The sequence below is a fragment of the Rana temporaria genome, chromosome 4 (genome assembly GCF_905171775.1).
Source record: "Rana temporaria chromosome 4, aRanTem1.1, whole genome shotgun sequence".
Classification (NCBI taxonomy): Eukaryota; Metazoa; Chordata; class Amphibia; order Anura; family Ranidae; genus Rana; species Rana temporaria.
In genome coordinates, this window is record NC_053492.1 from 313,501,327 (window position 1) to 314,614,122 (window position 1,112,796).

Below are 1,112,796 nucleotides of genomic sequence, written 5' to 3' on the forward strand. Positions count from 1 at the left end.
ATGACCTGGGGACATGTATCAATGCAAAAAAAGTTTTAAAAACGTCATTTTTTTTCGGGAGCAGTGATTTTAATAATGCTTAAAGTAAAACAAAAAAAGTCAAATATTCATTTAAATTTTGTACCTGGGCAGTGTCTATAGTATGCCTGTAAAGTAGCACATTTTCCCGTGTTTAAAAGTCCCTGCATTTCTAAAGGAAAAAAGTCATTTAAAACTACTCATGGCTATAATGAATTGTCGGTTCCCGGCAATACAGATAGAATTCATTGAAAGTCATTTGAAAAAAAAAAATGCGTGGGGGTCCCCGGAAATTCCATTACCGGGCCCTTCAGGTCTGGTATGGATATTAAGGGGAACCCTGCGCAAAATTAAAAAAAATATTTAGCGTAGGGTTCCCCAAAAGAATCCATACCAGACCCTTATCCGAGCATGCAACCTGGCAGGCAGCAGGAAAAGAGGGGGGACGAGAAAGCACCCCCCCTTCTAGAACCGTACCAAGCCACATGCCCTCAACATGGGGAGGATGTCCCCATGTTGATGGGGACAAGGGCCTCATTCCCACAACCCTTGCCCAGTGGTTGTGGGGGTCTGTGGGCGGGGAGCTTATTGGGATCTGGAAGACCCCTTTAATAAAAGGGGACCCCCATATTTCAGCCCCCCCTATGTGAATTGGTACCGGGGGAACATTGTACCCCTACCATTTCACATAAAAAAGTGTCAAAACACACACATCAAGTTGGGACAAGTCCTTGTAGTAGAAGATGGTGAAGATGAAATTGCAACAAGGGAACAGTTGCTTAAATGTAAAATTGATTGAAGAAAAAGACGTTCAAAGAACTTTCCTGACAGAAGGCAGAAAAAAGTCCTGTATGTTTGTTATTCGGACTATGTCCCTATGATTACCAGGGGGAAAAAGGTGGGGGGGGGGGGTTGACTATACAAAAACTCAAGGACACCTTGTGTTTTTTTAAGAACTCAGAACAGACTCATCAATTATGTCATAACCTGGATAGCAGTCCTTTTTAACCAGTGTGTCGCAGTAACAGGTCAGGGTACTAGGCTTCTATAGTTTCTCTATACCAAGCACAATACAAGCAGTTTTTAGAGTAGACCAGCCATACGACAGCCTTCCTGAGATGGTGTTTTCCCCGATGGGTCAGCTTTTCAAAAGATTTATGTGTATTATCCAAAGAATTTGCAGCTTTCCCTTTTGTGCAGGCACTTAGCAGCACATGGATTTCTTCCAGTGTCTCACGGTCTCCACGCTGTACATCAGCTGTCTGGCTCTCCAATCTCCAGTCTCCCCAGCTCACCGTGGGCTTACTTCCAGGACACAACAAAGAAGCGGCCTCACGTGACGCTGGTGACGTCACCGCGTTTCGCAATGTGGATCATGTAGCTTCGTCTGGACATACGGGCGGGCTTCCGACTGTTCCTTATTGCAGCTTTTCACCACAGAAGGTAACCGCCACATTTAAATCATTAAAGGAACATTGTATGTTATATTTATTGTCTTGTAGTGATCTTCACTTAGCTCCAACTTGCGGCATTCGTTATATAGTGTTGGGGAGAGAGAGAAAAAGATGGAAAGGGTGAGGATGGAACAAGAGGGAATTATTAGATAAGATCCAATAAAATAAAGTGTAAAATAAACCATTACTGACAGAACAAAATGTATGTTATCAGGTCATAACACTGAACCTGATTATGTTGCATATCGCAACAAAAAGGAGTAGCATGACATGGCATAAAAATAAATGACTTTCAGGTGCATGTTCCGCTCGTGTAAATAGTTACATAGTTAACTGTATGGATATATATTAAGTCAATGTCTTGGTTTACTTAGATCAACCTGTATTTACTTTGAATATATCATTGGGGCCAAGTGATCTGCTAAGTAAAACCTAAGATTTTCAAATCGAAAATTATTTTTAAAAATCAGAAGTTTTGTTTATACTTTTTACATGTACTGTGTGTATGCCACAAATTTCATGTGCTCTGTTCCCATTTAAACAATTAGGGCCAGATCCACAAAGAACTGCCTATCTTTAGGCAGGCGTAGCGTATCTCAGATACACTACGCTGCCGTGACTTAGAGCATAGTTTCCTTATCCAGAAACAATTTGCGCCGTAAGTTACGGCGGCGTATCGTAAATGTGCCGGCGTAAGCGTAAATCAAATGAGGAACAGGGGGCGTGTTTTATGTAAACTAAGCATGACCCCACGTAAATGACGCTTTTTTCTAACAGCGCATGCACGCGCATGCTCAGTATCACGTCGAATTTTCAAATTAAATTAAGCCCGCTCAATGCCTAGACGACGTGAACGTAATTTACGCAAAGCCCTATTCGCGAACGATTTACGGAAACAACGTAAACGATGGAAAATTTTACGCTGTCCTGACGTCCATACCCAACATTACGTACACCTCATAGAGGCAGGGGTAACGTTACGCCGAAAAAAGCCTTACGTAAACTACGTAAAAAAAATGCGCCGAGGCGGACGTACATTTGAGAATTGGCGTATTTAGCTAATTTGCATACTCTACGCGGAAATCAACGGAAGCGCCACCTAGCGTCCAGCGTAAATATGCACCTAAGATCCGACGGCGTACTAAGACGTACGTCAGTCGGATCGAGCCCACATTCAGTCGTATCTTGTTTTGTGGATACAAAACAAAGCTACGACGGCGCATCGTAGAACTTACGCGGTGTATCAATAGATACGCCGGCGTAAGTTCTTTGTGGATCTGGCCCCTAATGTTTTTATTGTTGTTATTAAAACAGGAACACGACAGTGCAATACCCAGTAGCTACTAGGGGCTACTTAGTAGAAATCATGATATTTTCTAAGTCTCAAAAAAAAAATGAATATTTTAAATGATAGATCCACCGTTTTTCTTTTTGCATTTAAAATCGCCTCTTCTTGGGGGCAATTTCAGTGTATAGATTCCTTTCACTGTCATACCCTCCAGATTCCTATAATGGTATTGGGTAAAATGTTTAGAACCCCAGATTAGCAGCAGGGCAGAACCAACAGCAAGCATCAGGATACCATTTAAAATAAGAAAACAGATCATTGGGAAGTCCAGAGTCATCAGTGGATAGAGAGTGAGGTTCTAAATTTGAGACAACCGCAGGGTCACAGGACAGGTCAGAGTTCTTAATGTGCAGAGAACATGTCACCAAATTATAGCCAGGATCAAGATGAAACCAAGATCAGTTACAAAAAGGCAAGGTCCAGGCATGATAACAGAAAAAAAGATTCAGGAACAATTCAGGCCAGCAATAGCAGATTGTCAGAACTGTTATAGAAAGAAATATTCATATTTTTATAAAAATTAATCGTTGGACTCTAGAAATTGTCTTACTAGACCAGAGACAAAGTCATATTAACATTTACCCAGCACAAGAAGCTGGAAGCTTAGATAAACAAGCTTGCTTACAGAACTTGTGATAAGAACAGTGGGTTTCTAGTATACTCAACACCTGGGACCAAAAACAAACTGACCAGTATTTACAAGGATCTCCAGGTCCCCTAAATATGAAATGTGAAAATACCTTGTATGTGTGTTCAGGTAGACTTGTGGACACAACAGATTACCTGGCCTGTTTATCCAACCATTGTCTCAGCTCTGAGAAAGACAAACACAGAACAAGACCCCAGATTTTAGAAACTGTACATATATGGTATGTAATCTATTGTTAAAGACAATCTTGGAATTTTTATGTAATTATCTTAGGGTCTGTCTGCCTATTAATCAAACTATTTATGGTGTGTATGTGACTTATTGAATAAATATTAATTTATTGTCAATAGCCCAGTCCCTATTCACTTTATTCTCATTTGTGTTCTTAACCACTTCCAGCCCAAGGACGTCATATGACATCTTTGAGTTTCAGTGGGAATATCTGAATGATGCCTGCAGCTACAGCTGTTTTCAGCCGGCGATTCTGTGCACCATAAGAATGATCATAGCGGCAGTTCCACAGCTTGATCATTCTTACATTCTTCCGTCATTCGGTGCTTCTCCGGGCTCTCCTGTGCCATCTGGGAACCGGTGAAAGAATCGTCTGCTGCCGGATGACAAAAATAGAGATTTATGGATTTTCCGCAATTGTAAACAAAGCTAGCACTAGACCTCCTCTGTAACTCTAAACTGGTAACCTGTAAAAAAAATGTAAGCGTCACTTATGGAGATTTTGAAGTACCTACGTTTGGCGCCATTCCATGAGTGTGCGCAATTTTAAAGCATGACATGTTGGGTATCTATTCACTCAGTGTAACATTATCTTTCACATACAAAAAAATGGGCTAACTTTACGGTTTTGTATTTTTTTTACATCATGAAACATTGTTTTCCCCAAAAAAACACGTTTGAATAATCGTTGTGGAAATACCGTGCAAGATAAAAAGTTGCAACGACCGCCATTTTGTTCCCTAGGGTGTCTGTTAAAAATATATATATAATGTTTGGGGGTTCCGAGTAATTTTCTAGCAAACAAATGATGATTTTTACATGTAAGAGAGGAGTGCCAGAATAGGTCCAGTATGGAAGTGGTAAAGAATTCTGCATTTGCTAAAATTAACTCAAATGAATTAATCATTCAGGCATTCCCTGACACAACATAACACGATTATACATATATACAAGACATGCCAGGTAACATAAAAATATTCAGAGTCGCACCATGCCTTAAATAGCCTATTTGGCAGGAGCGCTGGCCAGCTATGCAGCAAGCATTTGTTCACAGGCATGTGCCTGGTCACAACCCACAATTTCATGACTCCATGCCAGAGGATAACGTCAGTTTACCGAGAGGACCCTCTGGCTTGTAATCTGACATATACTTCAGAGGAGTGTATTGATAAACGAATGAATGATAAAGGATAAATGAACTGCTTTTTTCAAGCCTTGACAAAAGTGGATGTAATGCACCTGTTCTGAAGAAGTAGCGCATAGCCATAAAAACACTTTATATATTGTTTTAATGCAACAAATTAAAATTTTCTGAAGACACAAAATCTCTCCTACATGCTAACTTTATGGTTGCATCTGCAAAACAAAGACTTCTGTGATTTTTCAGACACTTGCTTTATTCCTGTCAACTAGTCACAAGTCTTCTCCAATTAAAATGCTCTCACCACCTTTTCAGGGAGTGTGACCATAATTGATTGGAGAACAATAGGTGTGACTGTGCATGAGATGTGCAAGATAGACCACAGCCCTCGAGATAGATTGCTGCCCTCACACAGATAACAGCGGTACTGATTTACAGTATGCTGTCAAGGAAGGTGAAATGAGGATATGGCTGGATCACTAAAAGAAAAAAAATAGACATTACGATATTACAATACTTTTTTTTCTATGCAGCCTTATTTAAAAATCATTTAAAATAGAAAATAGAGAGCCACAATTGAGTTTTAAGACTGTTTTCAACAGTGTAGTGAACCAATCACGCAGGATTGCAGCCATTTCATTATGTGTTTTCCAAAATGTTCTACTAATATTTAGATTGCAACGAAATATGCACATCCATACAGTAGAATAATGGTAGTTGATTTTTAAACAAAACACTATTGATTTATTCTCATTGGAGGCTTGGGCACAATCGGCTAGATTCACGTACGGCGGCGTATCTTTCTGCCGGCGTAGCGCATCCCATTTGCACTACGCCGACGTAAGATAGTGAGGCAAGTACTGTATTCACAAAGCACTTGCCTCCTAAGTTACGTCGGCGTAGCGCAAATGGCCCGGCGTAACCCCGCCTATTTCAAAATAGGCAGGTAGGGGGCATGTTGTATGGTAATGAATTCATGATTCATTACCATACATGTAAATGAAGCGCCGATCGTACGGCGCATGCGCGCGCATGCTATGTATCACGTCGCAAATGCTCCTTGCTTTCGACGTGAACGTAACCTACACCCAGCCCCATTCTGAATCGGCTTACGCAAACAACGTAAACGACGTGAAATTTGACGGCTGTCCGACGTCCATACTTAACATTGGCCGCGCCATCTTTTTGGTGGTTTATCTTTACGCCTGAAAACGGCTTACGTAAACGGCGTATCTTACATGCGACGGGCGAGCGTACGTTCGTGAATAGGCGTATCTACGTAATTTACATATTCTCTGCGTAAGTCGACGTACACGCCCCTAGCGGCCAGCGTAAATATGCAACTAAGATACGACGGCGTAGGAGACTTACGCCGGTCGTATCTTAGCAACATTTAAGCGTATCTCAATTTGAGCATACCGCTTAAAGATACGACGGTGCAGATTCGGACTTACGACGGCGTATCTACTGATACGCCGTCGTAAGTCTTTATGAACCTAGCCCATAATTTTTAAATAAAAAATAAATAAAAATTGTCAGTATAAAAAAAAAATAGGGGCGCATTGATAAATGTCACAGTTATGACTTCATTTAAGGCTCCACTTATTTTGGTTACAGAAAATCTGCATTCTCACCTTACATTTTGAACCCTTGGTAGTCATGCTAGTTGCCAACTAGCAAATAATTTTCAACAAATCCTGGGACTAAACACAACTTAAAGTGATTCTAAAAGGCAGAAGGTTTTTTATCTTAATGCATTATGCAGATATACAGAGCAGTGGCTTGGGTGCCCCCATAGCAAGCTGTTAGCTGTGCAGGCACTCGGCATGAGGGAGGGGCCAGGAGCGCCGACGAGGGACCCAAGAAGAGGATCTGGGCTGCTCAGTGCAAAACCACTGCACAGAGCAGGTAAATATGACATTTTTGTTATTTAAAAAAAATAAATCAAAATAAGACTTTAATATCACTTTAACTCTCGGTTCCTCTGTGTTTGCAAAGAATATCCTTTAAAGAGCTAACTTTAAATAATGTAAAGGAGAAAGTGTACAATATTTCAAAAATATAATTAGGTGATACATTTTGAGAAAACTAACCCACACAATTAAAGTTGTTACTTAAACCCATTTGTCTTTTTTTATTTTGACTTTTAGAGTGGTGGAGGATTAAATCAGCTGTCTTTTTGTTTTTTTCCTGCCATTTACTCATTGGAGAGATTTCCAATGGAGATAGAGACAGCAACAAAAGCATTTTTAGAGTAGGGAATGGTTAAACGCGCTGTGAGGATTTTAATGCTGTCTGTGTCTTCCCATTCCAGAGACCCCTGTTCCCATCAAGTCAAAGAGATAAAAAGTGATTGGAAATCTGCCCAGCAGAGTTACAAAGGACAGTAAAAATCTGGCAGAAGTCATAAACCTTACCCATGTTATTAAAAAAAAAATGTTAGAGTTGGGTTTATTTAATTTTGAGCCCATTTTTTTTTTTAAGAATAGTAAAAGAAGAAATATCAATGTTTACCATTTTTCGAGAAGAGCATCAAACTTTATAAAGCGCATGACTAGAGTAAGCTTCCATTGCAATCAACTCTGCAGCGAATCCATTTGTGTTCTCTGATTGAAAAGCAAAGATAGGAGAAAAAGCACACAGGGACATCCTTGTAATATGGCCTTGCACAAAACTAACATTCCTTGTGCCACATTGCCAAATGTGAAAAATCTAAAGTATATCAGTAAATTACAATCATGTCTGGTCATCATGGAAAGCACATATAAAAAATGATTTGGAAAGACATCCTGAGGGAGTTAAGTCTAGAGGTTTAGGAAGCTGACATTTCATGAAGTGCACACTAATCTCAAGAAGAATAAAAAGTTGGAATCTCCTGCAGCAAGCAGAATCTGGACAATGAAAGCCATCTTTCTTTAAAGTATTGACTGCCCTGGTCTATTAATTTTGTGTTTGTTCTCTTATCACACCCAACCAGACAACTTTTGTCAATAAAAGTGGAAATCTCTGGCGTACCAGATGTAGAATGAGCTAAAGTATTTAATTTATTTCCGGCCAGGTTGCCCATATAGTTTTTTATTTACTGTTTGTATAGTCTGTGCTATGTAAGCAACATTGCAATTACATTTTCTCTTCCTGTACACAAAATACCTAAATATCAGTCACTTTATATTTCATTTCTTAATGCATTTCATTATATATCTCCCTTTCTCGCAACATAAGTACAGCATACGAGCAAACAAGACAAAATCTGTATTTTTAAATTATATTAAAAAAAAAGCCACTTAAAATGTTATACAATATTAATTTGATCACAGTTTTTTTTTTTTTTTTATTATTTTTAATTATTTTTATTTTTTTTCCAGAGCTTATATTTAACTCCTGGGGCAAGATTCAGATAGGTCAGCGGATCTTTAGATCCGCGTAACCTATCTGATTTACGTTACGCCGGCGCAAGTTTTTGAGGCAAGTGCTTTATTCAGAAAGCACTTGCCTCTAAAGTTGCGGCGGCGTATCGTAAATCCCCCGGCGGAATTCAAATTCCGCGGCTAGGGGGTGTGTAACATTTAAATCAGGCGCGTCCCCGCGCCGAACGAACTGCGCATGCGCCGTCCGCTAAATTCCCCAGCGTGCATTGCTCCAAATGACGTCATTGGTTTCGACGTGAACGTAAATTACGTCCATCCGTATTCGCGAACGGCTTACGCAAACTACGTAAAAAATTCAAAATTCGACCTGGGAACGACGGCCATACTTAACATAGGATACGCCGCATATAGCAGGGGTAACTATACGCTGGAAAAAGCCGAACGCAAACGACGTAAAAAAAAAGCGCCGGGCGGTCGTTCGTCTCTGAATCGGCGTAACTCCTCATTTGCATATTCCTTGCGTATACAAACGGAAGCGCCACCGAGCGGCCAGCGTGAGATTGCAGCCTAAGATCCGACGGTGTAAGTCACTTACACCTGTCGAATCTTAGGGAGATCTATGCGGAACCTGATTCTATGAATCAGGCGCATAGATACGACGGCCGGACTCAGAGATACGACGGCATATCAGGAGATAAGCCGTCGTATCTTCTTTCTGAATCAGGGCCCCGGTAGATATGTAGGAAGTTGCCATTATCAGCATTTAGGAAAGTAGATCCAATGTTGGATTGAATTACATTTTAAACAAGCAATATGTGCCCAATGTGGTTTGCTTATTAAAGATGGTTTCGCAGAAAGGCCTTTGAAGCTGCATAGGTTCAACAGAGCAGCCAGGAACAGAAAGTTAAACTAAAAGGTTACATTATATTATTTTTCATAATCCTAATAAATCAAACTTCTCACAGAAGAAGTAGTCAGAATAACAGTACAACACAATCCCTGACAAAGGAAGAGCATTCCATATTTACACCAAAATTATAATGAAGTAGCACTTTTCACTTTAACCGCCTGCCGACGGTATACTGTAGATATATGGTGGCAAGGCGGCTCTCCTGCGCTAGATCATGTACCCGCACTTCCGGGTTTGGGGCATGGCGGCCTGCTCCCACTGTGATTACACACAGCAGGAGCTGATTGGTGGGTATGACGGACTCGATGTCCGCTGGCTCCCTGCTAATTCTTCAGTACACTGACAGAACAGCAGTTTGTCTATGTACAGTGCCTTGAAAAAGTATTCATACCCCTTGCAATTTTCCACATTTTGTCACGTTACAACCAAAAACATAAATGTGTTAATAGACCAACACAAAGTGGCACATAATTGTGAAGTGAAAGGAACATAAGTGGTTTTCCAATTTTTTTACAAATAATTATCTGAAAAGTGTGGTGTGCATTTGTATTAAGCCCCTGATACCGCTTACTAAAATCTAGTAGAACCAATTGCCTTCAGAAGTCACCTAATTAGTATATTGAGTCCACCTGTGTGTAATTTAATCTCAGCATAAATACAGTACAGCTGTTCTGTGAAGCCCTCAGAGGTTTGTTAGAGAACCTTAGTGAACAAACACTCCCTAGATGTACAAAGCTGGTAGAGACATACTCAAAAAGACTTGCAGCTGTAGTTGCAGTGAAAGGTGTTTCTACAAAGTATTGACTCAGGGGGGCTGAATACAAATGCACACCACACTTTTCACATATTTATTTTGTAAAAAAAAATTGAAAACCATTTATCATTTTCCTTTCACTTCACAATTATGTGCCACTTTGTGTTGGTCTATCACATAAAATCTCAATAAAATAAATTTACTTTTTTGGCTGTAACATACTTTTTCAAGGCACTGTAATTAAGGCAGATCATCGTTCTGTCACTACAGAAGCCATGGATCCTGTGTCTCTACTAAGCAAACACCTCCCCTACAGTGGTAAAGCACATGTCAGGCACACATTTAACACTTTGATCACCCTTGATGTTCACCCCTTCCTGGCCAGTGTCATTAGTACAGTGACAGTGCATATTTGTTAGCACTAATTACTGTATTGGTGTCACTGGTCCTCAAAAAGTGTCAGTTATGCCTCGTCCAATGGGAAAACTGCCATGTTTGCTTTTGGTCAGAAAAACTGGCTGTGTGTATGCTCCATAGCAGTTTTCCCGACAGTGCTCGGCAGTTTTCCTATGGGAAACACTGCAGTGGAGCATACACACGGCCGGTTTTCCCGACCAAAGCTGTCATGGCAGTTTTCCTGTCGGGAAAATCGTCCGAGTGTACACGGGGAAAAGCAACCGAGCAGGTTCTCGGTTTTCCCGGCGGACTTTTGACCGCTGGGAAAACCGATCGTGTGTACTAGGCATTATTCTGTGGACTGTCCACTGCACTATCGCAGTACCACTATAAGTCACTGAGCGCTGCCATTGCTAGTAAAAAAAAAAAAATATTCCATAGTTTTTTATGAGCTAAAACATTTGCGCTAACCAGTCAATATACACTTATTGGGATTTTTTTAGTACATATGTTTTTATAGCAGAAAAGTAAAATTTGTACTTATTTTTTACAAAATTGCCAGTATTTTTTTGTATAACCACAGTGGTAAATAAATATCACCAAAAAAATGCTAAAATTTTTTGAAAAAAAGAAAACAAGTTATCAGGTAAAGTAACGCAGTGCCGTATCGCAAAAAATAGCCTGGTCACAAAGGGGGCAAACCTTCCAGAACTAAAATGGTTAACCACTTTCCATCCAGCCGCTGTACTTATACTGCGACAGGTTGGCTCTCCTGCGTGAACCGACGTTCCTGTACATCAGTCCGTTCACGTGAGATTGCGGGTGCTGATTGTTGTCCGCTGGCTGCCCGCGATCGCTGTATACAGAGGCAGAACAGGGATCTGGCATTGTAAATAAGGCAGAACCCAATTCTGACAGGCGACATCTCAGAGATCTGCTGTTCCCAGTGATCGGGAACAGCCATCTCTGTCATGTCCCAGACAGGCAATATTGTCACTGGTCCCCAAAAAAGTGTAATTTGGGGTCAGATTTGTCCGCCCCAGTGTCACAGTCCCACTAAAAATCGCAGATCGCTGCCATTACCAGTAAAAACAATAAAACAGGAAAAGTCCCTATATCTATCCCATAGTTTGTAGACGCGATAAATTTTGCGCAAACCAATCAATATATGCCTATTGCGATTTTGTTTACCAAAAATATGTAGAAGAATACATATTGGTCTAAACTGATGAATACATTGTTTTTTTTTTTAATTTTCTTTGTTTATAGCGCAAAAAATAAAAACCGCAGAGGTGATCAAATGCCACCAAAAGAAAGCTCTGTTTGTGGGGGGAAAAAAGGAAATAAATTTTGTTTGGGTACAACGTTGCATGACCGCATAATTGTCAGTTAAAACGACACAGTGGCCCAGATTCAGAAAGCAATTGCGCCCGTGTAACCATAGGTTACACGGCGCAATTGCTGACTTGCTCCGGTGTAACGAGTGCTCCTGATTCAGGAACCTCATTACACCGGCTGCAGCCTAAAATCTGCGCGGCATAAGGCTCTTATGCCTCGCAGATTTTAGGCTGCATTCTTGCGGGGGCCGCTAGGGGGCGCTCCCATTGTGTATCAGCGTGTAGTATGCAAATTGCATACTACCACTGATTCACAAGCTTGCGCGGGCGCCGCGCAAGCCAGGTACGGAGTTTCCGTACGGCTACTTTAGCGCAAGGCTGCCCCTTCTAATAGTAGGGGCAGCCAATGCTAAAGTATAGCCGCCGCTCCCGCGCCGTGAAATTTGAATTTCACGGCGTTTGCGTAAGTGATTCGTGAATGGCGCTGGACGCCATTCACGTTCACTTTGAAGCAAATGACGTCCTTGCGTCGTCATTTGCCGCAATGCATGTCGGGAAAGTTTCCCGACGGAGCATGCTCTGTACGCTCGGCGCGGGAGCGCGCCTAATTTAAATTATTCCCGCCCCCGACGGGATCATTTAACTTGCGCGCGCTTACGCCTGGCAAATTTGCCGGCACGCCCTCGCAGTTCACAGAGTTCACGTGAATCGAGGGCAGCGCAAAATATTTGCGTGGGCACAGGGCAAATCGTTGCCCTGTGCCGGCGCAAATAAAGCGCAAGCTATGCTGAATCTGGGCCACTGTTGTATTGCAAAAAATGGCCTGGTCATTAAGGGGGCAAATCCTTCCAGGGCGGAAGTGGTTAAAGAAGAGCTCCAGCCTAAAAAAAAGTTGTAATATATTCTGATGTCTAACAAATAGTTAAATTTCAGGAGGTGTATGCCACCCCCTGGATTACTGCTGTCTCTTCATTTGTATTACTGTATTCATTAATTACATTTGTATTGCTGTTGGACCAGCACTCACAGGGGACTCATGGCTTTTCTATATATTAGACATTTTATCTGTCCCTCCTCCCCTGTTCATTGACCAAATTCTAAGGGGAGATTTACTAAAATTGGAGAGTGCAAAATATGGTGCTGCTCTGCATAGAAACAAAGTTAGAAGGTGAGTGGCTACCATGCACAGTTGCACCAGATTTGGAATGGTCCAGTTTTAGTAAATCTCCACCTATCTCATAGGCGTGCGGCTCCAGTGTGTGAGACTCGAGAGAGCCGTTGGGCGGCTCAGCGTCTTACACCAGAAAATGTGTGTGGCAGCGCGGCAGTGGACAGCAATCAGCAGCACCCCTGGGGAGATGTGGACGGCTGGGCATCCATTGCTAGCGCCGAGACTCGGGCACAGCCTCCTCCTTGACCTCGTCCCCTGACCTAGGGTGAGCACATTTCCAAACTACCATTTAGGGACACCCCCTTACCAAAAATCAGCTTGTGGTGTAATGAATCACAGCACAGTGATTGGACACAAGAGGCAGGCTTTATGATTTCTCCAATCACAAGCAGGGGGCGGGGACTGTGCTCTTTTAGGCATTCTCGGCCAGGACAAGTACTGTCAGTGAGTAAAGCAGTGATGTGGCGGCCTTTTTTGTGGGCATTAGTTTGGCTTGGGGGGTGGACGTGTCAGTTTCATTCCGGGACACTGTATTGTCCTGGAATGAAGGTGCCCGGGACAGACCTGGAAAATGCGGGACTGTCCCGGGCAATCCGGGACATGTGGTCCCCCTACCCTGACCCCGCCTCCCCTAGGAGGCAAGCGGCCGCAGCGTACCCCATGCTTCCAGAGCATGAACTACGCTCTGATGTGAGGTCCGGAGCTGGAGGACAGCCGCTCACTGGGGGAACAGAGCTGTCACCGAGGACGGGCAGGAGGCGCAGGCTGCTGCGGGAGGCTGGAATTGGACGGATCGAAGCAGGGAGACTGGCATCATGGTATGGAAGGTACCGTCCATCATACACACCTGCAGACAGAGACTGGGACAGAGGTGGGACTGCAGGAACAGGGCTAGGGACCCTTATCTCCCCCCACCTCCCCCCTCCCTCTCTCCAAGCCCCCTCCCCCTCTCTCAGCCACCCTCCCTTCTCTCTAAGCCCCCCTCTCTTCTCTCTAAGCCCCCCTCCCTTCTCTCTCAGCCCCCTCCCTTCTCTTCAAGCCCCCCTCCCCCTCACTCAGCCACCCTCCCTTCTCTCCAAGCCCACCTCACTTCTCCCTCAGCCCCGCTCTCTCCAAGCCCCCTCCCTGCTCTCTCAGACCCCCTCTCTCTAAGCCCCCCTCCCTTCTCTCTAAGCCCCCCTCCCTTCTCTCTAAGCCCCCCTCTCTTCTCTCTAAGCCCCCCTCCCTTCTCTCTCAGCCCCCTCCCTTCTCTTCAAGCCCCCCTCCCCCCTCTCTCAGCCACCCTCCCTTCTTTCTAAGCCCCCTCTCTTTTCTCTAAGCACCCCTCTCTTCTCTCTCAGCCCCCCTCTCTTCTCTCTCAGCCCCCCTACCTTCTCTTCAAGCCACCCTCCCCCCTCTCTCAGCCACCCTCCCTTCTCTTTAAGCCACCCTCTCTTCTCTCTAAGCCCCCCTCTCTTCTCTCTCAGCCCCCCTCTCTTCTCTCTCAGCCCCCCTCCCTTCTCTCTCAGCCCCCATCCCTTCTCTTCAAGCCTCCCTCCCCCTCTCTCAGCCACCCTCCCTTCTCTCTAAGCCCCCTCCCCCATCTCTCAGACACCCTCCCTTCTCTCTCAGCCCCCTCTCTCCAAGCCCCCCTCTTCTCTCTAAGCCCCCTCACTTTTCTCTCAGCCCCCTCCCTTCTCTCCAAGCCCACTTCACTTCTCCCTCAGCCCCGCTCTCTTCAAGCCCCCCTCCCTTCTCACTTAGCCCTTCCCTCTCGCTTAGCCCCCTCCCTTCTCTCTTAGCCCTTCCCTCTCTCTTAGCCCCCTCCCTTCTCTCTCAGCTCAGCCCCCCTCTCTCTAAGCCCCCCTCCCTGCTCTCTCAGCCCCCTCTCTCTAAGCCCCCCTCCCTTCTTTCTCAGCCCCCTCTCTCTAAGTCCCCGCCCCTCCTCTCAGCCCTCCCCTTTCAATCAGACCGCTCCCTTCTCTCTCAGCCATCCCCCCCTCTTAGCCATCCCTATACTCTCAGCCACCACCCCTCTCTCTAAGCTCCCCTCCTTTCTCTCTCAGCCCCCCGTCTCTCAGCCATCCCCCCTCTCTCAACCCTCCCTATTCTGTCAGCCCCCCCTCTCTCAGCCAACCCGTCTCTATGAGCCCACCCTATTCTCTCAACCCCCCTCTCTCTAAGCCCCCACCCTTCTCTCTCAGCCCACCAGTCTCTTTCAGCCCCCCTCTCTTAGCCCTCCCTCCATTCTTAGCCCTCCCTCTCTCAACCCCCTCTCTCTCAGCCCCCCCTCTCTCAGCCCCTCCTCTCTTTCAGCCCTCCCTCTCTTTCAGCCCCCCCTACACCTCTCTCTCAGCCCTCCCTCCTACACCTCTCTCTTTCAACCCTCCCGCCTACACCTCTCTCTCCTTCAGCCCTCCCTCCTACACCTCTCTCTTTCAGCCCTCCCTCCTACACCTCTCTCTCCCAGCCCTCCCGCCTCTCTCTCTCAGCCCTCCCTCCTACCTCTCTCTCTCAGCCCTCCCTCCTACCTCTCTCTCTCAGCCCTCCCTCCTACAACTCTCTCTCTCAGCCCTCCCTCCTACAACTCTCTCTCTCAGCCCTCCCTCCTACAACTCTCTCTCTCTCTCTCTCTCTCTCTCTCAGCCCTCTCTCCTACACCTCTCTCTCTCTCTCTCTCTCTCAGCCCTCCCTCCAACCAGCAAACTGAACAAAAAAACCTGTGCACATGTACAAATGTATTTATAAAAGCGCGCATGTGTGTGTGTGTGTGTGTATATATATATATATATATATATATATATATATATATATATATATATATATATATATATATATATATATATATACACACACACACACACACACACATACATGCATGCATGTTTGAGCTTTGGGGTGCACACCCTAATGTAATAGGCTGCGCACGCCTATGACCTATCTGTTTTATGAATGGGTTAAAAGAATACAAAGCATTCTCTGACTGGATAAGAGGCAAGGAGGGGAGGGCAAACAACAGTGCAGCTGCTGTGTAGGTGAATATGTCTCCTGTCAGAGTTCCAGAAGTATAGCAAAAGCTACATTTTCCAGCAGCAATAAAAACATAAATACTGAAGTAATGACAGCAATCATGGAGGTTTCATACTGTGCGGGGGTCTCCAAACTATAGCTCTCCAGTTGTTCAGGAACTACAATTCCCATCATACCTAGTCATGTCTTTAAATGTCAGTTTTACAATGCCTCATGGGATGTGTAGTTCCGCAATAGGGATGAGCTTTGTGTTCGATTAGAACGTATGTTCGACTCGAACATTGTCTGTTCGTACGTTCGACGAATTTAGAGCAAAACGCGCCAGATTCGAGTGACGCGCAACGGCCTATAATTCACTGCGGCATTGCGCGCTGATGATTGGTCAAGCATGCACCATGAACCTGCATGCTTGGCCAATCACAGCGCGCAAAAAACGAAGAACCATAATTGGCCAAATCCAGGGTGGCTTTGGCCAATTATGGCTCAGGGGGTTTAGTACACGCCCCACACTGTATAAGGCAGCCTGCAAGGCGGCCGCGTGTAGTGTGTTGCGGGATAGATAGATAGATAGATAGATAGATAGATAGATAGATAGATAGATAGATAGATAGATAGATAGATCAGGCAGGCTAGCCAGTTTAGGTAAATTTACAGTGTGTAGAGGATATATATACATCCTAGCATTGTACATATATTTATACACTGTATAGCTTAGCTAGATCAGCTATTCCTATTTGTTAGGCAGTAGTTTGTGCTAGCTGCAGTGCTCTAACATGTTGTATTGCCTGCATGCTGTTTAGTTTACACCTAAACACAGTACTTAGTGTTAGGGGACGTGTGATATTTAATTGCACATAAACACAGTTGCTGTTACTGCACGTGTGCTATTTAATTGTACATAAACGCATTAGCTGTTACTGCACATGTTCTATTTAATTGCACATAAACGCAGTTGCTGTTAGTGCATGTGTGCTATTTAATTGCACATACACGCAGTTGCTGTTACTGCACGTGTGCTATTTAATTGCACATAAACGCAGTTCCTGTTACTGCACGTGTGCTATTTAATTGCACATAAACACATTAGCTGTTACTGCACGTGTGCTATTTATTTGCACATAAACGCAGTTGCTGTTACTGCACGTGGGCTATTTAATTGCACATAAACGCAGTCGCTCTTACTGCACGTGTGCTGTTTTTTTGCCCATAAACGCAGTCGCTCTTACTGCACGTGTGCTGTTTTTTGCCCATAAACACAGTCACTCTTACTGCACGTGTGCTGTTTTTTTGCCCATAAACGCAGTCGCTCTTACTGCACGTTTGCTGTTTTTTTGCCCATAAACGCAGTCGCTCTTACTGCACGTGTGCTGTTTTTTTGCCCATAAACGCAGTCGCTCTTACTGCACGTGTGCTATTTAATTGCACATAAACGCAGTTGCTGTTACTGCACGTGGGCTATTTAATTGCACATAAACGCAGTTGCTGTTACTGCACGTGGGCTATTTAATTGCACATAAACGCATTAGCTGTTACTGCACGTGTGCTATTTATTTGCACATGAACGCAATTGCTGTTAGTGCACATGTGTTATTTAATTGCACATAAACGCAGTTGCTCTTACTGCACGTGTGCTGTTTTTTTGCCCCAGGAAGGTCAGGATCAGCCTGGGTCTTGTAATGACCTGGGGGGAGTGGTGGCGGGGAAACTCATGCTATTTTTTTCAATGATTTTTATCCATATTGCAGGGACCAAACATTACATTAAAGCTGCAAGCAGTATTAAATTACTTTTTTCTGAGAGTAATCTCATGTTGTGCAGGGACATTTCTAAACACGTGCCACTACTATAGACACCCAGCAGGTACGATATTTAAAGGAATTTTAGATTTTTTTTTTTCACTTTAAGCATCATTAAAATCACTGCTCCAGAAAAAACTACAGTTTTTAAAACTTTTTTTTCCATCGATACATGTTCCCTGGGGCAAGACCCGGGTTCTCAAAGTTTTCCAACAATAACTTTAATATTGGTCTTTAAAATGAGCACTTTTGAATTCGAACGTTCGAGTCCCTCAGACTTCAATGGGGTTCTGAATGTTCGCGTGAACGATCGGTCCGTTCGAAAGTTCTGGTGCGAACCGAACGCGGGTATGTTCGGCTCATCCCTATTCCGCAACTGCTGGTGGGCCGTAGTTTGGAGATCCCTGCTGTAAGGGATGCAGGTATCCAGCGGTAGGAGGAATGACCATATTAGTGGGCTACAGTTTAAAAAAGCAGGAATCTCAATAAAAAATTTAGGTCAAAATGTATTCTACATGTCTTTGGTGCAAGAAAATCCCAATAAGTGTATATTAATTAGTTTGTGCAAAAGTTATAGCATCTATCAACTGTGGTATGTATACTGATACTTATGCAGCTATAGACGCTATACTGTAATGGCAGTGATCAGGGACTTATAGTGGGACTGTGATAGGGTGGCAGGCAATCTGGTGGTAACAGACACTATCTGGCAGGGTGATGCTAATACAGTGATCAGTGATAATACTGTACACTGTACTAATGATGCTTGCTTAGAGGGGTTAATATCTAGGGACAATAAAGGGGTTAACTGTGTGCCTAACAATGTGTAACGTGTGCTGTTTTTACTGGCTGTTTTTTCTCCCTGCTTTTCAGGTCAATGTTCCTATGCACTGTTCCATGTGTTTGTAAACACATAACTCTGTGTGTGATTGGACACAGCTGATCAGCTGACTTCAGCCAAAATTATTGGCTGAAATCAGCTGCCAAACTCGTGCTGTGTCCAATCACAGCACAGGTTGGCAGGGGACGTGCACCCCTAAATCCATAAGAAAGAGACGACGTACAGGTACATGATCGTGCCTGCACCTACTATCTGCTCAGCAGCAGGTGGTAATATAGACAACACCCATCCAACACCAATAGACCATAAACAAAGCAAAAGTGGAAAATAAATATGATAGTGCAGCAACACCAAACCTATAAAGTAACTATAATACACTATATACATTTAAAGGGAAGTTTAAATAAACAGGGCATGATCAGGACTGGGACTGTGAACAGGGTACTGGATACAACATACCAGTATGCAAGGGGCAGGATCAGGCAGGGAAGCAGCTCACAGCCAGAATTGAGGCACAGATAAGTGAGGGATTAAATACCTTCCCAGCAGTCAGTATCAGGTGGAGCCCAATTACTGGGATCAACAGGCTGATGGAGACACCCGGTGATGGCCATCAGAACTATGCCCTTTTCTCTGGGAACCACAATGCAACCAGTAGATGCTCAAAGTCCTGACATATACACCTCTTGGGATTTAACTATTTGTTACCCACCACATTTTAATAAAGGTTTTTATTATCATTATTAAAAAGAAAAGGTGCTGCACTATTCCCCTAAATTAAAATACTAGTAAACATACCACACGGTGAATAAACATGGTGAATGAACAAAAAAACTTGAATAAAAACTTACAACTTTTAATTAACTATTATGTGCCAATGAAAATGAATCTCCACATAATCACAAAAAAAGTGTGCCAATGAAAAATCCACAAATCCTCTTCATTTGATATAATCCTCCAGGAAATTCCACACCACTTCAGAACCACACGTGCGTGCTTACTAGCAGGGAAGTGGTCCTATACAGCAGGGGTCTCCAAACGTTTTACTTCGAGGGCCACATTGTATATTTTACAGATATTCGCGGGCCGAAAAAAAAAGAAGCTATTTAAAAATGACTCCTCAGCTATGGAATAGAGTAGAATTAAAAAAAGGATCCCCCTCACACATGTGTCCCTCATTAGAGCCCCTCACACATGTGTCCCTCATCATAGCCCCTCACACATGTGTCCCTCAGCAGAGCCCTCACACATGTGTCCCTCAGCAGAGCCCCTCACACATGTGTCCCTCAGCAGAGCCCCTCACACATGTGTCCCTCAGCAGAGCCCCTCACACATGTGTCCCTCATCAGAGCCCCCTCCACACTTGTGTCCCTCATCAGAACCCCCTCACACTTGTGTCCCTCATCAGAGCCCCCTCACACTTGTGTCCCTCATCAGAGCCCCCTCACACTTGTGTCCCTCATCAGAGCCCCCTCACACTTGTGTCCCTCATCAGAGCCCCCTCACACTTGTGTCCCTCATCAGAGCCCCCTCACACTTGTGTCCCTCATCAGAGCCCCCTCACACTTGTGTCCCTCATCAGAACCCCCTCACACTTGTGTGCCTCATCAGAACCCCCTCACACTTGTGTCCCTCATCAGAACCCCCTCACACTTGTGTCCCTCATCAGAGCCCCCTCCACACTTGTGCCCCTCATCAGAACCCCTTCCACACTTGTGTCCCTCATCAGAGCCCCTCACACTTGTGTCCCTCATCAGAGTCCCTGCACACATGTGTCCCCCCATCAGAGTCCCTGCACACATGTGTCCCCCCATCAGAGTCCCTGCACACATGTGTCCCCCCATCAGAGTCCCTGCACACATGTGTCCCCCCATCAGAGTCCCTGCACACATGTGTCCCCCCATCAGAGTCCCTGCACACATGTGTCCCCCCATCAGAGTCCCTGCACACATGTGTCCCCCCCATCAGAGTCCCTGCACACATGTGTCCCCCCATCAGAGTCCCTGCACACATGTGTCCCCCCATCAGAGTCCCTGCACACATGTGTCCCCCCCATCAGAGGCCCTGCACACATGTGTCCCCCCCATCAGAGTCCCTGCACACATGTGTCCCCCCCATCAGAGTCCCTGCACACATGTGTCCCCCCATCAGAAACCCTGCACACATGTGTCCCCCCATCAGAGTCCCTGCACACATGTGTCCCCCCATCAGAGTCCCTGCACACATGTGTCCCCCCATCAGAGTCCCTGCACACATGTGTCCCCCCATCAGAGTCCCTGCACACACGTGTCCCCCCCCATCAGAGCCCCTCCACACCCCCCTGAACATCTACATCCCCATCAGAGCCCCCCTCTTAACTTGTGTGAAGCCCAGCCTCCTCCAGCACATTTTTCTCCCTATCACCTTCTGCTATTCCCCCGTATATCAGTGTGTTCTGTGCTGCTTCTCTGAAGAGCTGGTTTAGAGCAGACACACACTGCACTTGCCGGGTCCCGCCCCTCTTACACGGACAAGCTGTTACAGCAAAAACGAAACTTAATCTAACTCCGGGGGAGGAGCTGGGAGGAGCAGCAGGTCTGCACTGAAACACAGGCTTTGTTGGGACACTCCCTCAATGCCTGTCAGAAGGCAAAGCAAGCCCCGCAATTCGAGCAGACTCCGTTCCTGCAGTGAGTCTGGTGACTGAAGCTGCGGGCCGGACAAAACCTCCTAGCGGGCCGGATGTGGCCCGCGGGCCGTACTTTGGAGACCCCTGCTATACAGCATAAATGTAAAGGCATGCCCCACTTTTAAGTACACAATGGGGTTTATTTATTATTGCTGTAAAGTGCAAAATCAGGCTCACTTCTGCATAGAAACCAATGAGCTTCTAACCCCAGCTTGTTCAATTAAGCTTTTGTAATAAAACCTGGAAGCTCATTGGTTTCTATGCAGAAGGGAGCTTGATTTTGCACTCTCCAGCGATAGTAAACGAACCCCATTGTGTACTTAAAAGTGGGGTATGCCAGTAATATATTACAGCTGGGAATGAAGATGGCCAAAAAGTTAGAGGGGTTTTTAAACTAAGCAATGTGGGGGAGGGGGGAGGAAGAAGGAAGAAGGAGGGCGCACCGACTTTGTGCATTACCAATGGTATAATTTTATTAAATGCATAAAAACAATGTTTATACTCACAAACGTGCATGTAAAAGAGGCTTGTCAATTGGTCAGACTGCGTCTCTAGACACCTGTAAACTGGACCTGATGTTGAGGGGATCAGACAATATCCCTAATGGCTGACGCGTTTTAAGGGCGTACCCTTTTCTTCAGAGCCTAGACCAGGGGTCCTCAAACTACGGCCCACCAGTGTGATTTACCTGGCCCGCGGACTGCCCCTTTAATATTGCAGAAACCCCCCTCCCCTCTGCTACCTTTTTATCGCACAAGATGAGAAACACGACAGGTCTGGACAAAAGGCGGGTCTTTTGAGCTAAGCAGCGGGGCGGTTTCAGCAATCAAACATCTGCCTTTCACTAGCAAAGTCCCGCCTTTTGTCCGGACCTGCCATGCTTCGCGTCTTGTGTGATTGAGGTAGCAGAGAGGCGGAGTGCTGGGATGTTATAGAAGGGGCGGCAGTGTAACATTAATGGGGGGACCTGTGATGGGGGGGAGATCTGTGATGGGGGGCCTGTTATGGGGGGCTATGTGAGGAGAGGAGTTTGTGTTGGGTGGGCTTCATGAGAGGGGGAGTCTGTGATGGGCATCTGCTATGGGGGGGACATGATATGATATGAAAAAACGGCATTGGGGTTCCCCCAAAATCCATTCCAGACCCTTATCCGAGCACGCCGCCCGGGCAGTCAGGAAAGGAGTGGAGACGAACGAGCCCCCCCTCCTGAGCCGTACCAGGCCGCATGCCCTCAACATGGGGGGGTGGGTGCTTTGGAGCAGGGGGCGCCCCACCCCAAAGCACCCTGTCCCCATGTTGATGGGCGCAAGGACCTCTTCCCGACAACCCTGGCCGTTAGTTGTCGGGGTCTGTGGGCGGGGGGCTTATCCGAACCCAGGAGCCCCCTTTAATAAGAGAGCCCCCAGATCCGGCCCCCCACCCTAAGTGAATGAGTATAGGGTAAATCGTACCCGTACCCGGTCACCTGGAGGAAAAGTGTCAAAAAATAAACACACTACACAGGTTTTTAAAGTAATTTATTAGTCAGCTCCGGGGGTCTTCTTCCGACTTCTCCACTCTCTGGGGGTCTTCTTCTGACTTCGAGGGTCTTCTTTCATCTTCTCTGCTCTCTTCTTCTGCTCTCCGGTGTCATCTCCGTGCTCCATGGTTCTTTTCCCGCTCTCCAGTGCCTTCTTCCTTCTGCCAGGCTGCTCCGCTATCTACTTGGAGCTCTTTTACCAGCGGCGGCCCGGTCTTTCTCTGTCATCTTCTTCCCTTTACTTTGCTTCCGATTTTGCCACGACACTCCCTCCCACTGTAATGCCGGGTGTGCGGTGTGCAACGATTTATATAGGCCTCTTATGACGTCACAGTCCCAGCATGCTTCGGGTGGTGATGACATAAGGGGGCGGAGTAATTATGTCATCACCACCCGTGACAAATTCTGTCTGGAATTGGCGGGAATCCAAGTCGGATCCCCGTTCATTCTAAGTCGGATGTATGTCGGCTTTTTCCCTTCCCGGCGAGCCAGCTCAGCGCTGGCTCCCGCGACAGGGCACTCTGTCAGGACCATTAAGGTAAGTACTCACCGAGGCCGAGATGCTGAGGGCGGCTCACCTTTGCGACCCTGTGCAGACCACTCCCTGGAGTTAGAACAGAGGAGGGACGGCACAAGGAGGCACCTGTGCCGGGAACTGGTAGGCATGCAGCTGACGAAAACAGGGCAGGTGCAGAGGACTGGAGACAGTCGTTGATCAGGCAGGAACAGGCAGGTAAGTCCAGAAGGGACCAACAGGAAACAAAGGCAAATCCGGGTCACAGGCCGTGGGTCAGGAGTTGGAGAGATCAGAGGAAGTCCGTGAGAGCAAGCCAAGGTCAAGGGGCAGGAGACAACAGCAAATCCGATAAGCAGGCAGGGGTCAAGTGTAGGAGATGGCAGAGAATCGTCAAGGTCCAATCCGGGTCAAGCAGGTCTGGGTATACAGGTTTCCAAGGTTCTCTCACAGGGTAAAGCTGACAACGAACCAGCCATTAGCAAAGGGGAAGGGGCTGGCTTAAATAGGCCGCACTGGCCACTGATTGGTCCAAAGTAACATGGGTTCAGAACCAGGCTCCAAGGGACAGCAAGCAATGTAATACTTGAGCAGTGGCTCAGAGGCAAAGAGCTGGACTCACAATGGACAGGTCCCAGGTTCAATTCCACCCAGAGCCAACTGGGGAAATGTGACCGTAAAGGGCAGTGCCCTGACAGTGCCCCCCCCCTAGGGGCGGACGCCCAAACTGTCCACTAGTTCCGGATGCTCCTGATGGATCAAACAGGGAGCATGTAGATCTTTACTTTTTCTTTTTGGGCTTTTTTGATCCTGAAGTTCTGGTAGGGGGCGCCCTCCTTGCTTGTAAGGCCTGTTCAAATATTACCAGATCCTGTTTACGGACCATAGTACCATCCGAGGCATATGTGCAGTCTGGAGGGAGAACTTCAACTGGGGACATAGGAACTGAAGACACAGGAACTGGAACTGGGGACACAGAAACTGAGGACATAAGAACTGGAACTGGGGACACTGGAACTGAAGAAACTGAGGACATAAGAACTGGAACTGGGGACACTGGAACTGAAGACACTGGGACTGAAGACACTGGGACTGAAGACACTGGGACTGAAGACACTGGGACTGAAGACACTGGGACTGAAGACACTGGAAAGGTAGGCACAGATTCTGAGGCATAGAAAAAACTTCCAATAGTACCCACTTGAAGAAGCTTTGGCCGAGGTGGGCGAGTTGGGCAAAGTGATATAAGGTGCCCGCTAGCACCACAATAAAAGCAAAGTCCATGGGCTCTTCTCCGCTCTCTTTCTGCCATAGATAGGCTGGACCGGATGACCCCGATCTGCATAGGTTCTTCCTCCTCCAAGGTAGGCGTGTGAGCATCCACAGAGATATCAAGACCTTATGATGGGGAAGCTTCCTGGCTGGGCACATACAGGGTTTCATAATCTGGCACACACTGGGCTGGCTGGGTGTCATGACCGCACTGGGGCTTCCTATCCCTGGGTACCCGTAGGCCCCGTGAATTAAGAGCAGACCTGGGAGCGCTGGTCTTCTTGGAAACAGAAATATATGAGTCCAGCGCAGACATGAACGTCTCCCAGCTGTCCAAGACTGGACTCTTTTCCTGCAACAGCAGATGAGCCCACGATTTGATCTGCCCTGTTAGCAAATTGATGGAGGCTCGAACCTTAATATAATCCGTGGCATAGGTCCTAGGTCTGAGGGTGAACAACAGCTCACAATCGGTTTGAAAGCACAGGAAGGATGCACGGTTCCCATCGAATTTTTCTGGCATAAGAACAAATGGCTCATAATATACAGGTTCCGGGGCTGGGCGTGTTGTCTCTTTAAATTTTTGGACCTCCTGTTGTAATTCCTGAATAGTATGGTTCAGGCTGGAGACTTGCAGAGCCAGGGAGGAGAGCATCTTGTATAAGTCTGCGGACTCCATAACATTAGTTAGTCCATTATGCAAGGGTTTACCTTCTTGCAAGTTTTGAACGGCAACCGTCAAAACAGACACCTGTTGACACAGGTTTTCAAGGGGTGAGCATGCCCTGTCGGCCTCAGACATAAGGGCTGGTTCGTACTGTCAGGACCATTAAGGTAAGTACTCACCGAGGCCGAGATGCTGAGGGCGGCTCACCTTTGCGACCCTGTGCAGACCACTCCCTGGAGTTAGAACAGAGGAGGGACGGCACAAGGAGGCACCTGTGCCGGGAACTGGTAGGCAGACTTGGTGCAGCTGACGAAAACAGGGCAGGTGCAGAGGACTGGAGACAGTCGTTGATCAGGCAGGAACAGGCAGGTAAGTCCAGAAGGGACCAACAGGAAACAAAGGCAAATCCGGGTCACAGGCCGTGGGTCAGGAGTTGGAGAGATCAGAGGAAGTCCGTGAGAGCAAGCCAAGGTCAAGGGGCAGGAGACAACAGCAAATCCGATAAGCAGGCAGGGGTCAAGTGTAGGAGATGGCAGAGAATCGTCAAGGTCCAATCCGGGTCAAGCAGGTCTGGGTATACAGGTTTTCAAGGTTCTCTCACAGGGTAAAGCTGACAACGAACCAGCCATTAGCAAAGGGGAAGGGGCTGGCTTAAATAGGCCGCACTGGCCACTGATTGGTCCAAAGTAACATGGGTTCAGAACCAGGCTCCAAGGGACAGCAAGCAATGTAATACTTGAGCAGTGGCTCAGAGGCAAAGAGCTGGACTCACAATGGACAGGTCCCAGGTTCAATTCCACCCAGAGCCAACTGGGGAAATGTGACCCTAAAGGGCAGTGCCCTGACACACTCGTAGGTTGTCAGTCTCGCTGAGAAAAGGAGCAAGATTGACACAATATCGCGTTCACCTTTTGTAGTGTAGGTGCGCGCACATGTGAGTGTGCGCGTGCATACACAACTGTAGGGCCGGTGGAACGCAAACACAACTGCACTTCCTGGCCACGCCTCCTACGTGCACGGCATTGGTAGGATGTGCAAGTAGGAGTGGAAGTGATGCCAAGGAAGGCCGAAAGTGGTGGGTGGAACGCAGATGCACCCACACTTCCTGGATAATGGACGGCGTGCAGTTCACCTGGCGGTCTCTGGTCCTTGTATCATACTGTGCAGCACCCATCACCCAGCGAAAATCTCCCCATACCCTTCCTCCTATTGATCTACAGGGATTGTGATGTAGAGGTAAGATTTTGCTGACCAAAGGGAGGACAGACCATATTGGCCCCATAATAAATGAGGAAGAACATCTGGTTACAAAGGATGGGGAGATGGCAAATGTATGGAATTTATTCTTCTCCTCAGTCTTCATGAGGGAATCGGGGGACTTCAGTAGCCGAAACTGCAGTGTTTATCCTCATGACACATCACAGGAAGCACCTCCATGGTTATCAGAGGACAGAATTAAAATTAGACTTGGGGAAACTTAACATTAATAAATCACCGGGACCAGATGGCTTGCTCCGAGGGTACTTCGGGAACTCAGTCAAGTTATTTCCAGACCATTGTTCCTAATTTTTAATGACATTCTACTGACTGGAATGGTACCAGCTGATTGGAGAAAAGCCAATGTAGCACCAATATTTAAAAAGGGACCAAAACAAATCCCTGGGAATTACAGACCAGTTAGCCTAACATTAATAGTACGTAAGCTCTTGGAGGGGATAATAAGGGGGCTATAAACAAGATTTTAGTAATGAGAACGGTATCAGCAGTAATTAGCAAAGATTTATGAAGAATAGTTCTTTCCAAACCAATCTATTAACCTTCTATAAGGAGGTGAGTTGCCATCTAGATAAAGGAAGGCCCGTAGACTTGGTGTATCTGGATTTTGCAAAAGCATTTGACACAGTTCCCTATAAACGTTTACTGTACAAAATAAGGGTGAGTACATGGATTGAAAACTGGCTACAAGAGCGAGTTCAGAGGGTGGGGATAAATGGGGAGTACTCAGAATGGTCAGGGGTGGGTAGTGGGGTCCCCCAGGGTTCTGTGCTGGGACCAATCCTATTTAATTTGCTCATAAACAACCTGGAGGATGGGGTAAACAGTTCAATCTCTGTATTTGCGGACAATACTAACCTAAGCAGGGCAATAACTTCTCCGCAGGATGTGGAAACCTTGCAAAAAGATCTGAACAAATTAATAGGGTGGTCAACTAGGGAAAATGAGGTTTAATGTAGAAAAACGTAAAATAATGCATTTGGGTGGTAAAAATATGAATGCAATCTATACACTGAGGGGAGAACCTCTGGAGGAATCTAGGATGGAAAAGAACCTGGGGGTCTTATGTAGTTGATAGAAAAGAAGAGAAAATACTGCGCTCCCTAATGGTGACTAAACACAATACAAATAAGTGAAATACTGAAAATGCGACAACACAAATGATTAAGCAAAAGAAAATACGGAAACTGCGCTGTAAACCAACATGAACATAAAAACTGTGGAACTTATCTTAAATACAGTATTTATCGGCCTATTGCGCGCACCGGCGTATAGCGCGCACCCCTGATCTGGACGTGAAATTCCTGAAAAACATTTTTTTATTACTTACAGTTTTGGTGTCTTGCCCGGTGTCCATCGGCGGCCTTGTCCAGTCCGGCGTCCGTCTGCGGCCTTCGTGGTGTCTTCCCCGCTTGTCCTGCGCTGTCTCTGAGCCGATCCCCGCTTCCCGCGCTGTGTTTGAACGCTGCCGCCGCCGACATATACCGAGCGCAGTACACTCGGGCACACTCGGCCATGCTCGGCTCCTCTCGGCTTCTCTCGCATAACCGCGAGGAGAGCCGAGCATGGCCGAGTGTACCCGAGTGTACTCTGCTCGGTATATGTCGGCGGCCGCGTTCAAACACAGCGAGGGAAGCGAGTATCGGCGTATATCGCGCACCCACGATTTTGCCCTGATTTTAAGGGCAAAAAAGTGCGCGGTATACGCCGATAAATACAGTATAAACAATATAAATACCACACTAAGTGCATAAGTGTAAATGTACCCATATGATTTTATATTAGATAGTATAAAAGTCCAATTGCCAACAACTAAATGGTAGCAAAAAGGAAAAAGAAAGTCCTGATATGCTTCAAACAAAAGTGATTCCCCAATAACAGGAACGTGAAGAAAAGCCTATGATGGCACCAATATCACACGTGTCCCTTCACCAGAAGTACAAGCCTGCTTACCAGAACACAGGCTAAATAAGCCTGGAAGTCAAACACACTCTGGACTGGAATAGGTCGTTAGGAAGATGGACACGGGAAATCCAAACGGATCCAAAATCGATCTCCTCAATTTTGACAGCTGGAGGGTGCATGGAAGTAATCCGAACGAGTGGAAACGATCACCTTACTCACAGCAGGTATCTGCTCTCCTGCCGGTGACGTGTGCTGCTGCTGAGGACGATTTCAAACACAAGCCTGTGTTCTGGTAAGCAGGCTTGTACTTCTGGTGAAGGGACACGTGTGATATTGGTGTCATCATAGGCTTTTCTTCACGTTTCTGTTATTGTGGGATCACTTTTGTTTGAAGCATATCAGGACTTTCTTTTTCCTTTTTGCTACCATTTAGTTGGTTTACAGCGCAGTTTCCGTATATTCTTCTGCTATGTAGATGATAGGCTCAGCAATGGCATGCAATGCCAAGCTGCTGCTAACAAAGCAAACAGAATATTGGCATGCATTAAAAAAGGGATTATCTCTAGAGATAAAATAATAATTTTCCTACTCTACAAGGCTCTAGTTCGGCTGCACCTAGAGCAGGGCTCAAAATTTCAAGTCCTGAGCTACTAGCCAGGCCTCAAGAGTTACTCGCCACCAGTTGCCCCACCTAATTCATATACAGCCCTGCACCTAATTGCACCTGTAAACACGCCCTCGTAGATTATCTCATGGAATGACAGTTTTATGCAGAATCAAGTTACAAAATTAAATATTACCAACAACAACTTTAACAGAATGGGACAGGGCACTGGGGGCAGACCAGAGGGACAGGGCACCGGGGGCAGACCAGAGGGACAGGGCACTGGGGGCAGACCAGAGGGACAGGGCACTGGGGGCAGACCAACTCCCATCTTCTCTCTCTCTCCCATTCATCTCATCATCAGGAGCCTGTGTGTGCGGCTCCATGCTTGCATGTCCCCACTTCCCCCTTTTATTCAGGCTGGCAGAGAGGAGAGGAGCTGCAGCACAGCGGGAGGGAGTACAATCCAGCGCTGAGATCCACACAACTGCACAGCCATTGACACCATAGCACAGCGCACACTGACAGCGCACAGCACACATTGAGACCAGTCTGTTCACAGTGCTCAGGCTAAACTGTTGGACACATACATAGAGCACAAGGAGAAGAAAACTGCACAAACTAGAAGGCTGCCGCTCTCATGTCAGGGCAACTTTCAGTGAGCGCTGCACCGGAGTGGTAATTTTTGCAATCCTCCACCTCACTCATTACTTTCTGCTCTCCAGCTACATTGGTCGGGGCCCGGGGGAGAGGGGCAGGCTCAGAGAGGTCATACTGTTGGGTCCCATGGCTTAATGAGAATTGTAAGGAGAGCACCTGTGTACTGCTCTGCCTGTGCGCACCTCACCAGACTACTTTTCCCGAGCATGCACCTTTCCTCTTCGGCCGCCAATCTCATCGGGACTCTAAGTGTAGGCACAGATTGGAGGGAGATTGGTCATGCAGCCCTGTCATCACTCGCCCCCAGCTTAAATCCACTCACCAAATGCTAGTAGGCGAGTGGAAATTTTGAGGGCTGACCTAGAGTATGCTGTCCAGTTCTGGGCATCAGAAGGATGTACTGGAAATAGAGCAAATACAAAGAAGGGCAACAAAGCTAATAAAGGGTTTGGAGGATATTAGTTATAGGGTAAGGTTGCGAGCACTGAACTTATTCTCTCTGGAGAAGAGACGCTTGAGAGGAAATATGATTTCAATTTACAAATACCATACTGGTGACAAGGGATGAGCCGAACACCCCCCGGTTGGGTTCACAGCAGAACATGCAAACAGGCAAAAAATGCTAATTATAAAAGTTAAAGCGGAGTTCCAACCACAATTAGCATTTTTTAAATGCATGTCCTTTCATCCTGCGTTTTTATAATATAAATCCGGTCACTTACTTTTTTACAATCCGCCGCCGATCCGCATAGATTTCCATCCACATGGACTATATATTCGTATCTATTGAATTTTTTTTCACTTTATAATTTTTTCACCATTAACACTTTTTTGGACTTTATTTCAATGTGCTGTCCATTTATAACACAGTAGTCTCATTTCATCGCTGTTTATTTGCTTTCGGCACTACAAACTTTTTCTTAAAGTTGGAATACTAATGACCCCTCAGACTTGTATTTTTTGAAGGCCTTCTCCTTTGCTTTTATATGCATTTTTATGTTGGTGTTAAGCCACCCAGGTCTTTTGTTAGCACTTTTAAATCTATTTCCCATTGGGATTCACTGGTCAATACCTTTATTTAATATACTGTAAAAGCACTCCCATTTTTCCTCTGTGTTCTTTATACCCAGAATTTTATCCCATCTAATATCTTCTAGCAAGTAGTGCGGCTTAGGGAAGTTGGCTCTTTTGAAATTCAGTGTCTTTGTATTACCCTTGTGTAATAGTTTCAGCATAAATCACACAAATATTTGTGTGATTTATACTGAAACTAATTGACCTGTGGTTGCTGTTTTCTAATTGTTCCGTATTTCCACATCTGTGATCAGGTCTGTATTGTTAATAATCACCATCTGACCCATGAAATTGTCCTGCAAGACATTTAGGACATGGCGAGCCTTGGTCGAATGCCCAGTTCCTTCCTCCCAGTCTATGTCTGAATAATTAAAATCCCCCATTATAATGACACATCCCATCCTTGCTGCCATTCCATACTGTGATAGGAAGTGGTACGCAAGCCATTGCGAATGACAACCTTGTTTACTACTGTGATTGGTCACAGCGATCATATGGTACCAGGGATGCCAACAGCGACCTGTCACCGCGATCAGTGATCTGCTGTGTCCAGTGGATACAGTGATAACAGATCATGCCGCTGTCAAATTATTAATTACTTAGCAATTCCTGGTTTCGGTTCTTTTAAATTTAGAATAATCTTAACCAATGAATGCACTCAAAGGACCCAGGAGTTTAATTATCCAGTAGGTTTAATTTATCCTAAATATGTCAATATTTAAAATAATAAAAAAACTTCTGTATGTGTACTATGTGCAGGTATATTTATAAATGCCAATAGAAGTATACACTGTTCACAACTCACAGCCTGGTTGCTGCACAGACATAGATAAGAAAACTATATTATGAAGAGGAGTACACACCAGGATTTCTCAAAGTGATTTAATACTTGTTATTTGGCTGTTGACATTTCAATCATAACAGTAATTTTCTTCAGGGCAAATACACACTCATATGCATTTTGCATTTTTTATATATGAAATGCAGGTGTTTCAAACACATACACACACACACTGTATATATACACTGTATTTATATATAGTGTATGCCATAAAGAGATTGATGCACTTAAAATGTATTAAAACATACAAAAAAAGTTCATTACAACGGTTTTGGGCTATATTGTGATCGCCTTTCTTCATGTAGGAACACATCTGAATAATTTTCCCACAGTTCACAATAACAATATACCAAACATTTCATCTGGAACCAATTAATCAATTCTCTGACAATTAAAAAGCTATATCACTAAGTACCATCATATACACAAATGGCATGGATCTGACAAACAAATTAAGATCAATCCCCAACACCATATAAAAAACCTTTGAATAAATACCTAATCTTAAAAATATAACCAATTAATATAATCTCAAAAAAAGGAAAAGAAAAAAATTGTCAAACACAGAACAAGTAATTATCGGAATAACCATATTATAAAAGAGAAAAGATCTATACGAAAAGATGCAAATCAAAATCAGAGTTAAGACTTCTGGGTTGCAATGTATCAAAACAAAGAATCAACTGCACCTTTTGTTTCTTTAGCTCCATCTCCTCCCCTCCTATTCCTATTTATCCCATTGATCACCATGAATTTAAAGCGGAGCTCCATCAAGGAAAAAAAAAATGCTGCAAAAAATAAATAAAAACATTTTTATTTTTTATTTTTTATACATACCGGAAGTGCCTGTTGCTAGGCAGATCGTCCTAATCTGCCACTTCCTGATCCGCGGTCCATCTTCTTTCTTCTCCTCCTTGGCTGCCTCCTGGGGAATGGGGGAGCGGTGTCTTCTGGGACCTTGTGTGTGTACCAGGAGACATCACCCATTCACGTTGCGCCACGCGGCTCGCGCACACGCAGTAGGGAATCGGGCGGTGAATCCGCAAGGCTTCACTACCTGATTCCCTCACCGAGGATAGCGGCGGGGCAGCCGAGACCCGAGCGTTTGCTCAGCTTCGGCTGACGTCATCGCAGGCACCCTGGACAGGTAAGTCTCCTTATTAAAAGTCAGCAGCTACAGTGTTAGTAGCTGCTGACTTTTATTTATTTATTTATTTTAAATTGAACCTCCTCTTTAAGTTCTGAAATTGTATGTCCTTTGTTAATAAAGTATCTTGTAACATCGTGTCCAAAAACAACATTTCAGTTCTACTAATTTCCATTAAAAAATTGTATACCTGGTATAAGATAATCATGAAAAAGAGATAAGGTTCCAATGTTGCTTGCCCATACTGCAAACGCATCATCAATGAATCTAAGCCAGCACTGGCAGTTCTCCAAAAACAAACTATTATTGTAAACAAAAGCATTCCCCACCATATCCATTAAACGTTAGCATATAGGATAAGCACCAAATTTGAATTAAATGTGAAAAAATCTCTTGTGCTGCTCAATCCCCTTCCAAATTTCTTTTAAGCAGCCCACCAACATTAATATTTGATCCACACACTTTATAAAAATTTGCTAGGCATGCTGGTCATTATTATTTGCATTACTAGGGGATTTTTGTTCAAACAACCAATATTCCCGTATGCACCGGTTATAGTGCACAGTAAGTTTAATTTGAAATAAAAAAAGTGGATAAATTGATGGAAAGTTTGGTCCTCCCAGGTACATTACCACCCTCAAGCTTAATAAGGGGTGTTGGCAGATTCCCCTAACAGACAGGGCAGATGAGCTGTACCAGTATGTGGTCATCCTCTTTGACTTACAAGGGAACCTGACTTTATTCTAGGGTATAGCCTTTTTAGGGATTGGAGGACAATAGAAAACGTTTATGCCTAACTGCTATGATAACAGCTCCACTTGTTGATCTCACAAAGGGGAACAGCTCCACATTGCTAAAATTGAATGAAGGCAGATATATATAATTCCAAGAGATAAAAGCAGTATTATGTAATGGAGAAATGTTAACCAACCCCAACTTGAAGTTGAGAATTTCTTGTGCAATTAGAAGCCTCTGATATTGGCCTGGGAGCAGTCTTGTTTCATAATTACATAGTAGGTGAGGTTGAAAAAAGACACAAGTCCATCAAGTTCAACATACAGTATGTGTGTGATTATATGTCAGTATTACCTTGTATATGCCTGTATGTTGTGGTTGTTCAGGTGCTTATCTATTCGTTTCTTGAAACCATTGATGCCCCGTGCTGAGACCACCACCAATGAAGGGAATTCCATATCCTTTGTCAGGAAAGGTTCCAGGCTGGTGTTTTGTCATCTTTGTGCCGCAGTACTGGCTTCAACCAGCGGATGGATCCTGGCAGTGTGGTGAAGATTTTACCTTCTGCAGTCTGGGGTCATCTGAGCTTGTTAGCAGGTAATAGTATAAATACCCAGCAAGTGCAAACTCTCCTTGCCCTGGTATTGTCCTTTTGCCCTGACCTGCAGCCTGTTTACCTGAACCTGAACCCTGAATCCTGTAACCTGAACCTGTTGTGTCTGTTCCTGTATCCCTGGATCCTTGCCCTGCAGCCTGATTCCTTCCATCTTGTCCCTGTCTGTTTACCCCTGGCCCCCCATCTACTGATCTCCTGTTTATGATCCTGGCCTGACTACGACTCTGGAATTCCCTTTTGCTATATACACTGGTTGGTTTGCTATCACTGTTTTGGTTGTTCACTCTGTTTGTATTGGTGGTGTTTTCACATTTATTTACCTTAATAAACTTACCATAGGTGTGCGCAGCCAATTGCATTAGGGTGTGCACCCCAAAGCTCAAACACAGACTACCGATCGCTCACTGTGTGCATTCGGAAAAGGAAGGGGTCAGTAAATTACATATTTACCGGCCCCTTCCCTTGTTCATCCTAAACCATCCCTGCAGCATCATCCTGGGCAGTAGGGGGAATCTATGCTTAACAGGGTGATTAGGGTGTGCCTGGGCCCACCTGGCACACCCTGTGCGCACGCCTATGAAACTTACTTACTTTCACCTATTTATGTTTGGGTTTCCTCTGTTGCAGTCCACACAGTTCTGGTCTTATCTGATACATGACATCCTTGCCACTCTTATAGTAAAGAACCCTCTACGTAGTTTAAGGTTAGACCCTTTTCTTCTAATTGTAATAAGTGGCCACGTGTCTTGTTAAAATCCCTCTCCTCAAAAAAGTTTTATTTCTATTGTGGGGTCATCAGTATGGTATTTGTAAATTGAAATCATATCCCCTCTCAAGTATCTCTTCTCCAGAGAGAATAAGTTCAGTGCTCGCAACCTTTCATCATAACTAGGGATGAGCTGGGGGCGTGGCTTGGCGCGCGGCGAGAATGGTCGCACATTGAAGGAGCTCCTCAGCACGCACAGCCTCTGGCAGCTTTTCACCCGACCACCAGCTTCCAGATGCCGGGCAAAAAACTCCACACCACCCCACACTCTCGCCCACGCCGCGGCTCCGTGTCCTATTCGGCCAAGAACATAGAAGAACTCTTCTAACCAAGGGCGACTAGCCGCGGCGCCATGCCTGGGCCCAAGATGGCGCCGAGCCGCCACGAGGAGGAATACAGCGACGACTCCCAATCGGCCTCGGAGAGCTTGGCCAACCACAGATCCAGAGCAGACCGTCCCCTCACAGCCGCAGACATGTCCGTCATTGCGGCAGATATTAAAGCTGCATTTTCAGCGGCCATAACAGATCTTAAGACCAGCATGCTTGTGCTGAACGAAAAGATGGCCGCCACGGAGACGGCCGGGAAACGTAGAGACAGAGCTATCCAGAAAATGGAAAAGACAGCGACGGTCCATGCACACCACTTCATTGACATGAATCGCCATCTGGAGGACCTCGACAATAGAGGTAGGAGGTGTAATATACGGGTACGGGGGATACCAGAGTCGGTGGACTCGGCCCAAATTGTCACTACCCTGCGCAGTGTCTTCAATACCCTTCTAGAACGGCAGGAAGATACAGAGATTATCTTTGTGAGGGCACACAGGGCTCTCAGGCCTAGAGGCCCCGATACAGCCCCGCCGAGGGATATAATATGTTGCCTTGAAAGTTTTGGGCTCAAGGAGGACATTATGCGCAAGGCCCGGAGGAATGACCACCTCGTTTTCAATGGAGCCAACATCCTGCTCTTCCAGGACCTATCCCCCATCACCTTGCGGAATAGGAGAGCTCTAAGGCCCCTGTTGGACAAACTGAGGGATAAGGACATCAGGTACACCTGGCGCTTTCCTTTCGCCCTGAACGTGACCCTCAACGGCCACCAACACACCCTCCGAGTGCCTGCGGACCTGCCTGAGTTCTGTGAAGCTCTGGGCCTCGGCCCGACTGCTCTGCCTGATTGGTACTCTGAGTTCCTGCACCCCCTCCCTGATCGTAGCCCTCCTGAATCCCCGCAATCCACACCGGACAAGAGGCTCGCAAAGAAGGCTAAACATGGCCGAGGAGGAGGATCAAAAGCTGGCACTCCGAATCGCCACGCAGAGGCCCTAAGAGAATTCGGGGGTGAGTGACTTTATTTCTTAAACCCCATGAGTACTGAGTGAGCCCGTTCCCTCATCCCCTTCCCCGGTTACCAAGCCCCACTGACACTCCCCCATGGATTGCAGGCTGTCTCACTCGAGAATCGCCAAACCTGACCCGATGCTTCCCTGCAGACGTGTCCCAGCTTTTGTCACCTTGCCTGATGCCATAAGCCGACTCACAGAATGCCTACAGCTCCATAACGATAAAACTTGGTCGGCGAACTTTGTATACACCCGGAGGTTGACCCCCCCCTTCTTTTTTCATCACCAGCTTAACCTCTGCCCTGGACGTGGCTCATTGCTCCTGCTTATGAACGTAGTTTATTACGGCCTCGCTGAGTGACACGCAGCAGACACTGATCCGAGGATCATCTTATTAATCACCACTTGATGACTTTACACTTATTCTCTCCCTTTAGGAGTCGAAAGATCCTCTCTAATGGACCATCATACTGGCAAGGTCAAGTATACTAGCATATGGGCAGTTCATCTGACATGTATTTCGATACCTCACTTTGGGGGGAGGAGGCTTGTGGAAGGGGATATATAGTATATATTATATATAGTATATAGCATATAGCATACAGCTTAAAGCATACAGTTTGGAGTTTGCTGTCTGCTTGTACGTTCTCACTCTAAATGGGCCCTTTAATTACTTTAATTACCTTAATTACACTAGTTGCCCGCTACCTTATTTTTTGTTGTTTTTATCCTGGTCGGGTGTAAAACTTTAATTTAGCTTCCTTTTATCATACAGCCAGTAGGGCTGTGCGTGTACTCTACCCTGTTGGTTATATTATATTTTGTGTTACTGATTTTGCATTAAACAGAGGTACTGAGGGGCTGTGGCTTAGCTGCCGCCGCCTCCCTTCTACCCCACAAGGCACTCCGTGTCCTCTGAGATGCCGGGTGCACTACATTGTGCAGGTGAGGCTCTCCGTTGTGGGCATCCATTTTTGCCCCTGGGGGAGATCCACCTCCTATATTCCTATTGCTCCGTTCTCTTCCTTGTTTTCCTTTCTTCTCTTCCGCTAATTTTCTTACCCCCTTCCTTCCTAACTGATTCCCCAACCCTGTCCCCTCCCCTACCAACCCCCCTTGACTTGGTGCTAACGCCCGCTTAACCCCTGTCATCTTACTGATTGCTACGGTCACGTTGCTGAATAACTACCTTTATTGTGTTCTCACAGGTCGAATCCCAGGTCCCCGCCACCTCCTACGTTTGAACTCTCCGCCATGGCTTACTCCTCATTGGGTAGCACCCCCCTCGTGATCTCCCACAACGTGAGGGGTCTCAACATCCCCGAACGCCGCACCTCCTTATTAAGGGAACTTAAAAAAGGTAGGCCCCATTTTGTTTTTTTTCAAGAGACCCACTTCAAGACTCATCATATTCCCAGGCTCTCCAGTACATATTTCCCTAAGGCATTTCACGCAACAAACAATGACTCCAGGTCAAAAGGGGTGACGATCTTAGTAAGTAAGGAGGCTCCGTTTGAGGTCTTAGAACAGCTGAGTGACCCAGGAGGTAGATTCCTCTTTATAAGAGGAATGTATGGGGATACCCCACTGACTCTTGCAAACGTGTACTTCCCTAACAGGGCACATAAGTCGTTCTGTCAGACTGTGGTCCGTGAGCTCCGTGGCTTCGCCAAGGGTTGTTTAATCCTAGGGGGTGACTTCAACGTACCACTGAATCCCCTAGCGGACACCTCCAACGGGAAGACATGTATTTCCTATAGAATACTCAAAGCCATTAAACTACTACTCCAGTCCCTACAACTAACTGATACGTGGCGTTTCCTCCACCCGGACGGTAGGGACTTTACGCATTTCTCCACCCCACACTCTAGATACGCGAGACTAGACTATATCCTTGTGTCTCAGAGAGACCTTGGGAGGGTGACAGGGGCTCACATAGGCATCCAGTCCTTTTCGGACCACGCGCCCACAGCAATTTCCATGGACCTAGCGAACCCTACACGAAGACAGCCATCCTGGAGGCTTAACGCCTCTCTCCTGACAGACCCAGCGGCACTACCTACCCTGACTGACAGCCTGACAGAGTTCTTCAGACTCAATGCGACCCCGGGTTCGGACCCACTTTCTGTGTGGGAGGCCCATAAATGCTCCATGAGGGGAATTCTGATGGGACTGGGCTCACGCCGGAAGCGGGAAAGAGAGGCTGTAATTCAAAAGCTAACTAACCAGATTAACACATTAGAAACGTTACATAAACAATCCCTCTCCGCTGATTCCGCATCACGGTTACTTGAAGCGCGACGGGAACTGCAACATTTGCTGGACTCCACGGCCAAGCGCATGCTATTCTTTTTTTTTTTTTTTTGTTTTTTTTATTTCCACTTCAGACTCTACCTCATAGAGTGCGGATATATGCTCATGTTCTACGTACCAGCCCATTGCATCTCTATTTGGGTTTTGCATCATTAGTGTCGCTTTTCTTTATAAGGGTTTCTCTTTTTTTTTTTTTTTTTTTTTTTTTATTTTGTTTTTTTTTTTTTTTTTTTTATTTTTTTTTTTTTATTTTTTTTTTTTTTTTTTATTAATTAATATATTATTTATTTATTTATTTGTTTCCTTTTTGTTGTGATTTTTTTTTTTTTTTTAGATATGCTATTATAACATGCGCATATACAATAAACCCATATGAAACCCATATATACCTCCTCTTGCGAAAGAGCAAATAAAAATACCAAAAGGTTGACCATTTCAAATTTTTACCCCCCCTTACCTCTACCCCTCCCCCCCCCCTCCCCTGTCTCACCTTGGACAGTTTCTTCAGACCTGTAGATCTTTCTAATATTCTTCTAGGAGAGCGTTTAAAATTCTTCCCTTAGCTTTTCTGCGTAGCTCCAAGTTTTCTTGAAGATCCTCCAGTTTTCCCATTTTGTGCTTAATAGAATATTATTGCCCTCTAAACCCTCTTTCAGTTCTTCCATTTTGTATGTTTCTTCGACTGCGTCGATCCATTCCCAAATCAGAGGGGGGTCTGGATCTTGCCACCTTCTAGGGATTAATCTCTTGGCGGCGTTCAGGAGGTGCGGTATCAGTGATTCCCTGTACCTTTTAATACCTTCTTCTCCCCCATGAAATAAAACAACCCATGGGTCCATCTTTATCTTTTTCTTTGTGATCTCCTCAACGCATCCCAATATTTTTTCCCAGTACTCTTTTATCTTAGGGCATCCCCACCAAAGGTGTGCCATATTTCCTAGTGTGCTACACCCCCTCCAGCAGTTCCCTGTCTGCCCCTCTTTAAATTGTTTTAATTTATCCGGTGTCATATACCAACCGGCAAAGCATTTAAAGCACATTTCCGCCGTGCGGCTATCCACCGCGGAGGAGTGGGTCAGAATCAACATTCTCTCTATTGTAGTCCTATCCCGCTTTGTGCCCAATTCCCTTTCCCATTTTTCAATGAATGGGGGTATACCCGGCTCCTCCATCTTCATTAAGATCCTATAGAGTTTTGAAACAATACCTTTGGATCTTTCCGTGGTACAGATTTTTTCCAAGTCTGACAGCTGGTCTCCTGACCTCAACGGGTGTGGGAGACCTTGGATAAAATGATTAAGCTGCTGATACCTCCACTCATTGATTTCCATTAAATTTTTATTAAGATTTAACTCCTGCAGTGTTCTAATGTGACCCTCACTCATTATGTCTCTTAATTGTGCCGTATCTTTTTTAATCCAATGCCCCCCCACTTGTGTCTTACCCGGTGCAAAAAAATCGTTGTTTTTCAGTGCTATGAGAGGTGAGTTATATTCTTTCTCAATTTTTTTATATACTATATCCCATGTTTTCAGTGCCTTTTTTGTTATCTCGTGTAGGTTTATATCCAGTGTCCTAAATTTGGGGGGGTTCCAAATTATCTTATCTAGCCTAGCCTGTGATAATTCATTTTCTAAACTTACCCATCTTTTTTCTTTATTGAGTCTGGCCCACTCCACCACCCTTGTCAAAATAACCGCATCGTAGTATCTCTTAACATCCGGAACGGCGAGTCCTCCCTTTTTTTTTGGTTGCATTAATGTTTGAGAAGATATCCTGTGTTTCTTGTTCTTCCATATAAAGTTCATAATTAATTTATTAAGGGCTGAGAGTAGAGTTCTCGGGAGGGCTATGGGGATCATCTGGAATTTATATAGGACCTTTGGCATGATGACCATTTTGCAATAATTGATTCGTCCTATCCATGATATTGCTCTATTTTCCACCCTTTTTGTCTCTTTCTTAATTTCGTTTAGCAATGGGATAAAATTTATCTCGTACATTTTTTTAATTGATTTGGCTAACATAATCCCAAGGTATTTAAGTTCACTGACCCAGTCGAAACGATGTTTTTTTTTCAGGGATTTTTCTTCTATCTTACTAACATTTATGCTCATGATCTTCGTTTTGGTAATATTTAATTTAAAATTTGAAATTTCTCCGTATTCATAGCAAAGGCTTAATAGGTTTGGAATTGATGTTTTGGGTTCAGTTAAATAGAAGAGGACGTCGTCTGCAAACGCTGCAAGTTTATGTTCCTCCTCCCCTATTTTGATCCCTTTTATTTTTTGGCTATTACGAATCTTGGCTAGCAGGGGTTCCATTGACAACACAAACAGCAGTGGTGACAATGGACACCCCTGCCGTGTTCCATTTTTCATTTGGAATGTTTGCGAGAAGCTGCCGTTTATTTTAATTTTGGCCATAGGGGACTGATATAGGGCAGCCACCCAATTCATCATCCTCCGGCCAAACCCCATTTCCTTTAAAGTAGAGAGCATGAGTCCCCAGTCAACCCTGTCGAACGCTTTTTCTGCGTCTATTGACATGAGTAGACCTGGGGACCCCATTGTCCTCATTTTCCTGATAATCAAAAGTGTTCTGACGCCATTGTCTCTCCCCTCTCGCCCCTGGATGAACCCCGTCTGGTCTGGATGCACCAATTTATTCATTTCCTGCTTAACTCTCCCGGCCAAAATCTTTGCGAACAGTTTTATATCCGTGTTTAGCAAGGATATTGGCCGGTACCCCGAGCATCCTTTCAGGTCTTTGCCTTCCTTCGGGATGACAGTGATAATCGCTTCTGAGGCCTCCTTACTTAATTTGTACCCCTTCCCAAGGCCGTTGAAGTACTTACATAACCTTGGTAGTAGTATCTCTTTACATTTTTTGTAGTACATTACTGTAAAGCCATCTGGGCCTGGGCTTTTACCTGAGGCTGAGTTTGTTAATGCTAACTTAATTTCATTCTCCGTGATTGGCCTGTCCATCCCCTCTGCGTCGAATTGACTAATTTTTGGGAGTCTTGCTTCTTTTAAAAAGGTTGTGATCTTATTTTCTTTCTCTCCTATCTGCCAAATTTTTTGTTCAACTGAGTATAATTTTTCATAGTATAGTCTAAATGTTTCGGCGATTTCTTTTGTTGTATGGGCAACCTCTCCTTTATCATTTTTGATTTTGTCAATGTAATTCCTTGATTTTTTTTTTTTCACCAACCGAGCCAGATGTTTGCTTGTTTTATTTCCCCACCTATACCTTTCCCCTGCTATTAAGTTGAATTCTTTTCTTGTATCCTGATCCATGAGATCTTTAAGTTTATTTCGTTTGTTAACAAGGGTTAGGTATACATCTCGTTGCTTACTATCTTTTTTGTGTGTTTGTTCTAGGCTGAAAATCTCGTCCATTAATTTAACTTTTTTGCTGATCGCTTCCTTTTTTCTCCTTGCTCCTTCGGAGATCAGGACCCCTCTTATTACTGCCTTATGGGCGTCCCATAGGGTAGCTGCCGAGATTTCCTCCGTTTCATTGATCTTAAAATATTCTTCTAGTTCTTTTTTGACCCTTGTTACGCTTCTCTCCTCAATCAGTAGTTCCTCATTTAATCTCCAGCTTTGGTAGGGCCTTTGATTGCCCGAGATTTTTATAGAAATACTAATGGGCGCGTGGTCAGAGATCGTCATGGGCTCTATTCTCGTCTCGACCACACCCTCCAGCATTCTATGATCAATGAAGATGTGGTCGATCCGAGAGTAGCTACCATGCACCTGGGAGTAAAAAGTATAATCACGTTGACTAGGATTGAAAATCCTCCATGTATCTACTAGCTGACTTCTGTATAAGCTAGCTTTAGCCTTTCTTAATTGTGTGTCCTGAGTTTCTAATGTCCGGTGTGATTTATCCACTTTTGGATCCATACAGAAGTTTAGGTCTCCTCCTAGTATTATCTTTCCCCTACTGAAATCTTTTAATTTCCCCAAAATTCCCACAATGTATTTCATTGGGGAAATGTTAGGTGCATATACGTTTACAAGGGTATAGTCTTCCTCCTCAAGTTTTCCTCTCAAAAAGAGGAATCTCCCTTCTGGGTCAGTTAGTCTATCTGTAAGCACAAACCTTGTACCCTTGGCTACCCCAATTGCGACCCCTCTAGCCCTCTTGGAGATGGTATCTCCATAATACCAAGTGGGGAAGTCTGGCGAGTGCATCCTAACGTTTGATCCTATTGTCAGATGGGTCTCTTGTAGGAATGCGATATCTGCCTTATAATATTTTAGTTCCTTCAACACCTTATGTCTCTTGTATGGGCTATTTAGTCCCTTAACATTGTATGATAGGCATTTAATTACTGGCATCCTCGTTTTTTTGTTTTTTAATCCTCGATCTAGATCTACATTTTTCCTTTCTATGGTTCATGCTCACATCTAATTGTCCAGGTGAGACAGGGCATCCCCCCCCCCCCTCCATCCCTCCCCCCCCTTCCCCCCTCCCCCCTCCCTCCCTCCAGCCCATCTCCTCCAACCCATCCCTCCCTCCTTCCCATCCCCTCCCCCCTCCCTCCCCCCCCCTATTTGGCCTATTAAAGGCCTCTGAACCATCTTCCATGTCTTGGTCCAGATTGCTCTGGGTGGGGGTCTGAGATTGCCTCCCCCCCCTCCCGGTTTTCCACCCGGAAGGGGGGGGGGAGGGGACAGAGCCCCATCCTGAAGTCAGAGAAAAGCCCAAGCAAAGGCCAAAAGAGAATAAAGGGGAAAAGACAGAAAAGAAGACACAAAAAACAAAAAAGGGCAACTAGGGAAAACAAGGAAGGGAGGAGAGGGGGGGAATTTCCGTTCCTCCCCCTCTCTCTCCCGTCCCCGCCCCTCCCCCTATCCCCAGCCTGGTAGGTCAGGGACCTGGATATCCAATTTCCTACAAAATTCCCTTAAGTCCTCGGGGAATCTTAGTGTCGCAGATCTCCCTTCCTTTGTTCCAATTAGGCAAGCAGGGAACCCCCAGTTATATTTAATGTTCAAATCTGTCATCTGTTTTAAGAGCGGTTTTAACAACCATCTCCTTGCCAGAGTTTCTGGGGCCACATCCGTAAATATCTGCAGTTCCGTCCCTTCAAACACTATCGGGGGTTGTCCCCTCAGCTTCTTCCAAATTGCTTCTTTATCTTCATAGAATCTGAACCTTATTATGACGTCTCTTGTTCGCTCGGGGGTCGCTCTTTTCGGATTTCCCACTCGATGGACCCTTTCAATTCCAATTGGGTTGTCTATTGTTCTTTCCAGTGTTGGATTAAATATCCTCTGCGCTATTAGCCTGAGGTCCTCGTCCCTCTTCTCTGGTATAAATCTTATCCTTAAGTTTTGTCTCCGGCTTCTATTTTCCTGATCCTCCAATTTGTAGAGAATATGCCTCTGTTGTAATTGAATCTGATCCATCTGGGCTTTTAGTGCGTTTGATTCCTGTTCCTGTTTCTCTATTTGTTCTTCTGCTGTTTCGATTCTAGAGAGCATGTGAACAAAATCTGTCCGTAAATTCTGTATTTCCCCCTTTATCACGTTTTCCAGCCTTAACAGCATCTCTGCCATTTCTCCTTTTGAGGGGGACTGAGTGTCTGCGCTTCGTTCATCCATCCTGCTACTTTCCAGTCTGCATCCTGTAGGCCCCTCCTCTCTTGATTCTATGGATGCTTCTCTGGAGATATCACTCTGGGTTTTCTTATTTTCAGCTTTTTTGACCTTGTTCGCTTGTTGTTGCTTTATTGCCCCCTGGGCCTCAGGGACGCGCGGACTTTCCCCTCTGGTCACGAATGGTCTTATTGAACTTGTTGCTGTTGTATTGCTTGGAGTAGTTGGGGGTCCCCCCCTTGTTGATCTACTCGTCATTCTGCTCATCTTAGTCTCCTTCCTTCTAATTCTCTTCCCCAGCTTGGCCTCCTATTTCCAGTGGGTTAATAGAGAATCCAGTGTCAGGGAGTACCCCAGTATGAAGTGCCAAAAATGGGTTAGGCTAGATGTTTATTTTATAGGGATTTGTTATTTACTCCTTTAACTCTGTCCTTCCCCCCTCCACCCCTCTCCTGGCTTCTATCCTACCCGTATTTTCTCGGTTTTCAGGGTTTCTGATAGTTTATGCCGCATATATCAGTTTATCCATATACCGCTAAACCAAGTAAATATGTGCATCCAGGACTAGAAAAGAGAGGCAAAAGAAAAACCCCTTCTAGATATTTGTTACCGGGGTTTGTAGGGGAGAGAGGGAAAAAAAAAAAAAAAAAAAAAGAGGAAAAAGGGAGAAAAGAGGAAAGAGAGAGGATCCTTGAGCTCTGGCTTTCCTCACCGTTTTCTTCCTCCTCTCTATCCCCCACTCCCTTCTCCTTTAAACCAGTGCAGGTATTCAGAGATTCAGACCTTCAAATAGTCTGATTATCTGGTTAATTAGGTCCAGAAAGTACTTTCAGGGTGAGCGTAGCCCTAGCCCCTTTTCGTAGTACGAGGGAGCAAGGGAGGTCTCCAGGTAATTGGACTCCTCAGTGAAGTAAGAAAAAATCGTAAGCAGTGAGGGGGTCCGTCATTCACCCAATATGCTGCAGTGAGGATTTTATATCATGTGCATATGTGTCAGTTTGAGCTATTTAATTTATTTTGTAACGAGTGTAGGTGGGTCCGTTTCTCCCCCCCTCCGCTCAACTGGTTATCATTCACTCGTCATTTGTCATTGTTAGCTCACAATATTAATTCCAATGTCCATGCTTTTGAATTGCTTAGGTCATATCCTACCAATATAGCTCCACTTGACCCGTATCAACAATCCTAGGGGCCTACGTTCCACCCCTAAATCCTCAGCACCGCAGGCCCATCCTATGGATGCACACAAAGAGGCCGCTTTTAATGCACTGTCTGTATTATACGTCAGGGGGAGGGAGGGATGTTCTGCTTTTTAGATACTTATTATTATTTAGTTAATGGTCACCTTTTACTCCCCCCTTTTTTTTTTTTTTTTATTTTATTCCCAGACCGCACTCCGGATCTTCTCACCTCTCGCCTCTGTTCCACGTATATTGTTCAGCGCACATAGCACAGAACTTATAGGCCCAGGTATCTGTTTGGAAGCACCGTTTTGAGGTCCTTTAAGGGTTTATACTTTGTAGCCAAAATTCTTTTTTCATTTAATTCTCACATAGTATATCTCTGGCTTTATAGACTTTATAGGCTTTGTAGGGTCAATATCCAAGTGCAGTCCCCCTTCAGTTTTATAGCAAACAAAGACGAGTAATAGTAGTATTATATTTTTCAGTGGCAGTAAGTCCACGTACCTTAGGACTTCATTTAGGTTTCTATTTTATCCAACACATATAGGGGAATAGTAAATAATGCGTAACAGACCTGTTCCAGCCCTTTATCAGGTTAGCAGTCCTTTCCAATCCTCCTTCAGGAGTTTCCCCTGCCTTACCTCCGTGCTTCCTGTCTGTGTGGGTGATTTCCCACTGCTGGTTCCACGGTTTGTAGCATGCTGTTGTCTGTGCATTGGTGTGCTGCTCGTCTATCGGAATTCGGTCCTCCCGCCGCGCGTCCCGCCTCCTCTCCGCCGCTCTCCTGTCCTCGCTACTCACCGAGTGTTCACCGAGTTTTCCCGAGTCTCCCCCGTCCGCACAGCGTAGCCTGCGATATTAGGTGCTAGGCTCTGGACCTCCGCCACCATACGTTGGTATCCGTGCGGGTCCTCCACTGTGCAGCGCGGTTGTCGGCGTGTAGCGTGCAGCGTAGGGGCGTCCGTCAGCCGTCTCCTCCCTTCAGATGGTGCGGTCCGTCATTCCCCTCGAGCAATCCCATCGCTCCTCATTCCCCCCACCCACAAGCGCGCCACGTCCTCACGTGCACGCCATCCCCCGCATGCTATTCTTTAAGAAGAAACTATATTACGAATCGGGGAATAAAGCAGGCAGGTTTCTGGCCAGGGCCTTACGCGAGATTTCGTCGACTAACCACATCAAGGGGATCAAAAGAGCAGATGGGGGCCTCGACGTGACGACGGACGCGATCGTGGATCATTTCCACAGCTTTTATTCCAAGCTCTATGCCCTCCCCCCGCAACACAGACAACAACACATGACCGGAGACAGGACGCAGATCATTCATGATTACATCACAAACAGTGGCCTTCCTGTCCTCTCAAACACTGATATGTCCCTACTCGAGGAGCCGATCACGGCCCTGGAAATCACTCAGGCCATCAAACAGCTGAAATCCGGGAAAAGCCCAGGTCCGGATGGATACTCGGCTATATACTTTAAGACTTTTTCTAATCAACTCACTGGACCACTTAGAGACGCCTTGAACTCGTTGTCCTCACGTAGACAGGTCACCCCAGATTTTTTATCCGCGCACATCACGGTTATCCCAAAGTCAGGCAAGGACCCCGCAGACTGTGCGAGTTATCGCCCTATTTCCTTGCTGAATTTGGACGTAAAATTATTTGCGAAAATCCTGGCCACAAGACTGAGACCACTCCTTCCAGGGCTGATAGGAATGGAGCAGGTGGGCTTCATGCCTGGTCGAGAGGCCAAGGATAATGTCACCAAGGCACTTCTGCTCATACAGGTGGCGAGGGATCGGAAAATCGAGGGCCTTCTCCTGTCCACTGATGCGGAGAAGGCCTTTGATCGGGTGGCCTGGGATTTTATGATGGCGGTATGCGCAAGGGTGGGCCTGGGACCACACATGCTATAATGGATAGCAGCACTGTACCAGGACCCATCGGCACAACTGCGGATTAACGGCACCCTCTCAAAAAAAGTAAAGATAGAGAACGGCACGAGACAAGGATGTCCGTTGTCGCCTTTGCTGTTCATCCTGTCGCTCGAACCCTTTATTAGGACAGTGAAACTTAACGACGCGGTGACGGGGTTCAGGATTGGGGAGAACGAGTTTAAGGTAGCGGCGTACGCCGATGACCTCCTTTTTTTCTTAACAGGCCCACACATTGCACTTCCCAATCTACTGAAAGACTTCACACTATGGCTATGTGTCAAACCTGAAAATCAACTATACAAAATCAGAGGCACTAAATATCTCATTACCAGACAGACTGTTAGAGATGACCAAAGCCCACTCCTCCTTCCGCTGGGACCCAGGGGCCCTTAAATATCTGGGAACCTGGCTTACACCTCGACTTTCAAACACTTTTGAAAAAAACTTCCCACCTCTCCTTAAAAACTGTGAACAGGACCTTACCCAGTGGGACAAAGGAAACTTTTCCTGGTTTGGCCGGGCATCCATTATTAAAATGGTTATACTCCCGCGGTTTCTCTACCTAATGCGTACCCTACCGGTTCAGATTCCTCGCCGATTCTTTACTTCCCTGAATGCACTCCTACTAAGATTTCTGTGGAACCGTAAGAAGCCCAGAATTAAATTGTCCACCCTGATGAAACCTAAAGAGTTGGGCGGGTTGGGTCTCCCTGATTTTAAAAACTACCACGCTGCGACACACCTTGCCAGGATCATTGACTGGCACTGCCATGGGACTACGAAGGATTGGGTGGCTCTGGAAACGGAGCTCTGTCCGATCCCTCTTAAATTTTCCCCGTGGATTCCAAGACACGCTTACCCCCGCTCCCTACGTAGACACCCTGTAACAGGTGCCACATTAGAAGTTTTTCACACTCTCGCAGGACGGAGGGGGATCTCCACCTCACCTGGCCCCCTTACGCCCTTGGCGGACAGCCCCGACTTTGTCCCGGGCATGTGTAACCCGACTCTCAGGAGGGTTCCCACGCATACCCCTCTGCTAGCAGGCGAGTGTTTTGTAGGGGACAAACTCAGAGACTGGTCAGCTCTTAAGTCTGAACACAACCTCCCCAATATGAAATTATGGACCTACTTTCAACTCCGCAGTTACCTAGGCAAACTCGGGGACACACGAGACCTCATTAGACCACTGACCTACCTGGAGTCTGTTTGCAGCTCGCAGTCCCCCCTAGACAAGACTACCTCAGTGACATACTACTGGCTACAGCATACTGGTGGCACGGAGACGGCCGGACACAGGGAGAAGTGGTCGGAGGACCTCGGGATGGAAATCTCTGGGAAACAATGGAGGTATGCCTGCACCCTTGCACACAAATGCTCGATCAGCACTAAACTCCAAGAAAAGAGTTACAAGCTCCTAACGCGTTGGTATCACACCCCTGACAGGCTCCATAAATGGAATCCTCAGAGGCCGGACACATGCTGGAGGTGCCAGACGGAGAGGGGCACATTGCTCCACATTTGGTGGAGCTGCCCCTCGATCTCTGCCTTCTGGGAGAAGACACATCGCCTAATTAAACAAATCACAGAAACCAAACTAGTCTTGAATGCCGCTTGCAGCTTATTACACTTGTCCTCCTTCTCGCTGACACGATATAAGAGGTCCTTGACCATGCACCTCTTAAACGCAGCCAAATCCCTAATACCCCTACACTGGAACTCTGTAAAGGTTCCGACCATCTCCGACTGGCTCCATAGAGTTGCTGAGGTCTGTGAGATGGAAGATACCTTGGCTCAGGACAGGGGTTCGGTCGAGAGCTTTCACGATACCTGGCAGCACTGGTTCTCTTTTAGGTACTCACGGGAATACGAGATGGCGCTGACAGGGTAATTCCCTGGGAGGACCTCTTCAGCAGCGCGGCCGTATATCAAGTACCACTGAGTCTCCCCCCCCCCATCCTTCCCCCTCCCTTTCCCTTTGTATTTCTTCTTCTTCATTACTACACCTAATTTCTAACCTTTCTCATGAATGTCCGGATGTAGTGGTTGCAGCTAACTGTTCCTGTTTACACCTGATCCACAGCAGAATCTGTTGATGCAATCGTAGTTGCAATGTTATATGAAGTCAAGTTGCCACTCACTGCATACAATACCGCAAAGTTTGCTTGCTATTTCAGAACGTATAGCACCCTGTTGGCTCTGTTGCTCCCAGGGAGCTAGGCTTGTTAGAAAACGTATTGTTTCTATTCGAATGTATAACCTGATTTTTGGCAATCCCTTAGGTGTTTTTATCCAGCTGCGTCTGCGATGAAAAGTTCATTGTATGTATGATCTTTTTGTTATTATCTTTAAATCTTTCAATAAAAGACTTTGAATGTAAAAAAAAACTAGGGATGAGCTTTGTGTTCGAGTCTAACTCATGTTTAAAACGAACACCGTAAGTTCGACCGTTCGTCGAATTACGAACGTTATGGGCCGTTCGGCCCAAAATTCACTGCGGCATCACAGTGCATTGCTGGCTGATGATTGGCCAAGCATGCACTATGACCCACATGCTTGGCCAATTACAGCTTGCAAAAAACAGAGAGCCATAATTGGCCAAAGCCAGGGTGGGTTTGGCCAATTTTGGCTCAGGGGGTTTAGTACACGCCCTGGAAGTCGGCCTTGTGTAGTGTGTTTCGGTGGTTTAAAGAGAGAGAGTGTCATTTTTTGGAGCTAGATAGAGCAGGCAGGCAGGTCAGTTAGAGTTACAGTGTGTAGAGGATATATATGCATCCCAGGTGTTGTATATATATTTATACACTGTATTGAGTTTAGCTAGATCCGCTCTTCCTAATATACTGACAGGCAGGCAGGTGATTGTGCTAGCTGCAGTATTTTCACGTGGTGTACTGTCTGTGTCCTCTGCACAGTGTGCACCTAAAGCTACGTCAATAGATTTGCTGGTGTTTCTCATATTAATTCCTACAGGCAGGGATCTGCTCATATTAATACCACATGCAGGGGATCATTCTGCAAGTATTTTCATGTGGTGTACTGTCTGTGTCCTCTGCACAGTGTGCACCTAAAGCTACGTGGTGTGTGTACTGTCTGTGTCCTCTGCACAGTGTGCACCTAAAGCTACGTAAAGCTGGTGTTCTCATATTAATTCCTACAGGCAGAGATCTGCTCATATTAATACCACAGGCAGGGGATCATTCTGCAAGTATTTTCACACAGTAGCAGTAGCTCCAGTAGGAGTCGGCCTGTCTCCTACATTGTACAGAGGCCAAGGTGATCAGCTCTCTCAACCAACATGTTGAGTTCAGAATAAAACAAATCAAGAATAGACTTTACACATATGCTTGGAGATATTGTGGAAAAATATTACTGTCCCATTTTAAGTAATCCGAGCCATATTTTTTCAGTCACACTGTGCCCCTATTGGACACAGAGTAACTTAGACATAAGAGGTCCAAGGGATTCTGGGTTCCACAGGCCCTCCTATCACAGACACCATTACTAATAAAAATGCGATAAATCTATTCCCTGTTTTGTAGACACTATAATTTTTATGCTTATTGGGATTTTTTTTACCAAAAATATGTAGAAAAATACATATAAGCCTAAACTGAGGAAAAAACATACTTAAAAAAATAAAAATAAATGTTGATATTTATTATAGCAAAAACTACAAAATATTGTTTTTTTCAAAATTGACACTTTTTTTATAGCGCAAAAAATAAAAACCGCAGAGGTGATCAAATACCACCAAACTAAAGCTCTATTTGTGAGAAAAAAATTATGTCAATTTTGTTTGGGTACAGCGTCGCACAACGGCACAATTGTCAGTTAAAGCGACACAGTGCCTATTGCAAAAAATAGCCTGGTCATTGAGAAGCCAAATCTTTCGGGGCTGAAGTGGTTAAATGATATACATCAACTAGAACATACATGGAATTTTCATGGTGCTGAAGCAATATATTTCCTTAAAAGGTTTTCTTTATTGACTATCCATTTAAAATCACATTAAAAAAAGATCTACAGTTTTACTTTAAATATACAGCAGAAAATATTGATGTTTCTCTTCTCCATAAAGGTTACACTGTTGTTTTCTTCTACATGTTTTGGCATCGACGGCTTCATCAGGAGGTATTAATAAGCTGTACAGTATACATATATAAATATACTGGGATGTATATAAAAATCATGCTTATTTAGAATTACTTAACTTTTTAATTTTTCCACCAGCAAAATGAAATCATCAAGTTATGCTTACCCACATTTTTAATATTTCAAAAGATATCTAGTCCCAACATTCGTCAGTGACAAAAGGGTCTCTATCCCCAAATCAAAGCTACACAAATACAAGAAACACACACATATATATATATATATATATATATATATATATATATATATATATATATATATATATATACTGTATTTATTGGTGTATAACACTCACTTTTTTACCCTGAAAATAGAGGGTAAACTGTGCCTGCGTGTTAAAGTTTTTTTCCTGAAACGTACCTGTGCGTGTTATAAATAAATACGGTATATATATATATATATATATATATATATATATATATATATATATATATATATGAGATAGGAAGGGGAAGAGATGGGTTCAAATAGAAAAAGCACAAGCTAAGGCACAATTAAGTAAAATAATTTAAGTACCTGCACAATTTAGAGATTTAAATAATAAAGTTTTTGATCTAACACGAAACACTTTGAGAGTGTGGGACAGGATAACGGCACAACTAGATATGAAATTTAATTCTCCACTAATTAATTTAAAGGATAACGCATACTTCGCAGCAGGGGAAAAAAAATTGGGGGGAATTGGATTTAAAAAAAGGAGGTACACTTGGGGGACAAAATAAAAAATGGTGAAATTAGGTCATACGAAGAGCTGAAATTACGCACCGACTTTTGGCATCTGGACAGGTGGCGGTACTCTCAGCTATATCACTTCGTGCGACATCTCCCCCGCCCATTACGGACGGGGGCTGACTTAACCCCATTAACCCCATTAGAGAAATTATGCAGAACAGAGAATTCGAGGGCCACGGTTTCAAAATTATATAAATTACTCATAAGAAAAGATGCACAGGGGGAACCCTATTTTGTTCAGAAATGGGAGAGGGAGTTGGGCACAGTTAGAGGGAAAATACGTTTGAAAGGCTGATGCACCTAACCCATTCATCTGCGATCGACATGCGAACCGCCGAGACTAATTATAAATGTATCTCTGGGTGGTACACCACCCCGGATAAAATCAGTAAGTTCAGAACGGATCAGCTTGCCGAGTGTTGGCGAGGCTGCCCAGAAAGGGGAACGATGGCTCATCTGTGGTGGACCTGCCCAAAAATACAAAAGTATTGGGATCTCATTCTAAGGCAAATAAAGGAGATTAAAGGAAACGTATTAAAAAACATCATTGGGTTGTCCTCTTCCATGGTACTCACAAGGGAATTAAAAGTTACAAGCAATCACTTACACCCCATCTGCTTAATGCGGCGAAAAGGCTCATACCAAGAAAGTGGCAGGAGGTGGGACGTCCGCAGGTATGGGAATGGATTGATGCAGTCGAGGAAACCTATAGGATGGAAGAACTAAAGGAGAGGGTGGTCGAGATGAATAGGGATTGTAGGGAAAAATTGGCGTGAGTACAAAAAAACATGGAGCTCTGCGGAAAAATTGAGAATATGATGTGGAAACATGCGGAGAATGTAGTGATCTACATTTAACGAATTAAGCCTCCTTGACGAAAGGAGACTATAGTTTGTAATCTTACAACAAAGAATAACAAATGCGAAAATAATGGGAGGGTGTGGGGAAAATATTCAACTTAGAGGTGAGGGTTAGATTTTAGTAATGACCTCTGTTAAGCGAAGGCTCTATTGAATCCCTCTGAAGGCAAAAATACTTTGATATAAAAAAAAAAGGCTAAAATAAACACAAACGCATAACACCACAAATGATGCAAAACTGCAAACGAGACAAAGGCAAGCATCAAACCATGAGCTGGTCTCTAGTGCTTGGTTAAAAGCTGATGTGGAGAGAAAAAAAATGTTTTTCTTATTTATTTTTATTTATTTTATTATTTTTTACACTGAAAAAAAAATTGATCACTTTTATTCCTATTACAAGGAATGCAAAAAAAAAATGTAAATTTTGTCATTTGAAAAAATGACAACAAAAAAATGTCTTTTTAAGACGCTGGGCGTGACTGACGTTTTGACGTCACTTTCGCCCAGCAATGCTATGGGGACGGGTGGGGCATCTTGCCCTTACTCGTATCCCCACACAGCAGGCTAAAGCACCCGATCGCCTCCTCCGCGGAGGGCACGGGAGAGCGGCGGGAGGGAGGGGGCCCCCTCTCGCCGCCGATAACGGTGATCTCGCAGCGAATCCGCCGCGGAGACCACCGTTATCTTTTACAGGACCGCTCACACTAAAGATGGATATCTCGGTTGTGGCAGTAGCTGCTGCCGTTACCGAGATGTCCATCTTTAAAGTGCCGCCGTATATAGTCGTAAGGCGGTCGGGAAGTGGTTAAAGAGCAAGGTTTCTGGTGTGTTTTGTTTTGACTTGGCATAAGCCTTTTTCAGAACTTTTTTGCTGTACCTTCTCTGTAGTAGGCGCAAATATAAGGCATGTGCTTCCTGTTCAAAATCATCTTCCCTTGTGCAGTTTCGACGCAGCCTGAGATATTGGCTGAAAGGAATGCTCCGCACAAGGGAACGTGGATGTGAACTTGAATAATGGAGAATGGTATTCTTCGCGGTCTCCTTCCTATATAGCTTACTAAACAGTGTACCATCATCATTTAGGAAGAGGCAAAGGTCAAGAAATGGAATGCTCCTAGCGTCTGACTCAATAGTAAATTTCCAGTTGAAATCATTAATAGAGAGATATTGCATTCCGCGCGTGCTCCGTGCGTCCCGCACACGTCTGTGCGTCGTGCGCTTCATGTGTGCGTTCCACCTATACGCATGTGCTGTGCGGTGGATGCGATGTGCGCGCGTACACTACCAGGGGCGTGCGGACCGGAGGTGAAGTCAGAGGTCATAGCAACCTTTTTACTTCCGGTGAGAGCGTTGGCTCCTAAGACAGCGCTGACAGTGTCCATGTCAGACGCTGCCTTGAGAGAAGGAGGCATAAGTTCTCAGCTGCCTGGTAGCATATACATTGTGTGCTGTATAGGATGGACTATCCTCCCCTTTGGAAACCTAATACCAGCTTTACTATTCCCAGGTAATTATCCCTCTTTCCATTATACCTTCACAGCTTTGTAACGCAACTTGGAATTTATATCCATGAGTGTATGCGGGCTAAAATCTTTTGCCATCTCATTAATACCCTGTTATATTGAAATCCTGCTGTGCCATTTTCAGTATAATTAAAGTTCACGTATTAGTATCTGTCCAGTGGAGAGGGAGATTATAAATAATGGGTTAACATTAGAGGTTGTTATGTGGAGCAGTGTATTGAGTGAATATCTGGTATATGATATATATATATATATATATATATATATATATATATATATATATATATATATATATATATATATACAGGGCTTTTTTTCAGGGGGAACTTGGGGGAACTCAGTTCCACCACCTTTGGCTCAGACCCTTTGGCGCCTGCTCACCACAATCACTTGTAAACACAGAAGTCTGGTTTCTGTGTTTACAAGTGACAGCTCTGCACTCTGTGTGTAACCCCCTGAGCTCTGCACTCTGTATGTAATGCAATCCTGGTGTTTAATGCCCCTTTAACACCCTTCTACTGTTTGTGCAATCTGAACGGGTCGTGGTTGAGTTCCTGCACCTATTTTCTGAGAAAAAAAGCTCTGTATATATATATATATATATATATATATATATATATATATATATTATATATCTTTTTATACCTTATATATCTTTGATTGATTACATGGTAATTATCCTATCTGTTATCCATTCATTTACTGTTCCAGTCCAGTTCTCTCTTTATTTCCTTTCCTTATTTATTTACTTACCTTACCTTATCCCAGCGGACTTAAATATACCCAAATATGGGAACTGGGTTATGTACCATATTCGTCTACCTGTGGCTAAAAAGGTCCCTGGCCATCTATACATCTGCATGTAAGCCAAACTAATTTAGGTGTATGTGTCTTACTATGGTTATCATGTGAAGACATATACACTTTACCTTATTATCTTGTATTTTAATAATTCACAGACTCTAGTCTTGTTGCCGGGGTCTCCAAACGCTCTAATATCTGCACATCTTCTGACCTAGTGGATCTGACTACCACTGATCAGTGCCTTAGCAGTTTTGTTCCTCTCGCCAGTGGGATCTCTGGGCTGCGTTCTGGTACATATCACTCAGTAATTAGCAGAATTGGTGAGCACACAGTAATTTCTCTTTTTTACTGATATAAATATGTAATGTGCTATGTTATATTATCTGTTGTGTATTAATGGCGTATTTTTATGTCATACACAGACTACACTATTCAAAAGAAAAGTTGCAAGGCCCTGACGAAGCACCTCTGTGCGAAACTTGTTGGCTACCTGCATACTGTCATATATCCTGCTTTTGTAACTACTGTGGTCTATATTAATCGTTGGAAATAGTTTTTAACAATTAGTATTACATTTTGATATATTTTCATAAAACAATCTGTGTTTAGCGTGTTTGCCTTTTTACAGCAATTGACACCTCTCACATTAAAATCCCTTAAATTGGGGGAGTGTCCTTCTCTCCCAAATTGTTCTTTCTTCTTTTTATTATACACTGAATTTATATATGCATCTTGTTGGGTGATAAGCTAGGGATCATTACAAGACTGCCCTTTATTTATATACGATTATTCCTTCCGGTGCCGTGAAGCCCCGGAAGGAAGTGGGATCTGGATGTCTCTAAAAAGATGATATCCACTTCCCCCCCCAAAAAAAATACATGTCAGGGGGGGTCACCATCACTTAAAGCGGAAGTTTCATTTTTGGGTGGAACTCTGCTTTAATCCTGGGTGGACGTTTTGTGAATCCTTTGTCAAAACATTTATAAACAGACCACCTGTGTATGTATGTAAATAGTTATAAATAAAATGTAACTATACTTTTAGCTGACATTTTATTTCCATTACATAAAAGTTTTATCTCAGAAATACACTTTCTATGATATACAGTATATATAAACGTCTGTTACAGAAAGGAAGTAAACCAGGGGCTAGTAACAAGTTGATCGTAATCTATATTCCCCATCAGATCTGAGTGGCAATGTAAATGCACTCATCACCATCCACCACATTAACGGAGCACTAACTCCTGACCACTAAAATCTGCAAGCTCTTTTGTGTAATACATAGTCCTGACCACTTCACTCTTACAGCTGCATGACATTTCCTATGCTAAATGATTTGAGGGGCATTTTAGAGCCTCAAGAAATATGATTCATGATTTTTTAATGTTTGGTCGTTTTCATTTTATATAGTAAAAATAAGAAGACCAGTTGTTATAAAAAAAATACCATAAAAAGCTATATATGTCTCAAAAACTTGAATTAAATTAACTAAGGTATGGTGTATGTCCAAGTAATGTCAATCAAACTAAACAAAATGACAACTGTCCTGCTAACAAATGGACATATACAGGGGAGTATTCAAATGGTTAAATATAAATCAAATCTATTACACAAATCTTCTAGTTGACTTGAAATTCAGAAAAAAAAATCACACCAATCACTTTTTAGTAATCTTGGCAGATCTGTTTTAAGACTTAATAAACAGCAAATGTGCACACATATGGTGTAAACATACTTGTGACTCACACACAAAATGCATTTGTTATTTACCTAAAAACCTAGCTACTGGCAGATTTATTGAAGCAAAGAGCAATGTGGCAATTCTGTAACTCATAGAGCACTTCAACCATGCAGTGTTTGTTGTTCCTTTTGCTAGAAGTGTTTAAAAGAGAACTCGTATTGCTATAGGCTAATGCACATTGAACTGCCATTTTAAATAAGTGTAGACATTATAATAAGAAATAAGCAAAAATATTTTATCAAAGTGACCATCTAGCAGGCTATACTGTGCAGATTGTATATATCATTAAGATGAAAGTGGTATTTACCTATTGTACTGCGAATAAGTTCTCTTCCACCTCTGAACTTCCAGGAGTGTTGGACCCTTTGGATCTGGTATGAGTTTTAAGGGAAACCCCATTCCAAATGAAAACAAAATGGAGTGGGGCCCCCCAAATCCATACCAGGCCCTTATCGGGTCATGCAGGAAGGGGGAAGAGACCAGTGAGCACACCCCTACTGAACCACATCAGGCCACATGGCCTCCACATCATGGGGGGGGGTGCTTTGGGGTGGAAGGCCTCCCCAAAGCACCTTGTCCCCATGTTGATGGGGACAAGGACTTCTTCCCCACAACCCTGGCCTGGTGGGGGTGGGGGTGTGGGGGCTGACTTATCAAAATCTTGAAGCAAGGGGGCCCCAGAATCCACCCCCATGGTAATGAGTAGAGAGTACATAGTACCCCTACTCATTCACCCCCAAAAAAAGTTAAAGTCAATAAAAACACACCAGATTTTGACACGTCCTTTATTAAAGGGTCACTAAAGGTTTTTTTTTTTTTTTTTTAAATAACAAACATGTTATACTTACCTCCACTGTGAAGTTCGTTTTGCACAGAGTGCCCCCGATCCATGTCTTCTGGGGTCCCTCGGCGGCTGTCTCTGGTCCTCCCCGCAATAAGTAACCACAGTCATGCGAGAGCTCGCATGGTGGTCACTAATTGCGGGCGCGCTCCCGTGATACAGCGAGCGGCCATAGCCGCTCACTGTATCACTCGGACCCGCCCCTCAGTGCGCCTCGTCACTGAATGTGATTGACAGCAGCGCCAGCCAATTCGCTCTAGCCAATCAGCGGCCAGGCTGAGCGGCAAAGAGGATATCTGGACCGCGCGGGACTTTCAAGGGGTCAGGTAAGTATAACGGGGGCTCGGGGCCGGCAGCAGCAGATGTTTTTTCACCTTAATGCATAGATTGCATTAAGGTGAAAAAACATTTTCCTTTACAACTCCATTAACCACTTAAGGACCGAGCCTCTTTCTGTGATTTTCTGTTTACAAGTTATTTATTTTTTTTGCTAGAAAATTACTTAGAACCCCCACACATTATATTTTTTTTCTAACACCCTAGAGAATAAAATTACTGTCATTGCAATACTTTTTGTCACACCGTATTTGCGCAGCGGTCTTACAAGCGCACTTTTTTGGGGAAAAAACACTTTTTTTAATTAAAAAATAAAACAACCGTAAAATTAGCCCAATTATTTTTTATATCGTGAAAGATAATGTTACAGTGAGTAAATTGATACCCAACATGTCACGCTTCAAAGTGGCACCCGCTCTTGGAATGGCGACAAACTTTTACCATTAAAAATCTCCATAGGTGACATTTAACCACTTAACCCCCAGACCATATTGCTGGTCAAAGACCAGGCCACTTTTTGCGATTCGGCACTGCGTCGCTTTAACTGAAAATTGCGCGGTCTTGCGACGTGGCTCCCAAACAAAATTGGGGTCCTTTTTTCCACAAATAGAGCTTTCTTTTGGTGGTATTTGATCACCTCTGCGGTTTTTAGTTTTTGTGCTATAAACAATAAAAGAGCGACAATTTTGAAACAAAAAATTCCTCAGTTTAGGCCGATACCTATTCGTCTACATATTTTTCGTAAAAAAAAAAATCGATCGCGTGCCAGGATCAGGGACGAGCGGGGGGCCCGCGTGCGTACCTCCGGTGGCGTGCGCGCACCCCTATTGGCTGCTGGGAGAGACGACGTATAGCTAAGTGATCTCGCCCAGCAGAGCCAACCGGCCGCCGTTATATGGCGGCTGGTCGGCAAGCAGTTAAAATAGGGGACAGGGTGCTTTTTTGGGGGGTTTTTACTTGTTTATTTTACTTAAAAGAAAAATGTAGGTCACTTTTATTCCTATTTAAAGGAATGTAAACATCCCAGGTCCTCGTAAATATATTAAACAAAATGGCCCTTTAAGAGCATTGAGCGGAAGTGAAGTTTTGACGTCGCTTCCGTCCTGCAGTTGTATGGAGATGGCGGGGGGCCAACTTCCCCTCACCCGTCTCCAAGCCACTGACGTGAGAGGATCCGGTTTTTTTATTTGCATACAATTCTGTTTACTGTTTATTGTTGGTAGCATTGGTTGTTAAGGACGCAGCGGCTGGCTTCTTGGCTTTCTCCTTAACCACTTAAGGATCGAGCCTCTAAGATTTGGTGTTTACAAGTTAAAAATAGTCTTTTTTTTTGCTATAAAATTACTTAAAAAATCTATTTTTTTTTCACACCATATTTGCGCAGTGGTCTTAAAAGCGCACTTTTTTGGGGAAAAAAATAAATTTTTTTATTACAATTTCTTAAAAATTAGATCTGGGGTCAAAAAGACCTTAGATCTCATATTTACACTAAAATGCAATAAAACAATGTTTTAATTAAATGTCATTTGAGAGTTATGGGTGGAAGTGACGTTTTGATGTCGCTTCCACCCTGCAATGATATGGAGATGGGGGGGGGGGGGGGCATCTTCCCCTCACTCGTCTCCATGCCAAGCCTGCCACAGAGACCACTTTTATCTTGAAGTGGACCATTTACTGAAGAAGAGGATACTGGGGTTATGGCAGCTATCTGCCATAACAATGATAACCCTCTTCAAAGTACAGACGTAAAACGATGGCGGGCTGTCCGTAAGTGGTCAACAACCAGCTATTCTATACAAGCAATTCGAATTGGTCGATTCTTTAACAAATCTAAATTTGAATCATTCAGAACATTTTTAATTAGTTAGAAAACTAGTAAACAAAACAAAACCAAACAAAACCAAAAGAATTCTGAAACAAATCAATGAAACTAAATTAGTAACGTCAGTATGTTAGGTTAGGGCATATGTAAACGCTGCTTTTTTTTTTTTTGATGATGATGATGATTAAATAAAATAAATAATAAAGCATATTTTTAAAGTGCCCCCTGTCCCCCAATGCTCGCACGCAGAAGCAAAAGCATATGTATGTAGCACATATGTTAATGGTGTTCGCACCACACGTGAGGAATTACAGCGAACATTTTAGTGAGACCAATAATTCTAGCACTAAAGCTCCTCTGTAACTCTAAATTGGTAACCTGTAAACATTTTTTAATAAAATTCTTAAGTATTGTAGTTTGTCACCATTCCATGAGTGTGCGTAATTTTAAAGCAAGCCTTGTTAGGTATCTATTTACTCAGCGTAACATCATCTTTTATGTTTTACCAAAAATTGGGTTATATACTGTGGGGGGTTTCTTGCATTAACATTCTTTAAAGTGTATTTTTTTCAACATAATTGTGTATGAAAAACCACTGCACAAATTTAGTGTGATATAAAAAATTTCAATGACCACCATTTTGCTACTAGGGGCACTTGGCAGGGGGAGGTGCCAGGACCACCATTGGGGGACCCAAAAAGAAAAGGATCGGGGCTCCTCTGTGCAAAACCACTGAAAGGAGCAGGTAAGTATAACATGTTTGTTGACAAGCTTTAGAATCACTTTAATTGGGTAATTTCCACACAGGGAGGAGTCTAGGGATGACGTGGTTTGAGCGCTGAGGCGGCTAGACGGGGGAGCCAGGTCTTCAGGTCATCGGTGGAACAATGCGCCCTCTCTTCCCCGCCGCCCCTGACCTCCTTCGTCTGTGAGGTCCACTCTTCCCCCGCCCGTCCGTCCCTGGCTTACCCTGCAGACAGCGCCGGAGAGCGTCGGCTCGAGGTCCCGCAAACCCAGAGAGATCCCCGCAATAAGCAGCTCCGGGTAAGGAGAACGCTGCACATGTACACCAAAGTCGGTGGCAGCTGGGGGAGAGGAGTGCCTGTGACTATGAGCAGCAGGGTCGCGGAGGAATAAAACACTGAGTTTGGCAGGGTGATCTCAGGAGGCGATCTCAGGATACGGACGGTGACCACTGGCCCCCCGGGTTTACCGCTCCCCCGTTACACATTACATCAGTAAGGTTAAAAGAGAAGATACGTAAGTAACCAATATCTCAGTCATTTGGCACGCAGTGATCGCGGACTTGAGATGCAACAAAATGTGAGTAACAAATGGCTGCTGGTGACACAGTTGTATTACCTACTTGAAAAAAAAAAAGGTTACTTTTGTGATAATGTTATCCTGCTGTGAATGAACATAGAAGTGTTGCATTAGCATTTCATTATTACTACATGAACATATAGAAGATGTTTCTCTTCTCTCCACCGGCTTGTCTTTTTATCACACTGTCTCTTACCCAAGCCTGCAATTAATAGCTGAAATTGAAACCAACAGGCAGAAAGCTACTACCGTTTTGGTGTGAATAGCTCCCAAAACTGTTTAATATTGCGTTCTTGAATGCCCACGCTCCTTTCTTAATTTCCAAAAAATTGTTGGACTGTGTTATTTGCTCTTGTAAAAGAAGCGAACATAGCAAAGCGCTTACAACACCGTATAGGCTCTCCGAGATCCCTGAGATCCTTGAGATCCCTGAGAAGTCTTCCAGAGACCACAAAACTCGAGCCTAAACGGAATGAACTTTACTTCTTCTTTTTTTTTTTCCTATTGTACGCTGGGGCTCTGATAATTGGAACGGTGTATTGAATTACGAACTGAGTATTGAGATCGAGATACAGAGACTCTCGGCGAAAACATAGTATCAAATTAAATCACTGAAAATCTCGTGGGTCCCACATCTCTACACATCTCTACACAAAGGGAAAAAAAAGACACACACTGGCTGTACCAGGTGTGGATGGAGAAAAGGGGTAAGGATCAAAGCAAGACCTGTAAATGGGTTGTGATCTTTACACTTAAATCTCAGAGTCCAAGAATCCCAGAGGCAATAAAGGCAACAAATTGCCAGCACTATATGTCCGCCCACAGGCTACGTGGTTATATGGGTTATTTGGGAAAGGATAAACCATTGGGATAAAGTAGCAAATTTAACAGGGAAAGAACATAGAGCATAAAAACGTGGATAAAGCTCTGTATGAGCTCTCAGGAACGTTTATTTTTTTTGTGTGCTCCTCTCCTCCCCTGGTTTTTGCATAATCTAGCAACCATAGACTTTAACTTTGACTTTAATTGAATCCCATTCAAATAGACAAAGCTAATAGCTCTCCTAGCTTGCAAAGTTTATAGAACTGCTAAATATTGTGCACTGAACATTCCACTACTAGAGAGAGCCCTTCTTTTGGCTCAGGGGTTTTTATTAAAGCGCCCTGGGCCTCCCTACACCCCTTCCTTCTCTCTTCCCTCCCTGACCCCCCTAACTTCTTAGGCAAGCTAGTATTCATGCTGGACGGTCTAAAACACTAAGAACTAGGGTAGAGTCAATGGGAACGAGCCCTTTGGGCTAAAAATGAGCACAAGGGCTAGAGGAGCGAGAGGGGGGGCTTCATCAACTTCATCAAACTCCTCGATTAAGTCAAAGCCCAGGCCCCATGAACAAATTTGTAACCCACAAGAGCAACGGAGAAAAGCAACAGGGAGTTAAGAACACCCAGACGGAGAAGGAGAAAAAAAAGATAAGACAAAAATAGCTCCTAAAAACCCAGTAGAACAGGACACACTGTCCGAGACGAGGATAGACCCAGAGATGGAAACGGTCCTTGAACAAAGAACGGAGGGGGAACAACAAGACTGGGCGCTACTACCTACAAAAATTGAAATACAAGGTATGTTTGCAGCGTTAGAAAAATCACTTAAATCACAAATGGAGAGAAATATGGGACATATGCTGGAAAGATTGGAAGACGCAGAAAAAAAAGATCTGAATAAAAATACTATCAGAAAATTAGAGGAAGAAATGATAGCTATAAAAAAAGGACAACAGGAACAAGCGTACAAACTAGAAGATCAAGAAAACAGAGACAGAAGGAAGAATATTAGAATACATGGAGTCCCAGACTCTTCTCAACCAGAAAATCTACCAGAAATAATAAGGAAAATCTGTAACCCATTATTGGACAGAGAAATAACTTCCCCACTAAAAATAGAACGGGCACACGGGATAAGAAGGCCAAGAGAAATACCACAAGAGAGCCCTAGAGACATTATCATAAGATTTGAAAGCTGGGAAGAGAAAAATCAACTCTGGAGAAATCTGAGAAGAAAGTCTCCAATAAAATTCGAAGAGCACAACATTCAAATATATCAGGATCTATCACAAGAGACGCTTAGAAGAAGAAGAAATTTAAGACCATTACTAAAGGTTCTGCAAAAGTTAGGAATACAGTATAATTGGGGATTCCCAGCATGCCTGATTGGCAGGAAAAATGGGGTCACGGCAAGACTAAAATTTATTGAAGAAACGCCGGAATTTTGTCAAAAAATGGATATTCCAATACCTACTAATTGATGAAATGGAAATATAGGTTGGGGGGGTGAGAGGGGGCGGGGGGGAGTGAGTATAATGGGGATAGGAAGATATAGAAAGAAAGAGACCTGGGGACCGGAGATCCCGCGATTGCCCCGGCGCTAATCCCCTAGAAATAGGGGATAGGAGACCGCTGCGAATAGTTCTCCACCTACAGCAAGGAGCATAAGAGCGCCAAAGGGGGCGCAAGAGGAGATGCTCCACATCAAGACCATAGGTTCAAGGTTCCATCTAGGGAGGGGGGTGGGTGGGGGGTGGAAGGAGGGGGTGGGTAGGAGAGGGAGGGACTGGGGGGATGGATGGGAGGGGGGGTGGGGGGAGGGGTGGACGGGGGGAAGGAGAGTAGGTTCGGTTATCTGTCTGGGAAAAAAAATAAGCCAAAACCCTGTAAAAAAAAAAGTCTAATATAAAGTTTATTACATACAACGTAAGAGGCCTCTGTTCCTCAGAAAAAAGACACATGGTCCTAAAAGAAATTGAAAGGTACTCTGCAGAAATAGTCTTTTTACAAGAGACACATATAACAGTAGACTCCAGTGTCAGACTATTCTCGGGCAGTCCCAACCTGGTACTATGGAGACTCCCCACAGAAAAGATCCAAGGGGGTCGCCATAGGGATAGGGAAAAACATTAGCTTCAAGGTTGAAGAAAGAAGAGTCGACCCAGAGGGTCGCTACCTGTTTTTAAGAGGGGCCCTACAAGGGAAAAAATATACGTTGGCAAACATATACTGCCACAATAAACACCCCCAAAAATATCTTGGGGGGATTCTAAATGCACTTATGGATTTTAAACAAGGTTATGTAATTCTAGCAGGTGACTTTAATTTTACATTAGAACATCAACTTGATAGTGCGTCTGGCGTACAGAAGCGAGATTCTAAGCAACTGCGATTATTGAAAAAAAAATTGTTTAACCATCAATTAATAGACCCGTGGAGAATTGCATATCCCAATAAAAGGGACTATACATATCACTCAGCTGTGCACGACACATACTCAAGATTAGATTATCTAACGGTAGATCACGGGGTATTGGAATATGTAAATAAAACCTCAATAGGTATTATCTCAATCTCTGACCACGCCCCGGTAATAGTTAGAATACGTTTCAATGATATAGAACAAAGAAAAGGGATGTGGAATTTAAACAAAGATCTGATAGACGACATAGAGGTAAGTGACATAGTAAAAAAAGAGATATATAATATTTCTTGACAAACAATACACCGGACGTTAGTTCTGCGACAATATGGGAAGCCCATAAGGCTTGCATTAGGGGTAAGTTAATTTCTATAGGGGCAGGGAAAAAAATGGCAAGAGAAGCAAGCAGAAAAAATATAATAAGGGAGTTACAAGACCTCGAAAAAAAGCATAAAAACCTAGGAGAAAGTGAAATACATCAGAAAATAGTGATAAAAAGGGCCCAACTTAGAGATATGATGGAACTTGAAGCCAGAAACATATTCAAGAACGTAGCAAAAGAAAGATACAAATAGGGAAATAAACCGGGGAAATACCTTGCTAGACTATCTAAGGAAAACATAAACTATATTGAAAAAATAAAAAACCAAGTAGGGCAGATAAAATACAAGACCTCTGAAATTGCAGAGGCCTTTCAAAAATTAAGGAATACTTAGAGGAAGTTAATTTACCAAAACTGTCACAAGATAATGTCGAATTAATGTCGACCCAATAACGCATGGGGAAATCTACAAAGCCATCCAAGAAACATCTGGAGGTAAGAGTCCAGGCCCGGACGGGTTGCCGATTAAGTACTATAAAAAAACTTAAAGAACTCTTGGTCCCAGAGCTATGCAACTATTTCAATAGATTGGGAGAAATGGAAGAAATAATGAAAGAATCTCTCCTCGCCAATATTTCAATTATTCCTAAAAAGGGAAAAGATGGCACTCTTTGTTCCAATTATCGTCCAATAGCATTATTAAATGCTGACATTAAGGTTTATGCAAAAATACTGGCAACGAGGATAAAGGTACTTATGCCGGACTTAATAAACACAGATCAGACGGGATTTTTAATAGGGAGAGAAGGGAGGGATAATAGCCTAAGAACTCTACTGCTCTTACAGGAGGATGGAAAAAAGAAACCCCCAGTTGTACTCATGTCAATAGATGCTGAAAAAGCTTTTGACAGAGTCGACTGGGGGTTTATGATGGAAACTTTGCGAACTATAGGATTGGGACCTAGATACATGAAATGGGTGGAAAACCTATATAATTACCCGACGGCAAGGGTGAAGGTCAATGGGAGTGTGTTGTGCAGACGACATACTCCTATACGTGACCAAGCCTCGACTCTCTCTTCCCAATGTAATGACAGAAATAAAAAAATATGGGGAACTTTCTAATTTTAAAATCAATCCTATAAAAACGGTAATTCTGAACTTGGGAATAGATGCAAAAGAAGAAAAAGACTTACAGCAAGAATTTCCCTTTATCTGGGAAAAAAAAACACTAACATACTTAGGAATAAAGATTACACCTAGAGTAGAAAAACTATATGTGGCCAATTATATCCCATTAGGCCGAGTACTCACGAGCAGACATGTCCGATGAAACCGGTCCGCGGACCGTTTTCATCGGACATGTCTGCCCGGGGACTGCCCGGGGACTTCTGTTCGATGGCTGTACACACCATCGAACAGAGGTCCGCGCGTAAACAATACGCGGGGCGTGTCCGCGGTGTCGCCGCGTCGATGACGCGGTGTCGCCGCGTCGATGACGCAGTGTCGCCGCGACAATGACGCGGCGACGTGGGCGGCCTGCCTTTAAAATGCTTCCACGCATGCGTCGAAGTCATTCGACGCATGCGAGGGATGGCGGGCAGCAGGACATGTACGGTAGGTCTGTACAGACGACCGTACATGTCCGGGCGGACAGGTGTCCGATCCGCCCGAAAATGGTCCGCTCGGGCATACACACGGCCAAAAAACATGTCTGCTGAAACTGGTCCGCGGACCAGTTTCAGCAGACATGTTTGGTCGTGAGTACGGGGCCTAAGTCAACGAAATAAAGCAGGACCTGAAAAATCTAGCAAAGAGACCGATCTCTTGGGTGGTAGGATCAATGCATTTAAAATGATGATTTTACCAAAAATAATCTACAAGTTCCAAATGCTCCCCATAAGAATTCCACAAAGCTTTTTCAAGATAATAAAAACTATAATCTTGAAATATATTTGGCAGGGCAAAAATGCCAGAGTAAATTTTAGTATCCTAAGTCGTAAAAAAAAAACAGGGGGGTTGGCGCTCCCAGATATAAAAAGATATTACCAGGCTGTAATTTTAGCAAGGTTAGCTGAATGGACAAACATATACACTAAAAAGAAGTGGGCACAGATGGAAGGCACAAAAAGTTTGACACAATTAAGTAAGAATGTTTGGATTCCACCTAAATTTCGAAAAATGGGCACGGATACTCACAGCATAAAAAATAATGTATTTAAAGTATGGGACACATTATATAGGCGGGAACAATGGGAATATAATTCCCCATTAATCCCATTAGCCGGCACAATTTTTATTCCACCCAGTAACAAGACACGAATGGGAAGGCACCTGGGCATTCAAAAATTAGGGGAAGTGGTCACACAAGGGAAAATAAGGTCAAGAAACGATCTTCAAACACAGGCAGGGGTTCAATATATTAGTGATTGGGAATACTTTCAATTAAAACACTTTGTGAGCACCTTATCACAGCCGATAAGAGATGACACAACATTAAATTCAATAGAAAAACTATGCTCCATGGGAAAACCATTTAAACATGGAATTGCGGTACTATATGGGATATTAACTGATTTAGAGACGAAGGGAACATTGACATGCGTAGGAAAGTGGGGACAAGACATTGGGAAAAACGTAGAGGACTCAAAAATGATAGGTGCAGTGTTCAACTACGATACTGACATCACCACAATTGAGACAAATTATAAATGTATGGTTCGTTGGCATTTGACCTCTAAGGCCTTGTACACATGATCAGTCCAAACTGATGAAAATGGACTGAAGGCTGAAGTCTGATGGTCTGATGGACTGATGGTCTGATGGTCTGATGTGCCTACACACCATCAGTTCAAAATCCGATCGAGTCCAACACGGTGACGTAAAACACAATGACGAGCTAAAAAATACGAAGTTCAATGCTTCCAAGCATGCGTCGACTTGATTCTGAGCATGCGCGGGTTTTGAACCAATGCTTTTGCGTACTAACCATCGGTTTTGACCGATCGGTCATCAGTCCATCAGTCCGATTTTAAAGCAAGTTTTAAAACTTTGGTCTGAAGGACAAAAGTCTGATGGGCCATACACACGGTAGGTTTGGACTGATGAAACTGAACTTCAGTCCGTTTTCATCAGTTTGGACTGATCGTGTGTACAGGGCCTCAGAGGATGAACAAAATACATCCAAATAACTCTGCGCTGTGTTGGAGGGAATGCAATCAAGTAGGAACTACTGTGCATGTTTGGTGGGACTGCCCGAGAATACAAGAGTACTGGACAGAGGTCCTAGAATATATAGAAGAAATTACAGGTGAAAAGATCCCACGAAACCCTTTGACCTGTTTGTTCCATGGAACGGATAGGTCAAAAAAACAGTATGGATCGACTCTGGTTCCGGTACTGCTGAATGCAGCAAAGGGTTTAATCCCCAAAAACTGGCTACACCCACAGAGGCCTTCCATAAAAGAATGGATATACCGAGTTAATTATATATCAGAAATGGAATATATGGGACGTGGAGAAATGGGTGGTGAGACTAGAAGCAGAACAGTCTGGGGGAAATGGGAAGCTTTTAAATCGTCAGAAAAATTCACACAGGCAATGATAGAAATAGACAGGTGAGATTTAGATATAAATAGAGAATTTAAACCTAAACAGTGACAGACAGAACCGAAGGGAGGTGGGGGGGGGACAAAAGACGAAAGTAGTAACCCAGGGGTGGGATATTTTCTCTATGTAAAGAGGGTCATAATGAAAAATGTTCATTTAAATGTGATTTATTTTGGTAAAGAAAAGAATACGAACAGAAAAAAGGAAAAAAAATAAATTATTTAAAAATGAGAAAAAAAAAAAGAGGTAAATAAATTGATAAACCACAAGTGATGCAAGACCACAGAGGAGTCGTGAAGAGCGGAGCTACCGTGAGCATGTCCCGCTACCTGGTTGAGTCTGATGTGAAAAAAAAATTGGGCAATTTCCAGAGAGAGAATTACTGAAACTTTGCAGGCACTGATCATAAAAAAGGTAGGTGCATAGTAGTATGTATACAGATAGTCTGATCCATTATGGAAGACCTCAGATTCTGTACCAAAGACCTCATGCACTCACACACAAACACCCTCACCTATTGCTATATTGCTGCTTTACTGATATACCTAGGGCCAGATCCACAAAAACCTGACGTAACTTAAAAAATCCCATTTAAGTTACACTGCCTTAAAGTTTCTACCTAAGTGCCTGATCCACAAAGCACTTATCTAGAAATTTCAGGCTGTGTAACTAAAATTCCGCCGGCGCAAGGCGTTCCTATTCAAATGGGGCGAGTCCCATTTAAATGAGGCGCGCTCCCGCGCCGGCCGTACTGCGCATGCGCGAAGTTACGTTACGCCGAGTTTTGAGGATCGCGACGGCTTAAAAAAGTTGCGTCGGGGAAAAAAAAAAAAAAATGACAGCGTCGCTCGGCATGCATTCCTGAGGGAGAACTCCATGCCAATTTTCAAATAAAAAACCGGCATGGGTTCACCCCCCAGGAGCATACCAGGCCCTTAGGTCTGTTATGGGTTGTAAGGAGACCCCCCTACGCCGAAAAATCGACGTAGGGGGTCCCCCTACAATCCATACCAGACCCGTATCCAAAGCACGCTACCCGGCCGGTCAGGAATGGGGACGAGCGAGCGCCCCCCCCCCCCCCTCCTGAGCCGTGCCAGGCCGCATGCCCTCAACATGGGGGGGTTGGGTGCTCTGGGGCAGGGGGGCGCACTACGGGCCCCCCCACCCCAGAGCACCCTGTCCCCATGTTGATGAGGACAGGACCTCTTCCCGACAACCCTTGCCATTGGTTGTCGGGGTCTGCGGGCGGAGGCTTATCGGAATCTGGGAGTCCCCTTTAATAAGGGGGCCCCCAGATACCGGCCCCCCACCCTAAGTGAATGGATATGGGGTACATCGTACCCCTATCCATTCACCTGTAGGCAAAAAGTAAAAGTTAATAAACACACAACACAAGGCTTTTTAAAATATTTTATTATTCTGCTCCGGATGCCCCCCCTGTCTTCGTTATTAGCTCAATTAGCAGGGGGGGCTTCTTCTTCCGCTCTCCGGGGGTCTTCTCCGCTCTCCGGGGGTCTTCTCCGCTCTCCGGGGGTCTTCTCCGCTCTCCGGGGGGGCTTCTCCGGACTCCGGGGGGCTTCTTCCATCTTCTCCCCTCTTCCGCTCTTGACTCGGCGAACCCCGGTTCTTCTGCAGATGTCCGGTGCCTTCTTCTTCAGCGCTGGCTGCCTGCTATGTTTGTGTGTTAGCTCAATTTCTAACAGGCAGCCGGCGCGGTCTTCTGTGGCGTCAGGGTCTTCTCTTCCTTTCTTCCGATGTTGCCTCGTCGCCTCTTGTCGCTGTAATGATGGAAGCGCGCCTTGCATCACATTTATATAGGCATCACCGTCCCATCATGCTCCGGTAGGTACCCACGTGGTGGGTGCACGTGGGTAGGCACCCACCACGTGGGTACCTGCCGGAGCATGATGGGACGGTGATGCCTATATAAATGGGATGCAAGGCGCGCTTCCATCATTACAGCGACAAGAGGCGACGAGGCAACATCGGAAGAAAGGAAGAGAAGACCCTGACGCCACAGAAGACCGCGCCGGCTGCCTGTTAGAAATTGAGCTAACACACAAACATAGCAGGCAGCCAGCGCTGAAGAAGAAGGCACCGGACATCTGCAGAAGAACCGGGGTTCGCCGAGTCAAGAGCGGAAGAGGGGAGAAGATGGAAGAAGCCCCCCGGAGTCCGGAGAAGCCCCCCCGGAGAGCGGAGAAGACCCCCGGAGAGCGGAGAAGACCCCCGGAGAGCGGAAGAAGAAGCCCCCCCTGCTAATTGAGCTAATAACGAAGACAGGGGGGGGCATCCGGAGCAGAATAATAAAATATTTTAAAAAGCCTTGTGTTGTGTGTTTATTAACTTTTACTTTTTGCCTACAGGTGAATGGATAGGGGTACGATGTACCCCATATCCATTCACTTAGGGTGGGGGGCCGGTATCTGGGGGCCCCCTTATTAAAGGGGACTCCCAGATTCCGATAAGCCTCCGCCCGCAGACCCCGACAACCAATGGCAAGGGTTGTCGGGAAGAGGTCCTGTCCTCATCAACATGGGGACAGGGTGCTCTGGGGTGGGGGGGCCCGTAGTGCGCCCCCCTGCCCCAGAGCACCCAACCCCCCCATGTTGAGGGCATGCGGCCTGGCACGGCTCAGGAGGGGGGGGGGGCGCTCGCTCGTCCCCACTCCCATTCCTGACCGGCCGGGTAGCGTGCTTTGGATACGGGTCTGGTATGGATTGTAGGGGGACCCCCACGTCGATTTTTCGGCGTAGGGGGGGTCCCCTTACAACCCATACCAGACCTAAGGGCCTGGTATGCTCCTGGGGGGGAACCCATGCCAGTTTTGTTTTTACAAATTGCCGTGGAGTTCTCCCTCGGGAAAGCATACCAAATGCCGTCGCTGGAATGGGCTTTTACAAGGTGTGACTAGTTTACACTTTGTAGAACCAGCCCTAATTTTACACTTGCAAAATAACACTTACGGCGCAAAAAGGAAGCTGGAAAGCTTTGTGGATCGCCTTAAGTGCTAATTTGCATACTAGAAACGGCATTTCGACTCGAAATGCCCCCAGCGGCGGATGCGGTACTGCATCCTAAGATTCGGCAGTGTAATTCAATTACACATGCCGGATCTTCTGCCTAACTTTGGAAAAAGCCTTTTGAGGATCGTTTCCAAAGTTACACACAGACTGAACAGCAGTTAAGTTGGAGTATCTCTTTTGTGGATCTGGCCCCTACTGTATATGTGTTTTCTGATTGCTTGATAACATCATTAGGTAGTTCTCTTTTAGCACTGTTTCTTCACTAGTAACAGCTGCTTAGTTTCCTCGTGAGGAACACATGGCCCGGGGTTTGTTTTGAACAGAGACAGAATCTAGCTAGATAATTTTATAAATTAAACTGACTGTTTCTACCATCATCAGGATTTGGATGAAGCCTCTTTTAATATCAGAGTGAGAAGTATCAGGCATACCAGAATTCATGTATATCAATTTTAAAATAAACAGACATACATTTATGCATCCACAAGCAGGCCCAATAAAGCTGACTACATGGTTTTCTAATAAGATGGATTATTTGTTCAGAAAGGATAAAACAGTTATAGAAGAGATGTTTTTAATTAAGAATGAAAAGTCTAGTAGGAATATATTGTTGACCATTGGGCTTTCTTTTGGTAAAATAACTGGCAATCTTTGTTCATCAAATGTAAATTCTTTACTAAGCTGTTCTGAGATTTGTGGAGTGTGGGCATTTTTATACTTGTTTGTAAAGGATTACAATCAATCAACAGGAAGATGATGCATGCTGGCATTGCCACATAAATAAAGGTATACCTTCTCATATCTTATGGGTAAGGATGAGTCACATATACCAGTGCCTGGTCCAAATCCCATTAAATTTAATAGGTACCAAACATTAAAAAAAGAGGAATAGCCATATTCATGGCTGAGTTTGTCAAACAAATGGGCACTACCCTGTGGGACATGTACCAAAGCAAAAAAAAAAATTGAAAGTTTGGCAGGGGACATCATTAAAAATGCAAAATTTCATTAAATAACATGCCTGGTGATGCCTTTAACCAGTTAAGGACCGTTTCATGACTAAATATGTCACCAGAATGGCACGGCTGGGCATATGGACGTACAGGTACGTCCTCTTTAAGAAGCCCAGCCGTGGGTCGTGACCGCCGCTGGCACGCTCGTGACCCGGTCCTGAGCTCCGTGACCGCGCCCACGGGACCCGCGGACCGGATTGCTGCCAGGGGTTCCCGCGATCGGGTCACAGAGATGAAGAATGGGGAGAGGTAAGTGTAAACAAACCTCTAACCCGTGCTTCCTAGAAAACCCCTGTTTTTAACGCATACTGTTAGACAGCTTAATTGGTTGTTCTGCGGGCTGGTCGGTAAGGAGGCTTGGTTTTTCCCTGGGCATTCCCCAGGTTTTGTTGTTATCTGCTTTAGCCTTCCAATGCCACTTACTGCGATTGCCAGCTATAGATGGGGGCGGTATACACGTTTATGTTTCACCTGTGGTGCTTATATTGGTCCAGAAGTGCACCAACACCTTTGCAGCCATTTTGCTACATGCAGGGTGTTTGGTGTGCTCCTGTACCTTTAAGGAGGGGTGGCTCCCCTTCAGTCCACCTGCCCCTATCTATCCATTAGAATGCATGTGCCTCCACTGTGGGGACGCTCATTGTTTAGTGTTAGGACCACAGATTACAGGGTGCCTTGGCGCGGCTCTGTGGCTCACGCATGCGTTTGCAAATGTGTGCGGACAAAACCCCTGTTTTTAACACATACTGTTAGACAGGTTAATTGGTTGTTCTGCAGGCTGGTCAGTAAGGAGGCTTGGTTTTTCCCTGGGTATTCCCCAGGTTTTGTTGTTATTTCCTAGTGAGTCTGTCACTGATCGTCTATTTCCCTGTCATAGGGAATGACGATCAGTGATGTCACACGCACAGCCAAACGTCCCTACAGTAAGAAACACACATTAGGGAACACTTAACCCCTTTAGCGCCCCCTACAGGTTAACCCATTCACTGCCAGTGTCATTTTCACAGTAATCAGTGCAATTTTTATAGAACCGTTTGCTGTAAAAATTACAATGGTCCCAAAATAGTGTCAAAGGTATCCGATGTGTCCGCCATAATGTCACAGTCACGATAAAAATCGCTGCTCGCCGCCATTACTAGTAAAAAATAAATTATTAATAAAAATGCCATAAAACTATCCCCTATTTTGTAGACGCTATGACTTTTGCGCAAACCAACCAATAAATGATTATTGCGTTTTTTTTTACCAAAAATATGTTGAAGAATACGTATCGGCCTAAACTGAGAAAAAAATGTTTTGTTTATATATTTTTGGGGGATATTTATTATAGCAAAAATTAAAAAATATTGTTTTTTTTTAAAAATTGTTGCTCTGTTTTTATTTATAACGCAAGAAATAAAAACCACAACGGTGATCAAATACCACCAAAAGAAAGCTCTATTTGTGGGAAAAAAGGATGTCAATTTTGTTTGGGAGCAATGTCGCACGACCGCGCAATTGTCAGTTAAAGCGATGCAGTGCCAAATCGCAAAAAGGGGCCTGGTTCTTTAGCTGCAAAATGCTCCGGGGCTTAATTGTGTGTGAGGTGGCACATCTGTACAATGTATGAAACCTGCTACAACAACAATGACATTTTCAAATTGTCCAAATTTTGACTGGAATGGTACCAACTGATTGGAGAAAAGTCAATGTAGCACCAATATTTTAAAAAGAGCCAAAATACATCCCTGGGAATTACATACCAGTTAGCCTAACATCAATAGTATGCAAGCTTTTGGAGGGGATGATAAGGGACTACCGTATTATTCGATCCATAAGATGCACCTGACCATAAGACGCACCTAGGTTTTAGAAAAAAAAAGTGCCAAATGGTGTACTAAAATATTTTATATTATACTACTACTATAGGTGGGTGGTAGACACACAGCAATACCACCCCCCCTTCCAAATCAGCTCAGCTACACTATATCTGGTGGTGGTGGTGGACACAGCAACCTCCCCCCCTTCCCAGATCAGCTCAAGGTGGAAGGGCAGACACAAACACCCCTTAAGCCTCTTCTATCACAACAGCTCAGGTGATGGGCAATGGATACCATGCCAGCTCACACCTCCCACCCCCTTATCAACAGCTCACCTCAGGCAGCGGAGGACACTGCCATTTCAATCCCCTCTGGCTGGCTGGCTGGTTGGCTGGCTGGATCTCAGCCTCAGATGTACCCAGGAAGCAGCTAGAAATGAGGACTGAGGACAGGAAGTCAGACTGGACCAGACCACGGCGCCCCCATGTTTTGACACCCAGGGAAAAAATCCTCCCCTCGCTCCCCCTTGGTATGTCCCTGACAGGATGCGCCTCACATCCTATCCTCTCTCCTTCACAGAGAAGCCAAGTGTTGGGATTCTGATGCAGCGGCAGCGACGGGGGGGGCAGTATTCGCTCCATAAGACGCAGGGACATTTCCCACATTTTGGGGGGGGGGAGAAGTGCGTCTTATGGTGCAAAAAAAATATGTTATATATAAGATTTTAGTAATGAAAACATTATCATTAGCAGTAATCAGCATGGATTCATGAAAAAGGAAGGCTTTTTTTCAAAAGCATTTGACACAGATAGGTTGGACTTGATGGACGTCTTTTTTTAACCTCACCTACTATGTAACTATGTACATTAAAAAAATTATGTTTAAATTGCCAGCAAATGACAAATTCTGTTTTTAAACAAATGGTTGAGGACTTCCTTCATCTATTCAAACCCCTTATACTAAATAAGGGGCCCTACATAGCAAGAATAACTTGCCACACATTTGTGGCAGTGTTGAATTGTAAGTCTGTTCACTTGCTGCACATTTTCACTGGTAAATTGTACACTTGCAATGCCCTTGAAGCACAAGTTCTAGTTGACACTTTTCCAATGTGTATCAAATTTGCATGGCAAGTCTCTAGCAAGAGCAAAGTTGCTGTAGTAAGTCTACAGCAAGAGCTCTGCAAGTCAGAGTGACCCATGTGGTGGGATGACTATTGCACAACATAACTGAACCAGAACTTGCAGCAGATTTGCAGAATTTTTGCAAAGAAAGTTGATCTGGAGTCATGAAATGGTGCAACTGTGCAACAAACTTGAGAAGCCTGGCAAGTCTAGAAATAACTTAGCAAGTCATTTTCAACTTGCAACTCAATTGCGTGCTATCTGGGTCTGATACAGATGTCAATGGACCCCCCCACAACACCCACACATAATGAAAACAGCTCATGGTTTTCCCTGAAAACACATGTCAGACCCTTACTTTTGATGAAGGTCTGCTATAGATGTTAAGGGGGCCCATGCAAACCCCCCCTCCCCCTCCCAAAAGTGTGAGGTTCTCCCCAAGTTCTATACCAGACCCACAGGGGGAACCTCAAGCAAAAGAAAAGGAACAAGAAAAAAAAGTGTGGGCACCCCAAAAACAAATTCAGAACCTTTACCAGGCATGCAGCCTGGTAGGTCAATAAAAAGGGGGAATAAAAATGCAGCCCCATCCAGATCCATACCAGGCCAAATGACCTCAACCTGGGGGACATCTTGCCAAGGGGACCCTCATGGCAAAGCAACTTTTCCCCATGTTGATGAGGAAAAGGGTCTTATGCCGCGTACACACGATCATTTTTCGGCATGAAAAAAAACGTTGTTTTTTAGCATGTCCAAAAAACGAAGTTTTTCCAACTTCATCATTAAAAACGACGTTGCCCACACACCATCATTTTTAAAAAGGGGAAGTTCTATTCGCCTTTGGGCTGCTTTAACTGATTCCGTGTTAGTAAAAGACGCTTTTTTGTCTGTTACAGCGTGATGAATGTGCTTACTCCATTATGAACGGTAGTTTTACCAGAACGAGCGCTCCCGTCTCATAACTTGCTTCTGAGCATGCACGGGTTTAAAACGTCGTTTTAGCCCACACACGATCATTTTTTACGACCCGAAAAACAACATTTTTTAAAATGACGTTAAAAAAAGCAGCATGTTCAAATTTTTTTTTTTGTCGTTTTTCAGAAGCCGAAAAATTATATGTAGCCCACACACTATCATTTTAAATTATGTTTTTAAAAGCATCGATTTTTTTCATGCCGAAAAATGATCATGTGTATGCGGCATCATTCTCTCAACCCTGGCCTGTGGGGGCAACTTGTAATTTGAAAGCCATCTTTATCAAAAAGCGGACAACCACATACAGCACCCATGTGAATGTGTAAGGTGTACTTAAAGGGGTTGTAAAGGTTTGTTTTTTTATTTTCTAAATAGGTTACTTTAAGCTAGTGCATTGTTGGTTCACTTACCTTTTCCTTTGATTTCCCTGCTAAAAAAAATGTTTTCTTTGTTTTCTTTTTGATTTTTTCTCTTGCTGTTCCTCCTCAGTAAGGTGTTCAGTAAGCTGTTCTAAATGACATTCCACCGCTCAAATGATGATGGAAAGCTTACTGAGGAGAAACAGGAATTGAGAAATTCAAACAAAGAAAAAAAAACATTTAGAAGGGAAATCGAAGGAAAAGGTAAGTGGACCAACAATACACTAGCTTAAAGGAACCAATTTAGAGAATAAAAGATGAACCTTTACAACCCCTTTAATACCCATACTCATTCACACAGATAAAGGGATTCCTGGCCAGAAAATGAATGAGGCCATGTGAAAGTCACCGTTTATAAGGATGTGGTGGGTGTTAGCACCCACCACTTCCTTAGTAACTATTAACATATAGGAAGCTGCCATACATAGCAGTAGAAATATAACTACTGTATATATACACTGCTCAAAAAATTAAAGGAACATTTTTTAATCAGAGTATAGCATCAAGTCATGTAAACTCCAGGGATATTGATCTGGTCAGTTAAGTAGCAGAGGGGGTTGTTAATAATTTTCAGCTGATTTGGTGTTAATGAAATTAATAACAGGTACACTAGATGGGCAACAATGAGAGGACCTCCAAAACAGGAGGCGACAAACTTAGGGTCAGTGTCACTACTGGTAGCATGGTAGTATGTCTTTGTATATCTTCCATTAGATTGTACAAAGTGCAGCAAATTGCAGTGCCAATCACATGATTAGGCATTTAACGGACATAAAAGGCCTTTTATGCCGCTGTATTTACCTAAGACAGGAACCATGAATTGTTATGGGTGGTGGCGGATATTTGTGGCCTGTCATGAGGAATTTGAATCAAACATTGTCTACTGGTCACATGTGTTGAATTCCTCCGAGATCCATGCCTCATTCATTTTTAGAAATATGAGGTAGTCAACACTGTTGTGAGCAAGGCGAGTGCGCTTATTGGTCACGACCCCCCCTGCTGCGCTGAATGTCCTTTCGGACAGGACACTGGATGAGGGGCAAGCCAACAGTTCCATTGCAAATTGTGCAAGCTCTGGCCAGAGGTCAAGCCTGCCCACCCAGTAGTCCAGGGGTTCATCACTTCTCAGTGGGTCCACATCGGCCGTTAACCCGATGTAGTCGGACACCTGTCGGTCTAGGCGTTCTCTGATGCTGGAATCCGGAGGACAGCTGTCGATGGGTCGGCTGAAAGAATTATCTCATATCATTAGTGACCAACACATCTTTAAAACCGTCCTCTTCTTGCAGGCGCTGTTGGATTGGTACCCGAAACTGTTTCTCTGTGAGTGGAAATTCCTCTGCCAGCACATGCAAAAGCAGAATGCAGCATTTCTCAAAGCAAGGCCTGGAAGTGCTGCATTCTGATAGCCCTCTGTGATGGTGGTAACATTTCCACCATGTTTTGTTTGTACCGGGGGTCTAAGTACGTTGCCACCCAGCACTGGTCCTTGCCCTTTATGCTTTTTATACGGGGGTCCCTCTTAAAACACTGGAGCATGAAGGCCCCCATTTGCACTAAACTGGAAGCGGTGTAGTGGCCTGACTCCTGCTCATCATCCAGGATAATTTTGTCCTCGTTCTCCTCCCACCATCCACGGACAACACCAGGGATCACAGAAAGGTTTAAAGCATACTCTTCTTGCTCCTTGCTCCTTCTCATTCACCCCGGCACCATCCTCCTCTGACTCCTCTTCAGACTCTCGTTGTTGACTTGTCTCAGGTGGAGTAGCCCCCCCCTGGGAATTCATCCAGCATTGCGACTTCCTCATCTTCCTGCTCCTCGACGGCTTGATCAATGACACAAAGCAATGCACGCTCTAGAAAGAAGGCGTAAGGTACGATGTCACTGATGGCGCCCTGGCTGCGACTGACCAGTTTGGTGATCTCATCAAATGGTCGCAGAAGTCTGCATGAGCAGCCACTGGCGCAGTGAAAAAAACAAGCTTCCCAAAACCTGTCCTGTCGCAGGAGTTCATACAGGTAGTCGTTAACTGCATGTTTCTGCTGGAGCAGCCTATCAAGCATACACAATGTTGAGTTCCATCGCATCGGGCAGTCACAAATAAGACGTCTGACGGGCAGGTTGTGTCGCCGCTGAATGTCAGCAAGGCGAGCCATGGCCGTGTAGGATCTTCTGAAATGGCCCGAGATTTTCCTGGCCTGCCGCAAGACGTCCTGGACCCCAGGGTATTTGGCAACCAATCGCTGCACGACCAAGTTCAGGATGTGTGCCATGCATGGCACGTGTGTAATTTTGCTCTGTTTCAGCGTGCTCAGCAGATTGGCACCATTGTCGCACACCACTTTTCCAACTGTCAAATTGAGCGGTGTTAGCCACTGATCTTCATGTGAACGCAAAGCTGAAAGGAGTGCAGGACCAGTGTGGCTCTTGTCTTCCAGGCACAACAGATGCAGCACAGCATGGCGACGTCTCACCTGGCATGTGTCAGGACCATTAAGGTAAGTACTCACCGAGGCCGAGATGCTGAGGGCGGCTCACCTTTGCGACCCTGTGCAGACCACTCCCTGGAGTTAGAACAGAGGAGGGACGGCACAAGGAGGCACCTGTGCCGGGAACTGGTAGGCAGACTTGGTGCAGCTGACGAAAACAGGGCAGGTGCAGAGGACTGGAGACAGTCGTTGATCAGGCAGGAACAGGCAGGTAAGTCCAGAAGGGACCAACAGGAAACAAAGGCAAATCCGGGTCACAGGCCGTGGGTCAGGAGTTGGAGAGATCAGAGGAAGTCCGTGAGAGCAAGCCAAGGTCAAGGGGCAGGAGACAACAGCAAATCCGATAAGCAGGCAGGGGTCAAGTGTAGGAGATGGCAGAGAATCGTCAAGGTCCAATCCGGGTCAAGCAGGTCTGGGTATACAGGTTTCCAAGGTTCTCTCACAGGGTAAAGCTGACAACGAACCAGCAATTAGCAGAGGGGAAGGGGCTGGCTTAAATAGGCCGCACTGGCTACTGATTGGTCCACAGAAAGTACAGGTTCAGCACCAGGCTCAAATGGATAGCAAGCAAAGTAATACTTGAGCAGTGGCTCAGAGGCAAAGAGCTGGACTCACAATGGACAGGTCCCAGGTTCAATTCCACCCAGAGCCAACTGGGAAAATGTGACCGTAAAGGGCAGTGCCCTGACAGTGCCCCCCCCCTAGGGGCGGACTCCGGACGCCCAAACTGTCCACTAGTTCCGGATGCTCCTGATGGATCAAACAGGGAGCATGTAGATCTTTACTTTTTCTTTTTTGGCTTTTTTGATCCTGAAGTTCTGGTAGGGGGCGCCCTCCTTGCTTGTAAGGCCTGTTCAAATATTACCAGATCCTGTTTACGGACCATAGTACCATCCGAGACATACGTGCAGTCTGGAGGGAGAACTTCAACTGGGGACATAGGAACTGAAGACACAGGAACTGTAACTGAGGACATAAGAACTGGGACTGGGGACACAGGAACTGAAGACACAGGAACTGAAGACACTGGAACTGAAGACACTGGAACTGAAGACACTGGGACTGAAGACACTGGAACTGAAGACACTGGAACTGAAGACACTGGAACTGAAGACACAGGAACTGGGGACACTGGAAAGGTAGGTACAGATTCTGAAGCATAGAAAAAACTTCCAATAGTACCCACTTGAAGAAGCTTTGGCCGAGGTGGGCGAGTTGGGCAAAGCGATATAAGGTGCCCGCTAGCACCACAATAAAAGCAAAGTCCATGGGCTCTTCTCCGCTCTCTTTCTGCCATAGATAGGCTGGACCGGATGACCCCGATCTGCATAGGTTCTTCCTCCTCCAAGGTAGGCGTGTGAGCATCCACAGAGATATCAAGACCTTGTGATGGGGAAGCTTCCTGGCTGGGCACATACAGGGTTTCATAATCTGGCACACACTGGGCTGGCTGGAGGTCATAACCGTACTGGGGCTTCCTATCCTTGGGTACCCGTAGGCCTCGTGAACTAAGAGCAGACCTGGGAGTGCTGGTCCTCTTGGAAGCAGGGATATATGAGTCCAGAGCAGACATGAACGTCTCCCAGCTGTCCAAGACTGGACTTTTTTCCTGCAGCAGCAGGTGAGCCCACGATTTGACCTGCCCTGTTAGCAAGTTGACGGAGGCTCTAACCTTAATATAGTCCGTGGCATAGGTCCTAGGTTTAAGGGTGAACAATAGCTCACAGTCGGTTTTAAAGCACAAGAAGGATGCACGGCTACCATCAAATTTTTCTGGCATGACAACAAATGGCTCATAATATACAGGTTCCGGGGCTGGGCGTGTTGTCTCTTTAAATTTTTGGACCTCCTGTTGTAATTCCTGAATAGTATGGTTCAGGCTGGAGACTTGCAGAGCCAGGGAGGAGAGCATCTTGTATAAGTCTGCGGACTCCATAACATTAGTTAGTCCATTATGCAAGGGTTTACCTTCTTGCAAGTTTTGAACGGCAACCGTCAAAACAGACACCTGTTGACACAGGTTTTCAAGGGGTGAGCATGCCCTGTCGGCCTCAGACATAATGGCTGGTTCGTACTGTCAGGACCATTAAGGTAAGTACTCACCGAGGCCGAGATGCTGAGGGCGGCTCACCTTTGCGACCCTGTGCAGACCACTCCCTGGAGTTAGAACAGAGGAGGGACGGCACAAGGAGGCACCTGTGCCGGGAACTGGTAGGCAGACTTGGTGCAGCTGACGAAAACAGGGCAGGTGCAGAGGACTGGAGACAGTCGTTGATCAGGCAGGAACAGGCAGGTAAGTCCAGAAGGGACCAACAGGAAACAAAGGCAAATCCGGGTCACAGGCCGTGGGTCAGGAGTTGGAGAGATCAGAGGAAGTCCGTGAGAGCAAGCCAAGGTCAAGGGGCAGGAGACCACAGCAAATCCGATAAGCAGGCAGGGGTCAAGTGTAGGAGATGGCAGAGAATCGTCAAGGTCCAATCCGGGTCAAGCAGGTCTGGGTATACAGGTTTCCAAGGTTCTCTCACAGGGTAAAGCTGACAACGAACCAGCAATTAGCAGAGGGGAAGGGGCTGGCTTAAATAGGCCGCACTGGCCACTGATTGGTCCACAGAAAGTACAGGTTCAGCACCAGGCTCAAATGGATAGCAAGCAAAGTAATACTTGAGCAGTGGCTCAGAGGCAAAGAGCTGGACTCACAATGGACAGGTCCCAGGTTCAATTCCACCCAGAGCCAACTGGGGAAATGTGACCGTAAAGGGAAGTGCCCTGACAGCATGTCAAATAGGTTCTGGGGATCTTGGGCAGCGCAGCGGAAGAGACGTAGCATCGGAAAGGGAGGAGTCAGCTGAGGAGGAGGGGGAGGATGGAGTAGGAAAAGAGGCAGGAATGCATGCAATCCGTGGCGGTAAAACCAAATCTACATGGGTGCCACGGGTTACATGCTTGACATCCGTCAGAAGGTTCGCCCAGTGGGCAGTAAAAGTTATATACCTTCCCTGCCCATGTTTGCTAGACCACGTGTCTGTGGTCAGGTGTATCTTGGCACCGACACTGTGTGCCATAGATACATTTACTTGCCGCTGAACATGGCCATATAGCTCTGGGATTACCTTCTGTGAGAAATATTTCCTTCCTGGGACCTTCCATTGTGGTGTTCCAATGGCCACAAATTTTTGAAAGGCCTCCAAGTCCACCAGTTTATATGGCAGTAGTTGGCGGACTATCAGTTCCAACAAGCCATCGGTCAACCATTGGGCAGGAGGGTTATCCGGCATCATTATTTTTTTGCGATCGAACATTTGGGCCACGGAAGCCTGCTTTTTTGCAGAAAAACATGAGGACGGCATGATGGAAGGTGGAGTGGAGGACAATTGTGAGTATAGAGGAGAAGGAGAAGAGGCTGGACAGTGAGAGCCTGGAGTGTAGCTTTGTGGGTTCTGATGGCATTGCTCCCACTGGGCTCGGTGATGGGAGGCCAGGTGCCTTCTTAAGGCGGTCATCCCTAGGTTAGTGTTGGGCTTACCGCGACGTATGCGTTGACTGCAAAGGCTGCAGATGGCAACACTACTGTCAGCAGCGGACACGTTAAAAAAAGCCCACACTGTGGAGCCATGGGCTGGCGTCCTGTGACTGTACATGGTTGATGGCTCGCTCCTGATACATTAGCAGTCTGGTTAGTCCCTCCTGTGCAATGTAAGTTCGGCCTGCTTCTCCTCCCACGTGACGTCTGTAGACACGTCATCATCAACGTCACCTTCCCCACCACTAACATTCGAGATCTCGGAGTAGGCAGCAACAGCGGGGACCAACCTCCTTGGGCTGATCTGGGTACTGTCGTCAGACTGCTGAGTGGCGGCTGTTGCTACCTCCTCTTCCTGATCCAATGCCAAGAATGGCTGTGCATCGGAAATGTCTTCTGACTTCTTCGGAAAATAATTCCTGTGACTCAAGCGGTGGGTATATGGTGGTGGTGGTGTTGATGAGCCAGTCAACCAAGTCTGGTGCATCCTTTAAAGTAATCGAACGCACCTTGTTCCACTTCCCACTTTGGCTCTGGCCTGGTGCTCCTGCCCTACCCCTACCACCCCTGCGGAAGGGCCTGCCTCTTCCTCTGCCTATCATTTTTTAAATGACCCTGTGACAAAAGTCTCTAGAGAAGCGCAGTATATGTGGAAGAAGGTATATAACACCCCGCTTCAATCTGTCATTTTAGGGGGCCACTGGTTTATCACACCAGTTATAAAACTTTTTTTCAGGAAATGTTGTCACTGTGTGTAGCAGAGGTAACGCAGCGAAAGAGGCAGAAATTCTGCAGTACCCAAATACACCACCAGTCACAATGTTGCACAATACAAATCCACTATAATATGCTTTCTATATTAGAAAGTATATTATAAGTGTATTACACCCCTATATACTGCACACCAAACAATAGTACACCTATACCAGTCCTTAAAAGGACTTTTGTGGACCTGTTAGGTAATGATTTGTGTCACTACAGTCTGTCCCTGCTCCGCACACAGCAACCTCTACCTACACTGACAAAAAGTATATTATAAGTGTATTTCACCCCTATATACTGCACACCAAACAATAGTACACCTATATCAGTCCTTAAAAGGACTTTTGTGGACCTGTTAGGTAACAATTTGTGTCACTACAGTCTGTCCCTGCTCCGCACACAGCAACATCTACCTACACTGACAAAAAGTATATTATAAGTGTATTACACCCCTATATACTGCACACCAAACAATAGTACACCTATACCAGTCCTTAAAATGACTTTTGTGAACCTGTTAGCTAACGATTTGTGTCCCTACAGTCTGTCCCTGCTCCGCACACAGCAACCTCTCCCTACACTGACAAAAAGTATATTATAAGTGTATTACACCCCTATATACTGCACACTAAACAATAGTACACCTATACCAGTCCTTAAAAAGGACTTTTGTGGACCTGTTAGGTAACAATTTGTGTCACTATAGTCTGTCCCTGCTTCGCACACAGCAACCTCTCCCTACACTGACAAAACGTATATTATAAGTGTATTACACCCCTCTATACTCCACACCAAACAATAGTACACTAGTGATGTCGCAAACCTAAAATTTTGCGTTCGCGAACGGGCGAACCGCCATAGACTTCATTGGGCAGGCACATTTTAAAACCCACAGGGACTCTTTCTGGCCACAATGGTGATGGAAAAGTTGTTTCAAGGGGACTAACACCTGGACTGTGGCATGCCGGAGGGGGATCCATGGCAAAACTCCCATGGAAAATTACGTAGGTGTCGCAGAGTGCGTTTTTAATCCATAAAGGGCATAAATCACCTAACATTCATAAATGGCAGACAAGTGACTACTATTCTCTATTGCAGTCAATTTTTTTTTTTTTTAAATGTTATCTACTATGCCAACACAATATATATGAGATGTGGCACCCGACAAGTGGGCACAGTATACGCTGTGAGCCTGAGACACGCTGGCAGACAAGTGACTACTATTCTCTGGGGTGCAGTTCTGGGAGGATGTACAGGTACGTATTCCTGAAACATTTGTTCATATTTCATGTGACTGTTTAAACACTACACTACCGGCACGCCGTCAATTAACGGCGGCACGATAGTCCTATTGTTCTGACAGAACGTCATATGACATCCTTGTCTTTCACAGCCGCTAGGGGGTGCACGTGTGCACCCGTCGTGTTACTGGGAACACGATGCGTGAGCCCGGCGGCCGCCAGGCTCCCTCGATTTCCCAGTAACTGAGCAGGGACGTGGAGCTCTGTGTGTAAACACAGAGCTTCACGTCCTGTCAGGGAGAGGAGACCGATGCTGTGTCCCTTGTACATAGGGACACAGATCGGTCGCCTCCCCCAGTAAGTCCCCTCCCCCCACAGTAAGAATCACTCCCAGGTTACACATTTAACCCCTTCCTCACCCCCTAGTGTTAACCCCTTCACTGCCAGTCACATTTATACAGTAATTATTGCATATTTATGTTCATCCACTGACACCAGCGATCTTATAGGGACCAATGTATGTCCCTTTTTTTTTTTTATTCTCTATTTTTATTTTTATTTTAAGAAAGAAAGAAATACAAAAGAAGAACATACAAAGTCCAGTAACAATACAGACATCCTATATAGATATTACATTACATCCTCCTCTTTAACTATATTATATTACATATATTACGTCAAAGGAAAATAATATTATACCCATATCGCCTTAAGGTCCAACATAACGGGGGGAAAATGACAAAACAAAGTACTATTCCTTTTTTAACTTAAATCCATTTTTCCCCAGTTATTTCATCGCCCGCCCTAATTCATCCATATATTCCATTCTTTTGAATTTTAACACTGATTCTTTCTTTAACTCCATTTTCCTTCCTTCCCCATTTCTTTTCCCCTATTCCCTCACCCCTTATGCCCTCCTCGAGACCCCCTTCTCCTCTACTTCCCATCTCCGCACTGTGCTGAGCAACGGAGCAGAGAGGAGAGAAAAACAAAAAGGGGGGAGGAGACACCATCCCCTCCTCTGTCCTCTCCGGTGTACAATGTCCAGGAAACCTTCCTTTTTCTCTCTCTCTCCCTGTAAAACTAATTCTTATTCTTACACCCCTAATAACTTTTTACCTTCCTCTGATTGTACAAATAGCTCCCAAGGTGCCCATATCATTTTAATTTGTTCTTTCTTGTCTATCGTCATTGGCAAAAGTTTCTCCATTATTCCTATTTTCCTGACTTTATTAAGCCACATTGAAATTGAAGGTGCTTTAGGATCTTTCCAGTTTATTGCAATACAGCTTTTTGCCGCATTTATCAAATGACATGTCACTGACTTCATATATCTTTTCGGTGGAATTTGTATATAATGTAACAGAAAAAAAGCAGGATCATCTGGAATCTGATATTCCGAAAATAGTTGAGTAATTCTCTGAACTGTTTGCAAGAATTGTCTTATTATTGGACAGCCCCAGAATATATGTATCATTGTCCCTTTCTCCCCACAACCTCTCCAGCATCTATCTGAGACTTCTGAGAAAAATGGGTTTAGAAAGCGATGGCGTGTAATACCAACGTGTTAATATTTTATAGATTAATTCTTGTATTTTCGTACACCTTGAAGATTTTAACGACAGATCTATAATATTCTGGCACTGTACTGGGGAGAAAGTTTGGCCTAAATCTCTCTCCCATTTGGCCAGGCATGACATTTTAAAGTCTTCTGGGGGTGCAGTCAACAATGTATACATTTTGGAAACCACGTGGGGGAGTGGCTCATTCTCCCCACAATATTCCTCAAACTTTGTTAATATCCGATTGTAATTTTTTGCATTACCCAGAGTTTCCAAAAAAATTTGAATCTGCCTCGCTTGCCATACCGGTATTTCACAACGCCCCCCACTTTGTGTTAATTCACCTATTGTTAGCCTGGCTGAAACTCTGGGTTTCCTACAATCGGATAGAGGGGGGAATTTTTAGTAGAGAATTTCGGATCATGACATACTTTGTTGCCAGTCCATAAAGTTGGGCCTATCGTAGGGTGAGTTTGAACTATGTGGGGTAGTGCTGTATAACACCATATTGCCCTATTTAAAGGTACAGGACACAATTGTTGCTCAATAGTAATCCACAATTTATGATCCCCATGTCTACCCCAGTCGACTATCCTTCCCATCTGGGCGGCCTGGTAATACTTTAACATATCAGGTGCTGATATTCCTCCAGCCCCTTTGGGTAAGGTCAATAATTTCCTACCAATCCTTGGCCGTTTACTAGAACAAATACATTTCGTAAATATAGCCTGAACTTGATTGAAGTATGACATGGGGATCTGAATTGGTAGAGCTTGAAAGAGATAGAGAAATGTTGGCACTACACTCATTTTTAAGATATTACATCTCCCAAACCATGAATTCATCCCTCTGCTCCAACCCTCTAGCAATGTCCTGACTGTACCAAGTATTGGTTTGAAATTTAACTCAAAAGTATCCTTTAAATCTGGGGGCATTTGTGTTCCCAAATAGTGCCCTAGTTGTCCATTTAAACTTAAAGTGGAGGTTCACCCGGAAATTACAATTTTTAACCTTAGATGGATGCTCATTTTGTCTAGGGGAATCGGCTAGTCATTTTAAAATCGAAGCTGTACTTACCGTTTTAGAGATGCATCTTCTCCGTCGCTTCCGGGTATGGGCTGCGGGACTGGGCGTTCCTATTTTGATTGACAGTCTTCCGAAAGGCTTCCGACGGTCGCCTCCATCACGTCGCGATTTTCTGAAAGTAGCCGAACGTCGGTGCGCAGGCGCCGTATAGAGTCGCACCGACGTTCGGCTTCTTTCGGCTACTCGTGACGCGATGGATGCGACCGTCGAAAGCCTTTCGGAAGACTGTCAATCAAAGTAGGAACGCCCAGTCCCGAAGACCCATACCTGGAAGCGGCGGAGAAGATCGCTCTCTAAAACGGTAAGTACAGGTTCTATTTTTAAAAAAAATAGCCGATTCCCCTAGACAAAAAAATCATCCATCTAAGGTTAAAAATTTTTTTTACAGTGAACTCCCGCTTTAAAGCTATATTCCAGGCCACTTTTAATAGACTCAGGGAGTGCCACCCCCATCGCCTCCGATTTACTGTAGTTTATTTTTAAGTTCGACATCTTCCCATACAGTTCTACTTCTTTCATTAAATTTGGTAATGAAATTTGTGGTTTTGTTAAGGAGAAAAGCATATCATCTGCATATGCCGACACTTTATACTCCCTTCCCCCTAGTTCAATACCCACAATATCCTTATTCTGTAGAATCTTATTTAACAGTGGTTCTAGTGTGGTTCTAGTAGTGACAAGGGGCAGCCCTGCCTAGTGCCATTTGTAATCGCCAAATGGCACTAGGCAGGGCTGCGCTATCCACTGTACCATCCTCTCTCCCAGACCCATTTGTTTTAAGGTCTCCAGCATAAATTCCTAATTAACTCTATCGAATGCTTTCTCTGCGTCCGTATTCAGGAACACAATCAATATCTTTTTTTTATTTGCTTGGTGTATCAAATTTAACACTTTAATAGTACTATCTCTCGCTTCTCTAGTTGGTATAAACCCTACTTGTTCTAGGTGGACAAGTTTTGATAGCTGGGGCTGTATGCGGGATGCCAAGATATTTGTCATTATTTTTAGGTCAACATTCAATAAAGATATTGGTCTGTAACTACTACATATCCCTGGATCCTTCCCCTCTTTCGGGATGACCGTAATATGCGCCATTACAGCCTCAGGTGGTAGCGACCCTGTTTGTCCAACTGCATTAAATACCTTGGTCATATATGTCCCAAGTTGTGTACTGAAGCTTTTATAATATTGTATAGTGAACCCGTCTGGGCCTGGCGCCTTACCATGTTTTATTGTTTTCATTATTGTTTGCACTTCTTCCAGAGTAATTGGTTCTCCTAGATTTATTCTTTCTTGAGATGTTAGTCTAGTTAGGCATGAAGAAGATAAATATTTCTCCACCAACCCAGGGGGGTTCACTGTCCTTTGAAGATTATATAAAGAGGCATAGTATTCCCTAAATTCTTGCGCTATTTCTTTTGAAACGTAACGTTTTTGGTATGCTTTTGTTTTAATAAATGGTACATACGACCGTGTCTGTAATTTTTTTGCTAATAATTTCCCACATTTATCTCCTGAATTGTACGTCGTCCTTTGCGCATATTGTAAAACCACTTTGGCCTTATATCGAAGGAGATCTGGTACTTGTCTTCTTAGATGTGTTAATTCAATTCCTATACCTATTTCTGTCTTCTTTTTATGCTGTATCTCTAGTCTCTGTATCCTTTCTAACAGTTATTTTATTTGTTCTTCTCTTGCCTTTTTAACTCGGGAGCCGTGTTTAATTAGGACCCTTCGAATTACAGATTTATGGGCTTCCCATATTATTCCTGGGTCACATTCTTCATTATCATTTATCTGTAAATACCACATTATTTCTTTTGTCACATCTTCCATTATTTGGGGGTTCTGTAGTAAGTTCTCATTTAACCTCCATCTCCACTCTGACGACCGAGTTCCCCCCCCACCCCAAGGTTACCTCCATCGTAACTGGTGCATGGTCTGTCCATGTTATGTTCCCTATTGAAATTTCCTGTACTAAATGTAACAACTGATGGGGTATCAAAAAAAGGTCTATTCTTGAATATGTTTGGTGTGGATTCGAATAGTACGTATAATCCTTCTCTCCTGTGTGTAAGATGCGCCACCCATCTACTAGCTGTAATTCATGTAATTTCCGTATAATACGTTTCCTAATTCCACTGGGTACCGATGAAACCCCCCAGAGGTATCTGCTTTTGGATCCAGGAGGATATTTAAATCTCCGCCACATATCAACTTTCCCTCTCTGAAGTTCATCAATTTAGAGAGCATCTTAGCTAAGAAACTGTCTTGATGTACATTCAGTGCATATATAGTAGCTAATGTTACCTTCTCTCTGCCTATTGCACCTTTAATAAAAATAAATCTCCCTCCCGGATCCACATATTTATCCATTAGAGCCCATGGTATTCTGTTTGATATTAAAATAGCCACTCCTTTACCTTTAGCTTCCTGATTTGAGGCCTGATATACATTCGGGAAATGCATATATCCCCTCTTTAAAATGTTGTCCATGGACGGACACAGCTCCCACCCCTCCTTTTTAGGTTTGTACTGATTATTACGAACTGAGGCTGCATGCTGCAGTTTCCTGGATAAATCCTATTTCTGTGTTAAGGAGTTTTAACTCATTTAATAATATCTTATGTTTTTTGGGGATATTAAGCCCTCTCACATTTAAGGAAGTAACCCGTATTTTGTCCATCTATCGCACTTCGGTGGAACAACAGCAGAAAGAAAAAAAAAAAGAAGGAAAAACAAACCCTCCTATACAGGGGTCTCAAGAGGTTATATATAACGGCTCCTACCTGGGAATTCTACTTTCCCGTAGGTGCCAAAAAATTGGGGTACTGGCCTCCAATAGCAAGAGTGGCTGAGCTCCCGCCTCCTCCCCTCCCCACATTTATTTCCCATTTTTAACCATTTATGTCTCATTTACCTGCCAGCTCCCCTTTTCCTCTCCTTCCCTTTCTAATCTCTATCTAAATATTTGACTAATCTTTAATCTACATTATCTTTTCCTTTCCTACCATTCACCCTCCTCTCCCCCTTCTCTCTCAATCCCCTCTCAAAGTCTCAATCCTCCCCCCTCTAAATCTCCTCCTTATACTTATAAATATACACAATTCTACCCTCTTCGTCTCTAAATTCTCTCCATATATATTACGACTTACTCTCTCATTGATGGAAATTCATAATATTCATATATTACTGGATCGATTATTTCAATTATTTTATATAACCCATTTACATTTTATTCCAGTTTAATTCTTCTCCTGTTCCATTCCCCCCTTTAGCTACAGGATCTGCATATGAGCCCTCTTAACCCCAAAAATAACCCCAAATGTGTTACCCTCTTCCTATGTGTGTATAAATATATTTTTCTTCCTATAAACACCATCTCCATTCCCCCCGGAATATCATTTTATTCCTAGTGAATATAGTGTAGAGAGTGTATTCTTTATTTTACTTAAAAAAAAATGTTTTATCTATATTTTATGTGACGTGTTTTATCAAATTGTGGTGAATATATTACATACATTTGACCCCCCCGGGAAAAAAAAGAAAAGACAACCCTGTGATCTCATCACATGTGCAAACTATCCAGTGACCCTTCCCCCATTACCCATTCTAAAAAAAAAAAAAAGGAGGATACATATCCTAACATAGTTTGCCCATATACAGTCCTGTCCTAATTATATTGTATTATATTTTTATTCCATTCCATCTCAAAACAAAAAAAAGGAAGTGGATTCCCTGTATGTCCCACAGATGGATGAAAAAGGATGGATGAAAAAGTGGACATACGGTCCCCAAGTGTGAAAGGGGCCTAAGAAGAAGATCTGTTTGTTTTGAAAAAGATCACACCGTACTTAAGGTAAACAACAAGCTATTCACACGTTACCAAATCTAAAATGTACAAGTATCATTCAATAATTGAAATGTGGTAATTTGTTATGGAGCTTGTATAGGATATGTAAATATTATCTTTATTACCATTTATCTTTAATATGTACTGTAGAAGTATATCCATTTATTTATATCATCACAAAATATACCTGATATTAATTTTCACTGTATTTTTTGTTAATAAATATATACTTTTAATATTAACATTTAATTTGTGTCACTTGTCTTCAAAATAGCACGGATAAATTAACTTGAATTTTTTGATGGCATTGGTGAAAAGTGCAAATCTCCCAAAACTAAGATTTACATAATTTCATAAATACAATACTATTTTATTATTTCAGTATAAGTCATCATTTTCCACGCAAAGGCGTGCAAGAACAACATTGAGTATTTAAGATTTTCTATACGTAGGAGTCTTTTGGCTTCCGAGAAGTTTTGTCTGGGCTTCTGTACTTCAGTGGAAAAGTCAGGGAAGATATATACCTTGACATTGCCAATGGTTATATTACCTTTCACCCATGCCAAGCGCAGTGCGGCTTCTCTTTCTTTGTAATTCAGCAGTTTATCGATAAATGTGCACAGGGGTGCGCCTTGTGGTGGTGGCCTAGAGGGCATGTGGTGCACTCTTTCGACAGCAAACGTCTTTGCCATACGTCGGGGTCAGTAATTGTTCCAGGAATATAGTAGGGTCTTTCCCCTCTGTCCCCTCTGGCAGGCCAATAAAGCGAAGGTTGCACCTACAGAGCCTATTCTCCATGTCATCCTGCTTTGCCAGGAGTTGGTTGATCTGGTATTGCATGCGTTCCCCTCCGCTCTGGATCTTGAGTTGTTCGCAGGTGGCGCCCCGCCCTTCTGCCTTGGCATCTGTGGTAACAATGATCCATGGCTGCAGCCCTAATGAATGATGTCATTTAGCATTTGTTTTGTCTACCACCAGAGACTCTGGTGCCTCCGGCTGGTGATCCTGATTGGCTGGGTTAGACTAACTCTTCCACTGCATCAGGAGGCTTTGTTGGAAAACTCTGAGTTTCCAGTGAGCCCAGGGAGTCATCGGAATACATGAAGCCATCGTCCCAAGAAGAGTCATGTACTGGGATGCTGACATCACTGGTGCAGCCAATGCCTGTAGGATCCTCTCTCTGATTTTGGGGAGTTTCTGAGGTGGCAAAGAAACTGTGGCCATCTGAGTATTGAATTAGGCCTCTAGTAGACAATATTCTGTGTAGGCTCCAGCTGGCTCTGGTAATGCCTGTCCCTCAATACAAATCTGAGGAACTGCTGGTATGACTGAAGGATCGGGACATGCTGGTAGGTATATTGCAAGTCCACTGAAATCCTCCAGTATCCTGGTTGATTAATCTGAATTATGGTATGGGGAGACTCCATCGTGAGTCTATCCGGATAAAGTGATTCAGCCTCTTGAGGTAGTTCTGGAGGCTGCCGTTTTAACAGCCAATAATGGTCTTGCACCACTGTGTACTGAATCCGCTGTTTTTTGGCTGTGGTCTTGCCGAAACTGGGTCACTTTGAGTCACCTGGTTCCAACTGCCTCCTGGGTGGGCCTGGCGTTAAAAAGGCTTCTGGGTATCTGAGGGAGCCGCAGGGGTCTTAGCTCTCTGCGATCTTACGAAGGTTGACTGTGTACCCCTCCAACGCTTCTGAAGTCCTTAGATGGGCAAAAGTCTTTGAAATCCCAGTTCCTGTTTGGCACTTCTCTGGATGGTTGCCCCCTCTGGCGTCTGGACCTTCGATCTTGGGGCAGAAGACCTGACTTTCCTCCTGTAACCCTGGAGATATATTCTCCATTTTTTTTTGGCCAAACAGTGCATTCCCATCAAAAGGCAGTTTACAGCAATTCTGCTTTGAGGATGGGTCAGCCCCCCAGGGTTTTAGCCACAGTGCTCTTTTGGCTGTGACTGAGCTGAGCACGGCTCTGGAGGACCATTGCATGATGTCTATAGCTGCCTCACCATGACTGGATCGTGCGTATGCCCGTGGACATCGAGTCTGCGGGACCCGCGGTTGGAGTCACGGAGCTCACGCCGGGCGCGCGCACGTGCCACCGGCGTCGCGCGTGCCCACACAATGCCGCATCTTAAAGGTGACGTATATATACGTCGATCGGCCCAGCTGTGTCATTCTGCTGACGTATATCGGTGTGAACCGATTGCCAAGCGGTTAAAGTCCAGCTGAGCATGGACTCAACACCTGGCCTGGAACCAAGCCTGCCACAGAGGCCAAAAAAACCCGGGCAGGATTCTGGTTCAGTCTCTCGCACCAGGGGAATTTCCCAAAAATGTTATGAGATAAGACCTTACTTCAGCGAGAAACCAGGTGGATAGTGGCCTTACGGGCTACTGTTGCTCCCGGCTTGAACAGTACTGTCAGCTATCGGCCCTTTCTCGAAGGCTATAAGTCAGGTGTATGGGAAGAGGAGGGTTAATGAGGGGAGGTTATAGGTTAATTAAAGATAAAAAAATTACTTTTGATCCTTTATCTCCCCTGCCCCAATTTCCCCCTCCTTCTTTCCCTCTTTCTCCTTCCTCCCCTACTATCTTGTTGCTGTTCCGGTTTCATTTTTAATTTTAATTTTGCTGACGGTCACCATATGTGACTATGATTGACTGATACTGTTTGTTTAATTAATCAATTGCTTTCCTAAATTGCACAGGGGTTAAAGATTTATCTATGCAGATATCCGCTGCAAAAGGATCCCCAAAATGTTTGTCGAGATGTAACATTTCTGGTAAGATGGAGGTAGGGAGTATCATTTGTGGACCTGGTCTTCTTTCTGGTAAGAAAGGAGAATCCTTTTCTTTGGGTCTGTACTTTGTAGATTTGACCACTAGGGGGTGGGGGAGCGTCCGAGAACTCCTCCCGTTGAAGTATGGCTTCCTTTCACCCAACAGGATGTCAGCTGCACCCCCTTATGGGTGGTGCGTTGCGCACATGTTAGCCGTCAGCAGTACCTCTGTTGATGCAGGGTTTTCTGTTGACGGTGATCCACGCATGCCATTTGCGGCATTCCACGCATGTGTGCCATTTGCGGCGGTTCGCACATTTGCGTGTGCGTACGTGATGACGTCAGTGCGCATGCGACGACGTCAGCGCGCACACGGTGATGACATTTGGTCATCACCATGAGCCACGGTGGGTGAATTATTTCAGGCACCTATTCACTTGGGGCAACGCACCTCCACACTTCACCTTTGGACCTAATACGTAAGAGGGGAACCTCGATACACATGTAGATATGGGTTGACTCATGGGGCAGGTGCTAACTGGGGTTTCCCCCTTTTTTTTTTGTTACTATAGAGCCAGTGGGTCTATTTAGACGCGAACAGGGATTCAGGCAGCGGCGAGTTTTGGAATTGGGCAGGACGTGACCCGGCTAGTCACACACCGGAAGGTCCTGGGCCCCTCTACTTTCCACCCCTCTGGTAACTATCCCCCCCTTTTTCATATTTTTTATAGTTGGTATTTATATCTGGTGATCAGACAGATTTCTTAGTGGTATAACCAACTTGTACACTAATTCCGATAACAACAAAAACCTGGGGAATGCCCAGGGAAAAACCAAGCCTACTTACCGACCAGCTTGCAGAAAACCAATTAACCTGTCTACAGTATGCGTTAAAAACAGGGGTTCGGTCCGTACGCATTTGCAAACGCATGCGTGAGCCACAGAGCCGCGCCAAGGCACCCTGTAATCTGTGGTCCTAACACTAAACAATGAGCGTCCCCACAGTGGAGGCACATGCATTTTAATGGATAGACAGGGGCAGGTGAACTGAAGGGAAGCCACCCCTCCTTTAAAGGTACAAGAGCACACCAAGCACCCAGCATGTAGCACAATGGCTGCAAAGGTGTTGGTGCACTGATGGACCAATATAAACACCACAGGTGAAGCATAAACATGTCCACTGCCCCTATCTATAGCTGGCCATAACAGTAAGTAGCATTGGAAGGCTAAAGCAGATAACAACAAAAACCTGGGGAATGCCCAGGGAAAAACCAAGCCTACTTACCGACCAGCTTGCAGAAAACCAATTAACCTGTCTACAGTATGCGTTAAAAACAGGGGTTCGGTCCGCACGCATTTGCAAACGTATGCGTGAGCCACAGAGCCGCGCCAAGGCACCCTGTAATCTGTGGTCCTAACACTAAACAATGAGCGTCCCCACAGTGGAGGCACATGCATTTTAATGGATAGACAGGGGCAGGTGAACTGAAGGGAAGCCACCCCTCCTTTAAAGGTACAAGAGCACACCAAGCACCCAGCATGTATCACAATGGCTGCAAAAGTGTTGGTGCACTGATGGACCAATATAAACACCACAGGTGAAGCATAAACATGTCCACTGCCCCTATCTATAGCTGGCCATAACAGTAAGTGGCATTGGAAGGCTAAAGCAGATAACAACAAAAACCTGGGGAATGCCCAGGGAAAAACCAAGCCTACTTACCGACCAGCTTGCAGAAAACCAATTAACCTGTCTACAGTATGCGTTAAAACACTAATTCCGATACACTAGTCTTTCGACTTTAGGGGGACCCATTCAGATGTGCTTGCTGCGATCCTCTCGATCGTGGTTACAGTCTCTGCCCCATTCATAGAAGCAACCTTTTGTAGCCAATTTACAGACAACACAGTTTCCTCTTTACTCATCGGACACTGCTATCTAATGTGCAAGCCAGTGATCCTTGATTTGAATATCACTGCATGTCCCCTTATTCCATGGGCCCCTGTATTTTGCCTGGCCCACCTACCTAGGGTCCTGGGTGTAGGGCTCTCCTACTTCCCCCCCCATAGGTCACTAGCCAATGAGAGGCTGATTGTTGGCCCCATCCGCATATTGGTGCCAACAATTTGCTGATTGGCCACTTGGAAACTATGTACACTACATAAGTAACAGTATACAAATATAGATACTATATTACGTTACGTTACTCCATCCCCACACAACTCTATAACAAAACAAAGGGGGTCCACATCCAGTTTATTACGTGGTTTTGTATGCTATCCGTCTACCATATGTTACATCAGTTCAACAAGTCATAGCCTGTTACCCATACTTTATGTACAGTTTTTATGACGTGTCTTTTATCACTTTTTACTGTAAACAGAACTACGATTTGCACTACTCTTCCTCCGAGGCCCCTGATGACGATCGACAACCAGCAACGCGCCGGGCATACACATATCATCCACTAGGAGAGTGCTTTTTTGTCTGCAGTATTTGCCATTGTTTGTGGCATATGAACTGTTTTATTGTTAGGGCCCTTTCACACGCACGGACAAACGGTCCGTTTATTACAAGTCCGTTTATGGACTTGTAATGTATCCCTATGGGATTGCAGACGTTAGCGGATGATGCATCCGCTAACGTCCGCAACCATCCGCGTCCGCAAAGATCCTCTTTTGCGGACGGAAGAAAACCCTATTTTTCTTCCATCCGGCGGAACGGATCGGATGAATACGGACACACAGTCCGTATTCATCCGATTCCCCATAGGGGAGGGCGGAGGAGAGACAGGGCGGTCTCTGCACTGTGTGCGGGGACCGCCCTGTCCGCCGACAGCTCAGCAGGGATTAACGGAGGAATCCCTGCTGAGCCAAACGGGCTAACGGAGCGGATCAATACGGATCCGCTCCGTGTGAAAGAGCCCTTATTGTTTTTTTTATTGTTTTTGTATTTGTACATCTGTTGCTTTTACATGCACGGTGGGTGTGCATTGTGTGCTTCAATATCAAGTGCCAGTTTTGGTACCAATTTCCCATTAAAGATTGTTTTTTACCCTGATTTGGAACTTTGTTTGGCCTTTAAAATTCCACCCAGGGGGGGGGGGACTCTCTTTTTGTTATATGTTGCCTAGGGATGTGGCCAATACAAATGTTATTGAACCAGTGAGTACCTCTTCCTTTTTCTCAGTCTCTTGCAATAGAACACATGCAATGGGAAATATACTGATTATCCATTACCTCACCTTGCATGCCATCACAACAGGTGCACATAAATACTCAGGTACCAACGATCCACACACACTACTCAGATACACACAACACTCAGGTACTCACAATACACGTGTACTCCCAACACTCACAATACTCAGGTACTCCTAACACTCACAATACACAGGTAATCACAACACACAGGTACTCACAGAGTACTTACTTACTTACTTACAGAGTGAAGTAAGCTGGCAAAGTATAACAGAGAGCAGAGAACAATATCCGCTCTCCATGCTAAATCAAACCCTATGTTTTAATGTTGAGAAAATGTATTGTTAAATGTAGCTTTCTGGTAGCACAAGTATTAAACAATTAAACAATTGATAAAAACGTTGTTAGGGTTAAAGGGTATATTCTATTTAGAGATTTCCATCAAAATATGCCAAGCTCATTTTCCTTTTTTTTTTTAAATGTACATTATTGGAGATATGTCAAGAAAATAAGGATTTACATAGCTGAAAAATAAGACGAAAGTGGAATGAGTCAGTATTATAGATTCCACACTCATAAGTAAAACCTTGAATCTGAAATGATTTATGATCCTGGATATATGACATTGGGTTAAAGTGAGTGTAATTGAAAAAGGTATAAGCGCATTATCTACTAGTATATTATCCTGCCTCTCAGGCACTATAGCCACTTAATTCAGTTTTGGCACAGAACCAATACATGTCTAATTTTTAACATATCCGTGTCCCCTCTTTCTATAAACTCTTATAACTTTATTAAATGGCTATTTAAAAATCTTTCAAAAATGTGCCAATTTGTTTCTCTCTTGTCTACTTCATATGACTTCATTTTGTTACAGAGGTCTTTACAGGAATGAGCTAAAGTTAGTAATACTATTTAAAGTGAAATTCCACACAACTATATAAATCCACTCTACTTCAATTCTATTTATAATGAATAATAATATATCTTTTTTATTTTATTTATGTTTTTAAATTGCTCAGATGATTACATAGTGTTTCTATGTATATCCATTTCCCGTAATACACCATAACACTTTAAAATAATCATTACTTCACCTCATAACCACCAATCAGGGTGCGACAATTAAAACTACACAATCTTATTTAAAGGAGAAATACAGCCAAAGCCTAAAATGTGACCCATTTTCAGCAGACAGCAGGCTGAAGTCCGCTGTCTGCAAAAAAAGGAAGCCACTGTCCCACCTATATCTGGCCATTGCAGCAAGTAGTATTGGAAGGCAACATATGTTAGAAAATAAGCAAGGATTAATCCAAGAAAAACTCCAAGCTCACTTACCGACAAGCCCACAGACATGTAAACATCCCTTGTAATAGGAATCACTGTGACAGGTCTTCTTTATGGAGAAATGTGGGGTCAATAAGACCCCACATCTCTCCTCCAGGCTTACAAGCATGAGATTGTGAAAAACAATTCACCAATCTCATGCAGACAGCCGCGATTTGTTTACTTCTGGGTACCGGGAGTGACGTCATAACATCGCGCCCCCGGGCCTCTGACGGTCATAGAGATGACTGGTGACCATCTGGTCACCAGTCATCTCTATGCTTCCCAGCCAGCGCCGGCTGATTAGCTCTCCGGGCCCCCGATGGCATGGGAGAGCCTGGAGAAGCACTGGATGGTGGCGGGAGGGGGAGACGTCCCCTCCCGCTGCCTATAAGAATGATCAAGCGGTGGAACTGCCGCTTTGATCGTTCTTATCGTGCAGAGAATCGGCGGCATCATTCAGATATCACTGCACAAAGTCGAGGACGTCCATGGACATCCTCGGTTGTTAAGTGGTTAAACTATTTATGCTCCCCACTGATACCACCACCTGTGGAAGGGAATTTCACATCCTTGCCGCTCTTACAGTAAAGAACCCTCTACGTAGTTTAAGGTTAAACCTCTTTTCCTCTAAGTTTAATGAGTGGCCATGTGTCTTGTTAAACTCCCTTCTGCAAAAAAAGTTTTACCCCTATTGTATGGTATGGTATTTATAAATTGAAATCATATCCCCTCTCAAGCGTCTCTTCTCCATGTTGCGAATATTCGGCAACATAAAAGGATCGCCTCAGCTTAGCTACTCGGCCCAGGGTCTCTAATCATACCAGCAATGCTTTTAGACGTCGATGGAGATCACTAGGATGTGATCTGTTTTAAAAATAAAATTGAAAAAATACGAATATTCGGAATAGCGAATATTGGCCGCGAAATTCGAGTTATTCGCGAATATTCGAATATGCCATATTCGTAACGAATATTCGCAATGCGAATATTCGTGAGCAACACTAGTAAATAGTCCCCTGCAAATCTCCGCTTGAACTGACAGCCTGCGATCGTGATAGAGGTAACGATTTGTTCTCCGTTTTATTTTTCCACCTCTTAATTTTTAAAAAAAATGTCATAAGCTCCTGAAGAAGTCTCTTGTGAATAAGCGCAACATGGCGAGCTGAGCTGTATTATGACACACCGCCTCTTTCATTTCAATGCTATTACATCAACCATTGGAAAGTGACCTATCGGTCCCCTATTTTAAGTATATTATAGATTTTCTATTAGCTTCAGGTCTGGAGACTAGCTAGGCCACTCCAGGACTTTGAGATGCGTCTTACGGAGCCACTCCTTAGTTGCTTTGGTTGTGTGTTTCGGGTCGTTGTCATGCTGGAAGACCCAGCCACGACCCATCTTCAATGCTCTTACTAAGGAAAGAAGGTTTTTGGCCAATATCTTGCGATACATGGCCCTATCCATCCTCCCCTCAATACGGTGCAGTCGTCCTGTTCCCTTTGCAGAAAAGCATCCCCAAAGAATGATATTTCCACCTCCATGCTTCACGGTTCTTTTTCCTCCTAGTGGAGTGGCGTTTAGGCCAAAAAGCTCTATTTTTGTCTCTTTAGACCACATGACCTTCTCCCATTCCTCCGCTGGATCATCCAGATGGTCATTGGAAAACTTCAGATGGGCCTGGACATGCATTGACTTGAGCAGGGGACCTTGTGTGCGCTGTGGGATTTTAATCCATGACGACGTAGTGTTTTACTAATGTGTTTTTTTTGAGACTGTGGTCCCAGCTCTCTTCAGGTCATTGACCAGGTCCTGCCATGTAGTTTTGGACTGATCCCTCACCTTCCTCATGATCATTGTTGCCCCACGAGGTGAGATCTTGCATTGAGCCCCAGACTGAGGCAGATTTACCGTCATCTTGAACTTCTTCCATTTTCTAATAATTGCACCAACGGTTGTTGCCTTCTCACCAAGCTGCTTGCCTATTGTCTTGTAGCCCATACCAGCCTTGTGCAGGTCTACAATTTTATCCCTGTTGTCCTTACACAGCTCTTTGGTCTTGGCCATTGTGGAGAGATTGGAGTCTGTTTGATTGAGTGTGTGGACAGGTACACTGTCTTTTATACAGGTAACAAGTTCAAACGGGTGCAGTTAATACAGGTAATGAGTGGAGAACAGGAGGGCTTCCTAAAGAAAAAATAACAGGTCTGTGAGAGCCAGAATTCTTACTGGTTGGTAGGTGATCAAATACTTATGTCATGCAATAAAAGACAAATTAATTATTTATAAATCATACAATGTGATTTTCTGGATTTTTGTTTTAGATTCCGTCTCTCACAGTTGAAGAGTACCTATGATAAAAAATTACAGACCTACATGCTTTGTAAGTAGGAAAACCTGCAAAATTGGCAGTGTATCAAATACTTGTTCTCCCCACTGTGTATATATATACACACACATATATACACTCTCCTTCAGTGTACACTATATAGAGAGTGCATTCCGTGGTGTACAGTATATAATACAGTGCAGTCAGTGTTAAAAAAAATAATCCCCATCATGTTCAGAAGGCCACCAAGGAAAGGCAGACACTCACAGGCCACTAAAAGAGGGCAAGCAGCCTCTGTGTCTACAGTGAAAAGTGGGTGTGGCGAACATGGTGCATCCTCTGCAGGTGGGTCACGTTTGTCCTTTTTTTCTGCTGCTGGCCGTGTTACTGATTCACAACATGCAGAATAGTTGATGGAGTGGATAATTAGGCTGTCCTCACCCTACTCATCCTCTGTCACCCAGGCTCATACTAGTTTGCCTTCCAATGCAGCTGCCAAAGCGACCTATTCCCTCGACTCCTTGTCCACAGTTAGTCCTTCCATAACCCCACCATCATGCATTGAGGAGTCACCAGAATTATTTGACCATAGTGTAGGGTACATGCTGATGGAGGATGCCCAGCAATTTGAAGGCTCTGATGTTGGTTTCCGGGTTGAGGAAGGTAATAACGTGAGCCTAGAGATTGGGGGTGCCACAGAAGGACAAGAAACAAGTAGTCATTTTACCCCAGCTGCAGTATACTGCCAAGTTTGCTCCAGTGACGAGGAGGGGGGGGATTATGAGGTCACTGACTGTACTTGGGTGCCTGAGAGAAGACAGGAAGAAATTGAGGAGGAGGAGGCACAACTCCAATGAGGCAGGATGTCCTCCATGGGCCACCACAGAGCTTCACAGGTGCAGGGCGCTGCTTACTACCTGCTGACTTCCAAAAGTTAATTGGTGTGGGCTTTTTTCAACACCTGTGCAGTAGATCGCACCATTGCTGTTTGCATTCTATGTCTGAAGCAGATCAAGGGCGCGCAGAACAGCAGCCGCTTAGTCACCACATGTTTGACAAGACATATGCCATGCAGTCGGTTGGCAACAGCACCTGAAAGACCCACATCATAAAACAAGGCAAACTTCTCCTTGCTCCTCATCTGTGGTCTCAACCCCTACTAAACCTCCAGCCGTCTCAAAAGTCTGCACTGAGAGGAATAAAGGTATATCAATGGGTGCCACAAGTACATGCAGCCAATCTGCTAGCAGTACACCATCAGTTGATTTCAGCAGGCACATTTCCCTACCCCAGTTGCTGAACCATAAAAATGTGGATTGTGCTGTACCACAGTGGCAGGTTCCAAAAATAGATTTATTTTCACGTAAAGCCATTCCATCTCTCTACCGTCATGTGGAAGGCAATGTTTTTGCCTCGTTTGACAGGGCGGTCTGCAGCAGGTTCATATTACCGCTAACTGATGGTACATCAGGCATGGTTAGGGACATAACCTTATCTTCACAGCGCACTGGGTAACTCTGCTGACAGCTGGGAAGGATGCAGGACAGGGATCATTGTTGGAGCTAGTTCCACCACCACACCTGCAAAAATCTGGTGGTGATTCCACCATATTTGCCTGCTCCACCCCCTCCTCCTCTTCTTCCTCTATGGCTTCTTCTGCAGCATTGTCCTCTGAACCAGCAGTGCTCCCTAAGCATTCAAGGGGCTACGAAAGCAGTCAGGCTAAAATATGCTATGCAGTGCTTCAGTTGGTATGTTTAGGGGACAGGAGCCACAGAGATTCTGTCAGCTCTGGGGGGCAGGCTCAGATGTGGTTGACGCCATGGCAGCTTGAGCCAAGAATGGTTGTATGTGACAATGGCACCAACCTTCTCTCTGCCCTCCGAAAGAGACACTTGAAACATGTGCCATGCTTGACACATATCCTGAATTTGGTGGTGCAGTGTTTCTTCACCAGGTACCCAGGCTTACCAGATATTCTGAGGCAGGCCAGAACGGTCTGTGGTCATTTCCGGTGGTCATGCAATGCCAGGGCTCGGCTGGCTGACATAAAACAGGAATTTAACTTGCCCACCAACGGCCTAATTTGTGACACCAGATGGAACTTAACATTAGCAATGCTGCAGCATCTGCACACACAGCAGAGGGCCATCAATTAGTACATGTGTAAGCATGGCACCAGGACAGGCTCAGAGGAGCTTGGCTTATTTTCCCCATGTCAGTGGCTACTGATCAAGGATGCATGCACTGTCCTGTCACCATTGAATCAGGCCACAAAAATGGTGAAAATGGCAGCGACCATGCATGCATCAGTGACACTGTCCCTCTAGTCTTCCTGGCACTTGAGGCAGAACAGCGGGGGAAGAGCAGGACTTCCTTTCCTCTCAAGGCCCCCTTTATGCAGATAGCATTCCTGCGCAGCCGCCAAACACACAGGAAGTAGAGGAGGATTGTGTCAGCATGGATGTAGAGGAGAACACGCAGTAGTCTTCAAGGGATGGTTTTCAGTCCCCAGAAACCCAAAGAGTTGCACGTGGCTGGGAGGAGATTGTCCTGACAATGTCATCCTCGGTTCCTGCGCCCAACAAGAGTAATGCCGCATACACACGATCGGAAATTCCGACAACAAAACTGTGGATTTTTTTCTGACGGAATGTTGGCTCAAACTTGTCTTGCATACACACGGTCACACAAATGTTGTTGGAAATTCCGACCGTCAAGAACGTGGTCACATACAACACTAAGACGAGCTTAAAAATTAAGTTTTTGTGCGTCAAAATTGCATACAGACAATCAAAATTTCCGACAAGCACTTTTGCTATCGGAAAATTTAAGAACCAGCTCTCAAATGTTTTTTTCCCCTTTTTTTAAAAAATATATAAAACATAAGACAGATTACATATAAACATATACCAACACACTGCAGGAGTCCCTACAGAAGGGAGTATAGATAAAACAAAGAAAAGAAGAGAAAGAGAGAAAAAAGGGGGGAGGGAGAAGAGAAGAGGGAAATACCACTGGATGCAATCCACTCATCAATAATTTACAATATTATAAAGAGACACATAATCATACTCTAGACCAGGGGTGCCCAAACAGTGGCCCGGGGGCCACATGTGGCCCGCAGAGCCCTCTGATGTGGCCCGCGACCTCCTGCTCTGGGATGGAATAGAATAGAATACTGTTATTAAAGGTCAGATTACAGTGTATATATGAGCATATCTGCTCTGCAGTGGTTACTGCACTGCTTTCAAACTGATCCGCAGATGCAGAGCAGTGCACCTGCGGGTTATCTGCACTGAGCCATAGACTTCTGTTATTATCTGCAAGTTTAGTGAGCTTTCTGAAAGTGCACCAAACCTGCAGAATATAATAGAAGTCTATTGCAATGTGCAGAAAAGCCAAGGGTACACTGCGTTTCACCCACAGTGTGGGTAAACCACAGCACATCAGTGTGAAAGCAGCCATGGGCCACTTTCACATGGTCAGTCCGACCCAATTGGACCCTCCATTCACCTCTGAGGAGTGGCAGATGTAAACTGACTTGTGTCCTACCTTCAATCCAATCCGCTAAAAAAAAACAGTGTCCGTGTCTGCTCTGCATATGCAGAGTGGACACGGTCCTGCCATCCGCCCACTCTGCTCATTGTGGCCCACAACAAGTTACCAAGTCGCTTAAGTGGCCCTCACACTTCAAAAGGTTGGGCACCCCTGCTCTAGACCATTCAGATTGTTTCCCTCTTCTTTTCCTTTCGCTCCTCTCCCCCTTCTCCTCCACCTGAATCAGAATATCCCTGCCTCATCTTCCTTGTCCAAAATAGATTAAGTACATAATCTCCTATTCCCTATCTTCAACTCCCACAGTGATGTTAGATATATCACATACAACACAGAAAAGACAAAAAAAAGAAAAGAAGAAAAAGATTTTTTAATAAAAAAATGTAATTAATCTACCAGAAATAGCGTCTCAAACCTTTCTCATCCCAATTCTGAATCATTTTTACGTCCTCCCTCTAACCCATATATAGATTCCATAATTCAAGTGATTCCCTTAGTACCTTCCAAGGGCGCCAAATTTGGCAGCATTGTTCATATGTGTCCAACTCCTGTGACAGAAGAATCTCCATCCTCTCAATATTGTCCATCTCTGACACCCACTCAATCAGCGATAGAGCATATACTGACAGCCAATGGCACGGTATAACCGCTCTTGCAGCTGTCAACCACTGTCTCAAAAGGCCTTTTTTAATGCTTTTATACGAGCCGGGTAGAATGGATAGCAAAGTAATTTGTGGTGTGTTGGAAATAGTTATCCCAAGTTGCTCGAGTATGAATCTGAACTATCATATCCCAAAAATTATGCACAGAAGGACATTCAAACCAAATATGCAATAGCGACCCTTTAGCAGAATGACAACGCCAACATAGATCTGAGACATTTGGATATATCCGGTGAAGCAACCATGGGCATCTATACCACCACGAGGGGAGTTTGAAATTTGTCTTATGTGCCTTAGTTGCTAATGACATACTATGTGTAAGGATAAACGCTTTTTCCCATTCCTCCGATTTAATTTGGACCTTCAGGTCCCTATTCCACTTATTTGTAAACTCCGGGAGATATGGATGGAGTCTATGAATAAGAACCCTATACACTGTAGACAAAATGTGTTCTGGTACATTTTCTTGTAATAGAAGGGACGCTCTCAAATTTTTGCTGTCGGAGATTCCGACAGAAAATGTCCAATGGGTCTACACACGGTCGGGATTTGCGACCAAAAGCTCACATCAAACTTTTCTTGTCGGAAATTCCAATTGTGTGTATGCAACATTACTGTGAAGAGGAGTTACAGCGTTCAGGCACCACCCAAAGCCCAATTTGTCTGCACCTGTTTGACTGGGGCATGTAATTAAAATTTTTGAAATATTATTTAACAGCAGGGCCCATTCCTGCACCCAACAAGAGTAACTGTGAGGGGTAACTGTGTGCCCTGAACATGGGGGGGGATGCTTTGGGGACAAGGGCCTCGTCCCCACAACAGATGCCCGGTGGATGTGGCGGACTGCGGGTGGGTGGCTTATCGGAATCTGGAAGCCCCCTTTAACAAGGGGCCTCCAGATCCTGACCCCCATGTGAATATGCATTGTACCCCTACCTATTCACCAAAAAAAGTATATAGGCAATGGCGGGGCCACCCGGTGATGTAACTAAGTGACCCTGCCCCTTCGGACATCATGTGCCGTCAGAGGGAGGCGGGGTCATCCGGTTACGTCAGCGGTGGCCCCGCCCTTGCTTATATATAACCGTTGTCACAGCGAAAAGACAGCGTCAGCGGAAGCCCTCCCATCGGGCGGCGTGATCAACAATGGATGTACATCAGGGGACACTTTTTTTTGTCAAAAACTGTCTTTTATGTTTGTTAGTTTTTTACACTTTTTGGGTGAATAGGTGTACAATGTACCCGATACCCATTCACAAAGGGGGGCGGGATCTGGGCACCCCCTTGTTAAAGGGTGCTTCCAGATTCTGAAAAGCCCCCCACCCACAGACCCCCACAACCACCAGGCCAGGGTTGTGGGGACGAGGTCATTGTCACCAACATCATGGGGACAAGGTGCTTTGGGGGGACCCCAAAGCACCCTCCCCATGTTGAGGGCAAGTGGCCTGGTTTGGTTCAGGAGGGGGGGCACTCACTCATCCCCCCTCTATCTTGCTTAGTCTGGTATGGATTTTGGGGGCCCCACACCATTTGTTTTTTTATTTTTGGTGTGGATTTCCCCTTAAAATCTATGCCAGACCCAAAGGACCTCGTATGAATTTAGGGGGGACCCCATGCTGCTTCTTTTTTACCTTTTGGGCTGGAGTTCCCTTTAAAATCTATACCAGACCAAAAGGGCCTAATATGGACTGAGGGGGGCACCACACTGTTTTATTTTTTTACATTGTGGAGTTCCCCTTAAAATCCATACCAGACCGGAAGGGCCTTGTATGGACGGGGGGGGGGGGGGGGGGGAACCCATGCTGATTGTTCACTTGATTTTTATCTACCGTATATCAATAAATTACAGCCATGACCAATTTTAAATAACATTATTTTTACTTTAGAAATGTAATTTTGCTGCAGAACTGTAAAACATATCACACAGATGTGCCACTTTACAGGCAGATTAAAGGGAAACACCCAGGCACAATATTTTAAAGGAATATTTCCTTTTTATTGTTTCACGTTAAGCATTATTGAAATCACTGCTGCTGACAAAACAGTTGTTTTAAAAACTTCTTTTGCATTATTACATGTCCCCATACACTTTTTATGGCAATAACTTGCATATAAGCCTTTAAAATTAGCACTTTTGATTTTTCATATTTGTGTCCCGTTTAATAGGGTTTGTATGTTCACACAATTTTTTGGCCTGTTTGCATGTTCTGGTGCAAACCAAACTGGGGGGTGTTCGGCCCCCAGTTGAATGGAACAATTATGAGCATGAAGTTATATGCATAAAAAAATGCATACAAACTTTATTTTACATATTTAAAACTGTAAAAAGATAAAAGCAAAGAAACTCATGCGGTTACATGACAGTTGTATACAATTGCATAGAAAAAAACACAGAAATGTCCGCTAGGCCGTACACACGACCGGATCTATCTGCTGGAACTGATCCGCGGATAAATCCCAGCGGACAGATCCGGTCGTGTGTACGGGGCCTCACAGTGCAAGATAGTTGCACTGCTGGGCCCCAGACTGTGCCCAGACTGCTTACACATCAGAGGGCAGTCATTTGGGATGCCAAAACAGAATCAGTAAAAGATATCCCACATGCATGTCTCATTAAAGAGAATACATTTTAATAAGACATTTTTTTTTTTATTGTACAAAATGTAAGTTACACCCGAGCACATAAAATCCCCCCCCCCCCCAAAAAAAAAAAACATTTTGAGGCCCCTATCCCCACATATATGCTCCTACAAACTTAAACGCAGGTGTTAAAGTACACCAACACATGGAGACATGAATTGTGATACACATTTTAGGTATTGTCGCGCACGTTAGAATGAAAGCAATAATTCTAGTACCAGACCTTCTTTGTAGCACTAAACTGATGACCTCTAGGAGGCTTTTAAAACATCACCTATAGAAAAAAAATACTATAAGGTTTTGACGTTTTCCACCATTTCACGGGTGCATGCAAATTTAAAGTTTGACATGTTGGTGATCTATTTGCACGGTACAACCTCAGCTTTTATCAATTACAAAAAAAATGGGTAATTTATTGTGTTTTTGTGCCCTATAAAATTAAGTGTAGTGTGTTTTTTTTACTGTTTTTTTTTATTTCCTTGACCTTTGCAGTAATATCTCGTGACATAAAATATATAAGATTTTTTGATGTGTGAAACACGTTAGTGTGAGCTAGCCACTTTTGTATAAATATCAAATTAGGGAACAGCAGCATAGAAGTTTATTAATGCAATACTTCTATAATCCCACAATCTTTTTTCTTTGTCATAACATTACACCACTTAAAGAGGAAGTAAACCCTGATGGGTTTTATTTCCTCTTTATTCCCCAGCAAAGAAAAAGCATAATGGGCTAGTATGCATCGCATACTAGCCAATTATGTGGCACTTACCTGCAAACAAAGCCCACAATGTTTGTGATTTCCACGCTGGTGGAAGCATCCATCTTCTTCCTTGCGGGTCCGCTTGCGCACGGGAGCTGCCAGTCACGGCACATGCTGGGGAAGAAATGGCATGGAGGGCGGTTTCTTCACTGCGCATGTGCATATGACATCATTGGCGCACTACAAGGTAAATATCTCCTAAATGGTGCAATTTTAAGAGATATTTTTAGTACATATAGGTAAGCCTTATTATAGGGTTACCTATATGTAAAATGTCTCAGGGGGGTTTACAGCCACTTTAATATGTTGTACAAGAAAGAGAACAAATGTAATAGAAGACAAAATGAAAAATATAATATCGCATGTGCTTGTTTAGTGCTTTTTAAATTTATTGTTACAACTTTAACACTGGACATCATTAATATACTGTAGAATGATTTCACAGTTTGTATCCCTATGCTTCTGTCTTGGAAAGTCCTGAGGTTGTTAATCAACTAAATTGCTTCAGTCAATGAGACACCATGCTATAGATTTTGTTTGTAGCAGATGTTATTTTAACATGTTGGTTATTTGGAAAAAACTAAAAAGTATATTTAAAAAATATGCATTACTTAAAGCGGAGTTCCACCCGTTTTTTTTTTAGTTTAATAAAAGTCAGCAGCTACAAAAAGTATAGCTGCTGACTTTTAATAAACAGATACTTACCTGTCCCACGGTCCAGCAATGCTGGCACTCGAAGCCTTGCTCCTCTCCCCCTCCTCTCCACGGCGCCATCATAGCAACTGTGGGCACCCGGCCGTGACAGCTTACAGCTTCACAGCCGGGCGTGAGTTGTGCTGCTCTCTGCTATTGGCCAGGCAATTTTCTTGAACGGTGTTTACATATGTGGGCGGGACCTGCATGCGTGTTCGCTTCTTCGCGCGAGATAACGGGGACAGGGGCGTTTTGAAAATTTATTTTTATTTTACTTAATTTTTTTTATTTTTACACTTTTTTTTACATTTTTTTTATCACTTTTATTCCTATTACAAGGAATGTAAACATCCCTTGTAATAGGAATCAGTGTGACAGGTCCTCTTTATGGAGAGATGTGGGGTCAATAGGACCCCACATCTCTCCTCCAGGCTTACAAGCATGAAATCGGTGAAAAAAAAATCACCGATCACATGCCGACAGCCGCGGTACCAAGCGTGATGTCATAATGTCGCGTCCGGGCCTCCGACGGTCATACAGATGACCAGTCATCTCTATGCTTTCCAGCAGCGCCGACCAATTCGCTCTCCGGGCCCCCGATGGCACGGGAGAGCCCGGAGAAGCACCGGATGGCGGCAGGAGGGGGGGACGTCCCCTCCTGCTGCCTCTAAGAACGATCAAGTGGCGGAACTGCCGCTTTGATCATTCTTATGGTGCAGAGAATCGGCGGCTGAAGACGGCGATATCTGAATGATGCCTGGAGCTGCAGGCATCATTCAGATATCACTGCACAAACCCGAGGACGTCCCAGGAACGTCCTCGGTCGTCAAGAGGTTAAAAAATATATATATATTCATGAGATCACGAGAAATAATAAATAAACAAGTTTGTCAGAACTCTGTGTGAATATCAGCAGCAAAACAAGTTCATTATTGTAGCATTATAAAGAAGAAAAGAATGTGCTGCATTAAATGATGCAATAGTTTGCAGCGTGACGAATGTGATATCTCCATTACGAATGCTAGTTTTACCAGAAAGAGCGCTCCTGTCTCATACTTGATTCTGAGCATGCACGTTTTTTTTCCCGTCGGAAAACCATACAGACTAACAGTTTTCCCGCCAGGATTTTTCCTGACGGGAAAAAAGAGATCCTGCTCTCTTTTTTTCTCCGGCAGTTTTCCCGTCTGAAAAACTGCGATGGAGCATACATGCGGCCGGGATTCCCAATGAAAAGCTCTCATAGCAGTTTTCCCGTCGGTAAAAACGGTTGTGTGTACGAGGCATTAGGCAGGCCCTTTCTTTCCTGCAACCATGGGTTGACAGGGAAATCAGCAATTGTCTTCTTCCAGCAGGAAGGATGGGGGCGGGTGGGGAAAGCCATCCCCATCGGTAGAAGACAGTAATTATCACTAGCTGCTATAGCAGCGACAATCGCAAGAAAAACCGGCAGGCTGTTTGTACTTAAGTTGATCAGTCAACTTAGTATATTCAGCCTGTCCATTAACAGTTTGAATCTCACCCCGTTTTGCACATTGAGCCTGTACATTAACAATTTGAATTGTATATTGCCGGCCTTACTCTTTTCTATAGCAATTTAAGAAAAAGATAACAAAGCCCACCCAGACCCCCAAGTTATACCCAGGCTATTCTCCAAGACAGGCACTCAGTGTAAGCTTTTTAACCCAAAAGATATAGCTAATGCTTTTGGAAACTATTATCAGTCTGTATATGATCTCTGTACAGACAGCTTAACTACCCAACCTACTCCAACTGTCATCACTTATTTTCTCCAAAAAGTGAACCTACCTGCTCTTAATATGGACCAACTTACTTCTATTTCTCAGCCATTTACACTTCAGGAGATCCATAAGGTTATACAAACATTGCCTAATCATAAATCCCCTGGAGTGGATTGCATTTCCAATAAATACTATAAGCAAGTATCTACAGATGTACAGTAACTCCGTATTTACTATTAGGCTGCATTCACACTATAGCGTACTGAATCGCGGTGTTTTATCCCGCGAATTGCGGCGGCAAATATCGGCGTTTTGTACCGCGATTCGCGGCGATTGTGAATGCAGCCTGTGACCCCCTCTATGGAGATGGTTCACATCTCCTAGCCGAACGCCGAAAGACGCCTGAAAAAAAGGTCCGGGACCTTTTTTCAGGCGGCAGGCGTCCGGCGTTCGGCGTGGAGATGTGAACCATCTCCATAGAGGGCAATGCTAAAGCATCCCTCTGGCGTGTCGGGGCGGCAGCGGCGTTCACACTACAGGCGTATATACGCCTAGGTGTGAACGGGGCCTTAGACTTCAATCTAGCAGCCTCCTTAGGCTTTCTTCCTTTCTGAAATGTTACGGTTAGTAATAGTGACAATTTCCAAGCCTAATAAAGGACCTAACTGTACCCGCAAACTACAGACCGGTATCCCTATTCAATACTGATGTAAAAATGTTCGGCAAACTAATTGCACTTAGGTGACAATGGGAGTTATTTATGAAAGGCAAATCCACTTTGCACTACAAGTGTACTTGAAAGTGCAGTCACTGTAAATCTGAGGGGGACATACAAGGAACATAAAAAACAGCATTTTAGCTTGCACATGATTGGATGATAAATTCAGCAGAGCTTCCCCTCATTATAGATCTTCCCCTCACATCTACAGCGACTGCACTTCCAAGTGGATTTGCCTTTCGTAAATAACCCCCAATGTGTCTGATCCAACCTTATTCACCCAGCCCAAGTAGGATTTGTACTAGGTCATCACGCCCCAGACAGCACTAGATGTCTCATTAACTTGATTGCCCATGCTGACCTCTCTCGAACACCTCTCCTCTCTTTGGATGCAGAGAAGTCGTTCAACATGGTCCAATGGGAATTTCTTTGTAAATGTGAAATTACAGGATGGATACAACCTGGATACAATCGACTATTTTGTCTCTCTATTCCTCCCCCTCAGCAACTGTTCTTACCTTGGGCATACTGTTTAAAGGGGTTGTAAAGGTTAGTTTTTTATTTTCTAAAAAGGTTCCTTTAACCTAGTTATTTGTCTGAATTTCTCACTTCCTGTTCCTCCTCAGTAATCTTGCACCCATCATCTGTGCCGTCCTGGCTGGGGGTTAGTCAGCGTGCTCGCCCCCTCCCTACATCCCTGCAGGGAGACTCTGTCACAGGAGGAACAGGAAGTGAGAAATTCAGACAAAAAAAAAATGTAAAAGGGAAATCAAAGTAAAAGGTAAGTGAACCAACAATGCACTAGCTTAAAGGAACCTATTTAGAAAATAAAAAAACAAACCTTTACAACTCCTTTAACCTCCCTAGCGGTATGATTCTTTCTGGTTTTAGGTGCTGGAAACGGTACCATTATTTGCAAGGAAATTTGGTGATTTGTACTGTAGGCCTGTAATTCTTAGGAATAACTCACTTAAATCTGACCAAACAAGAGTCTAGTAGGCATCCCGGGTATGATTTTTTTTTTAAAAACAAAATTATAAATTATAATATAATAAATAATTATAAATAATTATAACAAATAATAATATAATTATAATAAAAATGATTCAATAATGTAATCAACTCAAAATCACTGAAATTAGCTCAGTTGCAGAATTGTCGCTGTCATTACTTTTATTTTTTTATGAGGAACTTCCCCACAAATCGCTTTCGCACAATTCTGCAAGTGATTATAATTTATTATCGCTGTTTTCTAGCTGCTCTCAAACCATTTTTGACATAAAGGGACACTTTTGGTTGCTATGGACAATCTACAGTTTGCAGGCAGAAAGAACAGTTTTTATTTTATAAAAGAACATGTAGGGCACTGGGCAGACCACTAGAGACAAGGGGGGGGGTGTATTTTTTACATACAGTACTGTAATCTATAAGATTACAGTATACTGTATGTAAGGTGTTTGTTTACCTTTTTGAATTTGGCGCCGTTCTCCGCCCCCGTGCGTTGTAACGTCGCAGGGAACGGAGATCGGCGGCACACAGAGGCACTGTGTGAATCGAGCGAGCACCCGCTCGCTCACACAGCGCGGTGGCATCGCTGGATCCAGGGACAAGGTAAGTAAACAATGCCTGTGGATTCAGCGAGGCAAGCCCGAGTCTGACTCGGGGTTACCGATCGCAGCACAAAAATGTAACCCCGAGTCAGACTCGGGAATACCGCCAGGGGGGTTAAGCTGATACACATTTCCAGTGGCACAAGACAAAGCGGTCCTCTTTCACCCATAATATTTACATTGATTATGGAACCCCTAATTCACTTACGTTTCTAAGTTTACAGCTCCCACCATACCTCACAACTTTATCAGTGTAACTTTAAACCATTTCTAGATTTCCTTCCATAAAAAATTTGCCAACCTTTGTGCCCAAAAGTTATCTACGGCAGGCAGAAAAAAATTTCTGCTCCTTAAACTGCTCTACCTTTTTGAACCCTTATGATACCTATTCCAAACACCCTTCTCTCTAATAACCATAGACTTTTCCACGGTAACATTTGGTGCCACAAATCATGCAGATGTTCCCTTAATATCATGATGAGACAAAGAAGGAATGGGGGTTTGGACTTACCCAATGTTGTCACTACAAACCATGTGTTTTACACAAACTCAGATATTGGTGGAATCTGGAGGCCTTGTTTATACCCCATGGTGATGCTAAATTTGCCCTTATTGCACTCAAAGTAGGAGCACCCAGCTTTGCCTCAGCAGTTCTGACATTGACTGCATCCCTGACTTTCTAATCCCTTCCTCTCTGACTACACCATTATTTAACATTTTCAGTGCCTATACCAGTCCTCCACTACTTTATCCCACATATTGACCTGTACTTTTGGCATTCAAAAGGTATTACCTACCTTTCTGATCTATACCTGAATAACCCTTCATACGTTTGAGAGCATTAGCTCCTGATACCATTTTTCCTCTTTATATTACTTCACATACCTGCAGCTATGATCCTTTTTTTACAGAACCACCCACTGCCCATGCCTTTAAAGTGATACTATAGGTTTGAATATTCAAAAAAACAAAATAACAAACATGTTATACTTACCTCCATTGTGCAGCTCGTTTTGCACAGAGTGGCCCTGAACGGTGTCTTCTGGGGTCCCACGGTGGCTGTCTCGGCTCCTCCCCACTTCTGATAATCCCCTCTGAAAAGCGCTCTCCCAAGGGGGTTACCTTGCATGCACTTTCCAAATCCTGTATTCGGCATCCATAGCCGCCAACTACAGGACTTGGCCCCGCCTCCCGGCCCTTGCATCATCGGAGTTGATTGACAGCAGCGCAAGCCAATAGCTGCGCTGCTATCAATCTATCCAATGAAGAGCTGAAAAAGACAGAGCAAAGGAAGAGCGCATTCGCAACGCAGGACTTTCTAAGGCTCAGGTAAGTAAAACGGTGGAGTTGGGGGGCCAGTGATCGTAACATGTTTTTTCACCTTAATGCATTAAGGTGAAAAAACATGAGCCTTTATAACCCCTTTAAGATGTATTTCGCTGTTTTACAACCTTTATAACAACAACGACTTTTTTTTACCAAATGTACTACTATATCTAACTGGGAAGAGATCATGGGCTCCACCTTTACTGAGTCTGCTTGGCAGAAGGCTTTCTCTATCACACACTTTTCCTACTCCCATTGTGTGAACCATTGGGAGCTATTTCAGAAAATGGTCCACCATTGATATCTTGCCCCATATAAACTCTCTAAATGTTACCCTTCTCAAACAGCCCTTTGCTGGAGGAAATGTGGAGAAACTGATTCTCGGTACCATGTACTACAGTATGGCTTTGGAAATCCCTTGGATGCTTCTGAGATAAAATCGTCTCTATATCCTCTGAAGTCTTAAGATATTGTCTACGTCCTGACACTTCTGGCAGCAAAACGCTCAATTACTAAATTGTAGAACTTAGCAAAATACCCACCATAAGCGCCATTCTAACCACTAATGTTAAATGGAAAAATTACTGATGATCAAAGATTTTATATTTTTAAAATTTTGCCAAATCTGGTCTACGTTGTTGTTCCTTGTTCTTGCTTCTTTACATTTCCTCTCTGTTGTTCCCCTTCAGTTATACCTCCTCCATCCCTCCCAATTTACCCCCTCTTTCCTACACTCCCCCATCTCTTACTCCCCTTCCCCATATATACCTCCCCCCCCCTTATTCTGGTGGAAAGATTACCCACCCCTTTTGTTATCACTGTGCTCTATTTAAGAAAATAAAAATCTAGTCTTGGACTCTGAACCAAACCTTCCCAGAACTGGGTCTCTATAAATAATCCTGTAAATCTAGACCAATGCATTATACAAAATCAACCTTAGTGTACACATATCACATAGACAAGTATAAAACCATATATACTATAGTCTCCATAACACGCTGTCAATATTGCACAATTACTTTATATTATTATTATTATTAATTCCTATGTATTTAAAGTGGAAGCTCAAGGTAAATACATTTTGGCCATAAACATTCTGAAAGAGGCATATATAGAAAGTCCTATTGCTAAATCCTTATTGGGAACCAGAAGCAAACATTGCACATCACACTCATAAACTTGAATCAGCAGAAAATAATTATATTTCTCCTAAAAGAACATCATATGCAATGCACATCAATTTTAACTCCAAGGCAGCAAGGTATATTGATTAAGCAGGTATAGCTGAGTGTAGAGTTCTGCTAAGGAACTGAAAGCAGATTTTCTGAATAAAGTCCATTAGTGTCAGGCCTCTATCCTCATCAGACGCTCACGAAGACCTGGCATTCCTGCCAGTATCTTATATGGCCAAATAAGTGCACGCTGGCATGTGCACATGCGGGCTGGTGCACAGGTGTGCGCACTGGCACACAGGTGCTCACACGAATGCACCCTGGCACACAGGTACACTCACAAATGCTTACTGAAACATGGCCAGCCAGAACTGCCAGCTTCTTGGTCTGACCCTGGCCTGTTAAATGGGCTGTCTTATCCTGCTCTTCTGTGTATGACCTTGGCTACCCTCATGACCAAGTTTTCTCTTGTCCACACCCAGTTCCAGACCCTGGCTTTGAACAGGCTTCTCTCCTGACTCCTGCTCTGTTTGAATCCTGCTACTTCCCATGGGTGCCACCTGTCTGCAGATACTATCCTGGTGTCTCATCTGAGTACAGCCATATAGTATGACCAAATTCCCCATTCCCCAATTTTTTTTAATATGGTCAGGTGTTTTAAACAGCCTTGCAGGATTTAATTTAATTTTTGTTTTTGTGCGCTGTAATCTATTGATATTTGTAATTCTATGTTTTGAGTACCTGGACATCTCGTCTGAAAACACTACAGTCAGAGAATTTCTGCAAGCAACTCCAGCAGACGACCCGTGTTTCTTTGAGCCTGAGCCCTCCTGTTTCACCTTCAGGGGAGTCTGGAGCTTACCCATAATGGTAAGCTTTCTCTCCATTGGCCTCCAGTATCAGATATGTGATAACTAGTCTGTTTCTCATAGATATTATGATACACATGAGAGCCCATTTTTCCCTAATTTTCCCTGGAGGGAATTTTATCGGTTTAAAATTGTTATAGTGCTATCTGTATTCAGACCATAGTTATGGATTCTTCCACCCTCAAAAATGAATTAATTGCTAGTTACAACAACAGTGAGAACATTACACTTTTAAAGCTTAAATCCAGATTATTTTACATTATCAGAACAATGTGTTTAATTACAATGACCAATACATTCCATACATGGGAAAGAAGCCACTTTTATATAAACTTTATTTCTACGTTGACTAGGAGACTTTTCAATTCTAATACATAATCCATTTTTTGCATGCACACAGTGAAGGGAAAATTTGAGGGAAGCCAGATTATTAAGATAGTTCAGTGAACTGCAATGCATACAGAAGTAAAACTTTATATAAACTCTAATTTGTAATTCTGAAGGCTGTTTCAGTGATTACAAATGATTTTCAGAAAAGTGTAATTAATTCTATCTACACACTTTAACATTTTACAAGGATAAGAAAGAAAAAAAATACTATATAACTCTGTACTACTTTCATATCAATAGAACATACACTTTTTTTTCTTGTAAAAAGTATTTGCCTTCCTGCTAAATGAGATACACCAAGAATAGGAATGAGGGGCCAAATTCTCAAAAAACCTGCCTAACTTAACTTTCAGCAGTTAAGTTACACAGGCGTTAAATTTCTACCTAAGTGCCCGATCCACAAAGCACTTACCTAGAAATTACACGCCGTGTAACCTAAGTGCCTCCGTCGCAAGGCGGTCGTCTGCTCGAGGGGGCGATTCCTATTCAAATGAGGCGCGCTCCCACGCCGGACGTACTGCGCATGCGTGTGACATAATTTTTCCCGACGGGCAGCGCGCGAACGTAATTTACGTCGGGCTTTATGGATTGCGACGGGACAATAAAGTTGCGACGGGTAAAAAAAAAGTTACGCACCGGAAAAAAAAAATCAAAATTTAAAAAAAAAACGCGGCGATCGAAAAAAAGGTCTGGTTTTACATGGTGTACTAACTTTACACATTGTAAAACCAGCCCTAATTTTGCGCAAGCAAATCGTAACTTACGCAGAAAACACAAAGCTTAAAAGCTTTGTGGATCTGCTTAAGTACTCATTTGCATACGCTAGCCGGCATTTCGACTCGAAATGCCCCCAGCGGCGGATGCGGTACTGCATCCTAAGATCTGACAGTGTAAGTGTCTTACAGATGTCGGATCTTCTGACTATCTTTGGAAAAATCTTTCTGAGGATCGTTTCCAAAGATAGCCACAGGGATACGCAGGCTGAACAGCAGTTCCGCCTGCGTATCTCCTTTGAAGGTTTGGCCCGAGGTTTGGATCTGCCACATGGTAGGTTTGCCGTGCATTCAGGGGGTTCAAGGTTTGGGGGTCTGGTATATGGTGAAGTTTTGTTAAAGAAAAAAACTGCGCTATTTTACCCAAATAAAGTAAGCTGCAACTCAAAAGTGATATACACATCGACAGAAGTAGTAACAAAGAAATCTGCGCTAATGATGAATCAAATGTGTTTACCAATGAGGTAAACAACTGAATAATAATGTAAATAATGAATGTAATGTGATAAACACAACAAGTAAAAAATTGTGAAATAAACCTCTTTCATATATTCAAAGAGGTTAAATGATAAAACACCCTGTTACAGGTTTTCCATAAACCATCATATGTGTTTACAAGTGAAATAAACCAAATAAATAATATATTGGTGTAATAAACAAATAGCAAATAACTGAAAAATCTCTTTCATACTGTAGGTATTCAAGAAGAGTAAACGCTGCAACACCCTGTGACTCTTCAATAGACACGGGACACTGTGAATCCGAAACCACAAAGAATGAAGGCTTACCAGCTACTCAAGCTATAATGGCTTGTCACCCAGCCTGGGTTATTACTATCCTCCACCGCAGTCCGCAGCAAATGGCTCACAAGCCTAGCGTCCCTGGAGCTCCAGCCTGGATCCTCTGGTAGTCCCAATGTGTCAGAACCAGCTAACATGCTAGATGTTGGAGACTACTGCAATTATTCTCCTCTCCAGATCCCCAGACATTTTCCGGCAGAATCTCTTCTCCACCTCTCAGTTGTACGTTCTCTGGTATTCATAAGATACCGAAGCCCCTCTCAATCCAGCGATGTGCATGAAAGCCTTTGATATGGTGAAATTTGACGGATCAAATCTTAAAGTATAGCTAAAGGCAAAACGTTTTCTTAGTTTTGGACAGAGTGGAGTTGGATTAAAACACCTCTCAGGTTTCTATTGCTACGACTGCCCCTTAGAGAGATTTACCCGCTCTATTTGTCCTGTTTATCATTATCATCAAAAGTAAAGGTAGAAGAAAATCCCACATTTTGGATTGTCCCCAGAACAGTAGTAGATGGGAAATGTTCAGTACTGGTGACCTGGGGGGGATTCCCTTAATTTCAGGGATTTCTTCTCACTTCCTGTTTTGGGATAGGAAGTGAAGGTAAATCTCCCTAATGAGACACATATGGCAAAAACAACAGGAGTTACTGTATAACCCTCCCTTCCCTGGACCATAACCCGGCTCAGCTTCTCAGTGAGAGCCAGATGCTCCTGCCCCCTCCACAGCCCAGCTCTCCAGTGACAAAGCATCATCTCTCTGCTCACAGGGCACTGAGAACTGAGTGATCAGAGGTCTTTAATCGCCCAGTTCTCAGTCTTAGGTGTCCGTTTATGAAGCAGTGAACAGCGGTGATCCCAAGGATCACCACTGATCACAGCCCATAAACAGTTTATGAAACAGAGATAATCAGGGGAGAAGTGTTTGAATTTGTTCTCCCGCCGATTATCTCCACACACAGAGAATCCTCATAGACTGACACAGTAACGGCCAGTTTATGAAGCTGTGATCTGAGAGCTTCACTGGCGATCTGTGTCAGAATTCACACTCCCCAATTCACCATCTCAGAGCTGGTGAAGCGGGGAGTGAAGAGGGAATATATATATATATAATGTGTGCGTATATACATGTATATACAATGTGTGTGTGTATACATATATATATTATGTAGGGGGACTCGTTATTTTAATTACATTTACCACACCGTCTGTCAGTGTACTGAGCGGTGATAATTTATCACCGCTCAAAAAACTGACATCTCGGTTTTTCTGTGAATTTCTGGTACTGTAAAGTCTCACGAGATTCCAGTATCAGGGGCCGTTCTCCACTGTTTGAAGAGTTGGTAGATCACTTCACTCCTCCAAGGGTGAAGCGATCTTCTCTGCTTCATAAACAGGCACAGAGAAGAGAAAAATCTCCTCCGTGAATGCCGGAGAATGAAGCAGTGATTAGATTTCGCTGCTTCATAAAAGGACATCTTAGAGACGGCAGGGAAGAACAGATGCTGCATCCACCTAGGCAAGTATGATGTCCAAAAACAAAAAAACCTTACTTCTTTTTTAAATCAATGCACAGGACTGAAAATGTTTAAATGCAATTATTGCTGTCCACCGACTACTAAGAGCAAAGGTTTAGATCCTTTTGCCACACACAAATGTGTGCAGTAACATTAGATCATTTGCATTAGAGTAATTTGTTTACTTGGATTCTCATTATCTAGTTTTGTTTAAAAAACAGATCACAAGTTAAAAATATTCACATAAAAATAATTAATATTCAAAAAGGTTTGCAAACTTTAAAGCAGCACTGTAATTTATTCCTGCACTGATTATTTCATTTGCATGCACTAAATATCTTCTTTGTCTGTATTTCTCGGTGCGTTTATAATTCTGGTTACTACCTTTAAATTATCATACCCTGGGATAATAATGTGAAACAGTGACTGTCCTGGGATTTTAACACAATCCTGCAGTCCCACGTATTAGGGGCTGTCCCAAAGTCTTGTTTCTGCACCCAACTTCTTTCTTATGCAGATTCTGTGTGGTGGAGTGCACTCCTGCTCACCTGCCCAACAGAGTGAAGAAGGAGGAAGTAGCAGCATGGGAAGTAGACTGAAGTGCAAGGCAAGTTTTGTCTTATATTGCAGGGACATTTTTTGTTTTTTTATGTGACTAGCAGAGTCACTTTGAAGACTAGTGTCCTGTGTCTGTGTCAGTCCCATGGTTAATAGATATGGTGTGGAAAATGAGTTGTAGCACAAAAGGTTATTTTTTTAATTTGGTATTATGACAGTTGGAGGCAAGAGAACTTCTTACACAGTAACAGCAGAATTCAATTACATTTTACAAACTGGAGTCAGGGGACTCTGCCCTGTGAGTAATGGGATTTAGTAATGACTGAAACAGTTATTATTAAATTTGGATTTCTGTTAAAGCATTGCCAAATGCTTATAGCTTAAACTGTCATTAGTAGAGGAGCATTGATTAGCACTCCCCATGGTGAGACTCACTAGCTGCAATAGGTAACAATGGTTATCCCCTATAACCAACACTGGGCACTATTGTTCTACCCACCCCCAACTGAGAACTATGGGCCAGATCCACAAAAGGGATACGCCGGCGTATCTACTGATACGCCGTCGTATCCCTGTTTCTATCTATGGAACTGATCCACAGAATCAGTTTCTCATAGATAGGCAGAAGATCCGACATGTGTAAGGGACTTACACTGTCGGACCTTAGGATGCAGTACCTCGGCCGCCGCTGGGGGCATTTCTCGTCGAAATGCCGCATCGGGTATGCAAATTAGCACTTACGGAGATCCACGAAGCGGTTACCCTTCGTGAAGTCTCCGTAAGTTGTTAGTTTGCAAATGCAAAATTAGGGCTGCTTTTACAAAGTGTAAAGTTAGTACACCATGTAAAAGTAGACCCTTCTTTCCCCGGCGCGATTCACAAAACTCGGCGTAACGTAATTTTGCGCAATGCATGTCGGGAAAATCACGTCGGGAGCATGCGCAGTACGTCTGGCGCGGGAGCGCGCCTAATTTAAATGGGACTCGCCCCATTAGATTGGGCCCGCCTTGCGCCGGACGAATTTAAGTTACACCGCTGAAAATTTCTAGGTAAGTGCTTTGTGGATCGGGCACTTAGGTAGAGATTTTGCGGCGGTGTAACTTAAATAGGAAGATTTAAGTTAAGCCCGCTCGTTGTGGATCTGGCCCTTAGTTACTGGACCAAACCTCCCAAATACCCTGGCATGTACCAGTGTTACCATGCTACCGGTAGAGCCCTGGCAGGAAGGTGGTTCACCCACACTTCACACTCAAACCATCCGGAAGCTAAATCAAGATGCGTGGCATACGCTCTTTGCACATAAAAAGAGCTTCTTCGGGCAGTCCCGCAATCCATAGGCTCCTCCTTAATTGGGCACTGTGCCCGGGTATGCCCCCAGGACCGACATCGCCAACACTGTATGTTCCCCATCTTTGGCACAGGAACCGACCTCCATGGTTCTTTGGCAGATGGTGTAGACCTGCAGATTCCAACGTCCGGCAAGGCTTCTCTCCTCGGGGCGGTGGCTGGTCTGGGTGTCCTCGGTGTGGGTTCCCGACGCTTGGCAGGCCCAAGCAGGTCCTCCACCATGGTGTACCATTCGACCAACTCAACCAGCTGGTCAGCGTTTGTAGGGTTTCCATGGCTTACCCAGCGCTGTAGGTCATCTAAAGGCAGAGATGTACCAGTCTATCACCACTCGTTCCACCATTTGTGGACCTGAAATTTTTTCTGGCTGCAGACATTTTTTAACTAACTGTATTAGTTCATGCATTTGGGACCTGGGTGGTTGGTCAGGTTTGTACATAGTCACTGATGTGCTCAGGTGGGAGGTCAAAATAGGCCTTTTGCGGGTCACCAGTGAGAAAAGGGGAGACAATGCCAATCCATTGGTCCCGGGGCCACCCCTCTCTCTCTGCTATCCTTTAAAAGGTGGTGAGAAAGGCTTCTACGTCATCGCTGGGCGTTAGTTTTTGTAAGAAATGGTTGGCTCTCACAAATACTGGGTTGCTAGCGGCAATGACCGCTTGCTCTCGTCCCTGAGCCAGCCGCTGTACTGCCTCCTGCAAGGCAGCCACCTGTGCTTGAGTGGACTCCTGCTGAGCCGTAAACTGGGCGGCTAGCAGCCATGTGTTTTCCTGCTGTGCAGCTATAGCCTGTGCCAGGGCCTGCTGCTGCTGAGCCATCGCTTCCTCATGGCGATGGTTTGCCTCTGCTGAAGCTTGCTGCTGGGTCACGGTGGCTTGTGCCAAAGCCTTGATGACCTCCTCCATGCCTTTGCCTGCTGCTTGCAATGTCTGGGCTGACTTCACCCAAGACATGCCATAAGCACACTGGGCTGGATTCAGGTAGATTTGCGCTGCGCCCCCGCAAATTTACTGCGCTGCCCTTGATTCACGGAGCAGTAGCTCCGTAAATTGCGTGGGCGCGCCGGCAAAATGCCCGGCGTAAGCGCGCGCAATTTAAATGATCCCGTAGGGGGGCGGGAATCATTTAAATTAGGCGCGTTCCCGCGCCGATCGTAGAGCGCATGCCCTGTCGGGAAACTTTCCCGACGTGCATTGCGGCAAATGACGTCGCAAGGACGTAATTTGCTTCAAAGTGAACATGAATGGTGCCCAGCGCCATTCACGAATCACTTACGCAAACTACGTAAATTTGAAATTTCGCGACGCGGGAACGACGGGTATACGTAACATTGGCTGCCCCTGCTAATAGCAGGGGCAGCCTTACGCAAAAAACGCCATACGGAAACGACATAAACTTTGTACGCAGGGCTCGCGTAACGTTGTGAATCGGCGTTAGTATGCAATTTGCATACTATACGCTGAGCACAACGGGAACGCCACCTAGCGGCCATCGCAAGAATGCAGCCTAAGATATGCGGGCATAAGAGCCTTATGCCGCGCATATCTTAGGCTGCAGTCGGCGTAACGAGGTTCCTGAATCAGGAGCATTCGTTACGCCGGGGCAAGTAAGCAATTGCGCTGTGTAACTATGGTTACACAGGCGCAATTGCTTCTTGAATCCAGCCCACTGTCTCTTTAAATGTCAGTTCTTGCTTTTAAACGTTTTTAAACATTTTGCCCGCATTCGACATCAGTTGTGAACTTTGGGGGTTGTTTAGCTCTGCGGGATTAAGTGCGTAAACCGTTAACGTTGAACAAAAAGGATTTTTGTTTGTGACCAAACCAAAAACAACGCTTTATTCAGCATACAGGGAAAAATATTAAAGTAAAAGTCCGCTTGTCTCCAGCATAAACAAAAAGTCTGTTTTTCTTCAGCACAGCAATGAATTAAAGCAAAGGCACATACGGTTTTAGGCAGGTCTTCACCCCCAGAACTTCCAGTCCTTGCTGACCCTTTATCAGCTTCTCAGAGATACACAGCTTCTTCAGACAGGTGCACTCCCATACTCTTCCACACCCTCTATCAGCACGTCCTGTCTTTTAAGCTGTTTTCCTGGAAGTTCTTAAACCCCTGTGTGCTTGACTGCCAGTGGTCAGGAGAGGAGGCTCTTTCCCTCCCGAACGTCACTTTAGAGCCTCCGAAATTCCGGGCCCCAAATGACACTAACAAGGACAAAGAGGACGGTAGGCCCGTCCTCTCTGGATCAACTTTTGCCTGGAATTTCTCACCCCCTCTGGGTGACCTCCTGAACACTATACCATTGCTTTAAAGGGACCACACTCCAAATATTGGTGCAACATAGCGTCCGTCCAAGACCCAACCCTGGCGTCCTGTACACTAGATATTAAAACTTTCCCTAGTTTACCTTACGTTTTCTTTATTCTAACGATATATTTCTTGAATTAAACATGGAATTGTATAGGTTTATGGAAAAAAAAATTCTGTATAAGGTATTGAGAAGACTTGTTTCTCATATTTGTACATTTTATTTCTTTTATACTACAAATATTTGTCTGAGGACTTGTTGTACTGTATTTATTTCAATAAAATGTTTGAAAGGTGAGAGTGTAAACATGGTCTATTTATTCATTACTAGCTTCCAACTTTTTAACCTCATTCCATAGAGATATGTGAACAATACTTGTTTACATGTTTTCTCCTAACTTATGACTAAGTTCACCAGTGATATTTTTTTATTAGTCTATTTTACACCATCCTCTGATACGCCACAAATACTTCCACCCTATGGGGTGAATGTGTACCATGCAAATGTGACATCTGGAGAATATACAAAAAAATCCCCCCAGATAGCGCTACCCCATGCAACAGTGGCACACAATGTTATGTGTTAGGAAAAGTACAAAAAACCTTCCGTGCAGCTGTCAACCACTTAGAGAAATGGGCAATAGTGCAGAAAAAACAAAAGATACAGCGCACAGTGGTTAGTTGATGTCACTTTATAGTCTGAAAATATTAAAAAACGAAAGGATGAACATAGACTGATAAAAATGCAGCAATGATAGCAATGAGTTAAATTAATGGATACAATCTGATTGTAGTCCACAATGCATACACAGAGGTAGTATAGTGATGGTATAGTTGGAACCAAAAAAACACTGTGGGGAGATGACTAAATGTACTTCCAAGCAGTGAGCACACTGTAGTGAAGGGAGATGGTACAATACCTTCACAGCGGCTCTCATGAATCCATGCAGGGAGATGGTACAGGCAATTGAAGAAGCACTTCCACGCTGGAAGCTGTCAGTAGCGCCGTGATATAGTGCGGCTCCGATGCAAGGGGGTGCAGAATCACCCAGATGGTGGTAAAGGGCCAATGGGAGCGGGATCCTCCTCACAGCCGCGGTGTGGAGCGGCGAGGAAGCCTGGACACGACACAGCCGAGCTGATGACGCAGCCGTGTCTGTCAAAGCGATGAAGGGCGGGATCTCCACAACGTCACAGAGAAGGAGAAGGGAAGCGGTGTCCGGACGCCGTCCTTCAATAATCATGTGACACCAGAGGCCAATCGGGAGTGCAGAGCCCAGGCAATGGGGAGACATGCACTGGCGTCACTGTAAGGGTTCCCAAAACGTCAGTGTATGGTAAATAACAACTAGGAACTTCTGTGGGCATCAGAGGACATCAGAGATGGTGGGAATGAGCCGTGACTGACATGTTTCGCGTCCCAGACGCTTTGTCAAAGTCCTTTTTTTTTTAAATATTTTCAGACTATAAAGTGACATCAACTAACCATGTGCGCTGTATCTTTTGTTTTTTCGACATCTGGAAAATAGCTTTGTATCTTTGCTTATCCAGTTTCTGAGCTTGAATTTTTCTCTAACTCTGATCCTGCTAATGATTTGTTACTGCACTACCCGCTCGTTGCTGCCTTCACCTGATCTGTGACTTCACTACTGTCTCTGAATCGGTCCTATGCCACCTTTCAAGTGCCTGCCCTAGGCTGCTCTAAGATCCAACTGAAGACTTCTATGGATGCTCCTGCTTCCTGCCTGATGGTGTCATCGCTAAAACTCTTCTGTCCTGAACTTTCTGCCAAGCCAGAGTTCCTCCTTAACATCTGCTTGTGTTTCCTGTGGTTCTGCTGAAAGCTTGTCTGACCCTCCAGCTTGCTCATCCTGCTGGTTCTTCAATGTCATCAACATCAGTTCAATGATGATTCAACGTCTTCAGGCATTCTTATTCCTCATGTATCTCAGTGTCATCTGTCTCACTTTTGGGGACACTTGGGCTGAAGATACAAGAGAGGATGCCCATGTCATTTCAGTCTCCTGAAATCAGTTACCTGACATAGACATTGGATTTTTCCCAGCACAGTGACAGTTTTATTTGCATGGGGAACTCTGGCAACATGTCCCTCTGGTGTCTGGCGACATTAAATATGACCTACTGTATATGGTTTTGGTATGCATGTGTTTGATACATAGAAATAACAAAACTCCTGATCTGTGTATTAGTTTTAGGTCCAAGGCTCAAAAAGTATTACAGCATATCTAAACCCAAAAACAATAATATTATATACTGTATTACAGCTTACCATTCCTTAGATGAGGTGACGTTTTAGTTTTAGTTTTTTAGGTTCTTTTTCTTTCATTTTCAACTGGTAATCCTGAAAAAAAAAACACACTTCCTGTCCTAGAGTGACTATGCTCACTCATTTTATAATATCTATGGAAGAAGCAATGTTTGTCACTCAGACTGAACTTCAAACACGTCTTCCTCTCTTCATCCCCAATACATGGGGGGTAGGGGGATTCATTATTAACAGAAGGTAGATAAAATTTGTGTGCTTTCAGTTCAGCTCATGTGAAGTGAAAGCGGAACTGCATCTCTGTCAAAATTAATAGTTTTTTTCTGTACTAAAATGCTTTTAGCTTAAAAAATGAAAATGAACACAGCTGCTACATCAAAGAAAAGGGTAAACTACAATATGTTAAGTTTTGTTCATATCTTAAAGTCTTTGGCTCAACATAGGTTTTACAAAACACCAGACTCAAGGCCTACAAACCTTTCATCCCTCCAGAGACAACAGGGACTTTACATACAAAAAACAAAAAAATCTGTTATTAGCCATGGTGTGACCCCGCCCCTTAGTTATTTAAGAAATGTCAGACAGCGGACAGGCAGATGGCGGGAGCTTTCAACAAGGCCTGGAGGGTTTTTTTTGGGGGGGGATCCAGCGGTGCAGCGGGCATTGTGATTGACAATGGATCCACACCAGGGGACTTATTTTGATTTTTGATTTTTTTAATAAAGGAATTGTCAAAAAATTATTTACTCACTTTTTACGTGAATGGGTAGGGGTACTATGTTCCCCATACTAATTCACATGTGGGGGGCTGTATCTGGGGGCCCCTTGTTAAAGGGGGCTTCCAGATTGTGATAAGCCCCCACCCGTAAACCCCCACAACCACTATTCAGGGTTCAGGGTTGTGGGGAAGAGGCACTTGTCCCCATCAGCATGTTAAGGGCATGTGGCCTGGTATGGTTCAGGAGGGAAGGGAAGGGGTGCTTGCTCATCCCCCCGTTCCTGGCCTGCTTGGCTGCATTCTAGGATAAGGGTCTAGGAATGGATTTGGGGGGGGGGGCACAACATTTAAAAAATGTAATTGCCGGCATTCTTTTGTTTACATTTCAGCTATTAGAGGGAAAGCCCACTGACAACTGATGAGTGATCAAGTTTTTAAGGACACGGCAACTGGCTTCCTGGTCCGCTCCTTAACAACCAGCTATTCTTCACACAGAATTTGAATCGGTAGAAAAAAAATTTGACTGATCCAAATGCAAATTGTTCCAAAAATGTTTAATTATTTAGAAAATTAATAAGCTAAACAAAATTAAACAAAACAAAATGAAACTAAGCAAATTACAAAAACAAAATTAGTAACATATCGAATATATCCAAAACTAAACAAAACACATTTTTTCCTTCTGCACATGTCTAGGTTTAATTGTTTTTTACATGATATTGTCCTAGGTCTGAAATAATGAGTCTAATTTTCAATCTTTGTTGTTGCACCATTCTACAAGATCATCGATACTCACAGTTCAGGGTTAATTTACCAAAGGCAAATAGACTGATCACTTTACAAGTGAAGTTGCCCTATGCAAGGTGATTGTCCCCAGAGTTTAGTGAATGAGGTTAAACTCTACTGACTGACTTCCATCATTCAATCATGTGCACCTAAAAAAAATATTTCTTATTTTTCTTACATAGTTAGTCAGGTTGAAAAAAGACACAACTCCATCTCGTTCAACCAATGCTTGCATGTGAGTTGGTGTGCTTTGCAAAGTTAAATTTCACTGCATCCATTACGCTTTGGAGATAATTCTCTTGCCGAGTGAACGACCAAGTAATGCATTGCCCTATAAGGATATTTTCATTTACACATTTTTTGTGACATTTCAGTCCAGGATAGACTTTCTCTGGACTATTATTATTATTATTATTATTATTATTATTATTATAAGATAGAATTTATATAGCACCAACAGTTTGCGCAGCGCTTTACATCAGGGACTAGTATGAAGTGGAATACAATGTACATCCATCTTCACAAGTAACATAAATAATCGTATTTTCCAACTATATAATAAGAAGCTGAACCTATTTGAATCTATTTAAAAGGAAAAATGCATTTACTTTTTTGACTGTACTGGCTGTATGTGATTTATTTTTTTATATATTGTGCAGACGTCCCCACAGATGGACAGAGGAACTATCAGCCCCAAGTGGACCTATTGACAGTAGTTTCTACATAGAGCTCTCATTGTAATTGGAAGGTATTTTGGGTGGGATTTTAATATGGATAGGTAGATAGGTATATCTTGGTGATTTTATACTTTGTACAATTTGAGTGGACATGGCTGATGCTTTGTTTTTTGTTTTGTTTTTGCCTGTATTTAATTATATAGAACACTAATAGTACAGTATTGTATAGAAACTGTCTATTAAAGTCTAATAGTAGTCAACACAAGTGGAAGCATAAGTAAAATCCTGTGTATTTTAAAAATGAAATGTTCGTTAACAGCAGCATAGCTGCTTTTTTTTTGTACAGGTAGTTACAGTAGCCCTATATTTAAATAATTTACAGAGTTGAAAACATGAGTGAATTTATAAAGGCATCTGCAAGGAAAGCTAGCACTCAGTAGGTGTAACAAATTGACTATCTGCCTAATTGTTTGACATCCCCCTCTAGTGGAGTGTTTCCAAATATATGCAATATACAGTAAATACATGTCACAGAATCCAAATGTTAAACAATTCTCTTTGTCAACCACAATGTGGTTCCAATTAGGCTGTAGAATACGAGTGATAATAACTCTGTTGCAATTATGGGGCATACTGCCATACTCGTCCAAATGCTGAAATGGAGTGTAAGAGCCATCCTGAAGACCATTAAATAATTGAGAAACCTTCCAGACTGAAGCAAGTGAGAATGAATGTCTATTTTTATGGGATAAAAGCAAGACAGTAATAGCTCAAAAACTTCACACCCTGCTTTGGCGCTTTACTCTTTTTTCAACTGTTTAATGGCTATTTCTACTTCTTCATATTATGTGCTTCCAATTATACTCCTGGGTCATAAAATATGACTTCTTTTCTGTTTTCTGATTCAACATTCTTTATGTGATAGTTCTTAAACGTACTCTTCCCAGCATTCTAATACTCTCTTCTTTCGAAAATTAGATTTCTGACTTTACCTTTTGACATTGTCATCATTTACTGCTGAAACCCTTTCTTTACTACACTGACCTTTACACTAATTTCTATTTTCTGTGTCTTTAAACAGCTCTTCTTTTCTTCTTCCTGCACAATTTATTTACCATTGTTCTTTTTTCTTACAGTAAAGTTGATTTTATACTTGCTTTTTAGACCTGTCTTTATTCTTTTTCTATTGCCTTTAAATGCTTTATTAAACCAATCTTCATTTCTTTGTTCTCTTTGATAACTAAGATTCTAAAATTACTTCATCCATAATATTGCTGCTTTATACTTTGGACAATCACTATATCTTTTCCATGTTGTCAGTTGATTTGACAGTTCTGTTTTTGTTTTACCATAAGGCAATAGGTTGCTTTGGGTATACCTGTAAATTAAATATATACTGCTGATCAATATACACTTAACATAACCTTGTTCCATTATTGTTGCTTTTGTTTTTTTTTTCAAATATAAGATCCTTTTATTGGTGTCTATGCTTCTTTTACAACTTTAGTGTTATTATATTCTAAATTTGCTTGAACACAAGTTATTATACAATGTTTTCATCATGATAAATACAACCTTAAGTCTTTATCCTTCTTTCTTCTTCCCTCTTTCTCCATATTTTTCTTCCTTCTTTTACCTACTCCTTTTTCCTCTTCCTTCTTATTCTTCTCCTTTCTCTTCCTTCTTCTTTTTCTTTCATAGAGGCATGAGAACTGAAATAAAGGATTCATGGATTGTTAACCGTCACATGTTTTATCTATCTGATACACACTCACATTTAAAGTGTTATTTGTTATTTGTGTTATTTGTGACAGAACTGTCCTGGCTATAAGATGCCATCTACAGTTTATATCTATTCCCCTTTAGGCTAGCAGAAGCAGTCCTAAGGTGTTTCATGGGTGGTACATTCACAAATGTCAACTGAATTTTTTGGGTATCAGGCGGTGACTACAACATAGCACATGAATTTGTATGCCTGTGTTGCTCCTGCCAACAAACCTACTAAACATCCTAACAATTTCTCTACCAGCTTCATGAAGGGCTTGAAGTCATTGTGTGGCATTTATGGGAACTTGGAGACATATAGAGTATGTGATATTTATATCAATGTGGCCACTATTTCTTATTACCATGCAACATGCATTATTGTGATTGGTCTTTTCTCATGCCTTCATAATTTCTTGTCTTCTCTGTTCCAATTTATTTTCATCTGCACCCAGATTAACAGTTTCTTCCTCATACCATGTAACCTATAGGATCCTGATGCAGCCCCCCAGAATTGTCACATATAAATGCAGATTGAGGAGGTTCTGCATGCCTCTAGATTCCCTCACCTCAGTTATCCACCATTTTATGGTAGTTCTCAAATCTTCTGGGGACTTCCCTATAGGTTTATACACAATTTCTGTATCCATGTATTTCTAGCTGATTCTAGATGCATGTTGTTCTGCGTTCCCACTCTGCTGGTGCCAACTAGTTTTTGACAGGTTACTATATTCTTCAATGAAGCAGTGACGAAATGTTCTAAAGATGCAGGTATGCATTTGAACATGGTCAGAACAGGCTGGAGATCAGGGCTGGCCACTGACAAGCATATTTGAAGAATATTCAGTTGCAACAAGAAGCAACTATAATCAGCACATTCTCAGAATGAGCTAGGAGAAAGCTGTCAAGTACAAGTCAAGCCATGAACAGGAAACTAGATCTAAATAAATGAAAACAACCTAGCAGGTTAAAGTGACTGTAAAGGTTAGTTGTTTTTCTTAAAACAACAAACTTGTTATACTTACCCAATCTGTGCAATGGTTTTGCACAGAGCAGCACCTTTTCTGGGGCCCCATCAGTGGTTTTGGCTCCTCCTACCTTCTGAGTGCCCTAAAGCAAGCCACTTGCTACGGGGGCACTCATGCAATCTCAATCCCAGGCTGTGTCTGACTACTGATACACACAGTGCAGCTCGGCCCTGCCCCCACTCCCTCCTCACAGGATCTGATTGACAGCAGCAGGAGCCAATGGCTCCCGCTGCTGCCTCTGAATCCTGTGAGGACAGAAAGAGAGAACAGTACTGCTCTTTTTTTGACACAGTACTGGATCAAAATAGGGCTCAGGTAAGTATTTGGGGGGGGCTGAGGGATAGCTGATCATGGAAGGTTTCTCCTTAAAGGAGAAGTAGGGGAAAGGGTCTTTTTATCCCTACTGCTCGAGTGGCTCACATGAGTGCACTTTTTTCTGCACTCCTGTGACCGGTATTCAACCGACAGCAAGCTAAAGTCCACTGTTGGCTGACGTCACTCAGCCTGTCCAAGATCTGGAGAGATTCTAACTTTAATGTCAGGATCCCCCCAGATCCATGACAGGCAGCTGGCTCAGCTTCTCAGCATGCCACTGAGAGCCTAAGACAGCCACTCCTGCCCCCACATAGCCTGGTGCTCCAGTGAGGGCAGGAGGGGCAGAGCAGAGAGCCAGTGACTGACAATCACTATTCTCACTGAAGACCGAGAACTGAGCGATCAGCTGTCTTTGATCGCTCAGTCTTAGAGGCAGTGTGGGACCAGTGCCGCATGCACCTAGGATGATGGAAGTCAGCAGAGCTTCATCTTTTTCACTGTACTAAATAAAATTCCCTATAAAAGTGAAAATTCCTTTGCTGAGTGAATAGCCTATTTGACTTTAGTAAATCTAATCTAACTTAGAAAAGATAGTGAAGATCTTAAGATACAGTATAGGCAAATTATTAAGCAAAACTTATATGCAAGTACCCATAACCAGATACTTATACCTGTACATTATTATCATAATTATCATTAATCAGTCAGTAAAGGGGAAGGAATTGTCAAGGGTTACTCCAAAAACATTGCCCTACGACGCCAGTGATGTTAGGACTATCTCGGTACCCAGAAATTGTACAAATTATTTTAAAAAAAAGATACACATTTATTGAAGAAATTACATAGAAAACATAAACAACAAGTAGACAGTAGTAAAGTTGTTGTAAATTCTGTTGCATGTGTGCTTAGAAAAGTATAGAGCCCCACTGGTGTATAGGGACACAAAGATGCAGGTTCAGACATAGCCCTCTTTAACGACCAATGTCGCCTCTTCAGGAGGAGTCAACCACAAACATCTATAAAGAGATACAGTACTCATAATTACAGTGTCAGAAACTGTTAAAAACAATATTGTAGCAAAGCTACCTTTATAACATTTATTTTTGGAGTATTAGTAGGTCAGCATGACTCACCAGATGGAGGCCCAAATGGGGCATCAGACGGCAATAGACGGCCTGTGACGAGTGTTCCCCCGGGGGCGAACACGGGAGGCTATGGTTGGTAGACAGACTAAAATGATATAGAAGGAAAATAAAATTAGAATGTGGGTCCAAACATCTAACTAGCACACATGGGGAAGAAAGAGATGCAGGAAAACAGAATGGGAAGGGGAAAAAGAGGAAAGGAAAGAGGGGGGAGAAGGGGTGAGATAAAGGAAGACAGAGGAGAGAAGAGTGGAAGGAAGGTTGGGAAAAGGGGAGGGAAAGAGGGGAAAAAAGGGGGATGGGAGGGAAAAAAGGGAGGGGGCTGGAAAAAATTGGGTGTGGATAGTGTAATATAGGGTGACCCACCCTGTATATCCGTAAAGTAAATTTCCTTACGGATATACAGGGTGGGTCACCCTATATTAAACTATCCACACCCAATTTTTCCCCTCTTTTCCCCCCTCCCTTTTTCCCTCTTTCCCTCCCCTTTTCCCAACCTTCCAGATTTTTGGATAAACAGGCACGCTGATTGCACAGCTGTGTGCTGGGCTATTAGTTGTGACCTGACTATGGCTCAGGGCTCCACCCAACAGACAGGAGGTCTGTGCATGGGAGTCAGGTGGACTTCCAACCTCTCCAGGCATTAGAGAGGCTGCATGTCTGCAGGAGGCAGATTTAGTCTGTGACAGAGCAGCAAGGAGCTGGTCGTGAGTAAACTATGAGAGAGCTTTACTCTAAGGAACTCTTTTGGTCTGAGGAGCAGGCCTAAGACTTAGGCTGAAGGCCTGAAGCAGCCTTGTGACAAGAGAGTAAGCCAGGAGGTTGAGGTATTCTGGTTGTGCAAGTTTCAGTAATGGGGGCACCCCCTGCGTGTTATATGGGACGGGTGTTGCTGGCGCAAATGGAAAAACAAAATTGTTCTATATTAGTTGGTTTGCTGCAATCAAAAAGATGTGCCAGTCACTCTATAGTGACTTGCCCAAAATGGAATTAATATAGTGTATGGATTGCGCTACCCTGGTTGTTGACCTACATCCACTTAATCCTGTGCAACGGTTACAATTATTAACCCCTGTAAATAACACCTATAAATGACAATCCATCAAACATAAATGTGTACCAAGTGTTCATATACAAAAGTTCTTCTCAGAAAGATGTAAAAAAACACACACACATAGAGCACGTTATATCTAAAAAAAGAACATGCATTACCCTATATCAAGTTTACAAATAATTTCTTATCACAAAGACAAACAATCTTTTTAGTGACAAAAGTGTAGAAAAATATATATGTATAAACAAATTAAATAATAGAGAATTTCTAAATGGATCCTCTTCCCTTTAAAAGTCCCAATGTGGTGTTTTTAGGCTATCAATACTCCTCTTGCGGAGTGTTCAAACACAACGTGATTTCACCACTTGCGTGATTATCACATCACCGTTAAAAATGGCCACTCACCAGCTCCCATTCAACAAATGCTTTTGGTTCATTCCCAGGATAACCACTCCTATTTTGCGTCACCACAGCTGCCAGGTATCTTGGATATGTTAATGTAGTATCTTTTCTCTACAAAAGCTCACAGAAAAAGAGTGCCCCTCATAGTGTAGTAGGTAAAATAATTTATTAGTTAAAAAACAGAGCATATATTGCACTCACATTTTGTTGTGCCCGTATGCCGGCACCAAGCTTCTCCAGCCATGTATGCAAACATATGAAGGAAGAAAAAGCCGTTCCTCTCTCGTGTTCCCCCTACGCCTGTCTTACGGTCAGCGTGTTTTCCGGTAGATGTCAGCAGCCTCCACTACCCCCTCCTCCATGCCCTCCTCTGCTGAATTTTCCTATGAACCTCAAGTACCCCCTAAGCATTCAAAGGGCTATTCAATGAGTCAGGCTAAAAGGTGCCATGCAGTGCTTCAGCTGGTGGGTCTAGGGGACAGGAACCACATTGGAGCAAAGATTCTTGCAGCTCTGCAGGGACAGGCCCAGAGGTGGTTCACGCCACACTAGCTGGAGCCAGGAATTAGCGGTGTGTGATAATGGCACAAACCTCCTGTCCGCCCTTAGACAGGGAAAGTTGGCACATGTGCCATGCCTGGCACATTTTCTCAATTAGGTGGTGCCTAAATAGGTACCCGGGGTTGGAAGATCTGCTAAAGCAGACCAGCAGAGTCTGTAGCCATTGTAGGCAGTCATACACAGCCAGTGCTCGGTTGGTTGAAATTCAGCAGGAATTCCACCTGCCCGTAAACCACCTGATTTGTGACATGCCCACCAGCTGGAACTCAACGTGGCAATGCTGCAGCGGCTGCACATGCAGCAGAGGGCCGTCAACAATTACCTGTGTGAGTACGGCACGACGACAGGCTCAGGTTTTGGGCTTTACAGGCTTTATAAATGCAATTATTGCTGCAGCAGCTTCTGTACACAGTACAGATGTGCCGCTTTACAGGTGGACTAAGGGGACCCCCAGACACTATATTGAAAGGAATTTTTCATTTTTATGCTTTTACTGCTCATTTAAAAATGATTTTTTTTTACAGACTTTTTTTTCATTGATACATGTCCCCCAGGGCAGTACCTGGACCCCCATAACCATTGTATGCCCAATTACTTGCATACAGTAAAAGCCTTATAAATGGTCACGTTTGGGTGCCATAGACTTCAATGGGGTTCGTTATTCAGTTCCAAACTTTCCTGATGTTCCAAAGTTCTGGTGCAAACTGAATAGGGGGTTGTTTTGCCCATCCCTAATCAGCAGTACATGAGTTTATCTTTTATATCTTAGAGCTAGCTACACCCTTGAGTATGCTGACATGAAGAGAAGGCCAGAATTTGAAAAGTTATCAAAAATGTTCCTTTTTCTTTGTGTCAGCATATATTTCTGCCCTGTGTTCACTCATGGGATAATGATGGTAATATAGTGGTGCTTGGTTTGCGTTTTTATAGGATAGCTAGGGAGTGGTACTTTGGGGTCAGGGGAGCAGAGCTGACCTGTGAGTATGCTGAAATAAAGAGGCCAGGAAAATATGATTCACAGTTAAAAGGGGTAATAATTACTTCTTGAACATAAAAGTGAACCACTCCAGGTGGTGTACTGAAGAAAACACCCTCCTCAAAGTGGAAGCCAGGTGCAGGCTCAGCACAAGCAACATCAAAGAAATGTATTCTGAACAGCCGAACTTCGATAAAAGCCTTTATTGTAATGAATAGTCAATGTTCATGTGTTAACAGAAGCAGGACAAACAATTGACGCGTTTCACAACATCATTGTTGCTTATTCATAGTATTTCATCTCACAGAGCACGGTTCAATCCAACATCCGAAAATAGAAAGAGTATGGCACAACTGCAAACCTACCAAGATATGGCCGTCCACGTAAACTGACAGGCCAGGCAAGGAGAGCATTAATCAGAGAAGCAGCCAAGAGTCTCATGGTAACTCTGGAAAACCTGCAGAGATCCACAGTTTAGGTGGGAAAATCTGTCCACAGGACAACTATTAGTTGTGCACACCACAAATTTGACCTTTATGGAAGAGTGGCAAAAAGAAAGCCATTATTGAAAGAAAGCTTTAAGAAGTCCCAATTGCAGTTTGCGAGAAGCCATGTGGAGAACACAGCAAACATGTGGAAGAAGGTGCTCTGGTCAGATGAGACCAAAATTCTACTTTTTGGCCTAAAAGCAAAATGCTATGTGTGACAGAAAACTAACACTGCACATCATTCTGAACACACCATCCCCACCGTGAAACATGGTGGTGGCATCATCATGTTGTAGGGATGATTCTCCTCAGCAGTGACAGGAAAGCTGGTCAGAGTTCATGGGACGATGGATGGAGCCAAATACAGGGAAATCTTAGAAGAAAACCTTTTATGCTGCGTACACACGATCAGATTTTCCAATGGAAAAAGTCAGTTTCATCGGAAATTCCGATCGTGTGTGGGCCCCAACTGACTTTTTTCCATCGGAGTAAAAAAATAGAACATGTTTTAAATTCTTCCATTGGGAAAAAATCTGATGGGAAATTCCGATCGTCTGTTGAATTCCATCGGAGAAAAAAACATGCATGCTCAGAATCAAGTCGACACATGCTTGGAAGCATTGAACTTAATTTTTCTCGGCTCATCGTAGTGTTTTACGTCACTGCGTTTTGGACGGTTGAAATTTAGTCTGACAGTGTGTATGCAAGACAGCTTGAACGGAATTTAGACCATTGGATTTTAGACCATTAGATACTCCGATCGTGTGTACGTGGCATTAGAGTCTCCAAAAGACTTGAGACTGGGGGGAAGGTTCACCTTCCAGCAGGACACAGACCCTAAACATATAGTCAGAGCTACAATGAAATGGTTTAGATCAAAGCATATTTATGAGTTAGAATGGCCCAGTCAAAGTCCAGACCTAAATCCAAGATAGAATCTGTGGAAAGACTTGAAAATTGCTGTTCAAAGATGCTCTTCATCCAATCTGACAGAACTTCAGCTATTTCGCAAGGAAGAATGGGCAAAAATGTCTCTAGATGTTCAAAGCTGGTAGAGGCATCAACAAAAAGACTTGCAGCAGTAATTGTATCGAAAGGCTGACTGTAACACCATACTGGGAGAACTGGTGCCAGAAAACTATCGTATTATAACCGAAAACAGAATAGGGCAAAGAGGAGGAGGCTTGGCGTGATCCACAAGAATCACCTTGCGATCATTAAACCGGTCCTTCAAAACCCTCTTCCATTCATGGAAACCCTTACTCTGCAACTGCAAACAAATTCCCAGGAGACCGTCCGTATTCTACTCTGCTACAGACCACCTGGCCCAAAATCGCAGCTTCTACCATCATTGACGGACTTCATCTCCACTTACACCCTTAACAGCAAACACCTTTTGCTGCTCAGGGATTTCAACCTCTGGGCCAATTCCTCACAAGACCCCGTTGCCGATGCCTGCATTGACCACCTCGAAGGTTTAGGGCTACAGCAATTAGTATGTGGGCCCACACATACTTCTGGTCACACGCTTGATCTTATTTTCAGACAAGATCTGGAAATAAACATTTTGGAAAATGAACCATTGCCATGGACAGATCACCATGCAATTAAATTCATAATCTCCAAAATCCCCCCCTTAACAAAAACATCAAAACCAGTGACAACACACTGGACTAGATGTCAGAAGAGGCTCCATTCGGAACTCTTCAAAACCACATTAAGGGAAAAAATAAAAACAATTCAACCTCATCAAACTGCCTTAGAAACACTAGACGCCATAAACACAGCCCTATTACAGTCAGCCGACTTAATAGCGCCGAAACACAAAACCTGCATCCGGAAAAACACTTCCAGTTGGTTCAACAACCAGATTTCGTTACTGAAGCAAGAGCGCAGAAGGGCGGAAGCCGCCTGGAAAAGAAGCTCTTCAGAAGAAAACCTCATCATCTACAAAGCAATAACAAGAAAATACCACAAAGACATCTTCATAGCCAAGAAAAACTATTTTTCCAAGGCTATCAACAGCACCCAAAACCGCCCCCGCGAACTCTTCAGGATGGTCACTCAGACCATGAATCCCGTCTGTCTTGAACCCCCCAATTCAGATACCCAGGAGTTTTGCGATGAATTGTCGGATTACTTCATTAATAAAATTTAGGGAATCCGGGAAAGCATTCAGCAGAACAATAGCCCCGAAACCCACCCCCCGTAATTATTCACATAATACCCACAGAAATTCACCACAATCAGGAAGGTTCACTCTAGAACCCATCTCAATCGATGCCACTAAAAATATCATCGGTTCTCTGCGAAACAGCACAGCGCCAAATTATATCATCCCCACCAAACTGCTGAAGGAATGCGCCGACATCCTGGCACCTCCGATCACGCAGCTCATAAACCAATCTTTCAAGGAAGGCTCAGTGCCGTCCCAGTTGAAAGAAGGCATAATTAAACCCATCTTAAAGAAACCCACCCTAGACCCCAAGGACCCACTTCACCGCCGTCCCATAACAGGCCTAAACGTTCTCTCCAAGGTAATGGAGAAAGTAGTGGTACAACAGTTGCAACAGCATCTAGATACCCATAATCTACTTGATCCATTTCAATCGGGTTTCCGTCCCGGATACGGGACGGAAACAGCATTGCTCAAAATATGGGACGACGCTCTCGAGGCCGCAGACGAAGGAGAATCTTGTCTTCTGGTTCTGTTGGACCTAAGCGCAGCCTTCGACACGGTAGACCACAAACTGTTACTAACTCGGCTGGCTGGCGTAGCCAAAGTCACAGAAGGTGATTTATCTTGGTTCTCCTCTTTTGTGGAAGACCGATCACAAACAGTGAAATTGGGACCTTTCACTTCTGAGAAACGCACGGTATCGTACGGAGTCCCTCAAGGATCGCCTCTGTCGCCGGTGCTGTTTAATATCTATCTTCGTCCTCTTTTTGAAATCATTAGTAGCCAAAAACTACTTTATCACTCTTATGCAGACGACACGCAACTGTACTTCCGCATTTGCAACAAAAAGGATCACCATCTCAATATAGAGACATGCCTCTCTTTGATAGAGAACTGGATGACAAAGAGTTATCTTAAACTCAATGGAGCGAAAACAGAACTTCTCCTGTTTCACGCCAAGCGTTTGAATCAACCCGCAACAACTTGGATACCCCCGTCCATTCTGGGCAAAGTCATCACCCCTAGCGCCAAAGTCAAAAGTCTCGGGGTCATCTTCGACTCTCACATGACATTGGACGCACAAATAGGGTCGGTAGTCAGCGGATCTCACCATCTGCTACGCCTACTTCGCAAACGTACTCCTTTTATTCCCAAAGAAGACATAGCAGTCATGGTGGGAGCAATTGTAAACTCCAGATTGGACTATGCAAACGCCCTTTACCTCGGTCTCCCAAAGTACCAAATCGCTCGTCTGCAAGTCGTTCAAAATATGGCCGCCAGACTAGTGACGGGAAAAAAACCATGGGAATCAATCTCACCTTCACTGAGAACCCTTCATTGGTTGCCAGTAAAAGACAGAATTGCTTTTAAAGCACTCTGTCTAACGCATAGATGTATCCATGGGAACGCTCCCCATTATCTGTGCGAAAAAATAAAAGCTCACAACCCCAATCGCGTTCTGCGATCCACCAACCAAAATTTGCTCCAGATACCGAAAGCCAATTACAAGGCTAAAGGAGAACGAAGATTCACGGTCCAGGGTCCCAGACTATGGAACGCTTTACCAACCAGCATTCGGTTGGAGGAAAACCATTTAGCATTCAGGAGAAAGATCAAGACGCATCTCTTTTGATATCAAAGGAGACAGGAACAACAAGCGCCCAGAGGCGATTCAGTTCGCATGTGCCGCGCTATATAAGTTTTTCATTCATTCAAAGGTGGTTCTATAAAGTATTGACTTAAATGCTTGCCACACTTTTCACTTATTTATTTGTTTAAAGTTTTTGAAAACCATAATTTTCCTTTAATTTCACAATTTTGTGCCACTTTGTGTTGGTCTATCACATAAAATCTCAATAAAATACATTTACCATTTTGGTTGTAACATAACATAATGTGGACAATTTCAAGGAGTAGGAATACTTTTTCAATGCACTGTATAATGATGCACAATTATTGTATTATTTATTTATATTTGTGTACAATGTATTAATTATTTAAAGGGGTTAGGTAATCTTATTTCTAGAAAGGAAATTGCTCCAGGCTGGTGCATATATCTAAAGCCCCTCCACACATCAGCTGGTGCCTGCCACAATGGCAGCAGCAGTGAGAACACACATACCTGTATAATGATTAAACATATGTCTGTGTGAAACGCGTTTACTGTCCTCCATCCATCCAGGGAGCTGTGATGTCTGTTTCCATATGTTTTTGAAGATTTTAATAAATACAAGTTTTATCTGCAACATCGCTGAAGTGTGACCAGCCTATTTGTGTGTTCACCCTGCTGCGGCAATCTTATTTCTAGCATTGTGCTTTGTTGTATATAAAATTATCTATAAGTATCAGTTTGTAGATTACTATGACTAGACATTTCTGAAAGTGCCTTTGGTTGAATTTTCTCTTTATATCATTTCTTAAACTACACTTTTCAAAGGAAAAATCTAATCTTTTTTATATACCTCAATTTTGATGACCTCAAAACAACCTATGTCCTGTACATCAATCCTTGCTCCTATAAGGATACTTTTATAATTTCCCTCATCATAGGTATCTGCGTCCTTTCTGATTCCTGGCTCTGAAAACATCACTGAGCTTTTCCACAAAATTGATCTACTCCCTCCCTTGCTAGAGTTCTCAGATGTCCCAGCACTGTCTTAATTCCAGAATTTAAAATATACAAATCATTTTACTTTTTAGGAGACTTTAAAATTCATAGTTAGGACTGCAGCACACGGAGTGCCTTGATGTTGGCAAACAGCTTACTACTGGTATTTGAAAATACCGTATTTATCGGCGTATACTGCGCACTATTTTGCCCTGAAAATCAGGACAAAATCGTGGGTGCGCGATATACGCCGATACCCGCTTTCCCGCCACGAGTTTGAATACTGCGCCGGCATATACCGAGCGCAGTACACTCGTGTATCTTCGGGCAGTCTCGGCGCCTCTCACGCTGATGTCCTGAGCGTACAGGACGTCAGCGCGAGAGTTGCCGAGCCTGCCCGACGATACACGAGTGTACTGCGCTCGGTATATGTCGGCGCAGTATTCAAACTCGGCGCGGGAAACGAGCGGGGAGGACGCGAGGACGCTGCAGAAGGACGCCGGACCCGACGAAGAGGACACCCGAAGCCGCAGAAGGACGCCGGACCCGACGAAGAGGACACCCGAAGCCGCAGAAGGACGCCGGACCCGACGAAGAGGACACCCGAAGCCGCAGACGGACGCCGGACCCGACGAGGCCGCCGATGGACGCCGCGCAAGACACCAAAACTGTAAGTACAACAAAAACTTTTTTTCCACAGGATTCACGCCAACTTTAGGGGTGCGCGGTATATACGCGGGAGCGCGTTATACCGCGATAAATACGGTACATGCAACTATATATGTATATATATATATATATTTAATCGCATACTGCTAAAAACGCATCTCATTTAAAGTCCCAAAACCTCCCCCCTTTTTATCTATTTACAGGGATGGAGGCCTGTGGTAGTTTCTATCATATGCCTCATCTAATGTCCCAACCCTATCCCTCCCTTTTTTGACATTATCTAATGATGGAGATGCGTTTCAGGAGTAGAATAAAGTGTCTCCACAGATCTACAACCGAGAGTTAATTATGCATTTTCATTTTTTGACTAGCTGGCCCAGTTTGATGTGGTCCGCCTTTAGTTTGGTGGTATTTTGGCATGTTTGGTTCCACTCCTGCATTTTTTTGTTTTTCCAGTGCTCTTTTTTGCCAGACCAACTATAGGTAGGGGCGGGTTTAGGAGATTACCTGCCCCCTATCTATTGATTAGCACGCATGTGCTCCGTTTTAGGAGACTTTAAAATTCATAGTTAGGACTGCAGCACACAAAGTGCCTTGACGTTGGCCTGCAGCTTACTACAGGTCCCTACAGGTCCCTTACTACAGTTGCAAATACATGCAACTTAGGCCGCGTACACACGGTCGGACAAAACCGATGAGAATGGACCGAGGTTCAGTTTCATCGGTCCAAACCGACCGCGTGTATAGCCCATCGGTCTGTTGTCCTTCGGTCCAAAATTTTAAAACATGCTTTAAAATTTAACCGATGGCCCGCTCGGTCCAAACCAATGGTTAGTACAGAAAGCATCGGTTCAAACCCCGCGCATGCTCATAATCAAGTCGACGCATGCTTGGAAGCGTTGAACTTCGTTTTATTATTTAGCACGTCGTGTGTTTGACGTCACCGCGTTCTGACCCGATCGGTTTTTGGAACCATCAGGCCACTTCAGCGGGGAACCGATGAAAATGGCCTCTTCGGACCATTCTCATCGGTTTGGAACAACCGTGTGTACGCGGCCTAAACCTCTGTTTTTTTTTTTTGTGCGTGCACTCGAGAGAGGAGCCGGACTGCAGGAGTTGGGAGTAGGCAGGCCTCCCCCAGAGGCAATCTGCCACCTCCATGCCCCGGGTGGCAATGGCGGGTGTGTGAGGGGGTCCTCCCACACAGCCCGTCCTACCTGCTCCGCTTTGAAGCCCAACGGGGCAGAGGGACTCCCTATAAGGGAGTGAGAGGATCTAGCCCGCTCAACCAGCCCCGTTAGTCCTTCGCCTCTCTTTTTAGAGACCAAGTGGTCAAAGTGTGTGCATGTTAACCCAATTTCGAATGCGTGTAAGTTTGGTGGTTTTTGTGGGAGGGGGGTGGGCATACTAAGCGCAGGCTTACCTCACGCTACCCACCGGGAGCCGGGCTGAGACCACCAAACTCAATTCACATGTAGCCGAGACCGGGATCCGAACCCCTAGCTGCAGAGGTGAATGGCTTGTCAGCGCAGTGACAATCGCGTTGAGCCACCGCAGCTCCCTCTAAACCTCTGTTTTTAATGCATACAGCTAGACAGATTTATTTGGTTTAGTGCTTTTTTGGTTGGTAACTTTGAGCCTGGCTATTATGGAAACATTGTTTATATTCCATATATATATATATATATATATATATATATATATATATATATATATATATATATATATATATATATATATATATATAACCCTATACCCCCCTTTTTTGACAAATCATTTAACTAGTTCCCCTGTGGAAAAATGTTTTTATTTTTTGGCTCGAAAATTACTTAAAACCCCCAAAGATAATATATTTAATAAAAGGAGGTGAATAAAATCATAGTATTTCAAACTTTTATGTTGCAATATATTTGCACGTCTGTTTGTCAAATCTATATTTTGAAGAAAAATACACTAAGTTGACTATTAGTGCACACTAGGACAATATAATCAAAATTTTAAATACAAAATAAAACGTGAAGCTGTGTTGAGTAAATAGATACCAAATATGTCAGGCATCAAAACTATGTGCTCCAGTGAAATGGTGAAAAAATGATGCTACCCAAAATTGTCAATAAATGAAATTTGAAATGCTTTTACAACTAACCAGTTTACAGTTGACGGACCTAGAAATATTTATCTCACTCTGATGTGCAACAATACCCAGTGGCGTAGCGTAGGTTGTCAGCACCCGGGGCAAGTCAAGTAAAGGCAAGTTATTCCCCTAACCCCTATCCCGCTTAACACTACCTGAGTCTTTTCCACTAGAACAATATTAAACCCCTTACCTAAACACTTGTATTGTATATTAAGAAAATACTAATGAAATTAAGGTAATACTAGTATACTCAAATTTATTTTCATTTTTTATTTCACTTTATTGAGAGTAGTGCACATAGTACCTACCTACATGTCAGCCCTGAGGGATGGTGTGTCCCCCCAGGAGGTGCAGGAAGATGGTGGCAGGAAAAGTGAGAGACTCGCTGAGTGGAAGTCCCCTGGGCCCTGCACACATAACCCCAAACCTTTACCTTCCCACCTCAGATCACCACACCTCAGAGCAGCCCTAACTCCTGCACCTTCACACCTCAGATCCCCCCAATTCCTGCACCTTCACATCTCAGATCAGCCCTAATTCCTGCACCTTCACACCTCAGATCAGCCCTAATTCCTGCACCTTCACACCTCAGATCAGCCCTAATTCCTGCACCTTCACACCTCAGATCACCCCAATTCCTGCATCTTCACATCTCAGATCACCCCAGTTCTCGCATCGTTATACCTCAGATCACCCTAAATCCTGCACCTTCACACCTCAGATCAATCCAGTTCTTGATCCTCTGAATTAGTAGTTCCCAATAGCTGGTTAATTAGCAGTCCAAAATGAGAGCAGGCAGCTTGAAGTGTCTGACTCAACATCAGGACCAGATGCAGCCTGTCTGATGTGGGTGTGCATTAAAAAATGTCAGGGGGTACAATATAGGAAGTCAGCAGGGCAGAGGACAGGGGTCAGCAAAGCAGAAGACATGGGTTAGAGGACAGGGGGTCAGCAGTGCAGTGGGCAGGAATTAGTAGAACAGTGTGCAGAGGTCAACAGGGCAGAGGACAGGGGTCACCAGGGCAGAGGACAGGGTCAAGAAGGCAGAGGATGGGTGTCAGCCAGGAAGTAGATGGGCTACAGCAAGGGAGAGGACAGGCTCAGCAGGACAGAGGGCAGGTGACAGTAGGGCATAGGGGGAGGGAACATCAGCAGGGCAGGGCGAGGGAATGTCAGCAGGGCAGAGGGGGAGTAAACGTCGGCAGGGCAGAGGGGGAGTAAACGTCGGCAGGGCAGAGGGGGAGGAAACGTCGGCAGGGCAGAGGGAGTGGAAATGTCAGCAGGGCAGAGGGGGAGGAAACATTGGCAGGGCAGAGGGGGAGGGAATGTCAGCAGGGCAGAGGGGAACGGAACATCAGCATGACAGGGGGGGCATAAGCAAGGCAGAGGGAAGGCGTCAGCAGGACAGAGGGGGGAAACAGCAGTAGAGCAAAGGGGGGAAGTCAGCAGGGCAGAGGAGTTGCTCCTCCCAACACTGCACACATCTAAGATCTGATTCTTTTGCAGACACAACCTGGATTTGCACAGTGTGTAGCTGGCTGTTGCAGGCTGGGGATATCACAGGTCAGAATTGCCAGCGATAAAGGTTCTTTCTGGAAAATAAACAGACTATCTGTGGGCAGGGTGCAGGGGAAGAGCCACTCAGCTGCATGTCCCATGGCAAGCCTGAGTGTAGTCTGAGCATGGGAGAAGGAGCTTACCAGCATTTATGCGGAAATAGGGTGCAGGTGCGGCGCACCACTCCCTAGATCCAGCCATTTACTGCTTCGATGTCAGGTTATGCAAGCCAAGTGAGGAGAGTAGGAATGGAGGCAGGCGGGCAATGAGGTGATCCCAGCTGTGCTCCCTCTTGTGTAGACAGCTTTGCTGCTGCGTGGGTGTTCTTCTAAAGCAGGAATGTCTGGATTTGTATCAGATTTCCATGACCATATATCCAGCATCCATGTTTAGGAACACCTACCCCCAGTGCCCCCTAGCAAACAAGAGGTATGTTTGGATGAACCATTGGAAGCCCACCCTACTCATACTTCAGTGGCTGGTCACTACTCCTCCTCCTATTCCTTCTTCAAAAGAAACTACCAGTTGGGCATAAATGCATTGTGTTTGTCCCTTGTCAACAACCCTGAAATTATGATGCGGAAAGCTGATACAGTTCTGCGTACTGCTTGTTGTTTACTAGATTTCTGAGTCCATGTGACTCAGGAATCTATTAAACAAGCAGTCTGCAGAAATGTAGGAATATAAGGAGAACCAGCAACCAGCCACTGAACTAAGAGTGTGGGAACACATGTTTCCGCCCCATCCCCCCCCCCCCCCCCAGGATTCAATATCCCAATCACTGCTGAGCCTGCTTGTCTCCAGCCAGCTCGGCCCCAGCTCAACCAGCAGTGAGACCTTGACAGCAATGTGAGGAAGTGACGATCACCCGCTAAAGCCGCACCAACACATGACCGAGTGCAGCCAATCACAGAGAGTGCCCAACGCTGAGGGGAAGCTCATGCAGAGCTATCATGAATCATGGAGAGCGGCGGATGTGGGTCACAGACAGTGGCATACTTGGGATGGTGGGATTCGGGACGGTGGGAGTCAGGACTTCTGCGTCCCTCTAGATACCGACCCAAGTCCCCCGCCCCCAAGCTACACCACTAGCAATACCCAGTATGCATTATGCAATCATTGTTTACATACACAGGGCCGCCATCAGGGGGGTACAGGCAGTACACCTGTAAAATTGTTTATATATTTTTTTGTTTTGTTTTTTATGTTTTTAATAAAGGGCCCCGGATGGCTACCCCCCCCCTTTTTTTTAAGGGGCTCAGAGGTCCCCAGGGCAACCCCCCTTTTTTTTTGTTTGTCAACCTCCCCCCCAATTTGAGGTGGCAACACCCCCCTCCCCGGGTTCTCTGCTCCAGGGGGGCCTTGTCTGAAGCTGTGTAACATAATTCCTGATGTTTTTTTATATATATCTCTGTGTAAAAGAAAGAGAAAGGGGAATGGGAATAATTTGCGCTTAGTAAGAAATGTATGTTAATAAAACAATTAAGATAGGGTCCTGAGAAGGACGTCCTGCTGCTAAACACTACAACTTAGATATAAAGTGTAAAGAAAAATGTGCAAAAACAGTGTAATGCTACACTGTTTTTGCACATTATATATATCTCTAAAATTGAAATGCTTAGACTTGAGTGCATCTGGGTTCATACTCTGTGGAAGAAATCAGGAAATGGAAGTTTGCCAGCCATGAGCTTATTTTAACCAGTTCAGGGCATAGACATACCACACAGATCCAAAGAGCTAAATAGTTAAATAACATGCTTGGAGGATACCTTAAAGCTGCAAGTGGTTTTGGGGAACAGTAGCATGTACAGTATACATAAAAAATAAAAAATGTGAAATAAAGTCATGAGGCCTAGACCACTCCACCTAGACCACTATCTGGGCATGCTGCCTGGGTGGCCAAAAAAATTGAGGCTTCATCTCTCTGTTCCTTCACAAAACCAGGCCACATGCCTTTCAACATTAAAGGTGATACCTTGCAGGGGGAGATGGCAAAGCCTCCCACTCCTTGCTTGCATGTTGAGAGCCAAGGACCTCTGCCCCACATCCAATACTCCAAAAAAGAATAAGAGGAGTAAATAGGGGTTTTATAGTGATATTTTCGCCCTCCCAGGAAAATTAGTTCAGAGGTATAATATCATACTTAACCACCTGACCTCCGGAAGATTTTATCTCCTACATGACCAGGGCATTTTTTTGCTATTCAACACTTTGCTATTTTAACTGGTAATTGCTTGTTCATGAAACACTGTACCCAAATCAAATTGATATAATTGTAATATTTTTTTTTTTATGCTATATAAATGAAAAAAAAAAAAAAAAACTTTTCCTTAGTTTCTGTTATAACACTTTGCAAACAATTTTTTGGTAAACATAACCTAAATCAGTGTATATTGTTTAGTATGTGTGAAAGATATAGAGTATAAATAATATGGCATATACAGTATATTTGAAAATTCATCAGTCTGTACTGACTTGCTATGTCATTTCTTGAGACTCTAAAATGCCAGGACAGTACAAATATCCCCCAAATCACCCCTTTTTTGAAAAGTAGACAGTCCAATGTATTTAGTAAGAGGCATGACAAGTAAAAATGTAAAATTTGTCACAATATTTTAGAAACTGAAGAAATTAAATCCAATTTTGTATTTATACACACACTGGGCCTGATTTACTATGCTCTGTGCGCTGCGCTGGTTCATGCGTTAATTAGTACTCCGGGTGGAGGCTTAATTGGGCGCATGAACCAGCGTAGCAGCCGGCGCATTGAAAGTAATATGTAAAGCCGCGCCGAACTCCCTATAGAAGTCTATGGGAGAAATCAAAAGTGTTCATTTTAAAGGCTAATCTGCTAGTTTTGTCCTAAAAAGTGTTTGGGGACCTCAGTCCTGTCCCAGGGAACATGTATCAATGCTTTTTTTATTTTTTAAAACGGCCGTTTTTTCGGGAGCAGTGAAATTAATAATTCTTAAAGTGAAACAATAAAAGTGAAATATTCCTTTAAATTTCGTACCTAGGGGGGGTGTAATGTCAGCATGTGAAATAGCGCATTTTTCCCGCACTTAGAACTCCCCCTGCACAAAATGACATTCAGAAGGAAAAAAAGCCATTTAAAAATTCACACGCGGCTATAATGAATTGTCGGCTCTGACAATTCTAAAGGGATTCATTCATAAAACAAACAAAAAAATGTGTAGGGGTTCCCCCAAATTAAATTACCAGGCCCTTCAGGTCTGGAATGGATATTAAGGGGAACCCCGCCGTAAAAAACAAAAAAAAAAAAAGACGTGCGGTTCCCGGCAAATATCCATTCCAGGCCCTTCAGGTCTGGTGTGGATTTTAAGGGGAACTCCACCCCAAATTGAAAAAAAAATGGCGTGGAGTCCCCCTAAAAATCCACACCAGACCCTTATCCGAGCACGTTGACCTGGCCGGCCGCAGAAAAGAGGGGGGACAGAGTGCGGCCCCCCTCTCTCCTGAACCGCACCAGGCCACATGCCCTCAACATGGGGAGGATGTCCCCATGTTGATGGGGACAAGGGTCTCATCCCCACAACCCTTGCCCGGTGGTTGTGGGGGTATGCGGGCGGGAGGTTTATCAGAATCTGGAAGACCCCTTTAACAAAGGGGACCCCCAGATCCTGACCCCCCCCTGTGTGAAATGGTAATGGGGTACATTGTACCTCTACCATTTCACCCCAAAAAAAATGTCAAAGTGTTAAAAATGACAGTAGCCGGTTTTTGACAAATCTTTTAATAAAATCTTCTTTTCTTCTTTCCTTCGGGTTTCTTCCGCTGCTTCTTTCTTCTCGTCCACATCTTGCCCGACGTCTTCTTCTATCTTCTCCGTCCGTCCTTCAGCCTTCTGGTCCCGCATCTTGCCCGTTGTCTTGTCCTGTCTTCTTCTCCGTCCGTCCGCCAGCCTCCTCGTCCGCATCTTGGGTCTTCTGCGGTCTTCTTCTCGGACCGCCAGCCTTCTCGTCCGCATCTTGTGTCTTCTCCGGACCCATCGTTTGAATGTGAATTGGCCGCCGTGTTCCCGCTCCTGGGACCCGCCCCCTCTGACGCCACAAGTAAACTCCTTAGAAGGTCATGTGCGTCAGAGGGGGGCGGGGTCACAGAGCGTCACACAGCAGGGGAATTCAATTTCAATCGCGCCGCCCGGAGAAGAAGTTCCCGCCGTGTCACACTCATGTGACCCCGCCCCCCTCTGACGCACATGACCTTCTAAGGAGTTTACTTGTGGCGTCAGAGGGGGGCGGGTCCCAGGAGCGGGAACACGGCGGCCAATTCAAATTCAAACGCTGGGTCCGGAGAAGACACAAGATGCGGACGAGAAGGCTGGCGGACCGAGAAGAAGACCGCAGAAGACCCAAGATGCGGACGAGGAGGCTGGCGGACGGACGGAGAAGAAGACAGAACAAGACAACGGGCAAGATGCGGGACCAGAAGGCTGAAGGACGGACGGAGAAGATAGAAGAAGACGTCGGGCAAGATGTGGACGAGAAGAAAGAAGCAGCAGAAGAAACCCGAAGGAAAGAAGAAAAGAAGATTTTATTAAAAGATTTGTCAAAAACCGGCTACTGTCATTTTTAACACTTTGACATTTTTTTTGGGGTGAAATGGTAGAGGTACAATGTACCCCATTACCATTTCACACAGGGGGGGGGTCAGGATCTGGGGGTCCCCTTTGTTAAAGGGGTCTTCCAGATTCTGATAAACCTCCCGCCCGCATACCCCCACAACCACCGGGCAAGGGTTGTGGGGATGAGACCCTTGTCCCCATCAACATGGGGACATCCTCCCCATGTTGAGGGCATGTGGCCTGGTGCGGTTCAGGAGAGGGGGGGGGCCGCACTCTGTCCCCCCTCTTTTCTGCGGCCGGCCAGGTCAACGTGCTCGGATAAGGGTCTGGTGTGGATTTTTAGGGGGACTCCACGCCATTTTTTTTTCTCAATTTGGGGTGGAGTTCCCCTTAAAATCCACACCAGACCTGAAGGGTCTGGTATGGATATTTGGGGGGACCCCACGCCATTTTTTTTTTCAATTTGGGGTGGAGTTCCCCTTAAAATCCACACCAGACCTGAAGGGTCTGGTATGGATATTTGGGGGGACCCCACGCCATTTTTTGGGGGGGTTTTTACGGTGGGGTTCCCCTTAATATCCATTCCAGACCTGAAGGGCCTGGTAATTTAATTTGGAGGGACCCCCTTTTTTTTTTTTTTTTTTTTTTTAATGAGCAATGACTGTATTCTTTATAGCCATGAGTACTTTAAACTTTCTTTTTTTTGTTTCACTTCAGAAATGACATCTTGTACAGGGACAGTTCTAAGCACGGGAAACATGCGTGTACCCCCCCTCCCCCCCTGTATGAAATTTAAAGGAATATTTCACTTTTATTATTTCACTTTAACCACTTCCATAGCGCGCCTATTCTGGCACTTCTCTCCTTCATGTAAAAATTATATTTTGTTCCTGGGAAATTAATCAGGACCCCCAAACATTATATATAATTTTTTAGCAGACACCCTAGGGAATAAAGTTAGCGGTCATTTTTTATTTGATTTCCAACGGTATTTGCGCAATAATTTTTCAAACGACTTTTTTTTGGCCCAAAAAAAAAACACGGTTCATGAATTTAAAAAAAAAAAAAAAGTAAAGTTAGCCCAATTTTTATGGATAATGTTAAAGATGATGTTACACCGAGTAAATAGATACCTAACTTGTCACGCTTTAATATTGTACACACTCATGGAATGGCGCCAAACTTCGGGACATAAAAATATCCATAGGCGATGCTTGTTTTTTTTTTACAGGTGACCAGTTCAGAGTTACAGAGGAGGTCTAGGGCTAGAATTATTGCTCTCGCTCTAACGCACGCGTCAATACCTCACATGTGTGGTTTGAATGGTGTTTACATATGTGGGCGGGACTTACATGCATATTTGCTTCTGAGTGCGAGCTTCTAGGGACAGGGGCGTTATTTTATTTATTTGTTTGTTTTTTTTACCTCATATTTTTATTCTTGCACTTTTTTGACACTTTTTTTGATTTTGGATCACTTTTCTTCCTATTACAAGGAATGTAAACATCCCTTGTAATAGGACTAGTGTGTGACAGGTCCTCTTTATGGAGAGAGGCGGGGTCAATAAGGCTGGAAAGCATGGTATTGAAAAAATAAAAAAAAGTTCTCATGCTTTCAGCTGCAATCATGTTCGTTCAGCACAGTGGTGTAGTGTATAGCACTTTGACCTAGCAGCAAAAGAGTCGTTGGTTCGAATCCCGCCCGTGACAGCATCTGCATAGAGTTTGCATGTTCTCCCTGTGCCTGCGTGGGTTTCCTCCCACAATATAAAAACACGCTGTAAATCGGATCTGGTCTAAATAAGCCCTAATATGCAGTAGTATATTTAGGTTTTGTTCTGCCCTAGGCCTGACTACATATCTGCACCTCCTAATAGAAAAATGACCCACCCCTTCCCGTCAAAGCCACACCCTGTTTTTGTATGACCCGCCCAGTAATTTTCAGGGGACCCACACACTAGTTCTGGGGGGGCACTGGATTCCCTTAACCACTTCCATACCAGGCACTTACGCACCTTCCCGCCCAAGCCAATTTTCAGCTTTCAACACTGTCGCACTTTGAATGGCAATTGCGCGGTCATACAACACTGTACCCAAACAAAATTGGCGTCCTTTTTCCCCCACAAATAGAGCTTTCTTTTTTTGTTATTTGATCACCTCTGCGGTTTTTTTTTTGCGCAACAACTAAAAAAATACTGCAAATTTTAAAACAAAAAAACGTTTTTATTTTTTTAGGTTAATTTTTTTGTAAATAAGTTTTTCTCTTTCAATTACGGGCACTGATATGGCGGCACTGATGGGCACCGATGAGATGGCACTGATGGACATCGATGAGGTAGTACTGACGGGCACAGATGAGGTGGCATTGATTGGCGGCGCTGCTATGCGGCACTGATGGGCACTCATAGGCGGCACTGATGGGCACTCATGGGCGGCACAGATGGGCACTCATGGGCGGCACTTATGGGTGGCACTGATGGATACTTATGGGCGGCACTTATGGGTGGCACTGATGGATACTTATGGGTGGCACAGGTGGGCACAGATAGGTGGGCACTGTGGGGTGGCACTGATGGACACTGTGGGGTGGCACTGATGGACACTGTGGGGTGGCACTGATTTTCCCAGGTTGCCAGTCAGTGCCCATTTGTGGGCACTGATTGGCATCTTTTTTCTTAATGCTTTTTTTTTTTTTTCTATATTTTTTTTTTTTTTTGCACACCCTGGTGGTCCAGGGTGGGCATCCCTGGTGGTCCAGTGTGGTGATCCGAGGGGGGGCTGCGCTGATAAACAATCAGCGCGAACGCCCCCTGTCAGGAGAGCCGCCGATCGGCTCTCCTATACTCGCGTCTGTCTCCGTGAGAGACTCTTTACCGAGATCGGAGATGCAGGGTGTCAGACTGACACCCCGCATCACCGATCGCCGCGCTGCGTGCCCCCACAGGCGCGCGCGGCATGAAATCCTGCAGGACGTCCTGTCAGGATTGTGTAACCACTTCCCGGACGTAAATCGGCCATAGGCTGGGCGGGAAGTGGTTAATTTGCATAGTTTTTCTCTCACTTCCTGTTTGGCTATGGGGCAGGAAGTGAAGGCAAATCTCCCCAATTGGACACAGATAATACAAAATAAACTGACAGGGCCTATAACCCTTCCTCACTATCCAAAATTAAAGAAAATAAAACTTGTTGATTATAGTTCTTGTCAGGGGCGGACTGACCATTGAGTCACTCGTGCACTGCCCGAGGGCCCCATGCCACTAGGGGGCCCCATCCGGGTTGCCAGGCTCAGTAAAACCAGGGACAGTATGTAAAAATCTGTGTTTTTTTTTAGATCTGTCCCTGATATGTCCGAAAATGACATGCTTTTAATGTGAATATCCCAAGATTTTAGCTGCCCGCCTCTGCACTACCTCCTGGCGTGGTGGCCATCTGTAAGCCAGAGGGGCCCCATAATCTTCTATTGCCCAGGGGCCCCATGAGTTGTCAGTCCGCCCCTGGTTCTAGTTTAAGCACAAATTTCATAGAGTTTTATTGAGAGCCCTAAGAAAATATAACCATGCCAATAGGCCAGGATAGAGCGTTGCTAATATGTAGGAATGTGTGTGTTAGAGCACCCCACCCAATGTTAACTAAAAAATTATTAATTTGCAAATAAGTATTATCTGCTAATTTTTTTGGGGATGTCTGCACCCCTGATAGTGACAACATTTGTGAGGTGTCTTCACCCTTTCTAATTCATTCACTTCCTGTCACATAGCCAAACAGGAAGTGAGGGTAAAACCTTACTAATATATTTTCTTGGGGACACAGAGATCAATCTAAATAGTTTCCCATTATGTAAATTGCACTCTAGCATTTTGCTGTGTACACCCCAAATTATTAGGGATCTTGGACTTTGGGGTCCATTTACTAAAGGCAAATCCACTCCTACAAGTGCAAAGCAAGGAAGAAAACAAAACAACTTTGCTTCTACAGGATTGGATGTTAAAACCATCAGTGCTTCCTCTCTGATTTTCAGCAACTATGCTTGTACTGCAGAGTGGCTTTGCCTTTACTAAACCCCAAACTAAATAATCATTTGGGGCAGGGATCCTCAAACTACGGCCCTCCAGCTGTTGTAGAACTACACATCCCATGAGGCCTTGTAATGCACTGACATTCACAGACATGACGGGAATTGTAGTTCCTGAACAACTGGAGGGCCGTAGTTTGAAGACCCATGATTTGGGGTGTACACAACAGTGCTGGAGTGCAATTTGCTTAATGGGGACACTAGTTAGATTGACCTGTGTCCCCAAGAAATGACACTGGTAGGGTTTTAACCTCACTTCCTGTTCAGCTGTGTGACAGGAAGTGAAGCCAATTTTAAGAAAAGGGACACAAAGCTCAACACAAAAATAAAAAAACACAAAGCAGGGGTTCTAACACTCACTTGGCTTCCCTCAAACACCCACAATTTGAATAGGATTGCCTTGCGCTAGATTTAAGCACAGTGCTGTAAATCAGCACGTCAAGCCTGTCCACCAATAGCAAACCCCCCCACAGGCCATGTTTGCAGGTTTTCCTTCATCTTGTACATGTGCTTTAAAATACAGTCTGGACAGCAATTCTTGATAAGAGAAATCCACAAAACATGTCCTGTCGGGGGTACTTGAGGGCTGAGGACCACTGCAGAAAAATAAAATAATTACCAGTTTTCTCTTTAAAGTCATGGAGAATAAACATGGCAAACATTTCATGATTACACACCAGGAAAGAAGCTTAGACACACATAATTTGTTAGGCCCAAACCGATTTCAGCTGCAGCTGTCAACATATGTAGCATGAAAAAGTAACAAAAGACAAACTTAACAATTTTAAAATAATTTTTATTGGTCAACAAAACAAGGAAAGCGAAAAAAGACAAACAAACAAACACAAACAAAAATACATTTCAAAATTCTAACTAACCATAGCTTCACACATTTTTCATAAAATAAGGCCACATAGACAAATACATCAAATTGAACATCATTTAAAAATAAACCAAAACCATTGGCAAAATAAAACAAAACCCATGCAACAAACCACATTTGTGTTTAGCAACAGCATTTCTGCCAGCCTGCCCCTTCTGAGGGCAGCTGAGGACTGATCGATCCAAGCTTTTTATAACAGTGCTAGTAATGAAGCAATTGAAATCACATGAACAAATTGCAGTCTCTAGTTTGGGTGAGCTTGTAATTGGGCACACCTGCAATTAACCCAAACCACGCTCTATGAGCATCCAAGGAGTGTTTTTCACCTTTTAAAAAGAAAGGATATTTTTGTTCTAAGTGTTTGAGCATGCTCAGTTCATCACACATGTAGGAACCAAGCTGCAATGGAATGAGAGCTTTTTTTTTTTGTTTCCCCTGATCTGATGCTTTCCAGCCTGAAGGGGAGGTGTTAAAGACAGAAGTAAACACGCACATTTAATAATCTATTTGTGGGAAAAAAAAGGTTGCCAATTTTGTTTGGGAGCCACGTCGCATGACTGCGCAATTGTCAGTTAAAGCGACGCCGTGCCGAATCACAAAAACTTGCCCGGTCATTGACCAGAAATATGGTCCGGGCTCAAGTGGTTAAAAATTAAGAAAACACAAAAGTGAGCCCAATTTTTGGGGATAATGTGAAAGATGATGTTACACTGAGTAAATAGATACCTTACATGTCACGCTTTACTATTGGAAACACTCCTGCAATGGGGCCAAAATGAATTCCGTGAATATCCCCATAGGCGACCTTTTATTTTTTTTTTCCAGGTTACAAGTTTATAGTTACAAAGAAGGTCTAGTGGTAAAAGTATTGCTCTCGCTCTAACGCACGCGTCAATACCTCACATGTGTGGTTTGAACGATGTGTATATATGTGGGCGGGACTTGCGTAAGTCCCGCCCACATATGTAAAAAATATTTTTACTTTTTGCTATAATAAATATCCCCAAAAATATATATTCTAAAAAATAAAAAAACCCTCAGTTTAGGCCGATACTTATTCTACATCTTTTTGGTTCCAAAAAATCGCAAATAGCGTTTAGTGTTTGGTTTTGGCAAAAGTTATAGCGTCTACAAAATATTTTTTTTTTTGTTTTAACTAGTTATTGGGGCGATCAGCGATTTTTATCAGTACTGCGACATTATGGCGGACACATCGAACACTTTTTTGGAACCATTGGCATTTTTCTATCGATCAGTGCTGTAAAAATGCATTGCTTACTGTAAAAATGCCACTGGCAGGGAAGGGGTTAACACTAGGTGCGAGGGAGGGGTTAAATATGTTCCCTGGGTGTGTTCTAACTGTAGGGGGGGGACTGACATGTGTAAATGACAGATCGCTGTTCATGAAGGGGAACTCCAGACCCCCCCCAAAAAAAAATAAGGTGGGTTCCCTCCAGGTGCATACCAGGCTCTTAGGCTTGGTCTGGAACATAAGGGGTTAAACCCGCGCAAAAAAAAATAGCGTGGGGTCCCCCCCAAGATCCAAACCAAGCCCTTATCCCAGGCACGCAGTCTGGTCAGACAGGAATGGGGGTGGGGACGAGTGAGCGCCCCCCTCCCTCCTGAGCCATACCAGACCACATGCCCTCAACATGGGGGAGTGTGTGCTGTGGGGGAGGGGGGCACTGCCCCCCCACAGCACTCTTGTCCCCATGTCGATAGGGACAAGAGCCTCTTCCCGACAACCCTGGCCGTTGGTTGTTGGGGTATGCGGGCGGAGGGCTTATCAGAATCTGAGAGACCCCTTTAATAAAGGGGTTCCCAGATTCCGGCCCCCCACCCTATGTGAATGAGTATGGGGTACATTGTACCCCTACCCATTCACCTGGGGAAAAAAATGGAAAAAAATAATACACCACACATGAATAAATTAATTTATTAGTCAGCCGGGGGTCTTCTGCCGGGGCCCCCCACCACCACCCCATTAGGCCCCGGGCTTCGCCATCTTCTGCCGGAACCCCCTTCACCAGTGAGGCTCCTGCCTTTGGGGGAGGGTCCCGGGCTACTACGACGGTTTCTGCGGGGGGGTGCACTGGCACCCCTCCCCCGTCTTCAGCGACGTAATTCACCGGGACCCCCTTCACCAGGGAGGCTCCTGCCTTTGGGGGAGGGTCCCGGGCTTCCACGACGGTTTCTGCGGGGGGGGTGCACTGGCACCCCACCCCCGTCTTCAGCGACGTAATTCACCGGGACCCCCTTCACCAGGGAGGCTCCTGCCTTTGGGGGAGGGTCCCGGGCTTGTACGGTGTCTTCCGCCGGAGGGCGCCACTCTCCGGGCTTCTGCGATGCCTTCCGCTTCTGCCTGTCTCCTCCGCGGAGCACAGGGCTTGTCTCCGCTGTCTTCTCCCTTCTCTTCCATTCGATGTTGACACGACGAGGTCCGGCGCTGGAATGCCGTCTGAGCAGTGGGCATGGACTTATATAGGGCAATGCCACCATGTGACCTCAACCCATGTGACATCACATTCCCATCATGCCCAGGGAATGTGATGTCACATGGGTTGAGGTCACATGGTGGCATTACCCTATATAAGTCCATGCCCGTCGCTGACACGGCATGTCAGCGCGGAACCTCGTCGTGTCAACATCCAATGGAAGAGAAGGAAAGAAGGAAGAAGACAGCGGAGACAAGCCCTGTGCTCCCGGAGGAGACAGGCAGAAGAAAGAAGACGGAAGAAAGCCCTGGCTCCGCGGGGGAGCCAGGCAGAAGAGGGAGCAGAGAAAAGACCGGGGAGTTGGCGCACCCCCGGCAGAAGACCAGGAAGACCGGAACCCTGGCGGAAGGCACCGGAAAGACCGGGGGATAGGCGCCATCCCCCGGCAGAAGACCCCGAAGTCCGGATGCCCCTCCCTAATGAAAAAGAGCTTAAATGGGGTGGGGGCATCCGGCGGAAGGCTCCGGAGAGGACCGAGGGATGGCGCCCTCCCCCGGCAGAAATCACCGAAGCCCAGGGTCCCGGCAGAAGATCGGGAGAGAAGAAACCCCCCCTTCTAAGAGAGCTAAAGAAGAAAGGGGGGGCTCCGGAGCAGATTAATAAAATATTTTATTCTGTGTGGTGTTTTATTTTACTTTACATTTCCCCCATGTGAATGGGTAGAGGTACGATGTACCCCATACTCATTCACATAGGGTGGGGGGCCGGCATCTGGGGGCCCCCTTATTAAAGGAGCTCGCAGATTCCGATTAGCCCCGCCCGCATACCCCGACAACCAATGGCAAGGGTTGTCGGGAAGAGGCTCTTGTCCCTATCGACATGGGGGCAAGAGTGCTGTGGGGTGGGGGGGCAGTGCCCCCCTCCCCCACAGCACACACTCCCCCATGTTGAGGGCATGCGGTCTGGTACGGCTCAGGAGGGGGGGCCGCTCGCTCGTCCCCGCCCCCATTCCTGTCCGGGCCAGACTGCATGCTTGGGATGAGGGCTTGGTTTGGATCTGGGGGGGACCCCCGCGCCGAATCGGCGCGGGTTTAACCCCTCACGTTCCGGACCAAGCCTAAGAGCCTAATGTAGCCTTGGAGGGGGACCCGCGCCGATTTCAAGTTTGAAATTTGGCGCGGAGTTCCCCTTCAGGGCTGAAAACAGCTCGGAGATTTCCGTGCGCCGCGTCACGCAGCGCAATCACGGGTACGCCGCTTGGTATTTACCAAGATTTTCACGGCGTACTGACAAGGCGCACGGGAATCCCTGACTTTTCTCTCTGCGCATGCCCAGTATGCAAATGAACCTCCCAAGGTTCAGGCGCACTGTGCAAGCGTACTGGGATCTGTTTTCAAAAAACACTTTCCCTTTCAATTCGGCCCGCCAAACACTTCAAAACACATGTCACTTCACTTCCCCTGCATCCCCCCACCTCCCCCCCTAATAAACTCCCGCCCAAACCCCCGCAATTTACAGTTTAATGTGCCGTGCGCCAGGTCTGTACTGGTGCACAATGCACCCTCTCCTGGGCGCACGGAGCACATTAGTAACTAGGGAAATACACTGCACTAGCAGCGTATTTCTTTAGTAAATGACCAAACGGCTGCTACTCCTGCTTTTACTCCATGAGTCATGGAGTAAAGGCTTGGTAAATCAGCCCCACTGTCACCAGTTCATTATATGACTGGTGATATTTTTTCTGATTTTTTTATATACTCTCATCAGAGTAGTTATTTATTTTTTTACACTGTGGTTGTTTGCTACAGTGATGAGCACTGTAACAGCAATCGTTTGAACTGCCATGAATGGCTTTTATTTTTTACGCATTGTTTACTATTGTGATGCTGTGATTGGCTCACAGCTATCACATGGTACAGGGTGCTGTCATTGGCTCAGGTACCATGTGATCACTGGTGAGCAATCACAGACCACACACAGCAGTAAACAATGATGTCATGAATAGATTCCATTCATGACAATTGTTTACTAGGTGTCATGTGATCAGGCAGCAATCATGTGGTATCCAGGCAGCTCACGGTGGCCCAATACTGAGCACCACAATCCTCTGTGTCCAGTAGACACAGTGAGTCACAGATCATGCTGCTGCATGCCCCAAGGGGTGCGAGAGTGTGCCTGTCTACCGCTACGTACGGGTACATTGTGGTGCCTGGGAGAGCTGAATGTACTGCTGGTGGTCTGCAAATGAACTTTCTTAGCCAAATCTCTTCCTATGCAATTTGACAGCTTTTCCTATCCTTTTCTTACAGCTTTTATAAACTTGACACAAGGACTGCTTTGACTGGCCCCCCTCCCCTTTTAAAGTGAGGGGGCTGACACGTAATAAAATACCTTATTATTGTTGCCCATTATAAGCCAGATGACCAAACTTTAAGCCCAGGTTCACACTGGGCTGCGGGAGTGAAGCCGTGCGAGTTCAGTCCTGATTTCGGCCGCGATTTAAGAGACATCTGTGCAGGTTTCTGCACAGATGTCAATGTAAATCGCGGCCCGAAATCGCAAAAAGTAGTACAGGAACTCCTTTTTGAAATCGGTGCAGCGCCGCAGGATGGTGCCATTGCTAACAATTGCCGGCAAATGCCGCCAATTTGAGATGCGATTTGACATGTGAAATCACATCTCAAATCGTACCAAATCGTACCCAGTGTGAACCTGGGCTAAAGGCTGAAAATAATGGAGGCTGGAGAATTACCTCATTCAGCAGGACACAAACAAGGAACATCTTGGATTCTAATTGAAAACACATTTGACCCAAATCCAGATCTCATTCCTGGTAGAGTGGAAGTTAAAGTCCTACTGCCAGAACACAGCACTATATACTGTATGCAGCTGAGGCTACATACAGTTAATAAAGCATGCCCAGCAAGTGCACCTGTTAGTGCGGTAAATAATTTGTTTGGGCCAGCTTGGCCAAAACTAGTTCCCGTATTTAAAGGGACATTAAATGTGGAGATAGGTTTAAGTGTATATACTTCACATGAAAAAGGAAGAAATAATCCAATAACTCCATGGTTAATATTTTAGCACCTTTGGCTCTGTACAGAAGGGACAACAGTCGCCTCCTAATAAAAAAATATATATTTATTTCACAGAGAAAAAGACAGCATAATATTGTACAGACTCTCGACATATTACTTAAAACCATTCAATTGCCAGCAACAGGAGACACACCAGGCAGCTTGCAATCAAAACAATGACATTAGATTGCAATATTTGGCCAAAATATTTCACAGAATCCATGTACAGTATGTAATAACTTCGCCTACAGTTTATTGTGGAGAATTCAGTTTTAATGGAAAAAAAAATCATTGTTAGACTTCACAATAGCTACAAATATTCTTTGATTTACTGAGCACTGGTTATAAAATAGGATACAAAGAACATGATTTAGCTTACAGCAAATGCTACAAACTGAATAGCAGCTACATTCTGCATTACATGGGACATTGTCAGAGCAGCATAAAGGCTTGTACCCACTATAAGAAAATCTGGAGAACATCTTTGTCCAAAATAATTTTCGTACGATTTTTGTATAGTGTGTACACAACTTTCGACAGCCGATTCAGAATTTTTGTACAAAAATTCCCAAAGGGGCAAACTCCAAAAAAAAGGGATCAGAATGGACTATTTTCGTTTTTAACCACTTGCTTACTGGGAACATATACCCCCTTCCTGCCCAGGCGAAATTTCAGCTTACGGCACTGCATCGCTTTAACTGACAATTGCGCGGTCGTGTGATGTATCTCCCAAACAAAATTGACGTCCTTTTTTCCCCACAAATAGAGCTTTCTTTTGGTGGTATTTAATCACCTCTGCGTTTTTTATTTTTTGTGCTATAAACAAAAAAAGAGCGACAATTTTGAAAAAAACAAAATTTTTTTACTTTTTGCTATAATAAATATCCCAATTTTTTACAAAAAAAAATTTTTTTTTCTCAGTTTAGGCCGATACGTATTCTGCTCATATTTATGGTAAAAAAAAAAAAAAAAATCGCAATAAGCGTATAGTGACTGGTTTGCGCAAAAATAGGGGACATAATTATGATTTTTTTTATTTTACTAGTAATGGCGGTGATCTGCGATTTTTATTGGGACTGCGACATTATGGCGGACACATTGGACACTTTTGACACATTTTTGGGACCATTCACATTTATACAGCGATCAGTGCTATAAATATGCACTGATTACTGTATAAATGTGACTGGCAGGGAAGGGGTTATTACTAGGGGGCGAGGAAGGGGTTAAATGTGTGCCCTGCATAGTGTTTCTAACTATGGGGTAAGGGGACTGACTGGGGGAGGTGACCGATCTGTGTCCCTATATACAAGGGACACAGCATCGGTCTCCTCTCCCTAAGGCCTCGTACACACGACCAGACATGTCCGATGAAAGCGGTCCGCGGACCATTTTCATCGGACATGTCTGCTGGGTGATTTTGGTCTGATGTGTGTACACACCATCAGACCAAATTCCCTGTGGACAGAATACGCGGTGACGTGGCGGTGACGTGGCAGCGACGATGACGCGGCGACGTGCGCGAACCCGGAAGTTCAATGCTTCCACGCATGCGTCGAATCACTTTGACGCATGTGCGGGATTTCTTCGTACTGACCATCGGACATGTCCGACGGACAGGCTTCCAGCGGACAAGTTTCTTAGCATGCTAAGAAACTTTTGTCCGCTGGAAACCTGTCCGCTAGGCCGGAAAACTGTCCGGTAGGCCCTACACACGGTCGGACATGTCCGCGGAAACTGGTCTGGCGGACCAGTTTCAGCAGACATGTTCGGTCGTGTGTACAAGGCCTGACAGGACGTGGATCTCTCTGTTTGCACACAGAGATCCACGGTCCTGCTCAGTTATTCTCGTGAGCATTTTCGTATGAATTTTCGTTCATCTGTTTCCGGTTTGCTGTGAAACATTGAGAAAAATCAGACGAACATTCGCCCAAATTTCTTTTAGTGTGTACCCCACTTAAGGCACAATGCAGGAATGACCCTACAGATAAAAACTATTAAAATGTTGGCAACTGAGAAAACTGCTTAAAAATTAGATGGGAGACCTTGACAGTGATGAAGCTGCATAATGCACCACAAACATTGAGGCACAACAAAGGAATGATCCTGCAGAAAAATATATAACTGGCAACTGTGGAACAACTGTATAAAAATTAGGTGTGGCATCTTGACAGTGCCGAAGAACCATACTAGAACTGTAGAGGCAGCATGAAATGGCAAAGTCTGCAACAGTGCCAGAAGATGGTGTCAGATAGCATGCAAAAATCATGGGGCTCCATACAGCCTACCTGATGGGGCCCCCAACCCCACTCATGACCCCAGCCCTTACCTCAACCCCCTGCTTAAAAAATGCAGCTTTGTCTGTGAAAGCAGAGATCTTATACAAGCACTCATATGGAATGCTATGTAGCCCAAGCTGAAGCTCTGAAAATGGTCGTTTCAGTTTCTGGACTAAGGCTCCATTCACACTAATGCGTTTTTGATGCATTTTGCAGTTTGCAGAAATGCAGGGACATTTTTTAACATGGTTTCCTATGGGAAATGTTCACATAAATGCTTTTTTGTGCCTCTGCGTTTTTGGGAAGGCTCGGGGACTTTTTTCCCCGCAAAAAGCAGCGTTTTTCATGTAATAGAATTCAATGGACCCGCATAAAACCTGTTTATAGCTGGTTGTAAAAGGAAATGTAAAAAAAAAAAAAAAAAATGTCGGCAAAAAAAAAAAAAAATAATAAAAAAAAACGCAAATCGTGGTAAAAACGCAGCAAGCACCGCAAAAAGCACTGCAAAAACGCTCAAAAGCAACATCCATAGGTGTGAATCGAGCCTTATGCCGCGTACACACGGACATTTTTCGGCATGGAAAAAAATGAAATTTTTAAAAACGTCATTTAAAATCATCGTGTGGGGGCTTCACATCGTTTTTTGGCTTCTGAATAACGACAAAAATTCGAACATGCTGCATTTTTTAATGTCGTATTTTAAAATGTCGTTTTTCGGGTTGTAAAAAATTATCGTGTGTGGGCTAAAACAACGTTTTAAACCCGTGCATGCCCAGAAGCGAGTTATGAGACGGGAGCGCTCGTTCAGGTAAAACTACCATTCATAATGGAGTAAGCACATTCATCACGCTGTAACAGACAAAAAAGCGCAAATCATCTTTTACTAACAAGGAATCAGCTAAAAGCAGCCCAAAGGCGAATAGAACTTCCCCTTCAGAGTGCCATTAGTGCTAAATCCAATCACTAGATGTCTGGGAAAACCTGGATCTAGCGTCCAGAGGCTAAAACAACCATTTTCAGGGCTTCTGATCGGGCTACATAGCATTCCATATGAGTGCCTGTAGTAGAGTTGCCAACTTTCAGTACATTTAAGAACAGTTTGTAAAATCTGTAATTTTTGTATCTGTCCATTACGGATAAGTAGCCTACATGTCTATAATGGATATTCACGGACAGAGCAAAATTACAGATTTTACAAACTGTTGGTAAATTTACCTAAAGTCAGGGCTGGACTGGGACAAAAATTTGGCCCTGGATTTCATCAAGACTGGCCCACTTTGACATGTCTCTCCTATGGCGGCTGGACAACTCCCGCACCCCCCCTCTCTCCCTTCACTAGCTGTTCTACTTTATTAGAATAGACTGGTTGGTACTGGTACTCTAATAGGCAGTACCAGTGGGGAAGCTAGACATTATTTCACCCGGCGCAAAGAATCAGTTCGGTGCCCCCCTTATGGGACAAGTTTAGGCAGAAGTGAGAAACCCCCAGGCCATAGCTGTTGAGTCAGCTGTCTGTCCCCTCCCCCATGCTCCTCTGTCGTCGTCCCTGCTCCTCTGGTCCTCCCCCTGATTCTCTGTTCCCCTCAGGTGAGCGCTGCGGGGAGGGAGAGGAGGTGAGCTCTGCGGGGAGGGAGAGACAGAGGAGCGGAGGGGGGCAGCGGTCCGCTGTCACTGAAGCCGGCCCACTGAGCCATCGGCCCACCGGGAAACTCCCTGTAGTCCCAATGGCCAGTCCATCCCTGCCTAAAGTTGGAAACCCTGGCCTGTAGAAGAACGTGTTCACAGACAGCTGGTGATTCCAGTGCTAATTCCAGCAGGAACCACAGAAACTGTTGAAACTAGGCTAGTTGTTTTGAAATTGCACTTGGATGGCTCTGGGAAGAATGGTTCCTTTCCATAGGTGTGCACAGCCTTTGGCATTAGGGTGTGCACCCCAAAGCTCAAACACACTCTACCGATCACTCACAATGTTCATTCAAAAAGGGAAGGGGGCGGTAAATGGCATATTTACTGGCCCCTTCCCCCACTCATCCTAAAACATCCACAGCAACAACTAGTGGGAGAGGAGGGAAGCCGGCAGTGCTGTGGAAGGAGGGGGAGCCAGGTCAGTAGGGGGATCTGTTCTGCACAGGGTGATTAGGGTGTACCTGGGCACACCTAGCACACCCTGTGCACACTCCTATGCTGCTATCCCTACACCATTTAAAAACAATTCCTGGGACTCAAGCCTGAAGCCTCGTACACACGACCGAGGAACTCGACGGGCGAAACACATCGTTTTCCTCGTCGAGTTCCTTGTTAGGCTGTCGAGAAACTCGACAAGCCAATTTTCTCCATTCCTGTCAAGGAAATAGAGAACTTGCTCTCTTTTTGGCTCGTTGAGTTTCTCAACAGTTTCCTCGACGAAAATGTACACACGACCGGTTTCCTCGGCAAAAAAATATCTCCCAGCAAGTTTCTTGCTGGTTTTTGCTGAGAAACTCGGTCGCGTGTACGAGGCTTCATACAGTAGTACACAGAGACTAAAAATGTGCTGGGCATAAAATTCTGTTGTTGTTGGGGGATTTTTAGCTGGGGCAGTGGCATGGCAGGTCCTATTAGACCCCTGATAACTTGCCTGCCTTCCTGAGCAATGGATGTCTGGCAGCAGGGTGAATATGCGTGGATGTTAGTAACTAGTGGCAACACACCGCTACACACAGACTAAATTTGGCCTTCAAATGCCCTGTACACACCATCGGAATTTCCGATCAAATAAAATCCAATGGAATTTTCCGTCGGAATTCCGTTCAAGCTGTCTTGCATACACACTGTCAGACCAAATTCCGACCGCCCAAAACACGGTAACGTACAACACTACGACGACTCGAGAAAAATTAAGTTCAATGCTTTCGAGAATGCGCCGACTTGATTCTGAGCATGCGTGTATTTTTTTCTCTGTCGGAGTTCCACACAGACGATCGGAACATGTTCTATTTCTAAACTCCGACGAAAAAAGTCCGATGGGGCCCACACACGGTCAAAATATCCGATGAAAAAATTCCGTCTGACTTTTTTCTTTGGAAATTCCGATTGTGTGTACAGGGCATAAGTCTCTGATGAAGAGGATAACCCTCGAAACACGTTAGCCAACTATTTATTAATATATATATATATATATATTAATCTACTATTTGTACAAATACATAGGGGCAGATCCACGTACCTCGGCGCTTCTCTCCGCCGGGCGCAGCGTATCTAAGATACACTACGCAGCTGTAACTTATTTTTATTTTTTCAAATCCACAAAGAATTTGCGCTGTAAGTTACGGTGGCGTAGTGTATCTTTGGAGGCGTAATGGCGCGGCATTCAAATCTCTGTGATGGGGCGTGTTTTATGTAAATACGTCATGACCCGACGTAAACGTCATTTTTTTTAACTGCGCATGCGCCGTCTGTGGGGGTATCCCAGTGCGCATGCTTGAAATGAAACCGGAACAAGCCAATGTTTAAGACGGTGACGTCATTCTACGCAAATCACTATCCGCGAATGACTTACGCAAACAACGTAAAAAATTCAAAATGCGAAGCGGGAACGACGGCCATACTTAACATTGAGTACGCCTCATAATAGTAGCTTTAACTATACGCTGTAAAAAGCCAAACGCAAACGACGTAAAAAAATGCGCCGGCTGGACGTACGTTCGTGGATCGCCGTAACTAGCTAATTTGCATACTCGACGTGGAATTCAACGGAAATGCCACCTAGCGGCCGCCGAAAAATTGCATCTTAGATCCGACGGCGTACTAAGACGTACGCCTGTCGGATCGATCCGAGATGCCGTCGTATCTTGTTTTGTAGATACAAAACAAAGATACGACGCGCAAAATTTGAAATTACGCGGCGTATAAAGAATATACGCCGGCGTAATTCTTTTGTGGATCTGCCCCATAGTATTTTTTTGTATACATTCTGGGTGTTTACAATAAACTCTTTGTTTTAACTATTCATGCAACAGGTCACGCGCCTTTCTTTTCCTTTTTCACTATGCATTATAATTATAGCGCATTTTCAGTTTTGCAGAAACACACTATAGTCCATATAACATGGTTTCCTATGATTGTAGTTCACATCTGTGCATTTTATGGAAAGGGCCAGGGACTGGTTTTAGGTGCCATAGACTCCAATGGATTAAAAGCGTGTATTGAAAAAAGTGCGCATGCTTGAAATGAAACCGGAACAACCGGAACACCTGGAATATGCAAACTGCAACCTAAATAGGTGTGAACGAGGCCTTATGCAGTTTGCATAATCCAGGTGTATTTTGCATTTTTCAATACACACTTTTGATCCATAGAAGTCTATGGAACCAAAAAACAGAAAAACGTCCCTGGCCCTTTCCATAAAATGCACAGATGTGAACTACATCCGTAGGAAACCATGTTACATGGACTTTAGTGTGTTTCTGAAAAGTTTAAAAAGCACCAAAAAAATGAATAGGTGTGAAGCAGGCCTTAGAGTACATAATATAACTGGATACTAAGACCCCATTCATACCTGAGCGTTTTCTAGTCTAATCCTGAAGCTACAAAACTGCTGGAGGGGGAAAAAATCCTTATTCTCTATTCACTCAAATGCCTAAAGCCAGAAGCTCCAAAACGCCTCAAGCCCAAACAAGTTCTGGGACCAGGGGCGGACTGACCATTGGGACTCTCGGGCACTGCCCGAGGGCCCCATGCCACTAGGGGGCCCCATCAGGGCTGCCAGCCTCAATAAAACCAGGGACAGTATGTAAAAATCTGTGTTTTTTTTACATCTGCCCCTGATAAGTCCAAAACAGACATGCTTTTGATGTGAAAATCCTGAGATTTTAGCTGCCCTGACTCCTGGCTTGGTGGCTGTCATGGACCTTGGAATGCGGAAGTGTTCCTCCTTGAAAGCTGTTACACAGTGGGGGGTCTTCTGACCTGTCTTAAGGCTCCAGACGGCTCCATTGTTCTGTGTCTGGCTATTGTGTACATTGATTGCCCCCTGGGGCTTCTGTCTCATTACTCATAACAGTCCTTCTATTCAAGCTATCGGACCAATCCCTGCTGACTCATTTTCAAGTCCTCATTTGCATGGCTAAGGAGGACCTGAAGGAGGACTACATGTACTTTACAATTGACCAATAGGAAAGCGGTTGTTGGGGGCAGGATGTTCCAAATTCTGTATAAAAGTGTGTTGTGTACTTCCATACAGCCTGCCTGGTGTTTGTTCTAATGGATCCCGAACGGCACATAGCTGTAGTTCGGATCCCGGAGCCTTGGATGACCGAACCATCAGACGTTGCGATCTGCAAGCTGACTCATTAGTAGCAGAGGAGTGTCGGGAGAGTGGAAGCGAGCGAGCAAGGGTCTCGTTACAGTGGCCATCTGTAAGCCCGGGGGCCCCATAATCTTCTATTTCCCGGGGGCCCCATGAGTTGTCAGTCCACCCCTGTCTGGGACCTTTTTTTTAGGCAGATTTGGGCGTTTTTCTGCTTTTTATATTGGTGACCTTTTGACCTGTACAAAATCGCAGTAAAAAACACTGCAAAAATCGCATCAAAATCACAGTCAAATTGCGCGACTTTCTGCCTGAAAACGCTATGCTCTGGTGTGAATTGGGCCTAAGAGCCCTTTCACATTGAGGCGCAAAAAAAAAAAAGCGCCTGAAAAGTTCACAAAAAAACTATTTCCATTAAAATCAATGAATGCTTTCACACTGCGGCGGTGCGCTGGCGGGGCAATGAAAAAACTCCTGCATGCAGCATCTTTGGAGTGCTAAAAAAAAGGATCTCAAAGGTGTCCTTCTCCATTGAAATGAGTGGGAAGCACCTCAAAATTGGTTCTTGAAGCAGTTTTTGAGTCACACGACCTTCAAAAAAGTGCGCCGCTAACGCCTTAACCACTTCAGCCCCGGACCATTTTGCTGGTCAATGACGAGGACACTTTTTGCAAATCGGCACTGTGACGCTTTAACTGACAATTGCGTGGTCGTGCGACGTGCCTCCCAAACAGAATTGGCGTCCTTTTTTTCCCACAAATAGAGCTTTCTTTTGGTGGTATTTGATCACCTCTGCGTTTTTTTTTTTTTTTGCGCTAAAAACAAAAATAGAGCAACAATTTTGAAAAAAAAAAAAGAATATTTTTTACTTTTGCTATAATAAATATCCCCCAAAAATATTTATAATTTTTTTTTTTTCAGTTTAGGCCGATACGTATTCTACATATTTTTTCTAAAAAAAAATCGCAGTAAGCGTTTATTGATTGGTTTGCTCAAAAGTTTTAACGTCTACAAAATAGGGGATAGATTTATGGCATTTTTATTAATATTTTTTTTTACTAGTAATGGCGGCAATCTGCAATTTATATCGGTACTGCGACCTTATGGCAGACACTTTGGACACTTTTGACACATTTTTGGGACCATTGGCATTTTTATAGCGATCAGTGCGATAAAAATGCATTGATTACTGCAAAAATGCCACTGGTAGGGAAGGGGTTAACACTAGGGGGCGAGGAATGGGTTTATTATGTTTCCTCTGTGTGTTCTAACTGAAGGGGGGTGGGACTGACTAGGGGAAATGACAGATCGCTGTTCATACATTGTATGAACAGACGAACAGTCATTTCTCCCCCTGAAAGGACTCGCTCTGTCACGAGCGATCGCGGGTGACCGGCGGTGATCACGCACGCCAGGCACTCGCATCAGCACCCCTGGCGAGCAGGGGGGGGCGCGCCCCTAGTGGCTGCAATACAAAATCACGTTATATTATATTTTCTTTTATAGGGTGAACTAGATGTACTTTTTTTTTGTGGACTATGTAATAAAAGAGCAGAAAAAAACAACGCAGCTGAAATGTGAAGAGAGCTGAGGTTACACTTTAATCCCCTGCATATTACTGGGTATTTTGATCCCATATTTACTAACCCGCCTGAACTGTCACACTGCAAACTACTCATCTCCTGACCCACACGGCCGCACTTTCTATGTACAATGTAAGATAACATAAGGACACATCCCCGCTGACTGATGTGTGACATTGTAACGCTCGTCCTCTATCCTGACCATGGCGGTCACCTCGCTCCCCAATCTCTAATATTACACCCGTACAAATACACAGCGCATGCGCGGGCCCCGTGCAGTACGGCGGGAAGACGTGGAGAACGGTCATGACTACAGCTGATCGCCGCTTCACTGCGGCGTATCGCGCATGCGCAAACGCTGTTTTAGTCTAGGAAAATCTTAGACTCGGGCGGAGGCGGAGCAAGTTTCTTAATGATATCATCGGCAGCACCGCCTCCAGCCCCGTCCCTAGCACACACACTAGCCTGCTATGGAGAAGGGGGGCGTGCCACTTGCAAATTAGCACTGTAAAGCCTCATCACACATGCTACGTAACAGGCATTGTTGATATGTCGCCTAGCAACGACAGGCAGCGTGTTCTGTTGTTGCTGTGACAACGGATGTAAACATCAGTACCACTGCTCACCTGTATTCCGCTACACTCCATAGAGAATCCTCTCCTCTTAAAAAGATGGTGATTGGGACCAACACCCGGAAGGCTGTCCAGTCCGAGCACACCAAGGGCAAAGCTTCTTCTGAGGGCTTCACCGTTAGAGCCATGATGAAGAATTCAACAGTAAGTGCATAGGTGTGCATTAGGGTGTGCACCCCAAATCTCAAACATACATACCTGTGTCTAAATATAAATAGGGCAGTGTCAGTGGGGCAGAGGTTGGTGTCAGTAGTTTTTTTTTATTACAATTTTATTGTTTTTACAATTTTTTAAATTATTAATTATTATTATTATTATTTTTACATTTTTTTAATTAATATTATTATTTTAATTTGTTTTACATTTTTTTATTATTATTATTATTTTTTAAATGTATTATTATTATTATTATTATTATTATTATTATTATTAATTATTTATTTTTACATTTTATTATTTTTATTTTATTTTTAAATTTTTTATTATTATTTTTTTTTTATGTATTATTATTATTATTATTATTATTATTATTATTATTATTATTATTATTATTATTTATTTTTTATTATTATTATTATTATTATTATTATTATTATTATTATTTTTTACATTTTATTATCATTATTATTATTATTATTATTATTATTATTTCTTTTTGTTTTACATTTTTATTATTATTATTATTATTATTATTATTATTATTATTATAATAATATTTTTTTTACAAAAAAAATTCTGAGCCCCATTGGGGGGGCTTTGGTGAAATACCAGGAGTCTAAACAGGTCCATGATGTCTCACTTTGGAGACAAAGAAAGGGACTGAGGACAGAGTTTCTCCGTTTCCCTTTTCCTTGCAGCCAAGTAGCAGGGGAAATCTGCGCACCACAGGGTGATTAGGGTGTGCCCAGGCACATCTGGCACACCCTGTGCGCACGCCTATAAGTAAGTGGCAATGATGTGTTATGATAAATAGTGAAATGTCACTGGAGTTCAGATGTTGGAGGTCAGAAGAAGCCCTCTACATTTATGTGCTATAATCCACATTGCTGGGAAGGAAGATTTCATTGCATGGAGGCTCATTTTATGAAAGTGTCTCTAAACACTAAGGCTCATTTCACACTGGGGCGGGAGGTGCGGTGGCGGTATAGCGCAGCTCTTTTTAGCGCAATAGCGCCTGCAAACCGCCCCAGTATGAAAGGGGCCTTGGGGCGGCTGAAGGGTGGTAAAACCCCCATGACTGAGCCACCCTTTTACCGCCCCATAACTGTTCCCCCTTAATCTGCAAGTGCAGCAATTACTGTATACCCCCTGTCACTTTTATGCTCGCTGAGCATGACCCTTTCAAGTGAATGGGGCCGCTCTGCAAGCTCCCTGCACCTAGTGCCGGGTTCAATGAGATGCAGCACCCCCTCACCAACATCAGATGACCTGCGCTGGAATCACTCTTCAGTGACCAAAGTAGGTGTGAACAAGCTGTAAAACAAAAATGTAATATGTTGTCGCTTACCAGCTGTCCTCAGGCTACTGTAGGTGCACCTCTGTGTTTTTTTTAATGTGTTTGCAGAAATGCACCACAATCCATCTAACATTAATTGTTATGGGTCTCATTCACATCTAATACAGTTTCCTGCAGTGCGATTTGGAAAAAAGGTGCATATTTCGCTCCATAGAATTCTATGGAACCGCGTTTAAAAATGGATGTACATGCACTTTTGGTACGTTTTTGGTAGAGTTTCGTGTTTAAAGCGGATCTCCGACAAAATTTTCTTTTTTTTAAAAGCCAGCAGCTACAAATACTGCAGCTGCTGACTTTTAATATTAGGACACAATGAACTTCCGATCAGAATACCTGGAAGGTGACAATCTTCTTGTTCCAGGCACTCATAATGGATGAACTAGTCTTTGTCTTCCACCCATACACATTTTTTACAGAGAGGCCTTACAACCAGTTTGACTAAATAATAGTTCAAGCAGGACAAAGGACCTCTAATTCATTGTAGCTTAACCACTTAAGCCCCGGACCAATATGATGCTAAATGCCCAAAGGCGTTTTTACAATTCGGCACTGCGTCGCTTTAACAGACAATTGCGTGCTCGTGCGACGTGGCTCCCAAACAAAATTGGCGTCCTTTTTTCCCCACAAATAGAGCTTTCTTTTGGTGGTATTTGATCACCACTGCTGTTTTTATTTTTTGCGCTATAAACAAAAATAGAGCGACAATTTTGAAAAAAAATTCAATATTTTTTACTTTTTGCTGTAATAAATATCCCCCAAAAACATATATAAAAAAAAAATTTTCCTCAGTTTAGGCCGATACGTATTCTTCTACCTATTTTTGGTAAAAAAAATCGCAATAAGCGTTTATCGATTGGTTTGCGCAAAATTTATAGCGTTTACAAAATAGGGGATAGTTTTATAATTTTTTTTTATTCTACTACTAATGGCGGCGATCAGCAATTTTTTTTCGTGACTGCAGCATTATGGCGGACACTTCAGACAATCTTGACACATTTTTGGGACCATTGTCATTTTCACAGCAAAAAATGCATTTAAATTGCATTGTTTATTGTGAAAATGACAGTTGCAGTTTGGGAGTTAACCACAGGGGGCGCTGTAGGAGTTACGGTTAACCTAGTGTGTGTTTACAACTGTAGGGGGGTGTGGCTGTAAGACTGACGTCATCGATCGAGTCTCCCTTATATAAGGGATCACTCGATCGATGCAGCCGCCACAGTGAAGCACGGGGAAGCCGTGTTTACATACGGCTCTCCCCGTTCTTCAGCTCCGGGGAGCGATCGCGACGGAGCAGCTATAAACGAATAGCCGCGCCGTCGTCCCGGATCGCTCCCCGCGGGAATCCGACCGCCGCATGTAGCGGTGGGGGTCCCGATCGGACCCCCCACCTGCTAGAAGGCAAGGACGTACCTGTACGCCCATTTGCCTGTACGTGCCATTCTGTGGACGTACATATACATGCGGCGGTCGGGAAGTGGTTAAAGGCTCACTAAAAGAAAACATTTTTTCTGTTTAAAATATAGTCTTCAGGCATTTGTGAATGAAAAATGTCATAATTTTTCTTTAAAATATATCGATACCTGTTTAAAACCAACTTCATTGTACGCTTCCGTCCGTCCTGTGTTTCCTTTCCCCTCACTTCCTGGTTTTGCGGTGCGCGTTCTTGGTCTAAACTTCACTGCCTAATGGGAACTACAGTTCCCATTAGGCTTAGCGGCTCGCGCATGCGCAGAAGCGTTTTTTTCTTTTCCAAGGGCGGACGAGAACGAGCAAAGTTCTCATGCACAATTTAGCCACACTCCGCCCCAACCTCCCCAGTATACACCCCTTCCCGCCCCTCTGCCTATACCCATTAGGTTCTCCTCCCTCCTCCCACACATATTCCCGCCTACTCCAGCCCACTAACCTTCGTGCAAATGGTAGCTATATTCTAAATGCAATATGCAATTCCTCTTAGCAAGGGGGCGGGATCCAGGCAGGGCAGTGCTTTCCAAAAATGAAACTTTTAGAAAGAGAGGAGGTGCTGGGGTGTTAGACACACCCACTATGTCACAGCTCCTTCCAGTCTGAAAGATGTAGACAGCGTCCTGACGCAGATCTGTAGGCTACAGCAGAGAGAGCGAGCACGTTTGTGACCACACTGTGAAGTCCTCGCTCTGCTGAAGTTTTCTCACATAGACAACCAGGAAGTGGGGAGAAAGGACAAGAGATAAATCAACTTCAAAGCAAAAACGAACAAGCAGGAAATGAAAACAGCACTGCACTAAGGTAAAGGAAGGTATCTAGCTAATAATATGTTTTCCTTTAGTGACCCTTTAAGAAGGTGAAAGTTCACTAACAGTGTATATGTGTATACATATATTTATTTATGCACACAAAAATTGATGTCTATGAACTACATCACCATTACTAAAGCTGAACTCCAGGAATACAGTTATTTTTGCTAAATTACTGTGGGTTAAATCCAATGAGGTACATGCCACCTCATGGACATATCTGTTTAATTTACAATTTTACTGAGCACCAAGAGCATAGCATACTTATGACACTAGACCTTCTAGTCTTAGCATCTGTAGCTGCAGAATGACATTTAGCTGCTGTGCCGGCCCCTTCTCTCTTCCTGCCCAATCACAGAGCGCTTTGTATTATGTGAACTCATTCAGAAAATGCAAAGCATTCTGTGAATGGACAGCAAAGTGGAGGGGTGGGTGGAGTTGCTGCAGTATGAGAAGACAGCTTATCTCCTGTGACAGTGTCATGAGCGTAGTGATAGCTGTACTCCTGGTGCTCATTAAAACCTTCAGTTTAAAAAAAAAAAAAGATACATCCATGAGGTGGCATACACCTTATAGGGCCTAACACAATTTAAAAAGTTTCTGAATTCCTGATGTTTTGCTTTAAATAGGACAAAATCAATAACCAATAAAAACCTGTAATTTAAAGTCCTATGTACTGTACTTTAATGCTTCAAGATTGTGAAAGAAACCTAGAACTATTGCAGATAGGCATTACCAGAGTAAAATGATGCCATTTCAGTCAGTAGCAGATAAGATGTAGTAAAGAAAGCAAAGCTTGGATCCCGGTAAGACATGCTGTAGGAAATGAAACATTCTGGGTGTTGGAATGTGCTTTAATTCATCATTCTGCATTTGGCTGCAGGCCTTTCTGTGAATGAAGTGCTTGACATTTCTACGAAACAGTAATGGTGGCTTCTAAATAGTAGTTACAGTACTGGTCATACAACATGGTAAATGTCAAAAGAAGTTCACTCAGTTCTAACCACATAAATGATGAATCCTTGTTGAACTGGAAAATATAACTCTTTAAAATACATAAAATCACATGTGTCACAAAAGTATTAATTCAGCTTTATTAAAATTTGCAGTGTTGATAACCCATTTCAGTATGTGAATTAAAGACTAAAGTCGCATTTATTTAAAAAGTAATGAATTCACATTTTTTTGCAGGGTAAAACCCCACGTGCAATGTCATGCCCCGTACACACGACTGGGTTTTCTGACGGGAGAGCTTTTGGCTAGGAATCCCGGCCGTGTGTGTGCTCCATCACACTTTTTCCTGATGGGAAAACTGCCGGAATCGGCAAGCAAAAAAAAAAAAAAAGAGAACCAGCTCTCTTTTTTCCTGTCAGGATTCCCGGCAGGCGGAAAACGGTCCTTTGTGGCCTGCAAGTCCTGCAAGCAGCTTCTTTGCAGCGCTTTAGGAGCGTTGAATACACCGCTCCTAAAGTGCCCCTTCCCATTGAGGGAGCTTTTTTTAACGCCAAAGCGCCTGAAAAAAAAAGCCCAGTGTGAAAGGGGTCTTAGCGGTGCTTTACCAGCGTTTTTCGGGTGCTGGCAGTGTGAAAGGGCTCTGAAAGCACTCGGGCTTTCACATTGGGATTGCAGATAAGGCTTTTTTCAGGTGTTTTTTTTTTAACGCCAAAGCGCCTGAAAAATGCCCCAATGTAAAAGGGGTCTAAAGGTGAACCTAGTCTTTAAAGCTAAACTACTGTAAGCCCAGCTGTTTGTTTTCCAAAACATTTCAATTCAAGGCATGCTGTGAATGATTAATGTCACAGTTGCTTGTGCTCGCAACGGAACTGTCAAGCCATCAAATGTCTGGTGTCACACCGATCACATGTATAACCCCTGCATTAGTTAATCCTACATGCCTATAATGATGTCTTTCTGGTAAGCAGTTTGACTGCACAGGGTGTGGTGTGTTTCCATGTCTGCACACTGAAATCTTGGTGGAGGTCCTTCGTTTCAATACTTTGAAGACCATACTTATTTGGACACTATTTTATTATTTCACTGTAGCGCTGCACTATTGAATTTTTATTTTCGCTTGTTTGATCCACATATTGTGCTAGCGGCTTTTTTTTTCGTATTACTTTTAAGTTAGCGCAGATATTTTCCAATTTTTTTCACATGTATAGCGCCAGATCAAGCAAGATGGAAGCTTCCTTGTCTGTAAAGGATATGATCCATTTTAATCACTAGAGAGCTGCGCTATAGACGAAAGACGTCCACAGCGCGGCTCTCAACTGCCGGGTGGACGTCCCTGGACATCCTTTTATGCTATTCTAAAGAGGTAGAAAACAAGAGAATTTGACCGCAGGTAAACAATTATACCATGATAACTTCCTTTTTTGCCCAGCATTTAAATCTATTTAATGAACGACAAACACATTCCTGGGATAGCGGGAGCTGTAAAAAATAAAATAAAAAAATCAAACCAAACGGGTAATATTGTTTTCCCAAGGTTATCCGAAAAGCAACACTTTTTTTTTTGTGGAAAGGGATTAGAACAACTGTCAGCTTTTTATTGTTGTCCTTGTCTTTGTTAAGGAGATTTACTTTATAGAAAACATTCCCATTCCACTGTCCAAACTGAGAAATAAAAAAAAGTTTTAGCTTTAGTTCTATTTTAAATCGTTTGCACGCCACATACTTGAAGAATGCTACACAACTGCGACACGATTGTATTTGTAATAATATCTCATTGTGTTTGGCTACTGAAAGCTTTTTATCTTCCTTAGTACTGGTTCTTGTTATGTGAGGAGTAATTGTGGGAACAAAGGCTACTTAAAAACCATTTGCTAACCACCCACAGTACATTTACATCATTACTTTGACATTAAATACTGTTGTTATGGCAGCAGCTAGCTGCCATGACCTCGGTCTTATTTTGTACTGTTGGCGATTCTGCGTCTAATGAAAGTGGTCCCAGCTGCGGATTCACCCTCCCAACAATCTAATATAGGAATGATTGACACCTACTAGCAAACATATGTAGGCATAGGACCCGCCTCTTGCCACACCCCCTTAAAAGGAGCATTAACCAAAAAAAAAAATTCTTAAATAGGCTTTTTTTTTACCACTACTATTCCTTTATATTGCCTTTTAAAATTTACAAATGCAGCAATTTAGAAATTGGATGAAAGGTTTTGCACTGGGAAACACTTTTTGAAAAATAAAAAGTTCATTTTATATACAACTATATGGATCAGACCAAAATGAGGGACAAATGAGGAGGAAAGAGGGACAGAGGGACATTGCTCCATATCAGGGACAGTCCCTTAAAATCAGGGACGGTTGGGAGCTATAGATTCACTACGGGATTACTTTTAGAGGCGGCGGGAGAGGTGCCCCCCCCCCGCTGCTTTCAGGACATCTTCAAGCTTTTCCTGTCATCTCTGAGCTTACTGGAGCCGTCGGTAAGCCCAGAGCCAATCCGATTCCTCAGATGCCTGGGCAGGAAGTCGAATGAGGGCATGTCTGACGTCACGTCCGCCTCTCAGACTTAAAGGGCTTTTTTAACTTTTTTAGTTAAAGGCAAAATGTCTTATTTTTTTTGCTTTAAAAGTCTCTTTCACTTTTCTTGTGATAAAAAAAGCCCCAGTCACACGACTTTAGGGAATGCCTGTGTAAACTTGAGGTCTATGGAACTCAACTCGCATCAAAGTCAGACCAAAGTAGCACAGGGACTACTTTGAAGTCAGAAGTTTGAAGTTGCACAGATATGAATGGTTATCATTGGGAATCACAGTGTACAACTTGTCATGCGACTCTGATGTCTAAAGTCGCAGGGAAAGTCACACAAGTGTGAAAGGGGCCTAGGGATAAATGAGAGATCTGAGGTCTTTTTGACCTTAGATGCCTCAATAAATAGGACCTATCATGCTTATTTCTATTGCAAGGGATGTTTACATCCCTTGTACAGGGGGTCCCGACTTACGAACGCCCGAGTTACGAACTTCTCCTACTTACGAACCGAGCCTTCCACTGTGTCCTCTCCAAGATGAGTCCTCCCCTGATTCCTTCAATAACTTGCCTTCTTCCCGCAGGACAGACAGCACAGGACCACCCTCGAACCAGTAGGCCCCAAATAGCTTCTGGGCCTACCTCCAGTAACAAAGCCTCGGGCCAGCAGGCCCCGAGGCAGAAGAGGAGCTGTCACATACCTTTGGCCAGAGTGGCCAGAAGGTGAGAGAGCGAAAAGAATGGCGTCCGCCCTTTAAGTACCCTCTCCCAGCATGCCCAGCAGTAAAAACCTCCCACTAGGTAGCTTCTGGGAAGGAACACCCAATACACTTTGGCTTGTTGTACCTTCCATCACGAACCAGAAGTGACAGCGATACCTGCTGGTGATCGTGGGAAATACACCAACAAAGCTGGAGTAGAGGCCAATTTAGCTATAATCATTGTATCTGAAATGAATACAGTTCAGATATCCTACTAAATTTAGAAAATAGCACCTGGTCAACAGGAGCAGGGCGCTACATACACTACAGCACTGTGGCAACGTTACATGTATTTATGCAATACTATGTCATTCATTCAGAATGACAGAGGACCCCCGTGAATGCGCAAAGAAGGAGTGGGTATGGAAGTGCCATACTTTACTGTGCTTGTGCAGATGGACCTGAAGGCCGGGCAGTGCTCTTCAACACATTTGTGCAATAATCGTGATGACAGCACCAGAAGGGGGATACAAGGCCAAAACAAAAGGGGACTGATGGCCGAATCCCGCCGCAAATCCGACTGTATAGCGGCGCTATACCGCCAACGCGCCTCCCGTCCCAATGTGAAAGGGGCCTCAGTCTTGGATAGTGTGAGTAGAGATTGGAATCTCTATCAAGTTTTCATTGGTGTCTTTATTCCCCTTTAGGAGGTTCCTTACAGATTTTTGATAGATGTCAGACAGAACACTTCCCCAAATGGAACACCGGCAGCAAAAAAAAATAAAAAAACATTTTTTGTATACGTTTTTGGGACGAGGTAGACCCTTTGGCTGGTGTTTAATGCAATTTTGTGTCACAACATAGTACATTGTTGTAAAGACAAAAATAAATAAATGACTCTGCCCATTCCAAATGTGTGCAGTTGATTCTTAAAGCGGTGGTTCCCCCTAAAACAAATTTCTAACAATACATTCGTAAGACCCGTTACACTGCGGGTAGGCTGGCTTTTGTTTTGTTTTTTTAGTACATACCTCGATACCGCCGTATCGTCCCTTGGCGGTGGGCGTTCCTAGTTGATTGACATTCCTCCGACGGGCACATCCGTGACGTCACGACTTTCCGAAAGAAGCCGAACGTTGCTGCGCAGGCTCCGTATAGAGCCGACTCTATACGGCGCCTGCGCAATGACGTTCGGCTTCTGTCGGAAAGTCGTGACGCGCAGTATGCGCCCGTCGGAGGAACGTCAATCAACTAGGAATGCCCACCGCCAAGGGACGAAACGGCGATATAGAGGTATGTACTAAAAAAACAAAACAAAAGCCAGCCTACCCGCAGTGTAACGGGTCTTACGAATGTATTGTTAGAAATTTGTTTTAGGGGGAACCACCGCTTTAAGCTGGCCGTAAACTAATTGAAATTCAGCCAGTCAAGCTGGGAATAGAGGAGTAGTGTGTGCCACCACCAACCCCGCTTGGCAGAAGTCAGTTATTTAGTTGAATTCTGTCAAAGGAGTACACTGGAAAAAAACTTTGAACGATCAGCAACTGCAGCCTCCGATTGGTGTATTCTGTCAGTATGATGTCTTAGCGCATTGTGCGCTCGCTGGCTGAACAAAGAAAATTGACTATCTCTGACCAGCCTTATCCACTAGTCAAATCATTCTTAAAGGGGTTGTAAAGGATTTTTTTCCCTAAATAGCTTCCTTTACCTTAGTGCAGTCCTCCTTCACTTACCTCATCCTTCGATTTTGCTTTTAAATGTCCTTATTTCTTCTGAGAAATTCTCACTTCCTGTTCTTCTGTCTGTAACTCCACACAGTAATGCAAGGCTTTCTCCCTGGTGTGAAGTGTTGTGCTCGACCCCTCCCTTGGACTACAGGAGAGTCAGGACGCCCACTAGCACACAGCTCCTTTCTCTATCTGCAACGTAGAGAGCGTCCTGACTCTCCTGTAGTCCAAGGGAGGGGGCGAGCATGACACTCCACACCAGGGAGAAAGCCTTGCATTACTGTGTGGAGTTACAGACAGAAGAACAGGAAGTGAGGATTTCTCTGAAGAAATAAGGACATTTTAAAGCAAAATGGAAGGATGAGGTAAGTGAAGGAGGACTGCACTAAGGTAAAGGAAGCTATTCGGGGATTTTTTTTTTTTTACCTTTACAACCCCTTTATTAAGGTCCGTACCCACGATCAGATTTTTCAACGGGAATTGTGTGATGACAGGCTGTTGTCGGTAAATCCGACCATTTGTACGCTCCATGGGACAATTGTCAGATTTTCCGCCAACAAATGTTGGACAGCATGCTTTAAAATTTTCTGACAACAAATGTGTCTTGTCGGATTTTCCGATCCTGTGTACACAAGTCCGTCGGACAAAAATCCAAAGTACAAACACGCATGCTCAGAAGCAATGTTAACCATAACACAACATTAGCAGAAGTTGCCTAAGGGGTGGTGCTAAAGAGCTGAAAAAACACGTTGTTTTGTGTTTGTTGGCCGACAATTCTTTGCTGTTTGTATGCAATACAAGTTCATGGCCAACGCCCTTTGGACAAAAGTCCTATTGTGTGTATGAGGCTTTATGCATGATGGCCCGTATAGTTATCAAAGAAGAACGTAGGCAACAATCTGCATTTGGCTACCATTTTAAAGCCTACAGCTGGAAGGGCTAGTGTTAGCCATTGGGTGGGGTTAACCTATGAATTCCAGCCTTTGCATGTGACTGCAGGACGGTTAGAGACAAGCAAGCAATAGTGTTCCCATTTATTCAGATTTAAGATGAAATAGCTACATGAAGATGTGGTCGCCCAGCAATGCTACTTGTGTTTCTGTATGGTTGACAGGCTTTATTCATCTTTATGATGAATGGAGTTGCCATTTACACACAGCAGGGGTAAATACGCTAATGGACCTTTGTGATCATAAAATGCACGGAAATGCTCCATGTGCATGCTGATATCCATTAATGTGCCTGTCAAACATGCAGGACTGCACATAGGAGTGGCAGGCAATGAGTTGCGCCAGAATTAGGCAGCTTTTTACCTATATAAACCATCCAGCTTTAAGGAAACACAATAATGACTGGTTGGAGTTTATTCAAGTATTCTTTAGGCAGGAAAAGTTTAAAATGTTTTATGTGAAAAGAGCATTGATTGTTTTCAAAGATTAGAATTTTTGGTTTATTCTTTTTAAATCTATTTACTATTCTAAAAATAAGCATCAGGCAAAAATAAAGTCTTTCAGTGATTTATATATAAATGCAATCAAAATAATATTTTAGGAAGCCCACTAAAAAGGCGCGTGGTGGTAATCTTTAATAGCACCCCAATGCATCTTGTTAACATTCGCAAAATTGTACACTAAAACAAATGGTAGCAAGGTATCCTGTGTTTTGGAGTGGCCCAATTTTTTTTTTAAAAGTGCTTGCATTACTTTTCTGTGATTTCCATGAGTTAGGCAGCCCAGTCATTTCCTTGTCAAAGTATCTTTTTTGAGTTGATAAAGAATTGTACAAGCATAGTGAAGAGAACAAGTTACAAGGAGAAGAAAACCCAGTCATTTCAAAAGCAATGCACAAAAACACATGAGTACTGTCACACCTGCATAGGTGTGAACGGAGCCTAATGCCTTGTACACACGTCGGGTTTCCCGTCTGACTTTTTTACCGCCAGGAAACCTGAGGTGAAAGCCGAGAACCTGCTTGGCAGCTTTTTTTTCCCCTACACACAGCTGGTTTTCATGGCAGGAAAACTGCCATGAGAGCTTTTGCCAGGAAACCCGGTCGTGTGTATGTTCCATTCCCATAGGAAAACTGCCGGGAAAAAGACAGCCGGGAATCGCGGCAGGAAACAAGAGAACATGTTCTCATTTTTCCCGCCGGGATTCCTGGCTGTTTTCCTGTCAGAAAAACTGCCATGGAGCACACACATGGCCAGTTTTCCCGGCCAAAAGCTGTCATGGCAGTTTTCCTGATGGGAAAACTGGTTGTGTGTACAAGGCATCATAGTGTACTGTATATAAAGACTATTTTTATTTAAACATGCTTTCGAAAATCGAACATTAGCTTGTGAGAGCAAATGATGTCATCATGTAATTTTCGACCAACAAATTGTCATGTGTTTTTTGCATATTAAAAGGAAGTGGCAAAATGTATTTGACCTTTCCACCTGGCCTCCTGTGTGTTCCGTATACAATAATATTATTATTATTATATTATACTATACTATTGCCTTTTGACGTGAACATTCGTTGACACAAATATTTATCTTCCTGGTTAAATTTAATGCAGATAAGGAACCAAGTGAGTTTAATTACCACCTTAATCAGCCACAGAACCTGTGTAGTTCATATGTGTTCAGTTTTTAAGGTATGAGGTGGCAACCCTACTCCAGAGGCTACTGACAGGTGGTGAGAAGGCGATGCGACGCAATGCCGCCTCACTGCCTGTTTTAACTCCATTTTTACTGACAAACACGCTGCAATGCATGTGGTTGCGGATTATTTGTAGCACTTCTCCATTGCTTGGATGTGTAGCGTGCGTTCCGTGTGCTTTACACCCACTGATCGCTACATGTTGGGTCAACTTTTCTGAGGGCGCGAAGAAAAGCATTGTGGCCGCAGCATGTAAACATCCCCATCCACTGCCTATTGCAAATTAGGGTGGGGCGGTTGTCAGGCGAAAAAAATGTGTAGTTGAGCCCAAACACAAGTCTAAACAAGGCCTTAGGCCCCTTTCACACTGGGGTGTCTGCGGCGTCAGCAGTAAAGCGCCGCTATTTTTAGCGGTGCTTTACAGTCGTAATGCGGGGGTATTCGGCCGATAGCGGGGAGCTTTTAACCCCTGCTAGTGGCCAAAAAGGGTTAAAACCACCTGTAAAGCGCTGCTACGGCAGCGCTTTACTGGCGGTATAGCCACGGTGCCCATTGATTTCAATAGGCAGGAGAGGTATACACACCGCTCCAAAGATGCTGCTAGCAGGACTTTTTTTACAGTCCTTTTAGCGCACCGCTCCAGTGTGAAAGCCCTTGGGGCTTTTACACTGGAGAGACAGCAGCGGCTGTTTCAGGGCGCTTTGCAGGTGCTATTTTTAGCGTTATAGTGCCTGCAAAGTGCCTCATTGTGAAAGGGGTCTTAGAATTTCACCAGAGCAAGAGATCGTGGGAAATCCTTTGATGGGATGCCTGTTTCTATGCAATTTTCTAAAATTGTAATTCTGTTCCGAGGACATTTTCTCTCATTCCTTATTGCACCTGGAACACAGGAAGTGAGATGTAATCTCATTAGTGGGGCACTGATACACCCCCAATTCCCAAAAAGTTGCAACACTGTGTACAATCTACATAAAAGCAGAATGCAATGATTTGCAAATCTCATAAACCCATATTTTATTCATAACAGAAAATAGAAAACATAACATATGTTTAAATTGCGAAAATTTACCATTTTAACCATTTTAACAATGGACTGCCCGCCGCAGGAATACTTTGGTACTTTGAAGAGGAGTTTTTTAAACATTGCTTATGAAGATTTTTAAGGGTAAAAGTTTGTCGCCATTCCACGAGCGGGTGCAACTTTGAAGCGTGACATGTTGGGTATGAATTTATTCGGAGTAACATTATCTTTCACAGTATAGAAAAACATGGGCTAACTTTACTGTTGTCTTATTTTTTAATTCACAAATGTGATTTATTCCCCAAAAAAGTGCGCTTGTAAGACCGCTGCGCAAATACGTTGTGACAAAAAGTGTTGCAACGACCGCCATTTTATTCTCTAGGGTGTTAAAAAAAAAATATATATAATGTTTGGGGGTTCTAAGTAATTTTCTAGCAAAAAAATATGTTTTTAACTTGTAAACACCAAATCTCAGAAAGAGGCTCGGTCCTCTTAAGTGGTTAAGAGTTGTGACAGGGCAACAAAAAGCTGGAAAGAGGTACTAACAAGGAAGAGCTGGAAGATCATTTAACAATTAATTAGGTAATTGGCTTTGGGTCAGATTCTGAAAATCTGGAGAAATCTCTGTGAGCAAGGCCGAAGCACATATTGGATGCTCTTTGGGCCCAACAAAGTGTCACAACTTTTGTGAAATGGCGTGGTAGAAAAAAACTGACAGGTGTTTTAACCTTTCCTATGCTATCTAAAACAAAATAAAGTTTTGGCTTACATTTATTTTAAAAAGGCATTCACCGTGTTTTTGGGTGGAAATGTGACTGATTCTAATTTGAGTACAGCAGCTTTCCTCCTTAACCACTTGCTTACTGGGCACATATACCCCCTTCCTGCCCAGGCAAAATTTCTGTGACGATTTGAATGACAATTGCGCAGTCGTGCGACGTGGCTCCCAAACAAAATTGGCGTCTTTTTTTCCCCCACAAATAGAGCTTTATTTTGTTGGATTTTTAATCACGGTGCGTTTTTTTTTTTTTTTGCGCTATAAACAAAAATAGAGCGACACTTTTGAAAAAAACACAATATTTTTTAGTTTTTGCTATAATAAATATCAAAGACGTTCCGAAAAGTAATGCATCTTTGGGGTGGGTTGGGAGCACTGTATTTAGCACTCCTAAAGCACCCTGCCCATTGAAGCGCCGCAACACAGGAGATTTTAACCCCTTCTTTGGGGTTAAAAGCGCCCCACTAGTGACCGGAAAAACAACGGTAAATCGCAGCTAAAAACAACTCACCTTTCCAGCAGATTCATTGTTGTCCTGTAGTAATCCAATGTTCAGGTGTGATAGCTAGTTCCCCTCACCACACACTTGGTTCTCTTCAAACTCTTCTGGGTTCAGGCAGCCTCTTGGTCTCTTTGTGAATGGGCTCTGCCTGCCTCCTGGCATATCCCGGGGCTAAGGATGAGCTTCGGCGTGTTCGCAAAGCCCACGTGCAGAGCCCGCCAGGAAGTCGGAACTGCACTGCGCTAATCACAGGCATTGAGACATTTCCCAATCTCTGTAGCTGCGCATTGGGACAATGTCTCACTGCCTGTGATTAGCGCAGCACCGTGCTGTCTTCCTGGCAGGCTTTGCACATGGGGTTTGTGAACACGTCGGAGCTCATCCTTACTCGGGGCCTACTGGAGCATGGGACGTTATTCTGGACTAGTATGAGATAGGGCTATCTGGGTGTCTAAAAAACAAATTTAAAAAAACAGAACAACCCCCGGAGGTGGCTGTGGACAGGGGGTACAGAGGTGGACAGGGGGGATGCAGAGGTGGCTGTGGACACAAGAGGTACAGATGTGGCTGTGGACTGGGGGGGTACAGTGGTGGCTGTGGACTGGGGGGTACAGTGGTGGCTGTGGACTGACAATTCAGAGGGCGGGGCCGAGAATGACGTCAGTTAGGAGGGGAGGAGAGAGGCGGCGAGTAATCTGAGCGCTGAGTGGTGCTCTTAATGAGGTAATATAGCTGCAGTTTTATCATATAACAGACACTTTTTCAGATAACAGTATGAAACATCCAATCACTTGTCCGTGGGCCTGGTGCCTGTCAATTAATCACAGGCACTAATGGGCTGGAGATTTAGCGGCGGCAGGCCGCGGGTTGCCGACCCCTGCTGTAGATAGTATGGCAGGATGTTGAAAAAGTTGATGAAAATAGGAAACGCAAAAAATAGTTCATTTTCAATTTAAGTATTTATAGAATTTTATATAGTAAATGCAAACAAATGACATTGATAATGGGGAGAAATGCAGATTTATGCATGTCGTTAGAATCACGTGTGTGTGTAATCTACTGAACATTCCTTCAAAGTAAAACTAAATTTTTTTTATCGCTCTGCTCAACCAAAGACATGTTAATAAAAATTAATACACAAATATATTTCTTCTGGTTTACTGCATTGGATGCTTAATTAGTGGTGCACCAGCAGTCAGGATCATTGCCAAATAAACAGAGCTGCAATTGATCATTGATTCTGATAATAAAACCACTGCATGTCTATATGCTATAGAACAAAAAGATAAAAGGAAACCAAAGCAGGATATATGTGGTATATAGTTCATAACTTGCATTTACCATACAAGCGATAATAAATCTTTTCATTGATTGGTTTATATTCTACAATTATATACATGATGCTCAGAATAAGAACCCTAGAATTAATACACTGGGGTTGGAAACCTGCACCAGTTACCTCTAAACTTCACAATACATGTTGCAATCTGATTGTACAATCTCATTTAGATGTTTCAAAAACGATGTGAGGCAAGGACCTTGCTGATTGGATAGAAATCAATTGGATAGTTTATTTAGGGCCTCATATTACTGTATTTCTGAACAAACCTTTGAACATTCCCATGGGGGGTGGGGGGGCACTTTCCCTGGAGTTGGGCTTTAAATGTTGTTTACAATCTGGTTAAAATGCAGTGCCCCCCTTACCTAACCGCATTTTTACCCCCTTCCTGCCCAGACCAATTTTTATTTTTCAGCGCTGTCGCACTTTGAATGACAATTGCGCGGTCATGCAACACTGTACCCAAATGAAATTTCCCCCCCACAATTAGAGCTTCCGTTTAATGGGATTTGATCATCTCTGCGGTTTTTATTTGTTGCGCTATAAACAGAAGAGCGTCAATTTTGAAAAAAAAAAAAAACACAATATTTTTTACTTTTTGATTTAATGAATATCACAATTTAAAAAATAAATAAATAAATTGTCATCAGTTTAGACCGATACGTATTCTTCTACATATATGTGGTAAAAAAAAAAAAATCGCAATAAGCGTTTATTGATTGGCTTGTGCAAAAGTTATAGCATCTATAAAATAATGTATAGTTTTATGGCATTTTTATTGATTTTTATATTTTTACTAGTAATGGCAGCGATCTGCGATTTTTATTGTGACCGTGACATTGCGACGGACAGATCGGACACTTTTGACATGTTTTTGGGACTATTCACATTTATACGGCGATTAGTGCTATACAACTGCACTGATTACTGTGTAAATGTGACCGGCAGGGAAGGGGTTAACATTAGGGGGCGATCAAGGGGTTAAATATGTTCCCTAGTGAGTGATTCTAACTGTAGGGGGAGGGGACTTACAAGGGGAGGAGACCGCTCGGTGTTCCTCTGTACTGGGAACACACCATCGGTCTCCTCACCTCTGACAGGACATGGATCTGTGTGTTTACACACACAGATCCATGGTCCTGCCGTGATTTCTGGCAATCGCGGGTGCCCGGCGGACATCGCGGCTGTCGGGCACGTGTACCGGGTCCCGAGCGATCATATGACGTCTGGAGGGAGGGTTCCTGCCGATGTAATTTTACAATGACTCAGCAAGGAAGGGGTTAAAAGGGAAGCTGAAATCTGGGATCTGCAGTGTTTTTCTATATGGAATCTGCCACATTTCCTCTGTTAATAAGGGAGGTAGGTAGGGTGCTGGTTTCTATTTACAGTAACTCTAAAATGGAAACTGGTGCTGGTGGCTCAAATAGACCTGAAACAGGTCTATCTGCTTCATTAAAATGTATGTTACTCCAAAATGTTTCTAATATGTTTATGTTGTATCATGTACTTGTGTTAAAAAGTATGCTGTTTTTCCTTTGTGTGAAATATCTTGTGATCCTGCCAGTCCCCTTGCTTTCCTATTTCGAACTGACCATGCTAGGTATCCTTCCCCGCATGTTAATTTTTCTGGCTGTGCTAGAAAAGCTCAGCCCGCCTGTCCTACAATGAGCAAAGTGTGCTGACCCACACCTCTGCATAGCTCTTCCCTGGGAAGATTAGAATCAGAGTACTGCCATGTAGTGCAAGGGCCTGCCTGATTCCATGCAAATTACAACTCTAATGCCGCGTACACACGACCGTTTTTCATGTCATGGAAAAAAACGAAATTTTTCTCTACGTGATTCTTGTCAAGGCTGCTCGAGCAAAGAGCGGTGACGTACAAAACGTACGACGGTGCTATAAAGGGGAAGTTCCATTCGAATGGCGCCACCCTTTGGGCTGATTATGCAAATTTGCCTTCTCATAACTTGCTTCTGAGCATGCACGTTTTTTCCCCTTTGTTAAAGCCTACACACGACCGGTTTTCACGACGCGAAAAATGACGACGTGAGAAACAACGAGAAAAAATAGAGCAGGTTCGAAATTTTTAATGCCCATTTTTCTCGTCGAGAAAAATGCTCTGGAGCCTACACACAATGGGGCCATATTCTCAAATACTTTACGCCTGCGTATCAGCAGATACGCCCACGTAAGTCCGATCCTATGTTTAAGTGTATTCTCAAACTGAGATACACTTAAACATGCCTAAGATACGACGGCCTGCGCCGTTGTATCTTAGGCTGCAATATTTATGCTGACCGCTAGGTGGCGGTCAGCGTAGAATATGCAAATGACTAGTCACGCCGATTCTCTAACGTACGCTTGCCCGCCGTAGTGTTTTAACGTCGTTTCCGTAAGCGATACGCGGCGTAAAGATAAAGATGCCCCCTAGGTGGCGTACTCAATGTTAAGTATGGCCGTCGATCCCGCGTCGAAATTTGAAAATTTAACGTCGTTTGCGTAAGTCGTCCGTGAATGGCGCTGGACGCCATTTACGTTACAGTCAAAACAAATGACGTCCGTGAGACATCATTTAGCGCAATGCACGTTGGGTAATTTACCCGACGGAGCATGCCCATTACGATTGGCGCGGGAGCGCGCCTAATTTAAATGATCCACGCCCCCTACCAGGATCATTTGAATTAGGAGGGCTTGCGCGGGTGGACTTTACGCGACGCCGCCGCAAGTTTACAGGTAAGTGGTTTGGGAATCAGGCACTTGCCACTTAAACTTGCGGCGGCGTAACGTAAAGGACATACGTTCCGCCGCCTCAGATATTTAAGAATATGCCCCAATCTTTTTTAATGACCAATTAAAAAAATGGCATTTTTCTCGTCATGAAAAACGGTTGTGTGTATAAGGCCGGGTTCACACCTATGAGAATTGAATGCGGGTTTCTCCCGCATTCAATTCGCATAGCAGGAGAATGTGACTGGCTCTCTATGGAGCCGGTTCACATATCTCCGCAGCAGGTCCGGTGTGGTGTGCCGGAAAAATGCGTGCCTTTTTTGGTGCATTTCAGGTTTAATTTAGCCCAAAATTTGGGCTGAAATCGGACCTGAACCGGTGAACCAGCGCGTACTGGACCCCTGCTGAGCGCCGCATGCGGCGAAAGTGTGAACCCGGCCTTAAGGTTTGACCTCATATTATATGGTTTTGGTAAATCTAAAGGAAACAATTGTATAGTGTTTTCAGGTTTAGGCTCACAGAGCCTAGAGTTCACATTTGTGCGATCACAGACATTGCATGTGATTCACACCGCATTGCTGTGCACATCACATGCAATGTCGGTGTGACGCAAATTCAGCTATACAATTGGTATGGCTGAAATTACATCACATTCCCACCAGAGGGATGCTGTTCACACCAATGCTATCCGATTCTTGCACCATTTGACAGTCCGCACTGCAATATGCGAACCGATCAGGGGGGTGTCATTAACTTTACATTGACAACTAGTAATCACTTGTAAAAAAAAGGTATTACAAATAATATATATATATATATATATATATATATATATATATATATATATGTGTGTATATGTGTATGTATATATATATATATATATATATATATATATATATATATATATATATATATATATATATATATATATGTGTGTGTGTGTGTGTGTGTGTGTGTGTGTGTGTGTGTGTGTGTGTGTGTGTGTGTATATATATATATATAGATTTTACACAAATGTTTTGCCTTGCATTTATGTTTTAAACTGAATGGGTTGTTTTACAGGGTGAGGGTTCACATATAGTTTAATTCCCCAAAATGTGAGCATTTTTGTAAAGCACAAAGTTTTTTTTTAAATAGTGGTATTGCCAGTTTATGAAAAATAAAAAATAGCTGCGTTAAAGTGTCAAATACATAAATAAAGGTCAAATTCTTCAAAGAAGGCTGCACTCACAGCTGTCCCTCTGCATGAAAGGAGGGAGCATAGTGAAAGGACGAGGAAAAAAGGAAAGAGGAGGGGAGAAAGGGAGAGGAAAGAAAAATAGGAGGAAATCCAAAGCATCATCTACCCACCTCTTCCCTACTTATAGACCTGAGTGTCTGATACCAGTTTGCACCACCCCCTCCTTTTCACTCACCCCCCCAACTACTAGGAGCATCTACGTTCTGATTGTTCATAGTGAGCATGGTGCCCGCGAGGTCACAGCCAGGCATTGCTGTCAGTCCACTCTGGGTCCAACCTGACCCCCCCCCCCCAAGTCACCTCATTGCGCAAAGTATTGGGTTGTGATTTACAAAAGCTGGAGAACTTTATGGAAAATTGTGGCTGTTGGTTAGATGAGTTCCGTGTAATATTCTGGGAAGCTGTCACCCATCCATACATCCATTTGGGTTTTCCCCCATAAAGTATAGACCTTCTTTTAAAAGGCCTGAGGATTTTTGGTGCGAAGTTTGTGACTGTGGGTGCACACGAGTGGTGAATAATCTATCCATCTGTTGGAAGATTTGGGTGGCTGTATTTTCTTTTCAGTTTATGAACTTTTGCACACAACACTTTGCAATTATTTGGGTTGTTAATTGAGTTACTTTTTTGATATTTTTCTTTTTACACTTGCACTTTTTATTTGGGTTGCACACTCATCTGAATTTCGTGGATTTCTTATGAATTTTGTATCTTTATTATTTATTGCTTTTTTTGTGATGCACTTACACTTTTTATCTGTTGCACAGTTTAGGAGCGATTCAGTATATGACGTCATCGGCGCATGCGCATTGAAGAAACGAGCCGCTGGTGCTGTGTTTTCAGGAGTTATGCACGGGAGTGATGTCTTTGCGGCTGTTGCCAATCACAGCGCCGGAGCCGCGAACCTTGAAGTAACTGCGCTGATGCACACTAGCTCATTATTTATATTGAGGGGGGGGGGTGGTTTGTTGATTTTTTTGTTTTCCCGACCTCTTTAAGTAATCGCTAGGAAATGCCACTCCTTATTAATAAAAATACAATAACAATAATAACAATAATAACTACTATTATTGTTTATTACAGGTTTTTATACTAAAGAGAAACAGCAAATGTCGAGTAAACTGTTTAATCCTAAATGGAATCTGTTTCTGCATACAAATATAATACACCTTCCTCACAGTATACGCATAAAGATTTCTCCTACAAAGCCAGATTTGTCTAGCTGTGTGATATGTGTTTTGTATTTCTGTGAGAAATTAATTAACAGTATTCAATAAATAAAAAGAGAAGACAAAGTAAGGCTAGTAGGATTTCATATATATGCATATTTAGTCGTTTCTCCTTGAGGCAAGATATCAGTTGTTATTTATGCGTCTGTCTTTTGTAATAAGTTGCTTTACAGTACCAATGTTTCATTTGCAAACAGCTTTTTTTGAACCCAGGTCGCTAAAACTCTTCAATGAATTTTCCCTTCAAGATGTCACTTGCCAAAAGCTGCCATAAATCCACAGTCAGTCAAATTTATCAGAGTGCTTCTATAAATACTGTTACAATGCACCTTGTCTTTCATTAATAAATTTGAGTAAGCTACATTTGACCTTGGTTGATAAATCGTTGTTCCCTTGGATTCTTTTTCATTATTTTTTTTCTTACTGGTTGGTAGAATACTCTTAAACCTCATTAGTGACTTTAGACATTAATCTTTTAAAATACATGAATTTCAAGGAGGAAAACATGTTCAATTACAGTATATCTGATGCATGTGGCATACAGTATGTATAGAAGTTCTGTTGCTATTTTAGTTTGAAGTACATGTATATATTTTTTCTTTGTGTATTTACAGTATCTCAAAAAAGTGAGTACACCCCTCACATTTTTGTAAATATTTTATTATATCTTTTCAGGTTTCAACACTGAAGAAATTACAATGTAAAGTAGTTAGTGTAAAGCCTGTATAACAGTGCTGTCCCCTCAAAATAACTCAACACACAGCAATTAATGTCTAAATCGCTGGCAAAAGTGAGTGCACCCCTAGGTGAAAATGTCCGAATTGAGCCTGATTAGCCATTTTCCCTCCCCGGTGTCATGTGACTTGTCAGTGTTACACGTTCTCTGGAGTGAATAGCTGAGCAGGTGTATTAAATGTGGTGTTATCGCGCCAGGGATGGACTGGCCATTGGGACTACAGGGAATTTCCCGGTGGGCCGATGGCTCAGTGGGCCGGCTTCAGTGACAGCGGCCTGGGAGTTTCTCACTTCTGCCTATTCTTGTCCCATAAGGGGGGGGGGGCACTAAACTGATTCTTTGCCGGGAGAAATAATGTATAGCTTCCCCACTGGTACTGCCTATAAGAGTACCAGTACCAGCCGTTCTACTCTAATAAAGTAAAACGGCTAGTGGCTAGTGAAGGGGGAGAGGGGGCTTGGGTGGCCGGAGGGTGCGGGAGTTGTCCGGCTGTTGTGGGAGAGACCTGTCAAAGTGGGCCCGTCTGGATGAAGTCCAGGGCCAAATTTTTGTCCCAGTCCAGCCCTGTATCGCGCTCACTCTCTCATGACAAAGAACTCTCTAAAGATCTGAAAAAAAGAATTGTTGCCCTATATAAAGTTGGCCTAGGCTATAAGACCCTTAAACTGAGCTAAAGCACGGCGGCCAAGACCATACAGTGGTTTAACAGGACAGGTTCCACTCAGAACAGGCCTTGCCATGGTCGACCAGAGAAGTAGAGTGCACATGCTCAGTGTCATATCCAGAGGTTGTCTTTAGGAAATAGACATGTGAGTGCTGCCAGCATTGCTGCAGAGGTTAAAGGGGTGGGGGGGTCAGCCTGTCATTGCTCAGCCCATACGCCGCACACTGAATCAAATTGGTCTGCATGGCTGTCGTCCCAGAAGGGAAGCCTCTTTTAAAGATAATGCACAAGAAAGCCAGCAAACAGTTTGCTGAAGACAAGCAGAATAAGGACATGGATTACTGGAACCATGTCCTGTGATCTGATGAGACCAAGATAAACTTGGTTCAGATGGTGTCAAGGGTGTGTGGTGGCAACCAGGTGAGGAGTACAAAGACAAGTGTGTCTTGCCTACAGTCAAGCATGGTGGTGGGAGTGTCATGGTCTGGGGCTGCATAAGTGTTGCCAGCAATGGGAAGCTACAGTTCATTGAGGAAACCGTGAATGCCAACATGTACTGTGACATACTAAAGCCGAGCATGATCTCCTCCCTTCGGAGACTGGGCCGCAGGGCAGTATTCCAACATAACAACCTCAAACACACCTCCAAGATGACCAATTCCTTGCTAAAGAAGCTGAGGGTAAAGATTATGGACTGGCCAAGCATGTCTCCAGACCTAAACCCTATTGACCATCTGTGGGGCATCTTCAAACGGAAGGTGGAGGACCGCAAGGTCTCTAACATCCACCAGCTCCTTGATGTCATCATGGAGGAGTGGAAGAGGACTCCAGTGGCAACCTGTAAAGCTCTGGTGAACTCCATGCCCATGAGGGTTAAGACAGTGCTGGAAAATAATAGTGGCCACACAAAATATTGACACCTTTGGCCCAATTTGGACATTTTTCTTTAGGGGTGTACTCACTTTTGTAAACAGCAGTTTTGACATTAATGGCTGTGTTGAGTTATTTTGAGGGGACAGCAAATATACACTGTTATACAAGCTGTACACTCACTACTTTACATTGTAGCAAAGTGTCATTTCTTCTGTGTTGTCACATTAAAAGATAAAAAAATATATACAAAAATGTGAAGGGTGTAGATACTGTGTGTGTGGTGTGTGTGTATATATATGTATGTATGTGTGTGTATATATATATATATATATATATATATATATATATATATATATATATATATATATATATATATATATATATATTTATATATATATATATATATATATAACATAATTTGATTACTTATTTAATGTTAATAATAACAAATAATGCAGTTTTAACATTTATTAAATTATTTATAGGCTGGGTTTAATAACATTATTTACTTTAAAGGGGTTGTAAACCCTTAAGGTTTAATAGAATGCATTAAGGTGAAAAAACTTATTTTGTGTAGCAGCCCCACAGTGTCCCCCTTTTACTTACCTGAACCCTGTCTTTCCCGCATTGGGAACAAGCACACTAGCTCCAGCTGGTGTCGCGTGTCCTGACTGGATAGATTGATAGCAGCGCAATCATTGGCTTTCGCTACTGTCAATCAAATTCAATGATGTGGGTGTCAATAGACGCAACAGCAGGACAGAGGAGCGTGTCTGCATGGGTGCCCTGATGGAGAGCGCTTCTCTGAGGGACCCCAGAAGAGGAGGATCGGGGACACTCTGGCCCAGATTCACAATGGAGATACGACGGCGTATCTCCAGATACGTCGTCGTATCTCCGAGTCTGGGCAGTCGTATCTATGCGCCTGATTCTTAGAATGAGTTACGCATAGATTTCTATTAGATCCGACCAGCGTAAGTCTGTTACGCCGTCGGATCTTAACTGCATATTTACGCTGGCCGCTAGGGGCGTGTACGCTGATTTACGCCTAGAAATATGTAAATCAGCTAGATACGCGAATTCACGAACGTACTCCCGGCCGACGCAGTACAGATACGCCGTTTACGTTAGGCTTTTTCCGGCGTAAAGTTACCCCTGCTATATGGTGGCGTACATGTGGCGTACCAATGTTAAGTATGGACGTCGTTCCCGCATTTTTTTACGTCGTTTGCGTAAGTCTTCCGTGAATGGGGCTGGACGTCATTTACGTTCACGTCGAAACCAATACGTCCTTGCCGCGTACTTTGGAGCAATGCACACTGGGATATTCCCGGCATTCCCGGCATGCGCCGTTTGTGAAAAATGTCAATCATGTCAGGTCACAAGTTATTTACATAAAACACGCCCCCCTGTTCCAAATTTGAATTAGGCCGGCTTATGCCGGCCTATTTACGCTACGCCGCCGCAACTTACGGAGCACGTGCTTTGAGAATACAGCACTCGCCTGTGTAAGTTGCGGAGGCGTAACGTAAATAGGATACGTTACGCCCGCACAAAAATACGCCGATCTACGAGAATCTGGCCCTCTGTGTAAAACCAACTGCACAGAGTTGGTAAGTATGACATGTTTGTTTAAAAAAAAAAAATACCTTTAGATTTCCTTTAAGGATACGTCCAACATTAGGACTGAGAGCAGATAGCCTACCTTAGGTGTGAAAATATCTATCCTGTTTGCGCCCTGACCTCACACTGTCTCTAAAATCCTTACAATGCATACCAGAGTCAACTACCAGTGTCCTCTCATTGGTTATGTTTCCTACCAGACCCTGTGATCCAATCTTCTTTTTATTTTCCCTGATCTCACATTTAGTTGTAAAGAAACATAGGGTTCTAGTTATATAATAAAAAAAACAATCACTATGAAAATGTCAAGCATTTGCATAGCTGTCATGGATAATCTCTGTAATTTGCGTGTATGTTTCTTTCTTATGATTGTCAGCTCCATCTAATGGTCATCATGCTGTATTTTTCCTGATTTAAAGGAGAACTATATTGATCTGAGCACCACAAGCCAAAAATGCTATTTAAAGCGGAGGTTCACACAAAAAGTGGATGGCGGTGGAAGCAGCCGAGGACTGAGCGATTGCTCAGCCTCGTCTGCTGACATCGCGGGCGTGCTGGACAGGTAAGTGTCCATTTTTTAAAAGTCAGCAACTGCAGTTTTTGTAGCTGCTGACTTTTAAAAAAACAGGTGGACCTCCGCTTTAATATTCAAAGCAAACTCACCCATCCATCTACAGTATGTCTCCATGCTTTATTTTGCTGGGAAATCACTTTGAAAAACACATAGTTACATAGTTACATAGTTAGTCAGGTTGAAAAAAGACACATGTCCATCCAGTTCAACCACAAAAAAAATAAACAAACAAAATAAAAAACACAGTACAATCCCATACTCCCAACTCCATACCCACAGTTGATGCAGAGGAAGGCAAAAAAAACCAGCAGAGCATGATCCAATTTGCTACAGCAGGGGAAAAAAAGGCAATCGGATTTACCCTGGATCAACTTTACCTACAAATCTTAGTACTTTATGTACATTTAGGAAAGTATCCAGGTCTTTCTTAAAGCAATCTACTGAGCTGGCAAGAACCACGTCTGGAGGGAGTCTGTTCCACATTTTCACAGCTCTTACTGTGAAAAAACCTTTCCGTATTTGGAGGTGAAATCTCTTTTCCTCTAGACATAAAGAGTGCCCCCTTGTCCTCAGTGTTGACCATAAAGGGAATAACTCAACACCAAGTTCACTATATGGACCTCTTATATATTTGTACATGTTGATCATATCCCCCTTAATCTCCTCTTCTCAAGAGTGAATAAATTCAGTTCTGCTAATCTTTCCTCATAGCTGAGCTCCTCCATGCCTCTTATCAGTTTGGTTGCCCTTCTCTGCACTTTCTCCAGTTCTCCGATATCCTTTTTGAGAACTGGAGCCCGAAACTGAACTGCATATTCCAGATGAGGTCTTACTAATGATTTGTACAGGGGCAAAATTATATCTCTCTCTGGAGTCCATACCTCTCTTAATACAAGAAAGGACTTTGGAAACCGCAGCTTGGCATTGCATGCCATTATTGAGCTTACGATCTACCAATTCCCCCAGATCCTTCTCCACTACAGATCCCCCCAGTTGTACTCCCCCTAGTATGTATGATGCATGCATATTCTTACCCCCCAAGTGCATAACTTTACATTTATCAACATTAAACCTCATCTGCCACTCAGTCGCCCAATTAGACAGAGCATTGAGGTTGGCTTCTAAATTGGCGACATCCTGCAAGGACGTTATTCCACTGCATAGCTTGGTGTCATCTGCAAAGACAGAAATGTTACTTTTGATCTCAGACCCAATATCATTTATAAATATATTGAAAAGTAAGGGTCCCAGCACTGAACCTTGGGGTACACCACTGATAACCTTGGACCATTCAGAGTAAGAATCATTAACCACGACTCTCTGAATTCTGTCTTTCAGCCAGTTTTCTATCCATTTACAAACTGATATATCCAATCCTGTAGACCTTACCTTACACATGAGCCATGTGTGTGGAACTGTATCGAACGCTTTTGCAAAATCCAAGTATACCACGGCCACAGCCACTCCTCTGTCCAGAGTTTTACTTACCTCTTCATAAAAAGAAATCAGGTTTGTCTGACAACTTCTGTCTTTCATGAATCCATGCTGTCTGCTGCTTAAATAGTTTTTTTCCAGCAAGAACTCATCCATATGGTCTTTTATTAAACGTTCCAGTATCTTCCCAACAATAGAAGTTAGACTAACAGGTCTATAGTTACTTGGTAAAGACTTTGTTCCCTTTTTAAATATGGGCACCACATTGGCCCTGCGCCAATCCAGTGGTACTATTCCTGTCATTAATGAGTCCCTAAATATTAGATACAGTGGCTTTGAAATTACAGAGCTCAATTCTTTTAGGACCCGTGGGTGGATACCATCTGGTCCAGGTGCTTTATCCACCTTTATTCTGTCTAAATATTTCTGGACCATATCGCTTTTGAGCCATTGTGTATCATTTGGGGCTATGTCACTCCCACCCCCATTATGGACATGAGCTCCCCCATGCTCCATTGTATACACAGAGCTGAAGAAAGTATTTAATAAATTTGCCTTCTCTTTGTCCCCAGTCACCCACTCTAGATTATTTTGTAAGGGGCCTACATGCTCAGACCTGACCTTTTTACTATTAATATATTTAAAGAATATTTGGGGGTTTGTCCTACTATCTTTTGCAATCTGTCGTTCGTTTTGAATTTTTGCATCCTTGATTTCCTTTTTACATATCCTGTTATATTCTTTGTAACATTTAAACGACACTAGTGTTCCTTCATTTTTATATTTTTTAAAGGCTATTTTCTTTTTGTTTATAGCTTTTTTAACTTTGACCGTAACCACATAGGTTTTATTTTTAGCCTTTTAAACTTATTGCCCATGGGAATATACTTTGCAGTGAGGTCCCAAACAGTCTTTTGGAAGAATTCCCATTTCTGTTCTGTGTTCATCGGTGCCAATATTCCCTCCCAGTCCAAGTCCTGGAGAGCAGCCCTCATCTTTGGAAAATTTGCTCTCTTGGAATTAAGTGTTTTTATTTTTCCTGTATGTATTTCTTGCTTATAGTTAACATTAAACATTAACATTTCTTGCTAACTGACCTGTGTGCCCGATGTAATTCTAGTTCACCCTCCCCCTCAAGTCTAGTTTAAATACTCCTCCAGCATTCCCATAAACCTCTCCCCCAGCACAGCAGACCCCCTTCCATTCAAGTGCAAACCGTCTTTAGCATATAGGTTGCACCCCAATGAAAAGTCAGCCCAGTGCTCTAGAAACCCAAATCTCTCCTTCCTACACCAGGTCTTTAGCCATGCTTTCAGCTCTCTAATCTCCCCCTGCCTTTCCTGTGTTTCGCATGGCACAGGCAATATTTCAGAGAATATCAACTTGGAGATCCTTCCCTTCATCTTGCAGCCTAGTTATTTAAATTGAATCTTAAGGGGCCTCCACCTTCCATGTATACTGTCATTGATTCCAACGTGACTGTCTGGGGGGCGTGATCGGATGTAGGAGAGCGTGAATGTGAGAGTGAGCATGTGAGTCCCTCTGCTCTGCTCTGCTCTCCCCCTTGCCTAGTAGCATAGGCTTTTTTTTTTTCCCTCTCATGGATCCGCATCCTGTGTGAATCTCCCCCCCTTTGTCATCTCACCGTGTCTCTGGTGGGTAGTCGCGTCCGTGACTCGCTTTGTCCTGTGTTTTGCCGCTGGGTGCTGGGCGTACTATCTGACTGGAGCGGGGGAAGCTTCACAGCGCACGGATCCGCCTGCAAAATCTCGCGAGATCTCGCTGTTTCAGCTGTTTGCCAGGCATCAGCGCTCCGGAAAAAGTGCGGGACGGTGGGGGACTCTGTCTCCAGCACGGGACTGTGTCTTTGCTTGGCTAGCTCTGCAGAGTGAGGCCAGTTACTCAGCACAGTATAGTGCCCTGCTTTGCTTTTCACATCCCCCGTTCTAAGAACTCTGCTGCAAGTGCTGCCAGTCAGGATTAGCCCCCCCCTCAGATCCACAGAGGTGCTCAGAGGTACTCACTGGGTGGCTATGTTATTTATACCCTTCTTATGGCTATGCTATAGCTAGGCTACAAATGGACATGTTAATGGCTATGACAGTTTGAGCAGTGTGTAATACGGTGTAATCCTGATATCTGTAGTACCTGTACCTGTAGTACCCAATAGCAGAGGGGTTCAGTGCAGCAAATAGGGCTACCACAAGCTCTGGGGCCAACCTGTGCCCAGTGAAGATCATCAGTGACGTTCCTGAGGTTTCCTAGAGGTTTATTATGTCCAATGCTCCTAAATCGCAGAAAGGAATGTCATCCACAAGATCAGCCAAAAATAGCCAGGCAGCTTCTGCCAAGCTGGAGCGATTCGCACATACCTCGTCTAATTCACCAGCCAAAGGCCAACTACCTACAGTTGCATCCCAGCTCAAGCCGCAGATGGGTCCGCCACTTGATAGAAGGAGCCAGCGCCAAGCAACTAGCACTTTCTGTGCATCAAACGTCAAAAACGTGAGTACTAAAGGGTCAGGGGGCGAGGCATTTGGAACTGTAAATATCTCGGTTATTCCCGCAATGTCTGGTGACCCCGATCCCCCAGCAGCTGGCCCGATACCAGAAGGGGAGCCCACACTGAGAGAGGTACTTTCTGCTGTTAACTCATGTAAGGACTATATGGTCAACTTTGATACTCAGCTAACAAGTCTAAAGGATGAACTGTTATCTAGTCAGGAGCTACATAGGACTGTGGTAAGAACGAATGCTCTGGAAGAGAGATTAAGTGCAGTCGAAGATGTGCTGTTTCCATTACAGGGGGAACTTAAGGGGCTACAGCATCTAACAGACCTTCAAGCGGCCAAGTTGGACGCAATGGAAAATAGGCTCTGTAGAAATAATGTGAGAATGGTAGGCCTCCCAGAGAGATGTGAAGGCACAAACTCTATCATTTTTATGGAAAGCTGGTGCAGGGAAATCTTTGGCTCTGATAGCTTTCACCCTTTTTTTCTATAGAGAGGGCCCATAGGGTTCCCTTTAAAGCACCCCAGCAAGGGAAGTACCCAAGGCCTATGTTACTAAAGCTTCTCAACTACACCGATAAGATGACCATGCTTCAAAAGGCCAGAGAGCTGGGGGACATTACATACAATGGAGCAAGAGTCTCAATATACCCCGATTTTTCATCCGACTTACAGAAACGCAGAGCTGAGTTCATACCAATCAAAAAGTCTTTACAGAAATATAGAATTTCATATGCTCTTTTGTATCCGGCTCGCCTTAGAGTAGTAGCTCTGGGTTGTACCCTCTTCTTCAATGACCCGGTGGAAGTCTTTAATTGGCTGGAAGAAAACAAAGCAGCACTATAGCTCCTCAGTGACAGGGGGGGCTAGCCTTAATGAGGAAGATGAAAACAGGCAAGGCCCCAGTTTCTTCCTAAATTTTTTATTTTTTTTCCCTCTCTTGCATTTTGGCACTTTGGCCCTACCTTGGCATCACTGTCCTTCTGGCTAGGGGGGAGGAAAAGGAGAAGAAAATCAACCCGATGAGTCAACGGTTAACACGGTTCTACAACAAGACACCAGAACTGAGCCTAGAACAGTAGTGGGCCCCGGCCACGGACGGGTGGTTCTATAAAGCGTGGGAGGACTTGTGGTCAGCGGGTTTTTTTCTGCTCCCCCTTAATTTTTTTTTATTTTTATTTTTTTGGGGCACAGAAGGTCTAATAAAGATTTTCACTTTTTTTTTTTTTTTTTTTGCAAGTTTGGCCCGATAGCAGGGCGCTGGCTATGGATGGTTCAATAAAGCATGGGAGGTTTGGCTGCTTTTGAGGTCCTTACTGCCCTTCCCCCCAGGAGGTACCAGGTTATATATGCACATAAGTACCACATATTTAAAGTTATCTTTTCTATTTTAGCACCGTGCACTTTGCACCTTAGCGCTACTCAGCGTTATTAAGCGTTACCAAGTGACACTACGAGATACCCACGTTAAAATTACCTGTAATATTTTTGCACTTTTTTTTTTTTTGCACATGTTCTATTAGGATGATGTGGTGTATAGAGTTGTATGATACTCGGTACGAGGGCTCTAATAGTAATACCAATATTAAGAGAATGACTAAAAGGGGGGGTAAACAATTTTTTATTTTTTTTGCAAGTTTGGCCCGATAGCTGGGCGCCAGCTATAGATGCTTCAATGAAGCATGGGAGGTTTGGCTGCTTTTGAGGTCCTTACTGCCCTTCCCCGCAGGGGGGTTTACTTTTTTTTTTTTTATCGGGGAGGTACCAGGTTATATATGCACATAAGTACCACATATTTAAAGTTTTCTTTTCTATTTTAGCACTTTGCACCTTAGCGCTACTCAGCGTTACCAAGTGACACTACGAGATACCCACGTTAAAATTATCTGTAATATTTTTGCACTTTTTTTTTTTTGCACATGTTCTATTAGGATGATGTGGTGTATAGAGTTTTATGATACTCGGTACGAGTTTTTTTTTTTTTACATTAAGAATAGAAGTATGACCCACTAGCTTTTTTACCGATAGTCGAGCCCGGGGGTTACATTTTTCCGATCCCACCTTATCTGTAGGGAGGTGGGTAAGTGAAGCTATTTATGGGGACCCCCCCCCCCCACCTCCCTTCCTTCTTCTTTTTTTTTTGGGGGGGGGGAAATAATTGGTTATACATAGGTAGCCACTCCAAAAACCGCTGGGGGTTTCTCTAGCAACACTTAAGTAATATTTAGCACTCTTTCTGTCAAGCTTCATAAAGGTTGACACTGTGTATTAATGTGGTTTTCTTAATGGTCTTTTTTATTTTATTTTTTTCTCTCATTATTGCATGTATATTTATGAAATGTGTTTCCATCCCCAAGGCTTTAATACCAGGGGATTCAGCGTAGGTAGGTGGCACCTTATTGTTAAAGGGGGGGGGGGCGACCTGGGACCTGGGAGCGGTTTGGTTATTATTTCCTCTAGACTTTGTGCTTGTTTCGATAGTGCCTTTTGGGGGAGAGAGAGAGAGGGACACGCATTTGCGTGTTTGTGAGATATGTGCTAGTGAGAGTAGTGTGGTCAGTGAACAAGCCCCCAAGGGGAGCCCAGTAGGGCAGGGTAGAAAGGGGGTGGATGGGAGCAGAGGGCGGGTACGGGAGGGGATAAGGGGAGGGGTTAGGGAGCGTACATTACTCATATTAAGAGCTGCTTCATTACAGGAAGTGGGAAGAAGGGAAGCGAGAGAGAGGAGGCCAATTGTTGACCAGGTCCAGATAGGGAAGGGAGAGATGGCTACATATCTATGCTGCTGAGTACTTAAATATTATTTCAGCCCTTTTAGATGCAGGATAGGCTACTGCCCATCACTTCGTGGAATGTACGAGGTATGGGGGATCCAACCAAGAGAATATCAGTTATGTCACTTCTGGAAGATGGTATGCTGGGACTGGTATGTCTACAAGAGACACACTTGACTAAAGACTCAGTGTCACTGTTGAATAGTCGTAAATGTCAATATCAGTTCCACTCGGTTCATTCCTCTTACTCAAGAGGGGTGAGCATAATGGTGGGGAGGTACTGAGTCCCGGATAGATGACCAAGGTCGATATATATTTCTCTTTTGCCTAATTGAAAACAGGCCATATGTCCTGGCCAATATGTACATCCCCCCACCATTTAAGCTAGACGTTTTATATAAGCTTCTTGAGTTTACACTTGACAAAACAGCTGTTCCTGTGATAGCTGTTGGAGACTATAACAAGGTTCTGGATAGAAGCTTGGACAGATTTCCCCCGGGGAATAAACCTAGTGAGAGGCGATTGGCTCGATTCCTGGAGGAAATAGGGATGAGGGATATATGGAGAACTTGTTTCCCACAGGAACGCCAATACTCGTGCTACTCCAGTTCCCATCATACGCTTTCCAGAATAGATTTGGCAGTGGGTAGTGTGGATGTAATGCCCCTGGTAAAGAGGATACACTATGGCCCCAGGGGAGTCTCGGACCACTCCCCTCTGATGCTAATAATAAAGATTGGAGTCAAAGTCTCGCGCAACGAGTGGAAATTTAAACCAGGGTGGCTGGAGTTGATTGGAGATCATGGTCCCTTGGCCTTTAAATTGAAAGAGTTTGTGGATATCAATACAGGCTCTGCACCGACGGGTATGGTTTGGGACTCTCTGAAAGCCTTTATGAGGGGCCTCCTAATCCAACAGGTTGCCAGGGTAAAAAGAGAAGGGAGAGAGCAAGAGGGCAAGTTGGCGCGTGAGACCACTCAAGCAGAACTGAGGTATATCGAGGAGCCCACTCCAGCCAAGCGGGAAGCATGGTTGGCAAAACAGCTAGAATATAGAACAGCCAGTTTGAGAAGGGCGGAGAACAAGCGAACCCTACAAAGACAGTGCCAATTTGGAGAGGGAGAGAGGGTAGGGCGGATGCTATCTCTCCTAAGTAGAACTAACTCCCCCTGTCAAATGTCCTTGCAATAAGGACAGTAGCGGGAGAAATCTCTACTGATGGCCAGGTGGTGCTACAAACATTCTCAGTGTATTATAAAGCATTGTATAAATCGAAAGGGGGGGCTGGGAGAGGAGCCATGGAAACGTTTTTCCAGAAAATAGTAGTCCCCACCTTGCCAGATAAAGATAGACAGGTCCTAGAGGCACCAATCACCCTAAACGAAATCCAGCAAGCAGTAATCGAGATGCCAAACCAGAAATCTCCTGGCCCAGATGGGCTGCCTATTGAGGTATACAAGAAATTTGGCGAGATATTGCTTCCAGAATTGCTGAAGACCTTGGAGGGGGCTGAAAGTGGAGGGACATTCCCCCGTTCAATGTCGGAAGCGACTATCATAGTAATCCACAAGGAGGGAAAAGAAAAACTGATGCCCGCATCCTATCGCCCAATTTCCTTGCTATCTACCGATGTCAAGATCTTGGCTAAAATCCTTGCAACACGACTAAATAGATTTATTAGTAATCTTATCCACCCGGACCAGTCAGGGTTTATACCAGGCAGAGCAACAAGTATCAACATTAGAAGAACCTTTTTAAATATACAAATACCAACGGATAACGAGGGGCCCAGAGCGGTGCTATCTCTTGATGCTGCCAAGGCTTTTGATAGCCTCGAATGGACATACTTATGGAAAGTATTAGAGAGCTTCGGCATCGGACCTCGCTTTATCAGATGGGTTAAATTGCTGTGACCTAACCCGGAAGTGACGCTCCGCCACTTGCGCTCCACGGCTGCGTTCCACCACGCCAGTACACAGCATCACTGCACCTCCCTGCTCCACCAGCGCTGGATAACCATCCAGGGATCCCCACAGACGCTGCACCTTGCACCAGCCCTTGGATCGCTCACCCTGTCTCCCCCCATAGTGAGGTTTGAGCATGTGTTGACACAGCGATATCTACATCAGCAGAGTTCCTGTACCCCGGAAGCCAGCCACAGATGACATTCTATTTTGATTTGCCTATATCCCCTGCAGTCTTGTACCACCCTCATAAGATTTTATGTCGATTTTGTGTTTTTAATAAATTTCATACTACGCTTAGAGGGCGCCGCTTTTTGTTCCTTTGGGTTTAATTGCTGTACAGTGAACCAAGAGCTAAAGTTAGAATAAACAATGAGACGACCGAAGTTTTCCAGTTGGAGCAAGGGACGAGGCAGGGGTGTCCTCTATCCCCCCTTCTGTTCGCTCTCGCTATGGAACCACTTGCAATTACGGTCAGGGCGAGGTCGGACATAATGGGGTTTAGAAGACACCAGGGGGAAAATAAGATTGCACTTTTTGCAGACAACGTTTTGTTTTTCCTAGGCGATGTTGAAACTACACTAGATAAAGTGATGCAACTGGTAGACGAATTCGGCCAGTTCTCAGGACTGACAATCAACTGGGAAAAATCCGCTTTGCTACCATTGGATCCAGTTGATCCTCAGTTTCTGCCAGGTGCCTCCCAACTAAGCGTGGTCAAAAAATGTAAACATTTAGGGATCTGGATAACGAAGGACGCTACCCAATATACTAACTTAAATCTAGATCCGTTGCTACTGAAGTGGAAAAATAAATGCGATATCTGGAAAAGACTTCCTCTTTCCGTAGCAGGAAGATGTAACTTAATAAAAATGCTATGGCAACCGCAACTATTATATCTGCTACATAACTCGCCAATATGGCTAGGACAAAAGTGGTTCCAAAGCATAGAATCGCTTTTTAGAAAACTTATATGGAGGGGAGGCCAAGCCAGGATAAGTCTGCAAACACTTCAACTCCCGGTAAAAGAAGGGGGTATGGCGGTTCCACACCCAAGGCTATATTTTATAGCGTCACAACTGCAACAACTGGTGGGGTGTGGAACCGCTGAGGGAGAGGGAGCCATTAGCCAACTGATGTTAACAGGAAACCCCCATAAATTGCTAGTGGAAGCTTTAGAAGCAGATTTCTTCCCCCATAAATACACGACCATAAAACTAGCTCTTAAAGTATGGCATATTACAAAGGCACTACTGGGGTATGTTGGCCCAACAAAATTTTCCCCCTTATGGAAAAATAACAACCTACAGGAAGTAATAACTATAGAAGAACCGGGAGAGTGGAGGAGACAAGGCATAGACCACCTAAAGCACCTGTTTGAGGGTAATACCTTGAAAACATTCCCAGAATTAGCAAGGGAATTCAATATTCCAAACAAAACATTTTTTAAGTACCTACAGGTTCGTCATGCTATCCAAGCACAATTCAGCTCTCAAACAGTTACATGGGCCCAGATTCCCGTTCTTCTTAAATTAATCAAGGCAAGGACAGCTAAGGGCTTGATATCGGTAATGTATGATAGCTTGGGTGTCAGAGCGATAAGTAGAGCGGGTCCGCTCAAGAGTAAAGTGGCGTGGGAAAGAGACGTGGGAACAATATCTTCCGAACAGTGGGATAGGATCCTTCAACAAGGTGCCTTGGTCTCAATTGCCCCTGCCCAAAGATTGTTCCACCTGTTTTTACTACATAGGGTATACCATACCCCGCATAAAATGGAGAGGTAAGATTATTGGTCAGGAGACCTGGCAGACAGTAGGTTTCTGAGGGTAGGTAAACTAGGAATACATTGAAAATTGACGATTGTCTTGCTGTCTTGTTTCTTCTTGTCTGTACGCTGTAACGAGGTCGCTTGTTCAATCGATTGTTTGTTATTGTAAACTAACCAAAAACCAAATAAAAAACATTTAATTTTTTTAAAAAAAGGAGCCTCCACCTTCCATGTATACTGTCATTGGTTCCAACATGGACCAAGACAGCTGGGTCATGCCCAGCCCCTCCCAGTAATTTATCCACCCGATCCACCACATGCCGAACCCTGGCACCAGGGAGACAGCAAACCATTTGGTTGAGGCGATCCTGGTGACAAATTATTCTATCAGTCCTTCTGATTATAGAATCCCCTATTACCACCAACTGTCTAGGCCTACCTGCACTCCCCTCACCAACTCTACTAGATGGGTTGCTCTCCCGGCTGTTAGGGGTAGCAGTAACATCTAGGGGTGCCATCTCTGTGTTTGCCACCTCCACATCTTCACCCAACTTGGCAAATTTGTTTTGATGCACAAATACAGGATTGGCCTTCCTTTTCTGCAAGCCCCTTCTAGCATTTCTTCCCATGGCCATCTTGAGTAAGGGCAGATGAATCATATAGCTTTTTCTTCCTGGAATCCATTTGCTCGTTGCTCTGGCATGCAGGCAGGAGGGTGTGCTTAACTAAGAAAGCCCCTCATCCACTCCTGAACTCTGGGATGTATGACATCATTTGCCTAGGCCTGGAAACCAGGAAGTAACTGAAGAGATGTAAAATAAAATACAAGGTTAAAACAAGTGCAACGTTGTAAATATTATATACTTTCCTATCTATTTACTAGTGCTAGCAGTATAAGGATTATAAATGTTGATTGAGAGCGTGAAGTTCAGCTTGAAGTATTTCAGGAAACTAGACCCTATAGTTCAATGGTCTACAAACTGGTCTTTGGGGTACTATTCCTCCCACTGATACAAAGCACTTTCCTTTCCTGTAGCATCAATGATGTGGCACAATTCCTTCCAATGACACCAACAATGGGACATAATTCCTCTCAATAACACCAACAATGGGGCACGTTTCCTTCCACTGACACCAAAGATGGGGCACAGTTTCTCCCACTAATACTAATGTTCGGGCACTCTTAGGACTTGTTTCAAAACAAGGCTTCAGACAGGCTTTGTTAAAGCTCTCTAAACGCCAGTCAAAGCCCATGTCACTAAATAAAATGGTTAGCCTGTCCTGTTTACACCTTGCTTAAAAAATTATACCCTATGCCGCTTTAATGGTGCTTTTAAAGCATCTTCAAAGACTCCATAGAGGTCAACGGCAAAGCTGGCTTGAAGTTCCTGCAGCTTTTGAGAGGCTTTAATTCTGTTTTAGCTTTGCTTTGTTTTGGAGAAATTGCAAGTATGAGATAACCACACACACACAGTGCATCTGCCAAGCTTCAACAAAGCTTCATCAAAGCTTCATTGAAGCATCACCGACGCATCAAAAACACATCATAAAAGCATGTTTAAGCGGGAGGGGGTTTAAAGAGGAAGTAAACCCTCTTTTTTCAAAAACACCCTGCAAGGCATAGGCATAATGAGCTAGTATGCATAGCATACTAGCTCATTATGACGTACTCTCCACGAGTGACTTCCGCATATCACGGCTCCAGCACGATATGACGGCCAGATCCGTGATGACGTCACTTCCGCACATGCGCGGGTGCCGCCACTAAAGGCATGATCGCCGTAGACATTGGTGCCTTTCTTTTGCAAATATCTCCTAAACCATGTAGGTTTAGGAGATATTTGTTGCACCTACAGGTAAGCCTTAATCTATGCTTACTTGTAGGTTAAAGTGGTCTGTAAGGGTTTACAGCCACTTTAATGTGTGTTGAAGCCAAAGCAAGAGTAAATGAGCTCTTACTCCTCCTACTGACTGCAAATGTTATGCACATTTTTTTACACCCACTGACCACCAAGCCTGAAGTTTAGTTTTCTACCACTGGTGCTGGGACATTTTTTACTCCCAATGCCCAATGACATTTTTTACTCCCAATGCCCACAGTCTTTCTACAAAAGACTGAAGGACTGTAAACTGGCCCTTTGTTTATAAAGTTTGGAGACCCCTGCCATTGTATACTATTTTTCCAACTCAGCCAACACATACAATATAATGTTGGATTTATTTTTACATTACAGTTTACTAGGTAGATTCAGAGAGATTGGATTAACTTTAGGGCGGCCTAGCCTAGCCTGTTTAGGCTACACCGCCATAAATTAACTAGGCTAGTAGTGATTTTCAATCTACTTACCTGCCAATCTACGGCGGCGTAGCCTCAAACGAGTGGGCGTCAGGGCGCCTAATTCAAATTGGTTGGAGGGGGGCGTGTTGTATGGAAATGAGGCTTGACCTCACGTTTTTTGAATTTTTCTTCTACTGCGCATGCGCCGGGAGCCTACATTTCCCAGTGCGCATTGCGGCTAAGTACGCCGTATGGGCCTATTGATTTCGACATGTACGTAAACGACGTAACTCCCGATTCGCGGACGACTTGCGCAAACTATGTAAAAAATTCAAACCTTGCGGCGGGAACGGCGGCCATACTTTAACATTGTTATTCCACCTCATAGGTGGAATAACTTTAGGCCGCCTAAGGCCTTACGGAAACGACGTACTTCGACTGCGGCAGGCTCGCGTACGTTCGGGAATCGGCGTACACGCTCATTTACATAATCTACGCCGGCCGCTATGGAAGCGCCATCTAGCGGCCAGCTGAAAAATTGCAAGCTAAGATAGAACGGTGCAAGCCGTCCTATCTTAGCTTTGTTTAAGCCAAACAAACGCCGGCGTAGATTCAGAGTTCGGCCGGCTTATCTACTGATAAGCCGGCCTAACTCTTTCTGAATCTACCTATACGTGTGTGTTAAATAAAAAAAAATCTACTTTTCTAGGCAGTCTTCAACAGTATGTAAGACAATACAAGTCTGTCTTTTTATTTATTGACATATGTAACAGCAGTTCGGGGAATTAATAGAATTATACCGGTCTGAAAGAATCTGAAATGACAAAGATAATAAATCAATCTCAATATGGTTCTGCCTGTCAGTGTCAAAAGTGACACATACTTTAACATTTTGAATCTAAGTCACAAATTGATGGATATCATAGAATAAACCATTAGCTCAAATAAATTGATTTAACATCACTGCTGTATACATGCAAATGTCTTTGATCAAAATAGTGCTGTGCGGTGGATACTAAAGAAAATATGTTTATAATATTTCTGACCATGCTAAAACATCAGAAAATCTCACATCTGATTTGTATATTTTCAGATAAAAAGAAATGAAGGGGAAGAATGATCAAAGCAGGGCATTGAATCCTGTATCAATATATACATAAAAGACAATAGGGACTGTATGTAACTCCCAGTTGTATCAAAAAATCCATTGCATTTCATAAGCAGATATAATAGGATGCCTCCATAAACCAGTGACTAATCTCCACTTACAACCACCTTATGTCCAAAGAAAGCATCTTGAGTACTTACTGAGGTTGTCTTTGTGGACAGTAGACTAAAGAAACATCTTGTAGCCCCTGCTGTTAGACAGAATCTTTACTTCGAATAACTAATTGTTTTTATTTATTTATTTTTACTTTTTTTTATTCAACATTTTCCATACAAGAAAGTGTTTAGATACAGAAAAAACCCCCCAAAAAAACATGTATATATATATATATATATATATATATATATATATATATATACCGGTATATATACTGTGAGGATAGTGAGCATGATGCATAATCAACAGTATAAGTCACAACAATATCACACAACAATTAAAGAAAAGTGATTGTGTTATTACAACTATGTATTGATCAAACCAAGGGGCACAGGATAATAATTTGGGAAGAAAATAAAACTTTGAAACCACATAAAGGATAAGACGAAGAATGGAGAGAGAAAAGGGGAGTTTGGGTAGCTGCTGGGGGGTGGCACTTAGGTCAAGAGTGTGTAAAACTTAGTACAGGTGTCAAACTAGTTTCCAGAAATGGTCAGTGCTCTTGTAGTGGGTCAATGAGCACCAGCATGGGACATACTTACCAAATCTATCATGAAGTTTTGCTGTCAGTTCATCCATACGCTGCAGATGGATGAGTTTGGTGACCCAGACCCAGAAATGTAATTGTAAGGAGCAGGAGTCAAGTCCTGGGGAAAAAGTGTGGGAACTCCCACCCAAGATCCACTCCCCCACCAAAAAAATGATACGCTCATATCTATAATTACTAAACTGCATGTTTTTTTTTTTTTTTGATCCACTGTACCTTAGTAATCCTTTATGTTACTGGCCGCAAGTTCTTTCTAAATCCCGCGATAACTCGCGGCAGACCTCCGCAATGTCTCCTGGGAACACTGACAAAGCTCCCAGGAGACATTCTGGCATCGAGGAAGTGACGGAATACCGGCACAGTACCCGATGAATCCATATACAGGAAGCGGGCAGTAACAAAGGATTACTAAGGTTCGCCTGCCCCTGACAGTGACTCGAGCTGGGCATCGCTGCTCTAGTCCTGCAAAGGGAACTGCGTTCCTGCTGTGAAAGAAGTGCAGGAACTTCGTTCCCACGCGTTCCCGCAGGACTTGAGCCCTGGTAAGGAGACATTATCTACATATGACAGTTCTCACCACAGCAAGGAAAAAGTAGAAGAGGCATGTCTTAGCACATGAGGATGACCCCAGTACTATAGAGGGAAAGGCAATTTCTGGCCTTTCTGATCTTGGAACAAAGAGATTGAATAAACCTTAAATCCCCCAATATAGACAGTACAGTTACAGATTTGTCAGATTAGAGAATAAATTGAGACATACAGTATCACACAGAAGCACCCATATTTTTTTTTATGCTCACGTTTTAGATGCTATATGTTTATTTTTAACTCTGTGTCCGTCTTGGGAACATTTCCCCTCATGTTCTGTTAAAACAAAAAGTGATTTAAAAATCTCTTTAAGGGGGACCCATAAAAACATTTTAGCAGAGTTGGGAAGTGAGGTGAAATCTCTCAGTGGAGTTATGCCAAGTACAAAGAAATAGAGAGCAGGTTCTCTATTTTCCCGCCAGGATTCCTGGCAGTTTTCCTGTCGGGAAAACTGCGAGGAAGCATACACACGGCCGGGATTCCCGGCCAAAAGTTTTCCCGACGGGAAACCTGGCGGTGTGTACGGGGCTTAAGTATACCTACGCTCCCATCTGTCTTTGGAGTTACCATTGTATGCCAAGGGTTTATGTGTAGAATCCTAAACTAATCTGTTCCCGCTGCAATTAATGAATATATGAATGTATGTGTTCCTTTTTTTTTTACTGAAAGGTAAATAAAATAGTCTCCCTTGTAAACATGCATATATTCCAGTATTTCCAATAAAACAAGCAGAATGCTTTCCTATATTGTGTCAAAAGGGTACATTTTTAGGCCATATCTTGACTTTGTTTTTCAGTTTTCACCCACAAGCTATAAGTAAAGGTTTCTTTTTATGAAGCAAAGGTTCTGTGTTTTATTGTATGCACAAAAAAGAACAGAAATATTTGAACTTCTTTTTATGACCAAACAATCAGGAAACCATTCAACCGTTCATGTTCAACGGCTGTTCTTCCACTCTATATCTCATGGGAATTCATATCAACTTGTCATGAAATGTGGAATGAGCTGGAACTCAGCAACCACACAACATTTCTACCTTAACAATTCCAAATATGTGTGCTACACACGTTTCTGAGAAAGCTCTTAAAATTTTTTTATCTTAAATAATATGTTTAAAGGATTGCTAAACCTCAAATGGAAAAATTTACACGTTAAGTGGCCAAAACATTCACATGTATGTATTTAGCAGAACTCACACCTGTACATTTAATATTTAAAATGTATTTAATTTGGTGCCAATTGCTTCTTGGTAGGTGTCATATTTGCACCCCGGCCCAAGCTTTTAAGCCTTCTTTTCATTTCTTGATAGAAGCACTCGTATTTCATTGTGTTTCCATAGCTTAGTGACTGGAAAACAGTTTCCTACAATTGGATTATAGAGGAGCCATGTGATTGAAAATTATGCTCCCTATTTTACTACCTTCTTAATAAATACGCCCTGATAATCTCCTGAGACGTTTATATATTAATCTATGAATGCAATTAAAAATGTAAAACAGTTCATGAGCACATGTTTCAAATTCAGGACCAGACTTTCTTTTCTCCCAAGAGAAGCACACTGATTTGTATTTTTATATTTTAGCAATTGGAGAACAGTTTCTTACAATTGGATTACAGAGAAGCCATGTGATTGAATATAATGCTCCCTACTTTATTACCTTCATATTAAATAACCTCTGCCCCTCTAGGCTCCTGAAACCCTTATATATTAGTCTGTGAATGTAATTTAAAATGTAAAACAGTTTATGAACATTACATGTTTCAATTTCAGGGGCCTTTTAGCATACGCAAGGTCTGTACTGCTATATTATATAAAAGTATTCATCAGCACAACTACATACAATGGGAGAAGGTACTAAGGGCCAGATTCACAAAGCACTTACGCCGACTTAACTCGAGATGCGCGGCGTAATTGAAAAATGCGCCACGCGTATCTTTGCGCCGTATCCTCAAAACGAGATACGCCTGAAATCCATTTTTTTCCGTCCTACCTAAAAAAATTACAGCGGCGCTTCTTCGAGCGCAAAATACGCTAGACACACCGCTGTTTTGATAAGCAAAGATGCAAATGAGGGAGATAAGGCGATCCACAAAATTAAGTGTGTGCGGCGTAGATTACGCCCTGTGCGCATCTGCTAGTTTCATGGTGTAAAATTACACTTTATAAAAGCTGCCCTAACTTTACACCTGCCGTGTAAATGTCAGCTAAAGCAACACAATTAAGGAAGAGCTGAGCACACACACTTGCAGGACAACAATCTGTATGCCAACATGCCAGGGGCATCCATGCTCATAACTATACTAGTGACTTTAGTAACCGAGGGTATCCCCTCTTCTGAGGGCACAGCAGTCAGGAGACGCCTCGCAGAATGCATCTTTGCACAGTAAACACAGACATTAATCATGTCACAATGAGAATGCATGCATGCACACCCACTGTGGTCCCTAGCACAGACACATCACATGCACATCTAATTGGATTAGATCCAAGTACCCCCAATGGTACTTGGGAGCAGTAACGCCATGCCACGGCTCCAATTATGTCACTGTGCATTCATACACCTTTCACACGGACCTGGGATCACTTCTCCCTGGTCCTGGGGATCCCTAATCCATCAAAACTGAGGGTGACACCCCTTATTTAATCAGGAATGCCACCCCCACAATCATACATCATTCACACACATAAAACAAATCATAAGTACAGTATAATAAAAAAAAAGTACCCCAAAACTTAACGGCGGCGGCGTGAGCTACGCCTGGGCCAGCCACGGGCACGGCCAACCAGGGGAGACTCCTGGGGGGGGGTTGAAGCAGGGGAAGGAGGAGCCTCCCCTGGTGACTGTCCTCCTGCTGGCCTGCCCTCCAAGGCCACTGCAATTCTGTTCAGACCCAGAGTGAGGGCAGCCGTATTGGCCTGTACAGCCCGGGTGTTGTCCTGGACAGCCTGGGTCAGGGCACTCACCTCCTGGGCCACACCTGTTGTTGCGGTCTGCAGCTCACAAAAGCATGTGATGACTGCCAAGGAGTTTGTGGCCACATCAGTGAGTGGTTCCTTAATTAAACCCAGGCTGTCCTCCATCTGTGTCAAAGTCTGGTTGATCTGACCCAGATGGCGGGTCTGAAGGACAAGGACAACACCCGAAACGGGTGATGGCCCTAGCAAGTATCTGCTTTCCTCTGTTTAAAAAATACAGCTTCCTGCGCTTCGGTGCCATAACACCCAACACTCAGCACCAACAAAAAACAAACACAACAAACAAACACAAATACTCACAGAACAAACACACACAGATACTCACAGAACAAACAGACACAGATACTCACAGAACAAACAGACACAGATACTCACAGAAGAAACACACACAAAAATCAAACCACAAAAGCAGACAGCTAATACAAATTCAAAAACAAACACCGAAAAAACAAACAAAAAAAACACTCAGAAAAAAAACACAGCTACTACACTCTACTACTCCTCCAAATCTTTTATCTAACACTAAACTCACCAACACACACCAACAGACGACAGAGCAAAAGCAACTTGCTTGAGGAAGGGGAAAACAGGGATGTACTTTTGCAAGGGAAGTGTGTTTGTCTGGGGCTATTTATACACAGGGCGATTCTCAAACTAAGTACGCTTGGCCTTTTACCTATCTCACTGATTGCACCGAGCCAAGTTCTGAGCATGCCCAGTGAGGTGCAGATTCGTGCGCGCATGCGCAGTACGGCCGGCCCTTCATTTGCATGGGGTTACGGCTCATTTCAATGGAGCACGCCCACTTCCTTCCCACTTGCAATAACCCCGCCTTACGCCTCGGGATTTAAGTTACGCTGGCGCAAAATCGGGCGCAAATGCGCTGTGGATACGGCACTTACGACACAAAATTAAGGCGCCGTAACTTAAATGACATACGTTTGGAGTAACTTAATTTGCGCCGTTCTACGTGAATCTGGCCCTAAGACTTTTATAACTTAAAGAGTCGTTCCCTGCCAAAAAAAAAATGAAAGTCAGCAGCTACAAATACACTTAGGGCACATGCCTGTCTAGGCATCCAGCGGTGTCCTCAACCAAGCCAAATCTTGAATCGGCCAGGTGCTGATGCCGCCATCTTGCTTTGCAGCTTCACAGATGGTTTCTTGCTGCGAATATGTTTTTTTTATTTTCCTTGAATGACCCCCTCAGATTTACAGCAACTGCACTTGACGGTGCACTTTCAGGTGCAGTTGCAGTGCAGTTGCAGTGCACTTGTAGTGCATAGTGGATTTGCCTTTTGTAAATAACCCCCATTGTCTTTAAATTTATGAGCCATAAAATAGTAATTTCTGGCTTAAGCTAACTACTCTTAAAAATATACTTATCTATTTCAGCCTGCTCTGATCCAGTCACATGATTCCCTGTGTCAGCCAGCAGTGGCCGCAGGGGAGAGAAGAGCGAACTCGACAATGGCTGGGAATGCCTGTGAGTAGAGATGTCACCCACATGCTTCCATGTTCCAGTTGTTGTCAGCACTCCTTCTTCTCTCCTGCAGCTGCCACTGGCTGACACAGGGAAACAGGATTTTGTGACCAGACCAGAGTGGGATAAATTATTTAAGTACTTTCATCTTTCTTACACAGGTTAGTCAGGTGTTAGGAGGGGGAATGGTGCATTTTTCTAGGCTAGTTGAGTTTATCCTGGGATTCTACTAATAATAATTATCCAGTAGGTTAGTTGGTTGTTTTACCTTCATAATGTTTTTATTTTACACAAAAAGCATAGAAAATAAACTCTTTTACAGTTGGTCGTTTTATATTGAGCGTTTGAACCTCGTCAAGCCAGATCTGTTGTATAATCTCTTCATTTGGCACCATGAGATTTTCCACAACCATAAATGTTACTATAATTAAATTTGTACTGGTCTGTCAGTAGCTAATAGAAACAATGAAAGTTCGTTGCTTTGTTATGGTTTAGCATACTTGATCTTTGAACAGCTATAATGTGGCATGTGATGCTCAAACTATTCAACCATAATGCTAAAGAAAACTCATTGGCTGTTTGGGATGTTAAAGGGGATATATGATGGCTTTAAAAAAAAAAAAAAAAAAAAATGGAACATTTTTAAATTTAAAAAAGGCATCTTTATCCTATAAGTAAAGGGAGGTTTAAACAGTGATTGGCTACAATTAATTATAATTGGATCTTAAGGATGCAATTCTAGGCCGGCCGCTAGGTGGCGAGGCCATTGCGGCCAGCGTAGAATATGCAAATGAAGACTTATGGCGATCCCCGAACGTCCCGAACGACCCGTCGATCTAAATCTACGTAGTTTCCGTCGTGTTACGCCACGTAAAACTAGGGCTGAGCCCTAGTTCTCTTAAGCCATGTTAAGTATGGCCGTCGTTCCCGCGTCGAAATTTAAACATCAACGTCGTTTGCGTAAGACGTCTGTGAATGGCGCTGGACGCCATTTACGTTAACGTCTAAGCAAATGACGTCGGATATTTACCTGGTCTGTTCATTTCTCATAAAAACAATTACTTGCCACATTTTGCATGCCCATGAATGCCCATGTTTATGAAGAAAATGTGCTGAGAGTTTATTTAAGTCTGCATATTTTGTGTTTGAAAATATGAATAAAAGACAGAACCAGAGTGAAGTTTTAGAATGCAATTTCAAAAATTCAAGCTTTCAAGCTGTATAAAGGATGTTCTGCAAGAAAATACAATGAAAAAAAATCATTGCTTTAATTAGAATTGTGTATGCATTGCATGCTACCTCATCGATTTATTGCTCAGGACTTTATTGATGTCTGTCATCTTTCATGTGATGCAATTGCAAAATCAAGAACAGTTATATTGCCTCTCATGATATGTTACTTATAGTGCTACTTGGCTCCACAGATTTATACCGAAGATAATAAAGTCTAAAGAGAATTTATAATCAGTACCACAGAACAAATGAAATTATTCTCTTCGTGACCTATAGTGTTATAATTGGGCTCAACCTTGAATTTCACCACCACCCTTCAAATAAATGATCTTTGAGCCGGTGCCATTGCCTGAGGAAGGAAGCTAAGTAGTCATGAAAGCTGGCAGCTAAAAACATTCATTAGCCAATAATAATATGATCTTTATTGAACCTCTGAGTTTTTCTGTCAAGCAATTGTGTTACAAACACAGAAAAGTCTCCAACAGCCTTTTCCTTTAGATTGGAGTAGCAGGGAATATAGTAATCAAATAAGTAGCACACAGTGGCTTGTTTTCACGGTCCAGGCACATTTCATTCATTTTTAACAATATTTTGTTTAATATCTCCTTTTCTACAATTTGCAGGCTTTGCATTATTACCCGGATAGAAAAATGTAAAGGCATTTCTTTTACTGTTCCTATGGTACATTGACATTTTTATAGTGATGAGTAAATATAGTTTTCTTACAAAATGTGTCCATAATGGTAAATATTAGCCAACTGTTTTCATATAGTATTGTATAAACTGATGCAACTGCATGTTAGTTATTTGCAAAAAAATGGCGTACGTTCACCATTTTAGCTAAAAGAAATTGAACATTAAACTGTAAACAATAGTTTAAAGGTTTGTAATAAAAACTTTATGCTGTCACTATGCACTTGAAACTTGAAACAACATGCTGTATCACTTAAAATGTATTGTTCCCTCTGATCTGGTAACGTGATCCACAGCTTCATCTCCACTGCGTCAGTCAGAGGCTGCTACAAGGGAGAGGAGGGAGTGCCAACAACAGCTGGGCTATTGGAGCCTATGCGTAATGTCACCACTCCTCGACTTCTCAACTGTTGAGCACTCCCTCTTCTCCCCTGCAGTAGCTCACTGACACAGGGGACCATGTGACCATGTGTGGAAAATAGGAAAAGAAACTGCGCTAAGAACTATAACACTCTTGAGCAACCACAAGAATGGCTCTGAACATAAATGGAAGCAGAAATCCTTCTGTAAAACACCAATACAGTGAACAAAATAGGGAAAAACATAGGGTCCCGCTAAACCTAAAGTATTACAAAAATGAGTGTAAACACAAAAAAAAAAACACTAGATAAAACATTTGAATGGTTCAAATATCAGTTCCAACCCAAATGAACAAAAAATTGGACTTATTTTCAAAACAGTGACGTTTAAAAAAAAAATGTAAGTTCACAAAATTCAAAACAGTGAAAAATTAAAAATTCATAAAGATTCATAACCATAACCACCGATTAAACTGAATTGCCGCCCACCACTAACTCACAGCAAATCTGCTCCGACAATGAGCTCAGCTCCAAATATTACCCATTCTGGGACAGGAACACATTTCCTACTGATGTGCTAAAGAAGAACTTCAGGGAGTGCTATTAAAATGTGTTTGTTACCCCAACATTTCAGATAGAGCTGGGTGATTTTTTTCCCCTTTTTCTCGAAAAAACTTTATTTTCGATTTGAATCAAGTCTTTTTTTTTTATGGACACGCGCCGGTCCTGGGGAGCTGCGAGCATGTGTTTTTAGGCGAGGCCGCAGCTTAGATTTTTGTAATTATCAATCAATTTGACCTACCAACTCAATTTTTAAATCAAATCGATTTTTTTCCCAGCCCTAATTTCAGATTCCTGATATGTGCCTGCTGTACCATGTTTTTTTATGAAAAAGTATGCTGTTCTGTTTTTATTCCTGCATTTGTGTGAAATCTCTGGTGTTCCTGCTAGTTCCCTTGCTTTCCTATTGAAAACTGACCACACTAAGCATAGGAACACACTGTGGTCAGTTCTCTAGCTGTGCTGGGAACCCAGCCTCCTCCAATGATCAGACTTGTCCTGACATGCCCCTGCTGCACAGCCATTTACTGGGAAGCTCAGTGTGCTGCTGCTTCTCCTCCCCCATCTCTCATGCAGCTGAGTAAAGAGGGAATGCGATCACTTATAAAAAAGGGGAAAAAGGTATTTAGCTTTTTTTTATGTCTATGCAAAAATGTTATGCCTTTCATTTTTATTTTAAATTGAATGGGTTGTTTTACAATGTGAGGGTTTACATACATTTTAAATGTGATGCATTAATTTCACTTCCCTCCATCAAGCACTTTGTGAGATTTAAAAAATTTGCTTTTATTGCTACACTCGCATTTCTGTAAAGTGGGGCTCAATACTACAAAATAAACAAAGTTGTACACAAAATTAGATACACCTACAAAGGCCTAATTTTCAGAACTCTATATCTCACAAAGGACACTTTACTCCCTATACCTCTTCAACACCATTTTAGGCAGTTTTTTGGTAGTAATAACAATTTTCTGTCATTTTTTTTTATCACTTCATCCACTATCAGCATGTTCACTCTGCATTCACTTATATATTATACCTACCATGTCCATGGTTCTGGTATATTTAATAACAACACCAACATGATATTCTGATTTTAGTATCAACAATACCTTCATACTCTACCATATTCTTTTATACATATTTATGCTAAGATCTTGTTAGTACACAATAACTTTATATTCTTATTACAAATACATATTGAATCATTATGGGTGTCGTCTGTTTCTCCTAGTCCCCCCTCCCCCCCTCTCGCAGGTCTACACCCGAGACTCCCTGCAAGCCTCTGTTTGGTTGACTCCCGCCTGGAGTGATGGGGGACGTTCATCATGGGGATATTGGGATCCTTTGTCTGCAACACAGCCATCATCTCTGGTTACATGTCATCTTCTATATGCTTCGAGCGGTAAATATATCCCCACTACCTGTACTATGGGTGCCAGCATGCTTGAATGTTAGTATCCTAACATACTTTTTTTTTACATCTTTCCAGAATACAAATCCCCCTGAAGAAGACCAAATTGTGGTCGAAACGCGTCAGAGTTTTCTTATGGAAGCTACTTCATCAATGGCACTATATATTATTCCATTGTATCATTTAACATTTAATCATTGTTGAGATAGGTCTCCAACTGTCTGTAACCTGAATGTATTTAATATTACAACTATCTGCATCTTCATTACTCGTGATACAGAAACCTAGTAAAGATTTTTTTTTATATATATTTTCATCTCTTTGAATTTATTATACTTTACACAGTATGTTGCTTAAAAGCCGCCGGGGGGGATTTCTCCATTTTTTTTTCTACAACAATTCATGGTACATTTCTATTTTATAGAAGAAAAACTTGCTAGAAAAACAAACCTTCTTACAAACAATAGTTATCCAAAAATGTATTTAATGAATTGTAGGCAGTATGAACTACAGAACAGCTTGGGGTCTATTTCAGTTTAAATGTTTAAACATGCTTAGGACTGCGAGCATCTCAATGAAACACCAGCTTGACATATCAGGTTAGTTAACTATCAGCAGTAGTAGTAAAAGGGGACCGAAAACTAATTTAATAGAGCCAGAGCTATATTCTGTAGCAAATGAAGATCAATAGTAACTGCAAATAAAATTGAAATATTCTTCCTGAGTTCTGAACATTTCTCTTGAGCGTGATGTACAAAGATTGGAGATATTTGCTGACTCTGGATTATGTGCACCATCACTAACTTTTATCAAAACAAGAAACATATACATAATCCTTTTAAAGAGCTTACTCTTTGTAAAACCTCCCAATATTATTGCCTTATCATATTTTGTAGTAATAGCATGCCTTGTGCAGTCATACCTTCATGACTACTAGTGTTGCTCACGAATATTCGTATTGCGAATATTCGGCTCGAATATGGCATATTCGAGTATTCGCGATATATTTCGAATTTCGCGGTGAATATTCGCTATTCCAAATATTCGCATTTTTTCAATTTTATTTTTAAAACAGATCACATCCTATCGACGTCTAAAAGCATTGCTGGTATGATTAGAGACCCTGGGCCGAGTAGCTAAGCTGGAGGCGATCCTTTTATGTTGCCGAATATAAAAAAAAAAAAATTGCGAAATTTCGCTAATGCGAATGCGAAAATGATTGCGAATTTTCGATAACTGTGGTAAGAGAACTCTGATTGTCTCTGATGCAAAAAGGGGGGGGGGCTTTGTGTATGTTTCTGTTATGAATATTTGTATGTTTGATATTATTTTTTTTTGTAAGAAGGAAAAAATTGCGCATACCTTAAAAAAAGGGGAGAATACAGCAGCAACTCAAAAATGTTATACAACATAAATTAATACAAGACAGAAAATGGAGTCGCTCTACAAGAATAAAAAATATGTCTAGTGACAAGACATGTGGGCAAATTATAAAATAAGCAAGCGCAAATAACTTGTGAAATACACAGTGAAACAAATATATAAAGAAATATAGTCCCAATAATAGAAAAATAATCTTTCATAAAAATGTCTTTGATATGTGAAGTGAAAAAAAGTCCAAAGCATGCAGCATGAACGTGTTCAATCTTCAAGGTGTTTGATTGACAAACGGCTGTGACAGATGGATAGAGTAAAGAATCACCACCAATGCAAAACACTTTTTATTTTCTATTGTAAAATATCACGAATATTCTGAGCCAATCAGAGTGCTCCTTCCGCATTTGTCGAAATTTCGCAATTATTTTGTATTGTAAAATATCACGAATATTCTGAGCCAATCAGAGTGCTCCTTCCGAAATTTCGCCATCAATATCGCATTCACATTTTGCGAAATTTCGATACAATATCACGAATATTCTGAGCCAATCAGAGTGCAAATATCACGAATATTCTGAGCCAATCAGAGTGCTCCTTCCGCTGTTGTCGAAATTTCGCAATTATTTTCGCATTCGCAATAGCGAAATTTCGCAAAAATTTCATTTCGATAAAATATCACGAATATTCGAATTTAGCGAATATTTCTCGAATATTCGGCTATATATTCGTGATATATCGCGAAATCGAATATGGCGTATTCTGCTCAACACTAATGACTACTACGTTGTGTTTCATTCAGCTGTCATTTTTACAAGAGTTGTGTTTTACAACAGAACTTCACTAGTTCTGTTTGTATGTCAGCTGAACACAAAGCATAAATCATGTGCAATTTCAGTAAAACAGAAATAAACAGAAATTGTTTGTGTTGATTCCCATGGATTTGTCAGACAGAGATTTGAGAAAGAATTAAAGTGGGGCTCCAGGCAAGGAAAAATAACAAGGTGTCAATTATATGTCCCACGTATGTTCTACCTAATTCTCATGGCTCAGTTTATACTCTCCCCCAACCCCTATGAAATCCAGCTGGAAAAACACAAACAAACTCCAACAACCCCCCCCCTCTGCGGGAGACGGACAGACGGATAGAGGCAGGTGGTCACAAAAACCCACCACCATGGGAGATGGATGGCAACGGTCACCTGAGAGGAGTACTGACTGTCTTAGCTTATGGAGGCAGGAAGAAGGAAGGGCCAGGGCTGCTCCAGCGAGCACACAGGGAGACATTCTTCTCCAGGCCGAACAGAAACGGCAAGTGTGTCCTGAGACACGATTGGCCAATAGGGGCATCTTGATTGGCCGGGAGGAGAATAAAGAAGACAATATCAAATATTCGGTATTGTCACACAAGTGGGTGTGCTCACACCCTTTTTTTAAGTGTATTTTAGAGCCTATGGCTCTAATCACGCGCTTAAAAATTAAAAACGTTGGAATCCATGCGTCCGTGCCCTGCATGTAGATTAGGGGGCCGGACAGCTTTTTCACAAAAATGGAAAGTTAATCATACCTATTTGATTTTGCCTCACCTTTAGGAAATAGCCCTTACTGACACAATTTTTTTTACAGATCTTCACTTGAAAGGTTTAAAGATGTTTCAGCTTTTTGAAATATTTTATTGGACTTATGACTTCACAAGGAAAATTTAAGCTTAAAGTGGTTGGTTTTTTCTTAATGCATTCTATGCATTAAAGTTGTTTCCCAACCATCATTTTTTATAAAAAAAAAAGATAACCAGGATGTTCTTATCACTAAGTTTTTAAAAAGCTAACTAGTCAGTCAGTCAGATCAGTCAGATCAGTCAGTCAGTGTCAGCGGTGGAGTAGGGCGCTTCGGACCTTCCGCATACGAGCCTGCTTCCACCCAGACCTGGCAGTCAGAGGCTAGGCAGCTGCTAGGCTAGACGCTCCATGAAACAAGCTCCCTGGAACCTGGAACCAGCATCTCGCTCTCCACGAGGACTCCTCTCTTCCGCAGGTAAGACCCTGCCTCTCAGGGCCTGACATCCTGGGGATCCACTGACGGCCGTCCTTATCAGGGCAGCCGTCACACAGACCCCACACTGCGGCTTTCCATACTACCTCTCGCCGGCATCTATCGCCCGCACGGCCACCCACTTTGTGGTGGTCCCAAATCACCCCCCCTGGGTGTTTTTCCGGCGTTTCTGGGTGTTCTTTCACCCCCGCGCCGGCCTGCTCCTTCTCGCGGCCGCCGCACCTTAGGAAAGTCCGCGGCTTCAGCCGCGGCCTACCGGCGCGCCGCTCTTTTTCTCTTTACACTTAATTCCTAAGCACAGTTTGCTCTGGTTATTCACCCCCACACCCCCAGAGGCCCCCTGCTCAGCAACTTATCGGTAAATAGCATTTTTACCAAGCTGACAGCCCCCCCCCCAGCCCGGGTCCTGTGCTTTGCCTGGCAGCCATTATTTTGGTACACCCAGCAGCAGTGACACCCAGCTTCCCCCCCCCTTTTTTTTTTCCCCTCCACAAGCCGTTAGTCTTTTGATCCAGGGTTTTGAGCCGATCGCCTTTAGGGATCAGGAAGGAATTTTTTCCCTGCCGCAGCACATTGGCCAGCTTGCCCAGGGTTTTTTGCCTTCCTCTGGACCAAAAAAATAAAATCCCATTTTCCCTTGAGCTAGGATTCTCGAATCCTCTCTCACCCTACGCCCGCACCCCCGCCCTTGGTGACTGGCAACAATGGTTAAGTTGCGTTACTCTGCAGAAACCATTTGGGGTCTGAGACAATTCGCTACTACATTGCCTGCCGCCACCACAATAGCCTTAAAATCAGATCAACTTTTGAGGTTCGATCACCGATCGATCATCAAATATTTCAATCATTCAACACAGCTCAAGCACATATCATGTGCTTTGCTTAACACTAGATCAGCAGTTAAACACCGATCAGAAATCCATGATTTCTTACTACAATACGATCTAGACTGCCTCTTTATTACGGAAAGTTGGCTGTCGGACGATTGCAACACCATTCTCGGAGAACTGGTGCCAGCAAACTATCGCATCTTAACGGAAAATAGAATAGGGCAAAGGGGAGGAGGACTGGCGGTGATTCATAAGTCGCATATTGCAATCACTAAACCGGTCCTTCAAAATCCTCTTCCTTTCATGGAAACCCTTACGCTTCAACTTCAAGCTCATTCTCAGGAGACCGTTCATATTCTCCTCTGCTATAGGCCCCCTGGGCCCAAATCGCAGTTGATATCAGCATTAACGGAGTTCATTTCCACCTACACCCTTAGCGGTAATCATCTTTTGCTGCTCGGGGATTTCAATTTGTGGGCTAACTCCTCACAGGATCCCATCGCGGATGCCTGCATCAACCACCTGGAAGGATTTGGACTTCAACAACTTATACGCGGACCAACGCATGCTTCAGGTCACACACTCGACCTAATTTTCAGACAAAATCTGAAAATTAATATTGTGGGAAATGAACCTTTGCCATGGACAGACCACCATGCAATCAGCTTCATAATCCCCAGAACTCCATTAGTCATGAAAGTACCCAAGCCGGTGACAATACACTGGGCTAGATCTCAGAGGAAGCTCCACTCGGAACTCTTCAGATCTACCCTGGGAAACCGAATTGGGGCTATTCCTCCTCAGCTAGCAGCCTCAGATACTTTGGATGCCATTAATGCAGCTCTGCTACAGTCAGCCGACTTAGCAGCACCAAAGCGCAAACTTCGCAGCCGGGAAAAAAAGTCCAGCTGGTTCAACAACCAACTGTCGCTATTGAAGCAAGAGCGCAGAAGGGCGGAAGCCTCCTGGAAAAGAAGTCCGTCAGAAGACCACCTCAACATCTACAAAGCAGTAACTACGCGCTATCACAAGGAAATTTTCAAAGCCAAAAAACTTCACTTCTCCAGGGTGATTAACAGCGCACTGAATCGCCCTCGCGAACTCTTCAGGATGGTCACCCAGACCATGAATCCGGGATGTCTAGAAGTCCCCACTTCAGACACCCAAGAGTTCTGCAATGAACTATCGGATTTCTTCATCGACAAAATTGAGAAAATTCGGGTAAGTATTCGGCAAAACAATACTCCACTCAGCCCCGTCTTCAATCAAAACAACGACCGAACGCCTCTACAATCAACTAAGTTCACTTTGGAACCCATCTCCATCGATACAACAAAAAAATTCATTGGCCTGCTGCGCGACAGCACAGCACCGAATGACATCATTCCCACCAAGCTACTGAAGGAATGTGCCGACATCCTGGCGCCTCCGATCACGCAGCTTATAAATCAGTCATTTAAGGAAGGCATAGTGCCTTCCCTGCTGAAAGAGGGCACAATCCTGCCGATCTTGAAAAAACCTAATTTGGATCCTATGGACCCAACTCACCGCCGTCCCATAACAGGTCTAAATGCTCTGTCCAAGATAATGGAGAAAGTGGTGATAAATCAGCTGCAACAGCATCTGGACACCCACAACCTACTCGATCCATTTCAATCCGGGTTCCGTCCCGGACACGGGACAGAAACGGCCTTACTGAAAATATGGGACGACGCGCTCGAGGCCGCAGACGAAGGAGAATCATCTCTCCTGGTTCTGCTGGACCTAAGCGCTGCTTTTGACACAGTAGACCATGGATTGCTACTGAGACGACTAACAGAAGTCGCCGGAGTCTCAGAAGATGCCTTACCATGGTTCTCCTCTTTTCTAGGAAACCGATCACAAACAGTGAAACTGGGATCCTTCACGTCAGAAAAACGCACGGTGACATGTGGGGTCCCCCAAGGATCCCCCTTATCACCAGTGCTGTTTAATATCTATCTTCGTCCTCTCTTTGATATTATCAGTAGCCATGAACTACTTTATCACTCTTATGCAGACGACACGCAGTTGTATTTTCGCATCTGCCACAAAAAGGATCATCATCTAAGATTAGAGAATTGTCTCTCTTCAATAGAAAACTGGATGACTAAGAGTTATCTCAAACTCAATAGTGCTAAAACAGAACTCTTTATCTTCGATGCCAGTCGGAAGAAACCACCGACAACAAACTGGACACCATCTCCCATCCTGGGACAAATCATCGCCCCTAGCTCCAAAGTCAAAAGTCTGGGAGTCACGTTTGACACCTTCATGACAATGGACGCACAAATAGGGTCAGTAGTCAGCGGGGCGCACCATTTGATGCGCCTACTACGCAGACTGATTCCATTTATTCCCAAAGAAGACGTAGCAGTCGTGGTGGGTTCTATCGTGAATTCCAGACTGGACTATGCAAATGCCCTTTACCTCGGGCTACCCAAGTACCAAATCGCTCGTCTCCAAGTCGTACAGAATACGGCCGCTAGACTGGTGACTGGGAAAAAATCTTGGGAATCAATCTCACCTTCACTGAGATCCCTTCACTGGCTGCCAGTGAAAGACAGAATTGCATTCAAAGCACTCTGCCTGACACATAAGTGCATCCATGGGAAGGCTCCTAGATATCTATGCGACAAGATCAAACCGCACAATTGCAGCCGCATTCTGCGTTCCACCGACCAAAATCTGGTCAAGGTTCCTATAACCAAATACAAGTCCAAAGGAGAAAGAAGGTTTGCTTTCCAGGGCCCCAGGCTTTGGAATGCTTTACCAACCAGCATTCGGTTGGAGCAAAACCACCTGTCTTTCAGAAGGCAGATCAAAACCCTGCTTTTCTGAAAGGCATGAGACACAAACAACAAGCGCCCAGAGGCGATTCAGTTCGCATGTGCCGCGCTATATAAGTTTTTCATTCATTCATTCATTCATTCATTCATTCATTCATTCATATGCAAAGTCGCTGTAGTATTATATTATTTTTTATAAAACAAACCTTATAATCCATTGGCTGTGCACTCCGATCTCAATTGTGGGCATGTGAAGCCCACTAGTGTAGTATTCCGGGATAAGGTGCTTTTGGTTACCCAGCATGCGCCTACCGATCTCGCGCATGTGCATAAAACCCAAGGGGCGGAGTATCTCTGGTTGCTATCACAACGGCGGCGGAGGAAGGTCCTGCCTCATTGTTGACTTCTGGGAATGATGACACACATCTCCCAGGAGCCAGGGCATCACAGGGTATGACGTACTTTGCTGTGACACCCTGTACAGCAGGGGTGGCAAACTCAAATTCATCGGGGACCGCATCAGCAGTTTGGTTGCCCTCAAAGGGCCGGTTGTATCTGTGCTTACACCAGTGGCGTAGCATGGGTTGTCAGCGCCCAGGGTAATGTGCTCCCCCCCCCCCCCCCGACTCGCAGACTTACCTATTTTCAGCTAGCTCCAGTCTGGTTACATAATCCCCTGTGTGAGCCAGCGGTGGCTGCAGGGGAGAGGAGAGCGTGCTTGTCAATGACGGGAAAAGCCTGGAGTGGTGACATCAAATATAGATTCCTATGTCCCATCTGTTTTTGGCGCTCCCTCCTCTCCCCTGCATACACCACTGGCTCACACAGGGAATAACATGACCAGACAGCCTGAAAATAGGGGTTTACATCTTTTCTACACAGGTTAGCCATCATAGGCATTGGGAGTGGGATTTTATAATATTTCTGTTAATGGAAGCTACACATGTCATGTTCACACTATAATACTTGTTGCAGCACTGTGCAGCTGGGATCAATACCCAGTAGGGTTTTGTATTTAACCTTTTTGAAAATTATATATATATATATATATATATATATATATATATATATATATATATATATATATACCAAAATATATATAGAAAAAAATCAAAAAGGTTAAAAAAATAAATCCTAAAGTGCTGCAACAAGTATTATAGTGTGAACATGACATGTGTAGCTTCCATTAACTGAAATATTATAAAATAACTCTACTGGGTAGTGAGTCCCAATCACCGGTGCTGCAAGAAACCTCAACCTCATTGTGCAAATAAAGTACAGAAAATTTCATTAAAACAGTTCAACAAATACAAGAATTCTAAGATGGCCCCACTGGGTAGTGAATCCAAATCACCAGTGCTGCAAGAACACACAGTTGTGCAAATATATAAGTAAACAAACTAATTCCATATAACAATCAATAAAAACCATCCAAAAACATGGCTATGAATGAACATTTTATTAATAATTATATAAAACTTGTATTTATTTATATATTTGTGCAATTGTGTTTTTTTGCAGCACTGGAGCATTTGGATTCACTGAGACATTGGGATCACAGAGACAGTGGAGCTGAGGGAAAGGGGGAGGAGGGGGAGGCTGAGAGATAACGAGAGAGAATGCTAGCCCTACCTTTCATGCCTGCGTGTTTCCTTTGATCCTTCCAGCAGCTCCCTGGCAGCGTGCCCATCCTCTGGGTCCCCATCAGTCTGTTCCCCGGGCCTCATTTCACTGAAGAGGAAGTTAGAGCAATCTTCGCTCTGGAGGCACAGGAGATGCTGGAGAGGTCAAGGAGGAGGCGGCCGGGGCTCTAAGGCCTATCTGTCCTCGGCTCGGCCCCTCGCTGATTACTGCCAGGAGAGAGATCCCCCTGCTGATGGGGGCCGCTGCGCAGGCCACATGACAGGGCCTGGCGGGCCGGATTCGGCCCGCGGGCCTTGTGTTTGCCACCCCTGCTGTACAGGAAGAAACAAAAACAATATACCCTAAAAAGCTTGAAAAAAAAATGCTAATGTTGTTCTAACTTGCTGATTTGATGAGGATGATGCAAAGTAGAAACTGTGAGTGGGAATCAACTTTGAGATTAATAAAAAACTCTGTGTGCAACAGCTGTTGGTTACCCAGCATGCACCTCCTGATGTCGCGTATGCACATAAACCCCAAGGGGCGGCGCACGATTGTATCTCTGGTTACTACTAAAATGGCGACGCCGGAGGAAGGTCCTGCCCCGTTGTTGACTCCTGGGAATTATAACACACATCTCCCAGGAGCCAGGGCATTGCAGGGCATGCCATACCTTGCCATGGCACCCTGTATGGGAAGAAAATAAAGAATACACCCTCAAAAGAAGGTAAAGAAAGCTTGAAAAAATATGCAAATGCTGTTCTAACTTGCTTGATTGAAGAGGATGATGCAAAGTAGAAAATGTGGGTGGAACTCTGCTTTGAGATAAAAAAAACTCTGTGTGCAGAAGCCACCCCAGCACCCCCTAATACTTACCTGAGCCCCATCTCTGTTTAGCGGTGTCCATGAGTTCCTTGGCCATCTGGGACTCTCCTCCTAATTGGCTGAGACACAGGAGCCACGCCTGAAACAGGGCTTCGTGTCAGAATGGACACGAATCGGGTGCCCCCATAGCAAGCTGCTTGCTGTGGGGACAAACGAAAGAAGGGGCCAGGAGAGCTAAAGGGACCTGAGAAGAGAAGGATCTGGGTTGCTTTGTGCAAAACCACTGCACAGAGCAGGTAAGTTTAATATGTTTGTGTGATGTGTTGTAATAATGCGCTCAAATCAACCCTTACTGCTGTACAGTGAAAAGATGTATAAATAATACAATGGATGTAACCATACAACCTAAATATATATAGTGCTAACAAAGCTAAGTGAATAAACTGTAACAAACGTGCCGATAGGTGATAAAAAGCAACAATATGCAATTCATAGTCCATACAACTGTCTCAGTAATGATGGTCTCCTATGGTGCGATCTGCCTTCCACAATGCTTCAGCCCACCGCCTATGTATGAAACTTCCTCATCCAGAGACAATGGCTCATAAAGAAGAAAACAAAAGACAAAAACAAAAGCTCATAGAGCAATATTTCGCGCCAAAATAGAGGGACGGTACTACAGCGATCCGATCGCATTCACAAATCCCTGGACAGAAACAAGCGTGCAGCCTTGTTCAGTGCAACGATCTCCTCATGCGGTGTCCATCACCGTCGATCGCGTCACTCTGCTCCTCCCCCTACGCGTTACGTCACACATCACGTGACTTAATCGTTACATTGAGCGAGGCTGCGCGTTTGTTTCTGTCCAGAGATTTGTGAGTGCGATCGTATCGCTGTAGTACAGTACCATACATAGGCGGTGGGCTGAAGCATTGTGGAAGGCAGATCGCACCATAGGAGACCATCATTACTGACATGGTTCAGATATATGGACTATGAATTGCAAATTGTTGCTTTTTATCACCTATTGACACGTTTATTAGTTTATTCACTTAGCTTTGTTAGCACTATATATATATATTTAGATTGTATAGTTACAGCCATTGTATTATTTATACATCTTTTCACTGTACAGCAGTAAGGGTTGATTTGAGCGCATTATTACAACACATCACATTTTTATTAGTCTAGTACACTATTTATGTATGCAGCTTTTATTATTTGGTTATCTTTGTTGTTTTTTTTCTTCTGAATTTACCACATTAGCGCTGTAGTATTACTCTTTCACTATTAATATGTTTGTGAAGTCTCGTTTTTTCCCGTGTGTAGGCTCCATCGGACATTTGCTGTCGGAAATTTCCATCAAGAAAAATTTGAGAGCTGGTTCTCATTTTTTTCAACAGAAAAGTTCTTGTCGGAAATTCCGATCGTCTGTATGCAATTCCGATGCACAAAAATCCTACGCATGCTCAGAAATAATTCAACTTCATTTTTCTTGACTCGTCGTAGTGTTGTACATCACTGCATTCTTGACATTCAGAATTTCCGACATTTATGTGACCGTGTGTATGCAATAAAAGTTTGAGCCAAAATTCCACCGAAAAAAAATCCATGGTTTTGTTGTCGGAATTTCCGATTGTGTGTGCTCGGCATTAGAGTGCAAGCTACATTGTAGCAAAAAACAGTGATTAGTCATGCACAGTGCTACAGTTACATGCAAAAAAACACCACTGCATAGCTTATATTATAGAGAGCAATTTGTTTTCCCATCAGTTAATTTCTACTGTTTGAGATTATTTCCAGGTGATATTGGCAGTATGACTGAGCTACTTAAAACACAAAAAAGCAAAAAAGCTACTTAAGCCCTAACCTAGGAGAAAACATTCTTTGTAGGCATCTATTGTGCCTACATAGCTAAAGCAGTGTTTCCATTTCACAGCAATGTTAAAATAATTTTGTAATTTCTTTTTGCTGTTTTGTTAATTTATTTGGGCTAGATGCCAAGGGACTTATACAATAATGGATGTGTAATTAGATCTTAGTCAGATGGCAGACTAAAAGCTTTCAATGAAGTTTCTTTTCTTTGAGACCAGCGTGATTGGTAACAAAGGGAAAATCATGAATCCGCATGAATTCATGTAAGCTAATGTTGTAATAAGATAACTATTCCAGGCTTAAGCGGATAAAAAAAAACAAATGTAAACGTGCTGCCACCAAGCTATTACAAATGAGATTTAAAATAAATAATGTTTTTATTATAAAATAAAAAGTGCATTTCATTGCTTGAATCACTGGCCTATACACATTGTTCTCAATTCCCAAGTGTATGAATTAAGGTACAACATTTTTAGATGATTGAAAGCTGCCTAAATCCCAAATACAATTTTCTGAATTTGATTTTGCAAAGTAAGGTATTCAATTTTGTAAATGTATCTGCTTTGTTCTCTTATGCCGCGTACACACGATCGGTCCATCCTATGAGAATGGTCTGATGAACCGTTTTCATCGGTTAACCGATGAAGCTGACTGATGGTCAGTCGTGCCTACACACCATTGGTTAAAAAAACGATCGTGTCAGAACGCTGTGACGTAAAACACAATGACGTGCTAAAAAAAAACGAAGTTCAATACTTCCAAGCATGCGTCGACTTGATTCTGAGCATGCGTGGATTTTTAACCGATGGTTGTGCCTACTAACGATCTTTTTTTTCTATCGGTTAGGTATCCATCGGTTAACCACTTCCATACCGGGCACTTATACACCTTCCTGCCCAGACCAATTTTTAGCTTTCAGCGTTGTTGCACTTTGAATGACAATTGCGCGGTCATGCTACACTGTACCCAAACTACATTTTTATAATTTTGTACCCACAAATAGAGCTTTCTTTTGGTGGTATTTGATCACCTCTGGGATTTTTTTTGTTTCTGTTATAAAATATTGTAAATAAGTACGTTTTCTCCTTCACTGATGGGCACTGATGGTACTGCACTGACGGGCACTGATAAGGCGGCACTGATGGGCACCGATGAGGTGGCACTGATGTGGTGGCATTGATGGGCACTAATATGCGGCACTGATGGGCGTGGCACGGATGGGTACTGATAGGCGGCATGGATGGGCTTGGATAGGCGGCACGGATGGGCATGGATAGGTGGCACAGATGGGCATGGATAGGCGGCACGGATGGGCACGGATAGGCGGCACGAAAGGGCACTGATAGGCTGCATAGATGGTCACTTATAGGCGGCATGGATGGGCACTGATAGGTGGCATGGATGGGCACTGATAGGTGGCACGGATGGGCATAGATGGGCACTATCGTATGTGTTGTAATAATGGATGCCAATGCCTAGAGCATTGATGAGGGTAGGCCCCGCTCACATCCAGTTTTAAATTCTAACACTGGATTCATAGGTGCACTACTTTCCTTTTTTTCTGTAATTAACTGGTCTAGGAACACATTTTGTTGATGCTGGAACGTCCTTCTTGCTGTGTCAAAGTAAACCTATGTGAAAAAAATAACAGTAGTAAGAAACTTCTCACAGCCACCATTCCAAATCAAGCTTTCCTTGGAAATTCAAAATAAATTGATGATGAAGGAAGCATAAAGAGTGTAAGCTACACACCACAGGCTTTTAGTTCTATACTGCTACCAACCCACTATGAGCTGTGTGTAGTTATTCTTCAGGGGATTACACAGAACTCACATTAAATTAGACTACTGAATTTCCTTAAACAGACACTGTCATTTTACCCATTCAGGGTAAAGTGATAATATTTGTGTAAAGCCCTGCCCACCCACCCACTCTTCAGTAGGACCCATATTTTCTTCCTCTGTCATAGCTGCCACCAAACTACCCAGCCTAGAGGAAGCAGTAATGTCACCCCCTCTGTCATGTGACAATGCTTGGGCCTTACAGTTTCCTAGTTGGCTTGAGCACTTCATCATGGGGGAAGATCACAAGCAATCCCATACGTGCTAGGTATTTTGCATCAACTATGACAGAGGAAAGATCAACAGGGGATTGCTGAAAAGGTAAGCATAAGTAGGTCAGTGTCTATGCAGACATTGTCAGCTTGCCCTGAATGCTCTTTGCTGTGTTTATAGAGGAGCATTTGTAGCTAATTGGATGCTTTCACAGGCCTGGAATTGCTTTTTAAAGTAGAACTAAAGGCAACAGCTCATTGTTCCATTGGGGAGATTTCCCTTTGCTTCCTGACCCATAACCAAAATAGGAGGTGAGAAGTGAGGGAATTCCAGGGTGTTCCTAGGGTCACCAGAACTACTGTCCCCATTGGAAGATTTCCCCTCTCTTACTGTTCTGGTTTCGATTTCAAATTTTGGATTTTCTTTTACTTTAACTTTTGATGATAACAGTAAAGAGGACAAAGAGAGGGGATAATCTCCCTAAAGTGGGCGCGGACAGGTAGAAAAACCGACAGGTTGTCCCATTCCCTCTCCACTCTATTCCACCAGGCCAAAAACAAAGTTTGCCCTTTAGTTCTACGTTAACTGAATTATTTGTGTTGACAAATCAGACTTCACATGCTTTCATATTTGGAGTTCTAAAGCTCTGACATTTGCAGTAGAAATCCATGATTCGTTACTATGTCAAATGTCTACTTGTGGAATAGACCTTGGAGAAAGTGGTTGTACTATCAATCAAAAAGTATAAGTAGCATTCCCTAACTGTAGCCTTGGTAATCCTATTAGCAATCTAGCATGTCATAGTTATGACGGCTCTACCAATATAAAAATATTTGTTTTCTTAAGATTGAAATAAAATTCTACCTTTCTGCTTTTAATGTTCTGGAACATTTTCAGATTCAAAATAAGGTATATTTAGAAAAGTATGTATTGGTTTAACGCAAGAGTTACAATCTGCAAACAAAAAAAGGAAGGCAATTTTAGCATTCAGATGATTTTGAAAGCTCAACAAATGTACAGATGTATTTTGCCAGTTGAACGAAATCCATTACCATTCCCAGATGTCCTTGTGTCGAAAATTATGTTTGTTCTCGTTTCTGAAATACATGAGAAACTTCTGAGATTGTTTCCAAAAAGTGTCAAAAATAATTAGTCCCATTGGCCTTCATTGTGACTGTGCAGATTTATGAAGTCACATAAATGTAACATCAGGCATTTCCTGGACCAAAATTAAGAAGAAAATATATATAGAACAAGCACTGTCTGATAATGTCCCAAAAGATTAATTAATACAGATTTTAAACATGGAGAACACTGTTATTTCCACAATACATAATATGTGTTAAATCAATTCAGTTGTGTGTATAATAAATCTAGAATCACCGAACAGCTGGAGAATATCTAATGGACAGTAACGAGTTGTAACTTTCATCATCACAATACAAGCAGCAGATTAAATTGTTACTTCATTGACTGCACAGAAAATTTAAGCTTGATATAAACCCTACCAACTGTGAAAACATAACTTTAGAAGTTCAAAAGCTGGTTCATCGGCTAAACTAGCATTTTCTTACACGTTTTAGGTACTCTGCTGTTAAGGTCTTGTAGTGGAATTTCAGAATTGCAAGCTTTGCCCCATACTTGAGTTCACTTCCTATGTGGAAGTGGGAGGAGTCTACATCTGACATTTGCATTCTCCATAATGTAAAACAAAAACAAAAAAAACCCATACCTCTTGATCAACTTAGAAGTGGGTTGCTACCCAAGACTGAAATTCATTTTTAGATAGAATTGACCTGTAAAATCTAGTTTCACTTCTGCAATAAAACATCTTGATATAGGTAATAAGGAACTCATGTCATTCTTCTTATGGTCCCATCTAGCAGTGACTGTACATGGAGGCACATTACAGCTCTTCAGCAATCTCTCCATGTTACCTACGTTCATTCACTTTTGCTTCCAACAATCCTTTCTTTCCCCACTGAATAACATTTGTTTTTCGATTGGCTAACTTCAGTCAATAGAACAAAACAAAAAATATATAAGGAAAGGAAGGATAGTTAAAGGGGTTGTAAAGGTAAACATTTTTTTCCCTAAATAGCTTCCTTTACCTTAGTGCAGTCCTCCTTCACTTGCCTCATCCTTCGATTTTGCTTTTAAATGTCCTTATTTCTTCTGAGAAATATTCACTTCCTGTTCTTCTGCCTGTAACTCCACACAGTAATGCAAGGCTTTCTCCCTGGTGTGGAGTGTCATGCTCGACCCCTCCCTGGTTTGCTTCACCCTCCTTTTTTTTGTCCTGTTGACCATTGTTGGGGCTAAAAGTAAGAAAAAAAATTTCAGTGACAAAATGGGATTTCCCTTCCTTGGAAAGATCTGTTGTATTTTGAGAGAGGAAGTTAAGAAGGATCTCTCCAAACAGACACAGACATGCAAACAATTGATACCAGAGACCGATATATAGACTGAATGGTGTGCTCAATACTTTCTCCTAAGTTGCATTAAAAAGCTATTTTAGGAAAATCACCCAGTATAACCAGTCAAACCCTTAATATATACATATTACCTTGTATAGGTTATATTTATAATTCATAAATTATAGTGTACCTTTATGCCATTATCAAAAAAAAAAGTTTATTCAATTAAAATTTTAGGTATCCAGGTAAAAAAAAAACATTTTGACAAGTGCCCTAAAAACTCAGGAGTCAGTGGCAAACTTAATGTAATGCACAAATGTACAATGCACAATGAAACTAGAGAGAGGGATGGGGGGGTGGGGGAGAAATTGGGATAGAGAGGGATAAAAGGGAAATAAAGGAGAACAAAGATAAAGAGTGGTACATCCTAAAATGTACCATAAGGGGTTTTAATACTATACGAGTGGAAGGGACTCAGGGAGCCCTAAATGTTTGTGGCTTAGGGACCACAAATTACTTGTCTTGCCTTGGGTGCTGACAACCCACGCTATGAAAATAATTTTTTAGGGGTCCCCACAACTTGGGAAATTTTATCAAGGGGTCACGGCACTAGAAGGTTGAGAAACACTGATCTATATGATTGTTTAATGCACCACTGGGTAGGAATGAATTGTTTTATCTGTATCAAAAAGCACTACCTAAGTAATATGCAAGAACTATATAAGCACTATTTTTTTTTCATTCAAATTTATGTTTATTTTCAATAAAAGTACATACATTTGTACTAAAACAGCAGTATACAATTTAGTAATACACAGTAAATAATAAATCCAATGCATTGCTTTACATAGAAGATGGTCTTGTCATAGAAACTGACTATCATATACAGCCATATCATATGCTATCACCATACGGTGAGAGTATAACAGATTGTAATAGTTAAAATGAAAAGCTAGGTATAACCAATAATTTATAATTAAATAAATAAAAGGATATTTCCATATACTATATAATTCCTTAGACTTATTGTTGTCACACAATAAAAAAAACCCCATGTGTGTACTGGGTCTAATTTCATGGAACGAACAAAGGGCAGGATTTCTGTATAACAAAGACCTCTCTGACACCCCCACTGGGAACAGTCTGTGTCCAAGAGGTTAAGCAAACCTTTAAATCCCCCTTTCCTCCCTCCAATAATTATCACCAATACCCACCAGTAACTGTAAATATATATTTTCAAAACCCTTAACATACCTAACATCCCCAAAAATTTGGTGGAATCTTTAGATAACCCAAACATAGGCTAATACAAATGTTTATATATATCTTTTTTTTTTTCTAAACATAACACTCTGAGAATGAGAAATAACAAGGATGTTATCCTCGTGTAAAAAACAAAATTATCAAATCAAATAACAATCAATGAAAAGAAGAGAAAAAAAGAGAAGAAAAGAAAGAAAGAGAAAAAAAAAAAAAAAAAAAGAAGATCAGGGGAAAGTAAAAGGAAAAAGAGATGGCAGCCTGCCTGCCAACGAACAACATCGTCCTAAGGATATAAATATCACCACAGCCTTTATGGGATAAAAGATATTCCCATAAATTTCATCCACGGTTCCCATATTTCATGGAAAAGAGTAGACATATCCAACATGGAACAGACCCTCTTTTCTTGTTCCATAATCCATGTAACCTTTTGTTTCATATACCGGATGGAGACAGTAGATTTTTTCCACGCAGCTGCAATTGTGATCCTGGCACCTGTCAGAATGTATAGGATGAGTTTTCTAGTAACCTTGGAGGTTTGGGGTAACATCCCGTGAAGTAAAGCGATAGTGGGGGATTGATGCAAATTACAGCCTGTGACACGTCTTATTATGTTGAACACCTTATTCCAGTATCCACGTATTTTGGGACATTCCCTCCATATATGTACCATAGACCCCAATCCCTGACAACCTCTGAAGCAAAGGGGCGAAGTTGACGGATACATGGAAGCCAGTTTAACGGGAACTAAATACCACCTAGTATAAATTTTTACATTAGCCTCTACAAGGGATATATTCACATATCCTTTAATGGATCTAGTATAATTACTACACCAGTCAGATAAATCCCAGTTGTTATTAAGTTCCCTTTCCCAGGCCAGCATATGAGGTAATTTGGTGCAGTTATTAGCAAGCGATTGATATATGATTGAAATATTCCCCTTCCTGATTAAACCCTGATCACAATTACTTTCATAAGGTGTCAATAGTCCAGATATCGAGCCACTATCCCATAGGCTTTGTGCATAGTCATGTAGTTGAGAAAATCTTAATTTTTCTGAGACAGGAAGACCTAGCTTGTCAATGAAGTGTTGTTCAGGAAGTGGACCCGAGCGCGAAAAAAAACGGCCTATACGATACAACCCTTTGTCATGCCACCATTTGAACGAATCTACTTCAATTTTAGAAACAAAGAGTGGGTCTAGAAAAATACTCGATAAAGGTCTGCCTTTAGAAATTAGAGAGGGATTGTTTTTAATTGAATCCCATAAAACAAAGGTTTGAGAAAGAGTCGGAGATAAAATAGAAGGCCTATTCTTGGTAGGACTCCACATTAACTCCTCTATCGTTAGATTCGGGGTCGCCTGCTCTTCTATATCTAACCAGTCAGGGCGTTCATGTTTAAGAAAAGTTTCCGATAACTGTGCCAATCTTGCTGATTGATAGTACCATAATAAGTTGGGTACTCCCAGACCCCCCTGTTCAGGCAAGTTATAGAGAGTGCGAGATGGAAGGCGTGGACCCTTATTGTTCCAAATAAACTTGATAATCTTTCCTTGAAAGGATTTTAGATGACTTTTGATTATCGGTATGGGTAATGATCTAAAAAGATACAAAAGCCTAGGGAGAAGAGTCATCTTAACCGAGTTAATTCTACCAATCCAACCTATATTCTGAGTCCCCCAATCTCTCAAATCTTTCTCAAGTTTTCTATACATAGGTGGATAATTGGCCAAATACAAGTTTTGGATGTTGGGAGTCAAATAGATACCTAGGTATTTGATATAAGAGGTGTCCCATTTGAATCCATAATTTTCCTTTAGTATAGAAACCGTGGATTCAGAGAGAGAAACATTGAGGGCCCTAGACTTGGCCATATTCACAGTTAGACCTGAAACTATAGAAAATTTGTCTAAAAGAGAATATAATTCCGGTAGGGATGTATCTGGAGCGGTCAAAAACAGTAAAAGGTCATCTGCAAATAAGGCACATTTATGCTCCATTTTGGCACATCTAACTCCCCTGATGTTTGTGTTCCCACGAATAGCTATAGCCAAGGATTCCATAACTATTGCAAACACCAGGGGAGACAGAGGACAACCCTGCCTAGTTCCCCTATGAATCTCAATAGGTTCCGAAAAGATACCCTGAAAGCGTATATTAGCTTTAGGATGAGAGTATTATATATAAGCACTATAAGAAAATAATAAATGTAAAGTATAATCTATGCTTATCATTTCTTTAGCACCAACAAAAAAGGATCAGCAGACATTTATTTTACTTTTAAAGGTCTATTTTAACAATTCTGTTCTTCGAAGCTTTTTTGACCTTAATAATAATAAGCTGTTGAAGGAATTCAATGAAATATTAGGTCACAAAGTGTTTTACAGTGCCTATTTGTTCTGGAAGAAATTTTTAACAAGAAATTAATTTAAACAAAACTGTCTGAATGCTAATTTAATTTCTGAACAGCAAATGCCGTGTTACAAATTTACAGAGAATTTTTTTTCCCAAAACAAGCCTTAATTGTTGCTAGGATGATAAATTATAGCATGTTGGTTGTTTGACTGAATGGCATTAATCCGTTCCTATTTTGGTGACTTCCTGACTTCACCAAGAGATCTGCCATGAAACATGACTGTGCTTGGCAAACGAAGAACGCTTTTAAGCTGTTGTAATGGCTTCCTCGGCTGGCTCCAAGGCATTTAGTTCCACTTGTCTAAAAGGAGAAGACTCAATACATAGTGTTATTTTCTAAAGATTGATCCAGGGAAAAAAAAAAAAAAAAACTGTGTTGAAATTCAGATCCACAGAGTATATCCATTAAATAGCAAGGGCATAGTATTCATATGCAGATTTGTATGGCTTTGCCAGTTGGCCACAGTAAGATACTGAGAAGAGGAAATAATATACAGTAAGCTTCCAGTTCTTTATTTCTGATGATATTTTTTCTATGAAAGGCTGTCATGGTTTATAGTACTTTCATTTATTGAGATGCGCAGAATAGGTCTAAAGGAATCTAAGTTCATTTCATAATAAATCATTTGTGATCTGTCCTTGCCATAAAATATTCAGTTTACGTGCCGTGACTAAAAAGAACAAGCGTTATGTGTTCATAATATATTTAAATGCGAAATTTTAAATGAAAAATGAGTGACCAATATAAAATGAGGAGGATGATTTAAACAAATTGTGACCTTGTGATCGGGTCCTCATTATAACCTGGGCACTTTGAGGGGAGCAGTACTGATGTATCATAAGATGCATCACATTATTTCCTTTTTTTCAACTTTATTGAAATATCACAAAGTGACATTTCATTCATCTTTATTAACCGCAGTAGGATACTGTAACGGAATGACCCGTGACACCCAGAGACTTTTGAAGGATGGGGGGTACTCCTGTGCCAGCGTCACTAATGACTATTGGGTCTAGGGTCACCCTGTGCCCCTTTTGGGCATAGGGTGACTGATAAATGATATTTCATGTTTTTCAGGATATCTTGGAATATTAAAAGTTGTTAAAGTCTGACTCCAAATGGAGTGTTTTCATTCAATGGGGGGACACATGCTTTTGAGGTGTTAATTGCATCTGCTCCTAGACATTCCATTGTGTGATGCTAATACTGTTTTGTGTCCATTGTGCTAATTAGGTCTGCTCCTAAGACCTTTCATTATGTATGCTAATAACACTGTTTTGTGTGAAAAGTATAAATGTGGAATGTGACTTGTCAAGCTGTATGCGGAGACAGGCTGTCTGGATAATGACTAATAATTAACTCAACTGAATGTCATTGTCTAAGAGAAGGTGTATTGAGGCCCCCCCATTGTGTGATATGTGGGTGGAGTGTGTCTTTGTCCCTGTGATTAACTGCAACATGCTTGTACTGTATATAAGAAAGCTAAGATACCATTAAAAGTATTAATTCATACATTTTGAAACCAGTAACAGAGCTTGTCGGTCTCGTTATTCTGGGAAATGGAATGGATCGGGTCCTGACGGCTGGATTGTCGGATAAGCTGTCGTGGGGCGATGGAATGAATATCGTAAACGGTGGTGACCGTTACAGATACAATTTGGTGTATTGTGTTGCAAGATGCTGTGTACAGCACACACTCACTTTTTTCCATGGTGGTATTAACTGAACTATTGGGATATAAGGCAGTATGCCCTGTTTATGCATTGAGACTGCATTAAGTAAGGCTGCCCTGTGCAGTTATATATAGACAGGCAGTCCCTGTGTTACAAACAAAATAGGGTCTGAAGGTTGGAACTTAAAATGGTGTTCCGGCCAAAAAAATAAAAAATGTAAAGCCAGCAGCTACACATACTGCAGCTGCTGGCTTTTAATAATAGGACACTTACCTTTCCTGGAGTCTCTCGATGTTGGCACCGCAGCTGCTGTTTCCATCAGCTGTCGGGTGCTGCCTTCGCAATTGTGGGTAAGGGAACCTGGCAGTGCTGGGAACCCTACTGCGCATGCGCAAGGCCCCACTCCTCTCTCCAATTCACCCGGTGGCCGGGGAAGGAGGAGGGAGGCCCACGGTGATGTTACGGGCCACGGACCGGACTCCCAGAAGTGGGAAAGGATATCCTGTCCCACCTCCCCCCGAAAGGTGCCAATTGTGGCACCAGAGGGGGGGAATCAGATGAGCGAAAGTTCCACTATAGGGAGGAACTCTGCTTTAAGTTGAATTTGTAAGTAAGTCGGAACAGTTAGATTTTGTAGGTGTAGTTCCAACCCAAAAAATATTTTTAAGGTTTTTGGATAGCATAGGGAAGGGGTAACACCCCTGTAATGTTTGTTTCACTGTCTGTGCCCCTGTCCCTAAGACTTCACCTCACTTTGACAATTTTAGAATATTTTGGAGGTTGTGGACCAAGGATTGGTGATAAAACTTCAGTGGAAACTCCTTCTTCCCATGATAACTCCCATGATAATTTCCCTTTCTAGGGGTAGATTTCATCTCTCTTCCTGTTGTCTCCCTCCATTTTTAAAGGGGTTGTCAAGGTTCATTTTTCATTTTCTAAATAGGTTCCTTTGAGCTAGTGCATTGTTAGTTCACTTACCTTTTCCTTCGATTTGCCTTCTAAATGTTTTTCTTTGTCTGAATTTGTCACTTCCTGTTCCTCCTCAGTAAGCTTGCCCCATCATCCGAGCCGTTCTGGCTGGGGGTTAGTCAGCATGTTCACAGCGTCTCCCCGCAGGGATGTAGTCTTAAGGGAGGGAGTGAGCACCCTGACTAACCCCCAGCCAGTGAGAAATTCAGACAAAGAAAAAAAACATTTAGAAGGGAAATCAAAGGAAAAACAAACCTTTACAACCCCTTTAAGGAAACCTGTAATAAGAGAAATATGAAGGCTAATGCATGTTCTCTAGTTGTCTCTAGTCTTGATACTTTTTAAGTCACTGACCTAGAACAGGTATGTATCTAAAGAAGATAGAGGAAATCCAACATTCTAGATATGCATATTTCTTTCAGGTGAATGTTTTAAAACATATGAAAGCCTTTAAATCAGTATGACAGTCAGGCAACTCGTATTGTTTTCATTGTCATTAATGGCATCCTATTTATTTTCTTAGCATTTAGGTTACGTGTTCTTGTATTAATTTGATCCACCTACTGTATGTTTAGTTTCAACTTTTTAGTGTTTGATGACGTGGAGACAGATAGAGATGGGAATCTAAAGACTGTTGATATAATCGAAGAAACATGTTCATGCAATATACTATACATTTCAACATGGCTTATGAACTATACCAATGGAAAGTAAAAGAGTTTCTGTGTTCCTGTATTCAGGCATATAATCAGTTTGTAGCACTAAAACAATATTTTTTATAGCATGCAATATTAAGCATAACTGGACTCTCAATATAGGCAAAATATATTGATTTTGCACTGTTTGATGACTCATGAAGTTGCCTGCTGATTTCTCCTTGGGTTGTCATTGATTGTATAGCTGTTGTGAGCTAGAGCTGTGCATGAAACAGCAAATCAGGAATACCTATCATTCAAACTGTCAGAAGGAGAATCACTCAGCTGCCCATTTAACAGATTGTTTGACTGATGAATTGCCATTAAAACAGTTTCATCAAAGGGATTGCTCGTTGCCTCTGTGCATTCTCTTCCTTGATCTAGACATGGCAGAGTTACCAGTTTAATTCCCTGATGTTAATAAATAAATACATGGCCACTGTTTTGTGGGGAAGCTTTTCTTAGATTATATTTTCTCAAAACTAGAGGATACCCAGAAAAATACAGTTATTTATTCTGTAAATGGCTCAGAAGTTATTGTTCTTTCTCTCCAGTGCTAGCATGCCACAGCTGTAAGAATCTCAGACATAATCTCAGACATACATGGGTTGATTTATTAAAGGCAAATAGACTGTTCACTTTTCAAACTAAGTTTAACTTTGCAAGGAATTTTTCCCCAGAGCTTAACCACTTAACGCCCGCCGCACGCCTATTTACGTCCACAGAATGGCACGTACAGGCAGATGGGCGTATATATATGTCCCTACCTTCTAGCGGGTCGGGGGTCCGATCGGGACCCCCTCCGCTGCGTGCGACGGTCGGATTCCCGCGGGGAGCGATCCGGGACAACGGCGCTGCTATTCGTTTATAGCCGCTCCGTCGCGATCGCTCCCCGGAGCTGAAGAACGGGGAGAGCCGTATGTAAACACGGCTTCCCCGTGCTTCACTGTGGCGGCTGCATCGATCGAGTGATCCCTTTTATAGGGAGACTCGATCGATGACGTCAGTCCTACAGCCACACCCCCCTACAGTTGTAAACACACACTAGGTGAACCCTAACTCCTACAGCGCCCCCTGTGGTTAACTCCCAAACTGCAACTGTCATTTTCACAATAAACAATGCAATTTAAATGCATTTTTTGCTGTGAAAATGACAATGGTCCCAAAAATGTGTCAAAATTGTCCGAAGTGTCCGCCATAATGTCGCAGTCATGAAAAAAATCGATGAGCGCTGCCAATAGTAGTAAAAAAAAAAATTAATAAAAATGCAATAAAACTATCCCCTATTTTGTAAACGCTATAAATTTTGCGCAAACCAATCGATAAACACTTATTGCGATTTTTTTTACCAAAAATATGTAGAAGAATACGTATCGGCCTAAACTGAGGGAAAAAAAATGTTATATGTGTTTTTGGGGGATATTCATTATAGCAAAAAGTAAAAAATATTGAATTTTTTTCAAAATTGTCGCTCTATTTTTGTTTATAGCGCAAAAAATAAAAACCGCAGAGGTGATCAAATACCACAAAAATAAAGCTCTATTTGTGGGGAAAAAAGGATGCTAATTTTGTTTGGGAGCCACGTCGCACGACCGCGCAATTGTCTGTTAAAATGACGCAGTGCCGAATCGCAAAACCTGGCCTGGGCATTTAGCAACACAATGGTCAGGGGCTTAAGTGGTTAAGCTGCATAAATGCTGTTTTTTTTTTTTTTTCTTTGCACGTGATTGAGTATTGTTGCAAAATGAAATTTCACCACATTCACTAAGCTCTGGGGAAAATCACCCTCCAAAGTGCCTATTTACTTTTACTAAATCGGCCCCACAACAAAAACTTGTCCTTTAAAAAATAGAAGCCCAAGGGATCATCGTCGACGTTGCAACATTACAAATAATGCAATAAAAAATGTAAGAGCATGATCAGGGCAGCCAAAATATGTAATGAGAGACACATAACAGGGAAAGGTGAAAAAAATATATTAATATTATAAAGGCGAGGTCAGAGCATAGTTACACGTTGGCTACAAGTGACAAGGAGCCGGCAACTGTATTAAATACACTCTGTTTTTTCAAACGAAAAGGAGGGGTATAATAAACAAGATAATAATGTTAGTAGCACAACATGGAATGTATCACTGGCAAACAGAAGCTAGTGTTAAAAAAAAGTCTTGAAAACTTAATGTGAATAAATCACCAGGGCCAGATGAATTGCACCCGAGAGTCCTCAAAGAACTTAGGCATGCTACAGCCAGACAATTATCCCTAATCTTTAAGGACAGCTTACTTGAATGGAACTAGCGGATAGTGAAATAGCGATCCTGAAAGGCAAAAAAGATAATGTGGTACCAATATTCAAAAAAAGACCAAGATATATACCTGGAAATAATGGACTAGTCAACCTAAAATCAATTGGAAAAGACGAGAAGGAACCAAAATATCCAATAATTTGTTGATGAAAATAGTAGTAACCGGTATGGATTTTTAAATCTTTAAAAATTCTACGAGGATGTGAATTGTAATTTGGATAAAGGAAGGCCTGTGGGTGTGATGTACCTGGATTTCTCCTAAGTATTTGATACAGTACCCCATAAATGTCTAATTTACAAATTAAAGTGGTTGTAAAGGCAGAAGTTTTTTTTTATCTTAATGCATTCTATGTTGCAGAAGCCCCCCCCCCCTCAGTACCCCTAATACTTACCTGAGCCCATCTCGATCCAGAAATGTGGGTGGGGCAGGCCATGGCTCTGTGTCTAAATAGACACAGGGAGCTGTGGCTCAGCTCGAGTGCTGATATAGTAAGCTACTTGCTCTGGGGGCACGCAACAGTAGGGAGGAGCCAGGAGCTCTGAAGAGGGACCCGAGAAAAGGAGGATCTTGCTCTGTCCAAATCCACTGAACAGAGCAGGTAAATATAAAACATTTGTTATTTTTAACAATTTTTTTTTTAATATAAATGCAAATTACTCACTAGAGGGGTAACCTCTGGAGGAATCGGGATGAAGAGGATTTGGGGGTCCTAGTAGATCACAGGCTCAGCAAAAGCATGCAGTGCCAAGCTACAGCAAGCAAAGCTAGCAGACTATTAGCAGGGCATCTTAGCAAATGCAATATACAGGGAAATATATGGGAAATAGTGATGATATACACACACACACACACGTTGAACTGGATGGACTGGTACCTTTATTCAGCCTTCCCAATTATGTAACTTTGAAATGCTAGAGGTGTCTAGCTTCAAAGTAACAATATCTACATTACAGTATGTTCACATTGGTGCAAAACCAAAGCTAATGTGAACTGCTGTGAAAAATGTACATCTAAAGAAAACTTAGCGCTCAATATTTTGACTCTGCTACAGTGCTGCCACTGAAGTGTGAATGAGCACCATTCACACAAATGTGTTTTTTATGATGCAATTCCCATGTATATTCATAAAGCATGGCTCATTAGACTACAGAGACTATTATCTAGTAAGTATATTTTGATGACCAACTTTCACTCATCTGTAACTTGCTGCAGTGTGTTCTACTGTTTCAAATATATATTATCAGTACACACATGCACACCTACACATATATACATACATACATACATGTGCATTCATGCATTTTTATATACAGTATCTTTTTTGATTAATCTGTTTAAACAACCATGACCACTGTAAAGGTAAATATGCTAGAAAAATTTTCCTTGGCAATAACCTTAATCAAACCCTTTCTGTAGCTGCTTATAAGACCTGTGTGGTGGTTTCAGCAGGTTTTGGCTCATTTGTATTAATATTTTAAAAAATTGAATAAACATGCATTTGAATAACTGTAAATAGTTAATATAGGTAATAAAAATATTCAGCATATTCTAGTTTTTTCACATGGCATTTTTATATATTTTCACCACAGTCAGCCAATTTGTTCAGAAAAAAAGTGACAGTGAAAGGGACTGCATTTGCAATCTCGGAACACCCAATAAGAGGACAGTATGTGACTGGTCTAAACTACGTGCATGTTCACCAATGCCAGGAGCCTGGAGGACAAGATGGGAAAACTAGAGATATTGTTGTACGAGGAGGATATAGATTTTGTGAGAATTTCTGAGATTTGGTTCAGCAGCTCTCATGATTGGCTGGCAACCATTCAAGGGTATTCCCTTTATCGCAGGGATAGAGAGGGTAAAAAAGGGGGAGGGGTATACCTGTATATCAAGAATAATGTACAAGTGAATGTGAGAGATGACATCACTAAGTGAACTAGGGAGGAGGTGGAATGCTTATAGGTAGAGCTCCAAAGGGATGAAACTAAGGAGAAAATAATGCCGGGAGTATGCTATAGGCCCCTTAACCTGAGGGAGGAGGGGGAGACGGACCTCCTATCACAATTTGGATTAGCAGCAAGGATGGGAGGTCTCATCATAATGGGGAATTTTAATTATCCAGACATTGGCTGGGCGGAAGAAAGCACGCATTCGTCTAAGGCTCGCCAGTTTCTAAATGTCTTGCAGGACAATTTCATGGGTCAGATGATAGATGCACCAACTAAAAACAAAGCGTTACTAGACCTACTGATTACCAACAATACAGAATAGGTATCCAAAAGTGAGTGCTCAATATATAATATTAATTAGTGAAATCAATAAACAATTTATACCAATGTGCACACTGAAAATACTATGTGCATAAGTACATATATATATGAGGAAAAATAATCATGTGAAAAGCACAAAATCATACAATATCATGGACGCACATGAAAAGTCCAAACATAAAAGGTATATGGAATGGTTTGCACATCCAACCTACTATGGAGCAAGGTAACCTAAGTAACCATTTGTGAGTCCCTGAAATAGTTTAATGTTACATATTCAATCCCATAGATTTGATCACAGGGCATTGGAAATCGTAAAATGCAATGTTGGAGCTGGAATGTGCATGGAATTATTTATACACAGCACCCGGGGATGTGCATCCAACACCAGGGAAGGGGGGGTGAATACTCTTACCCCAAGTTGTGGACAAACACGCCAGCGGCGGTCGGTCAAACAGGCAGAAACTATCCCCACGGGCACACACTCCGGCTAGAACTCTTGTAGAAGGATTGATGTAGGTCTACACTTGCATCCAAAGGGCCAGCGATGACACAGAGATTTGGGCCGTGATGATGAGGTTCCTGGTAAGGTGGTTCTCTTTATCTCCAAAAAGCAGCATGGATCATAGGAAAATAAAAAAAAAGGCCTCCACATAGAGCAGATGAATCCCAGATTTAAACATTTATTTAAATAAAAAAAGTATAAAATCGTACAAACATTGCATCAGGTGTGTACACAAGCTATGTACCCGACATGTTTCGTACAAGTGTACTTCAACTGGGGCATAAACCTGCTACAATATACCACGCAATATATAGTAGTCAATGCAATTTGCAATAATAATCGTTTGAACAGGAACAACTGATAACTGTGGCCAGAAAGAGCCATCACAGTGTCATCACATCACTGGGTCTGCCCCAACACAGCACTGAGTCTATGTGGTAATCGGCCAATCAGCAATCGCTCAAGGAACACATGACCTGCATCATGTGATCAGGAAACATAAACAGTCTCACCATGCAGTGTGACTAGGCAACCATAACAATTACCCAGTAGTTAGGACACTGCTCCCAATATGTTTGTATAGCATATATCGTATTTAAAACACACCAGTGAATCGGAGCATCTTAGTACACAAATATAAAGCATATGACATCACACAATACAAAGTAGAAGAGCTGAGCTATATAAATATTGATGGTACATGGATCAACATAGTAAAATATAATGTCCAAAAACGGTCGTGCCATAGTTATGCTCATAATAGTATAAAAATCGGCCGTGATAATATAGTACCTGACATATTGTTCAATATACTGTATGGTCGGAAGAATATTAATTGTATCTCCACAATCGATTGTGCCAAAAACTAAGAAAATATCAAAATAACCCAAACATTCACATTTGTCCAAAAAAATGTATAAAAAAAAAACTGACAATGCTAATATATGGAATATAAATTGTAGAGAACTAACCTAGAAAGGATCCAGGTAATATAGGGCCTAACACATTATCCTATATGTGATCTATATCTCAACAATCGATCATACTAAAAGATAGAAAAAACAACCAAATAATCCCATTAATCCAAAATCAATCGCTTCCTGATGACGTAATACACGAAACGTACATCGAGGCGCAACCTGGTCACGCACAGTCACGTACTTCCGGTCCAGCTGGTTTCAGGTGGTGGAACGCACGCCAGATCTTCCAGCGATAGTGGCTATCTCTCCTTACTACATGCTCAGCAGCCTCAGTGCCGGGATACAGGCACCGCAAATAGTAAGGAGCCACTTGGCAGTTTTGTTTCTAAATTCATTTAATAAATCAGAATTATACTATTGCGGTCCTTTCTCTCTTTTTCATGCCATATCCCATGGTTTTTCTACTGGATTATGATCGATTGAAAAGGAATCCCTGATTTGCATGGAGCAATACACTTTGTGTAAACAACATAAATGTTTTTTTTTTCTGACACCCTAGAAATTAAATGGTGGTTGTTGCAATACTTTGTCACACCGTATTTGCGCAGTGGTCTTACAAGCGCACTTTTTTTTGGAAAAAATACACTTTTATGACTTAAAAAATATGTCAACAATAAAGTTAGCCCAATTTTTTTATATGGTGAAAGATAACATTACGCTGAGTAAATTGATACCCAACATGTCACACTTTAAAATTTCGCTCATGGAATGGCGGCAAACTTTTACCCTTAAAAATCTCCATAGGCAATGTTAAAACAGGTTACATGTTTAGAGTTACAGTAGAGTTCTAGTGCTAGAATTATTCCTCCTGCTCTAACGATCGTGGCGACACCTCACTAATTTTACTTTTTTTTACACTGTCCTTTAAAAAAAAAATGTGGGTCACTTTTAATCCTATTACAAGGGATGTAAACATCCCTTGTAATAGAAAAAAGCATGACATGACCTCCTTAACCACTTAAGCCCCGGACCAATATGCAGCCTAAAGACCCAAGGTGTTTTTACAGTTCGGGACTGCGTCGCTTTAACAGACAATTGCGCGGTCGTGCGACGTGGCTCCCAAACAAAATTGGCGTCCTTTTTTCCCCACAAATAGAGCTTTCTTTTGGTGGTATTTGATCACATCTGCGGTTTTTAGTTTTTGCGCTATAAACAAAAATAGAGCGACAATTTTGAAAAAAAAGCAATATTTTTTACTTTTTGCTGTAATAAATATCCCCCAAAAACATATATAAAAACATTTTTTTTCCTCAGTTTAGGCCGATACGTATTCTTCTACCTATTTTTAGTAAAAAAAATCGCAATAAGCGTTTATCGATTGGTTTGCGCAAAATTTATAGTGTTTACAAAATAGGGGATAGTTTTATTGCATTTTTATTTTTTATTTTTTTTTTACTACTAATGGCGGCGATCAGCAATTTTTTTCGTGACTGCGACATTATGGCGGACACTTCGGACAATTTTGACACATTTTTGGGACCATTGTCATTTTCACAGCAAAAAATGCATTTAAATTGCATTCTTTATTGTGAAAATGACAGTTGCAGTTTGGGAGTTAACCACAGGTGGCGCTGTAGGAGTTAGGGTGCACCTAGTATGTGTTTACAACTGTTTGGGGGTGTGGCTGTAGGAATGACGTCATCGATCGTGTCTTCCCTATAAAGGGAATGATGCGATCGATGCGCCGCCATAGTGAAGGACGGGGAAGCCGTGTTTACACACGGCTCTCCTCGTTCTTCAGCTCCGGGGAGCGATCGCGACGGAGCGGCTATAAACAAATAGCCGCGCCGTGGTCCCGGATCGCTCCCCGAGCGGACCCGACCTCCGCATGTAGCGGGGGGGGTCCCGATCGGACCCCCCACCCGCTAATAGGCGAGGACGTACGTGTACGCCCATGTGCCTGTACGTGCCATATTGTGGACGTATATGTACATGCGGGGGTCGGGAAGTGGTTAATATGAGATCTGTGGTCTTTTGATCTTCAGATCTCATATTTACACTAAAATGCCCAAAAAAATATTCCCCTTTAACCTCTTGACCACTGGGCACTTAAACCCCCTTCCTAACCAGACCAATTTTCAGCTTTCGATGCTCTCACAATTTGAATGACAAAAACTCAGTCATACAACATTGTGCCCATCAGAAATTTTTGTCCTTTTTTCCCCACAAATAGAGCTTTCTTTTGGTGGTATTTTATCACCTCTGGGTTTTTTATTTTTTGCGCTATTAAAGAAAAAACACTGAAAATTCTGTAAAAGCAAAAAAAAAATCTTGTTTCTGTCATATTAGCAGGTATTGCGGAGTATTGGGGGTATTGCAGAGTATGGGGGGTATTGCAGAGTATTGGTGGTATTGCAGAGTATGGGGGGTATTGCAGAGTATGGGTGGTAATGCAGAGTATGGGTGGTATTGCAGAGTATGGGGGGTATTGCAGAGTATGGGGGGTATTGCAGAGTATGGGGGGTATTGCAGAGTATTGGTGTTATTGCAGAGTATTGGTGTTATTGCAGAGTATTGCGCAGGGTGGGATGGCTGGATCTGTGACTGCATTTGTCACAGATCCAGCCCACAGCAGCTGCTGCTGCTTCCGCTCTCCCCCCTCTCCTCTCACACTGTACCGATCGGTACAGAGAGGAGAGGGAGGAACCGGCGGCATGACATGACGCCGGTTTGTTCACAAGTGATCGCTCCGTCATTTGACAGAGCGGTCACGTGGTAAACGGCCGCTATCAGCGGCAATTTACCGCGATCTGTGATGCGCCGGGTCTTCTAGACCCGGCGCTCACAGATGATTCCGGGAGGGACGTCCTCCCAGAATAACTCCACCGCGCTGTAGACGTCGTTTGTCTATGGCGCGGTGGGGAAGTGGTTAAGAGTATTTGGCAGAAGTGATGTTTGACGTTGCTTCTGCCACCCAATGCTATGGAGCCGAGTGGGGGCCATGTTTCCCTCACTTGGCTTCAGGCTGTGGACATGACAGGACCCGATTATCTCTGCCACTACCGGCGGCGGAGAGGCCCGTAGCATGGCGGGGGGGGGGGGGGTGGTATTTGATCAGCAGTTTTTCTTTTTTTGGGCTATAAACAGTAAATTTAGAAAAACATTTTTTTTTTAACTTTTTGCTATAATAATATCCCCCAAAAGATATATATAAAAAAAATGTCTTCATCAGTTTAGGCCAATATGTATTATTGTAAATATTTTTGGTAAAAAAAATTGCAATAAGCGTATATTGATTGGTTTGAGCAAAGGTTATAGCGTCTACAAAATAGGGAATAGATTTATGGCATTTTTATTATTATTATTTTTTTACTAGTAATGGTGGTGATCAGCGATTTTTATCGGGATTGCGACACTATTTTGGGACAAGTGTCATTTATACAGCAATCAGAGATAAAAATAGCAACTGATTACTGTAGAAATTTCACTAGCAGGGAAGGGGTTAAACACTATGGGGTGATCAAGGGGTTAAGTGTGTTCCCTCAGTGTGTTCTAACTGAAGGGGTGTGGACTCACTAGGACATGACAGAGATCACTGCTCCGGATGATAGGGAGCAGTAGATCCCTGTCATGTCACTAGGCAGAACAGGCATCTTCCTGTTCTTCCTCTCCTTGCCATGATTGCAGGCAATCCTTGATTTGACTGCTGTCAGGATTTTGTCATTCCAAAAAAATGTCTGTTCTGATTTACTCATGCTGTATGACCCAACCTTGTTTGAGTTTTGAATAATAAAAGATGCTGTGACATTCTGTTATAAAATTTCCTGATACAACTTCAATACATTGTGCAGCAAAGCATGTTTTCAACCATGCTACACAGTTGGGATGATGTTTTGGTATATGTTATTTGTTTTCTTCAACCTTTTTAGTACACTGCTTGCTGACGAGATTAGCAATGCTTCATTGGTTGGTATCTGGGCCAATGAAGGCCCAAGTCTTTAGGAACCTATTGCATTTCTGCTAAACACTTTTCCAACAATAAGTGAAACTTACACCTTGATTGTTTGAAAAAAAATGACATTCTTAAAGGGGTTGTAAAGGTACATTTTTTTTCCTAAATAGTTTCCTTTACCTTAGTGTAGTCATTCTTAACTTACCTCATCCTTCCATTTTGCTTTTAAATGTCCTTATTTCTTCTGAGAAATCCTCACTTCCTGTTCTTCTGTCTGTAACTCCACACAGTAATGCAAGGCTTTCTCCCTGGTGTGGAGTGTCGTGCTCGCCCCCTCCCTTGGACTACAGGAGAGTCAGGATGATCTCTACGTTGCAGATAGAGAAAGGAGTTGTGTGTTAGTGCGCGTCCTGACTCTCCTGTGTTCTAAGGGAGGGGGAAAGCACAACACTCTACACCAGGAAGAAAGCCGTGCATTACTGTGTGGAGTTACAGGCAGAAGAACAGGAAGTGAGGATTTCTCAGAAGAAATAAGGACATTTAAAAGCAAAATGGAAGGATGAGGTAAGTGAAGGAGGACTGCACTAAGGTAATGGAAGCTATTTAGGGAAAAAAATGTTTACCTTTACAACCCCTTTAACTATCCTTCCTTTCCTTATATATTTTTTTGGACTGCACTAAGGTAAAGGAAGCTATTTAGGATTTTTTTTTTTTTACTTTTACAACCCCTTTAAATGGAATGCCGCATACACACCATCACTTTATGTGATGAAAAAAAACGACACTTTCTGTGAAGTAAAAAATTACGTTTTTGAAAACTTCAATTTTCAAAGACGAAGTTGCCTACACACCATCGTTTTTCTCACAATGTTCTTGCAAAGTGAGGTTACGTTCCACCACGTTTTACCATTGAAGCTCCCTTCATAAATAGCTTCTGGGCATGCGTGGATGAAAAAACGTCTTAGAAAACAACGTTTTTTGCTACACACGGTCAATTTCTGTGAAGTAAAAAGTGCACTTTTGAAAAACGACACATAAAATTGAAGCATGTTTAAATTTTTTTTGGTCGTTTTTTACAAGACATAAAACGACGTTTTCCCCCACACACAGTCAATTAAAGTGACGTTTTTAAAAACGTCATTTTTTTTCATCACATAAAGTGATGGTGTGTATGCGGCAGAAGAGTTGTTTGCAAATCACTTATATTTTAAGATGTCCTAGAGCTTTGAGGACATTTCCCAATAATGCCCATGATTCTTTGATTCTGTATGTTTAAAAATATAAGTCTATGTGATTTCTTGTGTTAGCCATTCATAGACCCCAAAAATTTCCTTGAGTTTGACAAACTTGTTCTTACTGAATATGAAAAAGCGAGAAGCAGTATGTCCCATAATCCATTGCTTTTGTAACCATCACACATGAAATCTCTAAGTGTTCAATTACAAATCCAGCTGTGCTATATGAAATGGGAAAGAGGAGCCGCACCACAGTCAAGTACTTTATAAAATAAAGAAGAAATCTATTGGTGGAAACCTGTTACCAGTTTACTTAATAAATCCATATAGAAGACAAGCTCCCAACTGAGAATGTTCTCACTGCATAAGACTGGAAATACTGAGAGAAATCAGACATAGAAGGATAAGGGATACAAATAAGAAAACAGTTACATACCATGGGCCAGATCCACGTAACGGATCGTATTTTTATGCAGGCGTAGCGTATCCTAGTAACGCTACGCCGCTGCAACTTTGAGAGGCAAATGCTGTATTCACAAAGCATTTGCCTCTAAAGTTAAGGCGGTGTAGCGTAATTCTCTCGGCGTAAGGGCGCGCAATTCAAATCTATGTCATGGGGGCGTGTTTTATGTTAATAAAATGGCCATACTTAACATGGGATACGCCTCATATAGCAGGGGTAACTATACGCCGGAAAAAGCCGAATGCAAACGACGTAAAAAAATGCACCGTATCTAGCTAATTTGCATACTCAACGCGGAATTCGACGGAAACGCCACCTATCGGCCAGCGTAAATATGCACCTACGATCCGACGGCGTACTAAGACGTACGCCTGTCGGATCGAGCCCAGTTTCCGTCGTATCTTGTTTTGTGGATACAAAACAGAGATACGACGGGGGAACTTTGCAATTACGCGGCGTATCCATAGATACGCCGGCGTAATTTGTTTGAGGATCTGGCCCCATATATTTAAACTTTATTACAATGTGCTGTTTTTTTTTTTTTTTTCTTATATGAAATCATCCTCATAATACTACACATGCACATACATGATACATTCAAGTGCCCTGACATGGTTTTCTGTAGTTTTTTTTTAATATCATTGCATTTGACCCAGAGGATTTTGTATCCTTTTTGTATTCCGTTTATTTATTCCATTTTTAAAATACATGAAAAGCATCTCTTGCTCTCCAGTTGTTATTGGACCACAGCTATCAGCATGTACACGTGAAATAGTCTGCTAGATCATGTTTGTGCAAAGCACATCCTAATCCTTCCATTTCTAAACTTCTGAAAGTAAATAAAAAAGTAAGCAACATTTCATCTGAATACAGTAACTCGGACAGAAGAAGGCTGTGTTCTCTCCATAGCACCTTTTAATTATTAGTTTGTGTAATCAGAATGCATCTGCAAGGCAAAGGAATAGGTTTTGTTAATGTTATTCTCATTCTATTGATGGTAACTTCAAAAAGACCTGTTTGTTCTTCAGAAGTTTTAAGCAAAACTTGTAACGCAAGAATTCTTTAGAAGGCTTATGTTTTATCATTTTTATTTTTTTATTAAACTCATATTACAGTTTCTCCTTGACCATTTTTTTTTTTTTTTTGCTGTTCTCGTTTATCAGATCTTTAAACACTTTTTAGTGTAACCTTATTTAATCAAAATAATTTTATGTTTCCTAACTTAAAATTTCCTACCACTTTCCATATGATGATTATATACCGTTTGTACTGTATGTATGATTATTATTATTATATATTTTTTTACTACTATTACTTGTTTTTATTAAATGTAACATAGTTGCTATCTTTTGGTACAATTAGAATGTTTTCAGTAGGGATTACATTTTTATTCTTTTATAATATTTATATGTTGTAAACACATTATGACATAGGCCCCTTTCACACATGCAGACCATCAGTTGATGGATTAAAAATGGACATCAATGCATCTCTATGGAAAAACGGATGATCATTCGTTTACACCCACATCTGTCAACATCTGTTTTTTGGAACAGATTATTTTTGTTCTGTAGAAAAAAATGGAACAGATGAAAAACATCTGTAAATGGTTCATTTTTAAATTCGTTTTTAAAGTGGTTGTTAGGAGCCAGCACCCGCCAGTGTCCTAACAACCAGTGATTCATCTCTGATTCCCTCTAACAGCACAGACTAAATGCAATGGGGGCAGTCAGGCCCGGATTTACTCCCTTTGCCACCCCAAGGCCAGGTCCTTCAATGCCGTCAGATCAAAAACGCTGCGCAAACTGTTGGCGCTATATAAATCCTGTATAATAATAATAATAATGCCGTCCCCGCCTGCGCAGTACAGGGGGGACATTATCCGCCGGGGGACTTTTTCGTCAGGACTAGGCATGTGCAATTTTTTAAGTTACGAATACGTTTTCCGTCATTTTTCGTTATTTTAGTTGATTCGTTAACATACGAATGAACGAATGGTTTAGAGCAATTAATAACGAATAACGATATTTTCAAAAAAACGAATATGAAAAACAACGAAGATACGAAAGAAGAAAGAAACGAAAACATAGAAACAACGAAAATACCGAACCCAAAAAAAATAAATAATTACGAAAAACAAAATGAACGAAAATGCAAACTTACTAATATTCGAAGACCGAAAAGAAAACGAAATGCCGAACAAAGACTAAAAAACGAAAATCAAAACTAACGAAAAATAAATTACGGATCTTCGGAAAACTGAAATGAAAACAACGAAAATACAAAATAATGTAAATTAGCTTTGGTTAGTACTGAAATATTTCTGGACATTGACCAATAGCCACTGAGCGCTGTCCCTTTCCTCTGAAGAGGTTTGTTCCTTCCCCCAATGAGCTTCTTTCTCATTACCTCCTGGCTCCTTGTGTCTTTTTCTGTGTTAGACTGCAGTGCATCTAATTTCTAGATTTGTATTTGTAATATCTGACATATTTTAGTTTTCTTCTACGTCAGACTTCATTCTAGACAGGGTGTGTGTGCTAACTAAGACAGTGAAGTCAATCACAGTAAAATCCGAATTACAAAATTACGACGAGTAGTGTGTCGAATAAACGTAAAATGTATTCTAACAGAATTACGAATGCAATAAAATCTACAAAAGTACGTTTTTACAATCAAAGGAAATTAGACATGAAAATACGAATGATCATAAAGCAACGAAAATATATTTCTTACGAAAATACGAATGCGGCATGATGGAAAATATAATGTAAATACGAATAACAAAACAACGAAAATTAAACTAACGTAAAAACGAAGGAACGAAAAAATCATTTTAAAAATACGAACGCGGCAGAATACAAAATATAACGAAAATACGAATCTCGATTCAACGAAAAATAAACTAACAGAAAAAAAACGGAAACGGAAAAAAGAGTGTTACGAAAATACTAAAGAGTACGAATACGATAACTAACGTCTTACGAAATTACGACTCGTTACGAATCACGATAAACGAACAGAAATGAAACAGAAATAAACGAAAATTTTTGCTGTGCACATGTCTAGTCAGGACACTGAGAAGCGGGGGGGTGTTGCTGCCAAAAATGACATTGAGCATTGGGGGGGGGGGGTGCTGCTGCCGAAAATGACAAAATTACATTGAGAACCGGGAGGGGGGTTGCTGCTGCCAAGAACTATCTCACCTCCTCTTCCCTCTGTTTTTTCTCCTCTCACCATCTGCATGACAGGGGGGAACTCCCGATATGAAAGTAAAAGTGTCCTCTCCTCTCAGCTGCAGTGCCGCCCCTGCACCCACTGCCACCCCGAGGCCTGGCCTTGTTGGCCTTGTCTGGAATCTGGCCCTGGGGGCAGTGTGTACAACAAACAAGAGAGGGGGTGGGCCGTGTGTGCAAAGAGGAGCAGTGATTACAGAGAGGGGGCAGTATGTAAGTTCAGGCTATGTCATTTGCCAGCTCAGACTGTAAACTCTGGGCCAGATCCACAAAGAAGTTACGCTGGCGTATCATTGATATGCCACGTAACTTCTAGTTTGCTCCGGCGTATCTTTGTTTTGTACCCACAAAACAAGATACGCCTGAAGCTGGGCTAGATCTGACTGGCGTACCTCTTAGTACGCCGTCGGATCTAAGGTGCATATTTACGCTGGCCGCTAGGTGGCGTTTCCGTAGATTTCTGCGTCGAGTATGCAAATTAGCTAGATACGGCGATCCATGGACGTACGTCCGGCCGGCGCATTTTTTTACGTAGTTTCCGTAAGGCTTTTTTCGGCGTATAGTTACCCCTGCTATATGAGGCGCATCCTATGTTAAGTATGGACGTCGTTCCCGCGTCGCATTTTGAAAATTTTACGTCGTTTGCGCAAGTCGTTCGCGAATAGGGCTTTGCGTAGAATGACGTTCACGTCGTAAGCATTGGCTTGTTGCCGGTTAATTTCGAGCATGCGCACTGGGATACCCCCACGGACGGCGCATGCGCCGTTAAAAAAAAAAACGTCATTTACGTCGGGGCAAGTAAAATTAACATAACACATGCCCACATCTTTAACATTTAAATTCCGCGCCCATACGCCGGCAGATTTACGCTACGCCGCCGTAACTTTAGAGGCAAGTGCTTTGTAAATACAGCACTTGCCTCTCAAAGTTGCGGCAGCGTAGCGTTACTACGATACGCTACGCCGGAATAAAATTGCAATCCGCTATGTGGATCTGGCCCTCTTTGTTTACTTTATAGCGTCAGAGAAGGACCTGCCATTCGGCCCCACCACAGAAGTAAAGAAAGGAAAAGGGTCATCCGGTTACATTACTGGGTGACCCCACCCTTTGTTTACATTAATGGCTGGTTGAATGACAGCTTTTTTTCTGGTGCTATAAAGTAAACAAAGAGCCTGCAGTCACATTCAGAGCCTGCAACAACAGTCAGAGTCGGCAAGTGACAAGCCTGTATGTACACCCTGTCCCCTCACTATAAACACTGCTTCTCTCCTCTCCTGCCCCTCTGCTTGTGCATACTAACCCTCCCCCCATTCCATAGCGAGGACCTGTCACCTAATATGCTATAACAGATGGGACTAATAGCTATGTGATAATAAAGTCATGTTTAAAAAAAAACATTTAAAAAGAATCATAAAAAAAAAAAGTTTGGGCCCCCTCCCACCCCCACATATGCACGTATACATACAAACAAAAACACGCGTTGTGGCACTTACGTACACAAAAAGAGATTGCATTATACATGTTATAAATCACTACACACGCCAGAGTGAGACCACTAGAGCTCCAGAGTAACTTTTCAGATTGCTCAAGCACATTATTTAATCTCTTGTAATACTAACCAGTTTAAACAACAATAGTACTCCTGCTCATACCCAAATGGGCCCAATAGTGACGGTTCCACCGTGCGTATATTCATGTGCTACTGTGGCCTTGCTGCCCTCTGGAACTGGGGTTGTCCTTACAGCACTGCAGAAATGAATAGAAGAAAGAAGGCGCACTGGCCTAGTGTATTATCCAACAAATATATATTGAAAAATGGTAAACAATAAAAACTACTCACAAACACAGGTGATAAAAAGCTCTCAACAAACAAAACAGTGTGGCTATACACTTCCATACCGCTTTATTGTTAACCATTTTTTTTATAAATATAATATACTAGGCCAGTGTGCCTTCTTTCTTCTTCTATTAAATACTAACCAGTTAAAGGAAGAGAAAACAAAGATTCGATTATATATATATATATATATATATATATATATATATATATATATATATATATATATATATATATATATATATATATATAATAAGGGTTCGTCTGGACTTTAATAGAAGAGGTATCGTATGTTTCAGTTTGCAGTAGAAAAGCTGATTTGCCCTGCCAAACATTATAATGTTTTTTGGTGTCCTTCAGAAATGCTACTTGCTTTTTCCCTTGAAAATCTCATCATTGACCCAACCTCAGAATTAATCAACACTTGTTTCACAAAGAATAAAAAAATACTTTATCTATTCCATTTAAAGAAAAAAAAAGAAAAAAAAACAACAACTCCTTAGCTGTTGATAAATGATCCCCTTGGTTCTAAACCCACAAAAGGAAGTTTTCATGCATAAAGCTATACTTGGTAATCAATTTAATGAACAAATTAATTTGGCTTCTTGTAATGAAGTGCTTAATTAACATCCATTGTCCTTTAGTGAGATTGGTATTCCTGTAAAGCCTGCCCTATCACATTCAGCAACCACTGTCTATGTATATAACTAACCTATAATATACTGTGCAGTGGAACATTTTAAAATCAAATGTACAATTTTGTGAATAAACAGAAAGAAATATCATTTTATTTTCCTTGGTAGAAAAAAAAATCTAAACAGTTTCTAAATGCCTGATATCAGTTGTAGACTTAAATGCCCTTGATTAATACAAATACATGTGGTAGCAAAGTACAGCTCTGCTTTTAAGCTGTTAAGAAGAACATAAAATGATTATAGCTTGCAGTAATTGTTATTACGGGTTGGAGATGTTTCCTGAGGGATCAAGCAATCTTCTGCACTTTTCTTAAAACTGACCCTCTCACCTTGAGAAAGCAGACATGAAGGAGAGCTGCAAATACAGGACCACTGTCAGGTCAGCCTGTCGTGGCTCTGACAGGTCTCTGATATAAAACCCAATTTACTGTATAAGAAGCACATCCATTATCCTCCTGATTTTAAAATAGAACATACATCAGCAAAATGATAAAAGTGTTTAAGAATTATGAAAGTCAAGGACTATGTCATATTGGAAAGTTTTTTTGCTTATTATAGATTCAAATTACGCTAAACCTTAATAACATTCTCCTTTCTTCATATTTCATGTAAGTGCTTAGCAGCACAGAAAATGAATTGCTCATCCAAATTTATCCTGCAACAGCCATTAGTTTAAATATATTGCTGTTGGTTCCTTCCCGCAGAATGTAAAAACAGTTCACTCATATGTTATAAATATGCTACTTAATTATGTTTTGTTTTATATGGTGTTTTATCTTGGGAGGTTTACTGGATATTCACTTGCCTGGATGTTCTAATAAATTGTGTTTAGATTTATCTACATGTTTATACGTGGCAAGAGGAATCTTTGTGATTTATTTGGGATATTAATATACAGTCATTTTATACAATCTAATGAGATGAAGGTACATTAGATTGCAAAAATAAGGGATTACAGGTATGAATGATGTGACCATATTTGGTCAGTGACGTCACCCAGAATTGCCTTGCACTGTGTTTAGATTACCACAGCACCGGAGATCAGTCATTTATAATGAAAGTAGCACCAGGGCATTATTGGCAGGTTGTCATGACAGTGTGTCAAATCGTCGGGGGCCAGTTCATTGTGATTGATGTGGATTTAAAATGTTGAACCACCTGAGTGAATGATTTACTTTGAAAGATATTGTTTATTTATTTTTTAACTAAAGGATTTTTGGTGTGGGTGTTTTATTTACTCTATCATTTTTTTGTGAATAGTTTTCCAATAAGTCCATTCTGTAGACCTTCACATTCTTTTGATATGAAGATGAGGTCCTTGTCCCCTCAACATTGGCACCTAGGTGCTTTTCAGGGAGACAAATCTTTGCAGCCCCCCTTACAAGGTACACTGATAATATTGAATGCATGTAACTTGTTATCATACAGAAAGAGGAGGGGGCACCTGTTTGCTGCCCCCTCCCTCCCGCACACACACGCACACACACAGACTTTCTGGCCACTCAGGTTGCATGACTGGGTAAGGAGGAGCTCACAAGGTTTTTTGTTATGGTCTATTGGCAGACATTGCTGTCCTGCTGCACCCAAATATATTCACTTTCAGGGATCCTAGGTGATGCCATTGAACAAATATGTTAATGATCATCACCCAGGATATCCAGGCCATTTACATACTTATTTATAAGATTAAACAATACATTTTATAGAAGGAAATATGATGATATTTAGAGCAGAATCACCATTTCAAAAATGGTAGGCAAAGGTTGAGTAAGTTGGAAATAAAATAGTTCAATACATTTCTAGATCTGTATTTTAGGCTAGTCCTGCATAATTAGCAGTAAGGTCCCTTTCACACTCCGGTGGGAGGCGCGGTGGCGGTATAGCGCCGCGGGATTCGGCTGCTAGCGGTGTGGTATTAACCCCCGCTAGCGGCTGATAAAGGGTTAATACCGCTCGCAATGCACCTCTGCAGAGGCGCATTGGGGGCGGTATTACCGCGGTTTCCCATTGTTTTAAATGGGAAGGAGCGGTGAAGGAGCGGTATGCATACCGCTCCTCTCACCGCTCCAAAGATGCTACTTGCAGGAGATTTTTTTCTCTCCTGCCAGCGCATCGCCTCAGGCTTTCACATTGTGAAGGCTGGGCAGGAGTTTTTCAGGCGGTACTTAGGCGCTATTTTTTAGCGCTGTACCGCCTGAAAAACTCCTCAGTGTGAAAGGGGTCTAACTAGGAGTAGGACATGAAAAGGAATGGAAAAAAAGGGGGGGAAGTAGGGGCAGGAGGGGAGGGGGGAAAAGTAATATTACCTTTTCGGGAATTCCTTATCAAAGTTGTCAGATTTAGTGTTAGCTCCTATACAGTAAGTTTCAAGTTTTAAAATGTTCTAAAATGTGGTCAGACTTGTTCTTAAATGTTGTAAGTTGTTCCATTAGTTGAATTTCAGAAACTCTTGCATGCCAAAGTGCTAGGTGGGTGGTGGATCTGTTTTTTTCCAGAGAGCAGGTACACATGCAATAACAAATAAATGTTGCTTTAGAGCTATGGGCGGAAGTTACGTTTGATGCCGCTTTTGCCCTGCAATGATGTGGAGACAGGTGGGGGCCATCTTTCCCTCACTCATCTCCATACCTAGCAGGGGACAAAACATGATCGCCGCCATTAATGAAAGTGATAGAGCACTTTTATCTGAAAGCAAACCACCTGCTAAAGAAGGGGACACTGATTTATGGTAGCTAGCTGCTGCCATAGCAAAGATATCCCTCTTCAAAGAGCCGCTGTAAAATGATTTTATGTAAACTTTCAGAGGCACTATTACCATCTCGTAAGTATTTTATACCCATTGTGACAAGTTGGGGCTTTTGTTGCTCATTGGTAGTGCCAAACAGTGTGTTTACCCCATGCCAGAAGAGTCTTTTTAGGGCTTTTTCTGTCTACTTTTATTTAAACAAAAGAAAAAGTTCACAAATGAACATCTTTGAACCCAGGGGGGGTCTCACTAAAAATGCAATAAAACATACAGTTCAGCCTCCTGACTCTTTATCAACCCTGTGGCTCAGACCTCGTGCCTCAGTCCTCCTGATCGTTCAACACACGCCCCTGTGCTCGTGCACCACAAGCTGTACTTCTGTAAGCTTGGCTTTAATGCAGCTTCCCAGCTACTCTGTCTCTCATAGAATCTCTCTCTCGGGCTCTGGTCTGTCCTGCACTGGACAGCATGGTACAGATGTGCACCTCTCACTGCTCCCTTCACACACTAACTCCGTCGGGAGGGTGGGGACCCTGACCTCTAACTCTGTCTCTAACATAATGGAAAAAATAGGGAAGCAACCGCGCTAATATATTAGGTGATAAAAAGTGACTACTACTGAGTGACAATCAAATGTGATAAAGTGAAGCTGCGTCTTACTGGATATATACAAACAGTGAAAACATATGGAAAAAAACAAGATGCGCTACACATAATACAATGTAAACAAATATCCAAAATCTAATGAAATAAATCATCCGTGAATAATTGTGGAATATGAATGGACAGCAAATATTCAGAAACAGTCCTTAGTGAAAACAAAAAAAGTCCTTTCACCAGTGATTATGAAAAGAAATTTTATTGATAAGTGACAATCCAAAAGAAGAAAAGACCTCCACCAAACGAGTATTGAATCTGCTTACCAGATTCCCGGTGGTCTCTTAGTTAAAAGAAGACCCCAGGTAGCATGAAGATTTAAACTCTGCAGAGTCAAAGCTTTAAGGGCAATCAGGCAAACGATCTCGGTTGCACTCCAGTGTTAGGGGATACGGTGACCATACCACATAGAAGACATAGGAGGCCACAATAGTGTAAATCCGTAAAGAATTACTTTATTTAAAAGTTAGTAACAAAAACACACTTACAATTTAGCAGTGTTTAACAGGCTTATCAAGTAAAGCTCCGGCCGGAAGCAAACCAAACAGCCCATCAAATGGTGTGGAAAATATGCAGACAACGGGGGGTGATACCGATGTGAAAGCACGTTCCGCCCGACCTGGTTTCACGACAAATCGCTTCCTCTGGGGCACAGGCAACACACCGAATCACCCCCCTTAAAATAGCGAACGAACGCCAGTATGGGAGGAGCCAACGTCACCTGCCACGCCTGCGCATGACTGGATGGTCCAAGCCTCATTCTGGGACCAACCAGTGCTAATGCGCATGCGCCGGCGGGACATAACATAAACCCAGAACACACCTGCTTCAATAGTGTGCCGGTTTTCCTGGAAAACCTGTCCCAGACTGCCATATTAAACAGTGCCATACCATTTTCTTGATAATTATTAGCTAGTGACACTTTTTGAGCAAAAAATATAATTTTGTCTTTTAGGGTTTGGGAGAGTATTCTGCATGGGGCTTTCCCCCACTTAATTAAGAAATTCGTATTTTTTTTTAGTTTCCCATAATCTAACATGATTGTGATAATGTCTAATATCGGAAATAGTTTGTACAAGGCAATGATCCTAGGAAAGATGTAAGTCGTTAGCCACAAGTATAATGTAGATCAGGGCTAAAAGAGAATTTAAATGGGCTGTAAACCCTCATGTTTTTTCACCTTAATGCATCCTATGCATCCATTCTGTCTGTCACCGCCCCCCCCCCCGAGCCCCCGTTTTATTTACCTGAGACCTCGAACTTAACCTGGCTTGATTGGATAGATTGATTGCAGCACAGCCATTGGCTCCCGCTGCTGTCAATCAAATCCAATGACGGGGGTCAGGGCCGAGTCATACTTTTGGCAGCTGCAAGGTAACCCCCCTCTCTTCTCTTAGGGGGTTACCTGATGAGAGGAGGAGCCGCAAGAGCTGCCGGAGGACCCCAGAAGTTGTGGATCAGGGCCACAATGTGCAAAACGAACTGCACAGTGGAGGTAAATATGAAATGTTTGTTATTTAAAAAAACTAAAAATTGAAGCTGTACAACCACTTTAATTCTTGCTTCATTTGTTTATTCTGATAGGAAAAGTGGCAAAGTTGAAATATACTTTTGCCAGACAAGGTGTTAAATTGAGACTCTGAAGAATAAAGTGGAAATTGGGGTGAGCCAATAATAGGTTAGGGTGTGGGGAAAGGCAAGTTGTCTTGAAAATTGTTTTAATGACTTTATTAAAGGATAAGTTCACGTTTTGAAACATGTTACATGTTTCATCCACAATTAGGTATAGAACTCAAAAGGAAAATATGGACGGCCGCACACCAAAAAAAACTTTAAAAGGTAGCCTTTAATGGTAAAAAAGGAAAACAGCACTACAAAGCACAGCAAGCAGTGGGGTATATAACTGATGCGTTTCACAATGGAGTTCAGTGCTTAGTCATAGCTCATTTAGGTATAACCACTGCAGCTATTTTCCCTCCCCGCCTCCAGTGACAGCGGGCAGGCATCTTCTCCAGGCTCTCACTGTCACTTTTTGAAACTAACATTGCTGTATATGGCTCCACGCACCTGACCACATCATTCATTTACAGTCCTCTGTGAATGGGAAACTACAAGTACTTACAGCCTTTGCGACAATCAGCTTGTAGTTCTCAATGAACTACCACGGTACTGTTGAGCTCTGTGGCAGTTCATTCATTCATTCAGTCTTCCTGTCAGTGAGTATCTGCTTGTTCGTACACTGACAGGTCTGTGGGAGTCCTGCATGGTACCAGCAACCTGATGATCACTGTTGCAATGCTTTACAGGCTCCCAAAACAAAAAATAGTAAAAGCATGTGCTCTTATTTTTTATTTTTTGTTAAAAGATGAACTTATCCTTTAAAGGGTCACTAAAGGATTTTTTTTTTAGCTAAATAGCTTCCTTTACCTTACTGCAGTCCTGGTTGTCTGTTTCCTGAGGACCACAGTACTGGGAGCTTCTAGTTTCGTTTTTCAAACCATCACTTCTCTATGGCTTTATACAGCACAGAGGCAGGATAACATGCAAAAACGAAACTGAAACTACAGGTACATTATATGATTGATTTTTATCTATTTTTAATCGTTTTTAAAAGGAATCAGTTAAAGCGGAGTTCACCCTAAATTTTAACTTTGGCTGTATTAAACCACCAGCCATCGACAATAACTAATCCTTTTTTTTTTTTATCGCGATCCTTACCGTGGTAATGAAGCTGTTCCTGTCCTGTCAATCACTTTTCTCTGCGGGAGTGGGCGTGTATCACTATTTCCCCCGACCAGCGCTATATCTCCTGGGAGTGAGTGAGGAGAATCCCAGGAGACGCGCTGTGCTGTAATCCTGCGATATCTCGCGGGTCACGTGACTCGGCAAGCGGGTCATGTGACTCGGCAAGCGGGTCATGTGACGTGGGCGGCGAAAAATTCTCCTTTTTATTCACTGTATCCCGGAAGGACAAGCTGCTGGGCTTCACAGTGCCCACAGTAAAGATGGAAACGTCCATCTTTAGATTTTAAAACATCTCCTTTTCGGGACAAGTGCAATGCTGCGGGCAGAAAAACTGGGAGACACGGGTGCTTATTTAAAGCAGGTAAGAGCGGCAGAAGCATTCCAAAAAAAAAAAAAAAACCCGCGGAACCCCCGCTTTAACTACAGGGTGGGCCATTTATATGGATACACCTTAATAAAATGGGAACGGTTGGTGATATTAACTTTCTGTTTGTGGCACATTAGTATATGTGAGGGGGGAAACTTTTCAAGATGGGTGGTGACCATGGCGACCATTTTGAAGTTGGCCATTTTGAATCCAACTTTTGTTTTTTCAATAGGAAGAGGGTCATGTGACACATCAAACTTATTGGGAATTTCACAAGAAAAACAATGATGTGCTTGGTTTTAACGTAACTTTATTCTTTCATTAGTTATTTGCAAGTTTATCTTTGTTTACAGCCATTGACATGTCGCCGAGGTTAACACGTACGGAGCGGATAGAAATTGTGTTGATGTCTGGTGAACGCAGTAACCGGGACATTGCAGCAGATTTCAATGCAAGACAGCCTACGAGACCACCCATCTCCCATGCTACAGTTAGCAAACTGCTTGCTAAGTTTCGTCAAACTGGTTCAGTGTTGGATTTGCCAAAATGTGGACGCATGAAATCTGTCACTAATGAAGAAACATCAGTGGCTGTCCTAGCTTCATTCAGCAAGAGCCCACAGCGTAGCACTCGTCGCATGTCACTGGAGAGCACATTGAACACATTTTATAAGTGGTCAGAAACTTGTAAATAACTCATGAAAGAATAAAGTTACGTTAAAACCAGGCACACCATTGTTTTTTTTTGTGAAATTCCCAATAAGTTTGATGTGTCACATGACCCTCTTCCTATTGAAAAAACAAAAGTTGGATTCAAAATGGCCGACTTCAAAATGGCCGCAATGGTCACCACCCATCTTGAAAAGTTTCCCCTCTCACATATACTAATGTGCCACAAACATAAAGTTAATATCACCAACCATTCCCATTTTATTAAGGTGTATCCATATAAATGGCCCACCCTGTATTATGTCTCTATACCCTGTAAACAGTCATTTGGGCAAAAAAAATGTTTTCCTTTACAACTCCTTTAAGGAATGGGAAGAAATATTTTTTTTTACTGGTTGGTAGTGTTATCCAGGCCAAACCTTCAAGGGGTAGGGAAAGTAAACCCAATACCACCTCTCAATGTTGAAGCTATTGAAAGAAAATCATTAAAAATTGTTCCTGTCACTTTTTTTTATTAGTGGTATTCCTAGTTATTATATTTTGTAGCGCTCTAGCTAATAGCTCACATGGTTTGTTACCATAGTCATAAAAGTTGCGTCAGCATTTGGTTAATTTTGCTTTAGCCCTATCTGAAAGCAGCTCATTAAGTTGGTCTCGTAGTGATTTCAAATTTTCTTTAATATCCTGTGCCGAGGGTCTGCTTGCGAGTACCTAATTTTATTAGAGTGCCCCTTATAAAGCAGTTATGTTTTTCCCAGATCGTGAGAGGGGAGGAGTCCCTGCTAGAGTTGGTAGAGAAAAACAAATTGATGTCTTGGAGAACATGTGATTTATAGATTCCATCTTGAATCAATGATTCATGTAATTGCCATTTCCATTGTTTGGATATATTAGATCGGAGATAGAAAAAGATCCAACCGATGAGGACTTGAGAAATGGGATAGTGGGTAGATCAATAAATATATGATCCATTTGTGAGTAAGTATTATGGGATGTAAAAAAGTTAGTATAATCCAGATCCCGGGGGGTGAATAACTTGCCAGGTATCAATCTATTGGTAGGAATGAAGAGTTTTTTTGATTCTGCACTGAGCAGAAAAGGATAGGTGTGAGGTGCTCTAAGAAATATCAATTAAAGGGTCTAGAGTAGAGGTCTCAAACTGGCGGCCCTCTAGCTGCTGCGAGACTACAAGTCCCATCATGCCTCTGCCTATGGGAATCATGCTTGTAACTGTCAGCCTTACAGCTGGAGGGCCACCAGTTTAAGACTCTTGGTCTAGAGCAGTGGTTCTCAACTCCGGTCCTCGGGACCCACTTACAGGCCAGATTTTAAATAGTACCATGATATCACCTGTATAACTGTATTTAAGTTATTTTGAAAACGTTTCAGTTATTTTGAAAACGTGACCTGTTAGGCCTCGTACACACGACAGAGTTTCTCGGCAGAATTCACCGAGAAACTCGGTCAAAACCCGGATTCTGCCGAGAAACTCTGTCGTCTGTACAGTTTTGGCTCGATGGAGCCGCCGAGGAACTCGACGAGAAAATAGAGAACATGTTCTCTATTTTCTCGTTGTCCTCGTTGTTCTATAGGAGAAGGCGGCCCGCCGAGCTCCTCGGCGGCTTCATCCCAAAACTCGACGAGGAACTCGACGTGCCAAGCACGTCGAGTTCCTCTGTCGTGTGTACGGGGCCTGAGTGGGTCCCGAGGACCGGAGTTGAGAACCACTGGTCTAGAGGCACATTAAGATCACAGCTAATGATAAGGGTACACGCTCTATACTGGGCAGTGTGTTCCAGGAGTGGATCAATTGTTTAAATTGTATTTCTATTTGTAAGGTACATGTTGGCCAAAGTGACCTTGCAAGTATATATAGTGCCTTTTACTATCGTAGGCGTCCTTCCATGTCTAGGAGAATTTGATTAGAGAGGAGTATTGATACTACTTTGGATTTAGAATTCGAGAAGATGCTATGATATACATGAGAACATCTGGGACTGGGCTGGTTAGGAGTTCTGTCTGGGCCAAAATGTGTTTCCTAAAGAAACACTTCTTGGGCTTTAATATGCTGAAGTTCAGATAACAATTTAGAATTTTTTTAGTCCATGAACATTGTAGGTGAACTGTATGGACGGCATATGAGAGATAGGCATTTATCAACTCTAACAAAAAAAAAATCTTCCTGACGAACTGAGAGAGCAATAGAGCAGAGAGGGAAGAGAGGGGAGAGGATAAAAAAAAGGGAAATATTGTAGGGAGAACAGAACCACACTAAGAAAGGTATATCGACGAGGATCAGGAACACACTGGCCTTTTCAATAATGTTTGGAATAAAGATGCCTAAAATTTAACCCACTGGATGGAGTAAATGTCTACGTGGAGGAGGATAAAGCAATGAAGATGGTGTGAGATGTAGGTTGTTGAGGAGATCCAAACCGAAACATCAAAATGCAATCTGACTGACAGCATAGTATGTGATGTGTTTAATGGTATGTTTTAATTTATGAAGAAAGAAGGATGTTTTTAAGGTTTTAGCTAATTTGAATCGGTAATAAAATGCTTTGCTTAGATATAATTTTACTGATGTATGTTCTATTTTAAAATTTGTAAAATACAAAATGGCTTGTTGACAATGTTTTAGTATTAGTTTTAGTAGTTTTATTATGTAGCTGTCCTAGTGGCCAGTGCAGTTCTTGGTGATTTGACAACTTTCATAATTAGTCAACAATACCAAAATGAAAACTTTCCTAAAAAAAAAAAAAACTTTTAGGGGAAGTATGTATGAAACATGCACAAGCTTATTATTGTTCCTAATTTGTGTCATTTATAATACACAATTAAAGTTGAGCAAACTTCTTCAAATGCACTTTTCCAGCTATTTGGTTGATGAGGTAAAATTTGCAGCCACCAATCAACCCTTTTTTAAAGATTATTGTTGCTCTATCAGAAATAAGATAGGGTGCTAATTTATCAGTTCTGCCCCAAGTAATATGTTTGTAGTATACATTGCTAAAGAGTAACACTAGCACAAGGATGTTACAAAGGCAACTTAAACATTATTCTGGTGCATAAAACCTTTTTAATCATTTAGGTACATTAAAATCACTGGTTAGAGTGAAGCACATAAAAAAATCACATATTTAAAATCCAAAACTATAGATAAATGTCAAATTACAATGTCAATTGCATTCACTTTTCTTTTCTTCTGAAAGCAGTTTTTCTTTTCATCTAAGTAATGCTGGCAATGGAGCGAAATCAATATAAGAATGAAGGTAGATTTAATGTATTTGCAATAGTAAAAAGCAAAGGCTTAGTAAATTGAGTCATACAGCACAAGGAGAAATTGCCAACTTTTAAGGACAATAAATAATACTGGTGCTTTTAATTACATTTAGTGCTTTGAGAAGGACCCATGTGAAAGGCAGAAAAAGAAAGCTTAGCTTGTAGTTTAGACAGAAATGTATTTACTTCCGTTGATTCAGTTGTTCTTGTTCCTTGACCTTTATGTTTGTATTTCTGTGCAATAGGAACTGGAGATAAAAACATAGGGCCAGATTCACAGAGCAAGTACGCCGGCGTATCTACTGATACACCGGCGTACTTTCAAATTTGCCGCGTCGTGTCTTTAGTTTGAATCCTCAAACCAAGATACGATGGCTTCTGGCTTCGATCCGACAGGCGTACGGCTTTGTATGCCTTCGGATCGTAGAAGCAATACTTTGGCGCCCGCTAGGTGGAGTTTGCGTCGTTTTCCGCGTCGGGTATGCTAATTAGCTTTTTCCGTCGATCCACGAAGGTACGCGCGGCCGTCGCATTCTCTTACGTCATTGCTAGTCAACTTTTCCCGGCATATAGTTAAAGCTGCTATTTTGTGGCGTATAGATAGACTTGCCATGTTAAAGTATGGCCGTCGTTCCCGCGTCAAATTTTAATTTCTTTTTTGCGTAAGTCGTCCGTGAATAGGAAAGGACGTAACTCACGTTGACGTTCAAAAAATTACGTCGGTGCGACGTCATTTCGCGCAAAGCACGGCGGGAAATTTCAAAACGGAGCATGCGCAGTTCATTCGGCGCAGAGATTCGCTTCATTTAAATGAATCACGCCCCCAACCACGCCCCCAACCCGCCTAAAAAAAAACACCAAGCCGCCGTAACTTACGGCGCTAAATCGCTGAGGATTCGAAATTCCGCCAGGTAAGATACGGCGGCGTGGCGTATCACTGATACGCGGCGCAAGTGCAAATGTCTGTGAATCTGGCCCATATACTTTTTATGGATTTATAGCCATCGTCTACCTATTCTTTGCCATCAACCTCTAGTTCTATCAGTGTCCCCCCACATTGGTTCACCCACTGTGAATGCATAAAATATTAGAATACTAAAGCTGCAGAAAGTAAAATTATCAATAAACGCCTATTAAAAAAAAAGTTGTCATTTATTCCTGCTCCAAAGCCAGTGCTGGTACTCTTAAGCCTCGTACACACGATCAGTCCATCCGATGAGAACAGTTCGAAGGACCGTTCTCATTGGTTAACCGATGAAGCTGACTGATGGTCCGTCGCGCCTACACACCATCAGTTAAAAAAACGATCGTGTCAGAACGCGGTGACGTAAAACACAACCACGTGCTAAAAAAAACGAAGTTCAAAGCTTCCAAGCATGCATCGATTTGATTCTGAGCATGCGCAGGTTTTTAACCAATGCTTTTGCATACTAAAGATCGGTTTTGACCTATCGGTTAGGCGTACATCGGTTACATTTTAAAGCAAGTTCCTATTTTTTTAACCGAAGGTTAAATAACCTATGGGGCCTACACACGATCGGTTTGGACTGATGAAAACGGTCCTTCAGACTGTTGTCCTCTGGCTATCCTATCGTGTGTACAAGGCCTTATTGTTACTTTAGTTTCAAATTGGACTCAGTGAAAAACGAATTACAAGTATTTTGTTTCCACTCGGCTCCCTTGTGTTGACTTTGAGCCTTCTTTACAATTTTTTGATTAGGAAATTTGAATATGAGACATCAATTTTTACTTACAGTAAACTGTCATAAAGGAGACCTGTAGCTTTCTATAAAAAAGCATTTTGGTCCAAGGCCTTTGTCAAGTAACTGATCCCGAACAAGTATGTAACAGATGAAGTCCAGCCTCCTTTAATGCATATTTGTAGTGGCTCATAAAGTATCCCAAGCCATTGGAACAACATGATAGGGAGGTAATTAGCATTACCATGTATGTTTTGTAAACATTGGTACTATTTTATATATTTAGTATATAGATTTAGCTATGTGCCGATACAAACCCTACCTATCAAGTCTACCAAATGTATTATACCTATTAAGTCAATCCTAAAAATGTTTTACTAATTTATTTATGATTTAAAAATAATATAATTTATAAATATTATAATTTAGTGATCAATAATAATGTTACATTATTATTTAAAATAAAAAAAATGTGTAAATCTCATTTCTATATTTTGGATTATAAACAAAGGTTATGATAGATCCATGGTGTAGTTTGTTTCTTACTGTTGTGTTTTTTAAAGTCACTTTTGTTTAGATCATGTTCAATACAGTTGTTGCTGTCAGTGTCCTAATCACATATATGTACATATTCTTTAGATTTTTGACATACATCATTATTAATATAAATAAAAATACAAAGTTATACATAGACACTTGCAAGTCAAGCTAGAATACAGGACATGATATATTCCTTCTGATGGTGTTGTCAACCGCCAGTTGCATCCTGTGGGAAAAGTGAGCACACAATGGATGCTGTGGGTGGTGAGAAAGATTATTGAATTATGACAAGTAAATAGAATGAGAAGATTAATAGAAGGAGACAAGCTTTGGTAAGGTACAAGTGATAGATAGCACAGCTCTTTTATTACAGCCGAACCACACTGCATCTTGCTCTGACGTTCTATAAATCCAATGTACGGTACAATAAATGTGCAGTGAGATGAATGACATTATAAAGCGGTGATTAGAACCTCAGCAAGTACACTTTTGTGTTTGGTTAATGAGCTGCTTCAGTCATATCAGTAGTTTGCTTGCTTAAAATAAAATGCATATGTTTACCTTGTGTTTTAGGTCTTTAGAGCAAGAGATATAGCAACTAAAAGATATATCGTGATGCACAAATCAATTTTATTGATACGTGTATTCAACAGCAGGATTACAACCTCTGGTATACCAGTTTTTTCTAAATCATGATAAGCTGGCTGACCATTTTTAACTACTTCTTTTAAGACCACTGGGAATCATTATTATCCCTTTTTTCCTTTGGTTTCCAAACAAAGGGTTAAAATACTGAGGTAATACCTTCCCACCAATGCTCCTATGTGCAAGTAATATGTGGTTTCACCTCAGTTAGTACCCAGGTTTTTACCTGGTAATCTGAGCTAAATTGTCCCTTCCAAGCAGTGCAACATGTTGGGTCCCAAACAAAAGCGGATCAGCCCCACTCCTTCAGTTTCCACCAGTTTACATTCCAATAATATTACGGGGGATGCAATAAACTGCTCCCACTGAAGGGCCTGGAGCATTATTGCCTGCTTGAGTCTCAGTTCAACCTCATATACTTGCCCACAAGACAAATCCTCTTCAGCTTGAAGGGCTCCCCTGCTTTCTATAGTGGGGGAATGTCTGTTATGTCTGGACAGACAGCAAGTCAGATGCCTGGGTACAGGAGGTGGTTTCCAACAGAGTTCTGCACTCAACCCCCTCCCTACTTCATGTCTTCCATCCTTCCTATGAATTGTGGCACACTAGTGGGACATACTAGAACTCCAATTAGCAACTAAGTTAAAGTTTGCAAACTGTGCAAGGCTGTATTCAGGGACTCATGTGGAACACAGTCACTGTGTTATGGGAAGCAAAGTGACTTTTGGGTCACCTTAAAGGGCTGCCTTCTATTACACTAATGATTATGCTGACATGCAAACAAATCTTTTATATCCACTGAGTTATATCCACTGGGTACTGTGAGGGTGTGCCTGATTGGGGATAATTTCAAAGGTTATAAGGTTAGCCTTTACACTACATAATTGTTAGAACATTTTGTTGATTTGGCAGATCAAAATGTAAATAGCCAGTGGATCTTAAACTGCATCTGGACTTAAATTAAGAAATTGATATCATATAGGGAACATCTAGATATGTTAATTGTGCCCAAGGAGTATCTTGAAAGTCTACTTTTGTACCTTGAATGCCTTTTGAAAAATAGTGCATGACCAAGCATGTGATTGTGCTTAGGCACTTCTGTTTCTAAAGCCTCATAGCAGTTTATCTGCAATGTGATACTACCTAAGGCAGTGCTGCATCCAACTGCTAGTCTGACAGGATTTTAAGTGAGATTTGGTGATGCTACGGCTGCAATGTTTACAGTTTTCTTTTGCTGGAGAGGAGGTAGAACCTGTGGGACCTGTAGCTCAGTGATCTTCCTGTTTTTTGCTACATTCTCTTTCTTCTTGAATATTACCCTACCAGCCATCAGATCATTTATCAGCAGGGGGTAAGTCTGACATGAGGAAGTAAAGTTCCTCTACCAAGATGGTTGCCTCTACACAGAGAAAATGTGGATCAAGGCATGGCAACTCAATAATGGAGGAAAGACCAGCTTCAGGAATTACACAGCGAATGTTGGTGCCCTCTGCATGACTCTTTTGGGCACAGTTTTTATAGTACAGATCCTCTTTAAAGAGTATGGAGACCCAACATTTCATATTCCTGATATTTCCCTGCTGTACCACATACTAAAAGTCTCATGCTCTCTTTGTATTGCTTACTTTGTGTAAAATCCCTGTTGTTCTTGCCAGTCCCTCTGCTTCCCCACTATCTGATCACACTAAGCAGGAGAACACACCATGGTCAGTTCTTTAGCTGTGCTGGGAACTCAGCCTGCAATCATCAGACTTGTTCTAACTGCCCTTCCCTGCACAGCCTTTCACTGGGGAGTTCAGTGTGCTGCTACCTCTCCCCTACCCCAGCTCTTATGCAGATGAGAACAGAGGAAATTATGTGATCACTTTTAAAAAAGAGAAACAAGGGTATTTATTATGTTTTTATATCTAAACACAAATGTTGTGCTTTACATTTTTATTTTAAATTGAATGGGCTGTTTTTTAAGGTGAGGGTTTACAATCACGTTAAGGCCTTAGACAAAGAGTGCATTTGTAATGAGGGATGTCCCGATACCACTTTTTTAAGACCGAGTACAAGTACCGATACTTTTTTTCAAGTACTCGCCGATACCGATTGCCGATACTTTTTTTAATGTCATGAAGTCTATGGGAGAAATCAAAAGTGCTAATTTTAAAGGCTTATATGCAAGTTATTGTCATAAAAAGTGTTTGGGGACCTGGGTCCTGCCCCAGGAGACATGTATCAATGCAAAAAAAGTTTTAAACATTTTTTCGGGATCAGTGATTTTAATAATGCTTAAAGTGAAACAATAAAAGTTAAATATTCCTTTAAATTTTGTACCTGGGGTGTCTATAGTATGCCTTTAAAGTGGCAAATTTTTCCCGCGTTTAGAACAGTCCTTGCGCAAAATGACATTTCTAAAGGAAAAAAAGTAATTGAAAAAAATGGCATGGACCCCCCCCAGTCCATTACCAGGCCCTTTGGGTCTGGTATGGATTTTAAGGGGAACTTAAAAAATGGCGTGGTGTTCCCCACAAAAATCCATACCAGACCCTTATCTGAGCTTGCAACCTGGCAGGCCGCAGGAAAAGAGGGGGGATGAGATAGCGCCCCCCCCCCCTGAACCGTACCAGGCCACATGCCCTCCACATGGGGAGGTTGTCCCCATGTTGATGAAGACAAGGGCCTCATCCCCACAACCCTTTAACAAACATGGGGTGTCCCAGTGTTTGTTTTTTCGAACAATTTTTTTTGCCTGTTCGCATGTTCTGCTTCGAACCGAACCGGGGGGTGTTCAGCTCATCCCTACTCTTGACATGTTAGCAACTTCTGGTTTTAACATTAAATAACAAATGTGATACTTACCTCCACTGTGCAGCTTGTTTTGCACAGAGTGGCCCCGGTCCTCATTTTCTGGGGTCCCTCAGCGGCACTGGTGGCTCCTCCCTATATTGAGTGTCCACATTGGAGAAGGCTCTCCTTGGTGGAAAACCGTGCGGGCAAACTCCTGAGTCCCACATCTGTGTCCATTCACACAGAATGCAGGACTCGGCCCCGCCCCCTGGTGCCACATCATTGGATTTGATTGACAGCAGCGGAAGCCAATGGCTGCACTCAAGATGGTGTGCTCGTTCCTGGACGGAGGATGACAGCGTTCAGATAAGTAAAACGGGGGGGGGGGGGGCTGGGGGGCTGCAGCACTACAGAAGGTTTTTCACCTTAACCTCCCCGGAGGTATGATTATGTCAGATTTTTGATGCTGAAAGCGGTACATTGTTTTACATGGAAATTTGGCGCCACTTGCAGAGAATGGAGCCCAGAATACAGTAAATCGGGCGGAACACACAGCCGCTGCACACAGCAGGAGGACATTGCAGGATCCTGGGGACAAGGTAAGTAATTTTCCCTGGATACTGCGATGCAGCCCCGAGTGTGGCTCGGGGTTACCGCCATTGGTATGGAAAATTCACCCCAAGCCACACTCGGGATTACCCCTAAGAAGGTTAATGCATAGAATGCATTAAGGTGAAAGACCACGAGGGTTTACAACCCATTAAATATAGACCTTAATTGCTTCATTGCTAATTTTTAGATTGAGTTTGATTATATTGTTTCATTTTGGATTTTAGGAGACTATTGGTATATTCAAGTGATGTTTTGAACATTTTGATTTGTATTGTGTGTAAAAATACTTGTGGAATGAGGATTGTACAATATTGTTGCCCACAAACTAGTAGACAATGATCACAGGCATTATGTAAAAGGGATGATGAGGTTTGGTACAAAAAGGATAGTTTCAGTGTGTGGATGACAAAAAATTGATGAACCACTTAACCTCTAGAAGATTTTACCCCCTTCATGATCAGACCATTTTTTGCTATTTTAGCACTGTACTGCTTTAACTGGTAATTGCACAGTCATGCAACACTGTACCAGAACAAAATGTATATTTATACATTTTTTCACACAAATAGAGCTTTCTTTTGGTGGTATATGATCACCACTGGATTTTAAATTTCTGCGATATAAATGAAAAAGACCAAACATTTTGAAAAACACACAATATTTTTTACTTTCCACTTCAAAACATATCCAATTAAAAAATATTTATATATATATTTCTTCATTTATTTGGGTCAAAATATATTCTGCTACATTTGTTTGATAGAAAAATCCCAATAAATGTATATTGATTGGTTTACGTGAAAGTTATAGCGCCTAGAAACTATGGTATACATACTGGATTTTTTTTTTGTTATACTACTAATGACGGCAATCAGAGACTTACAATGGGATTGCGATAGTGGGGCGGTAATTGTGACACTGACATCGCCAGTGACATTAATACGGTGATCAGTGATAATATTATTCACTGTACTAATGCCACTGGCTGGGAAAGGGTTAACATCTAGGGTGATCAAGGGGTTAAATGTGTGCCTAGCTATGTGTAATGTGTGCTGTTTTTACTAATATATCTCTAAGTTTCTCATCCCTGCAGAGCTCTGTGTTGATTGTCAGAACAGAGCTCTGGGCTGCGATTGTATACAGCCGACCAGCAGGTCCCAGCCATGAATCATTGGCCAGGATTTGCTGACAGGCTCCTGCTGTGTACAACACAGAGAGTTTCGGTAGGGGGTACGTCAGCGGCATGCGGGTACGTCGCTTTGCCTGTGTGGGCTGCACATCTGCAGTACTTAGTGGGCAGTTGGTCCGCAAGTGGTTAAAGGCTCTGTTTTAATGTAAAAGTCTGGCAGAATGTTTGCCTAATCACGCTTTATTAAAATTGTATTGGTACAGAGAGAGTTAACAGCTGAAGTACAGGAGTAAGCAGGAGAGATCTTTTCTGTAACGCCTCCTAAAGAAGTCATCACGACAAAATGCATCAGGGCAGAGCTCCAGGTAGTGATGTCATCCCGTTACGTACAACCGGAAGTGACAAGACACACCTGGGAGAAAGAGCATGGCTCACGCCACAGATGGCGGAGCTGATGCCTTGCGTTTAAATATGAGTGGATGTGCTGTATAGTTTTCAGGAAGTCTCTACGGTGTTTTAGACTGCACTGTTATGTAAGATATGAAAATAGAGACGGGGGACACGGGACCACACACTGTCTCTTTTGATAGGAGGAGGGAATAGATGCTGCTTATCTAAATAGGGAAGACTCGCAGCTGGGTCCCCTACAAGCCAACGTAGGATAGCTCATGTAAGCTTATAGTGAAATGTGTGTTGGTATTTTTCTGTTTTGCATATAGCTGCCTATTCCATGTTTTGTTGGGCTGTTGAGCCCTACCTGATGTCTTTCAATATACCACAAGCCTCCTGTAACCACGGCTGTTGTGGACTGTGTTCCCATGTCTCGCTTAATAAACATTTGATTTGAAAAAAATATGAGTGGATGTACATTGTTTTTACACTATGTAAGCTTTTTTCTTTCGTGACACTTTAACCTATGTAAAGAACATATTAAAAGGAGAGATTACGACTGTAGTGCTGGACTCCCCCTGAAGGGCACAAGCGCTTTTTGACCCACTGATAAACAAAGGGGGTCATGGTTATCAGGTGAGTCTTCTGGTGTGGAGGTGTTGCCATATGGGTGATAAGTTCAACAGAGGGAAATATCCACCATGTGGATTATTGCAAGTGAAGAGTTATTTAAGCAAAAGCACTGAGCACTTTATTTAACCACTTGCCGACTGCACTATAGCCAAATGATGGCTTCAGTGCAGCTCGATAACTCTGTGAGGGCATACATTGTTGTACTACCCCTGCGGTGCGCACATGGGAGTATCCATGACAGCAGGGTACAGAGGACCCGGTGCATCACAGGTCACGTTAATTGCCCACTGACTGCGGCCATTTCCACATGACCGAGCGATCAGATGTAAACAAACCGGCGTCATGTCCGGTTCCTCTCTCCTTTCTCCGTACAGTGTAAGCGGAGAGGGGAGAGAACGGTTGAGGCAGCGCTGTGGGCTGGATGTGTATTGTCCACAGCGCTGCTCAGTGACACATGCAGCCATAATGCTCTGCCCTGCCACAATGCTCTGCCCTGTGACAATGCCCTGCCACCATGCCCTACCCTGCCACCATGCCCTGCCACCATGCCCTGCCACAATGCTCTGCCACCCTGCCCTACCACAATGCTCTGCCACCATGCCCTGCCCTGCCACAACACTCTGTCACCATGCCCTGTCCTGCCACATTGCTCTGCCACCATGCCCTGCCCTGCCACACTCTGCCATCCCTCCATGCTTAGCCATCCCTCCATGCTCAGCCATCCATCCCATCCACCCCCAGCCATACTTAGCCATACTCAGCCATACCCGGTAATACTTAGCCATACCTGGACATACTTAGCCATACCTGGACATACTCGGTGATACCCAGCCATACCCAGCCATACTCAGCCATACCCAGCCATACTCAGCAGTACCCAGCCATACTCAGCAGTACCCAGTCATATTTAGCAGTACTCAGCCATACTCGGCAATACTCAGCCATTCCCAGCCGTACTCAACCTCTGTTTGTGGTCAGGCTGTGGAAGTCTCCCACATGTGGTATCACCATACACAGGAGGTGGTATGCATGTGCTATGTGTTAGAAATATTGTATGAATAGACAAATTTGTGTAAAAATTATTGTGTTTTCATTTTCTTTCCACATTTTCCAAAAACGTTTAGAAAAAAATGACATGTTCAAAAGTCTCATTATGCCTCATAGATTATACGTTGTGGTGTTTTCTTTCCAAAATAGGGTAATTTTTGGGGCATTTCCATTGTCCTGGTGCTCCAGGGCCTTCAAAAATGTAGAAAAAAATTTGATGTATAATTTATGCTCCAAAACGCCTCAAGGTGCTCCCTGTATGTTGGGCCGGGAGTAATAGTAGAATTTGTTTTGGGGTGTAATGTGTGGTATACATATGCTGTGTGTGAGAAATAACCTGCTAATATGAAAATTTTGTGAAAAAATAAATAAAAAAAATCTTGATTTTGCAAAGAATTGTGGGAAAAAATACAACTTCAAAAAACTCACCATGCCTCTTACTAAATACCTTGGAATGTCTTCTTTCCAAAAAGGGGTCATTTGGGGGGTATTTGTGTTGTTCTGGCTTGTTAGGTTCTCAAGAAATTAGAAAGGCCGTCAGTACTTCAGGTGTGATCAATTTTCAGAGATTGTCACCATAGCTTGTGGACTCTATAACTTTCACAGAGACCAAATAATATACACCAATTTGGGTTATTTTTTACCAAAAATATGTAGCAGTATACATTTTTCCCCCAAAAAAATTACTAATTTGCAAAATTTTGTAACAGAAACAAAGATTTACAGAACCTTCAGTCTTTTTTCTTTTATAGCGCTAAAAATAAAAAATCCAATGGTGATTAAATACCACCAAAGAAAGCTATATCTGTGTGAAAAAAAGGACAAAAAAATCATATTGGTACAGTGTTGCATGACTGAGTAATTGTCATTCAAAGTGTGAGAGCACCGAAAGCTGAAAATTGGTCTGGTTAGGAAGGGGGGTTTAATTGCCCAGTGGTCAAGTGGTTAAGGAAAGCTGGGCTCTTTATTTATCGATATTTTGATGACAAGAGCACTTTATTTGTTGGTATTTTGGCATATAAATATAAATGTGATGAATGGCGGCGATTTAGCACTGTGATATAGTATGCACATAGAGGTTGTGTTTGGCACAGCAGCTTTGAGATTTTTAAACTGTGGTGCAGGGCTTTGTAATATTTTTTTGCATACTTTTTTCTTGTTAACTTCCATGTGTAGCAGTGAGAATAAGCTGATCAGACCTCTGATTGTCGACTAAGTTCTTATGCTTAAATTTCATTCAAATTCATATTTGTATCCTGGTGTAGAGCTTTTTATTCATCGCTGAGATTAATTAAACTCACGTTTTTTTTTTTACAGAGCTAGGTACTTGACATTCTTTTCCTGATTAGTAAACAAAAAGTATATGTGATCTGACACTATAGAATATAGATGATAAAACTGAAAGTGGCGAGCTATTCATAAATAATTATTTTCTCCTTTTTGTTACTGCACTGTGCTTTGTTTTGAATTTTAGTCCATTGTAATTATTAAGATCATGCTTCTTACCAGCAAAACTATCTTCTTTGTTAAGGAAGAGCTGGTTTATGGGGATTATGATCAGTCTCCTCAGTGCAAGACTGGTCTATGCCTCCTGTTCTCCCCTGTGCTCTGGTGTTCGCAGGTTATCGGACATCATCAAAAGCAATACAGGGTCTAAAGCAGGGGTAGGCAACCTCAGCCCTCCAGCTGTTTTGAAACAACAAGTCCCATGAAACATTGCAAGACCCTGACAATCACAGGCATGACTCCTAGAGGCAGAGGCATAATGGGATTTGTAGTTTCACCACAGCTGGAGTGCCGAGGTTGCCTATCCCTGGTCTATAGCCTTGCACTAAACGTGAGGACACCAAGGAATACTTCACTGCTAGAGTATAGGGGAGCATTCTATGCATTAAGGTAAAAAACCTTCTGTGCTACAGGATCTCCCCCTTCTGCCCTTATACTTACCCAAGTCTGATTTTAATCCAGCATTGTGCCCGAGAGCAGCAGCTCTCTCCCTCCTAACAGGGCAGATTAATAGCAGTGGAAGCCAATCAAATTCTGTGACGAAAGAGTGGTGGGCGGTGCCGAGCTGCACTGTCTGTGTCTATAGACACAGACATAGGCACGAGTGCCCCCTATAGGTAAGCAGCTTTCTATTGGGCACTCTCTGAAGATGAGGAGCCAAGAGCATTTACGGGGACCCCAGAAGAAGAGAATCAGGACTATGCACCCCAAAACCATTGCACAGAGCAGGTGAGTATGACATGTTTATTATTTAAAATAAAAAATAAAATAAAGCTTTACAATCAATTTAAGAGCTAACTCTACAGGTTAGATTAGAATTTATGTGAAATGTTGGGGTTAAACAGTCCAGTTTTAGGAGTTAAGGGTATTAAGCAATAGGTTACAGTATATTTAAAGCGCAAACTTTTTTGTTAGATTCAAACAACTGAAAGTGCAGCACTCACAATATACATACTGTACAACACAGTACTATAAGAATAATATAAACAAATAGTCCATAAATAAAGTCCAATGAATATTAAGTGTTCCTCCGAAGCTGAAGGGAAGACCTTCTATGCACTCACCAGAAATATACTGTGTAAATGCCTATAGTATCAAGTATACTGAAGTTAACAAATTTATTCCATCATGTGAAGATGAGAGCAGGTGATATCAACTTCTCACTTTATGCACTCACCATAAATATAGGGGCAGATCCACAGCGCGAGTACGCCGGCGTACTTTCAAATGACCCGCGTCGTATCTTTGGTTTGAATCCTCAAACCAAGAAACGACAGCATCTAAGATGCAATACTTTGGCGTCCGCTGGGTGGCGTTCACGTCGTTTTCCGCGTCGGGTATGCAAATTAGCTATTTCCGACGATCCACGAACGTACGAGCGGCCGGTGCATTTTTTTCCGGCGTCTCTAGTCGGCTTTTTCCGGCGTATAGTTAAAGCTGGTATTTTGTTGCGTATAGTTAGACCTGCCATGTTAAGTATGGCCGTCGTTCCCGCATTTATTTTGAATTTTTTTTTTTTTTGCGTAAGTCGTCCGTGAATCGGGATGGACGTAATTCACGTCTAAGTTAAAAAAAAATTACGTCGTTGCGACGTCATTTAGCGCAATGCATGGCGGGAAATTTAGAAACGGAGCATGCGCACTTCATTCGGCGCGGGGACGTGCTTCATTTAAATGAAACACGCCCCCTAATCACCGATTTGAATTCCGCCGCCAGAGATATACTATGCCGCCGTAACTTACGGCGCAAATTCATACAGGATTCGATTTTAAGCCAGGTAAGGTACGGCGGCGTAGCATATCTCTGATACGCTGCGCGGGTGCAGATCTCTGTGGATCTGCCCCAGTATGTCTAAATGCATGTAATAAACAATCTCCACCAAAGTGGTCCATGGCACAGGACACCACCAAATGGAGGAAAGCTGTGCATAAAAAGCTCACCACATGGAGCCAGAAAATGCTGAATGTAGTGTATTTATATTATTATTATAGCACTGTGTATATTGTGAGTGCTGCAAATCCAGTTGTTTGTGTTCATTTACAAGGCTTGTATAGTCACCTTGAGGGCTGCCATCTACCTCTAGATGCTCACTAGTTTCTTTATTTTATATGTTAGTTTGGAATTGAATAGAAATAGGTAAAAAAAAATTTGCTATCTATGATCCCTTTCACCGAGAATCCCTACTGTAAGGTGTTACTTCTTTTCTGGTGGCAACTTAATATTTTTTTTTATATTTTTCTTACTTTCAGTTTTCATGACAGGGGTCACCAGGACAAATAAAGAGGGTAGATCTCCCCAGTATTTACACAGACAGCAATAAAAAAACTATACACAAGTGAGCATATACCCCCCTTTCTTTACCATATTAGGCAAAATGCCTTTCAACATTGGGTCCGTACCTTGCAGGGGGGGGGGGGCAAAACCTCACCCCCCCCCTTGCAAAGTACCCTTTGTTCCAATGTTGAGGGAGAAGGGCCTCTTCTTCACCTGCATATTTTCCATAAAGGAAGTGAGGTTAATAGTAAAATGGAGAGGACTATTTTGAAATCTGGATAATAAGGGGGCAACTTCCTTCCAGGGGAATGAGTGCAGGGATACATTGGTACCATGTACCCATTCCCACAAAAGGTTAAAAAAAAATAAGCACGCCAAATTCAAAACTGTTTCATCAAATAAAACACACGAAAATACCTTTTAAAATAAAGTTTAAAAAAACCCTCAAAGTATATCCAGTATCAGCTTTGTGGTTTCTAATGATTTTCGAACTACCGATGAATTGAACATAAGCATATTCGAGCAACCTTATTCATAAATGTATGTGATATTTCTCTCTTGTCTGTCCCGGGTATTGTTCTATTGTATTTTCTAAATGTTTCTGACAGTGATTTCAATTGGAAAACATTTCTAAATAGACTTATAAAGAAGGTCTCATTGCCTAGCAACACTTTGGAACCCTCATTTTTAAGGTAGTTTTTTTATCAATTCTGCTTAGAGAGAAGAGTTCTCATTTTCATGTCTCTTAGAATAAAATAGGATATAAATTACATGCGTGTATATGGAGAGAATACTACGGTTTTCAGCCTTCATGATAACACAACATGTTTGCCATGCTGAATTGCTGTTTAGAAAAGAAACAAGAAAAGATATGTCCGTGATATGAATTATTGGGGCAATTTTTACATAACTGGTTTACATTTTTTTTTAAATAACAAACATACCATACTTACCTCCACTGTGTAGTTAGTTTTGCACAGAGTGGTCCCGATTTTCGTCTCCTGGGGTCCCTCGTGGCTGTCTCGGCTCCTCCCTGCATCATCTAACCCCCCTGGGAAGCGCTTTTCCAAGGGGGTTACCTTGCGGGCGCGCTCTCGGGTCCTGTATTCATCGTCCATAGCCGCCAACTGCAGGACTTGGCCCACCCAGCCCTCTCTTCATTGGAGTTGATTGACAGCTGCACAAGCCAATGGGTGCACTGCTATCAATCTATCCAATGAAGAGCCGAGAAGCCAGCGTGTTCGAGGGCTCAAGTAAGTAAACAGGGGAATGGGGGGGCCTGTAAGTATCGGATGTTTTTTCACCTTAATGCATAGGATGCATTAAGGTGAAAAAACGTGAAGCTTTACAACCCCTTTAAGATTTGGGTTTGGGGGATATTTTTTATTGTTAACCACTAAAATATTAAGGCCTATTCATAATGATGTGTTACAGTACCAGCAGTAGCCAATGCACCCACACTGGAGTGCAACACAATGCTGTTAAAAAAAAAAAGAAATGTTAATTTTTGTGCGTATGAAGGTGCACTGGTAGCAACGCATGTGTACAGGGGTCTTTGGTGTTCAGATTGTAGGGTTAATTTTGCAAATCACTGTAATAGTCACTGCTACTACCATGATAGCAGCAGTCATCCAGGTAGGCGCTCTGTGAATGCCAGAGAGTGGCCCTCTGTGGTTATCATGCAGAAAGGCAGCTGCTCGGCAGTGGACATGGAAGACTGTAGGGTTAAGTAGGGTTAATTTTGCAAATCACTGTAATAGTCACTGCTACTACCATGATAGCAGCAGTCATCCAGGTAGGCGCTCTGTGAATGCCAGAGAGTGGCCCTCTGTGGTTATCATGCAGAAAGGCAGCTGCTCGGCAGTGGACATGGAAGACTGTAGGGTTAAGTAGGGTTAATTTTGCAAATCACTGTAATAGTCACTGCTACTACCATGATAGCAGCAGTCATCCAGGTAGGCGCTCTGTGAATGCCAGAGAGTGGCCCTCTGTGGTTATCATGCAGAAAGGCAGCTGCTCGGCAGTGGACATGGAAGACTGCTGCGATCACTGTAATAGTAACAGCAACTACTGCAGTGATTTGCAGCTTCCAGAAAGATTTCTCAGGCATGAGATTTACATACTTACCAATGGACCAATGTAACTATATAATATAATTCATACTTAAACTTCAGCTTAAAAAAAATACAGTCATTGGTAATACCATAATCTTTTCTATTCGTTTATCCAATGTGCATATTTTTACCTTTATTATAAACTGAAAAATCCTTGTGCGATTACTTATTTGAAAGGTTCTTTACCTGATTCAGAATGTGTTTTATTTACATATTAATTGTATTTCAAATTGCAATCTGGAAAAGTAACTTATCAGCTTGTGCTGACTGATTAAGTATTTTTTATTTAGAAATGTAGTATGGTTATGTATTTGGGTTATTTTTTGTCTATAATATGAAAGTGTTCTAAGAAGATGGGAAAAAAAGTTTCAAGTTAATTATTCAGGACGGGAATACATATATAGGGCTTTAAAGGTCAGGTTCAGCAATAAAGCTAAACATATAAAGACTGTTATATGGCAATCCTACTGGTTATACAGTATTACATACAGCACATATCAATTTTTTTAATGCATTAATCAGTATTCACTGGTATCATGTGCAGCATTTATAATTCAGCAAATGTGTTGTCATTTTCTCCTTAACCCAGTTATTTTCTTTTAGAATTTTCTCGCAAATTTGAGAGAATATGTGTCAGCATATATGCATGGGTTACAGTCCACAGAAGTTAAAAAATAAAATAGAAAATCTTTCTACAGGTCTTTAATTCAGCATTCCCTAAAACACTCCAGGGCAGCAATTATGTGGCTCATGCAAAGCTGTTTTCAGTCCCCATGTCCTTCAGAATTGAGGCTTTGCTTTCAGAAAGCTCCCAAAAAGTGCCAGTGCCTGATGCTGGCTTCTATTGGACCCACAGTGTCCAGGAGGAGGTGGCAGCATGTAAAAGCATATATGTGGGACATACTGCATTCCATTGCGCAAGTATCCTAATAATAATTAGTTCACTTTGCCCTGAGGAATATCAAAAACTCCCTAAAAAATCAAACCATCAAGTGACGATTAAACAGAGATAAAAATTACAATTAAGAAGCTGCTATACCTAAAATAACTAAAATAACTGCAATAAATGAGATTGATACATCTATGAACATTATGAGCGCTTATATCAATCTAATTTTTGCCACCCATCTTAGTGAGCTGAAAAAGGTATCCTCCAAAACCTATACCCATTTACCACTGTGTAAAAGAAGTTAAACTTGATGGCCTTCCATAAAGGCTTGAAAACACTGCTTTTTTCACAAGCCTACGGATAGACACTTGGCCATCCAAGCTCTTGGCAGGACGCTGCCTTAATCCCAGGCTGCGGTCCATGGTCAGGGAGCAGGGATAGGCTCCTTGTGTCCTGCCCCCCCTCCCCTCCCTTCTTTTTATATTTTTGTTTACTTCTTGCTTGTTCCCCTCTTTTACTTAGATGTCCTAGTCTCTTCTCTTTGCTCCGGGGAACTGGATACCCCCAGCTTGCTGGTAAGCGCTTAGATGCGAGTTTCACAACTCGCATTTGGCGCTCTATAAGCATTTATTCCAATCCAATCCAAACATTTGAAAATCCACACATATTTAACATATTATTTAACATTCCAATTTAGATTCAAAAATCATTTCCTGGGTGCCAAATTTGGTATTTTCTTGAGCTGTGACAGTTATTACATACATTGCCATATTATACCAAATATAGAGACAATTATGTCAAAGGGAACCCCATAGATACTTGCCCTCACAGTTTTTAATTTGTTTTTAGTCTACGAAATGTAGAAGAGGGAGCTTTTGCGTCTCACATTTGTGTGTCGCAAAAGTCGTATCAATTTTGTTTGTATAGCCCATTTACAATTAAAAAAAATGAAAAACGTTAGTAATCTTTAAATTACATTTTCTGTGTGTGTGTACCAGTGAATGATCAACAATTTATGGTTTTATTTGTTTAAAGACACTTAAAACAAACAAAAACAAGTGTGCTGCTTATATGGTCACTTTAGGGGCTGGTTCACACTGGTATAGCATGGGAACACGTCTGTTCCTGTGCAATTCCTGTGCGTTCCCCAAAAAAAACACTGGACCATGGAAAAATTGTGCAAGCCCTACTTTTTCAAAATGCACTGCACCAAACCGAAAAGTACTGTAATACCATGCAATTTGGTGCCCAAAAACACATTGTGTTTGCAATCTGTGTTTGGGGTGTCATTAACAGTACATTGGCACCCATATACAGATAGTAAGGGAAGCACATTCACCTGTGGTGTGGGAAACACACACAAAATGCACCTCGTTCTAGTGTGAACCAACTCTTACAAATCCTGACTACAGCAAAGGGAACCCAGCATGGAAAATGTACATTTGTAACTATATCCTTACTTACATAAACTGGTAAAAGGTTAGGGGCTTGGGCTAACTGTTTACCTGGTCACCAAAGAGGGACTGGCACCCTGCTTGCTGGACAGATTTATTAGATGTAAACCTTTAATAAACTAGCTACCCGACCACGGGTTTGCTCAAGAGCTCAGTGTCCATCACTATTGTTTTCTGTGCCCCATTAGAGACATTCACTCTCTCTATTTGCCCTGTTTACCATTATCATCGAGAGTGAAAGTAAAGGAAAATCCTACATTTTGGGTTGGTCCCAGAATAGTAATAGAATAGCGATTTCCTCTCACTTCCTGCTTTGGTCATAGGATAGGTTGTGAAGGGTAATCTCCACCAATGGGACACAGACAGCAAAAAATAAATCAACAGAGGATAGAGGTTACATTCTCTAAAATGCTTTTGGTTTACTTTAAGGTTACCTCTTTTTGTGGTGCTGATTTTGAATTATACCTTAAGTGATGAAGGGCTGAAATTGATTAAGCAAGGGAGGAGGTGTATGGTTGCTTGCCCCCTTCCTATAGGCAAACTAGATATATTGCCTAATATGCTCATTGGGGGGGTACTTTAAGAAAAAAGGGTAGATTTTCTTAACTGGTTCCCAACCAACTCACGTGTATATAGTGCAGCACAATGGCACCACTGGGCAAAACTCTGTACGGGTACGTCTTCCTCTTTAAGAGCGCACCCGCTACACGGTGGGGGACCTGATGCACGTGGGTGTGATCGCCGCTGGCAACGCGCGATCACGTGCAGGAGAGCCAGCATGGGGATTTTTGTGTGTAAACACACAAATTCCTGTTCTGTCAGGGGAGAGGAGACATATTGTTTGTTCCTACTAAGTAGGAACAACAATATGTCGGCTCCCCCAGTCAGTCCTATCCCCATACAGTTAGAACACATCTAGGGAAAACACATTTAACCCCTTGATTGCCCCCCTAGTGTTAACCCCTTTCCTACCAGTGACATTTACCCAGTAATCAGTGCATATTTATAGCACTGCTCGCTGCATAAATGTCAGTGGTCCCAAAAATGTGTCAAAAGTTTTTGATCTTTCTATCACAATGTCGCAGATCACTGCCATTACTAGTAAAAAAAATAATAAATAATAAAAATGCCATAAAAATTACATAAATCTTTCCCCTTTTGTAGACACTACAACTTAAGCGCAAACCAATCAATATACGCTTATTGCGATGTTATTTTATTTTTTTATCAAAAATATGTAGAAGAATATATATTAGCCTAAACTATGAAGAACATAAAAAAAAATTGGGGGATATTTTTATTTATAGTGCAAAAAAAATATCCGCAGAGGTGATCAAATACCACCAAAAGAAAGCTTTATTTGTGGGGGAAAAAGGACGCAAATTTCATTTGGGTACAGCATTGCATGACCGTGCAATTGTCAGTTAAAACAACGCAGTGCCAGATTGTGAAAAGTGCTCTGGTCAGGAAGGGGGTAAAATCTTCTGAGGCTGAAGTGGTTAATGACCTCAAGATCAGCATTATGGGCAACAGGTCTATAACTTAATAAATATGATCTTGAGTAACAGGAAAAAAAAAGGGGGCTCAAATGCCTAGTGCTTTACCTTAGACACCTTAAAAATGTTATTAAGAAAACACCAAAAATATACTCACAAACATAGAAGGATAAAATACATGTCATATGCAATTCCAGTATCGAGGATGACACCTCTCTATGATTGGAAACTGACCCATTTTGGAAGGCAAACTCCCTTCCTTAGGCCTCGTACACACGACCGAGGAACTCGTCGGAAAAGACACATCGTTTTCCTAGACGAGTTCCTTGTTCGGCTTGTCGAGAAACTTGACAAGCTTTTTTGCGTACACACTGTCAAGACCAAATCTCCTCGTTCTCAAACGCGGTGACGTACAACACATACAACGGCAGGGGAAGTTCGATTCCACTGGCACAACCCTTGGGGCTGCTTTTGCTCATCTCATGTTACTGCGTGTTAAGTAAAAGTTTGGTAAAAGAAAATTTGCACTTTTCAGTCTGTTACAGCGTGACAAATGTGCTATCTCCACTACAAACGCTACTTTTACCGAAGGTGCGCTCCCATCTCATACTTTATTCTGAGCATGCGCGGGTTTTTAAGCATACACACAAACGTGTTTCTCGTAGAAAACCAGCCCAACGAGGAACGCGACAAGGAAATTTAGACTCCCGTCGAGCAAAAAGAGTACTCTCTTTTTTCCTCGTCGAGTTCTTTGACAGTTTTCTCGAAGAAAAGCATGCACGCGACCGTTTTCCTCTGGAAAAAAGCTCTGCCACCAAGTTTCTTGATGGATTCTGTTGAGGAAAACGGTCGTGTGTACAAGGCCTCAGAGCTCAGTTTTCCAACCATAGAGATGTGTCATCCTCAATACTGGTATTGCATAGAGCATGTGTTTTATCCTTCTATGTTTGTGAGTATGCTTTTGGCGTTTTTTTCAATAACATTTTTAAGGTATCTAAGGTAATGCACTAGGCGCGTTGTGTTCCCCTTCTTTTTTTTTCTGTTTCTAGTGTTTTGGCGTTTCCTCACCCAAGGAGGGCAGCATCGCTAAATATACCATCTTCAACAGAGTGAGCGCTAAAGCCCTGTACACACGACCGTGATTCCCGGCGTTATAAAGCCGGCCGGGAATCCCGACGGGAAAACTGAGAACCTGCTCGGTGAGTTTCCCCGTGTACACACGGCCGGGTTTCCCGTCGGTAAAACTGCAGGGAGAGCTTTGACCAGGAATCTGTGTGTATTCTCCCTTGCAGTGTTTCTCCATAGGAAAACTGCCAGGTTTAAAACCGCCAGGAATCCCGGCGGGAAAATAGAGAGCAGGTTCTCTATTTTCCCACCGGGATTCCCGGCAGTTTTCCTGTCGGGAAAACTGTGAGGAAGCATACACACGTCCGGTTTTCCCAGCTAAATGTTCTCCCTGCAGTTTTCCTGGCAGGAAAACCGGTCATGTGTAGGGGGCTTAAGTTTTGACAGTCCATGATCTTGAGTAAGTATCTTTTCTTTTTACATTTATTATAATACATCTTTTTAAAAGGTCAAAGGACTGGAATCTGCAAGCACAATGCAGTACCTGTATATATCTGTTTATCACAATGTACCGGTAGTACATGTTTAAGTGTATATACCACAGTGTAGTATATGCGTTACTCCATAGAACATAAAAATTGACCTGCATAAAGCTATATAACATAATGTAGCACCTGCATGTCTCACAATGCAGAACCTGCGCATACAAAAATGCAGTACATTAATATCTATTTACTGTATATCGCAATGCATTACCATCATATGATCATATGTCTACATATAAGCCACAATGAAGTACACAGCGCTCTTTCTCTCTCTCTCTCCCTCTTTCCCTCTTGCCCTCATATGTCTACTTTGCATGATGCAATATCTGTATACCTTCACATACCACAACGTAAAACACTAAAACCTGAATATCTCTATAACACAATGGGGTTGATTTACTAAAACTGGAGAGTGCAAAATCTGGTGCAGCTCTGAATGAAAAACAGCTTTCAATTTGTTTTTGTTTTTTGGGCAAAGCCTAAATGCTTAAATGAACAAGCTGAGGTTAGAAACTAATTGGATACCATGCAGGGTTGCACCAGATTTTGCACTCCCCGGTTTTAGTAAATCAACCCCACTGCCTTACCCAGTGGCGGCCCGTCCATAGGGGGCGTCCGGGCGCCGCCCCCCCCCCCCCCCCTTTTGTCACGGAAAAAAAAAACGGGCCCTTTAAGAATTTTTATTTTACTTCTGTCATTTTACTTTAACTTTTACTGCAGTTGTGGCAGCCGTCTATAGAGGGCGCTGCAGCGCCACCCTCTCTCGCAAATAACATACATTCATGTATTCATGAATGTATGTTATTATTGTTGCCAGCTGCCTCTGGACTCTATTCATATAACCAGAACTTAGGGCGCCGATTACATGAATAACGGCAGCTGGTTGGCTAAGAGGAAGTGCCTATCAGAGCCACTGGCTCTGATTGGCTTTCCAAGTACAGCCCTCCGACTCTCGGAAGTCTATCTAAGGAACGCAGCCCACTTTGTCCCTTAAATAAGACTGATGGCCGTTTCAGCCAATCAGGTTCCCGAATTCTTGTTATTGGTAACCTGATTGGCTGAAGCTACACCAAGGCAGGAGAAGATTGAAGACATCACTTCCTGTTTTCTCTCTGAAGTATGAGGACGGAGCAGACCAGTGGAAGAAGACACAAGGAGCCTGGAGGACAACACACACAGCTGAGCTAAGTGATCTATTTGTCTCTCGTTCGGCAGCACTGGCCCCAACCACCCCCCCCCCCCACCGCTTATTAACTGTAATGTAAGGCTGCATTTGATATGGGACAGGCTGCATTTGATATGGGACAGGCTGCATTTGATATGGGACAGGCTGCATTTGATATGGGACAGGCTGCATTTGATATGGGACAGGCTGCATTTGATATGGGACAGGCTGCATTTGATATGGGACAGGCTGCATTTGATGGGGGACAGGCTGCATTTGATATGGGACAGGCTGCATTTGATGGGGGGGGGGGACAGGCTGCATTTGATGGGCGGGAGAAAGGCTGCATTTGATGTGACACAGGGCTGTATGTAAGGAGGGACTCCGCTGTGGGCACCTGATGGCAGGCGACACGCTCGGGGCTCCCACTGATTCTGCATTATGGTGAGTTGAATGATTTCATTTTTTATTACAATGTAATAATAGAAATAATGTGCTTCAATCATCCTGACACCATAACAACCATGGTGCCGGGATGATTGAAGTATCTTTATCTGCTGAATGTTAAACTTTCTAGAATCTCTCTCTCTCTCTCTTTCTCTTTCTCTTTCTCTTTCTTTCTCCACTATTTTGCTGAACCACGCCTATTTCCACCAGTGGGAGGGGTCAAAATGGAAGAGCGGGGTCTGGCGCCCCCCCATCCTAAAACTTCACCAGCCGCCACTGGCCTTACCTGTATTTCTCTATATAGCAAAATGCAGTATGTGCAAATGCCTATAAACCACAATCCAGCACTTGCATATCTCTACATGTATATATCACAATTTAGGCCCAGATTCACAAAGCACTTACGCCGACGTATCTCCACATACGCCGCGCAAGTGCAAATATGCGCCGTCATATCTATGCACCGTGCCCACAAACTAAGATACGCCTAAAAACAGGCTTCATCCGACCGACGTAACTTGTCTACGCCGGCGTAGAGTGGGCGCATATTTACGCTGGTCGCATTTAGCGCTCCCATTGATTTTCTATTCACATATGCAAATGAGGGAGATACGCCGATTCAAGAACGTACGTGCGCCCGACGCAGTGCGCATAAAGTCATACGTCCGGTGTAAAGTTATGCCCCATAAAGGAGGTGTAACTCAGCAGCATCCATGCAAATGGCTGCACCAGGGAACACAAGCCGACATATTTTACGTAGTTTACGTAGGACGTGAATATGACTAGATGTAGGTTACGTTCACGCTGTAGGCAGTGATCCGGCGTATCTAAGGGAGTAGTTCCGACGTGATTCTGAGCATGCGCACTGGGATGCGTCCACGGGATGTCGCATCATTTGCATGGGGTCACACCTCATTTGCATGGCTCACGCCCACTTCCACATACGCCGGCTTACGCCTAGGAAACCTAGCGCAGTTTTGGCAGCACTGGCTTTGTGAATCCAGTGCTTGCCTCTCTGCACTGCGTCGGCGTAGCGTAAAGGAGATACGCTACGGCGGCATAAATGTGCGCCGCTGTTTGTGAATCCGGGCCTATGTATCTGCATATCCCTATTTATCACAATGCAGTACCTGCTTGTATCTGTAAAGAACAATACAGTAACTTTTTATCCTTCCATATTACCAGGGGTGTTACTATAATTGTGAAACAATTGGGGTACAATTAGACACTCTAAGGAATGGGGAAAGGCAGCACACTTAGCGGCAAATGGTAGGAGCTTTATGCAGCATGGTTTAGACAGAGTATATACAGTATTTCTAGATAAAGAATTTTTCTAATGTTTTCATATGTAATTCACAGCACTAGAAGATAGGACAGTTTTAGGAACATGAATATGACATCAATACATTCTGTCTGCCTCTTCAGTTACAATGACACTTGAAGAGGGAAAGGCTTTGCGCTCAACATTGGATGTCCAAAAACAAATAGATTATGACTCAAGAGATCTGAGCTTATTGGTAAAAGATGTACTCTAACGACAGACCAAACAAGCAAAAATGCATCACTGGATTTTTTTTATTCATTTGTTAAAGATAACTTCCTATTTTTGCCATAAAATGCACCTACTGGGATATATTTTTGCCGACTGTCAGACAAATTTGGCTTATTTTTAAAACACATTCACCATCCACATTTTCATATGGTAACCCACAGTCACCAACATTTTCCCAACATTTAGGTTTCTTGTTCTTCAACATCAAGAGGAAATCTACAGCAGGGTAACATTCACCATATTGAAAATACAGCTGGTATTACATTTGCCATCACTGATCACTTCAAAAAGTTTGCCATTTTCTAATGGAGAATCATTGGTTTTGTTACTTGATTTGATTGAAGTGTTTGTAAAACCAATTGTTTTTAAGTCTTGAGGGAGTAGGGAAGCGTTCGCAACTCGGTTGGGTTTTCATTTCTGTCTGTGTCTTTAATAGGGGTAGATTTAACCTTTTTGGCCTGAGGAACCAATGGAGATATTTGTGTGGTACCAACTGTCTAAAGGTGGACTTTTTTAACAGATAAAAGTGGCTGTAGATATTAGTACAACTAAAAGCCTTTGTGTGGCCATCTAAACAAGTACTAAATCCAGTTACTATGTGGTGCAGAAGCCTCATAAAGTAAACAAAAACGTCCTATGCATTCCCTGACTGAGCAATATCCTCCATATGTGTCTCACATGCTCCCCTCCCAGACACTGCAGCTCACACTTGGAGGGTTTTAGAAACAGAGCCAGTCGTGTCAATTGTGCAATTTAGATAGCAGTGGACAGACTATGGGGGTTATTTACTAAAGGCAAATCCACTTTGCACTACAAGTGCATTAGCTGTAGATCTGAGGGGGACATGCAAGGAAAATTAAAAACAGCATTTTTGCTTGCACATGATTGGATGATAAAATCAGCAGCGCTTACCTTCATTTCAGAGCTTCCTTTAAGATCTACAGTAATCTACAGCGACTGCACTTCCAAGTGTACTTGCACTGCAGAGTAGGTTTGCCTATAGTAAATCAACCCCAATGTGTAGCCATGCCCCCATCCCCTGCAACATCTTCTGACTGTTGTGTAACAGGTACAGCCTACATGAGAGCGGCAGCTCTGCTCTGAATCCAGGAACAGTGCAGCATTCGATCAAAGATTGTGTTGTTCAGAACAGTGGAAAACAAAGTTTTGGAAGTTTGCAGTCAGGGGGCCAGATTCACAAAGAGATACGATGGTGTATCTCCTGATACACCGTCGTATCTCTGACTTACATTGGTCCTATCTATGCGTCTGATTCATAGAATCAGTTACGCATAGATATGGCTAAGATCCGACAGTGTTACACTGTGTTACACTGTCGGATCTTATTTTCAATTTGATTTACGTTGAATAATATGTACAGTAAATCAGCGAGATATGCAAATTCACGAACGTACGCGGACCCGACGCAGTGTTCTTACGTCGTTTCCGTAGCGGCTTTCCCGGCGTATACTTACCCCTGCTTCGATGAGGCGCAGCCAATGTTAAGTATAGCCGGCGTTCCCGCGTCGAATTTGAATTTTTTAACGTCGTTTGCGTAAGTCGTTCTCGGATACGGACGGACGTTTACGTAAGCGTCAAAACCACTGACGTCCTAGCGACGTCAGTGGGAGCAATGCACGCCGGGAAATTTCGCGGACGGCGCATGCGCATTTAAATCGGCGCGGGAACGCGCCTGATTTAAATAGTACACTCCCCCTAGCCGCGGAATTTGAATTCCGCCGGGGGATTTGCGATCCGCTGCCGCAAGTTTGGAGGTAAGTGGTTTGAGAATTACCCACTTGCCTCCCAAACTTGCGGGAGCGGATCTTAAATCAGGTAGACCGAGTGGATCTATAGATCCGCTGATCTACGTGAATCTGGCCCAGGGTGTCCAAGTCGAAGTGTCCTCCCACACACCAATAGACAAACGGTCATCAAGGAAAGGAGCAGCCAGCAACTCCATAACATCAAGCGTATTTATTGTAAACCCTTCACAGTGAGTACAGTCAGCAGCACATGCAGCATTGTTGCCACACCATTACAGGAATCTGCATTAGGTCAACATTGCTAGCAGGTGCAACCAGTACTAAGTGCTGCCAATCAGAATGCTTCTCCTTTCGGCCAATTGGGAAACAGGTCTCACACTATTTTAAAGCCTATTGGAGCCTCTGACTCTAATCACATGCTTCAAACCCCCCATTGGAATTTATGCATCTGGTGTCCTGCATTGGGGCCGGATGCATGAACGGGGGGGGGCAGTGCCCATGCGCCCTTAATGGATGGGCCGCCCCTGCTGCTGAGTAAAAGTAACCATCCTAAGACAGGAGATGTTTTACTGGATGATCACCAGATGAAATAAAGGAGTAAGACCCCTTTCACACGTGTGCGACTTGTGCGACTTGGGACTGCAAAGTTGCATTACAAGTCATTCCCCATGATTTCCAATGACTAACATTCATATTAGTACGACTTCAAGTTGTGCTGACTTCAAAGTTCAAAGTAGTCCCTGCACTACTTCGGTCCAGCCTAGATCCTACTTCAGCCTTTTGAATATCACTGAAGTTGGATCAAAGTCGGAATGCCACCTTAACTGATCTGACTTTGGCATGCGACTTGTGCTCTGATGATCTTGAAGGGGAACTCAACGCTGAAAATACTGCGTGGGGGTCCCCCCAAAATCTATACCAGACCCTTATCCAAGCACACAGCCTGACAGGTCAGGAAAGGGGGTGGGGATGAGCAAGCGGCCACCCCCCATGAACCTTACCAGGCCACATGCCCTCAACATGGGTGGTGGGTTCTTTGGGGCAGGGGGGCCCTGCACCCCCCCCAAAGCACCTTTTCCCCATTTTGATGAAGACAAGGGCCTCTGCCCGACAACCCTAGCTGTTGGTTGTCAGGGTCTGTGGGCGGGGAGCTTATCGGAACATGGAAGCCCCTTTAACAAGGGGGCCCCTAGATCCTGTACACAAGTAAAATGCGCATAAACCAAATTACAACATGAAATTCTCGGTAGTATATTAAATAGGAGTAATAATGTACAGGGAAGTGTACAGTAAATAACATTAAAGAGTCCAAGCTCAAAAGGGTGTGTATAGGAGAGAGTCCAGGGACAAATGGAGGAGAGTTGTTGCAGGGGTCACATATACAGTCTCAGGGCTGCCATCAAGGGGGAAACAGAAACCGTGTTCCAATACTGTGAACAAAAAGCAAGGGAAGAGGCGCCTCTAAGTGTAGACGTTTTCTTAAAAACAATTTAATAGAAAGATAAGTACAGGCAACTCACATTTTGTGGTGTTAAAATAGGCATTGTACATAATCCATAAGGTGAAATCATCAAGCTTGACAAAAGAGCGCTGTAACAGGAGTCACTTTAGGGGCACAGGGTGAATGAGAACCCCACTATGGTCTGTGCTAGGCACATTTAATGCGGTCAGATATTGTATATATTGTATATATATTGTGTGTTGGCTGATGTATACTAGTAAGCTTGCTGTGATGAAAGGGGTGGGGTGTGATTGCATTCCATTGTCTATTGTGGTAATTAAGTCTGCTATGTGGATTGGAGCTTGGTAGACAGTCTGGATACCTATTATGGGATGTTTAAGCGTCTTGCTGTGAGGAAAGGGGGGGGGGAATCACTCCAGAAACCCCCCCCCCTGCTAAGACTGTTTACTGAAGGAGAAGTTTGAACACACCTGACCTGTATCACCATTGTCATTGGACAATTTAACCCACCCTCTTTCCCAAGGGTGGGAGGGATGTATTTTGAAGAGAAATGTGTTACCATGTGCAGATAATAAAGATTCATTCCCTGTTTTGAACCTCAAACAGAGCTGTGTGTCTCGTTTCTGGGGGAATTCTTATGGGTCATGTTTGTTTGCCTGATTGTGGAGTGTCGATAAGCTGTATTGGGTGGAATGAAATATCGTGAACGGATTTAACCCCTGTCCCATTTGGGGTTTCGTTACAAGCGCGACTGCCGCAACACCCGCAGTACGCCCGCTCGGAAACGCGTTGCATGTCAGTGACGTCACTGCCCTTGACTGTTGTGTGTGTGCTTTTCTCCACTCTAAGCCTTGCCTTGAAGTTCCCCCACCGCCGCCAGCCACTACCATCTAATAGCAGTGTATGATACCTTCATGCAACACAAAACCCCAGCAGGAATAGGAGCAGACGGACTCACCTGATGATTTCACCTTATGGATTATGTACAATGCCTATTTTAACATCCCAAAATGTGAGTTGCCTGTACTTATCTTTCTATTAAATTGTTTTTAAGAAAACATCTACTCTTAGGCCGCGTACACACGGGCAAACATGTACGATGAAACCGGTCCGTCGGACCGTTTTCACCGTACATGTCTGCCCGGGGATTTCTGTACGATGGCTGTACTAACCATCGTACAGAAATCCGCGCGTAAACAATACGCGGGGCGTGTCCGCGGCATCGCCGCGTCGATGGCGCGGCGACGTGGGCGGCCCTGCCAGTTAAATGCTTCACGCATGCGAGGGATGGCGGGCGCTCGGACATGTACGGTAGGTCTGTACAGACGACCGAACATGTCCGAGCGGGCAGGATTCCAGCGGACTCTTTTAAAACAAGTCCAGAAATATTTGCCCTCTGGGAAAAGGCCCGGCGGGCAAATGTTTGCTGGAATCCTGCACGCTCGGGCCTACAAACTGGTCCACGGACCAGTTTCAGCAGACATGTTCGGTCGTCTGTACGGCCCATTTGAGGCGCCTCTTCCCTTGTTTTTTGCCCCTAGATCCTGGCCCCCCACCATATGTGAATGGTGAATTGTACCCCTACCAATTCACCAAAAAAAGTCTCAAAAATAAAACACAGTACACAGGTTCTTAAGGTAATTTATTAAGGAGCTCTCTTATTAAGGGGTCTCTTCCGACTTCTTCTCCCCTCCACGGCTCTTCTACCTCTTTCGCTGATGTCTTCTGCCTCTGTCGGTTCTTCTCCCCTGTTCGGGTCTTCTCCGCTCTCCACTGAGGTCATCTAGCCCTCTCCAGTTCTTATCCCTCCATCTGCTGTCTTCTGCCTCTGCCGGGTCTTCGGACACATGTCGCAGGGCAAAGTCATGTCATACAAGTGTGAAAGGGGCCTTATGATTTCCAATGAGTACCATTCATATCTGTGTGACTTCAAAGTAGTCCCTGTACGACTTTGTTCCGACTTTGATGCAAGTTACACAGCCGTTCCCTGAAATTACGTCAAAATCTTGCAACTTTGAAGTTGCGGTAGTGTAAAAGGGGCCTAAAGCTTGAAAAAAGTAAAACGAATGCTGCCACCGCATCCAATGATTGGCAAGCTACACTATTCAATTTTTGTTTTTGGAGAAGGGAGGTTTAGTTAAGCTTGAAATCCACATGGTAAAGGCTTTGGAGTGCGTCTGACACTGTCTTGAATCCCTCCCAATGGAATGTGACCGAAACTTATAAATGATATCATTATGTGTTCTCGCAATGAATTTACTGTATGCATAGTCTTGGGTATGCTGTAGAATCTGGCTTTTTCATGATTTAAGATGCAGTAAATTACAACAAATATGTTGAGATATATTCAGCCTTCATACAATGGCAGCAAAGCAATGATTGATATAAAGTATTCCATTTATGGGAGCTCATCTGTATTTTATCTTTTGATCCTGTCAGGCTGAAAGAAAGTAGCAATTTTATTAGGACTGGAGATGGCCTCCTTGTTTGTTGTTTTATTAGCTGTTTGATAAGTGACAGCATAGTGATACTATTTAATAGGAAGCACTTTGTGATTCAATTTTTTTTGTCAGAAAATTTGCTAGATTAATATCATCAGTGTATCTGATAGAAACCTGATGTGCTTTTATAAGATTGCAGAGCATTAATTTGAAAAGGAGTGTTTTTACATGTGCATATTTGGACAGAATCTCGTTTTCTGTAGTCATGGTAGTTTCTGACATGCTATTAAGAGACAAGACACATAGTATTTGTGTGACTGTGTATGGAGCCACCAAATAACTATCTAGATGAAATACTGTGACAATGCTAATAACTTGGTGCAAGCTGATGAGTGTCACTTATATTCTGGCATAAATATTTCTTCTTCTTACCAATTTTTGTGAAGCCGATAATGACAGCCATTATCTCATAAAGCACACCATAGATTAGGTTGGCCAGCATGCATTGCAGTGGCTTTTAGAGATATTGTGCTCTGTAGAAGCCTATGGACATTTGTTTTTTTAATTCTACAAGAATATATAGTGTCATGCCTAAAAACAAAAACTTGCATATATTGAAACGTGCTAGTCCTTATGCCGCTTACACACGATCGTTTTTCGGCATGAAAAAAAACTACATTTTTAAAAACGTCATTTAAAATGATCGTGTGTGGGCTTCACATCGTTTTTCGGCTTCTGAAAAACGCCAAAAAAAAATTCGAACATGCTGCATTTTTTCACGTAGTTTTTTAAAATGAAGTTTTTTATATTGTTAAAAATTATCGTGTGTGGGCAAAAACAATGTTTTAAACCCGCGCATGCCCAGAAGCAAGTTATGAGACGGGAGCGCTCGTTCTGGTAAAACTACCATTCATAATGGAGTAAGCACATTCATCACGCTGTAACAGACAAAAAAGCGTGAATCGTCTTTTACTAACAAGGAATCGGCTAAAAGCAGTCCAAAGGCGAATAGAACTTCCCCTTTAGAGTGCCGTTGTACGTGTTGTACGTCACAGCACTTTGTTCATCATTTTTCAAAAACGATGGTGTGTGGGCAACATCGTTTTTAATTATGAAGTTGGAAAAAACTCGTTTTTTGGACATGCTGAAAAACTAAGTTTTTTTTAATGCCGAAAAATGATCGTGTGTACACGGCATTAGATGTGGTGGCTGCCTAATTTTAATTTTTTATGTTTTTTTATTTCCTTTTGTTTCACCTGGTAATCCAGCCAGTAACACACTTCCTGTCTTATGCCACGTACACATGATCAGACATTCCGACAACAAAACCGTGGATATTTTTTCCGTTGGAATGTTGGCTCAAACTTGTCTGGCATACACGCGGTCACACAAATGTTGTCGAAAATTCCGATCGCCAGGAGCACGGTCACGTACAACACTACGACGAGCTGTGAAAATTTAAGTTCAATGATTCCGAGCATGCGTCGAATTGATTCCGAGCATGTGTAGGATTTGTGTGTGTCGGAATTGCATACAGAACTTTTGTTGTCGGAAAAATTGAGAACCAGCTCTCAAACATTTGTTGTTGGAAATTCCGACAGCAAATGTCCGATGGAGCATACACAAAGTCGGATTTTCCAACAACAAGCTCAAATCTGTTGTTGGAAATTCCGGACGTGTGTACGTGGAATTAGGGAGTCTCCATTCTGGATGGAGGGGCAACAGAGACACCTTTGGACAGCAGCATTGTCAGTCTGGGGAGAAGGAGAGAGTAAAGCCTCATACATACGGTCGGACTTCAAACAAACTTTTCTGTGGATTTTTGTTTGAAGAGCGTTGGCCGTGAACTTGGTATGCATACACACGACAGAACTTTTTCAGCAAACTTTCACAAAATCACGTGTTTTTTTGGCTCTTTTCTGCTTTTTACCGCCACCCTTTGGTCAACTTCTGCTCTTGTTGGTTGATTTTAACATTGGTTCTGAGCATATGTGTTTGTACTTTGGACAAAAGTCCGATGGACTTCTGTACACACAATAGGACTTTGCACTGTAGGACTTTTGTTGCGGAGCTAACTTTTGTCTGATGAAAACCGAAAAAGTTTGTCCGATGGAGCGTACACAGTTAGTACTGGTTAGTACTAGATGCACTAGTACTAACCAGCTTGGAGGAGTTCATGGACCCAACTTTCTTGATACACCTATAATCTTTTCGTAATGGACTGTTCTACAACTCTTTGAAACAATCCATGCCTCCTTGCTTGGTATTGGGGTATCTGTTGACCCTCTCCAGTTGACAGGTGCCTGTCATATTCTAGTGTCTATTTTCCTGTATGTATTTTTGCACTAAAGATTTCATTCATTCATTCAAGAATTCATTTTTTTATACCCTTTCTGCCTCATGTTGTGTCCACAAAGTCCTTTATTTTTGAGCAAGTTTGTACTGCTTCAATCCTTTTTATATAATTATGGATGTTGGCATGTTGGGAGGGGGTCCCCCCTTCTAGCTGCACTACTAGATTTAGATAGACTTGACTAACAAATTAAAGCTGAACTCCAGCTAACATTATTTTTCCTTTTGGAATAAAGGCTTTACATAAATGAATAAAGGCTGAACATTGTAAGCAACCCTGATGCCTTGTACACACGACCGGTTTTCACGACGAGAAAACTGCCATTTTTTATATTGGTCGTGAAAACCGGTCATGTGTATGCTCCCTAGCAGTTTTCTCGACCAAAAAACTGCCCGCAAAAAAAATGAAACCAGCTCTTTTTTTCATCCTGTTTCCCCCGTCAGTCTTTTTTCTCATTGCGAAAAACGGTGTGTATCCTTTTGCGTGGGGAAAAAAACGAGCATGCTCAGAATCAAGTATGCAGCCCAAAGAGTGGCGCCATTTGAAAGGAACTTCCCCTTTTTAGTCCTGTCGTACGTGTTGTCACCACTATTTGGTTGTACGTTTTTTTGCATGAACGTGTGTCAGGCTGGAGAGGAATCAGGTTGGGAAAAAATATTTTTTTTCTCCTGCCGAGAAAAATGGTTGTGTGTACGAGGCATGACAGTATTAAATGGTTTATCTCAACCAATTTAATATATTACATATTTGTTTTTAGGTTTAACACTACTTTAGGGTGGATTTATTTTTCAAAAATGTTGACAAATTTGATATTGTAAGGCAAGTTAATGAAGTAATCATCAGGGTCAGTTTACTAAAGGAAGGCAGCATGTTCACTTTGCAAATTTAGTGTCCATTTAGCTCAGTGAAGCTAGGCTCACTTAAAGTAGAACTAAATCCTCCTATCCCTTTCCGCTAAGAAAGCTACCAGCTCTGCTTCCTTTTTTATCTGTGGTTGCCATGGTTCTGCACAAGGAATCAACTGCGACACCAACCATTTTATGGTTTGACATTTTGATTAAGAGTAGAAGTAACTGTGACAGCATTCACGGCATGCCTTGAATGTAACTTGTTGGGGAATTGGTTAAAGTGATGGGTTTATTTCCTCTTTAAATCATCCAATCAGGGGCTTGAAACACTTTGAGCACCCCTAAGTGATATGCACACCATAGTAAACAGTAGTGGTCATACTGTGCTGGCTCAAAGGAACAGTGTTAAATAGAACCTAAGCCTTCTCTCTGTATACATGGTGCACATAGGCCACAGTCCTTTAATTATTATGCAGGCAGAAAATATCTCACAAACACCTTAGCAAAATCAATTTTTAAATGTATCTCCAACCAAAGTGTATTGCTTAGTTTTAGATAGAGTGGGGTTTAAGCTCTGTCGTGTTTTTTTCTGCTATCCAGGGCTCTGTTATGCCCCTTACACACGATCGGAATTTCCGATAGAAAAAGTCAGATTTTCCGATCGCGTGTAGCCCTATCGGAATTCCGATGTGATTTGGCCGGGCAAAAGCCCAATCGTGTGTATGCGGCATTAGAGTGATTGACCCTCACTTCCTGTCCTACTGACAACATATTACTAGACAAGAAGTAACGACAATGTGACGATAATTCACCTCCAAACCACTGTTGAATGATTACTTTTGCAACCCTAATCCACCACTCACCTCTACCCCTCGATGTTCAACACTTGCCTCTGTACCCTTTGCACCCTTCATCTTTCAACCCCTCTTCCACCACTGCTCACCTCTGCAATGCCTTTTCCACTACTGATCACCTATACACACCATGCACCCCTATTCCACAATTGCTCACCTATGTCCTCTTATTCCACCACTGGTCACCCCTTCAACCCCTGCATCCCTTGCACTCCTCTTCCATCACTGCAGTCCCATTCCCACCACTAGCTATCTTTGCACCCCTTTCACCCCCTCTTTTATTAGTGTTCACCTATGCTATGCACCCCCATTTTACCAACGACCCCCTCTGCATCCCCATGCACCACCTGACTCCACCAATGTTTGCTTTTGCACCCCTATTCTAAAATTACCCCTCTACATCTTTTACATCCCCCAATATCACTGCTTATCTCTGCACTCCCCTCTTGCATCACTGCTCATATATTTTTTTTAAATATCAGCTTACCTGAATCTCAAGTGTTATGGCAGAATACAAATTATGGTCCTCATAATTTGTATTCTGCCATAATACTTGAGATTCAGGTAAGCTCATATTTAAAAAAATATATATGAGCATTGAGTGTCTGGCACTAGGGATGCTAATGTGTCCAATATTGTTCAAGCAAACATCTTTTTTTTTTTTTTAATTCCCTTGCACATATTTGACAATTCAAATAAACACAGCTTAAGTATTTTTCAATATCTTATTTTTAGATTTGGTAGCCATCATTAAAAAAAATACCGGTGATCCTGCCATGAATGGTCCTTGTTCATGCAATTCCTGTTTTATAGTGACAGTGCTCTCTCCATTTCCCGGTTGTGCTCCTACATTGTCACCCCAGCACATGGGCCTTTATAACACACTCCATATGGCCATTTCTACAGCCAAAAAGTCTGTTGTTTTTCAAAAGAACAAGTTGTCCTACAAATGTATTGGCTAAATGGTTGAGACAAACCATTTACCACTGGCCAGCTTTTATTTATTTATGTAAAACCTTTATCCCAAAACGAGCAAAACTGTTGTAACTGCTTAAAAAGGGTTCATTGGGGTTTGGTTTCAAATTGTTTAGTCTATCTAAATCTACTAGTACATCTGTCACTCCCCTCCCCCCAGACTTACAATGCTGCTGTTCAGAGGTGTCTCTGCTCATTCATTCAGAGTGTAAGCTCCCTTATACAGGAGGTATGTTACTGGCCAGATGACCAGGTAAAAACAGCCTTAACCACATGCCGCAAAATTACGTACCTGTATGTCATTTTGCTAAAGCGGTTGTTAGGTATCTATTTTCTCCGCATACCATCATCTTTCACATTATACAAAATAAAAAATTGGGCTAACTTTACTGTTTCATTTTTTTTAATTTAATTAAAGTGCATTTAAAAAAAAAAATAGTTTGAAAGATCGCTGTGCAAATACATCATGACATAAAATATTGCAATGGCCACCATTTTATTCTCGAGGGTCTCTGCTAAAAAAAATATACCGTATATATTTATAGCATAAAATACTGATTTTCACTTGTAAGCAACACATCTCTGGTCTTGAAGTGGTTTAAAAAAAAATGAAACCACCACATCTATTGACTGGTAACATGTAGTATATACAATTTTTGGTCTTTGGTTTCATACCACTTTAAGCAGGTAGAATTTACAGTTGTTACCATCAGGAAACCCACCCTAAAAAAGCAATGGAGTCAACCCCCCATTTTCTGGGAAAAAAAGGGCAGTGGTTAATAACACAGTGCTGTACCAAACTAAATGGCATTCATGTAAGCTTTACGTCAATTACAATTAACTATGATTTTTTTTTGTGGAAGTTCAATGATAAAGCAGCGTCCTATAACATCATGAATTGACCCATGAGGAGTACTGTTTTGCTTGTTTATACATATCTGAGTTGATGGGAGTTCAGTTTTTATTTAAAATATTTTTATTAGAATATGTTTAAAAGCGTACATAACACAAAAAAAAATGTCAGAGTGGTACCTCATTTACAGTTATGCCGCGTACACACGGTCGTTTTTTGTGATGAAATAAAATGACATTTTGAAAAACGTCATTTAAAATGATCGTGCGTGGGCTTCACATCGTTTTCCGTCTTCTGAAAAACGACCAAAAAAATATTCGAACATGCTTCGATTTTTTATGTCGTTTTTCAAAATGTCGTAAAAAATGATTGTGTGTGGGCAAAAACGACGCTTTAAACCCGCACATGCCCAGAAGCAAGTTATGAGACGGGAGGTAAAACTAGCATTCATAATGGAGTAAGCACATTCATCACGTTGTAACAGACAAAAAAGCGCGAATCGTCTTTTACTAACAAGTAACCAGCAAAAAGCAGCCTCAAGGCGAATAGAACTTCCACTTTAGAGTGCCGTTGCTTTGTTCATCATTTTTCAAAAACGATGGTGTGTTGGCAACATCATTTTAACCACTTGCCGCCCGCTAATGACATATTGATGTCGGCAAAGTGGTTGTAGAATCCTGACTGGACGTCATATGACGTCCTCAGGATTCTGAGCCGCTGCGCGCCCCCGGGGGCATGCATCGCGGCGATCATTGTTGCAGGGTGTCAGTCTGACACCCCGCAACACCGATCTCGGTAAAGAGTCTCTCACGGAGGCTCTTTACCACGTGATCAGGATGAGCCGTCGATGGCTCTTCCTCACTCGCGTCTGACAGACGCGAGTAGAGGAGAGCCGATCGGCGGCTCTCCTGACAAGGGGGGTTTGCGCTGATTGTTTATCAGAGCAGCCCCCCCTCGGATCGCCACACTGGACCACCAGGGAAGCCCACCCTGGACCACCAGGGAAGGGCAAAAAAAAAAAAGGGTAAAAAAAAAAAAAAAAGTCTGAAAAAAAAAGCATAAAAAAACAAACAAATGGGCACTGACTGGCAACATGGGTAAATCAGTGCCGCCCCACAGTGTCCATCAGTGCCACCCCACAGTGTCCATCAGTGCCACCCCACAGTGCCCATCCATGCCCAGTGCCCATCTGTGCCACCCATAAGTATCCATCAGTGCCACCCATAAGTGCCCATCTGTGCCGCCTATGAGTGCCCAGTGCCGCCCATGAGTGCCCATCAGTGCTGCCCATCAGTGCCCATCAGTGCCGCCTATGTGTGCCCATCAGTGCCGCCTATGTGTGACCATCAGTGCCGCCTATGTGTGCCCATCAGTGCCGCATACCAGCGCTGCCAATCAGTGCCACCTTATCTGTGCCCGTCAGTACTACCTCATCTATGTCCATCAGTGCCATCTCATCGGTGCCCATCAGTGCCGCCATATCAGTGCCCGTAATTGAAAGAGAAAACTTACTTATTTACAAAAAATTTACAGAAAAAAATAAAAACGTAATTTTTTTTTCAAAATTTTCAGTCTTTTTTAAGTTGTTGCGCAAAAAAAAAAATCGCAGAGGTGATCAAATACCACCAAAAGAAAGCTCTATTTGTGGGGAACAGTGTAGCATGACCGCGCAATTGCCATTCAAAGTGCGACAGTGCTGAAAGCTGAAAATTGGCTTGGGCGGGAAGGTGCGTAAGTGCCTGGTATGGAAGTGGTTAAATGATGAAGTCGGAAAAATTTCGTTTTTTTTTTCATGATGAAAAATTACATTTTTTTTCATGACAAAAAGTGATCGTTGTGTGGAAGACACAACCCTAAATCAAAGTAACAGAATGAAGAAACCTATATTGGGGAGGAAGGCAAACATGTACATCAAAAAGTAAAAAAATAAAAAAAAGTGGAGAAGGGAGTGGGGAAAGGGTAGAGAAGAGAGAGGGCAGGGAGAAGGGGGATAAGAATGGAAGGGTAAAAAGTATAGGTAAAAGAGGTTTTAAGCATCAGTCAAATACACCCATAGGTATATCTAGATCAGTGGTCCTCAACCTTTCTAGGGCCGTGACGCCTTAATAAAATTTCTCAAGGTGTGGGGACCCCTAACAGTAAAAATTGTAGCGTGGGTTGTCAGCACCCAAGGCAAGACAAGTAATTTGCGCCCCTAACCCACAGGCATTTAGCTTTCCCTGAGTCCCTTCCACTGGTACAGTATTAAAACTCCTTATGGTACATTTTAGGATGTACAACTCTCTCTTTGTTCTCCTTTCATTCCGTTTTCTCTCTCTATCCTAATTTCTTTTTTTTTCCCTCATCCCTCTCTCTAGCTGTCTTTCTTGTTCTTTTTTTTATTATTTATCTCCCTTTTTCTTTGTTCAACCCTCTCTTTTCCTCTCCCTTCCATGTATTCTCTATTTTAATTCCTTCTCTTACTACATGGTGTGGGGTGGGGTGAGTGGCAGTGCTGGGGGGAGTTCTGATCAGCCAAATTAGGTGCTCTTGACCAAGGTCATCTGCTGATCTGAGAACTGTAGTGGGGACTTTTAATGACAACTCCTCCAGCACCTCCCACTTCACATTCCTCACCAGTCAGCTGACCTTTAGTCTCTGCCCCCCAGCCATGCCATGAACTGAATGGGTGGCTACAAACAGGCTCCAGGGACAGCCCTACTAGACGGCCACAAAAGGGCTGGGAGAGCAGTTCGGGCTTCAGGAACAGCCCAGGATTCAGTGACCCCTGGCAAATCATCATTTGACCCCCGAGGGGGTCCTGGCCCCCTGGTTGACAACCACTGATCTATGTAGTGATATATTAAGGGAGTAGGTGTACAACCACAAGTGCTACAAACTATAATTTTTAAGATTATCACAATGTACAAATCAGTCTAGAAACATTATATTAAATTAGGGCACACAACAGAAAACAGAACATAGCCCTAGATTATAAATGATAGAAGCCTAACCCTTTTGCAGACTGGCATTTTCCATCTGGCTCCCCGTTGTTGTTGTTGTTGTGTAGAGATAAGCTAATGCCCTGACTTGCTGCCTACAAGGAGCTTGTAAAACATACGCCGAGTGGTAAAAGTACAGCGCTGTTGACAATGATTTAATGACCGTCTACAAGAAATACGTCTTCATTCTCCTCTCTCTAGGAAAGCCTATGTCTCCCTTGATTGCAAGATAGTTTATGCTACTAGTCATTATTTTTTCTTGAAATAGAATTCATTGTAAAGTCCCTTGGTGTAACAGGCTAATTATTTATAGTGACCATATCCCATTTGTCTGGCTATTACGCTATATGAAGCGCTGTGATTATTATTAGCATTATTGTTATAAATTACAAGAACAGCAACAAAAACAGCAAGGGAGCAATAAGCCATTCAATAGCCTGGCATGCTTCGTGACCTTGTATAAAGGGCTGTGAAAGCCAAACATATTTTTTTCCTCTTTTTTTTTTGACTTTTACTAGAACATGGATTTTTCTTCTAGGCAAGTACATTGTTAAAAATTTGTAATGTATGTGTGTTTTACTTACTGCTACAATCATTCAACTTTTTCCTATTGCTTGACAGCACATTAACCAAGCTGTCTTAGCTATTCAGGCATTTTATCAACTCAACTAAGACAAAATAGCATGGACTAAATTGAATCTTTGATGACTCTCAGGAGATAATGGGCTTCTGGCAAGATGCATGCTGGTGCCATTAGGGGTAAAGCCATTTATTTGTGTTTGGCCTATTGATATCATGGTGGCTTGAAGTATTACACGGATGAACAATTTGGAACATGTTTACCCTGTAATCAGAGGCATACACATGAAATTTCCCTTTTTTTTTAGAAACCTATTTTACACTGAATGGCAAAATATGCTTGGTATCAGTTTTTATGTTCACAATTCTGATGTAAAGCTTTTGATTGCATTGCACAAAACTCTGTCAGATCTCTTTAGTCATAAAATGTGTTTAATCTGTTTTATTATTTTAAAAAAATGTTGCCTTAAAAGTTGCATTTATCTGCCCTGGGTGGAATTTCATAGGGGTTCATTTACTAGATGGGTAGAGCATGTTCACTTGTGCATAGTGAATTTTCACCTACTCAAGTATAAGCCGAGTTTACAGCCCATTTTTTTGGCTGAAAAACTCCCCCTCGGCTTATACTCAAGTGAACCGCACCTTTCATTACTAAAACAGCGTGTGTCTCCCGCTGTGTAATGCAGTCTGTTCGGCCGTCCTTTGTAAGAAAGCCCTGCCTCCTTCTCGTCTGTGATAGGCGGAACACTGATCCAGTTTCCCAGCATCGTATCAGTGTTCCTCTATCACAGACGGACGAGGAGGAGGCGGGGCTTTGTTTCAATGGACGGCCGAACAGATTGCATTACACAGCGGGAGACGCACGCTGTTTTAGTAATGAAATGTATGGCTGAAAATGGGCACAGTGAGAGACAGCAACTGGGCACAGTGAGACAGCAACTGGGCACAGAGAAAGACAGCAACTGGGCACAGAGAAAGACAGCAACTGGGCACAGAGAGAGACAGCACATGGGCACAGAGAGAGACAGCACCTGGGCACAGAGAGAGACAGCACCTGGGCATAGAGAGAGACTGCAACTGGGCATAGAGAGACTGCAAATGGACACGATTAGACTGCAAATGGGCACACTGAGGCTGCAGATGGGTATTGTTTACCCAGTAGCTGCTGCTATTTCCCACCCTAGGCTTATACTTGATTCAATATGTCTTCCCATTTTTTTGTGGTAAAATTAGGTGCCTCGGCTTATGTGCGGGTCGGCTTATACTCGAGTATATATGGTAACTTAGTAAATTAGGTGAAGCTGTGCTGAATTATTTCATCCACTCATGGGTGAAAACATTTTTATTTTTATTATTTTTTTCATTATTATTATTATTATTATTATTATTATTATGATTATTATTATTCTCCTTGCATCTTTCTTTGAATTTTTACTTCGTTTTACCTAATGCACTAAGCTAAATCAAAATTAGCTTTTTGTAAATCAACCCAATGGTCTCCACAAAAATCCATGCTAAATACAGATGAGCAATTTATAAGTCTGCATTTAAATAACTGGCCTAGCTTTTATACTATCCTGTAATATTAATTATCTCAAATCATTGGTGGCCGGTGGTAAGTTTTTTTGGGGGGGCGGCAACCAGTACCCCCCCCCCCATCGGTCGGGGGGTGGTACTGGTTGCCGCAGGTCTGGTGCACTTATCCCATCTATGCAGTGCTTCATCAGCAGCTTCTGTTTCCTCCCTTCGGGCCATATGGGAATTTTCTCTTTTTGGCCAATTGTAAAAGGTGTCTCAGACCTGCTTCTGATTGGCTGGATTGAGGATCAGTGTTACAACAGCGAATATAATTTGCTGTTGTAACACCTGGTTGGGCTCTTAATGCTATGCTCTGAGCCCACCCTATTTTGAAGCCTATTAGAGCCTATACTTAAAAAAAAACATCTCCACCACTGTAACTCAGGCGCACGGCATCCTGAAAGGGGCCAGACACATTTATAGGGGGTGGTCCTGGCAGCTGTACATAGATTCATGCTATGCATGAATCTATCTATTATACATATAGAGGGGGCGTTGCCTGGGCGCTCCTAATAGTCGGGCCGCCACTGTCTCAAATGAATTATATGATATTGTTTTGGCATTTGGCTGTGGGCTTTTTTTTTTATAATGAACGTCCATTTATTCAATCATTGCATCACATTTGATATTACATCTGGCACACTGATACTACTGTATAAATTATTGTTAGTACCTGGCTTGTGTCATCATAAACCCGCTTTATTTATCCATTGTGTTTAGTGAGAAATGTTCAAATATTGTTTTAAAATAGATATATTGACATTTCATTTAAAGTACTTGTTTTCATCCTTTGCCACATACACCAGCAAATCACCAATAATGGTGAAAGCAGTGGACCATATTTGTGTACTTAATGCTGAAATGGCCACTTGTAGTCTCAATTGAAAGCCAATGTCACAGGTTTGAAATACAGAAGCATATTTGGGAGACAGGGAGAGAGTGTTGTCATCCCATAACAGGACATGCCTGGGCATTTTTTTTAATAAAAACTTACAAATAATTAAAATAATTTTTGAAATTACATTTACATGGTAAAGCTTATATGAGGTTTTAGTGATTTGATTTTACCTGTAGTTTAATTCAAGAATTTCTCCTCACTTTTCAACCAATATCAACCTTATGTTTGAACATACACAGCAGGCAGTGTTAATTCACTGTTGGCACACAGTGGTCATTTTAAGATCTAGTAAAATAAGAAATAAAGAAGTAAGACAATTAAATTTATTTTATTGATTATTATTATTATTATTTTTTGATTGCCTTCCTTAAAATATTGAATTTACTGTGAAGTCCAAAGAAATTGATTCTTCTGTGGACTTGCCTGATTATAATGTATTAGCATATTCCTTCACCTGCTCTTGTAAGCTGTTCAACCTGACTTTGCACAAAGAGGGTGTACCCTCAACTGTTAAGCCCTGTACACACGATCGGTGCATCTGATGAAAACGGTCTGATGGACCGTTTTCATCGGTTAACCAATGAAGCTGACTGATGGTCAGTCGTGCCTACACACCATCGGTTAAAAAAACGATTGTGTCAGAACGCGGTGACGTAAAACACAACGTGCTGAAAAAAAACGAAGTTCAATGCTTCCAAGCATGCGTCGACTTGATTCTGAGCATGCATGGATTTTTAACCAATGGACGTGCCTACAAACGATCGTTTTTTTTTCTATCGGTTAGGTATCCATCGGTTACATTTAAAACAAGATTGCTTTTTTTTAACCTATGGATAAATAACCGATGGGGCCCACACACGATTGGTTTGGTCTGTTGAAAATGGTCCATCAGAGCGTTCTTATCGGTTTGACCGATCGTGTGTACGCGGCATTAGACTGTTCATGCTCGAAATATTACTTGTTTTGCCTATTTTACCACTTCACATTGCTACAGACTTTCTGATTGTCATTTTTATTAGTGAGCCGCATGGCTAATTGTTAAACATTTTATTATATTGAATTACAATTCACTTCTCTTTTACAGAATGCATAAAGTGCTTGTCATACTGATTTAATTGCAAAACATTGTTAGATAATGCATTTTAAGTCATGAAGCATCACAACACATCTACATACAGATTATAAAACACTTGAAAAATAATGTTTTTAAATTAAAATAAACACAGAGAAGCACAAAGACATTTGATAAAGTCTAGTAAATTGCATAAATTGTTATTAGGTCAGGACTTTTTCATTCTAGCATTCTTTAATGCCATATAGAAGGTCAGAGCCTTTGGCCCCGTACACACGATAGAATCCATCCGCAGATAAATCCCAGCAAATGGGTTTCTGCGGATAGATCCTATGGTGTGTACACGCCAGCGGATCTGTTTTCGCGGAGAAATCTCCTCTGGGATGGATTCCAGCAGATCGGATATTTGCTGTGTTGCACAACAAATCCATCTGCTGGAATCCATTCCAACGGATGGATCCGCTCGTCTGTACAGACTTACCGGATCCATTCGTCCAAAGGGATTCCCTGCACGCGTCGTAATGATTTGACGCATGCGTGGAATTCCTTATATGACAGCGTCGCGCCCGTCGCCGCGTCATAATAGCGGCGACGGCGCGACACGTCATCGCCAGAGGATTTCCGCGCGGATTTCAATGCGATGGTGTGTACACTCCATCGCATCGAAATCTGCGGAAATCTTTGAGAGGATTTATCCGTGGAAACGGTCCGCTGGACCGTATCTGCGGATAAATCCTCTCGTGTGTATGGGGCCTTAGTGTGATTTATTTGACATATTTGGTCCTATATAGGGGCATTTGAGTGACTTGTGAGCATTATATTTGCATATATATGACATCTCACATTTTGAAACTGTATGGCAATGTAGCAACAAGCTTACCTTTCTTACATTGCCTACGTTGCATACGGGCCCTTAACAGATTGTACCAGAAAACGATGGCTAGATAGATATGTTTACAAAGTTTAGCAATTCTCTGTCTGGGTCTCCAACCTGGTTATTGCAGAATAATAGTAGGTATTTGGTATATTGCTGGGCACATCACATTTATAAATAAGTGTAATTAACATCAATTTCTGTCTGACCTCCTCTTATTAATCTACACTTAGATCTCTTTCTCACTGTGGCATTTTTCAGGTGCTTTTGCGCCTGTAAAGCACCTGAAAATGGCTCCCCTGAGTGTTTTCACACTGAGGCGATGCGCTGACAGGACGTTAAAAAAACTCCTGCCAGCGTTGTATACATCGCTCCTCCACCGCTCCTGCCCATTGAAATGAATGGGCAGCATGGCCGAACCGCTTTGAGGCTGGTTTTTAACCCTTTTTTGGACGCTAGTGGGGGTTAAAAGCGCCTCGGTAGTGGCCGAATACCTCTGCAAAAATTTACCGCCGACGTCGCCCCCACCCCAGTGTGAAAGCAGTCTTAAAGGGATTTTTCACCTTAATGCATTCTGTACATTAAGGTGAAAAACCTTTTGTAGTGCAGCAGCCCCCGCAGAGTCCCTATTTTACTTACCTTAACCCAAACATTCCAGTGACGGGGACGAGCAGAGCAGCTCCAGCCACTGTCTCGGGTCCTCATTGGCTGGATTGATAGCAGCAGGAGCATTGGCTCCCGTTTCTGTCAATCAAAACCAGCGACATTGGAGCCGGGGGCAGGGCTGAGTGCTGCTGTCTGTGTCAATAAATGCAGCAACAGGACTAAAAAAAAGAACCTTTAATATTAGACTTATTTCATTGCCAGCTAAGTTATAAGGGAGTTTATGACTGTTTGTAGGTATTGTAGAGTACTTAGATTTCCTAAAGTCTTTCCGCATGTTACAGCCAGTACTGTACATATGATTCTGGCTTCATGTATTATAAAACATTTAAAAACATTTTGAGAGCCGACATAACTTTATTATTTTAGATCTTTTAACTTCCCTCCTTTCTAAAGTTCTCCACCTTTGTCTAGCATATTAAATTGTAAAAAGGAAAAATTCTGTTTGAATTTGTCCTGATTTGAAACTGCATGCATCAGTGATAGAATTAATAGTTTAGAAAGTCTAACTGCTCTAAAGTTGCTTCCATTGGCAATAAAGTGGTTCTGAAGCCCTGTACACACGACCGGGATTCCCGGAAAATTCCGGGGTGGAAAACCGAGAACCTGCTCGATAACTTTTCCCCTGTACACATCAGAGGTTTTCCCATTGGGAAAACTGCGGTGAGAGCGTGTGTATGCTGCACCGCAGTGTTTCCCATAGGGAAACTGCCAGGGAAAAGACTGCCGGGAATCGCGGCAGGAAAAAAGAGAACATGTTCTAATTTTTCCTGCCAGGATTCCCGGCGGTTTTCCTGTTGGAAAAACTGCCATGGGGCATACACATGGCCAGTTTTCCCGGCCAAAAGCTGTCGTGGCAGTTTACCCAATGGGAAAACTGGTCGTGTGTATAAGGCATAAGGGTTTTTTACCTTAATGCATTCTAAAAGACCTTCTGTGCTGCATGCTAGCTCACCCCCCTTATACTTACCTGAACCCAATCTCCACTCAGCTCTCTCCCTCCTCACTGGACATACTGATGGCAGTCAATCAAATGTTGTGGTGAGCAAGTGGGAGGTGGGGTCGAGCCACACTGTCTGTGTCAATGGACGCAGACAATGCTGCTCGGGAGCGAGCCCGCTTGAGTGCCTCTATAGGAAGCCTATTCCTGTCTCCGAAGAGAAGGAGCCAGGAGCGCCAGATGGGGCCCCAGAAGAGGAGGATTTGGGCTGCTCTGTTCAAAACCATTGTTCAGAGCAAGTAAGTATAACATGTTTGTTATTTTTATGGAAATAAATGTAAGCTTTAATGTTACTTTAAAAAGGTATTTTCTCTTTCGTTCATAGACGGACACAGCATCCTTTGACCTTAGGGTTATGTTCTTCCTACCAGGAGATTTTAGGCAGAATTCTTACAGCACTTAAGGTGTTAAAACTTTCCTTCATGCCGCTCCTCCCAGGGGGCGTGGCTCCCACAGGCATAACCCACACCCTGCTCCAGCAGCTTCAGTTTGTTTCTGCCTAACCGTCAAGAGAGTCAGGCTCTCTCTGGAGTCCTGGACTCTGGAGTTTTTTCTTGCAAATTTTTTTTGCATTTTGCGAGTTTTTTCCTCGCTTTTTTATTTTATTTTTATTTTTGAATCCTGCGATTCTTCTATCAACAGCCGACTGGGTGACAGGCTGGGTCCTCGACCCTTGTAGTCCCCCCAGGTTCGGCCTTCGAGCGTGTGCCGGCCCTCAGCTCCGCTTTGGGATGTCCACGACAGGCCCCATTGCTCCAGGGGCGGCCGGGGAACTTCGGTTCTAGGGCACACATATGACCGGTCTCTATGGCCTTGTCACAGTGTGTCTGGCTGACAACCATGCCGTTCACGGACGTTGGTTCTGTCTGGGATACCTCCAGCCGGGTAGTCGCAGGACAGGTAAGTAGTGGCCCCTTACTCAGGTAAGTGGTCTGGCTGGAATGTTTTCCCTTGGGAGGTCGACTGAGGGTTTTCCCCTGCTTTCCTCTCTCCCTTATTCCTCTCCCTCCTTCCCCCTTTGGGTGACGGCTGTGCAGGGTTTTTTTTTCTCTGGGGCTCATTTTTTCACTCGTGGTATGGCTGGGGCTGTTCTGTGTCACTGCAGGGGACTGTGGTGGACATTCTGGGCATTTTTGTGTGTGCTGTGTGCTGTTTTGGTGTACTGTCATTTTTGGGTACACTGTCTTTTTAAAACTGCGCAACGGCGGCCATTTTGCCGGAGCCACGCTTGTATTATTCGGCGGCCATTTTCTTGTGGCCGGCGCCGTTTTCAGCACTAGTTCGGCCTCTAGTGGCCGTTTCGGCGGGGGAAAAAGACCGCGAATCATCTGAGGGGACAGACGCAGCGCTGCAGCTTCTCCTCAGCACACACTTGTCCTTCACAGACCGCGCTGTACCAGGGGGGTGGTGAGTCTCAGGGGGCCCCAGACTGTGCTCTAGCGGCCGGGAGGTGACCTGTGGGGGACTTTTTTCCTGCCATTGGCAGTGGGGGTGACACGGCAGCTGCAATATGGAGCCTGAATCAGGCCCCTCATTCCTCACAATGCCGGAATTAACCCTTAGCGCCCCTTCCCCTGCCACATCTGTTGAATCGGTGTCGGCTGTCCTGGAATCTTTTCTCACCAGGTTTGAAGCTGCCAGTGCTCGGTTGGGGGGTAAAAAGCGCCCCCCCCAGAGGCTGTTTCTGGGGATATCTCTGATGCAGAATCTGATAACGCTGTTGCTGCTTCTGGTTCTGTCATGTCAGAGGATGCGGGCTTATCCACATGGACAGCGAGGATGACTCTGCTGCGGAGTCTGCTGACAAGGAATTTGTTGGATCTCTTATAACTGCGGTACGTGAGACTCTTCATTTAGAGGATGTGGCGGTGTCAGTCCCTTTTGGATTCCGCAAACCACCGCGTACCGCTAAGGTATTCCCTTGTGTTCCTTATTTGGACAATTTGTTGTATAAGGAATGGGATACACCGCAAAAGGCTTTTACTGTTCCTAAAAGCTTTGCTACCCGTTACCCCCTGGAGGAGGACTTTTTAAAAAAGTGGGTCACTCCTCCGTCGGTGGACCCTCCTGTGTCCAGACTGAGTAAGGCTACTACGTTGCCTGTGGAGGGGGCTCCTGCTTTCAAGGACCCCGCTGATAGGAGAGTGGAGGCCGTGGCCCGCTCCCTGTTCTCGGTGGTGGGTTCGGTGGTAAGGCCGGCTCTGGCCGGCGCCCTGGTTGCTCAGACGCTAACTGAAAGGGCGAAGCTCCTGCTGCAGGACCTGGAGGTCCAGGGTGCTTCCGAGTCCTCTAGGGACCTGGCTGAGCAGTTGATTCAGGGTCAGAAGTTTCTCTGTGAGGCGGCTATGGATTCGATTCCTTTGCTTTCCAGGGCTTCTGTCTACGCAGTGGTTCTGCGCCGCCTTATATGGCTGAAGTGCTGGTCGGCTGACCAGTCCTCGAAAAAGGCCTTGGTGGATTTGCCCTTTAAGGGCGGACGGCTCTTTGGGGCATCCCTGGATGACATCATTAAGGATGCCACTGGAGGTAAGAGCACCTTGCTCCCTCAGTCGGGGAAGGGTAAGGAACCTCGCCGCAAGCAAGGTCCTACTTTTACTACCCCTAAGCGTTTTTTTCGTGCGCCCAGCGCGGCTGGAAAAGGTCCGCAAGGGGCAAAAGCCCCTGCTGCCGGGCGTAAGCGCCCCTGGTTTAACAAACCAAACAAGCCTGCGGACAAGCCTGCTTCCGCATTAAGGTCTGCCCCCGCCCGGGTCTCGGGTGGGGGGACGGCTTCACGACTTTGCGGATCGGTGGAACTCTCTTCTGACCGACCGTTGGGTTTGCGAGGTGGTCGCCTCGGGGTACAAGATAGAGTTCCTCTCTTGTCCCCCAAACAGATTTTTTCCATCCAACCTCCAGCTTCCTCCGGATCGTCGGCTAGCCCTGTCCGGGGCTGTCCAGGATCTTCTGGACAGAGGGGTGGTTGTGCCGGTTCCCTCGCTGGAACGGTTTCGGGGGTTCTACTCCAATCTGTTCGTGGTTCCCAAGAAGGGAGGGGTTCGCCCTGTCCTGGACCTAAAGGCCCTCAACTCCTTTGTCAAGGTGCAGCGATTCAGGATGGAGTCGGTCCGTTCTATCATAGCGGCCCTCCACCTGGGGGACTTCATGGCGTCCTTGGACATCATGGACGCATACCTGCATGTCCCCGTTTGCACAAGCCACCAAAGGTATCTGCGTTTTGCGATCGGGGAGGACCACTATCAATTCGTGGCCCTCCCGTTCGGGCTGGCGTCGGCACCACGGGTGTTCACCAAGGTGCTCGCCCCGATCCTGGCCTTGCTAAGGCAGCGAGGGATCGCTATCGTGGGATACCTGGACGACCTTCTCCTGAGAGCTTCTTCAAGCTCAGAGTTAGAGGAGGACGTGTCCATCACGTGTCGGACTCTGCAGGAGTTCGGCTGGCTTCTGAATCTCAAAAAATCAGTGTTGGTTCCGTCCCAGAGGCTGGAACACCTGGGGCTGGTTTTGGATTCGGGGGAGGCAAAAGTGTTCCTCCCATCGGAAAAACTACGGACCCTGCAATCTGCAGTGAGACAGTTGTCGACCCAGAAGTGGTCGTCTCTTCGCTTCTGCATGCGGGTTCTGGGTCTGATGGTGGCCTCCTTCGAGGCGGTTCCGTATGCCCAATTCCACACCAGGGTACTACAGAAGGAGATTCTGTCACGATGGGACAGGGTCCCATCTTCTCTGGATCGCCAGATTCGGTTAAGCCATCTGGCCAAGTCTTTCCTGGCATGGTGGCTGACGTCTCCGGTGCTTCGGTCCGGGAAGTCTTTTCTTCCGTGCCGCTGGACAGTGGTCACGACGGATGCCAGCCTCTTCGGCTGGGGGGGCGTCTGGGGCACCCAGTCAGCCCAGGGGCGCTGGACTCAGGAGGAGTCCCGCCTGCCGATCAATATCCTGGAGCTCCGAGCGATCAAGCTGTGCCTTGTCAGGTGGTCCCTGGAGCTGCAGGGCCGTCCTGTCAGGATCCAGTCCGACAACGCCATGGCCGTGGCGTACGTCAATCATCAGGGCGGCACAAGGAGCTCGGCCGCGGCGACGGAGGTCGCTCACATACTTCGGTGGGTCGAAAGGTCCGTTCCGGCCCTGTCAGCGGTATACATTCCGGGAGTTCTGAATTGGCAAGCCGACTTCCTAAGTCGCACGACTCTGGATCAAGGGGAGTGGTCTCTCCACCCGGAGGTTTTTCAGATCCTGTGCCAAAAATGGGGCACTCCAGACGTGGACCTTCTTGCGTCCCGTCTCAATCGGAAGGTACCACGGTTTGTGGACAGGTCAAGGGACCCGTGGGCAGACGCGTCAGACGCGTTAGTGGCTCCCTGGGGTCAATATCACCTGATTTACGCCTTCCCTCCTCTAAGGCTCCTACCCCGCCTGCTGCGCAGGGTGGAAGCCGAAGGGATTCCAACGATCCTGATCGCCCCAGATTGGCCGCGTCGCTCTTGGTACGCGAACCTGGTACGTCTGGTAGCAGACGCCCCCTGGCGCCTGCCTCTGAAGGAAGATCTCCTGTCTCAGGGCCCGATCTTCCATCCTGCTTTACGGTCACTGGCTTTAACGGCGTGGCTGTTGAGAACCAGGTACTGAAGGACCGGGGCCTGTCGGGCCGGTAATCTCTACCATGATGCGTGCACGGAAGTCCACTTCTCGAAAAATTTATCATCGTACATGGAAAGCATACATCTCTATGTGTGAGGAGATGAAGTGGCACCCCCGCACTTACGTGGTGTCCCGGATCCTGCTGTTCCTACAGCGGGGAGTGGACCAGGCTCTTGCCTTGAGCACGATCAAGAGTCAGATTTCTGCTCTGGCTGTTTATTTTCAGCGTCCCGTGGCAGTGCACTCTTTGGTTCGCACGTTTGTGCAGGGGGTCCGGCATGTGGCCCCCCCGGTGCGCCCTCCGCTACCTTCTTGGGACTTGAACTTGGTCCTCTCGGCGCTTCAGCGTGCCCCCTTTGAGGACATTCGGGAGATCCCCTTGCTGACTTTGTCGCAGAAGGTGGTCTTTCTGGTAGCTATTACCTCTATCAGACGAGTGTCTGAACTGGCGGCCTTGTCTTGCAAGGCCCCCTACTTGGTCATCCATCAGGATAAGGCGGTGCTGCGCCCGCGACCTTCTTTTCTTCCGAAGGTCGTTTCGGCCTTTCACATTAACGAGGACATTGTTGTTCCATCATTATGTCCTCAGCCGAAGAACCCGAAGGAAGCCGTTTTACATTCTCTGGATGTGGTTCGGGCCCTTCGAGTTTACTTGTCGGCGACAGCTCCGTTCCGGAAGTCGGACTCGCTGTTCGTGTCTGTGTCCGGTCCCAGTAAGGGCCTGGCAGTCTCCTCGGCCACCATTTCCAGGTGGATCCGACAGGTTGTGCTTCAGGCCTACGCCCTGAAGGGGCGGGCGCCTCCCTTTCGGGTCACGGCGCATTCGACCAGGGCGATTGGAGCCTCCTGGGCTTTCCGACACCAAGCCTCTGTGTTACAGGTGTGTAAGGCTGCGACCTGGTCGTCGGTCCACACTTTTTCAAAGTTTTATAAGGTGGATGTGAGTGCATCTTCTGATGCCTCATTCGGCCGCAGGGTGTTACAGGCGGCAGTTTAAGGTTGGAGTTCCTCCGTTGAGTAACTCCGGTTTTGTTTGGGGTGTAACCTGTTGTTTGCTGTGTTCTTTTTCCCACCCCTCGTTTTTTTTACACTGCTTGGGGACGTCCCTAAGGTCAAAGGATGATGTGTCCGAACGAAAGAGAAAAAGGGATTTTTGTACTCACAGTAAAATCCATTTCTCTGAGTTCATAGACGGACACAGCACCCACCCCTCCTTGGTTTGTACTGCTTGTTACGAACTGAAGCTGCTGGAGCAGGGTGTGGGTTATGCCTGGGGGAGCCACGCCCCCTGGGAGGAGCGGCATGAAGGAAAGTTTTAACACCTTAAGTGCTGTAAGAATTCTGCCTAAAATCTCCTGGTAGGAAGAACATAACCCTAAGGTCAAAGGATGCTGTGTCCGTCTATGAACTCAGAGAAATGGATTTTACGGTGAGTACAAAAATCCCTTTATTCTGCATAAGGGAAATATAATTGTTTTACCTAATTTGTATCTAGAACATTTAAAATAACAATAACAAGTTAATCATTTCATTCCATTTTTATTTTCAATTAGAAACAAATCTCTCTATTAGAATGACAAAAGACTTATTATGAAAGTTGGTGCTATTTATGTATTATTTATGTCATGATTTTTTTTTATACTGGAGAATTAAATTGAAAATCTTTGATCCCTGGGGCAGGTCAGGGAAAGCCAATTAAACTTCAGAACTATCAACACCATTTGGATAAAAACTCATCTCTGTGATTGAAGCAATCAACAACATATTTATTTTGAATCTATGAAATTGGATGAAGGAAATAATGCCTAAATTACATATGAGACATTCAGCCTTTATCCTCACTGTAATAGTGTAGCAGCATTCAGTCTTTACTGCAGCTTTAGAAGGGCATGATGTATTTTATACTACAAAGCAACAATAAAATGGTCAGTGCATACTCTTAAGATGTTGTGGTAGGTGATCGAACGCAACCTCTTTTCTTCTTATGGGAAGGACAATCATTTACTAAAATGCTCCTTAACCACTTCAATACCAGACACTTTCACCCCTTCCTACCCAGGACGATTTCCAGATTTTAGCGCTGTCACACTTTGAATGACAATTGCGGAATTATCCAACACCGTACCCAAACTATATTTTTATCATTTTCTTCCCACAAATATAACTTTTTTTTGGTGGTATTTGATGAACTCTGGGGTTTTTATTTTTTCCTAAACAAACTAAAAAAGACCAACATTTTTGATGAAAAATAATGTTTTTCTTAGTTTGTCATTAAATGTTGTTTTCCCCTTCACTGATGGGCACTGATGGGGTGGCACTGATGGGCACTGTTGAGTTGGCACTGATAAGATGGCACTGATGAGGAGGCACTGATATGTAGCACTGATGGGCACCAATAGGCGGCACTGATATGAAGCACTAATGGGCACTGATAGGTGGCACTGAGAGGTGGCACTGATGGGCACTGACAGGCGGCACTGATGGGCACTGACAGGTGGCACTGATAGGTGGCTGTGATGGGAATTGATAGGTGGCTGTGATGGTCACTGACAGGCACTGCTAGGTGGTATTGATTGGCACTGACAGGTAGCACTGATGATGAGGTACTGATTAATTACTGACAGGTGTTATTTCTGGGCACTTATTGGCATTGTAATTAGCACTGATTGGCACTGTGGTGGGCTCTGATTGGCACTGGCAGTATTTATTATTGGGGCACTGCTGGGCACTGATTGCTAGCTAATTGGCATATCTGAGGGGCTGTGCTGATAATCAATGTGCTGATAATTATCAGCACAGACCCCCTCCCTGTCAGTGCGAACCGAGGAATGACGTTTACCGGTACTTCCTGGTTCACGCGATGATCAGCTGAGATTGGTCACAGCTGATCATGTGGTAAGAAGTCTCTGACAGAGGCTCCTTATCACGGTAGGAGATGCGGCATGTTATCCTGCTGGACGTCATATGATGCCCAGTCAGGATAACAGAACCACTTCCTGGCCATCATTCTGCATACGGTGGGCACAAAGTGGTTAAAGCCTTAGCCTTCATGTACACTGCTGCTGGTAAACAGTTGTTTAGGGGCAGTTGGGCGTTTTTTTCAGCTGCTCCTCTATGTATGATTATCAGTTTACAGTCGTTTCTAGGCAGTTAAGTTTAGAAGCATTTTTTGGAAAGCAAAAAAATGCATTTAGGATGGATGTTCAGAGGCTTCTGAAATGCCAAACGCCTGTAAAAGCTTGCAAACGCAGTAACTCGCATTTAGCTGTGTTTCGTTTACAGGTGTTTTTCATTTTTGACTATTTGAGAAAAAATGCTTGATAAAAAACGCGGATAAATGTGCCATGTAAATGCAGCAAAACTGAAGATTTTAACTACTTGCCGATCTGCCGCCGTCGTTTTACGGCGGCAGGTCGGCTCCCCTGCGCGAGAGCCCATAGCTCTACATTGGCTCTCTCCCAGACGCCAGAGGCACGCGCGCGCGCCCCCCGCTCGCCCCGACTCCCGTGCCCGGGCGGGCACGATCGCCGCCGGCCACATGCGATTGCTCGTTACAGAGCGGGGACCCGGAGCTGTGTGTGTAAACACACAGCTCCCGGTCCTGTCAGGGGGGGAAATGCTGATCCTCTGTTCATACAATGTATGAACAGAAGATCAGTGATTTCCCCTAGTGAGGCCACCCCCCCTACAGTTAGTACACGCCCAGGGAACATACTTAACCCCTTCCCCGCCCCCTAGTGTTAACCTCTTCACTGCCAGTGGCATTTTTATAGTAATCCAATGCATTTTTATAGCACTGATCGCTATAAAAATGTCAATGGTCCCAAAAATGTGTCAAAAGTGTCCGAAGTGTCCGCCATTATGTCGCAGTACCGAAAAAAATTGCTGATCGCCGCCATTATTAGTAAAAAAAAATATTAATAAAAATGCCATAAAAATACCCCCTATTTTGTAAACGCTATAACTTTTGCGCAAACCAATCAATAAACACTTATTGCAATTTTTTTTTTTAGAAAAATATGTAGAAGAATACATATCGGCCTAAACTGAGGAATTTTTTGTTATTTTTTTATATATTTTTGGGGGATATGTATTACAGCAAAAAGTAAAAAATATTAATTTTTTTCAAAATTGTTGCTCTATTTTTGTTTATAGCACAAAAACTAAAAACCGCAGAGGTGATCAAATACCATCAAAAGAAAGCTCTATTTGTGGGAAAAAAAGGACGCCAATCTTGTTTGGGAGCCACGTCGCACGACCGCACAATTGTCAGTTAAAGCGACGCAGTGCTGTTTGCAAAAAGTACTCTGGCCTTTGACCAGCAATATGGTCCGGGGGTTAATTTGTTAAACAGTTTGGTCTAAATATATGAAGAAAGATTATTTATTTGCAAAATGTTATAACAGAAACAAAGCAAAATGTTTTTTTTTTTATTATTATTATTTTGTTTAGCAAAAAATTCAAACCCAGTGGTGATTAAATATCACCTAAAGAAAGTTCTATTTGTAAAAAGATGTTGTCATTCAACGTGTGACAGCGCTGAAAGCTGAAAATTGTTCTGGGCAGAAAGGGGGTGAAAGTGCCCGGTATTGAAGTGGTTAATCACCAACAACTGGCTAGAGTGATTAAAGTGGAGGTCCACCCTAAAAAAAAAAAAAGCTAAAAGCTAAAAAAGCTAAAAAAAAGTAAAAAAAAATAAAATTATACTTACCAGAAATTGTTATTAGGCACATCGTCCTAATCTGCCTCTTCCTTTTCCGCTGTGAGGTTCTGTAATCTCCTCCCCACCGTTGCCTCCTGGAAAATGGAGGTACGCTGCCTTTTGGCACACACAAGACAGTGTTCCCATTCACAAATAGATGTGCGACAGTGTTTGTAGCTGCTGACTTGTATTTATTTTTTTGTACTGCCGGACCTTAGCTTTAAGTATACATTACAATACCATACCCTAAGTCAAGTGTAAGGACTAATAGAGTTAATTTCCCCAATGAAAACATAGGCAGCAGTTGAAAGCTCTGTTGAAAAAAGTTCTAACTCTTCCCCACAAAGGAAAAAATGGCTTTACGTATATGTTCTGAGCTTCGATCACAAGTTAATCAGAAAGCATGAAGCGCAATGCTTTTCTGTAATTTATATAACAACCTGATTTAATCACAGAATAAGTGGTCACAACAGTGACAAATTAATTTGGTGCGGTTGTTAGGGATACTGAAAATGTACATTTAATTCTTGTCAAGACATAAAATAAAGAATTGGGAACCTGCATTATACATTTTAATAAATATTTAGCAATTACATAAATTAGATTAACATATATAAATGGGGTTAGTGGGATCAGAACACAGCTATGGATGAGCACTATGGGGATCACACGATTATACGGGGTAAGAACACTAATGTTGTAAAGCACACAGACAAGATGGATAAGAGATGAACAATGGCATTAGGACATCCTACATTGTGAGTTGTGAATATAACTATGGACCATTTCAAGGTTCCCGGTGACTTGGTATATACCGGTACTTGCTATTGATTTAATGCCACACCACCACCTACAAATATAGACATATGCGTTTTTTCCAATAAAGCTTTCAAATGTTTTGATACAACTGATTATGCAAGTGCATGATATAAATGTTTACTCAGGACTCTTGTCTGGAATGAAAAAAATCAAGCTAGCAAGTAAATGAGAGAGTCTTTTGACAGAAGAGACCTATACATTTTCTTCCATCATTAGACCTTTTCAGCTGGCAAATTTAGTTTTTTTTACCAACAGTTTTAGCATTGTGTTTTTTACATCCACTTTATTTAGATTTGAGTTTCATTGGCTATTCTATATGTATTTCAGTCATGAGTGATATGTTCCCGGACATATATATCAATAATTTTTCCACTTCATAGTGTTATATTTTAATCACCACAGGAAATCTGCATTTCTTTAAGTAGAAATGTGATTTTATGTTTTCTTGTTCTTACAGCCTTGCAGAACTCCTACAGACAGAGACAACATAACATTTTAATAAGCCATGTTACAACATAAACACAGCATAAAGCAGTGAATTATTTTGACAGGCTTTTCCCAAGCTTGGTTTATTCTCTCTTTCCTGATGAGTTTCTTTTGGGGACATTGGTTACATGAAATGATTTAACAATTTATGTTGGGGATAAAAGAAGGACACCGCATGTCCAAAGTTATCAACACTGTAGACTACTTACTGGTTTGATGTCTGCTCTACATTACCCTTGTTGCCCATCTTTATCATATACCTTTCGTTATAATAATTTGGCAAATGTCATCAGAAACACTGGCAAGGATTTTCTTTTCCTGTTATTTAAAATGAGATATAGCTTTGCCCATATTAGTCATGTCCTTTTCAGTTCTTGAGACACAGCAAATCGTACATAAACACATAAAATGTGATACTTCTGCTGATAATTATATTTTAATTATGGTACCTATTATTTTCTGTTCAAATTACTTTTTCAAATAGCCAGTTTTTTTAAACCTATTTTTTAGCAGCTATTTAATTAAAATATAAGTAGGTTATTTTCTGTACCTAGAAGCAAATTATAAATGGTGTAATACTAACGTTTCTGCAATTTATGAGAGAACTGTTAGGCCGCGTACACACGGTCGGTCCAAACTGATGAAAACGGACTGAAGGACCTTTTCATCGGTCCAAACCGATCGTGTGTGGGCACCATCGGTCAGTTATCCTTCAGTCAGAAATTTTAGAACTTGCTTTAAAATTGAACCGATGGACGCCTAACCGATAGGTCAAAACCGATGGTTAGTATGCAAAAGCATCGGTTAAAAACCCACGCATGATCAGAATCAAGTCGACGCATTCTTGGAAGCATTGAACTTCATTTTTCTCTGCACGTCATTGTGTTTTACGTCACCGCGTTGGACTCGATCATTTTTTTAACAGGTGGTGTGTAGGCACATCAGACCATCAGTCAGCTTCATCGGTTAACCGATGAGAACGGTCCGAAGGACTGATCGTGTGTACGCGTCCTTAGAAGTATTTATAACTATGAAGGGGAACAAGACAAGTACATTTATATAGTTACATTTTTCACTTTAACCGATTCCCGACGGCCGCATGTATATGTACGTCCACAATATGGCACGTACAGGCAAATGGGCGTACATGTACGTCCTTGCCTTTCCGCGGGCCGGGGGTCCGATCGGGACCCCCCCGCTACATGCGGCGGTCGGGTTCCCTCGGGGAGCGATCCGGGACGACTGCGCGGCTATTTGTTTATAGCCGCTCCGTCGCGATCGCTCCCCGGAGCTGAAGAACGGGGAGAGCCGTGTGTAAACACGGCTTCCCCTTGCTTCACTGTGGCAGCGTATCGATCGAGTGATCCCTTATATAAGGGAGACTCGATTGATGACGTCAGTCCTACAGCCACACCCCCCTACAGTTGTAAACACACACTAGGTGTACCCTAACTCCTACAGCGCCCCCTGTGGTTAACTCCCAAACTGCAACTGTCATTTTCACAATAAACAATGCAATTTAAATGCATTTTTTGCTGTGAAAATGACAATGGTCCCAAAAATGTGTCAAAATTGTCCGAAGTGTCCGCCATAATGTCGCAGTCATGAAAAAAATCACTGATCGCCGCCATTAGTAGTAAAAAAAAAATAATTAATAAAAATGCAATAAAACTATCCCTTATTTTGTAAACGCTATAAATTTTGCGCAAACCAATCGATAAACGCTTATTGCGATTTTTTTTTACTAAAAATAGGTCGAAGAATACGTATCGGCCTAAACTGAGGGAAAATGTATTTTTTATAAATGTTTTTGGGGGATATTTATTATAACAAAAAGTAAAAAATATTGCATTTTTTTCAAAATTGTCGCTTTATTTTTGTTTATAGCGCAAAAAATAAAAACCGCAGAGGTGATCAAATACCACCAAAAGAAAGCTCTATTTGTGGGGAAAAAAGGACGCCAATTTTGTTTGGGAGCCATGTCGCACGACCGCGCAATTGTCTGTTAAAGCGACGCAGTGCCGAATCGCAAAACCTGGCCTGGGCATTAAGCTGCCTAAAGGTCCAGGGCTTAAGTGGTTAAAATAAATTAAGGTGTCATTGCTATCAGTAATCTTGCCATCTAAGTTTTTCAATCTGGAGTTAGGCTTTAGTTGAAGCCTTGGACACACAACAGGTTTTCCCGGCAGGAAAACTGCCAGGAGAGCATTTGGCCGGGAATCCCGGCCGTGTGTGTGCTCCCTAGCAGGAAAACAGCCGGGAATCCCGACAGGAAAATAGAGAACCCTGCTCTCTATTTTCTCGTCGGGATTCCCGGCAGAGTGTTTAGTGCTGAGAAAACTGGTCGTCTGTATGCTTACCTGCCTTGTAAGACTTTGACGCATGCGCGGTAGCATACAAGGTTAGTGTGGGGTGTAGCAAGATGGCGGCGGCGGCATTGAATGTGACGAGCGCTGGCTCGTCATAGTCAATGACGTCACCGTGTTCTTGCCATTCAAAAGAACGGTGGTCTGTATGCACGGCTTTGCAAGAAAAGCTTGCCAGGAATCCCATCAGGAAAACCAACGTTTTTTTCCTGACGAGATTCCCGGCCGTGTGTACAGGGCCTAAGTCAAAAATCCTCTTCATAGCAGATTCACATCACATTTTGGTGGACAACCATCAAGTATAATTAAAACCCTTCAGCTGGATTCTGAATGTCCACAAGTCCCATATAACTGCAACACCTTGACTAGAGTATCTGAGTCTATTTCTGTATGCCAGTCTGGCAAAGCTTCCTCTGCCAGTTTAAAAGCTTTTGTACCATGTCAGGAGATTTATTTGTGGCTACTGGTCAACTCTTTGTTCATACAAGAGAGTCACCACGTTCAAGCAGTTTATTTAGGCAACTCCTGGACTCTTCACTTAGAGGTTTTCCAGCAGCTGTGCGCCAGGTGGGGAACCTTGAATGTGGATCCTTTAGCCTATTGAGAATGTGAGATCTACTTGGTAAAGTGATGTCATGTCTGGTAATGGTGGAATGCACGCTGAAATCGCGGTGAGCCAATGCGTAAATCTGAGACTTATTTTTATATTGTTACAATGCGGTTTACCATTTGGAGCATTGCAAGTGCATTTTTATATTATTTTACTGAATAAATGGAACATACTACACTATATGAGCTCTCTCCCTCTATTTGATCTTTATGAAAGATGAGCGTTACCAGCTGGCAACTACTGTAGATACCATACCACACTGGCCACCTAGGAAGAGATTGAATACTCTTTTTCAACATTACCCTCCTCACCAGTAATAAGTGTATGGACATCAGCTGGGAGTCCACACATTCTGGTGAGTAAGGGATGTTTGGAACACATTCATATATATATGAATTTTGCTGCCACGCGCAACCTTTTATTGATGCCCTTTGTTTTCATCAGAACTGTAAGTGTTTTTAACCGTTAATAAATTTTCATTAATATTACGGTATCACACTATGCGACCTCGTTTTCTTTTATGTACCTTGGATACGGTCTGATCTCTTGTGAGTTACCATCAAGACGTTGTCACTCCCCCTGCTCTGGTTTAAAGTGATGCTTTCAAGCCATCGTTTTCTCTGTGTATCCAGATCCGATTGATGTGGTTCCACCAACTTACATACAGTCTATATTGACACTTTAAGCGTATGCTTACTAGGGTTCAATATTTCCGGTAAGCCTCCCCTCCCGGTGGTGGTTACTCTTTCACACAATTATCCATTTCCATTTCACCGTGGTGTTTACAATCGTCCATCATAGGAGACTATCTACTGGCACCTTTCCAGTGACTCACTGTTTTTTGATCTATTATATATGGACTTTTTTGTTCACATTGTTATACTATTTACTTTGTTATAATATTTTTCATTATCATCATTTTCTAGCGCCACTTAATTGTTTTTGTAGTAATAAGTGTATGGACATCAGCTGGGAGTCCACACATTCTGGTGAGTAAGGGCACAAGAGGGGTGTTTGGAACACATTCATATATATATATGAATTTTTTTTATCACAGGGAACCAATGAACTTTGAATTTGTAATTGATGGATTTTTTGATGGATTTTATTTGGATTGTAATTGATGACTATTCACTGTTATGCACAGTGGCTTACTGCACTATGGATTTTTTGATTGTTGTTATACTTTGAACAGCAGGACCAGGAGTATTAGCACAACAATTTAAATTTTAATTCTGAAGCATGGGTATTTTGTTGATATTTGTAATGACAGGCCTTGGTAGCACTGTGAGATTGATGCAGTTTGATCCATGCGTACCTGCCATAATGACTTCTATTCAGTCTACGTGGCAGGATCTGGTTGGAAAAGATCCCAGTCATACTAATTGCTCCAGCCTGGCACCAAAGGGTGTAGTATGCAAATCTGCATTGTTTTCATGCAGATGTTCCCTATCACTGACCCAATCAACTAGACTTGCTATCCCAAGGCCTAGTCTTTGATCCTGCTTCACAGTCTCTAAAAGCAGTCCCCCTGTCTCTCAGTTTCATTCCATCAGCAATTCATGAAGCTTCACAATTCTCCCCAGTCAGAAGCTTAAAATAATACTAAAAGAAAAATACAGCTTAGTATAAAAAAATACAGCTTTTGCTGCACTACTCAGCTTGCTGCTGTCACTGGTTTTCTGGGTTTATTTATGACCAGTGTTATTTAACCCACTTCAAGTAGGTTATCATGGACATGTATCATCTAACTGGCCTGTGTTCACAACAAGAAAAAAATGTGCGTGTGTGTATATAAGACTACCTTTTACACTTAAAAAAAATGTCCAAAAAGCAGGGGTCGTCTTATACATAGGGTTGCCACCTGTCCAGGATTCACCTGGACAGTTTGGGTTTTGAATCATGTGTCCGGGTTTCAGTCCTCCTGATACCCGGACACAATATTCAGACAGGAATGTGGTTCAGAACAGGGCCTGCCAGGAGGGTGAGGGGGCACTATGCACGCCACATTACTGTTTTCTTTGGAGCCCACAAAGGTGTCCCAGGTCTATTACAATCCCCTAGTTCAGGGATCTCCAAACTACGGCCTTCCAGCTATTGCAGAACTACACGTCCCATGAGGCATTGTAAAACTCATAACATTCACAGACATGACAAGGCATGATGGGAATTGTAGTCCCTGAACAACTGGAGAGCCATAGTTTGGGGACCCATGCTCTAGTCCACAGATGTCAAACACAAGGCCCGCGTGCCGAATCCAGCCCTCCAGGCCATTTCAGGAGAGAGCTCCAGCCCTCCTCTGGTCCTCCTCCAGACCCTTACCTTCTGCTTTCAAGCAATGCATCCAGCTTCTTCCCAGCAGCAGTATAATGAAAGGGGGGGAGCACTGTGATGTGAGGGAGAGTGGGGGACTCCACTTCTGATGGTGGGGTGACTCTTGACATCTAATGTAAGGGGAGGGGATGCGCTGGACATCTAATCTTACAGATACAACCGGCCCTTTTGAGGGCAATCATAATGCTGATGCAGCCCACAATGAAATTGAGATAGACACCCCTGCTCTAGTCACTAGTGTCCCCCCCCTCCCCCCCCAAAAAATACAAATGTAAATGTTCGGGTTTGGCTTGAAGAAAAAGTGGCAACCCTACTTATACACCGGGTCAGCTGCTTGGATACCTGCTGGATGTGCGGTAATACTGTATGTAGCTTTGGCTACATACAGTATATACCACTTAGCCAATCCCGGTGAGCGATGTATTCAAATGAATACAGAGCCTGCTCGGATTGGAGTAACAACCTCTGCCAATCCGAGCAGGCAACATACAGTAGCCTGCTCGGTTTGGCTCTGAGAGTCAGAGAGGCGTGGGCTGATGATGTTACAGCCTCTGCCAATCCAAGCAGGCTTTGTATTCATTAATAGAATACATTGCTCGCTGTGATTGGTTCCAGCTCCTGCAAGAAAGAAGAAATATGAAGCGTCGTAAGCCTCAAAAGGGGGGGGGGGTCATCTTATACGGTGATTACAGGCAAAAGAATCTTAAAAAAATGTAAAATTAGGGGGTCGTCTTATACGCCCAATCGCCTTATACACCGGCAAGTACGGTGTGTGTATGTATATATATATATATATATATATATATATATATATATATATATATACACACATACATTAAAACACTGCGTCTGTAAGGAATAGGGACCATAACAGTGGACCCTAACAGTTTTGCAGTCATGTGCTGTACAAAAACTCTAGTTATTATTCTTACAAAAGCAAGAAAATACAGTTTTTTTTTCCTTATAGACATGCTTTTGTGGTTACTCCTCACCGCCACCAGAATTTTTTTATGTCCATATTTTGTATACTACTTTGTCTTAAAGCATTTTCACAATGCAGCAAATCCAAACAGTTTATACAAGCTATGGGAAAGGCATTTTTTTAAGCTTGGAGGTCAGATAAAACAATATATGTAATTGGTTTTATTGACACTTCAATACCAATAATTTGTTAGACGTAGCCACAAGCCTGCTTTAAGAACGGTCTCAAAATTAATAAATGTGTATGCTCCATAAAAGCTTTATAAATGAAAATATAGTGGTCACAGTATCAGCCCTATCTTTTGCAGAAATCAGCAGTCATGTATGATTTATGATATCAGTCATGACTTAATTCTCTGCGAGGCTAAAGTGCACTAAAACACATTACTAAAGCATGGAGCTTTTGCTTGCCTGTGTTGTTTTCTGAAGACATAAACCTATTTACTGAGTATTTTTCACTTAAGAATGTACAAAGATGTTGTCTATTAGGGCAATAAAGATATTATTTGTAAAGTTAAAGAAATAGTAACCATTAATACTTTGACTCCTAATATATACATGTAAGTCATCACAAAACTTCGATTTTGGTGGAATTTAACATTTGTTGGCCCACTAAATATGTTATACATTTACTGTTGACCAAGACTCCAACAATAAGGTCTGCCATTGTCCCTCCATATCCCCCCCATTTACAGCGACGGCTAGTTCTCTGCTATAAGAAAACCTCTTGATTAATTTTGTGTCCTTGGCCATGTAGTTTTTTTAAGGGACTTGTTCACTAGAAAGTGGGGCCTGAAAGCTCAGCATTAGCAGTGCCAAGGCTACCATGATAAGTCATGCAGTGGAGAGAGATCTTCATGTAAGGTCATATATTAGAAAAATTATTTAGTAGGGTAATAAACCCTTCCCCAACATCAAAAACATGTTTTGAACAGTTATTCTGTGTATTGCTCAAGGCAATAGCCCTTGCAAAAGATGCAAATATATATTTTCTATACTGTATACCTTCCCAAACACATGGGGTCTCAACCAGTAGTAGGTCCATCAGCTATTGGTAACCTGCAAACTCTAATCATCCAGCTGACCCTAAATTACAACAATTTATTATTAATTCATCTACACACAAAAAAAAATAACTTTACTGTTGTGCCCCCATATTATGCATAATTATTATAAGTAGACATACAGTGCCTTGCAAAAGTATTCACCCCCTTGGCTTAGTACCTATTTTGTTACATTACAGCCTTTAGTTCAATGTTTTTTTAATCTAAATTATATGTGATGGATCAGAACACAATAGTCTAAGTTGGTGAAGTAAAATTAGAAAAATAGATACACAAAACTATTTTTCAGAAATAAAAAACTGATAATTGGCATGTGTGTATGTATTCACCCCCATTGTTATAAAGCCCATAACAAGCTCTGGTGCAACCATTTACCTTCAAAAGTCACATCATTTGTGAAATTATGTCCACCTGTGTGCAATCTAAGTGTCACATGATCTCTTATTACATATACACACCTTTTTGAAAGGCCCCAGATGCTGCAACACCTAAGCAAGAGGCACCACTAACCAAACACTGCCATAAAAACCAAGGAACTCTCCAAATGAGTATGTGACAATGTTGTTGAGAAGTACAAGTCAGGGTTAGGTTATAAAAAATATCCAAATCTTTGATGATCCCTAGGAGCACCATCAAATCTATCATAACCAAATGGAAAGAACATGGCACAACAGCAAACCTGCCAAGAGATGGCCTCACACCAAAACTCACGGACCAGGCAAGGAGACTTAGGCCCTGTACACACGGTCGGACAAAACCGATGAGAATGGACCGAGGTTCAGTTTCATCGGTCCAAACCGACCGTGTGTATAGCCCATCGGTCTGTTTTCCTTCGGTCCAAAATTTTAAAACATGCTTCAAAACCGAACCGATGGACCGCTGCCTGATCGGTCCAAACCGCTGGTTAGTACAGAAAAGCATTGGTTCAAAACCCGCGCATGCTCAGAATCAAGTCGACGCATGCTTGGAAGCATTGAACTTTGTTTTATTCAGCACGTCGTGTGTTTGACGTCACCGCGTTCTGACCCAATCGGTTTTTGGAATGATGGTGTGTACACACATCAGACCATCAGGCCACTTCAGCGGTGAACCGATGAAAACGGTCCGTCGGACCATTCTCATCGGTTTGGAACGACCGTGTGTACAAGGCCTAAGATTGAACTTTTTGGCTATTAACCACTTGCCGACCGCGCACCGTCGAAATACGTCCACAAGGTGGCTCTGCTGGGCGAGAGCACGTAATATGACGCCCTCTCTCCCAGCCGCCACTAGGGGCGCGCGCGCGCCCCCCGCTCGCCCCCGACTCCCGTGCGTGTGCCTGGCGGGCGCGATCGCCGCCGGGCACACGCGATCGCTCGGTACAGAGCGGGGACCGGGAGCTGTGTGTGTAAACACACAGCTCCCGGTCCTGTCAGCAGGGGAAATGCTGATCTTTGGTTCATACAATGTATGAACCGAGGATCAGTGTTTCCCCTAGTGAGGCCACCCCCCCCCCACAGTAAGAACACACTCAGGCATACTTAACCCCTTCCCCGCCCCCTAGTGTTAACCCCTTCACTGCCAGTGGCATTTTTATAGTAATCCAATGCATTTTTATAGCACTGATCGCTATAAAAATGCCAATGGTCCCAAAAATGTGTCAAAAGTGTCCGAAGTGTCCGCCATAATGTTGCAGTACCGAAAAAAAAATCGCTGATCGCCGCCATTACTAGTAAAAAAAATATAATAAAAATGACATAAAACGACCCCCTATTTTGTAAACGCTATAACTTTTGCGCAAACCAATCAATAAACGCTTATTGCGATTTTTTTTTACGAAAAATATGTAGAAGAAAACGTATCGGCCTAAACTGAGGAAAAAAAATGTTTTTTTATATATTTTTGGGGGATATTTATTATAGCAAAATGTAAAAAATATTCATTTTTTTCAAAATTGTCGCTTTATTTTTGTTTATAGCGCAAAAACTAAAAACCGCAGAGGTGATCAAATACCACCAAAAGAAAGCTCTATTTGTGGGAAAAAAAGGACGCCAATTTTGTTTGGGAGCCACGTCGCACGACCACGCAATTGTCTGTTAAAGCGACAGAGTCCCGAATCGCAAAAAGTACTCTGGTCTTTGGGCAGCAATATGGTCCGGGGGGTAAGTGGTTAAAGAAAACACTATGGGCCAGATCCACAAAGAACTTATGGCGGCGTATCTATTGATACGTCGCGTAAGTTCTACGATGCGCCGTTGTATCTTTGTTTTGTATCCACAAAACAAGATACGCCTGAATGTGGGCTAGATCAGACTGACGTACGTCTTAGTACGCCGTCGGATCTTAGGTGCATATTTACGCTGGCCGCTAGGTGGCACTTCCGTTGATTTCCGCGCAGAGTATGCAAATTAGCTAGATACGCCGATTCTCAAACGTACGTCCGCCAGGCGCATTTTTTTATGTCGTTTACGTAAGGCTTTTTTCGGCATTACGCTACCCCTGCCTCTATGAGGTGTACGCAATGTTAGGAATGGACGTCAGGACAGCGTCGAATTTTCCGTTGTTTACGTCATTTGCGTAAAACGTTCGCGAATAGGGCTTTGCGTAAACTACGTTCACGTCGAAAGCATTGACTATATGCGACGTGATTTCGAGCTTGCGCACTGGGATACCCCCACAGACGGCGCATGCGCCGTTAAAAAGAACATCATTTACGTGGGGTCAAGATGAATTAACATAAAACACGCCCACATCTTAGTCATTTGAATTTCGCGCCCTTACGCCGACACATTTAAGCTACGCCGCCATAACTTACGGCGCAAATTCTTTCTGGATAAGGAACCTCCGCTCTAAGTTACGGCGGCGTAGTGTATCTGAGATACGCTACGCCTGCCTAAAGATAGGCAGTTCTTTGTGGATCTGGCCCTATGTCTGGCGCAAACCCAACACATCACATCACCCAAAGAACACCATCCACACAGTGAAACATGGTGGTGGCAGCATCATGCTGTAGGGATGTTTTTCAGCAGGCGGGACTTCTGAAACTGGTCAGAGTTGAGGGAAAGATGGATGGTGCTAAATACAGGGATATTCTTGAGCAAAACCTGTACCACTCTGTGTGTGATTTGAGGACAGAGGTTCACCTTCCAGCAGGACAATGACCCCAAACACATTGCTAAAGCAACACTTGAGGGGTTTAAGGGAAAACATGTAAATGTGTTGGAATGGCCTAGTCAAAGCCCAGACCTCAATCCAATAGAAAATCTTTGGTCAGACTTAAAGATTGCTGTTCACAAGCGCAAACCATCCAACTTGAAGGATCTGGAGCAGTTTTGCAAGGAGGAATGGGCAAAAATCCCAGTGGTAAGATGTGGTAAGCTCATAGAGACTTATCCAAAGTGACTTGGACCTGTGATAGCCGCAAAAGGTGGCTCTACAAAGTATTGACTTTTGGAGATAGTGAATACTTATGCACATTGACTTTTTCTGTTATTTTGTCCTATTTGTTGTTTGCTTTACAATAATAATAATAATAAAAAAAACAGCTTCAAAGTTGTGGACATGTTCTGTAAATTAAATGATGCAAATCCTCAAGCAATCCATGTTAATTCCAGGTTGTGAGGCAACAAACAAAAAATGCCAAGGGGGGTGAATACTTTTGCAAGGCACTGTATTTGTAAGTTCCTTACATATTCCTAACAGTAATTCTAACAGGACCAGAGGGTACTTCTGTTTGTAAAACTTATGTCAGAATAACAAATTATACATGGAATATAGAAAAAAATCTGTGTGGATATTTTTGGTTATTTAGATACATAAAAGATATACAGTATGTAAACACTATAAAAGTCCTTGAAATAACAAGAAGCAAAGGGTATTTAACAAAATCTCAGCTTGATTTCATAGCTATACGAACTTTGATAAAAATAAAACACTTTTCCTTTGCATAACTATCCCTTTGAAAATGGTGAATGGAAAGTGGACAGCTCAGTTACTGATTTTTAAAATACATACATAAAAATACATATAATTCATGGTGATTTTGTACTAAATGCCACATGAAAAAAACATATTGTGACAAGCCAGTAAGCAAGCAATGAAAGAATAAAATGTTCTCTTGCATAGTGTATTGTGTGCAGACCTAAATGCTAAGTAAATATGAAAACAGACAATAGCAACCATACGGGGCCAGATTCAGAAAGATCAGCGAATCTTTCTGCTGGCGTAACGTAACTCATTTACGTTACGCCGCCGCAAGTTTTTCAGGCAAGTGCTGTATTCACAAAGCACTTGCTTGTAAAGTTGCGGCGGCGTATCGTAAATCCACCCAGTGGAATTCAAATTCGGCGGGTAGGGGGCGTGTATCATTTAAATGATGCGCGTCCCCTCGCCGAACGAACTGCACATGCGCCGGCTGCGACTGAATCCCAGTGCGCATGCTCCAAATGACGTCGGCAACTCGTCATGCTTTAGTCGAGAACGTAAATTACATCCAGTCGTATTCGCAAAACGACTTACGCAAACGACGTAAAAATTTCAAAACTCGGCGCGGGAACGACGGCCATACTTAACATTAGCTACCCCTCATATAGCAGGGGTAACTATACGCCGGAAAAAGCCGAACACAAACGACGTAAAAAAAAAGCGCCGGGCGGTCGTTTGTTTCTGAATCGGCGTTACTCCTCATTTGCATATTCCTCGCGTAATAATACGGAAGCGCCACCTAGCGGCCGGCCTGGAATTGCAGCCTAAGATACGACAGTGTAAGTCACTTACACCTGTCGAATCTTAGGGATATCTATGCGTAACTGATTCTATGAATCGGGCGCATAGATACGACGGCCGGACTCAGAGATACGACGGCGTATCAGGAGATATGCCGGCGTATCTCTTTTCTGAATCCGGCCCACGGTCCGCACATGTGAAAGGGGCCTAAAGCCCATCTTTAATGTACTGTATATAAATATGAAATTGATCCCTTGTAGTGGACCTTTGCCCCAGACTGCAAGGTTTAACTGCTTGTTTAGACTAGGCTTAAACTTGTGTTTGTGACACACGGTCACACAAATCTTGTCGGAAATTCCGACCGTCAAGAACGCGTTGACGTACAAGACATTCGACGAGCCCAGATCAATGAAGTTCAATAGGCAGTTTGGCTCTTCTGCTTGATTCTAAGCATGCGTGTTTTTTTGCGCGTCGGAATTGCATACAGACGAGCGGATTTTCCGTTAGGAACTTTTTCCGCTGGAAAAATAGAGAACCAGCTCTCAATCTTTTGTTGGTGGAAATTCCGACAGCAAAAGTCCGATGGAGCATACATACGGTCGGAATTTTCGACCAAAAGCTCACATCGGACTTTCCTTGTTGGAATTTCCGATTGTGTGTACACGGTATTAGAATATCATTCCAAATTCATAATTCGCACTTATAGGTGTTATATTATATTCATGGCAACCTTGCAAAATATATTTGCTTTTATGATTAATCATAATATGAAGCTAAGTCAGTAATATGCTAGATATTTCTGGTGTACGTAACTAGCTGGAAGAGAACACATACAAGGTATCTGGTATCTTAGTATAGTATGTCATGGGAAGTCAAGAATAGTCTGGATTTATGCAATTAGAGGAATAATACATATATTTGTTTAACCCCTTCCATACAGGGCACTTATACACCTTCCTGCCCAGACTTATTTTTAGCTTTCAGCGCTGTTGCATTTTGAATAACAATTCCGCTGTCATGCTACACTGTACCTAAACTAAATTTTTATCATTTTGTTCCCACAAATAGAGCTTTCTTTTGGTGGTATTTGATCACCTCTGGGATTTTTATTTTCTGCAAAAAAAATTAAAAAATGACCGAAAATGTAGAAAAAATACGTTTTTTTTTGTTTCAGTTACAAAACATTGTAAATAAGTATGTTTTCTCCTTCACTGATGGGCACTGATGGTACTGCACTGATGGGCACTGATAAGGCGGCACTGATGGGCACCAATGAGGTGGCACTGATAAGGTGGCATTGATGGGCACTAATGATGAGCACTAATATGTGGCACTGATAGGCGGCATTAATGGGCACTGATAGGCGGCATGGATGGGCACTGATAGGCGGCATGGATAGGCACTGATAGGCGGCATGAATGGGCATTGATAGGCAGCATGGATGGGCACTGATAGGTGGCACGAATGGGCATAGATGGCACTAACGTACTGTAGTGTGTGGTACTAATGGATGCCAATCAGTGCCAAACAATAATGCCTGCCAATCAGTGATGCCCATTGTGGGCACTGGTTGGCATCCATTGTGGGCACTGAATGGCATCCATTATTTCTGATTGTCATCCCTGGTGGTCTAGGGTGGCATACCTGTGGTGGGCATCCCTGGTGGTCTAGTGGCATCCCTGGTGGTCCAGTGTGGGCATCCTCGGGGGGGCCTGCGCTGATAATCGATCAGCATAAACCTCCCCTGTCAGAGGAGCAGCTGATCGGCTCTCCTCTACTCGCGTCTGACAGACACGAGTGAGGAAAAGCCGATTACCGGCTTTTCCTGTTTACATCGTGATCAGATGTGATTGAACACGGCTGATCACGTTGTAAAGAATCTCCGTCAGAGACTCTTTACCTATATCGGTGTTACGGGGTGTCAGACTGACACCCTGCAACAACGATTGCCGCAATGCGCGCGCCCGGTCTGATGGACCGTTTTCATCAGACTAACCTATCGTGTGTGGGCCCCATCGTTTTTTTATCCATCAGTCAAAAAACTAGGAACTTGTTTTAAAATTATCTGATGGATAAAAAACCTATAAAAAAAACGATCGTCTGTGGGTACGTCCATCGGTTAAAAATCCACGCATGCGCAGAATCAAGTCGACGCATGCTTGGAAGCATTGAACTTCATTTTTTTTCAGCATGTCGTTGTGTTTTACGTCACAGCGTTCTGACACATTTTTTTAACTGATATATATATATATATATATATATATATATATATATATATACACACACACATTATATATACTGTGCATACTGTATGTATAGTATTCCTGGAACTACTGCTCGTTTGTTGTGGTGTAAAGGAAAACATTTCTACATTACACCAGTTTTAATTTGTTTCAGAATTACAATCAATTACTAATCACCTCAAACCTGCTAGCTTTGTTATGTCTTTTTTAAGGCAGCCGAGGAGAAAATTGTTTCAGGTAGCAGCAAGGCACTTCCAGAACAGCAAATATTGATGTTTAGCGTCCTCCCGCCTTACTCAGCCTGCCAGTTACTTTGTAATCACAGAGCTACAGTTGATTTTACAGGGAAGTACTTTTGAGAATTAAAAAAAAAAAAAACTGTATTCTAATGATAAGAATTGATTTATAAGAAGTTTAATTTACAGGTATTTAAATATTGAAGGGTCTGTTCAGATAAAGGTATACCAATAAATCCCATTGCTTTAAAAATGTGCAAATATCTGGAATTTTTTAAACCAAATTTTTGTTTTTAGGTTTTTGTCTGTGTCTCTTTACTTAGAGACATAATAGGAAGTTAAAGGAAATCTTAACAAAGATACCTTCTTTGACAGTTGTCATCAGAACAAGTGAACAAGTGAAGGTTCACCCATAACTTTTAGTCCTTGTTCACACCATGGTGCAGGGACCTCAGTTTTTCCACACCCATTCTGCAAGGACACAAAAAACAAGCGTTCTCTTTGTACTCTGTTCACATCGCTACACTGGTATCACGTGTAGATTTTTTCTGCACAGTAATGTCTATGCAGTTTTCTGTGTGAGAAAAAAAAACTGACGTGACATCAACACTGGTGTAAACAGGGCGCATAACTGACACGCATGAAATCTGATGTCAGCTTGCATAAAAACCCACTGAAACGCTAGGGGCCAAAATTACACTAGCTAAGGCGTGGAAGCTGCCAAACATTTCAACTAAGGTAGCGGTCAGGAAAGTGTCCTGGATCATGGCCCAGGAAAAGCTAGCCAATATTCTCAATGATTCAATATGTAAATTCGAGATGGTTTTGGAACCGTGAGCTCAGTTCATGGGTATTTCCTTCGTACCAGAAACTCATCCCAATCAAAGCCTGGACCAGAATAGCGAATTATGAACCTCTCCTCCCATCCCCCACCATTAAAAAAAAATTCAATATTTTTTTACTTTTTGCTATAATAAATATCCCCAAAAATATATGGAAAAAAAAATGTTTCCTCAGTTTAGGTCGATACGTATTCTTCTACATATTTTTGGTAAAAAAAAAAAAAACGCAATAAGCGTTTATTGATTGGTTTGCGCAAAAATTATAGGGGCAGATCCACATAGATCGGCGCATATATCCGCCGGGCGTAGCATATCTAAGATGCACTACGCCGCCGTAACTTATTTTTTTTTGAATCCTCAAACAATTTGCGCCGTACGTTACGGTGGCGTAGTGTATCTTTGGCGGCGTAAGGGCGCGGAATTCAAATGGATGTGATTGGGGCGTGTTTTATGTAAATACGCCGTGACCCGACGTAAACAACGTTTTTTTTTTACGGCGCATGTGCCGTCCGTGGGGGTATCCCAGTGCGCATGCTCGAAAATAAACTGGAACAGGCCAATGCTTCCGACGGTGATGTCATTCTACGCAAATCCCTATTCGCGAACGACTTACACAAACAACATAAAAAAAATTAAAATTCGACGCGGGAACGACGGCCATACTTAACATTGAGTACGCCTCATAATAGCAGGGGTAACTATACACCGGAAAAAGCCAAACGCAAACGACGTAAAAAAATGCGCCGGCCGGACGTACGTTTGTGGATCGCCGTAACTAGCTAATTTGCATACTCGCGGAATTCGACGAAAACGCCACCTAGCGGCCGGCGGAAAAATGCATCTACGATCCGACGGCGTACTAAGACATATGCCTGTCGGATCGATCCGAAATGCAGTCATATCTTGTTTTGTAGATACAAAACAAAGATATGACGTGGGAAATTAAAAATTACGCGGCGTATCAATAGATACGCCGGCGTAATTATTTTGTGGATCTGCCCCATAGTGTTTACAAAATAGGGGATAGTTTTATGGCATTTTTATTAATATATTTTTTTTTTACTAGTAATGGCAGTGATCAGCGATTTTTTTCGTGACTGCGACATTATGGCAGACACATAGACACATTTGACACATTTTTGGGGCCATTGTCATTTTTACAGCGAAAAGTGCCCACTAGGGGGCGCTAAAGGGGTTAAGTGTGTGCTATTGTGTGTGTCTTACTATAGGGGGGCGTGGCTGGACGTGTGACATCACTGATCATCGTTCCCTATGACAGGGAACAAACGATCAGTGACAAGCCACAGAGAAGAACGGGGAAGGTTTGTTTACTCTCCTCGTTCTTCAGCTCCTGTGACCCGATCGGCGACGATCACGTCCACGGGCGCGGTCACGGGGCTTCGGACCGGGTCGCGAGAGCGCTGCTGGAGGCGCGCGTGCGACCCACAGCTGGGCACTTAAAGGGCAACGTACCTGTACATGATTGTGCCCAGCTGTGCCATTCTGCCAACGTATATCGGCGTGAGGCGGTCCTTAAGTGGTTAAGGTTGCTTTTAACTTATTGAGAAGTCACTAAAAAGCTTAGGTAATTTTTCAATGTGGTGAAAAAGTTGGTCAAACCACATTATTTACATTTAACTTACACATGATATTGCATAGTCAACATTATTCAGTTTTTTTGTGAACTGCCAAGAAGAGCTTTGAAAATGAGATCTGCAATTGAATGTGATATTGCATTTTGTCCCATTGCTCAGCTTTATTTCAATTATCTAATTAAAATAATCTCCTTGCACCATCTATTCCCGCTAATTAGGTGAAAGTTCCTTTACATTTCATGCCAACTTAGAAGCACTAACGCAAGTAGCCTGATCTACATTGTGATTTATGGCAGATTGCATCATCTAACATTTATTACAGCTACCACTTAACGGAAGACATTTTTAGAGTCTGGAGCACTGTAGCCAGGCAGAAAGATTTAAATCAAAGGACAAGGTTGTGTAGGTTATAGGCAGCACATATTATAGTACATATGCTAAAGTGCTAAAGAAAGGAACCCGTCTACCTGTCTATTTTCCCATCTGTCCATCCATATTCTATCTACAGAGAGAAACTGAATGAATAGTAAAAAGAAGCAAAGTAAACAGAACGGAGAGACAATACAAGCATTGATGTCTGCTGTGTTCGTAACAGCAGTACTCTTCATTCATAATGACCTTTATATGAAAGCTCTACACTTTTCAGTGTGAGAGTGCAATTGGATGCAAAACAATCTGATTTTAAATTGAGTCTGTCAGATCAATAACTCTGTGTACCCTTTACATGCCATCTAGAGTGATATGTAATGCAGCAGATCATGGCGGTGGTTTCCTAAATGCTCTCTTCTCACTGCATGGAGTTATCTTAGTGTGTAATAAGTATCTCACCCCATGCTGGGAATGCATTATGTGTAGTGCTGATGGTTGTTCTGGGGTGACAAAGTAACATGCAGTGAACCAGATATGCATACAGCTTCACTACCTAGATTGGGCATGGACATTGTGCATTCATGTAGAGGAAGTCCTTTCATTTGCACATGGTGCGCGATATATCCTAAACCAGTGGTGATAAACCTTTTACTCAAACAAAAGTATGAGAATGTAAAATATGAATAGGAAATGTACTGAAAGGGAGTAATCAGTCAAAATATGAGTAACTTTATTAAGACAGAATAACAAAAATTATTTAGAATGGTTGTTATAACTGAAGTTTTTTTTTTTTTTTACCTTAATGCATTCTGTATATTAAGGTCAAAAAAACCTTCTGCATGCAGCTCTGCCCCAGATCCCCCTTATACTTACCTGAACAATACCTCATGATCCAGTGCTGTGCAGTAGAGCATAGGCTCTCTTGCATCCCTCCCTACTCCCTTCTCCCAATTGACTCCTGCTGCTGTGAGAAGAGAGCAGGGGGCACAATGTGTGTCTATGAACAGACTGAGCTGGCTTGGGAGAGAGCCCATGCGAGTGCCCCCATAGCAAGCAGCTTGCTATGGTGGACACTCAATGGAGGGGGGGAGGAGCCAGAAGCTCTGGCAGGGGACCCTAGCAGATGTGGATCAGGGTTCTTAAAGCGAAGTTCCACCCAAAAGTGGAACTTCCGCTCACCTTATTCCTCCCCCCTCCGATGCCACAATTGGCACCTTTCGGGGGGAGGGGGGACAGGAGACCTGTCTATGACAGGTATCCTTTCCCACTTCCGGGAGTCCCTGCCACGGAGCTGTGACGTCACTGCGGGGCTCCCTCCTTCTCCCCTGGCCAAGAGAGGAGCGGGGCCTTGCGCATGTGCTGTAGGGTTCCCGGCGTGAAGCCGAAAGGCTACACTGCCGGGTTCCCCTACCCGCAATGGCGGCGGAGCACCCAACAGCTGCGGGTGCCGACATCGCTGGACTCCAGGACAGGCAAGTGTCCATTTATTAAAAGCCAACAGCTGCATTATTTGTAGCTGCTGGCTTTTTTTTTTTTTTCAAGGCCGGAACACCACTTTAATGCAAAACCATTGCACAGAGCAGGTAAGTATTGCATGTTTATAATTTAAAAAATTATAGAATGTGAGTCTTTACAATCACTTTAGGTCTATTTAAACCTTTTTTTTATTATTGCACTGTCCTTTTCTCTTTCTTTCCTCCTCCCTCATCCTCACTCATTTTCTCACTTCTCTCTCCTCAAACTCTCTTTTTGGCTTTCCTTTTAATTAATTTGCTATCTCTTGTTCTCTCTGTTCTTCCCTCTCTCCTATCTTTATTTTCTCTCTCTCTCTCTCTCTCTCTCTCTACTTAGACATACTGTACATGAAGCTGCCAGCTGAACACAAGCTTATTTAATGAACACTGCAAGGAGAAAAATGCAAGCTAAGGTGGGATGGATTGTGATTGGTCATTGTGACTGATGCAATTTGCGGCTTCTGTTACATTGTATAATGTGCAGATATACAAAAATGAACTACAGTAAATGGGCATTTGCATCAATAAAGCAGCATAATACAATTGCTGTTCATTTCCTACATAGAAAAATATGCTGCTCACCCACAGTAACAAATAATCCCAACAATACTAATAGCTAGCAATGAATTTACAAAGTTAGACATTTTCTAGAGATCACAACTGTATAAAGCATATTGGGAAAAAAATGAACTTCTACAGACAATGCAATACAATACAATTGAACTTTCCACACATATAAAGCCATATGACAGGCATGAAAATGCTGTGTTCGGGACTTGCCTCCTCCATACACATGGAAAATTGCACTTCCCAATGCAGATTACCTCTACCTCCTCCTGATAGCTGATCCATGCAGTGCACATTGCACTGCAATAATTCAGTGCTCACCTATCCTCCATACAGTCTGTATTTTCATCCTACAAAATTTGGTTTGAGGATATGAGTCTTGTTTTGTATTGGCTTGAATGAGCAGCCCAACTTCCAGCAGCAACTTGCTCACAACAGGACAGGGTGTACAGGCAAAGTCAAGGGATAACAGGCAAAGATGCTGGCTAAAGCGAATCCATCCCATTGGTTTGCAAGGACAGGTAAAAGTAAATATTTTTATAATAAAAGTAAATTTATGCACTGCAAAATGTTTATGGGCCAGTTAGAGGACATAATACCTCCAAAATGATCTGGGCCAACCTTTGGTCTTCTATTTGTATATGTCACCAGCATGAACCCCTAATAGCCTAATACAAAAGAGATGTACTGTAATTAAAATGCATTGTTATAACTTTCACCTTGTCAAATTGTGAAGCTTTATGAACCAAATAATTATCTTGCTTTCATGTACTGTAATTACACTCTAGTTCTCAATGCCTTTTAATTTTAGCTATATGAATCCCCTGCTGATAGCTGATTTAGCAATGGAAAACAAAAAACATCAGTAGCCCAGCCCAATCATTACAACATTGTTAGGTAAAGGCACCTTATGTGATGGAGGTCACAAGACTCTAGCATGCTTTGAGAGTTCAATAGTTGTTGGAGATGGCATTCCATAATAATATACTATATTCTGGAAAGTGCCAATGAAACATTTAGAAGCCAACATTGACTAAGGGAGAGTGTCTAGGCCAGGGGTGCCCAACCTTTTGAAGAGTGAGGGCCACCTAAGCGTATTGGTAACTGGTCACGGGGCACAATGAGCGGGAGGATGACAGGTCCGTGTCCACGGACACAGCCCACACTACTCTATGGGCCCTCTGATCCAATCCGATTCACCCAGACAGAAGGGGGCAGATACAAGTCTGTTTACATCTGCTGCTCCATAAACGTGAATAATAGGACCCAATCGGTCAGACCAATCATGTGAAAGGGGCCTAAGGCTGCTTTCACACTGATGCATTGCGATTTGCCCAAACTGCAGGTGCAGCGCAGTGCACCCGTGGATTTTCTGCGGGTTAGCTGCACTTTGCCGTAAACTTCTATTATATCCTTCAGGTGTGGCGCACTTTATGAAAGCGCAACAAACTCACACGTAATAACAGACGTTTATGGCTCATTGCTTGTTTCCTCTACCAGCGGCTTCATTCACAAAACTGCTGCTCTGAGATTGCGGAACGGCAACCAGTGAACTGGGCTTGCCAACCTGCCATCCCAGAGCAGAAGGTTGAGGGCCACATCAGAGGGCTCCGCGGGCCACTGGTTGGGCACCCCTGGTCTAGGCTAATTTTCCTGGAGGTGCTTCATGATGACACAGGACTAGTAATTGCGCAGAGTATTCCTGCAAAACAGCTTCAATCACAAGAATGGAGTGCAGAGCAGTGGTTTAGAATTTGAAGGTTAAACTGTAAAGAATAAAGCCATGCTATGTCCTACGTTGAGAGAGCAGCATTGTAGAGATGGTGGGTTGTGACAGGTGCAAGTGATTGTTAGACTTCTGGGCAGAAGTGAATTTTCATTTTAATGATGTCAACAAACAGTGGAGCAGTGATTGTGGTACACAGAGCCCAACCTCTCTTATCAGCAGTAAAGTATGGGTTACACGTAAAACAGCTTGCCAGGTCTTGAAAAAGGTTGTTCTAGACTAGAGATTCAAAAAGGAATCCAGCTGGGCAATCAAAACAGAAAACAAGTGAAGCAAATATTCATGCATGTGTTAGAACTAGCCTTTATTCGTTGCAGAATTCAACATCTGCTTTTCCCCCTTTTTGAAATTGTTTAAGCAATTCAACGATAATAAGAAGTTCTGCTGTTTTAAAAATATCTGAAACCTCTAAATTAATTGCTGATTCTACTTGCTTCCTCATGTGTCTTAAACTATCAAAACTGAGAGAATTCAAATTAGCTTTGACATGGCTTACTTTTACATTGCCAAAGTAGCTTTTACAAGCTGTAATTATTCTCCGTTCAGTAAAATATACATGCTATGCAGCAGCTCTTTGCATCTTGGATTTTTTTTTTATATCATATTGATCTAAACAGAGCAAATCTTCCCTTAGTAAATTATTCCCCAGTCCTACAGAAAGACATGCTCTGAATATTCTCCCTCTAAAAAAAAGCTGTAAAAAAAAACAAAAAATTGCCATGATTGAAATGTGTATCCACTACCAGTACACATATGTGTTACATCTGTGAGGTCATAAGAAGTATTTAAAGAAACAAAAAATTAATTAGGTGTAAACTGGAGCTGTCCAACTAGGTGGCCCTCTGTCTTCCACCAAATGGTGGCTGTCTCCTGCCCAACAGGCATCAGTGGCGTATCTAGGGTATGGCAGCCATGGCAAGTGCCATGGGTGCCATATGAAGGGGGCGCTGTTGAGTGGCTGGGCAGCAAGGCACTTCCCAGGGTCTGAGGGTCTCTTCTTACCTCCTCCTGAGCATAGGCAGGATCTCCTTTTCAGCACCTTTGCTAATAGACAATGGCAGGGCTATCCCTGCTGCATTCAGCCACAGCCCTCCCCTGTTCTCCCAGTCTCTTCCATTCCATCTGGTTGGATTGGCAGCGCACAAAGAAGAAGGAGGAACATCAGTTTCTCCCTCTCCTCTGTGAAAACTGAGGCCTTAAAGTGGAGGTTCACCGGTAAAATGCTGTTTTTACCCTTAGATGTATGCTCATTTAGTCTAGGGGAATCGGCTAGTTGTTTTAAAATCCAAGCATTACTTACCTTTTTAGAGAGCGATCTTCTCCGCCACTTCCGGGTATGGGCTGCGGGACTGGGAGTTCCTTCTTGATTGACAGTCTTCCGACAGGCTTCCGAAAGGCTTCCGACGGTCGCATCCATCGCGTCACGATTTTCCGAAAGTAGCCGAACGTCGGTGCGCAGGCGCAGTATAGAGCCGCACCGACGTTCGGCTTCTTTCGGCTACTCGTGACGCACTGGATGCGACCGTCGGAAGCCTTTCGGAAGCCTGTCGGAAGACTGTCAATCAAGAAGGAACGCCCAGTCCCAAAGACCCATACCCGGAAGTGGCGGAGAAGATCGCCCTCTACAACGGTAAGTAATGCTCGGATTTTAAAACAACTAGCCGATTCCCCTAGACTAAATGAGCAGCCATCTAAGGGTAAAAGAGCAAAAAACAGCATTTATGGGTGAACTCCCGCTTTAAGTGATGAAGATTTCATCACTTCCAGTATTGGTTCTGCATTTACCTGGCCTTGGAGGGCAGAGGAGGGATCAGGGGTCTAATAAATCCCAGATTTTTCCATAAAGAGGATATGTCACTACCCAAGGTATCACAAGGGATGATAAATATCACTAGTTTTGTTAGTTTTTTTTTTGTTAAGGTTATCTGAAAGATGGGTTTCAAATGTTTCGACAGGGGCGCAGTTTTAGTGCTTGCCATAGGCGCTATTTTCACTAGATACGCCTCTGACAGGCATAGTGTAATTCTGACTCGAATAGGAAGCAGTGAGGGAGTATGTTCAGGTTAATTTCCACTAAACACTAACAAAGATGGGATTTGCTCCCACTGTACAGAGACACGTGAAGGGGTATTACCGGTAATTATTTGTTTCCACGAATGTAGGGGAGAAAAGCGAGGAGGCCATGTGTTGCTAATTCATGCGTGTAATGCTGACAAGACAGGGGGCTTCAGGCCTATGGTCCTTCTGTGTAGCTTGCTATCGATTCACTACATTGTTTCGACTCGTACAGAAAGCAAAACAAAATCTGTCAACAGTAAGACATGTCTGCTTAAAGCGGGATTCCAGGCATAGTTTTTTTTTGCAATCCACAATACATTACATTCAATATTCTTTTACAATTATCAAAAAATCATGATCGGTATATAAAACAGTGTAAACACTTACCTGATATCTGCTCAGTGATCTTGTGGCCGTTTCCATGTTAGCTGTGGGCATGAGAAGGCCAGTTCCTATGTCTTCCTGGATTTCCCTAGAGAGGTGCATGCTGGGATTTTTAGATGCAGTAATGCCCAGAGACTCTTGGGAAATGAGTGTCATCATTTCCCAGGAGGCAATGAGGTCTTAGGACAAGAAGTTGAACCACCGCGGACTAGGAATTAGGCTTAAAAAATCTGCCTAGTAACAGCCATATATAGGTGAGTAAAAAAAATGTTTTAAGAATTTTTATTTTTACATTAAAGTCAAGTTGTTAATAAAAAGTTTGTTTTTAGGGTGGAACTCCGCTTTAAGTTTTTGCCTCACTAGTGAATACTTATGTTTAATTTCTGGCAAAGATTGGGGATAAGGATAGAGAATTGGTGCTTGGACTGTAAAGGCACTGAGGTATACAATGTTAAGATTAAAAATGTTTTTTTTTATAAATTGATTAAAAATGAAAACCAATCAGACAAACAATGATTAAAAAGCTGTTCAAAATAAAAGTTGCCTAGATACTGATACCGCACACAACTCATACACCAAGCAGAGGCTCCTGAATAGTAATAACAACATTCTTGTTGCAATAGCAAATGATTGTTCTATCAGTCTTGGTGGTACTTGGTCATATTTTTCAGTAGCCTGAGTTGTGTGCGATATCAGTATCTAGGCAACTTGTACTTTGCAAAGCTTTTTAATCATTGTTTGTCCGATTAGTTTTCTTTTTTAATCAATTTATAATAAAATCATTTTTAATCTTAACATTGTGAACTTCAGTGCCTATAAAGTCCAAGCACCAATTCTCTATCCTTATCTCCAATTTAAAGGACGTGGCACATATTTATTTTGGTATCCACAGTGCCATCCTGTGGTTATACCTTGAACCAAATTTAAAGATTACAGCATATACAGTAAAACCTTGGTTTGAGAGTAACTTGGTTTGAGAGCATTTTGCAAGACAAGCAAAATGTTTTAATATATTTTGCCTTGATATACAAGCAATGTCTTGATATAAGAGTAGAGTCATGTCACAACTGAGTATAAAAAAGAAGAGAGGAGCCTCTAAGTGTAGCAATATGTTTACATTTAATGAAGGTTCAACATTTAGCAATTTATTGCTACACTAAAGCAGGCCATACGGTCGAATTTCGAAGAAATTTTCTTTTCAGAATCAAAAAGTTCTTTCTTTTTGTGATCCGATGATGCCACCATTGATTTTCGAAATTCGGCCGACCAAACCGTCATGTTGCCGGGAATATTCCTTTCTTTCCGGGAATATTCTTTTCTTGCACATGCGCATATTTTTTCTCTATTACATTTCTCGCACGATTCTCCCATCATTGATCAGAAAATCATTTGTTTCTCAAAAAATTTCCAACATGTCGGATTCCTCAAATTTGTTTGCCTCACGAAAATCGGCTGTTGCTGCAGCCCACTAACGGTGCGAAATCCGTAAGAAAATTCTTTGATATGATTTTCGAAAGAAAATTCTTTCGAATTTCAAACCGTGTATGGCCGCCTTTAGAGGTGCCTCTCTTCTATACCCTGTAAAAAAAATCCTTTGTGTTACAAGCATGTTTCTGGAACGAATTATGCTCGCAAACCAAGGTTTTACTGTTTATGTATAGCTATATTCTATATACAGTACTGCAATCGGTTTACTCTATTTATACTTTATAGATTAAAATACAAAATCCACAAATTACTGGTGAGCACTAACCACTGGTACTTCCTTCTGTGTTTTCATACAGAAGACATTAACTCTAAAGATCTATGGCATATGGCTGGACTATTTGTAGTTCTGCATGGAAGATAAGGAAAGCTTAAAGTAACTGTTTGGGATGTGTTCATAGTCAAAATATACACCACTCTCTAGTAGTAGGAATAAGCACAAAAATACCATATATATATGTATTGCAGCAAATTACTTTATAGAGATAAATAGGCAAAATGTCCACACATAAGATGCTGTAGAAGATATGTCAGTATATAAAATATGTATTACGGTAGGGCTCGACAAAATCAGGGCGCCCGGTCGCAATTGCGCCAAGAAATTGTGACCTGGCGCCCGTGCCCGCCGGTAATTGAGGCCGCGACTTTGTGGCCTTCACAGAAGGAAGCTTAGGCCTGCAGAAGGCTGCAAAGCTGCGGCCTCAATTACCGGCCGTCACGGCGGGGGAGGTGGGGGCGCACAGAGACACAGGATCCTGTGTCTCCGTGCGCGCCCCCGGCGGGCCCGCGCCCACCGGTAATTAAGGCCGCGGCTTTGTGGCTTTCTGCAGGACTAAGCTTCCTTATGTGATCTGGCACCATCTTGTGGTGGCCGTTACAAGTAAAACAGCAGTTCTAATGTGCCATCTCCTTCCCTCTAATTAGAACCCCCGAACATTATATATATTTTTTATTCTCACACCCTAGAGAATAAAACGGGGGTCGTTGCAATACTTTCTGTCACACCGTATTTGCGCAGCGGTCTTACAAGCGCACTTTTTTGGGGGAAAAATACACTTTTTTAAATAAAAAAATAAGACAACAGTAATGTTAGCCCAATTTATTTATAATGTGAAAGATAATGTTACGCCGAGTAAATTGATACCCAACATGACACGCTTCAGAATTGCGTCTGCTCGTGGAATGGCGACAAACTTTTACCCTTTAAAATCTCCATAGGCGACGTTTAAAAACTTCTACAGGTTGCATGTTTTGAGTTACAGAGGAGGTCTAGGGCTAGAATTATTGGTCTCGCTCTACCAATCGCAGCGATACCTCACATGTGTGGTTTGAATACCGTTTACATATGTGGGCGCTACTCACGTATGCGTTCGCTTCTGCGCGCGAGCTTGGCGGGATGGGGCGCGTTTTCTAGCTCCTAACTTTTTTAGCTGGCTCCTAGATTCCAAGCAAATTTGTCAAGCCCTGCATTAAAACATGCCCTTTGCTCACATACGTGGCTGATATATAAAAAAATGTATATTGTGCTTGTCTTGTTCAATGCCTCTACTTTGTACACCCAATTTCCATTCTCAGTTATTGCAGTGTGGCAATAAAACTGCACAGGTACATCATATTAACTGTAAAGGATGAGTAGCAAATAGCTTAATTTATGTACTTCATTGATATTCCAGAACAAGTGTCTTCTTTGTATTGTCTGTTATTGGCTTGACCCTGCTGTGGATGTTTTTAGTTACTAAATAGTGCTTCAATTGCAGTCAGACAGTGCTATGCTGACCTGCCTAGATGAGTTGGATAGTAGGATAGCTTAGTTTGCAACACAGTACAACAGATATCTGTCATGGTGAACTTCACATACATCATGCTGTGTAAGAAATAAAGAAACTGCTGTTAAATATTGAAGTGGATGTAAACCCTCCATACACCCAGTGAAGTGAACAGCCTCAGATGATACACAGAGATTAACCAAATCTCCCTACATAGGTTTTATATGTATATCTGCTGTCTTCACATTTATATACTCTTTAGAAAGTTGAGATCATGTTAGGAGATTTTCTCTTCCTGGTTAACTGCTTGCCGACCAGCCGCCGTATAGCAGGTCGGCTCTGCTGGGCGAGATCACGTAGCTATACGTCATCTCGCCGAATAGCCAATAGGGGGCGTGCGCGCGCCGCCGGAGGCACGCACGCGCTCCCCTCCCCCCTGACTCCCACGCGCGTGCCCGGCAGGTTCGATTGCCGTCGGGCACCCGCGATCGCTCGTTACAGAGCGAGGACCGGGAGCTGTGTGTGTAAACTCCCGGTCCTGTCAGGGGAGAAATGCCATAAAACTTTGCCCAACGCTACAACTTTTGCGCAAACCAATCAATAAACGCTTATTGTGATTTTTTTTTACAAAAAATATGTCGAAGAATACGTATCGGCCTAAACTGAGGAAAAACATTTTTTTTTATATATATATATATTTTTGGGGATATTTATTACAGCAAAAAGTAAAAAATATTCATTTTTTTTTCAAAATGGTCGCTCTATTTTTGTTTATCGTGCAAAAAATAAAAACTGCAGAGGTGATCAAATACCACCAAAAGAAAGCTCTATTTGTGGGAAAAAAAGGACGCCAATTTTGTTTGGAAGCCACGTCGCACGACCGCGCAATTGTCAGTGAAATCGATGCAGTGCCGAATCGCAAAAAGGGGCCCGGTCATTGAGCAGCAATATGGCCCGGGGCTGAAGTGGTTAACACAGAGTGTGATTACTGGGCATACAGCCAAGATAGCTAAAATTGCTGATTGGAGGAAAGGCACATACCCCCTCTCATCATAGGCAGAGACTCTCAGAGCTGTTTTGTAATAGGAGCTGCTCTCTGCTACTCTATTTTAGCAACCTCCTCTGACAAAAGATTCAGGCTGCTTTTGTCTAAAAAGTCAGAATTTGTCAGGAGTTCTCAGGCTGATAACAGAGGGACCGTTCAGAAGAGAGCTATAAGACTTAGCTCATTGAAAAGAGATAACAAAATACTGCAGATATATGTGCCCAGCTCAAATTTCATGAATCGGGTTTACATCCACTTTAACCACTTCCCGCTCGGTCCATAGGGGATTTACGTCCGGGAAGTGGTTCTGAAATCCTGACTGGACGTCCATGGACATCCTGCAGGATTTCATGCCGCGCGCGCCCGATCGGTGATGCGGGGTGTCGGTCTGACACCCTGCATCTCCGATCTCGGTAAAGAGCCTCCGGCGGAGACTCTTTACCACGTGATCAGCCATGTCCAATCACGGCTGATCACGATGTAAACAGGAAGAGCCGTTGATGGCTCTTCCTCATTCGCGTCTTACAGACGCGAGTAGAGGAGAGCCGATCGGCGGATCTCCTGACAGGGGGGTTCGCGCTGATTGTTTATCAGCGCAGCCCCCCCTCGGATCGCCACAATGGACCACCAGGAAAGCCCACACTGGACCACCAGGGAAGGGCAAAATAAAATAAAAAGGGGGCAAAAAAAAAGTCAGTGGAAAAAAAAAAAAGCAGTAAAAAATAAAAAAGATGCCAATCAGTGCCCACAAATGGGCACTGACTGGCAACATGGATAAATCAGTGCTGCACCACAGTGTCCATCAGTGCCACCCCACAGTGTCCATCAGTGCCACCCCACAGTGTCCATCAGTGCCACCCCACAGTGTCCATCAGTGCTACCCCACAGTGCCCATCCATGCCCAGTGCCCACCTATCAGTGCCCATCTGTGCCACCCATAAGTATCCATCAGTGCCACCCATAAGTTCTGCCCATGAGTGCCCATCTGTGCCGCTTATGAGTGCCCAGTGCCGCCCATGAGTGCCCATCAGTGCCGCCTATGAGTGCCCATCAGTGCCGCCTATGAGTGCCCATCAGTGCCGCCTATGTGTGCCCATCAGTGCTGCCTATGAGTGCCCATCAGTGCCGCATACCAGCGCCGCCAATCAGTGCCACCTCATCTGTGCCCATCAGTACTACCTCATCGATGTCCATCAGTGCCATCTCATCGGTGCCCATCAGTGCCGCCATATCAGTGCCCGTAATTGAAAGAGAAAAATTACTTATTTATAAAAAAAATACAGAAAAAAATAAAAACATATTTTTCAGTCTTTTTTTAGTTGTTGCGCAAAAAAAAATTGCAGAGGTGATCAAATACCACCAAAAGAAAGCTCTATTTGTGGGGAAAAAAGGGCGCCAATTTTGTTTGGGTACAGAGTAGCATGACCGCGCAATTGCCATTCAAAGTGCGACAGTGCTGAAAGCTGAAAATTGACTTGGGCGGGAAGGTGCGTAAGTGCCTGGTATGGAAGTGGTTAAGCTCTTGAATTCATTTTTCATTTATAGCCAACTGATGTCTTATTTTTTTTCAATTCAGGAACATTATGTAGCTATTTTTATTTAACATATGCAAATGTGTATTTTCGTAAATGTATATAAGATCGATTTAACACATGTGGTTCTCCTTGTTTATCGACTGCACTTAGTAAAACAAATGATCAGTGACCATGCAAGCTTATTTTACTAGTGGGTGCAGCTTGTTTGCTTTTATTATCTGTCTTGGATAGTATTAATTTGGCCTGTATGGTGACATTACTTACTTACAGTACTTGGATTTGTACATAGTTCTATTAATGTAAACTACAACAGAACTCTTAGTTTTCTGTGTTGTGACAGTTTGTTTTAAAATTACTCGGTCATGCAACATTGTGCCCATATAAATGTGTGTGTATATATATATATATATATATATATATATATATATATATATATATATGTATACATACACACTATATTACCAAGTATTGGGACACCCGTCTTTACACGCACATCCCAGTCTTAGTCTGTAGGGTTCAATATTGAGTTGGCCCGCCCTTTGCAGCAGTAACTGCGTCAACTCTTCTGTCCAAAAGGTTTAGGAGTGTGTCTATGGGAATGTTTGACAATTCCTCCAGAAGTGCATTTGTGAGGTCAGACACTGATATGAATGAGAAAGCCTGGCTTGCAGTCCCTGCTCTAATTCATCCCAAAGGTGCCAAAGGTGCCAGTAAAGTTTCACCACCCCAAACTCGCTCATCCAGCTCTTTATCGACCTTGCTTTGTAAACTGGTCCAAATCATTTGGTGGAGGGGGATTATAGTGTGGGATTGGGCTTGGCCCCTTAGTTCCAGTGAAGGGAACTCTTAAGGCATCAGCATACAAAGACATTTTGAAAATTTTCATGCTCCCAACTTTGTGGAAACAGTTTGGGGATGACCCCTTCATGTTCCAACATGACTGCTCACCAGTGCACAAAGCAAGGTAGATATAGACGTGGATGAGCATGTTTGGAGTGGAAGAACATGACTGGCATACACAGAGTCCTGACCTTAACCTGATAGAATACCTTTGGGATGAATTAGAGCGGAGACTGGCCTTCTCATCTACATCAGTGCCTGACCTCACAATGCGCTTCTGGAAGAATGGTCAAACATTCCCATAGACACACTCCTAAACTATGTGGACAGCCTTCCCAGAAGAGTTGGAGCTGTTATAGATGCAAAGGGTGGGCCAATTCAATATTGAACCCTTCAGACTAAGACTGGGATGCCATTAAAGTTCATGTGCATGTAAAGTCATTATAATACTTTTGGTAATATAGTGTATATTTTAGGCTGAAATAACTTTCTGTTTGCGGCATTTATTAACCATAGTGTTTATTTACTTTATAAATGAAAAAAAGATATTTAAAAAAAAAATATTCTTCCATGTCTACAAAGAAAATGCCACAAAATGTTCCCTTTTTGGCAAAGTAGATACCACAGGGTTATATTTTGCCACAGTTTTTTGAAAATAAAATAACATGATGATATTGATGTGTTTAAAACATGGATCTTGGTAACGGTGCACTAGATACCGTGAAACATTAAGGGCGCATTCACGCCTGTGAATGTGCCCAACACTGATTACATGTGAAAACCCCAGTGGGGGTTTGTGGCAATTAGCTGTGGGAGGCAGCCCCATTGAAAGCAAGTATACAGTTCACATACTAAAAAATTATACCACAGTCAACTAAAACCCTTCACCATGAATCTGCTGCTGCCAATTCCTTCATTCGTTCCCCCTTAATTTATAAATTCCTCTCATTTCTCTGTTCTGAAAGAAAGAAGGGATAGGGAGTGCTCAAATGTAAACACTAGAGTGTTTACAATTGTAATTGTTATTGGTCATCATGGTTTGTGAAGGGTACATTTTATAGTAGCTTACCTTCAATCGGGCGTTATCCCCCAAAGAAGGTCTGCTCCTTCATCAGATTGCATTCCTTTTCATGGTTGAATAATGGCTAGTGCCATTCAAGCCACTTCTAGTGAACCCAGGCATGCAAAGAAGGCTCAGGCCCCGTACTCACGACCAAACATGTCTGCTGAAACTGGTCCGCAGACCAGTTTCAGCAGACATGTTTGGCCGTGTGTTGGCCCGAGCGGACCATTTTGGGACGGATCGGACAGGTTTCCAGCGGACAACTGTTTCCCGGACTTGTTTTAAAACAGTCCGCTGGAAACCTGTCCGCCCGGACATGTACGGTCGTCTGTACAGACCTACCGTACATGTCCTGCCGCCCGCATCCCTCGCATGCGTCGAATGACTTCGACGCATGCGTGGAAGCATTTTTAAGGCGGCCCGCCCACGTCGCCGCGTCATTGTCGCGGCGACACCGCGTCATCGACGCGGCGACACCGCGGACACGCCCCGCGTAATGTTTACGCGCGGGCTTCTGTTCGATGGTGTGTATAGCCATCGAACAGAAGTCCCCGGGCAGTCCCCGGCCAGACATGTCCGATGGAAACGGTCTGCAGACCGTTTTCATCGGACATGTCCTGCCGTGAGTACAAGGCCATACAATAAAAAAAAGTTTAACCGCTTCATCCCCGGACCATTTTGTTGGTCAAAGACCATTCCACTTTTTGCGATTCGGCACTGCGTCGCTTTAACTGACAATTGCGCGGCCGTGCGACGTGGCTCCCAAACAAATTTGACGTCTTTTTTTTCACACAAATAGAGCTTTCCTTTGGTGGTATTTTATCACCTTTGTGATTTTTATTTTTGTGCTATAAACAAAAATAGAGCAACAATTTTGAAAAAATTCAATATTTTTTACTTTTTGCTATAATAAATATCCCCCAAATATATATATATATATATATATATATATATATATATATATATATATATATATATATATATATATATATATATATATATATATATATATATATATATAAAAAAAGCCACAGTTTAGGCCGATACATATTCTTCTACATATTTAAAAAAAAAAAATCGCAATAAGTGTTTATTGATTGGTTTGCGCAAAAGTTATAGCTTCTACAAAATAGGGGACTGTTTTATGGCATTTTTATTAATATTTTTTTTTTACTGGTTATGGCGGCGATCAGCGATTTTTGTCATGACTGCGACATTATGGCGGACACAGCGGACACTTTTGACACCATTTTTACAGTGAACAGTGCTATAAAGATGCACTGATTACTGTAAAAATTACACTGGCAGTGAAGGGGTTAACCACTAGGTGGCACTGCAGGGGTTAAGTGTTCCCTAGGGAGTGATTCTTAGGGGGCGTGGCTACACGTGACATGTCACTGATGACCGTTCCTGATCAGAACAGAAAGGGACGTACCTGTACACCGATCTGCCTGCCCGTACCATTCTGTCAATGTACATAGTCGTGCGGTGGTCGGCAAGTGGTTAAATGTTTTCCCTTTTTATGAGGGTATTTATTTTTTATCATGAAACCAATATCATGCAATCTGTATTGAACACAAAATGTTCCAAAGAATAAGTAAAAAAACATAAAGAAACCATTAAAAAACCTGGATTCAGAATTTCCTAAAAACATAATTTTGCCCTCCCTATTGACTCATATAGTCTAAAAAATGTTCATGCTTATTGCTATGCTTTGCTACATTCTGCTTTGGAATATTTACTACCTACTCAGATCGGTTGTTCTACATGAAAGAGTTTTGTTTGCATTATAATTTGGATCTGCCACATAAACATAGGAACTTTTTGGCTTGACCTCTGCCTTGGTTGCATTGATACTTCTGGTTATGATGTAAACCGAATAAAGTGGACTTGAACTAAAATATTTTCTGTGCTATAGGAACCATCTGGAAATCATAATTGTGTCTAAGAAATACCCTAAATATATATCTTTTGACCTTCCCTATGAAAAATTGCAGTGCACTTCATCGCATGTGAGTGTGCCTAGGACTTTCTGTTCTACGTCTTCTAGCTGTATTTCTTTGTGAGAGGCCCTGCTGCTCCTAAGGCCCCTTTCACATGTGCGGACCGTATGTCCGCTTTTTCATCCATCCGTTTGCGGATGAAAAAGGGACATACATTGGTCCCTATGTGATTGCGGGTGTCAGCGGATAAACATCCGCTGACACCCGTAATCACCCGCCTCCGCAAAGATCCGATTTTGCGGACGGAAGAAAACCCTATTTTTTCTTCCGTCTGTGGATCGGATGAACATGGGGAGAACAATGGGGAGAGAGGAGAAAAGACAGGGCGGTCCCTGCACAGTGTGCGGGGACCGCCCTGTCAGCCGCCGGCTCAGCGGGGATATACGGAGCGATCCCCGCTGAGCTTACGGACACACGGAGGCGGATCATTACTGATCCGCCCCATGTGAAAGGGCCCTAACTGCTATTTTTCAGATGTTCGGAGTGAAATTCAAAGATATCACTACTGTACTACTTGCTGGAAAGGAATCTACTTAAAGCGGAGTTCCGGCCACAATTTCACTTTTTAAATATAAATACCCCTGTAATACACAAGCTTAATGTATTCTAGTAAAGTTAGTCTGTAAACTAAGGTCTGTTTTGTTAGGTTGCTACAGCATTTAGACACTTTATAAAATAGAAATTGACTGGGGCCATCTTAAGTGTGGGCATCATGAAGCCAGACTGTATGACTTCCTGGATTTCAGCCTTGCAGATCTCGTACATGCTCAGTGCTGCACAAGCAGTGTCAGATCAGGTTTCAGCACCTGTGCTGTCCAAGTCACATGATTCTTTGAGACTGGGGAGTGCACAGACTCTTGGAAAGTTACACCCACTACATTCCCAGGAGTCTGTGCGGTGTAGGTTAGGAAGCATTAAGCACCTAGGTGCAGGAAGTGGGAAGATTAACTATTCTGCCTAGCAACAACACTTTGAAGGCATCTAAAAAAAAAGATTTTTTTCGTAAAGGACTAATGACATTTTTTTAAAACTACTGATGTAATGTTATATTTATGGGTGGAACTCCACTTTAAAGCGTAACTGCAGTGCATTTTGGTATTTCTTATTTAATACATTTTTAATAGCAAAGCAAACTCACTCATCGTTCCATGTCTCCATGCTCTATTTTGCTGGGAAATCACTTTGCAAAATTTGTCTATGTTGAGTAAGGGCAGATTCACTTGCCCTTAGTTTAGGCATGTAGGCATGCTTTGCTGTTAAACCCCTCCTAATGTATAACATCATTCACCTAGGCCTGGAAACCAGGAAGTAACTGAAGTTCAAAATAAGTAAATATGATATATCTTCTGCGCTATTTATTAATCCTAGCAGCGTAAGGATTAAACATAGTCAATGTTGATTTAGAGAGTAAAGTTCCACTTTAAGGACCTGCATTACAAGTATCTGTTTTTATCCCTTCTGTGGATCTCCTCTCCTGCTGCTTCTTGAATATTCCTCAAACTGTTATTAGAGCTCCTGCCATCTAGGACAGCTGTGAAATGAGCAAGCAAAACTTCGCTTCTCTACCAAAATGGTCATCTGAGGCATAGAGGCATAGTGCAGAACAAGAAATGTTAAATTAAGAAATGTTAAAAGATTAGCTGCAGAGAGCTTACAGGCAATGCTTGTGACTTGTCTTTTGCCCTTTGCTTGTTGTTTTTGCCAAGGCTAAATTTAGGCCTTTAACCACTTCAATACCAGGCAATTTTGCACCTTCCTGCCCAAGCCAATTTTCAGCTTTCAGCGCTGTCACTTTTTAAATGACAATTGCGTGGTCATGCTATTCTGTACCCAAACTAAATTTTTATAATTTTGTTTCCTCAAATAGAGCTTTCTTTTGGTGGTATTTGATCAAATCTGTGGTTTTTAATTTTCGCTAAAGTAAAAAAAGACTTTAAAATGTTGAAAAAAAATGTTTTTTCTTTATTTCTGTTATAATATTTTGTAAATAAGTACGCTTTCAAAGTCATAGGCTTTATACCGAGTTCGGTGTAGCGGTATGTCAGACTGACGCGCCGTACCACTGATCGCCGTGTTGTGCGCGCCGGCAGTTATCTTGCTGGATGACATATGACGCCCAGTCAGGATAACAGAACCACCGCCCGGCCGTCATTCTACTATAAGCTCGGGCAGGAAGTGGTTAAGAAACTGCTAAATATTAATGTAAACTTTTCCTAAGGGAAGTAAAGTGGCTGCCTTTGTTAGCCTTCTCAAAATGGTGGTTTCCTGGCTCTTATGCAGACCACATGCAAACATGCATTTCAGGAAAATCAAACTATGATCAGAAATCAATTCCTCTAGGTCATTTACATAATGGAAATAGCAAACAGCCCATAACTCATGCAAAAAAAAAAACAAGTTACAATTGTTGGGTTAAAAGAAAATTGGCAACAGTGTTCCAACTTGTCACCATGCACAAACAAGTAGTAACAAGGGGGAGGCCGACAATGCATTACACTCTTTATCAACCCTCTTCCCTTTATCAAGCCTGCTTCTTTTGTCACCAGTTGGACCCCACAGAGGTACTGCTGACAGACTGCTGACAGACCAATATCACCAGAAATCTCCAAATGCTTGGAGTGTGCCCTATCTGATGTGTTTCATCTCAACCACACTATTGGCCACAGTATGCACGGTGATAATGACAGGCTCCCTTGAGCCTAATCGGCATGGTGACAAGCTAGAACACTGAGGCCCAGATTCTCAAAGGGCTTACGACGGCACAACGCCATTTGCGCCGTCGTAAGTCCTAATCTGGGCCGTCGTATCTATGCGACTGATTCTTAGAATCAGTTACAGTACGCATAGATATCCCTTAGATCTGACAGGCGTAAGGCTCTTACGCTGTCAGATCTTAAATGCAATTTTTTTCCCCGCCGCTAGGTGTCGCCTCGTCGTTTTCCCCGTCGTCTATGCAAATTAGCTATTTACGCGAGATTCCCGAACGTACGCGCGGACGACGCAGTGAATTTACGACGTTTCCGTAATCGTAAACTTGCCCCTGCTATATGAGGGGTAAGTTTACGAAGGTCCGTCGTATGCCATGTTAAGTATGGCGTTGGGTCAGTGTCAGCTTTTTCCGTCGTTTACGTCGTTTTCCTAAGTCGTCCGCGAATACGACTTTACGTCAATGACGCTCATGTCAGCGTCATTGACGTTTTCCGTCGTGAGCTGGAGCATGCGCACTGGGCTATTTTTCCGCCCGGCGCATGCGCAGTTCGATCGGCGCGGGGGCGCGCTTAATTTAAATACAAGCCGCCCCCTTTGAATTCCGCGGCCTTACGCCAGGCCATTTACACTACGCCGCCGCAAATCACGGAGCAAGTGCTTGGAGAATACGGCACTTGCTCCAGTAATTTGCGGCGGCGTAGTGTAAATGGCTTACGCTACGCCGCCGCGGATTCTACGAGAATCTGGCCCTGAGTGTTGACACATTACTTTAAACCCAATGCATGCAACTTGATTTTATTAGATGAGATCCATGTACTTTTCTTGGTTTGCTATTTTGTAGTTCTGTGTAGACCCTCTATTTCTTTGGAGCAGCATAATCTCATGTACCTTGAACCCATGGGCTGCTTTCCCCCCTCATAAGTGCTGTGGACTGTAATTCTTGCTTGTAGTAGCTACTGCTTATACTAGTACTGTACACTTTAGTTCTACCATTTGTTTTATTGATCAATAAAGCCTCCCCTAAAACCTCCTAACAGTTTTTCAAGCTCTATCTTGTCTTTTGTCTAGGATGGGGCAGTCGCTAGGACCAGTATCCCCTAGAAGTACAGGAGTGAGCACAATACTTCTGCTGAGCCCTACAAATGCACAGTGTGTTACTCCACCGGTCACAGCTAATGATCTCATCTGTGAGTATCAATGCTCATGTGCAGAGCTCAGTAGAAGGATGTTGCTTGCTCCTGTAAGGCTAAGGGGCTGTAAGGTACCTGTAGTAAGTAATGTCCGAAGTGGAGCTTGTGTGCTGAGGATTCAGGCGAAAACTTAGTCAGGCAGGTCAGGTCAGCAACGTATCAGGCAAAGCGGTACACGATCAAAATCTATGGGGGTGGTCAGGCAGGCAGGGGTCATATACAGTATGAGCTGGCGTTGAAGTATAAAATTAGCAGGCTAGAGAGTAGTCGGGAATTCAGGCAGAAGTTCACACATGGCAATGAGGCCTCGTACACACAACCGGACAGATCACACAAGGGGACAGATCCGATCGTGTGTACAGGCTAGCGGACAGATTTCCAGCAGACAAATGTTTCTTAGCATGCTAAGAAACATGTCCGCTGGAAAGCTGTCCGGCGGACATGTCCCCTGGTTAGTACACCTAACCAGCGGACAGATATCTCCCGCATGCGTCGAATGGATTCGACGCATGCGTGGAAGTATTTTACTTCCTGGTTTGGGGATGTGGCTGCGTCAACGTCACCGCCACGTCACCGCGCTGTCTGTCCGCGGGGATTTCGGTTTGATGGTGTGTACAGCCATCAGACCGAAATCTCCGAGCGGACATGTCTGATGAAAATGGTCCGCGGACCGTTTTCATCGGACATGTTCGATGGTCTGTACGAGGCCTCAGAGTCACAAAGCTTATCACAACACCCAGGGAACTATTCCAACAAATGGGCACTGAGAGAGACAGGAAGTGCTGCTATTTATGGGCTGCTTTGATTGTAGATTGTCCACAGCTGGCAGCAGGTGGGGCTAGTGAGTCCAAGGTAATGCTTCAAACTGGGAGGACATTGCCATAACTCCAAATCTCCTCAGTGGCACAAGTAAAACTGCAGGTGTGGGACCAGGAAGATCCCAGTTTGAATACACCCCAGGTACATGACAGGGGCATCTGCCCTAGTGGCTTCTCTGTCCTAGAAAAAAGACAGGGCAGAGTTTGAAAAAACTTTTAATGCATATAGGTATGGAAAAAGCATTAAAGCATATTTGTTAAAGCTGATTGCTTTCGAATTATGCAATGGCATTTAGGTACTGCATACTGTAGGTTATTATTTGATAAAGGTGAACTAACAATTTAATGTGGGCATGTTCACTTTAATACTGTATTAATGTAAAGAATTAGAGAAAAGGCCCTCAAGCAGAAAAGGTAGTTATTAATACACCCTGTAATATAAAGTTCCATTAGTGCCTTGCTTTCTGCTTCACCAAAGTCCCATTGCATTATGATTGAGTGATAAGTGTTAGACAAACCGTTTTCCTTGTCATTGGCTACATTTTTGAAATAGGTTGCATTAATGAACCTGAAGAAGTCAAACAATACGATTACTTTTGACTTGTAGTTTTGCTAATGAAATTAATGCAAGTTAAATTGAAGGTGTCAGCCAGATTGATGGACAGTTCTATAAATCACGTATTAATAGATTGAAAGTTAAACCATTTTAAGTGTTTTTATCCAGTGAGTAGATTTATAATTTGTTTAGATATGAAAGGTCCCTATTAGGATTTGAAGATATCATGCCCTGTGCCCCCAGTTTATATGTGGGCAAATTAATATATATCAATGTAGAGAAGAGGGAAACTTAAAGTGGTTGAAAGTGTAAAATTATTAGAAAAAAAAAACAGTTTATACTTGCCTGCTCTGTGAAATTCCATTGCACAGAGTACCCATGAATCTCCTCTTCACGGGTCCCCCCTGCATTCCTGGCTCCTTCCCTCCATTTAGTGCCCCCATAGAAAGCCTCTTCCTATGGGGGCATTCATGCAGGCTTGCCCCTGAGCCTCGCTGCCTGCGATTGACACAGACAGTGGGACTTGGCCTTTGCCCCCCCCCCGCTCCCTTTATTACTGGCTTTGATTGAGTTTAAAGCAGCAGGAGCCATTGGCTCCCTTAGCAAAGCCAGTAAGACCAAGAAGTGAGGGGAGAGAAGACCTGTAGACAGGCACAGCACTGGAGCGAATGAGGGCTCAGGTAAGTAAAAGGGCGAGGGGTGATACTAATGTCTAAACATTTTTTACCTTAAAGTGATTCTTAACCCCCAAAAAAATGATCCTGTTCCATTAAAGCAGATTAAACAGCACAGTGCTTGTGCTGTTTAATCTGACCCCCTCTAAACTGTAAAACAAAACATCCCTGAACGTGCCACTTCCTGTATCCCCTCTCTGTACTGACTATTAAAATCAGGGCTCCTGAGCCCTAACCACCATGGTCAGAGTGCGTCCCTCCGTCATACAGAGCTGTTTTCTCTGCTCTCCTCTCACCCCCTCATTCCTGCCTGTCAGCTCTCCCTCTGTGTGTGTCTCTCTCTCTCTCTGCTTCCACCCTCCGCTATTAAAAATAAAAAAAACTACAATAGTCACTGCCAGCCCCTCTATTAGGGCCAGATTCACGTAGAATGGCTTTAAACAGCGGCGGCATAACGTATCTCATTTATGTTACGCCGCCGCAAGTTTTACGGGCAAGTGCTTGATTCACAAAGCACTTGCCTGTAAAGTTGCGGCGGCGTAGCGTAAATCCTCCGGCGCAAGCCCGCCTAATTCAAATGATCCGTGTAGGGGGCGTTGATTAATTAAATTAGGCGCGTTACCCGCGACGAACGTACTGCGTATGCGCCGTCCCTAAAATTTCCCGACGTCCATTGCACTAAATGACGTCGCAAGGATGTCATTGGTTTCGACGCTAATGTAAATGGCGTCCAGCGCCATTCACGGACGAGTTACGCAAACAACGTAAATTTTCAAATTTGGATGCGGGAACGATGGCCATACTTAACATTGACTGCGCCTCATAGACCCAGAGGGAACTTTACGTGTCGCAAATCTTACGTAAACGTCATAAAATCACTGCGTTGGTCGGTCGTACATTCTGGAATTCGCGTATTATGCTAATTTGCATACTTGATCGGGAAAACGACGGAGGCGACACCTGGCGGCGAAAAAAAAATTGCATTCAAGATCCAACAACGTAAGAGCCTTACGCCTGTCGGATATTATGGTTATCTATGCGTAACTGATTCTAAGAATCAGGCGCATAGATACGACGGCCCAGATTAGGACTTACGATGGCGTACATGGCGTTGCGCCGTCATAAGCCCTTTCAGAATCTGGGCCTTAGAGCCTGGAATACCACACTATGTAAGTAATTTATAAAAACAAGATTTGTATATACCTATTTATAGCTACAGTATCTTGAGGCCAGTCCCGTGACTGGTGGCCGTTTTACAGCTCCGAGACAGACCATGTGATCTCCCCGGCTGTTGTCAGATGGAGATCTTGGCCACTCCCGCAGAAGCCATCCATCGGAGCTGTAAAGTGGCCGCGAGTCCTGTGACTGGCCTGAAGATAGCTCTAAATAGGTATTCACAATGCTAGTTTTTTTAGAAATGACTAACACAGTGTGGTATGCCTGGCTCTAATAGAGGGGCTGGCAGTGGCCAAGAATTTAGACTTTAATGCAAGGAAAAAAAAGTTTAGCCTAGGTGACAGACAGGATACAGACACACAGAGAATGAATTGTGAAGTTTTTTCCGCTGATGTTTTGCTTTTCCTGGTTCCACCCTCTCCTCCATAAACTAGCTAATCAACGTTTTAAATTAAACCATTCTGTTTCCATTATGTATCTTATTCTATAATCAGTGATGTCATCACTGGGCCCCTAACCTTCTCTGAGCAGGTGCTCAGCCCAGCCAAGAGCCCTCAAGCAGTACGCTGTTTTTTTGCGGAGAGTAAAGCAAATATCAGAATGCCATGATGGGGGAATGTCAGTCTGGAGGAATGGAAGTTCCTAAGCCGAATGCATTTGCATAACCATCATTAAGATTGCCCATATGTGATGTTGAGTCTCTGTGATTGAAAGAAAGTGAATGAAAGGGGTATACCAGGTGCAGTTAAACTGAGGGAGAGGCATATCAGATGATGCTGGATGTCCTCCAGTCAGAATAGGAAGTGGGCTGAATCTGACTCATTGCAGTTTCTAATGCACACTGTGAAACTCTTATGCCTTGTACACACGATCGGGTTTCTCTGCGATCAAAAGACGGGAAAACCGAGAACCGGCTCGGTCAGTTTTACCCGTGTACACACGGCCAGTTTTCCCGACAGGAAAACTGGCTAAAAGCTTTGGTCGGGAAAACCGGCCATGTGTATGCTCCAGAGCAGTGTTTCTCCATAGGAAAACTGTGGGGGAAAAAACACTACGGTTCAAGGCGAGAAAAAAGAGAGCAAGTTCTAATTTTTTCCCCCGCAGTTTTCCCGACAGAAAAACTGCTGGGGAGCATACACATGGCAGGTTTTCTCGACCAAAATAAAACATGACAGTTTTCTCGTCTGGAAAACCGGTCGTGTGTACAAGGCATTACAGTGTGAACTGAAATCAGGGTAAGCAATTTCAGTACAGCAGAGGGGACTTTACAACTGTGCAAGACTGAAGGTGATGCCGGAGTTCAGCTTGAAAAAAATCTTAATGGCAACGTCAAGACAAAACAAGACATGAATATACAGTGATGGGAGCAGCAAAAGTGAGAAAGTAAGAATGGAGGAAACAGAAAAGCAAAACAGGGCATCTAAAAAGGGAGAAATGCACCAAAAAATATGTGCCCTAGTAACTAAATATTTTTCTGAGGAGCAGATATACTTAATCCCTGGTAGTAAAGTTTCCTAGGTGAAGTGACTACACCAGAATTATTGTATAGTCAGGGAGGGGTGCTCTGCAATCAGAGGCTGTTTTTCTTTGACATTCACAAAGGTAATTTTTGGATGTAGAAATTTATTTTGATACATATTTCATTGGTAGAACTAATAAAAGAAAAAAAATATCTTTCATCGATTACTATTGATGAGCAATTTGAAAACAAACTGCAGTAAATCTTTAGCCTTGCAGTAAATGTCTAGCGCCGCACACCCAATCTTTCTTTGGTTAAACGCATAACAAAATCTTCAATGCTTTGCTTACATTAATCAATTTCCTGCATGATTTGAGAACATTTTCTTGGACTGTTTATCTGGATCGATATGTGAAGGACATTGTGAATTTTATTATGGAGACATTCATTTAGAAATTGCTTGCTATGAGAACATTGTTTTTTTAAGAGCATTCCTTCTGAATCACAGTAGGCTAAACCATTACATATATAATTGTTTAGCGTAAAATGTAATTTTCCCCAATGCTCGGTGCTCTAAAAATGTGAATAAATATCATATATAAGCCTGTTGGTGTTTATCGGTGCCCTGATACATGCATTACCTTATCTTTTGCAGGTTAGAGGCCCCCCAGCAGCAGGGGCATTCAAAGAACGACCTGCAAAGCCCACGACTTTTCGCAAGTTTTATGAGCGAGGAGACTTTCCAATCGCCCTTGAGCAGGATGCGAAAGGAAACAAAATAGCCTGGAAGGTAAGTGAGAGCACAGCTGTGACTGCCAGCTGTGCTTATTGAAGTGACATCTTCTATTGCCAAACAAAGTTAGCTTATAAGTAAATAAACCTAAGTAATTCATTGGCAAATGAAAGTGTATGGTGGAAGCTGTTCATAAGCAGGCCCCCCCGGTGTCAGCCAGCCACCTTGGCTAACGATTAAATTATCTTCCATAAGAAAAGAAGATGACAGAGCCTCTTTGCCTCTGAGAATTATCTCATGCATCAATTCATCTTTATTTTTATGAGGACCTGGCAACCCTGGCTGTTTCAGGCAGTCCATCAAGTGATTGCACATTGCTAGCAGTAGCCATTTATCTCCCCCAAATTTCACCTTCCTGCAGGACACTTCCAAATGGAAGCTTTAATTACCTAAATGGATAGGTCAAAATTGGCTGCTCCCTAGGAAATGCAGAGCAGAATATAAACGAAGGCATATTCTCATTCAGAGACGGTGCTTTTAGTCTGCAGCATATGTCAAGCAACGTAATCGCTGTCATACATGCCTCTGTTAGAGGCTGACCTCCACTGCTGAAATCATTACAGCGCCGACATTTCTCTGACAAAAGGTTAATTGGCTTCAAAATAAATGTATTGCCTAATGACTCCATTCCAATACGGCTGGATTTCTGTCTCCGAATGGCCCACTGATGTTATTTGTAAAAACTTGCCAATCTTTTTAACTCACTAGGGCAAGCTTTTAAATTTAATTTGAAAAACGGAATCTTTTTTTCCTGCTCCAGCCATTTAATTACGTGTGTTCTCAGAAGCTTTTCTTTCTCTTTTCTTTCGCTTAGTCAAAAACATAAATTTCTGAGAGCCCAAATAAGTGAGAAATCATTATTTGAGCAGAGTACATTGAAGCAATCCTGAATCAAATAAGCATATTAAACTGAAATGCTTGTTACACAGTCTGTGCTGAGGATTTAAAAAAAAAGACCCTATTTTAATTCAGTCACCTGCTGAGTGCGAAGACAAGCAAGGTCGTATATTTGTGTTTGGTATCTTCAGTGATCAAACTGAACTGTTGAATGCAAATGACAGACAACTAATATTACATATATTTCTATTACTCTGTGGCCTGTTCTCCTGTAAGGGGAAAAAAGAGCATCTATTACAAATGCAGCTGTTCTCATAAATTGCATTTAATAAGATATCTCATATTTTATTGTAAAATGCAGTAGGCAGTGTAGCACATTCTATTTCCATAAATCAGTATTTAATTTAATTTTTCATTTGCATTATACTTGGTAAACTTAGCTGGAGAGAAATTATTTTAAACACAAAAGACCACAAATACCACTTTCCTAAAATATGATATATGTTTTGATCCAAAGCAAGTGTGCTTGGCAAGCAAAGGCAGTCCACTCTGCACCCAACAACACATTTTCATTGGCATTTTTGCTCCTTCTTGAGGCTGGGTTCCCACTGGTGCAATGCTATGCCCCGTACACAAGATTGGAATTCCCGATGGAAAAAGTCAGATGGACTTTTTCCATCTGAAATTCAGACCGTGTGTATGCCCCATCAGATTTTTTCCATCAGAAATTCTGAGGAATTCAGTCAGAGTTTAGATAGAGAATATGTTCTCTTTTACTCGATGGAATTCCGATGTGATTTTGGCCAGACAAAAGTCAGACCGTGTATACGGGACTTTAGACATCAAGTGTGATGCGCACCGCACTGTAATTTCTGTGTGATGCAAATTCAGCCGTACAGATTGTATAGCTGAATTTGGTCCGCACTGGATTCGGATCGCATGGTTGTTCACACCCCTGTGATCTGATTCCTGCACCATTTGACAGTTCACACTGCAATATGCAAACCAATCTGGGGGTGTCATTAACTTTCTATTGACACCCACAGCGGTTTGCATAGGGTAGTGGGAACTGTCTACGAGTCCTATGCGATGCGGGAACTGGCGCTGGAATCACTCTGGTTCTTGCATCGTGGTAGTGTGAGCCAGTACCTATTAAACAAGCCGGAAGTGTGTCCAGGTCCTGCTATACAAATGAATCGTATCCTCCTACATAAATTGTATGGCCCGGATTCACAAAGCACTTGCGCCGACGTATCTCGAGATACGCCGCGTAAGTGCAAATATGCGCCGTCGTATCTGTGCGCCGTGCCCACAAAACTAAGACAATAGTCTTCATCCGACTGACGTAACTTGCCTATGCCGGCGTAGAGTGGGCGCATATTTACGCTGGATGTATTTGGAGCTCCCATTAATTTTCTATTCACATATGCAAATTAGGGAGATACGCTGATTCACAAACGTACGTTCATCCGACGCAGTGCGCGTAAAGTCATACGTCCGGCGTAAAGTTATGCCCCATAAAGGAGGTGTAACTCAGCAGCATCCATGCAAAGGGCTGCACCAGGGAACACAAGCCGACGTATTTTACGTAGGACGTGAATATGACTAGGCGTAGGTTACGTTCACGCCGTAGGCAGTGATCCGACGTATCTTAGGCAGTTGTTCCGACGTGATTGTGAGCATGCGCACTGAGATGTGCCCACGGGACGGCGCATGCGCAGTTTGAGATACGTATCTGTCTGGCGCTCGGCCCATCATTTGCATGGGGTCACGCCTCATTAGCATGGCTCACGCCCACTTCCACTTACGCCGACTTACGCCTTGGAAACCCAGCGCAGATTTGGAAGCACTGGCTTTGTGAATTCAGTGCTTGCCTCTCTGCGATGCGTCGGCGTAGCGTAAAGGAGATACGCTACGGCGGCATAAATATGCGCCAGTGTCTGTGAATTCGGGCCTATATGTTTATTTGCAGTGTTCTCTAAAGCCGTTTTTTTTTTTTTTTTTTTTTTTATCCAAATTTCTTTTTATTAACATAAAAGACTACAAATAACAAAACAGTTAATTGAAAGAGTACATATTAAATTATGTACATCATAACTAGATATCAACACATACAATGTAAGTCACTATCATACAGCGTTACATTGCATATATCTTGCACAGCAGTACAACAACCTAAACAAGCCAAACCTAAGGCAGGCTTGCAGTTGCTTAATAGCAAATGACCAGTATTATATAGTACAACTATGGAACATACATGAGGTAGTATCAGAGGGGAATACTACTAGGAAAGCATTACATTTGTAACAACCTGTCCATGACTAGCTGTGGAGGAGCCAAACTAGGGACATCTAACTATCCTTACCAAACCAAAGCAAATGTTATGGGAGGCATTGCAGTGACGGTAAGTGAGATGTTTACAAAGAATTTACATTTACCACCTATTACTTTCTAATGGGGGAATTGGGGACATCCAGTACCTAGCCACCAGTTTTCTTGCCAGGTATAGGAATTGCAAAACCAGTGATGTAAACCCCAGGGGGGTAAAACTAAGCATCTAGTGCGCTCAGAAGGCATATCAGTGGATCAAGGGGTTTGTCTTGTTGGGCGACGAATGCAATGGTTTGAGTGACATCTGTTTAATATCGGGCTGTTAAAAATCACCCTGTGTATAACACACTTGGTAAAAGTGTTCAAAGTGTACCTTGTTGGAACTTTCAGAAAGTTGGGAGTGGGTAGCTGATAACCTAATTGAGGAAAACGGACACACGCAACCCTTCACATAGCACACAGGAACAGAGCGAAGATTGTCAATCATAGGCTGTGTGCTGGGGCTTCCTCCCCTGTCACCATTTTTATCTCTTAGGCCTTGTACACACGACCGAGGAACTCGTCAGAAAAGACACATCGTTTTCCTCGACGAGTTCCTTGTTAGGCATGTCGAGAAACTCGACAAGCTTTCTTTGCGTACACACGGTCAAGACAAAATCTCCTCGTTCTCAAACGCGGTGACGGTCTTGTGTATGTTTTTCATCGAGGAAACTGTTGAGGAACTGTCGAGGAACTCGACGAGGAAAAAAGAGAACAAGTTCTCTTTATCCTCGACGGGAGTCTCAATTTCCTCGTCGTGTTCCTCGTCGGGCTGGTTTTCGATGAGAAACACGATCGTGTGTATGCTAAGAAACCCACGCATGCTCAGAATAAAGTATGAGACGGGAGCGCACCTTCGGTAAAAGTAGGGTTTGTAATGGAGATAGCACATTTGTCACGCTGTAACAGTCTGAAAAGTGCACATAGTCTCTTACCAAACTTTTACTTAACACGCAGTAACATGAGATTAGCAAAAGCAGCCCCTAGGGTTGTGCCAGTGGAATCGAACTTCCCCTGCCATTGTATGTGTTGTACGTCACTGCGTTTGAGAACGAGGAGATTTGGTCTTGACAGTATGTACGCAAAGCAAGCTTGTCAAGTTCCTCGACAAGCCTAACAAGGAACTCCGACAAGTTCCTCGGTCGTGTGTACGAGGCCTTAGTGTCAGTAAAACCTGTCAGAAATTACTAATGCAGATAGCAGAACAATGAGGTAGCATACACAAATGTGCTTTGGATTAAGACAAGTACACACTATAGAGGGATATGCATTGTTAATGTTTCATTGCAGTGGTTTACAAGCACTTTATTGGAGGTCTCAGACAGTGATGGCTGGATTAATACTGTAGAAAATTACAAATCTTTTAGTCAGTCAAAGGAAGATAAAAATGTCTCCAGTACAGCAGGGACCAGCCAAATTGCATTCAGTGTGTGGCAGTCCCTGCTGAACAAAGTTGATTGTTAAATCAACTTCTGTCAAGCAGACATGTTGGAAAAACATTTGTCAATTAGTAGCTGCAGCCAATCAATACAATCAGTGTCACTGCCAGTATACAATATCATAGCGGGGGGATTCCTCCATCCACCTAATTTTTGTGGATGAAGGAATCTGATTTTTTTTTCTTCAGTCTCCTGGCTGAGCAAAAAAAAAAGGCTACTTATCTATAGACAGCTTTTGGCAGGTAAAGCACTACTCAATTATCTATTGCTTTTGTGTTCTTAGCTGTTGCCTAAGTTTCAGCTTTCAGTTATATTCTTCAACTATAATGTACAGTATTTAATAATGAATGTTCTCTTTTACATGCATCATGAGCAATCAATCAAATATTAACTGACTTTTTTTATACATCAGCTTTGATAATTTTCTATTGGAGACATACTCCCTTTTCCTTGCTCACATTTTATTAAAGCATTTTGCTGAAAGACCTATAAATCCATTGTTAAAAATATTTATTCTCATTCATTTTATTACACTACTTGGCATCTTGGCAGTGTTTCCCAAATATGTCCTCAAATTTTACCACAATTTATGGTTTTGGATAGACACACAAGCAACTATACAATATTGCTGAGACACTAATTATTCCATCTGTGCTTATGTGAAGTTATCTGCAAATCATGGCCTGGTGGTGGAACTTGCAGACAAGATGGGGAAATACTAGTCTAAAGAATAAGAAGGGGCATGCCTACAAAAAGGTGAGGTGAAATTTGACCTTGGGGACACTTCCTACCATTAGCAGAATGGGATGAGAGTATAGGGGATACTTAAATTTAAGGTACAATATCATGCACTGTACAATTACAGTATGTATAAAAATAAGGAAGCAATGTCAATACAAAAAGAAAAATTGGTAAACAATTTTCATGCTGACATTTTTGGAAAGTTATAAGGTGATAGGATAAAATAATATATTCCATTCTAAAGAGTTTCTACCCTTTTTGTATATTGGTATTAAATGGCAGTGGCTTATGAAAGCCAAGACTTTTGCAGGTAACTCCTTCTGGCTTTGGCTCTGCCAATGCCATTATTGTAGTTCAGGCCTAAAACTTCAGCTGCCCAACTCTCCATCATCTCCCTTTCCCTGCCTTTCTTAAAAGGGGTCTGATAGTGTTCAGTAGAGTAATGCTAGGCATACACACATAGATTTCTTGAGGCTGAACTATAGAAACCTAATAGATTTCTTTACAAAAAAACAAATAGAATAAACAACATGGATGGAGGAATCTCTGCCGCCATCTATTTTATTGCGAAAAAGTGGAAAAATAGCATTGGACCTGTAAAGTTATCTTAGTGTAAGTAATGATGTTATAAATAACCTGGTTCCTAGCAGGCAGATTCTACACCCCGAGGTTCTTCACCTTGGCTTGTAGTGTAATGTAACAAAAATGGAAGTTGAAATGGCACACCAATGCTAAAAGGGCCAGATACAACTTTATTCCTTTAAAACTCAGGGGGTCAATCCAAAGAATATACATTTCGGGGGTCCAAAAACACACTCTTCATCAGGACTTGATTGTCATTGAAGTAGCCAGTGAAATTACTAGCATTAGGTGATAGAGATGCCAGGAGGCGGGGCAGAGTTTATGATAATGTGACCACAGGGTGCATTCTCTTGGCACAGCTGCATTGTGCATTTGCACAGCTGTATTTGCACTAATGCAGGCAACTATATGGCTGATTGGCGCCAAGGCCCAACTGCAGAGAGGTCGCATATTTGCTTCCTGGCGGTCTCAAGAGGTTAGGCAACGCAGGTATTCAGCTCAGCATAACCCTCTAAATCATTTATTTCTTGTAACAGCATTAAAAGCAATCCTCTAACCTGTTTCTGCCTCAAATGGCCCTAATTATAGCCAAGTTGTACAAAACACAGACCTCAATATAAATGAAATCGCGTGCTGTGAGTGGGGATAATCCTGACTGCTCACATACTTGCAGCAATCATATAATGAATGATATAATTGTATTTCTTCCAGTGAGATTACAAGCACAGGCCTTGCCAGCTGCTGGTTTGGCAGCTATTGTATTGAAGCAGGTGTGACAGCTTTTTGAATACCCAAACAGTGACTGTAACTGTTCGTATGCGTTCACTGTTTGACTGACAATTTTCCATCCAGCTCAATGAGTCTTTCAATTTCTTGAAGTTTGTTGAACTAGGTGGTGCCAACAGAGACAACCATGGCTGATTCAGAAGAAATTGGCTGAGATTCAGACCATGTCTGGTAAGCTTATTGCAGACCAAAGACTTCAAATGCTACAGAGATGCTAGAATAGATCAAAATGTTGCAGGCTTAACCACCCTGGCGGTATTCCCGAGTCTGGCTCGGGGTAAGATTTTTATACCAAAAGCGGTATCCCCGAGCCAGACTCTGGCTCGCCACGCTGCAGCCAGAGACAAAGTTACTTACCTTGTCCCTGGATCCAGCGATGCCACCGCGCTGTGTGAGCGAGCGGGTGCTCGCTCGATTCACACAGTGTCCTCCTGTGCCGCCGATCTCCGTTCCCTGCGACGTTACGGGGGCGGAGAACGGCACCAAATTCAAAAAGGTAAACAAACACCTTACATACAGTATACTGTAATCTTATAGATTACAGTACTGTATGTAAAAAATACACACACTCCTTGTCCCTAGTGGTCTGCCCTGTGCCCTACATGTACTTTTATATAATAAAAACTTTTCCTTCTGCCTGCAAACTGTAGATTGTCCATAGCAACCAAAAGTGTCCCTTTATGTCAAAAATGGTTTTAGAGCAGCTAGAAAACAGCGATAATAAATTATAATCACTTGCAGAATTGTGCGATAGCGCTTTGTGGGGAAATTTGTCATAAAAAATAAAAGTAATGACAGCGACAATTCTGCAACTGAGCAAATTTCAGTGATTTTGAGTTGATTACATTATTGAATAATTGTTATTATAATTATATTATTACTTGTTATAATTATTTATTATATTATAATTTATAATTTTGTTTTTAAAAAAAATTCATACCCGGGATGCCTACTAGACTCTTGTTTGGTCAGATTTAAGTGAGTCATTCCTAAAAATTACAGGCCTACAGTATAAAACTCCAAATTTCCTTGCAAATAATGGTACCACTTTCAGCACCTTTTTTCTCAAATAATCATACCGCCAGGGAGGTTAATGGGGCATTCACAACCAGGAGCAAGGAGAATCTTGTCCCAAGAACAACAATAGCAGTCAGGGTTCATTCAATTGTTTTTCCCAAGCCACCTTTTGCAGGCACCCTTTAGTGCAGGGATATGCAATTAGCGGACCTCCATCTGTTGCATATCCCTGCTTTAGTGTTTTTTCCTTTTTATAAGCAGCTTTATGTTTACCATTGAGTACAAACATAAGTAAACCCCTATTTTGTTTTCAGTTCAACTATCAAGTTCAGCTATTAGTTAATACATGAAAAAATAGCCATCCAACAAATGGAGGGCACACCAGGAGCTTTGATGCTGTTTTCAGTAGCTTAATGTTTTAATTCTACATATCATGCTTTTATCATATTAGCATCAATTGAATGTATTTACTTGAATATATATATATTGTATGCAATTAAGCTTTTTGCTCTGTGGCTGATTAAACCTGTAAGCACAGCAGAGTTTTGACATTTAATCGTTCTAATTTTATGTTTTTTGTTCATGTCTGTCTTCAATCTCCAGATTACTTGAATTTATAAATATAACTCTTAATCTTCCATCTGCTCATATTAGAGAGCTCAATTTAAATATGATATGTTTACCTTGTACATAAATGGCAATACAATATACAGCCGGGGGGATTGCAGAACACAGTCCATTAGAGCAGTATATCTAGAGAGGAGCCTTTTAGTACCAAGTGTATTTAGCAGTCTAAATACATTCTACTGAAGGGAAACATTTAAAGAATACTGCAGATACTGATACTTTCAATGAAGATGGATTTTTACACATGCATAAGGTGCTAAATTTTGTAACAAACCTCTCAAGCAAAGCTTTAGGAGTTCATTAAGCAACCTACATGGAGAGATGTACTATAGCAGTGAGTAATGAAAAATGTTTTATACAGACATCTTAGATTTAGTCTAAACCCCTCTAGCAAAGTTGAAGGGATGATTATGCAGCTATTTTTCCAAATATCAAACCAAGCTGTATTTTCCATAATTGCTTGGAAGCATATTTCCCTTGATGTACCAATTGCATGAATAAAAACAGAAAACACAGTATGATGCTACAAAAACACTGCATTATGGAATATTTGTGACTTTGTGACAATCAACAGCAGGAAAATGAAGAAAATTATGTATTGAACAAGAGTTTTCTTTCGCTCCCTTCTTTTTTTTGAATTGATCAAGAATATTAGTTGTTTAGCTAAGAAAACATGTTTGTGTACATTTGTAAACCTGGGCGTTTTAATCCTGTGTGGACAGAGATGCCATTGTTGACTTCTTTTAAGGGGGCAAGCTCAGGTGTTTGAACCCTATTCCTAATGCATATCAGGTTTTCTCACACTTCTCTTGCTGCATGCTTGCTTTAGGTCAGAGACTCACTAGGTAATAGACAATGTCAGCAATAGCAGCTGCCATATTTCATCATTTCAAAATACAGCCCACACTTGGAAAAAAAAAAAACAGTCAGCTTATATTGAGGTTCATTGTTGGTGAGAGTATCACAACAAGTAAGGCCCCGTACACACGTCCGAGGAACTCGACGGGCAAAACACATCGTTTTGCCCGTCGAGTACCTTGTGAAGCCGCCGAGGATCTCGGCGAGCCGAAATTTCCCATTGAACAACGAGGAAATAGAGAACATGTTCTCTATTTCCTCGCCGAGATCCTCGTCGGCTTCCTCGGCCGAAAGTGTACACACGGCCGGGTTTCTCGGCAGAATTCAGCTCCGATCGAGTTTCTGGCTGAATTCTGCCGAGAAACTTGGTCGTGTGTACGGGGCCTTACCGTATTTATCGGCGTATAACACGCACCCTAACTTTAAGAGGGAAGTTTCAGGTAAAAACTTTCCATAGCCCCCTGCGTATAACACGCAGGCACAGTTTACCCTCTATTTTCAGGGTAAAAAAGGAGTAAAAATGAGGGCACTGGATAACTAACATGGTCATGCTTCATTGCTGTTGTTCCAGTAGAGTTTTGCAACTGGATTGTATTAATCCAAATCCTGTGGACAGTAGTCTTATTGTTTTTTTTTTTTTTTTATACAGCTAGAATCCACAGAGCTATTGGCTGTCACAGTGGTCATATGATTGGGAGCCAGTCCCACCAATTCCTGATCATTAAAAGAGACCAAGAGCTATCTTTGACAGCTTGTTCACTGAGCTAGCATCCTCTCAGCACAGAAACCTGTGCCACCCATAGACTCATGCAGTATATGTGGATTGTGGGGGTTAAAGTCCACCCTCTTGCTGCCACTCATATGATTTACATGGGTGGCAAGAGGTTTAACAAAAAGGGCAAATAGCACCATGAAATGGTGGCTTTTTTTTTTTTTACAAATGTTTTAGTTGGAAGTTTAAGTTTACAAACATAGAAAGTAATAAAAGTATTCAACAATATACTATATCACAGGAAAATATAGCATCTGGTTACATACAAATTTAGTTAATAAAAAGAGTACAAAACAGAAAAGATGGCTGGCTTTTTTAATACGTTGTGTGCAAGGTGCAGTAACTAAAGTCATTGTACACTATTGTTATCTGTAACTTTATATGTTACTGAGCCTTTTGTTTCCTGTGCGTTTTAAAATTGGATTCTTACCTACATTGTAACAATGCATATTAAAATTAGATTTTTTTTAACACACAGGTAAAGTGCATTGTATTACATTTTCTGCCATTCTGAATGGCGCCCTGTTAGGCTTAGTACACATGATAGGTTAACCAGAGGACAACGGTCTGAAGGACCGTTTTCATCAGTCAAAACCGATCGTGTGTGGGCCCCATAGGTTATTTAACCTTCGGTTAAAAAAAAGACAACTTGCTTTAAGATTAAACCGATGGATTGGTAACCGATAGGTCAAAACCGATCGTTAGTACGCACAACCATCGGTTAAAAATCCATGCATGCTCAGAATCAAGTCGACGCATGCTTGGAAGCATTGAACTTCGTTTTTTTCAGCACATCATTGTGTTTTATGTCACCGCGTTCTGACACGATCGTTTTTTTAACTGATGATGTGTAGGCACGACGGACCATCAGTCAGCTTCATAGGTTAACCTATGACAACGGTCCTTCAGACCGTTGTCCTCTGGTTAACTTGTCGTGTGTACGAGGCTTTAAAGATGACTGCCTACTGTATGCTAACTTAAACATACAGTATATCTAAAAATATTCTACAAACTGTGTGCAAAGAAAGAAGCCACACATTTTTGGAAGCTTTCTCAGTTTTTTCTATGATCAACAAAGACTTTTATGCAGTTAAGAGATGAGGTTAGATCATGTGTCGATCAGCAGAGATGTAACACCTTTTTATGTCTAGCAAGGTCACAGCTGGGAAATTTAGTTCTTAGAAATCAAAAGTTAACAGCAGTGGAGACCCTGCAAAGCATGCAGGGGATCCAGAAACTTATGAAATGAGATGACCAGCTGAGAAAGTAGTACTCACAGCATGAAAGAAGGTTTTTCATGTAACCTTTTAGATTGTCAACAATAACTATTGTTTTTATTAGTTACAATACTTATTTTTATTAATGTAGGTATATGCATAGAACTCCTTAAACAACATGAATATTAATAACAAGCACCCAGGCTGTACACATTTCAAAAGTTTCACAACCACCAATCCATGCAAAGTATTCTGCCATAAAGGTACATTTACAAGACTCTGGTCCGGCCGCACCTGGCGTATGCTGTCCAGTTCTGGGCACCAGTCCTCAGGAAGGATGTACTGGAAATGGAGTGAGTAGAGAAGGCCAACAATGCCAATAAAGGGACTGGAGGATATTAGTTATGAAGAAAGGTTACGAGCACTGAACTTATTCTCTCTGGAGAAGAGACGCTTGAGAGGGGATATGATTTCAATTTACAAATACCATACTGGTGACCCCACAATAGGGATAAAACTTTTCCGCGGAAGGGAGTTTAATAAGACACGTGGCCACTCATTAAAATTAGAGGGAAAGAGGTTTAACCTTAAACTGCGTTGAAGGTTCTTTACTGTAAGAGCAGCAAGGATGTGAAATTCCCTTCCACAGGTGGTGGTCTCAGCGGGGAGCATCAATTGTTTTATAAAACTATTAGATGAGCACCTGAACGACCACAACATACAGAGATATACAATGTAATACTGACTTATAATCACACACATAGGTTGGACTTGTGTCTTTTTTCAACCTTACCTACTATACAATAATGATGAAGCTAATAACTATCAGAATAAGCATTTTTTAAGTGAATATAAAAAATGAGTATCTGGATGTTTGCAGCTATTTAGAAAACAATCATTAATATTAATGAATAAATCAGATACAATAAAAAAATATTCCTGAATTAACAAAACTACCAGTGAAGATTTAAAGGAGTTATAAAGGAAAAAAATGTTTTGCCTAAAATTAATATCTGCAAGGTAGACAGACAGAATAGTGTAATGATTCTGTTAAAAAAACGAGTAAATACCTATTAAATTCCTTCATCTATATCACCTCCGGCGTTCTAGTTTCTGTTCTCTTATTCACTTCCTGGTTTGCGGCTCTCGTTCATGTAAGAACTACATTTCCCAGTATGCATTGCGGCACGCCCAGTAATTCACACCTCCTTGAAGTCTCCAACACGTAGAGAGTGTCCTTCTGCACAGATGTAGTCCCCAGGAGGGGGTGAGCACGTTACTGACCACCACAGTAAAGCCTCCCTTCACGGTGGTGAATAACAATCAGACAAGCAGGAAGTGAACAAAACAGAAAAGAAATAGAGCAACTTCTGAGCAAAAACAAACAATGAGCAAGTGAAAAGAGGAATGTCTGCAGGTAAAGGATGCTTATTATGAAAACATGTTTTTTTCCTTTACAACCCCTTTAATTAATGGGAATATAGCAAATGGAGTAAAAAAGGTTAAACTGACAAATGCACATGACATGCAATGCAGAGATACATAGGGATTCATATAAAGATAACCAAATGTATGTGAAACAAGTATGAAAATGTACATTTATAGATAATACATAAATGTATAGTATGAACCATGATGTTAGAGCAAAGGAAAATTAATTCTAATTTCCAGGAAAGTAGAATAGCCAATTGATAGTTAATGGACAAGAAGTAAAAAAGGCTAGCATGCTACTAAGGTGAACAGGAAATATGTAGCGGGATGACAATTAAATTGCAGTAGATGATGTGGAGTAAAGGAAAGTCAGGTTTGGCTATATAAACAAGGGAATCAGAGAAAAATGAAAATTTACAGGGAATGCAAGAAAGCGAGAGTCATTCAATAATTGAGTAAATTGTGCCAGAAATAAAATGATAATGGACCAGGAAAATAGAAACCCTATTCCCTGGTGCTGTAGTAAGTACTAATTTTCTGTTCAGTTAGACAGAACTATATAAATATAGATATGCAACAGCAGTTCCATATCTTCTCTTGCATTGTAGATTACTGAGAATGGCCGTAAAAGAGGGAGCCTCGAAGTCCTAAAATAAAACAGAAGACAATCACAATGCCCTCCTGCTTGGTGATCATGGAAGACATTGAGTAGAATCAAGCTATGACAGCAAAAAACGAGACCGCAGTACAATAGCATTGATTGCAATACAATTATATGGCACAGTGTAAAAATCTGGACTGTATACGGTAATTGCACTGTTGGCTGTGGGCTTCATTCACAAATCGGTATCTACCGCTTTCGGAAATGCGGTAAAATACTGCATAGTATTGTTCAAGAGAAATGACGGCATTCACAAACAAATCTGTAATTTTTCCGAAATATGTGGTATTTATCTCATGAAGCCATGTGGTATTTTACATCATGCGATATCCAGTGGGATGGATACAGTGGAGAAGAATTAGAACCCCTGTCAGTTTTTTATTGCTAATAAAGAGGTAAAATGGTTTAAACCGTAGAAACATGCCAACTCACTAAAGCCCTGTACACACGATCGGTCCATCCGATGAAAACGGTCTGATGGACCGTTTTCATCGGTTAACCGATGAAGCTGACTGATGGTCAGTCGTGCCTACACACCATCGGTTAAAAGAGCGATCGTGTCAGAACGCAGTGCCGTAAAACACAACGACGTGCTGAAAAAAACGAAGTTCAATGCTTCCAAGCACGCGCCGACTTGATTCTGAGCATGCACGGATTTTTAACCGATGGACGTGAATACAAACAATCGTTTTTTTTTTCTATCGGTTAGGTATCCATCGGTTAAATTTAAAACAAGATTGCTTTTTTTTTACCTATGGATAAATAACCGATGGGGCCCACACACGATCGGTTTGGTCCGATGAAAACGGTCCACCAGACCGTTCTCATCGGTTTGACCGTTCGTGTGTACGCGACATTAATCTGTGCGGTCCCTGAAGCAGATGTATTAATACAAAAGAAAAAAGGTGACTACAATACCAGTCAAAATGAATCTGCTTTCACAGGACACTTGTGGTGTATCAAAAACAACTACGTTCAATTGAGTAAATACAAAATATCTTTATAAATATTGAATAAAAATAGTAGCACAAATCATATACATATATAAATACCTTTCTTCCACCAATTACAAATTCAACGTTGTCTTTTTTATTGGTGGAAGAAGGGTATTTATATATGTGTGACCTTTGATACTATTTTCATTCATTATTTGACATTCACAAAGATATTTTATATTTACTTCAAGTATAACTAAGAGCCGGTTCACACAGGGGCAACGCGACTCTTTGCAAGGCGACCTGGACGCGACCTGAGTGCGCACCTCAGCGCGATTTGGGGCGACTTACAAGGTGACTTCAAGTCGCCTCCAGGACAGGCGACTTTCCAGTGGCCAATCAAAAAACAATCAGCTTTGTGGGAGGGAGGGGTTTGCCTGAGAAAACAATTTCCTCTTCCTGTATTGTTGCTTCAGTTAAGACAGGGATCCGACTTGGAGGCGACTTCCATTGAAATCAATTGGTACAAGTCGCCTAGAAGTCGGATTAAAGTAGTAAAGGAACCTTTTCTGAAGTCGGAGCGACTTTAGTAGTGTACATTAAGATGGCTCCATTCACTTCCATTTATTTTCTGAACCGCGCGACTTGGGGCGACTTCAAGTTGGATCCCAAGTCGCCCCTGTGTGAACCGGCTCTAAAGGTACAATGTTTTCTTTTAGTTTTGGATAGGATGGAGGGGTATTAGAACACATATTATTTATTTATTTTTTATTGCTGTCTCTCTCCCCAATTGAAAAGAAAATCACAAAATTTGAGTTGTCCCCAGAAAAGTAATAGAGGGGAAATCTTCCAATGGCAACACAGTTCTGGTGACCTAGGGGGACACCAAGGCATTCCCTTAATTTGCAGGGATTTCCTCTAATTTCCTGTTTTGGCAATGAGTCAGGAAGTGAAATTAAATCTCCCCAATGAAACACAGATGACAAAAAAATAAAACAAAAACTTACAAAAAAATTCTCTATACAAAATGAAAAATAATGTTTTGCCTTTAGTTACACTTTCAAGCAGCCTTTCTCAACCTTTTCATCACAGAGGAACCCCTGAAATATTTTTCCAGTCTCAGAAAATATGACTTTATTTACAACTCATTCATGATACATTAGTGTGATGGTCAGTGGGAAGAATGCTCCTTAGGCCTCGTACACACGACCGAGTTTCTCGGCAAAAACCAGCAAGAAACTTGCTGGGAGATATTTTTTGCCGAGGAAACCATGTGTACATTTTCGTCGAGGAAACTGTAGAGAAAAAAAGAGCCAAAAAGAGAGCATGTTCTATATTTCCTTGACAGTAATGGAGAAAATTGGCTTGTCGAGTTTCTCGATGGCTTCACAAGGAACTCGACGAGCAAAACGATGTGTTTCGCCCATCGAGTTTCTCGGTCGTGTGTACGAGGCCCTACACTTGTGGTCTCTGAGAAGAATTCCCCCCTTATAGATATATATGGTATCAGTGGGAAATTATCTCTAAAGTCCCTACATATGACATATGTTCTGACAGGACCATTGCGATATGCATGCACATTGTAATATGTTTGGAGAGATTGGAAAAAAAAAGCAAATTATGTATATGCTTGTATATTCACAAAAAGTCTCTAAAAATCTGGCAAAATGAAAGGAGAAAATAAGTGGAGTGGATTTTACTAAATGAAATGGGAATGATTTACTAAAGGCACATAGACTGAGCACTTTGCAAGTGAAGTTCCTTCAGAGCTTAGTAAATGAGGGGGAGCTCTGCTGACTTCTATCATCCGTTATGTGTAAGCAAACATTCTGTTTTGTTTTTTCCTTGCATGTAATTGAGTGTTCTTTGTAAAGTAAAGCTTTACCTTGTGTACTAAGCTATTGTGCAACTTACAAATTGCACAGTCTATTTGTCTTAACCACTTGCCCACCAGCGCACGCACTTTTACGTTGGCAGAATAGCATGGACAGGCAAATGGGCGTACGTGTACGTCCCTTTAAATTTGCCACAAACTCCGTGACCGTGCCCACGGGACCTGCGGACTCGATGTCCGCCGGCGTCCAGCGATTATGTCACAGAGCTGCAGAAGGGGGGATGCCTGTGTAAACAAGGCATCTCCCTGTTCTGCCTGGTGACAGGACACTGATCGTCTGCTCCCTGTCATCGGGAGCAGTGATCAGTGTCGTGTCACAGTAAGCCCAGCCCCCACACAGTTAGAATCACTCCCTAGGGCACATTTAACCCCTTCATAGCCCCCTAGTGGTTAACCCCTTCCCTTCCAGTGTAATTTACACAGTAATCAGTGCATTTTTATAGCACTGATCGCTGTATAAATGGCAATGGTCCCAAAATAGCATAAAAAATGTCTGCTGTGTCCGTCATATTGTCACAGTCATGATAAAAATCGATGATCGCCGCCATTACTAGTAAAAAAAAAAAAAATTATAATAAAAATGCCATAAAATGATCCCCTATTTTGTAGACACTATTAGCTAGATTCACGTACGGCGGCGCTTCTTTAGGTCGGCGTAGCACATCCCATTTGCACTACGCCGACGTAAGATAGTGAGACAAGTACTGTATTCACAAAGCACTTGCCTCCTAAGTTACGTCGGCGTAGCGCAAATGGCCCGGCGTAACCCCGCCTAATTCAAAATAGGCAGGTAGGGGGCGTGTTGTATGGTAATGAATTCACGATTCATTACCATACATGTAAATGAAGCGCCGATTGTACGGCACATGCGCGCGCATGCTCAGAATCACGTCGCAAGTACTCCTTGCTTTTGTGAACGTAACCTACGCCCAGCCCCATTCTGAATCGGCTTACGCAAACAACGTAAACAACGTGAAATTCGACGGCTGTCCCGACGTCCATACTTAACATTGGCTGCGCCATCTTTTTGGTGGTTTACCTTTACGCCTGAAAAACGCCTTACGTAAACAGCGTAGCTTACTGCGACGGGCGTATGTACGTTCGTGAATAGGCGTATCTTGCTCATTTACATATTCTCAGTGTAAATCGACGTACACACCCCTAGCAGCCAGCGTAAATATGCAGCTAAGATACGATGGCGTAGGAGACTTACGCCGGTCGTATCTTAGCAAGATTTAAGCGTATATCAGTTTGAGAATACGCTTAAAGATACGACGGCACGGATTCGGACTTATGAATCTAGCTATATAACTTTTGCTCAAACCAATCATTAAACGCTTATTGCGATTTTTTTTTTACCAAAAATATGTAGAAGAATATTTATCAGCCTAAACTGAGGAAAAAAACTTTTTTATATATATTTTTGGGGGATATTTATTATAGCAAAAAGTAAAAAATATTGCTTTTGTTTCAAAATTGTTGCTCTATTTTTGTTTATAACGCAACAAATAAAAACCACAGAGGCGATCAAATACCACCAAAAGAAAGCTCTATTTGTGGGAAACGAAGGACGTAAATTTTTTTTTGGAGCCACGCAGTGCCGAATCGCAAAAAGTGGCCCGGTCATTTGGCAGCCAAATCCTCCGAGATTGAAGTGGTTAAAGTAGAACTGTAGGCAAAACTTTTTTTTTGTATAGAGTAAGGGGGAGTTATAACCCCTGTAAGTTTGTTTTAAATTGTTTGCCATCTGTGTTCCGTTGGAAGATTTCCCCACTAATAATTTTCTGGGCACAACCCAAAATTTGGGATTTTATTTGACTTTCACTTTCACTTTTAATGATAATGGTAAAGAGGACAAATAGAGAGGGTGACTCTCCCTGATGCGGACACAGACCAATAAAAGCCTAATGTGTTCTAATCCACCTCCACTCTATCCAAAAGTAAAAAAAATTTTTTTTCCTTTAAAGCAGAGGTTCACCTAAAAAATATATATATATTAAAAGACAGCAGCTACAAATACTGCAGCTGCTGACTTTTAATAAATGGCCACTTACCTGTCCAGGGTGCCCGCGATGTCGGCAGCCGAAGCCAAGCAATCGCTCGGCTGCCCCCGCTGCCATCCTTGGTGAGGGAATCAGGAAGTGAAGCATTGTGGCTTCACTTCCCGGTTCCCTACTGTGCATGCGCGTCCTCACTGGTCCCTGCTGTCTTCTGGGACCTGTGTGTTTCCCAGAAGACAGCGGAGGGGGGTGTTTGTAACCCCCGTGGGGGTCTATGCCCGGAAGTGGGTGCAAATACCTGTATTATAAAGGTATCTGCACCGCCTCCCCCCCTGAAAGGTGCCAAATGGCTTTCCGAGTACAGCCCTCGGCTCCCGGAAACTTATCTAAAGGACGTACAGGTTGTGCGTTCCTTAGATAAGACTGACAGGCGTCTCAGCCAATCAGGTTCATCAGTTCTGGTTACCAGTAACCTGATTGGCTGAAGCGTCATCAAGGGCGGGAGAAGACATCGAGGGACGTGGAAGGAGGATGGCTGACCCCCAGAAAGGTAAGTGCCGGGCGGGGGGGGGGCATTATACAGGGCATCACTGTGCCATCAACGATTGATGGCACAGTGGCTGCATTTTATGGCATGGCACAGCGGTGACAATTGACGGCACAGTGACTGCGTTTGATGGCATGGCACAGTGGTGACAATTGATGGCACAGTGGCTGTGTTTTATGGCAGGGCACAGTGGTGACAATTGATGGCACAGTGGCTGCGTTTGATGGAATGGCACAGTGGTGACAATTGATGGCACAGTGGATGCGTTTGATGGCATGGCACAGTGGCTGCGTTTTATGGCATGGCACAGTGGTGACAATTGATGGCACAGTGGCTGCGTTTGATGGCATGGCACAGTGGTGAAAAAACCTTATATAAAATGCGCTAAATCAACGAATTGTGTACAAAATATCAGCACAAAAACTGGAGATAAAGATCCTAATAATGAGCAATATATAATGAACAATAGATTCACCAGTTCATATAGTGATATATTAGTCCCATTCACACTGGGATCATGGATCAGCTCAGCGGCACACTCCCATACCACACATGCACTGTGTATTAGGTGATCCGACTTTATAATTACTAGCAACGATACCACCAGATATCAAAGATCATGTCAGGGTGCGCATTCCACCAGTCTTCAGATGCTCACAAGGTATATGCAGGGAGAAAGAAAAGACCAACATAGCATAATACTGCATAAGTTGAAGAAATGGCATTCACAATGCAGAGATAGCACTCACGAATCCTCAGATAAACAACGACTGCAAACGATGTGTGTGCTGCTCAGTGCATCAGGTTCCTCATTCGGCACATCCGTGCGTCCCGTCACTGAAGCTCCTCCCCCACGCGTTACGTCACTGGTCACGTGACTTACTCATGGGTCAGTGGTGACAATTGATGGCACAGTGGCTGTGTTTGATGGCATTGCACAGTGGTGACAATTGATGGCACAGTGGCTGCATTTGATGGCATGGCACAGTGACTGCATTTGATGACATGGCACGGTGGTGACAATTGATGGCACAGTGGCTGCGTTTGATGGCATGGCACAGTGGCTGCGTTTTATGGCATGGCACAGTGGTGACAATTGATGGCACAGTGGCTGCACTTGATGGGCCCAGTGGCTGCATTTAATGGGCTCAGTGGCTGCATTTGATGGGCACAGCGAGGCTGCAATTGTTTTTTTTTTTTTTTTCGTTTGCGCCCCCCCCCAAATATTTTGAGCACCAGCCGCCACTGTGTCTTTCACTAAACAAAATATGTGTGTGGCTAGACTGTGATAGAAGCCACCATTCTCTGATTTCTATGCCACATTCAAGTTTGGAGGCCGTGAAGCTGTAAGCTCCTACCAGCAGGACCCTCTGATTCCACTTGTATTGAATTGTATTGTAGCTGTACTGTCTCCCTCCATTTTTACCTTCCAGTACTCTACAAACTCTTGGTGCTACAGGATATATAAATCCTGAATAATAATAATAATAGTAATAATAATAATAATAGTAATAAACCATTTCCTGAATAATTTCCTTGGAACTATGTTGCCAATTTCAGATTAGTCCTGTTACTTCAATGACATACAGTGAGAAGTCAGAAGAATCCTACTAAAAGACTTTACAGTCTATTGCTTCCAAATAAGTGAGCAATCATCCAGTTGTGTGTGAGGGACTGAACAGCATTCATTGCAAAGCCTTCTCTTATTTCTTTAACCGCTTCAGCCCCGGAAGATTTTACCTCCTTCCTGACCAGAGCACCTTTGGCACTGCGTCGCTTTAACTGACAATTGCGCGGTCATGCGACACTGCACCCAAACAAAATTTGAGTCCTTTTTTTCCCACAAATAGAGCTTTCTTTTGGTGGTATTTGATCACCTCTGCAGTTTTTATTGCTTGCGCTATAAACAAAAGAACAGAAACAATTTTGAAAAAAACACAATGGGGTTTATTTACTAAAGGCAAATGCACTTTGCACTACAAGTGCAGTCGCTGTAGATCCGAGGGGGACATGTAAGGAAAATAAAAAAACAGCGTTTTAGCTTGCACATGATTGGATGATAAAATTAGCAGAGCTTCCCCTCATTTCAGATCTTCCCCTCAGATTTACAGCAATCTACAGCGACTGAACTTCCAAGTGCACTTGTAGTGCAGAGTGAATTTGCCTTTAGTAAATCAACCCCAATATCTTTTACTTTTTGCTATAATAAATAACCCACATTTTTTTTTTTGCAAAAAAACTTTATTTCCTCAGTTTAGGCCTATATGCATTATTCTACATATTTTTTGGGGGAAAAATCGCAATAGGTGTATATTGATTGCTTTGCGCAAAATGTATAGCGTCTACAAAATAAGGAATATAATTATGGCATTTTTATTATTATTATTTTTTTTACTAGTATTGGCGGCGATCTGCCATTTTTATCACGCGTGCCCCTAGTGACCACAGGGCGAAGCGATGTAACATAAAGTTGTTTTGCCCAGTCGTGCCACGCTGCCGCAGTAAAACTACGGCGGCTGGTCGGCAAGTGGTTAATGTGGGATTTAGTTTAGGCAGCTAAATACAACGTTGAAATACATACGTGTTCCAGTCCATGCACTCCTTCCAGACACTGTAGAAATCCTGTCCAATTATGTTTTTTCACTTTAGTCAGAGAAAACTGCTTTATTATAACAGTGATTAGCTAGTCAAGAGACAACAGATAACTGTCCAGGTGTCTCTCTGCTCTCTCCTTCAATCAATTTGCTCCATTTACTGGATTTATAGCACTGTTTAAATTCTGATTTACAAGGTACTAGAGATGGCTACAACAAGACTGAATGGGGAACTATTTAACCACTTTCATTACTTCAGGTGGATGTCATATGCTGCGGGTGCGATCACTGTACCACCCCACTGCTAGTACCATGTGATCGCTGTGACCAATCGCAGCAGATCACATGGCAGTTGTAAAACAATGGATGGCTTCTTTTCATTTGTGTTGCTAGCTGTAATTGGTCACAATGATTACATGGTACAGACAGGGACAATCACAGCCCAGCTGTACCATGTGATTAGCTGTGGCCAATCGCAGCTAACCACAACAATACTCACTGAATTAATCAGTCTCATTCAGTAAAAATTGTTGCTTATACCAATGAAATTCATCAATAAGCAATCATAATGTTTAAAAAAATCATGATCACTTACCCAGAGTAGTACAGTGTTAATGTTAATATTATCACACTGTATTTCTCTGGTCATAGTGTGTTAAAAAAAAATATATTGAAAAAAAAATCTATTTAATAAAAAAGAAAGAAAAAATGTAAACAAATTATACTTTTTTTTTTTACATAATGTCACCAGTCAGTGTCCCTGATCACTGACACACTGGTTATATGAGCCACACTGGTTACATGATGATGCTGTACTGCACTGGTGACAGTATGTAAAAAAACTAATCGTAAAATTATTTTTTTAAAGATGTTTTAATTTTCCAAAGAATTGTGACAAAATTACAAATTAAAAAAACTAAATACCTTGGACTGTCTACTTTCCAAAAAGGGGGTCATTTGGGGGATATTTGTACTGTCCTGGTGTTTTCAGGCCTCAAGAATTTAGATCAGGTTTTCGGTACATCAGCATTGATCGATTTTCAGATATACACCATAGTTTATGGACTATAACTTTGCTACGGACCAAATATTAAACACCGATTTGGGTTTTTTCACCAAAGAAATGTAGCGAAATAATATTTATTTGCAAAATTTTATAACAGAAACAAAGAAAAAATATTTGCAAAATTTTTGGTCTTTCTTTGTTTATTTAGCAAAACAATAATAAACCTAGTGGTGGTTACATAATACCAAAAATAAGCACTATTTGTGTGAAAAAAATGATAAAAATGTCATATGGGTACAGTGTTGCATAACCGTGCAAGTGTCATTGGCAGGAAGGGGGTGAAAGTGCCCGATATTGAAGCGGTTAATAATTTTTTTTATGAATACATAAGAGCAATACATGGGGTTCTTGTCTACCTACATTTTCACTTTGAGTACTTAGGTATAAGGTATGTGGCCTAATTACCTTAATTACCATACCATAAAACTGGTAGTGCGGTCCCTGCTTTCATACATAAAACGTCTGCATATTTTTCTATATTTTAAGTAAGGAAAATTTAAATTGCTGTTCCTATTCAGTATTTGTGCATTTACTGTATGTATGTGTGTGAATATATGCCAATGTTTTGTCTTTTTTTTATGTATTACAATATCTTGGAGAGATGAGGTATGTATTTTATTTTCTATTCTGTTCACCAATTTTACTATGCCTGCATGCTAGTTTTTTTTTCAATGGAATGAAAATGTATCCTATAGAGAAGATATATTAGTACTGTAGACTTTTCTACAGTTACTTTCATATGAATATCCAGATACATTTCCATACTATTGTAAAAGAAAGCTGCAAAAGACAATGAGAGGCTTACCACCTCCTATACTGTGAAGCTGACACAATAGACTTGCAAATTTCCCTGTCATCAATTAATAGCTATGGCTTATCACAATTTTTTTGAGAAATCTTGAATAGTGCAGCATGTAATTTATTGCTTCCTTTTTTTGGATCCAGACACAATTAAAGACGTCTTTTTCTTTTGATATAAAGTGCAAACTCTCCGAAATATACAGAATGAAAATGCAGTCATATATTAGAAATAACTTTAATTTAAATTTGCTAAATGACCTCCGAAAGCTAGATTGAAAGATGTTCTGCTGAATGGGCTGATGCGCCCTGCCTGTATAATTTATGTGGGAAATCGGTGCGAATGGTTCACTTTTATGGAGAAGTGCTGCTTGTATCAGGCCTGCAGAAACCATTTCTCCCAAGCTTCCATCTGTTCTTCAAACCAGGGCATATGCCATCTCATCGAGCTTGAAAGTCAACTGATTTATAACTCCTGAAAAGTGCATAGATTGAAAAGAAAGGTCGACTGCCGTTATATGACAGTGATTTGTTAGGCACTTGGATAAAGACAATTCACATTACTATGGACCCGAGGGGAAACTGGCAATGCTGTAAGCTTCAAAACTCACTGGATTGACAACAAGAAAAAAAAAAAGCATGGGATTTTTTATTTTATTTTTAAATCTACTGTTAACCATTTTCCTTTTACAGTATGGGGGTTAAGGGTGGGGTGTAGAGCAACAAAGCTACAATTCTATTGTTATCAATTTGTTTCAGGAAGGAGAGTTTTCTTCTTTTTTTTCCCCAAGGCTAAAAAGGTTACCAACCGAAAGTGTCAGAGCTTGTTACACTTTAATCTTTTAATGGTAAGCTGAAACATCAGTCTTAAAAGTGTTGCTTTGCTGCTTGTCCACTCAACATCACAAACAGAGCTCCGATGAGTTTTCTGCAGCTGCCCTGAAGGTGAATCCTCCGTCCTGGTCCAATTAGTCATTTAATGAACGTTTGATGCTCAGTTTCATCACTTACATTTCTTTCTCCTCCTCCTCCTACCCCCCCGATATTACTTCAGGACTAGAAGGCAATGAAACCTTTGGTAGGTGGCAAACCAAATCAAACTGACAACATGACTATATAAAAATCAATGCTCATTCTGATGTTTTCATTTGTAGCTTTGATTCCTTCAACATCTCCGCAAAGAGTAAAACAAAGGACGTTTTTTAGCTCAGTTCATTTATCAAAATACAATGATTTATTAAAAAAATAGGTGAAATAAGGTGAATATTAAACATTAGGAAAATTGTAAACAATGTAATTACCCCCCCCCCCCCCAGTTTTGTGCCAACGATACACAATATCCCAATGTGTATAAATATGCCAGTGTGCATATATGGCTATATCTATATTGTGTTTGCTATAAAAGAGAGGGGGTTGCTGTACGCAGATTTTGGACTTAAGACTGGAGGAAAGAAAATCGTCTGAATTGCCTATGCCAATCACATATGCGTTAGATTTCATGATTAGTCCAGCATATCATAAAATCCTGGACAGACTCTTTATCCCCAGTATTTACTTACAGTACTGTTTTCATCATGCTTTCTCAGTAGTTGGTCTATCCGTCTTAGATTTGATTGCCCTTTTTTTGTCCTACATGACTGAGTGATGTCAGAAGCTTCTTTCTGCTTTAGGCTTTAAAAACACTAGCAGCATTTGTAAGCTGATTAATGTAAATGTTATGTTTTCTTTTTTTAACCTTAGCGTTTAAGGATTTTTTACAAGTTTATGTGTTTTTACATGCATTTATATCATCTACAGCAGACCTTTCAGTGACTATAGGTATGCATATTTAAGACTAGAATTAATTAAATATACTTTAACATTGCAATTATTTATTAACCTGTTTATTAATGGATATGCACTATACTAGAAGGATTGAAATTGAGATATTGCTTTTGTTCATCTGTTTATTTTTTTAATTATACTTGGTAGATCTTGCCATTTCCATGCGTTGTGGCAACATCATCACAGTTGTGTTGCCACTCTTAGTGCATGCTTCACCATTTACCTTTTGGGAAGCCATTGATTTTTCCTTATTTCTTCTCTAATGCCCTGTACGCACGATCGGACCTTTGTCTGACCAAATTCACATCGGAATTCCGACGGAATTCCATCAGAGTAAAATAGAACATGTTCTCTATGTAAACTCCGATGGAATTCATCGGAATTTCCGATGGAATAACACCTATGGGGCATACACACGGTCGGAATTTCCGATGGAAAAAGTCCTTCTGACTTCTTCCATCGGAAATTCCAATCATGTGTACGGGGCTTTAGGCTTCCCTATGTGATTCCTTTTCCTTCCTTCACTTGCAAGGGGGCTCCAGCTGCATGTGACATTAACTCCCTCTCCCCGCTTCTTTGCTTTGCATAATAACTGGGGCTGTCTGTCCATCAGAACAAATTCCCCCTCAGCCATTCAAAATGATTGTTTAATTAATTGTATTACAATTGTTATTTCAGATAACAATAATGGCTTAAATGTTTGTCCTTTAATTGTTTTTCATTAAATTTAGAATAGTTTTATCTCAATTATACCATGTGAGCGCAAGAGTGCCAGTCTGCGCTGGGTGACCACAGGAGAACAAATAAAACTTTCTGCAATCATGGCTGCAGGATAAATCAGAAGTTTACTGCTAGCTCCACCCACCTATTGCACAATAAAGTGCGGTGCAAGTAAATAAAAGTCATGTGACCAGCATATATAGTGGATAAAATAAGGTATTTGGAAACATTTGAATCAGTTCTCATTATATTTGTATATACTGCTAAATTGAAGAGTTAGTTCATCTTTACCAACAACTACCTATGCAGGTAGGGGCCACCTGTATATAAAAACAAAGGGCCAAATCCTCAAAAGGGATACGCAGGCGGATCTGCTGTTCCGCCTGCGTATCCCTGTGCCTATCTTTGGAACTGATCCTCAGAAGCAGTTTTCCAAAGATAGGCAGAAGATCCGACATCTGTAAGAGACTTACACTGTCGGATCTTAGGATGCAGTACCGCATCCGCCGCTGGGGGCATTTTGCGTCGAAATGCCGCTTTGCGTATGCAAATGAGGACTTACGGAGATCCACAAAGCTTTTCAGCTTTTTCTCCGTAAGTTTACGTTTGCATGCGTAAAATTAGGGATGCTTTTACAAGGTGTAAACTGTTTACACCTTGTAAAAACAGACCTTTTTTTCGATCGACGCGATTTTTTTTTTAATTTTTTTTTTTTTTTCCGGCGTATCTTTTTTTAACCCGTCGCAACTTTATTGTCCCGTCACAATCCACAAAGCCCGGCGTAACGTAATTTCGCGCGATGCACGTCGGGAAAATGACATCACGAGCATGCGCAGTACGGCCGGCGCGGGAGAGCGCCTCATTTAAATTGTCATCGCCCCCTGGATAACAGGACCGCCTTGCGCCGGGAGAATTTAGGTTACACTGCGTGAAATTTCTAGGTAAGTGCTTTGTGGATCGGGCACTTAGGTAGAAATTTCCCGCCAGTGTAACTTAAATGGGAAAAATTAAGTTAGGCTACGATTTTGAGGATTTGGCCCAAAGTGTGGAGCTTTGACTTAAGTTGGTTAATGCCCTTGGAATAGGTCTAGGCCATTTACATGCCTCTCGGAAACTTGTTGAAAAACTCCTAAAGATAGCATTCCCCTATCCTACCTTGTTGGTTAGATGTTGTAAGGCAGTGGTCATCAACCCTGTCCTGCAGGGCCCACTAACAGGCCAGGTTTTACGTATTACCTTGGAGAGATGCAGTCTAAAATACTGCAATCACTGAGGAGCAAATGATATCAGCTGTGATGTATTTCAGTTATCTTGCAAACCTGGCCTGTTAGTGGGCCCTGCGGGACAAGGTTGATGACCACTGTTGTAAGGCACTCCCAGTTGTTACTGCTCACCCCCATCATCACATGAGCAAACTCTCACACCTTCACCTATGCACAGTTCACTGTCTTCTCCATTGCTGCATCCCTGAGCACAGAGCTAATGTAAAATAGAAGAAGGAGCACATGTGAGGGGGTTTAAATTAGAGTAAGAGCTTATTGTGATGGTGGGGATGAGCATAGGTGTGTGCATCCTAATGCATTAGGGTGTGCACCCCAAAGCTCAAACGTGTGTGTGTATGAATGCGTAATATAAAGTATATATGTAGTGTACACACACTCTTATAAATAAATGTAAACTTTTTTAAAAATATATTAAAACATGGACGGTGTTAGTAGGGTAGTGAATATGTCAATAGGGCAGAAGTTGGTGTCTGTAGGGCAGTGGACTGTGTTACTAGGTTTTTATCTGTATTATTTAATATTTGTATTATTTAAAAAAAACAATAGGAGCCCCGTTTGGGGGCTTTTGTGAAATATCAGCAGGGGGAACTGCGCCATGCGGTGTGATTAGGGTGTGCCCAGGCACACTCAGCACACTCCCGGGGCATGCCTATGGGGATGAGCAATACTGGCTGGGAGTGTTGTTACTATGTATTAGTAACAAGGCAGGACAGGGGGGTGCCATCTCTGGGAGTTTTTTTGGACAGGCTTTGAGAAGTACATAAATGGCCCACACCTATTGCCAGGGCATTATTCAACTTTAGTCAAAATTACACAGTTTGTTTCCATTTTAATCTATATTACATGTGAAAGGTTGGCTGTGGGTTTTATGAGACTTTGAGGGCCCGTTCGCACTACCTGCACACCAAACTGAGGAGGTCTTGTGTGTGGGCAGCTGCCAGTCATGACTGCAGTAAGGCGGCAGTAGGGAGCAGTGTGGTGTGTGTTTCAGCACTGCTGTTCAGTGAAATGCGATTGCATCCTATATGCAGCATGTCTGCCTTATACCACAGCTCACTGCACTGCACTGCACCTCTGGGCTGCATTCCTAGTGGTAATTCTAGTGCAGAAAAATGTTGTATACATGGACCCTAATTGTTGCAATCACCTATTTCTGTGCTTATAAACAAACACATGAGCTTGGTGATTACATGCTTGGTTCCCAACCATTAGAGAAGAAGTGAAGCTGTCAGTGACAGCTGAGAGCTCTTAGCTTTAAAGGGAAATGTAGACTAATGTTCCTTTTGCATGAGACACCATGTAGGGGAACATAAATCTTTGGATTGAAGATTGGAAGGGGTTAAACAGGGTTAAAAATTGGCTTGCTTAGACTACATCTCTGTTATGTTGGCCTTCCTTTTCAAAGTGGCATTAAGTGTCAAGGCCTGTTAACTTTCCAGTCATGTTGATTGATGGTAGCTACAAAGATTTTTGTTGTTGTTGTTGCTGTAGTTCCCACAGCATTCTGTAGGTGGGAGTTGGAGAATGAGCAAGTCAGACATCAAAAGCTGAAGCATAAGAGATTCACTATATGGATTTTACTCTCATAGGAATAATTTGAGGCACTTTTTATTTAACAAATTAAGCACTGTGTGCCATTACTTCATTCATTGAAATGTCTTTGAAGGTTTATTTTTCTATATGCAGTAATGTTTTCAGCAATACACAGCAATGGCAGAGGTGAAGTTTTGCAGTATTGCTATAATAGAAGTTGTTCACTTTATTTTATGGCTTCTATTGTAACCCAGATTTTAACCTTTTGATAGCGGCAAAGAAGCTAGAATTGTTGCAATTATATATTTTCACTTTGTATCAGAAGTACTATTATTAATAAACCACTTTACACAGCAGTGTAACTTTAGGTTCAAGGTCAAGAAAGAGTCTTGGAAAATACAGTTGTGATTCTCAGTCAACTACCAAAAAGAAGAGTTTACTAAATGCAGGGAGCAGCTATAAACATTTCATACATAAAACGCTGAAGACACTAAACTGATTTGTGTTTTGTGTTATAAAATGAATTGCTGCAGTAGGTATTCTAACAAATTTGTCACATTAATGGCCACAAAGAAAGAACTAGAGACGACTCTTCTGTAATGTTCAAAGTATATTGCATGGTAAAAGAAGAGCCACACAGATGCTGTACTAAAAATATAAACTGAACAAAGCCTTGCAGAGTCATAAAGGAAACAAGATGTGCTTAGGGGGAAATAAAAACACTTCAGTAAGATTTGACCTCGGCTGACACTAAAGGACTTAGAGATACTAAAATAAGCTATAACGGCATTGGAAAGTTAGCCATAATGGTGGGGTACATTTTAAGGCCACTGCCATTTTTAACAAGATTGTTTTAAATGGAGCTTAAAAAACAATGTAACATTTTTTGAAAAAAACCTTTAGTTAATTATGTTTTTATTTATTTCTGTTTGACAGACATTTGCCCACTTGTGGAATTTAAGCAACATCAGAGGAAGAGGTTTCCCTATCACAGGGGAGTTTTTTAGATGTTAGGCCTCGTACACACAACTTTTTTTTTGCCGAGGAAACCGGTCGTGTGTACATTTTTCGACGAGGAAACTGTCAAGGATCCCGTCGAGCCAAAAAGAGAGCATGTCTTCTTTTTCCTTGACGGGAATGGAGAAACTTGCCTTGTCGAGTTCCTCGACAACCTAACAAGGAACTCGACGAGGAAAACTATGTGTTACGCCCGTCGAGTTCCTCGGTCGTGTGTACGAGGCTTTAGGCACAGCTGCCATATAGAGATATAAACTAAATATAAAACGAAACGAAATATAAATATATTACAACTACGCTGTCCTTAAATGTTGTGGTCAGTTTTCTTTTTTGGGTTTAAAATCGCTTTGATAAAATGTTTCCCACTATGTTCAAAAATAAACTCAGAAAGGACTGTTGGCACATAATGTGTACATGTGGGACACACATGTGCTACATTAGGAAAAAATACATAGGGGTATGCGACTCTGACCAATATTTATTTGCACTCTGTATAGATCAGAGTCTTCAGGGCTAATTTACTAAATGCAAATTAACTGTGTAAGGGAATTTCGTTCGCCATAGCTTAGTAAATGAGGTGAAGTTCTTTCATCATCCAATCATGTGAAAGTAAAAGTCCTATTATTTTTATTGCACACAATTTGGAATTTTCATCACATTCACTAAGTTAAAGAAAAATTCCCTTGCAAAGCCAACAACCCATCTTTATTTAGTAAGTCAACCCCTATGAGCAGCCACTGATGATTAGATAGGCCCCAACGTGGCAAATTTACAACATACTGGGTTGGAATAGCTATTACCGATCTGTCATACATACGTTTACCAGCATTTCAGATTTAATATTTGCATGCCATAACAGCAATTTCTGAAATTCAGAAACAACACAACCCAGTCATCACAAGCTATGCAGACTCGAATGCATTGTTTTCAGATATCTAACTCTGTTTCCCTACCGTACCTACCATTCATTTGTGACACCGCCATCTGTAATATTGATGGAAGAAATTCAGGTGATCACATAGCACAATCCTTTTGATCATAGGAGATCTATAAAATAAGTAAGGTTTACCGTATGTATTCTCTATTTGGAAGTTTGCAGGAGAAAGGGAATGCAAAATACATCCACTTTGTATTTCTTGGAACAGCACTAACATATCTCTAAATATAGACTTTTTTCACGGCATAATGCCTACATCAATAAGGGAAGGTGTATCTAAGAATTATGATTCATATGTGGTTACATATGATTATGTCTTTTTTTTGGACTAAAACAGATGGCTCTAATATACAACTAGAATCCTCTTCTGTGAGCATTTCATCGCTTCAGATATTTGAAATTCTTATGCAAGTGTAATAACCTGCAGAATAAATATACTTTATGCAGAAGTTTTGCATATGGGAGACCTATGTTTTTATTCACTCAATGTATATCTACTTTCTTTTTAAGGATCACTGATTACCACCATTGAATGTCGGTCTATACTACAGACATACCCCACTTTTAAATACACAAGGGGGTTTATTTACTAAAGCTGGCTCACTTCTGCACAGAAACCAATGAGCTTCCAGGTTTCATTACCAAAGCTTAATTGAAGAAGCTGAGGTTAGAAGCTCATTGGATTCTATGCAGAAGTGAGCCTGATTTTGCGCTTTCCAGCTTTAGTAAATAAACCCATTGTGTACTTAACCACTTCCCGACGGCCGTACGACAATATACGGCCGCAGGGTGGTTCTACTTCTCTGGGACGCCGTCTTTTTACGGCCGCCCCTTTCCTCGTTCCCCGCGCGCGCTCCCGAGCGTGCAGCGGGGAACTTCTGTGCTGGCCGTGTCCCTTGGACACAGCCAATCACAGATCGCCGTGAACGGCCAATCGGAGTGGCCGTTTGGTAGGCGATCTGTGCGGCCAATGAGAGATGATCTCATATGTAAACATATGAGATAATTTCTCATTGCCGGCTCTCACAATGACAGCGTCCTGTCAGGGAGAGAGGAGACCGATCTGTGTCTCTTGTACATAGGGACACAGATCGGTCACCTCCCCCAGTCACCCCCTTTCCCCCACAGTTAGAACACTATATAGGGTACACATTTAACCCCTTCCTCACCCCCTAGTGTTAACCCCTTCCCTGCCAGTCACATTTATACAGTAATTAGTGCATATTTATAGCACTGATTGCAGTATAAATGTGAATGGTGCCAAAAATGTGTCAAAAGTGTCCGTTGTGTCCGCCATAATGTCGCAGTCGCAATAAAAATCGCAGATCGCCGCCATTACTAGTAAAAAAAAATAAAAAAAATAATAATAATTCTGTCCCTTATTTTGTAGGCGCTATAACTTTTGCGCAAACCAGTCGCTTATTGCGATTTTTTTTTTTTTTTTACCAAAAATATGTAGAATAATACGTATCGGCATAGACTGAATTTTTTTTTTAAATTGGACTATTTATTATAGCAACAAGTAAAAAATATTGTATTTTTTTTCAAAATTGTCGTCCTTTTTTGTTTATAGCGCAAAAAATAAAAACCGCAGAAGTGATCAAATACCACCAAAATAAATCTCTACTTGTGGGGAAAAAAGGACATCAATTTTGTTTGAGAGCCATGTCGCACGACCGCGCAATTGTCAGTTAAAGCGACACAGTGCCGGAAGCTGAAATTTCACCTGGGCAGGAGGGGGGTATATGTGCCCAGTAAGCAAGTGGTTAAAAGTGGGGTATGCCTGTATAGTACTGTATACATTAAAACTCAAGAATAATGGTTTATGGTTTAGTGGATAGGCAGCACATAGTTTAGTGGTTAGCACTTCTGCCTTGCAGCACTGTTCCCAGTTGTAATCCTGTCCAGCACACTATCTTCATGGAGTTTGCATATATTTGCTTAGTGTACTCTGGTTTCTTCTCATACTTTATAGATTGTAACTTCCTTGAGGGCAGAAACTGGTGTGATTGATGTGGATGTACAATATGTAAAGTGCTGTGTAAGCTTTATAAATGCCATGAATAAATACATTTCTCTCACTTTTGGGAAAATGTAATGCATTTCAGTGGAGGAAGCTATCTGAGTCCCCGTGATGATGATTTACTAAAACTGAGGAGTGCAAAATCTGGTGCAGCTGTACATAGTAGCCAGTCAGCTTCTGAGCTTGTTCGATTAAGCTTTGACAATAAAACCTGGAAGCTGATTTGTTTCTATGCACAGCTGCACCAGTGTTTGCACTCGCCAGTATTAGTAAATCAGTCCCTGTGTACTTTACAGTACTGGTCAAAGGGAAAGAACACATTTTCAATAGAGACAACAAATAATTACTGTCTGAAACTTCTGTGCTGTAAAATACAAATCTCACATACATGCTTTGATGATGTTATAAATTAACATTAGTCATTACTTTACCTTTGTAAAAAATCTTGGCAATATAAAAAGTTTACTCTACATATAAGGCCAGTAAAATTGACAATACATGTTGATTTCCTATATGTTGGCATCAGCAAGCATGCGCAGATAATGCTCTGGCCATCCCTGGAATTCAGACAGCTATGTCTTGCTATCCTCTACCCATGTCCCAAAGGACTCCCCCAGCTGCCACCAGTAAACTAGAAAAGCACTCAACAATACCGCAGGGTTTCCTAATTATGGAGGCTTCATCTTACATTTGTATGCAGATAATCCTCTGACCAACTAAGGGAATAGAAGTTATGCATCATGACACCCTCATCCTCTGCTTTAAAACACTTGTCCATAGCTTTCATGCCACCCCTTACAATGTGGGAAACAGCAGAAACATCTTTTATTAACCATATAAGACCCGAAACTTTTATGCAATTCGGCACTGTGTCGCTTTAACTGACAATTGCGTGGTCATGCGACGTGGCTCCCAAACAAAATTGGCGTCCTTTTTTTCCCACAAACAGAGATTTCTTTTGGTGGTATTTGATCACCTCTGCGGTTTTTATTTTTGTGCTATAAATAAAAATAGAGCTATAATAAATATCCCCCAAAAATATATATATAAAAATTTTTTTCCTCATTTTAGGCCGATACGTATTCTTCTACATATTTTTGGTAAAAAAAAAACGCAATAAGCGTTTATCGGTTGGTTTGCGCAAAATTTATAGCGTTTACAAAATAGGGGATAGTTTTATTGCATTTTTATACATTTTTATTTTTTTAGTACTAATGGCGGCGATCAGTGATTTTTTTTCGTGACTGCAACATTATGGCGAACACATCGGAGAATTTTGACACATTATTGGGACCATTGTCATTTTCACAGCAAAAAATGCATTTAAAATGCATTGTTTACTATGAAAATGACAATTGCAGTTTGGGAGTTAACCACAAGGGGGCGCTGATGGTGCGCGCCTGTACTTGCTTGTGCCCAGCCGTGCCATTCTGCCGACGTATATGTGCAGGAGGCGGTCCTTAAATGGTTAACAGATGTTAAAAAAAATCACATTAAAACAGTGGGATTTATTTAATAAAGCTGCAGAGTGCAAAAATAAGGCTCACTTAGGCCTCATGTACACTGCTGCTGTTTTTTTTCAACTGATCCTGAACTTTCCCCCGTGTTATCTTATCAGTACATGTACACTGGTTCATTTATAGTCGTTTCTAGGCAGTTGTGTTTTAGAGGCTTTTTCTTGAACCCCAAAAAATGTGTTCAGAAGCTGTGTTTAGAGGCATTTGATGCGCCAAATGCGACAACTCATGTTTTGCAGCATTTCGTTTACAGATGTTTTTCATTTTAATAAAAAAAATGCGCAAACGTGGCTAAACAGACGTTTTTAGGCACTAGCTGTCAAGTTAAATCGTTCAGGAGAGGTTAAACAACGTCCCGATTACATGAAGCCTTATCCATAGAAACCAATCAGCTTCCAGGTTTTATTGGCAAAGCTTAATTGAACAAGCTGAGGTTAGAAGCTGATCGGCTACCAGGCACAGCTGCACCAGATGCTGAGTGCACCAGTTTTAGTAAATGTCCCCCAATGTGTTTGTTACCAACACATTGCTTCCCTTCTCTTGTAAAAATCAAACTACCTACTTTTTCTTTTCTGTGTATGTTTGTTAGAGAGCCACTGAAAACGAATGACAGTGCACCATAAGTAAATACCGTATTTATCGGCGTATACCGCGCACTATTTTGCCCTGAAAATCAGGGCAAAATCGTGGGTGCGCGATATACGCCGATACCCGCTTATCCGCCACGAGTTTGAATACTGCGCCGGCATATACCGAGCGCAGTACACTCGTGTATCTTCGGGCAGTCTCGGCGCCTCTCGCACTGATGTCCTGAGCGTACAGGACGTCAGCGCGACAGTTGCCGAGCCTGCCCGACGATACACGAGTGTACTGCGCTCGGTATATGTCGGCGCAGTATTCAAACTCGGCGCGGGAAACGAGCGGGGAGGACGCGAGGACGCCGCAGAAGGATGCCGGACCCGCCGAAGAGGACACCCGACCCGCCGAAGAGGACACCCGACCCGCCGAAGAGGACACCCGACCCGCCGAAGACGGACGCCGGACCCGCCGAAGAGGACACCCGAAGCCGCAGAAGGACGCTGGACCCGACGAGGCCGCCGATGGACGCCGTGCAAGACACCAAAACTGTAAGTACAAAAAACAAAAAAACGTTTTTTCCACAGGATTGGGGGCCACTTTAGGGGTGCACGGTATACATGGGAGCGCGTTATACCGCGATAAATACGGTATGCTACGGCAATCCCCTCTGATAACCTCTCTTAAGCTCTGGTTCACATTGAAGCGATGTCAAATGGCATGCCAAATTACCAGTAATTTCCTGCAGTTGCACCGTCCAAATCAGTGCAATGCCACATTTGTGATGCCACACCAATTCCCAACAGTATGATTTCCATAAGAAGTATTAAAAAAAAACTGTATTTATTTTTTGGGTGACATTTTTTTTTTAATTATAGAATAGTGGGCAGAGCCATGCAAATCATTCCTTTATGCCCCTAGGCCAGTGATGGGGAACCTTGGCACTCCAGATGTTTTGGAACTACATTTCCCATGATGCTTAACTACACTGCAGAGTGCATGAGCATCATGGGAAATGTAGTTCCAAAACATCTGGAGTGCCAAGGTTCGCCACCACTGCCCTAGGCCAACTGTGCATTCACAACCACTGGATTACAGTACAGATATTAAAGAGCTATTTCTTCCAAATTTGCAAACATCTCTTGTTGGCCATAATCAATGCAGTGTATTGAAACTATAGCTTTCAGCCCTGGTTCACATTGCAGTAATTTGACATGCAATTTGACAAATTGTCAAATTGCATGCCAAATCGGCAGCTATTGCCGGCAATGGCACCGCCCGATTAGGTACAATGCCACATTTGCGGCACTGCACTGATTTCCAAAAGTAGTTTCTGTGCTACTTTTGGCGTCTTTGGGGTGCAATTTTTAATAGACATCTGTGCAGAAACTTGCACATATGTCTCTGAAATCAACCCCGAAGTCGTGACTGAGATGCTGGAATGAAATGGTGCGAGTGCAGCTGAACTCACACCATTTCATTCCCGGTGTCAGTGTCAGTGTGAACCTCAGCTAAAGGGTTTACAAATTCGTATTTCAACTGTGTGTTTAGTTACAACTAAGGTTATATTTTTGTGCGGTTGGTTGTGAGTGTGGGCCAGCGTGTAAATCACACCTGTTCCCATGCCCAGCAACACACAGCCAAACCTTGCTGCTCTTTTGCATATGTGTGGGCTCTCATTCATTCTTAATGGCACCCCTCAGGTATTTTTGGTTGTGTGAAATCGCATGGTGCTTTTGCATTTACCTGAAGCTGCATTTTAAAAAAGGTGCAGGAGCCTTTTTCTGGTATGAGGAGATGTGATCCTAGCCTTACAGTTTATAGGAAAACCTGAATATAAAATTATCACATGACTGGTAATGTAGAGCAGTGGTTCTTAATCCTGTCCTCAAGTACCCCCAACAGGCCATGTATGCAGGTTTTCCTTTATGTGCTTTAAATCAGAGTCAATGGCTTGGTATTTTGGACAGCTATTTTATCTAAGGCTTCTTTCCCACTGTTTGCGCTAAAGCGCTGTTTGTTGTACCGTCGCTTTTTAAGTGATGCTTTTCAGTTGCTAACGGGGTGCTTTAAACCCCAACAAATTGTTAAAAACTCACATGTTGCGGTGCTTCTAAAGCACTTTTCAGGAGTTTTCATTGCAATGGACAGGGGCAACAGCGCTCCCAACCCACCCCAAAGATGCTGCTTGCAGGACTTTTTTGAATGTCCCGCAAGCGCACCTCCCGGGTGTGAAAGCACCCATTTCAGAGCATGGGAGGCAGTTTTCAGGCACTTTACAGGCCCTATTTCTAGTGCTAAAATGCCTGAAAACTGCCTCAGTGTGAAAGGAGTCTAGGGCCCCGTACACACGACCAGTTTCCTCGGCAGAATTCAGCTTCCGACCGAGTTTCTGGCTGAATTCTGCCGAGAAACCTGGCCGTGTGTACACTTTCGGCCGAGGAAGCCGACGAGGACCTCGGCGAGGAAATAGAGAACATGTTCTCTATTTCCTCGTTGTTCTATGGGAGCTCTCGTCCCGCCGAGCTCCTCGGCGGCTTCAGGGCTGAACTGGCCGAGGAACTCGATGTGTTTGGCACGTCGAGTTCCTCGGCCGTGTGTACGAGGCCTAAGAGAAATCCCCAAAACATGGCCTGTTGGGGGGTACTTGAGGACAGGGTTGAGGACCATTGATGTAGAGGACTAACTAGCCCAAAAGGATGTTGATTCTGATTCTTGTAATAGGCTACAGAGAATCAGAAACCAGGGAAGCAAGTATAATAATACATATATTCAGCATAGGAATTATTCATCGTATTTTTATAGGCAACATATAACTACCGAGTGTACATAACCTGATTTTGATTCCAACTGGAACTCTTCTTTAATTAAAAGCACTTATAAAGGTTATATGAAAAGTGATAGTGTAATCTTTTCAGATAGTAGCAGCAATTTCAGTTTCCTTTGGTGAGATTGAATCTTGAATGACCCTACTAGATTTCCTGAAGCAAAAAGCCAAAAGTGATAAATAATAGCCTAGCAGAATATAGCACTTTCAATGTATTTCTACCAATAAAGATAAAGGTCTGCAAAATTCCAACCTTCATATTTTTTTTTTCCTTTAGCCAGGCAGCACATTGAAAATATTGCCATCTGTTTATCAGACTGAGTTGTATCAGTGTGAATAGGGCGCATGGTTAGTAAACTGAACACATTTTTGCTTATCCACTGCTTAATTAATAGAGATAGAAGGTAGGAGGAGGAAGAAGAGCAAAGTAATGATCATGAACTGTGCAATCCCTCACAACTCTCTCTTGTGCTCTTTGCTTATTAAGGGACCACTGAGGAATGTTTGTTTACATTAAGCACAATAATGATGTAAAACTATGTGCTTCCAGTCTAGCAGCGAGCAATAATTAAGAGATTTCAGATCTGTGTGTGTGTGCTGCAGCAGAGTTATGTGATATATTTCATTTAATGATCAATTAATTGCCGTTCATGACATGATGAGACTGGCAAAGTCTAATAATAACTGATTAATGTTATGACTTAGACTCTTTCTTCTTTTCATATAGAAATATTAAAGGGAATCTAGTATTAGTGGGTTTAATGTATGGGGGTAAAATCTAGCCAGGCGACTCCTTTGACAATTTAGGACTCCCGATATACTTCTTGTGCATTCTAACGCACATAAAAAAAACCTCATGATTTGCATACTTGTTCTGGTCAGTAAGAAAGTATTCTTAGGTCCATATGACAGTTAGGCAGCTAGGGATTTATTTACTGAAATAGAAGAGTGCAAAATCTGGTGCAGCTCCGAATAGAAACCAATCAGCTTCCTGGATTTTTGTCAAAGCTTGACGAAAAATTTAACAAGCTGAAGTTAGAAGTTTATTGCCATTTATTTCAGGTACTTATTTAACGCTAAAATAATATAAAGGGTAAGCTGCGCTGCGTGTACAAAATAATTATAAACAAAAATGCAGAACCAACCAATCTGTGAAGCTTCTGCTAGCAGAAGCTTCACAGATTGGTTGGTTATGCATTTTTGTTTATAATTATTTTGTACACGCAGCGCAGCTTACCTTTTATATTATTTCATTTGTGTTTATCTGACATATTTTTGCTGCTGCAGCAATTTCACTCTTTATTTTATTTTTTGATATCATATCACTAATATTAGTTTGGTCAGACCTGCGCAGTATTATTTTTTTACATATATTATACTTATTTAACGCTGTCAATTTACCCAGCACTTTACATAGTTATTACACATTCCCTGCCCTCAAGGAGCTTACAATCAGGTCCCTAACTTAAATTCATACAAACACATACTAGGGGCAATTTAGACAGCATCCAAATAACCTACCGGCATGTCTTTGGAGTGTGGGAGGAAACCCACACAGGCATAGGGAGAACATGCAATCTCCGTGCAGGTAGTGCCTTGGTTGGGATTAGAACCGACAACCTTAGTGCTGCCATGTAGAAGCACTAACCACTTAGCTACTGTGCTGCCTGACTGGCTACTATGCAGAGCTGCACCAATTTTTGCACTCCACTTTTAGTAAATCAACCCCCTATTGTTGTTAGAAGGAGAATTTAGTAACTGCAGCCTCTATGCTTCTCTAAGCAAAAGGGGACCAGTTACCCCCATTTGTTATTCTGCAGCTCCACTACTGAATTGTTAACATGGTGCAGAATTATTTCACAATGATGAGTAAGGCCATCCATAGACAGCTTGAATCTCAAGATTTGAACCATGAATGGGCAGGCTGAATGGAAAAAAAGGAGGCTCAGTTCATTTGGGCTCACTTTTCATGGACTTGCGGCTGCTTTCCTATTACTTAAAATGGCAACAGCAGTTTGCCTCAGCATCAGTGTATTTTAGATTGCCCCTTTAAGTATGCCTTCTAATGCTTAAGGCGGCCTCAGATGTACTATTTTAATTTTATTGGACTCTTAAGAAAAGTTATAGTTTTTTCCAGGACCTTCCTGAATCTTGGAATTCCCTATAAAAGGGGTTTTCTCTCAGCAGTCTTCATGCAGAGTGGTCGGCAACAACACTGCAAGCTTCCCTCCCACCTACCCTTCGTCACTGGCACTTTACGAGGATTGTCACCTTGTTTTAAGGGGGACTGTTGGTTAATAATTTTGATAAATTTATGCTTGAGTCATGCGGACTGAGCAGATGTATTGCTTCAAATGAATATCTTGAAAGATATTATAAATTAATGTTGTTAATTATTTAAACCAATAAGTACTGTGGTCAGGTTTACTCCATTTATTTTGGTGTTTTTGTGTTTTATTGGAATATTGCAGCCTGCAATCCCATGTACTAAGCTGATTGATTGACCAACTTGGGTACAACCATCCTGCTGGTTTTTATATGCAATTAAAGTGGATGTAAACCCTCACATAAATCCAGTGAAGTGAACAGCCTCAGATTATATACAGGGATGAAAAAAATGTCTCTACATAAGGTTTACATGTATATATGCTGTCTTCATCTTTATACACCGTTTAGAAAGTACACATCATGTTAGGAGATTTTCTCCTCCTGTTCAACACTGCAGTGAAGCCTGGGCATACAGCCAATACAGCTGATTGGAGGAAAGGCACACACCACCTCTCCTCCTAGGTATAGACTTTCAGCTCTATCCCTTGAATAGTTCAGGGCTCTGCTAATCTATTTATAGCATCCTCCCCAACACAAATTTAGGCTGCTTTTATCATATGTGACGAAGAACTTGCAAGGAGTTATCAGGCAGATAACAGAAGAACAGTGCAGGAGAAAGCTATGGGACTTAATGCTTTGAAGAGAGATAATAAAACACTGCATATATATGCCCAGCTCAAATTTTATGTATCGGGTTTACATCCACTCTAACGCTAGCACCTGCTATAGAGAAGCCAGGGGGGGATACAGTGTCTTGGCAGAGGCATAGAGAAGCTGTTCCCACAGGGAGAATATAATGTATCGGCAGGGGGGATGCCCCTGTCAGCACTGTCTGTGTTGATGGGGGTATTGTGCAAATTTCTTTCCTGCAACCTGTGGTTACAGGAAAGAAATTTGCACCATCTATGTCCAACCTTAGACCCCATACACACTATTAGATTTTCTGCTGATTTTTGTCTTCTGATTTACCAAAACCATGAAGTGCAAGGGTCTGCCTGATTGCATACAAATTGAAACTCTTAAAGCGGAGGTTCACCCTAAAAACATGTATTTAACATTCCATTCAGCATAATTCCAACATTTACACTATGCCGTTTTTTTCTTGTTTGCTGTACATACCGTCTCATTGTTATTTTCCACCCGGCTTCCGGGTTCTCACTCCCGTGGGAGTAGGCGTTCCTATGCAGAGGCTAGATGATTGACGCCTTGTGAAAAACTTCCTCCCGGCGCATAAGGCGCGTCACCAGTTTTCCGAAAGTAGCCAAACTGCTAGTCAGCTCTATACGGCGCCTGCGCCTGCCGTGTAGAGCTGACTGTGCAGGCGCCGTATAGAGCCAGCTAGAGTCGGAAAACTGATGACGCGCCTTATGCGCTGGGAGGAAGTTTTTCACAAGGCCTAGCCTCTGCATATGAACGCCTACTCCCACGGGAGTGAGAACCCGGAAGCCCGGGGGAAAAATAACAATGAGACGGTATGTACAGCAAAAAAAACGGCATTGTGTAAATGTTGGAATTATGCTGAATGGAATGTCAAATACATGTTTTTAGGGTGAACCTCCGCTTTAAGGTTTGACCTCATATTATATGGTTTTGGTAAATCCGAAGACAAAAATCTGCAGACAATATAATAGTGTGTATGGGGCCTAAAGCTGGATACACACTATACAATTTTCTTTCGATTTCTTCCTTTAGATTTACCAAAACCATATAATAGGAGGTCAAACCTAAACACTTTCAATTTTCATGCAATCAGGCATGCCCTTGCAGTTGCACTACATAGTTTAATTAAATCTAAAGGCAATCTAACAACACAAGTTGTATAGTGTGTATCCAGCTTAAATGTTAGGCTGTATAGTAGAATTTTCAAAGAGTTGCCAACACACCCCTAGAGTCATAGGTGTGCACAGCCTATTGCATTAGGGTGTGCACACCAAAGCTCAAACACATATGCGTGTGCATGTGTATACAGTATATACTGTCGGTGTCAGTAGAGCAGTGGACAATGTCAACAGGGCAGAGTTTGGTGTCAGTGGGGCAGAGGACAGTGTCAGTAGTTTTTATTTTTACCATTTTATTATTTTTTACAATAAATAAAAAATGTATTTATTTTTGTATTATTATTATTATTATTATTAATAATATTATTATTTACAATTTTTTTTTTTTTACAATTTCTTTTGGGAGCCCCATTAGGGTGCTTTGGTGAAATATCATGGGTCTAAACAGGGGGGCATCTATTTTTTTCCAAATGTATTTATTATTATTTACAATTTTATTATTTACAATTTTTATTTTCTTAATTTGTTTTTTTTCCCCCAAAAAATTTTGGAGCCCCATTAGGGGGCTTTGGTGAAATATCACGGGTCTAAACAGGGGTGCGTCTGCAGCATACAAGTTAATTAGGGTGTGCCCAGGCACACCTGGCACACCCACCCTGTGCGCACGCCTATGCCTAGAGTCTTGAGTATACATGACTATTTAATCTACCATTATTGACCATTATTGAGACTCCTATGGTGGCCTTACAGCTTGACAGGGCTGCTGTTACAAATCATGGGGCCCTGTACAGTCAAGCTTAGTGTTTCACAAACTTTTTTCAGTCAAGGCACCCTTTAACCACTTCAGCCCTGGAAGGTTTTACCCCCTTAATGACCAGGGCATTTTTTGCAATACGGCACTGCGTTATTCTAACTGACAATTGCGTGGTCGTGCAACGTTGTACCCAAACAAAACTGATGTCCTTTATTTTCCCACAAATATAGCTTTCTTTTGGTGGTATTTGATCACCTCTGCGTTTTTTTTTTTTTTGCGCTATAAAGAAATAAAAAGCGACAATTGTGAAAAATATAGTTTTTTTTACTTTCTGCTATAAAAAATACAAATAAAAATATATAAAAAAATCGAATTTCTTCATCAATTTAGGCCAATATGTATTCTGCTATATATTTTTGGTAAAAAAAAGTCCACGTCTACAAACTATGGGATGTTTTTATGGGATTTTTATTTTTACTAGTAATGGCAGTGTTTTTAGCGGGACTGTGACATTGCAGCGGACAAATCGGATACAAAGTGACACTTATTGGGGACCAGTTACACCAATACAGTGATCAGTGCTAAAAAAATGCACTGTATAAATAACACTGGCAGTGAAGGGGTTAACATCAGGGGCAATCAAAGGGTTAAGTGTGCTCCCTGGGTGTGCTTTTTAGCAGGGACGCAAGATCTCTCTCTCCCTGTCTGGCAGAACAATTGTCTGCCTTGTTTACTTTCTACGATCTGTCTCTCCTCCAAACGATTGTGGTTGGCTGGCAGCTATTGCGTCAGCTCCGCGATTGGCTCCTGCTGTGTCCAATCACAGACATGGCAATGTCACATGATCAGGCTCCAACCAATGCATTATGTCATCACAGACATCATCAGTAGTGTCTTTAGGGGCATCCCGATGATCGTCTCTGATGACACAACATGTTGGGTGTAGCCTAGTCACGGGACGTCGCCACGTCTCGTAATCGGCCATCTTGTTGGTTGCAAACATTCCTATTGATATATGGATTTACATGCAATTTTATCTACATTGTTTCTGAGTACTTTGGTGTTTTTTTAATAAATGTTATTATCTGTAATATTGCGCAATGAGGTGTCTTCTTGCCTGTTTCCACATCCTATATGATCTACATGTGTGTAGATCTGGAGTTGATTGCTACAAAACACTTTTTTGACTGCTATTGACTAAGTGGTCCACCATTTGGGGTAAGGGTCAGTGTGTGTCTCTGCTACTGCTGATGGATTTCTATCACCTTTTGTGTGGAATTACATTCACTGGATCCCTATCTATAAACTTTCCATCTCCTAATCATATGGACTTTATCCGTGTTTAATATAGAAGCACAGCATTCATAATTTTTGCTACAAATTAGAAATAGGCATTCAGAAATGCTCATTCATGATGATTTTTTATTAAATATATGTTTGGACATGTTGCAGTTGCCTGGTATAATATGCTTTTCACCAAGTCTGTCAGAGTCCATACACATGTTACATGTACTACTGTGTTTACATGAGATGAAGCCATTTTGATTTGTTATTTTCGGGTACAAACGTTTAAATTTAATGACGTTGTTGTTGTAAAGTTGGGGATTTAGCTAGAAAGCATGAGAATTGCAACACAAATGAAAGATCCAAAACCAGTGTTTGCATGGTATTATGCCGTGTACACACGACCGTTTTTCATAATGAGAAAAATGCAATTTTTTAAATTGGTTGTTAAAAACGGTCGTGTGTAGGCTCCAGAGCATTTTTCTCGGCGAGAAAAATGTCCATAAAAAAATTAGAACTTGCTCTATTTTTTTCATGTCGTCTTTTTTCTCATCGTGAAAAACGGTCGTGTGTAGGCTTTAACGAGGGGGAAAAAACACGTATGCTCAGAAGCAAGTTATGAGAAGGGAAATTTGCATAATCAGCCCAAAGGGTGGCGCCATTCGAATGGAACTTCCCTTTTATAGTGTTGTCGTACGTTTTGTAGGTCACCACGCTTTGCTCAAGCATTTTTTATCACGATCGTGTGTATGCAAGGCAGGCTTGAGAGGAATCACGTCGAGAAAAATGTTGTTTTTTTATATGTCATGAAAAACGGTTGTGTGTACGTGGCATTAGTCTGCTCAGCGCAGTGTTATTTCACATCCATGCTTTGCTATATTATTCATGTTCCATTGTGCTATATTCCAATAGTCACAGCATGGGTTCATTGCCAGTTCATAGTATGGATTCACTACTAGCATGTGTTTAAGACATGCATTTTATTGTATATGTATTAAATTATTTATTATGTATATTTTTGCTTCACAATGCCGGTTTTGTCTGGTGTTTTATGCATTTCAGGTGTAATACGCTTCTGAAATGTTTGTAACTGATGTTAGATGAAGTGGTAATTTTTAAAGTACATGATATAGAAAGTACTTAGAAAGCAACATTGCTATAATAAACCATGATGTTTCATTATGTTGCATTTAGATGTTTTATAAAAGTCGATATTTTATTAATTTGGTTCTGTTTGTTTGCTGTATATATGAGCAACACATGTTGCATGGTAACAAACCCATTAAATTATTCATTAACTAAAATGAATGCATATTTGTGTGTTTTAACATGCATTAGCCATTCATCCTTATGGAATATGCACTTTATTCAAATTGCTGCATACCATGTTTTTATGCACATATTTGCATTATACCAACCCCATGGTATGTAGACTTTTTAATTGAACAACATAGAACTTCTCTAACCTTTTTGTACTGTCTTTTGAAGGATTAGTGCTGATTAATTGTTTTACTTCATGACAATAGTTTAGTAATTGCATGCTGATAATTTGTGATCATTTGAGACTAATAGTTGGCCTATTTAGATTTAAAAACAATGTAGAGATGTTAAGTGCAGCATTATCCTGCAAAGTTCACCCAGCTGCATGAACACTCAACACTTTACTGCTCTGTTAGTATGCATAATTGTGTTGTTTGGGCAATGATGTAAAGTATGGGTTTCAGCATTCAGTTGGAACTATGAGCCACATTCTTTTATTCTAGAGATAGTTAAAATGAATTGCTTATTTGCAGTATTAAGAGTGCTATAGAAGGCTTTTGCGTAGCAAAGGTTCGTGCTCAGCTGAAGGTCTCTAAGTGGGCCATTTAAGTATGAAAAATGTTTGTTGACATCTGTAAACGTCCTTATATGAATCTGTGTCAGATTTGTACAGCGGCAAAGCAGTTTAATATTAACAAATCATAGTTACAGTATGTTCTAAAAGATATTTTAAGGTCTTTAAGGACAATCTGTATTCTAAACATTAAGGGATGTTTGAAGCCATGGGCTAGTCCTCAAGGTCCTATACTTAGAAACACAATCGTGAAAGCAGAAAGCAACCACCATAATTTAAAGTGTAATTTTTTGTTATTTTCTCTCGATTGCAAAAAATGTATTTAAATAACATGTTATTTTTCTATGAGATATTTGCAAAGCCACAGGAATACCATTGAATACTATTAAAATAGATGTATTACCAACTATCAAATAGGTAAATTTGTAGTAAATAAATGTTGATGCAGGTTAACATTCTCAATCTCTAGGCAGTCATTCCAAAGTATAATGTGGAACAAACAATTCATCATAGTTTCAGAACTTTAGTTTCAGCTTGTACTGTTCAGTGTGTGCTGCATAATTAAACAGAAACATCTGAAGTGTGTAAGTAAAAAACAACTACTTCTGAATTGTTATTCATACTAAAATCCTTACCATAGGTGTGCACAACCTATTGCATTAGGGTGTGCACCACAAAGCTCAAACACACGGTACCGATCACTCACTGTGTTCATTTAGAAAGGGAAGGGGCTGGTACATTACATATTTACCGGCCCCTTCAACCACTCTTCCTAAAACACTCCCCTGTGTGTGCCTGCCACAGCAGCCAGTGGGAGAGAAGAGGATGAAAGCTGGCAGCGCTGCCGGGGGGGGGGGGGGTGCAGGGCAGTAGGAAGAATCTTCACTGCACAGGGTGATTAGGGTTTGCCCAGGCACACCTGGCACACCCTGTGTACATGCCTATGATTCTTACACAGGGTGGTCATTACTTAAACAATGGCACTCGGGTATATGTTAGTGTACAATTTCATAGAAGGAATACAGGTAGCTTGGGTGCAACTCTAGATCACTACCGATTCAACCACATAATCCATCAGGCTGTTGCCATAGCCAACATGCAATCTTGTTCACTACAAATTCCACAACCCCACTAATTTTAGGTTTCTTCAGTTTACTCTGAAGTGAAGAATATCTGATGTAATATACCATCAGTCTCTCCTTGGCACTAAATGATGTAAGCTTATAACATGTTGACTGAATGCAGAAAACACTGTAGCTGTATATCAAACAACAGGCAGCGCCACAATTTTAAAGTGCCTACTGGCCTTCCCAGCATCTCTAGAGCCCAATGACATTTTTTTTAGAAAGACTGTATGTGCAGAGACAGAGGCTCATTGGGGTCCTCCAGCAATGGATTGAATATGTGAACAGGTACTGAATAAGTACCGAAAATATAACATGTGCACCAGATGCAACATGGGGTACACTGAGAGGCTGGCTAATAGGTAGATCACATGAGGATCTACTGGGTCTGTTAGTGATCTAAGACTGAGGCCTCGTACACGCGACCGAGGAACTCGTCGGAAAAGACACATCGTTTTCCTCGACGAGTTCCTTGTCAGGCTTGTGGAGAAACTTGACAAGCTTTCTTTGCGTACACACTGTCAAGACCAAATCTCCTCGTTCTCAAAGGCGGTGACGTAGAACACATACAACGGCAGGGGAAGTTCGATTCCACTGGCACAACCCTTGGGGCTGCTTTTGCTAATCTTATGTTACTGCGTGTTAAGTAAAAGTTTGGTAGGAGACAATTTGCACTTTTCAGTCTGTTACAGCGTGACAAATGTGCTATCTCCATTACAAACGCTACTTTTACCAAAGGTGCGCTCCCGTCTCATACTTTATTCTGAGCATTTGCGGGTTTCTTAGCATACACACGATCGTGTTTCTCGTCAAAAAAACAGCCCGACGAGGAACACGACGAGGAAATTGAGACTCCCGTCGAGGAAAAAGAGAACAACATACACACGACCGTTTTCCTCGGCAAAAAAGCTTTGCCACCAAGTTTCTTGATGAATTCTGTCGAGGAAAACGGTCGTGTGTACGAGGCCTGAGTGTGAATGTGATAGAATAAAGCGAAGTCAGTTGAATGGACATTTAAATGGGTTGTGTTTTTCACCTTATTGCATCCTATGGTAATCCTAAGGTGAAAAAACTTCTGACAGTGACCAGCCCCCTAGCCTCTCCCCCCCCCCCATTTTACTCACCTGAGCCCTTTGTTCTCTCGGTGGAGACGCGTTGGACCTCTCTGCCCAGGGTTTTTGGCTCTTGATTAGATAGATTGATGGCAGCGCAGTCATTAACTCCCGCTGCTGTAAATCAAATCCAATGGGGCCGAGTCTGGCATTTTGTGTCTATGCAAGGCTCCTATCTACCCTAATATGACTCTGAGCATGACAGCCAGACATTCGGCATTTGCCGAATTGAAAGTCACGCATGGCAACCTCCAGGTCTCTCCAAGGAAGAGGTATTTTTGATTAATGTTTTGCTTGAACATATCTGGATACAGCCTAGATTTTTTAAGAAAAGTATACTGGAAGAGTATTTGCCAGACGCTACCTCCCATCACATCATCACTAACGCACAGAAAACAGAACATAATCTGCAGAGTTCCTGCTACATGTAAAAGATAACACTGTATCATGTCACTGAATGACAAATATGTATACATTTACTATTGTGCAGTTAGAAAAACAGTGAGAAGGGAAAGCAGAAAATAAGTGACTTAAAAAACCTTTATTACTTTCTTTATTTAGTCCTATACTAAAATAATGACTCTAAAATTATAATTGTATGCAGGATCACTTATTATGAAAATTTTTTTTTGATGTACAGTACTGTGCAAACGTTTTAGGCAGGTGTGAGAAAATGCTGTGAAATAAGAATACTTTCAGAAATAGAAGTGTTTATAGTTTATTTTTATCAATGAACAAGTTGTAAAGTAAGTGAACAGAAGAAAGATCCAAATCAAATCAATATTTGGTGTGACATTTTGTATTCCCCCTTCTATTCTTTACTTCTTTTTCTGTTTTTGTACCTTTTACGTTGTCAATGAAAATGTAATTAAAAACAATTTAGTAAAAAAACAAATATATATATATACGTTTGGTGTGACCACCCTTTGCCTTCAAAACATCATAAATTCAAGTACACTTGCACATAGTTTTTGAAGAAACTCATCGGGTATCTTCTGTGGATGCAGGCTGCCCTTAATCCTTCTATCATGTAATCCCTTGTGGCTTCACAGACTGGTTTCCTACTGCGCATGTGCGAGTCTTAGGCCCCGTACACACGACCAGTTTCCTCGGCAGAATTCAGCTTCCGACCGAGTTTCTGGCTGAATTCTGCCGAGAAACCCGGCCGGGGGTACACTTTCGGCCGAGGAAGCCGACGAGGACCTCGGCGAGGAAATAGAGAACATGTTCTCTATTTCCTCGTTGTTCTATGGGAGCTCTCTTCCCGCCGAGCTCCTCGGCGGCTTCAGGGCTGAACTGGCCGAGGAACTCGATGTGTTTGACACGTCGAGTTCCTCGGCCGTGTGTACGAGGCCTTACTGTGTGTCCTACCTGGTCCCTGCTGTCTTCCGGGACCTGTGTGTCTCCCAGAAGACAGCAGGAGTAGGGCCCGACATGGCCTAGATTGCAGCGTAATCTGCGACGTTCTGTCACCAGAAGTGGGAGGTATCTGCTCCCTCCCCCCAGTGAAAGGTGCCAAATGTGACACCAGAGGAGGGGAGGAACGGGAAAAGCGGAAGTTCTATTTTTGGGTGGAACTCCGCTTTAATAACATTGGTTGTATGTTTTTGTTTTGGGTCCTTGTCCTCCTGCATAATCAATTTGAGGCCAATTACTGTACATGCCTTTCTGATGATATGGCATGATGGATAAATATCTTCCTGTATTTCTCAGCATTGAGGACACCATTGATCCTGACCAAATCCTGCCTAGGACATTTGCGCACTACTGTACATTGTAACGATATGTGTGAGTACATAGTGTATATTCTGGTTTATGTGTATATGTGAAGGGATTGCCTGATTTTTGTATTTTATTATACATTTATAATCCATTTTATAATTCTTTTAACTTTTACAGTTTAACGTTTTATTTTTATTTTACATTATTGTTGCCATCAGCAGCTTGTGGTTTAGATACATTAGTAACTAAATAGACCCTTGGTGTTTCCCTGGGGTATGTGAGAAATAAATTGGGAACACAGAAACCATAATCTGCACCTCACCTGGCAAAATACAATGGGCCAGATTCACGTAGCCGCGGCTCAGCGTACCGTAACCCGTTTACATTACACCGCCGCAATTTTTCAGATTTAGTGCCCGATCCACAAAGCACTTACCTGGAAATTTGCGGTGGTGTATCGTAAACACGTCCGGCGCAAAGCGGTCCAATTCAAATGGGGCGGGTACCATTTAAATTAGGCGCACTCCAGCGCCGGACGTACTGCGCATGCTCCCGTCGCAAATTTCCCGACGTGCTTTGCGCGAAATTACGACGCGCCGACGTTTTGAGAATCGCAACGTCAACAAAGCACTTACGCCGGGAAAAAGAAAGAATTTTAAAAAAATTCAAAAGCGACGCGGGAAAGACGGGCATACTTTAACATGGTGGAGTACTTTTACACCATATTAAAGGTGCCCTATCTTTGCGATGAAAATCTAACACTTGCGACGACGTAACGACGGGAAAAATCTTCGTGGATCGCCGTAACTCCTAATTTGCATACCCGACGCTGGTTTACGACGCAAACTCCCCCCAGCGGCAGGCGGGGTATTGCTTCCTAAGATCCGACAGTGTAAGTCCATTACACCTGTTGGATCTTCTGGCTATCTATGCGTAACTGATTCTATGAATCAGTCGCATAGATACTCTGAGAGATACGACGGAGTATCTGAGATACTCCGTCGTATCTCCTTTGTGAATCTGGCCCAATAGCGCTATGGGATAGATGGGTGTTGATGGGGGAATTGAGAAATTTTCTTTCCTTTTACTCTTGGTGGAAAGAAAAAAAATCAAATCATCTATGTTTTGCCTAAGATGTACATAACAATTACTCCAGTACTTACAAAAAACACATCTAGCAAACAACCAAAACACCAAGGTTAACAAAGTCAACAATTTAAGAAAATAAATTAGATATACTTTAAAGTGGATGTAAACCCGGTTCATGAAATTTGAGCAGGGCACATATATCTGTTGTGTTTTCTTATCTCTCTTCAAAGCCCTGCGTCTCATAGCTTTCTCCTGCTCCGTTTGTCTGTTATCAGCCTGATAAACTTTTGACAAGCTCTCCAAGATGGGAGATAGACCTGTGTGTCAGAGGAGGTTGCCAGAAATATATTAGCAGTCAGCTAAACTATACACAGACAATCTCTGCATGTGTGGGGAGGAGGGTGTGTGCCTTTCATCCAATCAGCTGTCTCATAGTCTCTCACAGTGTCTAGCAATGATCCTACAGGGGAGTCAGGAAGTGAAAATTCTAATATGACATGCACTTTCTAAACAGTATATAAAGACGAAGACAGAAGATATACATGTAAAACTTATGTAGGGAGATTTGTTTAATCTCTGTGTATCATCTAATGCTGTTCACTTCACTGGGTATATGTGAGAGTTTACATCCACTTTAAGGAAATTAGACATAATTTAAACTTACTGGGCCAGATTCACAGTAGAAATACGCCGGTGTATCTACTGATACTCAGGCGTATTTTCAAATTTGCCGCGTCGTATCTTTAGTTTGAATTCTCAAACCAAGATACGACGGCTTTAGGCTTCGATCCGACAGGCGTACGGCTTTGTACGCCTTCGGATCGTAGGTGTAATACTTGGGCGCCCGCTGGGTGGAGTTTGCGTCGTTTTCCGCGTTGGGTATGCTAATTAGCTGTTTACGGCGCTCCACGAAGGTACGTGCGTTCGTCGCATTCTCTTACGTCGTCGCTAGTCGGCTTTTCCCGGCGTATAGTTACGGCTGCTATTTCATGGCTTAGATTTAGACTGCCAATGTTAAAGTATGGCCGTCGTTCCCGCGTCAAATTTTTATTTTTTATTTTTTTGTGTAAGTCGTCCGTGAATAGGAAAGGACGTAACGCACGTCGCCGTTCAAAAGATTACGCCGGTGCGACGTCATTTCGCGCAAAGCACGGCGGGAAATTTCAAAACGGAGCATGCGCAGTACGTTCGGCGCAGGAACGCGCCTAATTTAAATGATACACGCCCCATTTGAATTAAGGAGGTCCTGATTCCCCTATATAGATCTTTATTAAGACCTCATTTAGAACACTGTGTCCAGTTCTGGAGACCTCACTTATAGAAAGAAAAAGAGTCGCCCTTGGGACTTTAAAGGAGGTGGTCACAGTTTGCCACTGAGTAACAAAACTTGACCACCTCATTTAAAGTCCCAAGGGCGACTCTTTTTCTGCATATGCATACAGGAATGCAGAGGTATCACCGGTGACTGCAGACCTTTTATCTTTATTTCACTTATAGAAAGATGTTGATAAAACGAGTCCAGAGACCGGTAACAAAAATGGCAAAAGGTTTGGGGGATAAAACATATCTAGAGCCACTTCAGGAACTTAATATGTATAGTCTCTGAAGGAAAGAAGGGAAAGGGCAGACATGATTGAAACCTTTAAATACATCAAGGTGGTGAAGAAGGTTCAGGAGGGCAATTATTTCATTCTGAAACCAAAATTATGATCACTGGGACGTGACCTCAAACTCACTGAAGGAAAGTTCAAAACTAATCTTAGAAAGTATTATTTTACTGAAAGGGTAGTTGATGATTGGAGTAAACTACCAGCAGAGGTAGTGAGACAGTTAACAGTAAACGGCTTCAAACATGCTTGGGATAAGCACTCTGTAAAGCTATAGACAGATAACAAGGTTTAAGCGGAGTTTCGCCTGGATTTTTTTTTTAAAGTCAGCAGCTACAAATACTGTAGCTGCTGACTGTTAATATTAGGACACTTACCTGTCCAGGAAGCCCGCAACGTCCGCTCCCCAGCCAATGTTTGGATCGGCTCCCGAGGAGCTGCCGCCGCCATTCCTGATAAGGGAACCAAGCATTGAAGACTTTTGGCTTCACTCCCTGGTTCCCTACTGCATATGCGCAAGATGTGCTGTGCTGCACATTCTGAATGGTCCCTGCTGTCTTCTGGGGCCTGTGCATCTCCCAGAAGACAGTGGGGGGGAGGGGCCGGCCATTGCTATAGTCCATGGGTGCTCAACCTGTGGCTCTCCAGCTGTTGCGGAACTACAATTCCCATGAGGCATTGCAAGCCGCTGACAGGTACAAGCATGTCTCCCAAAGGCTGAGGCATTATGGGAATTGTAGTTTTGCAACAGCTGGAGAGCCACAGGTTGAGCACCCATGCTATAGTCCAACTGGATTTGACAGGTATCTGCTCCCCCCTCCCCCTGAAAGGTGCCAAATGTGGTGTCGGAGGGGTGGGGGATCCGATCAGCGGATGTTCCATTTCTGGTGGAACTCCGCTTTAATGAAGAAACAACCCCCCCCCCCAAAAAAAAAAAAAATGGGTAGATTCAATGGACTACTCAGTCTTTTTCTGCCATCACTTTTCTGTTTCTAACAAAATGAATCCAAACTCCAGCTCACATTACATAAACTGTTTTTCCCTTTTAGGATGAAGGTTTGACATAAATCAATAAAAGCTGATTATTGTAAGAACCCCTGTCAGTTCTATATGATTTGTCTCAACCCTCTGACTGCTACATCTGAAGGACAGCTTGTTCTGTTGAAAAACAATAGACTTACTGGCCAGATCACCAAATTAAAATAAAAGATATAAAAGCCTGAAAAAAATAAAAAGACAAATGCAGCCATCACATCTAAAGCCTGGTACACACGATTGAATATTCTGCGGACAAAGCGTAGGACTTTTCTCCAAAGGGCGTTGGCCATGAACTTGTCTTGCATACAAACAGCAAAGAATTGTCAGCCAACAAACTACGTGTTTTTTTAGCTTTTTAGAGCCACCCTTTGGGTAACTTCTGCTAATGTTGTGTTATGGTTAGCATTGCTTCTGAGCATGCGTGTTTGTACTTTGGAGTTTTGTCCGAAGAACTTCTGTACACACGATCGGATAATCTGACAAGACACATTTGTTGTCGAAAAATTTTAGAGCATGCTATCCAACAAAAATTCAACAACAATTGACCGATGGAGCATACAAACGGTCGGGTTTTAGACAACAGCCTGCCATCACACTATTCCCGTCGGAAAATCCGATCATGTTTACGGGCCTTTAGAATCGGTAAGCTGCAATACAATAAGGCTGCGTACACATGGTCGGTCAAAACCGATCCTGTGTGGGCTCCATCGGTCAGTTGTCCTTCGGTCCAAAAAAAGAGAACTTGCTTTAAAATTGAACCGATGGACGCCTAACCGATAGGTCAAAACCGATGGTTAGTACACAAAAGCATCGGTTAAAAACCTGTACATGCTCAGAATCAAGTCGACGCATGCTTGGAAGCATTGAACTTAGTTTTTTTTAGCACGTCGTGTGTTTTACGTCACCGTGTTGGACTTGATCGTTTTTTTAACTGATGGTGTGTAGGCACATCAGACAGCTTCATCGGTTAACCGATCGGTTTTTTAACTGATGGTGTGTAGGCACATCAGACAGCTTCATCGGTTAACCGATCGGTTTTTTAACTGATGGTGTGTAGGCACATCAGACAGCTTCATCGGTTAACCGATGAGAACGGTCCTTCGGACCGTTCTCATCGGATGGACTGATCATGTGTACAGGGCCTTAAAGTTTGCTTTTGGGTTAGATACTACTTTAAGTAGCGATCTCAGTACACTAGGAACAAGGGAAACGTAAAACGTTATATCTGCATATTTGTTGGTATATCAGGAGGTAAGGTGTATTAAATGTGCACTTACCGTATATACTCGAGTATAAGCCAACCCGAATATAAGCCAAGGCACTCAATTTTACCACAAAAAAATGGGAAAACTTATTGACTTGAGTATAAGCCTAGGGTATCCATCTGCATGCCTCACTGTGTCCATGCCTCACTGTGCCCATGCCTCACTGTGCCCATGCCTCACTGTGCCCATGCCTCACTGTGTCAATGACTAGACTGACGTTTAACATGGGACTCTATAGAAGGGGTCCCTGGGTTTGAAAAATCGTTGCTCCCCGGTCGCAGGTCCCCCAGACAACAAACTTTGCACACTTGTAGAGGAGAGATGGGGCTACATGTGTGCCAATTTCCGGGTCCAGAGGACCTACGACTGGCAGGTACCAGGTCCCCAAATATACCAGAGAAATTACCGTTTAACATGGGAGTCTATAGAAGGGGTGCCTTGTAGAGAAAGAGTGGGGCTACATGTAGGGTTGCCACCTCATCCCTTTAAAACAGAACACATATGAATTACACAGGTTCTGTGGCTAATTAAGGTGGTAATTAGACTCATTTGGTGCCTTACCTGCATTAAATTAGCCTCAGAACCTGTGTAATTCATATGTGTTCTGTTTTAAAGGGATGAGGTGGCAACCCTAGCTACATGTGTGGCAAGTTTGGGGTCCAGGCGACCTACGGTCGGCCGGTTCCAGGTTCCCAAAGTCCGGGAGATCAGGCGCAAAAAGGTGACTCGAGTATATACAGGGGCCCAGATTCAGCATAGCTTGCGCTTTATATGCGCGGGCACAGGGCAACGATTTTGCCCTGCGCCCACGCAAATATTTTGCGCTGCCCTCGATTCACGGAGCAGTAGCTCCGTGAACTGCCAGGACGCGCCGGCAAATTTGCCCGGCGTAAGCGCGCGCAAGTTAAATGATCCCGCCGGGGGCGGGAATCATTTAAATTAGGCGCGCTCCCGCGCCGAGCGTACAGCGCATGCTCCGTCGGGAAACTTTCCCGACGTGCATTGTGGCAAATGACGTCGCAAGGACGTCATTTGCTTCAAAGTGAACGTGAATGGCGTCCAGCGCCATTCACGAATCACTTACGCAAACGCCGTGAAATTCAAATTTCACGGCGCGGGAGCGGCGGCTATACTTTAGCATTGGCTGCCCCTACTATTAGAAGGGGCAGCCTTGCGCTAAAGTAGCCGTACGGAAACTCCGTACCTGGCTTGCGCGGGGCCCGCGCAAGCTTGTGAATCAGTGGTAGTATGCAATTTGCATACTACACGCTGATACACAATGGGAGCGCCCCCTAGCGGCCCCCGCAAGAATGCAGCCTAAAATCTGCGAGGCATAAGAGCCTTATGCCGCGCAGATTTTAGGCTGCAGCCGGTGTAACGAGGTTCCTGAATCAGGAGCACTCATTACACCGGAGCAAGTCAGCAATTGCGCCGTGTAACCTATGGTTACACGGGCGCAATTGCTTTCTGAATCTGGGCCAGTATATTTGAAAGAGTTAATTTATCGGCATTTTGGATTTGAAAGGCAGTTTGTGTGCCCTTGTTTGCTTGTTTTGGTTTTTCTGTAGCGGTGAAGCAATATGCAATTCTCTTAGGTGCGTACATATGATGACTAATAAACAGAGGATTATATTACCGGCGGTATGATTTACTTTGCTTCTGCGTGTCAGTTTAATAATCGCGCAGCCTATTTTTGGTTGCTTTGTTGCTGAAGTGTGCAGCAGGCATCCATTTCATTAGTTAAAAACACATCAAAGCGTCGCTACAGCTTGAATTTTCGAAGCTCGGTGAGGGTAGAAACAAACCTGCCATGATTAAAAATAGCTTATGAGGTAATGCAATAAGCTATCTTTATAAATAAGCTTATGTGACACAGAAGTTACTGAGAAAGAACATATTAATGGTCAGACGGGGTTTAATAGCTGCAATGGTTGAGGGCTTTACTGGTAGATAATTGCCTGTGACTTAAGTTATGTCTGTACATAAAAAGCACAGGTGCATAATGAAGGTCAAGGACAATTATTAGCCTACACTGTCTACACGCCGAAAAGCTGGAAACAGAATCATCATTTGCCACTTTAATGTTCCAAAAATGAGAAGAATTTTATTTTATTATTTTTTTTTATTTTGCATTAGCGCATCATCATGCCTGCAATTTTCTGCATACTGGAAGAAATGTTAAATTGCAGATAGGGCTTTGTCTGTGCAGATGAAACGCACAAATGAGTTTTCTGGAGAAAAAAAAAAAAGATAAAGCTAGCTAATGAAGCTGCAGTGACACCGCTGTAACTTTTAATGTCCTACACAGGCCTAATTACAGTTATTTTGGAATTGGTCTCTATTGTTGATATCATTTAATAAGTATCTCTAATCACTTTTAAATTAATTGCCTTTTCCAACTGGATTGAAAGAAAAAAAAATGCTTTAGAAATAGAAAAATCTAACTGTTACAAGATTATATGTAATTATGTGAACCATGTTTTATTTTTATTATCATTATATAAACTGGAAAGAATTGCTGCTATTGGAAAATATTTCCTGCAGTCTAAAAGAATGTATTTGTGATAAGAAGGGACGGTTTGAACTTACACCGGACTCTGAATAAGTTGTGCTAGGCAGAGTTCTGTCCTGCCACTGGCAGCATCTAGGGCTTATGTCAGTGCTAGCAGCGCCCCCTACTGGTCTATCGTTTAAGTGATTACCAGAGGAGCAATTATCATTCAGCTGGGACGACGGCTACATTATTCCTACATTGTATGGATAAGCATTGGTAATGGGATCCTATGGGGGCAGATCCACTTTGCACTACAAGTGCAAACTACAAGTGCAAACTACAAGTGCAAACTACAGGTGCAAAGTGCACTGAAATTGCACTGGAAGTGCCGTCGCTGTATACCTGAGGGGAACATGCAAGGAAAATAAAAAAACAGCATTTTGGCTTGCACGTGATTGGATAATAAAATCAGCAAAGCTTCCCCTCATTTCAGATCTACCCCTCAGATTTACAGCGACTGCATTTCCAAGTGCACTTTCAGTGCAATTTCAAGTGCACTTTGCGATTATAGTAAATAACCCCCTATGTGTCGTTTTCTAAATAGGAAATTTCTCATCGGTTTCCTCGGCCGAAAGTGTACACACGGCCGAGTTTCTCGTCAGAATACGGCTCCGATCGAGTTTCTGGCTGAATTCTGCCAAGAAACTCGGTCGTGTGTACGGGGCCTCACTTTTATAGAAGCTGCTTTAAATTGAGTCTAAGGGCCGGGTTCACACTGCTGCGAATTCTATTGCAAATTTAATCCGTTGCGATCGCTCAAATTTGCAAGTCATTTTAATAACATTGTTTTCCATGAGTGCCGTTCACATCAATGCGTTGCGAATCTAATCTGCGTAAAAAAAGGGTCCTGTGCAAGTTTGATCCGTGTGCGATGCAAATTCATCGCACACGGATCACATGATCAGATTTTCGGGTTGAACTTTCATCCGTTATTTGTTGCATGCTAGTCTCATGTCGAAAGTGAAGAGGATACTCACCATAGGAACATTTTCATACGACAGAATACAACTTCAGAAGTGATGTAACATGTTGAATGAGCATGTATGTATTCTTTTGTTTCTGAGCATGCTTACGTTTTTTTCCGGACCAAAACCGTACTAATTAAACGAAAATCGGATGTTGTGTTTACATTCGACAATAATTTTATAGTCTGCACATCCAGCGTATAAAAAAATAAGACTCTGCACCATACTAACGATCCGAAAATCGGGAGATCGTTCGTCGGACGAAATTTTACTTATGATTTTCGTATTGTGTGTACGGGCCTTAAATCTAAGTTCTGGCTACAGATTTGATCGATACACACATCAATTAGATAATAAGATGGCGTAGTGCGTATGGACAAGATTTGTGCAAGTGATATTAGTAGGAAGTTTGGAATACATACTGCAAAACCAAAAAAAAATTTTTAAACAAAAGCTAAGAAAATGGGGGTTAAGTTACTAAAACCGGAGAGTGCAAAATCTGGTGCAGCTGTGCATGGTGGCCAATCAGCTTCTAACTTCAGCTTGTTCAATTAAACTTTGACAATAATTCCTGCAGCTGATTGGTTTCTGTGCAGAGCTGCGCCAGATTTTGCACTCTCCAGTTTTAGCAAATCAAAGTCATTATGTCCTAAAAACTTCTGAATATAAATAATAACTGGGAGATTACCTTAAAATCGGAGGTGCTACTGCCACTATCAGATTACCCAAACAGTGACTCCATCCAATCAAAGGCAGTCACTGTTCAGCCTTCAGTTGTTCATCTGGATCCTTTGATAAAAAGTTGATTAAAAATGTACTTTTTTTGAGCTGGATGGTGCCAAAAGGGCCACTCATGGGTGGAAATTTAGTTGATTCAACAAAAATTGGCCAAAATGTTAGCCTATTATGCAGTCTTCACTGTTCTGGTAACAAGGGTTTCACCAGACAGGAAATCTCCAACAGCAGCACAGGCAGGTCCAAATATGAGTCCTTTGTTGATTTGGGGAAGGGTATATTTAGGGTTGCCACCTGTTTCGGGATTCACCGGGTTTTAGATGGACTGAAACCCGAACACATGATTCAAAACCCGGACTGTCCGGCATTATTTAGACAGGAATGTGGCTCGGAAGAAGCCCGGACAGGAGGGAGAGGGGGGCACTATTACTATTCTCATTGGAGTGCCCAATGGTGTCCCCAGTCTGTTACAATCCTATAGTGTATACTGTACTACAAAAAAAATAAAAAATTCCTGTGCTAATGTGTTCATGTTTGGCTTGAAGAAAAAGTGGCAACCTTGATATTTTTATTGTTGTAGCTCACTTTCTGTCTGGTAAAGGTGTTGTCACAGTAACTGAGGGGAAATCTCTCTACAGAGCCCCAGATAGCAATAAACAAAAACTGACAGGGCTCTAGGGTTGGCCATACAGTATTTTTGTTTGATGACTAAAATGACAACATTTCCTCACCTCGATGTGAATGGGGGAATCCCTCTCACTGCGCTAATGTATTCTGACATACTTCCAACAGGCCAGTTGTACACAAGGTTGTACGATTGATCGATTTGTGCACAACCAGCCTGCCCATACATGGATCGAAATCTGACTTGTCCCTCCTAAATGGGCTGAATTGTGATCCATGTATGGCAGGCTTTATTCTTCTCCGCAGTCTGCATTTAGCTGAACAGATGGTTTAATCACCTGACCTCTGGAAGATTTACCCCCATTCATGACCAGGCCATTTTCTTTGCGATACGGCATTGCATTACTTTCACTGACAGTTGCACAATCGTGCAACGCTGTACCCAAGTAACATTTATGTTATTTTGCTTCCCACAAAAAGAGCTTTCTTTTAGCGTTTTTTGATCACCTCTGTTTTTTTTTGCACTATAAACCAAAAAATACAACCAATTTTGAAAAAAATTGATTTATTTTTTTAATTTCTACTATAAAACATATTCAATAAAAAAAAATTAAAAATCTAATTTCTTCAATATGTATTCTGCTACATATTTTAGTAAAAAAATCCCAGTTAGCGTATATTGTTTTGCACAAAAGTTATAGCGTATACAAACTGTGATATATATACTGGAATATTTGTTTTTGTTGTTGTTATACTAGTAATGGTGGCGATCAGTGACTTATAGCGGAACTGCGATATTGCGGCAGACAATGAGACACTAACTGACACTTTGTGAAAACCAATGACACTAATACAATAATCAGTGCTAAAAATATGCACTGTCACTGTACTAATGACACTGGTTTGGAAGAGGTTAAACATCTAAGGCCCTGTACACACGTCCGAGAAACTCGACAGGCAAAACACATCGTTTTGCTCGTCGAGTTCCTTGTGAAGCCGCCGAGGATCACGGCTTGCCAAGTTTCCCCATTGACTAACGAGGAAATAGAGAACATGTTCTCTATTTGGCTCGACGAGTTCCTTGTCGGTTTCCTCGGCCAAAAGTGTACACACGACCGGTTTCCTCGGCAGAATACGGCTCCCATCGAGTTTCTGGCTGAATTCTGCCGAGAAACTTGGTCGTGTGTACGGGGCCTTAGGCAATCAATGGGTTAACTGTGTGCCTAGCCAGTGTTTTTATGTAAACTGTGTGTTGCTTTTATGAAGGGAAGTGATGGATTTGATTCCCTGCTTTGCAGGGACACAAAATCCATCACTTCCCTCTCGGTCAGAAGAGAGCTCTGCTTTGATTACATAGGCAGAGCTCCATTCTGTGTCTCTGCAGGACGATCGTTGGGTGCTGGCGGACATCCATTGCCCGACACCCGTAGATCGGCTTCTGCTGTGAGTAATCTCCATTACAAACTCTACTTTTACCGAAGGTGCGCTCCCGTCTCATACTTTATTCTGAGCATGCGCAGGTTTCTTAGCATACACACGATCGTGTTTCTTGTCGAAAACCAGCCCGACGAGGAAATTGAGACTCCCGTCGAGGAAAAAGAGAACTTGTTCTCTTTTTTTCTCGTCGAGATCCACAACAGTTTTCTCGATGAAAAACATACACACAACCGTTTTCCTCGGCAAAAAAGCTCTGCCACCAAGTTTCTTAATGGATTCTGTCGAGGAAAATGGTCGTGTGTACGTACGAGGTGTCACTCACGGTAATGTATCTATGGAGGATCAGTGTTGTCTCTCTAAACTGCTCTCCTAATTTAAAATACAAATGTGTTTCTCTCTCCTCGTCTTCATTACATAGACGGAGGTGTTCTGTAGTTTATAGATGAAAACTAGGAAAACTGATAATTGTTTGAGATGTCATTGCGCAGGAAATGACAAGGTCACAGGGATTTCATGCAGGTGTTTTTCTGTACTTGGAATTTTTATCTATTCATTCCTAAAGAAGAACATTATGCAGACAACAAAGGTAAGGACTAGTAAGCTACAAAGAATTCTATTTGTGTTCTTGACCTTTGATATGTTTTAACCCTTGCCATTTTTGTAGTTTTGAATAGAATAGGGAAGCTTTAAAAGGTATCAGCTTTTTATTTATGTCTTTGTCCCCATCGGAGAGATTTTCCCTGGTGATGCCTGTATAGCAAATGAGGAACACAAAGGCATGGGCAGCAATAAGTGTTCTTCCAATTGTTGCTGAAAATTAATGTGTAGTGTTAAGGAGGGTTCCAACCCTGTGTTACTCTATCCAAAGCCAATAATAATAATAACAAAATAAATAAAAAAATAAATGGTTGCACGACTGTTTTTCATGTCATGGGAAAAAACTATGGCCCAGATTCTCAAAGGGCTTACGACGGCGTAGCGCCATGTATGCCGTCGTAAGTCCTAATCTGGGCCGTCGTATCTATGCGACTGATTCTTAGAATCAGTTACACATAGATATCCATTAGATCCGACAGGCGTAAGGCTCTTACGCCGTCTGATCTTAAATGCAATTTTTTTTTTGTCTGCTAGGTGTCGCCTCCGTCGTTTTCCCAGTCGAGTATGCAAATTAGCTATTTACACGAATTCCCGAACGTACGCGCGGCCGACGCAGTAAAGTTACGACGTTTACGTTAGGCTTGTCCCGGCGTAAAGTTGCCCCTGGGTATATGAGGCGCAATCAATGTTAAGTATGGCCGTCTTTCCCGCGTCAAAATGTATAAATTTACGTTATTTGCGTAAGTCGTCCGTGAATGGGGCTGGACGCTATTTACGCTCACGTCGAAACCAATGACGTCCTTGCGACGTCATTTGGAGCAATGCACCCTGGGATATTTTACGGACAGCGCATGTGCAGTACATTCGGCACGGGAACGCGCTTAATTTAAATGCTACACGCCCCCTACCCACCTAATTTGAATTAGGCGGGCTTGCGCCGGGTGATTTACGCTACGCCGCCGCAACTTTACAGGGAAGTTCTTTGTGAATAAAGCACTTGCCTGAAAAACTTGCGGCGGCGTAATGTAAATGAGATACGTTACGCCCGCCCTAAGTTACGCAATTCTACGAGAATCTGGCCCTATGTTTTTCTCGATGTGATTCCTCTCAAGCCTGACTTGAATACACACGATCGTAATAAAATAATAAAAATCGCTCGAGCAAAGCGCGGTGACGTACAACACATACAATGGCACTATAAAGGGGAAGTTCCATTCGAATGGCGCCACCCTTTGGGCTGATTATGCAAATTTCCCTTCTCATAACTTGCTTCTGAGAATGTGCGTTTTTTCCCCCATCGTTAAAGCCTACACACGGCCGTTTTTTCACGACAAGAAAAAAGATGAGAAACATGCTCTGGAGTCTACACACGATCGTTTTTAACCACTTACCCCCCGGACCATATTGCTACCCAAAGAGTACTTTTTGCGATTCGGGACTGCGTCGCTTTAACAGACAATTGCACGGTCGTGCGACGTGGCTCCCAAACAAAAATAGAACGACAATTTTGAAAAAAATGAATATTTATTACTTTTTGCTGTAATAAATATCCCCCAAAAATATATAAAAAAACATTTTTTTTCCTCAGTTTAGGCCGATACGTATTCTTCTACATATTTTTCGTAAAAAAAAATCGCAATAAGCGTTTATTGATTGGTTTGCGCAAAAGTTATAGCGTTTACAAAATAGGGGGTATTTTTATGGCATTTTTATTAATATTTTTTTTTACTAGTAATGGCGGCGATCAGCGATTTTTTTTCGGTATTGCGACATTATGGCGGACACTTCGGACATTTTTGACACATTTTTGGGACCATTGGCATTTTTATAGCGATCAGTGCTATAAAAATGCATTAGATTACTATAAAAATGCCACTGGCAGTGAAGGGGTTAACACTAGGGGGCGGGGAAGGGGTTAAGTATGCCTGGGTGTGTTCTTACTGTGGGGGAGGGGGTGGCCTCACTAGGGGAAACACTGATCTTCTGTTCATACATTGTATGAACAGAAAATCAGCATTTCCCCTGCTGACAGGAACGAGAGCTGTGTGTTTACACACACAGCTCCCGTTCCCCGCTCTGTACCGAGCGATCGCGTGTGCCCGGCGGCGATCGCGCCCGCCGGGCACACGCACGGGAGTCGGGGGCGAGCGGGGGGCGAGCGGGCGGCGCGCGTGCACCCCTAGTGGCGGCTAATAGGCAGGACGTCATATTACGTGCTCTCGCCTAGGAGAGCCACCTTGTGGACGTATTTCGACGGTGCGGCGACGGCAAGTGGTTAATGACCAATTTTAAAAATTGCATTTTTCTCGTCATGAAAAACGGTCGTGTGTACGCGGCATAAGGGCTAATCAGAGCGTGGGGGCTAAAGCTTTGGAATTTTCCAGTATTCCATTCTACATTATAATAATTTATATGTATGACATTCAGCCAGCTTGTGACAGAGGAGGGTGAAAGTGAATGTTTTTAAAACTTGAATGCAAGAGGCTACTGTAACACAGGGATGTAAATGTGTTTTTTTTTTTACATTTTTTTTTTTACTTTGGTAATTTCGTTTTATATTTTAAGGTTTCTCTTTAGTATGTATAATGATTTAGTGTCTTTAGTTACCATCGACTGACCTTCTCCTTTGCAGTCAGTTGTTTTACACTGTACCCATACCCTGTATGCCAGGTATGCCAGGTGTGCTGGGCACTTCCTAATTACTATGTATGGTGCCGATTCACCCTACTGCCCGGGCTTCCCCCACTTGTTCAAGCCCCACCTCCCCCGCAGTGCTGCTGGTATCTCTTTCTCCCCCCCCCCCGGCTGTTGCGGGGGATGTTTCAGGTTGGAGAGCGGGCAAAGGGGCTAGTAAATAGGTAATTTACCAGACACAGTGAACACATTCATTCACTGTGCCAATTTATAACGGAATCATAGGAAAGTGTGTTTACTATGCTTCAGTTTGTGAATGAACAGGAAGCGACTCAACACAGAGCCCTTCCCATTCAATCCCTGCCACATGCAGCTGAGGCTGCAGAGAAAGGCATGTATGCTTGAACTTTGGGGTGCACACCCTAATGCAGTAGGCTGTGCACACCTATGACTGTACCAAATTTCATATTTATCATGAAAGGTAGCAGAGTTGATTAATTAAATCTGGATAGAAGAAAAGGAGCATAAAATTACAGCCGTGCCAAACGTAATCAGGTCTCAACTTTTATTTTATGGACACAAAAAATATATTTGACCTGCCACTATGAACAACAACTGTGTTTTTCTATTTATTTTCCATCCTCCAGATGTTAACATCCTTAACATGTAATGGTATTGGCTGAGCCCATAATAATACTCTATTCTTATGATAGTAGTTTGTGTTCTTTAGTGATTCTCTTTCTTGGCGGAACGTTATTTAAAATCTCAACTTCTTGACACTGTAATAAATAATTTAATTTGAAAACCAGGTTGAGGGGACAATTCTGAAGAATAATTGTTGTACTCCTGCTGTTCTTTGGATAATACATGGCTCATGCTGCAGTAGGTCTCATTATTGAGTGAACTTTGACTTTGCACTTACATAGTTATAGTTATACCAGTGGACTACATGCTTATTCTATCTATCTGTCTGTCTGTCTGTCTATCTATCTATCTATCTATCTATCTATCTATCTATCTATCTATCTATCTATCTATCTATCTATATATCTATCTATCTATCTATCTATTATCAGTCATCAAAGAGATTTCTCATTTGAAGGGTTACTAAATCAGATCATGATGCCTATTAAAGTAAACCTGAAATGGCTGTCATCTTTTAGTCCAGACTATCATGGTTTGCCTTACATTAAACACAGCAATATGAGCTTTGCTAGTCGGTGTTCTGTGAGGATTTACTGTAAACACTGATATGGAGTAGTTATGTGGGCAGTAAGGTAAAGTTTGCACCAAATCAATGGGGCTGATTTACTAAAACTGGAGAGTGCAAAATCTGGTGCATATGTGCACGGTAGCCAATCAGCGTTTAACTTTAGTTTGACAATAAAACCTTGAAGCTGATTGGTTTCTTTGCAGAGCTGTACCAGATTTAGCATTTTCCACTTTTAGTAAATCAACCCTAGTGACTCACTAAGCAGTGAAGCTAGGGTTATGATAAGGCCCTGAAGCTTGCACCCTCAAAGCAAGTCAACAGCGGCAACTGCCATATCACCGTCTTGATAAATTGGGGTTGATTAACCAAAGTAATATAGTATGTTGAGATATGACTCCGAATGTGGCACCACATTCAAAGGTTATAGGCAAAAAAAAATTGTGAAAGGATACTGGACTTTAAATTGGTAGCCACTTCTAGACCCAATTGAAACAGAATACTCAATGTAATAAAAAAAATCACTTTAATATCATAGGATAGGTTCAACATATAATACAAATAGTGTACATAAGGTGGTGTCCCATATGGGTTGATCCTATATATGTACAAAAAGATCTGTAGGTTTATGCCCAGAGATATGGTGAACTTGTAACTTGAGGTATAAATGGTATTCCATATCAGTGCCCAGCAGAGAAATGAGACGTACCATGGAATCACTACTCATTTCTTATTGCTTCCTCAGGGGATCCTATTGGTACCAGGTTTCAATTGAAAAGACGGAGTGCCCAGTAAACAATATGAGACAAAAAGGTGGGGGGGGGGGGTGAAAGGTATCGCACAAATAGCCCCAGATCGAGAATACGTAAAAAAAAACTTCAGCTAAATCAGGGGAGCTAGCTCTAAAGTCAAAAACAAATATACCCCAAGCTAAAGATTTTTCAAGGGTGAGGGAGTGAGAGCCGCAATAAATGGAGTATTGTCAGATATTGATATATTTAGATATGGTAATGAAGCCAGGCCATCCTCGGTTAGTATGTCCTCCCCAAATACCATGAATCCACTAAATTGTATGAAAACCATTGACGCCCATGCCGATCCTGGCTGCAAATTCAACCCCTCTATCCAAGTCAGAGCTAGGAAATTCACTCGGCAGAGGCAAAACAACTGTGCACTTTGAGGCTAGGTTCACACTGCTGCGAATTCAAATTCTTGCGATTTTGCCACGATTTTACCGCGATTTGTGTCTGCGATTTCAGGGAATGTCAGTCTATAGAGCTGAATTTGCATCGCACATGGATCAAACTCGCACAGGACCCTTTTTCCCACAGCTTAGATTCGCACCGCACTGATGTGAACGGCACTAATGGAAAACAATGTTATTTTAATGACTTGCGAATTTGAGCAATCGCAACGGCTTAAATTCGCAAAAGAATTTGCAGCAGTGTGAACCCAGTCTTAAAGTGAAGCTGCTCCAGAACTTAGTAATTGGGCAGAAACTCTACGGACTTCCATCAACCAATCATGTGCAAGCAAAAATGCTGTTTATTTTTTCATTTTCCTTGCATATGATTGGGTATTCTTTACAAAGTGAAGCTTTCCCTCATTTACTAAGCTCTGGAGCAACTGCACTTGCAGATTGCAACTGCACTTTGCGAATACACAGTTTATTTGCCTAGATCTACCCGTTATGTTTATGTTTTGCAATTATCCATAACAGGTAAGATTTATCATTGTTTCATTTCTGTTTGTGAGCTAGTAGAAAGATATTATTTGATTCACCAAGCTTCTATACCAGGATAAGTAGACTTATGTTCCAAAAATGTGGCAGTTATTGTCAGCTGAGTCCAATGTAATTTGAAAATTGCAGGCACATATCTTATCTATAAGGACTTTATCTTTCAGTTGAAGCTTTGTGAATTAGGTCTGCAGTGGTTTAAACACAGCAAATTCACCCTCCAAGGTTGATGTTCAGTCTCATTTGGGCTGATTCACACAAGCCAAAGATTTAGGCCTCGTACACACGACCAAGTTTCTCGGCAAAAACCAGCAAGAAACTTGCTGTTTTTTTTTTGCCGAGGAAACCAGACGTGTGTACATTTTTCGATGAGGAAACTGTCGAGGAACTCGACGAGCCAAAAAGAGAGCATGTTCTCTTTTTCCTCGACGGGAATGGAGAAAATTGGCACGTCGAGTTCCTCGACAGCCTAACAAGGAACTTGACGAGCAAAACGATGTGTTTCGCCCGTCGAGTTCCTCGGTTGTGTGTACGAGGCCTCACTTATATAACTCAGTCTGCCACCAGTCCACTAGCATTCATAGAGCTGGCTTCTTTTTTTAAAAGATTTTTTCTTCCAAATTAAAAAAGAATGACAGTAACCAGGTATATTGGCTTGATACTTCCATAGCCATTAAGTTTGTGCTTTTCCTATACTGAATGGTCCAATGTTATGAGTGGTGTACCCCAAGGTTCAGTGCTGGGACCCTTACTTTTCAATATATTTATAAATGATATTGGGTCTGAGATCAAAAGTAACATTTCTGTCTTTGCAGATGACACCAAGCTATGCAGTGGAATAACGTCCTTACAGGATGTCTCCAATTTACAAGCCGACCTCAATGCTCTGTCTGATTGGGCGACTAAGTGGCAGATGAGGTTTAATGTAGATAAATGTAAAGTTATGCACTTGGGGGCTAAGAATATGCATGCATCATACATACTAGGGGGAGTACAACTGGGGGGGTCTGTAGTGGAGAAAGATCTGGGGGTTTTAGTTGATCATAAGCTCAATAATGGCATGCAATGCCAAGCTGCGGTTTCCAAAGCGAGCAAAGTCCTTTCTTGTATTAAGAGAGGTATGGACTCCAGAGACAGAGATATAATTTTGCCCCTGTACAAATCATTAGTAAGACCTCATCTGGAATATGCAGTTCAGTTTTGGGCACCAGTTCTCAAAAAGGATATAGGAGAACTGGAGAAAGTGCAGAGAAGAGCAACCAAATTGATAAGAGGCATGGAGGAGCTCAGCTATGAGGAAAGATTAGAGGAACTAGATTTATTCACTCTTGAGAAGAGGAGAATAAGGGGGGATATGATCAACATGTACAAATATATAAGAGGTCCATACAGTGAACTTGGTGTTGAGTTATTCACTTTACGGTCATCACTGAGGACAAGGGGGCACTCTTTACGTCTAGAGGAAAAGAGATTTCACCTCCAAATACGGAAAGGTTTTTTCACAGTAAGAGCTGTGAAAATGTGGAACAGACTCCCTCCAGAGGTGGTTCTGGCCAGATCAGTAGATTGCTTTAAGAAAGGTCTGGATTCATTCCTAAATGTACAGAATATAACTGAGTACTAAGATTTGTAGGTAAAGTTGATCCAGGGTAAATCCGATTGCCTCTCGGGGGATCAGGAAGGAATTTTTTCCCCTGCTGTAGCAAATTGGATCATGCTCCGCTGGGGTTTTTTGCCTTCCTCTGGATCAACTGTGGGTATGAAGTTGGGTGTATAGGATTTTACTGTGTTTTTTTATTTTGTTTTTTGTGGTTGAACTGGATGGACTTGTGTCTTTTTTCAACCTGACTAACTATGTAACTATGTAACTATACTAAAACAAGCTATGTGTCCTTGACCACCAGGTATTTACTTTAGTAGAAAAACTTTGACCCTACTCTCAAAACAGAGAACATTGTATGGAAATTGAGGGGATTTATAAGGAATTAACAAGGAAGGTGAATTGCTAAAAATAAAAAGGGGGTCTCTGCTGAAGCCCTTAGCTGTTCACCACAATAACAATTCTATGGTTTCACAACCAAATTGGCATAGGCACATTAGGCGTCTGACACAAGTGTCTTCAGGGGAATTATTATTACTTTTCTCCCTCTCTTTGCATAGACATGTAGTACCCTTGTTTAGAGGCTTTATATGCATATGACCAAGTGTGTGTGTGATTCCTTCCGTGACACAAGTTAGTTAGTTAGATTTCCACTGTTTTTCTTTAGGCACAAATATGTATGTTTGTGCCTAAAGAACCTGGGCTTACACTTAAGCCCCATACACAATCGGAATTTCAGATGGAAAAAGTGCGACTGACTTTTTCCATTGGAAATTCCGACCGTGTGTATGCCCCATTGGAGTAATTCCATCGGAAATTCCAAAGAAATTCCATCGGAGTTTAGATAGAGAACATTTTTGGTCAGACAAAGGTCCGACTGTGTGTACGGGCATTACAGAACTTTATTACCTCTCACACAGATCACAGTAATCCCTGTGACAATGCTTTCATCTGCATATTTCTTTATAGGGATGAGGCCATCTTGGTTCAGGCATCATATAGGGTCAATCTGATTAGTGTGGAAGAGGAGACTAAGAAAAGGCTCCATCCTGCCTGCATCAGACTGATGACATCATCTTAGCCTAGATTAGTCACTGGACTGCAGTTCAAGGACTGATTTTTAATGATAAAAAGTTGTGCTCATTTGGAAAGTGATACTGTTTGCTATATATTGTAATGTCAGAATTTTTTTCATGCAGACTTGTAAAGTTAGAGACTCTCAAATATACTGTTAGGACCACAGTATACAGAGAAGCCTTGGTGAGGCACTGTGGCTTCCAAATACTGTATATTTGCAAATGTGTGCAACAATGCCCCCTGTTTTTAATTTCAATTGTTGGACAGTGTATTTTTTTTGGGGGGGGGGGGGTGCAGGTTAGCTGCTAAGTGTGATGGAAAATTCTCTGTTTATTTGAGACTTGTGATTGCTTTTCAGTTTTAACTTCTAAAAGCCTGCACTACCATGCTTAACAAACACATGCAATGCACATAGTTGTGGGCTGGTTCCAGCATGTCTTTAATGGGACGCATTTGGTTGGCCGCTTTGCCCGTGGACCCAAAAGGGGGAAATTACTGTATTTTTGCTGTGGCCATGAAGCAAAGTATTGCGACTGTGGCATATGTACACCCATTCAACCATTTTCATAAAAAATAATAATAGTCAGCAGCTGCAACTACTGTAGCTGCTGACTTTTAATAAAAGGGCACTTACCTATCCAGGGATCCAGTGCCATACTCACTCGAACCGCTTCACTGATCTTCGAGGCCTTGCATTGGCATATTTATTATGAGCCGCCAGCTGTGATTCCTTTTGGATTCACAGCTAGCTGCCCACTGCGAGCTGTGCTTTGTGAATCGACCCTGAGAGTTGCGGGGAGGGGGGAACTCCCAGGTGATTGCTGCAGTGATCTGGCCAGAAGTGGGAGTGGGTACCTGTCAAAACCAGGTACCAACTCCTCCAAAAAGTGCCACAAACAGAAGAGGAGGGGCGTGGAGGGCATAAAGTGCAATTTCCCCCTTTTCCCTTTAACTCCACTATATAGTTTTGTTTTAAGAAGCCCCCAGGTGGGTTATGCCATAACTTGCTAGTATGCACAGCATATTAGTACATTATGGCATTTCTACCTTCGCCCGGTCTTCTTTCCAGGTTCCAAGCCATTCCGGGCTGCGATTACACCACTCCCCCACATGCGCATGAGAGTCACATTGCCGCAACACAGATTGGGGATGCAAATGTTCAATGTACATGATAGCAGACAAGCAGGAGGATGCATTTATGGCAGAAGAAACCAATAGGGTCCCTTCTGTCATAAATACCCTGCCTGTCAGCAAATGTTTGAAAAATTAAGTGTACTTCCACGTTAAGGTTCAGTCAGGTGACATTAAAAACGTGGCTCAGCCACATGTTTTCAGCTCCTTCCAACCCCAAGTGTAAACCTAGCCTAAAGAAGACAATTTCAATATCATCCTCCATTACCATCTGCATTTGCTGTCTTTAGTTCTAATCATGTAATCACATAATGCTGGTTGCATAGTCCATATTTTCACAATGAAAATTAGATGAAAACCACTTTTATTCTAATTTAAAAGCAGTTTTTTAGTATTTCCAAAGTTTGGACTTGTAGCCATCATCCTGAAAACAAGGTCACAAAGCACCGTTTGTGCATTTAAAAGACATAATATGCCTATAAATAATTGCAATTTTTAAATAGAACAAAAACATAAATGAATGGTGTCAGCCTCATATGCCTTTGTCATGTCTTAATTGTCTTTTCAGAGGTTGCTAATGCATGCCCTTCATCTTAGTCTTTCATTAAAATAAAACCATGGCTTTCTCGTAACTGCTATGAAAAAGATCTCTTAATATAATTAAAGAATTTTAGAGGGCAGGAAGACATATTTACATATCCGGGATATAAATGAGTGCCCTTGAATTATACTATCATTTTCTTAATATATTTTATAGGAAAAAACACATTTTACCACTCCATTTCATATATGACTGAAATATAAATGGTAATTTCTCACACCTGACAAGCATTTCATCTTTCTGCCAGAGCAATTGCTGCATTTCCTGTAATGCTTTAGATCAGCCTATGGCTTTTTTTTTTTTCACAGCATTTTTGATTTGGGTGCGTGGACCGTAATTTTAGGCACTGAAGGTTTAAGTAAATGAATAAATTGTGGGGTGCTAAAGGTTTTTTTTTTTTTATTTGTCAGTAATATTTTACTGAAGTTTTAAAACATTAAAAACAGTGTTTGTACAGTGTTACGTGATGGGAGCGTCAACTCATTTTTATATTGTATTTGGTAAAATAAGGTCTGGCAATAAATGAATATGATTGTGAATAGATTTTTCAGTTTTGCTACTGTCTGGAGGAAAATTGCTGCTACCCTTTGCAGGCTTTGCAATAAGTAGACTATTGTATGGGTTACAAAGACCCACAATCAATCACAAACAAACAATAATTTAGAACTGCGATTGTTCACTCCCCATTATTGCAGGTTGCTGCAATTCACTTTCCTTTGGTGCAAGGCCTGAGATCATTAGTGAGCAGCCTCAGTTTTCTGTCTTGTATTAAGCCTCGTACACACGACCGAGGAACTCGACGGGCGAAACACACCGTTTTCCTCATCGAGTTCCTTGTTAGGCTGTCGAGGAACTCGACAAGGCAAGTTTCTCCATTCCCGTCGAGGAAAAAAAAGACATGATCTCTTTTTGGCTCGACGGGATCCTCGACAGTTTCCTCGTCAAAATGTACACACGACCGGTTTCCTCGGCAAAAAAAAAAATCACAGCAAGTTTCTTGCTGGTTTTTGCAGAGAAACTCGTCGTGTGTACGAGGCCTTATACAGTTAAGAATTGGCTGAACACTGTTTTTGAACAGTGACAGTTGGCTCTGATTTTAGGAGACCCCATAGACATTGTGAATTTGCTCATTTCTTTTTGCGCATGTGCATATGTTTGCTAATTTGAATGTGCATGCACCAATTCAGTGGCGGCATTCCCTGTACTGTTCCCATTGATGGGCACCAGAAGAAAACATGCAATAATGGAAGGAGTGCCAGACCAAAGAATAAAATAATCCAATTTAAATTTAGTAGTTTATACAAAAAAAAACAGCCAACACGTTTGAGGGGTCAGAAGAAACGTACACCTTTTATAAATAAGAACCTTGAATGGTCACAACATAGAACTTTCCTGTGTGATTCTGTGTCGAGAAACTATCAGGATCTGGATCAGTAGAGTTACTGGCCAGCAGTATCTGTGTGAGAAATCAAGACACATTGCCCATTGATGGCCAGGCACTAAGCTGAATGGGGTTGCTGAGCAATAATGATGCCGCTCAACCCACATGATATTTTCAGGCTTTAATGTACCCTTTATTCTTGTTTGGTTTTTCAGATGAAAATTTCTCTGTAAATATTTCATTTTTAATCATAGCATTGTAGTGTTTTTCTTTTTTAGGTGGAATGATGTCACTATGACATGCCTGGGGGTGGTTATTTGGTTCTGCATGTTCATTTATATATTGTTAAAGTGCTGCATCTTTTTACTGTGTCAAAGGGGTTAGACGTCAGCCAGCATTCCCATTTATGCAGGTTAAAGGCCTCAGCATTTTGACTGTGCAGGTGTGCACAAGCCTTTTGGTCAAGGGGCTGTCTATGATTTGAGGCTTCTTTTCCTGTAGAGAAGCTCCTGCACAAGCAGCGTGTGTGAACAAAGCACTAGGGGAGTGTCAATTAGGACCTTAAAGGGTCACTAAAGGATTTTTTTTTTTTAGCTAAATAGCTTCCTTTACCTTACTGCAGTCCTGGTTTCATGTCCTCATTGTTCGTTTCTGCTCTGATGTTGCTGTAATCCTTCTCTGTTCTGAACACTTCCTGGTTGTCTGTTTCCTGATGAAAAAAGTCATGGGAGCTTTCTCTCTGTGGTCACTAATCAAGGAGGTGTGATTACTGTGTGTCTAAAACCCCTCGACACCAATCAATTTCGTTTTACAAACCATTACTGCCCTGTATTGGCTCTTTGTCTCTGTACATCACAGAAGCAGGAAACAGCATGCAAAAACGAAACTATTTTTAATCATTTTTAAAAGGAATCAGTTAATTATTATGTCTCTATACCCTGTAAACAGTCATTTCAGCAAAAAAAAATGTTTTCCTTTACAACTCCTTTAAGGAGAGGTGATATGACTAGGCCATCTCCTGAGAGAGGTATTAGGAGACTGTATGTGATAAGGTTTTATTGTTAAACTGAATACCCCTGCAGGGGTAATCTTTTTTGCCTTTTTTTTATGTAATCTTTATTTAATGTTGCATAAATATAGTAATAGAAAACAGCACTGTACATAAAAGTAATGCAATGAATGACATACAACTGACTATGAACCAAATTGTACACCAGTGTAGTATTAACCAGAACAATGAAATGGGCCTCTAAGAGGGCCAATTCCAACCCATATAGCAGGTGCATAGAAAAGAGAAGATTGAGGAGCCTGGGTGAACCAATGCCTATGGCCAAAAGGGTCAGACCGTGGGGTACGCAACCAAGGGTTCCCCAGACTTCCCAATCATAAAAATCCAAAGGAACATAACATTGCGTGAGCTCTCATCAGCTGTGCAGTAGGTGCTGTAATGAGTAGGCAGACAAGCCTATATACAAAACAATACAAAAAAAAAAAAAAGTAGGTCAACTTAGGAGCACTCTAATAAGTTTGGGACGCTGAGCAATAGGCATAATCAGTAAGTCAAATGAAATCATAGACACTAAAAAGTATTGGTTCAAATATAGTAGGGCCTACAGAGATGAAAGCTGTGAACATCGCTCATACCGCCACAATTAGAGGCATTGAAGGCGCTGACGGAGGGTGTTGCAGGATCTCTGAAGCCCATGACCTATAGTGGATCCATGTTCCCCAGATAGCGTAGAACTTGTTATATCGAGCTTTACATGTAGCGATCCATTTCTCCATCTCCATTATATGGTCGTACCTATTCTGCATGCCAGGGAACCTAAGTCTTTTTACAGGAAATTGGGATCAGACGACCAGAAGCTCATGAATTAGCTATGACTAAGCATTGGTTATCAATGTGAAACTAGTTAGCTCTATTACCCCACTGTTTGCTGTTTTTGCTTGCTTTTGTAGTATTTTTTACCAGAATAAAAGGCAACACCTTTTTACCTTTTATTGGAGTGCGGCTGTCCAAAATTTCTTTCCTCCCATTTACCCTACCCTTTAATTAACCCCCACAAACATCCGCATGGAAGAAAACCATTGGGCCTTCAGAAAAAAACTTAAGACTCATCTCTTCTGAAGGATCAGGACGACACTGGATGAAAATAAGCGCCTTGAGGCGATTCAGTTCGCATTTGTAGCGCTATACAAGTTATTCACTCACTCACATGATATATATTCATGTTTCATTGCATTATGGGCTGTCACTATGTCACCAAGGTATCCTGCGTGGCCCCAAACATTGGCTTATTTGACTATTGTGACGTCACACTAATAAATGAGTTTGCAACAGAATGGTGGTGACGTCTCATCGTTTTATTGTCTGAACACTGTTCTTTATGGAAATAAAGTTTGTGTCTAGATAAAAAGCAAATGACTTAGACAACCAGAGGCTCAAATAAACATATTTTCTTAGAATCTATTTTCTTTTAAAATGAAGAAAAAAATGAGAAGAAACCGCTCTGCTAGACTGCAGCACTATAAAATACGATAAGGTCTTTGCTATGCAGTTAAGAGTTCTGAATACTGCAAGGTACATTTAGCTATTTCAATGCAGCATGACTAAATCTGAGCTAATTACAAAGGAAATGTTCACACAAACATTAGCTGTCATCGGCGGCTGTAAAATAGTTTCAGAGCTGGAGAAAGCTTTGTCGCCATTAGGTGGCTCACTATGAATGCACATTAGAGAGCCTCACCCCCTCCTCCGGTTATCACTGCGCTGTTGCTATGTGCTTTTCCATGACAGCACAGACTCAGCCCTGTGTGTGAGTCATTGAGAGGAATAAAACAGAGGGGAAAAATACTGGCTAGGCAAACTCGAATAGCAGAGTCGAGGTCTTGCTCTGTGGACTGTTCAAACCGGAGATCAAGCCGAGAGTTCTATTTGTTGTATGGAACTGCTGCTCCTTTGTCTCTTATGTTCTTGGCGTGCTCTGAAAGAGCTGGGTCTGTATTACTTGGGCCCTGCTGTGTCACTTAAGGGAAATAATAAACCATTGTATTCATTAAGCAACCCTTGTTTTAGCAAACAAATCCCAGATACTGAAAGAAGGACATTTTGAAGAGGAAGAATTAGTAAGAATTCTTTACAAAATTCCCTAGAGAAACTACTTTGTTTCCCCCTATTTTATTGCTACTTACTGAGAAGATTCATATTCAAATAGGTTAGGGTTGTGAATCAGTCTTTTTAACATTCTCATGCACCCAGGAAGGCTATGATTATGGCTAGTTACAATGAGGAATGGCATACTTACAGCAGTGCTCAATCAGATTGTTGTTCTTGCATGAAAAAGTTCAGGCCAGCCAATAGAGGTGAGATTTTACTTATAGCAAACAATGAAACGCCCTGAAATAAAAGGCTTAGTATATTGATGGAAGGCACCAATTAATCACTGTATACTAACCTCAAAAACATGGGCTCGAAATTAAGAGGATGAAGATAAGATGGTCCTGTTTTCCTGGGATTTCTATAGATAAAGTCGGAAGTGGCTAAACAACACAAGCTGTGTTTAACAGCAGTATGGAAGCTTTCCATCCATGCAGTAATCACTGTTTTACTGCTGCTTACCATAAATTGTTAAGTCTATTACAGATGAGTAAACTGCTCTGTCAGCTTCAATAACTGAGCCAGATCAGACCGAGTTAATGGATATTTGCTAGGCAAAAAAAAGAAATCTCCAGAAACTTCCAGAAAAGCTAACAAGACATATATATAGACTACTACCGTTGTACTATGGGGTTGATTTACTAAAATGGTGAGTGACAAATTTGGTTCAGCGCTGCATAGAAACCAATTAGCATCCATTTTTTTTTTGTCAAAGCTTAATTGAACAAGCTGAAGTAAAAAGCTGATTGGCTACCATGCACAGCTGCACCAGATTTTGAACTCTTACGTTTTAGTAAATCAACCCTATAGTACAGGGATCCTCAAACTACGGTCCTCCAACTGTTGTAGAACTACACATCCCATTTTCAGCGGACATGTCCGCCCGGAGATTTCTGTCTGATGGTTGTACACACCATCAGACAGAAATCCGCGCGTAAACAATGACGATGATGCGGCGACGTGGGCGGCCTTGAAGTTCAAAGCTTCCATGCATGCATCGAATCAGTACGACGCATGCGAGGGATGGCGGTCGGTCGGACTTGTCCGGTGAGTCTGTACAGACGACCGAACACGTCCGACGGACAGGTTTCCAGCGGATAGATTTCTTAGCATGCTAAGAAATTTTGATCTGCTGGAAACTGTCCGATCCGCCGGACAATTGTCCGGTCGGGCCTACACACGACCGGATCTGTCCGCTGAAACTGTCCGTCGGACAAATATCAGTGGATAGATCCGGTCGTGTGTACGGGGCCTTACAGTGCTCACATGATCGGAAAGGCCAAGAGCTAGCTGCGACAGCTCGGTCTTTTTGCTAAGAGCGTGCAGTAAATGGGAACACAAACAGGTCTAGTGATGCATATGTGTGGCACATATGTGTTGGGCGGTCATAAAAGGGTTAAAGTGTGTTGGGCGGTTGTAATAGAGTTAAAGTGTATCTATTGTCATACGGAATAGGGAGAAATGGACTATCTCGGTACATTGGACATATGGAGTAAAATTAAAAAATTTTTATTTTTACAAAAATATAATAAAATATAAACAGAACAATGAACATAAATTAAAGTTCAAAAAGGTGTATTGAAATCAAGTCTGTCTATACAATTGTTCCACTAATACTTAGTGTACTCCAATTGGGAGACAAGAGGTTTAGTGGGTCCTCAACAGACAAGTACTCCTCTACATGTTTCTGAGATTTGTACCGCTTCTTCAAGAGGAACAGACTGGGTGATATCAGTATAAATCAACACACTGGATACAATCGAGATGGTGGCACCACCACCACTCACACTTACCTACAGCGGACAACTTCACAATATATTGACCTAATACAGTCACATAACATTGTGTAAAGTGAAATTCCGCGCCTAACTAAATATATAAAGAAATTAAAATTATATATAGATATTTGTAAATATATACAAATATTTTGGGTGTATATAAATAATAAGCTGCTCCTCAATAACACAAGTGATATGTGACGCCCCCCTGATGACGTTAACATAACGAAACGTACGTCGGAGGCAGCCTGGTCACGTGACGTACCCCCCGTGCTTTGGACTGTCGGAGAGATCGTCTGGCTATACATGTGAGCGGCGGCTTTCATTCCCCAGCGAATCCCACTTAGGAACCGCTGTGAGCGGTGACAGGTCCGCAGCCTCAGTGCCGGGTGGGCACCCCCTAATGTAAGGAGCCATTTGGCTGTTTTTTATGTATATTTTAAAATTTTAATTAAAACGGTATCACGCTATTTGGCTATCTGGCCTCTCTTCTTTTACATACAATCCCGTGTGAGGTTCCTGGATTTGCAAAGTGGTCTGTCCGTATCTCCATGTGTTGCAGGCACAATCCTGCATAAGCTCAGTTGACCATCTTTTTCATTAAAGGGGTCAACGAGCTCTGGTAAGAGCAAACCTTATCTAAAGCACCTTGGGTGGAATTGAAAATTATACTGAAGCGGTGGTGGCATTTCTTCTTTCACAGAACTACTGTATTATTACAATTGGACTTTGTTCACTGTTTTATTTTATTTTTATCATTTTTTGATCATATTTGAATTCACTCGCGTGGTTTCAAGTGCAGCTCTGACTGCAATTGTTGGGACTTATTTATATATTATTTGTGTTATCTATGTTGCAATTTTATTGTTAAACAGATACTTTTTCACGGCACTATACCTATTTTGTATGGGCCTAGCGCCCTCTATTTATATTCTATCACAGTCACATAACATTGGCTGCTTTGTGTACATTCAGCTGCGGGTCAGGGAATGCCACAGCCACAGCCAATTGAGCCGGCACTGATAGCTTCCCTCTGGGATCTGCGAAATATGTGTTCGCACCAAACCCAATCTAATTCCTATCTACCACCATTCCTTTTTTTTTTTGTGACACATCCCCAGTACTTTTTCCAGATTCTCTGTTTTCAATGATCAAACAGCATTATATTGTACAAATCAAAGTTATTACCTACTATTTAAAGTAATCAAGCCCAACAACATTTTCTGTTTAGTATGATCTTAATGTAATGGTGAGCATGTTTGAGAGGTGGTTTTGGTTTGGTAAACTAATCCAGCAATGACGGAAATGTGACAAATGCAGCATAGAACTTCTATAAAGGAAGGTGCTAACCTCTGATGAATTACCGTGTCTGTTAGCACATATGTGGCAGGTGTGGGCTCTTTACAAGTGCGGCAAGTCACAAGAACAGCTGTTCCCGAGCACAGCTGCTTCAAAGAACTGTAAGGCGTGTGTGTGACTACATTATTATTCTTAATATGTCACACTGTATGTAATAGGTGGAGGAAAGGTTCACTTCTTTTTTATTTTTTTTTCTATTAATGATTAAATCAGACAGACAATCTTTCCAATATTAGAAATTGTAAATTTATTTAACTTGAAAGATACCAGATGAATACATACAACATTATCCACTTGCTGACCAAGCCTTGCCAACCAAGCCCAGTCAGTATTTTTTGCTGGAAAATTACTTAGAACCCCCAAACATTATATATATTTTTTCAAGCAGAGACCATAGAGAATTAATTGACGATCATTTCAATTTTGCATGTCACACGGTATTTGAGTAGCATTTTTTTTTGGGGGGGGGGGCCTAAGTACACTTTAATTAATTTGAATGCAAAAAAACTGAATATATAACCCAATTGTGCATGCTCGTGGAATGACAACAAACTATTATACTTGTGTCCAATAGTGCAGCGCTCCAGTGAATAAAAAATAATAATAATAATATTATGAATATAAAAGTCCAAATAAGTATGGTCATCAATGAAGTTGAAATAAAGGACCTCCACCAAAGCTTCAGTGTGCAGACAAGGAAACATACCACACCCTTGTGCAATCAGTCTGCCTACCAGAAAGACATCATTATGGGCATGGAAATCAAATGATGCATAGGTCAGTGGCTGTCTCACTCCAAACAGGATGTATGGATGAAAATGATGGTCCACAAACAGCGTCAAAGGTAAAGGACGTCCAGAACTCACAAGGACCCAAAAGTGTACATTGCGTTCATCAGCAGGAGTGTAACCAAAAATGCAGAGAGGAAACAGCAATAGTGAAGCCTGTAGGTAAAAGCAACACGCAGTTTATTGTATGGTACTTACAGGAACAAACCGGCAAACAGGCATCAAAACATATAAGAACTCTGCGGCTCATAGTGTACTTGTATCGGCCAGCCTAACATGTTTCATCCTATGTGGATATCATCAGATACATAAAAATCTTCATAGGAGACGGTTTACATTTTTTTACAGGTTACCTGTTTAGAGTTACAGAGGGGGTCTTGTGCTACAATTATTGCTAGACAACGTTTGCGAGGATACATCACATGTGTGGTGTGAACATATGTATGTATGACTTTCAAATGCGTTCACTTCTGTGTGTGGGGGACGGGGGCGCTTTACAATTTTTTTTTCAATTTTTTTTTTTTACACTGTCCCTTTATTTATTATTTTTTTTATCACTTTTATTCCTATTACAAGGAATGCATTCATCCCATGTAATAGGTGCTTTTAACAAAACATTTTTTACTTCCGGAAGTGGCAGCATGACGTCACTCTGGTTCTCCAAGATCATTGAGGTGATCAGAGACGATCTTGTCTCTGTTCACCTCTATGGCCAGCCATGCAAACTGCTAATTTCCCACGCCCTGGTAAAAACAGTAAGTCTGAGAAATGCAGGTGAGTGGTGAAATGGCGGTGACCCATCCCGCTGCTTCTGAAAGCAACACAGCGACTAATTAGCAGCTCAGACTTATTTCATGAAAAAGCCAATCACCAGCTGAAAAAATAAATATCGGGTTAAATAATAGGACACTCACCTGTTCAGGGATCAAGCACTGTGCTCACCTGAGCTGGCTCTTCAGCGGTCTTTGGGTCCAGGTGCTGGCATGTTTATTTTAAGAAGCTGGCTGTGACTACGTGTGACTTCACAGCCAGCTTCCCACTGCACATGCGTGAGCTGTGCTGGGCTTTGTGAATGATCACAGATCGCTGGGAAAGAGGGGGATGAACCCGGGGAAGAGAGGACGCTTGGGAAGAGGGGAACGAACTGGGGAAGAGGGGACAAACTGGGGAAGAGAGGACGCTCGGGAGGAGGGGGACAAACTTGAGGAAGAGAGGTCACTGGGGAAGAGGTGGATGAACTGCTGCTCAGATCACTGCTGTGATCCGACTGGAAGCGGGAGCTGGTAACTGTCAAAATCAGGTACACCTCCCAAAAAAAATGAAGTGGGGGGAGGGGCTGCAGACAAGTGGACACTTTCCTTTTGGGAGAAGGTCCACATTAATTGAACAAGCTAGAGTTAGAAGCTGATTGGCTACCATGCACAGCTGCACTAGATTTTGCACCCTCCACTTTTAGTAAGGCTGCTTTCACATTGATAGCGCCGACCATTAGTAGTAAATCCCCGCTCATTGTAACGGTGCTTTACCACTGTTTAGCTGTTTTACAGCTTTACAGCTTTTCAGCTGTTAGCGGGATGCTTTAAGCCCCAAAGAAGGGGTTAAAGAGTCCCGTGTTGCGACGCTCCCGAAGCATTTTTCAGGTGCTTCAGAAGCGATTTATTGCAATGGGCAGGGGCGTTATGTGAACACTGTATACAGCGCTCCCGAACTGCCCCAAAGATGCTGCTTGCAGGACTTTTTCTTATGTCTCGCAACTGCACCGCTCAGGTATGAAAGCACCCATTGCAATGAATGGGATGCAGTTTTCAGGCGCTATTTCTAGCACTAAAACGCTTGAAAACTGCCCCAGTGTGAAAAGGGGTCTAAATCAGCCCTATGTCTTCAGCTCTTTCTGGATCACAGATCCAGAAAAAAAAATGCATATCAGGAGTTCTGACTTCACTTGCTGCATACATGTTCTTGGGGAGATCACCAACAGTGTCCTTTACATTTTTTTTTGTAAAATAATTTCTAAGCTGTTGCTAATTAGTTGTCATGGATGTCTTTATGAGACAGAAAGCAGAATGGATGGAGGGACTTGCCCTTCGCCTTGAGAAACTAAGCCAGGTAATATTCTTTGTAATTTGTTGCCTGTTTTCTAGGGAACACCACACTAACTTTGACACACACATACACCTACCTACATGTGTGTCCTGCTCAGGGGCGGACTAACAACTTATGGGGCCCCTGGGCAATAGGAGATTATGGGGCCCCTGGGCAATAGGAGATATTGGGGCCCCCAGGCAATAGGAGATTATGAGGCCCCCAGGCAATAGGAGATTATGGGGCCACACAGTATACACACACACACACACACACACACATACAGTAAACACACAGACACACAATATACACACACACAGTATACATACACACAGAATACACATATACAAACTGAAAAGGTACTGGGGAGGCGGGGCAGCTATAATCTTGGGATTTTTTTAAAAACACAGATTTTTACATACTGTCCCTGGTTTTACTGAGGATGGCAACCCTGATGGGGCCCCCTAGTGGCATGGGGCCATCGGGCAGTGCCCGAGTACCCGAATGGTCAGTCCGCCCCTGGTCCTGCTTTTACTTCCGATGGTGGGTGGCACAAAAGCTGTCACCTGTAATAATTTATTAGGACCAGCAGTACTGATTATAATATGATGATTGTATGTGCACCCCCAGGGTGGGGTAATGCAGAAGCAGAGGCATAGTTATCCTCAATCAGCAGGTAATTGGGTGCTCACAGAGCATTTTCCCTATGTCAATGTGAAAGACAGCTAGGCAGTCAATGATAAGGACCAGGGGACTACAGCAACACACCATCAAATCCAGACAGCCTGTGTGATAAAACAGAAAAAAACTCCTTCTGCTGTCACAATGACAGATTCAGAGCTTGTTGTTTCGATAATACAATGCTGGTGGTGCTGCTCACTCCATGACATGACAGGGTGCACAGCAATAATATCCACTGAGCCACCAATGATCTTATTAAAGTGGCAGCATGGCACAGATACCCATGTCATTTCTGATCAATGAACACCACATAATCATTTTGTTGGCTCAGCACTATCACATCTTGTGTCGTAGGAGCCTTAGCCTATTTTATTTTTAGAAGCAAATCTTTGATTTACAGTCTTTTAGTGCTCAATAAGACATTTTCGCAGTTTGATACCATAGCATCAGTAGGCTCACCGCTGTCTATTAACAATGGCATAACATGATGGTCATCGCCATTAGAAGAAAATATCTAATTCAGCACTGAAGGATAAACTGCTTCACCTGAGGAAAGCTCCATTGTGGCCGTGTCACGCACCATAGCTCTCTCAGCAGCCACTATTCTGTTTATGTTCAGCTTCATATTTATCATACAGTATGTCACAACCCCAGCTCCTCACTTCTAATTTCACAGAGAAATATGTAGCTTATTGTTCAGCTTTTAATTGCACAGTCACACACGGTACATTTGAGCCCCGGTGCATGCGGCTTGTATTTTTTTTAAACCTGTTACACTTTAAATGTGCGTTTGTTTGCCCTGCATTACTAGTATTTTTTTATTTATTTTTATCTCCTGCTATTAAAGGCGTCTGTGTCTTTTCTTCACAGCCTTCCTGCTAGGGCTGACATATGGACCCTGCACAATATTCCACCAAACACAGTACAAGTGTCCTGAAAATGTCCTTATTGTCTGTGAGGAATTAGGAGCAGGGAAATAGCAGCAGCCCTGTATTCCCTCCAGTACAGATCGATTTTCCTAATGAAAATACTATGGGCTTATTTATTATCCTATACAGGATGTACAGGAATGAATAGGAAACAGGTCATTTTATACTAATTCTTACACAGCACACCTATCATGATTGTTTAGACAATGCATATGATTTTGTATTCCTCCATTTATATTTTTGTCACATCAATTTTATCCACTGCTTATTAATATATCTTCAGGTCTCCATGTTATTTATAACTTTTCTAATAGAACAGCGTGTTAGTATAATATCTCTGATTAACCACCTTCAGTGGTCAAGTCCTGGAGAAAAAAGTGTGGGAACTCCCACCCAAGATCCACTCCCCTACCAAAAAAAAAAAATGATACGCTCATATGCATAATTACTAAACCGCATGTTTTTTTTTTTTTAATCCACTTTCCTGGACCATATTGCTGGTCAAAGACCAGAGCACTTTTTGCGATTCGGCACTACGTCGCTTTAACTACGTGGCTTCCAAACAAAATTGGCATGCTTCCCCCCACAAATAGAGCTTTCTTTTGGTGGTATTTGATCACCTCTGTGGTTTTTAGTTTTTGCGCTATAAGCAAAAATAGAGCGACAATTTTGAAAAAACATTTTTTTTTTTACTTTTTACCATAATAAATATCCCTCAAAAATATATATATATAAAAAAAAAAATCCTCAGTTTAGGCCGATACGTATTCTTCTACATATTTTTCATAAAAAAAAATCGCAATAAGCGTTTATTGATTGGTTTGCGCAAAAGTAATAGCGTTTACAAAATAGGGGGTAGTTTTATGGCATTTTTATTAATATTTTTTTTTACTAGTAATGGCTGCGATCAGCGATTTTTTTTCGGTACTGCAACATTATGGCGGACACTTCGGACACTTTTGACACATTTTTGGGACCATTGGCCACTAGCAGGAAAGGGGTTAACACTAGGGGGCGGGGAAGGGGTTAAGTATGTTCCATGGGTGTGTTCTAACTGTAGGGGGGTGGACTCACTTGGGGAAATGACTGGTCGCTGTTCATACACACAGCTCCCGGTCCCCGCTCTGTAACGAGTGATCGCGGGTGCCCGGCGGTGATCGCGACCGCCGGGCACGCGCACGGGAGTCAGGAGTGAGCGGGGGCGCGTGCCCCTAGTGGCCGCTTTGCGAGGTGACGTTATACTACGTGCTCTCGCGCAGGGGAGCCAACCTGCCGCCGTAGAACTGCGGTGGCTGGTCGGCATGTAGTTAAGCAAGTTCTTTCTAAATCCCGTGATAACTTGCTGCAGACCTCCGCAATGTCTCCTGGAAACAATGACAAAAGCTCCCAGGAGACATTGCGGCATCGAGGAAGTGACGAAATACCCGCACACTACCCGATGAATCCATATACAGGAAGCGGCCAGTAACATAAAGGATTACTAAGGTTCGCCTGCCCCTGACAGTGACTCGAGCTGGGCATCGCCGCTTAGTAAAGGATTGGCTCGGGCCGCTCGGCTGCTCTCAGCTGCTCTAGTCCTGCAAAGGGAACTGCGTTCCTGCTGTGAAAAAAGTGCAGGAACGCGTTCCCCCAGGACTTGAGCCCTGTAATGTGGTCTGTACCGTGGTCCATTATGCTCTGCCAATTTGTGACATGGTCAACTTGTTATAATTAAAGTAAAACTGAACCCATCGCTTTAAAGAGGCTGTAAAGCTTATATTTTTTTAATAATAAATGTTATACTTGCCTGCTCTAGTGCAATAGTATTGTACAGAGCAGCCCTGAACCTACTCTTCTTGGGTCCCCCACCAGCACTCTTGGCTCCTCCTCTTCTCTGTGTGGCACCATAAGAATCTGCTTCCTAAGGGGGAAAAGGTGCGGGTTCGCTCCCGAACTAGGCTGTGTGCATCCATAAACACACATAGTGTGGCTCGACCACACCCCCCTCTCTCTGTTCCCAGGATTTGATAGACAGTAGCAGGAGTGAATGGGTCCTTTTTACTGACTCTCTGTCCTGTAAATGCGTGTTCTCCCTGCCAGGTTGGCTCCCCCCGCCCCCTCTGCCGGAAGAACACAATAGCTCCACAAGAGGGATTTCCCCATCACCACAGACTGTTTCGATGGGGGAATCAATCTATTTCCTTCCTTGCAACACGTGGTTGTAGGAATGAAAATCTAATCATCTATGGCTGGCTTATGAATGTACAGTGATACAGTAAAACCTTGGTTTGCGAGCATAATTCGTTCCAGAAACATGCTTGTAATCCAAAGCACTTGTATATCGAAGCATTTTTTTACAGGGTATAAAAGAGAAGAGAGACACCTCTAAGTGTAGCAATAAGTTGCTAAATCTTGTACCTTCATTAAATGTAGCCATATTGCTACACTTAGAGGCTCCACTCTTCTTTTTTATACTCAGTTGTGACATGACGCTACTCTTATATCAAGACATCGCTTGTATATCAAGGCAAAATGTATTAAAACATTTTGCTTGTCTTGCAAAACGCTCTCAAACCAAGTTACTCTCAAACCAAGGTTTTACTGTAATAGACAAACAATGTGATCAGTCTGTAAAACATTAACATAGATGTATACCTTAAACGTTATTATGGCCTTTAATAACTGATTTAAATGTATGCATTAAGTCTGGGTACCTAAAGTTCCAACATAATTTTTATACAGTTGATTACATTGTGTTGTGGTGCATTATTTAGGCGCATCTGGAAACATTTCTGTAACGTCCACTTGTGATCTAATCTAATAGAAGCTATGAAAGCATGGTAAATTTATTTTAAACTCATCAAAAAAACACATGTCACTGTGATTGAAATGCCTTAGATAGATGCACGGAGGGAAATTTAATTGCATATGTTCAAATGCATGTGACTAAACAGCATAAGAAACACACTAAACCACACAGGAGAAAACATGCAAATATGTGGAATGGAAATGTGCAGCTAAATTCTCTTCTTCTTTATAATGCTACAATAATGAAGTTGTTTTGCTGTTGATATTTACACAGAGTTCTGACAAACTGATTTCTCAGAGACTCCGGGAGATTAGGAACAGCAGCAGATGACATATAAGCGTGAATCGTCTCTCACCAAACTTCTACTAACACGAGATTAGCAGAAGGAGCCCAAAGGGTGGCGCACTTGGTATTGAACTTCCCTTTTATAGTGCTGCCGTACGTGTTGTAAGTTTTTGGCGATCAGAATTTCCAACAACATTTGTGCGACCGTGTGTATGCAAGACAAGTTTGAGCCAACATCCGTCGGAAAAAAATCCACGGTTTTGTTGTCAAAATGTCCGATCGTGTGTACGCGGCATAAGTTGTACTTCCAATGGCTCATGTAATAAATACCACTTTAAAATATTTTTATTTTTAACATTTATCAGCTACACATATAGTATTTTATGTTATGAAATGTATTCTTAACAGAAGGGTTTGGTTTTATTTCTGTAGTTTTACTGTATCTGGCTTTAATGGCATGGCTGTTGAAGCCCAGGTCTTGGGGGGGACAGAACCTACTCGAGCTTGGTCATCCACGCTTTCACACATGGAAGGCTAACTTTGCTTCGGTGAGAATATAAGTTTTCATTCCAGAAAACATTTTGTGGGACAGATACCGACCATTTTACAATTAGGCCTGGATTAGCAATTAGCCATGAGTATCAAGAGCCAGGTCTCAGTGCTTGCAATCTTGTTCCAAAGACCACTATCTCCCTATTCTCGGATGCAGGCTTTTATAAAGGGTGTTTACCCAGGTAGCTTTCCATGTGGGGCCAACTGTGTCTATTGGGGATTTGAGTTGGGTTTTCTTGCCATTTGAAAAAAAATTTTTTTTTTGAACTTATTAGGGATTTTCCCCTTTCTACATTCACTAATAAAGTTATGATTCTTTACACCATCATCTCTACAAGGCATGTGTCTAACCTTCAGGCCTTGTACACATGACCGAGTTTCTCGGCAAAAACCAGCAAGAAACTTGCTGGGAGATATTTTTTTGCCGAGGAAACCAGTCGTGTGTACATTTTCGTCGAGGAAACTGTCGAGAAACTCGACGAGCCAAAAAGAGAGCATGTTCTCTATTTCCTTGACAGGAATGGAGAAAATTGGCTTGTCGAGTTTCTCGACAGCCTAACAAGGAACTTGACGAGGAAAACGATGTGTTTCGCCCGTCAAGTTTCTCGGTCGTGTGTACGAGGCCTCAGGCTTTGTCCTGTAAAGAACCTTTTCTCATCTTACAATGTACATTGGGATTCGTTGGTATTAAGGCCTAGCGCCTCCTTGATTCCCAAGGTGGTTTCACCCTCAGCCAGGACATTGCACTTCCATCCCTCTGTTTGACCCAAGTACATCTGAAGGAGATTTCCATTAATTGTCTGGATGCAGTTTGAATTTTGTATGTCTATCTCACAGCAACTGCTTCTCTAGGATTGACTATTTCAGACTCAGATAGGTCACAGTTCAGGCTGATGGTCTTCAGGTGATTTATTGTCTATAGACACACACAGTGCGGCTCAGCCCTGCTCTATGCTCACAGGGTTTGACTGACAGTAGCAGGAGCTGGTGGCTCCTGCCGCTGCCTCTGTGAGCAGAGAGAGATGAGAAAGACGAGAGTGATGCTGCAGACGGGCATGACTCTGGATCAAGATTGGGCTCAGGGAGTTGAGGGCGCAATACAAATACAGAGATTTGTTTTTCCTTAAGGCTCCATTTACACTTGTACAATTCCAAAGTCGTTTGACTTTGGAGTGCAACTTTGGTGCAATTTTGATGCAACGTTGATGCAAATTTGGATGGGTGCGACTTGGATGTGGATGTTATCCCTCTGCAAAGTCGGACCTACTGTTGCACCACTGTTGCATGTAAAACAGTCAGGTACAAATTTTGTGTAACTTTTTAGGGTTAAAATTGAAGGCTATGGCCCTTAAGTTGCATTAAAGTCAGACAAAAGTAGTGCACAAACTACTTTGAAGTTGCTGCAACATTAAGTCGCATATACTGTATATCAATGGGTATTATTAGAAAACATTGGGGCACGACTTGACATTTGACTTTTATGTCTAAAGTCGCATGACAAGTGTGAAATGGGTGTAATGCAGGGAATGCGTTACGGTAAAAAAAAAAATGTTAAGCCTTTTAGAAACACTTTAAGGATCAGGTTCCAATCTTTTCTGTCAAGACACACTCTAGATTTGTAAATACTTCTAAGGCTTTTCAGCATCGGGCAACTGTTTCCCAGATTTGCAAGGCCACCACCTGGTCTTCCGTTGACACATTTTTCTTACGGTTTTAATTTTTTTCAGATGACAGTTCAGGCCTCATCTTATGGCCAGCTTCTGGCATATGGTCCTTTTCCCCCCTAATATTTACAGTTGGGTCTTTTGCCATTTTGTTTGCTGTCTATGAATACTATGCTTCTCAGTAATCAAGAAAGAAAAGTGGATTTTTGAACTCACCATAAACTTTTGCTTGAGTTCAATGACAGAGACCCCATATTTATGTGTTTACAGTCATGCTCTTGCTTGTTACAAAACTGAAGCAGGAGTTATATCAGGCTGCACACTTGTTTTTTTTTAATACCAAGCAAAGAATTATGGGGCAGATTCACGTAGAATCGCGGCGGCGTAACGTATCGTAGATACGTTACACCGCCGCAAGTTTTCATCGCAAGTGCCTGATTCACAAAGCACTTGCGATGAAAACTACGCTGGCAGCCTCCGGCGCAAGGCGGGCCAATTCAAATGGGCGTGTGCCATTTAAATTAGGCGCGCTCCCGCGCCGGACCTACTGCGCATGCTCAGTTTCGCAATTCCCGTCGTGCTTTGCGCCCGTGACGTCATTTTTTCGAACAGCGACGCGCGTAGCGTACTTCCGTATTCCCGGATGTGTTACGCAAACGACGTTAAATTTTAAATTTCGACGCGGGAACGACGGCCATACTTTAAACAGTAATACGATTGCTGAGTAAAGTTAGGGCAGGTCAAACGACGACTAACTTTGCGATGGGAAACTAGACTAGCAGCGACGTAGTGAACATGAAAATTTGTCGGGAATTGCCGTAACTCCTAATTTGCATACCCGACGCTGGTTTACGACGCAAACTCCCCCCAGCGGCGGCCGCAGTACTGCATCCTAAGATCCGACAGTGTAAAACAATTACACCTGTCGGATCTTATGGATATCTATGTGTAACTGATTCTATGAATCAGTCGCATAGATAGAAACAGAGATACGACGGCGTATCAGGAGATACGCCGTTGTATCTCTTTGGTGAATCTGGCCCTATATGCTTAGTACAAAATGCACTCTTTCTGGCCTTCTGTGATAAATGTGATCATCCCCCTGTACAGCATTTGCATGGATATCTGGGATTAGAGGTAAAGCTTTACAAACTTTACAGTGTGTCGCTTGTGATTCTGAGCTCTTCAATCTACCTAGACTTAACCCAGTTACTGATGTGTGACCTCTGCCTGGTATATATAGTAGACTGAAACAGGTATTTGATGGAAGAAGCAATATGTTCTTTGGCTTTGCAATGAGAAAAAAAAAGACATGAAGCAGCTTTGGAAAGTATGATTGTAGTCAAATCAAGTATGGAAATGCCTGTGCATTATATTGTGCAGAATGAAAATTGGATTGTTTAAGTTAGAATTAATGTTACATTTGCTGGTTTATCTTATTTTACAGACTGAGCATTTTGAGTGTTTGTTTTATACATTTTTACCAAATTCTTACAATGTAATGTATGTAATAAATGTATCTATGTACAGTAAAACCTTGGTTTGAGAGTAACACGGTTTGAGAGCGTTTTGCAAGACAAGCAAAATGTTTTAATATATTTTGCCTTGATATACAAGCAAAGTCTTGACATAAGAGTAGCGTTATGTCACAACTGAGTATAAAAAAGAAGAGAGGAGCCTCTAAGTGTAGCAATATGGATACATCTAATGAAGGTACAACATTTAGCAGCTTATTACTACACTTAGAGTTGCCTCTCTTCTCTTTTATACCCTGTAAAAAAAAATGCTTTGATATACAAGTGCTTTGGATTACAAGCAACGAATTATGCTTGCAAACCAAGGTTTTACTGTACAGGGAATGTGGTGTGTGTGTATGCACTGATATGATTGTATTCACATAAATGACAAAGGGACCAAAACTCAATGTTTTTTAATATGTTACACCTAGATAGGCACACAATTAATGGCCTGTACCTGGCACAATTGCCACAGGAGTTGCCACAGTGCCTACAGTATGTGTTTAAATAACAAAAGAACATACAAACGCCATCCAAGTGCCTTAGATGGCGCTTTTATGTTCTTTTTTATTTACACAGCATAGAGTTCTGCTACTACCTCTACAGAACAAGCTGCCTGTAGTGTTGCTTATTTTTTCTTTGTACAGTATATGGACTTTAAAGTGGATATAAACCTGATTTATTTTTTATTTTTTGCTGGCACAATTTAGCGTATAAGATTTCCTATCATCTGTGCCCAGTCTTGCCACACAGAGTTAATCCAGCTCTGAGCCATCCTCTTATTGTTCAGTGAGATAAATCTTGACAAACAGAAAAAAAACGTTGTCAAATGCTCCCCCTTGCTGTGAGTGACAGGTTATTTACATATCTCATGCACTAGCCTGGGACAGGCATTATTTTTTTAATTCTTACCCCCACTTCTTTTCTGAAGTCATGTGGTTACTTTTCTGGATTTTGACTGGATGTTAGTGATCATAGCAGAATTTAGTGTAAGGAATACACCAGATAGAATGTATGTTGACAAGGGGAGTGTAGAGGTGGGCGGGGAGTCTACTGACATCACGACTCCACCCACCGAGTTCCAGACAACAGACCCACCCACAGAATCTGCAGTTGTTTCAGTTCTTATAACAGACAGAGGGGAGACATTTGACTGGTAAGGATATATGCAGGAGGCATGTATATCCTTATAGATCAACACTATGGCAGTAGTTTAGAAAGGATGAGAGTAGGTTTACATCCACTTTAAATTGCTTTATATGATTTTATAGACTTTTTATGTTGAGCCAACAGACACCTTTTGGTTTTGCTATCCGTGCGCCCTTGTTCACCCCTTATTATACCTATGTGTTTAAAGCCCAACTCCAGTTTGGGCACAGAATAAAACATTTTCTCAAGAGTGCATAATAAACAAAAATATAATGCTATTTCTGGTGTTTTTCCTTATAGATTTACCAGTTCAGAGACCGGCACTTCTCTCTGAAGCATACTTCCATGAGTCCAGGGTGGGGGTCAGAGCCCTCACAGGGGTATGCTGCAGAGAGCTCTCATGTCATTGCTCTCAGGTAATGGAAAGCAGATTTTTCTAGACGGGACAGTGGTTAACAATCCTGCCTTGTAACTCTGGGTCAAGCTTGAAGTTACACTAAGGACACTATCTACCTCCAGTTAGTATGACTTTTGTGTGTTTGCACCACTTTCCTGTTGGTGCTCCACTTTCATCACAGTGGGTTCACTAGAATCCCCAAATTGCCCCTAGTGTGCAAATGACTATGACAGGGAGTATTTTAGATTGTAAGCCCCCTTCGGAGACAGAGATGGATGTGAATCGATGTGTTCTCTGCAAGTCATGTTCTTTTATAGATAATATAATAAAATATATCAAATAAATAGGTCATTCCAGAATCAATACAGTAATCAGTGACATCACTGTTAGGCTGCATTCACACCTGAGCGTTTTGTCGCCTGAAGCCTGAAGCTATCAAACGCTAGAGGGGAAAAAATCCATTATTCTCTATGGAAATGGTTCACATCTCCACTCCAAAACGCCTAAAGCCGAACACCTGAAGCACAAACAAGTTCTGGAACCTTTTTTGTCATGCGAATCGGGCTGATTTGGGCGTTTTTGAACGTTTGTATTCCCATAGAAACTAATAGAAATGCTCGATTCAAGCGTCTAGCGCGACAACTAGCGTTTCTACGGGCATTTTGTCACTTTAATCTGTTCTGTGAAATAGAATATTCACCCAGGAAGAAGATAAAAAAAATCTACAAATATAGCAACAAATAATGAAAGAGATGAGAATTTTTCCTATTGGCTAAAATAAAAAGTGTCGGACGACGCTGTATGCAAACGCGCAAATACGTGTTAATACGCGCGAAAAAAACGTGCGACAAAACGCCGGAAAAAACGTCCGAAAACGCTACGCTCAGGTGTGAATGCGGCCTTAGTGTCAAACTGCACTCATAGAATTGTTAGTATTTGCATTTACAGTCTCTTGACAGATCTGTTGTCTCTCTGAATATACCCTACATGTAAACCTTGTTCCTGGCAGTGTTCAGAGTGCAGGTACTCAGATGGCCCCAGGTGCTACTTAAGAATTCCGTGAACATGGGTCCTTAAGGGTGATGTCAGATGCCATTAAGGATTCAACTCAGTCTGCATCTTATTTAATAGGTGTAGCCATATATATTTTCTCATGGCAATGCATTTATTAGTGTGGAAAAGCCCTGCAATCATTAGCACTAGACTGCTGTTTTCAGAGGTTACTCCATTTTGAATTTGGCCATAGTTATGACACACCTGGCTAATGCTGAAAAGTATACAGGCTAATATCAGCATATCATAGTTGATTGAATACTTGCCCTCTTGTTTTTTTTAACCACTTCAGCCCCGGACCATTTTGCTGGTCAATGACCGGGCCACTTTTTGCGATTCGGCACTGCGTCGCTTTAACTGACAATTGCGCTGTCGTGCGACGTGTTTCCCAAGCAAAATTGGCGTCCCTTTTTCTGCACAAATAGAGCTTTCTTTTGGTGGTATTTGATCACCTTTGCAGTTTTTATTTGTTGCGCTATAAACAAAAATAGAGCGACAATTTTGAAAAAAAAAAATGAATATTTTTTACTTTTTGCTGTAATAAATATCCCCAATAAATAGATACATTTTTTTTCCTCAGTTTAGGCCGATACATATTCTTCTACATATTTTTCATAAACAAAATCGCAATAAGCGTTTATTGATTGGTTTGCGCAAAAGTTATAGCGTCTACAAAATAGGGGATAGTTTTATGGCATTTTTATTAATATATATTTTTTTTACTAGCGGCGAATATATGTACTGCGACCTTATGGTGGACACTTTGGACACTTTTGATACATTTTTGGGACCATTGGCATTTTTATAGCGATTAGTGCTATACAAATGCATTGATTACTGTAAAAATGTCACTGTCAGGGAAGGGGTCAACACTAGGGGGCGAGGAAGGGGTTAATTATGTTCCCTAGGTGTGTTCTAACTGAAGGGGGGGTGCTACTGACTAGGGGAAATGACAGATCGCTGTTCATACATTGTATGAATATGCCATCAGTCATTTATCCCCCTGACAGGACTGGGAGCTGTGTGTTTACACACACAGCTCCCGGTTTTCGCTCTGTAATGAGCGATCGCGGGTGCCCGGCGGTGATCACGCCCACCGGGCACCCGCGTCGGCACCAGGGGAGCGTGCCCCTAGTGGCTGAAATGCAAAATCACGTAATATTACGTGATTTTTCGCAGCCGAGCTGACCTGCCGCCGTAAAACTACGGTGGGCAGTCAGCAAGCAGTTAAAAAAAGAACCTTGTGGATTGGGTAAAAATGTATTAATTGCTGGATGTTGGATAGTCAAGTGGCACCACATGCCTATGTTGTAAATATTTTTGTAGGAAAGGATAATAGGACTTTTAAGGTGCCATAAACCAATCAAAACCAATAATTATATAAAAATATCAAATTTATTTGTACATCGATAAAAATCATCAGGCTATTATCATACAATAGCCATAACCAATGTTTCGCCATACAATGGCTTCCTCAGGAGTTAAGTACTGCATATACGGTCACTACAGATTGAAAACAGAATATTAGAATCATGTAAACTATTACAATATATTACATCATAATGAAAAATATACAAAAACACAAAAAATAACTCTCAAAGAAGCATATGACAGAAGAGCTAGAAGAATCCCCACCTGATAACAATATATATATCCTATAGCAGTGGTCATCAACCCTGTTCTGCAGGGCCCACTAACAGGCCAGGTTTTATGTATTACTTTGGGGAGATGCAGGCTAGAATACTGCAATCACTGAGCAGAAAATGATATCACCTGTGATGTATTTCTGTTATCTTGCAAACCTGGCCTGTTAGTGGGCCCTGCAGGACAGGGTTGATGACCACTGCTATAGCATCAAATTCCCATGTCCTATGCTTCATTGAGAGGTTCTTTTTGTGTTTTTGTATACAGTATTTTTCATTATGATGTCATATATTGTAATATGACATCACAAACAAAAAACTGTAAGGCAAAGGCTTAATGAGCTAGTAGGCACTGCTTACTAGCTCATTATGAACTACTCACCTTAGAACAAGGTCCCCGTATCGCATCCCGGTCCACGCCGAGGGAACTGACATTTTGCCCTCTGCGTTTCTTCCAGGTTTGCTGCTCCGGTGCTGTGAGTGGTCGGAGCCACAATGACATCACTCCCGCCCATGCACATGGGAGTATTCTTTCCGGCAAGGTCTGACAGCGTCTGCCGGGCTTTAACAGTGCATGCGCCACTGACGTCAGCGGCTGCATGCAAAGTGAATATCTGCCAAACCTTACAGCAGGGATCCTCAAACTACGGCCCTCCAGCTGTTGTAGAACTACACATCCCATGAGGCATTGTAACACACTGACATTCACAGACATGACTAGGCATGCTGGGAATTGTAGTTCCTGAACAACTGGAGGGCCGTAGTTTGAAGACCCATGCCTTACAGCTTTAGGAGATATTCATTTTACCTACAGGTAAGCCTTATTTTACCTGTAAAAAATAAAAGGTATACAACCGCTTTAAAAGTCCCATTATCCTTTCACTACAAAAAAAACTGTGGATTGGGTCTTTCCAGTCAGCTGATATCCTCAGATATTGGCCAATTATATATCATTCTTTGCAGATCCGCTGACTGCCAGGACATCTGTTATGCGCACACTTGTTCCCAATCATTGATTTAGCAACTAATGCAACAAGATTTAGAATGACAGACCTTATTAAAGCATGCCTGCAATGGCAGCTCCCATATTTCTGCCCTGACAAGTTCCCTTTAAGTACAAGAGGTATAGTTATTGAATCTGTAGGTGTATAGTCTAGGTTCCCTAGTTGATGTAATGCTCTCATACAAAATTGGATACCTTGGAGGATGTAATTCCATTTATTGGTCTGACATAAACGATAATGTATTTTATATAACACTGTTCATAATAGAATGACACAGGAACAATGAATCCTTTTCCCTAAAGGTTCTGCTATCTTATTTTTCATATCAATTTTGAAAGCAATGAAAATCAAAGGAAAGAGAGCATTTCTGTTGTTACACCAGCAGTATTTTGCTGAATGCAAATCTCAGTCTTTTAACCTTAAGGCTATAGAACCTGAAGGACATTTGGCATAGATGCCTTTAGTTGGTAGCATGAGCAAAGCATACACTTGTATTCCTTGTAAATATCTGCAGATCTTTTATGTTTTGATAAAGCAAAGCTAAAGATTTCCTGGGATATAAAAGCTTTTAAGGATACAAAACAAACAAAACAACCGTATGACTATGTATGTGACCACATATACAAGTATTAGAAGTACATGTATATGTAAAACTCCAACTTGCAACCTATACTCACAGGCCACTTTATTTGGTACAGCTTGCTAGTACCAGGTTGGACCTCTCTTTGCCTTAGAACTGCCTTGATTCTTCATGGCATAGATTCAATATGGTGTTGGAGACATTCCTCCTCAGTGAGTGAGTGAGTGAGAAACTTGTAAAGCGCAACACTGAATCGCCTCTGGGCGCTGTTTCCATTTCATGGGTAAGGAAACCCCTTGACCTCAGAAGAGATGGGTTTTAATCTTTATTTTCAAGGCCACGTGGTCTGACTCCAGTCGGATGGTGGTTGGTAGTGCATTCCACAGTCGAGGTCCCTGGACTGCAAATCTTCGATCTCCTTTGGACTTGTATCTGGCTTTGGGTATCTGGAGTAGGTTTTGATCGGTGGATCGCAGAATGCGATTGGGGTTATGGGCTTTTATTTTTTCGCATAGATATTGGGGGGCGTTTCCTTGAATACACTTATGCGTTAGGCAGAGTGCCTTGAAAGTGATTCTGTCTTTTACTGGCAACCAATGAAGGGATCTCAACGAAGGTGAGATTGACTCCCATGGTTTTTTGCCAGTCACTAACCGAGCTGCCGTATTTTGAACAACTTGTAGACGAGTGATTTGGTATTTGGGGAGTCCTAGATAGAGGGCATTTGCGTAGTCAAGTCTGGAATTGATGATTGTTCCCACCACGACTGCAATGTCCTCTTTCGGGATGAAGGGGGTGAGACGGCGTAGTAGGCGCAGCAGATGATGGGATCCGCTGACTACATATGATAGCATCACGCAGTTTCTGCACATCCATGATGCAAATCTCCTGTTCCACTACATCCCAAAGGTTCTCTATTGAATTGAGATCGGGGGACTGTGAAGGCCATTGGGAGTACAGTGAATGCATTGTCATATTCAAGAAACCTGTTTTAGATTATTTGAGCTTTGTGACATGGTGCATTATCCTGCTGGAAGTAGCCATCGGAAAGTGGGTACCAGCGGCGGACTGACAACTCATTGGGCCCCCGGGCAATAGGATATTATGGGGCCCCCAGGCTGGAGTCAGCTATTGCCTATAGATATGGAGGCAACACTGTATCCAGGCCTAGGCCAACAAGGCCCAGGCCTAGGGTAGCACTTTGCAGGGGGTCAGCACAGAAAGAGTCCCTGCCGGCTTGCGCTAGTTAGTGTAGCGCCAGTCCTCACTGTGCTATATGTTTTCTGCTGCACCATTGGCATGGTTATATCGTCTTAGTCCTCTCCACAAAATTATTAGAAATTTGTGCTTAAAGTAGAACTATAGGCAACACATTTTTTTTTCGTTTTGGATAGAGTAAGGGAGGGTTATAGCCCCTGTCAGTTTATTTTTTACCATCCCGGTCCCATTGCAGAGATTTCCCTTCATTTCCTGCCCCATAGCCAAGCAGGAAGTGAGAGGAAATCTATGCAAATGAAGGGAATTCATCCCCCCCGGGCATTCAGAACTAGAGTCCCCACTCGAAAATGTCAGGGTGGGTCTTAAACAGCAAGGGGTGTGGCCTTGAGAGAAAGGGGTGTGTCATATTTAAATTATGGGATGCACGTCAGACCTAGTCAGGCCTAGGACAGTACAAAACCTAAATACACTACTGTATGGAGGACATAGAAAAGTCCAACCAAAATCTTTGGATATGTGGATCTGTGTAACTGAAACAAAAAACTGCTTTATTTGAGCACCCGGAGTCTTGAACTTTATAGGATTTGCACTTTGTATACAGTCATCTAGGTCAAAGATAAAATATCTGCATACTTGGCACCAAAGCCAAATTGAAGTTTGCGGTGCATCTAAGATTCCAACCACTGCACTTCATACAAATGGCAGTTATTAGCAGGTGAAAGTCTAATCGGCCGGTGCGTGGGCACCTTAATAGGATTCATTAATGATATTACTCTGTCCTTGTGTAATTACTTATTTCTGAAGCTCATGCTGCTCACAACTGCGCCTATTAAAACGTAGATGTTTACAACTTGTTAGCTAAAGCCAAATTTTTGCAGTAGATTAAAACAGATAAAATAAATGAAGTAGTAAATGAAAGGGCAAAAAAAAAAAAAGTAACATATTTTACAGCCAATCATTTTAGCTGGGGATTTGCATGCCTCTGCTTTTTTCTGTTGTGGTATTTATTTAATTTTAAAAGAAATGGGATTACAGCCTACAAGCTCCAACGTTTTTAAGTACTCAGTTGCTAATACACTGATCCATTTTGTTCCGTTGTCAAGCGAATGAATTTTTTTCCCTAATGGTAAGATTAGAGCTCGCTTTTCTTCCCTTGCCAAAGCCTAGATCTGGAGACCCACTTCGCAACAACTATTGCGGATACAATTCAATGAAAAAGACTTGCCAATTTCTGATGTCTTAAATATTTCCAGATTTTAATACATATGCTCAGGAGAACAATATATGGTATGCTACACTTTTGTAGAAATGTCATTGTTATTCCTGACTATAACCAAGTACCGAACTGAAGGACAGAGTTTGAGTATTGCTCATTTACCCCAGCAAAAAGCCCTTGGTGTGTCCATTTTTATTTATACCTAATAAGCGCTGTGGTGCATTCCTGCATGAACATAAATGTGTTACTAAACCCAGTACCTGCATTCACTATATCTGGTCTCCCACAGTACACACAACATAGAAACGCAATTGTTTTAATAAATATAAACTGATAAATATCTTTTCTCATCAGCAGTATATAGCAGTCTTGTGATGTCTATCAGTTCCTAGTAAAGCTTGTAGTAGGAGTTTTCATTCTCCCCTGATCCTCAGTCTGGACCAGGGGTCGGGAACCTATGGCTCGCAAGCCAGATGTGGCTCATCTGGCTCTCGCCTCTCAATCCGCGGATCGCATGGTGTGCCGATCCGCGGATTGAGCCCATAGGAAAGGCCGCGGCTTCTGCCTAGCTCTGGAGCGGCGGACATTTTGGTACACCCAGCAGTGACCTAGGTGAGTGGCGCACTGACGTCATCATCACCCGCCTCAACTGCTCGTGGATCTGCCTGATTGTGTAGTCACGGTAAGCAAGCAGACAATCGTAGGGGAGATGTGGATATTACAGTGGGGGAGAAGTGGGGAGATGTGGATATTGAAGTGGGGGAGATGTGGACATTACAGTGGGGGAGATGTGGACATTACAGTGGGGGAGATGTGGACATTACAGTGGAGGAGATGTGGATATTACAGTGGGGGAGGTGGATATTACAGTGGGGGAGATGTCCATTACAGTGGAGGAGATGTGGATATTACAGTGGGGGAGATGTGGACATTACAGTGGGGAGATGTCTATCTTGGTACACCCGGCGGCGGCCTAGGTGAGTGGGCACACTGACCTCATCATCACCCGCCTCAACTGCTCGTGGATCTGCCTGATTGTGTAGTCATGGTAAGCAAGCAGACAATCGTAGGGGAGATGTGGATATTACAGTGGGGGAGAAGTGGGGAGATGTGGATATTGAAGTGGGGGAGATGTGGATATTGAAGTGGGGGAGATGTGGACATTACAGTGGGGAAGATGTGGACATTACAGTGGGGAAGATGTGGACATTGCAGTGGGGGGAGATGTGGACATTACAGTGGGGGAGATGTGGACATTACAGTGGAGGAGATGTGGATATTACAGTGGGGGAGATGTCCATTACAGTGGAGGAGATGTGGATATTACAGTGGGGGAGATGTGGACATTACAGTGGGGAGATGTGGATATTACAGTGGGGGAGATGTGGACATTACAGTGGGGAGATGCAGATATTACAGTGGGGGATGTGGACATTACAGTGGAGAGATGTGGATATTACAGTGGGGGAGATGTGGATATTACAGTGAGGGAGATGTGGATATTACAGTGGGGGAGATTACGTGGATATTACAGTGGGGGAGATGACGTGGATATTACAGTGGGGGAGATGACGTGGATATTACAGTGGGGAGATGTGGATATTACAGTGGGGAGATGTGGATATTACAGTGGGGAAGATGTGGACATTACAGTGGGAGAGATGTGGATATTACAGTGGGGGAGATGTGGACATTACAGTGGGGGAGATGTGGATATTACAGTGGGGGAGATATGTGGACATTACAGTGGGGGAGATGTGGACATTACAGTGGGGGAGATGTGGACATTACAGTGGGGGAGAAGTGGATATTACAGTGGGGGAGATGACGTGGATATTACAGTGGGAAAGATGTGGACATTACAGTGGGAGAGATGTGGACATTACAGTGGGAGAGATGTGGATATTACAGTGGGGGAGATGTGGACATTACAGTGGGAGAGATGTGGACATTACAGTGGGGGAGATGTGGATATTACAGTGGGGGAGATGTGGATATTACAGTGGGGGAGATGTGGATATTACAGTGGCAAAGATGTGGATATTACAGTGGGGGAGATGTGGATAATTACAGTGGGGAGATGTGGACATTACAGTGTACGGTATTTAGTTTTAAACATATTGTATGGCTCTCACTGAATTACATTTTTAAAATATGTGGTGTTCATGGCTCTCTCAGCCAAAAAAAGTTCCTGACCCCTGGTATGGACAGTGCTGATCACATGCACCCTCCCAAGAAAAAAAAAGAAAAAGTCTAGCAATACACACTAAACTGAGCATGTGCAGCCCATTCCCTGGCTCTGTAAATATCAGGTTATTTTTTTCGAGACAGTGGAAGAAGAGGAGGATCAGAAAAGACAGGATCAAACAGCCTTTATACACAATGGAAAGGATTAACCCCTTAGGTTTAACAGTGAGTATAACAAGCATTCGTTACTGCATATACAGACTGATTTTACTGTTGTGGGTTTAGTAACTCTTTAACTTTGGGTATTTTCCATGTTAAAGTACATTTAGGGCAGTTAATTAATTTTATTTGGATTTCACTACAGCACAGGTTTTAACAGAAAGAGCCAGTGCACATTTGTGTATTGTGATGCAAAATAAAATATCTGCCCCCCCCCCCCCCCTCTCCCTGAAAGGTGCAAAATGTGACACTGGAATGGGGAAGTGTTCCCGAAAAGCGGAAGTTCCATTTGTGGGTGGAACTCCGCTTTAAGTAGAACTATAGGCAAAACTTTTTTTTCATTTTGGATACAGCAAGGGGAGAGGGGGGAGTTATAAGCCCTGTCTATTTTTTTTTTTTTTCTTTGCCATCTGTGTCCCATTGCAGAGATTTCCCTTCACTTTCTGTCTCATCCTGCCAAACAGGAAGTGAGAAGAAATCCCTGTAAATCAAGGCTATTCTTTGGGGACCCCCAGGTCACCAGAACTGCTGTCCCCATTGGGAGGTTTCCCCTCTTTTATTTTTCTGGGGACAACCTAGTATTTGGGCCATTTCTTTTACTTTCACTTTTAATGATAATGGTAAACAGGACCAATAGAGAGGGTTAATCTCCCTAATAGGGGCACAGACAGTAATAAAAACCTGACAGTTCTAATTCCTCTCCACTCTATGCAAAAAAAAAAAAAGTTTTGCCTTTAGTTATACTTTCAATTTGACAACCGGTTTTATTGAACAGACAAGGGTACCCATGTACAGAAATCTAGGCAGTTCCTGCTATCTATTTGTTAGTTTATCTAAATCTGATAGTACCTATAAAACCACACCTTCCCCCAAACTGACAATGCTGCTGTCCAAAGGTGCTGTTTCATCCAGATTGGATGTTACTGGCTTCTGTCACTCCTATTAGAATGGTTCCATTGCATTAAATGGGACGAAACTCGTCAGGCGGCTGAGCCCCAGTGTGAACCGGCTCTTAAAGTATTAACAACTATTATTTCCTCTCACCTCACTGAATAAATATGACATTTAGTGCTTGCAAATAAAAATGTTATACTTACGGATACAAATTCAGGATTCATTTAATTTTTTTTTTTTTTTTCATTTCTATGGTAGAAATTTGGGGGGTTATCCACAAAGCCGCGGCGCAACGTAACTTTTCTGATTTAAGTTACTCCGCCGCAAAATTCCCAAGTTAGGTGCCGATCCACAAAGCACTTACCTGGAATTTTGCGGCGCTGTAACTTAAATCCGTCCGGCGCAAGGCGTTCCTATTCAAATGGGCGAGTCCCATTTAAATTAGGCGCGCTCCCGCGCCGGACGTACTGCGCATGCTCCGTCGGGTAAATTACCCGACGTGCATTGCGCTAACTGACGTCGCTCCGACGTCATTTGCTTAGACGTTAACGTAAATGGCGTCCAGCGCCATTCACGGACGTCTTACGCAAACGACGTAGAATTTAAAATTTGACGTGGGAACGACGGCCATACTTAACATGGCTTAAGACAACTAGGGCTTAGCCCTAGTTTTACGCGGCAGAACTCGACGTAAACGACGTAGATTTAGAGCGACGGGCCCGTCGGAACGTTCGTGGATCGCCGTAACTGGTCATTTGCATATTCTACGCCGGCCGCAATGGCCTCGCCACCTAGCGGCCGGCCTAGAATTGCATCCTTAAGATCCGACAGTGTAATTCAATTCAGATATGATCAACATGTACAAATATATAAGAGGTCCATACAGTGAACTTGGTGTTGAGTTATTCACTTTACGGTCATCACTGAGGTCAAGGGGGCACTCTTTACGTCTAGAGGAAAAGAGATTTCACCTCCAAATACGGAAAGGTTTTTTCACAGTAAGAGCTGTGAAAATGTGGAACAGACTCCCTCCAGAGGTGGTTCTGGCCAGCTCAGTAGATTGCTTTAAGAAAGGCCTGGATTCTTTCCTAAATGTACAGAATATAACTGAGTACTAAGATTTGTAGGTATAGTTGATCCAGGGTAAATCCGATTGCCTCTCGGGGGATCAGGAAGGAATTTTTTCCCCTGCTGTAGCAAATTGGATCATGCTCCGCTGGGGTTTTTTGCCTTCCTCTGGATCAACTGTGGGTATGGAGTTGGGTGTATAGGATTTTACTGTGTTTTTTTATTTAGTTTTTTGTGGTTGAACTGGATGGACTTGTGTCTTTTTTCAACCTGACTAACTATGTAACTATGTCGGATCTTCGTCCTAACTATGGGAAACTGAGTCTGTGGATCAGTTCCATAGTTAGGACCAGGGATACGACGGAGTAACAGCAGTTACTCCGCCGTATCTCTTTTGAGGATCTGGCCCATTATGTGCAGGCAGTTCAGTCAGTCGCTAAATACTTGTTTGGATTTTCTCATGCCTTTTATCTTTACGAAAGAATGTGAAGTGATCTACAAACCTCTTCAGAGCCTGGGCTGCTACATTTTAAAACTCATGGTGTATAGTCTGTAACACAATTCTTTTCCAATGATAGGATTATTAAGATTTTATGATCTGCATAATAATTTTAAAGAGCTTTGGTACCAAGAGAAATGCAGATCTGGTACTCTGTCCTCAGTTTCCAGGGTCATTCAGTGTGTTGAGAAAATGATTGTGAAGAAAAATAACATACAGTATGTGGATAAAGTATTTATTCGTTCTTAGTGATTGAACTCTAGTTTTTCTTTAGCTACCTGTATATCATCTCTAAATAGACTGCAAGTTACAGGGGTAAGGTGGAATAACCCTTACGTATGATTACACAGAATTAAAAGAAAAATATATATATTTTTTTAATTCTGTATTTTTTTTTTTAACAAAAAATAAAAACCGCAGAGGTGATCACATACCACCAAAAGAAAGCTCTATTTGTGGGGAAAAAATTATACAAATCTCATTTGGGTAGAGTGTTGTATGACCGCGTAATTGTCGTTCAAAGTGCATCAGGCCTCGTACACACGGCCGAGGAACTCGACGTGCCAAACACATCGAGTTCCTCGGCCAGTTCAGCACTGAAGCCGCCGAGGAGCTCGGCGGGGCGAGAGCTCCCATAGAACAACGAGGAAATAGAGAACATGTTCTCTATTTCCTCGCCGAGCTCCTCGTCGGCTTCCTCGGCCGAAAGTGTACACACGACCAGTTTCCTCGGCAGAATTCAGCCAGAAACTCGGTCGGAAGCTGAATTCTGCCGAGGAAACTGGTCGTGTGTACGGGGCCTCAGCGCTGAAAACTGGGCAGGAGGGGGGTTTAAGTGCCCAGTAAGCAAGTGGTTAAAATCATAAAAACAATAAATCCACCACATCTACAGTAAGGGTTGATAAAATGCAATATATGACATTTTTGTTTTTGGGTTTAGATATGCTTTAGAAAAATAATATTTGTTAATTGCATAGGTATTAAAAGGGGTTAACCACTTGAGATCTGCGCTATAGACGAAAGACGTCCACAGCGCGGCTCTCAAGTGCCGAGTGGACGTCCCTGGACGTCCTGTTGTTGACATTCCCCGTGCACGCCGCTGGGGGCGCGCAGCGGGGAAACAACGTGCCCGGCGCATCGCTGAGAAGCCGATGCGTGTGCCTGGCGGCCGCGAAGTCCGCCAGGTACCCGTGATCGGCGGTGACAGCAGGGTGACGTGGAGCTCTGTGTGTAAACACAGAGCTCCACATCCTGTGAGGGAGAGAGGAGACCGGTCTGTGTCCCTTGTACATAGGGACACAGCATCGGTCACCTCCCCCAGTCAGTCCCCTCCCCCCACACAGTTAGAACACACCCAGGATACACATTTAACCCCTTCCTCACCCCCTAGTGTTAACCCCTTCACTGCCAGTCACATTTATACAGTAATTAGTGCATTTTTATAGCACTGATCGCTGTATGAATGTGAATGGTCCCAAAATTGTGTCCGATACGTCCGCCGCAATATCGCAGGCCTGACAAAAAAATCGCAGATCGCCGCCATTCCTAGTAAAAAAAAAAAAAAACATAAATCTATCCCCTATTTTGTAGGCACTATAACTTTTGCGCAAACCAATCCATATACGCTTATTGCGATTTTTTTTTAACAAAAATATGTAGAAGAATACGTATCGGCCTAAACCGAGGGACATTTTTTTTTTAAATGGGATATTATTATAACAAAAAGTAAAAAATATTGTGTTTTTTTTTTCAAATTTTCTGTCTTTTTTTGTTTATAGCGCAAAAAAAAAAAAATCACAGAGATGATCAAATTCCACCAAAAGAAAGCTTTCTTTGTGGGAAAAAAATTATAAAAATATAATTTGGGTACAGTGTTGTATGACCGCGCAATTGTCATTCAAAATGCGTCAGCGCTGAAAGCTGAAAATTGGTCTGGGCACGAGGGGGGTTTAAGTGCCCAGTAATGAAGTAGTTAAAATGGCTTTATATATATATATATATATATATATATATATATATATATATATATATATATATATATATTATATTTTGTTATACAATTTTGAAAAAGGGTAATTTTTCTCCTTCATTGATGTACTCTGATGAGGCTGCACTGATGGGCATCAATGGGCTGCACTGATTGGCACTGATAAGGCGGCACTGATAAGGCGGCATTATAAAATTTTGCAAACAGGGAATTTTTCTCCTTCATTGATTTCTGCTGATGAGGCTGCACTGATGGGCACAGATGGGCTGCACTGATAGGCACCGATAAGGTTGCACTGGTAGGCACTGATAAGCGGCACTGGTGGGCACTGATAGGCAGCACTGCTGGGCACTGAGAGGTGACACTGAGAGGTGGCACTGATGGGTGGCACTGGAGGGCATTAATAAGTGGCACTGGTGGGCACTGAGAAGTGGCACTAAAAGGTGGCATTGATAGGTGGCACTGATAGCTGGCACTGATGGTTGGCAGTGGTGGGCACTGATGGGTGGTAGTAATGGGCACTGATGGGTGGCAGTAATGGGCACTGATAGGCACCACTGCTATGTGGGACTGATGAGGTATTGATAGGTGGCACTGGTGGGCATTGATAGGTGGCACTTGCAGGGGGTAATGGCAGAGGGTACTGTTGGCACAGAGGAGGCAGCTGTGCCTCCTTCCCCCTCGGGACCAGTGTCCCTTTCACATAAGCCGGTGATCTGCTTTTTTTTCTCCTCGCGCTGTCAGTGTGAGGAGAAAAAAAAAACAATTACTGGCTTTTGTTCAGCTGACAGCTGATCACGTGGTAAGGGGCCGGGACCGGCCCCTTACTCTGATCCGTGATCACCCGAGTCTCAGTGACTCACAGTCTATTGATGTCCTCCCGGCATTTGGGGTCTGCGCTGTAGCCATCATTCGGCTATAGCACGGGCGCCAAGTGGTTAAATTACCCCTTTATTTTCACCTGGTGATTCAGCCTATAGCACACTTCCTATTTAAAGGCCCGTACACACGATCGGATATTCCGACAATTATTGAGTGATGGAAGGGTTTTGTCGGATAATCCGACCGTCTGTATGCTCCATCAGACATTTGTTGTCGGAATTTCCGACAACAAATGTTGGATAGCCAAGCTTTTAAATTTTCCGACAACAAATGTGTTCCGTCGGATTATCCGATCGTGTGTACACAAATCCATTGGGCTAAAATCCAAAGTACAAACATGCATGCTCCAAACCAATGCTAAAGAAGTTGCCCAAAGGGTGGAGCTAAAGAACTGAAAAACAACGTAGTTTCGTGTATGTTGGCTGTAAAAGTTCTTCCGTCTGTATGCAGAACAAGTTCGCGGCCAACGCCCTTCGCACAAAATTCCACGGAAGTTTGATTGTGTGTATGCGGCTTTAGGGTGTCTAAAGCTGGCCATAGATGGAACAGCAATCCTCCCTGTATTGTGGCAGCAGGGACTCCTCCACTGTCAGAATACACAGATCAGCTCCGCAGCCAAACAAAAAATGTCCAATAAGCTGAAGTTAGAAGCTGATTGGCTACCATGCATGGCTTTTGCACTCTTCAGTTTTAGTAAATCAGCCCCAGTATGTCTTTTTTTTTATTTTATTTTGACTTTAGTACCACTTAAGCTGTTCTGTTTTATCCTCTTCCAGTAAAACTCCATCAAATACATTTATTAATACAGTAGACTGAGAGTTATGTGTTTTGAGTATGTTTTAGATGTTTGCTCCAGCAATCTAGTGGTTAATAAGGAATTCTTCATCTCAAGTTGCTAAGCAACTAGTGAAAGTTAAAAAAAGAACTTCAGTTCCATTTGCTACCTTTCATTTATAAAATATATATATATATATATTTAAAGATAGTTGTTTATTAATTTTAAGTTCATTTTCCCATCTGCTTATGTAAAAGAAACACTGGGGCAGATTCATGTTGCACTTACACCGTTTTTTTGGGAGATGCGCGGCGTAAGTGCAGATTTGCGCCGGCGGATCGCTGCGCCGTACCCAGAGAACCAGATTACGCCTCCAAATAGACTTCATCGCCTCGGTGTAACATTTCCACGCCGGCGCGGCGTTGGTGCAGATTTACGCTGGTCGGATCTGGCATGGCCATGGTTTTTGTGTTTTAAATATGCAAATGAGGTTGTTGGGCCGATTCATCAACTTAAGCTTGACCGGCGCAGGCTACTCCCGGTGCGCGGACCAGAAAATTCCGGCGCCAAGTTACCCCTCATAAAAGCAGGGGTAATTTTGCACCAGACTTGCACAGGTCAGCTGGAGAGCAGCTAAAGCAGCACCGTTACAGACGACCTGAGCAACAACACTTGCTGGACAACACATCTGTGTGCCAACATGCCAGGGGCAGCCGTGGTCCTTGCACTATTGCGTCGACGGGCACGTAGGAGGGCACGGGAGAGGATATTCCGCACGCGCATTGACGTCTTTGACATGGGGGAATTGGAGGTGTATCGCACCTACAGATTCAGCCGTGAAGTCATCCTGGAATTAACCAGAATCCTGCAGGATGACATCACCAGCCCAACACACTGCAAACGACCTAGCTTGGAAAAAAAAAGCTTCAGTACATTTGCACCTGCAGGGCGGAAGTCTGGGCTGATTTATGGACTGGGCGTTGGTAGTGGGCCGGCTTAGCTCAGGGGTCACGCCAGGGCGCAGTTCTGAGCATGTGCAGATTGGGGCATTTACCCCTGGATGTCACTGAGCATGTGCGGTCTAAGATGCGCCCCGGCGTGACCCCTGCGCCACGGTCGGCACTTCATTAGCATAGGGTGACTCCCATTTGGCCTTACCCCGCCTTACGCCGTCTAAAATCCGCCCCGCTGGGGCATCGTAGACAAAAAAAGTTTCTTGAATCACCTAACTGACGCTCCGCGCTGGACCGGTGTAGTCTAAAAATGATGCACCACGCCGGTGCAAATCTGCACCATCGTACATGAATCTGGCCCACTGTGTATGCTCTCTATTTTCCCGCCGGAATTCCCGGCAGTTTTAAACCTGGCAATTTTCCTATGGGGAAACACTGCGAGGGAGCATACACACGGCCAGGATTCCCGGCCAAAGCTCTCCCCACAGTTTTTCCAACGGGAAAACCTCTCATTTGTACACGGGGAAAGTTACCGAGCAGGGAAAATAGAGAACCTGATTCCTGTCGGGAATCCCGGTCGTGTGTACAGGGCTTCAGGCTTCATGTACACGGGATGCTTGTACAACCTCTCCTGAACGATTTAACTTGACAGATAGTAACCATTGTTTAAAATGTCAGTTTTGCCACGTTTAGCTGCGTTTTGCCGCGTTTGCGTTTAGAGGCGTTTTTTTTTAAGTAACCAAAAATGAAAAACGCCTGTAGGCTAAACGCGAGTTACCATGTTTAGCCACGTTTGGAAGCATTTGGCGCTTGAAATGCCTGTAAACTCAGCTTCTGAACCCATTTTTTTAGTTCCAAAAAACTCAAACTGCCTAAAAACAACTATAACGACCCTGTGTACATGAATAGATAAGATAACTTGGAGGAGAGTTCAGGGGCAGTTGAAAAAAACTCCCAACTGCTCATAAACGTCCATTTACCAGCAGCAGTGTACATGAGGCCTAAGATGTTTTCACTCCCATGCTATGATGTCACACCTATTTATCTATTTTTATGTAACTATAATGTTGTTACATTGTATTTATTATTAGAGCTTCTGAACCCTGTTTGGAACCTTAGTTTTACACAGCAGTGGCTCTAGCTACTTCTGTATTGTGGAGCAAATCCCAATTATCATTTTTACAACCATGATTTATAATTAGGAGAAAGGCAGTGCAGGGAGAGGAATAGGGCCTGTGCCCTGTTGATATAATTTAACAAATTGAACATTTAAAGTGTTACTAAACCCACAACAGTAAAATCAGTCTGTACATGCAGTAAAACATGCTTGTTATACTCACTGTGGGACCTAAGGGGTTAATCCTCTGCATTGTAAAAAAACGGCTGTTTGATCCTGTCTTCTCTGATCCTCTTCATCTTCCACAGTCCCCAATCTATCTGCTGATAGAACAGAGCCTTGGTGGCAAGCTGCACATGCTCAGTTTGGTGTGAATTGTTAGAGAGTGTTTTCTTCTTGGGAGAGTGCATGTGATCAGCACAGGGCCAATCAGCGCTGTCCAGACAGAGGGTCAGGGGTCATGCAGCCCCATAGGACAATTATAGGAGAATGGAAACTCCTCCTACAAGCTTTAACCAAACACTAATAGAAGTCACAAGACTGCTCTAACCGCTGATGAGAAAAGGTATTTAGCAGTTTTTTTTTACTAAAATAATTGCATTTCCATGTTCTGTGTACTGTGGGAGACCAGATATAGTGAATGCAGGGTCCTGGGTTAGGGTTTAGTGACACTTTAGGGGCAGCTATTGTTTATACACTTTAACTGTTTTAGTTTTTCTGGAAGTGGTGACACATGAATTTATTTGAGCTATATTATGTTTTTGGGGATGGCCCTGTTCTCAGAGTCAATGGAGCTGATAACTTTCATGATCGCCTGAGGATTTAAAGTCTTATATCTCACACCAGAAAACGCCTTTTACCTCTGTTTCACAACCCACTGACTTAGAAGGTGTGTTTGAAAGGTGAGATTTAACCTTTTAAAGATTTGTTCATGCTTTGAAGCACATGCAATATGTGTAATGTAACTACCTAGTAACATACAATATGTATGTTTTTTTTTTTTTTTTACTGTGATAGTATATGCTTTGCATGTAATTATCTGTAACTGTCAGCAGAGAGCCAGACCATCTGTTTCTGTGGAAATTGCTATTTTTGGTAAACAGATTAAACATTTGATATTGTAATACCTTGCACATAAAGGGTCGGGTCCTTTTTTAAAGCTCAGAACAGCCAATTAGATTGTCATTTTTTTTTGTTCTGCATAGATGAAAGCTACATGAAGCAACTGATGTGCAGCACATCAAACAAATTAGACATTCCTGACGACAAGGTCCTCTGACGATATTGTCTATCAATTTATACAGTATCTCACAAAAGTGAGTACACCCCTCACATTTTTGTAAATATTTTATTATATATTTCCATGTGACAACACAGAAGAAATTGCACTTTGCTACAATGTAAAGTAGTGACTGTACCGCTTGTATAACAGTGCAAATTTGCTGCCCCCTCAAAATAACTCAACACACAGCCAATAATGTCTAAACCACTTGCAAAAAAAGTAGTACACCCCTAAGTGAAAATGTCCAAATTGGGCCCAAAATGTCAATGTTTTGTGTGGCCACCATTATTTTCCAGCACTGCCTTAACCCTCTTGGTCATGGAGTTCACCAGAGCTTCACGGGTTGCCACTGGAGTCCTCTTCCACTCCTCCATGATGACATCACAGAGCTGGTGAATGTTAGAGACCTTGCGCTCATCCACCTTCCGTTTGAGGATGCCCCACAGATGCGCAATAGGGTATAGGTCTGGAGACATGCTTGGCCAGACCATCACCTTTACCCTCAGCTTCTTTAGTAAGGCAGTGGTTGTCTTGGAGGTGTGTTTGGGGTCGTTATCATGTTGGAATACTGCCTTGCGCCCCAGTCTCCAAAAGGAGGGGATCATGCTCCGCTTCAGTATGTCACAGTACATGTTGGCATTCATGGTTCCCTCAATGAACTGTAGCTCCCCAGTGATGGTAGCACTCATGCAGCCCCAGACCATGACACTCCCACCACCATGCTTGACTGTTGGCAAGACACACTTGGCTTTGTACTCCTCACCTGGTTGCCGCCACACACGCTTGACACTGTCTGAAACAAATACGTTTATCTTGGTCTCATTAGACCACAGGACATGGTTCTAGTAATCCATGTCCTTAGTCTGCTTGTCTTCAGGAAACTGGTTGCAGGCTTTCTTGTGCAACATCTTTAGAAGAGGCTTCCTTCTGGGACGACAGACATGCAGACCAATGCTGGCAGCACTCATACGTCTATTTCCCAAAGAGAACCTCTGGATATGACACTGAGCATGTGCACTCAACTTCTTTGGTCGACCTTGGCGAGGCCTGTCCTGAATGGAACCTGTCCCGTTAAACCGATGTATGGTCTTGGACACTGTGCTGCAGCTCAGTTTCAACTTATTGGCAATCTTCTTATAGTCTAAGCCATCTTTATGTAGAGCAACAATTCTTTTTTTTTCAGATCCCCAGAGCGTTCTTTGCCATGAGGTGCCATGTTGAACTTCCAGTGACCAGTATGAGATAGTGAGAGCGATAACACCAAATTTAACACACCTGCTCCCCATTCACAGAGGAGACCTTGTAACACTAACGAGTCACATGACAACGGGGAGGGAAAATGGCTTGAGTCCAATTTGGACATTTTCACTTAGGGGTGTACTCACTTTAGTTGTCAGTGGTTTAGACATTAATCATTGTGTGTTGAGTTATTTTGAGGGAACAGAAAATGTACACTGTTATACAAGCTGTACACTCACTACTGTACATTGTAGCAAAGTGTAATTTCTTCAGTGTTGTCACATGAAAAGATATAATAAAATATTTACAAAGAATTTAGATTTTTGTGGGATACTGTGTGTGTGTGTGTGTGTGTGTATGTATGTATATATATATATATATATATATATATGTATGTATATATATATATATATATATATATATATATATATATATATATATATATATATATATATATATATATATATATATATCCGAAGCCCTTAGACGGGACAGATACGAACCACATAAACACGTGACAAGACTTACAACATAACATAGACCTGAGGTGTGCCTTGGTCTGCTGGTCGGTATGCCAAGAAAGGGGGCATACCCAAGATAACAAATTAATGATTGTGGACAGGAATGTGCTGAGGAGTGCCCAGAAAAAGGGGAATGGGAGGGAGTGTATCACGCACTGGAACTGACAAAGACTACTGGTGAGTGGTCTGCTTAAATACCCCCTGGACTCCTCCCATAAATATAGGCGACCATACTTGGCTTTTGTGTGTGTGTGTGTGTGTGTGTATACTGTGTATATATATATATATATATATATATTGTATTTAAAATAAGCAGGAAATTTAAATCAGTGTTTCTCATTTTTTTTCCATCAAGGCACCCTTTAAAATTATGTACAATCTCAAGACACCCTCCAAAATAATGGACAGTCTTGAGGCGCGTCATTCTAAAATGTAAAAACAATTCTAATAGTTTTACATAATGCAGCAACATCAATACACGTAGGACACCCAACATATAAGGTAATACATTTATCCAAAGGAAATACACTTTTGCAAAACCGGTACTGACTAGTGTTTCTCTTCTCCCTCAGTTTTTCTCCATTCACACTAATGAGACCCCAAAACTGAGAGAGTCAAGGGAGGGTCAAACAAGGATGATATGCAAGCAAAGGACATCCTCCTTATCAACTGCAGATGTCATTGGTCGTTAGGAGGTTGAGTGAGTGAGTGAGTGAGTGAGTGAGTGAGTGAGAAACTTATATAGCGCAACACATGCGAACTGAATCGCCTCTGGGCGCTTGGTATCCATTCCCTGGGCCCTCAGAAGAGATGGGTCTTAATCTTTCTCCTAAAGGCCAGGTGGTTTACCTCCAATCGGATGCTGGTTGGTAGAGCGTTCCACAGTCTGGGTCCTTGGACCGCAAATCTTCTTTCATCTTTTCAAGTGGAATCTGGCTTTGGGTATCTGGAGTAAATTTTGGTTGGTGGATCGCAGAACGCGATTGGGGTTGTGAGCTTTTAGTTTCTCGCATAGATATTGGGGGGCATTTCCCAGAATACACTTATGCGTTAGACAGAGAGCTTTGAAAGTGATTCTGTCTTTTATGGGCAACCGATGAAGGGATCTCAACGAAGGTGAGATTGATTCCCATGTTTTTTTCCCAGTCACAAGTCGAACGGCCGTATTTTGAACGACTTGCAGACGAGTGATTTGGTATTTTGGGAGTCCAAGATAGAGGGCATTTGCATAGTCAAGTCTGGAGTTAATAAGTGTCCCCACCACGACTGCTATGTCTTTTTTTGGGATAAAGGGAGTGAGTCTGCGTAGAAGGCGCAGCAGATGGTGGGATCCGCTGACTACTGACCCTATCTGTGCATCCATTGTCATGTAGGTGTCGAAGATTACTCCGAGACTTTTGACTTTGGTGCTGGGGGTGATGGATTGACCCAGAATGGGCGGGGGCGTCCATGTTGCTGCGGGATGAATCTTACGATTGGCCTGAAACAGGAGAAGTTCTGTTTTTGAGCCATTGAGTTTAAGGTAACTCTTTGTCATCCACTTTTCTATCAAAGAAAGGCATTTCTCTAGACCGAGATAATGATCCTTTTTGTTGCAAATGCGAAAATATAGTTGTGTGTCATCTGCATAAGAGTGGTAAAGTAACTTCTGGTTGCTGATGATTTCAAAAAGCCGGCGGAGATAGATATTGAAAAGAACAGACGACAAAGGGGATCCCTGGGGGACTCCGCGTTTTTCAGAAGTGAAAGGCCCAAATTTCACTATTTGTGATCGGTTTTCCAAGAAGGAGGAGAACCAAGATAAATCACATTCCGCAACTCCGGCTACTTCAACTAGCTGTGTCAACAATAATTTATGGTCTACCGTATCAAAAGCTGCGCTTAGGTCCAGCAGTACTAGAAGACAAGATTCTCCTTCGTCTGCGGCCTCTAGAGCGTCATCCCATATTTTGAGCAGTGCTGTTTCTGTCCCGTGACCCGGATGGAAACCAGACTGGAATGGGTCAAGTAATTTATGGGTGTCTAAGTGATGTTGTAGCTGTTGTACAACTTCTTTCTCCATTACCTTGGAGAAGACATTCAGGCCTGTTATGGGGCGACGGTGGTTAGGGTCTTTGGAGTCGTGGGTCGAGGGTGTTTTTTTTTAGAATTGGTTTGATTATACCTTGTTTCAGCAAGGGTGGCACCATGCCCTCCTTGAATGACTGGTTTATGAGCTGCATGATAGCTGTGCTATTTCGCAGAGTCCTGATGATATTTTTAGTGGCATCGATGGAAATGGGTTTTAGAGTGAAGTAAGGTGATTGTGGCGGAATTATGTGGGTATTAGGTTTGTGATTTAGGGGGGGGGGGGTGTAGATGGAGGTTGTATTTTGCAGGAGGTAGATGGAGGTTGGCATCTAGAAGGTTGAAATGGTGTACACTGAAAACCTGTGGCTTTGTGTAACTAATAGGTCGGTTTCATCCACCCACCGGCTTGTATACAATTGGAAATTTTTTAGATATTTGGCTAATGCACCCCTGAAGAAACCTCAAGGCACCCTGGTTGAAAAATGCTGATTTAAATTATAATTAAATCTCCTATACGACAGTATAAGCAAGCTCCAAATTAAGTTAGTATGTGATACAGATGCCTCAAAAATTTAACGAAAGTCCTCATTTACGTGTCCTTACTGAGCTTTCATTTGTGTTGTGCTGTCACTCCTAGACGCTGCAGCTTACATTGGGAGAATATCCTCAACAAAGGCAGTGTCGTCAATTGAAAAAGCAGTGAAAGCAACTAGGTGTAGTCATTTGGTGAATTACAAGCTACAGGCTTGTGAATCAGCAGTGATAATACTGATTGTCATTCCCCAACAACGTTTTTTTTTTTTTAGCCCATTGTAGTGAAAGCAGGCACAGCCTACATGGAAATGGTTATTCTTCTCTGAATTCAGGGGCAGTGCAGTATTGTTGCCACATCGTCACAGGAAGCTGTGTCAGGTGGACTTCACTGGCAAGTGCAACAAGTATTTGTTCGACTTTGCAGCGAGTCTAAGGCCGTGTACACACGGGCAAACATGTACGATGAAACCGGTCCGCCGGACCGTTTTCACCGTACATGTCTGCCCGGGGCTTTCTGTACGATGGCTGTACTAACCATCGTACAGAAATCCGCGCGTAAACAATACACGGGGCGTGTCCGCGGTGTCTTTATGCCGCGGGCGGGCCTGCCAGTTAAATGCTTCCACGCATGCGTCAAAGTCATTCGACGCATGCGAGGGATGGCGGGCGCTCGGACATGTACGGTAGGTCTGTACAGATGACCGAACATGTCCGAGCGGGCAGGATTCCAGCGGACTGTTTTAAAACAAGTCCAGGAATATTTGCCCGCTGGGAAAAGGCCCGGTGGGCAAATGTTTGCTGGAATCCTGCACGCTCGGGCCTACACACGACCGAACATGTCTGCTGAAACTGGCCCGCGGACCAGTTTCAGCAGACATGTTTGGTCATGTGTACGGGGCCTAAGAGAAAACTATAAATGTAGATGCAGCTATGTGCTGCTAAGCTTCTTTTTTTTTTTTAAATGAGAGGTCATAGTTCTATTTTAGGTTGAATTCTAGGCACATGCTGTTGGAATAAAACATAGATAGCCAGATTCAGTAAGACTTATGACGGCGTATCTTTAAGCATATTCTCAAACTGAGATGCGCTTAAATGTTGCTAAGATATGACCAGAGTAAGTCTCCTACGCCGTCGTATCTTAGCTGCATATTTACGCTGGCCGCTAGGGGCGTGTACGTGGATTTACGCCTATAATATGCAAATGAGCAAGATACGCCTATTCACGAACGTATTTGCGCCCGATACGCTGTTTACGTAAGGCGTTTTTCAGGCGTAAAGATAAACCACCAAAAAGATGCCGCAGCCCATGCAAGGTATGGACGTCGGAAGTGCCGTCAAATTTTACGTTGTTTGCGTAAGCGTACGTGAATGGGGCTGGGCGTAGGTAAGCAATGAGTATTTGCGATGTGATTCTGAGCATGCGCCCGCATGCGCCGAACAAACGGCCCTCATTTACATGGGGTCACGATTCATTAACATACAACACGCCCCCTACCTGCCTATTTTGAATTAGGCGGGGTTACGCCGGGCCATTTGCACTACGCCGACGTAACTTAAGTGCAAGTGCTTTGTGAATACAGTACTTGCCTCACTATGTTACGTCGGCATAGTGCAAATGGGATGCGCTACGCCGGCATAAAGATACGCCGCCGTACGTGAATCTAGCTAATAGTCTTCTTCTTCCTGGCTATGCAGTTGGGCAGGCTATGGTGATTTACAAGACTGGCTGAAAAGAATCTCTTGGCAGTAAAAAAAACATTCCTGTATACGTTTTCACATGTTTCAATGTTTATCTAGTTGTTTGCCTGTAGTCTCCGCTTTAAATGAACTCCCCAATACATAGCATATGCATTTTTATTTGTTAACTATATAAACACTTGTCTAACCTCACACAGGACAGGCAAATAGGCTTAGCATCACCACAGTGGAATATGTCTGGTGTGAACAGCCTAAAAGAACTAATAAGAATAGCCAACTAAAGAGAAAAAAGAAGGTTCTTTTTGATGGCAATGCGTTTCTGTGGTAACCTGGAATAGTAAACTTTAGAAAGAACTACTCCTTTTTTGTGTTCTTTTTCTCTAACAAGAACTTGTTCAGATGCCATCAGGAAGCACTCCAGAAGTCTCTGTGTTTTACAGATGGCAGAATGAGGTACTCCCTTGTGTATAATAACACAGGTGGTTTATAACAATGCACTGAGGGTGTTAATTGCATTTCAATGGGTACACAGTTGTCTCTGTTTTTCAGTAATGTGGTGGATCATTATAGAAATGAAACAACAATATCTTTATTTTATCCTACAAAAAGCTTTTTTTTTTTTGCATATTAGTAGAGTGGTAAGAGGTTAGATCCACTGCCAGGATTACACTGCTGTCTATGTCCCAGTTAGGGGATATTTAATCTCTCTAATTGCCCTGAAAACAAATGTTACCATGAATAAAAGTTAGGGTAAATCCAAAGTTTTGAGTTGCAACCAGAGAAGAAATAGAGTGGGAAATTTTCAAATGGACACACTTGTACCTGATACAACTGTTCCTCGCCATGTATAGATATCCACTCTTTTACTAAAGAATCTACAGGACAGAAAGTGAAGGGAAATCACTCAAAGGAAACATGCTAACTCTTTACTTAATTAAAGCGGAAGTAAACCCATTCGTAAAACAGTTTAATTTCCGGCATGTGCCGGAAATGAAACACTCCAATTGGTTGTGCTCTCAACCAAACTGTCAAACCATCCAATGGCTGGTGTCATAACTGATCACATGTGTAGCATTATGGCAGTTGTAGATTAAAAAAAAGGCAAAGATGGCAGCTTCCTTGGCTGAAAACGAGAGGAGGGTTTACTTACACTTTAAGAATATTAGTATGTAATGTTGCAGACAATAGACCAGGGGTATGCAACCTTGGCCCTCCAGCTGTTTTGAAACTGTAAGTCCCATGAGACATTGCAAGACCCTGACAATCACATGCATGACTCCTAGAGGCCGAGGCATGATGGGATTTGTAGTTTCACCACAGCTGGAGGGCCGAGGTTGCCTACCCCTGCAATAGACGGTAAGCTCCACTGGGGCAGGGACCACAGTAAATGAGTAAATGGTGTTGCAATCTGTTAAAATTTGCTGTGTAAAATAAATGCATTATTGCATGTCCTTACATAAATGTACACTTAGTTCATTTCCCTAATGTAAGCTTCCATTATGGTCCCAAAATGATATTCTGCTAGTTTCCAGGTGGGCTAAGTGATTTGGGGTATTTGTGCGCTGATGAGTCATCCCACGACTTTTAAACCATTTATAGTGCTAATATATTAACCTAATAGAGCCACTAAGCTTCACAAAGTTCAGTCACACAAATAATTGTGGGCTGGTGTGCTTTTATTGCTTTAAACTGAACACATAGAATATAGATAGGTATGTGGGCCACCATTGCTGATTTGGTTTTAAAAGGTGCAGGAACCAGGGCCTGAATTAAGAAGTGAGTTGAGCAAACAAAATCTACAAAGTCGAAACTCCTACCCAAGGCAATGAATGATTCATTAGGTAGAAAAGCTAGTGTTAAAAGAGAAGTAAATGATTATTTTTTTTTCAGTTTTATACTTACCTAGTTGGATGCAGCATCGGTCCGATGCTGCATCTGTCCCCTGGTTCCTCTACACTGAGAACCGAGCCATCTAACACCGTAGATGGCCGGTTCTCACAGCTCCCCGAGCAGAGAGCTGCTGACTGTTAATCAGCAGCTACTTGATCTACTCCCTCCTCGCTCACTGGAGTGCTTGGGCTGTGGAGGGGCAGAGAGCGGCCGTCTCAGGCTCTCAAAGGCTCGCCTGGTGGATCCAAACTCCCATTGGCGGGATGACGCGGTGCCTGGACTGATTTTTGTGATGTCAGCAAAGAGCCGACTTCAGCTCACTCTCTGCTGAAAACAGGTCACAGGAGTGCAAAACGAATTGCACTCCTGCTATCCATAGAAGTACTTCCGAATGAGCTTTGGCTGGACTTCTCCTTTAAAATCTCAAGATCTCTTGTGTGGGGCTCTGAAATGGCGGCACTTAGGCCTCGTACACACGACCGAGGAACTCGTCTGAAAAGACACATCGTTTTCCTCGACGAGTTCCTTGTTAGGCTTGTCGAGGAACTCGACAAGCCTAATGCTACATTTACTCCCGTCTCATACTTTATTCTGAGCAAGCGCGGGTTTCTTAGCATACACACGCTTGAGTTTCTCGTCGAAAACCAGCCCGACGAGGAACACGACAAGGAAATTCAGACTCCCGTCGAGCAAAAAGAGAACTTGCTCTCTTTTTTGCTCGTCGAGTTCCTCGACAGTTTCCTTGATGAAAAACATACACACGACCGGTTTCCTCGGCGAAAAAGCTCTGCCACCAAGTTTCTTGATGGATTCTGCCGAGGAAACCGGTCGTGTGTACGAGGCCTTACATTTTTGTGCATGCAGGTTCCTTTTTAAGGGAAAGTATTTTTTATTTTTACATATTAAGATATACAGTAGTGTAAAAGAGATCAGCTGAATGTTTTACTAACACTGTGTTATCAATGTGCGTTAATGTTTGAAAAAATATATTTCTATGCATAGTGTGTAATGATATATGTATATATTAGCAATTGTATTGGCTTATTAGACTTCTACTAGTCAATATGATCACTGTACTACTTCTTAATTTAAATTTACTGGGTCCGACATGTTCTTGCTTCAACCATTGGGTGGGCCCCGATGGTTTAAATCAGGGGTCTCAAACTGGAGGCCCTCCAGCTGTTGCAAAACTACTCATGCCTTTGCCGATACGTTGCGCCGCTGTAACTTTGGGCGCAAGTTCTGTATTCAGAAAGAACTTGCACCCTTAGTTACGGCGGCGTAACGTATGTGTGGCGGCGTAAGCCCGCCTAATTCAAATGGGGATGTTGGGGGCGTGTTTTATATAAATTTTGCTTGACCCCGCGTTTTTTAAGTTTTTTTTGAACGGCGCATGCGCTGTCCGTAAAATATCCCAGTGGTCATTGCGCCAAAGTACGCCGCAAGGACGTATTGGATTCGACGTTAACGTAAATGACGTACAGCCGTATTCGCGAACGACTTACGCAAACGACGTAAGAATTTCAAAACTCGGCGCGGGAACGACGGCCATACTTAACATTAGCTTAACATTAACTTAAGCCGAACGTAAACGACATAAAAAAATGCGCCGGCGGGACATACTTTTCTGAAACGCCGTATCTACCTAATTAGCATATTCCTTGCGTAAACATACGGAAGCACCACCTAGCGGCCAGCCTGAAAATGCAGCCTAAGATACGACGGTGTAAGACACTTACACCTGTCGGATCTAAGGGAAATCTATGCGTAACTGATTCTTTGAATCAGGCGCATAGATACAACCTCCCGCACTCAGAGATACGACGGCGTATCAGGAGATACGCCGTCGTATCTTGTCTCTGAATCTGGCCCACAGACTCTACTGAAAATGCATTGCAGTCAGCATACTTTTTAAAAAATTGCCAGCAGGTAAGTAAATGTTGTAAAGGTTATTCTACTCAAAAACGGTATCTCCTGGCAAATGTTTGTATTAAAGCTTTATTTCCACTTTATATCTGTCATTGTGGTGCTTTAATCAAACATACCGCCACATATCGATACACGATTCTGATTGTATCCAGATCTCAGTCATAAAAAGTCAGTCTTTGCAGTCTATGGTATTTAGTACTTGCAGACACTGTAAATTCAGATTTCAGAAGTGTAGCAACTTTCTTTTATCCTCTTATTATGAATTTACTGTAGTTCTCCATGTACATCTGTCAGTTGTATTTTAACATTCTATCTGCTGCCCAAAGCGCTCATAATGAGTTGAGACATGGCAGATGCTGCACCAATACAGCAGACTATAGTCATCCTTAGGAACAAGTGATATCGAACCACGGGGGAACTTGTAAGCAAATAGCATCTTACAATGCACATGAAGAAAAGAAATAGAACACATGCCAATTCTTCCACAGGGCTGCATTCTTCAGGGAATTGTACAAGCATTAGTTGAAGAAATCACAAGTACTTCTTATATTGTTGTGAAACTGCAGAGCTAGGATGCTGATCACCAGAAAAATGTCAACTGCAAATGTAATATGGGTATTTAGAGAACAGAAACTCTGTCTCAAATAAATACCTTTGTACGTTGTATTCTATACATGTTTTAGTAAAATGTTCTAACACATATTTGCCTTCATTTTATATGTTGATCTGGCAGCTAGACATTAAAGTTAAAGGTAACATTTGTGTACGCATGTCCTATTAGGGGCACAAAGAGGGTTTAGCTGTCTTGAGGCTTTAATAAGGCAAAGAGTGTGAGGTGTCTTAACCACTAAGAACCTTGACAAGTCTTACATCACGTTGGTTAGGCGCATCTATAGCAATTTGATTTAATTACTAATTAATGTAAATGATGATTGTTTAAAGAGTCCCTATCACTATGCTCATTGAGGGCAAAGTGGCAGTTTCTAAACATTAATTCCCTGGGGCATTAACACATTATGTTGCGTGTTAACATGCATTAAGCAGCCTGTTCAAAAATCATAGGGCTGCCAGTGCACCATAACAAATGATAAAAAACAGCACTTGATCCTATTTTTGTAATGCCACACACTGTTGTGTTTTTCTATGCATTGTAGCATGTCACCACACAGCTGTGTTGCCTTAGTGCATTTGGATGTTGTGTGTTACCATGCACAAAGTAAAACATGCAGCACTGCAACACGGACGTGTAAATGGGCTCTCAATGTAAGCAATGAATGCAAAGAATTTTATGCATGTTGAGTTTGTAATACACAGTAACATAACATTTTCTATGCATTTTAATCCTTAATAATTTATTTGTTCAAGACAATGGCATCATAGTGATTTATTACATTAATGTAATACAAATATAATACAATATATATATATATATATATATATATATAGTACAGACCAAAAGTTTGGACACACCTTCTCATTCAAAGAGTTTTCTTTATTTTCATGACTATGAAAATTGTAGATTCGCACTGAAAGCATCAAAACTATGAATTAATGTGGAATTATACATAACAAAAAAGTGTGAAACAACTGAAAATATATTTCATATTCTAGGTTCTTCAAAGTAGCCACCTTTTGCAGCAGACACATCTCTAGAACTGGTAAGAGGAGACTGTGTGAATCAGGCCTTCATGGTAGAATATCTGCTAGGAAACCACTGCTAAAGAAAGGCAACAAGCAGACGAGACTTGTTTGGACTAAAGAACACAAGGAATGGACATTAGACCAGTGGAAATCTGTGCTTTGGTCTGATGAGTCCAAACTTGAGATCTTTGGTTCCAACCCCCGTATCTTTGTGTGACGCAGAAAAGGTGAACGGATGGACTCTACATGCCTGGTTCCCACCGTGAAGCATGGAGAAGGAGGTGTGATGGTGTGGGGGTGCTTTGCTGGTGACACTGTTGGGGATTTATTTAAAATTGAAGGCATACTGAACCAGCATGGCTACCACAGCATCTTGCAGTGGCATGTCATTCCATCCGGTTTGCGTTTAGTTGGACCATCATTTATTTTTCAACAGAACAATGACCCCAAACACACCTCCAGGCTGTGTAAGGGCTATTTGTCCAAGAAGGAGAGTGATGGGGTGCTGCGCCAGGTGACTACCTCTTGAAGCTCATCAAGAGAATGCCAAGAGTGTGCAAAGCAGTAATCAAAGCAAAAGGTGGCTACTTTGAAGAACCTAGAATATGAAATATATTTTCAGTTGTTTCACACTTTTTTGTTATGTATAATTCCACGTGTGTTACTTCATAGTTTTGAAGCCTTCAGTGTGAATCTACAATTTTCATAGTCATGAAAATAAAGAAAACTTTTGGTCTGTACTGTATATATATATATATATATATATATATATATATATATATATATATATATATATATGTGACTCAGAGACGCCAGAGCACCTGCTGTCTTATGTTTTCATGAATAGGACATGAAAACATGGCTAAGTGACTCAACTATGCATGAAAACATTGGGACTTGGGTGTAGAAAAATGTCAGCAGGTACACTGGACTGATGAGTCAATATTTAAAGTATATGGCTATAGAAAATGGCAGTCTGTATATAAAGGGCTAGACAGCGGTGCAATAATGAGTGTTTGTAGGCAACGGTGAAGCATTGTGGAGGTTACTTGCAAATCTGGGGTTGCATTTCTGCAAAAAGAGTTGGAGATTTGGTCAAGATCAATTGTGTCCTCAATGGTGAGAAATTCAGGCAGATAGGTATCCATCATGCCAAACCATTAGGGAGGTGTGTGATTGTCCCCATTTTTTTTCTGCAGCGGGACAAAAACCCCAAACATACAGTCACTGGGCTAGATTCAGATAGGTTAGCGGATCTTTAGATCCGCGTAACCTATCTGATTTACGATCCGCCGGCGCAAGTTTTTGAGGCAAGTACTTTATTCAGAAAGCACTTGCCTCTAAAGTTGCGCCGGCGGATCGTAAATCCCCCGGCGGAATTCAAATTCCGTGGCTAGGGGGTGTGTAACATTTAAATCAGGCGCGTCCCCGCGCCGATCGAACTGCGCATGCGCCGTCCGCTAAATTTCCCAGCGTGCATTGCTCCAAATGACGTCGCTAGGACGTCATTGGTTTCGACGTGAACGTAAATTACATCCATCCGTATTCGCGAACGACTTACGCAAACAATGTAAAAAATTAAAAATTCAACCCGGGAACGACGGCCATACTTAACATAGGATACGCCGCATATAGCAGGGGTAACTATATGCCGGAAAAAGCCGAACGTAAAGACGTAAAAAAAATGCGCCGGGCGGTCGTTCGTTTCTGAATCGGCGGAACTCCTCATTTGCATATTCGTTGCGTACAAAAACGAAACGCCACCTAGCGGCCGGCCTGGAATTGCAGCCTAAGATCCGACGGTGTAAGTCACTTACACCTGTCGGATCTTAGGGAGATCTATGCGGAACCTGATTCTATGAATCAGGCGCATAGATACGACGGACGGAACTCAGAGATACGACGACGTATCAGGAGATACGCCGTCGTATCTCTATCTGAATCCGGGCCAATGTCATTAAGAACTATCTTTAGTGAAAAGAAGCACAAGGAGTCCTTAAAGTGATGGTTTGGCTCCCACAGAGCCCTGATCTCAACATTGTTGAGTCTCTCTGGGATTACATGGAGAGACAGAAGAATTTGAGGCAGCCTAGATTCACACAATATCTGTTAGTTCTGTTAGTTCTCCAAGACCTACGTGCCATGATTCTTCAAAAACTGTGTGCAAGTGTACCTAAAAGAGTTGAGGAATTGATGCTGTTTTGAAGCATTTTGAAGCATTCTATGAACACATATATTTCTGAAAGCATTCTAAATTTACAGTATTTTTTTCACAACTGCCTAAGACCTTTGCACAGTTATATATATATATATATATATATATATATATATATATATATATATATATATATATATATATATATATATATATATATATATATATATATATATATATATATATATATATATATATATATATATATATATATATATATATATATATATATGTATGTGTGTATATATATATCATTACATCCCATTGACATGATTTCACATTTTGTGAATAGAACATATTTTTTGCTAAATGATAAACATTTCCCATAAATGTTTGGTTGTTTAGTAATATAGCATTGAATGGGCTATGGGGTTGATTTACTAATGTCAAATACACTGTTCACTTTGCAGTTGCACTCATTTTCCCCAAACCTTAGTGAATGTGGTAAAGCTCTGCTCATTTTCGTCATCACGTTTCACCACATTCACTAAGCTCTGGAGAAAACGAGTGCCGCTGCACTTGCAGTCTATTTGACTCTAGTAAATCAACCCCTATCTTAAGGCAATTATATTTGCAGATTGTTTGAAACTGTAATAACCAATTTGTTTCATCTTTCTGCAGTCAGATCATTGATATTTGAGTTATTAGCTATTGTAATCCTATGCTTAGCATTTTGTGTTCCAAAGGTGACAGCAGACTCTTTGTAGATATTTTAGTTGCATCAGTGAGGAGTAATTTGCCACTATTTTATCAGACAATTTTCCCATTATAAATACATTATGCTTTGTGCATTAAAAAAGATTAGTGAATATTTTCATATTATGTTTCTATTGGAAGGTTCCCGTCCAACACTGCACTTTACCGTACATTGACTAAATGGTGTCTTCAATTATATTAAACATACAACAACCAAATACAGCTGTGCAGAATAATAAAAACATACAAACTAGGTCTGCCCTGCTGAACTTACATTTGATTTCTGCACACCAGTTTGGGACCATTATTTGCAGATGTAGCTATAACAAATAGCTTCGGTGATAAAATTGATTTTTTTGTTTACAATTATGCTAGAAATATATTCATGAAATTGCCCTCGAATAAAATGAAATAAATAAATAGAAATCGCACAATCCCAGTAGGCACTTCTGTCAAAACACTAAGCAACCTTTTACATGCTGATCAACATCGCCCATTGTGCTCTTGTTTGAGCATAGCTGTAGCCATATTTCTAAATGGTACTTGTACTCACATAAGCAGAGAACTTTTCAATTTGCTTTTAGTGTTTAGACTCTACCCTGGTGGTAGATTTAAAATGTTCTTTATTTTGTAAAAAGCAATGATTGCTTATCTTTTTCTATTATTCTTGCTTTCGCTCTTTCCACCATACCCAACATGAAGTGTTGGAAGTATTGCTTACTGCTAGGTTGTAGTGATAGATGTATCTGTGTCTACGGAATGTCATCCTGATATCAGTTGGGATTTGATTCTACAAACGGCGGTGGGTCTTCAGTTGCTATAAACAAACATATTTTTCTATTTAGGACAAAATGAGTAATTCAGAAGTCTGTATGGGCCTCAGAACAACATAGGTGGAATATGGCATTTACAAAGACAATACTTTCCCAGACCTGCAGTAATGTAACCAATGGCTATTTTGCAGATAATGTTGTAAACTAAGTGTTATTCATATACATATCTAAGTTAAATACGTCAGCAATATCCATTTTATTTTAGCAACTTTTAAACTTTTAAAATAATTTTGTTTTTGTTTACATGAAATTCAACAAATGGTTTGCTTTTTAAATTAGGATGAGAATAATGTGTTTCTAGTAAATGGTTCATTAGTGCCCTAATGTATTGGAACCACATTTTTCATTGGTGCACAGGCAGTGCTACTGTTTCAGTTTATTCAGCAAGAATACGGTATATGAAAGAAATACTTTCCCAAAAACTAACCTTTTCTTTCTAGTATCATTTTCACGATTAAAATAATTTTAATTTAGATCCCTTTCACACTGGGGCAGCGCTGCGTCAGCGGTACTTTTAACCCCTACTAGCGGCCGAACAAAGGGTTAAAAGAGCCTGTGTTGCGGCACTGCCGAATCGCTTTGCAGCACTGTCCATTAATTTCAATGGGCAGGGCGTTTTGGAAGCGGTGTATAAACTGCTCCCAAACCGCCCCAAAATGCTGCTTGCAGGTTTTTCTTTTTTTCACGTCCAGCAAGTGCACCACCCCAATGTGAAAGCACTCAGGATTTCACACTGGGGAGGCATCAAAGGCGCTTTTCAGACACTTTACAGATGCTATTTTTAGCTCTAAAATGCCTGAAAAGTGCCATCAGTGTGAAATGGGTCTTATAGACTATTTAATGATTTATTTTTCCAAAGTCTTCATGCCAGTCACATAATGCCACAGGACATTTACTGCATTAAAGTGGTTCCAAACTTATTTTTTTTTTAAATTAAAATAGAAAAGAGGGAGGTTACACTTGCCTGCTCTGTGCAACAATATTGCACTAGGCTGGTCCCTTCCCTTCTTTTTTCAATCTGGCGTCGACATTCTCCTCTCCATCTTATGAGTGTCCCATAGCAAGCTGTGTGTGGAAGAGGGGAAATAAGAGCTACAGCCAGGCACAGCGCTGGATTGGTAGAGGACTTGTAAGTGTTTGGAGATTGGGAGGGAGAAATAGTGGGGAGTTGCATGCAAGGAAAATAACCTAGACTGCAGAACCACTTTAAGGTAAAAAATGACTCACTACCTGTCATACCCCACCTCTGTCCCTAAACACTTAACTATGCCCATGTCACTGCTGCTTCGCTGGCTTCAGCTTTATCACTGATCCCCTCGCTACCTGCTTGCACAGGAGAAACTGAAGGCAGTGGAGCCATAGACTCCTGCTGCTGTCAGTCATAATCCTGTGAGGGGAGCGGGGGCTTGGCTTCTGGTCTGTGTCTATAGACACACACAGCCTGGCTCAAGACCCAACAGGAGCAGGCATAAACACATGGGTGCCATCCCAGCATGGGAAGGAGGGCGGTACAGACAGCACCATCTGGAACTGACAGGGCAGGAGGAAAGCAACCTGTCTGTACAATATCATTGTACAAAGCAGATGAGTATAACTTTTTATATCAAACATGCCTTTAGTATCACTTAAAGTGGATGTAAACCCTCACATACTCAGTAAAGTGAATAGCCTCAGATGATACACAGTGATGAAACAAATCTCCCTACACACGTTTTACATTTATATCTGCTGTCTTCAGCTATATATATGGTTTAGAAAGTGCATGTCCTGTTAGAATTTTCTCTGCCTGTTCGAGCAGGGGAGGGGAGTCTTGCCATACACACTGAGACAGCTGATTGGAGGAAAGACACACACCACCTCTTCTCATAGGCAGAGACTTGCAGAGCTGTGCTGGGAATAGACTATTTATAGATTAGCACAAATTTCAGGCTTGTTTTATTACATGTGTCAGAGAGCTTGTCAAAAGTTATCATGCTGACAATAGAAGAACGGAGCAGGAGAAAGCCATGGGACTTAGTGCCCAACTCAAATTCCATGAATTCGGGTTTACATCCACTTTAAATGTAAGTAATTGAAATTCTGATACCTACCAAGTTAGAACAGCAATCTAAAATACCCATGCAGTACTGGCAAGCTTTTAGAACCATCTCAGTTCCCTCATTTTACATGAACGCACCACTTTAATTGCAAGTATCTTAAGAAAAGACCTGTTTTGTATCTCAAGTGTTCCCAGGATTTTGTTTTCATTCTTTCTGTGACAATGTTGAAGAAAGAATTTGCTTTCAACTTCAAAGAACCTTTCAAAAGCATTGAAAATCGTAGCAGCTATGCCCTGTCCTATTTCATTCGCAACCTATTGGCAATATCAAGAATAACATTTTGTAGGCAGCTTGAGTTATTAGATTTTTCATGTAAATGCCATAGACTATTGCAATTTTCAGTTCAATGCTCCCGTTGAACTGTATATGCATTTGCAGAAAATGGATTTTATTGTCACATTCTGTGTTAAAATTCAAGACTTGTTAGAAATATAACAGCAACCTAGATCATCAAGGGGAAAAGGAGACTTTTTTAAAGCATCAGCATTCATTACTTTGTTGGCTCATACAGACAATAACTACCGGTATTGGTTGGTTTTATCAACATTTTATTGTATATTTTTGTACTGTAGGTAAACAGTGGGACAGCATTATTCATTTTATAAGTAAGTTCTTTTGTAAAAATCACTGCTAACCTACTGTATCATAGCGTAATAAAATGTCTCAATGAATATATAATAAGATTTCATAGTTATTCTGGACGGTTGGTTCAGCAAGCATGATTTACAGAATAACATTAATAACATTATATAGTATAACATTTATATTAAAGCTTAGATCATGTATTCAACAGATATGTACATTTCATCATTTCTCTGTCTTAAAGCGGAGTTCCGGCCACAATTTCAATTTTTAAATATAAATACCCCTGTAATACACAAGCTTAATGTATTCTAGTAAAGTTAGACTGTAAACTAAGGTCCGTTTTGTTAGGTTGTTACAGCATTTAGACACTTTATAAAATAGAAATTGACTGGGGCCATCTTAAGTGTGGGCATCATGAAGCCAGACTGTATGACTTCCTGGATTTCAGCCTTGCAAATCTCGCACATGCTCAGTGCTGCACAAGCAGTGTCAGATCAGGTTTCAGCACCTGTGCTGTCCAAGTCACATGATTCTTTGAGACTGGGGAGTGCACAGACTTCTGGAAAGTTACACCAACTTCATTCCCAGGAGTCTGTGCGGTGTAGGTTAGGAAGCATTAAGCACCTAGGTGCAGGAAGTGGGAAGATTCAGAAAGGACTAATGACATTTTTTTTAAAACTACTGATGTAATGTTATATTTATGGGTGGAACTCCACTTTAACTGTAAAAAGAAGAATGTATTGATGGTCACCTATATGTTTCTGTTGGTATTGCAGAAATGGGTAGATTCAGGTGGGCTACATCAAGGATAGAGTGAACTGGATCTCACCCTCAGTACCCAATAGAAAACCAGTGACTTAAAGCGGAGTTCCACTGAAAAAATAAAAAAAAATTCAGCAGCTACAGATACTGCAGCTGCTGACTTTTAATATATGGACGCTTACCTGTCCTGGGCGCCCGCGATGTTGGCACCCGAAGCTGATCTGTCCCTCGGCTCTCAGGTGCTGCACCACTATCTTTGGTAAGGGAATCAGGAAGTGAAGTCTTGTGGCTTCACTTCCTGGTTTTCTACTGCACATTTGCGAGTCGCCCTGCATGATCTCATGGGTCCCTGCTGTCTTCTGGGACCTGTGTGTCTCCCAGAAGACAGTAGGGGGGGGGGATGGAGAAGACGCTGGATGACCTATGCTCGAAAGTAGGAGCAAATACCCGCATTACACAGGCATCTGCTCCCTCCTCCCCCTGAAAGGTGCCAATTGTGACATTGGAGGTGGGGAGTATTCCCTTCAGGTCTGGTATGGATTTTATGGGGAACTCTGCGCCGAATTAAAAAAAAAATGGCGTGGAGTTCCCCCCAAAAATCCATACCAGACCCTAATCCGAGCATGCAACCTGGCAGGCCGCAGGAAAAGAGGGGGGGCGATAGAGCGCCCCCCTCCTGAACTGTACCAGGCCACTTGCCCTCAACATGAGAAGGATACTTTGGGGGAAATGTTAAAAATAGAGCAGTAAAGCAGCTGGAATGACAGGGGCAAATTTATTTGTTTTGAGAAAAACAATAGAAAAGTTTTTTTTCTTCCTTGTGCACAGGATTTATATGCTGAGAAAACATACTAATAAACCATTAGGTAAAAAACAAAAACAAATCTGAAAGAAACAATAAGTGGCAAACTTATTAGGGAAAGTCAACCAGAATGTGAACTTATTATAGTATTATATTTGGATCCAACATAGGAAGGTTCAGAAAGGTACATGATCAACAACTCCATGATACAAAGCAAAAAAATAAATAAATAAATAAATGGCAGTATCCTAGAGAACCGTCGTAACACAATCATGGTTGCCAAATTGTATCAGATTACGTTCTGTAAAATTTCTCATTGCTTTGATGATTGAAAAAACCTAAAGGAGTTGTCATTGTACACACTGATTGAGAATACAAGCTAGGATGAACATCTTAAAGCCCTTGGATACACAACCACAGCCACTGGGTTTTTCACATTGGGGTTGGAGAATCTGGTGCAGATGTGCATGGTAGCCAATCAGCGTCTAACTTCAGCTAGTTCAATTAAAGTGTTACTAAACCCAGGGCCCTGCATTCACTCTATCTGGTCTCCCACATTACACAGAACATGGACATGCAATCGTTTATATAGCTTTTCTCATCATCAATATATAGCAGTCTTGTGACTTCTATCAGTACCTGGTTAAAGTTTGTGGGAGGAATTTTTATACTACACTGGCTGTCCTATCAGGATCCAGGAACCCTGACCCTCTGTTTGGACTGTGCTTATCTCAAGACAATAAAACTCTCCAGCAATACAGACCAAACTGAGCATATGCAGCCTGACTCTATCTTATCCGGACATGTTTTGGAGACAATGCAAAAAGAGGAGGATCTTTGCATACAGGATCAAACAGCCGTTTTACCAAATGCAGATGATTGCCCCTTAGGTTCCACAGTGAGTATAACAAGCCTGCTTTACTGCATATACAGACAGATTTTACTGTTGGGGGTTTAGTAGCACTCTAAGCTTTGGCAAAAAAAAATAAAAAATAGAAGCTGATTGGTTTCTGTGCAAAGTTGCACTAGATTTTGCACTCTTCCATTTTAGTAAATCAACCCTGTAGTCTCAAAGTCCTTCTGCATGCTCAAGTAACTTGCAATGTTTCCTAGTCCATGTTCTACATACAGAACATAGTTCGAGTCAATGTGGAGATAAATACATGAGACACTGTACAGAAGGGCTGCCTTAAAGCAGGGGTTCACCCAAAAATACATTTTTAACATTACATTCAGTCGAGTTGTCCTAATGACAATCGGCTGTTTTTTTTGTTTTTTTTCCCGTACATACCGACTTTCACCGCCGCTTCAGGGTATGTCTTCTTCGGGACTGGACATTCCTATCTGATTGACAAGCTTCTGACCGGCGCATACAGCGCGTCACGAGTTGCCGAAAGAAGCCGAACGTCGGTGCGCAGGCACCGTATAGAGCCGCACCGACGTTGGGCTTCTTTCGGCAACTCGTGACGAGCTGTATGCGACGCTCGGAAGCCTGTCAATCAGATAGGAACGCCCAGTCCCGCAGAAGACATACCCAGAAGCGGCGGTGAAAAAAAAAGCGTACGAAAACAAAACAAAAAAAACAGCCGATTGTCATTAGGACAACTCGGCTGAATGTAATGTTAAAAATTATTTTTTTGGGTGAACCTCCACTTTAATGAGAGGGCACGCCTGGGCACTGCCCAGAGGCCCCAGCTCCATGGGGGGCCCCAGCACTTTCCCCAAAACAACTGGTCCTTAAGCCCATGCTGCCCTGAAATTGGGGGCCCCATGATGGCACTGAGAGTGATGGATACACAGGAGAGGCAGCCTGGCAGTGGTGCGCCGTGCAGAACGATACCTATCATTTCACAGCCAGCAGGGAGGGGCAGGGCTGGAGCGCCAGTGATGCTCTGACCCCGCCCCATGCAGCTTGGGACTCGAAGGCCACGGCATAGGAGCTGGAGTGGAAGCTTCTAAGTGGGCAGCAATGAAAGCCCACCTGCGGAAGTAGCATTGTGGATGGTGTCATGGTGGGCCCAGCTATCCAGCACTGTTTGCACCAAAAGGATTGGAATGCCCGCCCCTCCTTTTGCCTGCTTGATTGGTGAGTGCAGTGCTGGAGGTGGGCACAGAGCCAAAAATTTACATGCACTGTATCCTAACTGGAAAAGGGGGTACTATATGGATGGAATAATTGGTGTGGGGGAATATCAAGAGTGTATGGGGGAAAAAAATGCTAAGGGTGGGGGGGGGTCTGGGGTGTATAGGGGGTAGAAATGCTTGGGGTAGCTTGGGTAGCTATAGTGCTAGAGGTATCAGGGATGTAGAGAGGCCACAGTGTAGGGGGTATCAGGGATGTAGTGGGGTCACAATACAAGGGGTAACTTATGGTATATGGTTACAATGCTGAGGGGAATATATAGGGTGTAGAGGGGTCAGAGTGCTGGGAGGATATCTGGGGTGTAGAGGGGTCAGAGTGCTGGGAGGGATATCTGGGGTGTAGAGGGGTCACAGTGCTGGGGGATATCTGGGGTGTAGAGGGGTCAGAGTGCTGGGAGGATATCTGGGGTGTAGAGGGGTCAGAGTGCTGGGAGGATATCTGGGGTGTAGAGGGGTTAGAGTGCTGGGTGGTATATCTGGGGTGTAGAGGGGTCAGAGTGCTGGGAGGATATCTGGGGTATAGAGGGGTCAGAGTGCTGGGGGGGTATATCTGGGGTGTAGAGGGGTCGGAGTGCTGGGAGGATATCTGGGGTGTAGAGGGGTCAGAGTGCTGGGGGGAATCTAGGGTGCAGAGGGGCCATAGTGCTGGGGAGGCATCATTCTAGCAGATATATTATATGCACAGAGCAGCTTTGTTACTTGATGTATGTAGTATTTTCCCATTGTTTCTTTGCTGTACAGAATGGTCATGTAGTTAATGCGGAGCTCCACCCAAAAGGGGAAGCTCCACTTGTCTGCCTCCTACCTACTTGATGTCTGTTTACCTGCACTGTCTCCATTGTAGGGCCCCCAGATCATTACTTTGCCCAGGGGCCCATGATGCTATTAAGACAGCCCTGCTGTACAGCACCTCCTTTGTGAAGAAAGAAGGGGTCTGTTGGCATAAGAACGAAGTGGCCAAGTGTCACGTCTAAGGAAATTGTGCCACCTGTTTGTTTAAAAAAAAAAAAACTGGTGTGAATTCACATACTGTACCTAGCCTTAAATATTATCTTCTGCTGTTAAGTTGTATTACCAAACCAAGTGATTTTATTATTATAATAATGTCTTACTAAGCAATAACTGTATATGATTTTAATACGCTACTGAATATTCAAATACAATATTGATATTACTATGATAAAAGGTCGTTGATGTACAGTAAACCATTGCACAAGATTATTATTAAGAGCATTGCTGTTTTCTTTACATACTGTGATGAGATGTCTGCACATTCAAATAAGCTGCACAATAATTATCTTCATAAGAACAAAAATTCCGTCTGTTTGACTGCCTTGTTATTGTCTAAAAACATCTATTTGTGAGATAATGTTGCTGCTCTCCCTCTGCAAGAATTTCCATGCAAATAAGATCTGCTTTATGCATCATTACCAAGCTACGTAGCATGAAAATAAAACAGTGTTTCCTGTAGTACATTTCAGAAATCAGCCTTTGCTTTGACCTGCTATAAATCTGACAGCACTCCTACGATGGGTACCAGAAAAATGGAAAGTGAAAATTAAAAAGTAAATATTTTATTAGCTCTGAATGATAGCTTGCACATTTCATATGCTTCTAGTTTAAAACATGGTTTTGATCAGTCTGAAAGCCATACTCCTACTTACAGTAGGAAATAGGAAATATCTCACCTGATTATTTTTTTTTAGCTTGTTACAGCTGAAATTAGGGTACAATAACTGGAATATACATTATAGACCAACACACGCTATAATAAAATAACTTTTTAGCTTCAAAATGTTAATACATTAGTTAATTGAGCACCTTTGTAATGTGTTCTTTCCTTCTAATTTGTATTCCAATGCAAAGAGTAGAGGGCTGGTCAAAGAATTAGATCAGCGTGAATCTGATGTTTTCCTCGCTCCATGCACATGATGATGACTTTGGGTATTAGACTATTGTTTTCAGCTGCTTGCTTGTTATCCAGACCAATGAAACATTGCCTGATCTAATAAAGCATTTAATTATCCTACATAATACAATGTTGTGTCCGCATTTCAGCTAAGTAAATAAACAAAGTGAATCAGTTGCACGCTTCTAAGAAACGTTTTTAACCACTTAAACATCCAAAGTTGGTTTACTAAAACAGGCAAAATCTATTGTACAGTATATAAAACCTGTAAAAATGCATGGCCTTGTATTAATAAACTATCTGCCATCACTATTTTCACTGAGAATCCCTAACAGTATATCATATTGTTCATTGGGGTTTCAAGATGCATTCATTATTTTTTGGGTAAAGTAAGGTAAACAGTCCTTCATGTAACCACTTGCTTACTGGGCACATATCCCCCCCCCCCCCCCTCCTGCCTAGGTGAAATTTCAGCTTCCGGCACTGCGTAGCTATTACTAACAATTGCGCAGTCGTGCGAAGTGGCTCCCAAACAAAATTGACATCCTTTTTTCCACACAAGTAGAGCTTTCTTTTGGTGGTATTTGATCACCTTTGCGTTTTTTATTTTTTGCGCTATAAACAAAAAAAGAGCGACAATTTTGAAAAAAAAAACAATATTTTTTACTTGTTGCTATAATAAATTGCCCAATTTTTTTTTTAAAAATGTTTCTTTTCTCAGTCTAGGCCGATACGTATTCTTCTACATATTTTTGGTAAAAAAAAATCGCAATAATGACTGGTTTGCGCAAATGTTATAGCGCCTACAAAATAGGGGACAGAATTATTATTATTTTTTTTTATTTTTTTTACTAGTAATGGCGGCGATCTGCGGGAATGCGGCATTATGGCGGACACATCGGACACTTTTGACACATTTTTGGTACCATTCACATTTATACTGCGATCAATAAAATATGCACTAATTACTGTATAAATGTGACTGGCAGAGAAGGGGTTAACACTAGGGGGTGAGGAAGGGGTTAAATGTGTACCCTGCATAGTGTTTCTAACTGTGGGGGAAGGGGACTGACTGGGGGAAGTGACCGATCTGTGTCCCTATGTACAAGGGACACAGATCGGTCTCCTCTCTCCCTGACAGGACGTGGATCTGTGTCCTTGTCTGTGTAACCGCCGACATCGCGGCCGCCAGGCATGCGCATCGGCATCTCAGTGATGCGGCGGGCATGCGCACCCCCCAGTGGCTGGAGGCCGGAGGCCATATATAGACGGCCTCCCAGAAATTGGGATCCACACTGCGGCCGTACAAAGCCGGCAGCAAGTGGTTAAAATCCTGGAATACGTTTATTCACTATGTTAATACACACCATTTTGTCTGAATGAACAAAGGTGTAAACAGAAACTCAGTGTTTTTGGAACTAACCACACTCCACTGATGTTTTTAACTGGTGCATTCCTTTACAACTAGTGAAAATCAACATAAGAGTGTTGTACATTTCTGCAGACATCTTTAAAATCCAGTTACTAAGATAAAAAAAATGTAAACCCAACAAGTACAACAGCAGGAAGAAAAGAAACATCAATTGTATTTTTAAGGATAGCATCACTTCAGGATTTTCTTGCAGTGACTGGCATTAATCCAGGTGGGCTTTCCTTCCAACTTGACAGCAGAACCGGTTGTCAAAAGCACCAAAAGTGGTCCGTCAAATTTTGGTTCTAGCGGCTTTCGGACATGTCACTTGACCACCACCCAGTCACCTAGTTGGATTCTGTGAATACCTGAAACAGAATCTGGGTCGGGGATCGATTTATAAACACCTTCATGTATTTTATTCAATGTTCTTTGCAAAATCTGAACAAATTCTAACAGACTAGAGTAAGAAGCTTGCAACTGTTGGGGAAAATATAGGCCTGTTTTGGGTGGCCCTCAAAATATAATCTCATAGGGGGACAGCCCATGTGGTTGTTAAGGGGTAGTTCATACAAAATATAGGGCTAATGGCAAAGCTTCCACCCATCCTTTTCCTGTATGTTTTAATTTTTGCATATCTGTTTTTCAAAATTCCATTAAGTCTCTCAACTTTACCACTACTTTGTGGATGATAAGGTGTATGGAAAGCTTGCTGAATGTGAAGGGCTTCCATTACCTCTTTCATTACTTCCCCAGTAAAATGGGTTCCTATGTCACTCTAAATAGTTTCAGGAACTCCATATCTACAAACTATTTCATTAAAAATGTCTTTGCTGTTGTTTTTGCATTTGCTTTAGCTACCAACCAGCACTCAGGCCAACCTGAAAACATATAACAAAAAATAGCGCAGCACAATACATTAAAGGGGCTGTAAAGGTACATGTTTTTTCACCTTAATGCATTCTAAATGTTTAATGCATTCTAAAAAAAAAAAAATAGTATTAGCGGCCCCCCAGCCCCCCTGTTTACTTGACCCCTCGAAAGTCCCAACCATGAACGCGCTGGCTTCTCGGCTTATTTATTGGTTGATTGTTAGCAGCACAGCCATTGGCTCCCGCTGCTGTCAATCAAATCAATGATGTGGCGCCAAGTGATACAGCCGCCGGCTGTATCACGGGAGCGCACTCGCAAGCTAACCCCCTTGGGAGAGAGCTTCCCATAAGGCTGCCAACAAATGTGACACATGGGACTATTAGTTGGAGTTGGGCTTTAAAACCCATCTCTGGAATTAGGCTATCTATCCACACACCCCCCTTTTAACAGTCTTTGGATTAAAAAAAATACTGTTGTTATGTAATGCTCCAGCCCCAAGCCTTCTTTCCATCTCTGCGTATACCTGATCTTTTTTCACGCGCACACATCACTGCTTGGGTGATATGGACACTTCCTATTTGCTGTCCAGCTGAGGGGTCTCTCAGAATCCAGAAGATGATCCAGTGAGGTCAGAGTGAGGGGACACTAGAGGACTGACCATCAGGGGACCATATGCAGTGTTAGGTTAGCAGTTTCCTGCACAGGCCTGGCAAGGGACCTAGATGGTGGTTCATTAGTTGAAAGCAACTTTAAAGCAGGGGAGTAGGAGGGAGGGGTGTTCATATTTTTCCTGAATAGGGCTTACATTTTTTTGGCACTTTCCTAAAGTTTATTTAAAACTACATGTCCATTTTTGACTACCCTATGTACAGGGTAACAACAATGCAGTGATTTTACTGCAGAACCAACAGTGCTGTCACCCTATTACCATAAACAAACAAGTCTACTGATTGGATCAGCAGTTAATATAACTCTGAAAAATACAAACTGCTACTGACAAATTGCATCAAAGCTGTCATTTTTGTTTCTGCCCTTGCCCATGGTTCTGCTTTGAAAATGTAAACCTTTATGATTTTTTGTATGTGCAGTAAACTCTGCATTAATGGGATTAGAAATCCGAGAACTGGAACTATGTAGTGAATTTTCCTGAGGATGCAAGGATTTTCTTGCTCATAATGTGTGCATCATTTAATATTTTATACTGAATGATTCGTTATGTATCACTGACTACACAGCTTCTTTTTTTTTTTTATTGCCCATTGCATTTGCTAGAAAAATGCATTTTTATAAATGATATGTAAACTGTAGCCTTTGTTTATACATTAAATAAATTGGAGATGTTGCTCTTGATGTCTGCCTGATGTGTCAGTGATGCAGACCAGTATGGTGCTTTGGTGTATATCAGATAAATACGATTAACAATAAACAAAGATAATAGCCTATTAGTCATCTTGCATGAAATGTATTTAAAAGCGAGTGATGTTTTAAATGTTCGTTTCTGAATACTAAACTGCAGCATAATGCCTCTGCGCATTTATGTGACATTCACATAAATAACAAATGAGCTCATTACTATGCATATTTTTAAATGAATACAAAATCAATTATTAATCTAATAATCCCTTGGAGCTGTGAAAAGTTTATTCTGTACACTGTTGAGGGAGTGTGCTCAAATAAGTATAGTAAGGTCTGGTTCTACATTATTTTGCCCTTTCTGTCTTAAAAAAAAAATAACCAATTATTGCTCTGACAACAGAACAAATGTATAAGATTAAAAACTGTAAAGAAAGTGTCTATGTACATTAAAGCCATCAAATCAGATTTAAGCTGTCATTTTAATAACCTGCCTTAGAAAAGTAATGGTAGCAGTTGATGACCATGTACAGTATGCTTGTCTTTCCAGGCAGCCTCAATGTTTTTATTTGATTTGATTAGCTTAAATTTATATAGCGTCATCATTTTCTACTATTGCACTATATCATAATTTCAAGGACACATGTCGTATGTATTAATCTTCCAGGACCTTCATAGATATAAGAAGATTAACTCCCAATCCCATATACAATGTAATCTGCATTAAGTCTTATTGCTTTCTTGAAGTAATTATGAATGAAAGTGTTGCAATCCCACAAGAATCACTGTGTCATTCATAAGACTGAATCACAATAGAGTCAATCATTTTCTGTTTGAAGACAATATGCTTCAGGAAAAGGGGAGTATTTGCTTTGCAGGCTCCTTTTAATGAAAAAGAGGACAGGGCTGGGCAGAGGAATGGACGAAAAACGTCTCAATATTTTTTATTTTTTTTTAACTCTGGGTAGGCCCTCGAACTTTTTATCTCATACATTTTTTTCATAAAATGTTAGATTGTTCATTGTCTTCCAAAACATTTTTTTCTTAATTTGTTGTTTACAAAAGTACAGAAATTGCATTTGTAGATGCATAGGTTTGCAGTAACATGTTTTTATTTTCATTCAGACATTCAAATTCATAACTGAAGTTGGTGTTGACCACTCTAAAGATAAAGATGCTCTATCCAAATAAAATGAAAAAAGGAGAGCTGGGAAATTCTGAATTTATATTTTCATAAAAAAATAAAAAAATCATTGTAATTAATGGAACAGTTATCCACAAGACAAGCAATAGCAGCATACGTATGGTACTGATGGTGTGGAAGAAACCTGTTGCTTGTCAACTTAGAACATTGGTGGTTTTAGAAGGGGGACCTCTGAAGGGCCCTTTCCTCAAGAAGAACGATAACATGACCCCTGATGACGTCAGACGTTTCAGTTGAAACGCGTTGGGTCATTAGTGCGTGACATGTCACTTCCGCCTTTCTGCTTCCTGGAACACAGGTGGAATGCAATTGGTGTACCTGTTGTTATCCACAAGCTGCTTGATGTTTATCTAACTGTAAGTGCATATGTGTTTATGGTTTAAACTAGTTATACGCTACACCATGCAAAGTTCTCTTTCTCCCTTTGATATATGATTTATATTGTGTTGGATTAATACCAATGATGTCCATCTCTTTCATTGGAGGATCCATCTATGTGTTACTCGGGCTCATTTGACTACCTGTAATAGGTGTCATGTTCGTGTGGTGAGTAGGATGTTTGCTCACATTCACAGTGGAAGATGGCACTGTGAACAATGTATTCACTTCACCTGATTGGAGATCTATTGTTGGCAGTACATTTATTATTGATTTTTTTTCTTTCACTTTTCAGACCTTGGGTCTCACTACGAGCAGCTCTGTATCCACATTAGTGTATTGACCATTTTGATTTGATTTTCCAGGGTGCGAAGGCCTGGCTCACAGGCTCTGCTCTAATTCATCCCAAAGGTCTTCTATTGGTTAAGATCAGGCCAGTCAAGTTCCTCCACCCCAAACTCACTCATCCATGTCTTTATGGACCTTGCTTTGTGTACTGGTGTGCAGTCATGTTGGAACAGGAAGGGGCCATCCCCAAACTGTTCCCACAAAGTTGGGAGCATAAAATTGTCCAAAATTTCTAGGTATGCTGAGGCCTGAAGAGTTCGCTTCACTGAAACTAAGGAGACAAGCCCAACTCCTGAAAAACAACCCCGAACCATAATCCCCCTACACCAAATGATTTGGACCAGTGCAAAAAGCAAGGTCCATTAAGACATGGATGAGCAAGTTTGAGGTGGAGGAACTTGACAGTCCTGACCTCAACCCGATATAACACCTTTGGGATGAATTAGAGCAAAGACTCTGAGCCAGGTTTTCTTGAGAAAAGGGCTTTTAGAGGTCACCCTTCTAAAACCACAATGTTCTAAGTTGACAAGCACTAGGTCTCTTCCACACCATCACTACTATAAGAGTTTGTGTATAAATGAGGGGTTGCCCACAGTGAGACACCTATGCTGCTATTGCATGTCTTGTGGATAACTGTTCCATTAATTATGTTAGGTGCCTGACCTCACAAATACACTCCTCGAAGAATGGTCAAACATTCCCATAGACACACTCCTAAACCTTGTGGACAACCTTCCCAGAAGAATTGAAGATGTTTTAGCTGCAAAGGGTGGGCCAACTTAATATTGAACCCAAGTATTGTCCCAATACTTTTGGTAATATAGTGAATATTGAAATTATCATATGTGTTATATTACTGGCCTTTTCAGAATTTTGCTTCTATAAATGTGAGGCAATTTGTGAATCATCCCCAATCATGTGCAAAATGAAATAAGGAGAAAAAAGCAGTATTTTTTCTTGCACAAGAATGGATGAAAGAAGAGCTTTACTTTATTCATTAAACTCTGGGGAAAATTCCCTTACAAAGTGACCAGTCTATTTGCCTTTAATAAATCAACTCCATTGAGTTTAAAAAAAAGTGTTTGTTGAGGAGAGCAGGACAATTTGCCATTTAAGAAGAAGCCAAAATAATCAGATAAAAATATTGATTCATGGAGGCTTATTTTTTTATTTGGACTATACATTTAAAATTTAACAAACACAAGCAAATTATTCCACTTTGTGAAATGTAGCTATAAAGTGCTTAAATGTATTTGATCACTGTTCTTTTTGTTAGAAAGACCACAGGTTTATTTAAAGAGGAGGTTCACCCGAAATATTAACATTAGCTTATCCTGATTAGTGCACCATATACATAAACATATGCCTATTGTTTTTTTTTTCTGATGATTTAAATACCTTTAATTAGCTCTGTAAAGGTGGACTTCCGGGTATTCCTCCCGTGGGAGTAGGCGTATCTCTTCTTTTCCCCGACACCACATTGTTTGCTGGAATGCTGCCGCAATGTCTCCCGGGAGCAGTGTCATGCTTCCCAGGAGACAATGCTGGGAAGCATGACAGCATGATTTCACTCGTCGCGTGACACATCAAGCCAGTCACGTGACGAGGGCTGATCTATTTCCATCATTTTAAATAAGGGCACACAGGTGAATATTGCCATTAAGCCAATCTTTTACTTTTGGCCTGGGGCAGAATTACAGAAATCAATCAAAAATGAGGTGTCTGCGTTTGTAAATTCTTATGTAGGTTGCATGATATATAGCTAATCAGAGTTATGCACTGCCCACCAAACAGGTATATTTGCAAAACATAAATTTTTTCATGTTATGTTTATGCCTAAGGAAGAAAACCTCTAGGACAATTGTTGCAAACATAAGAAAAATTGTATTTAATGTTGCCGTCACTATACTATAAAAGTGGCTTTGATTTCAGCATTTTTCAAATAGTTTAAATATAAATCAGGTCAAGTCAAGAAACATAACTGGTTTCTGATGCAATGCTATATGAAACTGTAATATGTATTGAGCGCCTGATACACTTTCTCATCAGAAGTCATGGAGTGCTTTGTAGACCTGAATGTAAAGAAAACATTTTTTGTTACTATGCTATCTTTTTTGTGTCGGATTGTCTTTTTTTTTTAAAGAAACATAATTGTGCTTTCTCTATCATCCATTGAGGGACATATGCACAACCAAGGCGTATACTGCTGCTTACAGGAGAAACTAAAACTAGGGATATAGAAACTGAACTCCTGCCCTCTAGAGGCTATAGCCCCTCCCACCACACAACTTTCTAGTTAAGTTTAGTGTTCTTAGGAGAATGGATGTCTCCTTTCTCTCTGCAATATTTAGCAAAAATCACCAGCTAAGTTCTGTAACCATCCTGAGGTCGGTAGTGACATCACCTCTTTGTTCCAGCACAGGACTTTGCTAGTAGATAAAGCCAGTCCTTCTGGATATTCCTTGCTGAGATTTCAGGACCAGAGCTATGGCAGGGTTTGCTCTGTCCCTGTCTCTGAAAACTTTTAGTCATGACAGGTACATGTACTTTCTTACAGATGCAGCTGTAACTGACCGTAAAGTATGTGGGAAATTACTACTCTCTCACTTTTTAGTGAAAGCCTGCTTGGAGTTTGCAAAAAAGCTTTTGAAAACTCTGAGCGGGCTTTCGTGTGTTTTGCACTGAGGAGAGGCTTCCGCCTAGCCACTCTGCCATTAAGCCCAAATTTTGGAGGGCTGCAGTGATGGTTGTACTTTTGGCACTTTGTCTCATGTCCACACAGGATGGAGCTCAGTCAAAGTGAATGAATGAATGAATTAATTAATTAATTAATGACTTGTATAGCGCTACACATGCGAACTGAATCGCCTCTGGGCGCTTTTTCCAGCCAGTGTCTGCTTGGCTGGTGCGGTCATTTTACCCCGTAGGATCTCGACATGCTAGGGACACACAGTCATACACACAGATATATATATATATATATATATATATATATATATATATATATATATATATATACTGGGCCAATTTTGGACAAGATCCAATTTACCTACCAGCATGTCTTTGGAGTGACCATTAGGTGCTTGGTCACCTCTCTTACTAAGGTCCTTCTCCTGCGATTGCTCAGTTTGGCCGAGCGACCAGCTCTTGGAGGAGTCCTTGTTGTGCCAAACTTCTTCCATTTGAGAATTATTGTGGCCACTGTGCTTTTGGGAACCTTCAGTGCAGCAAAACTGTTTTTGTAGCCTTCTCCAGATCTGTGCCTTGCAATAATCCTGAGCTATGCAGCCAGTTTCTTTGACCTCATGACTTTTGTTTTGATACAGTATGCATTGTCAGTTGTGAGACCTTTTATAGAGAGGTGTGTGCCTTTCCAAATTATGTACAATCTTTTTAATTTACCACATGTGGACTCCAATTAAGGTGTATAAACATCTCAGTGAAAAATAAAATGTTCAGCACTATTAAAAACGGTCACTAAACTGATTGAGACCATATAATAATAATTACCGTATGTGATTATTAAACAAATATAGAAACACATGAGGTATAACATAAATGGAAAAATCTGCAAACGTGATGAATAGGGATAGAAATAAAGTCCACAAGTGAGAAAACTAAACGTATGATTAATCCAGACAGATAAAAAAACATCCTCATGACATCCTCATGACATCAAAAGTGGAGACATATATACGGAGTATATATATGCAGGATATCCATCACTGACAGTGAGAAGACTTACTGAAATAATTGGACTGAAAAGGGTATTCGCCCATTGAGTCAAGACCTTCTGGTGAGATTACACCAATGGATCCACGTCAGCAACCTCTTGGCTTGAAAGCAGGATAATCCCACCATCCCATATATATCCCTAATAAAGTCCCTAAGCAGCCAAGTACCAGCACTCACATGGGAATGAGGGCGTTAGGTCCTCCTATAACTAGGACATCCCTTATCAGGTATCAGGTATTGTTCTTCACTCCCAATATTAGGGCAGAGGGAATGCGACTATTTGCTCCTAGTAGGGCTATCATTAATTGAAATGACTGATTTTAGCTACATGACCAAAAACAAACTTGCTTTATGTAATACAAAGTTTTACAAACACAGTTGAGCAATTTTAGTAGGAACCTAGCCTATCCAGAGGATTTTGTTGAGACTTACGAAATAGAGCAACCTAAGTTTCAGGGTTCCTTGGAAGCTTTGCAATATCTTTTATAAAATAAAGATCCCATGGAAAAACGTGGAGGCTGCTAATGCTGACCTCTCCATCAGAAAATGCTTGGCTCTTATATTGACTCTCTGGTTTCTTGGATTACTAAATCAGAATCAGTTTTCATATAAGGATTACACACTTTCCTCTAAAAAATTCTTATCCACATACTTGTTCTAGTTGAGCAATATAAAATATTAAAGCTTCTGTGGAATCATGCCATCCATAGAACGAACATTGTCAACAGTGGAACCCCTGTAATTCTTTCATGATAAGTTTACAGGTAGCACCAGAATCCAAGCACATAACTATAGATCTAGCAGATTATTAGCTGTTATGGGTCTTACTTTAGGAACTTTACTTTAGGAACTTTACTTTAGGAACTTCGATAGCAACTGAAATGCTGAAATGCTGAAGTGTTGCTTATATTTTAAAACCCAATTGAACTTTTAGTTAAATTTAGCTGAATATATTCAGTGCATTACTTCAAAATGTGCAAAGTCTAATGCCGCGTACACGCGATCGGTCAAACCGATGAGAACGGTCTGATGGATAGAAAAACCTGTCCTCTGTCAACATGCGGCAGAGAAAGACATTTGCTCCCTGAAAGAAAACAGCAATTTCTGGAGAGAGCCAAGTGCATGTCCTCTGATGAGTCATAGCTATCGCTGTGTGACTTTAAAATATTGTGTCGGTTTACAGTTGGTGGTGGATTTCAGATTTCGTTTCTGATGATTTAGCCATAGAGCTCCACCATATATAATTGCACCGTTTACTGCATCCCTTAACAGTGGTACATATATACTTTATATAGGGCTCTGTGTAGGCAGCATTAAGAAATACATCTCTTTTTTAGGTTATAGTTGGTAAACATTTTTTTGCCTCCATATTCTTGCATCTTATATAGGAAGAGAATTAGAATTCCCTTGGAGATCTTTAGTCTTATCACACAGTTTTTACAGAGGCCACTCTTTCATTCTCCAGAGACCAATTACACTTCTCATTCAGCGCTGTGACATTTGGTTTCCCACATATTGAAAGTTTAAGAGATCCAATACCACATTCTTGATGTATCTGCTGTTATCTCTGTAATTCAAAAGTAGACATTGTCTTTTCCACTACATGTAAAAAAACGAAGGCATTATTTTTTTTCCTGCAATCTATTCTAGCAACAAGAAAAACTGGGTGGCATGAGAGATAACGTTTGTGTATGTTCTCTTTGGGGATGTAGCCTGAAGTCCTAAATGAAATGAGTTTGATAGTATCAGCATGGTCTCCAGTGTGCACTACAGGTTTGAGCTAGAGGAATAATTCCACAGCTAGACATGATTGATGGGCTTTGTTTAGGGGAAGACTGAAAGTGAACTAACACACCAACCAAATTGCATCACACCACTAAAGAACATGATCCCTGCAGATCAGGGTTATATTACTTGATGAACTCATATTATAGCTTTTTGCTACTTACTTGCTTCCTGCTGAGACAGAAAAAGCTTTACAACAAAGAACATTAGTTGAATCGTCACCTTTTATCTATAGAAGCACACAAATAAAGGCTATTTTCTGTAATACTATAAATGTAGTTCCATTTCACTCACAGTTTACCTAGCTGCTACAACACTAAACATACAATAAAGGTACTAATGTAGATTATCTAATAATAATAATTGAACAAGGTATCAAATATAGTAATAAATATATAATTCAAACGGTTCATCATACATAATTTACATGTTAACAATTGTGGAGTATAATAGCATGTACAGCCTTTGAATTCACATATTTTACAGCTTTATTGTTTGGGCAAAGTAATCTTCCACTAAACTTTCACTAAAATGTGAACAGGTAAAATGTAAGGGTTAAAGATCCCTAGGGCATAGAGATAAAAATCCTTCTTTTATAATTCACCTAATGCATGTCCAGTGATGACTGACATTAGACATGTGCATTCGTTTTCGTCCAAATGCATTTTCGTCCGAATTTCAGGTATTTTCGTTATCGTTTTAACAAACGATAACGAAAGCACAGAAAACGAAAACCAAAACATCCCACATAAACAAATGCTTTATTTTCGTTTTCGTTGCGGTCAAATGTGCCTAACCTTAACTCTATTAGTCCAATATCATTCTACATAAAGAGAAAAGATTTGACATAGAGAGAAAAGATTCGACATAGAGAGACATGAAGATTCAAAATAGAGAGAAATGAAGAGTCAAATTATTATTATTTTTTTTTTTAAAAGATTCTGTTGAATCTTCTTTTTTTTTTTCTTAGAACATTCGACAGACACCATAAGCCTTCAATGACAGATTCGATCTTAATTTGGATTTTCGGACGAATGCATTTTTTTTACGAAAAACAAAATAAATAAAGACTAATTTCGGGAGTAACTGAATAAATTTATTTTTAGAACGAAAACTAAATTACGAAACAAAATATTTCAGTGTGCACATGTCTAATGACTGTAATGAGGATTTCCTGTTGGGTATTTATGTGCAGCTGAAATAACTGCGTATTAGTTAGTTGGGCTGTCCATCACATTAAAGGACCAATAGAGAGGCTTAGGTGGTGGAAGAGGGTGCAGCCATGCTCAGCAACTACAAGGAAACGTGGCATCCACATATAATTTATATTGCCTATATCTATGACTCTAGTGATCATTTTGAAAAGTAGTTTTCACTTAAGTTAATCTTTGTTAATGCATTTTTTATTTTTGTTGACCAGCTTTGTGAAAGGCTTACTAACCAATGTTCTATTTTGTTTAGTTAAAACCATTGATATTGGTGGCTTATGAAGGCCCTATAAAATGTTAGACCTAACACCTGGAAGAGGTTAAGGGGTACTTTGCAGGAACTAAACTACCTTCCACACTTTCTCTTTTAAAATTGCCCTGTCACTATACAAAAGCTATTAACGAAGTCCATAAATGTAAAGAAGACTGCAAAAGCACCTTTCCTGCTGCCTGTGCCACGGAATACTTCTTTATTCGGTGTTCAGTAAGAATAGTCTCCTGAAGTCTGCTGGGATAGGGGCACTTCCTGGAGTGTTGGTCTCCTGGTTTCCCCACAGCTCTCATGGGTTCCTCCAGCTGACCCCCATGATGTACAGGACCCAGTAGTAGCATTGAGGTCAGCAGGAGAAGCCAGCAGGAGCTTTCCTCTGTGATCTTTGCACAATGTCACTTTGTTATCTATGTAAATGTAGTACACTTTCCTTGCTAGGAGATATAAATTGGGGTAAATCTTAGGAACAAAAAACACGGAGGAGAGATGGGTTTGCTTTAAGAGCATTTTAAATAAGGGCATTAGCCAGTGCATCCCTGTCATAAACAGGTGTGACCAGAACCATGTGGATTGCAACAGAGGAAACCGAACGCATGTGAAGTGAAATAATGAAGTTTATTAAAATAAGTGAATATAGATACAAAAACACCTCCAATACCAAACAGTGTACAATAAACTAACAACCAGACTGTCTGGTTGTTAGTTTATTGTACACGCCCTACGTCGTTACGTCACGCTCCTCGTGACTTCATCATCCCCCTGATGAAGTCACGAGGAGCGTGACGTAACGACGTAGGGCGCGCGAGGCTGACACAAACCGGAAGTGAGAAGGCGCCTAGATTGTCGTTTTCATTGTTTGCTTTTACTCTTTTATCTTAATGTAAGAGACCACCTAGTAGTTTTAATAAATCCTTTATTTTTAATGATATAGCACCGTTGGAGGCCTCTTTTCTCTCTCCTTTCTCCCCATGTTTGTGGCTCTATCTGAGGTCTGTTCAATAACAACGGAGAGATAGACATAGCCTTTAGCCAGGAGAGACAAAGTGGCTGGAGCTATATCTGCTCACAGATTTTGAAGATATAAAGAAGAGAAAGACAGATAATAGAGCTCGAGGCTGACCCATAAGAGATACTTTCAGGCCTATTACCATCTTGAGGAGGTGAGAGTTCTGGGAGACCAGTGGGAGGATTTTTTCTATTTTCATTTCCATCATCCGTGACGGCCGGCTATGGCACGTCACGCTTCCCGAAGATAGCCGAAATAGGACTTGCCTCTTCATGGCGCTATACGGCGGCTGCGCACAGACATCGGAACTGACTGCGCAGGCGCCGTGAAGAGGCAAGTCCTATTTCGGCTATCTTCGGGAAGCATGATGCGCCATAGCCGGCCGTCAATCATCTTCCCTCTGCATAGGAACGCCCATTCCCCGCGGGGAGTCTGAAACTTCACTACGGCAGTAAACTGTAAGTATGGCGCCAAAAAATAAAATAAAGGCGTACTGTAGATCGCGCTAGTATGCTTGATGGAATGCTAGAAAAAAAAAAAGTTTTTTTTAGGGTGAACCCCCGCTTTAACATTAATAAGTCACAGAGACCAGATGGCTTGCACCTGAGGGTCCTTAGGAAAATTGCCAGACTATTGTTCCTAATTTTTACTAATGACTGGAATGATACCAGCTGATTGGAGAAAAAGTCAATGTAGCACCAATATTTAACTACTTCAGCCCCAGAAGATTTGGCTGCTCAATGACCGGGCCATTTTTTGTGATATGGCACTGCATCAATTTAACTGACAATTGTGTGGTCGTGCGATGTTGCACCCAAACAAAGTTGACGTCCTTATTTTCCTACAAATAGAGATTTCTTTTGGTGGTATTTGATCATCTCTGTGGTTTTTATTTTTTGCGCTATAAACAAAAAAAGAGCGACTATTTTGAAAAAAAAAAAAAACACAATATTTTGTATTTTTTGCTATAATAAATATCCCCAATTTCTTTTCAAAAAAGCAATTTTATTTCTCAGTTTAGGCCGATATGTGTCCTTATACATATCTTTGATAATAAAAATCACAATAAGCATATATTGAATGGTTTGTGCAAAAGTCATAACGTCTACAAAATAGGGAATAGATTTATGGCATTTTTATTATTATTATTTTTTTTACTAGTATTGTTGGTGATCTGAAATTGTTATCAGTTATCAGTACTGCGACATTATGGTGGACACATTGGACACTTTTGACACATTTTTGGAACCATTGGAATTTATACAGCGATTAGTGCTATAAAAATGCACTGATTACTGTGTAAATGTCACTGGCAGAGAGGGGTTAACACTAGTGGGCGATCAAAGGGTTAATTGTGTTCCCTGACTGTGTGTTCTAACTGTAGGGGGAGGAGACTCACTATAGGAGATGACAGATCGTGATTTCCAGCTTATAGGAACTCACGATCTGCATCTCCTCTCAGAACAGAACAGGGATGTGTGTGTGTGTGATCCCAAGAGTGATCGCAGGCACGAGAGGCAGATAAGGGACGTGTGTGTGTTTACACACACACGTCCCTGTTCTGCCTCTCGTGCCTGCGATCACTCTTGGCCGGTAGTCATTGCAACTGGCGTTTGCGGGCATCATCACCCCAGATGTGCAGCAGGCACGTGCCCACGCCTCCAGAGGCACGCGCCCGATATCCCACTTAAACTAACCAACGTACAGCTACGATGGTTTGCGGGATCATGCCGACCTGCTACAGTATAATGATGGCGGCATGTTGGCTAGTGGTTAAAAGAGGGCCAACATACATCCCTGGGAATTGCAGACCAGTTATCCTAACATCAATAGTATGCAATCTCTTGGATGGGATGATAAGGGACTATATACAAGATTTTAGTAATGAAAACGGTATGATTAGCAGTAATTGGCATGGATTCCTGAAGAATCGTTCTTGCAAACCAATCTATTAACCTTCTATGAGGAGGTGAGCTACCATCTAGATAAAGGAAGGCCCGTAGACGTAATGTATCTGGATTTTTCAAAAGCATTTGACACATTTTCCCATAATTTTTTACTGTACAAAGTAAGGTCCATTGGCATGGACCATAGGGTGAGTACATGGATTGAAAACTGGCTACAAGGGAATGTTCAGAGGGTGGTGCTAAATTGGGAGTACTCGGAATAGTCAGGGGTGGAAAGTGGGTTCTACCAGGGTTCTGACCAATCCTATTTAATTTGTTCATAAGTGACCTGAAGGATGGTGTAAACAGTTCAATCTCTGTATTTGCAGATGATACTAAGCTAAGCAGGGTAATAACTTCTCCACATGATGTTAAAACCTTGCAAGAAGATCTGAACAAATTAGTAAGGTGGGTAACTACATGGCAAATGAGGTTTAATGTGGAAAAATGTTAAATAATGCATTTGGGATGCAAAAATATGAATGCAATCTACTCACTGGGGGGAGAACCTCTGGGGGAATCAAGGATGTAAACGGACCCGGGGGGTCCTAGTAGATGATAGGCTTAGCAATGGCATGCAATGCCAAGCTGCTGCTAACAAAGAAAACAGAATATTGACATGCATTAAAAAGGGGATTGACTTCCGGTTCCGGCGCCGCATGGAGTAACAGCTCCTCTCCTCGGCTCCCGCAGCGTGACCTAATCCGGCCTGTAAAACCTGCCTGAGAAGCCCAGCAGACCCCCCTCCACCTCCGGAGACACCCCACGGTCATCATGGACCGCTTCGTGGAGAAATCGGGTGCGCGCACCCAAACGGCCCAGGCGGCGCTGACGGCCTCCCCGCAAATCGAGGCCCCGGTCTCGGCCTACTCGGCTCCACACGCGACGGCGCCTCACACGGAGATGGTGGTAAGCGGCAGCCCATCCCCTCCCCCGGCTCCACACACCCCGGGGACACATCCAGAGGGGGACAACACCACAGAGCGCATAGCCCAGGCAGTGGCTGCTCTTTTAACCCCTATGATCACCGCGTCGGTTGAAAAAGCGGTAAATGCAGGGATGGCGCAGATTCACAAGCAAATCAAGGAGCATGGCATCAGGCTCAATGATATGGAACACCGCATATCGAATGCGGAGGAGGAAATTTACCAAGCCCAGGCCACTGAACACGCTCAGGACAAAACCAACCAGTTTATACTCCAAAAGCTGGATGATTTAGAAAATAGGGCCAGGAGAAGTAACCTTCGCTTTGTAGGGGTCCCTGAAGCACTCCAATCATCCGCTCTCGCAGACTTCTGCGCGCAGCGCATACCCGAGGCCCTGGGCCTCCCGTGCCCCTGTGCAGTGGAAAGGGCCCACCGTATGGGAGCATTTAACTCAGACCGCAAAACGCCCCGACCCATCATTGCCAAGTACCTGAATTATGCTGACAAGTCCCTCATTTTGCAAAAGTTTAGACAGGCCAGGCAAGTCCAGATTGACGGAATAAAAGTCCTGATTTTCGCCGATTATTCAATGGAGGTCTCGAAAAAGAGGAAAGCATTCCAGCAGGTGTGCACTGAACTTTTTAAACAGCAAGTGAAATTCACTTTGGCCTTTCCGGCCATACTCCGCCTCAGAGCCCCAAATGGGGAGCAACTATCCTTCCACGACCCCTCAGAAGCCGAGGCCTTCTTACGCTCCCACCAACATGGTCGGCAGTCCCAATCCCCTTCGAAACCCCCCCCGCTCAACCGTCCATTGGACCAGAGAAGCCCGCGCAAAGAATCGCCTAAACGCTTCAGGGCCACGATCTCTGACCCCTCCCGGATCACCCTGAATTTGACCTGATCCAGCTTCTGTGAGCTATAGTCCATTTTTTGTCCTTCGTCCGGACTGGAGGGATCACCCCGGTCGCTCCTCTCCTCCCTGACCGGAATCACGCTCCTAGTTGAATCGTTCTATGGGGCTCACATTGACCCCCCCCCTCTCCGTCTACACTGGACATGACTCCATGCGATCACCCAGACGAGGTACACTCTTCTGCATACTAATTGACATGTCATAAACTTATTTACAGGGCCTCGACTACATGCCTCATTGTTGTATTCATCCCTATTCAGTCAAAATGTTTAATATTTGCATTGTTTGGGATCTGTGTTATTGTAACTGCCAGTTTGATGTTTCCTTTATGCAACCATTCCCTGGCTTCACTGCATACTCTGATATTACTCTCCCTTGTACCGGCCCTTCCTAGCCGCATGAATCTGTCTACCCAGATACGGGCTCTCAGAAATCATGCTGGCTGTGTCGTGACATGGGAGCCGGCCTTCGCAGTGATCCCATGCGGAAAAAAGCGAAGCTCTCACATTTACTGTTCTGTTTGATGTTAATGTTTCTGATTTCTCCTTTCCCCCTCCCCTCCCTCGTTATTCCCCCTATCCCAGGCACTCATGCTCACGTATGTCCTCTGACGCCAAACCCAGGTGACTCAATCATTTCTCCCCTCCTCGGTCGGGTAACCTTCCCACGGACCGTTCCTCTCTGTGCCAACTTATATACAATGCCTTCTCAGACCGTCTCTTTCACTGACCCAATAACATGAAAATAGTATCCTGGAATGTAAAGGGCCTTAGATCCCCCAATAAGAGGATGAAAATCCTGCGCCACCTCAAAAGACTTAAAACTGACATAGCACTCTTACAGGAAACCCACCTATCCACTCCCGATTTTCACCGCATGCAGAAATTATGGGTAGGCACAGTCCTGGGCTCAGATGCCGTTGCCCGTAAGGCAGGAGTCCTTCTGCTGGTTCATAAAAATCTACCGTGTATGGTTCTAGCAGTAAAAACCGACACCTATGGCCGACTTCTAACCGCCCATGTGCAAATAGGAACTAAGGAACTAATGATTTCTAATGTATATGCCCCTAATAGCCCTGGAAAGATTTTTTACAATACATTGACTACTTGGCTACTACAAAACCCTCACCTCCCCCATCTGGTAGGGGGCGACTTCAATGACATCATTCACCAGATAGATGACAGATCCACCCCTAAACACACAGGGTCTCGAACTGTTTCTCTCACCCCTTCGCTGTTTGCGTCCACTATGGACTCCCTTCACCTCCGTGACTTGTGGCGCCTACAACATCCCGCCGATAGGGAATTCACTTTCTATTCCAATCCCCATTCCGTCTTTACTCGTATCGACTATTTCTTTGGGTCTGACAATCTGATCCCCTTGATTTCTAACACTGATATATTAGACATAGCCATCTCAGATCACGCCCCGATCCTTCTGACTGTGGACAACCTCAACCTGCCCCCCCACCCCCGAATCTGGTGCTTCCCCTCATACCTCTACAACCTAACCGACTTCCAGCAATCCATGGAGAAGGCATGGTTAGAATACTCCTCAGCTAATGCCTCTCACTCCGACAATCCCAACCTCTTCTGGGACGCCGGTAAGGCTTTCCTCAGGGGTCAGATTATCTCCTATGCCTCTTCTTTCAAACGTAACACCTTATCAAGATACAAACTAGCCAGCTCTAGACTACACCAAGCCCAGAGGGCATTATACTCCACCGGCTCCCCCAACGACAGGGAAGAGTGGCTAGCAGCGAAAAGCTCCTTCGACACTTGGGCAGACACCCTTGAACTGACTAAAAAAGCAAATCTAGACGCTAACCTACACAGGTTCGGTAATAAATCGGGCAAACTCCTCTCTAGACTCTGCAAGGGCTCCTTCCGTCCCACCCATATCACGTCCCTAAGAGACTCCGAAGGTACCGTGAATACCACACCATCTACTATAAATAAGGCGATGCTCCAGTACTACTCGACCCTTTATGCCCCAGACCCAATTGATAGACAGACAGCCCAAACCTTTTTGGAAAACTTAAACATCCCTACTGTCACCCCCTCCCAACTAGAGGCCCTTAACGCCCCCATAACCCTCTCCGAAGTATCTAGCACCATCCGCAAACTTACTCCCTCCAAGGCCCCTGGCCCTGACGGCTTTACGGGTGAATTCTACAAGACCCTTCAGACTCTAATAGAACCTACCCTTCACAAAGTATATATGGGCATGTGGTCCGGCGGTCCTTATTTGCCGTCAGGCAATCAGGCTATCATCAAATTGTTATCAAAGAAGGGCAAGGACCCCTTGGAGCCAGGATCTTATAGACCCATCTCCCTACTTAACCTGGATGTCAAGATCCTATCGAAAATTATAGCGAATCGACTATCTGACATCATCCCCTCCCTGATCCACCCTGCACAATCAGGCTTTGTGAGGGGTAGAACAGCCACCCTTAACATACGAAAAGTTATGCTGGCCTTGGAACACGCTAAGCAACACCCAAATGGTGACTTTGCCATCATAACTTTAGATGCGGAAAAAGCCTTTGACAATGTCAGCTTTGATTGGCTTGCCCTGACTATGTCAAAGATGGGCTTCTCGGGCCCCTTCTGTCACCTCATAAACTCCATGTACTCCTCCCCCACGGCGAAACTGGTGGCAGCGGGTCTACTCTCGGAAGAATTTCATCTACACAAAGGCACCCGTCAAGGCTGCCCTTTATCGCCACTCTTATTTAACATTGCCTTAGAACCCTTATCCAGACACCTCACTCAGGTAGCACCTCTCCACGGTATCCCAATCGGCGACTATGACCTACGCTCTTCCCTCTTTGCGGACGACGTCCTTATTTTTTCGGCCGACCCCTCCTCCGATATGTCCACCATCAAACGAGTATTTGACATTTTCCGAACCTGCTCGGGCTTACGCATAAATTATGGTAAAAGTGAGATACTCCCGCTGGGGAGTGGCCCCCCCCTCCTGGTCCCATCACTCAATCTTCTCTGTTGCTAAGTCCCATATCACCTATTTGGGTATCTCGATAGGAAAGACGCCCTCTTCCCTGTATTGCCTGAACTATCCCCCCCTGTTAGCAAAAATCTCCCAAGAACTGGTAAACTGGATGGATCTGCCTCTCTCGCTTCTGGGTAGATGTCACCTTGTCAAAATGGTCAGCTTTGCTCGGCTGTTGTATCCAATGCAGACTATACCTCTGCTCCTCCGCCATAAGGATGTCAAGCACCTTGAATCGGCTGTTTCCAAATTTATATGGCGGGGTAGGAGGCCCTGCATTGCTTTAAAGAAACTCTATCTGCCCAGACGCGAGGTGGGTGTTAGCCTCCCAAATGTAAGAACCTATAATTTAGCTTGCTTAATGAGAATCGGTCTAGACTGGATCACGCAATCCTCACGTTATTCTAACTACCCCCTGAAAGCTGCCATGGCTCATCCCTTCTCCCTCATAGCTCTCCTCCACAGTAAATGGAAGTCGGTCCCAGCACTATATCAACACAACCTCCTGCTAAGGGATACTGCTATTGCCTGGAGGGAAGTCAGGAAAAGTCTTCGGCTCCACCTCTACATGTCTCGCCATGTACCAATCCAGGGAAACCCAAATTTCCCCCCAGGCATGGACTATAAACCTTTCAAAATTTGGCATGACAAAGGTCTTATCAAGTTTTCATCCCTCTGTGACGCAACAACTGGTCGACCCTTACCCTTTGAAGCGGTGGCCGCCACCTTTTCGCTCCCTCCCTCCCATGTGTTTCATTTCTGGCAATGCACCAATTACTTAAAGGCTACCTGCACTGAGGCCGCAAACCGTTTCTCCCCTAACTTCTCCGACCAGCTTCTCGCAGAAGACTCATACAGAATCTCGGCCATTTACAAACCTCTTCTCCTTAAAACCACTCCTCCTTTACATGCCTCATCCGCAGCTAATTGGGGCAGAGACTTCCCAGATGACAACCTAGTCGACAAGCTACTTCAAGGCCTCAACAAGGTCCAACGTCTGACCCCCAATGAAATCTGGAGAGAAACTCAACTAAAAATCCTCCACTGGGCGCACATACCCTTTCTCTACTCCGCAACGAACCCTGATGCCGCAAAGTGCCCCCTGTGTCACCATCAGAGACCTTCCCTAACCCACCGTTTCTGGTCATGCTCGTTCATATCCTTCTTTTGGGACCAGGTGCTGGCCTACATCTTTAACATTACCTTATTAAAACTACCCAAAGACCCTCTGCTCCTTATTTTTGGCTATTGGGACCCCCTACTACTGCAATGGTCCCGACAGGCACGCCCACCTATGCCGGCCCACCCGGCACCTGCAAGTGCCAACAAAGACTGGTCTCTGCTATGTCTCCTGGTCGCACGGAGAGCTATCTTAAAAAAACTGGACGTCCGCTCACCCTCCCACGGCAACCCAAGTACAGCATGAGCTACTCCTCCTTCTCTACAAGGAACGTGCAACCACCGACTTCAACCGCGAAATCTCTAAATCTCGTTTCCTGTCAACATGGGAACTCTTTATGCAATCTACGTTATCTGCGGAGGAATGCTCCAATTTTGGACAATACACCTTCTCCTTTCTCAGATCCCCCCCACCGTCCAGACCTAGGAGGAACAGTTCATCATGAGGATCACTGCTTGAGTCGCCACAATACCCCCCCCCCCCGAGTGCCACTCCCCCCCCTATGAGTATTTCATATAGACCGTTTATATACATCTTTAGATCCTACAGTATTCTTTGGCCCTCACCAATGAGTAAGATCCATCCAGAGTTAATTGTTCCATTGTAAAGTTTCAAAAATGTGTTATTTTTGTTCATATGTGTTTTTTCTCTACATGTACACCTGGTGGGTCCAAGGTCAATTCGTGCTTTATACCTGGCGGTTACACCCACCTACCCTTTCCCCCTAATAGTACCCATATTGGGTATGCCCACTGTCAACATGTTTACCTTCGGAATGTATTTCCCTATGTTTCCAGAATCTGTATAAAGCACCTTTGTATGATGTATGTACTCTAACTGTACCATGTTAGGTACACCTGCCATCACCCTATATGTGCTTCTTTTTCTCTGTTACTGCTCCTTATTACCCTTTTTTTCTTTCTGTATGTATGTCTTTTAAAACTCAATAAAAATTATTTGAAAAAAAAAAAAAAAGGGGGATTAACTCAAGAGATAAAGCGATAATTCTCACACTCTACAAGACTCTGGTCCAGCCTCACCTGGATTATGCTGTCCAGTTCTGGGCACCAGTCCTCAGGAAGGATGTACTGAAAATCGAGCGAGTGCAGAGAAGGGCAACAAAGCTAATAAAGGGACTAGAGGATATTAGTTATGAAGAAAGGTTACAAGCACTGAATTTATTATTTATTCTCTCTGGAGAAGAGACATTTGAGAGGGGATATGATTTAAATTTACAAATACCATACTGGTGACCCCACAATAGGGATAAAACTTTTCAGAGGAATGGAGTTTAATAAGACACGTTTAACCTTAAACTGCATAGAGGGTTCTTTACTGTAAGAGTGGCAATGATGTGGAATTCCCTTCTACAGGTGGTGGTTTCAGCGGGGAGCGTCGATAGTTTAAAAAAACCTATTAGATAAGCACCCAAACGACCACAACATACAGGGATATACAATGTAATACTGACATATAACCACACACATAGGTTGGACTTGATGGATTTGTGTCTTTTTTCAACCTCACCTACTATGTAACTATGTAACATCAGTGAAATATTTGATTCCTTTTAAAATAAACACTGGCTCTATTACAAACATACTATTGTGTAAATAAGAGGGGAAACAAATCTATAGCAATAGTGACTGTTCTGATCATGATTATGATCATGAATAAACTACATCTCAACAAATGTATTGTATATTATATAAAGTTACATGGCCACAAAAAGGAACAACTTATTTGTGTTACTTCTTTTCCTGTGAGCCCTATGGGGTAGATTCACGTACGGGCGCCTAAAATTAGGACGGCTTAGCCTACTCTTTTTAGGCTACACCGCCTTAAATTATTTAGGTTAAAAGTGATTCTCAAACCACTTACCTTCAACTTTTAGGCGGCGTAGCCTAAAACGAGTGGGCGTAAGCGCGCCTAATTCAAATGACTGGGAGGGGGGCGTGTATTATTGAAATGAGGCTTGACCTCACGTTTTTTGACGTTTTTTACACTGCGAATGCGCCGGGTGACTACATTTCCCAGTGCGCATTGCGGCTAAGTAGGCCGTACGGGCCTATTGATTTCGACGCGTACGTAAACGACGTAAATCACGATTTGCGGACGACTTGCGCAAACGACGTAAAAAATTCGAACCTCGCGGCGGGAACGGCGGCCATACTTAACATTGTTATTCCACCTCATAGGTGGAATAACTTTAGGCGGCCTATCGCGTACGGAAACGACGTAACTCGACGGTGTAGGCCCGGCGTACGCTCGTAAATCATCGGGAATCGGCGCAGCCCCTCGTTTACATAATCTAGGCCGGCCGCAATGGCGGCGCCATCTAGCGGGCAAAAGAAACATTGCAGCCTAAGATAGAATGGCGCAAGCCAGCCTATCTTAGGTATGTTTAAGTGTATCTCTGTTTGAGAATACACTTAAACATAGGCCGGCTTAGATTCAGAGTTAGGTCGGCTTATCTGTAGATAAGCCAGCCTAACTCTTTGTGAATCTACCTATATGTCTTTTCAACTAGGACTCAGCCCTGAAAAGACCATGTAGATGTGAATCAAAAACATACAGGTGAAACAAGGCTGTTAAGATACACCTTAGGAGAATAGAAATATCACTTTACACAGTAGAATTTGTCAGGTCAGCTCCAGTCGGAAAGATGTAATTGGGACTTTTTGTGAATTATTATTTTTTACTATATTTATTTTGCTGTTTACCTTTTCTCTAACTGTGGAAATTATTTATAGGCCTTCTCTTTGAAATCTGTGATTTGCGAAATGTTGGCAATTATATTTCCCTCCTAGCATGTTATTTAATATGAGATTTATGCATTTATAGGTATTTTTAGACAGTTGTTGGGAAACAACATACTTTGATGTTGTATTCAATGACTATTGTGTAGAATGCATACAATTTTGAAATTACACAGCAGCCTTTTTGACTTTCAAGAACTTTTGGGCTTGGCTGACCTTCATATTTCTCAGTGATTGATGGCTGCACTAACATATCAGTTTGAAGTGACCCATCCCATGGCTAGCCCTGAGTCTGGTCTTTGATTGACAGCATCATGTTCATTCCAGAAAATGTAGTCAAGCTTTCTTTTATCATTATGTAGTTACATTTACTATAGCTATTCTTATATACATAGCTATAAAAGCAGAATTAATGGTTAAGGAGTATAAACCTGTATTCATATGTTTTTCCGATGTTTATACCATGCATAATCTACTATGCATATTCATTTTATAATTATTGTTTAGTGCTATTTTTCTATGAGTTTTTTTTTTTGAGGCATTGTTGAGTTACTCCTTTATCTTCGCTATTTGGAAAATCAGGTAGAATGGGCTACATTCAGCTTGGAATGATATCATGTTTAAAACAAAATGAGCGGAAAAAAATATAAATTTTACCTTTGAAATACGACTACCTTCATAAAAATCACACAGATATCTTTAGAGGAATATGAGGTGCCTAGAGCTCTGCTTAGCCAAGAAATCATACTTGCAACAATGATTAGAATTAGGAAAAATAGAATTTAGCTAGGAATTGTAGATGCACCTTTTCTCAATGGCAATTTATTGCTAATTTACTAGACATTTGAGTATACTCTGTGATGCAAATGATGGTTATATTTTTGTTGATGTGGCTATATACAATACAATAGAGAAGTGTTTATAAAAGGTTGGAATCCAAAGCCTTAAAGGGGGCCTATAGGGGAAAAAAATCCCTATATAACCAAAAACTTGGATTTTTTTTTGGGAGTCATTATATTTTTAATTCACAGTGCAATACCAGCCTTTAACAGTAGATAACATACAATCCATATTTGCAGATTTCTGTTATAACAAAAAAAAAAAACCTTTAGTGTTCATGACCATGTATTTGTTTTGAGATTTCTAACGTTAAAACAGAACTGCTGCCAAAATTAACAAGATGAAAATTAATACCTCAAAAAACAAACAAAAAAAACAGCTTTTGTTGCTTTATGCAGTTTCAGTCCAGAGCTTTGTCCTGCAGTAATTTTTCATCTGGCATCATTCAACCCACTTCGTTTGAGCCCATACTGTCCTGGACCAACATGCTCCTTTTCAGCACGTGGACTGATTGGCTCCTTCTACTGCTGCTACTGGGACTGCAAGAAGCTGAGAAAATCAAACTCAGACATTTTCCCTTGCTTGCATTTAAAAAATACATTTCATAACATATAAATTATTCCAGAGTATTGTGTGCCTGTTGTATTTGTCCAGAGTTTAGCTTTGAAGTCTATGTAAATCCAAAATCTATTTTGTTTTTTATTTTATTGAGGGGAACGAGAGTGTGGTAAATTCTTGGACATGTGGATTATACTGCCACCTGTAAGAGGTTGGGAAGCTGATAAACAAAAAATGCTAAGCCAGCCTCTTTATAACCCTTCTTTTAACCATCATGCTTCAGTGTTTTACTAGTGTCCTAAGAGGCTGGATAGGCCTAACAGCCTATCCTCTGCTGAGAAAAAAATATATATTTGTTAGCTTTTTTAATTCTCATTTTAATCAAGATACTCTGTAGATATGTTTTCTCTCATAATTTCAACCAAGAAATCAAAAACACTGCATAAAGCGGTTGTAAACCACTGGATGTTTTTTTTTGGACCCTGCAAGGTAATGCATCGCAGTGCACATTATGTTAAACTTACCTTAAAAAGGAAGCTCTCTTGTTACAAGATGTAAGATCTGCAAGAGCTCCTATCTTCACTCATCTTGCTTCCTGGTTCGTGGACTCTGGCGCTGTGACTGGCCGAAGCCACGATGACGTCACTCCCGCGCATACACGAGAGAGCTGCCATTCACAGCACAGCGCTCTGAAGGAACAGCACGGGTGGCTGTTACTTCAGAGCGTATGCACCAGTGATGTCACTGGTTGCATGTACAGTAAATATCTCCTAAACTGTTAACGTTTAGGAGACATTTACACGACCTATGCTGTAGGTTTACCTATAGGTAAAAGCCTGAGATGGAAGTTTACTTCTACTTTAAGCTTGTTTTATACAGTAGCTGTGCAGACTGACATGTGCTCAGCTACACTTTTGTGGCCAGTGCTTGGTCCTTGCTGGACTGAAATATTTGCAAAGTTAGCTTGGAATGTGACCTTCTGACAGTGGGCTCTGCAATGTGTTGCTTTCCAGACCTTTGTACACTGCAATGCACTTTGTTGGTCCAGAGCCATGGTGAAGCCTCTGGTGTGACCTGATCTCATGTAGTGACTAAGACCAGGCAGGCTAAAGCACTCAGAGCTATCTCCCATTTTAAAATTCTTGCCACCACCATCTTGCCACTGTAAATGTTGAGGCTGAGGGAACACAATCCACTAAGTAAATGTTGCTCATGCTCTGCACTCTTTCTTCTGCCATTCAACCTAGGGAAATAAACTTCATGCTGCTACCCCTGCTTTGCAAGTGCTTTGTGGATCCAACTTTCTTTAGTCTCACTTTACTGTCTGTTTCTAGTGTCTTGATTGTCTATGACCCTCTTCAGCATCAACTGCTTAGGATGGTGAGTGAACAAGGCCTTGCCTCATTTTGGGGCACGTTGTTTGTCTGATATGCAGTGCAACATGTCTTCTTATAGACACACAGTGGACAGTTTAGTAAAAGTGGGGGATCGCAGGCCATAATCCTCCGTTGACATCAGCAATTTATTGGTCTTCCAGGTGGGGTTCAACGTTTGTAACAAAGATCCTGGAACCCCTACTACTATAATGTCATCCTCATGGAAATTCTGCAGTGTGAGGTTGAGATCTACATGTCCACAAGACCTTTAATATCCACTTTGGATTTTTTATTGGTTAATGCACATCTAATGCAGTGATTTTCTTGCAGAGGTTCTAAGTGCAGTACAGCTCCATTCATAACAGTATTTAGTTCTGGCCCTACTGGACCTCTAAGTGTGCCTGATGCTCACAGCCTTCGTCTGAAGAGCCTATATTTTAGCAAGTTCCATATGACTTAGCTTTAAATGAAGTACTTGACAATCTGATTGATGTAGTGGATTCTACCCCTGTAATTTGAGGATCAGGGTGTAGTTTCAGGAAAATTTTATTCTTAGAGCTATTAGGGCTGCAAAAACCTTTCCAATATACTCAGTATATAAAAAAAATTCTCTAGGAGGACTGGAAACAGCCTGTTGAATTATGGCTTCCTCCTGAGAATATGAAGGGACTTTTATTACTTTGAAAAGGAATTTATTGCTACATGGATTTTGGCCACTGTTGACCCTTTAAGAAGCACACCTCCAAACAGGTTGTTCTTACATTTTTTTTTACTAGCTCTTGAATTTCCTACTTAGGTCTCAGTTTGAATTTAGCTAGAGACTAATGAGTTGGGCTTTAAAGGCACACGGTACAAGTAGTATGAAAAACTAGAAAGATTTATTAATATAGAAATATCATAAAAGCAGTTATAGATATAAAATCACAAATGAAATTAAATTAATAACTGGTTCCACACAGGTGATTCACATTGGTTATATGATTCTAACATAGAAAGCTTAAATATAAAGCATAATCATGAAATTGGCTATATCATAAGTGACCAGGTGGTTATCCAGAGGAACAGGAGGGCTTGCTCAACATGTTGTGCGCTTTGGGAATAGTGCTTCCTCAGGAGCATAGATATCTCAATGAATGGTAACCCGCGTTGAGGATAAGCAACAAACGGTCTCTTGTTGGCCTATCATTGGCTATGATTCAAAAAGGAATACTACTTCAACCAGTTAGGGGGATAGTATCATAAAGCGAAAAACAAAGTTGCATACGATTGTAAGGCAATTAGTTGCTGGTAAGCAACAGAAGAAAACCTGTTCCAGGGATATATTCAAAGGGTAAGCTGTACGCTGGGTAAACTGGGCAGGACAAAGATGAGCAGATGGGTAGATCTGACTCAGCAATCGCCAGCCTGGAATTCCTCAATCCATGTGCATGGAGAAGGTTACAGGCGATGGCATTAAAGCCCTTAATGCCCAGATACAGTGTATAGCGTGTGATATATCCCTGGTTTTTAGGTGGCGTCCCCCATCTGCTCATCTTTGTCCGGCCCTATGGCTTTTACTTATTTATTTATTTATTTATTTTTATTTCGTTTTTTATGTTTTTTTATTGTTTTTTATTTATTTACTTATTAAATTACGGCTCATTGCACTTAGATTAGCACATCTTGTCTTCTTCTTTTTGATTCCCTCAGAAGTCTGCTTCTGCTTCAGGTGCTGCCGCCAAGTGACTCCTACAGCCACCATTATATACTTCAAATAGGACTTTCTTTGGACATTAGCCCTCATTTTTTTCTAGATGGACTTTATTTGATAATAACTTTACACACCTCTTTTATTTTTGTATGCTTTATTGGATTGTGCGCCATATACCATTTTCTTAACATGTTCTCTTTTACTCCAATGGAATTCCGTCGGAATTCCGATGTGATTTTGGTCGGACAAAGGTCCGATCATGTGTACGGGGCTTAAGAATTAGAAAGAGTGTTGTAAGCTTGTTTGTGTGTTATTCAGTTGGTCATTTGGAAGTCTTTCAGGTTAGTGCATGCATCTTGCAGAATCGCCTATATTTTGGTATCGGAATAGCTTGAACCTACTTGCTTGAGACCCACCAGTCATTGGAGTACCTGCCTATGTGCCTGTTAAAGTGGGCTAATATCTTTAAATGGAAACCTCATTTTGTTTTTAATAAAATAAATACCAGCAAATTGGATTAAAACACACCTTCTGTGATCACAAAATGGAGTGCAAAAATTGATAGTGAGGTAGATTCGTCATCATTTTCTTATCTCTAGAACCAGCCAGTTTGAAATGGTGCGCATTAAAAATGATAGTTAATATTTGACTGGTTTATAAGTTAGCAACACCCTTCCTTCAGGTTTTATAAGCCTAAACCTATGTTTAAAAGGGAGGTGAAAGAATTTTATTCTTGAGAAAAATCTCGAAAATCCCAAACTGGCTACTACTGTTATTATAATTGAGGATATGAATACCACATAGCCTGCATATTAAGCAGTTCATTCTTTGTTTAGTTTAGTTTTTTGTTTTGTTTTTTCATTTCATGGTATACAACTAAAATGCTCATCATGCTTCAGATGATTAATGTGTCTCTTTTTCTTTTAGCAGAATGCAGTGCATATTGGTATTCTGATGGTGTTCCATTTTTGTCTACCTAAATTTAGCACTGAAGAGGCTACTGTAGTTTCCTAAATTATTATGTACGATAATTGTTTTGAGAATAATGATTAACTATGTACTGCGGAGATTGATTTGATTAACATATTTATGATCTGGAATTTTCAGATGGCAGATTTTAACATCCACTAGATTTGGTAGTTTTTGTGAATGAATTAAAGTTGAAATAAAAAGATTAATTGCAGGGGTAGGGTGGTGCTGGGTTCTAAAAAGCTGGCCCTAGACCAGACTGGCCAGAACTATTGGCTGGTAGATATCTGCCCATACTTGCATGAGTGCTGGGACCCACCACAAGCTGAGAAATTTGGATGTGCAATACCAAATGTCTACAACTGGCCTATGCTCTCATTTCTGTCATCTTTCAAATCAGCAACATCCAATAATCATAAGCTAATTTCTTATGAATGTGCACTCCAGCAGCAGCTGAATGCTACAGTTTTACTGCAATGATTACAGCAAAGAATAGCAGCACAATGAAAAGCATCTATTAACGCAGTTGCATATCCATTATTGTGTATTTTTCCTGCAAAATTTTTGTGACCAAAGCAACAGATTTATTTTATTTATATTTAGATTTATTTTGCATGATAGTGCAATCAAATACTCATTGTTTGCCTCTTTTTTCTGTTGTACTGAAACTGCAATCACCTATTAAGAGATATTTACCCCACAACTGTGGCATAACCTTAGTGCTAAGAAACAGAAAATTCCTTAAAGGGGCTGTAAACCTTTGTGTTGCATTAAGGATGCATTAAGGTGAAAAAACTTCTGACAGTGACCGGCCCCCTAGCCCCTCCCCGGCTTACTCACCTGAGCCCTTTTCGTTCCCTCGGTGGAGACGCGCTGGACCTCTCTGCTGAAAGACACTAGCTGAAAGACCACTCAGCAATGTTCGTGTGTCAGTGTTCTGTGTAAATAGGGTTCCTTGGCGCCCATACGTTCACATGTGTGCATGCACCAATACAAGTCCTTCTTTGTGCACACACTGGTGTGCCCGTGCTTGAGCGCAGGTGCACATCTGTTGGCCAGACTTCTCTTACACTGAGGTTCTCGGCACTTGATTGGATAGATTGATAGCAGCGCAGCCATTGGCTCCCAGCGCCGGGGGTGGGACGAGTCCAGCATTCTGTGTCTATGCACACAAATGCTGGACTCGGGAGCATGCCTGCAAGGTAATCACTCTTGCAGGGGGCTTACTGATGCAAGGAGGAGCCGTGAGCACCGCCGGGGGACCCCAGAAGATGAGGTTTGGGGCCACACCGTCCAAACGAACTGCACAGTGAAGGTAAGTATGATAAGTTTGTTTAAAAAAAAAATGAAGGTTTACAATCACCTTAATTCATTGGTGGTCACCGTATTTGATATACCTCAAGTGTGGCCCCTGAAATCACAATATATTAAAAGAATGTAGGGCAACAGAACCTGATCAGAAATGTTATGCAGGTAACACAAGATGGTGAAAGACCTTGGACATTCTGCAGAAGATGGTTAGCAACTGGGCTATAAGATCTGATAGGGACATGCTTCAGCAGACATTGACAAACGTGAGACATGTTACAATGTGTTACGCTGATCCATTATGAAGCAAGATCCATTATGAAAGATTAGAGGGGGAAAAACACAGAAAACACACAAGTGAGCAGATTATATCTAATCTATTGTAGTGCAAAATCCCCCCATTACCATACTGTCCCCTGAGGCTTCGTACACACGACCCAACATGTCTGCTGAAACTGGTCCGCGGACCAGTTTCCGCGGACATGTTCGGTCGTCTGTACGGCCGACCGGACAATTTTCCGGCGGATCGGACAGGTTTCCAGCGGACAAATGTTTCTTAGCATGCTAAGAAACACGTCCGCTGGAAGCCTGTCCGTCGGACATGTTCGGTCGTCTGTACGACTCACCGGACATATCCGCTCGGCCGAAAGCATTGACCTTCCAGGGTCGCTCACGTCGCCGCGTCATCGTCGTGGCGACGGCGCGGCCACGTCACCGCATTCGCTGTCCACGGGAAATTTGGTCTGATGGTGTGTACAGCCATCAGACCAAAATCCGCCAGCGGACATGTCTGATGAAAACGGTCCGCGGACCGTTTTCATCGGACATGTCCCGTCGTGTGTACGAGGCCTTAGATACTGACCATGTTCAAACACAACGTAGGGCAAAAACGCCTGACCTGCTTTTTTATTTTTATTTTTTATTACACTAGGAAAGAAAAGCATCATATTTTTTCCTATATTAAACTATGTCAAAGCAAAACAAATAGTATTTTTCTTGGTATTGTTTACTGTTGCTTAAACTGAATAAAATTACAAGTATCCAAGATATCAAAAGCAAGTGCATTGTTTACGACTTCAGTAATGTCATTGTATCAGTAATAAAAGTATATGGTGTGATACGTCTCATTGCCTAGCCCATTGGTAAAATTGCCAACAACCATTTTATCGACTGCACACACTATAATTTAAAGTAGCAACACAATCTACCTGAGAATTTATTTTAGATCTATTTGTTGCAAACTATCACTGTACTGGAGGGATAAAATATGTGAGCAATATATCAGATGCTGCTGGTTCCACCTAAAGGCACATAGAAAGGTAAAGGTTGATCGTCAACTGGCTGTCTGATGTCAGATCTGGAAGAAAAACATTCCATTTTATATCTTAAATTACCTGTAATTTTCCATCTGGAATAAAGTTGCTTTCCAGAGCTTAGTAAGTGTTGGGAACTAAAGGAAATTGAATCGTGTGTTCTTGTTAAATCAAATGATGAATTGTATTGTATACAGACACAAAAAAGGTATTCATATATACTTATAATATTAGTATATTAATAATCTTGTTTAACCACTTGCCTACTGGGCGCTTTTACCCCCTTCCTGCCCAGGCCGGTTTTCAGCTTTCAGTGATGCTGCACCTTGAATTACAATTGCACGGTCATGCAACACTGTACCCAAACTAAATTGTTATCATTTTTTCACACAAGTAGAGCTTTCTTTTGGTGATATTTAATCACTGCTAAATTTTATTTCTGTGAGTAAATTTTGCAAATAAGTAATTTTTCTCCTTCACTAATGTGCGCTGATGAGACAGCACTGATAGACTGCACTAATGGGCACTGATGAGGCAGCACCTATGAGCACTGATGAGGAGGCACTAATATGCGGCACTGATGAGCACTGATAGGCGGCACTGATGGGCACTGATAGGAGACACTAAAGAGCACTGATAGGTGGCACTGATGGGCACTGGTAGGCAGCACTAATGGGCAGTGATATGTGGCACGGATAGGCGGCACTGATGGGTGAGACTAATTAGCTGGCACTAATGGGCGCTGAAAGGCAGCACTGATTGGTGTTACTGATGGGCACTGATTGGTGTCACTGATGGGCACTGATTGGTGTCACTGATGGGCACTGCTGGGGCTGTACTGTTATATTTTTATTTTTTCCTCAGTTTTCCGTATTTCATGTATTCCTGTCTATCTGTAGCCCTCTGTCCTCTACAGCCATTCAAACTCCAGAATTTGTACAGCTTGTCTAAGCTTCCAGAAAGCGGGGGGGGGAGATTGAGTTACACTCTGCAGAGCTGAATGAGGAGAGCTGAGCGCTGATTAGAGGGAAGTGACACCCCCCCCCTTTCACACAGCACACAGGAGCAGAGCTGTCTGTGTGCTGGAGTTTCCTCTCCTGCCACTGTCATACCTTTTGGTGTCCAGGAAACTTGTCAGAAGTTACTCATGCAGATAGAAAAAGAACCAGGCAGTGGAAAGAAATTACACTTAGTGCCCTGGACTGAGACAATTAAACACTAGAGAAGGATATGCTTTGTTCATATTTCATGTAAACCATTTTAAAGTCCTAGCACGTCCTTTTGGCTTAAAAAAAAAAAGTTGTTACAAAGCATATCTTAAAGTGATACTAAAGGTTCCTCTTTTTTTTTTTTTTTAAATAACAAACATGTTATACTTACCTCCACTGTGCAGCTCGTTATGCACAGAGTGGCCCTGAACATCCTCTTCTGGGGTCCCTCGGCGGCTCTCGCAGCTCCTCCCCGCATTAGATATCCCTCTTGGAGAAAAGCTCTCCCAAGGGGGTCATCTTGCGGGCGCGCTCCTGTCCATAGACGCCAAGTGTATGACTCGGCCCCGCTTTATTGGATTTGATTGACAGCAGTGGGAGCCAATGGCTGCGCTGCTATCAATCTATCCAATCAAAGTCAGGACTCCAGGGAGAGGAGGATGGCGGGGACGCGCCGAGAAGGCTCAGGTAGGGAAAACGGGGGGCTGGGGGGCCGGTGATTTCCAGGTGTTTTTTCGCCTTAATGTACAGGATGCATTAAGGTGAAAAAACACGAAGCATTACAACCCCTTGTGTACTTGATTAGGACAGGCTTTTGAGTAACCAGAGCTGGCATGGCAGTCTGGGGTTTGTGATTTAAAAGGAGCTAGATTACCATATATGCCTTAATATATTATACATTATCTGTGATATACGTACTATGAACAACTAGGTCAGGCCCCAGACCTCACTATACAAAAGGCATATGTCTTTCACCACCAATGACAGAGGAATTTAGATTTGTGGAAGGTGCCCAAACACCTTGCAATCTGATCTTTCAATCTTCTTTAGATCTGCCAACAGTTGTGTAGTAACTGTACACTCATAGGGCCAGATTCACAAAGAATTGCCCTGGCGCAGCGTATCAGAGATACGCTACGCCGCCGTATCTTACCTGGCGGAATTTCGAATCCAGGAAGATTTTGCGCCGTAAGTTACGGCGGCGTAGTGTATTTCTTGGCGTGTATTTCAAATTGGGTGGGTAGGGGGCGTGATTCATTTAAATGAAGCGCATGCTCCGTTTCGAAATTTCCCGCCGTGCTTTGCGCAAAATGACGTCGCACCGACGTCATTTTTTGAACGTAGACATGAGTTACGTCCTTTCCTATTCACGGACGACTTACGCAAAAAAAAAAAATTCAAAATTCGACGGCCATACTTTAACATGGCAAGTCTATCTATACGCCACGAAATAGCAGCTTTAACTATACGCCGGGAAAAGCCGACTAGCGACGACGTAAGAGAATGCGACGGCCGCGCGTACCTTCGTGGATCATCGTAAAAAGCTAATTAGCATACCCGACGTGGAAAACGACGCAAACTCCACCCAGCGGGCGCCGAAGTATTGCACCTACGATCCGAAGGCGTACGAAGCCAGAAGCCGTCGTATCTTGGTTTGAGGATTCAAACTAAAGATACGACGCGGCAAATTTGAAAGTACGCCGGTGTATCAGTAGATACGCCGGCGTACTCTCACTGTGAATCTGGCCCATAGATTGTTTGGGTAAGGCTTCTACCACCTAGTTTTGGTATATCTAATCAAGGTTTTATAGAGTTTGTTCAATCAGACTGCAACATGTGTAGCAACCCTCAGTTAGCAAATCATTATATTTCAGAATATTTCTGATCATGCATAATAAACAGCCCTTTGTGCAGGATAATTTATGCTATCTATGTTACATATTTGTTTCTCTAAAAAAAAAACTTGTTTTAAGCAATCTGGTGTCTATATTAAGCGTAACTCGCATCTTCAACTTCACCACCTGTGGAACTGATATAGGATAAAAAGTGTAGCTTAAATCTTTATTATATACATGTCATGCATGAATCAGATAGAGAGAGAGAGAGAGACTTGTAAAGCGCAACACATGCGAACTGAATCGCCTCTGGGCGCTGTATCCATTTCATGGGTAAGGAACCCCTTGACCTCAGAAGAGATGGGTTTTAATCTTTCTCCTAAAGGCCAAGTGGTCCAAATCCAGTCAGATGGTGGTTGGTAGTGCATTCCACAGGCGAGGTCCCTGGACTGAAAATCTTCGATCTCCAGATAGCTGGATAATCAGGATGAACATATAACTAACAGCTGGGGTTCAAGAATTAACATGCAATGTAAAGAGACCAGCTTAATGCAACATAATACATGATAAGACAATGAGCCGAATCACAAATGTGAATAGACCTTAGACTGGAGGGCAGCAACCCATTGTTTACAGACATGTGATGGGTAGATCGGGAATGACCAACCCTGCAGCCATCTTCTGAGCATTTCCATGGCAAGACCCGTCCATTGCCCCAAAAGCTGCAAGGGGATGGGGTGTTCCCATGGACTTGCTAAAAAGCTGGTGGCACTGCAAGCTGGTAGATGCATATACTTTTTTCCTAACGCATCCCAAGTATGGCGTGCGGTTTGTAGTGATGGGAGCAGTATGTGAGTGACAGGAGCTTGCCTACTGTGTTGGAAATAGCAAACATCCATCATTGCCTACTGAGCAGAAGAACCTACCTATTGCAGGGGGCATACTGTGTACAGGGGTATGCTGCAAGCTGGGCACAGGCCATACACATAAGTGGTCTCTATCTAAACTCTGGATTATATAATAATGACCCCTGCTCTTACTTACTCTTGACCCCTGCACTACACATTACATACTACTGACTTCTGCACACTTAGCTAGATTCAGGTAGCTACGCAGTAGATACGCCGACGTAACTCTGAATCTACGCCATCCTAAATTTAAGCGTATTCTGGAAACCAGATACGCTTAAATTAGGCTAAGATACGAGCGGCGTAAGTCTCCTATGCCGTCGTATCTTAGGGTGCAGTATTTAGGCTGGCCGCTAGGTGGCGCTTTCGTTGAGTTTGGCGTAGAATATGCAAATGACTAGATACGCCGATTCAGAAAGGTACGTGCGCCCGGCGCATTTTTTTACGTCGTTTACATACGGCTTTTTCCGGCGTAAAGTTAGTCGAACAAATAGTTGGCCTAGTCAATGTTAAGTATGGCCGTCGTTCCCGCGTCAAAATTTGAAATGTTTACGTCGTTTGCGTAAGTCGTCCGTGAATGGGGCTGGACGTCGAAACCAATACGTCCTTGCGGCATACTTTGGAGCAATGCACACTGACATATGTACACGGACGGCGCATGCGTCGTTCGTAAAAAACTTCAATCACGTCGGGTCACCAATCATTTACATAAAACATGCCCCCTCATCCTCATTTGAATTAGGCGCACTTACGCCAGCCCTATTTACGCTACGCCGCCGTAACTTAGGAGGCAAGTGCTCTGTGAATACAGTACATGCCTCTCTGACTTACGGCGGCGTAGCGTAAATACGATACGCTACACCGCCTCAAAGATGCGCCCGGCTACCTGAATCTAGCTATATGTGTTACTAATTCCTGACCCTCAGGCCTTGTACTCACGACCGGATCTGTGCGCTGGAAACTGTCTGCCCGACAGTTTCCGGCGTACAAGGCTGATTTGTGTTTTGTTCCGCTGGCGTGTACACACCAGCGGACCAAATTCCCGTCGTACCGGAACGCGTGCACGTAAACTACGTACGACGTCACTATAAAGGGGAAGACCAAAGTTAATGGCGCCGCCCTCTGTTCCTCTTTTGCTAGTTACGTGTTTGCTCGTGTTAGTGAAGGTTTGGTTAGAGCTGATTCGCGCTTCTCGGTCTCCAGGCTTTGACAGCGTGTATTCACGGGTTCAGTGCGTGTGCTTGCGGTAACGTAGTTGTCATTCGGCTATAGGCAAGCAGGTTGTTTCTGCTTTAGCAGTTGCATCCTGTGCGCTCGTATCTGTTTGTCGCGCGTTTGTCGCAGGTAGTGCTGGATTTGCGAGTGCTTTCTGTTTCAGTGTGTTCTTGACTGACCAGCCGGCCGGTTTGAAGCCATGATGGAGCAGCAGCGTCAATTTTCGCGAGTTGGTGCTGTTTATGGGATGGCTGCTGGATATGTTCATTTGTCCAGTACTTTGGCCAGAAACAGGGGGCGGAGGCGTTTCTGGACCAAGAATTGGTTGCGCCAGCGTGACCAGTTCTCACATATGCCTCTGCTTAGGGAACTCCAGGAGAATAATCCTAATGACTTTAGGAATTTTCTCCGCATGACGGACCCCGTATTCAACCGTCTGCTGGATCTTCTGTCCCCCTATATCACGAGGCAGGACACTGTGATGCGCCAAGCCATCACGGCCGAGCAGAGGCTTATTGCCACGTTGCGGTACCTGGCGACTGGGAGGAGCCTGCAGGACCTCAAGTTCTCGACAGGCATCTCTCCGCAGGCGCTTGGGGTCATCATACCGGACACGTGTGCTGCCATCATCAAAGTTATGCATGAGGAGTATATTAAGGTAAGTTTCCTGGCTCTAATAATGTGGCCAACTAACTTTATTTTTATTTTCCCAGATATGCTGTGTGTTTAACTAACGTTAGCTTTTCTCCCTATGCATGTTGATATCAGCTTTACATGTTTTATTCTTGGCCTACCTGCATATTTGTCCCTTACCCAATATTAACCTGTCCAGCATGCTATCCTAGGGACAAACCCACCTTGCCATTTTTTCAAACAGGACTTTTTGGGGTTTTCCCCCCCCCCCCCCCCCCTTCAAACTTTTATTGTCCCCATCAGAGGGCTGTGGAGTCTCTTAATGAAGTGGCCCTATATATTTCATTTTCCAAATTCTCCATGCACATTTTTCTAATGCAATTTTAATACTGTGAACTGTCACAAGGATGCTTGTAGGATGTATTTGTTACAAAGTACTAAATCTCTAATTTTGTTTGTCCCCACAGCTACCCTCCACACCACAGGAATGGCAGTCTGTGGCTTCCCAATTTGCCCAGCGGTGGGATTTTCCAAACTGCGGTGGAGCAATAGATGGGAAACACGTCCGCATTGTGCCCCCACCCCGCTCGGGGTCCTACTATTATAACTACAAGGGTTATCATAGTATTGTGTTGATGGCGGTGGTGTCGGCACAGTATGAGTTTCTATATGTGGACGTGGGGAAGAATGGCCGGATGTCTGATGGGGGAGTGTTCGCACGGACTGATTTCTATGATCGTCTCCAAGCTGGTGGTCTGGCATTGCCACCAGATGAAGATAATGTGGAAGGACTTCCGTTTGTGTTCCTAGCGGACGAGGCTTTCGGGCTTGGTCCTCACCTCATGCGGCCTTTTCCCCAGAGGACCCTCACCTCAGAGAGGAGTGTGTTTAATTTTCGGTTGGCCAGGGCTCGGAGGGTAGTCGAGAATGCCTTTGGGATACTCACCAACCGGTTCCGCCTGTTCAGGACATCGATACATCTGGCGGAATATAAATTGGACACCGTTGTATTTGCCTGCTGCATTTTGCACAACTTTTTACGCAGGCACTCCCAGACGTACCTACCCGACATCGGTTCTGAGGCAAGACTACCCTCAGATCCCCTTCCCGGGCTGGACACTGGTCGCGCTGGCTTGGCCCCCCAATCAGCTCGTGAGGTACGCGACAAATATGTTGAGTACTTCATGGGTCGGGGGGCCATTGCTATGCCAGATCATATTTCTTTCTAATTCGGCCCCCAAAGAAAGGAATATTCTAAAAAATAATAAATAATTAGACCATTGGACTTTATACAGTTGTTTGTCATTAATGCTTTTTCTCTTTTTCTGTCTTCCTGGTTCTCTAACTAACTTCTTCAATTGTAATGCATAATTGATTTCTCCACTTTTAGTAACTAACCACATTTTGCACAGTATTCACTCATCTACAAACAGGGTATTGAGTCTAGAAATAAGAAGCAACTCCATTTGTAAATGTTGAGGTCAATTTTTTTTTATTTTTGCTTGTTCATGACCCCAAAAAAATTTTTTGATTTTTTTCATTACTCCCTGCTTTTGTACTTAGGAGTCTTCAAAATTTTTTTAAAAATTTTTTTTTTTTTCAGGTAATTCAACCAAAAATATTATGCAGATTATACATTTATTAACAAGTTCACTTTTTTTTTCCTCAAATATAGTTAGATTTATTGTTTACATATATATATATATATATAGATTATATTTGGTGGGGTGTTTACCGCCTTAAATTTATTTTTGGCCATATTTTTTAGGCACAAAAAACAATAATTTTGTAACCATTTTTCTTGTTTTTGGTGTGTTTTTCTAAAACAAAATTTTTGGGTGAGAATTTGGAGTCAAATCTCTACTTCACTAAATTCAGTGATTAGAGAGATTTATAATTCTATATATATATTGAAAATAATTTTTGGCGTTGTTTATTCTTTATGGTCTAAACTTTATAGTATCCCAAAATGTTCAACATGGTCAAAAAGTAACAAAATCAAATTCAAAAAATATAAAAACTCACAACAGCAGTCAGTCATGGTGTGCTTTCACACTGGAACACGCCAAAATTGGAAGATACACACATTCAGTGCAAACTCGCCAAATGTCATTGGTTCAACAGACAAATGGCCACATGTGCTATCTGACATCATGGGTGATCAATGTCTGTGTTTTGTGGGAGCAAACCCTTCCTCTCAACTACTTGAGGATGGAGGAGGGGGTTGGACCCACAAAGCACAGACATTAGATATTCTGTGATGGCAGATAGCACATGTTGGCACACTGTGTGTGTATCTTCAAATTTTGGCGTATTCATTATTCAAACTGTTAAAATGTTTGTGGGGGCGGGGGATGGGCGGGGGGTGTTTCAGTCTTTGACACGGCCCATCATGTCAATAATGTTCTTAAAATTTGCTTCGATTACCATCATTCTTTGCCGCATATTGTCCATTTCCGTGCTGCATTCCAAAAGGACATTTGTTACATTCTGTTCCATGAGAAACATCCTTTCACGCATATTGTGCATTTCAGTGCTGCACTCCATTACCTGCTGAATAATTATAGCAGCACTTGCACGTGAAAATCTTGGCACACCATCCTCCTCCCCTAAACCAACAAAAAAAAAATGGCATTTACAATATTATTTTTCAATGAGGCCTATCTACATATGTTTTTTGGAATCAAGCTAGGGTGACACTGACCTGATGGGCTTCTCCTTTCCACCTCTTCGACATCTTCTATCACTCCTCCTTCTTCCACCACCTCCCCATCATCTTCAATCACTCCTCCTTCTTCCACCACTTCCCCATCATCTTGGACTCCTCCTTCATCCATCAATCCACCTTCTTTCAATTCGCCAAATTGTTCTTCCGCCACTTGCCCTTCATCTGCTATGACTTCTAAGTCCAAAATTACTTCTTCCTCCTCTCTTCCTTCCTCCTTTCTTCCTTCCTCCTCTCCTTCCACATCCTCCTCTCCTTCCACATCCTCCTCTCCTTCCACATCCTCCTCTCCTTCCACATCCTCTTCTCCTTCCACATCCTCCTCCTCCTCCACATGTTGAGATGGCAGATTTTGGCCTTGTCTGGCCCTCTCTGCCTCCTCCAAATGCTGGCGACTTCTTTCCCCTGAAATAAACCAAAAAAAATGTAGACTCATCAGCACACAGATATTGGAGAGCATAAATCGCACACATTGCTTAGAAGATGCTTTCATTTAGTTACTTTTATCTTTCACCAAACCTACATTTTGCAATTACTTCTATATGGCAAGCTCTGATCCTTCCCCTTTTTAGCAAAGTGACACACATGGATGTCCCCCCTAAACTGTATTTCTGGGATACCCTACCAAAACCCATTTTTGATTTGGGGAGACACAGGTGCTCTGCATTGCAGATGTGAAAACATCTGCTTTATTACCACTGTTTTTAGAATGAATCCTGTTTGCCTTTCCCATTCTCCTTCTTTTTTTTTATAGAACTAGCTTTTACACAATGTTTACAAACAAAGTTTTTGGCCAGTGAGCCATGTCCAGGTGTGTTGTTCCTGGAATAACCGAGCCTTTCTGATAAACTATGTGATGTTACGTTGTTTACTAAGAACACTGTTTGTAAATATGTAGTTATTTATGTTCTAAAAAATAAATAACAACATGTCTTTAAAATTACAAGCAGGCCAAGGAGGCAGATGGTGAAATATACATGGCAACACATTATTGCAGACAATCACCACCCCCCCCCCCCCAAACCCAATATATATTTACTTACTTTTACGCAGAATTTTAAGTATTTTCTTCATCTGATGTGGCTCCCTCAATTTTAAGTCTGACCATCGTTTCCTCAGCTGTTCCTTGGACCTGGTGATCCCAAACATCCTCTGCATTCTCCTCGCCACCTTGTCCATAATATGTGCCTTTCGGCGGTTAGGGGTCTTGTATGGCCCTAATTCACCATCATAGTCCTTTTTTCGCATGATGTAAACTAACTCCACCATTTCCTGGAACCGCATATTAGTGGCTTTATATCTTCTTTTCCTTGATCGGGACGTCCCTGCCTCTGTCCCTTCACTTGTGGCATGAGAGCATCGTGCCCGCTCGTGTGACATCGCCATCTTTCCTTTCCCACAGAGATTATGGGCGTGGAAAAGATGAATTCTTACGCCATGGGCGGAGAAGAGGGCGGCGTTTAATACATACGCGGAGTGTAGAGAATGCAAACAACGTGTTTACGTCCGTTACGCGGAGAATCTTCGAGCGCATCCAGAACATACACAGTTAACGCCATATTTCCTAAAATCATTGATTAGGGGCCTCGCAAAGGTGACGAGGGCGGGGTTTCATAAATACGCGGAGTGTTAAAAAGGTTTACGCCGTGATTACGCATCTTACGCGGTAATTAGGCGAGCGTGAGAAACGAGGAGCGAGAGACAGGAAGGTAAGGAATTTAAAAATGTGATCAGCAGAGGCCTTGAAAATGTAGACACATGGGATGGGGGTTTGGGCTGTTGGTTGCACCCTTTTTAAGCTATTCTGTCTATGGGGTACCACAATGTTATTTTGGTATCCAAATGCTTTTGGACACCTCACAAAATAGAGATGTGAACAATGCTGTACCTCATTGACAAGTTTTTGAATGGTGTATTCAGATCAGGCAAAGTATTGTTCAAGTGTTGGTTGTACAGAGGTCATTAGGAAGTGTCTTTTATGTCATCCATTGTCAGGGGTATGAGATTTACACATGAAAGAGTGCCTAGATGAAAACTGTCATTTGTAAGCATTGTTTAATTTAATATATTTAAAATATTTACTGCAATGTGAACAATGGCTCTGCATCTAGCAAATCAATGTTTGGTACAAGCAATGCGGCCGAGCTGCCAATCATTGTTTAAACAAGAGAGACTGTGTTTGGAATTAGATATAGGTAATAAATTTGAAGACACATATTAGATCAAGGTCAACGCTGATCCTTTGGAATATTTATTTTTCTGTGGTTTATGTTTTTGTAATCTAGACTCAAAAAGAAATATAATTTTTCAAAAATTGCAATGGACCTCCTACAAAGCAAGGAATCTATAGAGGCCTTACTTCAAAAATACCAGGACACGCCCATCCTGTGGAATTCAAAACACTCGTTATATTGCAATAAAGAGGTACGAGCGGCAGCACTAGAAGAGCTAGCAAATTATATGCAAACTTGGGTGCCAGGATGCACTGCCAACATGGTGAAGGATAAACTTGCCAACCTCAGAAGCACATACAGGAGAGCATACAAAGCTAATAAAATCAAAAAATCGGGAGCAGCAGCAAGACAAGCAAAGGAACCCAAACTGTGGTATTATAAACAGATGGCTTTTTTGCGGGACGAAATGGAAGGCAGGAAAACGATGTCCAGTCTTTCTTCCAACCTTTCCTCCATGCTACCTTCCAGCGGACATTCCCCAGATGACCACAGCCCTGCAGAGTCGGAGGAAGAGGGCCTGGCTGACAGAGATGCAGATCTGCCACCCTTCGATGAGGAGGTATAGTAGTTTCCTCTATATTTATGGCCTAAATAATTCTTGGTGGATTAATGATTAGATATTGAAAAAAAAAAACCAAGCTGGAAAAAAACAAACAAAAAGGTGTACAGACAAATAGGTGTCAGGGATGACAACTGCAGGGGTCAGAAGTAGAGTGTATTCAAGTAATAATGAACAGAAAATACTGAACGAAAAACATGAAAATGAGTGTGGTTTTATTTAGCGAAATTGTAAAAAAATTCCTTTTTTTTACACACAGGAAGAAGAGATCAGCCAGGAGGTGGCAGATCCTCAGGTGTCTGTCAGCCAGGAGGAGGCCGGGGTCAGTGGCAGCCAGGAGGAGGCCGGGGTCAGTGGCAGCCAGGAGGAGGCCGGGGTCAGTGGCAGCCAGGAGGAGGCCGGGGTCAGTGGCAGCCAGGAGGAGGCTGGGCCCAGTGGCCTGCAGCAGGTCCACCCGGCCAGGAGAACCACCACCAGCCAGTCTTCTCCCCCCCAGGTGAGGCCATCAGGCCGAAGGAGGCAGTTGAGGCCTGTGGAGGAGGCAAGCCTCCGCATGATCCAGGAGGCAAGCGCCATCATGAGGGCCCCCCTCAACCCCACAGAGGCCTTCAGTGCCTCATTGGCCCATGATTTAAATGAAGGGGAGGAGGACCAGAGAAGACTGGCAAAGGCCCTGATGAACCAGGTACTTTGGTGGATGCAGAGGGGCCTGCTGACCCCAGACACTGGGCTATGTGACCCGGCCCGGCTTGCGGAACACCATCCTCCTGCTGCCACATCAACCCCACCTGCAAGACCCCGTGTTCGATCCGCTGGAAGGCTGCCTGGAGGGAAGGCTGGAAAGAGGAGGAAACGTTGATTTTCTGCCTTCCATTTCCTTCCACATAAAGGACATCTTGTTTGTACTACCACAGTTTGGGTTCCTTTGTTTGTGTGCTGCTGCTTAATATTTTTGTGTTTGGCTCCTGAGGCTTGGAAGTTTATCCTTCACCATGTTGGAAATGCAAGTTTGCATATAGTTTGCTATCTATTCTAGTGCTGCCGTTCTTTTTATTTTTTTGTGATGACATTTGCCAGAATAAAAGGCCTTTTGCTTTCATTTGAAAACATGTCTATTGTTTGATATACTGTGGGGATTATTAGGCAGCAAACCTTTAATAAATATACAATGGGTAATTTACAAAGGACACACTCCTTGGGGGGGGGGGGGGACATTTGGTGTGCCAACATGGTTTAATATTCTCTAATGAAACACCAAAAAAAAAAAAAAAAAATTAAAAATACATGTAAAAAAAAAATAGTTTAAATGGTGACATAACTAGAAACAAAAAAAGAAATTAAAAAAATGCACATTCCTTTACAAAAATGAATACTCTAAATTATGGAGGACCACCAACCAAAACACACGTCTGGCATAGAAAACATTATTAAAGGATTACATCACAAGCAAGAAATGTGACATTTCAGTATGGGACAACTCTATTGAAATTGCATCAGCAAGAGAACGGGGTTATTCTAGCAAGAGAAGAATTAATCAAACGAGGCTTTAAAATGTGGTTTAGTGCGCCTTTTTAAGACATTGTTCTCTTGCTAGAATAAAAGGTTTCTAATGACGAATGTGCCATATCCCAAAGAAACGCGAGTTTTACCTGAACGAGCGCTCCCGTCTCCTCATTTGGACTGAGCATGCGCGGGGTTTTTGTACGCTGCTTTTGTGTACAGACGACCGAACATGTCTGACGGACACGATTCCAGCAGACTGTTTTAAAGCAAGACCAGGAAACAGTTGTTCGTTGGAAAACGGTCTGGCCGACGATTGTTTGCTGGAATTCTGTACGTTACTGCCTACACACGAACGAACATGTCCGCTGAAACTGGTCCGCGGACCAGTTTCAGCAGACATGTTTGGTCGTGAGTACGAGGCCTCACATGCTGCATTCCATACTACTGGCTACATACTACTGTCATCTAAATTCTGCACTACTTATTATTGATATCTAAACTCTACTTCATATACAACTGATCTCTGAACCCAGTATTGCATACTAATGAATCCTGCACTCTACGGTACATACAGTACTACTGACCCCTGAACTGTTCATTAGCTACTCCTGTCCCTTGCAGTTTGTGTTACTACTGACCTCTGTACTTTGCATTACATAATAATGACCTCTGAACTCTGTGTTACTTGTTACTAAACCCTGACCTGACCTCTTCAAACTGTCCCTACATTTTATGGGACCTTGTTAGGTTATCTCCTTATTAAAGCATGCTGCACCCTTTGATCTCTTTCATGATGTTCAATTACATATTCATCTCTCAATGGTTGCCTGACCCCTACCCTAAGCTTTGAGTCCACAACATACACTATATCAGTGTTTCCCAACTCCAGTCCTCAAGGCACACCAACAGGTCATGTTTTCAGGATTTCCCTCAGATGAAACGGCTGTGGTAATTACTCAGGCTGGGTTCACACTATAAGGCTGGGTTCACACTTGTCCTACAACGGTCCTACATTGGGAGCTCATGTAGCATGACGTGTGAAAATCAATGTTTCCCTATGAGAGCTGTCTTAACTGGTCCGACACAAGTCGGTCCGACTTTGAAACTACTACCTGTACTACTTTGGTCCTACTTTGATCCTACATCAGCCCATTGAATATCATTAAAGTAGGATCAAAGTAGGAGCCTTGTCCTAACCATCCGACTTTTGACATCCGACTTGTGATTACAGCAGCAGTAAAAGGAATTTATCTCACTCTGGGATTGTTTTGATTGGTCAAAGAACAAGTCAGACTATCACAAAGTCGGATCAAAGTAGTATCCTGTTCATGAAAGTAGGATGGATGTAGGACCAATGTAGGATCAATGTAGGACCAATGTAGGACCAATGTAGGACCAGTGTAGGACCAATGTAGCAGAGCAAAGTAGGATCAAAGTAGTGTAGTAGTGTGAACCCAGCCTCAGGCTGGGTTCACACTACTACACTACTTTCATCCTACTTTGCTCGGTGTTCAATGTTTCCCTATGAGAGCGTCTTGTAGTGTCCTACATTGGTCCTACACAAGTCGGTCCGACTTTGAAAATGCTCCCTGTACTACTTTTGGTCCTACATTGATCCTACTTCAGGCCCATTGAATATCATTGAAGTCGGACCAAAGTAGTATCCTGTTCATGAAAGTAGGATGGATGTAGGACCAATGTAGGATAAATGTAGGACCAATGTACAGTAGGTGAACCCGATTTTGTGTCAATCTCGCTCTCTTTCTCAGCGAGATTGAGCACCTACGAGCCCCATCGCGGGAGCCAGCGCCGAGCTGGCTTGCCGCGATGGATACAGAGCCGTCATAGAAGCGACGGGAGATCCGACTTGGATTCCCGCCAATTCTACACGTGTGCGGCGTTTGTTATGAATCCTGAAGGGGAAGTCCCCGCCGGATTTTAAATAAAAATCCGGCATGGGTCCCCCCTCAGGAGCATACCGGGCCCTTAGGTCTGTTATGGGTTGTAAGGAGAGCCCCCCTACGCCGGAAAAAACGGCGTAGGGGGTCCCCCTACAATCCATACCAGACCCGTATCCAAAGCACGCTACCCGGCCAGCCAGGAAGGGAGTGGGGACGAGCGAGCGCCCCCCCCCCCCCCTCCTGAGCCGTACCAGGCTGCATGCCCTCAACATGGGGGGGTTGGGTGCTCTGGGGCAGGGGGGCGCACTGCGGCCCCCCCCACCTCAGAGCACCCTGTCCCCATGTTGATGAGGACAGGGCCCCTTCCCGACAACCCTGGCCGTTGGTTGTCGGGGTATGCGGGCGGGAGGCTTATCGGAATCTGGGAGCCCCCTTTAATAAGGGGGCCCCCAGATACCGGCCCCCCACCCTAAGTGAATGAGTATGGGGTACATCGTACCCCTACCCATTCACCTGCAAGAAAAGTGGTAAAAACACAAATAAACCACACAGTGTATTAAAATATTTTATTTTTCTGCTCCGGAGGCCGCCCCCTGTCTTCTTTATTAGCTCTTTTACCAGGGGGGGCTTCTTCTTTGACGTCTTCGGGTGGGTGGGGGCCGCCATCTGGTTCTCTTCCACCGCCGGGGGGGGGTGGCTTTTAAAAAAGCCCCCACCCCCCCGGCGGGTTTCCTCCGGCGTCTTCGGCGGGGCTCTTCTTCTTCCGCTATCCCGACGGGTCTTCTCAACTCTCCGGGGTTCTCCTTCTGTCTTCGCCGCTCTCCGTTGTTGACTCGTCGCACCCCGGTTCTTCGTCTCGCTGTCCGGTGTCTTCTTCCGTGATGTACGTCTTCTCCTTCCGTGCTGTGATGAGTTCTTCTTCCGTGCTGTGACGTCATGTTCTTCACTTCTCTCCTTCTCCCGATGTTGCCACGCCGGTCCTCCTCGCTGAAATGACGGATGCGCGCCTTGCATCGGACCTATATAGGCCTCACAGTCCCATCATGCTCTGTACCTACCCATGTGATACCTACCACGTGGGTAGGTATCACATGGGTAGGTACAGAGCATGATGGGACTGTGAGGCCTATATAGGTCCGATGCAAGGCGCGCATCCGTCATTTCAGCGAGGAGGACCGGCGTGGCAACATCGGGAGAAGGAGAGAAGTGAAGAACATGACGTCACAGCACGGAAGAAGAACTCATCACAGCACGGAAGGAGAAGACGTACATCACGGAAGAAGACACCGGACAGCGAGACGAAGAACCGGGGTGCGACGAGTCAACAACGGAGAGCGGCGAAGACAGAAGGAGAACCCCGGAGAGTTGAGAAGACCCGTCGGGATAGCGGAAGAAGAAGAGCCCCGCCGAAGACGCCGGAGGAAACCCGCCGGGGGGGTGGGGGCTTTTTTAAAAGCCACCCCCCCCCCCGGCGGTGGAAGAGAACCAGACGGCGGCCCCCACCCACCCGAAGACGTCAAAGAAGAAGCCCCCCCTGGTAAAAGAGCTAATAAAGAAGACAGGGGGCGGCCTCCGGAGCAGAAAAATAAAATATTTTAATACACTGTGTGGTTTATTTGTGTTTTTACCACTTTTCTTGCAGGTGAATGGGTAGGGGTACGATGTACCCCATACTCATTCACTTAGGGTGGGGGGCCGGTATCTGGGGGCCCCCTTATTAAAGGGGGCTCCCAGATTCCGATAAGCCTCCCGCCCGCATACCCCGACAACCAACGGCCAGGGTTGTCGGGAAGGGGCCCTGTCCTCATCAACATGGGGACAGGGTGCTCTGAGGTGGGGGGGGCCGCAGTGCGCCCCCCTGCCCCAGAGCACCCAACCCCCCCATGTTGAGGGCATGCAGCCTGGTACGGCTCAGGAGGGGGGGGGGGGCGCTCGCTCGTCCCCACTCCCTTCCTGGCTGGCCGGGTAGCGTGCTTTGGATACGGGTCTGGTATGGATTGTAGGGGGACCCCCTACGCCGTTTTTTCCGGCGTAGGGGGGCTCTCCTTACAACCCATAACAGACCTAAGGGCCCGGTATGCTCCTGAGGGGGGACCCATGCCGGATTTTTATTTAAAATCCGGCGGGGACTTCCCCTTCAGGATTCATAACAAACGCCGCACACGTGTAGAATTGGCGGGAATCCAAGTCGGATCTCCCGTCGCTTCTATGACGCGCTTGCTGGAATGTGCTGTCACTATTCCAGTGAGTGTGAGATGTCGGCGAGATCTCGGCACCCTGTCGCCGAGTATCAGCGCGACGCTGTCGTGCTAAAAGCACAATATCACAAACACCTACTGTAGCAGAGCAAAGTAGGATGAAAGTAGTGTAGTAGTGTGAACCCAGCCTAAGGCTGGGTTCACACTTGTCCTACAACGGTCCTACATTGGGAGCTCATGTAGCATGACGTGTGAAAATCAATGTTTCCCTATGAGAGCTGTCTTAACTGGTCCGACACAAGTCGGTCCGACTTTGAAACTACTCCCTGTACTACTTTGGTCCTACTTTGATCCTACATCAGCCCATTGAATATCATTAAAGTAGGATCAAAGTAGGAGCCTTGTCCTAACCATCCGACTTTTGACATCCGACATGTGATTACAGCAGCAGTAAAAGGAATTTATCTCACTCTGGGATTGTTTTGATTGGTCAAAGAACAAGTCAGACTATCACAAAGTCGGATCAAAGTAGTATCCTGTTCATGAAAGTAGGATGGATGTAGGACCAATGTAGGATCAATGTAGGACCAATGTAGGACCAATGTAGGATCAGTGTAGGACCAATGTAGCAGAGCAAAGTAGGATCAAAGTAGTGTAGTAGTGTGAACCCAGCCTGAGGCTGGGTTCACACTACTACACTACTTTCATCCTACTTTGCTCTGTGTTCAATGTTTCCCTATGAGAGCGTCTTGTAGCGTCCTACACAAGTCGGTCCGACTTTGAAAATGCTCCCTGTACTACTTTTGGTCCTACATTGATCCTACTTCAGGCCCATTGAATATCATTGAAGTCGGACCAAAGTAGTATCCTGTTCATGAAAGTAGGATGGATGTAGGACCAATGTAGGATAAATGTAGGACCGATGTAGCAGAGCAAAGTAGGATGAAAGTAGTGTAGTAGTGTGAACCCAGCCTGAGGCTGGGTTCACACTACTACACTACTTTCATCCTACTTTGCTCTGCTACATCGGTCCTACATTTATCCTACATTGGTCCTACATCCATCCTACTTTCATGAACAGGATACTACTTTGGTCCGACTTCAATGATATTCAATGGGCCTGAAGTAGGATCAATGTAGGACCAAAAGTAGTACAGGGAGCATTTTCAAAGTCGGACCGACTTGTGTAGGACACTACAAGACGCTCTCATAGGGAAATATTGAACACAGAGCAAAGTAGGATGAAAGTAGTGTAGTAGTGTGAACCCAGCCTCACACTACTTTCATCCTACTTTGCTCTGCTACATTGGTCCTACACTGATCCTACATTGGTCCTACATCCATCCTACTTTCATGAACAGGATACTACTTAGATCCGACTCTGTGATAGTCTGACTTGTTCTTTGACCAATCAAAACAATCCCAGAGTGAGATAAATTCCTTTTACTGCTGCTGTAATCACAAGTCGGATGTCAAAAGTCGGATGGTAAGGACAAAGCTCCTACTTTGGTCCGACTTCAATGATATTCAATGGGCTGAAGTAGGATCAATGTAGGACCAAAGTAGTGCAGGGAGCATTTTCAAAGTCGGACCAACTTGTGTAGGACCAGTTAAGACAGCTCTCATAGGGAAACATTGATTTTCACACGTCATGCTACATGAGCTCCCAATGTAGGACCGTTGTCGGACAAGTGTGAACCCAGCCTAATGCCGCGTACACACCATCACTTTATGTGATGAAAAAAAATGACGTTTTTAAAAACGTCACTTTAATTGACTGTGTGTGGGGGAAAACGTCGTTTTATGTCTTGTAAAAAACGACCAAAAAAAATTGAAGCATGCTTCAATTTTATGTGTCGTTTTTCAAAAGTGCACTTTTTACTTCACAGAAATTGACCGTGTGTAGCAAAAAACGTCGTTTTCTAAGACGTTTTTTCATCCACGCATGCCCAGAAGCTACTTATGAAGCGAGCTTCAATGGAAAAACGTGGTGGAACGTAACCTCACTTTGCAAGATCATTGTGAGAAAACGATGGTGTGTAGGCAACTTCGTCTTTGAAAATTGAAGTTTCAAAAACGTCATTTTTTACTTCACAGAAAGTGTCGTTTTTTTTCATCACATAAAGTGATGGTGTGTACGGGGCATTAGGCAGTGAAACTGATCAAATCACCTGTGCAAAATAATGGAAAGCCTGAAAACATGACCTGTTGGTGTGCCTTGAGCACTGGAGTTGGGAAACACTGCACTATATTGTTAAAAGTATTGGGACACCTGCCTTTACACGGACGTGAACTTTAATGGCACCCCAGTGTTAGTCCCTAGGGTTCAATATTGACTTGGCCACCCTGTGCAGCTATAACAGCTTCAACTTTAGCTTCAGCTTCTTTTGGGAAAGCTGTCCACAAGGTTTAGGAGTGTGTCTATGGGAGTGTTTGATAAAAAAAATGTATGAACAAAGTCCATAAAGACATGGATTTGTGAGTTTGGGGTGGAGAAACTTGACTGGCCTACACAGAGTCCTGATCTCAACCCGATAGAGCACCTTTGGGGTAAAGTAGAGCAGAGACTGTGAGCCAGGCCTTCTCGTTCATATCAGTGCCTCATCTCACAAATGTGCTTCTAGAAAAATTGTCAAATATTCCCATAGACACACGACTTGTGGACAGCCTTCCCAGAATGGAAGTTGAAGCTGTTGCTGGGATTCTGTTAGGCCTTGTACACACGACCGGATCTATCCGCTGGGATTTATCCACAGATCAGTTCCAGCGGATAGATCCGGTGGTGTGTACGTCCGAGCGGACATTTATCGGCGTAAAAAAATCATGCCGACGGATTTCAAGCGGATAAAAATTTCTTAGCATGCTAAGAAATCTATCCGCTTGAATCCTGTCCAGCGGATTGATCCGGTGGTCTGTACAAACTCACCGGATCAATCCGTCCGCTCCCCTCCCTCGCATGCGTCGTAATGATTCGACGCATGCGTGGAAGTCTTTACCTTCCAGTGTCGCGCACGTCGCGACACGTCACGTCACGATGGCGCGACACGTCACCACGGATGGATTCCACGCGGATTTCGATCTGATGGTGAGTACAGCCATCAGATCCAAATCCGCCAGAGGATTTATCCGCTGGAAACGGTTCCGGCGGACCGTTTCCAGCGGATATCCACTGGTGTGTACGGGGCCTTAAAGTTCATTTGCATGTAAAGGCAGGTGTTCCAATACTTTTGACAATATTGGGCTAGATTCAGGTAGGGGGACGTAAATTTGTGCGGGCGTATCGTATGTTATTTACGCTACGCCGCCGCAATTTAGAGAGGCAAGTGCAGTATTCACAAAGCACTTGCTCCGTAAGTTGCAGAGGTGGGCGTGTTTTATGTAAATAAAACATGACCCCACGTAAATGACGTTTCTCACAAACGGCGCATGCGCCGTCTGTGAACGTATCCCAGTGCGCATGCTCCTAATCACGTCGCAAATAGTCAATGCTTTCGACGTGGACGTAATTTACGCAAAAGCCCTATTCGCGAACGACTTACGCAAACGACGTAAATGATGCAAAATTCGACGCTGGCCCGACATCCATACTTAACATTGGCTATGCCTCATATAGCAGGAGTAACGTTACGCTGGAAAAAGCCTTAGGCAAACGACGTAAAAAAATCCGCCGGGCGCACATACGTTTCTGAATCGGCGTATCCAGCTCATTTGCATATTCTACACTGAAATCGAAGGAAAGGGCCACCTAGCGGCCAGCGTAAATATGCACCCTAAGATACGACCGTGTAGGAGACTTACGCCGCTCGTATCTTAGCCTAATTTAAGCGTATCTGGTTTCCAGAATACGCTTAAATTTCCGACGGCGTAGATTCAGAGATACGACAGCGTATCTACTGATACGCCGGCGTAACTGTCTCTGAATCTAGCCCATAGTGTATGTTCATCCTAAAAGCACAGAGGGCCAAATTTCACAAAAGGGATACGATGGCGTAACTGCTGTTACGCCGTCGTATCCCTGTTCCTAACTATGGAACTGATCCACAGAATCAGTTTTCCATAGTTAGGCAGAAGATCGGGCATGTGTAAGGCATGTGTCGAAATGCCGCCTCGGGTATGCAAATTAGCACTTACGGAGATCCACGAAGCTTTTCAGCTTCGTTTTTTCTCCGTAAGTTTTAGTTTGCAAACGCAAAATTAGGGCTGCTTTTACAAGGTGTAAAGTTAGTACACCATGTAAAAGCAGACCCTTCTGTCCATCGACGCGATTTTTTATTTTTTATTTTTTCCGCCGTATCTTTTTTTTTTCCCGACGCAACTTTATTGACCCGACGCGATCCACAAAGCTCGGTGTAACGTAATTTTGTGCTATGCACGTCGGGAAAATGACGTCACGAGCATGCGCAGTACGGCCGGCGCGGGAGCGCGCCTCATTTAAATGGGAATCGCCCCCATTTGAAGAGGAACACCTTGCGCCGGCGGAATTTAAGTTACACAGCCCAAAATTTCTAGGCAAGTGCTTTGTGGATCGGGCACTTAGGTAGAAATTTTAAGGCAGTGTAACTTAAATGGAAAAAATTAAGTTACGCACGATCTTTGTGGATTTGGCCCAATATACTTTCCCTTTTTTGACCTTTACCTGCCACCTGGTGTACTTACACAAATATAATAGCTGTGTTTGTGAAAAAGAAACTGTTCATTTATTTTCATACTGAGATACAGCTTTTTGAGTCTTCATAATTTTGAGATCATTTAAGTAATGACATCTCAAAGGAATTTTGCCTAAGAGAACAGATCTTGGAAAGAAAATCAATTTCTACAGACAAAATAAGTGACAGGGTCTGTAGCTAAACAATCATAGCGATGAGCAGATGTGACCATATGGTTTGAAATGGTAGAATGTTAGGACATTTAGATGCCCATCTGGTAAAGCAAATTAAATGATCCTAGTCACAATTGGATTGATGAAAAAGAAGAGAGACTGACCATCCATAACTAGCTGTGTCCCCTGTGCCTGTTTGACATTGCATTAAAAAATCCACTTACTCCCATTTCCCTGATTTAAGTTAAGCTTAAATCCTCGGTTTTCTGCCTTACAGAGCAGCTATAAGAATTTCATCTATGTGGTCTGCATGGTATAGTTCAGAGACAAATATATTGTAACAGAAGATTTTGAATTTACTTTATAAGTACGTGGAATTCTTTTTAAACAATGTATGACCTGAAATAACGTCACAACATAGGCTCCATAAGATTTTGTGCCTAGAGCAGTGTCTTTATTTAGCAATGTCAGGGTAAAGTAACACAATACCTATTGCAGGTGCAAGGTGACTCATGCTAATATGCTGTGTTGTTAATCTAATGTTCAAAGCTACTGTATAATTTGCACTGTTAAATATTATGCAGTGTCTCTTTTTTAATACTCATGTGTATTCATATAGCACATATCCCTAGTTATTTGATAGTCAGTCAGCACAGTTTACACTTATGAGTTTCGTTTTGAAAGGTAAAAGCCAAGAAAATAATTTATATTTTAATGTGTTCTTAAAGGGGTTGTAAAGGTACATTTTTTTTCCCTAGAAAGCTCCCTTTACCTTAGTGCAGTCCTCCTTTACTTACCTCATCTTTTGATTTTGCTTTAAATGTCCTTATTTCTTCTGAGAGATCCTCACTTCCTGTTCTTCTGTCTATAACTCCACACAGTATTGCAAGGTTTTCTCCCTGGTGTGGAGTGTCACGCTCGCCCCCTCCCTTGGACTACAGAAGAGTCAGAATGCTCTCTAAGTTGCAGATAAAGGAGCTGTGTGTTAGTAGGCGTCCTGACACTCCTGTAGTCCAAGGGAGGGGGCGAGCACAACACTCCACACCATGGAGAAAGCCTCACATTACTGTGTGGAGTTAGAAAGAAGAACAGGAAGTGAGGATTTCTCAGAAGAAATAAGGACATTTAAAAGCAACATCGAAGGATGAGGTAAGTGAAGGAGGACTGCACTAAGGAAAATAATTGTACCTTTACAACCCCTTTAAAGTGCTGGATCTAGAAACTATCAGATTTCTTTGAGTAACATAAATAACAGTTGGAGGAATGGTCAAATAAAAATGCAGTGCTCAAAGTAATTGATACAAAAGACACCCATATGACTATAAACATTGTCCATATAAACAGTATCCATACATCTTATTGATAATAATATCAAGAGCAAATAATAAAGTCCAAAAAATCTTCCATGAAAGATATAATAATATTCACAAGTGTAGTAATCAGTCCAATCCACCACCATAATAAAATCCATAGTGCGGTGCCTCCACCAAAATCCTCCCTGGAATGTATAGCTCCTTTCCATCAGTAAAAAGTGTGGACTGTGAAGGTCTCTGGCCTCTTAGGCCCCGTACACACGGTCGGACAAAACCGATGAGAATGGACCGAGGTTCAGTTTCATCGGACCAAGCCGACCGTGTGTATAGGCCATCGGTCTGTTTTCCTTCGGTCCAAAATTTTAAAACATGCTTCAAAACCGAACCGATGGACCGCTGCCCGATCGGACCAAACTGATGGTTAGTACAGAAAAGCATCGGTTCAAAACCCGCGCATGCTCAGAATCAAGTCGATGCATGCTTGGAAGCATTGAACTTCGTTTTTGTTCAGCACGTCGTGTGTTTTAAGTCGCCGAGTTCTGACCCGATCGGATTTTGGACTGACGGTGTGTACGCATATCAGGCCATACGGCCACTTCAGAGGTGAACCGATGAAAACGGTCCGACGGATCAGTCACATCGGTTTGGTCTGACTGTGTGTACAAGGCCTCACACATGACCGGTTTTCTCGGTAAGAAACAGCAAGAAAACTACTGGCAGAGCTTTTTGCCGAGAAAATTGTTCATGTGTATGATTTTTCGGTGAGAAAACTGCCGGAAATCTCGACAAGAAAAATAGAGAACCTGCTCTCTATTTTCTCGTCGGGATTCTCGGCAGTGTTTTCATGCCGAGAAACCCGAGTGTGTGTATGCTTACCTGCCGTGGTAGCTTCCAAGGCATAGGTAGGGTGAAGCAAGATGGCGGCGACGGCATCGAATGTGACGGCGGTTCTTTTGAATGTGCGTCTATACACAGGGCTAGGCAAACAAAACCTTGCCAGGAATCCCGTCGAGAAAACCAGCATTTTTTTTCAGACTGGATTCTCGCCCGTGTGTACAGGGCTTCTCTCTCTCTCTCTCCCATCAATAGTATCATAGTAACATTCCCATCATAGATAAATCATTGACAACCAGAACAAAATACTAATAGTGCAGTGTTTATTGGTGACTTGAAAATATATAACATAAAGAAAAGATAAAAACGAAAGTTATCTACAAAAAGTAGAAACATATGCCACTGGTGTTACTTACATTAATAGCCGCCAAACCATGGGAATGGCGATCAGGACCTTAGGCAGTATGAAACCACTCTCTACAGCGGTTTTGCGCAACTGCACATCCTCAGGAGCTTGTAAACATACAATCAAAAGCAGACATTATTATATAGCCCATCCAAAAAAAACAAAAACATAAAGTGACTTCTGGTTGTGACCCGGATACAATAACATCATATGCGGTCTGACACTACTTCTGGAAAAAGCCTGGAGAGCGTAACTTCACTTTCGGTCGCAGCGCCATTTTCTAATAGACCAAAACGTCACATGGAGGAACAATTGATTTGACAGGTTAAAAGACATAAGCCAATAACCAGCACTCCCTTTTATGGGAAGGACTTGGAGCAGCTATGATATATTTTGTTGATGGGAGATTCCAGGTGGACCTGATGAAAAATAATTGTTGGTTGTATTATATGTGGTGGCTTGAGAAAGTACAGTAAAGTCTGTATCTTCATTGTTGGACAGCTGGCTATTATCTTATCTTGGATTTGCACGGTACCACAGTATTCTGAGTACCTTTCTGACATTTGCGGCATTATAGAAGTCAATATGGCATGGCCTGTCCTGGTCATTATTATTCTTCTCTGTGAATAGCAGTGCTGTAGTCTCCACCAGTACCACTATCCTGCTCTCTTTTTCTCTCTCCAAATTGGGAGAGTGCTACCCTATCCTGGTAGTTGAGGGTGGTCTGATTGTGTTTAGATATCTAGGCTACTACAATCACCTTTAAATTCTGTGCAAACTTTTAACATGATGAAAAAAATCGAAATTTGCCTACTCTCTCTGTCTTTCTGTATTCACTGCAAATCTGAAAAAAGCTTGCACTGATTCTGGCAAATTTTGTAGAGTTGCAGACATTCTGGCTCCTTTAACCACTTGCCGACCGCCGTACACTCATATACTTTGGCAGAATGGCACAGGCAGGCAAATGGGCGTACAGGTATGTCCCTTTGAATTTGTCGCCTTGCGGGTGTGCGCTGGCACACTCCACGTTCGCCCGCGGCCGGTGATCTTAACCCCTTGATTGCCCCTAGTGTTCAGTGCATTCTTATAGCACTGATCGCTGTATAAATGACAACGGTCCCAAAATAGTGTCAAAAGTGTCCGATGTGTCCACCATAATGTCGCAGTCACGATAAAAATTGCAGATCATGGTCATTATTAATAAAAAAATATATATTAATAAAATGCCATAAATCTATCCTCTATTTTGTAGATGCTATAACTTTTGTGCAAACCAATCAATATACCAATATACGCTTCTGTCAATTTTTTTTTTTTTTAACAAAAATATGTAGAAGAATACATATCATCCTAAACTGAGAAAGAAATTTCATTTTTTTTATATATATATTTTTAGGGATATTTAATATAGTAAAAAGTAAAAAATATAGTTTTTTTTTTCAAAATTGGTGCTATTTTTTTGTTTATAGCGCAAAAAAATTAAAACTACAGAGGTGATCAAATACCTCCAAAAGAAAGCTCTATTTGTAGGAAAAAATTAGGTCAATTTTGTTTGGGTGCAACGTCGCACGACCATGCAAGTGTCAGTTAAAGTGGTGCAGTGCCGTATCGCAAAAAGTGCTTTGGTCAGGAAGGGGGGTATAAATATGCACTGATTATTGTATAAATGTGACTGGCAGGGAAGGGGTTAACACTAGGCGGCGAGGAAGGGGTTAAATGTGTAGCCTAGTGAGTGATTCTAACTGTAGGTGGAGGGGACTGACTGGGGAGGTGACCGATCTTTGTCCCTATATACAAGGTCCAGATCCACGGTCCTGCTCAGTTACTGGGCAATCGCTGGTGCCCAGTAACGCGGCGTGCCCCCTAGCGGCTTTTAAAGACGAGGACGTCATATGACGTCCTGTCAGAACAATTGAGCTACTGTGCCGCCATCAATTGACGGTGGCCGGTAGTAAGGTGGTTAAATACAGTAAGGGGCAATGTTGAGGTAAGTGCAAAACATTTTGGGTAATCCTGCACAGAGTTTAAGTTTTTTCTAAAATGAACATTTTATGAAATAGCTACTAAATGTTTAAAGAGATAATGTAATAGATTTGACTAGCATGGAATAGAATAGAATATGTATATTTTATCTCGAACAGAGCTTGAAAAGATACAGCTTTAAAAATAGGTAAATATGTATTCCGTGATAAGATTTGTGGATATAATCTGATTTTAACTTTGTGAACTGCAACACATCACTTGGCACAAAGCACACTCCAGAATGCCACGACTCGTTCTAGGGTTAAGTTTTAATGAATACATTGCTAGATGTTTTATATGCAGCAGCTGACACTGTTTCACTTGGATAATAAAGAGGTAGATGCTGTATGTGATCCGTCTTGTACCTGTTATAGTGATGTTAACTGTAACAGCTCAATGATCAGAAGTATGTCAGGCCTTTGATTTATAATAGTGGAGACTAGAATTCATGACAAGATAGTTTAATTCGACAACTCGGAATAGATAAGGAGCTTGTCGGAATTATATTACTAGATGCTTCGGGATGTCTTTTGAAGTTGTTCTGTTCTGACAATTAAGAAAGATTTCTCTTTGATATCTCCATTATATTTAGACACACAGCAGATAGATTCTCTTATTACTTTTGACTGAAGCAGCACAAAATAGTATACTTGACTTGTTACTTTAAATACTATAAGAACACACTAATCACATTTAATTTGCTAATTAACATTTATTATTACTCAACTATTGGAACATCTTCTGCCCTCAGAAATGACTGTGAGCATTATGTGCAAATATATTTAAATTGATAAGGGCAATGATGGTTTCATTACATGTGATATTTGGAGCCTTTGTCTTCTTTCACAGTTCTAGAAACCAGCTATCAGCTTTGATTGTGGCTGGTGATGTAAGTTTTCATAAGACGTGTGAAAGCAGAGCATTTAAATGAATGGTACTTTTGAATGTTGCATTATTCTATATCGTCACCGGTTGTTGGATTTGTGGCCATTATGATGTCAATACCCATTATTTATTTTGAGTATTTCTTTGACTATAAACTATATTATATGTGTAAGCTAGTGTCTGGATTACTAAATATTTTTTTAATCAGACAAGTATGCTAACATGTTAGAAGAAAAAATGTGGTAGTGGCTAAGGTGTTCCTCAAACAGATACAGCACCTCATCCCTGGGTAGTAATGAAAAAAATAGGGAAGGTGGGTATTATAGCAGTGCCAAAGAACAAGTAAAACGAAAAGATATTTGAATTGCTTTTAAAAAGACATATATTAACTAACATGTACTAAGCATTAAAGCGAAGTTCCACCCAAAAATGGAACTTCCACTTTTCGGAACCCTCTCCCCCTCCGGTGTAACATTTGGCACCTTTCGGGGGGAAGGGGGAGGAGATACCTGTGTAAGACAGGTATTTTGCTCCCACTCCGGACATAGATACCCAAGCCACCCGCAGGTATCTACGCCACTTCCAGCTCCTTTTCCGTCTCCCCCCCCCCCCGGCTGTCTTCTGGGAGACACACAGGTCCAGAAGACAGCAGGGACCAGTGGGATCACGCAGTGTGAGTCGCAAATGCGCAGTGGGGAACCAGGAAGTGGAGCCGCAAGGCTTCACTTCCTGATTCCCTTACCGAAGATGGCGGCGGCAGCACCGTGAGCCGAGCGATATCGCCCTGGACAGGTAAGTGTCCTCTTTTTAAAAGTCAGTAGCTGCAGTATTTGTAGCTGCTGACTTTAAGTACCACACATGTGTCTTGCGAAAATAATCAAGAGTGTTCCTGCTACAAAATAAGGTGGAAATGTTATCTCAAGCGAATAGTGTACCCTTAAATGATTTTTTTAGTGTCCCCTAGTAACTGGTGTATTTTGTGGGTTAGATATATTACAGCTGCTTAATGTCAAGCATCATAAGAAAAAAAGCACAAAAAATTAGAATCTCGAATTGGATTAAAATGATAGATGTATTGGTTTGTCAAATGTAATTCTGACATTCCTCTCCTACATGTAAAAAAAAAAAACTTTTATGTTTTTTTTGCTAGAAAACTACTTAGAACATTAACCCCAAACATTATATTTTTTTTTAAATGGAGGCCCTAGAGAACAAAATGCTGGGTGGTGAATAATTTTATGTCACACGATATTTGCGTATCGGTTTTTCAAAAGCAAGTTTTCTGAAAAAAAATACACCTTTTTATGCACAATAACACAAAACACAATATGATACCCATCTTTTGATAAAATATAAAAGATAATTTTATGCTAAGTTAATAGATACTAAACATGACACATTTTTAAACTACAACACCTAAAAATCTTGGTGACGCTTTAAAAGCCTTTACAGGTTACCAGTTCAAAGTTATCCGGGAGGTCTGGAGCTGGAGTTATTGCATTTGCTCTGACATTCATGGTGATACCTCACATGTATGGCATGCGGAGACCAACCCATGTGTTTGCATATGCACACGATCACTTTTATTGCTGTCCTAAGGGATAAACAACAACATATCTTGTGATAGCATGGGCCGTGAGCGGTCCTCGTTATGGAGAGATATGGGACCTATTATAACAATATTGGTTCCTCTCACTGTCCCAGGAGAGGAACTGATCCTTACCTGGTTCCCTTATCACTCGGTAAGGATGTGACCAGCGGCACCTGGTTCCGCCACCTGTAAAAGTAATCCAGCAGCTCTATAACCGCTAGGATTACTTTTACAGTGAAGGGAATCGCTAGCTAAAAACAAATAATGGGATATACAGGTCAATGCTGCAGTAATTGGCTGCAGCCTCTGATTGAGCGGCATTTATCCGACAGGGCTATTAAACAGAAGTCGATTGGGAGAGCCCAGACACTTATGAACCAAAGACAACATTACCATTTGCAATGAAAGGGGGTGAATGGCAAATGTATGCTTGTGCCACATCCAGTATATATGAGAAAATATCTTACTTACAGCAGTAATGTTCATTATTTGATATCCCTCAAACAGAAATGATATTTTGTTGGCTCATCACATTCATTTGCTAAAACTGACATCAGATCTGAAGCTTTAGGGGCGTTCTTATACAAATCCATTAAACCACACAACCAAACATAATGTTGTCTACTGTACAGTATATGCACCCAGCTTTGTGATCATTGAGAACCTATGTGAATTGTATTATGCTCATTAGTAGCTATAATGAACCTATCCAGGTTTTTTTTTTTTTTTTTTTTTTTTCAGTTTATCCAGATATATATTGATTTTATGTTTTTTTGAGGACAAGGATTTTTTTTTAATTTACAGAGAATATTTGATGTTATATAGTTGTAGATATAAATTTAGCAGAACGTTTTGCTTGCGTTAGGATTTTATTGATAACTTCTATATTACTCAGGCTCCTGAGACTCCATGGACTAAATGACATTACGTATTTCTTAGTTTACTATGTTGCTGATGGTTAAAAAAAAAATTCTAGAAAGGAGCAAGAGAGAATCTCAGAAGTGGCAACAAAAAAGTCACAATTTATTCCAACCTTGTTAACATTTTTGACCTCACAAGTACGCTTAGGTCTTTTTTATTACCCAAAGTCTGCATACAGGTTTTGTAAACTGTCGCACATTGAGCAGAAAATTACAAAAACTTAATTTTTGTTTAAAACTTTTTTATACTCTGTGTATTTTATATTTTTAGATAAATCAATTCAGAAAGACATTGCCTGGGCAGTGATCCATTGTCGTGTAACCACTTGTTTTTCCCTGCCTCCCTGCACTGCTTCTGATGTAATTGCTGAGGGTCATACAGATGACAAAGTAATGCATTTAAGAAAACCCATTTTTTTTCCCATTTAAACTGCTCAAGGTGTCTGTTTTTTTCACTTCTTATTGTAGAAGATGACCAGAGATCAGAGGGAAGTGTGATAGCTGGTGCAAAGTTGATATTGATCTTAAAGGTTGAGTGAAAACAAGTTTGACCTGCTTTCTCTTGTCAGGTACTCTGATGTACTTGCAATATAAATAATGTTTTTCTATATAGAAAGGGTAAATAAAACCAAATGAAACCTGTTCTTCACATGGCAGGCTCATGATCCTCTCTACATGGCACTTCATCTTATGGATCAGTTTGACATACATCTACAAATAGGGGCAAGCGCCTGAAATGAAAAAAACAAAACAAAAAACTCATGGGTAGATTATCTAATGCCTTGTACACACGATCGAAATTCCCGATGGAAAAAGTCAGACGGAGTTTTTTCATCAGTTTTTCCGACCGCGTTGGATTTTTTCCATCAGAAATTCCGACGGACTATGAAAAAAATTTCCATCGCAAATTCCGATCGTCTGTGTGGAACTCAGACGGGGGAAAAAACATGCATGCTCAGAATCAAGTCGACGCATGCTCAGAAGCATTGAACTTCATTTTTCTCGGCTCGTCATAGTGTTGTACGTCACCGTGTTTTAGACGGTCGGAATTTGGTGTGACCGTGTGTATGCAAGACAGCTTAAACGGAATTCCGTCGGAAAAATCAGTCAGAGTTTATCTTGATGGAAATTCCGATCATGTGTATGGGGCATAAAAGGTTTCATCCTAAAGCTGGAAAAACTTTGAAATAATAGATGATTTAAAAGAAGTAATACATATGTGGATTATTGATATCTACAATTAATGCAAAAAAATATATAAAAAAAAAATATATATATTTTAAAATTAAAAGATAAAAGCTGTTTAAACAACAGAATGTTATGATACTGTGTTCTTACTAAAGCTTTCCAAAGGAAAGGGCGCTCGGACATGTACGGTAGGTCTGTACAGACGACCGAACATGTCCGAGCGGGCAGGATTCCAGCGGACTGTTTTAAAACAAGTCCAGGAATATTTGTCCGCTGGGAAAAGGCCCGGCGGGCAAATGTTTGCTGGAATTCTGTCCGCTCGGTCCTACACACGACCGAACATGTCTGCTGAAACTGACCCGCGGAACAGTTTCAGCAGACATGTTTGGTCGTGTGTACGGGGCCTAAGTGAAACTTTTTGGGGACCAGAGGCACTAATACAGTGATCAGTGCTAAAAAAAATGCACTGTATAAATGACACTGGCAGGGAAGGGGTTAACATCAGGGCAATCAAAGGATTAAATGTGTTCCCTATGGATTCCTTTCTAACTGTGGGGGATATGCTTTGACTAAAGGAAAACAGATCTCTTCTATGGCCAAACAGCGGTCTGCCTTGTTCACATAGGCAGACCACCATTCTGTCTCTCTCTGAATGATCGTCAGGTTCTCAGCGGATATTGTGTCTACCAGGCCTGCTGATTGGCTCTCACTGCAGGGCAGCACAGTGGTGCAGTGAGTAGCACTTTCGCCTAGCAGCAAAAGGGTTGCTGGTTCGAATCCCGACCACGACACCATCTGCCTGGAGTTTGCATGTTCTCCCTGTGCCTGCGTGGGTTTCCTCCGGGTACTCCGGTTTCCTCCCACACTCCAAAGACATGCTGGTAGGTAAATTGGATCTTGTCCAAAATCAGCTCTGAACTTTACTGATGGTCTGATGTGCGTACACACCATCGGACCAAAAGCCGATCGGGTCAGAACGTGGTGACGTAGAACACAACGACGTGATGAATAAACGAAGTTCAATGCTTCCAAGCATGCGTCGACTTGATTCTGAGCATGCGCAGGGTTTTGGTCCGATGCTTTTGTGTACTAACCATCGAACCTGTCCGACGGACAGGTTCCATCAGACAGGTTTTAAAGCATGTTTTAAAACTTTGGTCTGACGGACAACGGTCTGATGGGCTGTACGCACCATCGAACTCGTCTGATGAAACTGGTCTGCAGACCAGTTTCATCAGACATGTCTGATCGTGTGTACAGGGCCTAAGTGGTTAACGTGATATGGGTCTTTCTGGGTTTTGAGTTTATAGTAAGAAAGCCTGCTGAATGTTTAACTAGCACAGAAAGATGGTACATGTTCTTGTTTAACCAGTTACCCACTGCCCTATAGACGAAATACGTCTACAAGGCGGTTGCTTAAAGCGGAGCTCCACCCTAAAGTGGAACTCACGCTGATCGGCACCCGCCCCCCCTCCGGTGTCACATTTGACACCTTTCAGGGGGGAGGGGGGTGCAGATACCTGTCTAAAGACAGGTATTTGCACCCACTTCCGGCCACACGCTACGGGCAAAAGACGGGTTTTTCTGACTTCCCGTCTGTCGCCCGTTGTGTGCTGGGAACACTCGGCTCCCAGCACACAGCATGTGAGCCAATCAGCGGGCGCAGCGCGACTCGCGCATGCGCCGTAGGGAACCGGGTAGTGAAGCCGGAGCGCTTCACTTCCTGGTTCCCTCACTGAGGATGGCGGGGGGAGCAGCAGAGAGACGAGCGATCGCTCATCCTCTGCTGCGGACGTCGCTGGACTCCAGGACAGGTAAGTGTCCTAATATTAAAAGTCAGCAGCTGCAGTATTTGTACCTGCTGGCTTTTAATATTTTTTAATACTGGCACATCCGCTTTAACTCTGGGAGGACGTCCATGGACGTCCTCCCAGAATCGCGCTCCAGCACGCCCTCTGGGACCCGCACACGGGAATGTCCATGACCGCCGGGTCCTCCGGACCCCGCGCATCACGGATCACGGTTAATCGCCGCGGATATGGGTGGTTTACCACGTGATCGCTCCGTCTAAATGACGAAGCGATCACTTGTAAACAAACCGGCACCATGTGATGACGCTGGTTCTTCCCACCTCCCCTCTCTGTACCGAACGGTACAGTGTGAGAGGAGAGGAGAAGGGAAGGGAGCGGATGCAGCACGAGTGCTGTGGGCTGGATCTGTGACAAATGCAGTCACAGATCTAGCCATCCATCCCTGCCCCATACTAAGACTACTCTACAATACCCCACAATACTCTGCAATACCCCACAATACTCTGCAATACCCCACACTACTCTGCAATACCCCACACTACTCTGCAATACCCCACAATACCCTGCAACATCGCCTATGGGGATTTTTAAGTAGCAAAGTTTGGCGCCATTCCACGAGCGTGTGCAATTTTGAAGGGTGACATGTTGGGTATCTATTTACTCGACGTAACTTCATCTTTCACATTTATGCAAAAGAATGAAGAAAAAATTTGCTAAATTTTATAACAGAAACAAAGAAAATTCATTTTTTTTTACAGAATTTTCAGTCTTTTTTATCTTATAGCGCAAAAAATAAAAAACCCAACGGTGATTAAAAACCACCAAAAGAAAGCTCTATTTGTGTGAAAAAAAGGACGAAAATTTCATTTGGGTACAATGTTGTATGACTGAGTAATTGTCATTCAAATTGTGAGAGCACCGAAAGCTGAAAATTGGTCTGGTTATTAAGTGGGTTTACGTGCCTGGTGGTCAAGTGGTTAAAGTAGGATCAAATTCAATGTCTGCATCTATTACTGTTGAAACAAACTCCATGGCAAGTAGATAGCAACAAGTTTAGTCTTATTAACATAACTGCTGTAAGTTGAAGTCCAGCCATCCTGCCCTTGTGGGTTTTGAACATATGTTTCTTGTGCTATAATAATTGAATTCCTGTTGCTCCGTCTATACCGTGGCTTATGCCATCATGTTAATCAACACTGTATACTTTTCCATGGTCTAAAACACAATTCCAGGAAGATCATATTATAACTGAACGCTCACACTGACAAAACAGTTGTTGGCTAAACAGCTTCATTCCTTAAGGACACACATGTAAGTGCACACAAAGGTATCCCAGACTGGAAACTATAAAATACAAGCTGGCCTATGTCAAAAATATAAGCAACTGTTACTAAAATCTACTTTTCAAGCTGCTGAAACTGGAAGTGTTCGAATATATCTTTGTTTACATACAGTACAATCTGCCCCCCTGTCCAGCAATTCTAATAAAGAACATATGCTTAGTGTCTTTCCATTTTAAATGGTATAATACAGTTGGCAGTATTTTGCCTAATTACAGATGTTAACAACAGTAGGAAATATTTCTAATTTGTCAAATTAAGAAAATGTCTACACATATATTTATGAGTTTCATAAGGGAGCTTCTACTAAAAAAGTATATTTGCAATAACTTATACTTCTAATTTGATGTGTGTTGCTCATCTACTATGTAAATCAATACTGTAAATTACCTGTTCAGGTTAGAACCATTTCTTTAGGTGACCAGAAAAGAAGTTTAACGTACATAAAAAATAAATAAAGATAAAAACTGCACTATGAGTTTGGGTGAGTGATGCCTGTGATTTTGCACTATAACTGGATCTTTAGGAGGGGGAAGAAGACTTAGGCCTTGTACACACGATCAGTCCAAACAGATGAAAACGGACTGAGGTTCAGTTTCATCGGTTCACCGATGAAGCAGACTGATGGTCTGATGTGCCTACACACCATCAGTTCAAAAACCGATCGAGTCCAACGCGGTGACGTAAAACACAACGATGTGCTGAAAAAAGTGAAGTTCAATGCTTTCAAGCATGCGTCGACTTGATTCTGAGCATGCCCGGGTCTGGAACCGATGCTTTTGCTTACTAACCATCGGTTTTGACCTATCGGTCAGGCGTCCATCGGTCCAATTTTAAAGCAAGTTATCTGTTTCTGGACTGAAGGACTACAGACCGATGGGGCGTACACACGGTCGGTTTGGACCGATGAAACTGAACTTCAGTCCGTTTTCATCGGTTTGGACTGATCGTGTGTACGAGGCCTTACTGATTAAGTGACCAATGTCACAAAGGACAGATGGTCCGGAACCCCCCCCCCCCCACCTATCTCCCAATCATAACTACAGACTGGATGCTGATGGCTCACACCTCAGCCACCATAGACATGTATATGGGACATGTAGGCTTTGGGGCCCTACCTGCCTTCCTGCTCTACATCAGTGTTCCATGGGCGGCAAGAAGATATTCAACATACTATACTGGATTTTTTATTTTTTTTTAAATATAAACTTCTTTCACATAATACCAATACATTTTTGACAAGTCAGTGCTTAGATCACAGGTGTCAAACCGGCGGCCCTCCAGCTGTTGCAAAACTACAAGCCCCACGAAGCATTGCAAGGCTGACAGTTACAAGTATAACTCCTGCAGGTAGATGAATGATGGGACTTGTAGTTTTGCAACAGCTGGAGGGTGTTTGATACCCCTGGTTTAGATCTTAAAATTACCTAAACTTTGGAATGATAAGTTTGCAGGGTCAAACTGACCCATTGAAAATCTAGTGGATCTTGTCAGCTAGTCACATCATTACAGATGCCATCTGTCTGGTATGTCACTGGGGCTGTCATCAACTAATTGTTCTTTTGCATTGTGCTAGTACTTTCTTCCTTCTTCAGCAAACCAATGGCAATTGTCTCTGCCTGTGCCCTATCACACTGGGGAGCGGGCAACGTTTTTGGTGAAGCGCTGCTAATTTTAGCTAGTTTTAGCAGCGCTTTACCGTCACTGTGCAGGCGCTTTTAACCCCAAAGAAGGGGTTAACAAGAGGTTAAAAGTGCTGCTGCCAAATCACTTCACATGTGCTTTGGCAGCGCTGCCTATTGATTTCAATGGCAGGAGTGGTTTAGGAGCGGTGTATACACTGCTCCCGCACTGCCCCAAATATGCTGCTTGCAAGACTTTGTATTCTGTCCTGCAAGAGCACCGCCCCAGTGTGAAAAACACTGGGGAGGCTTGAGAGGTTCTTTTCAGGCACTTTACAGGTGCTATTTTTAGCGCTAAAACGCCTGAAAAGCACTTTCAGTGAGAAAGGGGTCAGCAATAAAACCTGAAAGGGAGCAGAGAGAGTGGAGATTGAGTCCTCATCAAGCTGACAGCAGCGGACGGTAAATTGTCCGGGGCAGGAGTGTGGGGCGCAGCCACATGTTCCGTCAGAATCAGCAACCTTGGCCGATGTATTCGGTTACTGAAGTGACGTTCCGTGTCTTCGTCAGAGGCTTAATACGGCAACGCCCATCTTGGCACACCCTGCACTCGGCCACAGTAAGCCTGCAGCAGACATCTTGTTACACCCACCCCATATAGTTCACTAACTATATGGGCTGGGTGTAACAAGATGTTTGCTGCTGCCTTCTGACTGTAGGCTTATTGAGGCTGAGTGCAGGGTGTACCAAGATAGGTGTCGTAGCATTTTTACTAGGCTACTACTAGCATTGCAAAATCCTTTGTTTCCAAGTTGTTTGAATTGATATTGTCTCACTCTCATCTCATCATTTATCATGCCAGCAATTGCCCATCAGTGCATTCCCACACATTAGTGCCACCTATCAGTGCCCAGTCAGTGCCACCAATCAGTGTCACCTATCAGTGCCCATAAGTGTCATCTATCAGTGGCCAGTCAGTGCCACCTATCAGTGCCACCTATCAGTGCCCAGTCAGTGCCACATATCAGTGCCAGCTGTCAGTGTCCAGTCAGTGCCACCTATCAGTGATCATCAGTGCCGTATATCAGTTCCCATCAGTGCTGCATATTAGTACCTCCTCATCAGTCCCACCCCATAAGTGCCCCCTCATCAGTGCCCATCAGTGCAGCCTCATCATCACACGTCAGTGAAGGAGAAAAATTACGTATTTACAAAACTGTGCTTTGAAAACTGTCACATGACATTAAAAAAGTGTCGGTAGTCAGTATTGGCGAGTACTTAAAAAAAAAGTATCGGTACTTGTACTCGGTCTTAAAAAAGGGGTATCAGTGATACCCTAGTGGATTTGTTAGAATGACCTGCCTGACTAATTACCAAATCTCCTTTATGTGCAGAAGGCATGCAGCCTATTGGTAGCAGTCTAGCTTTTCAAAAGAAGGATGGCTGGTAATATGGGCTTTCCTCTTGAGCCCCGCTTAATATTTAAAGTCTGTACACTCACACAATCCTTTTGCTGTGGAACATCAGCTCACATGCCCGGTATTCCAAGTTGAGATCTTTTGTGGGTAAATCTTTTTAAACACAAATACGATTTTGCTGTGCATGTGCTTTATCTGACTTGTGCCTGAATCAAGTAGTCGATTGCAGGGGGCCAGGACTCATGCCAGTTGTTTGATGACAGGTGGATGTCTCACTGCCTATATTCGCAATGGAACATCCATGGCCACCCAGTGGGGTTGATTTACGGAAAGCAAATTCGCTGTTCAGTTTGCAGCAGAGTTTCAGCTCATTCACTAAGCTCTGGGGGAAATGACTGGTACTGGTAAATGTGTCATTTATTCATTCAGCCTAAAGCAACTGAACTAATAATAAAAAATAAAAAAAAACATTGATATCAGTAAAAAAAATGATGGAAGCTGCCTTTGCTAGCCTCTCGTTCTGACAATTCTAGCTCCCTGACAAATCAGTGGCTTCAGTAGTTTCTGAATCACTGATCCAGAACTAATATGCCAGTCAGGAAACTCATTTTAACTCTGTTTCATTTGCGTTTGATATGCCTAAAATCAATGATAAAGTAAAAAGAAATCACTGTGTTATCTATCTATCTATCTATCTATCTATCTATCTATCTATCTATCTATCTATCTACCTATCTATCATCCATCGATAATAAAGGCATGCAATGCCTGTGGTAAGTCACAGTGGAATTGTGTTGGGCTTTATTGATTGAAAGGTCATACATAGATTCTTTAACCTTGAAACATAACCCTGCTTTCCAAATAGGATGATCAATCTGTGTTGTGCCCAATCGAGAATACAAGTCATTTGTCATTTGGCAATATGAATCCTAATATGTCATGACTGAAAACTAAATAATGTGTAGTGAAAGACTGGAAGATGTAAAGCTTTTTTTATTTCACAAAAGATGACCAAAACAGGAAAAAATATATACATATAAATATATACATTGAGTTACTTCACTATGATTACTATTGACTAGCATTTTTATAATCAGCTGTCTAATGAAATGGGGTCACATCCAAATAATACAATAAAACAATTACCATTAATTTAAATTAAAAGAACTATGGCCTCTATTAAAAAAAGCACTTAGTTATGTGACCACGGGCTTTTACTTTTTCTCTCAGTTCCCCTGCAAAACTATAAAAGATTTGTTTATCGTGCCAGTAAAGTGTGCTAATGCCTATAGTAATGGGTTTACCTGTATGGAGATACACTTTATCCTTGTTAACATATATTTTACTTCCTCTTTCTGTAACCTGAGTTTTCTGGAATCTCTGTTTGGCAAGTAGTGTTGAGCAGAATACGCCATATTCGATTTCGCGATATATCACGAATATATAGCCGAATATTCGAGAAATATTCGCTAAATTCGAATATTCGTGATATTTTATCGAAATGAAATTTTTGCGAAATTTCGCTATTGCGAATGCGAAAATAATTGCGAAATTTCGACAACAGCGGAAGGAGCACTCTGATTGGCTCAGAATATTCGTGATATTTTGCACTCTGATTGGCTCAGAATATTCGTGATATTGTATCGAAATTTCGCAAAATGCGATATTGATGGCGAAATTTCGGAAGGAGCACTCTGATTGGCTCAGAATATTCGTGTTATTTTACAATACAAAATAATTGCGAATATTCGGCAAATGCGGAAGGAGCACTCTGATTGGCTCAGAATATTCGTGATATTTTACAATACAAAATAATTGCGAATATTCGGCAAATGCGGAAGGAGCACTCTGATTGGCTCAGAATATTCGTGATATTTTACAATACAAAATAATTGCGAATATTCGGCAAATGCGGAAGGAGCACTCTGATTGGCTCAGAATATTCGTGATATTTTACAATACAAAATAATTGCGAATATTCGGCAAATGCGGAAGGAGCACTCTGATTGGCTCAGAATATTCGTGATATTTTACAATACAAAATAATTGTGAATATTTGGCAAATGCGGAAGGAGCACTCTGATTGGCTCAGAATATTCGTGATATTTTACAATACAAAATAATTGCGAATATTCGGCAAATGCGGAAGGAGCACTCTGATTGGCTCAGAATATTCGTGATATTTTACAATAGAAAATAAAAAGTGTTTTGCATTGGTGGTGATTCTTTACTCTATCCATCTGTCACAGCCGTTTGTCAATCAAACACCTTGAAGATTGAACACGTTCATGCTGCATGCTTTGGACTTTTTTTCACTTCACATATCAAAGACATTTCTATGAAAGATTATTTTTCTATTATTGGGACTATATTTCTTTATATATTTGTTTCACTGTGTATTTCACAAGTTATTTGCGCTTGCTTATTTTATAATTTGCCCACATGTCTTGTCACTAGACATATTTTTTATTCTTGTAGAGCGACTCCATTTTCTGTCTTGTATTAAATTATGTTGTATAACATTTTTGAGTTGCTGCTGTATTCTCCCCTTTTTTTAAGGTATGCGCAATTTTTTACTTCTTACAAAAAAAAATAATATCAAACATACAAATATTCATAACAGAAACATACACAAAGCCCCCCCCCTTTTGCATCAGAGACAATCAGAGTTCTCCTACCACAGTTATCGAAAATTCGCAATAATTTTCGCATTCGCATTAGCGAAATTTCGCATTTTTTTTATATTCGGCAACATAAAAGGATCGCCTCAGCTTAGCTACTCGGCCCAGGGTCTCTAATCATACCAGCAATGCTTTTAGACGTCGATAGGATGTGATCTGTTTTAAAAATAAAATTGAAAAAATGCGAATATTCGGAATAGCGAATATTCACCGCGAAATTCGAAATATATCGCGAATACTCGAATATGCCATATTCGAGCCGAATATTCGCAATACGAATATTCGTGAGCAACACTATTGGCAAGTAACAAGGAACAATGAGACAGATCGCTGATCCAGGTGAGTATAATAATCGACCAGAGAGGAAGGGTTGGGTGCTAGCTCCGGCTCGCAACCATGAACATGTAGACAAAATAGGAAAAATGATCTGCGCACCATCCAACAGGTCCCCCTTGGTCCGTTGTCACAGTCCTGATGGCAGTCTTGTAATAAACCTGTTGGACGGATGTTGGTGTGCAGCTAATTTTTCCTATTTTGGCAAAGAACAAACTTACCCACTTACATGGTCCTATCATTTCTAAAATCTTACTTTACTAGGCCTCACTCAAAAACATGAATTACTCCCTCTGGCACTGTCTTAACTGTTTAATTTTTACATGAAAGAATACATTTCAGCCATATTCCTGACCAGAAGGTATATGTAAAAAGGTGGCGGCATTTACATTTAATCTCTAGGCACTGTTGTTTAATGATATTATCTTCCTTCTCTCTCCCTTCTGTTGAGGCTTACCCTGTGTGCACTGTATTTCTGCTGCCTCTCATTTCCACAGTGCAGAAAGACCAGTTACTCATTGTGAGTTAAGACTGGGAATATTAGCCCTGCTGTCCCTGAGGATAGCTCACTCTCCCTATACTTTGGTCTCACACAGTGACTCTCTACTCCTCCTAAGGCCCCGTACACACGACCGAGTTTCTCGGCAGAATTCAACCAGAAACTCGATCGGAGCCGTATTCTGCCGAGAAACTCGGCCGTGTGTACACTTTCGGCCGAGTAAACCGACGAGGATCTCGTCGGGCCAAATAGAGAACATGTTCTCTATTTCCTCGTTAGTCAACGGGGAAACTTGGCTCGCCGAGATCCTCGGCGGCTTCACAAGGAACTCGACGAGAAAAACGATGTGTTTTGCCCGTCGAGTTTCTCGGACGTGTGTACGGGGCCTTACAGTGATGGTCACATCCTGGACCCATCTTCTACTGCTCTGTATTTCTTACTGTTTATTTATAATATTTCAATATTAACCATCATTCTTTCTTGCCATCTCCTTGGCACAGAAGTAAAATCAAGCTACACCTTGAATTGTCATGTCTTTTGGAAAGCATGTACTTTAAATAAAAATAGTATTTTCTGTAATTAAAGGAGCACTGGGCATACTTAGTAAAGAGGAACTGATCTCTAGAAGTTGCGCCCCACTAAAAAAGGCAGGCAAAGGGCAAATAACTAATTATTGGTCTTGGCTCTGTGTTGAGGTGACCATTTTGGTAAAGGCATGGTTTTGCTTCCTCATGTAAGAGCCTCCAGTAAGGAGAACAGTGTACAACACAGTAATGCCATCACCAAATCTCACTCCAAATCTCCTGAGCCTAATAGTGAGTGAGTGAGTGAGTGAGTGAGTGAGTGAGTGAGTGAGTGAGTGAGTGAAAAACTTATATAGCGCAACACATGCGAACTGAATCTCCTCTGGGCGCTTAGTCAGGAAGCAGTGTCTTAGTGCACTGCAGATGTACAGCTATGAGGCTGTAGGCACTGGAGTGCCGAGGCACACTCACATACCAGAAATTCACTGCTATTTTTTAGGAGAACTTCAAGACAAATTGTGAATTTGTTAAGGTACAGCAGAGACATGATTAGCTCCCCTAGATGTTCCCTAAAACATAGAAAACCTTCACTTTTAAGCTTAGTTCCACTTTAATGCACCTAACCTACATTTCTACACCATGGGCCAGATTCACATAGAATTACGTTGCTCCTGGGCAGCGTAACGTATGTGATTTACGTTACACCGCCGCAGGTTTACAGCGTAAGTGCCTGATTCTCAGAACTCTTACCTGTAAACGTGCGGTGGTGTATCGTAAATGCGCTCGGCACAAGCCCGCCCAATTCAAATGGGGCGGGCACCATTTAAATTAGGCACGTTCCCGCGCCGAACGTACTGCGCATGCTCCGTTGGGTAAATTACCCGACGTGCATTGCGCTAAATGACGTCGCACGGACTTCATTTGTTTTGACGTTAACGTAAATGGCATCCAGCGCCATTCACGGACGACTTACGCAAACGACGTTGTTTTTTAAATTTCGACGCGGGAACGACGGCCATACTTAACATGGCTTAGGACAACTAGGGCTCAGCCCTAATTTTACGCGCGTAACTCGACGGAAACGACGTAAAGTTAGATCGACGAGCAGCGCGGACGTTCAGGAATCGCCGTAACTATTCATTTGCATATTCTACGCCGACCGCAATGGCCTCGCCACCTAGCGGCCGGCCTAGAATTGCATCCTTAAGATTCGACAGTGTAATTCAATTACACCTGTCGGATCTTAGGGCTAGCTATGCGTAACTGATTCTATGAATCAGTCGCATAGTTAGGACAGCCCTAACACAGAGATACGGCGGCGTATCAGGAGATACGCCGGCGTATCTCTTTTGTGAATCTGGCCCTAGATTCTTTTAGATTGTAGGCTTGTACAAGTAGTGCTCTCTTTCCTATTGCATCTTATTATTGCGCGCTATGTTGCTATACTGTATGTATTTGTCTTTAGAAATGCCTATATATTTTTATTTTCTTTATCACTTACCCTTCTTTGTATTGAATATGTTGTACATGACCAAAGCAGATGATTGTACTATATAAATCAATAAAAATAAATACAGCCGAAAATGAAACTCAGATTAACTGAATATTTTATGTTTTTGTTCCATTTGTTTTCACACAAGTGCTCTTTTAGGTAAGTACATAAGTAGTAGAAAACATAAGTATATTCACTCATCAGTTGTAGGGATTATACATTGAGCCTTCCTAAATTAATATGAGCATAATTCATAAAATATTATACTTCAGTGTCCAAATGCTTTCATTTAAAAGGCAAAATTTCATTTTGTAGCTGCGTCCAGATCTGCTCAATCAGTTCCAGTCCTGTGCACTCCCTGAGTACACTGAACACATTTATCTGCTTGTGGCAAGGGCATCGCCAGCAGATTAAAGATTGCCTAAAACAGACAGACAAAGATCGAGTATAGTTTAATGCTGTCTCACAATCTCAGCAAAATGTGATAAGAAAATGTTATTTTCTTGAAGTGATACATATCTACATTTTATTTTGTCTACATTCTTTATCAAATATATAAAATATACTTAATAATTAAAAAAAAAAATGCTCTTCATTTTATTAATTGCACCACAGCAGTGCAGCATTAAATGTATGTGCAAACTGAGTGTTTTTGACACAGCAAGGGTAAGATACCTATTTAGTCGAGGGGAGGTTTTAAACTGAGGAGTACCTACCTTATTACTCACTCCTGAACCTCACTGTATGACCCGTTCCATGAAGTCACCCTTATTTGCCAATCATGTGGTCACATCCTCTCTGATGTCATGCAGGAGCAGTGGTCTCACATTGTACATGATTACGTCATGTGTCAGCCCACTTATCTGCAGTTGAAAAAAGCAAAGGAGAGTGCCAGCTTTCAGTGGAGCAATAATAATTAGCCAAGTATTTCTATACTGGAAACCTGCCCTAGACTAATTACCGTAAGCCTTTCTATGGAGGAGAAGTCATGGAGTCATGTACTAACAATCATTCCTACATTACTTTAGTATCATGTTAAGCATGGCAGTGTTAAAGGCTAAGTTCACCTTTAGGGAAAAAATTATAAATGCACAATTGTTATATATTTTTTTTGCATTTATTATTTTTTCCCAAAGGAGCCTGCAAAGCATTGCACCCATGATCAGCGGATTGTGGGTGCAATGCCAAGCTTCTGCAGACAAGCCCTACAACTTTCTGCCCATACCTCTGTATGGGCTATCATTTTAAAAGCTGCAGGACTTGTGAATGAACCACAAGTGCATTCATCAGTGCCCTTGCAGTTCATTGAGAACCACAAGCCACCTGCCGTGGTGGAACATGGGACTTGTAGTTCTTTCATTCACAGATTCATTTTTGAAGGAATGATAAGGGGCCATGTATAATAATTTCCTGATGAACATGGTATAATTTGTAGTAACCAATATGGATTTATGATAGAACATTCTTTCCAGACCAACCTTTTAAAGGATAAGTTCACCTTAAAAAATAAATTAACTGCACATTTTTTGCAAGTAAAGAAATGTGCATTTTTTTTCTGTAGGAGCCTGGAAGGCATTGCACCCAGATCAGCAGATTGCGGGTGCAATGCAAGGCTCCTGCAGACTGCCAGTGTAAGCTTTCTGCTCATACCTTGTACAGACAGGCAGTTACACAATGACAGGAATAATCAAATAACTACCTAGTGCACTCAACACAGCCCTAGTAGTTCATTCAGAACTATAAGCCATTAGCCGAAAAAAGGCTGTCAGTACTTTTAGTTCATTCATTCACAGGACTCTATGAATGAATAACGTGGCCATGTGGGCAAAGCTCTTTTTAGATAGTGACAGTGGGTACAGGGAAAAGATCCCTTCCCCGGAGGGGGGGGGGGGCAGGGAGCAGCTGCACTAGTGGAACATGGTATCCTGTCCCATGTAATATGTTCCCAAATGTAAACTTATCCTTTAACATTCTATGAGGAGGTAAGATGTCATTTAAATAGTGGAAGGCCTTTGAATGTAGTTTACTTAGATTTCATTAAGGCATTTAAGACCCCAGTACCCCATAAACACTTAATTTACAATTTAATGTCTCTTGGCATTGATGATATCATATGTAACTGGACAGAAAACTGGTTACAGGAGTGGGTGATTATTAATGGCATATTTTCTAAATGGTCTAGAGTTGTGAGTGGTCTGTCCTGGGACCAATTCTGTTTAACTTGATCATAAATTATATAAAGGTTGGAAAAAGTTATTCAATCTTAGTATTTTCTGAAGATACAAAACTAAGCAGGGCAATAACTTAACAACAGTATACAGGCACTTTACAAGAAGACCTAGTTAACCACTTCCCGTCCGATCAATAGTATATTGACGTCTGGGAAGTGGTTCTGAAATCCTGACTGGACGTCTATTGACGTCCTGCAAGATAACAGCCGCCGCACGCCCGTGGGAGCGCGCAACACGGCGATCGGTGATGCGGGGTGTCAGTCTGACACCCTGCATCTCCGATCTCGGTAAAGAGCCTCCGACGGAGGCTCTTTACCACGTGATCAGCCATGTTCAATCACGGCTGATCACGATGTAAACAGGAAGAGCTGTTGATCGGCTCTTCCTCACTCGCGTCTGACAGACGCGAGTAGAGGAGAGCCGATCGGCGGCTCTCCTGACAGGGGGGTTCACGCTGATAGTTTATCAGCGCAGCCCCCCCTCGTATCCCCACACTGGATCACCAGGGAAGCCACCATGGCACCAAAAAACAATAAAAAAACAATAAAAAAAGAGCACAATAAATGCCAATCAGTGCCCACAAATGGGCACTGACTGGCAACATGGGCACTGACTGGAGTGATGCCCAGCAATGCCATCAGTGACACCCATCAGTGTCCATCAGTGCCACTTCTCAGTACCCATATATGCCCAGTGCCCACCTATCAGTGCCCATCTGTGCCACCCATAAGTACCCATCAGTGCCACCCATAAGTGCCGCCCATGAGTGCCCATCAGTGCCGCCTATGAGTGCCCAGTGCCGCCTATCAGTGCCCATCAGTGCCGCCTATCAGTGCCGCCTATGAGTGCCCATCAGTGCCGCATACCAGCGCCGCCTATCAGTGCCCATCAGTACTACCTCATTGGTGCCCATCAGTGCCGCCATATCAGTGCCCGTAATTGAAAAAGAAAACTTACTAATTTACAAAAAAAATTAACAGAAAAAAATAAAAAATATTTTTTTTTCTAAATTTTCAGTCTTTTTTTAGTTGTTGCACAAAAAATAAAAATCGCAGAGGTGATCAAATACCACCAAAAGAAAACTCTATTTGTGGGAACAATATTTGTTTTGGTACAGTGTAGCATGACCGCGCAATTGTCATTCAAAGTGCGACAGCACTGGAAGCTGAAAATTGGCTTGGGCAGGAAGGTGCGTAAGTGCCTGGTATGGAAGTGTTTGAAATAGAGGGATGGCCAGCTATATGACAGATAGGATTTAATATTGAAAAATGTAAAGTACAGGCATACCCCACTTTTAAGTACACAATGGGGTTTATTTACTAAAGCTGGAAGGGCTCACTTCTGCATATAAACCAATGAGCTTCTAACCCCGGCTTGTTCAATTAAGCCTGGTAATAAAACCTGGAAGCTCATTGGTTTCTATGCAGAAGTGAGCCTGATTTTTCACTTTCCAGCTTTAGTAAATAAACCCCATTGTGTACTTTAAAAGTGGGGTATGCCTGTAATGCTAAAAATATGTATGCAAGTTACATGCAAGGAAAGAACCTATGGGTGAATTGAAGATGGAAAAGAATCTGAGGATCCTAGTGGATCACAGACATAGCAAACAATGCCAGGCTTCAGCAAGCAAAGCTATCAGATTTCTAGCATGCATTAAAAAAGTGTTTGCTCAAACAACAAAATGATAATTCTACCACTTTACAAAACTCAGCCACATTTTGAGTATGCAAACCAATTTTGGCCAGGAATCCCCATCAAGGATATGTTTGATCTGGAAAGAGTCCAGAGGCAACAAAGCTGAAAAGGGATCTGGAGGACCTCAGTTATGAGGAATATCTACAAACAGGAAAAGAGGTCCTTAAGAATGGATATGATCGCAATATACAAATCTTTGAACTGTAAACCTAGCTTTGGGAAGAATATATTTAACCTAAGGTCTGTGTAAGGTATGTGTTCTCAACATGTGGCCCTCCAGCTGTTGCTGAACTACAATTGCCATCATGCCTCAGCCTTTGGGAGTCATGCTTGTAACGGTTAGCCTTGCAATGCCTCATGGGACTTGTAGTTCCGCAACAGCTGGAGGGCCACAGGTTGAGCACCCATGACTAATGTTAGAGAAGTCAATGGGGAGTATAGATAGATAAATAAATAAAATAAAATAAAAACATTTTAGAAGTGTTTCTTAACCACTTAAAGCGGTGGTTCACCCTCAGTGACACAATTTTACCATCGAGACAGGCATTGTAGCGCGAGCTACAGTATGCCCGTCCCGATTTTTTTACCCCCGTACTCACCGTGTACTCGTACATTGTAGATTTCGGCTCCCGCGGGGAATGGGCGTGCCTATGGAGAGGGAGGATGATTGACGGCCGGCCCTGGCACGTCACTCTCCCCGAAGACAGCCGGAGTAGGTCTCGGCTCTTCACGGCGCCTGCGCACAGGCTATGCGCAGGCGCCGTGAAGAGCCAAGCCTATTTCGGCTATTTCCGGAGAAGCGTGACGCGCCAGAGCCGGCCGTCAATCATCCTCCGTCTCCATAGGCACGCCCATTCCCCGAGGGGAGTCGGTATCTTCGATGTACGAGTACACGGTGAGTACGGGGATAAAAAAATCGGGACAGGCATACTGTAGCTCGCGCTACAATGCCTGATTTTATGGTAGAAGAAAAAAAATATTTTTTTTGGGGGTTTATAGGGTGAACCCCCACTTTAAGGACCGCCTAACACTGATATACGTCGGCAGAATGGCATGGCTGGGCACAATCACGTACCTGTACATCCTCTTTAAGTGCCCAGCCGTGGGTCGCACGCGCGCCCGCGACCCGGTCCGAAGCTCCGTGACCGCGGCCACGGGACCCGCGGACTCGATCGCCGCCGGAGTCCCGCGATCCGTCACAGGAGCTGAAGAACGTGGAGAGGTGTGTGTTAACACACCTTCCCCGTTTTTCACAGTGGCACTGTCATTGATTGTCTGTTTCCTGATATAGGGAAAGGTGATCAATGATGTCACACATCCAGCCCCGCCCCTCTACATTAGTAGTAAAAAAAAATATATTAATAAAAATGCAAAAAAAAATCCCCTATTTTGCAATCGCTATAAACGATAAACGCTTATTGCGATTTTTTTACCAAAAATAGGTAGAAGAATATGTATCAGCCTAAACTGAGGAAAAAAAAATGTATATATATTTTTGGGGGATATTTATTATAGCAAAAAGTAAAAAATATTGATTTTTTTTCAAAATTGTCGCTCTATTTTTGTTTATAGCGCAAAAAATAAAAACCGCAGAGGTGATCAAATACCACCAAAAGAAAGCTCTATTTGTGGGGAAAAAAGGACGGCATTTTTTTTTATTTGGGAGCCACGTCGTACGACCGTGCAATTGTCAGTTAAATCGATGCAGTGCTGAATCGCAAAAAGGGGCCTGGACTTTTACCTGCATATTGGTCCTGGTCTTAAGGGCCAGATTCACAGTGGAGATACGACGGCGTATCTGCTGATACGCCGTCGTATCTCTGTTTCTATCTATGCGACTGATTCATAGAATCAGTTACGCATAGATAGCCAGAAGATCCGACAGGTGTAATTGTTTTACACTGTCGGATCTTAGGATGCAATACCGCGGCCGCCGCTGGGGGGAGTTCGCGTCGTAAACCAGCATCGGGTATGCAAATTAGGAGTTACGGCGATTCACGACGGATTTTCGCGTTCGCTATGTCACCGCTAGTCTAGTTTCCCGTCGCAAAGTTAGTCGTCGTTTTAGGTGCCCTAACTTTAGTCAGCAAGCGTATTGCTGTCTAAAGTATGGGCGTCATTCCCGCGTCGAAATTAAAAAATCAACGTCGTTTGCGTAAGCCGCCGGGAATACGGAATTACGCTACGCACGTCGGCGTTCGAAAAAATTACGTCACGGCGCGCAATGCACGATGGGAGTTCGGAAACGGAGCATGCGCGGTAGGTCCGGCGCGGGAGCGCGCCTAATTTAAATGGCACACGCCCATTTAAATTGGCCCGCCTTGCGCCGGATGCCGACGTAGGTTTTCATCGCAAGTGCTTGGTGAATCAGGCACTTGCAATGAAAAATTGCGGCGGTGTAACGTATCTACGATACGTTACGCCGCCGCTCTTCTATGTGAATCTGGCCCTAAGTGTTTAATGAAATAAACACACACACATGCAAAAACACACACTCAAGGTTGAACTGGATGGACTGGTGTCTTTATTCAACCTTACCAACTAAATAACTATGTATCTATAACATGTTAGTTTACCAGCAGAAAATATGGCATTGTGATGACTAGTGTGTTTATGAAATATGTAAAGAGATTGTGAGATAAGCTAGTTTGAACAACTGAATCATGTTGTATAAGGAAGAGATCATAAATAGGTGTCAATTTCAGCACATCATTACTAGGTCAGACATTGTACAATGTGGGTGCGTTTATCCAATTTGGCTTTTTTTTTAGGACGACTTTGAATATCAGTTAAATAAAATGTCAAACAGTAATCAGCCAACATATCATCAACTTTGTTTCTCAATGTAGTTTATGTGAAAATTTATTTCTGAAGTTCATATTTATGCTTCCACAATTCCTGCTGTTTTTTTAAAACAAAATGTAGGCATATAAATAGTAATGAGACCACATTTCATGACAACTTCTCTTTAAATTCTTTTTTATTTACTGAACAAACATAAAACAAGCAATTATAATAGGAAGTATTTTTTATTTTTTTAATGTTTTTAAGTAATTTGCAGTGTGCTATTGAACCTTTTCACTCTAAAGCTGACCATTTCATCGCTCAGCTCAAAGAAAATGATTAGAGATTAAAGTTTAAATGTAAATTAAGGTGTTTTATAGATGAAATATGAAGCTTAATGGCTTTTTTTTTATCTGTGACGCCCAACACAATTATACCTTAGTTGTCTCATCATGTACATGCAGAAAATAGCTAAATCAGAACAAAACACATTCACTGAATCGGTGGGGAAGCTAATTGCAAGCCAGGGAGATAATCTCTGGCCATTATATTCTTGTAATAAGGGTCTATTTTTCAGCTTGCTTTTTGAATTTAGCATTCTATAAAGGAATTCAAAGAAAGTTATTTGTATACCCCACCTTTTCACATTGGTGCTCATACCTAATTTATTTCCGTACTAAGTATTCAGTGACTAATGCTAAGTGAGTTTTATTTTTGCTTTTCTTATAAAAGGCAACTTTAGGTAAACTTCCCAGTAGACGGAACACGTTGAGCAGGGCTCAAGTCCTGCGGGAACGCGTGGGAACGGAGTTCCTGCACTTTTTTCACAGCAGGAACTCAGTTCCCTTTTGCAGGACTAGAGCAGCCGAGGCGCCCAAGCCAATCCTTCACTAAGCGGCGATGCCCAGCTCGAGTCACTGTCAGGGGCAGGCGAACCTTATAATCCTTTAAGTTACTGGCCGCTTCCTGTATATGGATTCATCGGGTAGTGTATTCCGTCACTTCCTCGATGCCGCAATGTCTCCTGGGAGCTTTTGTCATTGTTCCCAGGAGACATTGTGGAGGTCTGCCGCGAGTTATCGCGGGATTTAGAAAGAACTTGCGGTTTAGTAATTATGCATATGAGCGTATCATTTTTTATTTTTTTGGGTGGGGGAGTGGATCTTGGGTGGGAGTTCCCACACTTTTTTCCCCAGGACTTGTCCCCTGACGTTGAGGTTTGTTACTTGCATTTCTGGTTTGATTTTTCCATTAAATATTTTCTTTACAATAATTTCTCTTTTAAATAATGCCTTTATAGATAGTCGTTGGATTGAACAAAGGCACACTGGGGCAAATATATCAATTATGTCACAAAGATAGATGCTGAAAAAAAGCAGTGAGGCAAATTTGAGATAGATCTGAGACAGATTTATTATATTTATGCAGCTTCCTCCACATATGTTTCTGCTTTCTCTTCAGCTCTAGCTTCCTCCATATATGTCCAGCTTCTCTGAAATAGCACTGGGACAGAATAAAACATGCCCCTGACCACTTCTAAACCTGTATTCACACCTGAGCAGAGTATTTTCTTTGTGATTCAAGTGTATTACAGTCATTTTGCAGGAGTTATAGGGATTTTTTTCGCATGTAGAAAGCTTTAGAAGTTTATTTAATGGGCTGGACAAGGGGAGGAGAACAGTTTATTGGAGAAGAATCATTTAATAATAAAAATTAGGGTTGTCCCGATACCACTTTTTTAGGACTGAGTACAAGTACCGATACTTTTTTTTTATGTACTTGCCGATACCGAATACCGATACTTTTTTTAAATGTGTCCCCAAATGCAGCCATGTCCCCCGTATAACAGCCATGTCCCCCGTATAACAGCCATGTCCCCCGTATAACAGCCATGTCCCCCGTATAACAGCCATGTCCCCCGTACCTACTGTTAATCACCGCGGCGCGGGGAACATTACAGACATCGTTCGTTTGAACAGCTGTTTTCCCCGCCGCGCATAGACACTCCCCCTTGCTCGCGATTGGACAGATCCGTCCAAGGGGGAGTGTCTATGCGCGGCAGGGAAAACAGCTATTCAAACGAAAGCTGTCTGTAATGTTCCCCGCGCCGCGGTGATTAACGTGGCGTCGGCGTTGGTGGCGGTTTTGGCGGGGGGGAAGTATTCTATTTTAGTATCGGGGGTATTAGCGGGAGTACGAGTACTCCCGCTAATACTCGGTATTGGTCCCGATACCGATACTGGTATCGGTATCGGGACAACCCTAATAAAAATGCATTCAAAAATTTGCACTCCAATTAACCTCCCTGGCGGTATGATTATTTCAGATTTTAGGTGCTGAAAGCGGTACCATTATTTTGCATGGAAATTTGGCGTTTTACATTGTAGGCCTGTAATTCTTAGGAATAACTCACTTAAATCTGTCCAAGCAAGAGTCTAGTAGACATCCCGGGTATAATAAAATTTGAAACACAAAATCATTAATTATAATATAATAAATAACAATAAATAATTATTACAAATAATAATATAATTATAATAAACATTATTCAATAATGTAATCAAATCAAAAACACTGAAATTTGCTCAGTTATAGAATTGTCGCTGTCATTACTTTAATTTTTTGATGACAAATTTCCCCACAAATCGTTATCGCTCAATTCTGCAAGTGATTATAATTTATTATCGCTGTTTTCTAGCTGGTCCAAAACCACTTTTGACATAAAGGGGCATTTTTTGGTTGCTATGGACAATCTCCAGTGTCCAGGCAGAAAGAACAGTTTTTATTATATAAAAGTACATACAGGACACTGGACAGACCACTAGGGGCAAACAGGGTGTGTATTTTTTACATACAGTACTGTAATCTGTAAAATTACAGTATACTGTATGTAATGTGTTTATTGACTTTTTTGAATTTGGCGCCTCTCATGTGTACAGGGCCTAAGAGTATTAGTAGCGATAGAGTTTCTCAGCTTGCAAATGTTAACAGGGACAAGTAGAAAAAAATGGAATTATTCATAGTCCAGCATAGCAAACAAAGAGAAAAAAGTTGGAAAAACTACATCATCTTGATAAATGTTGTCTTATCTCCTGTGGTAAATCTGTTGCATCCCTGTGCATATCTGTCTTACTAGGCTGCCCAGGATTAGAGGCACAGGAGTCTCATTTAGGCCCAATGCACACTGGTATTTTAACAGCTGCTGTTTTGAGCATCATACATTTTTTAACCGCTTCCAGACCGCCCACTGTATGTTGGGTCTTATTTGGACACAGCGGGAGCCAATCAGTGGGTCCGGCGGACGTGATGTCTGCTGGGACCCACCAATCGTTGACAGGAGAGGCAGAATGGTGGTCTGTAAACAAGGCAGACCGCCATTCTGTCAGATAGGAAAATGGAGATCTTGTGTTTCTGCTATGCAGAAACACAGATCTCTGTCTTCCTCGCGTTAAGCCATCCTCCACACAGTCAGTAATAACTCCCTAGGAGAACAATTAACCCTTTGATTTCCCCTGATGTTAACACCTTCCCTGCCAGTGCCATTAGTACAGTGGGAGTGGATTTTTTTAGCACTGATCTCTGTAATAGTGGCACTGGTCCCCAAAAAGTGTCACTAAAGCCCTGTACACACGATCAGATATCTGATGGAATATAATCCGATGGATTTTTCCTTTGGATATCCGATGAAGCTGGCTTTCACACCATCAGTCAAAAATCCGACCGTGTCCAAACGCAGTGACGTAAAACACTGCGACGTGATGAGAAAAATGAAGTTCAATGCTTCCGAGAATGCGTCGACTTGATTCTGAGCATGCATGGATTTTTATCCGATGGACTGCCACATAGATGATCGTTTTTTTAGATCGTTTTCTTTTCCATAGGAAAATTTTAAAACATGTTCTGTTGTTTTTCACCGATGGAAAACAAACTGATGGGGTCCATCGGTCTGTTTTCATCAGACAAACCGATCGGGTGTACAGGGCTTTAATGTTTGATTTGTCCACTGCAAATTAAAATATCCTATAGTTTGTAGACGCGATAACTTTTGTGCAAACCAATCATTATACACTTGTGATTTTTTTTACCAAAAACATGTAGCAGAATACATACTGGCCTAAATTGATGAAGACATTTTTTTTTTATTGTATTGGATATATTTTATAGCAGAAAGGAAAAAATATATATATTTTTTCAAAATTGTCAGCTCTTTTTGTTTATAGCGCAAAAAATAAAAATTGCAGCGATGATCAAATACCACCAAAAGAAAGCTCTATATGTGGGGGAAAAAGGACATAACATTTGTTTGGGTACAGCATTGCATAAATGCACAATTGTCAGTTAGAGCAACACAGTGCTGTATCACAAAAAATGCCTGGTCATGAAGGGGATGAATGCTTCCGGGGCTGAAATGGTTAAACTGCCTCTAAACTCCCCTGCATGTTCTTCTATGTGTTTGTGCACAGTTTATTTAAAAACAGAAAAAAAACACTGCCAGCCCGTTCTTGAGCAGCAGCGTTTTGGCAGAAAAACACTGACAACTCCTAGACTTTTTGCTAAGCAGAGGCCGCTGGTGTCCTTATCAACCAGTGAATAGCTTGTTAAGGAGTGGGAAATCCCACACCAGAATTTAGAAAAATCAATACCAGACCCTTTTCCAAGCATACAGCCTGGCAGGCCAGGAAAAGTTGGCGATGATGCCCGGACCCCGCTGAATTTTTCTGCTGTTTGACACCTCTCACACTGCTAAACAAACTAAGAAGTGGGGCCACTGGTTGACATCACCGGGTGACACGCCCCCTTGTGGAATCATTGACTGGGGCATGCTGCGTCAATGATGGATGTCACAGGGGGGTGCACCCACCTATGTTGAAGGCATGTGACCTTGCATGGTTCAGGAGACTTTTTCTGGCATGCCAAGCTGCATGCTTGGATAAGGGTCTGGTACAGATTTTGGGGGGACCCTACGCCATTTTTTATTTCGATTTTGGCATTGGATTCCCCTTAAAACCTTAAAAACCACATCAGGACCAAAGGGTCACCCACACTGTTCTTTTCACTATTTTTTTTATTGCTGGTAATTGTTTTTTCACATTTAGCTGTCAGCAGGGAACCCGTTGTTAAGGACATGGCTGTCGGCTTGCTGACACGCTCTCTATCAATCAGATATTCACTGGTTGTTAAGGATGCCAGTAGACCCACTCCTTAACGCTACTAAATGTAGCTTACACACTGTGCTAAACACTGCTAAACACCTGTAAAAAAAATCTAAAATATAGGGCATTTTTTTTTTTATCCAGCGTTTTTTTTTTTGGCAGTTTTTAGCTTTTTATTGTGCACAAAGCCTTACACATAAAACCTGTCACACAGACTTTGCTAACTGAGAGGAAGCCTGGTATATATTTATATACAGTACCTCACATTTTTGAAAATATTTTATTATATCTTTTCATGTGACAACACTTGGCTTTGCTTCGTTGATCCCCGCTGAGCCGGCGGATGACACGTCCATCTCTGCTCACTGAGCAGGGTGGGACCTGTCAGAGCCCAACTGATTTATATGGGGAGATCAGATGAAATTGGACAGCATGTCCGTTTTCATCCAACCTCATCCGATCCATAGGTCTGTTTTTAGCGGATCGGATGGCAGACGAGTGTCAGTGGACACATCTCCCCTGACATCTGCCTGCCCCAGTCAATGCCCGAGTCAATTGGTGGCCCGCTCGGATCCACCTGAAAAGCGGACAGGCGGATCTGAGCGGGCTTATCGTGTGAAAGGGGCCTAACAGTGCAAATTTGCTGTCCTCTCAAAATAACTCGATACACGCCATTAACCACTTCCCTACCGACCATTGTCATATGACGCCCACAGGAACCCTCTGTCCCTCTGGGAGGGCATCATATGATGTCCTCGACTTCCCGGCCACTAGGGGGCGCATGCATGCTGCGGGCGGTACACAAGCGAGCCCGCCGCGTCACTCGGGAGCCGATGTGCGTGCCCGGCAGCCGTTTTTAAAGCACTGATCACTTTATAAATGTCAATGGTCCCAAAATAGTGTCAAAAGTGTCCGCTATGTCCACCACAATGTCACAGTCACAATAAAAATCGCAGATCACCACCATTACTAAAGAAAAAATAATAATTAAAAATTACATAAATCTATCCCCTGTTTTGTAGACGCTATAACTTTTGCTCAAACCAATCAATATACGCTTATTGCGATTTCTTACCAAAAATATGTTGAAGAATACACATTGGCCTAAACTGAGGGGAAAAAAAATGTTGTTTATTAAAAATGGGATATTTATTATAGCAAAAATTAAAAAAATATTGTGGTTTGTTTTTTAATTGTCATAGTTTTTTTGTTTATAGCGCAAAAAATGAAAGCCACAAAGGTGATCAAATACCACCAAAAGAAAGCTCTATTTGTGGGAAAAAAATTATCAAAATTTCAAATGGGTACAGTGTTGCACGGCCGCGCAATTGTCAATCAAAATGTACAGCGATGAAAGCTGAAAATTGGCCTGGGCAGGCAGGAAGGGGGTGAGTCTGCTAATAGCTATTAAATAAAAGTAATAACTATAATTGAAAATAAATTAATAAACAAATGAATAGCAAGTGAAGTACCAGCCTACCTAATATAATCTAAATATCACAAAAAAAAAAAAACATTAACATCTAGTCCCCAACGTGACAGGTGCCTAATATTTATACTTAGTGGTCATTTGGTGAAAATAAATAAATATAATAACAAGGGGGTTATTGTCTAAATCGCTGGCAACAAAAATGAGTGCACCCCTAAGTCAAAATGTCCAAATTGGGCCCAAAGTGTCAATATTTTGTGTGGCCACCATTATTTTCCAGCACTTCCTTAACCCTCTTATGCCCTGTACACACGATCGGTCAACTCGATGAGAACGGTCTGATGGATTTTTCCATCAGTTAACCGATAAAGCTGACTGATGGTCAGTCATGCCTACACACCATCAGTTAAAAAAACGATCGTGTCAGAACGCGGTCACGTAAACCACGTACGACGGCACTATAAAGGGAAAGTTCAAATCCTATGGCACCACCCTTGGGGCTGCTATAGCTGATTTTGTGTTAGTAAAAGACAATTTGCGTTTTTCTGTCTGTTACAGCGTGATGAATGTGCTATCTCCATAACGAACGCTAGTTTTACCAGAACGAGCGCTTCCGTCCCCTAATTTAGTCTGAGCATGCGTGGATTTTTAACCGATGGACGTGCCTACAGACGATCGTTTTTTTTCTATCGGTTAGGTATCCATCAAGTTTCAAATTTTTTAACCGATGGATAAATAACCGATGGGGCCTACACACGATCGGTTTGGTCTGATGAAAACGGTCCATCAGACCATTTTCATCGGATTGACCGATCGTGTGTACGCGGCATTAGGCATAGAGTTTACCAGAGCTTCACAGGTTGCCACTGGAGTTCTCTTCCACTCCTCCATGATGACATCACAAAGCTGGTGGATGTGGGAGACCTTGCATTCCCCCACCTTCTGTTTGAGGATGCCTCACAGATGCTCAATAGGGTTTAGGTCTGGAGACATGCTTGGCCAGTCCATCACCTTTAGGCTGGCTTCACACTGAAGCATCAGCCGCGGTGACAGTATAGCCGCGCTATTTGTAGCGCGGCTATACCATCGTTTTTACCGCGATATTCGGCCGCTAGCGGTGAGGTTTTAACCCCCGCTAGCGGCCGAAAAAGGGTGAATACCGCCCGCGTTGCGGCGGTATTACCGCGGTATTACAGCGGTATTACTGCGCTTTCCCATTGATTTCAATGGGAAGGCGCGGGATAGGAGCGGTGAACACACCGCTCCTATACCGCGGTAAAGAAGTGGCTAGCAGGACTTTTCGAGCGTTCCTGCTAGCGCGCCGCTTCAGTGTGAAAGCCTTCGGGCTTTCACATTGAAGAGTACAGGGCATGATTTTTCATGCGGTATAGCAGCGCTATTTTTAGCGCTGTACCGCATGAAAAACGTCCCAATGTGAAAGGGGCCTAACTCTCTCTCATCTTCTTTAGCAAGGCAGTGGTCGTCTTGGAGGTGTGTTTGGGGTCGTTATCTTGTTGGAATACTGCCCTGCGCCCCAGTCTGCGAAGGGAGGGGATCATGCTCCGCTTCAGTATGTCACAGTACATGTTGGCATACATGGTTCCCTCAATGAACTGTAGCTCCCCAGTGCCAGGCACACTCATGCAGCCCCAGATCATGATACTTCCACCACCATGCTTGACTGTAGGCAACTTGTCTTTGTACTCCTCACCTGGTTGCCACACGCTCTTGACACCATCTGAACAAAATAAGTTTATCTTGGTCTCATCAGACCACAGGACTTGGTTCCAGTAATCCATGTCCTTTTCTACTTGTCTTCAGCAAACTGTTTGCAGACTTGCTTGTGCATCATCTTTAGGGATGACAGCCATGCAGACCAATTTGATGCAGTGTGCTGGAAATGATCTGAGCATTGACAGGCTGACTCCCCACCCCTTCAACCACTGCAGCAATGCTGGCAGCACTCATACATCAATTTCCTAAAGAAAACCTCTGGATATGACGCTGAGCATGTTAACTCAACTTCTTTGGTCGACCATGGCGAGGCCTGTTCTGAGTGGAACCTGTCCTGTTACCAGGGCCGCCTTATAGCATCATGGGCCCCTGGGCAAAGTAATGCTCTGGGGCCCCCTACAATGGAGACAGTGCAGGTAAACAGAAATCAAGTAGGTAGGAGGTAGGGGATATCTGGGGTGTAGAGGGGTCAGAGTGCTGGGGGATATCTGGGGTATAGAGGGGTCAGAGTGCTGGGGGATATCTGGGATGTAGAGGGGTCAGAGTGCTGGGTGGATATCTGGGATGTAGAGGGGTCAGAGTGCTGGGAGGATATCTAGGGTGTAGAGGGGTCAGAGTGCTGGGGGGATATCTGGGGTGTAGAGGGGTCAGAGTGCTGGGGGGATATCTGGGGTGTAGAGGGGTCAGAGTGCTGGGGGGATATCTGGGATGTAGAGGGGTCAGAGTTCTGGGGGGGATATCTGGGATGTAGAGGGGTCAGAGTGCTGGGGGGATATCTGGGGTGTAGAGGGGTCAGAGTGCTGGGGGATATCTGGGGTGTAGAGGGGTCAGAGTGCTGGGGGGGATATCTGGGATGTAGAGGGGTCAGAGTTCTGGGGGGGATATCTGGGATGTAGAGGGGTCAGAGTGCTGGGGGGATATCTGGGGTGTAGAGGGGTCAGAGTGCTGGGGGATATCTGGGGTGTAGAGGGGTCAGAGTGCTGGAGGATATCTGGGATGTAGAGGGGTCAGAGTGCTGGGGGGATATCTGGGATGTAGAAGGGCTGCCCCTAATTTAGGGGCAGCCCGGGCTCAAGGATCAGCTTCTTTGGGGAAAGGGCAGGGGCCCCCCATGCAGCTGGGGCCCCTGGGCAGTGCCCAGGTGTGCCCTCTCATTAAGACAGCCCTGCCTGTTAAACCGCTGTATGGTCTTGGCCATTGTGCTGCAGCTCAGTTTCAGGGTCTTGGCAATCTTTTCAGACCCTCAGAGAGTTCTTTGCCATGAGGTGTCATGTTGAACTTCCAGTGACCAGTATGAGAGAGTGAGAGTAATAACACCACGGGTGGTAATACTAATGCATAGTAATGTGAATAGGCCACGTGTTCTGTCAGCCTTTTGTTTTTATGAACCATGTAAACTGGTCATGCACATAAACCTGTTGTAATAAAGGCAGGAGATGAGATTTAAAGAATAAGAGAAAACAGAGAAAAGAAAATATACATAAATTACCTTCCTAATGTCCATTTCACCTTAAGTTCAGCCATATGTTCATCACAATCCAACTTGCTGCAAAACAAACCACAGCAGTTTTTTTTTTTGTTGCACAATTTCACAGTATGGGTTGTTGTAGGGTTGTTGTTTTTCTTCTTTTCTGATAAAAACAGATGAAAATGTTTTCTTTAGAGTTCACACTGAGTACTGGCAGTTAGCGAATACACTGTCTATGATGAATGATAATGGTTACATTAAGGCAGTGAGTAAAGACAACCCTCAATATACTGTCACTTATGATGGCACTTAGCACCTAGCTCAACTGCACTCACAATTAAGGGTCTGCATTACTTCTGCAATACTTTTATTGGGGTCATGAGGAATGACAAGGTAGCCTGTCAGAGGTCACCAGAATCTGAAGATGGCATGACTTGCCTGTACAAATTGCACAATGCTTCATTTTCTTTATAAAGTCAGTTTATGCAATCTGGGACAAGATTTGTTTTGCTAGACAGTTAGCTTGGAGACACTATTCCAAAGGGCTGATCAACAATAAGAGCCATATCATAGTTCAGAGAGTAGATAAGACACATGCCATGCATGCCAGAGAAGGATATTGTAATGCTAATTCAAACACTTGTATCAGACAGAAAGTATGAACATGAAACAGAGTCCTGTGCTTTAGTTACTACATCTCCTATGTATTTCCTTTTGTTTGTATAGCATCAACATATTAACCTGGCTGCACATTTAACAATCTAATAATTCTACAATCTCTGTACAATTTCCCTTTGATTTACCAACAACTATTTAGGCTCAATTCACACTTGTGTGACTTGTCATGCAACTTTGGATATCAAAGACACATGACAAGTCATTCCCCATGTTTTCCAATGATAACCATTCAAATATGTGCGACTTAAAGCGGAGGTTCACCCTAAGTATGGACTTCATATGAGTAAGAACAGCAGCCTTAACCTCCCTGGCGGTACAATTCTTTCAGCAAAAAGATGCTGAAAGCGGTACCATTATTTGCAAGGAAATTTGGCGTTTTATGCTGTAGGTCTGTAATTTTTAGGAATAACTCACTTAAATCTGTCCAAACAAGAGTCTTGTAGGCATCCCAGGTATGACATTTATTTTAAAAACAAAATTATAAATTATAATATAATAAATAATTATAAATAATTATAACAAAAAATAATATAATTATAATAAAAATTATTCAATAATGTAATCAACTCAAAATCACTGAAATTTGCTCAGTTGCAGAATTGTCGCTGTCATTACTTTTATTTTTTTATGACGAATTCCCCCACAAATCGCTATCGCACAATTCTGCAAGTGATTATAATTTATTATCGCTGTTTTCTAGCTGCTCTAAAACCATTTTTGACATAAAAAGACACTTTTGGTTGCTATGGACAATCTACAGTTTGCAGGGAGAAAGAACCGTTTTTATTATATAAAAGTACATGCAGGACACTGGGCAGACCACTAGGGACAAGATTCAGATGGATTTAGTGTAGTTTCCGGGTATCGTTCCCCGTGGGAGTGGGCGTGTCCTTCGTTTTCCCCGACGGCCCAGTGTCTTGTGGGTGCTGTGCGCAATGTCTCCTGGGAGTGATGTGTCAAGACTCCCAGTAGATGATCTTTACTGCAGCACAGCTACCAGGAAGTCCACAAGCAAGATGGAAACCGACAGGAAGAAATTTTATAAATCGTTCTTTATCGCGGAAAACAAAGCAATTCTCGAGGCCAGTGAGTGTTACTTTTCCATGTATGTAACTATGCATTGCACCTGAAACAAAAACATTGTGAATCCGCGGAACCTCTGCTTTAAAGTTGCAGCGACTTCAAAGTAGTTAAATTGCCCTAATTTACAGACTAAAGTTCATTCCTTTGATCTAAAAGAATCAAAAGATACATTGGGGATTATTTATGAAAGGCAAATCCACTTTGTTCTACAAGTGCAAAGTGCACTTGAAATTGCACAGAAAGTGCACTTGGAAGTGCAGTCGCTGTAAATCTGAGGGGTAGATTTGAAATGAGGGGAAGCTCTGCTGATTTTATTATCCAATCACATGCATGTTAAAACACTGTTTTTACTTTCCTTGCATGTCCCCCTCGGATCTTCAGCGACTGCACTTCCAAGTGCACTTACAGTGCAATTTCAAGTTCACTTTGCAGTTGTAGTTTCCACTTGTAGTGCAAAGTGGATTTGCCTTTAGTAAATAACCCCCGTTGTCTCTTTTTATCTGCGCACTGAGCAATGTTGTGATAAACTTGGCAGGCTGCCTATTTTTATTTTTTTTTCTTGTGGCAGCTGTCAGCTGGGAGCATCGGCAATAAATCGTAGAAATTCCAGATTAAGATAATGGGGGATTGAACTGAGCTATGATTAAGCACTAATTTATAGTGCGAAACGCGTCAGTGTTTGTGTGCTGTGACCTGTAGTGCATTTTTCCTTTTTTAAATAAAGACAACCATCAAGGTTTTTTGGAGTGCGGCTGTTCATATTTTCTTTTTCCATTTGGGGATTGAACTGAGATCGAAATTTTTTAGCGATTAATCGTGAAGCTCTAATATACATTATATAAGAAAAATATGGTTGCACTAACCCTATGGTAATTGCACAACTAAGTGCTAAAAAAATGAAATACCATTATGAATGCATCGTGAACATTGTGAATAATCCAAGAAAACACTCTTATGAATAACGAATAAATATGAACCATAAATAAATAATGTGAAAAAATAGTCCAACAAAAATAACTGGCTAGGAAATAAATCAAAAGAGACTAATAGATCATATATTAAAGTGAAAAAGTCATGAGTGACAAAAAACTAGGCTAAAATGAATCAATCAAATGAGTATTCTGTGGGTCGAAATTCATAAATTAAAAAATGTATACAGTCCTTGCAACTGTGCAGAAGAGAATTTTCGCAGTGAAATTGATCTATAAATAAACACTTCAGATATTTGGAAAAAAGCTGTTGTGAAGTCCACCACCAAATCTGGATAAATTGCATAAAAAAATAATATTTTTATATATTTTGTTATAAATTTTTGCAAACGGGTAATTTTTCTCCTGGATTGATGTACGCTGATGAGGCTGCACTGAAGGGCTGCACTGATGGGCACCGATGGGCTGCACTGATGAGCTGCATTGATGGGCACCAATAAGGTGGCACTGGTGGGCACCGATAAGGTGGCACTGGTGAGCACTGATAGGCTGCACTGATGTGTGGCACTGAAGGGCATTGATAGGTGACACTGGTGGGCACTGAGAAGTGGCACTAGTAGGTGGCATTGATAGGTGGCACTGATAGCTGGCAGTAACGGGCACTGATAAGTGGCAGTGATGGGCACTGATAGATGGCAATGATGGGCACTGATCGGTTACACTGATAGGCAGCATTACTAGGTGGCACTGATTGGCATCACAGGTGGGCATTGATAGGTGGCACTTGTGGACATTGATAGGTGGCACTGTGGGCACTAATAGGTGGCACTGCAGGCATTGATAGGTGGCACTGTGAGCACTGGCGGGTGGCACTGGCAGGCAGTATTTTGGGGCACAGAGGAGGCAGATGTGCCTCCTTCCTCTTCGGGACTGATGTCCCTTGTAAACAAGACGGTGATCGGCTTTTTTTTCTCCTCACACTAACAGTTAGCGTGAGGCGAAATAAAAAATGATTACCGATCCTTTGTTTACATCATGTGATCAGCTGTCATTGGCTGGCAGCTGATCACATGGTAAGGGGCCGGGACCGGCCTCTTACACAGATCTGTGACCCGCTGAGTCTCAGTGACTCAGTGATCACAGCGCACGTTGCGCGTGCAAATGGAAAGATGTCTACTGACGTCCTCCTGGATTTTCAGGCCCACGCTGTAGCCGTCATTTGACTATAGCGCAGGCCTCCAGTGGTTAAAGTCAGGATTCCTACAGAGTCTGGACTGGCTGAGGGATGTCAGAGGACTTTAGCCCACTGTCTGCTGAATATCACACAAGTGCAGAACTAAATGCACTTCTGGGACCCACCGGAGAAGTAGGGCCAAGAAAGATTTTGTCCTACTTCTCCTTTAACTCAGTTAAATACATTTTTTATATACTATTCACAAAACAATTGCTATTAACAATGCTAAATGCAGACAAAAAAATGAATAGCGAGTCATTGAAACAAATAGGTTTTATTAACATTTTCTTGGTAACTATTATCTGTTATTTAGTGTGCTGTGAATTATTTTTTATGCTTTCAAAATATACGTTGTTTTTGTTTTTACATAATTTAAGTTAAATGTCCTGCTTGCATTAATGACTAATGTGCACATATTCTGTCATTGATTTAGTAGTACGTAGAGTCTACAGCTAAATGTATTGCCACTAGCATTTCATATCATATGCATACTGCCCCTCGGGACTGTTTATTAAGCCAGCATTTAATCTTAAAACCTATCATATCATGCTAGGTGTCATTTTGTTCTTTTTTTTGTTCGCACTTTTTGACATAGACTTATTATATCAATTTATCTTATAACTGACATGCTTAAGTCCTTTTACAGTTGTGGAAAGATATGTTACTGTTTTATAAATAAGTAATTAAAAAAAAGAGTGCTACTAACTGGAGGCTAAGCTAACATAATCCTTGGAGATCTGCCAAATGTCACTCACTGAAATTGCATCTCATTATAAGTCAGTCTCATTCATTCACCATATGACTTGTAACCCATGGTCTAGACCCTTTCACTGACAGAGAAAGCTTAGGATATGCTTAAAAGACATCGAAAACTGGTGCTGACTAGTGACTAGTGAAGAGATCAGCTAAAGATACGATATATCACATACATATTCTTTTAGAAGTTCTTTCCAGTGATACACACGTATTGTTAATTGAAGCTTTCCATATGCTCTTAAAATTGCTTTTCCTAAAACTTTTTTGCTGCCACTATTTTATAGCTGTTTACAGGTCACTTACCTTCTGTTACTGCCTAGAGGGTCTGAGGAAGAGAAGCAAATTATGCAATACTCCCTGTTACCACCAGTCTAGGGAACACTGTTAACCCGAGGCAATAAGAGTTTCCTGCCAAACCTATTGAGCAGCTGTTCCCTGGATTAATTAAGTTGTTTTTTGTTAATAAACACAGCTTGTGCATAAAGATAGCAATGTTGCATGTCAACATTCAACTGACCTTGTCTTTACGGTCAAAATTAGCTTCTGAAAGGCAAGCAGACTAATCTACGTATGGTATTGCATAGAGACATCATATATCATGATTTACATGTATTTAATTGTTTCGTACAACATTTCTGCGTTGTATTTGTTCCACACAAAGTCTTTTTCTGTAATAAAAAGAAATTAAGTAAATAGAGTCATGGCACTACACAGAGATAATGTTCCTCGGTATTATTCAGGAACAATGCCTGTCAAGAGCACAGTGTTACACTCCAAGTTTAATCCCCATTCTGGTGTGTATAGTGTTCCACTTTAGTGTAGAGTAGATTTGCATTACTTACTCTGCATCCATTGGACAGCCCTATCCAACAAGAGTCACTTCAGTACTAGTGCTTAGGTAAAGTGTTAAGGAATAAACCTTAAGTGGTCAAGTCATTGTTACAGTAATCACATATTTCATGCTGGCTGTATAGTCTCCACACAATCCCCTTTAGATTTACCAACAAGAATGTAGAGGGAAGAGCTACTTAAAAAATCCATCCAAATTATATCCAATTATGTGGGCCATTGCATTGTAAGTTCTTGACAAATTGAAAGGAGATTGTGCAAGAAGGTTCTACTATGTATGGCCAACTCCTGGTTAAGGCTTCATTTCCATGGACGTTTTTACAGCCACTTTTCTGAGCGTTTTTTTGCAGCTTAAAAACAGCTCTCCATGTTAGTCTATGGCCTCATGCCCACCATGACGTTTTTGAGCTGTAGATGGCTGAGCCGTTTTTAAGCTGCAAAAAAAAAACAGGACCAGTGCGTTCTGAAGCTTCAGAGTAGAGCTGTAAAAACGCCAGACGTTAAAAACGCTCAAAAACGCTCAAACGCTCAAAAACGCTACCGCAGCATTTTTGAGCTCCAGCTCAAAAAAAAAAAAAAAATAATAATAAATAACATGGACAGGCGTTTTTAAGCTGTAAAAAAGGCTAAAGAAAGTGGCTGTAAAAACGTCCATGGAAATGAAGCCTAACTGTTAAGTATTTATTTTAATTGATTTATTTTTAAGGTGGAGGAATGCTAGAAAATGAAGTTTTATGCATTGTACACAAGACCGGTTTTCACGACGAAAAAACTGGCATTTTTTATATTAGTCGTGAAAACCGGTCGTGTGTATGCTCCCTAGCAGTTTTCTCGACTAAAAAATTGCCCGCAAAAAATTAAACTGGCTCACTTTTTTCTCGTCGTGTTTCCCATCAGTCTTTTTCTCGTCACCAAAAACGGTCGTTTGCATGCTTTTCCGAGGGGAAAAAAAACATGCATGCTCAGAATCAAGTATGCAACCCAAAATCAGCCCAAAGGGTGGCGCCATTTAAAAGGATTTTCCCCTTTATAGTCCCGTCGTACGTGTTGTACGTCACTGCGCTTTGGTCGGATGTTTTTTTGCATGAATGTGTGTATGCAAGTTAGGCTGGAGAGGAATCATGTCGGGAAAAACTTTTTTTTTTTTCCTGCTGACAAAAATGGTCGTGTGTACGAGTCATTAGAGTCACATTAAATAGTCAGTCTACCCAAAACGAATATTTAATTGTTGGTTAACCGCTGGAGAGGTAACACCCTGACATGTTCTTATATCTCTTGAGGACTATGTTGCCTATTTTTGTTTTTCTACTGTATGTGAAGTATGCAGTTGCCAGTTTCTCTTCTCACCCACTGATGAGAACTGTCAGATGTATAGCACAGACCCAATGAGGAATTTCAGAACACTACCCTCAACCACTAGGCAGTGGTTGGGGACAGAAGCCAGATGCATAATTTGCATACAGAAGTGCTGGCAAAAGAATCCCTATAGGTGACAGGCCAGCTACTGATGATAAGTGCAGTGGTTTCAGCCCCACAGGTCTCCATAAAGAATACCAAAACTGGTTTTCTATTAATGAGACACCCAAACCAAGGTCTGACAGTAGTTGCAATACCTTAAAAGTCACAGGTGGGACCCAAGACATTCAGATCACCAGTAAAGTTGCCCATAAAGGCAGCCAGTGTATGGATTGACTTCTGAACTGTAAAGAGTGTTATAGATTACTTGCAATACACCACAACATCAGGGGTCAAGTCCTGGGGAAAAAAGTGTGGGAACTCCCTCCCAAGATCCACTCCCCCACCAAAAAAATGATACGTTCATATGCATAATTGCAAGTTCTTTCTAAAGCCTGCTATAACTCACGGCAGACCTCCGCAATGTCTCCTGGGAACAATGACAAAAGCTCCCAGGAGACATTGCGGCATCAAGGAAGTGACGGAATACCCGCACACTACCTGATGAATCCATATACAGGAAGTGGCCAGTAACATAAAGGATTACTAAGGTTCCCCTGCCCCTGACAGTGACTCGAGCTGGGCATCGCCGCTTAGTGAAGGATTGGCTCGGGCGGCTCGGCTGCTCTTGGCTGCTCTAGTCCTGCAAAGGGAACTGCGTTCCTGCTGTGAAAAAAGTGCAGGGACTCCGTTCCCACGCGTTCCCGCAGGACTTGAGCCCTGCACAACATATTGGAGGAAATTGAATAGTTTATTTGCTGTGCTTTTGAGCATTTTTTGAGTTGGAAGAAACATGGGGGTTGATTAACTAAAACTGGAGAGTGCAAAATCTGGTGCAGCTCTGCATAGAAACCAGTCAACTTCTAACTTCAGCTTGTTCAATTAAGCTTAGACAAACAAAAAAATAAAAATAAAATAAAAAATAAACCCCTGGAACTGACTGGTTTCTGTGCAGAGCTGAACCAGATTTTGCACTCTCCAGTTTTAGTAAATCAACCCCCATTGTGTTTTATTTTAAGCAAATCCTTCACAGCCAGACATTTTCTTTTTTAGAAAGAGCCTCTTGTGCATGGCCAGCTGTTAAATGACATTATGGAATGACCCAACTGCATAAAGATTTTAGTTTCATCTGACAGACTTGTATTCTTGTTCTAATTCTATGAGCATGTGTTGTGACATGAAATGCTGAACTTATCTTTTCACTAGAATTAGAAAATAATGGATTATTGGTAAAAAAAAAAATGATTTAATCCAGTTTACAAGCAATTTTTCTTGCATGTGTTCTTCTGTGATCACTTGTACTTCACTGTTGTCTTGGAATGTCTAAATATTTAGCAACCAATTGTAGGTAAATAAAACCAGAATTTCAGTTATTTTATGGAGTATTCTTGTATGGGAACTTGTAATGCCAATAAAAAAAACACCATATACTATATCCATGTTCACTCCTGCACATTATAGTGCAGTAAAATACAGTTTGATGCAGGGAAACAAACAAACCTTTACAACCCCTTTAATGCATTTTCACTGCTATTGAATATGATGGCAGAAATCTATTTTGTGTGCAGTTTTTCCTGGATTTAACTGCACTACATTTGCACACATGTAAACAAGAGCGTTATTGCCATGTCCAATTGGAGTCTTTGTTCATAAAAATGTCTAATTAAAACATAAATAAAAAAAATGACTTCCCTGTCACAGTATATGCCTTGACCATGACCTTCATGTGGCTATTTACAGCCATTCAGAGTCTATGGTAAATCAGGGGATATTCCCAGACATCACCGCTTTAGCTTTCAGAAACATAGGCATGATCAATTCAAATAAAGAAGTAATAACTCTTTTATGAGTATTTATACGAATAGTCTCTTGCTCATATAAAATAAATAATTTTAACAAGTATAAAACTTGATGGGGTTGATTTACTAAAACTAGAGAGTGCAAAATTTATTGAAGCTTCTTCAATTAACCACTTCAGCCCTGTAAGGATTTGCCCCCTTGATGACCAAGCCATTTTTTTTTTGATACAGCACTGTGTCACTTTAACCACTTGCTGACCACCGCATGCAGATGTACGTCGGCAGAATGGCACGGGCAGGCACATTGGCGTACAGGTGCGTCCCTCTAAATTTATAGCCCAGCGGGCACGCTTGCCGCGTTCCGGGGCACCCCAGAAGAGGAGGACAAAAACTTTGCACAGAGCAGGTAAGTATAATATGTTTAAAGTGGTTGTAAAGGGCGCTCAACTATAGTGATTAGTACCAATGATCAACCTATAATTGTGATAAATACCAATAATATATACAGTACCAGTATACATATAATAAAACCAAGTGCCAATAGTGCAGTAATAACTGTTATGGAAAGTCCCAATATTTAAATAGTGATAAATCCAATGATAGATCTTCTTCACAACTATGCGTGTATCTTGCTTAAGGTGATGTTATTTCTGCTCCACCATACATTCAAATCTGTCTTCACTCAAAGTGCTCAGATATAAGATGCGCTTACCAAAAATACCTGACTTCTTTAATGAAAAAGAAAGTCAGATAAAGCGTTGACAGGATTGTGCCTGTACACATGCTGGATTGACTGGAAATTTCCAATTGCCTCACTCCCGGAGTTCAGGTTAGATAGATAAACAAAACAGAAAAGCCAATAGCATAATACTGTTTTATTCGTAAAATATATACAAAAAAATTGGCAAGTGGCTCCTTACATTAAAAGTGCCTCCCGGCACTGGGGCTGCAGATATATCAACAAATCACTTTGCGGTGCCGCTGCGCTCTCGCCTCAGTGGCGGCGTGCATTCCACCGAACCCTGCTAGCTCCTCAAGCACCGGAGATGGTGTGGGCAGACACATGACCAGGTACCGCCGCCGATGTACGTTTCGTTGGTTTATGTCTTCAGTTTGTTAGCCGCTTCAGCCCCGAGAGAATTTCCCCCCTTAATGACCAGACCATTTGTCGCTTTAACTGACAATTGTACGTTGTACCCAAACAAAATGAATGTCCTTTTTTTCCACAAATAGAACTTTCTTCTGGTGGTATTTGATCAGCTCTGCGGTTTTTATTTTTATGCGCTATATATAAACAAAATAGAGTGACAATTTTGAAAAAAAAACACATCATTTTGTACTATTTGCTATAATAAATATTCCTGAAAAAAATGTAAAAACTTTTTTCTTCATCAGTTTGGGCCTATATGTATTGTTCTGCGTATTTTTGTTAAAAAAAAAAAAAACGTATATTGTATTGTTTGCACCAAAGTTATAGGATCTACAAAATAGGGGATTTGTTTATGCCATTTTTATTTTATTTTTTTACTAGTAATGGCCAGTATATAGTATTGGGACTGCAACATTGCGGCGGACAGATCAGACACGTTTGACACTTTTTTGGGACCAGTGACATTTATACAGCGATCAGAGCTAAAAATAGCCACTGATTACTGTATAAATGTCACTGGCATGGAAGGAGTTAACACTAGGGGGCGATCAAGGGGTTAAATGTGTTCCCTCACTGTGTGTTCTAACTGTGAGGGGATAAGACTGACTGGGGAGGAGATATATCGCTATTCCTATTTAGTAGGAACACACAATCTGTCTCTACTCCCCGGACAGAACTGGGATTTGTGTGTTTACACACACAGATTCATTTTCTGGCCCTGTCAGGAGCGATCACGGGTGCCCGGCGGACATAGCCACATGCATCGGTTCTGGGGACACGCGGTAGGCGGGCCTGCCATATCGATTTAAAGAGCCGACGTACAATGATGGCGATCCACGCAGCCATGCCAGCCTGCTGCAGAGCGACTGTGGCGGCTGGTCGGCAAGTAGTTAAAAAACAAAAAAACCTTTACAATCACTTTAAGCCTTAACAAAAACAAACAAACTGGAAGATGATTGGTTTCTATGCAGAGCTGCACCTGATTTTGCACTTTCCAGTTTTAATAAATCAACCCCTCTGTAACATGTTGAGTTTGATGTGAATTTGTGTGCAAGTGACAAGAATAGAATGTCACAATCTTGTGTAAATGTAAGTAATCTACATGGTTTTTGCATAAATGATTAACCAGATTGCTTAAAATTGCACCATCTTGTACATTGCTCCTTACCTTAAAGTAGATGTAAACCTGACTCATGAAATTTGAGCTGGGCACATATATCTGCACTGTTTTACTATCTCTCCTCAAAGCACTATGTCCCGTGGCTTTCTCCTGCTCTGTTCTTCTGTTATCATCCTGATAACTCCTGACAAGTTCTCTACCTATGAGGAGAGGGGGTGTGTGCCTTTCCTCCAATCAGCTGTCTTGGCTGTATGCCCAGGCTTCACTGCAGTGCTAACCAGGAAAATAAAATCTCCTAGCACGATGTGCACTTTCTAAACAGTATGTAAAATGAAGACAGAAGATGAAGTTTCATCCCTGTGTAACATCTGAGGCTGTTCACTTCACTGGGTATATGTGAGGGTTTACATCCACTTTAATAATAATAATTCATTAAAACTGATGCTTAGGGATGCTTAGAATACGTGTCTATGTTTTCGTTTTATGTTTGTGTCAAACAGTTTCCCCTTGCCTTAAATCTATTTTAGAATTTGTAGGTCAGATATCAGTTAGATGTCATGAGTAATTTTAGCTGTGACTTACAGACATAGTACAAAGTAGTTGATCATAGATTTTGGAGAGCTTAAGGGCAGTCTGTATTAGTCACCACTCACCACCACCTGTCATCCTGTAAATCTGTGGTTAGTTGTTTGTATCATGTTTCTGCCTTTTGACTGAAGCTACAGACACAATATGATTTTACATTTATAATTTATTATTGCTAGCTATAATTAAACAACTTTACATTTTGTGTTTTTTATCACTAGTACCTACATATTGAAACGGATGTTTCCTTTGTGATATAATGTTTGTTTTTGCATTTGTTGATTGAATGTTTTAATGCTATAAACACTTAGAAAATACATGTATATAGTGTAGAAAAGCCTATCTTTTTGCATGCTATACTAATTGATTGCTTTCAATATTTGAAATTGTTTAGTGATGCTGTAACCACTTGTACATGGAGAGCAGTTATAACAGCACTGCAGTTTTAGCTTGTAAATTGGTGTTAAGCCTCGTACACACGGCCGAGGAACTCGACGTGCCAAACACATCGAGTTCCTTGGCCAGTTCAGCCCTGAAGCCGCCGAGGACCTCGGCGGGCCGAGAGCTCCCATAGAACAACGAGGAAATAGAGAACATGTTCTCTATTTCCTCGCCGAGCTCCTCGTCGGCTTCCTCGGCCGAAAGTGTACACACGGCCGGGTTTCTCGGCAGAATTCAGCCAGAAACTCGGTCGGAAGCTGAATTCTGCCGAGGAAACTGGTCGTGTGTACGGGGCCTTAGTAATCCTGTGAACTTCAACATATTTTGAAACTAGGGAAGTTATTTGGGCGCATGAATAATTTCTAAAATGTATTGCAATTGCGTTCATAAATTTGTATCCTAAATGTACAATTTTGGTCTGTTAATGCTAACTTAGGAGTACTTACACATTTTTTTCCCTCCACCCTTTTATGCCTAGGGAGCCTAGTAGTCCAAGGGTGGCCATATACATTGAAACAAGGCTGAATGTGCAACCACAATATGACCTTTTAAAGACATCTGTGGCAAATGTTTTATGCACATTCATGCATTTTCAGGTCTTGGAACTATACAAGTTTATATGAATAGAATTGGGAGGAGGGCATTCAGCACCCAGCACAGTCTAGCAGTAAAAATGTTTTTTTACTCTAATGCCCTGTACACACGATAGGTTAGTCTGATGAAAACGGTCTAATGGATTTTTCCATTAGTTATCCGATGAAGCTGACTGATGGTCAGTCGTGCCTACACACCATCAGTTAAAAAACCGATCATGTCAGAACGCGATGACGTAAAACACGACGACGTGCTGAAAAAAATTAAGTCCAATGCTTCCAAGCATACGTCGACTTGATTCTGAGCATGCGTGGATTTTTAACCGATGGACATGCCTACAGACAATTGTTTTTTATCTATCGGTTAGGTATCCATCAGATAATTTTAAAGCAAGTTCCATTTTTTTTAACCGATAGATAAATAACCGATGGGGCCCACACACGATCGGTTTGGTCTGATGAAAACGGTCCATCAGACCATTTTCATCAGACAAACCGATCGTGTGTACGCGGCATTACTTACCTTTTTGGTAAGGTCTCCCAGCGGTGATGTAGCCCCGGCTGTACAGTTGACCTCTGGGAAAGCAACATCGTCTTCAGGGATATCTCATACCTACACTGCAAGATCTCATGGGACCATGCAGTACTATGATATATGATGTGATGAAGTACGTAACATCATGTGCCTAAACGTAATATGAATTTACGCTCATACATACAATCTATTAGTAGAATGGAATCCCCATGATATACTTTCAGTATAGAAAAGCAGTGAAATAACATTGTCTTTTTTTTAACCAACCCAAAAAATTAAGAAAACAATAAAAAAGTGAAAACACTTTAATTTACAAAGGTTGAACTTGATGGACTTGTGTCTTTTTTCAACCTCACCTACTATGTAACTATGTAATTTCACTCGTCTGTACGGAGGTTCCCAAACAAAAAATAGGCTATGAATAACATGAGCAATGCTGATAAAGGTGTATCAGTTAGTGATTAATTTGCCCATGTTAAAAATGATCTTAGCTTCATTCAATATTAATAGAGTTTAATATGCTGTTGACAGTGTAACTTCAAGGACACTCTTGATATTCACCAGCTTATAAGAAACTGCTGGTCAGAGGCTCTTTTTTATATACTAAGGTTGAGAAAAAGTAGCAAAAAAATATATATATATATTTTGTTGCTATTCTATATTTCTATTCCTGCCTAGTACATAAACAAAATTTGCACATTAAGAAACAGAAGTGACGTGTATATTTTATTTTAGATCAGGGAGATAATATATCAGTTGGATACTTGAATAGATTATTGTCATGAAGGCAAAACACAGAGGGTTTTCTACATACAATATTTATGTATACAATTTATACAGTATATGAAAAGAAAAACTCTAACTTGACTTTGTTTTGTATTTGGCCAGAGGGTTTATTAAAGTTTTACACTATTTTCAAGTCTATTTGGTATAGATAAATGTAGCTAATAAAACATTCCTGTGTTAATTTTGTTTTTATAATATAATGGTGTAAAACTTTCATAAGTATGTTTGCCTTTGGGTCACCGATTTCCATTTGATAAATGTCTCCATTATCTTCCATAAGGAGAACAATCGTGCAAGCCCTTTATAATTTGTCACTAGGATGACACTAATAAATTGAACTGGCTATTATGAGGAGCTATTCGGTAATTTGGTGTATTACATATCATTTATGTCCATTTGACTGTGCTGACAACATCAACTATTCATAGAAAGATGATGCCTTATGCTCCTAAACTTTGTTTTATCAAACTACAAAGAAGTCTAGCAGCCATCTATATGCTTTATTATATCTGATGTAAAACAAAAAATGCCAAGATTTTTTTTTTTTACATTTTATCTTAATTGGTATCAATTATATCGCTATATGTTTTCTTTTCTTCTTAACCACTTCCCGCCCGGCCTATAGCAGAATGACAGCTGGGTGGTGGTTTAGTTATCCTGACTGGATGTCATATGATGTCCAGCAGGATAACAGCTGCCGCACGCCTCTGGGGGCGGGCATCGCAGCAATCGGTGGTGTGGTGTGTCAGTCTGACACACCACTACACCGATCTCAGTAAAGAGCTCGGAAGGATGCTCTTTACCACATGATTAGCCGTGTCCAACCATGGCTGATCACAATGTAAACAGGAAGAACCATTGATCATCTTTTCCTCACTCGTGTCTGACAGACGCGAGTAGAGGAGAGCCGTTCAGCTGCTCTCCTGACAGGCGGGGGTCTGTGCTGATTGTTTATGAGTACACCCCCCTTCTGATGCCCAACCAGGACCACCAGCATGCTGCCAGGACCACCAGGGAAGGCCACAACACTGGACCACCACATATGCCACCCTAGACCACCAAGGAAATGCCAATCAGTGCCCAGGCAGCTGCCAATCAGTGCCCATCCCCAATGCCTGCCAGTGCCATCAGTGATGCCTATCAGTGCCGCATATCAGTGCCAATCAATGCCACATATCAGTGCCCAGCAGTGCTGCCTATCAGTTCCCATCAGTGCCCAGCAGTAGTGCCTATCAGTGCCACTCATAAGTACCCATCAGTGCAGCCTTTCAGTGCCCATCAGTGTTGCATATCAGTGCCCATCAGTGTCACCCATGAGTGCCCATCAGTGCCACCTATCAATGCCCATCAGTGCTGCATATCAGTGCTGCCTACCAGTGCCCATCAGTGCTGCCTGTCAGTGACCACCAGTGCCACCTCGTCGGTGCCACCTTATCAGTGCCTACTTATCAGTGCCCATCAGTGAAGGAGAAAACATACTTATTTACAAAATGTTATAACAGAAACAAAAGAAAAACAGTTTTTACATTTTCTGTATTTTTTTATTTGTTTAGCAAAAAAAAAAAACGCAAAGGTGATCAGATACCACCAAAAGGAAGCTCTATTTGTGGTAACAAAATTATAGAAATTCTGTTTGGATACAGTGTTGCATGACCAAATAATTGTCATTTAAACAGTGACAGCACTGAAAGCTGAAAATTGTCTTGTGCAGGAAGTGGGTATAAATATGTAGCCCAGGAAACAGTTGTTTCTTATATTTTACATTTTCTTTAATTCAATTTTATTTTTGCTCCTTTTTTTTTTTTTTTTTCATTTTCTTCATTGACTTTTTACAATATCTTTTCAAAGTTGGTGTTTTCAAGTTTAAAATAGACATGTACACCAAACTTACATAATGTTATGCTTGAAAGGTATATTTTTTCCATGGTTAAGAAATATAAGAAGACAAAGAAATATAATTTCCTATATGTACCTGTGCCATGCATGTTGAAAGGACTTAGTAGCAGTTTAGCACTAGACTTTTTAACACGTGATAAAGTCTTCTCTGTTTTTCTATTTGGGGCTGTTTTTTTAATCATTTTAAATCCCAGAAGGTTAGTTTGAATTGGATAGCAATTGCTAGTAGAAGGACTTAATTTGTCCCTGCAGGTTAAGAAAATACACATTCATCATGTAATATAAATAGTTAAAATGTTCATGATTCATTATTTTGGGACAGGAGCTAAGATTTGATATAATAAGTGGTGGAGGGTCTGCTAACTTGCAATATGGTGCAAAGTATGTTGGAGACAAATATGAAGTGATGGTGAAAGGAAGACTTTCACATAAAACTACTATTTTGTATGGAGGATGGTATGTCGACTGTGTGCTGTATTTAGATATTTAGCCCTATATTTTAGAATGTCTTATCCTAGTGTTTGTGCAATTACTGCCTGTCTGTTTTTCTGAGATTTATTTTGGGGCAAAGGCATTCTAAGCATTCACGACAAAGACTTATTGAAGGAAATTGTGGTCAGATCAAACAGTTCCAAAAGTCTCATCAAATAAATATATTTTTTTCTCCTTGATGAGTCAATGCTGAAAGTGTAATCAGCATTTCTTTAACTACTCTCTGTGTTCATCTGCATGAGAATGGTTGCGTCATGCCTATATCACGATCAGGGGTCAGGCTCAGAGACCAGTAACTATAGCATTAGGGGGACTTCCACTGACCAGCAGGATAGGTATACAAGCAGGTCACCCTGATAGATTATGCACAATAATCTGCCAAACAGGAAGTGCAGAGACGTGGCTTAAATTAGGTATTTTGTGGGAGGAGCAAAGAGTTCAAGGTTCAGCAGCAGTCAAGACACAAGGCAGGGCTGTCCAATGGATCAAAAAGGGGGCTGGATCAGAGAGGGTGCTGGTCAGCATCTCAAGTTGTTCAACAAGAAGAGTCATTGCCAGACACAGCAGAGGTCCCAGGTTCAAGTGCAGCCTTTATTTCTGGCCACCCTAAAAGGAACCTGTTATGATATGAATATGGGAGATTTCATTGTTGACATATTTTGGATGCAGGATATAAAACCTTTCATCCCTGATGTACACGGGCTGATGGTGTATAAAAAGGGACATTGAATGTGCTTACAGAGTAATATAGACCCCGAAGTAAAAAAAATCAATGATGTTTTGTTATGAACAGTTAAGACATGTATTTCACTTTTATAAAAAAAGTCAATAAAAAATCATGGATGGACATAACATATAAATGTGAAATATATATTCTAATTGTTTGTAATATAACATCATTGTCTGTTTACTTCAGTGTCTATATTACTCTGTGAGCATATTCAAAGTCCTATTTTATACACCAGCACCCAGTGTACAACGGGGTGAGAGGTTTTATATTTGAATTCATTGAAGGGATGGTGCCCACAGAGAGTCTATGAAATCTATGTATACAAGCCTACCCTCTGGTTCTGATAGATAATACTGTTTTCGAAGCAGCTGCTTTAGGATGTTTAGCCTTGGCCATACTTTAGTACTTGTTATCACTTATCCCATTCTTTCTCAACCAGGGTTCCATGGAACCCTAGGGTGCCTTTAGAGGTCACCGGGAGTTCCTTGAGCTGTGGCTGAATAACCTTACATTTGGTGGTGCCTGCATGATTCTGGGTCCAATGCCAGTTAGCACATCCAGTGGCATGATGCCAATAATCTTTCAGATGTCTGTAAAGGGGGCATTCTGAAAACGACTTTAAGGGTGGCATTTGTTCCATTGACCTTCAATTATTTCATTAATACTCAAAATTATTTTGAGGGTTGCTCTGGGGTAAACATTTAGAAAATCTGACTTATCCCTTAAGTAGACATGCAAAAAAGAAAACAGACTTGATGCTTGCACCTTGAAACTTGTTGGTAATGGAAGTACCCATATTTCTGCCCTAACTAATGCCTTTTTTTCTGTAATCATAGCAATGTGCATGTTTACCAAATGTTTGAACACTCAATAAATCCATACACAGAACACCTGTTTTAGGATGTGTTACAGGATGAAAAGACATATGGTCTTATGCAAACTTGGTATATGTAGCTTTGTTTTTTGGTCCCCCTATAGTGTCCTTAATTTTTCAGTGGGATACTTATATTTCTACAGATCTGCTACCTTATGGTTCTTTGTCATCTTTTCTACTTGTTTTATCTTTTTTTGGATTGGTGAGCACTCAGGTCTTTATTAACCTCTTGACCACTGGGCACTTAAACCCCCTTCCTAACCAGACCAATTTTCAGCTTTCGGTGCTCTCACAATTTGAATGACAATAACTCAGTCATGCAACATTGTACCCATTTGAAATTTTTGTCCTTTTTTTCACACAAATAGAGCTTTCTTTTGGTGGTATTTGATCACCTCTGGGTTTTTTATTTTTTGCGCTATAAAAGAAAAACGACAGAAAATTCTGTAAAAAAAAAAAAAAAAAACTTGTTTCTGTCATATTCGCAGGTTATTTCTCACACACAGCATATGCTTACCACGAATTACACCCCAAAACACATTCTGCTATTCCTCCCGAGTATGGCGATACCCCATGTGTGCGACTTTTACACGGCGTGGCCACATAGAGAGGCCCAACATGCAGGGAGCGCCATCAGGCGTTCTGGAACACCCAGACCAATTCTTACAATTACATAGAACCCCAAAACATTATATATGCAGAGTATTGGGGTATTGCGGAGTATCGCGCAGGGTATTGGGGTATTGCGGAGTATTGGGGTATTGCGGAGTATTGGGGTATTGCGGAGTATTGGGGTATTGCGGAGTATTGGGGTATTGCGGAGTATCGTGCAGGGTATTGGGGTATTGCGGAGTATTGGGGTATTGCGGAGTATCGCGCAGGGTATTGGGGTATTGCAGAGTATTGCGGAGTATTGGGGTATTGCTGAGTATTGGGGTATTGCGGAATATTGGGGTATTGCGGAGTATCGCGCAGGGTATTGGGGTATTGCAGAGTATTGGGGTATTGCAGAGTATTGCGCAGGGTATTGCAGAGTATCGAGGTATTGCCAGAGTATGGGGTAGTATTGCCAGAGTATGGGGTAGTGTTGCCAGAGTATGGGGTAGTATTGCCAGAGTATGGGGTAGTATTGCCAGAGTATGGGGTAGTATTGCCAGAGTATGGGGTAGTGTTGCCAGAGTATGGGGTAGTGTTGCCAGAGTATGGGGTAGTGTTGCCAGAGTATGGGGTAGTATTGCCAGAGTATGGGGTAGTATTGCCAGAGTATGGGGTAGTATTGCCAGAGTATGGGGTAGTGTTGCCAGAGTATGGGGTAGTGTTGCCAGAGTATGGGGTAGTGTTGCCAGAGTATGGGGTAGTGTTGCCAGAGTATGGGGTAGTGTTGCCAGAGTATGGGGTAGTGTTGCCAGAGTATGGGGTAGTATTGCCAGAGTATGGGGTAGTATTGCCAGAGTATGGGGTAGTATTGCCAGAGTATGGGGTAGTATTGCCAGAGTATTGCGCAGGGATAGCTGAGCTGGGATGGATCTGTGACTGCAGTTGTCCAGCCACAGCACTGCTGACACCCCGCGCTCCCCCCCCCCTCTCGCACTGTACCGAACGGTACAGAGAGGGGAGGGAGGAACCGGCGTCATCAAATGACGCCGGTTTGTTTACAAGTGATCGCTCCGTCATTTGACGGAGCGATCACGTGGTAAACGGCCGCTATCAGCGGCAATTTACCGTGATCCGTGATGCGCCGGGTCTTCTAGACCCGGCGAGCACGAACACTTCCGCAAGCGCGCCCCAGGGGACGCACAAACGCGGAAGTGCACGAGGACGTCCCAGGGACGTCCTGTCACAGTAACTCGACCGCGCTGTAGCAGTATTTTTGCTATAGTGCGGTCGGCAAGAGGTTAAAGCGGAGTTCCACCCAAAAATGGAACTTCCGCTTATCCCACTCCTCACCCCCTTACATGCCACATTTGGCATGTAATTTTTTTGGGGGGGAGTGGGGGCTTCAGGAGAAGGGGACTTCCTGTGCCACTTCCTCCTTCCGCCGAGGGGCTGCAAAGGCGATTAAGCTTAATCGCCTTTTGGCAGCCCCTCCCTGTAGGCGATCGCCTAGGACACGTAACAGGTCCTAGGCGATCGCCTGTCCAATCAAACATCGCAGCGCCGAGCCACGCCACGCGCGCATGCGCAGTGCCGCTCGCGCATGCGCAGAGGATGCCCGAAATCTGTCACGGCCGGGTGCCCACAATGACAATGAAGACACTGGCCGGGGAGGGGGGGAGAGGAGCGGAGCCCCGGCCGGCGCGTCGCTGGAACGCCGGAGCAGGTAAGTGTCTGTTTATTAAAAGCCAGCAGCTACACTTTTTTTGTAGCTGCTGACTTTTAATAAACATAAATATTGGCTGGAACTCCCCTTTAATGCTTTTGTAGCCTTATAGCCCTTTAGATATACTTACAATTCTCCAAACATAATCTTAAATGTATTCTTTATGAGGGTCTGATTCATATAAATACATATTTATTGAGAACAGTGGACTCTCAGCAAATATAATTTGTGTGCCGTTTTACGGGACATGGCATTTCCAAACCACTTTCAGTTTTATCTTACGGATTGAAATATTTGTATCAAATTACCTCCTTTTCAGGGTGTCGAGCTTCTAAAAGTTGACATACTTATTTCTATTGGTGTTCAAAATGTACAACAAATGCTTTATGTTATCTTTGTGTGTTAAATTTAATTTTTTTGTGATCAATAATGCAGAAATCTAGATTCACAAAATATAAAAAAAGTTGTCATCCAAGGTTTTTCCGATGGAAAATCCGTTCGTGTGTACGCGGCATTACTCATTTATATATAGAGTTGTTAACTGCAAGTCATGTTTTTCCTGCTGCGTGAGCCTTATAAATTTAATTTGGAAATATTTTTCTACTGGTTTCTATTGGTTTCACATTTGTGGTATGTCCTGTACTATACCATAGAAAGAATAAACTAATAATAACCACTAGTTGGGTTAATTTTGCATTTTATCGACCTTTTACTGTTACAGCAAATATTAATATATTCACTGCATTCTGAAATTCACAATGTCAGGCAGTTGCACAGTGTAATTCTATTGTGCTTCTAGCTTTCGATTTATATGTAGAATAGTAGCTGTTGGAACAAAAAGGTTTTGGATCTTGCAAAGACAAACTGTCTTTCTTTATTTTTAAACAACAGACATGAATGTGTGATTGACACCTTTTAAAAGGCTCAACTGATTTCTGATGGAATCTACATACAGGAGAAACCATTTGACTGGTGCCAAGATAAGGGTTTATTATTTACCTTGTACAAACAGTTCTTGAGTGCATTCCATGTTTATCAGTCATGTTTACTGGCCACTTCAATTAGTATAGATCTGGCATGCACTGCTGCCTTCTATCTCTGTTCTCTATTTAGATGCCATTTCTATTTTAATGAAGTATCAAAACAATTTGTGTAGTTTTCTATAATAAATAAATAAATGCAGACATTACAGGCATAGACACACATAAACACACACTATTATATTATACTATTAGATATACACTATTATAAATAAATGTAAAGAAACATTTAAACATTTATTAAAACATGGACGATGTCAGTAGAGCAGTAGATGGTAAAAGAAGGACTGTTTATTTATTTTACAATATTTTTAGGAGCCCTGTTGGGGGACTTTGGTGAAATATCAGGGGTCTAAACAGATCCCTGATGTCTAATTTTTGAGACAGAGAAAGGTACTGAGGACAGAGATTCCCTAGTCCCTTTTTTCTGCAGCCTCAACTGCACTGGACAGTGAATACATGGGGAGTACTCTGTGCTAAGCAGCTTCTTGTTCCTTCACAAACACAGTTCACTATGCTTTAGTTATGAACGGACAAATGAGTGATCAATACCGATCACTCGCTGTATTCATTCAGAAAATGAAGGGGCTGGTAAATGCCATATTTATCAGACCCTTCCCCCACTCCCCATTCTGACATGTCCCCCGCAGCAGCCAGCGGGAGAGGAGAGGAGGGAAGCCGGGAAAACTGCAGGGGGGGTGGCACACAGGCGGCCCAAGCAGCAGGAGGAGCCAGTAGTGCAGAAGGTAATTAGGGTGTGCCCAGGCACACCCCCTGCACATGCCTATGATTACAGGATAGTCAGATGTTTATACACAATCTGACCCCTAGATATTTGTTTAAAAACAAGATTAATTTCTGATAGACCTAAATGGTCTGATTTACATGAGCATGCATGTTTATGATTGTTGCCCTTGAGTACTCTAGTCTAACTGGTCCAGGTCTGTAGTTTGTAGAAATCTATTACACTAAATAATAGTTTTGATTAGCCAATTGCTTTCAGTGGAAAAAGATTGATCCATCCCAGCTAAAAATCCAATGGAGGTCAACCAAATTATTTTCTTTGTTGTGTCCAAGTTCAACAATCATTTTTGAAAAAAAGATAATTTGAAACAATCAAATCTATGATCATCTGTACATTTATTGTCATGAGCATGACAGTATTAGGCCCCGTACACACGACCAAACATGTCTGCTGAAACTGGTCCACGGGCCAGTTTCAGCAGACATGTTCGGTCGTGTGTAGGACCGAGCGGACAGAATTCCAGCAAACATTTGCCCGCCGGGCCTTTTCCCAGCGCACAAATATTCCTGGACTTGTTTTAAAACAGTCCGCTGGAATCCTGCCCGCTCGGACATGTTCGGTCGTCTGTACAGACCTACCGTACATGTCCGAGCGCCCGCCATCCCTCGCATGCATCGAATGACTTCGACGCATGCGTGGAAGCATTTAACTGGCAGGCCCGCCCACGTCGCCGCGTCATCGTTGCGGCGGCGCCGTGGACACGCCCCGCGTATTGTTTACGCGCGGATTTCTGTACGATGGTTAGTACAGCCAACGTACAGAAATCCCCGGGTAGACATGTACGGTGAAAACGGTCCGGCGGACCGGTTTCATCGTACATGTTTGCCCGTGTGTACGCGGCCATAGAGTTAAAGTGTTTATAAACCCTGATAAGGATCTTCTCTTACATGCTCCCTTTTTGTCTGTAAATCTACTATTAAATGGTTTCATTATATCTATGCAATAAGTGCACAAAATTACCGGTTGATCTGTGAGATATCCAGTACTGTCGTGTATATTGCTATGTTATCTCTAATTTTTTTATCTGGGAGGCTGTAAAAATTACAGAATCCACCCTCTCACCTTACAGAATCCCCCCCCCCCCCTCACCTTATGTTATAAAGAGAGTGTGGGTAGGTGCAGCATGATGTGGGAGGCAGAAAACACTCTGAGTCCAAGTACAAAAAAAAACCCAGAAATGTATGGTAGGAGAAATTCAGTAATACAAAACAGGCCCGTCAGGAAGACAACCCGACCTGGAACACTCACAAGAAGTAACAGCGATGTGACACAAGATGATAATCACTGGGAAGCTGTCAGTGTTTGTCTCAAGAAGCAGAATGTGGCCTGGCCAGTGCGTACCCAAATGGGGAGGTTTCCAGGAAGGATGTCCCTGCAATGTCCCTATTCCCCCGGAACCTATCCCTGACACTAAGCACTGTCCCTGACAGATGGGTGATCTGTCCCTATTCTAGCCACTCTCAAAATACAAGGCAAACCTGGGAGCCAAGGTCTTAATATACTACGCCTGACCCAAGATGACAGACAAAGTCATATGGAGTGCCATCATCCAATTGAATGCTGCCCCTCTGTGACCCAGGAAACCATAGAGGAACTATAGTAGGTTCCTCTCGACTTCCTTTTCCACCTGTATTGCTGCTGCAGATGAGCGCCACATGCAGTGGAGTAAATAGACTGCACCTGTCTACAAGTGGAGGTGTCTGAAGTCCTAACACACTTCCTTTCCTATGGTAAAAACACTGCTCCTTACAATACAGTACACTGAATGAGCATTGTAACCCTAGGACAGGAAGTGTGTTACTGATAGGATCACTGGGTAAAAATAAAGAAAAAACACCCTGAAAAATGAAACTAATGAGTCTCCACATCTAATGCCGCGTACACATAACTGTTATTCATGTCATTAAAAAAAATAAGTTTTTCTCAACGTGATTTGTCGTGATTTACCACTCAAGCCTGCCCTGCATACACACGTTTGTGAAAAAAAATGCTCGAGCAAAGCGCGGTGACGTACAACATGTACGACGGCACTATAAAGGGGAAGTTCCATTTGAATGGTGACACCCTTTGGGCTGCTTATGCTAATTTTCCCGTATAATAACTTGCTTTTGAGCATGTGTGTTTCCCCCCCCCCTCGTTAAAGCGTACACATGACCGTTTTTCACGACGTGAAAAACGACGAGAAAAAATAAAGCAGGTTCTAAATTTTTATGCCCATTTTTCTCGTCAAGAAAAATGCTCTGGAGCCTACACACGACCGTTTTTCACGACCAATTTAAAAAATTGCATTTTTCTCGTCATGAAAAATGGTCGTGTGTACGCGGCATTAGGATTTTTTTAGGTTCTTGGATTCTCTATGGGAAACAGATATGTTTCTTATTTCCTCAAATACTCTCTTCTTCCCATACCTCTCATCTTCCATCCACTTAGGAGAATCAGATTTTCCACTTTATCCTCTTTCCTATCTGAAATATTTGCACTCTGTCTGCTTATCAATACAACCGCTAAATCTTTGAAATACAACACATTACAAATAATTAAAAAAAAATAATCCTTATTATACTTCATAAATAAAACTTATCATGGCAACTAAAAGAATAATATTTCTTTGACTCGTATATTGGATCTTTAAGCCCTGGATTCATATCATCATTAATCATTAATCAAAACACATCTCAATGCATGACACACCTTGACATCCAGTACAATGTGCAATAAAAAACACATTGAAAATGTGTGACAACAAATATTAACATTTGACGTGTGTGTTGATTTTATCAGAAAATGCATTGGGGCAAAAAAAAACAAAAGCGCATAGGTGTAAATCCATAGAAAACTTGTACTGCGTGAACTAGTTAAAGCAATTGTTTGTTAAATTGAAACCTGTGTGCAAAAATGTTAACATCAATTTTGAGTCTTGGTTGCGAACCAAAATGACAAATTTATTTCTGCATGATTGTGCAGCCAAATAGCAACTGTCTGCCTATTTTCTTTTTTTCTGCCACAACTGCAAGCACCTTTTTTTTGAGAGTTAATATAACATTCCACCTGACCTGTCACAGAACTAAGAAGGGCTAAGGATCACATTAATACAGGTACAGATATTTTTATATATTATGCAACTTGCGTAGAGATAATAAATCTGTCCCTAATTTATGAAATAATAAATAAGATTGCAACAGATTAGCAACCAAAACTATTAACACATTATTAATAAATGTCCCTCTTTGAGTGCTGCCACTACTGATCTCTAATTCTGAGGATATGTGTTTCCTTGCTGTAACACTGATCCAGTGGATCAGTAACAGTCACAAGCCTGGAATAAGTATGCAGGTCAGGGGTTCTGATTTCACTCTGACTTTGTTGCATGTCTCTTTTAGTTAGGTGACTTGCATTTTTGCATTAACTTATTTCTCTCGGTAAAAGTTTCCTTTAACCACTTGCTGACCGCCGAACTTAAAAATCATCCTGGCCTGCATCTATGCTCTTTGTAGTATTTATTTGCAGTCAGTGATCAGCTGTTTAGTAAGCTCTGGTTCACACTGTTGCGATTTGACATGCGATTTAATATGTCAAATCGACAGCAATTGCCGGCAATGGCACCATCCTAATAGGTGCAACGCCACAACAATTTTAAAAAGTAGTTTCTGTACTACTTTTTGCGATTTTAGATTGCAATTTTCATTGACATCTCTGCAGATGTCTGTGGAATCGCCGCTGAAATCGGGACTGACATGCGGGAGTGAAATCGAACGAGTTTGACTGAACTCGCACAGCTTCATTCCCGCAGCTCAGTGTGAACCTGGGCTTAAAGTGATCTGGGATCTTTTACTCTAGTGAGAAGGGCCGCATCCCAACAACCAAGGTGTGTGTTTCACAGGCTTTCCCATTTATCAGGGGAGTTTGGGACTACATTAGATAGCTGGAAAATTTTGATGCAAATGACAACAATGATTTCACCACTTCCAGTTTCAGAGGTGTCTTTCCCTGGCTGCTACAACCAAGGAAGCAGCTAATCCTACACAATTTGTGCTTTATTAGCTGCATTGGAGCGTAGGGGAGTACCTGCCACTTGTCCAAAGCTATCACATAGGGGCTTTATGATAGCAAAAAAGGTATACTTATTGTAAAGGCCAATTTTTTTTTAAACAACATAAACAAGATGCCATACTTACTTGCTCTGTACAATGGTATTAGTTCCGTATCTCCATTTCTGAGGTCCTCCGCTGGTGCTTTCTGCCCCTCCTTTCTTGCGGGTGTACTTTCAGCAAGCCATGTGATGAGGGGGCACCTGTGCAATCATGCTCCTGAGCTGAGCTGTGTGTCCATAGACACACACAGAGTGGCTCAGCCACACCCCCTGATCCCTCCTCACAGAATTTGACTGATAGACCAGGAGAAGATAGCAGCGGTGCTGCCAGTGGGGCGATGCTGGATTGAGAGAGGACTTTGGTAAATGTTTAGCACCAGGAGTAAAAGTATTTTATTTTTATTTATTTTTACCCTAGTTTTTGCATAGAATGCATTACGTTTTTTTACTTTAGAACCACTTTAAATGAAAAAAAAAGTGTAAAAAAATGTTATTAAACCAAAAAATATAATTTTTTTTTTTTTTTTTAAGTATTGCTGCCCTCTCTTTGTGCACACACACACATGCAAACACACACATAGGCCTGGCATGTGTATGTTAACAGAAATTGTACCACACATATTAAGTACTGCTGTGAACATTAGAGTGAGACTAATTAATATAAGGCCATTATTCACAATTAACACTACAAATATAACCAGTAATGGCTTTCAAAGTGTCACTTATTAAACAGTGTAGGTACCTATTTACTTTATACAACATCATATTTTATATTTTACCAAAAACTGGGTATTTTATTGTGTCCCATACACAAAACCAGCAGGTAATATAGACAGAAGTGGGAGCAACCATCTTTATCAAGTTAAGAAGGATAGGAGCAATCCTATGGAGACAGTGGTAAAAAAAAAAACTCAGCAAGAGTGGTAGAAAAACAAACATTTTTAGAGAAAGAGTACTCTAATTCAATAAAGGATTTGTAAAGGCAGATGTTTTTTTTATCTTAATGCATTCTATGCATTAAGATAAAAAGCCTTCTGTGTGCAGCCCCCTCAGCACCCCCAATACTTATCTAAGCCCCATCTCCAGCTATGTCCATGAAATTCTCAACCATCCGAGACTCTCCTTCCTGACTGGCTGAGACACAGCAGTGGCGCCATTTGCTCCCGCTGCTGTCAAAGTTTGCCAGCGAATCAGGAGAGAGAAAGGGCTGGGCCAGGCTGCAGCTGTGTCTGAATGGACACACAGAGCTGTGACTCGGCTCAGGTACCCCCATAGCAAGCTGCTTGCTGTGAGGGCATTCTACAGGAGGCAACCAGCATTCGGTTGGAGGAAAATCACTTAGCATTCAGGAAAAAGCTTAAGACGCATCTCTTTTGATTTCAAAAGAGACAGGAACAACAAGCGTCCAGAGGCGATTAAGTTCGCATGTGCCGCGCTATATAAGTTTTCATTCATTCATGGGCCAGGAACAGCAAAGAGGGACCTGATAAGAGGAGGATCAGGGCTGCTCTGTGCAAGACCAACTGCACAGAGCAGGTAAGTATAACATGTTTGTGAAAACAAGACTTTACAATCACTTTAATTGACAAAGCATACTGCCAATATCTGGGCACTCCTGCATTTCCAAAAAAATATAAAATCGAAAGTGGGTACAACATCAGATTCATCACACAATATAACAGCCAACACAGGCCCATGGAAAGAGACCAACACTAGGCTTGATAAAGGGGTTCCTACATGCAATTTGATGTTATCACAGTGGTCTGCTCACTGCTTTCCCTTCTGTGCAGCCCACTATAGCTCTAGAACTGGTGATTATACCTGAGGCCAGGACACAACCCTTCTTGGTGGGGTATACTTTCTGGCTTACCACCCATTGGTTGGATTCCATCAGGCTTATGAGGATTCCTTCTGTGGGATGCTTTCCATCTGGACGAGTAGACTACAGTATATATGGTTTTATATTTGTTAATATTTTTAATAACACACTCTGTCTCTCTCTCTCTCTCTCTCTCTCTCTCTCTCTCTCTATGTTTGTCCTTTTTATTTTCCTTAAATTTTTTGTGCTCAAAGGTCAACTCTTTGCAACCAGCTAAACGGATATTTGAAATGCATACATGTTTACAGCTTTCATCTAGACATTTGTGACAAGGTATGCTTAAGTTTCAACAGATATCAAAGGAAAACATAGGGCCAAATCTCTTTTGCCCTCATTTCTCCTGGGGATCACAGGAGTGCAGTTCGTTCTGCACTCATGTGACCTCTTTTCAGCCAACAGCGGGCTAAAGTTAGCTATTGGCTGACATCTCTCAGCTAGTCTAGGCTCTGGATCAATCTCCACTATAATGTTGGGATCCATCCAGATGCCTGGACTGGCAGCTGACTCAGCCTCTGCATGAGGCGCTGAAAGCCTGAGCCAAGCCCTCCCACCTCCTCCTCAGCCCAGTGTTCCAGTAAGCACTGGAGGGGCAGAGCAGGGTGCCGGTGAAAAAGCTGTGTTTACTACTGCTTTAAATGGTGTATTTCCTCTCAGAGGTAAAACAGTAAACATATGTATTTGAACTATGCATTAAGCTGTTAGCCCATAATTTTTTCTTTAACATTTTCACTCCAGAGAGCCCACATGCAAGCGGAACCATAGATATTTGAAGTAAAGGTTAGGTGTAAAAAGAAAATATGCAGAGAACAAAAACAGAACAAAAACACACACATGCACATTATTAAAAAAAAAAAAAAAAAAATATATATATATATATATATATATATATATATATATATATATATATATATATATATATATATATATATATATATATATATTAAGGACACTGTTCAACAATTTTCTTAACTAAACATTTTATCACGTTATGTATTTGGGAGCTGAGAAGCTGATTTACAAAATGGAGTAAAATGTATTTCCATCTTGAGAAGCCGTGCTTTTTCAAAATGCAAATCTGAATAAGGAATTTGTTTTTAAATATACATTTCCACATAACCTGACTAGTTCTCTAGAAGACACATAGATTTCCAATGCTAAAATAGAATTTATTGCCTTAAACCTGCTTGTAAATGAATACGGTACATGCACAGTGATTCATAGACCTCACTGCTTTGTAATGTCTCTAAAATGAGTCCAAGTGTTTTCTTTAGGCATATTTAGAAAGCAGTAAAAGCGGCATTCACCAGACATTCAATGCAGGTGAATTTCTGGGTGCATGTATTTAAAATGACAGTGATTTATTCATCTGTATTGAATGTTGGGTGAATGTCGCATCCACTGCTTTATGAATATGCCTCTATGTGCAATTGTACACAAAAAGTCCATCATGGCTTTTTGACGTTTTGTTGTCAGGTGATTTAGTTGTCATGTTGACCTTTTTCATTGGCATCAGAGCATTGAACAGAACTCTGTGGAAATACTTTGATGCCATAATGTAATTGTGTTTAACTTGAATTTCAATGAAGATTTGATGCATTTGACAAATGTATTATGGCAAATAAAATTGCATGCTGGAAGCCAAATTGCTGATTTTCAATGTACGTCTTAGGAATTACATAGACATGCATTGGAAAGACATACTTGTTTAAATAAATTTTTGTGCTTTTTAAATCATTCCCATACATCATATTAAATGAGCGCATATTCCAAAACATTATATGCATAAAGCAAGTCAGATAGAAGAACTGTGGGAATAATTACTTCAGGCATTCTCTTGAGGGTCAGCAGTGTTTGACTTAATATAAATATGTTGAACTAAGTGAACTATGATGTTTCAGCCTTGCTAAATATACACATTTGCCGGGGTCAAATGAGCTGAGAGGCAGCTATAATTATTCATAAAATATACTATTTCTTACTTGTTGCACATGGACTTTCACCTGTTTGGTTAATTAGTAGTGACTGCTTTTATTTACCCCCTATAGACTTCTATTTATTACGTTCCTAAAGGGTATATATGATAACTATTACACTACATTTCCACTTTTGCAGCCAGATCAGGATAACGTCTACTTTATTAAATGTTCCCATTCACATAGCGTAGCTTGCAAAACATTTTTTTCAAATTGCCGCTTACCTTTTTACTTGCAAAAAATCATATTAATTTTGTTTACCATAATAAGGTCTGTCTGTACTGTTCTGGCAGATCTCATTAGCAATTGGAAATTATTTTTTAAACACTGTCTGTCCAAACAATAGATCTCAAGACTAGTGTACTATGTTGTGTCTTAATACACTTTACCTAAGTTTGTCCCTCATTTTGTTCCTCCAATTGCACTTTGAAATTGTTGAGAATAGCTTGCAATATGCCTTAATTGTCCAATGGTAGTGTTGTGTGAATGGTTCGGCCTGAGCATGAGTTTGACTTGTTCAGGGAACATCCAAATTTGCAGGGTGTTGCACAATCAGGGTGCAATAAAAGCTGTTTTTTTAGAAGCTGGGCCTGGGAGTGAAATTCAGCATTCAATGTCAATGGACTTCCCCGATGACGGCTGAATAAAAAAGAAAAACATCTGCTGGTAAAAAAAATTGTTAAAAAAAAAATATGGCGTGGGGTTCCCCCCCAAAATCAATACCAGACCCATATCCGAGTATGCAGCCTGGCAGGTCAGCAAAAGGGGGGGGCGAGTGAGAACCATACCAGGCCACATGCCCACAACATGTGGGCGCTCTGCTCTGCCCTCACCCCAAAGCACTCTGTCCCCATGTTGATAGGGACAAGGGTCTCTTTCCCACAACCCTGGGGTTGGGGGGGGCTGTGGGTGCGGGGCTTATCGGAATCTGTTAAAGGGGCTTCCAGATCCTACATCCCCATGTGAATGAGTACTCCCCACACTGGACTGTGGTTGTGGTTGTCTGCGGGCGGTGGGCTTATCAGAATCTGTTAAAGGAGGCTCCCGTACCTCATGTGAATGAATATGGTCAACCCATTCACAAAAAAAAATCAAAAAGTAATAAAAACACAGAGACAATTTTTGATAATTCCTTTATTAAAAAAAAAAAAAAAACAGTGTCCCCAGATGTTAATCCATCATCAATCACCCTGCTTGTCGCACCTGAAAAAGAACAATAAAAAAAACACTCTGCCTTAATTGACAGCCGACTGCCGAATGCCTCCTTGTTGGTTAACAGTTCTTATATAGGTAAGGGCGAGACCACCTGGCGATATCACCTGGTGGCACCACCCCCTTGTGACATCACTGACCCAGCATGCACCAGTCAGTGCTGAAGGGTCTGGTATGCTTGGGTGGGGTCTTTTTTTCAGATCGGATCGGTGCATTTTTTGTCTTTCTTAATTTTTTTACAATTACGGGTGTCGGCAATTGCAGCTGCGAGACAGTTTAAATGTGATTTAACTTGTGTTTTTTTTTAAATGTCATTTTTTCTGCAGCATGTTCTATGCATACTACAGATACACCACTTTACAGGTAGACTAAGAGGACCCCCCACTTCAGCCCTGGAATATTTGGCTGCTGAATAATCGGGCCAATTATTGCAATCCAGCACTGCGTGCGACTTTGTACCCAAACAAAATTTACGTCCTTTTTTTCCAACAAATAGAACTATCTTTTGTGCTGTAAACAAAAAAAGAGCGACTATTTTGAAAAAAAACACAATATTTTGTAACTTTTGCTATAATAAATATCCCCATTTTTTTTTTCAAAAAAGCAATTTATTTTCTCAGTTGAGGCTGATATGTATTCTTCTACATATTTTTGGTGATAAAAATTGCAATAAGTGTATATTGATTGGTTTTTGCAAAAGTTATAGCACCTACAAAATAGGGGATAGGTTTATGGCATTTTTATTATAATTTTTTTTACTAGTAATGACGTCGATCTGCGATTTTTATCGGTACTGTGACATTATGACAGACACATAGGACAATTTTTACACATTTTTGGGACCATTGTCATTTACACAGTGATTAGTGCTATAACAATGCACTGATTACTGTGTAAATGTCACGGACAGGGACGGGGTTAACACTAGGGGGCGATCAAGGGGTTAACTGTTTTCCCTAGTGTGTGTCCTAACTGTGGGGGGAAGGGATTCACTATAGGAGATGACAGATCGTGGTTCCCAGCTTATAGGAACTCACGATCTGCTGAACAGAACAGGGACCACCAGTCACAAGTTTTGGCACCCCCACAGTGCAGCGGCGTGCGCGAGCCTGCTATCCCGCTTAAACAAACCGACATACAGCTATGACGGTTCGTGGGATCATGCCAACCTGCCACAGTATAATGACGTTGAAAGGTCGGCAAGTGGTTAAAGGAATTTTTCAACATTATTGTTGTACTGCAAGCATAATTAAAATCACTGTTCCTGAAAAAATTATTGTTTAAAAAAAATGCATTGATGCATGTCCCCCAGGGCAGTACCTGGACCCCCATAGCCCTTTTATGGCCAATTACTTGCATATAAGCCTTCAAAATGGGCACTTGATTTTTCCTGTTCGGCTCCCATAGACTTCAATGGGGTTTGCCGTTTCGGGTTGGAACTTTTCCCCTGTTTGGGAGTTCTGCAAACTGAACAGTGGGGTGTTTGGCCCATCTCTAATCCTATGCATGACCCTGCTACAAAGAAACAGCTAGAAAGGTAGGAAATCTTTAAGAAAACATTTTTGGGTGTGCTGTGTGAATGGGACAATGAAAAAAAAACACATATAGCAAAATGATGACTGCAAATATGGAAATGCATTTTATGATCATGTACAAAACTCTGTGAAACCACTCTGCCATCTTTAAGTGTATCTCCTAAACAAATTGGCCTAAAATCGAATATACTGTATTTATCAGCGTATAACACGCACCCCAAGCTTAGAAGGGAAGTTTAAGGAAAAAAATGTTTAAGGGGATAAAAGTGCTTGTTATACGCTGATAAATACAGTAAGTATTGGGCATTGTGATAAAACTGAAACTACATAAGCAGTTTTCTGAGTGCATGGATTAAATTGTATGCAATTCATTGCCTGCAATTTATTTGGTCTTTCATATGATTAGATCAGATAGATTAGATAATCAGACTGAACATTCACTTTTCTGAGTGAACCTTTGGTACTTTATTAAATGACAGATGCAAGAGGATCAATATGACCCTTTTCACACTAGAGTGTATTGTTGGCGCTATAGCGTTAAAAATAGCACCTGCAATTTGCCCCCAACAGCAGCACCATTGTCTCCAGCATTGCGCTAGCAGAACGGTAAAAAAAATCCTGCTAGCTGCATTTTTGGAGCGGTGAAGGAGCCGTGTGTTTACGGCTCCTTCACCACTGCTGCCCATTGAAATCAATGGGACAGCGCGGCTATACCGATCACAATGCGCTGCTGCGGTTTTAACCTCTTCTCGGCCACTAGCAGGGGCTAAAACCACCCTGCTAGTGGCCGAAATGCGTCGGCAGTAAAAATAGCGGAGTTTTACCGCCAACGTTATGAGCTGCTAAGTGTGAAAGGGCGCTATAACAGCCAATAAATTAGCATTTTCCAAAGGAGGTCAGCAAATAGAGACTATGAATTTATTTTATAAAAGGTTTTCGCTAAACGTTTGAAAGCCACATCAGCGTTTCTAATGATTAGCAGGTTTAAAAAATATGTGGCCTATATTTGAACTGTCTTTAGCATATGTGCACAAAAGCATTCACAAAAAATCAAGGCCAAAAGAAATGTAAACAATCTGTTTTGAGTTTTATTATGGTTGGATGAAAGCATTTTCATGCCACAATTTAAGCACATTATTATGCTTGGAGTAAAATCAACTCCTGTTTTTTTATATTACATTGGAGCAAACTATCCCAAATGTGTATTCATTTGTATAAGAATTTGTTTCTTGTATTGTTCTGCTACTGTTTACCGTCATAGCCAACATTTGTTGTTACAGATCGTATATTTCCTTACCACAAACCTCAATTATTTAATGCCTCTAAGGAGTCTTAATTAACATCAAAATAAACCATGACCATTTATATATTCAATATTGAAAAATTCTGGCCTGCTAACAAAAAAATGCAACGCTCTGCTAAATAGATCACTTTCCAAAACACTGTTTAATTAACTTTAGCCATAAAATGATATTGCTTCCAAACTACAACTCAAACAGCTGTTGCATAAATGCTTATACTTTATCGATGAACCTCCATGCAAATGTTATCATCTCGGCGTAAAACAGTATGGTTATTGATCTTTGTTCTTCACTGTCTTTGCTGTTCCTACAATCAGCAACCACATTATAATATGATGTGGTTGCACACGACCGTGCACACGACCGTTATTCATGTCATTGAAAACAACTAAGTTTTTCTTGATGTGATTCCTCTCAAGCCTGCCTTGCATACACACGATCGTGAAAAAAAAATGCTCGAGCAAAGCGCGGTGACATACAACGCGTACGACGGCACTATAAAGGGGAAGTTCCATTCGAATGGCGCCACCCTTTGGGCTGCTTTTGCTGATTTCGTGTTACCGCGTGTTAGTAAAAGTTTGGTGAGATGATTCTCGCTTTTCAGTCTTCGTGTTTTTCAGTCCGTGACAGCGTGACGAATGTGCTATCTCCAATCTCAAAAGTAAACATGTTTAGCAAATTCCCACAAGTGAATTTAAGGCTGGGTTCACACTATCACCGCATGCGTCTCCCAGCAGGGGTCCTGTGCGCCCTTGTTCACTATTTCAGGTCCGATTTCAGCCTGAATTTTTGTCTGAATTTGCACCTGAAACGAACCAAAAGATGCTCACGCCTCCTGTACAGATAGCACTGAACCCTCAGCAGAGATATGTGAACTGGCTCCATAGAAAGACGATCAAAATGTCCTGCTATTGCGAATTGGATGCAGGGAACATGCATCCAATTCGCAATGGTATGAACCCAGCCTCAAAGATATTGTATAGGAAACTGATACAATTCTTAAGCACACCTGTGCACAGATCACTTTAAACAAGCCCTCACTAAACTCTGTAAGAGCCCATCCACACAGGGGCAACACGACTTCCAGAACGACTTTGGGAGGCAACTTGGACACGACTTGAGTATGAATCATCAGCCAACTTACAAGGCAACTTCAAGTTGCCTCCAGGACAGTACAAGGCAACTTCAAGTCGCCTCCAGGACAGGAGGCTTTCCAGTGGCCAATCAAACAACAATCAGCTCTGTGGGAGGGAGGGGTTTGCCTGAGAAATGTATGTTATCTTCCTGTATTGTTGCTTCAGTTAAGACAGTGATCCGACTTCTTAAGCGACTTCCATTGAAATCAATGGGTACAAGTTGCCTACAAGTCGCCTAGAAGTCGGATTGAAGTAGTACAGGAACCTTTCCTGAAGTCGGAGCGACTTCAGTAGTGTACATTAAGACGGCTCCCATTCACTTCCATTCATTTTCTCAACCGTGCGACTTGGGGCAACTTGGGGCGACTTGAAGTCGGATCCCAGGTTGCCCCAGTATAAACCGGCTCTTACTGTATTCATTGTAAAGAAATGTATCTTCAAATTTCACAACAGAGGAATTTAAATTACAGCTCCTCACCTCCTATTTTCTGTGACAGAAATATAATGGTAGCCTGCCAGCTTTCTAAAATAAAAAAAACACCAGGGGACATATGTATAATGCAGTGAATGTGACATTCACCAAAAATACACTGCAGGAAAATCTTTGGATTCCTTTGGAATCTTTAAACACCTGTGAATGTTTGGAGAATGCCACATTTACTGGTTCATAAAAAAAATGTCCCTAAGGCCCCATACACACGATAGAATTTATCCGCGAATACGGTTCAGCGGACCGTATCCGCGGATAAATCCTCTCTAAGATTTCAGAGGATTTCTATGCGATGGCGTGTACACACCATCGCATTGAAATCCGCGCTGAAATCCTCTGCCGATGACGTGTCGCGCCGTCGCCGCTATTATGACGCGGCGACGGGCGCGACGCTGTCATATAAGGAATTCCACGCATGCGTCTATTCATTACGGCGCGTGCGGGGAATCCCTTTGGACGGATGGATCCGGTAAGTCTGTACAGACGAGCGGATCCATCCGTTGGAATGGATTCCAGCAGATAGATATTCTGTGCATGTCGACAAATATTTATCTGCTGGAAATCCATTCCAGGGGAGATTTATCTGCGGATAAATATCCGTTGGCGTGTACACACCATAGGATCTATCCGCAGAAACCCATTTGATGGGATTTATCTGCGGATAGATTCTATGGTGTGTATGGGGCCTGAGTGTTGCTAAGATGTTATGAACTGACAGAAACCCAACTTATATCTAGTGCACACTGTCTGCACTTGGGAACCCGCACCCTGTCAGACTGGGAGCAACGGCTGTGTCCGTAAGGTCACTGCATCCCAATTGATGTGAAAAGAACTGCATGGAAAACCTGTGCATCCCCATGTGGGCTAATATAGCCTCGGCATTGGTGGCACCTAACTATAAATGTATGAGCGAGGTCTTATGCCCTGTGCACACGATCTGAGTTTTCGTCAGAAATGACGGGTTTTTTCAATGAAATTCCAGTCAAGCTGTCTTGCATACACACTGACACACCAAATTCTGACTGTCAAAAATGCGGTGACGTACAACACTATGATGAGCCTAGAAAAATGAAGTTCGATGCTTCCGAGCATGCATCGAATTGTTTCTGAGCATGCATGTTTTTTTCTCCGTCAGAGTGCCATACAGATGAACAGAATGTTATATTTCTAACTCCGTCAGAATTTCGGATGGTAAAAGTCCGATGGGGCATACACACGGTCGGAATATCCAATGAAAAAATTCCATCTAACTTTTTCCATCGGAAATTCCGATCTTGTGTACAAAGTATTAGGGGTCTCTTTTGTGATCTTTAGTACTGACTTCCTTTACAGTACATGTGGCCAGACGGATTAGTGAGGGCGTGTTTTAACCCCTTGCTGACCACTGCACAAACATTTACGTTGGTAGAATGGCACGGACAGGCAAATGGGCGTACATGTACGTCCCTTTAAATTTGCTGCTGTGTGGGCACGCACACCCCTGCCACGGGCTCCGTGACCGTGCCTGCGGGACCCATGGACTCTGTCGCTGGTGTCCCGTGATCGTGTCATGGAGCAGCAGAAGGGGGGAATGCCTGTGTAAACAAGGCATCTACCTGTTCTGCCTAGTGACAGGACACAGATCTTCTGTTCCCTGTCATCGGGGCCAGTGATCAGCGTTGTGTCACAGGTAGCCCAGCCCCCACACAGTTAGAATTCCTCCCTAAGACATAATGTCGCAGTCACAATAAAAATTGCTGATCGGCATCACTTTACTAGTAAAAAAAATATTAATAAAAATGCCATAAAATTATCCCCTATTTTGTAGACGCTATAACTTGGGGGATATTTATTATGGCAAAATTGTCACTCTATTTTTGTTCATAGCGCAAAAAATAAAAAACGCAGAGGTGATCAAATACCACCAAAAGGAAGCTCTATTTCTGGGGCAAAATGACGTCAAATTTGTTTGGGAGCCACGACCGCACAATTTTCAGTTAAAGCGACGCAGTGCCGAATCGCAAAAAGTGCTCTGGTCATTTGTCAGACAAATCCTCCGGGCTGAAGTGGTTAAAGATGCTTTATGGTTTGTTAGGAATTTTGAAATATTTTTATTTATCTATTCCTGGCAAATTTTAAAGTAACTTTTTAAATGCGCCTGTTGTCACCTAAACAATCACAGAAAATCAGGATTTTTCTCCACCCTTTATTAAACATGACTATAGCTTTGTAATAAGCTTAATTGCTCAGCACTGCTGTGTACCTGGAAACTGCAGAGAATTGTGCCACGCTTAGTTTTGTATCACCTAGCAACTTTAATCTGTCAGAATTTAAACTTTACACTGTGGGAGGTGACACAATCATATTATTTGATCTAATTAGTACATTAACCACTTAAGACCTGGACCAATATGCAGGTAAAGGACCAGGGCCTTTTTTGCGATTCGGAACTGCGTCGCTTTAACTGACAATTGCGCGGTCGTGTGATTTGGCTCCCAAACAAAACTGGCGTCCTTTTTTTCCCACAAATATAGCTTTCTTTTGGTGGTATTTGATCACCTCTGTGGTTTTTATTTTTTGCGCTATAAACAAAAATAGAGCGAAAATTTTGAAAAAAAATCAATATGTTTTACTTTTTGCTATAATAAATATCCCCCAAAAATATATCATGAAACTTTTTTTTCCTCAGTTTAGGCCGATACGTATTCTTCTACCTATTTTTGGTAAAACAAATTTGCAATAAGCGTTTATCGATTGGTTTGCGCAACATTTATAGCGTTTACAAAATAGGGGATAGTTTTATTGCATTTTTATTTATATATTTTTTTTACTACTAATGGTGGCGATCAGCGTTTTTTTTTTATTACTGCGACATTATGGCGTACACATAGGACAATTTTAAAAAATTTTTGGGACCATTGTCATTTTCACAGCAAAAAGTGATATAAAAATGCACTGACTGTGAAAATGACAATTGCAGTTTTAAGGGGTTGAAGGGGTTAAGTGTGACCTCAAAAAAACACAGGAGACAGCTTGGGACAAGTCCTTTATTAAAAAAGAAAAAAAAATCCAGCGATGTATATTCATTCTCGACCCGAGGATACAAAATAAATAAATAAATAAAACACTGCCACCATCCGCCTCCATGGGAGGTTTCCGTCGAATGACACTACACCTGCCATGACAGCTCTTAAATAGCTGAGGCCGGGGCCCTCCGTGACGTACCCGGGTGACCCCATCCCCTCTGATGCCATGGGGGTTTCCTGCATTTTTACCGCAGCATCAAAGGGGGGGGTCACCCGCGTATGTCACGGTTGGCCCTGCCCTCAGCTATTTAAAAGCTGTCACGGCGGGTGTAGCATCATTCAACGGGAACCTCCCAAAGAGACAGATCGTGGTGGTGTTTTTTTTTTTTTAAGTATACTGGGGTCGAGAATAGAATGTACATCACTGGATTTTTTTTCTTTTTTTAATAAAGGAATTGTCCCAAGCTGTGTCTTGTGTTTTTTAACATTTTTGACACTTTTTTTGTGAAATGGTAGGGGTGCAATATACCCAGTTACCAATTCACATGGGGGGGGGGTGAGATCTGGGGTTCCCCTTGTTAAAGGGGGATTCCAGATTCCGATAAGCCCCCCGCCCGCAGACCCCCACAACCACCAGGCAAGGGTTGTGGGGATGAGGCCCTTGTCCCCATTAACATGAGGATATGGTGCTTTGGACCCCAAAGCATCATCCCCATGTTGAGGTCATGTGGCCTGGTACAGTTCAGGGAGGGTGCTCTCTCGTCCCCCCTCTCTTCCTGCGGCCTGCCAGGTTGCATGCTCGGATAAGGGTCTGGTATGGATTTTGAGGGGGACCCCCTATGCCATTTTTTTTTATTTGGTATGGAATTTGGGGGGATCTACAGGTATTTTTTTTTTATTTTGGTTCGGGGTTCCCCTTAATATTCATACAAGACCCAAAGGGCCTGGTAATGGACTGGGGGGGGGGACCCATGCTGTTTTTTTCAATGACTTTTATCTGTATTGCGGGACCCGACAATTCATTATATCCGCAAGCAGTTTTAAATTACTTTTTTCCTTTAGAAATGTCATTTTGCTGCAGGGACTTTTCTAAACATGGGAAAAATGTGCCACTTTTTTTGGCATACTATAGACACCCCCAGGTATGAAATTTAAAGGAATATTTCACTTTTATTGTTTCACTTTAAGCATTATTAAAATCACTGCTCCCGAAAAAACTGACGTTTAAAAAAAAAATTGCATTGATACATGTCTCCTGGGGCAGGACCCAGGTCCACAAACACTTTTTAACCTTTAAATGTTTTTTTATTTTTCATGTTTTTGTCCCATAGACTTTAACGGTGTTCACGTGTTCAAACAATTTTTTTGCCTGTTTGCATGTTCTGCTGCGAACCAAACCAGTTTTTTTTTTTTTTTAGGTCATCCCTACTGGTAATGTGTTCCATATGTGTATGATGAAAAAAACTTGATAGTGTGATATAGTTTAAACAATTTATTGTGTAAATAAAACGTAGTCCCTACTGTGGGGTACTCACATTTTGTGGGTGCTACAGTGCACCACTCTTTACCAGTATCAACACGCGTAGGGGAGGGGACAGGATGATGCAGGAGGCAGTGGAGCGTTCTCAGCTAAAGGAAAGGACACATTACTTCAGCATTATCCCTGAGCTTGTAAAGAGTGGTGCACTGTAGCACCCACGAAATGTGAGTACCCCAATGCTCTGTGCATTGGTTTTACACAGAGCAGCCCAGATCCTTCTCTTCCCGGGTCCCCTGCTGGCACTCCTGGTTCTTCCCCCCCATTATAGGAAGCCACTTCCTATGGGGGCACTCATGCAGGCTTTCTCCCAAGCCAGGCTGTATTTGTTTATTGTGAGAGGGAAGAAGAGCTTCTGCAGATGTGCAAACAATGGCTGAGAATGGGGTGTGGTATGGTATTTAGTGGGCTTAAAGGGGGGGGGGGTTGCATGTAAAATGTTTTTTACCCTAATGCAGAGATACACCACTTTAATAACCACTTCTTTAGAAACCTTAGTACAAAATTAAGATTTGATCTTATCCATTTTACATTTTTCTCAGTACTGAAAGTGTGGATGTATAATACATAATTTTTCCTACGCTGTTCATAATAATTAATAAGCAAATTCAAATGTATAAGTGTAGAAATAAAAATGAATTTGGGGGCATTTGTATATAGATATTTTGTGTATATATATATATATATATATATATATATATATATATATATATATATATATATATATATATATATATATAATGTATGTGTGTGTTATTTTGTGAATATTATCACAAGTCCTGAAATTGTGAATAGCAACAGTTTTAATAAATATACTTTTAATTCTGCCAGTAAAATAAAATAATAATACCATGCCGTTACTGGCCATTTATTAAGTAAAAATGTGAAGCTTCATAGGTATGGAAGAAAACCACTTATTAAAAAACATAGTATAGCCTTAATCTATACCGAAAGGCCAAATATTCATTGTCCTCTACTAGGATTATTCTCTCAACCATCCCCTTCTCCCTCCAGCACTAAAGTAGTTAATTAAACAAGCTGCTTACATAACCTTGAAAGGTCACATTATAGGAACACTTATTACAGAATATGAACATGTGCAGAAATCAGGCATTGAAACCTAGCCAAATGATCAATTTCTTAATTGAAAAAGTCCTATATAAAGTCACCAATGCAGACTAAATTGAATAGTACTTTAGTGGGTGAATCACACTTGCCATCTTATATTGGATCTGCAGTCAAATGAAGCTCTGTGACTGTTCTTTTTACTTTTAACTGTACTAAAGAGAAAAGGAACAAAGACTACTTCAACTATCAGTGATACTTTGCAAACAGAACGCCACTGAAAAAAAAATTGTACACAAAAGCACATCTAAAAGAGCATCCCCTCTTCTTAAATAGGACATTAAATAGACAAAATAGTATCAAATTTACATAGCATTTACCCCAAATAAAAATACCCTATGGGGGTTATTTACGAAAAGCAAATCCACTTTGCACTACAAGTGCAAACTACACTTGAAATTGCACCTGGAAGTGCAGTCACTGTAAATCTGAGGGGTAGATCTGAAATGAGGGGAGGCTCTGCTGATTTTTTATCATCCAATCATGTGCAAGCTAAAATGTTGTATTTTATTTTCCTTGCATGCCCCCCTCAGATGTACAGCAACTGCACTTTCAGTGCAGTTTGCACTTGTACACAATTTGCACTGAAATAAATCGAAAAGCTGTGGACATAAGGAATGGCCTAATATATTTGATAATACAGTTTATCCAACACCCCAATTTTTTTAACAATTTTGGATAGCGTAGGTGACAGTTAAACTGTTGTCAATGTAGGCGGTTATCTTTTTTAGTAATAAAAACCTCACGGTGGTTCCAACACATCACTTTATCGAAATCTAAAAGCCTTTTGTCATATTTTAAGAATTATATTTCACATTAAATTATATGGGTGTTTATAAAATAGCACATTTTACAGTGTTATATGTATAAAATGATTACAGAGGATCTCTGAAAGTTGTTCTGCAGTTACTAGGGGGGCAGCTTTTCAGATTTTGCCTGTAGGGCCCCGTGGCTTTGCGTTTCATCTCTATCTCTTAGTGCAGTAAATGTATACCTCTAGGACATCTTTTAAGACCACAGAACAGTAGCATTCAATATTTTTTCTGATCTCAACAGTATGACCATTGTTGTACTTTAACGTGCTTCCCTTTTTTTTTTAGCATGAAAGGGCACAGAAAAGCACATTACTGTTTAACTCAACTTAAATGTGTTCTCACTGCTAGAAAGAAGTAAAAAAAATCTATGAAGTATGTATCTAAACTCTATGAGTACCAGAACTTAGCCCAGAGCAGTCTATGGTTCTATATGTAAGTAAAGAGAATTCAGCAGATCTAGTTAACCCCTCTCCTTTTCCTGTCATACGCATTGTGTATATATATATACCATAATGTGTATGGTGATCCTAACACATCAGGATAAGTATACTTATTTTCAAAACAGTGACAGTTCTTTTCAGTTGAGTTCAATGATATATAAATGTTGGTCACATGGTTACATTAGAGAGCCTTATCCTTGTGTTAAAGTTTTGTGAATCAGTGTAGCAGTTACACTTTGTATATAGAGCCTGTTAGTTACCCAGCATCTTGTGTTCATGTGCATGAAATGTATTATTTGTTGTAGAAAAAGAAAAGAATCCTGTTGGCCCCACTTCCAAAAGCACCTTTTATTATGCAAATCTTCAATAAAATCACAATGACATAAACACATCACAGAGAAAAATAAAGAAAAACAAATGTATTTCATGCTTATCTAGAGCTTATTTCAAAGGATAACCACCACTTAAATACACACACAGGTGATACTCAAAAAATTAGAATATCTTGCAAAAGTTCATTTATTTCACTAATGCAACTTAAAAGATGAAACTAATATATGAGATAGACTCATTACATGCAAAGTAAGATAGTTCAAGCCGTGATTTGTCATAATTGTGATGATTATGGCTTACAGCTCATGAAAACCCCAAATCCACAATCTCAGAAAATTAGAATATTACATGCAATCAATAAAACAAGGATTGTACATTGATACTATATATGGGACCTCTGAAAAGTATAAGCATGCATATGTACTCAGTACTTGGTTTGGGCCCCTTTTGCAGCAATTACTGCCTCAATGCGGCGTGGCATGGAAGCGATCAGCCTGATGCAAATGAGAGCACTGAAAAGACAAAAAACAGGGGTGAAACCAAAACATGCCTACCAAACTAAAATACCACCAAACTGGATTTGGACCACATCAAACTGGGTCAGCTAGTCAAAAAATGACAATGCATGAATTAACTTGTTGGTGGCAGATCTGTGGAGGCAATTATGTAACACTCCTGAAATCGCATCTCCATCCCTTAGTTAATGTTATAGAAAAAAGTGAGGTTGGGACTTTAAATGAGGCATGTGGTTTGCACCACCACAGGCCTCCATCACTGAAAGGGTTTAAAAAATGGAAGGTTGGGACTTTAAATGAGATGCGATTAGCATAATGCGATTAAATATACATATGGAAAATACAAAAATTCTTACCATAATAGTCAGGCTCAAAAATACCAAACCAAAGAAGCACAAAACCAAATTCATCTGTCTAACTGTATGTAATTAAAACAGAGGTTTAGTTGCAGTCATTTGCAAATGTCTGGGAAGCTGCAGGCCACGTCACGGCACTCTATGTAACTGCAGTCCTAACTATGAATTTTAAGGCCTCCAAAAGGAGGAACCCAGGTGTGCTAATTAATAGACAGGGAGCAGAAGGCAACCTAGAACCGCCCCTATCTATGGTTGGTCTGGCAAATGAGAGCACTGAAAAGACAAAAAACAGGGGTGAAACCAAAACATGCCTACCAAACTAAAATACCACCAAACTGGATGCGGACCACATCAAACTGGGTCAGCTAGTCAAAAAATGACAATGCATGAATTAACTTGTTGGTGGCAGATCTGTGGAGGCAATTATGTAACACTCCTGAAATCGCATCTCCATCCCTTAGTTCTATTTTTTGCTAAACAAACTAAAAAAGAACAAAATATTTGATCTTTATTTTCTTTTTTCCTTCACTGACGGGCTCTGATAAGGTGGTACCAATGAGCACTGATGAGGTGGCACTGATGAGTTAGCACTAATAAGGTGGCACTGAGGGCACGGATAAAGGAGACACTGAAATGTAGAATTGATGGGCACTGATAGGCGACACTGATATGCAGCACTGATGGGCACCGATAGTTGACACTGATATGCAGCACTGATGAGCACTGATAGGTGGCTCCCAAGTCGCTGTAGTGTGAACCGGCACCATTCTACAATAATATGTTTTTTTTTTAAATCCTTTATTTATAGGAACTCTATGATCTCTTATTACAGGAGATCATAGACAGCATGTAATAACGGTATCCTCACAGCATATCACCAGACTGGGACGGTCACTGTATTGGATGGCCTCAAGCAGTGTACCGATATATGTTTAAAAAGAAAAGAGAGCTCCCATAGCATAGGATCCTCAAGGTTTTTAATAGGTTTAAAAAGATGTACACTTACATCCAGGTAGTTGTCATACAGCATATTAAAATCGAGCCAGCCAGCTCCTCGAACGAACAGCCCGTATCTTCCTGGTGTAAACACTTGACGCGGTGACGTCAGAACGTCGCCTCCCAACGTTTCGTCTCGATGGGGACGTGGTCACGGGATACTTTATCCCGTCTGGTGATATGCTGTGAGGATATCGTTATTAAATGCTGTCTATGATCTCCTGTAATAAGAGATCATATAGTTCCGGTAAGAGGCAGTGTGTGACTAAGGTGTAGGTGCTTCTATCATCACTTTCTTCAGGAGTTGGGAATATTTCTCTTTCACTTTGGAGACCATGATTATTTAACCTGTTATGGACTTTATGGTGGACTGTGATTAACCCATAAGGGTTCATTCGTCTTTTTTACCAAGCTCACGGTGTGATCACTGTTTGTCACTCACTTTTTGTCATATTTGCGCTGGTGTCAGTGCATCTTATTAATACGCACATTAGCACAGCTTTTTCTTTGTATATTGTGTTTTGATGTTGTATAACATTTTTTAGTTGCAGCTATTATATTAGTTCATTTAGAGTAAGCGCAGTATATTTTTTCAATTTCTTTATTTATAGGGACTCAGTAAACTGGCATTACATAGAACAGTCAACTTTATTGGCTCTATAGTAATGTTTTGTAAGGGGAGCATTGTCTTCAATAGCTAGTATCTATTATTGTGTTTGTATTACAAATATATATAAATAAAGGAAAAGGCCTCATGCTTAAACTTGCCACACTCTATATGCTTTAGAAATCCAGAAAGTGGTTTGAGTTTTGGACACTAAAATAATATCCAACAGCCATCTCTTCTCCCTTCAGTCATTGGAATGAATTTACCAAATCTGTAGAACACCAAATAGATAGCACTGTGCTCTTTACCTCCTTAGCGATAATCCCGAGTCTGGCTCGGGGTAAATTTTTTATACCAAAAGTGGTATCCCCGAGCCAGACTCGGGATTGCATTGCAGAAGTCAGGGGGAAGTTACTTACCTTGTCCTTGGATCCTGTGATGTGCCCCTGCTGTGTGCGCGGGCTCCTCCGCTGTGTCTCCTCGCTCGATTCACAGTACCGCCGTGCTCTGTTCCCTGCGACGTTACGACGCACAGGGACAGAGTTTGGCGCCAAATTCAAAAAGTGAAAAACACAATACACATACAGTATACTGTAATCTTATAGATTACAGTACTGTATAAAATAAATACACACCCCTTTGTCCCTAGTGGTCTGTCCAGTGTTCTGCATGCACTTTTATATAATAAAAACTGTTCTTTCTGCTGGAAAACTGTAGATTGTCCATAGCAACCAAAAAGTGTCCCTTTATGTCAAAAGTGCTTTTTGACCAGCTAGAAAACAGAGGTAATAAATTAGAATCACTTGCAGAATTGCGTGATAGCGATTTGTGGGGAAATTCGTCATCAAACAATAAAAATAATGACAGCGACAATTCTGCAACTGAGCAAATTTCAGTGTTTTTGATTAGATTACATTCATGATTAATTTTTTATTATAATTACATTATTATTTGTTATAATTATTTATAGTTTTTTATTATATTATAATTTATAATTTTGTGTTTCAAACTTTATCATACCCTGGATGTCTAATTGACTCTTGTTTGGACAGATTTAAGTGAGTTATTCCTAAGAATTGCAGGCCAACAGTATAAAACCCCAAATTTCCAGGCAAAAAATTGTACTGCTTTTGGTACAAAATTCCAGACATAATCATACCGTCAGGGAGGTTAACAGCCAATTGTGCTTGCCCTCCATCACATCTGTAAAACTTGCTATACGGGAGCTTCTACCTTTACCTCAACACCCAATGTTTAGCCCCAAAATCCTTATATTGAGTCTGCTTCTTCCACTCTATGGCTTCCCAAACTCTACTTTCTTCAGACACCACCAGCTAATGCACATGTAGGGAAATGAATTGGAGAGTTTCTACCTTTTATTGTAGCAGACTGAATGGCTGAGTTGATGAGAGAATCAAGCAATTTTCTTTCTTTCGCCTCATGGTTGAAGAAAAGAAAATTGCATAATGTATAACCTGCCTAAGCTGTTAGTCTTAGACCACACTTGTTCATTCTCTGAAATGCAATCTTTGAGTGCAGCTAGGCAGCCACTATTAGGCATTTAGGAGGTGATCCTGCCACCTAATGAATGCCTGATTTTTTTTCCCATGGATGTGGCAGGGGCCGATAACTTGAATTTACAAGTTTGACAGGTGGCACCACCTGCCAACTCAACACACCACATAACATTTTCTGCAGTCACTGTGGTATGTGAATAGCACCTTCTGACTGTATGGTAGGCTTCAAGTGGTGGTCAGGGATGGCAAAACCATGTCTCAACCTCCTGTGTGAAAGAGGCCTTTTCCAACTGAAACCAATTTGGAAGCTTGGAGAATGAGTCACTTCACAATAACTGCAGGTGGAGAGGTCAGGGATGGCTTGTTTTAAAGCTTGGGAGTCATGTTTTAGTAATATATTAATACTACACATTTCTGGGTGACTGTTAACTTGTTTTAAAGCTTGTTTACTGTTTGCCAAGATATAATATGTAATTTGTTTAATGTCCATAATCTGGGTTCAGGTGCACTTTAAGATCAATATTACAGATAATAATATATTTTCTAACACTAAAAGCTGATTTATTTTCCATGTTTTATGTTTATTTGAATTTAACATTTAAACCTCAAAAAATTACAAACCAAAAACTGTGATTTTATTTGTAACTTGTGGGCTTGAGCACCATAAGGATGATTTTAATCCTTGCAAAGGCCTACATTTTACCAGCAAAGATTCCGAATGCAGCAATGCTCCTCAAATACATTTCAGAAAAACTGTTTGGCACAGCACAGCACAGCACAAATGATCATTTTTTTTTCTTTCAGATCGTAAAACAGATTCTGCAGTCTTTCTCGTAAACTATTAACATATGGCTAATTAAACAAACATTATTCATTATTCCTTTTTGTGATGTCCTACAAATTATATGCTATTGGCAAAAATGTACAGGGAACAAAATATCATAGGGAAAAAGAGAAAATATTGTTTTATAGTCACCACTGTAAGGTATCTGTATGAAATAACAGTTTATGAATGTATTTAGCAAGCTTAATTATTGTATAAAACCAGTAAAATAACCGAAACAAAGTGTTGCCAAGCAATGCAGAGTAATTTAGCATATAACTTGGCTTCGTGAAGAGCAGATATATTTCAAATGGAATCTTCACTCAGATTATAAAAGCAGCCTTCCCACTTGATAATAAGACACTTTACTAATCATTGTAATTAATTTTCTTGTTCATTTTGGTGGAAAAAAAACATTAAATGTGTCAGTATCTCTGCATTGTGGAAGCCTGTGAATGGCTAAAACAGATGTGAATTTTTTTAACTCACACTGGCTGTTTCATTTTCGGAGCTGGTAATACCCTTGGTAAACAAATAAAATAAAGACTGATCACAGAATGTATGAATCTGCTGAATTTTAATCAGTTCATTAATTGAATGATTTGTGCTCATTTTAGGGCCATACCAATAATCCATTTGAGCGATTGTAAGTTTGGTGGTAGATGCAAAAATGCCATATGTTGCCAACTTAAAGTGTTTGTTAACCTAAAAAAATGGATCCTGTTCCCTTAAAGCATGTTATACAGCACAGTGCTTGTACTGTGTAATTTGGCCCCCTGTATCACCTGAAATACCTGGCTGATCCTGCCCGGCTATGCCCTTCCCCCTGTAAAAGAACAACGTTATATCATGGCTGCTGAGCCTTGACACTGTGGTCAATTTACGTACCTCTGTAAGCAGCTGCTCTCTGCAGCTCTTCTCTGTCTCCTTCTGTCCTCCTCCCCCTCCCCTGCTACAAAATTATCTGATGTGTATACCATTCCCTCTGTTAGACAACAACCTGTGCCTGTGTTTTCACAGCACCTCCCGGCATGCATGCGATTCCCAACTCTCTCATCCTTGCCTCCCCGACTGATGTCAGCAAGTTCACTGGTCCATCTGCTGGACCTGTCAGACGGGTAGAGGAGAGATCCGGGAGTCACGTTAGCGCCAGTAGGATCTAACGGGTAGAAATCAGCTTTTTCACAGGCACTAGAACACAGGTTCTTCTCTAACAATAGGGATGGTATAAAGTCAGATAGTGGCTTAACAACCACTTTAAGACCTTTCATTGACAGACTTTGTACAGCATGTATAAAAATATCAGTATTACCTATTTATATATCACCCTTTATTTTTATTGGTTAAAACTTATATTGAAAAAAATCTAATAGTTGTGTTTTTTTTATCCTATTTCTTTTGCTCAAATGATCAGTGACAGCTGTGTTAATTCACACATAGGTGGAAGTTTTTCATCAGATCCACCTTATTTGTCATCTTCCCATTGTTAGTTGCAGACACTTCCTTTGTTGTGATTAATAGAGGGATATAAAAATGTTTGGTGGTTATATTTTAGGAGCATGCACTGATCAAAATTCAGCCGGTTCAGCAGGAGCTGGCTCTATTTAGAACTGTGTGTAGCCCTCTCTCTGTGACAGAAGCCAAGTTACACTGGCTTCTGCTGAACTGACCTGATAGAAGAGCTGCTTTAATCAGTGGCTTCCAGTCAATCTGCTGCAGCGCTGATCAGTTTTTTCATACAGTGCTTTCAGAATACAATGTGTCGGAGTGAGGGTGGATTCCTGTATTGCTTGTGTGGATGCAAGATTCTGTTTGTGTCTGTTTTCTTTTTGTTTGTTTTTTCATTCAGTCAGTTGAACATGGTCCAGAATGTTGCTGTGTGAAATGGAAGCTTGACTGTTTTTCCATATTAAAAAAACAAATTGTTGTTGCAACTGCTCAAACAGGGTTGTTGTTTGTCCAAACTCCCATCACTGTCACTTATTCTGTATTAAAATATTAAGGAAAATATAAATAAAGCATGTGAAATAAAAAAGGAGTATATAGTATTTTTACAGTTACAGTACATACAAATAATATCAGAACAATGGACATAATAAGAAGCTACCTGGGTTGAAATTGTTGTTTATTTGATAATAGCTCAGTCGTGGGTCGCGCGCACGCCGCTTGTCCGAAGCTCCGTGAACGCGGCCGTGGGACCCGATCGCCGCCAGTGTCCAGCGAGCTGAAGAACGGGGAGAGGTGTGTGTAAACACACCTTCCCCGTTCTTCACAGTGGCACTGTCATTGATTGTCTGTTCCCTGATATAGGGAAAGACAATCAATGACATCACATGTTCAGCCCGCTCCCCTACAGTTAGAAACACATATGAGGTCACACTTAACCCCTACAGCGCCCACTAGTGCTTAACTCCTAAACTGCAATTGTCATTTTCACAGTAATCAATGCATTTTTATAGCACTTTTTGCTGTGAAAATGACAATGATCCCAAAAATGTGTCATAATTGTCCGATGTGTTCGCCATAATGTCGCAGTCACGAAAAAAATCGATGATCGCCATCATTAGTAGTAAAAAAAAACTATTAATAAAAATGCCTTAAACAATCCCCTATTTTGTAAACGCTATAATTTTTGCGCAAAACAATCGTTAAATGCTTATTGCGATTTTTTTTTAACAAAAATATGTAGAAGAATACGTATCGGCCTAAACTGAGGAAAAAAAATTATATATTTTTTGGGGATATTTATTATAGCAAAAAGTAAAAAAATATTGATTTTTTTTAAAAATTGTCGCTCTATTTTTGTTTATAGCTAAAAAAAAAAAAACGCAGCGGTAAACAAATACCACCAAAAGAAAGCTCTATTTGTGGAGAAAAAAGGACGCCAATTTTGTTTGGAAGCCACGTCGCACGACTGTGCAATTGTCAGTTAAAGCGGCGCAGTGCCGAATCGCAAAAAGGGGTCCTTAACCTGCATATTGGTCCGGGTCTTAAGTGGTTAATAACTAATTGTCATTTTATGGTTGTCAGGAGGACCTGGGTAAATGGAAATTCCATTATCATTCCTTAACATTAATTTCTTAAAAGACAGGTCAAGATGTAGCAAAATACATTAATGTATTGAAAATAGCAAGCATTTTAGTCAAAAGTAGAAACAAAAAAAATCTCTATACATTTGTCTGTTCTTCTGGTTTGAATTCTCAGGAAGAAGTCGGCAGACTGCCTCAGTAGTTAGACTAGCATCCCAATGGAGCTAAACCCCTCAGGCAAACTAAAACTCGTATTCAGTCAATTAGAGTAATTTTGAATATCTGTTTCCCACAATGTGTCTTTAATAGTTTATATCTGCAATAACGTTGCAGCTGTAAGTATAGCTTAAGCTGTGGCATCTCTTTCATTATACCATTGTTTTTTGCCTCATGTGCTACTGATGAATGTTTATTACATCATCATTTATCCTTTATTTCTATTTAGGTGGAGATTGAGAAATTGGATTATCATCACTACTTGCCTCTCTTCTTTGATGGTCTTTGTGAAATGGCACATCCTTATAAATTTTTTGCACGTCAGGGAGTCCATGACATGCTGGAGCACGGAGGACCAAAGATTCTGCCTGTCATTCCTCAGCTCATTATACCCATAAAAAGTAAGTATGTGGGCAAACCAGACTTTGAGTCTTGAGTCATTTTCTAATCCTGTACTGTACCTGCAGTATGCTACATTATAATTCAAAACCCTCAAAATTTATTTCGCATAGTAATATTTCTATCACTCACATGATCATATCATTACAGTAGATTAGCTAGATTCAGAGAGACTTAGGCTGGCGTATCAGTAGATACGCCAGCCTACAGTAAGTCAGAATTTGCGTCGGCGCTAATTTAAGCGTATTCTGGTAACCAGATACGCTTAAATTAGGCTCAGATACGAGCGGCGTAAGTGTCTTACACCCTCGTATCCTAAAGTGTAATTTTTAGGCTGACTGCTGGTGGCGCTTCCATTGCGGTCGGCGTAGAATATGTAAATCACTAGATACGCCTATTCACGAACGTACACCGGGCCGACGCAGTACAGATACGCAGTTTACGTCGCGCTTTAGCAGGCCTAAAGTTATTCCATCAAATAGCTGGAATAGTAATGTTAAGTATGGCTGCCGTTCCCGCGTCGAAATTTGAAAATTTTACGTCGTTTGCGTAAGTCGTCCGTGAATAGGGTTTTACGTCATTTACGTCCACGTCGAAATCAATAGGACCGTGCGGCGTACTTAGCCGCAATGCACACTGGGATATGTAGGCGGACGGCGCATGCGCCGTTCGTAAAATACGTCAATCACGTCAGGTCAAGCCCCATTGACATAAAACACACCCCCTCAGCCAAATTTGAATTAGCCGCCCTTACGCCCGCCCGATTTACGCTACGCCGCCGTAACTTAGCAGGCAAGTACTTTGTGAATCATGTACTTGCCTCGCTAAATTACCGCGGCGTAGTGTAAATGCCATACGCTACGCTGCCACAACTATGCGATCGCCATCCTGAATCTAGCTAGATGTCTGTTATTTCTATAAGGATATTCCCTTTATATTTAGTTAAAGCGTGTTCAGAAAATTCATTCCCTTTTAAAAGGTAGTAACTACAGTATAATGAAATAAATGAAGCAAATAAGTAAGAGAATACATTTGTTTTTGCAGTCATTGAACAAGTGTTTTGCATTTGAAAATTTCTTTCCATTCAGGCCAGTTCAGTTCCTTTTTTTTGGGTGAAAAATGGATGTGGATGTCAATTTTGAGCAGGGAAAAAGAGCAGAGGAAGTTGATTGCCGGCTGGATCATCAGAGAGAGCGGGGAACATTGCTATAACAGCTTTCATTAACGAGTGTTCCCCGCACTTGCCGTCACATACAGCCCCGGCCCCTGCCCTGGGTACCTTGATTTTCGCCACACGTTCCGGGAAGGCGGGGCTTATGTCACAGCGAGTGCAGAGAACACTCTGCAATTTAAATGAAAGCTGTTACAGCGATGTTCCCCCCACTCTGATGATCCGGCCGGCTCTCTCTTCTCTCTTCCCTTCTGTGATCATTGGGAGAATGGTTCCCTTTCAATCCCGCCTACTGGCGGTGCTCGCCCCCCCCGCTCCCAGGCAGCCCACGCTCACCAGCCATTAATTTCCACTTGCAGAATGCGTGTAGGCAAGTGGAAAATTGCAGGGCTGCATTGTGTATCATTTACATTCCTCCATCTTGATTCCAAAACCTCATTCTAGACTAGCCTGCAGTATAATAGATAAAGTCACAATTTCTTACCAGACAAGCTAATTTCTTACCCTGGGAACTAGGCATTTTTCCCAGCTCATTATCTTCTTTGGCACTGGTCCTCTCTTCGCCCCCTTGAGTTCTCTCACATCTCGGGCTTATGAGAAAGAACATGGCCTGGAAGTGTCGGTTGTCTACATCTCACAGACAATGGTGTATACACCTGAATAAGGACCCAAGGAAGTACACAGAACAAGACGGGTGGAGGGGGGGGGGGGGCTGGTCGTAATGTGATTACGGCTTCAGGTAAGCAAAATGGGTGTTTTTTTATTATTTTCATATCAGTGGTTGGTTAGAGTTGGTGGAAAGAGGAGGTTGTTAGGGAAGTTGAACTTTAAAGTAGTATTAAGGCTTAGCTTCTTTTTTTTACCTTAATGCGTTCACAACATTAATGGAAAGTGCTCAAGTACATTTAAACCCCTCATCTCTAAACAGTTACCTTCTGTAACTTGACACTAGCGCCGGATCATCGATGATCTGCCCCGTTACCCAACTTTCTGGGTAAGAAAGGATACAGGAAGGGTGGGGAAGTGATAAATCACCTGAAGCTGTCTGAGACGAGGGAGCAGGGGCATTGTTTGCCAGATGCCTCCTTAGCAACCAGGTAGATATAGGAGACACCAGCAAACAGGGATACAGGAGCAGCAGTTTAGGGACAACGATAAGCAACTTTTCAAGGAAGCAGACTATGCATATGAAGGAAAAAAAATAATGTCACTTTAACCCAGTATGTTATCTATCTGACCTGCTTAGCAGTATATTGCTATGTTCCCTTTCTACACTGAGACAAATATGTGAATACCATCTTTCAGCAGGATGCCACATTTGTGTCTGTGTATTAGTCACCAAGGTCGCTGTAAAAACAATCTTGGCAGTTTTAAAAGGAGATTCCCTCTCATAGGCCATGAAGGCCAATATGTCATCCCATGTAAGCTTAACAACTTTGACACTTTGCCTAAAAACTGAGGCACTGAGGGGTTTATTTACAGTGAGGCTGGGTTCACATGAGCAGGCAGTGGCTCACAGCATGAGTCTGGAGCATCCTCGTTCACTGTTTCAGGTCTGATTTCAGCCTGAATTTTTGGCTGAATTCAGACCTGAAACAGACCAAAAGACGCAAAGGGCTCCTGTGCAAATCGCACCGGAGCTGCTGCATAGATATGTTAACCGGCTCCATAGAGAGCCGGTCACAATCTCCTGCTGTGCAAATTGGATACAGGGAAACCTGCATCCAATTCACACTGGTGTGAGCCCAGCCTAAAGAGAATGTAGATTGTTTTCTATGGATTATCACATTATACACTTATTGATTGGATCTTGGCACTGTTCCAATAAGACCAACAGTATACACCCTTTTCAGTCCCAATAATTAGATCTGCTTTAGGGCATTTGTAGTCTATATGGCTCCATGGTGCAAATAATGCCCCAAACATTCAGTCTGAAACACTGTCTCCATGGATCCATATTTCATGTAGACATTGGCTGTGAAATGATATTGTGTTATGTCTGATGTTTCTGAATGCAGGCATGATTATTAACAACTTTGCAGTTTATTGCAATTGGCAGCCTAATGTATTTCCCTAGGTCTCCATTAAGTCATAAAGCTGGGAGTGATATGAACATTTCTAAATTATCAGAAATGGAGTAGAGCTCTTCTTACTAAACGATTTATTAAAAAACATAAAACTTCAATTTAAAAGAGGAAGACTAAAATTAGGCTCATATAAAATGATGCTGATCCTACACGAAATGTGCTTGTTATTAGAGGATCTTCATTTAAAGAACTGTTTATGATATGTACATATACCATATTTGAAAGCAACCTTGACACTGAAAGGCCTTGGAAATGGCTGTACACATTGCCTGCTGTGTCAGGACTAAAAAGCAAACTGTTATCAACACAGAAAAAGTACCCTAGCCGTAAGCTAGTTTTCAGTCAACACTAAATCTGACCAATATTGACATATCTTTTACAAGTCCTACAAAAAATAAATCTGAATCTTATAAATAAAAATCTAATCATGTTTTACTAACCTGGCAATGACTGAACACACTGGAGAATCCTATTAAAGGATTTGAACACATTAGAGCATCAAGATAAGTGATTGTCTGCCCATCACTCTTTAAGTCCCTGATGGACAATGCTTTTCCACTAAATACATTAGTTTAATTCCTGGTCTCCAGTGGGTATTCTTTATCCTAATATCCTCCATTGATGACCTTGTCTCAAAAAGAGATAACCAGATCAATCCATTGGATACTTAACTGATCATGCAGATTTCTGGCCGACAGTATTGTCGATAATCTCCAATCCACTGGCTGATCCATTAGACCCAATTCAGCAATTTCTTTTTTACTTAAATGTGTGAACTCTTAAAATGTAATCTTCATAACTTTAGTGCCTTGACTGCTCAGACCCTTTACTTCTATTGTGCCTCTGATGCAGAAAAAAAATCGGCCTTTTAGACGCCTTTCACACTGAGGCAGTTTTCAGGCATTTTAGCGCTAGAAATAGCCGCTGAAAAGCGCCTGAAAACTGCCTTCCATTCATTGCAATGTGTGCTTTCACAGTGTGCCTGCGCTACATTAGAAAAAGTCTTGTAAGCAGCATCTTTGGGGCGGGTTGGGAGTGCTATAAATAGCGCTCACAAAACACCCCTGCCCATTGAAATAAATGGGCAGCACTTCCAAAGTGACTTAAAAGTGCTTTGAAAGTGCTGCAAAATGGGTTTCTTTTCTTCCCTTTTTTTAAGGTCATGTTATCACATGACCTTAAAAAAACACCCCGCTAGTGCCTGAAAAGCACTGCAAAAGCACTGCTAAAACCCCAATATAGCACCACAAAAACTACCTGTTTTAGCGGTGCTTCAATGTGAAAGGGGTCTTAGGACAAGGCTTTGCTTCAGCCCTTGGTGTGTTTAAATAAAACTTCTCAAATATTTCCTGCCCCGTCCTGGATTTGGTATTTAGGAAAATAGTTGGAAGAAGAGAAACTCAAGATAAATCCTGAAAGTTTTTGCCACATCCCAGAAATATTTGAAAAAAAAAAGAGGGAGTGCCCCAGGGATGGTGTAGGCAAGAAACCAAAACAGGATAAATGGGGAGGAAGTATAAATAAATATATAATATAAATAAATATAATATAATATAAATACAATTGTTATTCCATATAGAAAAATATACACATATTCCCTATTATTAGTTATTTCATTCTTTTCCTTCCCCTCCCACCTCTCCTTCCGTGTTTCATTACATGGTCTTGCAATTTCCTAGGATCTTTTTGATTTAGTTTAGGGGTGACCAGTTTTACCTTCTTCAATTCATTAAACGTATCTATATATTCATTGTTTCTGTCCATTCGATTTGCGCCCTTTAAATCCCCCTGTGGTCCCTGTGAGCTTTGATTTGCCACTCTACAATAAGGAATAGATTAGGAGTTATTTGACTCTGGAAGAAATTCCTTGTCTGTATTCAGTTTATCTCTGAAAAGCCACTACGGATTTTGGTGGACTGCAAGACATGGGATCCCATCTACCTGCAATAATGTTGTGCAATATTTCCCTTTTTTAAAGGAACATACAATCTGTGAGTACCAAGTATTGTAAACACAATGGGCCAGATTCACAGATATTTGTGGCGGCGTAACGTATCGTCTTTAAGTTACACTGCTGCAAGTTTTCAGTGCAAGTGCCTGATTCACCAAGCACTTGCGTGTAAACTTACGGCGGTGTAACGTAAAGCCGTCCGGCGCAAGCCCGCCTAATTCAAATGGGGGGTGTACCATTTAAATTAGGCGCGTTCCCGCGCCGAACGTTCTGCGCATGCTCCGTTAGGAAATTTTCCGCCGTGCTTTGCGCGAAATTACGGCACCCCGATGTGTTTTTTGAACGGCGACGTGCGTAACGTAATTTCGTATTCGACGCGGGAACGACGGCCATACTTTAACATGGCTGTTCTAAATGTAAGCCATGAAAAAGCATGCCTAGTTTTGCGATGGGAAAAACCGACTAGCGACGACGTAAGAGATTGCGACGAACACGCGTATCTTCGTGGATCGCCGTAATCAGCTAATTTGCATATCGACGCTGGAAAACGACGCAAACTCCACCCAGCGGCCGCCGAAGAATTACACCTAAGACCTGAAGGCGTACGAAGCCGTACGCCTGTTGGATCCTAGCCAAAAGCCGTCGTATCTTTGTTTGTGAATGACAAATAAAGATACGACGCGGCAAATTTGAAAGTACGCCAGAGTATCAGCAGATACTCCGGCGTACTTTTTCTGTGAATCTGGCCCAATTTGTCTGTCTTTTTCAAAACAATTACTATATTTAAAATTACTTTTAACTACTTATATATAATTATTTACAGTATATGTTTATACATTTACATTTTTTTTCAATAGAAATATACCAGCATGCTTCTATTTAACCCTTGAGGAAGGAAATGAACACGCCATAAATAGAAAAATCTCTTGTTGTTTTCCAAAACATGTTGGGTTTTGCTGTGATCACAATCCTTACTCGACTTAAAGCGGGGGTTCACCCCAAAAAAATGTTTTTAACATTACATTCAGGCGAGTTATGATAATGACATTAGGCTGTTTTTTTTTAAATCCTTGCCGTACATACCGTTATATATATATATATGTTCACCGCGGCTTCCGGGTATAATCTGCGGGACTGGGCATTCCTAATTGATTGACATGTTTCCGACCGGCGCATACATCGCGTCACGAGTTGCCGAAAGAAGCCGAACGTCGGTGCTCAGGCGCCGTATAGAGCCGTCTTGCAGTCCGGCTTCTTTCGGCAACTCGTGACACGCTGTATGCGCCGGTCGGAAGCATGTCAATCAATTCGGAACACCCAGTCCCGCAGATTATACCCGGAAGCCACGGTGAACATATATATATATATATAAAATGGTATGTACGGCAAGGATTTTAAAAAAAAAACAGCGTAATGTCATTATCATAACTCGCCTGAATGTAATGTTAAAAACTTTTTTTGGGGTGAATCCCCGCTTTAATGTCTAGAGGTTTATTGTGCGTTACAGCAATTAGCAGCTGTATATTTATATCTTAATTTTTGTTCAATTTAATGTTTTAAATGTTCATGTGTATATTTTTCTATATGGAATAACATTTTTTTTATATACTCCTTGTACTTCCTCCCCATTTATCCTGTTTTGGTTTCTTGCCCACACCATCCCTGGGGCACTCAATTTTTTCCATGGATTTGGTATTTAGGACAAAAAAACAGTACAAGGAAGTAGTTCACCAGCTGACCTCATCAAGACACACCCTGCACCTCCCACCCTCCTCCAAGAGATGGCTTCCACCCAATTATGTGCCTCACATACACACATTATCAGTCTATATATTAGTATCTGTTCTCACTAAATACACAGCCAGTGATCAATTTATTTTATGTGTTCATCTTGCACAGATCATTTGGCAGGGTGTGCAGGAGCTAAGTGATCACAAGCAGCCTATGTGGAGCAGAGATGTAGTATTTAAAAAAGTGGGGTTTATTTACTAAGGCTAGAGAGGGCAAAATTAGTCGCAATTCTGCAGAGAAACCAATCCGCTTCCAAATTTTATTGTTAAAGCTTAATTAAACAAGCTGAGGTTAGAAGCTGATTGTGACTAATTTTGCCTTCTCTAGATTTAGTAAATAAACCCCAGTTTGTCCACGCAAGACTGTACAACTCACCATACTCCATACAATCTGATTGTACAATCTCCTTTGGATATACCATCAATTATGTAGTGCAAGAGCCTGCCTGATTGGATACATAGGTGTGTCCTTTTATTATATAGTTTTGGTAAATCTAAAGGAGATCGTACAATCAGATTGTCTAAGGTATGGTCACTGCTATACATCTAAAATGAACTAGTCACACTTTCAGTGCTATTAATTGTTAATGACACCCCAAACATGAAACAAAAACACATTTTGCCACGTGAAAAAATTAGCAAAAAGCACAGCAAAAGGCAAAGTAAAAATTGTGCAAAAAACATGTCAAAATGTCCCATGAGCTACTTGAGGACAACTCATTGAAATCAATTGGCTTCCCAATGTGCTTTGCGGGAAAAATTAACCAAAAAAATGTGGTCCCACTTTTCTGGGTGTGAATAACAATGACACAACGATGGTCAGCAGGACAAAATAGGTGAATTGCCCCAGTGGGCTCACAGACCCATAAAGACAGAGGAAAAAGCATAAACCCATAAAGATCAATTAAAAACATTATTAACATGAGGTGCAAACCTTTGCCATAATACTAGCAGAACAGCCAATGCTGTATCCTGGCCTAGGCCAACAAGGCCCAGGCCTAGGGCAGCACTTTGCAGGGGGGCAGCACGGACAGTGTCCCCGCCGGCTTGCGCTACACTATTAGGCAAATTAGTTTAGCGCCCCCTTAAATCGGGTGCACTTCTTCCAGTATGTGGGCGGTTGGCATTCAGCAACTGTGTGGGGGGGGGGGGGGGGCGTCGCTTCAAATTTTTCACCATCCCTGTCCCATTGCAGATATTTCTCTTCACTTCCTTTCCCATAGCCAAACAGGAAGTGAGAGGAAATCTATGCAAATTAAGGGAATCCATTGCCCCCCCCCCCCAGGCCATCAGAACTAGTGTCCACATTTGAAAATTTCAGGGTGGGTCTTAAACCGCAAGGGGTGTGCCCTTGGCAGGAAGGGGTGGGTCATATTTAAATTAGGGGGTGCACGAGTTTAGTCAGGCCTAGGGCAGCACAAAACCTAAATACACCCCTGAGAACAGCCCAAGCCACAGCAGCATGATCTTTTGGAAAACCGATTACTTCTTGATGTATCCATTTCTCTACTCCTGTTCTAGAAATATTTGATTGGAGAGCTGTATTGCAAAGTGAGCTGTAAGTCCACAACTTAAAGCGGTGTTCCACCCGCAATTTTTTTTCTTTAAAAGTCAGCAGCTACAAACACTATAGCTGCTGATGCTGACTTTTAATAAGGACACTTTCCTGTCCAGGGAGCCCACGATGTTGCCCCCCCCCCCCCCCGAGGCCGATCTATCCATCGGATCGGGTGCCAGTGCTGCCATTCTAACTAAGGGAAACAGGCAGTGGAGCCTTCCGACTTCACTGTCCGTTTCCTACTGCGCATGTGCGAGTCGCATGGTGCTTTGTGAATGGCCAGCTGTCTTCTGGGAAGACAACAGGCCCCATTTTCCAGGAGAACACGTGAGAGAGGAAAAGAACGAGGAGCAGTGGCAGATTAGGACGACTAGCAACAGGCATTTCTGGTAAGTAAAACACATTTTTTTGTTAAATTTTTTTTAACAGATTTTAAGGAAGGAGACTGTTAATGTAAAAAAAAATTTGAGGGTGGACGCATGCTTTAAGGTTTGCACCCACTGACATTTTTAATTTGCTTAACAAATAAACAGTTATGCTCTTGAGTGCATTTACACTGTTTCATTGCTTTTTATCTTGTTTTTTTTACCTGTATTTTAAAATCTCCTTGCCCCTAGCATCTATGTTTAACAAATCTAACTTGTAAAGAAAAAAAGAATGTTTATGTATGCATATCAACTTGTGAAAATTTAACTATTAAACAGATCTACATTTACCAGCATCTAGAGCAGGGGTGGCAAACACAAGGCCCGCGGGTCGAATCCGGCCCGCCAGGCCTTGCCGTGTGGCCCGCGCAGCAGCCCCCAGCAGTCAGGAGCAGGCCCGGACTGGCCATAGGGCCGCGGCTCCTGGGCTGCTTTTTTTTAAAGAGGCTTCTTTATGACTGGGCTGCACGGTGGGAGGTAAGCGCCGACCGCGGTCTGGACAGGGTTAACACAGACCGCGGCCGCTGCTCACCTCCCGCTATATGGCATTCCTGGCACCAGCACATTTACGAGGAGCAGAAGAAGGTGAGAGAGAAGGCTCCTGTCATGTGACCTGCAGCAAGTGCCTCGTGGGTCGGACGCGCTGGAGGTATAGCTGCGCCTGCACTGATGGAGACGATGGCGGCGGCCTCCTCTCTCCTTACACTGGCGACGGCCTCCTCTCTCCTTACACCGGCGGCGGCCTCCTCTCTCCTTACACCAGCGGCGGCCTCCTCTCTCCTAACACCGGCGGCGGCCTCCACTCTCCTAACACCGGCAGCGGCCTCCTCTCTCCTAGCACCGGCCGAGACACTGATTGCTGCACAGGGAGCAAGGTGAGCAAACTGAGAAAACAGCGTTATATCCCGCTCTGTAGTGGCAGGGAAAGGGAGTGGATGGGGGCTATTATTACTGGCATGGTGGGGCTATTATTACTGGCATGATGGTGGCTATTATTACTGGCATGATGGTGGCTATTATTACTGGCATGATGGTGACTATTATTACTGGCATGATGGTGACTATTATTACTGGCATGATGGTGGCTATTATTACTGGCATGATGGTGGCTATTATTACTGGCATGATGGTGACTATTATTACTGGCATGATGGTGGCTATTATTACTGGCATGATGGTGGCTATTACTGGCATGATGTGGCTATTATTACTGGCATGATGGGGGCTATTATTACTGGCATGATGGTGGCTATTACTGGCATGATGGTGGCTATTATTACTGGCATGATGGGGCTATTATCACTGGCATGATGGTGGCTATTATTACTGGCATTATGGGGCTATTATTACTGGCATGGTGGGGCTATTATTACTGGCATTATGGGGTTATTATTACTGGCATGGTGGGGCTATTATTACTGGCATGATGGGGTTATTATTACTGGCATGGTGGGGTTATTATTACTGGCATGATGGTGGCTATTATTACTGGCATGATGGTGGCTATTATTACTGGCATGATGGTGGCTATTATTACTGGCATGATGGGGCTATTATTACTGGCATGGTGGGGTTAATATTACTGGCAGGATGGGGCTATTATTACTGGCATGATGGGGTTATAATTACTGGCATTATGGTGGCTATTATTACTGGCATGGTGGGGCTAGTATTACTGGCATGATGGTGGCTATTATTACTGGCATGATGGTGGCTATTATTACTGGCATGATTGGGCTATTATTACTGGCATGGTGGGGCTATTATTACTGGCATGATGGTGGCTATTATTACTGGCATGATGGTGGCTATTATTACTGGCATGATGGTGGCTATTATTACTGGCATGATTGGGCTATTATTACTGGCATGATGGGGTTATTATTACTGGCGTGATGGCCATGTTTTTTTAAATTTATAGATTTTTAGATGGAATTAGTTTTTTTATTTATATATTTGCACAGTTGTGTGTTCTTGCAGCACTGGGGATTTGGATTCAAGAGGTTCCTGAGAGCTCTGATAGCTATGTTTTTCTTTTATCCAGTGGGCTGCAGCCTGCGAGCTGGGTCAGGTAGGAAGGAGAGAGCAGGGGGACAGTGAGGTCAGAATCCACTAGGAGGGATGAAATCAGTTGTTGCACACTATGTATACTGCATAGCATACTTCTAAACCCTACGCTCCCTACGCAGCGCACTCCTGAACCTTGTGCTCCCTATGCAGCACAAGAAAACTGGAATGCAGATACAACTGGCCCTTTGAGGGCAACCAAGCTGCTGATGCGGTCCCCGATTAATTTGAGTTTGACACCCCTGATCTAGAGGAAACAAACACATATACAAAAAATCTGTATCTATGAGCCCTTTCTGTTCTTGGCTAAAGCCTGCATGGTTCTTTGTAAGTGCAATAAAATAAGGGTGATTCTGTCATCTACTCAGTACATCATCAGACTGGTACCATAGAGGTTTTGGTGGAAAAAAGGGGTAGGGTTGACATACAGTATTGGTGTTTTCAGAAGGATAGTTTGTTAGGCACTCAAGGGCCATTTGTACGTCTAGGTCAGGCAATCCCCACCCCAAAATAATACAGTGATTATGTGGCTGCTACCATAGTCAGTTGTCTCTTACAGAATCCTTGTTCATTCCCGAAGCAACTTTCAAGTGTATCTAAACCCAAGAACAGATATGTGATTAATTGCAGCTTGGCAGTCTGTAGAGATGTTGTTGGCATTCGTTTTCTTATTTCATAATTTTTCTATATTTGTACTTGGTGACACTGCCAGTAACAATCTGTCCTAGGTTGACAACACTCACTTTCTGTGCTGCATCTATGAAAGAGCAGCATTGTCATCCCAGAACAGGACTACAGAACATCTCCCCTTTTCAACACCATGGGGTGGTGTTCTTTAGTCCACAGTGAGAACTGGGTATAATGTTGACTGATAACAGTCAACTGTGGAAAAAACTGTAGCTGCTGACTTTTAAAAAACAGCCACACTCCTGTCCCACAATCGAACAGTGTGTTCACACCAGACGTTCTCACCTGCTATCTTCGGTCCCCGGCATCTTCACTATGGGTACCCGGCTGTGACAGCTTGCGGCTTTACAGCCAGGTGCCCACTGCGCATACGTGAGTCGTGCTGCACAACGAAAATGGTGGATGCAGTCTTCTGGGAACTGTCCACGTCCTAGAAGACTGCAGAGGGAGCGAGGGAGGAGAACTTCTGTTTCCGACTGCGGCTGTTAGAACGGAAGTGGAAAGAGGGTACCTGTCAAAATCATGTACCCGCTCCTCAAAAGTGCCATTTGTGCAAGAGGAGCAGGGAATGAGTCCCTATAGTGGAACTTCCCCTTTAGGGTGAAGCTCCACTTTAAAGTTATTGTAAGCCTTTGTTTTGTTTTTATTTAAAATAAACATGTCGTACTTACCTCCACTGTGCAGCTCGTTTTGCACAGAGTGGCCACCTTGCAGGCACGCTCCCGAGTCCAGCATTTGGCGTCCATAAACACCATATATAGACTTTAAGGCAGGGGTCTTAAACTGGCAGGCCTCCGGCTGTTGAGAAACTACAAATCTCATCATGCCTTTGCCTGTGGAAGTCATGCTTGTAACTTTCAGCCTAGCAATGCCTCTTGGGACTTGTATTTTCACAACAGCTGGATGGCCACAAGTTTGAGACCCCTGCTTCAAGGGCTCCTTCACACACATGGCCAAGGGGCAGAAAAATCAAGTGGTTGAGACGCTGTTTTATGCCCACTGACCAGCCACCTAGGGCATGCATCTGTGAAGCAAAGTATCCCATGGAATTTGGCAAGTGGTACTACCACTGAACATGACCCATTCACGTGGCATAATCGGCATTAAACCTCATGCAATTCACATGGTTCCAGCGCAGTGGGTCAGCATTTTTAAGGTTAAAGCCAGCAATGAGAAGGTGATAAATCCTTACAACCTGCCAAGCACCTCTAAAAAGCAATCCATAGTGGATCATTTTTCAGAGAGGTGACATGGGCTGCCTCATGTACAAATGAGCCCTAATGTGACCTGTTCCTGTACTACTTCAAGGCGACTTCTATCTGACTTGTGCCCATAGACTTTAATGGAAGTTGCCTCCAATTCAGATCCTTTTCTATATTAATGTGATTTAGATCCAACAGGAAGATTACCCAGGCGGGGCATGGCATTTCCCTGTTTGCTGTTATCTCTGCATACCTGCACAAGACAAAGTTGCTTTAAAGTTGCATCAAGTTGTATCAAAGTAGTACTCAAATTGCCAGGAAATTGCCTGGAAAAGTCGCACCAGAAGTCACACAATTTTCAGGTTGCAGTAGTGTGAACCAAGCCCAAATCCTAGATGCTGATTGCATAGCTGCACTTGATTCTGTGTGCACCAATTTTAGTAAATCTCCCCATGGAGTAGTAAATGGATGAAAATATTTACTTATTTTCTGCTGTTTTACCAGAGCAGAATGTGGATACCTCAGCAAGGATACAGAAAACCATATAGACATGCAATTCTCATTGTATACAGCGCACAGGTTACGTTAGTGACAATATATTGTGACAATGGGGACAGATGGACTTAATTATATACAGTATAGACTACAATTGAAAATGCTAATATTACTGAGCACTGAAAATTGGCCATTTCTACAGCACTACTACACTACGCTCTTTATATGTCCTGCTGCTCCATTCAACTTTATACAAAATGCCCCCTGGATATTTATTCTTTGTTTAAAAGCTTATCTCTGGGCATTTAAATATATTCCTCAATAGTCACAAAGAATATAAATCCACTACTTTTTGTAAAAGTAGCAGTGACATCAACACTGTGCAGAAAGCAGAGCTTGAGGAGGGACCCAACAAGACCCACCCACTACAGACCACCTGCAGAAAACTACAGCAAGGGGTGGAGACAAGACCAGTCACCCTGCGCAAGATAAAAGAGCTGCAGTGATTGGTCTTTATGACAGGGAGCTCCTTCACAGAAGTGAAGTTTCTCTTTTATTTATAATCTTATCTTTTATCTATCTATAATGCCCTGTACACACACGTGCGGGATTTCCGATGGGAAAGTTCCCATCGGAAATCCCGAGGGGAAAGCCGAGAATCTGCTCGGTTCAGTCTTTCCCCTACACGTGACCGGTTTTCCAGACAGGAAAACTGCGATGGAGCTTTGGCCGGAATCCCGGGCATGTGTATGCTCCATCACAGTTTTTCCCAAAGGTTTTTGGGCAGTTTTGCCATCGAAAAAACTGCCAGGAGCATACACACGGCCGGGATTCCTGGCCAAAAGCTCTGCTCGCAGTTTTCCCATCGGGAAAACTTATTGTGGGTACGAGGCATTACTGTATAGATCTGGAAGAAATACACACAGCACACCAAGATTCAATGAAGAATACATATGACTCTTGTATTTACACAATAATTATTTATTCTGGAGTTCAGCTGTAATCTATTGTTATGTTAAACTTAGTGCTAAAAAATATTTTAGTTTGTATTCCTTCTGTTACACTTTTAAAAATAGCTGCTCAAACAACTGGATTAGTTAAAAATCAGTGCATATTTTTTCCAGAATTAAAACTTGAACCTAGGACCTTTTCTAAACATCCACTTCTCATTTTTGTTCCATTTATTTTGAAAAGTCTTTTGGATCGCTTCAATGCAAATGCTTCTGAGAAGAACTGTAAAGTTTGCAAAATGTAATCATTAAAGAGAAGAGATTCTGAATTTGTCCCTTCCCAGGTCGACTTCCTGTTGTCATAGTGTCCAAAAAAAGTAACTGTGATTTCTTTCTACTTATTGAATAGACTAATAACAGAGCCAATGTGAAGGAAGAATAGCCTTCTTGGGGTCTGCTTGAGGTGTCAGCAGAAACTGTGGGAACAAATAACAGTCACACAAGGCAGCGTTTTATAACATCAGGGCTGCAATCCATCTTTTCGTTTCGTTCAAGGCTTTGACTAATAAAGGCCTTTTTACAAATCCCAGCAGAGTTCAGCTTAATTCCCTACAGTGCCTCAGGGGCCTGAAATACATTGCTTTGTAGCAATCAACGAGGGGAAAAAAAAGCGTGAAAAGTATAATCAGTGTTTTTCTAACTGGCCCACATAGGTAAGGGTTAAGGGCTCTGTATCAACATATGACATTTTTACCCTGGCTTGAATTCATTTTCTAAAGTCCTATGTATGTTATTGAAAAATCATCTGTGGTTTCTTAGTTGTGCAACTATATATATTGCTCAGCTTTTGAAAAGATAATGTCCTTTGACTAAATATAAATTTTCAAAAGCCAATACTGATAATGAAGGTACACTGCGGGATTGATTTACAAAAAGCAAACAGTTGCACTCATTTTCCCAGAGTTTAGTAAAAGTGGTAAAGTTGCACCCAATCAGGTGCAAAAAAAAAACAGCATTTTTGCTTGCAAATGATTGAAAGATGTAATCAGCAGAGCTTTACCACATTCACTAAGTTCAAATTCCACAGTCCATTTGCCTTTAGTAAATGAACACCTGTGTTTTCTATCAGAACAGGGGTTGCCAAACCTCAGCCTACAGACCAAAAATGGCCTGCTCCAAGATTCTATCCAGTCCCATGATGTAAGATTTGTAAGAAGGGACTTTGATGGGGACCTTGATCTAAAGGGGAACTCTAATGAGAACTCTCATGTAAGGGAGCTCTGATGTAAGGGCACTCGCATGTAAAAGAACTCTCTTGTAAATTGGGGGGGGGGGGGCTTAGAGTTTTTGGAACATTAATGCACCTGCCCTGAGCAAGCTTAGTCCCAGGTGACTGAAAAGGAGAATCTCTTTTCCTTTAGTACACAGTATAGCACTTGATTTTAAGGAAGAAGCAGACTCTCAGGAGTCTTGCCTGTACCTAATTAATTGCCTGACTACAATGTGAAAGTATTTAATTGCAGTGGCTACCAATGTAAAGGAGTATTCATTGGACTCCTATAGTGTTGCCTTATAGGCTGCCAATATTTGATTGTTAGTGTTAAGAGGTTGTAAATATGACTATAAATAGAGGTATATAATATGCCACCAATTTTTGACCATTAGTGCATAGGGAGGTTAAAATAGGGTGAACCCACCTGCCACTGATAGTGCCCCATCTAAATTTTACAGTGAATCCCTATGAAATCTAGTTACCCCCTGATAGTCGGTGCATATTTCTCCCAGGAAGAGGAGGGCCTCTAATCTATTGCGATGTACAGTTGTAATTGTGGGATTTGTGGGAAAAAAAATAATAGTTAGACCTGAAAATTCCCACATAATAACTATGAATGTGACTCTTCCCTTTCTTAAGGTGCTCCGGACAGTGTTGCATATTTTTGCCAGTTCTCAGTTAGTACTAATGGCAGTTAAAGAGATAGGATATAATCACACCAAGGAAATGAAAATATGGTTTAATACACCAAATATCTCCAATATGTTGGGTGGTAGACTCCTTTAAAGTGTAATTCCATCCAAATTCTAACTAAGGCTAAGTCTACTCCCACCCCCATTCTAAGAATATTCCATCTACCCTGTAAAAGAAATGATGTGTATACTTATCTATTCTGAAGCTGCTCCAGTCTGGTTACATGATTGGATTCCAGCATTGGCTTTTAGTGTAGAGGAGGGACAGCCGAAAATGGCTGCCCCATAGTAAACCTATGGGTGATGTCATAACTTAGGCCATGCAGTCATTGTCTCTCCTCTAAATTTAAGCCAGCGCTGAAGCACATTCATGTGAGAAGACCGGAGCAGCTTCAGAATAGGTAAGTTCAGACATCTTTCCTTTTACAGGGTACGCAGATTAGTCTCAGAATGGGGGTGGGAGTAGGTTTAGGTTAGAATTTGACTGAAATTCCACTTTAAAGTCAAAATGTTGAGACAGTTTTTCTGGTTTGTTTTAAATAGTATAACCTTCTGGTTGTATGACTACACACCAGAGCCACATGGCAAGCAGATGTATTAAAAATGCAGCTATGCCAACTATATACTATTACAAATATGGCCCTCATACTTTTGAATCGTATTATTATACACAGTGACTTCTTTGTTCATCGCACTTGTGGCAGATGCTGTACTTTTTCTATTTTAGCAAAAAAAAAATTCTAAACAAAAAAATGCAGCTATGCAAGTGAGAAGTGTTTTATTCTTTACATATATGTTTGCTTTATTTATATCACATGCTTGGTTGCCCTGTTGACCATTTCTTAGTCTGTCATATTCACAATGTAATTCATATGAGATTTAGAGAATTGCCAGTCATTTTTATTCAGACATTGGCACTGTGTACAAGTTTATTTTTTGTCTGTAACAAAATGTAGTTATTTATGACAGTCAAACAGTCTAAAATGGCTATCAAACTGTACTGATATGTATAAAGTAAGATAATATTATTGTTCTTTAGATGCCTTGAACACTCGCACCCGGCAAGTCATCTGCAACACTCTCAAAGTTCTGCAGCATTTAGTTGTTTCATCTGAAATGGTGGGTGAAGCTCTTGTCCCCTACTACCGCCAGATTCTTCCCATTCTCAACATCTTCAAGAATATAAATGGTAAGGCTTTCATTTTAATTACTTTACTTTTTCTAATTGATCCAAACTTAATATGCCTAAAAAACTGATTGATGCACAAATGTGTTGCTTGGATCTTTCCAATTCTTAAAATGCCAATGAATTCAATCTATTTTAGAATAATAAGAGCCATGGAGTATGGTAATATCACTTCGATTATATATCTTCACAGCTGAATCCAAAGATCAGAGTAAGACAAGCGCCTCATTTCTCAGTGCTGGGATCTAGTAATATTACTGCTTAATTTACCACACATCTCTCATGTAGCTTATTAAAGCAAATAACACTGAAGACATTGTGTTATCTTCTAATAATTACATTTTAGAGGTTGTAGCTGTCTTTTAGGCAGACGAGTGGATTGTGTTGTCTGTGCACGTGCAATAAATATCATCTTATAATTTGGATTGGATGGGCTCTTGAAGCAACCAAATTCCAATTGACAGCCATTGTAACTGGTTCATTTGGTGCATAGCTAATCCTAAGTGATAATGGCAGTTTCTTCATTTCTGTAACAAAGAAAATGTGTTACTTTAAATGCATTAACAGCTCTATGTTCCACATTCTATTAAGCATACAATCATCATGAATTATGTTTTGTGAAACTTTATGATAGAATCAGATACTGCAGTGCTAGCTAATTTAGCTGCCCAGTTTATGCACTGTAATGTAAGATGTAGAGAGTAATGGAGGTGATTTACAGTATATATAAAATATATTTCTGTGTTTTTCAGTTATATCTGCAAAAAACAAATAATTGCCATAGCCCTTAGACCATAACCCTTTCTTTAGGACCCACTAACAGGCCAGGTTTGCAAGATAACTGAAATACATCACCGGTGATATCATTTCTTGCTCAGTGATTGCAATATTCTAGTCTGCATCTCCCCAAAGTAATACATAAAACCTGGCCTGTTAGTGGGCCCTGAGGACAGGGTTGATGACAACTGCATTAGATGACAGCCAGATGTGCTCGATGTGGCCATTTTGTTAGATGTAAGAATAAACATGAATCCTTGGGCTGCTTAAGTGCTTATATGTATGCCTGTGGAACAGAGAGTCCAGAGGAGACATATAGTCGTATAGTAGACATATGGTCGAAAAATAATGATTGGATAAAGTTTTGAGACTTGTCAGATACATTTTTCTCCTCATTGAATGGTTAGTTGGCAGTGTATGCTGATGCTGTAGACAGGGGACTGTCAATCAATTCAACTAAAAAACAGCTAGACTGTGTAATGACTCACCTCTTAACAACTTATTTTCTGTCATTTCAAAGCCATTGTTTCAAATTTTTAGGGACTTATTAATGACTGGAATAGTACCACTGGATTGGTGCAGGGCCAATGTGGTGCCTATATTGAAAAAGGAATTAAAGTCTTTACCAAGTAACTATAGACCTGTTAGTTTAACTTCTATAGTCGGGAAGATACTGGAGAGTGTAATAAAAGACCACTTAGATGAATTATTGCTGTAAAAAAATATTTCAAGCAAAAGAAAACATGGATTCATGAAAGACCGAAGTTGTCAAACAAACCTGATTTTTTTTATGAATAGGTAAGTAAAACCCTGGACAGAGGGGTGGCGGTGGACGTGGTATACTTGGATTTTGCAAAAGCGTTTGACACAGTTCCCCACACATGGCTAATGTGTAAGGTTAAATTTACAGGCTTGGAAAGAACAGTTTGTAAATGGATAGAAAACTGGCTTAAAGACATTCAGAGAGTCGTGGTTAATGATTCTTACTCTGAATGGTCGAAGGTTGTCAGTGGTGTACCCCAAGGTTTAGTGTTGGGAGCCTTACTTTTTAATATCTTTATAAATGATATTGGTCTGGGATTAAAAGTAACATTTCAGTCGTTGCAGATGACACCAAGTTATGCAGTGGAATAACGTCTTTACAGGATGTCGCCAATTTATAAGCCGACCTCAATGTCTAATTGGGTAATTAAGTGGCAAATGAGGTTTAATGTTGATGAAAGTAAAGTTATGCACTTGGGGGCTAAGAATATGCATGCATCATACATACTAGGGGGAGTACAACTGGGGGATCCGTAGTAGAGAAGGATATGGGGGTTTTGGTAGATCATAAGCTTAATAATGGGATGCAATGCCAAGCTGCAGTTTCAAAAGCGAGCAAAGTCCTTTCTTGTGAATAAGAATTAAAGGGGTTAAGTGGCGCTGCTATGTGCTAATTGTGTAATATAAATGAATACCAATTTAATAAATAAATAGTGTGATGGCTCTTTAAATACCAAAAACACACTAATGAACAGGTGTATGAAGTGTGCAGGCACAACCCTGCTAACTAATAACATCAATTACTGACAAAAAAAATGTATGCAAATAAAGTGCTCAAAGTGCAAATTGTGCAAAACAACAAAGTATAGTTTGTTTCTTGCAAAAATGTTTAATCAAAATGTAAAATAAAAAATAAAATCAGCAAAAAGTCATAATTCATGGATCCATTTAAATGATCATCTTCAAAAAAGTGGCTGGTGCTTGAGTGAAAATTGCAATAAGTAAAGATTGGTGACTCTTCACACGTGCTCCCCCTCAGGTTGGTACTCACCAAAGAGATGTACCCCTGCAGGGGTGAAAAGCCTCATGCTGGAAACAACTTTTTGTCCTATATTTTCTCCTCCTTAAAGGGGTTGTAAAGGTTTGTTTTTTATTTTCTAAATAGGTTCCTTTAAGCTAGTGCATTGTTGGTTTGCTTACCTTTTCCTTCGTATTCCCTTCTAAATGTTTTTTTTTCTTTCTTTTCTTTGTCTGAATTTCTCACTTCCTGTTCCTCCTCAGTAAGCTGTTCAGTAAGCTGTTCTGGCTGACTAACCACTGCTCGGATGATGGTGGCAAGTTTATTGAGGAGAAACATTTAGAAGGGAAATCGAAGGAAAAGGTAAGTGAACCAACAATGCACTAGCTTAAAGGAACCTATTTAGAAAATAAAAAACGAACCTTTACAACCCATTCAAGCCAACAAGACGGTTAATGACAACATCACGGAGCTGTGATGGTGGCAGCAGTTTTGGCCAGTAGCCCACATACGATCCACACTGACACCAGCCAGCACACACACACACACCATTACCCAACACTATACAGCTATAGTGGAGAGAGAGAGAGATCATTTTGGCCCTGTACAAATCATTAGTAAGACCTCATATGGAATATACAGTTCAGTTTTGGGCACCAGTTCTCAAAAAGGATATTGGGGAACTGGGGAAAGTGCAGAGAAGGGCAACCAAACTGATAAGAGGCATGGAGGAGCTCATCTATGAGGAAATATTGGAGGAACTGAATTCATTCACTCTTGAGAAGAGGTGATTAAGGGAGGAGAGGATCAACATGTACAAATAAGGGGTCCATATAGTGAACTTGTGTTGCGTTATTCACTTTAAGGTGATCACAGAGGATGCAGGGGCACTCTTTATGTCTAGAGGAAAGGAGATTTCATCTCCAAATACAGAAAGGTTTCTTCACAGTAAGAGATGTGAAAATGTGGAATAGACTCCCTGCAGAGGTGGTTCTGGCCAGCTCAGTAGATTACTTTAAAAAAGACATGGATTATTTTCTAAATGTTCATAATATAACTGGATACTAACATTTATAGGTAAATTTGATTGGGGAATATCCAATTGCCTCTCGGGGGGATCAAGAAGGATCTTTTCACCCTGCTGTAGCAAATTAGATCATGCTTTGCTGTTTTTTTTTTGCCATCCTCTGGATCCACTGTGAATATAGGATTGCGTATATGGGATTGTATGTTTTGTTTTTTTGGTTGAACTACAGTAGATGGACTTGTGTCTTTTTTAAACCTGACTAACTATGTAACTATGTAACAGCTCGATTAAAAATCACAGAAAATAAACATAACAGATTTGACTGAGAAATTATTTATTAAGGGAACTGCTCTGAAATTATAAATATTGAAGCCTGATTTTTTTAAATTATTTTCTTTGTCCATGTGTTGCCATTATAACTGGGATTTTTATTCATTAAAAAATAATAATTTTAAAGTATAAGTCCAGTCAAATACTAAGTAAGCTTTAACCTGATTCCATCCCCATTCTAATCCCTAATGGATAATCAATCTAGTATCTGGCCTGTGGTATCTCTGAGGAAGTATGGCCCAACTCCTATACTATGATGCCTTGTACACACCATCAGTTTTTCCGGCCTAGGGGAAAAAACAAGGGGAAAACCGAGAACCTGCTCAGTAGCTTTTACTCCCTACACATGGCCGGTTTTCCTGGCAGGAAAACCCGGCTGTGTATGTATGTTCCACCACAGGCTTTCCCCATAGAAAAACTGCCGGCTTAAAAACTGACAGGAATCCGGCAGGAAAAAAGAAAACATATTCTCATTTTTCCCGCCCGGGATTCCCAGTGGTTTTCCTGCCAGGAAAATCGGTCCTGTGTATGAGGCATCATAGTTAGTTTAGCCTGTCAGCACTAATCTTCTTTTGAAAAAGAGTCCCCTCTGGTATTGAATAGTGTACAGACTGGTATCAGCATGTCTATAGTTTGTTATCCCTGGGAGGTGCCAGAGTGTTGTGACCAATATGTGCAATGAAAAAAAAAGTTTGCTTGAACGAGATTGGGGATGAGAGTCAGCAGAGTTTTACCTAAAATGTTAACCTCTGGGGAACATTCTCTTTTGAAGTGCAGCATCCCTTGAACAGTCTATTTGTCTTTAAAAAGGAACCCCTATGTATCAACCTTTCGATAACATATCCGCATAGTCCATATCTTTCTTTGAAGGATGTACTCTTCATTTCCTTGGAGAGTAGACATACTAAAATTATTATACATTGTTGGAAGTAAAGCTGGCAGATCTTTCCTTCTGATTGGGGAGTTTATTAGGATAAATAATTTATTACAACAAAGAGGGTTTTCCCAAGTGGGTTTTTTTGGCAGCTCAATTAGAAAAAATGAGTTCAATGTAATAAAAAAAAATAGTATTTTATTCACATATAAAATGTCAAAGGGAAAAATTGGGTATGGGGTACATAATTAGAACATGAGTTGCGGCATGGCACAAAATCACAATATATAAATTACATCTGATGTATGACAGTACACAACAAAACATTAGTACAGCTATTGTGTATAGACATGTAAAAATGATATCCTAACACGTTTCGACCCTCAAAGGGTGACATAATCACCCTTATCCCCGTTTACTATCTATATTCAATACCCCCAGGGATCACACCGCAGGCACCTCCATCTCCTTGACCAATAGGTACTACTGCTGTATATAATTACCTACTGAGCCATTGTTTTCAATGTGTATCATTCCATTGCAGGCTCTCACCTTTTTTCTCCTCCTTTGTTTTGGTTCCCTTTGGGTTCCTTACTCTTCCCTCCCCCCACGAGCCGGCCTGTTTTCCATTTGGGCTCCACTCATATAGGGGTGACCCCTTTTGTGTCACACTGGATCCCCGATACCGGCGTGGATAATGGTGCATGAGTTCTGACATTTGGATCGACCCTCGAGCCATTGGACACTCCTATCTGTTTTAGCAAAACTACAATGAGAACAACCCTTCGTCTCACTAACGGTAATTAAATTGATTAAATTTTCTCTTTTTTGTACATACAAAATGCCGTGTTTTTATGTCTTCTCCTCTCTTTCCTCCCCTCTCCCCTCCCTTTCCATGAAAGGTATTTCTATATGAATAGAGTGGTGGGTGATCCTGTGAAATGGACTGATTATAAACATATGAAATATTTAATGTAATTTTTTGTATATTCCCTTTCAGTCACAACATAATAAAACCTCTGAAGAAGACCATTTGAGGGTCGAAACGCGTTAGGATATCGTTTTTACATGTCTATACACAATAGCTGCTCTAATGTTTTGTTGTGTACTGTCATACATCAGATGCAATTTATATATTGTGATTTTGTGCCATGCCGCAACTCATGTTCTAATTATGTACCCCATACTCAATTTTTCCCTTTGACATTTTATATGTGAATAAAATACTATTTTTTTTATTACATTGAACTCAAAGAAAGTCAAAGAAAATCCTAAACTTCGGCACCAGACCACGAATAGAGGAGAAATCACCCAATTAGGGACAGTAGTTTCGGTGTCTATGGTGACAACAAGGGATTTCTCTCACTTTGGAGGGAACTTCCTGATGTGCCTATGATAAAGGAAGAAAAACGAAATCTCCCGAATGGGACACAGATAGCAAAAAAAAATAACAAAAAAAAAATGGACAGGTGTTATAATCCCCCTTACTTTATCCATTTTTTTTGTTCAGTTTTATCTTCAGTTCAACATTAACAACTCAACTACTGTTGTATTGTAAAAAAAAAAAAAAAAAGCAGAGTGGTGGACGTCTATTTCTGGAGTGCCATATACACATGTCACTTCAGAAGAAATAGCCCTTAGGCAACAAATGCGACTTTTAATCTCTGTGAACTGACCAGTCTTTGGATTTGAGTTCAAATAGAAGCTGCACTACTCACAATACTTCACCTTTTATTGATGGGTGCTAAAAGTGAATGCCATGGATGGTGCTGTGCCATAACCTGTTATGAAGAGGCAAAGTCACCTGCACACCTGGTGAATTTGCATCTGCATTTTAACCCTTTCATGTCCCCCTCCTTTCTAACAAAGATGATCTCTATAGTGTCTCTGCTGTGACCTATATATGTTAACCCTTTCACCTTCCTTACCCTGCACAACAAATGAAAATGAAAAAGCTTTGCCAACATTTCCTCAAGTTAATCTAAAAGCCTAATAACATTTCAGATTGGGTGCCCAGAGGTGTCCCAGGTCTTTTAGGCCTTTAGAAACTGGCTAGGTGTGTAAGGTACAGTCAGAAATGTATATACTGTATGTTCCTCGTGAGCATTCAGAGTCAATGATGATACACCAAAAACATTCTTACATCCAATTCAATAAAAGCCCATTTTGCAGTGTTTTGTGAGCTTGTTCAGTTGAAAAAAAATAAAAGGCAGCTGAAAATACCAGTTTATGTTTCTAGAATATGTAGCAGTCTGAAGGTCCTGTATTTTCTGCTCTATATCCACTGAAAAAAAATGTACCATTTGCATTGTGTAACATGGACGGATGAAAGGATATAGCAGTTTCATTACTTCAATATTTCTCATAATCTGTTAGCTGCTATTACAGTGCCTAACTGAGAGAGAGAAAAAAAAAGTAAAAACCTAAGAATGCAGCTGCTTTAAAGCCTTTTGATTGTAGCACAGCACATCATTTGAAATGCACTGAGGAAGCTGCTTTGATTGCTGAATATGTGTCATAATTTACAAGTATCCAGATGTTCAAGTCGTGGATCATTTCTATTCTGCTATATATTGTGCTCAGTGCACACTGTTAAATGTGTGATATACTCTGTGTTAATATTGTACTATTCCAGCTTGACTTTTTCCATTTGAGCCCTGTCTTTTTTGCCACTCATTTCTCATATGGAACAAATGCCCTTTTCTTGCCCCAATATTTACTTCAAATCCCTTTGATAATCATGTTTGTATATGTATATAGTACAGCAGTGCCAACCTTAACAACAAAGCTGTCAAAGTACAATAGCTCAATTGAGTGGGTCTTCGTGTTATGGATCAAAAATGTCATTTTAATAGAAAAATTCTTACTTCAAAGAGCACAATTCTATTGAAGTCTTTGAGACAGCTAGCACTAAAAATGAATGATGCTACTTTCAAGGAGTGAGAGTACTTCTTAATGAGTAAAATTTAACAAGCATGGGACATTGCCGTATAATAAGAAAGTCATAATCTTTCATTTCTATAAAGCTTTGCATGGGAAGGCATTTTATATCCACTTTATCCATGCTTTCACTTTCAGTGTGTATCAATATCTTGCCTTCACCTTCCCACAAAGGCATTGCCACTTTTCATAAATGTTTGATGAGATGCAAGGAAAAGGAACAGAGAGTAAATGTGAGCATAAAAAAAGTTAGTATTTTGAATGGTAATAACATTGGCTGCATTTCTGATTGCAAATGCCATCTACTCTATGAACTCTTTGAACCGTTAATATTAACATGTTCAAGAGAGTACACTCCACTGCGTTACTGTTTATGCTGTATATTATTTAATTAAAGTTAGCATTTTTATAATGCTTCTTTCTGTACTTTACGAAACATAATTGTCAGCCATGGCATTGCCTCATTAAATACTCTTTCCTTCTAAACCAGTTTAGCATTGATAAAAAGTAGGTGTTCAGAATTATAGCTCTTGCGTAGTCTGTGATCTTGGCATTTTTAATGATCTACGGAGGCCTAGAGATTTCTTGATAATGTTCTTATTGATGTGTTTGTGTTAGATAGGCTGGAATATGTGTCTCTTGTGTGCATAAGTAGAACCCACAGCCTAATCTTGTTGGTAATGAAGGGAAAAAAGCAGCTCAAATGATGATTTGATGAGCTACATTAAAATACCAAGCCATCTTTTGTCAATAAAAGTCAGTTGTATTCCTCTCTTGGGAAAGCTAGTGGTAGCCAAATTGTTATGCATTTTTGTATTTTACTTGTGCATTTCTGAATCTATAATGGTATTTGATGCAACTGATTAGATAGATAGCTGTTTGCTTTAGTACAACTTTTGTACTTGTGTGTGGATTGAGAAGTTGTGGATCAAAGGTGGAGCATCCCACATTAACGTTGTGGGGCCCACTCATGTGTGGATCATCTTCAGAAGTTCCATCTGTGGCCTTTGACCGAATCTTCAACAGGCAACTCATTAGTGTAGACATTGCCTGCTCAGACAATGGATGCTTGTAAACTGCATATATACCAATAACCAACACGGAGGACCTAAATGTTATAATGTGAAGAGATGTTGGACTTACTGGGGGAGGGGGGGCTGTGTTATGCTTATTGAGTTCTCTCTGCTTATATTGAAGCATTACACTGACCTTGAAATGCTAAATCTAGTCAGATTCTATTTTGTTTTTTTACGTTTTCTAAATACGTAAGGAGCTATGTTATGAGGGGTATATTTATAAAGCACTGAATGTGAAATGCACTGGACATTCACTGCAGGTGAATGCTTTTATTGCAGGCGGGTTAAATGCCAGTGAGGGATTCACCTGCAGTACATATTTGTTGATTTTCACATTCGCTGCTTTATAAATATGCCCCAGCCTACAATAGCTATAAAAACAAATATAAGGCTTCATGTACACTGCAGCTCCTAAACTTGAGTTTTAAGCAAATCCTTCCCCATATGAGTACCTTATAATGAAAACACAGAATATTAATCAACTTCTACTCTCTAACTGTGCTAACTATAACAAGACAAAAATAATGCAAGCTATACAGATTTATAATATGCCTAGGTGGTATGGTTTGTTATAATTGGTATTATTAAAAATGGGCCATATTATTATTATTATTATTATTATTTTTAGTGTTGGGCATACCCAGATTTTATTTTTCTGGATGATCTGTTTGCTTATGATAAATTATAAGCAGATAAAGCTCCTAAACTCAACTCCATAAAAGCCAATGTACACATAGGCTTTTACCAGAGTTTATGAGCTGTTGTGGTTAGATAAGCTCCAACTTCCCTCTCCTGAATGTGAAAGAATTGCATTCAGAATAGGAACGTTTTGACCGCCCACTGCAAAATGTGGCAAATTGTGGTAAATTTGTTGCGTGCTTTTGCTGTGTTTTGTGTTCTGTGGCCAACGGTCAAAGTAGGCTATGTGTACATGAAGCCTAAGGCATTTGAATTATTGTAAATTCACTTGAGCCGTAGTTTCACGGCTATCTTTTATTGTATTTGCTATTGTAAGGTTTGTATTTTAATATTTATAATTATCTGCTTATAATTTATCATAAACAAACAGATCATCCAGCAAAAAAAGTCTGGGTATGCCCAACACTAAAAATAATAATAATAATAATATGGCCCATTTTTAATAATACCAATTATAACAAACCATACCACCTAGGCATATTATAAATCTGTATAGCTTGCATTATTTTTGCCTCGTTATAGTTAGCACAGTTAGAGAGTAGAAGTTGATTAATATTCTGTGTTTTCATTATAAGGTACTCATATGGGAAAGGATTGTGTCTGCTGCACCAGTAAGCTGTACACTGGAGCAGCAACTGACAGCTATCTCATTTTATGATTGACATGTTCTAATTTTGACATCAGCATTCTTTTTTTTTCTCAGTCATTGCTATGCACCCTGATTTATTGGTGCTTAAAATATATACTATAAAGTTTTTTGTTTTTGTTTTCCATGTGAGAATATCAGACAGTTGTAACTGATCTTCAAGCTCAATACATTATTGAACAAGGACACAGACTTCTCAAGTCTCCCAGCTTCAATGACAGTAGTTAGGAAGAACGAGGGGTAATAATACTAAATTGTTTTCATTCTCTGATTTAGTTATAGCTCCCGACTGCCCCTCTCTTAGAGGGACTGTCCCTCTATGGAGCCAAATCCATGTTTCTCCCTCAGGTGTTCCTCCATTTGCTATGATGTTTTGACCCCTATAGAAAAATGTGCTATTTTACCAACAATATTGTTATTCAACACTACTTGCCATACAACCTCTAATTTTTTGTATCTGCTATTTAGTGGGTTTCACTAATCATTGTTGGACAAACACATGGATGTGTCTTTTGCCTAATTACTTTTTGCTTAAAGTCGGCCTCTTTTTTTCAGCATATGGATAAAAGTTTTAAGGGATTTGCTGATTTTCATACTCAAATAGATTTTATTTAGAGAGCTAAAAAAAACTCTGACATTAGTAACTACTGAATTGCTTTTTTTTTATAATGTTAGCTGTTTAGTCTATTATTATTAACCATTTTAAGCTAGGGTTAGGAAGGGCCGCAGAAAGGCCAAGCATTCAGCCAAACGATACTATGGACTATTAGTTTGCACTCATTAGTGATGCACCGTGACTGTTCTCTGGTACCTGGGAGAAAAAACAAGGTGCGCCAAAAACTGTGCAGAAGAAGATGCAATGAATGATATATTTAATCTGTCTTGTCGTATCGGAACCAGCATGGCAGTCACGAAAGGAGATTCTTCAGTCCTGTCAATGTCAGGGGAATTCAGCCCCAGCGCGTGCGCATTGGCGCGCGTTTGCGTGCGCATGCGCGCGTTCGTGTGCGCGGCGCGCGGCGCGGGAGTGCGCGCGTCCACTGACGGCGTTTGGCGCCAAGGAAACGCTATTTAAACTGGTCAGTCCCTCACCATCTTGCTGACCAGTCTACAGCGTTTACCTGAGAACCTGCATCTGCTACCTATTGATTCACCTGTTTACCTGACCCGGCTTTCCTTGACCTTCCTTGTCTGCAACCTGCCTTTGACCCCGGCTTCATCTGACTACGGCTTCTGCTCAATCCCTGGCTTGTCGCTGCCCGCCCGTGTTACCGACCCGGCTTGGACTACCATGATTCTCTGGACTTTCCTTGTACCTGAACCACTTACCGGTGACCCGACCGGCTTACTTACCTGCCCGATCCCTGTACCTGCAAGTGCCATACCACCGTCTTGTCTGCTGCTTAAGTACCCTGCCTGAACCAGCATACCTACCTGCTACCGTTCCTGGACCACTACTCAGCTTTACCACCAGGCACTTGTGTCCCTCCGGACCCTAGACCCTCTGTCCATTCTACCAGTAGGTCTTGGGTCGGAGGCTTACGAGAGGCCGCTCCCTGCACGTTGGGCTCCATAACCAGGTACGTGACAGTACTGGTCAGCCATGACCGAGCCCACGCAGGGAGCGTCTCCTATGGAGGACTTATGCCGCCATCTGGATGGTCTTACTACGGCTGTAAGGAACCTACAAGAGGGTTATACCCGTCTGGAGGAGCGCGTCCAAACTTTGGCTACAACCGCTCCTGCGGCATCCGGAACTTCAGCCACCCCTTCTGTAGTGATGCTGCCACCGGAACCCCGTGTGCCCACGCCTGAAAGATTTTCTGGTGACCGCAGCAAATACAGAGCCTTCCGCAACGCCTGCGAACTTTTCTTTGCGCTACAACCTAGAACTTTTTCGCTCAAAGCTACAAAAGTGGGCTTCGTCATCTCGCTGTTATCCGGCGAACCCCAAACCTGGGCACATCGCCTGTTGGAACGCAAGGAAGAATGCCTCAACCATCTTGCTGCCTTTTTTCAAGCCATGGACCTTATTTATGAGGATACTCAGTTAGCGGCAACCGCTGAAGCAGCGTTATGTGTACTCCAACAGGGGCGCAGGGCGGTAGAGGACTATGTAGCTGAATTTAGACAGTGGAGTTCCGACACCAACTGGAACGATGCTGCCCTGCGTCACCAGTTCCGTGCGGGCCTCTCGGACTCTTTAAAGGACGAACTGGCTCGAGTGGGCATTCCCGCAACGCTTGAAGCCCTCATCCTCCTCTCTGTGCAAATCGACAGACGTTTAAGGGAACGGCGTGCTGAACGTACGTCCGGTCCCGCACGACCCACATGGATGATGCCACGGGTACCAAGCTCTTCGTACCTACCTCCTCCAAATGCTGTATCGACCTCTGCCGATGCCCCAGAGCCAATGCAACTAGGCCTACTGCGGCCCTCTCTAACACTGGAAGAGCGCCAGCGGCGCCGACACAATAATCTCTGTCTGTATTGCGGAGGATCCGGGCACTATGTAAACACCTGCCCTGTCAAGTTCCGTAAGTGTTCAGTTCTGCCTTCTACCCTTTCATCCACTTTATGTAATAATGATACTCACCTGGTAATTTCAATCTCTCTGCAGCTCCCAGGAAGGGACGTCCAAGTACCCGTGATTATTGATTCTGGCGCTTGCAGCGGCTTCATGGATGCTTCCTTTGCCGCCCGACATGGAGTTCCTCTTCGACCTAGACGCTCGGAACTCACCGTTCATTTAGCCGACGGATCGGCCATCAGATCCGGCCCTGTCACACAGGAAACTGCCCCCTTATACACGCTCATTGCTAACAGCCATCGGGAAGTTCTTTGTTTTGACATCATTGTGTCACCTATCTTTCCCGTTATCTTGGGAATGCCCTGGTTAAAGACTCATAATCCCCAGATTGACTGGGAGTCCGGGGAGATCAACTTCCCTTCCCCTTACTGCCGCCAACATTGCCTCCAGGAGTCTACAGTTACCTCATCTCCCTTAATGTGTCTAGACTCTGAAGTTGGAAACCGTCAACTGGTTCCGGAGGCGTATCATGGTTTCCTGGATGTTTTTAGTAAAAAAGGGGCAGAAACCTTACCTCCACACAGGTCCTACGACTGCCCAATTGAACTTTTACCTGGTGCAGAGATCCCGTTCGGTAGGATATTCCCCTTGACAGAACTGGAATTGGGCACGTTAAGGTCCTATATCGACGAAAACCTTGAAAAAGGCTTCATACGCCCTTCCACATCCCCCGCGGGAGCCGGCATATTCTTCGTGGAGAAGAAAGACCATTCTCTACGCCCCTGCGTAGACTATCGGGATTTGAACAAGATCACAATTAAGAACAGATATCCCCTTCCTCTTGTCCCCGAATTATTCCAGAGACTAGGAGCAGCCGTCATCTTTACCAAACTCGATCTCCGCGGGGCCTACAACCTTGTCCGTATTAGAGACGGAGACGAGTGGAAGACAGCGTTCCGCACCAGATTCGGGCACTTTGAATATTTAGTTATGCCCTTCGGTTTGTGCAACGCCCCAGCTACCTTCCAACATTTCGTAAATGATATATTTAGAGACTACCTTGACCTATTCGTCATTATCTATCTGGACGACATCCTGGTCTTCTCTTCCTCCCTGCCAGATCATCGGAAGCATGTCCAAAGAGTTCTAGCTCGGCTCCGTCAACATAGCCTATACGCTAAAGCCGAGAAATGCGAGTTTGAACAAGAAAGTATTCAGTTTCTGGGTCTTATAATTTCAATCGAAGGTGTCAGGTTGGATCCTCAAAAGGTCACTGCTATCACAGAGTGGCCTGCCCCCACCGATAAAAAAGCAGTCCAACGCTTCGTGGGATTTGCGAATTTTTATCGTAAATTCATAAAGGGCTTCTCTTCAATAATCGCTCCTATCACAAGTTTAACCAAACAGGGCATCCGTTTTCAGTGGTCTCCCGAGGCACAAGCTGCTTTTGCCACCTTGAAGGATCTGTTTATTTCAGCCTCTATCCTGAAGCATCCTGATCCGGTCCTACCCTATACTTTGGAAGTAGATGCCTCTGAAGTGGCGGTCGGGGCAGTGCTCTCTCAGAGACAGGGGTCCAAATCTCTCCTACATCCAGTCGCTTTTTTTTCCCGCAAACTTTCAGAAGCCGAGAGGAATTATGATGTTGGGGACAGGGAGCTTTTGGCAATCAAAGCAGCCCTCGAAGAATGGCGCTACCTCCTGGAGGGTGCTGCACACCCTATTCTGATCTTCACGGATCATAAGAACTTAGAGTATCTAAAGGTTGCCAAAAGACTGAAGCCACGCCAGGCCAGGTGGGCATTGTTCTTCACCCGTTTTTCGTTCCATATAACCTACAGACCTGGATCAAAAAACACCAAGCCCGACGCTCTCTCCCGGATGTTCAGTGGTCTCGAAGTCCCTTCATCTTCAGACACCATCCTTACTCCTGGAAATTTTCTCATGTTACAAGGAGACCTTCTCTCCCAAATCAAGCAGGCTTCTTCAGGAAGTTCCTTAGCTCCAGATCCTACTCTACAGTTAAGGGACGGCTTACTCTGGAACAAGGACAAGATTTTTGTCCCACAACAGCTACGAGTAGCAGCTCTTAAGTCCTGCCATGACCATGAGCTAGCTGGTCATTTTGGGATACATAAGACGGCTGAGCTCCTCCAGCGCACCTTCTGGTGGCCCCAACTACTTCAGGACTGAAAAAATTACGTAGAATCCTGTATTACCTGCATTCAGCATAAGGGTAGCAGAACCAAAGCTTGGGGTTTACTCAAACCACTGCCTGTTCCAGAGAAACCGTGGATAAGGATTTCAATGGACTTCATTGTTGAGCTACCCCCTTCGGAAGAATATACCACTATCTTTGTGGTGGTGGATAGGCTCTCAAAGATGGCACACTTCTTACCAATGCTGGGGACACCTTCTGCGGCTGAAACAGCAAAAATTTTCATAAAAGAGATTGTGAGACTTCATGGCATACCTGCTAATATTGTATCTGACCGCGGGGTGCAATTCACCTCAAGGTTTTGGAGGGCTCTGTGCGGGGCATTGAAGATTGATCTTTCCTTTTCTTCTGCGTACCACCCGCAGACCAATGGCCAAACGGAGCGCACCAATCAGACGCTCGAGCAATATCTGCGATGTTTCTCCAGTTTTTCACAGGACGATTGGGCCTCTCTATTGCCTCTTGCAGAGTTCGCCTACAACAACTCGGTCCATTCGGCCACCAACCAATCTCCATTTTTTGCTAATTATGGCTTCCACCCTCTCTTCCTATCCAACACTATCCCGGAATGCTCAGTACCAGCTGCCCAAGAAACCTTGGATTTTTTCGCCACTAATAACAAATTACTCCAAGAGACAATGGCAAAGGCCCAAGAACATAATAAAGAGGTGTTCGACAGGAGGAGAAGGGGGGAACTTGATCTGGCTCCAGGAGACCAAGTTTGGCTGTCCACTTTGAATCTAAAACTAGCCTGCCCGTCCAAGAAACTTGGTCCCAAGTTTGTGGGGCCTTTCCAGATTCTCAGGAGGATTAACGAAGTGGCCTACGAGTTAAAACTACCTGCTTCTTTCCGGATCCATCCAGTTTTCCATGTGGCACTACTCAAGCCTGCGATCCCGGATCCCTTCACCGACCGGAATGTCGGCCCCCCCGAGCCGGTACTTATCGACGGCGAGGAGGAATTTGAGGTGGAATCCATCCTAGACTGTCGGAAGAGACGTAACCAAGTACAGTACCTAGTGAAGTGGAAGGGTTATGGTCCGGAAGAAAATTCCTGGGAACCAGAAGCCAACATTCATGCCCAGAGACTGATCCAAGCTTATAAAAGGGCACACCCAAGAAGATTGGCCCAGTTGGGCATCCGGAGGCTGCCCGTAGAGGGGGGGCAATGTCACGAAAGGAGATTCTTCAGTCCTGTCAATGTCAGGGGAATTCAGCCCCAGCGCGTGCGCATTGGCGCGCGTTTGCGCGCGCATTCGCGCGTTCGTGTGCGCGGCGCGCGGCGCGGGAGTGCGCGCGGCGCGCGGGAGTGCGCGCGTCCACTGACGGCGTTTGGCGCCAAGGAAACGCTATTTAAACTGGTCAGTCCCTCACCATCTTGCTGACCAGTCTACAGCGTTTACCTGAGAACCTGCATCTGCTACCTATTGATTCACCTGTTTACCTGACCCGGCTTTCCTTGACCTTCCTTGTCTGCAACCTGCCTTTGACCCCGGCTTCATCTGACTACGGCTTCTGCTCAATCCCTGGCTTGTCGCTGCCCGCCCGTGTTACCGACCCGGCTTGGACTACCACGAGACTTTCCTTGTACCTGAACCACTTACCGGTGACCCGACCGGCTTACTTACCTGCCCGATCCCTGTACCTGCAAGTGCCATACCACCGTCTTGTCTGCTGCTTAAGTACCCTGCCTGAACCAGCATACCTACCTGCTACCGTTCCTGGACCACTACTCAGCTTTACCACCAGGCACTTGTGTCCCTCCGGACCCTAGACCCTCTGTCCATTCTACCAGTAGGTCTTGGGTCGGAGGCTTACGAGAGGCCGCTCCCTGCACATTGGGCTCCATAACCAGGTACGTGACAATGGCACACACTTGGATTCGCATCAGAAGTGACGTCATTACATGGAGATAAAGTTTCAAAGCATCTGATTCTTCATCAGATCTAAATGGTTATTGATCACTAGGTTAAATGGCTAAATGGTTAGGGATCTTTGAAACGTTATATGCATGTTCTGACGTCACTTCCTATGCAACTCCTAGTGTGTTCCATTCTGGTTCCAAGACGACCAGACGGGTGTCTGGCCGGTTGTTACTCTCCTCTAGTGTTAACATCTACACACTCAGCGGGACCCGCTGAGTCACCACAGTATTATACTGTTATATGCCTATTGATCTTTATATTAGTGTGAGCAGCCATTTGGCTGAATTTATTTAAATATACCATTTGTTGCATCTTCTACTGCACTTAGTTTTTGGTGCACCTTGTTGTTCTCCAATTGTTCTTCCAGAGACTGCTTTGCTCTCAAGGGAGCCGCCACTAATGCTGCATATGTATACTTTCTGAACTTTATAGATTTTTAGTTGTGTAATCAGTGTGTTTTTATACCTTGTCATGCGCTATTCTGTTTTTTTGTCTTGTTGTTCTCTGGTACCTGGTATACTAGGGTAGGAAATAACAACAGCACTAATATTTTACCTGCACTATTTCTATACATTGTCACCCCATCTTTTTCTAAGTAGGGTACAGTATATAAGGAGAAATATAGGGTATTTTCTTTGTGCACATATTTCGAGGTATTACAGTTTTTATTACAGCCTTTGTCCCCATTAAAGGGAAATCCATGTTATCTCTGACATCTGTCAAATACACAAGGAGTATGGAAAATATCTTCATCTCCTATGTTGTCCAGGACCTTTTATTAAATAGGCAGCAAAAAGAAATCCCACATAGGAGACATAGAAGCAATAAAATGCTGTCAGAGGTTTTACCCCTTCCACACACTATACAAAAAAGAGATTGTGTCTGGAGTTGAACTTATATTCTAAAGATTTGCAGGCTAACTAAAGTAGGAAGCTGTGAGTGGCTCATTGCAAGTTCTGTACCTGGATCAGTGCAATGTCTCTGCCTCTGCATAGGAACAAATGGGATATTACCCACCCAGAAAGTACATTGTTTTTATGGATTGCCTGACACATAGATTTCTGTGTGAGAAGGAGAAGTAGAGCATAACCATATATAGCAAAGCAGGTGGTAGAGCCTCTATATGTAGTGAACAAATATGGCTGTCCACATATAAGTAGTTCATGTGACCCTGTCCCAAATTAAAAAAAGTAGAAAAGCGTTAACCCTCTAAAGAAGGGATATTGTACGTAACTGTTCTACTGCCCTTGATGCTAAAGGTTGCCCTCTTAAAGATTTACAATGTCCAGAGAATCCTCTTTATCCAAAACACCATCAGATGCATGGCCTTCTATCAATCACTGTGATGTCTTCTGCCAGCCCCCACATCACTGGAGAATATTGTAAAAAAAAAGGGGTCCCATTAATGCCTGAAGTTCCATTATTGGAACTGCAGTGATGTGGGAGTTACTTCTATATCCTTTTGCTCAAGGTCATCCCTGAGATCAGATTTTTCACACATGTCCGTCTCCTGAGGGTACATGTTTTCACGTGGTACACAGAGTTAGTCACTGCTGCAGATACTGGCATGCTGGGAGCCTGTCAAAAAGTGATGTGGATTTTCGGAAACAGTATTTTTTTTCCTATTACTTCTCTACTAGTTATGCTATTGTGCTGTAAAAAGAAAATACCAAAATTATCATTTTTGTATGAGTTATGGGTTTGACATTTTGCATGTTCCATTTTTGGAGCACTAGGCAAAACTACTACCACTAGGACTAATAATGTATTTTTTCCGGGGCACATTTGTTTATCAAATTGATGGAAAAGGCAATATTGTCTGCAGATGTAATGATAACAGTGTTGTCACTGTTGCCTCATCTGGTGCTGGAATCGATCCCCTGTGTCTTGTCAATGGTTATTCCCAGAAACTTTAAAAGAAGTTCAAAGTTCAGCAGCCAAACGTGATCAAAGTGTATTACCATTTTATGGAAGGCATAGACAGAGCTGATAAAAGTATAGGCCATCAATCCTTGGAAAGAAATTATATTCTCTTCCTCTTTTGTTCTGTTTCGAATTGGTCTTACAAAATGCTTGGCAACTGCATAAAACACATGATAAGAAGCCAATGAATTTTCTTGATTTTTCGATAACATGTGATATTCCAATTTCTGGAGACTCAGGCCTCGTACACACGGCCGAGTTTCTCGGCAAAAACCAGCAAGAAGCTTGCTGGGGGGTTTTTTTGCCGAGGAAACCGGTCGTGTGTACACTTTTTAACAAGGAAACCGCCGAGGATCTCGTCAGGCCAAAAAGAAAGCATGTCTTCTTTTTCCCCGATGGTAATGGAAAAAGTTGGCTCGCCGAGATCCTTGGCGGCTTCACAAGGAACTCGACGAGCAAAACGATGTGTTTTGCCCGTCGAGTTTCTCGGCCATGTGTATGAGGCCTTATAGTCATCATCCAGAACCTGGCTGAAGAGGAGGACATTCTCAAAAGCGTAACATTGACTTGCATCATAATGACACAAATCATGTGATAGTCAAACAGGGAAAGCAAATATGGTGTACTAAATGTCATAAAAACACCACTTTTCAATGTGAAAAATTTGATGTTGCCTTACAAGTGAAGTGTTCTGTTGAATATCAAACTGAATAACAGGTGTCACCACCTTCTGAGACAAGAAACATGATTTTATACATTATGTACAGTGTTGCAGTGGTTTTGCCTAGTGTTCCATTTTTGGAAAGCCACATAACTCAACAAAGGAATATAATGAAAAAAACATTTTTTTTTTTAATTCTTGTTCCTTGAATTTTTCTAGGTAACATATATGAATTCCATGCACAAATTAAAAAAAATTACAACCTCAGACATAAATGGTTTAACCTCCCTGGCGGTATGATTCTGTCTGGAATTACGTACCAAAAGCGGTACAATTATTTTGCAAGGAAATTTGGCGTTTTATACTGTAGGCCTGTAATTTTTAGAAATAACTCACTTAAATCTGACCAAGCAAGAGTCTTGTAGGCATCCCGGGTATGATTTTTTTTTTAAAACAAAATTATAAATTATAATATAATAAATAATTATAAATAATTATAACAAATAATAATATAATTATAATAAAAATTATTCAATAATGTAATCAACTCAAAATCACTGAAATGTGCTCAGTTGCAGAATTGTCGCTGTCATTACTTTTTTTTTTTTTTATGTTGAATTTCCCCACAAATCGCTATCGCACAATTCTGCAAGTGATTATAATTTATTATCGCTGTTTTCTAGCTGATCTAAAACCATTTTTGACATAAAGGGACACTTTTGGACAATCTACAGTTTTTAGGCAGAAATTACATTTTTTATTTTTATAAAAGTACATGTAGGGCACTGGGCAGACCACTAGGGACAAGGGGGGGGGGTGTTTTTTTTACATACAGTACTGTAATCTATAAGATTACAGTATACTGTATGTAAAGTGTTTGTTTACTCTTTTGAATTTGGCGCCGTTCTCCGCTCCCGTGCGTCGTAACGTCGCAGGGAACGGAGATCGGCGGCACACGGGGAGACTGTGAATCGAGCGAGGAGGTCCCGCTCACTCACACAGCGGGGTGGCATCGCTGGATCCAGGGACAAGGTAAGTAACTTGCCTGTGGATCCAGCGAAAGGTAAGCCGCGCCGCTGCACACTCTGCACGTCCAGCCCGAGCGTGACTCGGGGTTACCGATCCTAGCATAAAAAATCAACCCCGAGTCACGCTCGGGTTTACCGCCAGGGAGGTTAAATACTTCCCTACGCTACCCCCCATAAAAATGCACTGTACTAATATATATATATATATATATATATATATATATATATATATATATATATATATATATATATATTATCTAGCTTACTGCTTTAACTTGGAAAAACACTTTTTTAGCAGGGTAGATAGATATGTTTGTCACCCACCTGCAGTGGTGTATTTAGAGTGTGGCACATAATGCACGTGCACTGGATGCCACAGCATCATTTTTTTCCATGGGGCAGATGGGCTAGCTCATACACACCATAGCAATGCAGGGATCCATCTCCAGCTCAGATTTCAAAAGAGAATTTAAGTCTGATGTAAAGGGGCTTTGATGACAGTTATAATGGGGGAGTCATTACATAAAAGGGGAACTTTGATGTGATGGGGTCTCCTAATGTGAAGGGGTCTTCTGATGTGAAGGGGGCTCCTGATGTAAAAGGGGGACTCTGATGTGAATACTTGCCAACTCATGGAGGCCTCAGCAACACAGCAGGGGTTATTTATGAAAGGCAAATCCACTTTGCACTACAAGTGCAAACTACACTTGATATTGCACTGAAAGTGCACTTGGAAGTGCAGTCGCTGTAAATCTGAGGGGTAGATCTGAAATGAGGGGAAGCTCTGCTGATTTTATCATCCAATTATGTGCAAGCTAAAATGCTGTTTTTTATTTTCCTTGCATGTCCCCCTTGGATCTACAGCGACTGCACTTCCAAGTGCACTTTCAGTGCAATTTCAAGTGCACTTTGCATTTGTAGTTTGCACTTGTAGTGCAAAGTGGATTTACCTTTAGTAAATAACCGCCAGTGTGATCATTGGTAATGCAACCAGCTAGATCCTAGAGCTAGTGTACTCTTGCAAAGTGCAGAAGTAATTTAGGCTGCACTTCCAGAAGAGGAAATAGTTGGACTTGCATTGAGTTGATAGTATATATTAATATATTATCTGAAAATATTGGTGTCAGATGTTTGGAAATGGGCACAATTTCAGTGTTTACCATAGGTGCCATTTTCCGTAAATATGCCTCTGCCCACTCCAGCTAGCTTTGACCATCATCAGGGGAAAAAAGCACTCAGTAACTATGGGTTTCATGTGTTTTTATCTTCCTCAGATAAGGTCAGTGCCAGGGGTGTCTGACTGCACTTCTTCCATCCTTCTCTATTTTAATTACACTCCCAAAGAGCAATACAAGCATTCATGTTAATGTACATCCAATGGAAAACTGTTGTCCAGTGTTCAGACTGTACGTTTATAGTTCCCTGCCTTTTAATATCTATAGCTAATTTTAGAAAACATTAGTACCTTGCCGTTTCAAGTGCAAGTAAAATGAAGTACATCACTGAAAATGCTGTTATCAGCTTGTGATGCTGACTACTGTACATTTATGAGTGAAATGCTTAAATGTGCCTCTACCTCTTCAAAGCTACTTTTTACCACATCAAGAATGACATGAAAATCTGATTTACAGAAAAGTAAGAATAACTCTACTGGCTAAAAAACAAAAAAAAAATTATATATTTTTTTCGGTGGCATACACGCATGTCTCTAGGCTGTACATTATTCACTGCATATATAATGTACTGTATATGTAAGAAAAAACATTGCCATGCGATTTGTATACTGCGACCCAGACTTCCAGTATCCAGGAGAATGACTCTATTGCTTTGCTGGGTCTCTCTCAGCAGCATCAAGTGACAGCTGCAGGAAATTTAAAAGCGAATTGCAGATTTCTAAGTATGAAGAGGTTGAACATCCGCTCTAATTGCTTAGAGAGGGGGCTGTGCTTCCGCACTGGGGTGTGAAAGAAAAGTCTGGAGGATGAGAAGGAAATTCCACAGGGATGATTATGTCTTTCCTTTCTTTCTTTCTTCTTTTTTTTTTTTGGTAGGACCCTGTAAAATGTTGTTTCTAATGTGTCACACAATATCTGTAAACTTTGAAGTCCTTTGTTCAGTCTGAGATCTGCTAAGAAAAATAAAGCCTAATTTAGTATTGGTTTCTTGCTAGAAAATTATAGTAATTGTGTTTTGAACAGTACCATGGTGAGCTTGAAATGTTCTGAGAATCGTCACATTTGGTTAGGAGGCTGTTAGTGTTTGAAGGGTTAAGCTGTAATGTGTAATTTGAACAGCATGTATAATTATCTCTGAGGAAATCAAAGTGTTCTTAGTATTGACAGAGAATGAGTTTTATCGTTGAAACAATGGCAAAAAAGTGCTATTCATGCAAAATAGTGCTGGGGCTTGGAAGCAAGCCACCGACTGTTTTGAACCGTCAAATTTGAATCCCACCTAATACTGAACCTATTAGTCTTTTGTATTCCTAAAGGATAAAGTAAATGAGAGCATCTTTTTTCTAAATGGAAACATAAATAGCACCTATATTAATTTTAGCTGTGCATTTGGCAATTGCATCGTGTTTCTCATCTATCTTCTGACATTTGCCTGAAGAAAGCACAAAGCATTTCTAAGTGGTGTTCATTACACAGACTTGAGACTGAATACGTGATTGGAGGAAATGTAAAGTACTCTGACATGTTTTAAAGTAGAACAGAACTAAAAAAAAAAAAAAATCTCAGCTTCAGAGATTCTTTGCAGAAGATTTTTTCCTTTCTTTCTTTTTTTTTATTTTATTTTTTTTAGCAGAAGCTTATCAGACTTTCTCCTGTGGCTAAAGATTTGTCTTACTGATGTTTTTCATTATTGTAGCAGAACTGTCATTATCGGAGATTAAATATAATATATTTTTCTAAATCTGAAGAAATGTAAATGTAACCTTGTTGTATCGGTGAATGTTTAATTTTAATTCATTATAAGAGATCTCAGTCTTTCTTATCCAACGTTGCCAGTGAATAAGGGTAAAACCAGAGAGGTTTGATAATCAGAAATTCATTAGCAAGCATAGATTTTTTTTAAGTTGTAGAGTTACTAGGAGTGACCAGGACATTTACGCATTGAGGCCCATGGGTAATGCCACGTACACACGAAAGTTTTTTTTTTAATTTCATTAAAAACGATCGTGTGTGGGCTCCAGAGCATTTTTCACGATCTAAAAAATGGGCATTAAAAATTTCGAACATGCTCTATTTTTTCACAACGTTTTTGACGTTGTCGTTTTTAGGGTTGTAAAAATGGTCGTGTGTGGGCTTTAATGATGTGAAAAACCTGCGCATGCTCAGAAGCAAGTTATAAAATGGGAGCGCTCGTTCTAGTAAAACTACCGTTCGTAATGGAGTAAGCACATTCATCACGCAATAACAGACTGAAAAGCGTGAATCGTCTTTTACTAACACAAATTCAGCTAAAGCAGCCAAAGGGTGGCGCCATCCGCATGGAACTTCCCCTTTATAGTGCCGTTGTACGTGTTGTACGTCACCACGCTTTGCTAGAGGATTTTTTTTCACGATCGTGTGTAGGCAAGGCCGTCTTAACTGATCGGATTGAAACAAACGTTGTTTCTTCTAGCATTAAAAACGTCATCTTTTAGAACCCGAAAAAACGGTTGTGTGTATGCGTCATAAAACTGTGTTTATAAGCATTTTTTAATAATAATAATAATTTATTAACATAGCTGACCTTGATACCAGTGACTTAATATTTTTATCTTTACAAGAATTAAAGATCTTGCCTACAAAAAACAGATTTAGAACTTGTGTTGATAGATTCTGTGACAGACCCTGTCTACCTTCACAAACTTGTGACAAATAGCTGGTCAAAGCTCATACCATGGTACAGTGACACTCTCAGCCTTACCTTGCACGAAGATTTTCCAGCTTGCAGGACCACAATCAAGTGCCAGCAGACTAAAGTCCTGTACACCAGATCGGTCCATGTGATAAAAACGGTCTGATGGACCGTTTTCATCGGTTAACCGATGAAGCTGACTGATGGTCAGTCTTGCCTACACACCATCGGTTAAAAAAACGATCGTGTCAGAACGCGGTGATGTAAAACACAACAACGTGCTGAAAAAAACGAAGTTCAATGCTTCCAAGCATGTGTCGACTTGATTCTGAGCATGCATGGATTTTTAACCGATGGACGTGCCTACAAACGATCGTTTTTTTTCTATCAGTTAGGTATTTAAAACAAAATTGCTTTTTTTTAACCTATGGATAAATAACCGATGGGGCCCACACATGATCGGTTTAGACCAATGAAAATGGTCCATCAGACCGTTCTCATCGGTTTAACCGATCATGTGAACGTGGCCTGAGAGCGATTGTTGCAGGCTCCTGCAGAAAAAAAATCAAAAGTCAGCAGCTACAAAAACTGTAGCTGCTGACTTTTAATATTAGGACACTTGTCCAGGAATCCAGCAGCATCTTCACCTGAGCCGATTTTGGGGCTATTGGGTGCTGCCGTCGTCATCTCCACTAAGAGAAACCAGCAGTAAAGCGAAGCCTTATGGCTTCACAGCTGGTTCCCTACTGAAAATGTGCGAATAGTGCTGCGTTTTACAAATGGACCAGCTGTGGGAGGGGGGGGGCACCACTAAACCTTGTGGACAGCCTTCCCAGAAGAGTTGAAGCTGTTATATCTGCAAAGGGTGGGCCAACTCAATATTAAACCCTATGGACTTATGCCATTAAAGCTCATGTATGTGTAACGGCAGGCATCCCAATACTTTTGGTAATATAGTGTGTGTGTGTGTTTATATATATATTTATAATGTATATGTATATATATGTTTTGGGGTGCAAATACAATGTTTACATAAAAAGAGTATTACATAGGGGTAAAGAGTCCAGTCACTAAGCAAGATGGATTAGTGGCTCTCAAAGATCTCAGCTGAGGTTCTTTGATTTCATTTTACAAGAGAGCGGTAAACTGCTGATGCAGACCCTCTTTCTGGTTCTTGAGGAGGGTGTAGACATTGGATGTCACAGGCTCTGGTGCCCAAAACACCATTTTAAGCTGTTTCTTTTTTTTGTCAGTAGCCTGACTGAGTCAAACACTAGGTCAGGCTACTGTAGTTGTAAACAGGCTTCCTTCTGTAGCCAGCTTTACCCAAGTCTGATGTAAGCTGTATTTTGGCTTGAGGGGTCAACCTTTCCTGCATCATATCTCCCGGTGCCTCCTCCTGCCTTCTGTCCCAGGTACTGAACCTTTGATATGTCCAACTAACAGTTACTGCAGAAGGCAGTTTGTCCAGCACTGGTGACAGGAGCACCAAACTGCATGGTGTTTTGCTACCAGGCACACACCCGTTTGCCAGGTGCATGGGGGTACCATTAAGAATTAATGGTACGCACATGCATATGCAGAAGGCAGCATGTTTTTATGCGGCGTAGGAAAATGTGTGGTTTTGCATGTGTTCCCACATAGCACCTGGTATAAATAAGCCCTAAGTGTGAACATTTTTAAAGGAGGAGTGCTGCAAACAAATATATGAAGTCAACTTGAAATGGACTGCAAAGAATTTAAATCTTCATTGGGGGAGATGTATTCCTTTGTTAAGAATTGACTGCACTTGCAGTACTCTGTAGTCATGTCGTAGGGTGACCATACATGTGCAGTCATCTCAGCGGAAATCACCTCCAGAATGGGGTATGATGTTGTTTTAGCAGTGCATTTGAAAGTGCTATTCCTTTTTTCTCATAGAAAATGTGATGACTAACTATTATGCCCCGTACACACGATCGGAATTTCCAATGAAAAAAGTCTGACTGACTTTTTCCATCGGAAATTCCAACTGTGTGTATGCCCCATCGGAAATTCTGATGACTTCCATCGGAGTTTACATAGAGAACATGTTCTCTTTTCCTCCGATGGAATTCCGTAGGAATTCAGATGTGAATTTGGTCGGACAAAGGTCGGATCGTGTGAACAGGGCATTAGTTGCAGACTGGTTATACACACTAAGGCCTCGTACACACGGGCGGACAATCCACTGAAAACGGTCCGCCGGACCGTTTTCAACGGACATGTCCGCCCGGAGATTTCTGTCTGATGGTTGTACACACCATCAGACAGAAATCCGTGCGTAAACAATATGCGGGGACGTTGCCGCGACGATGACACGGCGACGTGGGCGGCCCTGGAAGTTCAAAGCTTCCACGCATGCGTCAAATCAGTACGACGCATGCGAGGGATGGCGGTCGGTCGGACGTGTCCGGTGAGTCTGTACAGATGACCGAACACGTCCGACGGACAGGTTTCCAGCGGACAGATTTGTTAGCAGGCTAAGAAATTTTGATCCGCTGGAAACTGTCTGATCCGCCGGACAATTGTCCGCTCTGGCCTACACACGACCGGATCTGTCCGCTGGAACTGGTCCGTCGAACCAGTTTCAGCGGATAGATCTGGTCGTGTGTACGGGGCCTTACATCTCTTTGATAAAAAGTCAGAAATCTCCCATTCTCATTACAGTTTCCATTAACTGTAACTATTTTTCCCTTACTAAAGACAAAGACATATTTATAATAGAAAGACCTATTTACAATAAAAAAAACAGTCAAACATTTGCTGCATCCAAACATGAATTTTTCCACCTGTTTGTAAACTCATGTACTCCCTATTTATGGCTACAGGTGCTCAGATTTGTGTGTCATTAAAGAAAATTGCATTGCTTTAATGATTTTGATCTTCTTCAATCTTCACCATCCCAAAGATGAAAACGCCTGAAAAAAAGCTGTTTTCTAGCCTAGTGATTGCATTTTCTTTTCACACGTATAGACAACCATGAAAACAGATAAACAAAACAATTCTAAAATAAAATGTTCTTCCTTCTGCTTTACAAGGCATATAAACTGTTTTTATTTACCTCTATACAGCAATCATTAAACCAAGTCAATGTAATCTGATTTGTCTGGAAATTTCTGTTTTGCAGCTGCATATACAAATAATATTGCTGTGGTGTTCAAAGTTGCAATTGACCAGCTCCTCAAGCTCAAAACAATCTGCTCCTTAAGTTTCAGGCTTCATAAACTATCAACAAATTTCTTCAAACTTTTTAGTACTTTGGAATTGACCGTTTAAAAAACACATTCATCTTTGTCTAGTTAGGAATGCCTTTTTTTTTGTTTGGCAAAATTATGGTGTTGTATTAATTCAGGAAAATCTATTGTATAACATTAAGTTTTAAAGTATGAAAAAAGGCAAATGGAAGGTGGCAGCTGCATAATTGAAACATCAGAGGCTTTAACCACTATAGCACTCAGATCTTTATACCCCTTATAGAGTTATTGTTTTTCATTTCCGCACATTTCTGCTATAGGCCTGTTTATTTTGTCATTTCATTGTCATTACTTAGGATAACAAAGTAATACATGCATTATTTTTTGGGGACAATGTAGGATTCCCTTTGGCAATAACAAAGTGAATATGAAAGCAGTGCTTTGACAACTACTTCCCTACTTAACCTTATGCCCTGTACACACAATCGGAATTTCCGATGACCTAAAATCTGATGGAATTTTTCATCGGAATTCCATTCAAGCTGTCTTGCATACACACCTTCAGACCAAATTCCGACCGTCCAAAACGCGGTGACGTAAAACACTACGACGAGCCGAGAAAAAAAGTTCAATGCTTCCGAGCATGCATCAACTTGATTCTGAGCATGCGTGGATGTTTTCTCCGTCGGAGTTGCACACAGACTATAGGAATTTCCTATAGTTTTTTCTTTCCATCGGAAAAAAATAAAACATGTTCTATTTCTAAACACCAACGGAAAAAAGTCCGATGGGGCCCACACATGATCAGAATTTCCGATGAAGAAAGTCCATCAGACTTTTTTCATCAGAAATTCTGATTGTGTGTATGCGGCATAACTCAATCCCCGCCCTGGGGACATGCATATATTTTCTTTTGGGATTAAGTCCATAGACTGCATCATAAATCCTTTGGGGTTTAAAGCTTAAGTGCAGCCAAAATCACAAACATGAAAATCAGCACAAGTGAAATAACGTACAGTCAGTTGGATTAGTCCATATGCTGATTCCTCTTCTCTTTCTGGTAGTCTTCCTCCATCCTGGCCATCCCCATTACACCCCTGCTGCCATAATATTATGGTATGATGAGGGTTATTACAACTAAGGGGTCATAGCCTTTCATCAAGAAGCAAGAGGAATTCTAAATATTGCTGTATATAGCAATTGTTTTGACACACAGTTTTCACTTTTGATTTTTTACATAATTTTCTTACTTTGAATTGCCCAGATTTGAGACAGATTTCCTTTAAATCACTTCCATCGTAGATGATGATAGATCATGCATGGAGTATGGTTCTTACTTTTAAAATGTTTTGGCTAAAAAATTACATATGCAATGTCTTTCTTTTCCATTGTAGTGCTAGGTCTTCCACAAAGCATCTTTGACATCTGAATAACAATGCCTCAGTGCTTTATTCCAGGTATACAGAGGTAGTAAGAACAGGGCAGGTTATCTTGTGTCTTTGATGAAATGGACATTTCTGTATAGTACATTTAATAATTGAGTTTAATAGAATAGTATTTTTTCCTCTTTTGCTGTGCATATTTTGCTAGTATCACATTGTGAACACCTAGGGGGTTTGTTCTGTCCTTTATAAGTCCTGGGCTTAAACACTATTAACTTACTCCCTCTGGAAAGTATAAGCATTTGTAAATGTGTGATTATTAGACTCGCATAGGAATTTCAGTCATAGACTGCCTCATGGAAACTGTGTACCTAATGACCCTCCCCGTCCTCTAATTACAATGCTAATTATTCAGCGCTACTGAGATAGTCTCACCTGCTCTTTCCTGTGCACAGAGGAATAACTAAATAGAATGCTTAAAAAAAAGCATTTATCTCTTTGAACTCTAACTGCATACACACCAAAAGTAGAGTATTTCACAAAAAATAAGAATGGCTTAGATCAGCAAAGATTTAGTCTTTAGGAAGTAGATTGAACTATTTAAAGAGGAAGTAAACCCTGATGGGTTTTACTTCCTCTTTGTTTCCCTGCAAATGTAAAACATAATTACATGTCACTTACCTGAAACCGAAGCCTGCAATGTCACCGTTGTCCCCTCTTCCATGAAGCGTCCATCTTCCTTCCATGTATCGTGGCTCCGAAGCCGCGATGATAGTCACGGCACGATCTCCTTTAGAAATGGCACGTTCGCCGTTTCTAAAGGTTCCTAAAGTGTTGTCTATGGTGCATGCGTCGTAGACATCGGCGTCTGTCTCATTTGTAAATATCTCCTAAACCATGGAGGTTTGGGAGATATTCTGAGCATCTACAGGTAAGGCTTCATGTACACGGGACATTTTTACAACTGCTCCTGAATGATTTAACTTGACAGATAGTAAACCACATTTACATACTGCGTTTAGTGGGGTTTTGCCGCATTTGCGTTTAGAAGCGTTTAAAAAAAATATATATATTTTTTTTTAAATGGCCAAAAACGAAAAACGCCTATAAATGAAATGCTGCTAAACATGGGTTGTCACGTTTAGCCGCGTTTATCCATGTTTAGTCACGTTTGGTGTCTGAAACTTGGAAATATTCGGCATCTGAACCCATTTTTTTGCTTTCAAAGAAATGCTGTTAAACGCAACTGCCTAAAAACAGCAATTAACGAAACTGTGTACATGGTCACATAGGATAACATTAAATGAGTTCTGGGGCAGTTGAAAAAAGCGCCCAAATGCCTCTGAACGTATGTTCAGCAGCGTCCCATGTACATGGGGCCTAAGCCTTAATCTAGGCTTACCCGTAGGTAAAAGTGGTTGTAACGGGTTTACAACCACTTTAAGGATTCAGTATAATTGTATGAATTTATCCATGTGTGAGGGTATATGAAAGGTGAAAGGACAAGGATGGCAAACTTTAAAAACAGTATTTATTACTACAGCGGGTTGTGCATGTGGATACAGGAATTAATTGTTTTTTCTCTATTGTCCATTTTAGGACACAACTTTATGAAAAAAACAAGGGAGGGATATAGTGCCTCCTGCGGGAGAAATGCACACTAGGAACATGTGAAGGCCATACTCCTAGAGGCTATAACCCCTTCTGCCTTAAACCTGCCCCTTACACTTAGCATCCCCAGGAGAATAGATTTCTGCTAGTTTTTTTTTAATTGATTTAAAAGGTATTAAAGCCAAAGGCAGCCAAGCAACTAGAATTACGATTATTATTATTATTATTATTATTATTATTATTATTATACATGCTTTATATAGTGCCAACAGTTTGTGCAGCACTTTACAATATGAGGGGAATTTTTAGAAGAAGGCCAGCAATGACAAACTCCACATTCCTTTCAGTACAGAATTCCTTTTACACGTGTAAGTAGCAGCTGATGGTATATGGTATACAAGAAATATCAGAAAAATAAATGTTTGCTACCATAGTGAATATCTGGAGTTTTTGTTTTGACCCCTCTACAGTATAATATACATATCTATATAGCAGAATGATGAGACCATCTGCTTGGCAAAAACATGTAGGACCTAGGTGCAAACTTGCAAATTAGGTAGAGTCACACATGGCCCACATGGCATGCTATTTATGGGATCAATGTGTAAAAATATTCTGTCTCAATAAATACCAATAGGCGACGCAGATAAAAATAAGCACTTCCCATATGTCAATCCTCAAGTTTAAAAGATTGGTGGGCAACATCTACTATGATTATTGTCATAGTGTCAGGGGCTAACAAAGTATGTTTATGTACTTTATGGACAGTAGAGATATGAATATATTTTAGTCCTCTGACCCTTGTAATAGCCACTACATTTCCCTTAGTTTGTTATTAAATAATATATTACCTCAACATTCAATATTTATGATATATGATTGTTGCTCCCTGAACTTGTGTTAAAAAGTACAGTACAATGTCACTTTTGCATTGCTTCCTTTGTATAAAATACCTGGTGATCCTGCCAGTCCCCCTGCTTTCCTATTTCAAACACGCTAGGCATAAGATCACATCCATTTTAGCATGAGCAGTTTTCTAAACTGCCTGTCCTCCAATGGTCAGAATTTTGCTGAGCCCCCCTCCCCCACACAGCCTTTCACTGGGAAGATCAGTGTGCTGCTGTTTCTCTACCCCAACTCTCTAAGTCCCTTATCCAGTTGAGAACAGTTAGTCACAGTGTATATATATATATATATATATATATATATATATATATATATATATGTATGTATATATATATATATATATATATATATATATATATGTATGTATATATATATATATATATATATATATATATATATACTGTATATATATATATATATATATATATATATATATATATATAAAAATGTTTTATCCATCATTTGTATTTTAAATGGTTGTTTTACAAGGTCAGTGTTCACATATGCTTTGAGACTGGTAACCAATTATGGAACGAGATTGAGAGAGAAAACACTGCCATTATTGCTGGGAATGCATTTCACCTTTGAGATGAAGTCATTCCTTAAGATCAAAGTAATCAAGTACCACCTTCCAACACATTGTCAATATACATTCGTGATTTTGCTTCTGTTTACTGGGACCATAAAAAGTAGACTTTTCGGGTTTGAGGCATTCAATTACCATGATCCTTCCAGTGCTTTCCCCTGCAGCAATCATCTACTGGTATGTAGTATTAGGGTCAATGAGTTAAATGTATTGATTGATTAAAGTAGACGAGAATTAGGTGCGAGGGGAGAGTGGTGAGTATATATTCTTTATCATAGGACTACCAACTTAACCGCTTGCCGACTGCCTCACGCACTTATACGTCAGCAGAATGGCAAGGGCAGGCAAATCAACATATATATAGGTTGCTTTGAATCTGCCGCCGTGGTCTTCATGACCATTCCCACGGGACCCATGGACTCCATGTCTGTTGGTGTCCCAAGATTGGGTCATGGAACGGCAGAACGGTGGGATGCCTTTGTAAACAAGGCATCTCCCTGTTCTGCCTAGTGACACAACACTGATCGTTTGCTCCCTCTCATCGGTAGCAGCGTTCAGTGTTGTGTCACAGTAAGCCCCATCCCCTTAAAGTTAGAATCACTCCCTAGGACACACTTAACCCCTTCCTCGCCCCCTAGTGGTTAACTTCTTCACTGCCAGTGTCATTTATACAGTAATCAGTGCATTTTTATAGCACTGATTGCTGTATAAATGACAATGGTCCCAAAACAGCGTCAAAGGTGTCCGATGTGTCCACCATAATGTTGCAGTCACAATAAAAATCGCAGATCACCGCCATAACTAGTAAAACATTTATTAATAATAAAAATGCCATAAAACTAGCCCCTATTTTGTAGACGCTATAACTTTTGTGCAAACCGATCAATATACGCTTATTATGATTTTTCTTACCAAAAATATGTAGAAGAATATGTATCGGCCTAAGCCGAGGAAAAAAATATGTTTTTTTTATATTTTTTTGACGGATATTTATTATAGCAAAAAGTAAAAAATATAGTTTTTCTTTTCAAAATTGCCGCTCTATTTTTGTTTATAGCGCAAAAAATAAAAACCGCAGAGGTGAACAAATACCACCAAAAGAAATCTCTATTTGTGAGAAAACAAAGAAAGTCAATTTTGTTTGGGAGCCACGTCGCATGACCACGCAATTGTTAGTTAAAGTGACGCAGTGCTGAATCGCAAAAAGTGGTCCGGTCATTTGGCAGCCAAATCCTTCGGGCTGAAGTGGTTAAAGAGAACCAATCATTACTGGGCATATGCAATAATCTGTTTATTCACTAGATTACTTGAATTGTGCTTTCTTATTTATGTAGGAAGTGTATGTACCTCATTATTATCTTATTGCCACAAAGATTTGTTTGGGTTTAAACAAAAACAAAATGCCATGTGGGCCGCAGCAAACATAACAGCAGAAAAAAATAATTTTGGAAATACATTTCATAAGAACATGTTCTACGTAAAGAAAATATATTAAAACCTGCATGTACAAAGCGTATAAAGACATGTTTGTCAAGTATTTAAAACATGTCCCTCAAAACCAGAAAAGGTTATCAAATATAATGAATAGTGTGCAATGAGCTGAGTTCCTGATGCTACCAAAGAGGCATTAATCTTGAAGTAAGTTGGCATATGGAAAGGGGTTGTTACCAAATGTCAGCGAAGAAGAAGACTGTATGTGGAGGGTCTAACAATCTGGCGCTAAGTGGGTTACGGCAGGGGAAATGCTAAAGCCAGGGAGGGAGATGTGAAAAATGAAAATGGGAAGAAGAAAGGGAGAAGAAGAGAGGGTACTAGGGAAGGGAAAAAAGGGGGGAAGGGGTTAAAGGGGTTGTAAAGGTAAAACTTTTTTTTCCCTAAATAGCTTCCTTTACCTTAGTGCAGTCCTTCACTTACCTCATCCTTCGATTTTGCTTTTAAATGTCCTTCTGAGAAATCATCACTTCCTGTTTCTCTGTCTGTAACTACACACAGTAATGCAAGGCTTTCTGCCTGGTGTGAAGAAAGCCTCTTGAGGAGGGAGGGGGCAAGCAGGAGTGTCAGTACACCCACTAACACACAGCTCCTTTCTCTGTCTGCAAAGTAGAGAGTGTCCTGACACTCCTGCTCGCCCCCCTCAAGAGGCTTTCTCCACACCAGGGAGAAAGCCTCACATTACGGTGTGTAGTTACAGACAGAAGAACAGGAAGTGAGGATTTCTCAGAAGAAATAAGGACATTTAAAAGCACAATGGAAGGATGAGTTAAGTGAAGGAGGACTGCACTAAGGTAAATTAAGCTATTTAGGGAAAAACATTTTTACCTTTACAACCCCTTTAAGTCAGAATTTTGACCGCACTCACCCCTGCTTGTTTTACCCTGATGAAGGTTGTATACCGGAAACGCATCAGGTACCAGGGAACATCACTCATCACTCATAGGAGAGTTTGAGTGTGATTTCTTATATATGTTATGTTGTATAGTTGATGTTTGTTTGTTGCATACATGAACATTATCCATCTTGGTTCATGTTTTTAAACCTTTGTATTTATGTCTTTTGATAATTTCATTGAAATAAAATATTGTTTCTATATACATCAGTGTCTGGCCTTTAAAGTCCCATCCTAGGGGGAATAATTGTTTTGTTTTACAGTATAGGGATGTGGCCATTGCACTGTTTAATTTGATATGGTGATTACCTCTCTCTTTCATTATTTATCTTTATTTATTTTCTCTTTGTTATGTGTCTGACATTGCTGCCCCATACACTGTCTAAACTTGCACACTGTCTTGCTGCTTCTGAGTGTTTAATGTAAGGGGTCAGAGATATAACAAGGCAGCAAACCTTAGGTGACATTTCAGCTTCTAACTCAAGCTGAAGGGTAAAGCAGAAGAAAACGAAATTAGGATCGGTAAAGGGGCAAATGGTACTCGTTCACAAGCCTTTATATGTACATTAACTTCAAAATACAGATTGCTCTTACATTCCAACATTACTATGCATATTGTTTAGTATTCTAATTTGGTCCTCTGACATTATGGGAGTGGTAACGTATTAATTTACAACGTTGTGACATCTATACACCTTGCTGGCCAGTACACACATGCTGCATGATCATTACCAGAACATTGACACCCACAGTGCCAGGCAATTCTAGATTGGTGGTCTCAATATAAAGTGGACTTTTGGAGAAGATTATTTAATGGATGTGGTTCCCCGCTACTCCCCTATCATCCACAGTTTTGAGTATCCCCAGGGAGCCATCCTACCCATCCCCCAGCCTTGTCCCCCCCTCCTCACTTCTGCTTTTGTGGCTCGAGCCTCCAGGAGGATTTGGGGGTGGGTCTCACTCTTTACACAGCTCGGCTGTTTCTCTGGGATTTCCCGTTATAAGTTGATCCTACCTTGCGCTGATGAAGTCCCGCCTATACGTAACGCGTACGAGGGGGAAGAGTCACGACAGACGTCACCAACAGCCATCGCTGTTGCAATTATTTTCTATGCTGTATGTAAGCACTTGTGTCTGAGTGCCATCTTTTTGAGTAGTTTCGCTTTTGTTTTATCTTTGCAATTAAACACTCCTTATACAGAGAGCACTAGATTGTCTTCATTTATGTTTCATATGCATGTTGGAGACAAAGCTCAGGACCTTGATCGACACCTTTGGTATGTGGATGTTCTAAGTAGTTATACTGGGAATGAGTTACATGCCATGTGACCTATTATAGGTCGAATCAGTGAGGTGAGAGGCCACTCTGTGTGCGGTGGAGGGATTTCTGGCTACGTTTAATCCACATTGCATGCCGTCATTTTCATTGTGCCTTTTCACAATCACTTGTGGACTGTTTCTTCTCATGGACATTATTTATTAGTGTTTATATTTACATTTTAGGTTGCGCTGCACTGCTTTTATTGTTATATTTCTTGAGGGATTTTATATGAATTTACCTAGAGTGCTGGCTTGCAACCATTATTTACTGTTACATATTTTTCAGCGCTGAATTATTTTTCCTATTTAATGAGTTGACCCTCCCCAAATTACTTGGCGTCCGGACTTTGTTTACTGTTAAATATTGTGTCATGTATGTCCTTGTCATGTGTGAGTGATTGTGGATCTGGATAGATTTTTCATTCAGATCTTATAACACCTCTTTTTTAGTCTCCTCATGTATTTAGTCCACTAACAATGTAAATTATTTAATAAAGTGTTTATACTTTTTGATACGCCATAACATATTTTGTTGTTCTTAAGCCCCCTTCTTTTTTTCAATCATCTCGGATTGGAATACTTTGTTTATTTTGTTTAGTATTCTAACCTGACATAATATAAATTCAAACAAGGGGTACAACAATATGTAATTTCTCTTGATTTTTGCTGCACTTCTGATTTGTAAATGAAAATAAAGATGCTGCATTTTAAGAGACATATGTTTTCAAGTATATATTTGCATAACATATTTGTCTACTTTAATTGATTGATTTACATTAAATGTGTTTTATAACATAAACAAATAACCCTAAAGTGTTTCCCATTGTAAAAGTATACATATGTTCATAAAGCACAGAAAAAAATGTATTTGTATTAATTTAGCAAGCAGTACACCTACCATTATATAGATAATGTGCTTCTTTCTGTTAGTGCTTTCAATGTAATCGTATATTTCAAAGTTTTTTTTTTTAGGTAATAATTGGGCATTTTTCTATTTATCCAAACTGTTCTTTTAGTTCTGTGTGGGATGTAGAGAACACCGGTTTTATTTACATTCTGTGCAGGATGCTTTGTAATGGAGATAATTTAAAGGCAAACTGAACCTGAACAGCTTTCAAGTAGCATTGATTTTCAGTTACTGTTAGTCTGAGCCAGATCTGAGCCTACAGCTAAGCTGCTCTGTATCCCAGTGCAAGCCACTGAGCCATTCAATTCCTAGATTTTCTCCCTTTTAACCTTTAGGGTTTTTCCTCCTATGATTATACAACAACTCTCAACTCTTGCAATGTTCTAAATCCTTGCCTGATCATTTAGTAGCAAAGCCATTGTAAAAAGTATGATAAACTACTGCGTGAAATCTGAAAAGTGTTCTAGACACAACTGAATGAATCCTTTTATAATAAATACAATATTTTAAAATGTTCTTAAAACAATAACACAAATAAAATGCATGACATTTACAAAGAGTATAAAGTTTTTAAAAGTTGTTAAAATGCAGAAGACAATGGGCAGTTGAGAATGGGCAGACTCGATGGACAGTCTTTTTCTGCCGTCACTTTTCTATGTTTCTATATACCAAGAGACACATTGCTAGGATAACAGTAAAAGTTTGTTTCAAATATTACCCATGCTACCCCAAAAAAGTTTTTTTTAGCTTAACCTACACTTTAACCACTTCCCGCCTGGCCTATAGCAGAATGACGGTCCGGGCAGTGGTTCAGTTATCCTGACAGGGCGTCTTATGACGCATTGCGGCTATTGATGGTGCAGCATGTCACACCACGATCACTACTGACAGAGGCTCTTTACCACGTGAATAGCTGTGTCTAATCACGGCTGATCGCAATGTAAAAAGGAAGAGCCGTTGATCGGCTTTTTCTCACTCGCGTCTGACAGATGTGAGTAGAGGAGAGCCGATCGGCTGCTCTCCTGACAGGGGGGTCTTTGCTGATTGTTTATCAGCGCAGCCAACCCTCAGATTCCCACCCAGGAACACCAGGATGTCGCCAGGACCACCAGGGATGGCCACCACACTGGACCACCAGGTATGCCACCCTAGACCACCAGGGATATGCAAATCAGTGCACATCAGCAATGCCTGCCAGTGCCATCAGTGAGTCTATCAGTGTTCCCCGGAAGTAGCCATGTGACCTGTGACGTCATGTGCGTTCCATGCTGGATCAGGCATCATCCTGTTGGCCACAGGACAAGCCTGAGGAAAACAGACTCTGCATCTTCTACATCTGTGCAGTCCATGGACTCGGGACGAGGACTGCAGGATCTTTACAGATGAGCCTTCCTTTACTTCCTTTCCTGTAAGTGTGATTGATATTTGTGTCATTAAAATAATCTTTTAATACTGCACTTAGGTGGTGCTTCTTTTTTCTCTACCCTTTCCTGTTACACCACTATTGACTGGTCTCTGTTTCAAATGATTCGTATTTAGAACCACGCTCTGATCACGTCTCCAGAACTACATTTCCTAAGAGCTTTTTTTCTCTATGCACAGTGGTGTAGGCAAGATCTTGGGTGGTAAGACAAGGGCATTGTTTTTCTGGGAAATAAAACAATGCATGCATAGATGGAGACTAAGAGGGGTGGGGGATAGAAAGCAAAACAATGCTGCCTATGATTTTAAAGCAGCACAGTAACTGTGTTGTCATCTCAAACAGTAATTTGTCTTTATTTGCAGATTTGTTAAAGCAAAAACATGCAAATGCGATTGTATTCCTTTGCCCTGACATGCAATTTAAACTAAAACATGTTTAAACCCATGGCAAAATTTTAGCAAGAAAGTGAAGACAAATAGTGGTTGTAATGTGAAATTTTAATTACAACAATAATAAATAAGGCTTTGCATTCACTTCTGCATTGAGTTTTATGGAGAGAAAATACCACCATTGGAAGTTCCTTACAATTACAAATTTTTACAGCGATACACATTTTTTGAGTGATATGTACTTCTGTACTCTTATGGGATAGCGTTGCTAACATCTAAAAGTATACATAGGCTGTTTTCCTTAGCTTAGTTAATAAGGTGAAGCAAAAAAAGTTTTTTTTTTTAGTTTTCCTATTATGTGATTGGGTATTTTTTACAAGCACATTTTCAACACATTCAGTAAGCTACATGAAAATTCCCTTTGGAAAGTGAACATTCTCTTTGCAAAGGGAACATGCTTTATTTATTTAGAAAATTAACACATTTGTGTATATATCAGAGATACTTGAAGGAGGTAAACTGTATTTTGGAAATGTCATATTAGGGAATAAGCCAAAGGAAAATAAGTGAAATAAAATCTTCCTTTCCCCTTGTCACATGTGTGCATGCGTCTATGGAGCCATATCCATCCGACTCTCTAAATGTACACTTATGCTGATTATAGCACATATTTTACATCTGGAGCAAATGTTAACGTAATAAATACTTGTGAACACTTTCCATTGACAAAGAAAAAAACGCTGGACATGATTTTACATTGTGCAGTCATGACTGCTGGTAAGCAATTATACTTGTTGCTTGCTGAACAATTTCCAGAAGCCATTAGGTTAGTTGACTTTTACAATGTTTTAGAAGATTAGATACAGTAAAACTGTTCTGCATTACAATAAAAAAAAAAAAAAAAAGCAAAATGTATCTGAAAAGGGCATTGCATGCTTAGCAGAAATGATCTTTCTTATAAATGGTGATTTTTTTAGCCCAGCTTAGTTACAAGAACGATTTGATTTATGACCTCAAAGGAGAGGTTGTTTTTAATTGCAAATAGTTGTGCCTGTATATAGAGAAATCAATATTTCATTGAGAAAGTACTACATTATGAAGCTTTTACAGATCCAATTTAACATATTTATATAGAGAGAAACAATACACCTGCTTTCTGGAAGTAAAATGTAGTTAATCTTAGTTTGTGTATGTACATTATAACTAATGTTTTTAGTGATACACCTGTCACCAGAAGTATCAATCCATTTCCAGTGTAGCAACAGAATAATGTAATTAAATTAAAAGACACAATCGTTTGACATTGGATTAATAACCTGCCTTGTTTTAATGTTTTTTAAATTATAACTTCTGAATGTTGTTGGAACATATTTCTTCCTATATCCTTATAAGCAGAGAAATTCAAATTTAATATTATTTGAAGAAAGATATTTTTATTACAATATGAATAAAGATACAATTATTGTTAAGACCCCAAAAGGTATTTCGCCAAGAACAAGTGTGCAGACAGTGCCATCAAATGCAGCCACTGTGTCATCGCATGCTCCCACTGTGCCCCCCGCACACTCGCCGCCTGCCTGGCACTTACACTGTCTCGGAGGGGCAGCGGGTGACGGTGGAGAGCGGTGTCCTCCATGCATCTCCTGCCATCCTCTCCTCCCGTCAGGCGTCCAATCACAGCGCCTGTCATTTCAGCCAATCGGGTGATGGGTAACACACCTGAGCACCTGATTGGCGGAGAGGCGGTTCAGTGTTAGGCAAGTGAATAATATTCATTTGCTTTTCTAACACACCTGGGGGGACTGCCAGCGCCAAGGATGGCGCTTGCAGGTCACCTATTAGAGCCTATGGCTATAATCGGGTGCGTCAAAAACACCCCCCGCTGCTGTAATTCAGGTGCCCGGAGCCCGAAAAGGGTCCGAGCACCTGAATAGGGGGTGGCAGCCATGGATAGACTGCCTTGTTTACATAGGCAGAGCTCAGTTCTGTGTCTCTGCCCTGATGATCGGCAGGTGCCAGTAATCACAGCAAAAGTGGCCCGCCGGTGGCATGAGCGCGCCCTCCAGACAGCAGTGCAAAATCACGTATATATACATGATTTTGCACAAGAGGGCTGCCCTGTAGCAGTATACAGTGAGGAAAATAAGTATTTGAACACCCTGCTATTTTGCAAGTTCTCCCACTTGGAAATCATGGAGGGGTCTGAAATTGTTATCGTATGTGCATGTCCACTGTGAGAGATATAATCAAAAAAAAAAATCCAGAAATCACAATGTATGATTTTTTTAACTATTTATTTGTATGATACAGCTGCAAATAAGTATTTGAACACCTGAGAAAATCAATGTTAATATTTGGTACAGTAGCCTTTGTTTGCAATTACAGAGGTCAAACGTTTCTTGTAGTTTTTCACCAGGTTTGCACACACTGGAGGAGGGATTTTGGCCCACTCCTCCACACAGATCTTCTCTAGATCAGTCAGGTTTCTGGGCTGTCGATGAGAAACACGGAGTTTGAGCTCCCTCCAAAGATTCTCTATTGGGTTTAGGTCTGGAGACTGGCTAGGCCACGCCAGAACCTTGATATGCTCCTTACAGAGCCACTCCTTGGTTATCCTAGCTGTGTGCTTCGGGTCATTGTCATGTTGGAAGACCCAGCCTCGACCCATCTTCAAAGCTCTAACTGAGGGAAGGAGGTTGTTGCCCAAAATCTCGCAATACATGGCCCCGGTCATCCTCTCCTTAATACAGTGCAGTCGCCCTGTCCCATGTGCAGAAAAACACCCCCAAAGCATGATGCTACCACCCCCATGCTTCACAGTAGGGATGGTGTTCTTGGGATGGTACTCATCATTCTTCTTCCTCCAAACACGGTTAGTGGAATTATGACCAAAAAGTTCTATTTTGGTCTCATCTGACCACATGACATTCTCCCATGACTCCTCTGGATCATCCAAATGGTCATTGGCAAACTTAAGACGGGCCTTGACATGTGCTGGTTTAAGCAGGGGAACCTTCCGTGCCATGCATGATTTCAAACCATGACGTCTTAGTGTATTACCAACAGTAACCTTGGAAACGGTGGTCCCAGCTCTTTTCAGGTCATTGACCAGCTCCTCCCGTGTAGTCCTGGGCTGATTTCTCACCTTTCTTAGGATCATTGAGACCCCACGAGGTGAGATTTTGCATGGAGCCCCAGTCCGAGGGAGATTGACAGTCATGTTTAGCTTCTTCCATTTTCTAATGATTGCTCCAACAGTGGACCTTTTTTCACCAAGCTGCTTGGCAATTTCCCCGTAGCCCTTTCCAGCCTTGTGGAGGTGTACAATTTTGTCTCTAGTGTCTTTGGACAGCTCTTTGGTCTTGGCCATGTTAGTAGTTGGATTCTTACTGATTGTATGGGGTGGACAGGTGTCTTTATGCAGCTAATGACCTCAAACAGGTGCATCTAATTTAGGATAATAAATGGAGTGGAGGTGGACATTTTAAAGGCAGACTAACAGGTCTTTGAGGGTCAGAATTCTAGCTGATAGACAGGTGTTCAAATACTTATTTGCAGCTCAATCATACAAATAAATAGTTAAAAAATCATAAATTGTGATTTCTGGAATTTTTTTTTTTGATTATGTCTCTCACAGTGGACATGCACCTACGATGACAATTGCAGACCCCTCCATGATTTCCAAGTGGGAGAACTTGCAAAATAGCAGGGTGTTCAAATACTTATTTTCCTCACTGTATCTGGTCCTTAAGTGGTTAATTTATGAAAACTTTTATCCCAAAAGTGAAGAAAATAAAGTTGTTTTATGCAACTGCTTTAAAACTGTTAGCATGAGTTAAGTTTGAATTTGTTAGTCAATTTGTCCATCTGAATCCACTAGTTCACCTATTGCTACCCTCTCCAGACACGGCCATTGTCCAGGCTGTCCCTGTTGCTCCTTCATATCTATCTATCTAGAGGAGTTAACCCTAATACAGGAAGCGTGTCACTGGCCAGTTCACCTGGTGAATAGAAAAGGAAAAAAGTTTAAAAGCAGATATCGAAATCAACTACCACGTTGGATTGGTATGTCCAAATATATTAACATGTGTGAGTTAAATAAGCTTTATAATTTTATACCAGAAGAGTGCTAGCTTTCGCTCCCTCTTTTTTTCTGTAACCATACTATAACTGAAAATACTTAAGAATGGGTGAGATCAGATTAAACACACCTCTGTCATCTAGCAGAGACAGTGCTGTCTAAAGGCCCGTACACCCGATCGGATATTCCAACAACAATTGTCCTATGGACGTGTTTTGTCGGATAATCTGACTGTCTGTATGCCCCATCAGACAATTGTTGTTGGAATTTCCGATCGTGTGTACGGGCCTTTAGACAGCACTTTAGACCCATCAGACTTTTTCCATCGGAAATTTTGACTGTGTGTATGCGGCATAAGTGTTGTAAGGTGCTTTTTTTATTTATTCTGTGCCTGCTTTGAAATTAATTCCACATAAGATAGCCAAATCATTTTATATATAAACATTGTAGCCAAATCATTTTATATATAAACATTGTATGCATTAAGGTAAAAAACCTTGTGTGCAGCCCCCCTTATACTTACCTGACCCCATTTCCAGTCTAAGTATGCTTGAGGGCATAGGCTCTCTCCTCTCTCTCTCCTCACAGGTCAGATTGATAGCAGTCAGAGCCATTGGAGCAAATCAGTAAATGCAGACAGCACAGCTTGGGATCTAACACACAGGTGTGCCACATAAGGAAGCAGCTTCCTATGGTGGCATACTGAGAAGAAAAGGAGCCAGGAGCACCGGCGGTAAAGCCAAAAAGAGGAGGATCGGGGTTGCTTTGTGCAAAACCATTGCACGGAACAGGTAAGTATAACCTATTTGGTATTTTTAGAAAATAGGTTTACAATCACTTTAAAGCGGAGTTCCGGCCACAATTTCACTTTTTAAATATAAATACCCCTGTAATACACAAGCTTAATGTATTCTAGTAAAGTTAGTCTGTAAACTAAGGTCCGTTTTGTTAGGTTGTTACAGCATTTAGTCACTTTATAAAATAGAAATTGACTGGGGCCATCTTAAGTGTGGGCATCGTGAAGCCAGACTGTATGACTTCCTGGATTTCAGCCTTGCAGACCTCGCACATGCTCAGTGCTGCACAAGCAGTGTCAGATCAGGTTTCAGCACCTGTGCTGTCCAAGTCACATGATTCTTTGAGACTGGGGAGTGCACAGACTCCTGGAAAGTTACACCCACTACATTCCCAGGAGTCTGTGCGGTGTAGGTTAGGAAGCATTAAGCACCTAGGTGCAGGAAGTGGGAAGATTAACTATTCTGCCTAGCAACAACACTTTGAAGGCATCTAAAAAAAAAAAAAATGTTCGTAAAGGACTAATGACATTTTTTTAAAACTACTGATGTAATGTTATATTTATGGGTGGAACTCCACTTTAAATAAACATTTCTGTGCCTGGAATTCAGCTTTAAAAGATATTCTGCTAATTCTTGGACACACAAAATCAACTTACAAAGGCCTAATGCTGCTACATTCATCAGGGAGGTTTAAACTCTCATTCTGCAATACTGGAAGAAAGCAGTATTTTAATTCAAAATAAAGTATTTGTCATTTTAAATGTTCTCTTCAATTACCAGCTGTTGTATTTTCTTTATCACATAGTGACACATTGATAAAAACAGAAATTATATTGTATTAACAAATATTTTTTAAACTTGGTTTTAATGAGAGGTAAAACTCTAACGTGTCTCACAGATGAAAGAAAAAGGAGTTCAGCTAAAACCTATTCAAAATCATGAATCAGTGTTACATTTTGATCAGTAATAATTATATTCTTGTAGAATTGTTCATGGTTTGTTGTGTATAAATGTTTATTAACTGCTTCTGAACCAGGTTGGCTCCCCTGGGCGAAGCAACCTTACCTTACTTCGCCTTTTGGCCACTAGGGGGCATGCGCATGTCACCGGAGGTGTGTACGCGCGCGGCTCGACGCCAGAGCCAATGCAAGTGCCCAGCAGGCGCGATGACCGCCGGGCACCTGCAATCGCTCGTGACAGAGTGAGAACCGGGATCTGTGTGTGTAAACACACAGATCCCAGTTCTCTCAGGGGAGAGGAGACTGATCGTTTGTTCATACAATGTATGAACACCGATCTCTCTCTCCTCCTAGTAAGTCCCCTCACAGTTAGAAAACACCTAGAGAACACATTTAACACCTTGATTGCCCCCTAGTGGTAACCCCTTCCCTGCCAGTGACATTTATACAGTAATCAGTGTATTTTTATAGCATTAATCGCTGTATTATTGTCAGTGGTCCCAAAAAAGTGTCAAAAGTGTCCGATGTGTCCGCACAATATAGCAGTCCCAAAAAAAAATTGCAGATCACAATCATTACTTGTAAAAAAAATAATAATAATAAAATTGCTATAAATCTATCCCCTATATTGTCAACCATGGGTCTTCAAACTACGGCCCTCCAGTTGTTCAGGAACTACAATTCCCATCACGCCTAATCATGTCTGTGAATGTCAGTGTGTTACATTGCCTCATGGGATGTGTAGTTCTACAACAGCTGGAGGGCCGTAGTTTGAGGATCCCCGTTGTAGACCCTTTAACTTTTGCGCAAACCAATCAATATACAGTAAAACCTTGGTTTGAGAGCGTTTTCCAAGCCAAGCTAATTTCTCTTTATAAATTTTGATTTGATATACAAGCGATGTCTTGATATTTAAGTAGCGTCATGTCACAACTGAATATAAAAGAGAAGTGACGGCGCCTCTAAGTGTAGCAATATGGTTACATTTAATGAAGGTACAGCATTTAGCAACTCTCATGATTGATGATTAAAAGAGGCACATCTAAGTATGAAGGTATCCGGAGTAAAGCTGTCAACTGTGCCTCTTTTAATCATCAACCATGTGAGTTGCTAAATGTTGTACCTTCATTAAATGTAATCATATTGCTACACTTAAAGGCAGCTCTCTTCTCTTTTATACTCTGTAGCTCCTGCTGGAGTTTGCTTCTAATCTCCCTGTGGAGGCTTCCATTTGTGGATGGAATTTTATGGTTACACAATCACATTGCTATAATCTTTTTATATGGACTATAAACTGAAGGACTTATGAATAAATGGTTGTGGAACGAATCATCTGAGTTTCCATGATTTCTTATGGGGATATTTATTATAGCAAAAAGTAAAAGATATTGTGTTTTTTTTTAAATTGTCGGTCTTCTTTTGTTTATAGCGCAAAAAATAAAAACTGCTCAAGTGATCAAATACCACCAAAAGAAAGCTCTATTTGTGGGAAAATAAGGACGTCAATTTTGTTTGGGAGCCACGTTGCACGACTGCGCAATTGTAAGTTAAAGCGACGCAGTGCCGAATCACAAAAAACAATCTGGTCATTGAGCAGCCTCGCTCTGAGTCTCCATGAGGCACACAGAGCAGGGCTCAGCTCCGCCTCAGCTTCCTCATCATTGGCAGTGATTGACAGTATGCTGCTGTATCTCGGGCAATGAGAAGGGAGACAGCCGAGAGAGTCTTGGCTCTCATGCTCATTGCTAAATCAAGATCGGGCTCAGTTATGTATTGAAGGGGGCTGCAGGGGAAGCTGCATGCAGAAGTTTTTTTTTTTTTTACCTTTTTTTTTTACCTTTTTTTTACCAGTAAGGTAAAAACCTTCTGCCTTTACAACTGCTTTAACCACTTCAGCCCCGGACCATATGGCTCGCCAAAGACCAGGCCACTTTTTGCAATTCTGCAGTGCGTCTATTTAACTGACAATTGCGCGGTCGTGCGACGTGGCTCCCAAACAAAATTGACGCCCTTTTTTCCCACAAATAGAGCTTTCTTTTGGTGGTATTTGATCACCTCTTCGGTTTTTATTTTTTGCGCTATAAACAAAAATAGAGCGACAATTTTGAAAAAAAGCAATATTTTTTACTTTGTTTCCTCAGTTTAGGCCGATGTGTATTCTTCTACATATTTTTGGTAAAACAAATCTCAATAAGCGTTTATTGATTGGTTTGCGCAAAAGTTATAGCATCTACAAAATAGGGGATAGTTTTATGTCATTTTTATTATTATTATTTTTTTACTAGTTATGGTAAATCTGCAATTTTTATCAGTACTGCGACATTATGGCGGACACATCGGACACTTTTGACAAATTTTTAGGACCATTGGCATTTTTACAGCGATTAGTGCTGTAAAAATACACTGATTACTGTGAAGATGTCACTGGCAGGGAAGGGATTAACCACTAGGGGCTAATTATGTTCCCTAAAGTGTGTTCTAACTGAAGGGGGGATGGGACTCACTAGGGGAAATGACAGATCACTGTTCATACTTTGTATGAACACACGATCAGTCATTTCTCCCCCTGAACGAACGTGGAGATGTGTTTACACACACAGCCCCCGGTTCTCGCTCTGTAACGAGCGATCTCGAATGCCCGCGGTGATCGCGCCCGCCAGGCACTCACATCGGCAATGGGGGCGAGCAGGGGCCGTGTGCGCCCCTAGTGGCCACAGAGCGACATCATGTTATATTACGCAATTTTGTGCAGTCGAGTCAACCCGCCACAGTAAAACTGCGGCGGGCGGTAGGCAAGTGATTAAAACATAAACGCAACCCAAACGTAGGCAATTCTAGTTGAGGGCATTTAAAAAAATGCATAAGTAAAGGTTCCCAGTAAAACCACATAACAAAACAATTACTAGGTGCAGGGATATAGAGAGAACAGTTTATTTTTTACCCACCTTCATCTTTCCAGTTGGTAATTTTAAGGTAAAATGCAGCCTCACTGACCTGTGTGGAGGTCTCAGGAGTTGTAAATAGAGCAAGGCGAAATTTGCCTTTACATGAAAGTTAAGATTTGCATGTCATTTCAAGTGCTTATATCGCTGGTTCTAATGATTGTTGTGACATGCAATTTTCACCAACAATAACCTCTAATTATTTTTTGTTTAAATCACAATCTTACTTTAAATTGCTCAAGCTTGTGACATGTTTACTTCATATACAGAAACATAGAGCATTGTTTAACATGCTATGTAACATCTAACATGCTTATAATTAATTATTGCTATACAAAACATGCCACAAGATGAGCTTTCACCTTTATGGCATTGCACATTTTATTAGGTATATTGGCCCGGATTCACGTAGAAGCGCGTATCTTTGTGCGGGCGTAACGTATCCTATTTACGTTATGCCTCCGCAACTTTGACAGGCAAGTGCCGTATTCTCAAACCAAAGTTGCGGCGGCATAGCGTAAATAGGCCGGCGTAAGCCTGCCTAATTCAAATGTGGTAGATGTGGGCGTGTGTTATGTAAATTTAATGTGACCCCACGTAAATGACGCTTTTTACGAACGGCACATGCGCCGTCTGTGAAAGTATCCCAGTGAGCATGCTCCAAATTAACCCGCAAGAAGCCAATGCTTTCGACGTGAACTTAAATGACGCCCAGCCCTTTTCGGGAACGACTTACCCAAACGACGTAAAATTTTCAAAATTCGACGCGGGAACGACGTCCAAACTTAACATTGGTACGCCTCATGTACGCCTCATATAGCAGGGGTAACTTTACGCTGGGAAAAGCCTTACGTAAACGGCGTATCTGGCCGGGCGTACGTTCGTGAATTGCCGTATCTAGCTGATTTACATATTTCTAGTTGTAAATCGGCGTACACGCCCCTAGCGGCCAGCGTAAATATGCAGTTAAGATACGACGGCGTAAGAGACCTACGCCGGTCGGATCTAATACAAATCTATGCGTAACTGATTCTAAGAATCAGGCGCATAGATACGACGGCTCGGACTCAGAGTTATGGCGGCGTATCTGGAGATACGCCGGCGTAACTCGTACGAGAATCTGGGCCATTATGTTGCCAGGCAGAATCTTCTAGAAGAGGATAAGCCCATGAAAATCAAGTAAGTATGGAGGTGACCGTGGAATGCTGCATTATTTGGCACAAATTCTGCAGCATCCGTACGTCCATTCATCATTTAATATTGTTGATGCCTAATTGTTTCATTGGGGTAATATTCTGCTACAGATCACATGAAACTGATAACTTCCATATGACTAAAGCTGGCCATACACTGATCCAAACTGCTGCAGCCACTGATCAGTATATTCTGATGGATATGGGTGCCAATGTCAGAATAAAAAGTCCTTACTCCTACCTTGATTGTATGGATATAGAAATGTCGTGTATTTATAACAGAAAATCTGCGCTTAGGTGTATACTGAGCTGCTGCCTCCCTGAAAAAAAGACTTAAATTAAGGGAGGCAGCATTAAAGGAAATTAAATTAAAGGAAATTAAATTAAAGGAATTAATTGTAAAGGGAAAGGAATTCAATATGAGTCCAAATCTTTAATAGAAGATAACTATCTGTAATGTATGTCCATAGTTTCTCCCAACGTGACTTGTGCAGAATCCAATGGTGACACTTTATGCAGTTTCTGAGCAAAAAAATAAGGTGACTTTTCCGAGCTCCCCCTCTTGTTTATGCACTCACCAGAAATCCCTACCGCTGCAGGGGAAAAGAGCATGTAATCAGATCTGTCTCTGGTCCTGGTATCCAAATGATCAGTATGACCTTCTCCTGTACACAAGCCTCCTCTCAGTAGTCGTCGGCTGTTAGATGTATCAAACACAGATATCGGCATTCAGTTCCCCTCACCGGATCTTGTGGCCTTCCTCTCCGCATACTAAGCACCTTCCTTCCGATAGCCAGGCCTCGTTCTGAGAGTGCAGCACAATGGCCTACTAGGAATTAGACATTTTAAAGTTGTGTATTATTGCTCTATCTGTGCAGTCTTAATGCCACAAAAGTACTGTGTTTCTACAATAGAATATACAGGTGAGGTGCATCTTATCATAAGCCAGCCCTACTTGTCATTTTCTTCTGATCTTAGAGCGGTAGTAAACTGCAGCCTATTTTTTTAAGCTGCAAGGTAAAGTAATAATGTGCTAGCATGTGCTAGAAAATTCTTACCTTAGAAATCAGCCCTCCAGCGGTCAGAGGGTTTCCTTCTTCACAAGGTCTTCCTTTCGGGTTTGCGTCCTATGGCCTTCTGATTGATTGTGCCGCGATGATGTCACAGACCTTCAGAGCGTCGGCTGCATGCAGTGTTTAGGAGATATTCACTGTACCTACAGGTAAGCCTTATTATAGGCTTACCTGCAGGGCTCAAGTCCTGCGGGAATGCGTGGGAACGGAGGGCCAAATCCTCAAAATCCTAGCCTAACTTAATTTTTCCCATTTAAGTTACACTGGCGGGAAATTTCTACCTAAGTGCCCGATCCACAAAGCACTTACCTAGAAATTTCACGCAGTTTAACCTAAATTCTCCCGGCGCAAGGCGGTCCTGTTATCCAGGGGGCGATGACAATTTAAATGAGTCGCGCTCCCGCGCCGGCCGTACTGCGCATGCTCGTGACGTCATTTTCCCGACGGGCAGCACGCGAAATTACGTTACGCCGGGCTTTGTGGATTGCGACGGGACAATAAATTTGCGTCGGGTAAAAAAAAAGTTACGCGCCGAAAAAAAAAAATCAAAATTAAAAAAAAATCGCGGCGATCGAAAACAAGGTCTGTTTTTACAAGGTGTAAACAGTTTACACCTTGTAAAAGCAGCCCTAATTTTACGTATGCAAACGTAAACTTACGCAGAAAAAACAAAGCTGAAAAGCTTTGTGGATCTCCGTAAGTCCTCATTTGCATACGCAAAGCGGCATTTCAATGCGAAATGCCCCCAGCGGCGGATGCGGTACTGCATCCTAAGATCTGACAGTGTAAGTGTCTTACAGATGTCAGATCTTCTGCCTATCTTTGGAAAACTGCTTCTGAGGATCAGTTCCAAAGATAGGCACAGGGATACGCAGGCTGAACAGCAGTTCCGCCTGCGTATCCCTTTTGAGGATTTGGCCCGGAGTTCCTGCACTTTTTTCACAGCAGGAACTCAGTTCCCTTTGCAGGACTAGGGCAGCCAAGCCGCCCGAGCCAATCCTTCACTAAGCGGCGATGCCCAGCTCGAGTCACTGTCAGGGGCAGGCGAACCTTAGTAATCCTTTATGTTACTGGCCGCTTCCTGTATATGGATTCATCAGGTAGTGTGCGGGTATTCCGTCACTTCCTCGATGCCGCAATGTCTCCTGGGAGCTTTTGTCATAGTTCCCAGGAGACATTGCGGAGATCTGCCGCGAGTTATCGCGGGATTTATAAAGAAATTGCTTCTGGCCAGTAAGATAAAGGATTACTAAGGTACAGTGGATCCAAAAAAAAACAACGGTTTAGTAATTATGCATATGAGCGTATACTTTTTTTTTTTTTTTGGTGGGGGAGTTCCCACACTTTTTTCCCTAGGACTTGACCCCTACTTACACTTTAAACTGTATGCTGTTTCAAAAATCAATGCTAATTGCATCTGTACTAGTGAAATCTACCCTCCTAACTAAGCCTGTAAAGGACTACCAGCTACTTTTTCAGCAAATCTGTAGTCCACAATTTGATGGGCCAGGCTTCCAATATTCTAGTTCTACATGCTGATCCTAAGCACATGCTTATAAGGTTTTCTTATAACATCATCAAACAAAAGTTTTTAAATTCTTCTTAGTGCATCTGAACAGTGGGAAGGTTGTTTTTTAGTTTTTTGATAACTTGGTTCCATGATTCTAACGGTTATTCTTGTTATCACCCCTTAGGCTCCATTCACACTAATGCTTTTTTTGATGCATTTTACAGAAATGCAGGGAATTTTTTTAACATGGTTTCCTATGGAACATGTTCACATCAATGCTTTTTTGTGCCTCTGCGTTTTTGGAAAGGGTCAGGGACTTTTTTTCCTGCAAAAAGTAGCGTTTTGCATGTAATCCAAAATCCAAAATCCAAAATGCAAGTACCGTGTTTTTACCGCGATTTTACCGCTATTTTGCCGCGATTTGCGTTTTTTTTCCTACCTGATTATAGCTGGTTGTTAAAGTAAATGTAACATTTTTTAAATTGATGTAAAAAAAAAAAAAAAACGCAAATCGCGGTAAAAACGCACGTCAAAAAATGCAGCAAGCACCGCAAAAAGCACTGCAAAAACGCTCAAAAGCAACATGCATAGGTGTGAATCGAGCCTTATTGTCTTATGGGGTGTGCTAGCTATTGTATCTGCTGTGTGTTCTGCTTGAGGTAAAATTCTACTTAAATGCCTCCAATCATTACTGTTAGTTAAGCATTGGCTTAATCCTGTTGCTTGTTGATTTGGTTCCTTGGTTCACTTTTTTGTATACATGGTACAACTGCCCATCTCATGGCATCTAACTTACTCTGGAATCCTTTACCACTACATTACCATTACTGCATGGCTTAATTTTTTTAGCTTTTTTTTATAATGTACAATTAAAATCTCAGTAGTAAATACAGTGTGTATGAAAAGACACCATAAACCAACAGCATTTTAGGCTAAATAATATGGGAATTTATTAGTATGCTATAATTAGCAATATCCCTCTATATCAGGGGTCTCAAAGTACCGGCCCGCGGACCGGTTTTAAATGGCCCGCAGGCGGGGCGGGTGCCGTGGAAGTGTAGATCGAGGTGCATGAAGAGTAGCGCAGGAAGCGTCTGTCATAAGTTCACTTGTCTCTCATGTCACACTGCTACTCCCCGGCGGCCCCTCCTCTCTTCTCGTCCATCCCCATTTGCTTGTGACATTATCTGAGATGGACGAGAAGAGAGGGGGGCTGCCGGGGAGTAGCAGCGTGACATGAGAGACAAGTGAACTTATGACAGATGCTTCCTGCGCTACTCTGCCTTTGAAGAAAACAACAAGTAAATGCTGACCTGTGCACTGTTGTGCTCTCATGTGCCCTGATTGTGCCCTAATGTGCTCTCATGTGCCCTGATGTGCTTTCATGTGCCCTGATTGTGCCCTGATGTGCTCTCATGTGCCCTCATGTGCCCTGATGTGCTCTCATGTGCCCTGATGTGCTCTCATGAGCCCTGATGTGCTCTCATGTGCCCTGATGTGCTCTCATGTGCCCTGATTGTGCCCTAATGTGCTCTTATGTGCCCTGATGTGCTTTCATGTGCCCTGATGTGCTTTGATTGTGCCCTGATGTGCTCGCATGTGCCCTGATGTGCTCTCATGTGCCTTGATGTGCCCTGATTGTGCCCTAATGTGCTCTCATGTGCCCTGATGTGCTTTCATGTGCCCTGATTGTGCTCTCATGTGCCCTGATGTGCTCTAATGTGCCCTGATGTGCCCTCATGTGCTCTCATGTGACCTGATGTGCTCTCATGTGCCCTGATGTGCTCTCATGTGCCCTGATTGTGCCCTGATGTGCCCCATGTACCCTCATGTGCCATCATGTGCCCCATGTACCCTCATGTGCCTCATGTACCCTGATGTGCTGGGCTCTGTACATCAGGGTACCCTGTGCCCTGTACCCTGATGTGCCATGTGCCCTGTCCCGATGTGCTGTGCCCCATGTGCCCTGATGTGCTCTCATGTGCCCCATGTTCCCTGATTGTGCCCTGGTGTGCTTGTATGTGCCCTGATATGCCCCATGTGCCCTGATTGTGCCCTGATGTGGCCCATGTACCCTGATGTGCCATGGGGCACATGAGAGCACATCAGGGCACAATCAGGGAACATGGTGCACACCAGGGAACATGGGGCACAGCACATCAGGACAGGGCACATGGCACATCAGAGTACAGGACATGGCACATCAGGACAGGGCACATCAGGGTACAGGGCACATGAAACAGCACATCAGGGTACAAAGCCCAGCACATCAGGGTACAGGGCACATGAAACAGCACATCAGGGTACAAAGCCCAGCACATCAGGGTACAAGGGGTACCCTGATGTGCTGGGCTTTGTACCCTGATGTGCTGTTTCATGTGCCATATGCCCTGTCCTGATGTGCCCTGATGTGTCATGTCCTGTACCCTGATGTGCCATGTGCCCTGTCCTGATGTGCTGTGCCCTGATGTGCTCTCATGTGCCCCATGTTCCCTGGTGTGCCCCATGTTCCCTGATTGTGCCCTGATATGCTCTCATGTGCCCCATGTGCCCTGATGTGCTCTGATTGTGCCCCATGTACCCTGATGTGGCCCATGTACCCTGATGTGCCATGTGCTCCATGTACCCTGATGTGCTGGGCTTTGTACCCTGATGTGCTGTTTCATGTGCCCTGTACCCTGATGTGCCATGTGCCCTGTCCTGATGTGCTGTGCCCTGATGTGCCATGTCCTGCACTGTGCCATGTGCTCTGTCCTGATATGCCCTGCCCTGATGTGCCGTGCACCCTGATGTGGCCTGTTGTGCTGTACCCCTATGTGCTGTGCTCTGATGTGCCCTGTACCCTGATGTGCTGGGCTGGGCTTTGTACCCTGATGTGCTGGGTTTTGTACCCTGATGTGCACTGTGCACTCATGTGTGCTGTGCCCTGTGCCCTGATGTGCTGTACCCTGATGGTGAGTGGTCAGTGTGTAGTGTAGTGGTCAGTGTGCAGTGTAGTGGTCAGGGTTAATAATGTGTTCGCTGACACCAGTACTGTTTTTGAAGTTTGAAAGTTTGCATGAGGCCCCCCATGGGATATGGAAACTTGACTTGTGGCCCTCAGGTAATTTGAGTTTGAGACCCCTGCTCTATATAGTTTGTATGTTAAGCCAGGGTTGCAACCTACAGAAACAACGGTGTTCAAAAAATTCACAAAATTAACAATACACTTCTAAAATATAAGTATGGGATCCTGAGCCTAACTGGATTGTTATGCAAATTAACTAAGGTTACTAAAGGTGGCTATAATTGTGATGGTACAATATGCGTAAATTGACAGCGCTTTATATAAGTGCCCGTAATAAAAAACAATAAACCAAAACTGTGCCTTGATTACAGAGTTCACAGGAAATGAAAGATATTAAAACAAATGAACGCCTCAGTCCACCGAGCGGCAAATGTTTTGGAGCTCCTGCCCACTTTTATTCACAAGCCACAGCAGCACACAAAGTCTTATGCCCCATACACACATTCGGAATTTCCGATCATGTGTAGCCCCATCTGAGTTTTTTCATTCGAAATTCCGATGAATTCCATTGGACTTTAGATATAGAACATGTTCTATATTTTTCCGATGGAATTCTGTCGGAATTCTGATGTGATTTGGCAGGGCAAAAGCCAGATCGTGTGTACGCGGCATAACTCATCCAAGGGTTAGTTTAAGCTTATTACAGCCTGTAAACATCGTCCACCCTCCTGGTTGTTTGGTCTGCTTAGACTTTTGGTTTTTTCCTGCACAGGCTGATGTTTTTTCAGATACCTGTCTGGTTCGAGTGTCTGTCAAATTAGGTAGAACTGGGCACATGCTCAGTATATGCCCGCAAGCAGGCTACATCTGCAAAAATCTGTCTCTACAGGATGAGGAGTAAAACATCTAATTTGGGGGAAAAATTCACATCTTGCCTTGAGATGTATGGGCCAGATTCACAGCAGAGATACGACGGAGTATCTCAGATACTCTGTCGTATCTCTCAGAGTATCTATGCGACTGATTCATAGAATCAGTTACGCATAGATAGCCCTTAGATCCGACAGGTGTAGTTGTTTTACACTGTCGGATCTTAGGATGCAATACCGCTGCCGCCGCTGGGTGGAGTTCGCGTCGTATTCCAGCGTCGGGTATGCAAATGAGGTTTTACGGCGATCCACGGCGGTTTTTCGCGTTCAGTACGTCGTCGCTAGTCTAGTTTCCCGTCGCAATTTTAGTCGTCGTTTTACCTGCCCTAACTTTACACAGCCCACGTATGTGCTGTATAAAGTATGGCCGTCGTTCCCGCGTCGAAATTAAAAAAAAAAATTCTTGCGTAAGACATCCGGGAATGCGAAAGTACGCTACGCACATTGCCGTTCGAAAAAATGATGTCACTTTGCGCAAAGCACGGCGGGAATTTCAAAACGGAGCATGCGCAGTAGGTCCAGCGCGGGAGCGCGCCTAATTTAAATGGCACACGCCCCTTTGAATTACGCGGGCTTACGCCGGAGGCCGCCGGCGTAAGTTTTAATGCAAGTGCTTGGTGAATCAGGCACTTGCAATGAAAACTTGCGGCGGTGTAACGTATCTACGATACGTTACGCCGCCGCAGTTCTATGTGAATCTGGCCCAATGTTCTTATCTTTTAGGCATCCCTATCACTGCCCAGACAGGCTCTATCACTGTTACTTAGTGCATATTCACAGTGACAGACAGTTTTAGTAAAAACAAATATAAGATATACATTTTAAACATAAACTTAAAAAGAAGAAAATAGTAATAATAGCAGTTTAATGCAGGTCTATGTTTCTTGTTTGCATGAGAGCTTAAAGTGACTGTAAAGTCCCATTAAAAAAAAACAAAAAAAAACAAACAAACATGTTATACTTACCTTCCCTGTGCAGTTGGTTTTGCACAGAGCAGCCTGGATCCTCCTCATCTCAGGTCCCTCATCGCTGCTCCTGGCCCCTCCCTTCTGTCGAGTGTCCCCACCAAAAGCAGATTGCTATGGGGGCACCCAAGCTGAATCACAGCTCCTTGCCTGTGTCCATTCAGACACGGAGCTACCATTCGACCCCGTCCCCTCTCTCTCCTGATTGGCTCACTGACTTTGATTGACAGCCGCGGAGCCAATGGCACCGCTGCTGTGTCTCAGCCAATCAGGAGGGAGAGTCCTGGACAACTGAGGACTTGTCAACATTGCTGGACAGAGATGGGGCTCAGGTAAGTTTTAGGGGTGCTGGGGAGGCTGCTACACAAAGACGGCTTTTTATCTTAATGCACAGAATGCATTAAGATAAAAAAACTTCTGCCTTCACAAGTCCTTTAAAGTGATTCTAAAAGTATTTTTTTCTGTAAAATAACAAACTTGTTATACAAACTTGCTTTGTGCAATGGTTATGCACAGAGCAACCTTGATCCTCCTCTTCTCAGGTCCCCTCCCCTGCTGGCTTTCCTGGCTTCACCCCCCACTGAGTGCCTACCTACAGTGCAACCTACTTGACATAAGGGCACTTCTCACTGACAAGCCTCAGACAGTGGCACCCCCACTCACTCACCACTGGCTGTGAATGACAGCAGTGCGAGGCACAGTGTCTAAACCAATGAGATAGGAGAGAGAGAGAGAGAGCTTCTGATCGAAAGTGGGTTCAGATGAGTACGGGGGTCTGTCTACAGGAGGTGTTATACTTTAATGCATAGAATGTGTTTGTTTTCTGATTCAACCCTCCTCACATACGCTTTCTTTCCCCTGATACAGTAGCTCACGTTCCTGTGATGGTGGATATGAACAATGACAGCTGAGAGTTTCCTAGCCATGTCCTAGCAACAAGGCAGTATAGGATGATGTGATCTCTGATGCCTCGTACACGCAACCATTTTTCTCGGCAGGAAAAAAAACAACGTTTTTCACGACATGATTACTCTCCAGCCTGACTTGCATACACACGTTCATGCAAAAAAACGTCCGACCAAAGCGCGTGACGTACAAGACGTACGACAGAACTTATAGGGGAAGTTCCTTTCAAATGGCGCCACCCTTTGGGCTGCATACTTGATTCTGAGCATGCGTGTTTTTTTCCCCTCGGAAAAGCATACACACAACCATTTTCCGCGACGAGACTGGTTTCGTACTTGCTCCGTAAGTTGCGGCGGCGTAGCGTAAATAGGCCGGCGTAAGCCCGCCTAATTCAAATTTGGAACAGGGGGCATGTTTTATGTAAATAACTTGTGACCTACCGTCCGTGGAATATCCCAGTGTGCATTGTTCCAAAGTACGCCACAAGGACGTATTGGTTTCGACGTGAACGTAAATGACGTCCAGCCCTATTCAGGAACGACTTATGCGAACGACATAAAATATTCAAAATTCGACGCTGGAACGACGTCCATACTTAACATTGGTACGCCGTATGTACGCCTCATATAGCAGGGGTAACTTTACGCCGGGAAAAGCCTAACGTAAACAGCGTATCTGTACTGCGTCGGCCGGGCGTACATTCGTGAATTTGCGTATCTAGCTGATTTACATATTTCTAGGAGTAAATCAGTGTACACGCCCCTAGCGGCCAGCGTAAATATGCAGTTAAGATCCGACGGTGTAACAGACTTACGCCGGTCGGATCTAATAGAAATCTATGCGTAACTGATTTTAAGAATCAGGCGCATAGATACGACCGCCCAGACTCAGAGATATGACGGCGTATCTGCAGATACGCCGTCATATCTCCTTTGAGAATTTGGGCCACAATCTATTGTTTACATAAACTGAAGCACAAATGTTTTCCTATATTTATTAAAAAAATAATTCTGCCATATAAAGTAGCATAGTAATATACTGCATATTACAATGCATTTTTAATAAATGGTTATTGTTGCCATTGTAACAGATGTATGTTTGATTTTTCTGGTGTTTGCAGTTGTTTAAATGATATACTATTAGAAAAACAAGTTTAGGAAATGAAAAACAATACTAGCCTAGGACTAAAAGTCCTTATGTTGCCTGCATGTTCTTGTTTCAGCTGGAAAGTCATTGGTAGGTCATAAAAGGCAAAGTTAAAAGTAAAATTGTAAGTGGAAAAGTATGATTACTCACCAAAAACAGAAAAAAGTACATTTCACCTGCCTGTCCTATCTGCCCCACTACTCATACAGAGGCATAGGAATGTAATTTTACCTGTCATTGCGGTTGACATGCCATCACTCAAATACATTTTCAGATTGTTCAAAAGAATGCCTATATTTTCTTAGCTGTAAAACACTGGTATTTCTAGGCTGAAGTGACAACCTCTTCAAAGTTTCAATAGAGAGAAGTAACTATAGTGCCTCACATTCCTTGAATTTCTGAACAACTAAAGCACATTGCGGCAGGATGTATTCATAGTTAGAACATTAAAAGAATAATGAAAATGTTTTTTATCATAAATATATTTTTATATTAAAAAATAGAAATACATTTTCTAATAAATGTGGTTCATACTTATTTACATGTGCCAACTATTAGTTTCATGAAAACAACACATATACTTTAAAGCATGTGTGTGTGTGTGTGTGTGTGTTAAATATATATACAGTGTACACTGTGTACCATTTGCAGTGATTGTTGTACAAATTAATCTGCCTTTAAAAAGTCCATAAAATAATTATCAGACTGCATCACTATCCCAGCTACAACAAAAAATATACAGTAAGTACAAGTAATAATGCAGTGGATGCTGTTTTCCACTAAGAAAGTTATTACTGAAAACTAAAAGTTATCACGTACGCATTTCTAATTAATGTGTCTTCAGGTGCCAATACACATATTATGTGCACAGTGCAGGGTTAGAATCTGAAAAAAAAGTCCAGAAATATCTAATAAGATGTATGTTTGTTTATTGCTTCTTGCTTAAAGTGATTGTAAAGTCTTGTTTTGTTTTTTTCCTATAAAAATAATAAACATGTTATGCTTACCTGCTCTGTTGCAGTGGATTTGCACAGAGCAGCCCGTATCCTCCTCTTCTCGGGTTGCCTCTTCTGTACTCCTGACCCCTCCCTCCTGTTCCATGCCCCCACAGCAGAAGCTTGCTATGGGGGCACCCGAGCTGAGTCACAGTTCTGTGTGTCCATTCAGACACAGAGCTCGACCCGACCCGGCCCCTACCCACTCTCTCCCCTGATTGGCTAGCTGACTTTGATTGATAGCAGTGGCAGCCAATTGCACTTTAGCACAATTGCATAGCTTCTGCCTTTACAACCCCTTTAATATGGTGTCCCAGTATAAGGAGTACATGGTACAGTGGTTCCAAGTAAATGTATCTAAAATGCTTCTGCCTTTGGTACCACACCATTGAATGAATAAATGATTAAAGAGAAACTTCACCCTTACCATAAAAATTACAACAAAGACACCTTTAGAAAAGTTTTTTTGTAATGGCAATCTTTGCAGATACTTATAAATACTTGCAGGCTTTTTCTTCTTTGCACACCTTGGGCCAGATTCACGTAGACGGGCGTATTTTTGGGCGGGCGTAACGTATTTGATTTACGTTACACCGCCGCAAGTTTTTCAGGCAAGTGCTTTATTCACAAAGAACTTGCCTGTAAAGTTGCGGCGGCGTAGCGTAAATCACCCGGCGGAATTCAAATTCGGTGGGTAGGGGGCGTGTTTCATTTAAATGAAACGCGTCCCCGCGCCGAACGAACTGCGCATGCGCCATCCCTAAAAAATCCCGGTGTGCATTGCTCTAAATGATGTCGCAAGGACGTCATTGGTTTTGACTTGGACGTAAATGGCGTCCAGCCCCATTCAAGGACGACTTACGCAAACAACGTAAAATTTCAAAATTTCTACGCGGGAACGACGGCCATACTTAACCTAGGCATACCTCTTACGGAAACGGTGTATCTTTACTGCGACGGGCAAGCGTACGTTCGTGAATCGGCGTATCTACTAATTTGCATATTTTACGCCAAACTCAAGGGAAGCGCCACCTAGCGTCCAGCGGAAATATTGCACCCTAAGATACGACGGCGCAGGCGTCCGTTTTTTTTTCTTTTGCTCCCCATTCTTCTCATGGTGGCCATTTTTACTGAGGATAGATTAATCCATCTCCTTTTACTTCCTGGAATATTGGAATGGTGCCTAGAACTCTAGCTCTGCCTCACAGAACATGTGACAGGAACTTCCCATGATTCATATGTAAGGCTGGGGTTACATCACTTTTGAACAAAAATCTCCTGCGCGGGTACTGTAGTCCATTCTTTAAGGCAAGGTCTATAGTCTTACAGCCCTCCTTAGAACAATGGGTGTTCATATGGCTAAAGAGAAAAATAAAGAAAAAGGAGGGTGCAGTGACCTAGTGCATTACCGCATATAAAATTGTTATTTATTAAAATAGAAACAGAATAAAAGCAATATTCCTACTCACAAAACGAGCATAGGTATACACTTTTCTGACAAACAAACTGGCTCTCCTGGCCCCTACAGGTGGGACTTTATAACGAGAGGATCGGATGGTCCCTCAAAAGGTTGATGCATTTCTGGGGCGCACCCCTTTCTTCAGAGGCTAGGTGGTCCGTTGTAGCTGTCTGCCATGTACTCCCAAATATATACGTACACATGTGCACGTATATATTTGGGAGTACACGGGAGAGAGGTACCCTCCTTTCTTTTTCTTTTTTCTTGTTACATCACTTTTACCTCTCTCCTTCACAGCATAGCTCTCTCACATTCACTTCATGCAAAAGTGAAAATTGTATTGTGAATATAAAATATTGCGTATTATGATTGTCGTTTTCTATCTAGTCAGCAGATGAAGCGTTGGTCTCCTTTTTACACTATTAGCTTGATTACTTTTCAGTTGTGCTGAAAGAAGCCCCTTATTTACAGAACTGGAATGAGTGATCAGATTAGTGACTTTCCCTTTTCAGACTGTCAAGTTCCAGGTTTCTATAAGATAAAGAGGGCTGAAAATAATATGTGATCTACTGTGATGTCTCTTTATTTATCCCATAGTGCTCTGATAATCCTTTGCATTAATTTTTTTTTGTAAAGCGAAGAGTGTATATAGCATGGCAGTATTGTCATTGTGTTTGAAGAATTTTGTGTCACCCAGGGTTCTCACCCATGCAGGTTGAGGGGCTCTGGGATGTGTGCCTTGTTATGAGAAAACAGGCTTTTCAGTTTTTTTCCAGGATTTATAAATCTTGATATGGATTCTGGAGATTGTAAGCTTTGTAGAGTATAGGGTGAGATAAAGCCTCTGCAGACTACCAGCCTCTGCACACAACCAGCTTTGCAGACAAGCATTCTGATTGTGTAGGTGTGCACAGCTCTTTTAAGGACTGATTTTGGTTCAGGGCTCCACCCTTTCAGAGATTGTTGTGGTGCCAGGGAGCAGCACGTGTGCAGACACACAAAGGTCTGTACTGGCCAGGAGAAAACCTGTAGTTATAGTTGCCGCAGAAGCAGCATGGGAACACAGTTATGTTCTGGACTGAGACTCTGCATTTGAGGCTGAGGACTTTGTGGCCCAAATGGAGTTGCTGTATAGCCAGGAGATTGTTTTGCTTAGAACACTGTATGAAGCTAAAACCTCTACAGGGAGTGCAGAATTATTAGGCAAATTAGTATTTTGACCACATCATCCTCTTTATGCATGTTGTCTTACTCCAAGCTTTATAGGCTCGAAAGCCTACTACCAATTAAGCATATTAGGTGATGTGCATCTCTGTAATGAGAAGGGGTGTGGTCGAATGACATCAACACCCTATATCAGGTGTGCATAATTATTAGTCAACTTCCTTTCCTTTGGCAAAATGGGTCAAAAGAAGGACTTGACAGGCTCAGAAAAGTCAAAAATAGTGAGATATCTTGCAGAGGGATGCAGCACTCTTAAAATTGCAAAGCTTCTGAAGCGTGATCATCGAACAATCAAGCGTTTCATTCAAAATAGTCAACAGGGTCGCAAGAAGCGTGTGGAAAAACCAAGGCGCAAAATAACTGCCCATGAACTGAGAAAAGTCAAGCGTGAAGCTGCCAAGATGCCACTTGCCACCAGTTTGGCCATATTTCAGAGCTGCAACATCACTGGAGTGCCCAAAAGCACAAGGTGTGCAATACTCAGAGACATGGCCAAGGTAAGAAAGGCTGAAAGGCGACGACCACTGAACAAGACACACAAGCTGAAACGTCAAGACTGGGCCAAGAAATATCTCAAGAATGATTTTTCTAAGGTTTTATGGACTGATGAAATGAGAGTGAGTCTTGATGGGCCAGATGGATGGGCCCGTGGCTGGGATGGTAAAGGGCAGAGAGCTCCAGTCCGACTCAGACGCCAGCAAGGTGGAGGTGGAGTACTGGTTTGGGCTGGTATCATCAAAGATGAGCTTGTGGGGCCTTTTCGGGTTGAGGATGGAGTCAAGCTCAACTCCCAGTCCTACTGCCAGTTTCTGGAAGACACCTTCTTCAAGCAGTGGTACAGGAAGAAGTCTGCATCCTTCAAGAAAAACATGATTTTCATGCAGGACAATGCTCCAGCACACACGTCCAAGTACTCCACAGCGTGGCTGGCAAGAAAGGGTATAAAAGAAGAAAAACTAATGACATGGCCTCCTTGTTCACCTGATCTGAACCCCATTGAGAACCTGTGGTCCATCATCAAATGTGAGATTTACAAGGAGGGAAAACAGTACACCTCTCTGAACAGTGTCTGGGAGGCTGTGGTTGCTGCTGCACGCAATGTTGATGGTGAACAGATCAAAACACTGACAGAATCCATGGATGGCAGGCTTGTGAGGGTCCTTGCAAAGAAAGGTGGCTATATTGGTCACTGATTTGTTTTTGTTTTGTTTTTGAATGTCAGAAATGTATATTTGTGAATGTTGAGATGTTATATTGGTTTCACTGGTAAAAATAAATAATTAAAATGGGTATATATTTTTTTTTTTGTTAAGTTGCCTAATAATTCTGCACAGTAATAGTCACCTGCACACACAGATATCACCCTAAAATAGCTAAAACTAAAAACAAACTAAAAACTACTTCCAAAAATATTCAGCTTTGATATTAATGAGTTTTTTGGGTTCATTGAGAACATGGTTGTTGTTCAATAATAAAATGTATCCTCAAAAATACAACTTGCCTAATAATTCTGCACTCCCTGTATGTGGAAATATTTTTAAACAAAATTGGGCAAATAAAGTCCTGAAAACCCACTATACTGGTTGGACTGAGGTTCATGAAAAGGGCCAGGGCTGTCTTAATGAGAGGGCACGCATGGGCACTGCCCAGGGGCCCCAGCTGCATGGGGGGCCCCTGCCCTTTCCCCAAAGCGGCTGATCCTTGAGCATGGGCTGCCCTTCTACATCCCAGATATCCCCCCAGCAATGTCTCCATTGTAAGGGCCCCAGAGCATTACTTTGCCCAGGGGCCCATGATGCTATGAAGATGGCCCTGAAAAGGGCTACAGGTGAGCTTGATCCCCACAATAGTGTGGGTACTGCTAAATTTAGTCAGGACATCCAGGCTTTATTAATTGTCATGACAAGGTTATGTGCTACTTCTAAAATGTAGTAATGCCTAACCATCATTCAAAATGTATATTGTATTGGTCTTCATCAGAGTATTCTGATTAGTTGTTGTGAGTTACTGCACTCAAGAGTTAATTAATATATCCTTATTAAATATGGGCACTAGCAACCAGCTTATAATTTTCACTGTTGAGTAAAATTCTATTTAAAAAAAAAAAAAAGATCTTTGTGTAGTCTTTCCTGGCACTCACAAATATGCAGGCTTCTTATTCTCTGTGTTAGTTTATTTGTTTATTTAAAATAAAATCTGTTCTGTAAAAAGGAATAGGTATAATAATTAAATGGAATAGATAAAGATGGCCCTTAACTGGTTTAACTGATAGCCCTAGTGAAAAAATATACTGTATTCTACAGTGTACCAAAAGGAGGCGCTCTAAGCTATTGTACCGATAAACAAACATTCATTCATTTTCCTTAATGTAAAAAGATTAATGGTTATATTCTCCTATTTCCAATTCATGGTAGAGAATGTTGTATGTTCTGCATTTATTCTGTGCATGTTCTTTTAAAGCTCCATGATTTATGTGTTTATCACTTTCATAACTTGTCAGTAGCTCTTGTGTGCCAAGCCTTAATAAAAGCAGAATTCTGACTTTGTATATGCAACCAAATCAGTAAAATTGACTTTGGTCTCTTGATTTTGTCTCTAAAATAACAGTAAAGTCAGTAGAAGAAACAATACACAGACCATGTAATTGAATAAATAAAAATGCACTATAAATATTTATTGTAGCTGTATCATTTTATTATTGTGGTTTTATTTTATGGTATTCAATCAAGTAGAATACAGTTCAAGATAATTTTAAATTGCTTTTGACATGGCCAGATAGTATAGTCACTAGATACTTTGACAAACAAAATGAATAAAGAACAATTTGGCAGGTAGTTGATTATGTATCTGCATTCTTGGTAAGTTATCAAAGCCATATCAATTATGCACTGTAAAAAAAATAATAATAATTCATGAGAAATATTACCTGGTACACTGTACACATATGGTGTGATAAATAATGAAATTACAATTAAATATTTACATAGTAATACACACATATAGTATATGTATGTATGTATATATATATTATTATTATTATTATTATACAGGATTTATATAGCGCCAACAGTTTGCGCAGCGCTTTACATCAGGGAAGACAGTACAGTCACAATACAAATCAATACAGGAGAGATCAGAGGGCCCTGCTCGTTAGAGCTTACAATCTAGAATATATATATATACATATATATATATATATATATATATATATATATATATATACATATATATATATAGATATATACAGTAAAACCTTGGTTTGAGAGCGTTTTGCAAGACAAGCAAAATGTTTTAATATATTTTGCCTTGATATACAAGCTATGTCTTGCTATAAGAGTAGCATCATGTCACAACTGAGTATAAAAAAGAAGAGAGGAGCATCTAAGTGTAGCAATATGGTTACATTTAATGAAGGTACAACATTTAGCAACTTATTTCTACACTTAGGCCTTGTACACACGATAGGTTAAACAGAGGACAACGGTCTGATGGACCGGTTTCATCAGTCAAAACTGATCGTGTGTGGGCCCCATAGGTTATTTAACCATCGGTTAAAAAAAAGCCAACTTGCTTTAAATTTAACCGATGGATTCCTAACCGATGGGAAAAAAACGATCGTTAGTAGGCACAACCATCGGTTAAAAATCCATGCATGCTCAGAATCAAGTCGACACATGCTTGGAAGCATTGAACTTCATTTTTTTCAGCACGTTGTTGTGTTTTACGTCACTGCGTTCTGACACGATCGTTTTAACCGATGGGCGCGACGGACCATCAGTCAGCTTCATCGGTTAACTGATGAAAGCGGTCCATCGGTCTGTTCTCATCGGATGGACTGATCGTGTGTACGCGGCTTTAGAGGTGCCTTTCTTCTCTTTTATACCCTGTAAAAAAATGCTTTGATATACAAGTGCTTTGGATTACAAGTATGTTTCTGGAACGAATTATGCTTGCAAACCAAGGTTTTACTGTCAAACGTTTTTGGGACACCTGCCTTTACAAGCACATGAACTCTAATGGCATCCCAGTCTTTGTCTGTAGGGTTCAATATTGAGTTGGCCCACCCTTTGCAGCTAAAAAAGCTTCAACTCTTCTGGGACGGCTGTCCACAAGGTTTAGGAGTGTGTCTATGGGAATGTTTGACCATTCTTCTAGAAGCGCATTTGTAAAGGTCAGGCACTGCTCTAATTCATTCCAAAGGTGTTCTATCGGGTTTAGGTCAGGACCATGTGCAGGCCAGTTAAGTTCCTCCACCCCAAACTCACTCATCCATATCTTTATGGACCTTGCTTTTGTGCACTGGGCCAAATCATTTGGTGGAGGGTGAATCATGATGTGGGGTTGTTTTTTTAGGAGGTTGTGCTTGGCCCTTTTGTTCCAGTGAAGGGAACTCTTAAGGGGTTAGCATACCAAGACATTCTGGACAATTTCACGCTCCCAACTTTGTGGGAACAGTTTGGGGATGGACCCTTTCTGTTCCAACCTGACTGTGCACCAGTGCACAAAGGAAGGTCCATAAAGACATGGATGAGCAAGTTTGGGGTGGAGGAACGTGACTGGCCTGCACAGAGTCCTGAATGCAACCCAAAAGAACAACTTTGGTATGAATGAGGCCGTGTACACACCAGCAAACATGTACGATGAAACCGGTCCGCCGGACCGTTTTCACTGTACATGTCTGCCCGGGGCTTTCTGTACGATGGCTGTACTAACCATCGTACAGAAATCTGCGCGTAAACAATACGCAGGGCGTGTCCGCGGTGTCGCCGGATCGAGTTAAATGCTTCCACGCATGCGTCAAAGTCATTCGACGCATGCGAGGGATGGCGGGCACTCGGACATGTACGGTAGGTCTGTACAGACGACCGAACATGTCCGAGCGGGCAGGATTCCAGCGGACTGTTTTAAAACAAGTCCAGGAATATTTGTCCGCTGGGAAAAGGCCCGGCGGGCAAATGTTTGCTGGAATCCTGCACGCTCGGGCCTACACACGACCAAACATGTCTGCTGAAACTGGCCCGCAGACCAGTTTCAGCAGACATGTTTGGTCGTCTGTACGGGGCCTGAGAGTGGAGACTGCGGGCCAGGCTATATTGTCCAACATCAGTCCCTGACCTCACAAATGTGCTTTTGGAAGAATGGTAAAACATTCCCATAGACACACTCCTAACCCTTGTGGACAGTCTTCCCAGAAGAGCTGAAGCTGTTATAGCTGCAAAGGGTGGGCCAACTTAATGTTGAACCCTATGGACTAAGAATTGGATGCCATTAAAGTTCATATGTATGTAAAGGCAGGTGTTCCAATACTTTTGACTAAATTATTAAATTAAGATGTTTAAAACACAATTCTAGGTTTTAATCCCTTAATTATTATGTAACCCAGGAGTGCAGTGACCCTGAATCATAGAGAAATTAGTCTGTAGCAGTGGAGGTGGGCAGCCAGAGCTGCTATTTTTATATTTTTGGACATTTTGGGCTAACTTTTTTGGATTGAGATGTGATTTAACTCCTTTTTCTTCAATGGTAAAGTAGACAGATGCAGGTTCAAACTATGCAAAGATAAGAAGCAGGTAGCGCAATCAAGGATATTTTTACACCATTTCTGGATCGCCTACTTTATTTTTCCAAAGTTACCTACAGACATGAGATGATTATAAACAGGGTCTATAAACGACAGCTGGTAGAATAAGATTTAAATACTGTTTTTAAATTTGTTAATCTGGTCGTGGGTTTTTTGGTGGAAGCCACACTTCACAGAAGGTACTTCCTCCACCCAACTGCTCCCACTATGTATTCTTGGCTCTGGTGTTCTACCTGTGAGTACAGGGCAGGCGTAGCAGGTTGAACAGAGGGAGATCAGTGTATATATGTTTGCTGGTCTTCCCTCCGGTGAATGAAAATGGAAGTGATGTGCATTACAGCACTTCTGGGTTTGGCTGTCACTTTGGCTGGCTGTTGTGGAAGACGATCTGTGCTCCATTAGCTTCAGTGGAGGGCAGGGGAGACATCACGTGTCTAACAGACTCCTGATGTCTCATTGGAAAGAAACTGGGATTACAGTACACTTTCATATAGGAGGCTATTGGCTCCCTATGTGATAGCAATAATGTCATGTGTTTGAAAAAAAAGTAACATGTACAGTACAGTATTGTACAGTACAGTATAATAAACAAAAATCACGAAAAAATGTAAACCCTGCTGCCTTTGTATATGCACACAAAAGAGCTTAAAGTGGATGTAAACCCGATTCATGACATTTGAGCTGGGCACATATATCTGCAGTATTTTGTTATCTCTCTTCAAAGAGCTAAGTCCCATAGCTCTCTCCTGATCCTTTCCTCTGTTATCAGCCTGATAACTCCTGACAAATTCTTGGACACATCAGATAAAAGCAGCCTGAAATTTCTGTCGGGGAGGTTGCTAAAAATAGATTTGCAGGGAGCTGGCCCTCTTACAAAACACCCTTGAGAGTCTCTGCCTATGAGGAGAGGGGGTGTGTGTCTTTCCTCCAATCAGTAATTTTAGCTATCTTGGCTGTATGCCCAGACATCACACTCTGTGTTAAACAGAAAGAAAAGATTTCCTAACACAATCTCAATTTTCTAAACAGTATAGAAATGTGAAGACAGCAAATATACATGTAAAACCTATGTAGGGAGATTTGGTTCACCCCTGTATATCATCTGAGGCTATTCACTTCACTGGGTGTATGGAGGGTTTACATCCACTTTAGTTGTAAATGCCAACTGTTATGTATTACATATTGCTACAGAGAGAGAGAGAGACTTGTAAAGCGCAACACATGCGAACTGAATCGCCTCTGGGCGCTGTATCCATTTCATGGGTAAGGAACCCATTGACCTCAGAAGAGATGGGTTTTAATCTTTCTCCTGAAGGCCAAGTGGTCCGACTCCAGTCGGATGGTGGTTGGTAGTGCATTCCACAGGCGGGGTCCTTGGTATTCAAATCTTCGATCTCCTTTGGACTATCTGGCTTTGGGTATCTGGAGGAGGTTTTGATTGGTGGATCGCAGAATGCGATTGGGGTTATGGGCTTTTATTTTTTCGCATATATATTGGGGGGCATTGCCTTGAATACACTTATGTATTGGACAGAGTGCCTTGAAAGTGATTCTGTCTTTTACTGGCAACCAATGAAGGGATCTCAGTGAAGGTGAGATTGATTCCCATGTTTTTTTCCCAGTCACTAGTCGAGCGGCCGTATTTTGAACGACTTGCAGACGAGTGATTTGGTATTTGGGGAGTCCTAGATAGAGGGCATTTGCGTAGTCGAGTCTGGAATTGATGATTGTTCCCACCACGACTGCAATGTCCTCTTTCGGGATAAAGGGCGTGAGTCTGCGTAGTAGGTGCAGCAGATTGTGGGATCCGCTGACTACTGACCCTATTTGTGCATCCATTGTCATGTAGGTGTCGAAAATGACTCCAAGACTTTTGACTTTGGTGCTAGGGGTGATAGTTTTACCCAGAATGGGTGGGGGAGTCCATGTTGACGCGGGGTGATTTTTCCGGTGAGACGTGAGATTTTTCCTAGCGTGAAACAGGAGAAGTTCTGTTTTCGAACCATTGAGTTTAAGATAACTGTTTGTCATCAAGTTATCTATTAGAGTAAGGCATTTCTCTAGCCCAAGAGAATGATCCTTTTTGTTGCAGATGCGGAAATACAGTTGTGTGTCGTCTGCATAGGAGTGGTAAAGTAACTTCTGGTTACTGATGATTTCAAAGAGAGGGCGAAGATAGATATTAAACAATACGGGCGATAAGGGAGATCCCTGAGGGACTCCGCATGACACCATACGTTTTTCAGAAGTGAAAGACCCCAGTTTCACTATTTGTGATCGGTTTTCCAAGAAGGAGGAGAACCAGGGTAAAACACCTTCAGCGACTCCGGCTACTTCAGCTAGCGTAGCCAGTAGTAGTCCGTGGTCTACAGTGTCAAAAGCCGCGCTTAGGTCCAGCAGTATCAGGAGACAAGATTCTCATTCGTCTGCGGCCTCTAGAGCGTCATCCCATATTTTGAGCAGCGCCGTTTCTGTTCCGTGACCCGGACGGAAGCCTGATTGAAACGGATCGAGTAATTTATGGGTGTCTAAATGCAGTTGCAGCTGTTGTACAAATACTTTCTCCATTACCTTGGAGAAGACATTTAGAGCTGTTATGGGCCTCCGGTTGTTTGGGTATTTGGGGTCGAGGGTAGTTTTTTTTAGAATTGGTTTTATTGTACCTTGTTTCAGCAAGGTGGGCACCATGCCCTCCTTGAATGATTGGTTTATGAGCTGCGTGATAGCTGGTGCCAGTATATCGGCACTTTCTTTCAGCAGTTTAGTGGGGATGATATCATTGGGTGCTGTGCTATTACGCAGAGTCCCGATGATATTTTTAGTGGCATCGATGGAAATGGGTTTTAGAGTGAATTTTGGTGATTGCGGCGGATTTATGTGGGTATTAGGTTTGTGATTTGGGGGGGAGTTGGTGACGGTTCCATTTTGCTGAATACTTTCACGGATTTTTTCAATTTTATTAATGAAATAATCCGATAATTTGTTGCAAAATTCTTGTGAATCAGAATTGGGGGCCTCTAAACAAGCATGATTCATAGTCTGAGTGACCAGCTTGAAGAGTTCTCGGGGGCGGTTAAGGGCATTTGCGATGATGTTGGAGAAATTATTTTTTTTGGCCGTGAAGATTTCTTTGTGATATTTCTTTGTTATTATCTTGTAAATGGTGTGGTTTTTATCTGAAGAGCACCTTTTCCACGCAGCTTCTGCTCTTCTACGCTCTTGCTTTAGCAACGTCAGCTGGTCATTAAACCAGCTGGAGTTTTTTTTCCCGATGCAAGTTTTGCGTTTTGGTGCTACTAAGTCAGCTGACTGTAGTAGCGCCTTGTTGATGGCGTCAAGTGTTTCTGTGGCTGTTTGTTTTTGTTGGGTTGTTTTTATTTTGTTCCCTAGTATTGTTTTGAAGAGTTCCGAGTGGAGCTTTTTCTGAGATCTAGTCCAGTGAGTTGTCACCAGTTTTGTCGTTTTTTTGGGCTGGCGTTTTTGGTGATTGTGAATTTGATGGCATGGTGATCGGTCCATGGTTGCGGGTCATTTCCCAGGACGTCAATTTCCAAATCTTGTTTGAAAATGAGATCGAGCGTATGACCTGAGGCATGAGTGGGGCCTTGTATTAGTTGCTGCAGACCTAATCCTTCCAGATGGTCGATGCAGGCGTCGGCGACTGGGTTCCAGCGAGGAGTTGGCCCAGAGGTTGAAATCCCCAAGCATCAAAAGGTGTTTGATTTTTAGGGTATATGTGGAGAAGAATTGCGTCAACGATGTGAGAAGGTGCGTTTTTGGGCCTGGTGGTCTATAGCAAAGTAGCATATGGACCGTATCTTGGGGATTTGTTTGCAGCTGCAGAGTGAGGGTTTCCATGAATGGAAGCGAGTTTTGAAGGACTGGTTTGGTGACAAACGTCAGAGTGTAAGCAATAATTATAGGGCCATCATTCACATGTGTGTTGCCCTAAGACAGGTATGCACAATTTTAAGGCATGTTGGTTATCTATTTAGTTATTGAAACCTCAACTTTTACATTTTATGAAACAGCTGGGTAATATATTGTTTTTGTGTGCATTAAAATCATGTTTAATGTATTTATTATTGAAAATATGTGTTTGATAACCATGTGTGCTAATGATGTGTCACAACAAAATTCCAATTACCATAATTTTGTTCTCAAAGGTCTCTGCTTTTAGAAAACATATAATCTTTGGAGCTTTGCACTTATTTTCTGGCCTAATATGTGCATTTTAAAATGTGTCCAAAACCTGAAAAATAACTTTGGTGGAAAAATGGTAAAGCCACTATCATGCAAAGTAACGTATAGCAACTACTTTAAAAACATCTGTTACCTAATCTAAAATCTAAATTTTAACAAGGTTATGATAGTTATCACAACATAATTTCTGTTTGCCCTAGAAAAGTGCAATTTTTGTTTTGATATGATATTGTAAAATGTTAGAGTTTATATTTAATGGTGTTAAAAAATACCATTTAATTTAAACTCAGCAAATCATAACTGTAATAGAGAATATCAAACTCATGTTGTTAGAATTGCATTGAACACTGTTCAAACAGCTATTGCATCCAGTACATTCTTCATAAGGGTGACCTGACATCACAATTGATTAGTTCAAGTAAAAGAACCTTAATTAGTATTGTTTGAAGCAGGTGATCACAGTGTGATTTGTGGGTTTGTGCTATATTGATTTGTTTTTATACTGGATATTTTGAGTGACAGCTGCATTGAATCAGAATGCTTATAACATAGCTTAATACAATGTAACAGTAGTGGGAGTTGTTATATAATCTATCAGTTTAAATTCATACGCACATATGTTTTACTTTTATCAACAATAAAAATCCATAAAACTTTGCTAAAAAAATTTTTTTTGCCCGGTAATGTTTTTGCTATGCATGTTTTCAATGCCTGTATGAAAGAATCATGCATAAAGGGTATCTGTCATCAAGCTAAACACCTTTCTGATGGAAGATGCCATTGTCTAACGCACAATGCATGCTAATTCTCCACCTGTCATTATTGAGGAGTTATCTGATTGTCCAGGGTAAGCCTTTGTCAACATGTATTACAAAGAAGTTTTTTTGAAGCAGCCCTTCTAATTTGACCTTCTCACTTTTTTAAAGGATTTTAAATACACTAATGACCTGTTTTAATTACCCAAAGAGGTGAATCCAGACTACCAAAATGTTCCTAAAGCGGGTCATACATTTTTTTTTATCAGTCAGTGGGTTGACTAAAAATACTGAATGAGTCGCCCCATCCACACAAAGTTGATGGGGGAATCGTCGCCTCTGTGCTACTGTATTCTGATAGCAGAACTCCTCCACCAACCGGAGACAATAATCAGCACTGCAGCTGATAGGCTGCGGGCACTGATCAAATGAACATTTTCCAACATTCCTGTTGGGAGGAGTTGATCATTATTGCCTCTCACCTGGAATGGCCATAGATGGAATCGTAATTCATTCCATGAATGAACCAGCCGAATTTCAATCCATATATGGCCAGCTTCAGGAAGTTCACATGTGACATGACTACAAAATAACCAATCGAGAACATATCCAATGTTGCCACTACCACTGAATGAATAGATCGAGAGCTACTCTGCAGGTTTCTTATACTTTGAATATACTGTCTTTGATGGTCTTTCACAAGTGTATAACACCTCTTTTTATACGCATCTCCTCGTAGGTCTTGATGTCAAGGTTGGATAAGGTACTGCTTGTTTACTTTGGAAGTCGATGTTATCATCTAATTATATTGTAAGTTCAGTTGTAACATACAGATCACAGATTTTTTTCTTTGATCTTCTCTCTGAGTTCAGCTGCTCAAACTTGCAATGTAAAATGTACCTTCTGAGAGCAACCCCCCTCAGCCCCCCCTTATACTTATCTAAGACCAATCTCAATCCAGCCATGTGGGCAAGAGCAGTGAATCACAGACAGTTAGAAGAATGTGGGGGGTTAGCCACTCTTTGTGTGTCAATAGACATACAGAGCCGGCTCGAGAGTGAGCCCGTCCACACAAGCGTCCCCATAGCAAGCAGCTTGCTATGGTGGGCACTCTGCAGGGGCGAGGAGCCAGGAGCATTGGTAGGGGGTGCAAGAAGAGGAGGATCAGGGCTGCTCCAATTTATCATAAACAAAAATAGAGCGACCATTTTGAAAAAAAAAAACAATATTTTTTACTTGTTGCTATAATAAATATCCCCCAAAAATATATAAAAAAATATATTATTTTCCTCAGTTTAGGCCTATACGTATTCTTCTACATATTTTTGGTAAAAAAAATCGCAATAAGCGTTTATTGTTTGCGCAAAAGTTACAGCGTCTAAAAAATAGGGGATAGTTTTATGGCATTTTTATTAATATTTTTATTTTTTCTAGTAATGGCGGCGATCAGTGATTTTTATCATGACTGCGACATTATGGCAGACACATCGGACACTTTTGACACATTTTTGGGACCATTGTCATTACAGCGATCAGTGCTATAAAAATGTGATGATTACTGTGAAAATTACACTGGCAGTGAAAGGGTTAACCACTAGGTTTAAGTGTGTCTAGGGATGGGTTCTAACCTTTGGTGGGCTGGGCTTACTGTGACACTATAGTAATCACAGCTTCCTGTCACTAGGAAGACTGGGGAAATGCTTGTTTACATAACTATTTCCCCTTTCTTCCTCACCGTGACATGATCGCAGGTATGCCCGTGGACATCGAGTGTGCGGGACCCGCGGTCGGAGTCACGCGCGCCCACAATGCCGGCTTCCTAAAAATGTCCATGCCATGCTGTCGATGTAGTCGTGCGCTGGTCGGAAAGCAGTTATCACTATTATTTTAAACTGGTAAAAAGTTATATTTTTCCATTTTCTTCTTTTACGTTATCTATATTTAAAATATAGTGAGTAAAAAAGCTTTGGTAATAAAGATTATAAAAAAAATGATGCTCAAATAAATAGATGCATAGCTGAAATATGAACATTGGTATAGTTAAAGAGCAAGAAAGCCGGAGAGGCTGAGAATATAAAAAAAAGTGGGTCAGTAATTTACATTCCAGAACAGACAGATGAATTTGTAATAATTTCTTTATCACTTTACATTTTATTGGTAGCATTTGATACCACCCTAGTCTGATTCTGATTGTCATTTAGAAATGTACACAGGCCAGGCCACACTTCATATAAAGGATATACTGTATGTAAGCTGTACCCATACAGTATATAAGCTGTGTGTTATTTTCAACTTGACCATCAATTTTTAAATCCCCTTCTGTTAGCAAGAAATCAAGATACAGGAATGAAGGTTCATATTAAGTCATGAGAAACCACAAGCAAATGAGTTTAAGAGATTCACCTTGAAGATTTTGATAAAGTATAATGTACCAACATTCCACATTGTGCACCATCTGTTCTTCAGTACATTAAATCTACTTAACTTTCACTACTTTGTAATAGGACATTTGTATGTAGCTTTCAAATGTAATACCAATATCAGTAAGTGAAGATAGAAAATACTTTCTATTCCTAAACACCTTTGGTTATCTAACAGTAGTCCAAAAACATATCTTAAATATATGAGTATATTATCAAATATAATAATAATAGAATTATATAAATGAAGTTATTCCCAATTGTCATTAATGGTCTTATAGTTATGTTCCTACCACTGCTGCAGAAACATTCTGAGGTGCTAAAATGTCTGAGGCCAACTCTCTCTTATCCAGAAGAAATAGCTTAGCATGCTAGAATAGTTTTTTTTCAGCAGTACTGAACATTTCCATGACGTGCAACTAATTTTCAGTGGCAGAATATCAATAATAATGGCCATAGGTGGACCAAAATTTGGATGGTTCAGCATGGACCCCACCAAATTTTAATCCATCTATGGCCATTCCATTTAAAGAGGAGTCAATTTACTGATCGACTCCCAAACAGGACTACTGGAAAATTTGTTTTAAGCCCTGTACACACGATCAGACCTTTGTCCGACCAAATTCACACCGGAATGTAAACTCAGTCTGACTTTTTCCAATGGAAATTCCGATGGTTTGTACGGGGCTAAATAGCTAAACCTCTTAACAGTGTATTGTGGTTGTAGAGGAGTCCTGCTGTCAGAATGCAATAGCGAAGCAGTGAAAATTTCCCTGTGCATCTCAGATGGCCCATCATGTGTGGCTGTGCCAATCTGTTCAGTTTTTTTCTGATCAGCCCAATGAATACTATATGGCCAGCTGAAGTGTAAAGAAAGTGGTGTGTTGTATTTCTGGGGGAAGGTTCAATTCAGTTGTCAGTTATGTGAATGCCTACAGTGTATGCAGAGCGTACTTAGGGAACTTTGTATGTAAATTGGTATTTTCTTTTGAAAATCCTGTAGATAAAATTCCCCATTGGTCTCTTTAGTTTTTTACTAATATATTTAATATAGTATTGTTTAACTTAGATAACTGTAATATTCACGAATATAGATGTTTAACCACCTCAATACTGGGCTTTAAAACCCACCTCCATACCGGGCCTATTCTGGCACTTCTCTCCTACATGTACAAATCATCATTCTTTTGCTATAAAATTACTCAGAACCCCCAAACCTTATATATGTTGTTTAGCAGACACCCTAGGGAATAAAATGGCGGTCATTGCAACTTTTTATCTTGCACGGTATTTGCGCAATCATTTTTCAAACGCCTTTTTTTTGTAAAAAAAATGGTTTCATGAATTAAAAAATAACAAAACAGTAAAGTTAGCCCAATTTTTTTGTAAAATATGAAAGATGATGTTACGCCAAGTAAATAGATACCTAACATGTCATGCTTTAAAATTGCGCACACTCATGGAATGGCGCCAAACTTTGTTACTTAAAAATCTCCTTAGGCGACGCTTTAAAATTTTTACAGGTTACCAGTTTAGAGTTACAGAGAAAGTCTTGTGCTAGAATTGTTGCACACGCTCTAACGCACGCGGCAACACCTCACATGTGTGGTTTGAACAACGTTTACATACGTGGGCGGGACGTACGTGTGTGTTCGCTTCTGAGCGCGAACTACCAGGGACAGGGGTGTTTTAAAATGTTTTTATTTATTTTTTACACTTTTTTTACATATTTTTTTTTTCGATCGCTTTTATTCCTATTACAAAGAATGTAAACATCGCTTGTAATAGGAATAGTGTGTGACAGGTCCTCTTTAAGGAGAGATGTGGGGTCAAAATTCACAGATCTCATTCTTACTAGCCGCAATTGCAGTTTGTTTACTTACGGGTACCCGGGCGTGACGTCATCACATCGCGCCCGGGCCTCCGACGGTCATAGAGATGACTGGTGACCATCTGGTCACTAGTCATCTCTATGCTGCACATCCGGCGGACAGCGATTATCTCTCCGGGCCCCCCGATGGGATGGGAGAGCCCGGAGAAGCACCGGATGGTGGCGGGAGGGGGGCATGTCCCCTCCCGCCGCCTATAAGAACGATCAAGCGGCGGAACTGCCGCTATGATCGTTCTTACAGTGCGCAGGATCGCCGCCGGAAGAAAATTATATCTGAATGATGCCTCTAGGTGCAGGCATCATTCAGATATCCCCGCACAAAGTACAGGACGTCATATGATGTCCACCCGGGATAACAGATCCCCTTTTTGGACGTCATATGACGGCGTGCGGTTTTAAAGTGGTTAAAGCAGTAAATTTAAAAAAGAAATGATATGTTTATGTAAATAATGGTATGGTATGTATATAAAGCCGGTGGTATTTTTATGTATCACAGCTGTGTTTTTTACAAAGATGTTCTAGTCCAAAACTGGCAGAACTAATGCCGCGTACACACGTTAGTTTTTCGGCATAAAAAAAAAAACGTTTTAAAAAAATATCATTTAAAATGATCGTTTGTGGGCTTCTGAAAAACGGTAAAAAAAAAATTGAGCATGCTGCATTTTTTAACGATGTCGTTTTTTTGGGTTGTAAAAAATGATCGTGTGTGGGCTAAAACAACGTTAAAAACCTGTGTATGCTCAGAAGCAAGTTATGAGACGGGAGCGCTCGTTCTGGTAAAACTACCGTTCATAATGGAGTAAGCACATTCATCACGCTGTAACAGACAGAAAAGCGTGAATCGTCTTTTACTAACACGGAATCAGCTAAAGCAGCCCCAAGGGTGGCGTCATCCGCATGGAACTTCCCCTTTATAGTGCCGTCGTACATGTTGTACGTCACCGCGCTTTGCTAGAACATTTTTAAAAAACAATGGTGTGTGGCCAACATTATTTTAATGATGAAGTTGGAAAAAACGTTGTTTTTTTTCATGCTGAAAAACGATCGTGTGTACGCGGCATAAGGTATAGTAAATGGAAGTTGGAAACAAAGCTTGACGCTTGTCAAAGTCAAATGATTAGCTCTTTACCAGTCATAGAATTCTTTCTACTTCATTATGCTGAGTGGATTCCTTATCAAACCACAGGCTCCTGAACATGGCCTTCATTTTATGAATGTACCACACAATGGATAGCAATATCCATTCTCTTTTTATAAATGAAACCATTACTGAAAAAAAGTGAAGCTGTGTTTACTTCAGGCATACGATCTTGTGCAATAGCTTAAGTGAACCTAGCTTCATTTCATTAATGTAAGTGAGCATTCTCTTCACTTAAAGCAATGATGTTAAACCCTAAAATAAAATTATTTGAATTATTATTATTTTAACACATTTATTTGTATGCTTGAACACCTACTCACTGGCTTCTTTGTGTTTTTGTGTATAATGCAATACAGATGCATTTTTGTTTTTATCCTCAGAACAAAATTAGCCTCTGTCTTAAACAAGAAGCACCCTTCTGTTACCATCGCTTGCATCATGTGTAGCAACAATTGTGTACTTTCATTTGTGCATGATTGTTTCAGGATATAAATATTTTACAGACCAGTGATGGGTGGCTCGTGGATTTCTAAATCAAGTATAGAAGCTTTTGTGTAAATGAATAGCTGTTTAAATGAAAACAAACAAAGATAATCGGTATGACAGCCCAGGGACTGATTTTGTTGGGGCTGTGCTTTTGAAATGTGAATCTGGAGTAGTTTGCTTAGAGAATTTAATCAGCCACACCATATTTCTGCCATTATTCCCTTTGAGAGTATAATAATTTAATGTCTTATTGATTCATCGTTCTTAGCTTATTGTATAACTCAATTTAAAATCCTGCACTGTGGCAATTTTATCTTCTGGAGCCATTACTGGAAGAATTTGTTTGGTTTTGATGTTGAATTCTACAATAGAATGACACAAATGCAGAGAAGATGCAAGCATGGATAGAAGCATACAGAGATGCATTTGCTGTCTAGCCTTTTTTTAAGCAGATAAATTATGGCAGCAAGGCAGTAAGAAATGAAAAACCATCACAAGTGATGTAGCCTTTATTTTTAATAGCACTTTCCTTATTTCCATTACTATTTTTCCTGCTAAACTTCATTTGCCACAGATCATTTTTCAGGATAATAGTATCATAGTGTTTGAAAGGAAGAAGATATTGATAGCCTTGGAGAATTAATTTTAATGTTTCTTCATGGCCAGATTGAATGAAAGCAGGTGCAGCACGGATTGCCAGCATTTGTCTGGCAAAGAGTGTGTTCTTTGTCACTGAATGAAGATGTGTTGCTTTGCATCAGTAAAAAGGTGGCTGCCCCCATCTCTTCAGTATTTGTTGTCATTATCTTAATAGACATTATTGTCGTACAAGTAAAATCTCTGTAAGCACTTATTTTTTTATAAATTTGGCACAATATGGGCTTCCTATTAGTTTCTGTGGCTTGCAGGATAATTTTCTCCTGTCAGTTCTATTATTTTACTATAGTAGCATCACACTTTACAACACTCTTGAAAAACATTCCTTAACCACTTGGGATCCGCGGTATGGACGAAAGACGTCCACAGCGCGGCTCTCAAGTGGCAAGTGGATGTCTTTGGACGTCCTGTTGTTGACATTCCCCGTGCGCGCCAATGGGGGCGCGCAGTGGGGAAACAACGTGCCCGGCGCATCGCTGGGAAGCCGATGCGTGTGCCTGGCGGCCGCGATGTCCGCCGGGTACCCGCGATCGGCGGTGACAGCAGGGACGTGGAGCTCTGTGTGTAAACACAGAGCTCCACGTCCTGTCAGGGAGAGAGGAGACCCATGCTGTGTCCCTTGTTCATAGGGACACAGCATCGGTCACCTCCCCCAGTCAGTCCCCTCCCCCTACAGTTAGAACACACCCAGGATGTACATTTAACCCCTTCCTCACCCCCTAGTGTTAACCCATTCACTGCCAGTCACATTTATACAGTAATTAGTGCATTTTTATAGCACTGATCGCTGTATTAATGTGAATGGTCCCAAAATTGTGTCAAAAGTGTCCGATACGTCCGCCGCAATATCGCAGGCCTGACAAAAAAATCGCAGATCGCCGCCATTACTAGTAAAAAAAAAAAAAACATAAATCTACCCCCTATTTTGTAGGCGCTATAACTTTTGCGCAAACCAATCAATATACGCTTATTGCGATTTTTTTTAACAAAAATATGTAGAAGAATAGATATCAGCCTAAACTGAGGGAAATTTTTCTTTTTTTTAAAAAAAAAATGGGATATTATTATAACAAAAAGTAAAAAATATTGTGTTTTTTTTTCAAAATTTCGGTCTTTTTTTTGTTTATAGCGCAAAAAAATAAAAATCGCAGAGATGATCAAATACCACCAAAAGAAAGCTCTATTTGTGGGTACAGCGTTGTATGACTGCGCAATTGTCATTCAAAATGCATCAGCGCTGAAAGCTGAAAAATGGTCTGGGCACGAAGGGGGTTTAAGTGCCCAGTAATGAAGTGGTTAATTAATGGCATTGTATGATTCACCCCAAGCTAAAATTAAATACTATGGATTTGAATCCTCCCTTTTTTCTATCAGGAGGGGCACCTGGCAAGGATGTCCGCTCTCACCGCTCCTATTTATTTTGGCCTTGAAGCCTTTAGCCAAGGCGATCCGTTACCATCCGGATATACGAGGCGTGGATGTTGCAGGATCCACTAATAAAGTTTCTTTGGTAGGATCGCGGCGGTATGTATGTCTGAAACGGTTATACTTTTTTGGGTTTTACTGTTCGCAGTCCCCCCTACGTATCCCCCAACGCAAACTTTTAAAACATTTTTGGGGATCTGTTTATCTCCGCATTAACAAACACTGTATATGCCTGCAGGATTAATGGTGGATTTTCATTCCCTAATTTACAAGCTTACTTAACGGCAGCTAACATAGCCCCATTAGCCAACCTTCATGAAATGCACCAACTACCACTGTGGGCCGCCATTGACCTTATGGATTCTTACCCTATTCCAATTTCCTCCTTACCTTGGCTTCCACCTATCCATCACCTGTACATGCTGGGGCCTTGTATAACACATTCTCTTCATCTCTAGGACTCAGTTAAATTTTCTGCGGGTTTGATTTCCCCTCACCTACCTTTACTTTGCCTCACTCATTGCCCGCTATTCCCCCCTAGCTGTGAAAACCCTAAACAGTTATCTTGGTGGACAGATAATGGGTTTGTTTATGTCCATTCTCTGTTTACTCCCATTAGAATTATGTATTTTGAGACCCTCAGGTCTTCTCATGAAATTCCTCTTTGTGAATATTACAGTTATCTATAACTTAGACACTTTCTCTAACAATTAAAAAAAATCCAACCGACTCCCTATACGTTGACCCCTTTTGAAAGCCTCTGTAGGGCCATACCCCACTCTCTGGGCTTAATATCATTGGTTTATTCATCAATCGTCACCTCTAGGAGACCTCAAGTGCGACCCTATCCTCTGCAATGGGAAACAGATTTAGGAAAAATGTTGGATCCGGAGGACTGGCAGATCATGACGATTGCTCTCTCTAAGGGTTCTAAGAATTTTCCCATACTGGAGAATTTTTATAAAGTGCTGTATCAATGGTGCTACATGCAAGGGCCTGGAAGACTCCTATACTCAGCTTTGAAGTGGTTGAGAACCATATGAACGATATCCAGGTTAATGAGAAGTTGACCGCATTAGCCTCGGATACTCACGACCAATTTTTCAAGGTCTAGCAACCTTGGATTACATATACCAGCCCTCCAGATTTAATACCCAGCTTCTTTCAATTTAATACTCTCGGGTGCTCACCCCGCATGACTTCTTCTCCTCTTTTCCTTTCTGACTTTTCTCCTCTCTTCTATTCTAATATTTGGTTTCCGATTCCTTTACTATAGACCTCCATCTTTAAGGCCCTTCAGGCTGCAGGGCAAGGTTTGGATATGGATGGTTATAGTCATTGTGTAATAATGGAGGGTGTATCTCCCTATACAGATGTTTCACTTTCATAAGCCTCTATGTTCTGGGATTCTACATCAAGAGCCCTGGATTGCTCTGTTTCTAGCTTACCGTACTATACAATCAGGACCCTTGCACTTTCTTAATTTGTGACTTTTGGACCCTTGTTATGATTTTAAATGGAACTTGATTGCCCTGTAACCTTCTTGATTTATCCTTGTATTATGATTCCCCCCCTTGTTCTTCGCTCTTGCAATATACATAGGGCCAGATTCACAAAAGAGATACGACGGCGTATCTCCTGATACGCCGTCGTATCTCTGTTTCTATCTATGCGACTGATTCATAGAATCAGTTACGCATAGATATCCATAAGATCCGACAGGTGTAGTTGTTTTACACTGTCGGATCTTAGGATGCAGTACCGCGGCCGCCGCTGGGGGGAGTTTGCATCGTAAACCAGCGTCGGGTATGCAAATTAGGAGTTACGGCGATTCACAACGGATTTTCGCGTTCGCTACATTGCCGCTAGTCTAGTTTCCCATCGCAAAGTTAGTCGTTATTTGACCTGCCTTAACTTTACACAGCAATCGTATTGCTGTATAAAGTATATCCGTCGTTCCCGCGTCGAAATTTAAAAATGAACGTAGTTTGCGTAAGCCGTCCGGGAATACGGAATTACGCTACGCGCGTCGCCGTTCAAAAAAATTACGTCGCTGCGCGCAAAGCACGACTGGAATTGCGAAACGGAGCATGCGCAGTAGGTCCGGCGTGGGAGCGCGCCTAATTTAAATGGCACACGCCCATTTGAATTGGCCCGCCTTGCGCCGGACGTATTTACGATACACCGCCGCAAGTTTCCAGGTAAGTGCTTTGTGGATCGGGCACTAAAACTGGAAACTTGCGTTACACGGCCGCAAATGTATGTGAATCTGGCCCATAGTAACCGTCTCATTGCTTATTAACCTTACCTGTTTGAATTTCTTTGCTAATAAAACCTTTTGTAAAAGAAATAGATTCCCTAAATACATTTTAAACCCACATTGTTTGCTCAGGTGAGGTCTCTGTAGTCAGGTGCTTTGACATCCAATTATTGCTTTTGAACTTGACTCGGAAAATAACATTGTTGCCAAAAAATGTTACTTTCTAAAGAGATCTTATGAAAGAAGCATTTACATAGAAACATGTCTTATTCTTCTTGCTTTCCACACAATATGTAATTCACAAAGAAGACTGAAGTAGAACATCCTTAAGGAGATGTTTTTCTAACCTCTTCACTAGACATATCATTTCAACCTCTTAGAAGTCACAAATACATTTCTCTTTCTGTTATTCATCTTACAAAAAAAAAAACTGTGCTCAAACGTCCTATTCTGTAAGTGACTACAGATGAATTGTGTTGTTTATTGGATACTACATGAGAATGTGTATTTAACAAAAGTATAGAGTGAAGTTAGATTGAGAAAGTGATAGCACTTCACCTGGGAGTTGATATCAAAAATGTCAAGTGTATTCCATGCATGCCCAGAAAAGTTTCAGGAACATACTAGACTGATCTTTTTGCATAAAAACTGAAAACAATATATAGATACTGCCATTTTTGTAACTAAACATCACTGGTACAGTATGAGAAAAAGGGCATTCTTACATGCCAAACAGCTATATTCTATGGCAGTGGTCTCCAAACTGCGACCCAGGGGCCTTTACCAGGCCCTTGGGGCACTATTCATTCCACTGATTTGAGACACTGTTCTGCCCTCTGATGCCAGAAATGGAGCATAATTGCTGCCACTGACATCAACAATGGGGCACTATTCCTCCCCCTAATGCCAAAGATGGGGCACTGTTTACTCCCACTGATGAGAAAAATATTATTTTCCCGCTGGCCACAGTCCCCGGCCCCACTAAAGTCTGAAAGACAGTCTGAAGGACAGTAAACTAGCCCTTTTGTTTAGAAAGTTTGGAGACCCCTGTTCTATGGTTTTGAGCAATTCTAGGGACAGATGTTTTAAAATTTAAGGCTCACAAAGTTAACACGTGAGGACAAAGATACTTTTTTGCAAAAAGTGACAGTTGTTTTTATTTGAATTTAGTGAGATTTAAAAAGTATAGTCATTTGGCTAAAATAAAGGTCCTTATTGTGTTAAAGCTTTATGAGTTGAGTCCATAGTATTTACTTTTCAGTAAGCATAATAAATGTACTAAAGGACCCATCAACAGCTAGCTACCTAAACCCTTGGGCCCTTTTCTAGCTAAATTGCTTGGTTCTGCACAATATACATTTTGGTATTCATAGTCTGCCTAACCTAATATACTTATTTTTTGGGGGACATACAGATTTCATTTGGCATATTTTAATTTTTTATGAGTTTTTCTGTAATTTTTTACAATGTAGCGTTCGCATAGCCCCAGTTATTTACTGCAAAATATATGCAAAGTCTGCTGATTTCACAGTAGTGCAACTTCTTTGTAATCCAGCGGAATAATACAGCTAAAAGTGAACATATGCATTTTGCTTTAGGAACACTTTATTTCCCTTTTTTATTCAGCATTGTCTGGCAAGGCACTTCCTAACATATAGAACAATGAGACCAAAGTAATTTCGATAACATCGGCTGCTTGAGACCAATGAGTTTCAATTGTTAGGTCAAAGGGACAAGGAAAAGGGGATTTTGGTAGGGATTTTTCACGGCACTGATATGAAACGGTATGATAAAAAATAACAATATTCATTCAACATAAAACAATTACAATAAAATGACATTTAGGGACAGGCCCCACATTACACATCAGCAAGCAAAAAACCAACTGTGTCAAAATGTAGAGAGTCGGTGACCTCGACCGGTTTCGCGGTATTTACCGCTTCTTCAGGAGGAAGTTTCCGGATCGGTCATGTGATCAAGCGCAGAACCTGGTTTAGGCCTTCTTTGGCGCATGGAGGGGGATTTTTTGTTAGGACGGGCTCATCACTGTAACGAAAGTACATAAGTTTACTGGAGTCAGCACGGATGCTCTCCCTGGGGACACATGCCGACTTCATACGACCACGCTGGAATTAGTGCTCAGCACCACTCATAGCCTGTAGTCACTGACGTACCATCTGTATGGCTGAAACCTCCTGTGCCCCAGTAAACTTATGTACTTTCGTTACAGTGATGAGCCCGTCCTAACAAAAAATCCCCCTCCATGCGCCAAAGAAGGCTTAAACCAGGCTCTGCGCTTGATCACATGACCGATCCGGAAACTTCCTCCTGAAGAAGCGGTAAATACCGTGAAACCGATCGAGGTCACCGACTCTCTACATTTTGACACAGTTGGTTTTTTGCTTGCTGATGTGTAATGTGGGGCCTGCCCCTAAATGTCATTTTATTGTAATTGTTTTATGTTGAATAAATATTGTTATTTTTTATCATACCGTTTCCTATCAGTGCCGTGAAAAATCCCTACCAAAATCCCCTTTTCCTTGTCCCTTTGACCTAACAATTGATACTCATTGGTCTCAAGCAGCCGATGTTATCGAAATTACTTTGGTCTCATTGTTCTATATACTAAATGGGATGTTGGCACATTTTACCTCTTCTATCTTTATTCTAAAAGAGGCTATACTCTGCCCTTTCTTCACTTCCTAACATGTTTACTATGCAAAATGGCATACAGCAGAAGCACATCTAATTTAAATACGTAAATATGAAAGTACCATAGTAACTGTTTTGCCTTACTTAAGATGTGAATTGTAGCATCCTAGAAAAACAGTTAGGCCACCAGTTAGGTTCTCACACTCTCCCACTTTCTAGTCAGCAGAAAAAAATGGGGTGAGTGTGGGATCATCAGTATTCATTTCAATAAGCATTTGCACATAGTCTGCTTCTGTCACTAACTGCCCCCTAATAATGCTTACATGAGCATATTCAGGTTTGTGCAGATCAATGACTAATACACTATGCAATGGAGTTCTGTAATCTCTGTCATTAGAGAACAATGGAGTCTACCCTGATGTTCTGAATATGCTAGTACTAGGCTGTCATGCTGACTCCCTTTCTTCACTCACTGACCTGGGAAAAGTGTACAGATTTTGAGTTTTGCTTTCACTTGCTGCATGCTTTTTCTGAATTGGTGAGCATTTTAAATCATAGCAGTGGAACAAGGAGAATACTCACAAGTCCCGTTTTCCTACAATTCCCATTCTAAATGTGCGTTCCACTATAGTGTTCACATTTACACCAGTAAAATCTTTTTACATTTGACATTAAGGGGAATTTATCATACTAACTAATAAAGTACAATGTCTTAATTTACAAAACAAATGTGTGTGTGTGTATATATATATATATATATATATATATATATATATATATATATATATATATATATATATACTGTAAATATAGTATTCTTTATGATCAGAGTCCCTAAACCGAGACAAACACGGAACCACATAAAGACGCCACAAAACTCACAACGAAACACAGACCTGAGGTGTGCCCTGATCAGCTGGTCAGTACGCCAAAAAGGGGGCATACCCAATGATAAGTAATAGATGATTTTGGAAGAGGGATGTGCAAGGAAAGTGCCCTGAAAGGGGGAATGGGTGGGAGGGTATCGTGCACCAGAACCATCAGGTATGTAGTGAGTGGGCTGAATATATACCCCCCCCAGACTCCTCCCATAAATTCAGGCCACCATACTGGCCTTCTTTTATATGTTATGCTTGTTTATTTCCTATTTTGGAACCTAAAGAAAGATATAGAGTAGATAACGTTTAGGGTTTATAGGCATCCTTGTTTTTTCACATTTCATCATTATTGAAAACCTTTGCTATGGCATGCATTTATTATGCTCTTTTAGTGAAATAAATAACCTTCCTTTGTTTTTTCTGAATGGTAATGTTGATTAGAATGTTCCTTTTCTGAATATAATGTTACTGATCTGCAGCAAAATATGATAAAAAGGTTCATTACAGAAAGAAAAATGCAGATGATATTAATTTCATATTTTTTTTTTTCTTGCTAAAGAATAATTCTTCATAGAAACCCACGCTCCATAAAAATGCACAAACAATGTCAAGTCTGTGTGTTGACAATGACTAGACTTGTTAAATCCTTAGAAACACTGTTTAGAACATTGTTGCTAGTCTGAGTGGGTTAATCAAATGGAACACAGTGGGCAGAAAACATCATGTTTCATCTATAATACCCACTTACGTATTTAACTGCTTGCTTTATAATAATGACAATTTACTGTGGCAGAGTGAAATGTGCAATTTAAGTCATTTTATGGGATTATGAACGGTAATATGAAAGCATTCATATAATGGTCAGTTTATCTATATATTTTTTTTTTTAACGCTTACAAATGTGTCTTATAAATAAATTTAAGGGAGTAGTCCACCCAAAACAGATACTTCTTTGCAGAAGCCAATGCCTATTTTTTTTTACCAGTTGACCTTATGGGGATTTAAACAGCAGGAACTTTCCTTCAGAATTCTAGCCTTGACATTCTACTAAAGCCATAATTCAGCCAAGCAAAGGAAAAAGTTAAGTCACTTTAACAGTTGCGGCAGGAGTAAAGATTTTACCACCAGAGTCCCTGGGAGATACAAGAAGTCAGTGGGGGATTCTGCCTTTTATTTTGTTATAAACCGTAAAAAGACCCATGCAATAAATTATTTGCAGCACTACCTAGGACGAATAGGCAATGCTACCTACACACCACAGCATGTAAGTAGCAAGCAAATATTGCTGTCCCTATGGGCAAACTATTCATAGCAACTCATTAAAAATATACTGTACATTCCTTTCACTGCACAATTGTGTTTGTTGCCTAAGCCTAGTACACACGGGCCGAATGTCATTCTGCCGACTGGCGCTGAGATCGCTGACCTGAGTGTTCTGGCGGTGGGGACCACCCCCCTTTCAAAACACAATAGCACAGCAGGGAAAATTGCTGTACTAACATTGGATTGTTACTACATCAGCTCTGATCTGAGCTGTCTGGTCTTTTTTTGGAAAGCCCAGCGTGCCACCCACTCTTCATCCCTTTCCCCTTTATCCTATCGAGTACCATCATGTACCCACTTACCCACATTTCAGTGCCTTGTCTTTTCATACTCTTATCTTGAGCCACATCCAATAACATACAGGACTATCTGGCTAACATTGCCATACCATATTATCATACCATCTATCATATCTATCATATACCATATGGTATATCTTTACCATATATCATCGACTTTGCAGTCTCAATGCTTCCTGCCTTTATTATCAAATGGTTATCTGGTACAAATAGACATTGGGGTTGAAATACTAAAACTGGAGAGTACAAAAGAGCTTTCAAATTTTTTGAAAAAGCTTGATTGAACAAGCTGAAACAAAATGGCTACCTTGCACAGCTGCGCCAGATTTTGCACTCTCCAGTGTTAGTAAATAAACCACATTGCACCCATATTAAATGTTAATTAGTAAAGTAATAATGTTGCACAGCTGGCAGTTTAGATATATATTTTGTTTTAAATCGTGTTAATTATGTGATCGCTTTGACTAATCACAGCAGATCACATGGCAATTGTACACAATGAATGGCTTTGATTAATGGCATTCATTGTGTACTATTGTGTTAAACTATGTAATTGGTCACAGTGATCATATGGTACAGACAGGGACAATCACAGCCCTCCTGTACCATGTGATTGGCTGTGGCCAATCACAGCTAATCACAATAGTAACCACTGAATGAATAGTTTTCATTTAGAAAAAAAATGGTTGCTTAGAATAGTAAAATTCACTGTTATGAGCAATCAGTATGCAAACAATAATGACCTAGAGTCATTGTATGTAAAAGAAAAAACAAAAAGTTATTTTTTTGTACATTCTCTCACCAGTCAGTGTCACTGATCACTGCACACCAGTTATATGGTGATTCTGTACTGCACTGGTGACTGACTGTATGTAAAAAAAAATGTAATTTCTTAATTTTCCAAAAAAATTGGACAACAAATTACAACTTCAAGCCTAAATGTAAAGCTAGAATTTAAAAGAAAGTTTAATTTGTTTGAAAAAAATTATAAAAATGTCATATGGGTACAGTGTTGCATGAGCGGTAATCGGCATTCAAAGTGTGACAGCTCTGAAAGCGGAAAATTGGCCTGGACAAGCAGAATGAAAGTGTCCAGTATTGAAATGGTTAATATCATTAAATAATACATTTAAATTAGGGCTGTTACTGATCAAAATGTTTGTGTTTGATTAATCGCTTTTTTTTTTAATCGATTAATCGACTAATTTCGATTAATTATAACGCACATACAGATCCAACTACTTTTGGCTGATCTCCTCCTTGCAGGCTGATTCCTAGTGCAGCTACCAACCACTGGAAAAATGGATAGCAGGATACAAAAAACACACAAAGGCATTAAAACTTTTATAGTCTTCAAGTAGGTAACCAAATAAATATTACACTGGAGATAAAATTGATGTAGTTACATAAACTGTAAAAATGGTGCGAGTAATACCAAACGGTACCAAAAGCAGTCATAAAAACATGTAGCTAAGTATGATACTGGTATAAAAATGTGTACAACGATACCACTGCTGAATCCAGATGAGGAGAGGTTAACATCAGTCCGTCGGCATGTAGATGTCCCATGAAGGGAACTATCACAACTCCCAGTGGATGGTTGTAGAATCCCAGGTTGATAGAGGGAAGTGATAGAGGGAAGTGTAACAGCCCTTGCGTGTGGCAGATAGTAAGGTCCCACCGGCATGCAGATATGAAGGTACAGCAAAGGAGCCCTTCAGATGGACACGGCAAGCCCCGCCGGTGTCCGTGACTTTACTGGATCTCCGACGGAACTCCCTGAAGGCCCAGAAGCCGGCGGAGAGGTGAGTACAATCTAAAGAATTTTAATCGATCAAAAAGATTTTGATCGATCAAAAAAATTAAAGATTAATCGATTAATTAAAAGTTAATTTGCACAGTCCTAATTTAAATCTATAGTTGTTATAATTTAACCACTTTTTTTGCAGACATAGACATAGAATATCATCAGGGCTCTGTACTGAAATTGTCAGTGCTTGCACACAAATATTATACCCGTAAGAGACTCATTCCTAATCAGGTATGTCTGGCTGTTGATTGACAATGCATACAGTGGGCGGATCCATGACCGGTCCAATAGTGGCTTTCTAATCCACCCACTGCAGTGTGCTGACAATTAAGATTAAGGTGCCCACCCAGTGAACAATGTAATTTCCAAAATGTGGGCATTACTTTATTGAATAATGACATTGCCACTATCTCCAGCCTCTTTGTTTATGTTTAGCTTTCAGCAGATATGCTCCCAGCTGACAGCTGAATGGAGCCAGGGATACAGTACCATGCAAAAAGCTGCTACATACATTACAGCTTCCGAGCATAGACATGACCCACGCTGGGTACTGGGGTATGTCTGTATGCCATATCAGAGCTGGTCTTAATTACTGCCAGTTTCCTAATCTGAGAACTGATAGTAATTCTGTAATAATCTGTTGCTGCCATAATGACAGGTTATAAAATTAGAACTTATTCAATTTGTCACCCATCTGATAGGATACAGTCACCGTTCGGACCACAGTTTTCTATCCAGTGCCTTTGATTTTTAATCAAAGTCTGTTGAACCAGATTTTGCTGACTTATCTATCCATGGTACAAATTTAGCAAGAATTAGCAAGTATATCCAAACTTCTAGCCTTTTATAACCTTATCTGTATCTTAAGCCCTGTACACATGATCGGATATCTGGTGGAATCTAATCTGATAGATTTTTTCGTCGGATATCCGATGAAGCTGACTTTCATCAGTCTTGCCTAAACACCATCAGTCAAAAATCTGACTGTGTCCAACGTGGTGACGTACAACACTACGACGAGCCGAAAAAAATGAAGTTCAATGCTTCTGAGCATGCGTCGACTTGATTCTGAGCATGCGTGGATTTTTGTCCGATGGAGTTCCACACAGACGATCAGATTTTTCTATAGTTTTTTTATCCATAGGAAAAATTTAAAACATATTCTATTTTTTTTCACTGAAAACAAAACCGATGGGTACCAAACACGATCGGTTTGTCCGATGAAAACAGTCTGTTTTCATCAGACAAACCGATCATGTGTACACGGCTTAAGGCTTATTTTTGCTTAACCCTCCTGGCGGTATCCCCGAGCGTGACTCTGGGTTGATTTTTTCTACCAAAATCGGTAACCCCGAGTCACGCTCGGGGTAGCTGTGCAGAGCCTGCAGCGCCACTGGCTTATCTTTTCCCTGGATCCAGCGATGCCACCGCGCTGTGTGAGCGAGCGGGACCTCGCTCGATTCACACAGTGTCCTCCTGTGCCGTCGATCTCCGTTCCCTGCGACATTACGACGCACAGGAGCGGAGATCGGCGCCAAATTCAAAAAAGTAAACAGACACTATACATACAGTATACTGTAATCTTATAGATTACAGTACTGTATGTAAAAAATACACACCCCCCTTGTCCCTAGTGGTCTGTCCTGTGCCCTACATGTTCTTTTATATAATAAAAACGGTTCTTTCTGCCTGCAAACTGTATATTGTCCATAGCAACCAAAAGTGTCCCTTTATGTCAAAAATGGTTTTAGATCAGCTAGAAAATAGCGATAATAAATTATAATCACTTGCAGAATTGTGCGATAGCGATTTGTAGGGAAATTCGTCATAAAAAAAATAATAATAATGACAGCGACAATTCTGCAACTGAGCAAAATTCATTGATTTTGAGTTGATTATATTATTGAATAATTTTTATTAGAATTATATCATTATTTGATATAATTATTTATAATTATTTATTATATTATAATTTTTTAATTTTGTTTTTAAACAAATGTCATACCCGGGATCCCTACAATACTCTTGTTTGGTCAGATTTAAGTGAGTTATTCCTAAGAATTACAGGCCTACAGTATAAAACGCCAAATTTCCTTGCAAATAATGGTACCGCTTTCAGCATCTTTTTTCTGAAAGAATCATACAGCCAGGGAGGTTAAAGGGTTGTCAATGTTCCAGGTTTGTGGGTTATAAATGTGAGATTGTTTGGATGATTATTATGAAAATCAGTCAATGCCAATGCAAAGTGCAATTTCCTAAAAAAAGAAATAAATATATAAATATGTGAAAAAATTACGCAATCCTTACACTATATTTAGATTATTTAGAAAGCATTTTTTTCTGAACGGTGGGTAAAAGTGGCTAAAGTATTAGCTACATAAATTTTACTTGCTTGAAGGAATCTGATCTTGACTTTTCATATTTTATTTGCGTGTTATGTAATATTTTCTTATACAAATTTGAAGTCTCTATGTGGGGTATTTTTAGATTTTCAATTGTAATGGCAGTTGTTAATTACACTTAAAAAGACTATTTGCATGTGTCACCATGTGATGTGCTATTGTCAGCATGTGTCATAGTACATTATGCAAGGTAGTGCTTTAAATAATATGGAAAAAGAACACAGTTGCTGCTCACATTACGATGTGAAAGTTAGCGGCCAACAGCTAAATTTTACAAGCAAGTTTTTAAGTGATCATAACAAGTGCAACAAAATGACTAAGAAAATCTAACTGACATCTAGCATTTATTTAAAAGCAAAATGCCTTTATGCTTAACACATTTATTTTTATTGTAGCTCTTCTTTATTGGTATTATTAATGCTATTACTATTACTAGTAATGCACATATAGATCAGTTATTTACGTGATTTCACAACCTCAGAAAATATACAATGCATTAAAAATAAAAAATAAATGTCTAAGCAGATTTCTTATAGTGGTGAAATTATTGGCTGTTCATCTTCTGATATATAGGATGGTACTTGTTTAACATTAAGAATGTTAATGACATTATCCAAGTCACCTTTTAATTTCCCTACAGAAAATCAATAGATTAAATGAAGAAGAGCTGGTTAAATCAATGCAATGGTCCTGAGTGAGTGACCATTGGTCTAAAAGAGTTTGTTTATTTATTTCATTAGTATTAATAAAAGTGTCCAAACCATGAAGATGTTTGGGTTAGCACTGTAAAGCTCCTATTTGGATTGTATAAGCAGATCAGGTTCTATACTTTTTTCTGCTACAGTATATTCAGTGTTTACATGCTGTTCTTCAAAAATATGGCCATTATTATCACCATTATTTTTAAAACTTATTGTTCTCTTTTATTTTATTACTATATTAAAACATAAAATATAAAAAAAAAAATGCCATGCATGAATAAAACATATCTGAATTGGGCTTTGTTTAGCACAATCACCACCAGGAACATTAATAATGGTAAACATTTTACATATATAGCATAATTATAACTGCAACATGCAACCTTTGGCTGAACCAGACTTAATTGTTAAAGCAGTGTTAACATATAAACCTCGGAATGACCCGACTGCATTCCACACCTTACTGCTGGTGATATGTGTGTGTTTGTGTGCGTAGGGGGGGGGGGGGGGGATTTATTAAAGGCAAAAAGGGTGGTGGTTCCTTGCAAGGAAGCCTTCCCTATAACTTGGAGAATGTGGTGAAAGTGGATTGCAAAGAATACACAATCAAATTCAAGGAAAGAAACTGCATTTTGCTTGCACGTTAATTGGATGATGAAAGTCAGCAGAGCATTATGACACCCTCTCAGCTCTGGGGAAAACTCCTTTACAAAATGAAACGTACCTTGCAAAGTGCAGACAAATTTTTTTTTATTTTTCAGCACAATTACCAGATATCCAGAAAAAGTTTAACAATTTGCATTACAGAGGCTTTGCAAAACATTTTCAAATATATGTGGAAGCCACTTTACATCATCAAGGCTTACTGAAGTCCTAACTCTAATCAATAGAAGCCTTAATGTCCATATATACCATTGGATAAATTAAGGGCATGAATTTTGCGCCAGACTCCACCCCCGTGCATTGCGGCACTTGCAGGGAACAGAGCCCGGCACTGTGATAGATCGAGCAGAGGGCAAAGCTCTCACACACAGCTGGGAGACATCACAGGATACTGGGGTCAAGGTGGGTAACTTTGCCTGGATCCTGCAATGCAATCCCGAGTGTGGCTCTGGGTCACTGCTTTTAGTAATGAAAATTCACCCTGAGCCACACTCAGGATTACCGCTAGGGAGGTTAAAGGAGCCTGCTTTAAGAATACCCCAGAAGCCCAGCAGAGCACAATGGCAGCTGGAAGCATCCAATGTGTATCTGTGCCAGTTACAGGAAGCTAAACAAAAATGGCATCCACCCCAATTCATGGCAACCCATTTCTCCTTAACTATTTGTCTACCAAGGCATGTTTATAAAAGTAATAAGTGAAAAACAGTGCAAGGCTAATCATGAATATATGGATGTGCAAAAATGGTGATATGAGGTGAATCATATAAACCATGGATAAGCAATTAGCGGACCTCCAGATGTTGCCAAACTACAAGTCCCATGAGGCATAGCGAGACTCTGACAGCATCAAGCATGACACCCAGAGGCAGAGGCATGATGGGACTTGTAGTTTGGCAACAGCTGGAGGTCCGCTAATTGCTTATCCCCGATATAAACAATATATGACACAAATACAAATCTATACAAAAAAATAAATATCACAGTCATTGGCGAACTAAAAATGTCCAAAATAAAGTGAATAAGTCCACAAAGACGCATATGATAATTGCATGATCAAAAGGAGCCAAAAAAACAAGCCGAGTGTAGAGCTGCTGCTTTAAAAAGGTATCTTAGTTAAATTAACCCACTTACATGATGAGTGGTCGGCGGGGCACACTGGCTGTATTGGAGGGACACAACAGGGCACAGGCTGGATTGAATTGCCACAGGCTGGATTAACCACTTAAATGCCGAATAGACAAATTCTTGAACATGAGCCATACAGCTAGAGAAGACCTTGATCCACCTTTATCATACCGTACTTTATTTGCAAGTAATGATGACAGGATTCCACCTCTGACTTTGAAAGGCCCTGTATATTAACAAATATTGCTACATCAGTTTTGGTGATGGTTGGCAATCTCCCTAGCAACATACAGTCCATTTGTAGATGATTGGAGTTGAGCGTCTATATCCAGGTGTTGAGACACCATTGCCTTCATTGACCCATTTGATAGAAGCTGAATTGGGTCTATATGTTTTGGTAAGTCTCCTTATATTACATTTGGTGGCAGATTCCTTTACGGTGGTGATTCTTCTTCTCTGGATGATTAATCATCACAGTTTGGATCACACAATTGTCATATAAGCCTTCACGAACTTTATTTTGGACTTTTTTAGTTCACCAATGACTGTGCTATTTATTTTTTTAGTACAGATTTGTATTTGTGTCATATATTGTTTATATGATTCACCTCATATCACCATTTATGCACATCCATGTATTCATGATTAGCTCTGCACTGTTTTCTACTCATTATTTTTGCACAAGTTGTCCATTGTGGTGCTGGCTGCTGTTTTATCATTTATATTTCACAATTTTTGAACATTAGCGTGGTATAACACTATATTGTTTATGTTTATAAAAGTCAAGGTAGACAAATGGTGAAATAAAGCTCACAGCTGCCGCTGCAGCTGTAGGCTTGATCCTGGCTTTAACCACCTCAGACTCCAGACAATTTTGACATATATGTAAAGCAGAGGCCCTAGAGAATAAAATAGTGGATGGTGTTTTTCAAACAGAAAGTTTTTGGTAAAAAAAAAAAAAAACACTTAAATGAACTTTAGTGTACACAAACAAAATAGAATACTCAATGTTTTGTTAAAATCTAAAATATGATGTTACACCCAAGAAATAAATACCAAACATGTCACACTTTAAAAATTAGGAATGGGAACAAATTACAGTACATTAAATTATCAATAGGCGAAGTTTTGAAATCCTTTACAGGTTACCATTTTAAATTTACACAGGAGGTCTGGTGCTAGAATTACCTTACATGTGTGGTGCGATCTCTCTTTACGTATGCAGGTGGGACCAACGTGTGCATTTACCTTTACATGCGAGCATGGGGGAACACTTTAACCTTTTTTTATTATATTATTAATTTCATTTCTTATGCTGTATTAAAAAACATATATATCAACTTTATTGGTATCACAAGAAATTAACACCCCACGTGTGATTGCATGGGCAGTGACAGGAACTCTTTATCTAAAGACCTGGGTTCTATTAGACCTCCTATGCCCTTAAAATCATCAGATCTAACCAAGATTGATTTGATTTGGTTTACATTACACTGAAACTGGAAGTAACAACATGTTCAAATTTTAGGTTCCTTAGACCATAGAGTGGATTGGGAATGTCTTTGGTCATCTATATGGTCAACCAACAGAACTTTCAGCTTTAGACTCTGGCTTCTCGTGGGACAGGAGAGCCTGGGAAGGCAGCAGAAGGTGGTGGGACTCCCTTCCACCACCTGTGAAAGCAATCCAGTGGCTAATCAGCTGCTAGGAATGCTTTTACATTACAAAGCATCACCAGCTGAAAAATAAGATACTGGAATGATGCCTGTAGCTGCAGGCATCATCCCAGTATAACCTCTTCAACCTGGTGACATATGGGTATGTTGCGGAGACTGAAGTGGTTTAGAACTGGTGAAGGGCTTTACAACAAAAGTGATTGAGCTATTCAAACACTTTTATGAGGCAATCAAAGGAACACAGCACCTATGGTAATTCCAGTTTTTCCTATTTCTCCAGGGAACCAAAACCATGGGCAACTGCTTCCCAAATGAAAGCAGGAGTAACTGAGGGAACATTAATTTCCCGATCCGTCCGGTGACTAATGAGCCCGGAAGTGATGTGTATCACAGCTGTCATTCCTTAGCTAGTGTAAGGCCTTGTACACACGACCGAGTTTCTCGGAAAAAAACAGCAAAAAACTTGCTGGGAGATATTTTTTTGCAGAGGAAACCGGTCGTGTGTACATTTTCGTTGAGGAAACTGTCGAGAAACTCGACGAGCCGAAAAGAGAACATGTTCTCTATTTCCTTGACGGGAATGGAGAAAATTGGCTTGTCGAGTTTCTCGACGGCTTCACAAGGAACTTGACGAGCAAAACTATGTGTTTCGCCCGTCAAGTTTCACGGTCGTGTGTACGAGGCCTAATATGTGTTTGATTAGTTGCATTGAAGGGCAAAAGAGACATTAGTGGGTCTCATAGGCCCCCAATGTCTCCATACAGAGGACGTGTCACCTGCCCATTCTATCATATAGGGGGCTTGTTACCCCACTTGTGATAGAAATAAAGTAAACAAATAAAAAAGTGTAAAAAAAAATTGTAAAACTAAATATAAATCATTAAAAAAAACAATTGTGCCATACATGAGGTATCATCATGAGCATTAGAATGTGAGCAATAATTCTAGGGCCATAGTTCACAGTTAACTCTAAACTGATGACCTGTAAAGGCTTTTAAAGCATTGCCTATGGAGAACTTTGGGTACCATACTTTAGTTTTATATTTTGCAACAAAATGGGTATAATATTGTGTTTGTTTGTACTAAAATATATTCAGTGTATTTTTTTCCTGAAAAATAAATACAGTAACTGCTCAAATATCGTGTAACAGAAAAAAAATCAACTACCACCATTTTGTTCTCCAGGGTCTCTGAGATTATAAAATATATTATTGTGGGGGTTTACATTCATTTCTAGGAAGAAATTAAAATTTTAACACATGTACATTTTTTTTTTAATTGTCCCAGTAAGAGTGAGTGTGAGTGAGTAACTTATATAGCGCTAACAAATGTGAACTAAATCGCCTCAAGGCGCTTTTGTCCAACTTATCCAAGGTCCTTCAGAAGAGATGAGTCTTAAAGTGGTATTAAAGTCTTTACTACCACTTTTACCTACAGGTAAGCCTATAATAAGGCTTACCTGTAGGTATAAAGAATATCTTGTAAACCTGTACGGTTTAGGAGATATTCCCCTCACAATGCGCCGCTGATTGCAGCGTCGCATGCGCAGCGGGATCCTCGGCTTAAGGCCCGGCAGCCGCCGGACCTTGCCGGAATTAAGTCTCCCGCGCGCAAAAAAATTATTGCGGGTATACAACCGCTTTAAGTTTTTTCCTGAAGGCCCAAAGTTTTTTTTCCACGCGGATGTTCGTTGGATGAGCGTTTCATAGCTGTGGTCCTTGGACTGCGAATCTTCGTTCTCCTTTAGATTTGTAGCGGAACTTGGGGATGTGATTTTGTCTTTCCTCAAGGCCGGGGTGATTGATTCCCATGTTTTTTTCCTGTTATTAGTCTTGCTGCTGTGTTCTGGACGACTTGTAAACAAGAAATCTGGTATTTGGGTAGTCCTTGGTAGAGGGAGTTTGCGTAGTCGAGTCGGGAATTGATGAGTGTTCCAACTACTGCTGCTGTGTCCTCTTCCGGAGAGAATGGGATGAGTGTATGCAGCAAGTGAAAAAGATCATGCCATCCACTGACTACTGATTCTATTTGGGCATCTATAGTCATGTCTGAGTCAAAGATGACTCCGAGGCTTTTGACTTTGGTGCTTGGGGTGCTTTGTCCCAGAATGGTGAGTGGTGTCAAAGTTGTTCTAGAATTTGTCTTTCGGTTTGTGTGTAGAAAGAGAAGTTCTGTTTTGGATCCATTGAGTTTGAGGGAGCTCTCTGTCATCCAATTATCTATCAATGTGAGGCATTTTTCTAGTCCGTGATATTGGTCTTTTTTTTAGTGATGCGAAAATAAAGTTGAGTGTCATCAGTGTAGGAGTGGTAAAGCAGGTCCTGTTTGCTGATGATTTTGAGGAGTGGGCGGAGGTAGATGTTGAAGAGCACAGGTGACAGGGGTGATCCTTGAGGGACTCCGCATGTGACGGCGCGCGCTTCCCATATGGAGGCTCCCACTAGGCAAGTAGTTAAAGGGAAAAACACTCGTAAATATGAACAGCCTATAAATTAATTTAATTGTTTCTAGTTATTTTATAGTCCTACATTTTCTAAAAATAAGTATTGCATTTTAGCTTTATTACTATATCTGAGTAACATCAGCAAAGTTTTTTACTAATAAATATTCTTTCCTACTCTTTTTTATCATTTTGTTCAGTTAGACAATGAACAAATTAGACAATATGCAATATAGGTCAGAACGATATGAGCATGTTGAAAGCAAAATTTGTGATTAATGATGTGTCCAGACAATCCTTTTTAATTAATTTCAAAACACAGTGTGTGCACCATATCTCCTAAGTATCCACATTTAAACTGAGTTGAAAATATTGTTTCTGTATTCAAAGCATGTGATACTTGACAACATTACTCTTTTTATGACTAAGGTAGGCAAAGATAAGTAGTTAAGCAGGTTCTCTGGCTGGCAAAAAAAGGTGAACATTTCATTGAAAGAATGAAAACACTTGTTAGACAAGTTCAAGATAAAATAGCTTTGAAAGGAACAAAAAGCCTTTTCTTGTAGCTAGTGTCTGAAGATCAGTTCTTAGGCAAATTGTGTATGTGGTCATCAGTGCAGCCACCTCAAATAATTATGGCTGTCATTATAAAGCCTGAATAAATGTGAAGGGACAGTATACATTTCTTCTAATTTTTATACACCTATTCTAATTTAAAACATTATTGCACTGTAAAAAGGAATTATAGGATTTACATGCAAACTATGAAGTTTACCTGGCCACATCAACATATAGAAATGCAGATATGTATGTTTAGCACTCTGTAAAAGTTCTGGATCTCAAATTGGCCAGCTTGGAGAACAATTCCTCATCGTGTAGAAGGCTGATTGTCTGTCCTGTCATTCCTCCTTATTGGCCCATAGCTGTGATGGAAAACCTCACTAGCCATTAGAAAGGCAACGCAGCAGAAAGAAGTGGTCTAGCCTTTTGTTAGCCTACTTGTTAGAAAGCTTAGTGTTTTATGGGAACCAGTGGGGCATTTGTAGAGTAATACAAGCATGCATAAATACCTTGTTTTGCCTGTAGGTTACACAGGCAAACTTTGTTTTAGTGACCGGTATAATTTAAAAGTATTTTTAAAATCCTAAAAAGCACTTTTCTATTGATTTGCATAACTGATTTAAAGGAGTGCTATTGTAAAGATGGAATAGTGCCTTCATCACAACTAAAACACTTTTATTATAAAACCATTGTCAGCTTAGAATCAGACCTGTGCTATTCTAGAGTGTTATTGTGCAGTTACTAAAGACAGAGAAGTATAATTTTACTACCAAACATAACCATCTTACAGCAGAAAGTAAGTGTGATCATGGAGACCTCCATCAAAAATCTTGCGCTTTCTGAGAAAAGGTAACTAGAGATATTTACATGTCTCCCGTTGTGTTGATACTGTATGTGAAATTATAACACCAATAATACACAAATGAGAAAATCACAAGCAATTATTACAGTTTGAGATTATAAAGCATGTTAAAAATTAATTGCATTTGTTAGCTCACAAGAATTTCAACACCAGCAAATTTAAAAATATCTGGAAAGTCGGAATGTTACACCCCAGAGCATCAAAATGTCTTAAAGATTTCAACAAGAATTGAAATATTCTCTTTATTTGAAAAATCAAGAACATAGGGCCAGATTCACAGCCAGGCGGCGCAGCGTAACGTAACCGATTTAGGTTACACTGCCGCAAATTTTCTGGCTAAGTGTCCGATCCACAAAGCACTTACCTGGAAATTTGCGGCGGTGTATTCTAAATCCGTCCGGCGCAAGGCGGGCTCAATCGAATGGGGCGAGTCCCATTTAAATTAGGCGCGCTCCTGCGCCGGACGTACTGCGCATGCTCCCGTCTCAAATTTCCCGACGTGCTTTGCGCGAAGTTACGACACGCTGACGTTTTGTGAATCGCGACGGGTAAAAAAGACTTGCGCCGGGAAAAAAAAAAAAAAATAAAAAAAATCGAAAGCAACGCGGGAAAGACGGGTATATTTTTACATGGTGTACTAAGTTTACACTTTGCAAAAGGTGCCCTATCTTTGCGACGGCAAACTAACACTTGCGGCGACGTAACGATGGGAAGAAATTTAGTGGATCGCCCTAACTGCTAATTTGCATACCCGACACTGGTTTACGACGCAAAATCCCCCCAGCGGCGGTCGCGGTACTGCATCCTAAGATCCGACAGTGTAAAACTATTACACCTGTCGGATCTTAGGGATATCTATGTGTAACTGATTCTATGAATCAGTCGCATAGATAGAAACAGGGATACGACGGCGTATCAGCAGATACGCCGTCATATCCCTTTTGTGAATCTGGCCCAATGATCCTACTCCCTACCTTCTAGTTCCCCTCCCCACTATACTATAAGGAACAATTCCTATTGACAGTATGGTCCAATTAGGGTCAATAGGGCCTTATTGTTCCTAACAGTGAGTACATATGTCACTATTATTCTATACACTTATCTGAATGTAATTCTTAATGCTTACATTTTTTAGGATGCATTAAAGCAGGGTTCTGGTTAGAATTTGTTATTTTTGTTTTGCAAGCTAAAATTAATCACATTAAATAGTCCCTAAAACAAATTGATAGCTCCCCAATCATTGCAAACACTTGCCTTATATCCTCCAGCTCATGTTGTGGCCGTATCCATCATATGTGTGGGCATGTGAAGATTTTTAGGCAAAGTATGCCCAGAGACTCCTGGGAAATGAGTGTCATCATTTCCCAGAAGGTTATGGGGTCTTAGGACAGGAAGTTGAACCACCTAGGACCAGGAACTAGGCAGATTACAAAATCTGCCTAGTAACAGCCAGATAGAAGTGAGTAAAAAAAATACATTAAAGGCAATCTGTTAATAGAAAGTACATTTTTAGGTTGGAACTCCGCTTTAAGGTGAAAAAACACGAAGCTTTACAACCTCTTTAAATAAGTAGTAATGATCCAATTGCATACACTATAACAGATAAAGAACATCTCTTGCTCTCTCTCTCTCTCTCTCTCTCTCTCTCTCTCTCTCTCTCTCTCTCTCTCTCTCTCTCTCTATATATATATATATATATATATATATATATATATATATATATATATATATATATATATATATAATATATTATAGATATAATATATATGTATGTAAATATAGTGCATTAAGGTAAACATCTACAACAACATCAGATGGAGAAACAGAAAAAAAAAGAAATCTATGGAATATTCATATGCTATGTGCAAAACATATTTGCATTCTGAATGGTGCATATTTTTGTGCTCAAGTTTTCTAAATTAAAAGTTTTCGCTGTTGGTTTTAGGGAAATTAAACATTGGCATTAATAAAATGCAGTATAACGCTTGTTAAATCTTAAGTGCTCCGGGGAATTGCTCTCCTTCAATTCTTTATTATAGCACACTAAACTTACTGAACTAGTTACAATATTTTCTCTTTAACATTAAATATTAATCAAAGATGTTCAGTTCATTCAGATGCTTGCACACATGTCTAACTGTTTGTTCATCATATTTAGTCAACAGCTGCATAATAGACTACTGAAAAGCTTCAAGCAAGGCAGAGTCTATGAATATTAGATTGACATTAGACCATAGATCATAAGGTCTAAAATGCCAATGCTCCTTATTCAGCATACTGTACAAAAGCATATTAAAATGAGATGCAAAAAAAAAAAAAAGAAATTAACATAACTTCCACAGTATCTATTTTTTTTTTTTTTTACATGGCTGAACTTTCAAAATATAAAATTTCATGTTGTATCAAATTTAAATGTCAGTACAGTAAACTGTATTTAAAATGTATTTCTTAAAAGAGAAGTATGGGAATTAAAAATAAATAAGCATACCTACTTACATAGATTGCTGCAGTATCAATATGATGCTACAGCTTTCCCCCACTGGCTCTACACCATGAACTGAGTGTCTGAAGACCTCTGATTACTCTGTGCTCAGAGAGGACCCAAGAACTGAGCTTTGACTCTGTGCTCTGCCCCTCCAGTGCTCACTGGAGCGTTAGACTGTGGAGGGGGCAGGAGCAGTTGGCTCAGGCTCTCAGCAGCAGTCTGAGAGTCTGGGCCAGCAGATGGTCAGGCACCTGGGCAGATCCCAACATTATTGACAGGATCCCTGCAGAGCCTGGACTAGCTCCTTGATGTGATATGGGCCTCCCAATCATGTAATCACTGTGATAGCCTTTTTACACTCATTACTTGTTTAGGAAGTCTCTCCAGTATCTATTACTCTTCCATCTGTGAGAAAAACAAGATATATGGTATCTATAGCAATGTGTACTAACTTTCAAGCTGGGTTTACACCTATGTAAATTGGATGAGGAGAATGTGACTGGCTCTCTATGGAGATGGCTCACATGTCTCAGGGGGGGCTGTGGAGCACACTGCACAGAAAACGCTGTGCATCTTTGCCTCTATTTCAGTAACAAATTCAGGCAAAAATTCTGCCCTGATTCGTCCCTGAAATGGAAAACAGGAAAGGACAGTGTTACTGTGCGATTCGTGGCCGGTTTAAATGTGAACTGAGCCTCAGCTCTTTGGTAAAAGGAAGGTGAATCCATGACTCAACTACCTGTTTTTACTGCCCCTCAACCACCCATGGAAAAAAATGGCCTAAGAGATACAAGGGGAAGAGACTTGTTCAAAAGAGTAAATAAAGTAGTAAAACAAAATGTCAATAAAGTAAAAAATAAATAAAAAATAATAAAGATAAAGGGCCAGATTCACATACCCGCGGCGCAGCGTAACGTAACCCGTTTACGTTACACCGCCGCAAGTTTTCAGTCTAAGTGCCCGATCCACAAAGCACTTACCTGGAAATTTGCGGCGGTGTATCGTAAACACGTCCGGCGCAAGGCGGTCCAATTCAAATGGGGCGGGTACCATTTAAATTAGGCGCGCTCCCGCGCCGGACGTACTGTGCATGCTCCCGTCGCAAATTTCCCGACGTGCTTTGCGCGAAATTACGACGCGCCAAAGTTTTGAGAATCATGACGTCAACGTCAGCACTTACGCCGGGAAAAAGAAAAAAATTAAAAATAATTCAAAAGCGACGCGGGAAAGACGGGCATACTTTAACATGGTGGAGTACTTTTCCACCATATTAAAGGTGCCCTATCTCTGCAACGGAAATCTAACACTTGCGACGACGTAACGACGGGAAAAATCTTTGTGGATTGCCGTAACTCCTAATTTGCATACCCGACGCTGGTTTACGACGCAAACTCCCCCCAGCGGCGGCCGCGGTATTGCATCCTAAGATCCGACAGTGTAAGTCCATTACACCTGTCCGATCTTCTGGCTATCTATGCGTAACTGATTCTATGAATCAGTCGCATAGATACTCTGAGAGATACGACGGAGTATCTGAGATACTCCGTTGTATCTCCTTTGTGAATCTGGCCCTAAGTACATAGATCAGTTAGATCAGGGCTTAATCTAGGTTATAGGTGTTGCCAGTTTCAGTGTTAGCGCTAGTATTTGTGACAGTGGGGGTTATTTACAAAAAGCAAATCCACTTAGCACTACAAGTGCAAACTACAAGGGCAAAGTGCACTTGAAATTGCACTTGCAAGTGCACTTGGAAGTGCAGTCGCTGTAGATCCGAGGTGGACATGCAAAGGAAAATAAAGAAACAACATTTTAGCTTGCACATGATTGGATGATAAAATAAGCAGAGCTTCCCCTCATTTCAGATCTACCCCTCAGATTTACAGCGACTGCACTTCCAAGTGCACTTTCAGTGCAATTTCAAGTTCACTTTGCACTTGTAGTGCAAAGTGGATTTGCCTTTCGTAAATAACCCCCATTGTGTTTTAGGTAGGGTAAAAATAAATAAATAAAAATGTTTTATAGTATATTACCCAGTACAGGCATACCATACTTTTAAGTGTAGTGTGAAGAGTGTAACTTAGATGTGATCTATAGTGTGAATATTCGTGTCCGCGTTCATATCAGCATATGTTTCAGTGCCAGTGTTAGTGTCAATATTTGAGTGTTTTGTGTAAGATTATAAAAAGTTATATACGTTTTATATACATTATTGTGATAGTGTGTGGTGGGTGGTATGAGTTTTTGATAGTTTATTGTCTGTTTGTGTGGGTGTCAGTGTTTAAAAAAAAAAAAATCTTATTAAATACCACGGCAGTGGGCTGTATGTAGTGCTGTTTCATGCTGCAAAGTGTATGTAATGTAAGTATGATACCTGAAATAATAATTCAATTTGAATTAATTTACCCTTTTGAAGGCAAAATGTGCACTATGGTTTCTAGACCCTACAACGGTACCGGCAACACATATTGTACACATAGGCCCAGATTCACAAAGCACTTACGCCGACATATAACAAGATACGCAGACGTAAGTGCAAATGTCCGTCGTATCTGTGTGCCAGACCCACAAACTAAAATGCGCCTAAATACAGGCTTCATCCCGCCGACGTAACTTGCCTACACGGGCGTAGGGTGGGTGCACATTTTGGCTGGACGCATGGTGGCACTTCCATTGATTAGCCATTCAAATATGCAAATGAGTGAAATACGGCGATTCACGAACATACGTGCGCCCAACGCAGTGCGCGTAAGTTGTACGTCCGGCGTAAAGTTATTCCCCATAAAGGAGGTGTAACCCAGCAGCAGACATGCAAAGGTCTGCACCAGGGAACACAAGCCGGCGTATTTTACGTTGGACGTGTCTGGCTGGGCGTAGGTTAGGTTCACGCCGTACGCAGTGATCCACATAGTTTAGGCAGTTGTTCCGACGTGGTTGTGAGCATGCGCAGGGGGATGCGTCCACATCTCGGTGCATGCACAGTTTGTGATACGTATCTATCTGGCGCTCGGCCCATCATTTGCATGGGGTCACGCCTCATTTGCATGGCTCACGCCCACTTCCATCTACGCCTTTTGAAACCCAGCGCAGCGTTGGGAGCACTGGCTTGGTGAAATCCAGCGCTGCGTTGGCGTAGTGTACATTGTTTGCGCTACGGCGGCATAATGTGCGCCCACTCTCTGTGAATCTGGGCCATACAGTAAGTGGTATCCCTATGCACATCAGTAGTAGGGAGTTTTTTAGTGGTGGTGGTTATGGTAATGGCATGAAGTATACGGCAACATTTTATACAGTTATATTTAATTTTAGTAATTTGGACCAGGTTTTCTTGTGATAGTGAAAAAAAAAAGCAGAAGTCCTTTAAGAGAGAAGTGCAGGAATGGAAAATATCAAACATTTATACTTGCCTAGGTGGCTCTACATTGAGAACTGTGCGATCAATAATCACTCTGAGGTCTTTTCTAAATCACTGGCTCTCTGCTCTGCCCCTCCAGTGCTTACTGGAGTGCTGTACTGTGGTGGAGATGGGTGGCTCAGGCTTGCAGCAGCTGATGAGAAGCTGAGCTAGATGCTGTTTAGGTATCTGGGTGGATTCTGAAATTATTGCCTTGACAGATTCTTTGACTTGGCTGGATCTGGGTCATCGGAGTGCAAGAATAAGTTCTGTGAAGAGAGGAGATGCAGATCGTGAGTTCCTACTAGCTAGGAACAGTAATCTGTCATCTCCTCTAGTCAGTCCCATCCTCCTACAGTTAGAACACACACTAGGAAACACAGTTAACCCCTTGATCGCCCCCCTAGTGTTAACCCCTTCCCTGCCAGTGACATTTAAACAGTAATCTGTGCATTTGTATAGCACTGATCGCAGTATAATTGTCAATGGTCCCAAAAATGTGTCAAAAGTGTCCAATCTGTCCGCCATAATGTTGCAGTCCCGATAAAAATCACTGCCATTACTAGTAAAAAAAATGCTATAGAACTATCCCCTATTTTGTAGACACTATAACTTGTGCGCAAACCAATCAATATATATTGATTTTTATTACCAAACATATGTAGAATAATACATATCGGCCTAAACCGAGGAAAAAAATTGCATTTTAAAAAACAAATTGGGGATATTTATTATAGCAAAAGTACAAAATATTGTGTTTATTTCAAAATTGATGCTCCTTTTTTGTTTATAGCGCAGAAAATAAAAAACGCAGAGATGATCAAATACCACTAAAAGAAAGCTCTATTTGTGGGGAAAAAGGACGTCAACTTTGTTTGGGTACAGCGTTGCATCAGCAACGCAATTGTCAGTTAAAAACGATGCAGTGCCGTATTGCAAAAAATGGCCCGGTCATTGAGCAGCCAAATCTTTTGGGGCTGAAGTAGTTAAAAGATACATTTTACATCATATTGTCAATGTGCAGTATGTTATGTCCCATGTAAATACTGGATTTCAGCAGGCACCCAGTCTTGTTGCCACAGTAGTATCAAGGCATGTTTAATTTGCAGACAGCCTTGGAGCGGTGTACACTCTACTTCCCTTTTCCTCAGTATGTTATGTCCCATGTAAATACTGACCCACTGGCACAGAAGTTATCCAATTTGTGACCTGCCAGAAAGTATTGATGTATGTTTTATTATTTATTACAGGTACTTATATAGTCAATTTACACAGTGCTTTACATAAATATTTTTTGCATTCACATCAGTCCCTGCCCCCCAAGGAGCTTACAATCTAAGGTCCCTAACTCACATTCAAACATACAGTACACATACTAGGCCAAATCTAGACAGGAGTCAATTAACCTACTAGCATGTCTTTGACGTGTGGGAGAAAACCGTAGTACCCAGAGGAAACACATGCAGGCACAGGGAGTGCTGTGGTTGGATTCAAACCAACAACCCTAGTGCTGCCAAGTGAAAGTGCTCACCACTTAGCCACTACGATGCCCATTGTGCCACCACGTAGCCACTGTGCTGCCCACCAAGTCATGCCACAGTCCACACAGAATACATAAATAACTGTCACAGAATGTTCAGGGATTAAAATGTTTCATACAGGTTTCAACCAATATATTTATCATTGGAAAGATTGCTGTTCAGTAAAACCTTCCGGAAAGAATCCGTGAAAGAAAATGTAAATATACTTGTTTTTTAGGGGCACATCTAAAATTACCAAGTAAATGCTGCTTATAGTATACTCAATTGTCCAATGTAATTTTTTCAATAAAACCCATATGAGTTGTATCTTATGTTTTGTCTTTAAAGCAGAACTAAACTCACCTGTTCTCCAACACTATGATGTTCCGGAGCTCCATGCCGGCCGCTGACATATTCAGCCCGGTGGCCCGACCGCCGATCCCCTGCCATTTCCATTGGTAAGGCCAAGATAACATCACGTTAAGTCATCCTGGTATTATTGTAATTCTTACATGAGCTGCACATGTGCAGCTCAGTGTACAGGGGCAAACAGGCAGGTAAGTAACGTTAATGCAGAAAAACATAGCATGTCTCTTCTGCATTAGAAAACCTTGCCTGTTCCCTTTTATTTGGTAAAGTTTCACTTTACCAAATTACCAGAAATTCACATACATGTATATGTATACCGATCATGTGTAAATCATAATAACTGGAGATTAATGGACAGTGTCCATGTGGAGTCAATGAAACCATCATCCCTAATTGGGAATATGAATTTCTTCATTCATTATCTTCATTATTTTAAAGATTATCAGGAGTGCACTCCAAGTATTCATAGCCTCCCCATTCAATAAAGTGAATAGAGCTCCAACAACGGAATGTGCATAAAGAAGTCGTGGGAACTTAACTACTTTAGCTACTATACCCGTACTTTAGAGGTTAATATGCTCCATGCTGTATATATATCCAGGGATGACACTCTGAAAATAGATAGGTGACCTATGGTTGTAGTGTGTTTTACTGGGCCCATTTGTTTTAAAAATTTATATTTTATTGCAAAGTGCACGTTTCATTGCATCCCTACTTTTGATATCTTTTACTTCGAATTTTGCTCTGTGGGAATTGCATTGACTGTTTAATGTGGATATTTTGGTTGAATAAAAAAAATAAGTCTTACGTTATTAAACAACTCATCATGAACCCCCTTAGGTGTTTTTGTTTCTGGGAACCCCTTAAGTAAAATGTTCCAAATATTTTACTCGTCACTGGTTATGAAATTGCATTTTTCCCAGAAATATTACAAATATTATGTGTGCCTGTACTTGATATATTTATTTTTTAATTGGTTTTACCACTTAATCCAGAGAATGTTGTCATTGAAAGTACTTAAATTTGCCAATAAAAGGGAGAGAAAATGAACAATGTTCAGGAAAAGGTCCCCTAATGTCCACAGGCAATAACTTATAATATAACCCATTTTATTAATTGATTTTAAGAAGAAATCAATTCAAACAGTCTTAGATTGCCTTAGGCAGTTTGGAATAATTTGTGCACTGTAAGAATTTTAATAGCGCTGCCCGAGCAATGAACTCTAGTGACCGATACTTAACAGAATTTCTTACTTTCTTAGTGCTTAAAAGGAAATACGGATCAATGCTGGTAATGTAGAATATGCTATTTCTGTAGAAGCAGAGGGACAGAGAAACACAAGATATTATCATTACTTCTCCCAGAATGCAAGCTTGGTGTGAACAGTGCATTCATATGCTAGACATAACAGAGGATAGAGAAAAAAAGAAGACATTTTCTTTAGTGAAGCCTTCCAAAGTTTCTAGATTTTAATACATCATTCAAAAATCGAAGAACAAAGATTTCCTTTTGTGTTATTAGTTTTATTTAACCTGCCAGGACTCAGGAGAATGCATGTAGACATTTTCAGACAGGTTTAAATGTGATCTTCTTCCATGACCTCTTGTACATAAGATGTTTAAAAACCTCACAAAGCTATTCACTTCTGAAATGAAGATTGATCATACTGCACGTGTACGAATTGGGTACCTGAGATGGTACAAACCACATTTTTAACACATTTTCCATATCTAACTTATTTGAATGTTTCACATCCATGTTAAGCCTCGTACACACGGCCGAGGTACTCGACGTGCCAAACACATCGAGTTCCTCGGCCAGTTCAGCCCTGAAGCCGCCGAGGAGCTCGGCGGGACGAGAGCTCCCATAGAACAACGAGGAAATAGAGAACATGTTCTCTATTTCCTCGCCGAGCTCCTCGTCGGCTTCCTCGGCCGAAAGTGTACACACGGCCGGGTTTCTCGGCAGAATTCAGCCAGAAACTCGGTCGGAAGCTGAATTCTGCCGAGGAAACTGGTCGTGTGTACGGGGCCATAGATATCGAGATATGAGAAATATAAAGAACACAAGAGCAGGTATGGTGATTCTAACATAGGGGCTTACTTGCTGGCAATGTCAGACAAGTGATCCTGATAGTGCCAGGATCTCAAATAAATACCTTGGCATTTCCTAAGTAGCTTCCTTGCTAACCAGACCAGTGAGATGCAGTGTTGCCAACCTATCAGATCGAAATTTACTGGGACAGCCACGTTTTTACTGGCATTTCACAAAAGTTACTAAATTACATTTTTAGGTGCAAATTTCAGTATTTAGGCTACAAACAAGTACGCTAGGCAAATAGAAATGTGATTTAAGGTAGATATTAAGGTAAAAAACATATTTTTGTTATTTTCGATATAATAAGGGAAAATTATTTAGTCACATCACCCTCTGCCTCCAACACCCCCTGCCTTCACCCCCCTCTGCGGTGCCACAATCTTCGCCTGCCTCCAATCTCCCTCTGCCTCCAATCTCCCCCTGCCTCCAATCTCAACCAGGCCCCCTGCCTCCAATCACCATCTGCCTTCATCGTCCCCTGCCTCCATCCCCCTCTGCAGTGCCACCAACAACCCCTGTCTCCATCCCCCACCCTCTGCGGTGCCACCATCCCGCTCTGCCTCCAATCACCCCCTGCCACTAACACCCCCTGCCTCCAATCTCCCCCTGACTCCATTGCCCCCTGCCTCCATCTCCCTCTGTGGTGCCACCACAGCCACAATCACCCCCTGCCTCCAATCTCCATGCGCAGTTCCAAGCCGAACCGTTCTCGGCTATTTTTACTAGCACATTTCTGCAACCACGGACATTTAGGAACAGGGGAAAAAGGTGCCAGTTTTTACAAACTGTCCATAAAAATACGGATGGTTGGAAACACTGGTGAGATGTCACATTCTAGATGTGCACAAAAAATAAATAAATTTACCTACCACCCAAAATATTTTTAGTATTTACTATTCTGATATTTATCCATTTATTTACAATCATCCAATAGGCAGACAATAGATTTCAGTATGCTTCAAAGTTCAGTATGCTGCAAATACTGTCAACAAGTAGTAAATATATTGCAACCCTATAATGTACGTTGCACTCCTTGCTAAAAAAAAATAGACTTACTGTAACACTAAAGGGATTCTGTGTGGAGTGGATGATTTAGTAAAGAAGCTTATCAGGTTCAATTTGCAAAATTCATTTTTCACTTTGCAAGGGAATTTTTAGTGAATTAAGCAAAAATGTACTGACTTATTATTCGATCGAACATACTGACTTCTATCATTCAATGTGCAAGCAAAGATCCTGTCTTTGTTTTGTTTTTGTTTTCTTAATTGCACATGATTGGGTGTTCTTTGTAAAGTAAAGATACACAACATTTACTAAGGTAGGTGAAAATATAAATTCACTTTGCGAAGTGAACAATCTCTACTTCTTTAATAAATTACCAACTGTGCTTGCCTTGCTTTCAGCAGGTCTGTAGGTGATAATATTGTCTGTTAATATATATATATATATTTTTTTTTTCTGTGTATTTACAGAAACTTACTGTATATTTGTAGAATAAGCAAAAAGAGAGAGAGAGATAATAATTAAGGATATTTCACAATGAGGTACTTATTTCTGGTGTTTGAAGGTGCTCTAACGAATGGTAATGATGGGAACTGTCACATGGCAGACATCAGGTTTTAAAAGGAATCTCGGTCTGGTAACAGTATTGTGAGTGTGTTCTCTCTATACATCCATTTAGTGGGGGTTGCATGCAAATCCTTTGTCAGTGAAAGACTTCCCTGCATATATATATATATATATATATATATATATATATATATATATATATATATATATATATATATATATATATATATATATATATATATATATATATATATATATATATATATACAAAATCAAAACATACAATCTGCAGAGATCAAAAGTGCCAACGAAATTTAAAAGATATCAATCATACCATCACAAACAAAAGTCCCAAATAAGTGACATTTCAAGCAGCCCACACAAATATCACAGTAGATGGTATTCTTCCAACATCCATGTGTTTTTCAATTACCAGTCAGGGCGGAGCCTAGTGACATGACCTCGACTTGGGATACCAGACGCCAAGGGTGCGACCAGAGTAGTCTGAATTTGCCATTGTTTATGTGTTTTCTTGTTCAGCATTATGATTATACACTGTGAGTTGGCAATTTGTTCTACAGTTTTTACTTTGCAAAAAAACAGTTTTAAACTATGGACATATTTTGTCTTTATAGTTGATGACATGGCCTTATTAAAGTGGAGCCTCCTTTTTTTAAGTCATCCTTGTGAATAGGGATTGGCCACATTAGGACACCTTCGGAAATTCTGACAAGAAAACCGTGGATTTTTTCTGACGGAATGTTGGCTCAAACTTGTGTTGCATACACACGGTCACACAAATGTTGTCTGACATTCTGACCGTCAAGAACGCAGTGACATACGACGAGCCATGATCAATGAAGTTCAATAGTTAGTTTGACTCTTCTGCTTGATTCTGAGCATGCATGTTTTTTTGCGCATCGGAATTGCCTACAGACGAGCGGATTTTCCGACAAGAACTTTTTCCGTCGGAAAAATAGAGAACCTGCTCTCAATCTTTTGCTGCCAGAAATTCTGACAGAAAATGTTGGATGGAGCATTATCCGACCAAAAGCTCACATCCGCACATCCTTTTTTTGAAGAAAAATCCTATCATGTGTACAGGGCATTACATGCACAGTTGGATGAATTATTTAGGAAGCACATGGATTTTTCACTTTTGGAAGTAGAACATTTACTGTGATATGTTCATGATTGATGTGATGAAATGATTGATATCCTTTTTCATTTAGAATTTTTAATTTAGCGTATATCACTGAGATCCCAACCACAACAGGATACATAGAAATGGGTTTGATTTAGTAAAGAAGACATTTTTGACTTGCAAACTGAATGTTTACTTTCAGTAAATGAAATAAAGCTGTGTTCACTTCAGTCATCCAATCATGTGCAAGGTACATGCCTGATTTTCGCATTTTTCTTCACAATGATTGAGTATTTAAAATGAACACAAATTCACCTTATTCATTTTGCCACATTACCATTAACTATTTCTTTAGTAAATCAACCCCTTATGCACGTATTAATACAGTTGCTGCAAAGTTTAATACATGTTTAAGTGTGCAAGCTTTGCCTACCACGTATTCCAATATTTGTGTTAATGGCTTTTATTCAGGTGTTTTATAGCCCTGTTGCTAAATAATGGAGTTTGCATTTGCACTGTAAAATTTCTTATTTGACACATCATAATGATCACAGTAAATGTATATTATTTATAGAATGAAAATACAAGTTGTTTTTTATTTGAAATAGGATAGCCTGATAAAGAAGTAATGTAGTATACACTAATCAGTTACCTAGGTTTTATTGTCTGTGCTCTCCTTTCTAAATCATTTCCCGCAGATTCAATTGTCTTTCATCGTTTGCAGAAATGCACTTTTTAAAACATTTTGGCTTAGCTCCAAAAGAGCGTCACATAAATACTGAAGACATTCCAGATTACAGTAAAAAAAAAAAAGTCAGCATTTTGCAAAGAGAGGTAGTTATGACAGCATCACTATCAGGATGTGTCTAATTTCCCTGGAGATGGTATACATCACCTACAGCTTGCCTACTAACTTACAGCGTCTTATAATAGAGTAAAGCTTGGAACACATTTGCAACAAGGATTTCCATAAATTTAGGGCCATCTGGTATGATAGTTTAGTTTAGTTTTACAGATTAACCCTAATTAAATCCTTCTGAAAAAGACAGAGACATAAAACATTAGGAAACATGAAGGCATTATAATGTAAGTTGTTTTTCAGTGTCGGTATGATTATTTGAGCATTCACTTTTGGGAAAAATGTAATAGTATTTAATTCTTTGCTATGCCAGATTGACAGTATCAACGGTATTTCTTATCAAACCAAGTGTCCTGGGTAACTAATATGGTGCGTGAAAAAAAAAAATGTTTTCCAATCTTCTGTACTGCAAGATATTTTTCATTGCACATACTGTCCAACACCTTTATTCATACCGAAGACATGATCCATATAGATGTATGCCTTGCAAAGGTAACATCAACCTTAGAATAATCTATGACTGATGATGGTCATACCATTCTGTGTGTAGTGTTATTTTTTTTTTTTTTTTATAGAACATATAAAGATGATGTTACAATGAGTAAATAGATACCAAAGATGTCAAGTCTCAAAATTGCATCCACCCAAGAAATGGTGACAAACTACAGTACCTAAAATGTTTCATAGGTGTTGTTTTAAAAGCCTTTATGGTTTATCAGTTTAGAGTTAATCATGTAATAAGCCCTAGAATTTTTGCAATCTGACATTCACGGCAATACTTCACATGTGTAGTGCAGTTGCAGTTTACATATGCGTGTGGGCCCATGCGTGTCTTTGCATTTGCATGTATGCGGAGGGTGCACTTATATTTTTGTTTACTGTTTGTATTTATTTTATTCAAATGTTTTCATTTAACTTTATTGCTATGACAAGAGGGCTAACAAACCCCTTTTTGTAATTGAAAGGAAGGTGACAGCTAGTCTTTATGGCGATATTAATGGTTCTATTAGACCCCAATGTCTCCCCTGTCCACCAGAAATGTTAATCAAACACAGAATGACAGCTCTGAAACTGTAAGTGGCACAATCATCAGTGCTTCCAGCTTCATTCATCAAAAAGGAGATCAGGAAATGGATGTTAAGCACCATACACACTATCAGTTTTCCTGCAGGTTTTTCTCTTCAGGTTTACCAAAACCATGTAGTGCAAGGGTCTGCCTGATTGCATACAAATTGAAACTCTTAAGGTTTCTCCTCATATTAGATGGTTTTGGTAAACCTGAAGAGAAAAATCTGCAGGAAAACTGATAGTGTGTATGGGGCTTTACTCCATCACCTCTGTGTTCACTGATCCTGGCTGTTTGCCACAGTGATTGGGTGGCTTTAGAGCCACCCAGATCACTTTAACTAAACAGCCAATTGCCAGCTGTAAAAAAAAAAAACTGCAGCCAGGATATTGGATATAACCACTTGCTGACAGGACGTTTTTATATGTAAGGCAGTTATTAAGTGATTAAATGATTGTATGAATATTACTCACCAGTAAAAGCCTCCCTTGTGTAGACATCCACCAGTCCTAAACTGTGGCTGGGTGCCACCATCTTGCATGTAATATCAGCAGCCCCCACATAAAAGGTTATGTATGGAGTGAGGGGAGGGACAGGGGATCTGGGCTAGCACAGACAGTGTTTAGACATTCCCAGAAGAAGAAAAGACCATGATATGCAAGGAGGGAAGATGTTTTGCTATAGAGTTGACTTTTCCTTGCGTAGTGAAATTTACTAGCATGTTGTAAGGCACATTGCAAGTGAATTAAAATAATTTATGGAAAGGAAAAGCACCACAAGTAAGCATTTACATCTGAATTCTGGGTTGGAACACAAAATTACACTTGCAGTGGGGTCTCCAAGCACTTAAGGGGATACATGTTTTTTTTTTTACAAAACAGGGGTGCTTTATTTCACATTACCACAATACAGCAGAGAAGTACACAAGACAAGGTACAATACGTTACATGATCGACTATGAAAGTCACAAGAACTATGATCAGTAGGAGACAAGGAAGGTGTTAAAAACTGTGTAAAGAATAGCATAACAAAAGCATAAGTCAAATATGAGCATATTTAACAGGAGGTAACCCAGATCCCATACTGATGACATGTTGCCAGGCTACCACATAGAGTAGGCAGTCAATTAACCTGAGGTCCAGGGGGACCAAACTTTATCACTCTTCAAAGGGCATTCCTGGTTGATATAGGTAAGCTTGTACATAGGAAGGGCAGCATCGACCATAGCCTCCCAGGAGGACACAACAGGAGGGGTAGAGGATGACCAATTCATCAAAATTTCCCTTTTTGCATAATAGAGGAGATGAGCTATCACCAACTTAGTGTGGTGAGAGCACTGATCATCATCTGGAATACCTAACCATGTTAATGAGGGGGTGAGCAGAAGGGTCAGCTATAGCCTAAGGTTTATCATCTCAAAGACCTCAGCCCAGTATTGTACAACATAGGAACACTCACAAAACATGCGCAATTAGGAACCAGGAGACAGTCTACAATGAGAGCAGATAGGATATTTATCAGGAAAAATGATATGCAACCTTACGTGGGTGCAGTAGACCCAGTGTAAAAACGTTACCTGTATCAACTTATCTTTGTAAGATATAACCAATTTAGGTCCCTGTTCTAAATAATCCTCCCAGTCCTCCTCATCCATAGAGGTGATATCCTTCTGCCAGTATTCCCATAACCTTTCAAGTTTGGATGAATCAACAGCAAGAGCACCATACAGGGTCAAAAGTGGTTTACCCAGATCCCCGGGGATCAGCAGTTCCTCAATGGGATCAGTCTGGAGGCTAGGCGACTGCAGAAACTGGGACCTGCCAGCATTATGAAGCTGGAGATAACAGAATCTCATCCAGCCATCAGTATGGCCAAATAAGCTTTTGGTCCCCGATTCACCATGTTCCTCAATCCAATAAGGAACATAAAAAGGCAGCTTCCTAACACGTGGCTGCATTGGATCTGGAGCTCTGAAACCACCAGTAAACCGACACCAACACCGCTGCCCAAAAATTGGACAGTTCTGGAATATATAGTTAAACCTAGGAAGAAGCGTCATCTTAAAGGAGTTCTACAGGCAGAAGGGTTTGTTTTATCTTAATGCATTCTATGCATTAATATAAAAAACCTTTTGTGCGTAGCAGTCACCCCAGCACCCCCTAATTACTTACCTGAGCCCCATATCTCTCCAGCGATGTCCACAAATGTCTAAGCTGTCCTGAGACGTTAAACAACTTCAAACAAGACTTTACAATAATCACTTTAATAAGATTCATTCTACCTAGTAAATTTAGAGAAAGGCGATACCAAGAGGTACACTTCCCCTTAAGCAGGGATAAGAGAGGAAGAAAGGTGTTGTCATGGTAACCAGAAAGATCTCTAGTGACCTGCACTACTAGTTTCCAAAATTCCTCTACCCAGCCTAGCTGAGAAGGAAAGCCCAGTCATATTGCCTTGTTGTCAATACGAAAGAAGATGGACTTGGACCAGTTAATCTGGATGCCTGACAAGGATCCAAAGGTGTCAAAGACCTGCAGTGCTGCCAGAAGAGATGGTCCAACATCATTGAGGTAAATTTGGCCATTGTCCACTTATAGGGACAGCTTCTTTTCCAGAGTCCCCACTCTTAAACCCTGGACTTCCAAAGACCTTCTGATCAGAATAGCCAGTGGCTCCAGAGCCAGGGCAAAAAGAGAAGGGGACCATAGAAATCCTTGCCTTGTACCTTGATAAAGGGGAAAAGCCTCTAAAAGCCAGTCATTGGTACAGACCTGTGCCCTGGGAGTCCTGTAGAGTAATTGGATCCAGTGAAGAAATTTAGGGCCAAACCCATAATGTCACAGAATTTCCCACAAAAAGTCCCACTTAACTCAGTCAAATGTCTTTTTAGCATCCGAGGTGATAACTCTAGTGCCAGGGTTCTCATGTATCGTAGATAAGTTCAGAAAAAGGAGTTGGATATTGCTGTTGATTCCCTTATCTGGCATGAAGCCTGCCTGATCTACATTAATTAAATCCTCTATTACTGAGGAGAGGCGACTAGCCAGGACATTCGCAAATATCTTTGCGCCAACATTCAATAAAGAGATGGGTCAATATGACACACACTCCAGCAGGTCCTTGCTAGGCTTGGGAACCAACAAAAGGATTGGCCTCCTCTAGGGACTCAGGCAGAGATGCTTAAGTAGTAGAGTCAGAAAATAGAGCTGTAAGCTTTGAAGCCAATAACTCACCTAACTGGGAGTACAATTTAGTCAGTAGACCATCAGCATCAGTAGTCTTTCCCCCCTGCATCCACCCAATTACGATCTGAACTTCCTCCGGGGAGATATCAGCCTCCAGACACTCTCAGACTCAACCAGTTTGGGAAAGTGGATTCATCCCTGTGATGAGAGTTACCAGTAAGTAGCCACAGCATAAAGGTCTAGGGAGGGGAGCCAGGGGGTCCTAGTTTAGGTAGATTGCGGTAAGCCCTCTCAACCATGTAGTAGGGTGAGAAATGAGCATCTGGTAGTAGGTTGTGCAGCAGGTCCTCTATGAAGACTGTCCGGTTTGCCCCCTCTGTACCTTCCGCCAACCCAACGATGCAAAGGTTTTCCTCTTATTCATGTTCTCTGCATCCTCAGCTTTATACTCCAGGGCACAGAGATTTGTCTGGAGAGAATGGATGACCATGTCCTTAGCTTGGCACACCTACTGCTCAGCCTTCGACACTTTGGAGAAGGACTTGTCTATAACCTGCCTCAGGAGACCCACATCTAGTTGCACTGCCTCGATTTTGGCAGTGAGCGTGGCCTGACAGGTGGAAATGGCAGCCATCACATCGGCAAGGCCAGGCTGTGAAGGAGTAGCCAACTCCACAGGGTCAGTCTGCGAGGCCATGTGGGAGCAGAGCGCGGGTCTCAGGAACCAGAGTTGCCTCCCCCTCTAGCGGCGGAAAACAAAGCTTTCTCCCCCTACTGAAATTCACACGTGCGTCTCATTCATAGGATAGGAGACCAGGTGCCTAGGAACAGGATTTAGGCCAGCATCCCAGCAGAGCTACAGCAAAAGCAGTCTTTCAGGTTGCCATTTTGGACACACCCCCGAGGCTCCATTACTTACCCTAACTCCCTTCCAGCTGGCTCCACATTTGACCTCCTCTCCCCCAAAGCTCCGGCCTGTGAGTGGGTGATTCCTTGAAATCATCATGTACAATGCAGGGCGAATAACCCCACAATTATAGAGAACAAGCATGTATGCCTAATTGCCCCACACTCAAAAATGGATATATATCATTCAAGTCGTTATGCAAAGTACTGAGGAATATATTGCCACTACCAGTTCTACTCATACAGATTCTCTTTAATTTGTCCATATACCTTTTATAATTTTAATTGGATTTGTTAATTAAATCTGGTAAGCAGGACGCTGATATCAAGATTCACAATTCTTACTTACAACCTTGGACACTGTTCTGTGTGACTACACTCTACACAAAAAGCGTTGCCTAGTCTTTCTAAAAATATGCTGCTGACCCACTGAATGACAGAATTATTTATTATTTCTATTCATTCAAAATTATAGCTTATAGTAACCTAGAAATAGGGTTTAACAATTGGCATTTTAAAAAGACCTTTTTTCTGTGACGTGCACTCAGTCAGCCTTTTGCCACATTGATTATACTGAAAATCCCTGGAATGTTAACCTATTGAAAACTCTGAATCATTCAAATCATAACAGCAACTTGCCAAAAAAGCTCCCAGTTATTATCTTTCTGAGCATTAGAGGATTGTTTTCTTTCGTGAAATTAAATCTCAGAAAAGTGATTCTATGAATGTCAGCTCTCTGGTCTGTTATGCCCAGTTATCTGACCTATTCGTGCTTAAAGCAGCAATATCATCAGTGTGTGAAATTTGATTTTCCTATTAAACATGGATGCTTCCTCTGTGCTTTGTTTTGTGTTTAACCAACCATATTTATTTTTAATTGGATGGTAGGAGGGAGCTTTGAATTCGGTAAAGATAAGTGTTGCTTTTGCTTATATTTGCATGATGTTTTGCTTTTATACAGATTTATGAATGTGTGATCTTTATACATTCAGCACAATGTAAAATGAAATATGAACTAAATGTAATTTTGGGCAATAAGCATGTTCAAAGGTTAAACGAGGTAGTGTATGTGTGTATGTTCATGTGTAATCTCATACTATATATAGTACACTCTATTCAGAACTAAAAGGACACCAGTACTGCTGGAAATGTGTGACCTGCCTCCATTTATGAAAATTGTAGCTACTAGACTGTCAACCAGCATTTTCAGATAAAAACATGACATAAATGAATAAATGAATGAATGAATGATGAAAGAATGACAGCATTCATATTTCTTTTAGCACAGATTTAGCTCAGTGCCAGTTTGAAAACCCTCCTTTTCTACCTGCTCTAAGATTTAAAAAATGTAATGCATACATGCCCTTATTCCCTGCCAATCGCTCATAGTACATATACTGCGAGCAGATGGCAGGTACAGGCATGTACATGTATGTGAAAGTCTTTTTCCGCAAGCACGCGAAACAGTTATTGGACACAGCACGAGTTTGGCAGTAGATTTCAGCCAATGATCAGCTGTGTCCAATCACACACAGTTTTGTGTTTTCAAACACATATAACTCTGTGTACAGGGAACAGTGATCTTGCTGTTTCTTCTCCCTGAAAAGCAGGAAGAAATAACATCCAAATCCCTTCCTATACCCTACAGCCACAATCTTATGGTGCTCCATGGGTTAATAGGGGACCTCTCACAGGTGATCATCAAGAGTGCCACATTTTCCACCCACCCCCTCCATTCATAGAAGCTGTACTATAGTGTTTGAAGGTGGGGTGGCCTGGGAGTATGGCCTGTGGGGTGGCCTGACTGCAGGTTTTCTCTCTTCATCTCCTGGTCTTACAGGAGGCAGAAGCTGCAGCCATTGGCTCCTGCTTCTGTCAGTCAAATTCTGTGAGGGAGCAAGGGGCATGACTGAGCCACTCTGTGTGTGTCTATAGACACACACAGCCCAGCTCAGGAGCACACACACACATGTGCCCACATATCACACGAAGGGTGCTGGCATGGAATTCCAAAAGAGGAGACTGCTCTGTGAAGTACCACTACACAGAGTGGGTAAGTATAGCATGTTTTTTATTTTAACCCCCCTGGCGGTATTCCCGAGTCGGGCTCGGGGTGGAATTTCTGAACCAAAAGCGGTAACCCCGAGCCAGACTCTGGATTGCCTCGTAGTGTCCACAGTCAGGGTTTACTTACCTTGTCCCTGGATCCTGTGATGCCTCCCCGCTGTGTGATCAAGCGCTGTCCTCCTCGCTCTATTCACAGTGCCGAGTGCTGTCGAGCTCCGTTCCCTGTGACGTTACGACGCACGGGGCGGAGATCGGCGCCAAATTTAAAAAAGTAAATAATCACAATACATACAGTATACTGTAATCTTCTATATTACAGTACTGTATGAAAAAAAATACACACATCCCTTTGTCCGCTTTTGGTTCTGAAATTCCACCCCGAGCCCAGTGTCCTACATGCACTTTTATATAATAAAAACTGTTCTTTCTGCCTGGAAACTGGAGATTGTCCATAGCAACCAAAAGTGTCCTTTTATGTCAAAAGTGGTTTTAGACCAGCTAGAAAACAGCGATAATAAATTATAATCACTTGCAGAATTGAGCGATAGTGATTTGTTGGGAAATTCGTCATCAAAAAATTAAAAGTAATACTTGTTATTAATATTATATTATTTGTTATAATTATTTATATTTATTTATTATATTATAATTTATGATTTTGTGTTTCAAATTTTATTATACCCGGGATGTCTACTAGACTCTTGTTTGGACAGATTTAAGTGAGTTATTTCTAAGAATTACAGACCTACAATATAAAACGCCAAATTTCCATGCAAAATAATGGTACCGCTTTCAGCACCTAAAATCTGAATTAATCATACCGCCAGGGAGGTTTAACAAATAATTTGGTCCGGTGAACTTTTAGGTCTACATATTTGTAACCCCCTGGATCTGCTGTTTTATGTGCTGCCTTACTGACTAACCCTGAATTGTAATTGCTTTATATTTAGCTTTGCTGTGTTTTATTTATTGAGTTATAAAAAGAAAGTATGTTCTTGTAGCTAATACCAGACATTCACTGTTTTGGTTAAAGAAAGAAAGTTTACCGCTCAGAGGTCCCAGAGAACTGCAAAGTGGAGTCCAAACACTTGGGTGCAGGCACTGCAATAGTATGCAAAAATGTATAAGAAAGAACTGGGACGGCCGCACTCCAAAAAAAAAATGTGTTCCTTTTAATAAAAACTGGTCACAGCATGGATGTCACAGCAAAAAATCAGGAAAAAGGGCTAACGCGTTTCACACTCTCATACAGTGCTTATTCAGAGCTATGAATAAGCACTGTATAAGAGTGTGAAACGCGTTAGCCCCTTTTCCTGATTTTTTGCTGTGACATCCATGTTGTGACCAGTTTTTATTAAAAGGAACACATTTTTATTATTGGAGTGCGGCCGTCCCGGTTCTTTCTTATACATTTTTGCATTCACTGTTTTGGTTGCTGAATCTGTGTGATGTGCAATAAAAAAAGCATCTTTTGTTAGGATAATGTAAGAAAACTACAAATTCTCTGCCATGGATGGACTAAGAATGCTGAGCCAGATCCTCAAAAGGGATACGCCGGCGTAACTGCTGTTACGTCGTCGTATCCCTGTTTCTAACTATGGAACTGATCCACAGAATCAGTTTCCCATAGTTAGGGAGAAGATCCGGCATGTGTAAGGGACTGCCGGATCTTAGGATGCAGTACCGCATCCGCCGCTGGGGGCATTTTGTGTCGAAATGCCGCCTCGGGTATGCAAATTAGCACTTACGGAGATCCACAAAGCTTTTCAGCTTTGTTTTTTCTCCGTAAGTTTTAGTTTGCAAACGCAAAATTAGGGCTGCTTTTACAAAGTGTAAACTGTTTACACCTTGTAAAAACAGACCCTTCTGTCCAGCGACGCGATTTTTTTTTTGTTTTGAATTTTTTTTTCGCGCCGTATCTTTTTTTTTTCCCGACGCAACTTTATTGACCCGTCGCAATCCACAAAGCTCGGCGTAACGTAATTTCACGCTATGCACGTCAGGAAAATGATGTCACGAGCATGCGCAGTACGGCCGGCGCGGGAGCGCGCCTAATTTAAATGGGAATCGCCCCCATGAAAATAGGAACGCTTTGCGCCGGCGGAATTTAAGTTACACAGCCAAAAATTTCCAGGTAAGTGCTTTGTGGATCGGGCACTTAGGTAGAAATTTTAAGGCAGCGTAACTTAAATGGAAAAAATTAAGTTACGCCGGATCTTTGTGGATTACCCCCGCTGTGTTTTAGTTCTTATTGTATTATTATCTATTTTAACATTATAGCCTTGATACTTTTTTCAGCATTATAATATATATATATATATATATATATATATATATATATAGAGAGAGAGAGAGAGAGAGGGGGGGGGGGAGAGAGGGGGAGAGAGAGGGGGAGAGAGAGGGGGAGAGAGAGGGGGAGAGAGAGGGGGAGAGAGGGGGAGAGTGTGTAGTTATAATGTACTGTATATATTAAACTTAAACAACATATTTGAAATAAAAGAAGCCATGTTTTGCTGGTACAGAGACATACTTTGTTTTAATAATAGAGACTGTGCTCACATAAAATTGAACTATAATATACAAAGCACTGTAATTTATAATATTTATGCTTGATCATATAAAGCAGCATCTCTGAATGCTAATCTGGAATTTGTGATATATAAGGTAGTCCACCTTATAAAAGTCAGGATTGCTTTATGACAGAAATGGCTAACTGAGCTCAGCATGGCATATGGTTCTCTGATTATGCAGGTTCTATTTGAATTTTACATATATTTAGCTAGAGGGCACCCCAGCTCCTGCAGCAACAGTCCAAACGTGATTGACAGTTTCACTGTTTAATTAGGTCCTGACAGATCCAATGATCCACTATTTCCATGCTGCTGATCATGGTTTATAATTAGGCAAGCATAACTACACGGTTTAAAGAAGATAGGCATACTGTGCCAGAGGTTTGACAGCTATAGCATAAATCTATATGGGCTAAAGCATTTATACATGGATTGAAAAAATGATTAGTGTTGCAGATGGTTAAAAAAAAAGGTCAGCTTTAATAGTAGAGTGAAAGCCATGAAAGCAGCAAACACTTGGTCATATCTTATTTGCATAAAACATTGTAGCTGAACATCCCTGATTAGTCTTCATTAGGCAGTATTGTATGAAATCGTTATTGGGTACTTATTTCCATGTAGCAAATACCTAATGCATATTGTGTAATCACGCTAAAAGATAATTACAGTGAGGTGTTGACGTACAGTGTAAGCCTTATCACTGGAAAAGTAAACAATCTATTTACCAGACAGTGGAAAGCTTCTTTTAGCCTAAGATGGCAGATAACATAGTATAACTGTTTTCAGATCAACCTAGTAGATTTTTCTACAGATGTTTGTACAAAAATATACAGTACATTTAATAATGCCATCAGAGACGAATGCCATTCAAAAGTACTTCCATATTTTGTTTGCTTTTTCATTCAATTTTGTAACGAATGGAATTTACCGAGTAAAAACCACATTCACCATCACCATTAGAATTTCATTCATTTAAGAAATGATGTTTGGTTTTGGTTGAAAACAATCATCAATTTGACCCCAGTAACTACCGTATTGGCGTATAACACGCACAGGCATATAACACGCACCCTAACTTTAAGAGGGAAGTTTCAGGAAAAAAACTTTCCACAGCCTCCTGCGTATAACACACAGGCACAGTTTACCCTCTATTTTCAGGGTAAAAAAGTGAGTGCTATACACCAATAAATACAGTATCATGCCCCGTACACACGATCGGAAATTACGACCGTGTGTATGCCCCATCGGAGTAATTCCATCGGAAATTCCTACCGTGTGTATGCCCCATCGGAGTAATTCCATCGAAAATTCCGACCGTGTGTATGCCCCATCGGAAATTTCGACCGTGTGTATGCCCCATCATAGTAATTCCATCGGAAATTCTGATCATGTGTATGCCGCATCAGAGTATTCCATCAGAAATTCCGACCGTGTGTATGCCCCATCGGAGTAATTCTAACAGAAATTCCGACCGTGTGTATGTCCCAACCGAGATTCCCATGAATTCCATCAGAGTTTACATAGAGAACATGTTCTATTTTCCTCCGTCGGAATTCCGATGTGAATTTGGTCCGACAGAAATTTCAAGGAAGGGTCCAAACATTTTTAACAAAATTCTACTTCTGTGTGGCCAGCTTTAAATACAGTGTCAGCTAGCTCACATTCTATTCAGGCATGGCTACATTTATGAATATATTTATTACTTTATTTTAAAAAAAAAAACTTTTTTTACTGAGTTATCTTGTACTTCAGATTTAGTGATCCATTAATAAGTGACTATATTTATGGAATAAATAGCACAATTCTGTTCATGCATGCAGGAAAATATCTAGATTTTTTTCAAGCATTCACATTTAAAAATGGTCTGTTTGGATAATGTAAGGCAGTATATAACCATTTGAAGTCATGATTATTAAGTTTAATTGCAGCTTTCGGTTTAAAGTATGTAACCATTATTCTGCCTTGAGCAACAGGGATCTCATTTACTTCATGTATCTTACTGACATCTGCAGAAAGAAAGGGATATACATTTGCATTCATATTCAGTAATCAAAACAAGAGGAAAAATAAAAAAAAATACATATGTGGGTGGATGCCCTTTAAATGTATAGATCAGCTTCCAGAAATTTCCTGCTACCAGTGCTGTGACTGATGACTGACTGCTAAATAGGCTTGCTGTCTCTCTCTGTTTGTTCCCTCTGCATGTTATTTTATAAAAAGTACCCACAATGTTTCTTTGTTGGTGTAATTAACCCACCTGCCACACTCTGGTTTTTATTGTTGTCTGTAAATCCTTTATTTGTACTTCACAAAACTGTAGGCATGGATCACAATGAGCCTTTTCATACCACAGCATTTCAAAGACTGTTCTGCACACTTATGAAGGCATTGAATTGTTTATCATATTTTATAGGTATTTTTGTACTGAAAGTTTAATTGAAACTTTGTTTTGTTGATGTAAATGCAGGTAGTAAAATGATACCGAGTATTTTGTATTTATTAAAAAAAAAACAGAGGAAGTATTGCTACATGGTTTACACATACTCCAAATTATTAAACAAAAGTGCTTCAGGCTTTACTGTACAAACTTTATTGTAGAAAATGACTCTGCGCTAAGTACTTCTTCCTGGGATCTTCAGAAACTGCTGATAGCATTCTAACTTTTTGTTGAAGGATTCCCCATAGAATTCAATATTTAAAGTTTTCATGGGTCATATACAGCTAGCCCGATGGCTGGGAAAGAAGGTGCATGGTGTGGGGCATTAAGAGGTATCAGCTGCTGGATAAAGTCATTTAGGGTAAAGATTTGCTCCACCCATTTACATGTAAACTCTATGGAGGATGTACGAAATTGTTTTAAAATAAAACGTTAGCATAATGTTAAAGTGGATGTAAACCTGAAAATGTTTTATTTATTATTTGATGTCACAATGTACAGTATAAGATTTCTTATCATCTGTGCCCAGTCTTGCCACACAAAGTTAATCCAGCTTTGAGCAATCCTCTTTTATTGTTCAGTGAAATAAAACTGACTTATAGAGAAATAAACAGACAAACAGGAGAAAACCTTTGTCCGTTCCTCCCCCTTGCTGTGAATGACAGGTTATTTACATATCTCATGCACTAGCCTGGAGACGGGCATTATTTTTTAATTCCCACCCCCATTCCTTTTCTGAAGTCATATTGTTACTTTTGGATTTTGACTGGATGTTAGTGATCATAGCAGAATTTAGTGTAAGGAATACACAGGAAAAAATGCATGTTGACAAGGGGAGTGTAGAGGAGGGCGGGGAGTCTACTGACATCACGACTCCACCCACAGAGCTCCAGACAACGGATCCACCCACAAAACCTTCAGTTTTTCAGTTCTTATAACAGACAGAAGGGAGACATTTGACAGGTAAGGATACATACAGGAGGCATCTTTATCCTTATAGGTGAGCACTATGGCAGTAGTTTAGAAGGGATGAAAGTGGGTTTACATCCACTTTAAGATATATTTATCTGCTCTGCTGTTTCAGTGTGATGTCAACACAGTCCCTTTGATCTTGCTATCATCAAATTCTGTTTAGTGTTGCTAGCCATACAAACGTTCTTTTTCAGTTTTGGCACACAATTGTCTAAGTGCTGTTTATAATTTATTTACTTCATCATCATTATCATAGTCCAGATATTCAGTATAATGTAATTAGACTTGAAACTGAAGTACCTGTACCACTTTACTGCTAAAAGGTCCAGATACAACTTTATTCTATTAAAAGTCAGAGATACAATCCAAAAAAGTAGCCAACATGTTTCGGGGGTCCAAGCGTCCATAACAGCAGCCTGTTTGGCTAACAAACAGGCTGCTAATAAGGCCTGTGCTTGTAATTCACACTGGAATAAAACAATTGTAAGTCCAGTTCACTTCTGGTTTGTTACCATTGTTGCCAGTCAAGCCCTGATGCAGGGGGTGCTTGGACCCCTGAAATGCATTGGCTACTTTTTTGGATTGTACCCTTGACTTTTAATAGAATTAAGTTGTCTCTGGACCTCTTAGTAGCAGTGTGGCTCTTCAATTTCAGTTCTTGTTACATTATACTACAAGCCAAGGAGACTGTGGAGATACTCTGGGGTGTAGACGCCACCTGTCCTGGAAGCAGATAATTTGCACCAACTTCAATACCTTAAGGTAACAATACCAGTAAGATAACCCTTCAGGTCCAGCGCTATCTTTCCACTTTCCCCAAATATTAAGTGTAGGAGCTTAACACCTAGTTTGGTCAGAATTGACTAGCACCACGGATTGTTCACAATCAAGACTGAGACATCATTGAGTATGTGGTCAATCCTGCCCAACAGAATTCCCCATGAAATCATATGAAATGGCAGACAGCAGGGCTTATTTCAGCCTAACTTGAGCAAGACAGCAGATGGGCAAGGATTTCAGTTGCAACTTTGGCAATGCTGTTCTAGGGCCATATGCATACTGCACTGTCACTCATCAGTTCTCACTGTTGTTTACTGTATTATTTATGTTGAGACAGGAGCACTAGGAAATCCAACTTGGCAATGAAAAGGTAATCAGAGGCAGGTATGGCAGTGTTAGGTTTGTTCTCTATAATTCAGAAAGTTGTTTTTAGAGTGTCTTTCAGAATTTCAAAAACCTTGAGATTGCAACACCATTTTGACCCCATGTGACAGCAACCTTAACATGTAGAAACTGTTATTTTGTTGGTTTGGACACAAAACCAGAAATGTTAGGATTACATTCCTTATTTTATGATTTATTGTTGTGGATAACATTGTTGTGAGATGTACAGTACCCTGTCCCCTAGAACCAGAGCGATGGGATCACGCTGGAAACACATTCTTGCGGCCAGGTACTGTATTTGTGTTTTTCTGTTAATGGAGGACAATGAAGCTAGTTGCAGCCAATTTGTATTGAATGATTCTGCCTCTACAAGAGTTGGCAATAACCCATTACAATATGAACAATAGAAGTGAAGCTAAGATAGTAGGCAACACGTGATGTTTAGTTAATACAGTAAAGGGTTGTGGTTGATAACCTCATGTCTAAAGCAAGACTGGAAAGTAAACTAGTGTTGCAAGTAGAGTTGAGCGGACACCTGGATGTTCGGGTTCAGGTCCGAACCCGAACTTTAAAAAAAAAGTTTGGGTTCGGGAACCCGAACCCGAACCCGAACTCCGAACCCCATTGTAGTCAATGAGACACGGACTTTCAGAAAAAAAAATGTGCGGAGGTCCCCGCAAATTCAATAACCAGACCCTTTAGGTCTGGTATGGATATTATGGGGAACGCCGTCAATTAAAAAAAAAATGGCGTGCGGTTCCCGGTAAATATCCATAACCAGACCCTTCAGGTCTGGTATGGATATTAAGGGGAACTCCGCCGTCAATTTAAAACAAAAATGACGTGCGGTTCCCCCTAAATATCCATAACCAGACCCATTATCCGAGCACGTTGACCTGGCCGGCCGCAGAAAAGAGGGGGGGACAGAGTGCGGCCCCCCTCTCCTGAACCGCACCAGGCCACATGCCCTCAACATGGGGAGGATGTCCCCATGTTGATGGGGACAAGGGTCTCATCCCCACAACCCTTGCCCGGTGGTTGTGGGGGTCTGCTGGCGGGAGGTTTTTCAGAATCTGGAAGACCCCTTTAACAAAGGGGACCCCCAGATCCTGACCCCCCACCTGTGTGAAATGGTAATGGGGTACACTGTACCTCTACCATTTCACGAAGGAAGTGAAAAGTATTGTAAAAAAAAAACACTGACACCGTAGAATAAAGTCCTTAATTAAAAAAACTCCAGCGCTGAAAAATCCACTCGGTCCCGGCTTCCAGCGTTGTCCTCATCCTGCGACGGTGATCTCCCGCGATGAGAAGATCCTGCGGCGTCCATGTCATCTTCGATCCATCGCTGAGAAGATCCATCCGGAGCGCAGCATCCCCGACCTCCTCATCGCCGGACACAGCCCAGCGGAATGACGCGCTGGGGCTGTGTGACATTACTTATATAGAGGAGGCAGGGGCACCCGTCACGTGACCCCGCCCCCTCTGACGTACCCTCTGCTACGTCACTGGGGAAGCCCAAAAAGAGGGAAGCCGGTGACTTGTCCTCAATGTTCCACTGTGGGGGAAGTTCCTTCACTGACTGCGCAGGCGCAAACTTCCCGACGGAAATCTCCGGACCTCGCCCGGCATCCAGGCTCATTCTTTAACATCCCCGTGGATTGGAGGATGTTAAAAAAAGAGCCAGGAGGCCGAGCGAGCGAAGCGAGCCGTCCGAGCGCAGCGAGGACGTGAGGCCGACTTTCCTCTAAGTCCACGTCGCCCTGGATGCCGGCCGCCGTTCGGGGATTTCCGTCAGCAAGTTTGCACCTGCGCAGTGCTTGAAGGAACTTTCCCGATAGCTGGAACCATCTCTGCGCATCAGTTCGCGCATGCGTTGGAACTTCCATGACACATGGAACCAGCACGGCAGATCACCGGGATTCGCCAGTGACGTAGCAGAGGGTACGTCAGAGGGGGCGGGGTCACGTGACGGGTGCCCCTGCCTCTTCTATATAAGTAATGTCACACAGCCCCAGCGCGTCATTCCGCTGGGCTGTGTCGGGCGATGAGGAGGTCGGGGATGCTGCGCTCCGTATGGATCTTCTGAGCGATGGATCGAAGATGACATGGCCGCACTCTGTCCCCCCCTCTTTTCTGCGGCCGGCCAGGTCAACGTGCTCGGATAATGGGTCTGGTTATGGATATTTAGGGGGAACCGCACGTCATTTTCGTTTTAAATTGACGGCGGGGTTCCCCTTAATATCCATACCAGACCTGAAGGGTCTGGTTATGGATATTTACCGGGAACCGCACGTCATTTTTTTTTTTAATTGACGGTGGGGTTCCCCATAATATCCATACCAGACCTAAAGGGTCTGGTTATTGAATTTGCGGGGACCTCCGCACATTTTTTTTCCCGAACTCCGATCCCGGACCCGAACTTTTTTCAATTATTCGGGTTCGGGTCCGGGTTCGGGAAAAACCCAAAGTCCGTACCGAACCCGAACTTTACAGTTCGGGTTCGCTCAACCCTAGTTGCAAGGCGTATGTGTTATTGGATATATCTTGCTTTAAAACGATCATAAAAAGTTTAAATGTTGACAGAATAGATGTTATGCAATAATATTGTGAGTTCACAAAAAAATGACATACGAAAAAGTAATGGGAAAATAATAAACTGTGTATAACTATATACCAACCACATTCTCACAGCATGAAGTGGAGTCTGAAGGAAGACATCATAATCATTTATGCCATCTGTTCAAGCCATGAATTCATTTAGAATTAGAGAACTTTGAGTTCATTTTGAATTAACATTTTACTTGTTATATTTAAAATGTCACCAATATATATATAGATATCACTTATGTAGTTTAACCTGTTAACATATGCAGTTTATAAAGAGAAAAGTTATTTGTTGACGTCTATTCAATTTTAAACTAAACACTGTGGGCCAGATTCTCTAAGAATCTGCGTTGGCGTAGTGTAAGCCATTTACACTACGCCACCGCAACTTACGGGAGCAAGTGCCGTATTCCCCAAACACTTGCTCCGTAATTTGCGGCGGCGTAGTGTAAATGGCCCAGCGTATGGCCGCCTAATTCGAAGGGGGCGGCTTGTATTCAAATTAAGTGCGCCCCCGCGCCGATTGAACAGCGCATGCGCCGGGCTGAAAAATAGCCCAGTGCGCATGCTCCAGCTCACGACGGAAAACGTCAATGACGCAAACGTGAGCGTCATTGACGTAAAGTCGTATTCAAGAACGACTCAGGAAAACGACGTAACCAACGGAAAAAGACGACGCGGACCCGACGCCATACTTAACATGGCATACGGCGGACTGGCGTAAGGTTATCCCTCATATAGCAGGGGTAACCTTACGCTTACGGAAACGACGTAAGCGACCAGTACGCGATGCAAATTCGTTCGGGAATCGGTGTATCAGGCTCATTTGCATAGTCAAATGAGAACTGAACGTAAACGCCACCTAGCGGCCGGCGTTGCATTACATCTAAGATCCGACGGTGTAAGTGACTTACACCTGTCGGATCTTGGCCGTATCTATGCAAAAATGATTCTAGGAATCACTCGCATAGATACCCGGGCTCAGAAACAGAGATATGGCGGTGTTTCCTGAGATACACCGTCGTAACTCTTCTGAGAATCTTGCCCTCTGAAAGCATTAAGGGTGTTGTTAACACAAACCTTGAACCTACTCTGAATCATCTCTCTTCAAATGTCTCTCTACCACCTAGTTGTAAATATGGATGGCTTGTTTTTCAGTACTTTGGCTTGCCATGGTTAAATCTATAAAATATCTTTAAAGGTGACTTTTTATATAACGTACTACTGTATGACATCAAATGTGATGTGAGGCATACATTTCTATAAATATAATAAAGCTTTTACTTTACAAATTTAGTCACCTTACGTTTTAGTTCCCGCCAGTGCTGCCCTTGATACTGGAGCATTTCATATGCACATAACATAGTTTTGGTAGTCCCATCCCTAAATCATTTATGAGAACTGAAGTAGCAAGAACAAATACTGTGGAAACATTGGGGTTGATTTACTAAAGGCAACTAGATTGTGCACTTTTGAAGTGCAGTCACACCAGAGCTTAGTAAATGAGATAAAGCTTCACTTTACGAAGAATACCCAATCACTGGTATCAAGGAAAAAAAAAAAGTTTTTACTTGCATGTGATTGAATGATTGAAGTCAGCAGAGTTTCCCCTCATTAACTAGGCTCTGAAGCAACTGCACCTGCACTTGAAAAGTGCACATTCTATTTGTCTTTAGTAAACCAACCACATTGATGTCAGCAGAGATTAGGAAGGCTGTATACTTTGGAACCGTGTTGACCCAGGGCACAGACTTTTCTCCTTGGCACTTTTTTTCATGATTTTCTTTCACTATACAGTGAGGGAAAAAAGTATTTGATCTACTGCTGATTTTGTATGTTTGCCCAATGGCAAAACAGAGACAGAGAGACAGAATAACAACAAAAAAATCCAGAAAAACACATTTCAAAAAAGTTATACATTTTAAAGGAACACTAAGCCCTGGTTCACACTGGGTACGATTTGAGATGCGATTTGACATGTCAAATCGCATCTCAAATCGGCGGCAATTGTCGGCAATGGCACTGTCCTAATCAGTGCGACGCCGCATCTGCGATTTCAAAAAGTAGTTCCTGTACTACTTTTTGCGATTTTGGGCCGCGATTTACATTAAATTGCGGCCGAAATCGCGGCGAAATCACGGCAAATCGCGGCAAAATCGCGGCCGCGAAATCGCGGTAAAATCGCGCATTTTACCGCGATTTTGAATTCGCAGCAGTGTGAACCTAGGCTAAAGCTTTGTTTTTTTAAATAACAAACATGTTATACTTACCTTTGCACACAGTGGCCCCGAACCTGGTCTTCTGGGGTTACTCGGCTCCCCCCCCCCCCCCGCAAGAACTTTCCACCTTCATGCAAGCGAGCTCGCATGGTGGAAAGTCCTTGCGGGCGCTCTCCTGTAATACAGCCGGCGGCCATAGCCGCTCACTGTATCACTTAGCCCCGCCCCCCTGCCATGATGTGTCATTGGATATGATTGACAGCAGCGCTAGCCAATGGCTGCGCTGCTTTCAATCAGCCAATGAATGAGCCGAGAAGCCAGCCCAGAAACGTGCGTGTTCACGTCGCAGGACTTTCGAGGGGTCAGGTATGTAAAGGGGGGCTCGGGGGGGGCTGTTAATTCTCGGATGTTTTTTCACCTTAATGCATAGAATGCATTAAGGTGAAAAAACATCTACCTTTACAACCCCTTTAACCCCCTTGGCGGTAAACCCGATCGTGACTCGGGGTTGGTTTTTCATGTTAAGATCGGTATCCCCGAGTCACGCTCAGGGTGGACGTGCAGAGTGTGCAGCGGCGCGGCTTACCTTCTCGCTGGATCCACAGGCAAGTTACTTACCTTGTTCCTGGATCCAGCGATGCCACCCCGCTGTGTGAGCGAGCGGGACCTCCTCGCTCGATTCACAGTGTCCCCGTGTGCCGCCGATCTCCGTTCCCTGCGACGTTATGACGCACGGGAGCGGAGAACGGCGCCAAATTCAAAAAAGTAAACAAACACTTTACATACAGTATACTGTAATCTTATAGATTACAGTACTGTATGTAAATAATACACACCCCCCTTGTCCCTAGTGGTCTGCCCAGTGCCCTGCATGTACTTTTATATAATAAAAAATGTTCTTTCTGCCTAAAAACTGTAGATTGTCCAAAAGTGTCCCTTTATGTCAAAAATGGTTTTAGATCAGCTAGAAAACAGCGATAATAAATTATAATCACTTGCAGAATTGTGCGATAGCGATTTGTGGGGAAATTCGTCATAAAAAAATAATAATATTGACAGCGACAATTCTGCAACTGAGCAAATTTCAGTGATTTTGAGTTGATTACATTATTGAATAATTTTTATTATAATTATATTATTATTTGTTATAATTATTTATAATTATTTATTATATTATAATTTATAATTTTGTTTAAAAAAAAAAAAATCATACCCGGGATGCCTACAAGACTCTTGCTTGGTCAGATTTAAGTGAGTTATTTCTAAAAATTACAGGCCTACAGTATAAAACTCCAAATTTCCTTGCAAAATAAATGTACCGCTTTTGGTACGTAATTCCAGACAGAATCATACCGCCAGGGAGGTTAATGAGTGAAATAAGTATTTGACCCCTTTGCAAAACATGATTTAGTACTTGGTGGCAAAACCCTTGATGACAATCACAGAGGTCAGATGTTTCTTGTAGTGTGTACCTTATGATATGTTTTCTGAATGATATTCCTCCTGCTAAATAAAGATTGTTGTATAGAAAGTTCAATAGCTCAAGGTGACATCTAAAATCTATTCACCAACTTTATTCTCAGGGTTTCTTCAAGGCCTTTCCTGAGCTTCAGCAGGTACCGGGCATCACAGATGTTTGGAATTTTAGATACTTGCAACTTAGTCATGCAGCGGAAGCGCAATTTGGACTATGGAACGTCCAAATTCCCAACTTTACATTGGAGAAAGTCTTACTTCATATCCATTTGATCTTGAGTAGTAACGTTCCCACAGCAACAACTTTTTTGTCAGACATATATCCCTGATATCTCTGAAGGAATTTGGCAAGAATTATTTAGCACATACTTTGATATAGCCATGCCTGCTAGAGACAAATTGATTCAGTTGAGGTAGAGATAGTTAGAGAGTATATTAAATTCCTTTACGTTTGTTTCTTATCCATAAAAGAGATATACCCACTTGCCATAAATGTCTCAAAGAAACAGATGCGTTTCTACATATGGTATGGGTGTCATGGATATGCAATAAAGTCTGGCAGCTTACCTGTCTCCATGTGTTCATTAGAGGCCTGCCTCTCTTCCTGGCTGTCTTGTATCACCTTCCCCCCTGTATGGCTCCACCCCAGGCCATCCCAGGAAGCCTATATTAACCACTGCACTGCTAGTCTGCTTTGCTGTTCAACCTTTGTTTGTAGCTTGAGTTCCTGTCTGCTGTGTGCTAAGTTTACCTTCCTGTGTACCGATTTTGGCTCGTATCTGGCCACTCCTGCTTACCGGTTTTCCTGACCTTTTGCCTGTCCCTCGGTTACCCTTGTCTGCCTATTGCCCTGACCTTGGCTTACCCATCACTATCGCTTGTCCTGGTTGCTGCTTCCCCTCTCTCCCTGCGGAGTGTGACCTAGGGGACCCCAGGGGTCGTGACCTGGATCCAGTTGCAGCAAACGCCATCCTCAACACCAGAGGCTCTGGTGAACACCAAGCTGGGTCTTAGACTCCGCGCCCTGGGGAATCTTGGGCTCATGCTTCCTCTCTGTTCGCAGCAGTCGGCTATGGGGTTCACTACCCTGTGGTGCATACCTTACCCTAACAGGGTGCACTTGTCACCTGGCCACAGGTGACCTGACAATGGGGTTGTGACAAAACTAAAACTTTTTTGGTCTCAAAATACTATAACCGTCTTTATCCAACTACTGTAACCTCAAATGGTGTATATTGGGCATCCACAACAATGTAGACCTTAGACCCCTTTCACACTGTGGCGGGTTTCAGGCGCTTTAGCGCATGCTGGGCATTCTGAAAAGTCCTGCAAGCAGCATCTTTGGGGCAAGTTGGGAGTGCTGTATTTTTTTATATGTTTTTATATGGCACTTCTAACTGCACCACATTTTATTGACTGGAATACCTGGAGTATAATTATTCTTTTTGAGATCGTATCATAGAGGTTTATATACTTTTTCCAGCAAGGAAATCCAAATTGTGTTTTTTAGGTATATATATTTTCTAGATATATTTTAATGCCTCTGGAGAAGATGCCAGGTGTGGGGAACATTGGGACCCAATCCCTTCCTATTCAAACTCATACATTCATTGTAGTTTACTGTACAATATATATATATATATATATATATATATATATATACAGCCCTCAAAATTTTCACTTGCCTGCTCGCATTTAGCGAGTGAAAATTTTGTGGGGGCGAGTGGAGAGGGGGCGCTGAGAGCAGATGAGTGACACTGTGCTCTCCAGCTGCCTGAATGATAGGAGTGACGTTGCCATCACTCCTATCACACAGTGCAGGCTCCGATGGCTGTTGGAGGGAGGATTTTGCTCCACCTCCTTCCAGCTTTGTGATTGGCAGTTTCAGGCTCTGGCTGCTTGTTGTGTGGGCGGGATGGGGATATGCAGCAACCTTCTGAGATCCCGCCCACCTGCCTGAATCATCAGCCTGCTGACCCGCCCCCACTCGCCCGCCCATCTGCCTGAACTGCCCACCCATCCACCTCCCTGCACTCCTGAAGAGATGTGAACTTATCAGGAACGAGTGTGCTGAGGTAAGCTCAGCTAACTGCTTGTTTCATTGCTCCTTCTCCCTGTCCAGCACCATAGCGTTAGGGCAATGGCACTTGAACAGGCTGAAATCGAGGAAGGGGTTAGCATTACCAATGCAGGTGGGGGATGTGGGATGGAGGTCAGTGGTAGTGAAAGTTAACCCCCCCCCCACCTTGCATTGGTCTCTATGGCAGTGACATTTTAACACACCACCCCCTTCTGCATTTGTGGTAATGTCAGTGAAAGTTAACCCCCTCCCCCCACATTGGGGATCATGGGAGGGGTTACATTTCAATGCCACCATTGTAGAAGGAGAGGGGAACATTAAAGTGGTGTTCTGCCCAAAAATAATAATAATAATTTTAATAGGACACTTACCTGTCCTGGAGTCCAGTGATGTTGGCACCGCAGCTGTCAGGTGCTGCTGACACCATTGCGGGTAAGGGAACCCAGAAGTGTAGCCTTTTGGCTACACGCCGGGAACCCTACTGCGCATGCTCGAGGCTCTACTCCTCTCTCCTACTGGCTCGGCGACAGGGGGAGGAGGAGGGAGCCCCAGCTGTGACATCAATACCCGGGCTGAGGCTCCCTGACACCTGTGCTAGCAGTTATTAATGTGTCTACTGACTTCAATGCTGAGAGTTACTAATGCGTCCTCTGATGCCAGTGTTGGGGTTATTATGATGTCCACTGACATCAATGCTAGGGGTTATTTATGCGTCCTCTGATACCTGCGTTGGGGGTTATTATGGCGTCTGGTACCAGTGCTGGGGGTTTTTAATGCATCCACTGACAACAATGCTGGGGGTAATTACCGCAGCCTCTGATACCCGTTTTTGAGGTCATTGTTACTGGCACCAATGCTGGGAGGTATTATAGCATCCACTGACACCAATGCTGGGGGTTATAATTGCGCTGTAATTTAATTCTAGGTTTAGGGGCAGAATTAGGGGTGGGACGGGGTAGGGTGGGGTAACTGGTGGCGAGTAACTCTTAAGGCCTGGCTAGTAACTCAGGACTTGAAATTTTGAGCCCTGTGTGTATATATATATATATATATATATATATATATATATATATATATATATATATATATATATATATATGTATCTATATACAACTCAATTCACATTCCAGCTAGTTATGCAGCAGAATTATTTCTGCAATGCTGTTAAAATGTACGGCATGCAGAAAGCTACCTTTTACTGCACTGGGAACAAGAGCCTCAGGTCTGTTTAAACCTGAAATTCCACATTATTTGGTATGTGCAAACGTCTGTCCTTTTTAGCAGACTCTAAATAATTCTTAGTAAATATTTAATGTATAAAATTGCCCTGTTAATTATCCTTATATTCTTGTTGTGTGATTGCTAGATCTTCTTGCTATAAATCCTCCCTAAGGTATAATCTACTTACAAATCATTATTTACTTTAATCTATCATACAGCTTGTACATCTTATTGGTCTGAGTTTAATTAGATGTCATTGAATTTTTTTATAGTGTACATTCTGATGACACATCACAACTACTACTAGTCAACCCTAGGGGAAAAAATTGCGACGCAGTATGGTAAAGTATGACCAGAAAATAGTCATACAGACCTTACTGCAGGATGTTTTTGGTACATTCATATATCTGGTTCTAAACAGCATATGCAAACAATAATAAAATACTATTGAAAATAATCTGATTTATGCCATATATGCATTTGGTTAGTGGGAATTGGGAAACAAGACTGTGCATAATATTAGGAATGAAAGTCCCTGTACAGTATATATATATATATATATATATATATATATATATATATATATATATATATATATATATATATATATATAAATATATATATATTAAAACAAAAATACTACAGAGTTCAATGATTTGGGCACAGTATCTGCACTATTTAATATTCTATCTATTCTTCAAATGATGGTACTGACTGGATAAATCCACATGCAGCCAAAATCAGTCAATGCCGACGGAGGATGACATTGAGGAAAAGGTGTTGATGTACTAAAGGAGTAGAGGTTGTTCACTGCACTTTGTAAATAAGGTGAAGCTGCTTGTTCACTGTTCACTGTTTTTATTATTTACTAGCTACAAATTTAGCATTCACTTTGCTAGGTGATCAGCTTTACTTAAATTGTCACTGTATTCTTTCTTGTAAATTGGGCCTCCCATGCTACCGGTCCTCATAGCAATCTCATGGGCAATCTCAGTTAGATTCAGTTAGATTCAGTTAAAACATTGTTATTTTGTTTGAACTGAGTGACTTTCTTTTTTTGTCAAATATTATTATTTCTTGCTGGCATATTTCTTGTGTTCCCATTTTCTCTTAGTTTTCAGACCCATCTCTCCCATAGATAATAGGTAATATCAAGATTTCACCTTTTTTTTCACATAGAACGGTACTCTCTAGTCATCTATACTTATCTTTGTAAATAGGCTTTTCCTTATTAGGAAAGACATTTTTCACACTTTACTTTGACTTCCTGATCTATAAACTGCACCCAAAGGTAACATCCCTGTTATCTGGACTTTGGCAGTCAATGGTGGTTTGTTTTTCTTTCTGACAGGTTTTAAACTAATGCCTTGGGCTTCCAAACAGCTAAAGATAACAACAATTATAAGGTCTGCAGTTTGCAGTGTTCAATCACACAGTAACCATTGTGTCTGATTGGACAGCGTTTCAGATCCAGAGTTTCTACATATTGTCCATGTTAAACACAATATAGGAAATATATCATGTCAATATTTAAAGTTTTTTTTTTTAGTATTAGATAAATTAGGGAAAGGTTAAATCCTGTTTTTTTTTTTGCTGTCTTTGTCCCACGGATGAGACTTCCCTTCACTTCTTGCACTACAAACACAACAATAAATAAACAATAACTCTGGTCTTAAGAGGAGATGTTGGCTAAACACTTTGGGCCAGATTCAGAGAAGAAGTACGGCGGAGTATCTGCTAATACTCTGGCGTACTTTCAAATTTGCAGCGTCGTATCTTTAGTTTGAATCCTCAAACAAAGATACGACGGCTTCTGGCTTCGATCCGACAGGCGTACGGCTTCGTACGCCTTCGGATCGTAGGTGTAATACTTTGGCGCCCGCTGGGTGGAATTGGCGTTGTTTTCCGCGTCGGGTATGCTAATTATCTGTTTACGGCGATTCACGAAGGTACGCGCGGCCGTCGCATTCTCTTATGTCATCGCTAGTCGGCTTTTCCCGACGTATAGTTAAAGCTGGTATTTCGTGGCCTATCTTTAGACTTGCCATGTTAAAGTATGGCCATTGTTCCCACGTCGAATTTCAATTTTTTTTTTTTGCGTAAGTCGTCCGTGAATAGGAAAGGACGTAACTCACGTCGACGTTCAAAAAATTACGTTGGTGCGACGTCATTTCGCGCAAAGCAAGAAATTTCAAAACGGAGCATGCGCAGTACGCTCGGCACGGGAACGCGCCTAATTTAAATGATACACGCCCCATTTGAATTAGGCGGGCTTGCGCCGGACGGATTTACGCTACGCCGCCGCAAGTTTACAGGCAAGTGCTTTGTGAATCAAGCACTTGCCCATAAAACTTGCGGCGGTGTAACGTAAATGCAATACGTTACGCCGCCGGAATTCTATGTGAATCTGGCCCTTTTTTCGCAAAGGCTGCTTTCTAAGACAAACGGAGCTTGCAGAAATTTCAAATACTGGAGCATTCCCATTCTGGTCCTATATGCAACTTAAAAATGTTCTCGATTTCCCGGCTTGTAGAGAGAAGTTCACCAAACCTGCTACGACATTGGAGTCACTCTGTTCCCGCACGACCCCTCAAGGCCACATCATCTTGTGTATATATGCTTCCCTGTTCGAGAATTCCTCTGCACTCCTAAACACTGATCGCGCTTACTGGAACTCCACTCTGGGAATTGAGATAGGCGAAGATGGCTGGGACCGCATAAATCTTTATATTCACAAGGGGTCTCTGAACGTATCCAAGCAAGAGAATAGCTATAAAATACAAACGCATTGGTATAGAACCCCAGATTTGATACACAAATACTCCCCCTCAGTCTCTGATCAGTGCTGGCAAAGTGGAAAGGAAAAGGGCACATTCCTCCATATTTGGTGGAATTGCTCTGCACTTCAGCCCTTCTGGCTTAAGGTACATGAGGTCACATCAAAAGTATCATCTCTCCCGCTGGATTTCTCGCCAGCACAATATCTATTACACATGTCAAAAATAAACAACAAAATAAACGAAAAAACGATATTTCAAATCAATTGCAATGCTGCAAGGATGTGCGTGCCAGTGCACTGGCAGTCGACATCTGAACCATCTGTTACAGAATGGATTCAGCGAATCAACCGTATAGCGGAGATGGAGGAGCTGATCCACATCGCTTCAGATAAAATCTCGAACTTCATTGCTATCTGGGAGCCTTGGACCGCCTTCAAAGATTCTCAATTTTTCAAGGAGCTTACACCAGACGCACCATGATTCATCTAACAATAACTAAATTTTGGCCTTTTAAGGCCGCCCTTGTATCACATAGTTGGTGATACTCTGACATACTTCCTGTTTGATTTTCAGACAAAGGAGTGGGCAGTTGATGATGTCCTCATCTCCTCTCCCTTATATGCTCTTATGTTAGCTTTTACCCGTTTTACCTCCCCTCCCACCCCCTACGCCCCCTACCCCCTTTTTTTTCTCTCTCTCTTTCATGGCTCTCCTCTTTTCTGTTTTGGTGTCAGCCCCAACCGCACAACCAGGCCCATAAAGAGTGTGCATGATTTGTCATAGCTTAGGGAGGAACACGTTATTATTTGTTAAAATGGTTCACTGCGGCAACATAACGTGTGATATTCTGCTTTACCAGGGCTTTGGGTATTTTATTATTATTTACCCCTTTTTTTCTCCCTTTTGACCCTTTCATGGGTCGTGTTTGCTTTTTGGGAGTACCCAGTCAGAGCCTTTGGCCTTGTACACACGACTGAACATGTCTGCTGAAACTGGTCCGCAGACCAGTTTCAGCAGACATGTTCGGTCGTGTGTACGGCCGACCGGACAGGTTTCCAGCGGACATTTGTCCAGCCGACCGTTTTGCAGCGGACAAATGTTTCTTATCATGCTAAGAAACACGTTCGCTGGAATCCTGTCCGTCGGACATGTTTGGTCGTCTGTACAGACTCACCGTACATGTCCGAGCGGCCGCCATCCCTCGCATGCGTTGGAGTGATTTGACGCATGCGTAGAAGCATTGACCTTCCAGCGTCGCGCACGCCGCCGCATCATCGTCGCGGCGACGGCGCGGACACAAGGCGTGTACAAGGCCTTTCTGTTATTAAATGTGAGCATGACTATGTGAATTATATATTTTCCTGTTACCCCATCCTCTTTTTTTCTTCTGTACCCTCGTAAAATTTCAATAAAATGTTTATGCAACAATAAACAATAACTCTCCAAAGTGAACAAAATTCCCCATTGGATGATTTTTGTTCATCTCTTGACAACTCAACATTTTTGGATAGAGATAAAAAATTAATACAGAGTCTAACCCTTTCCTACCAATGAGACCTATGCTGAAAGAAATATATATTCTGCCATTGCCGACCTCTATATCTGAGCATTCAAGTTGATGCTGATACAATCGTTTCAGTATTCTCTAAATGAATGACAACATAACAGGCATCTGTATTAGCCTTTCTGACTTCACTGACTGCCCATTGGTTCCAGATCAGTGAAATATGTACTGAAACTAAAAACACTCAGGCAATAGGCTACTCAGCAATGGAATTCTACACTAGGGATGGGCGAACCGTTCGACCCGAGCATAAGTTCTGGCGAACACTGGGAGCTTTGTCAAAATCGGTCCTGCAGGAGAAGTATAATCTTCCTAATTCTGAGATTTATCGTTATACTCAAATAGCTCATTATTTGGCGACATTGAGTCGCACTTCTGACATGTTTGCAGGACCTTTGACAAACATATGGGTCATATATCACAGATTTATGGTTTCTTATCCTCAAACTCTCAAAAGATGGCTTATATGTTGAAGTGGGAGCAGGATATTGGTACGTCATTAGAAATTACTGAGTGGAGTAAACTGATACAAAGTGCTTCTATGTCATATATTAACACCTCTTTGATAGAGGCAAATTACAAGGTATTGATGAGGTGGTATATGGTCCCTGTGCGGGTAGCAACTTTTGTCCCAGGGGCGTCCCCACGGTGCTTTAGAGGATGTAATACAGATGGTACTATGTATCACATTTGGTGGTCATGCCAAAGGGTGAGACGATTCTGGATACGAACATACAATTTTATATATTCTCTAACCCAGGTTAATCTTCTTAAATCACCTCTGAATGCGCTGCTGGGACGTCCAGTAGAGGGAGCACCGAGGTGCATGAAAAAACTGATAGCCTTTATATTTGTAGCGGCAAGAATATCTATAGCAAAGTCTTGGAAGTCCCCTACTGTTCCTTTTTATTTATTGAAGAATAAATTGTCCTGGATAATGGTGAATGAGAGGTTGTCGGCTATTTTAGAGGACAAGGTTGCTGGGTTTCATAAAGTATGGGACCCCTGGATCAATTATCTCACGACCACGTAATGATCTAGGCCAATATTGTAGATTTGTCTTTTAAGGTTGGAATGCTCCCCCCTTTCTTTCTTTCTTTCTTTCTTTCTTTCTTTTTCTTGGCTATCCCTTTTTCTTTACTCTTTTCTTTATTTTCTGTTTAAATTTGTTGTTGTGTGACGGGTTCTTGGGGTCAGTTGGACACTCAGTTAGGAGGTCCTGTGATAGTTCTGATTTACATCTTGTTAGCTGACAGTTCTAGTATATGGACCCAGGAGAGCAATGTATGCTGGTTGTATCATTGCGTCTTCAATGACTCGTACTTATATTTTGGTTCTCATAACATTGAAAAATAATGTTTTTTTTATTGTATTATTCTCCTTTTTTTTTTACTTTAATAAAAATATTGGAAACATAAATTTCGTACCTGGGGAGTGTCTATAGTATGCCTGTAAAGTAGCGCTTGTTTCCCGTGTTTAGAACAGTCCCTGCACAAAATGAAATTTATAAAGAAAAAAAGAAATTTAAAACTACTGGCGGCTATAATGAATTGTCGGGTAATACAGATAAAATTCATTGAAAAAAATGGCATGGGTCCCCCCCCAGTCCATTACAAGGCCCTTTGGGTCGGATCTGAATATTAAGGGGAACCTCAAAACAAAATGAAAAAAAAAATGCGTGGGGGACCCCCCAAATTCCATACCAGGCCCTTCAGGTCTGGTATGGATATTAAGGGGAACCCTGTGCCATTTTTTTTTTTAAATGGCGTAGGGGTCCCCCTCAAAATCCATACCAGACCTTTCAGGTCTGGTATGGATTTTAAGGGGAACCCTGTGCCAAAATAAAAACAAAATGGGGGAAACCAATGCCGTTTTTTTCAATGACTTTTATCTGTATTGCCGGGACCCGACAATTCATTATAGCCGCGAGTAGTTTTAAATAACTTTTTTACCTTTAGAAATGTAATTTTGTGCAGGGACTGTTCTAAACACGGGAAAAATGTGCCACTTTACAGGCATACTATAGACACCCTCAGGTACGAAATTTAAAGGAATCCTTATTCTACACATTGTGGCCCAATTCCTTCCTATTCAAACGCATACATTCATTGTACTTTAGTGTACGAAGGGACAGCATCTATTCATTCCAGTGTCATTTTAAAATGGCTACCACTCAGCAGCTTCTGCTTTGTGTTTAAATTGTGAGTATAGTGATGTCAAGAATTAGGCATATATTATAGTAATGCCGCGTACACACGATCAGTCCATCCGATGAGAACGGACCGATGAAGCTGACTGATGGTCCGTCGCGCCTACACACCATCGGTTAAAAAAACGATCGTGACAGAACGCGGTGACGTAAAACACACGAGGTGCTGAAAAAAACGAAGTTCAATGCTTCCAAGCATGCGTTGACTTGATTCTGAGCATGCGTGGATTTTTAACCGATGGTTGTGCCTACTAACGATCGGTTTTGTCCTATCGGTTAGGAATCCATCGATTAATTTTTTAAAACAAGTTGCCTTTTTTTTAACCGATGGTTAACTAACCGATGGCGCCCACACACGATCGGTTTTGACTGATGAAAACTGTCCATCAGACCATTGTCATCGGTTTAACCGATCGTGTGTACGCGGCATTAGGCATATATCTGGGGGTGCTCAAATTCAATAAATGTTGTGTTTTTTTTTTTTTTACAATTTTTTCCCCCAAAAAAGCTAAAAGTGCATTTAAGCAAACCTGCTACTAAATTAAAACCCTGCCCATATGCCAGGGGATTAGGAGGATAAGATATCTGTAAACCCACCAAAAATACAACTGGTTTCCACGGAACTACAAAACTCCTAAGATACACAACATCGGCAGAAGCTGCCAACCGTCCAGTTCTGTCTTTCTGTCTCTGGGGAATCAAATCATTAACAAAAAAAAAAGCAGTTTCATGAAAGTTGTGTTATGATAAGTATAATAATTTATGAAAAAAGTTTTGATGCCCACTTCTTTTCTTTTTTTTTTAATTAGGTGCTTGTTTTTAGAATCCTTGTTTTATGTTTTCCCTTATGATATAAACAATGGCAGCTCTATAAAAAAAAAAAAAACTTTAATGAGGCAACAACTCCTGCTGATCCTTCCAATTTTCATTTGGATGTTTGGAACCTGCTTTGGGGCTTCAATAGCACTAATAACAAACATTTGGCTAATTTAATGGGACAAACAGCAAAGAGTAATTAGCTTAGTACAGTAACCCATAAAAAAAATATTCATCTTTTTTCCGTGTCTGATATCCAGATTTGACTATCTCAGAAACAAAACAATATGTGGTATTTTTAACTTGTAAATAGCTAAAATGCACAATGCAAAATAAAGCTACATTTAGGAAACTTCCATATTGATCTCAACTGATTACCAAGCCTAGTACAACTGTAGCAGTTAGGCTTGCTTGCTTTTGCAGATTGAAGCTTGGGCCAATGTGCACTGACAGTCAGCTGATTAAAAGCTTGTACTGCACTTCAAAGACTCCCCTGATATGTTAAGCAATCACAGGTGCTTTGTTCTGTGTGCTCCTTCAACTGTTTAGCTTAAACCCATCTGCCGCTAACAATTATTGAGCTTATTTTTTTTTCCCTTCAGCAGTGCTTTCTGCACAGATGCCAACCACATGTTTGCCATAATCTCTTTTTAGTGTAGTGTCCTGACAAAGGTAAAATATGATACACGCTTTTACAAAAAATATCAAGGGCTGACACGTAGCAAGCACATTTGTTCCAGATTGTCCATGATGAGAAGCATAGTATATGATATGCATGCTTCTTTATTTAAAGAGAAAATGCAGACAAACACGCTTTATAGTTAGATTATACTTTCATAATAACTATTACATCTTTCTGTGACCCACACTTAAAGGGGTTGTAAAGGTAAAAAAAAAAAATCCCTAAATAGCTTTCTTTACTTTAGTGTAGTCCTCCTTCATCATTCGATTTTGATTTTAAATGTCCTTATTTCTGGTCTGGAGAAAGCCTCTTGAGGGGGCAATCAGTCAAGTCAGGACACTCTCTACTTTGCAGATAGAGAAAGAAGCTGTGTGTTAGTGGGCGTCCTGACACTCTTGCTCGCCCCCTCCCCCTCAAGAAGCTTTCTCCACACCAGGGAAAAAACCTTGCATTACTGTGTGGAGTTACAAACAGAAGAACAGGAAGTGAGGATTTCTCAGAAGAAATAAGGACATTTAAAAGCAAAATGGAAGGATGAGGTAAGTGAAGGAGGACTGCACTAAGGTAAAGGAAGCTATTTAGGGGGGAAAAAATGTACCTTTACAACCCCTTTAATGTTATGACAAGGCTGATTTGTCATGCAAAACAATTTATTTTATATACGTATATTCATTTAATGTTGCATCTGAATCCAAACACCAAAAAACACTTTTAGATCCCCCGACCACCATCCCGTGTCTGTGGGTAGCTTTGAAGATTGCAATGCTACTTGGCAGTACTGTTGCTTGTTTATTGCATTTATGTGAGAACACACAAAGCATAATTCATCAACCCTCAGGCTGCTGGCTGGAATGTAGAGGGGAAAAAGAAGCACAATCAGCACTTACACGGTCATGCTGAGTAAAATGTGTGTGTGTAATATATGTGTATACAAACTATGTACAATGTGTTTTATTGTGTATATGTGTGTAGAGGAGAAATGCTTAGCATATTGGTGTACTGTGTATAAAGTATGTAACTTAGGCCAGCCATAGATGGTTCAAATCTCGGCCAGTTCAGCAGGGACCGGCTGAGATTTGAACCATCTATGATTGTACCCAAGTCTGACTGTGCTCAGTAGGGTTCCAACAACCAATAATATTGGTTTGCTATGTGCCACCCCCTCACTTAAAAAAATTAGTGGATTCACAGCAGCCATTCGTTACATAGTAAGTGAGGTTGAAAAAAGACACCAAAAAAGTCCAAAAGATCATCAAGTCCAACCTATGACCACATTTGTATGGTATGTGTGGAGTTTTTTTTTTTTTTACTTTGGATAGCATAAGGGAGGGTTATAACCCCTATAAGGTTATTTTCTGCCATCTGTGTGCCATTGGGATGATTTAGCTCAACTTCCTACCCCATAGCCAAATAGGAAGTGAGAGGGGACCCCTAGGTCACCAGAACTAGTATCCCCATTGGAAGATTTCCTCTCTATTACTTTTCTGGGAACAACCCAAAATGTGTGGTTTTCTTTTACTTTTACTGATAATGGCAAACATGAAAAATTAAGAGGAAGTATCTCCCTAATGGGGACACAGACAGCAATAAAACCTGACAGGTTTTCTAATCTATCTCCACTCTATCCAAAACTAAAATAAAAGTTTTCAGATGTACTTTAAAATGAATCAGGTTGGCTGATGCTGAAATACTTAAGCTATGCTAAATGATGAAGAAGTAAAGTAGTCAATAACACATCCACACAAAGTGATGCCAGAATACAGGTGTTGTGCATGAAAATCATATTGTTCTGTACCACCAGGCCTGCAACAAAGCCAAATTGACCCTGTCCTAAGAGTTCACAGTATAAACAAGGTATTTAGTTGTACACATTTGCAAACATACTGTATATGTAAGCTGCAGTGGTTATGTCAAGGCTTTTTTGACAGTGTCTTGTCTAGTAGCCTAGAAAATGTCCAAAATGTTGTATCATGTTTCCCTTTACCTTCTGCCATAGACCTTAAAGCAGAAGTCCAGCCTGAGCTCATTTGGCTGGGCTTCTCCTGTGAGTCACAGGAGTGCAATTTCTTTTGCACACCTGTGACCCATTTTTGACAGAGAGCAGTCTGAAATCTGCTCTCTGCTGACATCCCCAAGATCAGTCCAAGCACCATGTCATCACAACTTCGGAAGTCTGGTTCCACCAGTTGCCTGGACTGATAGGCGTCCCAGCTTTTCAGTGAGCCACTGAGAGGCTGAGACGCCTGCTCCCCGCCCCTCCACAGCTCAGTGCTGCAATGAGCATGGAGGAGTTGAGAGAACTGAGCCATCATTGGGTTTCTGAGTTCCTCGTTTCTCAGTGAAGAGGCACGAGGAACAGATGCAGCATCGAGTATAAATATGGGATAAAAAAATCCCATACTTCTCCTTTAATAGGATTCACTGCTAGTTTTGGGTTTCATGAAATTCGAGAATTAGGTTTTATGAAACTGGATTTGACAAGCCAAAATGTTTTGTTCCCAACCATTTTGCACATGTAACTTGCAGTGGTTGGACAGACCTAAAATATTTGAGAAAATAACTTTTTTTTTCATTTTGGGCATACCCACGCTAACCACAATAATAAGTACATTTATTGTTTTGTGCTGCTTCTGCACATCACAGGTTCATAGTACATGCCATAAGGATATGATTTTGTTGTCAATGCACAAATAATGTAGCAGTGTACCCTCAAAAGCCTTATACATGATCAGGCTTTAGCCCGACCAAACTCACATTGGAATTCCGAAGAAATTCCATCGGAGGAAAAGAGAACTCCGATGGAATTCCTTGGATTATCCGATGGAAAAACTCTGATGGGCATACACACGGTCGGAATTTCGGATGGAAAAAGTCAGTCGGACCTTTTCCATCGGAAATTCCGATTGTGTGTATGAGGCATTAGTTAAACAGGCAAATCTCTGTGTACCTTTAGTGTATAGGTGTACTGTATGTTACATAGTGGTTGAAAAAAGACACTTTTTTTTTTTTACAATTCTATATAAACAATCCTAAACCCACAGTTGATCCAGAGGAAGGCAAAAAAGGTATGTAGAAGGGAGAAATGGTTTGGTCTGACAGACATTACAAATTTTGACTTATGCCGCATACACACGATTGGATTTTCCGATGAAAAAAGTCATATGGACTTGTTTCATTGGAAATTCCGATCGTGTGTGGGCCCCATCTGAGTAAAAAGATAGAACATGTTTTAAATTCTTCCGATGGAAAATTCCGATCGTCTCTGTGGCATTCCGTCGGGGAAAAATCCACGCATGCTCAGAATCAAGTCGACGCATGCTCAGAAGAACTTAATTTTTCTCGGCTCGTTGTAGTGTTTTACATCACCGTGTTTTGGACGGACGGAATTTAGTCTGACAGTGTGTATGCAAGACAGCTTGAATGGAATTCCAATTAAAAAATCCACCGGATACTTGTGTGTACTCGGCATTAGTCTCTAATGTTTTATTTCTTCCTGTGCACAATAGAAAAAAAGGCATATTTAAAATAAGCAAATGATTTCAATCTGATTTAGTTTACCTAATTTCTAATTTGGTTCAGCAGTCCATGTTTTGATGGAAAAAAAAATATGTGATCAGGAAAAATGCTCTGCATTGTGATCCTTCAGTTATCATCACATTTTGACGTGAGCTAGAAAGCTGATGTAAAGCGCTGCGCAAACTGTTGGCGCTATATAAATCCTGTATAATAATAATAATAATATTCCTTGGGAGGATGTTTTACCTGGGATACGCACATGTAGGCTGCTAACTTTTCTCTTTTTCACAGTACTTTTGCAAATCTATGTATAGGACTGCAAAAGATGGCATAGCGTTGGTGGGCTTGGTAACGCATAATAGATAGAGGTTGTTTGTATGAAAGGGTGGATTCATTCTGATAAGAAAAAAAAAACATACTGTCCACACTACAGTTGCAGAGAATTTAATGGTGGGCAAGCATGCACATAGATGGCTAACTGCTCCAGCTTGGGCGAAAACAAACAGCATTGTTTGTGGAGAATGCAAAGTCTCATCTATCCCTTCCAAAGCTCTCAATGATTGGCTTTTAGTACAGCCCTTCTCTGTTTGATTTGTGGTGTGCAAGCATTATGGGGATTTAATATAAATAGATTTCTAGTAATCACAGTAGTTTAAAATACAGAATAAATAAAGAATGATTTTATATTTGCGTGCTGCTCCATTACAAACACTGATACCTACCAGCGTTTTATTCCTTCCAAACTCTTATTGTTAAATATAAAGATTATATCTCTACAGTAAATAAATTCCCATGCATTAAATGAACAGAGGAGATTTTATTCAGTTCCCTTTGTATGCACATCCTCCAGATCTTTAGCAGAACAGAAACAGTGTTTGTTTTCTGGGTATCTTGTTGTGATGTAAATTGCTAGAAGAGCATAGCTGAATAAGTGGGATTGCAGAACATGCTGTTATTTTCACCCACTCCTCTTCGTGTCTTGCCAGAAAGATACACAGTAGTTCTTCCTGTTATATAATAAATAGATGTACACACCTGGCCTTCAACCAACTCAAGGACATAGTTGAATGTTCTTTATTTTGCCTTTACTCCTGAGATGGGAGTGTAATAAACATGAATCCAATGTACTTTCAGTAGGAGCGACAACCCTGACAAAATATTATTGTGAGTTATTAACAATTAAAGAATGGGATAACATTTCCTTTAACAAGGGCGAGGGAGACAAGGACTGTTGTCCATAGAAACTCATCAATAATTTGCTTATAATTTCGATTTGAAAACATGACAATTGGATAGTCGTAAGTATTGTCTTTGTTGGCATTATATACATTTTTATTCAGCTATAAAATAACTTCCATATGAGCTGTTTTCAAAAATAATGTACGGGGAAATATTTACTGATTGATAAAGTGGTTAATCGGTGGAGGCTATACTGAGGAAAATACCCATGGCTCTGATTATTTTCTCAGAGGCATGGTGGGTTAAAGGAATTTGTTTTACTTGTTGCTATTCTGGTCAGGTAAGGATTGCTCTTACAAAAATAGCTGTCATTTGTAATTGGTAGCTGTTACCAGGATTAGGATTTCATTGATAATCACACTGCCAAAAGCTAGGCAGTAAATGTTCTGGACCTCCTCTGATTCTTCAGCATTGTGGGAAAATTCTAAAGCATGTTCTTGGAGTTCTAATCCTAGTCCCATACTGAGATAATGTTTTAAGAAAGGTTTTTAGGGACGGAAATGGAGCATCCATTATTGAGTAAAGCTTTTATATGTTTTATCTCTTGGAATAAAGTAATTTGTATTGGCAGAACAGGTTGTTACAGGTTCATTGAGTACCATGGGGACTATCCATAGCAATACCATAGTGCCTTATGGGTGGTTGAGCTCTTTCAGGTAATATGTACTTGTAAAAGCTTTACTGATAGTTGCACATAGAGGCTATAAAACATGAACAGCAGACAAATGTATGCAAAGCTTCAACTATATCATCAGTGGTCTGATATAACTTCTTTACTTCTTTACAAATGTATAGCTATTATTATTCACATGGTTACTATATATGTACTCTGTTCATTCACACCAGAAGTTTTGGGCTGTTTTGCCCAGTGTTGTCTCAGCTCAAGAACAAGGTCATTTTCCTTATGTCTTAAGGTTTCAGTTCACACCAATGACCTGCATGGGTGTTTACTGAACAGGATAATCTGTACCGCATTGCTACATGCTTCAGCGCATATATGGAATAAAAAGGAAAAAAAATGTTTTAATATGCACACAATAATGTGTTCTGTGATGTGTATGGACCCTGAGTTAAATGATGAGTTAAAGTAAGAGAAAGAAAGCCTAAAAAAAGAAAACTATTGTGGCCACTACATTTAAGGCCTCATACACACGAACGAGCTTCTCTGCAAAAACCAGCAAGAAACTTGCTGGGAGATATTTTTTTGCCGAGGAAACCGGTCGTGTGTACATTTTCGTCGAGGAAACTGTCGAGAAACTCGACGAGCCAAAAAGAGAGCAAGTTCTCTATTTCCTCGACGGGAATGGAGAAACTTGCCATGTCGAGTTCCTCGACAGCCTAACAAGGAACTCGACGAGGAAAACGATGTGTTTCGCCCATCAAGTTCCTCGGTCGACAAGCCGCAATATAACAATAGCTTGCTTTTGAGTTTAATACTACTTTAGGAGTACATTCATGTTTAAAGGGGTTGGAAAGGTACAATTTTTTTTCCTAAATAGCTTCCTTAACCTTTTAAATGTCCTTATTTCTTCTGAGAAATCCTCACTTCCTGTTCTTCTGTCTGTAACTTCACACAGTAATACAAGGCTTTCTCCCTGGTGTGGAGTGTCATGCTCGCCCCCTCCCTTGGACTACAAGAGAGTCAGGACGCCCACTAACACGTAGCTCTTTTCTCTATCTGCAATGTAGAGAGTGTCCTGACTCTCCTGTAGTCCAAGGAAGGGGGCGAGCATGACACTCCACAGCAGGGAGAAAGCCTTGCATTACTGTGTGGAGTTACAGACAGAAGAACAGGAAGTGAGGATTTCTCAGAAGAAATAAGGACATTTAAAAGCAAAATGGAAGGATGAGGTAAGTGAAGGAGGACTTCACTAAGGTAAAGGAAGCTATTTAGGAAAAAAATTGTACCTTTACAACCCCTTTAACCTCCTCTAATCCCCTCTTGCCCCAGGTACCCCGATCTCAGTAAAGAGCCGATGATGCAGCTCTTTATCCATGTGATTGGCTGTGTCCAATCACAGCCAATCACATGTAAACACAGGAGTGCCATTTATTGTCTCTCCTTGCCTCACACTGACAAAATGTGAGAAGAGGAGCAGCATTCAGCATTCAGCAGCATTTCCTTGCAGAGGAGACCTGTACAGGTAATCAGGACACTGATCATCCAGCAGTGATGCCAGTCAGTGACCATCGGTGACGCCAATCTGTGCCCATCAGTGTTGCAAATTTGTGCCCATCAGTGCTGCCTTTCAGTGCTCATCAGTGCCTGCTCATCAGTGCCATCCATCAGAGCTGCCCATCAGTGCCACCTATCATTGTGCATAAGTTGGCCTATTAGTGCCACCTACCAGTGCCGAATATCTGTGCCACATATCAGTGCCTATCCGTATGGCATATTACTGCCTTCTCATCAGTTTCACCTGATCAGTGCCCTTCAGTGCTGTCTCATCAGTGTCCAAAAGTGCCGCCCCATCAGTGCTCATCAGTGCACCCTATCAGTGCCCATCAGGGCCGCCTCATCAGCACACATAAGTGGAGAAAAATTACTTATTTACAACATTTTCAGACAGAAACTAAGAAAAAACATATTTTTTTTCAAAATGTTCAAACTTTATTCTTTTTTAGCAAAAAATAAAAAAAAAAATACCACCAGTGATTAAATACCACCAAAAGAAGACTCTATTTGTGTGAAAAAAATAAATAAATAAAAATTAATTGGGTACAGTCTTGCATGACTGCGAAATTGTCATTCAAAATGCGACAGCGCTGAAAGTTAAAAATTGTCCTGCGTAGGAAAGGGGTAAATGTGCTTGGCATTGAAGTGTTTAAATGATATAACGGATACATTAAAGGAACACTAAAGGCAGAATTTTTTTTTTTTAAATAACAAACATGCTATACTTACCTCCGCTGTGCAGTTCGTTTTGCACGGAGTGTCCCCGAATCCGGTCTTCTGGGGTCCCTCGGTGGCTGTCTCGGCTCCTCCTCGCAAAAGCTTTCCACGTTCATGCGAGCTCCCTCGCATGGTGGAAAGCTTTTGTGAGCGCGCTCCCGTGATACAGCGGTGGGCATAGCCGCCGACTGTATCACTCGGCCCCGCCCCCCGGCACACCGCGTCATCCGCTGTGATTGACAGCAGCGCCAGCCAATGGCTGCGCTGCTATCAATCCGCCCAGCCTAGCCAATTAACGGCCAGGCTGGGAACCGAACAAGATGACAAGCACGTACCCGGGACTTTCGAATGGTGAGGTAAGTAAAATTATGTTTTTTTATGCATAGGATGCATTAAGGTAAAAAAACTTTTACCTTTACAACCCCTTTAACAAAAGAGTAACAGCAGCCAGTTTTAGCTGTTTTAATCACTATTTTCCTGCTTATGCCTCCTGGAATTACGGCAAATATTTTCTTGAACAGGTGCAGACAACTGCAACATTATTCAAACACTTGATTGTCTCGGGATTACCTACTGTGAAAGGAATGTAACAAATAACAAATGTCTACATGCCTTGTGGGTTGATTTTACTCATATATATATATATATATATATATATATATATATATATATATATATATGTATATATATATATATATATATATATATATATATATGTATATATATATATATATATATATATATATATATATATATATATATATATATATATATATATATATGTGTGTACTGTGTATTGTTCAATATACAAGTAACCCACTGTTTTAGGCTTGCAGTTTTTCCTAAACAGTATATCCAGTATATTCTTGATTCTTATATGGGGAAACACAACAAACATCCATTCTTGATCTGTTAGAGCCCCAGTGCAGCATGACTGGAAAAATAGTTTTCCATTACTCAGCTTTACTGTTAGATATCTGTTTTCGTGACAACAGATGTACTGTAGTTTACTGGCATTTTGTTACATGTATACATGCCTATATATGATTCCATGTACAAGATAATTTAGCAGTAATTAGTCGTATACATTCTTTTAGTTCAGCGGGCTTCATTACAATGATTAAAACGCAAATATATTCTATTAATGTATTTGTACATCAGTTTTTTAATAGTGTCATGTTTAGTTTATTTTAAAAGTGCCATGCTTAATTCCTAATTCTGGTTTCCTCTGCTGTTTGCCTGTTACCATGGCGATCCAAAAATATGACAGGCTCAGTTGTCATTCAGCACCCAAGTACATCAATATAACTGACACCAGACTGTTCCACAATCGTAACTTTCTTATTTACAGCTACCATGTACAAAGAAAGCAGTGCCTAAATTGGACATATACTCAAATGTTAACACACAGCAATTCTGTTTTTCTGGACAACAAATATATTCTTACTGTAGAGAATTCAGCATTGTGTTCCCCTAGTACTGGTCACATGAGTGATGGCCTACACTAACCCTGGACAAGATGGTTAGCACAAAAAACAAAACAAAAAAACAACACATTTCTACTGCTTGAAGACATGAGTTGTTTATGTATTAGTTATGGAGGGGGTTACAGTGCTTTTGTGCTTTAGGCTGGGCTCACAATACTGCAAATTGGATGAGGATTTCCCCGCATCAAATTCTCATGTCAGGAAATTGTGACTGGCTCTCTATGGAGTCTTGTGCGTCTTCTGGTCCGTTTCAGGTCTGAATTCAGCTAAAATTGTATGAAAAGTACAGCTTTCCTCAGTGCTAATCCATTCTATAGGATTAGCACTGACATGGTTAAATGTATTTATTTCAAAAAATTAAAACATATTTCCAGAAATTTAGGCAAGTGTTGCTATGGCATTGAGATCAGTGAGAGAGCAACCCTTGCCATGTTGATATCGCCTTGAATGTACAGTAGTGGTTGCCCCAAAGAAAAAGCAATTCTCTCAAAGTACATGATTCCGATAGTCACCAATATTTTAAGCCTAATTTTAAGTGCTGGTGGGATCTGTGCTGTTCACTATCTGTCATTAGTTAAATGGGTTGTAAAGGTTCCTTTTTTTTAAAAACAAACATGTCATACTTACCTCCGCTGTGCCATTGGTTATGCACAAAGTGGCCTCAATTCTCCTCTTCTGTAGTCCCTCAGCGGCGCTGGTGGCTCCTCCTCTTCTTGATTTCCCCATCAGAAATGCGCTCTCCTTTGGGATACCCGTGGGGGCACGCTCCCGTGTCCTGGTGCTGCGTCTGTTGACACAGACAGCAGGACTCGGCTCCGCCCCAGCATCATTGGATTTGATTGACAGCAGCGGGAGCCAATGGCTGCGCTGCTATGAATCTATCCAATCAGGACACGAGACACCGGTCATAGTCATATGGATTAAGACTGGGATGCCATTAAAGTTCATGTGCGTGTAAAGGCAAGTGTCCCAATACTTTTTGTAATATTGTGTGTGTGTGTGTATATATATATATATACAGTATATATATATATGAGAAGGCCAGTATGGCCTGAATTTATGGGAGGAGTCCGGGGGGTATTTAAGCAGACCACCCACCTGTGGTCTTTGCGGGTTCCTGTGCACGATACCCTCCCTCCCATTCCCCTTTTCAGGGCACTTCTCAGCACATTTCTCTCTACAATGATTCAATACTTATCTTGGGTATGCCCCTTTTTTTGGTATACCGGCCAGCAGACTAGGGCACACCTCAGGTCTGTTATGTTGTAAGTCTTGTTGTGTGATTATGTGGTTCACATCTGTCTCGGTTGAAGGGCTTTGACAGTAAATATATATTTATTTTAAATGTATTATTTTATGTGTGTAATGTAAGCACAAAGATGTGGGACCCATTTTGATTTAATGTTAAAGGGTATATGGGCTGCTGTCAGTGTAACGAGGTGTGTGCTGGGGTTCTGCATTGACAAAATACAAACATAAGGCCCCATTCACCTCATAAGCATTTTATGTGTGGTTGATGACATTTTCATGAAAATGCACATATAGAATTCAACAATACAGCCTAGTACACACAGGCCTAATGATGGGTGACATCGGCCGGTTCAATAAAAAATGTCCGACATTCGGCCTGTGTGTATTATTATTATTATTATTATTATTATTATTATTATACAAGATTTATATAGCGCCAACAGTTTGCGCAGCGCTTTACAACATCGGAGTTGTACAATTACAATACAATACAGGAGGCAGCCAATCCGACAGAAGAAGCCAATCCTGGAAAACCAGCAGCCAACTGGCTCCCGATCAGCGAACACAATAGAACAGCAGGAGAGATCGCAGTACTAACATTGGGTTGTTAGTACAGTGGCTCCGATTGGACCTGTCAGTGTTGTGTACTAGGCTTAATGCACCCAACATTTAAAACGTACCTGAAACACCTAAAATGCACCGAGAACAGATGTGAACCAGCTCAAAGAGTAGTGGGGTCAAGCAAAGTTTTCATTATTTGTTCTTCTGTACAAATAAACCATAATATTCCTGATTTTAGCTGCAATTCATTTAGAATCTCTTCATTGCTGTGGGAAAAGGCACAAATTAGTTTAATAGTTACCGTATATATTCGAGTATAAGCCAACCCGAATATAAACCGAGGGGCACCTAATTTTACCACAAAAAAATGGGAAAACTACATCTGCATGCCTCACTGTGCCTCACTTTGCCTCACTGTGTCCATGTGCATGCCTCACTGTGTCCATGCCTCACTGTGTCTATGTGCATGCCTCAGGCCTCGTACACGCGAGGCCTGAAACTTACTGGGAGATATTTTTTTGCTGAGGAAACCGGTCGTGTGTACATTTTCGTCGAGGAAACTGTCGAGAAACTCGACGAGCTAAAAAGAGAGCATGGTCTCTATTTCCTTGACGGGAATGGAGAAAATTGGCTTGTCGAGCCTAACAAGGAACTCGACGAGGAAAACGATGTGTTTCGCCCGTCAAGTTCCTCGGTCGTGTGTACGAGGCTTCACTGTATCCATGCCTCACTGTGTCCATGTGCATGCCTCACTGTGTCCATGCCTCACTGTGTCCATGCCTCACTGTGTCCATGACTAGACTTATGTTTAACATGGGAGCATATAGAAGGGGTGCCCGGCTTTGAAAAATCGGTGCTCCCCGGCCGTAGGTCCCCCAGACAGAAAACTTTGCACACTTATAGAGGAAGAGTGGGGCTAGGGGACCTACGGCGGGCCGGTACCGGGTCCCCAAAGTCCAGGAGATCAGGCGCAAAAAGGTGACTCGAGTATAAGCCGAGGGGGGCATTTTCAGCACAAAAAAATGTGCTGAAAAACTCGGCTTATACTCGAGTATATACGGTACTACTTATTGTAAACAGATTTGCATGTGAGCTCTCAATCAGTTCATTTGGTTAGGGTTTGTTGTGACCAGATAAAAGGACCTTTCTCTGGATTTTCGGTTGAAGGGCCTTGACCATAAATATATATTTATTATGAATGTATTATAATATATACATATAATGGGTTGGTGTTTGTTGTGACCATAAAAAAGGACCTTTCTCTGGATTCTCGATTGAAGGGCTTTGACCATAAATATATATTTATTATGAATGTATTATAATATATACATATAATGGGTTAGTGTTTGTTGTGACCAGATAAAAGGACCTTTCTCTGGATTCTCGGTTGAAGGGCTTTGACCATAAATATATATTTATTATGAATGTATTATAATATATACATATAATGGGTTAGTGTTTGTTGTGACCAGATAAAAGGACCTTTCTCTGGATTTTCGGTTGAAGGGCTTTGACCATAAATATATATTTATTATAAATGTATTATAATATATACATATAATGGGTTAGTGTTTGTTGTGACCAGATAAAAGGACCTTTCTCTGGATTCTCGGTTGAACGGCTTTGACCATAAATATATATTTATTATAAATGTATTATAATATATACATATAATGGGTTAGTGTTTGTTGTGACCAGATAAAAGGACCGTTTTCTGGATTCTCGGTTGAAAGGCTTTGACCATAAATATATATTTATTATAAATGTATTATAATAAATACATATAATGGGTTAGTGTTTGTTGTGACCAGATAAAAGGACCTTTCTCTGGATTCTGGTCAAGCAGAGCAACAACAAATTGTTTAAACAACACATCTCTTGGGATTTCTGCTGCAGTATTTAGAGTACAGCATTAGTTCAGAAGCAACACGATATTCATCCAGTCCACTAACCACCTGAGTGATGCTGACACATTTTTACTGTAAAACGGTGCTGGTAATAATAAGCAAGGTTTAAACTACAGCTTAATTCATTAGGCTGTCTTTTTAACATAGCTTCTGAAAGATGAATCTCGGTGAGACAAAGAAATGAAAAATCCATTGAACAAGTGCACTTTGTGATTGTACTCAAGTGCTTTGTGTGAAAAATAGGTTAAGAATAATTCCAGAAACCATTAAACATCCCAAGGGCATCTCCAGCTGAAAGAGATACTTGTATTATATGTTTTCTGTGCTAAATATTAACCGTACCAGTCAAATTAGTTTCATTTACCATACCAGTTTTAATAATCTTTTTTTGTACTGTACATTTTAAACAGCATAACAATCATATAATAAAATATAAACAAGAGGTTAAAAATGATCGCTCAAAAAAATGAAAATCTTGTAGATTTTCAGTTACTATGGGAAAGGTTCAGGCAAAATCTGGAGCATCTTTAAAAAGAGAAGATCAGAAGATGGTTTGGCTCTAGGTATGCTAATTATTTACACCAGCGTGACTCACAGAGGTTTTTTTATTGTGCTAAATTGTCATGGGAGGGAAATGTTTTAATAGCTCTTGGGCCACAACCAAACAAGCAGCTGAATAACCTTGAGCTTCAAATGTCAAGTCTGTGAGCTCAGAGCTGTTCATGTATGTGTTACATTTTTATAAACGCATAACTGCTTTCAAAGCACACCATAAATACCGGGGCTGGCAAGAGGGTGTTTCCAAGGGTGCCTGTGGATTGAATGATATATTAACCTCTTTAATATCCAGGAGATGAATTGTATCTACAATATATTGGAGAGTTTTCTGCAATCGAAACGCATGCAATTAGAAAGTAGACAGGTTGTCTTGCAATGCTACATATATAAGTGTGGGATTTACTTTACTTTATAATTATACTATATATAAATACTATATGTATATTTATTATTTGTTCATTGTGTGAAAGATTTCAGACAGCAGCAGAATGCAAAATTTGTTCTCATCTCCTTCCCACCATTTTCCTTGACAGGTCTGTTTTTGTTGGCCTATATGTCACTGTTGCTTAGCAACCTGTTGGCTGTATTGTTAAGGGAGATTTTTTTCAGCATGCCATTTTAGTTCCACATACTCTTGCTACATTGAATTTAAAGATCAAGTAATTTGTATGTATACATAAATCTTGGGTTTGTGGTTCTGCAACAGTCATATCGAAAGGATTACGACTTTTTTAAGTCACAGTTGGGCTTGTGCAAGAACATGAATATTCAGTCTTAAGATTCAGCATGCTTGCAGTGATCCCAAAAGTTTAAATACGCAAAAGTGCTGCCAACATATCTGTCACTTTTATTAACCTTAAGGGCCAGTTCACACCAGATGCAGTTCTGTACAGTTTTGTGTGCATTTTTCTGCACTAAAAATGCATGCACAGTGTTTTCCATGTATTTCAGTGGCTCTAGTTGGCTCTAGTTCACACCATGCAGTCAGTTTCCGGAAACTGACTGCATGGTGTGAACTAGAGCCAAATAGAGCCAAATAGAGCCATTGGAATACATGGAAAACACTTTAGTGCAGAAAAAATACACACAAAACTGTACAGAACTGCGTCTGGTGTGAACTGGCCCTAAAAGGTTATCTCGTGATTTAGTTTATGTTTGTTATCATTTGTTATCTGATTTTCTGAGCTCTGCTAACTGTCATTCCTATTCTAAATGGAAACAGCCTTAATGGTCATTGTTGGTAGTCCTACTAGACAGAGGGGCAGCAGTTGATAGGGCTTAGGCTAGATAAGTCAAGACAAGTCAGGCCCCAGTAAAAAAAAGTATAACCCAATCTGAAACAGAACAGAATAGGATTTTCTGTCTAAGAAGAACTTTTACTTAGAAGAGCGCCGCCTAAAAAAAATAAAATAAAAGTCAGCAGCTACAAATACTGCAGCTGCTAACTTTTAAAATAAGAACACTTACCTGTCCAGGGCACCCGCAATGTCCTCACCCCTCTGCTGTGGTTGGAGGTACCAGCATATTAAGTGAGGGGATTAGGGAGTGAAGTGTTGCGGCTTCACAGCTTATTTCCATACTGCACATGCGCAAGTCACGGTGCGCATTCTTAGTGGTCCCTGCTGTTTTCTGGGACCTGTGTGTCTCCCAGAATATAGTGGGGGAGACGGAGGAGGGGCCGCACATGGCAAAGATCGTCACAGATACTGCAGAGATCTTTCACCGGAAGTGGGAGCAAATACCTGTATTAGATAGGGTATCTGCTCCCCCTCCCCCTGAAAGGTACCAAATGTGATACCGAAGGGGAGGAGGAATCCGGACAGCAGAAGTTCAATTTTTTCGTGGAACTCCGCATTAAGGTGGAGTATGTATTAACCTGCTACCCACAGTCAGGTTTCAGAGTAGCAAAATTCACCAACAAGTATATAGTTCAAAGGCTTACCTCTCTTTAGCCTTAGATTTAAACAGTTTTACACAACACCAGTTTTGTGGTAGCTTTTCATACCTCAGATAATAAACAATATTTTTTACTTTCTGCTATAAAACACATAAAATAAAATAAATGTAAAAAATCTAATTTCTTCATAAGTTTAGGAAAATATGTATTCTGCTACATGGTTTTGTTAAAAAAAAATCCCAATAAGCGTATAAGCATATATTGATTGGTTTATGCAATAGTTATAGCATCTACAAACAATGGGATATATTTATGGAATTTTTATTTATTTATTTTTCTATACTAGTAATGGCGGTGACCAGCGACTTATCGGGAGAATGTGATATTGTGACAGACAATCGGACACCATTGACACTAATACAGTGTCAGTCACTATACTAATGTCTGGGATAGGGTTAAATATCTAGGGCAATCAAATGTTTAACTGTGTGCCTAGCCAGTGTTTTTGTGTACTGTGTTAGGTGCTTTTAATAAGGCAAGAGATGGATTTTGTTCCCTGCTGTGCAGGAATACAAAATCCATTCCTTCCCCCCTGTCAGAACAGAGATCTGCATTGTTCACAAATGTAGATCTCAGTTCTGGGTGTATTACCGACGCTCAGCGGGTGCCAGCGGACATCCATTGCCGTCACCTGCAGATCGACTTCTGCTGTGAATAATCCAGGCATAAAAAAAAAAGAAAAAAATGCACTGCAAGGGTTAAATAATAATTTTTGCCTAGGGGTAGAGAAATAAGGTGTAATACTTATTCTCCAGTCTGCACATTCCATTGGTTTAAGTGGTCCAAATGAAGCCCCTTTTCTAAGGTGCTCCCAGCTGCTGTAGCACTTCTATCTCTTCAATGTACAATGCAGTGTCAATATCCCTGCAATGTACATGATGATGTTGAAAGGCTGGTGCACTTAAGGAAGAAGAAGAAGAAGAGTTGGTTGGATTGGGGGTTAAAGTCCTCTTCAGTTTCCCTTAGATATAACAAGCATTTAACACTTGTTGGAGGAAGGGGGGACATGTGCTCGAGCTTTGAAACATATGAATGTATAAATAAAGATATAAGAAGCCTTGGGGAAAGTACACCATGTTTGTTAGCTGCAGAACGTAATCAGTCTCTTCCTGCACTTCAATATCTTCCCCACAACATCCTTCTGTACAAAAGAAAAGAATACGCATTTTTGTCAGTAATAATGTATTGGTAAGTTAGAAGAACCCAGTAGTAAGCAGTTAGTAGCTATAAAAGCTCCTGGAAATCAGGGAAGACAAGCCTATGGCAAGCCATGCATGCTACACAGCTTTGTCAGAAGAAACACAAATAATTGTGCCTCATGCCTAAACGATCGGTTTTCCCGACGGTAAAAAGTTTGCCGGGAAAACAGAGGGGAAAACCGAGAACCTGCTCAGTAGCTTTTTCCCCTTACACGCGGCCGCGTTTCCCGACAGGAATTCCCGACCAAAAGCTCTCATGGAAGTTTTCCTGGCAAGAAAACCGGTCGTGTGTACGAGGCATTAGTTGTGATGAGTGACAACATAAAAGACCTTGGGCAAGAAAAATAGAAGGAGAATGGATAAATATATAGGTAAACTAGATGAACAATTATCATCATGGTCAACAAATGTTTTGTTTTTTATATTTGTTTTAAAAATATATACTTATATTATTAATATATATTATACATATATATATTATACATATTTATTTATTCCTGACCCTGTGCTTGGGCATTTATTTCTTGCGCTATTTGTGTTTTTTCTTTGCCTTTGAGATTAGAGAAGTGGCCTGAATAAACAGAAATAGAATAGTCGTTTTGAATGTCTTTGCAAATGTATTGAGAGAATAAGCTATTTCTATGTCAGAGAGGAAACCTTTTGCAATATCATTTATCCTCTAATTTAGGCAGCAAGCCTGGGTGAACTGTCAGTGTGGGCATATCCTCAGAGTCACTCTATCAGTTTAGATCTCCCACATAACCTTTCATTAAACAGAAACAACAGAACATGCAGTTACTAATCAAATCAACAGTTCCTAGGATGTGTCTGAAATAAATGTGTGGTATCACATACTGTAGCGGGAAAGCTATGATTCAGCTGCCATTTTTAAATACACTTGAGAATGTGCTAAACATTTAAATGGTTAACTATGGTTTACTGCACAGTAGACATGGGTTAGATTATAGGACAGCCTTTCATTGTCGACACACGCATTGCATTCGATGTGGTGAGATGATTTGTTTATCCAGAGTTTAGGTTAGACAGTATTTCCACACACGTGCTCTGAGACAATACTTTTATGGAATGCAATGTGCTGAAGGAATCAAAGCACAGCTGACTGTGCACATGTTTTATGATAATGCGGCAATGTCAAGTGCTACAGAGCTTTTACATTGGAGGGCTGTCCTCTGATTGTAAGTGGATACATTTAAACTTTCAGTCAGTCATCATATTGCTGTAATTTATACCACACTTTTATTTGGCTTGAGATGTGATATGTCAAAGGGTAACAAAATATGAAATACGGTATGAGGAATGAGGAATGCTAAACAATGGCTAAATCCAAAAGGTATTCAAGCATATGTCTCTTTGTATATATTCAAAATACTGCAATTCTTTAAATGCGTTCTATAGTCACAGCATAAACTTTAAGTGTATACCGTCATCAACATAATAGCAATGCAAACAATCATTATGTTTGACAATCCAATATAAACTTGAAAAATGTGAGTGCTGATTGTCTGCTGTCCATCTCTTTCCATGACTTTTTAGATTTCCTGCATATTTTGTAGCTGTTCCTTTGCTGTTTACTTTCAGTTTCTTAGCACTACATAGCCCATGGTACCTTGATTCCTGCAAACAGTGATTTCTCTACTGACCTCACTTCCTGAAATGCCTAATCATGTGTCTGGTGCTGGAGGCCAGTGGAGAGAGGGCTTCCTTTGTGGCTAAGCTCCAGACTCCCCTGAGGGTCAAACAGGAGGAGTCAGGTTCAAAGAAGAATGGGTCACCTACTGGAATAGATTGCAGATATGTTCTGACTAGAGTGCTGTCAGACGAGTTGTCCAGGTACTCAGATGAGACACCAGGATAGTGTCTGCAGACAGGTGGCACCCATGGGAAGAAGCATGACTCAGGCAGAGCAGGAGTCAGGAGAGAAGCTGGTTCAAAGCCAAGGTCAGGTACCAGGTGAGGACAAGAGCAAGCGTGGTCAGGTCGATGGCCAAGGTCATATACAGGAGAGCAGAATCAGACAGTCAGTTTAACAAGCCAAAGTCATATCAGGAGGCAAGCGGAAGACAGTTTAAAGTGACCCCCCAAAAAAACCTGTATGACAAAGGCATAATGAACTAGTATGCATCATAAGATCTCCTACATAACCTTTCATTAAACAATAACAACAGAACATGCAGTTTCTAATCAAATCAACAGTTCCTAGGATGTGTCTGAAATAAATGTGTGGTATCACATACTGTAGCAGGAAAGCTATGATTCAGCTGCCGATGGTGTGTACAGGGCATAAGCTCTTTTTATGAGGGTAACAAAACTGATCAGACACACGTAGCTCTTTTGTTACATCTTATGCCTTGTACACCCGATCGGAATTTCCGATGGAAAAAGTCAGATGGAATTTTTTCATCGGATATCCTGACTGTGTGTGCCCCATCAGAATTTCTCTTTTTTTCGGATGAAAAAAAATTCTATCAGAAATTCCATTCGTCTGTAAAGAACTCCGATGGAGAAAAAAAACATGCATGCTCAGAATCAGGTGGACGCATGTTTGGAAGCATTGAACTTCATTTTTCTCGGCTCGTCGTAGTGTTGTACGTCACCGTGTTTTGGATGGTCGGAATTTGGTGTGACAGTGTGTATGCAAGACAGCTTGAGCGGAATTCCGTCAGAAAGATCAGTCGGAAATTACGAACCCGTGTACGGGACATTACATTTGACTGTTCTGGATACCCATTTTATGTAGGTAAGTTAAAACTATCCCCTCTCAATTTGCTAAATGGCCCCTATCGTAGTCAGTAAATAAGCTACAATTGGTATAAGAGTCAGTGAAGCTCTTATGTCAGCACAAACATTTTTAAGCTGCTTTTAAATGGATTCAAATTCAGCTGGTTCAGCAGGGACCAGCCAAATTTGATCTATCTATGGATGTTTCCACTTGAGAGTCTAATGATCTACTTTTCTCGAACAGGACTGTTAAAAAACGTCCATTTGATCAGCTCCTGCAGCCAATTGGCTGCAGTGCTAATCAGTGTATTCTGACAGTGAAACAGTGGAGGAGTCCCCACTGTCAAAATAAACTAATACAGTGGAGAGGATTCCTCCATCAACCTTCCTTGTGTGAAAAGGTGAATCTGTTAGATTTCTTTTTTTTTGATCAGCACGCTGGCTGTTTAAAAAAAAAGCAATCCATGTATGGCCAGCTTAAAGAGGTCGTAAACCTGAGAAAAACAAACAAAAAACCTGTAAGACAAAGGCATAATAAGCTAGTATGCATACTAGCTCTGTATGAAATACTTACCTTAGAATGAAGCCCTGCAGTGCCGCCCGCACACCTCTGAGACGGCTGACATCTTCCCCGGTGTTTCTTCCAGGTTCGCTGGCTTCGGCTTCGTGGCACAGAGCCCTGAAGAAATGTCACGGGCGGCCGTTCCTTCAGAGTACATGCACCGGTGACGTCATTGGCGGTGTATATAGTAAATATCTCCTAAACGGTGCAAGTTTAAGAGGTATTTACAGTGCCTACAGGTAAGCCTTATCATAGGCTTACCTGTAGGTAAAATTAAACAAGAACTTTACTTCTTCTTTAAATCTTGCAGCAATTTTGTATCTAACTTTGTCCGTGAATGTACAACTGTTGCCACTTTATGAATAACTCTAATAAATAAATAATGCAAATAATGTATTTCTGAGTGTATACGATATTGTGGACCTCCTTAAAAAATAAAAATAAAATAGGGTTCTTCATTGTATTTCTGTTATATGGTTAGGATGATAGCAACACTGAGCCGTAACATGCAGTAGTATTATAAACTCATCAAAAAAGGCTATAGGCAGACTACCAGAAAATGTGCAGATTTAGAAGCTTCTTATGCCTTGTACACACGATCGGTTTTCCCTGCAGGAAAACCGAGGGGAAAACCGAGAACCCACTCAGTATCTTTTTCCCCCTACACACGGCCGGGTTTCCCCACAGGAAAACTGCCATGAGAGCTTTGGCCAGGAAACCCAGCCGTGTGTATGCTCCACCACAGGTTTTCCCCATAAGGAAACTGCCGGGAATCCTGGCGGGGAAAAAAGAGAACATGATTTGAGAGAGGACGGAAGTAGGAATGGCGCTAGCTTTTAAAATGCAGTGCTGATGTGGTAAATTGTGTTACAGGTGCCTGTACTTAATAGTGAAAAACGCAGTAACATATAATCAAATACAAGTAAATTGGTGCATTTTAATTAAACCTCATTTTGAAATCCTAGTAGGAAAGTAAAGGAAAATGCTGGTGATATCCAAAATGTGTGTATAAATAGCAATGTGATTAAGTGAAAATAGATGAATTAGATTGCTTGAGCAGCTGCGATAAAAACGCAGTTCCAAGTGATCCAAAAAAAAATAAAAAAATATAATAAAATAGTGCACCTTAATAAAATCCTTGTGCTACAAATGCTAGTGATATCCACTCCAAAGGTGTGAGAAATGACAAAGAAAAAATTAATTAAGTGCCAATACTTATAAATAAAAAAATAAAATAAAAAGTGCTTCATGCTGTTGTAAACATCTAGTTCTATGCTTCACACAGTGATCCACTCAAATCTGTGCTCCTATATGGACCGCACTCACCAGATTTGTGCCCCCTCTTTGGGTTTGCAGCATTCACAGTGTATGCCACTGTGCAGCACTTTGGCAAAGGCACGTCCTGCTGTGGTCCTGGTGGTGCTCTCAGTGTTTATCCAGCTAGCTTGTAGAAAAACATGTGCATCAAAATTACTTTTACTATGCCATAAAAAGCTGCCTTCTGGTCCTTATATCCTTTCTGATCCACCAGGGTTCTCTGTATGCTTCTACCAAACAGCATAGCACCATCCACAGGTGGTGGATGGTGCTATGCTGTTTGGTAGAAGCATATAGATTATTCTCACACCTTTGGAGCGGATATCACTAGCCTTTGTAGCACAAGGATTTAATTAAGGTGCACTATTTTATTATATATTTATTTATGTTTTTGGATCACTTGGAACTGTGTTTTTATCGCAGCTGCTCAAGCAATCTAATTCATCTATTTTCACTTAATCGGATTGCTATTTACACACACATTTTGGATATCACCAGCATTTTCCTTTACTTTCCGTACTAGGATTTCAAAATTAGGTTTTATTAAAATGAACCAATTTAACTGTATTTGATTATATGTCACTGCATTTTTCACTATTAAGTACAGGCGCCTGTAACGCAATTTACCACATCAGCACTGCACTTTAAAAGCTAGCGCCATTCCTACTTCCATCCTCTCTCAAATCATTATCTCCCCTAGGTGAAATAAATCAGGTAGGGGCAGCTGCTTAAATTAATTAATTAAGGGCGTAAAAACTCTATACTCACTCACAGGCAATATTTGATCCTATTGCGCGGATTCATTTTTCACTTTCAAAAAATAGAACATGTTTTCCCACGGGCTTTCCCGGCGGTTTTCCTGTCGGGAAAAGCATACACACGGCCGGGATTCCCGGCCAAAAGCTCTCATGGCAGTTTTCCTGCCAGGAAAACCGGTCGTGTGTACGAGGCATTAGGACTAAATGCTTTTAAAATAAGAATGGTAGATTAGCACTTGTCAGCTCTTCGGCTTTGCCTTTGCTGCTGTGAACGACAGATTGCAAAAGATAGTAGGACAAACCCCAAAAAATTCTTTAAATATATTAATAGTAAAAAGGTGAAGTCTGAGCATGTAGGCCCCTTACAAAATAATCTAGAGTGGGTGACTGGGGACAAAGAGAAGGCAAATTTATTAAATGTTTTCTTCAGCTCTGTGTATACAATGGAGCATGGGGGAGCTCATGTCCAAAATGGGGGTGGGAGTGACACAGCCCCAAATCCACAATGGCTCAAAAGTGATATGGTCCAGAAATATTTAGACAGAATAAAGGTGGATAAAGCACCTGGACCTGATGGCATCCATCCACGGATCCTAGGTGAGTTGAGCTCTGTCATTTCAAAGCCACTGTATCTAATATTTAGGGACTCATTAAAGACAGGAATAGTACCACTGGATTGGCGCAGGGCCAATGTGGTGCCCATATTTAAAAAGGGAACAAAGTCTTTACCAAGTAACTATAGACCTGTTAGTTTAACTTCTATAGTTGGGAAGATACTGGAACGTTTAATAAAAGACCACATGGATGAGTTCTTGCTGGAAAAAAACTATTTAAGCAGCAGTCAACATGGATTCATGAAAGACAGAAGTTGTCAGACAAACCTGATTTCCTTTTATGAAGAGGTAAGTAAAACCCTGGACAGAGGCGTGGCTGTGGACGTGATATATTTGGATTTTGCAAAAGCGTTCGATACAGTTCCGCACACACAGCTCATGTGTAAGGTAAGGTCTACAGGATTGGATATATCAGTTTGTAAATGGATAGAAAACTGGCTGAAAGCCAGAATTCAGAGAGTCGTGGTTAATGATTCTTACTCTGAATGGTCCAATGTTATCAGTGGTGTACCCCAAGGTTCAGTGCTGGGACCCTTACTTTTCAATATATTTATAAATGATATTGGGTCTGAGATCAAAAGTAACATTTCTGTCTTTGCAGATGACACCAAGCTATGCAGTGGAATAACGTCCTTACAGGATGTCTCCAATTTACAAGCCGACCTCAATGCTCTGTCTGATTGGGCGACTAAGTGGCAGATGAGGTTTAATGTAGATAAATGTAAAGTTATGCACTTGGGGGCTAAGAATATGCATGCATCATACATACTAGGGGGAGTACAACTGGGGGGGTCTGTAGTGGAGAAAGATCTGGGGGTTTTAGTTGATCATAAGCTCAATAATGGCATGCAATGCCAAGCTGCGGTTTCCAAAGCGAGCAAAGTCCTTTCTTGTATTAAGAGAGGTATGGACTCCAGAGACAGAGATATAATTTTGCCCCTGTACAAATCATTAGTAAGACCTCATCTGGAATATGCAGTTCAGTTTTGGGCACCAGTTCTCAAAAAGGATATAGGAGAACTGGAGAAAGTGCAGAGAAGAGCAACCAAATTGATAAGAGGCATGGAGGAGCTCAGCTATGAGGAAAGATTAGAGGAACTAGATTTATTCACTCTTGAGAAGAGGAGAATAAGGGGGGATATGATCAACATGTACAAATATATAAGAGGTCCATACAGTGAACTTGGTGTTGAGTTATTCACTTTACGGTCATCACTGAGGACAAGGGGGCACTCTTTACGTCTAGAGGAAAAGAGATTTCACCTCCAAATACGGAAAGGTTTTTTCACAGTAAGAGCTGTGAAAATGTGGAACAGACTCCCTCCAGAGGTGGTTCTGGCCAGATCAGTAGATTGCTTTAAGAAAGGTCTGGATTCTTTCCTAAATGTACAGAATATAACTGAGTACTAAGATTTGTAGGTAAAGTTGATCCAGGGTAAATCCGATTGCCTCTCGGGGGATCAGGAAGGAATTTTTTCCCCTGCTGTAGCAAATTGGATCATGCTCCGCTGGGGTTTTTTGCCTTCCTCTGGATCAACTGTGGGTATGAAGTTGGGTGTATAGGATTTTACTGTGTTTTTTTATTTTGTTTTTTGTGGTTGAACTGGATGGACTTGTGTCTTTTTTCAACCTGACTAACTATGTAACTATGTAACTATGTAACTATGTAACTATGTTCTAGTGGAAGTGTCTAATGAAACATGTTTCATAGCCAACTAAGAGATCCAAAAGTGTGATTGTTTAGAAACTTCTACCAGAATGCCACTCTGTGAATGCTCTGACATTTATGTTGCCTGTTTCAAAGATGAAGATGACACATTTTTTAATGCAGATTAAATTTTGCAAAACCAGAACTGACAAACGTTCAAATCAGCTTTGATAATGGAATTCAGACTGGAGGCTCTTAGGAATATAAGGTCCTGTTTTCTACTGCATCTCATGTCAGTTTCTTGTGTATGCTGCTGACAATAGGATGTCTTAGTCTTGGTATTAATCATGTTGAAATATGTAGAGTCTGTACAATATTGTCACGTAAAAGATATAGTAACACTACTGATACTCGGTAAGAGATATATGGCCTATGTGTTGTGGCTGAAAATGAGAGATGTGATATCTTAGTAAACTATTTGTTGAAGGGCTTTCATTTATACAAATTTAAATATGGCTGTCACTTTGTACTATCAGTTCTCTAACAGTGGGAGCGACATCAACAACAGAAGTATCTCCTGACATTGATGAAAGATGCTGCATTTTATTTTCTATCCAGTGTCCACTTTATTAGGTACATCTGTCCAGTACCATTAGAACTCCCTTTGCATTGAGAGCAGTTTGAATTAATTACAGTATGGATTCAATAAGAGATTTTTGTCCTTGATGATAAAGCGTTAACACTCTTATTTTATAATATTAGCTAATTGCTCCTTTTCTTCTTCACTGAAACTCACATTGTCGGTTGCCAGAAATTGTTGGTGTTATACAGTGAATCTAAACCATGAATCATGATATTTAGTTTGGTAAAGCACGGTATAGCAAGAACTAATGACATTTTTCCCTATTACCATTATTTGTTCCATACCAGTCTTGCTCTGTCAATCTCTTTGCATCCGCTTGCAATGTTGATGTACTCTCTCCAGTGTTTGGCTGCATTCCATCAATCAGGACAGACTTCCTGATAGTGGCAGCAGGAGAACATATCTGCACAGTGAGCATTAGCACAACCACTTGTAATCTCCATTGGAGGTGCAGGTGACAAGGTGACAATGGAGGAGAGCAGTTGGGAGACAGGGCCTTGTCACCCCACAACAGGATGTGCCCAAACCAAACAGGATTAAAAGGTATTATTTCAAGAAAAGCTGTAACATAAAAAAAGATTGACATTTTTGAAAAAAAAACATAAATATAATAAGAATTATTAGTGACAGGATTTAAATCTGCTTAAACCACTTGACCTCCGCAAGAAAGCCCCCGCCCCCCAATTATGACCAAGTAACTTTTTGCGATACGGCACTGCATTCATTTAACTGACAACTCATGCAAAGTTGCACCCCATAAAAATGTATGTAATTTTTTTCCCCACAAAGTCAGACAAAGACTGAAAAAAACAAACAAACAAACAATGGCCCGGATTCAGAAAGAATCGCGTATCTTTAGGCGGGCGTAGCGCATCTTATATGCGCTACGCCGCCGTAACTTAGTCAGGCGAGTAGCGTATTCAGAAAGAACTTGCGCCCGAAGTTACGGCGGCGTAGCGTATATGAGCCGGCGTAAGCCCGCGTAATTCAAATGATCCAGGCAGTGGGCGTGTTGTATTGAAATGAGCCGTGACCCCATGCAAATGAATAGGCGATCGAACGGCGCATACGCGCGCATGCTCAGAGTCACGTCGCAAATACTCCCCAAGATACGTCGGCTCAATGCTTTGTCGATGTGAACTTAACCTACGCCCAGCCCCATTCATGTACGACTTACGCAAACGACGTAAAATACGACGCTGTTCGAATGTTTCCGACGTCCATACCGTAACATGACTTACCCCTGCTTTATGAGGGGTAAAGTTACGCCGGACCGACGCCTTACGTAAAAGGCGTATATAGATGCGCCGGACGGAACTACGTTTGTGAATCGGCGTATCTAGGTCATTTGCATATTCAACGCGTAAATCACCGGAAGCGCCCCTAGCGGCCAGCGTAAATATGCACCCAAGATACGACGGCGTAGGAGACTTACGTCGGTCGTATCTTGGCAAAATTCAGGCGTATCTTGTTTCCTGAATACAGCGCATAGATACGACGGCGCATCCTTGAACTTACGCCACATATCAACAGATACGTCGGAGTAAAATTTCTGTGAATCCGGGCCTATATATATATAACGAAAGCGCCCCTAGCGGCCAGTGTAAATATGCACCCAAGATACGACGGCGTACTAAGACTTACGTCGGTCGGCTGAAGCCAGATTTCAGGCGTATCTAGCTTCAAGAATACCGCGCAGAGATACGACGGCACATCTTTAAACTTACGCGGTGTATCAATAGATACGCCAGCGTAAAAGCTTTCTGAATCCGGGCCAATATGTTTTACTTTCTGCTATAAAACATACCCAATAAAAAAAAAAAAATAACTTCATTAATTTAGACCAATATGTATTCTGCTACATGTTTTTGGTAAAAAATAAAACAATAAGCGTATATTGATTGATTTTAGCATTTACAAACTATGAGATATATATATATATATATATATATATATCTTTTTTTAATACTAGTAATGGCGGCGATCAGCGCCTTATAGTGGGACACTAACTGACACTTTTGGCACTTTGCGGGAACCAGTGACACTAATACAGTGATCAGTAATAAATAATATTACTGTACTAATGACACTGGCTGGGAAGGGGATAAACATCTAGGGCAATCAAAGGGGTATATGTGTGCCTAGCCAGTGTTTGTGCATACTATGTGTGCTACTTTTAATAGAGGAAGAGATGGTTTTTAGCTCCTTAGCAGGAACACAAAATTCATCCCTTATATTCAGAACGGAACTCTTTGTTCTGAGTCTCTGCTTGGCGATCAGCGGGTGTTGGCAGACATCAAGTGCCTGGCACCTGCAGATCAGCTTCTGCTGTGAATAATCACAACAGAAGCGGCCCGCTGGCAGCGAATGCAGGTGGAAGGGCAGGATCACTTATACAGTATATATGTGATTCTGCGCACAGCTGCCACCCTGTAGCAGTAAAACTTCCTTAAATGGCAGATTGACAGCCCATTATTTCCCCACTGCCTTTTATAAACAGCACTAAATAAATAGTTGTTGGGTGGTCATGCTGTCTTTACTTTTTACAGTGGTGGGCGAACCTCCTCTCTAATGCTGTTTCTGTATGTGAACTATTATATTAAAATTGCACCTCCCTTATCCTGCGTATCTGCACATCTGCAGATCACCTTGGGTGTCTTACCAAAAAGGGGTAATTTTGTGGTTTTTGTACTATCCTGCCATTTTAATTTGTTTTAAGTTTTATAACAGAAAGTAAGGGATACTGTCAGGCCCGGACTGGCCATAGGGCAGACCGGGCATATGCCCGGTGGGCCGCAGAGGCCGCCGTGATGATCAGGCCGCACAGCGGGAGGTAAGCGGCGATCGCGGCCTGGACAGGGTTAACACAGGTCATGGATGCCGCTCGTCTACCGCTATGCGGCCGTGCCTGTGCCTTCTCCGGCAGAACTAGCGGCTGCATGGGCTGAGCTGTGTGTCTCACACACAGCTCAGCCTTAGAGCCACGCTGACGGCTCTGCTCTCAGCCCCTACGGACTGCTCCTCATCCAGCCATGGGTGTCCGTCCACACAGTGGGGTAAGGGGGGAGCTGCGGGCGCTGTCAGGATGTCCCCCGACCCCCCTCTCCTCTCTCATGTCGGGCTTGACGGCAGAACGGGAGAAAAGAAAACTTCCTGCTTCCCTCCCAATTGGCTACAACAGAGCTCCAATCAGAAATAACTAGTGGGGCATCATGGGAAATGTAGTCCCAGAGATAGGAGGCCCAATTAATGCCAGCAGGGAGACGGCTTCAGTCACCAGCATGCACTCTGCTGGGGGGGGGGAGAGAAAACCCAGAAACAAGCAGGTACTACAGGAAAAAGAAAGAGGACTGTGCTGGGGGAACTAATAGCCCCAGCACCGCCAGATAGAGCCACGCTGTACCCACCCCACCAGAGAGAGAGAGAGACACACTGTACCATACCACCAGAGAAAGAGAAACACTGTACCATACCCCCAGAGAAAGAGCCACACTGTACCGTACCACCAGAGAGAGCCATGCTGTACCGTAATTACAGAAAGAGTGCCGCGCTGTACCGGACCACCAGAGAGAGTGTCATGCTGTACCGCACCACCAGAGAGAGAGAGAGTCACGCTGCACCGCACCACCAGAGAGAGAGCCACGCTGTACCGCACCACCAGAGAGAGAGCCACACTGTACCGCGCCACCAGAGAGAGAGCCACTTGTACCGCGCCACCATAGAGCCATGCTGTACTGCGCCACCAGAAAGAGAGTGCCATGCTGTCCAGGACCACCAGAGAGAGCAGGTCAGTGTCACTGGGCAGTGTGGGCACAATAGGAGACAGACAGTACTAGAATTTTATGGACACAATAGGACTGGGACACTAATATAAAGGGGACTGCACTGTAAAAGGGCACTACAGTCCCCTTTATATTACAGTGTCCCTGCACATTACAGTGTGGAGGACCGACACCATCCACCCCCATGAATGTCTACCGACATCTCTGACACCCCCCTTCCCCCTGCCTCTGGAAAAGTTGGCTGCTCATTCTAAAATGCCTGGGCCTATTTTTTTGTCCCAGTCCGGGCCTGGATACTGTTATTTTCTTTCTTTCGTTCAAAATATAATTGTTTTCCTTTTTATAGAAATAGTAGAAAAAAAATGATGTCATTAAATACCACCAAAATAAAGCACTATCTGTCACAGAAAAAAAAAGTATAAATTGATTTGGGCAAGCAAAACTATTAGTCACACTATAGTAGTACAGAAAACTGAAAAATCCCCTGGTAATAAAGGGTATTTCAGGCTGGTTCACAAGTGATTAAAGACCACCAATCCATAAATTTTACAACCATTAGCTCACATCATCCAGCACCAGTAAAACGTCTTCTCTTGTGGCCTTGGACACATAAAGTGTTGTGAATGTATCATGTGACGTATCACATCATGCAGTTGTGGTACACTCAAGTAGCCAGATTCACGTACGGCGGCTTAAAGTTATGCGTGCGTAGCGTATGTAATTTACGTTACACCGCCGCAAGTTAGAGAGGCAAGTGCTATATTCACAAAGCACTTGCGTCCTAAGTTACGGCGGCGTAGCGTAAATGTGCCGACGTAAGTGCGCCTAATTCAAATTGTGAAGAGGTGGGCATGTTTTATGTAAATAAAGCATGACCCCACGTAAATGACGTTTTGAGCGAACGGCGCATGCGCCGTCCGTGGACATATCCCAGTGCGCATGCTCCAAATTACGCCACAAAGACTCATTGGTTTAGACGTGAACGTAAATTACGCCCAGCCCCATACACGGACGACTTACGCAAACGACGTAAAAATGTAAAAATTTGACGCGGTTCCGACGTCCATACTTAACATTGGCTGCGCCATCTTTTTGGTGGTTTATCTTTACGCCTGAAAACGCCTTACGTAAACGGCGTATCTTTACTGCGACGGCCGTGCGTACGTTCGTGAATAGGCGTATCTCGCTGATTTACATATTCTAGGCGTAAATCAGTGTACATGCCCCTAGCGGCCAGCGTAAATAGACAGCTAAGATACGACAGAGTAGGAAGATTTACGCCACTTGTATCTTAGCAACATTTAAGCGTATCTCAGTTTGAGAATACGCTTAAATATACGACGGCACAGATTCGGAGTTACGATGGCGTATCTACTGAATCTGGCTAAATGTGTCTACGCTTTCCTGAGCAAACTAAGTCAAACATTAGTTTCTTAACATTCCCCTGATCTACTAAAGCTAAAAATGACAGCCCTAGCGCCCATTTCCCTTGCAACCAAGTTCCACTGCACTTGCAGTAATTTTTCATCTTCACAGCCCCTCATATTCTCAGTGCAGCCTCCGCAGCACCCACATTCTCAGTTTCTGCTGCACCTCGGCTGCCATCCACAGCCTTGGCTATATCTCCACTGTATTGTCAGCCTTCGTTGCACCTCAACTGGCATCTCTGGCAGTCTTATGTGCATCTTCAATCTCCACTGCATCCAAATTCCTAGCCTCCACTATATCATCTCTGCACCTTCTGTCTCCATTGCATCCATAATCTAAACCTGCAGCATCACTCCTGCTTCCAATTACCCACTACCTGTGTCTCTAAGCTAAGCCACAACTGCTGTGATGGTCTCCTTGTTAAAATACCAGCTACCTCCTAAGCTGGTCATAAATGTCTTGAAATGTAGCTGGTTTAGCAGGAACCGGACATATTGTGATCCATCTATAGCTGGTCCTGTTTAAGAGCAGTCGATTAACCACTTAAGGACTGCCTAACGCCGATATACGTTAGCAGAATGGCAAGGCTGGGCACAATCACATACCTGTACGTCCTCTTTAGGTGCCCAGCCGTGGGTAGCGCATGCCCGCGACCCGGCCTGAGGCTCCGTGACCGTGGCCGCGGGACCCGCGGACCCGATCACCGCTAGTGTCCCGAGATCGGTCACAGGAGCTGAATAATGGGGAGAGGTGAGTGTAAACACACCTTCCCCGTTCTTCACAGTGGCAGTGTCACTGATCGTCTGTTCCCTGATATAGGGAAAGACAATCAGTGACATCACAAGTCCAGCCCCGCCCCCCTACAGTTAGAAACACACATGAGGTCACACTTAACCCCTACAGGGCCCCCTAGTGGTTAACTCCTAAACTGCAATTGTCATTTTTACAGTAATCAATGCATTTTTATAGCACTTTTTGCTGTGAAAATGACAATGGTCCCAAAAATGTGTCAAAATTGTCCAATGTGTCCGCCATAATGTCGCAGTCATGAAAATAAACACTGATCGCTGCCATTAGTAGTAAAAAAATAATTATTAATAAAAATGGCATAAAACTATCTCCCATTTTATAAACGCTATAAATTTTGCGCAAACCAATCGTTAAACGCTTATTGCGATTTTTTTTACCAAAGATAGGTAGAAGAATACGTATCGGCCTAAACTGAGGGGAAAAAAAATTATATATTTTTTGGGGATATTTATTATAGCAAAAAGTAAAAAATATTTCATTTTTTTCAAAAATGTCGCTCTATTTTTGTTTATAGCGCAAAAAATAAAAACCGCAGAGGTGACCAAATACCACCAAAAGACAGCTCGATTTGTGGGGACGCCAATTTTATTTGGGAGCCACGTCGCACGACTGCGCAATTGTCAGTTAAAGCAACGCAGGGGCCTGGTCCTTTACCTGCATATTGGTCCAGGTCTTATAGCGGGAGTTCACCCGAAAAACATTTTTTAACATTAGATTCATGCTCATTTTGTCAAGGGGAATCGGGTAGTTTTTTTAAAAACTAAGCAGTACTTACCGTTTTAGAGAGTGATCTTCTCCGCCGCTCCGGGTATGGTCTTCGGGAATGGGCATTCCTATTTGATTGACATTCTTCCGACAGGCTTCCGACGGTTGCATACATCGCGTCACGAGTAGCCGAAAGAAGCCGAACGTCGGTGCAGCTCTATACGGCGCCTGCGCACCGACGTTCTGATACTTTCGGAAAATCGTGACGCGATAGATGCGACCGTCGGAAGCCTGTCAATCAAATAGGAACGCCCAGTCCCGCAGTCCATACCCGGAAGCGGCGGAGAAGATCGCTCTCTAAAACGGTAAGTACTGCTTTGTTTTTAAAAAAACTACCCGATTCCCCTTGACAAAATGAGCATGAATCTAATGTTAAAAATTAACATTTCCGGGTGAACCTCCACTTTAAGTGGTTAATGATCGGCTAATCACATATGGGCTTGCTGAAAACTTTTGATTGCTCAAAGCTGCAGCCAATATGCTGCATTGCCGTTCAATGTATTAGGACAGCGGAGGAGAGCAGCTGACTGCTCCGCTGTCAGAATAAAATTACACAGCAGGGAGGATTCCCGTATCCACCACAAATGTGTGGATGGGAGAATGAGTTCTATCTTTTTCATTTAGCCTACTGGCTGAACAAAATAAACTAAGCCATGTATGACCAGCTTTAGATTCCACTCTCAGAGAAAGCATGTGCACAGAGGAGCAGAGCCCACATCCAGGGTTGTCACAAATAAGTTGTGACGTTATGATGCAAACACCAAATTTTAGCTTGTCATTTGTATGTCGCAGCAGATGCAAAAAATCATCAGAACAGGCAACATAACAGCTTCAAGAAAAACTACAGGTTATAATTTTTTTTTTTATTTCTCATCTCCCCTCTGGACTAAATGACAACCAGCATCATTCAACTTAGTAATATCCTGTGAACCCAATCTGTTGATGACACACCCCTAGGATGCGTTATCACTTCACATGGACCCACAGAACTTCAGAACAAATATTCTGAACTTGTTGACTGCTTTCTGCAACATTAATTCTATCTGTGCAATTTGATAGTCTGCAGGTCTATACATAGGTTATTCACTTTATAGTAACAAATGTTCTTTCTAAAACTGCCTCACACAATACCCACTTGATGCCGATATTTCATATTTACCTGACTCTGTTCTGAGCATAATACAAAATACAAAATACATGCAAAAGCTCTATGGAATCCCTTTAAGTAGGTGCAAGGATGACACCTGAACTGCATCAATATTTCCCCCTCCCAAAGGGCAATTGTGAAATGTATGCTTCTCTTCTGGTAACAAGAAGTGCACCATGCAGTTCTACACGTCCAACACTTATAAAGACGTGATAAGTTGGTGTACATTAGTCACCTGCCCCCTCTGCCTAAAGTACAAATATTATCAGAAACATAAAGGGCTGCCACTGCCTATCGTATCTTCTAAAATGCTTAGAAGGACTTGTAATTTCTCTCTGGCTTTTATTTGCAGAATAATATCTCTGGGTCTGTGACTCAAATTTTTAACATAGACAAAGCCAAACAGAATTAGCAGCCCACATAGTTGCCTCATGACATAAAAGTGGTATCCTGATAGCGGAAAGAACATTTGCTCTATGGGCCTTGTGAGGATGAGGGGACTGCAAGCTCCATTCTTATGACACTTCTTAGTTATTTAAAGAAAAAGGATTGATTAGGGAAGATTATAAGGTGGCTGACTGCCAAAGGCAGAATGTATAACTGCAAATCTAACCTTAAAATTAATTATTTGGTATAGTAGTATTTCATTTTTCTTTTATTTCTTTTGAAATTTGCAATGTGCAAGCAAGCAAATAACCAATTACTTAAATCTAGCCTCTGAAAACTAATTTGAAAACTATAATTCACAGTTCATATTATTATAATAGCTATTCATGTGGTTTCTTTAAACCGCATACAATAAACTGAAAGGATCTTTCATCTGTGACAATCTAGCAACTTCATTGTATTTCCATAGCAATAGGAGCATGGAGTGACACAGGGAGAATTTATTGCCTGAAGATTTATTTTCATAGAGGAGGAACTGTTAAGAAGCTGTGAGAGTACTGCTGAATATGGGCTTGTGATGTTAACCCACAATCTCTCATTCAGAGAATCCATTCCCTGATAGATATCCTCAGGAAAAATGTGCTTCTCTAAACACTGTTGTCAGACATATATTTCATTGTAGTTCCACAGGTAAAATTAGGCTACTTTGTATAATATTTAATGGATGCGTTGGCAAAGCAATGATTAGTTAATTTTTAAAGGCCTACTATAGCAAAAAAGGATTGTATTTTGGTAATGATATGGGGTTAATAAGTGTAATGACACTATTAAGTGTATGATTCCCTTTTGTATTTCATAGGCATATATTTAGATTTTCTTCCACTATTACACCCTGGCCAAACCGTCAAGCAAAATTGACAGTTTGGACAAATTATTATACTGATAAGGGTGCTTACAACGCTCTCAACTTTTAATCGTGTTCTCTGAACCCTTTTTCCATAATAAAAAATAAAAAAGCTAGAGAGGGGCTTAACCATCACCTATTTAAAGCCTATCTAAAACTACTTCTATTTTAGACTACCCTGTGTACAATGCTGCCATGATTTCAATGCAAAACAAACAGCTTTTTCACCCCACTACAGGATTTGGAAAATTTGTTGGGTACACCTAACTCCCACCCACAGCCTCCTGGGATATGTAATATATGAGACGCTGGGACAATCTCATCAAATCTGAACATTCACTGCACTGTAACTACTGACTTTTTCAAAACAGGCACTAGCCCATGGTGTCCAATGTTGTTTTTTTGCAACCAAAAATCTTCAGTCCCACGCCACCATCTTGTATTTGGGGAGCCAGCTGTGACTGATCAGGAAGTTGGCTTCCCAAATCCAAGATGGCGGCGTGAGACTGAAGATTTTTGGTTGTGGGAAGACAACGTTTCGACACCATGGGCTAGTACCTATTTTGAAAAAGTCAGTAGTTACAGTGCAGTGAATGTGAAGATTTGATGAAATTGTCCCTGCGTCTCCTAGGATATATTACATATACCAAGAGGCTGTGGTGATGGGGGGGGGGTGTACCCAACAAACAGGGCAGGACTTAGGGTGGTGGGGGCCCCTGGGCTTGAGTCACTTTCAGACCCTACCTTATATACATTACTTTAAATAGAACAAAATGATACATACACAGGCAAAATGTATTAGAGCCACACAATTCTGGATAAACTGAGAATAAAAATAGAGATCTCAATTTTGAACAAACAACTAAACAAAATTACATAATTTATGTTAATTGCTGAAGTCTATTAAAAATGTTTAATTAATCTGAATTATTTAAAAAAATATTGGGTTTGAATGAATGATTCAATTCCTATATCAAATACACTTGTTTCATAGATGAATCAGCATTTTTTAACAAATCTCCTGAATGAACGATTCAATGAAAAAAGGCAAAAACACCCACCAGTATATTAAATCCGGAAAAAAGAGGAGAGGTACAGAGGGAAGGGCAGCGTACCCAAAATTCCAGGATCAGATTAAAGTATACTGGTATAAACAACCCATAATGAAAAGTGGAGGGTACAGTTCTCCCACTTCAAAGGAGTATGCCTAGGGAAGCAAAACAGCATAAAATGAATGTGTGTATGGGGATAAATAACCCAATATCACCACAAAGAGCCTAGCAAGGAAAGAGCTTCCGCTGTACCTGTCAGATGGAGAGGGATCATATAATTCGCGCGTGCGAGCCATCACGTTTGTCCATCGGTAGCCTCCGCAGCTATAAATAGTGACAATCGCATGCCCGCACATGCGCAGAAGAATGACCGGGCGTAATCAATAGTAATCAATAGTAAACATAGCGTTGTCCCGAAGGACATGATGTACATGTGCATGGGCACAAAAAATCACTGACACAAGTCAGAGTGCAATGTATTCAAAGGGCAAATCCAGCAATTGGAGACAAAGTAACATGCCACATCCAGCAAAAGGACAGACACCGGGCATAATATTGCAAAAATAGCTTCACAAGGGTAATAATAAAAGAAAGACAGTTTGTCTACTTGGACGGAGGACAAAAATGATCAATGTCCCTAGAACAGGTAAAAATGCTAGACCAATCAACACAGTTTAAATGAAAAATTAAATGACTGGCATATTATTGAAAAAAAAATAACGTAAAGAGGCGGGTGCCCCCTATTGGGCAGGGCCCATGGGCTTGAGCCCAGTCAAGCCCAATGGTAAGTTCGACCCAGCCAACAAATGTCATCCTCGTCTAGGTCCAGTTCAACCTGTGTACTTCAATGAAAATAAAAAAGTATCAAAAGAGTTTACAAATTTTCTGTTAAAGGGAGTGGGGAGGGTCTGGAATAAGCAATCCACAAAAAGAGAGTGAAGGGTCACTTTAATGCTATGGACAGACTGCATCAAAAATTAATCTATTGCTTTTACACATAGTTCTACTTTAATATATCTCATTTTATAAATTCAAAAGGAAGTTGGTGTTTGCCAGTATTGGGCTGGTGTGTTAAGTGGACGTTACTGTGGTTCCTTGCCCTTGCAGCACCCTCCTAGCAATGATAAGCATTATTGGACTGGCATCCATATGGCAGGGGGCATGGACACTTGCAGTCCTTCAGCCTCTACGACTGGTGTGCAGGGCTTGTATCATCCAGAAAGAATGGCACATTATTTAAAACAAATTCGAACAAAACTGTAAGGGAAAATAATAAAATATAAAATAAACGTTAAAAATACCAGGAGATGAGATTGTTTTATCAGATCAGGCAAATCGCAGGCTGTGTGGATTTTAAAAGCTCGCTCATCTCTAGAGCAGACAGTTTACTGCTTACACATGTTTCAGAAGCTAATGATTACAGTTTCCTTAGTGCCCTCATTCATCATGTCTTATCTGAAGCCAACTGAATTGAGAAGACCCAGAGGCAAGCTTTATTACATGACTGCCACCCAGGAACACTTGACTGGTAAAACCATTACCTGATCCACTGAATAGACTGCCAGCAGTGCCTGGGAAGATAAAATGCTAGACATGTTTTTACATGCAGGAAGTTTCAATTATACTCGCATACATCTAATGTTATAATTAGCATTACAAAATGGATTTATTTTACACAGGAATGTCAATGGAATTGCGATTATGCAGAATATTATTTGTGTAAATGCAGAAGCTGGTGAAGAAACATAAGTATTATGCAAGTGGCACATTGTTTGATTCCTTCCAACACTTCAGTAATAAATATAACAGGAGTGAGAGAAGGAGTGGAGCAGGGATGGGGGGAGGAGGGGTAGGCTGGTGCACTGAGGATTCACTGCCTGAAGCTGCATTTTTAAACACTTTGCTCTATGAGCGATCTGAAAAGGAATTTATGGTTAAGAGTATAATAGGATGGGAGTAAGATTTACCTAAACATGAATATACACACACACATAGCCTGCAAGAATGCAGGAGTTTTGCTCCATGCTGACAATAGAGCCATAACCATGTAACCTTAAGGTGGAACTAAACCTATCAATTTAACAGTTTCCCAAAACAGTTCCATTCAAGGCATGCTTTAAAGAAATGACTGCCACAGCTGCTGTTCAACAAAACTGTTAAATGTCTGGTATCATAACTGATCACATTTGCAGCACCATGATAACTAAGGAACAGAAACCAAGATGGCAGCTTCCTTGGCTGTAAAGGAGCACTGATGAGCGGAGGTCCTCTATATCACTGAGCACTTTATTCACCTTTGTTACATTTGGACTTTTTTTACACCAGAGGTTGCTTTTGATGGACTTTACTTCCATTAAGAGTTAATGCACAAATTCAATTTTTTCATATTTTTAAAGACGTTTGTCATTATATTTGCAACTTGCACATACAGTATACTGTTGATTTATGAATGCCAGCTCACCTAACTGTTTACTTATTGCTTGTTTGCACTTATCAAATTTTAAAATTATGGTATTGATCAATGATTTTTCAATCGTTTTTTTGCACTGAGTTATGAATTTTATTATTTCAAGGCACAGCTCACCTTTTTCTAGTACATATTGAGATTACTACTTCAATCAATAATAATAGATTGTATATACTATTTAGCTAAGGCCAGAGCAGTGGAAAGCAAGTTTGTGTTGCATCTAAGGTCTTAGTGATTATTTCTTAATGAGAGGAGTTGGGGGTAGGCACTGCCTCTTTTTTAAGGTACACTTACTTAAAGCATTATCTAATCTACTCTTGCCTTGCCAAACGAAGGTCAAGCCAACCACACTCAAGTGAACCATGTCGTTTTCCCATAACCTTTTGTAGCTCTGAAAACTTCAAATGGCCCAACAGTAGCTGTCCCACATCTAAAATAAATCTAGTGCACCAGGCCAAAATGTTTAGAAGAATGGTAAGGTGACGGTAAAAAAAAACCCTAATTATTATCAATAAAGTGTTTATCAAGGAGAAAACGGGATGCTAACTTTTCCAAGCTCCAGGTCCTTACATTTCCTGCCGCTTGTTCTTGTTGCTCTTGGGCTAGGCTAGCCTTGCCCCCCCCCCCCCAAGATTAGCCCTACAATGTGCCCAGCAGAAACTCCAAGTCCATGCGAGGCTCCAAATCTATACAGTATAAGTGTTTTCTTACATGGTTGGATTATTTGCAAGATATGCAAGGTATTCTTACTCAGTGATTATTCACTTGAAGTGCCCTTGAAAGTGATAATTAGCTCTTGCAGGCATTGAAATGGTTTGCCACTGTTAAGATGCTGTTCCGCTATTATGTTGCTACAATATATAATACAGTTTGTTGAGTAGGAGATCATTTACTTTTCTCAGCTGCTTATTATTATTTCACATTGATTAATTTTACATTAGAAGAGTTTTTTCCGTTGTCACCTAAATGACAGCTGGGTGGTACAGTACATTTATTCAGACCTCAGATGGGTATATTATTTGTTTCCTTTATAAGCTACATTTATTTTTTATGTAAGAACACAGAAGAAAATAATACCTTTATTTATGTCAAGGCTTATTGTTATATTTTGATTATATGGACAATAATCCATACATATACATATAAACATTGGGTCCTTCCCATGGGCATTTTCGTATTCATTAAGATCAACTCTTTATCCTTGATAAATGATTTTATTATCAGAACCAGTATGTAGCCAACTGTTGTATAGTGTATGTGACCACAAGATGTTGACGCTCTTATTTCAATGGAGGCACAGAAAACACTATACATATATCTATTATTTATTAAATACAAAAAATTCTTTCCAGAATCATTTAGGTTTTGTTTTATTCTCTTTACAAACTGGCACAGATGAGCTTCCATCTTCCTGTCTTACATGAAACTCAGCAATATCCATCTCACATGAAAGTGCTTGTAGCATCTGTCAACCTTTCGTAAAGATAAGGGCCTCCTCTAAAATAAACATGGACAAAACATTTTTCATAGATCTGTGGATATACTGAGTTGTCTCTCATGGTTTCTTCAGTATAAAAAATATGGCATTTTTAACCACCGATTATATCATAGTTTTCTTTATATATGTTAACTGATCAAATGTATTCACAAAGTCAACAACTCAAGTATATTCTATGCATATATGGGAAACCAGCGACTCCATTTTAAACTACACCTGCACTTCCCATCTGGGACAATTCTGGCACTTCTCTCCTACATGTAAAAATCATCATTTTTTTGGGCAGAAAAATTACTCAGAACCCCAAAACATTATATTTTTTTAGCATAGACCCTAAGGAATAAAATGGCGTGTGTTGCAACTTTTTATGTCACATGGTATTTGCGCAGCAATTTTTCAAACAGGGAAAAAAATGTTTCATTAATTGAAAAAAAAAAGTTAGCCCATTTTTTTTGTATAATGTTAAAGATGATGTTACACCGAGTAAATAGATATCCTAACATGTCATTCTTGAAAATGGTGCTCGCTCGTGGAATAGCGCCAAACTTTGGTACTCAAAAACCTCCATTGGCAATGCTTTACATTTTTTTACAGGTTAACTGTTTAGAGTTACAGAGGAGGTCTTGTTAAAGAAATAATTGCTCTCACTCTAACGTTTGCGGCAATACCTCACATATGTGAATTGAATGTCGTTTACATGTGTGGGTGCGACGTACATTTTCGTTTGATTCTGCGTGCGAGAATGTGGGCCGGGGGCGCTTTAAAATTATTAATTTTTATTGTTTATTTTATTTTAATTTCTGGATTTTTACACTTTCTCTTTGAAAACAATATTTTTTAAACTTTTATTTCTAATACAAGGAATGTAAGTATCCCTTGTAATAGGAATAGTGCATGACAGGTCCTGTTTATGGAGAGATGTGGGGAAAATAAGACCCCACATCTCTCCTCCAGGCTGGTAAGAATGAGATTTAAAAAAAAAAAAAACAGGACGATCTCGGTATTCCAGCCGAGTACATGGCAGTATTTACACCTGCTAGGCTGGGCATGACATCATAATGTCACACCCGAACCTCTGAGAATCATAGAAATGACCGGGGACCATCTGGAAATCTCTACGGTCAACTTCAGCCACTGGTGGATTCCTTTTCCAGCTCACTGATCACACAGATGAGTCGGGAGAAGCGCCGGAGGGCAGCGGGAGGGGGGGACGTCCCTCCACCAGTAAAAACAATTAATCGGCTGAACTGCCACTATGATTGTTCTTGCGGTGAAGGGAATCACCAGCTGAAGAGAACAATACTTCAGGTATCAGCTCGGTATAACCACTGAAATGGGAGGACATCCATGTATGCCCCCCCCCAGCGGGAAGTGTATGTGTGTACTTGTAGAAGTATTTTTTATGCCCTAGAACATCTAAATCAGTGCAAATTTCAACACTACCTCAATGTCAAAGGGTTGTCCAACCCCCCCTCCCCCCTGCCATCTTATTGGTTAATCACTATGACAAGTAGTGTTGCTCACAAATATTCGTATTGCGAATATTCGTTACGAATATTGCATATTCGATTATTCGCGAATAACTCGAATATCGCGGCCAAAATTCGCTATTACGAATATTCGCATTTTTTCAAATTTATTTTTAAAACAGATCACATCCTAGTGATCTCCATCGACGTCTAAAAGCATTGCTGGTATGATTAGAGACCCTGGGCCGAGTAGCTGAAGCGATCCTTTTATGTTGCCGAATATTGCGCGAATACTTTCTCCGCCCTTCTTTTGCATCAGAGCCAATCAGAGTTCTCCTACCACAGTTGTCATAGGAGAGAGTGGAGTGTTTCTGTGCGTTTTTCCAGTGTATCACATCTTCAAAGAATTTTCCATCTTTTGTCCCGTGTCATCATTTGCATTTCACCTCTTTAAGAAGAATAATAACTGTTTAACATAAAGACATTTAAGAGATGTCAACGTAAGCGGTTTACTTGGCTTTTTTTAACTCAACGGAATCAGGGGCCCCAGTGTGCGGTTGATCTTTACCTAACTCAATACAGGTCAGTCTAGAGGAGAGATCTGTATTTTCCAAATCTATGGTTATTCAATATTTATTAAACTAATCAATATACAAATTGGTCAAAGTAAACCTATATAATCTATATAATAATGTATTTATTTTATTAATACCTTGTTGTTAGTTGCAGGGTCCATTACGTAAAACCACACTTTTTCCAAAGGGCAGGTGAAATTGAATGTTTCAGAATTTCGCAATCAATTTCGCATTCGCATTAGCGAAATTTCGCAATTTTTTTTTTTTGATAAAATATCTCGAATATTCAATTTTAGCGAATATTTCACGAATATTCGTCTATATATTCGTGATATATCGCGAAATCGAATATGGCGTATTCCGCTCAACACTAATGACAAGAAGCCTTTGTGGCCATTAGGAAGAGGGAGAGCCAATGTTAGCAAGACATATAAGGAAACTGTTGGAAAGGAGGACTAAACATCCCAAACTTATGGCTGTATTATCTGTCAGCCAGACTTACTCAACTTGCACAGTGGTATGCCCCAGCCTCCCAAATGCCATGGCTCTAGTTCGAAGAGCAATCAGTCCTCCCTTACCACCTACAGGGACTACTCTGGTCCAAATCCATTTTGCCACTGAGAATTCAACCGTTAAATACAATCGGAACACATTCCCTACAACTGTGGAACAGACAAGTTACCAAATTTAACATGTCTTCAGACATCCCTCCCTTGGCATCCTTCCTAGGAGACCCTCATTTCACTCTCCAAGATAATTACCAAAACTCATTAGCAATATGGAAACAAAAATCTACAAAATCTAACAAATCTAAAATCTCTCACCCATAACAATACTTTTTACTCTTTCACAGAACTACAAACAAAATTTGACCTTGCACACACAGAATATGAAAATTATGAAAAGATGAAGCACTTTTACCAAAAATACCACTCACTCACTCACTCTAAATATCCCTTTCTCACTATTCGAACGGATTTGTATTTCCTCCCCTCATGACAAGGGTTTAATATCAAAAATCTATAAAACCTAAACGAGTTCAACATGCCTGAAAAAACACACCCTATGCTACAATGGGAATCGGACTTTAATGTTTCATTCTCCCCCGAACAATGGGATGCCATATTTGACAATCTACACAGATGTACCAACATTACCACCATTAGAGAATATGCCACGAAACTGCTGTATAGATGGTATCTTACCCCTGCCAAACTTAATTTGTTTTACCCATCAACTTCCCCGCTCTGTTTCAGGGGTTGTCCTACACATGGGACTCTATTACATATATTTTGGGAATGCTCCCTCATTAAACCCATCTGGCACAACGCAAGTATTATGATTGATCGAATTTCAGGTAGAAAAATCCCAATAACACCTCAAATGTGCCTTCTAGCAAGTTCCAGATTAATCCACACTCTTCTTAGCGCCATCCACTGGGCCATAGCTTTCAACTGGCGATCAACCAATGTGCCATGGCCTCAAATTCTTAACCGCATGGAAAGTATCAAATTATCGGAAAGAATACACCACACACTATATGACACTATGCACATATACCAAAAAAAAATGGTCTCTATGGGAAACCTTGCTACGGATGTAATATCCATTACAGTTTTTTTACCTTAGCACATTCACAATTTTTTTTTCTTTCTCCTCATGGATATCGTACGGACCTATAAATCATTTGTATACTTTCTCTCATGTGATACATATTTACTTGTATACAATGTATAATTTAAATGACTCTCTCACTTGTTCATGTTTTATCACTGGTAAATGCTTTTACTATGACCTTATGCTTCAATAAAAACGTTTGTAAACAAGGAAACTGTTGAAGGTATATGCAGACACCTATAGGTGCACATTGTCAGTTGCAATTTAGATGCAGTGCCAAATCCGCTGTGAATTAGCATTGCATCTAGTGTGAACCTAGGCTAAATGCAAAAACTCCAAGTGATTTAATCTCCTCATCCTGCCTTGTTGCTAGGACTTTGTTAAGACATGCCCAGCTTTTACCCTTTACGCCTTTACAGGAGTTAACTTTTCTTCTAATTCAAACCCTCTCAAACACGCTTTCTCTTACCTGATGCAGTAGCTCTGAGCTTAGCATTTAAATGTTCGCTCCTGTGATGGTGGAGGTGAACAATAACAGCTGGGGGTCTCTTAGCAATGTCCTAGCAACAAGGCAGAATGCGGAGATGTAGTCTCAGGGAGTTTTCCAGTCAGGATGTATGCGGTACATAAATGGCCTACACCTACAATCAAGGTATTTTTCAACTTTGGTCAAAGCTGCACAGTTAGTTTTTTACTTTCAAAGATTTTTGTTTGTTTTAAAAAAACAAAACAGACAAATAAGCGATACAAAGTTCTTTTGAGGCATTGAAATAGCCAACATTGCATAAATACAAATGTGTCGGCTGGCTAAGATGTCTGAGGCAATATTAAATTATCCGTATTAAACCACTATAACTAGGATACCTGAACCTGGGGTTCTGGGAGGTTCACCCGGTCCCCCTAAGGGGAACACACTGTGCTCAGAAAACCAATCCTGAGAACCCAGCTTGAAGTGGTCACCAAAGGCAGACTATGAAAACTAGTGAAAGTAGAATGAAGTAGGTGCCTAGCCTCTATGCCCCGAGGAGAGGGCCCTGTGAACTAAGGACCTGGAGGTACTTAGTCTTATATAGTCATGTCAATTGTAGTATGGGGCCACAATACACAGGGGAGAAAGAAGGGTGGAGAGAAAAGAAAGAAAAAGAGGGGAGAGGGAAAAGAAGCCAATAAACAGGATATCCGATTTGTGTGGAGTAAAGAAGAGTGTTCAATTTGTTTGTACTCAAGGGATGAGTGTAATATCCATATGATGGGCCCAGGGTTCCCATGTAGATTCAGAACAGAACTTTTGAGTCCAGCAATATGCTGGTCAACTTCTCCTGAAACATATGATATTTTACGTTTAGCAGCCATAAAGGAGACCCGGGGCTGTTTCCAAGCCTTGGCTATCGTAAGCTTGGCACCTAGTAAAATGAAATAGATCAATTTGCGGCAAGGTTTGTGGACCCTGGGGATAGTGGCATTGAGGAGGGCTATGTCAGGTGTTCTTGGGACCTGGAGATCTGTCACTTTTTAGATCAGGTTGAACATTCTTTTCCAGAAGAGCCTAATTCTGGGACATTATGTCAGATTTTAGAGAAATGTTGAGGGCATGGGATTTAGCGTAAATTACCCAGAGGCCTGATGCCGCTGTGAAGTCATTAAGGAGTTTGCAGAGATTAGGGAGAGTCATAATGGGGGAGGTTATAAATAGTAACATGTCATCCGTAAAGAGACCACATTTGTAGCTCTAGGCGGTGCAGCGGCTTACTGGGTATTAGCTCCTTGATGAGGTCTTGTACCACGGGGGGGATATATTGGTGATAGTCTCAGGAAGGCCTCGGATCCGTATGTTATATATCCGGGACCTATTTTTGAGGTCATCGATCCTTAGTGCGTGAGACTGTAATGTCCGATTTACTATTAATGGGTTCCATTCTGGATCCCAGATTAGCAAAATCAGATTTAATGTCTCTGATAATTTGGGCAGCTGTGTTTGCCAGTCCCCTCTCCAAAAGGGCAGACAATTTTAGGAATAAGTCCCCCTGCTCTGTGGAAGGAATGGTGGAGCAGGCCCGTCCGGAGACATGGTGTATTCCTTCATGGTGCGGCTCAGCAAGGACTCTGTGGAAGTTGAGAGTGACCCTGGAGGTGCTGTGGGTTACCCTGGGCCACCTGAGAGTATGTAAGTGTCGCAGGGGTTATTACTTGCCTCAGGTCTTGTGGCCTCTCTCCGTAGGCCACGTGTTGCTGTCCTGAGGTATTGACAGTGGCCATCTTGGTACACCCACCGCAGTCAGCTCTGTCAAATTTTGGCCCGAGATCGTGTCTTCAGGTTGACTCCTGGGGGTCTTCTGGCAGCGTGTCAGGCACGGATGTCCGGTTTGCGGAGATGCTGTGGGCGCTGTGTGTATCGTGGGGCAGGGGTGATGCGAAGCTCCCGGCTTACGTCACCATCATGGAGCTCCGGCGCATTCGCACTCCGCACAGTTAATTTTTATCTACAGATGCCCCTTACTTGCATAAGCAATTTTTGGGGAAAGGTGAACTATGTCTTTAGTTAAATGTGAAATGATTTAACTGCAGCTATGATCCCAATTAAAACCATATTTTTTGTGCAGTAGTGGGTATATCATGTATATGCAGTTCTATAATAATTCTATTATTTGGACTAAGTTTGATGTTAAGTCCAGTTTGTCCAATGTATCTTTCAAGTCTGAATGTCACTTAATATATTTTACTGTTTTATATAAAACAAATGGATTATGTCACATCACGTATAATTCTTATCTGTTATATTCACATTTATGCTTAGCTGGAAATAGATGGTTCTTACCCAATGGTTCCCGCAGGATCAGAAATATGAAAGATGAATGCATTTCTATATGCTTCATGCAAACCTAATGTGGTCAGAACAAAAGGATTCCAATTAATCTCATGCTGAGATAGGCAGAAAACTGTTTTATTTGCAGCCCAGGATATACTGGAAAACCTGAGCATCTGATAAAACCGAAATTCCTTTTTTATTATCACCCAGAATCAGTACAGTTATTAAAGCCATGTGTCGTGGGCAATATGATAACGGATTCATTTTTTATAATTAATACATTGTAATATACAATCTAATAACTTGTGTTAGGAATATATTGGTAATAATGTATGTGAGAGAAAATCGTCCTTATGGTGGCAGATCTGGTCACTTGTCTTTATAGCAAGACAACATTTAGTGATGACCTGTGGTCAATAGTGTTTATTTATGGCACTGAGATAAAAGTCTCATTTGTTTCAGATTATGTTCCTATTCTAAAACCTGGTACACACTGAGGCTCAATGCACACTGGGCTTAAAAAAACACCTGTTCTCTCAGGCCCCGTACACACGACCGGTTTTCTCGGCAGAATTTAGCAAGAAACTCGATGGGAGACGTATTCTGCCAAGAAAACCGGTCGTGTGTACACTTTTCGCCGAGAAACCCGTCGGGAAACTCGTGGAGCCAAAAAGAGAGCATGTTCTCTATTTCCTCGTTGGGCAATGGGAACATTTGGCTCGACAAGTTTTTTGACAGCCGAACAAGGAACTCGACGAGCAAAACGATGTGTTTTGCCCGTCGAGTTTCTCAGCCGTGTGTACGTGGCCTCAGGAGTAAAAAACGCTCATATAGAGCATTTTTGTACAAAGTCCAGACGTGTTTAGAAGAGTTTTCATTTTTTTTCAGCCAGTAAGCTCCAATCAGAAATGCGAACCAGAAGTTTTTTTTCCTGCCTCTAAACGTTGAGCTCAAAATATGCCTCTAACATCCCAATGTGCATGGACACATAGGATAACATTGAGTAGCTTATACAGGCAGAACACAATACTCCTGTAGAAGCAACGTTTTTTAAGCCATTGTGCATGGTGCCTAATGCCGCGTACACACGATCGGTCAAACCGATGAGAACGGTCTGATGGACCGTTTTCATTGGTTAACCGATGAAGCTGACTGATGGTCAGTCATACCGACACACCATTGGTTAAAAAAACGATCGTGTCAGAACGCGGTGACGTAAAACACAACGACGTGCTGAAAAAAACGAAGTTCAATGCTTCCAAGCATGCGTCGACTTGATTCTGAGCATGCCTGGATTTTTAACCGATGGACGTGCCTACAAATGATCAGCTTTGTTCTATCGGTTAGGTATCCATCGGTTAAATTTAAAACAAGATTGCTTTTTTTTAACCTATGGATAAATAACCGATGGGGCCCACACACAATCGGTTTGGTCCGATGAAAACGGTCCATCAGATCGTTCTCATCGGTTTGACCGATCGTGTGTACATGGCATAACAGTTTGTTTTTTTCATTCAACTCAGTGGGCTGAACAGAAAAAAAAACTGAGGAGCTCAGGAGGAGCCACTGTACTAATTATCCAATGTTAGTACAGTGATATCCCCACTAAATTTTGTGTTCTAACATGGGGACTTCCCCCCACAGCCAGAACACACAGGCCAACACTCAAAGCCATTGGCTGAGAGTGCTGATTGGGTGCCGATCGGCAGACCTTTTTCAGTCATGCCCCTTTAACAGAAGCCATTTGAATGGACGGCTTATGTCAGACTGGCTGCTGTACACAGGGGCCAAATGTCGGCTGGTTTCTATTGAACCGGCCGATGCCACCCAATATTCGACCCGTGTGTGCGGCCCTTTACCAACATGAAAACTACCCATCCAACAAGTATTTTGGCAAATAAATGGCACCTCTCAGTGTAATAAACAATACACACTTTCTTTTCCTAATAATTTTTGTTTAAAATTCCACCTATATATGGCCAGCTTTACCTGCTGGTTGGTAGCACTTAAAGCGGTATTCCACTCAAAAGTGGAATCTCCACTTATCTGACCCCTCCCCCACTCTGGTGCCAAATTTGACACCTTTTCGAGGGGGGGGGACGTGTACCTGTTTTTGACAGGTACCTGTTCCCACTTCTGGGAGATCGCACTGTGGCGCAATCACCCGGAAGTTCGGCCCCCCCTTCTTCCCCCACCGCCTGGCCATTCAGAAAGGGCAGCATGCTTCGCACATGCGCAGTAGGGAAACAGCTGTGAAGCCACAAGGCTTCACTGCCGGGTCCCCTTACTACGAATGGCAGCAGTATTTTCTGAGAGCCAATGGAAACATTGACTGAGGTGCTGACATTGCTGGATTTCAGGACAGGTAAGTGTCCTAATATTAAAAGTCAGCCGCTATAGTGTGTTTAGCTGCTGACTTTAAATTTTTTGCCTGGGGGCAGAACTCCTCTTTAAGAGCCAGCAGAGGGAAGAGCACAAACATTGTATACGCCACAGTAGAAAATATGGCAAGAAGATACTGGAGTCCCAAAGTGATATAAAATAATCCAGTGGATAACTCAGACCATCATACACCACCTATAACTTGATTATTATTTCTTAGTGAACTGACCTTTTAAACACAGGCTTATTTAACTGCTTGCCTCACATAGATATATGTCAGCAGAATGGCACGGGCAGGCAAAGCAATGTATATATACGTTGCTGTAAACCTGCCCCCTAGTGGGCGCGTGCGCCCTCCGCACTCTCCGTGATCGTGCCGCGGGACCCGCGGACTCGATGTCCCGTGATCGGGTCATGGAACATCAGAACGGGGGGGGGGTGCCTTTGTAAACAAGGCATCTCCCTGTTCTGCCTGGTGACATGTCACTGATCGTCTGTTCCCTCTCATTGGGAGCAGCGATCAGTGTCGTGTCACAGTAAGCGACGCCCCCTATCAGTTAGAATCACTCCCTAGGACACACTTAACCCCTTCCCGCCCCCTCATGATTAACCCTTTCACTGCCAGTCACATTTATACATTATCAGTGCATTTTTATAGCACTGATCACTATAAATTTGAATGGTCCCAAAATAGTTTTAAAAGTGTCCGATGTGTCCGCCATAATGACGCAGTCATGAAAAAAAATTCGCAGATTGCCACCATAACAAGTAAAAAAATAATAATAATAAAAATGCCATAAAACTACCCCCTATTTTGTAGATGCTATAACTTTTGCGCAAACCAATCAATAAAAGCTTATTATGATTTTTTTTTACCAAAAATATGTAGAAGAGTACGTATCGGCCTAAACTGAGAAAAAATTAGCTTTAAAAAAAATAAAATAATTGGGGATATTTATTATAGCAAAAAGTACAAAATATAGCTTTTTTTTTTTTAAATTGTCACTCTATTTATGTGTATATAGCAAAAAATAAAAACCACAGTGGTGATCAAATACCACCAAAAGAAAGCTCTATTTGTGGGAAAAAAAGGACGTCAATTTTGTTTGGGAGCCACGTCGCACGACTGCACAATGGTCAGTTAAAGCGACACAGTGCCGAATCGCAAAAACTGCTCTGGTCTTTGGCCAGCCAAATGGTCCGGGGCTGAAGTGGTTAAAGTGAAACAAAATAGTCACCTCCCTTTTTGCTGATGCTTCCATCTTCACCCCGATTTATTGTTTTTGACCATCTTGAATGGCAAGCCTGGGATGTTATCACTCCCTCGCATACACACAATAATTAATTCATTCAGGCACCAAGGCTTGCCAGAAATGTGCACTAAACCACAAGTGCATCCTTCAGCATAAATTTAGTAGTAGAGCAGTTTGCAGGAAAAAAATAAATGTTTATTGCAGAAGAGACATATACAGTGTTCTATGCAATTAGAGGCTACCTGCAATAAAGTTTTCCCAAATTCACTTAAGTTCCGCTTTATTATCGAAGAGAGTACAGCATATGAAGTGCAGCAACCTTTAGCAACAAGTTGCAATTTTACATTTATAGTGCACTGTAAATAATTTAACTAAAACTGGATGCAAGTGTACTTATAGCAAAGTCATTTTGTTTATTCCTTCTGAGATAATAAGATAGCACTATCACTGCTTTTAGATGTGCAAAGCTATTGTTTGATTGCTTTCTAAAGGCACATCTGTGAATCAAAAGTTGGATAGAAATGTATATTAATTTTTAATATAGAATCGTTACTAAAGCAGACAAGTCTTTGAAACCCATTATTTATGAAAACTTGGCGCACATTCAACTGCCCCATCCTAACACAATATGCTTAAGATCTACAAATAGTAACAGAAGTCACTCATATTCCTTATCAGCCCCTGCCTGCAATATACGCCATGTAAGGAAGAGCTCTCAGTATTGTAGAAATTCTTTCTGATAACCCTGTGTGCCACCTACAGTCATTCATAGATTATTGTTAGCATTTTAACAGTAGGTGCTGAGTGGCTGTGATGGGCTTTTTATTTAAAGTGAATGTGTCACTTATTAGTTTCACGAAGCAGCCTAAAACACAACTGAAATAACATTTACATAAAAAAAAAAGTTGCATTATGATGTAATTAACAATGTAAAATAAGGACGTTTGGTGCATTTCATTGAAATATTCAAGGATTTATTTTTGATTTTTTCAAAAAGCTTCTTGGAGATTGAGTTCTTGACATTACTTTGAGCCTGGATGTTGCAGATAATAATTCAACAAGCCTAAACACAGAGTACATTTTGTACTACATTTCACATCATTCTGGACACTGGCAGACACAGACAAGTGGAAACATGTTAGTGTGTCTGAATGAACAGCTGCATAGCCAGATTATGTTTTTATTTGTCACAGTGCTATGACTTATGCACCCCCTCTTGTTGGTGGCCAGTGGGATGGGCAGGACAGCCTTATCGAAAGCCCCTTGCATTGGTGGTCACTGTAAATGCTCCCCTATTACGTGCATGGTCACTGTAAATGCCCCCCCCCCATTACGTGCATGGTCACTGTAAATGCTCGCATATTACGTGCATGGTCACTGTAAATGCCCCCCCCCATTATGTGCATGGTCACTGTAAATGCCCCCCCCCATTACGTGCATGGTCATTGTAAATGCTCCCCCATTACATGCATGGTCACTGTAAATGCCCCCCCATTACGTGCATGGTCACTGTAAATGCCCCCCATTACGTGCATGGTCACTGTAAATGCCCCCCCCCCATTAGGTGCATGGTCACTGTAAATGCCCCCCCTCATTACGTGCATGGTCATTGTAAATGCTCTCCCATTATGTGCATGGTCACTGTAAATGCTCCTTGACATTGATGGTTAGTGCAGAAGTGTACAGTTGTGGTCAACACAAAAAAGAATGCCCTGCTTACATTGGTGAACAGCAATAAAAAGAATGCCCTCTCACATTAGTGGAAGGAAGAATGCTCCTAAGAGGAATAAGTGGGGCTGGTTTACTAAAGTCAGATAGACCTTGCAAGGGAAGTTGCACTGTGCAGGGGAATTTGCCCCAGAGCTTAGTGAATGAGGCAAAACTCTGCTGGCTTCTATCATCCAATCATGTACAAGCAAAATACTGTTTTCGTTTTATTTATTTTTCTTGCACGTGATTGGGTATTCTTTGCAAAATTAAATTGCACTACATTCACTAAGCTCTGGGACCAATTGCCCTGCAAAGTGCAACTTCTTTTGCAAAGTAAACCTATTTGTCTTTGATAAATCAATCCCTGTGGTTATTTAACTTAGAGACTCCACTAGGCCCACATTACCATGTCTGACTCTGCCAAGTGACATTGGCACCAGAACTTTGTTTGAAAAGTGCATATATCCTTTAATTTTATAATGTGTTTAAATAGGTAATAAGTCGATAAATAATACATTCAAGAATATTAAATGCTAAATCATTTACAGAGGGGGGTAAGTTATTATAGGTTGATTTTGAATGTATAGGTTAACTGTGTAAATTTGGCATTGGCTCTTTCAAGCGGCAACTTACTACTCCGTGACTACTTATATGGACCCTGCCAGGATAGAAAGAAGGGTTGGAGGAAGCTGCCATGACCTACTCATTTGAAAGGTTCATGTTCTGTGGTTGTTGTCCTTATCTTTGCTTCCGCTGACAAAAAAATAATAATGCAGGTTCATAGCTGAAAATTTACTGTTTGCGTGCCTATTCTGGATCACTGACTCAGCTGTTATGCCGCATACAGACGGTCATTTTTTGTGATGAAATAAAATGACATTTTTAAAAATGTCATTTAAAATGATCGTGTGTGGGCAAAATGTCATTTTATGTCTTCTGAAAAATGACAAAAAAAAAATTCGAACATGCTCGAATTTTTTGTGTCGTTTTTCAAAATGTCATTTTTTGTGTCAATGAAAATGATAGTGTGTGGGCAAAACGACGTTTTTAAACCCGCACATGCCCAGAAGCAAGTTTTGAGACGGGAGGTAAAACTACCATTCATAATGGAGTAAGCACATTCATCACGCTGTAACAGACAAAAAAGCACGAATCATCTTTTACTAACAAGTAACCAGCTAAAAGCAGCCTCAAGGCGAATAGAACTTCCCCTTTAGAGTGCCGTCACTTTGTTCATCATTTTTCAAAATGATGGTGTGTATGCTACATCGTTTTTGAAAATGAAGTTTCAAAAATGTCGTTTTTTTTCATCACTTCAAACGTCATTTTTTTTTCATCACAAAAAATGACCGTCTGTATGCGGCATTAGCCTAGTCAGAGCCTACACCATTGTAAGCTAGTCCACAGTATTGTCTCCCATAGTTCTATCCTTAGGCCATAGAATCTATGGCCACACACCATAGAATCTATCCGCAGATAAATCCCATCAAATGGGTTTCAGCGGATAGATTCTATGGTGTGTACACTCCTGCGGATATTTATCCTCGGATAAATCTCCCCTGGGATGGATTTTCAGCAGATGAATATTTGCTGACATGCTCAACAAATCCATCTGCTGAAGTCCATCCCAAAGGATGGATCCGCTCGTCTGTACAGACTCACCGGATCCATCCGTCCAAAGGGATTCCCCGCACGCGTCGTAATGATTTGACGCATGCGTGGAATTCCTTATATGACAGCGTCGCGCCCGTCGCCGCGTCATAATAGCGGCAACGGCGCGACACGTCATCGCCAGAGGATTTCAGCGCGGATTTCAATGCGATGGTGTGTACACGCCATCGCATAGAAATCTTCTGAAATCCTCGAGAGGATTTATCCGCGGATACGGTCCGCTGGACCGTATCTGCGGATAAATCCTCTCGTGTGTATGGGGCCTCACAGATTTCCTTTATATTTAAAGGAAATTCATATTAAATACTTACTACAATCCTAGCTGTTGTCTTTGTGTTTTTCTGTCTGATATCTTTGTGGCCTGACAACAGATCCTTTTAATCTGCTGAAGACACAGATAAGTAAGAGTATCAGGCATTTACTGTGATTACAGCAGTGTTTTATAATTCATTCTCTATCACTGCTTCTGTCTTTTCATCTATTCATTTTTATTGTTTTGGATTTTTTTTTTTGCTGTTGTTTTTTTTCCATACAAGCTGCTAACTACCTTACAGCTTTATTCGCGTGTATGTTCATAGATTCAATTCTCTGCTGATATAATTACCTTAAATAAATGTCATATGTGTAGTAAGTAAATTATACAAATGATGATTGGTTTTCCGGTGACACAAGCAGGGAAAATCATTCCTTATGCATAACCCATAAATATATGCCATAAACGTAATCTGATGTAAATTTACTCAGGTATGTTTTGTTAACGGAAGGAAATGTAGCGCAGATCATTATATGTGGATGTAATAATTGTGTTGTGTTCATATTACATCTTGTACAGTAAAATAACGGCATTAACAAATAAAAAATGTGCACTATAATTACATTTAGGCTTCATGTACACTGCTGCTGGTAAACTGACATTTAGGAGCAGTTGGGGCATTTTTTCAGTATAACTTACATTATAATAAAATATATCTTTTAGCATATTGAACTACAGTCCAGGTAAACGGTTCAAGCTCACCTCCAGCTCCTAACTCTCAAGCCTTGTACACACGCTCGGTTTACTCGGCAAGAACCAGTAAGAAAACTGCTGGCAGAGCTTTCTTGCCGAGTATACCGGGCGTGTGTACGAGGCTTTCAGGTTTCTTGTCAAGAAAACTGCCTAAAATCTCGACGAGAAAATTAGAGAACCTGCTCTCTATTTTCTCGTTGTGATTCTCGGCAGTGTTTTCCTGCCGAGAAACCTGAGAGTGTGTATACTTACCTGTCGCCGTGGAAACCTACGCATGCTCGAAATGACTTTGACGCATGCGCGGTAGCTTCCTAGGGTGCAGCAAGATGGCGACGACGGCATCGAATGTGACGAACGCATGCTCATCGTACGCGATGACGTTACCACGTTCTTGCCAGTCAAAAGAACCGCGGTTCATTTTAATGGAGTGTCTGTACACTCGGGCGGCAAGAGATTCTTGCCAAGAATCTCGTCAGGAAAAACAACGGTACTTTCCTGATGAGATTCTGGCCCCTGTGTAAAGGGCTTTATCCCTAATGCCTGCTCCAACATTCACCCCACTGAAGCTGCCCCAGGCTGTGTATTTCGGGTTGAGTGATGTTGGACATCATGCAACCCAGAAGACTGAGGGCATCCTGTGGAAGAGTACTGCATGGGGACAGCTCTGGACTAAAGGTACTGTAACACTAACATGTTTCCAATGTTTTTATTTAAACATTTTTACAAATACAATATCAGCATTTGCCATTGCAATAAGAAATAGTTGTTCATTAACAAGTCGTTGAAAGTTCAGGTACATGACTGTTAAATCCATATGCACTAAAGTCTTAATATAACATCATCCACCTACTAGGGTCCAGTCCAAACCAAACTGGCGACACAGCAACTGAACTACCACGTGATCTCAGGGTTCATTAGTGGTTTAAATATCCATGAAAGGGCAAATTAAAATAGAAAGAGAAAAGAGGGAGAATCAGAAATATCATAAAAAAGAATAGAGGGTAGGGAAGGGGGGGTGCACTCCAGCCCCGGCGGAAGGCGCTTTTTATGTAGTTGTGAGATAAGTGATCCAGGGGTCCCATACTTTGTTGAACCATTCGACCTTATCCTGTAAAATTGCAGAGAGGCGTTCATTCACCATTATCCATGATAGTTTAGCTTTCAGTAGGTGAAAAGGGATTGTGGGGGACCTCCAGGATTTGGCTATAGATATTCTTGCTGTGACAATGGATAACATTTTTAAGGTTTAGCCCAGAGTGAAGCCTCATACACACGAGTTCCTTGTCGAGTTCCTTGTTAGGCTTGGCGAGGAACTCGACAAGCTTGCTTTGCGTACACACTGTCAAGCCAAAATCTCCTCATTCTCAAACGTGGTGACATACAACACATACAACGGCAGGGGAAGTTCGATTCCACTGGCTAAACTCTTGGGGCTGCTTTTGCTAATTTCATGTGTTTGCGTGTTAAATAAAAGTTTGGTAAGAGACGATTTTCACTTTTCAGTCTGTTACAGCTTTAAAAATGTGGTATCTCCATTACAAATGCTACTTTTACTCCCGTCTCATACTTTAATCTGAGCCAGAAACTCGACGAGCCAAATCAGACTCCCGTCGAGGAAATAGAGAACTTGCTCTCTTTTTGGTTCGTCAAGGTTCTCGACAGTTTCCTCAACGAAAATGTACACACGACCGGTTTCCTCGGCAAAAAAATATCTCCCAGCAAGGTTCTTGCTGGTTTTTGCCAAGAAACTCGGTTGTGTGTACGAGGCCTTAGGCTTTAAAATAGACCTGCCAGAATAGGAATATGAAATCTGCCTGTCCCTACATTCTTTAAAGATGCTGGCTCTAGTACTGTCATTCTAAGCCTTGCTTAGGTACTTAAAATTGGGTTAGAGGGTTGGGACTTTAAATGAAGCACATGCCAGTATAGTCATGCAACTCCATATCTGAGATAAAAGCAGAGGATTTGGGACTTTATATGAGGCACATGACACATGATTGGTAAAATAGTCATAAAGTAATGACAAATTTATTATGATACAAATGTAGATAACGTAGCACATTGCAGTTATTGCACACATAAATAAATTCATATATACACAGATAACATGTGACATATTGCAGTTCATGTATATACACACACAAATGTCATCATAATACACTACAGTAGATGATATTATGAGCCAGTTTGCACTCCATGTCATATAGTTATTGATATGGCAAAAAACATCATAATGGGATCTAAAATAGAAGATAAAAAATGTAAGTTAGAAACATCACTGCATACAAAAAGGCTTGCATTTTGTGGATTCAAACCACTTCCTCAGGAGCGGATGCATTATAGGTATCTGCAAAAAGATATATAGATACTAATGTGGTATAATGGTTACCCCATTGCTTGGGTACTTAGTGATCCATTGACCTGTATGTAGTAGCACGTAAATTAGAACTCCCAAACTGCATATTTCTTCCAGGTTAGTGGGTCATTTATTAGTTAACTAAGGACAAAAATGACAGTCCAGGACCTTGCACGCAGGTAGATTTAGTAGATGAAACAGAAAAGAGCTCCAACGTCTGTTGCTAACATTAAGAAAGATTAGGATGGAGATGCAGAGAATGCTGCAGAGGATCAAAATCAGTAGAGGTCGACATACACAGCAAAAAGAAAGTATCAAATAGACTGAAATCTGCCACCTTATATTTTAATAAAAGGGGGTTTTGTAACGTCTAATGCCACATTCTGGCCACATAGGCTAGGACATCATAATGTTTGCTTTAAAAAATAATTGGACTTACTGATAATATAGTGATTTGTGTGTGGTTTCTGTGATCTAGTTTTTTTTTGTATCACAATGTATATATTAGCTTTATTGCATCAGCAATTTGTGAATTGCCTCCTGTAGGATGTGCTGCTAAAAGCTTGCAGCTTAACCACTTCCCCACCGCCCACTGTATATGTACGTCCTGTTTTTAAAGATGGATATCTCGGTAACGGCAGCAGCTGCTGCCACAATCGAGGTATCCATCTTTACAGTGGGCGGCCGTGTAAAAACGATAACGGCGGTCTCCGTGGCGGATTCGCCGCAAGATCGCCGTTATCGGTGGCGGGAGAGGGCCCCTCCCGCCACTCTTCCGCGCCCTCCGCCGCTTACCGGAGCCGTCGGTAGCGGCGGAGGAGATCGGATGCTGCTGCCTGGTGTGTGAGGACTTGAGTGAGGGCAAGATGGCCCCCACCCGTCCTCATAGCTTTGCTGGGCGGAAGTGACGTCAAAACGTCAGTCCCGCCCAGCCTCTTAAAGAGACAATTTTTTTGTTGTCATTTTTTTAAATGACAAATTTTCCTTTTTTTTTTTTTTTCTTGCATTTAAGTCTAAATATGAGATCTGAGGTCTTTTTGACCCCAGATCTCATATTTAAGAGGACCTGTCATGCTTTTTTCTATTACAAGGGATGTTTACATTCCTTGTAATAGGAATAAAAGTGATATATTTTTTTTTTATTTCAGTGTAAAAAATAATAGAATCAATAAAAATAAATAAGAAAACAAAAAAAATAATTTTTTAAAGCACCCCGTCCTGACGAGCTCGCGCGCAGAAGCGAACGCATACACGAGATTAGCGCCCACATATGAAAACGGTATTCAAACCACACAAGTGAGGTATCGCCGCGATCGTTAGAGCGATAGCAATAATTATAGCCCTAGAGCTACTCTGTAGCTCAAAAAATGCAACCTGTAGAATTTTTTAAACGTCGCCTATCGACATTTTTAAGGGTAAAAGTTTGACGCCATGCCACGAGCGGGCGCAATTTTAAAGCGTGAAATGTTGGGTATCATTTTACTCGGCGTAACATTATCTTTCACAATATATAAACAAATTGGGCCAAATTTATTGTTGTCTTATTTTTTAATTCAAAAAAGTGAATTTTTTCCAAAAAAAGTGCGCTTGTAAGACCGCTGCACAAATACGGTGTAACAAAAAGTATTGCGATGACCGCCATTTTATTCTCTAGGGTGTTAGAAAAAATATATATATAATTTGTGGGGGTTTTAAGTAATTTTCTAGCAAAAAAAAATGTTTTAGTCTTGTAAATGCCGAATCTGAAAAACACCTTCGGTCTGGAAGTGGTTAAAATCTACTGGTATTTGAGAGGTGATGATGAAATCAACAGTGGCAGTCTTTGATATGTTAATGAAAATTGTATGTATGTATATATATATATATATATATATATATATATATATATATATATATATATATATATATATATATATATGTATGTATATACATATATATATATCTTTATTTATATATATATATATATATATATATATATATATATATATATATATATATATATATATATATATATATATATGTGTGTGTGTGTATATATATATATATATATATATATATATATATATATATATATGTGTGTGTATATATATATATATATATATATATATATATATATATATATATTCTAACTAAATGCCTATATAACATATATCCAGGAAAGGTTGCAGGTGTGCCTTTGTATGATAGTTCAAGATCTTTTTTCAAGTAAGTCCTTCAGGTTTCAATAGAATACGCTGTATGCAGCTGTGTGAATAAAGAACAATCAGTTACAATAATGAGTAACCACTAAATAAGTGTGCCGTTGGCATTATGCTATTTTAAATGTACACGTTTTTCTTTCTTGTCAAACAGTAAAACAGAGTAAAATTAAAATATTTGTTGCCATTCACACATAATACAGCATAAGTTACCATAGCAACAGATTATGTCAGTGAATAATATGGATCAAAATTTTAACATGCAGGAAAAATACAGACTTACAAAGCCTTTTTTTTTGCATGTAGAACTGCGGTCTATGTGTTTGGGATAAATATAGTACAGACCGTAATAAAAAAGACTAGCAAAAACGAGTCCACAAAACACAGTTTTATGTAAAACGATAACATAGAACAATTTTCATTGTACAAAATTGTAAATCTTTAATTGGAAAAAAATAACAATTTGTGTTTGCCACTACAAAAAAGTCAGCCTGGAGCTTCTGTGTCTGTTCTGTGTCTGGAAAACAAAAGTCAGCTGTGATGTTATATCCCTAGCTCTGCTTATACATTCAGCTGTGATGTTATATCCCTAGCTCTGCTTATACATGAGCTACTCTGACTGAGTAGGAATGGGGTTGATACAGACACCTAGGGGTTGATTTACTTAAACTGAAGTGTGCAAAACCTGATGCTGCGGTGCATGGTAGCCAATCAGCTTCTAACTTTAGCTTGTTCAATTAAGCTTTGACAAAGAAACCTGGAAGCTGATTGGTTTCTATGCAGAACTGCACCAGATTTTGCACTCTGTAGTTTTAGAAAATCAACCCCCTAGTGTGGAAGGGAATAGGACATTGGAGAGCATTTACAATATGTTGCAAAGTACTGCCTAGTACGTTATATTTTCTTCCACTTAAAACTGTAGTGCACCAGTCCACAGAAAAACACCCTGGAATATGCAGCTCCTTGCTACCTCTTCCATACAGAAGATTTAGGCTAGATTCACACGTATGCAATGTGGGAAACGCAGAAAATCCTGTGTGTTTTCTGCATTGCATTGCAATCGCATGGCGTCCATGCGATCTGCTGCGGAGTCAATGAAATGCAGTATGATTGTCAGAATCCACATCGCAATTCAGATGAAGGGGAAAAAAGGGTCCTGTACCATTTTGGTGCAGATGGAATGCGATTTCAGCCATACAAACTGTATGGCTGAATTTGCACCACACAGGCAATTGCATTTGATGTGGACAGGAATGGGGTGTGATTCCTGTGCAAATCTTAAGCGGTGTCTGCATCACACCAGTGTAAACTTAGCCTCAATATAAAAGAAATACCAGCATTAATCCATTTCTCACAGCTTTAGAAGTTTACATGTTATTGGTGAAACAAGCATAGCAAAAGACAGAGGGCATAACACAACACATTCTCTAGAAAGTGTGGCCTATATGGAGCAGTTATGCCTTGTACACACACGATCAGAATTTCTGATGGAAAAAGTCAGACGGAATTTTTTTATCGGATATTCCGGCCGTGTATGTGCCCCATCGGAGTTTTTTCATCAGAAATTCCAATGGGCTTAGAAAGAGATGTTTATTTTTTTTTTAAATGTTTAGTAATGTCAATCTACAAACATTTACCTATAGGTATAGACCTATACATCTATATGTACACCTATCTATATATACCTCTACATATACCTGTATACCTATATTATCTATAGATAATTGCAGGCTTTTGGCTTAAAAGACTGTATTTTACTGTTTATTAATACATGTTATTTGAACTATACTGTATTAAGACTGTATTTTACTGTTTATTAATACATGTTATTTGAACTATAGCAATGTGTTTCTTTCCTTGTTATTGGAAAACCAATACAAATAATTTTTGGAAGATAATTGCAGGCTTTTTATTCGTTTCAAGCCTTAGAGTCGGTTCACACTAGGGCGACACGACTTCCAGCGCGACTTTCAGAGGCGACTCCGACACGACTTGAGCATGAACCACAGGGCGATCTGGGGCGATTTACAACACGACTTGAAATCGTCTCCAGGAGACTTTCCAGTGGCCAATCAAACAACAATCAGCTCTAGGGGAGGGAGGGGGAGGGAGAGGTTTGCCTGAGAAATGTATGTTATCTTCCTGGAAAGTCGCTTCAGTTAAGACAGTGATCAGACTTGGATCAGACTTGGAGGCGACTTCCATTGAAATCAATGGGTAAAAATCGCCTACAAGTCGGATTGAAGTAGTACAGGAACTTCTTTTGAAGTCGTAGCGACTCGAGTTGTGTGTATTAACACCACTCCCATTCACTTGCATTGTTTTTCTCGACAGCGCGACTTGGGACGACTTGAGGCGACTTCAAGTCGGATCCCAAGTCGCCCCAGTGTGAACTGGCTCTTATAGTTCTCTTCTCTACCATTTATCTTATGGGGGCCATTTTCACAAAGGGCAGATGAATCCATCTCCCTTTATTTCCCGGACCTCCGGATCTGCCACCTGAAACATGTGACAGAATCTTCCCAGGATGCATCTGTGAGGTCAGGGTTACATAACAGATTAGATATAGTGAATGGCAGGGTCCTGGGTTTAGTAACACTTTAATGCCTTCAAGCATTTCTTACAAAGTGTTCTTGCTAGATCCCTGTTTGTACATCTAGTCATTGCTAAATGCCTTTTCTTTTTTGTACTGCTCGTCACCTTTTTTTAACATGTAGGGTTACATGCAGTAAGGCTTAATGTACCTCTCCTGAACAATTCAACTTGACATATAGTAACCGACATTAAAAAACATCCATCTTGACACATTTTTTCAAACAGTCAAAAATTAAAAAACCTGTAAATGAAACACGGCTAAATGTGAGTTACCACGTTTACACGTGTTTACAAGCTGTTAGGCCCTGTACACACGACCGGTTCATCCGATGAGAATGGTCCGACGGACCGTTTTCATCGGTCCACCGCTGAAGTGGCCTGATGGTCTGATGTGTGTACACACCATCAGTTCAAAAACCGATCGGGTCAGAACGCGGTGACGTAAAACACACGGCGTGCTGAAAAAAACAAAGTTCAATGCTTCCAAGCATGCGTCGACTTGATTCTGAGCATGCGCGGGTTTTGAACCGATGCTTTTGTGTACTAACCATCGGTTTGGCCCGATCGGTCAGCGGTCCATCGGTTCGATTTTAAAGCATGTTTTAAAATTTTGGACCGAAGGACAACAGACCGATGGGCTATACACACGGTCGGTTTGGACCGATGAAACTGAACCTCGGTCCATTCTCATCGTTTTTTTCCAACCGTGTGTACAAGGCCTTACAGGCGTTTGGCGTTTCAAATGCCTCTGAACATCCATACCAAACACATTTTTTCGCTTTCCAAAAAAATGCTTCTAAAAACGCAACTGCCTAGAAACGTCAGTAAGCGACCCTGTGTACATGTACTTATAAGATAACATAGAGGAGAGTTCAGGGACTGCTCCTTAACGTCCATTTACCAGCAGCAGTGTAGATGAGGCCTAAGTGTAATTAGAGTGCACATTTTTTATTTGTTTTTCAATTTCTGTTTTCAGCTTTTTGAATATTTATAGTGCTTCAAATCAGCTATTCTAAAACCCATTTCAATGTTTTTTTAGATCACCAATTCACTATTAAATCACCAAAAAACACTTTAAAATAATCGAAAACACAGAATATGGCAGATCTTTATGTGTTGGTCATTCTTTGTAAATAGAGCCCATATTAGGAAATGTGCATCTATTTCCTTTATTACAATCAATAGAAATAAAAGTAAGCATTTAAAACACTTTATACAGTTCATAGAGTGTAAGAAAAGTGTACAGGTCTGAGCAGCTTCTGTTTTCATTAGTACAATACTAATGTAATTGTCTGTAAAATAGGTGTAATTGTCTACTTGAGAGTGTATTAAACACCGCTTCTTATGACCTTAAATAGCATTATCCCATTGTGCCTCCAGCGCTAAAGCTGGTATTGAATGTGTCAGTGATCATTACTACATACCAGTGTACAGCTCCAAAACGCACAATATTGTCATACAAATTGCGTGTTTGCCATTGTGAAAAATGCAAATACTAGAATCTAAATATGAATAATGTTCTTAGCCGAGCCAATATAGTCTGTGCAGGAACGCCATCTTTATAGCATTAAAATGCTTTAACATATGTTACATCAGAAAAACGATTCATTATACAAATAAGGTAGGCATGGTAAAAAGACAGGAAAATATTGCTCACTGTGTATTTTTTGTGTCACAGCTTAATATAAATTATAAAGGAGTCTGCTTTGCTGGTCTGCTGTATTAAATGAACAGCCCCATTGAATGCTTTCCTCTTTGCATTTGTGATATGCTGGTAAGGGATATTGACAGGCTATCACTCTGATGAAGTAATTAATCTTCTGAAGATTCTCTTGTCACTAAAACCACTGGATAATGAATAGACCTGAGCATGCATAACAATTTATAATACATCAATTTATACAAAAAAATAACAGAATAACCTTCTCATCTGACCCTGCTTCTGAACAATACATTCAACCCCCTGTGGATGTGTGATGGCCCATGGTGTGCTGTATTTGAATATTGTTGAATCATTTCTACCTTTGATTATTGTTTGTGCAAGGTCAGTATAAGTGAGACTCAATTCTGACACACATATAGAATATAATCAATGGCATTTATTGAAAAAATATGGAAATAACGCATTGATCAATCTTAGTTTTTGTGGAACAAAGTGAAATGATTGCTTTTGTTCAGATAGATCTATTTTGCCATTTGTATTATTTTTAAATTATGTTTAACTCAATATGGTGTTATTTGAATTTTGTGGACAATACTATAATAAAATACATATGGTGCATTCATCTCATGAAGCTTCATTTTAAACAATGGGATCCTTATTCCACCGTTTATTGCTTCATAACTCATATGCTGACCAGTAAAGTACAAGAACCGTTGTTTTTGTTATCTGCTGCAATACCAACATTTACCAACAGGTTGTTATTCACATGAAATAAGAGATGTCAGTCTCTGGTTTGCATTCTAAAATGTAGATAAAGGTACTTTAGGTCGATCTGACCATAGGAAAGGCGATTTCTCATACCATCCAATAAGAGATCTGTCTGTTTTTGTGGATAATGCTGTATGTTGTAACATGCTACATTAACATAGGTGTCAAACACACGGCCCGCGGGCTGAATCCGGCCCTCCAGGCCAATTCATGTGGCCCTCGCACTTCCAGCCCTCCTCTGGTCCTCCTTCAGACCCTTACTTTCTGCTTTTAAGCAATGCATCCAGCTTCTTCCCAGCAGCAGCATAAGGAAAGGGGGTTCACTGTGATGTAAGGGGGAGTGGGGGACTCAACTTCTGATGGTGGGGTGGCTCTTGAAATCTAATGTAAAGGGGAGGGGATATGCTGGACATCTAATCTTAGGCCTCGTACACACGATAGGTTAAAAAGAGGACAACGGTCTGATGGACCATTTGAATCGGTCAAAACCGATCGTGTGTGGGCCCCATAGGTTATTTAACCATCGGTTAAAACAAAGCCAACCTACTTAAAAATCCACGCATGCTCAGAATCAAGTCGACGCATTCTTGGAAGCATTGAACTTCGTTTTTTTTAGCACGTCGTTGTGTTTTACATCACCGCGTTTTGACACAATCGTTTTTTTGAAAACGGTCCATCGGTCTGTTCTCATCGGATAGACTGATCGTGTGTACAAGGCCTTACAGATACATCCGGCCCTTTTGAGGGCAATCATAATGCTGATGCGGCCCACAATGAAATTGAGTTTGACACCCCCTGTGCTACAACATTACCACTAGTTGTTCTTTGACATACACACAAAGTGGAAGAATCTTTCCTTTCTCCATGGGGTACTATCATGAATGTGATACCGAGATTTTCCAATACCATAATAACATATTTTCTACAAAAAAAAGGCGTATGAAAGAAGTATTTCTTCTCTGTCAGTAAACTGTACATTATTCACTTGTTCAGAAATACCATCATTAAATGTCAGTTTAATGATGTATGGTTTACATTTCCCCACAAAGCAAGATCCACTTAAAGTGACCATGTCAGTCACCTACAAAAATCTAACTGATGGGTCTCGGCAATAGAAGAGTTATAGCTAGCTGCCATATCTCTGGTATCCTCTTCTTCAGTGAGCTGTCCGGTTTTCAATAAAAGTGGCACGCGCGCGGCACCAGGGGTGAGCAGGGGGCGCGTACGCGACCCTAGTGGCTGAAATGCAAAATTGCGTAATATTACATGATTTTGCACAGCCAAGCCGACCTGCCGCCGTAAAACTGCGGCGGCTGGTCGCCAAGCGGTTAAAGAGACTTTTTTTTCTTTTTTTCTTTAAATAAAAAAAAAAGTATTGCATTTTAGTGTAAATATGAGATCTGAGGTCTTTTGAACCCCAGATCTCATATTTAAGAGGACCTGTCATGCTTTTTTCTATTACAAGGGATGTTTACATTCCTTGTAATAGGAATAAAAGTGGCACAATTTGAGTTTTTTTAAAGAACAGTTTAAAAAATAAAAAGGTAAAATAAATAAGAAAAAAATAATTAAACGTGCCCCTTCCCGTCGAGTTTGCATACAGAAGAAAACGCATATGAAAACGGTGTTCAAACCACACATGTGAGCTATTGCCGTGATCGGTAGAGCAGGAGCAATAATTTTAGCCCTAGACCTCTTCTGTGACTCAAAACATGCAACCTGTAGAATTTTTTAAACATCGCCTATGGTGATTTTTTTTTTTTTTTTTAGTTCTTTATTTTTCATTTTTCCTTATTTCACAATTCCACAAAAACAGGGACATTACCATATCAGAAAATAAAAGTCAACAGTCAAGCAACTATACATTATACTTGTTCCTGACCTATCTCTGACCCTAATTGCCACTAAGTAAACAGACTACCATATAAATCCCGAGCTAATTTACCGCTTTTCTGGATTCCTATTCCCCCAAAACATTTGACATGTCCTCTCCCTGTTTGAGGTAGTGAAAATCCCCATCACCCCCCTCCCACCCCAACATCCGGGCCCTTGTCCGAAACCTTCCCGAGCCCGGAAAAAGAAAAAAAAAAAAAAGAGGAAAAAAGAAACAACCACCCCTCCAATTCCTCCTCCTCCACCCCTCCCCTCCCTCAATCCCCCCCCCCCTCTCACCTACTCCCTTCGTTCCCTATAGCTATCATAGGGAGTCCATATCTCCCTAAACCTCTCCTCCTGTTCCCTCAGAGCCATCGTGAGATTCTCCATACATTGGATTTCCCTAATTTTTTCATGCCATTGTGGTCTACTTGGTGAGCACGTGCTCTTCCATAAGGCTGGAATGCATGCTCTAGCTGCTATTAACAGATGTCTTACCAAGGATTTTTTATAGTTTACTACTGATATCGGAATATCTAACAGCAGATAGGCCGCTGGATTTTCTCCAAGAGACATTTCAGTTATCTCTTCTATTTCCTCTGAAACCATCTTCCAGAAATCTTTCACTCCTTCACAATTCCAGAAAATATGTAACAGAGTTCCCTCTTCTTTTAGGCATCGCCAACAAAGGTTTGACGTTTGTGGAAAAATTTGATTTAAAACTTCTGGGGTCCTATACCACCTGCTCAGAATCTTATATCCTCCTTCCTGGTACTTAGATGCTAGGGAGGCTTTATGATTAAATTCAAAGATTTTTTTCCTCTGGGTCTCAGTAAAAGTTACCCCTAGGTCTCTCTCCCAGGTATGTATAAAGCCTATTTCTTGTGGAGCTTTAAGTTCATTAACCAGGGAATAAAACAGTGATAACGAATGTCTGACCGCTTCTCCCTTTAGACACAATTTCTCGAATTCCGACAGTCTTACCCTCACCGTTGTCTGACCCTGTATTGATCGCAGGAAACCCCTTAACTGTCTTCTCCTATATGGCTCCAAGTCTTCTACTAGCTCGCTTTCTATTTCCTCCCATGTCATTACCCGGTTTTCCTTCTGGAAGTGAATCAATCTAGTTTTGCCATGTCTTTTTAAGTTCCCGAACCCTGGGTCATTCAGACCTGGCATAAATGCCGGGTTTCCCAGGACTGGGGTCATAGGATTTGCTTCTATTTCATCATTTGATTTTCTAAATACTTTTTTCACCACCCTGATTGTCGTCCCTATCGTTGGGTGCTTTTTAACTGCTTGTGGTAAAATGGTTCTAGAAAGCCAAATTAGTCCTTCCAATGGTAATTCTATCATTGCCTGTTCTAAGAGGATCCATGGTTTAACTTTCGGGGTGGCGCACCAATCCGACACTCTTGACAGATGCACAGCCTCGTAGTATGCGAGTGGGTCTGGAAAACCTACGCCCCCTTTTTCCTTTGGTAAGGTTAAAATATCTCTCCTGACTCTGGCTGGTTTCCCTGCCCAAATAAATCCCGCAAACTTCGCTCTGATCTCTTTCAAAAATCCTTGAGGTATGCTAGTAGGGAGTGTCTGTAATAGATATAATAACCTCGGCATTGCATTCATCTTTATGATATTGACCCTACCGAACCAGGTAAAGACCTCTTTATCCCATTTCTGTAGGTCACGTTTTATTTGCCTCGCCAACGGTGCTAAATTTAGTTCTAAAATTCTATTTAATTTCTTCGGGATTTTAGTCCCCAGATATCCAATATGTGAATTTGTCCATTTGAATGGGAAAAAAGAGGCTAATTGTCGTTGTTGTGCCATGTTCATCTCCACCCCCATTGCCTCTGATTTGTCATAGTTTACTTTAAAGTTTGAAAGCTCGCCATATCTAGCAATCTCGGCCAACAATGGAGGAAGAGATAAAGTAGGTTCCGTAAGAGAAAACAACAGATCATCGGCAAAAGCTGCCAGTTTATAAACTCCTCCCTTTACACAAATACCTCTGATGTCGGTGTTCCGCCTTATTGTCCTTAAAAAGGGTTCAAGTGTCAAAATAAAAATAATTGGTGACAGAGGGCAGCCTTGTCGCGTCCCATTCCGTATCTCAAAGGGTTCCGACATAATCTCGTTTATCTTTATTCTAGCTTTCGGCTGAGAATATAGACTCATAACCCATCTTTGCATCCCCTCCCCCAAACCAATATATTTTATGATTGTTTTTAAAAACTTCCAGTCCACCCTATCGAACGCTTTTTCGGCGTCAGTTGATACGAGAACTAGAGCTTTCTTAAGTACCTGGGAGAGATGGATCGCATTAATCACCCGCTGCGTATTTTCCCTGCCTTCCCTTCCTGGGGTAAATCCAACCTGGTCTTGGTGTATCAGGTCAGGGATATATGGTAATATTCTATTTGCTAGGATTTTTGTAAAGATCTTCAAGTCAACGTTTAGAAGCGATATAGGGCGATAATTCGAGCATAATGTTAAATCCTTTCCCTCCTTAGGTATAACCGCTATATGTGCCATAAGAGCTTCCTCCGGAATCCCCTGTCCTTCTCTTATCGCGTTATATGCCTTTAAAAATCTTGGCATCAGTTTTTCTGCATAGGTCTTATAGTAGAAAAGGGTAAACCCGTCAGGCCCGGGAGCTTTACCTGATTTTAACAATTTGAGGGTATTTGTAAATTCCTCAGCTGTAATCGGCCCTTCCATACTTCTCCCAATTTCCTCTGCTAATTTCGGCATTCCTGACTTCTCAATATATTCCTTTATCCTCTCCTCCTGCCCACTAGTCTTTCCTGTGTCCCGCTCTTCTTTTAGTTGGTATAGCTTCGTATAGTAGTTTTTAAATACTTTTGCAATTTCTTGTGATGATTTCACTATCCTATCCCCTGTTGTTTTGATACCTTCTATGTGATTTTGGGTCCTCGTTTCTCTTAATGCCCTCGCTAGCATCCTACTAGGCTTATTACCATATTCATAGAAGGCTCGTTTACATCTTCTTAGTGAGGCTTTTGCATTGTCTGTTAGTAACAAATTCAATTCATCTCGCGCCTGCCTCAACTTCTCCTCAATCTGAATTGCCAGCGATTTTTTATGTACCTTTTCCAATTTTCGAATTTCTCTCAGTAATGTTTCCATCCGTATCCCTATCCTACGTTTCCGTCGTGTTCCCATTGAGATTAAAATCCCTCTCATGAAACATTTATGTGTTTCCCAGATGCAACATGGGGAAACCTCTCCCACCTCATTGTCAGAAAAGAACCCCTCCATTTCCTGGACTATCTTTCCCTCATACTCTGGGTCTTTAAGGAGAGATTTGTTTATTTTCCAGTGCCACTCGCGAACTACAGGTTCTCCCCATTCTAGTATGCAGTTTGTCGGTGAGTGATCAGAGATTGTAAATGGTCCAATGGAAGCCTCAACTATATTCTGTAAAAAGTTTTGTGATACGAATATATAGTCTATTCGCAAGTATGTTTTATGTTTAGCTGAAAAAAAAGTGTAGTCCCTCTCATGGGTATGCCTGGTCCTCCAACTATCTACTACCTGTATCTCCTGTATCAAGCTCTTTGCTTTACTTAATTTGCTATATGAAATATGCGATGCTACCTTGGATGTGTCTAGGATAGGATCTAGGGCCATATTCAAATCCCCTGCCAGAATAATTATACCCTCTGCATTCAGCTGTACCAAATTAATATATTTCTCCAACGCTGCGATCTGTCCTTCATTAGGCATATAAACGTTAACCAAAGTTACTTTCTGATCGTTTAAATAGCCTTTTACTATAAGTAAACGTCCTTCCTCGTCCTGAATAACCTTTATTTCTTTCCATGAAGTCGTCTTTGATAACATGATTGCAACCCCCTTTGTCTTTGTTGTCGATGAGGAACTCTGGTATATAGTTGGAAATCTATAATTACCCAGTTTTGGACTTTTATTTTTCTTAAAATGGGTCTCTTGGAGAAAAACGATATGTGTCTTTAGTCTCCATAGTTCTGCTAACAATTTGGATCTTTTCTCAGGGTTGTTTAGCCCTTTCACATTATAAGAAATCAGATTAATCCTTGCCATTTTAGGATCTCAATCACGTGACTCCTTGGGGAGCTAGTAGAGGTATTAGAGGAACCCAATGGGTAGATAAAAGGGCGGTGGGCAAGAGAATCCCCCCCCAGAGAGGGAGGGAGAAAAGAGGGAGGCGAGGAGGGGGAGAAAAAAAAAAAAAAAAAGTCTCCTTAGTCCTCCAATCCGGTTGATCCCCTAGGATCCCAGAGAGGACAAAAACAAACCAAAAAAAAAAAAGAAAAAAAAAAATATATAAGCGTCTCCGACTTCCCTCCACACGGAGGAGAGGCGCTTTAGTGGGCTAAGGTGTGTGAGCACCGAGGAGAGTCAAGCCTTAATATAAGTCCGGGTGCGCCTCCCTGAATTAACCCTTTAGATCCCTTTCCCTTCCCCCCCCAGTTCTTGTCTACTATAGAATATGCACGCAAGGTGGGATACCCCCCTCTCCCTATAGACCTTAAAACTTAAACATAATCAAACATATAAATATATAGACATATATAAACCTATTTAGACATAAAAATCTCTGTCTCACGGTCTAACCAATTAGAGGTCTATTCTTTTCTTTCCCTTTTCCACCCCCCTTGATCAACTTACTACGGGCCTCCTTCTGAGCTCCCCCCTCCCGACTCTCTCTCTTCAACCTCTTTAATCTGTTAGCATATTTACTCCTTATATTTTACTCCCCCCTCCCCCCATCTTTTCCTATCCCAACTCTTCCTTGTTCCTTCTTCCAATTTTCCTATTAGGTCTTCTTATTAGGCCCCCGTTACCTCCAAACCCCGCTCTTACCCTCCCTACCTCCCCCTATACCATCTACCCTTACCCCTCCCCCCCTCCCCTGTGTCCCACTTCTAGATAAGTGTCATGGCCTGTTTGACCTTTAGTGTTCCTCAATGTGTCAATATATCAACAGTTTATTGTGACCCCTCTTACCCCCCCCTACCCTCTTATCTGTATCCCCAAAAAATATTACGAGAAATACTAACAATACCATCAAATATTTTCCATAACAAAAAACCAAAAAGAAAAAAAAAAAAAACGGAGACCCCCCCCACTCCTTTCCCTTCTTGGGGTTCTCAGCTTCCACACACCCCTAATTCCCCTTAGTGGTACACCCTTTATACCTTTGTGTGGCTTATCTGATATCTTCTCTGATCCTTAAATCCAACGGATCTAGAGGATCTAGTGACATAGTGACTTAGTGACTTAGTGAAGCCCCACCCCCCCCCACCCCCACAAATATCCCCTAAAAAAAAAAAAAAAGAGAAAAAAAAAACCCCTCCCCCACCCCTATCCCTCCTGCCCAACGAACGGGTCTGGAAGTGCTGGCCTACTAGCCCTCCTATATTTTTAGATCTTCCTTTTCATTTTACTGAGACCCTAATAGGGCCATAATAAACCAGTCCCAGGAAAAAGGAAGCATCTATAAGTCTATACACATGTGAGAGGTGGGGTCAAACCCAGCCAACCAGAGAGTTGCTCTCTTGAATTATAACCTTCACCAGGGGGGGATATTACCATCATCCCTAGTCCAAGTCTGGGTGATCCCCATTTACAAAAAAAAAAAAAAAAAAAGACCTCCAAAAAAAAAAAATGAAAAAGAGGAAGAAAAAAATAAACATTCTCCCAGGAAGGCCCTTCTTCCATAAGTTTCTCCTTCTCCTCTTTCTCTTCAGGGTGGGGATGGGGGGGGGTTCCCCCATGTCTTCTACGGTCTTCTACGATCTTACCCCTTCTGTCCTTCCCTCCCACCCATTTATCTAATGTCTCTTTCAGCTGCCGCTGGCAAATCTAGCCAGTTAGAAACTGCAATTGGTGCCGACCCTAAAAATTCGAAGAGCGCTGGGAGCTGGGAAGGCTCTCTTAAATTGAAGTTCCTTCCTTCCTTCTTCACATTGACAGCCAGTGGAAACCCCCATCTGTATATGGCTCCTTGACCACGTATATGCTCTAGTAGGGGTCTTAACACCCGCCGTCGGGCTTTGGTTTGCCAGCACAAATCCGGGAATATCTGTATATTCGTCCCCTCCCACATCACCGTTCCTTCTTTCCACGCTTCCCTGAGAATTTCTTCTTTTTCTCTAAAAAAGTGTATCCTACATAACACATCACGAGGGTTAGTCTGGTCTGGGTTCCGTGTTGTTGGGACCTTATGGACCCTGTCTAACTCAAGGGGGGAGTCTGGGCTTTTTTTTTTAATTTTATTGAAGATGGCCAAAGCAGCTTCCCTTAACGCCCCCCCCTCAAAGCTTTCTGGTATTCCTTTTATTCGCAAATTATTCCTCCTGCTTCTGTTGTCTGCCTCTTCTGCATTTAATTGCAATCTTACCAGCTGCTGTTGCTGTTTCTCACATTTTTCCTCTAGCACACCCAGTCTATAGTCCACGACCACTTGTTGCTCCTCCAGTATGCCCACTTTTTGCTCCCCCACACCCACTTTTACCCGGATCTCTTCCAACTCTTCTTTCAGGGTACTCGTCATTAACATTAACATTTTCTGGATGTCGTCTTTGGATGGGAGAGCTTGGATAAGCCTGCTTAACTGTCGCATGTCCGGTATCAGCTCTGGTTCCGATGTATTCCCTGTATCCCACATACTCTGTGTGCTCTGTGTGCTAGGCTGCATAAGCTCCTCTGATATATGTTTACTCCCCTTAGTACTTAGTATAGCACCACTTAGTGCACTCTTCTCTCTCTGGGTTAAAGATGAAGGGAGGGCAGGGGGTATAGGGGGTGCAGACATTCCAGCCAGTGTAGATAGTGTCCTTATTTGCTCTCTGGGCCCGTAATCACATCCCCCGCTATTTTGTCATCTATTCCCGGCACAACTGACCTTATCACTGCAGGAATTAATAAAGTACCTCTATTCCAAGCCGTTGAACTTATGTCCACCTCCGTCTGCTCCTCCGCTGGGGGTCTCTCAGTCTCCCCCGCACGGTCCAGATCTCCTGTAGCGTTCACAGCTTTATCTACCGCAACGGCCGGGGTAGGGACTGGACCTGAGGCGACAACACACCCCCCTCCAGCGATCAGCTGTTGTCCTTCTACCGCCGAGGAGTCTGGTGCTAATATGTTCAGAGTTACTGCTGCGGCTTTAAGGGAACTCTCGGTCAGTGATTCCCTCCTCAGAGCGCTGCTTCCCGCGGCGTCCTCCTGCTGTTCAACCCCCCTTCTCACCGTCATATAACGTGTGATGTACGAGTGGCTGGGGGCTTGAACACCTCCTGTACGTCCTCCTTGGCTCTTTCCCCGCCGCCGCGACATCAGCTGTCAGGGACCTCTGTTAGGTGCCGCTCTCTTCCCCTGCTCACGGCGGACTCTCGGTGGGGGGAGAGGGGTCTCGGATCTCGGTTCTGCCGCTCTCCTGCTTCAGCGCACCCTGGACTTTAGGCTCTCCTCGCTAACGCGTGTTCACTCCTCCAAGCTCACACCACCGTCCCGGAAACGGAAGTGGTGATTTTTAAGGGTAAAATTTTGTCGCCATTCCACGAGCAGGCGCAATTTTGAAGCGTGACATATTGGGTATCAATTCACTCAGCATAACATTATCTTTCACAATATAAAACAAATTGGGCAAACTTTATTGCTGTCTTATTTTTTAATTAAAAAAAGTGTAATTTTTTTTCCAAAACAATTACACTTGTAAGACCGCTGCGCAAATACGGTGTGACAGAAAGTATTGCAACGGCTGCCATTTTATTCTCTATGTTGTAAGAAAAAAATATATATAATGTTTGGGGGTTCTACGTAATTTTCTAGCAAAAATACCTGTTTTTAACTTGTAAAAAACAAATCTCAGAAAGAGGCTTGGTCCTTAATGTTCCATACCTTTCCTCTATTCAAGCACTGCACCCTCAGTCAAGCTTTCAACATCAGTTTTCAACACTTCTGGTGTTGGATTCCTGGATTTTGAGGCTGGAGCTACAGCATGCAGTGGGGACACAAGCATCTGCACTCCAGGAAGTGTTGAGTTCTGAAGAATCTTCCTGAAGCTGCAGTGCTTGAATAAAGTTAAGGTAGGAGACGCATGCCAATGAAGAGGTGATAGTAATCCCTTTTGCAGGTGCCTGCCAAATCAAATTATTTAACCACTTAAGGACCACCTAACGACGATATACATCGGCAGAATGGCACCGCTGGGCACAATCACGTACCTGTATGTGACTGTATAAAGCCCAGCGGTGGGTCGCGGGCGCGCGCCCGCGGCGCGCTCCCGAGACCCGGTTCGAAGCTCCGTGACCTCGGATGCGGGACTCACGGACCCGATCGCCGCTACAGTCCCACGATCGGTCCCCGAAGCTGAAGAACGGGGAGAGCCGCGTGTAAACACGGCTTCCCCGTTCTTCACTTTGGCGCTGTAATCGATTGTGTGTTCCCTAATATAGGGACGCACAATCAATGACATCAGACCGACAGCCACACCCCCCTACAGTTGTAAACACACTTCAGGGAACACATAACCCCTTCAGCGCCCCCCTTGTGGTTAACTCCCAAACTGCAACTGTCATTTTCACAATAAACATAGCATTTAAATGCATTTTTTGCTGTGAAAATAACAATGGTCCCAAAAATGTGTCAAAATTGTCCGAAGTGTCCGCCATAATGTCGCAGTCATGAAAAAAAACGCTGATCACCGCCATTAGTAGTAAAAAAATTTTTTTTATAAAAATGCAATAAAACTATCCCCTATTTTGTAAACGCTATAAATTTTGCGTAAACCAATCGATAAACGCTTATTGCAATTTTTTTTACCAAAAATAGGTAGAAGAATACGTATCAGCCTAAACGGAGGAAAAAAACTATTTTTAGATATGTTTTTGGGGGATATTTATTATAGCAAAAAGTAAAAATTGTCGCTCTATTTTTTTTTATAGCGCAAAAAATTAAAACCGCAGAGGTGATCAAATACCACCAAAAGAAAGCTCTATTTGTGGGAAAAAAAGGACGCCACGTTTGGAAACCACGTCGCACGACCGCGCAATTGTCAGTTAAAGCGACGCAGTGCTGAATCGCAAAAAGGGGCCTGGTCTTTTACCTGCATTTTGGTCCGGGTCTTAAGTGGTTAAAGAAAATCTCCAAGGGAATATATAAGAGCTGGGTGGAAAATTCTCCACCAAACAGTAAATGCAGCTAATCAAATGCAGTCACTATTTGGGTATTCTGACAGCTGCTGCTCTTAGGGTAGATTCTTCCATCCACTCTATTTAGTGTGGATGGGGAAATGTATTTAATTCTCTCATTTTGCTTGTGGGGCTGACTAATGCCCTGTACACATGATCGGACCTTTGTCCGACCAAATTCACATTGGAATTCCGACGGAATTCCATTGGAGGAAAATATAACATGTTCTCTATGTAAACTATGATGAATTCAATGGAATTTCCAATGAAATTACTCCGATCGGGCATACACACAGTCGGAATTTCTGATGGGAAAAGTTTGTACGGGGCATAAGTGAAATCGTATTATGTACAGCTAACCTCAGGCTGGCCATACAGACATATAGTTCTCCTGTTCAGCCTTTGGGCTGAAAAATAAAAAAAATCAATACATTCCTTCATCCATGCTAAAGAGCAGAGATAGAGAAATTTGCACCGACATCTGTTGTATTTAGACAGCCACGACACTTGACTGTCTGAATACAAAAACAGTGACAGCACCTAATAGGAAGCAGTCACTTTTCAGCATATAATTTGCCATCTAGCTCAGTTGATTTTTTTAAAGGCCACCCACAGCTCGAAATGTAGGTGATTCAGAGGAAAATGGTTGAAATTGCAGCCATGTATAAGTATCTTTACTGTACAGGCTCTGCAAATTAGTCTCCAGAACGCAAAGCAGATTTTTACATAGATCTTTCACAGCTGCTATCTAAGGATTTCTAAAGAGCTGAGACTTGGGAAAGGGGGCAATATCATGTTTGCAAAAACCTCTTTGTACAGATAATTGTTAAATTGAATAGAAAAAGAAATACTGTTTCTTAGTTGAATTATTTTCCTAGCGTGCCATATTAACCAGGCCTTTACATAATATGTACAAATTCACTCAACTGATTATAACTACAATGACTTATTTCTGTAGCTCTGCACCACCTTTTTCACCAGATGTTGCCAGCGTACACATCTAAAAATAGTTTGCAAGCTGCTATATAAATGCAGTTTTCAGCAGAATCGTACACACCACAATGACAGAAATATATTGAACTAGCACAGTGCATGTGTTTACAAATTACAATAGGGTGTCTATGTGTCCTCTTAAAGAAAAAAAGAAAAGAAACAAATATTACTTATCCGGCAAACAATAAAAATCAATATTCTGCTTGATATTGGGGACAGCAGTGAAAAGAACAGATGCATTCTTTACCTGGAAGTTTATGGCAACATTTTTTCCAATTTTTGACATTTTCACTATGCAGTACAGGAGGGTTTTCATTTAGGAAGTAACAAATATTTAGTTTTTGATGTGGAGCAATATAAGCCTGGTTTTGTGAAAACAAAACACAATAATTTGTGCTGACATATAACTTCCCTCTGGAAACCATAATGTTCTCAAAGGTTAGCATTTATTACCAAGATGCTATTTGAGTTGTTTGGAAGCAGAAATAGTCTCTGCGCGATTGTTACTTCAGACATGTATAGGCAGACCTTTCATAATCACAAAAGATTGATGTTTTTCCCTTTTCTTCAATGATCACTAAGCACTCTGCAGTGACTGCTGTGTTTTTCCCGGTGTTATCATTTTTATCATTTGCAGGCAATTTTACTGAAACCCTGAAACATTCCCAAATGCTGGAAGGTTTCACAAACTGAAGTAATAATAATATCTCAGTGTAATGTTCACGTTTTTTCATCTATCTGTAAATGTAATCACTTAAAGTATTTGTAAAGCCAAAACTTTTTTTTTTTTATATAGTTATTGAGGTATTTTTTTTCTGTCAAACTGAGAAAATTACCCTTAATTTCTTGTCATGGAGACACAACAGGGAATGAGAGAAAATCTACTCAAAGTGAGGTGTCCTTGGAACAGATGACCCCGTTCCATTTTTGGCCCTCACTTTTGCTCTCCAAAATGTTCAACGTCTCTTTATTTTCTGTCTAGGTAACAATGGTCAAAAGGATAAACAGAGGGGTATAACTCCCCACTGAGGATACAGACAGCAGTAAAAACCTAAAGAGAAATAGTTATCATGTGAATGGCAGTGGAAGGAAATTGAGAAATAGGATAGGAAACTCACAAGGTAGCAGCTCTTGTTGGGAAACGTATCATCATTTATTTCAGCAATTTGTACCCTTTGGAATGTATGCCATAATTGTTATGTCTGGCACCAACAGTGCAATCCATATTTGTGTTTTATAACTTGCTAGGAATTTTTTTATAACACAGCAAGGGAATTTGCTTTGGGTATACCCTCAGATGTGAGAAGTAGGCAAGTTTGCATGATCAGTTTAGCAGGTTATATGCCAATTGTTGAAGCTGTCTACAGCACCAAATATCTAAGTTATCTGGAGGGACAGAAAAAAAATCTGGGTGAATGAAACAATTCCCATATATGCATTCATGTAATTACCAGTACGTGTTTGCTTAGCTCATTTTAATGGTCAGTATCTCAAGCGGATTTAAGTTACATTTAGATAAGACACCCCACTCCCAGCTCGACAAGCCCAGAATGAAGATGTTTTTTTAACCAGAGAGTGAGTGAAGGATGGGCATTGATATGCACTGTGCATTTTCTGACTCCAGTGACCATGCTGTACCCACAGCATTGTCCATAACATGCATTGCACTGTGTCAGTATGTACACCAATATCTGTTCTGTGCTCAAAACCACTGTATCTGAATGATGATTCCATTTATCTATGGAGATGCATAGAGCCTGTCACTGGTGCACAAAGCACACTGCTAAAGAGTGCAGAATAATGAGCTACATCTACAACAAACAACTCAACACTCATAAGTCCATAAGGACAGAGTCATACAAGGGTTATTTATTTTCACAGTTTTAACTTTTTTTTTTTATAAAAAAAGAAAACAACAGCATTCAGTTTTCTCACTAAACAGAGAGTTTAGCCCGTTTAACTGGGTAGTATATAAGACCTAATGCTTAAAAAGGTTGATTTTAGTTTTTATACTGTACTGTAAACCATACTTTGTAGATCTATATTTTCATTATCATCCATTTCCTTGGTTTTTTTTTGACTATCAGCAAGGAGGTATAAACAAGCTATATACAGTTATAGAGGTGAAAATACAGAGACAAAGAAGCTTTTTTCCTTCTTTTCAACTGAAAAACTACAATCTAAACAATTATTGGTATAGATACACTATGTAAAGCTTTCAAATGTTGTTAAGGACAAATGTGAGATTGAAACTGAGTCATAGAACAACAGCCCACAAGATCCCTCTTATCTGTATACTATAGAATAGCTTCTGGCAGCAATGTCCATCTAGTTGCTTTAGATTCAAGTGTTGGTGGAAAAGTCATCTTTAATTTTAGCACAGTGAAAAGATATTTCATAAAGTGGCCTATTTATATTCTCCACACACACTGTATGTTATGTTTCTCTGGTCTCATTTTTGAGTGCCATGAAATCTTTAGCAAGGTTTTCTAATTCACACAATATTGATACATAAAACAAGCAACAAGCCTTATTTCAGGTTGCGACCAAGCTATATTTAAAACAGAACTGGATATGGGTGGGTGAAGTGTAAGCTGGCAAACCTACTTGCATATGACCTCTGAGTTCACCAACAATGAGAGCTCCCTGCTCTCCCTTTTCAAGCCACAACTACTGATGCCATCTTTCTCTGAATATTCTGTAGCTGCTCACATCTTTCTCCTTCATCCATAGGGTTTCCATTAAGCATGCAATGCATTTGCATGCAACTGTCAACATGCATGGAATTGCATCCATTGTTCTGTCTGATGGATGTCAGTAATGTATGCTACACTGTGCTGGTGCCACTCTGTTAAAAAAAAATCCCTATAGGAATTTTTCTGAGGCTACAGTCTACTATTGCACACTATATTTGAAAGGGACATTGTAGTAGAATATCTTGAGATACTCTATACCGCCCCAAACTGGGGGGAATGGCCTTGCCAAATTCTAAATTATACTACCAAGCAATCGTATTGAAACGCATGGTAGATTCAAAATTTGCTAGAAAGACAAAATTTGGGTTGAACTTGAAATGGCACTGGTAAACACTGACTTATGGGTAGTACCATAGATACCACAACCACTGAGAGGGTTAGCTTCCGCAATATCTATACTGACTAGATCTACTTTGACACTATGGGACTCTTTACACAGCCAACATTGCTGGGAATATAACTCCCCAATATTTCCCCTGCTAAAACATGAATATTTTATGCCAGTGGTTTAAGATAATGGTTTTAAATAATGGTTCTATACAATTATTACATTAAGCGTTAAAGGATTCAAAGATTGAACAATTAAGGTCCATATGCGGAGTAGATCAGCCAGCATTTATGGATCAGTGGAGATACGTACAGTTGTCTCAATTTATTCGGAGTCTCCTGCAACCTATTCAATCTCTAAAAGAACTGAACCCCATCGAAGCAATTATGCAATATAAGGACCCACCACAGCACTGTATTTAAATGTTTTATAAAGCTCTGCTGACCTTGCAAAATCGGGGCTACCCAGATCATATAGGTCATTGGGAAGCAGTCTTACAAATTAGACTTACAGATTAACAAAAAGGTATGGTCATACAACTCTTTTATATGTCCACCACTTTGCACAGAATGGACGAGGTAAATTTTAAAGTTCTTATTCAATGGCATTACACACCAGTAAAACTGCATGCAATGTTCATGTTGACTTCACAACTGAGCTGGAGAGAATGTAGAGACTAAGCTACACATGGGCATATAGGGTGGTCTTTCCCTAAGATCCGCCCAATTTGGGAGGAAGTGGCGAAGTTGATCTCTTTGATACAGGGGGGTGTAATTAGACCTGAACCATTGACATTTCTATATCACTATACAAATGAAGCAATAGGGCATATCTATTAAACACATGTAAATCTCCGATCCCATTATATTGGGGAAAGTGATCTATACCTACTATTTTGCAGTGGCTACGCAGAGTCGATCAGCTCTGTCTAATGAAAGAATTAACTTGTAGGAATAAAGGGCTAACCAGGAAATATCTTAGGACATGGGCAAAATGGTTTGAATTTAAGACTAGTATGTTACAGTGTACTATGAAATAATCTCAGACTCCTGTGAATAGTGAGTCAGAGCATGACATATCAGCTAACATATTTTTTTTTAACCCTTTGACAGCTTTAGTTACTTATTTGTCATAGGTTTTTCCCATTTCCTTTTTTCTTTTCCCTTCCTCTTTCCCCCTCCTCGATCTTTTATTTTTCTTCCCTTTTTATGTTTTTTATTTCTTTGTTATTCCCACCCTCCTCCTCTTATTTTCCATTGAAGGAGAGAGGATGGGAATTAAAAAATGTAATTAAATGGTATGTGTTTTAAGTCAATGTAAATTATACTTATGATTGGAACATGTTGAAATTTTAACTAACGGTACACCCGTTGCAGGGAACATTTGTACAAGTAATAGGAATATACAATATAATGTCTGTTCTGATAGTATCTATGCGATCTGAGATATACTACATTGTATTGTTTTTCTATTGTTTTTCTACTTAAAATAACAATAAAATATATTATGCCAGAAGAGACATACAGTATAATCTCTCTTCAACCAAAAAACAGTGCATACTTTTTCCAGAGTTCAGTTTAGGGGAAACCTGTAACGAGAAAAGTATTAAGACCACCATTGGTACCATATTTTTCTAACAACAGTTAATTGCCTAGCTATTATACTGCTTCAAATGATTCAACATTCATTCACTAGTAACAATTGTCCAGGATTTTTGACTTTTCTCTGGCGTTATAGTCAGCATACTTGTTCCAAGTGTGTAAATCAATAATATTGAAGTCAAAGACAGGCAACTAGCATCAATGGCAATCTTTCTCCTAGCATTGGTTTACTTGAAATGAAAATGCTCCCAATTACTTACACAGTATGCAAGGTGATATATTGTAAACATTTTTCTGCATTACCTTTGTGTCTCTGTGGACCCAGAAAACATACACTCGTTTTCCAACTGGGTCTTCTACTAACCACCTCCCATAATTGTGATTAGTCACATTCAACTGGACTGTTGAAGACATTTCACAACATATCCAAGCCATTTCTCCAGTTCTAATGAGTGTCAGGAGCATACCCTACCATTTATATCCACATATTAAACTTAGTCATATCAATCCAAATACCATGGAATATGTCAAGGCAGATGTTGATTGTCCAAGAACAGGATGGGAGGTGGGAACGTTTGTGGAACCACCTCTTCTAATTACATAATCCTGACCCCTTGACGTGAGAAGAACTCCTTATAACTAAAGAAGCAGCTTGAATAAAATGCAAAAAATCTTCAACATTGCAAAACAAGTCCAGGTAATTGTGATTAATCATTCCTATCTATACAATGACCTTGTTAAATTAGAGCATTTACAAATGTGTTTCTGTTGGCAATCAAAGGGGCTGATTTACTAAAACTGGAGAGTGCAAAATCTTTTGTACAGTAGTTGTGCATGGTAGCCAATCAGCTTCTAACCTTGGCTTGTTCAATTAAGCTTTGACAAAAAAAAAGAGCTGCACCAGATTTTGTACTCTCCGGTTTTAGCAAATCAAACGCAAAACTGTCACTTAGTGCACTAATGTGAAAAATAGTGTATATGGTTACATTTAGTCACACTGCACCCTATGTACTCATACAGGGGACCAATGACGACACTTTGCACATACAAGCCATTAAAATATTTGTGGGCTACATAACCCACAAAGATGGGTCAGATTTTTTTTTTTTTGTTCAGCCGAATCTCTGTGCAAAACAAATAAATAATAATTGTAACGGGAGGGCCCATGGAACCCAGAAGCTCTTGAAAAGTATGAGATACCCTTGCTTCAGCTTCCCCGGACCCTCTTATGTCTAAAATCATCCTATGTCCACTAGGGACATAGGATGACTGAAAAATTATATCTTGGACTACCTGAGATGGGAAAGTAATGTTTATTCACAATATCCCCCAGGATATATGCCATATTAGAATAGTGACTCATTCTAGTGTGGCTGCTCTGCATCTAATTGTGGCTTGTGCTAATTCACCCTGTACTTGTGTGAAGGTGTATTTATGATAATGTGTATTGTAAGTTAGCAGACAGCCAGTCTGGAAAATGTAAAGGTCATGTGTATGAGTCATCAGCTGTAGTTAATTAGCTCATGTAAATTAGGTCAGTTCTCTGAGTCAGTTTGTCTGCTAAGAGATGTATTGAGAATCATGTGTATTGAGGGCTCGTTAGGTAACCATTGTGTGATGTTGTGGGTGGATCCGGGTCATTGTTCAGTATTCTCAAGTTTATAAAAAAGGGACTGGACTGTTTCCTTCCAATAAATTCATTCCTGCTTGAACCTCAAACAGAGCTGTGTCTCATTAATGGGGGGAATTATTCTTATGGGTCTCGTTCACCTGACTGTGGAGTGTCAGTAACTGCCTTGTGTTCGGAAAGGGAATATCCTAAACGGCTTTAACCTCTTTCGCATTTGGGGTGCCGTTACAATAATTTCTCAATCAACACACATGGGGTGGGTGAAGGAATCCCCCCAGTAAAATATTGTATTCTGACAGCAGGGCTCTTCGCTGTCAATCACTTGGCTGAGACTGTTGATTTACAAAATGTTTCCAACATTCCTGTTTGACAGAAGTCCCTCTAATGAGCAACTACTGTTGATTATATGGACCAAAACTCGGCTGGTTCCTGCTGGACCCACCAAATTTCAATCCAAGTGTATGACCAGTCCTAACTCATTCACTGTTAACCTCTTTTTAATATATTTTGGTATTTTGGAACATTGTATAAGCTCAACCTAATCAAGAAATCTTTATCTTGTTCCCCAGTTTTTCACTCAAGATCTGGGTCTATGTGGTCTCTCCTTGAATTTATGTCTGGTCTATATACCAGAAAAAGTGTTGTTGTCAATTCCAAACTTACAGTGTATATAGGAAACTTAGGATAAGTATTTGTGCAGAAAAGTTTTAATTGAAAGTGTTTCACTATTCGATTACCATAAACGCATAACACAACCTTCTATAGACCATTTTCCTGGAAGATAAGTATAAATGTGTTGCATAATCTAATGTAAAATAAAATTGTTTAGATTTGCCTATATTCTACCCTTGAACTGTAACTTGGTTTCTCAGAACTTTCACCTCACAATTGGTTTAAAGCATCTCTACACTTATTATCCATAACCACCTCTGACCTGTGTTTAACAGTTTCTCATTCACAATCAATGCAGTGAACAATTTGATTCCCTTACCAATATCAAATATAAAATGAGATCTCTCAGCAAGCCACCTGCTTTCTGTCCCAAGAAAATTAGCTATTTGATAGCATGGTTTTCTTCTGGAGTCACAAAAGTCCAGTAGTTTTTAGAATGCAGATTTTGCTTCATGGTAAACCGTTAGATCACATTTTATGTGTTTCTTATATGGTATTATTAGTTGTTTTTTTTCGCATGCTGAACAGATTGTTCAGTGTCTTAACACATGGAATGGATCGTTGGGATTATTCATTTTGAACTACTGTAATTATATATTCAGAGTTTTTACATTTCAAAGGGAGTCTGCAATGGCAACAATTTGAAGTAATAAACATGTTATTTATTACAGGCTTGTAAATTAGAAAAATATGTGAATGTTATCAAGTAAACAGGGAAACAAACAAGACCATTAAAGCTGAACTCTGAGTAAACTATTAAATACTTGTCAAAAAATTAGAAATTCTGTTCAGTTTTCAACATATTTAAAGTGGAACTTTAGCCAGAAAATTAGGTTCTGCTAGATCACTTCAGGTTGGCCACTTTAGGTTTGTAAAGTAGGTTTGTAAAGTATTAAACACAAGTGTCTATACTGTCTAAAATCCCAACGTTTATCTTAGTTTCTGTCAGTAAATTATGTAAATAAGTAATTTTCTCCTGCACTTACTGGCATCCCTAGTGGGCACTGAATAGTGGCACTGATTGCTGGCACTGGTGGGCACTGATTGCTGGCACTGGTGGCACTTTATTGTAATCAGGACAGTGATGATCAGTGCCCTGATTACTCTCCTCGCCACACACTCCTCGCCACACACTCTGTCAGTGAGAGGCAATGAGAGCCGATTACCAGCATTTCCGTGTTTACATGTGACCGGCTGTGCACCCCCCCTGGTGTGAAAGTGGTCGTTCTGGGATGATGTCATATGACGTCATGCCTCCGTCATTTGATAATGGGCAGGCCGCAAGTGGTTAAGCACTGCTGAGTTTGTAGAGGCCAATCTGCTGAGAGCATTAGAGTGGATTTAAACCCTCCTCCTTTACAGCCAAGAAATCTACTTCTGTTTAATCTGCAACTGTCATGGTGCTGCACATGTGATTAGTTATGACACCAGACATTTAATTGTTTTTTAAAGAAGAGTGGGAACAGTCATCGGTATACTCAAAAATACTTTATTCAAAATTACAAAATTTGACACAGAACAATTACAATAGGCAACTGCAAAGGGTTAAAAGACAATGTTGTCTGTTAAAATGCACATCTCTGGGATCTCAAACACGCCAAACAATTCAAAGCAACTGCATAGACCAGGGGTCTTCAAACTACGGCCCTCCAGGTGTTCAGGAACTACAATTCCCATCATGCCTAGTCATGTGTGTGAATGTTGGAGTTTTAGAAAGCCTCATGGGATTTGTAGTTCTGCAACAACTGGAGGGCCGTAGTTTGAGGATCCTTGGCATAGACCGTGACACTTACAGTATAGTAGGATATGAATGAGGTCACTGGAGGTTCTAGGAAACTGAACTATGCACTAGCCTATGAAATATGTGTGCCTTAGTAGTGGACATCTAGGCCCACATAGGATCAATACATAAAAGCCATGAAACCAGTCAGGCGATCCAGTATTTAAATGCAGAATGCAATAGAGTCTCCACAGTCCTAGGATACTAACAAATTACAATCAATGTCCAGACTGCATGTGTACATAAGTATCATGCAGATGGGTTTAGTTCTGCTTTATGATTTACTGCTGTTCAGGGGCTCTAGGCTTCAGCAAAATGGCAACCTCCAGCAAGAGGAAACATGAGCAATGCTGGAGTCAATTTACAGCACACACTTATTTTGGTAGCATAATTATTAATGTGGAATGTATATTCCACAATGTATATTCCTTGCTAAAGAACACTATTTTTTATCAAGTTGTTATGGGTAACGTTGTGCATTAACATTACAGCGTTGCCAAATATGTACAGGCATACCCCACTTTTAAGTATACAATGGGGTTTATTTACTAAAGCTGGAAAGCACAAAATCAGGCTCACTTCTGAACAGAAACCAATGATCTTCCAGGTTTTATTACCAAAGCTTAATTGAACAAGCTGGGGTTAGAAGCTCATTGGTTTCTATGCAGAAGTGAGCCTGATTTTGCACTTTCCAGTGATAGTAAATAATCCCCATTGTGTACTTAAAAGTGGGGTATGCCTGTATTTACTTATTTAACATTTGCTGTATCCCCTACCCTAACTTTCATCTTAAAGGGTTTGTAAACCCTCATTACAAAAAAAATAATGAAATAACAAACATGTCATACTTACCTCCATTGTGCAGTTCATTTTGCACAGAGTGGCCCCAATCATCCTCCTCTGGGGTCCCCCAGCGGTCCTGGTAGCTCCTCCCCACAACAGGTGTCCACGTTGTAGATACGCTCTCCTTGATGGACACCCATGTGGGCACGCTTCTGAGTCCTGCTTCTGCGTGTATTCACACAAAAAGCGTGACTCAGCCCCAGTGCCCACATCATTGGATTTGATTGACATCAGTGGGAGCCAATGGCTGCGCTGGTATCAATCTATCCAATCAAGAGCCAAGACAATGGGCAGAGAGGAAGAGCATGTCTCCGCCGAGGGAACGAATGGGCTCAGGTGAGTAAAACGTGGACAGGACTGGACAGTGTCAGAAGTTTTTTCACCTTAATGTATAGATTTACAACCCCTTTAACTCTAGCTCTCTCATTGCATTCCTAAAAAGAATACTTTCGCTAAATGTGTACACACTGTGAAACAATGCTACCTTGGATTAGTTTGCTTATTTTTGCTTCATAGACAGCTTAGTTTTGTAATCCCTCTGGCCAATCACAGTGATCTGTCAACAGCAAAAATTATGATTACCTCCAAGCAATATTAATATTATTTTTAAAAATGTATGTTGCGGCAACAGTTTGTGCAGTGCTTTACAAAATGTGGGGAGATAGCACAGTTACAAAACAATTCAATAAAAGTGGTATCACAGTCCCCTGTTCATTAGAGATTATCTTCAGTATTGTGGCTATTATTGAGAGCTCAGTCCTGTAAGGCAAAAAAGTGTGAAGCCCAAGGAAACGAAAAGCAGCAGATCTATGGGCCAGATTCAGCTACATTTACGTGGCTCCCCCGCGGTGTAACGTATCTGATTTACAGCGTAAGTGCCTGATTCACAAAGCTCTTACCTGTAAACTTGCGGCGATGTAACGTAAATCCGCTCGGCGCAAGCCCGCCTAATTCAAATGGGGCAGGCACCATTTAAATTAGGCGCGTTCCCGTGCCGAACGTTCTGCGCATGCTCCGTGTTAAAATTTCCCTACGTGCTTTGCGCGAAATTACGGCGCCCCAACGTTTTGTTTTTTTTTAACTGCGACGTGCGTTACGGCGTTTCGTATTCCCGGACGTCTTACACAAAAAAAATTAAAAATTTAAATTCTACTTGGGAACGACGGCCATACTTTAACATGGATGTTCTAAAGATAAGCCATGTTAAAGCAGGTGTAACTTTGCGACGGGAAAAAACGACGAACGCGCGGAGCTTCGTGGATCGGCGTAACTAGTCATTTGCATATTCTATGCCGACCGCAATGGAATCGCCACCTAGCGGCCGGCCTAGAACTGCATCCTAAGATCCGACGGTGTAAGTCAATTACACCTGTCGGATCTTCGGGCTATCTATGCGTAACTGATTTTATGAATCAGCCGCATAGTTAGGACGGGCGGATCACAGAGATACGACGTCGTATCTCTTCTGTGAATCTGGCCCTATGTTTTCTTCCAGAAACACTCTACAGGTCAACCCATTGATATACATGCTTAGTGTGGACAAGAAATATGCATTAAACATATGAGCAATTGTTTCTATGTTCCCTGTTCACACCATACAATTGTGGTGGCGTGAAGAAAAACGCGGCTTAATAACCATGGTGCGCACAAGCAAAAACCCACACTCCATGTGTATTGATTAGCAACCCCCTTACTAAGTTTTAAAATAAGTGTTTTGCAGTGTAATCATAGCTGATGTAATTCCTAAATATTTAATACAGTGGCAAAATGTGGTCTTCCATTTACATCTGTAACCTATGCAGCCTTCAATTACTTTGTAACTTTCTTTATTGTGTAATTGCTTCTCAGAGAATGGACGCCTGCCAAGACTCTGGGAAAAGGTTTCATTTCTTGCTGAAATTAGTTCAGATCCAAACCAACATTCAAATTGGTCCCAATCATGAATTGCAAATTGCTACAGAATTGAACATAGCTTTTTTTGATAGCTTGTTTTAAACATAATTGTCTTAGAAACAGTGTGCCAGTTTGATTTAGTATGGGTTTTGCATTATTTCAGAACAGGAAAGCATTTATTTAGTTGTATAAAGATCAGATTGTAAACAGTAGTGCAAGTAAGGAAATGATTAAATGTGTGCCGTTAAACTATTGACATTCTTAGCATTGGAAAGAGAAGTTTTAGCATAGAACATAAAGGTTTTAAAAAGCTCCTGCATCCCCTTTTATCCAAACAGACCTAAGTTTCCTATTAATACAGCCATTCTGAGCTACCTGTTTGCAGAAATTGAAGATAGAATATGAAAAAAAAAAGAATGAGGGGGAAACTAAAATGAGACAAATCCAAAGAATACTAATAGATCATGCATGGTTGATTTACCAAAGCAGAAGAAGCTGTTTACCTAGCAAAGAATATATTCACCTTTAACCTCCCTGGTGGTATTATTATGTCTGAAATTTTGTACCAAAAGCGGTACAATTATTTTGCATGGAAATTTGGCGTTTTACATTGTAGGTCTGTAATTCTTAGGAATAACTCACTTAAATCTGTCCAAGCAAGAGTCTAGTAGACATCCCAGGTATGATAAAGTTTGAAACACAAAATCATAAATTATAATATAATAAATAACTATAAATAATTATAACAAATAATAATGTAGTTATAATAAAAAATTATTCAATAATGTAATCAAATCAAAAACACTGAAATTTGCTCAGTTGCAGAATTGTCGCTGTCATTACTTTTATTGTTTTATAACGAATTTCCCCACAAATCACTATTGCTCAATTCTGCAAGTGATTATAATTTATTATCGCTGTTTTTTAGCTGCTCTAAAATCACTTTTGACATAAAGGGACACTTTTGGTTGCTATGGACAATCTACAGTTTGCAGGCAGAAAGAACAGTTTTTATTTTATAAAAGTACATGCAGAACACTGGACAGACCACTAGGGACAAGGGGTGTGTGTATTTTTTACATACAGTACTGTAATCTGTACGTATATGTATTGTGTTTATTTACTTTTTTGAATTTGGCATCGTTCTCCGCCCCCGTGCATCGTAACGTCGCAGGGAATGGAGATTGGCGGCACACAGGCACTGTGTGAATCGAGCGAGGACGCCGCTCGCTCATACAGCGGGGATGCATCGCAGGATCCAGGGACAAGGTAAGTAACTTGTGCCTGTGGATGCTGTGAGGCGGCCCCGAGTCTGGCTCTGGGGGTTACCGCTTTTGGTATAAAAAATTCACCACGAGCCAGACTCGGGATTACCGCTAAGGAGGTTAAAATAGACGTTCGTAATAAGGTGAAGCTAGGTTTACTCCATCACACACTAGAAAAAATCCTGTTTTTTTTTTCTTTTATATTCTCATTGCACAATATTGTTTTTTCTAAGTGAACACGGGTCCAACATATTCACAAACATGCACTTTGCAAAGTGAAATACATTGATTTCTTTAGCAATCAACCCCAGTGTATAAAGCATTGGTAGGAACAATCACTAAACCATAGCTGTTCATTACCTGATTCTAACCTTGCCAGGATCTGGTGACATTCAGACAAATATGGCATTATCAGTATCTTAAATAATGACTACAGTGGTTTGCTATCATGAAACAAAATTATACTTTTTCTCACAATATATATATGAATATATATATTAGGGCTGTGCAAATTAACTTTTAATTAATCGATTAATCTTTAATTTTTTTGATCGCTCAAAATCTTTTTAATCGATTTAAAATTCTTTTGATTGGTACTCAACTCTCCGCCGACTTCTGGGCCTTCAGGGAGTTCCGTTGGAGATCCAGTAACGTCACGGACACCGGCGGGGCTTGCCGTTCATCTGAAGGGCTCCTTTGCTGTGCCTTCATATCTGCATGCCGGCGGGACCTTACTGTCTGCCACACGCAAGGGCTGTTACACTTCCCTCTATCACTTCCCTCTATCAACCTGGGATTCTACAACCATCCACTGGGAGTTGTGATCGTTCCCTTCATGGGACATCTACATGCCAACGGGCTAATGTTAACCCCTCCTCAACTGGATTCAGCAGTGGTATCGTTGTACACATTTTTATACCAGTATCATACTTGGCTACATGTTTTTATGACTGCTTTTGGTACCGTTTGGTATTACTCGCACCATTTTTACAGTTTATGTAGCTACATCGATTTTATCTCCAGTGCAATATTTATTTGGTTAACTACTTGAAGACTATAAAAGTTTTAATGCTATTCCCATCGAGCGCTGCCTTTGTGTGTTTTTTGTATCTGCTATCCATTTTTCCAGTGGTTGGTAGCTGCACTGGTAATCAGCCTGCAAGGAGGAGATCAGCTAAAAGTAGTTGGATCTGTATGTGCGTTATAATTAATCGAAATTAGTTGATTAATCGATTTAAAAAAAAAATGATTAATCGAACAGAACATTTTTGATCAGTAACAGCCCTAATATATATATATATATATATATATATATATATATATATATATATATATATACAGTATATATATATATATATATATATATATATATATATATATATATATATATATATATATATATATATATATATATTCAGGTGAAACTCCAAAAATTTGAATATCCTAGCTCTATGGCAGGGATATGCAATTAGCGGACCTCCAGTCCCATCATGCCTCTGCCTCTGGGTGTCATGCTTGTGGCTGTCAGAATCTTGCTATGCCTCATGGGAGTTGTAGTTCTGCAACAGCTGGAGGTCCGCTAATTGCATATCCCTGCTCTATGGGGATGCTGACTTCATTTTCCAGCAGGACTTGGCACCTGCCCACACTGCCAAAAGCACCAAAACCTGGTTCAATGACCGTGGGATTACTGTGCTTGATTGGCCAGAACCCCATAGAGAATCTATGAGGCATTGCCAAGAGAAGGATGAGAGACATGAGACTGAACAATGCAGAAGAGCTGAAGGCCGCTATTGAAGCATCCTGGTCTTCCATAACACCTCAGCTGTGCCACAGGCTGATAGCTTCCATGCCAACCCGCATTGAGGCAGTAATTGCTGCAAAAGCCAAACCAAGTACTGAGTACATATGCATGCTTATACTTTTCAGAGGTCCGATATTGTTCTATGTACAATCCTTGTTTTATTGATTCCATGTAATATTCTAATTTTCTGAGATTGTGGATTTGGGGTTTTCATGAGCTGTAAGCCATAATTATCACAATTATGACAAATCACGGCTTGAACCATCTTGTGTTGCATGTAATGAGTCTATCTCATATATTAGTTTCACCTTTTAAGTTGCATTAGTGAAATAAATGAACTTTTGCACGATTTTTTTTTGAGTTTCACCTGTATATATACCTAGTGCATACCTTTGTATGGTGTGGGCACAAATGTTTGCATGCCACATGTTTGGCAATGATCTTTTGCAAGTTTGTAGCAATGAGACTGCCATTTGTTAATGTCTGAAAATTCCCTCCAGTTTAAAGCTAATCTCGCATGGGGAAAATCAACCAAATGTTCCCAACGTTCACACTTTTTTTTAACATTACCTAATCTTTACCAAGCTTGGCTAATAAAATGAAATATGGTAATGGTGACTGCGCTGTGTAAACTAAACAGACAAAGGGTGATACAAAACTCATAGGGTGAGTGGGTGGACCACTAGGGGCAATATATCTCCTATATGGTAAAGTGTATCATAGGCAGATATACTGACAGCACAGCATGAACTACTCGTGCAAAATCAAATAGATACTCAAACAAGCATGTACATTGTCAAAATGTGAACAAAAAATAAATACATAGAATAGTACTAGTGATTTCACATGAACGTGAGATAACAAACTATAAGTAAAAATATGAATGAAATGTCATATACAAAGAAATAAATAAAGACTTATAAAGCGGTGAACCCAAGGAAAAGACCAAGCTTCAGTGTTGAGATAAAACTTCAGTGCAAACACCTCTTGTGGTTCCTAAATGCTCACCTCACGGCTATAGTACAGACAGCCAAAAACACCACAGGTGTATACTCAAACAGATGCAGCAAAACTTGTATGTAACCGAAGGACTCCACATCAGATTGACATATAAAGGAAACAGCAAAGGGATAATGGCAAAATACTGCGAGGGCACTTGGGAGTAATGAATGAATCACATAGACATGCACTCACATGGAGGACATGAATTGTGGGCCTCTCTCCAACGAACGCCAAGTTCGGAAGTGATCCTGGTGTATTCCTGGATATCTCCCTTTCCACTTCCTCCTCCTCCTGGCTTTCAGGTGTAGTTGAATTTATCATTTAGGGGATATAGGTACAAGGAGAGAAAGGAAAGCACATAGCACAGTTCCGCAGTAAAAGGTGTATTTAATGGAAAGTAAAAGTAAAACTCACATTTAAAATGATGGCACAGGTAAAACCATACACGAGCGGCGAGCTCGTCTCCCTGCCGTCAAAGCGTGTACACTCTAGTGCTCCTTGGCTAATACACACAAACTGGTCAGGAAGTTCTTCTTAAAGGGGAGGTTCACCCTAAAAACGACTTTCTCTTATTACACTGGCCCCCCACATTACAATACGATTATGCCTATTAGGTTTTTTTTTATGCTGTACATACCTTCGTACAGCTAATTCACCCGTGGCTTCCGGGTTGCGAGTCCCGCGGGAGTGGGCGCTCCTAACATGCTGGTGATTGATGTTTTGACAAAAAATGAGCTCCCCCCGTCGCGTAAGCTGCATCACGATTGGCGAAAGGAGCCGAACGGCGAGTCGGTGCTATACTGCGCCTGCGCATCGCTGTTCGGCTCCTTTCGCCAATTGTGACGCGGCTTACGCGACGGGGGGGAGCTCGTTTTTTTGTCAAAACGTCAATCACCAGCATGTTAGGAACGCCCACTCCCACTCATTGAAAGCTTGTCACATTCACTTGTTATGCGTTAAAATGCACATCCAATTTGCATATATGCAAATCCAGCCTAAATTGTGTAAAACGTTGAAACTGAGTGAAAATTTGTTAAATATGATAATGGAAAAAGTAGCATTGATGTTCTTTTAAAAAAAATCTTGTTTGGTTGTCTTGTGAACCCTCCACCTTCAATACTTTGGAAGCCACCCTCATGGAACAATAATGCAGATAGAGCCTTCTGACACTATCCTAACTTTGTACCTACATGCTTTCGTTTCAGGTTAGCCACTAAGAACAAGTTAAAGTCTACGTCTTATTTCCCCCCCTTTGGTCTATTAAAAAAGCAAACAGGGTTTGTTATATCTGTTGAATTAATGCAAAAAATACCTGTTGATCCTACCAAAAATTCAATGAGTTTGTAACTTTTTGTAAATAGCTGCTGCTCTCTTATTAGTTAGCTTTGTTTCCAGCAGTCTCATCGGACTACAAAACAGCCCCCCCTATTTTATGGATTAGCAGAGAGGAGGGTGTTTTCCTTCCTCCTCCTTGGACACAGTACAGTGAGTGTGCATTGTCACCCAAAGACAGGAAGTACAGTATGTTCCTGGCAGAATCACTGGATGAAACTAAAGGGAAATAGTTAGGGACTGCAGCCACCACATCTAAGGACTAATCAGCTCCAATAAATTAACCACTTGCTTACTGGGCACTTAAACCCTCTCCTGCCCAGACCATTGTTCAGCTTTCAGCGCTCTCACACTTTGAATGACAATTGCGCGGTCATACAACACTGTACCCAAATTAAATTTTTATTATTTTTTTCCCACAAATGGAGCTTTCTTTTGGTGGTATTTTATCACCTATGTGGTTTTAATTTTTTGTTATCAAAACCGTTTTATATTTTGTTATCAAATTTTGAAAACTGGTAATTTTTCTTCTTCATTGATGTACGCTGATGAGGCTGTACTGATGGGCACTGATAGGCTGCACTGATGGGCAGTGATGGGCTGCACTGATGGACACTGATGGGCTGCACTGATGAGCACCAATAAGACAGCACTGGTGGGCACTGATAGGTGGCAGTGATGCGCACTGATGGGTGACAATGATGGGCACTGATCAGCACTGGTAGGTGAGACTGATAGGCAGAACTGCTAGGTAGCACTGATGAGGCACTGACTGGCACCACTGGTGGGCATTGATAGGTGGCAGTGATGGGCACTGATAGGTGGCACTTTATTTTAATTGTGGTCACTGTGGGCACTGGCAGGGGGCACTGGCAGAGGGCACTGGTGGGCACTAATGAGGCTGATGTGCCTCTTCCACTGGGGACCGATGTCCCTTACACAACAGCCGGTAATGATTACCAAGCTTTGTTTACATCACATGATCAGCTGATCACGTGGTAAGGGACCGGCCCATTACTCCGATCTGTGATCACCCGAGTCTCAGTGACTCTGTGATCACAGCGCATGTCGTGTGCACCCTGCAGGGGGCTTGCAGGGTGCGTGCAAAAGGGAGGACGTCTATTGACGGCCATCTCGGCAATTGGGGTCTGCGCTGTAGCCGTAATTCGGCTATAGTGTGGACACAGAGTGGTTAAATGTTTGTCTTTTAAATTTAGATATAGTGGATATAAAAAGTCTACACACCCCTGTTAAAATGTAAGGTTTCTGTGATGTAAAAAAATTAGACAAAGATAAATATTTTCAGAACTTTTTCCACCTTTAATGTGACCTATAAACAAGCAAACTTAAATATTTGAGGTGGAGGGAAGTAAAAATAAAAATCTAAAATAATATGGTTGCATAATGGTTGCATGTGCACGGGACGCTGCTAAACGTACATTCAGAGGCAAGTTGGATGCTTTTTTCAACTGCCACTGAACTCATACAATGTTATCCTATGTGACCACGTACACAGTCTAGTTTATTGCCTTTTTTAGGCATTTGCATTTAACAGCGTTTCTTTGAAAGCAAAAAAATGGATTCAGACGCAAAAGATTTCCACATTTCAGATGCCAAATGTGGCTAAACGCGGTAACCCACATTTAGCAGCGTTTAGTTTATAGGCGTTTTTCTTTTTTTTTTTATTGAAACGTTTCTAAATGCAAACACAGCTAAACGCTGATAAACGCAGCATGTAAATGCGGCAAAACGGGCGTTTTAAACGAGGGTTACTATCTGTCAAGTTTAATCATTTTGAAGCAGTTGTGAAAGGTCCCGTGTACATTGAGCCTAATGCCGCGTACACATGGTTGTTTTTTGGCGTGAAATAAAATGAAATTTTTAAAAACGTCATTTAAAATGATCGTGTGTGGGCTTCACATCGTTTTCCGTCTTCTGAAAACCGACAAAAAAAAAAATTCGAACATACTTCAATTTTGTATGTCGTTTTTGAAAATGTCGTTTTTTGTGTTGTAAAATATTATCCTGTGTGGGCTAAAACAACGGGAGCGCTCGTTCTGGTAAAACTATCATTCATAATGGAGTAAGCACATTCATCACGCTGTAACAGACAGTAAAGCGTGAATCGTCTTTTACTAACATGGAATCAGCTAAAGCAGCCCCAAGGCAAATGGAACTTCCCCTTTATAGTGCCATCGTACGTGTTGTACGTCACTGCGCTTTGGTAGAACATTTTGAAAAAACGATGGTGTGTGGGCAACATCGTTTTTTATGATGAAGTTGGAAAAACTTCGTTTTTTTTCCATGATGAAAAATGTTGTTTTCTTTCATGACAAAAAGTGATCGTGTGTACGGGGCATAAGTGTGAACACCCTTAAACTAATAATTTGTTGAAGCACCTTTTGATTTTATTACAGCACTCACTCTTTTTGTGTATGAGTCTATCAGCATGGCACATCTTGATTTGGCAATATTAGCCCACTCTTCTTTGCAAAAACACTCCAAATCTGTCAGTTTGCTAGGGCATCTGCTGTGCACAGACCTCTTCAGATCACCCCACAGATTCAAGTCTGGGCTCTGGCTGGGCCATTCCAAAACTTTAATCTTCTGGTGATGCTTTGTTGATTTGGATGTATGCTTTGGGTCGTTGTAGTGCTGAAAGATGAAGTTCCTCTTAATGTTCAGCTTTCTAGCAGAAGCTTGGAGGTTTTTTGCCAATGTTAACTGGTATTTGGAACTGTTCATAATTCCCTCTAACTTGACTAAAGCCCCTGATCCAGCTGAAGAAAAACAGCCCCAAAGCATAATGCTGCCACCACCATGCTTCTTTGTGGGCATGGTGTCCTTTTGGTGATGTGCAGTGTTGTTTTTGGGCCAAACATATCTTTTGGAATTATGGTCAAAAAGTTCAACCTTGGTTCATCAGGCCAAAACACATTTTCCCACATGCTTTCGGTAGACATCAGATGTGTTTTTGCAAAATTTAGCCAGGCTTGGATGTTTTTCTTCATAAAAAAAGGCTTCCGTCTTGCCACTCTACCCCATAGCCCAGACATGTGAAGAATATGGGAAATTGTTGTAACATGTACCACACAGCCAGTACTTGCCAGATATTCCTGCAGCTCCTTTAAAGTTGCTGTAGGTTTGTTGGCAGGCTCCCTGACCAGTTTTCTTCTCGTCTTTTCATCAATTTTGGAGGGATGTCCAGTTCTTGGTAATGTCACTATTGTCCCATATTTTCTTCACTTGATGATGATTGTCTTCACAGTATATCTAAAGCCTTGGAAATTCTTTTGTATCCTTCTCGTGACTGATGCCCTTTAACAATGAGAACCCTCTGTTGCTTTGGAAGCTCTCTGAGGACCATGGCTTTTGCTGTAGAATGCGACTAGTAAAAGTAAATGTCAGGAAAGACCTACTAGAACAGCTGAACATTATTTGGGGTTAATCAGAGGCATTTAAAATTATGGCAGGTGTGTACTGACTCCTATTTAACATGAGTTTGAATGTAATTCCTTAATTCTGAATACAGCTACATCCCCAGTTATAAGAGGCTGTGCACACTTATGCAACCACATAATTATTATTATTATTTTTTTTTACCCAACCCCCCCTAAAATATTTCAGTTTGTTTTTCAATTGAGTTGTACAGTGTATAGGTCACATTAAAAGTGGAAAAGGTTCTAAAAGGATTTATCTTTGTTTCTTTTTTTTTACATCACAGAAACCTAACATTTTAACAGGGGTGTCTAGACTTTTTATATCCACTGTATGCTGGAAATACCTGAGCAGTCAAGCAGCTAACATTTTCCGAGAGGGGTCAGTGCATGTAACACTTATGACAGCTATCCTGAGGAGTTTTTTGACCTTATAAAACATTTAAAACACTTATTTCAATGGTTTTCTGTTTGTGATTTATTTATTTTTTCCTTATTTTTGCTGTGCTCTGCAAATGCATGACAATAAGTTTGATGTGTACTGAAAAAGTGTTTTAATGAACCACAGCCTTATCTAATAAATACATATTTCTGACTCCTGATAATTCTGCATACATATTTGTAAATTTTATGTAGCTTTTTTTTTATCTTTAGTGGTCATTTAATGTTTTCTGTGCAGCTAAATTGCTGATCCTAACTATTCTTTCAGTATAGTTTCTTGTTTTCCTATTCATTACAGTATAATTGTCTTACGGCGATAATTGGGAACACTGATAATTGCCGGTCTAAATTTGTAAAAAACAGCCTTAAACAAAATAGAAACATAATTGTGTTTCTTAGTATACATTTAAAAGATGAAACTTTGCTGCAAGGCATTTTATTTAACTCTAAATATACTACAGGTATATGCTTATAAAAAAATGATAGGTTCGAGGTTGGGGAAAACAGTTGTGAGCTAATAAATCATAACTAATTGTCATGTTTTGTGTAATGTATTTGAAACACATTTCAAATGTATCTCACATGCTAGAGGGGCCATAGATGTTTTTTGGATATGCAGATGTTTGACCAAGATCAAGGGGTGGTGTGACAGTTGCCCCTCTTCAAAGCCACGAGAAACTACTTAGGAAAGACATTTGGATTTTATCATTCCCTATCTTCCTTCTCCAAAAAATAGAAAACCTGGTGGCATAAAGATATCTTCCAAACAGGGGGACAATACTTTAAGACATTTCACACTGAGGCACTTTTCAGGAGTTTTACCACTAAAAATAGCGCATGTAAGACCCCATTCACATCTAGGCGTTTTTACGCCTGTAGCGCTACGCCGCTGCCGCCAGAGGGCTGAAAACAGATGTCCCTCTATGGAGATGGTTCACATCTCCACGCCGAACGCCGGACGCCTGTCGCCTGCCGCGTGAAAAAAGGTCCCGGACCTTTTTTTCAGGCGTCTTCGAGCGTTCGGCTAGGAGATGGCAATCATCTCCATAGAGGGGGTCATCTTGGGGCACATCTAGGCGGACAATACCGGCGTTTTGTCGCCGCAAATCGCGGTACAAAACGCCGCTATTTTTACCGCGATTTGCGGCGACAAAACGCCGCGATTTCGTCCGCCTAGATGTGAATGCAGCCTTAAGCGCCTGATAAGCTCCTCTCATGCCTTCCCAGTGTGAAAGCCCAAGTGCTTTCATACTGGGGTGGTGCACTTACGGGTATGGGAAGCAAGCAGCATTTTTCGAGCAGTGTATACAGCGCTCCTACACTGCCCCTGCCAATTATTTATTCGGCGGGTTTAAAAGCCCACTGCTAAAATAACACTAAAGCACCACTTAAACTATAGGTGCTTTACCGCTAACGGACCTCGCCCCAGTGTGAAAGTAAACAAAAGGTCTCCTCCGCCAGCTTAGCGGAGCCGACGGCAGCGGCGGAGGCGATTGGATCCTGTCTCTGCCTGGGTATGGAGACAAGTGAGGGGAAGATGGGCCCCACCGTCTCCATATCACTGCAGGACGGAAGCGATGTCAAGTCACCTCCACCCAATGCTCTTAAAGCAGGGGTTCACCCTAAAAACAATTTTCTAACATTACATTGAGCTCAGTCTCGACATTGACAGTATGCCAATTTTTTTTTTTTTTTTTTTTGCTGTACATACTCGTATGGTTATTTTCTTACCCGGCTTAGTGAATCCTGCGAGAGTGGGCGTTCCTATGCAGCAGTTAGTGATTGACGTGATGACAAAAACTACCCCCTTCCGTCGCATAAGGAGCGTCACGAGTTGCCGAAAGAAGCCGAACGTCGAGTCGGCGCTATACGGTGCCTGCGCACCAACGTTTGGCTTCTTTCTGCAACTCGTGACGCTCCTTATGCGACGGGGGGGTAGTTTTTGTCATCACGTCAATCACTAGCTGCTGCATAGGAACGCCCACTCCCGCAGGATTTACTACCCGGAAGCCGGGTAAGAAAATGGCTATACGAGGTATGTACAGCAAAAAAAAAAATAATAATCGGCATACTGTCAATGTCGAGAGTGAGCTCAATGTAATGTTAGAAAATTGTTTTTAGGGTGAACCCCCACTTTAAAGAGACTTTTTTTATTTCTTTTTTTAAATTACATTAAAATTGTATTTATTTTTTATTGCATTTTAGTCTAAATATGAGATCTGAGGTCTTTTTGACCCCAGAACTCATATTTAAGTGGACCTGTCATGCTTTTTTCTATTACAAGGGATGTTTAAATTCATTGTAATAGGAATAAAAGTGACTCAATTTTTGGTCAAAATGAAAAAAAAAGGAAGTGAAATAAATAAGAATTTTTTTTTTTTTAATGAGCGCCGTCTTAACGAGCTTGCGAACGCATACCTGAGCAGTGCCCGCATATGAAAACAGTGTTCAAACCACATATGTGAGGTATCACCGAGATCGCTAGAGCGAGAGCAATAATTCTAGCCCTAGACCTCCTCTATAACTCATGCAACCTGTAGAATTTTTTTAAACATCGCCTATGGAGATTTCTAAGGGTAAATGTTTGCCGCCATTCCACTTTGAAGCGTGACATGTTGGGTATTAATTTACTCGGCGTAACATTATCTTTCACAATATAAAACAATTGGGCTAACTTTACTGATGTCTTATTTTTATATTAAAGACCGCTGTGCAAATACGGTGTGACAAATAGTATTGCAACGACCACCATTCTATTCTCTAGGGTGTTAGAAAAAATATATATATAATGTTTGGAGGTTTTAAGTAATTTTCTAGCAAAAACAATGTTTATAACTTGTAAACACCAAATCTCAGAAAGAGGCTCGGTTCTTAAGTGGTTAAAATGTTTATTTGAACATTTGAACTTTTTTTTCCTTCCATCACTTCCTGTAGATCATGTGACATCCATAAAGCTTTGACTCCACTATGCAATGCCTTGCTGCATTATAGAAAAGGGTGTGATTGGGCGTGTTCGCCACTCTGGACCATACCTCCTTCATTACTATACCACTTTCCATCCTTTTTCTGTACAATCTCCTTTGGATCTTCCATCATCTAGTGCAAGGACCTGTCTGATTTGATACAAACCTAATAAATTGTTCAGGTGGGTCTTCCTATTCCATAGTTCTGGTAAATCTAAAGGAAATTGTACAGCGATTGTACAATTAGATTGCATAGTGTATGGCCAGCTTTATACAAATATATAGGAGGGAGGGGATGGATACATTCAACTGACAGGCCCAAGTCACATCCCTGCGTAGCAGGAACTCACTTGAATGGGCTTGAATGGGCTGCCCTATATACAACTATTATGCCAAGGAAGCTCCAGAACTTAGGGCCAGATTCACAGCCAGGCGGCGCAGCGTAACGTAACAGATTTAGGTTATACCGCCGCAAATTTTCTGGCTAAGTGCCCGATCCACAAAGCACTTACCTGGAAATTTGCGGCGGTGTATCCTAAATCCATCCGGCGCAAGGCCAATTTAAGTGGGGCGGGTACCATTTAAATTAGGCGCGCTTCCGCGCCGGACGTACTGCGCATGCTCCCGACGTGCTTTGCGTGAAATTACGATGCACCGACGTTTTGTGAATCGCGATGTCAAAAAAGAGTTACGCGGGAATTTTTTTTTTTTTTTTAATTCAAAAGCGACGCGGGAAAGACGGGTATACTTTTACATGGTGTACTAATTTTACACTTTGTAAAAGGCGCCCTATCTTTGCGACAGCAAACTAACACTTGCGGCGAAGTAACGACGGGAAAAAGTTTTGTGGATCTCCTTAACTGCTAATTTGCATACCCGACGCTGGTTTATGACGCAAACTCCCCCCAGCGGCGGCCGCGGTACTGCATCCTAAGATCCGACAGTGTAAAACTATTACACCTGTCGGATCTTCTGCCTATCTATGCGTAACTGATTCTATGAATCAGTCGCATAGATAGAAACAGGGATACGACGGCGTATCAGCAGATACGCCTTCGTATCCCTTTTGTGAATCTGGCCCATAATTTTGGAGAGGAGCATGGTGTATTGTTTGCCATGCGTTCAGATACACGCATATGTGAAAGAAGCCTCGATGTTCTTATGTAAACAAATCAATTTTAGTTTAAAGCCCCATTCACACCTGGTATACTTGTTTTTTATGTGAGATGCATATGGTAGACCGTTTGACTTTCAGTGGGTTGCACAACCATGGCAAAGTATCTAATGGAACATTTTGGCATGTTACACATTTTTATTGTATGTTTTTGCTGTTTTTGTCGCTCATTCTTTCACTTGGCAAACATGTGTGCTTGCTTATTAATTTGGTGTGCCATTAAGTATTAATGGCACCGATAGCGGAACTAGTTAATTTTAGATGTATAAAGGTGGCCATACACAATACAATCTGATTGTACAATCCCCTTTAGATTTACCAAAACTATATAATAGAAGGACACACCATCTATCCAATCATTCTGTATCCAAAATCAGACTGTATTGTGTACATAGTTACATAGTAGGTGAGGTTGAAAAAAGACACAGAAGTCCATTAAGTCCAACCCATGTGTTTGATTATATGTCAGTATTACATTGTATATCCCTGTATGTTGTGGTCGTTCAGGTGCTTATCTAATTGTTTTTAAAAACTATCAATGCTCCCCGCTGAGACCACTGCCTGTGGAAGGGAATTCCATATCCTTGCCGCTCTTACAGTAAAGAACCCTCTACACAGTTTAAGGTTAAGTCTAATTTCTTCTCATTTTAATGAGTGGCCACATGTTTTACCACACTGGTGACCCCACAATAGGGATATTTGTAAATTTAAATCATATCCCCTCTTAAGCATCTCTTCTCCAGGGAGAATAAGTTCAGCGCTTGCAAACTTTCTTCATAACCAATATCCTCCAGACCCTTTATTCGCTTTGTTGCCCTTCTCTATACTCGCTCCATTTCCAGTACATCCTTCCTGAGGACTGGTGCCCAGAACTGGACAGCATACTCCAGATGAGGCCAGACCAAAATCTTGTAGAGTGTGAAAATGATTGCTTTATCTCTGGAGTTAATCCAATTTTTATTGCATGCCAATATTCTGTTTGCTTTGTTAGCAGCAACTTGGCATTGCATGCCATTTCTGAGCCTGTCATCTACTAGGACCCCCTGGTCCTTTTCCATCCTAAATTACTCCAGAGGTTCTCCCCCAAGTGTATGGTAAGCTTTACAGAACCCAGGACATGCTTCTCCTGTTTTGAATACTAAAGCTCTGATCCACATAGGCTGGTCTCTGATCACTCAGCTCCTGCACACTCTGCCAAATGAATTATCTATGCAAGATTAAGGAAAGATAGAAAAATAAATTAATTACTGGCTGTGTATTTAGTGAGAACGGTGATCGATGATTGCATTGGAAAAAAACAGGCACCTACAGAGGTGGGTGGAAGCAATCTCCTGGAGGAGAAGGGGGAAGGGCAGATGCAGGGTGTGTTGATGGGTCAGCTGGTAAACTTCTTCCTGTGTCCTAAAAATGTTCACGCCCTAAGGTCCATCCAGGTAGTAATAAAGATGTTTTTTTTACAAGGTAAGAACTGGTATAGGATAATTAGAACGCTTTTTTGTTTCTGCAAAATAAGTATATAAATGGTATATAGGTACATAGGGGAGCTGGAATTTAGAAGAAAAAAAGTGAATGTAGCCTTCATGTAAAGATAGAACAAGAGAGAGAGAGAATGGTATAAAATACACAATTCTCTTCTGTTTAGAAAAATGCAGTCTAGAGAATCTTTTATGCAATGGAAACATTAAGGATTTTTGTCATGCTAACTAAATGTAAAGAGGAAGGAGGTAATACTAGGTAGTGCCTTTTTGTTCCTCTTGGAGGGAAATCATCACTGCTGTTAAATACAAAACAGCTTAAATGTGCAAAGTTGAAATGAAAGAGCATTACTTTTTTCTCTATGTGTAGCTCAATCACAGGGATTCTGGTTAAGTGTACCCATACAGAACGTTTACTGCACTTTATAGAAATGGCAGAAATGGTTTGGGAAGTGCTCGACCTGGACACAGTGGGAATCACTATTTTCAATCTGTAGTTTGTCAGTTCTTTTTTCATAGAGTTCTTTTATTCTTTTATAGGCATCTAGCTTTTTTTACATCTCTATATCAAGTTTACTAAGCACAATGCAGCAACAAAGAGCCTAGTAAAAAATGTTTTCCTTTTGTCTTTATTAATAAATGTATACAATCCTAATTAATACATTTACAGTGGAACCTTGGTTAACGAGTAACGCGGTTAATGAGCGTTTTGAAAGACGAGCAACTTTTAAAAACAAAAATCCTGACTCGGTTTGCGAGTGTTGTCTCGCAAGACGAGCATAATTCAAACCAATGGGATGTGCAGTACCGCATTTGGCCAGAGGTGCGGGAGCGCAGGTGACACTCGGAACAGTTTGGAGCCGTTCGGAAATTCTCGGAATCCTTCCCGAGGGTTTCCGAGTTCACCCGAGGCCATATGAGGTAGTCCAAGAGTAGTTTTTATTAATAAATACTATAAATTAATTGCATTTTACCCAGAATAATAGTTTGATCTTGTAAAGCCCAAATAACTGCTACTGATTAATGTGAAGTGTGAATTATAAATATTTTAAGGTGTACATCAAGTTAGTGTTAAAGATGAATGGTATAGATATTTTATACAAACAAAATAAAAATAGGCCGCGCCACAAATAAAAACTTCTGTGTAAAAAATAAAAGTAAAATATACGTGACCAGGCTGCCAGTCAAAGTACCGGTGTTTGCCAAAAATATACTGTGTTATCACATAAAACCAAAACAGAGTTGCACTATAAATAAACACATAAATTAATTCACTCATATGTGCACATGTACTACAAATGTGACAAGTGCCCATTAACTGACAAGTGTCCAAATAAATAAATGAATAAATATGACTACAGTGGTTCAAATAATAGTAGGTGGTATATTGAACAGTCCACTCTCCACTCTGTGCAGATCTGTGTGCTCAATCTTCATAAAGATGTGTGCCAAGTGTCACCACTCGTGCCCTTTGAGACAAAGCACTCACCAGATGGCCCAGACCCTTTACACATGTAAAGGATTAATAAGCGTGATGTGAACCCAAAACTTCTGTTGCTTAACTTCGCTCTCCAACTCTCAGATCTCCCCTATACAGCTCTCATCTGTATTACAGTGCCTGCATCCGGCACCCAGAGACTCCAGCAATTTACACGCTACCCAGCTTCTGCAACGCCAAGACCAGAAGCTAGCGTGTGTTCCACCGGGTGGAACGGCCATCAGCGAAAGTGATGTAATAATCGCGATAGCCCCGTCTTAATGTGTTTCACCCATCTGGACATCTTTAGGAAGCATGCAGGCACTGTAATATAGCCGAGAGGAGTATAAGGGAGAATTGAGATTTGTAGAGTGAAGTTGAGAAACCAAAGTTTCCAGTTCACCATAAAGTTTATTGACCCATTACATGTGTAAAAGCTCTGGTCCATATGCTGAGTGTTGAGTGCTTTGTCTCAAAGGGAATTAGTGGTGGCACTTGGCACACATCTTTATAGAGGTTGAGCACACAGATCTTCAGAGTAGGCTGTTCTATATATCACCTACTATTTGTTAGATGATTGTTGTTATTTTTATTATTTGTATTTATTTGGATCCTTTGCGGTGAATTGCATGAGAGTTAATGGGTACGTGTCACATTTGTAGTATATGGGCATTCATGTGTTAACTGATTTATGTGTTTTTGGGGGTTTTATATAGATATTTAATACATAGTTACACTGGTCCAGCTTGGATCAATTTATACAGCTTATACCGTACATGGCTGATGCCCCTGGAAGCTGGATATCACTTCCTGAATAAATGAAAATCATTCTCTAATTGGACATTGTAGAGAGGGCAGTAATGTCATGCTTTCCACCTCATCCAATGAGACAATGCTTTGCATTCATTCAGAAAATGCAAAGCATTCTCTGAATAGCCTCCTGTGTTCAGAATGCAGCAGGGCACTAGACTAGGAACTAGATTTTAATAGAGTTAGGCTGAATACCCTATAGTTCAGTTCACACTAGAACTCTCTCGTACATCGCAAAAGTTCGGACCTGAAATGCGAACCCTATTAAAGTCTATGGGACCCGAACTTGAAAAATAAAAAGTGCCTGTTTTTAAGGCTTATATGCAAGTTATTTGCCATAAAGAGGGTATGGGGGCCTGGGTACTGTCCTGGGGCACATGTTTAATGCAAAAATTCCCCACTGATTTGTCAAAAACTGCCTCCTGTCTTTATTTTTGACACTTTTTAAGGGAATGATAGGGGTAAAATGTACCCTATATTCATTCAAATGGGGGGGCAGTATCTGGGGCACCCTTGTTAAAGGGGGCTTCCAGATTCCGATAAGCCCCCTACCCTCAGACCCCCAAAACCACGCTCAGGGTTGTCAGGAAGAGGCCCTTGTCCCCATTAACATGGGGACAGGGTGCTTTGGGATGGGGGGGCCCAAGCACCCAAAGCACACCCAGAGTTGAGGACATGTTGCCTGGTATGGTTCAGGGCTGGGGTCACTCACTTGCTCTCCCCCTTTCCTGACCTGCCGGACTGTATGCCTGGATAAGGGTCTGGTATTGATTTTGCGGGGCCCACTCCGTTTTTTTATTTTTTCAGCTCAAAAAAAAAAAAAAAATGGACAGGCGTTTTTAAGCTGTAAAAAAGGCTAAAAAAAGTGGCTGTAAAAACGTCCATGGAAATTAAGCCTTAAGAGTAAATTTCAAACTTTCATCTGTGTGCAGCCCTCCCAGCTTGATAGAAGCCAATCGTTAGATCAGCTTCTGTCAAATGAGTTGCTCGTAAACTTTATTTGATCAGCAGCTTGCAGCCAATTGGCTGCAGCACAGATCAGTGTATTCTGACAGCGGAGAGCCCCCCGTTGTTAAAATACAATGTCCCAACTGGGGAGTGATTTTTGCATCCACACAAGCGAGGTGAATGCAGTTATCTGTTAGTTTCTTTTTTATTCAGCCCACTATCTGAATGAAAAAAACCCTGACAGTGTATACCCAATGTTAGAGCCAGGGTTTAGACTGTAGTTTAAGATTAAGTAATAGGTTAGGTTTTAGAAAAACATAATTTAGGGTTTTATGGTTGTAGTAGAACGTACCGGCCTGCCCATCTTCCTGTATTCCTATTTGCAGATAGTCCATTATGCACTATGATAGGGATTGGATCATTAACAAAGAGTTATTGACTGAATTTCCAGCTCTGCCAATAATCCTTTCATTGATAATACGTTATAACCAGCACCAATCTCATCCAAACCAGACCGCCTAAATTTATTGTAAAAAATTCAAATTTTTAGGAGTTTGTAATGCATAATGATAAGGATTTCAATGGAAAGAAATCATATTCTCTAAATTCAAGACCACCAGTGTTATATTGTGGTTTTAAATCTTTCATTACATGTTGACATTTGCTTTCTTTTATAAAGGACAGTACTCAGTAAAGAAGAAATATTTTTAAGTAACTGCCGACTGCATTTCAGCAAGACTCACAGCAGGGCGAGCTAATCACTAGAAATAAAGTCAGCCATGCTGTGAGATGGAATACAAAGAGAAAGAGGCTAGTCACAATGGATGAGTGTTAGCATGTAATCTGGTAAACTTCATTTATGTCTTGCCCTGATGTGATTCAGGACTTTCCAGCAAACTAATAAGCTTTGCAGATTTCACATAATTTCTCTCCCATGCAATTCCTTCACATGAAGGAAAGAAAAACATTTGGAAGACCGATGCCCACCTGCTGACTATTACATGGGTGGTGCTACGTCTCAGCAACAAAAGACACAAGGCACCAAGTCCTGGATTATATTTACAATACAAAGATAACATTGTTTCCTAGGCAGCCTCTATATTAAACATGAATGTCTGTCAAATTTTAAATATCTTGTTCATTGCTGTTATTGTGAAATTGTCAAAGGCATGAACAGTTCAAAATTGGTGCAGAACCAGATTACTGACTTTAAAAGAAAACTGTCATGATAAAAATATGCAATTTGATATTACTGACTTATTTTGAATATCTATCACCATGATACTTGCTTTAATAGTTAATGAGTCAATGTCAGGACCCCTGATATGCACTTGTTTGTTGCAGGTTAGTGGTTTACTAAATAGTGAAGCTTTGAATACTACTCCCTCAAAAATAAGTTTGTGATAGAAGCTCCTATATTTCCCCAATGTTTTTTTACAGACAATAGATATCTAAAAAAAAAATACCCACATGGGTAAATAATATTTTTCAGGTATTATGCCACGTACAATATATGTGAAGAATACAGCGCAGGTCTATGTATATAATAAATAATGACGTGATGTCAAAATCTATTAGTGTGTGGCTGCTGCAGCAAAAAAAAAATTGTTAGATGAACAAATGATATAAAGTATAAAAAGAATGAATGCTGCGCTGCTAGTATGGTAAGTGTGTGTAAGTCATTAATGACATGATAAGATAAACGATTATACACATCACAAGAAAAAGTGCTTATGTGCTAATAAATACAAAAGTAAGATAATGCACAGGAATATATAAAGTCCATATAGTTGTGATCAGCTAAAAGATGATTGAACGTAACAAATCTTCATATAAGCACCGAATTGTGTTGAAAAGAAAATCCACAATAAGTGAAAGACAGCTGATTGAAGCACCTCCACCTCAAGTAAATATTCTGCTTACCGAACACCAATTAATAAATCACATGTAGTACTGATAGGTAACCTCCGTTCCCCAGCTAGGTTCTTCCACACCAGATGGAAACAATGGATAATCCTTAGCCAGAACGCACTCATGCGTTGAACCCTTGTTCCCGGCACTGGACTACAAGAGGAGGTGGAGACAAGATCAGTCACCCTGCACAAAGAGAGAGAGCAGAGCTGTGGGAGGGGCGTAGCAGACTCCACCCTCTACAGGCTGCCTGCAGAAAACTACAGGAAGGGCCACGTACACACCGTGTGCCACGTACACACAGTTGTTTTTTGTGATGAAATAAAACAACGTTTTTAAAAACGTCATTTAAAATAATCGTGTGTGGGCTTCACATCGTTTTTTGTCTTCTAAAAAACGACCAAAAAAAATTTCGAACATGCTTCAATTTTTTATGTCGTTTTTCAAAATGACGTTTTTTGTGTCAAAAAATATGACCGTGTGTGGGCTAAAACAACGTTTTAAACCCACGCATGCTCAGAAGCAAGTTATGAGACGGAAGCTTGAATGGAACAGAGTGCCGCCGTACGTGTTGTACGTAACCACGCTTTGCTAGAGCATTTTGAAAAAACAATGGTGTGTAGGCAACATCGTTTTTTAAAATGAAGTTTGAAAAACGTTGTTTTTTATCATGATAAAAAACAACGTTTTTTTACAAGACAAAAAATGACCGTGTGTACGCGGCTTAAGTGCAGTAATAAAACACTTTAATGACAAGGAAGGGTTAAAAACACGTACAAGATGGAAGTGAAAACAGGCATATCAATGAATCTATAACGCCCAGTGGGATGCCTCGTGGGAGTAAAGACAGCTGCAGGTGGAAGTTCCAGCCAACCAGCGGTGGTAAATACTGTGTCTCTGATCCAAGATAGAGAGCCATGCTTTCAGGACCAGCATGGAATCCAGGCAGCCCACAGTGATGTCTGAGGGGGCGGGACATGTTTCAAATCATGCCCAGTAGCTCCTTTTTCAAACCAAAGAAGGAGCGACTGGGCATGCTCCAGAACATGTCCCGCCCCCTCTGCCGTCACTTCCGGTTGCCTGGATTCCATAATGGTCCTGACAGCATGGCTCTCCATCTTGGATCAGAGACACATATTTACCACCGCTGGTTAGCTGAAATTTCCACCTGCAGCTGTCTTTACTCCCAGGAGGCATCTCACTGGACCTTATGGATTCATTGATATGCCTGCTTTTCACTTCTATCTTGTGAGTGTTTTAACCCTTCCTTGTCATTAAAGTGTTTTATTACTTCACTTAGAAGCACCTTCTTCTCTGCTTTGTTTTTCCTATAGAGTGTGCTTCCCATCTTCTGAAGTGGTACTGCGATGCATTAATCACATTTCAAGAGCCAGTTATGTACTGTTTGTCAAAGTCTCCTTGTTATCCTGAGTGCCCTATTCTCCACACTCCTTCTATTTTATATACTACCTACTAGAAAAGGTGGGTCTGTGCATTGAAAAGTGTTTATCTTTGCAAGTCACAGGCATACTGATAACCTCAGTCTATCAATAGTATTTTAAAAATTAGCAGTATAACATATATTACTTAAGGCACGACTTTCAGAGTCGTGTGATGTATGTGTAACATATTACACAATGTACAGAATGGGGCAGTCTGGTATACTGTCATGTCATGTATAGCATACTGTAAAGAGAGGACACCCCACAATGCACCCCCACCGTAGAGCTCCCATCAGTGGATCAGCAGGACATCACTTGTCAGGCTGCAGGCAAATCTGCATATCTTGGCCAACAGTTTTCCCTTTCCCTGGGAGTCTTTATTATAAAAAAAGCCCCACTCACTTCCTACACATTGCCCTTTTGATCTCCCAATGGCTTACACTGTTCCCACTATTGCATGTGAGAAAATGTAGTTGGGACTACCCCTCCCTTCCATTGTATGGGTTTTTGTTAAAGCAGAACTGCACTGTATATGAGTACCACAAACCAAAATCGCTATTTGTTTCATTTTTAATATTCAAAGCCAACTCCCTTATCCATCCATGTCCCCATGCTTTATTTTGCTGGGATATCACTTTGAAAAATAGCATTTTTTGAGTAAGGGCAGATGATGCATGTAGAAATTATGTACTAGAATCCATCTGCCCTTAGCTCGGTCATACATGCATGATGTCATTTCCTATCTATTTACTAATACTAGCAGCATAGGGATTCAAAATAGTCAATGTTTATTGAGGGAGTGAGGTTCCACTTTAAATATAAAAGGGATTTTCAAATAATCCCTTTTGTGGCCAGCTATGTATCAAGGAATGTGATTAGAATGATTAGAATTAGTTTGTTTTGCCTTCTGGTTAGCTATAAGACTAAACTGGGTCTGCTCAGGCCTGCACATATGTTCCATAATGGCCTGCATACATTCTTTCTCTAAAACACACACATCTCATTCAGGGAAAGTCAAATTATGTCTTAAGTGGGGGAAAAGGTCTTAAGTCCTAGACAGACCTATCACTTCCATCACTTAGACAGACCTATCACTTCCATCACATCACTTAGACAGACCTATCACTTCCATCACTGACAGGATTTGTTTGTCAGAATACAGTGTCAGAGTCTGCTTCTAGTAGACATTGGAAAGCAAGTTGCTACTAAACAGGGTCACTGATAGGACAAGCAAGATAAGAACCATGATATTGTGGATTAGTAGGACAGGCAAGTGTATATGTATAAATTAGGTTGCAGTTTTACAGTCACACAACTTGCTATGTTCCCCTTTGGATTGATGCATTAAACTATAGTATCATAAATTGTACACATTTTGTACTATTATTGCTACACTGTGTAATATTGTTTCCTTCATCTAACAGAAAAAAGTTTCACACCTATATAAAAATCTTTATCTACTGTATGTGTTAACATTTAAAAAATTTCCCTTACGATGTTAACACCTATTTCAAAGTACTTATCGTTTTATCTGCTACTAGCAGATGAAAAGTAAGCATCATACAAATACTGATCTTGTCATATTACAAAAGTGAGGCAGAACATTAAGGTATAAATAAAAGTAATGTCGCGCTAAGTGAGTGAAACAAAAAAAAACACGGTCAGACTTCAAACAAACTTTTCCGTGGATTTTTGTTTGAAGGGCGTTGGCTGTGAAATTAGTATGCATACACCCGGCAGGACTTTTTCAGCAAACTTTCCCTAAAAAAAAAAGAAAAGAAGCTGAAAATCACATGATTTTCAGCTCTTTTCTGCTCTTTACCGCCAACCTTTGATCAACTTCTGCTATTGTTGGTTGATTTTAACATTGGTTCTAAGCATGCGTGCTTGTACTTTGGACTAAAGTCCGATGGACTTCTGTACACACAATAGGACTTTGCACCATAGGACTTTTGTTGCCAAAAAGTTTGTTTGTTTGCAAAGCGAACTTTTGTCCGATGAAAACTGAAAAAGTTTGTCCGATGGAGCGTACGCACGGTCGTATTTTTTTGAAAACCTGCTTATTTTGAAGTTTGTTGTCAAAAAGTCTGATCGTGTGTATGGGCCTATAGACTCACTTTTGTTTCACTTAGCGCAACATTATTTTTATTTATTTCCATTTTAGTGATGATATCTCATTAGAGTGTTGCAGCTTATATCCACTTTGTTATCACAAGCACAGTTTATTTCAGTTTTTTTTCAGCTTTCAATGAACAAGCAAATATTTATATATTCTATATATCAATACTTTCTTGCTAGCCATGCATACTGCTGAAACGTATACAATTTTATTTCTAGATGCATTTAAATATAACAGGCACATTTTTGTCTTTGGAAGCTTGTCACTTACTTGAAAGGATCAGTGGTTGTTATCAAAATTATGTATAATTTACGGTTTCCAAATAATAAACCGTTTTAACACAGAAAAAAATCAATGCTTTTCAAAAAAGTTGCAAACATTCACAGAGTACAAAAATATAATCTACAATGTTACCAGGTCATAAAATGTCTATAAAATCAAGAAGTGTTGCAATTCTATTTCAATTGCCTGCATTCTTAGTCGGTGTACCCACTGAGGTAAGAAGGTCACACATGACATGCCTTGATTAATAAGTTATGAAAGGTTTATTACATAAGCAATTATATGTTGTGTTTTATTATTGTTAATTTTATTGTAGTAGTTTGAAAGGTGCTAACTTGATTACTGTTTCTTTGTGAAACGGGCCTTTGGGAATTCAGTTATGTATTGTTTGACTCAAAATTCTAGTGCTTGGGGTGGTGTATATAACTCAAGGACAGACAAAATAAAAAACAGTTTTTCACTAATAAAGCTAAAGTGCATATGCCTTTTGGAGAATACATCACATTTGACATTTTTATGCTTTTTTAAGTGTTTGGGATGTGCGTAAGTAAGAAGAAAAAGTGCCCATAAGCAGCACAAAAATGCCATCTGAGAAATTAGTGACATTTTCATCTAATGCTATTAAATTGTTAATTGGATTTTGCATTTCATTTACATTTTTACTTTTATGTAAATATAAAGATAAAACTTGTTAGGCAATACTTCGAGCTTATAAGACACGTACAGGCCATCAGAAAGTGTTTTTTTAATGTCTTTAAATTCACAAAGCACACATCTACCCTGTGACAGTACACAAATGTGAGACAGAATTTACACTAAGCTCTTTTTAATATCACAGTAATTTGACTATGCAACTATAAAATCTGCAAAATTAATTCTGTCTGTTGCTCTCTGGCACAATCTTCCTATCTTAATTTTAATCCTTTCAAAAGATGGACTTCTGAAAAGAAGACAGTGTATAACACATATCAATACTGTAGCTTAAAACATGAACATTTAGAATCTGATACTGATCATTTAATATCATCTAAAAAAACGGAAAAAACACTGCGCTAAACAAAAAATTGAAAATGCTGCTAGTACCAAAAATATAGATACAAATATTTAAACAAAATAAAGAAAGGAAGAGGTACAGCGCAAATTCTAGTGTATAGAAATTCTGATGTGATACCAGAAAATTCCTGACGTGACACAAATAAGTGAAGGTGACACAAAATCGTAAGGTCAATTTCTATGCATCACTGAAACTAAACAATTGACTATAAATAAAAATGCACGTGAAAAGCAAAAATAACTTGTAAATGAGAACAATATATGAATGTGTATAAAATCTGTGAATGAATGAGATTGTGCAAGCAAAAAAGACTACAGGTGAGGTATTAGTCCATATGCTCCTAGATATCTTAAAGAAAACTTCTTTAGAAGAATGAACTTCACAGCGAATGTCTTCAGAAAAAAGCATAGTACAGGGCTGACACAACCTTCCACCAAGGCACACCTGAGTGACAAAACAATGCTCTTACCAGATGTGGAGACCACAACGGTGGTCAGACTGGACCCGGGTATATTTAGAGTCACCCAAATGACTGTATGTAGCACACTGGATCTGCTTCAAGCTATTTCCCATCAGTCAGAAGGGATGAATGGCTCAGATGCAAAAAGAAAAGAAAAAGGGCCCATAGTGCAACTTTGCAAAACAATTTAATGATCAAAGTAAAATATTGCACTTACAGATAGGTGGAGAATCATAAGCCCAATAAGGTGCACAAAGTGCGGTTTCAAAAGCTGGATCTCGGCGTCCTCTATGGCTTCCCCTTCCTGGGTCAGTTCAGGTTAGCGTGAAAAACGTCAGAGTGCAGGCCACGCCTATGCATTTCGTCATACGTGACGTCGTCTGGGACTGGCTGCGTTTTTACTTTGATCATTAAATTGTTTTGCAAAGTTGCACTATGGGCCCTTTTTCTTTTCTTTTTGCATCTGAGCCATTCATCCGTTCTGACTGATGGGAAATAGCTTGAAGCAGATCCAGTGTGCTACATACAGTCATTTGGGTGACTCTAAATATGTTTGACAACTTTTTTGCAATTGTTGGGGTGTCACTTCACCGAGTTTTGGCCAGAGTTTGTTTGGCTGCCATGAAAATTAAAGCTATGAGTCTGAGTTGATTAACCGTACACCCAATTGGTTAGTGACTGAGTAGGGCTTCATATGAATTCTAGTCCTCTGCTGCCAGTCACATGTTCATAAAAAATAATAGAATACTAAAGAAATATACATAATTATTATCAAAAGTTTTAAATCATTATACAAATATGTATTTGAACTCAAATATTTTCTATTTTATTGCAAAAACAGGGTGTGGGCTATCAAGGGGGCTGCCAATCACAGACCCTCTAGTCTGATGTTTGCATGTGCTTAGAATAACAGCGAGGTCAACATGTAATGCCCTGCCCCTATAATGTAAAGCTGTTTAGTGGGCATAAAGAATGAAGGAGTGAGTAAGCTCTCATTTATCTGGAGTGTATGGAATCACATGACCCACATATGTGACTCTATAGTCATATTAGCATCACAGATAAAAACAAAATAGGAAATGAACAGCTTAGAGGGGAGCTGAAATTGCAGCATGTTCAATTGATATGACAACAGCTGGTCTACACACTCTCAGGCTGTAGCATGGACACAAACAAGGAGGGAGGGACAATGAACAACAGTATCAATCATGTTTTTTGCAGCATATAGAAAACAAATTCCATTGTAAATGATTAAGTATGAACAGAGTGTGCTACAACATGCACTGACAATGTGGGATTAATGACACTTTAATTGGTAGACTCTACTTCTTAAATCCTGTGGCACTCTCACCAATATGAGCTAGTGCCCCCACGGATCTGAAGGCCCCTTAACATAGGTCTGAGGCACCCGGTTTGAACTTAGCCAGTTGTGGAGTTACCATGTACCAGTGAAGTAAAATTTATTATTTGCTTCAATTATTGTAGTATTAAGTAATCCATAGGCTATCATATCCCAAATCTGGGACTACTGGTACGACTCTAAGAAGCTACAGATATCCCTCCCTCATAGCGAAACATAAGATGGAAGTTGTTGGAAGTCACCCTCCTGGAGGGAGCTATAAATCATTAGAGATAATACCGGTAGATAAAGGGTCATGGAGACATATAAAGTATGTTTGAAAGGAGTAAGGATCTGCAGGAATTCAGTGTGTTTTAAGATGGATTGCACAGTTGCAACTAATGCCTAATGTTACTAGAATATTTTCTCCCTAGGTCAGAAATTTATTTATAAGAATAGCATGAACCAGGAAACATACTGCAACGGTAAATAAATATTTATTTTCTATGCTGATAATCTTCATCTAGTGGTTATAATGTGCTATTTTCTTGATTCGTGCTTTCACGCTATTCTTATGAATGAAGGACATCTAACCTGGAGAGAAAATAGCTTAGTAACAATTGATCTTGCCGGTGTCAACAGCAGCACACATATGCACGCAGTTTCACAGGATGAAGAGCTCTGCAATTTTTTTAAATACACTCCTTAGTGTCTGCTATTAATTAGAGTTTTGGTTATATGAATGAAACATTTACACTGCTTTATATTAACATTGCAAGCCTTTACATCAGGTGATGAATTTAGACTGAACTTCCAACTCTTTGTAATTACCTACAACAGAAACAAATCTGTCAACAGATTTCTAATTATCTAAGATAAATATGTAATTAGCTTTACTTGAAGAAAAATTACTGATGGAAAACAATCTTCATAGTAGATGTCTTTAATTTTCTTAATTAAAAATGCTTTGACAGAATACACTGATTTATATGTACATAGTTGTTCCTTTCACTGGACTCTGAATAACTTCCTACATGACAAAGTGCACGTCATTGTTATGCTGTTGACTTCTTATCATTAAATATAAAAACCTGCAATATTTATTCAGGAAAGTGTACATTCTTTGACCTGTAAAAAGTAATCCCAATGTCAAGTTAGGAATGTCCGCTACAGCATATAGTATAATTGTAAGTCTAAATTCCATGTTCAGCTTTATACAGTCGTGCTCAAAAGTTTACATACCCTGGCAGAATTTATGATTTCTTGGGCATTTTCCAGAGAATATGAATGATAACACAAAAACTTTTCTTTCATGCATGGTTAGTGTTTGGTTAAAGCCATTTATTATCAATCAACTGTGTTTACTCTTTCTAAATTATAAGCACAACAGAAACTACCCAAATGACCCTGATCAAAAGTTCTTAATGCCGTGTATGGCCCCATTTAACATCAATGACAGCTTGAAGTCTTCTGTGGTATTTGTGGATAAGGCTCTTTATCTTCTCAGATGGTAAAGCTGCCCATTCCTCTTGGCAAAAAGCCTCCAGTTCCTGTAAATTTTTGGGTTGTCTTACATGAACTGCACGTTTGAGATCTCCCCAGAGTGGCTCAATGATAGTGAGGTCAGGAAACTGGGATGGTCACTCCAGAACCTTCACTGTATTCTTCTGTAGCCAATGACAGGTCGACTTGGCCTTGTGTTTTGGATCATTATCATGTTGGAATGTCTAATTAGGACCAATGCACAGCTTCCTGGCTGATGAATGCAAATGTTCCTCCAGTATTTTTTGATCACATATTGCATTCATCGTGCCATCAATTTTGCCCAAATTTCCTGTACCTTTTGTAGTACTTTTTACCTGAAGTTATTTGTAGTTTTTTTTTTCCTTCTTAAACAATTTTCCTGGCAGTTGTGGCTGAAATTTTAGTTGGTCTACCTGACCGTGGTTTGGTTTCAGCAGAACCCCTCATTTTCCACTTCTTGATTAGAGTTTGAACACTGCTGAGTGGCATTCTCAATTCCTTGGATATCTTTGTATATCCCTTTCCTGTTGTATACAGTTCTATTACCTTTCCCTTAGATGCTTTGACAATTCTTTTGCTTCCCCCATGACTCTGGATCCAGAAACTTCAGTGGAGCACTGGATGAAAGATGCAAGGCTTTGTCATCTTTTATACACACACACTAATTACAAGCAAACAGATCACAGGTGAGGATGGTTATCTTTAATAGCCATTCAAACCCATTTGTGTCAACTTGTATGCATGTTATCAGGCCAAAATCACCAGGGTATGTAAACTTTTGATCATGGTCATTTGGGTAGTTTCTGTTGTGATTATTTAAAAAGAGTGCTCTGTAATTAAGGCGGAGGTGAAATTTAAAGTCATTTTTTTGTTAAAATGATTTGTTATTATTATTATTTTTTTATTAGAAAAATGTTGCTGTGTAGATTAGCTATGGTTAATACTGTATATCAGGTCTTCCATGGCAGCCGTAGTCCTGATATAGTTTGCCAAAATATTTTGTGGTAGATGAAAAAAAAAACTTGTTTTATTTTCCTTTAACTTAGAACGCAGTAGAATATCAAGGTGAAATATGATTCTATGACTTTGTTTCGTAAATCTGTACCTATTAGAATGAAATATTAACATCTATGCATCAAACCTTCAAACCTGTTTTAAGCTTCTAAATTCTTCAAACCATTGCAAAGAAATAAAGTAAAAAAAAAGAAGTTGAATTCACATAAACTTTACCAGATTGTAATATTTAGCTTGTAGTGTTCATAAAAAAATGGTAGTAATCACAATCTATTAATAAAATCGGATTTTGTTTATTTGATTTGAACTGTTAGAATAAACAGAGGATGTTTATATCCTAAAGCACACATCCACAAAATGTACAAAAGCAGATACTGTCTGATTTTCACCCTTCACAATTTTAACATAAATACCCCATTCTTCTTCTATTAATACGTGAGCTTTAATATGTTTAACATGTGTTGACTCATTGAGCAAAGTACTTTGAAATAATATTTTCAACATATATTTTCAAAATTGTTCCACATTGGCTTGTAATGTTGCTTCACCTGCTCGGAAAACTCTAGATACATGTACCCTGAACATGTAAAAATTAGGTCACATAAGGGGACCTATTATTTATCTTTTCCTAGACAAATTCCACAGCTGATGCATTTAAAAGCGTTCTACATCAATAATTTTGTTAGTTTATTCATTGATTTTGTTCATAGACATGACCCAAATGCTTAGTTTAATTTGTTAAGCATTTGCAAGTGATTGAATAAAAATAGCTATGCACAATTTTCATGTGCAATGAACACATCAATATTAAGTGTTTATTAAGAGACTTATTTATAAAGATGACATGCTTTACTTTAAGTTCCTGGCTGTAGCAGAAAATCCTTTACAGGAATGAGTGTATTTGTTTTAGTGACTTCATAGGAGATATGAGTGCTAATTGCTGCTGATCTGCTGCCTTCCTTTTTTTGACTGATAAGTAGCTTATCCCATTACTAACTAAGCAAAAGGAATGAACTTGACAAGCAGCTCTGGGGCCAGGCAGTACCTGGCCCAGTTTACATAGGTCACCCCAGTAGGTGAATCTCTGCACTTCTAACGAGGTGATAGAGGCTATGCATTTTGAGAAAATTACATGTTTTGTGCATTTTTGGGGGCAATCTTTTCAGTGATCTAATTCCAATTGTCATCTCTGTATAATGGCAGTCTTCCTCTAACAAGACATTGTCATATAGTTGCCTTTCTCTTAATCCGCGTACACACGACTGGTCCATCCAATGAGAATGGTCCGACGAACCGTTTTCATCGGTTCACTGCTGAAGCAGACTGATGGTCTGATGTGCGTACACACCATCAGTTCAAAAACCGATCGGGTGAAAACGCGGTGACGTAAAACACACGACGTGCTGAAAAAACGAAGTTCAATGCTTCCAAGCATGCGTCGACTTGATTCTGAGCATGCGTGGGTTTTGAACCAATGCTTTTGTGTACTAACCATCGGTTTTGACAGATGGTCAGCCATCCATCGGTTCGATTTTAAAGCAAGTTCTTTAATTTTTGTCCGAAGGACAACCGACCGATGGGCCGTACACACGGTCGGTTTGGACCGATGAAACTGAACTTCAGTCTGTTTTCATGGGTTTGGACCGGTCGTGTGTACGCGGCCTTGAAGTGCAGTTGTTCTCACATGGTGGTCTCGCTCTCTCTATCTCGTAAACACAACATTTTTCAAAATAACCATATCTTTAATAGGACAACCTCTTCGATGGCTTCCCCAATATGGACAGTTTCCACGTAACAGGGCAGTGTCTTTCAAATGAAAGTTTTTCTTTAACAGAATGGCTTCTTGCATTGTACTTTTTCTTGAATATGACAGTATTAGGCTGGGTTCATACTGTGTGTGGCACGGGGCACAGCAGGGGGTCTTGTGCGTCCCTATTCACCGATTCAGGTCTGAATTAGGTCTGAATCTGAGCCAAAGACGCACAGGACACTTGTGCTGTGCGCTCTGCTGCCCCCTCCGGATATGTAGGAACCAACTCTATTGAGAGCCAGTCACACTCTCCTGTCATGCGAATTGGATAGGGGGGAAACCCACATCCAATTTGCATAAGTGTGAACCCAGCCTTAATTCGAATTTCTCAACTACTGATAAAGGGGCTCCAGAGTATGCTTTTATTACGTTCAGTGTGTACTTATGTCTCTTATTTTCTTTTCTTTATTTTTCTAAAATCTTTTTGTTTACAAACAATTTTTATTATTGTAAAAGGTCATAGTTTAAGAAAGTGAGTAACAGATACAAAGGTACATCCGATATATCAAGCATGTACTTCATATGAGGTGGATGGTAAACAGAAAAAGAACATAGCAATGCAACTTAACAAAGTATTTACTGGCAGGTCATATAATTTAAAACACTGTTTTGTTTTATAATGATGTGTATTATTAGGCTATATAAGGTGGTATTTAAGGAAGTGGTATGTCCCAAGGGGACCATTTTTTTTTTTTTTTTTTTAATATGTGCATGGTGTCAGAGAGTGTATGGTGGATACGCTCCGAAAGTTTTATCTGATCCATTCTACTCAATACCTGTATTCTTCTAAAATCTTAACAAACTACCTTAAATAAGATACATGAGTTATTTAGCATAGGAATTCGAATAATAATTGTGAATTACAGATTCTCTTATTTACGTTTCATGAGAATCTGTTAAGGAAACAAATATATGTAATCAAGGCGTAGGTATTGATGTGCTTACTCACCATAAGTTACCCAGGAAATTTGGGCTGTTTAAAAGGATGCATTGTTGATTAATGTGGAAAATCATTTTAATATAGCAAACTTTTATTTAGCATTTTCACACACCACTCACTTTTACTTATTTGACAGACTCTTACATCTTGTCTTTAGCACTGAAGTCCCTCACTTTGCAGTTTCTTTCTCATAGTTGTTTTCACAACTTACTTTTCCTTCACATTCCATTCTCTAACCACTTACTAAAAAAATTACCATACTTCTCTTTTAATTTTTTTTAGTTTAGTTTTTTTTTGCAATCCACAATACATTACATTCAATATTCTTTTACAATTATCAAAAAAACACGATCGGTACATAAAACAGTGTAAACACTTACCTGATATCTGCTCAGCGATCTTGTGGCCATTTCCATGTTAGCTGTGGGCATGAGAAGCCCAGTTCCTGTGTCTTCCTGGATTTCCCTAGAGAGGCGGATGCTGGGATTTTTAGGCACAGTAATGCCCAGAGACTCCTGGGAAATGAGTGTCATCATTTCCCAGGAGGCAATGGGGTCTTAGGACAGGAAGTTGAACCACCGCGGACTAGGAACTAGACTAGACTAGATTACGAAATCTGCCTAGTAACAGCCATATACAAGTGAGTAAAAATGTTAAGATTTTTTTTTTTTTTACATTAGAGGCAAGCTGTAAATAAAAAGTTTGTTTTTAGAGTGGAACTCCGCTTTAAAGCTGTATTAAACCCGAAAGAATATTTTCTCTGTGAGATGGAACACATAGTAATATAATCCTGGTATGTTTTTGAATGCTGAACTGCATTGTGGTGCTTTTCACACTTAGTTTGTTGGACCCTTATCTCTATTACATCCTAAAGGTCTGATTTCTGATTGAAAGCCTTTTCAAACTGCTCCTGCATAGTCTGTATTTGCCCAGATTCCTTATGTTTCAGATATCAAAACTGATGTGTACAGTCTAATTGATGACGTGGAATCTGCAGACAAGAGTACGACTTGCTTCCAGGATGCAGGGGGAGGCGGCGAGTGTTCAGAGCATGGCGGAGTGGCACGCATGCTCTGAACACGTGCTGCCCCATCCTGCATCCCAAAAGCAAGCCCTGGTCTGCAGCATCCTTAGTCTCCATGAGCACTATTGGTAGTGTGGGAATCCACCAGCACAGCTGACAGTCAGCTGTTGTTACTGCAACAGAGAGACGCCCAGACAGATCATGCGTCATTCAGCCAGCGGTACTTTCGTAGCGAGGGTCCGGGACCGAGATCGTAGAAGGATCACGGCGCTGGAGTTTTTAAAAAAAAAATTATTAAAGGACTTGTCCCAACTTGGTGTGTGTGTTTTTTTAACATTTTGACACTTTTTTTGTGAAATGGTAGGGGTACAATGTACCCCCTTACCAATTTACATCGGGGGGCTTTCAGATTCTGATAATCCCCCGTCCACAGACCCCCACAACCACCGGGCAAGGGTTGTGGGGATGAGGCCCTTGTCCCCATCAACATGGGGACATCCTCCCCATGTTGAGGGCATGTGGCCTGGTATGGTTCAGGCGGGGGCGCTCTCTCGTCTCGCCTCTTTTCCTGTAGTCTGCCAGGTTGTGTGCTCGGCTAAGGGTCTGGTATGGATTTTTGGGGGGAACCCCACAGCATTTTTTTTATTTTGACGCAGAATTCCCCTTAAAATCCATACCAGACCTGAAGGACCTGGTAATTGAATTTGGGGGGACCCCCACGCATTACATTTTTTTAGTTTTCAATGACTTTTATCTATATTGCCGGGACCCAACAATTCATTATAGCTGCGAGTATTTTTATATTACTTTTTTTCTTTAGAAATGTCATTTTGTCTAGAGACTGTTATAAACACAGGAAACATGCGCTACTTTACAGGCATACTATAGACACCCCCCAGGTACGAAATTTAAAGGAATATTTCACTTTTATTGTTTCACTTTAAGCATTATTAAAATCACTGCTCCTGAAAAAAAATCATTTTTTAAAACTTTTTTGCATTGATACATGTCCCCTGGAGCAGGACCCAGATCCCCAAACACTTTTTTATGACAATAACTTGCATATTACCCTATAAAATGAACACTTTTGATTTTTCATGTTCGTGTCCCATAGACTTTAACGTAGTTTGCGTATTCGAACACATATTTTGCCTGTTCGCATGTTCTGCTGCGAACCGAACCAGGGGGGTGTACGGCTCATCCCTAATGACAAGTATGATGTTCACCAGTAGTAGCTACTGCTTTTCTTTTTTTTATAATAGGCTCTGAGTAAGTTACCCAGTTTTGTGACATGTTTACTTAAGTAAAGCTAGTTCATATTACATTATTGCAAAAAAAGTTTTTTAATTTCTGAAAAATAGCATGTTTATATGTAGAAGAAACAAAACTTGTCATTAAAACTAGTACACTGCATATTAAACTATCCACGAGATAGATCTAATTTCAATTATATTAGATTATTACCATAGCAAATATCACAAATGCAACATAAAACCTGGAAAAACAAGATTTCCCATACATGTTTAATTCTAAGTGTGACATTTGTTTTCAAAAGAGAACAACTTAAAGCAAGAACAATCATTCCAGGCATAATATGACTTGTACGCCAATTGCTTATGGACAGATTAAGGCAGTGTGAAATCCAGAATCGTACTTGCATGCGCTCCTGCTTTAAAACAGCAGTTGGTGCTATGAAAACAAATTATCTTTCTGGCTCAGAATATAGCAATGTGTCACCTTGTGTCAGTCCTTGCAGAGTGATGCTTTTGTTTGATTGTTTTGTTCAAGCACTTTGTAATGCACATATTTTGCTTTTTTCTTTTTTGTATGCTTTCTCAATTATGCCTTATATTGTACAGTGTCTAAGTGGGTTCTGTTTTCCAGACTCTAGCAAGGGAGGGATCTCTAAATGGAAAGGGAAGGGTACAGCTCTTTTCCCTGCACTGCATCTTAATAGGGAAAACATCCTCCCATTATATACATTTATACCAAAACCTCTGTGCAGCCACCAGGAAATTATGATGTTACCCCCCACATTTTTATAGTCCCCACTGTCCTTTCTTTGGAGATATTCATTTGATCCTTCTCCATTCATAAATTTACTCATGCCTTGCCTATGCATCTTAGGATTTAACCCCTATCAAACTGCTCACAACATAAGTGACCACTCTGTGATAATGCTAGACAATATTTGTATTACCTGGTACAGGACTGTGGGTTTTATCAATTGTTATCTGGTAATTGTAGTTCACATGATGATTCATGCAAAACAGTTGTGGACTGTATTTTCTTGCACTAGTTTAACCACTTGCCTACAGGGCACTTTCACCCTCTTCCTGCCCCAGGCCAATTTTTAGCTTTCAGCGCTCTCACACTTTGAATGCAACTGTACCCAAATTAAATTTTTATCACTTTCTTCACAAAAATAAAACTTTCTTTTGGTGCTATTCAATCACTGTTTTTTTTTTTATAAAAAAAAAAAAAGAAAAAAATACCATCAATTTGGAAAAAATCAAGTTTTTCTTAGTTTCTGTCAGTACATTTTGTAAGTAAGTAATTCTTCTCCTTAACCATTGTGCACTGATGGGCATCTATAGGCTGCACTGATGTGCACTGATGAGACAGCACTGAAGGGCACTGATTAGTTGGCACTGATGAGGAGGCACTAATATGCCACACTGATGGGTGCTGATAGGTGGCACTGATATGTGGCACTGATGGGCACTGAAAGGCAGCACTGGTGGGCACTGATAGGCGGCCCTGATAGGCATTTATGGACACCACTAATGAGCAGGCATTGATGCTCACTGAAAGGCAGCACTGACTGGTATCACTGATGGGCAATGATTGGTGTCACTGATGGGCACTGATTGGGCTTTATTGTAATCAGGGCACTGCTGATCAGTGCCCTAATTACCTGTACTGGTCTCCCCTGTGAGGAGAAGCCGCTGATAGGCCTTTCTCGCTACACATGCTGTCAGTGTGAGGTGTCACTTCCACAATTGCATGTGACTGGCTGTGATTGTACACAGCTGATCACATGGGTAGAGAGCCACATCAATGGATCTTTACTGAGTTTGGGGTCGCGCCATTTCCTAGGAACATTAAATGCAATATTCCCAATGCAGACATTCCTGTAAAAATGGCTGTATTCAAGAATGGGTTCTGAAGTGACCAACAGCTGGAACCATATATAGTCAAAGGAAGTAATGTCACCAGCACACCAGGATCTCCAAAATTGGGTCCAAAACTTTAATCAACGATTACTTAACTGCAGCAGAAAGCATCATTTAAGAGCCATCTTAATCAGGCATGTGACAAATTTTGATCCAAACCAAACACTATTTAAAGAACCATCCACCAATCAGTGAACAACAGAATTGACCCCACCCCTTAATAAATGATGTAATTTTCCCGCGATAAACATAGACATTTAAAAAAAGAGGCATTTGCCCCCACACTGTTCTGTTCAGCCACTGGAAGCAAAAATGGCAGACATTTGAAACCTACAAAGAGCTAATGACTGCCTGTCTCCATGGGTTATCTGAACAGTTAAGCCACGTACATACGACCAGTTTTCCTGCCAGTAAAACTGCAAGGAGAGCTTTTGGTCGGGAAAACCGGCCGTTTTTATGCTTCCTCGCAGTTTTCCCGACAGGAAAACTGCCGGAAATCCCGGCGGGAAAATGGAGAACCTGCTCTTTATTTTGCCGGCAGTTTTAAACCCGGCAGTTTTCCTATGGAAAAACACTGCGAGGTAGCATACACACGGCCAGGATTCCTGGCCAAAGCTCTCTCCACAGTTTTCCCGATGGGGAAACTTACCGGGCAGGTTCTTGGCTTTCTCAGTTTTCTCGGCTGACTTTTTACCACCGAGAAAACCGAGCGTGTGTACAGGGCTTTAGTTGCCAAGCTCCAATGCTGTCATGTGGGAGGTAGTAACTAGAACAACCATTCATTTTTTTTTTTTTCATGTACAATGTTGCTCCAACCATTCATTTTTATTTGCTCACATTGTTGTTCTGTAATTCTCATCAGACCGGGGGAGATTTACTAAAACTAGTGCACACAGAATCTGGTGCAGCTGTGCATTGTAACCATCAGCTTCTAGGTTTTATTGGCAAAGCTAAACTGAACAAGCTGAAGTTAGAAGCTGATTTGCTATCATGCACAGCTGCACCAGATTCAGAGTGAACCAGTTTTGGTAAATCTCCCCCAATCTCATTTTCACGTAGACCCCTACAGGGACTGTTATTTACAGCATGTAACCCCAGCAATAGCCTTACAATTTTCTTTGACTGTGGAAACCTATTTCCTGCAAAATTGTATTGTCATGCACTTGAACTACTTTATTATCCCACTGAAAGGTCTCACATAACACATTAGCTCCACCCCTCCTTCCATGGTTGCATCGAAACTGCACTATCTGTAAAGTACGTTCTTATTCCCTTCTCTTTCTACAGCAGGGGTTCTTAACCCCTGTCCTCAGGACCCATTAACAGACCAGGTTTGCAAGAAAACTGAAATACATCACAGGTGATATGATTTGCTGCTCAGTGATTGCAGTATTCTAGTCTGCATCTCCCCAAGGTGATACATAAAATCTGACCAGTTAGAGGGTCCTGAGGACAGGAGTTAAGAACCAATGTTCTACACGCAGCTCCTCCTATAATCTGAAAATCTCTCAGCACTGCCATATTATCTTTTTTCATAAAAATATATACATTTTCTCCAAATTAAATAGGAACTGCAGCCTTTTCGACCCCCCCCCCCTCCATTTTTTCTCTGCTTACCATTAATTTTCTTCAGCACAATATGCATACTCACCTAGCCAGCAGGTCCAGCATTGAGCCACTGGGATCCTCCTCTCTGCATCGGCTACACGGGTCCTGTGCCGCCATGTTTTTAAATCGGCTGCCAGCTCTTTTGAGTGCAGGCGCTGCTTGGCCCACCCCCTCTTTTTTGCTGAATAGGACTGCACGTCATGCATCTCAGGAGGCACCGGGAGCAATGTGTCAGGTCCCAGGCTTGGGGGGCGGGCTGGGCCTTTGATGGGGAAAAAAAACTTGGGTAAATAAAAATAAAACACAATGTCCCTAAGGAGGGGGAGCAGGAATGAAGAGGAGGAGAGTGCTGAGGGAGGGTGAAGGTCTGCTTTAACATGTCAGGTCTGACTGACTCTCAGTTAATGCATAAACAAGGACCAAATAGGTGGGTAATGGCCATATTGTAATTGTATAAAGCACCATGCACACTAGCACTTTCCCGCACTGCACCCCCCTACGATAAAGGTTCTGTAATATTAAAACAAATTGGGAAATTACTTTTTATTTTTGATGGGTGCATACAAAAACCTTTATACTGTATGTACTGTACATACTAAAACTGGTGGTTCACTGTTGGGTCAAACTTTGGAAAGTTAGAGACAGAGAGTAAAATCATAATTAACTAGAAGGAGAAGGAAGAAAAAGTAAGTATACAGTGAAATATAAAGATTGGGAGATTGTTTTCAGCAAGTAACACAAAATGGTCTGTTAATACGTTGGGATGAAAATTGGCATGCATACATAATGTAAATACAAGTTACGTTTTATCAATCCTTGGGCTAGATGTACAGTTTATAAAGTGATTACAATTTCACAAGATTAGCAATTGTATTTATCCCATGATAGGAGAGCTTCTTACATTTTACATTTTTGAAAGACCATATAAGAAGTGTAAACATATACAAATATAAACTGATATTACACATTTTCTGCTGTTTTTTTCTTGTGTAAATAAGTACAGTGCCTAACCTACTACAAAGCCACAATTTAACATTTATACACACTAATATTGGTCATATATAATCAAGGGTTGGGAAAAACAATTGATTATGTGTATAGTAATAGTCAGATTGCTATTTCTGATATCATGTTCAGAGTCTCTGGACTTAAACCGTTTAATCCCCCAGAACCTGGGCATCAATAAAATACAAATTTTTGTCTTCCTTTGAACAAAAGGCAAGCAATCTTTTAGAGTGACTGCAGAAAGTTTACACAGCTTGCACTGAATAATTTTGTATAAAAATAAATCTCTTTCTCTTCACTTCAATAGAGTTATCAAATCTCCCACTCAGCTCCTAGCAATATGCAATAACCTAAAATGCTGTCAGTCAATGCACACTATTTCCTATTTGGAGTATGTTGTAATTATTGCATTTTTAGAATGTTATTTTCAGCCAATTTATTGAAACAAGGTTAGAAATGGTCACTCTCAGAATACGATCTATACTGTGGCATTCCTTTCAAGGGGATTTTGTCACTAAGAAAAGATTGCTTAGACTTGTAGCAGTTCCCAAATTGGATTGCATGTCTTTCCTAATCTTTCATTATTGTTATAGTGTAGTAAAAATTCATTATAAGTATGAATATTTAAAGGTTATGCGCCTAAATAAAAGGTGCAAAACCACTATTTATATATAAATAATACTGTATGTATACTATAGTAACAAAATACTGCAGTGCAGTGCATTCTTCCATTAATTAATTTTATATATATTTTTTTATATTTAGAAGAGTTCAAAAAAGAGAGAATTTTAAATAATGAGGCACAAGACAATGACATAAACACAATGGACCTGATAAACTATATTGTTTAGTGACCATAGTTTATAAGATGCAAAAACCTCTGAGGTCTGAAACTAAACTAAAGTGCTGAAGGGGACGTGAGAAGAGTATCAGAAATGAGAAAATGACAGAGCAGTGAGACAGCTCATCAAAGTTAAACTCAGGACAATGATTATTGATACTTAGCTAGATTCAGAGACAGTTACGCCTGCGTATCAGTAGATACGCCGTCGTAACTCTGAATCTACGCCGTCGTAAATTTAAGCGTATTCTGAAAACCAGATACGCTTAAATTAGGCTAAGATACGAGCGGCGTAAGTCTCCTACGCCGTCGTATCTAAGGGTGCATATTTACGCTGGCCGCTCAGTGGCACTTCCGTTGAGTTCGGCGTAGAATATGCAAATTACTAGATACGCCGATTCAGAAACGTACGTAAGGCTTTTTCCGACGTAAAGTTAGTCGAACAAATAGCTGGCCTAGCCAATGTTAAGTATGGCCGTCGTTCCCACGTCAAAATTTGAAAAATTTACGTCGTTTGCGTAATTTGTCCGTGAATGGGGCTGGACGTAATTTACGTTCACGTCGAAACCAATACGTCCTTGCGGCGTACTTTGGAGCAATGCACACTGGGATATGTCCACGAATGTCAATCACGTCAGGTCACTAGTCATTAACATAAAACACGCCCCCCTGTTCCACATTTGAATTAGGCGCACTTACGCCGGTCCATTTACGCTACGCCGCCGTAATTTAGGAGGCAAGTGCTTTGTGAATACAGCACTTGCCTCTCTGACTTACGGCGGCGTAGCGTATATGCGATACACTACGCCGCCTGAAAATTAAGCCAGTCTATCTGAATCTGGCATTTGCCATTTACCAGAAGGAGTATTTGGTACAACTTTGACAAATTTCAGGATTATTTTCCTTTTTTTTAACCTGGTGATCTAGCTAGTAACACACTTACTGTCTCAGGGTGGCTCCTTTGAAGGAGCTATGGAGATTCCCTTGGACAGAAGCATTTATCTAGAGAGGGTAGGAGATGGACAAGTAAATGTGGATTTAGACTTATATCTGGACTAGTAACTTATGTAAGGCAATAGCAAATTAAAGTACAACTTCAGCACTGTTGTTAATTTAGTTCCATTTTTAGTTTATGCTTGCTATTTCTTATAATGCATTATTTATGCAAAGGTAATTTTACATTAACCAACGGTTGTAAAACAGAAAGCTCACAAATAGTCTCACTGCTATTCTGTACTGGTTACATATATGAAAATCAAATTCATATGTTCATATATTAGAAATCAAAGCTGTATATAATTATTTGTTTATCTAAACCCAAGAGGGGAATAGACATTGCAGAGTATTTAACACTTTTTGTCTGTTATGCCGCGTAAACACGACCATTTTTCACGATGTGAAATTTTTTATTTTTTTTAATGTCATTAACCACTTAAGCCCCGGACCTTTAGGCAGCTAAATGCCCAGGCCAGGTTTTGCGAGTCGGCAGTGCGTCGCTTTAACAGACAATTGCGCGGTCGTGCGACGTGGCTCCCAAACAAAATTGGCGTCCTTTTTTCCCCACAAATAGAGCTTTCTTTTGGTGGTATTTGATCACCTCTGCGGTTTTTATTTTTTGCGCTATAAACAAAAATAGAGCGACAATTTTGAAAAAAAATCAATATTTTTTACTTTTTGCTGTAATAAATATCCCCAAAAAACATATATAAAAATGTTTCCCTCAGTTTAGGGCGATACGTATTCTTCTACCTATTTTTGGTAAAAAAAAACGCAATAAGCGTTTATCGATTGGTTTGCGCAAAATTTATAGCGTTTACAAAATAGGGGATAGTTTTATTGCATTTTTATTATTTTTTTTTTTTTTACTACTAATGGCGGCGATTAGCGATTTTTTTCGTGACTGCGACATTATGGCGGACACTTCGGACAATTTTGACACATTTTTGGGACCATTGTCATTTTCACAGCAAAAAATGCATTTAAATTGAATTGTTTATTGTGAAAATGACAGTTGCAATTTGGGAGTTAACCACAGGTGGCGCTGTAGGAGTTAGTGTTCACCTAGTGTGTGTTTACAACTGTAGGGGGGTGTGGCTGTAGGACTGACGTCATCGATCGAGTCTCCCTATAAAAGGGATGACTCGATCGATGCAGCCAACCACAGTGAAGCACAGGGAAGCCGTGTTTACATACGGCTATCCCCGTTCTTCAGCTCCGGGGAGCGATCGCGACGGAGCGGCTATAACCGAATAGCCGTGCCGTCGTCCCGGATCGCTCCCCGCGGGTATCCGACCGCCGCATGTAGCGGGGGGGGGTCCCGATCGGACCCCCGATCCACGGAAAGGCGGGGACGTACCTGTACGCCCATCTGCCTGTACGTGCCATTCTGTGGACGTACAAATATACATGCGGCGGTCGGGAAGTGGTTAAAAACGATCGTGTGTGGGCTCCAGAACATTTTTCGCAACGTTAAAAATGGTCATTAAAAATTTAGAACATGCTCAAAATTTTCGCTACGTTTTTCACATTGACGTTTTTCACGTCGTAAAAAATTGTCATGTGTAGGCTTTAACGACGTGATAAAAACGTGCATGCTCAGAAGCAAGTTATGAGACGGAGAGCGCTCGTTCTGGTAAAACTAGCGATTGTAATAGAGATTGCACATTCATCACGCTGTAACAGACTGAAAAGCACGAATCGTCTCTCACCAAACTTTTACTAACACAAAATCAGCAAAAGCAGCCCCAAGGGTGGCGCCATCCGAATGGAACTTCCCCTTTATAGTGGCGCCGTACGTGTTGTACGTCACCGCGCTTTGCTCGAGCATTTTTTTTTTTTGCGATCGTGTAAAGGCATGGCAGGCTTAACAAGAATCGGGTTGAAAAAAACTTTGTTTTTTCTAGACCATTAAAAATGGTCGTGTGTACGCGCATTAGTATCTGCGGTGTCCTATTTCCAATAATAACAATGGCCAATAATGTGAATACTTACTATTTGAAATGGACCAGGTTGGCACTATTGGTTTGCTGTGATATACTTTACAACCTACAATATACCTCTATATGATACATATATGACAAAATCTGTGATTTGCCTAAAGATGTATTTAGTAAATCATTACAGAACAAAGTGCAGAACCCACAACAACTTAAATGCATCTTGTACTAGTCTAGGCTTACAGTGTGTAGGTTGTTGTGGATAACTTCACCTGCTTGCACCTGCTACTTTGCTATTGTATATTCAGGCGTATTACTTACATCACCTTTCCATGAGTCAAAAATAATATTTAGGTAGAAAATCATAATCTTGCTCCAGTCATCTGTATTGAAACTTCCCATAAGCATATTGCAATGGGAAAGGTAGGGGCCTTTCCAGTGACAATCAAGTGTTTCCTTTTGTTTTTAACCTGTATTAGAAAACTGGAATCTAGGTGCTGTGTCAGTTGTTCCAATTTCATACACAGTACCCAAAGTATCTGCAAGGTTTCCATGACAACATTGAAATAACAGAATGACAGCATGATTGTCTACCCATAGCTAAACTCACATACTTTCCCTGTCATGCTCATGTATTGTGCATATTGTTCACATATTGAATCACATAACCTGCACATAGAAGATACTGTCAGTACAGTTATTGACTACGTACATAACCTATACGGGGCTGCTGTTGAACTACACAGCTAGACATTCTTTCCAACTCATGGTAGGTTTCACATGCATCAGCAAATTAACTAAACTCCTAGTGGCACATGAAACTAATGGCACATGAAACTGTCATAAGTGGTGTGCGCCACATTAGCTAGGCAGATTGACCTGTTTCAGCCAGGTCTTCGCCATTTGCGCCAGTTTCTATTTCAGCGAAAATAAAAAAAATGGCAGAGGCTCTGCACCTAAATAACAAAGGGAATGTGGTAGTTTTCCATATAGTAAACTACTGCAGGTTCTTGCCAGATGTGAACTGTCATATGGGATGTAAGCTATCATCAGACAGCACACATCCCTCTCACTGCCTGTGCAGTAATATCTCTACATGAGAAGAGCTCACAGGGTTAATCACCCTCTTCCTCCCTCTTGTCCTGAACTGAACAGGGGGGTGGGGACAGGCAGAGAGATCAGAACAGGTAGCTTCATGTCTTATGTTCTTTGTACTGTGTGCTGTATCTCTCACAGTCACCGAAAAAATAACTGATCACTCCCAATTAAGAAATGGACTTGCATAATTTTTTGTTCAGAGTTGCTTGCACCACTCTTTGTTAACTACCCCCACTGTCCCAAACTTAAAAGTTGGTCAGGTGGCAAGTAATTTGTAACAACAGAACCTGGGGAATGCCCAGGGAAAAACCAAGCCTACTTACCGACCAGCTCGCAGAACAGCCAATTAACCTGTCTACAGTATGCGTTAAAGACAGGGGTTTTGTCTGCACGCATTTGCAAACGCATGCGTGAGCCATAGAGCTGCGCCAAGGCACCCTGTAATCTGTGGTCCTAACACTAAACAATGAGCGTCCCCACAGTGGAGGCACATGCATTCGAATGGATAGATGAAGGCAGGTGGACTGAATGGAACCACCCCTCCTTAAAGGTGCAGGAGCACACCAAACACCCAGCATGTAGCACAATGGCTGCAAAGGTGTTGGTGCGCTGCTGGACCAATACAAGCACCACAGGTAAAAACATAAACATGTCCACTGCCCCATCTATAGCTGGCCATAGCAGTAAGTAGCATTGGAAGGCTAAAGCAGATAACAACAGAACCTGGGGAATTCCCAGGGAAAAACCAAGCCTACTTACCGACCAGCTCGCAGAACAGCCAATTAACCTGTCTAACAGTATGCGTTAAAAACAGGGGTTTTGTCCGCAGGCATTTGAAAACGCATGCGTGAGGCACAAAGCTGTGCCAAGGCACCCTGTAATATGTGGTCCTAACACTAAACAATGAGTGTCCCCACAACCGGTACGACTCTGGATGTCAAGCGCCTTGAGGCGATTAAGTTCGCATTTGTTGCGCTATACAAGTTACTCACTCACTCACTCACTCACAATGGAGGCACATGCATTCTAATGGATAGATGAGGGCAGGTTGACTGAAGGGGAGCCACCCCTCCTTAAAGGTGCAGGAGCACACCAAACAAGTAATTTGTAACCTGTAACTTGTGTGCAGGTTAAAGGGTAAAATTTAGCAATAGTAAAACATATGTTTTGTTTAGAAATGTGTAATACATTATAGGTGTAGCACGTGCGATATACAGACCTGGCAGCATAGGGGTTAAGGAAATCCACAGTTCTGGGGAATGCATTCATTTTTACAAAGGTAGTATTCAACCTTTTCCTAAAGAACATGGATGGTAAATTGGAGTGGACCTTAAAAATAGACTTTGGTTAGTATGCAAAGTGCAGTGAATCTTCTCAATCAATCATCTTTAAGCAGTGTTATGCCCTGTACACACGATATGTTAGTTTGATGAAAACGGTCCATTAGACCGTTTTCATCAGACTAACCTATCGGGCCAGATTCTCGTAGAATGGCGTAACTTAGGGCGGGCGTAACGTATCTCATTTACGTTACGTCGCCGCAAGTTTTTCAGGCAAGTGCTTTATTCACAAAGAACTTGCCTGTAAAGTTGCGGTGGCGTAGCGTAAATCACCCGGCTCAAGCCCGCCTAATTAAAATTAGGCGGGTAGGGGGCATGTAGCATTTAAATTAAGCGCGTTCCCGCGCCGAACGTACTGCGCATGCGCCGTCCGTAAAATATCCCAGGGTGCATTGCTCCAAATGATGTCGCAAGGACGTCATTGGTTTCGACGTGAACGTAAATGGCGTTCAGCCCCATTCACGGACGACTTACGCAAACGACGTAAATTTATAAATTTCGACGCGGGAACGACGGCCATACTTAACATTGATTGCGCCTCATATACAAGCCTAACGTAAACGTCGTAACTTTACTGCGTCAGCCGTGCGTACGTTTGGGAATTCGCGTATCTAGCTAATTTGCATACTCGACGGGGAAAACAACGGAGGTGACACCTAGCGGACAAAAAAAATTGCATTTAAGATCGAATGGTTATCTATGCGTAACTGATTCTAAGAATCAGTCGCATAGATACGACGGCCCAGATTAGGACTTATGATGGCGTACATGGCGCTGCGCTGTCGTAAGCCCTTTGAGAATCTGGGCCATCGTGTGTACGCAACATTAGTGTCAGCAAGCTTTGTTTTGTTTCTTATGAGTTTAATACTCCTATACAAATCTATGGGAATGCAAAACCCCTTAACCACTTGCCGACCGCGCACCGCAGTTATACGTCCACAAGGTGGCTCTACTGGGCGAGAGCACGTAATATGACGTCCTCTCTCCCAGCCGCCACTAGGGGGCGCGCGTGCGCCGCCGGAGGCGCGCGCGCGCGCCCCCCGCTCACCCCCGACTCCCGTGCGTGTGCCCGGTGGGCGCGATCGCCGCCGGGCACACGCGATCGCTCGGTACAGAGCGGGGACCGGGAGCTGTGTGTGTAAACACACAGCTCCCAGTCCTGTCAGCAGGGGAAATGCTGATCTTCGGTTCATACAATGTATGAACCGAGGATCAGTGTTTCCCCTAGTGAGGCCACCCCCCCCCACAGTAAGAACACACCCAGGCATACTTAACCCCTTCCCCGCCCCCTAGTGTTAACCCCTTCACTGCCAGTGGCATTTTTATAGTAATCCAATGCATTTTTATAGCACTGATCGCTATAAAAATGCCAATGGTCCCAAAAATGTGTCAAAAGTGTCCGAAGTGTCCGCCATAATGTCGCAGTACCGAAAAAAAAAATCGCTGATCGCTGCCATTACTAGTAAAAAAAATATAATAAAAATGACATAAAAATACCCCCTATTTTGTAAACGCTATAACTTTTGCGCAAACCAATCAATAAACGCTTATTGCGATTTTTTTTTACGAAAAATATGTAGAAGAAAACGTATCGGCCTAAACTGAGGGAAAAAAATGTTTTTTTATATATTTTTGGGGGATATTTATTATAGCAAAATGTAAAAAATATTCATTTTTTTCAAAATTGTCGCTCTATTTTTGTTTATAGCGCAAAAAATAAAAACCGCAGAGGTGATCAAATACCACCAAAAGAAAGCTCTATTTGTGGGAAAAAAAGGACGCCAATTTTGTTTGGGAGCCACGTCGCACGACCGTGCAATTGTCTGTTAAAGCGACGCAGTCCCGAATCGCAAAAAGTACTCTGGTCTTTGGGCAGCAATATGGTCCGGGGGGTAAGTGGTTAAAGCAAATCAATTGGAGATCAGATGGAGGTCAACTGCATGTCAAACACACCTGTCAGTGAGTTCTGAATGATCTCAGAACTTGAAGCATCTCAAACCGATAGCAAACTGATACTATCAACACAAGCCCAAATCTCTTGACACAGGCCCTTACTGTTGTAATAGGATTATATACTTATGGCATAAGCATTGCTCTTTACTGGCTTATTACATAAAAACAGCTCATAGGCATAAGATGACAGTCATCCAGTTCAGGCATTTTCGAATAACATAATTTATCTGCGGCACTGAAAATTTTACACAGACAGTTGATGGTTAACCATACTGAACCCTACTTGTCACACATGATTATATTTTTTTCATCGGATGATTAACATTTAAAATGAATACAATTTTCTGCCAGAATTACTGTATGGCTAAGCACTATCTGTGTGTAATGTGTTAGAGGCTCTATGGCCTTCTGCTGCATTATGCTGGCATTATCTTTGTTTCAGTGAATACTTTAGCGTCAAAAAGCTATCGTGTGTGGTTATCTTTCTAGGATATATTTAGTACATGACAAATCCAGACACCACGCTTGGTTTTAGCAGCCCTCTAGAGTGAAACCGAAGGTCCTGCTCAAACACAGCAATCATTTACAATGATCACACTACAATGTGATCCTCTTCAGCTGACAACTGGCATTTCCTCTTCTAGAGTGATTAGTACAATTAATGATGGGTGCAGACATGGACCTCTCTGAGATCTATGCATGGTCCGAGTGTGCTGTAGAGAGAGTAAGTAAATGAGCAGGTGAGAGAGTTACCCAAACCAAGCCTGAATATGGATCTATACGTATATTTTTACATTTGTGTCCTTAATGGTGATATCTTCTACATTAAAGATGTTTCCATTTTATTCTGATTTTAGATGTAAACAAATTTTCTGCAGTCCTTTCTTTAAAAAAAAAAAAAATAGTTTTATATAGTGACAGTATCCCTAAATATGTATCTACTTTACACTGTTTACATTTTTTTTAAGAACCATTATTCAGACTTACAGCTCATGTAAAACCTATTATAAGCATATTTCAAGTGTTGTAAATAAGCATAATGAGCCAATTTTAGTAAACACAGGATGAGAACACTCATGCCAGACAGAAGTATCAGGCAGCAATGCCAAACCCATGTGAAGCCTCATTATTGTTGTTACACAACCATGGCAAACATTTTCTAGCTTTCATAGTTAGAACTCAGGAAATCGTATTTTGCTGAGTAATGTATGAAGTGCTTGATACTTCATCATATGCTAATTGTGACAGTATAAACTGAAGGCAACATAGCTGTATGTGAAATGATTACTAATATTATTACTGTATTCATTTGCTCACATACTGTACATGGATCATATTAAAAGGTTTGCAACAATGATGAAATATTACATGATCATTCAGCCTTAAAGTGTTTGTTAACTCAAACATATAAATCACTGGCAGCCCCTCTATTAGAGCAAGGCATACCACACTGTAAAAGTATTTTTGCAAAATGAGGCATGTAAATAACTTTTTAGAACAATCTTCAGGCAGGTCACGTGACTCATGGCTGCATTACATCTCCGATACATGGCTACTGCAGGAAGGGCCGAGATCTCTCTCTGACGTCAGCTGGGAAGGTCACGTGGCCGCTCAGCCCCTACCGCAGTAGCCCTGGAAACTGGTCGAGAGTCACGTGACTCGCCTGAAGATCGCTCCAAAAAGATATTTACATGCCTAATTTTTATAAAATATTTATACAGTGTGCTATGCCTATCTATAATAGAGGTGCTGGCAGTGACTATTTATATTTTTTTATTTTTAATAATAGTGGTGGGGGGGCGGGACAGAGACACAGAATACGAAGCTCACAGGCAGGGGGGTGAGGGGGATAGAGGAGAGCAGAGCAGGGCTGCAGATGAGGGATGTATGCTGACAACGGTGGTCAGGGCTTAGCAGCGCTGATTATCGTGGTCAGTGCAGTGAGGGGGATACAGGAAGTTGCAGGTTCAGACAGATTTTTTACCTTCGGCAAATTCGAAAAAGCCGCAGAACACCATGTAAAAGTCTATGGGAGAAATCTAAAGTGCTAATTTTAAAGGCTAATATGCAAGTTATTGTCATAAAAAGTATTTGGGGACCTGGGTCCTGACCCAGGGGACATGTATCAATGCAAAAAAAAGTTTTTAAAACGGAAGTTTTTTCGGGAGCAGTGATTTTAATAATGCTTAAAGTGAAACAATGACAGTGAAATATTCCTTTAAATTTTGTACCTAGGGGGTGTGTAAAGTATGCCTGTAAAGCAGAGCTTGTTTCCCATTCTTAGAACTGTCCCTGCACAAAGTGTGATTTCTGAAGGAAAAAAAGTCATTTTAAACCACTCGCGGCTATAATGAATTGTCGGCTCCCGGCAATACAGAGAAAAGGCACCATGTCCCCATGTTGACGGGGACAAGGGCCTCATCCCCACAACCCTTGCCCGGTGATTGTGGGGGTCTGCGGGCGGGGGGCTTATCGGAATCTGGAAGGGCCCAGGTTTGACATTGCATCAGAGGGGGGTGGGTCACCTGTCACGTCACTGGGAAAGCCTGGGTTTTCCCTTGCATCAGAGGGCGACGGGGTCACGCCCTCACCTACATAAGAGCTGTCACTGGCTGAAGCCGCATCATCCTGGGGTGTCTCTGGTGGAGACAGGTGATGCGCTGCAGACATCTCATCGCTGGATCCTGGACCTGGATGAAGAGGAGATCCTCTCATCGCTGGACCCCAGAGAGGAAATCACCCATCGCAGGATACCGACAGCGTTGGCGTGGAGAGCCGAGAGTGGATTACCACCGCTGGAATCTTTTTTTTATTTTAATTTTTTTATTTTTAATAAAGGACTTTCCCTACGGTGTCTGTGTGTGTTTTTTTTTTACAATGTGTTACACTTTCTTTGTGAAATGGTAGGGGTACAATGTACCCCATTACCAATTCACATGGGGTCTTCCAGATTCCTATAAGCCCCCCACCCGTAGACCCCCACAACCACCGGGCAAGGGTTGTGGGGATGAGGCCCTTGTCCCCATCAACATGGGGACATGGTGCTTTGAGGGGTCACAGACCCCCAAAGCATCCTCCCAATGTTGAGGGCATGTGGCCTGGTAGGGTTCAGGAGGGGGGTGCTCTCTCATTCCCCCCTTTCTATGGCCTGCCAGGTTGCATGCACGGATAAAGGGTCTGGTATGGATTTATGAGGGGAACTCCACGCAATTTCTTTTTTAAATTTGGGGTGTAGTTCCCCTTAAAATCCATACCAGATGTGGGAACCCCACATCATTTTTTTAAATTTGACACAGGGTTCCCCTTAATATCCATACCTGACCTGAAGGGCCTGGTAATTGAATTTGGGGGGACTCCCACGCATTTTTTTATCATTGACTTTTCTCTGTATTGACGGGAGCCGACAATTTATTATAGCCGCAAGTGGTTTTAACCACTTGACACCCGCACGCCGTCATATGACGTCCAAAACGGGGACCTGTTATCCTGGGTGGACGTCATATGACGTGATGGGCTTTGCGGGGGGGATATCTCAATGATGCCTGCACCCGGAGGCATCATTGAGATATAATTTTTTAGCGGCGGCGATCCTGCGCACCGTAAGAACGATCATAGCGGCGGTTCCGCCGCTAGATCGTTCTTACAGGCGGCGGGAGGGGACATCCCCCCCCTCCCGCCGCCATCCGGTGCTTCTCCGGGCTCTCCCGTCCCACCGGGGGCCCGGAGAGATGATCGCCGTCCGCCGGATGTTTGCCATAGAGAAGACTGGTGACGATCTGGTCACCAGTCATCTCTATGACCGTCGGAGGCCCGGGCGCGATGTGATGACGTCACGCCCGGGTCCCCGTAAGTAAACAAACCGCAATTGCGGCTAGTTTGAATGAGATCTGTGAATTTTTTTTCACGATCTCATTCTTTCCAGCCTGCAGGAGAGATGTGGGGTCTTATTGACCCCGCATCTCTCCTTAAAGAGGACCTGTCACACACATTCTTATTACAAGGGATGTTTACATTCCTTGTAATAGGAATAAAAGCGATTGAAAAAAAAAAAAGTGTAAAAAAAAGTGTAAAAAATAAAGAAATAAGTAAAATAAAAAAGAAAAAATAATAATAAAAAAATTAAAATGCCCCTGTCCCCGGTAGCTCGCGCTCAGAAGCGTACGCACACGTAAGTCCCGCCCACGTATGTAAACGTCGTTCAAACCACACATGTGAGGTGTCGCCGCGTGCGTTAGAGCGTGTGCAACAATTCTAGCACTAGACCTCCTCTGTAACTCTAAACTGGCAACCTGTAAAAATTTTAAAGTGTCGCCTATGGAGATTTTAAAGTAACGAAGTTTGGCGCCATTCCATGAGTGTACGCAATTTTAAAGCGTGACATGTTAGGTATCTAGTTACTCGGCGTAACATCATCTTTCATATTTTACCAAAAAATTGGGTTAACGTTACTGTTTTGTTATTTTTTAATTTATGAAACCATTTTTTTTACAAAAAAAAGCCGTTTAAAAAATTATTGCGCAAATACGGTGCAAGATAAAAAGTTGCAATGACCGCCATTTTATTCCCTAGGGTGTCTGCTAAAAAAACATATATAATGTTTGGGGGTTCTGAGTAATTTTCTAGCAAAAGAATGAGGATTTGTACATGTAGGAAAGAAGTGCCAGAATAGGCCCGGGAAGGAGGTGGGTTTTAAAGCCCGGTATTGAAGTGGTTAAATTACTTTTTTTCCTTCAGAAATTACACTTTGTGCAGGGACAGTTCTAAGCTCGGGAAACAAGTGCTACTTCACAGGCATACTATACACCCCCCCCCCCCCGTAAAAAATGTAAAGGAATATTTCACTTTTATTGTTTCACTTTAAGCATTATTAAAATCACTGCTCCTGAAAAAATGGCTGTTTTTTGCATTGATACATGTCCCCTGGGGCAGGACCCGGGTCCCCAAACACTTTTTAGGACAATAATTTGCATATTAGCCTTTAAAATTAGCACTTTAGATTTCAAACGTTCGAGTCCCATAGACTTTAATGGGGTTCCAAAGTTCACACAAACTTTTGGTCTGTTCGCAGATTCTGGTGCGAACCGAAAGGGGGGGTGTTCGGCTCAACCCTACTCATCAGCATGCCAATGACATTTTTGCATTAGAGTCCTGAGGCAAGCAAGCAAGCATTTATGCAAATATTACAATTTTGTCATAGGTGAATATCAGTCTGGAAGGGTGGGTGTTACTAGACAGACTAAATTTTCATACAGATAGCCGATATTCCTCCCAGTGACACCAACGTTGGGGCACTGTTTCTCCAACTAACACCAATGATAGGGCACTATTCATCCCACTAATACCAATAATGGGGCACTATTCCTTCCACTGACATCAACAATTGACCACTATTCCTCTCACTGACACTATTGACGGGGCACTATTCCTCCCATTGAAACCATCAATGGGACACTATTCCTCTCAGTGATACCAACAATGGGGCACTATTACTCCCCTAGTTCCAATCATGGTACATTGTTTAATCCCACTGACACCAGGACATTTCTTTCTCCCACTTGCCTCAGTTCGGCCTAAAGTTTGAAGGACAGTAAACTGGCCCTTTGTTTAGAAATTTTAGAGACCCCTGAATTAGAGGATACTTTTAGTGAAAACCACTTCTAAAACTCCAGATCCAGAGGTACTGTGCATGCCAAAATTCTGATCTGATTTTTTTTCTGTTAAAGTTAAGCAAGGCTCACCCTCTATTATCACCTGAGTCTCTCTATTGGTCATTAACATGATGGTGGATGTCACTAACCAATGAGGAGTCTTTTGAGGGGCAACTTTTATAGGAAAGTCGAGATTAGCATATTGTTGCCCAACTGGCTATAATTCTGGATTTACTGAAAATATCAGTGTTTTTGGGGTTTCGCTACCGATAACCCCTGCTTATGCATTTCTTTTGTCCTACTTTAAGGGTCAGTTCACACTGCGGTTTAGTGTGCGCCCAGTGCACTATTCTGGCTCCGGTGAGCTGGCAGTAGGGGGCAGTATGATGAACATTTAGCACATTGCACATCTCCCTTCTTTTTTTTTATCAACTTTATTTGAAGTGAACATGACTACATTTATGACTAAAATTAATGTATATATACTCGAGTTTCTGTAATATATCTCTTTGAATATAATTAGCAATGTTATTGCTTTAAAAGGTTTTGGCAAAATTTAGAAAAAAAAATGTATTAACAATCAAAAGTGAGAAAGCCCTATAATGATTCATCTATGGAGTCCCACCGTATAAGAAATGTGTGTAATCCATTACCTCTACTTTTCTCTACTGCATATTTATAACTTAGCTGGCAAAAAGACGTCTTTGTTTTTACACCATATAACTATTATTTTTAATGATGACTGATCACAGAAGGAAAATATTTTTAGTGTCTTTTCTGCTACTTTGTGCGTAAATGTCATGCTACCAATCCAGGGTTACCATAGTAAAAAAAAACAGTATACATATCATAGTTATTATTGGCTGTTATATTCACTAATGACAGTGAACGGTGCTGCGTCGAGGCATCTTTGCTCAAGTGCACCCTTTCTTTTGCAAAATAGCAATGAATCTGCTGCTAGGTTTAACCTCCCTGGCGGTATGATTCTGTCTGGAATTACGTACCAAAAGTGGTACAATTATTTTGCATGGAAATTCTGCGTTTTATACTGTAGGCCTGCAATTCTTAGGAATAACTCACTTAAATCTGTCCAAACAAGAGTCTAATAGGCATCCCGGGTATAATAAAGTTTGAAACACAAAATCATAAAATTATAATATAATAAATAACTATAAATAATTATAACAAATGATAATGTAATTATAATAAAAATTATTCAATAATGTAATCAAATCAAAATCACTGAAATTTGCTCAGTTGCAGAAATGTCGCTGTCATTACATTTATTTTTTTATGATGGATTTCCCCACAAATCGCTATCGCTCAATTCTGCAAGTCATTATAATTTATTATCGCTGTTTTCTAGCTGCTCTAAAATCACTTTTGACATAAAGGGACACTTTTGGTTGCTATGGACAATATACAGTTTGCAGGCACAAAAACAACGTCGCAGAGAACGGAGATCGGCGGCACGTGGGCACTGTGTGAATCGAATGGAGGACGCCGCTCGCTCACACAGCGGGGATGCATCGCTGGATCCAGGGACAAGGTAAGTACAGTAACCCTGCCTGGAAAAGGTAAGCCAGCGTGCGCTGCAGGCTCTGCACATCTACCCCGAGCGTGACTCGGGGTTACCGATAATTGCATTGAAAAACAACCCCGAGTCACGCTCGGGAATACCGCTAAGGGGGTTAAGTCAGTAATTTATATATAATGACCAGACCCTAATTAGAAACACAGAACAACTAATATACTTACTTTTGTCTTGAACTTGACTAGCCATCTAAAGGCAGCTAGAAAATAAATAATATATATATATATATATATATATATATATATATACACACACACATCTTATATATATATATATATATATATATATATATATATATATATATATACACACACACACACACACACACACACACACACATATATATATATATATATATATATATATATATGTATATATGTACACACACACACATGTTATATATATATATATATATATATATATATATATATATATATATATATATATATATATATATATATATATATATATATAATTTGTGTGTGTTTTATTTATGTTTCTTTATTCTGACCGGCAGCTTCATCAGTATGGTCTAATTACATTTAACGTTGCATGTCAACATGCCAAATCATGATTCCTAGGAACACTGTTTATCTGCCAGCTATATTTGGCCATGAGAGCATAATAGCCATGTTATGTGGTATGAGTGATAGCAAAATGACATGTAACTCCATGGACACTTCTTGTCTTTATTTTTATAAAAGATAAACATGCCTCAGAGTGAGAGTATGCTTATTTTTTTTAGTTTTTTAATGACACATGTAGTGGGGAAGACAGTGAGCATCAGAGGTCAGAGCTAAGGTTATAGAGATATCTTTGAAACAAGGCTCAGATTGCAGCTGTCTGCACTATACCTGGCTTCTAGATAAATAGCGGACTTATGTTTCCAGGGCTGCCAGTACTTTAACCTTCACAAGCACAAGTGTTCAGTCTGGGGTCTGTGTATTCACAACGCTCATCTCTGGGGATTTGCTCAATCCATCAGCCATTTCTCTACTTTCATCTGTGGTTTTGAAAGCATTCCTTCAGCATGCGACTTCATGTTCCTATTAAGTATTCTGACTAGAGAAGTGACCCTTCTCTTTCAGTTAACAAATCACACTAAGAGGAAAAAAGAATTAACAAATATTGGACCTTTAACAAGTGTGTTTAGCTAACTGTGATTTGGGACAGGCATAACACCCAGACACTGTTTAGCATGCATGAGAGCAAAATATTTAAACGTTAGCTATATGTTGATTTAACAACTAACCAAACATCTGTTATCACGTTTCTCCCCAAAAAAGTGATTGAAAAAGAAAATGGATATTTTAAACTATTTTATATTATCAGTTCCTAATAAGATTTGGCATACCTTCCCATTACAGATAATTTACATTTGAATAGATATACATCTTTTCCTCTCCAACACTGCTTAGAGGCTCCTTTTTCAGTTTTACATGTCACCTTGCTCTTGTAAGTCTGTAAATGGATTTGATGAGTCCATAGACCCAATTTTCTAGAGGGGATGGTGATATGGATTTGTGACAGGTTCAAAAAGGCACCAACGTCCCTGAAATTTCAATAGATACAGAGAGCTTTATTTAGGGGATTTTTAAGGTGCAAGCAAAAATTAAAGACATATATATATATATATATATATATATATATATATATATATATATATATATATATATATATATATATATATATATATATATATATATATATATATATATATGTGTGTGTGTGTGTGAATTTATTTTATTTTAATAGTACAAAAAGAGGCTATTTAAAAGTTTGTTTTTGTAAAAAATTAACATCAAATACAACTTGTCTTGTTGTGTGCCATCAAGGAGGAAGTAGCCTTGTCACTTAGGGGGTGGCAATTAGATGGTTTTCCTGACATGTTTTGACACTGTGGGCTTCCTTAGGGGATATAATTGTGATAAATAGTATGTCACTACATAGAAAATGAAACATATTTTAAGACAACTGTAATGACAATTTATAACAAATATAAAACAGAATTTTTAATATAGATTGCCATGTTAAATCATATTGCCGACTCACCCTACTCAACTTCTAGCTTTTCTTTTGTTGTGCTGTTTTTTGCTGTGGCATGTATTTTGTGATTTTTAATTAAAGGAGGAGTTTTTTTGGAGTGCGGCTGTCCCAGCTTTTTTCCTTCATCCTAACCTACTCAACTTCCTGTTGCCTCCAACCCAGGAGCCAATGATGGTATAGTGGACACCAGGGGGTGCACACAGTGGCCGCATAGGGTCAGATAGAGCAGACTGGAATATAATAGTACTCCATTAGTAGTCTAGCAAAAATGGAGTGATTTGTAAAGGCATGAAAGAAAAGTGGGGGTGAAAGGGAGGTGGGACCACACACTAGGGTGACACACCAAGCACTATATAACATACTCACAGCATTAATTGTTGATTTACAAGCAGGCCAAGGGTGCCGTGATAGAATAATAACACTGGTTGTCAGATTAACCACTTCCATACAGGGCACCTATACACCTTCCCGCCAGACCAATTTTTAGCTTTCAGCGCTGTTGCACTCATTGGCGTGTTTAATGCAACAGAATGTTAAAGTGGTGCATTCAGTGCAATACAATGTAAAAGTGGCACAATTTAGAACAGATCTGAAATTGATGCACGAGTAGCTATCAGAACCAAAAGTGTCACAATTGCTTCATGAATTTGGCGCAATACATTACCAAGAGGGCATAACACCAGAAAAGTGTGTGGCTGCTTCATTGAATTCCCCCCATAGTTGTCACCCTAGGCTGCTGCTCACCTCAGATGGACTACAAACATATCCATATTACTTCATCTCTATTACATGGGAGGCAAGGCAGTTGCTAGTTTACAGAAGATCCAATTGTACCATATTTTCCAATTGTTTTAAAGGAAACTTGTCATGAGAAAATCATGGAGGTTGCCATTGCTGGCAATACTTGTTGCCTGACTGTTGTAATGAATCAGCAGTTTCAGTACTTTTCAAGATTATTGACCCTGAATAATCATGCAGTAATGCCCTGTACACACGCTCGGTTTTCTTGGCGGTAAAAAGTCTGCCGACAAAACTGAGGGGAAAGCCTAGAACCTGACAGAAAAACTGCCATGGAGCTTTGGCCGGGAATCCCGGCCTTGTGTATGCTGCCTCGCAGTGTTTCCCATAGGAAAGTAGCAGATCTGGCGGAAAAAAAACGCTGGGAATCCCGACGGGAAAATAGAGAGCAGGTTCTCTATTTTCCTGCCAGGTATACCGGCTATTTTCCTGAAGGGAAAACTGCGAGGAAGCATACACACGTCCGGTTTTCCTGGCCAAAAGCTCCCCTGGCAGTTTTCCTGCCGGGAAAACAGGTCGTGTGTGTGAGGCTTCATAGTCTTCTGTACTTACCTTATCTGTATATTTACTATGACTCAGAAAGTAAGGCCCTGTACACATGATCAGTCCAAACTGATGAAAACGGACTGAAGGTCCGTTTCATCGGTTAACCGATGAAGCTGACTGATGGTCTGATGTGCCTACACACCATCAGTTCAAAAACCGATCGAGTCCAACGCGGTGACGTAAAACACAACAATGTGCAGAGAAAAATTAAGTACAATGCTTCCAAGCATGCGTTGACTTGATTCTGAGCATGCGCGGGTTTGGAACCGATGCTTTTGCATACTAACCATCGGTTTTGACCTATCGGTCATGCGTCCATCGGTCCAATTTTAAAGCAAGTTCTCTTTTTTTGTACCGAAGGACAACTGTCCAATGGGTCCCACACACGGTTGCTTTGGACGGATGAAACTGAACTTCAGTCCGTTTTCATCGGTTTGGTCCGATCATGTGTACAGGGCCTAATACAGCCAATGAATCAGCACCACAGCCAGGCATCTAGAATTTACAGTTTTTTTCTCACATTACAGGTTTAATCACTTCCTTTGGTCATATACCATATTTATCTTGCTATAACGCGCCCCGGCGTATAGCGCGCACCCCCAACCTAGAAGGAAAATTCCTGGAAAAAAAAAATACTTACAGTTTGGATGCCCCTCGTCGGTGTCTTGCCCGCCGTCCATCGCGTCCATCGGCGGCCTTGTCCGGTCCGGCGTCCTTCTGCGGCCATCATGGTGTCCTCCCCGCTCAATCCACGCTTCCCGCGCTGTGTTTGAACCACTCCACCGACATATACCGAGCACAGTACACTCGGGTATAGTCGGGCAGGCTTGGCTCCTCTCGCGTAAAGGACGTACAGGATGCACAGGACGTGACCACGAGTGGAGCCGAGCCTGCCCGACTATACCCGAGTGTACTGCGCTCGGTATATGTTGGCGCAGTGGTTCAAACACAGTGCGGGTATCGGTGTATATCGTGCACCCACGATTTTGCCCTGATTTTCAGGGCAAAAAAGTGCGCGGTATACGCCGATAAATACAGTATTTTGCTCTTTTAAGAAATCAACTAACACCCCAGCTCAAATAAATGTGTTTAATTGTTTAAATAAAAAATGATTGGGCACTTGGCACTGATTGACAGACACTGACTTTTATGTGTTTGCCAGAATCACCCGTATTCACATTTTGAACAGTTAATTATTGGTTCTACTATCCAGTTTTGGTTCAGCTGTTTACAAATACTATAAGATCTGAATGACAGAGTGGTATTTTAATTGTGATTTTTTTGTGAATTATCAGAAGAAACGGCTCAGTTTGTATTACAAATTACAAAGAAAAGTAACTTGCATAGAAAATTCTTGCTATAGAGGTGTGTTACCACTTTAAAGATTATTTCAATGAGCGCACGTATTGCTGAGCTTATTTGTAGTGGTTTCAGTAGCGCCTGCACATGTAACATTATTCAGCCCCACTTTGTTTCATATATTGATCTTTCTTAGCTGCACAAGCAATTTTGAAAGTTTTACGTTATTATTACAGCAATAAAATTGCTCACCAACTCAGATAAAAATATCAATGCTCTTTTTTTTTTTTTTTTTACAATGATTTAATATATCACCTGCTGTTATTTGTCAAGGCAAAAAAAAACAATTGCTTTGTTTTCATATTAGTACTTCAATAAAACAAATGTGAAGTAGGCAAGGATTTTGTTTGATCCAGGCTAGTATTTCCAGGGAATGGAAAACAGTGATAACAGCTGTCATACTGGCTTGATTTCAATGTATTTGTTTCAGCAGCAAATCACAAGTGTATTTGTACTTGACTTGCATCATTCGTAAAACTTCTCCATGTGTTCCATCGTCACTGTGACATCTGACAGGGGTTTTCAGAAATGTTACTGCAAATAGCATTGTATATTGCAGTAGTTGTATAGGGACATGACACAGTCATTTCAAACTACCGGTAGTTCGTTTACCTTTTACCTAACCTTTATGGGCTTCTGTTTCTACGTACTGGACTGCACGATCTCAGAAATAGATTTAAAGAAAATAAAGGGAAATTATGACCTACAGCATTTTAGTAAAATGTTTTCACTCCAATATAACGCTCAATATATTATTTAGATGGCATATCTGCTTTTATATTTGCATAAAATTATCATGTGCGAAGGAGGATATGTTGCTTTTCTAGCTCACTTAATATGAAATATCAGCTGTAGCCACTAATAGAAAAATCTGATTAAATTATGAAGGAACACACCAAAGTTTCAAGTGCAATTGTCCTCCAAATGAAATACCATCTCTTATTAGTGGCACAAATTGACAGTAAGCTCTTTATAAGAATGTTGTAAAACTAATATTAATGAGTGCACCATTTGTCTGTAGCCTCTATTTAAAAATTGGCCTATTTGCTGTGACTATTGCCAGTGTTACATTTCAGAGTGATGGAAAGCATATCTTCAATGCTTACAGTAATGTTAAGGGCAAAACAAATAACTAAAAATGTAACACATGTAACCTGTTCTATGCAATGATATTGCACAAATGTTGCTTTCCTCCTCTTCTAGCAGTCCCCACTGGTTCTGTAGGCTTTGCTCCTATGTTGGGTGCCTCCTTTAGCAAGCCAGGAGCCAAGGAGACACACCCATGCATGCTCCCAGTGGGTCCCATGTTGAGCTGTCCATAGACATGTAACACCAGTAAATCAGGCCCCTGCTCCCTCCTCAGAGAAGTTTGACTGACAACAACAAGAGCCTATAGCTTGCTGCCCTCAGTTTCTCCTGTGAAACCAGGAAGTAAGGGAAGAGATGCTAAAGCTGGAGCTGGAGACAATACTGGAGAGGAGACAGGTAAGTATTTAGGAATGGGGGATTAAACAGGTAGTGAGGTGTTTCTTTAAAGTCTAAAGTCTCCAATAAAATAACTGAGAGCAGACTCACTCTTTATTGTGGAAGAGCCATGTATAGTCTCTTCTGCAATAAAATAAATGACCTGGTCACGCTACGTACGTCATTTCCGGCCCTGCTGTTTGTTGGTTCCTGTGAGGTGGGAGGCGGTGGGAGCACAGCAGATCCCCAGATTACCGATTAGAGACAGCAGCCCCAGTGCTGGGATAGGTACTTTTATATGTGAGTAGCCATTTGGCTAAGTTTTATCTTTGCTGATTTTTTAATAAACAAAATTACGCTATGGATGTTTCCATTGTTATTTCATATCCGGCTGAGACCTTTAAGGAGGAAGTCGCCTAATATCTCCATTTCAGCCTAAGTGAGTAGGCATTATCCTGCATAAGCTCTCATTTACTCTCTTTTTGAGTAAAGGAGTCAATGTGCTCTGGTAAGCAGATTACTTATCTAGTCACTTTGGGTGTTTATTCAAGTTTGGTGAAGGATCACTTTTCTATCACTATATCACAGCAAGCACGGAATGGACGTTTGGTGTTTTATGGACTTTGATTTATTATCATAATATTTTTTTGTGCTTAAGTATGGGACTGAATATTATTTGCACTAATTGATATTTCACCATATTTTTTAATCATATGTTGTTTGATAATGTTTTGTGCACATTTGTTTATTTGATAAGGATTAGTGACTTCAGGAGTGCAATCCTATGGTTTTCATTGTTATTTTTATTAATTATTAGCGCCCCCTATCGTTTACCCATATCACTAGGAGCATTCACTCTTTGAGGGGAGCAGCTTATTTTATTTACTACTATATATTTATTCAATTGGCGCAGAGTTTTCACCCTTTATCACAATAAAATAAACGTACCTACCTGCACACAGTCTTCTTTAGAAACTAGAATGAGCTGCACATGCAGGACCATTGTGTCTCTAAATTGTCAACATGGGTGGGGGGAGGGGGTGTATACACAAGTATTTATATCCCACCACACTGGGATATAAATACTAAAACTAGTGCACACGGTGATGCCTCACTTGGTTTTATAGGTAGCAACAATGAAAAAAAAATTATACCAAGTAATTCAATTGTTTGCTCTGCTCAACACAAATATGTTTTAAGAAACCTGCAAGGATTTATATACTTAAAGTGGTTATAAAGGCAAAACATGTTTTACCTTAATGTATTCCATGAACGATCTCGCACTGTCCCCAGCGCAGCCCCACTCTCCTCTTTTCCTGGATTCACAGGCTTCACTAGGAGCAGTGTGATCCATTGGCTCCAGGGGGAGCATGGCCAAGCCATGCTGTGTTTGTCTATGGATGCATACAGCCCAGCACAGGACTTGCAATAGGGGCATTCTGAAGAAGAAGCATCAGACAGTGTCAGTGGAGGACCACCAAAGAAGAGGTAAGGGACCATTCTGTGCCATACTATTGAGTAGGTAAGAATAACAGTAGGGGGCTGAAGCAGTTAGGCTGGACAATAAAGCTGTAATGGTTAGCCTGAAAGTAGCAGCGTGATCCTTGCACTGTCCCCAGCGCAGCCCCACTCTCCTCTTTTTCTGGATTCACAGGCTTCACTGAGAGCAGTGTGATCCATTGACTCCTGGGGGCGCATGGCCAAGCCATGCTGTGTTTGTCTATGGATGCATACAGCCCAGCACAGGACTTGCAATAGGGGCATTCTGAAGAAGAAGCATTAGACAGTGTCAGTGGAGGACCACCAAAGAAGAGGTAAGGGCCCATTCTGTGCCATACTATTGAGTAGGTAAGTATAACAGTAGGGGGCTGAAGCAGTTAGGCTGGCCAATGAAGCTGTAATGGTTAGCCTTAAAGTAGCAGAGTGACCCTTCAGATGGTTAGATCGTCAGAGATGTATTCAAAATGACAAATACTTTGGTAAAGTAATAAATATAGACAGTATGGATTTAGATATTTATCTATTTGCTTTGAGTTCCCCTTTAATATTTGTGAACATACACTTAAAAGTGGGGTATGCCTGTACTTTGTTTCTTATAGTACTCTTTTTTTATTGAATTACATGAAAACTGCTTATTTACTGAAACCTTGTAATGTTAATATTTTACTTAATGTGTAAGGAATGGTAGAAAACAGAGATGTGCAACAGTATACTGACAATGAGATTGTTTTTTCTATATATGATGTCACAGTGCACTATTTACTGATTAATATCACCACAATAAGGATCTCCGTATGCATCTTCATACAGGATTAATGTTTGGATGTCAAATTATTTTTCTGCTGAGAACATTCTCTCTGCATGATACTCCAATATGAAGTTAAACATCTCAGACATCTCAGGAAACCCTTATATATCAGTATCAATTTTCTTCAAAGTGCAGATGATGACTGCATACTTAACATTAGGTGTTCTGAACAAATCAATGTGATTCATTTATCTCATACAGAAGTCTTTGTATTCTTTCACTGAACTCATCCCTAATTATCTCACTTTGGGCTGGCGTATTTGCTAATTTCAGCAACAAGAGGAGATAAGCAGTTATTGCACTTGGCAGGTGACTTCAGTGCAAAGCTGGCCATTTTAGTAAAATCATAGCTGAGATGTATTTGTCTCCTTGAAGAAAGAGAAAAACTGGATTTTTTAGGCGATAGATGCTTCAAAAGACTATGATATTATCTATAATAGCAGTCCGTAGAATTGTTTCACTATGTAACATAGCTTTCATTGTCTGAATTTTCCCTTCTCCCATTCAATTTAGCTTTAAAACATCCTCTGCTCAAACAAATTTAGAATGGCACTGACAAATCTTTAGTTATTAATTATTAACGTGGATTGGGAGTTGTGTGGCATGCTATCAAAAGCACATTTTCTTCACTGTGAGCCCACACCACATGAACTAATGCTTAAGTATTTAAGTACAAATTCTAAGACGTATACAATAATAAAAAGGAAACCTCATAACATCCCACCTAGTGTGAAATATACAAAAATGCAGAGGCAATTTTGACCACATTTAACTTTTATTAGGATTAGATCTATGAAGAGACTATGGAGGACTAGTAATTTAAAGTGGTTGTAAACCTGTGACATGGAATAGACATGGAACAATGAACAAAGCACATATTTCCATAATGTTTACTTGTCACTATTCAAAACACTGAGGGGTTGGTTTGCTAAAGGAAAATCCACTCTGCACTACCAAATGCACTTGGAAGTGCAGTCACTGTAAATCTGAGGGGAAGATCTGAAATGTGGGGAAGCTCTGCTGATTTTATCATCCAATCTTGTACAAGCAAAAATGCTGTTTTTTATTTTCCTTGCATGTTTCTCTCAGATCTGCAGCAACTGCACTTCCAAGTACACTTCCAAGTGCAAAGTGAATTTGCCTTTAGTAAATAACCCCCCTGTGTCATTTCTGCTCTGCAGTGCATCTGCTCTCCACATTAGTCACTGTTGAAAGGTTTACCTGAGTCCATGTGATAGAGGGTAGACAGGGGAGGAACCTTCCCGCACACAGACTGTGATTGATAGCCTTAGCTGTGCCTGTGTGCTGTGTGGAGGGCAGTGTGTCCCCTCCTTCTAATCAGATCTAAGGTTACACAGATCTCTACTCTCTAAAGTTTGCAGTGTGTGACTTCAGATCCCTGCTCCTTGCCTCTGGAAGCTCGGAAATGCTATTTCAATCATATACGTTGAAGGGCTGTAAAGAAGAGAAAGCTGCAGATAAACAGAGATACAACTTATGAGGGATACTATACTTATACTTATACCGAGTCGAGGATGCATTTTAAATGAGAAGAGTATCCTAGGCCTCCATGATTGACTGATTGAATTACAATATCCAGGATATCGCTGAATGAGTAATTACAGCCCCAACTAGGAGGACCTTTATTTTAAGCACTTTGGTTGAACAGCAAGCTCTTCAATTATCTATGCATTGTTTAGAACATTTATAAGTATATGACTGAATACGATTTGATTATCACATATGCAATTTTTATAATATTTTAGCGCTATATAATTTATTAAGCACCATTTAGTTTTGGCACAATTATTGGTAGAATTTTTGCCCTTCTTTATTGTTTATATATTCCGGATTTGATATCTATAAGGTACTCTTATAATAGAATACACAGAACTTTTGCACAGGGACCTACAATCATTACATATACTTCAGTGAGTATATGTGTTGGGGTTTACAACCACTTTAAGAATACAGTGCGACCTGTTAGAATGTACAGTACATGGTCTAAAAAGGACAAATGATCTATAAGGTGTATTCATAATAAGCTACACGGGGAAAGGGTGGGCAAGTTGTATACAGTCATTCCCTTTTACTGATGGTTATCTAGACATCATTAAAAAGGTTTTGTTTCCCAACACAGAATGCTTAAAGTATTAATAAACCTTTACAGATACCCTTTGGAATGACAAGCCCCAGGTGAAGGCCAAGCAACACACGGGGCAGGTCAGGGATAAAGTTGTGGAGAAGTTTAAAGCAGGGTTAGGTTAAGAAAAAATATAAAGAGAAAAGCGTGACCTGACTTATCCACAGTAAAAGGCCTCCATCCCTGGCTATATGAAATAGAAACAAAACAAAATAATGGGACTTTAAATGAGGCTTATTGCTGCAAAAAATTGTGTATGGAGTAAATATATGATAAAACCTTTATTGTATCAAAGGTCTAGAAATGCATGATAATGTTTTCAAAACATAAACATAACCATTTACAAAAGCTGATAAATTGGTAAAAATATACCATGCACACATACACTGTATGCAATGATGATACATAATTATTCATATACATAGATGAGTACATGCTGTATAAAAGCCGAACTGTCTTGGCATCACATGAATAGAAAAACTCTACGTGTTTCGTGAATCACGTTCACTCATCAGGAGTATGGATGCAAAAATTGAATTCACTGTAAATACAGAAAAATCTGATGTAATAAACCCTTTATAAGAATAAAGGAGGGAAAACAATACAAAAAAGATCCCTTGGGGAGTATTTAGATATACTAATACTTACAGATCAGCTCAAGGAGTGAACTGGCTCATGTGAGGATGAAGGGAGTGGGATAAAAAAAATATCCCGAGTTTTGAACATCTCATGGAGCACTGTTGAAGCCATCATCAGAAAATAGAAAGAGTTTGGCACAACTGCAAACCTACCAAGCCATGGCCATCCACCTAAACTGACAGGCAGGGCAAGGAGAGCATTCATCAGAGAAGCAGCCAAGAGGTCCATGGTAACTCTGGCGGAGCTGCAGAGATCCACAGCTTAGGTGGGAGAATATGTCCACAGGACAACTATTAGTCGTGCACTTTACAAATCTAGCCTTTATGGAAGAGTGGCAAGAAGAAAACCATTGTTGAAAGAAAGCCATAAGAAGTCTCATTTGCAGTTTGAGAGAAGACATGTGGGGGACACAGCAAACATGTGGAAGAACCAACATTGAAGGTCTTGGCCTAAAAGTAAAATGCTATGTGTGGTGGAAAACTAACACTGCACATCACCCTGAACACACCATCTCCACCGTGAAACATGTTGGTGGCAGAATTATGTTGTGGGGATGCTTTTCTTCAGCAGGGACAGGAAAGCTGGTCAGTGTTGATGGGAAGATGGATGAAGCCAAATATAGGGCAATCACATGACTCGTACACACAATCAGTTTTCCCGATAGGAAAACTGCAAGGGGAGCTTTTGGCTGGGAATCCGCTCCTCGCAGTTTTTCCGACTGGAAAACTGCCCAAAAACCGCTGGACAAAAAAATAGAACCCGCAGACTTTTACCCGGCGGTTTTTGGCAGTTTTCCTATGGGAAAAACCGAGATGAAGCATACACACGGCTGGGATTCCCAGCCAAAGCTCCATCGCAATTTTCCTGTCGGGAAAACCGGCCATGTGTAGGGGAAAGACTGAACCAAGCAGGTTCTCGTCGGAAATCCCACACGTGTGTACGGGGCTTTAGAAGAAAACCTGTTAAGTCTGCATAAGACTTGAGACTGGGGGCTTCACCTTCCAATGGAATGGTTTAGATCAAATGGTTTAGATTAAAGCATATTCATGTGTTATAATGGCCCAGTTAAAGTCTAGACCTAAATCCAATCGAGACTCTGTGGCAAGACTTAAAAATTGCTGTTCACAGATGTTCTCCATCCAATCTGACAGAGCTTGAGCTATTTTCCAAAAAAGAATGGGAAAAAATGTCACTCTCTAGATGTGCAAAACTGATAGAGACATCCCCAAAAAGATTTGCAGCTGTAATTGCAGCGAAAGGTGGCTCTACAAAGTATTGACTCAGGGGGGGCTGACTACAAATGTACCCCACACTTTTCACATATTTATCTTTCCACTTCACAATTATGGGCCACTTTGTGTTGGTCTATTACATAAAAGCCCAATAAAATATATTTAAGTTTTTGGTTGTAACGTGACAAAATGTGGAAGAATGCAAGGGGTGTGAATACCTTTTCAAGGCACTGTAAATGGAATGCGTAAATGGGTCCAAACTGTTTGCACACTGTGCAGTCTTTGTCTTCCACTTTATTCTAGAACACACATGTTGCATTTTATATTCAGTCGTCTCAGCTTAATTAACCACTTGAGACCCGCGCTATTGACAAAAGACGTCAACAGCGCGGCTCTCAGGTGCCAACTGGACGTCTTTGGACGTCATTTAAAAAGCATTACCTGCGTGTGCCTCTGGGGGGCGCGCAGCGGGTAAACACTGTGCCGGCGCATCGCTGGGAAGCCGTTGCGTGTACCTGGCGGCCGCGATGTCCGCCGGGTACACGCGATTGTCGGTAAGACAGCAGGGATGTGGAGCTCTGTGTGTAAACACAGAGCTCCACGTGCTGTCAGAGGAGAGGAGACCGATCTGTGTCTCTTGTACATAGGGACACAGCATCGGTCACCTCCCCCAGTCACCCCCCTCCCCCCACACAGTTAGAACACACCTAGGATACACATTTAACCCCTTCCTCACCCCCTAGTGTTAACCCCTTCACTGCCAGTCACATTTATACAGTAATTAGTGCATTTTTATAGCACTGATCGCTATATAAATGTGAATGGCACCAAATTTGTGTCAAAAGTGTCGGATGTGTCCGCCATAACGTCACAGTCCCAATAAAAATCGCAGATCACCGCCATTACTAGTAAAAAAAAAAAATAATAAAAAAAAAATCATAATTCTGTCCCCTATTTTGTAGGCGCTATAACTTTTGCGCAAACCAGTCCCTTATTGCGATTTTTTTTTTTTTTACAAAAATACGTCGAAAAATACGAATCGGCCTTAACTGAGAATTTTTTTTTTTTTTTTTTTTTAAATTGGGATATTTATTATAGCAACAAGTAAAAAAATATATATATATTTTTAAAATTGTGGCTCTTTTTTTGTTTATAGCGCAAAAAATAAAAACCGCAGAGGTGATCAAATACCACCAAAATAAAGCCCTATTTATGGGGAAAAAAGGACGTCAATTTTGTTTGGGAGCCACGTCGCACGACCGCGCAAATGTCAGTTAAAGCGACGCAGTGCCGTAAGCTGAAATTTCGCCTGGGAACGAAGGGGGTTTATGTGCCCAGTAAGCAAGTGGTTAATGATTGATCAATTTGTTATCTCTTTAAGATGCATTTAGATCAGCACAGCATTTTATAATGCTTGTATGAACATGCTTATGTCAGTGTGCTCTCCCACATCTAAATGATTCCCTGTTTACTGCTTTGAGGTAGATATGCACACCAAGATACAGCTGTCCTTTATGGAAGGATGTCAGTATGCATTTGCATGCCGCTAAACGCTGGATGCACCTCAGATGCTTCAAACACAGGAACATACAGCAATCATTGAAGTCTAAATTTATACTAACGCTCATGTCTAGAAAAAAGGACAAATTCCTCTAAAGTGTATAGATACTGTATGCGCACTTCAGTTGGGAACACAAAACACATAAATGCTAGGATAGTAGTGAGTCTGACCCTCAATGGCAACAGAAAATAATGATAGATTTTATCAAACAACATGAGTTATTTTGAGGATGATGTATAAAATACTGAAGGAAAAGAAAAGCTGTCGTTTTTCATGTAGCAACTGTTGTGTCGTTATTTAATTTGATTTCTCTATTCCTATATTTAAAGCACATGTTAGCCCCACATTTCATATTCCTGATAGGCATAAGTTGTACTATATATATGTATTTGTTTCCTTTGTGTGAAATACCGTGTTATCCTGCCTGTCCCCCTGCTTTCCTATTTCAAATTGACCTTACTAGGCATAGAAGCACATCCTTTGCCGAGTGTGGTCAGTTTTTTTCTTTGCATTTTTCTTGTCTGTTAAGCACTGGTCAGACTTGTGCTGACATCCCCCCTGCACAGCTAATCACTGGGAAGAAGGTACAACATTTAGAAACTCACATGGTTGGTGATTAAAACAGGCGCATCTAAGTATGCAGGAATCTGGGGTAAAGATGTCAACATAGACTGTCCTCCACACCGCCATTGATGTCGTCCCTTCCAATCTGTGCTCCACGCGCAGTTCAAGCCTCGCTTTCAGATTCCTCTACTGCAGGGTAGTCTTCCTGGTCACAATTGCAGACAGCTTTACCCCAGATGCCTGCATACTTAGATGTGCCTCTTTTAATCATCAGCCATGTGAGTTTCTAAATGTTGTACCGTCAATAAATGTAACCATATTGCTACACTTATAGGCGCCTCTCTTTTCTTTTTATACTCTGTAGCTCCTTCTGGATTTTGCTTCTAATCCCCTTGTGGGGGCTTCCATTTGTGGATGGACATTTTATGGTTACACAACCTATCACATTGCTATAATCGTTTTATATGGACTATAAACTGAAGGACTTATGAATAAATGGTTGTGGAACCAATCATTTGAGTTTCCATTATGTCTTATGGGAAAATTTGCTTTAATATATAAGTGCTTTGGATTACAAGCATGCTCCTGGAACGAATTATGCTCGCAATTCAAGGTTTTACTGTATTCTAATTTTCTTAGATACTGAATTTTGGGTTTTCATTAGCTGTAAACTATAACCTAAAAATTATAAGAAAAAAAAAAGCTTGAAATATATCACGCTGTATGTAATGAATCTATATAATATAGGAGTTTCACTTTTTGATCTGAAATTAATAAACTTTTTAATTTTTGATATGCACTTGTAGATGTACAGTATATATCAGTTGAGGGGGTTGGATTTTGCAAGCCATGGTGATGAATACATGATATCACTGCCATTTTAATGTAACATGACATAAAATAACACAATGACTTCTGTTACCCTCTGCGTTCACTAGACCATAAGGCTTAGTGTACTTTCTCCAGCCTGGCAAAGGTCTTAAGAAGGCACACTGGTTCCCCATGTTGAAATCTCTGTGTAAAAGGTCTAACTTTTTGCTAAATTAAATATCCCCAAAAAATATATAAAAAAAAAACATTTTTTTATATAATAAAACATATTTTTGATTCGTGCAAAAGTTATAGCGTCTTCAAAATAGGGGATAGTTTTATGGCATTTTTATAAATATTTTTCTTACTGGTGATGTAATAGTGGAGATTAGCTATTTTTATTGTGACTGCGACATTATGGCGGACACTTTTGACGCTATTTTTGGACCATTGTCATTTATACAGCGATCAGTGCTATACACATGCACTGATTATTGTGTAAATGACAATGGCAGTGAAGAGGTTAACCAGTAGGGTAGGGGAAGGGGTTAAGTGTGTCCTATGGAGTAATTCTAACTGGGTGGGGGCTGGGCTTTCTGTGACATGACACTGATCACTCCTCCCGATGAGAGGGAGAAGACCATCAGTGTCATGTCACAAGGCAGAACAGGGAGCACTAAGCACTGAACCAGTGTGAAACGCGTAGGCTGTTCTTTTCCCGATTTTTTCTGTTTTCCTGTGGTGCATTTTCTATTGATTTTACCAATAAAAGACATGTTAAGAGGTTTTTGTGGAGTGCGGCTGTCCATCCTTTTGAAATTTCTACCATTTGCCTAGTGCATTGCCGGCACCCTTGGTTTCCTGAGAAGTTCTATATTGCTTAGTAGACCCACCTGGAGAGGTGACTCCCTTCCCCAGAACAGGGAGATGCCTTGTTTACACAGGCACCCCCCCGTTCTGCAGCTCCGTGACACGATTGTGGGACACCGGCAGACATTGAGTCCGCGGAGATTGCGGCAGTCCACGAAATTCAAAGCAACGTATATATATATGTTGCTTTGCGCAGCCGTGCCATTCTGCCGACGTATATGTGTGTGGCACGGTCAGCAAGCGGTTAAGGTAAAGATTGTCTTTGGAAAATTCTGGTCACTGGAAAAGTTACCCATAGTCATGAGATGGTGTTTGTTCATTTCCACAGAAAACAGCTAGATTGGGTAATAAAGTCACGTCTATGGAAAACCCCTGACATCGGAGACTGGATACTGTCTGATAGAACTATCAGTTGGCTTATTATAGTTTTCTCCTAGGATAAACATTGAGCTGGCAGTGTCTGTCATTAGCACTTATTTCTTCCCCATTATCCACTTCACAGCCTGGAACTGGGACCTTTTGCAAAATAGAGCACTCTTATATGTCAAGAGCAGTCCAGAAGATCATGTCTGCACAACCAAACACTCCCATTTGCACATGGGCACCTTGCATTGTTTACTGAATAACCTTAGTTGGTTGCTGACTAGTTATGCTGCAGCCTATGATCTCCTTGCAATTAATAATTTCCTCATTACTGAATTACCATGCTTTATTCTGTATTGTGTCTGTGTGGAGGGGGGGGGGGGCTATCCATGTACAGGTACAGAGTTTTGTTTTAATCTACATGCATGATACAAAATGCATGGATTTCAATATTGTTTTAAGCACATGATTAGAGCCTGACACTCTAATTGGCTTCAAAAATGGGTGGGCTCGGGGCACAGAGCACTGCACCCTGAGCCCAAACAGTTGTGTGACAATAGCGAGCTAATATTTGCTATTGTTTTCATGATTCTTCTCCCAGCAAATCAGGAAGCGGGTCCTGAGACCGGTTGGCCAGGGAGTTTTAGGACTCCTGGCCAATTGGGTCTCAGGACCTACTTCCTGTTCGGCCTGGAGGAGAAGTGATGGCCTCAGATTGAGGAGCAGCAGCTGCACCATCTTCCTGTCCGATTCCCGCATGGGGATGGGTGATTGCTGTCTTCCCGTCCATCTCCTGTGGGAGGTGGGGGTTGTGTTGGTTTGCCCCCTCAAATTATTATTGCTTAGGCAACCTAGCATTTCTAGATGTTCCCTATACCAAAGTACGATTTCACCCTTTCAGTTTAGTTCCCATTTTACAACAAAGGATGAGCCTTCGACACGGTTCTAATGCGTACTATGACATAATAAAGTAATATGATGCAGCTGGAATAGGACAGCCTAATGTGGTCCTTGTGTGTATATATATATATATATATATATATATATATATATCAGTTCACAAAATAATGCATATGCAGATGTTTAAAAATGTAATTGGCAGTATGAAAACTCAGCAATGCAAAGACATAAGGAGAATGTCAGCATTTATTTTATCCAGTAAGTCTCTGAGCTACCTTACAGCCTTTGTCCACACAAATGAAAATACCCTTATTTACCTCATGCTCCAGTATCTGAACATTCTGTAAATATGAACATTTCTAATGGATTTTATTATTACAAACATGTATTATAGATACAGGATGCATAAACATAATAGAATGAAAAATCAATAGACAGGCTTTGACATCTATAAGTAAAAATACAAAAGAAGGATGGTTATGTATTTGTAATCATGGCAAACTGACATTCCATCTTGTCTACAGCTTAATTTGTAAAAGGTTTTGATCCTTTTAAAAGAAAGGTAGATGCAAATTAAAAGGAAAATATGTCTCATGGTTGTGCTTTCTCAATATGATTAGTATTGATTCATTGGTTGCCCTCGTTAGTTGTGGGTCACTTTGAAAAACTTTACAAATGCACTTTGAATAATGAATATGTCTTGGAAATGATGCAGACTTAAGTATGGTAGACTTAGCTGTCAAAGTGTACCTTTCAATGTAAATCAACAGTTTACAGAATGACATTTATTTAATATTCCCCATACTAATTAAGTCTAGCAATGTAAATTAAATGAAATATAGCAGAAACAAGCACTATAGAAAATGTATGGGGGATACTTAAAAAGATCAACAATATAATGACAGTATCCTTTTATAAAAGCCAGACATGGGCAGTTGTAATGTTAAAGTCTAAAAAGTAGCAAAGAATGTATACACAGGTGGAAAATTGTAAATAGTAACAAAAACAAACAATAATTACTACACCATCATTTGGAAATTTCCTTTTCTTGTCTTCTGTATTGAAACAAATGGACTTGACTAGGTTTAGAGCTCGTGTAGACGGGCGTTGTTTTCCTGCGTCTGATGTGCATTTCAAATGCACACCAGATGCAGGAAAACAACGCCCATCTACACAAGCTCTAAACCTAGTCAAGTCCATTTGTTTCAATACAGAAGACAAGAAAAGGACATTTCCAAATGATGGTGTAGTAATTATTGTCCTATTAAAGGGGTTTTAAACCCTTGTGTTTTTTCACCTTAATGCATCCTATGCATTAAGGTGAAAAAAAATCTGGCAGTGACCAGCCCCCCCAGCCCTCCCATTTTACTTACCTGGGCCCCTTAGGTCCGTCGGCGGAGATGCACTCTCCCTCTCTGCACGGTGTCCCATCTCTTGATTGGATAGATTGATAGCAGCGCAGCCATTGGCTCCCGCTGCTGTCAATCAAATCCAATGACGCAGGTGCCAGGAGGCGGGCCGAGTCCAGCATTTATGTCTATGGACGCAAATGCCGGATTCAGGAGCATGGCCAGCATGGTAACCCCCTTGGAGAGCACTTTTTCTAGGGGTTATCTGATGCGAGCAGTAGCCACGAGCGCTGCTGACGGACCCCAGAAGAGGACAAGGATTGGGACCACTCTGTGCAAAATGAGCTGCACAATGGAGGTAAGTATGACATGTTTAAAAAGAAAACACGAAGGTATACAATCACTTTAAGGTTCATTTGAATTACAGGCAAACCAGGTCACATGCAATTACGTAATCCAAAAAACATGTATTTGAGGCATTTTTGACAAGAACACTTATTTGTTTGAGCCGTTACGGTGATATAGATTAAACCTGTGGCATCTAGAGCAGTGAAGTGTGTGTATGTGTGTATCTTGGGATCCAGTGAATTTGTTGTTACATACAGTACAGGCTTTCGGGGGTTATACTGGGATGATGCCCGCAGCTGCAGGCATCATCCCAGTATTGTTAAAAGCCGCTCGGTTGTTATCCCGGAGGAGCGAAAGGGGACATTCCCCCTCCTGCCGCCTCTGCTGCTCTTACCGGGCCTCCCGTCCCACCGGGAGACCCAATCTACCATGCGCCGCTTCCAGTGTCTAGACACAGACTGTAATGAAGCTGGAAACGGCTTTTTTCCAGTCTCCTGAATGTAAACACGGAGTTTACTCGGCTGCCAATGGCGCTGGATTTTAAAAAATATACAGTATTCAGAATCGCCGTTTTCTGCGATATGAATACTTTGAAGTGCAAAGGAGGGATTGGGGGGGGCTTTTAGACCCCGATCCCTCCATAAAGAGTACCTTTCACCACCTATTACTGTCACAAGGGATGTTTACATTCCTTGTAACAGCAATATAAGTGATCAATTAAAAAATAAATAAAATGTATGTAAATGGTGTTTAAATCACACATGTGAGGTATTGTCGCGATTGTCAGAGCAAGAGCAATAATTCTAGCACTAGACCTCCTCTGTAACTCTAACCTGGTAACCGTAAATACAATTTAAACGTCGCCGATGGAGATTTTTAGGTACCGTAGTTTGTTGCCATTCCACGAGTGCCTGCAATTATAAAGCATGACATGTATGGTATCTATTTACTCGGCGTAACATCATCTTTCACATTATACAAAAAAATTGGGCTAACTTTACTGTTTAGTTTTTTTACAATTCGTGAAAAAATTTTTTTTCCCAAAAGTTGTGTTTAAAACACTGCTGCACATATACCGTGTGACATAAAATATTGCAACAATCACCATTTTATTCTCTAGATTCTCTGCTAAAAAATATATATATAATGTTTGGGGGTTCTAAGTAATTTTCTGGCAAAAAATGTGGATTTTAACTTGTAAACACAAAATGTCAGAAATAAGCTTAGGCATATACATGTTTGATTTTTTTTTTTATAAATCTCTTTATTTTATACATGTTTGATTTTACCCATGTACTGTTTGACCTGCATTAAAGAGAAAGCTGATCATGCACGTCTTATCCTTTTAACGTACAGTTAATTATGCAGTTCAACTAAGCATTTTCCATTCTGTGAAACTGTCATTTGTAACAATGTAAGCAAAGTATAAAAATGTACAGTATCCAAACCAACCAAACATTTGACATTTTACCCTGAAATGGAAATGACAACTGAGATCAATATGGTTGCTATGTGCAACACTTTTTTCCTTTTAGTTTTATAAATCTCTTTTTATACAATACTTTCTGTACAGAAAAAAAAAAAAAAGCAAATCACAAAACATGAACCGTTTCTTCTCTTTGTTTACAGTGAACTCAGGCGATGGCATTGACTACAGCCAGCAAAAACGTGAAAACATTGGTGACCTGATTCAAGAAACACTAGAAGCTTTTGAGCGCCATGGAGGAGAAGATGCGTTTATTAATATAAAATATATGGTGCCTACCTACGAATCTTGTCTGCTGAACTAAATAAAATAGGATTATTGATTGAAAATAAAGGCTATGTGCTTCCAAATTTGTACATCCAACTGAAACATTTTTTTTCTCGTGTTTATGACTTTCTCTCTTCACAGCTGCTAAAATGAGATCTTCAGGGCCATTTCACTGTTAGTACTATTGTGAACAAGGCTATCAAATACATAAACAGTGACTGTTCCTTACATTACAATGGTGTACTGTGCTTTTTTGTACTGTGAAAGAATACCCTCTTTATGGCTAAGCTGACTGAAATGGGAGCTGGAGTTAAGTCTTCAGTTGTACGGACAATAAAACTATAATTTTCATATGCAATTCAGCAATTGCTGCTCTGTGTTCTCTTGCCCTAAGGGTGATGTCAGAGGTTTTAATGAGGGTTTGCTCTGACTGCTTAATAGGTATTTGTCATGGAAAAAAAATAGCAGTTCAGTTGTGACTCCTTCACAGCTGTGCTGTATATGTCCTTTTGCATAACTACTACCAGACTAAAAGACTTTATATGGCCTTTACATTTTCTAATGTTCATATAATATTTGTATTATATATTGAATATACTCAAATTGTTTTCTAACTTAAACAGAGCAACATTAAAATCTTAGGTGTCCATGTTAACACCATGAGTTACCACAAATACTGTCCTTACAACTACGTTCCTAAAGTCAACAGCCAGCTAGTACTAAGAAAAGTGATTCGCACCTATGTAGAATATAACAAAAGCACACTAAAAGTGCACTAAAGTCTACTAATAAACAGTTGTGAATCCAAGAATAAACCCCAAAATGCTAAAAAGCAAAATGAATAAATTCAATATACAACTTATATACACTGATAAAAATATTAAATGCAACACTTTTGTGTTTGTCTCTATTTATCATGAGCTGAACTTAAAGATCTACATGTACACAAAAGGCCTATTTCTCTTAAATAGTGTTCACAAATCTGTCTAAATCTGTCTGTGTAAGGGACCTTTCAGACCGTTTTCGGGCTCCGCTTTGCTCAGCGGTGTATGCTCCGTCGATCCCTGCTGAGCCGGCAGATGACAAGTCGGTCTCTGCACACTGTGCAGAGACCGACCTGTCAGAGCGCCACTCTCCCCTATGGGGGATCGGATGACGACGGACCATAGACGTTGTCACCTGATCTGATCCACCAGACGGATGGAAAATAGGGTTTTCCTCCATCACACTTTGGTGGAACGGAGCGCATCGGATATCAACGGGCATATCACCGCTGACATCCGTGGCTCCATAGACATGCACGGAGCCACGGATGTCAGTGAGGGCCTTGTCCCTGTTATAAATAAAAAAAATAGGTAAAGGTTCTCTTTGCAAAGAATATCCAATCACATGCGAGGATCTCTTCTCTTTGCAAAGAATATCCAATCACATGCAAGGTAAAAGAATCTGCTTGCACATGATTGGATGATGGAACTCAGCAGAGCTTCTGCTCATTTACTAAGCTCTGGAGCAACTACAACTGCAAACTGCAAAGTGCACAGTCTCTTTACCTTTAGTAAATCAACCCCAGATACTTAATCAGTGTAAAATAAAGTCCAAACAGAGACTAAGAAAAATCAACAAGTGTCCATTAAACCTGTGCAGTGATCTTGTGTCTCCAAATTCCACATTTGACATTCCCATCCATCTGGTGTCACTCCAGGTGCTTACCTTAGGTGCAGACCTTTTAGATTATAGGAGGTCTGTAAAAGCTTGTGTGCCAATATGCCCTGCGGGCTTGATCCAAAGGCATCTGTAATGCCTCTTGAATTGGCCTCAGGAGTCACCATAGCTCAAAAAAGAGCTTCTATATTGTTCACTGTATACCTTAATTTATACATTCCCAAAGACCAATGGAACACTCGCATATATAAAATAGTTAAACTGACATGTCATCTGTTCTGCATAGAAAATGGAATCAAGATCTACAACATACTTAGTAGGAGGCTCTATCCACTGCTCTGTGTGGCGCTCTGCAGAGATTGGCAACGGCTTCCAGGGAGCAGTGTTTTGGCGCAATAAGTGGCAGACTCTGCCCAAGGCACCGGAAAGTGTCATCATGATGAAATCCCTGTGCCCCTGATTTTGTCATCACACTGTGTTTTATACACAGTATAATATTATTATACTGCAAACTGTTATTATTCTTATATAAGGTGTGTATTGGATTCATTAATTTTGCTCATTAGCATTTTGGGGTTTCAGATTAATCTTGGCGTCACAGCGGTTGAATGAGAATAATAATGGCAAGGGCTTGCCATTAAATAGAATAGTGCAGTGCTATACTGTTTATGAACCCATTGACCCATGCCATGTCTATAATGTGAAACAACATATATGAGGTGATGAAAAATATATATAAAATGACGAATAAACGTAAATACTTAATCAATACCTCAAACTTAGTGCTCAATAAACCTTAAAAACTTAACAACAAACAAAATGAATAATTTAATTCATAATATGTGCTGTAAACATCCAATTCATGATTTCAAAGTTCAATATTAAATCGCAATGTGATTGAATTCAAGCACGCAATTAATATTTTTTTCCATTCTTCCTTCTATTAGCAATACAATGCACATTCTCCCTTGTGCTCATTAAACACCCCAGTATATGAAACATTCACTAGAACTGTGGACCCCATAAATTTATAAGTGGGTCTTCCAAGTGACTTGTGTAATTTATCCAGGGTCTCTTTGCTCCTCTCCTTCAACCCTACATCAAAACCACAGATCACTCAATTTAATAGACTGGATAGTTGCCACTTTTTACCTACAAATGGTCAAATTTCTTCTGTTCTCCTCCACCTCCTTACCAGTGTTATATGGGCACAGAATCAAGAAAGAGAGAGAGTCCACAAACAGCATGTTACAGTTTTATTATAGCAAAGTAAAAAGCCACATGTGTACAGTACTTGCATATAAGGTGTCTTTCCCAGCAATCAAGCAATACAAAATATCAAACAGTTCAACCCCTTCCTTGTGCTCCCTGTTTGAAATACAGGCATGCATTCTAGATAGCGGAAGTAACGTTACAGCAACAAAATCCCACCCAATGTGTTTTGTCATGCCAAGGACCTCATCAGAAGCACTCCTGAGGTCCTTGGCTTAATGAAATGCATTGGACAATAAAACATTCTTATCTACCTGCTTACTATATTCACAAGAGCACAGGTGTCAAACACAAGGCCTGTGGGCTGAATCCGGCCCTCCAGGCCATTTCATGTGGCCCTCACACCTCTTCTACAGCTTCCCGGAGAGCTCCAGCCCTCCTCTGGCCCTACTCCAGACCCTTACTGTCTGCTTTCAAGGAATGCATCCAGCTTCTTCCCAGCAGCAGCATAAGGAAAGGGGGGTGCACTGTGATGTAAGGGAGAGTGGGAGACTCAACTTCTGGTGGTGAGATGGCTCTTGACATCTAATGTAAAGGGATGGAATTCGCTGGACATCTAATCCTACAGATACAACTGGCCCTTTTGAGAGCAATCATTTTTTTTTTCTTTATTGAAAAATTATTACGGTATAAAACAGACCCACATTGGTACAAGAAAATTTTCAAGCAAAAAAAGAGCAACAAAAATATAAACTTACAATATTCCTTAATTATCCCATTACGCGTATCCCCCCCTCCCCCACCCATCATCCCCCACCCATCATCCCCCACCCCCTTTCCTCCCCTGATCTGCCATCCTCACTTCCTTTTTTTTCCCTACTTTTTTCATCTGTCTATTTCAGTCATTCCCTGCGCAAATGTATCTGATATTTTGAGGGCAATCATAATGCTGATGCGGCCCACAATGAAATTGAGTTTGACACCCTTGCACTAGATAGAGTATGCACTGAGCTTCATGTGTGTAGATCAGTGTATATCCTTAGCATATCAGCATGTGCAGAAGTTTTGTCATCCCATGCCAACCAATCATGATGCCCGAAGATGTTGAACCAAAAAAAGATCAGATTGACATGTCAGCACTAGTGAAGGAGCTCATTGACTTACTGAAGTGGGGGGGGGTGGTATTATTCCCTCTTTCATTTTACCTGGAGTTACATCTTAATCAACAGTATCAACTGCAGCATTTTCACATTTAGCTCCAATCTGATAATGAATAGTCGTATTTCCAATATTTCAAGATACTGGGGTTTATTAACTAAAACTGCAGAGTGCAAAATCAACTGCAGCTGTGCTTGGTAGCCAATCAGCTTCTAACTTAAGCTTGTTCAAGTAAGACCTCGTACACACGTACACAAGAAACTTGCTGGGAGATATTTTTTTGCTGAGGAAACCGGTCGTGTGTACATTTTCGTAGAGGAAACTGTCGAGAAACTCAACGAGCCAAAAAGAGAGCATGTTCTCTATTTCCTTGATGGGAATGGAGAAAATTGGCTTGTCGAGTTCCTCGACAGCCTAACAAGGAACTCGACGAGGAAAACGATGTGTTTCGCCCATCGAGTTCCTCGGTCGTGTGTACGAGGCTTAAGCTTTGACAAAATAACCTGAAAGCTGATTGGTTACTATGCAGAGCTGTACCAGATTTTGCACTCTCCAGTTTTAGTAAATCAACCCCAGTGTATACTAAAACAAACATGTTTGCTTCATTTTAAAGTAAACCTGACTTGAGGATAATTTAGAGGCTTCCATATCTGACTTAAAATTCAAAATTACCTGGTTGTTCTGCTTACTTGCTGGCTTCAATACTTCCTGAGTCTGACCTGGATTAAGTATGCAGATCAGAAAAATTAAAAATTTGGGGGACTCAAAGAATTTAAGTTGGCCTGACAGCTAGGCAACTAATGCTTACATGAAGGGGAGGTCAGCAAACACTGCCTCCATATTGCTCCTATGACAGTTTTCCTTTAAGAGACTAATTTTCCATTACCTTGATTGCACAAGTATAAATGCTCTTGGGTTTTAAGAGCTTTTAATCTATTTATGCATTTGTATGAAATCCTTGTTCTAAGAGGTGTGATATAGCTTCCATTTCATATTCTGTAAACTATATGTCATGCTGTAACTGAACCATGCCGCTTAAAGGTATAAAATGAGTTGCTATTCCTATGGGAGATCTGCTATTGCACAGAATTGTATAATTCAGCAAAGTAAGATTTTAACCCCAGCGTGCTGAAATGAAATAACATATTTGGGGACAGAGACATAAACAAAGCCAAATGGCCTTGTTGTAAAATCTGAACAGGGTCTCTCTTATATCTCATGCAGCATTCAATGGACTCTATTGAGTCCTTTTGCTGCCAGTTTTTAATAAAACAGGCTATAGTTTCTTCTTCTTCTTCAGTAAGGCTGATAAGCTTATTAGAGGCTCAAACAGCACATACATGAGAAATGAATGCTTTAATCTTCACAGAATGTAATGTGAGCACACAGCTGCTGACTACGTGGGGATAGAACTTATGTTTGGACTGTTAAGTCATGGACAGTTGCAGCCTCTTTATTTTTGCACTAAAGATGTCTACAACTGTATTTCATTTATATACTGGCTATGTATTTCTTTTTGCTTTAACCACATCAGTCGCCAGGCCTTGTTCTCCCTAAAGCCCCTAGTCCACTTTTTTTTTTTTTTTAATTGACAGACAAAGCTTTGATTTGGTAGCATATATTTTAACTTTTTTTTTTGTAAGAATAAATAGTAAAACATTTTGAAGAAATTAATTGTGTTGTCATTTTTCACAACACAACCTTTACATCATTTTCATACCTCCATATATTTACTATGAAATATAATCAACAAAGTCTGTGGATTTAAATTATATCAAATGAGTGTGATTTTTATGTAACATAGCAGAATGTAAAAGCTCAAAGTTAATCTATGGGGGTTTTTTACTAAAGGCAAATCCACTTTACACTACAAGTACAAACTACAAGTGCAAAGTGCACTTGAAATTGCACTTAAAGTGCACTTGGAAGTGCATTCGCTGTAGATCCGAGGGGGACATGCAAGGAAAAAAACAGCATTTTAGCTTGCACATGATTGGATAATAAAATCAGCAGAGCGTCCCCTAATTTCAGATCTACCCCTCAGATTTACAGTGACTGCACTTCCAAGTGCACTTTCAGTGCAATTTCTAGTGCACTTTGCACTACAAGTGAAAACTACAAGTGCAAAGTGGATTTGCCTTTCGTAAATAACCCCTTATGTGTTTTTTAATTTAGCAGAGTTTTATTCCACGTTCAACACTACATTGCAATGCACACAGTAGAAACAAAAATGGTGTGCGTAAATTGTTAGCATAACAATAAGATACCATTAAACCAGGTTGACAAGAGTAAAAAATTAGCATGCCAGTGACTTTTTCATAGGTTTGTAAAAGCAAAAGATTTGAATAACAGAAAAACATTGCCTTCACTTCCTTCACTTAAGTCTAGTACACACTGCATTTTTTTCCTTCAACCCAGTGCTGAACTAAAAAAAAATGACAGCTCAGGTCGGAGCCAATGTACTAACAATCTAATGTTAGTACAGTAATCTCCCCTGCTATTCTATTGTGACAGGGAGAAGGTCCCTCCGCCAGAACACCCCGATCAGTTTGGGATTGGGAGCTGGTTGGCAGAAGCCAGCCAAACAGCAGGCTTCTGTCAGACCGGCTGCAGTACACACAAATGTCGGCCAACTTTCCGTCTGTGCTTACGGGGCTTAACATGAACATTTAGTGCTTGCATCATCATCATCATCCAGATCATCCAACATAATTTTATATATATATATATATATATATATATATCCCGTATTTCACAAAAGTGAGTACACCCCTCACAATTTTCGAAATATTTTATTATAGCTTTTCATGTGACAACACTGAAGAAATTAAACTTTGCCACTATGTAAAGTAGTGAGTGTACAGCTTGTATAACATTGTAAATTTGCTGTCCCCTCAAAATAACTCAATACACAGCTATTAATGTCTAAAATGCTGGTAACAAAAGTGAGTACACCCCTAAGTGAAAATGTCCAAATTGGGACCAATTAGCCATTTTCCCTCCCCGGTGTCATGTGACTCATTACTGTTACAAGGTCTCAGATGTGAATGGGAAGCAGGTGTGTTAAATTTGGTGTTATCGCTCTCATTCTTTCATACTGGTCACTGGAGGTTAAACATGGTACCTCATGGAAAAAAACTCTATGAGGATCTGAAAAAAATAATTGTTGCTCTACGTAAAGATGGCCTTGTATATAAGAATATTGCCAAGACCCTGAAACTAAGATGCAGCATGGTGGCTAATACCATACAGCGGTTTAACAGAACAGGTTACACCCAGAACAGGCCTCGCCATGGTCGACCAAAGAAGTTGAGTGCACTTGCTCAGCGTCATTAGATGTTGTCTTTGGGAAATAGACGTATATGTGCTGCCAGCATTTGAGCAGAGGTTGAAGGGGTGGGGGGGGTCAGCCTGTCAGTCCTCAGACCATACGCCACACACTACATCAAATTTGTCTGCATGTCTATCGTCCCAGAAGGAAGCCTCTTCTAAAGATGATGCACAAGAAAGCCCACAAACAGTTTGACAAGCAGTCTAAGGATATGGATTACTGGAACCATGTCCTGTGGTCTGATGAGACGAAGATAAACTTATTTAGTTCAGATGGTGTCAAGCGTGTGTGGTGGCAGCCAGCTGAGGAGTATAAAGGCAAAGGTGTCTTGCCTACAGTAAAGCGTGGTGGTGGGAGTGTCATAGTCTGGAGCTGCATGAGTGCTGCTGGCACTGGGGAGCTACAGTTCACCGAGGGGACCATGAATGCCAACATGTACTGTGACATACTGAAGCAAAGCATGTTCCCCTCCCTTCAAAGTTTGTGCCGCAGGGCAATATTCCAACATAATAATGACCCAAACACCTCCAAGATGACCACTGCCTTGCTAAAGTCAGAGTCCAGACCCTAACCCCATAGAGGTGCTGTGGAATGACCCAAAAGAAGCTGTTCATACCAGATATCCTACAAATATGTCTGAGTTGAAGCAGTTTTGTAATGAGGAATGATCAAAAATGTGTTGGTCTGATCCAAGCAAGGATCCTGAAAACACTTGCTTAAAGTCATTGTTCAGCCAGCTATTAACTCCAAGGGTTCACTTATTTTTACCTTCAGCGCTGTGAATGTTTAACCACTTAAGACCCGGACCAAAATGCAGGTAAAGGACCTGGCCATTTTTTGCGATTCGCCACTGCGTCGCTTTAACTGACAATTGCGCGGTGGTGTGACGTGGCTCCCAAACAAAATTGGGGTCCTTTTTTTCCCACAAATAGAGCTTTCTTTTGGTGGTATTTGATCACCTCTGCGGTTTTCTATTTTTTGCGCTATAAACAAAAATAGAGCGACAATTTTGAAAAAAATTCAATGGGGTAGATTCACGTAGCTGCGCTTTAAGTTACGGCGGCACAGCGGATTGTATTTACGCTACGCCGACGCAACTTACAGGAGCAAGTGCAGTATTCATAAATGGGGCCGGCGTAAGCGCGCGGAATTCAAATGTGGAGGGGGGAGGGTTTTATGTAAATCGATGATGACCTGACGTGATTGAAGTTTTGTACAAACGGCGCATGCGCCGTCCGTGTACATATCCCAGTGTGCATTGCTCCCGAGTACGCTGCAACAAGGTATTGGTTTCGACGTGAACGTAAATTACGTCCAGCCCTATTCGCGAACGACTTACGCAAACAACGTAAAAAATTCAAACTTCGAAGCGGGAACGACGTCCATACTTAACATTGGCTGCGCCACCTAATAGCAGAGGCAACGTTACAACGAAAACGACTTACGCAAACAACGTAAAAAACTACCGCCGGGCGCACGTACGTTTGTGAATCGGCGTAACTAGGTAATTTGCATACTCTACGCTGAAAACGACGGGAGTGCCACCTGGCGGCCAGCGTGAGAATGCACCCTAAGATACGACAGCGTAAGAGACTTATGCCAGTCGTATCTTAGGCTAATGTCGGCGTATCTTGCTTTCTGAATACAGAAAGAAGATACGCCGGCGCAGATTTGAATTTACGCGGCGTATATATGGATACGCCGGCGTAAATTCTCTCTGAATCCGGGCCAATATTTTTTCCTTTTTGCTATAATAAATATCCCCCAAAAATATATAAAAAAACATTTTTTTCCTCAGTTTAGGCCGATACGTATTCTTCTACCTGTTTTTGGGGAAAAAAATCGCAATAAGCGTTTATCGATTGGTTTGCGCAAAAGTTATAGTGTTTACAAAAATGGGGATAGTTTTATTGCATTTTTATTAAAACATTTTTTTTTACTACTAATGGCGGCGATCAGCGATTTTTTTCGTGACCGCAACATTATGGCGGACACATCGGACAATTTTGACACATTTTTGGGACAATTGTCTTTTTCACAGCAAAAAATGCTATAAAAATGCATTGTTTACTGTGAAAATTACAATTGCAGTTTGGGAGTTAACCACTAGGGGGGCGCTAAAGGGGTTAAGTGTGACCTCATATGTGTTTCTAACTGTAGGGCGGCGGGGCTGGATGTGTGACATCATTGATCAGGTTTCCCTATATCAGGGTACACACGATCAATGACAGCGCCACAGTGAAGAACAGGGAAGCTGTGTTTTCACACAGCTCTCCTCGTTCTTCAGCTCCGGGGACCGATCGCGGGTCTCCAGCGGCGATTGGGTCCGCGGGTCCTGCGGTCGCATTCACGGAGCTATGGACCGGGTCGCGGGCGCGCGCCGCGGGCGACCCGCGGCTGGGCACTTAAAGAGGACGTACAGGTACGTGCTTGTGCTCAGCAGTGCCATTCTGCCGACATATATGTGCAGGAGGCGTTCCTTAAGTGGTTAATGGGTGTGTTCAATAGAGCCACAAGAAATTTGAATTGTTTGTGTGTTATCAGCTCAAAGGCTAAGTTCACTTTTAAAAAGTATATATACAGTATATAAATGCTATTTTTTTTAGGTTAAAAAAATGTGCGTGTATTATTATTTTTTTCTTTTTCTTAGAAGCATGAAGAGCAGTGTATCAGAGATCAGCAGATCATGGGTACAATGCCATGCTCCTGGAAACACTCAATACAGCTTCTCTGGCCATTTCTCCAATATGGAGAGACAGTTACTGAAGTGCAGGAAATGTCAATGTAGTATGAGAGCGCTCACCAGTGCCCTCGCAGTTTATTGAGAACTACAAGCTATCTGCCACATTGACAAACTGGACATTTTAGTACATTTATTCACAGATCTGTGTGATTGAATCATAAGGCTGTGCTAGTGGAGCCCCGCACAGCCTCGCTGTTTTTAAATTGTGAAAGGATCCCCTGCCACTGTCACAATGGGGGATTGGGGGGTGAGTGGGGCTGCTGCATTAGTAATATGGTAAATGTTACTCCCTAAGTACAGGTGTAACGTGTAACACATGGCAACCTTTTTATTTAAACTTAAATAAAACATTTCATTTAGTTGGCCACAGTACAGTACAATGCATTAGTTTGCGTTGCACCACGCTGTGCTATAAAAAAGTACTGCATGCTGTACTTTTGTTCAGTGCACATGACCACATTGAAGTGGTGTGAACTGAGCTGACTGTAAACAAGACAATAGGCCTTGTCTTGGGTTTGTTCAATGCATCTAGTGTGAATGGGCCCCTAAGGCCTCGTACACACGATCGGAATTTCCAATGGAAAAAGTCAGACAGACGTTTTCCATCAGAAATTCCGACTGTGTGTATGCCCCATTGGAGTAATTCCATCGGAAATTCCGATGAATTCCATCAGAGATTTTCCTCCGATGGAATTACGATGTGAATTTGGTCGGACAAAGGTCCGATCATGTGTACAGGGCATAACATGTTTTAGCTGCATTATCATTTATGGTAAAGTATCATGCCGTGTACACACGATCTAGAAAAAAATACGTTTTTCTCGATGTGAAAAACAACAACCTGAAAAACGACAACGTGAAAAACGACAACGTGAAAAATGATGCGAAAAATAGAGTATGTTCTAAATTTTCAATGGCCATTTTTCACGTCATGAAAAATGCTCTGAAGCCCACACATGATCGTTTTTAATGACATTTTGCATGTCATGAAAAACGGTCGTGTGTACGCGAAATCAGATTTCTAAATTGTTGCAAGAAACCCTACTTTTTTTGTGAACTAACACTGTAATGGAGTAATCAGAGAACTGAAATACCCCTTTTTTTAAACAATGAGAAGCTGACTTTTTTAAATATTGGATTTAAATTAAGTTCTATTGACAAAACTGCTTTAGCTTGTGACCTAAATAAAATTGCTTTATTGGACACCACTTAGTGTATAAACGTTCCATTTACAAGCTAGAGGTAAAAAAGAATAAGTAAGTTCCACGTCACGTTGATTTATAAACATAAACGTTCCATGTTTTCAAGGGAACCATGTATGACTAGGAGTGGACATACAGCTACTATCACCACATCCCTATAGTATACAGGTATGTAAAAAAAAAAAAAAAAAAAAGAACAAAAAACTAAATTGGACTTGTCAGGTGCCACTGATACAATTACTGTATCACTGAATGACAGAAAAAAAATAACATTTTAGTTCAAGGTTTTATTGTACCAAAAATGGTTCCAGATGATAAAAACATATTTAAAAGACTGGGATATATACACATGAACCAGGATTTAACACTAGGATAACATTGATGATTGACTTTGATCTGCATTGCTGGATGACATGAATGACATTTGATTCACATAATTTTTTTATTAATAGACTTTTTCTATTTTAACACTTGTCCAGTAGGTATCTCAGGGCTACCTTATTCTAAAGGAGGCTTCCAGATTTTGATATTGATACATAAGCCCACCTGCAGACCCCCACATGCCTTTTGGGGGCAAGATTTGGCCCTAGTCCTCATCAACATGGGAACAAGGTGCCCTGAAGGACCCCCCTCCCTTTGAAGACACCCTGCCAATGTTGAGGGCAGGTGGCCTCGTATGGTTAAAGAGAAGGTTACATACTCACTGCCCCCTTTCTTGGCTATCCATGCTTTATTCCTGGATAAGGGTGTTTTTTATTTTTATTTTAGGGGGGGGGCAGTACATTCTGAACATTACCCCAAAGTGAGCTTCCCCCTACATTTCAAACAAATTCTTATCCATGCTTACAGCCTGGCTGGCCAGGAAATTAAGCCAGAGAACATGCACCTCCCCTTTGAGGGGGAGGGGGGACCTTGCAAAGAATTCATCCCCACATACAGTTCCCCAGAAAGGATGTGGGAGTCAGTGGGTGGATTTTCAGAATCTGGAAGCCTGCTTTGTATGAGGGGGTACCCAAGATTTCCACTCCCATTAGTAAATAAATACATACGGTAGTTACATAGTACACGCTACCCCTGGTTGTTCATTCACAGAGGAAATAGTAAAAAAAAAAAAACACCCAAGCCATAGAAAAAAAATATTAGAATAAAACATATAAACATTAATAAAGTCCACCGATATCGTCAATCACATCATCAAGCGATGTGGATGCAGCTCCAAACATTGCAGGCAGCATGGGACCATGTAGATATACCATGACATCCATAAACTTCAAACCACCTCGGGATCTCAGACGGTGCTGCTCTCTAAGGCCTCGTACACACGGCCGAGTTTCTCGGCAAAAACCAGCAAGAAGCTTGCTGTTTTGTTTTTATTGCCGAGGAAACCGGTCGTGTGTACACTTTTCGACGAGGAAACCGACGAGGATCTTGTCGGGCCAAAAAGAAAGCATGTCTTCTTTTTCCCCAATGGGAATGGGAAAATTTGGCTTGTCGAGATCCTCGGCGGCTTCACAAGGAACTCGACGAGCAAAACAATGTGTTTTGCCCGTTGAGTTTCTCGGCCGTGTGTACGAGGCCTAAGACTGCGGATGCCTTTTGGGACTATTATGCCCAACTCTACCAACTCCCCACCACGCTCACAGGTCAAACACCTCTGCAGAAAACAGAATGTCTTTCATATTATCTCAACGAGGCGCTAGCCCCCAACTGACGATGCAAATCAGTAAACAACGTAATAACAACTTTATAAGCCTATCTCAGTGTCAGAGATCGAGTCGGTAATTAAAGTCTTGCCTCAGGATAAAATGGGTTTACAAATACTTACTATTGAAAATTCTGCCCCCTCCTTTCTAATCATATGGTATGTATTTTTTTTACCTCTAGACTCTGTGGGGTTGATTTCCTAAAGGAAAATAGACTGTGCACTTTGCAAAGTGCAGTTGCACTCTGCAAGAGCAGTTGCTCCGGAAGTTAAGTAAATGAGGAAATGCTCTGTTGAATTCCATCATCCAATCATATGCAAGCAAAATGGCTGTTTTTAAAATTTTCCTTGCACGTGATTGGGTACACTTTGCAAAGTGAAGCTTTACCTCATTTACTAAGCTCTGGAGCAACTGAACTCGTAGAGTGCAATGCTACTTTGCAAAGTGCACAGTCTATTTGCCTTTAGTGAATCAACCCCTATGTGCCTTGGTTAGTGGCATCAGAGAATTTTTTTGTTTGAGGTTGAGACCTGCATGTTACAGACCCCCGGTATAGATTTGTTTTAATAATGCTTCTAATTTCAGATAAAGTGCTGACTGTTTTTGTTTCTGTTTCTGTTTCGCTGTATGTTTTATTCCCCATTCCTCCTATCTCCTCTCTTTGCCCTCTCTTTCATCCCCTACATCCCCCCCCCTTTTTTTTCTCTTCCCATGTCACAATTGGTGCACTGCTTATAGAACTGTTTATTGGTGTACAGCTCTGCTTTGGTACGCTGGTTCTCATGCACAATCCCCCATGTTATATGGGTAGAAAAGGATGGAGTCATATGATGTTTACAACTGTATGTACCACAGAGATTTCTGAAACTAATGTTACAGCCCAGTGATTTATGGTTCATTACCCTTTTGATGTACACCCCCTCTTTTTTTTATTGTGTCTCCCCTTTCTGTTTTAAAATTAAAATAAAGATTATTAAAAAAGTGAAATGATAATTGCCACCTAGTGCCACTACAAATAAAACAAACAAAAAATATTTTTTATAATTGTAAAAGTTGCCACTAGTGACTGGGTTAATTATGCGACTATGTTTTCCATCTAATGCACCTACGCAGTTTGGGAAATGACAGCACTCATAGAACACATCAGCTATCTTGGCCCAATCTGCTGCTGTTGGTTTCTTAAAGAAGATATCTTTCAGTACTTAAAAGACATATTAATGAACAGGTGTCCCATGGAATATAGCTGGCAGTTGTTTTTCTCACCATAAACTGAAAATATAGAGAATGTCCAGTTGCAAGGTACCTGAAAATCAAAACAAAAAATATATATATTTTTCAGTTAAGCCGTTAACTAGATGGCGTAGAGCAAAACATTGCTACAATACACATTTTAAAAATGAACGCAGCGCCAGGAGTGGGGGTCTTCTGAAAAAACTTTTACCCCATATACTTTTGCAAAGGATCTTGAATTTCTAAAACTGATATTTGATATGAGAAGGTAAGCTATGATCAAAAAATACCTGTAATCAATGGGTATTTTTATTAAAACATATTTTCCCCCCTACAGGGGTATCGGGCACATCAAGTATAATTCCGGCTTATCCACATGGGGGGGAGGGGGGGTCCTTGTATCCAAGCTGGAGTGGTCACTCAGGTGCTCATGTACATATTCAGAAAACAGGTCCAAAGGCAAGGGCCAATAGAAGTTACTCACATGGGCAGAGACAAAAATACTCCCATAGTGTAATCCATAAAAAACAGTAGATGTTGATTAAAAATAACTAAAAACAAGGTCAAAAATGATAAAACACCCAGCGGTATATGACAAACCGCAACAGCAGGTGAAAAGTCAACAACTAAACAGTCTCTGCGGTCCGGAGCATAGGTATTGCAACGCTCACTTCACCTTGCATTCCAACCACTGCTCTCGGAACCTTCCAGCGTGATGACGTAAATTGCGTAGCTCCGCCTTACGCGTTCCTTCACTAGACGTCGCCTGAGGTGTTGCCATGCAAATTTCCGCTGCACCTTTTAAGAAGGTCCTGCATCACTGCGCTTCTTAAGACACTTCAATCACTGAGATTTGTTATGCACTTAGTGGGAGGTAGCGACATTACCCCTTCCTTATATCTCATATCTTTATTCTCCTTAGGGAGTCTTTAGGGGGGCTGCAACCTCTGATTGGCCTTTCCTAAGCGCGGATTCACCAATTTCTTTTGCCTTGTTTGCATCTCCCCGTTCTGCCGCTCAGTGACATGAACGTGGGATACTGAGTCCGAGGGTCCCAAGGGCACAGTCAAGGAGCTTGCGGCAGCACACACGCGCTCACTAGGCGGCAGTTTTAAAGCAACGTACGTTGCTTTGCCTGCCCGTGCCAGGAGGACCTGACCCAAAATTGTCTTCTCTGTTTCCTGTTGGCAATTACAGGATGCACCCAAAATCTTTGCTTCCTCCTCTCCTGTTTCTTGGCTTCTTCTTACAAGACTGCAGCTGTAACTGTGGCAGCAGCAAGAACAAAAGAACGTGCCATGATGGTCAACAAAGCAAAACCACACAAAGAACAGGGAGGAATCAGGAAGTTAAAATGCAACCTGACATCCTGTGACATCACACCAGTGATACTTTCCAATTGGCCAAAAAAAAACACAACATGCATCAAAAATGCTTGTTGAAAATTATTTTGCTAGCTGTAGTTATTTAAATCCAGCTTTGGCCCTCTTCTTTTGTGTTACTGGATAGCTGTTATGCTTGAATACATGAGTTCTTGTAAGTCAAATTCAAAATGGAGGCAAATGATCATAGAAAATGTGTAAACAATAGGTTATTTTTACCTGTGGACCAATTTTGGAATAAAATAAATATGACACTGATTAAATACACACCAATGTTACTGATACTGTATATAGAATGACGGTAAAAAATTGTAGAAAAATATAACTGCATTGCAGACACCAGCTTTACTCCAGATTTTTCCTATTCAATGCTGATGATAGAGAATCAAAAAACAATGTTAGGCAGGGAAAATAGCATTTTAATGATATAAGGAAGATGAGTGTTATCATGGTCCAGGCATCATCGTACTGCTATACTTGTTATCATTTATTCATACTGTACATTATTATTAATCACAAAGTCAGTTCTATTCCCATCTTTTAATTTGATAGACAGATAATTTATTAAGAAAGGTTTTCTTCTGTTGTGAAATGTCATTATCCTATTTTATTAAATGTTTCCAGGATATTAGATTTTTTTTCTATTTTACCTATCTTGCAATGAATAATATGTAAAATCTTCCACTGAGTTGGCCGCATATATTAATATTTTCCCATACACTTGCTTTATTCATACAGTAAACCGTTATTCATGTTTTATTCATACAGTAAACCAGTAGTGATAGATTGGGGTGATTTACTAAAGGTGTAGCATGTGCACTTAGTCCAGTGGAGCTGTGTTCACTTCATTCATCCAATGGTAAGCAAGATACATTTATATTCTTTTTTTTCAATTTAACTGCACATAATTGGCTTACTCATTGCATGAGTTTTCTAATATTTTAGAAAATAAGCCCTATTGTGTCTATCTTTCTCCTACTTACATTTAAAGGGTATGTGTTTTGGTTTTGTATATATGTTGTTTATCTATTATGGCTGAGACTATTTTCTTAATTTGTTTTTAAATAGCCGTAAGTATGAAATATTTATTATCATGGAGTAATCCTGTATACAAACTACTGGGCCTGACATTAGAGCCCAAAAGTCTAAGAAAATGTTGCAGTGATAGCAGGAACATACAAATTCTCATAAAACAACTTGCCACAAGAGGATACCATAAGTTCCAGTATTTAATATGTATTTATGTACACATAAAGTTCTCCAGAAACATGAGATCCCATCATTTGTTCAGATTCATGCATTAATTTACCAGAAAGATGCCTCACTTCATACCTCCATGCAAAGTGTATTGCTCCCCAGGGCTATCAGTCAGTAGTCCACCAGCATCCTTATGCTGGTGGATATTCCTTCTTCTACCTGAACACCTTTAGGATTACAACCACTTTAACCTACAGGTAAGCCTAGATTAAGGCTTACCTGTAGATGCAACAAATATTTTTAGAAATAGCGGAACTGATGTATACAGCGCATGCGCCGTAGACATCGGGCGCAGGTGCACTGAGCGTGCCACTTCTAACGGTGATAATGCCGTTAGTGGCGGCATCCGTGCGCATGCACGGGAGTGACGTCATTGCTGCTCCGGCCAGGCACAGCACCAGAGCAGCGATACCCAGAATATCCGGGCATCATGGTGACCGAGGACCGATGCGGGGGATTCGATCTCAGGTACTGTAAGTAATTCATAATGAGCTAGTATGCTATGTATACTAGCTCATTATGCCTTTGTCTTGCAGGTGGTGTTTTTTTTTTTTTTTAGATAGAGTTTGCTTCCTCTTTAACCACTTGGCAACCGGCCCATAGCCGGATGACTACTAAAGGACGGTTGTTTAACTCTGGGGCCCTGTAGACACGAGGAGACATGTCCGATGAAATCGGTCCGCGGATATCTCCTGGGATATTTTGGTCTGATGTGTGTACACACCATCAGACCAAAATCCCCGCGGACAGAGAACGCGGTGACGTGGTGGTGACGGTGAGGTGGCAACGTGTGCAAACCAGGAAGTTCAATGCTTCCACGCATGCGTCGAATCAATTTGACGCATGCGCGGGAATTTCGGTCCGCTGGTTAGACGTACTAACCAGTGGACATGTCTGATGGACAGGTTTCCAGTGGACAAGTTTCTAAGCATGCTAAGAAACTTTTGTCTTAGCATGGATTGTTTATTTTTATTTATTTTTTTCAGGCTTTCCAGTCTAGAGGTGAGATGTGGGGTCTTATTCATTTTTTTCTACACTTTTTGACTGTTATTTGTGTTTTGTCACAATAGAGGACTGCTTCGTTCTGATTTATTTGTTACAATTTTTTTTTCACGGATCACACTTAGTCACTTGGTGTTACTGAAATTAAGATTTCATGTATATGTAAGTTTGCAACATTTGACATGTGTTGTCAACTGACTAATCTAATCCAGTATTACATCCACAACTTGTAAAAGTTAAAGCTACTTTATAAAGTCTTTAAAAATTGGATAAGCTTAAAAGCCCACTAACATCATAGCAGTCACTATGGTGTACTTAACACTCACACATTAAAGTGTATATGGACTAAAAACTACACTTGTTAAATTTTTAGTAACAGTGCACCAGAATGCATAGTAGCGTGTTACTGTGCATTGCGGTGCACTGCAGCACAAATGCATTGTTGAAATGTATCCTTGTTGACCAAATCTATATATTATGATATTTAATATTTTCTGATAGGATTTGGTAAATGAGAGTTCTTGGACCATAAGTGGAGTCTTTAACACAACCACAGAAATGTATTGGTAAAAAGTATTAAAGTCTTACTAGTTACAAAAATAAACATTATTAGGAGAGCTCTAACACATTACTAAATACAAACAATGAAAACGAACAGACATAAGACAAACATTTGCATATAAGTGGATATAAGTGCAAGGGATATATTTCATAATTACCACGTTACTGCACATGAGGGCCCCATTCTCTTAACTGGTGTTTCAGAGACTTCTCTCCCCATTCCATCTAGTCTGTGTATTTTATTATGGCCTGTGCCTCATTGGTTTGCAGGGAGTGTCTCTGATTGGTGGGCATCTCTAGTCCTTCTTAAGATTGGCTAACTTTTAATCCCTTATACTTTGCATAAATCAGCCCTCTTTAATGTAAATCCTTGGCACAAACTATTTTGAGCAGGAAACTTACGTTTTCAAGTTCATGACATTTTCAGTGAAATTAAGTATTCATGACAGTCTGGCCACCTTCATTGCATATCTAAACAAGGGACCATTTGAAGTGAATATTTGTAGAACAAAGAGGTTTGGGTCTCATTGTTTAGATAAACGAACCAAGGCCCCCGAAGTGTCTGTGAAAAATACTTCTCACATAATTAGAATAATTCCCCCTGGCAAATTAACCCATCCCCACCTGTATAATAAGGTCTTCTGGGAAGCTATATTACACACCCACATTGATACAACTCTACATGAAATATATTCATAATTACAATATTATTTACAGCTGTTAATTGAGATTTCACATAAACTCATTATGTAACAGTCGTGGTAAGATTTAGAATAAGAAGGCACATTTAAATCTGCTACAGGAAAATGCTCTTGATGAGATGTATTTGGATTTTGCCAAGCATCTGATACTGTCCATACAACATTTTGGTATAGAAGTAGAGGATGCAAGGGGTAGAGAATTTGTGCATTGATGAAGAATTGAGTTAAAAAAAGAACACAAACAGTTTTTAAATGTTAAAATACAAAAAGTTAGCAGTGATTAATGAAAGTTATTATTGGCATTTGGCTTAGTTATTTTTTTTTTTAATCTGGGATAAGTAATGGAAAATAATAGTTAAAAGGTAAATTATGTTTAATGTTGAAACAAAAGGTTGTTTACTTATGTAAACAGCATTGTCTCTATGCATGGCATTAAAAACGTGTAAGAAAAACATAGCTAGAGAAGTGAAGTACGATTTTAGGCACTGATGATCTTAAACCTAATGGAAACAGTCAAAGTAAGTTTTCAAGTGAGTACTGGCCTGAAAGCTCAAAGGATGTCTGTTAATAGTTCATGTGATAGTTTAGTTTTTAGGATCAAAAGTTGGTATACAAACACCTAGAATCAGGACTTAAGGGGCTAGGTTACAGTTAGGTTAAAGTAGAACTAAGAACAATTTTTTTTTTCATTTTGGATAGAGTAGAGTTTTTTCCATCTATGTTCCTTTGGGGAGATTTCCCCAGAGGAATTCATCTCAAAGTTAGAGAATCTCTGGTTGTCTCCAGGGCCATCCTAGTTTCCCAATATAAGTTTTCCCTTCATTCGTGTTTCTGGGGACACCCCAAAATTTTAGATTTTCTTTCACTTTTAGTGTTAATGAGAAACATACCAAATAGAGAGGGTGAATCTCACTAACAGGGGCACAAACAGAAAAAAAAATATCTGACAGGTATTATAATTCCTCTCCACTCTATCAAAAAAAAAAAAAAAATGGACTTTAGTTATTCTTCAAGAGTTAGGATTAGGGAGTTTTAGTATCAATGTATGATTAGTTGTTAAGGGGGTTTAAATTGTATGTATAGGCCAAATTTCTTTTTATAAACTATAACTAAAGGCAAAATATATATATATTTGTTTCATTTTAGACAGAGTGGATTAGAACATGTGTTCCATTTGTATTTCTGTCTGTACCCCTGTTATGCAGATCCACTCTCTATTTGTCATGTTTACTGTTATTACTGAATTTGAAAGAAAATTCAAAATGTTGGGTTGTCCCCAGAATAGTAGTAGAGCAGAATTTTTCAAATCTGGACATTTGTTCTGGTGACCCTGGTGATAACTAGAAATGTCCTCACTTTAGAGGGACTTCCAGTTGCAGCTTTAGGACAGGGCGTGAGGGGAAGTGAATGGGAGTGCAAATCTACCCACCAGGGACACTTACAACAATATAAACATGTCAAAGCTTGACATGACATCTTTCACCATGACAGGTGGAAAGAAAATAGTGTGAGAGAGAGATTCATGGGGAGGGAAGGGGGGGTACATTTAAAAATATTAATGATTACAGTCAAATTAACACATGATCTTGGTTAAACAATGGAAAGCAATAACAATTGTTAGGATGGGAGAAATCCTATCTTAGGAACAGGCACCGTATATAATTAAACAGATGTTATGCTGTGAATATTCTAGTTTGTGTTGAGTTTTCTAGATGCCTGTTCAAATTAAGACAGTGTTTTCTCAAACAAAATGTATGTACCCATTTATAAAAATAGATGCTTACAAAGTAACCCCTGGTGCGTTAGAATATGTCAAAGGCTCCTCACAGTGCATGCAGTTATTGCCAGCAGGGACATATGTACAAATGATATGGTCCTACTGCAGAATTACTATAAGGCCCCTGGCACCTTAACCTCCATCTAAAAAGACGGTCCCACCTCTGAGACCAATGCCAGTTTAAACCAGGAACCAAACACTGCAGCAAACTAATTGCTTTCATAGCATTGCAACATACAGTAGCTGCTTCAACTATATACATACAAAATCTTGACACACACAGAAATAAAAGACTGTTGGTGCTTACATGGAGCTCTGTTCCAACAAAAAATACAATGTAAATACCAATTGAAAAGAATAGCCATTACATGAAGACATAAAAACACATACAAGTAAATAAGACATGCTATTATCTGAAACAGTACTTGCATAAAAATACAAGAAATTAACACATGAAAATAAAAAATACATAGAGAATATGTCTAAACATATCACTGCAGCAGGCAACCCATGCACATGTTAAAACCATATATAATTGCTGGCAATATAAATATAGTTACAGTATATAATTATGTATTCTGTGTGATGCAATTTGTGAGCAGTGCCTTTACTATCAAGCTGTTGCTAACATACCATGAAAATTATGTGTGTGGTAACTATTCTGCCTCATGCATTCATATTTATACTGGTATTTAAAATGTTGCTGGTATCGGTGGTTGCACTTATTTAATATACAAAAAGCTATATGCTAAACCCCTATAATATACTTTTATATCCAATTCTAAATAATTTTGTCATGTGAAAAGTCTCTAAAATTTGCATGCGTTCTTCTTCTTTATTTTTGCACATGGTAAGTACTTCACTGGTATAAGGCTGTCATGTTTTACTTTTTTTTTTTTATTGGAACTCCAAATGAAAGTATTTCAGGGTAAAGAAGGGTTAGAGCCTATGTGAAGGTTGTATTCCATTGTGAAGATTCCATCTTTATTCCTATTTCAGAGACACAATATGAAAGGAAATGTAAAGGAATTTTCACCTTTGGCAGCTGCAACGGCAAAAGATGTCCGCACACTTCTGGAGACAGCTAAAATGATAAAATTACAGTTCTTAATTCAGATTAAAATTGTATTTATTTTAATTAGTGAATTCTGAAGCTCATATTTAAAATACATAGATATCAGGTTAACATATCGTGGTATTGTGTAACTTTACTGGTGATTTATAAGATAGCCAAAAAACACTATATAAAATGATCACTCTCAGTAACATGAGATGTACATGTCAAGTAAAACACTACTAGTAATACATTTGGACACAATTTTTTCATTGGTAGTATTAGAACATACTTTCATCAGAACACCCTCCCCCTTGCTTTTTTCATACCAATATTAAACTATATTACAAACTATTTTACAGATCAGCTGGAAAACTGGACAAATAACCACAGCCTACACTGCAGCACTTTTGTCATTCATGCTGTACTGTGCATACTTTGCCTTCTTCACCATAGGCCTTAATAAAGAAGCTTTTTGGGAGATCCATTCATTAAATACCGATCTCTGGGCAAACACTGCCATACACAGATGAAATACATATATCAGAGTTGTTTAACCTGTCAATTGATTTGTATTTCTGTCCATCCGATTCTGGGATTTACACAGCTCCACCACACAGCACAGCTCTGTCTGGCAGGGAAGGAGACCCAAATTTCTCCGTTGCAGTTCAATAACACTTAAGCACCGTACACACATTCGGAATTTCCGATGGAAAAAGTCAGACAGACTTTTCCATCGGAAATTCCGACCATGTGTATGCCCCATCTGACTTTTTTCTGAGGAATTCCGTCGGAGTTTAGATAGAGAACATGTTCTCTTTTACTCCGATGGAATTCCGTCGGAATTCCAATGTAAGTTTGGCCCGACTAAAGCCTGATCGTGTGTATGGGTCAAAAGAGGTCCTTTCCAACCCACCAGCCTATGACTGGGCAATGAAAGGAGAAGACACTGGTGATCTCTTTATTACTCTGACAAGGTGGTCTCTCTGTTACTCTGCTCTCTCTCTCTCTCTCTCTTGTCCTATAAGCATGGGTCATGTTAGCACATTAGCAATTTAGCATAACTGATTGACCATATGTGCTTCTTTTTCTTTTTCTAATCTGAGCTCTATGGTATAGAACATTGCAAGATGCTAAAACCAATCAAATTTGGGTTACTTTAAAAGAAAAGACATTCACAGATTAATGAATGCAGTGATGCATTAATATTTTTAATGAGTCATCCTAAAAGATGCCATGCAGTGCTTGAGCTGGTCTGTCTAGGGCAGGGGTACTGAATTAAAATTCACGGGGGTCCAGTCGGGAAAAAAATTCTTCCAGCGGAGGTCCAAATGCCAAATTGGTGCTATGACGACCCATGATATCCTCCACTTGACAACCTCCCATCACAGCGCCCCCCACCACCACCACACACATGCACACACCTTTATGACCCCACACACATCGCACTTTTTCTTCTTTCAACTTTATTGAAATGTAAAAATACCTTTTCATTCATTTTTATGCACCACAGTTCAATTGCGGTGCATAGAAACAGAATGCATTTTGCAACACACTGCTCAGTACGCAGAGGCGCTGTTGCAGTGTGAACAGGACACATAGAAAACAATTGTTTTCTATTGCCCTTGCAGAGACTGATGCATCACAGACCCCCCCCCCCATCAGACTGACCACCCAAATCACAGACCCCTCATTACAGCCTAATCCCCCCCATCACAGACTGACCTGACCCATCACAGATTAACTTCCCCCATCACAAACTGGTCCTGACCCATCACAGACCCCCTATAACAGACTGACCCCCCCCAAATCAGGCCCCCATCACAGACTGACCCCCCCAAATCACAAACTGGTCCTGACCCATAACAGACCCCCTATCACAGACTGACCCCCCAAATCACAAACTGGTCCTGACACATCAGACTCCCCATCACAGACTGACCCCCCCAAATCACAAACTGGTCCTGACCCATCACAGACTGACCTGCCCCCCATCACAAACTGGTCCTGACCCATCACAGACCCCCTATCACAGGCTGACCCCCCCCCATCACAAACTGGTCCTGACCCATCACAGGCTGACCCCCCCCATCACAAACTGGTCCTGACCCATCACAGGCTGACCCCCCCCCCCATCACAAACTGGTCCTGACCATAACAGACTGACCCCCAAATCACAGACTGACCCCCCCCAAATCACAAACTGGTCCTGACCCATCACAGACCCCCTATCACAGGATGACCCCCCCCATCACAAACCCCCATCACAAACTGGTCCTGACACATCGGACTCCCCATCACAGACATGTCCTACATTGCATTGCATTGCACTGCACTCCCCCCTCCCCACAGAACCCTACCTTAATCACACAGGAAATGAAGCATGGCCGCTCTGGACAATGGGCGGGACTTTGCCCATTAAAAGTGAGTGATTTATTGCTGGGACCGCCCCCGCTGCCTAGCAACCAATCACCCACTTTTTAACTTAAAAAGTCCTGCCCTTTGTCCAGAGCAGTCGCGCTTCGTGTCCTGTGTGATTAAGACAGGCAGTGTGGGGAGGGGGGGAGTGCAGCGATGTAAGAGAAGGCACAGACCTGCTGCACAGGCGGGCGAGCGAGCCGGTGACAGAGGACACACGGGAAACTACTTGGCGGGGATGCGGTCCGGATAGAATGGCCACTGGGGCCGGAACCGGACCGCGGTCCGCCATTTAGTGATGCCCGGTCTAGGGGATGGGAGCTACACCGGAGCAGAGGTTCTTTCAGCTCTGAAAGGGCAGGCCCAGAGGTTGTTCACACCATGGCAGCTTGAGCCAGGAATGGTGGTGTGCGATAATGATACTAACCTTCTGTTCGCCCTTCGACAGGGAAAGTTGACACATGCACCATGCTTGGATAATGCCCTTAATTTGGTGGTGCAGCATTTCTTAAATAGGTACCTAGGGTTGTAAGATCTTCTAAGGCAGGCCATATGTGTGACATGCCCCTTAGGTGGAACTCAACTTTGGCAATGCTGCAGCATCTGCACATGCAGCAGAGGGTCATCAACGAGCACCCGTGTGAGTATGGCACAAGGACAGGCTCAGGGAAGCCTGTTTTTTTCTTCCTAAGCCAGTGGCTGCTGATAAAGAATGCATGCACTGTACTGTCACCATTTGAGGAGGCAACAAGGATGGTGAGCTATGACAATGCATGCATCAGTGAAACCATCCCTCTTGTGTTTCTGCTGGAGCATACTCTGTGTGGCATTATGTATCAGGGCACTCGAGGCAGAGCAGCAGGAGGAAGATGAGGACTTTCTTTCCTCTTAAGGCCTGCTTTATGCAGACACGATTCTTACAATGCCACAGAACACCAAAGGAGAGGGAGGAGGAGGATTCTGGCAGTTTTGGAGACATTGAAGCAGAGGATGACATATGTTAAACCTTTATGAGATGGTTTTCAGTCCCCAGAAACCTTGGCTGGGAGGAGGTATTTTCAGATACTGTAATCCTTAGTGACCCCAAGAACTCTGCTTCTCATGCCTTCACAACCTTGCAGTGCATGGGCTCCCTTATTCTTCAAAGCCTGCGAAAGGACCCGAGAATTCGTAGCATCAAGGAGAAGGTTCATTATTGGTTGGCAACCCTCCTTGACCACCATTAAAAGGGAAAAGTCTCTGAACTCATCCTGCTCTCACAGAGGGAGGCCAGGGTGAAATATCGTAAGGACACCAAAGGAGTTTATGTAACACCTTTCCAAACGCTGGTAATTCTCATGTAAAAGGTAGCTTTGAGGCTTCTGTTGGTCAAAGGATTAGTGGACAAGGGGGCCACCACAGTGATCTAGTTCACACTTTTTTTGTCCTCTGCCCCCCCGGGCTGTCAGCTTCAAGATTCCATCGGCAACGTCTGCATCATACTGTATGGGGGAAGATTATCTATTAGCAAAGACATACGCTTTCCAGTAGATGATCCACTGGGTTACTGGGTCATGAGACTAGATAACTGGCCAGAACTTACCCAGTAAGCAATTGAGTTGCTGGGCTGCCCTGCATCCTGTCTGATTTTTCAAATGGGAATTCAGTGCTACCAGAGGTTTTGTGACAGATAAAAGAATGTGCCTGTCCATATATGAGCCAGTTAACTGGCTGATATATGTGTAAAAATGAATCAATCCTGGATTAGCAGCAGCAGCCGATGTTGCTGATTACGTGTTTTTGGGATCTCAAATCTTTACAAGACTGTCTAGGCTGCCTAGCTTTGTGGTTGTTGATTTTATCTTGAAGTCATTTTTTGGTATAGGTTTCTTGGGAACAATTAACACCCAAGGACCAATTTTTCAGCACATGTTTAACAGGGGCATCAAATTTCATTTTTTTACAGCAAGGCCAATTCATGCTTTCATCAAGAGGGTTATGGTGTGAAGGTACCACCAACACCCAAAGACCAATTTTTCTGCAACTGTTTGACCAAGGCATATCATTTAAATTTTTTACAGCAAGGCCAATTATTGCTTTCATCAGCAATACCCTCTATAGGGTTACGGTGTGAAGGCACCACCAACACCCAAAGACCAATTTTTCCAGACCTGTTACTTCTATCCAAAAGCTGCAAAAGAGAAACCAGACTTTATCTAAAAAGATAAAAGAATTGGTAATCTTGGCCTGAGTGTACTATAATTTGGGTTCTTCACATAAGGCTTTCTCACTGTGGTGCAAAACTGTGTTATTTCCATTCAAAGTCTGTCAAATAGACACCAGAATTTATCCAAAGAAATCTCTAATCTTGTTCTGAGTCTACTAAATTGTGGCCTTATCATACAGACATTGTTACCTCATACAGACATCATACAGTCGTTTACAAAATAAAGAAATCTTAAAAGGAAAATCTATTTAAATTTTAATTTAATTTAAAAAAATTTTTTTTAAACATCAGTTTTGCTGCAGCAGGTTCTATACATGGTACAGATGCCCCACTTCACAGGCAGACTAAGGGGACCCCCAGGCACTATATTTAAAGGAATTTTTCATTTTTATTGTTTCACTTTAAGCATCATTAAAATCTCTAGTCTATAATCTGCAGCAAGTAATTTACAAATGTACAGTGTATACCAAAAAAATTGCGCCTTTTGGGGATGAGAACATATAAACCAACAGCTGCCCCCTTCAAAGTGAACAAATCACAAAACTGTGTAGAGTTATAAAGTAAAGAAAAAGGCGTTATACATGTTCATGTGAAAAACTGGCACAAAGAAAATCACTGCATCAAACTTAAATGTGCACATTAATGAAAAAATAAGCAAGCATAAAGTCCATAAGTGAATAAATCCCAACACCAAAACTGAATGCACTGAGATAAAACTTCTAGATCTTCCACCACGAGTGCTCAGTATGAAGATGGCCACTCACCAGAGCTATTTGACCCCTTTTTACAGGACGGGCAAAAAATGCTTTGGGAACACCAGATTGGTTCCGCTAATGGCATAAATCCACTCCAATGGCCACTCAGGAAGGGGCTAGAATGTAAAAATGACACCACAGGAGACATGGATAAAAGTCTCATAGTGAAGTAATTTTTTAATAAAGTAAAAAAAGTAGCAATGATAGCAGTTACACTCAAGCCTCGCAAACACATACGAATTTCCCGGCAGACTTTTTACCGCTGGGAAACCCAAGGGGAAAACCGAGAGACTGCTCCGTAACTTCTTCCCCCTACACATGACCGGGTTTCCCATAGGAAAACTGTCGGGGGAAAACTGCGATGGAGCATATACACAGCCGATTTTCCCAGCCAAAAGCTCTCATGGCAGTTTTCTCGACGGGAAAACTGGTCGTGTGTACGAGGCTTCACAGTGTGTGTGAGTCAGCTGATCCCTGGGGGTGGCTTGCGTTCCACATCTCAATCCGAAGGGCAAACCATATGTCTTGCTTTGAAGGGCAAAGCCTGATGTGGGGTATCAAATATGGACCCGGAAATGACAGATCCTCTGCTCTGACATATGTTTCACCATGATTGGCTCTTCAGGAACTGACTGAAAGAGCCAATCATGGTGAAACATATGTCAGAGCAGAGGATCTGTCATTTCCAGGTCCACATCAGGCTTTACCCTTCGGAGCAAGACGTATGGTTGATGTATTCTTTTAAAAATGTCTGTTTATTTAATTACATTTTGTAATAAAATGGTGTATCTTTTAATCATAATTGTGGTACTTCCTTATATAGTCATAGATAGGGGTTCACACACCATGTAGTTTTCTTGGGTACATTATAATTGGGATGTGGCAGCTTCTAGGCCTACTTTTTATACTAATTATGTTGCTTTTAGTCATACAATACAAAATTCCTAGGTGTATTCTATTTGGTGATATATTTCATTGATTCTTAAAGCGGAGGTCCCGCGGAAAAAAAAGAATATTACAAGATAGCAGCTACTGCAGCCGCTGCTGACTTTTAATAAATGGACACTTACCTGTCCAGTGTGTCCGCGATGTCGGCAGCAGAAGACAAGCAATTGCTCGTCTCTCTGCTGCCCCCGCCGCCATCCTCAGTGAGGGAATCAGGAAGTGAAGCCTTGCGGTTTCACTGCCCGGTTCCCTACTGCGCATGCGCGAGTACTGCGGCTCATTCCCCATGGGTCCCCGCTGTCTCCTGGGACCAGTGTGTTTTCCAGAAGGCAGAGAGGGGGTGGGGGACGGGAAGTGGAGTGACTCCTGTGGGAATCTCTCCCGGAAGTTGGTGCAAATACCTGTATTATACAGGTATCTGCACCCCGTCCCCCCAAATGTGACACCGGAAAGGGGGGGGGGAGAGGGTTCCGAAAAGCGCAAGTTCCATTTTTGGGTCGAACTCCACTTTAAAGGTTTACCTCTTTTTCTAAAAATGTATTCACTGATAAAATAAACAAACAAAACTTGAAAGTGGAACTGCTTATTTACATCACTTATAAGCAGAAGAGATGCAACCTTTTTATCTCAAGCAATAAGACTATCTGCTATAAACTAAACATATACATTTACTGCTTGCCTTGCATTATTATTGGGGCACACAGCACTGGGAGCTGAAATAAAGTTTGTGAATTGGGTTACACTAAAATATATAAAGCTGCAAAAAACCACCACCTCCAGGAACATAGAAAAAAGCCTACACACATTGTTATATGCAATTAAAACACAATGGAGACCCTGAGTTAAAATGCTTTACTTGAACTTGTGCCACTTGACCTCCCACAAAATGGACACCTCCAGACAGTAATTTTATGCAGATTGAATTCATTTTGTGAAATATGTCATAATAACATAAGTCTTATTAAAATGCCTACATCAAGTATGCAAATTATAAATCAGCTCAAGTTAAAAAATCAAGTTACAGAACAGCTCAATTTAAAAATGTCTCAGAAGCTTATGCTTACATTTCTTTTACATTGTACAGTATAATCGGTATTTACTCAAATGTCTCATAGTAACTGAACATAGCTTAGCTATCTTAACTTAAAGGTCATGATACTTAGATTTAAACTCCAACTATTTTAAACATTGTACTATAATAATTTGCTATTTTTGGAAGGTCTTTTGTAAAATAAAAATACTGTCGTAATAAGAACTTATTTCTATCTACAATGTATCCACAGCTGTGTATACCTCGCTAGACAAATTGGTTCAGTGCGTCCAATGAAATAACTGAAATAGGCTAGCTTTCTGCTGTAGTCTTGGTGTTATAGGGTATGGCAGACTCTCTGTGTTACAGATGAGGGACAGATGACCGTGAGACAAGGTCAGAATCATTCAGGAGGCAATAAATCAGCAAGAAAAATGTATGGCAAAAACAGAAACAAGCTCAGGGTAGGCAGCAAGTTGACAGAAGCAGAACTGATGGGCAGTCCAGGCAGCGGCCAGTTCATTCAAACACTTCTAATGAGAGAGTCAGTGCAGTGACTCCTGCAGTGATGGTGACTAGGGATTAGCCAATGGTAGCCAGCGGGAGCTGTTCATCATATTTAGAAGTGGTATTTCTACAACTTCTATATATGATAGCATCCTGCTGTCCCTGGGTCCTAAGGAAGCCACAGTGTCCCTAGGAACCCCTGATGTCATGGTGGAACATCAACGATCGTTGTTCTCATATACAATACCTGACACGGTGGGAGATCCCTGCTGTGTCATACAAGTGACGTCTGATAATAATCCCTGTTCTACACTGGTGGGATGGTGGTCCCGTGGTGGACCCTGACATGCGGCACTGTTGGTCCCTGACATGGTGGTCCCATGGTGGACACGGTGGTCCCTGACATAGTGGTACCATGGTGGTCCCTGAAATGCAGCACTGGTGGTCCCTGACATGCGGCACTGGTGGTCCCTGACAAGCGACACTGGTGGTCCCTGACATGCGGCACTGGTGGTCCCTGACAAGCGACATTGGTGGTCCCTGACATTCAGCACTTGTGGTCCCTGACATGCTGCACTGGTGGTCCCTGACATTCGGCACTGGTGGTCCCTGACATGCTGCACTGGTGGTCCCTGATATGCAGCACTGATGGTTCCTGATATGGTGGTCCTTGACTGGTGGTCCCTGACATGTGGCACTGGGGGTCCCTGACATGGTGGTCCCTGATATGCAGCACTGGTGGTACCTGATATGTGGCACTGGTGGTCCCTGACATGGTGGTCCCTGACATTCAGCACTGGTGGTCCCTGACATTCGGCACTGGTGGTCTCTGACATGGTGGTCCCTGACATGCGTACATTGGTGGTCCCTGACTGGTGGTCTTTGACATGGTGGTCCCTGACATTCGGCACTGGTGGTTCTTGACATTGTGGTCCCTGGCATGCGGCACTGGTGATCCCTGACATTGTGGTCCCTGGCATGCGGCACTGGTGATCCCTGACATTGTGGCCCCTGGCATGCGGCACTGGTGATCCTTTCTGTTGAAGTAGGCAAGTTTACATTTACATGTACAAGCATAGTGTACCTCCCACATTCTCTCCCATCCCAAGGATTCATGGGAAATGTAGTCTGATTACAGTTTAGAGCAGGGATCCTCAAACTACGGCCATCCAGCTGTTGCAGAACTACACATCCCATGAGGCATTGTAAAACTCTGACATTCACAGACATGACTAGGCATGATGGGAATTGTAGTTCCTGAACAATTGGAGGGCCGTAGTTTGAAGACCAATGGTTTAGAGAGAGAGAAGAGGATATATTGCAATCCCTGTTTTAACACCTCCTCTTTGCCAGAATACTGACTTCCTGAAAATTCAATCAGTCATTTCTCTTAAACAGTAAGAAATTTCACAATTGTAATAACTGTTTAGTGTTTGTGTGTGTGTGTGTGTGGGGGGGGGGGGGGGGTCAGTGTACTAATGGGGGATTTTTTGAAAATCCCAGAGTTCTGCTTTAAGCTACCCTCAATACATTATTTAAAGGAATTTAGTATTTAAAAAAAAAAAAAAAAATAGGTCACAACAGAGCAGCCATCATCAGTACCCTGATTGCAGCAGGTGTACTTGCCACAACCGTGCAGTCATCATCGGTGCTTTGATCAGTCAAACCAGTGCAGCTGTAATCAGTGCACTGATCCGCCAGTGTACCTGTCACATCAGTTCAGCCATGATCAGTGCCCTGATTCGCCAGTGTACCTGTCACACCAGTTAAGCCATGATCAGTGCCCTGATCCGCCAGTGTACCTGTCATACCAGTTCAGCCATGATCAGTGCCCTGATCCGCCAGTGTACCTTTGACAGCAGTGCAGCCATCATCAGTTCCCTGATCAGCCAGTGTACCTGTCACATCAGTGCAGCCATTATCAGTTCCCAGACTAGCCAGTGTACCTGACACACCAGTGTAGCCACCATCAGTGCCCTGATCAGCCAATGCACATGTCACGCCAATGCAATTGTCATCAGTGCCCTGATCAGTCAGTGTACCTGTCTCACCAGTGCAGCCATCATCAGTGCCCTGACTAGCCAGTGTACCTATCACACCAGTGCAGCCATCATCAGTGCCCTGATCAGCCAGTGCACATGTCCCACCAGTGCAGTTGTCATCAGTGTCCTGATCAGCCAGGGTACCTTTCACTCCAGTGCAGTCATCATCAGTGCCCAGATCAGCCAGTAGAGATTGGCTTAACACCCCCCTGCTCAGGTTGCAGCAGAACTCCCAAAAAGGGGAAAGGTTCTGTCCTGAACCGCAAACTCTATTGAAGTCTATTAGAGTGGAACATGATAAATCAAAAGTTCCCATTTAGAAGGCCTATATGTAATGCCGCGTACACACGACCGTTTTTCGGGTTGTAAAAAATGACGTTTTTTAAATGTCATTAAAAACGATTGTGTGGCGTCATCCGAATGGAACTTCCCCTTTATAGTGCCGTCGTACGTGTTGTACGTCACTGCGCTTTGCTAGAGCATTTTTTGTGTAGGCAAGGCCGTTTTAATGATCGGGTTGAAAAAAACGTCGTTTTTTCTAGAGCCTGAAAAACTTCATTTTTTACAACCCGAAAAACGGTCATGTGTACGCGGCATAAGTAATTGGCCAAAAAAAGGGTCCGAACACTGCCCTGGGAGACAAGTATCAATACAAATAAAAATGTTCACATTTTTAAAGGAGCAGTGATTTTAATGATTCTTAAAGTAAAACACTAAAAATTAAAAATTATTTTAAATATAGTTCCTAGGGGGGTCCCCTTAGTTTGCCTGTAAAGTGGTGCATCTGTCACATGTATGGGAAATTCTGCAGCACAAATGAAATTTTCGAAAGAAAAAAAAACAGTCAAATGACATTTAAATAGTTGGAATTGCCGTCACCTGGCTATTAAAAAAAAAAAAATGGAAAATAATGTGGGGTTCTCCTCCCCCAGTCCATACCAGGCCCTGTGGGGCTGGTATGGATTTTAAGGAGAACACAACGTCATTTTTTTTTTTAACGGCGTGGGATCGGACCCTTATCTGAGTATGCAGCCTGGCAGACCAGGAAAGGGGTGGATGAGTGAGCCATTCCAGGCCACATGCCCTCAACATGTTCTCTTTGTTATGAGGGGGCTGAAAAGCTGTGTTTGCCATAATTAACTCTGTCTGTTCTTTGCCGGCAGATATCACCTCATTGGTTGTATTTAATTAGAATCTGTTGTGTCTTTGGAAAGGGTCAAAGCTTTAGACAACTTTGAGATGGTTAGAACTTTATTTTTATGGTATTAAAAACTATCCTTAAGGCAGCACATTACAAATTAATGTTTGCCCAAAAAAACGAACATATAGATTGTTTCCAGAGACACTAGCTTAACTGGATTACCCACCCTAAAGCCTCTAAACTATTGAAAGAACGTTATCAACACTCTTAGTTAACCATAAACTATTTTCTCTCTATTAAGAATGTTAAAGTAAATCAAGTGCTTCATGTATACAGGTTATTGGCTTCATACGTGTTAATGATATGAAACGTTTTCTCCACTTCTGTTGTTTTACAGTTAGACCCCATAGGGGTAAATAGGGTAGTAAAGGTCACAAGCTACCTCAACCCGAGAATAAAGACTACACTTGCAGGCTTCTCTTGATTATTTGTTTTATTTGTTATAATTAAAACTCTGATTCACATATTGTATGGATGCCAATCCTGTTTTCTATAGAGAGAGCAAAGTGTTTTTTTTTTTGTACTCTATTGTGTAACCTTCATGTATACCAAATAAAAATCTTTTGAAAGTTAAAAAAAATAAAAATAACATTCTTATACATTTCTTTATCTTTTTAAAACAATCCCACAATCATTGGTGATTAGTGGCAAATTAAACCCACCACTTTTAGAAAAACAATCCTACAATTATTGGTGGTCAGGGGGACTTAAACTCCTCCACCCTGAAAAAAAAACACCCAAAAAAGCAGTTGCATTTTAAAGCCACCGCCAGCAAACAATCTCTCAGTCATTAGTGGTCAGTGGTTCATTAACCCCCTCTATTAAAATAAATCCCACCATCATTGGTGGTCAATGGTACTTTAAATCCACCCCTTAAAAAGCAATCCTACAATCACTGGTAATCAGCATAACCTCTGCCTATTTTCCTCTCTACTGTGTTTACAGAAATCAAGCCTATATAAAAATAGAGTAAGGGGAGCTTCCTTCCTTGTGAATTTGCTGAATGTTTGTAAACACTACTAGTGTTAACTTTAATAATGGCTGTGATTGGTTCACAACGATCACAAGGTTAACAGCCATTCTAATTGACTCTGTACATCATGACTATAACCTGAACTGTCCCAATATTACACAGCACTGCAGAAATACACTTCTTTTTTTTATTTCTAATATGGTGGTATGGAAGTGTATGGTGTTATAAGAATATGACTAAACCAACTGTCACCTACACATAGTTATGACATATCCATTTAATACCTTTTTTTTAAACACGTTTTTTTTCAAAAGCAGTATTTGTTTTTATTTCTCTATATGCTAAAAAGGCAAACAATGTCACTTGAAGTGACTAAACAACAAATGAATTGTGTGCATATATATAAAGTAAAAAAACACACAGTAATGTGCAAATGAATGTCCATCTGTGACTGAAACGCTGAAAGACATGTGGCCACACCGATCAACATGGACAGGACATTCTTCCCAACTGTAAGGAGTAGATGAAATACTCTTACCGGATCCAGAGGATCTGCCTGTCAGCGACAGCAGATCATGAAAGCGTGGACTATCCTAAGAAGGATCAACTCGACTTATCCAAAGGCTGGAGGATGGAAACCACACATTGGACCTGGATATATCCCGATAATCCCGGACCGGAACCTCTCAGTAGAAGTCATTCAATCTGGATCAGACGGATGAACCCAAAAGAAGCAGGGAGACCCCCTACTTCAAGTCGATGTTGCGTGGTGGAAGGAAATAACCCACAAAGGCATATAAGAGGAGGGTGGTGAAGCTAAAAAAACTTTATCCAGCAGGTCATGCAAAGAAAAAGAAAAACAATGCTCCAGATGGTGCAGATAAAAAAAACTGACATAAAAGTGATCACAAGAATATAAAAGAGAATAAAAAGCAATATGAGGAGCAGGCGTACCAAGCCCTACGCGTTTCGTTCTAGAGGGACTTTAGCTGGGGAATGTCTCTGACAGGCAGATCCTCTGGAAGAATGTCCTGTCCATGTTGATCGGTGTGGCCACATGTCTTTCAGCATCTCAGTCACAGATGGACATTCATTTGCACATTACTGTGTAGTTTTTTACTTTATATATACTTGCACACAATTCATTTGTTGTTTAGTCACTTCAGGTGACATTGTACGTTTTTTGTATCACTATTAGCGCTACAATTTTCCCTTATCACTCATTTAATTGTTGTCATATTGTTTTGTATCCGCTTCATCACTTACTTGTTTAGATCAGCGCAATTCTTTTTTCCTTTTTCATGATAAAAAGCCAGACTCATAGAAACTAGTCATGAGTGAAGTTGTGTTTACAAGAATGCTTATAAGAGCAGAATTTTCAAATGTAAGTGAGGAGTGACAAGCCTGAGCATTTTAAGCATGCAATTGTAAGTATCGATAAAATTGCTGCTTAGGGAGACTGAATGAGATAAAGGACTTAAGAGGGATAGAAAGATGCAATTTATAAACATAGGCAATACTGTGAGAATTAGTTCTATGCATAATAAATTATTTGGGGAATTAGGTAAAAAATGTTATTACGATATGGCCTTTAATTGTACAGGTGTCTGTGATGTGATTATGCTGGTATGCGCGCTCCAATTTTTTCTATTGTTGGTTACAGATTGGAGATGTTGTAATATGTCCCCAGTATTTTTCTTAAGTGACCCCTTCCCTTTTTCACGTAATTTCCTGTTTGGGAGGACATGGGAGAGGCTAGTCAGTCGCCCACGTGTGTGTAGGACAATTCGAAATATTTAAACAGCGTAGTGACGTCTTGGTTCCACCCCCTAATGAAGAAGTCTTGCCTTGATGACATGTGTATAGGGGGGGGAACATGCATACTGACATCGCATCGCGGTCATCTCAATACCTTGCTGTTTGAATGCTGTTCCAGCGAGCACAGCTTATAGTGCCACACTTGTAAGGGCACCATCTACTTTTTATGAGAAATAAATATTCATAGATGGAGAGCACTAGATTTTGCCTTCTTTTTTACATACTTATCCTATCTGGTAAGATGATCAGGGTTCTGTGGAATCCAAAGAAGCAGGTGTCTAAAATGAAGCAGTGAAAGTGTCTATACCATGCCAGCAATTGTCATTTGCCCCAGAGGGGAACACTGCTGATTTTGACTCATGTGTGAGGTGAGCAGCCTGTGATACTGGTGGAGGTGAGCACAAGCATTTATTTGTATTTTTGTACTTTTGATGAATTGATATTCTTGGATCCACTTCAATCAATCACTTGATATTTTTGATGAACTTTGATTCTACTTATATTCTACTTATATAGTTATTTGGAATTATGAGTAATATTTATCTTTGAATTATATATGGTTCTCTGAATAATATTGGTTTGCACATTTAATCATTCAGTAGCGCAGCACTGTTTTTGTTATTTATACTAGTCCAAGAGTGAAAGCACTTTAAGTGATAGCGGCTAATCGGCTACTTTTATTAACAATATTATTAATTTATTTTTAAATTATTTTCACAATGGTTTGATTGTGCCGATTGACATTTGCACAAAATACTGTGAGAATAATCAAACACTAATTTATTTACAGAAGGATGCACACAATAGTATCTAGCGCTCATATTATATGCTCAGGTTTAGCTGATAAAAAATATAGCACACTTACATTTGAAAACCCTGCATCCATCTCAGATTGCAGAAGGATGATGGTGTATACAACATCAGAAATCACATGCAGACAGCTCTGATCAATGTATCCCTGTGTAAGGCACCAGACCCACTGAAAGGGATGACAACTGGTGGCAGCTACAACTGTGCCTCATGCAACTCTCCAAAATGTATTCTTCTACATGTTATTGGTAAAAATAAAATAAAAAAATCAGCGTATGTTATTTAGTCCATGTAAAAGTTATTGAGTCTGCACACAATTTCATGGATCAATGTCAGAGATAAAATTGGAGAAAATATTTTTAATAATTCATAAAACATCTATAGCAATCAAGTACCAAGAAAGAAATTATAAAATAGCAATGAGATGGTATTGGAGCCCAGTAGCATTAAAAAAAAAAAATAGTGGACAAACAGATATTTGTTCGAGATGTAAGGTCGAAAGGGGGACTATAGACCATAAATCTGGTATGGTTGTCACCTGGTAAGAAAGTTCCGGGTAAAAGTTCACAAAATATATTGGGAAGTATCGAGAATAGAGAGGAATCTAAACATAGATAATTTATTACTATCTTTGATTCCAGATTATATAAAGAGTATCAAGAAGGATATTTTTCATTACATGACAATGGCAGCTAGAACAATAATTGCTTGCAAATGGAGAGAAAGTAGAAGGCCAACTATAGCAGACTGGATATGTGAAATGAATGAGATACAATATATGGAAAAACAGATAAGAGAAGAAGGATACATAAATAGTCAAATGCCAGTAATATGGCAAAAATTCGGGTCTCTGAAGGGATGAAAGAATATATATAAATGAAAATCAGGAGAAACACGAAGAGGAACTGTAAATGAAGCACAATATGGAAGAGAAATGAGGGGGAGACGAGGGTAAATTCCTTTATATATTTTTTTTGTTTTTGATGAATGGATGTGAGGATGAATGGATATGGAAGATAATAGGAACATGTGTAGATAAATGATGAAGTGTACTTTGTTTTTAATGATAAAGTAACTAATAGATATTCATCAAGATTCTGTATATTGAATAATTAATGGGAACATGGTATATTGCAAATTAATCTTGTGTAAATGTAAACATTTTTGTATTTGAGAAAAAGATCAATAAAAAGAAATTGAAAACAATTTCATGGATCATTGTGAGAAAAACAATCAGCGCAACAATACTAATAAATTACTCCTATAATGACGCAAGGAAAAAAAACACAACAAAAATAACCCACACTGGCCCAGATTCTCGTATCTGGGCGTAAAACTGCGGCGGCGTAACGCATGTCATTTACGTTACACCGCCGCAAGTTTTACAGGCAAGTGCTTTATTCGCAAAGAACTTGCCTGTAAAGTTGCGGCGGCGTAGTGTAAATTCCCCGGCGCAAGCCCGCCTAATTCAAATGAGCCGGGTAGGGGGCGTGGATCATTTAAATTAGGCGCATTCCCGCGCCGAATGTACTGCGCATGCGCCGTCCCTAAAATTTCCCGATGTGCATTGCGCTAAATGACGTCGCAAGGACGTCATTGGTTTCGACGTGAATGTAAATGGCGCCCAGCCCCATTCACGGACGACTTACGCAAACGACGTAAATTTTAAAATTTCTACGCGGGAACGACGGCCATACTTAACATTGGTTGCCCCTCATATAGCAGGGGCAACTTTACACGTCGCAAATCTAACGTAAACGTCGTAACTTCACTGCGTCGACCACGCGTACGTTCGGGAATTCGCGTATTTTGCTAATTTGCATACTCGACCGGGATAACGACGGAGGCGACACCTAGCGGCGAAAAAAAATATTGCATTTAAGATCCGACAGCATAAGAGTCTTACGCCTGTCAGATCTAATGGTTATCTATGCGTAACTGATTCTAATGCCGCGTACACACCATCACTTTATGTGATGAAAAAAAATGACGTTTTTAAAAACGTCACTTTAATTGACTGTGTGTGGGGGAAAACGTCGTTTTATGTCTTGTAAAAAACGACCAAAAAAAATTGAAGCATGCTTCAATTTTATGTGTCGTTTTTCAAAAGTGCACTTTTTACTTCACAGAAATTGACCGTGTGTAGCAAAAAACGTCGTTTTCTAAGACGTTTTTTCATCCACGCATGCCCAGAAGCAAGCTTCAATGGTAAAACGTGGTGGAACGTAACCTCACTTTGCAAGATCATTGTGAGAAAACGATGGTGTGTAGGCAACTTCGTCTTTGAAAATTGAAGTTTCAAAAACGTCATTTTTTACTTCACAGAAAGTGTCGTTTTTTTTCATCACATAAAGTGATGGTGTGTACGGGGCATTAGAATCAGTCACATAGATACGACGGCCCAGATTAGGACTTACGACGGCGCACACTGCGTTGCGCCGTCGTAAGCCCTTTGAGAATCTGGGCCTGAGTGTCTACACAGCTGCTGAACACTTATAGTGATACACCACACCTACTACAATATTAATTTTCTGAAAATAGTGCAGCGCTGCGTATCTGTAAATCTTATATAAACAAATAATTAAACATTCCTTAAAACAATTTATGAAAAAAGAAAATAAATTAATTATAAAATACAGTTCATGCGTAGGTTTCTAAAGCTGTCACCGATGTGAAAAAATCCTATTTAAATGGATCCAATATTCAGTGCACACCACCACCTGCTAAAATGCCTGCTCACCTCAAGGATGAGTATAAAACTCATAGACAGATCGCTCCATGTGTCCACCACGATCAATCCACTTTACCAATGGTAGTAATTCCTACAGTCTCCAGACTGCACCTCTGTGTGGGTAATCAACGTATAAATTGTCTCCAAACACCACCTTCCTCCATTAGCTTTTTAATAATCAATTTCACTTATCCAGGGGTTAAGGACATGAAACAAAAAACACAAGTACCAAAGTGTTCACTGCTTTTGAATTTATTAAAAAAGCCCCCCTAAAAAGTTACACTTACAAGAAATAACAATAAAAACAGCATGCATCAAATCACCAGCTCATCCACCGCAGATCTAGACCCACGGTGCCTGCTTGACATCACAGATAAGACTCCTCCCTTCTAAACGCGTGGCGGCCTCTCATTGGCCTTCATCAGTAGACTATGCAGACCTTAATTATAGCAAAGCGGAAGACACAACAGCACTTGTTTTAAACTACTTCCACTTATAAGTGACTGAGTTACATAGATTGAGAGTAATTATTATTACCCTGGGCTCGGTCCCAGAGATGCAGGTATATTACAAAAAACATACATAGCAACAATATTTATGTAAAAAGAAAATAGAAAAAGATGTTGGTGTTCCAAATTACAAGCAACAAAAAAATTCCCAGCACACTTACAAGCTAGCCTGCAAGAAAACAATTTAGCCCTGTCTAGGGATGAGCTTTATGTTCAGGTTAAACATGAGTTTGACTCGAACATTGGCTGTTCGCCCGTTCGCTGAATAGAGAACAATTTTGGGTGTTCGCAGCAAATCAAATTCGAAAGCCGCGAAACACCCTTTAAAAGTCTATGGGAGAAATCAAAAGTGCTAATTTTTAAGGTTAATATGCAAGTTATTGTCATAAAAAGTGTTTTTAAAGTGTTTTAAAAAGTGTTTTCCTGCCCAAGGGGACATGTATCAATGCAAAAAAAAAAACGTTTTAAATACAGACTTTTTTGGGGAGACATGATTTTAATAATGCTTAAAGTGAAACAATAAAAGTGAAATATTCCTTTAAATTTGGTACCTGGGGGGTGTCTATACTATGCCTGTAAAGTAGCGCATGTTTCCCATGTTTATAACAGTCCCTGCACAAAATGAAAATACTAAAGGAAAAAAAGTATTTTAATACTATGGCTATAAGGAATTGTCGGTTCCCGGCAATACAAATAAAAGTAATTAACAAAAAAATGGCATGGGTTCCCCCAGTCCATTACCAGGTCCTTTGGGTCTGGTATGAATATTAAGGGGAACCCCGAACCCCCCCCAAAAAATGCGTGGGGGTACCCCAAATTCCATATCATCCCCACAAGCCCACAACCCTTGCCCGGTGGTTGTGGGGGTCTGCGGGTGGCGGGCTTATTGGAATCTGGAAGCCCCCTTTAACAAAGGGACCCCCAGATCCCACCCCCCATGTGAATTGTTAAGGGGTACATTGTACCCATACCATTTCACAAAAAATGTAAAACATTTTAAAAACCACAGTACACAGCTTGGGACAAGTCCTTTATTAAAAAGAGAAAAAAAAGAATGCCAGCGATGTAATCCAGTCTCGATCTCAAGCGACGTAAATCCATTCTCGATCTCCAGCGAGGATACGATGCCGACGCGATCCTGCCTCCATGGGAGGCACCCCCCTCTGACACGCTCCAGCCTGACAGCTCTTATATAGCTGAGGGCGGGGCCACCCGTCAGTGCGCGGGTGACACCGCCCCAATCGGATGCAAGAGGCCGGGTTACCCAGTGACATGTACGGGTAACCCCACCCCCTCTGATGTAACGGGAAAACCGCATTGCGTCAGAGGGGGGTGGGGTCACCCATACATGTTTCACTTTAAGCATTATTAAAATCACTGCTCCCGTAAAAACAGCAGTTTTAAAACTTTTTTTGCATTGATACATGTCCCCTGGGGCAGGTCCCCAAACACTTTTTATGGCAATAACTTGCATATTAACGTTTAAAATGAGCACTATTGATTTTTCATGTTCGTGTCCTATAGACTTTAACGGTGTTCGCGTGTTCAAACTAATTTTTTGCCTCCTGTTTGCATGTTCTGCTGCGAACCGAACCGGGGGGTGATCGGCTTATCCCTAGCCCTATCTAACAGTTAGTGTCAAAGACAGAGGGTTTAGTTGTACACATCTGCAAATATATGTGAAAGCCACAGTGCCTCATAAAGGCTCCCCTGTATAGTGTGGTCTTAACCCTATAGTTTTAAGAGACTCCAAATTGGAGCACACATAGCAGTGGATAAATTAAAGGTAGGTTTGCTGGAGGGGGCCCGCACACCCTTAAAGGCACGGGGACACACTGGATGCCCAGCAAAAGCACAATGGCAGTCAAAATCATCTCATGCATCTCAACGTACAATTCAGCCGACAAGATGTGCAGATAAGTGGCAATCACCACAATCGATGACTAAGCTTTACAGTAAGGTTCACATGGAAGGAGCTTTTAACATTACAAACAACAAAAAATGTCCCAGCATACTTACCAGCTAGCCTGCAAAAAATAAATAAATAAACCAATTAGCCCTTTTTAACAGTTCATGTCAAAGACAGAGGGTTTAGTTGCACACATTTGCAAATATATGTACAAGTCACAGTGCCTCATAAAAGCTTGCCTCAAAAGCATCCTATGACAGTAACTTTCCGTTCCCCTGAGAGGTTTAACAATTTGTTCCCCCAAAAATGTATTTTGCCACCAAAGCTAGTAAGTTCCCCATGCTCGCCCCTTCCTCAAAGAATCTCTGTTGTAGAAATAAATGTTTTTGCTCTTCTTTAGTCAGGGCTACAGTTCTATAAAAATGTTTGTTGTAACGGCTGCATAATAGATTGGTCCTATTCCCACATTTTCCTTTTATTTGTGGAGATTGCCTTAATATTAGGTAACCTAAGAAAATCTTTTAGAATGTTCCAGATCACAAATCTGGACACCATATGGACATTTACCTCTGAGAAGGTAAACAGGGCATTTAATATTAATTTGCGATTTGGGAATAATGTTAACCAAAAGGGATTCGCGCATCATATACATTGGATTTGAGGTGCATAAACCAGACAGAAGGGAACCTAAATGTACTTTCGGCGCCAAAGATCAATGCATCAACAGATCCCAAGTGAAGAAAAAGATGTATATAAAAAATGTGACGGAAATATCAATAGTAACTAAAATTTATAAAATTCCAAAAAGCAGCTATTTTTAAAAATGGGTAAACCCACTAAAGATATAAAACAAAGTATCAAATGTACATAGAACCATGGTTCAAATGATAAAACAGCGCTTGAAAGGTTTTGGTCAGTAGCCCCAGACAGGAGCTTAAAATAGAGAAACGGAGGTGGCGTGCTAGGTGATCCAAAACAAGGCGTTAGTGCACCCTACACCCTATCAAAGATTCACCAATTGATGTGATAATTCCCCCCTCTGGGGTGCAGGCTTACCACAACCTGAAAAAGGAGTTGCGTATTAAAGCTTTTCCTGTCAGACACACCATCCACTGCTCTCAAGGTCTGTAACGGTCATTCTCATTGAGGGTACATACAAGCAAAGAGAGACACTAAATAGTGAAATGTTGCTACAAAAATGACCCACACAATGATTGGGAAAACAGCCCCCCTGTGTAAATGCCGTACAGATAAATAGTAAGGAATGAACAAATAAACAAGCCTGGAATCCCTGCTGTCACCGCCGTCCTCTGAGCACCAGGGGCCGCACAAGTGCTTGTAACGCTGGTAAACAGTGGTCAGCTGTGGAACGCAGGAAGGCTTCCGTGTTGCGCTGTTGTAGCCACGCCTGACGCATTTTGTCACTTCCGAAGACGCCCTCTGTCGAAGTCGGAAGTGACGAAACGCGTCAGGGTGTGGCTACAACAGCACAACACGGAAGCCTTCCTGCGTTCCACAGCTGACCACTGTTTACCAGCGTTACAAGCACTCGTGCGGCCCCTGGTGCTCAGAGGATGGCGGTGACAGCAGGGATTCCAGGCTTGTTTATTTGTTCATTCCTTACTATTTATCTGTACGGGCATTTACACAGGGGGGGCTGTTTTCCCAATAATTGTGTGGGTCATTTTTGTAGCAATATTTCACTATTTAGTGTCTCTCTTTGCTTGTATGTACCCTCAATGAGAATGACCGTTACAGACCTTGAGAGCAGTGGATGGTGTGTCTGAGGCCTCGTACACACGACAGAGTTTCTCGGCAGAATTCGGCGAGAAACTCGGTCAGAGCCGGATTCTGCCGAGAAACTCTGTCGTGTGTACACTTTCGGCCCGATGGAGCCGCCGAGGAACTCGTCGAGAAAATAGAGAACATGTTCTCTATTTTCTCGTTGTTCTATGGGAGCTCTCGGCCCGCCGAGCTCCTCGGCGGCTTCAGGGCTGAACTGGCCGAGGAACTCGATGTGTTTGGCACGTCGAGTTCCTCGGTCGTGTGTACGGGGCCTGAGAGGAAAAGCTTTAATACGCAACTCCTTTTTCAGGTTGTGGTAAGCCTGCACCCCAGAGGGGGGAATTATCACATTAATTGGTGAATCTTTGATAGGGTGTAGGGTGCACTAACGCCTTGTTTTGGATCACCTAGCACGCCACCTCCGTTTCTCTATTTTAAGCTCCTGTCTGGGGCTACTCACCAAAACCTTTCAAGCGCTGTTTCATCATATACATTGCTTAGAGGGTTCCCAAATATTAACCTTGGACAACAGTGTGGAACAATCTGTGAGTTCTCTCAGGGAAAAATGGGAGGAAAACAAATATATATATATTTGGAGGAAATTCCCAGAGCTAGATCAATGTGGGAGAGGCAAGCACATGTGTCAGAATAACAAGAGAAGCATGTAAGGGTCAAATTCCATTCACTCCACACATCTTTCATGCTCATTTTCTAATATACCTGGAAAATAGAGCGGTATTGTGCTCCAGTTGGGTAAAAGATATTTTGTTTAGAGCAGGACTACGGTAAATACAACACAATGTATGGTGTGGTACCATGATGTACCAGTCTTAGCCATTATAGTCAGCAATGGCTAAGACTGGTACATCACGGTACCATGTCATGAATCGTGCTGTGTTTTCTTTAGTCTTGAATTGTGCGTCAGTGTTTCAGGACATCAGAAGAGAAGGGTGGAGGGATGTACACATTTACACTTCTAAATACATTCAGAAAAGAAGCACACATCTGCTATTACCATTTATATTTGCTTGACTGCAGGGGAAATTCAGCCAAAAATAAAATAGGATGCTAACACTTCCAGAAAATACTGTATGTTGAGTAGAAAATATTCTACAAATATTAGCAACGGGGTGGAGTTTGTGTTCAAGTGTGTTTCCAGCAAGTAAATAATGGAGAGATAATAACCAATCCAATGAAATACACATTGCCTGCCACTTATTTGGGTCACCTAATCCACTACTGTTCTGGGAAACTATAGAATGGTGCCACAACAACTGTAAAGAGAATGATAAGAAAACTGTATGCTATATATATATATATATGATTTGATTGCTTGCCAATTAAATCAGAACTGCAGAACTGTAAACAACTTGCTGACATGTGAGGCAGAATACAAAACAGTTATCCAAGCTAAATTGAAATGGGGATATCAAATAGCCAGTAAGTTTCCTTGCAGAAGAGCAGTAATCCTTTACGATATAAAATAAGAAGACACAATTGCCACCTTGCAATAGTATGAAGGGCAATCAAAAAAATTGAAATACTGAAAAGAACTTTACAAGAGCCATGTGTCCACCACGTCATTAAGATGATCCTTTTTGCAGTAAAGCCATTGCAGTGCCACCTTCTGGAAAAAAAAGTCTTCCTTAAAACTCTTAAGCTCACTGGTCAGGTCTGACAGAGAGGAGTTATGCATGTTAACTTTAGTGATTTTACCTCTTGAAGTTGGTTCCCCTGTATCATTCCTAGTGCCAGCAGGGTCTGTATCACCTGAGACAGGGGCATGGTTACTTACTGCACCCTAATGTCTCATACACACAATCTGAATTTTCGATGAAAAAAGTCAGACAGAATTTTTTCATCGGATATTCCGACCGTGTGTATGCTCCATCTGACTTTTTCCGATGGAATTAGAAAGAGAATTCTGTTCGTCTGTATTGAACTCCGACGGAGAAAAAAACACGCAGGCTCAGTGATCAGAATCAAGTCGACGCATGCTCGGAAGCATTGAACTTCATTTTTCTCGGTTCGTCGTACGTGTTGTACATCTTTGCATTTTTGACGGTCAGAATTTGGTGTGATCGTGTGTATGCAAGACAGCTTGAGCGGAATTCCGTCGGAAAAACCCGTATGAGATAATTCTGACGGAAAAAACGATTGTGTGTACAGGGCATAAGAATCACAGCTGGTATCCTTCTCTTCCACAGAAGGCCTAACATGAGTTGCATAGAGCCCAGTGTCTGTCTAGTCCATTACACGTGTGTTGATTTTTCTGCAACCCTCTCTAGCTGGCATTCATGTGAATAGTTTCTGTGGAGATTGTACTTCCCCTTGGTGGATCATTATGAAAAGGTGCCTTCTTAGGAAGAACAGTCTGCTTTGGCCTAATCGTCATTGTTTTTGAAGAGGCAGACTAAGATCACATGGGTCTCCAAGCCACGCCCCCTCATTTATTTTTTCAAACACTTAGACCTCCCAGCATTGCAGCTCTGGTCATGCTACTGAGCTACTCTGATTAACTCATGAAGCATTACCAGGTAAAATATTTTACCAGTAATATGACCTCAAAGCTTAGATTAAACTTATTTTATGATAACCTAACAGTGCATCAAGATTGTCAGCTTTTTTCTCTTGATTTCTATATGTGAATGTGAATAGAGCAATCCTTTATGTTATCACTGCATGGGCTAGCAATTTTTTTTCTCTACTGCATAACATTTGAATGCAGAGCTGATGTTTGAAAAGTTGTGCAATTTTGTCAAATTAAAAGGGAAATTCTCTTAGTCACATCTAGACAGATTTATAATACTACAGCCATGTGTTTCCATCAAAGTAAGCCACAGGAGGCCCAGCAGCCTTCACTGGGATTGTTGACCAGATGGCTGCTCTGTTCATGCAACCATAACATAAGTACTGATATAAGAAATACTAGGTCTGTCACAATTGTCAAATTATGTAGAGCAGTTGTTAGATACATTAAATCATGTTATGTGATTTATAATGCAAAATTTAATTTCTTTATAGAGTTACCCTGGGAACTACATAGTGCATAACTGTAATGCAGATTTGTTCATAACACTTTGTGAATTTTAGTGAAATGCTTGTTCTCTTGGTTACCACTGTTGTGGGAGACCTGTATAGAGAATGCTTTTAGGAATCAGTGGAGGTGAGCATATAATAACTTCTGTTCTAGTGTTCTGCAACAGCGAAGTACTGGTTCTAATGCATTTCCAACACCTGCACCCATATAGTATGTGCAATCTCCCTTAGTGAAAGAGAATGTAATCATAAAATTCTATAGACCCAACGCGTAGCACCTAGAATACTGCAAAAACGGGTGTAAATGCCATAGTTAGTGTTTTCAAAAGGAAAAAAAAATACTTTGCACATTACCAGAGTCTGGCAATTCATAACAAATAAAAACTAGCAAAACAGAATGGTCTCAAACAAAATCAGTTCACAGACCAGATTTTACAAAAACAGGATACATTCTCCACCCTAACCCACAAAAACATCTAAAATCTCCTATTTTACAACCAACATTTTTAAACACAGTGAAATCACTTTTATACGTTGAAATATAGTCTTCTATGTTACCAATATGTAAAAACAATTACAAAAAGTATACATTCTAAAAAAAATATTAGACCTATATGTATAATGTATGTTACAAATATGAAACATGCAACATAGTTAAATATTAAACCTATACTGTATGTATGCTACCACAAACCGATACGGTGAATGCTGGATACTGAGAGGTTAATAAATGTATACCATAATAATATAACTCACATCACAGAAAGATGACACAAAGACAGAGAATGGAACCAGTAAGAGCTGGGGGGACCCAAGAATTCAAAATTTTTGGAATTGTGGTTTCCCCTCAGATAAGTTTCTTGAAAGAAACAGTTTCTTGAAAGAGTTTCTTGAAAGAAACAGTGTCTGTGGCTTGGACAAAGTGTTTTTTACCAATAAATCTTTATGAAATAGTGACTTGTATTTGAGGAAAAAAGAAATGTAATGAATAATGATAATGTAACAGTAAACAACAAAGTAAGTCTACTTAAATTATTAACACAAAACTTTTAAAAATGCACTGCTTAACCACTTGCCGACCGCGCACCGCCGAAATACATCCACAAGGTGGCTCTCCTAGGCGAGAGCACGTAATATGATGTCCTGCCTATTAGCCGCCACTAGGGGCGCGCGCGCGCCCCCCGCTCGCCCCCGACTCCCGTGCGTGTGCCCGGCGGGCGCGATCGCCGCCGGGCACACGCGATCGCTCGGTACAGAGCGGGGAACGGGAGCTGTGTGTGTAAACACACAGCTCTCGTTCCTGTCAGCAGGGGAAATGCTGATCTTCGGTTCATACAATGTATGAACCGTGGATCAGTGTTTCCCCTAGTGAGGCCACCCCCCCCCCACAGTAAGAACACACCCAGGCATACTTAACCCCTTCCCCGCCCCCTAGTGTTAACCCCTTCACTGCCAGTGGCATTTTTATAGTAATCCAATGCATTTTTATAGCACTGATCGCTATAGAAATGCCAATGGTCCCAAAAATGTGTCAAAAATGTCCGAAGTGTCCGCCATAATGTCGCAATACCGAAAAAAATCGCTGTTTGCCGCCATTACTAGTAAAAAAAAATATTAATAAAAATGCCATAAAAATACCCCCTATTTTGTAAACGCTATAACTTTTGCGCAAACCAATCAATAAACGCTTATTGCGATTTTTTTTTACGAAAAATATGTAGAAGAATACGTATCGGCCTAAACTGAGGAAAAAAAATGTTTTTTTATATATTTTTGGGGGATATTTATTACAGCAAAAAGTAAAAAATATTAATTTTTTTTCAAAATTGTCGTTCTATTTTTGTTTATAGCGCAAAAAATAAAAAACGCAGAGGTGATCAAATACCACCAAAAGAAAGCTCTATTTGTGGGAAAAAAAGGACGCCAATTTTGTTTGGGAGCCACGTCGCACGACCGCGCAATTGTCTGTTAAAGCGACGCAGTCCCGAATCGCAAAAAGTACTCTGGTCTTTGGGCAGCAATATGGTCCGGGGGGTAAGTGGTTAAGCTTGTTTCTCAATTACTGCATTTTGAAAGAGATTTATTTTAATTTTATTACAGGCAATCAGAAATGCACTGATGAAAAGTATTCCCAATTTCTTTAGATAAATCCCATTTTACGAAAACTTTTTTTAAATGAGGAAGTTTGGTTTGTAACATGCAGGCCTATCATCGCTATTATTTTCACTGTTTATTTCAATTTCCAAGAAAGAAAGTTGGAAATTCACTTTTGTAATGATGTTCCAAATGACAGAAGCTGGACAATTCTTGCTACAGAGTACAATGCAGCTCTGAAAGATATTTCAGAGAAAAGACTTGATTCTACAGATAATGTTGAACTTCCTTTGTGCAATGTTGAGAAATATCTGGCCTTTGCCTTACTCATGACGCAGTTAGGCTTCACAGCCTCCAAGCTCAAGGCATTTTTTAGATGAATAGGAAACCTCAACCAATTAGTTTGGTTAAATAGAGCTGTTTCTTAAGGATTGGAAAAGTTTGAAACTTCTTACAAAAGAATACCAAAAATAGAAAGAAAAACATTTCTACACACATGTACTAACTGCCTAGTGCCTAGATATGATTCAATTATAATTCCATGATGATCACTACAAAATAATAAAAATATAATTTTATAGATTATTTTAATGTGCTACTAGCTCTTTTGACAAATAATAGGGTCTAATTCTTCCTGACCCATTCTTGATAATGTGAAATAAACAAATGTAATGACCTTGGAAGTTGGATTGAGTTGTCAGCAGAGACATTAACAATTAAAGAGGACATTGCACTCTAATAAAGACCTGCCTATTTATTGAAGACTCCCTCCCCCTTTCTACAATGATGCTCTGAGCTGAACAAAAAAACACTGGAAGTTGGAAGATGGAAAAAATACCCCTAGGGGCTTTGAATTGCAGCAATGGGTAAAAATAATAATAAAAATGGAATTTGTAAAAAAAAGTATACATTTTATTGAAATAAACAATCATGTAAGATAAAAGCACCATCTAAAAGGACTCAGGACATGAGCTCCAAACAACATCAATAGAAACGAATACACGTGTATAAAGACAGCCAATGTAAATTTGTACAATACTGTATACATTTACTATGGGCGCAAAACCCCAATGCGTTTCGACCTTTATAATGATAGCGGTCTTCTTCAGGGGTACAAAAAGATTTGCGAACAATTCTACAATAAAACATATATATATATATATCAGTGAAAATTGTTACAAAACAATCAACAAAGATAGGAATATAGACACCCGCGTGCATGCGTACCGCACATACGTTTGCATGATCCTCACACATGCATATAGTCATCATTGGTAATGGTTGTAGAATACATACCAAGGTGTATGTCAGGAGCCGGGACCAGTGGTCAGCCAGTGATCATGCTGCCAGTAGCAAACCCTCTCAAGGGTCCAGACAGGAGAGAGGGGAGGTCAGGTGAAATAATGGACCAAAGATGTGGGGCAAAAGAGGGCCACCTCCAGGCCTAAGAGAGGCTTCAGCCTGCAACCCCACACTAGGTCAGAGAACAGGGGGAGACATGCAGGGTTGGTGGAGGAGGCAGAGACCAACCAGAGGCAGGCAGGGCCAAAGGGGGCGGAAAGAAGCCGGGTCGGCCGAGAAGAAAGGCACACCACCAGAAGAATCAATGGCCCTGTAGGAAATATATTAATAATCAAAAAATGTAATCCAAAGAAGGATAGTCTACAGGAAAAAAGTAACCCATAAATGAAAATGAAGTGGAAGTGAAAAGTGAAAAAAGATGCAGCAATAAAAAAACAAAAGAAAGAAGGCGGCACCAGGTCAGGAACAATGTGATTTTAATTTTTCAATGGGTGCATTATCCACTTACAATAAAAAATTCGGCATACAAGTCCTTGCTGACCCATAGGTGGCGATCATCCGCTGCAGATGTAGGCTGTGATGTTAATCTATCCCCTGGATCTTCGTCAGCTGGAAAACCAGGAAGTCCAGGCGATGTGTGCACCAAGAATGAGGCTTGAGACACAGACAAAAACAGCATGGGCGTGCGATGACTTCACGGGCAGCGACAAGGCGACAACGTTTTGGAGCATGCGCCGTAGGTTACTAGGCGCGCTCCTTTTTCAAGCATAGGGGACTTGTGTAGATGACTTCCTTTATATATACTAGAGACGGTCTGCTATCTTTTTTTTTCCCTATAAACCATCAAACACCCTTAGGCAAGTTTACCCGTGCAAAAACTCATCTCCTATAGTCAGTCCCATCCCCCACAGTTAGAACACACACATAGGGAACATAGTTAACCCCTTGATCGCCCCATAGTGTTAACCCCTTCCCTGCCAGTGACATTTTTACAGTAAACAGTGCATTTTTATAGCACTGCTCGCTGTATAAATGCAGTGGTCCCAAAAATGTGTCAAAAGTGTCCGATATGTCCGCCATAATGTTGCAATCCTGATAAAAATTGCAGATCGCCGCCATTACTAGTAAAAAATGTATAATAATAAAAATTTCATAAATCTATCCCTTATTTTGTAGACGCTATAACTTTTGTGCCAACCAATCAATATACGCTTTTTATGATTTTTATTACCAAAAATATGTAGAATACATATCGGCCTAAACTGAGGTAAAAAATTCCTTTTTTTTAAAAAAAAATGGGGCTATTTATTACAGCAAAAAGTACAAAATGTTGTGTTTTTTTCAAAATGTTCGTACAAAATAAAAACCACAGAAATTATGGAAATACCACCAAAAGAAAGCTCTATTTGTGGGGGGAAAAAAAAAAATTGTCAATTTTGTTTGGGAACAGCGTCGCAAGGCAGCGCATTTTTCAGTTAAAGCGGCTGAGTGGTAAGGAGACACCTCATGCGGTGGTGGTACACTTATATAAATTGTGAACACTGGGTGTATTTGTGTCTCCCATACACCATAGCATTGATCCTATCATAAGGGTCACCATTTTTGGCAGGATCACGCTATGTTTTTTCTTTTTCCTTTTCTTTTTCTACGTATCCTGTGGAGTCAATTGCGAATCTGCTGAAATCCATCAACATTGGAGGAGTTAGTACTGGTGTGCTAACCAAAGAACAAACAAACACAATGACGGCGCAAAAGAGGGAGATTTGAACCACAGTACCAAAACAAGTGGATAAATAAATTGTTATAAAAAGGGAAGGGGAGGAAGGGAAACAAAAAGATCAGTAACTGGATAATAATGAAAAGGATGGTAATGAGAGTCCCAATATTTAAAGTTCGTATATAAACAGTTCAAAATTACATATACACCATGGCAGCACTTTGGAGAGTTAAGCAAGACTCTGTAATGGCAAAAACAAAAAGAAAAAATGCGCCTACTAAGTGCAGTATGTCTGATTATATAGAATTTATTTATTAATTAAAACAGCCAAATAGCTACTCACTAAAAAGTAGTAGAAAATGCGCTCATAAGAAAGGAAGTGTAGTCACTGTGGATTGTCAGCCGATGATGGTGGCTTCTCTGGTGAAGATATTGTTGGTTGCTGTCCAGGAACGAAGCGAGGCAGAGCACTGCGGGAACAGTGAATCCCGGAAGTACCTGTTCGGCGGCGACTAAAACAAAACCTGTCAGGGCAGTAGAAGAAAGGAAATGTGTGAGAAAAAAAAGGAGGTGAGGAGAAAACCAGGCTAGTTATTTCTAGGAAAGAAATGTGGGTGGACCTATAAAAGGCAGGAGTACCTAAAGATAAATTAGATGGGATTTCTACTGCAGAAATGCTGAAGAGGTAGAGACATTTAGTAGGGAAAACGTTCAGGGTTAGAAACACTACTCCTAGTGGAGATAACATCAGCCTAGATTTAGAGAAAACAGAACAGACCACTCCTGTTAGCCCCAAACCAATTCCCAAAACTGCACATTAACCCAAACCCAAATCCCTTATCCTGGGGAGGAGTTAGAGAGAATCAGAAAAGGGGATTGGGAGGTTCCTTATCCTTTAAGAGGGGAAGGTGGGTCTTCCTTAATAGCACCCCCACCCATATGTACCTGTCACTGTATGGTGGGGGAAGTCATCTCCTGTGATGGCTTTAATTGATACTGGAGTTGAAGTTACACTTTTGCAAGGAAATCCTTCCCATCACAAAGGAGAATTGATTTATGTAGAAAGTTTGGGGGGAAAAACCACACCAGCAGTTAGGACACAGGTGAAATTGGCTATTGGCAAGAGACAAGGATGTTTTGGTATCAGAGTTACTCACAAATTTTCTTGGGATGGATGTACTTCAAGGTCAGTCAATTCCGACACATTCGGGTATCCTGATAAAGCGTATTTTGTAAGGGCGGTGAAGGCTGTGGTCAGTGGTCATGCAAAATGGACCCCTGTCTACATATCTCCACCAGAGAAGCCAGTCTGTCTCAAGCAGTACAGACTTCCTGGAGTCCACAAAGAAATTGGGGAGGCTATTTAAGAACTGTTGAGAGTAGGGATCCTTAGACCTGCTGTAAGTCCTTTCTTGTCTCCAGTGTTCACAGTAAAGAAGCCTGATGGGACCTATAGAATGACTGTGGATTACAGAGGTCTAAACAATGTGTCTCCTCTATTGAAGTCAGCTGTACCTCATATGATCTGAATTGTTGAGAAAATTGCTTAAGAGGCAGGAAAATATAATGCTGTGATAGACCTGGCTAATGCTTTATTTTCAATTTTGATAGACCCAGAGTGTCAAAACCAGTTTGCTATGGTGTTGTATGCTGCCAGTACATTTTCACCTTGCTTCCTGAACACTATGTTCATTCTCCAGTGATTTGTCATGGGTTAATTGCCCGAGCTTTAAGTTCCATGAATTTGAGGGTCACTGTGTTTCACTGCATTGATTAAATAATGATCTCTGGAACAAAAGAGGATGTGGCTGAAGCACTGCGCCTGCTGATACAGCACATGGAGAACAGAGGGTGGGCCGTCAACAAAGACGAAGTCCAAGGACCTGCCACAGAGGTGAAATTCTTGGGAATAATGTGGACTGGACCGCAAAGGAAAATTCCAGAGACAGTTGTGCAAACTATCCAGCTGCTGTTGCCACCTACTACCAAGGAGGCACAGACGTTCATTGGAGTTGTGGGATTCTGGAGATCATTCATCCCACATCTTGGACTGATTCTGAGGCCTATATACAATGTTACCAGAAAAAAGACTGAGTTCTCATGGAGTTCAGAGCAGCAGACCGCATTCCTTGCTGCTAAAGAAGCCATTTTGCAGCATCAGGGATTGGGACGTGTGAGACAAGAAGTACCATTTCAGCTGGATGTAGTGGAGCAGCATGGTACCATATCTTGGAGTCTGTGGCAGCCTCATGAAAATAAAGGACTGAGAGCAATACCCATTGGATTTTGGTCCAAACATCTGACAGGGGCACAGAAGAAATACAGAGACCATCACAGGAAAGTATACAATTATCATACATACTGCATTGCCAATAGCAGGATGTGTGAGAGATAATGGACTGACCACTAGGGCAGCTGTAGCCCAGAACCAGACACTGATGAAATGGAAGTGGTGCCTTCAAGATGGAGTATTGTTACTTTTACCAGCACCCAGCCAGAAGAAGAAATTCCTGTGCTGTAGTCATCCCCCGGTCAAGTCTCAACCCTTTCAGTCCCTGTCAGAAGACATGATGGAGTCAGCATGGTTCACTGTTGGTTCAGCCATAGTCACCTCGTCTGGGAGTAAATGGACAGCAGCAGCCTACAACCCAAGTACAGACACAGTCCTGCCGGAGACTAGAATTGGAGAGTCCAGTCAGTATGCAGAGTTGAAAGTCATAGTGATGACTTTTCAAGAGAATCCTTCTTCCCATGTCACTATTAGGGATGAGCTTCGCTTCTACGGGATCATTTAAATTGCGCGCTCTTATGCCGGGCATTTTTCAGCAGCGCCTGTGCAATTTACGGAGCTACTGCTCCGTGAATGAAGCGTAGCGCAGTAAATTTACGGAGGCGCAGCGGCAAAATGGTGCGCTGCGCCTCCGTAATAAATGGGCAAATGTACCTGAATCTACCCCAGTGTCTTTTCTACCAGATAGATAGATAGATAGATAGATAGATAGATAGATAGATAGATAGATAGATAGATAGATAGAGCAGGAAGGCTAGTCAGTATAGTTAAATCTACAGTTTGTAGAGAATATATTCACATCCCTAGGAGTTGTCAATATATTTATAAACTGTATAGCTCAGCTAGATCTGCTATTAGTATCTGTCAGGCAGGAGATTGTTCTTCATGCAGCGCTCTAACGTGTTGTATTGCCTGCATTAGGGATTAGCTTAAACATAGTACTCCGTGTTATTCAACGTGTGCTAGTTAATTGCACATACACGCATTACCTGTTACTGCATGTGTGCAATTTATTTGCACAGAAACGCAGTCGCTGTTAATGCAAGTGGGCTATTGAATTGCACAGAAACGCAGTCGCTCTTACTGCGTGTGTGCTGTTTAATAGCAACTAAACGCAGTTGGTGTCACTGCGTGTGTGCTGTTACATAGCACCTGAACACAGTTGCTCTTACTGCGTGTGTGCAGTTTACTAACACCTGAACGCAGTTGGTGTGACTGTGTCTGTTTTGTTACATAGCACCTGAATGCAGTCGCTCTTACTGCGTGTGTGCAGTTTACTAACACCTGAACGCAGTCGGTGTGACTGCGACTATTTTGTTACATAGCACCTGAATGCAGTCGCTCTTACTGCGTGTGTGCAGTTTACTAACACCTGAACGCAGTCGGTGTGACTGCGACTATTTTGTTACATAGCACCTGAACGCAGTCGCTCTTACTGCGTGTGTGCAGTTTACTAACACCTGAACGCAGTTGGTGTGACTGCGCCTGTTTTGTTACATAGCACCTGAACGCAGTCGCTCTTACTGCTTGTGTGCAGTTTACTAACACCTGAACGCAGTCGGTGTGACTGCGCCTGTTTTGTTACATAGCACCTGAACGCAGTCGCTCTTACTGCGTGTGTGCAGTTTACTAACACCTGAACACAGTCGGTGTGACTGCGACCATTTTGTTACATAGCACCTGAACGCAGTCGCTCTTATTGCGTGTGTGCAGTTTACTAACACCTGAACGCAGTTCGTGTGACTGCATCTGTTTTGTTACATAGCACCTGAACGCAGTCGCTCTTACTGCGTGTGTGCAGTTTACTAACACCTGAACGCAGTCGGTGTGACTGCGTCTATTTTGTTACATAGCACCTGAACGCAGTCGCTCTTACTGCGTGTGTGCAGTTTACTAACACCTGAACGCAGTCGGTGTCACTGCGACTATTTTGTTACATAGCACCTGAACGCAGTCGCTCTTACTGCGTGTGTGCAGTTTACTAACACCTGAACGCAGTTCGTGTGACTGCGTCTGTTTTGTTACTTAGCACCTGAACGCAGTCGCTCTTACTGCGTGTGTGCAGTTTACTAACACCTGAACGCAGTTGGTGTGACTGCATCTGTTTTGTTACATAGCACCTGAACGCATAAATATGGCTGGAAGGACAAAGAGAGGCAGAGAGTCATGAGGGCAACCAGGCTCTGCATCTAGAGGTAACGCTGGTGGTGGATGTGGTGCATCCTCTTCAGCATGTGGCCGTGGCCGCTCGTCCTTCTTTTCGGGAGCTGGCCGTGTTGAGCCTCAACATGCAGAGAAATTAGTGGAGTGGATGACCAAGCCGTCCTCATCCTCCTCATCCTCTCTCACACAGACTGATCATAGTTTGTCTGGCAAAGCAGCTGCCAAGGCGTCCCCTTCCCTCTGCACAATGGCATCACACAATCCTTCCCTAGTCCCACCGTGTCCTCCTGAGGAGTCCCCCGAACTGTTTCAACACAGTGTTGGGTACATGCTGCATGAAGATGCGCAGCGTTTTGAAGACTCTGATGACGGAACACAGATAGAGGAAGGCATTGATGTGAGCCCAGAGAGAGGGGGTGGCCGAGAGGGACAACAATCTGGGAGTGATGTTCCCCCAGCTGGAGCATACTGCCAGGTTGTCGACAGTGATGATGAGGAGGGAGGGGATGATGAGGTCACTGACTCTACCTGGGTGCCTGATAGGAGAGAGGAGGACAAAGAGGCACAGGCACATCTCCAAAGAGGCAGGATGCCCTCCAGGGGTCAGCTTAAGGGCAGCACACCAACTGCATTACGTGGCACTGCTGTGTCTCAACGGTACAGCAAAAGTTCTTTGGTGTGGGCCTTTATTGAAACATGTCCATCAGATCGTACCTTTGCTGTTTGCAACATATGTCTTAAGCGTATCTCGCGTGGCCAAAACATCACCCGCTTGGGCACCACATGCTTGTCCAGACATATGTCGAGCTGCCATGCAGCTCGTTGGCAAGCATACCAGAAAGACCCACACCAAAGACCAAATCATACCTCCCCTTGCCCTTCTGTGACCTCCAACCCCACTAGACCCCCAGTCCTCTCTGAAGCCTGCACTGAAGTTGTAGAAATAGGTGTGTCACAACCTAGTAGTGGTAGTACATGCAGGCAATCTACTGATAGTACCAGACAAATTTCCCTGCCCCAGCTGCTGCAGCGCCGAAAAAAGTACACTCCCAGCCATCCTCATGCCAAGCGGTTGAATGCTAGCTTAGCAAAATTGCTAGCACTTCAACTGTTACCTTTTCAGTTGGTAGATTCTGCCCCCTTCTGTGAGTTTGTGGAATGTGCAGTACCTCAGTGGCAAGTACCCAAACGCCACTTTTTCTCATGGAAGGCGATTCTGGCTCTCTACCGTCATGTGGAAGGCAATGTCCATGCCTCGCTGGACAGGGCGGTCAGTGGTAAGGTGCATCTTACCGCTGACTCATGGTCCAGCAGGCATGGACAGGGACGTTACCTGTCTTTTATGGCCCATTGGGTGACTCTGCTGGCAGCTGGGAAGGACGCAGGGCAAGGTACAGTAGTTTTGGAGGTTGTTCCGCCACCACGCCTCCAAAACACTACTACTGCTTGTGACACACCTCTCTCCTCCACCCCCTCTTCTTCTTCCTCTGTGGCCTCTTCCTGTGGTGATGTTTCCTCAGAACCAGCCGTGCTCCGTAGGTGTACGAGGGGCTACGCAGGAATGCAGGCCAAGAGATGCCATGCGGTGCTAGAGCTGGTGTGCTTGGGAGACAGGAGCCACACTGGGGAAGAGGTTCTTTCAGCTCTGCAGGGGCAGGCTCAGAGGTGGTTGATGCCACGCCAGCTGAAGCCTGGAATGGTGGTCAGCGATAATGGCACCAACCTCCTCTCTGCCCTGCGACAGGGAAAACTCACCCATGTGCCCTGTTTTGCACATGTTCTCAATTTGGTGGTGCAGCGGTTCTTGGGCAGGTACCCGGGCTTACAGGATGTCCTGAAGCAGGCCAGGAAAGTCTGTGTGCATTTCCGGAGGTCATATAATGCCAGTGCTCGGCTGACAGACCTCCAAAAGGGATACAACCAGCTCAAGAACCGCCTAATCTGTGACATGCCCACCAGATGGAACTCTACGTTGGCCATGCTGCAGTGGCTGCACACGCAGCAGAGGGCCATCAATGAGTACCTGTGCCAATATGGCAGCAGAACTGGCTCAGGGAAGCTTGGGTTTTTTTCACCACGCCAGTGGGCCTTGATCAGGGATGCATGCACTGTTCTGTCACCATTTGAGGAGGCCACGAGGATGGTGAGCAGTGACAGTGCATGCATCAGTGAGACTGTCCCGCTTATTCACATGTTGGAGCACACCCTACGTGGAATAATGGACAGGGCCCTTGAGGCAGAACAGAGGGAGGAAGAGGAGGACTTCCTTACCTCTCAAGGCCCCCTTTATCCATACACTGTTCCTGCTTGCCCATCTAGAACACAGGAAGAGGAGGAGGATGAGGAGGAGGAGGAGGATCATTGTATCAGCAGCATGGAGGTGGAGCCTAGCACACAGCATCAACAGCAGCAGTCTTCAAGAGATCATTTAAAGTCCCAAGGAACATGTGGACTTTTACGTGGCTGGGATGAGGTGGCTGCGGATCCTGTCATCCTCAGTGACCCAGAGGACTCTGCCCCGAATGCCTCTGCAAACCTACGCTGCATGGCCTCCCTGATCCTGCAAAGCCTGCGTAAGGATCCTCGTGTACGTGCTATCAACGAGAGGGATCATTACTGGCTGGCAACTCTCCTTAATCCACGTTACAAGAGTAAGGTAGCGGACCTTATGTTGCCATCGCAGAGGGAGCAGAAGATGAAACTTCTGCGGGAGGCCTTGCAGAAGGGTCTGTGCAATGCGTTCCCAGAACTGGGGGGATTACCAAAACCTGGCCCTGGACAACGTCTTGCTGAGGCTTCGGTGAGTCAGAGAAGGAGCAGTGGAGAAGGTGGCCGTCTGACCGATGCGTTCAGACAATTTTTTAGTCCGCAGCCCCAAGGTCTGACCGGTTCCAGCAACCATCGCCAGCGTCTGGTTTACATGGTCCGGGAATACCTAGCGGCAAGATCCGACTTGGACACCTTCCCCACGGAAAATCCTCTGGCTTACTGGGTCTTGAGGATGGATCACTGGCCAGAGCTTGAACAGTACGCAATTGAGCTACTGGCTTGCCCTGCATCCAGTGTTCTTTCAGAACGCACATTCAGTGCTGCTGGAGGCTTTGTGACCGATCACAGGGTGCGCCTCTCCACTGACTCTGTTGATCGACTGACCTTCATCAAAATGAATCAGGCTGAGGGAGCTGCGGTGGCTCAACGCGATTGGCACTGCGCTGATAAGCCATTCACCTCTGTAGCTAGGGGTTCGGATCCCGGTCTCGGCTACATGTGAATTGAGTTTGGTGGTCTCAGCCCAGCTCCCGGTGGGTGTGCTATGCGAGGTAAGCCTGTGCTTAGTACGCCCACCCCCCTCCCACAAAAACCACCACACTTACACGCACTCGAAATTGGGTTAACATGCATGCACTTTGACCACGCGGTCTCTAAAAAAGAGAGGCAAAGGACTAACGGGGCTGGTTGAGCGGGCAAATCCTCTCACTCCCTTATAGGGAGTCCCTCTGCCCCGTTGGGCTTCAAAGCGGAGCAGGTAGGGTGGGCTGTGTGGGAGGACCCCCTCGCACACCCACCATTGCCACCCGGGGCATGGAGAAAGGTGGCAGATTGCCTCTAGGGGAAGCCTACTCCCAACTCCTGCAGTCTGGCTCCTCTCTCTCGAGTACACGCACAAAATACACTTAAAAAAAAAAAAAGTGAATCAGGCTTGGATCAACACCAGCTACCAAGCACCTGATGCTGATGTTACTGAATAATAATTTTTTGTTGAAATGTCAGATCCCTTAGAGACTGCTGATGCTGAGTGACTGTCCTGTTATGCTGCTGATGGAATATCCTTCTCCTCCTCACTTTTCTTGCTGATAGCTAGTAAGAAATTTTGTTTTTCTGTGCTTCGCCACCAGTGCCTAAGGCCTAATTTTTCTTCCCCTGTTTAACAGGGGCGCCTAATAAAAAATGTTGATGCAATACTTTGCACGTGGCTCCTTGTTGCACTCCAATTAAAGATATTGGGAGGGGTTGCAGTGTTGTGTTGTGCCTATGGACAAATTTTTCTGCCCCTGTGTAACAGGGGCGCCTGATAACAATTTTTGATGCAATACTTTGCACGTGGCTCCTTGTTGTGCTCCAATTACAGATATTGGGAGGGGTTGCAGTGTTGTGTTGTGCCTACCGACAAATTGTTGTGCCCCTGTTTAACAGGGGCGTCTAATAACAATTGTTGATGCAATACTTTGCACGTGGCCTAAGGCACAATTTTTCTTCCCCTGTGTAACAGGGGCACCTAATAACAATTTTTGATGCAATACTTTGCACGTGGCTCCTTGTTGCGCTCCAATTACAGATATTGGGAGGGGTTGCAGTGTTGTGTTGTGCCTACGGACAAATTTTTGTGCCCCTGTGTAACAGAGGCGCCTAATAACAATTTTTGATGCAATACTTTGCACGTGGCTCCTTGTTGCGCTCCAATTACAGATATTGGGAGGGGTTGCAGTGTTGTGTTGTGCCTACGGACACATTTTTGTGCCCCTGTGTAACAGGGGCGTCTAATAACAATTTTTGATGCAATACTTTGCATGTGGCTCTCTGTTGAGCTCCAATTACAGTATGTTTGAAGGGTGCCCTTTTTTCTACAATTTTGCTTTCACAAAAAAATATTGGGCCCCCCCACCACCCCTAAAATAATCGAGATATTGTTGCCACAAAGCACGTGCGCAAGCAGTATTAAATTACTTTGTTCTTATAATAATTTCATGTTGTGCAGGGACATTTCTAAACATGTGCCACTACTATAGACACACAGCAGGTGTGATATTTGAAGGAATTTTTCATTTTTTTTTTCACTTTAAGCATCATTAAAATGCTACTCCGGAAAAACGTCCGTTTTTTTAAAAAAAAATTTCCATTGATACATGTTCCCTAGGGCAAGACCCAGGTTCTGAAAGATGTTTTTCAACATTAATCTGAATATTGGTCTTTAAAATGAGCGTTTTTGAATTAGAACGTTCGAGTCCCATAGACTTCAATGGGGTTCTAAATGTTCGTGCGAACCCGCGGTCTGTTCGAACGTTCTGGTGCGAACCGAACCCGGGTATGTTCGGCTCTTCCCTAGTTACTATCTGCACTGACAAAGGAGTTGGGCGTTTTTTTTTTTTTTTTTTTCAATATTTTCATTATCTCCCTCTACGTTTGAGGGGTACTAGTTCATATAAAGCTAGTCGGAGTGTGGGAACTTTTATCTACAATACAAAACCCCCGCCCCCCTTCCCTAACCCTCCTCCCACCCCCTCCATCTAACACCCCCTCCCCCCACCATCGCCCGACTCCACACTTATGAGTTTGTTCCCCATGCTGGTGTAACTTTATTCTTCCTCTCACAGATTTTCTGCGTAGCACCGGGATTTTTTAAATTCTCTCCAAGTTGCCCATATATCCTTAGTCCCTACCTTGTCCTTATCTACACCATATTTCAACTCCTCCTTCCTATACGTGTCCTCGACGGAGTCCATCCACTCCCACATTTGTGGACTATCCTTATCCATCCATTTTTTAGGTATCAAACGCTTAGCTGCGTTAAGCAGATGGGGGGTTAAGTAAGTAAGTTTTTATCTTAGGGCAACTCCACCATAGGTGGGCCATCGTTCCCCTTGAAGCACAACCTCTCCAACATTCAGCTGTCTGCCCCTCTCTGAATTTACAAGTTTTATCTGGGGTGGCATACCAGCCCGTCAAACATTTAAAATTCATCTCGGCAGTTCTTACATCCACCGCCGAGGTGTGAGTCATGTTGAGGATTCTTCATACTGTCGTTTTCCCCCTTGGGACTTCTAGTTCTCTTTCCCATTTTTGAATATATTTTAGCGTGTCTGACTCCTCCGCTTTCAGTAAATATCTATATATTTTAGAAATGTTTCCTTTAGAACTTGCGGAAATACAGAGTTGTTCTAGTAAAGTGTACTCCTCTCGTGGACGCAAAGGATACGGTAAGCGCTTGACGAATGAAGACAATTGCATGTATCTCCACTCGTCAAGCGTCATGGAATCTATCTTATATTTGATGTCGTGAAGTGTCATAATTTCACCCTTATGAATTATATCTTTTAATTGTGTTCTATTTCTAATCCAATTTCCACCTACCCCTTTTGTCCCTGGTGCAAAGTATTCATTTTCTTGTAAGTCTATTAGTGGAGAGTTAAATTTTGTTTTTAATTTTTTGTGTAATCTATCCCATATCCTCAAAGCATTAAGTGTGATTGCATGTGTGGACGTGTGTAAGGATCTATATTGTGGTGGGTTCCAAATGAATCTCCCTAACTGTGCTCTAGCTAGTGTACAATCGATACTAATCCATCTTTTATCCTAGGTCTCTTTAGCCCATTCTATAATCCGTGAGAGGACCGAAGCATAGTAGTATTTTCTGATGTCCGGTACCGCAAGTCCGCCCCTTTTCTTGGTCTGTTTTAAGATTTGGGCGGAGATCCTATGTTTTTTATTTTTCCATATATAGTTCATTAATAGGCAATTTATTATTTTAATGTAGGATTGTGGCAGTGAAACTGGGATCATTTGAAATTTATATATAATTTTTGGCACTAGGACCATTTTTACCACATTTATCCTGCCGAGCCATGATATTGATCTATTATATATATTTTTGATTTCTCGTTTAATTTCGTCAAGCAGGGGGATAAAGTTTATTCTATAATTTTTTTAAGAGACTTTGCCAGTTTTATTCCCAAATAGTTTATCTCTTTCTGCCAGGAGAAGTTGAACTTCTTCTGAAGGTATTGTTCTTCCTCCTTATGGATATTAATATTCAGAATCTCTGTCTTAGATATATTCATTTTGAAGTTTGACACCTCACCATACTGTTTTAGGATAGCCATCAAATTAGGGAGAGTAGTTCTCGGATTGCTTATAAAAAATAGAATGTCATCCGCGAAAGCGGAAAGTTTGTGCTCCTCTTCCCCTGCAACTACACCCCCAATATCGGGGTTATGTCGCACCATTGCCAAGAGGGGTTCCAGTGATAGAACAAAAAGGAGGGGGGACAGGGGGCATCCCTGCCTGGTCCCGTTTCTCATCTCAAAGGGAACAGACAAGGACCCATTTATTTTGATCCTTGCGCATGGGTGGAAATAAAGCGTTTTAATCCACTTCATCATCCTCTGGCCGATTCCAATAGTTTCTAATGTTTGCACCAAGAACCCCCAGTCTACCCTGTCGAACGCTTTCTCAGCATCAACTGACAGGAATAGACCGGTGGTCCCACTTTCTTTAATCTGCCGGAGGAGGAGGAGTGCCCTGACCCCATTGTCCTTGCCCTCCCTTCCGGGTATGAAGCCAACCTGGTCGGGATGGACCATGGCTGTCATTACACCCTTCATGCGTTCGGCGAGGATTTTAGCGTACAATTTCGTGTCTGCATTCAAGAGTGAGATGGGTCAAAAACCAGAGCAGAGCGTGTTGTCCTTACCCTCTTTTTTTATAACTGTAATGTTTGCTGTTAATGCGTCTCTGCTCATTTCGTAATCGGCCCCCAACCCGTTAAAGTATTGGCAGAGTCTGGGTACCAGAATGGCACTAAATCTTTGTAGGTAGAAAGTCGTGAAGCCATCCAGGCCCAGGGCTTTTCCCCTTTGGAGCATGTTTTAGGGCATCGCTAATTTCTTGCTCTGTTATGTGTTCTTCCATTTTAACAGTTTCATGCTCTGCTATCTTAGGGAGATTGGCTTTCTGTAATACTTCCCTTATTTTGGCCTCTTTCTCATCCAGGTCCCAACGCCTTTGTTGTACGTCGTATAGGCCTTCGTAATAACTTCTAAAAGAGTCAGCTATTTTATTTGTCGCATAGACAAATTCTCCTGTCTTGTTTTTAATTTTATCAATAAAATTCCTAGTTTTTTTTTTGTACCATTCTGGCCAAGTTTTTACTGGATTTATTCCCCCAAACGTAGCTTTCTCACACAGTCCTGTCTATAGATTTCTTAGTTTCTTGTTCGATAAGGACTCTGTATTCGTCTCTTCTTATAGTTAGTTTATGTAGAGTTTCTCTCTTTTGTCCCTGGGTTTTATGTTCCTGTTCCAATCTATATATATCTTCCATTAATGTTTTTAATTTTCTAGTTCTTTCTTTCTTTTTTCTTGCCCCTTCGGCTATAAGAATCCCTCTTATGTAAACTTTGTGGGCGTCCCATAGGGAAGCCCCTGAGATTCCCTCCGTATCGTTCTCTTGGAAATAGAATTCTAATTCCTTCTGAACTCTCCCGACTACCTCCTCGTCTCTCAGCAAGCTTTCATCCAGTCTCCACTCTGGTGGGTTGACTTTCTGTATGGGAAAACTTATTTTTATATTTATAGGGGCATGGTCTGAGATCGTTATGATCTCGCATCCCGTTTCAGTTACCCTCTCGAAGAGTCTATGATCTATGAGAATATAATCTATCCTCGAGTACGTCCCATGCACAGGGGAGAAAAACGTGTAGTCGCGTGTTTTAGGATGCATAATTCGCCATACATCCACCATTTGACTATAATGCATTTGTTTTTTCAAAGCCTTGATCAGCTCACAATTTGTCCCCTGTGCAGGGGACGTACTATCGAGTGCCGGGTTCATACAGGGATTAAAGTCTCCCATCAATACCACATGTCCTACCTCATAGTCTTTTAGTTTTCTAAGTATTTTACTAATATATTTAACAGAATTCGCATTAGGGGCATAGACGTTTGCCAGAGTGTAATCCTCCCCTCCTAGTTTAATCTTCAAAAACAAGAATCTCCCTTCGGGGTCTGTCTGTCTATCCACCAGTGTGAATCGTACATCTCTTGCAAATCCTATAGCTACTCCGCGGGACCGTGATGAAATTGTGTCCCCATAGTACCATGTAGGGTAGTTGGGTGAGTATAACTTTATGTTAGACTCTAGAGTTATGTGGGTCTCTTGTAAATAAACTACATCTGCTTTGTACTGTGTTAGTTCGCTAAGGACTTTATGTCTCTTCACGTGAGAGTTTAAACCTCTCACGTTATACAAAAGAAACTTATATTCTATCATCTATAGGTATTTTGGAGGAGTTGAAATATTTCTTGTGGAGTCGTTCGGATGGTCCCCCCCGATATTCCCCCCCCCACCCTCCCGTTCCCCCCCTCCTCCCGTCCGCCCCCCCCAATCCTCCCCCCTCCCCCCCCCTGGCCCAATCCTGGCCTGGGAGCCGCTATTGGTTGCCTCCCCGTCTTCACCATCGGCTCCTCCCTAGTGGTGGTGCACCTAAGTGCTCCTCTAGCTGCTCCCCCTCCCCCTCACTCCCACCCCCGGTCTCCCCCCCTATCAAATGTGGCTGAAATCAACACTAGACTAATCCACCCAGTCCAGTAGCTCAGGTACTGTTAAGTCCATTTTATAGCAAAATTCCGTCAATTCTTCCGGGTGTCCTAGTCGAGCAGTTTTACCCCCCTTTATTCCAATAAGACATGCAGGAAAACCCCATTGATACTTAATATTTTGTGCCCGCATTGACTCTAGTAAGGGTTTCAAGTGTCTTCTCCTTGCCAACGTTTCTCTCGACAGGTCAGGAAATATTTGGAGCTCAGTCTCTCTATATCTTAGGGGGGGTTTCCCCCTAAGCCTTCCCCAGATTTGCGCTTTGTCCACATAATTCCTGAATCGCACAATGACATCTCTTGGTCCGTATCTTTCTGTCTGTTGGGGGTTACCTGTACGGTGTACTCTTTCAATCTTGAGAGGCTTCGCTTCTGCTGTTTTGTCTAGCAGGGGGTTACATATTGTATTCATAATTGCTCTGAGATCTTCACCCTTTTCTTCCACAATCGCACGGATTCTGAGGTTCTGCCGCCTGTTGCGATTCTCCTGGTCCTCTATCCGATATGCTATCAATCTTTGATTGTCACTCATTGCCCTCACTTGCTTTTTCAGTATGTTTTGTTCTGTTCTTCTATTCTCCTTTCTGTCACTTCTACTCTTTCAAGAAGCCCTCCTAGGTCTAATCTTATTCTGTTGATTTCTGTTTTTATGATGTTTTCCATCCTCAATAGCATAGTGTTCATCTCAGCCTTCGTGGGGGGTTGTGTGTCTTGGGCTTGCTCTACTAGTTTACTGTGTTCTTGTTCGCTCTCTATTGTCGTTTCTCCTCTAGAACTCTCAGCACTGCTCTCCCCCTTTTTTGTCTCACTTCTTTTTTTCATTTCTCTTTGCAAGCCCTGGGCTTTTGAGACTCCCTTCTTGAGTCATATATTGCTGTATTGAACTGTTTCCCGGATTATTTTTAGGTGTTTTTGTAGTAACGCCCCTAGTTGTTCTATTCATCCTACTTTTATTGTTGGGTCTGATTCTCTTCCCCAGTTTGAAGGTGTTTAAGGATTGCTATTTGTTTCTTTTGCTCCGCCTTTCCCAGACCTCTGCTTCAGGGCCCTTTTCCCTCTTTTCTTCCTTTTCTTCTCCCTTTTTTTCTCTCCTTCCCTTTCCCCCCGTTCACAGTAATCTAACTTGATTAACTATCTCGGGTTCTATGCCCGTGAGGGTGTTCGGCGTACCAAATGCCAACTATACTGACCTCCTTGTGGAGAGAGGTATATAAAAAAGGGGGGTATACCTCATACCTATTTGATCCTGTTTCCCTGGGCAGTCTTGTTAATTTCTCCTCTGTTTCGCCGTTTATTTACCACTTTTATGCCGGGCTGTTAAACCTGCGGGGTCTATCTTTACAGTAGGAGATGCCCGCTATGCTTACTGATTTTTCACGGTTTATCGAGTGTATAGGGTGTTCAAATATCTGGAGAATTCCAGCAATGCTTATGTTCAATTTTGCCTTATTGCTCAACGGAGGTGGGCCTGAGCCTTCCTGTGTGGCTTCAGACTAGTTTTAATCTCCTAAGATAGAGATCTCACCTTCACTAATGTTCATAAGGCAAAAGATAAGTTTTAAAGAAGAATATCTTAATAGTCCTCCTTACATACCCCTATAGCAAATACACCGGGGTTTTACTCAAGTTAATCAGTCTCTCATTGCTCTTGCACCAGGTATGTCACTACAGAGCTGAGCATTAAGAGGTATATCCGCCTGGACACATGGAGAAAAATAAAGAAAAACAAACAAAAAAAAAAAAGGATGGGGTGGGTTTCAGGGGGGGGGGGCAATGGGACAGCGCCCGACCCTACTCGGCTCCTCTGGGTGTCACACCACACCTCAGGACCCCCTCTTTACTGTTCCTTGCAACACCACCCCTGATTGTTTCACAAGAGGAAAGTAGAACTTTTCATATGTCCTGAATCCTAAACCACAATACAGCAATGAAGCAACCGGAGCAAAAGAGGATTCAGCCTTATCACTCTTTTAACCTATAATGCCCGTATCGAATCTGCGGCAGGTAGTCCCCAGGGTACACTACACCTGAAATCCTCCCAGGATTGAACAAACACAGTAATTAGCAAAAGTCATTCACAAGGGAATATTAAGAATAGGGGGCAGGGAGCCCGACCCGACTCAACTGAGCGCCTCACCAATCCCCCGATTCATCTCGCCGACCACCGCTGAGCTGTGCTGTTCCGTGGGGGAAACCTTGATTTAACCCCCGCTGTCGGTTCCACTGTGCTCCGCTCGGCCATCCGCTGTAATACAGGCTGTTGGGGATCGTGGGGCGTTATGATCACTCTCCACGTTCGTCGGGTCTTTGGGAGGGGGTGAGTCTCCCGCTCGGTCCTCTGGTTGCTCAGCCTCTCACACTGGTATCCGTCGGTCCGCCGATGGATTCGATGGAGACTCGGTGCAGCAGACGCCGCTAGCAGCCATGGAGCAGTCGGCCCCTCCCACCCTCACCCTCAACTTAAATGCCCACGTGGAAGTCCAATGAATGGATGATTCATGGTGGTGTGGGGAGGCAACGAAGTCTGGGACTACATCTGAAAGGAAGCTCACTCCTGCACCATAAAAGTGAGGCATGCTGATGCACATGTGCCCCCAATCTAAGACTTTAAGAGCTATAACAGAGTTGCAGATGAAATCGCCAAAGTGAATGCAGTTGTGCCAATTGAACCTGTCTTGATGAACTTGGCCAACTGGGCCCTCAAGCAATTTGGACATTTGGGGCAGAAAGCAACATATTAATGGGCACAGCAGAGAGGATTGCCTATATCCATGGACATTATAAAGACTGTAATAGGGAACTGTACAGTGTGTGGAGAATTGCGACAATAGCCATTGCAAAAGTACTCCACCGGGTCGATTAACCACTTAAGCCCCGGACCAAAACGCTGTCTAAAGACCCAAGGTGTTTTTACAATTTGTCACTGCGCTGCTTTAACTGGTAATTGCGCGGTCATGCAATGTTGTACCGAAACGAAATTTGCGTCCTTTTCTTCCCACAAATAGAGCTTTCTTTTGATGGTATTTGATTGCCTATGCGATTTAATTTTTTTGCGATATAAACGGAAAAAGACCGAAAATTTTGAAAAAAAAATATTTTTCTTATAACAAAAAGTAAAAAATATCGAATAAACTAAATTTTAGTCAAACATTTAGGCCAAAATGTATTCAGCCACATGTCTTTTGTAAAAAAAATCGCAATAAGTGTATATTTATTGGTTTTCGCAAAAATTATAGCGTCTACAAACTAGGGTACATTTTCTGGAATTTACACAACTTTTATTTTATGACTGCCTATCTCATTTCTTGAGGTGCTAAAATGGCAAGGCAGTACAAACCCCCCCCCCCCCATATGACCCCATTTTGGAAAGTAGACACCCCAAGGAAACTGCTGAGAGGCATGTTGAGTCCATTGAATTTTTTTGTCCCAAGTGATTGAATAATGACAAAAAAAAATTACAAAAAGTTGTCACTAAATGATATATTGCTCACACATGCCATGGTTTTATGTGGAATTGCACCCCAAAATACATTCTGCTGCTTCTTCTCAGTACGGGGATACCACATGTGTGGGACTTTTTGGGAGCCTAGCCACATACGGGACTCTGAAAACCAAGCACCGCCTTCAGCATTTCTAAGGGCGCAAATTTTTGATTTCACTCCTCACTACCTATCACAGTTTCGAAGGCCATAAAATGCCAAAATATCACAAAACCCCCCCAAATGACCCCATTTTGGAAAGTAGAAACCCCACGCTATTTGCTGAGAGGCATGTCGAGTCCATGGAATATTTTATATTTTGACACAAGTTGCGGGAATATGACAAACTGATTTTTTTTTTGCACAAAGTTGTCACTAAATGATATATTTCTCACACATGCCATGGTTATATGTGGAATTGCACCCCAAAATACATTCTGCTGCTTCTCCTGAGTACAGGGATACCACATGTGTGGGACTTTTTGGGAGCCTAGCCGCGTACGGGACCCCGAAAACCAATCACCACCTTCAAGATTTCTAAGGGCATACATTTTTGATTTCACTCCTCACTACCTATCATAGTTTTGAAGGCCATACAATGCCAAGATGGCACACAACCCCCCCAAATGACCCCATTTTGGAAAGAAGACACCCCAAGCTATTTGCTGAGAGGCATGTTGAGTCCATGGAATATTTAATTTTTTTGCCCCAAGTGATTGAATATTGACCAAAAAAATAAATAAAAAATAAATTACAAAACGTTGTCACTAAATTATATATTTCTCACACATGCCATGGTTATATGTGGTATTGCACCCCAAAATACATTCTGCTGCTTCTCCTGAGTACGGGGATACCACATGTGTGGGACTTTTTGGGAGCTTAGCCGCGTACGGGACCCCGAAAACCAATCACCACCTTCAAGATTTCTAAGGACATACATTTTTGATTTCACTCACACAAATCTTGAAGGCGGTGATTGGTTTTTGGGGTCCCGTACTTGGCTAGGCTCCCAAAAAGTCCCACACATGTGGTATCTCCGTACTCAGGAGAAGCAGCAGAATGTATTTTGGGGTGCAATTCCACATATAACCATGGCATGTGTGAGAAATATATAATTTAGTGACAACGTTTTGTAATTTTTTTTTTGGTCAATATTCAATCACTTGGGGCAAAAAAATTAAATATTCCATGGACTCAACATGCCTCTCATCAAATAGCTTGGGGTGTCTTCTTTCCAAAATGGGGTCATTTGGGAGGGTTGTGTGCCATCTTGGAATTGTATGGCCTTCAAAACTATGATAGGTAGTGAGGAGTGAAATCAAAAATTTATGCCCTTAGAAATCTTGAAGGCTTTTCGGGGCCCCGTACGCGGCTAGGCTCCCAAAAAGTCCCACACATGTGGTATCCCCGTACTCAGTAGAAGCAGCAGAATGTATTTTGGGGTGCAATTCCACATATAACCATGGCATGTGTGAGCAATATATCATTTAGTGACAACTTTGTGCAAAAAAAATCAGTTTATCATATTCCCGCAACTTGTGTCAAAATATAAAATATTCCATGGACTCGACATCCCTCTCAGAAAATAGCTTGGGGTGTCTACTTTCCAAAATGGGGTCATTTGGGGGGTTTTTGTGCTATTTTGGCATTTTATGGCCTTCGAAACTGTGATAGGTAGTGAGGAGTGAAATCAAAAATTTACACCCTTAGAAAGCCTGAAGGCGGTGATTGGTTTTAGGGGTCCCGTACACGGCTAGGCTCCCAAAAAGTCTCACACATGTGGTAGCCCCGTACTCAGGAGAAGCAGCAGAATGTATTTTGGGGTGTAATTCCACATATGGGGGGAGTATGCTTTGCGCGTGGGTGTAAGCGTTACTGGCACTAACTAGCTACCTAGCGGCACCAGCAACACTAATACAGCGATCAGAAAAATGATCGCTTAGTGATGCTGGCAATAGGGGGGTGAAAGGGTTAACTCTAGGGGCAATCAGGGGTTAAAACCTGTATTAGAAAATGTATGGGGGTACCTAACGCTATAAAAACCTAGCGGGCGAACCTCAAAAAATAACTAGCTACCTAGCGGCACTAATACAGCGATCAGAAAAACGATCGCTTAGTGACGCTGGTAATAAGGGGTAAAAGGGTTAACTCTAGGGGCAATCAGGGGTTAAAACCTTTATTAGAAAATGTATGGGGGTACCTAACGCTATAAAAACCCGGCGGGCGAACCTCAAAAAATAACTAGCTACCCAGCGGCACCAGCGACACTAAAACAGCGATCAGAAAAACGATCGCTTAGTGACGCTGGCAATAGGGGGTGAAAGGGTTAACTCTAGGGGCAATCAGGGGTTAAAACCTTTATTAGAAAATGTATGGGGGTACCTAACGCTATAAAAACCTGGCGGGCGAACCTAAAAAAATAACTAGCTACCTAGCGGCACCAGCGACACTAATACAGCGATCAGAAAAACGATCGCTTAGTGACGCTGGCAATAGGGGGTGAAAGGGTTAACTCTAGGGGCAATCAGGGGTTAAAACCTTTATTAGAAAATGTATGGGGGTACCTAACGCTATAAAAACCTGGCGGGCGAACCTCAAAAAATAACTAGCTACCTAGCGGCACCAGCGACACTAATACAGTGATCAGAAAAACGATCGCTTAGTGACGCTGGCAATAGGGGGTGAAAGGGTTAACTCTAGGGGCAATCAGGGGTTAAAACCTTTATTAGAAAATTTATGGGGGTACCTAACGCTATAAAAACCTGGCGGGCGAACCTCAAAAAATAACTAGCTACCTAGCGGCACGAGCGACACTAATACAGCGATCAGAAAAACGATCGCTGAGGCCCCGTACTCACGACCAAACATGTCTGCTGAAACTGGCCCGCGGACCAGTTTCAGCAGACATGTTTGGTCGTGTGTAGTTACGAGCGTACAGAATTTGACCGTACATTTGCCCGCCGGGCCGTTTTTCAGCAGACATTTATTTGCAAACTTGTTTTAAAACCGTCCGCTCAAATCCTGTCCGAACGGACATGTTTGGTGGTGAGTACACAAAACCAACGTACAAAAACCCCGCGCATGCTCAGACTAAATGAGGCCACGGGAGCGCTCGTTCAGGTAAAACTCACGTTTGTTTGGGATATGGCACATTCGTCAATAGAAAGATTAATTCTAGCAATAGAACACTGAAGCAAACCACACAATAAACAACGCTTGATGCCGTCGTTTTATTCATTCTTCTCTTGCTATAAATAATCAGTTATTTAGCTCATGTTATTTCAACTGAGTTGTTCCATACTGAAAAGTGACATTTGTTAGCTGTGATGTAGTAAGATTTTAGCAATCTTTTATTGGCCCGACGTATCATATTTTTAGTGGTCCTCCGCATGTATAATTTTTTGCTTTTAATGTTTAATGTTTATCTTTCCCACTTTATTTATGTGTTTATAGTTATGTCACCATTTAGAATTTTTTAATAGGAAATTGTTTGGATTTTGCTTTTGTTTGTATATTTAACTGGATTATTTTGAAGGTTGTTTAAATTGTCTACCATGTTGGCACACCAAATGCCCCCCCCCCCCACATGAGTTAGTGAATATTTTAGATTAAACATTTTATTTGTTTGTAATGTTTGATGCCTAAAATAATACCCACAGTATTACAAACAATAGGCACGTTTTTAAAATCAACAAAAAGGCTTTTATTTTAGCAAATGATAAAAAGGAACAAAAACAGAATGGCAGTACTTGAACAGCTAGCAAAATACATGCAAACTTGCATTGTCAAACATGGTGAAGGCTAAACTAGCCAACCTCAGGAGGCACACAAACTAAAATCTGGAGCAGCAGCACATAACCAAAGGAACCCAAGCTGTGGTAGTCCAAACAAGATGCCATTTGTGGGGGATCAAATGGAAGGCAGGGCATCAACGTCTCCTCTTCCTTGCAACCTTCCTTCCAGGCTGCCTTACAGCGGGTCTTCCCTGGGCCCTTGCAGGTGGGGATGATGTGGCAGCAGGAGTATGGTGTTGAGCAAGCCGGGCCGGGTCACATAGCCCAGTGTCTGGGGTCAGCAGCTCCCTCTGCATCCACCAAAGGGCCTCGTTGATCACACCCTTTGCCAGTAGCCTCTGCTCCTCCGTGCCTTGATTTAGATCGTGTGCCAGGGAGGCACTGTAGGCCTCAGTGGGGTTGAGGGGGGCCCTCATGATGGCACTCGCCTCCTTAATCATTTGGAGGCTGGCTTCCTCCACTGCCCCCAATTTCTTCTTACGGCCTGGTGGCCTAATATAAAGGGGAGGAGCCTGGCTGGTGGTGGTTGTCCTGGGGAGCTGCTGAACGCCACTGGGCCCGGCCTCCTCCTGGCTGCCACTGACCCCTTCGGCCTGGCTGTCAGTGAGGAGAGGATCTGCCACCTCCTGGCTGGTCTCTTCTTCCTGTGTAAAAAAAAGGGACATGTTGTAATATATTTTTAAATATAATCACTCACATTTTCATGCTTGAATCTTATTTTTTGCCGTGAATTTAAACTTGAAAACAGACTCACCCTCTGACCCCTGCAGTTGTCATCCCTGACACCTATTTGTTTGCCCACGACTTTTGATTTTTGCTTCCCAGCTTGTATTTTATTAACCAATATCAAGTCAAGAATCAAACAATAATTAATATTATTCCATAAATAGTTATGAAACTACTATACCTCATCATCGTAGAGGCGCAGATCTGCCTCTCTGTCAGCCAGGCCCTCTTCATCCGACTCTGCAGGGCTGTTGTGATCTGGGGAAGTCCCGCTGGGAGGTAGCGTGGAGGGAAGGTTGGGATTCAGACTTGACATAGATGGCCTGCCTTCCAGTTGATCCTGCAAAAATGACATCTGGCTGTAATACCACAGCTTGGGTTCCTTTGGTGGTCTTGCTGCTGCTCCAGATCTTAGCTGCTTTTGGTGAGCTTTGTATGCTCTCCTATATGTGCCCCTGAGGTTGGCAAGTTTATCCTTCACCATGTTGGCACTGCATTCTGGCACCCATGTCCTCATGTATGCTGCTAGCTGTTCAAGTGCTGCCGCTCGTACGTCCTTGTTATGGTAGGTGGGCTGCTTTGAATCCCACAGGATGGGCATTTCCCTAAATTTATCCAGCAAGTGCTGGATAATCTCTTGGGTCTGCAGGAGATCCATTGTTAAATGTTGATTTTTTGATTTTTATTCTAGATTACAAAAAGAAAAAGAAACCAAAAACACAATTAAAAGAAGCCTCAGCATTTACATTGATAGAATATGTTGTTTAAAAAGTAGTACCTATATAGAAATACAAACACAGTGTCTCTTGTTTAGAAAATGCTGGCCAGCTCGGCCCCATTGGTTGGTTGTAGCTAACATTTTTTTTATACATGCCGCCCCTTTGGTTACATTGCAGTAAATAATAGAAATCTAGAACCATACACAATTATTACAAATGACAGCATTCATCAAGGCACTATTGCATGTGTAGATATCATGCCCCTCAGCATTGATTACATGAAAGAAACTTCCTAATGACCTCTGTCCAACCAACACAGAACAATACTTGGCCTGATCTGAATACACCCTACATAATTGATAATGAGTCACAGCATTTTTGACCTCTCTATTTTGTGATGTCTACAAAAGCATTTGGGTATGAAAATCACATTCTGGTATCCAAGAGACATAATAGCTTAATAAAACTGTGCAACCAACAGACCAAACCCCCATCCCATGGCTCTAGATTTTATAGCCCGCTGCTGATCCCATGTTTAAATTTCTTACCTGCCTCTCTCAAAATCCTCGTTTGTTACGCTCGATTAATTAACACGTAACCTACGTAATCACGTCAAGCGCCTTTTATCCACTCCGCGTATGTATGAAACGCCGCCCTCGTCACCTTTGCCATGCCCCTAATCAATTGAAAAAGTAAATATGGCGTTAACTGTGTAGGTTCTGGAATCGCGCGAATATTCTCCGCGTAACCTACGTCAATACGTTGTTGGCATTCGCGACACTCCGCATATGCAAGAATCTCCGCCCCTGACGGGACATTTCCTCGTTTCCACGCCCCTAATCTCTGTGGGAAGGAAAGATGGCGATGTCACACGAGCGGGCACGGAGCTCTCATGGCGCAAGTGAAGGGACAGAGGCAGGACCGTCCCGATCCAGGCCTAAAAGATATAAAGCCACTAATATGGCGTTAGAAGAAATGGTGGAGTTGGTTTACATCATGAGGAGGAAGGATTATGATGGTGAATGTGGGCCCTACAAAACACCGAACCGTAGAAAGTCACACATAATGGACAAGGTGGCAAGGAGAATGAGGAGAATGTTTGGTGTCACCAGGTCCAAGGAGCAACTCCGGAAGCGTTGGTCCGATTTAAAATTGAGGGAGCCACATCACATGAAGAAGATACTCAAAATTCTGCGGAAAAGTAAGTCCATATTATTTAAGGGGGGGGGGAATGTCTGCAATAATGTGTTGACATGTAGTTTTTCACATCTGCCTCCTTGGCCTGCTTGTACTTTTGAACACGTGTAGATACTGTATTGTGTTTATGTAAAATAACAACCTTTAACAAATTTTGTGAAATAGTAAACACGCGTAATATGACATTGTTTTGCAAAAATGCGAGGTTACTCCAGGAACAACACACCTGGACATGGCTGACTGGCCCCAAACTTGGTTTTCAAACATTGTTGAATAGCAAAATCACAGAAATTAAATTGAGTGAATGTGACAGGCAAACAAGATTCATTCTCCAAAATGCAAAGAAAGCTGATGTTTTAACATCTGGAAATGCAAAGCACCTGTGTCTCAAAAATCAAAGGATATTTATTTGGATGGTCGACGAGAATTAATGTTTTGGGGGGACATCCATGTGTGTCACTTCTTTGCAAAAAAGGGGCAGGATCAGAGCTTGGCCTAGAACTACGCCAAAAATGGAGGATTGCTGAAAGAATAAACAAACAAAAATCATCATAAATGTATCGTCTATGCAATGTGTGCGATTTATGATATCCAATATCAGTGTGCTGATGAGTATACCTTTTGTTTTATCTTATTTCTTATAGGGGAAAGAAGACGCCAGCAATTGGAGGAGGCAGAGAGGGCCAGACACCCACGAAATCAAACACCTCCACATGTTGAGGAGGAGGAGGCTGTGGAAGGAAGAGAGGAGGATGTGGAAGGAAGAGAGGAGGATGTGGAAGGAAGAGAGGAGGATGTGGAAGGAAGAGAGGAGGAAGACTTAACTCTGGATTTAGAATTCGGTGAAGATGAGGCGGAACTGGACGAAGCAGAATTACGTGATTTTGAAGGGGTATTGATGGATAAAGAAGGAGTTCTGGAAGAAGATGGAGGAGTCGTGGATGATGAGGGGGAGGTGGTGGAAGAAGGAGGAGTCGTGGAGGATGAGGCTGAGGTGGTGGAAGAAGGAGGAGTGATAGAAGATGAAGAAATTGGGGATGTGGAAATTATCAGTCCATCAGGTCAGTGTCACCCCAATATTAATAGGGCCAAACATATGCAGATAGGCCGGAAACTATTTACATATTTTGAATGCCAATTTTTTTGTTTTTAGGGGATGAAGATGGTGTAGCACATTTTTCACGTGCAAGTGCTTCAATAATTGTACAGCAAGTAATGGAGTGCAGCACGGAAATGGACAATATGCGGGAAAGGATGGTCGTCATGGAGCAGAATGTGCGAAATGTCATTTCAGAGTGTAGCACGGAAATGGACAACATGCGCCAAAGGATGCTAGTCATCGAACAGAATTACAAAAATATCATTGACATGATGGGCCGTGTCAAAGACTGAAACACAAAAGCCCATCCCCCGCCCACAAAACCATTTTTAATTTTTGTACTTTATAATACGCCAAAATTTCTAAATGCACACACAGTGTGCCAATATGTGCTATCTGCCATCACAGACTATCTATTGTCTGTGCTTTGTGGGTACAAACCCCTCCTCGATCCTCAAGTAGTTGAGAGGAAGAAGGGTTTGCTCCCACAAAACACAGACATTGATCACCCATGATGTCAGATAGCACATGTGGCCATTTGTCTGTTTAACCAATGACATTTGGCGATTTTTCACTGAATGTGTGCATTTAGAAATTTTGGCGTGTTCCAGTGTGAAAGCACACCATCCATGACTGACTGCTGTTCTTTTTTTATATTTTTGTTTGGTGTTGATCTTTTTTGGTTTGTAAATGTTTACAGTTTCAGATCACAAAACGAACAAGAAATCTCACCTAAAGAAATAAGTTAACTAATTTTCTTTAAAAACTAAAATAATTTTTTGTTGTGTTAAAAAAATTTTTAAAAAATTATACACAAACAAATACAAAGCAAAAAAATGTTTTGTAGAAAAACAAGACCCAAACATTTCAAAATGTAAATAAATGTCTTCTCAAAAAGAATAATTAAAAAAAAAATAAAAAAATAAAATTGAAAAAATAACCAAAAAAAATTAAACATAAATTATTCTGGGTTATTGAAAACCAAACTAAATAATAACTTTAATTTTGAACAAAAGTAAAAAAAAAATATGTTTAGAAGTGTGTATATATATATCTATATATACTGTATATATATCTATATATATATATATATATATATATATATATATATATATATATATATATATATCTATATCTATATCTATCTCTAGAGATAGATATATAGGAGACAAGCCAAAAAATTCTGGCGTATAGTTTCAGTGAAATTATTCTTACATTGTGTTTCGATCAGTATTATTGCTAATCACTGTCAATAAAGACAAAAAACTAAATAATTCAAAGCCAATATTTTCAAAAAAAAATTTGCAAAAAATGTTTTCAGCCAAAAAAAACACATTTATTGTTGAAAAATGACTAAAATAAAAAAATTTAGTGGTGACATCAAAAGCAGAAAAATGAGTGGCTTCTTATTTCTAGACTGAATACCCAGTTTGTAGATGAGTGAATAATGTGCAAATGTGGTTAGTTAATACATCTGAGTAAGTAAATTTGGCACTAGAAGTGCACTATTTTTGGAGAGAACCTGGAAGACAGAAAAATAGAGAAAAAGCAGTAATGACAAACAACTGTATAAAGTCCAATGGTCTAATTATTTATTAGTTGTGAGAATATTCCTTTCTTTGGGGGGCCGAATTAGAAAGAAATATGATCTGGCATAGCAATGGCCCCCCGACCCATGAAGTACTCAACATATTTGTCGCGTACCTCACGAGCAGATTGGGGGGCCAAGCCAGCGCGACAAGTGTCCAGGCCAGGAATGTTCTCTGAGGGTAGTCCTGCCTCAGAGCCCATGGAGGCTAGGTACGTCTGGGAGTGCCTGCGTAGAAAATTGTGCAAAATGCAGCAGGCAAATATAATGGTGTTCAATTTATATTCCGCCAAATGTATCGATGTCAGGAACAGGCGGAACCGGTTGGAGAGTATCCCAAAGGCATTCTCGACTACCCTCCGAGCCCTGGCCAACCGAAAATTAAACACACTCCTCTCTGAGGTGAGGGTCCTCTGGGGAAAAGGCCGCATTAGGTGAGGTCCAAGGCCGAAAGCCTCGTCCGCTAGGAACACAAACGGAAGTCCTTCCACATTATCTTCATCTGGTGGCAATGCCAGACCACCAGTTTGGAGACGATCATAGAAATCAGTCCGTGAGAACACTCCCCCATCTGACATCCGGCCGTTCTTCCCCACGTCCACATATAGAAACTCATACTGTGCCGACACCACCGCCATCAACACAATACTATGATAACCCTTGTAGTTATAATAGAAGGACCCCGAGTGGGGTGGGGGCACAATGCGGACGTGTTTCCCATCTATTGCTCCACCGCAGTTAGGAAAATCCCACCGCTCGGCAAATTGAGAAGCCACAGACTGCCATTCCTGTGGTGTGGAGGGTAGCTGTGGGGACAAACAAAAAAAGAGATTTAGTACTTTGGCACATAAACATTGCAAACATAATCCTACAAGCATCCTTGTGCAACTTTACATTTTTAAAATAGCATTTTCAAATAATGAAGGGAGAATTTCGGGGCACAAATAGATAGGCCCACTTAATTAATAAGAGACTCCACAGCCCTCTGATGGGGACAAAAACACTTTGAAGGGGGGGTGGGGGGTGTTTAAACTGTTTTTAGAAAACAAAACAAAAAAAAAAAAAGTGGCAAGGTGGGGGTTGGCCGAAGATAGCATGCTGGACAGGTTAATATTGGGTAAGATCCAAATATGCAGGTAGGCCAAAATAAAAATAACATGTAAAAGCTGATATCAACATGCAGCCATCCCATAAACAGCACCAACTCGCGAAAATTGACGCTGCTGCTCCATCATGGCTTCAAACCGGCCGGCTGGTCAGTCAAGAACACACTCCAACAGAAAGCACAATCAAATCCAGCGGTACCTGCAAAGAACGCACGACACACAGATACGAACGCACAGTACGAAACTGCAAAGCAGAACGAACTGCACGCCTGTACCCGAATGCCAACTACGTACCCACAAGCACACGCACTGAACGAGAAAATACTACCTGCTAAAGCCTGGAGACCGAGAAGCGCGAATCAGCTCTAACCAAACCTTCACTAACACGAGCAAAGCCGTAACTAGCAAAAGCGGAACAGAGGGCGTCGCCATTGACTTTGGCCTTTCCCTTTATAGTGACGTCAAACGTGGATTACGTGCACGCGTTCAGGTCCGCAGGGAAATATGGTCCGCTGGTGTGTACAAGCCAGCGGGCCAAATGAAAAAACAGCCTTGTACGCCGGAAACAGCCCGTCGGACATTTCGAGCGAACATGTTTGGTCGTGAGTACTCGGCCTGAGTGACGCTGGCAAAAGGGGGTGAAAGGGTTAACTAGGGGGTGGTCAAGGGGTTGAAAGTGTTAGGTCCAGGGTAGCCCCCTACCCCCCCCCCAATAAAGGTTTTAACCCCTTGATCACCCCCTAGTTAACCCTTTCACCCCCCTTTTGCCAGCGTCACTAAGCGATCGTTTTTCTGATCGCTGTATTAGTGTCGCTCGTGCCACTAGGTAGCTATTTTTTTTTGAGGTTCGCCGCCATGTTTTTATAGCGTTAGGTACCCCCATAAATTTTCTAACGCTATAAAAACATGGCGGCGAACCTCAAAAAAAAACTAGCTACCTAGTGGCACGAGCGACACTAATACAGCGATCAGAAAATCGATCGCTTAGTGACGCTGGCAAAAGGGGGGTGAAAGGGTTAACTAGGGGGTGATCAAGGGGTTGAAAGTGTTAGGTCCAGGGTAGCCCCCTACCCCTCCCCCCCAATAAAGGTTTTAACCCCTTGATCACCCCCTAGTTAACCCTTTCACCCCCCTTTTTCCAGCGTCACTAAGCGATCGTTTTTCTGATCGCTGTATTAGTGTCGCTCGTGCCGCTAGGTAGCTAGTTTTTTTTGAGGTTCGCCGCCATGTTTTTATAGCGTTAGGTACCCCCATAAATTTTCTAACGCTATAAAAACATGGCGGCGAACCTCAAAAAAAACCTAGCTACCTAGTGGCACGAGCGACACTAATACAGCGATCAGAAAAATGATCGCTTAGTGACGCTGGCAAAAGGGGGGTGAAAGGGTTAACTAGGGGGTGATCAAGGGGTTAAAACCTTTATTGGGGGGGTAGGGGGCTATCCTGGACCTAACACTAACTGCCTGACACTAACTGCCTGTCACACTGACACTAAATGCAGTGATCAGTAAATGATCACTGCTATTTAGTGACAGTGTGACAGGGGGGGCTGGGGGGGGTGATCGGGGGGTGACCGGGGGGGGATTGTATGCCTATGTGTACAGGTGTCAGTGTAGTGCTTGTGTACTCACTGTGTGATGTCTCCGCTCCTCCGCCGGACGAATATACCGGCGGGAGGAGCGGTGACATCACTTCCTCCTCTGCCTGTGTTTACAATGCAGGCGGAGGAGGGCGGGGGAGGAAGCAGATTGGCTGGGGAGCGATCCGGAGGGGGCGGACAAAAACGAACCGCCGCCCCCTCATCCCGGATCGCTCGTGAAGATTACCGACCCGCGGCATGTAACGGGGGGGGTCCCGATTGGACCCCCAACCCACGTCAAGCAGGGCACGTACAGGTACGTTGATGTGCCTGTCCGTGCCATTCTGCTAACGTAAATGTACATGAGCGGGTCGGGAACTGGTTAAAAGGGGTGAGAGGCCTGCAGAGGTACTCCCTCCACTTGACGCTGAAGAAGTAACGCGTACATAAGGGGAGGAGCAACACAGGACATCACCCAGATCATCGCCACTGTGGATTGTGACAAACTGCTACAGCATACACTCGGCTCATGAGTGTTTTTAAATGTGAGTGCCCATTTGTTATTCTTTTATGCAGCATTACACCTGATTTATACGGAGAGCACTAGATATTTCTGTGTTTTTTTCTATGTATGGGTGTTTTGCTGGTACCATCCATGGTATGTTGTTTCCTATGGAGATCTGATGAGATTACTGCCGATATGCTTTGTGACCTTCACGGGTCGAAGCATTAAGGTGAGAGTCCATCTTGCATGCGGTGGTGGATTCCCTATCGGTGTTTTCTTTTTCACCTTCACTCCTGCTGGATAAATTTGTGTGTCAATACACATATTTAAAGACTTTATTTGGACACGTGGACATTTATTATCACAGGCTTACATGTTTATATTTTTTCACTGTGCATTTGTTTCACTGTGTAATTATTATTTATATACCTATTAGTTATTTTTGCGCTGCACTTTTTCACTTGTTTTTTGCCTGCAGAGATCTGGCAGATTGACTTCATTGGTCCCCTGCCTCGGGGAAACAAAGGACTGAGATATTGTTGCACTGCAGTGGACACCTATTCAGGACTTATGCTTGTTCATCCTTGCAAATGTGCATATCAAGCCACAACGCTTTAAAAGCTCCAGAAACTTCTTGTTGCTTATGGTTGTGCTAAACAAGTCCAAAGTGATAACGGTTCACACTTCACCGGATCAACAGTACAGAAGTGGGTCAAAGATTCTGGAGAGTACTGGTTTTGCCACATCCTATACCATCCATAGGCAGCTGGTTTTATTAAAAGATACAATGGGCTATTAAAGGACCAGATACGCAAACCTACACCCACACCCACACGTACACTAAGGCCCTGTACACACAGTCGTTCCAAACTGATGAGAATGGTCCGACGGACCGTTTTCATTGGTTCACCGCTGAAGTGGCCTGATGGTCTGATGTGTGTACACACCATCAGTTCAAAAACCAATCAGGTCAGAACACGGCGACGTAAAACACACGCCGTGCTGAAAAAAACTAAGTTCAATGCTTCCAAGCATGCGTCGACGCAATGCTTTTCTGTACTAACCATCGGTTTGGACCGATCGGGCAGCGGTCCATCGGTTTGGTTTTGAAGCATGTTTTAAAATTTTGGACCGAAGGAAAACAGACCGATGGGCTATACACACGGTCGGTTTGGACCGATGAAACTGAACCTCGGTCCATTCTCATCTGTGTTGTCCGACCGTGTGTACAGGGCCTAAGGGGGTGGGATTGGGTCCTCACACAGGCAGTCATATTGTTAAATTCTAGGCCAATAGCCAAAAGCACACCATATGAGAGGATGGTAGGGGCTGGGGCACAGATTCCACAGCTGGAGTGCAGAGTTCAGTATTTATGTAAGGTTCGTGACAGAACAGGGCTTAACAGGTACCATGTTACTGTTTCCCATGACATAAAAACCAAGAGTGACGTATTTGAAGCTAAAGCCTATCTAGGAATGAGAGGGAATCTGTCAGGAAGGTTTGAAGTTATACTTGCATTGGCAGATGAGCTTCAAGACAGTGACTGGTTACTGGATACTTCTCAGTAAGAGTGGAAAGTGAGGCTACATAACATTAAACCTTTTCATAATAAACGGCAGTGATCTTCTTGGAAATAACAGTATATTTCCTCTCCTCCCTATTGATATTCTTTGGGAGGGTCAGAAGTGGATACAGGCAGGTGTAAAAGTATTGGTCAGATATCCATATTTAGAGGAGAGATTGTAGCTGAAGTGCCGGGATCTAATGTTTATGTATTATTAGAAAGAACAGATAATCTGCTTTGTTTTCCACTGCACAGGCTGTCTCCGATTTGATCCATAGAAAGACCAGAGAAAAGTGGTTACATAGTTACATAGTTACATAGTTACATAGTTAGTCAGGTTGAAAAAAGACACAAGTCCATTCAGTCCAACCACAAAAAAGTAAAAATAAATAAACAAAATAAAAAACATAGTATAAACCCATACACCCAACTCCATACCCACAGTTGATCCAGAGGAAGACAAAAAACCCCAGCAGAGCATGATCCAATTTGCTACAGCAGAGGAAAAAATTCCTTCCTGATCCCCGGAGAGGCAATCGGATTTACCATGGATCAACTTTACCTACAAATCTTAGTACTCAGTTATATTCTGTACATTTAGAAAAGTATCCAGGCCTTTCTTAAAGCAATCTACTGAGCTGGCCAGAACCACCCCTGGAGGGAGTCTGTTCCACATTTTCACAGCTCTTACTGTGAAGAAACCTTTGCGTATTTGGAGATGAAATCTCTTTTCCTCTAGACGTAAAGAGTGCCCCCTTGTCCTCAGTGTTGACCGTAAAGTGAATAACTCAACACCAAGTTCACTATATGGACCCATTATATATTTGTACATGTGGATCATATCCCCCCTAATTCTCCTCTTCTCAAGAGTGAATACATTTAGTTCTTCTAATCTTTCCTCATAGCTGAGCTCCTCCATGCCTCTTATGAGTTTGCCCTTCTCTGCACTTTCTCCATTTCTCAGATATCCTTTTTGAGAACTGGTGCCCAAAATTGGACTGCATATTCCAGATGAGGTCTTACTAATGATTTGTACAGGGGCAAAATTGTATCTCTCTCTGTCTGGAGTCCATACCTCTCTTAATACAAGAAAGGACTTTGCTCGCTTTGGAAACCGCAGCTTGGCATTGCATGCCATTATTGAGCTTATGATCAACTAAAACCCCCAGATCTTTCTCCACTACGGATCCCCCCAGTTGTACACCTCCTAGTATGTATGATGCATGCATATTCTTAGCCCCCAAGTGCATAACTTTACATTTATCAACATTAAACCTCATCTGCCACTTAGTCCCCAATTAGACAGAGCATTGAGGTTGGCTTGTAAATTGGCGACATCCTGTAAAGACGTTATTCCACTGCATAGCTTGGTGTCATCTGCAAAGACAGAAATGGTACTTTTAATCCCAGACCCAATATCATTTGTGAAGATATTAAAAAGTAATGGTCCCAGCACTGAACCTTGGGGTACACCACTGATAACCTTTCACCATTCAGAGTATGAATCATTAACCACGACTCTCTGAATTCTGTCTTTCAGCCAGTTTTCTATGCATTTACAAACTAATATATCCAATCCTGTAGACTTTACCTTACACATGAGCCATCTTACATAATGGACAAAATGATGGCAGACCGCAAGAGCTGTGGAGAGCAAGGCCTTTGATGTATTACAAGCCTGGACTTGTTTCTAAAGAACTTTAGAATGGACTTTTTAATATTTTTTTAGCCAAAGACTGAAACACCTTCTCAGTGACAGATATATGGGAGTGGTTGCATCCAAGGAAAATTTATGTTTAGAAGAAGTTGTTAGTAATGAAGATATTTTCAGTGTGTAGTCTAAGAGAAAGATCAATGCTGGAATGTGTTGCGTTTGATATAAAATATATGATTTTTCTATAGGACTGTGATAGAATAGCAATCAGACTAGTATGATTGCAGAGATCAGGTTTGTCAGAGGATGTTTCTCAAAAAAAATTCTTGGTAACAATGGGAACTGTGTTGACAGTTGGCAGTTTGGTTTTAAAGGTAATGAGTTTGTAACCATTATCAACAAACTGGTAAACAAAATCCCAAATAAAATAAGTAGTAGAGACTGATAGGAGCCACTCATAGATTAACACCAGAGCAGGAGGAAGAATCTGTAATTAGCGAAGACAAAGAAGACGCCTGGTCTCTAGGAGCAATGGAGATAATGATTACAAAGGGACCGGAACTAAGTAACTTTTAAGTGTATTTCTACTGTTACAGACCATAGGCTGTTTATTTGCTAGGCATTTTGCTTGTTATCGATATATGTCAGTCTTGTACTGTATTCCTAATATTGTAATAGTTTTGTATTTACACCATTTTTGTATAGTAAAAGCACATTTACACACTTCGGAGGTCTCAGCTTCCTTGCTTATACCACAAAGTAACCTTGCTAGATAGATGCAAGCAAAACATATTGGAATATTACAATATTTATTACGTAAAAAGATATACAGATCTAATCACATAAATCCAGAAACAAAGAGTTTGTCATATCAAGGTAAGATACCGTTGCTCCAGCTGGCACGTGACGTTAGCACAGACTTTGCCCCGACGTATGTTTCCTCCAAAAGGACTGCGATCCCCTTGAGAAGCTCCTTTAGGAGGAAACGTGAGTAGATCTGTATATCTTTTTACTAAATAAATCTTGTGGTATTTCACTATCGGAGATTGTCATCTTTCCTGTGATGTATTAAGTTGCCGAATGTCTCTGCCCGAGATTCATGCTACAAGATTCAGATTACCTTGAAACAGATGGTTTAATTGATCACTATAGCATTTGTTTTTTGTGTTCAGCTGTCTATTTATTCACTGATTTATTAATTTTGCACAGTTGGGCACTTAGCACAGTTTTATATATATATTTTCAACTATTTAACACTGCCTACTCTGCAAAATATTGATAAATGTCCCTCGATATTTCTATAGTTTTGATGACATTAAGAAGGCATATGTGATAACAGCAAAGGCATTAGCTATGCTATTAGCTTTAATAAAGTTTATCTAAACCCCAAAACAAACATGTCTGCTATAGATCTGTGTTTTGAAAACATAGGGGTTGATTTACTAAAACTGTAGAGTGTAAAATCTGGTTCAGCTCTGCATGGTAGCCAATCAGCTTCTAACTTCAGCTTGTTCAATTAAACTTTAACAAAAAAATTAAAGCTGATTTTTGTTTTTGTTTTTGTTTTTTTGCAGAGCTGCACCAGATTTTGCACTCTACAGTTTTAGTAAAGCAACCCCATAGTTTCCACAAAGACATAACAATAATTGAATTGGTAAACCTGTTAATAAAATACAATTAACCATAAACATTAAAGGGTATATATAAACAGTGAATCATTCACTGCAAATTAATCGTCCTGGTGCATCTATTAAATGATGAATTTACTACTAGTGAGTATTTGTTGAATGTCAAATTAACTATTTTATACGTACATTATAGCCTGTCATGAGAATTTTTGGATTCTCAACAGACATTGGGGTAACAGTAAGCTTCCCATCATTAAGATAAGCTGGATGGATGATAGGGTCAAGTTCATTAACTAAAACAAGATGCAAAGTTCTTCAAAGAGATGAGCAGCTTAATTTATAGGCAACCATACAGTAGCACTCTTGCAAGTTTATGCTTGGATAGCTTGATCCTAAAAAGGAAGATTGAGATCTTACACATACTAATGTTTAGCAACCATGCCAAACTTTTAGATAGATGGAGAATGAAAACATTTTTTTTGTGATGATTACATACAAACTCTGGCATCGGTATGATACAATTAGATTTTTTTTAAATCAGTATCCATGTAGATGAGCCCAAGACATTTGGGAGATACTTGGCCTATGTATAGCAGCTAGTTTACAGTCTTTGAATACAATAAATATACAACTGATTAAGAGCTACCACGAAAAATACATTCTTGTGTGGTGATCACTTGCAAGGTGATTGAATTCTTATGTGTTTTGATAGATTAATATTACTGCTACAAGCTATGATCAATGCATTATCTGCAAATATTGCAACGAGTATAACTAACTAAGTATGAGTATTTTATTAGGGCTACATGGTGTGTTGTCATTTCTTATTACACTTGGATTTTCAGCTTTGTTGTTTGAAAATGTTTTTCATGTTCAGAATACAGTGACAGTGAACAAGAAGTTGGCATTTGTATGCACTTTACTGGTCCTCTTTTTTATCTAAGGAACAATCCATCCTATGTTAGCTGTATGTCAGAATGTTTCTTTGTTCGGTATTTTTAAGCTTTAAATAGCAGAATGCAGTGTCTCCCATGCACAAAGTCTATTCAATCTTAGTACCACCTGCTGTGATAACAGGCTACTGGCACCCAGTACCATCAATCATAGCCTGCATTTTTTCTACAGAAAAATATAATACGTAATTTCTTTTTTTTTCCACATCAAAGTCCACTAAGATTACTCATTCAATATGTTAATTTAATGATATTCTGAGGTGAAATATTTTATAGTATGTGTGTTTATTCTTTGGTTGCAAGGCAGTATATTGTGATATTAACTTGAAACTGTTTAAAACATGTCACTTGTGCTGTCCTATTATGCTGTCTTACATATGACAAAATTGTGATATAGTAGCATGTTTTCTAGTTAAAATGCATTTAAATTCACAAACAAAAATGTAATATTTTGCAGTTTTGTTAGTCCTTAGATGTTGTGACTGTATTATTGTTCTGGCTCTATTGCTAGATTTTTACCTGATAAATTTGACAATAACACACTTCCTATCCTTTGGTGACTATGCATAGGCTCCATGCACACTGGTTTAAAAAAAAACATTGCTTCTACAGTAGTTTTGTGTTCTGCCTTTAGAAGCAACTTAATGTTATCCTATGTGTCCATGCACATTAGGATGTTAAGAGATATATGTTGAGTTTACCGTTTAGAGGCCGAAACAAAAACTCTAAAGGTTCACGTTTCTCAGTTGGAGCTTGGAGGCAGAAAAAACGTAAAACTCTCCTAAACTTGTCAAAACTTTGTACAAATTTTTTACTCCCAAGAGAACAGACTTTTTTTTTAGCTCATTGTGCATGGAGCCTTAGGCCCCGTACACACGGTCGGTTTGGTCCGATGAGAATGAACCGAAGTTCATTTTCATCGGACCAAACCGATCTTGTGTATAGGCTATCGGTCTGTTTTCCTTCAGTCCAACATTTTAAAACATGCTTCAAAACTGAACCGATGGACTGCTGCCCCATCGGACCAAACCGATGGTTAGTACAGAAAAGCATCAGTTCAAAACCCGCGCATGCTCAGAATCAAGTCGACGCATGCTTGGAAGCATTGAACTTCGTTTTATTCAGCACGTTGTGTGTTTTATGTCACCGCGTTCTGACCCGATCGGATTTTGAACTGATGGTGTGTACACACATCAGGCCGTACGGCCACTTCAGAGGTGAACTGATGAAAACGGTCCGTCGGACCATTCTCATTGGTTTTGTCCGACCGTGTGTACGGGGCCTTACTCCTCAACTGTATATATGAACAATTATCCTTTAACAGGAGGAAGATAACATTTAGCTCACCTCACAGGAAGTGACAAGGAGATTTCTGGCAAGATCAATAGGTATTTTCTGTACTTCTAAAGTGTGGTCGGAAATTGACACAGTCTACTAAGTGGATACAAAAAAAAAGCTGCGCTAAGACAAGTAACTAAATGAAGATCCCTCTTAGGCCTCGTACAGACGGGCAAACATGTCCGATGAAAACGGTCCGCCGGACCATTTTCAGCGGACATGTCTGCCCGGAGATTTCTGTATGATGGCTGTACACACCATCATACAGAAATCCGTGCGTACACGATACGCAGTGACAAGGCCGCGCCATTGCCGCGACGATGACGCGGCGACGTGCGCGGCCCTGGAAGTTCAATGCTTCCACGCATGCGTCAAAGTCATTCGACGCATGCGAGGGATGGCGGCCGCTCGGACATGTACGGTAAGTCTGTACAGACGACCGAACATGTCCGACGGACAGGTTTCCAGCGGACATGTTTCTTAGCATGCTAAGAAATTTTTGTCCACTGGGAAACGGTCTGCTGGACAAATGTCCGCTGGAAAATGGTACGCTAGGCCCTACACACGACCGAACTTGTCCGCTGAAAAGAGCCCCGCGGACCAGTTTCAGCGGACATGTTTGGTCGTGTGTACGGGGCCTTAAAGGGAAAATGAGGTATTGAATAGATGTAGTAACACAATTAACCCCCCTGGCGGTAAACCCGAGCGTGACTCGGGGTTGATTTTTTATGCTAGGATCGGTAACCCCGAGTCACGCTCGGGCTGGACGTGCAGAGTGTGCAGCGGCGCGGCTTACCTTTCGCTGGATCCACAGGCAAGTTACTTACCTTGTCCCTGGATACAGCGATGCCACCCCGCTGTGTGAGCAAGCCCGACCTCCTCGCTCGATTCACAGTCTCCCTGTGTGCCGCCGATCTCCGTTCCCTGCGATGTTACGACGCACGGGAGCGGAGAACGGCGCCAAATTCAAAAAAGTAAACAAACACTTTACATACAGTATACTGTAATCTTATAGATTACAGTACTGTATGTAAAAAATACACACCCCCCTTGTCCCTAGTGGTCTGCCCAGTACCCTACATGTACTTTTATATAATAAAAACTGTTCTTTCTGCCTAAAAACTGTAGATTGTCCAAAAGTGTCCCTTTATGTCAAAAATGGTTTTAGATCAGCTAGAAAACAGCGATAATAAATTACAATCACTTGCAGAAATGTGCGATAGCGATTTGTGGGGAAATTCGTCATAAAAAAAAACGTACTTATTGTAATAGGCAAATAAATGTGAGACATACGAAATTAGCAATGAACAAAACAACCCAGTGACATGTGTATAAATAAAGTCCAAAAATGAAGTCCAAATGGAAAAAACGGCAAGATCCGCAAAGTGACAGCGGCGTCTAAAATGAGGGGATTCAGTGAAAAGGAAATTATCCCAAAATCCAGAAAACCTTGTGAATAGGAAAGCCACCACCTTAGATAATACTGTCTCTTACCAGCTGGATTGATCTCTGTTTTGGAGATCAAAAACGCATGAGACAGATGCCTCTCAATGACTCTCCACCAGGGGGATCCTCGTAGTAACTTTCACAAGTAGGATGTGCCATGAAAGAGAAGGACTCGCATAGTATAAAATCCCAGATGATTTATTAAAGAGTATAAAAATGTGCACTTACAATTATCCAGTTAATAAGAAGCATATAGATAAAATCGAGCCGGCTGGCTCCTCGATGTGCCTGCCTGTGTCTTTCGGGTTCAGCTGATGTCACGGTGAGGTCAGAAGGTTGCCTGCCCAACATATCGTCGCAATTGGACGTGGTCACGGGATCTACTGAGTGCACACAGGCAGGAAGTTTAAATAAAAAGGAATACAATTCTTTAAAATAATTCAGATGCTTTATACACTAAAAACATTCATCATCCACAAGTGTTATTAGAAATATTAGAAAAGACTTGAAACACTATCAGCAGCACTCCGTCAGTGAACAGGCGTTGCGTATGCATGCACACTACTCCTGATGGTGTTTTGTAAGGTCCACCAAAACAGAAGTGGGAAACAGTCTCTAAATGAGTGGCATCCGTGGGTTGATACCCAAAGGTTCCGTGAAACCAATCACCAACACCACATGGTGTGAGTCCCACTCCCTTTAGACTCAACACTCACCAGAAGGCAGTACATACACACGTGTGCTCGCAGTGTTGCTCTAAGATTCCACAAGAGGCTGGTAGGTCACACTCCCAGGCAGCATCAAGTGCTGTTAATCTTATCCAAAACAAAACAACACTCCATAGCGTTATGCCATTAAGATTGTTTATTAATAAATCCTTCCCCCCTTTAGAATCACACTTACAAACAAAATATTTAAATAGGCATTACTCATATCTAGCACAATCAAATGTCCGTAGGGTACTGTACTGTGCATCTCACCATATGTTGCTAAATTATTTTCTGTACTTGCTGAAATGTTCTTAAACTGAAAAATAACAACTAAGGCAACCACCAAGTCTGAGATTATGTTATTGTTTTTGTTCTTGGATTTCAGTGGATTTATGATCAATGGAGCACACTTTACTTCATAAATTAGGTCCAAAGGATGAAATAGACCAAAAGATAATTGCTAGAACCAGGGAACAGTATAAGTGTTAAATGATTTACAAGACTCTCTGTAGCTTTATAGCATATAGTTTTCTTATATTTCAATATATAAATACATACTACATTGTAATGGTGATTTGCATTTCAAGCAGGCATAATGTTTGCAATAACAATATGTAATGTGGTTGGTGTTAACTATGAATGAGAGGATGTTCTAATTCTTTGAGTACTACAAGGAGAGGAGAAAGTACATAAAATCAAAACTCCCATTTATGCAACTATCTGTTTGGCTTAATTCCATGTTTACTGTGCTGACCAGCCATTAGTACATCCCTTCTGTCGAGAAGTTAGACATTCAACAGAAATGTAAATGTTAAAAAGTACTGCAGTTCTGATGTTGCTGCCTTATTTACATAGTTACCTAGTTGATAACACCCAGTGTCACCTATGTTAGTGTGTAGGTGTGTATGTGTAAATTTCAATAATTAAATAAATGTAATCTGGGTATACAGCAGACCTTTCAGTAAATTACTGAACTAAAGAGGCACACCATAAAATCCTATAATCAATATACATTGTAAAAATCTGTTTAGCTCTGTCTCTTTTAGGTCCTGGCTGCCCTATTAACATGAATAAAGACACAGTGTTGCAGTGCACTAGCTGTGATTTTCTTGTCCATGGAAAATATTAATGTCAACGCTGTAGTGTTTACTCATCAGCCGAGTGGCCAAATAAGAAAGATCTGTCTGTTCATGTCAAATATACATGGAGTTTAGATAGAATTACAACATGCTTTTTAAGTTTAAGTTTATCTTGTTCAAAAATTATAGGGTATAATTAAACTTGTATTATCTATAAAGCACAAGATTAAATTTTTTCAAAAGTATGACGAGATATGTCTTCTTTGGTTTTCATAAAACCAGGAATTGAACTGTAAAATACTTTATATATTTATTTGTTTTTAAGTCACTGGGCGATCCTTTAGTTCTAGATCAAATGAAAACCCACTCCATTTTACAATAAGTTGGTAATGTTCAGAAAATGAAATTTCAATGGCAATAGCCAATAGATCACATATTTGTTTTCAGTACAGAGAGGCTAATTAAAGTGTACTGTATATAGTCAGGATCCTGGGTTCCATAAAAAAGTGGAAATGAAAATAAGTAAATAAAGGGAAGATGTAAACATGTTATTTTATAATGAATGAACCCTAAGGATGAGCACATGAAGAGCTTGTGTTAGGGCTCTTTCACACGGGACATATCTGTGGTGATCCACCCCGTGAACATCCGCTTGCTCAGCGGGGATCGCTCTGCTGATCCCCGCTGAGCCGGAAGATAACAGGGCAGTCCCTGCACACTGTGCAGGGACCGCCCTGTCAGATCTCCGCTCTCCCCTATGGGGGGATCAGATGAACACAGACCATCTGTGGGTGTCCGCTGACACACGCAATCTCATAGGGACACCCGCAATCTCATAGGGTTCAATGTATATCCCTTTTCAATCTGTAAACAGATGGATGAAAAAGCGGACATACGGTCCGCATGTGTGAAAGAGCCCTTAGGCTGCTTTCACAGTGAGGAGTTTTTGAAGCACCTGAAAAGCGCAAGAAAAAATCTTTCCTTTAAATTATATATACTGTATGTGTTCACACGGTATGCTTCCATTGCAGTGTAAAAAATCCCACTTGCCAAATTTTTGGAGCATATTTGGTCAGTTACAATAAATGCACCAAAAACACTCCTCCCCATTAAAGTGAATGGAAACCTAAGCATTTTTTATGCACATATGTAAAAATCTGCATTGTTTTGCCATAATACCCCAGAACATATATATTTTATAAAACGGGGTGATGGTGCTACTGTACCTATTATGAGTCTCCAAAAAGAGTGAAAAGAGCTTCCTAATAATAGGGCACATAATGTGTTAACATAAGTCAAATGTCTAAAAGTGAACCTGTGTGAACTCACATGATGTTGAGTGCATAAACCTAATAAATGTGTTGGTCACTCAGTAAAAAGTCTGAATGTGGTGAAAAAAATCAACTGGTGTAAAGGGAGTGATGCCCCTGGTTGATAATGAAGGCTAAACCTCCTCACTGATTGGTGAGTGAACAAGTGATGAACATAAACAATGTATCAACCAACTGTAATCTGCTACTTAAAGTGACATAAACTATCCAATATGCACATGTACCAATGTACCACATTAAACCAAATGGCAGTTCAGTCCCTAAATTATATGTTGTATATATGCATTACAGGCTGTATAAGGCCTTATAGAATGATATCCAGTACACCTAATGACATCTCATGTTGCATGTAGCCCTCTAGATTACAGCTTACGTTGAATTCATAAGGATCCCAGAGGTCTCCATATCAAGCAATGAATAATTGAAACTGAGAGGGAGGTATTCATAAACAGTTCATGCAGTGATAGGTGCTCCATGCTGACAGGGGTACAATCATGTGACTTCGGTGATCCCCCACATGTGTCCCCACTAACCAGATCCCTACGCCCCTACAGGGGAAACCAGTGTGTAGGGTAAATTCCACAGCAAGCTTCTGGAACTCCTGCTCACTCAAAATGTTCAAACCTCCTCTCCAGCTTCGTAAAGGCAAGACACTGAACACTTAAATTCCTAGGGAAAGGTGCATCACTCTCTTTGGTGCCAGTCCAGAGTTCTGAGGCCTACCACAAATCCGTACCATATTCCACATAAATTAGTGTTGGTGTTGAGCTGGCACTGCAATAGCTGTTTATGAATACCTCCCTCTCAGTTTCACTTATTCATACCTGTATATGGAGACCTCTGAGATCCTTATGAATTCAACTTAAGCTGTAATCTAGCGGGCTACGTGCAACATAAGATGTCATTAGGTGTACTGGATATCTTTCTATAAGGCCTTATACATCCTGTAATGCGTATATATGTATATATGCGTATATATGATTTAGGGACTGAACTGCCATTTGGTTTAATGTGGTACATTGGTACATGTGCATGTTGGATAGTTTATGTCACTTTAAGTAGCAGATTACAGTTGGTTGACACATTGTTTATGTTCATCACTTGTTCACTCACCAATCAGTGAGGATGTATAGCCTTCATTATGAACCAGGGCATCACTCCCTTTACACCAGTTGATTTTTTTCACCACATTCAGACTTTTTACTGAGTGTCCAACACATTTATTAGGTTTATGCACTCAACATCATGTGAGTTCACACAGGTTCACTTTTAGACATTTTACTTATGTTTAAACATTCCGTTCCCTATTATTAGGAAGCTCTTTTCACACTGTTTGGAGACTCATAATAGGTATGATATTTGTACAACTGTTTATCAAACTCATATTTTCAGGAAAAAATATAATAAAATCTATTTTCATGCCCACAATATAATACCCATTTTTAAAAAATATATATATAAAAGATGAGTCAAGTAAAAAGATACCAAACATACCAAGCCTTAAAATTGCATGTCCAGTGAGATGTCATCAAAAACAATGGCACCCAAGAAGACTATGCTTTAAAACCTTTACTACTCATAAGTTTATGGTTAACCATGAACTCAGGCACTAGAATTATTGCTCTCACTCTGACATTTGTGGTTATACCTCACATGTGTGGTGCAATCATGGTTTGCATACACTGGGCATTTGTGGGTTGTGTGCTGGGCAATGAGGGTTACGTTTTTTTTTTTTTTCGTTTTTTTTTTTAACACATTATATTATAATTTTTAAAAATAGTTTTGCTTATTTCATTTTATATTTAAGTTTATTGTTATCACAAGGGGTAATGGACATGTCACAGGTACTTCTTATGGAGACATTGGGGGTCTAATAGACTCCAATGTCTCCCCTGCTCTCCAAAGCATCTTCTGTTCAGTTTCTTGCTTCCCTGTTTCAGCGGTGGGTGACAGCTCTTAAACTGGAAGTGTCAAAATCATTGTCACTTCTGGTTTTATCTCCTCCGTCTCCTGTCATTTTGAAGCCCTCTGATGTGGCCCCAGGATCCCAATATGACCAAGATAGCTTGGGAACCATGTTGTCTGTACTGTGAAAGTAATCAACATCCGTTATGCTGCTGATCACTTTCACTTTCCAGTTGTTATTGCAGCCACCAGCTTGTGCTTAACCTTTCACTCGTTGGGTGTACACATTGTAGTTTGTACAAAGTTGAACTACAGTAGTTAAGATTATGTTAAAATAACTCTACTAGTCCCTTTGGAAACCAATGTCACTGTTGACAAATGCTGCCATGTTCCTTTAGAGCAATGATGAGCATGTACCACCCAACTGTGGAAATAAACCATAGCACACAATATTTGACTTTATAACACAATAAATTATTATAGGATGACCTCCACACCACACTACTACTACTCCACATACATTAAAAATATATATTTAAACAATGTGTTGATGAGTCATTGAGAGAATGTTTAAAGATGCTTCACATCTAACATGCTCTGTGTAATAGTTCTAATGGCCAAATTATTTTCTTTTACAGTAGTGCAATTCAAGTCTAAGCCATTAAGATTTTTATAATGCAGAAAACAACATGTGTAATACTGTAATAGTTATGCTCAATATTTATCCAGCCTGTGTGTTTATTTTGTAAGTGAGTCTATCCACAATACAGTTGATTTAAATTGTAATTTTTAACATGGTTTATAATTGATGAAAGACATGCTGCCTATAAGTTAAATTAAAACTATAGGCAAAACTTTTTTTTTTGTTCATTTTGGATGAGGGATGAGGGAGGGTTATAACCCCTGTCAGATTTGTTTTGTCATCTGTTTCCCATTGCAGAGATTTTCCTTCACTTCCTGTGCCATAGTTAAACAGGAACTGAGAGGAAATCCCTGCAAATTAAGGAAATTCCTTGGGGACCCCAGGTCACCAGAACTAGGGTCCCCATTAGAAGATTTCCCCTCTATTACATTTCTGGAGAAAACCTAAAATGTGTGATTTTCTTTTACTTTCACTTTCAATGATAATGGTAAACAGGACAAAAAGAGAGAGTAAAGCTCCTTAACATAGACACAGACAGCAATAAAAACTTCTATCCAAAGCTGAAAAAAATGTTTTGTCTTTAGTTATACTTTAATGTAGTCCATCACTGAGTCATGAGGATTGTGTAATTTATGAATGTTTCTGTTTGAAGAACCGAAAGTCTCATAGTTCATTTGGATTTTACCCTTTCCAATATAGACATTCAATAGTATTACATCTAGTATGTAATAGAAAGCAGTCATTATCCTTAAGCTTTGAGATCGGTATGGTCTAGTAAGAGGCGTTATGATTCAGAGGAGGTTGCATTGACACTGGAGCACTTCTTCTATTTTAAAGGGCACTTGAAATTCACTGAGGAGCATTTGGTTGATTGGATTTTACTTCTAATGAATTGATCTCATGAACAATTCACTTTTTACAATATTTACAGTGCCTTGAAAAAGTATTCATACCCCTTGAAATTTTACACATTTTGTCATGTTACTACCAAAAACGTAAATGTATTTTTGGGGATTTTATGTGAAGCGAAAGCAAAATAATAAATGGTTTTCAGATTTTGTTTACAAATAAATATCTGAAAAGTGTGTCAATACTTTGTAGAACCTCCATTCGCTTCAATTACAGCTGCAAGTCTATTTAGGGATGTCTCTACCAGCTTTGCACATCTAGAGAGGAACATTTTGCCCACTCTTCTTTGAAAAAAAGCTCAAGCTCTGTCAGATTGGATGGAGAGTGTCTGTGCACAGCAATTTTCAAGTCTTGCCACAAATTCTCAATTTCATTTAGGTCTGGGATTTGACTGGGCCATTCTAACACATGAATATGCTTTGATCTAAACCATTCCATTGTAGATCTGGCTGTATGATTAGGGTTGTTGTCCTTCTGGAAGGTGAACCTCCCCAGTCACAAGTCTTTTGATGAGAGCACCTTCTTTCTTCCAAGATTGCTGTGTATTTAGCTCCAACCATATTCCCATCAACTCTGACCAGCTTCCCTGTCCCTGCTGAAGAAAAGCATCTCCACAACATGATGCTGCCACCACCATGTTTCACAATGGGGATGGTGTGTTCAGGGTGATGTACAGTGTTCGTTTTCCACCACACAGCTTTTTGCTTTTAGTCCAAAAACGTAAATATTGGTCTCATCTGATGAGAGCACCTTCTTCCACACATTTGCTGTGTCCCCCATGTGGTGTATTGTAAACTGCAAATAGGACTTCTTATGGTTTTCTTTCAAAAATGGCTTTCTTCATGCCACTCTTCCATACATGCCAGATTTGTGGAGTGCACAACTAATAGTTATCCTGTGGACAGATTCTTCTACCTGAGCTATGGATCTCTGCAGCTCCTCCAGAGTTACCATAGGCCTCTTGACTGCTTCTCTGATTAATGCTCTCCTTGCCCAGCCTGTCAGTTTAGCTGGACAGCCATGTCTTGAAAGGTTTGCAGTTGTGATATACTGTTTCCATTTTCAAATGATGAAATTAACAGTTCTCTGTGAAATGTTCAAAGCTTGGGATATTTGTTTATAACCTAACCCTGCTTTAAACTTCTCCACAACTTTATCCCTGACCTGTCTGGTAGGTTCCTTGGCCTTCATGATGATGTTTGTTCACTAAGGTTCTCTAAAAAAAACTATGAGGGCTTCACAGAACAGCTGTATTTATACTGAGATTAAATTATACACAGGTGGACTCTATTTACTAATTAAGTGACTTCTGAAGGCAATTGGTTCCACTAGATTTTATTTGGGGTATCAGAGTAAAGGGGGCTGAATACAAATGCATGCCACACATTTCAGATATTTATTTGTAAAAAATAAAATTAAAAAACATTTATCTTTTTCCTTTTACTTTACAATTGTGTGCCACTTTGTGTTGGTCTATCACTTAAAATCCCAATAAAAGACATTTACATTTTTGGCTGTAACATGATACAATTTTGAACATTTTAAGGGGTATGAATACTTTTTCAATGCACTGTAATTGTATTAACTTATATATTACTGAATTATTTAAGTTGCATAATTTGCACATTATGACTTTATATTTTATTATTTATGTAATATTGCCTTATTGCATTCCTTGTTTATGTGTGTTGCACTCAAGTTTAGTTTTTATTGATTTGCACAACTTTTTTTTGCACTTTTTTGATTAATTTGGTGATTGATTTAGCTTTATAGGTTACCACATTATTTATTTGGTTAATTAGCAATTCTTTTTTGTGGTGGATAATCGCATATCATGAAAGCAGGAATATATATTTAAAGGGACAACACACTTTTTAGTTTTTTATATTTAGTTTTATATTTTGCTACTTAGTTACCAAACTGGTTTCACCCCAACACACCAGTATCCTGCAGAGAACCAATAAGAGGGACACACATGATAACATGCAACTAAAGAGCAAAGTCATATTTTTTTTTGAATAATATTAAACAGGGATGTTTAGAAGCATTATATTTGCTAAATTATAATTATTTCATATACTTCTTGCCATATAATTTTTCTATACAATGGACAGTGTTTTTGTATAAATAAGGTACACTATAGGTTTGTTTTTGCATGCACTTCTTGTCATATACTATTTTCATACAATGGACAGTGTTTTGTATATATAAGGTACAATACAGGTGGCACTTTGCTTTGTGCTCACTATCTTCACTGCTGCTCTTTCACATTCTTTCATTATTGCTTACAATATACAACTGTCATTTGACTTGTCAATAAATTCAGATGGGAAAACCCCCTCATAAAAAGCTTTCTATCAGCTTAATGACTTAATCAATAAAACTCACTTGAACAAACAGTCCTTTTTAATTTTCAAGAAACCAAATGCCAAATGGAAGTGATTGGCTCTTGTAATTTAATTTTGCAGGATACAGACCTATTTTTGGCTTGCCATAAATTTTATTTAAACATCTCAGACTGTATAAAACTCCTTAATTCATTGTCTGTACATAAGATTCCAATGGTTATTTATTTTCGTTCCTAAGGTCAAAAAATCTAAATAAAAGCAAGCTTTGCATTTTCATGTTCACAATATATTCTTTATAATTTGTACGCAGTGTGATTATTAAAATGTGGAAACAGTTACACAACAAGAAAAAAAAATCTTTCTTGTCCTGCTTGATGTATCTTTTGAGGGGGTCCGTCACTGCAGAGAGCATCAGTGATATCAAATAACATGACATTTAGCAAGCTGAATTTTTCAGACAACCATTCATTATGATTTATAGGACAGTGGTCATAGGCAGTCGTTAAGCAAGGCAGTTTCCATATTCTATGTTGCAATAGATTATCCCCTGCACTGCAGAGTGGCAGTTGTAATCAACTTGAGGCGGAAATGTTTAAAATCTCTTATTGGTCATATATTTGGATTAAACATAAATTGTCAGCGTGCTCCCTTTGATACTCAAACTCCTAAATGCATAAATATTTCATTTTGTGACATAAAATTATCTCCAATATCTCCAGTTAAATAAATTAATAAATAAACTTTTCCAACTGTTTCTGAACTATAACCAAATTATCCCTTCTAAACCCATTGATTTTGAATGAAAAGTGTCAAATGTCTTTACTGCACAGCTAAAAATAAAATATGCCACCATTATCATGATAATCAACTTTTTTTAACCACTTCCCGCCCGCTATATTACAAAATGATGTGCGCAAAGTAGTTTATTTATCCTGACCGGACGTCATGCGATGTTCAATCACAGCCGGTCACATGTCAATGCAAAGAGGGTGCATGCGCAATGCGTGCAGCGATCAGGGATTGCACGTGTCCCTCGCACGCAGTGCATTCCAGATCAGGGTAAACGGCTAATGGCTAAATTTAAAGGGACAATACACTTTTTCGTTTTTTTATATTTTGTTTTATATTTTGCTACTTAGTTACCAAACTGGTTGCACCCCAACACACCAGCCAATGGCTGTTTACCACGTGATCAGCTGTGTCCAATCACAGCTGGTCACAAGTATAAATATTGTGGCAGTTTCCAGGGATCTCTCCTTCTCTCTCCTCACACACCGATCACAACATATCAGCACAAAGAGAATTGTACCTTACATATGCCAGAACAGAGGCACCAGGAGGTTACAGAAACCATATACCGTTATTGACAACGTTTAAACAGTGCCGGGCAGGTGAGAAACCGCCTCTCCCCCCAACACAATCACACACTAGGCCAACGGGCCAGAACAGAAAGTCTGCATTCCACAGTCTGCCCAAACATTCAAAATCTTCGCCCAACATTAATGTAAATTCTCCTGTCCACAGTATAAAATCCCCAAAGATATATACTTCAATCATGGTCTGAATTTTATTTATTCTTTAATTTAGTCATATATTTTTTTGTGATTTTATGTTTTGTACCCGAGTGGACAACGTCGACTACATCTGCAGCAGCCGAGTCATAACCAGTCTCGGAGGTGCCAATCCAGGCGTCTCCAGCCAGGGCTGCCAAATGGAGTTACATTTCCTGGGGGCATTTCTATGCTGATATGTATAGTGTTCTCTCACAATAATAAGGTTTACTTGGTCAATCCATTGTTTTTTAGTCGGAACGTGCGGGGACAACCAGAATCTAGCTATCTGTTTCCTTGCTAGGTATAAGAGCCTGATCACTGCGATATTAACAGGTGGAGGGTATACCTCTTCATCCACGGCACCTAGTATGCATACTAGGGGGTCCAATGGGACCCTAACTTGGAACACTGAGGAAATAACCTCTGTGACAGTCCCGCCTTCCCCACCGAAACAGTTGAATAGGTGTACGGTAAACCCTGTGTAACAGAAACAGGTGAGACAACCTATGTGACTGTGAAACAGAGGTGAGAGGACCATCTTGTAAACAAGTTTCCCACGTCTCACCATCAATGTCCCCCAGATCCTCTGCCCATCCTCTCCTGCAGGGCAAAGTTGCCGAGTTCTGCACAGATGACAATAGGGAGGAGTATACATGGGATATCATACCCTTTTTATCTGTACCAGAAAATACATCTGTTATTAGCCTGTGACTAGATAATTGAAGAACCGACACCCGCCCCTGGGTCTGAAGGGCGTGCCTGAGTTGCAGATACCTGTAGAATTGTTGTCTAGGTAGACCAAATTCATTTTGCAATTCCTGAAATGACTTAAGCACGTTGTTACTATAGATCTGGGCAATATTTTGAATCCCCGCTAGTTTCCAAGCCAGGAAGCCTTTAAGCCTGAAAACCTCCATTAGGTTTAGGTTGTCCCACAGAGGAGTGTCTACAAGAAATCCTGAGACACCCAAGGTGGATCTGACCATGGACCACAGCTTCCCAAGGAGAACCACGGTGGGCGCCGGCTGAGGCAGGTGCGGAAATCCCGCCTCCAGACACGCCAAGACCGACACACTACCGGATCCCACTCGCAGTAAAGTGTCAATGGAATCACTGTCATTGACCCGCCCCATGCCACACAGATGCTGTAATTGAGAGGCCAAAAAATAGAACTTAGGATTAGGGACAGCTGCTCCCCCCTGGTCTTTATCGTATTGTAATGTGGACAATCGAATACGGGCAACTTTTTTTTTCCAAATCAGTGACCTAAATAAGGAGTCTATCCGGGTAAACCACAGACGAGGTACCCATTGAGGGGAGTTGTGCATAATATATAAAAGTTGGGGGCCCCACACCATCTTAATTAAATGTATCCTGCCTATCACTGACAACGGGAGTTTACACCAGGTATTACAAGTCGTTTGCAAGCGTTGGAAAAGGGGCAATAGATTCTCCTCCAGATATTTCTGTGGGTTAACTGACACCTGAACCCCCAAGTACTTAAAAGATTCCACCACCTGTAAGGACCCCGCCGCCTCTGGTAGAGAGGCGACCGGGCCATCCACAGGTAAAATAACGGATTTATCCCAATTTATCGAGAAACCCGACAAGGAGCCAAACCGCTGGATCAATTCCATAGCTGCCGTAAGAGATGTATCCACATCTCCCAAATACAACAAAGTATCATCCGCGTAAAGGGAAATCTTCTCTATCTGCTCACCTCTCTCAAAACCAGCTATCGCAGGGGAGGACCTTATTTGCGCCGCCAGAGGTTCAAGGGCCAGTGCAAAAAGCAGGGGCGATAAAGGATACCCCTGCCTCGTGCCTCTGTACAAAGGAAAGGGGTCCGTAAGGTCCCCATTTACCCGAAGCCTAGCCGTGGGGGCAGCATAAAGCAGCCGTACCCACTTGATGAAGTTATCACCCAATCCAAAGCGTCCCAGGACCTCCCATAGATAGGGCCATTCGACGCTGTCAAAGGCTTTGGCAGCATCTAATGAAAGGATCGCCCTCTGGCCTTCATTATCAGCAGGTATCTGTAAGTTAAGAAAAAGACGCCTGATGTTAATGGCTGTCGATCGGGAAGGAATGAAACCTGACTGGTCTGTATGGATAAGTTTCGTTATTACTTTAGCTAGTCTGGTGGCCAACACCCTGGCCAATAATTTTATGTCTGTTGTCAATAACGATATAGGTCTATAGGAATCTGCACACTGGGCGTCCTTACCGGGCTTCAGTAGTAGAACTATTATGGCCTCATTCATGGATTGAGGCAGGGAACCCCGTTCATACGCATCTACAAACACTTCTTTCAAAAGAGGTATCAGGCCATCAGAGTAGCGCCCATATACCTCCGCCAGCAAGCCATCCGAGCCCGGAGACTTGCCAGGAGAGGAAAGCGCCAACGCCTCCAGCATCTCATCAGTCGTGAGCGGCGCATTCAGTTGCACCACATCTGCGGCCGAAAAATGCGGGAGGGGACACCGACCAGAAAGGAGGCAATTTCTCCTGTCGTAGGTGAGACCTTAGAAGAATACACATCAGCATAGAAATCTTTGAATGTGGACAGGACATCCGCATGGGATGATACCAGTGACCCTGAGACATTAGTAATTGACTCTATATGTGGCGAGCCCCTCTGTGATCTCACCATCATAGCCAACATGTGACCCGTGCCCTCCCCGTCTTCAAAGTACTTCTGTTGAAGGAAAAATCTTTTATTCTCCGCCCTGGTCATAGTCACATGCTTAACCATATTCTGAGCCTCATTCCATGCCCGTTCAGTGTTCTCAGAGGGGGAGTCCACATAAGCTGACTCAGCCCTCTCAGCCTCCCAAAGCACAAATTGCTCCTAAGACCTCGTCCCCGTTTTAATGGAGTTAATAGATCTGATAAACTGACCCCTCAGAAAGGCCTTAAGAGCATCCCAGAGGATACCAAGGCCCGTAGAGTTTCTATTAATCTTAACGAAATTCACCAATTCAGTATGAATAGGATCAGGGGATGGGAACAGCGACATCCAAAATGGATTAAGCCTCCAGCAGGTACGCTTAGAAATTCCAGACGCCAATATCTCGATACATAGAGGCAAGTGGTCAGAAACCGTCCTGGCCTCTTGGTGTGACTGCTCGCGCCCCAGGAGAAAATTTGTAAAGGCTGGCACACAAAAAATTGTTAAAGTCCCCCACTACGAGTGCAGGGACACCCGGGTGGCGCGACAAAAAGGTGGCCAGGGTCTTAAGAACCTCCGCTGAGAAAGGGGGTGGTATGTATATGTTAGCTATGATGCATTGTATACCGTTTAGGGTGCAGTGCAAAAAAACAAAATGACCTCCAGGGTCTATTAGAGAGGAGGTGAGAGCAAACGGGACATTTATGCCAATAAGTGTGTTGACCCCTCTGGCATATGATGAACAGGCAGAGTGATACTGATTGCCATACAGCCTAGAAGAGAACGGGGATTCCTGACCTGGGAGCATATGAGTCTCCTGCAAGCAAACCACAGAAGAGCCCAGACGCTTAAGTACATGGCCTACTGCCAGACGTTTCACTTTGTCTCCCAGACCTCTCACATTCCAGCTAGTTAACACAATCTGCACAGCCATACTTTAAGCATATAATCATCTATAGCAGGCACAACATAAATGCACGCCAAGTCGACAGACCAGGACAGTCCTGTAAAAAATAAAAAAAAACTTCCGTCCCAGTCGGGACAAGTCAAGAAAAAATAATGACTAATTGGAGAGAACAAAATCACATTTCTAATACTGTGGAGAGCATAAAACATGGGAGAAGGTCTCCCTAATGACCAAGTCCAGGCACACTGGGCACAACCTGTGGAAGCAAAGGTTAAGCAGACTGTAGGTATATCGTCCGAAAGGACCATTATCAAACTCAAAAAATTTAAAAAAGGCAAAAAAAATTAAAAACAGTCAAAGAACTGTCTTGTCCACGAGGGACTCATTTCTAGGGGGCTAAGTTCACTAGCCAGCTCAAGGGCATTCGCATATAGCGGAACTTTTTTCAGGGTGAGATCAAACATGTTCAAACAGTGTAAACACCTCCTGTGGAAACAGTTCTCCGCCTTGGAAGGAGGTTGGAACAAGACATCGTGTCAGTCCCGCTGTCAGAAAATGCAATCAGTACCAGCAAATTAGGCAAATGGTAGTCACTCATTTCTGCGTCTTCTCCCCAAATCTTCACGCAAAGAGCGCTCTTCTCTATCCATCCACTGCATGGCTTGGGCAGGTTTCTCAAAAAAATGCACTTCATTTCTGGCTACCACACGGAGCTTGGCAGGATAAAGCATGGCATACTGCAATTCCAGGAAGCGCAACCGTTTCTTGACATTAAATTGAGCGCGCTGCTTTTGCACCTCCGCCGAAAAGTCCGGAAACAAGGAGATCTTGGAGTTGTCCATAACTAGAACATCCCCAGGGTGCGTGCCTTAGATAGGATGACATCCCTGTTCCTGTAGTGTAGTAGTTTAAATAGAAAGACCCTGGGAGGATTCCCAGGGGGTAAAGGCCTCAGAGGCACACGATGTGCGCGATCCACCGCAAACATATTTGAAAAGGATTCTTTTCCGAATTTCTCTTTCAGCCATTGCTCTATGAATGCCACCGGATTCTTCCCCTCCATCCTTTCCGGGATCCCAATAGCTCTAACATTATTGCGGCTCATCCTATTCTCGAGTTCATCAATTTTTGCCGCATGTTTAGCGACCATTAATTGCTGGGCATGAGCCTCCCGCTGCATAGGGGCTAAGTCATCCTCCAGTACACTAACACGGCCCTCAACATCAGTAGTGCGATCCTGCAGCTTCTGCATGTCCTGGCGCATGTATGTCATTTCAGCCTTGACCCCCTTAAGTTCTGATGCCAGGTGTGTCACCGAGGCATTGCAGGCCGTGATTGCCGCAAAAATATCCCTTAGTGTGGGTTCGGGCCCGTCCGGGCCTAAGGCCTCCACCGCTTCCAGCACGTGGGACCCCGGTGAGGTACTCACTGCGTTCCATGGCAGCTCCTCCAGAGGCACAGTGTCATCCGCATCGGATTGGGACGTGCTGTGGTTCTCTCCGCCATCCCCAGGGACCTCCAGTAGCTCACGGGTGCTAATCGGGGAGAACAGCTTGTGGGCAGCAGCCCTGTACTTCTCCTTCGCCGACTGCGCGGCGCTGCCATCTTGGATCGCGTGGTCCGGGGCTGTGCGGCCTGGTAGATTGCGCCGGGACATCGTTTCTATGCCCGATCAGGTACCGCCGAGGATAGGTGTAGCAGCCGGGGGAGTTAAGGTGCAGCACGGGACCAAAAATAAGCCACGAACGGCTTGTCAGCAGGATAAACGGGCGGATGATCGGCGGAGCTCACAGGACGTGCGACCGTCTACATCCCCAGCTAAGCCACACCCCGTCAAAACATCTTGATCTTTGACAGCCCATCTGTCACAGCCCATCTGTCACACAGGCCACCACCAGTACTGCAATCAGGACTGCCATCAGTACTGCCATCAGTACCTCCATTGGTACTGCCATCATCTGAATCTGTCACAGCCCATCTGTCACAGCCCATCTGTTACAGCCCATCTGTCACACAGGCCGCCACCAGTACTGCATCCAGTACCACCATCGGTACCGCCATCAGTACCGCCATTGTTACTGCCATCATCTGAATCTGTCACAGCCCATTTTTCATAGCCCATCTTTCACACAGGCCACCACCAGTACTGCTATCGGGACCATCATCGGTACCAGCATCAGTACCGCCATCAGTAGTAAAGCCTGAATGTGTCCATGACTACAATATGTATATGGGGGGGGGTGGATTTCAATGATCAGATGCTACAACCATATTTGTCCCACAAGTCCTGTTATTGGTATGAGAAAGTTGCATTTCATCTGTTTCATATGGCCCTGTTCAATGTGTTTGTCTATTATCAAAAATCACCCGAAACCCAACCCACCACCTACCTGAAATATATTGAAGACATTGTCCCTGTCCTGATTTACCAGCAAGGACCTGCCCCAGGAAGCATTCACTCTGATTGTGATCTGAGTCAACTTTATGAGCAACATTTTCCCTATAACATTCCCCCTGCAGAATCCGGAAAAATACGTCAAAGGAGATGTTGTGTATGCACAAGTGGAGGAGTTAGAAGAGATACAAGTTATTATTTTCCCCAATGTCCCTCCAGACCTGGCCTGTGTATCGGTGATTGCTTCAGAAATTATCACACATCCATCATATATTAGTTCCCCTTATTAGTAACAGACTGCCATTTCCCCATTTCAAATACCTGTGTGGATCATTTGCCTGCTACCATGTTTCTATCTTCAATGTTAACTGAAACTGGCCTGTTTAGCGACGATGTCTTTGCCTGCCGTTTTAACCATGTTTCTGACTTCCACATGCACCAACCACAGCCTGTTTACCGACGATGCCTTTGCCTGCAGTTTAAACCACATTTCTGACTTCCACATGCACTGACCTCAGCCTGTTAATTGACCATGTTTTTGCCTGCCACTTGGACTTATCTTTTGCCCTTCTACTTAGGAAACAGGGGTCTCACATATGTGAGGGGCTTCAGAATAGCGTTCTGAGTAGAGAAAATTAGTGTTTGATCTTCTGTGCTCCCAGAACAGGGTCTGGTTGCCAGGAGGCTTCAAAGAGATTTGGGTGGGAGAAGACTTTAAACCTGTCCCCCTGACCCTAAGCTTGATGGTCCTTCCTGCTGCCTTGGGCCAATACTTTGGCTTTTGCTGACCATATCGCTGCCTGTAATGACCCAGGACTTTATGGACTATGTTTCTTCCTGCTGCCTGGACCAATACTTTGGCTGTCCTGACCATATGGCTGCCTGTAATGACCCAGGACTTTATGGATTGTTTCTTCCTGTTACCTGGACCAATACGTTGGTTATGCTGACCATATCACTGTCAGTAATGACCCAGGACTTTATGGACTATGTTTCTGCCTACTGACGTGTTGACCATATCATTGTCAGTAATTACCTAGGACTTTATGGACTATGGGCCAGATTCAGATACATTTACGTTGCTCCACGGCAGCGTAACGTATCCCATTTACGTTACACCGCCGCAGGTTTACAGCGTAAGTGCCTGATTCACAAAGCTCTTACCTGTAAACTTGCGGCGGTGTAACGTAAATCCGCTCGGCGCAAGCCCGCCTAATTCAAATGGGGCGGGCACCATTTAAATTAGGCGCGTTCCCACGGCGAACGTACTGCGCATGCTCCGTCGGGAAAATTACTCGACATGCATTGCGCTAAATGACGTCGCACGGACGTCATTTGTTTAGACGTTAATGTAAATGGCGTCCAGCGCCATTCACGGACGACTTACGCAAACAACGTGATTTTTAAAATTTCGACGCGGGAACGACGGCCATACTTAACATGGCTTAGAACACCTAGGGCTCAGCCCTAATTTTACGACACGTATCTCGACGGAAACAACGTAAAGTTAGAGCGACGGGTAACGCGGGCATTCGTGGATCGCCGTAACTAGTCATTTGCATATTCTACGCCGACCGCAATGGCCTCGCCACCTAGCGGCCGGCATAGAATTGCATCCTAAGTTTCGACAGTGTAAGTCAATTACACCTGTTGGATCTTAGGGCTATCTATGCGTAACTGATTTTATGAATCAGCCGCATAGTTAGGACAGGCGGATCACAGAGATACAACGGCGTATCAGGAGATACGCCGTGGTATCTCTTTTGTGAATCTGGCCCTATGTTTCTTCCTGCTGACGTGTTGACCATATCTCTGCCTGCTGCCTCTACTAACTATGGACAGTATTTCTGCCTGGACATCTCTGCCTGCTACCTGGACCAATGCTTTGGCTGTGCTGACAGTATCTCTGCCTGTATTAACTCTGGACAGTTTTCCTGCCTTCTGCCTGGACGATTGCTTTTGCTGTCGCTGACCACATCCTGGTCGCTGACCGCTATTAAAACCACAGGTAATCTTTTGTTATTTGGTATGTACATGCTATGTGTTAGAAATATGCAGTGGTATCGCTATACTCAGGAGGAGTAGCAGAATGTATTTTAGGGTGTAATTGTTGCTATGTACATGATATATGTATGAAATAACTTATAAATGCACAACTTTGTGTAAAAAAAAATGTGTTTTAATTTTTTTTTCACGTTTTCTGAAAACTTCTGGAAAAAATTAACCGTTCAAAATAATTACTATGCCTCATAGATTATATGTTGGTGTGTTTTCTTTCCAAAATTGGGTCATTTTGTGAGATTTCCATTGTTCTGGTGCTCCAGGGCCTTCAAAAATTTAATAGGTGGTTGAGAAATTAGATGTGTAATTTATGCTCGTAGATCGCCCGAAGGTGCTACTTCAATGTTGGTCCTGGGTATGTGGCCAGGCTGTGTAAAAGTCTCACACATGTGGTATCAATATACTCAGGAGGAGTAGAAGAATGTATTTTGGGGTGGCATTTTTGCAATGCACATGCTATGTGTTGGAAATATCTTATAAATGGACAAGTCTGTGTAAAAGAAAATGCGTTTTAATTTTTTTTTTACATTTTCTGAAAACTTCTAGAAAAAAATGAACCGTTCAAAAGACTAACTATGCCTCATAGATTATATGATGGGGTTTTTCTTTCCAAAATTGGGTCATTTTATGGGCGTTTCCATTGTCCTGGTTCTCCAGGGCCTTCAAAAGTGTAATAGGTGGTTGAGAAATGAGATGTGTAATTTATGCTTGTAGAACGCCTGAAGGTGCTACGTCAATGTTGGGCTTCTATATGTGGCCAGGCCAAAACAGTTAATAGTTTTACACCTTAAAAACAGTTAAAGTTTCAGGCTTAGGGCTGCCATCCTGATCCTAGCCTCACTATCTAGCACAAATGCATTAAGTAAAAACCCAGCCCTAGTAAATGTAGCAGTTTTGCCTCCTCATTTCTTCAATAGACATTAATAAGGATTTCACAGGCTACAGAGAAGTCTCCCTACTTGCATTGTCTGTACCAGCATGGCTCTTAAGGCACCAACTGCTTACAAGTGCATTTCCTTTGCAATTTAAAAGGCAATTGCACAGCTTTGACAATTTATGCTATCCAACTGGGTGTACTGTAGAAGCATGGAGATTGTAACTATTCCCCTTTGGTTTCCCCAAGGATGATCTGACTCTGCTACCTAGCTGACCTAAAACAGAGATACAGCCACAGATGTTTGAAAGGTCAAACTTCCATTCTGAATGGCTGATCCAGGTCAATGACTCCCCACTCAGAGCCTTCAAACAGTTAACAGTTTTACACCTTAAAAACAGTAACGTAACTATTTCTCTCTGTACAGGTTCTTTTAAAACACTTCCATTGGGAGTGAAATTATGTTTTCAGTTGTAAGCTGAAATGTTAAAATGCAAGAGAGTCAAAACTTTTTCCCTAGAACCACTAAAAATACTTTATTTATGCAATAACAAGATAAACCCCAGCATCTACACTAAAATAAAAAGTGTTATTTAGTACATTTTGAATTAAAAACTGATCTGTAGTTACCTATAGCATCATAATTGCATTTAATAATGTTAACTGTAAGGCCGAGTACTCACGACAGGACATGTCCGATGAAAACGGTCTGCAGACCGTTTCCATCGGACATGTCTGGCCGGGGACTGCCCGGGGACTTCTGTTCGATGGCTATACACACCATCGAACAGAAGCCCGCGCGTAAACATTACGCGGGGCGTGTCCGCGGTGTCGCTGCGTCGATGACGCGGTGTCGCCGCGACAATGACGCGGCGACGTGGGCGGGCCGCCTTAAAAATGCTTCCACGCATGCGTCGAAGTCATTCGACGCATGCGAGGGATGCGGGCGGCAGGACATGTACGGTAGGTCTGTACAGACGACCGTACATGTCCGGGCGGACAGGTTTCCAGCGGACTGTTTTAAAACAAGTCCGGGAAACAGTTGTCCGCTGGAAACCTGTCCGATCCGTCCCAAAATGGTCCGCTCGGGCCAACACACGGCCAAACATGTCTGCTGAAACTGGTCTGCGGACCAGTTTCAGCAGACATGTTTGGTCGTGAGTACGGGGCCTCAAAAGTGCTGCTGGAGGCTTTGTAACCGATCACAGGATGCGCCTGTCCACCGTCTTGGTCGATCGATTGACCTTCATAAAAATGAATCAGTCTTGGATCACCAGCAGCTAACAAGCACCTGATGCTGATGTAACTGAATATTTTTTTTAAATGTCAGATCCTTTCAAGACTGCATATGCTGATGCTGAGGGACTGTCCTCTTCCTCCTCAATGATCATGCTGATAGCTTGTAAGAACAGTTTTAGTTCTGGGCACTGCCACCAGTGACTAAGGCCCAATTGTTCTGCCCCTGTTTAACAGGGGCGTGTAATAATTTTTTTTACTGCAATACTTTGCAGCAGGGCTCATTCCTGCACTCCAACTAGAGTATATGTGAGGGGTTGCAGTGTTGTGGCACCAGCTCCAGTGCCTAAGGTCCAATTTCTCTGCCCCTGTGTAACAGGGGCGTGTAATTACAATTTTTGATGCAATACTTTGCAGCAGGGCTCATTTCTGCGCTCCAACTAGAGTATCTGTGAGAGGTTGCTGTGTTGTGGCACCAGTGCCTAAGGCCCAATTTTTCTGCCCCTGTTCAACAGGGGCATGTAATTACAATTCCTGATCTAATATTTCACAGCAGGGCCCATTCCTGCGCCCACCAAGAGTAACACCACCACTACACTTTAAAAATGTACCAGTTCAAAATTACAAACAGATTCTGCTTAACAACAAACCTACAGTCCCTGTCTTGTTTGCACCACCTGTATACTGCTGTTCAGAGTATATAGGGCCTGGGGGCCCCACGTCTTTCCTTTTTTTTATTTGGGTGCGGGGTTCCCCTTAATATCCATACAATACCCAAAGGGGCTAGTAATGACCTGGAGGGGGGGCCCATGCCATATTTCTCAATGATTTTCATCCATATTGCAGGGACCAGACATTAAAGCCGCAAGCAGTTTTAAATTACTTTTTTTCCTATAGAAATATCATTTTGTGCAGGGACAGTTCTAAACGCGGGAAACACGTGCCACTTCACAGGCATACTATAGACAACCAGCAGGTATGATTTTCAAAGGAATATTTCACTTTTTTTCACTTTAAGCATCATTAAAATCACTCCCAAAAAAAAGGGCTGTTTTTAAAACTTTTTTTTGCATTGATACATGTCCCCTGGGGCAGGACCCGAGTCCCCAGAACCTTTTTAGGACAATAACTTGCATATTAGCCTTTAAAATTAGCATGTTTGATTTTGAACGTTCGAGTCCCATAGACTTTAATGGGGTTCTAAAGTTCACACAAACTTTCGGTTCGTTCGCAGGTTCTGGTGCGAACCGAACCGGGGTGTGTTCGGCTCATCCCTAGTAACTATGTAAGCTTGCAGTCTCATGCTTGTGATAGAGTGTGTAATACCTAAACAAGCTACCTGTTTTTCTGCCTTGCTCTGTTAGATTGGATTTCCCTGTGTATGACCTTTTACCTGGACTGTCATTGAACCAGTCTGCCTGTCTGCCAACCACAAGTACCAGTTTGCTTTGCCCAGTTCGCGTCTGCCCCAGTATGGTGGCCAGGTGCCATAGCATTGTGTAGTCCTGGGGAAACTGAGTACCGATAGGCCTGCTTGCCTTAAGGGAAAGCTATAAGTGAAAACACAGAAGCTAGCTATAGTGTCTGACTTCCTGCGCCATAGGTAAGCATGAGAGCTGCACTGATGGTAAGATTCTCCAACAAGCTCGTTTGAAAGCAATCTGTCTTTAGATTGACTGGTCTCTGATGGGAACGTACGTAAAGGGATCAAAATTTGACCGTTCCTTGTTATACCGGCTGAATTTCATATTAATCTTTGGCCAGGTTAAGCCCAGGCATTAGTTGGTTATAAACGTTTTGGTAGGGTAAAGCCCCTAGGAACACTTGTATACAGATAGGAACAAATTATTTGATAATGTGTTTAAACTCTCACAGCTAACTTATATTAATGACATTTTTGCTCTTCACAGTGCTGCCTCTCCCTCAACAGAGACACGGCTTTAAGGTGGCACACTTTCACATATCTATTTTACTAAAGATTTTGTAGCGTAATCCAGCTCTTAATAACTTTTTTACACCGTATGCTTAAAAGAAAAAGGGATAACAGACAGTGACCATCTCACCATAGGTTGCCCCGTCATTATCTCACAGCTGATTTAGATAACAACACTTTATAATGTCTGCAAAATTCAGGCCATTGGCCCCAGGTGCTTTGTGGCATATTATTTTTGTGTAGGAATGTCAGGGTAGATGTCAAAGTTATATGAATAGGGAGATTTAGCAATATAGTTTGACTTCCAGAAGATCCTCTCCCAGTGCTCAAAACCTGAACTCCCTTCAACACCCCACAATGACTTTGAAGTAAGCAGATAGTTAACTTAAATCCCCTCTTCTTTCTGCCTTTTATTTGTGAGTCTTAAAGTGGCCATAGATTGCAAAGATGATGGACATGCAGGCCTTCAACAATTTTGGATACACGTGCAAAACATCCTCCTAAACATATCATCTGAGTGTTCATGTCAAGTAAATAGACTGGGGGAAATGGACAGACATCTGTAAGGCTGTATTCACACCTATGCATTTTTTGTGCTTTTTGCATTTTGAAAATTTGCACTACAGAAAGTGTTCCATAGGAAACCATGTTAAATGGACTGTAGTGCAAATCTGCAAAATGCAAAAAGCACTAAAATTGCAGAGGTGTGAATCCAGCCTTATACAGCTTTAGAAAACAAAAGTACCAATCAATCATATCATTATTTCTACCATAGACCAAAAAGAACAAGTTGCTACACACTGAAGTGTGAAAAAGGCTGACTGACTGGATGGAATCAGATGTCTGCTGCAAATTGTCAGTTTCCCCTGACAAGCAAACTGACCTGTTTAGAGAACTTATAAAGGGGTCCTTGGGGTCATAATAATGATTTAGCACATGTATAAGGCCATGTTAACCCATTATTCTCTGATCACCTAGGGAGTGCTGATATGGATGACGGCTGATAAGCAATCCAAAGAATCCTCTACTTGTATTCTTGATGCTTACAATCCTTAGAAGATAATCTGACCTCTGAAGCTAAGGGGCATGTCCTTCTGTCAGATGAACAGGTCAATGATGTTTCTTTGCAATATTTTTTTTTCAAAACATACTTCCTCAAACATTTTTCTAATTATTTTACACTGTTACTGTAAATTCTTCAAATAGAATCAAACACGTATTTTTTACTGTTCTTTAAAGACACTCATTAAAAATTACCCATCTATATTCTAATATACAGTAACTTAAGGAGAGCAAATAATTAAGTAGTGTAAGTGAAAGCATTAAAGTGTAAATGTATTTTCCAGTCAAAATACATACTTACAATCCCAATCACTAAATGAATAAATAGTGAATGTGTCAAATACCCTTTGTGTCATGTAACCGTTTGAGCACCAACAGCATATTCCCGCACATCATGGCTGTCTCTCCCCTAGGTAACCAATGACATATAGAATTTGTATTGGCAATTTGTTATATTTTAGGGGTCTATTTATAAAGCAGAGAATGTGACTATCACAAACATTCTCTGGTGGAAAACAATTCAGTTGCATGTGTTTTAAATGGGAGCGATCAATTCTCCACCAGCAAATATTTGCGTAATTCACATTCTCCGCTTTATAAATGTAGGGCCAGATTCACAAACGAGATATGACGGCGTATCTACTGATACGCCGTCGTATCTCTGTTTCTAACTATGCGACTGATTCATAGAATCAGTTACGCATAGCTAGCCCTAAGATCCGACAGGTGTAATTGAATTACACTGTCAGATCTTAAGGATGCAATTCTAGGCCGGCCGCTAGGTGGCGAGGCCATTGCGGCCAGCGTAGAATATGCAAATGAAGACTTACGGCGATCCCCGAACGTCCCGAACGGCCCATCGATCTAAATCTACGTAGTTTCCGTCGAGTTACGCCGCATAAAACTAGGGCTGAGCCCTAGTTCTCTTAAGCCATGGTAAGTATGGCCGTCGTTCCCGCGTCGAAATTTAAACATCAACGTCGTTTGCGTAAGATGTCCGTGAATGGCGCTGGACGCCATTTACGTTAACGTCTAAGCAAATGGCGTCGGAGCAACGTCATTTAGCGCAATGCACGTCGGGTAATTTACCCAACGGAGCATGCGCAGTACGTCCGGCGCGGGAGCGTGCCTAATTTAAATGGGACTCGCCCCATTCGATTGGGCAGGACGGATTTAAGTTACACCGCTGCAAATTTCCAGGTAAGTGCTTTGTGGATCGGGCACTTAGGCAGAAAATTTGCGGCGGTGTAACTTAAATCGGAAAATTTAAGTTGCGCCCGCTGGTTGTGAATCTGGCCCAATGTTATTTGTGTAACAAAAAAAGTGCTGCGCTAAAAAATATAAAAAATATGCCTTTGTGTTTTTTACCCAAATATACACATGCTAGACTAGTAGCTAGATTCAGGATGGCGGGCGCATAGTTCCAGTGAAGGGAACTCTTAAGGCCAAGACATTTTAGGCAATTTCATGCTCCCAACTTTGTGGGAACAGTTTGGGAATAGCCCTTCCTGTTCCAGCATGACTGCACACCAGTGCACAAAGCAAGGTCCATCAAGACATAGATGAGTGAGTTTGGGGTGGAGAAACTTGACTGGCCTACACAGAGTCCTGACCTCAACCCAATAGAACACATTTGGGATTAATTAGTGTGGAGACTGTGAGCCAGGCCTTCTTGTCCACATCAGTGCCTGACCTCACAAATGTGCTTTTTTAAGAATGGTCAAACATTCTCATAGACACACTCCTAAACCTTGTGGACAGCCTTCCCAGATGAGTTGAAGCTGTTATAGCTGCATAGGGTGGGCCAACTCAATATTGAACCCTGCCGACTAAGGCTGGGATGCCATTAAAGTTCATGTGCATTTAAAGGCAGGCATCCCAATACTTTTGGTAATATAGTGTAGTTGCTGATTTGTTACCATGCACAGCCACACCAGATTCTTTGTTCCCCAGTCTTAGTAAATCCCCCATATAGGTTTGCCATTTCATCTCATTTATCTTTACTTCCAAGCCATATCCATGATATCCTGCTAGTAACTTCAGGGTGGCAATCAGGTAGATCAATGAATATTTAGGCCTGGTTCACACTTATGCATTTTTTAGTGCATTTTCAGTTTTGCAGAAACACACTATAGTCCATTTAACATAGTTTCCTATGGGTCACGTTCCCATCTGTGCATTTTATGGAAAGGGCCTGGGACTTTTTTCTGGTATTTGGTTCTATAGGCTTCAATGGATCAAAAAAATCTATTCAAAAACACAAAATGCACCCGTAATATGCAAACTGCAACCTGCATAGGTGTGAACCAGGCCTAAACATCCTTTTGCTGTTAATTAACCTACACCACTTTGTCCTTGATAGGGATAGGTGAACGGTTTGGTCCAAACATGGGTTTACTGTGTACTGTTTAGTGCTGTTTAATGCAGTATATTTCAATGCATTATGTGCCATTTAACGTAGTATATTTCAGTGTGTTACGTGCCATTCAATGCAGTATGTTTCTGTGTGTTATGTGCTGTTTAATGCAGTATATTTCAGTGCGTTAGTGCCGTTTAATGCTGTATATTTCAGTGTGTTACTGCACGTTTAAAGCAGTATATTTCAGTGTGTTACATGCCATTTAATGCAGTAAATTTCAGTGTGTTACGTGCCGTTTAATGCAGTATATTTCAGTGCATTATGTACCGTTTAACGCAGTGTATTTCAGTGCGTTACTACACATTTACAGCAGTATATTTCAGTGTGTTACATGCCATTTAACGCAGTATGTTTCTGTGTGTTACGTGCTGTTTGGCGCAGTATATTTCAGTGCGATACTGCACGTTTAATGCAGTATATATCTGTGCGTTAGTGCACATTTAACGCAGTATATTTTAATGTGTTACTGCACATTTAACACAGTATGTTTCAACATGTTACTGCCTGTTTAACACAGTATATTTCTGTGCATTTGTGCACTTTTAACGCAGTATATTTCTGTATGTTAGCGCATGTTTAACGCAGTATATTTTAGTGCGTTACTGCACCATTAACACTGTATATCTCTGTGCGTTAGTGCACATTTAACGCAGTATATTTCTGTGCTTTAGTGCACGTTTAAAGAAGTATATTTCTGTATGTTAGTGCATGTTTAACGCAGTATATTTTAGTGCGTTACTGCACGATTAACACAGTATATTTCTGTGCGTTAGTGCACATTTAATGCAGTATATTTCTGTGCATTAGTGCATGTTCAGTGCAGTATATTTCAGTGCACTACGTGCCGTTTAACGCAGTATATTTCAGTGTGTTAGTGCACATTTTACACAATATATTTATGTCCATTACTGGATGTTTAACCCAGTATATTGCAGTGCGTCAGTGCAGTTTTACTGTTGTATATTATAGGGAGTGGAGTGTGTCAGTGTAGTCAGTTAAAGTGCACCAGACACCACTTTCCATTGATCAAAGTGCATCCACGTACACAGTTCCACATCTTTATTACATTTTGTTAGGAACCACCCCCCTCCCCACCATGTCTGGGTGGCCAACAAAGGAGGGCAGACGTTCACATGGCACTGTGAGGGGACTGCAGCATATGTGTCCACAGGCAAAGGTGGGTGTGGTCAGTTTTCAGGCAGGGCACCATTTCCTCTGTTTAGTAATGTTGCCCATGCTATCCAGCCACAGCATGCAGAGGAGGTGGTGGACAGGCTTACTAAACCATCCTCCTCCTTATCATTCTCAGTCACCCAAGCAGAGACTAGTGTGCAGTCCACTGCAGCTGCCAGAGTGCCAAAATGTGCCTCCTTGTTCACAGCTATTCCTGCCATAGCTCCAGCATCAGGCAATTATGCTGAGTTATTTAAAACACAGCATCAGCCACTCGGTCCTTGATGATGCTCAACCATCAATTGATTATTATGGTTGTTCTGAGGGTGAGGAAGGCAGGAGCCTACAGAGAGGGGAGAACACTGGTAGACAAATTGGCAGCAATGTTCCCCCAGCTGCAGCGTATTGCCAAGTTGTCGCTAGTGGTAATGAGGATGAATAAGATGATGATGATGACGACGAGGTCACTGATGTAACTTGGGTGCCAAATAGAGCAGGGGAGGAAAGTGAGGGTGAGGCACAACCCCAACGAGGCAGCCATCACAGCACAGGACGGATTTAAGTTACACCGCTGCAAATTTCAAGGTAAGTGCTTTGTGGATCGGGCACTTAGGCAGAAAATTTGCGGCGGTGTAACTTAAATCGGAAAATTTAAGTTGCGCCCGCTGGTTGTGAATCTGGCCCAATGTTATTTGTGTAACAAAAAAAGTGCTGCGCTAAAAAATATAAAAAATATGCCTTTGTGTTTTTTACCCAAATATACACATGCTAGACTAGTAGCTAGATTCAGGATGGCGGGCGCATAGTTCCAGTGAAGGGAACTCTTAAGGCCAAGACATTTTAGGCAATTTCATGCTCCCAACTTTGTGGGAACAGTTTGGGAATAGCCCTTCCTGTTCCAGCATGACTGCACACCAGTGCACAAAGCAAGGTCCATCAAGACATAGATGAGTGAGTTTGGGGTGGAGAAACTTGACTGGCCTACACAGAGTCCTGACCTCAACCCAATAGAACACATTTGGGATTAATTAGTGTGGAGACTGTGAGCCAGGCCTTCTTGTCCACATCAGTGCCTGACCTCACAAATGTGCTTTTTTAAGAATGGTCAAACATTCTCATAGACACACTCCTAAACCTTGTGGACAGCCTTCCCAGATGAGTTGAAGCTGTTATAGCTGCATAGGGTGGGCCAACTCAATATTGAACCCTGCCGACTAAGGCTGGGATGCCATTAAAGTTCATGTGCATTTAAAGGCAGGCATCCCAATACTTTTGGTAATATAGTGTAGTTGCTGATTTGTTACCATGCACAGCCACACCAGATTCTTTGTTCCCCAGTCTTAGTAAATCCCCCATATAGGTTTGCCATTTCATCTCATTTATCTTTACTTCCAAGCCATATCCATGATATCCTGCTAGTAACTTCAGGGTGGCAATCAGGTAGATCAATGAATATTTAGGCCTGGTTCACACTTATGCATTTTTTAGTGCATTTTCAGTTTTGCAGAAACACACTATAGTCCATTTAACATAGTTTCCTATGGGTCACGTTCCCATCTGTGCATTTTATGGAAAGGGCCTGGGACTTTTTTCTGGTATTTGGTTCTATAGGCTTCAATGGATCAAAAAAATCTATTCAAAAACACAAAATGCACCCGTAATATGCAAACTGCAACCTGCATAGGTGTGAACCAGGCCTAAACATCCTTTTGCTGTTAATTAACCTACACCACTTTGTCCTTGATAGGGATAGGTGAACGGTTTGGTCCAAACATGGGTTTACTGTGTACTGTTTAGTGCTGTTTAATGCAGTATATTTCAATGCATTATGTGCCATTTAACGTAGTATATTTCAGTGTGTTACGTGCCATTCAATGCAGTATGTTTCTGTGTGTTATGTGCTGTTTAATGCAGTATATTTCAGTGCGTTAGTGCCGTTTAATGCTGTATATTTCAGTGTGTTACTGCACGTTTAAAGCAGTATATTTCAGTGTGTTACATGCCATTTAATGCAGTAAATTTCAGTGTGTTACGTGCCGTTTAATGCAGTATATTTCAGTGCATTATGTACCGTTTAACGCAGTGTATTTCAGTGCGTTACTACACATTTACAGCAGTATATTTCAGTGTGTTACATGCCATTTAACGCAGTATGTTTCTGTGTGTTACGTGCTGTTTGGCGCAGTATATTTCAGTGCGATACTGCACGTTTAATGCAGTATATATCTGTGCGTTAGTGCACATTTAACGCAGTATATTTTAATGTGTTACTGCACATTTAACACAGTATGTTTCAACATGTTACTGCCTGTTTAACACAGTATATTTCTGTGCATTTGTGCACTTTTAACGCAGTATATTTCTGTATGTTAGCGCATGTTTAACGCAGTATATTTTAGTGCGTTACTGCACCATTAACACTGTATATCTCTGTGCGTTAGTGCACATTTAACGCAGTATATTTCTGTGCTTTAGTGCACGTTTAAAGAAGTATATTTCTGTATGTTAGTGCATGTTTAACGCAGTATATTTTAGTGCGTTACTGCACGATTAACACAGTATATTTCTGTGCGTTAGTGCACATTTAATGCAGTATATTTCTGTGCATTAGTGCATGTTCAGTGCAGTATATTTCAGTGCACTACGTGCCGTTTAACGCAGTATATTTCAGTGTGTTAGTGCACATTTTACACAATATATTTATGTCCATTACTGGATGTTTAACCCAGTATATTGCAGTGCGTCAGTGCAGTTTTACTGTTGTATATTATAGGGAGTGGAGTGTGTCAGTGTAGTCAGTTAAAGTGCACCAGACACCACTTTCCATTGATCAAAGTGCATCCACGTACACAGTTCCACATCTTTATTACATTTTGTTAGGAACCACCCCCCTCCCCACCATGTCTGGGTGGCCAACAAAGGAGGGCAGACGTTCACATGGCACTGTGAGGGGACTGCAGCATATGTGTCCACAGGCAAAGGTGGGTGTGGTCAGTTTTCAGGCAGGGCACCATTTCCTCTGTTTAGTGATGTTGCCCATGCTATCCAGCCACAGCATGCAGAGGAGGTGGTGGACAGGCTTACTAAACCATCCTCCTCCTTATCATTCTCAGTCACCCAAGCAGAGACTAGTGTGCAGTCCACTGCAGCTGCCAGAGTGCCAAAATGTGCCTCCTTGTTCACAGCTATTCCTGCCATAGCTCCAGCATCAGGCAATTATGCTGAGTTATTTAAAACACAGCATCAGCCACTCGGTCCTTGATGATGCTCAACCATCAATTGATTATTATGGTTGTTCTGAGGGTGAGGAAGGCAGGAGCCTACAGAGAGGGGAGAACACTGGTAGACAAATTGGCAGCAATGTTCCCCCAGCTGCAGCGTATTGCCAAGTTGTCGCTAGTGGTAATGAGGATGAATAAGATGATGATGATGACGACGAGGTCACTGATGTAACTTGGGTGCCAAATAGAGCAGGGGAGGAAAGTGAGGGTGAGGCACAACCCCAACGAGGCAGCCATCACAGCACAGCATCAGTCAATTGGTCCTTGACGATGCACGGCCATTACTTGATTCTGATGTTGGTTCTGAGGGTGAGGAAGGCAGGAACATGAGCCTACAGAGAGGGGAGAACACTGGTATACAAATTGGCAGCCATGTTCCCCCAGCCGCAGCGTATTGCCAAGTTGTCTCCAATGGTAATGAGGATGGAGGAGATGTTATGACTATGACTAGCTATGACTAAGCACCCCATAGTGGTGTGAAACATGTCAGCTTTTCATTGATCCTGTGCCTCTGATGTCTTTGTACCAGAAAGATTCTTAAACCGTCTTAAACAGAGTGCTGCCGTCCATTTTTTTCTTTGATTCATTCCTATATGCAGAGCCAGCACCTGTTTCCATTAGCAGGTGGGATGCATTATGCAATGTCGGTGTCAACAGAGTGCAGCTGTCCAGTCTTTTCTTCAATTCACAAACAGAAAATTGTCATGCTAAAATGACAAAGAAAAAAGTTCCATACATATTTCAGTCCTATTAGAAGTGATATAGTCCAATCATGAAACCAGTGGATCACTCTAGGGAAAATTTGAGGGATTAAGTGTTCAACATATTTGAAAAAAACACCTTAATAGTGAATATTGTATAAAAAGGTGAAACACACAGGTGCACCTCCACCATATAATATGAGATGGCCGCTTACCAAAGGAAATAGACTCTAGATTATAAGAGTCATGAGTGCAGTATGATAGAATATCCTTAAGACAGGAGTCATCAACCCCTCTTTCTTTTGCAGCAAAACGGGAGACCTCTGTGGCTTTTCTTTGGTAAACAATGGGAACACTCACAGGAATAATCAATGGTTTAATCATGCATGTAAGATAAACCAAAGAAACTCCCATATTGTGAAACCATATAAAATGTATTAAAGATAAAAGATAACAACTACTTACATAAAGGCAGGTAAAAATTTGTATTTATGCAATGTATATCCATCTCAGGATGGAAGCCGACAGTCTTGTGGCCCAATACGTTTCGTAAAAGATCATTAGGGTCATGGGGGCCACACTTAATACAGTTAAGACCAAACATCTGTTTGTCAAGCCTCGGTTTGAAAACCAAAATAGCCACCATTACCATGTACAGTATTAGATGGCCAAGCCTCGTTTTCGATTACACCACCATAATGTGATGAGAGGCCAAACCTCGGTTCAAAAACCAAAATGTCCGCCGTTACCATATATTAGACGACCAAGCCTCGTTTTTTTTAATCACATATTTTTATTGAAATTTTTTCTCATATACAGAAAAATACACAAAGCATTTCCATCAAATACCTCAATTTAACAAAACAAAACAGCAACAAAAAAACAATACAAAAAAGTAAATTTGTTCTAGTTTTCTCTTGTAAGGAAGAATATATATTCCCGATGAGTCCCTGTTTAGATCGGCTTACAGTTACTGCTAAAATTGACGAAGGGTAATATTTTAATAAAAAAATCTTAGAGCCTTGTTTCCTATTACACCAACATATTGTGATAAGAGACCAAGCCTAATTTGATCTCTATATGGAATTAGATATCCAATTAGATATTGTTTTAAGTTAAGCGGCCACATTAGGTGTATTGGTATATAGGTGTACATGAGTGTATTGGGCTAGAAAACCAAGCCTCATATTGAGATCCGTGGTTGTATTGACATATACTCAAGCTTCTTTCTTATTTCAGCGGTCATTTTAAGTGTTGAAAATAATGTCTGTCAAGATAGATGGAGAAGCAGGAAATAGAACCTGACAACTCTGATCTAAACTGAACCAAGTAACTGTATAAAATAAGTTGTATATACAATATTGTATACTAAAAGTCAAATTGAAGGCTGGCAAGGAGTAAATAGCCAAACTTCATGTTAAAAAATAAAATACACAGCTGTCTGATATTAAATGGAACTCTACCCTCAAACAAAAGGTATAAGCTGTTCAACACAAAAGAACAAAAGAGTACAAAAGTGTACAATAGGTAAAAGATAAACAGTATAACCATGGGTTGGTAATAATGATGTGTGCATGCAACAATCCCTCAGAAACTTGCACAAAACTTCTCAACGTAACTGAATGGGAAAATTTAAGCATTACTAATGAAGGCATTTAAATCCCATTCTATGTTCATGCCATGAGGTGTATTAGATTTTAATTCATGAATCCAATTAAAATCTCAAGCTGGGAGACCACCCTCCTCTCCAATGAGCAGTATATTTGTCAATTGCTATAAAAGATGTACATTGCAGATCCCTGTTATGACAACATGCAAAGTGTTTACGAACAGAATGCTCCTTGGTAACTTTTCTGATGTTGTTGATATGTTCACCAACACGTACAGAGAAGGATCTGATCGTTCTGCCAACATATTGTTTCCCATAGGCACAGGTGCTCAGATAAACTAAATTTTTAGTTGTACGGGTGATAAATTGTCTAATTATATCCCTTTTGGCAGTAACTGTGAAGGTAAACATGCAAGTTTTTCTGCGACCTGCAGCATTGATTTGGCAGAGTGCACGTTTTATACAAGGATAATACCCTACTAGCTCATGGAAGAAAGTGGGTCTTTCTGGATTATCAATTACATTGGGGGCTATTCTGGCCTGTAATGATGGTAGATAAAAACTATTCTGGGTTTGTCTGGCAGTAGGCGACCAATGTCTTTTAAAAATACTTTTTATTTGATAATGCTGTTTGGATAATGTAGTAATAAAGGACCATCTGAATTGATTAGAGTTGGTGGTTTTGACATTATCTGTTAGTAGAGTCCTCCTTTCTAAATCCCTTTCTCGATTAATTTCATTATCGAGGGTAAATGTTGTGACAGATGTATTGTAATGTTTTTCCATAAAACGGTCTCTAAGGATAGGTACTTGTTTATCATAATCTTTAATATTTGTTCAGTTGAGTCACAAACAAATGAACTGACTCCGAGGTACAGACTGCAGCCAAACTTTTTGGTAACAGCTGTCAGTTGGTATGAGGCCTTGTACACACGACCAAACATGTCTGCTGAAACTGGTCCGCAGACCAGTTTCAGCAGACAGATCCGACCGTGTGTACAGCCTAGCAGACAGGTTTCCAGCAGACAAAAGTTTTAAAGCATGCTTTAAAACTTGTCGGCTGGAAACCCATCCGTCCGACATGTCCGCTGGTTAGTACACCTAACCAGCGGACAGAAATCTCCCGCATGCGTCGAATGGATTCTACGCATGCGTGGAAGTATTTTACTTCCTGGTTTGCGGACGTGGCGGCGTCAACGTCACCGCCACGTCACCGCGCTGTCTGTCCGCAGGGATTTCGGTTTGATGGTGTATACAACCATCAGACCGAAATCTCCGAGCGCACGTGTCCGATGAAAACGGTCCACGGATCGTTTTCATCGGACATGTCCGCTCGTCTGTACGAGGCCTAAAAGAATAATGATCAGTGGATTTGAAAAGGGTGCTGGCGACCCGCTTGTTATGTTTTACCTTAATTTCCAAATCTAAAAAGTGGATAGATCTCTCATTGGCTTCAAATGAAAGAGAAATACCTTGATTATTCAAGCTTGCGTCTGCCATAAAGTATTGTAACAATTCAAGGTTTCCCTTCCATAGGAGGAAGAGGATGTCCTCTATATACTTTTCCCAAAGGATAAGTTCAGACCTGGCATATGTATAGATGACATCATCCTCCCATTTGGCCATGAAAAGGTCGGCTATATTGTTCTGGTAAACTTGTGTGTAACTGTCATGAAACATAAAATTAGCCATGAAATATTTTCATTCTATATCTTCTGCTATGTAAATGTGTGGTTTGGGTGTTTTTTAGTTACCTTTTAAGTACCTTTCAAGTCTCATTGGTGCACACCAGGAACAAATTATAAGAATTTTCATCTTATTTTCATCTTATATGTAAAATGTGAGACAGTCTATGGCAGTACAGTAACTAATAGAACCCTATGGTACTACTAGATGGGTTAAGTGTGAGAGTAATAATTGTGCGTTTAAATGATTTACAAGATGTGTACTCACCTTATCCTCCCTGTAGAACTTTTCATGACCTTCATTTTGATTTTGCTGAAATGGAAAGTGCATCTGTAGTAAAATTTTCTAACGTGTAGTATATGTATTTGCCCTGTACCATCAACATACACACCTTAACTGAAAATACATTGTTAAATAAACTGTACTTCTCAAAAAAGTAACAATCAAATATTTTACGAAATATTTTGCATTTTTTTGTTCTTGTGTCATACTTTGAAGTGTATTTTTAAACAAACAGCTACTTTATTTTCTGAATTTAGGTAAACATTTGAATTACATTAGATGCAATTGTTAAGCAGTCCTATTGAGATTCATTTCAAGACTCTGTGGGAAAAGTGATTGCTCACATACAATTCATTTGCAAAACACTTCTGAGTTGGGAGGTTTACAGCCGATCAGAAGTTGTTTTTCTGTACTGCTCCAAGCAAAAGATATGCCTCTTAATGTGTTTATTCACCATGAGAAAGCTTTTGAGGCTGCTGTTAAGGTTATTTTTGCGGCTGTTTAGTGGTCTTATTCCCAAGCTTCATAGACTTGTTTGTTGAATTCTACAGAGATTTTTTTTCTGTTGAAGATTTGGGACATAAAAAAGACGGTGTCATCAGTTTAACAGAGCAATTGAAATTCCTCAAAACCTCCCTTCTATAAATGGTTTGATACAACTTCTTCTTTTTTTTATCTTACTACAACGACAAAGCAACCATAATTTAGTAGAAGTAGAAATGTGCCACTTTATTAATTTTACACTTTAATCTATGTGCTGCTGTTCCATCCTCAAAAAGAATCAAAGAATTGTCTGCATTCCAGTAAATATTATATTGTGAAAAAAAGACTATGTCATCATTTGCAAAACAAAATATTTTGGGGATTTGCAAGTCCCCTTTTCAATGCACATGGAAAAGCTGTTTTTTTTTTTTTTTTTATGGTATGCTGATGTTGGTACTCACTCCAATGCATCAATTCAAACTCCCAGCTGTCCCTATACAGGGAGATCATTAATTTTATGTCACAACAAATGTATATTTGCTTGCCTTTAAACAACTGCTAAACCCTAGCAATATGCCAAATTCAGGACAGTTTTCATTCAGAAGGTAAATTGACAGACTAATGCCGCGCACACACGATAGGAAATTCCGACAAAAAAAAACTGTGGATTTTTTTCCGACAGAATGTTGGCTCAAACTTGTGTTGTATACATACACGGTCACACAAAATTCTAACCGTCAAGAACACGGTGACATACAACACTACAATGAGCCGAGAAAAATGAAGTTCAATGATTCTGAGCATAGGTCAAATTGATTACGAGCATGCATGTTTTTTGCGCATCGGAATTGCATACAGACGATCAGAATTTTCGACAAGAACTTTTCTTGTCAGAAAAATTGAGACCCAGCTCTTAAATTTTTGCTGTCAGAAATTCAGACAGAAAAAGTCCGATGGAGTCTACACACGGTCGGAATTTCTGACCAAAAGCTCACATCGAACTTCTCTTGTAGGAATTTCCGATCGTGTGTATGCGGCATAAGTCGTTAAGCATAGTCCAGCATAAATGTGCAGATACAGTATATAAAGGATAGTAACAGAGAAGATCTAATACGTTGTATGTGATGACCTGTTTTGCTGTCAGTTAAAATGCTGTGCACTCCACCATATCGGACAGAATGAGTTTGTTCTTGTGGAAAAAAGTAGCAAGTGAAATTGGAATAAACTAAATGTGTAAATGTGTAAAAACAAAACTTATTTTGAAAAATGGTCCAACAAGGAAATTCAAAGTTCTTTTTTATCACCATTCAAGCGACAAATGCTTTAGGTTCACTTGGTTGGCAGTAAGGTGGCAGTAAGGTCATGTAGTCAAATGCACCATTTCAAAATGCAGTAAATCCATTGAAAATATTTAAACGGAACATCATTTAATTGACAGGAGGTTATAAGAAGCTTGATAAGTGGTGTACAGAAATACTTAATTTAGACACAATTTCCTTTCTTAGCAAGTCTGACATTTTCATGCAGCATGAGGGAGGGTAAGAATCTTGTTGCATGCATCTATGGTAAGGTGGGCATTGGCATTACTCCAGCAATCAGGACCTTTTTTGCATAATTAGTTTGTTGAAACTGTTTACATACCACAGTTATTATGGTCTGGAAACTTTAATTGGAAAAGGTGGCAAAAAAATAAATAAAATGAAAAATCCCTCCAGAGCAAGCCAAAAGTCTGATGCTGTAGGCCAGTGGTCATCAACCCTGTCCTCCAGGGCCCACTAACAGGCCAGGTTTGCAAGATAACTGAAATACATCACAGCTGATATAATTTGCTCCTCAGTGATTGCCGTATTCTAGACTGCATCTCCCCAAGGTAATACATAAAACCTGGCCTGTTAGTGGGCCCTGCAGGACAGGGTTGATGACCACTGCTGTAGGCGATTCACCTTACTCCAGAGCTCATAGCTGTGAAAAATTAATTGAAGAGCTTCTGTAATATCTAGATCTTTATTTTTTAGGATTAAAATTTGATGTGGGACACAGAAGAAAGAAGGCAATGCTCCATATCATCATTTTTTTCTCATACTGTAATGTATCAATTAAACTGGTAGAAAAAAACAGTGGTGTTTTATAATAAAGGTTTTTCAACTTTTCATGTGGTTTACTAATGGAAAATAGAGAAAGCACACTGACTTCATGCATCGCTTGAGATAACACTGTATTTAAAAAAAAAATTATAGGCATGTATCCATCAAGCAAATCCTACAGTCATGACCTCCTTACATCTCTATTCTCAGATAGACAGATTGGAGTATACCCTTGACAACATGCAGATGGTAAACTGTAGCACTTTTTAAGGCAATTATCCCCAGAGCTTAGTGAATTGTGTAAAATTACACTGTGCAAAGAATACCTAATCACATACAAGGAAAAAAAACAGCATTTTTTGTTTGCACATGATGGGTCGATGGACAACAGAGTTTTGCCTCATTCAATAAGCAAAATGCAACATCCCTTGCAAAACTAACAGTCTTTTTGCCTTTGGTAAATAAACCCCTTTGGGTAAATAAATCCATTTGTGTTATCTTGAACTCATTGGACCAGGTAAGCGGAGCCCAGTTTGGCCCTTCTTGCCTTATTCTGCCCTTCAGCAATATGCTGATGTTTTATGTGAAAAAGTTTTTAGCCTTCTTATCAAGTTTGATATACGTGAAGCAGCACTGCCTGGATACTTTCCTAAATGTACATAATATAACTGGGTACTAACATTTATAGGTAAAGTTGATCCAGGGAATATCTGATTGCCTCTCGGGGATCAGGAATGATTATTTTTCTCCTGCTGTGGCAAATTGGATCATGCTCTGCTGGGGTTTTTCGTCTTCTTCTGTATCAACTGTGGATATAGAATTGGGTATATGGGATTGTATGATATTATTATTATTATTATTATTATTATTATTATTATTATTATTATTATTTATGTTTGAACTAGATGGACTGTGTCTTTTTTCAACCTGACTAACTATGTAACTATGCTGCAGGTAAATCTGTCCCAGGCATTGTAAAAGTCCCAGCAGGGTGTCAACTGCCAAAATGTGAATGTTTATTTCAGGGATGTTCTTTTTGTGTCTCAAATTTTGTGGCCTATTCCAGCATCCAGGAAATGGAAGGTTGCCACACAACGCAGGATAAATACTATGTTGTGTCTCAAAGATTGCAGCCTATTTCGGTGCTCGAGCACTGAAAAGTGCCAAACAATGGTGTTCAGCTTGGCCTAGGCTGGCTAATTTAAAATCGTTGCTAAAGGGTAAATCTGGTTTTGTGTATTTAATGACTGCAGTCTATTTGACTGTAAAGGTGTCTGGGCACTGTAAAAGTGCCACCTGATGTTTTTTCATTGAAATCTGAACAGCCAAAATTGTAATAATTGCTGCAGGGTAAATCCTGCTTTCTGACTCAAGGTTTGCAGTCTAATCTGCTGCCCAGGCACTGTAGAGGTGCCACACAATATTTCCAAAACTGGATCTAAGCTGCTAAATTTCGAATGCTGTAGGGTACATTCTTACAGAACCATAACGTTTGAGGCCTATTCCAATTCTCCAGCACTGTAAAGGTGTAACACATTTCCACAGCTGGACCTCAGCTGCCAAATTTCTAACATTTGCTGCAGGGTAAATCCTGGTTTGTGTCCAAAGGTTGCATCACATTCCAGTGCCAAACAATATTGTTACAGCTTGGCATAAGCTGATACATTTCTATTGTTTACTGTGGGGTAAATCTGTTGTTGCACCTTGAAGTTTGCTGCCTATTCCAGTGCATATACCATGCAATGTTCTGCAGCTGGACCTGAGCTGGCTAATGTTTTCTGCAGGCTAAATCATATTTTGTGTCTCAATGCTTGCAGTCTATTCCAGTGCCCAGAACTGTTAAGGTGCCACACAATGTTTTTGCAGCTGGACCCCGGCTTGTAAATTTATAACATCTGCCACAGGGTAATTCCTGCATTTTAGCCTTTTCCAATGCACCATAACGGTGTCTCATAACGATGTTTTTTTTCTTGTACATGATTGGATGATAGAAATCAGCAGAGCTTCCCCCATTCCAAAGCTTCCATTCAGATCTAGAGCAGATGCACATGAAATGCACTTGCAGCGCACAGTATATTTGCTTTTAGTAAACCAACCTTAATGTTTCCACAGCTAAACTTCAGCTGGAATTTTTTTTACATTCACTGCAGGGTAAATTCTGCATGTAAACGTGCCACACAATGGGAGTTATTTATGAAAGGCAAATCCACTTTGCACTACAAGTGCAAACTACAAGTGCACTTGAATTACACTGAAATTACACTTGGAAGTGCAGTCACTGAAGATACGAGGGGGGAATGCAAGGAGGATAAAAAACAGCATTTTAGCTTGCACATGATTGGATAATAAAATCAGCAGAGCTTCCCCTCATTGCAGACCTACCCCTCAGATTTACAGCAACTGCACTTCCAAATGCACTTTCAGTGCAATTTAAAATGCACTTTGCACTTGTAGTTTGCACTTGTAGTTCAAAGTGGATTTTCCTTTCATAAATAACCCCCAATGTTTTTGCATTTTAACCCTGGCTTCCAAGTTTCTAACTTTACTGCAGGGTAAATCTTATTCACAATGGGCCAGATTCACGTACAGCGGGCGTAGCGTAACGTAACCGGTTTACGTTACACCGCCGCAATTTTTCCAAGTTAGTGCCCGATCCACAAAGCACTTACCTGGAAATTTGCGGCGGTGTATAGTAAACAGGTCCGGCGCAAGGCGGCCCAATTCAAATGGGGCGGATACCATTTAAGTCCGGCGCGCTCCCGCGCCGGACGTACTGCGCATGCTCCCGTCGCAAATTTCCCGACGTGCTTTGCGCAAAATAACGACGCGTCGACGTTTTGGGAATCGCGACGTGAAAAAAGATTTACGCCGGGAAAAATAAAAGATTTAAAAAAAAATCAAAAGCGACGCGGGAAAGACAGGCATACTTTAACATGGTGGAGTACTTTTACACCATGTTAAAGGTGCCCTATCTTTGCGACGGAAATCTAACACTCGCGACGACGTAACGACGGGAAAAATCTTCGTGGATCGCTGTAACTGCTAATTTGCATACCCGACGCTGGTTTACGACGCAAACTCCCCCCAGCGGCGGCCGCGGTACTGCATCCTAAGATCCGACAGTGTAAGTCCATTACACCTGTCGGATCTTCTGCCTATCTATGCGTAACTGATTCTATGAATCAGTCGCATAGTTAGAAACAGGGATACGACGGCGTATCAGGAGATACGCCGTCGTATCTCTTTTGTGAATCTGGCCCAATGTTCCTGAAGATTGATCTCAGCTGTCACATTTCTAAATTTTACTCCAAGGTAAACCATGCATTGTGCCTAAGATTGTGGTCTATTCCAATGCTTCAGCACTGTAATTGTACCACTCAATATTTCTGAAGCTAAATCTCAGCTGCCAAATTCCTGTGTTTGATGTAGGGCAAATATTGCTTTGTGTCTAGAAATGTGTGGCTTTGTGCCAGTACTCCAGCAGTGTGAATGTGCTGGAACTCATGTGCCAATTTTTTAGTGTTTGTAAGGCACAGTGCAGAATTTACCTTGCAGCAATTTGTGGCCTATTCCAGTACTCCAGCACTGTAAATGGGTCACACAGCTGCCACCAAATTTCTAATACTTGTTCCAGGGTAAATTCTTTGATATGCTTTAAAGACTGTGGCCTATTCCATTGCTCCATACAATGCCTTGAACACGTATTCATACCCCTTGACATTTTCCACATTTATCATTTAACATTCCATGTTACAATCAAAAATGTAAATGTATTTTTTGGGGATTTTATGTGATAGACTAACACAAAGTGGCACATCATTGTAAAATGGAAGGAACATAAATGGGTTTCAATTTTTTTTACAAATATGTGATTTGTGAAGTGTTGTGTGCATTTGTATTCAACCCCTACCCCCCCCCCCCCCCCCCCCCCCCCAACCAAAACTTTTTAAAAACACCTTTTGCTGAAATTACAGCTGCTAGTCTTTTTGGGTATGTCTAGAGACATTTGTGCCCATTCTTCTTTGCAAAATAGCTTAAGCTCTGTCAGACTGGATGGAGACCATCTGTAAACAGCAATTTTCAAGTTTTGCCACAGATTCTCAGTTGGATTCAGGTCTGGACTTTGACTGGGCCATGCTAACACATGATTATTCTTTGATCTAAACTAGGGATGCAACTAACAATTATTTTCATAATCGATTAGTCGGCCGATTATTATTTTGATTAATCGTTTAATCAGATAATAGCCTTAAAAAAAAAAAAAAGAATAGCATTTTTTTTTTTGGGCCAATTTGTTGTTGGGTAGATTACAAAACACAAATTGCCGCAAAAACACATCACATGCTTTTCTGCAGCTTCTCCATTGAAGTATATTGAACCAAAAAAAAAAAAATAGCACCGTTTTGCGTTAAAAAGTCCTTGCCCTTTACAAATACGCAGCAGCTGAAAAAAAATCATGGATGTGAACGTGTCCCATAGGTAAATATGTAAATGAACTGTAGTGTGTTTCTTCAAAAAGCACCAAAAAACAGAGGTGTGAACCCAGGCCTGAGATGTTTAGAAACATAATGGGGTTAAAAAAAAAATAAGTACAAAAAGAGTAAATAATCGCTATTGTAAGGGGTTCATTTTCTTACTGTGGGACAGTGAAAAAAATATTTACAGTAGCGATTTGCTTTTTTGTACTATAAAGGGCTTATTTTTGTTTTTTTAACCCCATTGTGTTACTGGCCGATTAATCGATTATGAAAATTGTAATCGATTAATTTCATAATCGATTAGTTGTTGATTAATCGATTAGTTGTTTCGGCCCTAATCTAAACCATTCCATTGTAGCTCTGGCTCAATTTTTAGGGTCACTTTCCTGCTGGAAGGTGAAGTCTTTTGCAGACTCCATCCATCTTCCCATCAACTCTGACCAGCTTCACTGTCCCTGCTGAAGAAAAGCATTCCCACAACATGACGTTGCCACCACCATGTTTCACGGTGGGGTTGGTGTGTTTAGGGTGATGTGCAGTGTTAGTTTCCCACCACACATAGCGTTTTGCTTTTAGGCCATAAAGTTCAATTTTTGTCTTGTTTAACCAGAACACCTTTTTCCACATGTTTGCTGTATCCCCCATATGGCTTCTTGCAGACTGCAAATTGGACTTCATATGGCTTTCTTTCCATAATGGCTTTCTTCTTGCCACTCTTCCATAAAGGCCAGATTTGTGGAGTGCACGACCAATAGTTATCCTGTGGACAGATTCTCCCACCTGAGCTGTGGATCTCTGCAGCTCCTCCAGGGTTACTATGGGCCTCTTGACTGCTTCTCTCATTAATGCTTTCCTTGCAATGCCTGTCAGTTTAAGTGGACAGCCATGTCTTGGTAGGTTTTCAGTTGTGCCATAATCTTTCCATTTTCAGATGATGGATTGAACAGTGCTCGTCAGATGTTCAAAGCTTAAGATTTTTTTATACCCTAACCCTGATTTAAAATTCTCCACAACTTTATACCTGCCCTGTCTGGTGTGTTTCTTGGCTTTCATGATACTGTTTGTTCACTAAGGCTCTCTAACAAAACTCTGAGGCCCCGTACACACGACAGAGTTTCTCGGCAGAATTCACAGAGAAACTCGGTCAAAACCCGGATTCTGCCGAGAAACTCTGTCGTCTGTACAGTTTTGGCTCGATGGAGCCGCCGAGGAACTCGACGAGAAAATAGAGAACATGTTCTCTATTTTCTCGTTGTCCGCGTTGTTCTATGGGAGAAGGCGGCCCGCCGAGCTCCTCGGCGGCTTCATCCCAAAACTCGACGAGGAACTCGACGTGCCAAGCACGTCGAGTTCCTCTGTCGTGTGTACGGGGCCTGAGGGCTTCACAGAACAGCTTTTTTTATACTGAGATTAAATTACACACAGGTGGACTATTTACTAATTAGGTGACTTCTGAAGGCAATTGGTTCCACTACATTTTAGTTAGGGGTATCAGAGTAAAGGGGGTTAAATACAAATGCATGCCACATTTTTCAGATATTTATTTAAAAAAAAAAAATGTAAAACCATTTATCATTTTTGTTCCACTTCACAATACCAATACAATACATTTTTAGTTGTAACATAACAAAATGTGGAATATTAAAAGGGCTCTGAATACAGTCACATCTATGCGTTTGCAGCCAGTGCATTTTTGGAAAGGGTCAGGGACTCCCCCCCCCCAGTTTTGCGTGTAGTAGACTTCAATGGAGTTACACCAGAAACGCAAGTGTTGTGTTTTGTGATGCAATTTTTGATATGTTTTGTGTTTTTTCCCTTGAAAATAAGAATTACTGCCAAAAGAAAATTGTAAAAAATAATCGGGAACCTCCCACAATCCATACCAGATCCGTATCCAAGCATGCAGCCCTATAGATCAGGAAAGGGAGGGGATGAGCGAGTGCCCCCCTGAACCATACCAGGTCACATGCCCTCAACATGGGTGGGTGCTTTGTGGTGGGGGACTCTGACAGGGATTGGCTGAGATTCGATTGATCTTTGAGCAAGCTGGTTGTACCTAAGTTGATCCATAAATCCACTTGAGTACAGCTAACCTGTTGGATTTGTTTGCATGTGATTACTGTTAGATCGCAACCAAGAAGGCTCCCCCCTCCATCAACAGAACAAAACACAATAGCACTGCGGGAGGGATTCCACCATCAACACTGATTGTGTTGATGGGGAATCAAGCCATTTTCTTTCCTTCCACCCATGGTAAAAGGAACGAAAATCAATTGATCTATGTTTTTTCTTCATCACTGGATAATAATATTTACACATTATGGTTTAGAGGTAATCACACCAGTTTTCAATACAATCAAGCCTGTTCCTGGGGAGGGCTTTGCTTGGGTCATGTCCATTCACCCACAATTAACTGCTGGCAATCTGCACCTTACCACCCTCCTGCTTTTTTTAAATAGAAACACGTAGTTCTGCACAGTGCTCCAAAGGAGAGGCGCTGAAACTGGTAGTGACTGGTACAATAAAAACAACTTCATGTCAGTGTTGCCAACCGTCCATATTTTTAAGGACAGTTCATAAAAATGGCCACTTTTTTCCCCCGTTCGTAAATGTCCGTGGTTGCGGGAATGTGCCAGTAAAAATAGTCGAGATCGGTTCGGCTTGGAACTGTGCATGGAGATTGGGGGCAGGGGGTGATTGGAGGCAGGGGGTGATGGTGGCTGCGGTAGCACCGCAGAGGGGGATGGAGGCAGGGGGCAATAGAGGCAGGGGGAGATTGGAGGCAGGGGGTGTTAGTGGCAGGGGGTGATTGGAGGCAGGGGGTGTTGGTGGCACCGCAGAGGGGGATGGTGGCACCAGAGAGGGTGGGGGATGGAGACAGGGGTTGTTAATGGCACCGCAGAGGGGGATGGAGGCAGGGGACGATGGAGGCAGGGGGTGATTGGAGGCATAGGGAGATTGGAGGCAGAGGGAGATTGGAGGCAGGGGGAGATTGTGGCACCGCAGAGGGGGGTGAAGGCAGGGGGTGTTGGTGGCGGAGGGGGATAGAGGCAGGGGGTGATGTGACTTAATAATTTACCCTTATATTGAAAATAACAAAAATATATTTTTTTACCTTAATATCTAACTTAAATAACATTGCTATTTGCCTAGCATACTTGTTTGTAGCCTACATACTGAAATTTGCACCCAAAATGTAATTTAGTAACTTTTGTGAAATGCCAGTAAAAATGTGGCTGCGCCAGTAAATTTTGGGTGTCGTGCCAGTAAATTTCAATCTGGTAGGTTGGCAACACTGCTTCATGTGCGCTTTGCCCTTAGTCATATAATTTATGGAGCAAGGTCACTGAGGTGGTCTTCATAAACTTCCCTGTCAACTGCAGATGATCTTCTGTCAGCATATTTTCAGTGGCACTATGAAGAACTATGTTTACCTGCCTGAGTATTATGGGTCAGTAGGGGGGGCCAGCAATAAATGTCAGAGTGTCTCACTCAAGATGACGCCATCGCTATGACTGCTGTTACCGCAGGTATGTGTATAAGCATCATTGTTTATTGATTTATTTTATAGTACGAATATGTTTAAATATTACTAATGTAGATCCTCCGGATCAATTGTAGGTATAGGACCATGTATATGGAGATTTCTATTTTTTTTTCTATTGGTTGAACTAAATGGACTTGTGTTTTTTTTTTCAGATTGCCTATGTAACTATGTAATGTATTTTATCCCATTTCTAATTAAAGATATGATGTGGATGACAAGATGCAGGGGTGTGTTATCCCTTTCCACATAAATGACAGGCACAACCTTAAGAAACCCAACCTCGACCCTAAAGATCCAAACCATCACAGACCGGTAACAAGCCTGAACACCATCTCCAAGATCATGGAGAAAGCAGTAGTACAACAACTACAGCCCCATCTGGATGCCCACAAACTCCTAGATCCGTTTCAATTAGGTTTTCGCCCAGGCCTCGGGACAGAAACAGCTCTCCTCAAGATATGGGATGACGCCCTTGAAGAAGCAGATGACGGAGAATCCTGTCTCCTAGTGCTGCTGGACCTCAGTGCAGCTTTTGACACGGTAGACCACAACACCCTGCTCACTCGTCTCAAAGAAGTAGCCAGAGTCTCAGACTCGGCCCTACTGTGGTTCGCATCTTTCCTAGAAGATCGAACACAGACCGTGAAATTAGGAGGATTCACGTCAGGAACACGGTCCATTACATGCGGAGTCCCGCAAGGATCGCCCCTTTCCCCGGTACTCTTCAACATTTACATCCGCCCACTCCTTCAAATCATCAGCAAACAGGACCTGCGCTACCACTCTTATGCTGACGACACGCAACTTTACTTTCGAATCACCAAAAAAAAACACCAATATCAGGAACTAGGAAAATGCCTCACACTGATCGATAAATTGATGACTGAAAGCTCACTCAAACTCAATGGATCGAAAACAGAACTCCTTATCCTTCACGCAAATCGGAAATCGAATTCTAGGACCACATGGACACCACCCACAATTCTGGGACAAACCATCAACCCAACCAACAAAGTCAAAAGCCTCGGAGTCATCTTTGACTCAGACATGACTATGGACGCACAAATAGGAGCAGTAGTCAGCGGTTCTCACTACTTTCTCCGCATGCTACGTAGACTCATCCTCTTCATCCCGGAGGAGGATAAAGCAGTAGTGGTTGGTACAATCATCAATTCCTGACTCGACTACGCAAACTCCCTCTACTTAGGACTACCCAAATACCAGATTTTGCGTCTACAAGTCATCCAGAACACGGCAGCCAGACTGGTAACAGGTAAAAAAACGCGGGAATCTATCGCCCCGGTCTTGAGGTCCCTCCACTGGCTAGCCGTAAAGGATCGGATCACATTCAAGACACTCTGCCTCACCCACAAATGCGCACAAGGAAGCGCTCCACAATACTTAAACGAGAAAATTAAGCCCTACGTCACCAATCGGGTGCTACGATCAACTAACCAAAACCTTCTCGAAATCCCCACAACACACTACAAATCTAAGGGAGAACGTAGATTTTCAGTCCAAGGACCTCGGCTTTGGAATGCTCTACCCACGACCATTTACATGGATGAAAACAATTGGGCTTTTAGGAAAAAACTGAAGACCCATCTCTTCTGAAGGATCAGCACGACTCCGGATACAAGCGCCTTGAGGCGATTCGGTTCGCATTTGTCAGCGCTATACAAGTTACTCACTCACTCACTCACAACAATTAATAAAGTGAGAGGCTAATAAAGGGAAAGTAATGCATTTAGTTAAACCATTGGCTATGTGGGATATAGACAGAGAATGGTTGGTGCCAGAAACAATTTTTATTTTTGTTTTTTACTTGATTGAAATCCTATACATAAACCCACAGAAAACCAACTGCTTTCCAATAAATTCTCTTTAGACTGAAATTTGATTAATTTATTGTCCTCCACAAGATCACATTATTTAAAAAGAAAGTGATTGCAAAGAGCTGAACATTTTAAAGTGATTATTTTCTGTTATAGTCACATGATTGTTTTAATTTGATTGTGTGAAGTGACTGAAAACATCCCACACGTTTCTTTCTATTTGTTTCCCGGATCCAGTGGGAATATTATTTACCTTTTCAATTTATTGTACCATAGTCAAATAATTGTAAAGCAGTGTAAAAATTGTTGCTATAGACAAGCAACAGTACCTGGTTGCCAGCAGAGGCTGCTGCTTAGAGAATGATGACCTTCTGTGCAATTAAAGTGTTACTAAACCCAGGATCCTGCATTCACTATATCTGGTCTCCCACAGTACACAGAACATGGAAATACAATTATTTTAGTAAATATAAACTGCTAAATACCCTTTCTCATCAGCAGTTAGAGCAGACATATGAGACTGCGAGACCCCCGACCCTGGACAGAGCTAATTGGCCCTATGCTGATCACATGCATCCTCCTGAGAAAAAAAACCTCTCTAGCAATACACACCAAACTGAGCATGTGCAGCCTGACTTCATAGACTCTGTGTTATCAGGAAATTATTAGGCATCGGTGGAAGGAGGGGAGAATCAAAGAAGCCAGGATCAAACAACCTTTTTACACAATGCAGGGGATAACCCCTTTGTTCCACAATGAGCATAACAAACATGTTTTACTGCATATACAGACTGATTTCTCTCCAAACAAGGATGATGACATCAGTGCCTAATGTAATCTGATCAGACCCTGGTGTGCATCTGTTCTGATGTTTTTCCCAGTGGAGGTCTTAAGGCAATGGGTTGGGGAAAGAGAACCAAGCCTGAGGCAGCCACTGAATGCCAAATTTGGCTTAAGTGCTTACAGCCTGCATCTAGCCACTGACCAGTGTTGTTGAGGGGGGGGGGGCATTATTACAGCCTGCCTCTGGCCATTAATGTTGGGGGGGATATTAGAGCTTGCAACTGACCACCAATGCTGTGGGGGTTTATTACAGCTTGTCAATTACCACAACTGCTGGGGTGGGGGGTTATTATTACAACCTGCCACTAACCACCAGTGCGGGAGGAGTTGACATTACTACCACTGCCCATCAATGAAGAGAGGATTATTGCAAACACTTACATCTCTTTTTTTGGTACTTTAAGACATCCTTTCTAACCATATCTTAGGGTCTCTAATTGAATCTGTTTACTTTTTCTTTATGTCTAACTCTTCTTAGAAAAGTTTTTCACCAATAGTTTGAGGGTGCTTTAAGAGGGGTGTGTCCCTTTTTCGGTGTATCCACAAATGTGGGGTTTATTAAAAGCGGGCATGGCCTGTAGGGTGTCCCCAGATTTATTTTGGAACATATTGTCACTTTGGACACAGGTTCACAGCCCTATAGTGACATAGACATTAAGTTGTTTGCTTTATTCTCCAGCCAGTCAAGACACAAACTGAACCACACTTTAAACATACCAGAATGAGTCTTGCACATGGAACAATTTGTTCTTCTCACAGTTTACCCCATTGTTAATCAAAATACTCTAGAGACTCTAGGGTTATGTAGTTCAGATTCTAAAAGATACAAGTAGGCAGAGGCTTTTATAATTGCCTTAAATGTCTTGTCTTTTTTCAACTAAAAATAAACACATTGTGCTGTAATACCTTCCAGGATTTCCTTTATTTTATTCTGTAAATACATTATTTTTAATCAAAACTTAAACTTAAGATCAACTGCTTAAAATAGAATGCAAAATAAGTGACCTAAAAAGCAACTGATTCGGGTCATTTTGCTCACAATTCTTTGAGAATACATCCCATGGTAGTTCTTATAATTTCCTTTCAAGACTTCTCTATAATGAGGTTACGGAATCTCTTGCTGAAATCCAGTGAATGAAGAACAATGGAGGAAAGTCACTTGCTTTATCCATACCATGTGAACAGACAAAGCTACATAGCTTTTGCCTTATGCAGGATTTATTTAGCCAGTGAAGATCTCTGAAGGTTTCCTGTTTGAGAAAAAAGGATTTAAGTATGAAGTCACAACTTCTTTGATCTCTTAATTTTGTGAGGTCAATCTTAGGTTTGCATAGAACTTGAGAAACTGATTTTAGTTCATGCCATCGATGCAACATATACACTCTTGCTAAGTTAATATGGCTATGTATGGCTTTTATCTGATTTATATTGATATAGTCAGGACCACCATCGGGGCTGATACTACTCTTGGTTGGACCCTGATGTTTAAAAATCATACAAATTGGATAGCTGTATTTCTGAGGCTAAACATGTGATTTAGCTCCGCCCCTACAGGACCTGTTTACATTTATAAAAGGAAAGCTAAAACAACCTCCCCATTTTCCTTTTTGTCCTTGATGTTGTGATAAGTCCAATGTTGTGATAAGTCCCTCCCTGCCGACTTAGTCTGCGTCTGTCTGGGTTCAGCCTCTCCCAGGCACAGTCCTATAACTTAGGTTGCTAAGTGCACCAACAAGGTGGGTAGCCCCTTCTGATGGTCTTTTGGGGCTGAAAAGTTCTCTAACTAGAGATGTCAGGACATCATGTGGTGCACCTGAGCTGGTGTTGCTGGAGTCCATGCAGCATGTGTTTATCTGCACACCTGAGCTGAATCCTGGTGCTGGAGTAAGTGCTGGCTTTTCTTTTCTCAGACAGGTTTGTGTTATCCTTTTTGTTTTTCCTCCCTTGCCTCTACCTTTATTGGGCTTTGTTTTTTCCCCCTTTGTGGGAGTCTTTTGTCTGCAATTTTTTTTTTCGGGTATTGCTTTTCCTGTGGCCAGCCTGTATGGTCCAGGTTTTGTGGCTGTTTCTGGTCTCAGGGTCAACTATGGCATCCATGCATGCACTGTGCAGAGGGCCTCGTGTGGCAGACATCTTCTCTCACATGCGTGAGGTGGGTTTAGCTCTGGAAACAACTTCTGTTTTAACTTGTTTATGCTACAGGTGAATGGGGGAAGATGAAGGAAATGTTGGCACCTCTATGATCTGTTTCTCTAAATCTGCTTCTTTTTTTCTTTCTGCGCAGTGCTGGCATCCTAGCTCCAACAAGAACTTTCTGCCACATAGCCAAAACCTCCATGTGCTCAAATGGGAATCATTAGAGTGGTAAGAAGTAGGAGGTAAAAGAGTGCCTTTCCATGAGTGTGGCCTTCATCTTCTTGTGCAACCTAGCCCGCTCTCGCTCTTGCTTAAGGTCAAGCTAAAGGAGCATTGCCATGTCATGACAAGTTCAGTGTGGACAGTGGCTCATCCAGCCCTGCAGGCCTTGTGCAGGAGGCGCAGAAAGTTACCAGTGAGTATCTGCATTCCTCCATCCCTGAGAGTTAACAGCAATAAAAGGGTAGAAAGTGCTTGTGGCCTGCTGCCCAAATATATTACCAAACTAACATGTCTGCGGATATTGTCGCTGAGACCTCTAAGGGCAACATCAAGTCATAGCCCTTCATGGGCAAGTAGTTAGTGAGTCTCTAATTGAGTTCTCTAGCCACTTATGCCAGTGGAATACAGGTGCAATGTTAAGGACAAAGCCCTGCAGATGAGTTCAGGGCATCATGGTTAGCCCTTCTGATCAAGGAGGCCCCAAGCCCATTACAATCATCTTTATTCCTGGCACTGAGGGCACCTTTATCCAAGCCATTCACTTCTACATTACACATGGCTTTACCAGAGGTAGAAGAAGGTCAGTTGTCCTTCATGAAGAGGCTTAGCAGGTTTTGAGTGTCTCTCAGGTCCAGTCATTCATTAGGATGATAAAGCAGGCTCAGAATTGGACAACCCACATGACTGCCTTCGAAAGTCAGAAAATACTTCACGTTTCCAAGGCATGGCCTTCCATTCTCCCCAATGAATGTAAAGGTGAAGAGGTTACTTCAAGAGGAGTGGCAGTAGTGATATGAATTTTTACATAAGTAAGCTAAATGATACCCTACCCCAGAGAAAAATGCTGCTTCTCTTGTCAAAAGAATAACACTGCAACGTGCTAACACACTTAACATGCGTTTCAGTAGGGATGAGCTTCGAGTTCGAGTTGAACTCATGTTCGACTCGAACATTGCCTGTTCGCCTGTTCGACGAACAATTAGGGGTGTTAGCGGCAAATTCAAAAAGCTGCGGAACACCCTGTTAAAGTCTATGGGAGAAATCTAAAGTGCTAATTTTAAAGGCTAATATGCAAGTTATTGTCCTAAAAAGTGTTTGGGGACATGTATCAATGCAAAAAAAAGTTTTAAAAACAACCGTTTTTTCGGGAGCAGTGAATTTAATAATGCTTAGAGTGAAACAATAAAAGTGAAATATTCCTTCAAATTTCGCACCTAGGGGGGCTGTAAAGTAAGCATGTGAAAAAGCGCATGTTTCCCGTACTTAAAACTGTCCCTGCACAAAGTGTCATTTCTGAAAGAAAAAAAGTCATTTAAAACCGGACTCGCGGATATAATGAATTGTTGGCTCCCGGCAATTCAGAAAGAATTCATTCATAAAAAAAAAGCGTGGGGGTCCCCCCAAATTCAATTACCAGGCCCTTCAGGTCTGGTATGGATATTAAGGGGAGCCCCGCCGTCAATTAAAAAAAAATGACATGGGGTTCCCCCCAAATATCCATTCCAGACCCTTCAGGTCTGG

General features: G+C 41.7%; 1 protein-coding gene across 1 annotated transcript; it reads left to right on the forward strand.

Annotated features, from left to right (window-relative positions):
• Nucleotides 1-170,278: 170,278 nt before the first annotated feature.
• PACRG (parkin coregulated) lies at nt 170,279-971,143 on the forward strand. The gene is made up of 5 exons (XM_040350615.1): nt 170,279-170,670; nt 369,299-369,433; nt 645,919-646,090; nt 663,476-663,625; nt 970,787-971,143. The coding sequence occupies exons 1-5, from the start codon at nt 170,566-170,568 to the stop codon at nt 970,945-970,947; spliced, it is 723 nt and encodes a 240-aa protein (XP_040206549.1). The 5' UTR covers nt 170,279-170,565; the 3' UTR covers nt 970,948-971,143.
• The last annotated feature ends 141,653 nt before the right edge of the window (nt 971,144-1,112,796 follow it).

What these genes read in the sequence shown, in the direction of transcription:
- PACRG (XM_040350615.1), top strand. Translation starts at nt 170,566, where the DNA reads ATGGTGATTGGGACCAACACCCGGAAGGCTGTCCAGTCCGAGCACACC. An exon ending in GAAACAAAATAGCCTGGAAG is followed by an intron (nt 369,434 to 645,918) that starts GTAAGTGAGAGC and finishes ATTTCTATTTAG; the next exon opens with GTGGAGATTGAGAAATTGGA. An exon ending in GCTCATTATACCCATAAAAA is followed by an intron (nt 646,091 to 663,475) that starts GTAAGTATGTGG and finishes ATTGTTCTTTAG; the next exon opens with ATGCCTTGAACACTCGCACC.